This window comes from Schistocerca nitens, chromosome 8 (assembly GCF_023898315.1).
Source record: "Schistocerca nitens isolate TAMUIC-IGC-003100 chromosome 8, iqSchNite1.1, whole genome shotgun sequence".
NCBI lineage: Eukaryota > Metazoa > Arthropoda > Insecta > Orthoptera > Acrididae > Schistocerca > Schistocerca nitens.
This window is the reverse complement of record NC_064621.1, coordinates 79,280,438-80,433,870: the sequence shown is the minus strand read 5'-3', so window position 1 is coordinate 80,433,870 and position 1,153,433 is coordinate 79,280,438. Positions and strand designations below refer to the sequence as shown.

General features: G+C 43.3%; 4 protein-coding genes, 2 non-coding genes and 2 pseudogenes across 7 annotated transcripts; 4 read left to right on the top strand and 4 right to left on the bottom strand.

The window, feature by feature from the left end:
- Positions 1-52,810: 52,810 nt before the first annotated feature.
- Positions 52,811-52,928, bottom strand: LOC126199806 (5S ribosomal RNA; annotated as a pseudogene).
- A 180,148-nt stretch (positions 52,929-233,076) lies between these two features.
- Positions 233,077-233,150, top strand: Trnas-aga (transfer RNA serine (anticodon AGA)). The gene has a single exon. It is a non-coding gene; the product is annotated as a tRNA-Ser (tRNA).
- Positions 233,151-277,109: 43,959 nt separating this feature from the next.
- LOC126199396 (uncharacterized) lies at positions 277,110-282,896 on the top strand. The gene is made up of 3 exons (XM_049936315.1): positions 277,110-277,566; positions 281,313-281,840; positions 282,850-282,896. The coding sequence occupies exons 1-3, from the start codon at positions 277,110-277,112 to the stop codon at positions 282,894-282,896; spliced, it is 1,032 nt and encodes a 343-aa protein (XP_049792272.1).
- A 125,152-nt stretch (positions 282,897-408,048) lies between these two features.
- Positions 408,049-570,878, bottom strand: LOC126198999 (nuclear exosome regulator NRDE2). The gene is made up of 16 exons (XM_049935675.1): positions 570,672-570,878; positions 558,838-559,201; positions 552,242-552,367; positions 551,903-552,143; positions 513,034-513,263; positions 507,342-507,487; positions 495,920-496,069; positions 474,360-474,586; positions 467,723-468,004; positions 457,022-457,135; positions 454,559-454,836; positions 440,493-440,717; positions 424,960-425,125; positions 416,017-416,176; positions 410,437-410,609; positions 408,049-408,767 (listed from the first exon to the last, which is right to left on the bottom strand). Exons 1-16 carry the CDS (start codon positions 570,751-570,753, stop codon positions 408,600-408,602), a joined length of 3,132 nt encoding a protein of 1,043 aa, XP_049791632.1. The 5' UTR covers positions 570,754-570,878; the 3' UTR covers positions 408,049-408,599.
- A 45,925-nt stretch (positions 570,879-616,803) lies between these two features.
- On the bottom strand, positions 616,804-1,148,172 carry LOC126198535 (uncharacterized). 2 transcript variants are annotated; one of them, XM_049934933.1, is made up of 12 exons: positions 1,148,052-1,148,172; positions 1,049,374-1,049,427; positions 882,965-883,019; positions 768,598-768,773; positions 664,630-664,814; positions 645,598-646,665; positions 639,890-640,103; positions 639,253-639,398; positions 636,656-636,870; positions 632,183-632,282; positions 632,031-632,097; positions 616,804-617,584 (listed from the first exon to the last, which is right to left on the bottom strand). In XM_049934933.1, the coding sequence occupies exons 5-12, from the start codon at positions 664,756-664,758 to the stop codon at positions 617,505-617,507; spliced, it is 2,019 nt and encodes a 672-aa protein (XP_049790890.1). In that variant the 5' UTR covers positions 664,759-664,814; positions 768,598-768,773; positions 882,965-883,019; positions 1,049,374-1,049,427; positions 1,148,052-1,148,172; the 3' UTR covers positions 616,804-617,504. The 2 variants fall into 2 exon arrangements, with proteins under 2 accessions (XP_049790890.1, XP_049790891.1); XM_049934934.1 differs by having other exon boundaries at positions 1,049,378-1,049,427.
- On the top strand, positions 697,453-787,741 carry LOC126199395 (uncharacterized). Its single transcript, XM_049936314.1, has 5 exons — positions 697,453-697,459; positions 710,198-710,312; positions 726,697-726,870; positions 738,436-740,096; positions 787,533-787,741. The coding sequence occupies exons 1-5, from the start codon at positions 697,453-697,455 to the stop codon at positions 787,739-787,741; spliced, it is 2,166 nt and encodes a 721-aa protein (XP_049792271.1).
- On the top strand, positions 896,299-896,416 carry LOC126200037 (5S ribosomal RNA; annotated as a pseudogene).
- Trnaf-gaa (transfer RNA phenylalanine (anticodon GAA)) lies at positions 912,263-912,335 on the bottom strand. The gene has a single exon. It is a non-coding gene; the product is annotated as a tRNA-Phe (tRNA).
- Positions 1,148,173-1,153,433: the final 5,261 nt, after the last annotated feature.

The window sequence follows — 1,153,433 nt, the reverse complement described above, 5'->3', positions numbered from 1 at the left end:
GGAAGGCGTTTCTGGAGAAGAGAAATTTGTTAATATTGGCTATAGATTTAAGTGTCAGGAAGTCGTTTCTGAAAGTATTTGTATGGAGTGTAGCCATGTATAGAAGTGAAACATGGGCGATAAATAGTTTGGCCAAGAAGAGAATAAAAGCTTTCGAAATGTAATGCTACAGAAGAATGCTGAAGATTAGATGGGTAGATAACGTAACTAATGAGGAGGTACTGAATAGAATTGAGCAGAAGAGGAATTTGTGGCACAACTTGACTAGAAGAAGGGATCGGTTGGTAGGACACGTTCTGAGGCGTCAAGGGATCGCCAATTTAGTATTGGAGGGCAGGGTGGAGGGTAAAAATCGTAGAGGGAGACCAAGAGATGAATACACTAAACAGATTCAGAAGGATGTAGGTTGCAGTAGGTACAGGGAGATGAAGAAGCGGGCACAGGATAGAGTAGCATGGAGAGCTGCGTCAAACCAGTCTCAGGACTGAAGACAACAACATCGCCACAGAAGATGAAACCTGAACAAAACGGGAACCCATTGCGTGGCCCCCTCAACACCTTTCCTCCGAAGAAGACTTTCAAAGCCGCACCCTCAGCCGGTAAAGTGATGGCGATGGTCTTCGGTTACTCTGAAGAGGTTATTTGATGTCCACCCTCAAGGTGCAACGATCAACTCTGAAAGTACGGTGCAACCCTCAAGAAATTTGAGAAACGACTTCACCGTGTTCTTCGACACAAAAATACAAACTAGCTTCCTCTTCTGCACGACAATGCAAGGCCCCACACAAGTCTCTGCACCCGAGAGGAGATCACAAAACTTCAATCGACTGTTCTTCCTCATCCACCCTACAGCATGGATCTCGCACCATCTGTTTGGCCCGATGAATGATGCACTCCGCAGGAAGCAGTACGTGGAAGATAGGGAGGTAATTGATGCACGAAGACATTGGTTCCGACGTCGACCAGTATTGTGGTAGCATGGCAGCGTGTAGCCCCGCAGTAAGGTAGCATAAGACCGTCGCATTGAAACTGAACGGAGACTATGTTGAAAAATTCGGTTTTGCAGCCAAAAGCGAGGGGATAAGATGGACTATTCCTCATACTAATGTTGTTTTCAATGTCAGCTCTCCGCCTTTCTGTCTTTCCTTGTCTCCAAAGAAGATGCTGTGATATGCAAATGATTACCTTTTCAGAGCATTTACACAAGGTTAGCGGCGGTGGCGACACCTACAACGTGCTGACATGAACAAAGTTTCCAACCGATTTCTCATACACAAACAGCAGTTGACCGGCGTTGCCTGGTGAAATGTTGTGATGCCTCGTTTAAGGAGGAGAAATGCGTACCATCACGTTTCCGACTTTGATTTCTCAGGATCTATGCACCCTAGTTGCGTGAAAATGTAATCACATGTCAGTTCTAGTATAATATATTTGTCCAATGAATACCCTTTTATCATCTGCATTTCTTCTTGGTGTAGCAATTTTAATGGGCAGTAGTGTACATACACTGCTGGCCACCGTAAATGCAACAACAAGAAAGACAAGAGGTAGCACAACAAGATTTATTTTGTAGATAACATGTTGACCAAATATCAAATGATTACGTTTACAGACGTCTGTGACATGTGGTTCCTGCCAGAATCAGTAGCCAGAGTAGCCGCCATTGTTGGAGATCACCGCTGCCACACGTCTCGGCATTGAGTCAAAGAGACGTTGGATGTGTTCCTGGGGTACAGCAGCCCAAGCAGCTTCCACACGTTGCCAAAGATCATCTGGTGTGGCAGCTGGGGATGTAATCTGGGTCACTCGTTGAGCAACCATGGACCACATGTTTTCTATCGGCGAAAGATCCGGAGAGCGAGCCGGCCAGGGAAGCAATGCAATCTGGTTATTGACGAAGAACCTTTGGACAATGCGTGCCACGTGTGGTCGTGCATTATCCTGTTGAAATATGGCTGTGGCCGAGCCCTGAAGGTAAGGAAGGACAACTGGCTCCAGCACCTCGGATATGTAGCGCCGGCTATTTAAAGTACCGGCAATGCGTACTAGAGGCGTGCGAGAGTAATATCCAATACCGCCCCATACCATAATACCCGGTGCAAGACCAGTGTGGCGGTGCATAATGCAGCTGTCCAGCATCCTCTCTCCACGGTGTCTCCACACTCGAATCCGACCATCGTGGTGCTGCAGACAGAAGCGTGCCTCGTCAGTAAAGACAACGTCATTCCATTCTGCCGTCCACATCCGTCTGTCATCACACCATTGGCGACGGAGACGTCTGTGGTTCTGCGTCAATGGTAGACGAAGCAATGGACGTCTTGCGGACAGACCACTCTGCTGTAAACGGCGTCGAATGGTACGCACAGACACTGGATGATGCGTTACAGATGCAATGTGCTGTGCTATGGTTCGGGATGTCACTGAGCGATCCGTCACTGCCATGCGCACAATTTGACTATCAGCACGTGCAGTGGTGCACCGAGGTGAATGCGATCGACCACGTCGGTCCATCGTACCCTCCTGCATCCAACGGTCACATATCCGCATTACAGTTGTTTGGTTTCGTCCAACACGACTAGCGATTTCTCTGTATGATAATCCACAATCTCGGTAAGCCACTATCCTTCCTCTGTCGAACTCGGATACTTGATCAAAAGATGTTCGCTGTTGTCTACGAGGCATAACTGATCGTCGTGTGAAACAACCACAAGGTAAACACACGTGCCGAACGTACACTCGTCGAAATCGCCAAGCCTTAAATGGCGCTATGAGGTGGCGCCACAGGCGCGCGTGATGTGCGTCTGCGCTGAAATTCTAATCAGTTGCACATCTCATCGCTGCAAACTCATGGTGTAAATTTCACTTAATTCGGATGCTTCCTTCAGGGTGTTGCATTTACGGTGGCCAGCAGTGTATGTCAGTCAGATACAACTGTGGCAGTAACATCATCCGAACATCACAGACATTGTACAACGTGACAACTAATCGTGGAGACATATTGTGGACTTCTCTTTTAGGTGTAGGTGGTACGACTTGACCTGTTAGGAGTATAGTTGTCGTTGCTTTTCTGTCATACAGCTCCTGTAAGCTACCGTCTGTAGTAAATGGATTCTCAAGTTCGTGTGGTCCACGAAATTACTGGCCCCTTAAATTTATTGCCGGGTATTAATAATTTCTTGTCGAATATTTTGACGAACCAATAAAAAACTACTACAGAAGGTACCTGTACCGGTCTTACTAGGCAATATATATAGCTTTTGTGGTGTCACCGCCAGACACCACACTTGCTAGGTGGTAGCTTTAAATCGGCCGCGGTCCATTAGTACATGTCGGACCCGCGTGTCGCCACTGGCAGTGATCGCAGACCGAGCGCCACCACACGGCAGGTCTCGAGAGACGGACTAGCACTCGCCCCAGTTGTACGACGACGTTGCTAGCGACTACACTGACGAAGCCTTTCTCTCATTTGCCGAGAGACAGTTAGAATAGCCTTCAGCTAAGTCCATGGCTACGACCTAGCAAGGCGCCATTAGCCTTAGATAGCTTGTATCTAAAGAGGCTCACTTGTATCGCCACAATCTCCAGATGTCTCATCAAGAACGATGTATACAAAGGATGGATTAAAAGTTAAGTACTCAAGAAGCTACGTACTTTTCTTTATAGCATTCATTACGTATCCTGTTTCAGACCTCACTCCATCCTTCGTGAGTTAGCGCGTGCATCTTGGCCGCCTCTTTCAATTAGTGTGCGTAGTGTCGGCAAGTCTGCCGACACTACAGCTTTCTTTTTCTTAATTTCGTGACCCGGAATTCGACAGAGGTACTGATTTTGACCTGTTCTCTATGATGAGGGGGCAAATAATTACCAAAAGATATGGCTTAAGAGATATTTATTCAGCATCAATGGCGTTGAAAGTACTGGACTTATTTCTGTTGCAATGAACATGATCATAATTGGTCTCGCTAGTTAACATCGTTCAGTTCCGCCACGTAATTACAGAATGGGAGACTGGAGCGCAGACCTGACTTCAACGTAATTTTCTACAAACATACAATTACACCGAAACCAATGCTTATTGTATTAAAATGCTGTTGGGCACGCAAAACAAGTTGAGGAAAGACGCTACAAGTGAACTAGGTCAGGACGGAAGAGAATCTCAGAAGTCGTTGTCAAGTCAAACGGCATTAAAATCAGATCCTTTGCTAAAGGTACGAGCTTAAACCGTGTATATTCCGTAATGCACAACTGTAACAACTATAACGGCTTCTGACATCAAATGTAACAGTTGTGATACTAAATGTGACACTTCTGTCACTAAATGTAACTGGGTTTTCTCTTTTGATGCAAGTCAATTGTCAGGATGAGCATTCTAAAGCATTCTGTCAGGGTGAAAATATTAAATAAATTAACTTTTCTCTCTTAACAACATGTGGGCAGGGTGGGTTCTTCCTTGGCTCGGGTATGAGGTCGAATGAAACATCATTTTTACATAAGATAACTTTTATTGAAGATTTGTACAACTGTATCTTACGGGATGTTCTGGTTCGGAGAGCGGCAGCTGTGTCGTTTGTGAAGTCTTCTGCTGCGGCAGCGGCGGCGGCAGCGGCGGCGGCGGCGTCTGATTACGCGTAGCGGTGTGTATCTCGTGTCGCTGTCTCGCCCAGTTGACTGGAGACGCGCAGCGCGAGGTGGCCCGTTTAATTATTGCGAGCGAAATCGTGCATCGGATGATATCTTGGGTGTCACGTCCCAGTGGTTCTCTTCTCTAAGCGGCCGCGTGTGTTCTGCGTCGGCCAGCGGAGCGGTGCGGCGGGGGAAGGCCAGTGTGGCGGACTCGAACCACGGACTCCCGCTTGCCAGTCTTCGGCTGTCAGGTCTTCATCCCAGCTCACAGGTGACTACTGATGTGAGGCCGTCTCCTTCCCGTCCTCACGAGTCACCCGGGTATGTAAAAACCAGACTTCAAATACCTTTTAACTTCTGTCTTCTGGCGCCGCGGCTGCTGCTTGCTATTCCATTACAGCGGCGGACTTGGTGCGTCTGTGCATGATGCAGTCTCTTCTTGCATGACGGTCTTCAGCACCGAAACTGACTGAAAACTTCTTCGTCTTCTTCGTCTCTTCTCTCCGTCTCCGTCTTCGTCTCCGTCTCCGTCTCCGTCTTCATCTGACTTTATCCCTCTGGCCCACTGCGTCTCGCGTATTTATTCACTTCATTTTACTGGAGGTGAACGACTTCACGGTCATTGCCTCGTCTGTCACGTTGAAAAGCTTCTCGAAGAATCTTCTTAACGTCGGTCGTTGGCTCTTGGAATGTAGGTGAGGGCTTTTGATCCCATGTGACGACTGAGAAACACGTGAGCCGGTCATTGCCTCTTCTGTCACGTTGAATAGCTTCTCGAAGAATCTTCTTTACGTCGGTCATTGGCTCTTGGGATGTAGGCGAGGGCCTTTGCTCACATACGACAACTGAGAAACACGTGAGCCGGTCGGGCGATGCCCTGACGGCTGAATCGACAGCGCCCGCTTATGTGGAAGTTGCTGACTTCACGGTCATTGTCTCTTCTGTTCTGCTGTTCGGCCCGCTGCTTGCGAGTATGTAACTCTCTAAACTAAACCAAGTTTTTCATTTATATCCTAATTTCTAGTTCACTTTGATTTCACTGATTTATTTACTTAAGTACCACTCAACATTCCTCCACCCTTCGGAGAAATTCGCCCTCGAATTTACCACTCAACATTCCTCCACTCTTCACACAGCAAAAGCACTAACATAAGCAATGAAGACTCTCGACTTAGAAGATTACACACGTTTCACATTAAGTATGTTGAAAATACTTTAGCACTTTACTAAAGCACTGTACGCTCATGAATCACATAGTTCACACATAAATGGTTATAATAAGTGTAACAAATCTTGATGACAATGAATAAACAAAAAATAGATTATTCACTTAGAAAGTAACATAGCAACACCTGTTTAATGTACCCTATAATAATGCAAGAATATCTATTCTACAGTATTGTTTATTTTAACATGAGACTGTTTAATAAAGAATGAAGTACAATAAACAAAATTAATACACTAGTGCTGAAAAGTAACTACTGAAGTACACCAGTTAAGAGTGTGGTATCCAGTTAACAGGGATTTGATGAAGTGGTATATTATTATTTGGCTTATTTTTTCGTCTTAGATAAAAGAAAACTGTACAAAGTAGAAACACCAACACAAAGGTTCCAGATATACCCGTTACTAAATTTATACTTTTACTTTTGTTTTCACTTTTTAACTTTAAAACATGTAGCATCATAACATTGCCATCAATTTTGCCTTGCTGTGAGTTTATGAACATATCTAATGGCTTCAGAAGGGAACTGTCAAGGGAGTCATTGACGTAGGATAGGTTTTATGTAGGAAATGCTTGCATGGCGTTTTCTGAAAAAAGCAAACAACATGGTTATGAACCTACCAACCTAGTAAAAACAAAAACAAAGAAAAGAAGGAATACATTGTTAACTACAAGATCTACATGTCTCTACGTCCAACTTTTCTTTCTTAAAAAATAAACCATTATCATTTATTAATTATTTACATATGTATACTACAGTCTACTAAGATTCAACTAGGACATTCGCACTCTTGGTCGAAGATTGTATGGTGCCATGTCTGTATGTTGTGCTGGCGTGGCCACTCTTTTTCCTTTACGGGAACTTCCTCCACCCTTCGGAAAAGCAGACACTATTGTGGAAGGAATTACATCTGGAGCGCCCTTAAAAGGTTTTAAACGACTTGCATGGACAATGGTAGTTCGGGTGGGCAGTTGCAATTTAACGTTGACTGGTGACGTGATCTCAATAATTTGATAAGGACCTCTGTAGTTTGTTACAAATTTCTTCGTTTTTCCTCTCGCAATATAAGGAGTTGAAAGCATAACCCACTGACCGATTTTGTAATTTGGATATTTACCTTGGGCATTGCCTAATCTTTCCTGTCGTTCCAAAGCCTTTGTATTAGATTTTTGAACCTTTTTCCATACATCCTTCATCATTCGACTGAAATCTCTTACTGTTTCTCCGACTTTTCCGTTTTTCTGCCTGATTACATCAAAAGGGGACGGCATTTTTCTGCCATAGACCACTTCATAAGGTGACATGCCAGTTGCTTCATGCGTTTTGGCGTTGTATACCGACACGATTATTGGTAAATACGTATCCCAATTAGAATGTTGTTCGTTAATATAATAACTAAGCATCTTGCCAATTGTCCAATGAACTCTTTCTGTGCGCCCGTTGCACTGAGGGTGTAACGGAGTTGTGCGTAATTTACGTATTTTTTGTAAGTGGCATAGCTGTTTCATTAGTTCAGACATAAAATTAGATCCCTGATCTGTGATAATAGCTTCAGGTACGCCAAATTTAAGTATCCAGTTGTTAACTAAAGCTTGGGCAACTGTATTTGCTTGCTGATCTGGGAGACTCACCATAGCTAGATAGCGTGAAAAGTGATCTATAATTGTAAGAACGTACTTATTACCAGCCGGTGTTTTATGAAATGGCCCGTAGAGATCCAGTCCACAGATTTGAAACGGACATGAAGCCTCGGGGAGCCTCTGTAAGGGTATTTTTGAACGAGAAAGTTCAGCTCGTTGTGCGCACGCAATGCAATTACGAACGTACTGCGCAACATCCTGCTTTCTGGTTTGCCACCAAAATCGCTCTGCTACACGTCTTTCGGTTGTCCGCTGTCCACCGTGTCCTGCAAGGATATGATCGTGGGCCTCTGCCATTATTTCTTGTCTAAGGTGTTGGGGAACAACAATTCGCAGTCCAAGTTTTGTTTTACGGCATAATACACCATCTTCAAAGCAAAATTGTTTTTGAGTTGCGTATTTTTTGCATTCTGTATCCTCATCTTGTGCCTTTCTCCAGTCCTCAGTATCTCTGCCTGTTGCTTCCAGAAGTGCTATTTTCCGACTTAGACAATCTGCATTCGTGTGTTTTTTGCCTGGTTTATGGATAACTTCGAAATCCATTTCGGAAAGACATAGGGCCCAACGCGTGAGACGATTAGATGGATCCTTTAATCCAAGCAACCATTTTAAAGCTGCATGGTCTGTAATAACCTTGAATTTCCTGCCATACAAGTAGCATTTAAAGTATTTGATACCATAAATAACACTTAACAATTCTTTCTCCGTTGTGGAATAATTTCTTTCTGCTGTTGTTAGTTGTCTCGAAGCGTAGGCTATGGGGTGTTCCGCGCCATTAATATTCTGACTCAAAACAACTCCTACTGAATGACCACTTGCGTCACAGGATAAAATAAATTCTTTATTATAATCTGGGTAGGCTAATACTGGACTGTGTGTTAACTTATCTTTAAGGGTTTGAAATGCTGATTCACAATCTTCCGACCAATGAAATTTTGCACCCTTTTTCAATAATTGGGTTAAGGGTCGGGCAATTTCAGCAAAATTTTGAACATATTTTCGGTAATACGATGCGAGACCAATGAAACTTTGTACTTCCTTAACGCGTTGTGGTGTTGGGAAGTCCTTAACTGCCGAAATTAATCGAGGATCTGTTTTAATTCCTTTTTCACTAATTACATGCCCTAGGTATGTAACCTCTGTCAATGCAAAACTACATTTTTCCATATTTAATGTTAATTTAGCTTTTCTAAGTCTCTGAAAAACATTACGCAGACGCACAGCATGTTCATTAATGTCTCTGGAGAATACAATAATATCGTCTAGATATACACAACATTGTTGAGTTTTGAGTCCTCGCAATACTCCATCGAGTAGTCTTTGAAAAGTTGCTGGTGCATTTTTCAAACCGAAAGGCATTCTTTTAAATTGCCAGTGGCCTCCAGGGGTAGAAAATGCTGTTTTATGCCTATCTTCAGGAGCAACTTCCAATTGATGATATCCGCTACGTAGATCGATTGTTGAAAAGTATTTACTGTTACCCAAACTGTCAATGATATCTGTAATGTTTGGAAGAGGATAAACATCTGAGATAGTTTGTTTGTTAAGGTGTCTGTAGTCACAACAAAATCTATATCGTTTCGTACCGTCGGGAGAGTTCTTTGGAATAATTACAATATTTGAATTATAAGGCGAATCAGAATATTCTATAATTCCATCTTTTAGATGCTGTTCTATAAATTCATCCAGTACTGGCTGTAAGTGATGCGGAACTCTATAAGGCTTCCTATAAACTGGGGGGCTATTTCCTGTTGGGATCCTATGCTGTGTGAGATTTGTTGCTGGCAGTGGACCTTCTGCATTAAATAAATCTTGAAACTCAACTAAAACTGCTTCTATCGTGTCTCTATCATTTCCTTTCAAATGCTCAATCTTCTGGCGTAATGCGGTTTTATAGGCGTCTGGTTTCTGACCATCGTTAATATCTGACCAAATGAAATCTTCTTCTTCAAAAGTACTGACTGTAGCTACTAATATTCCCTTATGCAACTCTTTGTCCTCCACTCCGAAATTGTCAATATGTACCGGTACTTTTCTTTCGCCCTCAACGTCTTGAACCCGTACAACACTTCTACGTACAAAACAATGTGATACATCTAATTCCTCATTTTCCTCTAAAGGCTCTATTAGACATACTGTATCTGTAGGTACTTCGGGGTCAACGGTCATCCAGAAAAGTTTTCCTGAGCCAGATGGTATCTGATCCCGCGAATCAACCTTCAAGGACGTTGCACGCAGTATAGTTGATTTCGCCTTCCGGTTGGGGGAATCTTGCGGCAGCGGGCCCTTTGCAGCGGTGTCACCTAGCTGAAACACTATTCCGCTAAGTTCTACAGTTTGCTGTCTGAGGTCGATTTTAGCGTGATGTTTATTCAGGAAATCCAGTCCTAGGATCGCGTCGTACCCGTCAGTTACCTTTGTTACCACTTCTACATCTTCTTGAAATTGTACACCGTGAATATAGAAAATCAATGATGTACATCCTAATGACTTCACTGTACCTCCTCCTACTCCACTCAATCTATACCTTGGAGGGTCATATTTCTTTTCTCCAATACATTCATTACTTACTATTGATACGTTTGCGCCTGTATCCACTAGTATCCTTGCCTCTTTATCCTGTATGGTAGCAGATAACCAGCATTCCGCCTTCACATTCGCCTTAATGGCATGAAATTTTATTGGGAACGCCTGGCGGCGGTTCCGACATTCCCGTTGGAGTTTAACTGATTTCCATTTCCAAAAACTTTCTTAGACCTGCATTCCTTGAATGTGTGACCTATTCTTTGACAATTTGTGCATTGAGGTTGTCTGCAGTTTTTTGCTATATGACCCTGTCGATCGCACCTAAAACATCGTACTCCTGCTGAAAATACATTTCGCTTCTCCTTGTATCTGGTGGCAATGTCAATTTCTTCAAAAGCCATCGCCACAGATACAGCTTCTGCTAAATTTTTAGGAAACTCTGCTCTGACACGACGGGACGTTTCAAGAGGTAACCCACGTAAAAATGTATCCAGAGCTCTATTTTCTGCCTCTTGTAAAATAACTTTATTTGCTTCATCACTAGTTGTCAACTGATAGGTGTTAATATTAACTTTTCTAATCCTATCTACAAAGCTTTCTAACGACTCGTTTTGCCTCTGAGTGATAGTGTTTAACTGTTCCTATAAAATCTACACCTGTTCTGTTTTTGAAAACGTTTAAGCAGTCCTTTCTTCAATTCCTCAAATGTTGGAGCATTCCGTAACTCTTCATGGTATAAGACGTGTGCTTTAGCCTCTCCTGTCAATCTTAACTTTGTCATTTGTAAGAGCTGTTCATCTGACAATGATCCTAACTTTGCAGCTGCTACTAAATCATCAAAAAAGGCTGTTATGTCCTCGCCAGGTTTACCTGAAAAAGGAGTTACCAAGGCTGCTGCTGAGGAATCTAGGGTGGGAGGGATTGCACTGGTTTGCCTAACGTCACTCAACTGTTTAAATAATGCATTATTATCACTTTTAAGCTGCTCTATCTGATTAACTAAGCTCTGAATAGCTTCCTCAGTAGAAACCGCTTGTGGTGCTGACTCTGACTTTGTACGATTTCGTGTCATCATTTTACAAACTATTAGTTACACAATATTACCACACTGAATGAAAAAGATGTTTAAATATTTTCGACAAACTCTTAAAATAATGAGAGAAAATACACTTCTAAATAAAGAAAATATTACGACTGCTATGCAAACCTCTATCCTTTCACACATTAAACAATACTAACTGTGGACCTTTAGTGACTGTCATTCACACCTCATATTGAGCCAAGGGTTTTTTCTCTGACACCAAATGTAACAACTATAACGGCTTCTGACATCAAATGTAACAGTTGTGATACTAAATGTGACACTTCTGTCACTAAATGTAACTGGGTTTTCTCTTTTGATGCAAGTCAATTGTCAGGATGAGCATTCTAAAGCATTCTGTCAGGGTGAAAATATTAAATAAATTAACTTTTCTCTCTTAACAACATGTGGGCAGGGTGGGTTCTTCCTTGGCTCGGGTATGAGGTCGAATGAAACATCATTTTTACATAAGATAACTTTTATTGAAGATTTGTACAACTGTATCTTACGGGATGTTTTGGTTCGGAGAGCGGCAGCTGTGTCGTTTGTGAAGTCTTCTGCTGCGGCAGCGGCGGCGGCGGCGGCGGCGGCGGCGTCTGATTACGCGTAGCGGTGTGTATCTCGTGTCGCTGTCTCGCCCAGTTGACTGGAGACGCGCAGCGCGAGGTGGCCCGTTTAATTATTGCGAGCGAAATCGTGCCTCGGATGATATCTTGGGTGTCGCGTCCCAGTGGTTCTCTTCTCTAAGCGGCCGCGTGTGTTCTGCGTCGGCCAGCGGAGCGGTGCGGCGGGGGAAGGCCAGTGTGGCGGACTCGAACCACGGACTCCCGCTTGCCAGTCTTCGGCTGTCAGGTCTTCATCCCAGCTCACAGGTGACTACTGATGTGAGGCCGTCTCCTTCCCGTCCTCACGAGTCACCCGGGTATGTAAAAACCAGACTTCAAATACCTTTTAACTTCTGTCTTCTGGCGCCGCGGCTGCTGCTTGCTATTCCATTACAGCGGCGGACTTGGTGCGTCTGTGCATGATGCAGTCTCTTCTTGCATGACGGTCTTCAGCACCGAAACTGACTGAAAACTTCTTCGTCTTCTTCGTCTCTTCTCTCCGTCTCCGTCTTCGTCTCCGTCTCCGTCTCCGTCTCCGTCTTCATCTGACTTTATCCCTCTGGCCCACTGCGTCTCGCGTATTTATTCACTTCATTTTACTGGAGGTGAACGACTTCACGGTCATTGCCTCGTCTGTCACGTTGAAAAGCTTCTCGAAGAATCTTCTTAACGTCGGTCGTTGGCTCTTGGAATGTAGGTGAGGGCTTTTGATCCCATGTGACGACTGAGAAACACGTGAGCCGGTCATTGCCTCTTCTGTCACGTTGAATAGCTTCTCGAAGAATCTTCTTTACGTCGGTCATTGGCTCTTGGGATGTAGGCGAGGGCCTTTGCTCACATACGACAACTGAGAAACACGTGAGCCGGTCGGGCGATGCCCTGACGGCTGAATCGACAGCGCCCGCTTATGTGGAAGTTGCTGACTTCACGGTCATTGTCTCTTCTGTTCTGCTGTTCGGCCCGCTGCTTGCGAGTATGTAACTCTCTAAACTAAACCAAGTTTTCCATTTATATCCTAATTTCTAGTTCACTTTGATTTCACTGATTTATTTACTTAAGTACCACTCAACATAACAGTGCCAACAAATCAAATAGTTATGGGCGAGCACACGAAACATTATCAATACACACTTGGCCAAGTTTCAGTGAGCAACAAAAATCCAGAAAAATACGGAAACACAAGATTATGCTTTCGCTATTTACACTCACGCAGTTATCCATCGTTTACAATACATTTTCAGTCCGAAACTACACAGTCAATATGGCGGCTGCTCCTACCTGCCACGTGGCGCGAAAACAAGTCCACAAAGCAACACATAGAAACTAAATAAAAGTCCCCTAAAATATTACTGAAAATTTAAGAGCAGATTAAAACACATTTAATGAGGGGATTTCCGTTAAGCGGAGAGCAATAATAATGACAGTGAGCTTAAGGCCCATGTCCAAAGTCCAAACGTAAAGTTCAGCTGAAATGTGAATAAACTGTGAAAATAAACTCCCTTATGGGGGATTAGTGGTCGTCATGCATCTGATTGCAACAAGTGGACTTCATTACTGAACAGATTTCACAAGTCTAATACCTTTGTTACTTTACCATATCGAGAGCTACGTCTCCATGTCTGTTCAGTTCCGGGTCCCAGGAGCAAGAGATGACTGGACACCTCTCCTAACCGAACTTCGTTCATAAGGTGGTGGGGGAAGATTCGCCAACCTAACAGAGCCGAACTGCGAGACTTCGCGATCTCTTTGACCTGACTTGCCCACCATGTTTGCTAAACTTGGTCACTTTTAGGGGGTTGGTACTATCTTGCCACAGGACCATTTTACACAGGCACAATTACGACCTTTGACCAAACTTTCTGCTAAATCATGAACTATCTCAATCGCACAAACCAGGTCGCATGAAGAAATGGCAACTAGGAAATGTGGCACACATAAAATGAATGAATGACTGAATAAATAAATAAATAAACACTTGGTCCATTCTCTTCTGTATGTTACCCTAGTAATTACTTCTGCTGAAAAAAAAGCACTCACAATAGTTCTCACGTGCCAGGATTTATTGAAGAAAATATGGAACGGGACAGCAAGTTCTGTTTCAAGTGGAGGCCAGGAAAGACAGTGTCAACCACTGCGGAACATCGTTTAAAGGAAGACCACGAATATAAAGTAGACTGTGAAGATTTACCAGCTGTTGAGAGAAAGGAAATATGACACTACTGGAAATACTTGAAGACAATGAACATACGACACAGAATGCCAGTTTAGTTTCAAGTGGCCAAACACAGTTCCATTCTTCCCCTGTGTTAAAGTAAGTTTTAAGTTATGCAAAAATTACCATACAATTGCAAATTCAGCTTAACTTTTACGTCTGCTAAATGTAATGGTTTCCGCAAAATACCTCATTTTTCTTTTTAATTAAATGTAGCGATTCTAAGTGACATGAAAAGATGTAAGCTTGTAAGGGGTTCATTAGTATCCGCTAGCGCACTTGAGCAGATGTAATTTCGATGGATCGCTCACGCGCTGCCTGCGATATGGAATATCTATGCTACAATAGAATCGCAGGTCAGAGCAGTGTTGGCAGTAGAGATGGGCAAACTGAAACACTTAACTGTTTCGAAACAAATGAAACAGTACAATGTAATGTTTCGATACTCTGTTTCGAAACAGTGAAACAGTTTGTGTTTTGTAATCTAATAAACCTACACATTTTATCATCTTGAATGTCTACTGTCTAAGTATGTCTATATAAACACAAATGAGGTGCGAGAGCGCTAATAATTTCGCAGAAAGTATGAAACTAACACTTGGGCGTCTTGGCAGCTTCGTATTTCCTGCAGCAAATGCGCTGATTTCGTGTTGTGTGACTTTCATACTTTTCAACTGGCTGAGGACAGCCACAGCTGAAGACAGAAGAACCACCACGAATAGAACTGGAGTTAGGAGCAAACTGCAGAAACAACGGATATGCTACTGGGATTCCCACATTCGGTTAGTATGGGTAATATACCCATCCTGCTAATTTCCATGCACACAAAGGGAATCATTTTGGATAATAGGCACAGTGACTACAGACTCACAAATAACGCCAAATAATTCGAATAAATAACAAAATAGAACAGAAAAAAATTTTGTCTTTCAAGGTGTTTCGAACCGTTACTATAAAGCCACCATGTTTCCCAGCCCTTCTCGTTCACCATTACACTATCAGTGATATGTAAACAGATTTCTTGCAATTACACCTAGATCAAATTTATTTGTATGTCTAATAACTGTCACTCTACGCCTTTTTTTATTTAAAATGTTGTAGGCTTGCTTGCGTTTCTTAATACGATTACTGTACATGAAAAGAGAAGCGTATGTTATAAAAAATAGTGTAATTTAATCGAATGATTTTCACATATTTATTATTTTGAATGTGAATAGTATGCGTTGTTTTATTGTTTGGTTAGTGTTTATAAAGCAGATGTTACGCCATTTCGGAATAGGACAGTCAGCTAAAAACGAAGCTTTATTTTCGCATATCTTAAGCTTCATGCTAATGCTTGTCAAAAAGATTTCGACCCTCTTGAAAGTGTTTCATGAAGTGTTATGTTGTGTTTCAGAATCTGTGCCGAGCCCGAATCTCGTACGACACTGAGCGGAATGAAACATCACTGTTTCGATACAATTAGTCCGTTCCAAGCGCACGTGGACTGAAACAGCCTTATTTTGAAACAACGATACAGTTTCTGTGTCTGGCTCGAGATCGAATCTGGTGCGGTTATCCGAGACAGGGGTGGAATGAAACACAACTGTTTCGAAACAGTGAACCACAGCCGTTCCGAAACACTGAAACAGTTCCACGTTTCGATACACTGTATGGAAACATAGAAGCTCTAGTTGGCAGTAAGTCGACTTTAGTAGCTCGCAAAGAGCAGTCGTGTTTTGTAGCTCGCACAGAGCACTCGAGTTATGGAGTTCGGACAGGGCAGTGCAGCGGTTGACTTGTGGTGGGCCCGTCGTGCAGAACGATGCAGTGCCTGAGCCATGTAGTCCAAGAAATATTTCAATAATAAGTTTTGCTCTGAAGAAAACTTTTGCCAGTCATTTATCTGAATTTAAAGATTTTACGAATTTTTCCTGTGCATACACATGTTGATTAAGCAAAAGGAAATCAGTTGTTTTCCTACAAATGAAAATCTAGTGGTCAGCATTGCACTGGGCTGTGCCAAAAATTTCTTATAGGAGCAGATATATAGATAGCGTTATCCGGCGACATCTTTGTGAGGTAAGAATTTTTCAGTTTATTCAGGATGATTTCACAGGGCCATGACGCAGCGCTGCTGACGTCAAAACTTATTAATCTCGATATGCAGTCAGTCTTTAATGGAAGGTCACGTTAAAAACCTGAAATTTTATTATTGGAAAGAAATTTTTTTATTGGGAACTTAAACGAGATTTTTTTCTGTTGGGAGGTTACACTAAATGTGAATATTCAATTTTTTTTTTATACAGGTTGTTACAAAAAGGTATGGCCAAACTTTCAGGAAACATTCCTCACACACAAAGAAAGAAAATATGTTACTTGGACATGTGTCCGGAAAAGTTTACTTTCCGTGTTAGGGCTCATTTTATTACTTCTCTTCAAATCACATTAATCATGGAATGTAAACACACAGCAACAGAACGTACCAGCGTGACTTCAAACACTTTGTTACAGTAAATGTTCAAAATGTCCTCCGTTAGCGAGGATACAAGCATCCACCCTCCGTCGCATGGAATCCCTGATGCGCTGATGCAGCCCTGGAGAATGGCGTATTGTATCACAGCCGTTCACAAAACGAGCACGAAGAGTCCCTACATTTGGTACCGGGGTTGCGTAGACAAGAGCTTTCAAATGCCCCCATAAATGAAAGGTTGTGGTCACGAGAGCGTGGAGGCCATGGAATTGGTCCGCCTCTACCAATCCATCGGTCACCAAATCTGTTGTTGAGAAGCGTACGAACACTTCGACCGAAATGTGCAGGAGCTCCATCGTGCATGAACCACATGTTGTGTCGTACTTTTAAAGGCACATGTTCTAGCAGCACAGGTAGAGTATCCCGTATGAAATCATGGCGGTGAATCGAGGAAGTACAGTACATACTGACGAAACTAAAATGAGCTCTAACATGGAAATTAAGCGTTTCCGGACACATGTCCACATAACATCTTTTCTTTATTTGAGTGTGAGGAATGTTTCCTGAAAGTTTGGCCGTACCTTTTTGTAACACCCAGCATATATGGGAAGGTTACAAGCGCCCGTAAACATGTTATGTGTAACTCGCATGTCACTTTATCTTTGTTTACGAACTTTCGAAAGCGGTATCATTGCAGTCAGCTGTGCGCCTCGACCGCGCCATGTACGAGCGATTTGCCAATTAATTTCAGCCTCTGTTAGTAACGCCAATGCGTCGAGATGATATGCTGTGGAAAAGGAACTGTGATACGTTATACGAGTATTTAGCATCAGTTGAATTTGCTCTCCGCATCTCCTATAATCCTTGCAAATTAAATAAAAATAGAAAAAATGGAATCCCAATATATCTAACTTGTTTTCAAACGCTTTTGTTGGAAACTGTACTTTGCGAAAAATGGTTCAAATGGCTCTGAGCACTTAATTTCTGAGGTCATCAGTCCCCTAGAACTTAGAACTATTTAAACCTAACCTAAGGACATCACACACATCCATGCCCGGGGCAGGATTCGAACCTGCGACCGTAGCGGTCGCACGGTTGCAGACTGTAGCGCCTAGAGCCACTCGGCCGCTCCGGCCGGCTGTACTTTGCGTTCCAGGATATATTTTTCAGTGACGTTAAGTGGGTTGTGTACATCTTTCCAGATGATAACAATTCATTTTTCATTTATTAGCCCTCAGTCCCTTTTTCGTTCATTAGTCTTGTAGTTTAACTGTATGACAATGGCTTTACAATATCGATGTGTCTATCGAAATATAACAGTAGCAATGCTAATTTCAATAACGCTTGATGTAAACAGCTTTTAATAATGCGTGAAGTTGTTTTACAAATGTCTCAAAATCTCCAGATGGAGCCCAGTATATCCTGACTGTTAGTATTAACTTCCAGTGAATTTCTACATCCACAATAGCAGCATCAAAATGCTAATCACTGCAAAATCCGATGATGTCAATGTTTTTCTATTTGTATTCCTTCTAAATATAATTACGATCTCTAGCTTCAACTTCTACAGATTCTAACGTAAAATTCTAACTTAACGTGAAGCGCAACAAAACTACACACAGACGTTAATAACTATTTAAAGAAATAGACAAGCGAGCACAGCCAGGCATCCAGATCGTCACACATCACTGTCAAGAAGACAGGCTTGCATATTGCTTTCAGAAATTACAAGCTCTCCATTAGATTTCCAGGGATTTTCATGCGATTTGCCCACAGATGTGCGATGTATGAAGCTATCGCATGCCCATGCGATGTCTCGCTGCGATCCGTCGCTCGTATGTGGGACCTCGGAGAGGCTCCGTGGTGGGACAATGTCTAGGGCCAGCGGGACATTGCCCAGTGATTCACGGCTATCTCTTACATTGTAAGGAGTCACCAGTGTGTCAACAATGAGCATCAGAGCTGTCGATACGACATATTTTCATTCCACGACTTGTGGGTGGACCTGGGTGCCGTGCTGGCTACTTTGGTTGATTATGAGGCGACTGTGATTCGTGTTTTAAGGTTTGTTATGATGTCAGGAACTCTTCCCAAAATATTAGGTGAGTAGTAAGTGGGTATGTGGAGCGTACTTCGCATGTTTTTAATGATTTTCCTCTTTTTACATATTTATTGTATTATGTTACGTAATTAGTTTAATTAATGCGTAAAAATGTTGTGCATTAAAAACACGCCAGATGCGCTCAACTTACCTACTTATTACTATGTATACAAATCCAGGCCAATTTTGAGTGCATTAAAAAATTAAAATCCAATAAAATTTTAGTTACAAATAATGTGTATTTTGACTGCACTACAGTTAATTTAAAAAATAATTCTGGTGTATCAAATCTAATGTTGGATGATCATCCAACACTGAAATACCGTAAATTAAAATGGTTAATACACATAAAGTACTCATATTTTTATAAATTACATGTGTTAAAATAAAATGAAATATTTACTGATATTAATTTAGGCCATTGGTTTAGTTATATTTAGTTACTGTCAATGTAGGGTGTATCAAAACGAATAATCCGATTTGGCACGTCTATATTTATGAAACTAATAAACATATACAATGAATTTAGTTTTTGATGAACGGTAAACTCAAAAAGTTTTTTTCATAGCTTTACGTAGGTCTTCAATATGCTCCCCTGTTCTCACACTGCAACGAGCATGTCTTGAGTTAAAGCTTCCACAGCTGCTGTTATGCAATGTCTCAGTTCATTTATTGTTGCTGGGAACGCAGGCAAATAAACAGTTTTTTATAAACCCCACAAGCAATAATCACACAGAGACAGGTCCGGTGCCTCGGAGGCCAGGAATGTAAGGCTGAATCATTTGGTCCAGTTTGAGCGATCCATCATTCAGTAATCCTTTGATTTACAAATTCCCGCACTTCCAGATACCAGTGTGGTGGTGCCCCATACTGTTCGCAAATGAAGTGGTTCGAATCAGTCTCCGACCGTGGGAAAAGAAAATTCTGAAGCATAATGAGATACGTGCAGATACAGTGTTCTCGGCAAAGAAAAGTGGACTATATACTTTTTCTCATGGACCTGCAAAAAAAAAAAAAAAAAAAAAAAAAAAAAAAAAAATTAAATTTTGGAGAGTCTCTCTTATGTTATACAACTTCATGCGATTGTTCCGTACCCCATATTCTCACATTATGATGGGTCACCTTTGCAGTTAAATGGAATGTTGCCTCGTCACTAAACACTGAGTGTGGAAGAAAGCTGTCATCCTTCACCTTGCCAAGGTATTTAATTAATCTGTAAAAATAATTATGTATTAAAAACGTGACAAGTGTTCACAATATATCTACTTACCTCTTAGGTGTGTAATTTTATTGGCAGTAAACTGGCCCTCTCTTAAATGTGTATGTACTGGTTGTAGCATGTTGTTTTACATGTTTCTTATTACAGCTAGTGGATGATAGCAGTTAAGAAACTTTATTTGAAAGAACCAGTAAACTAGATGGCATGACCCTGTAAGCTGAGTTATTACTATCCCCACTTATAGGCACAGATTCTCTAATCACACGTGTGAATGACCAGTTAACGTACCCGACTGCATTTTAATATATTCATATAAGATTCATGGCTTCTGCTTTTCTTTGGGATCACTCACAGGTTTATGAATTATAATAACCTGGATTTAACAAAATTGCTTACAATGCCCACTATCAGTGAACAATCCAAAATGAATTTCACTATAAAATATTTTCTTACATTAACCAAGAGCTCTGCATTATTACACGTTTGTCGTAAAAATCTCTTCATTCATTTCTATCCTCCATCGAACCTGAAATTATTCCTGCAGTCGGAACATATATTGCACAGTTATACATCAATGCATCAACAGTAAAATCCCCTCCGATGATCGCCACTTTAGGTTGAGGACTCAAAGACGACCAGATGACAACTCGATCCAAACCCGACGAGAACTCGATACGACTAGATGAGGACTTCATACTACACTACTGGTCATTAAAATTGCTACACCAAGAAGATATGCAGATGATAAATGGGTATTCTTTGGACAAATATATTATACTAGAACTGACATGTGATTACATTTTCACGCAATTTGGGTGCATACATCCTGAGAAATCAGTACCCAGAAAAACCACCTCCGGCCGTAATAACGGCCTTGATACACCTGGGCATTGAGTCAAGCAGAGCTTGGATGGCGTGTACAGGTACAGCTGCCTATGCAGCTTCAACACGATACCACAGTTCATCAAGAGTAGTGACTGGCGTATTGTGACGAGCCAGTTGCTCGGCCACCATTAAGCAGACGTTTTCAATTGGTGAGAGATCTGGAGAATGTGCTGGCCAGGGCAGCAGTCGGACATTTTCTTTATCCAGAAAGGCCCGTACAAGACCTGCAACATGCGGTCGTGCGTTTTCCTGCTGAAATGTAGGGCTTCGCATGGATCGAATGAAAGGTAGAGCCACGGGTCGTAACACATCTGAAATGTAACGTCCACTGTTCAAAGTGCCGTCAATGCGAACAAGAGGTGACCGAGACGTGTAACCAAAGTCACCCCATACCATCACGCCGGGTGATACGCCAGGATGGCGACGACGAATACACGCTTCCAATGTGCGTTCACCGCAATGTCGCCAATTACGGATGCGACCATCAAGATGCTGTAAGGCCGGCCGGAGTGGCCGAGCGGTTCTAGCCGCTTCAGTCTGGAACCGCGCGACCGCTGCGGTCGCAGGTTCGAATCCTGCCTCGGGCATGGATGTGTGTGATGTCCTTAGGTTAGTTAGGTTTAAGTAGTTCTAAGTCCCATAGTGCTCAAAGCCATTTGAACCATGATACTGTAAACAGAACCAGGTTTCATCCGAAAAAATGACGTTTTGCCATTCGTGCACCCAGGTTCGTCGTTGAGTACACCATCGCAGGCGCTGCTGTCTGTGATGCAGCGTCAAGGGTAACCGCAACCATGGTCTCCGAGCTGATAGTCCATGCTGCTGCAAACGTCGTCGAACTGTTCGTGCAAACGTCCCCATCTGTTGACTCAGGGATGGAGACATGCCTGCACGATCCGCTACAGTCATGTGCATAAGATGCCTGTCATCTCGACTGCTAGTGATACGAGGCCGTTGGGATCCAGCCCGGCGTTCCGTATTACCCTCCTGAACCCACCGATTCCATATTCTGCTAACAGTCATTGGATCTCGACCAACGAGAGTAGCAATGTCGCGATACGATAATCCTCCATCGCGATAGGCTAGAATCCGACCTTTATCAAAGTCGGAAACGTGATGGTACGCATTTCCCCTCCTTACACGAGGCATCGCAACAACGTTTCACCAGGCAACGCCGGTCAACTGCTGTTTGTGTATGAGTAATCGGTTGGAAACTGTTCTCATGTCAGCACGTTGTAGGTGTCGCCACCGGAGGCAACCTTGTGTGAATGCTCTGAAAAGCTAATCATTTGCATATCACAGCATCTTCTTCCTGTCGGTTAAATTTCGCGTCTGTAGCAAGCACGTCATCTTCGTGGTGTAGCAGTTTTAATGGCCAGTAGTGTACGTGTACGTAGAATCATTTTGGAAGCATGAAAACTGATGAACAAATGACGAGATCGTCACGTTTAACAGTTTATTGATTATTGCATTCGGTGTTCGTTGACGCTTCCAGCTGTCAGCTGCAGTGTGATGTTTGCCGCTCCCGACACTGGTTGGCTGTCAGTGCGACGTACTGTGTTTTCCACCATCGACGCAGGTTAGTAGGTTGCAGTTGTCACCCCGAATGGCAGCATCGCGTGTATCTCTCTTTACTTCTGTAACATTCAACAACAAAATGTAAGACAAACATATTTGTGTGACCCATTAACATGAACATATCGATTCGTATATGAGTTGAGGGGACATTTTGTTCTACAAACAGTAATGGTCAGCTTTTTCGACACGTTACACATTCTTATACATTTGCTATTATCTAGCTATTGTGCTGTGTTCTATCTGAATTTAATGGGTGGTCTTTGCACGTCTCAAGCCAGTGCTGTATTTTATATGCGTGTTTGTTGATACAGCTTGGTTCAAAATTTATTTTTTATTTTTTAATAGTTTTTCATCACTCTATAGTCCATCCATGGAAGTTGGTGGTTCGCGCATGTCGAGGCACGGATAGGGATTTCATTGTTGACGATTCCAAGAATTGCATTGTCGACGATTCCAAACGACAGTCGCAGTACGCGGATGCGTGTGCTTTTCGCTTGAAGAAACCGTATGTCCTGCAAATTATGTCTACCGCTTACTTACGCGGACTTTATCACTTACCACCACAATGAGCGATGACAACTCGCAACAAATGGAATCGAAATTCACTAAACAACTCGCCGCGATCACGTTTAATGCTCGCATCAGCTTCGGCATCCACAGCAGAGCGCTCAGAAGATATTGAACGTTCATTGGCTGTCGACGCAAACGTGACGTAGGTGTGCAGAACAAACCTAAATTCGCGTCGCCATCGTTCGTGACTCCAATTATGGTCTCTATTTATTTCATACAAGTATGCTGATGATCTCGCCGCTTAGCGTTCAAAAACAGCATCCAAACCACATCACAAAAAATCAAAATGGTTCAAATAGCTCTGAGCACTATGGGACTTAACATCTGAGGTCATCAGTCCCCTAGAGCTTAGAACTACTTAAACCTAACTAACCTAAGGACATCACACACATCCATGTCCAAGGCAGGATTCGACCCAACGACCGTAGCGGTCGCTCGGTTCCAGACTGAAGCGCCTAGAACCTGTCGGTCACTCCGGCGGGCCAAACCACATTACATTTAGCTTCGGTTTAGATATGGTGAAGGTACTTTGCCATTATAGTGTTCGTTATGGATGGTATGGATCGGACTACAGAATAGCGAAAAACTATTAAGAGGTAACACAGATCCTTCACCAAACATACAAGTTTTTCCTAAGAGTCAGAAGATGAAACGGTGAACCGACATTGTACTTACTCCAACGCCTTGAGTAATCAGGGCGGGCAACGACTGCAGAATACACCGTGGGACAGACATAGACAGTATATAAGAGATACCGCAAAATATTCTCCAACCGCTCTGCACAGAACACATGACGCGTCCGCTTTCTTATTTCCACACCACTGAAGCAGAAAGGATACGTTTGCGCGAGGCTCAGGTGCTATGTCTCCGATATGAATTTCCGCCGAACGATATCTGCGTCAGCCTGATATCCGATTAATTAGTACTAAAGTGATAAATGAAAGCGATATATGCAAGCATTAGATCACCCAGGAGGGTTTTGGACTTGAAGCAGGAGAGCTGAGAAACTTCGCGTATTTTAATCCTGTGGCGGGCAGCGTCTCGTTTTCAAACAGTACTGAGGCTGTAAATGCGCACAGTGCACTGCAGTGGCCGATTGCTGTTGTGCGCTGCATGCATTTGCAGCTTCATTACTGATTGAAAACGCTAGAGAAGTGACCATTTAAAGCCGTCCACTGCAAGGAAAATAGTGCGCCACAGGCTGTGTCAAACGAACTCCAAATTCTGCAAATAAATCTACAGCCGCGTTTACACAGAACGAAGTTTGCAACATTATTTGCGAATCCTACTGGACTACCGATGATTGCAACATGTTGCAAACACAAAAATAGAGACCCATGTTTGTATCGGTACAGATAATAGGGAACATTCTTTCTGGTGTGGCTGTATATAGCGTTAGTGTTTGTTATGTTCTGCCCCACTTTCGGTTGTGTTGAATTTTGTGTTTCGTTTCGTAAAATAATGAAGTGAACAATACATCAGATATGCGAACTTGTAACACTATATGAGGCATCTGGAATGCGTGTAACGTCAGTTATAAAAATATGAAAATGAAACAGGACTTAATAAAAAAAACAGCGCCGACGTGCTCAGCACCAACGATAGTGACTTTACGAAAAACATAGGTCTGTCGTAGATCGATGCAGATGCGAAATAAAACTGAACATAGCAAGAAATCTTAAAGTGCTACTGAGTCATTGTATAAACCGAAAGATTTCGGGTTCGATTATTTACAGTTCTCGGACTATATTCAATGACCAAATGAAACAAAGGACACAATCGAAAAAAGGTTAACAAGATTACACTGGCTTATATTTATTTGTATTCTGCACACTATAGCAAGATTTAGTTGCAATTATTTTGCCGTAACACCTCTTCTTCTGGGCCTACAAAGTAACTTGGAAATAAATCGCGAATTTCTTTGCTTTTGTTTGAAATTCCCCGTGGTATACATCGTAGCGCAGTAATAGATGACGCAGCAACATTCCGTCTGCATGCGTCAGGGGGATCACTTGACCAGTGTGTGGGCAATAAGAATCGCAGTTTCTTTGTGGGCTGCAATACAAGCTTCTCCATCATTTAAACTGTGGTTCTGCCTTCATGGACGTGACTATTTTCCTGTAATAGAAAGCATCATCAATTAGGATACATGTGGTAGTGGCTTTGTCCCTACAGGTGCATTTTTTTTTAATCACATCACCTGTAGAGGTATTTATTAATGCACCTACAGATCTGTAGCAACTTTGATCTACTTTGGAATGGAAGAAATTGAAGGAATAATCACATCTCAAGACTCGACCTCTTTATCAGTGACGCCAACACTCTTATTAGTAACGTCTTTCACAGACTCCAGTGTATATCAGCGTAGTATTAATAATTTCATTCATTTGTCATTATTAAATTATAATAATTTAGTTAAATTATTGAAGTAATTATAATCGCGCATAAATTTTAGTGAGCACTGAAATGAAATCTCAGTGTAACCCCTTCATTAGGCATCTTGGCTGCTGCCATCAAACGTATGCGAGGGATCTCCATCTTGAAAAGTATTTATCCAAAAAATTACGTAAATTGTGTAACTCCCGGTATTTCTACGTCTAAAATATACCTACATCCACATCTACATCCATACTCCGCAAGCCACCTGACGGTGTGTGGCGGAGTTCGCAAGCTCACGTACACACAGTATTGGATGAGGACAATGACGGTCAGTATTGGCTAGCTACTACTGAGTGGGACAATAAAGTCGGTTTACAGAGCTACTAATAACAAAGACGACAGCATCTCTGATGGTGCAACATGTGGTGTCACCGCCAGACACCACACTTGCTAGGTGGTAGCTTAAATCGGCCGCGGTCCATTAGTACATGTCGGACCCGCGTGTCGCCACTGTCAGGATCGCAGACCGAGCGCCACCACACGGCAGGTCTCGAGAGACGTACTGGCACTCGCCCCAGTTGTACGACGACATTGCTAGCGACTACACTGACGAAGCCTTTCTCTCATTTGCCGAGAGACAGTTAGAATAGCCTTCAGCTAAGTTAATGGCTACGACCTAGCAAGGCGCCATTAACCATTTGTAACGTTGCATGTACCTCAAGAGAGAGTCTCACTTGTATCATCCAGAATGCTGTATACCAAAGGACAATATAAAAGTTAAGTGTTCTAGTAGCTACGTTCTTTTCTTTATCACATTCATTACGAATCCTGTTCCAGACTTAACGCCAGACGGTGTGAGTTGACGCGTGCCCTTTCGGCTACTTCACTGTGGACTGGCTGCCTTCACAGTCCACTACACAACATCTACAACAACCTACTGCACTGAGCGGTTCGGCTTTTAGAACACTGCACCATTCTGAGGCAGCAGGCAAAGACGTGATTACCAAACATTATTCAGAAAGTTCTATATTGTTGTTTACACAGCAACATGTGTCAGGTTTTTCACATTTGCAAGGAATATGGCCTTTGAGGAATCTGAGATAACTGTATAATGAAGGAATCTCAGTCTCTGTCTCTGCAACAGAGAACAAATAAGCATGCTCAAGGAACTCTGCATATTTGTGCCACAATTTTGCAGTAAAAAATTTTATTCGCTCTGTAAGGCACGTTTAACAATCCGGTCATTTACGAGCTTTCGCATCACGTTCAGACTTCGTCGAATGATTTAAAAACGGTGCCTGGTGGTTCCGCCCAGCACATAAGAACAAAACGTGCGGTCGCAATGCACTCAAAAGGGGTAAGATCACGTTCAAGTGGGTTGCTACCCCACGATGTCCTTAGAGAAGAGTCGAACCCTCACGGAGATGTCACCAGTATGAAAGATTGTGAATAACGCCTTCCTGCTATTCATCACACTGCAAACTGTTGTTTTCGACTGCGAAATGTTTCGAAGCAAAGTCCTAAGGAAAGGGTGGTTTCATTGACGCCATTTATGCCACCCTCTGAGGCCTTTTGTGTCGATCCTGAGCGGTGGTGCTTGAAATACACTCCTGGAAATGAAAAAAAGAACACATTGACACCGGTGTGTCAGACCCACCATACTTGCTCCGGACACTGCGAGAGGGCTATACAAGCAATGATCACACGCACGGCACAGCGGACACACCAGGAACCGCGGTGTTGGCCGTCGAATGGCGCTAGCTGCGCAGCATTTGTGCACCGCCGCCGTCAGTGTCAGCCAGTTTGCCGTGGCATACGGAGCTCCATCGCAGTCTTTAACACTGGTAGCATGCCGCGACAGCGTGGACGTGAACCGTATGTGCAGTTGACGGACTTTGAGCGAGGGCGTATAGTGGGCATGCGGGAGGCCGGGTGGACGTACCGCCGAATTGCTCAACACGTGGGGCGTGAGGTCTCCACAGTACATCGATGTTGTCGCCAATGGTCGGCGGAAGGTGCACGTGCCCGTCGACCTGGGACCGGACCGCAGCGACGCACGGATGCACGCCAAGACCGTAGGATCCTACGCAGTGGCGTAGGGGACCGCACCGCCACTTCCCAGCAAATTAGGGACACTGTTGCTCCTGGGGTATCGGCGAGGACCATTCGCAACCGTCTCCATGAAGCTGGGCTACGGTCCCGCACACCGTTAGGCCGTCTTCCGCTCACGCCCCAACATCGTGCAGCCCGCCTCCAGTGGTGTCGCGACAGGCGTGAATGGAGGGACGAATGGAGACGTGTCGTCTTCAGCGATGAGAGTCGCTTCTGCCTTGATGCCAATGATGGTCGTATGCGTGTTTGGCGCCGTGCAGGTGAGCGCCACAATCAGGACTGCATACGACCGAGGCACACAGGGCCAACACCCGGCATCATGGTGTGGGGAGCGATCTCCTACACTGGCCGTACACCACTGGTGATCGTCGAGGGGACACTGAATAGTGCACGGTACATCCAAACCGTCATCGAACCCATCGTTCTACCATTCATAGACCGGCAAGGGAACTTGCTGTTCCAACAGGACAATGCACGTCCGCATGTATCCCGTGCCACCCAACGTGCTCTAGAAGGTGTAAGTCAACTACCCTGGCCAGCAAGATCTCCGGATCTGTCCCCCATTGAGCATGTTTGGGACTGGATGAAGCGTCGTCTCACGCGGTCTGCACGTCCAGCACGAACGCTGGTCCAACTGAGGCGCCAGGTGGAAATGGCATGCCAAGCCGTTCCACAGGACTACATCCAGCATCTCTACGATCGTCTCCATGGGAGAATAGCAGCCTGCATTGCTGCGAAAGGTGGATATACACTGTACTAGTGCCGACATTGTGCATGCTCTGTTGCCTGTGTCTATGTGCCTGTGGTTCTGTCAGTGTGATCATGTGATGTATCCGACCCCAGGAATGTGTCAATAAAGTTTCCCCTCACTGGGACAATGAATTCACGGTGTTCTTATTTCAATTTCCAGGAGTGTACTTTCTTACACCTAAACCTCCGGATGTCAGACACTCAGATCGATACCAAACGTTGTATGTCGATAGGGTATCAACCCAAACTCCGATTCAGTTCGTACTATATGCTGTTGTCCAGCAGAAGGGCAAAAACGATAATTAAAAGTAATACCAGATTTACGGAGCACAGGAAAAGCATAACTGTGAGTTATTAATACATATAACGTCCGTTGGGAAGGGGAAAGAGCATTGGATCTTCATGCAAAGGGTCCTGGGTTCCAACCCAAATGATGACTTTCTTTTTTTATTGTGTTATGCGTGAAAGTGTTATATGCGACAATATGTTTACGACATGTAAAAGGGCTGTTTGGAGTGTACAGCAGTTTTATCTTGACAGTCTGTTTCCGTTTCGTTTCTTTGAAAGTAGTAATCCTACAGAGTACAATCAGAAGAGAAAAATAAAGAAACAATGACATCGCAAGTGCGGAAGTAATAGTAACTAATAGCAGTAATAATAAACAAAATAATAAGATCAATAAATAATAAGTACATAACGTTCAATTAAGTAAGCAAAAGCAGACTGCCAAAAGAACATTGCTACAAACTCCGAAAAGTACACACATAAAAAAAAATTTATCACCTCGGTTCCGAGAGTTCCGGAACCTGTACAGAAAATTTGAATAGAGATCAACATAGACACCAGTTCCACGCTTTTTATTGATCATGAAAACCACACATTGCGTGTTGTACCACCATACAGCGAGACCTTCAGAGGTTGTGGTCCAGATTGCTGTACACACCGGTACCTCTAATTTCCAGTAGCACGTCCTCTTGCATTGATGCATGCCTGTATTCGTCGTGGCATACTATCCACAAGTTCAACAAAGTACGGTTGGTCCAGATTGTCTCACTTCTCTACGGCGATTCGGCGTAGATCCTGCAGAGTGTTTGGTGGGTGATGTCGTCCATAAACAGCCCTTTTCAATCTATCCCCGGCATGTTCGATATGATTCATGTCTGGAGAACATGCTGGCCACTCTAGTCGAGCCATGTCGTTATCCAGAAGGAAGTGTTTCACAAGATGTGCACGATGGGAGAGCGAATTGTCGTCCATGAAGACGAATGCCTCGCCAATATGCTGCCGATATGGTTGCACTATCGGCCGGAGGATGGCATTCACGTATCGTACAGACTTTACGGCGCCTTCCATGACCACCAGCGGCACACGTCGGCCCCACATAATGTCAGCCCAAAACAGCAGGGAACCTCCACCTTGCTGCACTCGCTGGACAGTGTGTCTAAGTCGTTCTGCCTGACCGGGTTGCCTCCAAACACGTCTCCGACGATTGTCTAGATGAAGGCATATGCTACACTCATCGGTAAAGAGAACGACGATATGCCGGTCCTGAGCGGTCCATTCTGCATGTTGGGCCAATATGTATCGCGCTGCATGGTGTCATGGTTACCAGGATGGACCTCGCCATGGACGTCGGGAGTGAAGTTGCGCATCATGCAGCCTATTGCGCACAGTTTGAGTCGCACCACGACGTCCTGTGGCTGCACAAAAAGCATTATTCAACATGGTGGTGTTGCTGTCAGGTTTCCTCCAAGCCATAATCCGTAGGTAGCGGCCATCGACTGCAGTAGTAGCCCTTGGGCGGCCTGAGCAAGACATGTCATCGACAGCTCCTGTCTCTCTGTATCTCCTTCATGTCCGAACAACATCACTTTGGTTCATTCCGAGGCGCCTAGACACTTCCTTTGTTGTGAGCCCTTCCTGGCACAAAGTAACAATGCGGACGCGATCGGTTCAAAAATGGTTCAAATGGCTCTGAGCACTATGGGACTTAACTGCTGCGGTCATCAGTCCCCTAGAACTTAGAACTACTTAAACCTAGCTAACCTAAGGACATCACACACGTCCATGCCCGAGGCAGGATTCGAACCTGCGACCGTAGCTGTCGCGTGGTTCCAGACTGTAGCACCTAGAACCGCTCGACACTCTGGCCGGCTACGTGTTAGGAAACCGAGCGAGGTGGCGCAGTGGTTAGCACACTGGACTCGAATCGGGGCGACGACGGTTCGAACCCGCAACCGGCCATCCCGATTTATGTTTTCCGTGATTTCCCTAAATCGCTTCAATAAAATGCCTGGATGGTTCCTCTGATAGGGCACGACCGACTTCCTTGCCCATCCTTCCCTAATCCGATGGGACCGAGAACCTCGCTGTTTGGTCCCCTCCCACAAATCCACAAATTGGTCAGTCATGTTAGGAGAATCGTCTCCCATGTAAGTTTTTCACGCTTGAAAATTTAAAATAATTGTCTTCCTTGGGGTTTAATCGGCGGACCTTTTGAACGACGACCTTATGCTGTACCAACTCACTTACGCGTGATATTTCTATCACTGCCTGTTAGGTATACTTTTCTTAAGCTCCGTAGTTCTTGTGTTACTTTTAATTACAGTTTACGCGTACTCTACTGGTCGAGAGCACACAAAACAAACTGCATCTGTGTTTTGGTTGATACGCTATGGGTATACGACGTTTGGTTCCGAACTGAGTGTCGGACATCTGGAGGTTTAGGTGTCGGCCACTCAAAAGGAGACTTTATGACCTCAACGCAAGGCGTCGCAGTTATGACATCGCAGAGACGGGAAAACAATAGGTGAAACGTGGCTAAGAACAGCTGTGACTACCTTCCTATCGTGTGATACGTCCATGGTGGCGTTGAGCAAAATTTTGGTGAAATTTGGTGCCACTGTGACATCATTAGCTCACCTTACACGTCCCACGAACGTCTGAGCCCTGGCCTTACTATTTGAAGTGTCACGGAGCCCTAGCGTGAAGCGGCGGGCGCCACGTTTTTGCACCCTTACAGAGCAAGACTGTAGGCACCTTTGAAACAAAGGTCAAATCTACGCGTCACAATGGGAGACAATTCCGTGGCTTCGAAAAAGTTATCCATTAATTCTGTTGCCCCGTGTAACTGGAGGCATGGTGCGAAACACTGAATTAAATCCAGGTTTATTCCAAGCACATTTTCTTTTTCCCTCTCCCTCTCGTGGATACAAATAAGCAAGCCTTATATGCCGTCATACATTGCTATACTGCATAAAAAATTGCAATTATGCCTTAGCAAAAAATTGCAATACTGAAAAGTTTGCCTTTACGATGGCTAGAACTTCGCTGTCTGTGGAGGAATGGCAGCATTGGCGGAAACCGCAGAAGGCAGTGAAGTTTGTTTCTGAGATCTGGACTACCGTCGACGTTCTGACTCCGTGAGGTTCAGGTCATGACTCGGGCCAGGCCAGTCCATTTCGCGAAAGTTGTTGTCCACAAACGATTGTCTTACGGATGCTACTTTATGGCAAAGTGCGTTATTACGTTGATACAAACATTCATCGTCTCCACACTGGTCCTCCGCTGCACAGACAGTAATGAGTGCTAGCCAAGGGTATCGACTTTCCAAAATTTCTGTGGGTGCATATCAGTAGCCGAATGTAGTATATGTTTTCTGGAGAGCCTCAATATTTTTGAAAATGAGTACCTTTCGTTTATAATCTCTTATGAACACTGCCTGTGCCGTAAAGATCTGTGCTATGATAAAGTAAAATATACCGTTACTACACTCAAGCGCCAAAGAATCTGGCATAGACATGCGTATTCAAGTACAGAGATAGGTAAACAGGCAGAATACGGCGCTGCGCTCGACAACGTCCATATAAATAACTGTGTAGCACAGTAGTTAGATCGGTTACTGCTTCTACGATGGCAGGTTATCAAGATTTATGTGAGTTTGAACGTGGTGTTATAGTCGGCGCACGAGCGATAGGATACAGCATCTCCGAAGTAGCGATGAAGTGGGGATTTCCCCGTACGACCTTTCACGAATATACCACCAGTATCAGTAATCCGGTAACACGTCAAATCTCCGACATCGCAACGGCCCAGAAAAGATCCTGCAAGAACGGGAGCAACGATGAATGAAGAGAATCGTTCAACGCGACCGAGAAGTGCAACCGTTCCGCAAACACCTACAGATTTCAATGCTGGGCCATCCATCAACAAGTGCCAGCGTGCGAACCATTCAACGGGATATCATCGATATGGGCTTTCGGAGCCGAAGGCCCACTCGTGTACCTTTAATGACCGCACGACACAAAGCTTTCCGCCACGCCTGGGACCGTCAACACCACATTGGGCTGTTGATGACTGGGAACAATTTGCCTGATCGGACGAGTCTCGTTTCAAATTGTATCAAGTGGATGGACGCTTACGGGTATGGAGACAATTTCACTAATAAATGGATCCTGTATGACAGCACGGGAGCGTTCAAGCAGGTGGATGCTCTCTAATGGTACGGGGCGTGTGCAGTTGGAGTGATATGGGACCCCTGATACGTCTAGATACGACTCTGACAGGTGACACGTACGTAAGCATCCTGTCTCATCATCTGCGTCCATTGATGTTGATTGTGCATTCCGACGAACTTTGGAAATTCCATGAGAACAATGCGACACCCAGACGTCCAGAATTGTTACAGAGTGGCTCCAGGAACGCTCTTCTGAGTTTAAACACCTCCGATGGCCACCCAACTCCGCAAACACGAACATTATTGAGCATATCTGGGATGCCTTGCAACGCGCTGTTCAGAAGAGATTTCCACCCTGTCGTACTCCTACCGATTTATGGACAGCCCTGCAAGCTTCATGGTGTCGATTCCCTCCAGCACTACTTCCGAGATTAGTCGAGTCCATGCGATGTCGTGCTGCCGCACTTCTACGACATTAGATAGGTGTACCAGTTTCTTTTGGCTCTTCAGTTCTTAAGCATACGTTGAGACTAACTCAGTCGGTAACTCCGCTGACTTAAAAGCAACAGAAATGAAATTTAACTCAGGGTGAAATGTACTTGAAGAAACCCACAGATGGACGTAATGTACGCAATACGGGCCCGCTTACAAATAAAAATCGTGACCCCCTAACATAAAACATATAGCGTGTCATTGACTAATGTAACTTTCATTATAGCAGGTAAAAACTAAAATTTAATGGAGTCTGGTGTGAAATCCCATGTAACATAAACAGGGAGATCATTCGTTTACTATATTCAAAGTATTAAACTAAAATTACTAACACCGAAAAATGTTATTGAAAATTAAACACATTATAGTGATTCATAGCCAATATAAATAAGCATAGGCCTATATTGCTATCTGTTGTTTGATTGATTTTTACTTATAAACCCTCACTGTACTCACCTTGACCTCTAGTGAAACTGGACCATGCAGCGTACTTTGTGTGATGGAAGTTATTGATTATGTCAATGACATTATTAGATCACTTTGGATATTGTGGATGCTGAGTTCGCTAACTCTGTCTTAGATCATAGAATTCCACACACAGTTCCTCATAAGTATGAGATTAAAAAATAAGCGCTCGGCCGAAGAAACAGGAACAGAACGGTAAAAAACAGATAAGACTTCGTAAATTGATCTAGAACTTTACTGCTACGACTGAATTCTCTGTTACTAATAGTTTTTACACACACTATAGAACACTTTGTCCTATTATTTGTCGTAATAAAGCCAAGGAAATGTGTTTTTCCATCCTTCATGGTATTACCTGCCTGACGGTTTCTTGACACTTCTTGCTGACGTACTGCAGGGACTGCCAGGAGACACATTCTCGGGTTCCAGATTTTTTTTTGGATGAACATGCTTTTCACTATTGTCGGTGTGAGCAATATCCACCTGTGATGATGACGGCAAACGTATGATGACCCCTTTATCCCGCAGCGACTAGGAAATAGTTCGAATTCGAAAATAAGTATAGAAGCAATACTGAGTATTGTGTTTCAGCTTTCAACACGTGTGCGGTAATCGCGAGTTTGAAAGCTGAGAAAATTTTTGTTCAGCGAAGAGCTTTTGCTCGACTCATCCCCTCAGTAGACACGTTGTCCGGGCCCAGTAGCTGAGTCGTCAGCGCGACAGAATGTCAATCCTAAGGGTCCGGGTTCGATTCCCGGCTAGTGTCGGTGATTTTCTCCGCTCAGGGACTGGGTGCTGTGTTGTCCTAATCATCATCATCATCATTTTATCCCCATCGACGCACAAGTCGCCGAAGCGGCGTCAAATCGAAAGACTTGCACACGGCGAACGGTCTACCCCACGGGAGGCCCTACTCACACGACATCTATTTTTAATTTTTTTGTACCAACTATTAATGCGGTAACACAGCTTCAGTCTACAGTATTAGCTCCCGCGCACTTCAAAGCCATTGTCTCAACAAATAAAACGATAACAATCCAGACTGCATGAAAACAGTTTCACTGATATCTTATATCAGACCGTTCTTATGTTTAAAAAAAGGTAGTCTATAACAATCGCCTCCCATGTATCTCGGATTATTCTTTATTATTGCTCAATATTGGCAAGCACATATTTTAAAACAATTGTTGACGAATGGTGCTAATTGTAGAGTCTCACTTATAAGGAAACATGAAAACAAGCTGAAAAGACGATATTCCTTTCACAGTCCATCTACATCTACATCTACATCCATACTCCGCAAGCCACCTGACGGTGTGTGGCGGAGGGTACCTTGAGTACCTCTATCGGTTCTCCCTTCTATTCCAGTCTCGTATTGTTCGTGGAAAGAAGGATTGTCGGTATGCTTCTGTGCGGGCTCTAATCTCTCTGATTTTATCCTCATGGTCTCTTCGCGAGATATACGTAGGAGGGAGCAATATACTGCTTGACTCTTCGGTGAAGGTATGTTCTCGAAGCCGGCCGAAATGGCCGTGCGGTTAAAGGCACTGCAGTCTGGAACTGCAGGACCGCTACTGTCGCAGGTTCGAATCCTGCCTCGGGCATAGATGTTTGTGATGTCCTTAGGTTAGTTAGGTTTAACTAGTTCTAAGTTCTAGGGGACTAATGACCTCAGAAGTTGAGTCCCATAGTGCTCAGAGCCATTTGAACCATTTATGTTCTCGAAACTTCAACAAAAGCCCATATCGAGCTACTGACCGTCTCTCCTGCAGAGTCTTCCACTGGAGTTTACCTATCACCCCCGTAACACTTTCGCGATTACTAAATGATCCTGTAACGAAGCGTGCTGCTCTCCGTTGGATCTTCTCTATCTCTTCTGGTACGGATCCCACACTGCCGAGCAGTATTCAAGCAGTGGGCGAACAAGCGTACTGTAACCTACTTCCTTTGTTTTCGGATTGCATTTCCTTAGGATTCTTGCAATGAATCTCAGTCTGGCATCTGTTTTACCAACGACCAACTTTATATGATCATTCCATTTTAAATCACTCCTAATGCGTACTCCCAGATAATTTATGGAATTAACTGCTTCCAGTTGCTGACCTGCTATTTTGTACCTAAATGACAAGGGATCTATCTTCCTATGTATTCCCAGCACATTACACTTGTCTACATTGAGATTCAATTGCCATTCCCTGCACCATGCGTCAATTCGTTGCAGATCCTCCTGAATTTCAGTGCAATTTTCCATTGTTACAACCTCTCGATACACCACAGCATCATCTGCAAAAAGCCTCAGTGAACTTCCGATATCCACCAGGTCATTTATGTATATTGTGAATAGCAATGGTCCTATGACACTCCCCTGCGGCACACCTGAAATCACTCTTACTTCGGAAGACTTCTCTCCATTGAGAATGACATGCTGCGTTCTGTTATCTAGGAACTCTTCAATCCAATCACACAATTGGTCTGATAGTCCATATGCTCTTACTTTGATTATTAAACGACTATGGGGAACTGTATCGAACGCCTTGCGGAAGTCAAGAAACACGGCATCTACCTGGGAACCCGTGTCTATGGCCCTATGAGTCTCGTGGACGAATAGCGCGAGCTGGGTTTCACACGACCGTCTTTTTTCGAAACCAATGCTGATTCCTACAGAGTACATTTCTAGTCTCCAGAAAAGTCATTATACTCGAATATATTACGTGTTCCAAAATTCTACAACTGATCGACGTTAGAGATATAGGTCTATAGTTCTGCACATCTGTTCGACGTCCCTTCTTGAAAACGGGGATGACCTGTGCCCTTTTCCAATTCTTTGGAACGCTACGCTCTTCTAGAGACCTACGGTACACCGCTGCAAGAAGGGAGGCAAGTTCCTTCGCGTACTCTGTGTAAAATCGAACTGGTATCCCATCAGGTCCTGCGGCCTTTCCTCTTTTGAGCGATTTTAATTGTTTCTCTATCCCTCTGTCGTCTATTTCGATATCTACCATTTTGTAATCTGTGCGACAATCTAGAGAAGGAACTACAGTGCAGTCTTCCTCTGTGAAACAGCTTTGGAAAAAGACATTTAGTATTTCGGCCTTTAGTCTGTCATCCTCTGTTTCAGTACCATTTTGGTCACAGAGTGTCTGGACATTTTGTTTTGATCCACCTACCGCTTTGACATAAGACCAAAATTTCTTAGGTTTTTCTGCCAAGTCAGTACATAGAACGTAACTTTCGAATTCATTGAACGCCTCTCGCATAGCCCTCCTCACACTACATTTTGCTTCGCGTAATTTTTGTTTGTCTGCAAGGCTTTGGCTATGTTTATGTTTGCTGTGAAGTTCCCTTTGCTTCCGCAGCAGTTTTGTAACGCGGTTGTTGTACCACGGTGGCTCTTTTCCATCTCTTACGATCTTGCTTGGCACATACTCATCTAACGCATATTATACGATGGTATTGAACTTTGTCCACAGATCCTCAACACTAGCTGTACTTGAGACAAAACTTTTGTGTTGAGCAGTCAGGTACTCTAATCTGCTTTTTGTCACTTTTGCTAAAGAGAAAAATGTTCCTACCTTTTTTAATGTTTCTATTTACGTTTAAAATCATCGATGCAATAACCGCTTTATGATCGCTAATTTCCTGTTCTGCGTTAACTGTTTCAAATAGTTCGGGTCTGTTTGTCACCAGAAGGTCTAATATGTTTTCGCCACGAGTCGGTTCTCTGTTTAACTGCTCAAGGTAGTTTTCAGATAAAGCACTTAAAAAAATTTCACTGGATTCTTTGTCCCTGCCACCCGTTATGAACGTGTGAGTCCCCCAGTCTACATCCGGAAAATTAAAATCTCCACCCAGAACTACAACATGGTGGGGAAATCTACTCGAAATATTTTCCAAATTATCCTTCAGGTGCTCAGCCACAACAGCTGCTGAGCCAGGGGGCCTATAGAGACATCCAATTACCATGTCTGAGCCTGCTTTAACCGTGACCTTCACCCAGATTATTTCACATTTCGAATCTCCGTCAATTTCCTTCGACACTATTGCACTTCTTATCGCTATAAACACGCCTCCCCCTTCACTGTCCAGCCTGTCTCTGCGGTTACATTCCAATCTGAGTTTAGGATTTCATTACTGTTTACGTCTAGTTTCAGCCAACTTTCTGTCCCTAGTACTATATGGGCATTGTGACCGTTTATTAATGAGAGCAGTTCTGGGACCTTTCTATAGACGCTCCTGCAGTTTACTACTAGCACATTAATATTGATATCCCCTGTTGCATTTTGCCTACTCCTACCTTGCCGGGTCTCAGGAGGCGTCCTGTCGGGCCTAGGGAAGGAATTCTGTAACCTAAAAAACCCACATGTGCACTCCACACGTACTCCGCTACCCTTGTAGCCGCTTCCGGCGTGTAGTGCACGCCTGACCTATTCAGGGGGACCCTTCATTTCTCCACCCGATAGCGGAGGTCGAGAAATTTGCTCCCCAGATATCCGCAGAATCGTCTGAGCCTCTGGTTTAAGCCTTCTACTCGGCACCAATCCAGAGGACCGCGATCGGTTCTGGGAACGATACTACAAATAGTTAGCTCTGATTCCACCCCGTGAGCGAGGCTTTCCGCCTTCACCAATTCCGCCAACCGCCTGTACGATGAACCCAGACGGCAGGAGTCATTGGTGCCGACATGACCAACAATTTGCAGTCGGGTACACCCAGTGCTCTCTATCGCCGCCAGCAGGGCCTCCTCCACATCTCGGATGAGACCCCCCGGCAAGCAGACAGAGTGAACACTGGCCTTCTTCCCCGACCTTTCCGCTGTTTCCCTAAGGGACTCCATCACCCGCCTAACGTTGGAGCTCCCAATAACTAATAAACCCCTCCCCCCTGTGCCTGTTCGGATCTTGCTGAAGGAGCGGCCACAGGTCCACTCACAGGCAGAGTGGGCGATGCCACACGGCCAGCCTCTACATTGACCCTCCGCCTCGTGCTCCGCGAACGCCGCTGAACCCGGCACTCCCCTTGGGGAGAGGGTGGCCCAACCGCGCCCGGTACCCGCGAAGATGTCTCGACAGCAGGGACAGTGGGTGAAGCATGTAACAGCTGGGGTGTACCATGCGACGCACCAGACTCCCCGCTGCCGCTACACTCCGAGGCAGCAGCCTGAAGACGGCTGACTGCGGCGATCAACACGTTCAGCTGTTCGCGAACAGTGGCCAGCTCCTCCTGCGTCCGTACACAGCAGTCACACATCCTGTCCATCCTAAGAAATCAATTTACTGTAGAGAGTTAATCAACTTTTAACTAGACTGCTAACTCACTAAAGGCGGCTGTTTCTTGACTAAACTGTGGTTGTTAGACCTTGTAGAAAACAATGAAAATAGCACTACATGTCTCTGGACTGCATTGAAAACAAACACTAGCACTACTGGCACTATGGCTGACTAATGGGACTCTCTCTGACTGTATTCAAAACAAACACGAAATCTATGGAACACTATTACTAGCACTCGACAATTAAAGCTTCCTAAAAGCAAAAACACACGGAAGAAGAAGTGACAAGTAATAAAAATACAGTTAAGACTTAAATTAACGTAGCTCGGTGCACAGCAGACGTGAAGCAGACGGCAGTTACGACGACACTGACACTACAGTGTGTGACTGTTATTCTTGGGAGTGCCTTTGACTTGGCCAGAGAATGGCAAGGAACGGGGGAGTGTGTTTCTTGATTGCCTTTGCACAAAGACATCTGAAACAAACAGATATGTTTTAGAGATCAGAAATTTAACTTTCATCTCATTGTTTTAATAGTTCATTACTTTTTGATAAAGGCAAGTGAGAAACATTTATTTTATTCTGTTTTTATGAAACTAAAAATTTTATAGGTGTGGAACACCCACAAAATTATATATGTAGGTGCTCAAGCGCACCAGCGCACCCACGTAGACGGAGTGCATGGTGCTATCTACTCATAATGGTAAGTGGATAAACAGTAAGCAGTTAAATGATTAAATAGGTAAATAATTAAATGTTTAAATGGTTAAGTGTCAAATGCGTAAACGGTAAACTGTACTAACTTCATAAGAAGATCAATATCAATTTTAAAAAATTAGACACAGTATCTTTAGTGCGTGAAATGTGGCAGCACCCTTACCGTACACTCCAGAAACTATTCACTGATGCTGATTTTCTTGTTTAAAGCAGCTTTTAGAAATGTCAGAATCCGGGCTCTGAGTAAGTTTCACCTTCTGGGATTCTTTACGCAATGTCATGGTGCTTCACTCATGTTGCAGTAAAGAAATTTGCGACACATTGGAGTCTGTGCGTACCTTTTTTTCTCTAGCAAATAAATGTCGATGTTTTGGAAGTGGTTTGATCTGATTCACATTGATTATTTTTTGGCAGCATAAAATTTAAGGATCAGGGCCTCCTCTGCTCGGGGCAGGAGGTGGAAGTTGGCTTGCAAGCAGCAGCTGATTGCAATAAGACAGTGTAAATGAGTACGTCTGACACTCCATCGAGCGCCTTGAACAACAGTAGTTAAATAATATTCACTGCACAATTGCGCCACTGACGCTTATCTGCATCCTGTTGCTTGAACTGTAGAAGATAAAGTTGAAGCAAGATGAGCACTTGCTGTTGAACATTCCTGGAAACTGGTGGCGGAAAACTCGATGTTTCACACAAGATAAGAAAATTCCAGGAATGCGCTTCGCTTGTACAGCGTCTGATTCAGGAGGAATTCACTGGAGAATATGAAATCCCCCCCCCCCCCTCCTCGCCGCTAGCATCACATTATGACTCGGTAGGATGGTTCGGAACCATACTCGGAATTATGTGAAATTATTCGGCTGGGAGGTTAGGGTATAAAAGCAGAGCTTGAACTCGAGGAAACCATTGATGTCATATCATCGTAACCTCAACATCGATCAACACCGTTTTTCTTTCAAGAGTTCTTGTCTAACAAAATATTTAAATCTGACAAATATATACTTTACCATTAACAATTTTTAACTTACTGATTAGTCGTGCATATCTTATTTTCATTCAGTGCTGCAGCTGTTGCAAGCAGCAGTTGGAGTAAGAAGTCGTGTCCCTCAAAAAGACGCTGAAATTCGAGTTAAGTAGCTGAACCGTGATTTATTTTCAAAGAATATTCTTAAGAAGTTATTTTATTTACTAGCGATTCATCAAGAACATTAACACATTTAATCATACTATGTAAGCATGGAATTAGTTGCCAGGGAGTAACTGATGAAATCGTAACCAAATTCCTTTTAACAAATGGGAATTTTATTCACTTTAATAGTGCCTAAAAGCATTTTTTAAAGAAACAGATTTAAAATTACAGTCAGGAAGCACCCTCTAAATAACAAAGTTGCAATTTATTCAGAGGCAGAAAGAAACAAGTTTTGACTGTATGAACTTTCGGGCATGGAACCTTGCCGCTCCCTTTCGACACGGCCGTAGTTACGACCGCTCTCAACAGCCTCTGAAAGACTACACTGGTGCAAATCTGCAACACACCAGATTACTTTAAACTAAGAGTTTTAACAATTTACACAAGCACACAAACTATGCACCCCCCATATGAGGGATGGAAATGGTACAAAACACTAACAATTAAAATATTAACCTTGCCACCGAAGGTGCAACTTGATTTTAACTTCTAAGAAAAGTCTTACAGTCAAAGGGTGGCAACTTTATATACTAAAATGAGCATTTAAATAAAAGCCCATAAAATGCAATCTTATATAAAATTCTACAAGGTTGGCCAAACAATAGTTAAGATGCTCTACAGTACACAGATACCGCCTCTCAAGATCATAGGCAATAATATCAAAGTTTCCAAAAATCAAAACATATTTGAGGTATTAGGCCGTTACACTCCAAGCAATAAATTCGTTGACACACCAAATCCGACAAACATGACAGAGGCAGCTACTAACGTACGGTAGATTGATAGGGAGATTACCGAACAACCCGACCTGCAGGTTGCTCTAACCCGCCCCTACTCCACAAGGGAAAAACGGACCACCCAATTTATAAACAATCGCCTTCTCACGGGTGGGCAAACGGAGAAGAATTGTGGGATGACCCTAAAGCAAAACGGCTGGTGACCTCACCAAGAAAACAAGTAGAATTTAACAAGAGTAAATCAAACAAGATATCACCAATCACTTAACTTGTAATATACTGCGATTTTTCGAGAAGACCTGGCGCAGCACCCTCAAATCGCTCTCCTGAACCGTCCGCTGCCAGGCGCTTCAACGGACGCAGGAAGGCGCGCCAATCTCCCGTCTCACGGCGTCGCAGCTCGCACCGGCCAGACGTGAGTTGACTCCTGTTGCTCTCGTGTCGACCGCGAAGTCACTACCCCTCGCTATACGCCGCGACCCACTGGACTCACGTGGCGACCCCACATGCACCGGCGCTCAAGACGGACAAGTCATCTTGTGTCTCAGTGCGCGACCGACCAACCGATCGATCCAACCGCCAGTGACCATTGCCTGAGCAATTCGAGCAGACTGGCGGCCTAACGCGCAGACTCAGATGAAGGAACTAAGCCCCGACCCGGCGACCACTTGCTGAGTTCTCTTACTGGCGGAGTGGCAAGACTTTCATTTTACCGGCTTTAAAGTTTGATCCGAACGACAGACATACTAGCATTCCGAACGACAGACAGACACTGACTGCCTAACAAATGCGGACGAGAGACAGACTAGCAAGCTGGGGACGAGAGACTGACCCAGACTGACCCACTGGTGAGCTCGTAGCGCCCCTTAAATGCACGTGGACAGGCAACCTCCCGCCTTTCCCACCAGAGGGAGACACCAATGCTGAGATTGCCACAGCGGCGCCACCGCCAGAAACGGAGGGCGACTTCTTCGCACTACGCGCTGCGGCGCGCTCTTCAAAACAGCAATTTTTACCACGGCTCAGGGGCAACCCTCTGGGAAAAAAGGAAGAGAGTTTTCTTTTGTTTATTTACTTCTTGTCATATCTGTGAATGTTACTCATAACTGTATTTCATTCATTATACAAAATCGTCCAGTAGCGCTCAATCCAGTAATGGAAAATTTTGCAAGAAACACTGTTCTAGTACTTTCTGATTGAGCAGCAGAGAACCTGGAAGAAGTAGTGGAGAATTTGCAACGGTTGAAGATCTCGGTAGGCGACTAGCCTGGTAGTATTACTGCATTGGCAAAAATCAGCGAACTGACAGCAAACGCATGAAATTAGATAATCTCACATGGGTTGCTGTCGTATATGCATTTAAAAGTCGAATATGCAGTGGTATGATAGAAAAGAGGGTTGAGTTTAAAGAGACTAGATATTTTTTAGATGTCTGTTTTCACATTTTCCCGAAAAGAGTTCATCTAATAAATCAACTTCATCAAAAAGTTTTGTCACTAATCTGTAAATTTCTCTCGCTCAAGTCAGTTCAAGAAAAACAAACATATCTCAATACAAAAGTGCAAGTTCGAAGTGAGTGATAATTGGTTATCAGCTAACGTCATTGAAAAGCTATAAAGGAAACTTGAGACTTTTCAAAAGAGAGATTTCGACTGAGCATTGACGTAAATAGTTCAGCTACATATTAATAGAAATGAAAATAACGGGTTTTACACAAGAGTGTACATGAGACTATGCAAGGCGATAGTAATAAACATGCAGTAATAATTTTTCAGTAATGTGACAATATCCCCTTCAGGAGGTCAATTTCAGCTGGACTGAACCTGAAAATAAGCGTACCGAATGTGCGCCTAAATGTGTGAAATACGTTGACAAATTAAACTTCGCCGTCATACCGTTTTCTGCACAGTTAGTGCACGCTCACATATCTAAACATCAGAATGAAGACATCTCTGTAAACATTTACAGCCAGTATTTTGCTTATGAATCGATAGTCGTCGATGACAAGACAGATGAAAAACATTTAAATCCGTTAATGTTGCAGATTACCAATGCAGATATATACCTCTTCTGTTCCATAAAAAGCCTTTTAGGGTCAGCCCAGAGTGGCATTAATGCTTATCATTATCCAGTTGTAGTATCTGATTGCTCTCCGTGCTGTTTTCACCCCTAGGAGAAATTAGGTGTACATTTAGCCGACTGTGCATAGTTCAAATCAGTCAACAGTGTATTGCCTAGTGGCAAGAACGATACAAAAAAAAATATACATTATCTTTAGTGTGTGAGAAGTGGCAATTGACCCTTAACACAAGCTCACTTAGCTCACTTACGTATACACCAAAAAGAATTCACGCTAACTGATGCTGATTGTCTTGTGTAAGTCCGCTTTCAGGATAGTCAGAATACAAGTTCTGAGTAAGTCCGCTTTCAGGATAGTCAGAATACAAGTTCTGAGTAAGTATCACACTCTGGAATTTCTTATGCAATTTCTTGGCTTCTCACTCATGTTGCAGTAAAGGATTTTGTGACGTACTGCGGCTTCTATATAAGCAAATAAATGTCGTTTGAAACTGATTTGGCAGCGCAGGGTAACCGTGCGGTCTTAGGCGCCTTGCCACGGTTCGTGCGGCTCCCCCCGTCGGGGTTTCGAGTCCTCCCTCGGGCATGGGTGTATGTGTTGTCCTTAGCGTAAGTTAGTTTAAGTGACATTAAGTAGTGTGTAAGCCTAGGAATCAATATGTGTGTGTGAATGACCAAACTGCGGGGGTCATCTGTCCCTAGACTTACACACTACTTAAACTAACTTATGCTAAGAACAACACACGCACACCCATGCCCGAGGGAGGATTCGAACCTCCGGTGGGAGGGGCCGTGCAATCCATGGAATGACGCCTCAAACCGCGCGGCCACTCCGCGCGGCAGAGAACTATGACCTCAGCAGTTTGGTCCCATAGGAACCTACCACAAATTTCAATTTCAAAGTGATTTGATGTGGTTCACTATGATTACTTTTCAATAGCATAAAATTTAACGCACAACGCGTCCTTTGATCAGGGCTGGAGAAAGTGCTTGGCTTTCAAGCAGCAGTTGAGCCCGATAAGACTGTGTTATCAGCGCCTGTGAGATTCTCTTGAGCGCCTTGACCAGCAGTAGATAAATAATATTTGCCGCAAAGTTGTGGAACATAGTTCGTTTTTGTATATCCTGTTGCTTGAATTGTAGAAGAGAAAAGGTGAAGCAACAGGAATGCTTGCCTGTTGAACATTCTTGGAAACTGGTTCTGAAAAACACAGTGTTTTACACAAGCAAAGATAATTCCATGAATGTGTGTGCAAAGACTCTGATTCACCAGGAATTGATACACGCTATATGAAATCCCTCCCCATAATGCGCTGACTCAACATGAAGGTTCCAAACAACTGGGTAGAGCAGCTGTCTCCGAAATTCAAAATACGAGGCAAAAAGAAAAAAAATGTAAGCCTCCTTCTGCTTATGCACAGTTCATTCCTTGTCAAGTCTGTGAATACAACTCAGACATGTAATTAATTCAATATTACAGAATCTGCAAGCAGCACTCAATCGAGCAGTGGAGAATTTGCAAGCAGCAGAGGTCTAGTACCTCTTGATCGTGCAGCAGATAATCTACAACCAGCAGCAGAGAATCAGCAGCGGGGATGAAGTCCCGAGTCTCTCGGTCGGGGTGGGGGACTCGACTAAACTAGTAATGTTATTGCATTAGCAAAAAAGGAAATAACCGGCAGCAAAATGCACTCAGTTAGATCAGAGGCGGTCAAAATTTCAGCTCACGGGCCACGCACGTGCACGAGTGCCAAAGCGCTTAGCTTCACTTCATATTTTCCCCACGGGTACGTCACCGTGCCTGAATCCGAGGAGGGGGAAGAACGGAAAACTACGAATGTGCTGCATTTAAGTGGCAGTGCAGTCGAACTGCATACTACTTGGTTTTATATTTCACGTTTATCAACAACACTAGTTTAAAAAAAAATAGTATTATTTAATAATTTTTGGCGCTGAAGAGATAAAAATTATATTATCTGGTACAAACTGTCGGCTTACGGACAGACGCAGACAATTTCAGAGTTTTGCACTTAAGTTGCCACGTAATTGTGCCTTATTTAGTTTCATAATCAAGAAAATACACTACTGGCCATTAAAATTCCTACACCAAGAAGAAACGCAGATGATAAACGGGTGTTCATTGGACAAATATATTTCACTAGAACTGACATGTGATTAGATTTTCACGCAGTTTGGGTGCACTGATCCTGAGAAATCAGTACCCAGAACAACCACCACTGGCCGTAATAACGGCCTTGATACGCCTGGGTATTGAGTCAAACAGAGCTTGGATGGTGTGTACAGGTACAGCTGCCCATGCAACTTCAACACGATACCACAGTTCATCAAGACTAGGGACTGGCGTATTGTGACGAGCCAGTTGCTCGGCCACCATTGACCAGACGTTTTCAATTGGTGAGTGATCTGGAGAACGTGCTGCCTAGGGCAGTAGTCGAACAGTTTCTGTATCCAGAAAGGCCCGTACAGGACCTGCAACATGCGGTCGTGCATTATCCTGCTAAAATGTAGCGTTTCGCAGGGATCGAATCGAGGGTAGAGCCACGGGTCGTAACACATCTGAAATGTAACGTACACAGTTAAAAATGCCGTCAATGCGAACAAGAGTTGACCGAGACGTGTAAGCAATGGCACCTCATACCATCACGCCGGGTGATACGCCAGTATGATGATGACGAAAACACGTCCAATGTGCGTTCACCGCGATGTCGCTAAACACGGATGCGACCATCACGATGCTGTTAATAGAAACTGGATTCATCCGAAAAAATGACGTTTTGCCATTCGTGCACCCAGGTTCGTCGTTGAATACACCATCGCAGCGCTCCCGTCTGTGATGCAGCGACAAGGGTAACCGCAGCCATGGTCTCCGAGCTGATAGTCCATGCTGCTGCAAACGTCGTCCAACTGTTCGTGCAGATGGTTGTTGTCTTGCAAGCGTCCCCATATGATGACCCAGGGATCGAGACGTGGCTGCACTATCCGTTACAGCCATGCGGATAAGATGCCTGTTATCTCGACTGCTAGTGATACGAGGCCGTTGGGATCCAGCACGGTGTTCCGTATTACCTGACTGAACCCACTCGTGATGGCTGGGTGTTGTGTGCTGTCCTTAGGTTAGTTAGGTTTAAGTAGTTCTAAGTTCTAGGGGACTTATGACCACAGCAGTTGAGTCCCATAGTGCTCAGAGCCATTTGAACCATTTTTTGACTGAACCCACCGATACCATATTCTGGATCTCGACCAACGCGAGCAGCAATGTCGCGATACGATAAACCGCAATCGCGATAGGTTACAATCCGTCCTTTATCAAAGTCGGAAACATGATGGTACGCATTTCTCCTCCTTACACGAGGCATCACAACAACATTTCACCGGCGCCAACCTTGTGTGAATGCTCTGAAAAGCTAATCATTTGCATATCACAGCATCTTCTTCCTGTCCGTTAAATTTCGCGTCTGTAGCACGTCATATTCGTGGCGCAGCAATTTTAATGGCAGTAGCGTATCTTTCACACAAATATGTTGGTCAAAATATTGTAGCACTTTTTCAGTTATTTATGGCGACTCGGAAAGCAATATATACGTCCTGGATAGTTTTAACGTAAAAGGCTTTGTCATTAAAACTGGAATTACCTTGAAGGTCAATCAGTTACATCCGCACATTCACAAGGAGGCACACTAAAGCGGCAAACAGTTTCCAAACCAGCTCGGAAACGGATGTACGATTGAGTGTCCTCAAAACCTTCGTAAAACTATCTCTGTAATCCTTGCAAGGTCACAATGACTTCTGCAAACCTTGTGTTTTCTTTAACGCCAGTGTGATGAGGGAACTGGACTGTTTTTGTTATAATGTGTCCCTTCTACAACGTGATTTCCTTTTTAAATGCACGCCCATCAAATAGCAAAGAAATTAATTTGCAGTTTCTTGCTATGGACACTCTGCAGTCAAGTCCACTTAATATGCAAAACCTGCAATCCATTATGATCTAATTTTTGTTCCTGCTCTTCCGTAATAAATTATACAGTGAGTTTTAAATCGAAAAATCGTTCAGGATGTGCCCCCTGATTTAAGCAACGTACTCCTCAGTAATATATAAGCGTCAGTCCTCTTCGTTCAGGTCCATCGTAAACTGTTGAAGCTGACTGTGGAATAGTGCGTGCGGCTTCACACGTTTTACTGTCCATACCACCAATTTCTTCACGTGCTGCATGAGTGCAAATTTAACAAAAAGCGCTTCTTGATGCACAGAGCAATGAATCGCATATGTGAATGGTTGTATTCCTTCGACATGGTACTGCAATACCATTTAATAGCAAATTTGCGGTACTCATAGCTTACGCGTTTGCGTAATGTATATTGAGAGTCCTCATCCCTCTCTTCTGTTATTCACATTTGCTTTTAAAGGTTTGTAACGACAGATCGCTAGACTGCCTCTTTTTGTGAAAACAGCCACTAGACTTGCGAACGTCCTACTTACGGCGAACAAATGGCGAAGGGAAAACAGTGCTGACACACGAGTTGCTATCAAAACTTTTAGAAAACTACTGTTGTAATTCTTTCAAAGTCACAATGAATTCTTCAGACCTCGCGTTTTCTTTAATAGCAGTGACCTTATAGTAACTGGACTGTGTCTATCAGAAAGCGTCCCTTCTGCAAAGCGATTTCATTTTAAATGCATTCCCATCAATTCGGAAAGAAGTTGTCTCTCACCTTTCAGTGTTTTACTGTGGCCAACGCGCAGTAAATTCCACTTAAAATGCGAAGTCTGCAATCAATTACTATGTTCTAATTTTCTTTCCTGCACTCCTTTTTCCTTCATAAATTCAATAATAGCGAGTTTTAAACCGAGAAATCGTTCCAGGCATGCCCCTTGAGTTAATCAACGTACTTTGCAGTAATATATGAAGTCTCCGCACTCTTCATTCAGTTCCATTGAAGACTGTTGTGACTGACAATGGAATAACGCTTGCGACTTCAAAAATTTTATTATTCGTGTCAGCATTTCTTCGCGTGCTCGAGGCCTGCAAATTTAGCACAAAGCGCTTCTTGATGCAGAGAACAATGAATCCCGTCTGTTCTTCCGACCGTTGTAATTTTTTTCTCGTTCGGTGTCAACTAAATCTTTAAATTCTTGCTGCATGGTATTGTAACGTCGTTTCATAGCAAGTATGCAGTATCAGTCGCTTATGCGAATTGAGAATTCTCATCCTTCTGTTATTTCCAATCATTTTAAAGGATTGCTATGATAGATCGCTAGACTGCCTGTTTTTCTGCAAACAGCCGCTGGACGTTTTAACGTCCTTCACACCAGAAACAAACAGTGAAGTGTAGACAGCGCTGACAGCGCAATTATACCGATCTCAGGGAGTTGTACCGACTGAAACATACCGCACCGCGATGCTAAATGAAATAATATGTACGGTTGTGAAATTTACGACGTTCAGAAAGTAACTACAGCTACAATTTGTAATTTATGCTATACAGAACGTGTGTTACAATCAGTTGCTCGTTGCTGTCATAGCAGTGACTCTAGTTCACGTTCCACTCACGTACTTTTGCATAAACCTTCCAGTAATTCCTACTACACACACTGCCGCTACGACAAGAGATATTCCGAGTCTACAGGCATCGTTTATATGAAAGGGTTCACTGAACAGCTGTGTGCAATCGCTGTAAGTTTGATTGACACTTTATTGCAAATTAAGAAGATGGAAATCAGCTTCAAAGAATTTACGTTGTACTTGGCAGAGGTGTACCATACCTGCAGCAAACCATTTCTGCTGCAACGGCAACTACAGACCTCACTATAGAGGTCCCGTCATTTTCAACAATTACATTTCTTGATCACAAGCTTTTGTGAATAAAAAATGACAGACGGTTGCGAAGAGGTTAAAGTAAATCCAGGTCGCGTTTCTCTTCTGAATATCGAACATGGAGAAATACACTCCTGGAAATGGAAAAAAGAACACATTGACACCGGTGTGTCAGACCCACCATACTTGCTCCGGACACTGCGAGAGCGCTGTACAAGCAATGATCAAACGCACGGCACAGCGGACACACCAGGAACCGCGGTGTTGGCCGTCGAATGGCGCTAGCTACGCAGCATTTGTGCACCGCCGCCATCAGTGTCAGCCAGTTTGCCGTGGCATACGGAGCTCCATCGCAGTCTCTAACACTGGTAGCATGCCGCGACAGCGTGGACGTGAACCGTATGTGCAGTTGACGGACTTTGAGCGAGGGCGTATAGTGGGCATGCGGGAGGCCGGGTGGACGTACCGCCGAATTGCTCAACACGTGGGGCGTGAGGTCTCCACAGTACATCGATGTTGTCGCCAGTGGTCGGCGGAAGGTGCACGTGCCCGTCGACCTGGGACCGGACCGCAGCGACGCACGGATGCACGCCAAGACCGTAGGATCCTACGCAGTGCCGTAGGGAACCGCACCGCAACTTCCCAGCAAATTAGGGACACTGTTGCTCCTGGGGTATCGGCGAGGACCATTCGCAACCGTCTCCATGAAGCTGGGCTACGGTCCCGCACACCGTTAGGCCGTCTTCCGCTCACGCCCCAACATCGTGCAGCCCGCCTCCAGTGGTGTCGCGACAGGCGTGAATGGAGGGACGAATGGAGACGTGTCGTCTTCAGCGATGAGAGTCGCTTCTGCCTTGGTGCCAATGATGGTCGTATGCGTGTTTGGCGCCGTGCAGGTGAGCGCCACAATCAGGACCGCATACGACCGAGGCACACAGGGCCAACACCCGGCATCATGGTGTGGGGAGCGATCTCCTACACTGGCCGTACACCACTGGTGATCGTCGAGGGGACACTGAATAGTGCACGGTACATCCAAACCGTCATCGAACCCATCGTTCTACCATTCCTAGACCGGCAAGGGAACTTGCTGTTCCAACAGGACAATGCACGTCCGCATGTATCCCGTGCCACCCAACGTGCTCTAGAAGGTGTACGTCAACTACCCTGGCCAGCAAGATCTCCGGATCTGTCCCCCATTGAGCATGTTTGGGACTGGATGAAGCGTCGTCTCACGCGGTCTGCACGTCCAGCACGAACGCTGGTCCAACTGAGGCGCCAGGTGGAAATGGCATGGCAAGCCGTTCCACAGGACTACATCCAGCATCTCTACGATCGTCTCCATGGGAGAATAGCAGCCTGCATTGCTGCGAAAGGTGGATATACACTGTACTAGTGCCGACATTGTGCATGCTCTGTTGCCTGTGTCTATGTGCCTGTGGTTCTGTCAGTGTGATCATGTGATGTATCTGACCCCAGGAATGTGTCAATAAAGTTTCCCCTTCCTGGGACAATGAATTCACGGTGTTCTTATTTCAATTTCCAGGAGTGTATTAATCTTTTACGAAAAGTATTATTGTATTGCACTAAGAGCTGTACAGCAATCTAACTTTCCGATTCATCAATTCGCTAATTTTGTTGACGCGATCACTCAGAAAGTGTGCTTCATATCTGAAATCAGTTGAACTGAAGATAATATGGACATATTTTCACGATGTTCGAGAGTTTAATCCAGTGAATCAGAAGATAACTTTTCTGCAAGAATATGTTAGCAAAGAATCGACCCCCTTAATCACAAAGTTTAAAATTTTATTAACAGGCAAAACAAAAATAGAAGCCGAGTACAAAACAGCTTGCAATGTATGGAATGTATACAAGTGAGAAACATTAGTAAACTGTTCCGATTTGTATTTGAAAATCGTTGTGCTACTCCTTGTGGACATGTTTCAAAATTTTCTCGGTCTTTGCCTTAAGAGATAATCCTGAGAATTACACTACTTTCCCTGGCTTCGCATGGTTTAGTCTGTGGAAATTGCTACAGCGGAATTGTAGCTCATTACCATTATCGAACAATTCCACTTTGTTGAAAGACGCATTAGAGATGGTATTGTCCATTGTTCTCTCATGCCATTGCGAACAACAGATTCATGCCCAATTATGATGACACAATTTACGAATCTTACATCATTTTTGGTGGTGGTTAGTGTTTAACGTCCCGTCGACAACGAGGTCATTAGAGACGGAGCGCAAGCTCGGGTTAGGGAAGGATTGGGAAGGAAATCGGCCGTGCCCTTTCAAAGGAACCATCCCGGCATTTGCCTGAAACGATTTAGGGAAATCACGGAAAACCTAAATCAGGATGGCTGGAGACGGGATTGAACCGTCGTCCTCCCGAATGGGAGTCCAGTGTGCTAACCACTGCGCCACCTCGCTCGGTTTACATCATTTGTCTTGATGTGTATAGCATATACAGTGATGCAGTATCTTCCGATATCCAATTGAAAGTAGCTTCCTCCAGACAAGGTTGCAACGTCTATGATGGAAAACGTACCAAATTTTTCCGATACAGGGAGCATTTTAGAAATATATCCCGTATACCGATTTTCGTCCATATGTGCCTTTATGTCATGAAGAAATGTCACCGCCATCCATAATAATAATCGACCTGCGATGTTATTCGTTACAGGAATCTGAAACAATGTTTACGCCACAAATTTGCTTTAAAAAAGATTCACCGAATTTTATTATTTTAGCAATCTCCTTGGATGAACTCATATATTGAGATTAACACACAAAAAAGCATGAATGTAAGCAATGACTTCGAGAAAACAATTTCAGACTGATGAATGATGATGTGTTAGGCAAAACAACGCAAAATATGTAAATGACGCAGGATATAAGATCAGCGACCTCCTGAGAAGGTGTGTATGGAGCAGCTGCATTAATTTCCAAATCAAATTTCAAAGGAGTGTTATTATCAATCAAAATTTAGTTATCATTGAACTGAGCAAGCTTAATGTAGTCTTCGATAAACCCATTGCAATAGGAATGACTGTTTTGGATGTTTCAAAATCGCTTCTTACAGACTTCCATTATGGATATACATTAAACAAGTTTCCAGTAAACAATGTAAAACTGTGCTTAATTTAACGCATTACAACACCAAATAGTTACGAAAATATCAAGAATTATATCCAGAAATGTTTGATTCTTTAGGTTTCCGTCTTCAGGCCACAAGTGAGCCGGCCAGAGTGGCCAAGCGGTTCTAGGCGCTACAGTCCGGAACCGCGCGACCGCTACGGTCGCAGGTTCGAATCCTGCCTCGGGCATGGATGTGTGTGATGTCCTTAGGTTAGTTAGTTTTAAGTAGTTCTAAGTTCTAGGGGACTTATGACCACAGCAGTTGAGTCCCATAGTGCTCAGAGCCAGCCACAAGTGACCCATCTGGACCATCCGACCGCCGTGTCATCCTCAGCTGAGGATGTGAAAGGAGGGTCGTGTGGTCAGCACACCTCTCTCCCGGTCGTCACGATGGTTTTCTTTGACCAGAGCCGCCACTATTCGGACGAATAGCTCCTGAATTTGCATCACAAGGCTGAGTGCACCTCGAAAAATGGCAACAGCGCATGGCAACTCGAATGGTCACCCATCCAAGTGCCGTCCACGCCCGACAGCGCTTAACTTCGGTGATCTGACGGGAACCGGTGTATCCACTGCGGCAAGGCCGTTGCCTCGTCTAAACAATAGAGACTGTATAACAGAAGGAAGGTTTTCACGACCGGATCACATAGCTGCTGGTAAACCTTTCGGGATGTGAGGTCGTGGTCCAAAAAGCTCTTTTGTTCAAATGGTTTAAATGGCTCTGAGCACTATGGGACTTAACATCTGTGGTCATCAGTCCCCTAGAACTTAGAACTACTTAAACCTAACTAACCTAAGGACATCACACACATCCATGCCCGAGGCAGGATTCGAACCTGCGACCGTAGCGGTCACGCGGTTCCAGACTGTAGCGCCTAAAACCGCACGGCCACATCGGCCGGCCCTCTTTTGTTCCTGACGTTTCATCCAGGACTGCGCTGGACATCTTCAGAGGCGCTCCTCCGCTGAGTCTTGCCGACTGACTGGTCGGACGTAGGAAAGGGGGCGTGGTCAAAGTAACACGTGATGAACAGAGATCATCCGCGTCAGAGATAAAACTAAACTGTCGATTGTCGTCTTGTAAAAGATAAAACCGTCTAGCGATTCTGCACTGTCCATAAGTTGCCAAGTTTCATTGCCTCTTCTTTCCTATTAATATTATCCAGACGGTTATATATTTCAATGGCTTCTCTACATAGTCATGGATAATAATTTGACGTTGTAGATAAAATTGCTGTTTCAGAAAACTTCACTTCGTGGTTACTGACTGAAAAGCATCTCTGGTACAGCTGATTTCTTTATTTTTCCTAGTTGGCAAAGACTTTTGTATTCTTTTAGCCGTGTATTATGTTCCTCTTGATAGTTCCAATTGATAGTTCCAATATAAACTTAACCACATGTACTCGGAATTTTGTATATACCAGATGTCGACAGAGGAGGGCGTTTGTCCTTCACAGTTCGGAGTATTTGACTTATTTCCTATGTTGTTCTAAAGATCAGTCTGATGTCATATTTCAGTTAGATCCGATCTGACCCTTTACTTTTTTAATAAAAGATAGAGAAAATGTATTTTTCCGAAGTTGTGGTTCATCCTTGTCCTTCGGTCTTCTGTTCCTTGGTCGCAAAATTCTCTTTACCTCTTTCTCTGAGTAGCCATTTTTTTCGAAAGCCTGCTTCAGATGTTTTGTTTCAGCGTCCAGGTGTTCCGGAAATGCACCCGCTATTAACATAACCTATCCTTGTATGACCTGTCGCAGGCAGCAAGACATCCGCTACTGCTCTTACCACCCGACCTAACTATTGCATAGGTTTGTTTCCCTTGCCTCTTGTCTTGGCACTTTTTCCCCTCTGCCCTTCAAACCGTTACCCTTCGTTAGACTTATTAATGGTTAACCTTAACCAGACGTGCAAAAACATCGCAGTACCCACACCCTGTAACACCTCACTTTAGTGAAAAGTAACCCTTCTGCAGAGATGGCAGTAGACTTTTTGAGTTGGCCATCATGCCGGTGTGGGCGTGGAGGGGCTCTACCTCTTTAAAAAAATCCGACCGCTCAGTCGTTAAGACTCAGCAGAGGAGAGCCTCTGAGGATGTCCGGCTCTGTCCTGGACGAAACGTCAGGCACAGAAGAGTTTCTTGTATCAAGACCTCACATCCCGGAAGGTTTACCAGCAGCTAATAGATACTACGTTCCATTGCTGAATATAAAAGAGGATGTGTTAATACAACACAGTCTTAATGGTGAACGTATTACTGAATTTGTGAATCTAGAGTAAAAATGTATGTCCTCAAGACCCAGTCTGTATGCATAATCCACACAGCAAAGGATATAAAACAGTCGTCTGTTAATAGGTTAAACATAGATGATTACAGGCAATGTATGATGGATTTGAAAATACAAACCATTCTGCAGTACATAATTCAATCTAAGCAACCTGTTGTTTCTACTATTGAACAGCACAGACTGATTTTATCTGTAGAGGACGATAAATGTCATATACTTCTGGATAATATAAATATATTGACTTGGGGATCATTGCAGCATGAAACATGATGATTGGTTTTATTGAAAATACCTGAAAAATTCTAAAAAAAGTATTTAATGTAAATTGTAGATTGTAACTTAAGATCTTTACCTCATTGTAACTGATGGGAATTCACACTTCTGTTTCTGATTAAATTGTTGTTCTCATTATACGAAGATCCCTTTTTTGATAGCAATGTAGCGATCCATACTGATAGTGAAAAATACTGTACACTTTAACCTCTGAATATCCCTTCTAGCTAGAATGTATACAACAAACAATGCAGAAATGTAAAAAAAAAGAAAACAATAAACGTAAAAACACTATATGAATATGTGCAAAAATTGAATGTAAATACTTATTAAAAGACATCTTCCACGTAAATACATTGCTGTGAAAAACATTTAATACAAAAACATAGTAAAGAAATTTTTTATAATAAATTTTATATCTAGAGCGCATTTTGTTTTTCCTTTCTATTCCCTCTGTAACATATAGTCTGTGAAAGAGGCAGACATAACATTAGTGGGTTTCCATGAGCCATATCTCTGGGCTGCGAGTTATCAGACTCCTGAGACACGAGAAGATACCTCCTTCCGCAATGTGTCCAAGTAAGTGGCTTCCCTGACATAATATGTGTCTCAGATACGTGCATGTGTGCATGTGTGTGTGTGTGTGTGTGTGTGTGTGTGTACATGCGCACATTTTACTAGTGATAATGCACAATTACTTATACATTTTTGAACATGGCACAATAAGTTGCGTCAGTGCCTGTTCAGTGAAGTGGATTTCAGCTGCTGCGGAAGGAGGAAAATCTGCATTCTTTTCATTCTCTTTGTAGTATATTAGAATATTGCACACAGAACAATTAATATGAGACCTGTTGATGCGAAAGGTAACAGCATTTTATATACTGTGTATACTACGATGAAGGTCCATGAAAAGCTAAACATAAAGTCGTCGATTTTGTTAGAGTTAGTAATCACAAAGCAATTTCCGAAAAAGGCTTGTCTACGTAGATATTTAAAATGTGAGTAGTTCAGAAGACCAGTGTATCAGCAGTAAAACTCCATCACAGCAGGAGTTTTCTGCAGCATAGAACTACAAAAAAAAAAAAAAAAAAAAAAAAAAAAAAAAAAAAACAGATATCCATCCACATATGCAGCTGAAAAAATCGTACTAAAAAAATGAAACGACGATTCCACAAAACGGGTGGTTTTTAACAATTCCTGAAATGATTTGTAAGACTATGTATGTGTAAGGAGTAAGCTGCACATCGAGGGCAATCAGTTACAATTTAGCTGTAACGTGAATAATTTATCACAGATTTACATTAACATGAAGGACAATTTATTATAATTTTACTGTAACATGGATGGTAATTTGCTACATTTTTCTGTAACATGGAGAGCAATTTTTACCGTTTTTTTTAATATGGATCAATTTGCAACACTTTTACTATAATTTAGGACAGTTTGCTGCAGTCTTGGGTCTGCTTTCTGCAAATTCAGGCAAGTCCAGATTTTAGAAAGATACTGACAAAAACATGGTGTCTATATGCTATAATCAATAATGTGCAAATTTGTGTGTGTGTGTGTGTGTGTGTGTGTGTGTGTGTGTGTGTGTGTGTGTGTTCGTAGAAGTTTGCTTATGTGTTTTAAATATGGAAATACTGAGAGCTATACCCCCTTTGTAATTTTTTGCATAAATTCGGATTGTTCCGATACTTTTGAGTACAGCCAAGATGCCTATTCTGGTGTTACATTGTGATTTCATTCAAAAGTCCACTAAATATTACTCTGTGATTTATCTGAATTATAGAAAATTATAATTCTTTAAATAATATAATTAATTATTACAATTTTTTAAATTATAATGGACATTAAAGCAGGCTTCATCAATTGGGATGGCTGCAACTGTTAACAGTATCCTGATACTCATTAGAGAGGAGAAGGAGAAGGGAGAGGAGAAGGAGGTGAATGAGAGGGAAGGGGGAGGGGTGTGCCTTGTCACATGAGGATGTAATTGATAATGCCGATGATGTCACCGATGAGGAACATGGGCCTTGTGACATCATCATTCCTTGTATTCCAAAATGGATCAAAGTCACTTCTAAAATCATTCTTTGGGAGCCAACATTAGCATATAAAAAGTTGTAATTGGCAACAAGTAACACAATGCTAAATTACCATTTGTAATTGCAAAATTCGCTCCCACTAGCAAATGGGCACTATAGGACAATGTACTTCTCATTGCTCCCATATAATGGGGCAAGAAATTATTCAGGTAGTGAAGGGAGACGAAAATTTAATAGCCATGGGTGACTGAAATGCGAGAGTAGGAAAAGGGAGAGAAGGAAACATAGTAGGTGAATATGGATTGGGGCCCAGAAATGAAAGAAGAAGCCGCCTGGTAGAATTTTGCGCAGAGCATAACGTAATCATAGCTAACACTTGGTTCAAGAATCATAAAAGAAGGTTGTATACATGGAGGAATCCTGGAGATACTAAAAGTTATCAGATAGATTATATAATGGTAAGACAGAGATTTCGGAACCAGGTTTTAAATTGTAAGACATTTCCAGGGGCAGATGTGTACTCTGACCACAATCTATTGGTTATGAACAGTAGATTAAAATTGAAGAAACTGCAAAAAGGTGGGAAATTAAGGAGATGGGACCTGGATAAACTGAAAGAACCAGAGGTTGTACAGTGTTTCAGGGAGAGCATAAGGGAACAATTGACAGGAATGGGGGAAAGAAATACAGTAGAAGAAGAATGGGTAGCTTTGAGGGATGAAATAGTGAAGGCAGCAAAGGATCAAGTAGGTAAAAAGACGAGGGCTAGCAGAAACCCTTGGGTAACAGAGAAATATTGAATTTAATTGATGAAAGGAGAAAATATAATAATGCGGTAAATGAAGCAGGCAAAAAGGAATACAAACGTCTCAAAAATGAGATCGACAGGAAATGCAAAATGGCTAAACAGGGATGGCTAGAGGACTAATGTAAGGATGTAGAGGCTTATCTCACTAGGGGTAAGATAGATACTGCCTACAGGAAAATTAAAGAGACCTTTGGAGAAAGGAGAACCACTTGCATGAATATCAAGAGCTTTGATGGAAACCCAGTTCTAAGCAAAGAAGGGAAAGCAGAAAGGTGGAAGGAGTATATAGAGGGTCCATACAAGGGCGATGTACTTGAGGACAATATTATGGAAATGGAAGAGGATGTAGATGAGGATGAAATGGGAGATATGATACTGCATGAAGAGTTTGACAGAGCACTGAAACACCTGAGTCGAAACAAGGCCCCCGGAGTAGACAGCATTCCATTAGAACTACTGACAGCCTTGGGAGAGCCAGTCCTGACAAAACTCTACCATCTGGTGAGCAAGATTTATGAGACAGGCGAAATACCCTCAGACTTCAAGAAGAATACAATAACGCGAATTCTTTACAGACGAATGGAAAAACTGATAGAAGCCGAAATCGGGGAAGATCAGTTTGGATTCCGTAGAAATGTTGGAACACGTGAGGCAATACTGACCCTACGACTTATCTTAGAAGAAAGATAAAGGAAAGGCAAACCTACGTTTCTAGCATTTGTAGACTTAGAGAAAGTTTTTGACAATGTTGATTGGAATACTCTCTTCCAAATTCTGAAGGTGGCAGGGGTAAAATACAGGGAGCGAAAGGCTATTTACAATTTGTACAGAAAGGAGATGGCAGTTATTAGAGTCGAGGGGTATGAAAGGGAAACAGTGGTTGGGAAGGGAGTGAGACAGGGTTGTAGCCTGTCCCCGATGTTATTCAATCTGTATATTGAGCAAGCAATAAAGGAAACAAAAGAAAAGTTCGGAGTAGGTATTAAAATCCATGGAGAAGAAATAAAAACTTTGAGGTTCGCCGGTGACATTGTAATTCTGTCAGAAACAGCAAAGGACTTGGAAGAGCAGCTGAACGGAATGGACAGTGTCTTGAAAGGAGGGTATAAAATGAACATCAACAAAAGCAAAACGAGGATCATGGAATGTAGTCGAATTAAGTCGGGTGATGCTGAGAGAATTAGATTAGGAAATGAGACACTTAAAGTAGTAAAGGAGTTTTGCCATTTGGGGAGAACTGATGATGGTCGAAGTAGAGAGGATATATATTGTAGACTGGCAATGGCAAGGAAAGCGTTTCTGAAGAAGAGAAATTTGTTAACATCTAGTATAGATTTAAATGTCAGGAAGTTGTTTCTGAAAGTATTTGTATGGACTGTAGCCATGTATGGAAGTGAAACGTGGACGATAAATAGTTAAGACAAAAAGAGAATAGAAGCTTTTGAAATGTGGTGCTACAGAAGAATGCTGAAGATTAGGTGGATAGATCACATAACTAGTGAGGAGGTATTGAATAGAATTGAGCAGTTTGTGGCACAACTTGACTAGAAGAAGGGATCGGTTGGTAGGACAGGATAGAGTAGCATGGAGAGCTGCATCAAACCAGTCTCAGGACTGAAGACCACAACAACAACAACAGATGAACACACTTTCTTTTTCATGCCATTCATTTCCAGTCAGCAGCATCTAAAACAAGTAAATTTGAGTTCAGTTCCACATTAGATACCAGTTAGGATATGGGAGATACCGTGCATAAAAAATGATCCGTCAGGTACACATCCTCAACAAAACGGGTGGAAGAGGGGTGGGCGGAGGTAAAAACGCAACGCGTTAAACCAGGCAACAGTAACACTGTGGACAGTTTTGCAACAAGAACACATTGCCGTCAGTGCCTTCAGGAAGTTCGTTGTGACCAACTGCCCAACAAAAAGGCAATAACAACCAGAAAAGTATGTGAGACTATTTCAGGCAGAGTTGAATCTGTGCAGATGGGAAGAGTCAGCAACAAATGCAGATATAGCCGGCAGATCTCCAACTGCAGATTCTCCCAATACATTCATTGGAACAGATGGAGACATTGCTCTGCAAGACGTCTTCGTCGATAATCATGATTTGTTGTGATTTGCATCTACATAATTCACAATGATCAATAAAACATGTTTCAGTGCCTTAACATAATTGAATTACCCATAATCATCTTCAAATCCTTCAACTAAAGCCGCGCGGGGTAACCGCGCGATCTGACTCGCCTTCCCACGTTTCGCACGGTTCCCCCGTCGGACGTTCGAGTCCTCCTTCGGGCATGGGTGTGTGTGTTGCCCTTAACGTAAGTTAGTTTAAGTTAGACTGAGTAAAGTGTAAGCGTAGGGACCGTTGACCCCAGCAGTTTGGTCCCATAGGAACTTACCACCACCACCTTCAACTAAAGCTTCAGAGCTGTTCAAAATATTTGAGATTTGACTGTCTCTGAAATGTGGAAAATATATGCAAGGTCTTGATACACTAAAGCGCCAAAGAAACTGGAATAGGATGCGTATTCAAAGACAGAGATACGTAAATAGGCAGAATACGGCGCTGCGGACGGAAACGCTAGTACGACAACAATTGTCTGGCGCAGTTGTTAGATCGGTTACTGCTGCTACAATGGCAGGTTATCAAGATTTAAGTGAGTTTGTGGTATTATAGTCGGCGCACGAGCGATGGGACATAGCATCTCCGAGGTAGCGATAAAGTGGGGATTTCCCTTACGTCCATTTCACGAATGTACCGTGAACACCAGCAATCCGATAAAACATCAAATCTCCGACATCGCTGCGGCCGAAAAAAAATCCTGCAAGAACGGGACCAAAGACGACTGAAGACAATCGCTCAACGTGACGGAAGTTCAACCCTTCCGCAAATTGCTGTAGATTTCAATGTTTATCCATCAACAAGTCTCAGCGTGCCAGCCAATCAACGAAACATCGGCGATCTGGGCTTTCGGAGCCGAAGGCCCACTCGTGTACCCTCGATGACTGAACAACACAAAGCTTTACACTTCTCCTAGGCTCATCAACGCCGACAATCATCTGTTGAAGACTGGAAACATGTTGCCTACTCGGACGAGTCTCGTTTCGAATTATATCGAGCAGATGGAAATATACGGATATGGAGACAACCTCATGAATCCATGGACCCTACATGTCAGCAGGGGACTGTTGTAGCTGGAGGCAATGGCGCGGGGAGAGTGCAGTTGGAGTAATACGGGACCCCTGATACGTCGAGATACGACTCTAACATGTGACGCGTACGTAAGCATTCTTTCTGATCACCTGCATCGATTCAAGTCTATTGTTCATTCCGACGGACTTGGGCAATTTCATCATAACAATGCGACACCCCACGCGTCCAGAGTTGCTACAGAGTGGCTCCAGAAACACTCTTCTAAATTTAAACACTTCCGCTGGCCACCAGACTCCCCAAACATGAACATTACTGAGCACCGCTGGGTGCCTTGCAACGGGCTGTTCAGAAGAGATCTCCACCCATTCGTACTCTTACTGGTTTATGGACAGCCCTACAGGATTCATGGTGTCAGTTCCCTCCAGCACTACTTCATACATTAGTCGAGTCTATGGCACGTCGTGTTGCGGCACTTCTGAGTGCTCGCGGGGGGCCCTACACGATATTACGCAGGGGTATCAGTTTTTTTCGCTCTTCAGGGTAGATGTCTCCTATTGCCAAAAACCAAAGAGTAACAATAAGTCTTTGCTTCTCTGGAACTGATTTTCTGAAATTGGTGTACCTGTTTGAAAGATCCGGCGCTATCATATTCATTACAATTTCACAATCGAATGACGTCATCCTAGCGAAGTTACAACCAAACCCACCTTCCGAAATCAGCACATAAATCATGCCACACCCGCACATTGTCTGTCGCATGTTTCCATCAACCAAAAATGACTACATCTTTATCTGCTTATGTCATGAAGCATTATTAATGCAGCACCACATATCATTTATTCGTCCCCTTCACTTATCGTGTAGCTCTCGATGCAAATACACAATGTGAGATATTTGTTGCCAGTTCAGCATGGTAATGGATGTGAATACATATATATAGAATTTTCTGTCCCTAGTGTAGATGGAAATGGGAACAATGACCATAGCTGCGAACATGTTGGAGAGTTTGCTGGACAGAATGCTGCGAACAAAAGCATGTTTTTAACTTCACTATAAACGCTACTTTAATAGGCAGGCCCCCCTTACTTCGAGATTCATGGACACAGAGCGATCTTCATATGTCACGAGCAATGCTGAGAGTTCCTGCCCCCTGCCACCTGTGACGCCCTCATTCAGATGAGAACTCGCTACCCGCATTACGCTGCAACCCACTGGCTTACCCCAGACCGGATAGGTGCGTTGCTTTCTTCAGGATCATCTGCTATGACGTAGGCAGTGAAAGTCACAGGTACGGTTGCGGTGCAAAACGACAGCACCACATAACAAACTAGTAGCTCATCAACAGAAGTCCATCACACATTTCGACGCTCAAACCGTCACTGTGACTGACGCCACAAAACTCGCCTTATGCATGCTCCATGTCCGGAATTCCTGCCCGCACGTAGGAAATTTCCCAAAACTCAGGCACGGAAACCCAATGTATACAATGAATGCCCAACAAGGTTCTTACGGTAAAGAAAACGAGATGAAATTTGCAATGAGTACGCAAAACTGACAGAAACGTAGTAGAGGGGCAATGGACATGACGTTCTAATTTCCAATCAAACTGCAAACGAAAGGAACAGTAAAAGAATAGAATTCACGGATGACACTGTAAAAACAGAGAGGGAACTCACTTTGACTGGGCAGATGATACAGAAAAATTTTTCTAGCCTATTAGCGTGACACAAACTTACGCAGTAAATCTTGATGTAAATAAGATATTTATTTTTCAGCACCATGTTTATTTGACAGGCTCAGCTGTGGCAATGCAAAAGATGTTTTCGACTGGTTTGACAAACTTTCCAGATCTTAACACCATCACAAACACAGTGTAAGAAGCGGACACATTATGATGTAAGGCAAGAATAGAAAACGAACCGCAGAATATTTTACCTTCAGGGAATGCAAAGATGTGAAATTTCAAAATGGACAGTTCATAAACACTTAAGCACCTTCAGCAACCAATGCCAAAATTTCGGTGGCATGGATTTCACTTTGGAACAACATCTAAACTTCTAACGAAGCTGCGCACTCCGATTACACTGAAGTGGCCGGCCGCTGTGGCCTAGCGGTTGTAGGCGCTTCAGTCCGGGAACGCGCTCTGCTACGGTCGCAGATTCGAATCCTGCCTCGGGCATGGATATGTGTGCTGTCCTTAGGTTAGTTATGTTTAAGTAGTTCTAAGGCAAGGGGACTGATGACCTCAGATCTTAAGTCCCATAATGCTTAGAGCCATTTGAATCATTTGAACACTGAAGTGATAAAAGTCGTGTGACAGCTCCTAATATCGCGTTCGACCTCCTCTTTCTCGCTGTATTGCATCAACCCGACGTGGCACGGACTAAACAAGGCGTTGGAAGTACCCTGCAGATATATTGAGGCATACTGCGTCTACAGCCGTCCAAAACTGTGGAAGTGTTTCCGGTGCAGCATCCTGCGCACGACTTGATCTTTCGATTATAGCCCAGGTCGGGCGATCTGGGGGGTCAAATCATTCGCTCGAATTGTCCAGAATGTTACTGAAACCAATTGCGAACCGTTGTGGCCCAGTGGCATCACTCTGTTCTTTGGAAATATGAAGTCCATGAATGGCAGTTAATGATCGCTTCATTTGGACCAGAGGATCTTGTTCATTCCATGTAAACAAAACAACACCGTTATAGAGCCACCGGCAACTTGCACAGTGCCTTGTTAGCAACTTGCGTCCATGGCTTTGTGGGGTCTGCTCCACACACGAACCCTACCATCAGCCCTCACCAACTGCAGTCGGGACTCGTCTGACCAGCCCACTATCTCCCATTCGCTTATGGTCCAACCGACATGGTCACGAGGCAAGGAGAGAGGCACTGCAGATGATATCGTGCTGTTAGCGCGGCACTGGCGGCGGTCACGTGCTGCCATAGCCCATTAACGCCAAATTTCGCCGCACTGTCATAATGGATACGTCCATCGTACGTCCCACACTGATTTCTGAGATTGTTCACACCGTTTCTCTGCTAGCACTGACAACTTCTAGGCAAACGGCTCTGCTCTCGGCCGTTTAGTGAAGGTCGTCAGCCACTGCGTTGTCCGTGGTGAGAGATAATGCCTAAAATTTGGTACTCTCGATACACTCTAGACACGGTGGATTTTGGAATATAGAATTTCCTAGCGATTTCCGAAATGGAGTGTCCCATGCGTATAGCTCCAACTATCGTTCCGCGTCCAGAGTCTGTTAATTCCGATTGTGCGACTATAATCATGTTGGAGACCTTTTCACATGAATTAACTGAATACAAATGACAGCTCCGCCCATGCACTGCTCTTTTATATCTCGTGTACGCGATTCGGCGTTATCTGTGTTGGCGCATATCGCTAGCCCATTACTTTGTGAATTAGGTAGAAATTTCAATTGCGTTGTACTGAAGATGACTACACATTGTTCCTTAATTTTAGTAACTAATCTTCTACTTCAACTACCGAACTAAAACTAAAGGATACCTGAAAACTTAGACAACACAACTCTATTGCTCGAAAGTGTGAGCTGTTTCATCAGCGAGCAGATTATATGGAATTTATGCTCAACAAGTCCTCCTCGACAACGTGCAGACACGTTAGATGTGGCCAGTAGACTTTTCGGATCACTCACTTTGTTTTCTTGAAGCAAACAGCAAAGAGCATCTAGATATACATCTATATACGTACAAGGCAAGGCACTATAGTGTGAGTGGCGGAGGATGTTTTGTATTACTTAAAAGTATTTCCCTTTCCTGTTCCACTCGCAAATGCAGCCAGGAAGCAACGACTGTTTATACGCGTCCCTTCGAGCCCTGATTTCTCTGTTTTGTCTTCACCGTCCTTACTTGAAATACCCATAGAACAGGTGCTGTAAAACTGTTTTGCAGTTAACCACAGTTAAACTCCAATCTCCCTTTCTTCTTTCGATGGTTTTCTTTATTCTGACTTGATGCGGATCCCAAACACTCGAGCAATACTCAAGAATAGGTCGCATTAGTATTCTATAAGCTCCTTTACAGATGATCTATACATTACTAAGATTCTTCCAACAAACCGAAGTCGACTATTGACCATTCATTATGGGCTCGTTTCACTTCATATCACTATGCAACTTTAAACAAATACGCGCATATATTTAATCGACCTGAATGTGCCAGTCATCACACCATCATTCTAACATCTTGGGCTTATTCCTCCTACCCAACCGCATTGCTACACTTTTCTACATTTTGAGCAAGCATCCATTCATTATATCAAGATTGAGATACTCTGTCTGTCTGAACACTATGTAACTCTGGGGGCTGGATAGTTTCAATATAAATGGGTATAATTTAGCATCTTACACTTGTAGACCTAGGATGGATAAAGGAGGAGTTGCCATTTTCATAAAACAATGGTATAAATACAAAACTGTAGAAGAAAGCAAATTTTATGTTGATCAGCACTTTGAGATTTGTGCATGTGAACTTCAGCTAGATAATGTAGCATTGATATTAGCAACAGTTTACAGGTCCCCATTAGGAGACTGGGAGCTATCCATTAAAACGTTTGACTCCTTGTTATGCTGTCTGTCAGACAAAAAGAAGAAGTTATTAATCTGTGGTGATTTCAGTGTCAACTTTCCAAGTAATTCTGATAAGAAAAGTGAACTAGAAATGTTATTAACAACATATAACAGTGGTCAATTTCCCAACACGTATAGCTCAAGACAGTAGCACTCTAATAGATAGTGTATTTGTGCAGAAAGAGGATGTAAAACAAACACATCCTTTCAATGTGGTAAATGGACTGTCCGACCATGATGAAGATATAAAACCTAACAGGGTGTACAGTTCGGAAACAATTAAGTAAAAGTGTGAGGTCACTCGGTATCTATAGAGCACTTTAGAGAAAGCTTAAGATATGTTAATTGGGGAGATGTATATAATGAGCCAAATGCTAATCATAAATGCAACATATTGGTAAATTTATATCCATTTTTGAACATTGTTTCCCAAAGAAAATTACTAAATGTAAAACCATACACTTTTCAAAGAAACCTTGGATTACTACATGTATTACAGTGTCTTCAGGAAGAAAAAGAAAACTGTATGAGACAGCAAGAACTAGTAAAGATCCAGAAGTAGTTCCACAGTATAAAAATTAATGTAACACACTGAGAAAAGTTGTAATGAAATAAAGAAATATGTATGAAATTAACAACTCTGACAATAAAATCTAATCAATGTGGATTGTTGTTAGAAGGAAGACAGGAAAAGTAACCACTGGGGTAGGTAATGTTGCTATTAAAGAGAATGAGACCATCCTAACCAATACACAAGTAACTAATGTATTTAACAACCACTTCTTAAGTGTAGGAGAAAAAATTGGTGAGCATAGTTCAAAAGGAAAAGCCAGGCAGAACATAGAAGTATCAGTTTTGAAAATTTTTTGTCAGATTATGTTTCACATAACAACCTCTTGTGAAATAAGTTAAATTATTAAATCTTCGAAAAATAAATGCTCTGTTGGAGCAGATGACATCTCTAATAAGATATTAAAACAATGTGGAGCGATTACAGCTGATGTTCTGAGTTACATGTGTAATTCATCACTAACTCAAGGTATTTTCTCAGACAGGTTAAAATATGCCATTGTCAGGCCTCTCTACAAAGAGGGAGACACCACAGATAATAATTATCGGCCAGTATCCTTGCTTACAACATTTTCAAAAATCTTCGAGAAAGTAATGTACTCAAGAGTGGTTAGCCATCTCACTGGTTATGGGACACTTAGTAAATCACAGTTCGGATTTCAAAAATGCTGTTCCACTGAGACAGCAATATACAATTTCACTGTCCACATAATACAGTCTTTAAATAGTAAAATGTCACCAATAGGAGTTTTCTGTGACTTGTCCAAAGCATTTGATTGTGTGAACCATGACAGCATGTTACAGAAATTATCGCATTTGGTAGGACGATGGTTCAATCCCACGTCCTGATTTTCTGTGATCTTCCTAAATCGCTACAGCAAATGCAGGGATGGTTCCTTTGAAAGTGCACGACCGACTTCCTTCCCTAATCCGATTAGATAGATGACCTCCCTGTTTGGTCTCCTCCCCCTCCCCCAAACAACCCAACCCAACTGAAATTACAATTCTATTATATAAATGGAATAGCATATGATTGGTTTAAGTCATACCAACAGAACACAAAACGAAAAGTTTCTTTATATGGGTTAAGTGATTTAAATAAGTTTGCCACTTTATCTAACTGGGGTGAAATTACTTTAGGTGTTCCACAGGGTTAAGTCATGGGGCCCCTTCTGTTCTTGATGTATGTGAACGACCTCCCTTCTTATCTGAAACAAGAAGCTGAACTGACACTATTTGCTGATGATGCAAGCATCATTATTAATCCAGTAAATTAAAATGTAGCACCACACACTTTTCAAAGAAACCTTGGATTACTACAGGTATTAAAGTGTCTTCAGAAAGAAACTCCAATTGAAAATGATACAAATAATGTCATTGGAAAAGTCATTAATTGGTTTTCTGCAAATGGGCTTGCTTTAAACTTTGAAAAAACACAGTACATCCAATTTTCTGCTTCAAAAAGCACAGTTGCTTTAATAAATATAACATATCAACAGCAGTCAGTAGACAGAGTAGAGCATTCTAAGTTTTTGGGTGTACATATAGATGAGCATCTTAATTGGAATATTCATATTTTGGATCTTCTAAAGCGACTAGGTTCAGCAACTTTTGCAGTCAGAATAATTGTCAATTCTGAGGCTATAGAAATTAGTAAGCTAGCATACTTTACATACTTTCACTCTCTGATGTCATAATGGAATAATATTTCGGGGTAACTCAACACTTAGAAAGAATTCACTGCTAAAAAGAAAGTGGTTACAATAATGTGTAGGGTTCATAGTTGCACATCTTGTAGGCATCTTTTTAAAAGATTGGGAATTCTTATAACACCCTCACAATACATTTACTCACTAATGAAATTTGTTCTCAACAACATGGACCAGTTTAAAAAAAACAGTGACATTCATGATTATAACACCAGAAAAAAGAAAGACTTACACTATCCTTTACTCAGCCTATCTTTGGCACAGAAAGGGTTAAAATATGCTGCTATAAAATTTTTTGACAAATTACCAGATGAAATAAAATGTCTGAAAGTCAGCACTACTAGCTTCAAAAATAAATTGAAATCTTTGGTTACTCCTATAGGTGATTTCTTGAATAGGAATAAATGAACCTATAAATATAATATATGCATGTTGTGCCATTTAAGGGAACGATGTAAATAATAGTAGTATTAATCTTTAACACTGTACTGTAGTACATATATATATATAAAATCTTGTTTCATATGTGTATTTATTGTGCTCTTGACACGTTCCACATCATAATGGCTACCATACCGTGTGCTTGATCAATGGAACACACAACTAACTAACTAAAGAATTCTGTCTAAGTTATGCTGCATCCTCTCACACGACGACACACAACGACAAGACTGTCCCGTACACTGCAGCGTCATCAGCAAACAGTCGCAGGTTGCTGCTTAATCTGTCCACAGATCATTTGAGTGCATGGAGAACAAGAGCATTTTCATCACCCTTCCCTAGAGGACTCCTGACAATATATTTGTCTCGCCGTACTGTGTTCTATTACTTAAGAAGACAAATGACATTGTGTCTGATAGTGTTAAGTGTTGTCATCACAAAATTTACAGTGAGATGCGTTTCTCACAAGGGCTTGCTGGATAAATGGCTACAATCGGCTACATGCGAGTCAAATCCTCTTTTGGTTGAATAGTTAATTTAATAAAAGAAAACAATCGCCTATCCTAACTTTTATCCTAGGTATCTACGAGACATACCATGTTAAAATCTGCTTCGTGGTGTCTTTATTCAGTTAGATATTTAATTATCATGACAGAAGTAAAGCTGACATACTGGTTCTTGAATCGTGCTTGAGAGTTCGGTTGGTAGAGCAGTTGCTCATAAAATGCAAACGTCCAGAGTTCGAGTCTCGGTCCGGCACACAGTTTCAATCTGGCAGGAAGTTTCATGTTAGTACACACCAGAGAGTAAAATTCATTCTGATTATAATATTTTCTCGAGCAGTAAATTATAGAGCTACTGAACTCTAGGGAGAGTGCTTGGGCAGCTCATATGCCGAGCCGTGTTGTGCTTACGTACTTCCATAGTAGGTCGGTGGGGTAAGGATGGTCTCGCTGCGGAATAAAGCATATTCAACACTGGCATATAGTTCCAGGATGACTCGAAGAATGAGCAACAGTCATAACATTAAAGTAAAAATTCATAATATGAATCCAATTTTGTGCAGAAAGCATCAACGATAATATTTCAGTCATTGGATATAATTCCGGCATTATAGCAACGTCATAAACTTCTAGTTTTGCTAAATAAATATCTGGGGCAGAGTCATCACAATATATATAGATAGGGGGAGGGTGTTCCACACAGGATCCATAATCCATACATGAGATAGAGAACATCAAAACAAATATATTTCGGCAAGGAATATATGGCCTCTGAAGTCACCTTGTAACATTAGGGAATTTTGTTAGTCTTGCTGACATAAGCTGCTGCGTCGATGTCGCTGGCCGGGAATGAGTACTGATATACAAAACTGTTCTGTCTACAGATGGTTGGCTCTGAAGTCAGGTTGGAAGCACACTGCATCTTTCCCAAGCACTGCCGCCTTGTGTCAGCAATGGTGACTTGCTTGTAAACAAACTGATGCAGCCGCAACCATTACCGCCTTGAGACAACAACAGTCAACAGGGGGCTGTTTACGCATGCTGATATGGCTGTCATGCTTGTGGTATACAGGTTGTGAATGGAAATGGACGAACTGCAGTGAGAGAGTATCGACAGCGCTTTTCCAACCAACGACTTCCACAGCCCCAACACATGAAAGAAGCACTTCCCGTACAAGTATGCGTGATACGGGTCGGAACTAAATAGCACGAACTCCCGGAATGGAACATAAGATTCAGTGATATGTCGAAGACACTCCATCTACAAGTACACGACGTACTGCACACAAGCTTTGCGTCGGACATAGCCCTGTGTGAAATGTGTTACATGACCAGCGGCTTCATCCTTTCCATCTTCAGCACATGGCAATACTAGCCTCATAAGATTTTCCCAACTCGTGGAGTGCGCGCAGTGTTTTCTATAACACACTGCCTTGCACCCCTATCTCTGGTCTTGTGCACCGACGAGGCATTGTTTACTCATGGAGGCTTTTTCGATGCCCATAATTCACATGTCTGAGCACGTGTGAATCCACAAGATACTCGATCTCTTGCCTCATTAGCAGCGATTTGGTGTTAATATGTGTACCGACGTTTTCCATGGATAGGTCGACTCGACCATACATTTTTCCATTCCGCCTCAACGGACGCAGATAATGCATTTTCTTGGCGTGTTGCCACAACTGCTGGAGGGTGTTCGACAAAGGATGATGTACTTCCAGCACGATGGGCCGCCAACCTGTTTCAGCATTCTTATGAGAAATCACCTGAGATTCATGTTCAGGAGTGGATAGATCGGACGAGATGGCGATGTAGTCTGGCCACCCAGGTAATCTGACATGACGTGGCCGCCCAAGTGGCCGAGCGGTTCTAGGCGCTACAGTCTGGAACCGCGAAACTGCTACGGTCGCAGGTTCGAATCCTGCCTCGGGCATGGATGTGTGTGATGTCCTTAGGTTAGTTAGGTTTAAGTAGTTCTAAGTTCTAGGGGACTGATGACCTCGGAAGTTAAGTCCCATAGTGCTCAGAGCTATTTGAACCATTTTTGAACTGACGTGTCTGGATATCTTCCTCTGGGAGCAAATGTACGAAACCATCGTGGAAAAAGAAGAAGACATCCTCGCTAGAATTGCCGTCGTCGCTGCTCACATTGTGGACACACCAGGAATCTTCGAACGGAGAAGACAGTTAACGGTTCGGCGATGTGCTGCGTGCATACTGAACAATTGTAGCGCATTCAAGCAGATACTGAGAATGCCACTGTCGTAAATACCACTGTAAACTACCTTCTGCGTAACAGTCTCTAGAATCAGAAATTGCCGTCAGGAACCATATGTATCATATATGAATATATTTGTTTTGATGATCTCTACTTCCCGTATTAATCTGTGAAAATAGTATGGGAACACCCTTTATAAGAGTAGTATCTACATCTACATTTATACTCCGCAAGCCACCCAACGGTGTGTGGCGGAGGGCACTTTACGTGCCACTGTCATTACCTCCCTTTCCAGTTCCATTCGCGTATGGTTCGCGGGAAGAACGACTGTCTGAAAGCCTCCGTGCGCGCTCGAATCTCTCTAATTTTACATTCATGATCTCCTCGGGAGGTATAAGTAGGGGGAGGCAATATATTCGATACCTCATCCAGAAACGCACCCTCTCGAAACCTGGCGAGCAAGCTACACCGCGATGCAGAGCGCCTCTCTTGCAGAGTCTGCCACTTGAGTGTATTAAACATCTCCGTAACGCTATCACGGTTACCAAATAACCCTGTGACGAAACGCGCCGCTCTTCTTTGGATCTTCTCTATCTCCTCCGTCAGCCCGATCTGGTACGGATCCCACACTGATGAGCAATACTCAAGTATAGGTCGAACGAGTGTTTTGTAAGCCACCTCCTTTGTTGATGGACTACATTTTCTAAGGACTCTCCCAATGAATCTCAACCTGGTACCCACCCTACCAACAATTAATTTTATATGATCATTCCACTTCAAATCGTTCCGCACGCATACTCCCAGATATTTTACAGAAGTAACTGCTACCAGTGTATGATGATATGATGATATATACTTGCTGGACCACAGCATTTTCATTGATGATCTCTACGTCCTGTATTAATTTGTACAAATAATATGGGAACACCCTTTACAAGAGAAATATGATGATATATAGTTGCTGGACCACAGCATTTTCTTGAGCCGAACCAGGACGTCATTGGCAATCCATAACAGAGAGGTTTGCCGCGTGTAATCTACGACCGAAGTGGAAGCCAGAGAATGTTGGTTGGTGCAGCAACAAGAGAGAGGCTTGCCGTTTTCTCGCTATAGTGTGTTTCTGGTGTATGGCACCGGCGAACATCAGTGTGCTGAGCTCAGGCAGCTACAGGTCGATCTTATGTGTGAGCGACATCGTTCCGTCGGTCGTTATGGTTCGTACAGTGTTGTCATGTTCGTGTTGTTCATAGACTTCGTTGGTGTTGCCTATCACACATGAATTAGTGTCTTGTTAAGCTCTGTATGCCAGTTCGTTGCTCCCGCATGTAAGTCAGATAGCCTTTTATGACATATCAAGTTTCGTTCTCTTTCGCTCCCGTTTGCTAGAACTAGTGCTAGGTTAAGTGTGGGATGTCCTTTTTATTATGACTGTAATCCTGTACTGAAGTGCTTCAAAACGTATCATGCTTTACTGGTAAAGATTTCCATAAGATTCAGGTTAACCGGTAAACGTGCTATGTATGACCTCGTATAGAGTTTTCTTTCAATATGTTTGGTGCGCCATTGCGCCGAGTATGCAGGCCTTTCGATGAGTGTCAAGCGAACCGCTTTACACGCCATGTAATTTCTTCTTTAAGTTTCTCTTGAACATATAACTGCACGTTAACTATTAATATATTTTTTCTTTTATCCTTTTTTAAGTTATCGGGGACAGGTACAGTATTAAGACCATTCTTGTTCACAACATGGTTCCTGCTGATATGATAAGTTTTAATTAATGTGTTATCATAATCTATTGAAACAGTGGCTATATGTAATGTATTTTACGTATTGCTGCAGGACAAGGTGCACATTTGAGGAATTCCAGGTATTTAATCCACTGAAAAACATTCTACTCAGTCCCTTTGTAATACTGCACAGTGTTTTCACGTTCATTTGACGATGATAATGATGATCATGATAAGGCTTTGATGGTGCGCGATAGCAAGGATTCTAGCGCAGAGTGTTCATTTGAAGTACCACGAACAGTGCTGTTAGACTCAATTGTTGCCTCACCTTCAAAGTGTGGGGGAGTTGTCAGTAGAATCTGTCCAACAGACACAAAAGCTACAGTGGTTTCTGGTTGAAATTCAAGAGTAACTAAGCGTATTTCCGACGGAAGATAGCAAATTGTTGGGGTTGCTATATCTGGCTGCCAAAAGACAATTCAGTAGGCATAACTGCATCAGGAACTAGTTTACATCAGTTTCATACACTGAGGAGACAAAAGTCATGGGATGCCTCTTAATACCTCCTTTTCCCAGACGTAGTGGATCAACTCGATGTAGCTTGGACCTGATGCGTCGTTGGAAGCCCCCGAAGAAACATTGAGCCATATTGCCTCTACAGCCGCCCATAATTGCGAAAGTGCCGCTGGTGCAGGAGTTTGTTTACGAACTGAACTTTCGATTACGTCCCATAAACGTTCGACTAGATTCATATTGGGCAATCTAGGTAGCCATAACTTGCTCTCGAATTGTCGATATTGTTTTTCAAACCAGTCAACAACCTTTGTGACCCAGTGATGTGGCGCTCTGCCAACGATAAAAATTTCCAAGAATGGCTGCGAATGGTCTGCAACTAGCCAACATAAACGTTGGACCATAGCACCCACTCCAATCCACGTAAACACAATCCACACCATTATGGAGTCACCATCAGTTTGCACAGTGCCTCATTGAAAACTTGAGTCCATGACTTCGTGGGTTTTGAACCACACTCGAAAGCTACCATCACCTTTTACAACCGAAATCGGGACTCATCTGACCAGTCCACGGTTTTCCAGTCGTATAGGGTCCAACCGACATGATCAGGAGCCCAAGAAAGGCTTGTCGTACTGTTAGCAAAGCCACTCACGTCGATCATCTGCTGCCACAGCCCATTACCACCAAATTTCACCCCAATGTCCTATCAGATACGTTTGTCGAACTTCCCACATTGAATTCTGTAGCTATTTCACACAGTGTTGCTAGTATGTTAGCACTGACAGCTCTACGCAAATGCCGCTATTCTCGATAATTAAGTGAAGGCCGTCGGTCAACGTGTTGTTCATTGTGAGAGATACCACCAGAAATCTGGTATTTTCGGCATACTTTTGACACTACGGAGCTCAGAACACTGAATTCCCTAACGATTATGGAAATGCTACGTCTCATGCATCTAGCTCCAGCTAGCATTCCGCGTTCAAAGTCTGTTACTTCCCATCACGTCGTAAACCATTCCACATGAATGACCTGATTACAAACAATAGCTCCAGCAATGCGCTGCCCTTTTATAGGTAGTGACTGGGTGCATTGAGTGCAGTTGACATTTTTTTATTGCAACACACTATTTATGAATTAATTCAAGTAATTGTATTATATATAGTATATGTAAAAGATTTTCAGATGTGTAATTATACGAGCCAATCAAACAAAATCTGAGTTTTCTATTTTAATTTTTTATTGTACACACATCAAATAAATTTTTGCATCACCCTGGTTACCAGACCTCCTGAAGATAGACGTTGACTGTGGATATTGTGTATCACAGACACACTCCCTTTGACTGTTCAGACATCTCACAAAACTCGCCCAAAGATGTAAACAGCCATTCATTAGCAGCGTCTATAGACGGAGGGGGTCAGGCAGCCGATCAGTTCCAGTCATTCTACCAGAAAGGAGGTACACAGCTGGTGTTGTTTGTAGTTCAACCATGCCTAGGCGGTCAGTACCTCGGTTCGATCGCGTCTTCATTGTTACTTTGTGCCAGGAAGGGCTCTCAACAAGGGAAGTGTCCAGGCGTCTCAGAGTGAACCAAAGTGATGTTGTTCGGTTATCACCCATACAGAAAGAAAGGAACTGTCGACGACATGCCTTTCTTCAGGCCGCCCAAGGGCCAGCCATTCATTAGCAGCGTCTATAGATGGAGGGGGTCAGGCAGCCGATCAGTTCCAGTCATTCTACCAGAAAGGAGGTACACAGCTGGTGTTGTTTGTAGTTCAACCATGCCTAGGCGGTCAGTACCTCGGTTCGATCGCGTCTTCATTGTTACTTTGTGCCAGGAAGGGCTCTCAACAAGGGAAGTGTCCAGGCGTCTCAGAGTGAACCAAAGTGATGTTGTTCGGTTATCACCCATACAGAAAGAAAGGAACTGTCGACGACATGCCTTTCTTCAGGCCGCCCAAGGGCTACTACTACAGTGGAAGACAGCTACCTACGGATTATGGCTCGGAGGAACCCTGACAGCAACGCCACCATGTTGAATAGTGCTTTCCGTGCAGCCACAGAACGTCGTGTTACGATTCAAACTGTGCAAAATAGGCTGCAGGATCGCAACTTCACTCCCGACGTCCACAGCGAGGTCCATCTTTGTAACCACGACACCATGCAGCGCGGTACAGATGGACTCAACAACATGCCGAAAGGACCGCTCAGCATTGGCATCACTTTCTCTTCACCGATGAGTGTCGCATATGCCTTCAACCAGACCATTGTCGGAGACGTGTTTGGAGGCAACCCGGTCAGGCCGAACGCTTTAGACACACTGTCCAGCGAGTGCAGCGAGGGGCAGGTTTACTGCTGTCTTGGGGTGGCATTATGTGGAGCCGACGTACACCACTGGTGGTCATGGAAGGCGCTGTAACGGCCGTACGATACGTGAATGTCATCCTCCGACCAATAGCACAACCATGTCGGCAGCATAATGGCGAGGTATTCGTCTTCATGGACGACAATTCGCGCCCCCATCGTGCATATCTTGTGAATGACTTCCTTTAGGATAACGACATCGCTAGTGACCAGCATGTTCTCCAGACATTAACACCATCGAACAAGCCTGAGATAGGTTGCAAAGGGTGTTTATGGACGACGTGACCCCCCAACCACTCTGAGGGATCTGCGCCGAATCGCCGTAGAGGAGTGGGACAATCTGGACCAACAGTGCCATGATGAACTTGTGGATAGTATGCCACGACGAATAAAGGCATGCATCAATGCAAGAGGATGTGCTTCTGGGTTGGAAGTACCTAAATTTTCTAAAATTTAAATGCCAGATTCGTCTTTATAATAATCATCACTTTCTGTTTCGCTTTGTTAGCTAGAATTTAAATCACTTTCTTCCAAACAACATTTTTCAATTGCTTTGAGAATCTGTTCTATACATTTGTCTCTACCACAGTTCTTTAAATCTTTTAATTCTACCAATGCGTCTTTTGCTTTATCGTAAATAGTAATTTAGTAAAATTGCTAGTATTGTACAGTCTTTTATTTTTGTATCTCCTAACATTTGTCCCATTTTTATAGTTTTGATTATTTCTTTATCTTTTTTTATACATTAAACTGTCTTTGTTTTCTAAAATAGTGTTTTTAAATAATTTATTCTGGGAAATGAATGTCCTATAAAAGAAGAAAAGGTATTTGATTTCTAAAACTAGTTCTTCAGTAGTGCAACAAAAAATTTCTAATTCCTGTTGAAGACTACTTATGAAATACAAATATATCCTTCATACTTAAAAATATTTGTATTTTTCTGAAATTCTGTAAATCTATTTTATTGGGAGTCTTAACAATACATTCAGCTTCTTTCATCTAGACAATTTTAAAGATGCTTTCTATGGTTGCCAAGCTGTTTATTAATTCCTTAACTTATTAACTGACAACTGTGTTTATCATAAATTATTACTCTATAATTTCGTTTCATCGAAGTTAAACAATGTTTTCCTAAAGGATTATTATCATTAACTATTACACTACAATATTTTTTGCATTCTCCTTGCATTCGAAAATAATACTTACTTGTAAAATTTTTGCTCATTTCTTGTTTATTATTTCTTTTGCTATATCTAAATCCAATAAATACTAATTTTCTTTCATTGGGTCTTTTAAAATATCAGGTAATTCTTTTAAAAATGTGTACAATTCTACATCAGATAATTCTATTTTATGAGGAATAGCAATAGGTTTTTTATGTTTTTTGGTTAATAATTTTTATACCTTTTACAATAATTTGTTTAATACCATTAATTGTTTGTGCATTAGAATAAGGAATTTTTGCTTTAACTCAATGTCTGGTGTAATTACATTTAGAAAATCTTGATCTTGTAAACTACTAAAACTAATACACATCGATCTTTTTACAAGAAATTTATTATTTTTCATTTCTCCTTCAGAGTCCATAAAATCTGTTATTTTAAAGATCATAATGTTGTCACAAAACGTTTCTGTAATTGCTGTAAATTATTCTAACTTTTTCTCCAGTTGTGTGATTAATGTCTCTGATATTTGATATATGAATATTGTTATGTAAATTTTCTATAAATAGCCATAAGCCAAATCTTTCATTAGCTGTCCTTTTTATTTCCAAGAATTTCTGTAATACAATATTGTGTCTGTTTGTAGTAAACATTTTATTTTCAATTTCCATTTATATACACAATATTGTTATTATATTAGTGTAAAAACAGCTAGAACTAAAGATATAAATATATTATAAAAGTTTATAATATTTGATTGTTTTCAGGAAATGGTTGAAACTGGATAGTTGGAAGCATAACGATGTGATTTTTTAAATTGTTTTCAGGAAGTAGTTGAAACTGGGTAGTCAAAACCATAGCAACATAAACTTTTAAGTATCTGATAGAAAATTGAGTGAAGAATATTTTCAAACGTTATCAAAAAATGATTGTTGTGTTAATGAAGAATATAAGAATTATTATATTTTTAATTTTCAAAATGCAGTATCATAGTTACAGCAAAACAGTTTAAGAATTGCAAAAAATGTTTCTCAAATAGAATTCCTTATACCTATACTGAAAAATACATATGGTGTGATTATGAAGCTCAACAAGAAACTACATATTCCAAATCTCATATTAGCTCACAATTTCAATAGTGATACTGTTCATGAATTTAAAACAAAGGATGAATTCTGTAGGTGGATGACATGTAATAAACATAATGATTATACATCTACAGCTTATTATGCTAAACATTATGGTTCACAATTCATTCTGAAGTACTGTGTTGAAAATACAATAATGCCATACTCTATATCCATAGGAACTAAATTAATTTTATCAGAGGTGAGACAATTAGGTCTGAAAATTACAGATAGCAGCAGGAAAATATCGTAAATTTCCAGAAAAATTTTATTTGAAGAATTAAAGAAAGGTTATTTCCAACATTTGTTCAACACACAGAAAAACAAAAATTACACAGGCCCAACTCCTAATATTCTTGTGCTGATACTATGCAACTGAAAGATAGGGAAAATATTTGTCAAATGTCATAGTGAAAAAGTTAAAGAAAATTATACATTCAATATCAAAAAAGAAATTAATGAATACTCTTATTCTGATGTAGATATATTAAGAAGAGATTGTTTAGAAGTAAGAAAACAGTTCTTAGACATTGCTCATATAGATCCATTCTGTAATTTAACAATTGCTGAAGTTTCTACAGCTATATACCGATCTAAATATTGATCTAACAGAAGAATTACTGTATTGGATAAGTATAGTATAGTAAAGAATCCATAGTAGGTTTAAGAATAATAATACTCATCATACTCTTAATGGTGATGAAGTAAATACAGCTGGAACAAAAATAGACGGTTTTGATAAAGTTATCAATACAGTTTATCAATACCATCTCTGTTTTTGGCATTATTGTGAAAAACGTTTAAGAAATGAAATGTTAACCAAAAAACTGAGAACCAGTGGATGTTTTATATCAAAAGACATTAACAGAAAGTACAGAAATACGAAATTCAGGATATAATGTAGTGTATAAAAATTTAAGAAATTAAAATAGTTGCCTAAAGTTCAAACACTGAAGCAAGGAACTGCTTTTTATGGTGGTTAAACACAATAAAATTAAGAGCTAAAGGAGAGGGTGTTGGCACACAAATATGATACGCTGATGTGTGTAATCTCTATCCAACTGTACAATATTATGATTATTATTCTGTTGGTCAGCCAACAAAAATACATAAGCCAAGATTTATTTCACAAACTGTATGTGTTTATAAAATATAAAATAGTGGCACCTAGAGGATTGTAACTGTATGAATGTAAATTGATAAAAATTGAAAACTGTTGTTTCCCTTATATATATAAAATGTGCAGAAGAAAGAATAAATAAATCTAATCACAATGATTATGAAAGAAGTTTTATTGAAACTTGGACAACTGATGAGTACATGGAGGTATGGAAAAAGTATGTAAAATTTTATATATCTACCAAGAGTGCAATTTTATAAATAAAAGTTTCATGGTGTTTAAAAATTGCATGACAGACTTGATTAAAATAAAATTAGCAATTCAGCCCCATTATTTTGGAACTAATATGATGTAAATAAAATATGTAAAAAAATAAATAGGTAATGGTTTAGATCCTGTAAGATAAAAGAAAATCTAGGAAAATGAGCTGTTGCTAAGATATGTCTAAATTCATTATGGGGAAAATTTAGACAGAGATAAAATATGAGTAAAATGGAGCATGTGACAGATTTACAACATTTTTTTGAGATATTCTTGCATGATCGATTAGATAATATACACTCCTGGAAATTGAAATAAGAACACCGTAAATTCATTGTCCCAGGAAGGGGAAACTTTATTGACACATTCCTGGGGTCAGATACATCACATGATCACACTGACAGAACCACAGGCACATAGACACAGGCAACAGAGCATGCACAATGTCGGCACTAGTACAGTGTATATCCACCTTTCGCAGCAATGCAGGCTGCTATTCTCCCATGGAGACGATCGTAGAGATGCTGGATGTAGTCCTGTGGAACGGCTTGCCATGCCATTTCCACCTGGCGCCTCAGTTGGACCAGCGTTCGTGCTGGACGTGCAGACCGCGTGAGACGACGCTTCATCCAGTCCCAAACATGCTCAATGGGGGACAGATCCGGAGATCTTGCTGGCCAGGGTAGTTGACTTACATCTTCTAGAGCACGTTGGGTGGCACGGGATACATGCGGACGTGCATTGTCCTGTTGGAACAGCAAGTTCCCTTGCCGGTCTAGGAATGGTAGAACGATGGGTTCGATGACGGTTTGGATGTACCGTGCACTATTCAGTGTCCCCTCGACGATCACCAGTGGTGTACGGCCAGTGTAGGAGATCGCTCCCCACACCATGATGCCGGGTGTTGGCCCTGTGTGCCTCGGTCGTATGCAGTCCTGATTGTGGCGCTCACCTGCACGGCGCCAAACACGCATACGACCATCATTGGCACCAAGGCAGAAGCGACTCATCGCTGAAGACGACACGTCTCCATTCGTCCCTCCATTCACGCCTGTCGCGACACCACTGGAGACGGCTGCACGATGTTGGGGCGTGAGCGGAAGACGGCCTAACGGTGTGCGGGACCGTAGCCCAGCTTCATGGAGACGGTTGCGAATGGTCCTCGCCGATACCCCAGGAGCAACAGTGTCCCTAATTTGCTGGGAAGTGGCGGTGCGGTCCCCTACGGCACTGCGTAGGATCCTACGGTCTTGGCGTGCATCCGTGCGTCGCTGCGGTCCGGTCCCAGGTCGACGGGCACGTGCACCTTCCGCCGACCACTGGCGGCAACATCGATGTACTGTGGAGACCTCACGCCCCACGTGTTGAGCAATTCGGCGGTACGTCCACCCGGCCTCCCGCATGCCCACTATACGCCCTCGCTCAAAGTCCGTCAACTGCACATACGGTTCACGTCCACGCTGTCGCGGCATGCTACCAGTGTTAAAGACTGCGATGGAGCTCCGTATGCCACGGCAAACTGGCTGACAGTGACGGCGGCGGTGCACAAATGCTGCGCAGCTAGCGCCATTCGACGGCCAACACCGCGGTTCCTGTATTGCTGAGCTAAAACACAATTTCAAGGATTATTAGGTAGAAAATAATAAATTTACAAATATTTTTATAGCAGCACTCAGCACATCAAATGCAAGACTCATGTGCTAGATAAGCCAGGAAGAGCTGTTACATATTTTGATACAGACAGTATACTATATACTGATAATGGTGAAAATACTATGAGAACAGGTTTTAAACTAGATGAATGGACTGATGAATTAAGTAATAACTGGACTGCAGTTTGGGCTTCAACTGGATCTAAAAGTTACTATTTTGAGAAAAATGATAAAAATGCAGATATGAAAATAATGGTTTTGAATTTAAGCTATAAGAATATTCAAAAGCTGAATTGTGAATCCATTGTAAAATCCACAAGATACATTTTAGCTAGAGTGTGACGAAAGGAAATTATGCCTCTAACACTTATAAACATTATCTCTCTGACATATGAAAAAACATTGAAATGAATATTAATTATTTATATAATATTTTATGATGTAATTGGACATATCGATGTGTATCATACAAAGACAATGATAATTGTAAATTCCTTTTATGATCTGCATTTGTCTTCCCTTGTTTTTACCTTTTGTTGGCTGGCTTTTGTAGGTTACGTACACAAGACGCATATCAAACTGAGGTCTGTTAAGAAACTGTAGTTATTTGTTAATTATTACTTGAGAATAGAGTTCATTATTATTATAAATATGAGTGAATAATTATTTGTAACTTTAATTCTTCTCTCAATAAGCGTTATCTGTGTTAATTATTTCTTTCCACTGCAAGGAGTGCAGCCATTGATGATAGCGATTTGTATCGCGTTTTTATCTGTTTCTTACAAAACAAAATCAAAGGTTTGCTTGATTAAAGTTAGTCTAAATAGTGTACAGTATGAAAGTAAAGTTTAATAAGCATATCAAATACTTATCCTGTTAAAAGGAAAGTTGATCTAACAACAGAAAGTCTCTGTCAATTGTCTGCCGCCATCTTAACAATTATCTCAGTGGCAAATTCAAATTACGCAACTCTGCAGACATAAAAGCCGAAGGCAACAAAAATGTGTAAAAATAAATGTGGACTGGTGGTCCCAAACTCATTTTAATGAAAATCATTCGAATCAGATTGGTTCTGTAAAAACAGTGCTCATAGCAAAATCCATATAACAAACTTTTCTAGCTGATGTATGGAGCCAAAATTAATTATGCATGAGTAATATACTTCATTGTTGTGAGTGGCTGATATTCAGTGGTTTTAATGATCATTTTGCTGGAGATAACTGTTTCCATCATAATCAATAGTTGTATAGAATCTGTTGTATGAACTGTGATTTAATGACACCTTCACAACTTACAGACAACACTTTAACACATAGTTAACTTGGAGTTCTTTAGCAACTTGACCAAATCTTTAGCTGGGAGAAAAATTATTTAGTAGTTAATAAGATTATCATTTTCATTTACAAATTAGTTAAATACCAAACCACTGAATAACACAGCAAACGCCACACTATGATAAAATTAATTGAGGATGAAGTGAAAGATAAGATAAAATTAGAGTACAACCAAATAACTAGAGATGTAAATACTAAAACTTTAATCAACAAGCAAGTTAAGAAAGAAATCTCATTTCAGTTCATAAAAGAATACTTCTAGAAAATTGTGATACAGATAGATTTTAAATTTTATTAATAAATTTTCATTCTATATGAATGAAAGCCTCACTGAAGAAGAACAACAATACTAGCAATACTAATTTGTTTAAAAAGATTATTGAGCTGAAAGAAAATTGTTTATATAATATTTCTGTTTGTGAGTATTTGAATACTAGTCATGAAGATAAAATATCGTTGAAAGTAAATAATGAATCTAAACTATTTTGCCATACATACATTTTATATTAATTAGTAGTTGCAATCTTTAGTTTTTCGAAATAGAGAATATTAAACTGAGATATAAAGGAATTAGGAAACTTAAAAATATTGATAGTGAATTTCATGATCTAGAATATTTTAATTTAAATTTTTTCAGATTTTGATTATTTCAAAATCTATCTTTAACTCATTATAATCTCGTGGGGATTCCCATCCCCCAGGATAATTTAGTGCTATATGACCACCAAAAACTTGAATTTGATACACCAAATTGAACTTTTTAAAGGTTAATTTTAGTGCACTCAAAATGCCCATTAGTTTCAAATAAAATTTTATTTCTTCTTGTTCCTATTATATCTACATGGATTTTAACAAGATGGCACTAGGAATTTTTTAGTGTGCTCAAAATTGATGTGGGTTTTGATACATAAGTAGTAAGTGGGTACATTGAGCACAATTGGCATATTTTTATTGCTCTCAGTTTTATGAATTAATTAAATTAATTGTATAATACAATATAATATAATTAATTTTCAAAAGTGTTGTGCAATAAAAACATGCAAACTGCACTCAATGTACCCACTTACTACTCTTATACCTGGTGCATGCGATACTATGGCCATCTATATATGTACATATTGCTACAGCAAGACTTTTGTTACCTCAGTGTAAAAACATTTGTCACTATCCTGTCACGAATAGGCATATGAGTGAGCTAATAAACATGTACTATTCATGAGTACAAGGGAAGAATGAATCCTTTTCCCATTATATAACTGAAATTTTGATCAGTGTGAAAGCCCTGTAGCTAAATGTACATTAAGCAAAGGATATTCAGAATGTAACAGAAGAATGTAATAGAAGAATTCAAACTGGGGAATCAGTCTAGGTTAATAGTGTATTAGTGAGTTAGCAAAGGTGAGTTTGCAAATCGAAAGTATTAGACTGGGTGACATGAGAGGAAGCTGCTAGCGTTTGTATCCTGGGACAGAAGGTAGGAATGTAAACACTGGAGAGACGAGTCTATATTACCACTGTGGTAAGGCTGGCCATTTCGCTAGGCATTGTAAAGAAAGAAAAGCAAGCTGACGTAAGAAGTGGCGTGCGAGAAGCCTGAAGAGAATGGCTATTCCACAGTCCAATTCGTGACCGTCTATCCTTTGTTTGTATGCTTTCCAATGAGGAATCAGTGTACGCGTCTATAGATGCTGAAAGTGCTGTGTCATTTTATAGATGAAAACTCATACATTTGATACAAGGTCATATGCGAATTGCCCTAGTTGGTACCTGTGAATCAATTTTGTCACATGGCTAATTGTCGTGTCAGCGATTGAATTGGAGTTTGCATGTAAAGATTCGTGTTCAAGGATTCATTTGGCAGATTTGACTTTTAGTGGGAGGCGTTTTTATCAGTGATCCTGGAGTGTGATGTTATACATAAGGTACGATTGGTGTTACATTGAGCGGGCAGTAAGTTTGCTTTTAAGTTCCACCTTGATCAGAATTCTGCAATTTGTCGACATGCGCCGCAAGGCAGCATTAGTAGTGTCGTAGATGAGGTGGCTGAGTAATCTGAGGAGACTTAATTGAAACATTGTCAGAACTTCAGCCTGAAGCCTTCCAGCAGGTTATCCAAAGGTTACAGAAAATGTTCACCACTGAATTAGGAGTAGCCAAAGAAAGTGAGTATCAGATGTAACACTCTGATCAAAAACGAGTCAGGCATGCCAAAAATAAAAGAGTTGCGCTAAAAAATTAATAAACTATTGGAGCAAGGTGTAATCAGACCGTGCCTAAGCCTAATGGCGGGGTTTTCAGCCAGTAGTCGATTACATTGTTTTAAATAAAAATTTATTCTGCACTCAGTGCCCTTGCCAGATTTGCACAGTTTTTTCATTTTTTATAGAGGCTCAATATTTTACCGTCTTGGGTCTCAACTAATCGTATGCTCAGGTTGCTCTGGCTGAGTAGTCCAATGCAGTGACTACATTCTGTACTGCTTCGTATCTTTATTAGTTCAGTCGCATACCATTTGGGTTGTCGACATTAGCTCACCGTGTTATCTCGGCTATTCGTCAAGATTTTTATGGATATACAATTTAAGTTTTTGTATCACTACTCATATGATGTAGTCATTTTTAGTCAAACCTTTGAGCAGTATGTGGATTGTGTTAAGAACGTCTTCCAGCGTTTGAGAGAAGCAGAGTTGGCTGTGCTACCATCTGAAGTTAGCAGAAAGTGTCATTTCTCGGGCATACTGTGTCTGGATAATGGGTGCGAGCAGATCAATCTCGCACTACTGCCATCACGCTGTTTTGGATGTTCACCACTAGTAACGGGACGCAAAATTCGTTGGAATGGTAAATTCTTTTCGCAAATTCATACCCAATTTTGCACATATGGTCGCGGTGCTAAACCAATCAATTACGAAATAAAGATCGAAAATCTGAGTGTTGTGAATCACAGTAGGTAACGTTCGATGGTTTAAAGCAAGCGTTATCGAGTGCCCTGTTTTTTGCAGTGTCTGACTTTTCTAAGCCTTTCATACGTCAGACGGAAGCCTCTATGATGGGGGTCGTTGCAGTGTTATTGCAAATGGACTGACAGGAGAGAAGGCTGAATGCGCTCGTATCCCCTGCCTCATCACCTCCTGAAATAAGGTATTCGGTTATAAGTTATAAACGTTAACTGTTCTATTTGCCCTGGAAAAGTTCAGGTTTTGCTTAGAACGTAAACAATTTACTCTGGACACTGATAACAGACCGAGCGAGGTGGCGTAGTGGTTAAACACTGGACTCGCATTCGGAAGGACGACGGTTCAATCCCGCGTCCGGCCATCCTGATTTAGGTTTTCCGTGATTTCCCTAAATCGCTCGAGGCAAATGCCGGGATGGTTCCTTTCAAAGGGCACGGTCGACTTCCTTCCCCGTCCTTCCCTAATCCGGTGAGACCGATGACCTCGCTGTCTGGTCTCCTTCCCCAAAACAACCCCAACACTGATAACAGGGCTTTTACCTGGGTTCTAGGGGGACCTCGCAGAACAGGTTGGATAGTTACGTGGGCCAAAAGGATATAGACATTTCATTTAGATTTTAAATATGTAAGATACGAAGAAAGTGATTGCCGATAGCTTACGCTATATGTTCTCGGAACAGGAGGATGTGGAAGATCAGAATATTGAAGCCACCTATCACGAAAGTAATGAGTAGGCTGTTAATACAGGGCAGAGCGATATAAATTGCTGATTTGGGAATGAAATAAAAAGATAATAAACACTAAGAAACTTACATTTTTATTTTTCTCATATTGAACAATAATGGGAATTTCTAATTACATGGTTTAAATAGTGTATCTGGCTTATGTCAACCTTCACAATCCACACACTGCAGCAGCCGTTTTCTGAAATTCTCATGCACTCTTTCAAGCATGTCTTCTGGTATCCTTGCAATTTCAGCCTGGATGTTTTTCTGTGGGTCGTCCAGTGTGTTTCAACGGTTGCAATACACCTGTGACTTCAGGTAACCCCAAAGAAAAAATCGCCTGGGGCTCAGTCAGGTGACTGCTCGTGATATGGCGTGATATGGCGCAGCACACGGTGACGTGGTCCGAGTGCAGGGATCTCTGGTGAATTTTCCTGGGGTTCGTTTCCCTCCATACCGCATATTCTGTTTGTTTACGCACCCACTGAGGTGAAAATGTGTGTCATCGGAAAAAAACACATTTACGCCACGCAGAATGCTAGTTGGAGCTAGATGCACTTGCCCGCGAAAGGCAAAGGTCTCGAGTTCGAGTCTCGGTGCGGCACACAGTTTTAATCTGCCAGGAAGTTTCAGGATTTACAACAGTGAGAAATATCCTCAGACACAGTTTCAGGAAGGGGAACGAATAACGAGAGTTGCGAGGGGTAGACAGGCACTTATTACACTTTCCGGTCACATTAATGTAACCACCTGTCAAAAGCCTGAACAAGCACCTCTTGGAGTGCAGGAAGACAGTCAGTGAGGTTCTGGAATGTTCCTACACTGATGTGGATCCATGCCGAATACCACTAGGTTCCTCATTTGGTCGTTAGGGGACTACGGTAAAATTATCCTGGTGCTCTTTCAACTACGTGTGTAGTCAGTCATAGCACAAGTGAATGTTTCACATCCTCTGGAAGTTTATTTAATTATTTCTGAAGGGCATAGAACGAAGCGTAAACTCCCGCAGGTGGTTCTAATATTTTCCGATCGCATGAAGTGCACAAGTAAAGTTGCAATCAAAATTCTTTATCGTTTCCTAATACGGTGTTGGAATACAGTCGACAAAAATAGGGGCAATTATTCATGAAAAATCAGAACTAATCAATTTTAATTAGATGCTATACTTACTTGCCACCCCCCCCCCCCCCCCCCCCGCCTCTTCGAGAGCTACTCGACACGCGCAGGTCTCTGCGATTAAAGGTATGTGGTTGCGCCGAGAGGGAGAAAAAAGGACGAACTGAAATCCGCCATCAATTTAACGGATTTGGCCTGAAAACGCAAGCAACAATATATTGCGGACAGATATGATCTTTTACGACTGGGTCTATTACAAGGCAGAATAACTAGTGAGCTGCATAATGAAGTTCCTTGTTACGGCTGCGTGAAGCTCGTAGCCTGTCTAAAAATATTTCGCTCCGGTCGTGGTGTTTAATATATTCCAAAAGGTGTCATAAAAGAGTGATGTTTCTTGCCGCTAAGTTACCGTCTCTTTCCACCTTTAAGACAGCGACGGGACGCAGTCCCTGCACATAAATTTTTTATCAGCCTCACGGTCGAATAGCATTCATAACCATGATTCTCTGAGCGCCGCACTCCCTCCACTCCACCCCCTCCCTCCAAGCCTTAGCTCTTTTAGCCATATCGCTCCTCACAACCCTGTCGGTCCCTCTCGTGGGAGTGTCTCCCTTCACCTTTCATCGCCCGCTCTCTCCTCCACTTCGTTTCTCACTCTTCAACCCTACATCTCCTCCATTTCTCGGACTGTCTCACTCACCCGGCGTCCTTTGGAGCCGTTGCTTTTGTCGTAATCTAGTAGAGCCGCCCCTCCCCCCCCCCCCTCTTCGAGAGCTACTCGACACGCGCAGGTCTCTGCGAGTAAAGGTATGTGGTTGCGCCGAGAGGGAGAAAAAACGACGAACTGAAATCCGCCATCAATAATTGAAGGCTCCGCCGCTAAGAGGGCCGCAGTAAAAGCTGATGATCCACTGGCGATGGGGCACAATCTACACTTAAGCCGGTTGGCCATTACGACAGCGGGGGAATTTCTAGCTCCGACCTGCAGGGGTTGGCGCCAATCTGCGACCGCCTTCGTTAAGAAGGTGCGAGATGATTGCTGCTTTGGGCTGCTCTCGTTTGCTCGTTTGCAGTCCGAATTAGTCGGCGCAGTAGACGGTCGGTTAACGACTAAGCAGCGAGAAAATAGAAAGAGAGAGAGAGGAGAAAGAGAGAGAGGAAGGTCGCAGAAACGCAGGCTGGGTGGACTGGAGCAAACAAATTACATCGCGCAGAGTTTGTGTTGAATTTATGCAACATTTTCGGTCATAATTCAATTTCAGTACTGAGCTGCGTTTACTGTTATGGTTTTGCGTGTCAGAAGAGACAGGACGCTGACCCAGTCAGCTATAAAAGACCCCTGGACCCGAAGTGTGGGAAAGTTTCAGTCGGTAGGAGGCTTTGTCATAGTTCTAAGGCAGACTTTAGATACTCCCATACAAAATCGACGGCAATATGCGTAACTTAAAATGATAGCAATTGTAAGTATGCTGTTTAGGTTTTTATGTTGCTAACACCACGTAGCGCTCTGCATGAAAATCACTGACTGTGCTGTGTGCAGTCTCTGGCTGGTTTGCATTGTTGGAATATTTGCTATTGTAGTGTTGGGCAGTTAGATGTGAACAGCGCGTAGCTTTGCGCAGTTGGAGGTGAGCCGCCAGCAGTGGTGGATGTGGGGAGAGAGATGGCATAATTTTGAGAGCGGACGATCTGGACGTGTGTCCATCAGAAAGAGTAAATTTGTAATATTGGAATCATGAACTGATATATGTATGTTGACTTTTGAACATTACTAAGGTAAATACATTGTTTGTTCTCTATCAAAATCTTTCATTTGCTAACGATGCCTATCAGTAGTCAGTGCCTTCAGTAGTAAGAATCTTTTATTTAGCTGGCAGTATTGGCGCTCGCTGTATGGCAGTAATTTGAGAAACGAAGTTTCTGTGAGGTAAGTGATTCATGAAAGGTGTAGGTTATTGTTAGTCAGGGCCATTCTTTTGTAAGGATTAAAAAATTGTGTGTCTGTGTAGTGTTGATGAGAGAAATCTCTGAGTACGTTGAGTTTTGCTCAGCTGTTTCAAATCAAATAACGTAAGAGGTTTATCAGCACAGTAATTCATTAATTTTTCTAAGGGGATGTTTCACAATTGAAGAAGTTGTAAGTGCTAAATCTCCCATTTGCCAAGAGAATCAAAGAACAATCTATTATCCTTTTGTGCATAACTTATTTGTATTCAAAAAGTTGAGAAGGTGTTCTGGCCACAAAACTACGCTACTCACCTCACCACTACTAAAAATAGTTAGACTAAGTAGAAAAAAGGTACACTGCCGGAAGGAAATGTAACAGCCTCAAGGAAAAGGTCGATGTATTGAAAAGTAAGGTGATACGTAGTTCATTGTTGTAGGAGAATATGATAACAAATTATCACCACATGAAACGCACATGTCAAATAGACGCGTTAATACACATTCTACCCCCATCTGGCTGCAACTTAGACGTATATTCCCGCATGCAAAAGATCATAAAGGAGCCGAAAGGCATCCTTTTGTTGCAAATCGGCAATGGTTCTTATAGGCACTGGAGAACGAATAAGTTCCCTCTGAATCATGTCCGTGTGTGTTCAATTGGCGCAGGATTCTTTGATCTTGCTGCTGAGTGCAACTGTTGTAGATTACGATGGCCGAAGACTTAGAGGACGTGCACCATTACGGTGGATGGGCCAGATTAAGAGCTTGACCGGGATGGCCTTGCAGCAAGCAAGTCAAAGTGCAGTGCTTCATGCAGACAGTCCATTAAGGAATTTGCAATGTGATTCCACTACACCTCTGAGCAGGGTTACACCAGGAGAGAGAGAGAGCGTTGTCGTTTTGCAGATCCTCAGCGAATGCTGAAGAGTCGTACTAGTTCATAGTACACATTGTGGAGTTTGAGGAGAGGATCAGCAAATGAAGGAATACCTATACAAGTCACACAGAGTACGTGCAGGTAAAGAACATTCCATAAACAGATAATTCGAGAAGACCAAATCTATTGTAAGGGCGATATTTGTTAATGAAACACGCAGATGCCATAAAGTGCGTACTAAACCGTTCCACTTATGGCTTAGGTTTTCAGGATAATGGTATTGACCACTGTCCTGCAAGCACATTTCAGCACGTCACCGTACAGCATGCATGCTCTTGCGCAGCTTCACCACTGGCATGCAAGCTAATGCAGTGGTGAAGAATCTTGTAACTCTTACGACGTACGAGGCCATGTGGTCCAGACGTATTGCTTTAAGTACCACCCCAAAAGCGGATAAGTGCGGAAAATGTCTCCTTTATAAGACATCATCCTTCCTGGAAAGTGGACATGCAGAGTCGTCTTTGATTGTCTGGCTGCAAGTGCTGCAGCAGTATTACGCTGGAATCGTAGTTACTAGCTTCGAAGACATCGAGTACGGAATATTTGAGCCAGAAAGCGTCCCACATGACATCATATGGCTGCAATGTTACGATTGCGCTATGTCAAAAATCATTTGTCGAATTTAACAGAACTTGACACTATATCGCTCGGGATGGCACCCAATAACCTCATCAATTAATGCCAAGCCGAATAACTGCTTACATAAGAGCCAGAGGTGGACAAATGCGTTATTAATTCGCCCAATTTGCAAAACACGTTCTCTTGAATAAATCATAAAAAATTTTCTGAAATTGTAATCATTTTTTCGGCTGCATATGGACATCACATCTCCCGATTTCCGTCCCGTACAGATAATTCCTTCTTAGTGCATCGTTCTTTGGCTTAGAATGTATAAGAGTTTTAAAATTACTGAAATGTTCATACGCACTGAATAAGGTAAAACTACAACTGCTGACTGTTTCCTGCTTTAAAATGATGCCACTAAAAGTTTTATGAAGATTTAACTGTACAAACTGGACGTGCTCAAAGTATGTATAAATTAGGAGTATGCTGTGGTGTCCTATATTCACGAGAGTTGGGATGTGCAATTAGGGGTTATGAACTATATATCGACATAGAAAATTGAAGTTGAGGTTTGTGTTAGCAGGAAGTAAGTCAGGCAATGGTAACGCTGAAGAACCGACGAAGGGAGCGCTGATTTGGTTGAAAATGGCTCTGACCACTATGGGACTTAACATCTGAGGTCATCAGTCCGCTAGAACTTAGAACTACTTAAACCTAACTAACCTAACGACATCACACACATCCATGCCCGAGGCAGGATTCGAACCTGCGACCACAGCAGCTGCGTGATTCCAGACTGAAGCGCCTAGAACCGCGCTGATTTGGATAAATATGCGGAGGACTGGGCTGAAACTGGTAACAGAAGTAGATGTCGGATAGTAGTTAATAATGTGGGGCTAGGAATCTGTAGAAGTCTTGTTGGCAGAGATTATGGCGCGCGCACTCGTGTGTGTGTGTGTGTGTGAGTGTGTGTGTATGTGTGTGTATGCACTGTTGGAAAGTTGGGGGGGGGGGGCGGGGGGGGGAGGGATGGGGTGTAAGTCTGCTGGACTGGACTAAGAGTGGAAATCAGCGGATAAAAAAAAAGAGATTCTTGGAATGTGGTTTCCAAAATCTATAAGACCTACAAGGTGTTGCAAAAAGGTACGGCCAAACTTTCTGGAAACATTCCTGACACACAAAAAAAGAATATATGTTATGTGGACATGTGTCCGGAAACGCTTACTTTCCATGTTAGAGCTCATTTTATTACTTCTCTTCAAATCACATTAATCATGGAATGGAAACACACAGAAACAGAACGTACCAGCGTGACTTCAAACACTTTGTTACAGAAAATGTTCAAAATGTCCTCCGTTAGCGAGGATACATGCATCCACCCTCCGTCGCATGGAATCCCTGATGCGCTGATGCAGCCCTGGAGAATGGCGTATTGTATCACAGCCGTCCACAATACGAGCACGAAGAGTCTCTACATTTGTTGCCGGGGTTGCGTAGACAAGAGCTTTCAAATGCCCCCATAAATGAAAGGCAAGAGGGTTGAGGTCAGGAGGCCATGGAATTGGTCCGCCTCTACCAATCCATCGGTCACCGAATCTGTTGTTGGGAAGCGTACGAACACTTCGACTGAAATGTGCAGGAGCTCCATCGTGCATGAACCACATGTTTTGTCGTACTTGTAAAGGCACATGTTCTAGCAGCACAGGTAGAGTATCCCGTATGAAATCATGATAACGTGCTCCATTGAGCGTAGGTGGAAGAACATGGGGCCCAATCAAGACATCACCAACAATGCCTGTCCAAACAGAAAATCTGTGTTGATGACGTGATTGCACAATTGCGTGCGGATTCTCGTCAGTCCACACATGTTGATTGTGAAAATTTATAATTTATCCCGTTGGAATGAAGCCTCATCCGTAAAGAGAACATTTGCACTGAAATGAGGATTGACACATTGTTGGATGAACCATTCGCAGAAGTGCACCCGTGGAGGCCAATCAGCTGCTGATAGTGCCTGCATACGCTGTACATGGTACGGAAACAACTGGTTCTCCCGTAGCACTCTCCATACAGTGACGTGGTCAACGTTACCTTGTACAGCAGCAACTTCTCTGACGCTGACATTAGGGTTATCGTCAACTGCACGAAGAATTGCCTTGTCCATTGCACATGTCCTCGTCGTTCTAGGTCTTCCCCAGTCGCGAGTCATAGACTGGAATGTTCCGTGCTCCCTAAGACGCCGATCAATTGCTTCGAACGTCTTCCTGTCGGGACACCTTCGTTCTGGAAATCTGTCTGATACAAACGTACCGCGACACGGCTATTGCCCCGTGCTAATCCATACATCAAATAGGGATCTGCCAACTACGCTTTTGTAAAGATTGCACTGACTGCAAAACCACGTTCGTGATGAATACTAACCTGTTGATGCTACGTACTGATGTGCTTGATGCTAGTACTGTAGAGCAATGAGTCGCATGTCAACACAAGCACCGAAGTCAACATTACCTTCCTTCAATTGGGACAACTGGCGGTGAATCGAGGAAGTACAGTACATACTGACGAAACTAAAATGAGCTCTGACATGGAAATTAAGCGTTTCCGGACACATGTCCACATAACATCTTTTCTTTGTTTGTGTGTGAGGAATGTTTCCTGAAAGTTTGGCCGTACCTTTTTGTAACACCCTGTATATAGGTGTCTTCCATTTATTTTAGTGTTAAACCAGTGCCAGGCGCTTTTTGAACTCTGAAGCCTTTGGAACACTGCACACAACACTATGCAGGTTAGAGAGCTACCTTTAGGTTCGTGTACCTGACACTTGTGTCAGCCGTCCAACTGTATCCGTCACATTCTGTATATTGCAAATGTGCCTTGCTGCAATGTTGTTGAATTACGATGGGCACTATTGCTGCAAAGGGTATGTGATCTAGGTTCTACCTCTTATTAAACATTGTTTCCTACACGATAGGTTGGTTTATAGGTTGGCTGGTGGTTAAAGGACTGTTCCCCTTGTTCATGGGATGGGCAATCTGCAGTTAGCGACATCAGTCAAAACCTGACCTAATTGTGAAAGTATGTTGAATGGTACTGATGACAGAAATAATTGCATGAGAAATGAAAGTATATGGGTCAGAACGGTGTGCAGGTGAGAGAACAGACAAGGGGTCTCCAGGGTCATTTGCTGCGAGATGCAACCTCCCCCCCCCTCCCTCCACAATTTGAACCATTACCCCTCTCACTACCGTTGCCCTGCAAGAGTAACACAGCAACGGAATAAATAATTCTTTCTAACCGAGTGGGGAGGAGATCTTTCACAGCAAAATTGAAAAGATTAAAAACATAATGAACAACAGTAGGTCCGACAATAGTAAAATAAAGTGAGGGAAATTGTGAGGCCAGTAGATAGGTGGGCGTAGTCGAGTGTCCCTGGGTCTCAGAGTCCCTTCCACAACCATACCCACGATCCGATATAGTCCAAATTTAAGATGGGAACAGAATCCACTCTCAAAGGAACGATGAAAAACTGTTACACTTTTGTTTTGTTGTTGGGTAGAATGAAGTATAGATCCTTAAGGTATTGTCTCAGCTGGTAAAGTGCTACGTGAACGGCAGGGCGTGGCAGCAGATAAAAGTAATTACAAACAGAGTAGAATAGGGATGATCTGGCTGGCGGAGGAAGTGAGCTCGACGACTCCTCCCATCCCCCCCCCTCCCCCCCCCCCCCCACCAGGCTCAGCATGCTACGGGAAATGCCCCAATCCCAATCTCAACCACCCCAAACCGCACTGAAATAATTTTAAAAAGTTAGGTCTGAGAGTAGAAAGCACTTTCCCACTTTCCCGGAGGGAACGAAAAACCAGTTAAGGTGTACGCACGTTAAGTGCCAAGATTAGAGGCAAAATATCCAGAAGACCATGCTTGGAATGGAGAGCGAGGAGGAGACAATCTACCAGGAGGTGGACACACTGCAGACAACTATGGATTAATCCGGTATCATCAATGTGGAGACGACTGAAGATGGTGAATTCCTTGTGGCAGAAATGGAGGGAGGAACGCCATGCAGCCACAGTCTACTTGATAACGGGGACCAATAGCTCACCAGGAGTTCGATCTACAAGCTAGTATGAGCTTTATCTGCACCCACAAATCCGCCCCACATGACGTCAAAGAGACATTTGAGCGAGTAATCGCTTCTCTAATAAAAAGCTAGGCCCGTTCGTTCCCTGGGTTGTCCACATGACTTGGGACCCGCAGGAAGGCAACTGCGCAGGCAGCATGACTAAGGTAAGAGCTACACCTATCAGTATCCTGGAGACGGCTCCTTGAACGACTATAAATTAAGACTGAGGGAGGTCTGTTTCATGAACGTAGTGCTCTGTTAATGGCTACCAGTTGCACCATAGCCGCCCCCGGTAGCTGAATTGTCAGCGTGACGGATTGTCAATCCTCTGGGCCCAGGTTCGATTCCCGGCTGGTTCAGGGAATTTTCTCCGCCCAGTGACAGGGTGTTGTGCTGTCCTCATCATCATCATCCTTTCATACTCATCGACTGCAGGTCGCCGAAGTGGCGTCAAATTGAACAAATTGAAAGACCGGCACCCGGCGAACGGCCTGCCCGAAGGGGGGCCCTATGCCGTATGATTAAATTAAAAAAAGTTGCATCATAAAGACACTACGTGTTTCCAGCAACGAGTTTTGTAAAAGCGTATGTAGTCCTGTCCATGGCTTTAATGCCTTCAGGATAAATTACACTGAAGATATAAAAGAACAAAAAGCAACAGACGCTGAAAGATCATGGTGAGGACAGACTTTAGACCTTTGAAACCAGTCCTAATCAGTGGTCTCGGTACTAACCACGGAGAAGTGCACGCAAAAATACGAGGAGCACACTCTAAAGAGGACCTGGCAGTTAGTCGCAAGGTCCAGTCCAACTCGGTAACCTATTCGAGGACTAGGAGGTCAGGGATTGACACGCTCTGTAAGAAAAAAAAAAAGATCCAAGAAATCAGATAATTAGGAAACTGTCATACAGTTATTGCGTAAGTAAGCAAAATGTGATACCGCCAGAACTGGGAAGGCAAGACACCCATTTCGGCGAGGCGACTGTCTACTAGGCTATTTCAGAAGGTGCTGGTCGCCGTCTTACTCCACGATGATTGCAAAGCTGAAGATGCCGTTAAGCTGTAAACTTGGCCAACATACTGGATTTGGGACGAGACCAGGATCCAGTAAATACCAGCTAGAGTAGCTTGATCTGCACACAAAGAGGTTTTTATGAGGTAGCTCTCACATGCAGCTAGGATGAAGCTGACGAGTGTGGGACAGCCATGTCAGCGTTTTATCAAAGAGGAGTGGAACTACATCCAGTCACTGGGTACCCTAATATAGTTCTATGTTGCAATGAATCATAATATTACGACAGAAATCAAAGAGCCACTTTTTCACCAGAGAAGACTGGGAAAGGGTCCAAGTGGAGGCCCTCCGTATGGTTCCTTGCAGCTGGCATTGAGACCACACTACAGACTGGGAGCTATACCAATAAAAAACTCATTGACATACAGCGTAGGGGTAACCATTGATCCAACAGAATTCACTACCTCATTAATGCCGATAAGGAATAGTGTAAAACTTGAAATGGATCCCTGAGGAACATCTCTTGGACTCTAGAGAGCTTAAAAACGTACCAACTCTAGCCCAAAACAATCGAAATGGCAAAAAGCAACGAATAAAATCGATAGGGAGCCTCCAAGCTCATTCATGGAGGGTAAGTAAAATGTGATGTCTCCAAGGAGTTTTGTAGGCCTTACACAGGACAAACTGGACTGCAGTGAGATATCGACGTTCAAAAAAACCTGTCCGATTAGATTTGGTCATTTGTGTATCATCCTTCCCAAGAACAACACTGATAGGGGGGCAATAACCCAGCATAATCATTCGGCTACCATTTTTTTAAGCAGCATGTCCGTGAGACTAATGGGTCAGTATCTATTCTCGGATTTAGGGATTACTGTCTGGTTTAAAAACTGGAATGATGACAGAGTAGGATTTGGATTTAACGCCCCTGGCATAAGATCAGAAGCGGAAGGAAATCTACGATGCTGTTTCAAAGGAACCATCCTGCATTTGCGTTAAGCAGTTCAGGGAAATCATTGAAAACCTACATCTGGATGGCTGGACGCGGGTTTGAGCTGTCATCCTCCCAAATGGATGTAATATGGAGGGGCCTAGAGTCAGCACACTGCTCTCCAAGCCCTTGTCGCTTTCCATATTTTGGAGCAGTTACTTCTCATTCAAGTAATTTCTCAGCTGGTATCTGAAACGCCCGCTAAATCACACAGGGCTAACAGGTAATTAGGGTTGTGGAAAGGGCCAAGGGAGTTGCGGTCGGATTCATTTCACAATTGTAATTTATTATCATTTAGTTCATAAATACACTTTTGAAAGAATTAAATTTGCTTCACGGCTGAAGGCCTCCAAACAGATGCTTTACAATTTTTAAGACATGACACACAGTTAAATTTACGAATGAGATAAGTCGTATACATGTATGAGATCAGCATCTGGAGCGGCTGAAGGCCTCCGGATTAAATGTTCAAAATTCCAAATATACTATGATGGTTACTGAAGGTAGTAGGCCACAGTGTTTTAAGATGCTAAAAGGGCTGATGGCCCGCAAGGTGCACGGAAAGAGATAAACAAACGCAATTAGATTGCTGAAGGCCACAAGGTTAAATTCTGAAAATTAAGGAAATTACATATTGCAACAATCGGTAAAACAATACATTAAGTTTAAGAATTTCCTTTTGCACCACCAACGGCGGAACACCCACAATAACTTGTCAAATCTTTCAAAGTAAATTACAATAACCTTTCAAGAGCAGAAGGCTATAATGTTTAGACTTGCAGGAAACTGTGGGAACTTGTTTGCAGGGCTGAAGGACCTGGATTAACTGTGCCCAACTGAAAATTTAAAATACACTAAAGCCCCAAAAAACCTTTTAAAGTAAATTACAACAACATTAACACTGCCAAAGAATAATTAAGGGGCTGAAGGAAGCATCGCTCGTACCATGTTAGAACCTATCTTCATTCCCATATTTCTAAATACCTTGCACCTTACAATGTTGCCATCATTGAAAGTTTCAACAGCATTATACACACCAAAGTGAAGTGTTTCTATTCCAACAAATACAGTTTTGGGGATTCTCGACCATATAACACTATTTACACTTTCATTGGGGTTTTGAGTTTTTCCGTGAATACACTTTTTCAACAGTTCAGGTGCTGCTAAGTTTCTGAAAATAGGTTTTATCCCCTCCATTATTGCATGAGGCAGACTATGCTTATGAGTGTACACTTCACCAGTTAGCAATCCTTTGTTATATTTACACCAACTGTCTTCTTCTTTGGGACACAAGCTATGTTGGGGATTTTCATCGTCTTCATTGTTTACAGTAATAACACATACCTTTGGCTTTCCAACATTTCTCCTTTTCTTAAAAGCCTTCAGAGGATTTCTAATAACTTTACTTTTACTCATTATTATACTTCAACAAAACAGAGACTCAAGAAACAGAATTAATTACGAATATTTTCGAGATAACGACAGAGTAAATAAACATGAAACAATCGACAATCACACCAGCGATATATATTGAACCATCACAGGTTAGCCACAACACATACTTTATCTCACATCACTAAAATGTACCTGATGAACACGGACGTTAATAATAACACCATTTGACGGCAGTTTAACAGCGCCACAGTGGGTCACGCCCATGTAGAACACATTTCAAAAAAACATTTAAAAATAGTTGTAGTCTTCGGAATTGAATAAATTATATATCTATTAAAAGGTAATAATCTGCAGATTCAGAAAACGCAAAAAAGTAAAAATTGAACTTTTCATGATTTTGAGCCTTTCCGGAGCCCCTTAAGGGAACAGCACTCACCAGCCTCCAGGGGATCGGTCTGCCCTCCTTCACTTAGGCGAGGCAGGGGTGAGCCCAACTACACTCGTTTCGTCAGTCACGGACCGACCGACCGACCAACCGCTTGCTTTCCAAGAGGGAGTACACGAGAATTCAAGGCCCCAAAAGGTTACAAGTATCACTGTCGCCAAACAAACGCGTATGTGAACTGAGCTGCCAAATCTACACATCATGTTGGGCAGCAACAACCGGTGAGGAAAAGACACTGCCTAAAAATTACGATAGCGGCCAGGGAACGTAAACAGAACACTAACGGCCACAAGGCACAAAATTCGACTGGTTCACTTAACTATGGACAAATTAATTTAACCAATTCCAACTGGCGGCGGCTATCTCGAACACTTTTTGTTGCTCACAGGAAAACCTCCACAACAGCAACGCCGGAACCAACAACGTAATGCTCAAAACCATTTAACCTTCACTTCCTGGGTCGGCGAGCGACGATGCTCGTACCGATCGGACAGCTCCAGAGAGACTCCGACACTGTGCAGAGACCGCCAGCGGCCCAGTCGACTACGCCGCACGGAGATGTCCTCAGACCAACCGACCGACCAACAATCCACCAAAGGTCAAGTCCGGCTTAAGTGATGCGTGACGGCAACGGTCGGGCGGGCGATGTCCACGCAGGGCTCACTGCTGCTCCAAGCCGTCGACTGGCTGGCCCGGGCTGCGCTCCAGAGCGTCGCAACTGACTGCCACGGCCCAACTCACGACCCAAACTGCCACTGTGAACTCTCCTCCTCGCACGTTCCGACTCACCCCATGACAGATGACAACCGGGAAGTCATAGCAGCCGAGCAAAGATCCTATCAGAGGGGATATATCGATACGCGCTACTAGCATCGATGACTGTGAGGCAAAACAGTAACTCAGTAACGCCAGTAATTTAAATGAACGTGGTGAGATGGAAATACGTTAAAACAGGGTGTAAAATACCAAATAGTGGAACGGCGAGCCATGCACAGCTCAGTATCATGAGGCAAAGTGGACTCCACTCCAGTGCCCTCACCACGGATAAAACAATTGCAGTATCTAGAATTTAAACACAGTCCCAGTATCGCTGTCACTAGTGGGGGTGGAACAACATTGCCGAATGCAAATTTTGAGTCCTTTGCGTTGATGGGTCTGGGACTTTTGGATCACGGCAGCAGCCTTCTACCAAGATATCTTCCTTTCCTCCCTCGCTACTTTAGACAGTGAGAGCTCTTCAGAGCTTATCAGTTGTGGGAGTAGGAACTGGAGTGGTCAGCCCTAGGACCCGCAGCCTGTGGCTCTTTCAGCCATTGACTTGTCAGCTGGTCTGTAGATTTTTGAATAAGGCTTCCCTAATTGGAGCCCTGTCGCCAGTAGACACTGGAGGAGGGGGCTGCTTCTCCTACCTAATGTTATAAGTCCAGGTCCATGAGGATACAGGAACCTCATACGGAGTTTACATGAAGCGACCGACTACAAACGACACAAATTGGGTAGTTTGAACAATAGGTAGATATATTCCCCAAGCATTCTCATTTAAAGCACCACATAGGGGTGTGAAATACAGCTTCAAATCACAATGGTAGACCATGGTTTTAATTCCCTTTGAAAGCTGATCTCCCTCTAAAGTGAGGATGAATGCTCTGAGCTCAACTTTTTTGTCTGGCAGGCCTCGATGTACACGACATGCAAAGTAGATTCCTCTCTTGTCCAAGTTTTTTGCATGATTCCTCATCTGTCCCACCCAAAAAATAAAACCTTCTCCATATTTAAGCTCATATGATACAAGTTTCTTGCAAGGGAGTAATGTTCAGGATTGGTTAGGAGTAGCTGTTTTAATTAAGACAGAACCACTTCGTATTTTACTGAGGGAAGAAATTACTCCCAAAACATTTTCTATATTATCTACTAAGAACACAGATGGAAAAATCCTACAATCTGTTCAGGTGCAAACAGGAAAGTTAGTTTCAGCACTTCACTTAAATTTACTTTCTTCAGTGTCAGGAAGGAAAGGTTCTTATGGTCAGGTCTTACTGTAGGCAACTTCGGTGCGTCAACGCCGCCAACAGGTAACTTGGGTCTTTTCACGGTACAAGATATGTTATATGATGTTGTCTACTTTGGTCGAGGGCTCTCTTTGTGGACGTCACCCAGACAGATCAATGGCTACGGAGCTCGAGGTTCCTCCGAACAAACTTACTGCTTGTCCTGGGTGGGGAGGTAACAGCTCGGACATCACTAGCGTGTTTCCTGTGTAGTCAGGGGACTGTCAGTGTGCGAGAGGCTGATGACCCACACATGGATTGACTATGATTTTGGGTAATTGGCGACCTTCCCCCCATGGAGGTAAACTTAGGTATGGGTATCAAATATGAGTTTACCAAAGTAAGTGTCGTAAAATAAGTAAACGAAGTGGGAAAAGACAAAATTGATGGACGACAGAAAAGCTAGGTTGTCGGCAACGAATCTGTCGTACAGACCAAGTCTAAGAAAAGATACAGTCAGAGAGTAATATTCCAGCAGAGGAAGGAAGGAAGTACTACGTCTTGAGACCCCTTGGTTGTTATGCACATACAAAACAGTTGTGATCCCTTGGGGAAGGGAGGGGAGGGGGAGGGGCTCTTGATATAATTCTATTCACCTTTGTTGTTATCTATCTAATATCGATAACTCTTTGTTCATCAAGATCTGAATATTCACATAGTAAAATTTAATTCTGTTCTAATGTAACAGACGCTTTCACCTACAATATGAAACTGCTTCAAATTATCTGTATCTTTTCACACCACTCATTTTACATTTAGTTACTCTATTAGCCCTCACCGTATGAGTCAGGTGTTCAATTTTTGTTTTATTTATAGGAACAATGTTTCACATTAGTAACATGTACTGAACGACAGAACAATCTCTTATTTGCAGTGACATAACAGATTTTGTAGTGGTTAGGTTCCACGATTTAGTTCCACCAAGCCTAAAACACTGCCCAAATAATTTTTGTAACATATTTTTAAGAAATTGTTTTGAAGCCGGTTCAATCGACATAAACATAATTTGAATGAAAACAGAACTACAACTTGCGAGAGGCTCTGATTTTTGTTTTTGTGCACTGCATCTTGCATGACACTCTCCTATACTTCAAAATAATATAAATGATCATTGGAAATAAAAGATACTTCCTGATAATGGTGTCTAGCTAGGTTTCCTTGGATTACCTGATACATTTACCTGTACGTGTCAGCAATTAATGTGAGTAATCCTTTGTCATGATTTTATGCATTATGTGAACATATTATTTTTCAAAGAAAGCTCATCAACCTACTTTTACTCCTGGGATAAACAAATACAATAAAAGGGAAAACTAATTCATGACTGTCCAATTGATAATGGCTTATTATACTTTCTTCTAAGTACAAATTGAAATGCTCGTAATACTTCAGTATAGACAAAATGTAATTTCATAATGAGATTTTCACTCTGCAGTGGAGCGTGCGCTGATATAAAACTTCCTGGAAGATTAAAACTGTGTGCCGGACCGAGACTCGAACTCGGGAACTTTGCATTTCGCGGCCAAGTGCTCTACCATCTTTTTTTTTTTTTCCTTTGTTGAACGTTGTCTTTAGTCGTTGTGGACGTCACATGACATCCGTTAAAGTTCGTTGTGTTAATCTTTCCACTCAGTTTTTTATTAACCATCTGAGCTACCCAAGCACGACTCACGACCCGTCCTCACAGTTTTGGAAAGTAGGAGACGAGGTACTGGCGGAAGCAAAGCTGTGAGGACGGGGCGTGAGTCGTGCTTGGGTAGCTGAGATGCTGCCGGTACGGTAGCTCAGCGTGTTCGGGTAGAGAGCTGGTTGACCTCTGTAATAAAAAAAAACTGGGTAGAAGGATCAACATACGAACTTGACCGGATGTCATCTGACGTCCGCAACAATCAAACACAACGATCAAAAACGAACAAAACGCAAAAAAAAAGGTACAGCACTTGCCCGCGAAAGGCAAAGGTCTCGAGTTCGAGTCTCGGTCCGGCACACAGTTTTAATCTGCCAGTAAGCTTCAAAATGTAATTTGTTTACCAATTAGAAACTCATCTTGCTGTTTGGTATTGTGTGGGTAACATCCCTAAGAATAAACTATTTTAAGAAATATCACTGGAAATATTTTCCAATCATTCAATTATAAATAAGAATTTAATTTAAAGCACAGAAACTGTACTATTGTTACATTTAAATTATAATGTGAGAATATTTCAACATTCTTTGTAATTCACTTTTGTTTACAAAATTATCCAAAATTTCAGAACTTCCTTTGAGATGTGTGAACCGCGTGTCACTTGTCTGCGACTTGTAAATCATTTTTCTAGACTGAGCTCAGTATTTTTTTTCTTTTTTGAAAATTTGTTAATCAGCATTTCAGCATTTTGTTTTCATTATGTACAATGTTATACGTTATCGTAAATGTACGTTAAGATCTGTCATCTCCAATGAGTAGTGACTGCGTTTTGGAAGAATGAAATTCTACAAATGATTACTCAAAAGCTGGGACTCAGTCTCATGAAGAAAACACCACACAGATTCTAATGCCAGTGGTTAACAATTATTGCACTCTCCAGGAGCAAATGTAAATATTATCAGTCAATAAGTATCGCTTTTCCTATAATTATTTCAATGTCCAAAAACCGTTTTCTTTACGCTGTAAGTCCACTAAATACTGAACTATAATTCATGTAGCTATGTACTATTGAGAAGTGGTCACTTGCAACCTGTAATTCTGGACAAAATATATCAACATACCTATGTTTATCTATGAGAGCTGTGAAATTTGTTATCAATTGTTGGTGGCTCGATTAAATGTCGAGAAATGAAGTTACGTAGATCCTAAAACGCTGACATCAGCCTATTGTTTAAAAGGAATTTCTTTCCTGTGTATTAATTCTAAAAAAACAGACACTAAATTAATGTAGGTCCTGTGTCATTACTAGCTCATTCGCCTAACTCATTCCGTTTTATTTTCTGTTGTGGGATGATAGTCTTGCTCACGAAACTGAAAAGGATCCCTTGGCTACCTGTAACATTTCATGAACAACACTATGATATGCAAACGGATACATAGAACATCAGGTGACGATGCCATGCCTGCATAGAAACTGGTGACCGTGCAATAGACAAGTACAAGTTGCAAAAAGCAACAAAATTATAGCAAAATATATGTACTTAGGTTCAAAAATGGCTCTGAGCACTATGGGACTCAACTGCTGTGGTCATAAGTCCCCTAGAACTTAGAACTACTTAAACCTAACTAACCTAAGGACAGCACACAACATCCAGCCATCACGAGGCAGAGAAAATCACTGACCCCGCCGGGAATCGAACCCGGGAACCCGGGCGTGGGAAGCGAGAACGCTACCGCACGACCACGAGATGCGGGCTGTACTTAGGTTTTTATTGTCCTAAATAGAGCAACGGTAAATGTGAAATTTTACCGTTTTCGTAACTCGTGTTCGGACCAGAGTTTCCTCTCTCTAATTTATACCTTTGCCCTTCCCTTTGACTAGTGAAATTTTGAATCATTTTCGTAGAAACATTCTGCAAAGCTACCTTATACAGCCTCGACTATAATTCTGTAAAGCCAAGGTACTTCTTTATAGGAAGAATTCACCTGTTGCTGTTTCCAGTCGAACGCAATCAGTTGTCATATTTTGCTTAAATACGTCATGAAATAGATCCATCAGACACATACCTACAAAATTAGTCCAGTATTTTTTCCGAATAACTTTGTTGGTGGCAGCTGCTTTACAACGAAGTTGTTAATAATTAAAGTTAATCTTTCGACCCTCCTCCCTCACTTTTCCCCACAAGAGCCACGCAGCGTGGTTGGTCGGAGTCATCCCGTACGCTTTACACGGTTTGAGGGACAACCGATAGCTCTAATTGTGGGAAATAGCCTCCAGTCTTACGCTTTCTAGCTGAAGCTATGATCTTAATAACCTAATTAAGAGTAGAGCAGGTGCAGCCGTAAGTTATACACGCGTTACTAACAAAGAAATGTCATCCCGCTGTTCTGTCACTCCCAAAACCTGTACTTTATGTGACCGATTAGCTAATAGTGCCAGGTTGATACCTTAGTCTTACGATATGAGATTGTACACATCTGCATAAATTTTAAATCTCCAGAAAAATATCTCTGAAATGGAAAAAATTCGTTGTTATACACTTCTTTCTCAGACAATGTACGGAAAAGGTAGCTTATAGCGTTCCCCCAAAAAATAATGGAATTTAAATCAAGACTAATTAAATTCTAGATAGCCTACATTGTTTACTTTTCTCTCACAAAAATCCAGTTAATTTCTGACAGACTTTCAGAAACTATTCCTCCAGGGGGATGAAGCCGTCCCGAGTTTACTGAAGCAAAAGTCGCCTAGTGTACCCCCTGACAAGAATGTTAGTGCATGTCGTCTCCCGGTCTCTTGTCCCAGAGTTGCGTAACAATGAGTTCTCTAATTAACGGCGATAATTTCCGGCGGAAGTGACAATCGGGCGGCGGAAGAACCAGGCGGCTGTTCCGCCGTCTGCAAACATGCTCCGCGCTAACGTTGTCTCCCCAGTGTTTTGCCGCCGTCTGCAGCTAAGCTATGCAATTACATGCCCTGAAATATTCAACTTGTCCGTCTCCCTAATTTCCAGAACTGAGTTTAATCTCTGGAGGTATTAAACATCTACCTTAATTTTGTGTCTCCACTCGACACAGGCGTTGGAGCGTATAACACAAAAGTTACATAGGGCCCCTAAACTCTAAGATCACATCGAGTATACGAGGAACGAAGGAAGCGGAAACTTAATTTTTATTTCTTGATGATTAAATGCACAGTCTCACACTTTCCTTTATTTTTTCCTACTTGTAACGTGACCCTTCTGAATAGGAACCACGGCCCCATATTAAATGCGTATCAGCAGTTTAAGGTAATACACTGTTCAACAAAACCAGTCAAGCTCCCAGAAGGGGAGGAGGAAATGAAACGAAATTTCACTGGTTGAGATGGTACACTATATGATCAAAAGTATCCGGACACGTGACTGAAAATGACTTACAAATTCGTGGCGCCCTCCATCCGTAATGTTGGAATTCAGTATGGTGTTGGTCCACCCTTAGCCCTGAAGACAGCTTCCACTCTCGGAGGCATACGTTCAATCAGGCGCTGGAAGGTTTCTTGGGGAATGGCAGCCCATTTAACACGCAGTGCTGCACTAAGGAGAGGTATCGATGTCGTTCGGTGAGGTATGGCACGGAGTTAGCGTTCCAAAACATGCTAAAGGTGTTCTATACGATTCAGGCCAGTCTACTACAGGGATGTTATTATAATGTAACCACTGGCCGTGCATTTTGAGCAGGTGCTCGATCGTGTTGAAAGATGCAGTGGCCGTCCCCGAATTGCTCCTCAACAGTGCGAAGCAAGAAGGTGCTTAAAACATCAGTATAGGCCTGTGCTGTCACAGTGCCACGCAAAACAACAGGGAGTGCAAGCCCCTTACATGGAAACACGACCACACCGTAACAACACCGCGTCCGAATTTTACTGTTGGCACTACACTCGCTGGCAGATGACGTTCACCGGGCATTCGCCGTACCCACAACATGCCATCGGATCGCCACATTGTGTACCGTGATTCGTCACTCCACACAACGATTTTCCACTGTTCAATCGTCCAATGTTTACGCTCCTCACACCAAGCGAGGCGTCGTTTGGCATTTACTGCCGTGATGTGTGGCCTGTGAGCAGCCGCTCGAGCATGAAATCCAAGTTTTTCTCGTCCCGCCTAACTGTCATCGTATTTGCAGTGGATTCTGATGCAGTTTGGAATTCCTGTGTGATGGTCTGGATAGATGTCTACCTATTACACATTACGACCCTCTTCAACTGTCAGCGGTCTCTGTCAGTCAACAGACAAGGTCGGACTTTACGCTTTTGTGCTATACGTGTCCCTTCACGTATCCTCTTCACTATCACATCAGAAACAGTGGACCTAGGGATGTTTAGGAATGTGGAAACCTCGTGTGCAGACGTCTGACACAAGGACACCCAATCACCTGACCGCGTTCGAAGTCCATGAGTTCCGCGGAGAGCCGCATTCTGCCTTCTCACGATGTGTAATGACTACTGAGGTCGCTGATATGGAGTACCTGGGAGTAGGTGGCAGCACAATGCAACTAATATGAAAAACGTATGTTTTTGGGGGTGTAGGGATACTTTTGATGACATAGTGCATGTGATGTTATTTCACTGTTTAGCAGTTTAGCAGTATGGGTTCACTGTCAGTAATTTCTTCAAGATCTCCACACCTTGAGGTTTAGCACAAACTGCTTATTGATGTACAGAACAACGAATCCCTTCTGTCGATCATTGTAATTATTTGCTGTTTCATTGTTAAGATAGTCGTATATGTCCTTCTGAATGGTACTATAATGTCATTTCATAGAAATTTGAAGTACCTGTATATTATATGAATGCACAATAGAAGAATTCTCATCCCTCTCTTCTGTCATCCTTATTCATTTTTAAAGTTTTGCGACAGTACATCCCTAGACTGATTTCTTTTTTTCCAAACAGCTACTGGGCCTGTGAATTTCCTTCACACTACAAATAGTGGAGTGCAAACAGCTCAGACGCTGAACGAGGACTCTGTACCAGCACCCAGCGCCAGCCGCCGAGCAGCACAAACGCACAACGTCAAGGTATCGACATACATGATACCCACTACTAACAAAGCCTATCCTTGCACAACCTATCGCAGGCAGCAAGACAACCGCTACTGCTCTTGCCGCCCGACCTAACTTTCGCAGAGGTTTTTTTCCCTTGGCTCTTGCTTTGGCACTTTTTTTCCTCTGCCCTTCAAACCGCTACCCTTCGTCAGATTTCGACCAATCTACACTCCTGGAAATGGAAAAAAGAACACATTGACACCGGTGTGTCAGACCCACCATACTTGCTCCGGACACTGCGAGAGGGCTGTACAAGCAATGATCACACGCACGGCACAGCGGACACACCAGGAACCGCGGTGTTGGCCGTCGAATGGCGCTAGCTGCGCAGCATTTGTGCACCGCCGCCGTCAGTGTCAGCCAGTTTGCCGTGGCATACGGAGCTCCATCGCAGTCTTTAACACTGGTAGCATGCCGCGACAGCGTGGACGTGAACCGTATGTGCAGTTGACGGACTTTGAGCGAGGGCGTATAGTGGGCATGCGGGAGGCCGGGTGGGCGTACCGCCGAATTGCTCAACACGTGGGGCGTGAGGTCTCCACAGTACATCGATGTTGTCGCCAGTGGTCGGCGGAAGGTGCACGTGCCCGTCGACCTGGGACCGGACCGCAGCGACGCACGGATGCACGCCAAGACCGTAGGATCCTACGCAGTGCCGTAGGGGACCGCACCGCCACTTCCCAGCAAATTAGGGACACTGTTGCTCCTGCGGTATCGGCGAGGACCATTCGCAACCGTCTCCTTGAAGCTGGGCTACGGTCCCGCACACCGTTAGGCCGTCTTCCGCTCACGCCCCAACATCGTGCAGCCCGCCTCCAGTGGTGTCGCGACAGGCGTGAATGGAGGGACGAATGGAGACGTGTCGTCTTCAGCGATGAGAGTCGCTTCTGCCTTGGTGCCAATGATGGTCGTATGCGTGTTTGGTGCTGTGCAGGTGAGCGCCACAATCAGGACTGCATACGACCGAGGCACACAGGGCCAACACCCGGCATCATGGTGTGGGGAGCGATCTCCTACACTGGCCGTACACCACTGGTGATCGTCGAGGGGACACTGAATAGTGCACGGTACATCCAAACCGTCATCGAACCCATCGTTCTACCATTCCTAGACCGGCAAGGGAACTTGCTGTTCCAACAGGACAATGCACGTCCGCATGTATCCCGTGCCACCCAACGTGCTCTAGAAGGTGTAAGTCAACTACCCTGGCCAGCAAGATCTCCGGATCTGTCCCCCATTGAGCATGTTTGGGACTGGATGAAGCGTCGTCTCACGCGGTCTGCACGTCCAGCACGAACGCTGGTCCAACTGAGGCGCCAGGAGGAAATGGCATGGCAAGCCGTTCCACAGGACTACATCCAGCATCTCTACGATCGTCTCCATGGGAGAATAGCAGCCTGCATTGCTGCGAAAGGTGGATATACACTGTACTAGTGCCGACATTGTGCATGCTCTGTTGCCTGTGTCTATGTGCCTGTGGTTCTGTCAGTGTGATCATGTGATGTATCTGACCCCAGGAATGTGTCAATAAAGTTTCCCCTTCCTGGGACAATGAATTCACGGTGTTCTTATTTCAATTTCCAGGAGTGTATCTCCAGATGAGCGCGTATTAATGGTTAATCCTAACCAGACGTACGCAAACATCGCAGTACCCACATCCTGCGACACCTCACTTTAGTGAATACTAACCCTTATGCAGAGATGGCAGTAGACCTTCTGTGTTGGCCATCATGCCGGTGTGGGCGTGGAGGGGCTCCACCTCTTTTAAAAAGAAAAAAGAAAAAAAAAAAAAAAAAAAAGCTCAGACACCACGATTCTGTCGAAATGATGAGAACTGTGGCAACCAAAACATGCCAGACTGTAATACTAAATGATATGTCGCGCTGTAGAGGGTACTACCGAGAAGGAACCAGCAAAGCTGGAACATGCCGAGCCTTGGCTCCCATGTTGTCCGCACATGCGGCTTGCGTGCGATTTGGCGCGCCGTGTCCAGCCCTGTTCCACACCCTGTCGCTTGCTTGTGGTTTCAGAGTCGTTCCTCCACTTCCCACAGATGCTAACGACAGCAGCACACATTCAGATGGCCTGCTTCGCCGTTTCTGAGATGCTCGTTCCCAAGTGTAGGGTCATAACTACCTGCCCACCGTCAAAGTCCCTTATATCATGGGACATCCCTTATTTTCGGCACGTATGGTAGTTCTCCATTCGCCTCTGCTCCGCTTATACAGGGTGATTCGTGAAGATAAATGATTATGAACATTCAAAGTACTCCACTATATTCGTGCATTCGGAATCCTCCGAGTTGGAAAACATACGCGATATTCGTTAACTGCAGCCGTAGGATTACCACCACATTTGCCATAAATCAACACCATATCGGCATGTTACTCTGTCGTGAATTTGAAAGGCATCCCTATTCCATAAATAATCTACAAACTACATCAGTTACCACGTGGTTTCACTTAAATACACTTTTGTTATTATGTTCTTTCAGTGAACAATACAGAAAACTAATTCGTTTCAAGGTTAGGAAACAACTGAAAAAAGTCACTAACTGTTGCCAACACTGACATAAACGTTTCTACATTCTTAATGGAAAGTAAACACGTTTACTTGTATAATAATCTTTACTTCTCTGGATGTTCTGGAAAACTACTGCACATACACGTCTGGGACATGCTTTAGTAGATTCACGAGACCAATAACAACAAAATAAATGGAAATCGTGTTTTACTTTACCCTCTTACAGTTTTGCGATGGCTTTATATTAGCGAAGTTGCTAAATTTCAGGCAAAATTAGCCGTAACTCCGTAACTAAACATTTGCGGACTTATGTTTATATGAACTTGTTCTTTAGTTTTACTCGTAGGATAACATATTAAAATATTAGCATATCTTCGTGAAACACCCTGTATACTTACCTTACCGCGTCACGTGACTGCAGCGGGATCAGGTGCCATTCAGTCTCGTGGTGGGTAATTGTCATCACTGTATTGCAGTTCAAATTATTGACAGATATTCACTTAGTATATTGCTTTGATATCTAAAAGGTAAGCATATTCGATTAGTTTATGGAAAGTATCCGAGAAGTTGCAGAATCTTTTAACTCCTAGAGAGTATTTATTTTCAACCTTGAAATTCACACTGCTTCCTATGTCCTGATGCAGAAAATGGTATTTCCTCTTTCCTATTGGCGCATTTAGGTCCATAGGGGATGTAAAGATGAATATATGTAAAACATAGCATGATCATGTAGCATGTAGTCTCAGCTTTTCTTTGTCCAGTCATGTCTGGTTATCTGCGGTTGTGATTAAGATGTTCAGCTGGGGAGGGGCGGCCTTTTAGGAATTGGAGACGATGTCGGGCGGATCTACGGTCACCATGTGTGCTTTGTGCTCGGTTCTGGAACCGCCATTTCTACAACAGGTTAAGGGCTGTACGAGCAAGCTACGCAAAAGAGATTGTTGTCCCTATTAGAATTTGTTCTGTGGAAGTTTGCATTCGCATTGATCGCAGGACGGTCCACAAACCACCACCACACGAAGGTACATCTACATCTACATGGATACTCTGCAAATCACACTTAAGTACCTGGCAGAGCGTTCATCGAGGCACCTTCACAACAATTCTCTATTATTCCAGTCTCGAACAGCGCGCGGAAAGGACGAACACCTATATCTTTCCGTACAAGCTCTGCTTTCCCTCATTTTATCGTGGCGATCGTTTCTCCCCATGTAGGTCGGCGTCAACAAAATATTTTCTCATTCGGAGGTGAAAGTTGGAGATTGGAATTACGTGAGAAGATTCCTCCGCAAGGAAAAACGCATTTGTTTTAATTATGTCCATCCCAAATCCTGTATCGTTTCAGTTATTTCCGTTATTTCGCGATAATACAAAACGTGCTCCCCTACTTTCAACTTCTTCGATGTACTCCGTTAGTCCTATCTGGTAAGGATCCCACACCACACAGCAGTATTTTTGAAAGAGGACAAGCGTAGTGTAGGCTGTCTCTTTAGTAGATCTGTTACGTTTTCTAAGTTTTCTGCCAATAAAGCGCAGTCTTTGGTTTGCCTTCCCCACAACATTTTCTTCTTTCAAAGTTAAGTTGTTCGTATTCGTAATCCCTAGGTAATTAGTTGAATTTACGGCCTTTACGTCTGACTGATTTAGCGTGCAACTGAAGTTTAATGGATTCCTTTTAGCACTCATGTGGATAACCTCATATTTCTCATTAATTAGGGTCAATTTCCAAATTTTCACACCATGCAAAAATCTTTTCTAAATCATTTTGCAATTTTTTTGACCTTCTGATGACTTTACTATACGATAAACGGCAGCATCTTCTGCAAACAACCTAAGATGGTTGCTCTGATTGTCTCCTAAATCGTTTATATTGATAAGGAACAGCAGAGGACCTACAACAGTGCATTGGGAAACGCCAGAAATCACTTATGTTTTACTCGTCAATTACTACGAACCTCTGTGACAGGAAATCACACAAATGAGACAATATTCCATAAGTGCGCAATTTGACTACAAACCGCTTCTGTGGTACAGTGTCAAGAGCATTCTGGAAGTCTAGAAATCAATTTGAAATCTCGTGTCAATACCACTCAACACTTCATGTCAGCAAAGAGCTAGTTGTGTTTCACAAGAACTATGTTTTCTAAATCCGTGTTGACTGTATATCAATAGAGAGTTCTCTTCGAGGTAATTCATAGTGTTCGAACAATATATATGTTCCAAAATCCTGTTGCATCTCGATGTTAATGATATAAGCCTGTAACTTGAAACGCGTACGTTTCGCATGTATTCATTACCAGCGATGGCGAGGCATGACAGAATCTCTGACCAGAGAGTTATTTATCGTTGCTAGTCTGCGCTTGACCGCGCGAGAGTTCAGTTGCGTATAGCGAGTCGGCAGGAACAGTAGTAGTGTGTGGCGAGTGGGCAGAGAGAGTAGTCAGTTGGAGAGTAGTAGCAGTCTGGTGTAGTAGTCGGTGCTAGTCTGCGGGAGTCGGCATGCGTCGACGGCGTGCTGTTATTCCGAATCTGGTCAGGATTGTGGTGGACGATGTGTATTATTGTTGAAGGTAATGAAGCAGCATTGCGCTCAGCTAATAACGTTTGTTAATTGTAATTAATCTGTTCAAGAAATGCCCCAATAATAATTTTTTATAAAGTAAATCTTTTAAAGAAAAGTAATCATTCCAACTCAAAGAATTTTTCCACTTTTTAAAGAAAAAGATTCATTTCAATTTAAAGAATATTTCCTATGCATTCCCTCCAAGAATCAAAATTAAATGTAGGCCAGCATTGCACGGAGCTGTGCCGAAAAATAAGAGCAGATATAGACGCAGTTTTACTGAGGTAAGGATTTATCAGGTTTAATTATTTCTGTTCAGATGTTACATTCAGTTGATGGTTCATTATTTAATTAATATTATTGTGGGTTGGTGATTAATCTTCATTCCTTAACGTTAATTTTGTGGGGAGTTTACATTTGGGTCATTTTATTATTCAGTTTTGTGGGAAGACAACATTTGGCACTTTTTTTATAATCATTGACTTTCAAATTTTTTGTGGGGAGGTTACACTTGGCGACATCCGGACCAGGATCGTATTTCTTTGTGAATCTTCAGTTAAGTAGTCAGATATCTGCTCTTATTTACTTAAATATAATTAGCATTTGGCGCAACGCTTTTACTAATTTTGTCACTTTCTTCCACAGATCATCGGCAATTCGTTGCTCATTGTTGTATAGTGTTTGTTGGATTTTGCATTGTGTTTGTTTCATTAGTGAATAATCTTGATTTGTGTAAAAATGCCGCGAAAAACTGTTAATAGTACATCGCGATGTGTAATGAATGAAATAGACGACTTAAACAACTTGACCGATAGTACTTGTGACACGCAATGTAATGATGACAATCCTCCATTTGCAGACAATCAGTGTGTACCGACCAATAATGTTGATTTTGACCCTAGTGATGAACAGACAAATTCAATTGTGTCGTCTGTTAATTTAACGACAATTGATGACGCGGGGCGTTCTGTTGCAATGAGCGCTGCCCAGCTCAACACAACCGGTTTGCAAAATTCACGTGACGAACAGACAAATTTTTCTAATGAAAATGAACAGTATAATCAGAGTACGACAGATTTATTTAATTCCGAGGTAGTGACTAACAGTGCACATCCGATTGGCAAACATTTTCAAGAATCACAGAATAACCAAATGGTTACACACAAAACGTGACAATTGCAGGTACGTCATCAAACAGCACAGAGAATAGAGCCGGTAATATTGACTTGGAACAAATTATGGCAAGATTGCTACAACAACAATTTAGTGAAAATTTCAAACAACTTAATGAAAATTCCAAACAACAGAATGAAAGGCAAGACAACAATCTCAAACAACTTAGTGAAAGCCTCAAACTTCAAATTAATGAAATTAATGAAAAACAAGATAATAATTTCAAACAACTTAATGAAAAACATGACAACCTTAATGAAAAATTAGACAACAATTCCAAACAGTTGAATGAAAAATTAGACAACAATTCCAGACATCTTAGTGAACAGATTAGAGCCGTTGCCGCGCAGTGTCATGATACTAAAGAACAGTTACGTAAGGAAATTGAGGCTTGCGCTAGGAAAAGTAGTGAAGAAATTAGATTTGTTGCTCAAGAATTAAGGGATATGCAAACAGCTACAACAGAAACACGTAGAGAAGAAATCAGTGCAGTCGGTAAACAATGCTCTGAAAAGGCAACACAATTACGCGACGAGTTTAAAGTAATGACAGCAGAACTTTCGCGCACACTGGATGCAAAAGTAGATGCGAAGTTCGACCAACAGAACAGTCAAATTAACGAACGTTTTAATCATCACCTACAAAACAGTGATACGCGTTTCCGTAAATTTATACAGGATCACAATAAAGTAAAACGACAAGTAATGGAAACAATCACCGCACAGAGGCAGGAAAATAAACGTAAATTGTTTGCGAAAGCAAAACCATACGTAGACAACAATATCGCTACAGTGTCCGACGAAATTAATACCATCAAACAGTTGAACACAGAATTACGTGATGAAATTTCCGATCTTAAATCGAAAACAGACACACACAAAGCAGACTTTCAGACAGTGACAGACAGACTCGAACAAGTAGAACTAACACAGGATTCCGATGTCATTAAAGCAGACGTTAAAAAATTGAACGAAATCACATGAAAAATACAAAAACAAATTAATGCTTGCGACACTAAAACCGATGATCAGATAACAATACTGACTGAAAAATATGATGAATTGGCCAGACGTATTGACGTTATTGAAACTAATAATGACAGCAAATCAGACGATACTGCACCGATTTTGTTTAACCAAACACCTGAATTCCAAAATTTACAGCAGACGATCAATGAGATTGATTCATCTAATAATACATTACGTAGAAAATTGTCAAGTTTACAGCAAGAAGTAACAGAGATGAAAAATATTTCAGTTAATAACACGTCACAGCATACGGCGAATTCAGAACATTTCTCACAGTCACACAGCCAGTATAATTTAGGTAATCTACAGAGAGTACGTGAGTTAGATTCCGAACAGTCACAGTCAAACAGATTCCCATACAATCCTGAACCTGTTCCGTCATACAGAGACGATAATTTTGATTATAAGCATTTTCCATCCGCGAGAAAATTTAAAGTATTTAAAAACGATAGAACACAGATTCACCCCCTGGATTGGATACAACAATTTAGCTTTGCTTTTCCACCGACTTGGCCTGTAACACACAAACTTGAATTTATTTGCAGTTTTTTGGAAGGCGAACCGGCAACTCGTATGAGACCGATCGCGAGGCAATGCTACTCGGTAGAAGAATTTCAGAATGCTTTTCTGTCAGCGTATTGGTCGAAGACGACACAGCGTGGAATTAAAGATCAACTAATTAGTTTACCAAATTATGAGAACTCAAATTTTCCCAGTGTCACACAATTTTTTGAGCACATGGTCCAACAAAACCAGTACCTAAGTGAACCATACAGTGAATCTGCACTTAATTATGTATCTCTAAATTACCACGGTCATTAAGAGTGTCACTTTTAACAGGTCAGCAGAAGGAAAATATTTCGGCATTTAGAGATCTGTTACAGCTTTTGGAAGTGCAGCAATCAGATTATTCCTTCGTAAACAAAAATTTTTCATATAACAAGCAAGACCAACAAAGTTACAGTAATTACGATCAGACATGCAATTTCAATAGTAAAGGTAATAGACGCCTTAGGAACGACAACCACCAGAACTTTAATAGCAGACAAAATTTTGATTATCAGTATCGGCAAAATTATCAGCAGGAAGAACCACATTTTAATAACAATAGACGTTTTTCTACGCAACAGCATCAAAGCCAGCCGGTTAGCATATCTAACCAACAATGCAGTGTGCAAGGTCAGCCAGGCTTTAATGTTTCGCCGCGTGCACGTATAGTCTCAGCTCCAACAAATAGTAACGCACGGCAGCAAGGAAATAACTACGTGCAGAAAACACAGTATTTCAATTCCTATCGCAATGCACCGTATAGAAATGACTATCACGACAGACGTAAAATTAATGAGCACAATTTTCAGCGTACGTATAATAACAGTCGGTCTTACCAGCAGCAAAAGATCAGCAACAACATATTCTCATTAATGAACCCGACAGTAGGTATCATCCAGAGCGTAATACGTCAGGAAGAAATAACAGAACAGTTCAAATAGTGGAAATGCCACAGCATCTTCCCGAAAATAATAACACGTCAGATAGAATTTGACTAGATACTGTAAAGGTCGCATCTTCCAGTAACACAAGCACTACTTTTGACACGCAGAATGTTGTTCACGAAAATGTTATTATTTTGAGGACATCAGAGACACTCTTTTGCAGGAAAGATCAATTGTTCAGAAAACCGTTTCACATCCTGTCATCGAAATTAAAATTGGTTCATCGAAATTTTCAGCAGTAATCGATTCCGGATCACCTATGTCAGTAATAAATGAAGAAACTTTCAACGAGTGTAACAAAGAGAATACATATCCTACGTTACCATTAGGCAAAACGAAAGTGAAATGGCTCAAATGGCTCTGAGCACTATGGGACTCAACTGCTGTGGTCATAAGTCCCCTAGAACTTAGAACTACTTAAACCTAACTAACCTAAGGACAGCACACAACACCCAGCCATCACGAGGCAGAGAAAATCCCTGACCCCGCCGGGAATCGAACCCGGGAACCCGCGCGTGGGAAGCGAGAACGCTACCGCACGACCACGAAAGTGAAAGGAGCAGTATCTAGTAAAGGAGTAGATGTTAAATTACAGACACATTTATCATTTTGCATTGCAGGTCACACATTTCACTCAAATTTTTGGATTGTTCCTTTATTGACAACAGACGTTATTTTAGGTACGAATTTTCTGGTACAACACGACGCAGTTATTGATTTTCAAAATTCTTATTAAATGTTAAAGGATGAAAATGTACAACTGGCTTTAGAATTTCAGCACTCATTATCTGCAGAAGAACAAACAATTAATCGCACAGAGGTCATTTCCGTATCACGTAGCATAGACTGTAATTCCACATTGTTCACAGATACGTACGTACATAACTATAATACTCCAGACGAAGCTGACTACGACGTTATGCAGATGATTTCTGATAAAGTTAAACATAGTAGTGAAAATACAGACGACGAACGCACTCAACTACACAAAATTCTTTTACAGCAAGCTCCAGTTTTTGACAATGTTCCTGGTACGATGTCCGGTTTTATGTATGAATTTCAAGTCAAACAGCTAGACCTATTTCAAGCCAAGCATTATCCCATTCCGTCTGTTATACTGAAAAATGTTGAACCACATAACAGAATTAAAGAATTAGTAAACTTTCCTACATCTCGTCGACTACGACACCATGAAATAATTGACATTGCGCTGAACAACATCAAACGTGCCGCAGAGCGCCGGAGAAGACAACAAAAACAGGTTTGTATACGCCGTGACTTTCACGTTGGACAGAAGATATTAGTACGTACACACTACTTATCCAACAAAATAAAAGGTAGGTGCAGTAAATTTGAACTTCTATACGCAGGTCCATATCGGATTCGCAGCATTCCTCACCCCAATGTTGTACACGTTGAAACTTTGAGAACCAGAAAATCGAAAGGAAACCACCACGTATCCAACGTCAAACCTTTTATTGAATGAATATACTTTATGATTTATCACACTGTAATGCCATTTCCTAATTTTTTATGACCACTTATGCAATTATATTCACATGAACACCTACTGATGATTATCGTAATTTTTTCTTGGCAAGTGCCCGGCAAGGTAAGGTTAGCAGGTCGCTCTTCTTGTCGTTACACATCAGACCGTGCATATTTTCCAGATGAATTTACACATTTTATGACTACTTATGCAATTATATTTATGTGACTACTTACTGACGATTGTCGTATTTTTCTTGGCAAGTGCCCGGCAAGGTAAGGTTAGCAGGTCGCTTTTCTTGTCGTTACACATCAGACCGTGCACATTTTCCATTTTTTATGTACGTATGATTGTTTCCTGTTTGTTTGTATGCATTATGAAATAGTTAAGATATAGCAAACACCAGTTGACTTTGACATTTTTGCCCTATCATATCTCAACATCGTGACTATTTTTATATTTTTTGCTGCTGCATTATGATATTCTGTGTACATTTTTGCATCTGAACACTGTCTATATTTTTTGATATAATACGTTTTCTGTCATGCTATGCTGTATGCTTAATTATATCACTATAAACCAGTTTTTATCTAATGGGTATATGAATTAAATGCAAGACATTAATCTTTGTTCATCATTTTCAGAAAGAAATAACGTGTAAACGAAATAAATTAAACAGAAATGGGAATTTCACCTATGGAATAAACGACAGAAGATGCAAAAACCTTATGAGGAAGAGTAAACGGATCAGAATTAACAAGCATTAACAAGAATATACTATACACATCGTAGAATAGCAGTCTTAACTAATTTTGTTTTTCAGAATACGAAGCGATTGATGCAGGCTGTCAGACAGAACTTCACATCTTAGTTTTAGTGATGAAATATGATAGAAATAAGGAATAATTGTATAATGAATAATGAAGTGCCTTTTTTTGCAGATGATAATGAATGATGATGAATAATGATGAAGAATATGCTACTATGAATAATGAAGTTTTTCTTTACAGGTGATGATAATAATGGAGTTATGAAAATGAAGTGATGGATAATGAAATTTTTTCTTTACAGATGAGGATGATGTTGATGTTTATGTATTTATGCTCTGTAGTTATTTAAGTATTTGTTGCAGTTCGTTTTGACAGTATGTGTTGTATTGCATAGTATGATGACTGAAGGTTTTGGAAAGGACAGCTAGGGAACACACTTTATACACATTTCACTACCTGTTAATTCGAAGTTCACTACTTTTCAGCATAAAATGCGTTTCTTCTTTCAGTCTAATAATCCATTTTTGTATATTTTGCAGGAGAAATTATTCATGAAATTAATGTACTATAACCAGTTGTTCATTAAACTCATGTCATTTATGAATGTGATTACATATACTCTACTTGTTTCATAATCTTGATACAGCTGACTCATGACGAATGACGTTACACATCTTCATTTGCAGCAATATCTCAAAAGCAAATATTGTTATTAATTATCGATCCCAACGCAATGCATTGCTAGCACAAAAAAATGCTTTGTAACTGGCAAATGAATGCCACTGATTAATGTAATAAGATGAACTATGAGGACAATGTTTACTATAATTAGATTAGTTATGCCATTTATTAACTCATTTTCAATGATGACTTCTGATGGTTTGTAATTAGTCAATGAGTGCCAATGTTCTCTGTAAATGGCTTCTGATGGTTTGTAATTAGTCAATGAGTGCCAATGTTCTCTGTAAATTATTTCTGATGGTTTGTAATTAGTCAATGAGTGCCAATGTTCTCTGTAAATGACTTCTGATGGTTTGTAAGTAGGCAATGAGTGCCAATGTTCTCTGTAAATGACTTCTGATGGTTTGTAATTAGTCAATGAGTGCCAATGTTCTCTGTAAATGATTTATGATGGTTTGTAATTAGACAATGAGTGCCAATGTTCTCTGTAAATGACTTCTGATGGTTTACAATTAGGCAATGAGTGCCAATGTTCTCTGTAAAACTTCGCATGGACATTATTCTCTAATACTACATACATGGTACAGAAATGTTCAATAACTGGGTTATGAATACCATCCATTACTAGTGTAATTCTCAATGAAGACTAGTATGTGACTTAATGTCCTTCACCTTCTAACCTAATTACCCGGAATTACTGCAATATCCGTTTGTCCTGTATATCCTCATGATCATGGAGCACTATATTTGGTTTTTGCACTAAGTTGTTGTAACAGACAAGAACGTGGTGTTGACACGACATGCTGTCCACCACCATGAGCGATGAAGATGCTATTATGGTCCCACTGTTTGGTGTACCTGATGTACTACCAAAAGGATAACATGGAATATTACTACGGCATTTCAGTGTCTTGGCTACGCTGATTAATACTTCTGGGAAAAGAACTTTAGATTGCCTCACTTGGTGTTGTGCTTCTGTAGAAAGATATGGACTTTCAGTGCAGCTGCGTGCAACCTCAAGTGCTACAACCATGACGCAATCCTTCCCTTTCCTATCCTAATTCTTGTGACATAGTGAAAAAATCATTTTGTTATCATGATTTGTATTTATGTCCTATACATTTTTGTGATTTGTAAATATGTTCTGAACTACAGTGCATGTCATTTGTGATTTCTACTCATTGCATATACATTTTTGTGATTTGCTCTCAACTACAGTTCATATGCACTTTTGCCATTTGTGAATATGTTTTGTACTCATTGTATATATTTTGTCTTTGCCTGATATGTTCTGAACTTCGCCCGCATCTCGTGGTCGTGCGGTAGCGTTCTCGCTTCCCACGCCCGGGTTCCCGGGTTCGATTACCGGCGGGGTCAGGTATTTTCTCTGCCTCGTGATGGCTGGGTGTTGTGTGATGTCCTTAGGTTAGTTAGGTTTAAGTAGTTCTAAGTTCTAGGGGACTGATGACCATAGCTGTTAAGTCCCATAGTGCTCTGAGCCATTTTTTTTTTGTTCTGTACTTCATGTTCTACACTTATATATATCTGTATATATTCTGTAATTGTAAAGTTAATTAGTTAAGAAAAAATTTGTTGCTCATGGCAAGTCCAAATGACTCACCATCGCTGCCAAATTTTTGCCCCCCCCCCCCCAGTGGAGGGTTATGAAACGCGTACGTTCCGCATGTATTCATTACCAGCGATGGCGAGACATGACAGAATCTCTGACCAGAGAGTTATTTATCGTTGCTAGTCTGCGCTTGACCGCGCGAGAGTAGTAGTGTGTGGCGAGTGGGCAGAGAGAGTAGTCAGTTGGAGAGTAGTAGCAGTCTGGTGTAGTAGTCGGTGCTAGTCTGCGGGAGTCGGCATGCGTCGACGGTGTGCTGTTATTCCGAATCTGGTCAGGATTGTGGTGGACGATGTGTATTATTGTTGAAGGTAATGAAGCAGCATTGCGCTCAGCTAATAACGTGTGTTAATTGTAATTAATCTGTTCAAGAAATGCCCCAATAATAATTTTTATAAAGTAAATCTTTTAAAGAAAAGTAATCATTTCAACTCAAAGAATTTTTCCACTTTTTAAAGAAAAAGATTCATTTCAATTTAAAGAATATTTCCTATGCATTCCCTCCAAGAATCAAAATTAAATATAGGCCAGCATTGCACGGAGCTGTGCCGAAAAATAAGAGCAGATATAGACGCAGTTTTACCGAGGTAAGAATTTATCAGGTTTAATTATTTCACAGGGCCGAAGGTCAGCGTTGCTGCCCTTATAAGATTTATCAGGTTTAATTATTTCTGTTCAGATGTTACATTCAGTTGATGGTTCATTATTTAATTAATATTATTGTGGGTTGGTGATTAATCTTCATTCCTTAACGTTAATTTTGTGGGGAGTTTACATTTGGGTCATTTTATTATTCAGTTTTGTGGGAAGACAACATTTGGCACTTTTTTTATAATCATTGACTTTCAAATTTCTTGCGGGGAGGTTACAAACTTACGTTCCTCATGAACAGAAAACAGCTATTGTATATATGGACTGTTAAAATCACCGTATTTCCCATCACACTCGCCACTGCAAAAACTGCAGTTTAGTCGAATCACAGGGAATCAGTTCTAGAAATGCACGATAATTTTGTAATTAATTAAAGAATATGTACCCCACATTCCGGGAGGAGACAAGTGTCAATTCGTTGTAGAATTCTGCAACACGTTTTATGGTCACGTATTAAGAACTTTCGGCATCTCTAAAATCTCCTCTGTATGAATCAACATTGTTTCCGCAAGCAACTTTCGTTTGAAACCCAACTCTCTCTGCTCGTCTGCGAGGCGTATAAAACAGTAGAGAGCGGCGTCCAGGTTGATGCCGTAGTTCTTGAAGACGTTCGATGCAGTTTCGCGCTGCCGCCAAAAGTTCAAGAAAACAGCTTACAGAATATCAGACCACCTGTGTGACTTAAGTGTTTCTAGTCAACAGAACGCAGCATGTCATTCTTAACGAGCAGAAATCTTCAGACGTAAAAGTAACTTCGGCCAAAGAAATATTATTGGACAATTACTGTTCACAGAATATGTAAATGACGTGGCGGATAACGCTGGACGCACCATAACGTTGTTCGTGAATGATGCGCTACGTTACAGATGAGTCGCAGAGCTAGAAAATTGTAGTGGCGTGCAAGAAGATCTGAAAAGGACCAGAGCAGAGATTGGCAGCTGACTCTCGACATAAATAATGTAACGTATGACAGATAAATAGGGTGTCTGGCAGACATTGAAAATATATAAGGCACCACTAATGATCACATGTTTGTTTGATCATGAGAGAGATCAAAATGGTTCAGATGGCTCTTAGCACTATGGGACTTCTGAGGACATCACACACATCCATGCCCGAGGCAGGATTCGAACCTGCGACCGTAGCAGTCGCGCGGTTCCAAACTGTAGCGCCTAGAACCGCTCGGGCACTCCGGACGGCCATGAGAGAGTATCACAGAAATGCGAGAAGACGTCTGAAATTAGATGCAGTCCCTCTCGAAAGAGTGCTTACAACTTCTCAAGTACGCCGGCCGCTGGTGGCCGACTGTTTCTAGGCGCTTCAGTCTGGAACCGCGCGATCGCTACGGTCGCAGCTTCGAATCCTGCCTCGGGCAGGGATGTGTGTGATGTCCTTAGGTTAGTTAGGTTTAAGTAGTTCTAAGTTCTAGGGGACTCATGACCTGAGATGTTAAGTCCCATAGTGCTCAGAGCCATTTTTCTCAAGTACGAGCATTAAGTGAACAACTAAGGAATATAATACAGCTCCCTATGTATCGACCCTACAGTGATCTGGAAGATAAGATTAATTTAATTAACGTTTGGACGTTGGTGTTTAAGAAGTCATTTGTCCTGCGCTCTGCTCCTTGTGTATGGTAAAACAAGAAACCTTCTGCCATACACTTCACAGTAGCTTGCAGAGAATGGATGTAGTTGTGTACGGAGATTTAGAAGTAGATGTAGGCTGTGCGAGAAACCACGCAACGAGGAACAGTGCGACAATGTCGGAGTGACCCTGAGGTAAACAACAATGTCTCGAGTTTCAGGGCATGCGGCGATGACGACAGCGCGAAACGCAAACCAGCTGGATATCGTCGAGTGATAGAGATCGTAGCAGGCAGCAGGCAGAGCTGTGATATTGCAGGTTAAGTGGGCCGCCAATACTCTGTGGCTCTGATTCATCGTCTTCTGGCCATGGCTGCGAGCAGGGAGCATAAACGCACCTTAAGCCGTTCTCCCACGGAACTTGAACACGTAAGTGGACGATGAACTCGTGACATCACAGGGTGGAACTCCACTTTCCACTACGTTGCGAAGCGCGAAAGCAAGAGTCTGGCATGTCAGCTTTCTGCCTCGTGGAGATGAACGTGCCTAATGAGAGGCGACATCTAATGTCACAAGTAGAACATAAAAGACGCCATATTGTATGGTCTTACCACCTATTTCAGATGGAAAGGGGAATTTTATGAACAGATAAGTGGAGTAGCAATGGACTCCCCTCTTTCGCCTATTTCAGCAGACATCTCTATGGAAGAATTTGAAGAAACAGCGCTCCAGTCTACACCATTACGCCCAGAATGTTGGCTCCGGTATCTTGAAAATACTTTCATTATTTGGCGACATGGAGAGGAAGAGATACGAGATTTCCACCAGCACCTCAACCAGCAGTACGCAGAATCCAATTTACTACGGAGATGGAATAGAATCGGGTGCTGCCTTTCCTCGACGTGGAAGTTTATAGAAAGCCTGATGGTAAACTGGGCCACAGGCAACATAGTAAGCCAACCCGTACTGACGGTCACCTGCATGCCTCCTCCTAATATCGCCCTTAACCAAGAGAGCTCTCAGGATGGGCGATGAGGAACATCTAAAGGGTGAACTACAAAACCTCAAGTCCATTTTTTGTGCCAACGGTTATGGAATGAAAGTAATAGATATAACTATGGTGACAAAGAATGAAGGCAATAGAAGACAGAAGAAGGAAGCACAAAACATCGCTTTATTACCACATGTTCAAGGCGTCACTGAACCGGTGGGAAAAATTCCCCATCGAGCAGGCATCAAACCAATTTTGCGAAGCAGGATCAGAATAAAAGATGTTCTTCGCACAACGAAAGACACAGTTGTCAAACTACATGCTGCTCGAGTCCACGAAATCATGTGTGATTTATGATAGAGTATGTGATATGAATATAAAGCGTTTTTTAAGCATCAGCAAATTGAGGATCTCTCGAAAACGTGTTGTGCTAGGTACGAATCGTTACAATAAAACGACGGGAAACTACACACCAGTAGTTAAAGGCTCCCCGTACTCGATGGTTTTAGTGGTACAATTCTTATGTTACGAAAGTATGGTACAGTGATAATGTACCTAAAGCGCGTCGTTGTAGGTACAAATTGTCATAGTTAAATACCAAATAATGACGTTACAGCCGTTACATTGTATGATATACCATATAATTGAGACTCTGCAGACAGCCTCAAGCCATAGCGTAGTTGATAGCGTTGTGAACTCAAAGACAAAAAGAGAAAGGCAGCATGTTCGCAGCTACTGATTACAGTTATTTGTTGTTTTTTCAATTTTTTGTTTTCTAAAAGACTCTCCGCCTTCCTTACTAATTTAAACAGAAGTATTATATACAATAGTCGATGTTATTTACTAAAAATAATGTATTTTCTGCAGCTCTTCTTGCGTAATATCAAGACTGGAATGTTTCCACAGTGCCCAGAATTCTTAATGCTACTGCCAGTCTGTCTCAAAAGCATTTGAGGAAAGGCTGCGCTTCTGTCGCGTTGAACGATTCTCTTCAGTTGTCGTTGGTCCCGTTTGGTTAGGTTAGGTTAGGTTAGGTTAGGTTAGGTGCAGGATCTTTCTCCGTCCGCAGCGATGTTGGAAATTTGATGTTTTACCAGATTCCTGATATTCACGGTACACTTGTGAAATGGTTGTACGGGAAAGTCCTCACTTCATCGCTACCACGCAGATGCTGTGTCCCATCGCTCATGCGCCGACTGTAACACCACATTCGAACTAAATTAGATAACCTGCCGTTGTAGCAACAGTAATCAGTCTAGCAACTGCGCCAGACTCTTTTTGTCTTATGCAGGCGTTGTCGACCGCAGCGCCGTATTCTGCCTGTTCACATATCTCTGTATTTGAATACGCATGCCTATACCAGTTTCTATGGCGCTTCAGTGTAGTTTTTATCAGGTGTGACCGAAATCTTTTGACTTCAAGTGTGCCGGCCGCGGTGGTCTCGCGGTTCTAGGCGCGCAGTCCGGAACCGTGCGACTGCTACGGTCGCAGGTTCGAATCCTGCCTCGGGCATGGCTGTGTGTGATGTCGTTAGGTTAGTTAGGTTTAAGTAGTTCTAAGTTCTAGGGGACTGATGACCACAGCAGTTGAGTCCCATAGTGCTCAGAGCCATTTGAACCATTTGACTTCAAGTGCACATATGTCACGTAGACGTTGGTCTTAAAATAGAGAATCCTCTCCTGATTTTCTTCCCATTATCGTCAACAGAACGCAGTGCTAACTACGACGACGCGCAGTTCCACTATTTCGGTAGCAATCTGTGCTGGGCTGGGTGTGTAAATAGTCCGTGTGTAGGTCAGTAGAAAAAACAAAAGTTAATCGAGTTAATTTTTTCAAACACGGTGCTAGTTCGAGGCACTTAAATCCCTACCTTAACAGTGTTCAGGCTGCGTTGGCACTGATGTCCTCGTTGGTCAACGACAGCATCCTGCAGATCTCATAATTACGCGTAAATACCGCACCGTAGTGGAGGTCATATATGATCTTGCGCACAGAGCGTAACCTGATGCATAACAGCAAACGTATTACACGTGCTTGGTGCTTTAGGAGAGATAATCTACGTTAAACGCTGCTTCGGCTGCAGTTATGCGGCGGAACGCTCGTATGCTCGCTGTGTGTCGCAACGAGCTGAGCGCGGGATGTGTGTGTGTCGCGAAACGGTTACGTCGTATCGCCACTGCGCGTGCGTTGCACGCGCGTACGCTTCTGATTTCATTTGTCGAGTCCACCCCCGTTAGCTGAGTGGTCAGCGCGGCGGAATATCGTGCCAAGGGGCCTGAGTTCGATTCCCAGTTGGGGCAGGAGATTTTCTCCGTTCAGGGACTGGGTGTTGTGTTGTCCTCATCACTATTTCATCCCCATCTCCGACGCACAAGTCGCCCAATGTGGTGTCGAATGCAGTGAGCACTTGCCCTCGGCGGCCGAACTTTCGCGACGGGGGGACTCCGGGCCTACAATGCCGTACGCTCATTTCCACTCTTCATTTGTTGAGTCTCGATTGTAATGCTCATGCGAGGGTTGGAAGTCAAGATTATGAATAAAATAAACATTAAAGTTCGCGACTGCCACTCACCATAATCTGATGATTGTCGATGTCGGTGAAGCCAGTCAATTTACGTGAAACAGTTTGTGATTGTGCCAGGAAATAAACATCTGACAGCTGCCCCCTGTCGGTCACCGCATTTATCTGTACGATTTATAGATGTTGAAAAAGATTTGACACAGTGTTTCAGTAGAACCGGTAAATGCCACAAATCGCGTTTTGTGATAGTTCAATTTTTATTTTACCACGACCCGTTTCATGTCGCCTAGCGACTCATCATCAACTGTTATATAGTTTAAGTGATTGTTTGTAACATTCTGGAGGTAGTGAGTAGCTGCAGCAAGACAGAGTAAGCACTGAATGTAGCGAGGTATCAGGAATTATTCGCACGATAAGGTCATGCTGGAGGCATTACTTACAGTTATTATCAAGCATGGATGTAATGTTGGTACACACGACACTGTGAAAACATAGATTTTTCTTTTTCAGGTGTGTTCATTCGGAGCTCTTCAGAGGCTTTGCCACTGGTAACAATTACCACAAGCTTTACAATATGTAGACAAACCAAAGACTGAAACTGTGGTGTCACTGCCAGACACCACACTTGCTAGGTGGTAGCTTAAATCGGCCGCGGTCCATTAGTACATGTCGGACCCGCGTGTCGCCACTGTGTGATCGCAGACCGAGCGCCACCACACGGCAGGTCTCGAGAGACGTACGAGAACTCGCCCCAGTTGTACGACGACGTTGCTAGCGACTATACGGACGAAGCCATTTCTCTCATTTGCCGAGAGACAGAATAGCCTTCAGCTAAGTTAATGGCTACGACTTAGCAAGGCGCCATTAGCCTTAAATAGCTTGTATATAAAGAGTCACTTGTATCGCCACAATCTCCAGATGTCTCATCAAGAACGATGTATACAAGGATGTATTAAAAGTTAAGTATATTCCTAAGATACGTATTTTCTTTATCACATTCATTAAGTCTCCTGTTTCAGACCTCACTCCATCCTTCGTGAGTTAGCGCGTGCATCTTGGCCGCCTCTTTCAATTAGTGTGCGTAGTGTTGGCAAGTCTGCCGACACTACAGAAACAAATGTTCAAAGATATAGCACTGAAACAGATTTTCTTCGGTCAACACTCGTATTTCCAAATGTGGCACTTTAGTGACAGTAACTGTCTATACTGATTTAAGTAACATTTATAATTACAAAGGTAATACGTAGTCATTACCAAACAAACATGTGCTATTTACGAAGTCTATAAAACTAGAATTCAAGATGTCATTTCCACTACATTTCTTGTCATTGGAACTACATTTAACAGGTTCATTCTTGCTTAATACATGCTAATTATGAACCAGAAATTATAGGTTACAAATCAGATTTTGTCGTATATAGATGTGTTATCAGCATTGTTGTAGGCTATAGTTACTAAAGTGTTAAGTTCTTTAGATTTTGTAGTGAGTTCAGTTTGAATTTTGTTTATATGGTTGCCTGCTGATATAAAGGTTGCTAGCCTGTGTTGATTTGTGTGGTGTAGTGTGTAATTTATAATGACATCTGATGTGGCGGGTTTTCTATAAATTTTGAATTTATATTTGTTGTTGTTTGCCATGAGATGTTTCAGTCAAGAAAAATAATACCATATTGTGTTTGGTGATCACCTATACACTGCATTTTTTGATTAATATTATGAAGTTGACTACGCTTGTGCATTTCAGTTGACATTTTGTGAATCTACTAATGCTATGATCGTGGTTTTTGTCTTTCTTCAGTCTGTTGTTGTTGTTGTTGTTGTGATCTTCAGTCCGAAGACTGGTTTGATGCACCTTTCTGTGTTACTCTACCCTGAGCAAGCATCTTCATCTCCGAGTAACTACAGCAACCTACCTCCTTCTCAATCTATTTCCGGTGTTCATCTCTTTTCTCCCTCTGCGATTCCCCCTCCTCCCCCCACCACCCAACACACACACACACACACACACACACACACACACACACACCTCAAGTACTGCATAGGTGATCCCTTGACGTCCCAAACTGAGTCCCACCAACCATCCCCTCTTCTAGTCATATTCCGCCACAAATTTCTTTTCTCACCAATTCTGTTCAGTACCTTCACATTAGATACGTGATCTTCCCAGCTGATCTTCAGTATCCTTCTGTGGCACCACATTTCAAAAGCTTCTATTCTCTTCCAGTCTAAACCGTTTGTCCGTGTTTCAGTTCCATACATGGCTACACTCCATATAAATACCTTCAGAAAAGACTTCCTAACACTTGAAGCAAATTGATCTCCAGAAACGCTTTTCTTGCCATAGTCACTCTACATTTTATATCCTCTCTACTTCCGCCATCATCAATTATTTTGCTGCCCAAAATAAAAACTTATCTACTGCTTTAAGTATCTCGTTTCCGAATATAATTCCCTCACCATCACCTGATTTAATTCGATTACATTCGGGCATCCTTGTTTTCTTTCTTAATGTTCATCTTACATCCTCGTTGCAAGATCTGTCCATTCCGCTCAACTGCTTTTCCAAGTCCTTTACCGTCTCTGGCAGAATTACAATGTGATCGGTAAACCTCAAAGTTTTTATTTCTTCTCCCTGAATTTTAATTTCTATCCCAAATTTTTCTTTTGTTTCGTTTACTGCTTGCTCAATGTACAGACTGAATAGCATCAAGGATAGAGTACAACACTGTCTCACTCCCTTCTCAACCACTGTTTTCTTTTTATGCCCCTCAACTCTCATAATTAACTTCTGTACAAGTTATAAATACCCTTTCGCTCCCTGTATTTCACACCTTCTATCTTCAAAATTTCAAAAAGTAATCCAGTCAACATTGTCAAAAGCTATCTCTTAGTCAACAAATGCTATGAACGTAGGTTTGCCTTTCCTTAACCTTCTTCTATGATAAGTCGTAGGGTCAGTATTGACTCGTGTGTTCCTGTATTTCTTCGGAATACAAACATCTTTCCCGAGGTCGGCTTCTACCAGTTTTTCCATTGTTCTGTAATGAATTCCTTTTAGTACTTCCCAACTATAATTTAGTAAACTGATAATTCGCTAGTAAGTTCTTTGGAATTGGAATTATTGTAGTCTTCTCGAAGTCTGAGGGTATTTCACCTGTCTCACACATCTTGCACACCAGGTGGAAGACTTGACTCCTATCAGTATTTCTAACGGAATATTGACTACTTCCGGGCCCTTGTGTCGACTGCGATCTTGCACTGCTCTATCAGATTCTTCTCGCAGTATCATATCTCCTATCACATATTCATCTACGTCCTCTTCCAGTTTTATAATATTGCCTTTACGTTCATCTCTCTTGTACAGGCCCTCTATGCAGACCTTACACCTTTTCACCTTTCAACTTTCCCTTCTTTGCTTAGGTATGGTTATCCATCTGAGCTTTTGATATTCATACAGCTGCTTCTCTTTTCTCCAAAGGGCTCTTTAATTTACCCCTGGGAGTTATCTGTCTTTTCCCTAGTGATATGCGCTCCTAAATCCTTAGATTGTTCCCTAGCCATTTTTGCTTAGCCATTTTGCACTTCCTATTTATATCATTTTTAGACGTTTGTATTTGATACGTCGTGGTATGGGAAAACTTAATCAAAACGTAAGGTAAGCAGAGCTCAAAGGCTGCCTGCAGGGAGTGAAAGCGTAGACCCAAATGAGGTTACAGTTTCAAACACAATTTAATTTTATTAAACATTAAAAAACACTTGTTCAGTGGTACAAATATATATATATATATACTACAAAACACAATAAAAAATTTTAAACTCCAGGCCTGAATGGCCACTGAACATTCACAACTGTAATATCAGAATGACAACCTTAAGACAAGGAGATAATCACGGTCTGAAGGACCCAACACTTTTGATTAATTATTGAGCAATACAATAAGTTACTGAAAGAAATGACTTAAATCATTCGGCCAGAAGGGCCAATCAAATATAACCACAAAGGCTGTTTTGATAATGCTACAAGAATGCAAAACGAACAGTTAATTTACTTCGTCCAAAGAAGCAGTAAAGACCAAAAGAAATTCACATACCAAAGGTTTTTTTTAATAAAACAAGCTAACAAGATAAAATTAATAACCAAAAGGGGTAGTGACGTCACCACTCGGCCTGAAGGGCCTGAATATCAGTAGTAATAAATATTTGAAAATGGTTGAAGTTAGTGAGTTAGCATTTAAAACCAGCCCGTGCTCCTCACCACTAGGAAATAAATTTTCATTCAGCTGTGCTAGGTCTGCCTGCTTTAGGAATATGGCACAGACCAGCAAAACAACTAGAAACTTCACCAACGTGGCGAATCGTCCACATAGGGCATGACAGCAACTCCCTATGACACATAAAATAAAAATTACTAAACATTGAAACACATGGTTCAAAATATAACACCTATCTGGGCAGGATCTGTTAATGATGCCCATTGGCTTTCGTAAATCTTCGACTAAGTAAATGTGACGGCCAGTACTAAATAATAATACCACTCAACAAGATCGTTATTGCACTTGGGTCAGAATAAAATTTCAACCACAGAAAATATTTTAGGTTCAGTTATTAAGGCACAGAGAGTTAACACTCTTTTCTAGTGATAGTTACACTTGATAATATAACGGCCGATCATTGAATAGGGATTTCGGGCACGCCTGAGCCTACTAAAATTGCGAGGCACCATGGCACACGACCATCAAAACACACCCGACGACACGGGTAGAAATTGAGTGAGACACATCAGGTCAAGCAATTCTCACCGTTAGTCCAGAAGGCAGACAAATATTCGGCGACAGGTTGCAGCCAGCACCAACTCGGGTTATGTCAATCGCCCCAGTTCCGCCATAGCAACGCGGACACGCCGCGTCAACAGTTGCCACGCCGAGCTTCCTCATCACACAGCCCGTCCAGAACGACTGCCGCCGTCCCGAGTACACACGCTCGTAGCAATCCCGTGCGTCACAGGAAGTTACACCACCTTAACCGCAACATTGCGCTACCACTCAACTCCCCGTCTCACCCCGGCAGCAGCCCTCGATACTCTCGTCGTCAGCAGGTCTCTCCACAGAACGCAGCGCCCTCCGAAATTTAAAAGCAAACGGACCAATCGCGGCAGAGCAGAGCCAAGGCCCCGGAAGACGACACACCACACATAGCCAAAGATGAAGATGATACGGTTCAGTATTCCCTTTCACCTGCTTCATTTGCTGCATTTTTATATTTTCTCCATTCACCAATTAATTCAATATCTCCTGTGTCAACCAAGAATTTGTATTAGGCCTTGTCTCCTTCGCTATTTCATCTCTTAAAGCTTCCCATTCGTCTTCTACTGTATTTCTTTCCCCTGTTCTACTCAATCGTTGCCTAATTATGCCTAATTGTCAACAACTTCTGGTTCTTTCAGTTTATCTAGGTCCTATCTCCTTTTTGCAATTTTTTCAGTTTTAACCTACAGTTCGTAAGCAATAAGTTATGGTCAGAGTCCACATCTGCCCCTGGAAATGTCTTACAATTTAAAATCTGGTTCTGAAATCTCTGTCTTGCCATTACATATTCAGTTTGAAACTTTCCACGTATACAATTTTCTTTCATGACCTTATACCAAGTGTTAGCAATGATTAAATTATATTCTGTGCAAAATTCTACCAGGCAGCTTCCTCTTTCATTTCTTTCCGCGAGTCCATATTCACGTACAATTTTTTTCCTTCTCTTCCTTTTCCTACTATGGAATTGCAGTCCCCATCACAATTAAATTTTCGTCTCCCTTGAATATTTGAATAATTTCTCATATCGTACATTTATTCGTGTCCATCTTGACTACCATAAGGCGTACGCTGTACTGTTCATAGTAGCTTCCTTGCATTCCTATTTTTTCATTATTAAACCTATTACTGCATTATTACCCTTATTTCATTTTGTATTTATAGCCCTGTATCCACCTGAGAAGAACGCATGCTTCTCCTGCCACTTCACTAATTCCTATTATATCTAACTTCAAGCTATCCAGTCCCCTTTTTAAGGTTTCTAACCTATCTGCCCGGTTAGAGGATCTATCATCTCACGTTCAGATCTGTAGAACACCAGTTTTGTTTCTCCTGATGACGATATCTTTCAGCATAGTCCCCTCCCAGAGATCCAAGTGGGGGATTATTGTACTTCCAGAATATTTTACCCAAGGGGATACCATCACCATTTAATCATCAGTAGAGGTGCATGCCCTAAGGAAATATTATGACTGTAGTTTGTCCTTGTTTTCAGCCGTTCACAGTACCAGCACAGCAAGGCCGTTTTGGTTGACGTTACAAGATCAGATCAGTGAAGCTTCAGAGTCCACACAATTGTCTTTCCTCTAAACAGATACCCCTTCGTTACGGTTTAACCTACGGTACGACTATCTGTATCGCTCAAGTTCGCAAGCCACATTACCAGGGCTCTTCAACTTATCTAAGAGCTTGATGGCAGCACTCCGTATCCTGTTTTCTTCCTGGATGTGTGGGAGTGGTACCACAGTGCGCCATGCAAACAATAGAATGGGGTCCCGCAGGGCGCTGTCCTGAGTGTCCCACTTTTTTAAATTGCTGTCAATGGTCTCACACTAGGAGTAGGGTCATCAGTTACTTGGCTTCCCCATCTTCATCAGTTTAACAGCAAGTTCTGGCGGCATTTTAATATTATTTGATGCCTGAGCTACACCGACTGGGTGCTGATCGTCCCACACTGCTGCGGCTGTACAAAGCCTTGTGTACGGTTCAGCATCGCCCTTCGCACTGTGTCTGCTGAACCCTGTCCACCACTGTGAAGTTTGGCTCGCAGCGGGAGCTTTCCGAATGATCCCAATGAACAGCCTCTTCATGGAAGCTTGCGTTCCTCCATTGTGGTTCCGGTAAGCAATTACTGCTTGCAAATTATGCTGCCCACATTCATAGTTCACCTCGCTATCCAAATTACCGCCTCTTTTTCCCTAACACGGCGACCGTCTCCCGCAACGGCGGCCCAGAACTGGAAATCCCCTCGTCGTCTGTGTCTGGTCACTCCTTATTGAACTCGGAACTTCCCCTCTTCCACTTTCCTGTGGGTCCACTTCCCATGTGCTCTGCAGCATTGGGTATGGCTATGACATTGTGTGTCCAGGTTTTCCTCGCTGTCAGCTCTCCTGGTGACTTCAGACTTCCACAACTTCAGTTTTCAGAGACCCTTTCCTGCTGGTTCGATCTTCCTCAGGAAACACTGCTTTATCACTAGTATGACGGTATCTCTTGACTTCCATGTTGTCAGCATAGTCTGCTTGCAGGCTTGCACACTCGGTCGTTACTCCGTGCTGCGATAGCTTCCTTGTTTGTTGCAACTCGCTCAGCACTACCTCCTAGCTGGCAGTCTACTGGTCATTGACACATACGGTATGGCTTGCGGGAAATGCCAAGGTAGAACTTGGACGAGTTTTTAGTGTCCACCAAGGTCACTATCCTGTGGTGTCACAGTTACGTTTCATATCCTCACAAACTCTTAACCCAGGTATTTACATAAGCTGGCTGTTTCCATTTGTGATTTATGATATTGCCAGCTGCAAGTCTTGTACAGCAACTGATAGGAATTCCATCGCGTCTCTCCAGAGACTGCGTACCATGGAAGTTCCCTGCCATCACTAGCTGTTCAACTAGTTAGATACCTAAAGCCTGGTCAGATACTCATCTAAATTCTGAGTCACATTTCCTTCAAATACTCCATCCAGAACTAAATATTCAGAGTGCATCCTTGAGACACAGAACTACTGCCCCTTTATTTAGTACACTCAATGAGTGAATCTTTCTCCTTGTTTTAATTGGTCTTTATAGTTTGATAATCATTTCTTCTATACCATCTTCAGGGACACTGTCCTATTGTGGTCGATAGTAAGATCATTATATATGTTTATGCCCACCTTAAATATAGAATCTTGCTCATACCACCTCGCATGTAGCTACAATTTATATCTCGGTAGATTTCAATTTTTTTTTCTCTGCTGCGACGAAATAGAACTAATCTATTGAATTATACGCTCACGTTCAGAAAAGAAACAACACCTTGAACAACTAGGCATAGGACGTTTATACTGACAGAACGTGTATGTCAGTATGTTCTGCATAAATGATTAGCGTTTCAGTCAACTCGGTTCAGTGTGTGTCCTGTTGCCTAGCAGGCACAGGATAGACACGTATAAGGGGCGAATGGCGTCCTGTGGTATAGCCATCCATGCTGCATTCACCTGGTTCCAAAGTTCATCTGTAGTGGTTGGCACTGGGTGACAGCACTGCACCCGTCATTTCACCATATCGCACACATTAGCGATTGGCGACAAATCTGGTGATCTGACGGGCCAGGACTAAAGGCTGACATCCTGTGACACCAAGAAGGAATGTGGTCGTGCAGCAACATGCTGTTGTGCATTGTCTTGTTGAAAAATGGCGTCTGAGGTGTTGTGCAGACAGGGTGTGGCTACAGGTAGCAGGATGTCATTCACCTGGGTCACAGTGCCCTGACACGCACCAACTGTGATTTGTGGTTGCACCCAATAGGCCCCAATACCGTAAGGCCTTGAGCTGGAGCTTTATAACTAATGCGAACGCAGTCAGTGTGATGCCGCTCCCCCTGTCTGCGGCGAACCAAAATGCGGCCATCATTTTCAGACGAACAGAACCTGGATTCTCCCATAAACACTATCTGATGCCACTCCTGTCGCCAGTGATGTCGATCCACACATCACTGACATCTAGCATGTTTCTGCACATTCGTGTAAGGTAGGAGGAGAGCTGGGCATGCACGTAACCCATGTCCTAATAACAGGCGAAGGACTGCCGCCCCTGACAGTGTACGATGTGTTACACTGTTCCACTGTTGTGCTAAAACCGAAGAGCATGCAAATCTGTCCTGCAATGCCTTTCAGAAAGGTGTGATCTGCATTGTGTGACCTAACCCATCAAGTAGTGATCTATGACTTTCCATAAACCATTCAGCGCTCACCCATTGCACTTCCGAAACACTTCGTCGCATATAAGAAGAAATTTCTCAGATGGACGCATGACATTCTCTTATGCCAATAATGCGTCCTCTTTCAGACTCCGTGATTAAATGGTATGGTTTGGACATACGTCTGCGAGAAATGCTGCACATCTGCTCAATTCACACTGATCCATTACTTTGGTTTATAGCGACAACAAGAGCCGCAGGCATATTCACCTGTAGGCGGTCTTGCCCCGCGTTATAGATGTTGACCTTTAACCAGCGGACCGACATGGTTCAAATGCTAATCATTTCTGCAGAACATACTAATGTACGTGTCCTGTGAATATGAACGTCCTATCTCTAGTCATTCAAGGTGTTCTGTTTTTTTCTGAACATGTGTGTAGATTCCTGTCACTCACATAGATCTGCAATAGGATTTTGGAACATAAACTGTGTGGTGTCACCGCCACACTTGCTAGCTGGTAGCCTTTAAATCGGCCGCGGTCCGCTAGTATACGTCGGACCCGCGTGTCGCCACTATCAGTGATTGCAGACCGAGCGCCGCCACACGGCAGGTCTAGAGAGACTTCCTAGCACTCGCCCCAGTTGTACAGCCGACTTTGCTAGCGATGGTTCAGTGACAAATTACGCTCTCATTTGCCGAGACGATAGTTAGCATAGCCTTCAGCTACGTCATTTGCTACGACCTAGCAAGGCGCCATTATCATTTGCTGTTTATCTTGTGATGCATGTACCGTCAGACAGATGTTCACCAATTATGGATTAAAGTTAAGTATTCCAGAAGCTACGTACTATTTTTGTTACTATAAAGACCTTGTCATTTTCCAGACCTCACGCCAGCCTGCGTGAGCTTTAACGCGTGCCTTTCGGCTTCACCTCATAGTGGCTTGGCTGTCTTGCCAAGTCACAACAAACTGCGTTCCAAAATTATCAAACACCTTGAAATAAAACGCTCTATTGACAAATAGCCAGCAGTAATTCAGAAAATATCAGTCTCGTGAAATACAACTGGCTCTTTATTCACCCAAAGTTATTTGTGCTATTGACAGGGATCTCAAGGTAATTCACAATTTTAGATTTCCAGAACACTTTTGACTGTCTTCTAATGAAATTATGTGTCTACATCTTATCGTCTCAGTTGTGCACACTGGATTCATCTTTACTTGTCAGAGAGTTCAAACTTTGCAGTATTGATGAGAAGTTATCAAGTAAAACAGAAGTGATATCTGCTCTTCCGCAAGGAAGTGTTATAGGTCCTCCTTTGCTTGTAATCTTTATAAATGATTTAGGAGACGACCTGAGCAACCATTTATGATTGTCGTTTTCTGTCGAGTAAAGTCATGAAAGGTCAGTTTGAATTACAAAAAATCATTCAAATTAGATAACTGCTTGGTGCGAAAAGTGGATAGACCCTGAACAATAAAAAGCATGGAGTCTTCCACATTAGTACTAAAAAACTTCCATTAAATCTCCGTTACACCATAAATCACACAAATTTAAAGACTGTCAACTAAATACCTAGACACTACAATTACGGACTACTTAAATTCAACCATCACACAGAAAACTTTGTGAGGAAGGCAAACCAAAGACTGCGTTTTATTGGTAGAATACGTGGAAGACGCGGAAAATTTTGTAAGGTGTCGAACAAATAACAAGCCTTACATTGAATTCCTGAAACAATTCTGGTTAAATCGATGTGTCACATGGCATAGCTATTGAAACTGTACGAATTACTAATAGATAACGCAAATAAACAGGCGAGCATTTAGTGAGTGTAAACCACTAACACTCACACCAATAATTGCACGCAAGTACAGTAATTTCCCCAACCCGAGCTACGAAACGCAGTTCTCAGGGAAGGAGAATTTTACGACGGCAACGCCCATACTAATGTTAGGCTGAAACTCTCACAGCAGGACATCTAGCAGACACAATGTGATGCGGAGCACAGACCGCCGGCGCCAAAAGCCGACCTTGTCCCTGCTTTTACCGACGACCTTTCAGAAAGCCTTTCTACGCGAATATCGTAGGAAATGGTAGACAACCGTCTGGAGAAACACAAAACACTGGAGACTCGCTGTAGCCACCTGTGTTAAAACGCGCATGAAAAAAGAAGTTGTTTATCTTAGTATGACATAACAGAAGTTAAACATGTTCACGATTGTCGGGCTTAAGTGAAGCAGAAACGCGAGATTTTCGGTTTAACGAAAAGAACTCATGAGCCTCAGTAGAGTGCTTTATAACCTAAAGTTATTGAATGGCTTTAATTGTGTACTTCTTTCTGATCGCTCTTTACGGACTCCCATCCATTAATTCGGTATTTCAATGTGAATTTTTCTTATTTATCTCTGGCAATTGTATTTAATTTGTTTGTATTTTATTGACCCACAGACGTGGTCATCAACCATCTTACTATTAAGGAGCCTTAGAATGGTTAGGAATTTCGCCTCACAGTTTGTAACACGCAATATTAATATTTTACCATCCTGTACATATTATAATTATGATATAATGAAGTCATACTTAGAGAAAATATAAACCTGAATTACGAAAATCTGACTTCCATTTTTTACTAACATGTAGTTACGCCTGAACCCGTACACTACTTTCTGTTAGTGATAACGTTTCCTTTACAGGGAATGTAGTGGAACAGACATTGAGATCATTGTCTGATCACATCACTGTCCGTACTGCTGCACTCTTCTGAACACTGCATGTGTGAGTTGCTATCTTCCTACCTTGCAGGCCAGAGGTTCAACACCAAATTTCTAAAACGCTCACAGAGCGTCCTCACGCAACTGTGATAGGAAGATAGATCAGAACCACTACATCTCTCTTAAATAATCATCGTGTGTATTTCTTCCATATTTCAGCATTCTCCTCTCTGTTTAGGCTGCCTTGTCCTTTACCCTCATTTCTTCAATTACCTTGCATGTGATATCTTTTGTGTTTTCCAAATATTTATGCTTGGTCTTGCCTTTATGCATACTTTTTATCTCCAGTCTTCACTACATCATCTCAATCATCATGTGTTGTATTCTTGCCCCCATATCAGTCGTTGCCTAATGCTCATTTTGAGTGCTCAACAATCTCTGATTGTTTTGACTTGTCCAGGTCAGTTCTATACAATTTTCCACGTTTTTGTAATCTCCTTAGCTGCAGTCTAGAACTCGCAACTAGTTTGTTATGATCGGATTCCATACAAGTTCTTGGAAGTGTTTCCACTGTAAGCCCTAGTTTGTAAATTCCTGGCTTACCGTTGTATCCTCCACCTAAAAATTTTAGTGTCTCCATATATCTTCCAACTATACAATCTTCTTTCACGTTTCAGAAACCAAGAGTTCGCAATGATTAAATTGCGCTTATGCGTAATTCTACCGGACGTATTCCCTTTTATTCCTTTCTCTCAGGCGTGTTCTCCTACTATTTTCCTTTCCTTCCTTTTCCCACTACTGAATTTCAGTGCTCGACTGCAGTTACATTTCCGTGTAACTTAGCGTAGAAATCAGTGATGCAATATACTAACATTATTTTTCACTGTGCTTTTAACGTCAAACATTTAATACACTAACTCATTTGTAAATTAATCAGACGTCTGAAGCTGTTTTATATATGGAAGAACGGTTCTTTAAAGAATGAATTTATTGTTAGATGCCTAAACTTACTACAGTACAACGACCACCTTACACAGTATTTTTGAAATCCTTAGATACAGATATATCTCCACTGAAATAAGTCACATTCATAATGTCCCAATGTACCCTCCCTTCCCGTCAGCTCCATCCTTGAGATAGACATACCCATTAATAAAAGGTGAAGCCGTTACCCATTACATTTGAACTGACCATCTCACACGTCCCACTCTTTCATACCAAAAACTCCCTCGGCTCCACCTGCACAGCCCAGGAAATCCCCAACAGCGTTCTTCTGAGCGCTGGATATATCCTCCAATAGATAACACTAACTGTCTAATTTGTCTTCCACCACAACATCTAACACACTTACTCTAATATCCTATCTCACTTAGCTATTACATGAATGCCTCTACATATCTCACACTATCATTTTCTCTTTTGTTGCGTATTTGTTGCCGCGACTTCCAGGGCGCCTTGTCACGGTTCGCGCGGCTCCCGTCGGAGGTTCGAGTCCTCCCTCGGGCATGGGTGTGTATGTGCTGTTCTTAGCGTAAGTTGGTTAAACTAAGTTGTTTGTAAACCCAGGGACCGATGACCTCAGCAGTTTGGTCCCATAGGAACTTATCACCTACCACGTATTTGCTTTTATTTCCTGCCCTGTTCTCCCTAATATTTCGTACCTCGTTTGCCCATTGTAAACATAACTTCCTGCTATCATCACATTTTATGTGCTTCGAGAGCCTCCTTTGTCGGTTATCAGGGGCACAATTTCTCTTGCATGAAATGTTTGAGTCAAGACATATACTTTCAGAAACATCTTCCTCAGTTCCACGACAATGATCGAGACACTTTCAAGTGACACTGAAAAACACTCATATTGTAAAAAATTGTTCAAATGACTCTGAGCACTATGGTTCAAAAATGGCTCTGAGCACTATGGGACTCATCTTCTGAGGTCATTAGTCCCCTAGAACTTAGAACTACTTAAACCTAACTAACCTAAGGACATCACACACATCCATGCCCGAGGCAGGATTCGAACCTGCGACCGTAGCGGTCTCACGGTTCCAGACTGCAGCGCCTAGAACCGCACGTGAGCACTATGGGACTCAACATCTGAGGTCGTCAGTCCCGTAGACTTAGAACTACCTAAACCTAAGGACATCACACACATCCATGCCCGAGGCAGGATTCGAACCTGCGACCGTAGCAGCAGCGCGGTTCCGGGCTGGAGCGCCTAGAACCGCACGGCCACCGCGGCCGGCACTCATATTGCAGTAAGGTAATATATGATTATACAGGGTGGAGAAAAACTGTCACGAAATTTTAACCCTGGATAGCTGATGCCAGTAGGAATCAAAATTATTTATGTTGCGTAGGCCGACAACGCACCATTTTTAAACTATGGAAACTTGGCGCCACGCGCTCCGATTGGCCGCGGATTGCCCTGTTGCCAGATGCTCTGGACAACGCCAATATCAACTCAAGAAGCCTTTTTCCTTGCAGTGATGTTCAGCAACATTCCTGTCAGACCAAAGAAGAAGGCGCTTTGCCCATTAATGCTGCAATTACAAGAGGAGAGTGACGATTTTATTTTTAAACAGAATTATGCTAAGTTGCACTTCCACAACCATATTCGAGAGTTCTTGATTACCGAGCTACAGCGACGATTGATCAGTCATGCATCAGCTGCCACTCTCCAGGTGCTGGCGTGACCCCCATGCTCTTCGGACATTATACCTGTGAGATTAAATCAAAGACACTGTTTACACAGCTCACCTTCGCCACAGCATCCTAGACCTACGAAGACGTATCAGGCCAGTCATGCCTGACATCGATGCGGATAGTTTGGGGCGAGTGTGGGCTGAATTGGACTATAAACAGGATGTGCGCCGTGTGACTAATGGTTCCCACATTGGACATTTGTGAAAGTGGCACAAAAGACTTCTTGAAAGCTGTTTCCATACATAGAGGGAATGGCTATCACTAAACTTCCGTTACGTGAGAGAGTATGCATAAAAAATGAGAGTTTGCACAACAATGAAACTCTGTAAAAACACTTGAAAGGGCATGCAGAAGAGAAATAACAAACCATTGAAACACAGTTTAGTTTTCACATGAGAGTAATTAGTCAACTGCGTATCAAATTTCCGTTGCAAGCTACACATTGTGGCACCATCCCTATCCACGACAGCTTTTAGAACAGTGCTGGAGATACAGTTTCACAACTGTTCGCAGCTCTGTTCGAACGATGGGCTGTGGAATGTTCCGCTGCCATGGCAGAGCTCGTGCACTACTTGACGATTGCACACTGCATCCAGTATTCTCAACCATGGCAACACCAACTTCTTCACCAATTTGTGGCGCAATTGAATGTCGGCCAGCCGGCTTGTGTGGCCGTGCGGTTCTAGGCGCTTCAGTCTGGAACCGCGTGACCGCTACGGTCGCAGGTTCGAATCCTGCCTCGGGAATGGATGTGTGTGATGTCCTTAGGTTAGTTAGGTTTAAGTAGTTCTAAGTCCTAGAGGACTGATGACCTCAGATGTTAAGTCCCATAGTGCTCAGAGCCATTTGAACCATGAATGAAATTTTCACTCTGCAGCGGAGTGTGCGCTGATATGAAACTTCCTGGCAGATTAACACTGTGTGCCCGACCGAGACTCGAACTAGGGACCTTTGCCTTTCGCGGGCAAGTGCTCTACCATCTGAGCTACCGAAGCATGACTCGGTCGGGCACACAGTTTTAATCTGCCAGGAAGTTTCATATCACCGCACACTCCACTGCAGAGTGAAAATTTCATTCTGGAAACATCCCCCAGGCTGTGGCTAAGCCATATCTCCGCAGTATCCTTTCTTTCAGCAGTGCTAGTCCTGCAAGATTCGCAGGAGAGCTTCTGTAAAATTTGGAAGGTAGGAGACGAGGTACTGACAGACGTAAAGCTGTGAGGACCGGGCGTGAGTCGTGCTTCGGTAGCTCAGCAGTCTCGCCGCGTCAGCCGTGCTGTGCGGACGTGTGCTGAGTTTCGTGCGCCGCGGTCTGCTGTGCTTCGGCGTGGTAAGTCGCAGTGCTTCTTGCATCGTTGCAGAAATTCTACGCATATTGAAATTTGAAATATGAATTCGTGACGGCCCACTTGAACAGACAAGATACTTTGAAATTCTCGTTTGATCGTAATTACGCCCGACCTAAACTACACGAAATCGAAGATTGGTTGGAATATGAAGTGAAAGTTGATTCAGAGGATGTCATTGGAATGCATCTTTCGATAGTGAGCAGTGTTGTATTTGTGAAATTGAAGAATGGAAACTTATGTGACAAAATAGTTGAGTCTTGCGGAGTAATTATGAAGTTTAAACACTGTGATGGAAATGTAGGCGAAGTCACCGTAACACATGCAGGGTTTGGAATACGAGCGATCAGGATATTCGAACTACCATTCGAAGTACCGGCGGAACAAATAAACGCAGTGATAGCGCCGTACGGTAAAGTCCTCAGCAATGTTGCTGAACGGTGGTCCAATGCACGCAAATTCCAAGTTCTCAACGGAGTGAGACAATTAAAGGTCGATTTGCACAAGCATGTACCGTCATACATCAGCGTCTGTGGATACCGAGGCATCGTTATATACGACGGCCAGCCGAGGACGTGCGCGGCGTGCAACTCTCCCGGCCACGTCCGCGCGGACTGTTTACAGCGGCGAGTGGCGCAGCTGCCGGCTGGCGAGGCGCCGCGACCGCCGGCTATGACTGCGCTGCCGGCGACTTACGCTACGGCTGCCCGCGGCCAAGTCCTGTCCCCAAGCCCTGATGTGAACACGGAGAACCATCCACCCCGAGAAGAAGCCCAGATTGCCACTACTGACACAACAGAAGCTAGACCACCCGAACGTAAGGAAATCGTGACAGGCGTAACGGTTTCAACACAACAGACACCGAAAGATATTGGGTGCCACAGCAAATTCTCCGATTCCTCCGCCGTTGAGAATGACATGCAAGAACCGTCCCGGAATGAGCAACCTCATAGTGAACCGATTTCTCTATTGACACCATCATCCACCAAGAGCACGGTCGACAATTTGGCTCGAAACACCACCCGCTTAGAAGATATGAACAATGCAGAGGAAGACAACATCAGACAGCAGCCAGTGAAACCTAAACGGCAAACACGAAAACAGAGCCCTGAAGAGATTCAAGAACTGAAAAAAAAACTCTCCCGTACCAAAAAAATCCTTAAAACAGATCGAAGCGGAAAGCAAGGCGTGCCAGACATCGGAAAACCAGACATCCCCAACCCGAATGAGGATGTACAGATGAACCTCCCCCCTCCAATTGAAGAACCAATGGACACTGTTGACCGCTGTGGACCTGATACGGGGACAGCATGGTCTGACGACACTGAATGCACTTAGTTGGACTACCGAATGACGCAGGCGTATAAAATCGCCACGCTCAATGTAAACAGAATAGTTTCGGAAGTAAAGTTACAATTTGCGAAGGACTACTGATATGCCGCCGACATTGACATAGCGATGTTACAAGAGGTAGTTACGACCAAAATAGCGGATGTGTACGGATATGAGGCGATCTTAAACATAGGCAATGAAAGTGGAACGGGAACATTGTTCAAACACGGCATACCATGTACAGCAAAAGCAATACTTGAATCTGGACGAGGCATCACTCCACAAATATACAGGGTGTTTCAAAAATGACCGGTATATTTGAAACGGCAATAAAAACTAAACGAGCAGCGATAGAAATACACCGTTTGTTGCAATATGCTTGGGACAACAGTACATTTTCAGGCAGACAAACTTTCGAAATTACAGTAGTTACAATTTTCAACAACAGATGGCGCTGCGGTCTGGGAAACTCTATAGTACGATATTTTCCACATATCCACCATGCGTAGCAATAATATGGCGTAGTCTCTGAATGAAATTACCCGAAACCCTTGACAACGTGTCTGGCGGAATGGCTTCACATGCAGATGAGATGTATTGCTTCAGCTGTTCAATTGTTTCTGTATTCTGGCGGTACACCTGGTCTTTCAAGTGTCCCCACAGAAAGAAGTCACAGGGGTTCATGTCTGGCGAATAGGGAGGCCAATCCACGCCGCCTCCTGTATGTTTCGGATAGCCCAAAGCAATCACACGATCATCGAAATATTCATTCAGGAAATTAAAGACGTCGGCCGTGCGATGTGGCCGGGCACCATCTTGCATAAACCACGAGGTGTTCGCAGTGTCGTCTAAGGCAGTTTGTACCGCCACAAATTCACGAAGAATGTCCAGATAGCGTGATGCAGTAATCGTTTCGGATCTGAAAAATGGGCCAATGATTCCTTTGGAAGAAATGGCGGCCCAGACCAGTACTTTTTGAGGATGCAGGGACGATGGGACTGCAACATGGGGCTTTTCGGTTCCCCATATGCGCCAGTTCTGTTTATTGACGAAGCCGTCCAGGTAAAAATAAGCTTCGTCAGTAAACCAAATGCTGCCCACATGCATATCGCCGTCATCAATCCTGTGCACTATATCGTTAGCGAATGTCTCTCGTGCAGCAATAGTAGCGGCGCTGAGGGGTTGCCGCGTTTGAATTTTATATGGATAGATGTGTAAACTCTGGCGCATGAGACGATACGTGGACGTTGGCGTCATTTGGACCGCAGCTGCATAACGGCGAACGGAAACCCGAGGCCGCTGTTGGATCACCTGCTGCACTAGCTGCGCGTTGCCCTCTGTGGTTGCCGTACGCGGTCGCCCTACCTTTTTTTGTGTCACGTTCCCAGTCCGTTGAAATTTTTCAAACAGATCCTTTATTGTATCGCTTTTCGGTCCTTTGGTTACATTAAACCTCCGTTGAAAACTTCGTCTTGTTGCAACAACACTGTGTTCTAGGCGGTGGAATTCCAACACCAGAAAAATCCTCTGTTCTAAGGAATAAACCATGTTGTCTACAGCACACTTGCACGTTGTGAACAGCACACGCTTACAGCAGAAAGACGACGTACAGAATGGCGCACCCACAGACTGCGTTGTCTTCTATATCTTTCACATCACTTGCAGCGCCATCTGTTGTTGAAAATTGTAACTACTGTAATTTCGAAAGTTTGTCCGCCTGAAAATGTACTGTTGTCCCAAGCATATTGCAACAAACGGTGTATTTCTATCGCTGCTCGTTTAGTTTTTATTGCCGTTTTAAATATACCGGTCATTTTTGAAACACCCTGTATGATCTGCTTCTTGTTAATATATATGCTCCCTCTGGATCCAGCGGAAAAAGAGCAAGGGGCAACCTGTTCCGGTACGAAATTGTCCCTTTAATAACGGATCCTCGACTGCACATAATTTTGGGTGGAGATTTTAACTGCGTATTGCATCCGGAAGATCAAGTCCCAAACTTCAACTTTTGTGAGGAGCTGTTGATGTTAATTAACGGACTAGATATGATAGATGCTTGGTGCCATCTTCGCCCGCACACCAGAGGATACACGTACGTATCCAGTACATCGGCAAGCAGACTAGACAGGCTGCATGTAACGAAAGGTTTTATTCATAATGTAACTGACTGCGAAATTTGGCCTCTTAACTTCTCGGATCACTGCGCATTTCATATAGCCGCGCAGCACACCAAACAAAAAACATTCCTGGGAAGGGGCGTATGGCAGCTAAACGTGTCACTTTTGGAGGACGCAGTAATGCAACAGGAGATCCATAATACATGGCAGCGTTGTCTTCGGACGCAATCCAGATATCCAACACGCATCATGTGGTGGCTACAGTCTGCGAAACCGCAGATAACAAAATGCATCGCACGATATGGTCGCATGAAAGCGTACTGGCGAAAACGCACCTTCGAGTATCACTTTCTTTGCCTCCGCGAACTATATGATGACCCCATGGGATTAGTAGCAAACAGCTCTAGAATAAAGCGCACTAAAGCACGAATAACGGCGTTGGTACGACAATCACTAGAGGGGAAAAAAGTTCGATCGCGTCCTCCGATTGAACTGACGCAGGAGAATACGTCCGTATATCACGTGATACGGGAAGCCAAGAGAGGTAAACAAAAGTTAATCCACACTCTCAGTGATTAACAGGGGAACGAATACGATCAACAAGTCACAGCAAAAAACCACGTGGTGCAACATTATACAGAGTTTTACGCCACGTCGGCGACTGATGCGACGGCAAGTGAGCCGCTTTTATCCAACATTCAATCCACGGTCCATCCGACTGACAACGCCGACCTTGTAGCCCACATAACTGAGGAAGAAGTATGTGCCATAATCAAAGACTCGCCTACAAAGAAATCTGCTGGTTTAGATGGCCTACCCATAGAATTTTATGCTTGTTTTTGGCACATCATAGGACCGGAATTCACCAAAATGTGCAATGAATTATTGGGAGACGTGCAGATGCCATCTCAGTTTACCGAAGGACTGATTGTCCTGATTCCCAAAAAACCATGTAGTACTACGCTGAAGGATTTTCGACCACTAACACTGCTCAATTCCGACTATAAAATCTTCACCCGCCTCATCAACTGTAGACTGAAGACGGTACTGCCGAAAGTACTTGGCCCTTATCAAATGAGTGCTGTCCCAGGGAGATCAATGTCGACTGCATTATGTGAGTATAGGGACATAATATATTTGTCGTGGCTATGTAAATGCAATGTTGGTCTCATGTTTTTAGACTTCGATAAGGCTTTTGACCGCATCAGCCACCACTTTCTACTAACTGTAATGCAACGGATGGGATTCAGTGCTCATTTTATTCAGATCATACGCAAATGTATAGTCGGAACTTCCTCTCGAATCAAAATTAATGGTCCGCTAAGTTCACCAGTCCCGATCAAGCAATCTGTGAGACAAGGCTGCCCCCTTTCTATGGCACTCTACGCAATCGCCGTAGAACCTGCATCACAGGTTACAAGGTCTACAGGTGTTGGGTACAGAAACCGTGTGTCACGCTTATGCTGATGACATCAGTGTAGTAGTTAGCACGCACTCAGAAATGGAAGTCGTTCAACAAATAATCCACGCTTACGCCACTTCTTCCGGAGCCAAACTCAATGAACACAAATCGAAAATTTTACCTGTCGGACCCCATTTGGAGACAATTCAAAGAACATGGCTACAAAGGACAGAGAAGACGAACCACTTAGGTATGATTCTAATGGCCAACCCAAGAGAGATGACAGTAGCCAACTGGGACCATAAACTAAATATATTCAGGGCTACTCTCCGTGAACACAAAACCAAAACGCTCAATCGGATACAGAGAGCTCTCTTGATTAACAGCTATGCGCTAAGCAAAATATATCACATCGCAGCAGTGTTACCAGTACCCCCGGATACAGCACGAAAGTTTTTATCTGCAACGTATTGGTTCATATGTAGCGGAAACATCTTTAAAGTCACCATGCCAACCATAGTGTTAACCCGCGCCGCTGGTGGTTTGGGCGTCAAAGACATCAAGAACCAATGCACTGCCGTATGTATGGACCGAATCCGCAAAATACTGCAGACACCCCATCCGACAATTACAAAAACGTTATTCAACAGGTTAGCCCCAACAGGCAAAAAGGCCCCAGTCGATGTTGGTCGAATCAGCGCTCAACTCGATCACGTCCGGACTTACTACCTGGAAATGAGCTATATTCAAGATACTTCACAGCTGCTTAACACTAGAAGGACCTATTACCACCTCACGAGACACCATAGGCAAAACCCAATGGAAGCGAAATATCCAGCGGTCAACTGGAGTAATGTCTGGAAAAACATTAACAATCCCATCCTCCACTCCAAAGTAGTATCCACATGGTATGACATTGTAAACGAGAAGGTTCCCACAGGTGAAAAGCTGCACAATATCAAAATGAAGCAGAGTCCATACTGCGATCATTGCCATACGGTAGATACCTTGGCACACATTCTCATTTGCCGAGACCAATACCACATATGGAACTGGACTAGAAAAAAACTTGCAATAATTAGTAGAACTACAGACTCTGCTATAACACATAATGATGTACTTCAACCAGAATGGCATTTCTTTCCTGCAACAAAGCACAATAGCTACACTTGGATTATCGGCCAGTTTGCATATTTTGCAGTTACGAATACGCATGCGAGTATAGACGAGTACATACAGTATATAATGGAAAAGCACCACAACCTTAAAACGAGTCGAAAATACAAAGTTTTGTTTCAAAATTTCTTACTTCACACTTTGCCGTAATGAAGCAGCAATTTTTGGCTGATGCACAACATTACAGAGAGTCGATACTAATTATGCTTCATTATAATTAAGTTGGCATTTATTTATTTTTGTAGAACGGCAATCAAAGTGTCTCAGGAAAAATAATTTTGCCAGAAGCTGTAACAGAAAACAAATCAGAAGTGCTTGCTTGATTTCGTGTTCTTCTGTTTTACGGGTATTGGACAGTTTGTCACGGAAAGACAATTTATTCAGTTTCTTTATACATTATTTAAAAAAATTAAAAAATAACTAAATAAAATAAAAAGAGTGTATGTTAAGTTAGGGTGAAAGTGGCGGTGGCAACAGATTTTTTTTTTATTTTTATTTTTTTTTTAGTGTTAGATAGGATTTTGGGAGCGATATGGGTGATAGGGGCCAACGCCTGAAGTGGAAGAGGTCTAGGAAAAAACAATACATAAATAAATAAAAAAAGAAAAAGGGTATGAGAAGAAAAAAATAGTCAAAAAAAAGAAAAAAAGAAAATAAAAAAATGTGTCCTCGGTGGCTCAGATGGATAGAGCGTCTGCCATATAAGCAGGGGATCCCGGGTTCGAGTCCCAGTCGGAGCACGCATTTTCAACTGTTTCTATTGACTTATATCAAAGCAAAAAACAAAAAACAAAAAAAAAGAGATGGTAGAGCACTTGCCCGCGAAAGGCAAAGGCCCCGAGTTCGAGTCTCGGTTGGGCACACGGTTTTAATCTGCCAGGAAGTTTCATGTCAGCGCACACTCCGCTGCAGAGTGAAAATTTCATCCTGGAAACATCCCCCAGGCTGTGGCTAAGGCGTATCTCCGCAGTATCTTTCAGGAGTGCTAGTCCTGCAAGGTTCGCAGGAGAGCCTCTGTAAAGTTTGGAAGGTAGGAGACGAGGTACTGGCAGAAGTAAAGCTGTGAGGACCGGGCGTGAGTCGTGCTTCGGTAGCTCAGATGGTAGAGCACTTGCCCGCGAAAGGCAAAGGTCCCGAGTTCGAGTCTCGGTCGGGCACACAGTTTTAATGTGCCAAGAAGTTTCATTTGAACCATTTTTGAATGTCGGCCTGTCCGAGGAGAATCTGCCCAATAGCCAGTTAATTAGGACTTTCGAATCATGTTCTTCAACGTCAATGCGGGAAGAGGACTCTCCGAATCCCTTTCATGCCCCTATACTTGCGAAGAGCAGCAGCAATATTGCAGTTGTTTTGATAAAACAGCTTTATTAGTAAAGCCCTGCTCACCTTGTCCAAAGCCATGTTCACTGTCTGCAACGGTAACGTGGCGCCATAGATAGCATTCGCCGATGACACCCCGCACGACTAAGTCATTCGGGTTGCCACGAGCTGCACCCCTACGGAACAGATTCCGCGGGAACTCTCCGGAACTGCACGGTCGGAACAGCAGGTGGCGACAACGGTGCTCCAGCCAGACAACCAGGCAGCGTGCGTGACGGCCGTAGGCGTACTTGACCTACCACACATTTTCCTTTATCCACAGGGTCACTTGCTGAAAATAGGCTCATGTGGATTCTTCCACGTGGCAGCTATTTATGTCAGTGTGCAAGCATAGCAGAGCAGCCGCATCGCAGTGTGGAACTGGCCAAGAGATATCCACTACGCCTCGCGCTAGACTCTGCCACAATCTTCAAGGACAACACGCCTCCTGCTCCTCCTCCGTCTAGCCGGCCGGTGTGGCCGTGCGGTTAAAGGCGCTTCAGTCTGGAACCGCGTGACCGCTATGGTCGCAGGTTCGAATCCTGCCTCGGGCATGGATGTGTGTGATGTCCTTAGGTTAGTTAGGTTTAATTAGTTCTAAGTTCTAGGCGACTGATGACCTCAGAAGTTAAGTCGCATAGTGCTCAGAGCCATTCCTCCTCCGTCTGGGCTCTAAGTGTGAGCGGCGACGTGCTACTTGGGACTCGGTATACTTTCTAGTGTTTGTGTTCTTCACTGATAACATAATGCCAAGGGTTCACACTGTGTGTCTGTCCTTACCTGAATAAGAAATTTTTCTAATCTGTTTAACCGTTGATGCTCCTCCTGTCAAGTACCACTGTAAGATACTTTCACGGTGTTTTTCTCCCGCGACTTAAGATGGATAGTGGACTTCGTTTTCATATTGAAGAACTGAGGAACTTTGTTCATGCTAAACATTATTCAGATTCCAAAATTCGGTTAACCCTTTAAAAAGTGTTGTGATTAATTCCACTTGTTAGTGGTTTATTTTCGGGATTCAGGAACTTTAAGTTTGTTTGTGACAGAAAAACTATCTTGTTTTTGCGCTAGCGGTTCTGGCGCTGCAGTCCGGAACCGCGGGACTGCTACGGTCGCAGGTTCGAATCCTGCCTCGGGCATGGGTGTGTGTGATGTCCTTAGGTTAGTTAGGTTTAAGTAGTTCTAAGTTCTAGGGGACTCATGACCTAAGATGTTGAGTCCCATAGTGCTCAGAGCCATTTGAACCATTTTTTTTTTTTTTGTTTTTGCGCTTAAGGAAGAATTTGGTTTAATTTCAGACTTACAGAAATTATACCTCCATAATGAGCAGTTCGTCGTCAGGCCACATCGGGACCATCCGACCGCCGTGTCATCGTCAGTGGAGGATGCAGATTGGAGGGGCGTGGGGTCAGCACACCGCTCTCCCGGTCGTTACGATGGTATTCTTGACCGAAGCCGCTACTATTCGGTCGAGTAGCTCCTCAATTGGCATCACGAGGCTGAGTGCACCCGGAAAAATGGCAACATTGCACGGCGGCCTCGATGGTCACTCATCCAAGTGCCGACCACGCCCGACAGCGCTTAACTTCGGTGATCGCACTGGAACCGGTGTATCCACTGCGGCAAGGCCGTTGCCATACCTCCATAATAGATTGAGTACTTTGCTAACGCTGTGTTAGAGAAATTAACTTGTGTTACTCTGACTACCTGCCTCTTTAGTGGAAATTTCCGTGGAAACGGATGTATCATGTAATGCATACTGATGTTGGTGTTTGAAACCTACGTCGCCGTACTAGTATCGGTGCCTAATTGCAAGTCTTGGTACTAAAACTATTAACAACTAAAATCCTGCAGCGCACAGTCTGGACATCATTCTATAAAACTGTGTAGCCATACTGTGAATTGTTTTCCGTCTACATTGGCTCAAGTACTCGTGCTCGTACAACCACAGTATAGGCCGATCAGCCAGAACATTGCGGCCACGGATCTACTATCGATATAAGTCAGTCTAGCCGAAGGCAGCGTCACCAGGCAAGGAAGGCTGCTAATTAGACAAATGCATGGTGCATGTACTATGTGATCGTGCTGTCCGTGTGTAGATCTGGGAAAGCGAGCAATCTACACTCCTGGAAATTGAAATAAGAACACCGTGAATTCATTGTCCCAGGAAGGGGAAACTTTATTGACACATTCCTGGGGTCAGATACATCACATGATCACACTGACAGAACCACAGGCACATAGACACAGGCAACAGAGCATGCACAATGTCGGCACTAGTACAGTGTATATCCACCTTTCGCAGCAATGCAGGCTGCTATGCTCCCATGGAGACGATCGTAGAGATGCTGGATGTAGTCCTGTGGAACGGCTTGCCATGCCATTTCCACCTGGCGCCTCAGTTGGACCAGCGTTCGTGCTGGACGTGCAGACCGCGTGAGACGACGCTTCATCCAGTCCCAGACATGCTCAATGGGGGACAGATCCGGAGATCTTGCTGGCCAGGGTAGTTGACTTACACCTTCTAGAGCACGTTGGGTGGCACGGGATACATGCGGACGTGCATTATCCTGTTGGAACAGCAAGTTCCCTTGCCGGTCTAGGAATGGTAGAACGATGGGTTCGATGACGGTTTGGATGTACCGTGCACTATTCAGTGTCCCCTCGACGATCACCAGTGGTGTACGGCCAGTGTAGGAGATCGCTCCCCACACCATGATGCCGGGTGTTGGCCCTGTGTGCCTCGGTCGTATGCAGTCCTGATTGTGGCGCTCACCTGCACGGCGCCAAACACGCATACGACCATCATTGGCACCAAGGCAGAAGCGACTCTCATCGCTGAAGACGACACGTCTCCATTCGTCCCTCCATTCACGCCTGTCGCGACACCACTGGAGGCGGGCTGCACGATGTTGGGGCGTGAGCGGAAGACGGCCTAACGGTGTGCGGGACCGTAGCCCAGCTTCATGGAGACGGTTGCGAATGGTCCTCGCCGATACCCCAGGAGCAACAGTGTCCCTAATTTGCTGGGAACGGGGCGGTGCGGTCCCCTACGGCACTGCGTAGGATCCTACGGTCTTGGCGTGCATCCGTGCGTCGCTGTGGTCCGGTCCCAGGTCGACGGGCACGTGCACCTTCCGCCGACCACTGGCGACAACATCGATGTACTGTGGAGACCTCACGCCCCACGTGTTGAGCAATTCGGCGGTACGTCCACCCGGCCTCCCGCATGCCCACTATACGCCCTCGCTCAAAGTCCGTCAACTGCACATACGGTTCACGTCCACGCTGTCGCGGCATGCTACCAGTGTTAAAGACTGCGATGGAGCTCCGTATGCCACGGCAAACTGGCTGACACTGACGGCGGCGGTGCACAAATGCTGCGCAGCTAGCGCCATTCGACGGCCAACACCGCGGTTCCTGGTGTGTCCGCTGTGCCGTGCGTGTGATCATTGCTTGTACAGCCCTCTCGCAGTGTCCGGAGCAAGTATGGTGGGTCTGACACACCGGTGTCAATGTGTTCTTTTTTCCATTTCCAGGAGTGTATCTGAGTTTGGCCGAGAGCAGATTGTGACGTCCAGAGGCTCGGCACGAGCATTCCGGAAACTGAACGGCTTATCGGGTATTCGAGGAGTGCTGTGGAAGGTGTCTTCAGTACGTGGCGAAACCAAGGTGAAGCCACCACGCCCAGACTTCGTCGGGCTGGACCACCACCCCACATTACACACGTCGGTCTCGTAAGCTATGCACACTGGGAAAACAGCACAGGTGGCGAACTCTGGCGATTTACCATCACACTTTCACGCTGGGCAGACTACAAGTGTGTCTGAACTAGAGTGCTGCAACGCTCAGTGTTTGACCGGTCACAGCTCGCCTATTGACGGGGGGACCGAGCCGCTAGTGTCCGGCGCCACACGAGTCGGTTCGGTCACGTACTCGCCCCAAGTCTGATGTCCGGATTCCGGACACGCGGATAACCGAGCATGACCGGTCACCGCTGACGTCTCACCTCGCCTCGTCCCGGCTCTCTGCACTGTACTGTACAAATCCAAAGCCTCTCTCTCTCTCTCTCTCTCTCTCTCTCTCTCTCTCTCTCCACCTTATCGTAGCACTGTCCGTGCGGGTGGGCGAGTTCGCGTGTTCCTGTGATGCTGAGAGCTATACCGGTGGTAGCGTAGCTACTGGCAGGTTCAACCTAGCCGGTCAGGTCTCAGCAGAGGAGCCAGACGAAGTGTGCCTCACAACGACCTACCGTCCCTTCCTCCCTTTCCCTTCCAGTCCCTTCCCTTTCCTTCTTCCCCTCTGTCAGTCTCTTCATCGGTGTAGGAGGCGGGTAATATCGATAGGTAAACACTCACGGCTTCTGTACCGACGAAGCAAGGCACCTGTGATGTGCCTTAAGGGCGTATGTCAGGATACTTCCAGTGGCATATGGCCATTCACTGCATCCCCTGCCTCTTGTCAGTCGTATCGGTCCTACGATCCACTGCCAACCAGAGGCGGAGGACGAGAGAGTGCATCTGCGCAACTGCTTGTCCACTTTAAATACCTTCACGCGCAGATGACTCCGGCAAAGTTTCAATGGACTATGAGCTTTGAAAGTCCTGCGGCGATGGAGTACTGATGGTGAGGCAAGGGTTTGGTGTACCTGAACCTTAGTTGGTGCTCTGCACGTTAGGCGGTCAGACGGTGATGGTCGTTCTGGTACTCGTGAGAGACGGGAGGACTGGTTCGGCAGCTCGTCAGACGACAAAGCAGCCCTATTTAGGATCGCTCTGCTTTCCCTAATCCAGGGAGGGGCCTAGAAAAGGTGGCCTAAACATAGCCCGTCTCAACCCAGCACAAGTGGCAAACTGCGGTCACTTGTTCACTAACATATGCGGTCAAAAAAATAATAAAATAAACAGTTACCTTAAATATCTAATGATTGGAGTCTGGAACGTCCGTACTTTACAGGATAACGACCATAATCAGTGCCCAGAGAGAAAGACAGGACTTATCGCAAGGGAATTGGCTAGATATATCGACATTACCGCCATAAGTGAAACACATCTTAGTGACTCTGGACAGTTATGTGAACCGCTCGGAGGTTGTACCTACTACTGGAGTGGAAAATCATCCACTGAAAGGGCGGAAAGTGGGGTAGGCTTTGCCATACGCAATAAATTGGCATGTTCACTAACAGAACTCCCAAAAGGTATCAGTGACAGAATAATAACACTCAGACTTCACCTGGCATCCAAGAAATATCTTCACTTGATCAATGTATACGCACCTACATTGCCATCTCCGGATGAAGAGAAGAACAAGTTCTACCAAGACCTCCGACATGTCCTTAGGGATATTCCTTCGGTAGATAAACTTATGTTACTTGGTGATTTTAATGCTCGTGTTGGGAATGATTTCAGTGCTTGGAATGGAGTCCTCGGTCGCCATGGGATTGGAAAATGCAACTCGAATGGTTTGGATCTTCTAACTCTATGTGCCGAGTTTGAACTCTGTCTGACAAATACATATTTTCGTCTGCCTGAAAAATATAAAACGACATGGATGCATCCGCGATCTAAACACTGGCACCTTCTGGATTATGTGATAGTACGGAAAAAAGATCTTGGTGACGGACTGGTCACACGTGCAATGAGAGGCGCTCAGGGATGGACAGACCATCGACTCGTGAGGTCCAAATTAAAGATAACTTTGAAGGCACCACGCCGAGCTTCACACAAAATACCAACAAAATTGTCCTGCAGAATCTTGGCCAATGATCAGACTATGAGAGCAAAACTGGATGAAAAATTTGGTGTCGATGGCCTTTTGATATCTGAATCTGCCCCTGTAGATGAACAGTGGAGTGCATACGCTAGCAGACTGCTAGGCTGTGCTTCAGAAGTCTTGGGAAAGCCTCAGAAGAAGCACCAGGACTGGTTTGACGACTCAGATCCAGATATGAGAGAGCTAATTAATGATTTCAGAACCTATCTTCGCACCCCTGATGATAACAAGCGTAGAGCAGCGCATTACAATCAAAGTGAAGGTACGTGCTCTCAAAGACAGTTGGTGGGCAAATAAAGCAAATGAAATACAGTTATATGCCGACACACACCAAACGGGCAGATTCTTTGAGTCCCTGAAAACTATCTTTGGTCCAAGAGTTGGGAAGATAGCACCAGTCTATAACAAAGATAAAAGTTGTCGGCTGACGCAACAGAGTGACATCCTGTCTCGGTGGGCGGAACATTTTAATTACGTTCTCAATCCCGACCATCAGACAACCGATATTCCATACATAGAAGCACTTGAAGACCTGCCAGTTGAGGAACAACTTGCCGATGCCCCTTCCTACGATGAATTCATTCCAGCACTGGCTAAGCTGAAAAACGACAAAACAGCAGGATTAGATAACTTGCCATCAGAGCTATATAAATATGGGGGGCCAAACATCAAGAAACCATTGTTTGCTCTGATCTTAAGGATTTGGGAGTATGAAATGATTCCACAAAACTGGAAAGATGCTTGTATTTCCAAGATCTATAAAGGCAAGGGTGACATATCAGACTGCATCTCCCACAGGGGCATTTCTCTTCTCTCAGCAGCGAGAAAAGTCCTTGCCCACATAATTAACACCCCGTTAACATACTTTGCAGAAAAACTGCTACCAGAGACCCAGTGTGGCTTTCGCCCAAACAGAGGCACAGTGGATGCCATATTTGTTGTCAAACAAATGCAAGAGAAAAGCTTAGAGCAACATCGGCCTTTGTTCATGTGCTTTGTAGACCTGGGAAAAGCTTTTGATCGTGTCCCACGGGAAGCTCTCTGGATCATACTAAAGAAAACTGGGTGCCCTGACAAAATTGTCAGTTTGATTCGGCAGTTTCATGAAAACATGATGGCAAAAATCCGCCATGAGGACAAGCTCTCAGAACAGTTTCCCGTGACGTGGTGTAAAACAAGGCTGTGTTCTGGCTCCCACACTCTTCTCACTTCGCAGTTGTTATGAGAGACGCGACCAAAGTCTGTAGTAATCAAATTAGTCTCGACACAAGGACAGACAAAAGTGTCTTCAACATCTCTCGCCTCAGAAAGTCGCGTAACCAAACTATCCATCTTAGAGATTCTCTACGCGGATGATGTATGCATGATGGCTAATTCTTGCCAAACTCTTCAGACTTACATAAATCTGCTAAATGCCTCCTGCAGAAGATTTGGCCTAGCCATTAGCATCACTAAGACGCAAGTTCTCAAACAGCCACTTAGAGGTCTTCATGCAGATGACTCCAGTATTGAGATAAATAACAAACCCTTGCAAAATGTGTCAAATTTCAAATACCTGGGAAGCCAAATTAGAAGTGACAACAGCCTGACAAAGGAAATGGCAGCGCGTATAGCCAGCGCAGCCTCAGCCTTCGGTAAGCTTAATGACCGAGTATGGAAATCACATGATCTCAAACTACAAACAAAAATTGCAGTCTACAAAGCAGTAGTATTATCCACCTTACTCTATGCCTCGGAAACGTGGTGCTGTTACAAAGCTGACATTAAGAAGCTAGATAAATTTCATCTTCGATGTCTGAGATCAATTCTGCGCATCAAATGGGAAGACCGTGTCCCAAACACGGAAATTTTGCGCCGCGTGAAACTGGCTGGTATTGAAGCTTTAATAATGAAACATCAACTGAGATGGAGTGGTCACATAGTACGCATGGATGACAGTAGGCTACCTAAAGCGGTGTTCCACTCGCAGGTCTCGTGCGGGAAGAGGAGGAAAGGTGGTCAACACCTGCGATATAAAGACACCATTAAACGCCACCTTGCAGCCTGTGGCATTCCAAGCAACCGCTGGGAGGAGCTAGCATTGCGCCGATCGGAGTGGCGATCAAATGTGCATAAGAGCATCGAACAATTCGAGCAAAAGCGTCTAATGAACCTGGATGCTAAAAGAGAGCTCCGAAAATCTCAGCTCAAGCCTGTCTACACGTATACTTACAACTCTGCTGGTCAACTTCACTGTGCTTCATGCAACAGTACATTCAAAGCGAAATTCGGATTCGCGAGCCTACCACAACAAGGACAGAGAAGACTGACGGAGTCGCTGTCGCCGGACACGGCGAGGAGGACATCATCATCATCAACGTTTCCAAGAGCGGCTGCGTAACACAGCTAATTTCATAGAGCACTTTCTTTTATAATATTTACTCCGGTCTTCCTAACGTCCGGAAATTTTGTTGTAAATAAAACATTGATCTCAAGAGACCAATCTGTGTTAATGTAATGTGTTGTAAGCGTCAAATAGTGCACCTGATTATGCGAATCAGTCCACATATCAACTGTCGCAGCACATGTTTTATTAATAACTTCTGCAATAACAGAAGGCATTATGCTGTTTCGTATTACATCAGCTTGTTCTTTGACATGTCTGCTTATAGTAGAGGGATGTGGCATGACGTCTACCACGTTAACTTCTCCATAATGCGCACCTAGATGTATTAATGCTTGGCCTAGTTCTCTGAAACCTTCACTGCAAACAGCATTAAAAGGTCTCATATCTTTCGCACACACTGTAACACACTTTGCTGTAATACTGTTTTTTATTACTGCCTGTATCCATGAAGGAGCTGTATCTTTGTGAGGTTTCTTGCAACTGTGTTTCTTTAAATGAGAGGTTCCCCATTGGAAACACAATAATGTGGAGCAGTTTATGCACGATACGTACCCAGCAGACGCACTGTTTTCGTCTACAACCAACAAAAATGTGCTACATACTTGGCTTTTTAGACCTTCCCGTCTCTTCAATGTATTAACATTGGTTTCAATCTTACGTCTTACTGCACTGGCTTCCTCGCACTGCATGATTACAGAGAGAGAGACACCACAAATGAGAAGCCCGTACTGGCTGCGGTCTCACACGGATAATGACACGTGTAATGTGTTTGAAGTTACGTGCTACGTATTCGGTCACAGCTTCTATGCTAGAACTAGTGCGGGCAGCCTATCCAGTTAGGGTGTGCTCGCCCCATCCCGTATTTTGTGCTCGCTTACTCGGTCATGCAGGAACACGCAGGGCACCGAACACTCCTAACTATGAACCTACGCTGACGACGACCCATGCATGCGCCAATGTTAATAGAACGACATCAGCAACAACAACCGAAATGTGCACATGACCATCGGCACTGGACGTTTGCGCATTGGCAGAGCGTTGCATGGTCTGATGAATTCCGATACCTACTTCACCATGCTGGTGGGAGGGGACGTATCCGTCGTCTTCCACGGAAACAGCTCCTTGACACCTGTGCTGCAGGACGGAGAGAAGCTGGCGGTGGCTCCATTATGCTTTGGGGAACATTCAAGTGGACATCCATGGTCCATTGGAGCTCATGCAAGATACAATGGTGGCCAAGGAGTATCGTACACTGGTTGCAGACCACGTACACCCCTTCATGACGACCACGTTTCCAGACAGCAGTGGCATTTTCAGCAAGATAATGCGCCATGACATAAGGCCAGGAATGTGATGGAGTTGTTCGAGGAACACAGTGGCGAGTTCCAACTGATGTGCTGGCCCCCCAAACTCGCCAGATCTGAACCTGATCGAACACATCTGAGATGTGACCGAACGTAGCGTCAGAACTCATCGCCCCCTCCCAAGAACTTATGGGAATTAGGTTCCTTGTGGGTTCAGATGTGGCGCCAGCTCCCTCTAGCGACCTACCGAGGCCTCACTGCTTCCGTGCCACGACGCGTCACCGCTGTTAGGTGGACATAACGGTTATTAGATGGGTGGTCATGATGTTCTGGGTGATCAGCGCATAATCATATAGTAATTAACGTCAAAACAAACGTTTTCCACAATCACTTTAAAGTGTCTAGATCATTTACAATAACTCTGTATTTAATACCAGTGAAAGCGTTTTGTCGAAGAAAGCTTTCTGACACACACAGTGGTTACGGTTACTACAAGCCACACCACAAGTTGGGAAATGGGGCCAAATTTCTAGTAGTTTACTGTTGAGATGTTATTCGTATCTTACAGAAACTAGCAGCACGGCAATAAACAGCCTTTTAAACATGCCGCTAACGGCAATCAAGTAATTAATAGCAATACACCAATTTAAAATAAAATTTTTAAAAACACAGAAGCTAGCAGTACGGCAATAAACAACTTTTAAAACACACCGCTAACGGCAATCACGCAATTTATATCAATACAACAGTTAAAAATTATTTTTAAAAAAACACAGAAGCTAGCAGTACGGCAATAAACTACCTTTTAAAACACGCCGCTAACGCCAATCAAAGTAATTTATAGCAATACAACAATTTTAAAAAAATTTAAAGAACAATAGTAAACAGGCTACTAAAGTAAATACAGAACTTTGTCAATAAAGTACGGTGAGGTAGTGAAGCTACCAACACCGCCATTTAAAAAATTAAACAGGTCTCAGCAAACACACGATTAATGGCAATAAAAGGAATTTACAACCTTGGAGGAATTAAACAAAAAAATTTAAGCAAAAGTGTGGTGTCACCGCCAGACACCACACTTGCTAGGTGGTAGCCTTTAAATCAGCCGCGGTCCGTTAGTACACGTCGGACCCGCGTGTCGCCACTATCAGTGATTACAGACCGAGCGCCGCCACATGGCAGGTCTAGAGAGACTTCCTATCACTCGCCCCAGTTGTACAACCGACTTTGCTAGCCATGGTTCACGGACAAAATACGCTCTCAGTTGCCGAGACGATAGGTTAGCATAGCCTTCAGCTACGTCATTTGCTACGACCTAGCAAGGCGCCATTATCAGTTACTATTGATATTGAATCATGTACCGTCAAGACCGACGTTCACCATTAACGGATTAAAGTTAAGTATTCCACTTATTTAAAAGTCACTGCTACGTCCGTTTTTCTAAATTCTAATTTCCTTGTCCTGTTCCAGATCTCACGCCAGCCTGCGTGAGCTAAAACGCGTGCCTTTCGGCCTCCTTCTAGTAACACGGTGTTGGCTCTCCCGCCAACCAAAACATTGGCGACGAGGATGGGATCTGCCGCTCGCCGTCTGCTTTCAGCGACGGTGCCGTCCGGTCAGCGCCCTGGGGACCCATCTACTGGCTCGCCTCCGCCCCAGGCGTTACCGACGCTGCCTTCCATTTTGCCCCGTGGCGACGCGCCGCCGCCACCGCCGCCGCCGCCTGTTCTCCCGCCGGCGGCGCCCGCAGTGGACGCATCGCTGCCGCCGCCGGGCGCCTCCCTGGGTCACGCGCCGCCGATCGCTTCCCGTGACCGGATGTCCTCCGACATGGAACTCTTGCCCACTCCGGACCATATGTCGTCTTCGCCCGTCGGGTGCCCCGGCCCGATGGAGGTCGACCCTTCGGCCCCTCCTGTCTCTCTACGGGCGCATACACCGCATGTTGGCGTGCACCCTGGAGCAGGTTTTCAGGCGTTTCCTAGCTCCCCGCGGTCCGAATGGCAGGGTGCGGGTGGAACAGCCTCGCCTGTTGTTAGGCTCCCCACCTCGTCGCATGCGTCAACATGGGGTCCTTCCCCCGGCGGGCGGAAGCCTTATGCCACAAACGTCCGCCGATTTGCGGGGGAGGAATGTGGTGTCACCGCCAGACACCACACTTGCTAGGTGGTAGCCTTTAAATCGGCCGCGGTCCGTTAGTATACTTCGGACCCGCGTGTCGCCACTATCAGTGATTGCAGACCGAGCGCCGCCACACGGCAGGTCTAGAGAGACTTCCTATCACTCGCCCCAGTTGTACAGCCGACTTCGCTAGCGATGATTCACGGACAAAATACGCTCTCAGTTGCCGAGACGATAGTTTAGCATAGCCTTCAGCTACGTCATTTGCTACGACCTAGCAAGGCGCCATATTCAGTTACTATTGATATTGAATCATGTACCGTCAAGACCGACGTTCACCATTAACGGATTAAAGTTAAGTATTCCACCAGCTACGTCCGTTTTTCTAAATTCTAATTTCCTTGTCCTGTTCCAGACCTCACGCCAGCCTGCGTGAGCTAAAACGCGTGCCTTTCGGCCTCCTTCTAGTAACACGGTGTTGTCTCTCCTGCCAACCAAAACAAAAAGTATCCTGGAATATCATTAGAACATAACAAATATGACGGACCCGTGTAAGGCGGCTACAAATCACCCACTCAGGGATGCTCAGGCTAGACAGAACACTGACCAATTTAAATACGCCCGTGAACACAATTGCCACTCTCAGGCTGGTCACTGCACCGACTTTTAGCGAGCGATAACTTGTTATAAGATGGCTTAACTTGCTGACAGAATTAGAGCTAACCTCGTGCAAGGAAACATTTCAACACACAGTCCTGAATGAGCGACCACACGATCAACCAACAAGAAGCATGAATTTACTCATAACCCACGACAGAATAGCGAAACAATTAAACTGCCAAAACTACACCTCCCATCGGACAATAACGAGAGGAGGAGGAGGAGGAAAGATCACTGTCTTCAATTACACCGGTGCCAGGGACAGGAAACCCGGTCGCCGGAGGCCACAAGGCAGAAGAGATGCTGGTTACACAAAATTATTACTTAATGATTAAACCTTACACGAACTTAACTTGCAGTTATGCTCGAACAGGCAGTACACGACCTCCGATGGCAAGGATCCACACATCCGACCGCGCACGCGTCGCCAGCGTACCCAACACACCACGGTCACGCGACAACACGCTCTGTCACCGGAGTTCACGTCTTCTCTGCAACGTTGACGGATAGTGACCGCTCCTTCATATTAGGTGTCGCCTTTTAACTCCAGTGTTGAAACGGAGGATTTAAAGAAGCTTGTTAACGTCCCACCAAGGCGACATGAACAACAACTACTTGTGACGGGATTCTGTATGCAACCAACACGCGGGTAGCTCTTCCGTCAACTCGACCCGCTCGTTACACACAAGCGACATACATCACGTGGCGACTCGGTACAATGGACCACGCCTGCTTCGCGCTGGAGAGCCACACTGCCCTCCCGCGTCCACCACACACTCTGCACGCCACGCCCCTACTTCCGCGCCACCACACGATCTTACAACCGGTCAAAGATCTCACTTCCTCCATAGCAGTTTCCCGGATGCAAAAATTCAGATATCGATAGCAGAGGGAAAGGACAACCAAGCAGCCACTTAATGACAGACAACATATCAAACAAACATGTCAGGGGAAGAAAAGGAAAACCAATGCAATCTAAACACAAGGTGTAGCACGAGTCGATACACGGCTCACTTACTTTGCGTACGTCAGTCTCCTTGTGATAACATTCTCAGTAATTTATGCAGTGTTATATCTTCGCAAAACCGTGATGATAGGCACGTTGCTGCTCTTCTTTCTACTACCTCAATCATTTTCGTCTTAATTTAGTTTATTCTTAAACTGTATTCAATGCTAATTATGCTATCCACACAATGCAAAATTCTTCTAAATCTTTATTGCTGCGGGGTAGAATGGTCATATCGTATGTGGCCTTTAGCGCAATGTCTATCCTTTGCACTTTCGTGATGTTCTGAAACTGAACCTTAATGTCCTGATGCTGGTACTACGACAAAATTGACTCCGAGCTGGTCCTACCCTTTTACGTATCTGGGAATCGTAACAACAACAAGAACCGAGTAGCTTCGAGTAGCTTCACATTTCCTTCCACTATTTAAGCCGTAAAACATACATGTACGTACACATAACCGAGCAAGTGATTTTTATGGCTCAAAGGCTGGTTACGACTGCGAGAGACAGTTTATCACTGACTCGTGAAATGCAGACTCTGTGGATATAATGTGGAACATTACACTGAAAACGAACTCCAACAAACTCGGTTGACAACTGTTTTCAACTCGAAGTTTGACTTGTTTTCAACTGTTGTCAACATTTGTTTAAAGTCGCGACACTGAACAACTAGTTGAGGGAAGTTTTTTGTCTCGAGTTTGTAGTATATGGTCAGTGAGCGAAACCACGGCAGAGTTGTGTGACTTGCGGCTGCGCATTTGCCGCGTCGTCTGCTGTGTTTCTTTCTTCGTCTGCTATGTTTCTTTCGACAATGACAACTCACGAGTCGTCAATAGATCCAACAATTCAGTTTTTTTAGACATTGAAAGGAGGAAACCCCTGTAGGATCCTTCTGATTCTGCACATAAAGGAAAGACTTGTTGAAAGAAGTTTCGGATAAAATTGGTTTACCGCTTGTGGAGTGTGAAAGGAAATGGACAAATATGAAAACACAGTCCAATCGTGAGCTTTCTAAAATGTTCAAAACTAAAGGTGGGTCTGAGGCAACTGAGATTTACATTTCGAAATGGATATTTTACGAGCATGTGAAGTACTTGGAAGGCATGAACTAGCCAGAGAGAAAAATATTTACAATCGTTAGTAAAATGTTATTCACTGGCGTAACTGAAACTGTAAGACTTCTGTTCGGAAATTTTGTAACTACAACTGTATTTTCTCATGAAATTTGGTTACTTCTCTTGTCATATCATTTTGTCAAAATTTGATACAAAGTAGTTTGCAAATTAATGGCCTACATTGTTAATAACTAAAGCTATAAGGGTTTTATTGAGAAATTTTTAATCACATTTGTCTTTTCACTCGATATTTATTTATTCTTGCCGATACAAAGTAGAGTGCAAATTCATCGCTTACACTCTTTGCGGTTCTTCTTGGGTTGCCTCCCGTCTCTGAACACATTTATTTTGCTGATTTTGCTGGGAGATCCTCTAACTGCCATCCCAAACCTGCCTGTTTCTGGATCAAATGGCTCTGAGCACTATGGGACTTTTCTAAGGCATCACTCCCTTAGAACTTAGAACTACTTAAACCTAACTAACCTAAGGACATCACACACATCCATGCCCGAGGCAGGATTCGAACCTGCGACCGTAGCGGTCGCACGGTTCCAGACTGTAGCGCCTAGAACCGCTCGGCCACCGCGGCCGGCCGTTTCTGGATCTTCCACATAAAAACTGCCAGGTGGTGAGTAAACTGTGGCACTTTCTTTATTTCTTATAAGAAAACTGTGCAAAAGTCACTAATGTTGCTTTTTCAGGACTTGCGCATAGTTATTGTAACACACCGAAAAACTGCTTAAAGTATTCCAAAAAAAGTCTCCACTATTCTTCTAGCGCGAGATGTTCGGGAATTAGACATTGTTTCCTGGCTGCCTTTCTCTTGTCATCATGCCCGTTGTGTCGTCATGTACTCTGAAAGAGCGAAAGCATCATCTCCCACCATAACAAATGACAAATCGTCACAGTCACAATCCATTTCCATTGCTTTTCTCTAACAAAAAATAAAAACACCGAACGTGTGTTTAGAAGAGTCTGAGACTGCTGACAACATTTTTCAATAGTTGTAAGTTTGTTAAAGTCACAACAGTCGCAAAGCCAAACTTACAACAGTTGTACGTTTTTGTTTGTTGGAGCTGGTATTCGGTGTGAAGGTACCTTAACGTGTACAATGGGCTGACTACTTTCGATTGAGAACTGCGGAGAGTAGAACCGCAGTCGAACTGTAATTAGCGCCGTTGTTGTAAGCTGCCATCTTTAACACAGAATGCAATTTGATTAGTTGTGATAACATTTCATGACTCATAAGAGGTGTTGTATAGTGGAACTTAGCTAAGAAAATCATTTATGGAAAAATGTAATTTCACTAATGGAAAAGGTACATTCAATTCTTTTGTTATTTTATCTTCCTTTTTTGTGGCTGGGAACATTATTCGGTGTATCGTAACTCGTAAGCAACATTGTATCCTGGGAAATGCAGTAGAGCCGACACCACGGTGGTTTATGCTCCATTTTAAGAGATTAAATTTTGGACTTTATCGAAATTGATACGCAACTTGGATACTGCTTCCCATGCTGCAGAGTGACTACGCCGTAGCATCCAAGACGGCTTCCCCAATCCGTACGATTGTGCCTCCGATTAGTTCAAGAAATTTCAGAGTCGACGATCGCCGGAATTCTACGAAGCCACAGAGCTTTGTCTGACTTAGTGCAGAACCTCGATGCATGGCTGAACACAAAGCGACGCCATTCAGCAGTAGTTCATGTGACACAACGCCTCTTCAAACGCAGCCGTGTGGTGTTAACGGCAGCCTGCGCATGGAACGATAATTCCCCCGTCCGGCTGTTTGATGGTCTCTGACCACTGTCGCGGGGTGACACAAGAATGTTGCAGAGAGTCCGTTACTTGTTCTCCGATCACGGGCGAAAATGTGAAGGGGTTACGAGGTGTTTGGTGGACCTCCTTGCGGTGGTGAGACGTAGTCGAATGGCTCTGAGCACCATGCGACTTAACTTCTGAGGTCATCAGTCGCCTGGAACTTAGAACTACTTAAACCTAACTAACCTAAGGACATCACACACATCCATGCCCGGTCGCTCGGTTCCAGACTGCAGCGCCTAGAACCGCTCGGCCACTCCGGCCGGATCGATCGTGCCCTGGGTGACGGGCATGCCTGCTCTTACTTTCCCATACAGTCCAACATCGGGGCACTGCCACGTCCTTAATGCCCCAGAAGTCTCGACATCGCACGATTCGAGCGGCCAGCCAAATGGCGACCCACTATGAGGCCCTTTGAACTCCGTCACTCGCTGATAACGCTGCCTCATAAGAGTCCTTCACGGTGTTGATTAAACATCTGACGCTGTTAACGCCCCTTATCTACATCTACATAGATATTCCGCAAATCACACTTAAGTGCCTGGCAGAGGGTTCATCGAACCACCTTCACAATTCTATATTTCGATCTCGTATAGCGCGCGGAAAGAATGAACACCTGTATCTTTGCGTACGAGCTCTGATTGCCTTTATTTTATCTTGGTGATCGTTCCTCCCTATGTAGGTCGGTGTCAACAAAATATTTTCGCGCTCGGAAGAGAAAGTTGGTGATCGGAATTTCGTGAGCAGATTCCGTCGCAACGAAAAACGCCTTTCTTTTAACGATGTCCAGCCCAAATCCTGTATCATTTCTGTGACACTCTCTCCCATATTTCGCGATAGTACATAATGTGCTGCCTTTCTTTGAACTTTTTCGATGTACTCCGTCAGTCCTATCTGGTAAGGATCCCACACCGGCAGCAGTAATCTAAAAGAGGACGGACAAGCGTAGTGTAGGCAGTCTCCTTAGTAGATCTGTTACATTTTCTAAATATCCTGCCAATGAAACGCAATCTTTGGTTAGCCTTCCCCACAACATTTTCTATGTGTTCCTTCCAATTTAAGTTGTTCGTTACTGTAATACCTAGGTATTTAGTTGAATTTACTGCTTTTAGATTAGACTGATTTATCGTGTAACCGAAGTTTAACGAGTTCCTTTTAGCACTCATGTGGATGACCTCACACTTTTCGTTATTTAGGGTCAATTGCCTCTTTTCGCACCATTCAGATATCTTTTCTAAATCGTTTTGCAGTTTGTTTTGATCTTCTGATGACTTTATTAGTCGATAAACGACAGCGGCCGGCCGCGGCGGTCTCGCGGTTCTAGGCGCTCAGTCCGGAACCGCGCGACTGCTACGGTCGCAGGTTCGAATCCTGCCTCGGGCATGGATGTGTGTGATGCCCTTAGGTTAGTTAGGTTTAAGTAGTTCTAAGTTCTAAGGGACTTATGACCACAGATGTTAAGTCCCATAGTGCTCAGAGCCATTTGAACCATTTTAAAACGACAGCGACATCTGCAAACAATCAAAGACGGCTGCTGAGATCGTCTCCAAAATCGTTTATATAGATACGGAACTACACTACAAGGCCCGTTAACAACTCTAAACGTGAAGAATAGTCTGGTAGCCGTTACACATGTCTCGGAGAATTGTAACGCTAACCATTTACAGGGCCGCCGATGGTGCGCACGAGCGCGATCCTACACTGACATCCCACTATGTCTTCTGCATGCTTTTCTTTCAGCAGACAGTGTTCTTGTAATTTCTTGCAGGCGATGCCCGTAGGTCTCACGTTTTTCAAGAATATTCAAGAAATATTCCCTAGTGTGGTGTGCAAAACTTCATTATTTGTATCTATTAGTCCTATGGACAGTCTAGTTGCAATTAAACGATCACCAGATCCTATTTGCTTGTTACGTAGTGCAAGACACATTCACAGGATCTGACGACATGAAAAAAGCGTTTGACGATGTAAAATGGCGCAAGATGTTTGAAATGCTGAGAAAAATACTGCTGAGCTACAGGGAAATATGGGTAATATATAATATGAGTAAGAACCAAGAGGCAACAATAAGAGCTCGAGACGAAAAACGAAGTGCTCGCATTAAAAAGGGTGTAATACAGGGATGCAGTCTTTCGCTCCTACTGTTCAATTCATACATCGAAGAAGCAATGACGTAAACAAAAGAAAGATTCAAGCGCAGGATTAAAATTCTGGGTGAAAGGATATCAATGATAAAATTCGCTGATGACATTGCTTTCCTCAATGAAAGTGAAGAAGACTTACAGGATCAGTTAAATGTGACATTATGAATTGTATTAACAGAATCTTCCGTCGGTTCTTGGTAAAACAACATTATAATAAACGAAAAGCACCAGTTTGCTTTTGTTCTACAATATTACTTTTATTGTTAACCGGTTTTCGGCTTACAAGGCCATCTTTAGACGTTTACTGAGTATTATCACTCAGTAAATGTCGGAAGATGGCCTTGTAAGCCGAAAACCGGTTAACAATAAAAGTAATATTGTAGAACAAAAGCAAACTGGTGCTTTTCATTTATCATTATGAATTACCTCGAAGAGAACGGTCTTTTGAAACATAGGTCCCGGCGGAGGTTCAAGTTCAAAATGGTTCAAATGGTTCAGAGCACTATGGAACTTAACATCTGTGGTCATCAGTCCACTAGAGCTTAGAACTACTCAAACCTAACTAACCTAAGGATATCACACACATCCATGCCCAAGGCAGGATTCGAACCTGCGACCGCAGCAGTCGCGCGGTTCCGGACTCCGCGCCTAGAACCGCTAGACCACCGCGGCCGGCGAGGTTCAAGTCCTCCCTTGGACATGGGTGTGTATGTTTGTCCTTAGGATGATTTAGGATAAGTAGTGTGTAAGCTTAGGGACTGATGACCTTAGCAGTTAAGTCCCGTAAGATTTCACACACATTTGAACTTTTTTTTTTTAAACATAGGTAACACAGATTTCGAAAACATTGTTCTTTTGAAACACAAGTAGCTCATTACTTACACAAAGTGCTGTCAACAAGAGATTTCAAATAGATTCCTCATTTCTAGATTTACAAAAGACTTTTGACACCGATAGCGGCTTACAAACATATTGGGTACTTACGGAACGCCGTCGCAGTTATGCGACTGGATTCCTCGTTTCCTATCTCGGAGATCACAGTTTACAGTAACTGAAGGAAAGCCATCGAGTAAAACAGAAGTGATTTCTGGCGTTCCCCAAGATGGTGTTATAGGCTCTCTGCTGTTCCTTATCTATATAAACGATTTAGGACACAACCTGAGCCGCCGTCTTCGTTGTTTGCAGATGACGCTGTCGTTTACCGCCAGTAAAGTCATCATAAGATCAAAACAAATTACAAAATGACTCAGAAAAGATACCTGTATGGTGCGAAAATTGACTATCGGCCATAAATAATGAAAAGTGTGAGGTCATCCAAATGAGTGCTAAAAGCAGTCCTTTAAACTTCGGTTAAATCAATCAAATGTAAAGGTCGTAAATTAAATTAAATGCCTAGGAATTATTTAAATTGCAAAGAACATATAGAAAATGTTGTGAGGAAGGAGAACCAAGGACTACGTTTCATTGGCAAAACACTTAGAAGATGCAACAGATATACTAAAGAGATTGCATATGCTACGCTTGTCCGTCCTATTTTAGAGTAATGCTGCGCGGTCTGGGGTCCATACCATATAGGGTTAACGGAATATATCGAGAAAGAACAATGAAGAGCAGGACGTTTTGTATTATCGCGAAATGGGGGAGGGAGTGTGACGGATATGATTCAGGGTGGACATCATTAAAACAAAGGCGTTTCTCGTTGCGGAGGGATCTTCTCACAAAATTTCAATCACAAACTTTCTCCTCCAAAGGCGAAAATATTTTGTGGACGCCAACCTACATAAGGAGAAACGATCATCATAATAAAATAGGGAAAATCAGAGCTCGAACGGAAAGATATAGATGTTCGTTTTTCCCTCGCTCTGTTCGAGGTTGGAATAATAGAGAATTACTGTGAAGTTGGTTCGATGAACCTTCCACCGGGCACTCTAGTGTCATTAATAGAGTTTCCATGTAGATGTAGAATGAACAGTCTCATGAGACAGAATATGGATTGAGAGTAAATCGAAGAAAGACGAAAGTAATGAGAAGAACAGCGAGAAACTTAACATCAGAATTGTAGATCACGAAGCAGACGAAGTCAAGGAATTCTGGTATCTACGCAGCAAAATAACCCATGACAGATGGATCAAGGAGGACATCAAGAGCAGACTAGCACTGGCGAAAATTGCGTTGCTTGCCATGAGAAGTCTACTAGTATAGGCTTCAATTTGATGTGAAATTTCTGAGAATTTATGTTTAAAGCACAGCCTTGTATGCAAGTGAATGTGGACTGACGAAAAACCGTAGCAGGACAATCGAAGCGTTTGAGGTGTGGTGCTACAGACGAATGTTGAAAATTAGGTGGACTGATAAAGTAAGGAATGAGGAAGTTCTCCCGAGAATTGGCGAGGGAAGGAATATATGGAAAACACTGACAAGAAGGGATAGGATGATGGCGCATCTGTTAAGACGTCGGGTAGTAACTTCCGTGACAATAGAGGGAGCTGTAGAGGATAAACACTGCAGAGGAAGAAAAAATTAGAATACATCCAGCAAATAATTGAGAATGTAGGTTGCAAGTGCTACTCTTGGATGAAAAGGATGGCACGGGAGAAGAATTTGTGGCGGGTCGCATCAAACCAGACAGAAGACAGGCTACGAACAAAGGTGCAGCATTTTGTTTGAGGTGGATGACGAAAGTTCTCACGCGATTGCTTACATATTGTCAGGAACAATCACTGCATTTAATTTTATCGTCACTTGATGGACTCCATTTAGATTTCGTTTGTTGTTTACACAGTGCTTTATTTTAATACCATGAGTTTTACTTGAAAGGAGACCTAGTCTTAACGTTTTAATAATTTCGCGTCCACGTCTTCAGCAGAAGAATTACTTACGGCTACTTGTTTCAAAAAGTCAATTCATTTCCTTTTTTTCTTCTCACTTAACGGCAATGTAAGTAATCTGTTGTTCAACGAGCGGGAGCATGCGCTTATATATATATAATGCGTTCCGTGATTTATAATTTTTAAATAGGTCAGTGCAGGTGGGTTTCCTTTAACCTGCCATCCTCTTTAGCGACCGTTACTTGTATGTCAAGAAAATTAACGACCCACTTACTTCCACGCTCGTCAGTGAAATTTGTTTAGCGGTGAAAAGCACGAAGCTGGGCAGCAGCGCCATTAATCTCACTTGCGTTTCCTTTCAACAAGAAATCGAATAATTGACATATCTGTAACAGTATCTTATCAACGGGTTTTCAGAAAGGAATTTCTGCCCCAAGTGTTTCATACAAATGTTAACAATGATTCCAGCGAGAGCGTTATCCATCGCTAAACCTTCAGCCTGATGGAAAATTTTGCCATTGACAGCAGAGTAATTAAAAGCGTACGTTAGTTGTAACAGTTACGTTATGAAAGCATGACACTATGTCAATTGGAGATAAATCCGCTAGCACAAGCACAGTTTTATTATTCAATTTTTTCTTTTATTACAGTCTATTGTCGCAATTGTCTCTACAATGATAGTTGATTTCTTTCATATTCTGCACACTGTAACGGGACATCTCCTCTAGCATTACTTTTCATCAACAGTAGTTGTCGATACCAGTACTATGTTTCGGATTTTGTACAGGTCAATATGATCTCAGTTTCTTTTCTGAAAACTTTCATATAATTTTATACACAGTATATTATATTTCAAGCTAAAATTTCTGAAAATGAATTACTTTATAAAATATTTTAGTGACGATGTAATAATCGATAACTACTAGCTCTGAATGTAAAGTTAAAATACTACTTTTTAAACATTTGAAATTACGAACTACTGACACACAGAAAATGTATGTTATTGATTACGCAATACTGTACTGGCTACTATGTTTATTTTTGGATTTGTTTATGAAATAATAATCGATAGTAATAATGTAACAGAAACTAGTAGAAATTCAATTGTAAAGAAAAATTGTAATCTCTTTGGAATGTGATTATTTTCGCAGACCGTGAGAGTGGTAAGCATGCCTCTGATGTCATCGGACGTATTTTTGTATCTACATCTACATCTACATCCATACCCCGCAAGCCACCTGACGGTGTGTGGAGGAGGGTACTTTGAGTACCTCTCCCTTCTATTCCAGTCTTGTATTGTTCGTGGAAAGAAAGACTTTACAAATCTTTAACATATTGCAGCGCGTCAGCAACCGTATATGTATAGAAATAAACAATTTTTACAGCCTTCAGTTGCAAGGTAATTTTTACTCGTTTACCTAGGTTTCGATTCCAGTTATGGAATCTTCTTCAGAGCCTATAAATTAAACCACATACGGACATATATTACTCACTGAAATGCATCATCAGTGTAATGATTGAATAATAAAGAAATCGTGATACTTACAAAAAATTAAATTATTTTGAAAGCCAAACACTGGCCATGTCACAGATTAAAAATTAAAACAATAAAGACGCATAATTATAAGGTTATGTCTGTCAAAATTAAAACCATTAAGGCGAACGTAGACGAAGCTACGCCGGCCAGAAATAAGGACAACATGTGAGCTGCACGGGAACTAGCCGTCGCGAGCAGTTCCGCGGCGAGGCTCGGCCGCGGCCAAGCGCATGCGCGAGCGCAAGCGCAGGCGCGAGAGACAAACTGTCTCAAAATTATTTAGAGCAAATATACATATAAACAAAATGTGACTGAAAGCCGTCTTACAAATGGGCAACCTATCTATTGGTATGGCAACATTAAAACAATTTACCTGAGAACAAACTACAAAGCCAAGGTATAAAAAAATTTTTTACATTTATATATTATAGTAAGAGGGCGAAGCCCCGCTACAGTAACTAAAAAATTAGTGTCGAAAACCATGCGTGCTAAGCATAAAATGTCTTTAACATAACAACGCCTTAGCAACTGTGTCATTACCAAGCATATTACGAAATACAAAGACACACATGTACAATCGCACTATAATAAAGGGGTAAAGCATATAGGGAAACAGCATCGGCCATTCGAAGCGGACTGTGGGTCAACTCCACTGGAGTAAAGGTTGAAATCCTTCGAAATAACTTCTATTTTTTAGTTGCAACTGATCATTAAGTAAGTTGTCTCTATCAATAATAAAATGTTTAAAAATTTGCAATTCTTCGAGGGTGTCTAGCCTGCATCCCTTGACTTCATTATGCAAAAGCTCTGCGTCTTTTAGAGGCTCGGGAGCATGCGCCTTTTGGACCAGATGTTCAGCAAATGTAGATCCTCGTGTTCCATCACCACTTTTTGTCGGCAGATGCTCTTTAAACCTAACAGACAGGGCCCTTCCTGTCTGGCCAATGTAATAAGAAGGACATTCACCACACGTGATCTTATACACACCTGACAGCGATGATTTATCAGTACCTTTATCCAGAGAATGTACTAAATTCTTTTTGAGGTTGTTGGTGGTAGAGTATGAAACTTTACACCCTAGGTTTTTTTAATAAGCGACCTACCTTATAGGATATGTTACCTATAAAGGGAACTGATATGTATTTCGTTGCCTGGTGTTGATTGTGGATACCTGACCTGGAAAGGGTGGTAGTCTTCTTTCGTGTTTTTTTGTTGAACACCTGTCTCACTATACTGGGATTATATCCATTATTCTGAGCGATGTTTTCGAGGACTTTTAATTCGTTCTGTAAGTTGACTGGCGAAAGCGGAATGGAAAGGGCTCGATGAATACTCGAGTGAAAGAAGGCCATTTTATGGGCCTGAGGATGGGTGGGATCAGCTGGGATGATGATGTCTGAATAGGTTGCTTTCCGAAAAATTTTGAGATCTATTTTGTTTCCAATAATGGATAGAGTCAGATCGAGATAGTCTAAGGTCCTATCAGCTGTCTGATTTTCTTGCGTGAAACTGATTTTTTCATGGAGGTTATTGAAAGTGGTAAATAATAGCTCTACCTCTTTTTCGGAATAATCCAGTTTTGGCAAATAATATAAAATTCTATGCGAGATATGTAGATGACTTGCTGTTTGTGTTTGAAGGTTCCCATGAAGAGTTGCCTGGTGTTGATTGTGGGTACCTGACCTGGAAAGGGTGGTAGTCTTCTTTCGTGTTTTTTTGTTGAACACCTGTCACACTATACTGGGATTATATCCATTATTCTGAGCGATGTTTTCGAGGACTTTTAATTCGTTCTGTATGACTGGCGAAAGCGGAATGGAAATGCCCAGGCGTATCAAGGCCGTTATTGGGCCAGAGGTGGTTGTTCTGGGTACTGATTTCTCAGGATCTGTGCACCCAAACTGCGTGAAATGGTTCAAATGGCTCTGAGCACTATGGGACTTAACATCTATGGTCATAAGTCCCCTAGAACTTAGAACTACTTAAACCTAACTAACCTAAGGACATCACACACATCCATGCCCGAGGCAGGATTCGAACCTGCGACCGTAGCAGTCAAACTGCGTGAAAATGTAATCACATGTCAGTTCTAGTATAATATATTTGTCCAATGAATACCCGTTTATCATCTGCATATCTTCTTGGTGAAGCAATTTTAATGGCCAGTAGAGTATTATAATAAAGATCCAATCAGCTCTGCCTTTCCAGCTGCGCGTCGGTAACTCGTTCTTAACTAAGCTCAAGAATTCACGAATAGGCGTAGTCACATACAGTTTCACTAAGCCAGGTGAGGCAAATGCCGCACATGGGGGAATATCGATATTTTTCGATCTTATCATCAGAATCATAGAGGTTCTTGATACTGAATTTCTTCTCGAATGTAAATAAAATTATAAGCTTCTGTGGTAAGAAATTGTTAGCGGGTGAATTCTCGGTCCGTGTCCGAAGTTAGTACGTTAGCCTCGTCTTTCCTACAGGCCCACATAGAGCCAGGACTTGGGCGGTGACAAGATATGTGACTGGGACCCATCTAAAAAACAGCAACCCAATTTTCTCGGTATTTTAAAGAAGGTGATTTAAATATAACAGAATTCGGGGAATATTGGAGAGAGACAAAAAAGAGTCATTGAGATAGAATACGGTATAAATGTAATTTATTATTAAACACTGAACATATCATTACAAATGCAGTCGACCCATGCATGACAGTGTGCAGTATCTATATGTTCGAAAAATGTGCGTGCGAAAACGCAATTTTTCAGCCGGTCGTATCTCGGGTTATATTGATCACAGAAATAAGGGGTCAACTTTCTTGTACAGCCCTCGGCTTAGCGACCTTTTGAATACCAATCGGAAGAACTGGCATGCCGCAGCTATCCTACAGTACTGTAAAGGACGAAAATTTAAACATTACACACTTTGTCCAGCCCAGGCAAATTGAGCAAATCGATTGGTTCCTTTGTATTTGGCGTGGTCTGGAGTGGTATTAAGGTGGCTTATAAAAGCACCATTTGTTCATGTGCGATTTTTTTTTGTATGAAAAGTACGAATTATGGGGATGGCCACACCTGCAGATTCTTTTCATGGCAGACCGTCGAAAATTTTACCATGTGTTCACAAAATAATTTTCTGGGGGAACGTCGAAACTTCTTTCGATATACACTCCTGGAAATGGAAAAAAGAACACATTGACACCGGTGTGTCAGACCCACCATACTTGCTCCGGACACTGCGAGAGGGCTGTACAAGCAATGATCACACGCACGGCACAGCGGACACACCAGGAACCGCAGTGTTGGCCGTCGAATGGCGCTAGCTGCGCAGCATTTGTGCACCGCCGCCGTCAGTGTCAGCCAGTTTGCCGTGACATACGGAGCTCCATCGCACTCTTTAACACTGGTAGCATGCCGCGACAGCGTGGACGTGAACCGTATGTGCAGTTGACGGACTTTGAGCGAGGGCGTATAGTGGGCATGCGGGAGGCCGGGTGGACGTACCGCCGAATTGCTCAACACGTGGGGCGTGAGGTCTCCACAGTACATCAATGTTGTCGCCAGTGGTCGGCGGAAGGTGCACGTGCCCGTCGACGTGGGACCGGACCGCAGCGACGCACGGATGCACGCCAAGACCGTAGGATCCTACGCAGTGCCGTAGGGGACCGCACCGCCACTTCCCAGCAAATTAGGGACACTGTTGCTCCTGGGGTATCGGCGAGGACCATTCGCAACCGTCTCCATGAAGCTGGGCTACGGTCCCGCACACCGTTAGGCCGTCTTCCGCTCACGCCCCAACATCGTGCAGCCCGCCTGCAGTGGTGTCGCGACAGGCGTGAATGGAGGGACGAATGGAGACGTGTCGTCCTCAGCGATGAGAGTCGCTTCTGCCTTGGTGCCAATGATGGTCGTATGCGTGTTTGGCGCCGTGCAGGTGAGCGCCACAATCAGGACTGCATACGACCGAGGCACACAGGGCCAACACCCGGCATCATGGTGTGGGGAGCGATCTCCTACACTGGCCGTACACCACTGGTGATCGTCGAGGGGACACTGAATAGTGCACGGTACATCCAAACCGTCATCTAACCCATCGTTCTACCATTCCTAGACCGGCAAGGGACCTTGCTGTTCCAACAGGACAATGCACGTCCGCATGTATCCCGTGCCACCCAACGTGCTCTAGAAGGTGTAAGTCAACTACCCTGGCCAGCAAGATCTCCGGATCTGTCCCCCATTGAGCATGTTTGGGACCGGATGAAGCGTCGTCTCACGCGGTCTGCACGTCCAGCACGAACGCTGGTCCAACTGAGGCGCCAGGTGGAAATGGCATGGCAAGCCGTTCCACAGGACTACATCCAGCATCTCTACGATCGTCTCCATGGGAGAATAGCAGCCTGCATTGCTGCGAAAGGTGGATATACACTGTACTAGTGCCGACATTGTGCATGCTCTGTTGCCTGTGTCTATGTTCCTGTGGTTCTGTCAGTGTGATCATGTGATGTATCTGACCCCAGGAATGTGTCAATAAAGTTTCCCCTTCCTGGGACAATGAATTCACGGTGTTCTTATTTCAATTTCCAGGAGTGTAATTATCCGTTACAAAGATCCAGAGGTTCAGATTTGTCGTACTTATGCAGTAAAATAAGCACATAGTGAGCAGTCTGAAGCGTAAATGTAGTTTCATCTGACGTTGTGGACACGTGGCAAGGTTCTAGAGTTGTCGAAGAGTTCTCAGGTCAGCAAACTGTGTTTTCAGTCAACATTTTTTCACCTCACTGTATAATGGGCACTTCACGCTGAAACCTTCCCGTCTCCTCTATATCACGCAACCTTCCCTTCTACAATAACCTATGAAACCTTCCCTTAGGATTTCTATCTCTTGCTTAATAATAAGAAATGAAATCTTCCCTTTGAAATTAATTCTCTTTTTCAATCTTCGTAAACAAATTTAAAAGCTGCTTATTAAAAGTGATTTGCTGATTATTTCGACGAAACATAGAATGTGTCGCCGTCGTGTCCCTCAGTCATTACCTGCAATAACCCAAAACCGTTCCATACCTTTTTTGCTGTTAGTGGATCGCCATCTGACTGCTACATCGAACTGCAACATGAATATACTTACTCTGTTTTACTATAATCTATTAGCTGCTGGTGGGCTGTCATAATAAGTGGCTGTATTTATTACCAAAGCTGACGTTATTCTTTAATAGCAAAGCTGACGTTATTCTTTAAGTAATTTGACTGAAGTTACGTAATTCATAGTTAAACTTTTTCTTGACAACAATAAAATTTTGCAAAGTTTTACGTTGGTGATTTTTGGGATGAATTATAATCAGTAATGCAATATTGCTAGCAAAAATTAATTATATTCTGAAAACGATTCTTCAGATATTTACTGTTGGTAATGAAATGATTTTACAAACATTCAAATGGGACTTACTTTTTACAATAATCTTACAACTAGCATTGCGAAAACATACCTTCAGTAGCCTTGAATTTCTCAACAACAACAAATTCAATAATATTAGTTCCTCTTATGATAATAGTTATGTCTCTGTACATCCGTTTATAATGTCTTGCAAATCATAGCTGGTGGCTGGCAGGCACACCGCTCCTCTCAACTTCTCGCTTCAGACCTGCTACCGACTCGCTTCACATCTCGCTTACTACTGACTTCCTACGAACGCTAAAGTGCGGTCTCTCCCGCCAACAATGCTTTCTGGTGCAGACAATCCCTGCTGCCATTACAAAATGTATCAATGCGTGGTCTTTACCGCTCTTTCTTTAAATTGTATCCATACGCGGTCTCTCCCGCCATTTTTAAAATTATATCAATGTGCTGTCTCTCCCGCCAACAATACTTTGGTGCAGACATTCCCTGCTACCACAATTATTTCCAAAATGACAAATATTAATTATTCCTACTTAATCCTATTAATAAAATAAAACATCTTTCATAAATTGTGGTTTGACAATAGGCAATAGAAATATACACGTCTTACAAGGCCTATAAAACAGGCTAAAAAGGGTCTGAACATGCCTGAAAAGAAAATGACAGCCAAAAATTATATAAAAATGGAAAGATTGGAAATTGAGTAAAATATTCGTAACAACATTTTTGCTCTTTTATGATGCAGATCACATGCCAGGCGTTTTTGACGCACTGCAATCGATTAACAAAGTACTGAAAAAAGGTAAAACAAACGATTGTGTGTTAACCTTATGTTATGCGTACTTATTTGTCGTTTACATGTGTCACAGTATGCAAATGTGTCGAAGTAGATAACTAAACTGCCAAACCTTTACTGATCTATTCGTTTTATCTAAGTTTCATATGCTGCCGTAGCAGGCAAAATAAGTCAACCAGGGGAAAAGCGCTCCTTTCGGAGCACAAGAAGGGGAATAGTTTCCTCTTGAAAGGATTTACAGACAATTGGGGAACACGTTGTCTCAGTCTACATCCCATCTCCCTCGCCAAAAATTTTTACATGCGAACATATTCTCGCTTTTTTGTGCTGAAAGAGAAGAGCAGGGACAGTCAATGTGGAAGACAGAGGAGGACAGTGGCAGTAGGCGAGAGAGAGAGAGAGAGAGAGAGAGAGAGAGAGAGAGAGAAAGAGAACACAGTGGTGATATTAGAGAGAAAGTGACATTGAAAGGGACTAATGACCTCAGAAGTTAAGTCCCATAGCGCTCAGAGCCATTTGGCATTGAAAGAGAAAGAGACATGGACGAAGACAACAGCAGTGGGCGTCAAAGAGAGGGAAGATGTTAACGATATTTCCTTTGTGGAAACAAATTTCCGTTATTGTTAATTTGTCATTTATTTTACATAATAATGTTTGCGGCTTTATAGCCGTTGCATGTTGAAATGTTAAAATTTGACTGGCCTAACTGTGACATGGCATCGCCAAAAGAAAACATACAACGTGACAATTATTGAACTGTATGAAACAAAATCGTCATAATTTCTGAACGGCTTGCGTTAGGGCGTTCAAACTGCACTGTTCGTTGCGGGGCATGATGGGAATTAGTATGCGCTGTGTAGCGACGAAGACCACTTTCATTTGGATGGGTTCGTGAATAAGCAAAATTGGCGTATTTAGGGGACTGAGAAACCGCATTTCGCGATCAAGAAGTCTCTTCACCCTCAAAGGTTGACTGTGTGGTGTGCAGTGTCCAGTCACGGAATAATCGGTGCGATATTCCTTGATGGCACGGTGACTACAGAACGGTTCGTGAAGGTTTTGGAAGATAATTTCATCCCCATTATAAAAAAGTGACCCTGATTTCGGCAAGATGTGGTTTACGCAAGACGGAGCTCGACCCCATCGAAGCAGGAGAATGTTTAATGTCGTGGAGGAAAACTTTGGTGACCACATTCTGCCTCTGGGGTACCCAGAGGTCAGTGGCATAGGCCTCGATTGGCCACACTGTTCTCTGGGTCTGAACTCATAGACTCCTTTTTGTGGGGCTATATTAAAGACGAGGTATACCGCAATAACTCCAAAAGCACGGCTGAGCTGAAAACAGACATTCAGGAGGTCATCGACAGCGTCGATTTTCCGGGGGTCATGCAGGATTTCGCTATTCGTCTGCGCCACATCATAATATATGATGGCAGGCATATCGAACATGTCATAACCTAAATCCGAATTCTTACGTCTTCATCTTAAATAAACTGTGTGAAAGCCGTAGTTTGTAACTAATGTACGTTTCTTTTCATATAGTTCAATAATTGTCAAACTGCATTTCTGATCTTACAGACCAGTTGTGGTTTTTCACCGTGCACAGTATCAGGCATATTATGTATCTTCGATATGCACTCGTGTCCTTATAAGACCAGTAATATGTCTTTTCGACGATGACAAGCCACAGAGACGTCAGACACATTTTAACATTTCAGCATGAACTTGAGAATGGCTGTGAAGCCGAAATCGTGATTGTATAAAAAAATGAACAATTAACAGTGAAATGGCGGAAATTTATATTAAAAAAAGGTGGAGATATTGATGGTCAGTGAGAGTAAAAGAGCAGGAGAGATGCATGAGGATAGAAACAGGCTGGCCGGGGTGGCCGAGCGGTTCTAGGCGCTACAGTCTGGAACCGTGCGACCGCTACGGTCGCAGGTTCGAATCCTGCCTCGGGCATGGATGTGTGTGATGTCCTTAGTTAGGTTTAATTAGTTCTAAGTTCTAGGGGACTGATGACCGCAGAAGTTAAGTCCCATAGTGCTCAGATCCATTTGAACCATTTTTTGATAGAAACAGTGGGATGAAAAGAGAGAGTGAGACGAAAAAGAGAGATGAATGGACACCAAACACAGGCTTCGGGGAGGGGTGTCTGGATCTGCCTGACTGGCAATCTGTAACACGTAGGTATTGGAGAGGTAACATTTTGGACAGAAATTTTAAACACGTAGGCATAGGAGAAAAAGTAACTTGGATGCCCCAGAATTTCTGAGCTGCCGAGGTGTTGTGGCAGTGACAAAGAGAGACAAAAGGAGACAGTGTAACAGAGAGAGCAGACAATAGCAGTGGGATACACCGTAAATCAAAGGGAGCAAAATGAGACAGTGGGAGAGAGACATAGGCGGTGACAATGAGAGGGAGATGCTGAATATGAAGGCTCCACTACAAAGACAGACAGGGTAAGACAATGTAGAATATTATGTTTTAAAAGAGCGGGAATGTGTCCACATACCAAAATTTTTGATGAGGTGGGCGTAACGGGAACTTGTTCCCCACTTTGCTGTCCGTCTTTTAAAGAGGACCATATTCGCCTTTTATGTGCTCCAATAAGAGCATTTTTCTGCTGGTTTATACTAGGGTACCATACGTTGCACGAGGTATTGCTGGCGAAATTGAAGCGAATTAACGGTTGTTAGGTTGAATCAGAGAATGCGGTAGTTTACGAACGAGTATCATCAGGCCACTGTCAACAGTGCTAATAAAGTTGCATGTTGGCTGCAGAGATATCCTGTATTGCTGAATATGTAAATATTCAAGTTCCTAATTTTCTGATATGGTAGAGGACAAAAACTTAAACATTATTTATCAGTTAATCAGCCTCTGTTAATGCTTCGTTTTCTGTACAAACCCAGTGCTCTTTACTCCAGTTTTAGATGCTTTTACTTCATCCGTTTTTTTTTTGTTTTTTTTTTTACCACAGAATGAAGGGACTACTAAAATTAATTTGTTACTATTGGTCACAGAATATCTTCTTAGTTTCGGCCATTAAAATGCGCAACACTGTTTTTCTACGAAAGTGAACAAAGACGGGCTTTCTAATTAAAGAACTGACACTGAAAGTTAAATTTGCTGCCTCCAGTAGATAATTTTTTTCCAAGCACATTTCCTTCATTCCCGTTTCTGGTTTCCACACACATTTTCAGTCAGAATTACAGTAGATTGCGCTATATACAAATGTAAATCAAATTTATAAATATATTTGCAATTTTCATTGTATTTAATTATGATAACTTCATAGAAACATCATAAAAAGAAAACAGTAGCATACCTTCGTTATGTGCCTTTGCTCAAATCATGCTTTAAATTTCACACTCATTGTGCTGTACTTCCAGCACTTTGATGACATCCCAGTGCAAGTTCGGAACAGTGCATTAACGGACGTTGCTTTATTAAGCGAACTAGTAATAGCTATTATGGTTCATCTCGTATAATGTTCTATTACAATCAAAATTATTTGGACTGTAGTAAAACAAAAAATAGACGTAAACCATATCTCCAGTTTCTCGCTGCGCCTTTGAAAGGACAGGCATACCAAATAACCACGAAGGAGTGTGCAAAGGACGCTCGGTACCACAAAACGTGTGTCAGCTGACAAATTTAACTTACTGGTAGTTTTAACAGCAATGGCAAGCTTATCAGAGTGAGCAGTAGTTGGTATTGTAGAGTCAACCCGAGCACTCCAACGGATATTAGACATGGAATGTAAAGATTTTCCTTCAAGTATTTCCTAGCGTTGTGGACTGCTACTGAACAGGTCGTAAAAAAGTTAATCTCTCCAAATAAAGTATCTGCTTCACGGCAACACTCAACTGCTTGTACTCCACCTAAGACTATGACAAGTGCGTGGAGAACATTTTACAAGAGAATTAATCTTACGAAAATGTATCTGGTCTCCGTTATGGGACCCTGTAACATTAATTGCGCTATCATATCCTTGTCCGCGGCATTCACCAATAGGAATTAAGTATTTCACAAATGTTGATCGAATTAAATGTGCAATAGCAATTCTCGTTATCTGATTACAGTCTACGAATGCCAAAAACCGTTCGTCAATTTCATATTTATCAGTTTCCTTACTGAAGTAAATATAACGCAATATGAATGTTGTTTTTCCAATATGGTTTCAATAAGGAGTAGCAGAAACAATAATCGAGTAATGTTTCACATTTTCTCTCTGTTCCAAGATGGCACCTCTGATGTGATGGGCACAACTAGAAATAAATTCACTGTATCACGCGACACGCAACGCACATACGAACGTTTCCCGATTCTTGTTGGTCTCTGAGCCGGCCGGGGTGGCCGAGCGGTTCTAGGCGCGACAGTCTGGAACCGCGCGATCGTTACGGTCGCAGGTTCGAATCCTGCCTCGGGCATGGATGTGTGTGATGTCCTTAGGTTAATTAGGTTTAAGTAGTTCTAAGTTTTATGGGACTGATGTCTTCAGCAGTTAAGTCCCATAGTGCTCAGAGCCATTTCTTTTTAGTTAGTCTCTGACCTTAATAATGCGTTGAGTAATAGTAGACTCAAGAGCTCTCATACTCAGGAAATTTCCATTACTTGTATCCGCAATTTTCTGTGCTGAATCTCTGAACGCCAAGTCTCTTCCACCAAGAAATAACATCATATTATCATGAGAGCTCCAAGGGAAGTTGGATATTCTATGGACGAATAAAATAGCATTGCCTCTCCCCTTCCGAACATCATCATATCTCTTTCATTTCAGTTCATTTTTTCATTTTCACTATTCTTCCACGACAACATTTTACGAATAGAAGTATTTTGTTTTGTTATTTATTTATTTATTTATTTTATTTTTTATGTTATGACCCTCGTTGGACCACACTAGTCAGTTACGCAAAAGTTTATACAGGACGTCGTTATTCAATAATACAATACTGTTCAATAATAATTCAATAAGATATATTTTGTTCTGTATTTACTCTTGAATGTAAAATATTTTCGGTACACTCGTTTTTCGTGTAAATCACCTTTTGATGGAATCAAAAATGCCTTACTTCTGAATGTTGTTGGCGAATCTACCAAACTATAACAATGTTTCATAGCTGCCGACGTGTATGCGTATACATTCTTTGGGGAAATGTTTTGATAGGATTTCCAACAGCATTTAAAAAATGTGTGTGAAATCTTATGGGACTTAACTGCTAAGGTCATCAGTCCCTAAGCTTACACACTACTTAACCTAAATTATCCTAAGGACAAACACATACCCCCATGCCCGAGGGAGGACTCGAACCTCCGCCGGGACCAGCCGCACAACAGCATTTAAAGAAAACACTTTTTCGGTTTCATAGCAACGCCGGTTTAGTGCACAATATCTAAAGAAAATATAATGCATTCAAGATTAAACATGAAATAGAATTGTATGCAAATGGTTCAAATGGCTGAGCACTATGGGACTTAACATTTGAGGTCATCAGTCCCCTAGAACTTAGAACTACTTATACCTAACCAACCTAAGGACATCATACACATCCACGCCCGAGGCAGGATTCGAACCTGCGACAGTAGCAGTCGCTCGGTTGCGGACTGAAGCGCCTAGAGCCACTCGGCTACCGCAGCCGGCAGTTGTATGCGACTGGGCTGTATGACTCATAAAACTGAAGAACTGAAGTGGAAAGGAAGATTGATTACACTGGTGATGGGGTAATGTTCTTTCGTTTGTTATATGACACAAAATTTATTTTACAGTAGGTGACTGATTTTTGCCATCTTTCGGGGCCGGAGCCCTTGAGTGACTTTGGGGCCCGGCCTGGGGATTTGCCCCCCCCCCTCCCCTCTCCCTGCCCTCCCCTCCTCCTCAGCTTTCCGATGCACCTTCACTCGTACTCAGGCCTGTATTATTTGCGATTCCATTAACACAAGCACATCTTTTTTTTTTCAGTTTCATTAAACAGAAATTTTGCCCTTAAGCTCGTTATGAAGTCTTTGCACATGCTCCTCGCCTGCTACTAGACGGCTTCCAGGGGAAGAAAAATTTGTTTTGAGTATTACGAATAATTAATGACCGAATTTTAAATCCTGATATCATTTCCTCATTAAGTGATATAATCCTAAGTAAAAGGTTTAACACAGAAAATCAAGTAATTAATTTAGTAACTAAGTATAAGTCTTGAGGCAGCATTAACTCACGATCCGAAGAATATCCAGACTACATCACTGCCGCTCTTCATAATGGGAGCACTTCGCCAGTTTTATTCCCCCACCTCCCACCTCCACCCCGTACCCCGTCCCTTGCCCCGGTGCCAAATAATGGGATGGGAAAAGTTAAACACTTATCTCGTTTCCGCTGTTCATGGGGTAAAACTTCAGCAACAGGGATGTGGTTTTAATTTGCTACGTATTTGGTACTAACTCTGCAACAGGTTTTGCAGATTGTATGCTGAATGTTCGTACGAAATTACATCACTGTACGACACTTAGTTTAGGAAATGCGACGTCATAAACAGTGAGCTACGTGAAAAACTAGCGCTTAGTACTTCCAACAAATTTTAAAGATAGTTTGAAGCTGTTTCGTGGAAGAGAGTTCGGTTTTTAAAGAATTAGAGGTGGGAGTCAGGCTACTGGTTCACTTCTGCTGTATCACTGTCTACTAAAACTTTTGTTTTTATCTTTTTAAACTCCCTAATTATGACCAGGATTTTTCCTTTACCGCTAATATTTTCTTTACTTTCAGTCAACAACCACTGTACACCCCTCTTCTCTTCGTTGTTTTAGCAACTTATTTTTTTTCTAGCATACTCGTCTCTCTACATCAGCTGAGTGTGAAAAGTGCCTTTCGTCCGTCCACGAAGCGTGTGTGGCGCCCCGCGGAATCATACTCGAGGCCGCTGCCCGCATCCAGTCTCCTGACGATGCACTGAGCGCAAAACCGATTATGCAACGCACTGCTTCGCGGATTTAATTTGAAGCGTCTTTGAGTGACTGATTAACAATCTACTGTACCACAACATTCTTTCAGGTTAAGTAAGGGTCGCCATCTTCGCTTTGACTCGCGAGACACTTCACTCCTCAACAGTCAATAATTAATAACCCTGTTGCTACCTAACTACTTCTCAGGTAATATTCCTAAATCCGACCACTGGATGGGGAAAAGTCACCACCAACAGGTCAATAAATCACCTTCGACTAGCTATTGGCAAATGACAACCAGACGGGAACATATTCCAATGTCAACAGGGAAAGGTCACTCAAATACCATCACTATCAGATTTGAGAAGAAAACAGTGAAATTTCTTGGTCAGTATCAACTGTAGCCAATTCCGTCAGGTTCGACGAACGAGTACTGCCCGGTTACCTTCTGGCTCCACGTTTCATCTGAGTTCTTAAGTCACCGGAAAACTCTACACTGATTACTCCGCAATACTAACAGAGAGCAACAGGGAAATGCCTAAGAGGTAATCAACGACAACGCCCTGCAATTTACTTTCCTACACTTTGTCGGCTTCCCGTAGTGGAAACGTAGCTCAGTAGATCGTTGAGCATCCTTCATCCCAGAACTCCTAAATGGTAACTGCGTTAAAACACAGTCTTTGTCCCAGAGGGCCCACAATCTGCCCACCCCCTCCCCCAAACTCCTCGAGGGCTGACATCCGACTTCCTCGATTTCTTAGGCCCCTCACCGCTCCATGAAAGTGTCTGAAATACAGACCTTTCAGCCAGTCAGAATCAAAAAGTAGGCATTGTCATTGGTCATTCCCCTGCTGCTCCTTACAGCGTTTCTCAAAGGTTCTTCACTCTGACAGGACATTTAGAACCCTTTATGCAACGGCTGTCACGGAAAAATTTCTCTCCCTTTAAAACCAACCGGTTATAATGATTACATAAGTTCCTGATAAGGAAGAGCGAAACCGCTCTCCCCCCCCCCCCCACCTGCCGCCAGAAACTGAGACGAATGCCATACCGAAACAGTGCTACAACGCCTCCGTGGCTGCGAAATGATATATTACATGTGCAACACATATTCTCCTTAGAAATTAAATGACGTGCGGGCGTGATGTTACAAACGGATGCTGCGTAAGTTTGCTTCCTGCCAATCAACAGTGTTTCAGCCGGATGTGAATTTAGACTTCCATAATGAAACCAACGCCTCTTGCAATGGCTAAAGGCCCTTTACTTAATTTCAATAAGGCGCCACGGGCACGGATTGGAGCCACAGAAAGAACTGCAATTAAGTAAATTGCACAAACACTTCAGACTCCTTTTTAATCAAGTTTTGGGCGCTTCGCAACGTTCAATTACATCTCACGAGCCGCGACGCAATTTCACCCAGCTTTGTTCCTCACTAAAACTCGGGCAGAAGCGGTAACGTTCCGCTTCTGAGGTACAGTAATTAGACGTGATGGGTGGCAGTTCCTCGCCTTACAGCGTCAAAGTTCATGTTATAATGTTTAGACAATCGAAATTCGTACCTGCTTACTTTTCCTATAGCATCTCAGCGTGTTTTAGAATGGCTGCTCGTTTGATCCGAAGCATTCCCGCCTATTCTATGACAAAGTGTATTCTACAGAACCTAGGTTGTGATATCACGAAAAAAAAAAAATACGTGTGACTTACGACGTAGTACGCGAAAGAAGGAAGAAACCCAATAAATAGCAATTACGATATTTTTTATTGTTCTCTGAAGCTCCAGAGAAACTGGTATAGGCATGCAAATTCAATTACAGAGATATGTAAACAGGCAGAATATGGCGCTGCAGTCGGAAACGCCTATATAAGACAACAAGTGTCTGGCGCAGTTGTTAGATCGATTACTGATGCTACAGTGGTAGGTTATCAAGATTTAAGTGGGTTTGAACGTGGTGTTATAGTCGGCGCACGACCGATGGGACGCAGCATCTCCGAGGTAGCGATGAAGTGGGGATTTTCCAGTACGACCATTTCAAGAGTGTACCGTGAGTATCAGGAATCCGGTAAAACATTAAATCTCCGACATCGGTGCGGCCGGAAAAAAATCCTGCATGAACGGGACCAACGACGACTCAAGAGAATCGTTCAACGTGATAAAAGTGCATCCCTTCCGCAGATTGCTGCATATTTCAATGCAGGGCCATCAACAAGTGTCAGCGTGTGAACCATTCAACGAAACATCATCAAAAGGGGCTTTCGGAGCCGAAGGCCCATTCGTATACCCTTGATGACTGCACGACACAAAGCTTTAAGCCCCGCCTTGGCCTGTCAACACCGACATTGGACTGTTGACTGGAAACATGTGACCTGGTCGGACGAGTCTCTTTCCAAATTGAATCGAGCGGATGGACGTGTACGGGAATGGAGACGACCTCATGAATCAGTAAATCCTGCTTGTATGCAGGAAGCTGGTGGAGGTTCTGTAATGGTGTGGGGCATGTGCAGTTGGAGTGATTTGGCACTCCTAATACGTCTAGATACGACTCTGACGAGGTGACATGTATGTATGCATCTTTCTGATCATCTGCATCCATTCATGTGCATTGTGTCTTCCGACGGACTTGGGCAATTCCAGCAGGACAATGAAACCCCCCAACGTCCAGAATTGCTACAGAGTGGCTCCAGGAACACTATTCTGAGTTTAAACACTTCCGCTGGCTACCAAACTCCCCAGATATGAACATTATTAAACATAACTGGGCCGCGCGGGATTAGCCGAGCGGTCTGAGGCGCTGCAGTCATGGAATGTGTGGCTGGTCACGGCGGAGGTTCGAGTCCTTCCTCGGGCATGGGTGTGTGTGTGTTTGTCCTTAGGTTAATTTAGCTTAAGTAGTGGGTAAGCTTAGGGACTGATGACCTTAGCAGTTAAGTCCGATAAGATTTCACACACATTTGAACATTTTTGAACATAACTGGGATGCCTTGCAACTTACTGTTCAGAATAGATCTCCACCCCCTCGTACTCTTACGGATTTATGGATAGCCCTGCAGAATTCGTGGTTTCAGATCCCTCCAGCACCACTTCATTCATTAGTCGAGTCCATGCCATGTCGTGTTGCGGCACTTCTGCGTGATCGCGGGGCCCCTACACAATATTAGGCAGGTGTACCAGTTTCTTTGGCTCTTCAGTGTAACGCATCTTTAGTACGTGTCCTTTTGTTTCTTGCCCCGTCTGCTCGGCCGTCAATCAGGAGCAGTCGGGAAACCTTACTCAAAATGGTTCAAATGGCTCTGAGCACTATAGGACTTAACATCTGAGGTCATCAGTCCCCTAGACTTGGAACTACTTAAACCTAACTAACCTAAGGATATCACACACTTCCATGCCCGAGACAGGATTCGAACCTGCGACCGTAGCTGTCGCGCGGTTCTGGACTGAAGCGCCTAGAACCGCACGGCCACCGCGGCAGGCGAAACTTAGCCCATCAGCAATTTTAGCTTTCATCTTGTGAGATATTCACGCATCCGTCACCTGTACATCGAATTTCTTCTGTCGTTAACACTGCCTGTGGGACGCGTGATTTCACCCCTCTCCACTGCACGCCACCCCGCAACAGTCCGTGTTTGGGTTAAAGATTTTTTTTAAAAATGCACACAGGACGTATCTTCTATTAGTTTCCTCTCCCTGAATCTCTCCAGACAAATGCCAGAATGTTTCCTTTGAAAGGGCACGGCCGATTTCCTTCCCCATCCTTCACACAATCCGAGTGTGTGCACCATCTCTGATCACCTCGATGTCGGCGGGGCTTAAACCCAATCTCACTTCTTATTAATTTCGTTTGTCAATATTGTCGACACGCTTATCAGAACATGAGACGAGATTTTGCACACCGTCATCGCCATAATTTTCCTTCTGCATTGGCGTATGTCTGCAACGAAATTCAGTTTACATGGAGTTGTTACAAACGACGGGTTACCAGAAGAAATCCTCTGAGTGTAGCCCATAGCTCTTCAACGTTTATGTACGAAGTACTAAGAGGCATTGAACGTACCAGTTTGGCACCAGACGTTCTGGAGATAGTTTTGAGACAGCAACGCTGGACGAGGGACCTGAGTAATCATTGGCTGATCTCCGAGAAGGTCACGAAAATGTCGTAAATCTCGAAACTCAGTTACCAACGAGAGTTACTCAACCACAGGTGACTCCTGTATATCAGAAGGATAAAAGAACGGCCCCGGAATATTATACACCAATATCGAAACTTTGGTTTAAAAAAATGTTCAAATGTGTGTGAAATCTTATGAGACTCAACTGCTAACGTCATCAGTCGCTAAGCTTACACACTACTTAACCTAAATTATCCTAAGGACAAACACACACACCCATGCCAGAGGGAGACTCAAACCTCCGCCGGGACCAAAAACATTGGTTTACATATTATAAATTCGAATATAATAAATTTTCCCGAGGGAGAAGGGCTTCTGTCCACAAATCAGCGCGCGTTTAGAAAGCACCGACCCTTCGGAAGTCCACTTGTTGCACTGGGAAATGTTAACGAAGATCCGAGCACGCGGTATGAGTTCATAGATACGTGAGTAGCTCGAAGACTTCGTAGGTAATATAGCCCAGTACGTTGTCGAGGACGGTGAGTGTTCAGCAGAGACAAGGGTACCGTCAGGAGTGCCTCAGGGACGTGTGATAACGCCGCTCTTGTTCCCTGTATACATAAACAATCTGACGGATTGCGTGGATAGCAGTCTGGGACTGTTTGCTTGATGCCGTAGTGTACGAAAAAGCATCGTTCTTCACTGGGAGAGTACAGGATGACTTAGACAGAATTTCTGGTAGGAGTGATGAATGAATGGCAGCTTGCTTTAAATCTAACGTTCGAATGCAGTAATAGTGATACGCAGTTTAATACATTCATAGAGACAGCAAAGGACTTGGAAGAGCTGTTGAATGGAATGAACAGTGTCTTGAAAGGAGGATATAAGATGATCATCAACAAAAGCAAAGCGAGGATAATGGAATGTAGTCGAATTAAGTCGGGTGATGTTGAGGGAATTAGATTAGGAAATGAGACATTTAAAGTAGTAAAGGAGTTTTGCTATTTGAGGAGCAAAATAACTGATGATGGTCGAAGTAGAGAGGATATAAAATTTAGACTGGCAATGGCAAGGAAAGAGTTTCTGAAGAAGAGAAATTTGTTAACATCGAGTATAGATTTAAGTATCAGGAAGTCGTTTCTGAAAGTATTTGTATGGAGTGTAGCCATGTATGGAAGTGAAACATGGACGATAAATAGAAGAGAATAGAAGCTTTCGAAATGTGGTGCTACAGAAGAATGCTGAAGATTAGATGGCTAGATCACATAACTAATGAGTAGGTATTGACTAGAATTGGGGAGAAGAGAAATTTGTGGCACAACTTGACTAGGAGAAGGGATCGGTTGGTAGGGCATGTTCTGAGGCATCAAGGGATCACCAATTTAGTATTGGAGGGCAGCGTGGAGGGTAAAAATTGTAGTGGGAGACAGTGAATGGCTTTTCAGATCATTATGCACAAATTTTAACTCTAAAAGATTTTTGTACTGCAACACATGTTAAATATAGTTATCAACTGTTTAGGAAAGCTGATCCAGTTGCTGTAGAGACCTTTGTAAACCTTATCAAGGAATAAGAGTGGCAAGATGTTTACAGCGCTGATACAGTAGACGATAAATATAATGCTTTTCTCAAGACTTTTCTCGTGCTCTTTGAAAGTTGCTTTCCGTTAGAACGTTCAAAACAGGGTACTAGCACAAACAGGCAGCCTGGGTGGCCGACTAGAGGAATAAGAATATCTTGTAGAACAAAGTGGCAATTATATCAAAACGTTAGAAACAGTCAAAATCTAAATGCAGCAGCTCATTACAAACAGTATTGTAAGGTGCTTAAAAATGTTATTAGGAAGGCAAAAAGTATGTGGTATGCAGGTAGAATACGTAAGTCTCAGGATAAAATTAAAACCATATGGTCAGTCGTAAAGGAAGTGGCTGGTGTCCAGAAACAGGTCGAGGATATAGAATCAGTGTGTAGTGGGAATGTCCGTGTTACTGATAAGTCGCATATATGTACAGTATTTAATAATCACTTTCTGAATACAGCAGGTGAACTAAATAGAAACCTAGTCCCAACAGGAAATCATATAGCGCTCTTAGAAAAAGTGTTCCGAGAGTGTTACCTGAAATGCTCCTCCATGATACTGACAAGAGGGAGATTGAGTTAATAATTAAATCACTAAAGACCAAGAACTCTAATGGCTATGACGGGGTATCTAGCAGAATACTGAAGTATTGTTCTGTGTATGTTAGCCCAGTACTTAGCCATATCTGTAACTTTTCCTTTAGGAGTGGTCAGTTTCCTGACTGATAAAAGTACTCGGTAGTGAAGCCACTTTATAAAAAGGGAGACAGGGATAATGTTGACAATTTTAGACCTATTTCTATGCCACCGGTGTTTGCTAAAGTTATCGAGAAGGTTGTATATACAAGGTTACTGTAGCATTTAAATTCACATAATTTGCTGTCAAATGTACAGTTTGGTTTTAGAAATGGTCTAACAACTGAAAATGTTATATTCTCTTTTCTCTGTGAGGTTTTGGACGAATTAAATAAAAGGTTGCGAACTCTAGGTGTTTTCTTTGGTTTAACGAAGGCTTTTGACTGTGTTGACCACAAAATATTGCTGCAGAAGTTGGAACATTATGGAGTAAGGGGAGTAGCTTACAATTGGTTCGCCTCCTACTTGAAGAACAGAAAGCAGAAGGTAATCCTCCGCAATATTGAGAGTGGTATTGATGTTCAGTCCCAATGGGGCAATGTTAAGTGGGGCGTTCCCCAAGGGTCGGTGCTGGGGCCACTGCTGTTTCTTATTTATATAAATGATATGCCTTCTAGTATTACAGGTGATTCAAAAATATTTCTGTTTGCTGACGACACCAGCTTGGTAGTGAAGGATCTTGTGTGTAATATTGAAACAGTATCAAATAATGTAGTTCATGAAATAATTTCATGGCTTGTGGAAAATAATTTGATGCTAAATCACAGTAACACTCAGTTTTTACAGTTTCTAACTCACAATTCAACGAGAACCGATATTTTGATCAGAGGAGTGCAGTATTCTGCTGCATCCATTTTCAATAAGCTACCACAAGAACTCAAAAATCTTAGCAGTAGCCCAAACTCTTTTAAGTCTAAACTGAAGAGTATCCTCATGGCTCACTCCTTCTATTCTGTCGAGGAGCTCCTCAAACAGCTAAAAAATGAAGCAAATTCCAGTGTTACATTGTTGATTTTCTTTATTTAAACTTAAGACTTGTCGCCTGAATATGTTTTCTTATATTTAATTTTATCTGTTCCTACTATCGTGTTATAATTTCATGTATTGACTCGTTCCATGACCATGGAGACTTCTCCTTAATTTGGTCCCACGGAACAATAAATAAATAAAAAATAAATAAAAGAGATGAATGCACTAAGTAGATTCAGAAGGATGTAGGTTGCAGTAGGTACTGGGAGATGAAGAAGCTTGCACAGGATAGAGTAACATGGAGAGCTGCATCAAACCAGTCTCTGGACTGAAGACCACAAAAACAACGTAGAAAATATCCAGGCATAACGTCACAGAGGAATATGAACTAGAAGGAACACCCAAGGACGATAGTGGGCAAGGCAAATAATCGCCATCGGTTTATTGGGAGAATTTTTGGAAAGTGTAGCTCATCTACAGGGTGAATATTTATAAAACAGACAAACTGCAGGGGCGGATTCCTGACTGGAAATGGAGGAAAAAAGATCCGTCCAGAAATGGACGGTGTGCGTGCAACAACAAATCATCCCGAATACAGTACAGAGCTGCATAGCATTCACGTCAAAATAAGTGTTCAAAGTGATCTCCATAGGATGCAATGCACGTGTTAAGACATCGCATTATGGACTACCGCACTCTTTCGTATGTTCAACTACCCTCCGAATGCCGTCACAGGCGTCGTTAACCCTGTTGAAGGGTCAGCACATCAGAAACTGGTTCAGTACACACAAAGCTTTTCAGATACCACCAGAGGTAAAAACCCAAGGGATTTAGGTTCTGTGATCCAGCAGCCCATGCTACAGGGCCTCCGCGTCCTATCCAACGTTCGGGGAAGGTATCGATGAAGTGTCGGCGAACTGTAATGCGGAATCTGGGTGGTGCTCCGTCATGCAGAAACCACAGAACCTGTCGTATTGGCAAAGCCACATTCTCAAGCAGCCCAGGCAGAGTATTCCGCAGGAGGTCCAGGTACGTTCTTCCGTCGAGGCATTGTAGTATAATAACCAGTCCAAGTATGTAGTCGTCAAAAATTCCTGATAAACCAATGCTGGTGAGACAATCATTCTCTGATGAGTGTCTGTAACCTACTGATGACGATTATGCAGATTGATGATGCCAGTTCTGGTAAAGGTTGCTTCGTCGGTAAAGAGGACTGATGATAGAAATCCCATAATTGTAATAGTCTGGTGTAAAAATGGTCAACAAGGTCCTTCCCGTAGGGGGAAATCCGCTGCTGATAATCCTTGCACTTCTTATATACAGGAGTGACCTGTGGTTGTGTTACTCTCGTTGGTAACTAAGTTTCGAGATTTACACCATTTCCGTGACCTCCTCGGAGATCATCCAATGATGTCTCAGTTACTTCTTCCAGCGTTGCTGTCTCAAAACTATGTCCAGAACGTCTGCTGCCAAATTAGTACATTCAAGTTCTCTTAGGACCTCGTAGAGAAAGTTTGAAGGGCTATGGGTTACACTCAGAAGATTTTTTCTGGAAACACGTCGTTTGTAACAACTATATGTAAACTGCATTTCATTGCGCACATACGTCAATGAAGACGGAAAATATTGGCGGTGAGGTGTGCAGAATCTCGTCTCATGTTCTGATAAACGTGTCGACAATATTGGTAGACGAAAGTAATAAGAAGTGAGATTGGGTTTAAGCCCCGTCGACATCGAGGTCATCAGACATGGAGCACAGGATCGGATTGGGTGAAGGATGGGGAAGGAAATCGGCCGTGCCCTTTCAAAGGAAACATTCTGGTATTTGCCTGGAGAAATTTAGGGAGAGGAAACTAATAGAAGATAGGTCCTGTGTGCATTTTTTAGAAATCTTTAACCCGAACACATACTGTGGTGTGGTGGGGTGCAGTGGAGAGGGCAGTGTTAAGAAATTCGATGTACAGGTGACGGATGCGTGATATCTCACAAGATGGAAGCCAAAATTGCTGATGGGCAAAGTTTCCGACTGCTCCTGACTGACGAGCGATCAGACGGGGCAAGAAACAAAAGAACACCTACTAAAGATGCGTTACTCTGAGGAGCCAAAGAATCTGGTACAACTGCCTAATATTGTGTAGGGGCCCCGCGATCACGCAAAAGTGCCGCAACACGACGTGGCATGGACTCGACTAATATCTGAAGTAGTGCTGGAGGGAACTGACACCGTGAATACTGCAGGGCTATTCATAAATCTGTGAGAGTACCAGGGAGTGATACAGATTGTAACAGTTGTCATGCAGAATACACATCATAGTACCCTTGCTTGTACCATATTGACGGGCCACTTGCTTGGAGCTTGTGCTAGGGTTCGTCTCAATATCCTGCAGAACCTGGTCCTCCAAATCCGGTGTAAGCACAGGTAGCCACCTCCCTGCACATTCGTCTGTCTGAAAGGACCCATAATCACACTAACGCCCAAGAAGGGCTTGAAATGCTGTGTGAAGTTGTTTTGTCGGTGGAGGTACTTGTTTTGGTATAGCCGTGCTGCCTCTCGACCTTTTCCATCTGCCCATCTCGGCTTTTTCCAACATCCTTACAGTACGCTGCGTCAATCAGAGAGCCTGCAAGGCACAAGGAAGACATGACATGTGGTGACAGAAACTTTCATTCGTCAGTGCCATCTACCGTGGCAATGATACATTTCCGGATACATATTCATAGGACCTTCTTTCCTCCATTCCCAGTCAGGAATCTGCCCCTACAGTTTTTGTCGGTTTTATTAATGTTCATACATATAAAAGAGGAGGCGTATAGAACACTAGTGCGATCGACTCTTGAGTAATGCTCGAGTGTTTGGCATCCTCACGAGTTCAGATTAATCGACATCGAAGCAATGCGTGCTAATCGATTTGTCACTGGCGGGGTCAGTCAACACGCGAGTGTTACGGAGATGCTTCGTAAACACAAATGAGAATCTTTGGAGGAAAGACGACATTCTTTTCGCGCAACGCTAGTGAAAAAATTTAGAAAATCAGAATTTGTGGCTGACTGCAAAATTCTGATGGTGCTAACGTATATCTTTCTTAAGGACCGTGACGACAAGAGAAAAGAAATGAGGCGTCATACGGCAGAGTATAGATAGTTGTTATTTCATCGCTTCATTTGCGAGTGGAAGAGAAAAGGGAATGACCGCTAGTGGTAAAAGATACCCTCCACCAAACACTGTAAGACTGCCTGCGGAGTGTATACGTACGTATGTAAGCAGTGTAGCAATAAAATACTGTCTACTGCATGACAAGTTCGACATCAAGTAATGGTTTACGAAATGGTACAGGGTTATGTGTATTTGGTGATGTAAAAGACTAATGCATCCATTAAGCCTTCAAAAGAAGGCAAAACATAACAGGAGCAACCGTGGTAAAAAAGCGTTTCGCAAAATCTTCAATATCTTGTCAACAGAATAATGTCAGATCAGATCAGGGAATAAAAACTGAATATCATACATATCATATACATCTTGGAAAATATGCATATGGAAACGTGTCGGACAGGTAGCAATTTATAGGCAAGGATTCAACTGCCTGAGAACTAGACCTCAAAAAATTAAATATTTTAGGCACCCTTAATGTTTCTCGTCTGCATAGTCACCTCAACGCTTTATGCATTTGTGCTCTCGGCATACCACACTCCTCGTTCCAGTTTTTCTCATCTTTCTCATCAATTTGACAGGTTACTTACTTACTTGTTGTTGTGTGCATTGGACTCGAACCACAGGCTCCTCGATAGGCGAGCTGCGCGCAATAAGAGATGCAGAAAAGGCAGTTTAAGAAGGCTCGCGTTTCCCTCTCACCAACTTCCAGACGATTCGAGTTCACTACGAACAATGTTTTCCAGTCATCGGCCGATTCCAGCCGCCACAGTATGTCTAATATATATTTTTGTTTCAAGGTGTGCGGTTCAACTCTACGCCACTAAACAGGTCGTAAGCTATCCAGGGTCCAACGCTGTATGCCTTCTACACCACTCGAGGGTGTTTCTCCCCTGTGCCGCATTTTAGTCCCACACACTATCTATGGCGCTTCAGTTATTTTTCCTTCCTCTGTGCCAATTTTGGGCCAAACGATTTCTTACTATATCTCATGTCGACTGGTTGCCTAATACTTTTTTCCGACTTCTGTTGCGAAACTGTATTTGAAGCTTTATTATTATCCCCAGAAACATGCGAAAAAAATGAGGAATGATGGCTTTATCGTGTAAAGCTACTACTTGAGTAGTAACTGTACAGTGGTAACTACGTGCGTCAGACTATGCCCGTGAACCGAAGGAAGAACTGTTTTAAATAAGCTACGCTGGAATTCACTCACCAGGATACCGAGGGCCATTGCATCTGTAGCCGAAACAAAGCGAGTTTGCCGGTGGAAAGTATAAATTTCAACACGGAAAGATCATTGAAGGTGATACCTTTTCCGATGCGGGTTCCACGAGAAATATCCTTTGTATTTCTTGTGGTATCTCGGTATTGGTGGCTGTAGAGAGAAACAATCCTCTTTGCGCAGATTGTAAAAATAACAATTTATGTTTAATATTAATTATACTTCCAGCGTCAAACACTAAGTGACAACTGCTACCACAAATATCCAGGTTACAAGAAAGCAAGCTGTTTTAACAGAAAGCATCCAGCTAGTACACTCTTCTCTATAACTTGATAAGAATGTTGTACCATCACTCTTGCAACGTAGATTAGATATCCACTCAAATCTCGTGAGGTTGGTTTTTTCATTACTTACGTGAAAACCGGCTATAAGCTACACTGCCATTTGGAGACGAAAGTTGAAGCTGATCCCACAGATTCCGATTCCAAATAATTACATCCCCTTTGTCAGAAAATCCGAAAACCTGTACTCATTTCTCTGTAAATGATTTGTTTTCAAAATAGTAGGCTGTTACCTAGTAAATAAATAGATGTGGTTCTTGGTTATTTGAAATGTGCAAACAAAAACAAAGTTACAAAATGGTTCAAATGGCTCTGAGCACTATGGGACTCAACTGCTGTGGTCATAAGTCCCCTAGAACTTAGAACTACTTAAACCTAACTAACCTAAGGACATCACACACATCCATGCCCGAGGCAGGATTCGAACCTGCGACCGTAGCGGTCGTGCGGTTCCAGACTGTAGCGCCTTTAACCGCTCGGCCACTCCGGCCGGCTACAAAGTTACATTTACGAGGATAAATGTGTCTTATTAATGGATGAAATCTGCATTTATGACCAGAAAAATGTTTGAAAAATGCCTTAGTGACACTATGCTACTAGCGTAAACACTGTGATATGCCCTGCTTAACCCACAGGACAGGACAAATACAATAAATTGTGGAAAGGGGCCCAAATAAAGGGCTCTCAGTTACACTCGAACATACAACTTTATTAGTTGATCAAACGTTACAAGAGCCCAAAAAAAATTTTTTAAACACACAGCTTTAATCCTTGGGACTTAATTACCGGCTAAAAGCCACTTTAATTTAAAAACGACTGAAGGCAAAAAGTTAAAACGCAAGCATAATCAGAAATTTAAAAGGCAAGCCTTATCTTAAAGCAGTTCTTTAGTTACGCTGAAGTAAACAAATTAAATTCAAATCGGCTGTCAAAGGGCTTACGTGAAACAGTGCCTTAAACTAGGCTGAAGGCCTTAAGAGAAAACAACTCTAATTTAAAACACAAAACCGGCTATAAGGCACACATGAACAATTTTTTTAAAAAATAGGGCAGTACACATAAGGGTGCCCAGATGTTCGAGGGTCGGCCTGGAATTCATTCAGTAACGCTCGCTTAAGTGAGACAGGCAGCCGGCCGAACCATTTTCAATCCGCTGGGAACCCAACCGACAGACAGTAAACAGACCAATGATCAAGATCAGTTCCACTCCACACTTGCACCAAAACTCAAACGATGCTAACAGAGCAGACTGGAACAAGAAGCAGAACGGATCACAGACAACCCATAAGCGGTGGACGACCCAAATACACGTCGTCTAATCAGACCACCGGCCAAACGGCCAAGCAAGGTCGTTGCCACTCAAACGTGTGTGTCGGCAATAGCCGGGCGTTTGATGGCTATCCTGTCCTTCCTCGCTACTCCATGCCAACCGACCAATTCAGAGCCAGTACGCCGACAACCTTTAAATAACTTGCCAGTCAAACCACATAAACTACACACAGTCTCACGAACACTACCACGAAGGAGTAGACGATGCTAACAGCAGCGACTGTGCAATAACAACGACGAATCACGAGCCGGCACACACAGCCGACCCACAAGCGATCGCAGGCCAAATACACGACGTCCGGCAAGACGACCGACCGACGATCAACCAAAGTCTTTCCCCACTCAGATCATGTGCGTCGGCAATCATCGGGCGAGTGAAGGCTATCCACGCCTCCCTGGCGCTGCATGCCCCACTGGAGCTACGTCGCGACTGCGCCAACCGACCAACTGCTACACATCAGCACGGGGACAGCACTAACATAACTGGGCAGTCGACATCACAGGCTACACACAAGTTCACAAACACTTACACGAAGAACGCGACCAATGCCAGAAGCAGCGACTGTGCAATGACAAGGACGAATCACGAGTTGAGACACACAAGCGATCGGCGAGCAAATACGTACAAGTCGTCCGGTAAGACGACCAACCGATGATCAACCAAGACCGTCCACACTCAGGCCATGTGTGCCGGTGAAAGAGGATTACTCTTAGTGGAGTAAAAGATCCACGCAGTGAACACCAAATGAAAAAGCTACTCCTTACGTTTCTGATGTAGACTGCCATAAAAATGCGAAGGAACTGTTAATCAGAACTCAGGGAGAAGTTGTAGTCTAATTCACAATCGATTTATTGCTCTTAAACAAGACAACAAAATTATTAAAGAATCATCATATAAAAATATTTATTTAACGAAAGCCTTATTAAAATGGGATCTATGGTGGACAAAGTGATCTGCTGGGGATCTACACACGACACTAACCAGAACATTACTCCCTCTATCTCACTTCATACACGTGAATCCAGGTTATAGCATCAAACTACGCCACCACCAAGCATCTTTATTCGACCATACAAAAAAAAAAGGAAAAATATGGTTCGAAAGAACAGGGTGCTGAGAAATAGATATTATAGCCCTACGTCGCAGCAGCGAATACTTTACCATCCTACTGGTCAAGGCGACGCACAACGATGCGTTCAGCGACTGAAGTCATGGACGCCGGAAATCTGTTATTAAATGCGCGTTCCCGAAAAATGTAAGTACGCGGTCTCGCGTTCGGTTAATTCAGAACGCAGGTACTTCCCTAAAGGCCTCTGAAACCCTGACGGATTCAAGTTTGCAGGTGGACCCGTTTGCTGGTCTGCCAAACCAGTTTTTGACTCTGTGCTCCGACTGTGCGTGTCGGAATACGTCAAATGTTTAGACGGTCGACTCAAGACAAATAAGTACACCCACGCGTCACTCGTTGTGACTGTGATGATGTAAGCAGTACCTCTGACGGTTCAGAAGGTGACTGGCACAGGCTCTAAGTCGCGCCCTAGCAAATGACATACCATTTAGGTAGAGACCTGCAGTTCTTTACTAGTGAAGCGCCAGTATAAGACACTTGTACAAGAGTGCCAATCTCCTTTTCTCTGTGTTGCCTCCTCAGCTCCGTTACAAAAGCACATTTCTCTTTTTTGACTTCCCCCAATTTCGCACAAGCCAATCACGAGCTTGAGCCCGGCATTCTAAGCTCGGTGAATGGTCTTTGCACTGCAAACCGATTTGACCAAACAGAGACATACAGTTAATTGTCAGGAACCGGAAAAAAATTCAGCTTATTGGCCTCTTTCCCACATGTTTGCTATGTCTTTTGCTAACACAATACAGGGTGGAAGCACAGCCCTCCATAAACAGCTTGTTGTCTCCCCTGCTGCATCAATTTCAAAGTTTGCAAAGAATGGTCATAAACTCGCATTGACAAAAGACGTTTTGAAACAGAGTCTGCATGTCTGGGCGCCAGTTTTCCTGTCCCACAGACATCTGCAGAACGTTTACATTTCTTTTGGCAGCTTGCTCGCTAACAAGGCCTACAATGCGCTGTCGGCGACTCTTCGGTGCTAGGCCGTATACCTGGACGTCTGCCCCTGTCCGTGGCGCCAAGCTTAATGTGTTTCTGCACAATACGACCACGGCACGGGACCGTCTGGAAATGTCTCTTCATCGTTCTCCAGAAAAAAAAAACGCGATTTGTCGCCCCACCAACGCCATTCTTTTACTGCAGTCGTTGAAGTCAGCACGCTGTTCCTTTGATCGCAGGTAAAGCTTACCGTATTTCTTTCCCTAGAGCACGCAAAAAAGACCATAAACTGTTGCCCACCATTTCATCACAATGTATGAAGTCAAATCGCCGTAGATCGTATTCCCTACACCAAATCAGAAGTGAGAGTGCCTTGCAATCTCTCACCAGCAATGGTTGGGCGAGTCACGACTATCCAAACCTCACTGCTGCTCCAACCTGACCGAACTTCTGCCGCGTCCCAACTGTCCGACTGCCAGGTCCGAAACCCACTGCTGGTGCATTCCAACTGACTGGTCGACACACGACGACCGGGAAGCAATAGCAGTCAAGCAAAGATAATGCAGCAGGCCTTATGTCGACAAGCGCTGCTGCTGCCGCTCACAGGGAGGCAAAGAAGCAACTCAGTGACACCAGTAATTGAAACTAACATAACGAGGTGGCAGTATGGCTCACACTGTAATATTTACTGTTTAAAATAACTGTCGCATGCACATGACAGAAATAGGTGCACACGACATAAATTATGAACAGAAAGCAGTACTAAGCAATCCGCATGTAAACAATACACATTATGACCAAATACTGAAATGCGTGTTGGTCTCCTTCTGGAAAGCAATTTAGCAGTAATTCTGCCTTCCATGGATTCGACAAGTACTTCATAGGTTTCCAGAGGTTTGTGGCACCAGATTCCTACGAACAGGACACTCACTTCCCGTAATTTACGGGTGGCTGGTTTGTGGGCGCGGGGATGGCGCTCGATAGGGTCCTATTTGGATTTCATCGGATTCAGATAAGCCGAACTTGATTGCCAAGACATCAACATTATGCTCCTCAAACCATTGCAGCACGATTCTGGCCCTGTGACACAGTTACCCTGCAGGAAGAAGCCATTGCTGTTTTCAGGAAGACATCAAGCGTAAGGGGCTAGAGGTGGTCCCTAATAATTAGAATTGAAACAAATGAGCCCTAAGTCACAATTATTTAAGTCTCATTGACCAGGTTTCAACACTTCTAAGAGTGCCTTCATCAGAATTAGGCAATTAATATGGCATATAACATAGTTACAAATTTATAGGAAAAGACATTTCTTATATAAAACACTAAGACAGGGGCAGTACTTACATGTCACATATAGAATAATTAACAGGCCAGAAGGGCTTTAGTCACAAAATATATAACTGCAACGGACTTAATAATGTTCGCACAATCCACAGATGTCGTGGTGTCTTCGATTATTACAGCAGGTCATATGGCAAATCAGATGAATGTCCCCCAAACAAAATACCGCTGCCACCGGCCTGTTTTCGTGGCGCGCTGCAGGTTTCGAGCTGCCGTTCGCCTAGATGATCCCGTGGCCACTGTAATCGTAACTGATGATGAGGAACAGGTAGGGGTCCTCTGCTGCGGAACACCGTGTTCAACGCCCTGTGCTGAAGAGTGTGCTCCAAAACACTTGCACCTGCGCTAGCACTGTGTTGTCAGATCTGCCACGTATGGCTGCCTAGCCTGCTTTAGAGAGCGAGCAAGCCTCCGATCCCTATGCTCTGTGTTGAGTTATGGATGCCCGACTTCTTCTCGACTACTCGTGGTTCCAGCATTCTTCAACCACCTTCCATAGCTGCTCACGACAGTAGCACGCGAACAACCGACCGGGTTTCACCGTTTCCGAGACGTTCGCTCCCAGGCACTGGGCCACAGCAATCTGGCTTTTTTCAAAGTCTCTTAAATCGGCGGATTTACGCATTTGCGCCGCTTGTCGTCGCTAGAATTCCCCATTCGTTTCTACTCCTCTCACGCACTTCTCTTACCGCATCACGTGCCCTCATCGCCAAGAGGTAGGACTACAACCTCGCGGTTGGCAGTGGTCATCATGTTTTGGCTCATCAGTATAGTCTGCTAATCTTTTGGGGTATCCAACACGGCAGCGCCGTCTTCAAAACAACGTGCAACCTAAGTTTTTAGCACAATCTCCCTTATTTTTACCTCTAATTAAAAGAATATTTTACTTTTTTACGAGGGTCAATCAAATGAAAACCTTGAATTTGTAATAACAAATCGAAATTTCGCATCGTTATCCTGTAAGTTGGTAAGCGTGCTACAAAAACAGTGCAGAATGGTCTGTAGGTGGTAGCATAGTGCAGATGCACACATACCGTCGCAGTATCAGTATAAAGATGGGCGCTCCACTTGCAACTTGCACCAGAGAAGAACAGCGTTCTGTTATTCGGTTTTTGCGTAGTGAAGGTGTGAAACCTATTTAAATTCATCGACGAATGAAGGTTCACTACGATGATGCATGTTTGTTACAGCAGCAAGTCTACCAATGGAGTAGGAAGTTTGAAGATGGTGTGACTTCAGTGGAAGATGCTCCTCGTCCAGGTCAGGCACAACGAACTGTGACTCCACAGAAAATTGCAGCAGCTGAAGCCATAGTGAAGGAAAACCGCCGAGTGACACTGAATGACATTGCAGCATGTTTACAGATTAGTCATGGGTCAGCACACCACATTGTACATGGTGTGCTCCAGTTTCACGAAGTGTCTGCAAGATTGGAGCCACGGCAGCTGACTCCTGAAATGAGAGATCGACGAGTTGATGCTTGTGAAGAACTTCTTCGGCGCTTTGAACGAGAAGGTGATGGCTTCCTTGCAAGAATCGTTACTTGGGACGAAACCTGGATTCACTTCCACCAACCGGAAGCGAAGAGAGCAAGCAACCCAGTTCCGTTCTGATGAAGAGGTACCCCACGCAGTGCATGAGTGGTTGCGTGGACCACCAAAAGAATTTTTTCTAAAGGAATTTATGCACTTCGTAAGCGCTGGAGGACTTTCATTGAGCGTGGGGGAGATTATGTTGAAAATTGATACAGCTTTGTACGACTTCTGGACAATAAAGAATATTTGAAAAAATATTTAAGGTTTCCATTTGACTCACCCTCGTATAACAATGGAGGTATAATAAGTGGAGAAGGTGCTACGAACTTACGCTCCACGTTGCTATGAAGCCAGTGTCACCATGATAGATGCTCACAACATTAGCAGCCTATTGTTTGCGCTTGTTTCTGGTTCTTAGTTTTTGGCGTGTAAATGCAACAGCTGTTTTAAACAGAAAATGATGCAGTGTTTTCGTTACTTACACAGAGACAGGAAGGCATTTTCAGACGTTTTCCTGGACTTAATAGCATGTTTTATCCAGTAACGCGATCCATTTCTTTTTGTTATACGTCTCTAACAATCAAGAAGAGGAGTATATGACATGAGAAGGCTGCTTTCGTAATCCTCATTTTGCTTAACACTGGATGACAAAACTGATTTTCGGTCTGTCATTTTTCCCAAAATACTGAGAACGTACTTTTGTGTGTTTCGTCGTATTACAATCTTTCCTTCACACAGTGTTCATCTACAGAACTTTTCGGAATGGTGGGACAGGAAATTTAATGTTAAATAACAGAAATAAAATCACTGAAGTAAAAATAAGCAACACAATCAAAATTCATGTGTATAAAAGAAATAACCGCTTTAACGAGTCCACTTACGAATGAAATGCGATTCCTTTACGGGAGACTATACTCAGAATGATTAGTACGTCCGTAACTGACAAGCTGAAGTTTATCAAAACACTTCCACCAGAAGGTAATGCTTGAAGCAGCTCACATGACGTCATGTGTACTGCTCTTATTATACCTGCATGTTTAGAGCGTCGCCGATGTTGCATAATTAAGTTGTCGCTGATTCTCTCTTCTCTCGTATAGGTTTCCAAAGCACTGGGGAGATGGCACTAGCATCGTTTGGCTGGATCATCATCGTCAATAGCGTAGAACAGTAGTACTTTTATCGGCAAAAAAACAAGAAAAAACAATATTTAACTCCCTTGATTGTTCCCTAGCGTACATAAAGTATTACAATTGAAATTACAATTTCTTTTATGCATTGACAAGATTCTGTGTGTCTTACAGCGCTAATCCTCACCAGAAATAGAAACTCAGACCTGCGACTGCGACCTTCCAAGAGTATTGTGTCTTTATTGTTGACAGAGACGTTGTCGCGTCGTTCCGCACGCTGGAAGGAGCCTCCCACCTGGTGGACCGTGTAAGCTAGATCGCGGCCCCACGCGGCCATAAACGGTTGGAGCCCATCTGAGAGGTACCTACTTGCTAATGGCCACTCTTGTACTTTCGAATTGATTGTGAACGAGTCTGTCGTCGCAAGAGTTATCACCGTCGCCCCTGCTTCAATCACCTAGTTCAATCGCCAGTATGCTGCTGACTTACTTACCTCTTCCCTGGACCGACAGGAAGAGGACTACCTAAGCATCAGGATAAACGCACGTTACGTCTGCCGTAACAACGGCCTGTGTGATACAACCAGCGAAGAAGACATCAAGCAGTGACGAGACAAAACGTTATGACCACTGCCCACTGCGAGAGGGAATGCTACCTGGTGACGTTGAAGACACCTGATGCGGTACATAAATTATAAGCGGTGCCTAGATAAATTGGGAATCATTCTGGCGACGATACAGGTTGCAAATGGAGAGTAACATACGTCACTTTGACAATGGAGACATAGTTATGGCCCAGCGTATGGGAACAAGTATACTGAAAACGGAGAAGTAGGTCGGCTGTTCGTGTGCTACTGCTGTGAGCGTCTGTGGAAACTGGTTGAAGGACGGCGACACCGTTGAGTAGGTAACAATGTAAATGTGGGACTCTTGTCCTGTCTCTAAATCAGGATAGACAACCATCTGTGACAAATCTGCGACAGAGTGTGATGCCTGTAGAGGCACAAGTGTTTCTGAGCACATCTTCCAGCAGAATAATCTGTCCGTCACAAAGCGAGAATCAACCTACAATAGTTTAATGAACAAAGTAAGAGTATATGGACTATCAGACCAATTGTGTGATTGGATTGAAGAGTTCCTAGATAACAGAACGCAGCATGTCATTCTCAAAGGAGAGAAGTCTTCCGAAGTAAGAGTGATTTCAGGTGTGCCGCAGGCGAGTGTCGTAGGACCGTTGCTATTCACAATATGCATAAATGACGTTGTGGATAACATCGGAAGTTCACTGCGGATGATGCTGTAGTATATCGAGAGGTTATAACAATGGAAAATTGTACTGAAATGCAGGAGGATCTGCAACGAATTGACGCATGGTGCAGGGAATGAATCTCAATGTAGACAAGTGTAATATGCTGCGAATACATACAAAGAAAGATCCTTTATCATTTAGCTACAATGTATCAGGTCAGCAACTGGAAGCAGTTAATTCCATAAATTATCTGGGAGTAGGCATTAGGAGTGATTTAAAATGGAATTATCACATAAAGTTGATCGTCGGTAAAGCAGATGCCAGACAGATTCATTGGAAGAATCCTAAGTAAATGCAATCCGAAAACAAAGGAAGTAGGTTACAGTACACTTGTTCGCCCACTCCTTGAATATTGATCAGTAGTGTGGGATCCGTACCAGACAGGGTTGATAGGATCGTTACACGATCATTTAGTAATCGCGAAAGCGTTACGGAGATGATAGATAAACTCCAGTGGAAGACTTTGCAGGAGAGACGCTCAGTAGCTCGGTACGGACTTTTGTTGAAGTTTCGAGAACATACCTTCACCGAGGAGTCAAGCAATATATTGCTCCCTCCTACGTATATCTCGCGAAGAGACCGTGAGGAAAAAATCAGAGATTAGAGCCCACACAGAGGCATACCGACAATCTTTCTTTCCACGAACAATACGAGACTGGAATAGAAGGAAGAACCGATAGAGGTACTCAAAGTACGCTCCGCCACACACCGTCAGGTCGCTTGCGGAGTATGGATGTAGATGTACATCATGATTGCGAATTCACGTTGTCTTGAGCACCAGCTTAACCCGATTTAAACGTGACAGAACTTCCCAGCATACCTCTCGTACATTTTCCCATACTCACCCACGGCATCGTCAATCAAGATTGCAGTGAACTCGGGATCGTCAAGACTATACCGTGGAGCAATATAAATGCGTCGTCTGGTCGGATGGATCACCTTCCTTGTTACACCATTTCGATACGCAGTCATCCACGCCAACGGCTGCTGGAACATGCACCGCGCCATGGGCGCAGGCTGGTGGCCGCCTATGGGACCTGCGATAGTCACCATGACAGTTGTCGCCTACGTGAACATTATTGTGAATCGCCCGCATCGCTGCATCAGGTGACATCCAAGGACTAGCCCACGTTCCAAGTGTCTGAGCTCCACTGACCGAGCCATTCTGCTCTTACTGCTTCTTCAGTGACAAAACAATACCCCTCGCCTTTCGAGACTTCTACTGGTTAGTTCTGCATTACATAGTGTGTCCGGATACTTTCCACACATCCCTGCATCCATCCTACTACTTGTTTTTAGAAGCAAGTACTCATTCACCAACATTCTGGAAGCAATGTTATTGCAATCATTACCATCTACTCAATGTGTCAAAAGGTAATGTCAATCCTTGATCAGATGATAGATGACCTTATTTGCAACCAAAAATATTAATAAAATTCTTCCTGCCAGCTGCTGTGGCCGAGCAGTTCTAGGCGTTTCAGTCCGGAACCGGGCTGCTGCTACATTCGCAGGTTCGAATCCTGCCTCGGTTATGGATGTATGTGGTGTCCTTAGGTTAGTTAGGTTTACGTTGTTCTAAGTCTACCGGACTGATAACCTCAGATGTTAAGTCTCATAGTGCTTAGAGCCAAAATTCTTCCATATTCGTCACAGTTACATATGTAGCTTCAAAACGGGAAGCTCCGCTTTCCTCTGAATGCCAGTCTCAAATAACCCATTTCTCATCTTATTTAAGTGTATTGTCCTTATAAACGGAAAAAGGAAAACCTTAGGAGGGAACTAAGCCACTTACGTAAAGTTTTCAACGAAAATCGCTAGTACACCAGACAAATTTCGCAAGTAGTTTCCTCTAAGCGGCGAAAGCAGAGCGCCACGAAGAAAACACGAAGAAGATTGTGTTTTTACACTAGCCCCCAGAAAAGATCTGGCAACTAATTAAGCCTGTAAAAGACGATGTAGGCCTCATAACAAATGGAATATACAAAATACCGTGTGGGCGTAGACAGTTTAGTGTCAGTCAGACTGTCGGTACTATTGCACAGCGCCATATAGAAAATGAAAAGTGTTTCCGCATATGCTATCCTGAAAAATCAGCTGTAGCGGAACATGGCCTGAAAAACGAACAGCAGATTGCATTCGACGAGACTTCTATTATTATCCGAGATGCTATTCCAGGCGGGTGTAAAATGAATGTGCGCAACGGAAAATACTGACCGCGAAAATGAAGATTTGGCCCTGTCTGACTACCCCCCTGAAGCAGATCTTAGGATCTCTTATGGTTATATCTCCTCCTTCTTGCTCTTTAACAAATAAATTACAACAGAAAAATAAATGAATGATCAAGGGAACTAGTAGCTACAAATGATAAATGCTGTTTCTGCATACACATTTATTGTATATTAAAACCCCTTCATATATTACAAATATTCATATATCAATGTCCAATGGGCATAAAGAGACAAATCTGCCCCTTTTTATGGCTACGCGATCTAATATAAATAATGCGAGATGCATGACACCACCTATGTACCAAACACTAGAAGACGCTACTTTTCAAAAATGATCTACAGTGGTGTGCAACCTCAGCGGAAATAAAAGTTACGTGATCACAGCTGTTTAGCTTTACAGCCCTAATAAGCCGAAGCAGTTAGCAATATCACCGTATGTAGTGCGTCCGGTGCATCGGAGTGATGGTTCTCGTACATGTCTGCAACGACGGAAGAACTCCAGCCACAAAATATAAAATCAACTCATTCAAACACTAGGATGGCAAAACACCGTCCGTCTTGGCTACATCCTGTGTCAAGCAGGACCAACACACCTGTGCGGGCTTTTCCACCCAGGGCTTCAGTTACGCCTGCCGTTTCATTTCCACTGGCGTTCCAACCTCAACTAGTATAGGCAATCATTCATTACGCAGTTTTGACAATAAAGACACTCCGACACCTTTCGTGTTCAAATGGTTCAAATGGCTGAGCACTATGCGGCTTAACTTCTGAGGTCATCAGTCGCCTAGAACTTAGAATTAATTAAACCTAACCTAAGGACATCACACACATCCATGCCCGAGGCAGGATTCGAACCTGCGACCGTAGAGGTCGCTCGGTTCCAGACTGTAGCGCCTAGAACCGCACGGCCACTCCGGCCGGCCCTTTCATGTGATAAGCATAAACAACTATTTACAAGGTGTACGTGACAATGTCAGTCTTCTTCAAATATTCATATATACGGTGTACAACCTATCAAATGATACCTAATTCCGGTTGTAAATCACGGCAAAGTATGTAGATGAGTGCTTGTAAGGTGCGAAATTATAGGCACCTTACAATTAAACGGACCAACAGCTTCTGGGATAGCGCAACAAACGAAGCAACTCCCTCAATAAAGACGGTGGATTGCAGCTGACTGTGGCCTAGCATCCTGTAACTGAGGTGTTGAAGCGGGCGAGACGGCCACGCCACCAAACATCATATGTGGTGCGAGACTGGGCACCAGTGACGTCACTGGCGACGGCGTGGCTGTACAGGGTGATTCAAACGTAACTGTACACACTGCATGGGTGTAATGTATGGATCAAATTAACAGTAAAATGTTAAATAAAGTATTTATGAAACTCCTTTATTTCCGATTTATGAGGCAAGAGAGTATCTCAAAGTTGCTGATCCCGATAAGTGGACAGGTCGTGCAGGACCAGTTGCTTGTCCCGCCAGATCCCAAGATCTTAGCCCCTGGTCTTCTACCACTGGGGTCATCTCAAGGATCTGGTGCATAGTGTTGCAACTGAGAAAGCACAACTACAGCAGCGAATAGAAAACATCTGTGCAAGTGTGACAGAATGAGGTGAAAGGAGCTTGCAACATTCTGAGAGCGGTAAGAAGCCGAGCCCATCACTGTCTTCGTCTACTTGGACATCATTTTTAACATGTCCTGGGATAAGCATATAATACGTAGTTGAGTTTCTGGTCCCTTTGTTTCGTTGCTTTCTGAGAAGAATTAATTTTGTGTTGTTTGTGTTGCACTTGTGATCTCTACACTACTCCATAAAGCAGTTTCAAATATAACATTATTTGACGTTTTATTCTTGTTTTGATCCATACGTTACTGAGCCGCGGCTGGCTCGTGTTATGCTTGGTTGCTATTCTGTGAATTGTCTCCCGCGGTTATCGCGATTATGCTGTTATTCTTTCTCCGCGAGTCGCAGCAGCAGCGTGTATCGGTATTCGCACCCTTGCACTATCTTTGGCACGCGGACACGGAAGTAGAGTCTTTACATAATCTACCCGCCAGCCCCAACTGTTCACAATGTGTCGTTCGAATTTCGTTGTGGGCTGTTGGGACATTCCCGTGAGCAACAAAGTGTATTTTCAAGTTGGCGAAATTCTAGCCGCCCACCTGTGGAATTATTTTGAATTGAAGTGCAGCAGCGGAATCTTCTGACTTGTGGCCGTTAACGTTCCGGTTACCTGCCCTAGCCGTTGATGTAAATTCAAGCAGTGTATTTTCCTCTTCGTGTTGCGGCTGTCCAGCACGGCGTGTAGTTTGACAGCTGAATGTACAATTCGTTGTGGGCGCCGATACCTTCCGCGTTATTACATTGAACCCCCTGTTGTGTGCTGATCGGGTGGAGCGGAAGTTATCCTGTCGCTTGGTCTGTTGACTGTCGGTCGGTTGGGTTGCCGTCGGATTGAGAATTGTTGGGCCGACTGCCTGTCCCACCTAAGCGAGCGTTAGTGTTACAATTCCAGGCCGACCCTTGGAAACTTCTGAGCGCTGTTTGATGTGCTGCCTTTTCTTATTTGTCCTTGTTTGTTTATTTATGGCTTCTAGCGGATTTTAAATTAAAGTTGTTTTGCCCTTAGGGCGTGAGATTGTTTGAGCCTTCAGCCAGATTTTACGAAATGTTTTAAGATAAGGCCTTCTGCCTTTTAAATTCAAATTCCTGTATTAAGTTATTGGCCTTCAGCCGATTTTAAATTAAAGTTGTTTTGCCCTCAAGGCGTGACATTGAATGGCGCATTTAGCCGGGAATTAAGTTCTAAAATTAATGTTTGGCTTGCTCTGTTTTTAATGTTTGCTTTATTCTTGTAATGTTTGTCAAATGAAAAAACTAGTATATTCGAGTGCAACTGACAGCCACACATTTTGGCCCCTTTCCACAAAGGAAATTATCTGTCCTATTCTGCGGGTATAGCAGGGGATCTCAATTACATCCACGAAATGTATACAGTTATTTTTGAATCACCCTGTGTAAGCACGTTAGCGGCGTCCACACGACAGTCACCTACTTAACAATTGCAGAGGAGGTCTCTGTCGCAAGCTCGTGGTCATTTCACCACTTGACGTGACTTGAAACACGAGAACATTTTATTAATGGATATCACTGCAAGAGCATGCATTCGTATGAAAAAAGGAGTGTATGGGGGATGGTGTGTTTGCACGTTACACGTTGTCAGCCATTCTTTAGCTGCTGTTTGGGTACAGTTCTATAGCTAAGTACCGGTACAGTATTCAGTGTTTCTCTTGTTTAGCCTTGTGCGCTCCTCGTCGATATGGCTGAAGTGATCTGTTGTCTGCGTATGAACTTATACAAACTTTACCAACAAGGAATACTGATCCATGCACTTTGTTTATGGTTTCTGTTATGCTAATGCGGTCTCGACTGAAGGAGAATATAGAGAAGGGTTTACGCAATGACGGGATCTAAGAAGGGGGTATTCCAAGCACTTCAGCAACACACAGAGGATATAGGAACGCGGCAACCTGCACATCATGTTGGTCTTGCAAGACATTCTCCATATCGTGAATAATGATCTAGATACCGTAGAAGCGACGTATTGGACACCCTCACGCATCTATTTGGCGTGTACTTGGCAAGATTTCCCTCAGTACCATCTGACCCTCCGTAAGAATGAAAGCCACAAGATCATGGACATCTTCTCCCTTACTATCGGTGTTTATCACAGATGATTAATTACCAACCAGATTTCGTGAACCACGACTTACGAAATGACGCGTCAGGATTAAAAAGAGATGTTATTGAGACGCCCGCTAAACTTGCTGGGCAAAACAGGTGATTAGGATTGTGGAAAGGGCCAAATGAGGTGTCTGTCAGTTTCACTTCAAAATTGTAAGTTATTGTAATTTAATAACACCTTCAAACCAAAACGGCAGCCCGCATCTCGTGGTCGTGCGGTAGCGTTCTCGCTTCCCACGCCCGGGTTCCCGGGTTCGATTCCCGGCGGGGTCAGGGATTTTCTCTGCCTCGTGATGGCTGGGTGTTGTGTGTTGTCCTTAGGTTAGTTAGGTTTAAGTAGTTCTAAGTTCTAGGGGACTTATGACCACAGCAGTTGAGTCCCATAGTGCTCAGAGCCATTTGAACATTTTTTTTTTTTTTTTGAACCAAAACGGCACATAGCCGAATCTTTCCAACTATGAGTTTCAAACACAATTTTTTTTTCTTTTAAAGCATTGGCTGTAATAGATTACCAACAGACGATTAAACAACCATGAAAAGGACAGTATAGACAACAGCACTCTGACGCCTCCCGGGGGGGGGGGGGGGGGTGGCTACCCTCGAAATACTAACATTCACTTATGTGAGACTGGTGGTGGGCCCAACTACACTTGATCTGTCGGTAACCCAACCAAGAGACAGTCACGGATCGACCGGCCAAACGTCTTGCTATCCACGAATCTGTACATAAAAACTCAAAGACCAAACTGTTCAAAAATGGTTCTGAGCACTATGGGACTCAACTGCTGTGGTCATAAGTCCCCTAGAACTTAGAACTACTTAAACCTAACTAACCTAAGGACAGCACACAACACCCAGCCATCACGAGGCAGAGAAAATCCCTGACCCCGCCGGGAATCGAACCCGGGCGTGGGAAGCGAGAACGCTACCGCACGACCACGAGATGCGGGCACCAAACTGTTACTGCCGTGATTATCCGCAATGAAATATGTATTAAGCTGTCAAAACTACACACCATGTTGGACATTGACAACAGGTGAGGAAAGGACGCTGCCTGAAATTACGTTAGTGGCCAGGGCAGGTAACCAGAACACTAACGGCCACAACGCAGAAAATTCCGCTGGTGCACTTGAATTGCAGTGAACCATTATAGTTAATTCGACCGCACGGCGGCTCGATTTCACCACTACAAACACTCTGTGTTGCTCACAGGAAAAGCTCCCCAACAGCAAACCACCGACACGACATGTGTACCACGTGGCTTGGGTACTTAAGACACCACTCAACTTTGACGTCCTGGGTCGGTGAGCCACGAAGCTCGTATCTATCGGACAGCTCCAGACACGCCAAAGAACCCAGCCGACTTCACCGCACGGAGATATCCTCCCTGGTCCGCAGCAACCGACCGACTACCGTCAGAATGCCGACAACATCAAAAATAGTCGTCAGTGGAAATAACGCCAACTACACACACAGCCTGACAAACACTTGCACGAAGACCTGAACGATACCCAACAGTAACTATTCACGCACGAAGACAAATCGGGAGTCGATGGGCACACACACAGCCGACTCATGAACGATCGGCGAGCCAAAACGCGTCGCCCGGTAGGACGACCGACCGACGATCCACCAAGACCGCGGCCGGGCTCAAGTGATGCGTGGCGGCAATGGTCGGGCGAGCCATGTCGACGCAGACCTCACTGCAGTTCCAACCCGACTGCACTAGTGCCACATTGAAACTCCTCGACTGGCAGCTCCGGACTGCGCTCCAGACGCGGTCCATGTGATTGGCAGCTCGAACTCGCGACCCGAACTGGCTTACGACAGACAACGACCGGGAAATAATAGCAGTAGAGCAAAGATAGTACGAGAGGGAATATATTGATACGCGCTGCTAGCGCCGCTAACCGTCAGGCAAAGCAGCAACTCAGTGACACGAGTTATTTAAATTAACGTAGTGAGGTGGAAGTACGTTAAAAACAGTGTATAAAATACACTCCTGGAAATTGAAATAAGAACACCGTGAATTCATTGTCCCAGGAAGGGGAAACTTTATTGACACATTCCTGGGGTCAGATACATCACATGATCATACTGACAGATCATGCACAATGTCGGCACTAGTACAGTGTATATCCACCTTTCGCAGCAATGCAGGCTGCTATTCTCCCATGGAGACGATCGTAGAGATGCTGGATGTAGTCCTGTGGAACGGCTTGCCATGCCATTTCCACCTGGCGCCTCAGTTGGACCAGCGTTCGTGCTGGACGTGCAGACCGCGTGAGACGACGCTTCATCCAGTCCCAAACATGCTCAATGGGGGACAGATCCGGAGATCTTGCTGGCCAGGGTAGTTGACTTACACCTTCTAGAGCACGTTGGGTGGCACGGGATACATGCGGACGTGCATTGTCCTGTTGGAACAGCAAGTTCCCTTGCCGGTCTAGGAATGGTAGAACGATGGGATCGATGACGGTTTGGATGTACCGTGCACTATTCAGTGTCCCCTCGACGATCACCAGTGGTGTACGGCCAGTGTAGGAGATCGCTCCCCACACCATGATGCCGGGTGTTGGCCCTGTGTGCCTCGGTCGTATGCAGTCCTGATTGTGGCGCTCACATGCACGGCGCCAAACACGCATACGACCATCATTGGCACCTAGGCAGAAGCGACTCTCATCGCTGAAGACGACACGTCTCCATTCGTCCCTCCATTCACGCCTGTCGCGACACCACTGGAGGCGGGCTGCACGATGTTGGGGCGTGAGCGGAAGACGGCCTAACGGTGTGCGGGACCGTAGCCCAGCTTCATGGAGACGGTTGCGAATGGTCCTCGCCGATACCCCAGGAGCAACAGTGTCCCTAATTTGCTGGGAAGTGGCGGTGCGGTCCCCTACGGCACTGCGTAGGATCCTACGGTCTTGGCGTGCATCCGTGCGTCGCTGCGGTCCGGTCCCAGGTCGACGGGCACGTGCACCTTCCGCCGACCACTGGCGACAACATCGATGTACTGTGGAGACCTCACGCCCCACGTGTTGAGCAATTCGGCGGTACGTCCACCCGGCCTCCCGCATGCCCACTATACGCCCTCGCTCAAAGTCCGTCAACTGCACATACGGTTCACGTCCACGCTGTCGCGGCATGCTACCAGTGCGATGGAGCTCCGTATGCCACGGCAAACTGGCTGACACTGACGGCGGCGGTGCACAAATGCTGCGCAGCTAGCGCCATTCGACGGCCAACACCGCGGTTCCTGGTGTGTCCGCTGTGCCGTGCGTGTGATCATTGCTTGTACAGCCCTCTCGCAGTGTCCGGAGCAAGTATGGTGGGTCTGACACACCGGTGTCAATGTGTTCTTTTTTCCATTTCCAGGAGTGTACATTATTGGGGGAACATGAGCCACGCACGGCTTAGTTATAAACAGACACAACTGATACATCGCCACCGAGAATCCCGTGTAACTTATTCCACCTGATACCAAACCAGATTTTGTGTTGACACATGGGCAGGTATCCTCAGTGGTACACCTTTTGATCCATTCATTCTGGTGGACAGAATTGGAGGAGTGGGTTGGCGCTGTTTACCTGCATTTCTTAGAAGTTGTGCTTCCAACAGCACTGGATGATATGGCCCCACAGACAACACCTACGGTATGAACTACATGGTGCTCCAGCACATTTCTGAGTACGAGTACGGCAGCGGTTGGAGGACCATTTTCCAGTTACGTGGACTGGAAGGGGCGGTTCCATTCCTCCGCCAGACGGACATCCGGTCTGATACCACTGGACTGTCTTCACTCTGTTTGTTTCAAAGTAAAAGTGTACAGATCGGATATAATTAACAAATAAGAGCTCATTGCAAAGATTCACAGGGCAGCAGAGATTTGGTAACTTGCAGCGAGAGTTCAGATGGTATGCTGAAGCTTTTATTCGGCTGAGAGGGTGCATTTCAAGCTTCTCTTCTGCTAGGACTAAGTCAAACCAAAGAATGTAACATGTGTTAACGTAAACATTAAAGGAATTAAATGAATAGCATGAAAAATGTGATAATTGAAGTTGGCGTTCAAACGAGAAAGTTACTCCCAATTTCAGAATTACGTATGTAACTCCAAAACGTCGAAGGACACGGATAAATTGTGTGAACATTTTTTGTTGGATATAATGTCATCCATCGTCTAATCAAGGACTGACCTTATGTTCTGATACACAGTTCATAGATTCTAATCCTTTATCTCTACATCTTTTAAAACCGTAAATATTTATATACGTTTTAAAACTTCATGTTATAACCTCTATTCCACAGTAATTATCGAGAAAAAAAACGAAATTCGTTTTGCTTTTAAGCACATTTTTTTGTAGCGCGACGTAGTTCAGTAATCTGCTCGGTAAGGTCCATGTAGTTCGACGTAATACTGCCATATTTTTAAGTACGGTGTGCCCCTGTGTCACACTGGTTGTTACGGAATACACTTTCCCGTTATCTGGACGGGCATCGGCAGGTAACAGGCATTATTTCACCATGCGTTTGCAATGCAGGCGAGTCTGTTCAGAATGTGGTCCAGCGAGTCAAACGTCAAGCGCGCCTGTCTCATTTATCTTTTCGCGAAATAGACTGCCGAACGGGATTTTCTGGCTGCAGCCGCGGGTGATTTACGCGGAACAGAAATTGAAATGCCTCGGTGACAGCCCACAAAAAACCGCACGAATTACGAGGACGCGCGGGACGTCGCTCAGGGTCCGCCGTTCACACGTGGACTGCCGCTGGCTCTGCGGCCCATCGTTGAAGTCGAAGAACAAGTTGTGCCACAAATGACTTCTTGTTAAAAAAAAAGCACCCCCAGGAGTTATAACCCAGTAGAGATAGCATTTTGGGTTGCGTAAAGATGGAGTAATTTTGGTTTTCGCCTATGTTGTATGTGTTGTGAACTGACAAGACAGCCAGCCCACAGTGACGGGTAACCGAAAGGCACGCGCTCAAACTCACGCAGGCTAGAGAGGTCTGAAACAGGATACGTAATGAATGCTATAAAGAAAAGTACGTAGCTTCTGGAATACTTAACTTTAATCCATCCTTGTTGTACATCGCTCTTGACAATACAACTGAGACTCTGTAGATACATGCTAATTGCGCCTTGCTAGGTCGTAGCCATGGACTTAGCTGAAGGCTATTCTATCTGCTCTGCAAATGAGCGAGGCTTCGACAGTGTGCATCGCTAGCTACGTCGTCCGTACAACTGGGGCGAGTGCTAGTCCGTCTCTCGAGACCTGCCGTGTGGTGGCGCTCGGTCTGCGATCACTGACAGTGGCGACACGCGGGTCCGACATGTACTAATGGACCGCGGCCGATTTAAAGCTACCACCTAGCAAGTGTGGTGTCTGGCGGTGACACCACAGTATGTATTACACCTCTCGTGAAAAATCCAAGTTTTAGACTTTCTCTCCGTTGTGCGTAAACCGCCATCTAGAAAACACCGCTGAGAAATGGCACTTTTCTCAGTTTTTCCTCAATAACTCGTTTCCAGCGCATTTTAAGCAAAAATATGCGACTATCAATTTTAAAGGGTGTTAAATTTCTTGCGAGTTTCATACATAACGTATTTGGAAAATTCGGATCAGCTACTGACACACGAGGCTGTGAAAATCTGCAAAAATGTCAAAAACTCTCAGGAAGATATGTCAGTGGTCTCACCTTAATACCTTTTCTTTAGTTTTGTGCAGAATGAGTAATAACCAACACTGTAGAGGATTTAATTCCTTTAAAAATTCATAAATAATATTTCTAATTACTCCCTATACACGCAGAAAAAGGTAGCATTAACGATTTTAGTTATCATGCACCCGTAACTGAAAATACCATCCTCGATCAAAAACAGTATTTCTGAATGTACTCGAGTGACTTGAGGTGAAGACGTCAACTGCCATATGTCTTGTGGAGTTGATTCTAGAGGAAAGAATAGAATTCAAATTCAAATGGCTCTGAGCACTATGGGACTTAACATTTGAGGTCATCAGTCCCCTAGACTTAGAACTGCTTCAACTTAACCAACCTAAGGACAACACACGCATCCATGCCCGAGGCAGGATTCGAACTTGCGACCATAGCAGCAGCGCAGTTCCAGACTTAACAGCCTAGAACCGCTCGGCAACAGCGGCCGGCAAAGAAGAGAATTGTGAACAGGCATTCATGACGTAAAGATTTAGTACTGTCTCTGACAATAGTTGATAACCATATGAATACGAAGATCTTCAACTTTTGTAGTCCTGTCTTCCTCAGTTGCGTGTAATTACGGTACATTGATAATTTTTACTTATGGACCGTCTGACAGCAACTGAATAAAACACAATTTTAATGCCATACGCGTTTCGCCTTTATTTTCTGCAAGGCTCATCAGTGGCAGGTTGCGTGGACAATTTCTTACATATTACGCTCCTGTTACATTTTTGGTGTTTTTCTTCTTCTTATGAATGTCAATTTGCGGTTTTTTTCCACATTCCACAGCACTATGAACTGAACGTTTGTTTCAGTGCAATGTTTTGGTTTCTGTTGCAACAGTGAAACAAGCGTTCAGTTCATAGTGCTGTGGAATATGGGGAAAAACCGCAAATTTGCATTCATAAGAAGAAGAAAAACACCAAAAATCCAACAGGAGCGTAATATGTAAGAAATTTTCCACGCAACCTGCCACTGATGATGCCTTGCAGAATATAAAGGCGAAACGCGTATGGCACTAAAATTGTGTTTTATTCAGTTGCTGTCTGACGGTCCATAAGTAAGAAGCTCTCGACCGTCACATGCTTTCCCACGGGATAGCTGTCTAATGATGACCTGAAAGAAATGCTTCAAGTTCGAACTTTCTCGCCACTTTTTTTCTGTGGAAGGTGTTCGCAGTGGGAGAAAGTCCACATTTTACTTTACCTTCACGCCATTACCAAATGACACAGAAATGGGAAAGGGCAAAGTTGAAGGACCATAGTAGATGGTGGCGGTCAGCTGTCAGCTGCAGCGGGACATTAAGCGGAATCAGCGGCGACGAGCGAAAATGTACGAGGTATGGCTAGAAAAAAACCGGACTAGTACTGGTGAAACAATAAAACGAATGCAATAAGGCTGAAAGTCGCGTGGCCTGTCACGTGACTCTCGCTCAGCCTACTGCTCGAGTTTCATATGCCTCCTGCACTCAGTCTGCCCGTGGCGTCTGTTTTAAGTAGTTGACGTTTTGTCTGTGCGTCGGAAAATGTCGAGTGTACAGAAAGAACAGCGTGTTAACATCAAATTTTGTTTCAAACTAGGAAAATCTGCAAGTGAAACGTTTGTAATGTTACAACAAGTGTACGGCGATGATTGTTTATCGCGAACACAAGTGTTTGAGTGGTTTAAACGATTTAAAGATGGCCGCGAAGACACCAGTGATGACACTCGCACTGGCAGACCATTGTCAGCAAAAACTGATGCAAACATTGAAAAAATCGGTAAACTTGTTCGACAAGATCGCCGTTTAACAATCAGAGCAGTGTCTGAGTTAACAGGAGTTGACAAGGAAAGTGTTAGGCAGATTCTTCATGAAAGTTTCAACATGAACAAAGTGTGTTCAAAAATGGTTCCAAAGTGTCTCACAATTGAACAGAAGGAACGCCGAAGAATGATTTGTTCTGACATCCTGGAAAACATTGAAAGTGATCCCACCTTCTTACAAAATGTTATTACTTGCGATGAATCGTGGTTTTTTACTTACGATCCCGAAACTAAACGCCAATCGATGCATTGGAAAACTCCTGGTTCTCCACGACAAAAAAAAGCACGAATGTCGAAATCGAAATTCAAGGCAATGATGATTGTTTTTTTTTTTTGACATCAAAGGGATTGTGCACATTGATTGGGTACCAGAGGGACAAACAGTGAATCAGCATTACTACATTAGCGTCCTGGCTACCCTACGTGAGCGAGTACGGAGAAAACGGAACGATTTGTGGAGAAAAAAGTCATGGGTCCTTCACCAAGACAATGCCCCAGCTCACAGTGCGTTGTCAGTGAAGACGTTTTTGGCAAAACACAACATTCCCATCTTAGATCATCCACCCTACTCACCTGATTTGGCCCCCTGTGACTTTTTTCTTTTCCCTAAAGTCAAGTCAGCTTTGAAAGGAACTAGATTTGAGACTGTTGAAGCAGTAAAAGAAAAAGCGACGGAAGTAATGTATGGACTTACCGAAAATGATCTGCAGCATTGCTATGAACAGTGGAAAATTCGTATGGAGCGGTGTAGAGACCGAGGAGGAGAGTACATTGAAGGAGATAACATGAAATTGTAAATAATTGTAAATAAATGTTTTTTCCTGCATCAGTCCGGTTTTTTTCTAGCCGCACCTCGTATACCGGACCGGGATACCCTGTTTAGTAGGCAGCTGAGGTAAGCAGTGCGCCATCCGGGACGCAGCGTTATCGCAACTGCGGGGACTATTTCGGTACGCCTCAGGGCCGATCCACACTCCCACCGACCGCCACCTATCCGTAGTCCCTGTCCTTTATACTCCTATTCGCTTCTCAAAGATTCCCACAAATGGGCGGACGTATTTGTGCATCAGCACTGAACAAGGTGGATCCATTGCCCAGCTAGGCTTACCAGTTACATGATGTGTGGTGTCTGTTGTTTCGGGCATGTATTTTTAAAAGATTTGTAGCCAACGTACAGCGAAGTCATGGTAAAAATGATGCGGCAGGGTACCCCACAGAAGAAAATAAAAGGAACACAGAAAATAGGAGGTAGTCGTTCCAGGCAGCAGTCTTGTACGGAATTCTCTTTAATGATACCATGTTTTCACAGACGCCAAGGAATAAATTGTTATCAAATGATAAAAAAATAACAATCCCCGCTTCATCTCATTGCTTCAGAAGGAATTCTAGCGAAAACAAATCGTCACCAAGCATTCACCAGAAGGTGCATATGCATATCGTTGTCTTCCGAACTAACCTCTGTTGTTATTGGAGAAGACATTTATCATTTGGTTTTGGTGACGGCTTTAGCGCCACACAATGCGTTCTTTTGAACATCTGGAAGGTAATGCGATGTATTCCAAAACATACCTCAGATATAAAGATATCTTAGAAAATGTTGAATTTATGCATGTGATAAGTGGCTGCGATTTCACCTCCCCTCTGTTTGGAGAGGGAAAACCTAAATTTGCACCACACTTGAGAGCTATGCTTCCCACAGTAAAAGTGTTTCTACTTCCAAGGATCCAGCTGCAGAAAGAGACAAGTTCGTGGAAGCAAATGAAAATTTCCTTGTGTCACTTCATGGAGGTGTCTCTAACACTTGTATAGATGAGTTGCCATATTCTCGCTTTTGTAAATCTGCCAAAAACAACATATTCGATTTGGCACGTCTATGTCCAACACGGGATGCGGTTCAGTATCATGCACTTACAATGAGGAGCCAAAGAAACTGGCACACCTGCCTAATATTGTGGACGGCCGCCGCGAACTCTCATAAATACCACAACACGACGTGGCATGGACTCGACTAATGCCTGAAATAGTGCTGGAGGGAACTGACACCATGAACCGTGCAGGGCTGTCATAAATCGTAAGAGTACGAGAGGGTGGAGATCTCCTCTGAGCAGCATGTTGCAAGGCATCCCAGATATGCTCAATAATGTTCATGTCTGGGGAGTTTGGTGGCCACCGGAAGCGTTTAAACTCAGAAGAATCTTACTGGAGCCACTCTGTAGCAATTCTGGACGTGTGGAATCGCCTAAGTCCGTCCGAATTCACAACGGACATGAATGTATGCGGGTGATCAGTCAAGACTGCTACGGACGTGTCACCTGTCAGAGTCGTATCTAGACGTATCAGGGGCTCCATATTACTCCAGCTGCACATGCCCCACACCATTACATAGCCTCCACCAGCTTGAACAGTCCCCTGCTGACGTCCAGGGTCCATTGATTCATATCTCCATACCCGTACATGTCCATACGCTCGATACAATTTTAAACGACACTCGTCCGACCAGGTAACACGTTTCCAGTCATCAATAGTCCAATTTCGGTGTTGACGGACCCAGGCGAGGCTGAAAGCTTTGTGTCGTGCAGTCATGGGAGGGCCTTCGGCTCCAAAAGCCCTTATCGATGACGTTTCGTTGAAAGGTTCGCACGCTCACACTTGTTAACGGCCCAGCATTGAAATATGCAGCAATTTTAGGAATAGTTGCACTTATGTCACGCTGAACGATTCTCTTCAGTCGTCATTAGTCCCATTTTTTCAGGGTCTTTTTCCGGCCGCAGCGATGTCGGAGATTTGATGTTTTGCCGGATTCCTGATACGGCACACTCGTGAAGTGGTCGTACTGGAAAATCCTCACTTTATCACTACCTCGGAGATGCTGTGTGCCTTCGCTCGTGCGCCGACTATAACACCACGTTGCGATAAATGGCTCTGAGCACTATGGGACTCAACTGCTGAGGTTATTAGTCCCCTAGAACTTAGAAATAGTTAAACCTAACTAACCTAAGGACATCACAAACATCCATGCCCGAGGCAGGATTCGAACCTGCGACCGTAGCGGTCTTGCGGTTCCAGACTGCAGCGCCTTTAACCGCACGGCCACTTCGGCCGGCTCGTTGCGATAACCTGCCATTGTAGCAGCAGTAACCGACCTAACAACTGCGCCAGATACTAGGCACGTAGTTCACAAATAATTACACTAGAACATTGTACGAAAATATTAAAATGAAAAACTAAAATCAAAATAATTTTTTTTGGAATACTAGTTACTGGCTAGCAGATCTGTACTGCAATAAGATGGCACTGCCAACACAATCTGTTAACAGGAACACGTCAGAAACTTAGAAATAGTTCTTAGGAAATAGAGTTGGAAATACAGGATAGATATGGAGAAGTGGTTTTACACAGAGTACTAGAAGGAACTAGCCCCCCTTCTTGCAGCGGTGTACCGTAGGCCTCTAGAAGAGCGTAGCGTTCCTAAGGATTGGAAAACAGCACAGGTCATCCCCGCTCTCAAGAAGGGACGTCGAACAGATGTGCAGAACTATAGACCTATATCTCTAACGTCGATCAGTTGTAGAATTTTGGAACACGTATTATGTTCGAGTATAATTTTTCTCGAGACTAGAAATCTACTCTGTAGGAATCAGCATGGGTTTCGAAAAAGACGATCGTGTGAAACCCAGAAGGCCATAGACACGGGTTCCGAGGTAGATGCCGTGTTTTTTGACTTCCGCAAGGCGTTTGATATAGTTCCCCACGGTCGTTTAATGAACAAAGTAAGAGCATATGGACTATCAGACCAATTGTGTGATTGGATTGAAGAGTTCCTAGATAACAGAACGCAGCATGTCATTCTCAGTGGAGAGAAGTCTTCCGAAGCAGATTACAGAGTACCCGACGGCTCAACACAAAAGTTTTGTCTCAAGTACAGATAGTGTTGAGGATCAGTGGACAAAGTTCAAAACCATCGTACAATATGCGTTAGATGAATATGGGCCAAGCAAGATCGTAAGAGATGGAAAAGAGCCACCGTGGTACAACAAACGAGTTAGGAAACTGCTGCGGAAGCAAAGGGAACTTCACAGCAAACAAAAACATAGCCAAAGCCTTGCAGACAAACAAAAATTACGCAATGCGAAATGTAGTGTGAGGGGGGCTATGCGAGAGGTGTTCAATGAATTCGAAAGTAAAGTTCTATGTACTGACTTGTCAGAAAATCCTAAGAAATTCTGGTCTTATGTCAAAGCGGTAGGTGGATCAAAACAAAATGTCCACACACTCTGTGACCAAAATGGTACTGAAACAGAGGATGACAGACCAAAGGCCGAAATACTAAATGTCTTTTTCCAAAGCTGTTTCACAGAGGAAGACTGCACTGTAGTTCCTTCTTTAGATTGTCGCACAGATGACAAAATGGTAGATATCGAAATAGATGACAGAGGGATAGAGAAACAATTAAAATCGCTCAAAAGAGGAAAGGCCGCAGGACCTGATGGGATACCAGTTCTATTTTACACAGAGTACGCGAAGGAACTTGCCTCCCTTCTTGCAGCGGTGTACCGTAGGTCTCTAGAAGAGCGTAGCGTTCCAAAGGATAGGAAAAGTGCACAGGTCATCCCCGTTTTCAAGAAGGGACGTCGAAGAGATATGCAGAACTATAGACCTATATCTCTAACGTCGATCAGTTGTAGAATTTTGGAACACGTATTATGTTCGAGTATAATGACTTTCCTGGAGACTAGAAATCTACTCTGTAGGAATCAGCATGGGTTTCGAAACAGACGGTCGTGTGAAACCCAGCTCGCGCTATTCGTCCACGAGACTCAGAGAGCCATAGACACGGGTTCACAGGTGGATGCCGTGTTTCTTGACTTCCGCAAGGCGTTCGATACAGTTCCCCACAGTCGTTTAATGAACAAAGTAAGAGCATATGGACTATCAGACCAATTGTGTGATTGGATTGAGGAGTTCCTAGATAATAGAACGCAGCATGTCATTCTCAATGGAGAGAAGTCTTCCGAAGTAAGAGTGATTTCAGGTGTGCCACAGGGGAGTGTCATGTGACCGTTGCTGTTCACAATATCCATAAATGACCTTGTGGATGACATCGGAAGTTCACTGAGGCTTTTTGCATATGATGCTGTGGTGTATCGAGAGGTTGTAACAATGGAAAATTGTACTGAAATGCAGGAGGATCTGCAGCGAATTGACGCATGGTGCAGGGAATGGCAATTGAATCTCAATGTAGACAAGTGTAATGTGCTGGGAATACATAAAAAGATAGATCCCTTATTATTTAGCTACAATATAGCAGGTCAGCAACTGGAAGCAGTTAATTCCACAAATTATCTGGGAGTACGCATTAGGAGTGATTTAAAATGGAATGATCATAAAAAGTTGATCGTCGATAAAGCAGATGCCAGACAGATTCATTGGAAGAATCCTAAGGAAATGCAATCCGAAAACAAAGGAAGTAGGTTACAGTACGCTTGTTCGCCCACTGCTTGAATACTGCTCAACGGTGTGGGATCCGTACCAGATAGGGTTGATAGAAGAGATATAGAAGATCCAACGTAGAGCAGAGCGCTTCTTTACAGGATCATTTAGTAATCGCGAAAGCGTTACGGAGATGATAGATAAACTCCAGTGGGAGACTCTGCAGGAGAGACGCTCAGTAGCTCGATACGGGCTTTTGTTAAAGTTTCGAGAACATACCTTCACCGAAGAGTCCAGCAGTATATTGCTTCTTCCTACGTATATCTCGCGAAGAGACCATGAGGATAAAATCAGAGAGATTAGAGCCCACACAGAAGCATACAGACAATCCCTCTTTCCACGAACAATACGAGACGAATAGAAGGGAGAACCGATAGAGGTACTCAAAGTACCCTCCGCCACTCACCGTCAGGTGGCTTGCGGAGTATGGATGTAGATGTAGAAGTAAGAGTGATTTCAGGTGTGCCGCAGGCGAGTGTCGTAGGACCATTGCTATTCACAATATACATAAATGACCTTGTGGATAACAATGGAAGTTGAAAAATGGTTCAAATGGCTCTGAGCACTATGGGACTTAACATCTGAGGTCATCAGTCCCCTAGAACTTAGAACTACTTAACCCAAACTAACCTAAGGACATCACACACATCCATGCCAGAGGCAGGATTCGAATCTCCGACCGTAGCGGTCGCGCGGTTCCAGACTGTAGCGCCTAGAACCGCTCGGCCACTCCGACCGGCACGGAAGTTCACTGAGGCTTTTTGCGGATGTTGCGGTAGTATATCAAGAGGTTGTAACAATGGAGAATTGTACTGAAATGCAGGAGGATCTGTAACGAATTGACGCACTTTACAGGGAATGGCAACTGAATCTCAATGTAGAAAAGTGTAATGTGCTGCGAATACATAGAAAGAAAGATCCTTTATCATTTAGCTACAATATAGCAGGTGAGGAACTGGAAGCAGTTAATTCCATAAATAATCTGCGAGTAGGCATTAGGAGTGATTTAAAATGGAATGAACATATAAAATTTATCATCGGTAAAGCAGATGCCAGACAGATTCATTGGAAGAATCCTAAGGAGATGCAGTCCGAAAACGAAGGAAGTAGGTTACAGTACACTTGTTCGCCCACTGCTTGAATACTGCTCATCGGTGTGGGATCCGTACCAGATAGGGTTGATAGAAGAGATAGAGGAGATCCAACGTAGAGCAGAGCGCTTCGTTACAGGATCATTTAGAATCGCGAAAGCGTCACGGAAATGACAAACTCCAGTGGAAGACTCTGCAAGAGGGACGCTCAGTAGCTCGGTACGGGTTTTGTTGAAGTTTCGAGAACATACCTTCAGCGAGGAGTCAAGCAGTATATCTCGCGAAGAAACCATGAGGATAAAATCAGAGAGATTAGAGCCCACACAGAGGCATACCGACAATCTTTCTTTCCACGGACAAAACGTGACCGGAATAGAAGGGAGAACCCATAGAGGTACTCAAGGTAACCTCCGTCACACACCGTCAGGTGCCTTGCGGAGTATGGATGTAGATGTAGATGTAGATTCTTAACTCCGCAGTACATCCCTCATAGGGTCGATGAGAATATGAGGAAATATACAGAGTACGGAAGAATACACAGCGTAATGTATCCTTCGATCTGAAGGCACATGGAAAGTGCAGAGGATGGCTGATACGAGTGCGAATTATGCTCCGCCACGCACGACGCAGGGGCTTGCGAGATATATATGCAGATGTAGTTTGATTGCATATTCACATATGCTAAATATCTCCCCTCTCTGAAACTTTATATTTTATTTGGAATTGAGTGGAATTGCTTCATGGAATGTTAACGCTTCGAGAACTGAAATAGTTTAAAGTAATCCATGAATATGTCCGTCAAGTTCACGGTTGAGTCAAAGAGCGATTTCATAAACTCAATCAGATTCTCACCAAAATCACGTTTCAAAGTACGTAAATACGCCCGACCCGGCCAGTGGGTGGTGAATGTTCACGTCAGTTCAGGCGGCTTCTCACCTGAATGCAGAAGATACTAATACACCTCAGTCACCACACCAATCTGATACTGTAGCAGGCGACCGAATACAGGATTTGGAAACTATAGTTTTCTGAGGGGGAAGATTTGTCTGGTGTAATAGAAGAAGTCGATTTAGAAGAGGTAGGGGGAAGTGGCAACAAAACGACTATTCTCGTTGGTGAGTGAAATTTATGCATCTGGCGTTATACCATCTGACTTAAGGAAAAATACAGCACATGTATCGAAGTTGTTGACAAGAATAATACACAGAAGAATGGAAAATAAAATTGAGGAAGTTCTAGATGACGACTAGTTTGGTTTTAGGAAAGGTAAAGACACCAGAGAAGCAATATTAATGTTGTGGCTGATAATGGAAGCAAGACTAAAAGAATCAAGACACGTTCATAGGATTTGTCGACCTAGAAAAAGGGCTCGACAATGTAAAATGGTGCAAGACGTTCGAAATGTTGAGGGGAAAAAAAATGGTTCAGATGGCTCTGAGCTCTATAGGACTTAACAGCTGATGTCATCAGTCCCCTAGAACTTAGAACTACTTAAACCTAACTAACCTAAGGACGTCACACACATCCATGCCCGAGGCAGGATTAGAACCTGCGACCGTAGCGGTCGCCCGGTTCCAGACTGAAGTGCCTAGAACCGCTCGCCCACGCCGTGTTGAGGAAAATATGCAGCTATAGTGAGAGACGGGTAATATACATCACGTACAAGAGCCAAGAGAGAATAATAAGAGTGCAAGACGAAGAACAAAGTGCTAAGACAGGAGTTCAGGAGTGGAATTGAAATTCGAGATGAAGGGATATCAATGATACTATTCGCCGATGACATTTTTATCCTCAGTGTAAGTGAAAAAGAATTACATAACTTGCTGAATGGAATGAACAGCCTAATGAGTCAAGAACATGTATTGAGAGTAAATCGAAGAATGGCGAAAGTAACGAGAAGGAGCAGAAATGAGAACAGCGAGAAACTTTACGTCAGGATTGATGGTCATGAAGTAAATGAAGAAATTCTACTGTCTAGGAAGCAAAATAGCCTATGATGGTCGGAGCAAGGAGGACATCAAAAGCAGACTAACACTGGCAAAAATGGCATTCCTGGCCAACAGAAGTGTACTAGTATTAAACATAGGCCTTAATTTGAGGAATAAATTTCTGAGAACGAACGTTTGGAGCACAGCATTGTATGGTAGTGGAACAGAAGAGAATCGAAGCATTTGAGGTGTGGTGTTGCAAACGAATGTTGAAAATTAGGTGGATTGGTTAAGGTAATGAATGAGGAGGTTCGGCACAGAATCGGAGAAGAGAGGAATATGTGGAAAACAGTGACAAGAATAAGGGACAGAACGATAGGAAACGTTCAAATGTGTGTGAAATCTTATGGGACTTAACTGCAAAGGTCATCAGTCCCTAAGCTTACACACTACTTAACCTGAATTATCCTAAGGACAAACACACCCACCCATGCCCGAGGGAGGAACATCCGCCGGGAACAGCCGCACAGTCCATGACTACAGCGCAGTACGATAGGACATCTGTTAAGACAGCAGGGAATAGGTTCCATGTTACTAGACGGAGCTGTAGAGGGTAAACATTGTAGTGTGACACATTTTTAATACATCCAGCAAATAATTGAGGACGCAGGTCGCAAGTGCTACTCTCCTACTTTGAGGTTGACACAGGGGAGGAATTCGTGGCGGGCAGCATCAGACCAGTCAGAAGACTGATAACACAAAAAAAAAAAAAAAAAAAAAAAAAAAAAAAAAAATGTGAATTGGATATTCCAAGAAAAGATGAATCCTTCCCCCAGACGCACATGGATACCTTAATAGGTAGGTGCTTCAGCGGTTGAGCACAGCACGTGACAGTAGTCTCACAAGTTCATCTCATGTTACCTTGCTTGACGCGAGGCTAATTATAGGACGTAGTGGAAGTGCTCACACTCAGTTGTATTATTTCATTTGTATCCGATGACACACCTAGTCTAGCATTCGCGTCTACTAATACTGGACCTTCAGTCTGAGCGCTTTCATTGATAAAATTCTGTCGAGCTTCCGCCCGCGTCAAGTAGTTTAAAATCCACGAGCTTTCGGACGAGTGCTCCTAGTCCATTGTAATATGGTGCAAGTAACCATAACATGACAATGGCCGAGGAATACTCGCCGAAGGTTCGTGGATTTTAAACTTCCTGACATAGTTGGAAGCCTGACAGAAGTTTATCAGTTTATATCGCCGTGAAACCATTCATTCCTAGCGTATACGAGGGCTTTTTTATTTATTAGCTTAGTAAAGAGATAGAAATTCGCCTATGAGTTTAGATTTTGACTCGACGAGAAACTTAGCTGCTTGTTGTTGTTGTTGTGATCTTCGCTCCAAAGATTGACTCGTTGCAGCTCCTAGTGTTGGTCTATCCTGTGAATGTCTCTATATCTCTGCATAAATATTGCAACCTACATCTATCTGAATCTGCTTAATGTATTCGGTCTTCCTCTACAATCCTCACCCCTCCCCAACATCACATACACATATACTTCCTTTCATTCCGAAAAATGAAAATCCAGTGATGCCTCGATGCATCCTATGACTCGGTTCCTTCTTTTATCCAAGTGGTGGCGTAACTTTCATTTTCCCTCAATTCCATTCAGAACCTCGTTTCTTAAATGATTCACCCATGTAATATTCAGGGTTCGTCTATAGCACCACATTTCAAAAGCTTCTATTCTCTTCGTGTGAACTGTTGAAATCAACGTTTCACTTGCTTACAAGGCTGCACTCCAGACAAATACCTTCAGAAAAGACTTGCAAACACTTAAATTAATATCTCTCAGTTCGGCGCCAACTGCAAACCTTTACTAAGCACTTCAAAAATATACCTTTACAGAGACAACGCATGATACATTCCTATGCACCTGCAGGTGGGCAACCACTTCCACATCCCTCAGATTCCACGTGTGTGCAAGAATACACTGGAGCATCAGTGTAGGGCCATTTAGCTTAAAGAGTGCCAAGAGATCGCGTGCCTTCAGGCACCTAGGTATCCATCATGGGTTGTTCCTGTAGAGATATATTTTTGAAATGTTCAACAAAGATATGCAGGTGGAACCGAGGGCCTTGCCGAGGAGGGGGGGTCTTATAAGGACGCGTTGTCATTTTGTTTGGTTTTGTTTTGTTTCAAGGCGCAAAAACAACTAAGATCATACGCGGCCATGTCAGAACAGTGCAACACGACGACGAAAAAGGAGTTAAAAGCGACTACATGTTAAGCCCAATCCTCCTTATGATTGAAGCGAGGGGTAGCCGCACGGTTTGAGGCGTCTTGTTACGGTCCGCGCAGTTCCCCCCGTCGGAGGTTCGAGTCCTCCCTCGGGCATGGGTGTGTGTGTCGTCCTAAGCGTAAGTTAGTTTAAGTTAGATTAAATAGTGTGCAAGCTTAGGGACAGATGACCTCAGCAGTTGGTCCCATAAGACCTTACCACATATTTCCAAATTTTTTCCTTATGATGACGCCGAAGTGGAGCGTGAAACACGAGGGCTGAAAGGACTTAAACACTCTCTGCTGCTTCGAATCACGTTCAAATTTTATCGAACGGTTTTGAATGGTCCGTAGTGGTTCGATCCTGTACACCACAGCAAAAATTGTGGACGCGCTACACTCCAGAGGGGTGCGATAAGGTGCAATTCTTGCCGAGTGTTGTGGGATGGCAGGTTAATTTTAATATAAGAAATATTTTATTCGTTCGTTCGTCGTTGTCTTTTATGAGAGCTTGAAAACTATTTTTGCAGTCAGCAGGAAAGCGATGGAGAACATACTGACCTTAGTTTCCAGTTTGCAAGTCCACATTCTTCATTCGCTCACGGAAAGAAACGTTTCTACTCTTTATTTACTCAGCGGAATCAGGACCTATGATTGTAAATGAAAGTTTTGAGTTCTGATTAATATATTATGTAAAAGTTCCAAGCACAAGCGTAGTAATATTCCTGATAATAATAACAATGATGTCTCTGCCATAAACAGCAGTATGAGCAATTCAGGTGCGACCTCTACGGTAAGTTCCCATTAAAATGGTCTTTTGCCCTGACTGCCAAGCATCAAAGTCAACTGCTCGTCACAAAAGCGGGAAACAATGTCACCACTTGCCACACGGTTTTGTTGAAATGCGTGAAATCTAAGCAATCCAGGACGGGGAACAGTCCTCGCGAGTTCACTTCCTATTTGTGCCGAAAACATGTATTTAGCAGCACCCTGGCTGTAACGTCATCGGAGGCAGCGCGTAAGCCGGCGTTTTACTGACGCGGAGCGTATGATAGCCTCTGAGGCCATATTTGTATACGGATGGAGCGGTCGGCCGAGGGGAACACCTACCATCATCTGCTGTACGCCCAAGTAGCAGCATCTAAATGGGCACGTTCTCGGACACATATTACTTTATAACACTGTTGTGCATCAATTTACAATCTTCGTAATTTTTGTATGAATGGAGTTAAGTTGGCTTCAATCACAGAAAAAGTTTTACTTAGACTACATTTGAACTTCGCCGGATATAATTTTCAAAACGGAACCTACAGTAGAACATGATCTCTACACTACGTCTTTGAGAGACCTTGTATTGATTGTTATTTTCGTCAAGGTCTTAAAACTTGTTGCAGCTTTATCGTTTAATGGATGTAATTAACTGCTGTAATCAGAACTTTCTATCATTAATATAACTGATACGTAATCTACTACAAATAGGGACGTTCTTGTTCCAAATTTAGATTTTAGTCAGCTACTTGAAAACTATTAGAAGTAGCATAATGGGGTCACATATTTAATGTTTTTATATCAAACTGAAGCTTAATACCAATTTCCACCTTTCTTAGTCTAACATTTAGCGCCGATTTTGATCAAAATATTGCTCCGATCAAGTTGAGACTTGCAACCGTTGATTGACACATACATATGCACATTTTTAGCAATTTTTGGATGTCTGGCTTTATTATTTAGTGCCATTTGATTTTTATTTAAGAGCGGCTGTATTTAGGAAAACATATTCATCTGATCACTCTGAGATTTAACAGTTTTAGCCTTAATATACTGAAGCATATATTGACAAAGTATGGAACAGTTACTTCAATTTTTAATTTCATTCTTATATTACGGCGCAATACTTTGTATGCTACTCACAGGCGTGTTATGATGACGTGGTAATAACAGTCAACTGGGGTGAATCCCGGCACACTCGCTCGGCTCTGTATCTCTCAAATGATACAGCTTGTTTTGCCACTCTGTGGCGTCCTTAAAGACGGACTGAGTCGTCCAGTGGTGTGAACAATGCCAAAGGTAGTCAAGAAAGTCGCCCTGTTGCCCATCACACTGAACGGTCGCCTTCGACCGCGAAGGGCGTGAGACCCAGTCTCCCAAGTGAAAAGGGTTTGACTGATGTGTTTTATGCCACCCGCTGAGGCCCTTGTGTGTCGATTTTGAGCGGCGGTGTGTCTGAAGTGTTTCCCTCGATCACCCATAATAAATCCGTGTGAATTTAGCGCTGGGCATCGCCATTATGGCCTCTGCAGTAGAAGCGTCAAATGAAGGGGATGTGGCGATCTGCCGACCGTGTTAGACGTCCACGGTGGCGTTGGGCAGAATTGTGGTGAAACCATTAACCCAGGTTACACATCACATGAACTTCTGAGCTATGGTCTTTTTTCACACGAATCGAGACCACAGTGTTTGCAGCGTCCCCCAGACCGAAAGTGATGTCGCAGGATGCCATGCCTTTGCATCGCTACAGAGAAAGGTTGTAGGCAGCTTGACCCAACTTTCAAACTTCTCCGTCGCAATGGGAGAATTAAGAGGTTTCGAAAAGGTGACCCTTTAATTCTGTCGCGCAGCGTATACCACTAAATATCTAACCGGGGCACGATTTCAGTGGCAGGTTGCGTATATAATGGCTTCCAGGGGCATCTAAATTTTGATTTTTAATATTTTATGTAATTATTGGCCGAATTTCTAAATCTAGAATGTTAAACGCTTAACACAGACAAGTATCATAGAAACTGTGTATATGTATTGCGGCAGCATCGCTCCAGACGCGAAAATTACCCACACTATATTCAGGTGTGAGGACGGGGCGTGAGTCATGCTCGGGTAGCTCAGTTGGTAGAGCATTGCCCAAGAAAGGCAAAGGTCTCGAGTTCGAGTCTCGGTCCAGGACACAGTTTTAATCTGCCAGGAAGTTTCATATCAGCGCACACTCCGCATGAAAGTGACAATCTGTTCTATATTCATCCATCATTTGAGAATCAGAGCACTTAGCGACTTCCAACAAACTTTGCACATAATATTAAAGCTTTATGAATCTTTGTTATCCTCCTCACCCCTCCCACTCCACCCCCCAAAAAAAAGGGAAAGGCAGAAAGTTTATCACTTATTACATTTTCCTTGTTCAGTGTAGTAAAACTTCAGTATCTGGTATGTCGTTTTAATCTGTTCCTTGTTTACTATTAATTCTATTAGCAACATCTTCCACATCACTATGCAACACAAAATTCAGGAGATTTGACATCATGAACAGTGAGTTGCGTCAAAAACTAGCTTTTGCTTAAAATAGAGAGCAAATTTACCTGGCTATATGAAGGGCTTATTTCAATAGTGGTACAAGTCCATTACCTTCCCTTTTCTGTCTACAATGCTTCTGAAATTAATGGTCGAAACAAACAGAAAGAAGGGTTTATCTCTAGCAAGAAGCCATTTGCTTGAATATTTCTGGTATCTCAACTGTAGATTTTTCAGTGCTCATTTAACTTTAGGACTCTGTATCTCAGAATGAACAAAAATGGACTTGTACCACTATTGAAATAAGCCCATCATATAATATGCTAAACATGCATTTCCAAAAGTCGGGTGTAGGATCAGAAACACGTAGCTGTTCAATTTATTGTTGTGCAATGTGTAGGTATGATGCCAACGAGTAGGGGACAGCTGCTGGGAGCGAAGTAGGTGGGGACTTGGGGGCCCTAAGGCCGCTCCGGCAGCCGTGAAGGCTTCAGCAGAGCCCTGAAGTGTCATCCCTCACACGCTGGTCAGGTGACAATGCATGTAATTACGAACGGAAATGACAAAGTACTTTTCTTAGAAAATAGATTAAGGAAAGGCAAACCTACGTTTCTAGCATTTCTAGATTTAGAGAAAGCTTTTGACAATGTTAATTTGCGCTCTTTCAAATTCTGAAAGTGGCAGGGGTAAAATACAGGGAGCGAAAGGCTATTTACAATTTGTACAGAAACCAGATGGCAGTTATAAGAGTCGAGGGGCACGAAAGGGAAGCAGTGGTTGGGAAGGGAGTGAGACAGGGTTGTAGCCTCTCCCCAATGTTATTCAATCTGTATATTGAGCAAGCAGTAAAGGAAACAAAAGAAAAATTCGGAGTAGGTATTAAAATCCAGGGAGAAGAAATAAAAACTTTGAGGTTCGCCGATGACATTGTAACTGTGTCAGACACAGCAAAGGCCCGGGAAGAGCAGCTGAACGGAATGGACAGTGTCTTGAAAGGAGGATATAAAATGAACATCAACAAAAGCAAAACGAGGATAATGGAATGTAGTCGAATTAAATCGGGTGATGCTGCGGGATTTTGATTAGGAAATGAGACGCTTAAAGTAGTAAATGAGTTTTGCTATTTGGGGAGCAAAATAACTGATGATCGTCGAAGTAGAGAGGATATTTGTGACAACTTGACTACAAGAAGGGATCGGTTGGTAAGACATATTCTGAGGCATCAAGGGATCACGAGTTTAATGTTGGAGGGCAGCGTGGAGGGTAAAAATCGTAGAGAGAGATCAAGAGATGAATACGCTAAACCGATTCAGAAGGATGTAGGCTGCAGTAGGTACTGGGAGATGAAGAAGCTTGCACAAGATAGAGTAGCATGGAGAGCTGCATCAAACCAGTCTCTGGACTGAAGACCACAACAACAGCTCAGAAAGCAATTAAAATTCAAACTAAAGACTTTAAGAATTTAGTTGGACTGTAGAGCTTCTTAAGCAGAAATCCATAGGTCGCCGGTTCGTATCCGGCACAGAGGAAACATTTTTATCGCTGTAGCCGGAAGGACAGTTGACACACAGACTGATGGTTGTTCTTCGATTCGCACGGGAATTCTCCTTCACTGGATAAATCTACAATTGGGCGACGGTCATTATCGCAAGCAGGAGTCCGAAGCCCCGATGTGCCATGAGATGATTATTCACAGAGATAAAATGAGTAATAAATGAATGATTGAATATTCATACTTTAATTAGTTATAGTCTGGCCACAATACAGTCTTATGCATGTTTTGTAAAAAAAATAGTTATCACTACTGCCTAGTAAGCAAGGAGATCCGGGTTCGAGTCCCGGGGGTAGCACAAATTTTAATTCATTTCTTCAGCTTCCGTTATCATCGTAGATAATTTCAAACCTTTTCTAAACCTTTAACAGCTCATGTGGTTAATATCAGATATTTGATCCATTGATTCATTTGTAAAGTAATCAGATGTTTGAAGCTGTTTTATACATGTGAGTTGGATTCTTTAAAGAATCGGAGACTTCCTGGTTATAATCTGAGTAAGCAATTTGTTCAACAATTTTAACTGTCTAAATAACAGAACTATCGTACTATAAGATGACAGTTTTATTTATTTATTTATTTATTTATTTTCATTTTTAAATGTGTGTATTTGAATAAAATTTTCTCGTATTTGGGTATTGTAAAAAACGTACGAGTAACTCAGTATGTACTTGAATCGGCACTGCCATTCTACCGTAATGCCGGCCGGAATGGCCGTGCGGTTCTAGGCGCTACAGTCCGGAGCCGAGCGACCGCTCCGGTCGCAGGTTCGAATCCTGCCTAGGGCATGGATGTGTGTGATGTCCTTAGGTTAGTTAGGTTTAATTAGTTCTACGTTCTAGGCGACTGATGACCTCAGAAGTTAAGTCGCATAGTGCTCAGAGCCATTTCTACCGTAATAGTCATGGCAAATCTCTGACACATTGTCATATACAGTGTGTGTCACAACTCCTATTACACGCTTCTATCGGTTTTAGGTAAAGTTTTGATAGGGAACCCGGAAAGGACTCTACTGGGGTACACTTGTATGTAGCACCTGAATATTTTAATGATACTTATGTAACTAAAATGAAACTATTATATTGTAAGCGATGTATGTCTCTGATGGACTCTGTAAAGCTGATCGCTGATTTTGCACGACCGCAAAGCCAAAGATACTCCTTGTGGTCTGAGATCGTAGTGCTGGAGTAAGAGAGCGCTTGGCACACAGCAGTGAGTGTGTGTCAGTCGGTGAGCGAAAGAGAATAAAGTAGGCAGTTTTTTTTTTTTTTTTTTTTTTTGAGTGCTCTGTAAAACCACCAATGGCTAGATTATACTGTAGCAATTTTCTCATACCAATATTTTGTGTTACACCGCACGTAAAATAGGTGGTTAAAGAAGATTGAAATGATTTTATAATGCAACGTAAACTGAAGTGATGAAATGTAAATTTAATTGTGACAAGAAAGGATTACTGGATTGATATTGCAAAGAATGTTTACGAGTACATGTATCAATGGAAATATAAATGTGGAAGCAGAAATCTTCTCGTAGTTAAGGTAAAGAAGTGAATTTTTTATTACTTTCCTTTTGTCTGCGCGTTAGTGTAAATGAGTTGGCTGATTATTGGTAACAGTTCAATGTTGAGTACCCCAGAATGTACGTAAACAGATTTGATGTATAGGCTAGTTACATATTTCCCTTTTGTAATGTTTCTAAGATTTGTTAATACAGATATACGTAATCTGATAATTTGTCTTTATGCTTTTTAGTGATGTTAGATAATACTTGCTGGACAAATCTCATTGTTTGTGACTACGTCAGCAAGGAAAGGTTTTAATTTAGAAAAAGGATGTAACTTTTTTGAGGAATATAATTTCATTTGCCAGATGTTTTGAAAAGCCAGTCTTAACTTCGAATACAAATGTGTGTTAGAAATTCACCCAAATCACTACCGCCTCCCTGTCCAGGTCATATGTTTTCTAAAGACATTGAATTTTTCTTAAATGTTTTCATTTACTAACCAAAAGAATTTCATGTATATTTCCAGATGTTTTGAAAAGCCAGTCTTAACTTCGAATACAAATGTGTGTTAGAAATTCACCCAAATCACTACCGCCTCCCTGTCCAGGTCATATGTTTTCTAAAGACATTGAATTTTTCTTAAATGTTTTCATTTACTAACCAAAAGAATTTCATGTATATTTCAAAGTTTACGGCTAGCATTGCACATTGCTGAGTCGTTAGCTGGTATATTTTATTCTTCTTCATGAGAGAATAAAATATAACGCGATCCACCGTCGCTGCTTTAGAGGCAAGATAATTTTATGTATTTGTTAATGCGCAGGGACCAAAGTTATCAGTTTGAATAGGGCCAGCGGATTCAGTACCCAACGGACTGAATGTATTTTGTAGTGACTGTATTTCCTTATTGGTATTGGGAGCTGCATTACCCAATCAGTTCTTATAAATTTTGGCTTACAGTAACACAGAGCAAGCACACCACTTGCAGTTACAACACGTTACACGAGAACTCCTGTTTTGTTTGCATTTCAATTTCAGGCACTCATTTACGTATTTCAATAATTACACAGAACGTAACAAACCGTGTAAGGTTCTGAACTGGATATGGGATCACTTTCAAATGTCCTGCTTCTACGCACAGAGTGCAGACAATAAGCTCTGACCTGTGAGGTCCATAGGAGGTCATAACATGAAGATTTTTCGGGTACTTAACCTCTGGTTCTCTTCTACATGACGAAGAACTCCATTTTCAAAGTCGAGAGTGCGGCGCGTCCGTGAAGCACCACAGCCGATCCTCCCACATGTGTACGCACCATCTTCTCGCAGACGTTGTAGTAGTCTGGCAAATCGGTATGTGACGTTGTAATTACAGCATGGATAGACGATGATGTTTTCTTTTCAATCCGTGTGCCTTTCGCGAAGGGGAGATTTGAGCGTCATCTGATTTTCAAACTTATTTTATATCCAAACGGTACATTTCGGGGCACGAGTTCCTTACCAAAACTTTACTAAGTCCCTTTACAGCCCCATTACAGTAGTTAATATTTTTATTTTTCATGATTCTTCAGTTTCAAAATGACCCAGTTCGGCTGTCACGTATACTGCTCTGTTCACAAGATTAAAAAAAATCATTTTCTGTTCATCCCAGTGTTGCAATTTTAATAGCTACCAGTATAATTCTTCCGAGCAATACGTTGTGTAATTTGCCTGGTGAGCGTGGCATCGCTAAAGCCAGGTTTACTCTGGAGGCAACATTAGCGATTCCGCATTCTCAGACAATTCGCCAGTGTTCACTACTATTCGCTTATCTGTGGACAAGCGTTTACCCTAGAGGGAACAGAACAGAACACGAGATAACGAACATAGTCTATGATCGCTGCTTTGTTGGTTTTCGGTCTAATAAACGACACACAGGATACAACACTACATAGTTACAGCCACGAAGCAAAGCTTTGACACTCAGAGAGGATGATTTTGCACGGAAAGCGCAGTGTTTTCGACGAAGTAATCAAAACGGGGTAGGAACAGCTGTCTCAATTTTCATTTAAACCTGAATTTCCTGAAGCCAGAGCACATAACGGTGAACTACAGTTCTACTTCGCACACAATGGGAATTGTCGCTTTTCGCTGGCCTCTCATTACAATTGCGGACTAAAATAAAGGCAGAATATTAATTACTGATGATCAATGTAACCTGAAGAAAGGGTAGCATTTACGCTGTAAGTATTTGCAACTCCACGCTTGATGTTAGTGATGGTTTCGCATTTCAGTAGCGGCACTATCTCAGATTGTTCCTGGTGTCTGGACCGGCACATCCGAAGGCTTTCAAGGATGTTATTAAAAGCACGTATGCTGTTGTTGTTGTGGTCTTCAATCCAAAGATTGATTTCATGGTGATTCCTTCTTGTCTCAGAATATGTCCAATCAACCGAACCCTTCTTTTAGTCAAGCTGTGCCACAAATTTCTTATCTTCCCTATTCTGTTCAGTGCCTCCTCATTAGTTACATGATCTATCCACCTGATCTTCAGCATTCTTCTGTAGAACCACATTTCAAAAGCTTCTACTCTCTTCCTGTCTAAACTCTGCATCATCCATATTTCACTTCTATACTTGGCTACAAAAATGTTCAAATGTGTGTGAAATCTTATGGGACTTAACTGCTAAGATCATCAGTCCCTAAGCTTACACACTACTTAACCTAAATTAGCCTAAGGACAAACACACACACACACACCCATGCCCGAGGGAGGACTCGAACCTCCGCCGGGACCAGCCGCACAGCCCATGACTGCACCGCATTAGACCGCTCGGCTAATCCCGCGCGGCATACTTGGCTACACTCCAGACAAATACCTTCAGTAAAGACTTTCTAACTCCGAAGTCTATAATAGATGTTAAATTTATCCTCTCCAGGAAAGCATTTCTTGCCATTGCCAGTCTACATTTTATATGTTCTTAACTTCGACCACCAACAGGTACTTTGTTGCCCAAAATCCAAAGTCCACCTTGTGTGTCTCGTTTCCTAATCTAATTCCCTCACTCCCTTCTGAACCACTGCTTCCCTTTCATACGCCTTTACTCTTACAACCACCGTCTGGTTTTTGTAGCAGTTGTAAACAGCCTTTCGCTTCCTATACGCCTGCTACCTTCAGAATTTCAGAGCGAATATTCCAGTCAACAATGTCAAAAGCTTTCTCTTACTCCACTAGTGCTATAAACGTTAGTTTGCATTTCCTTAACCCATCTTCTAAGACAAATCGCGGGTTCCTAAATTTCTCTGAAATCCAAATTGATCTTCACCGAGATCGACTTCTATCTCTAAAGAATTTGCCTTAGTAATTTGCAGCTATGGCTTACTAAACTGATAGTTCAGTCATTTTCACACCTATCAGCGACTACTTTCTTTGGAAGTGGATTTATTACATTCTTATTGAAAACTGAGGGTTTTTCGCCTGTCTCATACATCTTGCACACCGGATGGAAGAGTTTTGTCATGGCTGGCCCCCCAAGTCAATCAGTCGTTCTGACGAGCTGTCATCTATTCCTCAAGCCTTGTTTCGACTTTGGTCTTTCGGTGATCTGTGAGATTCTTCCCATCTCATCTGCATCTACGTCCTCGAATATAATGCCAATAAAATATTACTAACGAAATCTGAAGCAGAGTAGGAGAGAGTGTTGTAGCTTGAGGGTAGTGTACCTACAAGCACATGATGTTTTCTGGTCGGTGTTTCAATCTGATGACCCATTTTAGAGTCAGATGAAAGGATGCGCAATTGATATTGCCAATTTTCGTGAATTTGTGCTGTTTTTGTGGTTTTGAGGCAAGAAACTGGGTTTTGCGCAGCATTTGTATACATTCTGAGAATACAGAATTTTATGCTATGTGGAATTCTACTTATTTTTAAAGTTGCTCAAACAACGTGAACTTTGAAACGGAACGTCTTCTACCTTGGAACATGTGATATTACCAAACAAACTGAGTTTCATTAATGTATCGATATTTTCACATGTCTTGGAAATTTATGTTACTTTCCAGTAGCTTCAATTTCAAATCGTATTTAACTTATAATTAGTTTTTGATAACGTAGTTAATCTAATTTCTCTTACGTATTATAAGTGTATAGTAATGATGTAACATATAGACTATTTTATACAGTACTGACAATATTTTGGCGACTGGAACACTTTTCAATTTCAACCGGAAATTTGTTCCTGGGTACGCAAACTTATTGTACCTTCGAAAAATTTTTTGTCATATGGGAAAATGTTAATTTTCTGGAGAAATTTTTCTAATCTGAGAAAAAGATAGCACCACGAAAAAGTGAATGCTATCGTTTAAAAATGGAGTAGGAAAATATGTTAAACTTCTCTTACAGGGCTGGCTGGTGCACATATCTGTGAAGTGTTCCAAGGTTCAACGCCCTGTCTTCTAACATAGGCCTCTTGATAAAATTTCATATACAGTTTGTTACAAGGCACTTAGCGTAGTCTGGGTGAAACATTTTTATTTATCATCAAAAGTCTCTAACGTAACTACAGCTACCATGAACGTAAGTAATGACAGTGATCACACCTTTCGTATAATTTTAATTTTAATCAGCGTAAAAGATACCTATTCTTCTTTATTATCTTCGTCGTTTGTGCTGTGGATCTGTTGGACCCCAGAATCACGTATGATATCTGTATTCTCCGGTAAGCAGCATTACTTTCTCTTCACAACACGCCATCGGTCTTGCAATTCGTGTGGACAATAGAAGTAGACGAGGAAACAGACGAAAGCAAAGTGGACGCGACCTTCCTCTAACGGTACGCCAGCAGAACACGAGTGAACACTAGCGAATGCGAATTGAACACGACCAAATGCAGCTCGCTCGCGAATGCCTGCCGTTCACAGTAGAGAGACAATCCTTCGTTAATACTCGTTCCTTGTGTTCGCTTCGATCCAAAGCACGATGAGAGGGAACGGAAGCCCCCTTTTGCACGATCGACTTTGTTGTCTCAGTCGACTACTCGAGACAAATGAGTCTACTGCAGCGATCCTGGCGTTTTACTCCTGCACTGTGTCTCGTCTGTTTCGAGTCATCATTTCCCTTTAGACATCCGACCCAAAACTGCGTGTGTTGTGGGAGTTGTCTGCCGTGGAATTTGACATCCTAAGGGTAAAAGTGAGATTACGAAAAAAAAATTATTTATAGTAGTAAAATATTTGAACAAGCAATGGTAACAGTTTATCACTGTCCACAGCAGAATCCGTAGTGGAAGTTCTTGTCAGGAGCCGTGTGGTAAGTTCTTTACGCAACTTAGAACTGAAAGTACTGGAAAAGTGTCACCCAAACATTTCTGAACATACCGGTATACATTTATTTGCTCGATAAAATATATACTTTCAAAGTGCAAACACATCAAACAATATCCAGAATGCTGTAAATAGCATCTTTTTGCTTTATCCTTCATGTCTTGTTTTCGTCCTAAAAGCAAAATAACATCGAAAAACATTTTTATGTCAAATAACTATGACGTTTTCGCAGTTTAAATACTCTTCGTTAAAACACATTATCTACTTACGTTCTTATTTCTGTAGGCTTTGCGTCTGTAAAATGTAAATTGCTTTTGGTTTCTGAGAGTTCGTCTATCTTATAAGAGAACATCAGTGGCGAAAAAATATCAAGACCTTGTGTAACTTTTCATTGTATCACAAAAGCAAAGCGATCAACTCAATAAAGATTAAGGGGACACGAAAGCACAAAAACCGTATCTGTAATAGGAGAGAGCTCGGCCATAATAGGTTAAGGGGAGGTTTACTATCCTTTGGTTCAAAAAATCGATTTTTTAATTGCATTTTTGGGTCCGTAAACGTGTTTAGAACCCACCCCTGAAACGGTTTTTCCGAATACGGAACCGAAATGTTTGTTATTCGCGGTTGAACAAAAAAATGCACCTGCCTGAAATCGGCCTTTTTCACGCACCAGTTTTTTTTTTTTTTTTTCTTTCGGAGGACGAGTTATTGTACCGGTGCTTGGGTGGAAACGGACAAAATTCAAATGAAAGTTTGAACACGTGTGTTTGGAAGTTAGCCCCCAAGCATTTGCATTCTGGTGCGAAGACTGTGGAGGCTGCGAATTTCCTGGCAGTGAGCAGCTTCAACGAAGGGTAGTCCGCAATTCTGAAGACCATGACAATGATGGACGTCACCCTGGGACTCTATTCGACGCAGTTCGCCAAGCATTCGGACGACCACCGGATTGAAGCGGCCGAAAACCGCTTGTCGCCGGCCGTACGAGCGGCTCTGGAGCAGCGCAGGATGGCCCAGATTGAGCAGAACGCCCTCTATGAGGAAGAGGAAGGACTAGTTTATGGACCCGGAATAGCAGATTGAACGTAAGTTGCATACTATTGCATTTACATGTAGTCAAAGGGCAACGACCTTGCCGCAGTGGCTACACCGGTTCCCTTGAGATCACCGAAGTTAAGCGCTGTTGGGCGTGGCCGGCACTTGGATGGGTGACCATCCAACCACCATGCGCTGTTGCCATTTTTCGGGGTGCACTCAGTCTCGTGATGCCAATTGAGGAGCTACTCGACCGAACAGTAGCGGCTTCGAATACCATCATAACGACCGGGAGAGCGGTGTTCTGACCCCACGCCCCTCGAATCCGCATTCTCCTCTGAGGATGACACGGCGGTCGAACGGTCTCGGTAGGCCACTCGTGTCCTGAAGACGGAGTGCTTTATATGGAGTCAAAACTTCAAACGCGTTTTTCTCGAAATGACGTTTATTTTATTTATTTTTTTTTTTTTATCGCGCGGTACGGTAACTACAAATTTGCTGAACCGATTGGCATGATTCTTTGTTTCCGACGAAGCAAACTAAATTGTGTAGGAGTTGTATCACTTTTACTCCGCTCCATCAACTATAAATATTTTTACTTGGCCGACGAAGTCGAAAAAACGATGAAAAACCCTATTTTTTTCAAATGGCCGCCATTTTGTTTCCTATGGTCCAAATAACTTAAGCGACGTACAACTCCTGAAGAATCTTATATTCTTCGCTAACGTCAACTCAATTTTGATTTCAGACGAGACGGCTGACCTGTGACATACCGCGCGTGGACGAAATTTTGTTTCGTTCCGACGGCACTTCTGCCTTTTCTGTTCGATATTTCCGGTAGAAAACATTCCAGTTTGCAGAGGAAACATCAATAAACATTTTGACCAAATTTGACATTGATATCTATAACACATCCCGAGAAAAAAATTCTCAAAGAACATGCTTTTTTCGGGCCAAAGATAGTAAACCTCCCCTTAACTTCCGATGTTAGCAGATGCCGCCAAAGACCCTTATTCCTGTGCATGCGCAGTGTGCAGCGTACTCGGAAATGTAGGACTCGCGTCGTGGTTGGTTGCTAATTTACACGCAGGCGCATAAGGTGCGCGTACTTCGAGCAGTCGATATTCACCAGAAAGCTGCTCGTGTACAACAGTCTGAACTTTACACGGTGTGAGGGAGGAAATTCTCCTCCGAGTGTTAACCGCTTTCAGCTGACCAGACGAGGCATTCGGAAGACGCGTGGCCGACAACGTGCGGCGAGTTAGCGGTAGGCAGGTTGGCGGAGCTGTACTAACAGCGGCCGTTGGCTTTGGTGTGTGTGTGTGTGTGTGTGTGTGTGTGTGTGTGTAGGAGGGAGGAGGGGGAGGTGGTCGCAGTGGTGCTCATCTGTCCTGTGCTGAATGCGGCTGCAGCGGCCCAGCGAGAGGGCGGAAGGGTTGGAGGGCTGTGTGAGCCGCGGCTAATCCCCGCTCGACCTCCAAAGCCTCCGCAGCAGGGCTGAGCGCTCCCTGGGGAGGAGAACGCCACCCAGAGCCAATCTTCACGCTGACGGATACCGTCTCGTTTTCCACTTTCCAGTAAACAGTCATAGTACACCGCACAACACTTATGCTGTAACAGGGGGAAATGGAATGGCTACCTCTCCATCCATGCACGTTCACAGAAATTTATTCAAGAGGGGGCAAAGATTCTAGAATCAACATTTTTTTTATATAAATTATTCATAGAGTTCCAGAACGTGTCGTACTACAAGAACTAAATTTTACAGGAATTATACAAAACGAGCAGTAGGGAGAGTGGTTTGCCTCCGTACACTTGACAGCCTTTCGCCTCTAGGCACCCCTGTAATAGAAGCTCAATATACATTGACGGAAAAGAATCTCAAGACCAAGGAGCAGTTGTGCGAGGCAAACAGATATTGATAGGTTTGTTTCTACATCTGAAAGACGATGTGTCTCCAGATTTCGCACCAGTTCCATAAGAGTGGCGCTAGTAGTGTGTGGCGAAATAAATAAAAAAATTTAAATTTATTGATCATTTGAAAGGAGAAAAATTATGGATATGGCACTTTAAAATTTTTGACAGGCTTTCTTTACGAACTGTATTGACCGGCTTGAATGCGTACAAATTCATTGCTGCGTGAAATTTGCGTGTAATTTAATTTACAATTCCGACTAATTACATTTCTGAATTCCACGTCATTGTTGATTTAATCAGAGTTCTCACCTTAGACGTAGAATTAGTCCTTCTGCCACAATATTAATTCATTAATCGCCATTGATGTTCTTCTCTTTGTTGATCGTGTGTATCTTCCTAAGTCGGCATCGGTTTCCTTCACGAAGACGGTGGAAACAAAGGAATACAATGCTACGTCGCTTTAAATAATTCTAGTAAAACTTCGATACTTCTCACTATTTTTTATTCACAATAAGACTTGCTGTGCTCGTCGCACAAACCATAAATACTAACAAGATGGCTACCTTTCCGCGCACATAAAAAATTAGGTCCATCCCCTACAAAGTAACAATCGAGAGTGTATCTTAACTCCTTGGAGTATGAAACAAAAGAGAATCCAATATGAACATTACAAAGATTATATTCTACATGCCTCTTAATTTAATCTTTGGCGCAGCCTTTAAGATATTGCATGTCTCTGCGTCGGAATGTGTCATTACAAGTGCCACTATGAGGATATAAAACAGGTTTGCTTTAAGTACACGGTGTAATAGTCGTGAGCTTCAATTACCTCTGAGATTGGGTGCGGTGATTCGACGTTAGTCAAGAATGCCTTTAAGGCGACAAAGACGCCATTATTAACACATCACTGAGTTTGTACGAGGTTGTGTAATAGGGCTATGAGAAGTTCAATGTTCTTCCTGCGGTACTGCAGAAACACTTGGCAGGAATGTTGCCCTGTACATGACGGCTGGCAGCGCTGGTGACGATAATGTATGGTTTTCAAGAAGGCAGAGCTCCAGACAGCCAAGGTGGCAGTACCGAGAGGTAACACCATCGTGTTCGGCGTATGGGACTGGCGCATCTTACTGCACTTGCAGCAGGAATCTGAGCAGCACTTGGCACCACTGTGGTGCAACGTACTGTTACAAATTGGTTACTTCAAAATGGTTCAAATGGCTCTGAGCACTATGGGACTTAACATCTATGGTCATCAGTCCCCTAGAACTACTTAAACCTAACTAACCTAAGGACATCGCTCAACACCCAGTCATCATGAGGCAGAGAAAATCCCTAACCCCGCCGGGAATCGAACCCGGGAACCCGGGCATGGGAAGCGAGAACGCTGCCGCACGACCACGAGCTGCGGACGGTTACTTCAGGGACAGCTCCGAGCCAGAAGCACTGTCGGGTGCATTCCACTGACCCCGAACCATCGTCATTTGCGACTGAGGTGGTGTTAAGTGAGATATCATTGGAGGCCGTGCTGGACGTCTGTTGTGTTTTCTCATGAAAGGTGGTGCTGTCTCAGCGCCAGTTATGGCCGCGTGTCGGTTAGAAGGAGACCAGTTGAGGGCCTGCAACCAACCTGTCTGCGAGCTAGACACACTGGACCTACACCTGGAGTAACGGTCTGGGGTGCGATTTCGTATGACAGCAGGAGCACTCTCGTGCTTGTCCCACGCACTCTGACTGCAAATTTGTACGTCACTCTAGCAGTTCGACCTATTGTACTGCTATTCATTAACAGCATTCTATAAAATGTTTTCCAACTGCATAACGCTTGCCCACATCCCGCTGTTGTAACCCAACATGTTCTACAGCGTGTCGACATGTTCTACTGCGTGTCGACATGTTGGCTTACCTGCTCGATCACACGTTCCATCTCCAGTCGACCACATTTGGTTTTTAGAAAACATAGTTGTATGGAGATAAACAGCGATTAATTTACTTATAATCAATTATTCAAAAGGACAGTCACAATCGCATTATTTATTTTGCCGCCAACTGGTTTCAACCCGCAATGGGGTCATCTTCAGGGCAATTTACACTATTTGGTCTCTCGTTACCAACTGTGCACAGGCAGGGTGACGACACCAGCGAGCGACCAAATGGTGTAAATTGCCGTGAAGATGACCCCATTGCGGGTTGATAAATAATGCGATTGTGACTGTCATTTTAAATAATTGACCACATTTGGGATATCATCGCGCGACAGCTCTAGCGTCATCCACAAACGAATCGACAAATTCAAAATGTTCAAATGTGTGTGAATTGCTAAGGGACAAAACTGCTGAGGTCATCGGTTCCTACACTTACACAGTACTTAAACTAACTTATGCTACGAACAATAGACACACCCATGTCCAAGGGAGGACTCGAACCTCCGGCAGGAGGGGCTACGCAATCTGTGACATGAACCCTCCTACCGTGCGCCCACTCCGCGCGGCCACGAAACGTCCCTCTATTGTCAGACGAAGTGCTACACGAATGGAACACCATCCCATGAGCTAACACCCAGAATGTTTACGTGTTTGCATTCAACATTCTGGTGGTTATACCGTTTGTTCATGCACCAGCATTTCACATTTTCAATGGCTTATCTTGCGCTTACATTAACGTGTGATCGTGCAATATTAATCATTTAAATATGTTACCTAGACAAAAATTTCATTACTCTAAATTAATTATTTTTTGGTGCTGCCAGTTCGGAGAATGACCGCTGTCCACACAGGACGCTCTGAACGTTCGTCAGGCGCCAGCGTGTGCGGGGACAATTGCTTTGTAACTGTTGGCCGCAGTGGATGACCGACCGATCTCGCTGGAAATATTTAGGGCTGCGACTATACATGGTGCACGTGCTTATGTTTTTTGGAATCTGTCTGTCTTCACGGTATATGTACAAGTGTATGGTGGTCGATAGCTATACGCAGGATGCAGAAGTGATGATCTGTATGGTGCAGGATACGAACTGTGTTTACTATATCGATATGGTATGGTTGTGCAATCGTTCGTGATGATATAGCCTGGTTGGAGATCGGTTTCACGCCGAAAAATTCAAGCTTTCCGCGACACTTGGAAGAAGTGTAATTGTGGAGGCGTATTTGGCGATAGTTTCCGTATTTACTGATCTGCAGAGCACTTTTGCGGGGTTTAAATGTCAGTGCAATACGTCAGCTGTATTTTTCAATCTGTATAAAATAGTTTGCCGCTGAAATTTTCGTAAATTGGAAGTCTGCAGAATGTGGCAGACAGTGTTACCACACCGGCAGCAGCAATTTGGTGCGTAAATTCAGTAAGAACCAATCAGAATGCTCCATTCACAGATAATTCCATCAGACTCACAAGGCATCCTTTGTGCGGGGCATAGGAGCCTCTACGGACTGGTTCGAACAAGACAGGGTAAATATATATAATGGAAACTCCTACGACGTCTGAGAGTCACGTAATGACTTCTTTGTTCGAGTGTTTAGAAACAAGTCCAAGCAGACCACCCTCCGCTGTCTCAGACGGGTGGGGTGCTGTCCCCACGAGCCATAGTGGCTTTAGAGTATCTCCAGACCAGCAGCATCGAAAATTACAGCCATTTTTATCGTCTGCAGGACAGTGCTTCAGATTCTGTTGGTTTTTCCATTTTCTTTCTTTTTTTTCCACGATCTGTAGTTGTAAGGTGTCAGGCAAATCCAACACCTTCCATGAAAACTGACATGATAAGCAAATCCGACAGTATGTCACATAGCTCAGAATAAATCCTGACATTAAATTAACCAAAGTAATACGATCAACGAGTGAGCAAATGGAATACCACAGTCTAACACAAGAACGCTTAAATGCATGTCATACCTTCCCACCGTGAAACAGACGCAGTTCCGAGGGAAGAAACGAGAACAGAAGCCGAGAGCAGAACCGTGTTAAGCTAGAAGGCCCTACGATAAGGGACGGCCACCCACGTCGCCAGCCAACCACCAGGACCACCCCCCAGCCCATGTTAAAAGATAGAGCCCTCCAGAAGAACAGTCTAGATCTTACGATAACACTAAAAGGGCCACACCAGCTGCAAGGTTTAGCGTGAGACTTTTTCGCGTCTCTGTTACGTTGCAAACGTTAAAAACATTGTCCCACCACGGAAAGTATAACGTTTCTCATTGGATAGACAGAATTTTTGTAGGCGGAGCTAAAGGTTAACATTGAGACCCTGATCGGTCAGATGAAAACACAGCCAGATAGTTTTTTTAAACTAACTTCAGTAAATTGTAGTAAGGAGAAGTTAGGAGAGAGTGGTTTCCGAGACGGCGAGGTGCGTGGAGCTGTGCTGCCCACCGCTCCCTGACAAACATCGACAAGGTAATGAACGCACGCGATGCCGCATTTTTGAGCGCATAAGGCTTCACTCAGAACTGCAGAAGTCTCATCTGTACATCCCCTTTTTACGTAATACTAGTGTCGATCGTCAATTGAAGCACATGGTATTCACATTTGCTACGTAAGTTAAAATCTGAAACGCGATGATTTTTCTGTTACATAATTATTGACCCCCCCCCCCCCTTATGAACCATGGACCTTGCCGTTGGTGGGGAGGCTTGCGTGCCTCAGCGATACAGATAGCCGTACCGTAAGTGAAACCACAACGGAGGGGTATCTGTTGAGAGGCCAGACAAACGTGTGGTTCCTGAAGAGGGGCAGCAGCCTTTTCAGTAGTTGCAAGGGCAACAGTCTGGATGATTGACTTATCTGGCCTTGTAACACTAACCAAAACGGCCTTGCTGTGCTGCTCCGGCGAACGGCTGAAAGCAAGGGGAAACTACGGTCGTAATTTCTCCCGAGGGCATGCAGCTTTACTGTATGGTTAAATGATGATGGCTTCCTCTTGGGTAAAATATTCCGGAGGTAAAATAGTCCCCCATTCGGACCTTCGGGCGGGGACTACTCAAGAGGATGTTATCAGGAGAAAGAAAACTGACATTCTACGGATCGGAGCGTGGAATGTCAGATCCCTTAATCAGGCAGGTAGGTTAGAAAATTTAAAAAGGGAAATGGATAGGTTAAAGTTAGATATAGTGGGAATTAGTGAAGTTCGGTGGAAGGAGGAACAAGACTTCTGGTCAGGTGACTACAGGGTTGCTAAGCTACTACAAACAGCATAGTGAACGCATTATTGTGGCCAAGATAGATACGAAGCCCACACCTACTACAGTATTACAAGTTTATATGCCAACTAGCTCTGCAGATGACGAAGAAATTGAAGAAATGTGTGGTGTCACCGCTAGACACCACACTTGCTAGGTGGTAGCTTTAAATCGGCCGCGGTCCATTAGTACATGTCGGACCCGCGTGTCGCCACTGTGTGATCGTAGACCGAGCGCCACCACACGGCAGGTCTAGAGAGACGGACTAGCACTCGCCCCAGTTGTACGGACGACATTGCTAGAGACTACACGTACGAAGCCTTTCTCTCATTTGCCGAGAGACAGTTAGAATAGCCTTCAGCTAAGTCCATGGCTACGACCTAGCAAGGCGCCATTAACCATATCTGGAGAGAGTCTCACTTGTATTATCCAGAGCAATGTACCACAATGAATTAAAGTTAAGTATACGAGAAGCTCCGTTCTTTTCTTTATAGCTTTCATCACGTATCCTGTTTCAGACCTCACGCCAGTCGGCGTGTGTGTACGCGTGCCTTACGGTTACCCGTCACTGTGGACTGGCTGCCTTGTCAGTCCACTACAAAATGTATGATGAAATGAAAGAAATTATTCAGATTGTGAAGGGAGACGAAAATTTAATAGTCATGGGTGACTGAAATTCGTCAGTAGGAAAAGGGTGAGAAGGAAACGTAGGTGAATATGGATTGGGGGTAAGAAATGAAAGAGGAAGCCGTCTGGTAGAATTTTGCACAGAGCACAACTTAATCATAGCTAACACTTGGTTCAAGAATCACGAAAGAAGGGCCGGCCGGGGTGGCCGTGCGATTATAGGCGCTACAGTCTAGAACCGCGTGACCGCTACGGTCGCAGGTTCGAATCCTGCCACGGGTATGGATGTGTGTGATGTCATTAGGTTTGTTAGGTTTAAGTAGTTCTAAGTTCCAGGGGACTGATGACCTTAGAAGTTAAGGCCCATAGCGCTCAGAGCCATTTGAACCATGAAAGAAGGTTGTATACATGGAAGAAGCCTGGAGATACTGAGAGGTTTCAGATAGATTATATAATGGTAAGACAGATTTAGGAACCAGGTTTTAAATTGTAAGACATTTCCAGGGGCAGATTTGGATTCTGATCACAATCTATTGGTTATGACCTGTAGATTAAAATTGAAGAAACTGCAAAAAGGTGGGAATTTAAGGAGATGGGACCTGCATAAACTGACTAAACCAGAGATTGTACAGAGCTTCAGGGAGAGCATAAGGGAACAATTGACAGGAATGGGGGAAAGAAATACAGTAGAAGAAGCATGGGTAGCTTTGAGGGATGAAGTAGTGAAGGCAGCAGAGGATCAAGTTGGTAAAAAGATGAGGGCTAGTAGAAACCCTTGGGTGACAGAAGAAATACTGAATTTAATTGATGAAAGGAGAAAATATAAAAATGCAGTAAATGAAGCAGGCAAAAAGGATTACAAACATCTCAAAAATGAGATCGAAAGGAAGTGCAAAATGGCTAAGCAGGCATGGCTAGAGGACAAATGTAAGGATGTAGAGGCTTATCTCACTAGGGGTAAGATAGATACTGCCAACAGGAAAATTAAAGAGACCATTGGAGAAAAGAGAACAACTTGTATGAATATCAGAAGCTCAGATGGAAACCCAGTTCTAAGCAAAGAAGGGAAAGCACAAAGGTGGAAGGAGTATATAGAGGGTCTATACAAGGGCGATGTACTTGAGGACAATATTATGGAAATGGAAGAGGATGTAGATGAAGATGAAATGGGAGATATAATACTGCGTGAAGAGTTTGACAGAGCACTGAAAGACCTGAGTCGAAGCAAGGCCCCAGGAGTAGACAACATTCCATTAGAACTACTGACAGCCTTGGGAGAGCCAGTCCTGACAAAACTCTACCATCTGGTGAGCAAGATGTATGAAACAGGCGAAATACCCTCAGACTTCAAGAAGAATATAATAATTCCAATCCGAAAGAAAGCAGGTGTTGACAAATGTGAAAATTACCGAACTATCAGTTTAATAAGTCACGGCTGCAAAATACTAACGCGGATTCTTTACAGACGAATGGAAAAACTAGTAGAAGCCGACCTCGGGGAAGATCAGTTTGGATTCCGTAGAAATGTTGGAACACGTGAGGCAATACTGACCCTACAACTTATCTTAGAAGCTAGATTAAGAAAAGGCAAACCTACGTTTCTAGCATTTGTAGACTTGGAGAAAGCTTTTGACAATGTTGACTGGAATACGCTCTTTCAAATTCTAAAGGTGGCAGGGGTAAAATACAGGCAGCGAAAGGCTATTTACAATTTGTACAGAAACCAGATGGCAGTTATAAGAGTCGAGGGGTATGAAAGGGAAGCAGTGGTTGGGAAGGGAGTGAGACAGGGTTGTAGTCTCTCCCCGATGTTATTCAATCTGTATATTGAGCAAGCAGTGAAGGAAACAAAAGAAAAATTCGGAGTAGGTATTAAAATCCATTGAGAAGAAATAAAAACTTTGAGGCTCGCCGATGACATTGTAATTCTGTCAGAGACAGCAAAGGACTTGCAAGAGCAGTTGAATGGAATGGACAGTGTCTTGAAAGGAGGGTATAAGATGAACATCAACAAAAGCAAAACGAGGATAATGGAATGTAGTCGAATTAAGTCGGGTGATGCTGAGGGAATTAGATTAGGAAATGAGACACTTAAAGTAGTAAAGGAGTTTTGCTATTTGGGGAGCAAAATAACTGATGATGATGGAAGTAGAGAGGATATAAAATGTAGACTGGCAATGGCAAGGAAAGCGTTTCTGAAGAAGAGAAATTTGTTAACATCGAGAATAGATTTAAGTGTCAGGAAGTCATTTCTGAAAGTATTTGTATGGAGCGTAGCCATGTATGGAAGTGAAACATGGACGATAAATAGTTTGGACAAGAAGAGAATAGAAGCTTTTGAGATATGGTGCTACAGAAGAGTGCTGAAGATGGGTAGATCACATAACTAATGAGGAGGTATTGAATAGGATTGGGGAGAAGTTTGTGGCACAACTTGACTAGAAGAAGGGATCGGTTGGTAGGACATGTGTTGAGGCATCAAGGGATCACCAATTTAGTATTGGAGGGCAGTGTGGAGGGTATAAATTGTAGAGGGAGACCAAGAGATGAATACATTAAGCAAATTCAGAATGATGTAGGCTGCAGTAGGTACTGGGAGATGAAGAAGCTTGCACAGGATAGAGTAGCATGGAGAGCTGCATCAAACCAGTCTCAGGACTGAAGACCAGAACAACAACAAAAACATAATTATTGAGAAGCCACATCATCCACTGTAATTTACGACAAGTTAGATAAGTAATTGAAGATAATTGAGGGTCACTGTAGACCATTTTGATAGTTTTCTCTTTTGTGAAACTTAATTTAAACCTAGATTATAGATGTGATATGGCATAGGTCATCATCCTTCGATCCATTGTAGAACTTCGAAACCCACTCAGGGAATATTCGTTCAGTAAAATATGGCGTTTCAGTCTTCGATCGCTATTTTATTATTCAAAGGGGAAAAAGAAGACGTAGAGGAAATGACTAAAGTTTTAAACGAGCAGCATCCAAAAATCCAATTCACACTAGAAATGGAAAACAATAGGGCGATTAACTATTTAGATTTGACTGTCAGAAAGGAGGGAGGCAGGCACGTTTTCGGCGTCTATAGAAAAGACACTTGCTCCGACAACATCATAGTAGCGACGTCGCACCACCCGGCACAGCATAAAAGAGCGTACTTTTATGCAATGTGCAACAGAGCCCTCAGATTGCCACTACAGGAAGATGAGTTGCAGAAAGAACTGGATATTATTAAGCAAGTAGCAGCAGCTAACGGATACAGGACACAAGATGTTACACGTATGTTTAACAAAATCAAAAACAGATCCGCGGGCATCAGTAGCGATTCTAGGAAAATTAAAGTTAAGAAGAAGTTTGTCACCCTGACATACAAAGGGCGAGTGTCGGAAAGAATTGCTAAATGCTTTCCAAAAAACATCGCAGTGGCATTTCAGAACTAAGGGCAAATGGCACACAGATTAAGACATAAACCAGCAACGACGAAACAAATGAAATACAATAAATCCGGAGTGTATAAGATTAAATGTGCTGAATGTGACAGTTACTATATAGGACAAACAGGGCGGAATTTTGAAATTTTGAAATTCGATACAGGGAACATTGCAGTCATAACAATCGAACAGCATTTGGAACACATGTAAAAGAGAGTAGACATGAAGTGAGTAATATAAATGATCAAATGGAGGTGCTACATAAAGCTCCAAAAAGTCTCTATCTCAACGTGCTCGAAGAGATTGAAATATACGCACATCACAATAAAACCCCAGACCTACTACTTAATGAGCAAAGTGATTTTATGCACAGGAATTATTATAAGATTTTTAAAGACCTGTTTTAGGCTTCCTCTTGAATGCAACAGCACGCCCCAGTAAGAAACAGCTACAGCGGAACGGCCCTCAGCGTACTGGCGGCGAGGTGAATTGGGCGCGGCGCAAGACGACTCGGCGTGGCGTTGTATACGTTCTGACGTAGGGAAATCCACTCCACCACCAATCAAAAACAAAGAAGAGCAAACGCACATTTTCGGAAGAATATGTACATTTTAATTATATTTTATTTTTCTCTATGAAAAAATTTTAAATTAATGTAAAATTTTTCGTATCATGGTCCACTCAAAATGATTATTCATATGTTATTACCTAAAAATTGTTTTATTAAAAAGAATATTCGCCATTAATATATACGGCGAAATAATGACAGATGCACAATTGTTATAGGTAGAGGGCACTTTTTACTGTTACCAATCAGATTACGCTTAAATACTGCGATATAATGTTTTAACAGATTGAAATTTACTTTACTTATGACAGTGAACTGTGTGTTCTGTACGGACAAGTTACTCTGCAACTACAACATATGGTATGTTGGCATTTAATACGTTCCAAAATTTCTTTTTGTAAACTAAGATATTTTTATCGCTAACTGTATCTCTCTTATTAATTACATTTTTAACATTGTCTAACAGATCTGAAGATGGGCAGCTAGCCCGAAACCGGTTATTGAGAATAAAGACTAGCGATCGAAGACTGAAACGCCATATTTTACTTAATGAACGATCGCGGACCTCCCAGTGAGACAACCATGTCTTGTTTTGATAATATTCGTTCACATTTTTGTTGAACGCAGTTGGTTTTTATCATCCTGTATTAAAATATTTCCTTTTTATCAATAGTTCAATTTATAAACAATGTTTTGTGAGTAGAATAAAATTTCCAATGGTAAACTTAACTGCTTTTTCGACGTTATTTTACCAGCTAACTAAAAATAGGAAAGCCTTGAACCCCTTCCACTAAATTTAGTTAGTATTAAGATTCTTTTACAGGGAGTGCAGTGGAGCTGACGCTGAAATCATTAATTATTTGGTTATATCATCGCTAGTCTCACTGAACTCTTCTGAACTCTACATGTCATGTGTGGTCTGGCGTCTGCTTACCAGCAACAGGTCCTAGGTTCAAACTAGTCAATTCTCTAAAAAACACGCTCAGATCGTCGTTGCGCGAAAGTGGTAGGGAGACACGACTTAGAACAAACAGACACCACGTAGAATGTTAGGTAGTGGTTTTCAAATAGATCATGAACTTTTAGGTATGTAGTTGTTCTAATTTTCACATCTGTGCTTAAAAAAGTGAGTTAACAAATAATAAGAGCCTTATCATCCCTACTCCAGGAGCAAATATGAACTAAACCCACCCAGGGTTTCAAAATGTGATGAACACCACAGCTGCTGTGGCAGTGCCTTCAAATAAGCAGTTAAAACTCGGAAAGTGGGGCGCATCCTATTTAGAGTTACAGAGAAATTTATTTCGGTTTCCAAGTATAGTCGTTTTAGCGTGTAAAATCAGATATAAGTTTCAGTATAGGTAAACCAATTCGCGATTGACGATTCATTTCTCACTGACATAGCTTGCAAAGTAAATATTGACGTGATTCCAGAGTCTGGAAATGGTCGCAGCTGCAACAAGCACACAAACTATGCCCTGTTGGAGGGATGGAAATGGTACACAACACTAAAATTAAAATATTCACTTTGCCACCGAAGGTGCAACTTGATTTTAACTTCTAAGGAAAGTCTTACGGTGGAAGGATGGCAACTTTATATACTAAAATGACCATTTAAGTAAAAGCCCATGAAATGCAATCTTATATAAAATCATACAAGGTTGGCCAAACGAGTTAACATGCTCTACAGTACACAGATACCGCCTCTCAAGATGATAGGCAAGATGAAAACATATTTCAGGAATTAGGCCGTTATACTCCAAGCAATAAATTCGTTAACACACCGAATCCGACAAACATGACGGAGGCAGCTCAGAACGACAGACAGACACTAAACGCCTAACAAATGCGGACGAGAGACAGACGAGCAGGCTGGGGACGAGAGACTGACCAAGAAAACAAGTAAATTTTAACAAGAGTAAATCACACATCACCGATCACTTAACTGCTAATAAACTGAGATTTCTCGAGAAGACCTGGCGCAGCACCCCCAAATCGCTCTCCCGAAGCGTACGCTGCCATCCGCTTCAACGGACGCAGGAAGGCGCTCCGATCCCCCGTCTCTTCTCGTCCGCACGAACCGACCGACTGCCCGCTGTTCCGTCCGTGACTGCTGCTCCGTCGCGACTGACCTGCTGGTGTGTCTCCCACTCACTTGCAGACACACGACGGCAGAAATACTGGCTCGGACCCAACCATGCAGAGGAAACACGCCCACTGGCAAAACGACATCCCTGCACCAGGAAAGGACCGAGCCAAGCTCCACAAGATGGTAAGTGAAGGGGCCCAGAGGAGCCCGGAAAACCAGTTACACCGCGGCGTCGCAGCACGCACCGGCCAGACTGATGTCGTGCGTTGACTCCTGTTGCTCTCGTGTCGACCGCGATTTCACTACCCCTCGCTATACGGCGCGGCCCACTGGACTCACCTGGCGACCTCACATGCGCCGACGCTCAAGACGGACTAGTCATCTTGTATCTCAGAGCGTGACCGACCAACCGATCGATCGATCGATCGATCCAACCGCCAATGACCATTGCCTGAGCAAACTCAAGCAGACTGGCGGCCTAACGTGCAGACTCAGATGAAGGAACTAAGCCCCGACCGGGTGATCACTCGCCGAGTTCTCTTACTGGCGGAGTGGAAAGACTCATTTTGCTGGCTTTAAAGGTTGATCCTTACGAAAGACATACTGGCAGTCCGGACGACAAACAGGCACTAACTGCCTCACAAATGCGGACGAGAGACAGACTAGCAAGCTGGGGACGAGAGACTGACCCAGACTGACCCCAGACTGACCAACTGGCGAGCTTTTAGCGCTCCTTAAATGTACGTGAACAGGCAACCTTTCCCCTTTCCCACCAGGGGGAGACACCAAATCTGCGATTGCCACAGCGGCGCCACCGCCAGAAACGGAGGGCGACTGCTTCACACTACGCGCTGTGGCGCGCTCTTCAAAACAGCAATTTTTACCACGGCTCACTCCATATCATAAGGGAACTGGAAGAAGGACGACGATTTTGCCACTGCACTGTGGTGCGTTTCCATCCTACATACAGATACTGCAGTCTGAAGTAGCTGTGCGCCCCTCAGGGTGCATTCGTATCTGTCACCCAAACATTCTCTCTATCCTCATTATTTTGTACCATCCAACAGACTAAAACTACGAACTATAAAAACTTCGCTAATCTCACCTCGTAGGGAACTGAATAAGAACTGACCACATTTACGTCTTCCGACATATCGGGAAAAAAATACCATCTGCGTGTTGACCTTGACCATATGTTGTCATCCTATCAGATATACATGTTTTGTTCCATTGAAGCGGGTGACGAGTGGTCGAAGTGGCTACCACGGACCTGTGTAAAATTTTGTCACCTGTATTGCAAGAAGACCATATCAACCATCAGCCACAAGGAGAGGGTTCTTGTGCTGTTGTTCGATACAATTGCTTTCAGCTGTAACACACTGAAGCAGTGTATGATTACAGCTGTTTAAACACCTATATATTTTGTTTCTCTACCAGAACGTCGAGGTCTATGTAAGGTTCTAAACTGACATTAACAAGTTTCAAATTCAAATGGCTCCGAGCACTATGGGACTCAACTGCTGAGGTCATTAGTCCCCTAGAACTTAGAACTAGTTAAACCTAACTAACCTAAGGACATCACAAACATCCATGCCCGAGGCAGGATTCGAACCTGCGACCGTAGCGGTCTTGCGTAACAAGTTTCGATCCGTTGGCTCTGACTGAAAGCTGGACATCGCATGGTGTAAACTATACTGCTGCTACTCTCACAACACACAAGATAGTTAAAATAAAAGACAGAGACGGTGTTTCTTACTGACAAAAATATGGAAGACATCTCAATATATGGAAACGAGAAGAATTTGTGTCATTGTGAAGCACTTCCAAGCAGTTATCCGCAAGTGATCACCTCCACATTTACGTCTCCACTGCGATGAGCTAGCATCTATATCTACATCCATACTCCGCAAGTCATCTGACGGTGTGTGGCGGAGGGTACCTTGTTGGTTCTCCCTTCTATTCCAGTCTCGTACTGTTCATGGAAAGAAGGATTGTCGGTATGCATCTGTGTGGGCTCTAATCTCTCTGATTTTATCCTCATAGTCTCTTCGTGAGATATACGTAGGAGGGAGCAATATACTGCTTGACTCCTCGGTGAAGGTATGTTCTCGAAACTTCAACAAAAGCCCGTACCGAGCTGCTGAGCGTCTCTCTTGCAGAGTCTTCCACTGGAGTTTATCTATCATCTCCGTAACGCTTTCGCTATTACTAAATGATCCTGTAACGAAGCGCGCTGCTCTCCGTTGGACCTTCTCTGTCTCTTCTATCAACCCTATCTGGTACGGAACCCACACCGGTGAGCAGTATTCAAGCAGTGGGCGAACAAGTGTACTGTAACCTACTTCCTTTGTTTTTCAGACTGCACTTCCTTAGGATTCTTCCAATGAATCTCAGTCTGGCATCTGCTTTACCGATGATTAATTTTATATGGTCAATCCATTTTAAATCACTCCTAATGCCTACTCCCAGATAATTTGTGGAATTAACTTCTTCCAGTTGCTGACCTGCTATATTGTAGCAAAATGATAAAGGGTCTTTCTTTTTATGTATTCGCAGCACATTATACTTGTCTACATTGAGATTCAATTGCCATTCCCTGCACCATACGTCATTCGCTGCAGATCCTCCTGCATTTCAGTACAATTTTCCATTGTTAAAACCTCTCGATATACTACAGCATCATCCGCAAAAGCCTCGGTGAACTTCCGATGTTATTCACATGGTCATTTGTGTATATTGTGAATAGCAATGGTCCTACGACACTCAACTGCGGCACACCTGAAATCACTCTTACTTCGGAAGACTTCTCTCCATTTAGAATGACATGCTGCGATCTGTTATCTAGGAACTCTTCAATCCAATCACACAATTGGTCTGATAGTCCATATGCTCTTACTTTGTTCATTAAACGTCTGTGGGGAACTGCATCAAACGCCTTGTGGAAGTCAAGAAACACGGCATCTACCTGGGAATCCGTGTCTATGGCCTTCTGAGTCTCGTGGACGAATAGCGCGAGCTGGGTTTCACAGATCGTCTTTTACGAAACCCATGCTGATTCCTACAAAGTAGATTTCCAGTCTTCAGAAAAGTCATTATACTCGAACATGATACGTGTTCCAAAATTCTACAACTGGTAGACGTTAGAGATATAGGTCTATAGTTTTGCACATCTGTTCGACGATCCTTCTTGAAAACGGGGATGACCTGTGCCCTTTTCCAATATTTTGGAACGCTACGCTCTTCTAGAGACCTAAGGTACGCCGCTGCAAGAAGGGGGCCAAGTTCCTTCGCGTACTCTGTGAAAAATCGAACTGGTATCCCATCAGGTCCAGCGGCCTTTCCTCTTTTGAGTGATTTTAATTGTTTTTCTATCCCTCTGTCATCTATTTCGATATCTACCATTTTGTCATCTGTGCGACAATCTAGAGAAGGAACTACAGTGCAGTCTTCCTCTATGAAACAGCTTTGAAAAAATACATTTAGTATTTCGGCCTTTAGTCTGTCATCCTCTGTTTCAGTACCATTTTGGTCACAGAGTGTCTGGACATTTTGTTTTTATCCACCTACCGCTTTGACATAAGACCAAAATTTAGGATTCTCTGCCAAGTCAGTACACAGAACTTTACTTTCGAATTCATTGAACGCCTCTCGCATAGCCCTCCTCACACTACATTTCGCTTCGCGTAATTTTTGTTTGTCTGCAAGGCTTTGGCTATGTTTACGTTTACTGTGAAGTTTCCTTTGCTTCCGTAGCAGTTTTCTAACTCTGCTGTTGTACCACGGTTGCTCTTTTCCATGTCTTACGATCTTTCTTGGCACATACTCATCTAATGCATATTGTACGATGGTTTTGAACTTTGTCCACTGATCCTCAACACTATCTGCACTTGAAATAAAACTTTTGTGTTGAGCCGTCAAGTACTCTGAAATCTGTTTTTGTCACTTTTGCTAAACAGAAAAATCTTCCTACCTTTTTTTAATGTTTCTATTTACGGCTGAAATCATCGATGCAGTAACCGCTTTATGATCGCTGATTCCCTGTTCTGCGTTAACTGTTTCAAATAGCAGATGTCTCAGTGTTCCGTTTCGATTCATTCTCACATTGCAGTCATGTACGCTATCACTGTTTCACTGCTGGCCATACCCAGGAGATGTTGGTCCCACCAAGACTCTCTTCAACTCAAACAAGTGATGTCAGTTAATCATTGTGTGGTTATCAACATTGTACCAGAGGACGGGTGGGATGGAAAAGACACTGTCGATGCGCGATAGTGTACTGTAATAAGCACCACAGTTGACACTGCGATCAATTTTAGCGATTTTACAAGTTTTTCCGTAATTTCAACCCCGACTAATGACGTGGCAGCACGCTTCCCTGTTTCTATATCATCGCTAAACCACCCCTCCACTACTTTGCGAGTACCACATACTAGATTGCGCTGTACTTCAGTTCGTGGTTATTTCTCGGGAATATACACCAAAGTATACCAGACAGCGTCCTATGCCGATGTAGTTAGGTTAGCCACATATTCCTATCACTTTGAACATAGTGCTGAATTTACGATTAGTCATCTTTGCCTATGTGCATGGAAGTCACAGTCACAGTCATAGGATAAAGTTGGATATTGAAAGATTTCGCCGCATTGTCTTCGACCAACCCTCCCTGCAACACGTTCCTATATTTAATTTGCAACTGACCAGAAGTAGGAGGGTACTAGATCCGCTACGTTTCAGATCTCGTGAAGTAACGGAGCGGGATGAGCCCGTAACTGCTGTTGAGTGAAGACTATTCCTAATCAATCTTACTCACGGCACCCATCCAAGTGCACAAGATCTCTCCAGGTGTGTACCTGTTGAGGTACCAGTTATTGGTGTATAGTAGGCGTGGGGGTGTTGCGGTGATATAACAGACGATTATGAAGAAACGTGTGATTATGCATGGTGGAGCTACAGACATACAGAGTTTGAAGCATTTTAGGTAAATCAACTGTGCTATCAATTCTGAAGTACTGTTCTAGTGACTTGGGCCAATACCAAGAAGGTATTGGCAAGGCATAGCTGCCAACTTAGACATGCCATGCAGCACTATCTCCGTGCATGGAACACACAGTCTCTTCCACACACAACAGCTGTCATGCAAATGTGTACACAGGGTTTGCACTACCTCACACTTCCCTGTCGCTGATTTAGTTATGAAACAGAAGACTATTTACCCATAGAGCACTTTATAAATCGATCCATTCCGTAGCTGTCATGGTCGACTGTCTGAGTCCACAGAGATGGCGGGAACACATTCGTAGGTCAACATGACACGTGACCGGTTTTGGAAAGTCCAGTAGCAGCTCACTCTTTAATCCGGAAATGCCCATTCATTCCGCTTGCGCCATGCCGCAAGTCGTGGCCAACGAGCGTGTCAATGTGCTTTACTATATCTACTCAACCTCCTCTCTGTCATCATATTTAATCCAATTAGTGATGATCTTCATTCGACACTCACCATCCATAATTCCACTTTAAACAATTGTTCAGACCTCATATTATTATTATTATGATTCCAAATTCGCATACAATGTACGATGCTAACAATACATCTCATGATCTCAGAGGCTGAGTTAGCCAGCCGACTGTAAGAAATACAAGTTCTCTTAATTATTATGCCCCCTCAGTGTAGGAGAAAGTGTCTGACAATCTCAGTCCACAGAAGGCCACAATCTCTTACACGAAAATGCTCAGAAAATATCTCTGCACAACCTTCACCAAGTGTGCATTGGATCTGATCAAGTAAACCGTTTTACAGTATATACTCCATCGTATAACCACCTACAATTATTATTAACAGTAAATGTTAGTATCTTATATTCCACATTTGCAGCTAGGCTTTCCATACACCATTTACAACAATATGAGAACCTTGCTTTTACATCTGCAATAGTTTCTTGTTGTGGTTTTATGTTCTCCCTTTATGGCTGTTGTTTTCACTAAATACCCAAGTTTACGTTTCTTGAGTTCGATCTGATCCATTTCCTGTTTTCTGTTTGCGTGCACTTAAAAAAAATGGCTCAAATGGCTCTGAGCACTATGGGACTTAACGTCTGTGGTCATCAGTCGCCTAGAACTTCTTAAACCTAACCAACCTAATGACATCACACACATCCATGCCCGAGGCAGGATTCGAACCTGCGGCCGTTGCGGTCGCGCGGTTCCAGACTGAAGCGCTTAGAACCGCTTGGCCACTCCGGCCGGCTGCACTTAAAAGTTCAAAATGGCTCTGAGCACTATGGGACTCAACTGCTGAGGTCATTAGTCCCCTAGAACTTAGAACTAGTTAAACCTAACTAACCTAAGGACATCACCCACATCCATGCCCGAGGCAGGATTCGAACCTGCGACCGTAGCGGTCTCGCGGTTCCAGACTGCAGCGCCAGAACCGCGCGGCCACTTCGGCCGGCGCACTTAAAAGGTTAGACAGTTTGTTTATGGGGGATTATGGGGAACACGTCCCATAATGGGAATATATGTTTCTCCTGCTGTAATGCAGAACTTAATCGTCTCTTTTGGATCCAGTATTAAGAATCTCCAAGTAGTTTACAGAATAAAACCTGTAAGGGTGGGGGTTTTGTTTATGTTTGCTTATTCTTGAATTGAGAACAACTGTGTGAGGTGAAATGACAAGTTTAATGTCGCAATACTTCTCACCAAATAACAGATTTTCACACAGTTTTCAACTCGCCAACATAAAAACAGCGCAATGGATAACGCATCTTGCCAACATAAAAAAAAAATGGTTCAAATGGCTCTGAGCACTATGGGACTTAACATCTGTGGTTAGCAGTCCCCTAGAACTTAGAAGTACTTAAACCTAACTAACCTAAGGACATCACACACATCCAGAGGCAGGATTCGAACCGGCGACCGTAGCGGTCACGCGGTTCCAGACTGAAGCGCCTAGAACCGCACGGCCACACCGGCCGGCCAACATCAAAAGTGAAATAAGTTTATACACAACAATGTTAAATATTAACTATCTGAAAGAACATTAATCTTAAGCACAATATTATGAAAGTTTAATTGGCAGTTTCTTTACATTAATCCTAAGCACAATAATATGAAAGTTTAAATGGACGTTTCTTTACAAAATTGCTCCTACACATACGTTATTATGTTGGTCAGTACTACGAAAATCGTCCGATTCCGGTTCAAAGTTCGGTACTATTTAGGATGACAATCAAGTCTACGGTGGATGATTAGTCAAGTGACAAATTTGAGCGCAAGATTACCCAAGGCCGCTCGAATTTACAGTTGACGCAAGCTGGTGAACCAACAAAGTTTACGCCTCTGCACTCGGTATTTACCTTAAGCTGCGACGTGCTGCTGTCTGCAAGGCCGCTCTCTCCCACTGAAATTCCTACAAAACTAATCTGGCCTTTGCTGAACTTTCCAACGGTAACTTTCCCTATGTTTCTCGTTATGCGAGAGAACATGTACCCAGCCATAGTCTTATTATATGGCGATATACACGCGTATGCTTGGAGCAGCGTGCATATTATAGTACCTTCTCAGTTCTCGCAAGAACAGTTAACTAATTTGGCTGGTTCGTTTCTCCACAGTTGGAGCTAAGCGTTGCTACAGTTAATTTTAGCTGGAGTGAACCACTGTGAGCACAGCGTCCACACCAATTTCTTCTGTGCATCGTACGGAGCGTTAAGTGCTTTGTTCTGCACTTGACGCCAGTTCAGAGAAGAGTCCTCCCACAAAATTTCTCTCTTGTACTACTCATGGCAGAACTGCCTCCCTCCATTTGGGCTCCTTCTTCAAGTCACGGCTTTTTTTCGACCAATAGCAGCGTTCCTCTTATTTTGTAGAAACACCCTCTACCAATCACAACGTCCCTTCTATCAAACTGCGTCGAAACTTCAGTAGTTTCTCCTTCCTGGTGAGTTTCCGCCAATCGGACGTTTTGTGACCGTTCTAGACGCCTGCAGTACATTGACCCCTCCATGTGTCTCACTCGCTGAACGAAAATGCGTCACTTGCTTTTGTTCGTATCGCGTTGGAATTTCGAAACGCAGTTTTCTAAAGCTTTTTCTCTGCTCTTGTACCGATGCCCTCGCTACAGGCGGCCCTCCTGCTTGAATCACCTGGCCCGGGGTCGCTGTCCACCCTACTGCCACCCATTTAAGTGGCTGCCGGCGTAACTGCAGCAGCGCGGCTTCGCTACGCCGTTGTGGAGCTGGCTTTTCAAAACTAAACGTGACTCGACTCGTGTTCCCTGTTCTACCTTGCCCTCAAAGACATGCATTGTATAGGAATGGTGTGTTAATTACCGTCGACACTGTCATCCTGTTTTGCATTACATATTGATAGGCAAATGTTCTCATAACTGTCGATTTACGTTAGGTGTCATCTCCACCTTCTCATTGCGATTTGTAAAGGTCTCATGTAAGGTGCCAATCTGACCATTTGTTCTGCCACCTTACAACCTGTATGCAGGCTGTTTAAAAGAGTTTCTCACTCGGGTAATGACTTGACAGCTTGCACAGATATCATTCCTTGAAACCACCCCCATGTGGAAAGGGTAGTTGCGAGTCCTTATCAACATACATAGAAAATTTTTAGGCAGGTGTCACAGGAGGTCACTGAGCTGTTTCACACTAAGAAAGTCTCACTTATAAATCAACTAGAACTTTCTAAGTCATAAATTTCAGCTCGGTATATTACAAAAGCTCTTACAGCGGGAGGAGATAGAAGCCAAAAGACAAAGTCTCCCAGCCAGTCGGATGCTCAGTAACAAGTAATCAGAATGCTCAATTCACTGGAAGTTCCATGACGTCAGAGAGTCACAAGACATATTTTGTGCGAGGCATGAGAGCCTCTGCGGACTGATTCGAAGAAGACATGGGCAATGTATTTATGGACGGTTCTGTGACATCTGAGAGTCACGTGTAAAATCGGATATTGCAGCTGATTTCGGTTTCGGGACCAGTAAATTAACTTGCGATTGACATGTCTCACCACCATAGCTTGGAAAATAAATATTCATGTAATTCCAGTGTCTAGGAATGGTCGCAGCTGCAACTATAGCTCTCACAGTACTTTGTGTGCAATTGTGTTTTTAGTACTAGTATTGTGATATATTCAATTTGTGAACCGAATTCTTTACTTGAAATTTCCTGTGGCATATTTTCTGAAGCAGCAGCATTTTCAGACTTTCGTGACATACTCATGATATGTATGTGGCAATATTCCGCACACTGCTTAAACACCAGATTTAATAACTCCTGAAGGGTACCTTTGTGTCACAAAGAAAGTGTGCCAGGGACGAGGAGGAAGGATGAGGTATTTCCGGCATGGCAGGAAGTGGTTAGCGCGGTCCCGCGGCTGCTGCGTGTCGGACCCTGGTCGGTGTCGCGAGCCCTTCCAGTGGGAGGCACTCTGGAGGATGGTGAGACGTGATCGCCAGATATACACTACTGGCCATAAAAAGTGCTACACCACGAAGATGACGTGCTACAGACGCGAAATGTAACCGACAGGAAGAAGATGCTGTGATATGCAAATGATTAGCTTTTCAGAGCATTCAAACAAGATTGGGGCCGGTGGCGACACCTACAACGTGCTGACATGAGGAAAGTATCCAACCAATTTTTCGCACACAAACAGCAGTTGACCGGCGTTGCCTGGTGAAACGTTGTTGTGATGCCTCGTGTAACGAGGAGAAATGCGTGCCATCACGTTTTCGATTTTGATAAAGGTCGGATTGTAGCCTATCTCGATTGCGGTTTATCGTATCACGACATTGCTGCTTGCGTTGGTCGAGATCCAGTGACTGTTAGGAGAATATGGAATCGGGGGTTCAGGGGGGTAATACGGAACGCCGTGCTGGATCCCAAAGCCCTCGTATCACTAGCAGTCGAGATGACAGGCATCTTATCCGCTTGGCTGTAACGGATCGTGCAGCCACGTCTCGAACCCTGAGTCAACAGGTGGGGACATTTGCAAGACAACAACCATTTGCACGAAGAGTTCGACGACGTTTGCAGCAGCACGGGCTATCAGCTCTGAGACCATTGCTGCGGTTACCCTTGACGCTGCACCACACACAGGAGCGCCTGCGATGGTGTACTCAACGACGAACCTGGATGTACAAATGGCAAAACGTCATTTTTTCGGATGAACCCAGGTTCTGTTTATAGCATCATGATAGTCGCATACGTGTTTGGCGACATCGCGGTGAACGCACATTGGAAGCGTGTATTCGTCATCGCCATAATGGCGTATCACCTGGCGTGATGGTATGGGGTACCATTGGTTACAGGTCTCGGTCACGTCTTGTTCGCATTGACGGCACTTTGAACAGCGGATGTTACATTTCAGATGTGCTACGACCCGTAGCTCTACCCTTCATTCGATCCCTGCGAAACCTTCATTTCAGCAGGATAATGCACGACCGCATGTTGCAGGTTCTGTACGGGCCTTTTTGGATACAGTAAATGTTCGACTGTTGCCCTGGCCAGCACATTCTCCAGATCTCTCACCAATTGAAAACGTCTGGTCAATGGTGGCCGAGCAACTGGCTCGTCACAATACGCCAGTCACTACTCTTGATGAACTGTGGTATTGTGTTGAAGCTGCATGGGCAGCTGTACCTGTACACGCCATCAAAGCTCTGACTCAATGCCCAGGCATATCAAGGCCGTCAATACGACCAGAGATGGTTGTTCAGGGAACTGATTTCTCAGGATCTATGCACTCAAATTAATTGAAAATATAATCACATGACAGTTCTAGTATAATATATTTGGCGAATGAATACCCGTTTATCATTTGCATTTCTTCTTGGTGTAGCAATTTTAATGGCCAGTAGTGTATTTAGCGTGATCTCTGAATAAAAAAAAAGTCTAAATTCTTTAAATACCAGCGTCAATTTCCAAGTGTGTTGCGATTTCAGAAAGAAATAAGCAATATTCTTAAACAAATGCCTTATGACGCTGTATTAGCCTACCGTCATGAAGGACTCACAGCAGCTCGACACAGACTGAGCTAATTTCCCGCCAATTTCCAGAGGGGTGGGGCGAAGGGAGTGGGGGAGGGGGGGAGGGGGGGTCCAGCAGCGCCCTCTGGTAGTGGTGCTGTGAAGCAGTCAGTTGATCTCCGGAACACACAAAGTTTGATATTCCCGCCAATAAAATTTAGTTTCCCGCCACTTTTTTTTTTAATTTCCCTTCATTTCCAGGGGTTATGTTAGTGGAGGCAGCCCAGTCGCCTATTTTCCCGCCAAAATTTGAATATCCCACCAAGACGCCAGTGCAACGTTGCCAATGTTTTCACAGATGAGTGCCGATTTAGCCTGGAGTGTAATTCTTGATGGATTCGCATCTGGAGGGAACGTGGAACACTATTTCAGGCCCAAACACTGTGGAAAGTGATCGATATCGAGGAGGATCCATAATGGAGTGTGTGGTGTCACCGCCAGACACCACACTTGCTAGGTGGCAGCCTTTAAATCGACCGCCGTCCATTAGTATACGTCGGACCCGCGTGTCGCCACTATCAGTGATTGCAGACCGAGCGCCGCCACACGGCAGGTCTAATCTAGAGAGACTCCTTAGCACTCGCCCAGTTGTACAGCCGAATTTGCTAGCGATGGTTCACTGTCTACATACGCTCTCATTTTCTGAGACGACAGTTTAGCATAGCCTTCAGCTACGTCATTTGCTACGACCTAGCAAGGCGCCATATTCAGTTACTATAATTAATTCGAGAATGTATTCTGAACAGATAATATTGTGAATCATGTACCGTCAAGAGCGACGTTCATCATTAATGGATTAAAGTTAAGTATCAAACTAATTATGTCCGCTTTCTGAATGCCCATTCCTTGTCATGTTCCAGACCTCACATCAGTATAGTTCTGCCCTCCTCACGCTAGCCTGCTTGAGCTAAAACGCGTGCATTTCGGCCTCCACTCGTAACACGGTGTTGGCTCGTCTGCTAACACAAAAGAGTGTGCAGGTATTATGTTTATCATTCGAAGCCTTCTTCATGAAATTGTACGGGTGAATGGGCAGGATTCAACTGCTGTCAGATATAGATGCGATCTTGGGACCTCATATGCGGTGGCTGCATGGTGCTGTGGGCCCAGACTTCGTGTTGATGGGCGATAATAAACGATCTCATAGAGCCCAGGTGGTTGATCGTTTTCTTGGAAACGGAAAATATTGCACGCATGGCGTGGCTTGCTCGTTCTCCCGATTACAATCCCATAGAGCATGTCTGGGATGCACTATAGAGACGGGTTGCATCACGTCAGCACCCTCTAACCATTCTCCAAGACTTGCGAGCAGCTCTGCAGGAAGAATGGGCGTTATCGCCTCAGCATGAGACGATGACATCATTCACAGCATGCGTGGTCGTTGGCAGGCCAGTATTGCTGCCGGAGGTGGTCACACACTGTACTGGGCACATAACCAGGTTTTAGTCTATCGTTTAGCATGTTGCGATTGTTTACGTTCTAAATTCTTTAGATTCTTTCCACTTTACTATCGCCTGTTTCTAGTGTCTTGTGGCAAAATGGAAGTAACCTTGCAAAATTTCCGTTTGTTGCTTTAATTTTGGACAGCAGTGTATTTAGATCCATAAGTTACTTCCGTTTTGATGGAATGGTTGTGCACAATGTAATTGTAACGGAGTTGTCTGGAGTAAAATCGTGAATATTTGAACTGTTATAAATGTACTGAATCTACTGAACTGTCTGAACCGTAGAAAAAATAGCTGTTTTTAAGAGCGCGCTGCAGCGCGTTGTGAGAAGCAGTCGCCCTCCGTTTCTGGCGGTGGCGCCGCTGTGGCAATCGCAGCTTTGGTGTCTCCCTCTGGTGGAAAAGGGGAAAGGTTGCCTGTTCACGTGCATATAAGGGGCGCTATGAGCACGCCAGTCGGTCAGTCTGGGTCAATCGCGCGTCACCAGTTGCTGGTCTGTCTCTCGTTCGCATTTGTGCGGCAGTTAGTGTCTGTCTGTCGTCGGAGTGCTAGTATGTCTGTCGTTTGGATCAAACTTTAAAGCCGGCAAATGAGAGTCGCGTCCGTTGAAGCGGCTGGCAGCGGACGGTTCGGGAGAGCGTTCGAGGTGCTGCGCCAGGTCTTCTCGAGAAATCGCAGCTTATTAGAAGTTAAGTGATTGACTTCTAATTGTTTTCTTGGTGGGGTCACCAGCCGCTTTGTTCTGGGGTCGTCCCACCATTCTTCTCCGTTTGCCCACCCGCGGGAAGGTGGTTATTTATGGTGGTCCGTTTTTCTCTTGTGGAACTGGGGCGGGTTAGAGCAACCTGCGGTTCGGGTTGTTCAGTAATCTCCCTGTCAATCTGCCATACGTTAATAGCCGCCTCTGTCATGTTTGTTGGATTCGGTGTTAACGAATTTATTCCTGAAATATGTTTTTATCTTGCCTATCATCTTGAGAGGCAGTATATGTGTAATGTAGAGCATGTTGTATATTTTATAAGTCTGCATTTCCTGAGTTTTTATTTAAATGGTCATTTTAGTATATAAAGTTGCCACCCTTCCACCTAAAGAGTTTTTTTTTAATCAAGTTGCACCTTTGGTGGCAAGTTAATTTTTCTAATTTTAGTGTTTTGTACCATTTCCATCCCTCCTACGGGATGCACAGTTTATGTGCTTGTGTGAGTTGGTAAATTTTTAGTTTAAAGCAATCTGGTGTGCTGCAGATTTGCACCAGTGTAGTCTTTAAGAGGTTGTTGTGAGCGGTCGTGACTACGGCAAGGTCGAAAGGGAGCGAAAAGGTTCTCAGCCCGAAAGCTCATACTGTCAAAATTTGTTCTTTCTGCCTCTGAATAAATTGTAACTTGATATTTAGAGGGTGTTTTCTGATTATAATTTTAAATCTGTTTCTTAAAAAAAGGCTTTTAGGAATAAAATTTCCATTTGTTGAAAGAAATTTAATTTGTTTCCATCAGTTACCCACTGGTAACTACTTCCACGCTCACATAGTGTGATTAAATGTGTTAATTTTCTTGATGAATCGCTAGTAAATAAGGTAAATTCTTAAGAAAAGGTTTTGAAAGTAAATTCACAGTTCACTGTCTGTTCATGAAAGTAAGTGTAGCATCTACAGTTGTTTATTGACAACACATAGTTATCACAGTTATTTACAGCACCGGTGAATCGAGCACCGAAATTACGCATGCGTGAGAGTACATTGACAGAAGAACAAAGGTCAGATAGAGTCCGAGCCCATGCTATGTCGTCCTATAATAACACGTAACTGTCGCAGTCCCTGAGCTGAACCTTCGCCTAGCAAGGATGGTGCTCAAGAAAGTGAGGCCGTGCTGAGAAAACTCACCTGGCGGTGGTGCTGCCATCAAGTGAAGCAGGCGGCTGCGCCGGCCGTTGTGACCGAGCGGTTCTAGGCACTTCAGTCCGGAGCCGCGCTGCTGCTAAGGTCACAGGTTCGAATCCTGCCTCGGGCATGGGTGTGTGTGACGCCCTTAGGTTAGTTAGGTTTAAGTAGTTCTAAGTTCTAGGGGACTGATGACCTCAGATGTTAAGTCCCATAGTGCTCAGAACATTTGAAAGGCGGCCGCGTATTGCCATCTCGCGGACTGCGCCGAGTACGATGATACCTATTTCGCTTACGTCAATCTGTTGTAGAATAATGGAACATGTTTTATGTTCTCGTATTATGACGTTCTTAGATAATACAAATCTCCTTCATCATAACCAACATGGATTCCGCAAACAGAGATCATGTGAAACAGCTCGCCCTATTTGTCCAAGAAATTCACAGTGCCGTAGACACTGGCGAGCAGATTGATGCCGTATTCCTGGACTTCAGGAAGGCATTTGATACGGTTCCGCACTTACGTTTAGTGAAAAAAATACGAGCTTACGGAATATCGGACCAGGTTTGTGATTGGATTCAGGATTTCCTAGAAGAAAGAACACAACATGTCATTCTTAACGGTTCAAAATCTGCAGATGTAGAGGTAATTTCGGGAGTACCGCAAGGAAGCGTGATAGGACCTTCATTGTTTACAATATACATAAATGACTTAGTTGACAACATCGGTAGCTCCGTGAGGCTATTTGCAGATGACACGGTTGTCTACAAGAAAGTAGCAACATCAGAAGACTCGTACGTACTCCAGGAAGACCTGCAGAGGATTAATGAATGGTGCGACAGCTGGCAGCTTTCCCTAAACGTAGATAAATGTAATATAATGCGCATACATAGGGGCAGAAATCCATTCCAGTACGATTATGCCATAGGTGGTAAATCATTGGAAGCGGTAACGACCGTAAAATACTTAGGAGTTACTATCCGGAGCGATCTGAAGTGGAATGATCACATAAAACAAATAGTGGGAAAAGCAGGCGCCAGTTTGAGATTCATAGGAAGAATTCTAAGAAAACGCTTGTTCGTCCGATTCTTGAGTATTGCTCATCAGTATGGGACCCTTACCAGGTTGGATTAATAGAAGAGATAGACATGATCCAGCGAAAAGCAGCGCGATTCGTCATGGGGACATATAGTCAGCGCGAGAGCGTTACGGAGATGCTGAACAAGCTCCAGTGGCGGACACTTCAAGAAAGGCGTTACGCAATACGGAGAGGTTTACTATCGAAATTACGAGAGAGCACATTCCGGGAAGAGATGGGTAACATATTACTACCGCCCACATATATCTCGCGTAATGATCACAACGAAAAGATCCGAGAAATTAGAGCAAATACGGAGACTTACAAGCAGTCGTTCTTCCCACGCACAATTCCTGAATGGAACAGGGAAGGGGGGATCAGATAGTGGTACAATAAGTACCCTCCGCCACACACCGTAAGGTGGCTCGCGGAGTGTAGATGTAGATGTAGATTCCGGTCGTGATTTCTGGGCGCGCCGCCATAATGAGGATCTGAAAGAATGTAATGTCTATCGTAAAACGGCAGTATACGATACCGTGTCAGACAAGTTCAGTTAACATGTTTTGACGCGAAATGGTACAATTGAACATATCTTTACAAGACAAATTCGAATTGCAAAGGTGCTGAAGGTAGAGGAAGTAAAAAATTCTGTTTAACACTTTACTGTTGAGTGAGTATCATTTGACTGCTCGAATTAAATAGTGGGGCAAAATATCTGACTGTGAGGAAACACTGTGTGAGTGCGAACTACACTAATGCTCATAAATTAAGGATAATGCTGATACATAATGAAACAACGCTCTGGTGGGTGGTTTGCGGGCTTGAATCACCTAGGGGTATGACCATGCGGTGCATTTGACTTGCAGTCGTCGCACGGTGGCGCTGGTAGCAATCCACATACGCAGGGGTGTGCTGGTGCATGTCAGACTACGGTGCAGCGAGTAAGTGTGCAGACGTTTCAGACCTGCTAATAGTGACTGTGTGTTGAAAATGGCTCAAAGAACACATATTGATGACGTTATGAGGGGTAGAATACTAGGGCGACTGGAGGCTGGTCAAAAACAGCAGGTCATAGCGCGGGCCCTCCGTGTGCCACAAAGTGTGATCTCAAGATTATGGCAACGATTCCAGCAGACAGGAAACGTGTCCAGGCGCTAGAGTACGGGACGTCCACAGTGTACAACACCACAAAAAGACCGATATCTAACCATCAGTGCCCGCACACGGCCACGGACTACTACAGGTAGCCTTGCTTGGGACCTTACCGCAGCCACTGGAACAGTTGTCTCCAGACACACAGTCCACAGACGACTGAACAGACATGGTTTATTCGCCCTGAGACCCGCAAGGTGCATTCCACTGATCCCTGTTCACAGCATGGTGTCAAGAACACAGTACATGGTCATTGGAACAGTGGTCCCAGGGTATGTTCACGGACGACTCCGGGTATAGTCTGAACAGTGATTCTCGCCGGGTTTTCATCTGGCGTGAACCAGGAACCAGACACCAATCCGTTAATGTCCTTGAAAGGAACCTGTATGGAGGTTGTGGTTTGATGGTGTGGGCTGGGGTTATGATTGGTGCACATACACCCTTGCATGTCTTTGACAGAGGAACTGTAACAGGTCAGGTGTATCGGGACGTCATTTTCAGGGGTGCAGTGGTTCCCACCTTCCTCCTGATGGGTGACAACGCACGGCCCCACCGAGCTGCCATCGTGGAGGAGTACCTTGAAACAGAAGATATCAGCCGAATCGAGTGGCTTGCCTGTTCTCCAGACCTAAACACCATCGAGCACGTCGGGGATGCTCCCGGTCGATGTATCGCTGCACGTCTTCACACCCCTAGGACACTTCAGGAGCTCCGACAGGCACTGGTGCAAGAATGGGAGACAATACCCCAGCAGCTGCTCGACCACCTGATCCAGAGCATTCCAACCCGTTGTGCGGCCTGTTTACGCGTGCATGGTGATCATATCCCATATTGATGTCGGGGTACATGCGCAGGAAACAGTGGCGTTTTATAGCACATGTTTCGGGACGGTTTTCTCAACTTATCACCAATACCGTGGACACACAGATCTGTGTCGTATGTGTCCCCTATGTGCCTATGCTATTACCGCCAGTTTTCTGTAGTGTCACGTTGTGTGGCACCACATTCTGCAATTATCCTTAGTTTATGAGCATGAGTGTACAATATACACTCTAAGAGAAGAAGAGATGAACCATGAAGGAATTAACGAAAGGAACGGAAATCGGCAGTGTGATGTACATGTACAGACCAACAAATGATTACAATTTAGAAAAAAATGAATTATTTATTCAAGAGAAAGAGTTTTATAAATTGACCAGGTCAGTAACGTAATGGTCCTTATGCAAGCAATCATTTGGGTTACCATTGATTGACAGATTTGGTGGATGTCCTCGTGAGGGGTATCGTGTCAAATTCTGTCCAGTTGGCGCGTTAAATTGTCAAAACCCCGATCTGGCTGGTGGCTTCTCCCAATAATGTTCCAGAAGTTGTAAGGGGTCCGCAGGCCCTTACTACTAAGTTTGCGCTCACACAGGTCGACAGGGCAACTATCGAGTAGTGTGTGTGTGCAGGTCGCGAGAGCTAGAGGGGGTTCACCGGAGTGCCGAGTGCTGCTTGGGTAGATTCCCGCGAGGCGGGAAGAACTAGGCGGAGAGCAGTGTGGAGAGTGCCGAGTCAGGGTGTGGTAGGTTCCCCCGAGGCGGGCAGAGCTGTGCAGAAGCCAGCAGTTGAATTAAGGCAAATTACCGGCAAAAGGGAATGGCCATCGCCGTGGTCTAACCCCTTTGCGTTAAGATTATACGGGAAGGTGAGAAAGTTTAATTATAGAGTGATTTCAGTGATATTAAGTGCCGATATTGAACTTCCGCGTCTACCGCGCCGGCATTACTTGGATTACAGTGAATGGATGTTGCGTGTGACGATTAAGAATAACTAGAGAAACCTGTGCTGAGATTAGCCGTCATTTACAGTGTATTGACGAAGGCAGTGGCTGTCTCCTTATTTTTGTGCTTTTGCTAAGAATATAGATCTTGTTTGTGAAACTGTGTTGTGTCCTTCTTACCACCAAACAGTACTTATTACAGTATTTGCGAAGGACAATACGGAATGTAACATCCCCTGAGCAGTCCAATCCGATTGCCAGCCCATTAGGTACACGGTCACATTAATCAATTATCTAAATTTGGGCTGCTATTCAGATCCCGAACGAGCGGGAACAATAAAATAAATAAAAGGGTATGTTACACCCTTGGCTTACCGTGAAAGGACAAGTGCAATTTTCGGACGAGTCGTACTAATTTTTCAAGGTGGAATCGGGACAGTACATGAACGTTAAAATCGCGACAAGGAACAGTGCATTTTTTTTTAACAATACGAAGTAATAATATCGCACGATTGTGACAAAACTGTTTTTCTGGCCATATTAAACTGTGTTGTAAAGTGCAAATGCGAAAATTCGCACGAAAAACTGTGAAAAGTGGACGCTAAAGAAAGACACGTGTGAACAGTAAAATAGTGAGACAAGCCAAGATTTCGTCACAAAAGTTGTTAGAAAGGTGTTTAGTGATAACATGTTGACGGAAATTATTTTTTGAACGGTGAAAATCGGACGGTTTAGTGTGGACCCGTAAACTGTTATGCTGACGACAAGGTATTGTGGCAACGCAACTAGTGAGTGACGTCACGCAGAGCCACGTAGCAGTTGCACCAAAGAGCTTCGATCCGCGAGGTGATGTCACACGACACCACGGCGAGCGACGCAACTTCGAGATACCGAGCACAGTCCCGACATCTAGGGGCCGAACTACAAACTACGCCCGCCTACAGCGCCACGGAGCGACGCAACTTCGAGACTACGAGCGCAGTTCCGGCATCTAGCAGCCGAACTACGAACTACGCCCGACTGCAGCGCCACGGAGCGGCCGACGGGGAACTACGTCGCCTTGCAGCTGATCTTCAACTTCACGCGAGCTCCAGCGGCGGCACAGCCACGCCCATCTCAAACGTCAAAACATCGCGACACGCGGTAACGTCAGTTGGTGAGTGAAGACGACGGGTTAAAATAACAGTAAATTGCAGTGTGCAGTATTCACGATAAATAAACAGTTTTTAACTGATATTTACATTAGAAAAAGTGCTCAATTGCAATAATTTCAGAAAAGTTGGGAAACATACTATGAAGTATAGCATGCTTACTTATGCACACTGCACTGGATAAATGATACTTGTTTTGATGAATTTGCATTTATAGATTTTGTGAGTGTTATGATTATCTTGTTTAAAACATTTTTACATAAACTGTGTATGTGGAAATTGTTACTGGAAATGTAGGTTTTTGAGGGCTGTTATGTTCAGTACTCATGCATGTTGTATCATTTTGGGAATTAACTGAAAGAATTGCAGGGACTATTTGATTAGTTTCATGGTAATTAGGAGTGTTTTGGGTTATTGGAGGTTATTTTGTATTACTTGCCTGTACATTAAAAATAAACCAAACATGGCTTCTGAAGATAAGCAGGTCTGTGAGGCAGTAGTTGAAAGGAAAGGAATAGGACAAGAAGACAGAGATGATTCAGGAATCAGTGATTGTGGACTGTCATTAGGAAGCCCGTCAGCACATTCAACTAGTTACCCTGAGACACCGGGACAAGCGATGAGAGCTAGGCCAGTTTCAGAGGATGCAGATAGGTGGTCGATGTTGGTAGACTTGATAAAGAAAAATTCACAAGAAAATAGAGAAGAAGGAAGAATATTCCAAGAAGCAGTAGAGAAAGGTTTACGAGAAACAAGAGAATCACTAAAAGGTTTACAAGAAACTAACGCATCGTTAGAGAAGCGTTTACAAGAAACTAACGCATCGTTAGAGAAGCGTTTACAAGAAACTAACGCATCGTTAGAGAGGAATTCACAAGAAACGAGAGAATCACTAAAGGAAGATTTACAAGAGATCAAAACATCACAAATGAAGATGGAATATAATTTGAAGAAGGAAATGCAGGAGTTGCAAGAACGACTGAAGATGGACATCGACGAGAGAGAAAAGAAGCTACAGAAGAGCATAGACCAAGTCCAGGGAGACGTGGGAAAGGTGGAAGGAAAATTAACAAAAAAGATAGAAGAAGATATTGAAGAAACGAAAGCCGAGTTGGGAGAAAGAATCAACGAAGTGGAAACAAATTGCAATCATCGAATCGCCGAGGTGACGCAGATGCAGAAACAATGCAATGAGGCGGTTAAGGGGATAGGAGATAGGCAAAACCAACTAGCTGTCAATCTGAGAAATGCTATAGCCGTGCAACGAGAGGAGGATAACAAGAGGGTTGAAATGGAGGTCAAGCAGTTACACCAGGGAGTGCAGCAATTGGAAAGCAAGACAGAAGAAATTGATAGACGAATTAGCAATGCCACCTTAGCCGTTGGGGGAGGTAAGGTCGTTACATTGATGAGCAGTGATAATCGGTGCATCCAAAGTAATACAGGGCAGAAATTTAAACCGAAAGGAGGATTGCACCCAATGATATTTATGAAATGGCTAAAAGGAGTCTTCCCAGCACATCTTAAGGACTCAGACAAGATTCAATTTGCAATAGATAGAATGGAAGGTGATGCCTTCACTTGGGGAGTCAGGAAGAAGGAAGGGACTACTAGTTATGACCAGTTTGAAGAGGAATTCTTGAAGAAATACTGGTCCACAAGTCATCAATGTGCAGCAATTGAGGACCTACTCCATCGCAAATCACTTAGTACATGGAGGGGAACGTTGAGAGAGTTTACCGAACACTTGTGGGAATTGGTCGAGACCTTGGAACAACCCCTGAGTGATAACGTAATGATATCTGCGATAAAAAGAAGATTGAATCAGAGAATGCAAGAAACTATATCTAGGAGCCTAATCAAAGATGGGGAGGCCTTAATGAAGATACTGGAGCAGTTGGAATCTATTAAATCACAGAAATACAAGCAAGCTCATGATCGAAACAGAGAAGGGAGTAATGACCCAAGGATTCATATTAATCATTCGTCTGATTTCCGAGGAAGAGGCGGAGGAACCGAGAAACCAAAGGACACTCCAGGTGAGGTCCGGTCAAGAGTGAGGGCTATAAGGACCCGAATAAACCTGCTAAGACATGGTTAGGACATTTCACTGTAAAATGGACATTTGAAAGAGGGAAGCATTTATTTACATTGTGTTTTGTGATGTATTACAATTAGAGTAGTATATTTCATGTCAAAGATTATCTAGGGATGAAAGTAAAACCTGTAATAACTATTTTGTAGTAATAATTCATATGTTATGTGTTTAGGTAATAATATTTGAGTGTATATGTTGTGTGTTGTCATCTGATATTGGACCAGAGAGGACTATTGCTGGTTGAGATGAAAAATTGTAAATTTTGGACAATGCCATTTATGTGATGTAAGAACCTTTTGTAGAAATTGTTGTGGAGGCAGCCCACTACCGGAGTCCAGGATTATTTTGAAAAATTGTAAATTCATTAATGATTTGTATTGCATGTTTTGTTCAAATGTAACTATGTTTTTAAATCCCTTGCCGATTCTTTTTCGCCTGCGGTTCAAAAGAAGTTTTTGAGGGCGGGGATGTAAGGGGTCCGCAGGCCCTTACTACTAAGTTTGCGCTCACACAGGTCGACAGGGCAACTATCGAGTAGTGTGTGTGCAGGTCGCGAGAGCTAGAGGGGGTTCACCAGAGTGCCGAGTGCTGCTTGGGTAGATTCCCGCGAGGCGGGAAGAACTAGGCGGAGAGCAGTGTGGAGAGTGCCGAGTCAGGGTGTGGTAGGTTCCCGCAAGGCGGGCAGAGCTGTGCAGAAGCCAGCAGTTGAATTAAGGCAAATTACCGGCAAAAGGGAATGGCCATCGCCGTGGTCTAACCCCTTTGCGTTAAGATTATACGGGAAGGTTGGTTGGTTGGTTGGTTGTTTGGGGAAGGAGACCAGACAGCGTGGTCATCGGTCTCATCGAATTAGGGAAGGATGAGGAAGGAAGTCGGCCGTGCCCTTTCAGAGGAACCATCCCGGCATTTGCCTGGAGTGATTTAGGGAAATCACGGAAAACCTAAATCAGGATGGCCGGACGCGGGATTGAACCGTCGTCCTCCCGAATGCGAGTCCAGTGTCTAACCACTGCGCCACCTCGCTCGGTATACGGGAAGGTGAGAAAGTTTAATTATAGAGTGATTTCAGAGATATTAAGTGCCGATATTGAACTTCCGCATCTACCACGCCGGCATTACTTGGATTACAGTGAATGGATGTTGCGTGTGACGATTAAGAATAACTAGAGAAACCTGTGCTGAGATTAGCCGTCATTTACAGTGTATTGACGAAGGCAGTGGCTGTCTCCTTATTTTTGTGCTTTTGCTAAGAATATAGATCTTGTTTGTGAAACTGTGTTGTGTCCTTACCACCAAACAGTACTTATTACAGTATTTGCGAAGGACAATATGGAATGTAACATCCCCTGAGCAGTCCAATCCGATTGCCAGCCCATTAGGTACACGGTCACATTAATCAATTATCTAAATTTGGGCTGCTATTCAGATCCCGAACGAGCGGGAACAATAAAATAAATAAAAGGGTATGTTACACCCTTGGCTTACCGTGAAAGGACAAGTGCAATTTTCGGACGAGTCGTACTAATTTTTCAAGGTGGAATCGGGACAGTACATGAACGTTAAAATCGCGACAAGGAACAGTGCATTTTTTTTTAACAATACGAAGTAATAATATCGCACGATTGTGACAAAACTGTTTTTCTGGCCATATTAAACTGTGTTGTAAAGTGCAAATGCGAAAATTCGCACGAAAAACTGTGAAAAGTGGACGCTAAAGAAAGACACGTGTGAACAGTAAAATAGTGAGACAAGCCAAGATTTCGTCACAAAAGTTGTTAGAAAGGTGTTTAGTGATAACATGTTGACGGAAATTATTTTTTGAACGGTGAAAATCGGACGGTTTAGTGTGGACCCGTAAACTGTTACGCTGACGACAAGGTATTGTGGCAACGCAACTAGTGAGTGACGTCACGCAGAGCCACGTAGCAGTTGCACCAAAGAGCTTCGATCCGCGAGGTGATGTCACACGACACCACGGCGAGCGACGCGACTTCGAGATACCGAGCGCAGTCCCGACATCTAGCGGCCGAACTACGAACTACGCCCGACTGCAGCGCCACGGAGCGGCCGACGGGGAACTACGTCGCCTTGCAGCTGATCTTTTACTTCACGCGAGCTCCAGCGCCGGCACAGCCACGCCCATCTCAAACGTCAAAACATCGCGACTCGCGGTAACGTCGGTTGGTGAGTGAAGACGACGGGTTAAAATAACAGTAAATTGCAGTGTGCAGTATTCGCGATAAATAAACAGTTTTTAACTGATATTTACATTAGAAAAAGTGCTCAATTGCAATAATTTCAGAAAAGTTGGGAAACATACTATGAAGTATAGCATGCTTACTTATGCACACTGCACTGGATAAATGATACTTGTTTTGATGAATTTGCATTTATAGATTTTGCGAGTGTTATGATTATCTTGTTTAAAACATTTTTACATAAACTGTGTATGTGGAAATTGTTACTGGAAATTTAGGTTTTTGAGGGCTGTTATGTTCAGTACTCATGCATGTTGTATCATTTTGGGAATTAACTGAAAGAATTGCAGGGACTATTTGATTAGTTTCATGGTAATTAGGAGTGTTTTGGGTTATTGAAGGCTATTTTGTATTACTTGCCTGTACATTAAAAATAAACCAAACATGGCTTCTGAAGATAAGCAGGTCTGTGAGGCAGTAGTTGAAAGGAAAGGAATAGGACAAGAAGACAGAGATGATTCAGGAATCAGTGATTGTGGACTGTCATTAGGAAGCCCATCAGCACATTCAACTAGTTACCCTGAGACACCGGGACAAGCGATGAGAGCTAGGCCAGTTTCAGAGGATGCAGATAGGTGGTCGATGTTGGTAGACTTGATAAAGAAAAATTCACAAGAAAATAGAGAAGGAAGAATATTCCAAGAAGCAGTAGAGAAAGGTTTACGAGAAACAAGAGAATCACTAAAAGGTTTACAAGAAAATAACGCATCGTTAGAGAAACGTTTACAAGAAACTAACGCATCGTTAGAGAAGCGTTTACAAGAAACTAACGCATCGTTAGAGAGGAATTCACAAGAAACGAGAGAATCACTAAAGGAAGATTTACAAGAGATCAAAACATCACAAATGAAGATGGAATATAATTTGAAGAAGGAAATGCAGGAGTTGCAAGAACGACTGAAGATGGACATCGACGAGAGAGAAAAGAAGCTACAGAAGAGCATAGACCAAGTCCAGGGAGACGTGGGAAAGGTGGAAGGAAAATTAACAAAAAAGATAGAAGAAGATATTGAAGAAACGAAAGCCGAGTTGGGAGAAAGAATCAACGAAGTGGAAACAAATTGCAATCATCGAATCGCCGAGGTGACGCAGATGCAGAAACAATGCAATGAGGCGGTTAAGGGGATAGGAGATAGGCAAAACCAACTAGCTGTCAATCTGAGAAATGCTATAGCCGTGCAACGAGAGGAGGATAACAAGAGGGTTGAAATGGAGGTCAAGCAGTTACACCAGGGAGTGCAGCAATTGGAAAGCAAGACAGAAGAAATTGATAGACGAATTAGCAATGCCAACTTAGCCGTTGGGGGAGGTAAGGTCGTTACATTGATGAGCAGTGATAATCGGTGCATCCAAAGTAATACAGGGCAGAAATTTAAACCGAAAGGAGGATTGCACCCAATGATATTTATGAAATGGCTAAAAGGAGTCTTCCCAGCACATCTTAAGGACTCAGACAAGATTCAATTTGCAATAGATAGAATGGAAGGTGAGGCCTTCACTTGGGGAGTCAGGAAGAAGGAAGGGACTACTAGTTATGACCAGTTTGAAGAGGAATTCTTGAAGAAATACTGGTCCACAAGTCATCAATGTGCAGCAATTGAGGACCTACTCCATCGCAAATCACTTAGTACATGGAGGGGAACGTTGAGAGAGTTTACCGAACACTTGTGGGAATTGAACGAGACCTTGGAACAACCCCTGAGTGATAACGTAATGATATCTGCGATAAAAAGAAGATTGAATCAGAGAATGCAAGAAACTATATCTAGGAGCCTAATCAAAGATAGGGAGGCCTTAATGAAGATACTGGAGCAGTTGGAATCTATTAAATCACAGAAATACAAGCAAGCTCATGATCGAAACAGAGAAGGGAGTAATGACCCAAGGATTCATATTAATCATTCGTCTGATTTCCGAGGAAGAGGCGGAGGAACCGAGAAACCAAAGGACACTCCAGGTGAGGTCCGGTCAAGAGTGAGGGCTATAAGGACCCGAATAAACCTGCTAAGACATGGTTAGGACATTTCACTGTAAAATGGACATTTGAAAGAGGGAAGCATTTATTTACATTGTGTTTAGTGATTTATTACAATTACAGTAGTATATTTCATGTCAAAGATTATCTAGGGATGAAAGTAAAACCTGTAATAACTATTTTGTAGTAATAATTCATATGTTATGTGTTTAGGTAATAATATTTGAGTGTATATGTTGTGTGTTGTCATCTGATATTGGACCAGAGAAGACTATTGCTGGTTGAGATGAAAAATTGTAAATTTTGGACAATGCCATTTATGTGATGTAATAACCTTTTGTAGAAATTGTTGTGGAGGCAGCCCACTACCGGAGTCCAGGATTATTTTGAAAAATTGTAAATTCATTAATGATTTGTATTGCATGTTTTGTTCAAATGTAACTATGTTTTTAAATACCTTGCCGATTCTTTTTCGCCTGCGGTTCAAAAGAAGTTTTTGAGGGCGGGGATGTAAGGGGTCCGCAGGCCCTTACTACTAAGTTTGCGCTCACACAGGTCGACAGGGCAACTATCGAGTAGTGTGTGTGCAGGTCGCGAGAGCTAGAGGGGGTTCACCAGAGTGCCGAGTGCTGCTTGGGTAGATTCCCGCGAGGCGGGAAGAACTAGGCGGAGAGCAGTGTGGAGAGTGCCGAGTCAGGGTGTGGTAGGTTCCCGCGAGGCGGGCAGAGCTGTGCAGAAGCCAGCAGTTGAATTAAGGCAAATTACCGGCAAAAGGGAATGGCCATCGCCGTGGTCTAACCCCTTTGCGTTAAGATTATACGGGAAGGTGAGAAAGTTTAATTATAGAGTGATTTCAGAGATATTAAGTGCCGATATTGAACTTCCGCATCTACCACGCCGGCATTACTTGGATTACAGTGAATGGATGTTGCGTGTGACGATTAAGAATAACTAGAGAAACCTGTGCTGAGATTAGCCGTCATTTACAGTGTATTGACGAAGGCAGTGGCTGTCTCCTTATTTTTGTGCTTTTGCTTAGAATATAGATCTTGTTTGTGAAACTGTGTTGTGTCCTTCTTACCACCAAACAGTACTTATTACAGTATTTGCGAAGGACAATATGGAATGTAACATCCCCTGAGCAGTCCAATCCGATTGCCAGCCCATTAGGTACACGGTCACATTAATCAATCATCTAAATTTGGGCTGCTATTCAGATCCCGAACGAGCGGGAACAATAAAATAATAAAAGGGGATGTTACAAAGTTCTCATATGGGTAGAGATACGGCGACTTTGCTGGACAACATATGGTTGGGCTAGCACGAAGACAAGCAGTAAAATCTCTCGCCTTGAGCGGTGAGGCATTATCTTGCTAAAATGTAAGCCCAGGATGGCTTGCCATGAAGGCAACAAAAAAAGCACAGAATATCGACGGCGTATCGCTGTGCTGTAAGGGTGTCGTGGATGACAACGAAAGGAATCCTGTTATGGAATGAAGTGGTATCCCAGACCATCACTCCTGGTTGTCCGGACAGATGTCAGGTGACAGCCTGGTACCCCTTGGTATTCCAACTCTGTCTGAGGCATCTCCAAACGCGTCATCAAGGCTCAGTTCGTAGCGGGACTCACCACTGAAGCCAGTTCTACTCCAGCGAATCAAATTCCAGGCCAAAGACGTGTCTAGAGAGCGACCGGACAGCGGTTGGATACCAACGTGACTGCCGCCCCCACACTGCCTGAAAACCAGGAAAGATGGTCTGAGATGCCGTTTCATTTCGTAACTGTACCAGACTTAAGAGAGCTTTTAGTTTGTTTTAGGTCTGTGCGTGGAATGATGTTGATATTTTGTCGATTGCGGCAATAACTTCCTGTGTGGGGAGATCCTCTGAGGGACTTGTATTGTACTGTTGCAGTGCAGTCCATCTGAAACTTGCTGCTTAAAACTTGGGACTGCAGCTCTGATGTTACATATTACTGTTTAATCTTAAATGTCTTGGATGTAATATGGTTGTTGAGGATTATGTAATTAATTTTGATAGCTGGTTCCTTAAAGGAAGTATTTCGTTTTAAAATATGTGCTCGGTCAGATGCACAGTAATATGCCGACGATATCCAGCGCTCGTCTTGTTGCCGATCATGGCAAGCCACACTGGGCTCACATTTCAGCAAGATAATGTCTGCCCCCACATAATGAGAGTTTCTACGGGTTTTGTTCGTGCTTGCCAAGTCCTACCATGGCCAGCCAGGACACCTGATCTATCCCAAATTGAGAACGTTCGGAGGATTATGGGCAGGGCACTCCAACCATCATGAGATTTTGACGATCTAATGCGCCTGTTGAGTAGAGTCTGGTATGATATCCTTCAGGAGAACTTCCAACAACACTGTCAACCAATGCTAAGCCGACTAACTGCTTGCATAATGGCCAGAAGTTGACCAATGCGTTATTGAGCTGCTCAATTTGTGAAGCTCTTTCTCTGGAAGAAATGATCCAAATTTTCTAAAACTGTAATCATTTATTTGTAAATGTATAGCACATGTACTAATTTCGGCTAATTCCTTAGTGGTGCGACTTTTCTTGTCTTAGAGTCCTTTTTTATTATTATGATTATTAATTTGAAATAATTCATTTGGAGTCTGTTTTTCATTGTTATATGTCTTTACTTGAGATCTGTTAAGTAATGTTTAGTTCCAATGTAAACAGTCACTGCTTTGTCTACATAATGGCTGTCACCGTAGAGAGTGATTGCTTTCCCGCCTGAGATGTATCTTCCGCAGCAGTTGACAAATGCGGGAGTTACAGAGCACAGATGTTCTGCAGTCCGTGGGATGATGCTAATATGAAGATGAATGAGCTCTAAAATATATTAAACTGTCTGCAAAATGCTAAATGGCCAAAACTGCTGCTCTGGTGCTCCGCCTTGCTGTTTAAAATTTGTCGATAAAGCGTTTTTAAATTCTTTAGCTAGATACTGTAATGAGATATGTTGGGCTGACATACGAACATAATTTGGCTGAACAATAATGAACATGTACGTACAAATATGAGTAGCATATCATCACTTCATTAAGATTTCAATGTTAAATTAAACGCTTGTCTTGGCCCTCACATTAACTTATTTGACGAAAATTTCTCTGTTCACAGTCCCCTCTCTCAAGCATGAAAGATCTATAACAGTTTCATAATAGAGGCTGTACCACCGTTGTGCTTCACAGTCTCCTGTGCCTCTCAGGCGAAATAACATCATTATTTCCGTCGCACACAGTCTCTGCTGATATATCCAATATTCGTGTTCTTCTGTTGAAAACCACTTGCAGCCCTTTTCTTTTCCGATGTTCTGTACACCTTTTGATAGATCTTCCACTGAATCTTCAGTTCAAAAAACCATGACCTCCTAGTAAAATTTGGAATTTCACTGCTACAGTTCTGGTATGATAATCAGCTGGCTACTCCTTCTCTGCACTTTCAAACCGCTTCCACGATCTCCGTACTATTGCTATACTATTACTATAAAGAAAACTACGACTTTTCTGTATAATTATCAGTACATAAATTATGTGCAGTCAAAGTTACATAGAACACAACAACATATTTAAAGAATAAATTGAATTTACATTAGAAAAAAATTAATGCTATACAAATTACATTAAATCACCGTTATGCATACCATCTATCATTAAATATACGCTGTGTTATTTTGTGACGGAGAAAATCTGCATCACAGAATCTCGTGGACATTAAACGTCACTTTGTACTACATGACAAGGTTGATAGGTGGCTTTCGAACTGCACTTAGATCCACGGGCCATGCTGAGTTCAGTGGGAGGTCGTCTCGAGGTGTGGCAGGGGGCGAAAGACAGTCCGGAGGGCTGAACGGAAGACCTCTCCAGTTTGTCTGACGAACCGGTTTCAGGCTCTGTCTCAGGCTGATACTGACCTTCGGCCTGACATGGCTGCTTGTCCTGTTCCAGAGGTTGCCCCTCAGTCTGCAAGATCCGGGCGGTCGCAGAGGGTGCACCCATCTGCAGGTGGTCGCTCATGTTGGCACCAATGATGTGTGTCGCTATGGATCGGAGGAAATCCTCTCTGGCTTCCGGCGGCTATCTGATTTGGTGAAGACTGCCAGTTGGGAGCTCCAACGTCAGGCGCGTAATGGGGCCCCTTAGGGAAATGGCAGCAAGAGAGGGGAAGAAAACCAATGTGCACTCCGTGTGCATACCCGGGGGATTCATTCCAGATGTGGAAAGGGTCCTTCCGGATGCCATGAAGGGTACAGGGTGCACCCATCTGCAGGTGGTCGCTCATGTCGACACCAATGATGTGTGTCGCTATGGATCGGAGGAAATCCTCTCTGGCTTCCGGCGGCTATCTGATTTGGTGAAGACTGCCAGTCTCGCTAGCGGGATAAAAGCAGAGCTCACCATCTGCAGCATCGTCGACAGGACTGACTGCGGACCTTTGGTACAGAGCCGAGTGGAGGGTCTGAATCAGAGGCTGAGACGGTTCTGCGACCATGTGGGCTGCAGATTCCTCGACTTGCGCCATAGGATGGTGGGGTTTCGGGTTCCGCTGGATAGGTCAGGAGTCCACTACACGCAACAAGCGGCTACACGGGTAGCAGGGGTTGTGTGGCGTGGGCTGGGCGGTTTTTTAGGTTAGATGGCCTTGGGCAAGTACAGAAAGGGCAACAGCCTCAACGGGTGCGGGGCAAAGTCAGGACATGCGGGGACCAAGCAGCAAACGGTATTGTAATTGTCAACTGTCGAAGCTGTCTAAACTATTTATCGGCCACGTTTCACTTCCATACATGGCTACACTCCATACAAATACTTTCAGAAACAACTTCCTGACACTTAAATCTACACTCAATGTTAACAAATTTCTCTTCTTCAGAAACGCTTTCCTTGCCATTGCCAGTCTACATTTTATATCCTCTCTACTTCGACCATCATCAGTTATTTTGCTTCCCAAATAGCAAAATCCACCTACTACTTTAAGCGCCTCATTTGCTAATTTAATTACCTGAGCATCACTTGATTTGATTCGACTATATTCCATTATCTTCATTTTTTTGTTTTTGTTGATGTTCATCTTATATCCTCCTTTCAAGACACTGTCCATTGCGTTCAGCTGCTCTCCCAAGTCCTTTGTTGTCTCTGAAACAATTACAATGTCATCGGCAAACCTAAAGATTTTTATTTCTTCTCGCTGGATTTTAATTCCTACTGCAAATTTTTCTTTTGTTCCCTTTGCTGCTTGCTCAATATACAGATTGAATAACATCGGGGAGAGGCTAAAACCCTGTCTCACTCCCTTACCAGTGCTTCCCTTTCATGCCCCTCGACTCATAACTGCCGCCTTGTTTCTGCACAAATTGTAAATAGCCTTTCTCTCTGTATTTTACCCCTGCCACCTTCGAAATTTGAAAGAGAGTATTCCAATCAACATTTCAAAAGGTTTCTCTAAGTCTACAAATGCTAGAAACGGAGGTTTGCCTTTCCTTTATGTTGTAACCATAACCAACAGCGGGAACGCCTTGGGCTGCGGATCGGAGCCGCCAGGCGGGGAAGCCGCCGGTGGTGGAGCACGCACCACCGGGTAAACACAGGAGGAGTCGGACGACAGACCAACGACAACTGACAACACCCGACCTCGACCGACTATGAGCGACACAACGAGGAATAGATAAACAACGGAGGCTTGTGGAAACCATAACACCAAACGTAAATCCACTCGGAACCAGAGCCAGGCAAATGTCAACAACGAGCAACGACCAGAACGCAGTACCGCCGAGATAGAAACGAAATCCAAAGCGAGTACCAGACTGACGGGACTAGGTTTTCTTTTTTTTTTTTTTCTTTATTGTATTTCAATTCCCCATCGGGGCGGGCTGGCAGCAGCATATGCACTGCTCTTCAGCCGAAAGACATAGAACAAACAATAGAAGACATTTAAACATAACAATGGAGAGAATATGGTGAACATAGATATAAAAAAAGGGGGAACATCATGGAAGGCAATAGACAAAAAACGGGGTGACTGTAAAATGGAGATAAAAAACTGTTTAAAAGTAGCACACGCATGAAGCCACACACCGACAATTAAAAGACCACAGGGCACAATATGACTGGAGCATAAATGGTATCGACGGATTGCGTAGCACATAAACACTGACGGCGAACCTCAAGGCAGTACACAATTAAAATCACACCTCTTGATGCACAGGAGAAACACTAAACACAACACTGATGTGACACACTGACGATGATCAAAACAGAGGATCTGCCAGGCGCTAGGAGATGAGGGAGACCTGAAGAAGGGAGGGAGGCGAAGAGATGGGGGAGGTGAGCGGGGGGGCGCGCGGAAGAGGGCCAGGTAGGGAGGGATGTGGGAAGGAGAGAAGCAAGTATGGGGTGCAGGGTCTCAGGGGACGGGGGGGGGGGGGGGGGGAGGAGGAAAATCCGCTCTGGGAGAAGGATGGAAGAGGAAAAAGGGGGCCCTGGGGAGGGGGGGGGAACAAGGTCAGGTTATAGTTGGAAGGAAGGGTAGATGTCACGGCGAAGTTCGTCATCTGGAAGGGGGAGGCGTTGGAAACTGCCCTGATGAAGGAGATGGAGGGTGTGGACATGGAGAGAGGGAGGGATACAGCGATAGAGGCGCAGCAATGGGCGGGGGGTGGAGAGGAAGGAGGAAACCAGAGGGTGGGGGGGATCAAGTCTGCGGACAATGTAAAGGACGCAGAGATGTTGGAGGAACAGGAGGAGGTGGGGAAAGGGGATCAGTTCATACAGGAGCCGTGTGGGGGAAGGAAGGCGGATACGGAAGGCAAGGTGGAGCGCATGGCGTTCAAGGATTTGGAGGGCCTTGTAAAAGCGGGTGGGGGCGGAGATCCAGGCGACGCTGGCATAACAGAGGATAGGACGGATGAGGGATTTGTAGGTGTGGATGATGGTAGAAGGATGCAATCCCCATGTTCGGCCAGACAGGAGTTTCAGAAGGCGGAGGCGGGAATGGGCTTTCTGCTGGACGGTCTGGAGATGAGGGGTCCAGGTGAGGTGTCGGTCGAGGGTGAGCTGAGGTATTTCAGGGTGGGGGTGAGCTGGATGGGACGACCATAAAGGGTGAGGTAGAAATCATGGAGGCGAAAGGAGCGAGTGGTGTGGCCTATGATGATTGCCTGGGTTTTGGAGGGGTTGAGACGGAGGAACCACTGGTTACACCAAGTGGTGAACTGGTGAAGGTGGGTTTGGAGGGTATGTTGAGACTGTTGAAGGGTAGGATAGACAGCCAGGAAGGCGGTGTCATCAGCATACTGGAGAAGGTGGGCTGGTGGGGGTGGCTTGGGCATATCAGCTGTATACAAGAGATAAAGGAGAGGGGAGAGGACAGAACCCTGAGGGACGCCAGCCGTGCGTTAAAAGATACGGGAGTTGGTGTTGTGGAGGGTGACATAGGAAGGACGGTGCGAGAGGAAGGAAGCGACCAGACGGACAAAATTGATAGGCAGGGCGTAGGTTTGGAGTTTAAAGAGGAGACCGGGATGCCATAACAGTCATAGGATATTTTGGAGGTCAAGGGAAACAAAAATGGCGGAGCAACGGGGGTTGAGCTGGAGGGACAGAAGGTGAACAAGGTTGAGGAGTTGGTCTTAAGCAGAGAAGGAGGGTCGGAAGCCACACTGGGTAAGGGGGAGGAGGTGGTGTTGAGCAAGGTGCTGATGGTGAGAGAGGATGGATTCAAAGACCTTACTGAAGACGGAGGTGAGGCAGATGGGACGATAGGAAGAGGCGGCAGAAGGGGGTTTGTTTGGTTTGAGGAATAAGAGGACGCGGGAGGTCTTCCACAGGTCAGGGTAGAAGCCAGTAGAGAGGATGACATTATAGAGATGGGCGAGGACGGGACTAGGGCAGAGCGGGTCCCTATATACGAAACCGGAGGGAGCGGCCATTGGCCGCTGTCTGCACGTGGCTTAGCGGTGGCGCCCTCGCTGAGCGAGGGCCGCTGCGCGGAATAGCCGCCGCGGAGGCGGAGCCCTCTATGGGCTGACCACGTCCATTTGTTCTGCCGCGTGTTCGACTTCCGCGGCGGAAGGTACTAGACTTTACCTGCTTTCTACGAGAGGTCGTACTGTCAGTATTGCCTCGCGTGTTCCTACATTTCTCTAAAATCCAAACTGATCTTCCCCGAGGTTCGCTTCTACCTGTTTTTCCATTCTTCTGTAAAAGACTCGTGTTGGTATTTTGCAATCGTGACTTATTAAACTGATAGGATATTGTTGCAAAATCTGTTGTTCACAAAAAATTTAGATTTGATTAAGGATTACTTAATGATTCATGTGATGAACTTACGAATATTAGATGTTTCAGATGCTAATGACAGCAGCTGGCTTGTCACCTTCCATTTTTCTTTTTTTTTTTTTTCTCGGTTTGACTGCTACTCGAAATGTAGTCGGTGGGAGGAAATTATGTAAGGTCACGCGAAAACATGTGATCGAATAACGAGAACGCTAATTATTTGAGTGACGGCACAAACTTCTTTTCTATTTGTCGGCTGTGGGTGCTTGTGGCGGCTCTAAGGGCAGCGATGCGCTGGTGAGGGTCATGACAAGTCGGGCAGTGCTTTCCTGGAAGGACCGGACTTTGTGAACACCGAGTCGCCAACAAAGGCCGTCCCTCGGAATTGACATGCAGCACCACACCTTTGTATCTGGTGGTATGGAGATTACACACAGTGGGCATAAGTTAGAGACGACTCGCTGCCTCTCGAAAAATGCCTGTACTGCCGGGATCAGTTCGCTGGACACCGGTTAGGCGACTGGTCGCTGCACTGTGTGGGATCTAGATGTCTGATACTGCGGGATTTCCGTTAGTCCGGTACCCACCTACACACGCCGTTTCTGCATTTCTCGGGTGCGGTTCTCACGTCTCTGTCTTCCCGCGTGCGCCTTAAAGAAGCAAACTGATCAGAGGACCAAATAAATTGCTGGCTGACACAAAAGAGAGGTACTAAATTCTACATCTACATATATACTACGTTAGCCACCAAGCGGTGTGTGGCGGAGGTTACAATTCGCGCCAAAGTGATATTTCCCCCTCTGTTCCACTCGCGGATCGCGCGAGGGAAAAACGACTCTCTGAACGCCTCAGTACGAGCTCTTATTTCCCTTATCTTTTAATGGTGATCATTGCGCGATTTGAAAGTTGGTGGTAATAATATATGCTCTACATCCTCGGTGAAGATTGGATTTCGGAATTTAGTGAGCAGCCCCTTCCGTTTAGCGCCCCGTCTATCTGCAAGTGTGTCCCACTTCAAACTTTCTATGCGATTTGTAACACTCTCGCGATGGCTAAATCTACCAGTCGCGAATCTTTCCGCTCTTCTTTGGACCTTCTCAATCTCTTGATTCAGACCCAACTGGTAAGGGTCCCATACAGACGAACAATACTCTAAGATTAGACCAACTAACTTATTGTAAACTATTTCCTTTGTTGAAGGACTGCGTCGCTTCAGGATTCTACCAATAAACCGCAATTTACAGTTCGCCTTACCCGTTACTTATGTAATCCGATAATTCCATTTGAGATCATTTCGAATAGTCACACCCAGATACTTGACGGACGTTTCCGCTTCCAAAGACTGGGCATTTATTTTGTACTCATACATTAATGGGGATTTTCGCCTTATTATACGCAGTAGGTTACACTTACTAATATTGAGAGATAACTGCCAGTCATTACACCATGAATTTATTTTCTGCAAATCCTCATTGATTTGTTCACAAATTTCGTGTGATACTACTTTCCTGTAGACTACAGCATCATCGGCAAACAGTTTAATGCCGAGGTCAATAACATCAACCCGATCGTTTATGTAAATCGTAAAAAGCAGAGGACCTATTACGCTGCCCTGGGGCACACCTGAAGTTACGCTTGTTTCTGTTGAAGTCACCCCGTTCAGGACTACATACTGCTCCCTGTCTGTTAGAAAACTTTCTGTCCAACCGCATATGTCATCGGATAGACCGTAAGCGCGCACTTTTTGTAGCAAGCGACAGTGCGGAACTGAGTCGAACGCCTTTTGAAAGTCGAGAAATGTGGCATCAACATGACAGCTGGTACCTAGAGCCTGTTGTATATCATGCACAAAGAGGGCAAGTTGTGTTTCGCGTGACCGCTGTTTCCTAAAACAGTGCTGGTTTCTGCAGATGAGCTTATCAGAGTCTAGAAAGGTCATTATATCTGAACACAAAATATGTTCCATGATTCTACAACAAATCGATGTCAGTGAAACTAGCCGGTATTTATGTGCATCCGATTTTCTACCCTTTTTATAGACTGCTATGACCTGGGTCTTCTTACAGTCCCGTGGAACTTTCCGCTGTTCAAATGATCTCTGATAGATGATGGATAGGAATAGTGCTGTATTTGTAGCATAGTCAACACAATCTTACGGGGATACCGTCTGGGCCAGATGCCTTCCTGCCGTCTAAGGATCTTCACTGTTTTACGATCCCAGATACACTAAACACTATGTCAGCCATCCTTGCGTTTGTTCGATAATTGAAAGGGGAATGGTACTGCAGTCCTCTACAATAACGAGTTTTTGAAAGCTAGGTTTAGAATTTCGGCCTTCTGTTTGTCATCATCAGTTACATTACCCGTACTGTCAGCAAGAGAAGGTATTGAATTATTTGTAGCGTTCATAGATCTCACGTACGACCAAAATTTTTGGGGTTATTTTTAGGATCTGCAGATAAAATATTGCTTTCAAATTCGTTAAAATAATCTCTCATTGTCCTTCTGACAGCTGCTTTCATTTCGCATTATTTCTGTTTGCCAGCAGGCCAGTGACTAAGTTTAAAACGACTGTGCAAAATTCTCTGCTTTCTCAGCAACTTCCTAATATGTTTGTTGTACCAAGGTGGATCCTTTTCCTCCCCTTTACTTTTGCTAGGCACATACTTCTCTAGCACATGGTGGACAATACCTTAAATTCCGACCAAAGATGCTCAATATCTTTGTGTCCCGCGGTGAATGCTTGAAGCTGACTATGAAGATATTCATTAATCACACTTTTATTTGCTTTCCCAAACAAGAAAACTCTACGCTGTTTCTTTGGTTTTTTTGCAAATTCCACTGACATAGAAGCCACAACGAAATTATGGTCGCTAATACCTTCTTTTGGCAGCAAGGTCCGCCTTTGGAGCAGAATTGTTCTTGCCGTTTTGATGGGGTCGTCCGCGGCGTACTGCACGAAATTTGAGTAGCTTACGACCCCGTGCACAATCACAATTGGAAATACAGGAGTGTTGGGGGGACATGGCGCATTAATTTTCTGTGTAGGTGTGCAGAGTGGGGTTCTTCGAGGAGACGCATCTGGACCGCTAGTGAGGGAGATCGGGAAAGTCTCGTCTGGCTCGTCAGGGTAGAGGTATAATTGGGAGTGACCAATGTCTCGGTAGTCCAGAGAGAGGTTTACAGATTCCATTCGGAATCGACGGTCGGAAGTAGTTGCTTATTATTTCGCGGTTTCATTGGGTCAGGATCGCAGACGGAGATAACCGCGGAGCTCAGCATTCCTGAGCCCAGCGTGCAGTACTGCCCTGCGCAGAAAGCCGTCTACCTACGAGTCGATCTCACAGCTGGTAAGGTACTCGCTGCACCGTCAAGGCAGGAACTTCTTTGTTTGTTCTGACGCCCTCAGCAACGTACTCATTCGCTTCGCCGCCACAGCGGACACCATTTGTATGCGGGTTTCCATTGACGAGGTACCCTATTCGATCACTGTTCGGCAACAGAATTCGTGTTTATTCTCTTAGCAAATTTGCTCACACTCATCATAGGTTATTGGGTGCCGTAATAATATCGTAGGACTCCGTTTTTATTTCGCCAACAGCTCATTCTGTTATAACACTGTGCTTGTATTTTGTATTAAGTTATTGGGTTATATGCTTCAGTTTTTCGAAATGCGCAGGTGAATAAATATAATTGAATATATTTGTTGTGTCCGCAGCTCGTGGTCGTGCGGTAGCGTTCTCGCTTCCCACGCCCGGGATCCCGGGTTCGATTCCCGGCGGGGTCAGGGATTTTCTCTGCTTCGTGATGACGGTGTTGTGTGCTGTCCTTAGGTTAGTTAGGTTTAAGTAGTTCTAAGTTCTAGGGGACTGATGACCATAGATGTTAAGTCCCATAGTGCTCAGAGCCATTTGAACCATTTTTTTTATAATTGTTGTACTAAATACCTCTATCATTTCTATGCCTACAACAACGCACATTTCGTATCCAGTGTTTTATCAGATACTGTTGACATATACGAGTAGTAATTATTCATATTATCACTAAATCATAACAGGGTGCCAAATCTTGAACAGTCCGTCAACAGGGCCAATCAGTTTTTCTGCGTTATTTTTTATCTATTGCGTGATAGGAAAAGTGGCAGCTCACAGGGTGGGGGGAGGGGTAATGTATATCGGTATTCTGATACAGTTTCTGTTGAAATTAGGTGATGTAATATCCACGACTATATTTTATTCAGAACATTATTCACGACAGCATTGTCCGTGGAATTTGAGCGAACATACTCGTGATATTAATAAAAAAGGACTTCATCGATGCTAACATAATAATAAATAATTATTTTCCGTGACATAAATTAATTTTCTGTGAAAATCATATCTCAGACAATACTAATGGGAAAAGATGATGCAAATCTTCATATTTTGTTATCTGCGATTCTTATAGAATAATCCTTGTTCGAACGGTTGTAGTGATCCGACGTGGTAGATGTAACACTGAGGTCTGTAAAAAAACTGTACCATGTTGTTAGTTAATATTTGAAAAATATGTGACTGAAATTAATTTTCTTTGTTTAAACTTAAATTTTATTGTGATTCTCGTCCTATATAAAAGTTAAGTTTTCTGCTGAGCTATAAAGGAGCGTAGCCGTTAGCGCTATTGATCTACAGCGCGGTTAATCGGTAAATGTTGAATAATAAGCGATTAACATTGAGAAATATTTTCAAATGTTAATGCACATAGTGAAGGTACAAAAAGATTTAATATATATTTGTTAGTAGTAAAACAGGGCCTGAAGCAGAATCGATAAGTGATTGTCTTATGTTAGCCGACATCTTAGTGAAATACTGCGGCGGCAGTTTTAAATTGTTTTTTATACGAACATAAATGTTGTTGATCATAGCCGGCCGCTGGTGGCCGAGTGGTTCTAGGCGCTTCAGTCTGGAACTGCGCGACCGCTACGGTCGCAGGTTCGAATCCTGCCTTGGGCATGGATGTGTGTGATGACCTTAGGTTAGTTAGGTTTAAGTAGTTCTAAGTTCTAGGGGACTGATGACCTCGGAAGTTAAATCCCATAGTGCTCAGAGCCATTTTTTTGTTGGTCATAATTGCGATAATAATTGTGTATTGGTGGCCCAGAACCCACTTTAAGGAAGTAAATTCTACTTAGATTGTGAATAATCTTTAAATATAGTGCAAATAGGATCTTCCGTGATATAAATTCTTATCTGCTGATGTATGAAGCCTCGTTATTTCGTAACAACTTGTATGAAAGATTTTGACAGGAAAAATACATTAATGTTGTGTGCGTGCAGTATTGTATGACAAAACCGTTCATTTTGCTTAAAGAAAAGTGCTGCCACCTCGACTAATAGTAGCGTTACATTCGATAAACCGTCTGTAACTTAGTACCATTTACACTGCTTGACAGACAACATTGCTATACGTTCTCAGGTGGAGATTTCTTTAAAAAAATAACGATCATTAGCCGGGAAAAGCAGTGTTTAAATAAAACCTCATGTTACATTGCTAATAAGTAACTAGTTTTCTTGTAATCTTGCTGAAATTGTGCAACATGCAATCAAGCCACAATACTCGCACGCCACACTGAACTTTACATCTCCCCAGCATGGCACTTCGCAAATATTTTTGAATTGTTACTTATTGTATTAATGATCGTTATTTTGTTAAAGAAATTACCTCCTGGGAACGCGTAGCAATGTTGTCTGTCAAGCAGTGTAAATGGCAGTAAGTTGCAATCGTTTATCGAATTTAAGGCTACTGTTATTCGAGGTGGCAGAACTTTTCTTTAAGCAAATACTCCAGCTTATGACCCAATAACTGCATACAAAATACACTGAATAGCCAAAGAAACCGGTACACGTGCCTAATATCGTGTAGGGCCACCACGAACACGCAGAAGTGCCGCAACACGACGTGGCATGGACTCGAGTAATGTCTTAAGTAGTGCTAGAGTGAATTAACACCACGAATCCTGCTGGGCTCGTCTCGAATAATGTTTTTCTTGATAATTGCAATCTCGTGTTATTAATTGCTTTTGCACTGACTGCCACACAGAGCAGTGTTCTGTAGGGGTCTCTGTCGGCATTTTTCTTTTACATTCACATGAATATACCGGAGAGAGATTAGAGGACCTGCAACAAGGTTGTGTTATATGGGCTGCAACAGAAAGAGGCGGAACGCAGTTCATATCGATCGGATCCTCTTGAGCCTGCTAAGAGCTGAAAAAAAAGTTGCGTATTTCTATTTTTCAACTTAATCACTAAAACGTAGTGACTACCTACTGTACTAGCACATATTTTCCAAGTGGTTCTGGTACTATGAAGACAGATGATTTTTCGTGAAGCTTGGTGAATAATTTTTAGGATGTTTCCAGGCAAATTTTTACGACCCGGAAACGAGGCTCTTGTTTGTTGACTTAGTTCACGCGTGGGATTCAACTGGTAGATTTGAATAGGGTTGTTGCTGTTGTGATCTTCAGTGCAGAGACTATCCTGTGCAAGCTTCTACATCTCCCAGTACCTACTGCAACCTACATCCTTTTGAATCTATTTAGTGTATTCATGTCTTGGTCTCCCTCTACGATTTTTACCATCCACGCTGCCCTCCAATACTAAATTGGTGATCCCTTGATGCCTCAGAATATGCCTTACCAACAGATCCCTCCTTCTAGTCAAGCTGTACCACCAATTTCTCTTCTCTCCAATTCTATTCGATACCACCTCATTAGTTATGTGATCTACCCATCTAATCTTCAGCATTCTTCAGCAGCACCACATTCTCTTCTTGTCCAGACTATTTATCGTCTACGTTTCACTTGCATACATGGCTACACTCCATACAAATACTTTCAGAAACGACTTCCTGACACTTAAATCTATACTCGATGTTAAATTTCTCTTCTTCAGAAACGCACTCCTTGCCATTGGCAATATACATTTTATATCCTCTCTACTTCGACCATCATCAGTTATTATGCTCCCCAAATAGCAAGATTCATTTACTACATTAAGCATCACCCGACTCAGACTACATTCCATGATCCTCGTTTTGCTTTTGCAGATGTTCATCTTATATCCTCCTTTCAACACATTTACTACATTTTTATATTTTCTCCTTTCATCAATTAAATTCAATATTTCTTCTGTTACCCAAGGATTTCTATTAGCCCTCGTCTTTTTACCTACTTGATCCTCTGATACCTTCACTATTTCATCTCTCATTCTTCTTCTACTGTATTTCTTTCCCCCATTCTTGTCAGTCGTTCCTTAATGCACCCCTGAAGCTCTCTACAACCTTTGGTTTATCCAGGTCCCTTCTCCTCAAATTCCCACCTTTTGCAGTTTCTTCAGTTTCAATCTGCAGTTCATAACCAATAGATTGTGGTCAGAGTCCACATCTGCCCCTGGAAATGTCTTACAATTTAAAACATGGTTCCTGAATCTCTGTCTTACCATTATATAACCTATCTGATACCTTCCAGTATCTCGGGGCTTCTTCCATGCATACAACCTTCTTTTGTGATTCTTGAAACGAGTGTTAGCTATGATTAAGTTATGCTCTGCGAAAAATTCTACCAGTCGGCTTCCTCTTTCATTCCTTACCCCCAATCCATATTCACCTACTACGCTTCCTTCTCTTCCTTTTCCTACTACCGAGTTCCAGTCACCCATGGCTATTAAATTTTCGTTTCCCTTCACTATCTGAATAATTTCTTTTATCTCATCATACATTTCATTTATCTTTTCGCCATCTGAGGAGTTAGTTGACATATAAACTTGTACTACTGTGGTAGGCGTGGGCTTCGTATCTATCTTGGCCACAATAGTGCGTTCAATATGCTGTTTGTAGTAGCTTACCCGCATTCCTATTTTCCAATTCATTATTAAACCTTCTCCTGGATTACCCCTATTTGATTTTCTATTTATAACCCTGTATTCACCTGACCAGAAGTCTTGTTCCTCCTGCCACCGAACTTCACTAATTCCCACTATATCTAAATTTAACCTATCCATTTCCCTTTTTAAATTTTCTAACCTACCTGCCCGATTAAGGGATCTGACATTCCACGCTCCGATCCGTAGAACGCCAGTTTTCTTTCTCCTGATAACGACGCCCTCCTGAGTAGTCCTCGCGCAGAGATCCGAATGGGGAACTATTTTACCTCCGGAATATTTTACCCAAGAGGACGCCATCATCATTTAACCATACAGTAAAGCTGCATGCCCTCGGAAAAAATTACGGCTGTAGTTTCCCCTTGCTTTCAGCCGTTCGCAGTACCAGCACAGCAAGGCGGTTTTGGTTAGTGTTACAAGGCCAGATCAGTCAATCATCCAGACTGTTGCCCCTGCAACTACTGAAAAGGCTGCTGCCCCTGTTCAGGAAGCACACGTTTGTCTGGCCTCTCAACAGATACCCCTCCGTTATGGTTGCGCCTACGGTGGGGCTATCTGTATCGCTGAGGCACGCAAGCCTCCCCACCAACGGCAAGGTCCATGGTTCATGGGGGGTTGAATAGGGTATTGCAACAAATTATCCCGATTTTCTTCTAACCACGTTGCAATGGATCCTGACTTAGGGGGTAGCATTACCATCCCAATACAGAAGGAGTTCGATTTAAAACAATGTCAGAATGTAGCAAGCACGCTAGTGTCTAAATGTTTTCATAAACAGCTGCCAGACTAATGACGTCTTAGTTTTCGCGCGTCTAAATGTCAACATTTGATCCGGTTGTCAGCGGTTTTTGGGCAACAGAACAACCAAGAAAACTGGGTGTTCCCACCTCTCGAGGAACTGTTTTATAGCTGACCTCTGTATGTGAGCTTAAACGGAAGTCCTCTGTATCAGACAGTAAGATTTTGTAGAATAGTTCGAACGAACAACTTTGGATGTCAGAAAGATGCTGGGCACGAAAATACCCCTCTTAAAAATCAGACCGATAAAAGGTTCTACCATTTATGAAAAAACGACAAATTGCAACACACATTTACAACAACCATTCAAAACAGCCACTGGCAAAACCTCAATAATTTACAATTATAATATGCACCTCAAAATAACACACGATAGTTAATAATTCCTGGCTAATGAAATATCTGTTTTCGTCAGATCCACGTGCAGACCAACAACGCTACTGTTTCACGAACAGCAAGAGCGTCTTCTGGAGCCTCAGTCGTGTTGTGTCACTCACATCAGAGTAAGTTATTTGCAAATTGTTAGAGATACTTATAAAATTATTCAAATTATCTGTCTCAGAAATAGATGTCTCAATAATTTCTCCCTCATAGAGAAAAGTTATAACTTAGTAATTTAAAAAAAATGTTGAAACTAGGTGGATATTACGTGCTATCAAAAGTAACTTCAGGACCACGGTGTTCCACTTAGCCACAATTACCCACTAATAGGAGACAAGCTGACTCGCGTTTTCGTCCTAAAGTTGAGTGAAACTTTTTCACCCTACTAGTCGAGGAGTCATTGTTTTTGTTCGCAAGAGGAAACGTTGTGTCTAAAAATAAACCTGAGGCAGGAACATGTTTCCCACTTCTCAAATGAAAAGTTATTTCTGACCAGTTATTTAGTTTTGGGTAGCAGACTGTCACGATGGATGTGGCTTATCAGCCACCTATGTTTTATCTAAACGTACACTTGATGTACATAGCTAACATTATGTACAGTATGTGAAAAATAAAAGTTGCCTAGAAAATACGAGTATTTGGTGGACCTTAAAATAGGCCACCCAACTTACATAATCCACACCTGGAGCGGATCGTTTACGCTGGGTTCCCTGTCTTAAAAGTGCATCTAATATTTTCCGGGTTGCTTTTATTATGCGCACCCTGCACAGTCAGTTTGCAAAGTTCTATTATGATGATCAGCTTATATCAGGAATAGAGGGTGAGTCGAAAAGGACTTTACGACTTGTGAGTGATACCGAAATTTGTTGAGATAACTTACAGAATAGGTAGATGCGTCATTTTGTAGCAAACAACCTCAATTTTGGTTCATTCAGTGGATAAATACCTCATTTCCTGGATAATCGTTTCCCAGGCCGGCGGATAGGCCGTAAAGGTCCCAAATGCGCGGCCACCTCTTTCCTCAAACTTGACACCACCGGATTTCCTTCTCTGGGGTTTCATTAGAGACCGTGTATATGTTCGTTCCCTAGCAAACAATTTAACCCACCTGAAAAATCGAATTTCCGCATGCTGTTGTACAAATTACGCCCGATATGCTGCAACGAGTCTGGGAAGAAATTGATGACCGGTGGATGTTTGCCACATCACAAATGGTAGTCACGTCGAACCAAAATGACAGTTGGTTCTTTATGCGAAACTTGGTTGTAGGCTGCAGAATGACACTCCTACCGATCGTATAAGTTATCACAATGAATTTCTATACCATTCCCAATTTGTAAATTCGTTTTCGACACACCCTGTATTATGATATTATTACACTTTACAAAGACTGGTTTAGGCCATTTCGTACCGTCGTATCTATTATCATGCAACATAATTTACAGACACAATATGATATAAAAATATGTAGAGCATAGAATGATATCGGTGCACATCAAACCACTGATAAAGTTTTCTTCTCACAATAACAACCTACATCAAAAAACAAAGTTTTCTTGTCTCAGTAACAACCTACATCAGACTGAAGATGTCACAGTTAACATCTGATAACGAAGTTTTCTTGTTGCAATAGCAACCTACATCAGACTTAACCTGCTACTGTTAAGGGCTCAACTCACGCTCACAGCGGCCTTTACTGCGTCCGCCTTCCAGTGCCAGTAAGCACCGCTTTCTTACAACTTACAAACTTTAGTTTCTAGGTCGTAAGAAAGTTGTTGTGTAGTACTAAAGATGTGGGACACTAGTAATTTGCATAATTTCATCACATTATATTGCAGTGGATTCTAGCCATAAGTTATCATACGTCGTTCAAAAGCCAAACGGTGACTGTTCGCAACTTTTATGCCGAACTTCAGCGGCACTGTCCCTCCGCCTACCGGCTCTAGGAGAACCGCACAAACGGAGGTTTTAGTGAAGATGACGTGAACACGAGCAAGCTCTCATCTGCATCTTATGTATGGTTTTACTGCGCCGAGACACTTTATATCAGATAGTGTTCATTGAATTGGTAACATATGGACTTTATTTTTAAAAGTTCTATCTACATTTTAACTCCGATTGTAACAGTGAATTTCGTCTCATTATAACAGAGCTGATGATCAAGTCCGAAACTAACATTCGCAATATAAACTGAATCCACGCATACTCCAGAAGAGGCTGTATGTATGATCCACACCTCCTCGGCTCCTCCTAAACCTCTGTATCGATTTCAACCTAACTTGGTCCACATATCACTTACTGTCTGAAAAGAACCACTGTGAGGGTAAGAACCACCTACCTCACAAACGGCTGCAGGCGGTGCTGAAAAAGAGGCGTAGCTAGCGACGCATAAATATCGAGACTGTATTCATCGAGTATTTTATAATGAAGGCACTTAGTGACTTGTGACCAACTTAACATATAATTTAGGGCGCTGATGACCTCGATGTTGAGCGATTCTTGCTGACACCCCCATAAAATAACGAAAGGAAAAATTTTATCGCTTACTGCATTTTCGCTGTTCATGTAGGAAAACTGCCGCATCAGGCATTACCTTTTAATTTATTATTTATTTACTACTCATTCTGTTTGTAACACATTTCGCAGGCAGTATTCGCATATACCACTGAATGTACTCACTAAAATTTATTATTGTACGACACATAGTTTAGGAGATATTGAGGCTCGGCGCCTTATATCGCTCCTGTCTAGAGCCTGTATATTGGGAGAATGACTCATGCCTTTATAGTGACAGATGGTCTGAAGCGGGTTCAGTCGAGTAGGTAGTTCTAATTTTCATCTGCTAGAGGACAGTAGTGCACAGAGATATTCAAGAAACAGGTGAAGAGAATGTTTTTCTGAATTGTCCTGTTTATTGCTTGAAAGTTTATTTTTGTTTGTACAGCTCTGTGTATGTTTCTAGCAGTGTCAATGATGTGTGAATGGGGTCTAAAGTAAATATGCAGATCATTGCTCTAATGATGAACGCTGTACGAACTAGTGTGAGAAAGTTGTAAGACAGTGTGTATGGAGACGACGGGGAATTTTGTATCACAATATCTTAAGTAAGTTTATGGTAAAAGGAAAGCTAATTCGAGTGCAAATAAAAATAGTTAATAACGTCAAGTATAAACAAAATATCAGAATGTTACATATATTTATTGCGGTAAAAAGTACAGTTCGAAAGTGTGTTATTTGTTGATTGGTTAGTCATGAAAAGCGCGAACTAACGTGGCAGAATAATGTTTTTCTATTGGCCTTAAAGAAAACTAACCTGTCAGAACGGAATATTCTTCGCGTGTCTTTTCTCTTCGAGATATAGAATGCTTACAGCAGTCTAAAGGAGGCGGATCCCAGCCTTTCAATGGTACAGTCGTGTGTAGTAGGCCTATGAGCTCCGAAGGAAGTTATAATTTCCTGGTTTTAGTTGTGCTACATGTTTCAAAAGTGTTTTAAAGTCAAGGCATATTTAACAACGTGGTTTTTTTATACATATATAAGAAAGTACGGATGTTGTGTATGAGAAAAGGCAGTAATTCTGCGTGACATATTGAGCAGATCGGTGCATTAGACACCGGTAAACTTAATAGTATGACGAGGATTTTCATTTAAGAACAATCCGTTCTTAGTAGCTGTTGACATATCGGGAAATACGTTAGCATAAACTTGCTAACGTGAATGAAAGGGTTTGTGCATGACTTTGTTAAGATTAGCACGGGCTTGCAAGTGAACGTGTGCATTATCAATGTTCAAAATATACCGAACTTTTGCCAGTATTTCCACCTTTCATTCAAAATTAAGACGTTTCCCCGATTCTTGGAATAGTACGTTGTATTTAGCCTGGTGCGAGTTGCAGTGCGGTAGGTTTCTGCTCGGCTTTCCTCCGGCGATCTGCTGCAACGAGTTCACGGGTAGGTGCAGGTAATGGACGAAAGGAACAGCGCCGCCGCAATATGATGTCATAAACACTGAGCTACTGTGAAACGATACTGCAGGGTGAAATTCGCTACAGATATAGGTCAAATATGTGTACAAATATGTGTGAAATACGTATGTATAATACATGTGGTATGTGTGCACGCTGCAAAGCCATGGGTAAAAAGATCCTTCTAAATCCCCAGACTGATTGTAACAAAACTTGGTACAAATATTATTTACTGTCTGGAAAGAAATACTGTGGGTGCAAGTACCAGAAATCTCCTACTGGGGAGGGTGATCACACAGCGAGAGAAGGTATGGAGGAGGAAATGGGCAGGCAGACAGGATGAAGAGATGGACACACAGGGGAGAGAAAGAGGTGAACACAGATAAGAGTGAAGACGAGATGGCTGGAGAGATGGGGGAGGAGTAGATGGATAGAGAAAGGAAAGAGGAGGTTGACACAGAGCAGGAAGAAGAGATGGACAGAGAGAGCAGAGGAGGAGATAGGCAAAGGAGGTGGAGAAGGAAGAGGTAGACAGAGAGAGTGGAGGAGAATATAGGCAAAAGAGATAGAGGAGGAAGAGATGGGCAGAGAGAGTGGAGGAGGAGATATGCAAAAGAGGTAGAGGAGGAAGAGATGGAGATATAGAGTGGAGGAGGGGATAGGCAGAAGAGGTGGAGGAGGAAGAGATGGACAGAGAGAAGAAGAGGGCGACGGAGATAAACAGTATGAGGAGGAGATTGAGGGTGGAGAACGAGATAGACAGTGGGGGAAGCAGCAGATGGGTAGAGAGGGGCAGGAGCAGGTGGACAGAGAGAGGGAGAATGCTATGAATAGACAGGCGGCAGGATAGCAGGAGGCGGCGACTAATAGAGGACTGGAATAAATACATACTCGGGGAACCGCAGGGTACTCAGCTACTAGTGTAATAAAAGTGGAAAAAATATTAACACTGACTCTTACTCAGACTTTGAATTCTTTTGACCTTTTGGGAAAGATGTGTGATCCAGACATTTTCCTTAGCTACGGTAAACTGCGGAACTGCTGGGAGTGTATGATCGTATGAAATTGTTGCCACTAAAGAAATTTATAAAGACACTCCTCATTTCTGCTTTTTCCTGTTGCTGCAAAATAAGGTGTCCAGCTCAGTCATAGTGAAAGGCGAAACTAGATATCTGGCGCAGTTAACGCGTTAAACGATTAAAAGCACACTCATTGGGAGTTGCAGTACTGTGGAAAAATTACAATGAAAAAAATTAAAAGAAGAGGAAGTATTTTCTCTTTTCATTTATAAATAATACTGTAAATCATTAGCCGATGAATAACGATTTGGGTACAACGGAAAAGAGTAACAAATAACGGCAGCGGTTTTGGTGACAGCCATATATCCCGAACCGTTATTTCTCTACAAGTATCGATTTCCAAAGCGACGGCTTAAGCTTTCATCGCAAGGGTGATGAATGCTCCTCGTTACGTGGGTTCAGTTAGCGTAGGATTTATTTGAGACGCGGCGAAAATATTATAGCCTGTGTAGCGCGTGCCGTAATTTTCTTCATCGAAACAAAAGTTTTGTGCTGAAATATGACCGGTCTGGCGTAAAAGGTTAGAGGGAAAGTTATTTCGGAAAATTTCACCTATAAAGGGCGTTCCGGCCCGGACAGCCTATTGTATGGTAGCAACGTACCGACGTTACACTGTCAAAGCCGATGGAAAAACGAGTGAGATCCGTTCCTCGACAACTCTGAGCTTTTCTCCTCAATCACTCTTCAGACTGAAACTTTCTGGAAGATTAAAACTTTGTGCAAACCGAGACTCGATCTCGGGACCTTTGCCTTTCTTGGTGACTGAGCTACCCAACTACGACTCGCGGCCTGTCCTCACGGCTTTACTTCCGCCAGGACCTCATCTCCTACTTTCCAAACTTCACAGCTCTCCTGCGAACCTTACAAGACTAGCACTCCTGGACAAAAGGATATTGAGGAGACATAGTTTAGCCACAGCCATCTATCAGTGTTAAGATCGATACGGGTGCCTCTCCTGAGCTAATCGCTTCATCTCAAACTCAATTCTTTGTGGGATGCTTTCCAATCTCTGTCTTCTCCTGTAGTTTTCACCCTCTACAGCTCCCTTTAGTCCATAGGTATTAGTCCCTGACGTCTTAACTCATACCCTTGAATTCTGTCCCTTACTGTTTACTAAACTGCGCAACAGAATTAAAGCATCAATTTTTCGACACCCCGCAATTGTCTCCCATTGCGACGCAGAAGTTTGAAATTTAGCTCAAAGGTAACTAAAACATTCCTCTGTAACTGTGCAAAAGCATGGCGCCCTGTGAAGCCACCGCCGGGCTTTACGACGCTTCTGACCGCAGGTTATACGAATAAAAGGGCACAGCTCAGCAGTGTAGAGTGTGTCAATCACGTCCCAGTGCCACCCAACTTCACCACCATTCTGCCTTCGGTGCCAGTTGCCTCCCTGCAGACGACTAGCACTACTTCGAAGGTTTTCTCTGTAAAGGCACGTTTTTAAAGTTCTCAGTAAATCTGTGTAGGAGGGGGGTGGGGTGAGGTGGATACCACAGAAGTTATAGCAGAATTGGGGTGAGGGGCGGGGGGATTTAGAAGGACCCTTTGCCGTTTTATTCATGCATCTGTCAATGTCACACCCCTCGGTGATTACGTCACATGAGGGCGCGAAACAGGAGCACTGAAAAGCTTAAGAGCCCCTTGATGCTCTGGACCATGTTTTTGATTGAAGAGATCGCTGTACCAAGAAGAAATCTAATACCAGTATTTCTGGTCCCTGACCGATATGGAATCTTCCTACACGTCAGTCAGGGGCCTGAAGATGGCATATTAAATCGCCGAAACTAGTAGCCAACTAAAATAAGTTTGGAAACTAGACAGCTAAGAGGTATTTGATTTGACATCCTGCACACTTTGCATACTTTCATTCTGTTATTCCATATGGGATCATATTCTGGGGCAACTCATCAAACCGAGCAAAAGTTTTTAGGGTGCAAAAGCGTGTGATAAGAACCATTTGTGGTGTAAATTCAAGAACATCTTGTAGAAACCTGTTCAATGAACTTTGTATTCTAGCCACAGCTTCTCAGTATATTTATTCCTTAATGATATTTGTTGCAAGTAATAGATCTCTATTTCCAACCAATACATAGTATCAATACTAGGAATAAGAACAATCTCTACAAAGACCTAAAATCACCTTGGTCCAGAAAGGGGTCCAATATTCAGGAACACACATTTTTGTTACTTTAAGTCCGTCTTGATTGCAAATTTTTGTTTATTCATATGACCGGTTTCAGTTCATTCAGAACCATCTTCAGATCTGATATTTCAGTTACAGGAGTAACAAGATTTTTATGTGACGTAGCATGTGAAAGTTGCTGAATTTGGACGGGTTACTCCTGTAACTGAAATATCAGATCTGAAGATGGTTCTGAATGAACCGAAACCGGTCATAAGAATAAAAAAAATTGCAATCAAGACGGACTTTAAGTAACATTAAAAAATCACTGACTGCTGTTATCCCATAAGACATTATGTCTGTTTTTACACACATTTTTAATAAATTGTCAGCAACCATTAAAAACTTGGTTTCAGCTAAAGCACGGTTTAGACGGAGTTTGAGAGACTTTTTGATAGGCAACTCCTACTCCATAGATGAATATCTTAACAGAGACTTAAGCCAGATTTACTAAAAATAATTGTTAGATTTCAGTTTCGACAACACTTGGTCACAACAGTCAAGATTAGGTATTGTGTGTATGATAAATTTATTAATAGTGCATAACAGTGTTTCATTCTGACAGTGTGTTAATTCTGTAAATATTAGCTGTTCCAGTTTACTGCGTTGTATTCACCTATTTCGACTATCTCCTGGTAAATGATCAGGGTAGTAAGTATTATATTCAAATGTTTTATGTTTTTACGTTATACTTTCTGACAAGTTCCACACCCACCAGAATCATCTCATTTTTTGGGTCTATGGAACGAAAACTGAATCTAATCTAATCTAATCGAACAGCCGAGTCCTGAAACCATCTCTGAAAAGATAGACGCAAAAAGATGTTCAAATTTCGTCGAAGGATTTTGAACTGTCCGTAATTGTTCCACACTCTACACCAGAGCAGAAACTGCTGTCACTGTCCAATAGGGTGACATGACACTCAATGGGGTTCACCAGCCCGCGATGTTCTTAGATAAGGGATGAAGCGCTTCCCTCGGCCACTCATAAGAAAACAGCATCATTTCAAAGCTGGTAGTCGTGGATCTGACCTCCACTGCAGAGCCGTCAAACGGAGGGGTGAAATGTGGGTAAGATGGGCTGAGGCGCCCTTTCCATAGTGTGACAGATACACGGCGGCGTTGGGCAGAATTGTGGTGAAATTTGGTGGCAGCGGGATGTCAGTAAACCACTTTATACGTCACATGAACTTCCGAGCTGCGGCCTTTTTTCGGCACGTGTAGACACCTTGCTGTTTGAAGCATCGTATAGCCCGAGGATGACGTCACAGGGAACCACGCTTTTCCATCATCACCTTTGAGCCAGATTTCGAGCTTAAGCGTCGCAGTGGGAGACAATTACGGGGTTTCGAAAAAGTGATTCTTTAATTGTGTTGTACAGAGTATTTTCCACACCTTCCTTGCCTTACTATTTCTGCGGAGAACCTCCTAATTCCTTACCATTCCATTTAATTTTCAACATACTTCGGTCACACCACATCTGAAACGCTGTGATTCTCTTCTTTTCTGTTTTTCTCACACTCAGTGATTCACTTCCATGCAACGCTGTCCTCCAAACGTACATTCTCAGATATCTACAGGGTGACAACTATTGAACTATGATCGCCATAACTTCTCAGCTGTTTGCGTTACGACTCTCAAACTGCACGGTCGGCTTGATGGGAATTAATATACGCTTGGTTTGGTTTAGCCCAATTTCATATGGATGGGTTCGTCAATAAGCAAAATTGGCGCATTTGGAGAACAGAATCCGCATTGCGCGACCGAGAAGTCTCTTCACTCTCAACGGGTGACTGTGTGGTGTGCAATGTCCAGCCACAGAATAATCGATGCGGTACTCCTTGATGACACGGTGACTACCGAACGGTACGTGAAAATTTTTGAAGATGATTTCATCCCCATTATCCAATGTGAGCCTGATTTCGGCAAGATGTGGTTCATGCAAGACAGAGATCGACCCCACCGAAGCAGGAGAGTGTTTGACGTACTGGAGGAGCACTTTGGGGACCTCACTGTGGCTCTGGGGTGCAAAGAGGCCATTGGCGTGGGCCTCGATAGGCCGCCATATTCTCGGGGTCTGAACACATGCGACTCCTTTTTGTTGGGCTATATTTAAGACAACTTATACAGCAACAACCTCAAAACGATTGTTGAGCCGAAAACAGCCATTCAGGAGTTCATCGACAGCTTCGATGTTCCGACACTTCAGCGGGTCTTGCAGAATTTCGCTTTTCGTCCACGCTACATCATCGTCAGCAATGGCAGACATATCGAACATGTCATAACCTAAATCCTAAGCTCTGTAGTGACGTTTACATGTTGAATAAACTTTGTGCACGCCGTAGCTTATAACTAATTTACGTTTTCTTTTTTCTTCAATAATTGTGACCCTACATATCACTAACCGTCTCACCCCATTCATGATACCCAATCTCACTTGCAGGTTGCCTATCTAACGGCTTCCAGGGGCAACAAAAATTGATTTTCTGTATTTCATATAACTACTGAGCGAATTTAAAGATTTGAAGTTCTGCTATAATCTACCTATTAATATGTACACTCTCGTGTTAAAGGTTTAACACAGCAAGACGAGTATTATAGTTACAGATCAGAGGGAAATATTTAAGTATTCGTGTCTTCCTCACGCCGTTCTAGCGTGCAACAGTGCAGAGAAATGGTGTAAAAAGCGGTTCGATAAATCCACTGCCGGTTACTAAGGTGTGAACTGCAGAGAATCCATGTAGACGTAGGTGTAGGTGCAAATATGCAGCTGGTTTTTTCCTTTACCGTGATACGTAGTGGTATTTGCTTAAATGAGAGTCGAAGCAAACAGCATGTACAGTGAACTGTGTCCCTTTGTATGTTTAGGCCTATAACTTGCATGACGGATTTGATCCGGAGTAATCTACAATAATATTAAATGCGGGGACACCGTGCTCACACTGTAATGAGAAGCATGATGTATAGATATGTAGTGCAAATAAGAAATATTATCGGTATTTTGTTCTATCATGCAGCTGCAGCGCAGCAGCAAGATTACAAGCCGTACTTAAATGGCAACAACCAATGTCTGTCACCACAGGAGACTTACACAACCATCCTTTGTTAAGATACATTAAGTTGAAATAAATACAGAATCACTTTTTCCACTGTGTCCTTTAGCACCCTCCTCTACTTCTAACATGCATCGCTTTTAAAAAGACTTACAAGCAACCCCTTGAGTACGAGGTCGCAAAATGCCAATGATGTCTGCAACATACGAAGCCCTACGTAATCTCTACCATGCAACTACAATATTGGCTGCTAATGGCAGTAGGGAGCGGAACTGGAGGTATCCGATGGTGAGCTGTCTGCAACATACGAAGCCCTACGTAATCTCTACCATGCAACTACAATATTGGCTGCTAATGGCAGTAGGGAGCGGAACTGGAGGTATCCGATGGTGAGCACAGCACCAGGCTATGGAGCGTAGCTGAACTGCCAAGTCGAAGCGTAAATCACAACAGTGCTAGTAGTGCTGATACAAAACACAGCAATGACAACAATAAACAAAGCAAGCATTCCTTCATATCTGGTGCGGATCCCACACTGTTGAGCAGTATTCAAGCAGTGGGCGAACAAGCGCACTGTAACCTACTTCCTTTGTTTTCGGATTGCATTTCCTTAGGATTCTTCCAATGAATCTGTGTCTGGCATCTGCTTTACCGACGATCAACTTTATATGATCATTCCATTTTAAATCATTCCTAATGCGTACTCCCAGATAATTTATGGAATTAACTGCTTCCAGTTGCTGACCTGCTATATTGTAGCTAAATGACAAGGGATCTTTCTATGTATTCGCAGCACATTACACTTGTCTACATTGAGATTCAATTGCCATTCCCTGCACCATGCGTCAATTCGCTGCAGATCCTCCTGCATTTCAGTACAATTTTCCATTGTTACAACCTCTCGATATACCACAGCATCATCCGCAAAAAGCCTCAGTGAACTTCCGATGTCATCCACAAGGTCATTTATATATACTGTGAATAGATAGCAACGGTCCTACGACACTCCCCTGCGGCACACCTGAAATCACTCTTACTTCGGAAGACTTCTCTCCATTGAGAATGACATGCTGCGTTCTGTTATCTAGCAACTCTTCAATCCAATCACACAATTGGTCTGATAGTCCATATGTTCTTACTTTGTTCATTAAACGTCTGTGGGGAACTGTGTCGAACGCCTTGCGGATGTCAAGAAACACGGCATCTACCTGGGAACCCGTGTCTATAGCCCTCTGAATTTCGTGGACGAATAGCGCGAGCTGGGTTTCACACGATCGTCTTTTTCGAAACCCATGCTGATTCCTACAGAGTAGATTTCTAGTCTCCAGAAAAGTCATTATACTCGAACATAATACGTGTTGCAAAATTCTGCAACTGATCGACGTTAGAGATATAGGTCTATAGTTCTGCACATCTGTTCGACGTCCTTTCTTGAAAACGGGGATGACCTGTGCACTTTTCCAATCCTTTCGAACGCTACGCTCTTCTAGAGACCTACGGTACACCGCTGCAAGAAGGGGGGCAAGTTCCTTCGCGTACTCTGTGTAAAATCGAACTGGTATCCCATCAGATCCAGCGGCCTCTTTTGAGCGATTTTCATTGTTTCTCTATCACTCTATCGTCTATTTCGATATCTACCATTTTTTCATCTGTGCGACAATCTAGAGAGGGAACTACAGTGCAGTCTTCTTCTGTGAAACAGCTTTGGAAAAAGACATTTAGTATTTCGGCCTTTAGTCTGTCATCCTCTGTTTCAGCACCATTTTGGTCACAGAGTGTCTGGACATTTTGTTTTGGTCCACCTACCGCTTTGACATAAGACCAAAATTTCTTAGGATTTTCTGTCAAGTCAGTACATAGAACGTAACTTTCGAATTCATTGAACGCCTCTCACATAGCCCTCCTCACACTACATTTCGCTTCGCGTAGTTTATGTTTGTCTGCAAGGCTTTGGCTATGTTTGTTTGCTGTGAAGTTCCCTTTGGTTCCGCAGCAGTTTTCTAACTCGGTTGTTGTACCACGGTGGCTCTTTTCCATCTCTTACGATCTTGCTTGGCACATATTCATCTAACACACATTGTACGATGGTTTTGAACTTTGTCCACTGATCCTCAACACTATCTGTACTTGAGACAAAACTTTTGTGTTGAGCCATCAGGTACTCTGAAATCTGCTTTTTGTCACTTTTGCTAAACAGAAAAATCTTCCGATCTTTTTTAATCTTTCTATTTACGGCTGGAATCATCGATGCAGTAACCGCTTTATGATCGCTGATTCCCTGTTCTGCGTTAACTGTTTCAAATAGTTCGGGTCTGTTTGTCACCAGAAGGTCTAATATGTTATCGCCACGAGTCTGTTCTCTGTTTAACTGCTCAAGGTAGTTTTCAGATAAAGCACTTAAAAAAATTTCACTGGATTCTTTGTCCCTGCCATCCGTTATGAACGTGTGAGTCTCCCAGTCTATATCCGGTAAATTAAAATCTCCACCCAGAACTATAACATAGTGGGGAAATCTACTTGAAATATTTTCCAAATTATCCTTCAGGTGCTCAGCCACAACAGCTGCTGACCCAGGGGGCCTACAGAGACAGCCAATTACCATGTCTGAGCCTGCTTTAACCGTGACCTTCACCCAAATTATCTCACATTTCGGATCTCCGTCAATTTCCTTCGGTACTATTGCACTTCTTATCGCTATAAACACGCCTCCCCCTTCACTGCCAGCCTGTCTTTGCGGTATAGATTACAATCTGAGTTTAGACTTTCATTACTGTTTACATCTGGTTTCAGCCAACTTCCTGTCCCTAGAACTATGTGGGCATTGTGACCGTTTATTAATTAGAGCAGTTCTGGGACCTTTCTATAGACGCTCCTGCAGATTAATATAGTTATTCCCTGTTGCATTTTGCCTACTCCTACCTTGCCGCGTCTCAGGAGGCGTCTTGTCGGACCTAGGGAGGGAATTCTCTAATCTAGAAAACCCACATGTGCACTCCACACGTAATCTGCTACCCTTGTAGCCGCTTCCGACGTGTAGTGCACGCCTGACCTATTCAGGGGGACCCTACATTTCTCCACCCGATAGCGGAGGTCGAGAAATTTGCACCCCAGATCTCCGCAGAATCGTCTGAGCCTCTGGTTTAAGCCTTCCACTCGGCTCCAAAGCAGAGGACCGCGATCGGTTCTGGGAACGATACTACAAATAGTTAGCTCTGATTCCACCCCGCGAGCGAGGCTTTCCGCCTTCACCAATTCCGCCAACCGCCTGTACGAACTGAGGACGACCTCTGAATCCAGACGGCAGTTGTCATTGGTGCCGCCATGAACAACAATTTGCTGTCAGGTGCACCCAGTGCTCTCTATCGCCGCCGGCAGGGCCTCCTCCACATCTCGGATGAGACCCCCAGCAAGAAGACAGTTAACACTGGCCTTCTTCCCCGACCTTTCCGCTATTTCCCTAAGGGGCTCCATCACCCGCCTAAAGTTTGACCTCCCAATAACTAATAAACCCCTCCCCCGTGTGCCTGCTCGGCCCTTGCTGAAGGAGCGGCCACATGTCCGCTCACAATCAGAGCGGGCGCTGCCACACTGCCAGCCTCCACATTGACCCTCCGCCTCGTGCGCCGCGAACGCCGCTGAACCCGCCACTCCCCTTGGCGAGAGGGTGGCCCAACCGCGCCCGGTACCCGCGATGATGTATCGACAGCAGGGACAGTGGGTGAACCATGTAACACCTGGGGTGTACCATGCGACGCACCAGACTCCACACTGCCGCTACACTCCGAGGCAGCAACCTGAAGATGTCTGACTGCAGTCATCAACACGTTCAGCTGTTCGTGAACAGTGGCCAGCTCCTCCTGCGTCCGTACACAGCAGTCACACATCCTATCCATCCTAAGAAATAAGTTTACTGTAGAGAGTTAATCACCTTTTAACTACACTGCTAATTCACTAAAGGCGGCAGATGACTAAACTGTGGTCACTAGATACTTCTTGTAGAAAACAAACATAACACTACATGTCTCTGGACTGAATTCAAAACAAACACACATTACTGGCACTGTGGCTGACTACAGGGACTCCCTGACTGTATTCAAAACAAACACGAAATCTATGGAACACTATTACTAGCACTCGACAATTAAAGCTTCCTAAAAGCAGAAACACGCGGAAGAAGAAGTGACAAGTGAGAAAAATACAGTTAATACTTAAATTAACGTAGCTCGCTGCACAGCAGACGTGACGCAGACGGCTGTTACGACGACACTGACAACTGGCACTATGGCTGACTAAAGGGACTCCCTGACTGTATTCAAAACAAACACGAAATCTATGGAACACTATTACCAGCACTCGACAATTAAAGCTTCCTAAAAGCAGGCACATGCGGAAGAAGAAGTGACAAGTGAGAAAAATACAGTTAATACTTAAATTAACGTAGCTCGCTGCACAGCAGACGTGACGCAGACGGCTGTTACGACGACACGGACAACTGGCACTATGGCTGACTAACGGGACTCCCTGACTATTCAAAACACGAGATCTATGGAACACTATTACTAGCACTCGACAATTAAAGCTTCCTAAAAGCAGAAACACGCGGAAGAAGAAGTGACAAGAGAGAAAAATACAGTTAATACTTAAATTAACGTAGCTCGCTGCACAGCAGTCGTGACGCAGACGGCTGTTACGACGACACTGACAACTGGCACTATGGCTGACTAAAGGGACTCCCTGACTATTCAAAACAAACACGAGATCTATGGAACACTATTACTAGCACTCGACAATTAAAGCTTCCTAAAAGCAGGCACACGCGGAAGAAGAAGTGACAAGTGAGAAAAATACAGTTAATACTTAAATTAACGTAGCTCGCTGCACAGCAGTCGTGACGCAGACGGCTGTTACGACAACACTGACACAACTGGCACTATGGCTGACTAAAGGGACTCCCTGACTGTATTCAAAACAAACACGAGATCTATGGAACACTATTACTAGCACTCGACAATTAAAGCTTCCTAAAAGCAGGCACACGCGGAAGAAGAAGTAACAAGTGAGAAAAATACAGTTAATACTTAAATTAACGTAGCTCGCTGCACAGCAGACGTGACGCAGACGGCTGTTACGACAACACTGACACAACTGGCACTATGGCTGACTAAAGGGACTCCCTGACTGTATTCAAAACAAACACGAGATCTATGGAACACTATTACTAGCACTCGACAATTAAAGTTTCCTAAAAGCAGGCACACGCGGAAGAAGAAGTAAAAAGTGAGAAAAATACAGTTAATATTTAAATTAACGTAGCTCGCTGCACAGCAGACGTGACGCAGACGGCTGTTACGACAACACTGACACAACTGGCACTATGGCTGACTAAAGGGACTCCCTGACTGTATTCAAAACAAACACGAGATCTATGGAACACTATTACTAGCACTCGACAATTAAAGCTTCCTAAAAGCAGGCACACGCGGAAGAAGAAGTAACAAGTGAGAAAAATACAGTTAATACTTAAATTAACGTAGCTCGCTGCACAGCAGACGTGACGCAGACGGCTGTTACGACAACACTGACACAACTGGCACTATGGCTGACTAAAGGGACTCCCTGACTGTATTCAAAACAAACACGAGATCTATGGAACACTATTACTAGCACTCGACAATTAAAGCTTCCTAAAAGCAGGCACTCGCGGAAGAAGTAACAAGTGAGAAAAATACAGTTAATACTTAAATTAACGTAGCTCGCTGCACAGCAGACGTGACGCAGACGGCTCTTACGACGACACGGACAACTGGCACTATGGCTGACTAACGGGACTCCCTGACTGTATTCAAAACAAACACGAGATCTATGGAACACTATTACTAGCACTCGACAATTAAAGCTTCCTAAAAGCAGAAACACGCGGAAGAAGTGACAAGTGAGAAAAATACAGTTAATACTTAAATTAAGGTAGCTCGCTGCACAGCAGACGTGACGCAGACGGCTGTTACGACAACACTGACACAACTGGCACTATGGCTGACTAAAGGGACTCCCTGACTGTATTCAAAACAAACACGAGATCTATGGAACACTATTACTAGCACTTGACAATTAAAGCTTCCTAAAAGCAGAAACACGCGGAAGAAGAAGTGACAAGTGAGAAAAATAAAGTTAATACTTAAAATAACGTAGCTCGCTGCACAGCAGTCGTGACGCAGACGGCTGTTACGACAACACTGACACAACTGGCACTATGGCTGACTAAAGGGACTCCCTGACTGTATTCAAAACAAACACGAGATCTATGGAACACTATTACTAGCACTCGACAATTAAAGCTTCCTAAAAGCAGGCACACGCGGAAGAAGAAGTAACAAGTGAGAAAAATACAGTTAATACTTAAATTAACGTAGCTCGCTGCACAGCAGACGTGACGCAGACGGCTGTTACGACAACACTGACACAACTGGCACTATGTCTGACTAAAGGGACTCCCTGACTGTATTCAAAACAAACACGAGATCTATGGAACACTTACTAGCACTCGACAATTAAAGCTTCCTAAAAGCAGGCACACGCGGAAGAAGAAGTAACAAGTGAGAAAAATACAGTTAATACTTAAATTAACGTAGCTCGCTGCACAGCAGACGTGACGCAGACGGCTGTTACGACAACACTGACACAACTGGCACTATGGCTGACTAAAGGGACTCCCTGACTGTATTCAAAACAAACACGAGATCTATGGAACACTATTACTAGCACTCGACAATTAAAGCTTCCTAAAAGCAGGCACACGCGGAAGAAGAAGTAAAAAGTGAGAAAAATACAGTTAATACTTAAATTAACGTAGCTCGCTGCACAGCAGACGTGACGCAGGCGGCTGTTACGACGACACGGGCAACTGGCACTATGGCTGACTAAAGGGACTCCCTGACTGTATTCAAAACAAACACGAGATCTATGGAACACTATTACTAGCACTCGACAATTAAAGCTTCCTAAAAGCAGGCACACGCGGAAGAAGAAGTAACAAGTGAGAAAAATACAGTTAATACTTAAATTAACGTAGCTCGCTGCACAGCAGACGTGACGCAGACGGCTGTTACGACAACACTGACACAACTGGCACTATGGCTGACTAAAGGGACTCCCTGACTGTATTCAAAACAAACACGAGATCTATGGAACACTATTACTAGCACTCGACAATTAAAGCTTCCTAAAAGCAGGCACACGCGGAAGAAGAAGTAAAAAGTGAGAAAAATACAGTTAATACTTAAATTAACGTAGCTCGCTGCACAGCAGACGTGACGCAGACGGCTGTTTCGACAACACTGACACAACTGGCACTATGGCTGACTAAAGGGACTCCCTGACTGTATTCAAAACAAACACGAGATCTATGGAACACTATTACTAGCACTCGACAATTAAAGCTTCCTAAAAGCAGGCACACGCGGAAGAAGAAGTAACAAGTGAGAAAAATACAGTTAATACTTAAATTAACGTAGCTCGCTGCACAGCAGACGTGACGCAGACGGCTGTTACGACAACACTGACACAACTGGCACTATGGCTGACTAAAGGGACTCCCTGACTGTATTCAAAACAAACACGAGATCTATGGAACACTATTACTAGCACTCGACAATTTAAGCTTCCTAAAAGCAGGCACACGCGGAAGAAGTAACAAGTGAGAAAAATACAGTTAATACTTAAATTAACGTAGCTCGCTGCACAGCAGACGTGACGCAGACGGCTGTTACGACGACACTGACAACTGGCACTATGGCTGACTAAAGGGACTCCCTGACTGTATTCAAAACAAACACGAAATCTATGGAACACTATTACTAGCACTCGACAATTAAAGCTTCCTAAAAGCAGGCACACGCGGAAGAAGAAGTAACAAGTGAGGAAAATACAGTTAATACTTAAATTAACGTAGCTCGCTGCACAGCAGACGTGACGCAGACGGCTCTTACGACGACACTGACAACTGGCACTATGGCTGACTAAAGGGACTCCCTGACTATTCAAAACATACACGAGATCTATGGAACACTATTACTAGCACTCGACAATTAAAGCTTTCTAAAAGCAGAAACACGCGGAAGAAGAAGTGACAAATGAAAAAATACAGTTAATACTTAAATTAACGTAGCTCGCTGCACAGCAGACGTGACGCAGACGGCTGTTACGACGACACGGACAACTGGCACTATGGCTGACTAAAGGGACTCCCTGACTGTATTCAAAACAAACACGAGATCTATGGAACACTATTACTAGCACTCGACAAAGATTCCTAAAAGCAGAAACACGCGGAAGAAGAAGTGACAAGTGAGAAAAATACAGTTAATACTTAAATTAACGTAGCTCGCTGCACAGCAGACGTGACGCAGACGGCTGTTACGACGACACTGACAACTGGCACTATGGCTGACTAAAGGGACTCCCTGACTGTATTCAAAACAAACACGAGATCTATGGAACACTATTACTAGCACTCGACAATTAAAGCTTCCTAAAAGCAGAAACACGCGGAAGAAGAAGTGACAAGTGAGAAAAATACAGTTAATACTTAAATTAACGTAGCTCGCTGCACAGCAGACGTGACGCAGACGGCTGTTACGACGACACTGACAACTGGCACTATGGCTGACTAAAGGGACTCCCTGACTGTATTCAAAACAAACACGAGATCTATGGAACACTGTTACTAGCACTCGACAATTAAAGCTTCCTAAAAGCAGAAACACGCGGAAGAAGAAGTGACAAGTGAGAAAAATACAGTTAATACTTAAATTAACGTAGCTCGCTGCACAGCAGACGTGACGCAGACGGCTGTTACGACGACACGGACAACTGGCACTATGGCTGACTAAAGGGACTCCCTGACTGTATTCAAAACAAACACGAGATCTATGGAACACTATTACTAGCACTCGACAAAGCTTCCTCTAAACAGAAACACGCGGAAGAAGAAAAGACAAGTGAGAAAAATACAGTTAATACTTAAATTAACGTAGCTCGCTGCACAGCAGACGTGACGCAGACGGCTGTTACGACGACACTGACAACTGGCACTATGGCTGACAAAAGGGACTCCCTGACTGTATTCAAAACAAACACGAGATCTATGGAACACTATTACTAGCACTCGACAAAGCTTACTAAAAGCAGAAACACGCGGAAGAAGAAGTGACAAGTGAGAAAAATACAGTTAATACTTAAATTAACGTAGCTCGCTGCACAGCAGACGTGACGCAGACGGCTGTTACGACGACACGGACAACTGGCACTATGGCTGACTAAAGGGACTCCCTGAGTGTATTGAAAAAAAAACACGAGATCTATGGAACACTATTACTAGCACTCGACAATTAAAGCTTCCTAAAAGCAGAAACAAGCGGAAGAAGAAGTGACATGTGAGAAGAATACAGTTAATACTTAAATTAACGTAGCTAGCTGCACAGCAGACGTGACGCAGAAGGCTGTTACGACAACACTGACACAACTGGCACTATGGCTGACTAAAGGGACTCCCTGACTATTCAAAACAAACACGCGATCTATGGAACACTATTACTAGCACTCGACAATTAAAGCTTCCTAAAAGCAGAAACACGCTTAAGAAGAAGTGACAAGTGAGAAAAATACAGTTAATACTTAAATTAACGTAGCTCGCTGCACAGCAGACGTGACGCAGACGGCTGTTACGACGACACTGACAACTGGCACTGTGGCTGACTAAAGGGACTCCCTGACTGTATTCAAAACAAACACGAGATCTATGGAACACTATTACTAGCACTCGACAATTAAAGCTTCCTAAAAGCAGAAACACGCGGAAGAAGAAGTGACAAGTGAGAAAAATACAGTTAATACTTAAATTAACGTAGCTCGCTGCACAGCAGACGTGACGCAGACGGCTGTTACGACGACACTGACAACTGGCACTATGGCTGACTAAATGGACTTCCCGACTGTATTCAAAACAAACACGAGATCTATGGAACACTATTACTAGCACTCGACAATTAAAGCTTCCTAAAAGCAGAAACACGCGGAAGAAGAAGTGACAAGTGAGAAAAATACAGTTAATACTTAAATTAACGTAGCTCGCTGCACAGCAGACGTGACGCAGACGGCTGTTACGACAACACTGACAACTGGCACTGTGGCTGACTAAAGGGACTCCCTGACTGTATTCAAAACAAACACGAGATCTATGGAACACTATTACTAGCACTCGACAATTAAAGCTTCCTAAAAGCAGGCACACGCGGAAGAAGAAGTAAAAAGTGAGAAAAATACAGTTAATATTTAAATTAACGTAGCTCGCTGCACAGCAGACGTGACGCAGACGGCTGTTACGACAACACTGACACAACTGGCACTATGGCTGACTAAAGGGACTCCCTGACTGTATTCAAAACAAACACGAGATCTATGGAACACTATTACTAGCACTCGACAATTAAAGCTTCCTAAAAGCAGGCACACGCGGAAGAAGAAGTAACAAGTGAGAAAAATACAGTTAATACTTAAATTAACGTAGCTCGCTGCACAGCAGACGTGACGCAGACGGCTGTTACGACAACACTGACACAACTGGCACTATGGCTGACTAAAGGGACTCCCTGACTGTATTCAAAACAAACACGAGATCTATGGAACACTATTACTAGCACTCGACAATTAAAGCTTCCTAAAAGCAGGCACTCGCGGAAGAAGTAACAAGTGAGAAAAATACAGTTAATACTTAAATTAACGTAGCTCGCTGCACAGCAGACGTGACGCAGACGGCTGTTACGACGACACGGACAACTGGCACTATGGCTGACTAGAGGGACTCCCTGACTGTATTCAAAACAAACACGAGATCTATGGAACACTATTACTAGCACTCGACAATTAAAGCTTCCTAAAAGCAGAAACACGCGGAAGAAGAAGTGACAAGTGAGAAAAATACAGTTAATACTTAAATTAACGTAGCTCGCTGCACAGCAGACGTGACGCAGACGGCTGTTACGACGACACGGACAACTGGCACTATGGCTGACTAAAGGGACTCCCTGACTATATTCAAAACAAACACGAGATCTATGGAACACTATTACTAGCACTCGACAATTAAAGCTTCCTAAAAGCAGAAACACGCTTAAGAAGAAGTGACAAGTGAGAAAAATACAGTTAATACTTAAATTAACGTAGCTCGCTGCACAGCAGACGTGGCGCAGACGGCTGTTACGACGACACGGACAACTGGCACTATGGCTGACTAGAGGGACTCCCTGTCTGTATTCAAAACAAACACGAGATCTATGGAACACTATTACTAGCACTCGACAATTAAAGCTTCCTAAAAGCAGAAACACGCGGAAGAAGAAGTGACAAGTGAGAAAAATACAGTTAATACTTAAATTAACGTAGCTCGCTGCACAGCAGACGTGACGCAGACAGCTGTTACGACGACACTGACAACTGGCACTGTGGCTGACTAAAGGGACTCCCTGACTGTATTCAAAACAAACACGAAATCTATGGAACACTATTACTAGCACTCGACAATTAAAGCTTCCTAAAAGCAGAAACACGCGGAAGAAGAAGTGACAAGTGAGAAAAATACAGTTAATACTGAAATTAACGTATCTCGCTGCACAGCAGACGTGACGCAGACGGCTGTTACGACGACACGGACAACTGGCACTATGGCTGACTAAAGGGACTCCCTGACTGTATTCAAAACAAACACGAGATCTATGGAACACTATTGCTAGCACTCGACAATTAAAGCTTCCTAAAAGCCGAAACACGCGGAAGAAGAAGTGTCAAGTGAGATAAATACAGTTAATACTTAAATTAACGTAGCTCGCTGCACAGCAGACGTAACGCAGACGGCTGTTACGACAACACTGACACATCTGGCACTATGGCAGACTAAAGGGACTCCCTGACTGTATTCAAAACAAACACGAGATCTATGGAACACTATTACTAGCACTCGACAATTAAAGCTTCCTAAAAGCAGAAACACGCGGAAGAAGAAGTGACAAGTGAGAAAAATACAGTTAATACTTAAATTAACGTAGCTCGCTGCACAGCAGACGTGACGCAGACGGCTGTTACGACGACACGGACAACTGGCACTATGGCTGACTAAAGGGACTCCCTGACTGTATTCAAAACAAACACGAGATCTATGGAACACTATTACTAGCACTCGACAAAGCTTCCTAAAAGCAGAAACACGCGGAAGAAGAAGTGACAAGTGAGAAAAATACAGTTAATACTTAAATTAACGTAGCTCGCTGCACAGCAGACGTGACGCAGACGGCTGTTACGACGACACGGACAACTGGCACTATGGCTGACTAAAGGGACTCCCTGACTGTATTCAAAACAAACACGAGATCTATGGAGCACTATTACTAGCACTCGACAATTAAAGCTTCCTAAAAGCAGAAACACGCTTAAGAAGAAGTGACAAGTGAGAAAAATACAGTTAATACTTAAATTAACGTAGCTCGCTGCACAGCAGACGTGACGCAGACGGCTGTTACGACAACACTGACACAACTGGCACTATGGCTGACTTAAGGGACTCCCTGACTGTATTCAAAACAAACACGAGATCTATGGAACACTATTACTAGCACTCGACAATTAAAGCTTCCTAAAAGCAGAAACACGCGGAAGAAGAAGTGACAAGTGAGAAAAATACAGTTAATACTTAAATTAACGTAGCTCGCTGCACAGCAGACGTGACGCAGACGGCTGTTACGACAACACTGACACAACTGGCACTATGGCTGACTAAAGGGACTCCCTGACTATTCAAAACAAACACGAGATCTATGGAACACTATTACTAGCACTCGACAATTAAAGCTTCCTAAAAGCAGAAACACGCGGAAGAAGAAGTGACAAGTGAGAAAAATACAGTTAATACTTAAATTAACGTAGCTCGCTGCACAGCAGACGTGACGCAGACGGCTGTTACGACACTGACAACTGGCACTATGTCTGACTAAAGGGACTCCCTGACTGTATTCAAAACAAACACGAGATCTATGGAACACTTACTAGCACTCGACAATTAAAGCTTCCTAAAAGCAGAAACACGCGGAAGAAGTGACAAGTGAGAAAAATACAGTTAATACTTAAATTAACGTAGCTCGCTTCACAGTAGACGTGACGCAGACGGCTGTTACGACGACACGGACAACTGGCACTATGGCTGACTAGAGGGACTCCCTGACTGTATTCAAAACAAACACGAGATCTATGGAACACTATTACTAGCACTCGACAATTAAAGCTTCCTAAAAGCAGAAACACGCGGAAGAAGAAGTGACAAGTGAGAAAAATACAGTTAATACTTAAATTAACGTAGCTCGCTGCACAGCAGACGTGACGCAGACGGCTGTTACGACGACACGGACAACTGGCACTATGGCTGACTAGAGGGACTCCCTGACTGTATTCAAAACAAACACGAGATCTATGGAACACTATTACTAGCACTCGACAATTAAAGCTTCCTAAAAGCAGAAACAGGCTTAAGAAGAAGTGACAAGTGAGAAAAATACAGTTAATACTTAAATTAACGTAGCTCGCTGCACAGCAGACGTGACGCAGACGGCTGTTACGACAACACTGACACAACTGGCACTATGGCTGACTAAAGGGACTCCTTGATTCAAAACAAACACGAGATCTATGGAACACTATTACTAGCACTCGACAATTAAAGCTTCCTAAAAGCAGAAACACGCGGAAGAAGAAGTGACAAGTGAGAAAACTACAGTTAATACTTAAATTAACGTAGCTCGCTGCACAGCAGACGTGACGCAGACGGCTGTTACGACGACACTGACAACTGGCACTATGGCTGACTAAATGGACTTCCTGACTGTATTCAAAACAAACACGAGATCTATGGAACACTATTACTAGCACTCGACAATTAAAGCTTCCTAAAAGCAGAAACACGCGGAAGAAGAAGTGACAAGTGAGAAAAATACAGTTAATACTTAAATTAACGTAGCTCGCTGCACAGCAGACGTGACGCAGACGGCTGTTACGACAACACTGACAACTGGCACTGTGGCTGACTAAAGGGACTCCCTGACTGTATTCAAAACAAACACGAGATCTATGGAACACTATTACTAGCACTCGACAATTAAAGCTTCCTAAAAGCAGAAACACGCGGAAGAAGAAGTGACAAGTGAGAAAAATACAGTTAATACTTAAATTAACGTAGCTCGCTGCACAGCAGACGTGACGCAGACGGCTGTTACGACAACACTGACACAACTCGCACTATGGCTGACTAAAGGGACTCCCTGACTGTATTCAAAACAAACACGAAATCTATGGAACACTATTACTAGCACTCGACAATTAAAGCTTCCTAAAAGCAGAAACACGCGGAAGAAGAAGTGACAAGTGAGAAAAATACAGTTAATACTTAAATTAACGTAGCTCGCTGCACAGCAGACGTGACGCAGACGGCTGTTACGACGACACTGACAACTGGCACTATGGCTGACTAAATGGACTTCCTGACTGTATTCAAAACAAACACGAGATCTATGGAACACTATTACTAGCACTCGACAATTAAAGCTTCCTAAAAGCAGAAACACGCGGAAGAAGAAGTGACAAGTGAGAAAAATACAGTTAATACTTAAATTAACGTAGCTCGCTGCACAGCAGACGTGACGCAGACGGCTGTTACGACAACACTGACAACTGGCACTGTGGCTGACTAAAGGGACTCCCTGACTGTATTCAAAACAAACACGAGATCTATGGAACACTATTACTAGCACTCGACAATTAAAGCTTCCTAAAAGCAGAAACACGCGGAAGAAGAAGTGACAAGTGAGAAAAATACAGTTAATACTTAAATTAACGTAGCTCGCTGCACAGCAGACGTGACGCAGACGGCTGTTACGACGACACGGACAACTGGCACTATGGCTGACTAAAGGGACTCCCTGACTGTATTCAAAACAAACACGAGATCTATGGAACACTATTACTAGCACTCGACAAAGATTCCTAAAAGCAGAAACACGCGGAAGAAGAAGTGACAAATGACAAAAATACAGTTAATACTTAAATTAACGTAGCTCGCTGCACAGCAGACGTGACGCAGACGGCTGTTACGACGACACGGACAACTGGCACTGTGGCTGACTAAAGGGACTCCCTGACTGTATTCAAAACAAACACGAGATCTATGGAACACTATTACTAGCACTAGACAAAGCTTCCTAAAAGCAGAAACACGCGGAAGAAGTGACAAGTGAGAAAAATACAGTTAATACTTAAATTAACGTAGCTCGCTGCACAGCAGACGTGACGCAGACGGCTGTTACGACGACACGGACAACTGGCACTATGGCTGACTAAAGGGACTCCCTGACTGTATTCAAAACAAACACGAGATCTATGGAACACTATTACTAGCACTCGACAAAGATTCCTAAAAGCAGAAACACGCGGAAGAAGAAGTGACAAATGACAAAAATACAGTTAATACTTAAATTAACGTAGCTCGCTGCACAGCAGACGTCACGCAGACGGCTGTTACGACAACACTGACACAACTCGCACTATGGCTGACTAAAGGGACTCCCTGATTCAAAACAAACACGAGATCTATGGAACACTATTACTAGCACTCGACAATTAAAGCTTCCTAAAAGCAGAAACACGCGGAAGAAGAAGTGACAAGTGAGAAAAATACAGTTAATACTTAAATTATCGTAGCTCGGTGCACAGCAGACGTGACGCAGACGGCTGTTACGACGACACGGACAACTGGCACTATGGCTGACTAGAGGGACTCCCTGACTGTATTCAAAACAAACACGAGATCTATGGAACACTATTACTAGCACTCGACAATTAAAGCTTCCTAAAAGCAGAAACACGCTTAAGAAGTGACAAGTGAGAAAAATACAGTTAATACTTAAATTAACGTAGCTCGCTGCACAGCAGACGTGACGCAGACGGCTGTTACGACGACACGGACAACTGGCACTATGGCTGACTAAAGGGACTCCCTGAATGTATTCAAAACAAACACGAGATCTATGGAACACTATTACTAGCACTCGACAATTAAAGCTTCCTAAAAGCAGAAACACGCGGAAGAAGAAGTGACAAGTGAGAAAAATACAGTTAATACTTAAATTAACGTAGCTCGCTGCACAGCAGACGTGACGCAGACGGCTGTTACGACGACACTGACAACTGGCACTATGGCTGACTAAAGGGACTCCCTGACTGTATTCAAAACAAACACGAGATCTATGGAACACTATTACTAGCACTCGACAATTAAAGCTTCCTAAAAGCAGAAACATGCGGAAGAAGAAGTGACAAGTGAGAAAAATACAGTTAATACTTAAATTAACGTAGCTCGCTGCACAGCAGACGTGACGCAGACGGCTGTTACGACGACACTGACAACTGGCACTATGGCTGACTAAAGGGACTCCCTGACTGTATTCAAAAGAAACACGAGATCTATGGAACACTGTTACTAGCACTCGACAATTAAAGCTTCCTAAAAGCAGAAACACGCGGAAGAAGAAGTGACAAGTGAGAAAAATACAGTTAATACTTAAATTAACGTAGCTCGCTGCACAGCAGACGTGACGCAGACGGCTGTTACGACAACACTGACACAACTGGCACTATGGCTGACTAAAGGGACTCCCTGATTCAAAACAAACACGAGATCTATGGAACACTATTACTAGCACTCGACAATTAAAGCTTCCTAAAAGCAGAAACACGCGGAAGAAGAAGTGACAAGTGAGAAAAATACAGTTAATACTTAAATTAACGTAGCTCGCTGCACAGCAGACGTGACGCAGACGGCTGTTACGACGACACTGACAACTGGCACTATGGCTGACTAAAGGGACTCCCTGACTGTATTCAAAACAAACACGAGATCTATGGAACACTATTACTAGCACTCGACAAAGCTTCCTAAAAGCAGAAACACGCGGAAGAAGAAGTGACAAGTGAGAAAAATACAGTTAATACTTAAATTAACGTAGCTCGCTGCACAGCAGACGTGACGCAGACGGCTGTTACGACGACACGGACAACTGGCACTATGGCTGACTAGAGGGACTCCCTGACTGTATTCAAAACAAACACGAGATCTATGGAACACTATTACTAGCACTCGACAATTAAAGCTTCCTAAAAGCAGAAACACGTGGAAGAAGAAGTGACAAGTGAGAAAAATACAGTTAATACTTAAATTAACGTAGCTCGCTGCACAGCAGACGTGACGCAGACGGCTGTTACGACGACACGGACAACTGGCACTATGGCTGACTAAAGGGACTCCCTGACTGTATTCAAAACAAACACGAGATCTATGGAACACTATTACTAGCACTCGACAAAGATTCCTAAAAGCAGAAACACGCGGAAGAAGAAGTGACAAGTGAGAAAAATACAGTTAATACTTAAATTAACGTAGCTCGCTGCACAGCAGACGTGACGCAGACGGCTGTTACGACGACACGGACAACTGGCACTATGGCTGACTAGAGGGACTCCCTGACTGTATTCGAAACAAACACGAGATCTATGGAACACTATTACTAGCACTCGACAATTAAAGCTTCCTAAAAGCAGAAACACGCGGAAGAAGAAGTGACAAGTGAGAAAAATACAGTTAATACTTAAATTAACGTAGCTCGCTGCACAGCAGACGTGACGCAGACGGCTGTTACGACGACACGGACAACTGGCACTATGGCTGACTAAAGGGACTCCCTGACTGTATTCAAAACAAACACGAGATCTATGGAACACTATTACTAGCACTCGACAATTAAAGCTTCCTAAAAGCAGAAACACGCGGAAGAAGAAGTGACAAGTGAGAAAAATACAGTTAATACTTAAATTAACGTAGCTCGCTGCACAGCAGACGTGACGCAGACGGCTGTTACGACACTGACAACTGGCACTATGGCTGACTAAAGGGACTCCTTGCTGTATTCAAAACAAACACGCGATCTATGGAACACTATTACTAGCACTCGACAATTAAAGCTTCCTAAAAGCAGAAACACGCGGAAGAAGAAGTGACAAGTGAGAAAAATACAGTTAATACTTAAATTAACGTAGCTCGCTGCACAGCAGACGTGACGCAGGCGGCTGTTACGACGACACGGACAACTGGCACTATGGCTGACTAGAGGGACTCCCTGACTGTATTCAAAACAAACACGAGATCTATGGAACACTATTACTAGCACTCGACAATTAAAGCTTCCTAAAAGCAGAAACACGCGGAAGAAGAAGCGACAAGTGAGAAAAATACAGTTAATACTTAAATTAACGTAGCTCGCTGCACAGCAGACGTGACGCGGACGGCTGTTACGACGACACGGACAACTGGCACTATGGCTGACTAGAGGGACTGCCTGACTGTATTCAAAACAAACACGAGATCTATGGAACACTATTACTAGCACTCGACAATTAAAGCTTCCTAAAAGCAGAAACACGCGGAAGAAGAAGTGACAAGTGAGAAAAATACAGTTAATACTTAAATTAACATTACTCGCTGCACAGCAGACGTGACGCAGACGGCTGTTACGACGACACGGACAACTGGCACTGTGGCTGACTAAAGGGACTCCCTGACTGTATTCAAAACAAACACGAGATCTATGGAACACTATTACTAGCACTCGACAAAGCTTCCTAAAAGCAGAAACACGCGGAAGAAGAAGTGACAAGTGAGAAAAATACAGTTAATACTTAAATTAACGTAGCTCGCTGCACAGCAGACGTGACGCAGACGGCTGTTACGACGACACGGAGAACTGGCACTATGGCTGACTAAAGGGACTCCCTGACTGTATTCAAAACAAACACGAGATCTATGGAACGCTATTACTAGCACTCGACAATTAAACCTTCCTAAAAGCAGAAACACGCGGAAGAAGAAGTGACAAGTGAGAAAAATACAGTTAATACTTAAATTAACGTAGCTCGCTGCACAGCAGACGTGACGCAGACGGCTGTTACGACACTGACAACTGGCACTATGGCTGACTAAAGGGACTCCTTGCTGTATTCAAAACAAACACGCGATCTATGGAACACTATTACTAGCACTCGACAATTAAAGCTTCCTAAAACCAGGAACACGCGGAAGAAGAAGTGACAAGTGAGAAAAATACAGTTAATACTTAAATTAACGTAGCTCGCTGCACAGCAGACGTGACGCAGACGGCTGTTACGACGACACGGACAACTGGCACTATGGCTGACTAGAGGGACTCCCTGACTGTATTCAAAACAAACACGAGATCTATGGAACACTATTACTAGCACTCGACAATTAAAGCTTCCTAAAAGCAGAAACACGCGGAAGAAGAAGTGACAAGTGAGAAAAATACAGTTAATACTTAAATTAACGTAGCTCGCTGCACAGCAGACGTGACGCAGACGGCTGTTACGACGACACGGACAACTGGCACTATGGCTGACTAGAGGGACTCCCTGACTGTATTCAAAACAAACACGAGATCTATGGAACACTATTACTAGCACTCGACAATTAAAGCTTCCTAAAAGCAGAAACACGCGGAAGAAGAAGTGACAAGTCAGAAAAATACAGTTAATACTTAAATTAACGTAACTCGCTGCACAGCAGACGTGACGCAGACGGCTGTTACGACGACACGGACAACTGGCACTATGGCTGACTAAAGGGACTCCCTGACTGTATTCAAAACAAACACGAGATCTATGGAACACTATTACTAGCACTCGACAATTAAAGCTAACTAAAACCAGGCACACGCGGAAGAAGAAGTGACAAGTGAGAAAAATACAGTTAATACTTAAATTAACGTAGCTCGCTGCACAGCAGACGTGACGCTGACGGCTGTTACGACGACACTGACAACTGGCACTATGGCTGACTAAAGGGACTCCCTGACTGTATTCAAAACAAACACGAGATCTATGGAACACTATTACTAGCACTCGACAAAGCTTCCTAAAAGCAGAAACACGCGGAAGAAGAAGTGACAAGTGAGAAAAATACAGTTAATACTTAAATTAACGTAGCTCGCTGCACAGCAGACGTGACGCAGACGGCTGTTACGACGACACGGACAACTGGCACTATGGCTGACTGGAGGGACTCCCTGACTGTATTCAAAACAAACACGAGATCTATGGAACACTATTACTAGCACTCGACAATTAAAGCTTCCTAAAAGCAGAAACACGCGGAAGAAGAAGTGACAAGTGAGAAAAATACAGTTAATACTTAAATTAACGTAGCTCGCTGCACAGCAGACGTGACGCAGACGGCTGTTACGACAACACTGACACAACTCGCACTATGGCTGACTAAAGGGACTCCCTGACTGTATTCAAAACAAACACGAAATCTATGAAACACTATTACTAGCACTCGACAATTAAAGCTTTCTAAAAGCAGGAACACGCGGAAGAAGAAGTGATAAATGACAAAAATACAGTTAATACTTAAATTAACGTAGCTCGCTGCACAGCAGACGTGACGCAGACGGCTGTTACGACGACACGGACAACTGGCACTATGGCTGACTAAAGGGACTCCCTGACTGTATTCAAAACAAACACGAGATCTATGGAACACTATTACTAGCACTCGACAATTAAAGCTTCCTAAAAGCAGAAACACGCGGAAGAAGAAGTGACAAGTGAGAAAAATACAGTTAATACTTAAATTAACGTCGCTCACTGCACAGCAGACGTGACGCAGACGGCTGTTACGACACTGACAACTGGCACTATGGCTGACTAAAGGGACTCCCTGACTGTATTCAAAACAAACACGCGATCTATGGTACACTATTACTAGCGCTCGACAATTAAAGCTTCCTAAAAGCAGGAACACGCGGAAGAAGAAGTGACAAGTGAGAAAAATACAGTTAATACTTAAATTAACGTAGCCCGCTGCACAGCAGACGTGACGCAGACGGCTGTTACGACGACACGGACAACTGGCACTATGGCTGACTAAAGGGACTCCCTGACTGTATTCAAAACAAACACGAGATCTATGGAACACTATTACTAGCACTCGACAATTAAAGCTTCCTAAAAGCAGAAACACGCGGAAGAAGAAGTGACAAGTGAGAAAAATACAGTTAATACTTAAATTAACGTAGCTCGCTGCACAGCAGACGTGACGCAGACGGCTGTTACGACGACACGGACAACTGGCACTATGGCTGACTAAAGGGACTCCCTGACTGTATTCAAAACAAACACGAGATCTATGGAACACTATTACTAGCACTCGACAAAGATTCCTAAAAGCAGAAACACGCGGAAGAAGAAGTGACAAGTGAGAAAAATACAGTTAATACTTAAATTAACGTAGCTCGCTGCACAGCAGACGTGACGCAGACGGCTGTTACGACGACACGGACAACTGGCACTATGGCTGACTAGAGGGACTCCCTGACTGTATTCAAAACAAACACGAGATCTATGGAACACTATTACTAGCACTCGACAATTAAAGCTTCCTAAAAGCAGAAACACGCGGAAGAAGAAGTGACAAGTGAGAAAAATACAGTTAATACTTAAATTAACGTAGCTCGCTGCACAGCAGACGTGACGCAGACGGCTGTTACGACGACACGGACAACTGGCACTATGGCTGACTAAAGGGACTCCCTGACTATATTCAAAACAAACACGAGATCTATGGAACACTATTACTAGCACTCGACAATTAAAGCTTCCTAAAAGCAGAAACACGCTTAAGAAGAAGTGACAAGTGAGAAAAATACAGTTAATACTTAAATTAACGTAGCTCGCTGCACAGCAGACGTGGCGCAGACGGCTGTTACGACGACACGGACAACTGGCACTATGGCTGACTAGAGGGACTCCCTGTCTGTATTCAAAACAAACACGAGATCTATGGAACACTATTACTAGCACTCGACAATTAAAGCTTCCTAAAAGCAGAAACACGCGGAAGAAGAAGTGACAAGTGAGAAAAATACAGTTAATACTTAAATTAACGTAGCTCGCTGCACAGCAGACGTGACGCAGACAGCTGTTACGACGACACTGACAACTGGCACTGTGGCTGACTAAAGGGACTCCCTGACTGTATTCAAAACAAACACGAAATCTATGGAACACTATTACTAGCACTCGACAATTAAAGCTTCCTAAAAGCAGAAACACGCGGAAGAAGAAGTGACAAGTGAGAAAAATACAGTTAATACTGAAATTAACGTATCTCGCTGCACAGCAGACGTGACGCAGACGGCTGTTACGACGACACGGACAACTGGCACTATGGCTGACTAAAGGGACTCCCTGACTGTATTCAAAACAAACACGAGATCTATGGAACACTATTGCTAGCACTCGACAATTAAAGCTTCCTAAAAGCCGAAACACGCGGAAGAAGAAGTGTCAAGTGAGATAAATACAGTTAATACTTAAATTAACGTAGCTCGCTGCACAGCAGACGTAACGCAGACGGCTGTTACGACAACACTGACACATCTGGCACTATGGCAGACTAAAGGGACTCCCTGACTGTATTCAAAACAAACACGAGATCTATGGAACACTATTACTAGCACTCGACAATTAAAGCTTCCTAAAAGCAGAAACACGCGGAAGAAGAAGTGACAAGTGAGAAAAATACAGTTAATACTTAAATTAACGTAGCTCGCTGCACAGCAGACGTGACGCAGACGGCTGTTACGACGACACGGACAACTGGCACTATGGCTGACTAAAGGGACTCCCTGACTGTATTCAAAACAAACACGAGATCTATGGAACACTATTACTAGCACTCGACAAAGCTTCCTAAAAGCAGAAACACGCGGAAGAAGAAGTGACAAGTGAGAAAAATACAGTTAATACTTAAATTAACGTAGCTCGCTGCACAGCAGACGTGACGCAGACGGCTGTTACGACGACACGGACAACTGGCACTATGGCTGACTAAAGGGACTCCCTGACTGTATTCAAAACAAACACGAGATCTATGGAGCACTATTACTAGCACTCGACAATTAAAGCTTCCTAAAAGCAGAAACACGCTTAAGAAGAAGTGACAAGTGAGAAAAATACAGTTAATACTTAAATTAACGTAGCTCGCTGCACAGCAGACGTGACGCAGACGGCTGTTACGACAACACTGACACAACTGGCACTATGGCTGACTTAAGGGACTCCCTGACTGTATTCAAAACAAACACGAGATCTATGGAACACTATTACTAGCACTCGACAATTAAAGCTTCCTAAAAGCAGAAACACGCGGAAGAAGAAGTGACAAGTGAGAAAAATACAGTTAATACTTAAATTAACGTAGCTCGCTGCACAGCAGACGTGACGCAGACGGCTGTTACGACACTGACAACTGGCACTATGTCTGACTAAAGGGACTCCCTGACTGTATTCAAAACAAACACGAGATCTATGGAACACTTACTAGCACTCGACAATTAAAGCTTCCTAAAAGCAGAAACACGCGGAAGAAGTGACAAGTGAGAAAAATACAGTTAATACTTAAATTAACGTAGCTCGCTTCACAGTAGACGTGACGCAGACGGCTGTTACGACGACACGGACAACTGGCACTATGGCTGACTAGAGGGACTCCCTGACTGTATTCAAAACAAACACGAGATCTATGGAACACTATTACTAGCACTCGACAATTAAAGCTTCCTAAAAGCAGAAACAGGCTTAAGAAGAAGTGACAAGTGAGAAAAATACAGTTAATACTTAAATTAACGTAGCTCGCTGCACAGCAGACGTGACGCAGACGGCTGTTACGACAACACTGACACAACTGGCACTATGGCTGACTAAAGGGACTCCTTGATTCAAAACAAACACGAGATCTATGGAACACTATTACTAGCACTCGACAATTAAAGCTTCCTAAAAGCAGAAACACGCGGAAGAAGAAGTGACAAGTGAGAAAACTACAGTTAATACTTAAATTAACGTAGCTCGCTGCACAGCAGACGTGACGCAGACGGCTGTTACGACGACACTGACAACTGGCACTATGGCTGACTAAATGGACTTCCTGACTGTATTCAAAACAAACACGAGATCTATGGAACACTATTACTAGCACTCGACAATTAAAGCTTCCTAAAAGCAGAAACACGCGGAAGAAGAAGTGACAAGTGAGAAAAATACAGTTAATACTTAAATTAACGTAGCTCGCTGCACAGCAGACGTGACGCAGACGGCTGTTACGACAACACTGACAACTGGCACTGTGGCTGACTAAAGGGACTCCCTGACTGTATTCAAAACAAACACGAGATCTATGGAACACTATTACTAGCACTCGACAATTAAAGCTTCCTAAAAGCAGAAACACGCGGAAGAAGAAGTGACAAGTGAGAAAAATACAGTTAATACTTAAATTAACGTAGCTCGCTGCACAGCAGACGTGACGCAGACGGCTGTTACGACAACACTGACACAACTCGCACTATGGCTGACTAAAGGGACTCCCTGACTGTATTCAAAACAAACACGAAATCTATGGAACACTATTACTAGCACTCGACAATTAAAGCTTCCTAAAAGCAGAAACACGCGGAAGAAGAAGTGACAAGTGAGAAAAATACAGTTAATACTTAAATTAACGTAGCTCGCTGCACAGCAGACGTGACGCAGACGGCTGTTACGACGACACGGACAACTGGCACTATGGCTGACTAAAGGGACTCCCTGACTGTATTCAAAACAAACACGAGATCTATGGAACACTATTACTAGCACTCGACAATTAAAGCTTCCTAAAAGCAGAAACACGCTTAAGAAGAAGTGACAAGTGAGAAAAATACAGTTAATACTTAAATTAACGTAGCTCGCTGCACAGCAGACGTGACGCAGACGGCTGTTACGACAACACTGACACAACTGGCACTATGGCTGACTTAAGGGACTCCCTGACTGTATTCAAAACAAACACGAGATCTATGGAACACTATTACTAGCACTCGACAATTAAAGCTTCCTAAAAGCAGAAACACGCGGAAGAAGAAGTGACAAGTGAGAAAAATACAGTTAATACTTAAATTAACGTATCTCGCTGCACAGCAGACGTGACGCAGACGGCTGTTACGACGACACGGACAACTGGCACTATGGCTGACTAAAGGGACTCCCTGACTGTATTCAAAACAAACACGAGATCTATGGAACACTATTACTAGCACTCGACAATTAAAGCTTCCTAAAAGCAGAAACACGCGGAAGAAGAAGTGTCAAGTGAGATAAATACAGTTAATACTTAAATTAACGTAGCTCGCTGCACAGCAGACGTAACGCAGACGGCTGTTACGACAACACTGACACAACTGGCACTATGGCTGACTAAAGGGACTCCCTGACTGTATTCAAAACAAACACGAGATCTATGGAACACTATTACTAGCACTCGACAATTAAAGCTTCCTAAAAGCAGAAACACGCGGAAGAAGAAGTGACAAGTGAGAAAAATACAGTTAATACTTAAATTAACGTAGCTCGCTGCACAGCAGACGTGACGAAGACGGCTGTTACGACGACACGGACAACTGGCACTATGGCTGACTAAAGGGACTCCCTGACTGTATTCAAAACAAACACGAGATCTATGGAACACTATTACTAGCACTCGACAAAGCTTCCTAAAAGCAGAAACACGCGGAAGAAGAAGTGACAAGTGAGAAAAATACAGTTAATACTTAAATTAACGTAGCTCGCTGCACAGCAGACGTGACGCAGACGGCTGTTACGACGACACGGACAACTGGCACTATGGCTGACTAAAGGGACTCCCTGACTGTATTCAAAACAAACACGAGATCTATGGAGCACTATTACTAGCACTCGACAATTAAAGCTTCCTAAAAGCAGAAACACGCTTAAGAAGAAGTGACAAGTGAGAAAAATACAGTTAATACTTAAATTAACGTAGCTCGCTGCACAGCAGACGTGACGCAGACGGCTGTTACGACGACACGGACAACTGGCACTATGGCTGACTAGAGGGACTCCCTGACTGTATTCAAAACAAACACGAGATCTATGGAACACTATTACTAGCACTCGACAATTAAAGCTTCCTAAAAGCAGAAACACGCTTAAGAAGAAGTGACAAGTGAGAAAAATACAGTTAATACTTAAATTAACGTATCTCGCTGCACAGCAGACGTGACGCAGACGGCTGTTACGACACTGACAACTGGCACTATGTCTGACTAAAGGGACTCCCTGACTGTATTCAAAACAAACACGAGATCTATGGAACACTTACTAGCACTCGACAATTAAAGCTTCCTAAAAGCAGAAACACGCGGAAGAAGTGACAAGTGAGAAAAATACAGTTAATACTTAAATTAACGTAGCTCGCTTCACAGCAGACGTGACGCAGACGGCTGTTACGACGACACGGACAACTGGCACTATGGCTGACTAGAGGGACTCCCTGACTGTATTCAAAACAAACACGAGATCTATGGAACACTATTACTAGCACTCGACAATTAAAGCTTCCTAAAAGCAGAAACACGCGGAAGAAGAAGTGACAAGTGAGAAAAATACAGTTAATACTTAAATTAACGTAGCTCGCTGCACAGCAGACGTGACGCAGACGGCTGTTACGACGACACGGACAACTGGCACTATGGCTGACTAAAGGGACTCCCTGACTGTATTCAAAACAAACACGAGATCTATGGAACACTATTACTAGCACTCGACAAAGATTCCTAAAAGCAGAAACACGCGGAAGAAGAAGTGACAAATGACAAAAATACAGTTAATACTTAAATTAACGTAGCTCGCTGCACAGCAGACGTGACGCAGACGGCTGTTACGACAACACTGACACAACTGGCACTATGGCTGACTAAAGGGACTCCCTGATTCAAAACAAACACGAGATCTATGGAACACTATTACTAGCACTCGACAATTAAACCTTCCTAAAAGCAGAAACACGCGGAAGAAGAAGTGACAAGTGAGAAAAATACAGTTAATACTTAAATTATCGTAGCTCGGTGCACAGCAGACGTGACGCAGACGGCTGTTACGACGACACGGACAACTGGCACTATGGCTGACTAGAGGGACTCCCTGACTGTATTCAAAACAAACACGAGATCTATGGAACACTATTACTAGCACTCGACAATTAAAACTTCCTAAAAGCAGAAACACGCGGAAGAAGAAGTGACAAGTGAGAAAAATACAGTTAATACTTAAATTAACGTAGCTCGCTGCACAGCAGACGTGACGCAGACGGCTGTTACGACGACACGGACAACTGGCACTATGGCTGACTAAAGGGACTCCCTGACTGTATTCAAAACAAACACGAGATCTATGGAACACTATTACTAGCACTCGACAAAGCTTCCTAAAAGCAGAAACACGCGGAAGAAGAAGTGACAAGTGAGAAAAATACAGTTAATACTTAAATTAACGTAGCTCGCTGCACAGCAGACGTGACGCAGACGGCTGTTACGACGACACGGACAACTGGCACTATGGCTGACTAGAGGGACTCCCTGACTGTATTCAAAACAAACACGAGATCTATCGAACACTATTACTAGCACTCGACAATTAAAGCTTCCTAAAAGCAGAAACACGCGGAAGAAGAAGTGACAAGTGAGAAAAATACAGTTAATACTTAAATTAACGTAGCTCGCTGCACAGCAGACGTGACGCAGACGGCTGTTACGACGACACGGACAACTGGCACTATGGCTGACTAAAGGGACTCCCTGAATGTATTCAAAACAAACACGAGATCTATGGAACACTATTACTAGCACTCGACAATTAAAGCTTCCTAAAAGCAGAAACACGCGGAAGAAGAAGTGACAAGTGAGAAAAATACAGTTAATACTTAAATTAACGTAGCTCGCTGCACAGCAGACGTGACGCAGACGGCTGTTACGACGACACTGACAACTGGCACTATGGCTGACTAAAGGGACTCCCTGACTGTATTCAAAACAAACACGAGATCTATGAAACACTATTACTAGCACTCGACAATTAAAGCTTCCTAAAAGCAGAAACATGCGGAAGAAGAAGTGACAAGTGAGAAAAATACAGTTAATACTTAAATTAACGTAGCTCGCTGCACAGCAGACGTGACGCAGACGGCTGTTACGACGACACTGACAACTGGCACTATGGCTGACTAAAGGGACTCCCTGACTGTATTCAAAAGAAACACGAGATCTATGGAACACTGTTACTAGCACTCGACAATTAAAGCTTCCTAAAAGCAGAAACACGCGGAAGAAGAAGTGACAAGTGAGAAAAATACAGTTAATACTTAAATTAACGTAGCTCGCTGCACAGCAGACGTGACGCAGACGGCTGTTACGACAACACTGACACAACTGGCACTATGGCTGACTAAAGGGACTCCCTGATTCAAAACAAACACGAGATCTATGGAACACTATTACTAGCACTCGACAATTAAAGCTTCCTAAAAGCAGAAACACGCGGAAGAAGAAGTGACAAGTGAGAAAAATGCAGTTAATACTTAAATTAACGTAGCTCGCTGCACAGCAGACGTGACGCAGACGGCTGTTACGACGACACTGACAACTGGCACTATGGCTGACTAAAGGGACTCCCTGACATTATTCAAAACAAACACGAGATCTATGGAACACTATTACTAGCACTCGACAAAGCTTCCTAAAAGCAGAAACACGCGGAAGAAGAAGTGACAAGTGAGAAAAATACAGTTAATACTTAAATTAACGTAGCTCGCTGCACAGCAGACGTGACGCAGACGGCTGTTACGACGACACGGACAACTGGCACTATGGCTGACTAGAGGGACTCCCTGACTGTATTCAAAACAAACACGAGATCTATGGAACACTATTACTAGCACTCGACAATTAAAGCTTCCTAAAAGCAGAAACACGTGGAAGAAGAAGTGACAAGTGAGAAAAATACAGTTAATACTTAAATTAACGTAGCTCGCTGCACAGCAGACGTGACGCAGACGGCTGTTACGACGACACGGACAACTGGCACTATGGCTGACTAAAGGGACTCCCTGACTGTATTCAAAACAAACACGAGATCTATGGAACACTATTACTAGCACTCGACAAAGATTCCTAAAAGCAGAAACACGCGGAAGAAGAACTGACAAGTGAGAAAAATACAGTTAATACTTAAATTAACGTAGCTCGCTGCACAGCAGACGTGACGCAGACGGCTGTTACGACGACACGGACAACTGGCACTATGGCTGACTAGAGGGACTCCCTGACTGTATTCAAAACAAACACGAGATCTATGGAACACTATTACTAGCACTCGACAATTAAAGCTTCCTAAAAGCAGAAACACGCGGAAGAAGAAGTGACAAGTGAGAAAAATACAGTTAATACTTAAATTAACGTAGCTCGCTGCACAGCAGACGTGACGCAGACGGCTGTTACGACGACACGGACAACTGGCACTATGGCTGACTAAAGGGACTCCCTGACTGTATTCAAAACAAACACGAGATCTATGGAACACTATTACTAGCACTCGACAATTAAAGCTTCCTAAAAGCAGAAAACGCGGAAGAAGAAGTGACAAGTGAGAAAAATACAGTTAATACTTAAATTAACGTAGCTCGCTGCACAGCAGACGTGACGCAGACGGCTGTTACGACACTGACAACTGGCACTATGGCTGACTAAAGGGACTCCTTGCTGTATTCAAAACAAACACGCGATCTATGGAACACTATTACTAGCACTCGACAATTAAAGCTTCCTAAAAGCAGAAACACGCGGAAGAAGAAGTGACAAGTGAGAAAAATACAGTTAATACTTAAATTAACGTAGCTCGCTGCACAGCAGACGTGACGCAGGCGGCTGTTACGACGACACGGACAACTGGCACTATGGCTGACTAGAGGGACTCCCTGACTGTATTCAAAACAAACACGAGATCTATGGAACACTATTACTAGCACTCGACAATTAAAGCTTCCTAAAAGCAGAAACACGCGGAAGAAGAAGCGACAAGTGAGAAAAATACAGTTAATACTTAAATTAACGTAGCTCGCTGCACAGCAGACGTGACGCGGACGGCTGTTACGACGACACGGACAACTGGCACTATGGCTGACTAGAGGGACTGCCTGACTGTATTCAAAACAAACACGAGATCTATGGAACACTATTACTAGCACTCGACAATTAAAGCTTCCTAAAAGCAGAAACACGCGGAAGAAGAAGTGACAAGTGAGAAAAATACAGTTAATACTTAAATTAACATTACTCGCTGCACAGCAGACGTGACGCAGACGGCTGTTACGACGACACGGACAACTGGCACTGTGGCTGACTAAAGGGACTCCCTGACTGTATTCAAAACAAACACGAGATCTATGGAACACTATTACTAGCAATCGACAAAGCTTCCTAAAAGCAGAAACACGCGGAAGAAGAAGTGACAAGTGAGAAAAATACAGTTAATACTTAAATTAACGTAGCTCGCTGCACAGCAGACGTGACGCAGACGGCTGTTACGACGACACGGAGAACTGGCACTATGGCTGACTAAAGGGACTCCCTGACTGTATTCAAAACAAACACGAGATCTATGGAACGCTATTACTAGCACTCGACAATTAAACCTTCCTAAAAGCAGAAACACGCGGAAGAAGAAGTGACAAGTGAGAAAAATACAGTTAATACTTAAATTAACGTAGCTCGCTGCACAGCAGACGTGACGCAGACGGCTGTTACGACACTGACAACTGGCACTATGGCTGACTAAAGGGACTCCTTGCTGTATTCAAAACAAACACGCGATCTATGGAACACTATTACTAGCACTCGACAATTAAAGCTTCCTAAAACCAGGAACACGCGGAAGAAGAAGTGACAAGTGAGAAAAATACAGTTAATACTTAAATTAACGTAGCTCGCTGCACAGCAGACGTGACGCAGACGGCTGTTACGACGACACGGACAACTGGCACTATGGCTGACTAGAGGGACTCCCTGACTGTATTCAAAACAAACACGAGATCTATGGAACACTATTACTAGCACTCGACAATTAAAGCTTCCTAAAAGCAGAAACACGCGGAAGAAGAAGTGACAAGTGAGAAAAATACAGTTAATACTTAAATTAACGTAGCTCGCTGCACAGCAGACGTGACGCAGACGGCTGTTACGACGACACGGACAACTGGCACTATGGCTGACTAGAGGGACTCCCTGACTGTATTCAAAACAAACACGAGATCTATGGAACACTATTACTAGCACTCGACAATTAAAGCTTCCTAAAAGCAGAAACACGCGGAAGAAGAAGTGACAAGTCAGAAAAATACAGTTAATACTTAAATTAACGTAACTCGCTGCACAGCAGACGTGACGCAGACGGCTGTTACGACGACACTGACAACTGGCACTATGGCTGACTAAAGGGACTCCCTGACTGTATTCAAAACAAACACGAGATCTATGGAACACTATTACTAGCACTCGACAATTAAAGCTAACTAAAACCAGGCACACGCGGAAGAAGAAGTGACAAGTGAGAAAAATACAGTTAATACTTAAATTAACGTAGCTCGCTGCACAGCAGACGTGACGCTGACGGCTGTTACGACGACACTGACAACTGGCACTATGGCTGACTAAAGGGACTCCCTGACTGTATTCAAAACAAACACGAGATCTATGGAACACTATTACTAGCACTCGACAAAGCTTCCTAAAAGCAGAAACACGCGGAAGAAGAAGTGACAAGTGAGAAAAATACAGTTAATACTTAAATTAACGTAGCTCGCTGCACAGCAGACGTGACGCAGACGGCTGTTACGACGACACGGACAACTGGCACTATGGCTGACTGGAGGGACTCCCTGACTGTATTCAAAACAAACACGAGATCTATGGAACACTATTACTAGCACTCGACAATTAAAGCTTCCTAAAAGCAGAAACACGCGGAAGAAGAAGTGACAAGTGAGAAAAATACAGTTAATACTTAAATTAACGTAGCTCGCTGCACAGCAGACGTGACGCAGACGGCTGTTACGACAACACTGACACAACTCGCACTATGGCTGACTAAAGGGACTCCCTGACTGTATTCAAAACAAACACGAAATCTATGAAACACTATTACTAGCACTCGACAATTAAAGCTTTCTAAAAGCAGGAACACGCGGAAGAAGAAGTGATAAATGACAAAAATACAGTTAATACTTAAATTAACGTAGCTCGCTGCACAGCAGACGTGACGCAGACGGCTGTTACGACGACACGGACAACTGGCACTATGGCTGACTAAAGGGACTCCCTGACTGTATTCAAAACAAACACGAGATCTATGGAACACTATTACTAGCACTCGACAATTAAAGCTTCCTAAAAGCAGAAACACGCGGAAGAAGAAGTGACAAGTGAGAAAAATACAGTTAATACTTAAATTAACGTCGCTCACTGCACAGCAGACGTGACGCAGACGGCTGTTACGACACTGACAACTGGCACTATGGCTGACTAAAGGGACTCCCTGACTGTATTCAAAACAAACACGCGATCTATGGTACACTATTACTAGCGCTCGACAATTAAAGCTTCCTAAAAGCAGGAACACGCGGAAGAAGAAGTGACAAGTGAGAAAAATACAGTTAATACTTAAACTAACGTAGCCCGCTGCACAGCAGACGTGACGCAGACGGCTGTTACGACGACACGGACAACTGGCACTATGGCTGACTAAAGGGACTCCCTGACTGTATTCAAAACAAACACGAGATCTATGGAACACTATTACTAGCACTCGACAATTAAAGCTTCCTAAAAGCAGAAACACGCGGAAGAAGAAGTGACAAGTGAGAAAAATACAGTTAATACTTAAATTAACGTAGCTCGCTGCACAGCAGACGTGACGCAGACGGCTGTTACGACGACACTGACAACTGGCACTATGGCTGACTAAAGGGGCTCCGCCGGCCGGAGTGGCCGAGCGGTTAAAGGCGCTACAGTCTGGAACCGCACGACCGCTACGGTCGCAGGTTCGAATCCTGCCTCGGGCATGGATGTATGTGATGTCCTTAGGTTAGTTAGGTTTGAGTAGTTCTAAGTTCTAGGGGACTTATGACCACAGCAGTTGAGTCCCATAGTGCTCAGAGCCATTTGAACCATTTTGAAAGGGACTCCCTGACTGTATTCAAAACAAACGCGAGATCTATGTAACACTATTACTAGCACTCGACAATTAAAGCTTCCTAAAAGCAGAAACACGCTTAAGAAGAAGTGACAAGTGAGAAAAATACAGTTGATACTTAAATTAACGTAGCTCGCTGCACAGCAGACGTGACGCAGACGGCTGTTACGACTACACGGACAACTGGCCCTATGGCTGACTAAAGGGACTCCCTGACTGTATTCAAAACAAACACGAGATCTATGGAACACTATTACTAGCATTCGACAATTAAAGCCTCCTAAAAGCAGAAACACGCGGAAGAAGAAGTGACAAGTGAGAAAAATACAGTTAATACTTAAATTAACGTAGCTCGCTGCACAGCAGACGTGACGCAGACGGCTGTTACGACAACACTGACACAACTGGCACTATGGCTGACTAAAGGGACTCCCTGACTGTATTCAAAACAAACACGAGATCTATGGAACACTATTACTAGCACTCGACAATTAAAGCTTCCTAAAACCAGGCACACGCGGAAGAAGAGTGACAAGTGAGAAAAATACAGTTAATACTTAAATTAACGTAGCTCGCTGCACAGCAGACGTGACGCAGACGGCTGTTACGACACTGACAACTGGCACTATGGCTGACTAAAGGGACTCCCTGACTGTATTCAAAACAAACACGAGATCTATGGAACACTATTACTAGCACTCGACAATTAAAGCTTCCTAAAAGCAGGCACACGCGGAAGAAGAAGTGACAAGTGAGAAAAATACAGTTAATACTTAAATTAACGTAGCTCGCTGCACAGCAGACGTGACGCAGGCGGCTGTTACGACGACACTGACAACTGGCACTATGGCTGACTAAAGGGACTCCCTGACTGTATTCAAAACAAACACGAGATCTATGGAACACTATTACTAGCACTCGACAATTAAAGCTTCCTGAAAGCAGAAACACGCGGAAGAAGAAGTGACAAGTGAGAAAAATACAGTTAATACTTAAATTAACGTAGCTCGCTGCACAGCAGACGTGACGCAGACGGCTGTTACGACGACACGGACAACTGGCACTATGGCTGACTAGAGGGACTCCCTGACTGTATTCAAAACAAACACGAGATCTATGGAACACTATTACTAGCACTCGACAATTAAAGCTTCCTAAAAGCAGAAACACGCGGAAGAAGAAGTGACAAGTGAGAAAAATACAGTTAATACTTAAATTAACGTAGCTCGCTGCACAGCAGACGTGACGCAGACGGCTGATACGACGACACTGACAACTGGCACTATGGCTGACTAAAGGGACTCCCTGACTGTATTCAAAACAAACACGAGATCTATGGAACACTATTACTAGCACTCGACAATTAAAGCTTCCTAAAAGCAGAAACACGCGGAAGAAGAAGTGACAAGTGAGAAAAATACAGTTAATACTTAAATTAACGTAGCTCGCTGCACAGCAGACGTGACGCAGACGGCTGTTACGACGACACGGACAACTGGCACTATGGCTGACTAAAGGGACTCCCTGACTGTATTCAAAACAAACACGAGATCTATGGAACACTATTACTAGCACTCGACAAAGCTTCCTAAAAGCAGAAACACGCGGAAGAAGAAGTGACAAGTGAGAAAAATACAGTTAATACTTAAATTAACGTAGCTCGCTGCACAGCAGACGTGACGCAGACGGCTGTTACGACGACACGGACAACTGGCACTATGGCTGACTAGAGGGACTCCCTAACTGTATTCAAAACAAACACGAGATCTATGGAACACTATTACTAGCACTCGACAATTAAAGCTTCCTAAAAGCAGAAACACGCTTAAGAAGTGACAAGTGAGAAAAATACAGTTAATACTTAAATTAACGTAGCTCGCTGCACAGCAGACGTGACGCAGACGGCTGTTACGACGACACTGACAACTGGCACTGTGGCTGACTAAAGGGACTCCCTGACTGTATTCAAAACAAACACGAGATCTATGGAACACTATTACTAGCACTCGACAATTAAAGCTTCCTAAAAGCAGGCACACGCGGAAGAAGAAGTGACAAGTGAGAAAAATACAGTTAATACTTAAATTAACGTAGCTCGCTGCACAGCAGACGTGACGCAGACGGCTGTTACGACACTGACAACTGGCACTATGGCTGACTAAAGGGACTCCCTGACTGTATTCAAAACAAACACGAGATCTATGGAACACTATTACTAGCACTCGACAAAGCTTCCTAAAAGCAGAAACACGCGGAAGAAGAAGTGACAAGTGAGAAAAATACAGTTAATACTTAAATTAACGTAGCTCGCTGCACAGCAGACGTGACGCAGACGGCTGTTACGACGACACGGACAACTGGCAATATGGCGGACTAGAGGGACTCCCTGACTGTATTCAAAACAAACACGAGATCTATGGAACACTATTACTAGCACTCGACAATTAAAGCTTCCTAAAAGCAGAAACACGCGGAAGAAGAAGTGACAAGTGAGAAAAATACAGTTAATACTTAAATTAACGTAGCTCGCTGCACAGCAGACGTGACGCACACAGCTGTTACGACGACACGGACAACTGGCACTATGGCTGACTAGAGGTCTCCCTGACTGTATTCAAAACAAACACGAGATCTATGGAACACTATTACTAGCACTCGACAATTAAAGCTTCCTAAAAGCAGAAACACGCGGAAGAAGAAGTGACAAGTGAGAAAAATACAGTTAATACTTAAATTAACGTAGCTCGCTGCACAGCAGACGTGACGCAGACGGCTGTTACGACAACACTGACACAACTCGCACTATGGCTGACTAAAGGGACTCCCTGACTGTATTCAAAACAAACACGAAATCTATGAAACACTATTACTAGCAATCGACAATTAAAGCTTCCTGAAAGCAGAAACACGCGGAAGAAGAAGTGACAAGTGAGAAAAATACAGTTAATACTTAAATTAACGTAGCTCGCTGCACAGCAGACGTGACGCAGACGGCTGTTACGACGACACTGACAACTGGCACTATGGCTGACTAAAGGGACTCCCTGACTGTATTCAAAACAAACACGAGATCTATGGAACACTATTACTAGCACTCGACAATTAAAGCTTCCTAAAAGCAGAAACACGCGGAAGAAGAAGTGACAAGTGAGAAAAATACAGTTAATACTTAAATTAACGTAGCTCGCTGCACAGCAGACGTGACGCAGACGGCTGTTACGACGACACGGACAACTGGCACAATGGCTGACTAGAGGGACTCCCTGACTGTATTCAAAACAAACACGAGATCTATGGAACACTATTACTAGCACTCGACAATTAAAGCTTCCTAAAAGCAGAAACACGCTTAAGAAGAAGTGACAAGTGAGAAAAATACAGTTAATACTTAAATTAACGTAGCTCGCTGCACAGCAGACGTGACGCAGACGGCTGTTACGACGACACTGACAACTGGCACTATGGATGACTAAAGGGACTCCCTGACTGTATTCAAAACAAACACGAGATCTATGGAACACTATTACTAGCACTCGACAATTAAAGCTTCCTAAAAGCAGAAACACGCGGAAGAAGAAGTGACAAGTGAGAAAAATACAGTTAATACTTAAATTAACGTAGCTCGCTGCACAGCAGACGTGACGCAGACGGCTGTTACGACGACACTGAAAACCGGCACTATGGCAGACTAGAGGGACTCCCTGACTGTATTCAAAACAAACACGAGATCTATGGAACACTATTACTAGCACTCGACAATTAAAGCTTCCTAAAAGCAGGCACACGCGGAAGAAGAAGTGACAAGTGAGAAAAATACAGTTAATACTTAAATTAACGTAGCTCGCTGCACAGCAGACGTGACGCAGACGGCTGTTACGACACTGACAACTGGCACTATGGCTGACTAAAGGGACTCCCTGACTGTATTCAAAACAAACACGAGATCTATGGAACACTATTACTAGCACTCGACAAAGCTTCCTAAAAGCAGAAACACGCGGAAGAAGAAGTGACAAGTGAGAAAAATACAGTTAATACTTAAATTAACGTAGCTCGCTGCACAGCAGACGTGACGCAGACGGCTGTTACGACGACACTGACAACTGGCACTGGCTGACTAAAGGGACTCCCTGACTGTATTCAAAACAAACACGAGATCTATGGAACACTATTACTAGCACTCGACAATTAAAGCTTCCTAAAAGCAGAAACACGCGGAAGAAGAAGTGACAAGTGAGAAAAATACAGTTAATACTTAAATTAACGTAGCTCGCTGCACAGCAGACGTGACGCAGACGGCTGTTACGACGACACGGACAACTGGCAATATGGCGGACTAGAGGGACTCCCTGACTGTATTCAAAACAAACACGAGATCTATGGAACACTATTACTAGCACTCGACAATTAAAGCTTCCTAAAAGCAGAAACACGCGGAAGAAGAAGTGACAAGTGAGAAAAATACAGTTAATACTTAAATTAACGTAGCTCGCTGCACAGCAGACGTGACGCACACAGCTGTTACGACGACACGGACAACTGGCACTATGGCTGACTAGAGGTCTCCCTGACTGTATTCAAAACAAACACGAGATCTATGGAACACTATTACTAGCACTCGACAATTAAAGCTTCCTAAAAGCAGAAACACGCGGAAGAAGAAGTGACAAGTGAGAAAAATACAGTTAATACTTAAATTAACGTAGCTCGCTGCACAGCAGACGTGACGCAGACGGCTGTTACGACGACACATACAACTGGCACTATGGCTGACTAAAGGGACTCCCTGACTGTATTCAAAACAAACACGAGATCTATGGAACACTATTACTAGCACTCGACAAAGCTTAATAAAAGCAGAAACACGCGGAAGAAGAAGTGACAAGTGAGAAAAATACAGTTAATACTTAAATTAACGTAGCTCGCTGCACAGCAGACGTGACGCAGACGGCTGTTACGACGACACTGACAACTGGCACTATGGCTGACTAAAGGGACTCCCTGACTGTATTCAAAACAAACACGAGATCTATGGAACACTATTACTAGCACTCGACAATTAAAGCTTCCTAAAAGCAGAAACACGCGGAAGAAGAAGTGACAAGTGAGAAAAATACAGTTAATACTTAAATTAACGTAGCTCGCTGCACAGCAGACGTGACGCAGACGGCTGTTACGACAACACTGACACAACTCGCACTATGGCTGACTAAAGGGACTCCCTGACTGTATTCAAAACAAACACGAGATCTATGGAACACTATTACTAGCACTCGACAATTAAAGCTTCCTAAAAGCAGAAACACGCGGAAGAAGAAGTGACAAGTGAGAAAAATACAGTTAATACTTAAATTAACGTAGCTCGCTGCACAGCAGACGTGACGCAGACGGCTGTTACGACGACACTGAAAACCGGCACTATGGCAGACTAGAGGGACTCCCTGACTATTCAAAACAAACACGAGATCTATGGAACACTATTACTAGCACTCGACAATTAAAGCTTCCTAAAAGCAGAAACACGCGGAAGAAGAAGTGACAAGTGAGAAAAATACAGTTAATACTTAAATTAACGTAGCTCGCTGCACAGCAGACGTGACGCAGACGGCTGTTACGACGACACGGACAACTGGCACTATGGCGGACTAGAGGGACTCCCTGACTGTATTCAAAACAAACACGAGATCTATGGAACACTATTACTAGCACTCGACAATTAAAGCTTCCTAAAAGCAGAAACACGCGGAAGAAGAAGTGACAAGTGAGAAAAATACAGTTAATACTTAAATTAACGTAGCTCGCTGCACAGCAGACGTGACGCAGACGGCTGTTACGACGACACTGACAACTGGCACTATGGATGACTAAAGGGACTCCCTGACTGTATTCAAAACAAACACGAGATCTATGGAACACTATTACTAGCACTCGACAATTAAAGCTTCCTAAAAGCAGAAACACGCGGAAGAAGAAGTGACAAGTGAGAAAAATACAGTTAATACTTAAATTAACGTAGCTCGCTGCACAGCAGACGTGACGCAGACGGCTGTTACGACGACACTGAAAACCGGCACTATGGCAGACTAGAGGGACTCCCTGACTGTATTCAAAACAAACACGAGATCTATGGAACACTATTACTAGCACTCGACAATTAAAGCTTCCTAAAAGCAGAAACACGCGGAAGAAGAAGTGACAAGTGAGAAAAATACAGTTAATACTTAAATTAACGTAGCTCGCTGCACAGCAGACGTGACGCAGACGGCTGTTACGACGACACATACAACTGGCACTATGGCTGACTAAAGGGACTCCCTGACTGTATTCAAAACAAACACGAGATCTATGGAACACTATTACTAGCACTCGACAAAGCTTAATAAAAGCAGAAACACGCGGAAGAAGAAGTGACAAGTGAGAAAAATACAGTTAATACTTAAATTAACGTAGCTCGCTGCACAGCAGACGTGACGCAGACGGCTGTTACGACACTGACAACTGGCACTATGGCTGACTAAAGGGACTCCCTGACTGTATTCAAAACAAACACGAGATCTATGGAACACTATTACTAGCACTCGACAAAGCTTCCTAAAAGCAGAAACACGCGGAAGAAGAAGTGACAAGTGAGAAAAATACAGTTAATACTTAAATTAACGTAGCTCGCTGCACAGCAGACGTGACGCAGACGGCTGTTACGACGACACTGACAACTGGCACTATGGCTGACTAAAGGGACTCCCTGACTGTATTCAAAACAAACACGAGATCTATGGAACACTATTACTAGCACTCGACAATTAAAGCTTCCTAAAAGCAGAAACACGCGGAAGAAGAAGTGACAAGTGAGAAAAATACAGTTAATACTTAAATTAACGTAGCTCGCTGCACAGCAGACGTGACGCAGACGGCTGTTACGACGACACGGACAACTGGCACTATGGCTGACTAAAGGGACTCCCTGACTGTATTCAAAACAAACACGAGATCTATGGAACACTATTACTAGCACTCGACAATTAAAGCTTCCTAAAAGCAGAAACACGCGGAAGAAGAAGTGACAAGTGAGAAAAATACAGTTAATACTTAAATTAACGTAGCTCGCTGCACAGCAGACGTGACGCAGGCGGCTGTTACGACGACACGGACAACTGGCACTATGGCTGACTAGAGGGACTCCCTGACTGTATTCAAAACAAACACGAGATCTATGGAACACTATTACTAGTACTCGACAATTAAAGCTTCCTAAAAGCAGAAACACGCTTAAGAAGAAGTGACAAGTGAGAAAAATACAGTTAATACTTAAATTAACGTAGCTCGCTGCACAGCAGACGTGACGCAGACGGCTGTTACGACGACACGGACAACTGGCACTATGGCTGACTAGAGGGTCTCCCTGACTGTATTCAAAACAAACACGAGATCTATGGAACACTATTACTAGCACTCGACAATTAAAGCTTCCTAAAAGCAGAAACACGCGGAAGAAGAAGTGACAAGTGAGAAAAATACAGTTAATACTTAAATTAACGTAGCTCGCTGCACAGCAGACGTGACGCAGACGGCTGTTACGACAACACTGACACAACTCGCACTATGGCTGACTAAAGGGACTCCCTGACTGTATTCAAAACAAACACGAAATCTATGAAACACTATTACTAGCAATCGACAATTAAAGCTTCCTGAAAGCAGAAACACACGGAAGAAGAAGTGACAAGTGAGAAAAATACAGTTAATACTTAAATTAACGTAGCTCGCTGCACAGCAGACGTGACGCAGACGGCTGTTACGACGACACTGACAACTGGCACTATGGCTGACTAAAGGGACTCCCTGACTGTATTCAAAACAAACACGAGATCTATGGAACACTATTACTAGCACTCGACAATTAAAGCTTCCTAAAAGCAGAAACACGCGGAAGAAGAAGTGACAAGTGAGAAAAATACAGTTAATACTTAAATTAACGTAGCTCGCTGCACAGCAGACGTGACGCAGACGGCTGTTACGACGACACGGACAACTGGCACAATGGCTGACTAGAGGGACTCCCTGACTGTATTCAAAACAAACACGAGATCTATGGAACACTATTACTAGCACTCGACAATTAAAGCTTCCTAAAAGCAGAAACACGCTTAAGAAGAAGTGACAAGTGAGAAAAATACAGTTAATACTTAAATTAACGTAGCTCGCTGCACAGCAGACGTGACGCAGACGGCTGTTACGACGACACTGACAACTGGCACTATGGCTGACTAAAGGGACTCCCTGACTGTATTCAAAACAAACACGAGATCTATGGAACACTATTACTAGCACTCGACAATTAAAGCTTCCTAAAAGCAGAAACACGCGGAAGAAGAAGTGACAAGTGAGAAAAATACAGTTAATACTTAAATTAACGTAGCTCGCTGCACAGCAGACGTGACGCAGACGGCTGTTACGACGACACATACAACTGGCACTATGGCTGACTAAAGGGACTCCCTGACTGTATTCAAAACAAACACGAGATCTATGGAACACTATTACTAGCACTCGACAAAGCTTCCTAAAAGCAGAAACACGCGGAAGAAGAAGTGACAAGTGAGAAAAATACAGTTAATACTTAAATTAACGTAGCTCGCTGCACAGCAGACGTGACGCAGACGGCTGTTACGACGACACTGACAACTGGCACTATGGCTGACTAAAGGGACTCCCTGACTGTATTCAAAACAAACACGAGATCTATGGAACACTATTACTAGCACTCGACAATTAAAGCTTCCTAAAAGCAGAAACACGCGGAAGAAGAAGTGACAAGTGAGAAAAATACAGTTAATACTTAAATTAACGTAGCTCGCTGCACAGCAGACGTGACGCAGACGGCTGTTACGACGACACGGACAACTGGCACTATGGCTGACTAAAGGGACTCCCTGACTGTATTCAAAACAAACACGAGATCTATGGAACACTATTACTAGCACTCGACAATTAAAGCTTCCTAAAAGCAGAAACACGCGGAAGAAGAAGTGACAAGTGAGAAAAATACAGTTAATACTTAAATTAACGTAGCTCGCTGCACAGCAGACGTGACGCAGACGGCTGTTACGACGACACGGACAACTGGCACTATGGCTGACTAGAGGGACTCCCTGACTGTATTCAAAACAAACACGAGATCTATGGAACACTATTACTAGTACTCGACAATTAAAGCTTCCTAAAAGCAGAAACACGCTTAAGAAGAAGTGACAAGTGAGAAAAATACAGTTAATACTTAAATTAACGTAGCTCGCTGCACAGCAGACGTGACGCAGACGGCTGTTACGACGACACGGACAACTGGCACTATGGCTGACTAGAGGGTCTCCCTGACTGTATTCAAAACAAACACGAGATCTATGGAACACTATTACTAGCACTCGACAAAGCTTCCTAAAAGCAGAAACCCGCGGAAGAAGAAGTGACAAGTGAGAAAAATACAGTTAATACTTAAATTAACGTAGCTCGCTGCACAGCAGACGTGACGCAGACGGCTGTTACGACGACACTGACAACTGGCACTGTGGCTGACTAAAGGGACTCCCTGACTGTATTCAAAACAAACACGAGATCTATGGAACACTATTACTAGCACTCGACAATTAAAGCTTCCTAAAAGCAGAAACACGCGGAAGAAGAAGTGACAAGTGAGAAAAATACAGTTAATACTTAAATTAACGTAGCTCGCTGCACAGCAGACGTGACACAGACGGCTGTTACGACGACACGGACAACTGGCACTATGGCTGACTAAAGGGACTCCCTGACTGTATTCAAAACAAACACGAGATCTATGGAACACTATTACTAGCACTCGACAAAGCTTCCTAAAAGCAGAAACACGCGGAAGAAGAAGTGACAAGTGAGAAAAATACAGTTAATACTTAAATTAACGTAGCTCGCTGCACAGCAGACGTGACGCAGACGGCTGTTACGACGACACTGACAACTGGCACTGTGGCTGACTAAAGGGACTCCCTGACTGTATTCAAAACAAACACGAGATCTATGGAACACTATTACTAGCACTCGACAATTAAAGCTTCCTAAAAGCAGGCACACGCGGAAGAAGAAGTGACAAGTGAGAAAAATACAGTTAATACTTAAATTAACGTAGCTCGCTGCACAGCAGACGTGACGCAGACGGCTGTTACGACGACACGGACAACTGGCACTATGGCGGACTAGAGGGACTCCCTGACTGTATTCAAAACAAACACGAGATCTATGGAACACTATTACTAGCACTCGACAATTAAAGCTTCCTAAAAGCAGAAACACGCGGAAGAAGAAGTGACAAGTGAGAAAAATACAGTTAATACTTAAATTAACGTAGCTCGCTGCACAGCAGACGTGACGGAGACGGCTGTTACGACGACACGGACAACTGGCACAGTGGCTGACTAGAGGGACTCCCTGACTGTATTCAAAACAAACACGAGATCTATGGAACACTATTACTAGCACTCGACAATTAAAGCTTCCTAAAAGCAGAAACACGCGGAAGAAGAAGTGACAAGTGAGAAAAATACAGTTAATACTTAAATTAACGTAGCTCGCTGCACAGCAGACGTGACGCAGACGGCTGTTACGACGACACTGACAACTGGCACTGTGGCTGACTAAAGGGACTCCCTGACTGTATTCAAAACAAACACGAGATCTATGGAACACTATTACTAGCACTCGACAATTAAAGCTTCCTAAAAGCAGAAACACGCGGAAGAAGAAGTGACAAGTGAGAAAAATACAGTTAATACTTAAATTAACGTAGCTCGCTGCACAGCAGACGTGACGCAGACGGCTGTTACGACGACACTGACAACTGGCACTATGGATGACTAAAGGGACTCCCTGACTGTATTCAAAACAAACACGAGATCTATGGAACACTATTACTAGCACTCGACAATTAAAGCTTCCTAAAAGCAGAAACACGCGGAAGAAGAAGTGACAAGTGAGAAAAATACAGTTAATACTTAAATTAACGTAGCTCGCTGCACAGCAGACGTGACGCAGACGGCTGTTACGACGACACATACAACTGGCACTATGGCTGACTAAAGGGACTCCCTGACTGTATTCAAAACAAACACGAGATCTATGGAACACTATTACTAGCACTCGACAAAGCTTAATAAAAGCAGAAACACGCGGAAGAAGAAGTGACAAGTGAGAAAAATACAGTTAATACTTAAATTAACGTAGCTCGCTGCACAGCAGACGTGACGCAGACGGCTGTTACGACAACACTGACACAACTCGCACTATGGCTGACTAAAGGGACTCCCTGACTGTATTCAAAACAAACACGAGATCTATGGAACACTATTACTAGCACTCGACAAAGCTTAATAAAAGCAGAAACACGCGGAAGAAGAAGTGACAAGTGAGAAAAATACAGTTAATACTTAAATTAACGTAGCTCGCTGCACAGCAGACGTGACGCAGACGGCTGTTACGACACTGACAACTGGCACTATGGCTGACTAAAGGGACTCCCTGACTGTATTCAAAACAAACACGAGATCTATGGAACACTATTACTAGCACTCGACAAAGCTTCCTAAAAGCAGAAACACGCGGAAGAAGAAGTGACAAGTGAGAAAAATACAGTTAATACTTAAATTAACGTAGCTCGCTGCACAGCAGACGTGACGCAGACGGCTGTTACGACGACACGGACAACTGGCACTATGGCTGACTAAAGGGACTCCCTGACTGTATTCAAAACAAACACGAGATCTATGGAACACTATTACTAGCACTCGACAATTAAAGCTTCCTAAAAGCAGAAACACGCGGAAGAAGAAGTGACAAGTGAGAAAAATACAGTTAATACTTAAATTAACGTAGCTCGCTGCACAGCAGACGTGACGCAGACGGATGTTACGACGACACTGACAACTGGCACTATGGCTGACTAAAGGGACTCCCTGACTGTATTCAAAACAAACACGAGATCTATGGAACACTATTACTAGCACTCGACAATTAAAGCTTCCTAAAAGCAGAAACACGCGGAAGAAGAAGTGACAAGTGAGAAAAATACAGTTAATACTTAAATTAACGTAGCTCGCTGCACAGCAGACGTGACGCAGACGGCTGTTACGACGACACTGACAACTGGCACTATGGCTGACTAGAGGGACTCCCTGACTGTATTCAAAACAAACACGAGATCTATGGAACACTATTACTAGCACTCGACAATTAAAGCTTCCTAAAAGCAGAAACACGCGGAAGAAGAAGTGACAAGTGAGAAAAATACAGTTAATACTTAAATTAACGTAGCTCGCTGCACAGCAGACGTGACGCAGACGGCTGTTACGACGACACTGACAACTGGCACTATGGCTGACTAAAGGGACTCCCTGACTGTATTCAAAACAAACACGAGATCTATGGAACACTATTACTAGCACTCGTCAATTAAAGCTTCCTAAAAGCAGAAACACGCGGAAGAAGAAGTGACAAGTGAGAAAAATACAGTTAATACTTAAATTAACGTAGCTCGCTGCACAGCAGACGTGGCGCAGACAGCTGTTACGACGACACGGACAACTGGCACAAATCTATGGAACACTATTACTAGCACTCGACAATTAAAGCTTCCTAAAAGCAGAAACACGCGGAAGAAGAAGTGACAAGTGAGGAAAATACAGTTAATACTTAAATTAACGTAGCTCGCTGCACAGCAGACGTGACGCAGACGGCTGTTACGACAACACTGACACAACTCGCACTATGGCTGACTAAAGGGACTCCCTGACTGTATTCAAAACAAACACGAAATCTATGGAACACTATTACTAGCACTCGACAATTAAAGCTTCCTAAAGCAGAAACACGCGGAAGAAGAAGTGACAAGTGAGAAAAATACAGTTAATACTTAAATTAACGTAGCTCGCTGCACAGCAGACGTGACGCAGACGGCTGTTACGACGACACTGACAACTGGCACTATGGCTGAATAAAGGGACTCCCTGACTGTATTCAATACAAACACGAGATCTATGGAACACTATTACTAGCACTCGACAATTAAAGCTTCCTAAAAGCAGAAACACGCGGAAGAAAAAGTGACAAGAGAGAAAAATACAGTTAATACTTAAATTAACGTAGCTCGCTGCACAGCAGACGTGACGCAGACGGCTGTTACGACGACACGGACAACTGGCACTATGGCTGACTAAAGGGACTCCCTGACTGTATTCAAAACAAACACGAGATCTATGGAACACTATTACTAGCACTCGACAATTAAAGCTTCCTAAAAGCAGAAACACGCGGAAGAAGAAGTGACAAGTGAGAAAAATACAGTTAATACTTAAATTAACGTAGCTCGCTGCACAGCAGACGTGACGCAGGCGGCTGTTACGACGACACTGACAACTGGCACTATGGCTGACTAAAGGGACTCCCTGACTGTATTCAAAACAAACACGAGATCTATTGAACACTATTACTAGCACTCGACAATTAAAGCTTTTTAAAAGCAGAAACACGCGGAAGAAGAAGTGACAAGTGAGAAAAATACAGTTAATACTTAAATTAGCGTAGCTCGCTGCACAGCAGACGTGACGCAGACGGCTGTTACGACGACACAGACAACTGGCACTATGGCTGACTAAAGGGACTCCCTGACTGTATTCAAAACAAACACGAGATCTATGGAACACTATTACTAGCACTCGACAATTAAAGCTTCCTGAAAGCAGAAACACGCGGAAGAAGAAGTGACAAGTGAGAAAAATACAGTTAATACTTAAATTATCGTAGCTCGCTGCACAGCAGACGTGACGCAGACGGCTGTTACGACGACACTGACAACTGGCACTGTGGCTGACTAAAGAGACTCCCTGACTGTATTCAAAACAAACACGAGATCTATGGAACACTATTACTAGCACTCGACAATTAAAGCTTCCTTAAAGCAGAAACACGCGGAAGAAGAAGTGACAAGTGAGAAAAATACAGTTAATACTTAAATTAACGTAGCTCGCTGCACAGCAGACGTGACGCAGACGGCTGTTACGACGACACGGACAACTGGCACTATGGCTGACTAAAGGGACTCCCTGACTGTATTCAAAACAAACACGAGATCTATGGAACACTATTACTAGCACTCGACAATTAAAGCTTCCTTAAAGCAGAAACACGCGGAAGAAGAAGTGACAAGTGAGAAAAATACAGTTAATACTTAAATTATCGTAGCTCGCTGCACAGCAGACGTGACGCAGACGGCTGTTACGACGACACTGACAACTGGCACTGTGGCTGACTAAAGGGACTCCCTGACTGTATTCAAAACAAACACGAGATCTATGGAACACTATTACTAGCACTCGACAATTAAAGCTTCCTTAAAGCAGAAACACGCGGAAGAAGAAGTGACAAGTGAGAAAAATACAGTTAATACTTAAATTAACGTAGCTCGCTGCACAGCAGACGTGACGCAGACGGCTGTTACGACGACACTGACAACTGGCACTATGGCTGACTAAAGGGACTCCCTGACTGTATTCAAAACAAACACGAGATCTATGGAACACCATTACTAGCACTCGACAAAGCTTCCTAAAAGCAGAAACACGCGGAAGAAGAAGTGACAAGTGAGAAAAATACAGTTAATACTTAAATTAACGTAGCTCGCTGCACAGCAGACGTGACGCAGACGGCTGTTACGACGACACGGACAACTGGCACTATGGCTGACTAAAGGGACTCCCTGACTGTATTCAAAACAAACACGAGATCTATGGAACACTATTACTAGCACTCGACAATTAAAGCTTCCTAAAAGCAGAAACACGCAGAAGAAGAAGTGACAAGTGAGAAAAATACAGTTAATACTTAAATTAACGTAGCTCGCTGCACAGCAGACGTGACGCAGGCGGCTGTTACGACGACACGGACAACTGGCACTATGGCTGACTAAAGGGACTCCCTGACTGTATTCAAAACAAACTCGAGATCTATGGAACACTATTACTAGCACTCGACAATTTATAGCTTCCTAAAAGCAGAAACACGCGGAAGAAGAAGTGACAAGTGAGAAAAATACAGTTAATACTTAAATTAACGTAGCTCGCTGCACAGCAGACGTGACGCAGACGGCTGTTACGACGACACTGACAACTGGCACTATGGCTGACTAAAGTGACTCCCTGACTGTATTCAAAACAAACACGAGATCTATGGAACACTATTACTAGCACTCGACAATTAAAGCTTCCTAAAAGCAGAAACACGCGGAAGAAGAAGTGACAAGTGAGAAAAATACAGTTAATACTTAAATTAACGTAGCTCGCTGCACAGCAGACGTGACGCAGGCGGCTGTTACGACGACACGGGCAACTGGCACTATGGCTGACTAAAGGGACTCCCTGACTGTATTCAAAACAAACACGAGATCTATGGAACACTATTACTAGCACTCGTCAATTAAAGCTTCCTAAAAGCAGAAACACGCGGAAGAAGAAGTGACAAGTGAGAAAAATACAGTTAATACTTAAATTAACGTAGCTCGCTGCACAGCAGACGTGGCGCAGACGGCTGTTACGACGACACGGACAACTGGCACAATGGCTGACTAGAGGGACTCCCTGACTGTATTCAAAACAAACACGAGATCTATGGAACACTATTACTAGCACTCGACAATTAAAGCTTCCTAAAAGCAGAAACACGCGGAAGAAGAAGTGACAAGTGAGGAAAATACAGTTAATACTTAAATTAACGTAGCTCGCTGCACAGCAGACGTGACGCAGACGGCTGTTACGACAACACTGACACAACTCGCACTATGGCTGACTAAAGGGACTCCCTGACTGTATTCAAAACAAACACGAAATCTATGGAACACTATTACTAGCACTCGACAATTAAAGCTTCCTAAAGCAGAAACACGCGGAAGAAGAAGTGACAAGTGAGAAAAATACAGTTAATACTTAAATTAACGTAGCTCGCTGCACAGCAGACGTGACGCAGACGGCTGTTACGACGACACTGACAACTGGCACTATGGCTGAATAAAGGGACTCCCTGACTGTATTCAATACAAACACGAGATCTATGGAACACTATTACTAGCACTCGACAATTAAAGCTTCCTAAAAGCAGAAACACGCGGAAGAAAAAGTGACAAGAGAGAAAAATACAGTTAATACTTAAATTAACGTAGCTCGCTGCACAGCAGACGTGACGCAGACGGCTGTTACGACGACACGGACAACTGGCACTATGGCTGACTAAAGGGACTCCCTGACTGTATTCAAAACAAACACGAGATCTATGGAACACTATTACTAGCACTCGACAATTAAAGCTTCCTAAAAGCAGAAACACGCGGAAGAAGAAGTGACAAGTGAGAAAAATACAGTTAATACTTAAATTAACGTAGCTCGCTGCACAGCAGACGTGACGCAGGCGGCTGTTACGACGACACTGACAACTGGCACTATGGCTGACTAAAGGGACTCCCTGACTGTATTCAAAACAAACACGAGATCTATTGAACACTATTACTAGCACTCGACAATTAAAGCTTTTTAAAAGCAGAAACACGCGGAAGAAGAAGTGACAAGTGAGAAAAATACAGTTAATACTTAAATTAGCGTAGCTCGCTGCACAGCAGACGTGACGCAGACGGCTGTTACGACGACACAGACAACTGGCACTATGGCTGACTAAAGGGACTCCCTGACTGTATTCAAAACAAACACGAGATCTATGGAACACTATTACTAGCACTCGACAATTAAAGCTTCCTGAAAGCAGAAACACGCGGAAGAAGAAGTGACAAGTGAGAAAAATACAGTTAATACTTAAATTATCGTAGCTCGCTGCACAGCAGACGTGACGCAGACGGCTGTTACGACGACACTGACAACTGGCACTGTGGCTGACTAAAGAGACTCCCTGACTGTATTCAAAACAAACACGAGATCTATGGAACACTATTACTAGCACTCGACAATTAAAGCTTCCTTAAAGCAGAAACACGCGGAAGAAGAAGTGACAAGTGAGAAAAATACAGTTAATACTTAAATTAACGTAGCTCGCTGCACAGCAGACGTGACGCAGACGGCTGTTACGACGACACTGACAACTGGCACTATGGCTGACTAAAGGGACTCCCTGACTGTATTCAAAACAAACACGAGATCTATGGAACACTATTACTAGCACTCGACAATTAAAGCTTCCTAAAAGCAGAAACACGCGGAAGAAGAAGTGACAAGTGAGAAAAATACAGTTAATACTTAAATTAACGTAGCTCGCTGCACAGCAGACGTGACGCAGACGGCTGTTACGACGACACGGACAACTGGCACAATGGCTGACTAGAGGGACTCCCTGACTGTATTCAAAACAAACACGAGATCTATGGAACACTATTACTAGCACTCGACAATTAAAGCTTCCTAAAAGCAGAAACACGCAGAAGAAGAAGTGACAAGTGAGAAAAATACAGTTAATACTTAAATTAACGTAGCTCGCTGCACAGCAGACGTGACGCAGGCGGCTGTTACGACGACACGGACAACTGGCACTATGGCTGACTAAAGGGACTCCCTGACTGTATTCAAAACAAACTCGAGATCTATGGAACACTATTACTAGCACTCGACAATTTATAGCTTCCTAAAAGCAGAAACACGCGGAAGAAGAAGTGACAAGTGAGAAAAATACAGTTAATACTTAAATTAACGTAGCTCGCTGCACAGCAGACGTGACGCAGACGGCTGTTACGACGACACTGACAACTGGCACTATGGCTGACTAAAGGGACTCCCTGACTGTATTCAAAACAAACACGAGATCTATGGAACACTATTACTAGCACTCGACAATTAAAGCTTCCTAAAAGCAGAAACACGCGGAAGAAGAAGTGACAAGTGAGAAAAATACAGTTAATACTTAAATTAACGTAGCTCGCTGCACAGCAGACGTGACGCAGGCGGCTGTTACGACGACACGGGCAACTGGCACTATGGCTGACTAAAGGGACTCCCTGACTGTATTCAAAACAAACACGAGATCTATGGAACACTATTACTAGCACTCGACAATTAAAGCTTCCTAAAAGCAGAAACACGCGGAAGAAGAAGTGACAAGTGAGAAAAATACAGTTAATACTTAAATTAACGTAGCTCGCTGCACAGCAGACGTGACGCAGACGGCTGTTACGACGACACTGACAACTGGCACTATGGCTGACTAGAGGGACTCCCTGACTGTATTCAAAACAAACACGAGATCTATGGAACACTATTACTAGCACTCGACAATTAAAGCTTCCTAAAAGCAGAAACACGCGGAAGAAGAAGTGACAAGTGAGAAAAATACAGTTAATACTTAAATTAACGTAGCTCGCTGCACAGCAGACGTGACGCAGGCGGCTGTTACGACGACACGGGCAACTGGCACTATGGCTGACTAAAGGGACTCCCTGACTGTATTCAAAACAAACACGAGATCTATGGAACACTATTACTAGCACTCGACAATTAAAGCTTCCTAAAAGCAGAAACACGCGGAAGAAGAAGTGACAAGTGAGAAAAATACAGTTAATACTTAAATTAACGTAGCTCGCTGCACAGCAGACGTGACGCAGACGGCTGTTACGACGACACTGACAACTGGCACTATGGCTGACTAGAGGGACTCCCTGACTGTATTCAAAACAAACACGAGATCTATGGAACACTATTACTAGCACTCGACAATTAAAGCTTCCTAAAAGCAGAAACACGCGGAAGAAGAAGTGACAAGTGAGAAAAATACAGTTAACACTTAAATTAACGTAGCTCGCTGCACAGCAGACGTGACGCAGACGGCTGTTACGACGACACTGACAACTGGCGCTATGGCTGACTAAAGGGACTCCCTGACTGTATTCAAAACAAACACGAGATCTATGGAACACTATTACTAGCACTCGACAATTAAAGCTTCCTAAAAGCAGAAACACGCGGAAGAAGAAGTGACAAGTGAGAAAAATACAGTTAATACTTAAATTAACGTAGCTCGCTGCACAGCAGACGTGACGCAGACGGCTGTTACAACGACACGGACAACTGGCACTATGGCTGACTAAAGGGACTCCCTGACTGTATTCAAAACAAACACGAGATCTATGGAACACTATTACTAGCACTCGACAATTAAAGCTTCCTAAAAGCAGAAACACGCGGAAGAAGAAGTGACAAGTGAGAAAAATACAGTTAATACTTAAATTAACGTAGCTCGCTGCACAGCAGACGTGACGCAGACGGCTGTTACGACGACACTGACAACTGGCACTATGGCTGACTAAAGGGACTCCCTGACTGTATTCAAAACAAACACGAGATCTATGGAACACTATTACTAGCACTCGACAATTAAAGCTTCCTAAAAGCAGAAACACGCCGAAGAAGAAGTGACAAGTCAGAAAAATACAGTAAATACTTAAATTAACGTAGCTCGCTGCACAGCAGACGTGACGCAGACGGCTGTTACGACGACACGGACAACTGGCACTATGGCTGACTAAAGGGACTCCCTGACTGTATTCAAGACAAACACGAGATCTATGGAACACTATTACTAGCACTTGACAATTAAAGCTTCCTAAAAGCAGAAACACGCGGAAGAAGAAGTGACAAGTGAGAAAAATACAGTTAATACTTAAATTAACGTAGCTCGCTGCACAGCAGACGTGACGCAGGCGGCTGTTACGACGACACGGACAACTGGCACTATGGCTGACTAAAGGGACTCCCTGACTGTATTCAAAACAAACACGAGATCTATGGAACACACTTACAAGCACTCGACAATTAAAGCTTCCTAAAAGCAGAAACACGTGGAAGAAGAAGTGACAAGTGAGAAAAATACAGTTAATACTTAAATTAACGTAGCTCGCTGCACAGCAGACGTGACGCAGACGGCTGTTACGACGACACTGACAACTGGCACTATGGCTGACTAAAGGGACTCCCTGACTGTATTCAAAACAAACACGAGATCTATGGAACACTATTACTAGCACTCGACAATTAAAGCTTCCTAAAAGCAGAAACACGCCGAAGAAGAAGTGACAAGTCAGAAAAATACAGTTAATACTTAAATTAACGTAGCTCGCTGCACAGCAGACGTGACGCAGACGGCTGTTACGACGACACGGACAACTGGCACTATGGCTGACTAAAGGGACTCCCTGACTGTATTCAAAACAAACACGAGATCTATGGAACACTATTACTAGCACTCGACAATTAAAGCTTCCTAAAAGCAGAAACACGCGGAAGAAGAAGTGACAAGTGAGACAAATACAGTTAATACTTAAATTAACGTAGCTCGCTGCACAGCAGACGTGACGCAGACGGCTGTTACGACAACACTGACACAACTGGCACTATGGCTGACTAAAGGGACTCCCTGACAGTATTCAACACAAACACGAAATATATGGAACACAATTACTAGCACTCGACAATTAAAGCTTCCTGAAAGCAGAAACACGCGGAAGAAGAAGTGACAAGTCAGAAAAATACAGTTAATACTTAAATTAACGTAGCTCGCTGCACAGCAGACGTGACGCAGACGGCTGTTACGACGACACGGACAACTGGCACTATGGCTGACTAAAGGGACTCCCTGACTGTATTCAAAACAAACACGAGATCTATGGAACACTATTACTAGCACTCGACAATTAAAGCTTCCTAAAAGCAGAAACACGCGGAAGAAGAAGTGACAAGTGAGACAAATACAGTTAATACTTAAATTAACGTAGCTCGCTGCACAGCAGACGTGACGCAGACGGCTGTTACGACAACACTGACACAACTGGCACTATGGCTGACTAAAGGGACTCCCTGACAGTATTCAACACAAACACGAAATATATGGAACACAATTACTAGCACTCGACAATTAAAGCTTCCTGAAAGCAGAAACACGCGGAAGAAGAAGTGACAAGTCAGAAAAATACAGTTAATACTTAAATTAACGTAGCTCGCTGCACAGCAGACGTGACGCAGGCGGCTGTTACGACAACACTGACACAACTCGCACTATGGCTGACTAAAGGGACTCCCTGACTGTATTCAAAACAAACACGAGATCTATGGAACACTATTACTAGCACTCGACAATTAAAGCTTCCTAAAAGCAGAAACACGCGGAAGAAGAAGTGACAAGTGAGAAAAATACAGTTAATACTTAAATTAACGTAGCTCGCTGCACAGCAGACGTGACGCAGTCGGCTGTTACGACGACACTGACAACTGGCACTATGGCTGACTAAAGGGACTCCCTGACTGTATTCAAAACAAACACGAGATCTGTGGAACACTATTACTAGCACTCGACAATTAAAGCTTCCTAAAAGCAGAAACACGCGGAAGAAGAAGTGACAAGTGAGAAAAATACAGTTAATACTTAAATTAACGTAGCTCGCTGCACAGCAGACGTGACGCAGGCGGCTGTTACGACGACACGGACAACTGGCACTATGGCTGACTAAAGGGACTCCCTGACTGTATTCAAAACAAACACGAGATCTATGGAACACTATTACTAGCACTCGACAATTAAAGCTTCCTAAAAGCAGAAACACGCGGAAGAAGAAGTGACAAGTGAGAAAAATACAGTTAATACTTAAATTAACGTAGCTCGCTGCACAGCAGACGTGACGCAGACGGCTGTTACGACGACACTGACAACTGGCACTATGGCTGACTAAAGGGACTCCCTGACTGTATTCAAAACAAACACGAGATCTATGGAACACTATTACTAGCACTCGACAATTAAAGCTTCCTAAAAGCAGAAACACGCGGAAGAAGAAGTGACAAGTGAGAAAAATAGAGTTAATACTTAAATTAACGTAGCTCGCTGCACAGCAGACGTGACGCAGGCGGCTGTTACGACGACACTGACAACTGGCACTATGGCTGACTAAAGGGACTCCCTGACTGTATTCAAAACAAACACGAGATCTATGGAACACTATTACTAGCACTCGACAATTAAAGCTTCCTAAAAGCAGAAACACGCGGAAGAAGAAGTGACAAGTGAGAAAAATACAGTTAATACTTAAATTAACGTAGCTCGCTGCACAGCACACGTGACGCAGACGGCTGTTACGACGACACGGACAACTGGCACTATGGCTGACTAAAGGGACTCCCTGACTGTATTCAAAACAAACCCGAGATCTATGGAACACTATTACTAGCACTCGACAATTAAAGCTTCCTAAAAGCAGAAACACGCAGAAGAAGAAGTGACAAGTGAGAAAAATACAGTTAATACTTAAATTAACGTAGCTCGCTGCACAGCAGACGTGACGCAGGCGGCTGTTACGACGACACGGACAACTGGCACTATGGCTGACTAAAGGGACTCCCTGACTGTATTCAAAACAAACACGAGATCTATGGAACACTATTACTAGCACTCGACAAAGCTTCCTAAAAGCAGAAACACGCGGAAGAAGAAGTGACAAGTGAGAAAAATACAGTTAATACTTAAATTAACGTAGCTCGCTGCACAGCAGACGTGACGCAGGCGGCTGTTACGACGACACGGGCAACTGGCACTATGGCTGACTAAAGGGACTCCCTGACTGTATTCAAAACAAACACGAGATCTATGGAACACTATTACTAGCCCTCGACAAAGCTTCCTAAAAGCAGAAACACGCGGAAGAAGAAGTGACAAGTGAGAAAAATACAGTTAATACTTAAATTAACGTAGCTCGCTGCACAGCAGACGTGACGCAGACGGCTGTTACGACGACACTGACAACTGGCACTATGGCTGACTAAAGGGACTCCCTGACTGTATTCAAAACAAACACGAGATCTATGGAACACTATTACTAGCACTCGACAATTAAAGCTTCCTAAAAGCAGAAACACGCGGAAGAAGAAGTGACAAGTGAGAAAAATACAGTTAATACTTAAATTAACGTAGCTCGCTGCACAGCAGACGTGACGCAGGCGGCTGTTACGACGACACTGACAACTGGCACTATGGCTGACTAAAGGGACTCCCTGACTGTATTCAAAACAAACACGAGATCTATGGAACACTATTACTAGCACTCGACAATTAAAGCTTCCTAAAAGCAGAAACACGCGGAAGAAGAAGTGACAAGTGAGAAAAATACAGTTAATACTTAAATTAACGTAGCTCGCTGCACAGCACACGTGACGCAGACGGCTGTTACGACGACACGGACAACTGGCACTATGGCTGACTAAAGGGACTCCCTGACTGTATTCAAAACAAACACGAGATCTATGGAACACTATTACTAGCACTCGACAATTAAAGCTTCATAAAAGCAGAAACACGCAGAAGAAGAAGTGACAAGTGAGAAAAATACAGTTAATACTTAAATTAACGTAGCTCGCTGCACAGCAGACGTGACGCAGGCGGCTGTTACGACGACACGGACAACTGGCACTATGGCTGACTAAAGGGACTCCCTGACTGTATTCAAAACAAACTCGAGATCTATGGAACACTATCACTAGCACTCGACAATTAAAGCTTCCTAAAAGCAGAAACACGCGGAAGAAGAAGTGACAAGTGAGAAAAATACAGTTAATACTTAAATTAACGTAGCTCGCTGCACAGCAGACGTGACGCAGACGCCTGTTACGACGACACTGACAACTGGCACTATGGCTGACTAAAGGGACTCCCTGACTGTATTCAAAACAAACACGAGATCTATGGAACACTATTACTAGCACTCGACAAAGCTTCCTAAAAGCAGAAACACGCGGAAGAAGAAGTGACAAGTGAGAAAAATACAGTTAATACTTAAATTAACGTAGCTCGCTGCACAGCAGACGTGACGCAGGCGGCTGTTACGACGACACGGGCAACTGGCACTATGGCTGACTAAAGGGACTCCCTGACTGTATTCAAAACAAACACGAGATCTATGGAACACTATTACTAGCCCTCGACAAAGCTTCCTAAAAGCAGAAACACGCGGAAGAAGAAGTGACAAGTGAGAAAAATACAGTTAATACTTAAATTAACGTAGCTCGCTGCACAGCAGACGTGACGCAGACGGCTGTTACGACGACACTGACAACTGGCACTATGGCTGACTAAAGGGACTCCCTGACTGTATTCAAAACAAACACGAGATCTATGGAACACTATTACTAGCACTCGACAATTAAAGCTTCCTAAAAGCAGAAACACGCGGAAGAATAAGTGACAAGTGAGAAAAATACAGTTAATACTTAAATTAACGTAGCTCACTGCACAGCAGACGTGACGCAGACGGCTGTTACGACGACACTGACAACTGGCACTATGGCTGACTAGAGGGACTCCCTGACTGTATTCAAAACAAACACGAGATCTATGGAACACTATTACTAGCACTCGACAATTAAAGCTTCCTAAAAGCAGAAACACGCGGAAGAAGAAGTGACAAGTGAGAAAAATACAGTTAATACTTAAATTAACGTAGCTCGATGCACAGCACACGTGACGCAGGCGGCTGTTACGACGACACGGGCAACTGGCACTATGGCTGACTAAAGGGACTCCCTGACTGTATTCAAAACAAACACGAGATCTATGGAACACTATTACTAGCACTCGACAATTAAAGCTTCCTAAAAGCAGAAACACGCGGAAGAAGAAGTGACAAGTGAGAAAAATACAGTTAATACTTAAATTAGCGTAGCTCGCTGCACAGCAGACGTGACGCAGACGGCTGTTACGACGACACTGACAACTGGCACTATGGCTGACTAAAGGGACTCCCTGACTGTATTCAAAACAAACACGAGATCTATGGAACACTATTACTAGCACTCGACAATTAAAGCTTCCTGAAAGCAGAAACACGCGGAAGAAGAAGTGACAAGTGAGAAAAATACAGTTAATACTTAAATTATCGTAGCTCGCTGCACAGCAGACGTGACGCAGACGGCTGTTACGACGACACGGGCAACTGGCACTATGGCTGACTAAAGGGACTCCCTGACTGTATTCAAAACAAACACGAGATCTATGGAACACTATTACTAGCACTCGACAATTAAAGCGTCCTAAAAGCAGAAACACGCGGAAGAAGAAGTGACAAGTGAGAAAAATACAGTTAATACTTAAATTAACGTAGCTCGCTGCACAGCAGACGTGACGCAGACGGCTGTTACGACGACACTGACAACTGGCACTATGGCTGACTAAAGGGACTCTCTGACTGTATTCAAAACAAACACGAGATCTATGGAACACTATTACTAGCACTCGACAATTAAAGCTTCCTAAAAGCAGAAACACGCGGAAGAAGAAGTGACATGTGAGAAAAATACAGTTAATACTTTAATTAACGTAGCTCACTGCACAGCAGACGTGACGCAGACGGCTGTTACGACGACACTGACAACTGGCACTATGGCTGACTAGAGGGACTCCCTGACTGTATTCAAAACAAACACGAGATCTATGGAACACTATTACTAGCACTCGACAATTAAAGCTTCCTAAAAGCAGAAACACGCGGAAGAAGAAGTGACAAGTGAGAAAAATAGAGTTAATACTTAAATTAACGTAGCTCGCTGCACAGCAGACGTGACGCAGGCGGCTGTTACGACGACACGGGCAACTGGCACTATGGCTGACTAAAGGGACTCCCTGACTGTATTCAGAACAAACACGAGATCTATGGAACACTATTACTAGCACTCGACGATTAAAGCTTCCTAAAAGCAGAAACACGCGGAAGAAGAAGTGACAAGTGAGAAAAATACAGTTAATACTTAAATTAACGTAGCTCGCTGCACAGCAGACGTGACGCAGACGGCTGTTACGACGACACTGACAACTGGCACTATGGCTGACTAGAGGGACTCCCTGACTGTATTCAAAACAAACACGAGATCTATGGAACACTATTACTAGCACTCGACAATTAAAGCTTCCTAAAAGCAGAAACACGCGGAAGAAGAAGTGACAAGTGAGAAAAATACAGTTAATACTTAAATTAACGTAGCTCGCTGCACAGCAGACGTGACGCAGACGGCTGTTACGACGACACTGACAACTGGCGCTATGGCTGACTAAAGGGACTCCCTGACTGTATTCAAAACAAACACGAGATCTATGGAACACACAAGCACTCGACAATTAAAGCTTCTCAAAAGCAGAAACACGCGGAAGAAGAAGTGACAAGTGCGAAAAATACAGTTAATACTTAAATTAACGTAGCTCGCTGCACAGCAGACGTGACGCAGACGGCTGTTACGACGACACTGACAACTGGCACTATGTCTGACTAAAGGGACTCCCTGACCGTATTCAAAACAAACACGTGATCTATGGAACACTATTACTAGCACTCGACAATTAAAGCTTCCTAAAAGCAGAAACACGCGGAAGAAGAAGTGACAAGTGAGAAAAATACAGTTAATACTTAAATTAACGTAGCTCGCTGCATAGCAGACGTGACGCAGGCGGCTGTTACGACGACACGGACAACTGGCACTATGGCTGACTAAAGGGACTCCCTGACTGTATTCAAAACAAACACGAGATCTATGGAACACTATTACTAGCACTCGACAATTAAAGCTTCCTAAAAGCAGAAACACGCGGAAGAAGAAGTGACAAGTGCGAAAAATACAGTTAATACTTAAATTAACGTAGCTCACTGCACAGCAGACGTGACGCAGACGGCTGTTACGACGACACTGACAACTGGCACTGTGGCTGACTAAAAGGACTCCCTGACTGTATTCAAAACAAACACGAGATCTATGGAACACACTTACAAGCACTCGACAATTAAAGCTTCCTAAAAGTAGAAACACGCGGAAGAAGAAGTGACAAGTGAGAAAAATACAGTTAATACTTAAATTAACGTAGCTCGCTGCACAGCAGACGTGACGCAGGCGGCTGTTACGACGACACGGGCAACTGGCACTATGGCTGACTAAAGGGACTCCCTGACAGTATTCAACACAAACACGAAATCTATGGAACACAATTACTAGCACTCGACAATTAAAGCTTCCTAAAAGCAGAAACACGCGGAAGAAGAAGTGACAAGTGAGAAAAATACAGTTAATACTTAAATTAACGTAGCTCGCTGCACAGCAGACGTGACGCAGGCGGCTGTTACGACAACACTGACACAACTCGCACTATGGCTGACTAAAGGGACTCCCTGACTGTATTCAAAACAAACACGAGATCTATGGAACACTATTACTAGCACTCGACAATTAAAGCTTCCTAAAAGCAGAAACACGCGGAAGAAGAAGTGACAAGTGAGAAAAATACAGTTAATACTTAAATTAACGTAGCTCACTGCACAGCAGACGTGACGCAGACGGCTGTTACGACGACACTGACAACTGGCACTATGGCTGACTAGAGGGACTCCCTGACTGTATTCAAAACAAACACGAGATCTATGGAACACTATTACTAGCACTCGACAATTAAAGCTTCCTAAAAGCAGAAACACGCGGAAGAAGAAGTGACAAGTGAGAAAAATACAGTTAATACTTAAATTAACGTAGCTCGATGCACAGCAGACGTGACGCAGGCGGCTGTTACGACGACACGGGCAACTGGCACTATGGCTGACTAAAGGGACTCCCTGACAGTATTCAACACAAACACGAAATCTATGGAACACAATTACTAGCACTCGACAATTAAAGCTTCCTAAAAGCAGAAACACGCGGAAGAAGAAGTGACAAGTGAGAAAAACACAGTTAATACTTAAATTAACGTAGCTCGCTGCACAGCAGACGTGACGCATGCGGCTGTTACGACGACACGGGCAACGGGCACTATGGCTGACTAAAGGGACTCCCTGACTGTATTCAAAACAAACACGAGATCTATGGAACACTATTACTAGCACTCGACAATTAAAGCTTCCTAAAAGCAGAAACACGCGGAAGAAGAAGTGACAAGTGAGAAAAATACAGTTAATACTTAAATTAACGTAGCTCACTGCACAGCAGACGTGACGCAGACGGCTGTTACGACGACACTGACAACTGGCACTATGGCTGACTAGAGGGACTCCCTGACTGTATTCAAAACAAACACGAGATCTATGGAACACTATTACTAGCACTCGACAATTAAAGCTTCCTAAAAGCAGAAACACGCGGAAGAAGAAGTGACAAGTGAGAAAAATACAGTTAATACTTAAATTAACGTAGCTCGCTGCACAGCAGACGTGACGCAGGCGGCTGTTACGACGACACGGGCAACTGGCACTATGGCTGACTAAAGGGACTCCCTGACTGTATTCAAAACGAACACGAGATCTATGGAACACTATTACTAGCACTCGACAAAGCTTCCTAAAAGCAGAAACACGCGGAAGAAGAAGTGACAAGTGAGAAAAGTACAGTTAATACTTAAATTAACGTAGCTCGCTGCACAGCAGACGTGACGCAGACGGCTGTTACGACGACACTGACAACTGGCACTGTGGCTGACTAAAGGGACTCCCTGACTGTATTCAAAACAAACTCGAGATCTATGGAACACTATTACTAGCACTCGACAATTAAAGCTTCCTAAAAGCAGAAACACGCGGAAGAAGAAGTGACAAGTGAGAAAAATACAGTTAATACTTAAATTAACGTAGCTCGCTGCACAGCAGACGTGACGCAGACGGCTGTTACGACGACACGGACAACTGGCACTATGGCTGACTAAAGGGACTCCCTGACTGTATTCAAAACAAACTCGAGATCTATGGAACACTATTACTAGCACTCGACAATTAAAGCTTCCTAAAAGCAGAAACACGCGGAAGAAGAAGTGACAAGTGAGAAAAATACAGTTAATACATAAATTAACGTAGCTCGCTGCACAGCAGACGTGACGCAGACGGCTGTTACGACGACACTGACAACTGGCACTATGGCTGACTAAAGGGACTCCCTGACTGTATTCAAAACAAACACGAGATCTATGGAACACTATTACTAGCACTCGACAATTAAAGCTTCCTAAAAGCAGAAACACGCGGAAGAAGTGACAAGTCAGAAAAATACAGTTAATACTTAAATTAACGTAGCTCGCTGCACAGCAGACGTGACGCAGGCGGCTGTTACGACGACACGGGCAACTGGCACTATGGCTGACTAAAGGGACTCCCTGACTGTATTCAAAACAAACACGAGATCTATGGAACACTATTACTAGCACTCGACAATTAAAGCTTCCTAAAAGCAGAAACACGCGGAAGAAGAAGTGACAAGTGAGAAAAATACAGTTAATACTTAAATTAACGTAGCTCGCTGCACAGCAGACGTGACGCAGACGGCTGTTACGACGACACTGACAACTGGCACTATGGCTGACTAAAGGGACTCCCTGACTGTATTCAAAACAAACACGAGATCTATGGAACACTATTACTAGCACTCGACAATTAAAGCTTCCTAAAAGCAGAAACACGCGGAAGAAGAAGTGACATGTGAGAAAAATACAGTTAATACTTAAATTAACGTAGCTCACTGCACAGCAGACGTGACGCAGACGGCTGTTACGACGACACTGACAACTGGCACTATGGCTGACTAGAGGGACTCCCTGACTGTATTCAAAACAAACACTAGATCTATGGAACACTATTACTAGCACTCGACAATTAAAGCTTCCTAAAAGCAGAAACACGCGGAAGAAGAAGTGACAAGTGAGAAAAATACAGTTAATACTTAAATTAACGTAGCTCGCTGCACAGCAGACGTGACGCAGGCGGCTGTTACGACGACACGGGCAACTGGCACTATGGCTGACTAAAGGGACTCCCTGACTGTATTCAAAACAAACACGAGATCTATGGAACACTATTACTAGCACTCGACAATTAAAGCTTCCTAAAAGCAGAAACACGCGGAAGAAGAAGTGACAAGTGAGAAAAATACAGTTAATACTTAAATTAACGTAGCTCGCTGCACAGCAGACGTGACGCAGACGGCTGTTACGACGGCACTGACAACTGGCACTATGGCTGACTAGAGGGACTCCCTGACTGTATTCAAAACAAACACGAGATCTATGGAACACTATTACTAGCACTCGACAATTAAAGCTTCCTAAAAGCAGAAACACGCGGAAGAAGAAGTGACAAGTGAGAAAAATACAGTTAATACTTAAATTAACGTAGCTCGCTGCACAGCAGACGTGACGCAGACGGCTGTTACGACGACACTGACAACTGGCGCTATGGCTGACTAAAGGGACTCCCTGACTGTATTCAAAACAAACACGAGATCTATGGAACACACAAGCACTCGACAATTAAAGCTTCCTAAAAGCAGAAACACGCGGAAGAAGAAGTGACAAGTGCGAAAAATACAGTTAATACTTAAATTAACGTAGCTCGCTGCACAGCAGACGTGACGCAGACGGCTGTTACGACGACACTGACAACTGGCACTATGGCTGACTAAAGGGACTCCCTGACTGTACTCAAAACAAACACGAGATCTATGGAACACTATTACTAGCACTCGACAATTAAAGCTTTTTAAAAGCAGAAACACGCGGAAGAAGAAGTGACAAGTGAGAAAAATACAGTTAATACTTAAATTAACGTAGCTCGCTGCACAGCAGACGTGACGCAGGCGGCTGTTACGACGACACGGACAACTGGCACTATCGCTGACTAAAGGGACTCCCTGACTATATTCAAAACAAACACGAGATCTATGGAACACTATTACTGGCACTCGACAATTAAAGCTTCCTAAAAGCAGAAGCGGAAGAAGAAGTGACAAGTGAGAAAAATACAGTTAATACTTAAATTAACGTAGCTCGCTGCACAGCAGACGTGACGCAGACGGCTGTTACGACGACACGGACAACTGGCACTATGGCTGACTAAAGGGACTCCCTGACTGTATTCAAAACAAACACGAGATCTATGGAACACTATTACTAGCACTCGACAATTAAAGCTTCCTAAAAGCAGAAACACGCGGAAGAAGAAGTGACAAGTGAGAAAAATACAGTTAATACTTAAATTAACGTAGCTCGCTGCACAGCAGACGTGACGCAGACGGCTGTTACGACGACACTGACAACTGGCACTATGGCTGACTAGAGGGACTCCCTGACTGTATTCAAAACAAACACGAGATCTATGGAACACTATTACTAGCACTCGACAATTAAAGCTTCCTAAAAGCAGAAACACGCGGAAGAAGAAGTGACAAGTGAGAAAAATACAGTTAATACTTAAATTAACGTAGCTCGCTGCACAGCAGACGTGACGCAGGCGGCTGTTACGACGACACGGGCAACTGGCACTGTGGCTGACTAAAGGGACTCCCTGACTGTATTCAAAACAAACACGAGATCTATGGAACACTATTACTAGCACTCGACAATTAAAGCTTCCTAAAAGCAGAAACACGCGGAAGAAGAAGTGACAAGTGAGAAAAATGCAGTTAATACTTAAATTAACGTAGCTCGCTGCACAGCAGACGTGACGCAGACGGCTGTTACGACGACACTGACAACTGGCACTATGGCTGACTAGAGGGACTCCCTGACTGTATTCAAAACAAACACGAGATCTATGGAACACTATTACTAGCACTCGACAATTAAAGCTTCCTAAAAGCAGAAACACGCGGAAGAAGAAGTGACAAGTGAGAAAAATACAGTTAATACTTAAATTAACGTAGCTCGCTGCACAGCAGACGTGACGCAGACGGCTGTTACGACGACACTGACAACTGGCACTGTGGCTGACTAAAGGGACTCCCTGACTGTATTCAAAACAAACACGAGATCTATGGAACACTATTACTAGCACTCGACAATTAAAGCTTCCTAAAAGCAGAAACACGCGGAAGAAGAAGTGACAAGTGCGAAAAATACAGTTAATACTTAAATTAACGTAGCTCGCTGCACAGCAGACGTGACGCAGACGGCTGTTACGACGACACTGACAACTGGCACTATGGCTGACTAAAGGGACTCTCTCTGACTGTCCTTTGCTGTCTCTGACAGAATTACAATGGCATCGGCGAACCTTAAAGTGTTTATTTCTTCTCCATGGATTTTAATACCTACTCCGAATTTTTCTTTTGTTTCATTTACTGCTTGCTCAATATACAGATTGAATAACATCAGGGAGAGGCGACAACCCTGTCTCACTCTCTTCCCAACCACTGCTTCCCTTTCATGCCCACTCTTTGTCATTGTCGACGGAAGAGGTTTGTTGGTTGGTTTGGGGAAGGAGACCAGACAGCGAGGTCGTCGGTCTCAACGGATTAGGGAAGGACGGGGAAGGAAGTCGGCCGTGCCCTTTGAAAGGAACCATCCCGGCATTTGCCTGGAGCGATTTAGGGAAATCACGGAAAACCTAAATCAGGATGGCTGGACGCGGGATTGAACCGTCGTCCTCCCGAATGCGAGTCCAGTGTCACACCACTGCGCCACCTCGCTCGGCCCCTTTCATGCCCCTCGACTCTTATAGCTGCCATCTGCTTTCTGTACAAATTGAAAATAGCTTTTCGCTCCCTATATTTTACCCATGCCACCTTCAGAATTTGAAAGAGAGTATTCCAGTCAACATTTTCAAAAGCTTTTTCTAAGTCTACAAATGGTAGGAACGTAGGTTTGCCTTTCCTTAATCTAGCTTTTAAGATAAGTCGTAGGGTCAGTATTGCCTCACGTGTTCCAATATTTCTACGGAATCCAAACTGATCTTCCCCGAGGTCGGCTTCTACTAGTTTTTCCATTCGTCTGTAAAGAATTCGTGTTAGTATTTTGCAGCCGTAGTTTATGAAACTGATACTTCGGTAATTTTCACATCTGTCAACACCTGCTTTCTTTGGGATTGCAATTATTATATTCTTCTTGATGTCTGAGGGTTTTTCGCCTGTCTCAAACATCTTGCTCACCAGATGGTAGAGTTTTGTCAGGACTGGCTCTCCCAAGGATGTCAGTAGTTCTAATGGAATGTTGTCTACTCCCGGAGCTTTGTTGCGACACAGGTCTTTCAGTTCTCTGTCAAACTCTTCACGCAGTATCATATCACCCATTTCATCTTCGTCTACATCCTCTTCCATTTCCATAATATTGTCCTCAAGAACATCGCCCTTGTATAGACCCTCTATATACTCCTTCCACCTTTCTGCTTTCCCTTCTTTGCTTAGAACTGGGTTTCCATCTGAACTTCTGATATTCATACAAGTGGCTCTCTTTTCTCCAAAGGTCTCTTTAATTTTCCTGTAGGCAGTATCTATCTTACCCCTAGTGAGATAAGCCTCTACATCCTTACATTTGTCCTCTAGCCATCCCTGCTTAGCCATTTTGCACTTCCTATCGATCTCATTTTTGAGATGTTTGTATTCCTTTTTGCCTGCTTCATTTTTATATTTTATCCTTTCATCAATTAAATTCAATATTTCTTCTGTTACCCAAGGATTTCTACTAGCCCTCGTCTTTTTACCTACTTGCTCCCCTGCCGCCTTCATCACTTCATCCCTCAAAGCTACCCATTCTTCTTCTAGTGTATTTCTTTCCCCCATTCCTGTCAATTGTTCCCTTATGCTCTCCCTGAAACTCTGTACAACGTCTGGTTCTTTCAGTTTATCCAGGTCCCATCTCCTTAAATTCCCACCTTTTTGCAGTTTCTTCAGTTTTAATCTACAGTTCATAACTGTGGTGTCACCACCAGACACCACACTTGCTAGGTGGTAGCCTTTAAATCGGCCGCGGTCCAGTAGTATACGTCGGACCCGCGTGTCGCCACTGCCAGTGATTGCAGACCGAGCGCCGCCACACGGCAGGTCTAGAGAGACTTCCTAGCACTCGCCCCAGTTGTACAGCAGACTTTGCCAGAGATGGATCACTGACAAATACGCTCTCATTTGCCGAGACGATAGTTAGCATAGCCTTCAGCTACGTCATTGGCTACGACCTAGCAAGGCGCCATTACCAGTTTATATTGAGATGTAATTAATGTATCATCAAGAGCGATGTTCTCCAATTATGGATTAAAGTTAAGTATTCAAGCAACTCCGTACTTTATTTAGTATACTCAACTCCTTTAACTGTTCCAGACCTCACGCCAGCCTGCGTGAGCTTAAACGCGTGCATTTCGGCCTCCTCTAGCAACACGGTGTTGGCTCTTCTGCCAACACATTAATAACCAATAGATTGTAATCAGAGTCCACATCTGCCCCTGGAAATGTCTTACAATTTAAAACTTGGTTCCTAAATCTCTGTCTTACCATTATACACTCCTGGAAATTGAAATAAAAACACCGTGAATTCATTGTCCCAGGAAGGGGAAACTTTATTGACACATTCCTGGGGTCAGATACATCACATGATCACACTGACAGAACCACAGGCACATAGACACAGGCAACAGAGCATGCACAATGTCGGCACTAGTACAGTGTATATCCACCTTTCGCAGCAATGCAGGCTGCTATTCTCCCATGGAGACGATCGTAGAGATGCTGGATGTAGTCCTGTGGAACGGCTTGCCATGCCATTTCCACCTGGCGCCTCAGTTGGACCAGCGTTCGTGCTGGACGTGCAGACCGCGTGAGACGACGCTTCATCCAGTCCCAAACATGCTCAATGGGGGACAGATCCGGAGATCTTGCTGGCCAGGGTAGTTGACTTACACCTTCTAAAGCACGTTGGGTGGCACGGGATACATGCGGACGTGCATTGTCCTGTTGGAACAGCAAGTTCCCTTGCCGGTCTAGGAATGGTAGAACGATGGGTTCGATGACGGTTTGGATGTACCGTGCGCTATTCAGTGTCCCCTCGACGATCACCAGTGGTGTACGGTCAGTGTAGGAGATCGCTCCCCACACCATGATGCCGGGTGTTGGCCCTGTGTGCCTCGGTCGTATGCAGTCCTGATTGTGGCGCTCACCTGCACGGCGCCAAACACGCATACGACCATCATTGGCACCAAGGCAGAAGCGACTCTCATCGCTGAAGACGACACGTCTCCATTCGTCCCTCCATTCACGTCTGTCGCGACGCCACTGGAGGCGGGCTGCACGATGTTGGGGCGTGAGCGGAAGACGGCCTAACGGTGTGCGGGACCGTAGCCCAGCTTCATGGAGACGGTTGCGAATGGTCCTCGCCGATACCCCAGGAGCAACAGTGTCCCTAATTTGCTGGGAAGTGGCGGTGCGGTCCCCTACGGCACTGCGTAGGATCCTACGGTCTTGGCGTGCATCCGTGCGTCGCTGCGGTCCGGTCCCAGGTCGACGGGCACGTGCACCTTCCGCCGACCACTGGCGACAACATCGATGTACTATGGAGACCTCACGCCCCACGTGTTGAGCAATTCGGCGGTACGTCCACCCGGCCTCCCGCATGCCCACTATACGCCCTCACTCAAAGTCCGTCAACTGCACATACGGTTCACGTCCACGCTGTCGCGGCATGCTACCAGTGTTAAAGACTGCGATGGAGCTCCGTATGCCACGGCAAACTGGCTGACACTGACGGCGGCGGTGCACAAATGCTGCGCAGCTAGCGCCATTCGACGGCCAACACCGCGGTTCCTGGTGTGTCCGCTGTGCCGTGCGTGTGATCATTGCTTGTACAGTCCTCTCGCAGTGTCCGGAGCAAGTATGGTGGGTCTGACACACCGGTGTCAATGTGTTCTTTTTTCCATTTCCAGGAGTGTATAATCTATCTGAAACCTGTCAGTATCTCCAGGCTTCTTCTTTGTATACACTCTTCTTTTATGATTCTTGAACCAAGTGTTAGCAATGATTAGGTTGTGCTCTGTGCAAAATTCTACCAGGCGGCTTCCTCTTTCGTTTCTTACCCCCAATCCATATTCACCTACTACGTTTCCTTCTCTCCCTTTTCCTACTGACGAATTCCAGTCACCCATGACTATTAAATTTTCATCTCCCTTCACTATCTGAATAATTTCTTTTATTTCATCATACATTTCTTCAATTTCTTCATCGTCTGCAGAGCTAGTTGGCATATAAACTTGTACTACTGTGGTAGGCGTGGGCTTCGTGTCTATCTTGGCCGCCATAATGCGTTCACTATGCTGTTTGTAGTCGCTTACCAGCATTCCTATTTTCCTATTCATTATTAAACCTACTCCTGCATTACCCCTATTTGATTTTGTGTTTATAACCCTGTAGTCACCTGACCAGGTCCGGCCGCGGTGGTCTAGCGGTTCTGGCGCTGCAGTCCGGAACCGCGGGACTGCTACGGTCGCAGGTTCGAATCCTGCCTCGGGCATGGGTGTGTGTGATGTCCTTAGGTTAGTTAGGTTTAAGTAGTTCTAAGTTCTAGGGGACTTATGACCTAAGATGTTGAGTCCCATAGTGCTCAGAGCCATTTGAGCCATTTTCACCTGACCAGAAGTCTTGTTCCTCCTGCCACCGAACTTCACTAATTCCTACTATATCTAACTTTAACCTATCCATTTCCCTTTTTAAATTTTCTAACCTGCCTGCCCGATTAATGGATCGGACATTCCACGCTCCGATCCATAGAACACCAGTTTTCTTTCTCCTGATAACGACATCCTCTCGAGTAGTCCCCGCCCGGAGATCCAAATGGGGGACTATTTTACTTCCGGAATGTTTTACCCAAGAGGACGCCATCATCATTTAACCATACAGTAAAGCTGCATGCCCTCGGGAAAAATTACGGCCGTAGTTTCCCCTTGCTTTCAGCCGTTCGCAGTACCAGCACAGCAAGGCGGTTTTGGTTAGTGTTACAAGGCCAGATCAGTCAATCATCCAGACTGTTGCCCCTGCAACTACTGAAAAGGCTGCTGCCCCTCTTCAGGAACCACACGTTTGTCTGGCCTCTCAACAGATACCCCTCCGTTGTGGTTGCACCTACGGTACGGCCATCTGTATCGCTCGCTGAGGCACGCAAGCCTCCCCACCAACGGCAAGGTTCATGGGGGTAGGCGGTCCATTTTAACACGGGTAATGTATCACGAAACAAGTACCGTCCGCACTGGCGGAATGTTACGTGATACCACGTACTTATACGTTTGTGACTATTACAGCGACATCTATCACAAAGCGAAAAAAGTGGTCCAACTAAAACATTCATATTTCTTTACGTACTACACGAATATGTAATAAAAGAAAACGCCGTTGATATCCGTTTGACGTATGGCAGCGCCATCAAACTGGCCAACCGTAGCGACATCCAGTTTTATAAATATAGCAGATGTTTTCAGTTTTGTTTTTGCATTGTGTAGCTTGAGTCAGTCTAACCAAACAGTGCTCATCATGTCTTTTATGCAATTCCCAGTGTTGTTGGAAAAGGGGATGCACGTCTTATATATACATACGTCAAAAAAAGTTTCGCTTCATCTCAATTCCGAGAGTTCTGGGACATGTACAGATAACTGGAATAGGGATCAACATAAACATCATTTCCGCCCTTTTCCTTGCTCATGAAAACCACCCATTGTATGTTCTACTACCATACAGCGAGACCTTCAGAGGTGGTGGGCGAGATTGCTGTAGACACCGGTACCTCTAACACCCGGTAGCACGTCGACTTGCATTGATGCATACCTATATTCGTCGTGGCATACTACGCACGAGTTCATCAAGGCACTGTTGGTCCAGATTGTCCCACTCCTCAACGGCGATTCGGCGTAGATCCCCCAGAGTGGTTGGTGGGTCACGTCGTCCATAAACAGCTCTTTTCGATCTATTCCAGGCATGTTCGATAGGGTTCATGTCTGGAGAACGTGATGGCCATTCTAGTCGAGTGATGTCGTTTCCTGAAGGAAGAAGGAAGTCATTCACAAGATATGCACGATGGGAGCATGAATTGTCGTCCGTGAAGACGAATGCCTCGCCAATAGGCTGCCGATAAGGCGCACTATCAGTCGGAGGATGGCATTCACATATTGTACAGCCGTTACGGCGCTTTCCATGACCACCAGCGGCGTACGTCGGCACCACATAATGCCACCCCAAAACACCAGGGAACCTCCACCTTGATGCACTCGCTGGACAGTGTGTCTAAGGCTTTCAGCCTGACCGAGTTGCCTCCAAACACGTCTCCGACGATTATCTCGTTGAAGGCATATGCGACACTCATCGGTGAAGAGCACGTGTTGCCAATCCTGGGCGGTCCATTCGACATGTTGTTGGGCCCATCTGTACCGCGCTGCTTGGTGTCATGGTTGCAAAGATGGACCTCGCCATGGACACTGGGAGTGAATTTACGCATCATGCAGTCTATTGCACACAATATGAGTCGTAACACGACGTCCTGTGGCTGTACGAAAAGCATTATTCAACATGGTGGCGTTGCTGTCAGGGTTCCTCCGAGCCATAATCCGTTGGTTGCGGTCATCCATTGCATTAGTAGCCCTTGTGGGGCCTGTGCGAGGCATGTCATCGACAGTTCCTGTGTATTTCCTCCATGTCCGAACAACATCGCTTTGGTTCACTCGGAGACACTTGAACACTTCCCTTGTTCAGAGCCCTTCCTGGCACAAAGTGAACCGCGGTATTGACCGTCTAGGCATGGTTGAACTCAGACAACACGAGCCGTGTATATCCTTCCTGGTGGAATGACTGGAGCTGATCAGCTGTCGGACCCCCTCTGTCTAATAGGCGCTGCTTATGCATGGTTGTTTACAGCTTTGGGCTGGTTTAGTGACATCTCTGAACAGTTAAAGGGACTGTGTCTGCGATACAATATCCACAGTCAGTGTCTGTATTCTTTTTCTCAGGCAATGTCGGTTAAGAAAATGCAGAATTTGTTGTGGGACAAAAGTGCCACCTTTGTAATGGAGATGCATTCCGAGCAGGAAGCTCTCTTTGACGTTGTTTTGGCGGAAAACCAGAGCATCACAGACATTCATAGATGTTTGTGGAATGTCCACAGAGACGTGCGAGTGAAGAAAGTGTGGTGAGCCATTGAGGGAGGCGTCTGTCATGATCGCAACAAGGTCGTGCAAACCTGTCCAATATCCTGCATGCCATACACAGACCTTTGTTGAGGACTTTAAGAATGTACTGTTATGGTGAGTGCCCATGATGGAGTCCTAGGCACTTTCAGGCAGGCTACACTGCTGCTCTAGTCCATGCTAGTAAGCGCGCAGAAATGGTTGTCAAAGGGGTTGTCTGCCGGCAAGTGTCTAGGATTCCTCCACAGGTAAATTTTCACAGTGCTCTACAGCGGTGCACGGGTGACACCAAAGATGTTGTCAAACTGGGTCACGCCATAGGACGGCGCAAAACAGGAGGGCTGGAAAACCGTAAGCACCCTTTGCTCCTTCTGATCATGTTCAAATCTTGTGGAATGATTTTGAACTGTACCTAGTGGTTCAACCCTATGCACCAGAGCAAAAATTGGGTAGTGCTACACTCCAGAGGGGTGAGATCATGTTCAATGGGTTTCAGGCACACACTGCACTTGGAGAAGGGTTGATTCGTTTGGAGGTTGTCAGCACTGTCAACGACTGTTAAGATCGTAGCCCTGTTGCTAATAGCACTACGAATTGTCGTTTTCAACCACGGAATGCGTGGGAATCAATGCCCAACGGAGGGGTAATTTTACTGACGTCCTTTATGCCACTCCCTGAGGACTTCTCGTGTCGATTCGACCCACGAGAAAACCGCTTGATTTCAACACTGCACATCTCGGTTCTGACTTTCACCACAGAGGCGTCAAAAGAAGGGGTGAAATGAGGGTAAGAAAGGCTGTGATGACCTTCCCATCATATGACACGTCCACGGTGATGTTAAGCAGAATTATGTTGGAATTTGACGCCAATGTGACGTTATTAACCTACCTTACACCTCGTATGAACTTGTGAGTTTTGACCATTTTTTTTTTTTTTTTCTTTCGCATGTGTCGACATCTTGCTGTTTGAAGCGTCGCAGAGCACGAGGGTGAGGTTGCAGGGAGTCACGCGTTTGCATCATTACAGACGAAGGTTGTAGGCAGCTTTGAGTCAAATTTCGAAATTTTGTGTCTCGGTGGGAGACAATTACAGGGTTTCGAAAAAGTGATCCTTTCATTGCGTTGCGCACTAAAATAATTTATGTCGAGATTGCCTTATAACCACAATTTCATATTACCAGCTTCAGAAATTTATTGCAACCTTCAGATGTGATTAATTTACTAATAGTTTCATCTAATATATATTTTTCAAGTTTCGCATTTCGTACATCATCAACATAAATGTTATGTAATGTAGCTAATGAATTATACATCATATCGTCTCACAATAAAAAAAATTCAATTACATATATTCATTTTCTTTATGGACAGTAAAAACTGAGTTGTCTTATGTTCTGAATTACCTATGTACAGTGCTAAAAAGATTTTTCTCAGAGTTCTCAATGTATTTTTTATTTCTAATTTCGGTTTGTTCGTTTAAAATGTTACTTGAGTTTTTTGATAGTCATATGTGTATCCCTATCTTCTCCAGAATGTTCACGCAGTTCGCCCTTTCTGCTGTATGAAGAATTGATAGATGGCTGTCTATGTCTACAAAAGAAAGTCGATTTTCTTTCTAGTTTATGTTAAATGTGGAGATGATGTTTTCGTTGTGTTTAATATATTGTTTGCGTCTTGTACTAGACTTGCACACATGTCATAGTCGCTGCATTCCGTGTTGACCTGACTGGCAATTTTTTTTGTTTTGTTCATCCTGTGTATTTCTCGTATATACATTTGTAGTTTATTTTCAGTGCAAAAGCTAATTTTAATATTAGTATTACAAAATTCGTAACCTCTTCCTTTTTATAAGAAATATTTCTCAGGTGTGCATACTATACATAATGTATTTTTCTTCCTCTGTTCTTGGCCGGCCAGTGTGGCCGAGCCGTTCTAGGCGCTTCAATCTGGAACCGCGCGACCACTACTGTCGCAGGTTCGAATCCTGCCTCGGGCATGGATGTGTGTGATGTCCTTGGGTTAGTTAGGTTTAAGTAGTTCTAAGTCCTAGGGGACTGAAAACCTCAGATGTTAAGTCCCATAGCGCTCAGAGCCATTTGAACCATTTCTTCCTCTGTTCTTTCTTTCTTCTTTCGATAATTTTATTTCTTCATTTTCACTTGCTTGCTTGGCCTAAATTTCTTTCTGTACATTTATCGACTAATTCCGAATTGTGGCCATTAATGTCAGTTACACTCTCAGTTGTATCCAATTCTGTCTCTATAATTTTATTTAACTGGGGAACTCAAATCAACGATCTGTCAGTGCACGAAAATCTGGTGCTTTATGTGACATGGTAAGTTATGTGTTATACAATCAGTTATGGTTGCGTTAAGAAAATGTCAAATTATAATTAGTTATTTTTGTGTGAAGAAAGTTTACACTCTTGTCTGTATCATATTCATTTGTTGGTGGAATTCAGTTTCGTCATTATTTACATTTAAGAAATAAGGATATCATCTACATGGCGTCGATAGTAAGTGATTTTATCAGAACATTGATCTTGTTGTGTGAAAAATTTATTTGCTACGTGACGTAAGAAAATAATTGTTAGGGTTTCTGCAAGACAGCTTTCCACAGCCAGCCCATCATTTTGCTTAGATAATTATTGGAGATCGTCAACACTGGAACAGGGTAAGGAAGAAGGTCCCAGAAAATCAGAGAAACAGCCGAGCAGCACAGAGATGCGATAAGAGTCTTTGCTAAAGGCTGGTGCTGTCCAGCTGTTACTCTAATTCTTTCTGCTGTTGCTGCTCCAGCATGTCCTCCAGATTGTTCTCCAGTCAAAGAAACAACTTGTTCTCCAACTGTTTTTCTACTTTCTTCCACTGTTATTGGGCAATATCTTTCTCCAGCTGCTTCTCGTGTTCTTCCTCCAGAGGTTTTTCCAGCATGCTCATGGGCTGCTTTTACTTTTCCTCCTTCTCCATTTCTAACTTCGTTCTCCAACGGTTGATAGTCGTCGTCCTCCAGTTTCCTTACAGAACCTTGCTCAGATACTGGACCAGATTCTTATCTATCTGTGGCCCATATTTATCTGCAGCAGCCGATGCAGCTTGTCCCACTTCTGTTGCTGATATGGTTTCCCCAGCTGGCGATCCAGCCACTGATCGTGCTTGTATTTCAACAGTCGACGCCTGCATCACCACTCCACTTTGCATTTGTTTTTCACTTCCGTCCAATGTCTCCAGCGGCGTTTCAGGTGTTCGCACTGGTCTGTTTGCTACCGCCTGCTTTAGTTGCTGGAATCTCATAGCGTTAATGAGCTCATCGTCCGCAACGCCTCTGAGCCTAAGGCACAATGTGATCTCAGTAGCGACGTAGCTTCCAAGAACACGCCATAAAACAATGGCGAGGCTGCGACGTAAATGCAGAAGCCTAGCGTTGCTTCATTGTTGCATGGCATAGTGAGGCAATATGATGTATTATTTGCGCCTGCTATAAAATACGGTAGAAGTTAATATAGTATTTGCATTTCTGCATTAATTGCGTGTAGTAATTGAAAAAGTACTGAAAAGTACACTATCTGATCAAAATTATCCAGGCACATAAGAGTGGACACTATATGATGGTGTGTCCACCTTTTGTCTTTATGGTGTTGACTAACTCTGCTGAGGACATTTTCAGTAAAGTGTCTGAAGATCTGTAGACGAATGACAGCCCATTCTTCCTCAATAGACTACACTGGAGAAGGTAGCGATGTTGGAAACTGGGGTCTGGAACGAGGTCGACGTCTTAACTCATCCAAAAGATGTTCCACTGGGTTCAAATCGGGACTCTGGACAGGCCAGTCTATGTCAGAGATGTTATTGTCCACCAACCATTGCCTCACACGTGCTGCTCTATGACCAATGTCATTTACCCCTTTTCCCACTCCAGTCGCGTAAGGTTTGTGGGGAGAACGATTGCTGGTAAGCTTCTCTGTGGGCTTGAATCTATTTGATTTTGTCAAAAAATGGCTCTGAGCACTATGGGACTTAACATCTGTGGTCATCAGTCCCCTAGAACTTAGAACTACTTAAACCTAACTAACCTAAGGACATGACACACATCCATGCCCGAGGCAGGATTCGAACCTGCGACCGTAGCGGTCACGCGGTTCCAGACTGAAGCGCCTAGAACCGCACGGCCACTCCGGCCGGCTGATTTTGTCTTCGTGGTCTTTTCGCGAGATATATGAAAACTGGTAGCAGAGTGTGGTTACGTTTGTGATATTGCCATTCCAGTTACTGTTAGTTTGAATTTTATTTCTGTTAGTGTTGCACCATATTGTTTTGGTTGTTGATTGTTTCAGGTGCCTTATTTAAATGGCGGTCAGTCAGTGCCCGGGGATCGGCCTGTTGATTAAGGACCACCTTGTTTATGAGTTGGCGATAAGGCACCAGTCTATTGAGGGCAGTGTTCCGGACTTAGTGGCCCATTTGCGTGCTACCGTTCTTCACCCAGTTGACGTCACGCCGCATGTGGTGGTTGAGGCAGAAGCAGCCCTTGAGATTTTTTAACGCTATTGGGGCCCTTGAGGACACCATTTGTGTTTTGGAAGGCACTCAACCTAGTGGCAGTCAGTTATGGTGCGGGCATGCATTAGTTCCAGGACATCATCTTATTGCCTTAAATTCTGGTATCTCATTTCGCTTCGAATAGTTCTTGAAGTTGGTCATATTTGCGAGGCTTAGGTCGGCACCTTCTTCAGTGCAGGGATGTCGGCTATTGGCAGGAGTTCCCTCTGCCTGGTTGGTTTCGAGCGAGTATCTCGCTTCTTTTCGTTGTTGAGCTAGCAATGGTACTTGGGTTGGTCATCTTTCGGACTTAGGCCAGTCCCTTCCTGGTGTAGGGCTGTCGGGTGCTAGTGAGCAGGTGTTCCCTCTGCATGGGTAGGTCCAAGCGAGTGTCTCGCTTGCGGCTTACTCATGGCCATTGTCTTTGTTTTCATTAAGGAGCCGCCGGTCTATTTCATTTTGGCATGTGACCCCCAGGTTGATGTTTGAGGGGGAGAAGGTTGAGCCGTGTGCGACTCGTGTTCATGCCGTTTATTACTTGAAGTCTTTACTGGCGTCACTAAGTTGCTGGCCTGTCTCCCCACGAGTGGCAGCAGCAGCGCTATCGATAAGAGCACTGTCGTACTATCTTTGGAGTCGTGGTATGTCGGGGGTTCAGTCGGGAAGTAGCGCCAGTGAGGTCCGGACAGCCAGTACTCGCCGACCGCTTGCGACACACATGCACTGCCTGATGGAAGGAGACTGAAGGGGGAACAACCGTTGGTGATTAGGTAGGTCGTCTCATCGGGCGACGTGTATTTGGTCTTTTGACCGTTTCTGGCCTCGTCAGTTGGCCAATGGGCAAGTGTTACCTCTGCATGATTGGGTCCAAGCCAGTGTGCCCAGGTCGCCATGTCTCCGAGTTCTGAACGGACATCAAGGGAGTCGGGATGGAGCTGCTGTGACGTCCTGACAGCCAAGACTCGCCTGACTGTTGCTGACACACATGACTTGAGTGGGGACGACCTTGGTTGGTCGTTCGGTCGGTCGTCTCATCGGACGACGTATATTTGGTCTCCAACTGCTTTGGGTTCTCTGTGTGTGTAGACTTGTCATTCCTCCTGGTTGTTCCACAGTGATTGCTTTTACGACTGTTCGAGTTCTTGTAGAAGTGTTTGTTTGGAACTGTGTCAAGCTTGTGATTTAGACTGAGCAGTTATGTTAATGCTGTCTGCATGCTGGAGTAGGCAGTCGGTCGGTTGGGACAGTACAGTGAGGAAGTCTCCACAGCGAGGGCATTAGCGTAGCGTTCCGCTGTGTGTTTTTCCTCACCGTGTTGATGCTGTCCGTACCGCGTGTAGTCTGACAGCCCTTGGTGTTGTTCATATTTTTGAGTGGTTATTGTGCCTTGGTTGTTTTTAGACGCCAATTTTCAAGATGTAGTGCTGCTGTTATCCTCGTCCTCGCTGATTTTTCCGTTGTCGTGCTGTTGGTCCGGCGGAAGGGAATTGATTAGGTTGTCGGTCGGTCCTTCAGCCGTCTCTGGGTCGGGTTGCCATCCGATTATTTAGTATTACGCTTGGCTGCCTGTCTCACCTAAACTTATGTTAAGAGTTACCTCCTCAGGCCGACTCTTGGAGCACTTCTGTGCACCACTGTTCTGTTATTTTTGATTGTGATTTTCTTTTAGTCTCAAGTACTGTGAGAGGCCTTCAGCTGTCTATTAATTTAGTTTGTTTTAATGTAAAGATAAGGCCTTCAGCCGTCTTAAATTAAAGTTTTGAAGATTCTTGCTTAAACTAATTTTTTTTAAAAAAAAGGGGGATCTTGCCCATTGGAAATCCTTATTATTATCCAGGTCTTAAGCCTTGAGTTGTTCTATGTTCAGTATGTGGCCTTCAGCCGAACTTTGCGTGAAATATTTTTAGATAAGGCCTTCAGCTGTGTTAAATTAACATTTGAAAAGTCACTTGTTTAAAACCTTTTAAAATTTTCTTTTCTATCTGAAATTCTTTTTATCCAGGCCTTAAGCCCTCAGTTCTTCAGTGTGTGGCCTTCAGCCGAGTTTTTATGAGAAAATTTTGTAACTAAGGCTTTCAGCAGTGCGTATTCCTTAAGGCAATTTTAATAACTTGTGTTCGGGCCTTCAGCTGTATTGTTTTGAATGATTTTAAGGGCATGTGTGATTAAGTGTTTTAGGAAAATAAAGTTTGTATGTTTGGTGCAACTGACAGTAACTGATTTTGGTCCCTTTCCACAACTATAACCTGATCCACTCTGTCCTGCGAAACCAGATTTCAACTGGTCGGGCGAGTCTTGGCTGTCCGGAGCTCACTGCAGCTCCATCCTGACTCCCTTGATATCCGTTCGGAACTTGGAGACACGGCGACCCGCGTACACTGGCTCGGACCCAACTATGCAGAGGTAACACTTGCCCATTGGCCACCCGACATCTCTGCACAAGGAAGGAACCGACCCACGTTCGGCAAGATGACCAACTGACGAGGCCCAGAAACGGTCAAAAGACCAAATACACGTCGCCCGATGAGACGACCGACCGAACGACAACCAACGGTCGTTCCCGCTCCAGTCTCCTTCCGTCGGACAGTGCATGTGTGTCGCCAGCGGTCGGCGAGTACTGACTGTCCGGACCTCACTGGCGCTACTTCCCGACTGAATCCCCGACACACCACGACCCGGAAATACTAGCGGTCGCTCCAGAGATAGTACGACAGTGCTCTTATCGATAGCGCTGCTGCTGCCACTCGCGGGCAAGCAGGCCAGCAACTTAGTGACGCCAGTAAATCGAATAAGGAACGGGACGGCAGAGCTGCAAAGACAAGATGTCAAGTAATAAACGGCACGAACACGAGTCACGCACGGCTCAACATAAGTAGGAATAATTAATATATTGGTTGATTTATCTAAGAATGTAAGCTCTTGGAACTTTAACAGTAGACCATACCGTGATGCAGAACGCCACTCTTCCAGCGTCTGTCACTGAAGCTGGCTGAGTATCTCCGTGATACTTTCGTGCTTACTAAATCGACAAGTAACGAAATGTGCTGCTCTTCTTGGGATCTTCTCCATTTTCTCTATCATTCCTATCTGGTGCGGATCCAATATGCAAGACTAATACCCAAGAATTGGTCGAACGAGTGTTTTGTAATCTACTTCCTTTGTTGATAGACTATATTTCCTAAGATTCTTTCAAAGAATCGCATTCTGGCAGCTGACTTATTTCACAGCACTCCTTAGGCGTACTCCTAGGTGTTTTATAGGAATAATAGCTTCCATGATTGTTCTGCAATTTTGTAATCTTACAATAAAGGAATTTTCTGTCTATGTAATCGTAATATGTTACATTTGTTTTTGTTGAGAGTTAATTGCCACTCCTGCACGAAGTATTGATCCTCTCCAGGTCTTCCAGCACTTTGCTACAATTTTCTATGTATACAGCAGCTTCATCTGCTAAAAGCATCATGAAATTCGTAACACTGCATACTATGTCATTTATACACTCATATACTGTGAAAAGTAATGGTCCTGTAACTCACCTCTGAGCCAACCCCAAAGTTACTTTTACGTTGAAGACTTCTCTCCATTCAGAATGACGTGCTGTGTTATGTTTGTTAGAAACTCTTCAGTGGCTGATACTCCATGTGCTCGTATTGTGTGCATTAGGCAGCAGTGCAGAACCGTATCGAATGACTTCCCGAAGTCAAGAAACTGGGCGCCAATATGTACTGTTTTCTAGGTCTCATGGACGAACAGAGAGACCTGGGTTTCACACGATCATTGTTTTCGGAATCCATGATGGACCCTCCTGAGGAGATTTTTGGTCTACAGAACATCGTAATAAGTGTGCCTAGAACATTTTCCAAAATTCTACAACAGACTGATATCGTCAACCCTTCTTGGAATGAGAATGAACGGTGGTTTTTTTTTTCCTCCAATCGTAAGGAATGCTTCGCTCCTCTAGAGACATATGATACGGTACACTGCTGCTAGATCAGGGGCAAGTTCGTTTGCACACACTATGTAGTACCAAATTGGTATCCTGTCATGTCCAGTGGCCTTTCCTCTGTTGGGCAGTTTCAGTTGCTTTTCAGTCACTTGGTCACTTATTTTGATCTCTGTCATGTTTTCGTTCCTGAGACGATTTAAAGGAGGAACTAATAGTGATCTCCCTCTCTGAAACACTTTTGGAAAAGATGTTCTATATTTTGTCATTGTCTCAATGCCATTAAGATCCATTATTTGTGAGGAAGTGCAAAGTAAAAACACATATTCAAACAACAAATATCATTGGAACAACATTACATACAAAACAGACAAAACAGTTGTCTAATTACTGAAAAGGAAAATAATGATTCATTTCTTGTTATAGATGACTCACTACTAAAAAATGTTGCTGTGCCAAACTCATGTATCGATGTTCATCCTGAGATCAGGATCCATCAGTTTAACAAACATGTAAACAGTAATCGAAATTCAAACAAGGGACATGTGTACAAAGCCACGAGAATCTACATTCATATAGGAACAAATTCACTATGCAGTACCAGTGAGGAAAAAATTGTCAGTGAAATTAGAAACATAATCATAACTGCACGAATTACAGAGAGGATAAACTGAAATCTTCAAGAAATCAGTAATAACCTTGGAGCAATATTTATAGATCCAAATAAATTTTTAAACAGCAAATTTCTGGGGAAAAATGGTATTCACTTAAATAGGTTAGGCTCCAAGACTTTTAGTAAGACGATAACTGATATTTGCAACATTTTAAAAAATAATGGAAACTAATAAGTAGTAGGAGGAATCTTTCTTTTCTACATTATAATGTAGAGCGACTGCTAATAAAATAGATGTTTTTTAGCACTAGCTTACAGATATTACACACCCATACTTGTTGCCAGTGCACATCAAAAATCTGCAGATAACATACACCTCTATAAAATCCTAAATTACTCTTTATCTGGTTTGTACTGTCTTACGACTGTAAAGGTGGAGGTGTGGCTATATACCTGAGAACAAATAACTTAATAGAATCTTCTGACAATATATCCTGGGTAAAAGAGTATTCTTCTGATTTGGACTGTGAAATTGTTGCTATTAATATAAAATTCTTGTCTGTTGTATACTTCATCCAAGCATAGTATAGATCACCAAATGGAAATTTTCAATTATTTTTGAATTTCCTTGATACAGTTTCACTTAAATTAATGTCTAAACAGAAACATATAGATGTTTCACTGTTTGGGGGATAGAAATGTTAACACTTTACAACATCCCCAAGGAAGCAAATGCTTTGAAGACTGAATCTATTGTTATGGTGCAACGGATCTGTTAGGAGATATACCAACTAGAGTCACTTCAACCAATATAAGCTCTATAGCCTCATTCTGGCAACGGCCTTGTCAAAGAGGGTGAAGGAGCAGATAGAGGTTCAGGGCACTCTCTTGTCCTAGGGGTGGGAAATTGCCCCTAAAGGCGGAAGAATCAGCAATGATCAATGACATGAGGATACAGAAGGCAATGGAAACCACTGCATTAAAGACACGTAACGTGTATCCACAGGACATGTGGCCTGTAATTGAAGAAGTATCATGATGATCTCTCCGTTGTCAAAAGATTCCGGAATAGTCCCCCATTCGGATCTCCGGAAGGGGACTGCCAAGGGGGAGGTTACCATGAGAAAAAGATTGTATAATTAACGAAAGGATAATGTTCTACAAGTCGGGGCGTGGAATGTCAGAAGCTTGAACATGGTAGGGAAACTAGAAACTCTGAAAAGGGAAATGCAAAGGCTCAATCTAGATATAGTAGGGGTCAGTGATGTGAAGTGGAAGGAAGACAAGGATTTCTGGTCAGATGAGTATCGGGTAATACCAACAGCAGCAGAAAATGGTATAACAGGTGTAGGATTCGTTATGAATAGGAGGGTAGGGCAGAGGGTGTGTTACTGTGAACAGTTCAGTGACCGGGTTGTTCTAATCAGAATCGACAGCAGACCAACACCGACAACGATAGTTCAGGTATACATGCCGACGTTGCAAGCTGAAGATGAACAGATAGAGAAAATGTATGAGGATATTGAATGGTAATGCAGTATGTAAAGGGGGACGAAAATCTAATAGTCATGGGCGACTGGAATGCAGTTGTAGGGGAAGGAGTAGAAGAAAAGGTTACAGGAGAATATGGGCTTGGGACAAGGAATGAAAGAGGAGAAAGACTAATTGAGTTCTGTAACATGTTTCAGCTAGTAATAGCGAATACCCTGTTCAAGAATCACAAGAGGAGGAGGTATACTTGGAAAAGGCCGGGAGATACGGGAAGATTTCAGTTAGATTACATCATGGTCAGACAGAGATTCCGAAATCAGATACTGGATTGTAAGGCGTACCCAGGAGCAGATATAGACTCAGATCACAATATAGTAGTGGTGAAGAGTAGGCTGAAGTTCAAGACATTAGTCAGGGAGAATCAATACACAAAGAAGTGGGATACGGAAGTACTAAGGAATGACGAGATACGTTTGAAGTTCTCTAACGCTATAGATACAGCAATAAGGAATAGCGCAGTAGGCAGTACAGTTGAAGAGGAATGGACATCTCTAAAAAGGGCCATCACAGAAGTTGGGAAGGAAAACATAGGTACAAAGAAGGTAGCTGCGAAGAAACCATGGGTAACAGAAGAAATACTTCTGTTGATTGATGAACGGAGGAAGTACAAACATGTTCCGGGAAAATCAGGGATACAGAAATACAAGTCGCTGAGGAATGAAATAAATAGGAAGTGCAGGGAAGCTAAGACGAAATGGCTGCAGGAAAAATGTGAAGACATCAAAAAAGATATGATTGTCGGAAGGACAGACTCAGCATACATGAAAGTCAAAACAACCTTTGATGACGTTAAAAGCAACGGTGGTAACATTAAGAGTGCAACGGGAATTCTACTGTTAAATGCAGAGGAGAGAGCAGATAGGTGGAAAGAATACATTGAAAGCCTCTATGAGGGTGAAGATTTGTCTGATGTGATAGAAGAAGAAACAGGAGTCGATTTAGAAGACATAGGGGATCCAGTATTAGAATCGGAATTTAAAAGAGCTTTGGAGGACTTACGGTCAAATAAGGCAGAAGGGATAGATAACATTCCATCAGAATTTCTAAAATCATTGGGGGAAGTGGCAACAAAACGACTATTCACGTTGGTGTGTAGAATATATGAGTCTGGCGACATACCATCTGACTTTCGGAAAAGCATCATCTACACAATTCCGAAGACGGCAAGAGCTGACAAGTGCAAGAATTATTGCACAATCAGCTTAACAGTTCATGCATCGAAGCTGCTTACAGGAATAATATACAGAAGAATGGAAAATAAAATTGAGAATGCGCTAGGTGACGATCAGTTCGGCTTTAGGAAAAGTAAAGGGACGAGAGAGGCAATTCTGACCTTACAGCTAATAATGGAAGCAAGGCTAAAGAAAAATCCAGACACTTTCATAGGATTTGTCGACCTGGAAAAAGCGTTCGACAATATAAAATGGTGCAAGCTGTTCGAGATTCTGAAAAAAGTAGGGGTAAGCTATAGGGAGAGACGGGTCATATACAATATGTACAACAACCAAGAGGGAATAATAAGAGTGGACGATCAAGAACGAAGTGCTCGTATTAAGAAGGGTGTAAGACAAGGCTGTAGCCTTTCGCCCCTACTCTTCAATCTGTACATCGAGGAAGCAATGATGGAAATAAAAGAAAGGTTCAGGAGTGGAATTAAAATACAAGGTGAAAGAATATCAATGATACGATTCGCTGATGACATTGCTATCCTGAATGAAGGTGAAGAAGAATTAAATGATCTGCTGAACGGAATGAACAGTCTAATCAGTACACAGTATGGTTTGAGAGTAAATCGGAGAAAGACGAAGGTAATGAGAAGTAGTAGAAATGAGAACAGCGAGAAACTTAACATCAGGATTCATGGTCACGAAGTCAATGAAGTTAAGGAACTCTGCTACCTAGGCAGTAAAATAACCAATATCAGACGGAGCAAGGAGGACATCAAAAGCAGACTCGCTATGGCAAAAAAGGCATTTCTGGCCAAGAGAAGTCTACTAATATCAAATACCGGCCTTAATTTGAGGAAGAAATTTCTGAGGATGTACATCTGGAGTACAGCATTGTATGGTAGTGAAACATGGACTGTGGAAAAACTGGAACAGAAGAGAATCGAAGCATTTGAAATGTGGTGCTATAGACGAATGTTGAAAATTAGGTGGACTGATAAGGTAAGGAATGAGGAGGTTCTACGCAGAATCGGAGAGGAAAGGAATATGTGGAAAACAGTGATAAGGAGAAGGGACAGGATGATAGGACATCTGCTAAGACATGAGGGAATGACTTCCATGGTACTAGAGGGAGCTGTAGAGGGCAAAAACTGTAGAGGAAGACAGAGATTGGAATACATCAAGCAAATAATTGAGGACGTAGGTTGCAAGTGCTACTCTGAGATGAAGAGGTTAGCACAGGAAAGGAATTCGTGGTGGGCCGCATCAAACCAGTCAGTAGACTGATGACCAAAAAAAAAAAAAGACCATATTATTACCAACTGTGAGAATATTATTACAGCTGCTGTTGTAAATGGTCACATCCCTGACCATCTAGGCCAACTATTAGTGCTAAAATGAGATCCTCGTACAAATTCAAAGAAAATTTATGAATATAAAAGAACTCTGTTACCAACATCACCAAACTGAGAGAAAGTGTTAGTCAGGAATCTCAGCATACGGCCAAGGAGTATATAATATTATCTTCCTAGATACATTGTCTTTTCATCTAAATAAGACTATACCTATCACAGAGATAAATATAAATAAGACTAAGTCACTGCAGTCAAGACCCATAGAATTTGATAATTTTATTAGAGGACTGAAAGAAAAAAATGGAAGAACTGTATATGATACAAAGAAAGACAAGAGACATGGAGCCCAGGGATAAATACAAACTATATAAGTACCAGTTTCACAAGCAAATCAAAAGATTGGAGGCTGAAAAAATAAAAATACCAAACTCAGATTGTATCTCAAAGACCTGCTTGTCCATAGTAAATGAAATAAGAGACAATAAAACAAAACTAAAAAATAATGTCATCATACAGATATCTAATAACAATATTGGTCACCAATCCTCAGGATATACGTAAAATTTTTAATGACTACTTCTTAAATATTGTAGAAACTGACTTTCGTGCTGCAGATAAAGTACATGTTGCAAAGCATGTTAAGATCAACTCTGAATCTGATCAACTCTTTAAATTTGAATTGAAGGATATTTTGCAGCTTATCAGAGAATGAAAAACAAGAAATCTGATGGCTGAGAAATCTGATGGCTGGGATGAAGTTTCTCCATTTTTACTTAAACAATACCAACATAAAATAGTGCTCATTCCCTTTGATGCATCTAATAAATAGTGTCTTAAAAGGAGGAGTATCCCCTGATGTACTACAATTAGCAGTTGTTAAATCTCTCTACAAAAAAGTTGATAAACAATTAGTGGAAAATTACAGACCACTCGCATTAACTTCTGTTTTTAGTAAGTAAATTGAAAAAAAATAATTCTGAAGTTTATGATAGAGCATTATAATATGCACAAACTGCTGGGAGATTTTCAGCATCACACACAATGATGGAAGAACACTAAAAAGTTACACACCAATAGTCAGGAATATTAAATTCAGGGACTGATAATCAACCCATTCCTTTTTATATGCTTTGTCAATGACTTCCCAAATACATGTAAAAATGATACCTCCTTTACAACATATGCAGATGACACTTCAGGCCTTTGTTGGGAAAATTATATGTGTAATCCAGGTATACAGAAAAAAAATTTTATAGACATGGAAAAGGCAGAGTTTCAAGGTGACAATCTAAATGTCAGCTCAAAAAAAACACTTCAGTGTTGGTGACTTCCAAAATTGTATTGGTTCTCAAATTAGTAATATATTAGGGAAAATCTGCAGAGAGTGTAAATTCTTAGGCATATTCATAGATAGCAGACTATTATGGACACAACAAACTGGCAATGTTTGTGCAAGACTAACATCTAGCTTATATGTTTTGAGAAGAATAGCTCCATATGTCAACATTCAAACAATGAGGATGATGTATTTCAGGTTAATGCATCCCTTTCTTGCATATGGTCTCGTATTATGGGTTGGGGCTTCCAGAACTCTTGTAGGCTAAGTATTTAAAATGCAGAAAAGAGCTCTGACAATAGTAGATAAAAAAGATGTGATAACATAATGCAAGGGATTGTTTATAGCTTTTAAAATTATGATTATCTATTCTATGTATATGTTTGAAACAATGATACTAGCTGTAGAAGACAAGAAATATACATGTGGTAATGCAGAAATTCAGTAAACATAACACTAGACAAGTATCAAATTATCATATGGTAAACTGGAGACTGAAAAAACTGCAAGCAGCCCATATATTACAGGAGCAAAAATTGTAAAGCACTGCCTAGGGAGTGAAACTGTTAACTTGTGAAAACTTCAAAAAACATCTAAAATAATGGTTCATTGACACAGTGCTACTACTGCCTACCATACAAACTAAAATCTAGTATATTATTAGGTAAAATAATTTAGACTGTATACTTTAGCATCTATTATAAAATAAATTTTAGATTGTATACTGTTGTATCTATTGTACTAACAGTTGTTACACACATAATTACATGTATCATTCAAATAAATAACCAAATTATGGTCACAGATTGCCATGGAGGCTTTGATCCATTTACTGATTTTATATAACACCAACACTTCTTAGGATTTTCTGTCAGGTTGATAGACAGAGTTTTACCTTTATATTAGTTGAATGCTTCAAAGATAGCATAGTGCTTCTTATGCTAATTTGTCTGTGAGGCTTTGGATGTATTTAAATTTGCTTTTGTAGAAGCTTCTGAACACAGTGCTCACATCCTACTGCATTCAGCATTTTTGTAAGTGCCGTAAGGGAACCACATTGTAACCACAAAAAGCACCCCTATATCATAACAACACTTACTCCATACTTCTCTGTTGCCAACACACATGATGGCAGTAATGTTCCCCAGGCGCCTGTCAAACTCAGACCGTTCTATCGGATTGACACAGGGTATAGCATGACTCATCACTAGTTTCCAGTCATTCACTGACCAGTGTCATCATATTTTATATTACCTCATATTGCATAGCATTGAGTAGAGAAATGTGTTGTTTAGGGGCTGCTCAACAATTGTACTCGATTCTTTTTAACTCATTGCACACAGTCATCATTATAGTTGGTTTGGTGGTAGTAGTATGGAACCCACGAGTGATTCACTAATTTCATGCAATTTTTTACCACAACCTTCTGGAATGCTCGACAGTATCTGTCTGCTAGTGTGCGAGATCTGCCTTGTCCTGATGTGACCATGGTTGTTCCTTTGTAATTCCACTTCACAATCACCTCACCAACAGTCAACTTGGGGGAGCTTTAAAAAGGTTGAAATTTGCCTGATGGATCTGTTACTCAGGTGGCATACAGTGACTAGTCCACATCCAAAGTCACTGATCTCTCCTGAACGACCCATTCTGCTGCTACTGCTTCTCTGCTGACAACACAGTACTCTCTACCTTATTTTATACTGGTGGGTCCACCTCTTGTGACATCTAGTGCTCAGTTCTGCATTACATAGGGATGTCGGGATACGTTTCATCCAATAGTGTGTTGGTGTCATCAGGTTACATTTAGAGAATTAGTAACACTGTTCTGTAAACTAACTAAATTATGAAGTTTAATCATAGGTTATTTCTGCAGTCATTGATAACATCACAAATGACAAAATTGAAGTATATACTGAAATGGTGGAAAGTGGAAATAGGAAAGATAACAGCCACTACAAATTACTGTCTAGGTTTCCCACGAAACCAACTTCATGGCATTTACGTAGAAAAATAATAAGCATGTGACTGAAATGTAAAGAAAAGTAGTTTATTCAGTTGAGTCTTCATTTCCAACATGAGCAAAGACTATGTGACAGAAACTGTTCAATCTTTTTCATGAGGTATAATCATCGGAGCACTGTTGAAGGAGTTAGAAATGGTCATTTCAAGCCTTCCGCAATGGTTCTGAAACACACTAAATCTTCATAATACATCACTATAGAGTACAATAGGCATAACCACCCAACAGCTGCCTCAGGAAGCAACCTATGTCTTCAACAGGATTTCTGCAGATCTTAGAGCTATCCCACAGTTGGGATTTAGAACTTCTCTGATTAAATGTATTGGAATTTGTGATTTCAATACATAATTACACTTAACTCAGTCCTTTCACCATTCTGCTATGCTACTTGGGAAGTAGATTATCATTTCTTAATTATATTTTTGGACATTTGTTTCTAAGAATTAATGTTCAGTGGTTACAGTCCCTCTTGACTCAAATACAATAGTGATAGAAACCTGGTCTTTCTTTCTATATTTGAATTTTCCTTGCTTTCCAGAAATTACTTGTGATAAACGCTGAGATAGTTCACACCCAGCTTACCACATCATTCCCCAATCTTAAAATGTGAACTGTCTCTGATAACATTATTGCAAATGAAACATTAAGCTCTCGAATACCAGGGGCTTTTTGAGCCACATTTATGTAAACACATATTCTGACAGCCAGACACCACTAACTGGTAGTGCTTCGAGAACAGGAGATGAGTGTATGAAGCTGTGTTATGCAAAAATTACATTATTTTGGGATATGTGGAGCAATTTCATCCAAACTTGGCACATGTATTATTTCATATCTCAGAAGAAATACTATTAGTATTACTCACTCTTATCACCTGTAGGAAAAAAATTTGTTTCTAGGGAGGTATTGATATAGGCTATATAAAAAAATCAGTAGTCTGGGATGCCTGAGGCAATTCAATCAAATTTGTTACTTGAATGAAACATAATTTGGAGATAAGTCACTCCTGGACTCCTAGTAGGGGGGGGGGGTCTTGAAATAAATGCGTCAGTAGACCTACTGGAACTATTTCAACCATTTACAACTCACTATTTGAAGAGATTTATAATTTTCCCAGGATTGTTTGTAGAGCTGTGAAGGAGGTACCATGTGAAACAAACACAGTTATGGCTCCTATTGCGTAATCTGAAACATACACAATAAGCAAAGGACGTACTAAAAGCAAAAATGTGAGAATAAGACCCATAACAGGGTAAGGTCGATAAGAAAAAAGTAATCAAGGATAAACTATAATCCTGCCTATTAGGTTCTTGGTGACTGTTGAGATAAGATTTAAATTTAACTTTTGTCAGTTTAACCTTATGCAAACATATTTCGGGTCCTCTGTATTTTGCGTAGTTATTCACTTTTTACACATATGCACACCTACAATTGTGCAGTTAGATATAAAACTTCTCAATGTTTTTTGTGCTTGTGTAATATTTTCTATTTGTCCTCCTTTTTTTCTTTCTTTCCTTTTTTTTTGGGGGGGGGGGAGTCCATGTCAATTTTTTAACTCACTTAATTGTTTAAAATAAATTAGTTACCCATAACGAGGTCTCCCCTATTGGATACATTTTTTAATAGCTTGTATATTTCTAAAGGCTTTAAAACCCTTCCCATGAAATAGGTCATAATTGTAACGTTGCAACTTCAAGACACTTTCTTTGTTATTATTTCAAATTAGTTTTTTCTTAAATACAAGAAAATTTTAAAAAAATAATGGCAAGCTGTTATTTCATCACTTTTTAGTGAGACACAACGTAAAACATCTTAATAAAACCTACAATGATTATAAACTGAATGAATATCATTCAGTATTCACACTTTTTATGTTAGGACATGCTATTAAAAATTCTATGTGAAAATAAGACAGGGGTATTAAGGAATTCCCTTTGCCATTATAATCTATGAGATGTGACCAAATATTAAATATTTCAATTTCTTGTGTTTTCCTGGTGTGTCAGAGAGAAGGTATCTGGATGGACTGACAGTTCGATTTGCATACAACCGATTCATCTTGGAAAAGCAGTATCATTCATGCTCTACATATATTTGCTTCCTAGACTTCGTGAGGTGCTACGAGCTTCACTTGAAGACTACAATGTCAGTCATTAATATGTTGTGGATGAATGTGGAATCATCAGTTCCCTGGGTATCCAAATACATGCAGTCTACTAAACATTTCAGTTACTGATGCACGTTACTTATGCCGTTGTTGCTGTGCGAGTGCAGCTGCAAAAAATTAGTTGATATGCCATTAGTATACCCTTCCCCCAGTATTTGCAGAATATGATAAGGCATTAAAAATTTGTAGTGGGCTAATACTGAAACCACTAGAATATTGTTTCATAATTCAATTTGGTAAAGGAACTACAATACACCTGCTTCCCATTTCCCACAAAACCTTCAAGATTAATGTGATTTGAATTATATCTATTTACTCAAGATGAAATTTTTATCTATTTCTGTGGTGTAAATTATTATTCTTGAGTCAGAAACACACGTTTGTGTACACAGGAACGTTGATTTACACACATGATGTTCTCATGTACAAATGAACTACAATCCCTTTTTAAATGTTTGCAGTCCCACATTTCATCCTACACCTATACTTCTTGTGCTTACATAAATTAATAAAACAACCTATATGATGTTGTGGTTATTTGGGAGGACAGTAGTGTATGCATTGCAAGCACAAAAATATTTGCCACATGGCTGAGTCAAAACCTGCAACCCTTTCAATGCAAAATGTTTCTGCTGAGCCAAATAGCACTTCCTAAACACACTGTCACAGGCACAATTGATAAGTATCAAAATTCCTTTTATTTCCTAAATGCTTGGCCATCTGGAATTTCCACTTGGGACACTTTCTTGTATCACCATGCCCTACACGTACCATGAATTTGGATGAATTCAGCAACAACGAGTAGGCGTCCTCACCTTCTAACTGCTGCTGTCAGGTTTATTTCCACTGTTTCAAAGCATGAGCTCTACATAGCAAAGGCTAGGTCATCTGCATACAAGAATCCCCTTTTGCCCGGGTCAGTGGCTGATCGTTGATATAAATGTTGAAGAGAAATGGAGCCAAGATGCTTACCTGAGACATACCATTTTTCTGTGCTCTCCAGTGACTGTGTTGTCCTTGAAATTCAACAAAAAACCTGAGGTTTTGGAGGAGGGTGCTGATTAGTCTAACTAGGTGGGAGTTCTTGATCATATTGTATAATTTTGCATGGAGTAACTGATGACTGACAATTTTATACGCTGCTGTGAGATCCATGAAGACCACCCCCATTACTTGTCAGGTTTCAAAGCCATCCTCTTTAAACTGAGTGAGATTCAAAAGCTGCCCTGTGCAACTTCGTTAGGTCGAAATACTGCTTGTTCAGGTATGAGAAGAGGGTCTATTACTGGTAGGATTCAGAACCATACATTCGAACAGCTTATAATAATGACTCAAAAGACTAATTGGTCTTAAATTGTTGGGATGATTTGCTTCTTTTCTACATTTCAGAAGACCCATCACCCTGCTCTTTCGCAAGATCTCTGGTATTTGGCACTGGTTCATGCAATTGTTGAAAAGCTTCAGGATCCATTTTCTTGTTGCTGGGCCGAAATTCTTAATTTGCTCCATACGGATTTAATCGAAAACCGGATGCTTTACCAGTTTTTCTGTCCTTAATAGCCTTGTTTAATTCAGATATCTTGAATGGAAGTCAGATCCCTCATTTCTTCTTGGGCCTCTTGGTGTATTTTTGACACTTTGATTCTATGGCTTCCTTTCCCATTCACGAGCAGTTGGTGTGTTATCCAATATGCAGTGATGTTGCAGTGTGCTCTGGATCTTGTTGGGACATTATTGAGGCATCTCAATAATCTCCACAATGCCGCCCGCGGTTGTCTCGCGGTTCAGGCGCTCAGTCCGGAACCGCTTGACTGCTACGGTCGCAGGTTCGAATCCAGCCTCGGGCATGGATGTGTGTGATGTCCTTAGGTTAGTTAGGTTTAAGTAGTTCTAAGTTCTAGGGGACTGATGATCACAAATGTTAAGTCCCATAGTGCTCAGAGCCATTTGAACCATTTGAATAATCTCCACAGTTTATGGCTGTTTCTGGTTAGATCTTCTATAGTTTTAACCCAAGAATTCCTTTTGGATTCTTTCAGAGATGCAATAAGTTTATTCCCAGCTGCCAGCATTGTCTTGCCAAATGGATCTTCTTCGAATAGTCCTTATACTCTGTAAATTGAGCACTGAGTTCTGAAGTTAGACCAGGAATGTATGATGTTCGACAATCCTGAGGAATGGCAATTCTGGAGCATTTCTTTACAGCATGCACAAAAGTGCCATATGAGTCAGGTGAAGGTTCAATAATTGGAACTGCAGCATTCAGCATTTCTGTAAACTTTGGCCAGTTGGCTTTCCTGATGTTAAACCTCCTTCTAAACAGAACTGTCTGTGGTCTAACTGCTGCGTAAATTTCACACATAATAGGTCTGTACTGTGTATTTGGAATAGGGTTGCAGACAGTTTTTATGCACTGTTGTGAGATGTTCTCGATGCAAAATATCAGGTCGGGGTTGTATCCGCATTTCCATCTGCCACTGTTGACAGATGCAGGTTGCTTAGGGTCAAGCTCAGATGATAGCCTTCCGCCCATTCTTGTAATGCTATACCATTCTCATCATCATGCTCATAGCCCCACGAGATGCTGTGACAGTTGAATTCATCAGTCACTATTTGTGTGTGTTGACTATAAAAGTTATCAGGTACATTGATTTTGAGATCAACATCTGGTGGTTTGTACATGGATGTGATTGTACAGCCTTTGATTTCCAAAGTTAAGACTTCAAGATCATTTGCTTCAGTAAAGGCTGTTGATATTACCTGCATATCTGGTTGGACAAACATAGCACTTCCATATTTTGGGTGGGGTCTTTCAGTAGTCAGTCGCATTCCGTGTATTTTTGGTCTGCGCATTTCACAGCTTCTGTCTCCTGTATGCAGAGTACATCACACTTGGTTTGTCTGCACAGCTCTTGTAGCAGTTCTTCCTTTGGTGATGGTATACTTTCTATATTCACCAATATGCTGGTCAACTGTGGCCCTGAAAAGGACCAAGATAATGTTTATGGTGTGAAAGGATCAGCCATCAGAGAAATCTGACACCTAGGGTACGCCTGACTGCAAGTCTTATCTTGGTCAGAAATCATTATTCTTACACATAATGTGTTGCTACAGCAATCATAACTGGGAATCGTGTAACCTTCGTAAGCCTTTAATGTTGGAAGTAAGTTTGTAAGGGGCGTTTTAGATTTTTAATTTTTTGTGAATAGACAACTTTATCCCTGGAATTGTGGCAAAATGCTCTGTACAGTTCTTTGCCATACTTGAGTAGGCATGGTTTGCACATGCTTGTGTTACAGACTCTTTGTGTTTTAATTAAGACAGATGGTCATTGTACGTTTATCATGATAAACTGTATTTTTTTGTAGTAGTATCGAGTGTATTTATAGAGATTTTTGCTACTTTACTGAAGAAAATGGATACAAATAACAGAGAACTTACTCATATGCCATGTACAGACTCCTCCAGACTCTCTGTATTTGGATGGTTTTTGTACTGTGTGTTGTGTTTTCTGGTGCTAGGGTAACAATCTTCTTGGAAATTAATTCTGTGTAATGTAGCATCTGCCATCAGGCTTTTGATAGTTGGCAGAAACCAGCTATATGGCAGTAATAGATGATGCAGCTCCACTGTATTAGTGAAATAATTTGAGTTTGAAATTATAGAACCTTTACTGTCGTTGCTGCATCAACTGAGTGGGCAGTGCACTGTCAATGCTCGTGTTCTTACATTTTGGTAGGGCTGAGGCAGTAATGTTTGAACCTTTTTCCAACTGTTTTTCTAGATGTGTGTTGTGGTTCTTGGGGAGTGTGTTCTAATTTTTTTCCTTGGTAGTTGAAGAAGACTGCACTAACTTACATATTGGTACCAATGGCTCTCACAACTACTGGCTAATATCTGGTCTTAATTCACCTTTGTTGTGTTGATTGGGGCAGACTCAGAAGTCTACTTCATTGCTATACAAGTAGTCTTGTAGGTTGTCATTCATCATATTATGTGGTCAGATGGTTCCCGTGCTAATTTTTTGGGCCTGTGACTGCCTTTTACTAAGTGTTTACTTTTTACTGATTTTGGGGAGGTAAGAGGCTTATTTTTTTTAGGGGGGGGGGGAGGGGGGGAGATCGAGATGTGCTTACACAGATAATGTTGGGTTCTATTATTGCTCCTCTTTTATACCTTGACTGATGTCTTGTTTAGGCACACAGTTCTGCAACTGCTCTGACAGGTGCAGGTATTAGCGCTAGCACTTATGATATCCATTTGCAGTAGGTCATTTCATTACTATTGTAAATTATTTGTGAATTAAGTGGTAGTGTACGTCTTATAACTTCTTTGCTCATTATACATTGTATTATCTTTATATCTTGATTTGTTTTCCCTTCTTCCAGAATGATAAGGCATTCTCAGCTCCACATTTGGGTTGTTCCTGGGTGCAGTGGATGCATGCATACTGGCAATGCAGGAAGTATTTAATTTGTGTGTGGCTGATTTGCAAGATGGTGTAGTGTTTCCAAACTGTTGGTGCATTAAATATCTTAAAGGGGCTGGGGATATACAGTCGGACTTACAACTGAATGTATCCAGTATTCAGGGATTCAGATAGGCTGTGTGTGTTTACCACTTACTTTCTCGTCTTAGTAATGACGCTGGACTTTGATCTCTCCAGCAAGATTTTACACCTGTTGTCAATCATTGGCAACAATGTCCATGACATGTCTGCAATTGATTAGTCCTCTTCTGTAGCTGCCTGAGGTATGTTACTCTGCAATTATAACATACTCCAGAAGCTGTCATGAATCCAGGAGTTTTTCACTTGGTCAGCTATAGTTGATTCCACTAGGAATGTACCATTCCATAGTCCCTTAAACGATTTCAATTACCTGTAATTTCTTCCAAAGCTTTACGAATGTATTAGGGTGTTATTTACCTAGAGTGCCTCTGTCCCTCATTATGACAATAAATACACTGTTGACAATATCTGCAACCATTTCTCCTCACTTGCTAAGTTCAATTATGGTTTATCGTACAGATAAGAAAAATTCTGTCTTTCGCAACTGAATTTCTTTGTGCGAACTAAACATGTTTCACCAATTTATGATAAGAAAAAGATATAAATATACTGTGTACCATTGGATGTGTTCTATTAATATTATTGAGCTAACTTTTTCTGGTAATCTTCCTAGATGAGCTGGTCACTCATGTCCTCTCTGGCAATCTTGTGTACATCTTATGATGATACACCCTTCCCGCCAAGGGATCCTTAGTTGAGTTTGACACTTCTGGATTCCCATGAACAGTTAGATAAATAAAAATGTCACCTAAAGAAATAAATGTTACCACAGGCACTTGAGTAAGCCTCATACAACCAGAGTGCAGGAGAAAACCCAGAAGTTGTCTGATAATGGCTTCTTTGCTTTACCAGCCACTCACCCCACTGGCATGTATCATATCTTGATGTTTAGACAGATATTGGTATGTGTTTTTACATAGGTCACAAGGAAGGAACAGGTAATTCCCCACATCAATTTCTACATTACCTGATGGCAATCCTCATTTTTTTAGTTGTTTTCCCACTGAATGTCATCAGCCATAAATCAGAACTGATAATGCATATCAATTATGAACTTTTTAATTTAGACACATGGAACTCTTTGTTTTGAAAACTCTTTACTAAAAGCACAGCAGGTCATTTTCATTCTTCTACCCATACAGAAAGAAGCCTTAAGTGCTAAATACAGAAACTTATCAATTGGTTCAATGATTTCTGTGTTAATTTGTGCTTATTGTCGCTTCAATATGTTGTTACATGTTACACACATATTAGTCTTTTTTTAATTGATTTTTAGACTTCTTGTCAGACAGGCTCTCTTTAAGTTCTTCCATTTGTTTCTCAAGATTATCTGCAGAAGAGTCAAAAAGTATGACAAATCAGCAAAATGAAGGTGGCTCGGAAGTGTTCCTTTAGCACGTATTCCTCCTTCATGTCCCTTGTTTAAGGATTACACTGCTGAGAATAGTTCGAATGGTATGGAATCTCCTTTGGTGCCTCCTCTACTATTCTGAATTTCCCACTATCCTGATAAAATGTAATAAAAACTGTAGCACTGAAATACATTTTCTTTAGTATACTAATACAGGTTAAATAACTTGTAGTTTCTCAAGAATTATTAGTACATATATTATTGGAAATGAATTGGCTTCCTTCACAATCCAATATAAAGTGGTAGTCATACTCACTGCTCAATTCTATAATTTCATTCGCACATTGCAATATCCATTCCTATGGCCAACTTGTTTCTTTGCTTTATTAAAATATTAAGTGTTTCCTTTATACAGTTGATACTTTTAATCAGAATGCTGTACATTGTGGGAAAGAGGTTACACATCTATAGTTTTTTTATGTCTTGACTATCTTCTTTCTTGTGGAGTAAAAAAATTACTGAACTGTTCAATTTATGGGAAATTCTCTCTCTCTCTCTCTCTCTCTCTCTCTCTCTCTCTCTCTCTCTGCATACATTTGCTACATAATTCTGAAAGTTTTTTTTCATATTATTTTTCTCCAGATTTAATAATTTCTACTGGAACGGCATCATCTCTGGGTCCCTATTGGTTCTTCGTACCTGAAAAGGCTTTACAAACATCTCATTTGATGCTACTTCCAGATTGTCATTGTTCTCATTCTTGATTATCTGTGTTTATGATTCAGTTATTGAATTACACAAATAGTTAAAAAATGATATGTAATAAACAGTTCATCTGGTTAACTTTTTTTAAATTTGGTAATTTAACAAACATCATTTTTACCTGTCTGTTTAGTAATACATTGGTAGTAAGCATTTTATTGATAAAGTAATTATTAAAAATATTTGAGAGAAACAATGTTTTTGCCTCAATATAAAAAATTCATTGTTCCACATTTATTTTTTATGGTTTATGCATATACAAGTCAATAAATAAAAAAGATCAGAGTTCAGAAAAAGAGAAGAGTGTATATATTTGTGTAAATGGATTTTGCTGAACAATACTAAATTACAACCTGTACAAATAATTCTAGAGCAATAGAAGACCTTTTGTACAGAGTGGTAGTTGCTGGCAACACACATTGAAACACCAATTGCATAACGTGAAGATGATTGAGCAGTTGGACCAACAATTTCAAGCCACTGTCTTCACAAAAACATAGTAGCATTCAGCTGTCATGGCATTTGAAGTATCTGTACAACTTTTTATTTACAGTGTCATTTCCAGCCATTTTATTTTCTTTGAACAACAATTTATTTACATATGATGTTTACTCTTACATTAACATGACTTAATAAATAATTGCTGGATGTAATTACATTTGATTTTAGGAATGTGAGCAGCTCAATAATAGAAAACTTTACAAAGAAAAGACTTTGTACAAATATCAATTGTCTATTGATAGTTTCATGAGTACTCTTGATTCTTGATCAGCTGAACTAGTGAGTTACTTCATGTTTTACTAGACCAGCAAGTGCTTCAAATCCAGACCGAATAACTTCAAGTTCATCAGGTAAAACATGATACCGCAACTCTTTTTCCATCATTAGAGTCTGAAGTTTATCTGCTTTCTCTGGAACACTTAATGTTCCATCCAGATAAATGTCCTTTAAAAAATAAAACAACATATGAAAAACAAAAAACAAATATATTATAGTTTTAAAATATTACAGTGACAAATATAATTAGTTTCTTGTCAGAATGTGATGCAGGTTTCACAACAGCAGTATTGGTATTGAATAAAACACCAGCACCAGTCACACTTCTCAATTTACTTTAAAATCCATGACTGGTTCGGGTCCAAAAGGCCATTATCCAGTGGTACATATGAGGCGTCCTGAGAAACACAAAAAGACTAACACTCATTCTGTGTTCTCTCAGAATGTATCCCTGGATAAAGGCCTTGGGGGCTGAAACCAGTCATGGTTTTTAAAGTAGAATGAAAAGTGGGACTGGTGCCGGCATTTTATTGAAAAACAAAAATAATTAGTGCAGTTCTGGCCATTAAAATTGGAACACTGGTATCGATAGCAAATAATTAAATTTTATTTGCTGTGCATATATAGAATAATTAGAATATACAGAATAGTTACAGTATAGCAGGAAAAACGTGTGATTAAATTTGTATGTGATTTGGGGGGAAAAGGGTGCAAAATACATTTCTCACAGCTGCCACCTCTCACAGCAACTATGGCGCAGTGATGTTTTGACTGGGTGATAGATCTGGAGAACATATTGGCCAGGGTAACTGTCGAACACCCCCTGTATCAAGCTATCCCAAGAGGACGGGCAAAATGCAGTCTTGCATTATCTTGTTGAAAGATAACATCAATGAGAACTTCATTTCACGAACAGCCACTATCCTTAACATATCACACATATAACGGCTTCTGTCAGACTACGTTGACCAGAAGTGATCATGTTGTATATACAACGGCACTCCGTACCATCACACCTGGTCCAGTGTTGTCACTGGGCACATGTCTCTGCTACAGCATCAAGGGAAGGCACAATAATGGCTGCCACGCCTACAGTCTGTGGTGTTTCAGACGTCATCGTGCTGTCCATGCCGATACTCCTCTTATTGCAAACGGTCTGATTTCCTTGCACAATGTATGTGATACAGCTGAAAAGTTCTGTGTGGCCAAGCAAACAATACATCTGTCCTTTCGCACATTAATCATGCTGTGCCACTGAGATTGCTTCTGTTGATCCTATATTAGCACAACAGCTATGGGATTCTCATTAACATGACCAGCAATACTGTTCTCATTAACATGATCAGCAATACTGCACAACAATAAACTGCAGTCTTGCTGCAGACAAAATCCGACACATGCTACTAGATGTTTCTCCTTCTTAACAAGGCATAACATGACCTTCTCACAAACAACAAACTGCATTCAAATGAGGTTTCTGAATGGGAAATTCAAGGCATTATCATACAGAATTTAGATGAGCTTACTCATACCTCCTTTAAGTTCTTGCACCCCAAAATGTTGCACAGTTGCTTATCTGAGAATGTACTCTGTGCCTGTTTGATGTTGGCTGCATGTTGCCTTCATGATGAAATTTTAATGGTCAGCTGCACAGAAAAGCTGTTCAATATTTTCTAAACTAATTACAATTTAGATCAGAGAAAGATTACATTATCTTTTCTGAGCAAGTACAAGGTTTGTGTGTGTGTGTGTGTGTGTCACACACGTCTCATTTAAAAAATTGATTATGCATGGATTAAGATGACAAAAACAATAAATACTGATAAATTTGTCATACCCGAACCCATGGACACTCATCAACTGCCCTATAAAATGTCTCTTCTGATGGATGTATCTTCAATTTAAGGCGCCATAATAAAGGGCAATGCTTTGTCGTTTGGTCCACCAGAAGGCGTTCCAGTAATGCAAGACATCTATTTTGCTCACAGGGATCAGTTACCACAGGTCCACCTGCAAATGATACCACTTTGAAATGCAATTGTCAGCTTTAATAACCAAAATACCTAAATAAATAAGACAAGAGACAGTAAAATTACAAATAATATCATCACTGACATAGTTTTAAAGGGAAAAAAAATTGTCATGTGGGACAAGTCGAGGCATATGTTCAACGAGTCTGGGGTTCCAAAACACCTAGTATCCTTACTAAAAGGTCTTTATAATAGCCATATCACAACCATAAATGTAGATGGTGAATACTTGAAATTTTTCAATGTAATAAATGGCATCAGACAAGGTCGGCATACTGTCACCTTAGCTCTACAATATCTACATGGAGTGTGCAATCAGGAAAGCGCTGGATGGCTGGGATGGTGGGATTTCAACTGGCAGCAGGAAAATCAACAATTTACACTTCGCACTCATAGCAGGAAGTGAGGAAGAACTTGGTAATCTGTTCTCAAGAGTGAAAGATATTAGTCTAAACATTGGCCTGGAGATAAACATGAAAAAAACCAAACTAATGGTTATGAATTGCCAATGCATCAATCAAAACCAACTTACGGATGCTTAAGGAATCTGGAGATAGTGACTGATTACGTATATCTAGGCTCTCTGATCAATTGCACAGGAAAGTGGGATAAAGAGATAAGACGACAAATCATTCTTGGCCGAGCCACAATGGTCGAACTCAATAAGATATGGCAGAATCGGGCAAAATCCAAGACAACGAAGATGAGTTTGGTAGAAGCACTGGTGTTTCCTGTATTCTCATACAGATGCGAGACCTGGATTGTGAAAGGTGGTGATAAGAGCTGCATTGATGCCTTCAAGATGTGTTGTTGGCAGAGGATGCTACGTGCACTGTGGACACAAAAAAGAACAAATGTTTCAATAATAGAAGAACTTAAAATCACAAGAAGGTTATCTTCTCGTGTCAGCCAAAGATACCTCCAGTTCCTTTGGCACATCTTGAGAAGGAAAGGGGATAATTTATAGAAGACCATTGTGCAGGGAAAAATTTAGGGCACAAGAACACACGGGAGAGCAGCAAACAGACGGTTGGATCAAGCCTGCCTCTTCACATCATATTAAGAAAGGCCTAATCGCTGTGTATGGAGACATCTGTCTGAAGTTTCAACTGCGTAAGAATGAATGAGGAAATGAGATAATGACATTCAGCAATGAGTAAAATGACTAATGAGAGGATAGTAAAAAAGACCCTACTAATTGGCAGTCGAAATTACATGTTAAGCATAGATATATTTTTTCCCTTTTTCACATTTGTAGTGTGCAACTGTTCTCTCATTTTATTCCTTAATTTATCTTTAACTTTGATGTCACTTCCTGTACAGTTTCGTTTTGTTATATGTTTACTACATATTATCACCACATATAACTTGATTTCTTAAAAAATCTACATCACCCATTTTATTATGTGTTTTATGCTGTTGTCATTGTTGTCTTTATACAGGGGCCTGAAGATGGTGTACTGTAATGCTGGATGCATTACAGTACTGGTGGCATATATATACAGGCTGAGTCAGGAGGAATAGGGCATATGTCCAGATGAAGTTTTTTGTTCAGAATCACTAATACTATCACCCCTCAAAGCATGCACCTTTCCTCCTGACTCACCCATATAATTGTTGTAACTGGTCTTTGATATCTTGGATACTGCCACTGGGATGGAGTTGGTGTCTGAACTAGTTCCACACTTTTTCTATTGGGGACAGATCTCGTGATATTGCTGACCACAGCAGTACCTCAGCACCACCACACAGTTCTCAGAGGCACATGCTATATCTAGATGAGCACTGTCCTGTCGAAAAAGGCAAGACAATGCTGTCACATGACAGGTAACACATGTGGATGCACAATGCCCATGATGTTCTGTTGTGCTGTCAAGACCCCTCGATCACTAACAGCTGTGACCTGAAATCGTACCTGATGGTGCACCACATCGTGACACCAGAAGTATTACCACTGTGTCTCTCCAGAACACTGGAAGCATGGGACCTCTCCCCAACTTGATGTCATACTCATCGACAACAGTCATCTGAGGTAGTGCAAAACAACAATTTATCACTCAACACAATGTGATGTCATTCATCAGAAATCCATGCTTCCCAGTCACAGCATCATACCAAATGCAGCCATTTGTGTTGTGTTAATGCCAGCCTGTACATGGGACTGCAATTTCCTTGTCCGGCTAATAATAGTCTCCAAGCAGTGATGAGGAATGACACAGACTGTTGCACAGAATCCATTACTTTTTCTCACACGGCAGGTGCAGATGCGAAAGGGTTACGATGTGCTCAGTGCAAAACACAGTGATCCTCTCTGGTGATGGTCATACATGCTGCTCAACTGGAATTGTGATGATGAGTACGCCTGCCCTCATGTTCTCAATTCGGTCCAGCATCGAGTCACTGCCATATCTGAATGCCACACACATCTCAATATTGCACCCTTTGATCAGCTGGCCAAATGGAGACCCACAAAGAGGTCCCTTTCAAACTACGTCAGGTGTCGATAATACTGTCTCACACGAGTCCCTTACGTACCCTGATAGACCTGGTAACAACATTAGACATGAAAAGTAATTCACTCTGCCAGCTGTTGTAGCTGTCAAAGAAAACTGCAACTACAATCACTTACATACCAGCTGAAAGTGTGTCTGTGTACAGTGTTACATTGACACTCAACTATATTTTTTGGTTGCTTCACTTTTTTTGTCAGACAGTGTACATCCTTTCTATTGAGTGAGTGACATAAAGAACTGCAACTTGTTACAGTTAATCAACTACAGTCCGTTGTATGTATGTTTACAAATTGCACATACAAGCTTTCTCTCTATTATATCAACTGACCATTGGTACTATCTCTGGCTACGCGACAAACTAATTATTATAGTGCATTTAAAATTAGTTGCAAATTTTGACATTTGGCTTGCCAGAAGGGACGCAACGGCATTGCCCAGATAACAGCAATAGCAAGCTGGCTTTCCCTATCGTGCTGCCACCGGTTTGATTGGTAAAGCAACCCTGTTGTCGCACCAGGGATAAACAGTGCTACGTGGTGTCGCACTTCAGTTGCTTCTGCATCCATAAGCTCTCTCTTTGTAAAGTGCTATTTTTTGTCCTTGAAGTGTTTTGTAGTGCTCAAGTGTTGTGAACAAGTGTTTTTGTATTGGCTTTGCATTGATAATAACAGTGCAGCACAGCTGAACACGAGATTCACAGAAAAAGAGGTCATCCAAGAACACGTTCACCGGCTACGAAGACAGCAAGCTGTAGAAAGGGAATTCCGATCCATGGCCAAGATCGCAAATTTTTGTGCTCTGTGTGCAGTTATTTTGAACTCGAATGCAATAATGGCGGTCCGATTTTAGATGTTACAAGAGTGGTGGACAGAACAGCTGCTGCACTTAACATTCATTGATCAACAGTGCTAAGAATTGGCTAGGAGAAGGAAAGAAAGGAAGACATGAGTGAAGAAGCAACAGCAGGTCATTCTTTATTAGAAACTCCTGGCAAGAAGATGGACGCATTCCAGCAGAATGCAATTTGGGGACACGTGTATGCTTATCGTCTGCGCAAGGAATATCCTACCTTAAATAAACTTATTTCCAGCCTCAAAGAAGCAGAGCTGTTCAGTGTGAATAGGTCATACTTCAAAACTGTTTACACGAGCTTGGTTTCTGGCATGAAAACTTTTTGTCTCGGACATTTATCGTTGAGAGAAATGACATAGTGGCACGGAGAGGCAGATATTTGCGTGCAGTGAGAAATGTTTCGTTCGAGGGCACTGTGTGGTTGGATGAGATGTGGGTTAATGTGTGTCATGTGTTGACAACAGGGTGGATGGATTGCACAGCACAAGGAACGATGAAAGTGCCGATAGGCAAGGGTGGCAGGATAACCATCCCCCATATTGGCTCTGCAAGTTGTTTCATTCCAAACTGTTTACTGCTGTTCCGTTCCAGGAAGCAAGGTGACTATCATGAGGAAATTAATGCCCAAGTTTTCATGGAGTGATTTTCTGATGTTCTGCTGCAGAATATTCCTCCAAGTACTACAACAGTAATGGACAATGCGCCATACCACTCAGTTGTGATAGATAAAGCCCAGACAATGCAGTGGAGGAAAGCAGATATTTTGCTCTGGATGCAAAGAAATGTCCCATCGGATAAAGTTGAACCTGGTATGAATCAAGCAGAGTTAATGGAACTTTTAGCACTTTTCAAGTCAAAAAGTCCAAACTATCAGGTTGACGAACTGGCTGCGGATAAAGGGCATAATGTTATCAGGCTTCCTCAATATCGTGCACATTTAAATCCTACTGAGAACATATGGGTGGAGGTGAAAGGTAATGTGTCACAAAACAACAAGAAGTTTATGCTCAGTGAGGTCGAAACACTGACAAAAGAAGCCATTGCAAGTATTACCCCTCAGGATTGGTTTCGAGTTGTCAGCCATACGAAGAAGGTAGTTGAGGAGACGTGAATTCATGAACGACTGCTGGAAGAACAATTGAAGAACTGGTAATTGCAGTCAGTGCCAGTACCAGTTCTGAGGAAGAGGGCAGTGATGGTTCTTCCCTTGCAGTCGCTCCACTTACGCCATAACTGTGAGTATGTATAAAAGATCATTGATTTAACCGTTCTGTTCATTACTGACGGTTCTTTACTGCCAAAGAATGTTTGCCTGGTGGCCGCTAACATTCGCAACATAGGCAGGCGTGGCTTTACTGCTGGTGGCTGACACACTGGCACATGCTGGCAATTACGCTTCTCCCTATTTGCCCTGTGCGGAACTGTCAAAAGTCGCAACTAATTTTAAACTCACATAGTAAGGCAGTCATATTACAAAATTTAACTACTCTTATTTCCCATGCATAAGCTGCTTCACCCAGCATTAGCTTTAAGAACAGTTTTCACAATGTAAGTAAAGGATAAAACACAGAATCACTTAAATGTGATATGTAAATAAGACAATGCCAGCAGATGATTAAAATTCAATATGTATATTTCTCATTCAAATATGATTCCTACAACACATTATAGCACATGTTTCTAAACTTACAAAAGCAAGGCAAGATACTTCAATGACAAGTTAGTCTTTGCTTTCATATTCTGTTCCTTTGTGGGTCTGTCCTCACCTGTGAACTACCAAGAGAGAAAAATAACTATTTCATACTGAATACAGTTGATGTCAAAAGAATTCATCTGTTGCGAATAAATTTTGTAAAAGCAGTACTCTTTATCCCTGATATAATCCCATCTAGTTTCAAATTAGAGTTATTCCTACCTCTAGTCAGAAAGCCAACCATACAAACCAAACTAGCACAGCAAAAGAAGATAAATGATATTTAACTACTAGAGATGTAATGTTTTACAAAAATAAAAACTACTTACCAACGCTCAGAAATTGAAATGCTTGTATATTTGCTTCTTTAACTTTATTATGCCTGTGCAGCAGATCAAGAATGAGAAATGCTTGTGGGAGCACAGATTCAGAGCTGGCGAATGAGTTGGTCAGATGACACCATGATACACTCACAGTACTTGCAATATTCTGTATAAAAAGAAAATTAAAAATAGTGAAACTGAATTTCAGGAGCAAAAGAAGAAACAAAATATAAACTGCAACATCATGAAGAGGGTATGCAACAAAAGCCAAATGGTATGTAGTGTACTACAAGCTTGGATATGCAAATGATTACAAGTTTGACATAACAGTGCAAAGTAGGTAAGAGTGATGCCTTCTACATTTCCCATATAAGATAAGACTATGCAGTTATCATTATCACCATCATCATCAACATCAACAACAACAACAACAACAACACATGCATCAGTTAAAACAACAAAATTGTTTTACATATGTAACCAAAATAATTTATACATGTAAAAATTTACACTATATAAACATTCAGTGGCCCAGACTACAAACAAATGTTGGATGACTCAATCCTGTGGAGTGCCTCATCAGATGTTCCATGTAGACTCTTGATGCAGGGAAATGTTTGTTAGAGTACTTATTTACAAACTGGCTCATTGTCTGAATATCAACAGTCACACATACTGTTAGTGCAAAAGCCCCCCTTGAGCATGTTGTATTTGCACATACCTTCTCCCATCTGGGATCTACCGTATTTACTCGAATCTAAGCCGCACTTTTTTTCCAGTTTTTGTAATCCAAAAAACTGCCTGCGGCTTAGAATCGAGTGCAAAGTAAGCGGAAGTTCTGAAAAATTTTGGTAGGTGCCGCCACAACTAACTTCTGCCGTCGAATATATGAGCGCTACACAGCCATGCTTTGCAGGCACAAAGATAAATATTGGCACCAAAACCTCTGCATCAGCAAATAAATTAAAAGAAAAGGTAGAAGAATGTAAACATAATGCCGCGTATTCTTTCGTGTTTGCTGCTATCTCATTTAAATCCTGTCTGCCTAATAAACTACGAAACTAGAGTGAGACAACAGCAAACACGGAAGAATATACATATCATGTCATGTTTATTTTGTATTATTCTTATGCTGAATAGTGATAGTCAGAAATGAAGCACGGCAACTGACTAGATTTTTAAATCTAAGATGACTAACTTCTGTGCAGAATGTAATGTACTAAAGAGGCATCTGCAAAGATTTTCAAACGGAGAAAAATTTTCGCTAAACTCTCGTTCAGAACATCTTCCATTATACGGAGTATATTATTTGGTTCTTGTTGATCATTATCAAAGAAAGCAGCAGTGTAAGTAACAACAAATAGCAGTCTCTTGCCTTTGTTTCGCTTATGAGACAATTCCTCTCCCTTTTTTTATTGTAAGCGGTGGTAGCGCACACAAAAGCGAGCCATGCCGCGAGCGGCTACAGGTCCTAAACACTCATTATCAGAATGTGGCAAACAATGCAAGACACAGTACAATAATGCAGTTTCAGCTTAGAGTGACGTAAACACCTATAACAAAGAGAATGGCACTTATCAGATCAAAGCAAAATAAGCAATCGATTCAAACCAGACGAAGCACATGAAAAAGGAAGGGTACCCGTATAAATACGGACGGAGCGCCTGATACATAGCAATGGCTACTTTGTAAATCTTAACTGTTAAGCTTATGACTCGAACCAAACTACTGTAGCTGTATCTTCATTCATTCGACCTAAATTGTGTCTCATGTTACAGTGGACCAACTTTGTTTCGATTTGGAGGTGTGGTCTAAGACTTTTCTCTCGTCTTGAATTTCGAGTCTCAAATTCCAGGTGCGGCTTAGATTCGGGGAAATTATTTTTCCTTGATTTCGAGTTTCATTTTTTAGGTGCGGCTTAGATTCGAGTGCAGCTTAGATTCGAGTAAATGCGGTATTGGTCTGTACCCATAACTCCCTAGGATGATGAAAGACTGGAACTTTAATCATTGGATTGTCAATAAGTTCGTGGCTCTAGGCTTTCACTATTTACCACTCATTCAACATCCCACCTGAATCCAGTGGGCAGCATTTGGAATCCTAGTTCATATGCTGGTCATGTGGGTTGGGGCGTTTCCTAGGCAGTGAGAGTAAATCTTTGTGAAGAGGCACCGATTCATTTTTACGGCCTTTCTGGCAAAGGATGCAGAAAGCCAACTTTCGACGAAGGTGAGCTCGACTGATGTTCGACGGTGTTAGTAATCGGCATGTAGGTGTACACCTGACTGTGCCACTTATTCTCATCACTGCATTCAAACGAATGTCAACTTTCTTCACACAAGCACTGCTCAGCCACACTGGTGCAGAGTACACCAATGCAAGGGATGCTCTGCAGGGAACTGATGTGTTTGCTGCCCACATACTTCCTGCCAATTTCATCACCAGGTTCACTTGTCTTCGTACATTCTTAGCTGTGGTACAAAGGTCTCTATGTTTAATGTGACACCAAGATTTTTCTGGCTTATCATTGTACCTGACTATGCCAAGAGGACTCACCCACGGGCTTATTTTTGCCGATGCTGGACATCTGAATGTTGGTTGGTTGTGAGAAGCCCAAACTGTGCCTTGTGTAAGAAGGAGAAATATCTACCAGCATGTGTCAGAATTCAGCAGCAGTAGGACTGTAGTCTACCAGACATGCAAGTTGTCATAATGTGAGCTGGTCGGGATCCCAGGCAACCACATGAAACTGGTGAGGAATACGCGGCGCCATGCAGGATGCCAGTGACATAACGTGGCTAACAACTGAGATGACAGGCACACTGTTCATTCGGCTGTACAGGACTGTACAGCCCTGTCACATACTTTTGAGTCAAGAAATGCGCTTGCTCAGGAAAAGATAAGTATCCGTATGGACAGTGCAATGACATTTGGAGCATCACAACAAGATTCCAAATTCTGCTGTGGCTTCCCTTAATGTGGTATCACCGCTAGACACCACACTTGCTAGGTGGTAGCTTTAAATCGGCCGCGGTCCATTAGTACATGTCAGACCCGCGTGTCGCCACTGTGTGATCGTAGACCGAGCGCCACCACACGGCAGGTCTAGAGAGACGTACGAGCATTCGCCCCAGTTGTACGGACGACATTGCTAGCGACTACACGTACGAAGCTTTCTCTCAATTGCCGAGAGACAGTTAGAATAGCCTTCAGCTAAGTCCATGGCTACGACCTAGCAAGGCGCCATTAACCATATCTGGAGAGAGTCTCACTTGTATTATCAAGAGCAATGTACAACAAGAAATTAAAGTTAAGTATACGAGAAGCTCCGTTCTTTTCTTTATAGCTTTCATCACGTATCCTGTTTCAGACTTAACGCAAGACGGCGTGAGTTGACGCGTGCCCTTTCGGCTACTTCAGTGTGGCGTAGCTAGCTTGTTACGCCACAACACTTAACATGGCAGCAGAGAGAGGGATGCCGATAGTGGTCCGGTCAACATCAACACGGGACACAGCAGTGGTACCTCGGCATCCTTTCAGACGAGTGCCAGTTCTGCGTACAACATTACGCAGGATGCATCCAGTGGTGGCTCTGAGGGAAACGGGCATTGCCAGATAGCATTCACCTGCATCATACAAGCAGCATGACGGTATGAGGTACCATTGGCTGCCCGACACAATCACCTCTTATTTCCGTAGCTGGTGATTTGGCCATTGTCCATTACACTTCTGACACGGTAAGACTGACAGCTGCACCTTATCTTCAAAGCTTCTGTGATGTTATTTTTCAACAACTTAACACAAGGCGACATTTTGCCCTTCCTGTAGCGACCTCCCTTAACACAGAGGGTTTCCAAAAGCTTTATCTAGAAACACCATAAAAGACAGAATCCTTAACTGGCAGGGAAAAAAAGGACATAAAGTCCCCTTCCTATTTTTCACTGTGTCTTGACAAAGTTACAGATGTAACTAAATCTGCCCAGTGTTTGCTCGATATTGCATTGTAAATGACAACAAAGAAGAATTGATTGTGATAATATCATTGCCAAGAACTACTAAGGGCTCAGATATTTGTATGGCTGTTAAAAATTGGCTTACTAAAAAAAAAAAGATTGAAGCAAAATCATTTTGATGATTACTGATGGTGCTCCAAATATTGTGCCAAAAATGGGTATATTAGTTTATTCTAATACACACTGGACAATCCATTCTTCAATTCCGCTGAATTGTACATTAGTAAGCCTTGAGTGTAAATGGTAGTTTCACTTCCCTTTCAAATATAATGGCCATAGACACAAAAATAGTGAACCTTATATTGCTGCAAGCTTCTAACAAAAGTAAGTTTGAAGCCTTGTTAGAACTTGTTGTACAATGGCTTACTGATGTATAACAATGTTTGCTGGCAACATGGTTCAAAGATTTGTACATTGCCTGGAAGAAATCAGGCTGTTTTTTAAAAAATGTAGAAAAATTGTGCAATATTCAGTTAATGAAGGTTACATCACTTACGAAATTGATATCTTTTTCCTACATGTGATAGTATTGCAATAAGTTGAACATAAAGATTCAAGGCATAAACAAAGCAGTTGTTGTTATGATAGACCTTATTTGCACTTTTGAGGCTAATCTGCATGTATTTAAAAACAATATTCTTTCCAAAAACTGCAAGTACATCCAAATTTGAAAAAAATTACCAGCAATTTCACTTTACACGAAAAGCCAGAGGACGAAAGAGTCACTGAGGAATTTTCTTCAGTAATACATTCTTCAATCATAGAATTTTCACTGAGATTTTCTCAGTTCAGAGTTGTCAGAAACAAATATTTATTATTTATCCAGGTGTAACTCCATTCAATAACTGAACTCGTCTAAATTTGATAGGTTGGAAATTGAAGAAACTGAAATGTAGCTGATAGATTTCGAGTCTAGCTCAATGTCTACTCAATAATTTATTGAAATAAGAAAAGAATTGAAAATATATAAAGTAGTAAGATTTGCCAGAAAATATGAGCAAAAATGCTGACATGAAAATTGTGGAAACATGGAATTCAATTCCAGAAACATACAGATGTCTAAAGAAGATGGCATTTGTTATCTTGATAATATTTTCATCCACATTATGCCTGCGAGTCATTTTCTGAAATGAATAACATTAAAGACATTGTCGGATGACTCAAGCTCAGCTTTGATTCAGCTAAAGTCACACAGTAAGCCCCTAACATAGATTATTTGGCATCATCTTTGTAACAGCAGAAATCACATTAATTTTCCTTCCAGTTAGATAAACTAAAAATGTATAAACGGTCTACTTCCTATTGTAAATAATGATAATTAATATGGGAATATTTAGTATATTTTCATTAATCAGTAAAGACCAAATATTTATGCACTATCATATGTATAAACATGCACAAAATAAGCAAGAGAAAAAAAATAATATTAAAGATTTATTTTGAAAAAATGGCATGCAGATGTACAACTGTTCATCATCGAAGGAGTATGATATTTAAATACTGCAACTGTAAAACAGCCACGTCAGTTACTCCGGTTCATTTTACAAAGAAGATGGAAGATAAGGATTTGAGTTTCCAGTGAAGCAATTAAGGTAAGAGATTCAGCTGCTAGGGACCGGAGAAAGAAATTATTTCAATTTAGCAATATTATGAAAAAGAAAGTTGCTACTCACCATATAGCACAGATGCTGAGTCACAGATAGGCACAACAAAAAGAGTCTCACAATTTAAGCTTTCGGCCATTAAGGCCTTCAGCAGCAATAGAGGACACATATACACACATGCAAATGCAAGTCACACACGACTGCAGTCTCAGGCACTGAAACCACACTGTGAGCAGCAGCACCAATGCATGATGGGAGTGGCACTATATAGTGAGTACCAACTTTCCTTTTCATAATATTGTTACATTCCATCCTGGATTTTCCATCGTTTTGATTAAGAGTACAGAAATAGTGAACAGAATTTTATTGGGGTTGCAAGCTCACTAAACATGATTGTCATAGTCTTTTCAGTAGCACTCACTTTGGCATCCTGAAGGTGAAAATCTTACTGAGTACTGTATAGTGTTTGCCCAGTAATGTACATTACACCATTACTTTGATTTCACTTTCCCACACATCTACTAGCCACAAAGTTCTATTGGTTGGCCAATGTCCTGTTTTTCAACTTTACATGATTAACAGCACATAAATCAGGTCAGTACTCACAAATAACCAATAGTCCAGTATAACCCCAAGGTATCTGGCCATTGGAGTCCACTTAACCTATTCCCCAAATAGCCAGATGAGTTGTAGTACTGGCTTTTGTTGTGAGTTCCATTAAATATGGATTTCCAATGGGCTGCGCTGCCTTCAAGACTTGTACAGGTTCCTTGCAGCTGTTGGTTGCATGTAAGTCTGCTGCTTCTTGTATAATGGGTGGTGTCATCAGTGTATATGGTTTTATTCGCACTTGGCATAGCTGGCAGCTCCACTGTGTAAACAGAGCACAGAACAGAGTCCAGCACTGACCCCTGTGGCACCAGCGATTGTACACCTCTCATTGTACAAGTTGTGTCCTCTGCTCTGAAGATGAAAGTCAGATCCTGTTATTGGATGGCAAAATGATGTGGCAGCATCACATCAATGAAAGAAGAAAGAAAACTTCACAATGCCTTCGGCTTTCTACCCATTCATCGATGTCATCCCAGCATTATCCATTGAGAGTGGCCTTAAGATCTACTGGCTATTTGTATACCCTGTCATGGACTATGCCTCTGCAATATGGGGAAATGTGGCCAAGATGCAGCTACAAAAACTTCAAGATAACACAGAGTAAAGTGATAGGCTGAATCTTCAATGTTCAAGCCAACTTTCCAGCCACATATCTACACAAAGCCGCAGGCAAGCCAGAAGAACTGACGTGGTTGCAGAGGAGGGCCAAGACAGTGTCTGTAAAGTCCTAAAGATCCAACAACAATATCATTAAACAACTCTGGAGATTAAATAATAACCAAGACCCTATAAGCAGCTAACTGCCTTGCTCGACAAGTAATGGAGCCACCATAAGATGACACAACAGTCAGCTAATCTAATGCACCAAGAACGACATCCATACTTTTTGATCCATCAACAACATCTTTTAATATTGTCATAATCTTTATCAATAAACACATTCTTCATAGTGAATAATAATGTTCTCTGAACCTGAAGTTACAATAGGAATAAAACCTAGCTTTGCCCAGTACTTTCTAAGCTACAAAGTTAAAATACATATTTATTTTGAAAAGTAATTTCACTGTAAGTAAGATACTTTGAGACCATAATTTCAAATCATGTATTTAGCTTCAATCATTATGCAAATATAGGTGGTACAGAAAGAGAAAAAGTTATTTTATAATTGTCGGGTAACATACTCATAGCCTATAGGTATTATTGGTTTTTGACAATCAAATCAGATCTTTGTGTGACATGTTCATTAATCTTTTTCATAACTTTCAACTATTTGTCCATTCTGCTTCTGCATGCAATAATTTGTGTAATTTGTGTGTGTGTGTGTGTGTGTGTGTGTGTGTGTGTGTGTGGGTGGGTGGGTGGATGGGTGGGTGGGTGGGTGGGCGGGCGGTTACAGATCTGATTTGTGCCTATGTGTGTGATGAGAGTTAGATGTTATATCTAACATTAGGGAACAAATGGATCATCCGATCAGCAAAGTACTACATTGCACTGACATTGGTAAAAAAGAACAAAAGCCTGAATCCAGAATGAGATTTTCACTCTGCAGCGGAGTGTGCGCTAATATGAAACTTCCTGGCAGATTAAAACTGTGTGCCCAACCGAGACTCGAACTCGGGACCTTTGCCTTTCGCGGGCAAGTGCTCTACCAACTGAGCTACCGAAGCACGACTCACGCCCGGTACTCACAGCTTTACTTCTGCCAGTACCTCGTCTCCTACCTTCCAAACTTTACAGAAGCTCTCCTGCGAGCTTCTGTAAAGTTTGGAAGGTAGGAGACGAGGTACTGGCAGAAGTAAAGCTGTGAGTACCGGGCGTGAGTCGTGCTTCGGTAGCTCAGTTGGTAGAGCACTTGCCCGCGAAAGGCAAAGGTCCCGAGTTCGAGTCTCGGTCGGGCACACAGTTTTAATCTGCCAGGAAGTTTCAAAAGCCTGAATATTCATCAAGGATCTATAAAATGTGTGTTCAAATATGGATCTTTGCTTTGATGTGAACGATGAATTCACAGCCACTAGACAAATTCTCACTTGTACGTAACACTCTGTCGCACCAACAAACATTTAATGGGAAACAGTCCTGGAGCCTGAGAGCCAACAAGCAATAACAAAGATTAACTGAGGTCTGCTAGCACTGCAATTGAGAAAATAAACACTAATGCCTAAAGCAATTTTAAGGTCATCTCCATCTTTCTTTATACAAACTCCACAACCAATTCTTTCTGAAACAGAATTTCAGAGTGATATGTAACATAATTACTTAGAACATTTATTTCCATCAATGAGTAGCTCAAGTCTTTCAGAACTCCCAGGAATTCCCCTGACTTTCCCAGTAAATTCAGTTTCCATAGCAACTCTCAATTCTCCATCAAGCTGCCACCCTGTTATTTGTCATTTTGATGGAATTTGGAAAATTTTCAGACATGCATTGTTTGTAGTGTGAAATAAATTGTTTCGTTCGATCTAATAGATAAACTGTTCTCGATTCAGAATCATTCTTTGTAACTCATAAATTAACCACTGTGTTTGAACTACTTATCAAGACACATTTTGTACAGCGACATGATCAGAAATAATTACTGTGGAACATGTATGCACTGTAAACACCCCGCCTCCAATGTCTGACAACTGAAGGTGCATTTAAAAAACAGGAGACAAGTGTTACAGAAGGAGTACATATTATAAAGAATATATGTAACACTTAAGACTGATCATTTTACTTACCTGCAATTCAGCAAGACTTGCCAAGAAATGCAAATTGTTGGGGAAAACCTCGAGGGCTCTAATAATAGCATCTTGAAGTACAGAAAATGTAAAAGTTGTGTTTCTGCAATGCCACTGTAGCATACAGATATAGCTCTCCCAGAGAGCCTCTGCACGACATCTCTCCCTGTAAAGACACAAAGCTAATATATTTCTCACTTATGAATAACTTAGGGATTCTAATACTTTTGAGGGGTGGAGAGGGGGGGGTTGGTGAGTGGGTGGTGGAATGGGAGCCATGTGCTCCACACTATTTCACACAATGGAAACCATCACATCTGCAGTAAATAGAAACAGTGAGATTTACACAATGAAACATAATTTATGAAAGGTGATAATATCCAGCTTTTGTGGAATAAATAAACACACTCAATGCTGTGTGCAGTTCACTTTTCTTGGGAAATCACATTAAGTTGTCTAAAATACAGAATCATTTAACACGGAGGTGAGGGGTTGTGATGGGAGAAGTGGCAGAGGGAAGGAAGGAGACCAGGAATGGGAGGGAGGGAGAGAGAGGCAGCAATTGCCTGGGATACAAATACGACACAGGGGCCAGCACTGATGGGTTCATGCAGTGCACGGGGATGATGATGAGAAAAAATGTGTTGGAAGAGGTACACAAAAGACAGGAAGAGGAGACTGTGGAAAACGACGTGAGTGCACGCCAAGTGAAGTTGGGAGTTTCCACTATCATGTGTAAGAAACAAATAAATGCGCGGAACAAAAATATTAGTTTTTCATAACTAGACATGCATTCGATCATCAGAAGCAGGGAACTAGAATGATTGTGGAATCCAACAAGGAAATCATCCACAGCACCCTGGTTTAAAGGAAACATACGAATACAGAAACAGGTCAAATATTAACAAACTACTACAGGGGGCAGCTCTCACAAAGCCACAGATATGAGTATGAAGGACTGATATGAGATTCATAGACAACATTCAATAAAATAGACATGAAAAGTTAAGTACACAGGTGGTACAAATTGAAGACAGGGAGGTGTGGGAGAAGGGTGGTGGGGGGAGGGGGATGTTGATGGGGTGAGGAGGTAAATAAGGTAGAAAATTATAAAGGACATTAACTTCAAAAGAAGAGATTATCTTCAGTTTATACAAACTTTATTGTGCAGATTTCCATAAGCAGGACATTGAATTCCATCTATTAATTCCCTGTTACTTCAATGTTCTGCCAAGCACTCAGTCTCTTTCAGTTGTGAATTTGAAGTGACTTCTTTTCTCATGTCTTCCTGTATCTAATGATTGAAGAACTTTTAAAAGTTCCAAATTTTACAGATCCTCCTTTCGGCAGTTTCTAAGTATATGCTTCTCACGTGTCTCAAATAGTGACAAAATTTATTTCAAGCTTCTATGTGGAGGTATAATTTGTAGATCTTAGACAGCTGGAAATCTATTCAGTATCGCCAAGCTGTAGACATGTGCTGGTGAGTCGAGCATATATTTTAAAGTGACTTGGCCTAATGTTAATGTTTTCTGATTATCATAGCCATTACACACAAATTTAAAAGGAGACAAGGAACCTTGTAGTAAGTTCCATACTAAATGAAGTTTACAACTTGTTGCTCGAAAATCAAAGATCAAATACGATTACATGATGAGAACAGATCACAACTCTCAAAGAAGAAGAAAAAAAAATAATCTAGATTTTGGACAGACTTGCATAAAAGAAAACCTGTAAGGCTTTCAGTGGGAAGAGGGGAGAGGTATAAGGTGAAAACAATGGCTACACAGGAGTGGGGGTTAGTAGAGATCATTCTTATATGGGGCAGGTAGGTTGCCTGCAAGGGAAGTGGATTGTTTGGTTGTTTTGTTTTAGGGTGCAAAAACAAATAGGGTCATAGATGCCCATATCAAAACTGTGAAACATGAAGACAAAGGGAGGAGTTAAAAATGACTATACATCAATCCCAATCAATGGAAGATGAGACAGCTAAAAACAGGGATGTGGAGAATGGCCTTTAAAATACACCATAGAGAAATGGAGGTCCAGAACTAAAAATTAAATGGCCTTTGCCGTATTGCTATGGCGGATAAAAAGTAAAATGCGGTTGACAGCTCGTGCATCGTTCACTAAAACAGCCAATAACTCAGACGGCAAATGCAAACAGGAACATAAACAGTTAAAAAAAAGGGCATTCCATCAGGAAATGGACAGTTAAAAGTTGGGCAAAATGTGCACAAAGTGGTGGGGGAGCACCACTTAACAAATAGCAATGGCAAAGAAGACAGTGACCCATATGCAACCAAGTTAGAATGACCTCCTCGTGGTTGGAGGGCTGAGAGGAGGTCGTCCAAGTTGCTGGGAGGGGCTTAATAACCCAGACCTTATTCCCATGAAGGAAGGACCAGTGGCAATGCCAAAGTGACACCACCTCCTGACAGACAGCAACACAGAGATCATCAGAGGGAATATAAGAACCAGTGGGCTGAGGTACAAGGACTGCAGCCTTGGCAGCAGTGTCAGCAGCCTCATTTCTTCTCAGACCAACATGACCAGGAACCCACATAACCATCACAGTGGTTCCATCAAGAGGCTTTGAATGGTGCAGAGAGAGTCTGAGCAGATGACACAATTGAAAAGCCTGTGTCGCCAGATGTACTCCGTGGCCTGATACAGAGCAAAGAGCTCTGCTGTAAATACTGAGCAGTGTGCTGGAAGCTGATACTGAAAAACATTACCGCCAATGATGAAGGCACACCCGACACCACCATAAATCTGAGAGCCATCAGTGTACACGATGGTACTATGACAAAGTTCCATGCTAAGGTCATGAAACTGAAGGTGATAAAGTGAGGCTGGAGTAGTGTCCTTAGGAAGCAAATGAAGGCTAAGGTGAACATAGGCCGTGGCACGAAGCCAAGGTGGTGAAGGGTTCAGCCTACTGGGGAAGTTGCAGGAAGCATGAAATTAATCTGCTGGAGCAAGAGCCAAAAGCGAACTCCGGGAGGTAACAGAGAAGATGGACACAAGCGGTACTGGTGATCAAAGGAGTCACTGAGGAAGCAGGCATAGGATGGGTGGCCATGCATTGCAGACAAATGGGATGGATATCTGCTGAGGAGAAAGTCACAGCAGTAGGACAGCAGTAGTTCGGCAGCTTCTGCATACAGACTCTCAACCGGGCTAGTATAAAAGGTGCCAGTGGCCAAACAGATGCCATGACAGGGGATAGTATTGAGACAGCATAAAAGGTACGGATATGCACATGCATAAACAAAGCACCCTTAGTCCACAATGTTGTTTCGAACGGACAAAGGACCGGTACAAACGGAGAAGAATGGTTCGATCTGCACCCCAGGAAGTACCATTGACAACATGTAGGACACCGAGGGGCCCCTTACAGTTAGCTGCCAAGTAAGACATGTGGGAGAACCAAGAGAGTTTCGTACCAAACAGAAGCCCCAGGAATTCCGTAGTTTCAATGAATGGAAGAGCTGTTGTTGTTGTTGTTGTTGTTGTTGTGGTCTACAGTTCTGAGACTGGTTTGATGCAGCTCTCCATGCTACTCTATCCTGTGCAAGCTTCTTCATCTCCCAATACACACTGCAGCCTACATCCTTCTGAATCTGTTTAGTGTATTCAGCTCTTGGTATCCCTCTACAATTTTTACCCTCCACGCTGCCCTCCAATACTAAATTGGCGATCCCTTGATACCTCAGAACATGTCCTACCAATCGACCCCTTCTTCTTGTCAAGTTGTGCCACAAATTCCTCTTCTCCCCAATCCTATTGAATACCTCCTCATTAGTTATGTGATCTACCCACATTAACTTCAGCATTCTTCTGTAGCACCACATTTCAAAAGCTTCTATTCTCTTCTTGTCCAAACTATTTATCGTCCACCTCTCACTTCCATACATGGCTACACTCCATACAAATACTTTCAGAAACGACTTCCTGACACTTAAATCTATACTCGATGTTAACAAATTTCTCTTCTTCAGAAACGCTTTCCTTGCCATTGCCAATCTACATTTTATATCCTCTCTACTTCGACCATCATCAGTTATTTTGCTCCCCAAATAGCAAAACTCCTTTACTACTTTAAGTGTCTCATTTCCTAATCTAATTCCCTCAGCATCACCCAACTTAATTCGACTACATTCCATTATCCTCGTTTTGCTTTTGTTGATGTTCATCTTATATCCTCCTTTCAAGACACTATCCATTCCGTTCAACTGCTCTTCCAAGTCCTTTGCTGTCTCTGACAGAATTACAATGTCATTGGCGAACCTTAAGGTTTTATTTCTTCTCCATGGATTTTAATCCCTACTCCAAATTTTTCTTTTGTTTCCTTTACTGCTTGCTCAATATACAGATTGAATAACATCAGGGAGAGGCTACAACCCTGTCTCACTCCCTTCCCAACCACGGCTTCCCTTTCATGTCCCTCGACTCTTGTAACTGCCATCTGGTTTCTGTACAAATTGTAAATAGCCTTTCGCTCCCTGTCGTTTACCCCTGCCACCTTCAGAATTTGAAAGAGAGTATTCCAGCCAACATTGTCAAAAACTTTCTCCAAGTCTACAAATGCTAGAAACGTAGGTTAGGAAGAGCAACACACCCAAAATGTAAAGATGGTGGGAGAAACCAATTGCGTCCCCAGACATTCATACAAATGGTTTTGTCGGGGGAAAAACGAAAGCCCCGGTCGATGCTCCATGAGCAAAGATGATCGAGACATCGCTGAAGACACCGCTCATCGAGACAAGTCCATGGAGAACTGCAATATATGGCAAAATTGCCAACACAAAGGGAGCTGGAGGTGCCCAGCAGGAGACAGGTCATTGTAGGGTTAATGACGATAGCAAAGAGGATGACGGAACCCTGAGGCACACCGTTTTCCTGAATAAAGGTGCCCGACAAGGCAGACCCACACATACCTTGAAAACTTGTTCTTTTAAAAATTATTCAAGGAAACAGGGCAGGCAGCCATGGAATCCCCACATATAGAGAGTAGTACAAAGGGTACCAGTTCTCCAGCAGGTGTAGGCTTTCTCCAAATCAAAAAAAAAAAAAACATGGCCACAATATAGTTTTGACTATGAGTATAGAAATAGTGAATAGAATTTTATCGGGGTTGTAAGTTCATGAAACATGATGTCACAGCCTCTTCTTCAGTAGCACATCAGTCTGTCATCCTGAAGCTGAAAATCTTATTAAGTACTGCGTGGTCTTTGCCCTGTAATGTACACTATACCAGAGCTTTGATTTCCCTTTCCCACACATTTATTAGCCACAAAGTTCTATTGGTTGGACTATGTCCAGTTTTCCAATTTTGTATGATTAACAGCACATAAATCAGGTCAGTGCTCACAAATAACTGATAGTATAGCATGACTCCAAGGTATCTGGCCATTGGAGTCCATTGAATCTGTTCCCCAAATAGCCATATGAGTCATAGTGCTGGCTTTTAGCATTTTGTGAGTTGCATTAATTCTGACTTGCCACTGGGCTGCCCGACTTCAAGATTTGTCCAGGTTTCTTGCAGCTGATGATTGCATGTAGCAATCTGTTTCTTGTACGATGGGTGGTGTCATCAGTGTAAATGACTTTATTAACTCTTGGCATTGCTAGCAGCTCCAATGTGTAAACAGAGTATAGTGCAGAGTCCCTGCAGCACCAACGATTGTACACTTCTGATACAAGCCTTCAGTATAATCTCCATTCTTGCTTATGACAGCTTCCCAACATTTTGGCAACTTCTGTATTCTGGAATGGGTCACCTTCATTGTTGAGCTTTCTGACTATTCAGGCCACCTCACTGGGAGCTTCATCAATCACATCAAACCATTTACCACAGAGTTGTTCCTTCAATTTGGAAAACACATCAAAGTCTGGTGGGCTCATATTAGGACTGTACATTGTGTGGGGAAGTATTTCCCACCCATTTTTGTAGGGTGTTTCTCTCATCAGTAGGGCAATATGCTGTCTTGTATTATCTTACAGAACGAAGGAATCAGATGTAGTGCAAAACATTTTCCAGGAACAGCTTGTTGTGCGTGCCTGTTACAGATGTCCCCTGTGACACTCTATTTACAGTTATGACTCCACTCGTGTTGTCTGTAAAGATCATCATGAGTTTCACCTTTAATTGGTGGCAGCAGAATTTTTTCAGGCGTGGAGGGTCAGAGCTTCTCCACTGTAATAACTCAAACACCAGTTCTAGCTCAAAATCTCATATCCAGGTTTGACCAAGGGCAACATTCCTTTTCAGAAACTGTTCTACTTCTGTTTTATAACATTGGAGCAATTCTTTAGCAATTCTTTTGCGCCTGCTTTCTGCTCTTCACTTAGATTATGTGAAACCCAACCTGATAGCATCTTTTCTCATCTTTAACTTTTCAGTTATGATTCTGTAAACTGGATTGTCAGACATTCTGACTTCATATGGAATTTTCTCCTATGTTTTTAATCAATCATCTCTCAAAAGTAATTAATAATAACCTGAGACATTTAGGCTGTTGCAGTTGATGGCCTCCCATTTCTTGGGTTGTCCTGAGTGCTTACCCAACTTTCATGGAAATGAGCAGCCCACCAGGATACTGTGCTCCGATTCAGTTCTCTATTCCCACACACCTCTCTCAATTCACTGTCAATTTCTTTTGGGTTCTTTCTATGCAGGGATTCAATTTTGATGTAGGAATTCTGGTCACTACATGTAATCCAATATGACTCAGTTTAAGCTTCCATTTTAAAACTGAGTCACTCATGACACAGCCACATGAGCCAGAAAACACATGCAAGACCATACACCTAAAGTCTCCCTCACAACCGACATGAATTTCAACTTGATCATGCCACCATAATGGTCATGCATATGCAGTGTGCAGGACTTTTGAAATGACCATTATTGGAATGAGAGGGCACGCATTTTCGCTGTAGAAGAATTGCTGCATTTTGCACCAAGCACATTGTAACTCCTTCACTTCTCTTCCTGCCATCCAAGAGCAAGTATGGGCTCCCTGTAACAGTGTGTCATCCCGCACCGTCAGTCAGAGGCTATGCATAGGTTCCAATAATGAAATGTTGACAAACTGGCAGCACGTTTCAGAAGAGAACTTTCAAGTTATGACAATGCTTTCTTTTGAAAAACTTTTCAATGGTGTGTGGTTCCCGAGCTGTCGTTACTTTAATCAATTAGATTTCTATTTTATTAAAATTTATGCCATGGCCAGGACTTGAACCCGGGTCTCCTGCTTAGCAGGCAGATGTGTTAGCCGTTACAACATCACAGCAGCATTAGTAACACAGCTGCATGTGAAACCCTAGCCCAGTGCCCTCCCTAATACAAACTTCACTTCACGCATTCAGCCTATTTCCCCTTTCTGAAATCGTCAAACGCGGGTTCAAGTCATGGTCGTGGCACAAATTTTCATTCATTTCTCCAGCTTTTGTCATTATCGTAAATAACGCTGAGATTCTTATGTCTCAAGGAAAATATTTAATTATATGAGATCAAAACTTCCTGGCAGATTAAAACTGTGTGCCCAACCGAGACTCGAACTCGGGACCTTTGCCTTTCGCGGGCAAGTGCTCTACCAACTGAGCTACCGAAGCACGACTCACGACTCACGCCCGGTCTCACAGCTTTACTTCTGCCAGTATATCGTCTCCTACCTTCCAAACTTTACAGAAGCTCTCCTGCGAACCTTGCAGAACTAGCACTCCTGAAAGAAAGGATATTGCGGAGACATGGCTTAGCCACAGCCTGGGGGATGTTTCCAGAATGAGATTTTCACTCTGCAGCGGAGTGTGCGCTGATATGAAACTTCCTGGCAGATTAAAACTGTGTGCCCGACCGAGACTCGAACTCGGGACCTTTGCCTTTCGCGGGCAAGTGCTCTAAGTTTGGAAGGTAGGAGACGAGATACTGGCAGAAGTAGTGAGACCGGGCATGAGTCGTGCTTCGGTAGCTCAGTTGGTAGAGCACTTGCCCGCGAAAGGCAAAAGTCCCGAGTTCGAGTCTCGGTCGGGCACACAGTTTTAATTTGCCAGGAAGTTTCATATCAGCGCACACTCCGCTGCAGAGTGAAAATCTCATTCTGGAAACATCCCCCAGGCTGTGGCTAAGCCATGTCTCTGCAATATCCTTTATTTCAGGAGTGCTAGTTCTGCAAGGTTCGCAGGAGAGCTTCTGTAAAGTTTGGAAGGTAGGAGACGAGATACTGGCAGAAGTAAAGCTGTGAGACCGGGCGTGAGTCGTGATTTGGTAGCTCAGTTGGTAGAGCACTTGCCTGCAAAAGGCAAAGGTCCCGAGTTCGAGTCTCGGTCGGGCACACAGTTTTAATCTGCCAGGAAGTTTCATATCAGCGCACACTCCGCTGCAGAGCGAAAATCTCATTCTGGATATGAGATCAATTTTAAAAAATGAGATCGAGAGAGAGAGAGAGAGAGAGAGAGAGAGAGAGAGAGAGAGAGAGAGAGACGTGTGGTACTTAAAAAATAAGCAATCAGAAACTAATACAATAACTGGCAAAAGATAATATCAAAACTGGCCAATAACAGTACCAAAACTGACAAAAAATGGCACCAGAAATGTCAAAAAGTATTAGAAAACTTCTCAAAAAATAATAACAACATTGGTAAAAAAAAAGCACTAATAAAGGCAAAAGTAGCCTTGAAATTGGCAAAGTTAGCATTTAAAATGACAAAAATAGCACCAAGTATGCAAAATAACAATACCAAAATTTGAAAAATTAATGCTGAAATTGCTAAATATTAACACCAAAACTGGCCATAAAATAAAATTATTTTTCTCACCCCTTTTGTGTTCTATCATATTCCTTTCCCCCATTTCAGTCCAGAACTGCCTAATGCTCCATCTATAACCCTCCTTAATCTGAAACATTTTTACAATTTCTTCAGTTTTAATCTGCAGTTCATAACCAATAAATTATGGCCTGAGATCACATATGCCCCTGGAAGTGTCTTACAATTTAAAATCTGGTTTCAAAATCTTTGCTTATCATGACATAATCAGTCTGAAACCTTCCAGTGTCTCTAAGTCTCCTCAACGTATACAGTGTTCTTATGTGATCCTTAAACCAACACACAACCATACACCAGACAATATAAATTTTCCCTGAAAGATGCCATGCAGGAAAGAAAATTGTGAGTGCCAATAGCAAATATTTTCTATAAGAAACAAAATCATTGTTTCTGCAGTTGCAGGTTTTCATCAACCATTTCTAATCGATAAAATAAAACAATCAATTTTGAACAAAGGAAAATCCAGTATAGAATAATGACAGTATTAGGGAAAGAGTAGATGGCTATTCATGCTATGGAGGAGATGCTGAGTCACAGACGGGCACAACAAAAAGACTGCTATACATTTAAGCTTTCACCCAAAATACGTTCTTCTAAAGTAGTAAACACACACATCATTCACACAAGTACAACTTGCACACACGACCACTCTCTCTGGCCACTGAAGTTGAACTGTGTACAGCAACTGCACATGGTGGGAGGAGCAATCAGTGGGTTGTGGGTGTAAAGAGAAGCCTGGGGTGGGGAAGTGGAGGGATAGGAGGGTAGTGGTGGGGGAAGGTGGAGTGATGCAGGTAGGTGCTTGCAGGGGTGTGGTGGGACAGGACAGGGCTGCTAGGTGCAACTGGGAATTTTGAGGGAGGGGGGAGGGAAAAGGAGAGAAGTATACAACGGGAAAGAGACTAGTGAGTGTGTTGGTGCAATAGAAGGGTGTGTAGTACTGGAGTGGGAGCAGCGAAGGGGATAGGTAGGTAAAGTCATGCATGAAAACTGACAAGCTGTCTGTCCACATGAATGCCTCTGACAAACTGTGTCCAACAGATTGCTGGACTACCCAGTTGCTGAACATGCTGCCCAGCACAATGTGCTTCACTTCAATAACTGCTTCACAGCATGTGCCATCTGGATCCTTGCTATCAACACCAGTTTTTCTGAATTGTGCAGGTGGGAACTCTCCCTGCACAATCTCCTATGTTCCCATAACCCCTCTGGCCTCAACATTTGCCAATCCCTGTCCTTCACTACCTATCCCCTTCCCTGCTACCACTCCAGCACTACAGAACCTTCTACTCCACCAATGAACCCAACAGCCTTTTCTCCTCCTCTTCTTCTCTCCTTTCCCTCTCTCCTTTCCCACCCGCTCTCAAAGCTCCTCACAGCACATGGCAGCCACATCCTGTCTTCACCATGCCCCTGCATGCTCAACAAGCAGCACAACACCTTGCCTCACCCATACCCTGCTGTTGCACTCTCAGTTCAAACAGAATGTGCAAAAGTTAGTAGAGATTCATGGAACTTTGAAAAGATCAATGTGCAAAGCATACAACTACCACCATCATACTTTAGCGCAAGATCTGCCCGAGAAAATACTGGTCCTACGTAAAATCACTTCAGCCAGTCATTCTTGACCAGTCCAGTGCAGCAGTAGGATATAACAAAAGGAAAACAAAAGTTTTAAATTTCATGTTTAAGAAATTATTCATACAGCAGAATCATACAAGCATATCTTCATTTGACTATCACACAGACTCTGATATGGACGATGTAGTAACACGCATCCCTAGCACAGAGAAACTATAGAAAGAGTTGAAAACGAGCAAGTCATCAAGTTCAAAAGAAATTCCAATTTAGTTTTACAAAGAGTACCAGATCCAAAAAGAATCCCAATTTGATTTATGAAGAGTACTCTACAGCATTGGCCCCTTGCTTAGTTTACGTTTATCGTGAATCTCTCACCCAGTGCAAAGTTCCAAGTGACTGGAAAAAAGTGTAGGTGACTCCTATATATAAAAAGGGTAAAAGAATATCATGGACCAATATCCTTAACAACAGTTTGCTGTGGAATTCTTGAACATATTCTGAGTTCAAATATAATAAAATTCCTTGAGACCCAAAAGATTCTGTCCCCAAATCAGCAACAGTTATAGGAAGCACCACTTGTGCGAAACTCAGCTTGCCCTTTTCTCACATGAAATACTGTGAATAAGGGCAAGATCAGATTTCATATTTCTAGATTTCTGGAAAGCATTTCACATGGTGCCCCACTGAAGACCATTAATAGTGGTACAAGCTATGGAATAAGTCCCCAGATATATGAGTGCTCGTAGACCTCTTACGCAATAAAATTTAGTATATTGTCCTCAACAGTAAGTGTCCTACAGAGACAAGTATATCATCAGGAGTGTCCCAGGAATGAGTAACGGGACTGCTATTACTCTCTACATACGTAACTGATCTGACAGACATGATTAGCAGCAATCTGGGTTCTTTGCTGGTGATGCTGTGGTTTACAATAAGGTGTTGAAGCTGAGTGACTGTAGGAGGATACAAGGAGACTTAGACAAAAATTGTAGTTGGTGTGATGAATGGCAGCTAGCTCTAAATGTAGAAAAATGTATGTTAATGCATACGAGCAGGAAAAACAGACTTGTAATGTTCGAATACAGTATTAGTAGTGCCCTGTCATGTCATTTAAATATCTGGGCATAATCTTGCAAAGAGATATGAAATGGAACAAGCTTATGAGGATTGTGGTACAGAAGGCGAATGGCTGACTTTAGTTTATTGGGGGAGTTTTGGGAAAGTGTGCTTCATCTTTAAAGGAAACCACATCTAGGACTCTAATGCAACCTATTAATGAGTACTGCTTGCATGTTTGGGAACTGCACCAAGTCAGATTACAGGAAAATGTTGAAACAATTCAGAGGTGGGCTGCTGGGTTTGTTACCAATAGATTCGAGCAACACGCAAGTGTTCTGGAGTTGCTATGGGAACTCAAATGGGAATCCCTGGAGGGAAGGCAACTTTTTTAAGACCACTATTGAGAGAAAATTTAGAGAACCGATATTCAAAGATGATTGTAAAACAATTCCACTGCCACAAACATACATTTTGTGTAAGAATCATGAATGTAACATTAGAAATTAGGGCTCATATGGAAGTACATAGATAGTCATTTTTCCCTTGCACTATTGTGACTGGAACAGAAAAGGAAATGACTAGTAGTGATACAGGATACCATCTGCCACACATTGCATAGTGGCTTTCAGAGTATGTAAATAGATCCCTCCGCTTCAACACTCCATGCCTCCTCCTTACCCCCCACCACCCATGCCAGACTACATCTCCCATTAGGTGCAGTTACACATATTCCAGCCGCAGTGGCCAGAGAAAGTGGTCATGTGTATGTGTGTTGTGCTTGTGTGAATCTACATCTACGTATACTCCACAAGCCACCATATAGTGTGTGGTGAATGGTACCCTGTGCCACTACTAGCCATTTCCTTTCCTGTTCCACTCGAAAATAGAGTGAAGGAAAAACGACTGTCTATATACCTCCATATGAGCCCTAATTTCTCATGTGTTATCTTCAGGGTCCTTAGCACACTGTATGATGGTGACCTTCCGTCCAGGGATTCCCGTTTGGGTTTCTGGAGTATCCCCATACTTGGTGTTGTTCGAATCTACCGGTAACAAATCTAGCAGCCCACCTCTGAACTGCTTCAATGTTCTCCTTCAGTTCTACCTGGTGCAGGTACCAAACACTCGAGGAGTGTTCAAGAACTGGTTACTGATTGCACCAGTGTCCTATATTCAGTCTCCTTTACAGATGAACCACACTTTCCTAAAATTCTCTCAATAAACTTCATAAGTCAACCATTCGCTTTCCCTATGACAGTCCTCACATACTCATTTCATATCATACCACTTTGCAGTGTTATGTTCACACATTTAAACGATGTGACTGTGTCAAGCAGTACACTACTAATGCTGTATTCTGACACTACAGGTTTGTTTTACCTACTCATGTGCATTAACTTACATTTCCCACATTCAGACCTAGCTGCCGTTCATCACACCAACTGGAAATTTTGTCTAGGTCATCCTGTATCTTCCTACAGTCACTAAACTTTGACACCTCACCATACACCATGGCATCTTCAACAACCAACCACAGACTGCTGACCACTGCATGTGCCAATCATTTATATATAGAGAACAACAGCGGTCCTATCACATTTGCCTGGGGCACTCCTGACATTGCCCATGTCTCTTACGAACAGTCGCCATTGAGAACAACATACTTGGCTCAATTACTTAAGAAATTTTCGAGCTACCCACACATCTGTGAACTTATTCCATATGTCTGTACCTCCGTTAACAGCCTGCAATGAGGCACTGTATCAAATGCTTTCTGGGAATCTAGAAATATGGGACCTGCCTGTTGGCCTTCATACATAGTTCACATAATATCATGTGAGTACAGGACAAGCAGAGTTTCACACATGTGATGCTTTCAAAAACCATGGTATTTTTTGGACATAAGCTTCTCATTCTGAAGAAAATTTATTATATCCAGACTGAGAATATGTTCAAGGATTCTGCAGCAAACCGAAGTTATGGATATTGTCTATAATGTTGCGGGTTCGGTCTTTTACCCTTCTTATATACAGGAGGTGCCTGCACTTTTTCCAGGTTGCAAGGCACTTTGTGCTGGGTGATAAATGTTAGCTAGATAAGAGGACAATGCCATAGAGTACCCTTTGTAGAAACAAATTGGGATTCCATCCAGATCAGATGAGTTGTTTGCTTTCAAATCTTTGAGTTGTTTTCTACATCAGCGATGCTTATTACTGTCATCCATACAGAAGTCTGTTCGATGGTCAAATGACAGTACTGGACATTCTCCTGTGTAAATGATGTCTTGAATGTGAAATTTAAAAATTCAGTTTTCGTTTTGCTACCTCCAACTGCCACACCAGCCTGGTCAACAAGGGACTGAGTGGAAGCCTCAGACCAGAATTTTATCAGGTTTTCTCACAGATCTTTGGCTAAGGTATCATGGTGTCTTTTCACAGACACAAACCTTTGCTTGTCTTCATTTATGCGTCCTCTTTTGAACTGTGAGTGCAATAGCCTCTGCTTCCTCAGCAACTTCCAAATTTCATTATTAAACCATGGTGGGTCTTTTTCATCCTTTATCCACTCACTATGCACATAACTCTCCACACCATGGTTTACAATCTGCTTAAACTTTGCCCATAACCCCTCTGTGTCCACCTTACTAGAACTAAGTGAAATTTTTATCTGCTCTATCTGGCAGAAACACTCTCTTAGCCTTCATGCCTGATTTATTAACTTTAGTAACCATAGTTACTATAATGACATCATGATTGTTAATCCCTGTTTCTATACTGACACTGTTGATAAGATTTGGCCTATTTGCAGCTACATGTCTTAAGATATTTCCATTGCATGGGGGCTGTTGAGCAAGCTGCTCAAGTCAGTTTTCAGGAAACATGTTCAAAAGTACTTTGCACAACTGTCTATCTGCATCCCCACAATGACTCCATAAACATCCCAATGAATACTTGGTAGGTTAAAGTTGCCTCCAATTCGTATTGCATGATCTGGGTACTTATGTGCTACTGACAGCAGACTTTCTTTGAATGACTCTAGAACTGTGACAGGAGATTGGGTGTCCAGTAAAAAATTCAACAAGTAAACTCACCTAGACCTGTTATAGGCGACCACATAACTTCACTGTCTCATTCAACTTCAACCTCAATGGAGACAATATTTTTGTCAGCTGCAATGAATACTCCCCCTCCTATGGCCTCTAATCTGTCTTTCCGATATATGAGGTGTGATTTAAAAGTTTTAAGAATGGATCCGCTACTGCTTACTGGTCTGACGGGCAGGAATATGGAGGGTGGGGAGTGAGTCATTGCATTGTCCTTGAACGCCGTCTGACAGGAAACTGCCAGGATACTGGCAAAGTTTCGTTATCACAGTGTAAATGCATACAGATTGTGGAAAAGTGTGTGAAGTGATGTACCAACTGGCCAGCAAAATGGAAGCAGACAGATGGACACTAACAGAAAAAAGCTGCCCATATTGACATAACCCAACACCCAGCATTATGCTAGAAACAGGCACGTAACTTTCAAAAAACCACCTGAAGATGAACCTGAAAAGATTTGAAAACCAGTTCATTGAATAACATATAACTACTCAAAAAAGTGACTGGCTGCAGTTTTATGTACTTGACGTACCGCAAAGTTGAATGTGATGATTACCCTCGGCAAATCAGTCAAAATAGCACAGATTATCAGTATTGGTGTACTTGCTTGTTGCTGATAATTTCTGTCTTCTCCTTATGCGAAACTCATACCTGTTTCTGTGACCTTATCCCTCAACAAGAGGAGGACAAATTTGTGTTCCTGAGGTACCACTTAGAATTATAAATTTTTCTGCATTGTGAACTTCTACATCTCATCATAATTATGTGTTTGCAGCCATCTTATAACTTATACTGAGCCAATCCGACGCTAATCACCTTCTAGTAGTTCACTAACGCTGAAATTAAGCAACACACTAAACCAACTTGTGGAATTTTACAATCATGAGAGCTCTAGATCTGTTAATTTTTTAATCACTCATGTATATGTTCTTCAGAGTATTGAGTTTCTGCTACTCACTTTGTTACAAGGTCTCCCGAGCCTTCAAATTTTGGAATCAGTTTTTCAAAGAGAGCGGTTGCTGCCAATGGTGACTCTGTGAGGTATACCATCCAAGCATGGCACGTTACCCAGTCTACAGCAGCATCAGGCAACAATATTTCACTCCCATCTGTATCCCCAGATTGAGAATCATTCAGCAACTCAGCACCAATATGGACGAACTTGGAAGCAGCTTCTGTAATTCTGAAAAATATTGCATCTGAAAGCCTACATTGAGAAATGGTTTATGTGTAACATGCTTCAATTTCTTTATTAAATCACAACCTCGTTCAGTAATATATACAAGTGTCCTACATAACAAAACAGAAGTAACATAATATCACCACATTTTGTCTTTGTAAATGAGAGTCTGATATTTACAAAAGGTACATTCTGTGTTCTACAGATCTAATTTCATGGAAGACAAGTTCAAAAACCAGGACAATGTTCCAACTGATGTTTTTTATTTATTTCCGAGTATATTCCTCTGAATCTGATTGATGAGTAGTTTCAAAGAGAAATAAGAAAATAATAAAGAGTGCAATACAAACAATACATTTCAAGACTGGCAAGCTAAACTGCAAGTGCAATGTGTACTCATCCACAGCCTGCAAATGTGTACAACTCTTGTGTATGTAAATTAAAACAGCAAGATAATTATATTCACTATTTTCCATATTTGTATGTTTTTTGTACATAAATATTTCAATATTTAATCAGATCACAAATTTCCCTTTATTTTACAAACTGCATTTGCAGCATTGTATATGACTTCCAATATTTATAATTCTATTACCATGTTCCATACACTTTTGAGTATAAAATACAGTTACTGAAATCTGCTAAATGAATAGTGTTAAGCAAAGTTCGAAACTTGTCCTGGTAAGTATTCTTAGAGAATATGAATTAACTATCACATGTTGTACACTAACCCCTGACAGTGATTGTTCATGTGTGATAATACCACAAAATATCCCATAATGATAGCCAAATGGTAACCTCTCATTCCCTATAGACTTCCATTTATTCCACAGGCTCACAATGACCCAGTTGGGTGACCATTCAAGAAAGTGAAGATCTTATATATTTTGTAAATTTTGTTTAATAATGAAATTTTATGAGAAAAATTAAGCAATAAGTGTAATTATGCTTTGGTGAGCATTCAACACCAAATAACAAGACATAGAAAATAGAAACTGGTTGATACGATTTACACAAGTTTGATCTTCGTTAAAGGTTTGAATTACAATGTTCGCAGCCAGTCATAGTCACGTGGTAGCAAATATTTTATCAAGTGCACATACTGGCACATAGGTGATGACATTTCACTTCTTACAAACATTCAGATATTTTCAATAATAGTGTCCTTGAAAATCATCAAATACACTAAGCTATTTGCAGCTACACTAAGCTATTTGCAGTTACTGATTACCTGCTGTCTTGTGCCATTCCACTCAGCATCTATATTTACAATGCAGTATACACCCACTAAAATTAAATAGTTGAACATAATGAGCAGCTTTTGTTTTAACTCTGCTATTTCTCCAACATGCAGTATTTCCACAATTTATTCTTATTACGCTCATTTCTGAGAACGATGTTTGTTCCCATCAGTGCCTTCTGATTGATGTCATTTTGCCCACCCTTTAACTTACATACTGATGACAGGTAATGATTTGTGCACCATAATTTGATTATTGTCTGTAAAAATCCACAGTCAATTCTTACACACAGTTCTTATTTTCTTCTCCATGGAATGGATTTTCCTTCATTTACGTATATTTCTTAGACATTTTTTGTTCCCTGTTATGTTAAAGGTAACTTTTAAAGTTCCAGCAAATTAATATTCACTGTGTGCTCTAGATATCTTTACATGCATCAGCCTTGCTACAGTAGAGCTTATCTAGCAGCCAATAAGTAGACAATCGCTGTTTCTCTCGGCTTCACAAAGAAACTTTCATCTCTGTTTATTAGTTAAAGCTGCATGATTATACGCAGGACTAGAAAAGTGTCTCAAAGTAGCCTCATTTACTTTTTACAATATCCTATCCAAGACTAATAACATGGCTATCTCTTTGCATGGCACAAACAAATCATCCTATACTAGTTTCCACACTTTAGCTATTATCTATTCAGTGCCTGTAGAACCAGGCTAACCTGAGGGGATGGGAAAGAGGGAGAGGGCATGGCTACTCCTCCTTAAAGGTGAAGTTGTGCTCTTCAGTCTGAAAACTGGTTTGATGCAGCTCCCCATCCTAAAACATCCTGTGCAAGCCTCTTCTTCTCTGCATAACTTTTGCAACCTAAATCCACTTGAACCTGCGTACTGAAGTCAAGTCTTGGTCTCACTCTACAATTTCTACCTCTCACACTTCACACTACCTCTCACATTTCAGTAGCACAATATTTCAAATGCACCTCTTCTATTTTTGTCTATACTGTTCACTGTCCACATTTCATTTCAATGTAAGGCTACAATCCAGCAAATACTTTCAGAAAAGATATCCTAATACTTACACCTGTATTATTACATGCTAACAAATCTCTTTTTCATAAATCAAACAATGGAAAATCCAGGATGGAATTTAACAACATTAGAGAAGGAAAGTTGCTACTCAGCATTTAGTGAAGATGCTGAGCCACAATAGGCACAACAAAAAATTTGCACAATTATAGCTTTCAGTAATTAAGGCCTTTGTCAGCAATTGACACACATACACACATATACACTCACACAAATGCAACCTGCACACACGTCTTCAGTTCAGACATATGAAACCACACTGCGAGCAACAGCACCAGTGCATGATGGGAGTGGCGACTGGGTGGGGAAAGGGAGGGATAGTATGGTGGGGGTGGCGGACAGTGAAGTTCTGCAGTTTAGACGGAGGGCAGGAGAGAATGTGTGTGTGTGTGGGGGGGGGGGGGGGGGTGTAAGTAGCAGAAAGGAGAAAAATAAAAATAAAAAGAAATTAAAAGACTGGGTGTGGCAGGGAAATGATGGCTGTGTAGTACTAGAGTGGGAACAGGGAGGGGGCTGGATGTGTGAGGACAGTGACTAACGAAGGTTGAGGCCAGGAGGGTTATGGGAACGTAGGATGTGTTGCTGGGAAAGTTCCCACGTGTGCAATTCAGAAAAGCTAGTGTTCGTGGGAAGGACCCATATGGCACAGGCTGTGAAGCAGTCATTGAGATGAGGGATATCATGTTTGGCAGCGTGTTCAGCAACGGGGTGGTCCATTTACAAACTAATCACTCTCCCTGCATCAGTTCCCATATTTTTCCGTGTTATCTCCCGCACCTTTCCAGTGCCACACAATCTTGTATCTCTACCTATGAACCCTTCCCCAGCCCCCACACTTCCTATGTTCTATCCCTGTTTGCACCCACTAAATCCACCTCATCAAGCCACTTTGCTGTCCCCCTTCTTCACACTAATCTGCTCTCAAACCTGCTACCAACAGTAACAAACACATATTTATTAATTATTAGTTATTCTCTACTTTGAGCCTTGTGACTTCTTGCTAATTTTAGTGAGTTTTTCATCTTCCGCTATTGCCGTCTTCCTCAGATTTCATCTCGTTTTTTCCCCTTGTGCATCCATTTCGTCCTTTCCATGATTTCTCACACGTATTTGGGTGTATTTTTGCGTAATTTTTCAGACGTAATTCTACTTTTTTACATAATTTTTCGCATTTTTTGCACCACCATGGATCCTTACTCTTGCCATCTGCGTCAATACAGAAAAATTTCCTTATCCCTAGTCAGATCCCAGTCCCACATACTGTTCCTGTGTTGTTGCTTGTCTCATGAAATCACTAATGGCCTTACCACCAAATTACCCATCTCGGGTTGCCACCCCTCCTTCCACAATGACCTCCACCTGTTCAGATTCCGCCAATCCTTAGCCCTCACCAACATAGTCCTGCAAAACCATATCAACCAAGCCCAATCCTCCTTGCAGTAACTTCTCTCCATTTGCAAAATTCTCCTGCTATGTAATCCAAAATTCCTGGAACCCATAACACACATTGAAATTCTTGCCATGCAGGAACTTGAGCAACATGCAAAACGCCACCTCAAAAAGCTCTCCATCCTGCTCACTTCCTATTCCCGCCTTGGAGTACCAGTACCTACAACAACCTCCAAACCTCTCCCATGGCCCCTCATAGCTGACAAATCCTGTCTCACAGACCTACTACACTTAACCCACCCTCCAAAACTCCCTCCCACCACCACAGAACCTGGAACCTAAACAGACCCACAACACAGTCATGAACCTTTCCTCCAGAAGCATTAGTCCCACAAAAATATCAGTCTTTTCCAAAGGCCTCACCTTTTGCCCCACTCCCAAATTCAATCATGCAGGACTTGTTAAAGGCCTTCTCTCCTTCTCCCAGTCCCTACAGTGGAAACACTTTTTCATCACCAATCAGACTCAACCAAAGACCAATATTGAACCTTGCCTAACTCAGTTCACTCCTCTATCCTACCGTGATCCACCCCCGCTGCCTCCAAACCACCCCGTTAACTTTCCAGAATTTCTTAACCTCGAACCTTGCCTCACCATCATTCCCCAAATCCCTCAACAGGCAAACTAACCTTACATCTGCAGAAAGAACCACAGTCCACCATCTAAAAACTGATTCTGACCTTATAATCCTACCAGCAGACAAAGGCTCCACCACCGTTGTTTTGAACTGTAAGGATTACCTTGCGGAAGGACTCTGTCAGCTGTCAGATACTTCCACCGACAAACCTTGCCACAGTGACCCCATTCCAGTAATCCAGCAGGATCTCCAGTCACTACTCAAGTCCTTAGGCCCATCCCAGAACCTCTCCCGAGAGTCCATCTCTCTACTTATCCCTACCAACCCCCACACTCCCACCTTCTACATGCTTCCTAAAATCCATAAACCCAACCACCCAGGACAATCTATTGTGGCCGGTTACTGTGCCCCCACTGACAGTATCTCTGCTCTCGCACACCAGTACCTTCAACCTATTACCCAGAACCTATACTCCTAAACAAAAGATACCAACCATTTCCTCCACCAACTCTCCACAGTTCCTGTCCCTTTACCACACGGTGCCCTGCTCGTCACTATTGATGCCACCTCTCTGTACACTAACATTCCTAACGCCCATGGCCTTACTGCTACTGAACACTACCTTTACAGATGCCCTATGGATTCCAAACCAACAACATCTTTCCTAATCACCATGACCAACTATACCCTCACCCACACTTACTTCTCCTTTGAAGGCATTATCTACAAACAAATCCGGGGTACGGCTATGGGCACCTGCAAGGTACCATCCTATGCCAACCTATTTGTGGGCCATCTAGAGGAATCCTTCCTAAAAACCCAGAATCCTAAACCCGTCACCTGGTTCAGATTCATTGATGACATCTTTGCTACCTGGATTGAAGGTGAGGACACCCTATCCACATTCCTCCAGAACCTCAACAATTTCTCCTCTGTTGCTTCACCTGGTGCTACTCAACCCATCATTCCTAGATGTTGACCTCCACCTCAGAGAGGGTTACATCAGTACCTCCATCCATATCAAACCTACTAACCACCAGCAATACCTCCACTTCAACAGTTGCCACCCATTCCATACCACGAAGTCCCTTCCATTCTGCCTAGCCACCCATGGTCGTCACATTTGCAGTGACAAGCAGTCCCTCTCAAAATATACCGAGGGTCCACTGAAGCCTTCACTGACCATAATTATCCTCCTAACCTTGTACAAAAGCAGATCTCCTGTGCCTTATCTTTCCAGTCTCCCACCATCTCCCAAAGTCCCACAGTCTGGTCACAGTGGAGCAAACTCCTCATAACTCAGTACCATCCGGGATTGTAACAATTGAATTACATTCTCCGCCAGGGTTTCGCTTACCTCTCGTCATGCCCTGATATGAGGAATGCCCTGCACACTATCCTTCCCACCCCTCCTATAGTGGTATTCCGCCGTCCACCGAACCTACACTATATACTCGGCCATCCTTGCACAACCCCTGCTCCCAATCCCTTACCTCATGCCTCATACCCCTATAATAGACCTAGATGCAAGACCTGTCCCATACATCTTCCTACCACCACCTACTCCAGTCGGGTCACTAACATCACCTATCCCATCAAAGGCAGATCTACCGGTGAAACCAGTCGTGATTTACAAGCTAAGCTGCAACCACTTTGCTGCATTCTATGGAGGCATGACAACCAATAAGCTGTCTGTCCACATGAACGGCCACCGACAAACTGTGGCCAAAAAACAAGTGGACTATCCTATTGCTGAACACACTAACAAACATGATATCCCTCATCTCAATGACTGCTTCACAGCCTATTCCATATGGATCCTTCCCACCAACACTAGCTTTTCTGAATTGCACAGGTGGGAACTTTCCTGCAACACATCCTACATTCCCATAACCCTCCTGGACTCAACCTTCGTTAGTCACTGTCCTCACACATCCAGCCCCCTCCCTGTTCCCACTCTAGTACTACACAGCCATCATTTCACCGCCACACCCAGTCTTTTAATTACTTTTCTTTTCATTTCTCACCTTTCTAATACTTATCCTCCCCCCCCCCCCCCACCTTCTCTCCTGCCCTCCGTGTAAACTGCAGCACTTCACTGTCTGCCACCCGCACCCTCCCTATCCCTGGCCCAGCCTCCTCCTTACCCCCACCCAGTCGCCACTCCCATCATGAACTGGTGCTGCTGCTCACAGTGTGGTTTCAGTTGTCTGAGACTGCAGACGTGTGTGCAAGTTGCGTTTGCAAGAGAGAGAGAGGGAGAGAGTGTGACAAAGGCCTTAATGGCCGAAGGCTATAATTGTGCGAATCTTTTTCAGAAACGGTTTTATTGCTATTGCCAGTATACATTTTATATCCTTTCTACTTCAACCATTGTTAGTTATCATGCTGCCCAAATAGCTAGGGCACTGTGTTGTATCTAGAGGATAAGGTACTTAGGAACGTGATACATTTTGGTTGGTACTTCTCGTTCAGTGACTGATTTTAGAATCATGTGAAGAAATGCGCTTTAGAGATCACCATAAGTTGTTCCTGGCATATTCTACAGTGTCTGTTGTTAGACATGATACTGTGTTTTCTGCAGCATTTGAAAATATTTTGCATTCTATACATTTCAGTCCTGTGATAATATATCAAAGCTATTTCAAATATTTATGTAATTCTTCATTTGCGGAATTTTATAGGGAGTAATATGCTATATATTTTTTAGAACTGTTTATACAATATGTAGACAGTTAAGCTTCATCTGTCAAGCACAATCTTGTACCTGGAAATAGAAGAATGTCTATTACTATTGAACATGTGATACTTGCAAATGCACTGAGTTTCATGAGTGTCTTAACAATTTTACCCGTCTTGAAAATGGAAATTTGAGTTAGTTTCCATGAGATTCTAACAGACAGATGATTAACCTCGGTATTGACAAGATTTTCCTGACTGCAATGCTTTAAATTTGAACAGAATATTTGTTCCTTCGTACTAGACCATCTGTCATGCACAGTCTTGTACCTAGAAATGACCTAGTAGATAGTGTCGGAAGTTGCATACGGCTTTTCGTGGATGATGCTGTAGTATACAGAGAAGTTGCAGCAATAGAAAATTGCAGTGAAATGCAGGAAAATCTGCAGCGGACAGGCACTTGGTGCAGGGAGTGGCAACTGACACTTAACATAAACAAATGTAATGTATTGCGAATACATAGAAAGAAGGATCCTTTATTGTATGATTATATGACAGCAGAACAAACACTGGTAGCAGTTACTTCTATAAATATTTTGGAGTATGCGTACGGAACGATTTGAAGTGGAATGATTATATAAAATTAATTGTTGGTGAGGCGAGTGCCAGGTTGAGATTCATTGGGAGAGTCCTTAGAAAATGTAGTCCATCAACAAAGGAGGTGGCGTTTCTGGATGAGGTATCGAATATATTGCTTCCCCCTACTTATACCTCCCGAGGAGATCATGAATGTAAAATCAGAGAGAGATTGGAGCGCAGACGGAGGCTTTCCAGCAGTCGTTCTTCCCGCGAACCATACACGACTGTTAATGACAGTGACACATAAAGTGCCCTCCACCACATGCCATTTGGTGGCTTGCGGAGTATAAATGTAGATGGAAAAGCCTTAAATTTCCAGAGTAAAAGAGATGAAATTTTGGAAAGTGTATAGAGGTACACTACTCTTCCCTATCACATTTAGTGTCGCATTTTCTAATCTAATTCCCTCAGCACTGTCTGATTTAATATGAGTACATTCTATTACCACTGGTTTTACTTTTGTTGGGGTTCATCTTACAGTCACTTTTCATGATACTATCAACCCATTTCAGCTGATGTTGGAAGTCCTTTGCTGTCTCTGAGAGAATGACAATGTCATTAACAAACCCTGATGTTTCCACTACTTCCTAAACTTCAGTTCCCTTATCAAATTTCTCATGATTTCCACTTCTGCAATATACTACAACCCTGTCTCACTTGTTTCACATCTGCTGCTTCTCTTTTATGTCCACTTATTCTTGTCACTGCTGTCTGGTTCATTATACACATTGTTTTCTTGTTAATCATTAGCAGCTACACTGGATGATTCACTTAAATTGTCCACCTCAGATATTCCCTGAACCATTTAAGTTACAATAATTCTGTTTTTGCAATATGAACTGTCAGAGAGTCATCAGTAGATTATGTATAGTCCCTTCATGGCTACATTAATTAGAGACATATCAGTATCAACTTCACTTTTCAAAACGAACTATTTAGTAATTCCTGCAGCCAGTATCATAGTTCTAGAAGAGATAAATTCAATGGTGTTTCACTCATGAAAATCCGATTAGTGATAACTCAGAATTTATCTGTTTTGAACACGCAAGCAACTGCTGTTTTTCAGCAGTTCGTGTTTTATATAGAACTGTTGCATTGGGCTAATGGGCACTCCAACTTGACAAAGCTAAGGGTGCCTACCAAAAAAAATTAGCAGAGAAAAGTTTAATTTAAAACTGGTACTAACTACACTGGGTTACATGTTGTCAGATGACACATTAACTGGAAGACAAAGAATGTGGCATCCAGAGACAATTCACCAGTTACGTAAGTAGCAGTTCTGCTCTTGTTTCTACCAGAGTCTAAAAGAAAGATGCACACCAAAAATTGAATGGATTTTCAAAACAAGGAACTGAGGTATAAATATTGTAAAATAATAACTTCATATCATAATTTAATGTCAATGTACATGTTTATATGCAAAATAACATCAGTAACAGCAGCAAAAAGAAAATCACAAAATTATGTCATCATAGAAACTTTCTTAAAACTCCATTTATGTCATCAAGTGTTTGAAATTCCCACTGCGTACTGCAATAATTGTTTGCTGCTGCTGGGACAAGTCTCCCGACCAGATTAACACGATTCCTTCAAAACCATTGCACATGCTGCAACAATGTGATGTTTTAAATCATATTGAGTCACTGAACTCAAACAATGGAAAATCCAGGATGGAATGTGACAATACCAGAGAAGGAAAGTTGCTACTCACCATATAGCAGAGATGTTGAGTCGCGATAGGCACAATAAAAAGATTCACACACTCATAGCTTTCGGCCATTAAGGCCTTTGTCAGCAGTAGATATACATATACACACACATGCACACACACACTCACACAAACACAACCTGCACACACGTCTGCAGTCTCAGAGTCACTGAACTTGTGGTTCACCTTTGAGTTCATCCCATAGGAAAAAAAGTTCAGGTAACTACCAAATTTCCCACTCCAGAGCATGCTCACAGCGGAGCCAAAGAGCTCTGATGCATGTGCTCTGCAGGAGCACGTAGCATGGGCAATGTTTCAAGTACTCATTGTTGGGTTCTCTTCTACGTGATGAAGGACAACTTCTTCATATGACAGAGAGCAACATACCTGTAGAGTAACACAGTCTACCCTTCTAAATGTGAGCATACCAGTTTCTTGCAGTCGTTGTTATAGTCTGATGAAAATGGAATCGACATCATATTACCCTCTGTAAACTAGAAGCCTGTAATAGGAATTATGAAACACCCTGTACAGCTATGAAGAGGGGCTGTACGTCGTTCAGTGAGGACTTTCTCACAATTCATCTGAGCAAAAACAGAATTACAAAACCTTAAACAGTTCCAAAAATACTGTATTTACTCGAATCTAAGCCGCACTCGAATCTAAGCCGCACCTGAAAAATGAGACTCGAAATCAAGGAAAACAATTTTCCCGAATCTAAGCCGCACCTGAAATTTGAGACTCGAAATTCAAGGGGAGATAAAAGTTTTAGGTCGCACCTCCAAATCGAAACAAAGTTTGTCTAATTGTAATATGAGACACAATTAAGGTCGAATGAATGACGATACAGCTGCAGTAGTTTGGTTCGAGTCGTAAGCTTAGCAGTTACGGTTTACCAGGAGCCATTGCTACGCGTCACGCGCTCCGTCCGTATTTATACGGATATCCTTCCTTTTTCACGTGCTTCGTCTGGTTTGAATTGATTGCTTATTTTTCTTTGATCTGATAAGTGCCGTTCTCTTTGTTATAGGTGTTTACGTCACTCTAAGCTGAAAATGCATTACTGTACTGTGTCATGCATTGTTTGTCGCATTCTGATAGTGCGTGTTTACGGCCTGTCGCCGCTCGCGGCGTGGCTTGCTTTTGTGCGCGCTACCGCCGCTTACAAATAAAAAATAGAGAGGAATCGTTTCATTAGCGAAACATTTGTTGTTACTTACACTACTGCTTTCTTTGATAATGATCAACAAGAACCAAATAATAGACTGCGTATGATAGATGATGTTCTGAACGAAATTTTAGCGAAAATTTTTCTCCGTTTGAAAATCTTTGCAGGTGCCTCTTTAGTTCATTAAATTCTGCACAGAAATTAGAGTCATCTTAGATTTAAAAATCTAGTCAGTTTCCGTGCTTCATTTCTGACTGTATCACTATCGGGCACAAGAATAATACGAATATAAACATGACATGATATGTATATTCTTCCGTGTTTGCTGTTGTCTCACTCTAGTTTCGTAGTTTATTAGGCAGACAGGATTTAAATGAGATAGTAGCAAACACGAAACAATACATGGCAAAATGTTTATATTCGTATTAATCTTATGGCGAAGAGAATACTACATGTGATTCACAATTCATAAAAGCTCCTATTAGCAACCATCTCTTCTCACAGGTAGGAAAAAATTCAGAACGTAGAGTTGGCCATATTGACAAACATCCCAAACAGTCTTGCCAGTCGGATTTTCGTAGTACATTGAAATGCTGCTACATTCGAAGAATACAGAATTTGTATTTACTTCGTTGGATAATGTACCAAAATGCAGTGGTCGAAACTCTGGGCGGAGGAAAAAGGCTCGTCTTCCACTTTTTTTTCTTTTTTTATTTGCTGACGCAGAGATTTTGGTGCCAGTATTTTATCTTTGTGCCTACAAAGCATGCCTGTGTGGCGCTACATATATTCGACGGCAGAAGTTAGTTGTGGCGGCACCCACCAACATTTTTCAGAACTCCCGCTTGCTTTGCACTCGATTCTAAGCCGCAGGCGGTTTTTTGGATTACAAAAACCAGAAAAAAAGTGCGGCTTAGATTCGAGTAAATACGGTATTTGAGATGAACAGCTTAGCTAAATCATCTCATGTATTGCTTACTGAAAACAGTACCATGTCAATTTCTACAGTAAATGGTAAATGAGTAATACATAGCAATTTTCGTGTGCCTACTTACTCCTGCAACACACAGAGAATGTACTTACCACTCTCAGCTCATGAGCCGCACCTCCATCCTCCTCCAACCCCACTCTCCTCCCACCTCCCTTTCACATTGCATACTGTATGTTCCTACTGCAGCCAATGGTAATCAAATCATATGCTACACAGGTTGCACAGATAGTAAAATGTTTAAAGACACCTTAAAACACACACACACACACACACACACACACTTTTACTTCACACCTTTATAAAGAAACAGTTTGTAATACAGCCCCACAGACTGTTTTGTAAAAATAAATTGAAGTCTAATTGCTAGGAATCCCATTCCTAGTTAAAAACATCAGGTGATTCCGCAATGAAGCTACAAACTTTCTGAGATAATGGGAAAGGGTAACCGTATCAATTAAAATTAAGGAAATGACTGAGTCGAAACTCTTAAGAGAAAATCGTTCTGATACCTCTGACAGTGGATCACCTCTACTGAAAGCTTTTCCCTTTCCATATTTTGAGAGGAAGTAGTAGGGACCAAAAAAATCCAAAATGTCCAGTACACACTGGCTCTAAAGTGCATATCTTACAAGCTATGAGCTCTTGTTTACCTTCGTTACTGTGAAACGTAACTCTTCTACTGAACAGGTGCTCTTAGCTCTTAAGATATACATTTTAGATCCCATGTTTAACTGACATACTTCTTCTTTTTTGTCCATGCTACCTCCGCCCAATATGTGGAAAGCAAAGAGCCTGCAGTAGACACAAGGTATCAAAATGATTTTTGCCTACACCTTTTGACTTGCTCAATTCTGGAACATGGTCCCTTACCTAAAATTGATACATTTATCATTCTTCAACTCAAATCCTAAGAGCTACAGTGACAATCCTAACAGATGAAACTCACACAGAATATATATACAGGGTGTGCACAAAGACTTGCCCTGATTATAAAAATGTATAACAGAATAACCATTTGACATAATAAGTTACATTTGATGCCGTTTCATACGTTAGTGTTACTAGGTGTTTTTTTTTTTTTTTTTAAGACCACTTATGTTAGTAAACCTCGACATGTGCTCCCTTGGTAGCTGGAAGAATGTCAAGGTGGTAATCTGCCAGGTGTTTCGTAACATGTGTTCTATCGTAGTACCCACAGCAGCTTGTACCTTAGCCTTCCGTTCGTCAATGTCAGCAACTGGTGTGATGAAGACTCTGTCCTTGATATAGCCCCAGAAAAAAAGTCAAGGGGTGTGATGTCTGGAGAGCAGGGTGGCCAGGGTGTTGGACTGTTCCTTCCAATCCACTAATCCGGACATTACTCACCTCTCCAAACATTACGCCCCTTGACTTTTTTTTCTGGGGCTATATCAAGGACAGAGTCTTTGTCACACCAGTTGTTGACTTCGACGAACTAAAGGCTAGGATACAAGCTGCTGTGTATACTGTGACAGAACACATGTTACAAAACATGGTGGGAACTGGAATACTGCCCCAACATTCTCCCAGCTACCAAGGGAGCACATGCTTCAGTTCACTAATGTAAGTGGTCTTAAAAGAAGCTAGTAACACTAACCTATGTAACGGCATCAAATGTAAATTATTATGTCGAATGTAAATTATTCTGTAATAAATTGTTATAATCAGGGCAAGACTTTGTGCTCACCGTTTATATGTTTCACCATCATCTGCAAAACATGCACAAACAAGCTGACAAATAAATTAGTCACAGAAATAATTTCTAATACACTTTTAGCACAATGAAAATTAATATTGAGACCTATAATCCAAATGTGAACAAGATAATCAACATCACTGGTGTAGGCAGGACTAACTGTCACTTATTTTACTATTTACACACAGTAATAAGAGAATTGGGGAGAAGAGGAATTTGTGGCACAACTTGACTAGAAGAAGGGATTGGTTGGTAGGACATGTTCTGAGGCACCTAAGGGATCACCAAGTTATTATTGGAGGGCAGCGTGGAGGGTAAAAATCATAGAGGGAAACCAAGAGATGAATACACTAAGCAGATTCAGAAGGAAGTAGGTTGCAGCAGTTACTCAGAGATGTTGAAGCTTGTGCAGGATAGAGTAGTATGGAGCGCTGTGTCAATGCAATCTCTGGATTGAAGACCACAACAACAAGAGAACAGAGTATCTTGTGCAAACAATGGATCTTCAGTCAATCATCTAACAAAATGCAAACATAACATAATACAATAGTAAGCGGATACTATGCCATCATTGAAAGAAACAAATAATTCCTTACGATAGTTGCAAGTTGGCACTGCGGTTTGATGCAAGTGTCAGGACAGTTTCCAGAGCTCCTGCTTTGTCTCCACGAGCCAAATGTACTTCACAAAGCGACCTGTAGAGGGCAATCAGTGCTGCTCGTTCGGTGCTTCCTGGTACCCCAGCAACTGGCATGCCAGGGAAGGCAGCCTCAGTAGCATTTGAAAGGATTCGTTGGGCTGAATCATTGTGGCCCAAATCCAGTTCAAGAAGGGCAAATTCACGATATAGTGAGAGGTTATTCCGATATCGCTCCTGTAAGAAAATTATCAAAATCTGAAAAAGACCGCTCCATAAATGGCTTAATTAGCAAATTCTACATGTTTACTGTGAGTGCTTATTGCATGCTGACATTGAACACAGGTGATGACCATGCTAATGTAACTGGATCATGTAGTTTCATGGAATTATAATATAGGCAGATAGAGCATATTTTAAGTGCAGTAGTTAATGGTATTATATGACAAAAAATGCGGAAGACCACGAATCTCATAGCATTATTACATTATGTTCATTTAATTCCACCTAACAACAAAGATTTTTTGGTGCTAGTGCTATCTTCATGAAAATACATAAGCAGATCCACCACCTACGGCTGAAGAAATTAATAAGGCAATAAGTAATCTGAAAAACAACAAAGCCAGTGGAGAAGATTCTATTACAGCTGAAGTTATGAAAGGGTCATAACTAAAAATTATAACTAACCTTCAGCTCCTCATGTTTGAAGAAATATGGTAAACTGAAAAGATACCAGAAGGCTGGAAAGTGGCTCTCATCCACTCCTTGCACAAGAAAGGTGATAATCAAAATGTAAATAACTACAGAGGCATATTTTTGTTGCCAGTGGGTTATAAAATATTTTCAACAATACTACTAAACAAAGTAGAAGCAACACTTGATAGCCATTTGGGAGAATATCAGACTGGATTTAGAAAGAGCAGATCTTGCTCAGAACAGATTTTCAACCTCAAGTCCGTAATTCATCACAGACTTACTTACTCCAAAGATATAGCTGTAACATTTATAGATTTTAAAAAGGCGTTTGACTCAGCTGATTGGGAAACACTAGATAAAGCGGTCAGAGAATTTGGCATCAAATCTAAATTATCAAACCTTATTCGTGAAACAATCACAGATACCAAATCAAAAGTAAAGTTTCGGGGTGAAATATCAAAGGCATTCAACATAAAAACAGGTGTAAGGCAAGACGATGGACTGTCTCCACTCCTCTTTAACTGCGTACTACAGAAAATAACAAGAGAATGGAAACAAAAACTAAAAGAACAGAAGCTATCATCAATCAGACTGGGAACTAAAAACAAAGGTATTGAAATTCACTGTTTAGCATTTGCAGGTGATTTTTCCATTCTTTCTGAAAACCTAACAAATGCTGGAATACAAATCAATCTCTTAGAAGAAACAGCCAAAAGGCATGTTTAAGAATATCTGTAGAAAAACAAAACTTATGACAAGTATAAAAAATGCTCTGGAATCCCTAGCAACAGATATTGTCCAAATAAAGATGGTAAATAAATTTAAATATTTGGGAGAAATTATCCAGGAAAATGGCTTAGAAAAATTTGCTGTAGAAGAAAGAGTACATAAAATGGACAGAGCTTGTGGAATAATTAGGAATGTCTACAACAAAAGGTGTCTGTCTAAAAATTTGAAAATACAGCACTACAACACAGTAGTAAAATCAGAATGTCTTTATGCAAGTGAATATTTAGTGCTGAACTACAAATTACACAAAACTGATGTCCTAGAAAGAAAAATCATTCAAAAAATACTTGGGCCACCAAAAAATACAGAGGTATGGAAATTAAGAAGCAATAAAGAAGTTTATCGCAACACAGAAAACATAAATGAAACACTACGAAAGATGCGACTGCTATTTTTTGGACACTTATATAGAACGAACAGCAACAGGTTAACCAAACAGATTTTTAAATATCTTTGGGACAAGAAGTCAACAATAGCCAGGATTCAAGAAGTCAGGAAAGATTTGGAAAGAAACAACATAAGTGAAAAAGATGCAACAGAAAGGAAGATTTTCAAAAGGAAAGTGTTAAAAATGGAAGGATTCCAAGGCAAGAGGGAGAACAACACAGGGTCCAAATGGTCCAAGGAGAGAAAAAAGATACATAGTGAAAAGATGAAAGAATACTGGAGGAAAAAGAAAGAACAACAAAGAAGGAAGCATTGTAATTGGTGTGTGGTCCTTAGATGACCCAAACGAAGACAGAAGAAGAAGAAATATCTTTTACAGCAAATATATGCAGAGAAAGAAGAGAAACTAAATTTTTTTAATAAGTATGTCTGTTTAGACTACACTACGTTTCTTATAAAAAATAAACTTTTATTGAACAAACACCTAGAAATTTCAGGTGTGTATCAGAAAAAAGAGGGTATCAAGGCTAACAGTAGGAGAGTTACTTACTTGTTTGAGGATATCTTTTACTGAAGACCGTAATTTACGATGATTGGATGGCAGTTTGCAAATCCCTGACTGCTCCAAAGACACCATTAGACGCTCAAATCTCAGCCACCATACCTACAGCATAGATTGAAAATAAATGTAATAATTCTTCATATCTGAGCATATTTGTTTACTTATTAATCTACTATATGTTTTTTAAGCACAACATTAAATGTAGCACAAACAATTACACATGTAATTTACAAACAGACATCTAAATTTTTAATGAAATCAACTGTGTCATTTGTTGCAGGAAATCACAGAAAGCAACACAATAGGCCCTATTGGGACATTCTGTAACTGTGCGATGGAAGGTTTGCCAGGCTGCTCCACAATCTCAATTTGGAGATGGAGCTTTAGCCCACCTATGAAGAGTGTCCATGCTTCTGCCATGATTGGTGCATAATATTCTCTTAAATGTTGTCCATGTTCTGTGTGACTGGTCACAGGCACAGGGTTTCTTTCTTATGCAGATCAAGTTCTGGCAATGTGGAAGGCAAGTCTGACCAGTCTCATTCCCATGAGTCGGTTAAGTTGAACTGAAGCATGTGCAGTTCCATGGCTGTTTTCAAGGATGGTTTTCTTGACTGAAGCTGTTTTCTTTCTATGATAACTGTATCTTGATGGATGAGGAGTTGCGGGTTGCCTTGTATGTGTTTAAACTCATGGAGTAGAGCTGCTTTTTGTCAACATTCAGGTGTTGGTATAGCCGGACAACCATTTGATGGAGGTTGATATTACAGTACCACTGATAATTGTCATTGTGTTTTTCAGCTGTGCATCAAGAGTTTGTGTGTGCACTATTGAGCCATAGAGGAGCACCATATTCCACAATGGAGTAGATTAGTCCAAGTGCTGAAGTGCGCAGAGCTTCAGCAGTGGAGCCTCAAAGTTGTTCACAGCTTATATAGGATCTTTTTCCTTGTTCAAATCTTTGCAGTGACACTTTCTAGATGATTCTTGTAGGACAATGTGATACCTAGATTTTTTGGTTGCTGACTGTGGTGAAGTAATCTGTCACTAAAATAGAACTGGAGCTGTCTACTCGCCACTCTGTTGCACAAATGAAAGCAAGCCGTCTCTGCCTATGGGGGATTGGTTTCAGGCTATCTCCCATTACCACCTGATCAGATGTTAAGATGGCTTCTTCAGAATTTATATGTCCCACAGCCAGCATTCAGTCATAGGCATATCCAAACTTAAGAGATCTAGTTTAAGACATATCAGACATGTGCAGATTAAACAGGAGTGGTGCAAGGCCAGATCTCTGAGGTAGTCCATCATTTAGTGTCTTTAAAGAGTTTATCGTGTTGCCCAGTATGACACGAAATGACCTTCCAGCAAGCTTGCTATTAATAAGTTGGGCTGTTCTGCACGGTATTATTTGAATGAGTTTGTAGAGAAGACCATATCTCCATCAGTGTCACAAGCTGCTGAGAAATCTATAAATGCATTGATGCTTTTATGTTCTTTTGAAAGCCTGCTTCAGTGTAGGTCATGAGTGACTTTATCTGGTCTGCGCAGCCCCTTTCTGGGTGAAAACCAGCTTCTTTGGTTGGAGTTTTCTTAATCATTGACACTTCCAAGTAGACTGCATACTGAGATAAGAAGAGCTATTGGGAAGTAGCTTCCTGGTTCATTGCTTGCTTTTCCCAGTTTAAGGCTAGCAATGCCATTAGATGTTTTCATTCCATTTGGGATTCTCCCTCTCATCATGATGTCAGTAAAGAACTCTGATACCCATTGCTTTTGTATGTTTACAACAGTTCAGGAGGAATTAAAGATGAATTCCATCTGGCCCTGGTGCCTTTCCCACTTTTTTAAGTGTATGTTATTTCCTGAACACTATTCGACTGGGAAAATATGGTCTGGTTGGGGCTAGATGCCTTCAAAACCGTGAATTATATGAATGGTGTGTTCTTTGTCTTGTGGGGTTCTTGAAGTAGTCACAATGTAAATTGCATTCCTGTCTCAATGCAAAAATCACTTAACCTCATGCATCCTTAGGACTTCCGCCTAATTTCTTTAAAGCCTAGTTTCTCTGCTAGACCTTTTGAAGTCCAGGTTCATTACTATTTCTGTCCATTTCTCATGTCGAATCATATCCAATGTGCATAGCACATCATCAGCTACTTCTCCATCCCTCCATGAAGGGACTTCTTGTATAGTTCTTCACAGTGAGCAGTCCATGCTGGAATGTACTCCTTGCAGAATCCTCTAGGGATGATCTTGTTTGCTGTTTCAGTCACTGCTATTGTGAACCTTTGGTAGCTTTCCACAGTGGGTGAAATCCAGCCTAATCATTTGTCAAGGTGGTTGGAGAAGTTCTTCCACATCTTCTTAAAATTCCATATTGGATGAGGATAGAAACTGATCAGGGGGATGTTTATTCTTATTTCAATTAGAGCTGGTCCATGTTGGCTGTGTGAGAAGTCTTGAAGTATTCTGTGGGTCACTTGCAGCAGTATGTCATCATCATATTTGCTTACAAAACACAAATCAGGGTTGTATTATAGGTTTCAAGCTGCTGATTTAAAAGATCCCTCCTCTCTTGCATCAAATAACAGAAATAGACTATCATCGGCCCAAGTTGCTAGTGTTTCACTGTTGTTATTGTTGGTCCTATATTTCCATTGTATGTGGTGACTGTCAAAGTCCTGCACATAGACTGCAGGATGGGGCAGTAGGGGCAAAGTTTCACATGTCCATTTGGTGGTAGGGGGTTTATATATCTGTTACTGATAGTTATTCTTTCCACTTTGGTGATGACTTCATGAGTGGTGTCAGTGATGAATGTCTTAACCAGGTGGATATGTTCCACAAAGGAGCAAGGATATGTAGCAACTCTCGAAGGACACTGATATGTGGCTCCTAACAATTCGTACCCTCTTTTTGTTAAGTAGTTTCACTGTCAGTATTACACTGATGTCTGAGAGTAATACAACAGTGACAGCACTGTCGTTAATTCACTAGCACATTTTTTATGTATGTCTCATACTTTAGTTTTCAAATATTATGGCTTTTCATTTGTAAAACGTAGCTAGTCCCATTTTAGACAATTCACTATACTAAGAAACAAAACAGTTAAATAAATTTGCAACATTAGTGCTGTTCACAGACACTTCAACACACTCAGGAGTTGAGTATAACAAAATTATTATTAGTTATTTATCTTAATTTCTAATGTGACATGATACAAACCATCACAACATTCTTTCTACTGTGCCACTCAACAATAGTGCAATAATAACAGCCAGCAAAAGATCGACATTCACAAAGAAATATTAAAAAAGTCAATGAAAGCAATACTGTCACTTTACACAGCAGTAATTTTGAGCACATGGGATTGGAAAATAGCTGTGCCTGATATTCAAAAAATGCCTGCCTCTTTAATACAATCCACAGCATTCTGGGTTGAGATTTTACCACAGCCATAATCACAGCAAAGAACTAAAGGAAAGATAGAATCACAGATTGTGAAGCATTTCTCGATGTACTGTCAATTGGTAAGACTTCCCTCAATTCATATAAGCAAACAGCATTCAACAGTATACCGAGCTTGAAGCTCCAGTTATTCTTAAATCATGTCAGTTGTGAACATCTGCCCAGCCATTTTGGTGAGGTCAGAACCTATCTGCAAGGTAAGAGCAGCAGTAAACTGTGGTACCAACATTAATATTTTAGTTTGCAACACAATCTGGGTATTGATGATTAAAGTCTGCAACCACCAGAATGGACAGCATAATCCTCTTTGTCGATCAGATACAATATAGCTAATAAAGGCCTCCTGACACGATGGACAAGGATATTACTACAGAAAGCTGTATTTTCAAATAATCTATTAAGTTTCTGCATCACAAATATTTACAATTTTTCATCAAGATTGGATTTCAGCACCCTGGTCTGTGTCCTAATTGTGTATCACAATCGGCTATTCGCTAGTGCAAATCTGAATAATTACCCTGGAGGAAGCTATATGTGCTTATGGGACATCCACTTTTTCATTTTTGTATATGCAGACAAATGTAAAACTCATATGTTACAAAGAGCACAGTATAGACAATCAAAACACCATTCAAACTCGTCAACTTCAACTGCTTAATTTTCTTCATTTCAGTCTTCATACAAGCAGTAAGTATAGTTGATCAGGTATATGTCAATGTACTGTAGCTGGCAGTAAAGTGGATACCAGCGAGGAAGAAATGATATGCCCACTTGAATCACAGGCAATGTACCAAGTGGTAGGTTTCCCACAGGAGCGACACTGTAAGCGAAACACCCCTAGCTGCCAAGTCACATCATGTAGTATCACTCTTCTCCAGGGGTATAAACAATAGAAGTACAACAACAAGAGTATAAAGGAATGAAATACAACAACTGGATTCTGTGTGTGTATGTGCACTATCAGGGTTAACACAAGTACCACGAAGTGAAATTCCCTGACAATTCCCTAATTTCCAGACAAGTTCTAGAATATTTCCCTGACAAATTTTGAGATCTCAAGTGTAAGTAAAGACATAAGTTGGCAATTTGTCTTTGCATCTATGGCTCAAAAAATAATAGAGCCAAACGAGGAAATATCTAAATAAAACTTGCAAGCAGATGCCGTTTCCTAATGTGAGCAAAAATCTTAAGTACAGATCAACATCTTTTGTAATGAACTGTTTTTAGATGGAGAAAGCAAAGCAAATGGTATATGTGTTTTATTAAGACCACTGATGTTATTTTATTTCATAAAACAAAACACATCTGGTGACAAAAATACGCATTTCCTTGGAGTCGCAAGACAGATTTAAAATACTTTCACTGCTTTCAGAAATACCCTCAGAAAAAATAGGCCTCTTGAAAGAAATATATAAGATGGGGAAGAGTTGTGTAAACCAACAATATAGGTGTCCACCAATAAAATGTTGGTTCTACTATGTTCATTACTGTCGGTTATTACCCACTGCATTACATCTATTATTTTACAGACATTATGTGATTTTTCTTTTGAGAAATATTTTAGTACATAGCATACAAACTGCCAGCAACAGCCATAACTTTCTTCTTTTTCTTGTCTGTACTTTGTAATATATAAACTACTTTCAAAGTTCAAAAATGTACTAAATAAATAAAATGTCTTTAAAACATACTTGCGGTGAGACAGGCGCAATTTCTGAAATCTATTGCCCATATTCTCTGACCTGCTGAGGAGCACTGCAGTCCTGGGTCCATGGATAAACCACAAAAATCCACTGCATTATGTCACACACAAACAGATCCAGCATGTGGGGCAGCTGTTCAAGAGTCACAAACAACTTGTTGATGAAATAGGACCGCAGTGGTCAATCCATTCAACAGATAATTTGGATAAATACCCTGAGAATCAATAATATTGAGGATAGGTAGCAACTCGCCGTAAAGATGATCACTGAGCCATAGACAGGCACATAGAAAAGACAATCGCACTCTCAAAAACTAAATTTTCAGCCATAGCCTTTGTCAGAAAACGAAAATACACACAGATTCACAAAATCATTCAGACATGACTCACGCACACAGGACTGCCGTCTCCGGCCACAGCATCTACTCTCTCTAAGAATCACATCAAAGCAAACCACTCCTCATGCCTCCCTGCCTCTCATCTGCAGCTACTAAGCTAAAAGCCACAAATGGTGGCAGCACTGACAGCAAGCTGAGGGAAGTGGTAGGAAGGGGAGAAGCAGTAGTAATGAACGAGTGGAGAAGCAGCGCACGTGCTCAGCTGCACCCAACCAGTGATGATGCATGACGTCTCAATAAACAAATGATTTCATCTACTGAGACAAAAACAAGGTTTTTCTAGTGTTTTCTTTTTTTTTCAAATTTCCCTGATATTTCCCTGATTTCTCTGATATATTTGAATTTCCCTGATATTCCCTGATTTCCATGATTTCCAGAACCTATGGCAAACCTGACTATAGTCACAGGTACTGCTCTAAACTGCTGACCAACCTTACGACAACTGATCTCGCTGTGAGATGCACTCTACACTAGTTTTCATGTTACTCTGAAAAATTGGCTTTTGGACTGCGCACAGTCATAATTTCATACTTATAATTCAGTATCTTATATTTGTGGCTGTTGGGCAGATGTGTTGTATCCACAACACAACAGTGGCAATGAGAAAACTGCATAAGCAATGTACCTGCAACATACAAGTGCCAAAATGACAACATGTCAAGATGAGCCCATCACTGTTAGAGTTATTACGACAACAGCTGCAAACAGCCATGTTACTACAGCTCACAACATTAGGCAATGCTGCATAGTCTACACCAATTATTTCCGTGTTCCCAACTTTTTTCCCTTCAGAACTGTCTAGAGAGCACAAATTTGTCTGGCCCCATTAGCTGAGTGATCAGTGCGGTGGACTGCCATGTCAAGGGGCACAGGTTCGATTCCCGGCCGGGGCAGGAGATTTTCTCTGCTGAGGGACTGAGTGTTGTGTTGTCCTCATCATCATTTCATCCCCATCTCCGATGTGCAAGTCACCTAATGTGACATCGAATGCAATAAGTACTTGCCCTTGGCAACCGAACTTCCCCGAATGGGGGACACCCGGCCCACAATGCCGTATGCTCATTTTCCTTTTGTAAGCAGACCCAAAGCATCCTGTGTAGACCAAGATAAAGATAGAGATTCTTTTATATCCGTTAGGTTGCCTAATGGACCGAGAAATGGTAATGCGGGTAATGCTGATATGGTCTGGAACTGTCTACATTTATCTATTTATTTAGACAATTCTGGACCATATGAGCATTGCCAGTATCACTATTTCTCAATCATTAAGGTAAGTGAAACAGATATTTTTAAGAATGCCTATCTTTATCTTGGTCTTCAGAGGATGCAGTTGGTCTATATACGAAGCAGTGTCCCTAGACAATCCTGATAAACACTATAATCACACTTGTCTCAGAAATAATGACTCTGTCCACATAATACAAATGTCATGGAATCCTGAGATGGGCACACCCCACTGATTGACTTTCAGTATTGAAAGCAAATAATTTCTTTCATAAAGAGTTACAAGTGTATCAGGATCTGTCATTGACTGGAAATATATATGGCCCTAGGTTCACCAGTCTGTATTCCAACTTGAAGCGGAAAAGGGGGGGGGGGGGGGGGAGAAGGAGGAGGAGAAGAAGAAGAAGAAGAAGAAGAAGAAGAGAGAGAGAGAGAAAATTACATGGATGTCAGATACAATCAGCATATGAGGAAACTGTCCCTTCTTATCACTAATCCACTGGAGGCAGAAAACACATTCGGACTAAGTGCTTTCCATATAATTGTTTTCTAATTAGATGAATGAGTTAATCTTATTTCTATGAGGTGCCATTCAAAGAGGAGAATGAACTTTGTGTACCATTCTTTATGTTGTTCCCATCGGGATTAAGATACAAAATAACAAAGAGGCTTAAATTCACATGCCATTTTCTCCCCTACCAAGAAGAGTGTTTCCAATAACCCACATTCTTAGTGAGAAAGCAAAATAAGAACTCGATCAAATGCAAAATGAGAAAATGATGGCTCACAAAATTTCAAGTGCACAGGAACCCCCACTGGTGGCAGAGCAGAAAGGTTATCCTTGATTATGTGGAAATTTTGAAATTATGAATGGACGGGTGAGTATTATATTCAAATGTATTATGTTATACTTTCTGACATGTTCCACACCCACAAGAATCATCTCATTTTTTGGGTCTATGGAATGAAAATTGAATCTAATCTAATCTAATCTAAAAGTAATGGACTCCCTGCAACATTCTATGTCATTCCGCACCATTGGTTGGAGACTATCAATAAAGGGGCTAGGGAGTTACTGCCCCATGCATAGGCTGCTCTTAACACTGCAACACAAACAGTTGTATTTGGAGAGGTGCCATCTCACATGGACTGCTGATGAATGGCACCACATTGAGTTCAGCGATGAATTGCAGTTCTGCTCTATCCCAGATGATCATTTTTGGCAAGTGTACTGGCGACCTGGAGAGAGGGGCCAGTCTTCCAACATTTTGTAGAGGCACAGCAGTGCTATTCCTGGTGTCATGGTGTGGTTAGCCAATGGGCATGACTTCAGGTCACAGCTGATAGTGATTGAGTGATCTCTGACAGCACAGCAGTATGTAACGGGCATCCTGTGCACTCGCTTTATCTCTCATGCCACGGTATCATGGTGTCCTTTTTCAACAACAGGACTATGCTAGTCCACATATGCCACATACTGTTGTTGACTGTCTGTATGATGATGTATTCCCATGGCCAGCAAGATACACACCTGTCCCCAAATGAACACATGTGGAACCAGCTCAGATATTGACTCTGTCCCATTGCCTCAGATGAAGATACGATGGCTTTATGACATCCTTCCCAACAAAATCACAGCATGCATCCAGGCCAGACAGGGGAGCAATGTCATACTGGAAAGTAGACTCATACTGCCAAGTTCTTTGTATATCTGAATTGATTTTGTAATTACTGATATAACACGCTCACCCTCTCAACCTGTGAAGTTCCATTATGTTTACCGCTCCCTTCTGGATGCTTTCCTTTGTGTCAGGAAGTGTACCCAAGCACCTTTTGATCTCTCCATGTCCATTTTTATAAAAATCAGTTTGATATTTGACCTTTGTTATCTGTAAATTTAGCATCCATCCAACATGCAAACACATGCAAGCGATTGACCAAATGCCACCAACGAAGAGCTTAAATAAGCTGCACCCTTCATGTGGAAAGTAAATTACTGCTCCCAGTTTATTCCCAACCTAGACCATGTATCATATTCCTTTAATCCACTCAGAAAAAGGGGTGTAAAATTTCTGTGGTCTCTGGAATATGAGAGAGTGTTTCATCACTTTAAACAATCACACCTCACAGCCTCTTTAGTCCCACAGTCAATCAGTCTTCAATACCAGTTACCCATTCATCACATTCATGGTGTTGAAGCCGAGTTATACACAAAGAGGAAGACAGAACCACTCACTCCATTGCCTGTATCTCAAAAACTCTAAATATTGCCCATCAAAAATACTCTCAGATTAAAAAAAGAGGCACTTCATAAGTCTATGCAGTGAGGAAATTCCACACAGACCTCTGTGGGGTGCAATTACACCAGGTAACAAAGCACTGTAGCCTCATTCAGCCACTGATGGAAGCTGCAGGATAGATTGGCACAATGTTCCAGAGGTAGGCATTACTCTAGTCTTTATATTATAATATAATATACAGATACACAGCTATCATATGTTTATCATCAATGGAGATGGGTTTTACTGGTGTCTGCATCAAAACCAGCTCCATGCCAGACAATATCCAACACCGCTGATGCCACAACTTTCATTCAGGCCTGCAGTCCATCCGACCATCACTTCACCAGTACCCTCCATCATCACATCATGGCTCAGCTCTTGTGCTACTCTCTGTAAACAACATCGTGGGACCACCCACCCACCCTCCATGTGGGTTCCACAGCCAGTGCTGAGATGAAAATGGCAGAACCAGTGACTTGCCTCCTTCCAAGATGCAACTGACACAAACCAGGGCTGGCTCATGCACCCATATGTGCCATCCCAAAGAATGAGGATTTCTTTGGCAAATGGCCTTTAAATAGACTTGAGTTATCGGCACAATGCACTCTGCTTAGTTTTCCTGTTATGCTGGATTGGACACTTATCTTTTGGATTGGACTTAGTTACAGTTTCAGACTTTTAACTCATTGTCCCATGTTTGTAGATGTTATACAAATGAATTTTGTTGTATCCACAAGACAATGTAAACATGGCTTTGACCAAAGCACTCTTCTGTCTTTTCTACATGACTGTCCACTAGTCAGCACCTCTATTTGGCAAGTCATGATTATCCTTTGCATTTTATGATAGGTTAATTATTTCAAAAGTAATTACAAATCGACAGCAATCCAAAATGAAACACACAATTAAGATTATGATACTAAAAGTCATTCTTTATCTAGTACTTGCAAATGATGACTCTGTGAAATACGAACTTCAGTGTACTTCAATGCAATGATGACAGAGGAACGACAAGTGTATATTAGCATTGGAACTTTATAAGGTAAAGTGATTTCTAGGAAGTTTGAGAAGAATAAACTGTAGAACATGGTATTGTTTCACACAACGAATTACTGAAGAGCAGACAGACAAAAAGAAGAGAGAGGTGAGACTGTTTCCTACGCTGAAGGAGTCTATTTGTGGAGACCATTTGATCTTTCACCAGAGTCTCCCACAATCTGATCAAAAGAGGATCCACAATAAAAAAACACATAACTCAAAATTTCTCCACCAGTCAACTGCACCACATACACTTCAGGGGTGAACTGCTGTAACTCGTAATTGTGCATCATGCACATTCTTTGACAGCTGTGGCAGTCCAACTCAGTCAAAGCATTCAGTAACTGTTTACTCTGCATTATTTTTTGAATGATTGTTATAATTTTCCTCTTGCAGTGTCACTGGTATTTGTACTTACATACACAAAGAAGAACATAATGAAGGCTAAAACTAGAGTGGAGCAAAATACCGTCCCTCAAAATTCTAATAACTGGTTATAGCTGTCAAGTTATTCTGAATAGTAATGTCTCATATTAGGCTAACAACATAATAAAGGTATTGATGATATACTTACTAGAAATGCAGTAGCTGCTGGTTCTGGTAAAATGTCTGAAACTAGCCGCAAGATTCTGCAAACACTATTTAAGTACACAGGTTGCCCAAGTGTTGTGAGCAAGTACTGTGGTCCACCCACTAGTTCCAACACACACTGAAGTATTTTGGCTGGAGGTGGTTTCCACAGTGGGCTAGGTGGCTGCAACACTGGCAGAAACCACTCTGGGCCATCCACAGCCCAAGGCACTTGATCCATACCGAGCAAACGCACCCAGCAATCACGGCAAGGTAGCAAAGGAACCTGTTATTGGAAACAATACACTTGTGGTCAGCACCATAAAATGCAGTAACAAAAATTACAGATAATAACAACAAAGACAGGTATAATGTAATGAAGTTTTTCTTGCATCGAGATCTTAATTCTGCAATACTCAACAAAAAAGCGTTCTGCACAAAAACTATCAAAATCCAAGATTATTTTCGCATTAACACCAAATTATGGTTATGTTGAGAGAGGGGGGGGGGGGAGGGGTGGGAGATACAAGAATGGGGAAATGAGGTCTCATGTCAAGCAGGATGCATTTTTCACAAGAGAGTTTGGACAAAATCTGATTTAATGATGATGATGGCACTGATTTATAACACATACAAAAGCAGTGTCAGACTCCTCTAAGGCGTTACCACCCAACACTGTAAAATAATTTGGTAACAAGACCACTGGTTCACATTAATAAAATGCTTCATATCATGAGTGAATATTAATTAATTAATTAATCAAAATAAAAACTGATCAAGAATTGCAATAATTATTTTCGCCACACTCTTAAAACATCAGTCATTTGATTTCACACACAAAGTGCTACAGAGTAATTTCTGATCTTTCCCTTTTCACATCTAAGTGTCACTTGTTTGTTCACGAGATAAATGGATCTTCATTTACTCTTCATTTGCTGTAGTTTCCAAATGTTTTTCAAAAAAGTTAACATTTTTCCTAAAATGTAAAACTGTCAACTTTTCCCTTGTTTCCCTCCTGACCATCAAAACTTCACAGAGAGCTTTTGGCTTGGCACGTCTGAATAAAGGGAAACAGCATGAAGTTTGACTTCACCATAGCCTTAGGGCTGCTACTGATAAATATTTTTTTCCTTTAGCTCGCATTTTATGACAAGTTTAACCCACGTGCCAACCTGGGACTGCAACCCAGAACACGACCTTTTTGGAGGAAGAGGGCAGCAAAGTATGCTACCTGTGCATACCTCACAGACTGATTCAAAGTTTCAAACACATGTACATGCATCTTAGCTATTGATGATCACATCTGTTTGTTTGAAAAATTGGTTGGAATAAAATGGCAGAACTGAAGGTTTGTCTTTGTCATTTACACCTGTCAAAGATTTTTCTAAGCAAAATATTGTCACTACACCCTGTTCCATTAAAATATATTATGTCTTTCAGAAATGAAACTCATCGCTGATCAATCAAATTGCCTGTATGAACTCTCCACTGTATAGCACAATAGCACTGACTTGACTTAATTCCTTTGGCCCCTATGGGGCATACGGCATGCAGGAGAACTCGCCATCCATCTCTGTCTTTGGCCATTTGCCTCAATTCTGCCCAGGTCTTGCCAACTCATTTTGCTTCCCCTTCCACTGTCCTCTTCCAAGCGCCCCTTGGTCTTCCTCTCTTCCTTGTTCCCTGTGGATTCCATTCCAATGCTTTTTTCTCGGTGGCTCCATCTGGTTTTCTCAAGGTGTGCTCCAACCAACCCCACTTTCTCTCTCGTATCTGGTCTTCTATAGGTATCTGGTTTGTTATTCGCCAGAGCTCCTCATTACATATTTTTTCTGGCCACCAGATATTCATGATGCGTCAAAGACATAGCACAGAAACATGAAAAAGTTACAAAATTAATCCAAAATTGTGTCAGGAAAAGAGATGTCCCCACACAATGCAATTTAAGTCCTTGTACATTGTGTCATAAAATACTAGAATGTAAACACTGGTGTGATTTGAGTACCTGGATAAAAACAAGGGCAAAAAAGTATGAATAAATACTATGAACAATTTCAAGGTGTGGACTTGAAAAGTATTTCATCACTGTTTGAAACATTCATTCAAAGAGCTTTGGGTTTTTCTTCATCATTCGGACAGGTGGCACTTTCTTCACACTTCACAGCAATCAACACTGCAAGTAATGATACAGCCAGTATCATCATCATCTCACAATAAAATAAAAGTGATTGTATATGAACTGCACCTTGTTCACTGAAGTATGAAGCTGTTACAAAATTATTCTGCTGTGTACACACTATGCAACTTAGTTGGTCTACAGATGGGTCACACTAGTTATGAACATAATGCACTCTACTTATGCAAGAGTATTACTATAAAATTTGTCTTGGGTAATAAAGAGGATTCATTGCTAACAATTCAGTTGTGATGAAGAAATTCATACCTGCATTATCACAACTCCATGAGACATGCGGTACGTGCAAAAACTTTAGATGTTTTCTAAGTATGTGAATCAAACCTATAGAGATCATTTCTACTTGTCATGGAAAAAGAAGGATGAGAGGAAGGAAGATTGGCAAATAACATCCCATTAATGATGAGATCAACAGAGATGGATTACATGCTAGGTTTGGTCAAAGGATAGGAACAGTAATTTGCTGTCTTTTTAAAGGAACCATCTTCCCATTTACATTAAGCGATCAGGGAAATGATAGAAAACCTAAATCAGAATGACTGGACATGGAATTGAAGTGCTGCAGAGCGACCCATGAATGTTGACAATGTTAGTTCCACTAACTGAACTAGTTTCATTGTCTTTTGACGAAATTTGTAACTTTTTCTCTTCTTATTAAAAGTGATGTTGTGTCAACTCCCAACAGAACCTTGGTCAGTCTTACCAGGGTTGGGTGATCTGATGGTATGGATTACTGCAGCACCCAATCCTTGTGTTTATTATACAACCTGACCAGTAGGTTGTGAATAGGATAATATTTTGTATGAGGGAGGACTGCAAAGCAACACATTGTAATTGTTTCTCCCCTGGTATTACAGCTGGAATGTTGAAATTTCACAACCACGCAGTTTTAATTTTGCGCTACAGAGGGTACTTTTTCATGTGGTGCCCTAGTGAGAGAAGCCTGAATTATGAAACAAACATGGTGCACGTGTTAACTGTCATCAACTTGTGAAGAGCAACAAAGTTTCATTTGATATATGTGGGCCGAAGGCCATAAACCAATTGAAGTTCACAGGGACACGCATGGCATGTATGGAGCAACTATATGGACAGTGGCAATGTCTCCAGGTGGTGCACACTCTTCCAAGAGGGCCGCGTGAACCTTAATGATTCTCCACACTCCAGATAGCTGGTGACAGCTGCAACCCCACAGCATATTGAAGCTACTGAGGCAGCAATTTTGAATGATTAGCATGTACAAGTGCAAACCTTATCACAGCAGTTCAACATTTCCAGTGGTGCAGTGTACAATGTTGTTCACACTGAAATTTCATTAAGTTAGTGGTCACTGGGAGCCAAATAACCTGACAGACAACCACAGGGGCCAACGAATCAAGACAAGCTTGGATCAGTTAATGAATTACTGGTGATGAGCCGTGGGCATACCACTACATGCCCAAAGCCAAGCAGGCCTCTATGGAGTGGAACCATGCTGGTTCCCCAGCGCAAAAAAAAAAAAAAAAAAAAAAAAAAAAAAATTAATTAATTAATTTAAAAAAATATATAAAATAAAAAAAATAAAAAATAAAAAAAATCTGTGTGACTCAATCTGCTAGGAAAGTGCTTGTGACAGTATTCTGGGATATGCAGGGTGTGTTACTGGTGGACTTTGCTGAACACAGGACCACTGAGAATGTTGCTGCCTGTATTAAAACTTTAGTTAAGCTGTTATCATGCCCTTCGTGACAAACGTCACAAAATTAAAGCAGGCAGTATCAAACTTCTTAATGACGATGCTCGTCTCCATAATGCTGCTCCTGTTTGTGAGAAAACTGCAAAATTTGTGTGCAAGGCGGTAAAGCGTCCAGCATCCTCCACACAGTCCAGACCTTGCACTGTCAGACTTTCATCTATTTGGTCCCATGAAGAAATTCTTGGTCGGCCAACAATTTGCGACTGATGTTGAAATCAACAGTCCACATGTGGCTATAATCCAACTAAAAGGACTTCTACAACAACAGGGCATGTGAAATTGGTACCATGACGGGAGAAAGGTGTTGAGAACACTTGTGACTATGCAGAAAAGTAGGTGGAAGATATAAGCTCCTTTTTGATATTTTTTTGTGTGTGTGTGTGTGTGTGTGTGTGTGTTTTGTTACCTATTAAGCTTTTTGGTAGTAAAATTACTTTCCAGTATTTTCCCATTACTACTGTTAACTTTTGTTATTCATGATTCTGCTGTTGCTTTAGCTGGTTGGATAGCATAATATTATCATATTTTATAAAACTACTGTTTAGAATGTTCCAGACAGTAACAAGATAACAAGTAACCAGCTATACTGACCAAGTAAATTGTTCAGCTTTATACAAGATCATGTGTTAATGTCAGCATCAAAATCAATTTTTTTTATTTAAAAGAAAATTATTTTTGTCTGAAATTAATTGTTTATCAATTGCATTTACTATAATGTTCCAAGGAGAGATGCATTTAATGAAAATTCTGTTTGCATGAAACATATTTCCAATCTTTGGGAAGCCTGTTTATGTCTGGATCTGACAAGCTGGATGATACACACACCCCCCCCCCCCCCCCCACAGTGGTCTGGGTACATACACGCAGAACAAAACTTTTCATGGATGCTGGCTACATTGGTGGTCACCCATGGGCAAGCACCTTATGACAGTTGATACTCTGAGTGGTCTGGAACGTTTGCAGACCAACCAACTCTGTTCACATACTGACTGCACCACCACTGGTGGGTCACTCGGAGTTAGTGTGTCTGTCCTTGCAAATTTCTCAACCACACAGATACAATTTGAGCCCCAGGGCACTGTCAGCAGTTCCTATGAATGCGGGTATGGAGGTTGCGACCTCATCACAGCATCAGTCCACTCAACAGTAGTCTCCTACACTGCCATTCCCCAGCGCATTGCCTGACATATTGCACTCCTTCCCCCAGTTATCGGGCTCCTCCACCAGGACACCAACTGCGCCACTGGTTCAGCTTCTGGAACATCATCCAGGGTCCTTCAGGCCCTACACACCCATTTCGGGGGGATCTAGTATCCCAGCCTCACAAGTTCAAATTACCACCAAAAATCATTGACATATGACAGCTGCTATGTGGTATTAATATTTGCAGGCACTGCTGTCATCACCTCAGCACTAGGGGTCACGCACCACATGCCAACCAATCGGTGCCTATGGCTATGCTATAAAGCTAACAGTGCAGGGGCTTGGACATCAGTTATGTTGACAATGCTCTCGCATTGCTCATTGTACTTTCACAACTTTGATGTTTCACTAGTATAGTAAAGCTAGTGAAACATCATAATACTATACTCAAAAAACATACTTTTGGACAATCAAACTACTGTTTGGAATGTTCCAGAACATAATACGATAACATAAATCAAATTAAAAATATATTAACCAAATATCTGACTGCAGTACGTTGTTCAGCTTTTGTACAAGATCATGTGTGAATGTCAGCATCGAAATCAATTTTTCATCAAAAAGAAATTACTTTTTTCTCAAATTAATTGTTTGTTAATCACATTTACTAACATTTTCTATGGAGAGATACATTTAATCAAAATTCCATTTATTAAAACATATTTCCAATCTTTACAAAGCTTATTTCTGTACCTGAACTCTTATAAAACTGTACCTTTAAATTATAAGCCTACATTCATAATCATTTCAGTAACACTTTATATAACTGAAACTGTAGTATGAATGAAAATAATCAATTTTTATAAGCATAATATAACTGCTGTCTGTTATTTATAGTCTAGTGGCACCATACACTGTGCCACTGTCAGTGTCAGCTGTTAAGCAGTCCATTTCTGAGCAAGTTTGTATGTTTTGTGTTCAGAAGATTTGCTAAATATTCATTAAAATGCAAGTGAAAATTCAATTACTGTGCTATCATTTCATAAGTTTGTTACAAAAATGTCTGTCATTAAAAACTATGAAATTATTAGTTTACAGGAAAATACATCTCAATTATCGATATCTGAAGAAAATGAAATGTAAGTACTATAACTTAATATTATAACTTTATAGTAAATTTACATGTTGTACGCTTCATATTAATTATCTGAAAGAAGTGCAACACTGAGTTATAATCTTTGATTTCATAAATTGAACTGATAGCTAATAAAATGTTACACCACAGAGATTCTAAGGGGGCACATCTGGTGCCAGATTATCCTTCCCTCATCCTCTAGAGAAAACAATGCCACAGCGAGCAACATTTCCAATATCATTGTGACATTTCACTAATTGATGCCAAAAGAAACTCTTACGTAACGGGTGACATAAAGTGGGAGGAATTATTAAAAAAATACAAAATAATAAAAAACCAAAGTGTTTTTCTTGCAGCCTTTTACAACAGAATTATAATTTCCCAAATTTTGCTTTACAGCTAATATTGTACTAACTTTTTTTGCATAGACTCACCTTGAGAAGTGAGATGCACACAGCGATGAGCCTGAAATTCAGCATAGGTTCAGTAATGGGATGGACCATCCCTGCAATGTCTTCCCCAGTTACATGCCGCTGAGGATCCTCAGACTCCTCACTGTCAGATACAGGCAGCCAATGAGCATCTTCACGGATTCGTTCAACGCGTGCCCATAAAGTCATCAATGGCAACTGCGATCTCATAACTTTCATTTCTTCTGTCACTGAAACCAACCAGTCAATTATTTTGAAGTGTATGAGCTTCCAGCATTCTAGACTAATTACATGTCAGCAAAAGTTGCAAATTTATGTACCAGATGGTCAAAATGTTATTTCCAAAAATACAAGAACCATGTCAAAATACATGTATGCATACTATGAATTGCAAATGAACAGTCACAGTGCATATAGAAAACTGGCCCTCGACTCCTCCTGCAGCGGTAAGGAAACGTTGTGAAGGAGGCACCCTATCAGGATAAAAGAAATCTTTCGTATTTATTACAATATTCTCCAATCATCAAAAATACAACAATTAATACAGTAACAATACTAGTCAAAAATAAACACAATACTTTTAAAATCTTTACCAAAAACAGTCAAATACTTAAAATCACAGAACAGTAAAGAACAGCAGTGCCACAAACAGCACGTTGGAACTTAAAAACCATTAAATGAAAGCCATAACACTAGTATTAAAAGAAAACAAAATTACAGAACATTAAAAAATCTTCATCACTTCCAGCCCATTACAAGTGTAAAAATTTTACCTTAACAAACTTTACAATATTATATGAAGATAAACAATTTTTTCTGATTTGTCCCACAGACATTAAACCACAATGTCTTTCACAAAGCACCACAAACCTACTTGCCATCTGGGGGACAGCATAAACACACTTACAGGGACATGGGGTGGGTTGGGGTTGTAGGAAGACTGGGAACTGATGGGTGGGGCAGGGCATGAAGTCAGAACAATTCGTGTCAACTGTGTTGTGGTTACAATCACTTTGCTGTCACTGATCTAACACGTTAAATGCCATTGTTCTATAGAAGCAGATATAGAAGGTAGCCAAAGTCGAAAAATCATGTATGCATTTACTGGCTACTGCAGAGATGATTCGTGGAGCATTCACGAAACATTGGTTTGAATACAGCTACAGCAGAGATCTAGCACAGTATCAGTAGCAGATGTTTGGCTCTATTGACAATAGCCTGTAATGGGAAGAAAATCTCCTCCTCTCCAATTCTGGGAAGACAAAATGATCTGTTCTGCATAGAGGATGCTTTCATTCCTTCTCAAAGACTGATTTCTAAAGTGGGGGACACAAGAGCAGCTTGCCGTTCGGGACTCGGTAGAGAAAGATTTCATGGACTAGTTTTCCTCAAATCGATTGTTGAAATATTTTGTAAGATTATTCACTAGAGTATCTGCGTTACAAACAATGATAAAAATTAGCTTTACTAATAAATGTCACATACACTATGTGAGCAAAAGCATCCAGACATCTGGATGAAAATGACTTACAAGTTTGTGGTGCCCTCCATCTGTAATGCTAGAATTCAACGTGGTGTTGGCCCACCCTTAGCTTTGATGACAGATTCCACTCTCGCAAGCATATGTTCAATCAGGTGCTGAAAGGTTTCTTGGGGAATGACAGCCAATTCTTCACGGAGTGCTGCACTAAGGACAGGTATCAATGTTGGTCAGTGAAGTCTGGCATGAAGTCGGCATTCCAAAACACCCCAAAGGTGTTCTATAGGATTCAGGTCAGGACTCTGTGCAGGCCAGTCCATTACAGGGATGTTATTGTCAACATTTTTCCACAGTTCAATCATGCAATGTTCACACTCCTTACAAAAAGTGAGACGTCATTTGGCATTTACCGGCTTGATGTGTGGCTTATAAGCAGCAGCTCGACCATGAAATCCAAGTGTTCTCACCTCCCGCCTAACTGTCACAGTACTTGCAGTGGATCCTGATGCAGTTAGGAATTCCTGTGTGTTGGTCTGGATAGATGTCTGCCTATTACACATTATGACCCTCTTCAACTGTCGGCAGTCTCTGTCAGTCAACAGATGGCCTGTACGCTTTTGTGCTGTATGTGTCCCTTCACGTATCCACTTCACTACCACATCAGAAACAGTGGACCTGGGGCTGTCTAGGAATGTGGAAATCTCATGTACAGATGTCTGACACAAATGACATCCAATCACCAGACCACAGTCAAAGTCCGTGAGATCCGCGGAGCACCCCATTCTGCTCTATTACGATGTCTGAGGAATACTGAGTTCGTTGATATGAAGTACTTGGCAGTAAGTGGCAGCACAATGCACCTAATATGAAAAACATATGTTTTTGGAGGTGTCCGGATACTTTTGATCACATAGTGTAGGTGTATGCTTCTGTTAAAAATTAAAAAAAATAGTTATGTATTTTATAAAACTGGGCAACTATTGTTATGTACAAAAAGTGAAATATAAGTGTGAGGTCAGCCTGTTGGTAAACTCAAGAGCAAGCTGGCAAATCCATACTCTGCCTACCCAGCTACATCACAAGGTGCTGCTACACACTGTTTCACAAAGTTCTACAGACCTTCCACTGTGCACACTTTAACTTTGCGGCGATGCTGCATGCAAATATGCACAGGTAGCGTTCAGTTTTAGATAAAAGCATTAACACTGTACACAATACAGTATTAGTCTGATTTGTACGACTTTTTTGTCACTGTGTTGATAAACATGTCTGAAAATTATCTATACAATGTTAGGCATACTGAATATTTAGTTTACCGTCAGCTGCCATACAGGTTACAGGTGTTTTGGCAGTGTTGGTGATTGTTTACTTTGTGTAAAACTTTATACTGCAAGACAGCATAAAAATTTTAGAAATATTAGATATTGGTTTTGCTGAACTTACAATGAGTAAAACAAGGAGTTATGAATGCTATTAAGCGTGTCAAAGAAGACCTTGAAGACACTGAAGATGACTGGGTTGTGTCCAGCACATCAACTGATGAAACTGTGAAAAAGTGAAAGAAATGACTATCGAAGGTCAACGAATCAGAATCAGAGAAGTTGGTGGGATGCTGGCTCAAGCCATGAAATTGTTTCAGATGTTTTGCGTAAATTCAGACTGCTATTAAAGGTACAAGCATATGGAATATGTGAGTGGCACGAAGATTTCTGAAGTAATAGAACCCAGTATGTTGTTTTCAACAAGGGTGTCATCAGGTGCGCCACAGAGAAGTGTGATAGGATTGCTATTATTCTCTATATATATAAATGATTTGGTGGACAGGGCGGGCAACAATCTGCGGTTTTTTACTGATGATTCTATAGTGTACAATATGTTGTTGAATTTGAGTGACTCTAGGAGGATACAAGAAAATTCAGACAAAATTTCTAGTTGGTGTGTTGAATGGAAACTAGCTCTGAATGAAGAAAAATGTAAGTTAATATGGATGAGTAGGAGAAAGAAACCCAAAATGTTTGGATACAGCATTGGCAGTATCCTGCCTGACACAGTCATGTTGTTTAAATATCTGGGCATAATGTTGCACACCCCCCTCCCATGAACCATGGACCTTGCCGTTGGTGGGGAGGCTTGCGCGCCTCAGCGATACAGATAGCCGTACCGTAGGTACAACCACAACGGAGGGGTATCTGTTGAGAGGCCAGACAAACGTGTGGTTCCTGAAGAGGGGCAGCAGCCTTTTCAGTAGTTGCAAGGGCAACAGTCTGGATGATTGACTGATCTGGCCTTGTAACAATAACCAAAACGGCCTTGCTGTGCTGGTACTGCGAACGGCTGAAAGCAAGGGGAAACTACGGCCGTAATTTTTCCCGAGGGCATGCAGCTTTACTGTATGATTAAATGATGATGTCGTTCTCTTGGGTAAAATATTCCGGAGGTAAAATAGTCCCCCATTCAGATCTCCAGGCGGGGACTACTCAAAAGGATGTCGTTATCAGGAGAAAGAAAACTGGCATTCTATGGATCGGAGTGTGGAATGTCAGGTCCCTTAATCGGGCAGGTAGGTTAGAAAATTTGAAAAGGGAAATGGATAGGTTAAAGTTAGATATAGTGGGAATTAGTGAAGTTCGGTGGCAGGAGGAACAAGACTTCTGGTCAGGTGACTACAGGGTTATAAACACAAAGTCAAATAGGGGTAATGCAGGAGTAGGTTTAATAATGAATAGGAAAATAGGAACGCGGGTAAGCTACTACAAGCAGCTTAGTGAACGCATTATTGTGGCCAAGATAGATACGAAGCCCACACCTACTACAGTAGTACAAGTTTATATGCCAACTAGCTCTGCAGATGACGAAGAAATTGAAGAAATGTATGATGAAATAAAAGAAATTATTCAGATAGTGAAGGGAGACGAAAATTTAATAGTCATGGGTGACTGGAATTCGAGTGTAGGAAAAGGGAGAGAAGGAAACGTAGTAGGTGAATATGGATTGGGGCTAAGAAATGAAAGAGGAAGCCGCCTGATAGAATTTTGCACAGAGCACAACTTAATCATAGCTAACACTTGGTTTAAGAATCATGATAGAAGGTTGTATACATGGAAGAACCCTGGAGATACTAAAAGGTATCAGATAGATTATATAATGGTAAGACAGAGATTTAGGAACCAGGTTTTAAATTGTAAGACATTTCCAGGGGCAGATGTGGACTCTGACCACAATCTATTGGTTATGACCTGTAGATTAAAACTGAAGAAACTGCAAAAAGGTGGGAATTTAAGGAGATGGGACCTGGATAAACTGAAAGAACCAGAGGTTGTACAGAGTCTCAGGGAGAGCATAAGGGAACAATTGACAGGAATGGGGGATAGAAATACAGTAGAAGAAGAATGGGTAGCTTTGAGGGATGAAGTAGTGAAGGCAGCAGAGGATCAAGTAGGTAAAAAGACGAGGGCTAGTAAAAATCCTTGGGTAACAGAAGAAATATTGAATTTAATTGATGAAAGGAGAAAATATAAAAATGCTGTAAATGAAGCAGGCAAAAAGGAATACAAACGTCTCAAAAATGAGATCAACAGGAAGTGCAAAATGGCTAAGCAGGGATGGCTAGAGGACAAATGTAAGGATTTAGAGGTTTATCTCACTAGGGATAAGATAGATACTGCCTACAGGAAAATTAAAGAGACCTTTGGAGATAAGAGAACCACTTGTATGAACATCAAGAGCTCAGATGGAAACCCAGTTCTAAGCAAAGAAGGTAAAGCAGAAAGGTGGAAGGAGTATATAGAGGGTCTATACAAGGGCGATGTACTTGAGGACAATATTATGGAAATGGTAGAGGATGTAGATGAAGATGAAATGGGAGATACGATACTGCGTGAAGAGTTTGACAGAGCACTGAAAGACCTAAGTCGAAACAAGGCCCCCGGAGTAGACAACATTCCATTGGAACTACTGACGGCTTTGGGAGAGCCAGTCCTGACAAAACTCTACCATCTGGTGAGCAAGATGTATGAAACAGGTGAAATACCCTCAGACTTCAAGAAGAATATAATAATTCCAATCCCAAAGAAAGCAGGTGTTGACAGATGTGAGAATTACCGAACAATCAGCTTAATAAGCCACAGCTGCAAAATACTAACACGAATTCTTTACAGACGAATGGAAAAACTAGTAGAAGCCGACCTCGGGGAAGATCAGTTTGGATTCCGTAGAAATACTGGAACACGTGAGGCAATACTGACCTTACGACTTATCTTAGAAGAAAGATTAAGGAAAGGCAAACCTATGTTTCTAGCATTTGTAGACTTAGAGAAAGCTTTTGACAATGTTGACTGCAATACTCTCTTTCAAATTCTAAAGGTGGCAGGGGTAAAATACAGGGAGCGAAAGGCTATTTACAATTTGTACAGAAACCAGATGGCAGTTATAAGAGTCGAGGGACATGAAAGGGAAGCAGTGGTTGGGAAGGGAGTAAGACAGGGTTGTAGCCTCTCCCCGATGTTATTCAATCTGTATATTGAGCAAGCAGTAAAGGAAACAAAAGAAAAATTCGGAGTAGGTATTAAAATCCATGGAGAAGAAATAAAAACTTTGAGGTTCGCCGATGACATTGTAATTCTGTCAGAGACAGCAAAGGACTTGGAAGAGCAGTTGAACGGAATGGATGGTGTCTTGAAGGGAGGATATAAGATGAACATCAACAAAAGCAAAACGAGGATAATGGAATGTAGTCGAATTAAGTCGGGTGATGTTGAGGGTATTAGATTAGGAAATGAGACACTTAAAGTAGTAAAGGAGTTTTGCTATTTGGGGAGCAAAATAACTGATGATGGTCGAAGTAGAGAGGATATAAAATGTAGACTGGCAATGGCAAGGAAAGCGTTTCTGAAGAAGAGAAATTTGTTAACATCGAGTATAGATTTAAGTGTCAGGAAGTCTTTTCTGAAAGTATTTGTATGGAGTGTAGCCATGTATGGAAGTGAAACATGGACGATAAATAGTTTGGACAAGAAGAGAATAGAAGCTTTTGAAATGTGGTGCTACAGAAGAATGCTGAAGATTAGATGGGTAGATCACATAACTAATGAGGAGGTACTGAATAGGATTGGGGAGAAGAGGAGTTTGTGGCACAACTTGACCAGAAGAAGGGATCGGTTGGTAGGACATGTTCTGAGGCATCAAGGGATCACCAATTTAGTATTGGAGGGCAGCGTGGAGGGTAAAAATCGTAGGGGGAGACCAAGAGATGCATACACTAAGCAGATTCAGAAGGATGTAGGTTGCAGTAGGTACTGGGAGATGAAGAAGCTTGCACAGGATAGAGTAGCATGGAGAGCTGCATCAAACCAGTCTCAGGACTGAAGACCACAACAACAACAATGTTGCACAGCAAGTGAGGGTTGTGGTATGGAAGGAGAAAGGTTACCTTTGGTTTATTGGAAGCATTTGAGGGAAGTGTGCTTCATCTGTGAAGGACACCACATACAGGATGCTACTGCGACCTGTTCTTGAGTATTGCTCAAGTATCAGGTCGGATTAAAGGAAGACATCGAAGAAATTCAGAGGCAGACTCCAGATTTGTTACCAGCAGGTCTGAACAACATACAAATGTTATGGAGAAGCTTAGGGAACTCAAATGGAAATCCCTGGAGGAAAGGTGACGTTCTGTTGGAGGAACACTGCTGAGAAAATTTAGAGAACTGGCATCTTAATCTGACTGCAGAACGATTCTAACCTCTCCACGATACATAGTGCATAAAGACCACAAAGATAAGATATGAGGAATTAGGGTTCATACACAGGCATACATACAGTCATTTTTCCCTCGCTCTATTTGCAAGTGGAACAGGGAAGGAAATGATTAGATTGGTATAGGTAACCCACCGTCACGCACCGTACAGTCGCTTGTGGAGTATCGATGTATATGTAGATGTAAATCGATCAAAGACTATCCCTCTGAAAGCTGCACTGGTAAGGAGAAAAAATGTTCTGAGATTCAAGAACAGAACAAAGCCAACAAGTCACCATCCGTACATTCACCTAGTGTACAGAAACTATCCAGGATCATATTACTTAATTTGGATACTGTACTTATATATTTTTACATTATGCGTATTCCTTTGTACAGCTGTTTCATAATTTTAAAGGTTTTTTCACAAATACATGGCAATGAAATTTTTTTTTGAGACTTCACTACAAACATAGTTCTTTTTTGTTTTCATTTCTGACAGAAAATTGGCAAAGCAAATACTCTGGAAATGCTGTGTTTGTCAGCCAGTATTAGTATATAATTCAATCTTGACAGGATGCATACAACAGTTGGAACAACAATAAGACAACTAAAAAAGATTCCTGACAGTGAGGTAAGAGATAGCCAAATTCATCACAAGGCCCAAAAGGAAATAAAAGATAAACTATTTGAAATCAGGAAAGATTTCAAAATAAACAACACATGAAATTCCTCCAAGAACTTAAAAAAATGCTCACATATCAATCACAAAGTCTCTACTTCAAGAAAGAAACTGGGCAACTGGCTCTGAATAATAGAGAAAACTGCCAGCAACTTGCCAAATTGCCAGATGGAGAAATCTCCAGACAGTTCAAAAGACACAAAATAATAAAGCAACAGGGAAAGGTGAAATCATGGTAAAATCCTCGAATCAGTAGGTTAAAACACCATAAAAGAAATCACCAAAATCACGTATGACGTTTGGCAAACAGAAAAAATTCGAGAACACTGGAAAAATTCATTACCTATTACACAAGAAGAGAGGCAGAAAGGTGTAAATAACTACAGGTGAACCTCGTTACTACCAGTTTCATACAAAATTCTATTTCAGTGTTTTCTCAACACAGCACCAAAAAGAGCTTGAATCAAAAATTGGAGGACCAAAGGCAGGATTCAGCCCAGGCCGCACTTGTTCATAGCAAATCTTGAACCTAAAGCTTATCCTAAGGCATCATAGAATTTGTAGCAAAAATTTAGTCTGCACATTTGTTAATGTCAAAAAAGCCTATGACACAGCTGACCATGAACCACTCTTCCAAAAATTAAAAGAACTAGGTCTCAGTCTGAAAACACTTGCAATCATAAAACAGACGCTGACCGATACAAATCCCAAGGTTAAATTCTAGAGGAACTCTCAGATGCCTTTGGAATCAAAATGGGAGCAAAACAAGGTTAGGGGTGTCTCCATTAATTTTCAACTGTATCCTTGAGACAGTGAAAGAAGATTGCTGCCAATAGTAATCAGTAAACAAAATTGAGCAACTTATCACTTTTGGTCGAGGAAAGTTATATATAGACTGCCTAGCATCTGTAAACAATATAACAATATTAAATCGGATTAGATTAGATTCAGTTTTTGTTCCATAGACCCAAAAACTGAGATGATTCTCGTGGGTGTGGAACATGTCAGAAAGTATGACATAAAAACATAAAACATTTGAATATAATACTTAATACCCTGATCATTTGTCAGGAGATGGTCAAAAATAAGCTAATACAATGCAGCTAAGATTTACAGAATCAACACATAGTCAGAATGAAACACTGTTATCCACTATTAATAAATTTATCATATGCAAATTACCTAATCTTGACTGTTGTGACGAAGTGTTGTCAAAACTGAAATCTAACAGATATTTTCACTTTAGCTGATTTAAAAGTCTCTGTTAAGATATTCATCTATGGAGTAGAAGAAATTGCCTATCAAAAAGTCTTACAAACTTTGTTTAAACCAAGCTTTATCTGAAACCAAGTTTTTAATGGTTGCTGACAATTTATTAAAAATGTGTGTTCCTGAATATTGGACGCCTTTTGGACCAAGGCAAGTGATTTTAGACCTTTATGTAGATTCTTCTTGTTCCTAGTATTGATACTGTGTACTGAGTTATTGGTTGGAAATATAGATGTATTACTTACAACACATTTCATTAAATATACTGAGAAGCAATGGTTAGAATACAAAGTTCTTTGAACAGGTTTCTACAAGATGTTCTTGAATTTACACCACAAATGATTCTTATCACACACTTTTGCATCCTAAAAACTTTTGCTCAGTTTGATGAGTTGCCCCAGAATATGATCCCAAACGACATAATAGAATGAAAGTAAGCAAAGTATGCAAGTTCTTTTTATATTTATATCTCCTACATCTGACATCATTCTCACTGCAAATACAGACTTGTTTAGGTGCTCAAGCAATTCTGTGGTACGCCCTTCACAACTGAATTTATTGTCGAGTTGTAATTCCAGAAATTTAACACTGTCAAGCTCTTCGATCTGCATGTCTTCATGCATTATACTCATGCTGGAAGGACTTCTCTTACAGGTTCTGAACTGCATATAGTAGATCTTCTCAAAGTTTAATGACAAATAATTAGCTTTAAACCACTTATTAATGTCAGCGAAAATTTGATTAGCAGCTATTTCTAAATCTGTACTTGACTTTCTAGTTATTGCAATGTTTGCATCATCTGCAAACAAAACAAACTTAGCATCTGGCAATGTAACAGATGAGAGGTCATTAATATACACAACAAAAAGCAATGGACCCAAAATGGAACCTTGAGGAACACCACATGTAATTAATTCCCAGTCAGATGAAGACTGACTGCTTACTTCACAGGTATTTCGCAACGACACCCTTTGTTTCCTGTTAGATAAGACTCAAACGATTTTGCAGCATTGCCGGTGACTCCATAATATTCTAATTTACTTAGGAGAATGCTGTGGTTCACACAGTCAAAGGCTTCTGACAGGTCACAGAAAATGCCAGTAGCTTGTAATTTATTATCTAATGAATTAAGTGCATTCTCACTGTAAGTGTAAATAGCTTTCTCTATATCAGAACCTTTCAAAAATCCAAACTGTGACTTGGACAATATATCATTTGTAGTCAGATGGTTAGGGAGACACTTGAACACAACCTTTTCAAATATTATTGAGAAAGCCGGCAAAAGTGAATTTGGTGGTATTTTTTTATCCCCCTTCTTGCAAAGAGTCTTAACTTCAGAATATTTTAGCCAGTCTGGAAATGTTCCTCTGATAAGAGATTGATTACACAAGTAACTTAAGATAGAACTTAACTCGCATGAGCACTATTTGAGTAACTTTGTTGATATGTTATCATACCCACTGGAATACTTAGATTTTAAGGATTTTATGATGAATGCTACTTCTTTGGGAGATGTGTCATTTTCATTTTACTGAAGTTATTTTTACAGACTGGTCTCAGATACTCAATTGCACTGTTCACCCAACCTGATAACCCCAAGCTGCCAGTAACAGAAATGAAGTAAATGATAATTAATTGAAATCCTCAGCTGCCGACTGGTGTTGTTGATGCACCTCGATGGGGACAGCTGAAAATGTGTGCCCCAACCAGGACTTGAACCTGGAATCTCCTGCTTACATGGTAGACACACTATCCGTCTGAGCCACCGAGGACACAGACGAATAGCGCAACTGCAGGGACTTATCCCTTGCACGCTTCCCGTGAGATCCACATTCCCAACTGTCCACAATCTACATAAATAATGTTCCTAATAGATATTTGTCCATCCACTGATTACTCGCACACACTACGGTGATGATTCCTGTAAGAGTTTGGGCAACCTGTGTGCATTCGCACAGACAAAGGTCAATGGCTGGGTAGCCATTTAACTATATATGAAGATAGTAACTGTTCTGGAAAGAACAGGTACCATTGATGACCGTGCAGCTTCTGTAGAATAAATGATAATTAAGTGAAATCCTCAGCTGCCGAGTAGTGTTGTTGATATACGTCGATGGCTACCCGGCCATTGACCTTCGTCTGTGCGAATGCACACAGGTTGCCCAAACTCTTACGGGAATCGTCATCTTATTGTGCGCGAGTAATGAGTGGATGGGCAAGTATCTATTAGGAACATTATGTATGTAGACTGTGGACATTTGGGAATGTGGGTCTCACAGGAAGTGTGCAAGGGATAAGTCCCTGCAGTCGCGCTATTTGTCTGTGTCCTCGGGAGCTCAGATGGATAGTGTGTCTGCCATGTAAGCAGGAGATCCCGGGTTCGAGTCCCAGTTGTGGCACACATTTTCAGCTGTACCCATCAAGGTATATCAACACCACCAGTTGGCAGCTGAGGGTTTCAATTAATGATCATTTATTCTAGAGAAGCTGCACGGTAATCAATGGTATCTGTTCTTTTGCAACACTAACTGTACTTGTTACCTAAGTTTCATTTATTTTTAGAGCTATCTGTTCCTCTTCCTTTTTGACCCCACCTGTCTCTTGTCTTCACAATATCCCATACACAGTTTTTATTTTGTTACCTGATGTAATTATCTTTTCCTCATAATAAATCTGCTTCGATTTCTGGATTACTTGCTTCAATATTTTGCAGTATTCTTTGTAATACATTACAATTTTAACCTCAGAGCTGTTCCTAGATAGTAGATAAGAGTCTCCTTTTTGTCCCACATGATATCTTTATTCATTGTGTAATCCATGGTTTATTTTTTGACTTGTGTGTGAGTTGAGTTACCTTTAGGGGAAAACAATTCTCAAAAGAGGAGGCAACTTTATTAATGAATGCTCTGTATTTTCTATTTGAGTCAGATGTATTGTAAATAACTATCCAATCCATGTCTTTGAGCAATTTCCTGAATTTCTCAATTTTTGACTTATTTATTACCCTCATGTACTCAGATTTAATAGATTTTTTATCCTGACAAGTTTCAACATTTAATGCAAGATGCTGCATGTCATGATCAGATAGCCCATTTGCTATTGGTTTTGTGATATGATTTTTTTCCATAGATTTGTCTACAAAGATATTATCAATAGCAGTCCCAGAGCATTTACATATCCTAGTAGCAAAGTTCACAGTAGGAACTAAATTGAATGATGGTGTTACTGACTGCAATAATTGTTCACTGACAGAGCTTTTCCATAAATCCACATTAAAATCTCCAGCAACCACTGTTTCCTTGTGTTTTGCTATGAGGTGGGACAGCAGAGCTTCCACAATTTTTATGAAGAGGTTAAAATTTCCTGAAGGAGATTTGTATATACATACTATTATAAAGGACTTATTATGAAATACTACTTCTGTTGCACAAGCTTCTAAGTGCTGCTCTGAGCAAAATTTATTAATATCAATATTCTTGAAATCAAAACAGTTTCTGACAAATATGGCAACTCCTCCTTTCTCCATTTCCTCTACAGAAATAATAAGCTAACATGAATCCTGTAACATTTAACGTATCTATTGTCATGCTTCTTCAACCTAAAATAAGACTGCGGTATCGATAGCTACGATGTCACAGAATATTAAAGTCATTCAGTTGGCACTACTACGAGACACTGATGACAGCGCCCTCTAGCAGGTGCTGTTGAGACCTACGAGCCCCGCTGCAGATTCACCCCATTTCATCGAGAGCAGACGGCCGGGACACTTTGCTTCAGCTTCGCACCTCAGGGCAAAGTTATGTATTACTCTTGTTGCTAAAGTAAAGGTGATTTTAATTCACACTGCAGAACCAAGAGATTTTCACCTTTTCCTGCTCCTACCAACACGCTGCCTTCCAGGTGAGATACAAAAATTGGCAATGAGGACTCCCCTTTCCCTTCCTATAATTTCCTTTCTTTGCTCAGTACTGCTTTCTTTTCGTGCTAGCTTCAGTATAACAGGCTTCGCTGTCTGATCTTGTACGTATTCAGGCTCAGCAAATGATGCAGCTGCTTGCTGCCATAAATGGACTGGTCACACTACAAACTGCAGCTACTTTGGCGCCTCTGATGCCACCAACTGTACCGACGTCGTTGCCGACAGCGCCGCCATTTCGTGCCTTCACTCTTGGTGTTGAACGCTGGCCAGACTACATCGCCCAGCTCGAGGCACACTTCGCAGCATACAACATACCAGGTACAGAGCGGCTTGCCTTTTTCATTGCCAACACGGGTGTTGTGTTATACCATGTGCTCGTGAAATTGTTTCCCACCATCCGCCCAGAAACTAAAACGTAAGACGAAGTGATTGATGCTTTGAACTCCCACTTCTGTGACAGTGTAAATGTGGTAGCTGCATGCTACAAATTCTTTCGCTTTCAGTGTGGCCCTTCTCAGTCGAATAAATCTTGGTTAGCAGACCTTCGGGGACTTACTTCTGATTGTGACTTTAATTGCTCATGTGGATGCTCATATGCAGATATAATGATTAAGAGACCCTATTGCGCAAAATGCAGCAGATCACCGCATCCGAGAGCAAATCCTCAAGTTTAAAAACCCGTTTTGCAGGAAGTAGTGGGCTTGCTAGACAGACAAAATACATTAGACATGGCTACTTCTGCGTTCAACATGACACCGGGTGTGTGTACTGTTAGTGCGGCACAACACGGGCCCTCCCGACCTCCAGCCCAGCCAGATACGACGTGCCACTCGCGCGCACGTATACATAGTTCAAACCAGGCACCCACTAAGAAACTGAAATCATGTCCGAACTGCTATCGTGCTCACCCACGGGACAGTGCCCATCCTGTCAAGCACAGTGTTATTTTTGTAATAAGAAAGGACATGTGCAAGCTGTGTGCAGTAAGAGAAACTCTAATTCCGAGCTTGTCTCCCGTTCACGTGACTCGCGTGGGGATCACCACAACGGAATCCGTCGTAATTAGGATTCACATCGGCCTATGGGCGTAATGCCATTTATTCAAAGCCTTCTGCTTCACGTGCTTAGACAGCTTGTCGTGTGAATCAAGTTTTGCCCGACACTTCCTCTCGCATTCAGTGTGATGCAAGGAAACTTTTTGTGACTTTGAACATTTGTGGACATTCTGTTTGCTTGCAGCTGGACACTGGTGCATCAGTTTCTTTACTCACTAAATCAATGTATGACTTGCTTGGTTTGCCCCCACTTCGTCGTTCGCATTCCACACTGACTGCATTTACTGGACAGGAAACCTCAGTGCTCAGCGTATGTAGTTTGCAAGCCACGTATGGTACAACGACCCGTACAGTGTCTTTCCATGTGCCCCGCTCTAGTGATGCTACAAACATTTTTGGCATGGACGCATTTGAACTTTTCGGCCTCGCAATTCAGGACACTGTACTTGCATCACTGCTAGTGACCATGCAGACAGCGTTGCTGCACTATGCGAAGATTTTGCTGAACTCTTTTCTGATGGCCTTGGTTGTGCCACAGACATTGCAGTACATGTTATAGTTAAAGACAATGCCATGCCTATTTTCCAGCGCGCACGCCTGGTACCGCACGCACTGTGCGATGCCGTAGCTGCTGAACTTACGCATTTGCAAGATAGTGGTGTAATTGAACCTGTTTCAGCTTCGCCATGGGCTTCGCCTATACTGTGTGTGAAAAAACCAAATGGTCGGCTCCATATTTGTGCTGACTTTAAGTCTACAGTAAATCCCCAGACAGTGGTAGCTATGTTTCCCTTACCGCGTCCTGAAGACATTTTTGATAAGCTTGGTGCGGGAAAATTATTTTCCACGATTGACTTGCGGGACGCATACTTTCAGATTCCGCTCGATGAACAGTCACAGCCCTATTTTGTGATCAACACCCACCTTGGCTTTTTCAAGTTTCACCGCCTTCCATTCGGTTGTGCTTCAGCTCCTGCTATTTTTCAGTCTTACTTGCAGCAGTTGTGTGCCACTGTCCCTGGTTGTTCCAATTATCTGGACGATATAGTCGTATCAGGTCGCACCCCTGACGAACATTTGCAGAATTTGCATGCCTTATCTAGTGTACTTTTGCAGGCAGGACTAAAATGTAACAGAGACAAGTGCAAATTTTTTCAAACTGACATTCAGTATTTAGGACATATGATTAAAGGACAGGGTATCCACCCCTCGCCGTCACATCTCAGTGCAATTAGAGACTTGCCAGCACCCAGGAACTTGAAAGAACTTCAGTCTGTGTTGGGCAAAATTACATATTATATGTGGTTTCAACCAAATGCAGTGCCTTTGCATCCCCTTTGGCGTAAGAATGTTCCTTTTGTTTGGTCTTCAGAATGTGACGCTGCTTTCCACAAGCTCAAATCTGCTTTGTTGAGTGATCACTGTTTGATTCCTTTCGATCCCTCCAAACCAGTTCTTTTGGCTGTCGATGCATCTTCGCACGGCATAGGATCGGAGCGGTTCTCTCACACTGCATTAATTCTGTCGATCGCCCAATTCCTTTTGTGTCTAAGTTGCTCAATTCTGCTCAGCAAAACTATTCTCAAATCGTAAGTTCTATTTGGTCACCGACCATAAGCCTTTGATGTCATTGTTCCATCTGTCAAAGCCAGTTCCGGCCTGTACTGCACAAAAGTTGCAACATTGGTCTTTGTTTTTGTCTAACTAAAATTACGAAATTTAGTTTCGGCCTACGGCCCAGCATGGCAATGCTGATGCTTTGTCTCGTCTGCCTATCAGTCCTGACGAAGTGTTTGATTCTTCTGAATTGTCATGCATGTTTATTGATTCACAAGGTAAGGAATTAACTGAGGGCTTTCCGGTGGATTTTTGTTGCATTGCTTCCGCGACAGCCGCCGATGCTTCTCTGCAGATTCTTCTGCAGTCTATTCATACTCAAAGCCTCCATCTGCTACCCAGATTTGTGATTAACTTGTTTGACGTTACTTTGTGCAACATCACAACTTGTCGGTACACCACAGTGTTATCTTGTTACAAACTGACAATGATCAGTCTCGTGTGGTTGTACCTCATTTGTTGCAGTCGGAAATCCTCAGATTGCTGCAAGATGGTCATTGTGGTATAGTGCGGACGAAGCAATTAGCGCGTCGTCACTGCACTTGGGTCGGCACTGATAAACATATTGAGAATTTGCTTGCTAACTGTTGCTCTTGCACGGAGCATCTATCTGCTCCCCCGCCAGCGCTTCTTTGCGTGGCCGACTCCTACGGCGCCTTGGCAGTGCGTTCATATTGATTTTGTGGATCCTTTCTGGGACACCCGCTGGCTGATAGTTATTGATGCGTACAACATCTTTACTTTTGCTGTCCCTATGTCTTCTACTACATCTACAAGCACTATTCAGGCTTTGCCGTCTATTTTTTGCATTGAGGGCCTTCCTGAAGTTATTGTCTCTGACAATGGCCCCAATTCGTGTCCTCACAGTTTGAAGCATTCTGTCCTGCTAATGGCATTGGCATCTGACCTCAGCCCCATTCCACCCCGAGTCAAACAGCGAGGCTCAACGCTTTGTGCGTACGTTTAAGTCGCACATGAGCAAGTTGCATGCCACACACTCTCGTGAGCACGCGCTCTGGACTTTCCTTGCTTCCTGTCACTCTAAGCCGCACGGCACCCGTTCCCCAGCAGAATTGCTCCGTGGGCGCGCCCATCGGTCGCTCCTGCAGCTATTGCACCCGCCGCCGCATGGTCCTGCTGCTTCGCCTCATTCGGTATGGTGCCGCATTATTTGGTGCTATATCGCATTTTCTCTCGCAGACAGCGCTGGGAGCAGGGGCGCATTCTGCTCCGGCTTGGCCGCACCTTGTTTGTCATTTCTGACCCCTCCGGTACTTTCAAGTGACACCAAAACCAGATTCGGTTGTGCCGTCCTCGGTTTTCTGCCATTGGTTTTTTGTCCGGCAGAATTAGAGGCTTCACGACTTCCACCGCCTCAGCCCCCGACTCCATCGACGGCACCTCCGTGGACGCGCCTGCCGTCATTGCCGCTGCCGGTCCGGTCGCGTGCACGGGACGGGCACCTCTCGCCGCCGCCGCAACCGACGGACACTGAGGCTGCCGCCGCTGCCGCCACCGTTGCCATGGAGGTCGTTGCTCCGTCTCCTCATCCGAGCAGTGCGCGGCCCGGGCAGGTTTTCCACAGAGTGTTTTCCTTGCCCCCTCACGATCAATTAGGGGTCGTGGGTGGACAGCGCACCCCGGCAGTTCCACTGTCCGCCCCCTCAGCTGCGCCGACCCTGGGTCCCTCCACCCACCGTCAGAAGCCCTACTCAATGACGGTGCGTCGTTTCAGGGGGGAGGGATGTGGTACGTGGTATCGATAGATAAGATGCCACCGCTTACGTTCAAATACTTAAGTTGGCACTACGACCGACACCGATGATAGCGCCCTCTAGCAGGCACTGTGCAGATCCACAAGCTCCGCTGCAGATTCTGCCCATTTGATCAAGAGCAGACAGCCGGGACACTTAGCTTCAGAGACTGTGCTCATCTGTACAAGTTATGTATGCCTCTGTATACATTTATTCAGGCATGAGTAAACCACTTTTACTTACGTGCAGTACTGACGTATTTTTCCTGCTCCTGCTCCTACCCACGCGCCGCCTTCCAGGCGGGATACAAATAAGACTGAACTTAGGAAAGAAATTACAGATAAAGTCAGTATCAAGATATCGTTTGAAAAGACAGATTACATGACCTGCAACAAATGAGCACCAAAATTCAAGGATGGGAAATAAGACAAAATAAAACAAGGTCTGGACTTTAAATATCTCAGTGAAACCAATCAATAAAATGGAACTGATACAAAAGCAAACCAAATCAGATGTCAAAAGATGGAAATGCCATACAGACTTACCCAAAATATCTACAGCAAGAATTGCATTTCCAAGCACACAACCCTAAGACATTAGACTACAGTAATTAGAAACACTAATTTGGAACAGGAAGGCAGACATTGAAAACACTGAGAAATAGGAACAAAACATATGAAAAATTCTAGGCTCGTAACTTGTAGATGAACAGTACTGAGTCAGAAACAATCAGGAAAACAAATAATATGCAAATATCCATAGTGACACTAGAAAATACAGGCTAAGATTATATAGCCACATTAAAAGAATTAATCCAGACAGACTTACAAAACAAATGGCATTTTTTTTCACAGCAGAGGCAAAACCAAAACAGTCACAATGAAATGGTATGAAGAAACAAAGCAGCCTTGGTTGCAGTGTTAAAATTTTTTATTATTTTCCAATTGTGTGTTTCACCTTTATTTAGGAATCTTTGAACTGGCCTACGAAAAAAATAAAAAAATTCATATCAGTGGCATGACTCCTTTTAGTCAGACTAGATTACCAAGAAAATATTAAACAACTTACCGATATTTGGTAGCCTTGGGTACATGGGAGACTGAGCATAAAACATCGCAGCAGGTAAATGCCTTTTGTCAAAGCTTTAAAAACACTGTGCAGTGTCCTAAAAATAAAATAGAATATAACAAAAGATAACTGAACAGGTTTTTTTTTAAGTAACCTGCTTTGTCCCTAAATTGACAACCGACACTACAATAAGAAGGTAGAGCAGATTACCTTATCACAGCATTTGGTGCAGTCCAATGCAAACCACACAGAATCAGGCCTAGAGTGAAGGGGAGAGGCAGTAGGGGCGCACATTGCGGTTTTCAGGAGATTTGGGTATGCACAATGTTGTTGGCTATAGTATTACTCTAGACACTCAAAATTGGTATTCAAGGATCCCCTATGTATTTTGTGCCTTCCCATTATAGCAATGTATTTTTTATGTACTTTAGTTTTTTATTTTTATTTGCCCTGATTATTCTGGCTGTTAATGTAAAGATTTTATCAGCAATTTTTAGAACACAAGTCATCCACAATAGCTGTCATGGTTTGTTGTTATGACAAGATTTAGCAATTTAGTACTGTTACACAGTTCACAGCCTGCAGGCACCAACTACCGAGAGTTGTGTGCACTAGTCTTAGAGGCCTTGGATGTTTTCATGTCCAGCATGATGTGTGCAACCAGCATATTTATGATGTAAAAGCTTTACTGTAGGCCTTGTCCTGTTTGGTTTGCATTGGGCTGTGCCACACGCCACAATAACGTCATCTGCTGTTTCCTTCTTATTTACAGTGTTGGTCGTCAATTTAGGGACAAAGGATATTTTTTTTTTAAATACCTTTCAGTTATCTGTTTTATTGTATTTTACTGACATCATGCACAGCTCTTACAGCTTTTACAAGTGGCGTTTACATGCTGGGATATTTTATGCGCGGTATCCCAAGTACCTATCACTACAAAATATCACTAAGCTCTTTAATATTTTCTTGCTAATCCAGTATCAATAAAAGGAAAAAAGGAAATGCAGTCCCATACTTCTTTACAGAGCGTAGGGGAAACGTCGCGGGAGACCCACGCTGCCTTACTAGGCAAGGTCCTAGTGGAGGTGGTTTGCCATTGCCTTCCTCCGAATCAATAAAAGGAAGCATGCCACTAAAATAAAACTTTGTATTTCTTCCATAGGTCAATCCCAAGATGCCTAAATAAAGGTGAAATGAGTCATAAACAAATAATAAAAAGTGTTGACACTGCAACCAAGACTACTTGGTTCTTCATATCAATCATACTGGTTACTGTACCAAGCCCACTACGACCTACTGATATTAAATGGATTGGCAAGATCTGATATGATCTGATCTGAAATTGGTAGGAGTCCTTTCAGAAAATGTCCAAAACCACGAAATCTTCAGGTCCAAAACTCACAAATGGCGAACTGACCAAGAGAAAAAATGAAGGAGACTGGAACAACATGGTCTGAAGAGAAGAAGGCAGCCTACAGGAAGAGATTGAAAGTAATATGGGCACAAAAGAAGGCAAATGCCCACTTCTAAATACTTTGCAAAGTCTTAATTAGCTTATTTGCAAATAATAAATTTTCAATGCCTTTATTTTCTTCTTTCCTTCCTTTCTTCCAAATCCAATTTTTAGACAGCTTCCACTCACTTCTCTCACTTTCCTCTTATTTTAGTATTATCCAAACTTAGAACTAACAACAATCTTATAAGTATAGCATAAATTCTAACTATTTGATCTATAGGTCGATATTGTAAGTCTACATCTGTATGATTCTGAAGTATAGTAGATGGCGATACAGCTGTAATCCAGCATACAACACGATACACCTTTTAATATTATATTATTTTCTGATATTGGTGATGTGTATTTATTTCAGTATAAGGTTATTGGTTTATTTTTATAAATGTAAAACGTTTCACACTCTATGAGTTGTTGACATAAAGCTTTTGTATCTTTGGTTTACGTTTTTCTCTGGTGAGGAGCTGAATGTGAGGTGTGATGGAGGAATGTCAAAATGTGACTCATCTCTGCTGTACCCTTGTGGGTTATAATGTTAATAGTTCATCAAGTGTGGAAAAGTAGCTTTATGTTCCTTTTAAAAGAAATTACTTTTAACGCCTGTTTACGCCAATTTGAGTTCAAGACTGAGTGAACAAGTTACGCTATAATACTGACAGCAAGAGGAAGATTAACACATCATTCTTAAACACTTTCAAAACGCAAGAAACCTCTCGGTAAAATCATAACCCATTTATTTTCAGGGTAACAAGAAGAAGCAGTAACAACAGCAACAACAACAATTATGGCAATAAACAGAAAGATGAGTATTTTTTCATTTAATGACTATTCGTAACATCAAATGTTGACAAAAATAATTCTAGGATATATGTCCTGCAGTTAACCTTAATACTATGTCTGACTTATGACTTTATTTTTATTACATCAGTTAATTAACAATATTTCAACTATAGCAGGGCAGGATTCCTTTAGAATGGTGACACCACTCATCCACCAAGATCTACCTCTATGCAGTTTGTTATGCCTATCATTCAATTTAACAGTGTTTGTCAAACATGAAGCTGTAAACTATTTAAACTGCAACATTTAGGGTAATATATGCATTACTACAGGGTATAAAAAAAGGAAATAGACAATACTATGGGCTGACGCACAGCTTTGTCCCCCAAAAAGCAAGCAAATATAGTTGCAAGTATTGATATACAAATCCAATAAATGGCCCAGCAGCAATAAGTATGTTATCCAGTGCTGGTTGTGGAGACAGGTTAGTGTTTTATTTTGAAACACTGCCTTCTCAATAAAGCCAGCACATGGACTTTTTTTATTTTCAATATTTTGCAAACTAGCTACAGTGTGCAAGTAGTCCACTAATTAGCATTAATACTCACTTTGAAAAATTTTCAGGTTCTAACACTGAGCTTAAAGGTAACTTTCTTACCGACTTTCCTCATACACAAAATAAAATGCATACTTACTTACTTCGTCCTCAGAAACATCCGACTTGAGCTCAAAATATTTTGTTGTGGGTGTTATCAAGTTCAATGTAAGATAAGCTTGTACAAGTAGCCACACATGTTCCCACAGGCCTGCTTGCCTCAAGAACAATCCACAATCCAGTACCAAATCTACAAACATACAAAATACACAGAATTTTGTAAAACACTCATTTCTTTTAGACAATCCAGAGCTCTTAATTGTGTACACACAATCATAGACATACTGAATACACTCTGCCTATATTTAATGCATAGATATTTGTAACTTACAGTAGAAAGAAGTGTCAGTGTCAGTCTGACCTCTCTCTCTCTCTCTCTCTCTCTCTCTCTCTCTCTCTCTCTCTCTCTCGCTCTCTCTTTACAGAGTTGTGTTTTATGTTTCATGATCCTTTCTGGCCTAAAAACATCATGCAAATTAGTCCCACCGGTTCTAATTCTGTCACTACACCAAAGGGCAGCTGAAACTGTGACCATGAGAGGAATGTCATTTCTCCCCTCCTACTTTTGAGCTCTTTCCTCTCAGAGTGTCGCTGCTACAGTAGTTGCTGCCCAAGTAACATTGTAAAGAAAAACTGATTATCAAAAACACATCTATAATTGATATATTTATGTAGTAGTACTGCAAACTGAAAATAATTCACACATCCACCAGTGGCATGACCCTTGTTCCTGCTAAAAACAGGAGGGAGAGGGGTCTCAATATTCTATGTTTTAAACTGAAGTTAAAACATTTCAGGCAGTAATGAATCATTGAAGTGGCATCTATGCAAAACACTCCTTACAAACAGCATACTGTAATTGAAATCTTTCTTGCAGAAAAAGAAAGCATGTTTAACATTCATACCAGTTTGTGTGCAGTGCGTGGTAATGATGCAGTTGATAGGAGTACTGTTAGGTTTTGGGTAAATAGAATTAAAGCCTCAGTACATCCAGAAACTGAGCTCTAAGATTAGCCATGTTTAAAATGTCCCATCACAGCCACCGTGCCTGCCATGGTGAATTCTGCAGATGCCATTACTCCTGCAAGCATGCACATTGCAACTCACAATTGGCTCTACAGCAATGGTGACCACTGGAAGTGTGTGTGCAGTGATTGAGATACTTGGATATTCAAAAGCGTACTCAGGATGCACTCCATGGATGCTGACAACAGACCCCACAAAACCATTTCATCTGGACTGTAGGAGCAATTTGAGGTCAATGGAAAAGCCTTTCTGCCAAGGACCGTTATGGGTGACGAAATCTGAGTGCATTTCTTTGAGTCAGAAAAAAAGGCAGTCACTGGACTGGCACCATCCACAAACATAAGAAATTCAAGGCAGCGCCCTCTGTAGGCAGAGTCATGATGACAGTCTTTTGGGATAGTGATGGAGTCATTACTATGAATATGTTGTCAAAAAGGTCAACCACTGATTCCATGGCATAAATGAAGACCCAGAACAAACTCAAGAACAGAGTCCAGTGTGTTTGGTCTGACAAGAATCCAAAAAAAAAATCTTGCTTCAACATGATATCATGACAAGTCTCAAAACACGGGAACACACCACTCAACTGCATTGTACATCACTGCCTCTACCAGACAGCTTCCATCTGTTTGAGCCACTTACGGATTCCCTAAGTGAGACACACTCTGAAGACGATGAAAGCATAATTCAAGTGGTGAAAACATGGCTACATGCACATGACAAGAGTTTTTATTGACAGAGAGTACATGCTCTTACACAATGCTGACATAAGGCCACATAATGTGATGAAGACTATGTAGAAAAATAATAAATACAAGAATATTATTGACAATCTCACCAAATTTCTATCTCTTATGAATAAATGTGTTGGAAGAATGAAATCATGGACTGTGAGTAGCAACGCAAGATGGGAGAAGCAATCTGTGTGGTAGGGATAAGGAAGAGACAGGGGCAGGGATAGCAGGTTAGGGTTGGGGGACGATAAAGTGCTGCTTGTGGGAGCACACAAGGACGAGGGAGAGAGGATTGGGCAACTAGGTGTAGTTAAGAGATTAGATGGGAGGGCGGGGGGGGGGGGGGGGGGGGGGGGCAATTGGGAAAGGAGGGAAGTAAGAAGATTATGGGTGTGTTGGTGAAATTGAGGGCTGTGTAGAGCCAGAACAGGAACACTGTGACCAGACTGGAGGAGGGGGTAGTGGGATGATGTATGGGACAGCTCTTGCATCTAGGTCTATTACAGGGATACGAGCCATGAGGCAAGGGGTTGGAGCAGGGGTTGTGTTTAGGGATGGACAAGTATATTTTGTAAGTTCAGTGGGCAGTGAAATACCATTGTGAGAGAGATGGGAAGGATAGTGGGTATGATATTCCCCATTTCAGAGCATAACAAAAGATAGTCAAAACCCTGCGGGAGAATATGATTCACTTGCTCCAGTCCTGGAGTGTACTAAGTCATGAGGAGAATGTTCCTCTGTGGCAGGACAATGGGACTTTCGGAGGTGGTGGGTGACAGGAGAGATAAGTCATGGGAGATCTGTTTTTGTACAAGGTTGGAAAGGTAATTACAATCTATGAGGGCGTCACTGAGACTCCTGGTACATTTTGAGAGGAACTGCTCATCACTACAGATGCAATGGCTGGAGGTGGCTAGGCTCTACGGAAGGGACTTCTTGGTATGGAATGGGTGGCAGCTGTCGAGTGAAGATATTGCCAGTGGTTGGTAGGTTTGATATGAATGGAGGTACGGATGTAGCCTTCTTTGAAGTGGAAGTCATCATTGAATAAGGTGGCTTATTGGGTTGATGAGGAACAGGTGAAGCAAATAGGGGAGAAGGTGTTGAGGTTCTGGAGGAACGTGGATAAGATGTCATCACCCTCAATTCAGATTACAAAGATGTCATCAACAAATCTGAACCATGTGAGGGGCTCAGGATTCTGGTTGGTTAGAAACGATTCCTCTAGATGCCTCATGAATAGATTGGCATAGAATGGTACCATGCATGTGCCCATTTCCATACCCCAGAGTAGTTCGTAGGTGATGCCTTCAAAGGATAAGTAATTGTGGGAGAGGATGTAGTTGGATGTAGCAACTATGATGTAGGTTGCAGGTTTGGAATCCTTCGGGCACTGGGAAAGACAGTGTTCAATAGTGGCAAGATCATGGGCATTAGGGAGTTTGTATAAAGGAAGGTGGCATCAAGAGTGACGAGCATGGCACCAAATGGTAAGGGAACAGGAAATGTCAAGAGTCAGTGGAGGAAATGGTTGGTTCTTTTATATAGGAAGGTAGGCCGTGATAATAGGCTGAAGGTGTTGGTCTATGAGAGCAGAGATTCTCTCAGTGGGGGCACAGTAAGTGATCACTATGGGGCTTCCTGGGCGGTTGGGGTTTTAGACTTTAGGAAGCATGTAGAAGTTAGGGGTGTGGGGTGTGATTGGGATGAGGAGAGAGGTGAACTCCATGGAGGGGTTCTGGGATGTGCCTAAGGACATGAGGAGAGACTAGAGATCCTGTTGGATTTCTGGAACGGGGTCACTGTAGCAGGGTTTGTAGGTGGACAACTGGCAGAGTCCTTCCACCAGGTAATCCTTGCTATTGAAAACAACAGTGGTGGAACCTTTGTCAGCAGGTAGGACCATAAGGTCAGGGTCAGTTTCCAGGTGATGGATTGCAGTTCTTCTGTGGATGGAATGTTAGGTTGCATTTTGAGGGATTTGGGGAAAGATGGTGAGCAAGGTTTGAGGTTAACAAATTCTGGAAAGGTAACAACAGGTGATTTTGGGGGCAGTGGGGGTGGATCAAGGGTGGAAGGAGGAATAAATTGAGCCAGGCAAGATTCAATGTTGGTCTTTCATTGAGTCTGATTGGTAGGGTTGGTGGTGAAAAAGTTTTTCCACTGTAGGGACCAGGAAGAGGAGAGAAAGTGTTTAACAAGTTGTTCATGACTGAATCTGGGAGTGAGGCAAAAGGTGAGGCCTTTGGAAAGGACTGATACTTCTGTGCAGCAAAAGCTTTTGGAGGAAAGGCCCATGACTGTGTTTCATGTCCATTTAGGTTCCTGATTCTGTGTGGTGGTGCGAGGGAGTTTCTGAGGGTGGGGTAAATGTAGGAGGTCTGCGAGGCAGGGTTTATCAGCTATGAGGAGATATGGAGGAGGTTTGGATGTTGTTATAGAGGTGGTGGACAATGGCAGTCCTAGGCACAACCACGATCTACTACACAGCCCTCTATTCCACTAACGCATCCACATTTTTTTACTTCTCTCCATTTTTGCTCACCGCCTCCCCCCCCCCCTGCCCTCCCCCTCCCCCCTCCCGCCCTCTGTCTAACCTCCTGATGGCACCTAGTTGCCCTACCCTCTCTCCACCTCACACTGTATGCTCCCACAAGGATGAACAGATACTTTTCATCAGATAGGGTACATACTGGATAGGTAAATACCATTCCATGTTGTCATCCCATGACACTAGGTCCAATACACCCAAGATGAGTGACCATTTAGCACTCAACAGCTGATAATAATTTTATACACAACAACAACAACAACCAATATACCACGGAGGCACAGCAGATAACAAATCCAATTGTGATCACATACACATTGTTATAATTAGATTTTAAATATTCATGAAATTCTATGTTTTCTAGATCCAAATCAATTTTAACACCATAAAGATTTCATTCTTGACACAGACATCATTTGATACAGACATACGCAATATGTAAATAACCTTACATTTCTGCTGTAATCTGTACAAAATGTTTTTAAATTATAGTGAGTGACATGAATACACATTGAAAAAAGACTACTAGATATTAAGAGGCATGTCCGGAAAGTGAGAATTGTTTCATTTTACCACCACCACAACATTACAGTTGCAGTTCTGCACATTTGCTCTTACATTTGTGGTTCATTGTCTTCTCACTAATGCCATTACAGAAATGTTGTGTTGTGTTAGCATTTGTTAGTAATAAATCAAAATGTTTAAGACAACCTCTGAGCCCACCAACTATAAAGTATGTTCTTGAATGCAAAGAATGTTAAGCCAGCTGAAATTAATTATCTGCTTGTGGAGATTTATGGTGACAATGTAATGACTAATGGAATGGTGAGAAAATGCGTGAGACAATTTAGTAATGGATAAACCAATGTTCATGATGAAGCATGGAGTAGGCGATCTTCTGTTGTTGTTTGGTTGAGAAAGTGAATGAGAAAACTTGTGAAAACAGACGGTTCACAATAAGAATGCTTTGTGATGAGTTTCCACAAATTTCAAACACTGTTTAGCTTGAAATTGTCACAAGTTGCTTAAATTTTTGGAAATTGTGTATCCACTGGAATCCAAAACAGTTTATGGATGGCCACAAAATGAAGAGACTTGGCAGTGCTTTGACATTTCTCACCCAATACAGAGACGAGGGAGATGAATTCTTAAATAGAATTGTGACCAGTGATGAAACTTGCGTTTGTCATGTCACTCTAAAATCAAAACAACACACAATCGAGTGGACACACTCACAATCCCCCCAAAACACAAATTGAAAATGATTTTGTTAGAACAAAAAATTTTGCAGAGAGTTCTTGGACAAAACAATGGTTCAAATGGCTCTGAGCACTATGCGAATTAACTTCTGAGGTCATCAGTCGCCTAGAACTTAGAACTAATTAAACCTAACTAACCTAAGGACATCACACACATCCATGACCGAGGCAGGATTCGAACCTGCGACCATAGCAGTCGCTCGGCTCCAGACTGTAGCGCCTAGAACCACACGGCCACTCCGGCCGGCCAGTTCTGGGACAGATACAGCATTCTGCATGTTGAGGTGCTTCCCTGAGGTGAAACCATCAATGTGATATGAAACACTGAAAAGACTTCAGTGCACAATTCAAAACAAGAGATGTGAAATGCTCTGTCACGGCACTGTGTTGTTTCATGACTACACATGTCCCCATTCTACTTGTGTCACTCAAGGCCTTATTCAACAATTTGCTTTGGAGCACATTGATCATCTGCTGTACAGCCCCATCCCGCACCTTGTGACTAAGTCCTCCACCAGTTGTTGTTGTTGTGGTCTTCAGTCCCGAGACTGGTTTGATGCAGCTCTCCATGCTACTCTATCCTGAGCGAGTTTCTTCATCTCCCAATACCTACTGCAACCTACATCCTTCTGAATCTGCTTAGTGTATTCATCTCTTGGTCTCCCCCTACGAATTTTACCCTCCACGCTGCCCTCCAATACTAAATTGGTGATCCCTTGATGCCTCAGAACATGTCCTACCAACCGATCCCTTCTTCTGGTCAAGTTGTGCCACAAACTTCTCTTCTCCCCTATCCTATTCAATACTTCCTCATTAGTTATGTGATCTACCCATCTAATCTTCAGCATTCTTCTGTAGCACCACATTTCAAAAGCTTCTATTCTCTTCCTGTCCAAACTATTAACCGTCCATGTTTCACTTCCATACATGGCTACACTCCATACAAATACTTTCAGAAATGACTTCCTGACACTTAAATCTATACTCGATGTTAACAAATTTCTCTTCTTCAGAAACGCTTTCCTTGCCATTGCCAGTCTACATTTTATATCCTCTCTACTTCGACCATCATCAGTTATTTTGCTCCCCAAATAGCAAAACTCCTTTACTACTTTAAGTGTCTCATTTCCTAATCTAATACCCTCAACATCACCCGACTTAATTCGACTACATTCCATTATCCTCGTTTTGCTTTTGTTGATGTTCATCTTATATCCTCCCTTCAAGACACCATCCATTCCGTTCAACTGCTCTTCCAAGTCCTTTGCTGTCTCTGACAGAATTACAATGTCATCGGCGAACCTCAAAGTTTTTATTTCTTCTCCATGGATTTTAATACCTACTCCGAATTTTTCTTTTGTTTCCTTTACTGCTTGCTCAATATACAGATTGAATAACATCGGGGAGAGGATACAACCCTGTCTTACTCCCTTCCCAACCACTGCTTCCCTTTCATGTCCCTCGACTCTTATAACTGCGGTCTGGTTTCTGTACAAATTGTAAATAGCCTTTCGCTCCCTGTATTTTACCCCTGCCACCTTTAGAATTTGAAAGAGAGTATTCCAGTCAACATTGTCAAAAGCTTTCTCTAAGTCTACAAATGCTAGAAACGTAGGTTTGCCTTTCCTTAATCTTTCTTCTAAGATAAGTCGTAAGGTCAGTATTGCCTCACGTGTTCCAGTATTTCTACGGAAGCCAAACTGATCTTCCCCGAGGTCGGCTTCTACTAGTTTTTCCATTCATCTGTAAAGAATTCGTGTTAGTATTTTGCAGCTGTGGCTTATTAAACTGATTGTTCAGTAATTTTCACATCTGTCAACACCTGCTTTCTTTGGGATTGGAATTATTATATTCTTCTTGAAGTCTGAGGGTATTTCGCCTGTTTCATACATCTTGCTCACCAGATGGTAGAGTTTTGTCAGGACTGGCTCTCCCAAGGCCGTCAGTAGTTCCAATGGAATGTTGTCTACTCCGGGGGCCTTGTTTCGACTCAGATCTTTCAGTGCTCTGTCAAACTCTTCACGCAGTATCGTATCTCCCATTTCATCTTCATCTACGTCCTCTTCCATTTCCATAATATTGTCCTCAAGTACATCGCCCTTGTATAGACCCTCTATATACTCCTTCCACCTTTCTGCTTTCCCTTCTTTGCTTAGAACTTGGTTTCCATCTGAGCTCTTGATGTTCATACAAGTGTTTCTCTTATCTCCAAAGGTCTCTTTCATTTTCCTGTAGGCAGTATCTATCTTACCCCTACTGAGATAAACCTCTACATCCTTACATTTGTCCTCTAGCCATCCCTGCTTAGCCATTTTGCACTTCCTGTCGATCTCATTTTTGAGACATTTGTATTCCTTTTTGCCTGCTTCATTTACTGCATTTTTATATTTTCTCCTTTCATCAATTAAATTCAATATTTCTTCTGTTACCCAAGGATTTTTACTAGCCCTCGTCTTTTTACCTACTTGATCCTCTGCTGCCGTCACTACTTCATCCCTCAAAGCTACCCATTCTTCTTCTACTGTATTTCTTTCCCCCATTCCTGTCAATTGTTCCCTTATGCTCTCCCTGAGACTCTGTACAACCTCTGGTTCTTTCAGTTTATCCAGGTCCCATCTCCTTAAATTCCCACCTTTTTGCAGTTTCTTCAGTTTTAATCTACAGGTCATAACCAATAGATTGTGGTCAGAGTCCACATCTGCCCCTGGAAATGTCTTACAATTTAAAACCTGGTTCCTAAATCTCTGCCTTACCATTATATAATCTATCTGATACCTTTTAGTATCTTCAGGGTTCTTCCATGTATACAACCTTCTATCATGATTCTTAAACCAAGTGTTAGCTATGATTAAGTTATGCTCCGTGCAAAATTCTACCAGGCGGCTTCCTCTTTCATTTCTTAGCCCCAATCCATATTCACCTACTACGTTTCCTTCTCTCCCTTTTCCTACACTCGAATTCCAGTCACCCATGACTATTAAATTTTCGTCTCCCTTCACTATCTGAATAATTTCTTTTATTTCATCATACATTTCTTCAATTTCTTCGTCATCTGCAGAGCTAGTTGGCATATAAACTTGTACTACTGTAGTAGGTGTGGGCTTCGTATCTATCTTGGCCACAATAATGTGTTCACTATGCTGTTTGTAGTAGCTTACCCGCATTCCTATTTTCCTATTCATTATTAAACCTACTCCTGCATTACCCCTATTTGACTTTGTGTTTATAACCCTGTAGTCACCTGACCAGAAGTCTTGTTCCTCCTGCCACCGAACTTCACTAATTCCCACTATATCTAACTTTAACCTATCCATTTCCCTTTTTAAATTTTCTAACCTACCTGCCCGATTAAGGGATCTGACATTCCACGCTCCGATCCGTAGAACGCCAGTTTTCTTTCTCCTGATAACGACATCCTCTTGAGTAGTCCCCGCCCGGAGATCCGAATGGGGGACTATTTTACCTCCGGAATATTTTACCCAAGAGGATGCCATCATCATTTAATCATACAGTAAAGCTGCATGCCCTCGGGAAAAATTACGGCCGTAGTTTCCCCTTGCTTTCAGCCGTTCGCAGTACCAGCACAGCAAGGCCGTTTTGGTATGCAAAACACATACACACATTCACACACGCATAATTCACACACACATTGCCACTGTCATCTCCAGATGCTAAGGCCCAACTCTGATTGCATCTGAGGTGAGCAGTGATCTTTGCTGGGATGGGTAGTGGGGGTACAGAGGAGGCATGGGAGAAGAAGGGAAGGGATATCAGGGTAGGAATGCCGGAAGATGCTGAATGTCTGTAGGTGTTGCTGGGAGGGACACGGTGGAGACAAGATACTGGGCTAACTAGATGGAATGGGGGAGAGGGAGGCATAGGGAGAGTAAAGACAGAGAGAAGTGGAAAGGATTGTGCAGATACACTGGCAGAATAGAATGTGTGTAGGGCTGGAGTGGGAGTAGGTAACAGGATAGGCAAGCGGAAGACAGGGACTACCAAAGATTGAGGTCACAGGGTTACAGGAATAAAGGGTACATTGCAGGTAGTCACTTCCTGAATGGTGCTGTGGACACAGGTTTCACAATTTATTCTATGGACAGTGATGACAGCGAGCTGTAATCCAAGGACAAACATACCCCATATCATTTAGATGCAACTGAGGTCACATGAAGACTTATTTTGAAGAATTTGAAAAGATTGTGTAGTGTCACAAAATTGCTGACACTAGTGTCCTCCAACGATGCAATCACAGTGAATGTCTAATTTGACTATGATTAGTTTTAATGGACTATTATTTAATATATTTAATTGCTTTTTCACTAGGACTTGTTTAGGTTTTTTTTTTTTTTTTTTTTTTTTAACTTTGTGTGGGATGAGCAAGAGCTGCAGCCACCCATTGTTCATTCTCTGCATAACAAAGACTGGTTACTATTATGTCTGCCACGCATGCCGAAAATGTTGAGAGGATGACCTCCATTACACTGCATCAAGGAGGTCTGAACCTATTCTACCCTTGTGTTGCACAGATGCTATTCCTCTTTTAAAAATGGATTGTTGTTAATTTTTTCTAGACTAATTGGAGAAACTTGTCACAAAAGTAATAATACTTGTTAATTATACCCACTGAGCAAAATGTAACACTGATTTTACCAAACTACATTATACATTAGCAACAGAAAAGCCCCACAATTTTTGTAGTTGTGACGAAAAAGAGATTGCAACTAAGTCTTTTTTCTCAGTTAGCTGCCTTTTCATTTGTAGTCAGAATTGAATTGCCTTTAAAACTGGACAAATATTCAACAATAGTGAACATTTCTGCAGACGATGGTAAACTCTAGACATGATCCAATGGCATGCCAGTGTGTTTCGTGCAGCAATGCTGTCAACACTCACAGTAAGGTACAATGGGAACGAAATGGGTAGTGTCCGCTGTTGGTTCTATGCAGCCAATGAGAAAGCAGTGGGCAGATGATGCTGGAAGCAAGAGATGAAGAAAAATATTGCCACATTCTCATGTCAGTATAGATGGGAACTACGATACGTATTCAGGGGGGGGGGGGGGGGGGGGGAGCTGTATTCTCAGGTCCCACCATAACCACCACCTCAGACATCGTAAAATATTCAGAAGAAACAGCATAATACTTGTTACAACTGCAATTATAAATTTCATTTCTGCTCATTTCAATTATAAATTTCGTTGCTGCTCATTTCACTCAGTTTCAACAGTGCTATTACATCCCACCCTAATCTTCACCTCAGAAATCGTGGCATATTTGGAAGAAACAGACAATTATATATCACGAAGAAGATCATAAATTTCAGTGCTGCCCTTGCATAGGAATACACTGCCTCTTTTCTCATCTCTCATTGATTAGGTAAACCATCATCCCAGAAGCGATACCAGTGGTGATGACAATGATGATTAAAAATAGTAATACCACAAACAACGACCTCAAGTAGTAGGCATAGGAAATAAAGATAAAAATCAATGCAAATCATTTCTTTTTGGTTAATTTATTTCTCTTTGTGTTGTCAAAATGTAAGCATAAATTCAAAATAAAATCCTTAGGCAGGTACTTTATATCAATGAAACAGTTTATGAGTTTTATTACTCTGAATATATTACAAGTAAAATGTTCTCAAAGAGCCTCCTAAAATAAAATAAAAAGGGTCGGGGGTCAAGCAGGGTTGTCTTGTACGTGTGTAAATATGGTATCCTGGTTGCACCTGAGGAAGGGCTGGAAGCCCTGAAATCGATCATGACGCAATAAAAAGAAATTGAAGGTCTTTTTGCAGTCGGAGACACATTTATTCCTAATCTCAATAATAATTCTATAATCCTCTGAAATCATTTATGGGACGCTACAAACTCTCATTAATCTTCCTTACCAATGATGGCCCTCTCAGCTGGTGGTGTTTGAGATGCTGGAGCACCACGTCTACTCTGGTGGAGCTGCTGTGTTGCTTTGATGTACAGATTCAGCACACCTGGAGCAGAACATAATGCCATGCTCCACTGTGTTGTACGTACAAACCTGAAACACGGAGAAACTTACAGTGGTGCACAGCATGTTGTCAGTTGTCAATATCGCAAGGCCTATTAGGAGGAGGGAGAGAGGTGAGGTTGGGGAGGAGGAGGGAGAGAGGTGAGGTTGGGGAGGAGGAGGGAAGGGGAGTGGTTTCTACCCATGGGACCCAGACCGCAATGACCTCAATATTTTAATATTCACTTATTTCACACTAATGTGATTTCAGCTTTATAACCATTATCAAGATGAAACATCAAAAAATGCTGGACATGCCTGAATGACATGTCATTGTCGAAATATTACAATTATCTCTGAAGTGGTTTTGACAAATGTTGATGTCAGTTGATGTACTGATGTCATGCATGTATGTCACAGCAACGTATCAGCCAACACAAATGCGGTATAATATGCACAGTGTCAGCTGAACTATTTATTCATTTACATTCATATCCTGTAATGTGATGACTGTTTTATAAGACTAGATATATATGTTCTAATACTCTGATGATGATTACATATCATTGAGGCATGTCAGAGATTTGGTGATTTTTATGTACACTCTTCAAAATGGTTATAAAGCTGAAAAGTGTGAAATAAATGAATATTAAAATGTACAGCCAAATAGCAGAATGTCCTGTATGACTGTGGTCCCAACAAAGGAGAAATGATTTTCATAGGTGTAAAACTAGTTTCTGACTTTGAAGCTTCTCTCTGAATTTAAAGTTGTTGCAAACTCGCAGAGATGTAACGATGGCTTTTTTTTCTTCAACAGTTTCTGATCTGATTTTGGTAACCAATTCTGAAAGTTACTATACTTTCAGATTCAGAAGAACTATCAGTTACATCTCTTGTTGAAACATGAGCTCAGTGTTACACCTATTGATGAAGACAGCTTGCTTTCAGAATCTGTAGATGAGTTATCACTAAGGTCGACAATGAATAATTCATCCTCACTGTTGCTTTCGTGTCTCCCTGACCCCTTTCTCAATGCAACCACAACGCCCTATCATTTCCTTAGTAGTAAAAAATGATGAGAAACACACTGCTGATGATAATCCTCATGAACAGTAAGATGTAAAGTGAAGCCAAATGTTGCAAAATGAGGTCAGAACCAATTAAGTACCCAAAGCCAGCCTGGTAGCCAGAACTATGAAAAGCTACTGTGATATTGGCAGAAATCCCGGTGTACACTTAAACTCGTCAACATTACTCGGGTATCTGAGTGCTGGTATGTCTATATGCATCATTAGTGCTCAGGAGTCAGTAAGAAGGCATGAGCTAACTTTTCAATGGTGCTGAACAAAATTCCAGAGGCCATATTGTATTTATCAACAGCATCTGGGAAGTAGCAGGGCAAGACAAGTGAACTCATTAACAGCAGTCAGAAGGCTAACAGACTGGCTGAAGAACTACTGGGGAATAGTTTCACCTATATTATTCAAGAAGAGAGGCTCAATTCCTATTCCAAGATTAGGGCAATATTAGTAAGTGGTAGATTACTTTGAGAAACTTCTGGATGAAGGAAACCCGAAAACCTTGAGAAGAGGGCAATCCCAGTTAGAAAATGATATGGGATATATCATGAGAAGACCTGGTATCAGATCTGAAGGAAAGAGAAACTGGAAATCTATAAAGAAGATCAGTTTCCATATGAATGGAGTGAGGGAGAGAGAGTGTGTATAATTTTGCCCAGTTACAAAGAGGAAAAAAGACATACAAGGCTGTGCTAACTAGAGGAAAATTAAATTCATGTTGTTGTTGTTGATGATGATGACGATGATGATGATGATGATGATGATGAGTATTATTTCAGCTGAAGACTGACTGGTTTCCTGCAGCTCTCCACACTACTCTATATTGTGCAAGTCTCTTCATCTCTGATAACTACTGCAACCAGCATACATTTGAACTGACTTACTCCATCCACCCCTGTGTCATCCCACACAATTTTTACCCTTCACACTTCCTTCCATTATCAAACTGGTCCCTTTAAGTCTCAGAATGTATCCTATCCACTGATCCCTTCTCCTAGACAGGTTATGCCAAACATTTCATTTTTCCCCTAATCATATCAGCACACCTCATTTGTTACTCAATCTACCCATTTAATCTTCACCATTCTTCCACAGCACCACATCTCACGAGCTTATATTCTCTTCTTGTCTGAACTGCTTATCATCCCAACTTCACTTGATACAAGACCACACTACATACAAATATCTTCAGAACAGAGGTTGCAACACTTTAATTTATACTAGTTAACAATGTCCTCTTTTTTTACAAATGCTTCTGATGCTAAGCCAGTCTTCACGTTACATCTTCTACTTCAGCCATCATCAGCAAAATAGGTGACCAAATCACAAAACTCATATATTACCGTATTTATCAAAGTATAGGATGACGCTGATTGTAAGACGACTGCCCCCCCCCCCCTTTTCCCTTTGGCAAAAGGTTTCATGAGGAAAATTTATTGTTAACAACAGGGAACTAACATGCATTGAGATTAGAAAACAGTGCATTGATAATGGCTAGGTACACTGACGAATCAAAATTGCAGACTGCTTTATTGACACATAGTATCTGCCTAAAAAGTTAACATTATGACCTTACGACTTATCTTAGAAGAAAGATTAAGGAAAGGCAAACCTGCGTTTCTAGCATTTGTAGACTTAGAGAAAGCTTTTGACAATGTTGACTGGAATACTCTCTTTCAAATTCTGAAGGTGGCAGGGGTAAAATACAGGGAGCGAAAGGCTATTTACAATTTGTACAGAAACCAGATGGCAGTTACGAGAGTCGAGGGGCATGAAAGGGAAGCAGTGGTTGGGAAGGGTGTGAGACAGGGTTGTAGCCTATCCCCGATGTTATTCAATCTGTATATCGAGCAAGCAGTAAAGGAAACCAAATGAAAAATTTGGAGTAGGTAATAAAATCCAGGGAGAAGAAATAAAAACTTTGAGGTTTGCCGATGACATTGTAATTCTGTCAGAGACAGCAAAGGACTTGGAAGAGCAGTTGAATGGAATGGACAGTGTCTTGAAAGGAGGATATAAGATGAACATCAACAAAAGTAAAACGAGGATAATGGAATGCAGTCGAATTAAGTCGGGTGATGCTGAGGGAATTAGGCTAGGAAATGAGTCACTTAAAGTAGTAAAGGAGTTTTGCTATTTGGGGAGCAAAATAACTGATGATGGTCGAAGTAGAGAGGATATAAAATGTAGACTGGCAATGGCAAGGAAAGCGTTTCTGAAGAAGAGAAATTTGTTAACATCGAGTATAGATTTAAGTGTCAGGAAGTCGTTTCTGAATGTATTTGTATGGAGTGTAGCCATGTATGGAAGTGAAACATGGACAATAAATAGTTTGGACAAGAAGAGAATAGAAGCTTTTGAAATGTGGTGCTACAGAAGAATGCTGAAGATTAGATAGGTAGATCACATAACTAATGAGGAGGTATTGAATAGGATTGGGGAGAAGAGAAGTTTGTGGCACAACTTGACTAGAAGAAGGGACCGGTTGGTAGGACATGTCCTGAGGCATCAAGGGATCACAAATTTAGCATTGGAGGGTAGCATGGAGGGTAAAAATCATAGAGGGAGACCAAGAGATGAATACACTAAGCAGATTCAGAAGGATGTAGGTTGCAGTAGGTACTGGGAGATGAAGGAGCTTGCACAGGACAGATTAGCATGGAGAGCTGTATCAAACCAGTCTCGGGGCTGAAGACCACAACAACAACATATAGCATTTATTGATTGTCTACATTTTGATAACACAAGTAGCAATAAAATAAAGAAATAGTTTACATTTATTTTCAGACAGTCTTCTTTTTTTATATTTTTCACTTACTAAGCCTGTCATCTGTGATAACACAATTTATCTTCATTGTCACATACACTGGCTGTTTTTCCTTATATGTTACAATTTCTGAGGTTGTGGTTACTGTGGAACCTGTGAACACAGCTGTTTTTATCCAAATTCATATCATATTTCACTTCTATACTGACATAATACTGTTACAATGGCTCTTGCTTCCAGACATATTGTCCACCTGTTGCTCTCTCATTGGCCGTGTAGAACCAACAGCTGACACATCACATTTCATCCTCATCAAATGTCACAGTGACAGTCGACAACATTGCAGCACAGGACACAGAAGTAAGCCACTGGCTCGCATCTAGACTTTTACTGTTTCCAAAAATGGAAAATCCAAGATGAAATGTAACAATATAATGAAAAGCATAGTTGCTATTCACCATACAGCAGAGATGCTGAATTGCAGAAAAGCACAACAAAAAGGCTGTCGGAAAAGTTAGCTTTCACTGGATGTGGGTAGTGATGAAGCTGGGGCGGGGAGTGGGAGGGATAGCAGGGTGCTGCTGGGAGCATGCAGGGACAAAGTGGAGAGTGGGGCAGCTAGGTGCAGTCGGAATATTAGACGGAGGGCGGGGCAGAGAGGGGAGGGGAGTTAGCAGAAAAGGAGAGAAACAAAAAGATTGTGTGTGTTGGTGGAATAGAGGGCTGTGTAGTGCTGGAAAGGCAACAGGAAAGAGGCTGAATGGGTAAGGACAATGACTAATCAAGGTTGACCTCAGGATATATTGCAAGGAGAGTTCCCACCTGCACAATTCAGAAAAGCTGGTGTTGGTGGGAAGGATCCAGATGGCACAGGCTGCGAAGCAGTCATTGAAATGAAGGACATTGTGTAGATTCCCATGGTTAGCAACACTAGATTATTTGCTGCCCACTCAACTCCCTGAACCTGCAGTTGCCCCACCATCTACCGACATCTATTGGTACAATCTCCAAGACAGGTCTTAAAGCTGTAATTTCTTCTCATGACAACAATTATAGTCAGTTTAACATGATTTATTTCATTTGTTAGATATTTCATTCTCAACAGCAAAAAACGTGCAAGAAGCTACATGTTCGCAAAATTAAGATGCTGAGATAGATGTGTGGAGCAGGAAATTGGATAGAATTCCTAATGAGAAAATGGAAGGAGTTTGAAGAGTTAATAAGGTGTATAAGAACATCTATGACCAAAGACATCATTGGTATGGACATGTAATGAGAAGAGATCAAACTTATTTTGGATTAAGATGGATGGGGATGTAACAGAGAGCTCCAGGGAACGAGGTAAGAAGAGAAACATAGACTATGTTCAAGGTAACCAGAGGGAGAAACAACCAACCGTAATGGGTTAAACTGAAGAAATTTGCCAAGGTAGAAAAAGATTTTTGTTCATACCTCTCTCTCCAAGTCAGCCACTGTAACTGACAGTTACCACTTATTTTTAAGAATAATGGTAGAACACAGCCATTAAAAAGAGCAACCTATAACCCAAGTGTCATAGTTTGATTGCTTCTAATTAACAATAACAACTACTGAATCAAAGAGAGCACCACAATAACAGGAATTCAAGTGTGAACATAAAACAGTCATCACAAGTATTTTGTTACAGCTTTGCTCTTATAAGCATCCAAAAATAGCATTTTTCAATAACACACCAAACAAAAATTTAATAGAAACTATTGTTTAATAATTACCCTCTCCAGAGTTCAATGCTGGTAGGTTGTGTGCTTAGAAGAGCTTCAATCTGCCGAGAAGCTACATCAGCTGACAATGAAGACTCCGCAATTGTAACTCGTTTTCGTACAAGCTGTTTGTTCCCTGGGTTAAGGGCTAGGGCACGATCAATGATTGATAACTGCCGTTCTGCCATTGTGCCCTTTCCATGTACTCCACGATATGCGCGTTCAAACTGATGTACAACTTCCTGCAGAACAACAGGAGGGTCAGTTTATTTCATCATTTAAGTTCATGAACAGGTATTGACTACACAGTCAGTTCAATGAATCAACAATTATTATGCAGCAACAAAATATTGCATCCAATTAAATACAACAACAATCACCAACAATGTCAGTGTCCAATGCGTGTATACATCAATTTGCATATTAACCTAGAATACTATACCAATTTTGAACAATTACTATACCAATTTTGAGCTCTTCCATACCTATATCTTCATTGATTTGACTACCACACCTAGTTTTGACCAGGAAAATAATTAACAGTGACATATTGCCAGAATTATGAATCCTTTATTGGAGGAAACTTAAAGAAAAATACAGTTCAAGATTTACACAGTCTTTCCATTGCAAAAAAATCACAAAAACTCAAACTGCATAGGTTCACAAACAAAAAGGCATTGATACATATTTTTCACCCAACGGTAACAATATGTAATAAGTACCCAAAAGAAAATTGCATCAGCTCTTACACAATAATTTGAGTGATCGCGTGCCAAGGTTATTGAATATGAACAATAGTAACACAAACAACGGAAAGAGAAATTACTAGATCAGTTTATCCAATGAAGGAAAAGTAACTTGGCAAAGAAAGAGGAAACACAAAAAATATGTACACCTAATGAAATAATCAGAGTAGCTGACATATAAATGAATATAAGATCCAAAAAACATACAACAAATTAATCAAAGGTGCCACTGACTAAAGAATATGGCTACATATCACAAATGGCCTCTTGACTATAAATGTTGCACTGAGGAATTGTATGAAATCAATTCTGAAGAAACAACGTTCCGCCAGAAAGTAACTCATCCCCATAATGTGAATTCCTTCAGGCTTCATGAGCATTGCCAATGGCACGTATTGCAAGCAGTCTTGTGATGTTTCCCATCACACGTTACACAGTTGCTTTTTGTCATACTTCTCAGCTTATAGCTGGAATCTCTACAGATGCGGCATTCTTTAGGCTGAGAGGGATGGGTGATGGACATGGCTCCATGACCTGCATTGGAAATTGATGGGCAAGTGGTAGAGTTCCTCTTTCTTTTGTTTGAGACACTGTTCAATGAGGTTTTTAACTTCAACATGTTTTCTGTTCTCTGCATCATGTGCCGATGTTGCCCTACAATATCTTTTCTTTCAATGGGCCATTCCTTTGACAAAGCACCTGCAAGGGAGAACATGAAAACCAGGCGAGACAGATTCTGTTCATCGCTTCTACACTATGGGCTCTGTACAAACTGTGCATATAAATAATTTAGGTGTTTATTGAGGCAATATTTACCATATTGTAAAACTAACAGACTGGCCACCGCTTGGTTTTTCTTATGGCATTTGCAGCGTGGCACATCTGGTCAAACGTATCAACGCCAGAATTTGTTTCATTGTACTGGAGAATATTGTACAGTTTATGGTTGTCTGGATGGATGCAGGCCATTGTAATGAGCGGATTAAAGGATGCAAACGAGGTTGTTATGTTTTGGCTTGTAGGGAACTGCCGTCAGATTGTCATCATAAATGAAGAAGGCCTGTAGGCCGGTTTTCAAAATTTATATCAACGAATTCAGCTGGAAGTTCCCCCTTGTTCAACCGAATTGTCTCCAGGGCAGTGAGCTCGTAGTCAGACTTAAGCTTCTTTGAAAGCAGAATGGACATGCAGCAATTGTCCAAGGTTATATTTCAATTTGAGCCTTCAACAGATTGAAATAGTTTTTCTACAAAAAAAATCTGCCACTAGTATTCCAGTCAGGGTCATACCCTTCCCCAAAAGTGGCACTGTGTGTACCACAAATTTTGTCCCACTGTCACACATCATTACAATTTTCATTCCATATCTGCCAGGTTTGTTGGTAATTTATATCTTGAATGTGACCTGCCTACGGAATCCAACTAGTTGTTCATCAATAATGACATAGGCACCATGTTCTCTAGCATCATCTCTCAAATCTTCCTCACTGCAGATAGCTTATCATTGGGGACCCGTGATGTTCCGATGTCAAATCGAAGACAGCTTATGATAAAACTGAATCGAGCCCTGGAAGTTGTAGCCAAAACCTGGGCACCACATCTGCTCTCATTGAACCAAATACACATTGGGATATGATTCACCTTCAGGGCAGGCCAGAAAAGCTTTCAGCTCACTTTTGCTGGTGACCAACATTCCATTTATGGGTTTATACTATGTGTGTTGCTCAGCAATTTCAGCATTCATGCAAAGTAACATTTCATTGAGAATGTCACCTGAGAAAAATAACTCAAAACATTTTCGAATATCACACCTATACCCAGTGGAAGCAGTCAGTCTTCGACGAATATGAACTACATTTATGCTGGTGTTTTACCAATGGTTTCATGCAAACTTTTGTTTTCCAGGCCATTCCTGTCTTAGGCATTAGCTCACCTTTAGATGGCACCAGGATACATAGGAAGTCATCTACAGAGGACAACGTTGTGACAGCCATCTGGTATGCTGCTGAGGAGCTCCTCTTCCTTGAACCAGTCTTGTTATTTGTGTTCTCCACATTTTTCAGGCCAGTATTTTTGGAGTGAATAGCTGATTGCTTTGCCTTCTTGTTTTTCACAACAAGTGCTTCCTTCTCAATTTGGGCCACCATTGCATTGAGTTTTTCTTCATCCCAATCTGATACAACATAGTCGATAGTGTCACTGGAAACAATGTCTTCCTTTTCGACATTCATCAGAATCATCATGTCAAGATCTGATTCCATTGCATCCATAACTCTCAGTTTTGGGTAATTTGTCAGAATCTACAAAGAAAATGAAAGTTATGGAATAGGCACCACAACTCACTTGAAATCAAAACAAAATTTTTAACAAACATCCAGTCAGACACCTATAGCAAGTTGGTCTCTCATTACTAAACGTTTGTTGCATTGACGAGTCCATTCCCCCCCCTCCCATGAATACTAAACGTTAGTCATTTTGATGCATCAAAATTGAAGTGCACACCTATACCTTCATTGATTTGATGTTGTAACTTTGTGACCAAATAGGGTTTACCTGATCGAAGAGCAGCGCAGGTCACATCCACCAGTGGAATCAGAGAGCCAACTACATCCACCAGGCACCGCTGCGAGGACAGTGTGCCCCTCCCTCCCATAATAAGAGAAAGGATTACTGAAGGGGAATATGTTTGTCGAATCAACTACTACCAATAGTATTCTAAGTTTAAGATAACACTGGTTTGTGTGCCTTAGCAGTATTAAACAGTTCTGTACTGTCGCGGAATAGTAAAGAGTTGGAAACGTGGAATATTGTCAAAGTTTCGTTGCCTATGCCGAGAGCCAGAGGCTAAGAGAGCCAAGAGCTAAGACGATTCCACATATATCGGAATGTGTCATCACGCAAGGGCAATGGCCTGGTTACACACAACAGGTGAGAGAGAATTGCTTAGCACGCGGGTTTGTGTTAGACGGAGACTTTCGTAGAGTGCAAGACAGAGGTATAGCGTCAGCTGTAATGCATTTCACAACTTTGCTTAAGTCTGCCACAACAACATGTAACTCTGTTGCAAGGACACCTAAGGGGCAAGTACAACAGATGAATCAGCAGTATAAGTGAAATGAATGCGGTCATTACAAACGAGCATGATGTCAGGACGTCGCTCGTGCTTCCTTTAAATACGCCAGCTTGGATAGCAACAAAGCACTCGCACTCGCAGTTAGATTTGCAGTTAGATGTGTACTGGGTCGCTGCGTAGCACTCAGCTCGGTGATCGACATGTTAATCTTTATTAAGGAGATGTTGCAGTAAGGGTGGCCCATCCAGCAGCAGACGTGAGGGGACAGTACCAGCTCTGGTCCTCTCTGCTGCCGCTGACAATCATCAACCCTGGATTAGCAGACATCACGGCAGACTCGCTCGCTGCCAATGCTGACCACATCAATGAGCTGTCGTCGAGATCGTGCATGCATCGGCCGCCACAACCGGGTGAGCCGACGACGCTGGGGAACTGCAGCCCGTTCCGCCCGTCCAATGCGGACGAGCCACCAGGAGGAGCAGGGAAGAAGATGGGGTGGGATAGAGTACACTCTGCACTACGAGAACACTTCTCATGCCGACAGCACCGGGACTCCAACCCAGAGCCTTCACACGCACCAGCTTGCTGTCCGCAGCTGAGCCGCCGCTCAGCCGGGCGCCGCCAGCCACGCACGGCCGAAGTAAGGACATTCCTCTGCTACGTCACAGCAAGCGGCACTGCACTAGCAAGACTGCGCAGCCCGGATCTGGTTTCATCGCTACGAGTCAGCGAGGACTCGGGGAAGGTTGTTGATATCACCAAGCCACATTGTACTCGGCAGGAATAAAGATGTTATGAGTTAATAATGTTTCTTTGGCATTTCTGACGCTTCTACAGCCATTTTGTAGCATCCTGACAACCGCTCGGCTATCCAGTCCACCATAGGCGACTGGGACCACCGGGACTGCCAACAGATTTGGTGTCAGAAGTCCTCGCGCCCACCACCTACAGATTTGGTGTAGTGGTAAGTGCACGAGGCGATTTTTGTTAATAACTATAGATGCACGTTCTTTGTTGGGAGTGCACTTTGTCAGACCTGCGGAAACAGCAGATTTATCTGAGTTTAAGGGAAACAGTTGGGAAACGTACTTGCTACCAGTCAGATGTACTGTGTGTAATTTAACGGGGCATGGGGAGCCGTGCACGAAGTTTGTGCCAGTGGAATGTTCAATTTGTAAACGGTTTGGTCATGCAGCGCACATTTGTAGAGAGTGTCGCTGGGCAATAACAAGGCGGAAGGATTAATTTTGTTTAGTTGTGCATTGTGAGTCTTGTTTGTCTTCTTGTGTGTAGTGCTAAACTGTAACAAAGGAGTTGAGTAGCTAGTGTAGTTATTATTCTGAGGAGTAAATTCAGTATAGAGTAAGTTGTTGGTAATTTGCACAAATCATGCCGGAAACAAGATCCATTAGTACTGAAGTGAGTATAGCTGCTTTGACGGAGCAAGTCTCAAAATTGTTAGAAGAGAATGCGCAGCATAAGTTACGTCATGTAGAATTAATGATGCAAATGGAGACCTTGCGTTCGGTGCAAGAGTCGCAAACGGGTTCAAGTGAGTGCAAGTCAGAAGCAATGTCCAACCTTGCAATATATCCTTCAGTAGCTAACCTGATTACGCCTTTCTCGGGTAAAACAACAGAGGATGTCAGAGGATGTCACAGCATTCATTAACGATGTTTTGGCAACAGCTGCAATGAGCAACTGGTCGGATGTAACTACGTTACGTATGGCAAATTTGCGACTTTCAGGGGAAGCCAAGATGTTCGTGATGTACCCCGAGATGCTTAGTAAGGCGAGCACGTTTGAAGAAGTGGCAGATGGGTTACGACAAAGATATCATAAGCAGAATAGTGCAAGATTTTTTAGGGAGAAGTTAGCTAATTTGACACAGAAGGTCAATGAGACAGTGGAGTCTTTTTCAGATAGGATATGGAAAATTAATTCACAGACCTATGAATTTGTGGTGTCACTGCCAGACACCACACTTGCTAGGTGGTAGCTTAAATCGGCCGCGGTCCATTAGTACATGTCGGACCCGCGTGTCGCCACTGTGTGATCGCAGACCGAGCGCCACCACACGGCAGGTCTCGAGAGACGTACTAGAACTCGCCCCAGTTGTACGACGACGTTGCTAGCGACTATACTGACGAAGCCTTTGCTCTCATTTGCCGAGAGACAGTTAGAATAGCCTTCAGCTAAGTTAATGGCTACGACTTAGCAAGGCGCCATTTGTAACATTGCATATATCTAAAGAGTCTCACTTGTATCGCCACAATCTCCACATGTCTTATCAAGAACGATGTATACAAAGGATGGATTAAAAGTTAAGTAGTCCAGAAGCTACATACTTTTCTTTATAGCATTCATTAAGTCTCCTGTTTCAGAACTCACTCCATCCTTCGTGAGTTAGCGCATGCATCTTGGCCGCCTCTTTCAATTAGTGTACGTAGTGTTGGCAAGTCTGCCGACACTACAGAATTATCGGGTAATCTTGATGCGGATTGTGTGTTACTACGAGAGGCAGAAAACAGAGCCCTCAATGTATTCCTCAGGGGGATTCCTGCCTCGTAGGGTTAGGATGGAGAATCCTGGGGATTTAGCTGCAGCACTGCGTATTGCAAAGCATCTGCAGGAGATAGACATTGCAACAAGGGTTCGCAATGATAAACGCATTTTTGCGTTGGAGAGGAATTGTTACCGTTGTGGGAGGAAAGGTCACCTGAAGGCTCAATGCTGACAGCCGCAGTGCTATGCTTGTAAACGCTATGGTCACAAGGCGAATGAGTGTTGTAGTAAGTAGAATGGTAACAGGTATGAACAGGATAAAGCGTTAAACGGGAACGGGAGTGTTTCGGCCGTCAGAAGACATTCCCGGTAAGTAGACGTACGGTGAAAACTAGTACAGAGACGGATTGTTGCTTGATGGGTGTTGTAAGGAATAACAGATGTAAGTTTTTGACTGATACAGGGGCATATGTATCTGCTGCTAGTCTATACCTCGTGGGTAGGAGAAGACTAGGTACTCCTAGGTATAGACTACGAGGAGTAGGGAATAACGAGTTGCAATCATTGGGTACAACACAGCTCGTTTTTAAGACTGGAACTGTAGAGTTCAGAGAGCAAATGGAAGTGTTGCCAACTGTGGGACAAGGGTATTCTGTGATTCTCGGACTGGACTTCCTCGATAAACACCATGCCAAAATTAATCTTTCACAGCGTACAGTTGAACTTGGTGGAAACTTGTTTTCAATGGGTACAACAGCTGTAAATGTTTCTACATCGCGAGGTGCATCCGTTGCTAAGATGTCACCAACTGAACCGCGTACAAGGGCATTAAAGATTATTATGCATGTCAGAGTGCCTTCGGGTACAGGGAAGTTAGTTTGGTTGTCAGTAGGTACCGATGTACCACAGCAGAGACTATGTGTGGTGGAGCCACTGCAAGGCAATGAAGCATTGGATGAAATGCATTGTTTTATTAGGAGGAGCGTTGCGCGCGTAACGGATATAAATGGGGAACTGATTATTCCAGTCAGTGTAGATAATTTTGGGGCAGATGAAGTGGATCTCCCAAAGGGTTTAGTGGTAGCAAGTTTGGAAATACTCGACGATGAGGATATAGGTGAATCCCAAGGTGATTATAACGTCAAGCAAACCGTCAAGGCATCTGTACTACGTGATAAGATTCGTAATTTGGAGAATGGTGATCGGAAAGCTATGGAAGCTTTGTCAGTATTTAGATTTGTTTAATTCAGAAGGTCCATACCAGCAACTCCTATTACACAGCACCGTATACCGACTGGCGATAGTCCGCCAGTCTATAGAAAACCATACATGATAGCGAAACACCTACAACCACTAGTGGAAGAATTTATTAATCAACAGTTAAGGGTGTGTACCCGTGGTCTAGGGGTAGCATCTTTGATTCATAATCAAAACGTCTTCGGTCCCGGGTTCGATCCCCGCCACTGCCTAAATTTTGATAAATAATCAGCATTGGCGGCCGAAGACTTCCGGCATAAGAAGTCAGCCTCATTCTGCCAACGGCCTTGTCAAAGAGGGCGGAGGAGCGGATAGAGGTTCAGGGCACTCTCTTGTCCTAGGGGTGGGAAATTGCCCCTAAAGGCGGAAGAATCAGCAATGATCAACGACATGAGGATGCAGAAGGCAATGGAAACCACTGCATTAAAGACACGTAACGTGTATCCACAGGACATGTGGCCTGTAATTGAAGAAGTGTCATGATGATCTCTCCATTGGCAAAAGATTCCGGAATAGTCCCCCATTCGGATCTCCGGGAGGGGACTGCCAAGGGGGAGGTTACCATGAGAAAAAGATTGAATAATCAACGAAAGGATAACGTTCTACGAGTCATCGCGTAGAATGTCAGAAGCTTGAACGTGGTAGGGAAACTAGAAAATCTGAAAAGGGAAATGCAAAGGCTCAATCTAGATATAGTAGGGGTCAGTGAAGTGAAGTGGAAGGAAGACAAGGATTTCTGGTCAGATGAGTATCGGGTAATATCAACAGCAGCAGAAAATGGATAACAGGTGTAGGATTCGTTATGAATATGAAGGTAGGGCAGAGGGTGTGTTACTGTGAACAGTTCAGTGACCGGGTTGTTCTAATCAGAATCGACAGCAGACCAACACCGACAACGATAGTTCAGGTATACATGCCGACGTCGCAAGCTGAAGATGAACAGATAGAGAAAGTGTATGAGGATATTGAAAGGGTAATGCAGTATGTAAAGGGGGACGAAAATCTAATAGTCATGGGCGACTGGAAAGCAGTTGTAGGGGAAGGAGTAGAAGAAAAGGTTACAGGAGAATATGGGCTTGGGACAAGGAATGAAAGAGGAGAAAGACTAATTGAGTTCTGTAACAAGTTTCAGCTAGTAATAGCGAATACCCTGTTCAAGAATCACAAGAGGAGGAGGTATACTTGGAAAAGGCCGGGAGATACGGGAAGATTTCAGTTAGATTACATCATGGTCAGACAGAGATTCCGAAATCAGATACTGGATTGTAAGGTGTGCCCAGGAGCAGATATAGACTCAGATCACAATATCGTAGTGATGAAGAGTAGGCTGAAGTTCAAGACATTAGTCAGGAAGAATCAATACGCAAAGAAGTGGGATACGGAAGTACTAAGGCCGGTATTACACTATCAAATTTCTTTGTCAATGATTTGATCAAAGATGTGATCAAATATTCCATCAAATATATTTGACAAAGATCTTTGACGTAGCGCTAGACGGGGTATTACACTGTCATCAAATTTTTCGTCAAAGTTCAAGATGGCTGACAACAACTTGTTATTAACCGCAGCAGTTGCACGTATCGCAATTGCATTGTGTGCACATGCGGAAAAGAAGTGGAGGAAAAAAAGGAACCATACATACGAGGTTGACAGTCTTAAATTCCTGGGATTGCAACTTGATAATAAATTCAGTTGGGAGGAGCACACCACAGAACTGCAGAAACGCCTTAAAAAATCTGTATTTGCAATTCGAGTGTTAATAGCAGACATAGGCAACATAAAAATGGAGAAGCTTGCATACTTTGCCTACTTTCATTCCGTAATGTCATATGGGATAATATTTTGGGGTAAATCTTCAAGTCAAACAAAAGTTTTCAGAGTCCAAAAGCGTGTAATACGTATTATTTGTGGAGTAAATTCACGGACGTCCTGCATAAACCTCTTCAAAGAACTAGGTATACTAACTACTGCCTCTCAGTATATTTACTTCTTAATGAAATTTGTCTTAAATAATATATCTCTTTTTCCAACAAACAACTCAGTTCATACATACAATACCAGGAACAAAAATGATCTGAACAAGGACTTAAAAGCACTTACTTTGGTTCAAAAATGGGTCCACTACTCAGGAACACTCATCTTCAATAATTTGCCAGCAAACATAAAAAATTTAGTTACAAATAAAGATCAGTTTAAAAGGAGCCTGAAAGACTTACTAGTGGCCAACTCATTCTACTCCATTGACGAAATTTTTAATAGAAACAAATGATGTATTTATTCATACTATTAATATTGTTATTTCAGCTTTAAACATTTGACATGTTCCACATCCACGAGGATCTCCTCAGCACGGATCTATGGAACGAAAAGCTAATCTAATCTGGGTGAAGCCGTGGGTTTTCCGACGACACGATAAAAGCATTCAACAAAACTTGTTACGTGAGCTTACAGTGGATGACGTCAAGTCGTACATCAATTACTTAAGAATGGATGTTCATACATTTCTGTATGTGCTCAGTGAAGTGTATCCTCATATCACAAAGCACAATATTCACTTAAGAACTGCCCATCTTCAGAAGACAGGCTCACTGTAACACTCCGATTCCTTGCTACAGGAGAGGGTTATGTTATGTTAGGTTAGGTTAGGTTAGGTTAGGTTAGGTTAGGTTAGGTTAGGTTAGGTCAGGTCAAGTCTCCAATCTTCTTAATCTATTTTTGTATTCAGGGTGCCTCACGTTCTAAAGCGCCTCATCAGCTTCATACATCTCTATTAATTTTGTAGTTGTCGGCACACAACAATTGTATTTACCGGCAATGTTTATAAAAACACTACAGACCACAGAATGCTACAGCGATGCTAGCGCTCCATGTGGTAACATGTCAGATTGCAGTGAAGTGTGAACAGAAGACAAGCGATTTCTTTGATCAAATCTACAGCGAGGCCCTAGATTTGATCAAATATTGGACGACATTTGACAAAGTCCCTATTACACCATCAAATATCTTTGACAAATATATTGGACAAAGATATTGGACAAAGAAATTTGATAGTGTAATACCGGCCTAAGGAATGACGAGATACGTTTGAAGTTCTCTAACGCTATAGATACAGCAATAAGGAATAGCGCAGTAGGCAGTACAATTGAAGAGGAATGGACATCTCTAAAAAGGGCCATCACAGAAGTTGGGAAGGAAAACATAGGTACAAAGAAGGTAGCTGCGAAGAAACCATGGGCAACAGAAGAAATACTTCAGTTGATTGATGAAAGGAGGAAGTACAAAAATGTTCCGGGAAAATCAGGAATACAGAAATACAAGTCGCTGAGGAATGAAATAAATAGGAAGTGCAGGGAAGCTAAGACGAAATGGCTGCAGGAAAAATGTGAAGACATCGAAAAAGATATGATTGTCGGAAGGACAGACTCAGCATACAGGAAAGCCAAAACAACCTTTGGTGACATTAAAAGCAACGGTGGTAACATTAAGAGGGCAACGGGAATTCCACTGTTAAATGCAGAGGAGAGAGCAGATAGGTGGAAAGAATACATTGAAAGCCTCTATGAGGGTGAAGATTTGTCTGATGTGATAGAAGAAGAAACAGGAGTCGATTTAGAAGAGATAGGGGATCCAGTATTAGAATCGGAATTTAAAAGAGCTCTGGAGGACTTATGGTCAAATAAGGCAGAAGGGATAGATAACATTCCATCAGAATTTCTAAAATCATTGGGGGAAGTGGCAACAAAACGACTATTCACGTTGATGTGTAGAATATGTGAGTCTGGCGACATACCATCTGACTTTCGGAAAAGCATCATCCACACAATTCCGAAGGCGGCAAGAGCTGACAAGTGCGAGAATTATCGCACAATCAGCTTAACAGCTCATGCATCGAGGCTGCTTACAAGAATAAAATACAGAAGAATGGAAAAGAAAATTGAGAATGCGCTAGGTGACGATCAGTTTGGCTTTAGGAAAAGTAAAGGGATGAGGGAGGCAATTCTGACGTTACGGCTAATAATGGAAGCAAGGCTAAAGAAAAATCAAGACACTTTCATAGGATTTGTCGACCTGGAAAAAGCGTTCGACAATATAAAATGATGCAAGCTGTTCGAGATTCTGAAAAAAGTAGGGGTAAGCTAGAGGGAGAGACGGGTCATATACAATATGTACAACAACCAAGAGCGAATAATAAGAGTGGACGATCAAGAACAAAGTGCTCGTATTAAGAAGGCTGTAAGACAAGGCTGTAGTCTTTCGCCCCTACTCTTCAATCTGTACATCGAGGAAGCAATGATGGAAATAAAAGAAAGGTTCAGGAGTGGAATAAAAATACAAGGTGAAAGGATATCAATGATATGATTCGCTGATGACATTGCTATCCTGAGTGAAAGTGAAGAAGAATTAAATGATCTGCTGAACGGAATGAACAGTCTAATGAGTACACAGTATGGTTTGAGAGTAAATCGGAGAAAGATGAAGGTAATGAGAAGTAGTAGAAATGAAAACAGCGAGAAACTTAACATCAGGATTGATGGTCACTGAGTCAATGAAGTTAAGGAATTCTGCTACCTAGGCAGTAAAATAACCAATGACGGACGGAGCAAGGAGGACATCAAAAGCAGACTCGCTATGGCAAAAAAGGCATTTCTGGCCAAGAGAAGTCTACTAATATCAAATACCGGCCTTAATTTGAGGAAGAAATTTCTGAGGATGTGCGTCTGGAGTACAGCATTGTATGGTAGTGAAACATGGACTGTGGGAAAACCGGAACAGAAGAGTATCGAAGAATTTGAGATGTGGTGCTATAGACAAATGTTGAAAATTAGGTGGACTGATAAGGTAAGGGATGAGGAGGTTCTACGCAGAATCAGAGAGGAAAGGAATATGCGGAAAACACTGATAAGGAGAAGGGACAGGATGATAGGACATCTGCTAAGACATGGGGGAATGACTTCCATGGTACTAGAGGGAGCTGTAGAGGGCAACAACTGTAGAGGAAGACAGAGATTGGAATACGTCAAGCAAATAATTGAGGATGTAGGTTGCAAGTGCTACTCTGAGATGAAGACGTTAGCACAGGAAAGGAATTCGTGGCGGGTCGCATCAAACCAGTCAGTAGACTGATGACCAAAAAAAAAAAAGGGACGGTATTATAGAGAACAGTGAAAGCCCGTGGTCTGCCAACATAGTGGTAGTTCCTAAGAAGTCATTGGACGGTACTAAAAAGTATAGGTTTTGTTGTGACTATCGTTTTTTGAATGCACGAACTGTAACAGATGCGTATCCAATACCGAACATCACGGAAACGTTGGACAACCTAGGTCGGTGTAAATATTTTTCGACACTAGATCTAAAGAGTGGGTACCATCAGATAGAAGTAAGTCCCGAGGATAGACTGAAGACGGCCTTTACAACAAGCCTTGGTCACATTCAGTATCGCAGAATGCCATTTGGGTTGAAAAACGCTCCTGCTACTTTCCAGCATCTGTTACATGGTGTGCTTCGGGGACTGAAACCGAAGATTGCTATGGTATACCTCGATGATATTGTTACTTTTTCGCGTAATATAGAAGAGCATGTGGAACGACTGAACAACGTATTTAGTAGGCTAAGAGCGGCAAATCTGACGCTTAATGTCGAGAAATGTCAGTTTGCTCAGACGCAAGTGACTTATCTTGGGCATATTATCAGTCAGGATGGGGTAAGAACGGATCCTCGTCTAACATCGGCTGTGCGTGATTTTCCAGTGCCACAGACCGCTAAACAAGTTCAGCAATATGTCGGTTTATGTAATTACTACAGACGATATGTAAAGGGGTTCGTGGAAATTGCACATCCATTAACGAGTTTGTTAAAGAAAGGGGTTAAGTTTGAATGGACAGCACAGTGTCAGGAGGCATTCGAGAAGCTGAAACAGATACTAACATCAGACCCAGTGTTGATACTTCCTGATTTCGAACAAGAGTTCATACTATCTTGTGATGCTAGTAATATTGCTGTAGGTTGTATTGTTTCTCAGAGGGTTAATGGACAGGAACATCCAGTGGCTTATGCTTCCAGGCAACTGAATAAGGCAGAGAAGAATTATTCAACTACAGAGAAAGAAATGTTAGCAGTGATTTACGGTATCTCGTATTTTCGCTGTTATTTATATGGGCGTAAGTTCAAGGTGATTACAGATCAAGCAGCAATGAAGTGGTTGTTGGGGTTGAAAGATCCTTCAAGTCGTTTAACGAGATGGGAACTGAAACTAAGTGAATTTGACTACGAGGTAATTCACAAACCAGGGGTAAAACATATGAATGCAGATGCGCTCAGTAGAAAAATAGCAGCTGTACAAGTTGTGGGCATAAGTGAGAAGGAGTGGATAAAGGCGCAAGCCACTGACAGAGAGTGTCAATTGTTCCGAACGCAACCGCAGTTTGAAATGCAGGATGGGTTGCTTTGCAGGAAGACGAAGTGCGGACTACGCGTCATAGTACCAGAGTCGCTGAGGGAAGACGTGTTGAAACAAATGCACAACCATGTACTGTCGGGTCATGGTGGTAAAAGAACGACTGATAGTCGGGTAGCTGAAAGGTTTTGGTGGAAGACACATCGCAATGATGTAGAGCAGTATGTGCAAAATTGTATACCGTGTGCGCAGAGAGCAGATTTAAGTCATCAGAAAATTCCGTTACAGAGACAACCTGAAGTGGATCGTCCGTTCGCATTAATCGGATTAGACGTAATCGGAGCATTTAACAAGACCCAAGCGGGTAATCGATACGTATTAACAATATTAGATCATTTTTCCCGATACCTGGTAATGGCAGCTATTCCAGATTAGAAGGCAAGCACTGTTGCGCAAGCCTTAGTAAATAACTGGTTGCTGAAGTATGGTGTGCCTGGTACTATAATTACAGATCAGGGTAGTAACTTTATGTCGGAGCTGATGAAGCAGTTATGCCGTTTATTGAAAGTTAAGAAATTGCGGACAAGCCCATTTCATCCTCAGTCAAATGGACGAACAGAACGGGTTCACAGGACGTTAGTTAAGATGATTAGTCATTACGTAAATTCAGAACACACGGATTGGGATGTGTATTTAAATCTGTTGACAAGCGCATATAACGCGAAAGTTCATACAGGAACGGGGCTCTCTCCATATGAGGTAATTTATGGTCGGAAAATGCCATCACCATTTGATGTGCTCAAACCTAAGGTAGGTTCACAGGATGAGTCAGTGAAGAATTTCACCAAGAAATTGAGAGAGATTTGGGAAAGAGTACGGCGTGCTAATACTAAAGCTTTGGAGAAACAAGAGAGTATTGGGCGAAGAACAGGTAAACTGCCGCAATACAGAATTGGTCAATGGGTATTGTTAACTAATCCTTATGTTCCGAAGGGTAAAACGAAGAAGTATTTGACGAAATATTCTGGACCGTATCAGGTAAATGAAATAGTGTCTCCAGTGAATGTAAAGTTGCAGTTACCAACCAAGTCCTCAGTAGTTCATGTGAGTAGGATTAAGACGTTTAAGGGCGCAGTGGATGCATTACCGCAGATGCCTCCAGCAGTAACAAAGGGTGTGAGGGTACCGCAGCTAAAAGAACAGCAGAGGAATGTTCCTTATGCACTTAGGTCTAGGGATAAGTAGATTAAGTGTCCTCGGGGAGGAACATGTGGTATTTATTGTTATTAGGTAATAGGGTATGTGTAGTTTTTACTTGTCATTTGTGTGTTTTAGATGTGGTAAGGAAGGGAGCGATTGACATGGCTTCCTTTTCCTTCAGGTGCCGTGCCAGGATGTGGCCCGGGTAACTTTTCATCCGTCTGGTACTGCTACACTGTTGCAGAGGAGTTGGGAAGTGGGTGCAAGTGCAAACTGGGGAAGTGTTGTTAGTGTCAAGATGGAGGAGTGCTCATGTGGTAATGTCTATGGAAGATTTGACAGACTGTTTCAGGGGAAGTGTTTTATTTGTCCAGCAAAGGTGGTGGCAACCCACAATCAATCGTGTGAGATGCAGTTATTCTTGGGGAATATGGGAACCTTAGAATGCGAAAAGAAGGTGTTACTTCCGAGTCTGAAATTTCAGAAAGTTGGGGAACATTGGATTTACTCTGTTTCGAACTAGAGACCGTAGTTGCCACTTGTTACAGAAATGGTAGGTTGACAGATATATCAAAGCTTGAATTGCAGGGCAGTGGGTTATTGATTAATGGCACTGGATGTGAAATAGTGGGGAAGTATTTTCACCTACCACCTACTTTCATGGGTACAACAATGATTAACATGACACAGCCTATCTTGTATTATCCAGAGGAACCACCACACATATTTCCTCACCAGAACCTAACGTTTATTAATGAGTCCTTGGATCCTACATTGCTACAATCTTTAGATAGCCTGATTATCTCAGAAAAAGAGCAGATCTCAGTTAATCAACTACTGCAGCACGTGCAGCAATATCGGGAGAAACGTAAGCAAAACACAATTATATTTGGTGTGTCAACGACTAGCATAATCTTAGTACTAGTGTTTATTTGTGCAACTTACTTTTCTATATGGAAAAAGATGTCTCGTTCTGAAATCACAACCATACAGCAAATACTGATGGGATGGATCGGGAATAGTGGAACATAATATAAATAGATAACCAATGATAAGATTGGAATCAGTATTAAGTGTAAATAGATTATTAGTGGATAAGAAAAGTTTGACAGTGTTGAAGGAGTAGTTGTAAGATACCTGTAGAGTATAAGAAAGTATGGCGTGCATAACCAGTAAGTCCAGAATTATAAAATTCGGGACGAATTTTCTTAATGGAGGAGGATGTGTACTGTCGCGGAATAGTAAAGAGTTGGAAACGTGGAATATTGTCAAAGTTTCGTTGCCTATGCCGAGAGCCAGAGGCAGTACGTTAGCCAAGAGCTAAGAGGTTTCCACATATATCGGAATGTGTCGTCACGCAAGGGCAATGGCCTGGTTACACACAACAGGCGAGAGAGAATTGCTTAGCACGCGGGTTTGTGTTAGACGGAGACTTTCGTAGAGTGCAAGACAGAGGTATAGCGTCAGCTGTTCTGCATTTCACAACTTCACTTAAATCTGCTGCAACAACATGTAACTCTGTCCCAAGAACAGCTAAGGGGGCGAGTACAATAGATGAATCAGCAGTACAAGTGAAATGAATACGGTCATTACAAACGAGCATGACGTCAGGACGTCGCTCGTGCTTCCTTTAAATATGCCAGCTTGGATAGTAACAAAGCACTCGCACTCGCAGTTAGACTTGCAGTTAGATGTGTACTGGGTCACTGCATAGCACTCAGCTCGGTGATCGACACGTTAATCTTTATCAAGGAGATGTTGCAGTAAGGGCGGCCCATCCAGCAGCAGACGTGAGGGGACAGTACCAGCTCTGGTCCTGTCTGCTGCCGCTGTCAATCATCAACCCTGGATTAGCAGACATCACGGCAGACTCGCCTGCCGCCAATGCTGACCACATTAGTGAGCCGTCGTCGAGATCGTGCGGGGCCTAGGCCCTGTGCTTCCGCCATCACAACCGGGTGAGCCGACGACGCTGGGGAACTGCCGCCCGTTCCGCCCGTCCACCGCGGACGAGCCACCAGGAGGAGCAGGGAAGAAGACGGGGTGGGATAGAGTACACTCTGCACTACGAGAATGCTTCTCATGCCGACAGCACCGGGACTCCAACCCAGAGCCTTCACGCGCACCAGCTTGCTGTCCGCAGCGGAGCCGCCGCTCAGCCGGGCGCCGCCAGCCACGCGCGGCCGAAGTAAGGACATTCCTCCGCTACGTCACAGCAAGCGGCACTGCGCTAGCAAGACTGCGCGGCCCGGATCTGGTGTCATCGCTATGAGTCAGCAAGGACTCGGGGAAGGTCGTTGATATCACCAATCCACATTGTACTCGGCAGGAATAAAGATGTTATGAGTTAATAATGTTTCTTTGGCGTTTCTGACGCTTCTACAGTCATTTCCTAGCATCCTGACAACTGGAGAGGTCACCGCTCGGCCATCCAGTACACCGTAGGCGACCGGGACCACCGGGACTGCCTACAGTTCTCTTCACAGATGAGTCCCCATTTTCTGTAGACACTACAAAGGTTGTTCAAAAAATAAGACAACTTTTCAAATTGCATGGGCAACGTACATTCAATTATCGATCTTTTTTTGTTATGTTGGTGCACCGAACATACATTCACAGTTTCAAGTGCAGAGCATACTTCATTTGTTTTTGACAGATAGAATGGTTAGACATGTTTTTTCATGTGTTCAGCAAGTTTTGATTATTATAAAAAAATGTAGCAAAGAATTTGAATCAAATTTTGTGCAAAAAATGGAATCAAGTGCTCTAAAACACTTGAAATGTTGACAGTGGCATACAGTGAGTCTGCTCTAAGTAAAAAAATGTTTACAAGTGGTACAAGCTCTTCCAAGATAGTGGAGAAGATGCCAACAGTGAACCTCACTCTCAATGCCCCAGCACATCAATAAAACAGATGATAACATCAAAGCAGTGAAGAAAATTGTTTTGTAAAATCATCAAATTACAGTAAGAGAAGTTTCTGAGGATGTTGGCATTTCGGTTGGCTTGTGTTGTGGTGTCACCGCCAGACACCACACTTGCTAGGTGGTAGCCTTTAAATCGGCTGCGGTCCGTTAGTGTACGTCGGACCCGCGTGTCGCCACTATCAATGATTGCAAACCGAGCGCCGCCGCACGGCAGGTCTAGAGAGACTTCCTAGCACTCGCCCCAGTTGTACAGGCGACTTTGCTAGCGATGGTTCACTGACAAAATACGCTCTCATTTGCCGAGACGATAGTTAGCATAGCCTTCAGCTACGTCATTTGCTATGACCTAGCAAGGCGCCATTATCAGTTGCTATTGATATTGTAAAGAATGTACAGACAAGAGCTACGTTCAACATTAATGGATTAAAGTTAAGTATTCCACAAGCTACATCCTTTTTTCTAAAGTCTAAATTCCTTGTCCTGTTCCAGACTTCACGCCAGCCTGCGTGAGCTTAAACGCGTGCCTTTCGGCTTCCTCTATTAAGTCCGGGTTGGCTCTCATGCCAATCCACAACATGTGTTATGCAATTTTTTCATATGTTTTGAGCATGAGATGTGTGTCAGAGAAGTTTGTTCCAAAACTTTTCTATTTTGATCACATGAACTGTCACATGAGCACTGCTCAGGAGCTCTTGAATGACAGCAATGATGAACCTGATTTGGTCAAAAGGGTCATACCTGGTGATGAAACATGGGTTTATGGTTATGACATTGAAAACAAAGCCCAATCATCCCAATGGAAGCATCCTGGAGAGCCAAGACTGAAAAAAGCACACCAAGTTGAATCAAATGTCAAAGTTCTGCTCACTTTTTTTATTTATTTTTTATTTATTATTATGATTATTGTGGTGGAGTGCAACATGAATTTTTGCCTCAAGGTCGTACTATCAATAAGGAGTAGTATTACCTTGATGTTAAGTGCCGTTTTTGAGAAGAAATATGCAAAAAACATCCAGAACTGTGGAAATGTAATTCACGGCTTTTGAATCATGACAATGCACTCGCTCATTCATCGTTGCTTGTGAGAGATTTTTTGTCAAAAACAACACGACAATCATGCCTTAGCCACCATATTCATTTTCATGAATTCCTGTTGGGTATAACTCCAACTGCAAACGTGCGATAACTAATAATGTCTCTTTCATTGTAGGACTCCAATCCTTCAAGAGTTTTATCACTACCTCTTAAAATAGCAATTGTTAACCATGAATTGCCACTAACTACTTCTGTTGTAGTACAAGAAAATTGAATCTTGCAAGCAACAAAAGTGATGGGTCCTCGTAGTAATTCTTGCTGTCCAGTTTCATTTGGAGTAATTGAAAACGTATCAACACTCTTGTATACTGGCGTTCTACTCCTTCTTCTATACATTCTCCTCCTGTACGGCATGGCTGTGTGTATCGTGTGGCTGCCTCGAGTCGAATGAGCCTGCAGCTGCCTCAGTAGCGGATGCTGTTACTGATAAGAACTGGGTGCGGCAGGAAGTAGCGCGACGATAAACCGCAATGGCGGCCGGAAGCAGCATTTTTCCAGCGGACCGTGCTTAGTTATAACTATAGCACGGTCCCCCCACCAATTTCCCCTCCAGCACCTCGTGTACCTCCCCCCTGTGACTTTTTCCTGTTCCCAAAACTGAATGACCTATGAAAGGACAAAGATGTTTAATCACTATTGGACACAAGTTCTTTGGTAATACATTGAATTACCATCTTGGATGTGTTGTGAGCAACAGAATGACGCGGCACCTGTTGTCATAGAAAAGCAGAACAGGAGCAGAAACGATTAGCAAAAAGATTCATTACAAATGATGCAACAAGAAATGAAGTCCAGCTATCACAGTGCCCACAAAGAAAAGTTTCTCTGTACCAATGCACGGATGATGAAGATGGAGTGGCAACGACACGGCATCTGTGTAGCATCACACTGCAAAGTGGCTCTGAGTGCGAGTGGGCTGAGCCACTACCACAGGCCATCCCACATTGTGGCAGCAGAAGTTGCTCAAAGTATTGAGCCTCTAGAGGCATGGGGTCAGTGGGTGTGCTCCATTGGGTCTGACGGATCCCACAAGATCACTATCGGCAGCTCAGAAAACTTGTAGTACCACTCCTATGATGACTGTGGCGTGGTATCAATATGTGATACCATAGGACAATTTGTGCACAAAAGGAGAACAAAGCATTTCTGCCAATGACAAAACCCACTAACAAAGAATATAGTTGGCCAGCAATTAGAGAAGCAAAACGCCCAAGGCACAAGTGACATCTTAATCCTATCTAGCACAGCTATGAACCATGGACTCTGTCATGGTGGGATGGCTTCTATGCCTTAAAGATACAGATAGCCGTGTCGTAGGTACATCCACAATGAAGGGGTGTCTACAAAGTGGCCAGACTAACTTATGGTTTCCAAAGAGGAGCAGCAGCCTTATCAGGGATAACAGTCTGGCCTTATAACAGTAGCCAATATGACCTCGCTATTATGGTGCTGCAAACAACTGAAAGCAAGGGTAAATTATAGCCATTACATTTTAAAAGGATATGGAACCCTATGGCATTCTCTAGGGCAAACTATTCCAGAGGTAAAATAGTCCCAACACTTAAATCTCCAGGCAAGCCCTTCAGGGAGGTTGTCATCTGGAAAAACAAATCTGGTGTGTTACATGTTAGAGCATGGAATGTTAAGATCCTTTAATCTGTTAGGTAGGTCAAAGAATTTAAAAAGGACAACAGATAGTTTGAAGTTACATATAGTGGGAATTACTGAAGGGCAGTGGCAAGAAGTACAGGACTCCTTGCCAGGTCAGTACAGTTATATCAACACAAAATTAAATGGGAATAATGCAGGAGTAAGTCTACTAATGAATAAAAATACAGGGTGTCCAGAATAAACACATAATAATATAAAATGTAATAACTTGACAAGTAACTGAGATATTTACTGATGATACTTTTCTACAAGTATGGGAACTCAAAAAAGGGTTTTTTTTTTTACGCACATAATATATCTCGATACACCCACAAATAATCAGTGGTGCAACGGACATCTAATCTACATTCCACTTCTCTCCATGTGTGTTATATCACTGCTGGTATAAAATTTGCAATAGGTTATAACGGAACTGCTAAACACACCTCTTTTCACAAAATATTGCAGATTACGATACTACACAGGTGAAAGTAATGACCCTCATGATAGACTGTTAATATAACACTTATCATTTCTTATTACCACTCAAAGTGATAAAATTGTAATTATGATTCAAAATATAGTTATTATTTGTAAAGATTGGTGTATACACATATCTCTGTCCTGTGCCTTTGTGTATTGCTGTACTTGTTGCTTTGTATCTGTAGTAAGCAGTTGTGAATCAATTGTGGCTGTGTGTTGGCTTCTGGAATCTAGTATTATACAATTAAGATGAATGACATGGTTGCATGTTGAGCTGTATTGAATATTGGCTTATATAAATGTTTTCTTCGAATTATGCAAAGTACTTTGATTACTGTGAAGTGAATGGATCAACACACATTAAAAATTTAAATGAAATTTCAATTCTTGATTCCTTCTTACATTTCATTGTACAAATATAAAAGCAATAACCCATCCCTCTTGTAGGAAGTAGAATCATGAAACTAGACAACCTGCCAAAGAAGAATTGTACATCAACAAGAACAATAGTTAAGTAATGTATATTGTTTTTAACAGTCACTTGCTCATTTTGTATTACTACACAAACGGCTGTATTATTATTAAGTGCCTCATCATCATCATCATCATCATCATCATCATGATCATGATCATCATCATCATCATCATAAGGCATTGTGCTCATTGCTGAGCATCATGACCCCATGAACCAAGCACCTCCATCCCGGATGGTTGCCAGCTTCTCCTAGTGCCTGCTGAAGAGGTAGACCAGAGATCTTCTTGATTTGATCTAGCCATCTGCTCACTGCTCTTCCTCTTGGTCTCATGCCCTCAATCTTTCCTTGTAAGATTATTTTTTCTAGATTTTCTCCTCTCTTCTCACATATGGCCAAAGAACTGGAGAATTTTTTTCTGTGACTCGAGAAGAAAGGCATCTGGAGGAATCAAGTTGTTCAATAATGGACTCATTTGTTGTTCTTTCAGTCCAATTTATGTGCAGCATCCTATGCCAGCACCAAAGCTAAAACACACCAATGCGCTGTTTGTCTCTGGCCTTGAGTGTCCATGTTTCGCACTCATAAAAGAAGACAGAAAACACGAGTGTTTCAACTAGCCGGATCTTTTTGCTATTTGTTATTGCTCCGTTCTACCAGATCTTGGTGAGCTTCTTCATAGCAACTCGCCCTAGCGTGTTCTGTCTTCTTATCTCATCTTCACAACTTCCCGTGCTACAGATGGTTGACCCAAGATAAATGAAGGAATGCACAACTTCCAGTTCCTTTAATCGACCTGTCACCTGGATCTGTTGTCCTCAATCAATTATCATGAGTTTGGACTTGCTAAGGTTGATGTCTAATCCACATGCTAGACTAATGTCCTTTATACTTGTTAGTATCTCAGCAAGTTCATCTTCCCTGTTGGCTAAATCACAGTGTCATCAGCAAAATGAAGGTTGTTGATAGTTCTCCCACCAATTGAGATGCCTTCTGTCCAACCTTCAAGAGCTTTCCTAATGACATGTTCTGCAGAGAAGTTGTATAGTTGTGGGGATAGGACACAACCCTGTCTCACACCTTTTGATACTATGAAGGAATCAGACATGCCAGCATTTGTCTTTATAACTGCAAAGTAATTATTGTATAGACTTTTGATCAATGCTAATTAAGTGCCTATATTTGATATATTAGTTGGTTTTTGTATTGTTGATGCCAACAGATTGAGGAGGCATGTTAAAACCTGTGGGCTCCGTACAGGATGAAATATGTACTGAAATGTTATGTACAACAATGAAAACAATCAGTTTTTGACAGTATAATGGGATGAGTAGATGACAAATCTACTCATCAAGTGGTGACAGAAAACACACAGAAAAGAAGGTTGTAATTAGGCAAGTTTTCGGAGCCAGTGGCTCCTTCTTCAGGCAGAAAGCTTGAAGGGGTAGGAAGAGCGATGAAGGAAAACGACAGGAGAGGTCTAGGAAAAGAGATAGATTTCAAAAAAGACATCCAGAACCATGAGTCAGGGGAGACTTACTGTACGTGATGAGAAGAAAAGACTCCTCATCCTGTCCAGTAAGTCTCTCATGACCTGCAGTTCTGGTAACTTTTCCTAAACCTATCCCATTTCCTACACCTCTCCAGTCCTTTTCCTTCACCCCTCCTCCTTCCCCTTCAACCCTTCTGCCCTGAAGGAGGAGCCACTGGCTTCAAACACTTGCCTAATTATAACACTCTTTTATGTGTGTGTCCTGCCACCTCTTGGTGAGTAATGTTACGCATGTTGCAGGAAAACAGAAATATTACTAATTGTTGACTAATGCAAAAAGAAAATTGCTTTCCAAACAAAGGATATGCAATAAAATAATGGACAAAAAATACAGTGAACAATATCACCAATTTTCAACTTGGTCAACGACAGAGTGGAGATTAAGTAAAAAATTGATTATTTTCTTTATTTTGGTTTGGTTTGCATGTGATGGCTAATAATCAAAAATGACCCTTTTTGAGCCAAAGTTAGAATCAGAACAGGTGGGGGACAGTGAGGAAATGTTGGACAGGGGAGATGTAAAAATTAAAAAAGGAAATCATTCATTTGAAGCGTCTGAACTAAGAAAGGTAGATAATATGTTCAAAAATAAAGAGAAAGTGTCAGATTCAGTAGATATGAGAATGTTAGGATTGCAAAATATGTTGGCAAATATGGGTCAGTTTATGGAGAACTCTCAAATCCAAAATGGAAAAACTTTGAAAACAATAGGACAGTCAGTTGAACAAACTAACTCGATTAAGGATTCTCAAATCTGGGACAGGACATAAAAATGTTGCAAAAGTTTCAGGACCAAACTACACAACAGCTCTTGAATTTATATCAGGAAATAAAAATATTACATAGTGAAGAACATCACCTCTCAAGTAAAATTAATAACGTAGAACAAAAATGTTGTTGCAGATGCTATGTCAAGAATGCCATTAGGAGGAATTAATGAGACCTCCGATCAGGATAAGGAAAAAGAATTTAAGATCAGGTATATGAAAGCTGTACATGATGAAAAAATTGTTAGGTCTATATGCAACAAAATTAGGAGAAGTCAAAATCATGATCCCAACTTGTGGCTGGTAAAAAGTTGTTTAGGTAAAAAAAATTATGAGAAATTAGACAAGCATTAAAACATATTCAAAGAAATATGGTTTAGAAGAACTTATGCAGATTCTGAAAACTGGAAATTACGTTGGCCAGAAGAGGAAGCAGAGAGACTAATTAGATACACATACGAAAGCTACGGTCATTCTGGAATCCACAAATATCTGCAAAATACAGGAAAATGTTTATTTTTACAATATTGTTAAGAGGTAAGAAAAGAACTATCAACCTGTGGTGTCAGTGAGTTAAGGTAAGTAACGGGACATATCAAGGAGAAATTGTTCCTGGGAAACCTTTGGACTTAGTGCCTGTAGATTTCTGTGGAGCTTTATTAAAAAGTAAAGGTGGACATTTATATTTTTGTCATGCTTGATGTTTTTACCAAGTTCATAAAACTATACTCTGTCAGGAAAGCTGCGAGCAAAGAAATCATTTCAAATACTGAAAAAGATTACTTCAAGAATGTATGGAAACCAAAAGTTATTTTACCAGGTAATGGTTCACAGTTTTTGTCAAAGAACTGGAAGTCTTTTATAGAAAGATGAGCAATTAAACATGTTTTAATATCAGTTTACAATCCATCGTCAAATCCAGCAGAGAGATACCTATGGGGCATTGGTTGTTTGTGTTGTACATATTGTAGTCATAAGATCCTACATGGTAGAAACATGTAACTGATTTTCAAGATTTTATGAACAGCTTACCACACAGTTCTATGTGATTTTCACCTTTTGAGGTGTTTCGCACAGACCAGTAAATATACTTTCTGAATTACTTGAGTATTCACCATGTACAGGTACGTCTGCATAGGAACACGAGAAAAGTGTCAAAGAAACTATGAGAAAACAGGGAGAAACATGAAAGATGGTAAAGTATAAACAACAAACTTTATGAACAATGGAAAATCCAGGATGGAATAATGATAATATTATCCTTTTCATAAAACTGTCAACATTTAAATTTAGGGATTATGTACTAGTCAAATCACATGAAAAGTCTAATATGAATTAATAGAGGGAAACATTCCACATGGGAAAAATATATCTAAAAACAAAGATGATGTGACTTACCAAACGAAAGCGCTGGCACGTCGATATACACACAAACATACACACAAAATACTAGCTTTCGCAACCAACGGTTGCTTCGTCAGGAAAGACGAGGAGAGGGAAAGACGAAAGGATTTGGGTTTTAAGGGAGAGGGTAAGGAGTCATTCCAATCCCGGGAGCGGAAAGACTTACCTTAGGTGGAAAAAAGAACGGGTATACACTCGCACACACACACATATCCATCCACATATATACAGACACAAGCAGACATATACAGAGACAAAGAGTTTGGGCAGTGTATGTTTGTGTTTGTTTGTGTGTCTATCGAAGTGCCAGCGCTTTCGTTTGGTAAGTCACATCATCTTTGTTTTTAGAAAAGTCTAATATGTTAAACATGTTAACTGATGATTTAAAAAAGATTTTTAACATGGGCTTCGTCAACAATAGACACTTATGCACGCGCGCATGCACACACACACACACACACACACACACACACACACACACACACACACACACACACACACACAAAATGGGTCTGAGCACTATGGGACTCAACATCTTAGGTCATAAGTCCCCTAGAACTTAGAACTACTTAAACCTAACTAACCTAAGGACATCACACACACCCATGCCCGAGGCAGGATTCGAACCTGCGACCGTAGCAGCCCCGCGGTTCCGGACTGCAGCGCCAGAACCGCACGGCCACCGCGGCCGGCCACACACACACACACACACACACACACACACACACACACACAGTTGCCTGAGAAAGCAATAGTGTGTGTGTGAGTTGCATTTGTATGTGTGTGTGTGTGTGTGTGTGTGTCTATTATTGACGAAGTCTAATGGCCCCAAAGTTTCAATTGTGAAAGTTTTTTTTGTTATGCCTATCTGCAACTCAGCATCTCCACTACATGGTGGGTAGCAACTTCCCTTCTCATAATACTGTTACATTGCATCCTTGATTTTCCATTGTTTGAAGGTAAAAGAAAAAAGTTTCTCACTGGAAAAAGAATTGAATGTTTTTCTTGTACCAATCAAACTGAAAAATTCATTTCAAAGTCATCAGATTTATGTACCTGTATGTAATTACTATCACTGTTTCCATTACTTTGTTTGCAATATGTCAACTATGTATTATGATGATGAAAAATGAGTCTCCAAAGGAATGAACATCCATTCATACACGATGTGCCTGGCGAGCACAGAGCCTCAAGCTCTTGTAGCACATCTTCCTCCTCATTTTCTGTGTTACATCCCCTTTCTCCACCTTTAAATCTATTAACATTATCTCTTTCTATTTTTATTCTCTCTCTTCTAATTGAATGAACAATAAGAATATAATAGAGGGAAACATTCCACGTACGATGTAAACATTTTTCCTGTAAATTATATTATAATCTGCTGGTCTTTGTTAGTAATTTAATTATGTCTACAATACATTGCACACTACAGGAATTTTCATTACAGTCTCAGAATAAGTTGCCAAGTATGTGTGAATACACATACTAATCTTCAGTTTTACATCTTTTCTGGTATACAGAGTTAAATTTTGCACAAATTTTCAATGATAAAATTTTTATGCTGTTGTTAGAGGCACAATCACATTTTAACAATATGTCTTTGTATGTATTTAAATGATGATATTACAACTATATTCTTTTGAAGCGCATTTTATGCACTATACTAATATATATATTGTTGTTGACTCTGATCTGTTCTTTTTGTCACTGTGTTTTGCTTTGAGAAAAGGTTCATGTTTGAGTACTACTTCCAGTAATTAAATTAATCCCATGTATTTGCAACTGATACCCATTTCCCTGTGCAAAGCTGGTAATTGTCACCAGAAACTAATTATTGATGTTTTTCATAGCTGACATCACACTCATGTTAAGGACATTCTGCTATGCCAAGCAGTGAAAAGAATTCCCAATGATATAAAAGAAAATTTTACCAAAGAAAGTTGTGAAAAAGAACTGATGCATTCAAAGTAAGATGATGATGTAATACCTTGGATGTGGAAAAGACAAAGTGTAGTGGAGGAAAAAAGGTTTGGCATTTGTACCATTTTCTTGTTATTGAGTGAAAAAATGTACTAATCTGTTGTTATAAACACTGAAAGATGTGATGGGGCTTTCTAAGTCAAATGCAAACAATGTCATTTTATCAAAAAACTTCAACATTAATTGTCATCATGTCAAGTTTTAGTTACTCATTTTCTTATGTGAAAAAGTTTGTTTTTATGTAACTGTGTTTGAAACAACACTAAATCACCACTGAGCCTACATAAGTCAAATACACTTCAGTACAGAAAATAATTTGCTTTAATATTTGTCAAACACAACTTTGTACAGTTCCATTATTTTGGTGTTATGATTTTGTTCACATGTGCAGCTTACAAAATTATTGGTGGGCTATTGTAATGGAACTGCTCAACACACCCTGCTTTACATGAAGTACTGGATATTACAATACTATGCAGGTGAATGTAATGACCCTCACAATAATCTATTAAAGTAACACTTATTGTTTCTGATTATCACTCAAAAAGATAAAATTGTGACTATGATTTGAAAATATTGTCATTATTTGTATTTATATGATTTATTCTGAAAACATTTAATAAGAAGTAGTAAACTGTGTTAGACTCCTCAGATGTAAAGGTCAATGTGTACACACATCTCTGTACTGTGACTTCATGTATCGCAGCACTAGCTGATTTGTGTTTGTAGCAAGGAGTTGTGACTCTGTTGTAGTGGTAGTTGTAGTTGGTTGGACTCCAGAATCTAGTATCGCACAGTTACGAAGGAATGAAATGGTTGCAAGCTTGTTGAGCTGTACTGAATATTGGCTTTTGTAAATGTTTCCTTCAAATTATGCAAATTATTCAGTACTGTGAAGTGAATGGATCAACACACATTAAAAAATGGAAGTGAAATTTCAGTTCCTGAGTCATTTCACTGTACAAATGTGAAAGCAATAATCCATCCCTCTTGTAGGAAGCAAGAGCTCTGAAGTAGAGAACCTGCCAAAGAAGAATTCTACATCAATGAGAACAAAAGTTAAGCAATATATATTGTTTTTAACAGCCACTTGCTCATTTTATGTTATCACACAAACAGTTGTGTTTTTATTAAATGCCTATATTTGCTGTATTAGTTGGTTTTTCTATTAGTTACGCCAACAGAATGAGGAGGGCTGTTAAAACCTGCACAAATGCGATGGCGCAGATCTGGTAGATTACAAACTGGTGTCTGGTACACTTGATTATTGATAAACACCCACAGAAAAAAATTAAGTCACATAATGGCTAGCCTTCTACAAGGCCAAGCAATTGGGCTATCTCTCCCAATCCAGCAATCTGGAAACTCATGATTCAAGAATGCCCTCATAATGTTCACAAAATGGCATGCTGCATCATCTTGTTGAAAGATCACATCATGAGAAAGTCGTAGCACAGCAACATGTCTATGTGTGTTACTGCATTTACTGTAGGCTCCACGAAGGAAGATGGGCCTATAACCCTGTCCTTCAACAATCTACAGCACACCAGTACATGGGAGGGGGGGTCTTTCAATTCCCCACACATGACAACTGTGTGTGTTTATCGTGGTAGAAGTGTGGAATGTAGCCTCATCTGAGAAAGAGACAAAATCAATTAATGCCGTTTTCAACTATTTTTGTCAGAATTGGCTCCACAAATGCCTCCCATCATGGCCTGTCCTCAGGCCTGATTTTAAGATGAAGCTGTAGCCTGTACACATGTAGCTGCAGTCTCTCATGGATGACAGCGTGTACTGCCGAGTGAGGCTACTGTAGCTGCCTACTTGCTTGTTGGATTTACTTATGTGGACTCCACTGAAGGGTCATAAGGGTTTTCAACAGTAGCCTCTTAACTGTGTGCTTGGTGTGCTGGCCCAACATTGAAAGTGAACTCCCAGTTTCGTGAAGCCACTTGTCCCATTTCTTAATTGTTATATAATTGGGAACATCGTCAGTTGGCTGCAGTCCATACACACACTGAAAATTATGTTCTAGCAGTGTAAGCAACTTTAGTTCCGTGAGAGAAAGCACATAGAATGCCTTCTGCTGTGCAGTCCACATGACTCATGACGTGAGTTTACATGAGCATAGCACTTTCACAGATGTGAACGCAGTACCAACTGTCGCAAGCAAACACAGAAAACATTTTTGAGTTACCATATTTGTAGAAGGGAACCGTCAATAAATATCTCAATTACATCTCAAGTTACTACATTTTATATTATTATATGTTTAACTCAGATACCATGTATAGAAATGATACTGCGAACACGATGGTGAATGTAGTATCACAGCCAAGCCAGACACCCAGCCAACAACCACAACAGTATTGGAAGTTTACATACCTATTGGCTTTGCAAATGACGAATGCATGATGAGTTTTAACAAATGAGTCAGATTGTTAAGGGGACAAAAATTTCATTGTGATGTGTGAGTGGAATTTGAAAATACGAAAAGGAAGAGAAGAAAAAATAGTTGTAGATCATGAAGCAAGGGAAATAATTCAAAGGGGAAGCTGAGTGGTAGAATTTTGTACAGAGTCCAATTTAATCATTGAACACTTATTTTAAGAATCATGAAAGAATATTGTATTCTTGGAAGAGATCTGAAGACCTTAGGCTTCACACCGATTCAGATTTTAAAGTGCAAAACATTTATGTATTGTGGTAAAATTAGTTGCAAGTTTTGATGTTTGGCTTATTGGCTTACCAGAAGGAACACAAAGCCTTTGCCCAAGTAACAGCAATGGCAGGCTGGCTTTCCTTACCATGCTGCCAGCAGTTCAGTTGTTAAAACACCCCTGTTGCCACACCATGGATAAACAGTACAATATAGTTTCATGCATTAGATTCATCTGTGTTCATCAGCTCTCATTGTAAAGTGGTATTGTCTGGCACTGAAGTGTTCTGAAATGTTTTTGGTGTTGTACTAATAATTGTTGTTTGAATATCATGGCACATATAGAAGTTTGCATGTTAATGATATGGCAAAATACTCTCCTCTTTGTGTGCTATCATTTCCCAAAACATTGTTTCAATATCTCAGACTGTTTATGAAATATGAGGGATACATGAAAATTTCGTTCTGAGTGTCTCACTGGAGCGTACATTTGTGACAGAGCGCTTTATGTACATTCCACTTTCTCGACACTGGAGACAGATAGAGATATCCTTTCAAGTTTAAAGAATAATTCCATATGTTATCTAAATTTCATATGCAGCAACCTAATAAGCACCAAACGGTAATTCATAGTAACCGCTATTTTTCACTGCAAACTTTAAGAATTACTTGCAGTAGTTTATCTAATACTGAAATACCACAATAACCATGATCATTAACAAAATGATAGACAGTCACCTTGAAGATGACACATTAAGCCATAAGATGTGTGAGAATCAGAGTTCATTACCAAATAGTTTCTTTAAAATCATTTGACAAAGACAGCAGTCCAGCCCGCTTGCACTGCTTCCTGTTCACACAGTCAAGTGAGCTTGACACGTTTCGCACAGAGTAAGCCTGGCTTAACATCACCTGTTCATGCATGTTCATGAACTGTCAGAAGTTTCGATTAGTTTTAAATACACTGCAGCAGCAGATGCGGATGCTGACTATAATCTAAATTGCAGATTAAAACTGAATAAATTTGAGAGGGATGGGGCCTGGATAAGCTGAAAGAAACTCTTATTGTGGAGAATTTCAAAGGAAACACTATGTGACAACTCACTGAAACAGAGAAAAGAAATACAATAGAAGATGAATGGGTAGTTTTGAGAGATGAAACAGCAAAGGTGACAGAAAAATAACTAGTCAAACAAAATTTAATTTTATCCCTGTTCCTCAGCTTCAAATGTGACTGTATTCAATACACTGGAGGTATGAATTAAAAAATCCCTTCAGTCACAACTTTTCGTGTTTTATTAGCTCGTACTAAAACTTTAAAAATGCTTTTCTTGGGTTATGTGGTAAGTTTACACTGTTCATCTTTCCCACTATTTCGCACATATTTTCTGCGTTTGACTTACGAATTTCATAATCTAATATCAAACCTTTTGGTGACAGGAATATGCATTTCACCTCATTCAAGAAAAAACATAAAGCATGCATTAAAACACATTACCACTGATGATGGACCCACAGGGTCCGAAATGCATCATGTACTTAATAAAACATGAAAAGTTGTGACTGAAGGCGTGTTTTAATTCATATCTCCAGTGTATAGTCAAACACAGCCAGGTAGAAGAAATCCTTAGATAACACATGAGGTATTGAATTTAACTGACAGAAGAAGAAAATATAACAATGCATCAAATGAAGCAGATGAGGGGTTACAGACGTTTAAAACTGAGATGAAAGAAGTGCAAAATGGCAAAGCAGAAATGGCTACAGGAGAAATCTACACAGATCCAGAAGGATGTAGGTTGCAGTAGATATGGGAGATGAACAAGCTTGCACACGACAGAGTAGCATGGAGAGCTGCATCAAACCAGTCTCACAACGGAAGACCACAACAACAACAACAACAACAACAACAACAACAACAAGTTACGGGAATATTATGGAAAGGGATGAGGAAGAAGATAAAGATGAGATGGGACATACAATGTTGCAAGAAGTATTTGACCGAGCACTGAGAGCCCAATGTTGAAACAAGGCACCTGGAGTATATTACGTTCCTCAAAATATACAAGACGGGCAAAATCTTTTCAGACTTAAAGAAGGCTGTAATAATTCCAGTTCCAAATAAGGCAGGTACTGAACTATCATTTTAATAAGTCACAGCTGCCAGATATGGACAAAAATTAATTAGAAACAAATATATGTGTGCATGTATATCTCTATAGTCCTGGAAAAGGATCTGTCTGGAAACCAGCAAAGTTCTCAGTCTTCTTTATGTGCCTTTAGATGAGTAATCATTTCTACTACTCAGTGAGTTGGTACCTTTACTCCTTAATTTAAATGTTAGGAAATATTTCCTGAAAGTAACTGTCTGGAGGTGGTGGTGGTGGTTAGTGTTTAACGTCCCGTCGACAACAAGGTCATTAGAGACGGAGCGCAAGCTCGGGTTTGGGAAGGATTGGGAAGGAAATCGGCCGTGCCCTTTCAAAGGAACCATCCCGGCATTTGCCTGAAACAATTTAGGGAAATCACGGAAAACCTAAATCAGGATGGCCGGAGACGGGATTGAACCGTCGTCCTCCCGAATGCGAGTCCAGTGTGCTAACCACTGCGTCACCTCGCTCGGTAAACTGTCTGGAGAACAGAAGCTTGTGAAGAGTGGTTCTGCATAAGACTGCTGAAGATGAGATGGGTAGGTTGGATAACTAAAGAAGAGGTACTGAACACAATCATAGAGATAATAAATTCATGTCACAACTTGACTAAAAGAAGAGATATTTTAGAAGCACGCATTATAATCATAAGGCATCAGGGAATGTGCTCTGGTAATGGAGGGAAGTGTGATGAGTTAAATTGTAGAGGGAGATCAAGGTTTGACTACAGTTACAAGGTTCTACTGCACACATGTTGTACAGTTATTCTAAGATGAAAGTGACATGCAGGTTACATTAATATGGCAAATCAATCTTCGGACTGAACACCATAACAAAATAAAATGTTAGATGTTGAAAATTAGATGAATAAAAGTAACCATTCTGTGCACAGATGATGCACTGTACACTCAACAGGTGCATAAATAGGATTGAAATAGGTGCTAATCTTTCACACAAAGTCCTTCCCCAGACGCACACACGCACGCACACACGCACGCGCACACACACACACACACACACACACACACACACACACACAAGGTCAATGTTTGGGATTTTCTTACAATTCACACTGTCCCGTGTGTCACCATCCATCAGTTGTTTCCATCTCCAGTTGTCTCAAACACGGCTGATTCACTTCTCCTTTGGTCTTCCTCTTTGCTTTAAGCTTTCTGCCATTTTTTTATTATATTTTATTTACTTATATTTATTTGTCAGTTCACTCTTGAGGAACAACACTGAACAAAATCTTGACAACAGTCTCAATCACGTTTATGCACCTGTTGACAATCTAGCACCTCAGATACATTTAGAGGTTATTTTTAACCTTCCAGTATTTGTATTCTACCCAGGACTTCCCAGTAAGATATTACAACATGAGCTAATGCCATGCAATGTCTGGCTTGAACCCTTGACAAGTTCTACAGCAGATGCTAACTGCTCTCAAAAAACATAAATATAGAGAATACTTGAGATTACTCATTAATACGGTATACAGCAACATTGAAATACATTGTAGAAATGACTTATTATAACATGTGAAGCAACTGAATAATTTGTTTATAGTTGTACAGCAGGTTTCAGTTGGAGATCATTTTTCAGTACAAGTTGTACAATTACAACTAAATTATTCAGCAGCTTCACATGTTACAATATGTCATTTCTACGATTTATCACAGCTGTGGAACACATCAAACAAAAACTATGTCACAAAACACGTTTTGCTTTTTTAGATGCATGTACGTCAAGTTGAGAAGCATTTTTTGTCCCATTTTTGTAAAGAACACTTTGTTTACAAGGTTAATAAATGCTGTTTCTGCTAAAAACAAGTTATTCATCATCATTTTTTCTATCAACACATAGTATATTTTGAAAGTTTATTTCATTATAAGTAAACCATGTGTACCAGTCTTCTTCAAACTTTTAAATGCTCACAAGTATCATTTCTCCTGTTGCTAATTCTCACAAAGACAATGTACAAATGCAGCCAATATCGTGTAAATTACTCTGTTCTCAGCCTTTTCATGTCCTGTATTTAAAATCACTGTCTGTCTCACAGTTTCTCTGTGAACTGCATAGTTCAACCCAACACAACCACCTCTGTAGCTGTGTATTTAAGCAAACTGACACAATACAAGTAATACTTGTATTTTTCATTACATATGCAAATTTACCTGTATCAGTGTATTGACTAGTTGTGTGTTTAGCAAGTGTTTGTTGTAGGTGTGGAAAGTCCTCACATTGTTTCCCCTCATCCTTTCATAGAAAGTCCAAGATTTTATTTTACAGAAGGGGAAACTATGGCACTGCTGCTGTCAGCTGATGATGAAGACTCCAACAACTATGTTGATATAAATGAATATGTACAAGCATATGGGCTCAGGCTGACATAAACCAATAAAATTTTCTCAAGCATCAAGTGATAAAATACCCATGAGCTTTCAGATGAGTGTTCCTTGGCCACCATCAAGTGGTGGCTGATCTCAGACCCAGAAAAAGCATTATCCCCTCATAGTGCATCATATAATTTGTCAAACTATCTGTGAACTTTCAAATGTGCACACCAGTATACATAACAATTCCACCCACTACCTTCCAGATGAGTGTTTTCGGCCATTGTCAAGTGCTGACTGTAAGCAGTCACCACTTGGCAATGCCCAATGAGCACTCATCTAAAAACTAGTATATATTTGACCACTTAACACTGTTGCTGGAAACATGAGAAAAATTGTATTAATTCAGATGTGATTGTTTCTCCAACTTGTGAATCTTTGAGCATGTTTGATACTAAAGAATCCTAATGACCAGTTAAACAGACAAAGCCTGTTAGTCACAAGTAAAGAATGAAGAGTCGTAACTTTACTTTTGATAAACTACGAGCTTTGGCCTGGTTAATGCATTAAACACTTAAGCACAATTCTCTTACCTCTACTTTGATGATAAATTAATGGATGGAACTGTTATGTATAATAATATGCACATTACAAAAGTTCATGGATAGTTTGACAACTCTTATGGGACATAGTTGAGGACTGAGGGGTTTGCAGTGACAATGCCATAGAAAAGAATCCTGTTTTACTTCAGTCAGGCAAGTTAACTTATCCCATCATAGCAAGATAAGTATGGTAGTCAAACGTGTAGACTCCTGGAGAGAATGTGGCTATTGATGAGAAACACATTGCGTTTTGAGCAGAATGTCTCTTGTGGAATCAGAGGACTGGTGACAGCTGTATAAGTGGCTAAAATCTTATCTACAGAACAGGTAGCACAATAAAGTTTTAGCTATTATGAAATTTTTGGGCACAGCAGTGTCTGACTGGGGAACAACAGATTGTGGAATACCACAAGGATCTTTACTTGGTTTCTATTATTTCTCATACATATCAATGACCTACCTCTGTCCTCCAACAAAGCAAGCCACTTCACAAGGTATGCTGATGATACAAGTATTGCAATACACAACAAAACATCCACTAACGTAGATGCCTATGTCAATCAATCGCTCACAGATGTGCTGTACTTATGCATAACGAACTCACTAGCAACAAACCTCAGAAAAACAACTATATCTGATTCAGTTCTAGCCATAAAAGCCAACAGGAGATTTTTATTGCACATGACATTCAGTGGAATTATTAGGTAGTCATATTGATTGCAGGGTTAACTGGGGGAGTAACATCCTCGCAACATTTGTTATAAGGACTGAAAGCAGTGTCTCAAAGTTATCCTATTTTGGTTCTTTCCATTCACTTTTGAGTTATTGGGGGAATTTATTGGCAATGAAAAAAGTATTTAACCATAAGAAGTTATTAGCGTTATGTGTGGAGAGCTGTGAGGTATCCTTTGCCACAGCATTTTAAATAAATTGGGAATACTGAGCACTGTCACTGTCGTTGTTGTTGTTGTTGTTGTTGTTGTTGTTGTCTTCAGTCCAAAGTCTACTTTGATGCGTCTCTCCATGCTACTCTATCCCGTACAAGCCTCTTCATCTCCAAGTAATTACTGCAACCTACGTCCTTCTAAATTTGCTTATTGTGTTCGTCTCTTGGTCTCCCTCTATGATTTTTACCCCACCCCACACTTCCCTCCAGTACTAAATTGGTGATCCCTGGAGTACTAAATTGGTGATCTCTTGATACCTCAGAATGTGTCCTACCAATCACACCCTTCTTCTAGTCAGGTTGTTCCACAAATTTCTCCTCTCCCCAATTCTGTTCAGTACTTCCTCATTAGTTATGTGATCTTCCCACTAATCTTCAGCATTCTTCCATAGCACCTCATTTCCCAAGTGTCTATTTTTTTCTTGTCTAAACTAAACACTCCATACAAATACTTTCAGAAAGGCCTTCCTAACACTTAAATCTATACTCTATGTTAAAAAATTTCAAATCTATACTCAATGTTAAAAAATTTCCCTTCTTCAGAAACAGTTTTCTTGCCATTGCCAGTCTACATATTATATCCTCTTTAGTTTGACTATCATCAGTTATTTTGCTTCGCAAATAACAAAACTCATCTACTACTTTAAGTGTCTCATTTCCTACTCTAATTCCCTCAACATCACCTGATTTACTTTGACTACATCCCATTATCCTTGTTTTGCTTTTGTTGATTTTTATCTTATATCCTTTCAAGACATTGTCAATTACATTTAACTGCTCTTCCAAGTCCTTTGCTGTCTCTGACAGAATTACAATGTCATTGACAAACATCAAAAATTTTATTTCCTTTCCCTGAACTTTAATTAATTTTTCTGTGGTTTCCTTTACTGCTTGTTCAGTGGTTGAATAACTTTGGTTTAGGCTACAACCCTGTCTCACTCCCTTCTCAACCACTGCTTCCCTTCCATGCCCCTCGACACTTATAACCGCCATCTCATTTCTGTACAAATTGTAAATAGCTTTTCTCTCCCTGTATTTTACCCACACCACCTTTAAAATTTGAAAGAGAGTATTCCAGTTGGCATTTTCAAAAGCTTTATCTAAGTGCACAAATGCTATAAATGTAAGTTTGCCTTTCCTTAGCCTATCTTCTACGAGTAGTCATAGGGTCAGTATTGCCTCACAGTTTCTCTGGAATCCACACTGATCTTCCCCAAGGTTGCCTCTATCAGTTTTTCCATTTTTCTGTAAAGGATTCATGCTAGTATCTTGCAACTGTGACTTGTTAAACTGATAGTTTGGTAATTTTCACACCTGCCACTACCTCACTATATATCTTTCCGATTGTGCCCTTCGTAAATGATAATCCTTCTCACTATGAAATAAGCGGAACACACTGCAGACACAACATGGGAAGAAAATATGAATTATACAGCAACCCAAAAAAATCTGTCTCTAGTACAAAATGTCATAAAATGTACTAGAACCAAAATCTTTGATTATTAATTAATATTAAGTCCTTACAAGATAATAACAAATTATGTAAAAGTAGACAAAATAAGCATTTACATAAAAAACTTTTTAATCACATAATGCATTTTTAACAGATATATACAGAATGTTTATCACATTTTTATGATTTTGCTGCACCAGTTTTAATTTGTCTTTCTGTTTCATTATCTAATGTTCTATAATTCACAATAAATTGCCTTTGAACTTGATGAATCCAGCAGGGTGTCTGTATAATCAATAACTAATGTTATACAATTCATAATAAGGTTCCCTTTTATCTCAGTAGTGATTGTAAATGAAAGAGATGTAACATTAAATTACACATATTGACTCATTTAACATTCTCATGCCAACACACGCCAGTGGATCTATGAAATATATATTGTAAAAATCAATATATTTTAGACTTTAGCTGTGCTGCCACAGATTATATGCTGCAGAAATATACTGAGTGAATATATGCTTGCAATACCATCTTCAGGTTAAGTGGAATACCACCAGGGCAGATCTTTTAGGTTAGCTTCTCCACATACAATTACAAACGGTACAAAATATTTACATCACATTTGATGTTGCAACAATGCACAATGGAAACAATGATGATGTTTTTCAACAAATGAAACTAAATCTTTCACATTATATATACAGCACATATGTGTGCACAAACACAACTCCAACACACACACACACACACACACACACACACACACACACACACACACACAAAATACGGAGCCCATAAACAACAAACACATGAAAAATCTTGATTAATACTTCACACAAAACAAAGATGAGACTTCTATTTTTTACCACGTAATATCCAAAAAGATCACAATACATAAAATAAGAGGAAGGCAACCACTCAACCATAGCAGACTTATGTGTGATGCATTGACAAAGAATCATCAGATAATTATAAATCTTCTGTAAATGTAAGACTGAATTTTCTGATTTCTATTCACTGGTTTTAATAGAAGTAGCAGCCATTTCATAGTGCCTTATCACACACTGTCATCAGATCTTTAGGATATGCATAGGAAAGCCACAAGCAAGACAAGACATATATAATGGACAAGGCCACAAATTGTGAAGAGATCTGCATAAAAAATAAACCAAAACCCAAAAAGGAAGTAATAAATGCTACTATTACAGGTAACCCAAGAAAGAAATTTACCTGGTAATTGACATACTGAATCCACATGTCAACATCATTTGGATTCTTCGTTAAAGCAACATTGTATTCCTCTGTTTTGCTCATGATTTCACTCTCTTGTTTCTCACATGATGATACCCCCTTCCAATTTTCGGCTTGGGAATTCTCTTCATCAAGACAATAAAGATAATAGCGATAATTTCTCTTTTTTGCTTTACGGGATGGTAGTTTTCCCAGTGCTTTATGGTGGTTGCACTTATAACTGAAATATGAAATACATTACATTCTTTATTATGCAATTATGTGAAACTTTCTTTAGTGTTAGCATAATGTGAACTAAAATAATGATTGAAATCTCACACTGGGACTGCTGGTTTGTAAAGTGTATCAACTTTTAAGAATCCCTTGTTTGGACATTTATCCTCATAAAAATCTTCAGTTTTTTCTTGGCTGGGAATCGCACATACTGGACTCTCATCTCTGCTTCTACAACAAGAAAACAAGTCTTTTCAATAGTATGAAGGAGAAATACCAATGCGTCAATAAGTTTGATGCTTTCACAAACCAAAAAGTTCCATTTGACTTTAATGGTGGTGGTTAATTTACAATACGATCAATTTCTGACTACTACAATACCGTCCTCACGGCTCACCTACATATGGCAATGTATATGTACAAAAAATCCTTGTTACATGTACATGTACTGTATAGACTATGCTTGTTAAGTGTAACTGGTGCTTGAGGATGGAAGTGCAATATTTCAAAAATGATCATGTTGTAAAAAGACTGTTGACTTGCACTAATGACTCAACATGGTATATTTTTTCAAGTTTCATTTTCACATTTGAGTTTAAAATGTGTGGGATAGATCTATGAGATCAACTGCCCATACAGCATGTGACTGACTCAATTTCTGGTTGCAATGAAAGAATGCTAGCCTAGTAGTAAAAAGTTTCTTGTTTGTATTGGAAAGAAAGCATGCTATGGATCTCCAATGATTCCATGGACACAGGGTTAGTAAGAGTGTGCAATTTCGACATGTTAACCACAAAAAGCACTCTGATGAGCAATGTCAGTCATATTACTAGCCTGGAAGTGAAGATGCAAATGTCTGTAGGAGGAAGTAACTTCTGGATGAAATGGTGCAAACAGTGGCAGCGGTTGTTCTGCTGGCATGATGCGCCACTGCATTACAGGCTGTTCTTTTACAGTCTGCTTAGCTTGTAGCTTCAGGACGGCTTGTAATTATGTGTGTTGCTGCACTTTTTGTTCCATTTGAAGTTTTAGTTGCTGCCATACTTTCAAGAATTCAGATCCATGTTAACTGCAACTTAGTCTGCTGTCCAAGCACACACACTAAGTTTTGAGTCCTCATCATTTATGTACATCTTTTTGGTGTAGTATATGTTTTTTAAGCAAGCTTTGCACAACTCCCAAGTACAAAACTAGTTTGTGCTTAAATGCTGTGTGCTGTGTACATAATGGATAGCCAACCTAAAAATCCTCCAAGGAAGTCTATTGTCACACCACAGTTGAAATGGCCACCAAGTAAAATAGTCCAAATAAACACCCACAGAGAGACAGGAAGGTAGAACAAAGCACAATATCAGTGACAGATGTAGGCAAAGCACAACTCAGTTCAATGTGACTGTGCTTTACTTGGCAGCAAATTGTATTAGCTGTGAGGATGTTAGCAGTGTTGCGCATGTGATAACTTTATTACACTGGTCAGTACAGCACATTCTTGCTTATAAAATGTGCTATAACCCTGTATGTAATACTTGGGATGCACACCATCACACCAGGCCACCAGCACACTACGCTTCAAATATTCTGACAACGACATCTGTGCAGGACAGCCGCCAGAGGCCATCTCTGGTGGGCCACGTGACTTGTGCATATGACACAGCACATCTATCACAACCCTCCTCTTTATAAGCACAGTGCAGTAGGCATTTGCACTCATATTGTGTTCTTAGTTACTGTCGGCAACTGCTTGTGTCTGTACATGGATTGTTTGTATGTTTGTGTCTATGTTCTTAGCTGTTGTTTGCTTGTATATGGAAGAAGAATAAACTTTGGTTCACTGTGGCTGTACCGTTGTGTGTGTCTTAAATTACGATACAACTGAGGATGAGTGTGGTGTCCACTTCCGCATGCTCAGTCTGTTGGCTATAACTTAGGTTCTTCTGGCAATGGAGGCATTGCTCAAATCTCTCCTCAAGCAGAAGCAGGCTCCTATTGTTGCCATCATGAACTTGTCGGCCACACTGTCTTTGTGGCTCCCCTTCTGTCAGCGTACCCACCACACTTTTCCACTCATGACAACGCAGCCAAAGAGTGAGAGACTTACAAGAAGCAGCTTTGGCAACATTTCCTTGACTGTGGTATCACTGATGCAAACATGTCTACAGCTTTGTTCCTTTCTATGATTTCTGCTCAGAGTTGTTGTGCCAGATAATCCCTCTCCAGAAGCCACTGTCACTTTTGTTTGATGAAATGTGTAGGTTGTTGTCAAATGATCACCATAAAGCAATTCAGTGTCATTGCAGCACATGTAGAGTTCTATCATTGTCATAAATAGTCCCAACAGGCCCACTGGGCTTGGACAGCTGAACTCCAAAGACTCAGTCACAAACATAAGTTTCTTTCTGATGTTCATCATGATTCCTATGCTGATTTTATGGTTCTCGACACCATGATTTGGTTTGCTGCTGCCAAGGAGGTGCATCAACACTCACCACAAAGCGAGAACCCATCTTCGGCTGAAGTGTTAAATATTGCTCAGTCTTTCAAGGTATCTCATGCTGCTGATGATCAGATTGAATCCTGATGTGACATCGCCACACCAGTTCCTGTTCATGATTATTGCGCATCAGTCAATTCTAGTCAGGAGGATAATGTGGTAGCCGTACAAACATGGCCTCCGCACCACACTGGGCAGCATTGTGGCAAACAACAACAAAAGAACAAACCACAGCAATGCCAGTGCTCAGTGCTCCCATCTTGCTCATACCATTTCATGCAACATGAAAGGGTAACTTGCACTAAGTACTGAGTGGCTTGCAACAACTGTAGAAAAGAAGTATATGTACATGGATGTTAATTTTGTGCCTCCAGTGCTTACAAATCATAACAAACTGTTGATCAAAGTACAAGTGATGGACCAAGTGCTCAAACTACAAGTGGAGAAGGGTGCAGCTGCAACTTTAATGAACTCTCAAACTTATGTGGATTTGGGATCTCAAGCTCTGGTTCCTGTTACTCAATGTTTGGTGTTACAACAAGCAGCATATTCCAATTTAGGGGCAATTTATGGCCTCCTCTATGTATAAAGCCGTGGTATGTAGCTTGAGTTTTCTGGTAGTGGATGATGCTGACACTGCAAATTTGTTTCATCTGGATGGTTCCAGTGCTTTTGGTTTTTCCATTTTGGACGTGGTGCACCTCGTTTCAAACCAGGCCATTACTAGCAGTTAGATTATCTGTGTTCTGAGTTCTCATCGCTTCTCTCAAATGTTTTAGGTTATGGCACTAATTTTGCAGCCCTATTCCAGTTGCTTTGCATGATCGAGTGAAAGTGGAATTGTGCAGGCACATAGTAGGATGTAATACAGCCTATTACATTGAGTGAGTGTGAGTGGTCTACCCTCCCCATGACTGTAAAAAAACCGATTGGTCAGCTTAAAAACTACTTAAATCAGAGAATGGTGATAAGGTTCATAGTCAAGAGTTATAGAATGTAAGCTTTACGGTAGTAAGATTAAAGATAGTGACAGCACTGAGTCTAGTAACGTCCTAAAGAGATTCTTAGGTAGAAACAGTCTGACATTAAAATATGTAATTGCTGATAAGCACAGCGAGTGTATCACTGAATAGCAACGAATTATGTATTACATCTCTGATTTTTTTTTTTGTGTGTGTGTGTGTGTGTGTGTGTGTGTGTGTGTGTGTGTGTGTATCTCTATCTCTATAAAAAGAATAAATTTTAAAGGAGTCTGTTGCCGACACGTGTATACCGTGTACAAAGGTTTTCAATATTTGAATCAGTACACGTCTTAAAGTTAATACAAGCCTTGGTTTGCCTGTAGTTGCATTGTAGTCACGAGTATTACACCCAACTTTAAAGGAATCGTTTGTCTGCTTACAATCCCACTGTGTTAGCAAGTAACTGATACACTATGTGATCAAAAGTATCCAGACACCCCCACAAAAATACGTTTTTCACATTAGGTGCATTGTGCTGCCACCTACTGCCAGGTACTCCATATCAGCGTCTTCAGTATTCATTAGACATCATGAGAGCAGAATGGGGCACTCCATGGAACTCACGAACTTCGAACGTGCTCAGGTGATTGGATGTCACCTGTGTTATACATCTGTACGCAATATTTCCACACTCCTAAACATCCCTAGGTCCACTGTTTCCAATGTGATAGTGAAGTGGAAACTTGAAGGGACACATACAGCACAACAGCTTACAGGCCGACCTCTCCTGTTGACTGACAAAGACCGCTGACAGTTGAAGAGGGTCTTAATGTGTAATGGGCAGACATTTATAAAGACCATCACACAGGAATTCCAAACTGCATCAGGATCCACTGCAAGTACTATGATAGTTAGGCAGGAAGTGAGAAAACTTGGATTTCATGGTTGAGCGGCTGCTCATAAGAAGACTGGCCTGCACAGAGTCCTGACCTGAATCCTACACAACACCTTTGGGATGTTTTGGAACACCGACTTCATGCCAGGCCTCACCGACCGACATCGATACCTGTCCTCAGTGCAGCACTCCGTGAAGAATGGGCTGCCATTCCCCAGGAAACCTTCCAGCACCTAATTGAATGTATGCCTGCAAGAGAGGAAACTGTCATCAAGGCTAAGGGTGGGCCAACACTATATTGAATTCCAGCATTATGGAGGACGCCATGAACTTGTAAGTCATTCTCAGCCAGGTGTCCAGATATTTTTGATCACATAGTGTACCTGGTAATTTTCTATGGCAGATGCATTAGTTGCTTATTAACTAGTACAACACTGTGTGCGTGTGTTATCTGGGATGTGAGTGGGAATGTTGACTACACACGGTAGATATCATGTACCTCGTGTGCAAACACATTGGTCAGTGGGTGCAACGGTATGACTGTTTGTTCAGTTGCTGTGTTCAGTGGATTACCATGCCTTGTTGTAGGTTTGGTAGTTCATATTAAACAGAGTTACTTGTTAATTAACTGGTTCATATTGCAGTAAATTGTTTAAGGTTGGGTGTCTGAATTACCTGAAAACCCACACTGTGACATAAGCTACTGCGTGTCATTGTTATTTGTTGTCACTTCCTTCATATTAGATAAGGTCACTCAGTGGCATTATTGATAATTAAGCTCTTTATGCTTGATTGTAAAGCTACTTTTTCAAACACTACTTTGAAATTAGCACCTAGAAGTTTACTCACTACATGATTTTTTCATCTACCCTTCCATTACAGTATAATGGCACAGAATATTGCAGGGAGTCCATTACGTGTTTGGGGATGGAAGTTGCAGAAGTGAAGGGACTACCACACAAAGATAAACTAGAAACATTAAAACAAACAGAAGTTAAAGGTATAAAATTAACAATTGAGCCTATAAAATGAATATCCTGAGAATCCTTTAAATTATGAATTATTGAACCTGCACACATAAATAATAATGCCTTAAATAAAGCATGGGCTAATAAATGAAAAAATGCAAGTTTTGGATAACCTATAGCCAAAATTCTTATTATTAAACCAAGTTGTCTTAAAGTAGAAAGAGCAATAATCTTCTTTAAATCAAATTCAAAATTAGCACCCAATCCAGCCATAAATATAGTTATACGACCAATTAAAAGTAAAAATCAACCACAATTATAGGTATCTAATATTGGTCTGAAACGAATTAATAAATAAACTCCAGCAGTAACAAGAGTAGAAGAATGAACTAAAGCAGAAACAGGAGTAGGAGCAGCCACAGCAGCAGGAAGTCAAGAAGAAAAGGGAATTTGAGCTCTCTTAGTTATAGCTGCCAAAACAATTAATATAGTAATAAGCTTTATTTCAAAAGAGTTAGAAATGAAATCATAATGATAAATATAATTCCAACCACCAAAATTTAATATTCAAGCAATAGAAATTAAAATAGCAACATCACCAATACGATTAGAAAGTGCAGTTAATATACTAGCACTATAAGATTTTACATTTTGGTAATAAATAACTAAACAATAAGAAACCAAACCCAAACCATCTCATCCTAACAAAATTCTAATCAAATTAGGACTATTAATTAAAAAACCTATAGAAAGAATAAATATTAAAACAATAATAATAAAACAATTTATATTCTTTTCGCCCGATATGTAATCCTCTCTATAATAAATCACCAAAGAAGAAATATATATAACAAAAGACATAAAAATAAGAGACATTCAATCCAAAATTAAAGTTATAACAACCATAGAACCATTTAAATTATAAAGTTCTCATTCAACAAAAACTCTATAATCAATTATTAAATAATAAATACATACTCCTTGGTATTAGTTTTTCCAAATACAACAAGGTACACACCACGCATATCTCTCATACCATATAGCATATGTAATGTATTTTAAAACAGTGTAAATTCAGAATCATTGTCATGATAAATTCCTGTGAGCAGAAGATGTGGTGAGAAGTTGAAGCTGGGACTGAGAGTCCGTCACAAAAAAGGAACTGTGACTTGAACAAGAACATATGGAAGGAAAGGTAAATGAGAAGTAAATGAAAGAATAGGACCTAAGTGTATAAAAATTTGGCATATTAATGCTCTTCCTGTAACTGGAATAACAGGGTCCCAATATACACAGCATCAGTATGAATACAACTAATAATAGCAGCACACATACATCACCACCACCAACTCTACTACTATTAATAACAATAATAAATTGTGTACCTTCGTTTCAACTTTTTCTTCTTCTTTTTTCGAAAATAATTTTTTTCTGTGTGTTGCTCCTTGTGTCTCCTTTTTTTCCTGTGATGTGTATAAGCTTCATTACTAGTATCAGAATCACTTCCAGATTTCCTCTTCCCCTTCTTTTTTGAAGTAACGCTATCAGAATGTGTTTCCCTTTCATACTTCTTTTCTTTCTTCTCGTACTGTATATCTGTAGTTATGGCAGAATTAGTAATACAGTCTTCAAAGGCTTTTGTCCTGGTCTCACACTGTGTTTCTGATGAAACTCGACAATCTTTATCCTGCTGAGGCAAAGGAATTTCTGGAACCTTTATGTCGTGCAGCCATGGCAATTCACCAGTTTCTGTAAACATGTATAGTCAAATCAAAGTGCTATATAACAGCCCATGCATCAAACCTCTTGAATACTTTTGAATAACTGGACTGATCACAAATTACATTACATTAACTCAGCTGAGATAATACAAATTAATAAACAGTGTGTAATGCTGGTCAGAAGAAAGAAAAAGTGCATTGTCAGTTAACAGTTCATTGTCCAACTGAAAAACCTATAAACATCCCCAATTTGTATGTGAGTGACTACAGTAATATGGAGCACAAATTTAAAGGGAACCAATCAAAACAATAAAAATTTATTTTATTAAGAAGCCTTTGCAGCAAGCCAGAGCAAGAAAGTCTACCACAAAAGTTCTGTTTTAAAGGATAAGAACAGAAATCAATTAACTGTACAGTAAAAATTTAGCAAATGATGACATCAACAAAAATGTATTGCTATTTTCATTTAGCACAATGTCTCTAGAAAATCACATGGAGAAAACAATGTTACTTCCTGGCTGATTAAAGCTGTGTGCCGAACCGAGACTCAAACTTGGGGTCCCAAGTTCAAGTCTCTGTTCGGCACACAGTTTTAATCTGCCAGTAAGTTTCATATCAGCACACACTCTGCTGCAGAGTGAAAATCTCATTCTGAAAACAATGTTAAATCACTAACATTTTGAAAATTAAGAATGTTCATCAGAAGGAGAAAGGAAACAGATAAAGGAACAAGGAAAAGTCTCAATGTGACAGAAAAGATATAATGGCGTAAAAAGGACCTGAAAGAGTGGCAGTTAGAAGTTGTACACAACTGATAAGTCCAAGGCAAAAGCTGCTTAAAAGTACAGGATGCAAACACAACATTTTTAAGGAAAAAAAATATTCAAATGTGTGTGAATTCCTAAGGGACCAAACTGCTGAGGTCTTCGGTCCCTACACTTACACACTACTTAAAATAACTTATGCTAAGAACACCACACACATCCATGCCCGAGGGAGGACTCAAACCTCCAGCAGGAGGGGCTGCACAATCCACGACATGGCACCTCAAACCACATGGCTTTTAAGGAAACTCACAAGAAATTTGATAGGGACGGTGTGAGGATAAAAAGAAAGAGAAGAATAAAAAACAAATTAATAAAGGAAAGAAGATTTAACAAATTGTCTCAGAGCAGGACAAAAACTGATAGCCTGAGAGGGTGAAAATACAAACAGAAATAGAGAGCAAGAAACTGCACATCAGAACAGTTCACAAAAGGAAATGGGGAAAGATGCAGTATGAGTTAATACCAGGCAGCCCATGAAAGATAAGTATCTGTTGAGAATCCAGAACCCATTTCTCAAATTTTGGAGCACTCTTGTTGGGGAGAGCAAATTCTACTGGCTAAAACTGTTACACATGTAACAAGGTCCTTTTTATTAGGTTCCAGGACACATCCAGCAAAAGTATAAGCATGTTGGCATGCAGTTTTCTGTGACAACACATATCTGCTCAGCATTTGCGTTGGTCATGAAGAAACATTGTCAGTCAGCTGATGACGAATTGTCTACTTCAACATACTATGGTCCCACCACATGGTGTGATTAACAATGTTGTAACAGAAGTTAAGTGCACAATTGAATGTTACTCTGGAAGGTGCCTGAACAACAAGAGGATGTTAAGTTGAAAAAGGTTGTGAACAACTGCTATAGAGTAAGGACACTAATTGGCTACTGGGTGCCACAAGGAGGACAGCTATTTTGTGTCCATTCATGTGCTCACTCAGTTCTATGGTGGTCATTCCCATACAAAAATCTGTGCAGTGAACACAAGTTAGTTCATGCACAACATTTATGATTCCACATTTTGTTTTAATAATATCAGATTTACCTGTGTTGGGGTCAGTGAGGTTACATGAGACAGACAAGTGGTACAGTGGGAGTATTTGTAATAGGAAGTTGCTCTGTGTTCAGATCAGTGGTTTGGAACATCATACAGTTCAACAAAGATGTTTTATAGAATAGAAAGACGATGGAAGGAGACAGTGGCTGGTATGGGAAAGATAGTTCAGAAAGGTAAAGTAGTTCTGAAACTGAACTATCCGATGGAAACAGGAGGGGAGAAAATGGAGGTAATATGTTGTGAGCTGGAGTGCTCAGTGTTAGATGTACCTGGAAACAAAAGGCATATGACCATACGACAGTAGTGCAGTTAACAATCTTGTCTGCTAATGATACAACATTCAGTAGAATTATGATGAACAAGCAAGGTTCTATGAATGCTATGGGTAGTACAGTGGCAGCTATTCTGCTCATAGCTAAAGTGGAACAGACACTAATCTGCAATGTACATATGTGCACATTCTGGGGGCTATCATGTTATTTTTTTTAAAGTCTCAATCTGCAATGACATTGATTATATCTCAAGACCTATGTGCACCTCCTAGATTAAAATTCCACTCTTCACTTAGCTTCTACAACAACTTTGCTAAATATGTTCTGCACCTCCTAGTTCTAACTATTCAAGTGGACAAGTGGTAAACTCTACAACAGCTAAGTACCAGAGCATCTCAACCAGCAAAATGTCAGTCTAAGGAAAGAGTACGGAGTAAAAGAAGTGCCACCTACACAATGCTATAAATCTGATTTACCAGAAATCAACACTATCTGTGTCACAGGCTGCCTGATACCATTCTCCCGAGGCTGTCTCCAATCCAAATGAACATGATGGTGCATGGCCACTGCTTTATTCCCCACACAAGTGCATCTGGTGGGCATCAAAAATGGTTCAAATGGCTCTGAGCACTATGGGACTTAACTTCTAAGGTCATCAGTCCCCTAGAACTTAGAACGACTTAAACCTAACTAACCTAAGGACATCACACACATCCACGCCCGAGGCAGGATTCGAACCTGCGACCATAGCAGTCGTGCGGTTCCAGACTGTAGTGATGGGCATCCCTTAGTACACTTAGGTAAAGTGCTTTATGAGCAGTTAAGCAGGCACTGCTCTCTTTTCATGTATAGTTTCAACAATATTTTTCTACGTTCAGTGTAAACATAGCATGAAAAACCACATTTTATGGGAAAATGGCATCACTTCAATCATAATATTTTTGCAGGATGAATTTATCTTCCTACTATAAATAACAGAAACAGCTCAACAAAAAGAGGACAACAATGAAAAACTGGTATATTAAAGGAACCATTCTCTGTCAGCAGGTCACATAGGTAAAGGTGGAAAATTTTCACTAATGTGGATGAGGTCTGAGATCAGAAATCACATCATTATTCAGAAATAGACAGAAAAGTTAATTACATAACACTGAGTTGTCCAACACAATAATGCACAGAACTGTGTCTTGGATATTCTTTACCTGAGCTTCAGATTGGAGACCTTTTTAGCTGCAACCATTTCAGCAGCATGTGCGTCTTCAGTGTAATTATTTATTACATGTGGCTGTGAAGAGAGTGTATAGGGCGCGACATTGCATTCTGGTACAAGTGCACTTTTACACTGTCAGCAGCTTTTCCATTCAGTGCTGGAGTTGGTAGTGGTTTGCATAGTGAATATGACAAGATGGTGGAATCAATGAGAAAACAGTGTCTGATTAGCATGTCACAATGTCAAGTGTATGAAATTATGTATCAGCAAAATGGAGTATAGTGTGTATAGTGCTGTCATATAAAACAGGATATTCAGTGAAATTTAAACAGTACACTTAGGTTCCTGCCAAAACACCAACTAAGAAATCAAAACATTCTGAAAATATGCCAAACAGTTTTGAAATGATCATCAGACTATTCTTCATTTTTTTATTGTTGATGTCGATAAATAAAGGAGCTTTGCACAGTCATGCAGATGGTCAGCATGTTGCCACTCTTTGGATCAAGCATGCAATGCAATTCCAGTTGTCAACTTTGATCTGCAACATAACCATGTCGTGTGATATCATGAAGGTGCAGTGTATTTTAAATGGATTATTTGTGTGGGGAGACTGTTGTTACAGCTATCGGAAGCAGTGGTGCACAGTAATGGTGGATGTTTGTATTTGTAATTTGGTTTGTAGTGATGGTTTAATTTTTGGGATCAACTCTTCGGTGTGTTGGCATGTGGAATATAGGAGTTTTGTGAGTTGTGTTTGAATATTTCACTGCCTGCAGTACGGTTTGGTCTGGGAGATTTCTGTTGGCTTTTCAGTGATAGAATAGATTAGATGTACTTTTCATTCCAACTGATCCATTGTGAGGAGATGCTCCAGGGTGCAGAACAGGTCAGAAAAACAAGAATGTACAATAAATATTTACAATAAAAAACATATATGCCAATGTCCCTTCCACAGATTACAAGTGGAGTGATTATCATGGATGTGGAAAGACTCAGAAAAATTTTGGACATATTTTCAATTATGAGGTAATAAACAATACAGAAAAAAACCATTTTACAACACCTATATACAACGATCATATTACTGCACTGAATTTGTACGTTAAGTTAAACTGTTCTAATACTCATATGATATGACATTATTAGTGACACACACACACACACACACACACACCAGTTGGTTCTACTAAGAAATTCATCAGTGGAGTAGAAGGAGTTGGCCACCAATAAATCCTTTAGGCTCCTCTTAAATTGAACTTTATTGATTGTTAAGCATTTTATGGCTGTTGGCAAGTTATTGAAAATGTGTGTTTCTGAACAATGGACACCTTTTTGGACCAAAGTGATTATAAATCTTTGCGAAGATTATTAATATTTTTAGTAATTATTCCATGAACAGAGCTGTTGGTTTGGAAAAGAAATATGTTTTTATTCCTAGATTCCTAAATAGGCTCTGCAGGATGTTCTCATTTACATCACATATTGTTCTTACTAGTACATGTTTTTGGACATGGAAAACTTTAGCAGCACATGATGATGCATGAAATAACAGATTTACTGTTAGCAGTCACTGTTTAGATCCAAAATGTGTTTCAAAGGTTTGAACCTCCATCATCTGCTGGATTTATATATGTTAATATGATGTGTGTGTTGTATTACAACACTGGGGCAACTTGTGGAACTGTTTCCAGCGGTCACAAGCTATTTCCTCCGTCGTAATACATCATGTATTATGTTGTGCAGTGAACACATATTAGATGGTGTACAAAAATCATGACTGCACATGTTGTTTCAATAACGTCGGATTTACCAGTGATGGGGTCAGTGAGGTTACATGGGACAGGTGTTACAATGAGAAAATTTGTAAGGGGAAAATGCTCAGAGCTCAGATCATATGGTTTCACACAGATGTTTCAGAGGAGAAATGATGATGGAAGGAGATAGTGGATAGAATGTGAAGGATAGGTCAGAAAGGTAAACTATTTCTGAAACTGGACTGTCAGATGGAACACGAGGGGAGTGAATGGAGATAATATGCTGTGACCTAGGGTGCTTAGTGTTAAATGTGTCCAACATCTGCCTTATTCCCCACACAAGCATAGCAGATGGGCACCCCCAGTACATTTAGGTAAAGTGCTTTACAAGCAGGTAAGCAGGCACTGCTCTTCTTTCATAGATAATTTTAACAATATTTTTCTACATTAAATGTAAATATAGCATGAAAAACAACACTGTACAGGAGAATGGCATTATTTCAACCATGTAAAATTTTTTCAGGATGAATTTATCATGCTACTATAAACAATAAAAACAGCTTGAAAGAAGTAGTATGACAGTACAAAATTAGTAGATTCAAGGAGTCGTTCTCCGTCAGCAAGTCCATAAATAATAAAGATCGAAAACTTTCATTAACATAGGTGAGGTCTCAGATCAGAAGCCACATCATCATTCAGAAATAGACATAAATGTTAAATTACAGGAAACTGAGATGTACAACACAATAATGCACAAAGTTGTATCTTGGATATTCTTTGCATGATCTTCTGATTGCAAACATTTTTAGCTGACACCATCTCATGCAGCATGTATGTCTTCAATGTAATTATTTATTACATGTTTGTGTGAAGAGTGTGCATCGGGTAGAACATCACATTTTGGTACAAGAGCATTTACAGTGTTGGCAGCTTTTCGGTTCAGTGCATCAGTTAGTAATGGTTTGTACAGTGACCATGACAAACCATGAGCTGGATGATTAGACAAGATGGTGGAACCAATGAGAAAATAGCGTTTGATAAACACTGTCATGATGTCAAGTGCATGAAACTATAGCAACATAATGGAACATATTGTGTAGAATGCTGTCATATAAAACATGCTATTCCAGCCTGGGCTCTTAGTTCCCACCTAAACACCACCTACGAAATCAAAGCATTCTGAAAATATGCCAAAAAGTTTTGAAACTATCATCAGGGTCTGCTACAGATCAATGCGTCATGACAGCCAGTTTTCCTCCAGTCAAACCAAACTATAACACTGGAATTAAAAAAAAATGTCCTAGGAAATCCTGTCATATTCTAAGAAACATACAACCCTGTAAATAAATACAAAAAGCATTAAGGAACCTTATAATACATAACAGCCAGATCACTAGTCATCAGTCCCACTCTTCGTGTCAAAAACAAAAGTAAGCAATTCATATCTTCCTCCGAATCAAGTCACTGTATTCAACAATTCTCATTTGCTGTCATTTACTATCACCCAATTGGCTATGACTAATCGAAACAAATTTCCAGCAGCAGCATGCTGCGGAAGACCCACTGACACCATAAGTGCATTGTAACCTCGCGTTCTTTTTATTGCTAATGACGATAAAAAAGTACCTTGGCACAGTCATATAAATGGTCGGCATGTTGCCACATTTTGGGTCAAGTGTGCACTGCAATGCCACATATCGGCTTTGACCCGTAATATAATTGTGTTGTGACGCATCACAAAGGTGCAGCATGTTTGAAATGGATTGTTTGTGTAGGGGGTCTGTTGGGTTGTTTTTGGGGGAGGAGGAGACCACACAGCAAGGTCATCGGTATCATTGGATTAGGGAAGGATGGGGAAGGAGGTCGGCCGTGCCCTTTCAAAGTAACCATCCCGGCATTTTCCTGGAGCAATTTAGGGAAATCACGGAAAACCTAAATCAGGATGGCCGGACGTGGGATTGAACCATCATCCTCCCAAATGCAAGTCCAGTAGGCTAACCACTGCATCACTTCGCTCGGTAGGGGGTCTGTTGTTACGGTTGTAGTAAGCAGTGGTGCACTCTAGTGATGGATATCTGTGTTTGTAATTTGGTTTGTATTGATGGTTAAGTTTATGGAATCAAGTTTTTGGTGTAATGGTGTGTGGAATCTTGGAGTTTTGCCTTGGAGTTGTGTTTGAATATTTCGTTGGCTGCAGTATGGCTTGGATAGGTAGAAACATTACTATCCTCCAGAGCTGGAAATGGTGACACTGGCCAAGTCATGACTCCAACAAAGCAGTGGAGATGATGCTGCACATGTTTCAGGACAGTCCCTTTTGTGCTTGCGTCAGATCACCCGAAGAACTGCATCAGCTGGCTCCAATGTCTCCACTGGCTGGAAAATCTGGAAACTGAGTTTTTATTTTTCCCTTCATTGATTTTACTGAGTGTCAATACTTTTTGTTTGTAATGCTAATGTACAATACCACAACTGTATATCTGTGTTGTCCAAAAACATTAAATGTCAAGTAAGCAGAACAGTTATACAACTTAGGAAAAACATGGAAAACCTTAATCTGAATGGCTGGGCTGGAATCTGTATCCCACTTCTACTAAACACAAGTCTGGGCTTACCTTAACCAACCTGCAACTTAACTGATAAGAAGGATGTAAGAAATATTCATGCATTATGTCTCATAAAGAATCAGGTCATTAGGGATGCTTACAGCTCACTCAGTCTCTCCAGTTTAGGTTGCAAGATGCAGCTACAACAAAGTTATTACACTGTAATTAAAACTATGCACAATGATTGTGAGAAAAAAGCAGGTTGCATCTGTCCATAAGAAGGGTAACAGAAGTGATCCACAAAACAACTGTCCATTTCCACTCATCTCCATCTGTTGGAGAATCACAGAATGTACAGGGTGTCCCACTCAAACCTCCCTGATTTCAAAGACCCAGGAAAAAAAAAGAAAAAAAACACACAGTAGATACGACAATAAAAAATGCACAATATTGTAGAGCACAAAGAGAATTTATTTATTTAACATCAGTACACCTCTACATGTGAACTTTGTAGCATGAAGAATATTGAGTCTATATTCAATTTCTTGCCTAGTTCTTTGTAACATCTCCTCTGTTATTGACGCAATCGCATTTGTGATATGATGTCGCAACGTAGGAATATCATCCACTTTGCTTGCATACACGCGGTCCTTCACGAATCCCTACAAGAAGAAATCAAGTGGTGTAATGTTGGGTTAATGAGGTGACCACGCAATGGATCCTCCACGTCTGATACAACAACTGGGAAATTTCTTATGCAGGAACTTGTGAACAGCCATTGACCACTGGGGCAGAGCTCCATCTTGTTGAAAACTGATGTTGGGCTGCAAATCTTGTATCTGAGGGCACACAAACTGCTCCAACATGTCCAGAAACACTGACCCATTCACTGTTTGTTCCACAAAGAAGAATGGTCCAACAATCCTGTCATGCATTAGCCCGCACCAGACGTTTAGTTAAGGGCTATAACGAACAGGCTTAATGACAACAGGTGGATTTTGTGAACCCCAAATGTAAACAATATGCCTATTAACCCTTGATGATAGATGAAAGGTTGCGTCATCTGAGAATAAACATCTTTCCAGTAAGTTGGCATCCATATCAATATGCTGCTGCATATCCGCAGCAAATTGTTGTCGCCATGGTTTGTCATTCGGCATCAGATGTTGCAGAATTTACACTTTGTAAGCAAACATACAAAGACGCTGGTGAACTACACAACGCAATGCTTGATGAATTGACTTATGTGGGTTTCTGAGAAACATTTGTTTGATGTCCTCCACTGTCTCTTCTGAAACTTCGTAACGTGCACCACCAGAATGTTTCAGAACACTTCCTGTTGCCAGATACTTCCTATACAAGTCTTTAATTGTTTTCACATCAGGTGGATCATATTCATACACACGATGACAACTTTTTTACACAGTAATCGGCGATTTAGGTCCTGCAAACACACTACTGCTTGCGCCTGCTGCTGTGGAGTCATCATTTTCACTTCATGCAACCATGCTGCACTCTAGCAACGATACTTGGCTCTTCTGATGCGGGATATAAATTCTTTGAGATGCTCTACAATGTGGTGCATTTTTCACTGTCGTATCTACTGTGGTTTTCTCTCCTGGGTCCTTGAAACCAGGGAAGTTTGAGTGGGACACCCTGTATTCTAATCTCAAACATTATGAGGTATATGAAACAGAATTACCTCCTACTTGTCAAATAGCACAGATTCTGAAAACATTGACCATGGGAATTCCAACTTGTGCTTTTATTATGTGACTTCCTGAAAGCCACAGATCAAGGAAATCAGATGGATGCAGTATTTCTTGACATCTGAAAGCCATTTGACTCAGTACCACACCAACATTATATAGCATATCAAACAAAATTTGTGACTGGGTGGAAGGTTTCTAAATTGGGAGGACACAGCATATTATCTTGGTTGGAGCGTCATTGACAGACGTAGAAGTAATTAAGGTGTGCTCCAGGAAAGTAGACTGCAACCACTGTTGCATATTAATGACCAGGTGAACAATAATTGCAACCTCAGAATTTTCGCAGTTATCTATATAAAGTTGGGGAAATATTCAATCAGATCTTGATAAATTTCAAAGTGGTGCAACTTGCATTATATGTACACACATGGAAAATTATGTACTTTACAAACTGAAAAAAGTAGTGCACTGTTTCCACAATATCACTGATTCACAATTAGAATGTATCAATTCATACAAATACTGAGTGGAACAACTTGTAGGGATATGAAATGGATTGATCACATAGGCTCAGACATAGGTAAGACAGGTGTCAAACTTCAGTTCACTGGCCAAATGACTATAACGGATAGAGAAAACATACACTGAAGGGCAGCACATATGGTCACAAGTTTGTTTGACTCACAGGACATCACCGAAATGTTGAAAAACCTACATAATGACCTAAAATCGTTTACCTTGGTCCAAAATGGGGTCTAGTACTCAGGAACACACATTTACAATAAATTGCCAGCAATCAATCAAACCTGGGCTCAGATACAGCACAGTTTAAACGGAATTAGAAACACAATTTTATACGCAATTACTTCTACGCTGTAGATGAATATCTTAACAGGGACTGTGAGGACAGCTTAGGTAGAAATATCTATTAGGTTTCAGTTTTAACAGCACTTTGTCACAACACGTGAAATTAGGTATTTTGCATATGATAGCTTTATTAAAAGTCCATAACTGTCTTCTATTCTAACAGTGTATTAATTATGTAAATATTAGCAGTTCCAGTTTACTTTAATGTATTTACATAGTTTGACAATCTCCTGACAAATGATCAGGGAAATGAGTATTATATTCAAATGTCCCACACCATGAGCATCATCTCATTTTTGAGTGTATGAATGAAAACTGAATCTAATTCAATATAATGTGAATTGGCAGAATTGAAGATAGACTCAAATGACTTGAAGATAAAATCAAAGCCAACATCAAGAACATGTACTAAATGAAAAGTATACAGTTAATCTTTGGTCATCTACCCTTTGCTTCAAAAAAACGGATGTGAAGGTAAGATTAGATTAACTACAGGAAACTGGAGGAATTTAACCAATCACTCTTCCCCCACTCAACATGCAACAGAACTGGAAAGAAATCCTAAAATGTGATACCACATAAAGTGCCATATGCCATTCATATCACAGTTGTTTATTGAACACATATGTACACGTAGAAACACTTGGGAAACAAATGGGAAAAGCACACAAACAGATTGAACACACTGAAGAAAATTGGAAGTTCAAGCAAACTCACAGCAGGGCAAGGGAGACCTATCAACAACAGAATATAAATTAAAAGTGAAAATAATAAATTCTTCTGTTCAACACATTTAGCCTACGATATCTTTCACACCACTATATAACAGATCAAGCGAGGACGATATCAGAAAAGAATATGGAGAGTAAAAAGTATATATCTGGACATATAGTAAATACTTATGTAATATGAAAAATACGCTGTGCTGAGAGAATAGAAAAGCCACTTCTTCAACCATTTGCGGATGCATGTGTCTTTCAGTAACGGGAGGAGTTCCATGAATGAAAATATAAGAGGAGGACACCACAAAACCATCCATAACACGGTCAGGCAACACTGTGAGAAGTGAAATGAGTATTTGGTCAACGAAAAGGGGAAAAGCATAAAGAGCACATTTGACCAACATTAGTAGCGCAAAAATAAACATTATACTGTTAAACACTCAAAAAGGATATGATCATACGACAATTTTTTTGCGTTGCTATTATGACAACAGGGAGACATGCAGATTCAATACAAACCAAGAAATTACCTCTCACTTTAGGGACACTGTCTGCATCATGTTGCTTGACAGACGCTGTCGCGTTTGCAGCGTAGGCTGGAAACAATGACATCAGAAACCATTTAACAGTACGTTTTCTACACTATATTCTCCTGTCGGCCTTTCTTCCTGACAACATCAAAAACTTGTAAACATTACGATGTAAACAGACCGGAGAAGTTGAACGCAACTCACAGATATCGGTACACACCTAACTCAATAGATGGTGATATCGATAGCAACGCGCATCGCTGGCCAGACCAGAGAAACATCTATGGGTGAATCCCATGGAGGTAATTCTTACCTCCATGGTGAATCCACAGACTAGAAATACCTCTGGAGTGAGTATTCGCATTCGGATGCGCCACATACATTATTGTCTGCGGGATGACCAGAACGGATTTTGCTGTCAATATAAATTGACAGCCTGATTACGCCATCTCAGGACGCAGTAGGTTTGCACGTAAAGAGTCCTGTACATCAAGAATGCCATTACATCACGAGTACGGATAGATTCTCTTCGTTGGTGCCGAGGGTTTGGCGTAGAAGTTTCGTAAACATTCCAGAATGAGATTTTCACTCTGCAGCGGAGTGTGCGGTGATATGAAACTTCCTGACAGATTAAAACTGTGTGCCGGACCGAGACTCGAACTCAGGACGTTTGCCTTTCGCGGGCATGTGCTCTACCATCTGAGCTACCCAAGCACCTCAGATGGTGAGGCATCCGTTGGCTTGAGGAAGATATGCACGGAATTTATTGCATATCAAAAAGCCTTGTTTGATAAATATTGTACAGGTGCGAAGAAGGAGATAAAGAAAGAGTCTGGTGATTTTTTAAAATTCTGAATCCAGTGTATGATATTTAAATAAATAATGTATGTATATATAATCTCAAACTGTGTTTGCGTTTTATTTCACACCTCTCTCATTATAGTCCACATATTACACCGATTAATATCACTATTTTTAAATGCTACACCTATAAAGATGCAGCAGCAGACAGTTACTCCAAACGTCTCCCCACCAGTCATAGACAAAATGAATATCAAGTTACTCTTCATGGGTAAAATATAGATACCTGAATTCTCTGTGTAGCCAATATAATTCAGTTGGTTAAGTGATGGAGCTATTGTGGCTACACATACTATTACCATCCCTTAAAGTGTATCTTTCTATATATGCCAACTGCTTGTCAGTACCTGCCGTAGTTAGCATCATGGCAGAGTGGGTGAATCATACTCATCATAAGGACTTTACCGTCGGTGATTGGTCCTGTGAAGATGCTAAACAAGACCTGAAGAAGAAGAAGAAGAAGAAGAATGGAATACGGCTTCCTGATAATATACGAGCAATTATTGCAGGTCCACCCAACTGTGGCAAGACTAATGTCCTCATGACGCTGCCACCATATGTAGATGAAGTCCAATTTGAATATGTTTGTGTATTCTCAAAAACAGTATTTCAGCTCAAGTATCAGCTATTACAGGAGATATTGCGCAGTGTAGATGGTGTTACATACACGGCATTCAGTTAAAGTGGTGATATCCCCCTGTCTTCATATTTGACGATGTTGCTGTGGAAAACCAAGACCAAATGCAAAATTATTTCTGCTTCGGTCGTCATATGGGTGCTGATGTACTTTATCAAAGCCAAACATTGTCCATAATCCCTAAGCAGTTAGTTAGGGATAGTGCAAACATCATTATAGCGTTCAAACAGTACAATCAGTTAATGATAGCGAAATATACCGTGAAATACTGCATTTGACTGATGTCCATAAGATCGCAAAAAGCCTGAGCAACAAGAAACATAAAACTATTATAAAACCAATACTTGATGGCGAAACCAACAACAACAACAACAGCAGCAGCAGCAGCAGTAGCTGCGGCGATGGCATTGACATTGAGCATAAAGCAGTGAACAATAGAGCTCATTTTATTACTTCTCTTCAAATCACATTAATCATGGAATGGAAACACACAGCAACAGAACGTACCAGCGTGACTTCAAACACTTTGTTACAGGAAATGTTCAAAATGTCCTTCGTTAGGGAGGATACATGCATCCACATTCCGTCGCATGGAATCCCTGATGCGCTGATGCAGCCCTGGAGAATGGCGTATTGTACCACAGCCGTCCACAATACGAGCACGAAGAGTCTACATTTGGTACCGGGGTTGCGTAGACAAGAGCTTTCAAATGGCCCCATAAATGAAAGTCAAGAGGGTTGAGGTCACGAGAGCGTGGAGGCCATGGAATTTGTCCTCCTCTACCAATCCATCGGCCATGAATCTGTTGTTGAGAAGCGTACGAACACTTCGACTGAAATGTGCAGGAGCTCCATCGTGCATGAACCACATGTTGTGTCGTACTTGTAAAGGCACATGTTCTAGCAGCATAGGTAGAGTATCCCGTATGAAATCATGAAAACGTGCTCCATTGAGCGTAGGTGGAATAACATGGGGCCCAATCAAGACATCACCAACAATGCCTGCCCAAACGTTCACAGAAAATCTGTGTTGATGACGTGATTGCACAATTGCGTGCGGATTCTTGTCAGCCCACGCATGTAGATTGTGAAAATTTACAATTTGAATCGAGGAAGTACAGTAGATACTGACGAAACTAAAATGAGCTCTAACATGGAAATTAAGCGTTTCCGGACACATGTCCACATAACATCTTTTCTTTATTTGTGTGTGAGGAATGTTTCCTGAAAGTTTGGCCGTACCTTTTTGCAACACCATATATATATATATATATATATATATATATATATATATATATATATATATATATATATATATATATTACGACGGCTCCAACGAGCTAATAGGTCGACTACGTCTGCTGCAGGCAATACAGCTCATTCGAATGAGGCTGTTTCAGTAATCTCCGACCTTAGAGAGAGAGGTATCATCGAGTAAGTATGGAGACAGTAGTTCGAGAACTGCACAAACCAGCACGAAAATCATACTCTCGTAGGCATGTTATGATTAAAGATATTGATGAGTTATGGCAGGCTGATGTTGTAGATATGAAGGAATATTCACGTGAGAATGATGGATTCCATTATATTTTAATGGTATTGATAAGTACTCCAAATTTGCCTGGGCATTACCTGTTAAAACAAAAATGGGTATAAATGTCGCAGGTGAGTTTGAGCGTTTGCTACAGACAGGGACGAATCGATGTCCAGACAACCTCCAAACCGATCATGGTGGAGAGTTTTACAATAGGTATTTCAAGATCGTGATGCAGCGATATGGGATACATCACTACTCAACATTCACTCACCTTAAGGCAAGTAACGTGGAGCGTCAGAACAGAACAATAAAATGTCGAATGTGGATGTGTTTTAACTTTCGCGGCTCATGCAAATGGACAGATATCCTCCCAGAAATAATTGCTTAGTGTAATCGAACCAAACATAGCACAATAAAAATGAGACCAGTTCGTGTAATGGACTCATGGATACGGTGTACTATCGCATTAAAATACTGTATCCACACAGAAGAAATTTGATGTAGGTGATTTGGTACACATCTCAAAACACAAGAGAGCATTTGAGAAATCATACCTACCGAACTGGTCAACAGAAGTACTTACAGTTTCAAAGGTGCAAAGAACGAATCCTAGAACTTATATCTTGCAGGATAGTGAAGGCGAACAAATTGCAGGTTGCTTCTACACCGGGGAGTTGCAGAAAAGCTCAGAACCGGACGTGTTTCTCGTGGAGAGAGTCGTAATACGTCGGGGAAATAGAGCACTAGTCAAATGGCTTGGTTTTCCTGCAGCACAAAACAGTTGGATTGGTGCTAACGATTTGCTATATAATGGGGCGCACAGTACACATCCACCGCAGTAGCACACATGTGTCGCTAGGAGACGCATTAGAGGAGGTGGTGGTATTCTAGACAAACTGCCAGTGGAATTACACATTCCGGGATATAACTACTGAGGACCGAGAACAAAGCTTCAGAAACGCTTGGCACAAAGTGATAAGGGGATTACTCTGCTTGACGAAGCATGAATGGAACACAATATTGCATACGCTGCAAATAAAGATCTCTCAAGCCGTCACAAAGCAGATAGGATTTTAGCTGATAAGGCTAAGGTGATACGCAGAGGAAGTGGACACGGTCACGTGCCTCCTGCTCCCATAACACAATTCGTGTTGCATCTTAAGCTTCCCCTCCTTAATAGCACTGATCTTCAGCAAAACTAAAGTCATTTGTGCCCTCCACAGCCTTTATCTTCATTTACATACATAAAACAACAGAAGATAGGTTTCTTTGTAAATAATAACAACAAGGACGTATGGTGATGATTTTTTTTCTTCGTTCATTTAGTTCACACAAATACAATATAGTTCTTGGGGTAGAATGTAGTTTTTGAGGTACAATATAGTATTCTTGAGGTATAAATTGACTCTGCTATTCCAGTGCAGAGACAGTTTTAACTTATATGCTACAATAGTAACACTGGTCGAATTTTTTTATTTTTATAAACCTACACTAAAAGCTAAAGTAAAGGTACTTTCTTTACTACAACTAAATTCCACATACCCTGTAGCATAGCTTTTACAATAATTCTGATGGACTGTGCACACTTAGAATCTAATTTCAACAGCCCCAACAGCAAAGGTTTTTACAGTAACAATTCTGATGGACTGTAAGCTATGTTGATACATATACACTTAAACACTACTCTGACTTGGATGGCTAGCGGCAGGTGAAAAATTTAAAAACTACTCTATTGACAAGATGCAGATGGTACGTAGATATATATATTTAAAGGCTACACCTATGTTGTGTATGAACAAATAAGTAAATATACATTTTTTCTTTATGTTTTTAATATTTTTTGTTTATGCTTTTTTTTAATTTGTTTTCTCTTACACACATTGTGTACAGTACATATATGAGGGTTGGAACTTCAATAGTGGCAGCCATTTATTTACAGTTCGTACAAAATAGATATGTGTAACAGCTTGCACTGTACATGCTTGAACATTGACCTGTAAAATGATGGTCAGGACCTGCAGAAAGTGTCATCACTTCTGTCTCTAAGCTGGTCATAGGTTGTCTTCCAAAAATGAACAGCATAGAGACAGAAGTGGTGACACTTTCTGCAGGACCCGACCATCATTTTGCAGGACAATGCTCAAGCACGTACAATGCAATCTGTTACTGTTTTGTTGGACTGATGGGGTTGCTAAGTACTATACCACCTACTACACTCCCTTGACTTAAGCCCTCGTGAGTTCAACTCGATTTCTAAACTGAAGGAAACACTTCATAGCATTCGATAAGAATATCCTACGACTTCCACATCGTTGGCTATGGGTTATAAACAATGCTTGTGACTACTTTGAGGGTAAGTAAACCTTTGAAACACGTATCTATTTTGTACGAGGTGTAAATAAATAGTTGTCACTATTAAAGTTCTAACCCTCGTATATACTTTTTTGTTCTTTTTCGTTTTTTATCCTTTTTTTTCATACATGCTCCTGAAGTGGATATATTGAATTGCCACCAGACATTTACGACATCCTCATATTCTGTATCCGTTATGGTATCTCCTGTAAGGTTGCTGGAGAATGCAGTTATGTTGGATAACCTGGTTCCGTTGAGTTTCACCATACTATCCACATGCTCATACGGGAAAAACCCCTTCCTAGTCAAAAGTTGAAACTTTTCCTCGTTGGGAAATGCAGCTCGATGATATGCATATCCTCCTGAGGTAGAGTTTCAACGAGTTTCTGGAATGGCGCCTGCATAGAACGTAGTTTATAAAGTAAGAGGAGCGTAATTCTTGCCATCATTCATTTGGAGAATGAAATGTATTTCTTGACGCTCTCAGGTAGGACACCGACCTGATTTCTCTCCCAGCTGAAATCAGCCAAGTGCTCAACTCGAAAGGAAGCGTCATACCCGCGTAAATTATGGAAGAAACCGGGTATTTGCCTTGGTGGCTGGTACTTCAAATTGCACGCATTGTGAGCTGCGCTATGGAACTTCTCCGTAAGATGACAGTGGTCCTTACGAGGAGTTTCCGCTTTTCTGTCTAACGGCAGCCCACGAATGTGTCAATCAACCGCGTTATTGTAAAAATCTTCATTCTCCTTCGATTTGGTCACGGGAACGTTGTCGCTGTAAGGCTTATCAACAACTCTTGAAAATTTTTCGAGCTCAGTGAGCAGCGAAACCGCAGGATTATCCCCAACATATGATTTGTAGCGTTTAAGATTGGACTCATAGGACAATACAGTTTGGTACACTGCCGCATATGGTACATGTTTTTCTGTGAAGATGGTATGTGAGTCTATAGCGTCACCTCCACAGCAAGTCACAGGAGCGAGGAGGCATTAAAAGATGGCGTACACTACAAATGGGCATCGCTCCTGGTGGTGAGCATTCTTAAACGTTATAAATTTGTTTTCCTCAGTAGGCATAATAGCATGTACTGGGTCCTTGGAAGCACAGTCTACTAGTATATGCACTGTTAATGACTTGTCTCAGGAAAAATAATTCAGGCACCTTAAGGAAATATGTTTTACACAGTGATTATTTGATAGTTGGGAGAAAAGGTGTTGGGACATGTCTTTGATTCAAACATAGTGATAATTATCACCTTCAGAGAAGAGCAGCATGTTTGCTTGCAGCTCACGATCACCAGCAAATTTTGAGAAATGAAGGGGCCCGACGATAATATGTTTGTCTTGCTCATCTGACTAGCTTTTCTTCTCCAGGTCATAAACATGAACAAATATTCCGGTATTCTGCGCCTCAAATTTAGGTATGTCCTGTATCTTCAAAAGGAAATAAATACCGTCAAAGTAATAACACCCACGAATATTATCACATACATTGTATGTATTGGGACGCTCAGGATGATCTCTGTAATTGTAATTTCTCTCACAAACCAGGACTGACCACGCAATACAAGCCAGATTTTGTTTTATTTTCGACATTAATGCATGCCCTCTTGTTAGCTATATGTTTAGGGAGCTTGATATAGCTTGACCCTCCATTCACTGGATCGTATACATGTATATGAATGTGTGGTGTCACCGTCAGACACCACACTTGCTAGGTGGTAGCTTTAAATCGGCCGCGGTCCATTAGTACATGTCGGACCCGCGTGTCGCCACTGTCAGTGATCGCAGACCGAGCGCCACCACACAGCAGGTCTCGAGAGACTTATTAGCACTCGCCCCAGTTGTACGGACGACTTAGCTAGCGATGCACACTGACGAAGCCTCACTCATTTGCAGAGCAGATAGTTAGAATAGCCTTCAGCTACGTCAATGGCTACGACCTAGCAAGGCGCCATAGCAATTGATAGTTATCGTATGAAGCGTGTCTCATCAAGAACGATGTACACAAATGATGGATTAAATGTAAGTATTCCAGAAGCTATGTACTTTTCTTTATAGCATTCATTACGTATCCTGTTTCAGACCTCACGCCATCCTGCGTGAGCTTATAGCGTGCATATCGGTCTCCTCAAACCACAATGTGTCGGCACTTCTGTCGACACATCATATTGGCGACGAGGCTTAAAAGAGGATTTCGCGTTCGTATTGCTCTAATTTACTTGTCATGGCTTCGCCACAATCTCCAGATGTACAGTCCGAATTTTATCGCTTGCAGAATCAGCAGACGCAGGCGTTATTGGATGCCCTTGGACAGCTCGTCCAGGGTCAGCGTGCAATTCAAACCAATGCGGCAGCCGCCGCTTCACTGCTACCGCAGCCACAACATGCTGTTGCACCCCAGTTTCGTCCATACGATGCGGCAATGGAAACATGGACGGAGTGGTCACGCCAATTTGGATTTCATCTCGCCGCCTACAGAATTCAAGGTAATGAGCGGCAGCCTCACTTATTGTCGTGTGTAGGGGTGCAGACGTACCGTGTGATAGTGAAATTGTTTCCCCGACGCGACGTAGCAACTCTGTCCTACGAAGAAATTTTGTCTGCATTAGATGCCTATTTCAAAGAAACAGTCAATGTAGTTGCAAAAAGGTATACGTTCTTTCGTACAAAACGTACGGCCGGTCAGACTCATAGGGAGTGGGTTGCAACATTGCAAGGTCTTACAAGGGATTGTGCTTTTGAGTGTGAATGTGGACTCCCTTATTCAGATACTATGGTGCGTGATGCAATTGCACAGAACGTTTCTGATGTTCGTATCCGGGAACAGATTTTGAAACTAGTCAATCCCTCCCTTCAACAAGTGATAGACATATTGGATAGGCAAGACACACTTGACTTTGCTCACAAATCATTTGAAACTTCGCCAGCCGTGTGTCACATTAACCGGCCCGCCGGGCGCGCTGCACGGAACGATAAACAGCCCTCGCGCCCATCTGCGCAGCTGCCGCCGTGCTCTCAAACACGTGTGCCGCGTAAGCACGCCACTGCAGTTCTAAAATCATGCCCGCGGTGTGCAACTAGACATTCGCGTGACAATTGCCCATCACGCCAAGCTATTTGCTTTTACTGTAATAAGAAAGGACATGTTCAAAGTGTTTGCCAGAAAAAGCTCAGATCAGACAATCACAACCATTCCAGGACCTTTGCTTCGCGCCGGAATCGAACCAAGAATAATCAGGCTCGTGAACCTTCGCCCATGGACATTCATGTAGTTAATTCCACTCCGTCCAGTGCCACTTTCTCTACCAGTGACTGTGTTCGTCACACAAAAAGTGTGCGTCGACGTCGCCGGAAATCTCGTCAGGTCGCAAGTGCTTCTGTACCTGTATCAGTTCAAATTGCGCGAGAAAGTCGCTCTTGTCGTCAGCAGGACAATAAACTTTTTGTAGACTTGGACCTTGAAGGTAAAGTGATCCCATTCCAGCTCGATACCGGAGCTGCAGTTTCCTTGATCAATCACGAAACGTACAAACAACTGGGCAAACCTCCGTTGCGTGTCGCACAGGTTCAGTTAACTAGCTATTCAGGTCAGGATATCCCTGTGTTAGGACAGTGCACTCTTCTTGCATCATACAAGGGACAAACAAAACTTGTGTCTTTTTACGTTCTTCGTTCTTCTTCTGCTGTAAACTTGTTTGGTTTAGATTTATTTCAGTTGTTTAACTTGTCAATAGTAAATCAGGTCCTATCGGTGAACCAGACTGTGCCTTCCGCCAGTGTTTCTCGTCTATGTGAAGAATTTGCAGACATTTTTGGCACCGGGCCTTGGTTGCGCTAAGAACTATGAAGCACATTTGGAACTGAAAGTCAACGCGCAACCGAAATTTTTCAGAGCGCGCACTGTTCCCCACGCATTGCCTGATGAGGTCGCAAGAACATTACACGATTTACAATCACAAGGTGTAACTGAACGTGTGCAGGCTTCTCTCTGGGCATCACCCTTAGTCATTTTGCCGAAACCTTCCGGAAAACTGAGACTTTGTGTGGACTTCAAGGCAACAGTGAATCCACAACTAGTGATTGCAACTTTTCCTTTACCCCGCCCGGAAGATCTTTTTGATAAACTGTGCCCGGGTAAATACTTTTCGAAGTTGGACCTCACAGATGCGTACTTGCAAATACAAGTGGACGAAGAATCCCAGCGCGTCTTGGTGGTTAACACGCATCTTGGTTTGTACCGATTCACAAGACTGCCATTCGGGTGTGCATCCGCCCCTCCATTGTTTCAGCAATATTTAAAAACTGTTTGTGCGTCGGTCCCTACTTCTGCGAACTGTCTGAACGTTATTGTGATCTCCGGAAAGACAGCAGACGAACATTTAGCAAATCTCCGAACATTATTTCAGGTATTGCGACAAAATGGTCTTCGCTTGCGGAAGGCCAAATGTGTGTTTTTTGCTCGTGACTTACCATATCTGGGACATGTCATAAATGCACAAGGCATCCATCCGAGTCCAGAGCACCTCCGTGCCCTACAGGACTTGCCTTCGCCGCAGAATTTGAAGCAGCTACAGAGTGTGTTGGGAAAAATTAACTATTATCATAACTTTCTCCCACATGCCTCTTCCATTTCAGCTCCGCTTCATCGCTTACGCCGTAAAGGTGTTCCGTTCATCTGGGCGACGGAATGCGAACGCGCCTTTCGCCAGTTGAAATCGGCGTTGCTTTCCAATACTTGCCTTACGCCATTCGATCCCCAGAAACCCCTTTTGTTGATGGTAGATGCATCGGATTTCGGGATCGGTGCTGTGCTTGCGCACAAAGATGGATCGCAAGATCGCCCAATTGCCTTTGCGTCAAAATTGCTCTCGTCTGCGCAAAGAAATTATTCACAGATCGAGAAAGAAGCTTTGGCTCTCATATTTGGTGTTACTAAGTTCCATGATTTCTTGTATGGTCGTCCCTTTACCATCATCGCAGACCACAAACCTTTGACATCGCTTTTTCATCCGAACAAGCCTGTACCTCCAAGTACAGCGCAGAAATTCATTCGCTGGTCTATTTTCCTCTCACAGTACCGCTACGATATCTTGTATCGGTCTACTGCCAAGCACGGCAACGCCGATGCATTGTCCCGTTTGCCTGTTGCTGAGGATCGAGCATTCGATTCTTCTGAACTTGCTTGCATGTTCATTGATGCGGAAACCGATAACGTGGTCGAATCGTTTCCGATTGATTTTCGTCGTGTAGCTACAGCCACAGCTGCTGACCCTGTCCTTGTTACCGTTTTGCGTTTTGTTGCTACGCAATGGCCCTTGTCAAAGTCACGGATCGAGGATCCGTTAGTTCGCCGATTTTTTGCTCACAAGGGGAGACTTTTTGTACGACGTGGTGTTTTGCTGTTGCGTTCTGATAATTAGTCCAGAGTCGTGGTCCCACGTTCGTTACAGTCCTCTGTCTTACGGCTTCTTCACCAAGGACATTGGGGTATAGTGTGAACGAAACAACTTGCTTGTCAGCACTGTACTTGGTTCGGAATCGATGCTGCGATTACGAATATGTGCTCTTCTTGCATGGCGTGTGCCAAACAACAATCCGCGCCGCCGCGGAAATTCTTTGCATGGCCGAAAGCCACTTCCCCTTGGCAACGCTTGCACATCGATTTTGCTGGTCCATTCTGGAATGCTCGATGGTTTGTTGTGGTCGATTCTTTCAGTAATTTTCCTTTTGTTGTCCGGATGTCTTCCACGACGTCATCTGCCACCATCCAAGCGTTGTCTGCTATTTTTTGCATTGAAGGTCTTCCACAGACTATTGTTTCCGACAATGGCCCACAATTCATGTCCGCAGAATTTCAGTCATTCTGCAAGGCCAATGGTATTCAACATCTGCCATCCGTGCCGTTTTCGCCTCAGTCAAACGGTGCCGCTGAACGATTGGTCCGGACATTCAAGTCACAGATGTTGAAGTTGAAAGCGTCGCATTCTCGGGAGGACGCGTTATTGCTCTTTTTGTCTTCGTATCGCTCTCAGCCCCGAGATGGTCGCTCGCCGGCTGAGTTGCTCCATGGTCGTTCTCATCGAACCTTGATGTCTTTGCTGCATCCGCTGCATCAGGTTCCTGTGCAGCGGCAGACTCCTGCTTTTGCTCCAGGCGACGTTGTATTCTATCGCAACTATCGAGGTCACGGCGTTGGCTCGCAGGGCGCATTCTTCGCTGCCTCGGCCGCGCGATGTATTTGGTTTTGGGGGCCTCTGGTGAGGTGCGTCGGCATCTCAATCAGCTGCGCCTCTGTCGTCGCACGGGTTCTGCCGCTCCCCGTCTGCTTTCAGCGACAGTGCCGTCCGGTCAGCGCCCTGGGGACCCATCTACTGGCTCGCCTCATCCCCAGGTGTTACCGACGCTGCCTTCCATTTTGCCTCATGGCGACGCGCCGCCGCCGCCGCCTGTTCTCCCGCTGGCGCCGCCCGCAGTGGACGCGTCGCTGCAACCTCCTGGCGCCTCCCTGGGTCACGCGCTGCCGATCGCTTCCCGTGACTAGCCGTCCTCGGCCATGGAACTCTTGCCCGCTCCGGACCAGATGTCGTCTCCGCCCGTTGGGTGCCCCGACCACATGGAGGTCGACCCTTCGGCCCCTCCTGTCTCTCTACGGGCGCATACACCGCATGTTGACGTGCACCCTGGACTGGTTTTCAGGCGTTTCCTAGCTCCCCTCGGACCGAATGGCAGGGTGCGGGTGGCACAGCCTCACCTGTTGTTAGGCTCCCCACCTCATCGCATACGTCAACAGGGGGTCCTCCCCACGGCGGGCGGAAGCCTTATAACATGACCGCTCGCCGATTTGCGGGCGAGGAATGTGGTGTCACCGCCAGACACCACAGTTGCTAGGTGGTAGCTTTAAATCGGCCGCGGTCCATTAGTACATGTCGGACCCGCGTGTCGCCACTGTCAGTGATCGCAGACCGAGCGCCACCACACGGCAGGTCTCGAGAGACGGACTAGCACTCGCCCCAGTTGTACGGACGACTTAGCTAGCGATGCACACTGACGAAGCCTCGCTCATTTGCAGAGCAGATAGTTAGAATAGCCTTCAGCTAAGTCAATGGCTACGACCTAGCAAGGCGCCATAGCAATTGATATCGTATGAAGCATGTCTCATCAAGAACGATGTACACAAATGATGGATTAAAGTTAAGTATTCCAGAAGCTACGTACTTTTCTTTATAGCATTCATTACGTATCGTGTTTCAGACCTCATGCCATCCTGCGTGAGCTTATAGCGTGCATATCGGTCTCCTCAAACCACACTGTGGCGGCACTTCTGTCGACACATCAGAATGTCCAGGTGTAGTATTCGGCTGAGTGCCTTAGCTGATCGTCTGACCTCCACTCGAAAACCAGGCCAGCATAGCACTCAAGCTGGATTTACGAAACCACTCGGCGATTGACCTGCCCCGCGTTATTACGCCATTTCCCCCCCCCCCAAAGGTAACGAACAGTTGTCTCTACAACACTGGAATCAACTGTTGTTGGGGTGAGGGAAAGGGGGGGTGGGGGGGGCGATAGTTCGATGCGGAGCACCGCACTGCATTTAATGGCTGGATACCGCAGATCATTGACTACCTTGAGGAGGTCAGTTTCCACGACAGGAAGGCACACCCTTAGAAAACCAACAGGGTCGCGGTACCCTCTTGCCGGGTTCTCGATCCTTGTGAACGAGATTTGCTCCTGCAATCATATTCTAACTGCAGAATGGTATTATTGACCTGGTGTCCTTCACTAAAAGGACGGGAGAGAGAACTGCCATTAGCCACAGGATCTTCTCTATTACTATTAATTCTATTCAGAATCCGCCCCATTGGTGATGGTATTGGGGAGGGGCAAATCGGTATGTGCCGGTCACAGGTACCTTGCGTTTGCGCCGATTCTGACGAAGCTGATATAATGATGATGATGATGATGACAGAGGAGGAAGCTGTGGTGCCAGTAGGTCAGGCCAATGGGAACAGCTAGGCTGCACTGATGGTTCCCGATGCTGTTGTTGCTGCTGCTGCAAACCCGACCCGGTAACTTCAGGGGTGGTGGTTCGTTGCTTGGCCCACGAACGCCAGAGCGGCGGTGCCGGGGCGGCGGTGGCGGTGGCAGCGGCTTCCCGCGCGGCAACTAGCGGCGCCCATATAGGCGATGCGTGCCTTACCGGAAGCAGCTTTGGCGAGGAAGAAGGTTTAGCCGCCACCGGTATGCGCGCCACGCTGTGTTGCGGCTGCAGAGACGCGACGGCTGCAGAATAACAGATAACAAAATAAAATACATAGCTTACCGCTGTTGGCAGCGTGAAAGAAAGAATACTGTCGATCAGGTTATAAGCAAAATGAGTAATTACTTTTTTCACTCTGGCTCCAAGGCATTAACACTTCATCGGGTGACTCCACCACACTCTCAAAGCAGTCATCATCATCATCTAAGAGGGCCCGATCACGGCGCCTTTCCTCCTCCTTTGGTTCAGTGCCCTTTGTCTGACCCATTCAGGCATGTCACTGTCGTCGTCATCGGCATCTGGCAATTGGTCTGTCTCACCTACAACAACAAACAAGATACATAAACCGAAAAAAAACAAGTATGAAATAAGAAAACTTTGAATCGCTACTATACAAGACAAATAACAATGTAAATTACACTTATATGGCAATCCTGGCTGTGAACCCAACACAGGAGGTTGGACTTCGGGAGTCTGCCATGGTCCAGCTCCCTCCTGTCTCTCCCCACACACCAAGATAAAATCTTGGAGTTGTACTGTAAAACTAGTAGTAGTAGTAGTAGTAGTGGTAGTATGGTATTCTGCCTTACGGCAGGGCTTGTCATGGGTTAAGCCTCTTCCAATTTTGTCTCTGCATAGCCAGTCTTTTAATTTCTGAATATTTGTCTCCTTTGACATTGTCCAGCATTTGATATCTTCTTTTTCCTCTTCCTCTTTTCCCCTCCAACCATTCCTTCTAATCCGTCCTTCAATATAACAAGGAGACGGAATTAATAAGGCGAATTTAACATACACACGAAAATTTATATTCAAAACACAAATTATTTACTCACTCGGTAATCCTGCCTCCAGAACTCTACACCTCTTGCTGCTATTCTCCGAATCATTGTTGCTGCTACTTCTCTCCATCTCGGGGAAAGAAAGCACATGCTCACACAGAGATGAAGGTACACACAGCGAGGCAGACAGCAGTGGACTGAGGACAATGGAGGTTTGTTGTGGGTTTATATATACACTCCGGGAAATTGAAATAAGAACACCGTGAATTCATTGTCCCAGGAAGGGGAAACTTTATTGACACATTCCTGGGGTCAGATACATCACATGATCACACTGACAGAACCACAGGCACATAGACACAGGCAACAGAGCATGCACAATGTCAGCACTAGTACAGTGTATATCCACCTTTCGCAGCAATGCAGGCTGCTATTCTCCCATGGAGACGACCGTAGAGATGCTGGATGTAGTCCTGTGGAACGGCTTGCCATGCCATTTCCACCTGGCGCCTCAGTTGGACCAGCGTTCGTGCTGGACGTGCGGACCGCGTGAGACGACGCTTCATCCAGTCCCAAACATGCTCAATGGGGGACAGATCCGGAGATCTTGCTGGCCAAGGTAGTTGACTTACACCTTCTAGAGCACGTTGGGTGGCACGGGATACATGCGGACGTGCATTGTCCTGTTGGAACAGCAAGTTCCCTTGCCGGTCTAGGAATGGTAGAACGATGGGTTCGATGACGGTTTGGATGTACCGTGCACTATTCAGTGTCCCCTCGACGATCACCAGTGGTGTACGGCCAGTGTAGGAGATCGCTCCCCACACCATGATGCCGGGTGTTGGCCCTGTGTGCCTCGGTCGTATGCAGTCCTGATTGTGGCGCTCACCTGCACGGCGACAAACACGCATACGACCATCATTGGCACCAAGGCAGAAGCGACTCTCATCGCTGAAGACGACACGTCTCCATTCGTCCCTCCATTCACGCCTGTCGCGACACCACTGGAGGCGGGCTGCACGATGTTGGGGCGTGAACGGAAGACGGCCTAACGGTGTGCGGGACCGTAGCCCAGCTTCATGGAGACGGTTGCGAATGGTCCTCGCCGATACCCCAGGAGCAACAGTGTCCCTAATTTGCTGGGAAGTGGCGGTGCGGTCCCCTACGGCACTGCATAGGATCCTACGGTCTTGGCGTGCATCCGTGCGTCGCTGCAGTCCGGTCCCAGGTCGACGGGCACGTGCACCTTCCGCCGACCACTGGCGACAACATCAATGTACTGTGGAGACCTCACGCCCCACGTGTTGAGCAATTCGGCGGTACGTCCACCCGGCCTCCCGCATGCCCACTATACGCCCTCGCTCAAAGTCCGTCAACTGCACATATGGTTCACGTCCACGCTGTCGCGGCATGCTACCAGTGTTAAAGACTGCGATGGAGCTCCGTATGCCACGGCAAACTGGCTGGCACTGACGGCGGCGGTGCACAAATGCTGCGCAGCTAGCGCCATTCGACGGCCAACACCGCGGTTCCTGGTGTGTCCGCTGTGCCGTGCGTGTGATCATTGCTTGTACAGCCCTCTCGCAGTGTCCGGAGCAAGTATGGTGGGTCTGACACACCGGTGTCAATGTGTTCTTTTTTCCATTTCCAGGAGTGTAGAACGAGGAGACCATTGAGAGAGCTTCATTTGAATGGATACCCTATGAGAAGCCTTTAAGGAACGTCACTATTTCCTGGAAGGACTTGATGTGACCATCGGCTCTCTTTCTAAATAACAAGAATGCTTTTATTATTAACAGTGTTTTCACAAGCATGCACAGACATGATGAAGGCTTTTAGCGATGAGTTCCAAGAAGGGTAATACGTAAAGGACGGGGTGTCTCGTTAGGATCATCAGGAAGAATGCATTTGGTGTTATTTTGGGCTGTTTTCGTAAACAGATTCTGTTAGAACAAGAATTTCCATGCAAACAAGCTGTGACATCGCAAAAGCTCCTACAACAGCAACAAAAGCGACTGTTAACTATTTCTGCGATACTTTACGAATTCTGAGAAGGGGCTGATATATAATGGAATGGCTGCCCCATTAGGATCACTAGGAAGCATGCAACGTGTGTTATTCTGTGAAGCATAGCAAAACATTTCTAGAGCACATCCAGAAGGAGACTTCATTGTTATTTACATAGATGTGAGATGTCAGTATAACACTGACAACTTTTTAGGAGGGCCTGTGTGGGTGAGTCCCTAGAGAAACATCTCGCAGCAATGCATCAGTCACCGTGGCTGGGTAAACACATACATGCGGCCTTACGCATCTCGCATGTGGGACGGGCTGTCCCATTAGGATTGCTATGAAGAATGCATCCCGTGTTATTCTGAGAAGCATTGCAACAGATTTCTATCGCGTGTCCAGAATGAGTCTTGGCTTTTATTTACATAGACATGTGACATCAGTATAACACTGACAACCTTTTGGCTGCAACTGCAAGGGTGAGTCGCTATGCAAACCTCTCTTGTTCAGTGCTGGACCCGCAGTTATACGTCAGCCACAGTGGACACATATTTTTCGACAGGAGTTTCTCAGGTGTCAAGTATGAAAGTTATGCTGGCACCTCATACTTACAGGACTCGAACGGACACCCTGTGCATAGCCCGGCATCTGACGGCCACTTCGTCGCTTTGCAGGGCAGGCCGCACCAGCGTGTGCATGTGTTGGACCTCTCTAGGGAGCAGTTCGCTGATACTTTGCAGTCGAATTTCTTACCGATAGGTCGAAAGTGTTTTTTATGTTTAATGAGTGTTTGTGCCCTGCATTATTTCCGGCTGTTTAAGTGTTGTGAGCATGTTTGCATAGCGTTACAGATGCATTATTTTTGGACAGTTTCATGAGTAGTGAACATGTCTGTTACATTATTTCGTGAAGAGGTCTGTAGGCTGTGCAATGCCTTGTTTTAACAGTTTATAATTAGTGAGTGTGTTTGTAGAGCGTTTTACAGGCATTATTTTGACAATTTACGATTTGTTTGCATGTCTGTACGTTAGTGTACTGCATTATTTCGGTGATTTACGATTAGTATGCAGGTTTGTAGTCTGTTCAATGCATTATTTCAGTGGTTTACAATTAGTGAGTCTGTTCGAATTTACGAGTTGTTTGCGTGTCTATGTATCAGTGTACAGCAATATTTCGGTGAGTTAGGAGCAGTTTGCAGGTCTGTAGGCTGTTTACTGTGACCCCAAACACGCCAGGGCAAGTGTTTTGTATCAGTGTAACAAATAAACTAAGTGAAATCCGTCCATAAATAAATTGTTCCAAAATAAATAAAGTACTGTCTTTCCTATCCGTCAATCCCAAACAGGCTGAGTCCTTTTCCCGCCATTTTCCCCCAGACCGCCAGGGGACAACAGCACCCTCTGGTGGCGGTGCTGTGTACTACGTCAATTGGATGCCGGACTTCATGGATGGAGCTACTCCTTATGACAACTCAAGCTGTTTAAACAAACACTGCATGCAAAATAAAGATTGATGTCCATCCTATCCAGCAGTCCAGCACAGAGTGAGTCCTTTTCCCGCCAATTCCAAGGAAGAGGTGGTAGTCGGATAAATTAGATTAGTGGAGAGTGCGCAAGTGATCATTTTTCCCTCCAAAATTTGATCTTCCCGCCATTTTCTTCGGGGGGAAGGAGGAAGAGAAGGGCATTAAGTTAGTAGAGGTAGCCCAATTGACTTATTTTCCCACCACAGTTTGAACTTGCTGCCATGACGTCCTTGACGTTGCCACATCTAATGCCACTATCTTGGATCCGCCAACTTGAATAAATTTATCAACAATGCAGAGTGGTGTGAATCTGACAGGAAATCACGAATGCAGTCACATGGCTGAGACGATAGCCTATAGGCACGCAATTTGATTAGAAGTCCCTTGTGAGGTATGGAGTTAAAAGCCTTCTGATATTCTAAAAATATGGAATTAATTTAACATCCCCTTTCAACAGCACTCATTATTTCATGAGAATACAGATCTTTAGTTCAATTCTTTTATGTTGGCGGCTCGCGCATGCCCGCCATGACGCAGGAGATTGCTGCGTTGCCAGTTGCAAACTATGTACGCACCAAGAGAAGCAGCACCATTGTATAGTATAGTTCGCAAACTTATGTTTGGGGGGAGCGCGCAGTTTATGAAGTAAAGCCACCACAGCCGCGTTAACCCTTTCGCTGCTACAGAGACGTGCTCCCCGCATTCCACACTGTGCGCGATTTTTTCATCACTGCACTGCTCGCCTGTGGAGACACATGGTGTTCCGACTGCTTTGACACATTTATCATTCGATTTCACTAAAACTATTTGGCCCAAAAATCTTATTTTTACATATCTTCTTGACTGATACCTTCCCCCCATAAATGACTTAATTTGATGTCAATGTCCATAGCGTATACTTTCTGTATGGTCGATTTTAGTTGCCACAATATTGAGAATGAAATGTGGACAACATACGCAAATTTCATATAAAATTTACTGTATAACAATATCTCATTTAATTTAAGAACCAAATAGGTGTCGTATGTAATATTGAGAAATATTCCATCTTTCATGACTGTAATAAAAGTTTTATTTACACCGAGCGTGTTTGGCTTTATTTTAAAGCACTTCAATCAATCACAAGGAAGTAGACAAGCCACGCGGGATTAGCCGAGCGGTCTCAGGCGCTGCAGTCATGGACTGTGCGACTGGTCCCGGCGGAGGTTCGAGTCCTCCCCTGGGCGTGGGTGTGTGTGACTGTCCTTAGGATAATTTAAGTTAAGTAGTGTGTAAGCTTAGGGACTGATGACCTTAGCAGTTAAGTCCCATAAGATTTCACACATTTTGAAGTAGACAAATTACATTAAACAAAACTGTAGACTTACAAAAACAGTAGGACTTGAATATACTGTTTATCAGTGAAGTGTTCTGAGGTATGTCAAATATAATTTTTGCGTGTAGCACACACAAACTCTAGTAACTTCCGCCGTGGAAGTCGAACACGCGGCAGAACAAATGGACGTGGTCAGCCCATAGAGGGCTCCGCGTCCGCGGCGGCTATTCCGCGCAGCGGCTCACGTGCAGCGAGGGCGCCACCGCTAAGCAACGTACAGACACCGGCCAATAGCCGCTCCCTCCGGTTTCGTATATAGGGACCCGCTCTGCCCTAGTCCAGCTCCAAAATCCAGGCAATCATCATAGGACGCACCACTCGCTCCTTTCGCCTCCATGATTTCTACCTCACCCTTTATGGTCGTCCCATCCAGCTCACCCCCACCCTGAAATACCTTGGCCTCACCCTCAACCGACACCTCACCTGGACCCCTCATCTCCAGACCGTCCAGCAGAAAGCCCATTCCCGCCTCCGCCTTCTGAAACTCCTGTCTGGCCGGACATGGCAATTGCATCCTTCTACCATCCTCCACACCTACAAATCCCTCATCCGTCCTATCATCTGTTATGCCAGCGTTTCCTGGATCTCCGCCCCCACCCGCTTTTACAAGGCCCTCCAAATCCTTGAACGCCATGCGCTCCGCCTTGCCTCCCGTATCCGCCTTCCTTCCCCCACACAGCTCCTGTATGAACTGATGCCCTTCCCCCACCTCCTCCTGTTCCTCCAACATCTCTGCATCCTTTACATTGTCCTCAGACTTGATCCCCCCCAACCTCTGGTTTCCTCCTTCCTGTCCACCCGCCTGTTGCCGCGCCTCTATCATGTCTCCACCTCCACACCCTCCATCTCCTTCATCAGGGAAATTTCCAACGCCTCCCCCTCCCGGATGACGAACTTCGCTGTGACATCAACCCTTCCTTCCAACTGTAACCTGGCCTTGTTCCACCCCCCCCCTCCCCAGGGCCCCCTTTTTCCTCTTCCCTCCTTCTCCCAGAGCGGATTTTCCTCCTTCCCCTGCTCCCCTGAGACCCTGCACCCCATACTTGCCTCTTTCCTTCCCACATCCCTCCCTACCTGGCCCTCTTCAGTGCGCCCCCCGCTCAACTCCCCCATCTCTTCCCCTCCCTCCCTTCTTCCGGTCTCCCTCATCTCCTTGCACCTGGCAGGTCTTCTGTTTTGATCATCGTCAGTGTGCCACATCAGTGTTGCGTTTAGTGCTGTTTCTCCTGTGCGACAAGAGGTGTGATTTTAATTGTGTACTGCCTTGAGGTTCGCCGTCAGTGTTTGTTATGTGCCACGCCATCCGTCGATACCTTTTATGCTCCAGTCATACTGTGCCTTGTGTGCTTTTCATTGTCGCAGTGTGTGGCCTTTTGTGTGCGCTACTTTTAAACAGTTTTTTATCTCCATTTTACAGTCACCCCGTTTTTTTGTCTATTGCCTTCCTTGATGTTCCCCCTTTTTTTATATCTATGTTCACCATCTTCTCTCCTTTGTTATTTTTAAATGTCTTCTATTGTTTGTTCTATGTCTTTCGGCTGAAGAGCAGCTCATATGCTGCTGCCAGCCCGCCCCGATGGGGAATGGAAATACAATAAAGAAAAAAAAAACCTAGTCCAGCCAGTCTAGTACTCGCTCTGGATTTCGTTTCTATCTCAGCGGTACTGTGTTCTGGTCGTTGCTCGTTGTTGACATTTGCCTGACTCTGGTTCCAAGTGGATTTACGTTTGGTGTTTGGTGTTATGGTTTCCACAAGCCTCCGTTGTTTATCTCTTTCTTGTTGTGTCGCTCATAGTCGGTCGTGGTCGGTTGTTGTCAGTTGTCGTTGGTCTGTCATCCGACTCGTCCTGTGTTTACCCGGTGGTGTGTGCTCCACCGCCAGCGGTTTCCCCGCCTGGCGGCTCCGATCCGCGGCCCAAGGCGTTCCCGCTGTTGCTTGTGGTTACTACACAAACAGCATTTATTTGCTAAAACACTGATCAGCCGACACAAACGTTGGATATTGTGCTACCGCAGCACAAAACTACGAAAGTTGACTTGACAATGGAGGAGACAAAACTGTCCACAGAAGATGCTTCAAAAGAGAAAAACGCGTCTGGTCTAAATAAGACGCTCATTACAGTTGCAGAAGAGGAATATATTTCAATACCATTGGTAAAACTGCGACTATGGAACAAAAACAAGAAAGAGAACATGAGTATTATTGTGTATGTGCCTTACCTTTTACTGTTGTCAATCGCTGCAATTGTCATCTGCATCGCTGTAGTCACTGTCGCAGTCCGAATCATCAGGTCTAAGAGTGATAATGATGGGTTCAAGCAGATTGTCAATTACAATTTCCCTGTCCATGTCCTCCTCCTGTAGCCTTTGTGCATGCCGAACACATTCAGCCCATGCTGAAGGAGTAACTCTGTCAATTGCTTCGTGCAAAAGCCTTTCTGCATCGGCAATTTTAAATGTCACGTTTCGTTCTGCGACATACCCTTTCACTTATGCCCAAATTAACTCTATCGGATTGTATTGACAATGGTACGGTGGCAAACACAAAACTATGTGTCCATGTTCCTGTGCAATACAATCGATTTCATAAACTTTTGTGTGAGGCTTGTGGAGCGCTACAAGATTCAACATTTCAGCACGAGTTTGGTTGGCAGTATGTGGTATATTTTTACTTGCAAGCCACAACTTGATATCGGCTTTTTTTGTACTTGTTGTGGGTGTCTCGTCAACAACAGCGGAGTGATAACTCGCATTGTCCATTGCAATCACCTGTTTGGAGGCAAGTAAGGGAGAAACTGATTCCTAAACCATAATTTAAATGTCTCTGTGTTCATTTCGGAATGATAATCTCCTGAATTGCTCTTTTTTGCCTAGAACACTAATTTGCTTTCTGGAATGAATCCGGAAGCAGAACCAGCATGAAGCACAGTTATTCGTCCACCTTTACCAACTGGTACTTTAAACCCACCCGAACCATCACTCATTTTCCAACACGCTTTCCTTGTGTGATTTTGGTTTACCCATGTTTCGTCCAAGAGAAAAATGTTCTTATTCCCAGATTTTCTTACTTCAATAATACGTCTTAAAAACTTTGCCCTTGAAGCAGCGATATCACTACGTTCCAATAAAAAATTTCTTCCGTCTGTTGAATGTACATATTTGAATCAAATGTTTTTAAGTATTCTATTCATTGATGTCATGCTACCTTTAAAATTTATGGGTTCACGCATTTTCACGCTGATTTTTTTTTACTGTAGGGTATTCACCTGTGTTGTACATGTTGAGCACTTCTCATCTTAGAATATCTTTGTCGAAATTATCTAAATTGATTACAGTCCTCTCGCGATATTTCCCTGGCGATCTGAAAAGTGGGCTTCCACAGGTCTCCGTAGATTATTTTCCTTCTTTGGCAATCCGCTGAAAGGTTCTCAAGCTAACGCCTGTTGCTTCTGCAGTGCGTTCCTGAGATCTGACAACATCTGTGATAGGTCCACCGTTTTCTGCTTCGCGCATGAAAAAAGCATGTATCCTGTAAATTATGTCCCTCGCCTGTTTATGGAGAGTTTGTCGCTTACCACCATCATCAGCCATGACAATTTGCAACAAATGCGATAAAAATTCATCAGATAATAACTACAATCACATTTAACACTCGCACTTGCCAAGACATTCACAGCAGACCGCTCAGAAAACTGCTGAACACTCATTGGCTGTCAGCGGATGCGTGACGTCAGGTGCGTAGAACGAGCCTTAAATCGACCGCAGTCGTTCATGGTTCCAACTATACAGAGTGTTCATTTTAATTGGAGACATTGAAATATCCGGAAATCTACACATCGGATCAAACAAGTTTATAATTAAAATTTGTTTGTCTCCGAGGGGGACATTCAATGATACCAAATCTGACGAATGTGTGGTCAAATTTGTTATAACTGAATGTCCCCTTCCGAAAGGATTTAATTTCCATTAGGATTTCTTTTGGCTCAGTGTGTCGTTTTCAAGAGATTTCAATGTCTCCAGTTAAAATGAACACCCTTTATAACGTAAACAGTGTTTATAAATTGGGAAATATTCCATCTTTAGCGACTGTAATAAAACTTTTATTTATACCAGTCATTTTGCTTTTATTCTAAAACGTTCTAATTAAAACAAAGTTGGCGAAGTACACAAAACTGAATTGTGGATGTAATAAAACATAGAAACTAAAATATATTGTCAGTGAGGAGCAGTGCGCAAACAATTTGTGTTTGTCACAACGGACAGCAAATACTTGCCAATACATAGATCAGTCAACGAAAACATTGAATATGATGTTACCAAAGCAACGAAGCAAAGAATTGCGTAAGACAATCAAGTAGCTCGGCAACGTAGGAGCTGAAATTCTGCTCTAAATAATACTGTTAATACTGTTACAAAGAATATATCTCAATATGAATAGTAAAAGAGAGACTGCGGTAGAGAAGATATACAAACAAAACAGATAACATGAATATTGTATGTGTGCCTTCTCATTGTTTGTAATTGCTGTGAAAAGAAATATTGGAGGACAAAATTAGAAAAACCGAAAACTTATTATGATTATAATCAAGAGACAAAGCACTAGAAATTTCAAAAAATTACATTCAAACGAATAAAATTCATGAAGTAAGACACTTCGATGTTGTTTTTAAATAAAGAAAATATTAAGCACCAAACAAGGATTGAATTCAGAACCTTTCGCCTAGCAGCCCAACAATTTTTTTTTGTTTTTCATTATGTTCGTTGTTGATCGTTGTGTTTGGTTGTTGCGGACGTCACATGACATCCGTTCAAGTTCGTTTGTTGATCCTTCCACCCAATTTTTTATTACAGAGGCCAACTGGCTCTCTGGCTGAACACGCTGAGGTACCGTGACAGCACCTTAACCATTACGCTAACACAGTTCGTCATTCCAGAGGACTCCACTCTAAAATACTGAAAAACACTGTTGGTATGACTACGAATTACTCATGTTTCTTCGAAGTGCAATAGGAAATAAACAATTACCACTGTTCTTTATTGCGAAAAAGCGGTTCGTGAGAATGATACAAACACCTTTCCTTGCTATCGCCTGAATTAGGCGGCTTATTGCTTGTTTGGTTTAATTAATTAATAGAATATGAAGCAATTGGTATAAAGAATGCTTTTGCCAAACTTTCTATAAAAGAGCGTCTGCTATCAAGACTTACTTTTGTTCAATTACTTTATTTATGACTGAACGTTTCTATAACTGAAGACACACGTCCGTGCTCTGCACTGCAGTCGAGCTTTGGCAACGTCATTCTCTCTTCATTGGCTGAATGTGTTTTGTGATGTCATATGCGCAGAACGAACCTAAACTCGGCCGCCATCGTAAATGACGCGCACTATAGTTGTGTTTCACAAAAACTATATTTTCCGAATCCGCACTGGCTGTTTGTCAATATTCAGTAACTCTGTTTTAGTGGAACTGTCACCAGTAACATCACCATTGTTATCGCACAGTTAAGGTACTGACTGTGTCTATCTGCTGGTGTAATTTACATACAAGTAGAATCTCTCTGGGTTTACTGAGTACCCCACAATATCTGGGATTGGATTCAGTACTTCCTAGTAGACAGAACTGAACTTGTTTTTCCTAACGGGACGAAATCAGCAGATGATGAAGCACCTGAAATGGTAATCTGCAGGATTGTTATACAGCCGTTACTTTTCACAACATTCTAACAAACAACATTGTCATCACTAACTCTGTAACTATTCCCGTCACTGTCGAAACTTATTCTCTGGTTAACTTCACCAGCCCTGCCAGAATCACCAGTACAGCTATCCTGCGTTTATTCTTCAGTTAGGCATTATTATGTGTTCTTACAATGCGTTGTCCGCACTATTCTGAGAATAACTTAAGCAGCTGCTAACCAGTGACTGTACAACTGGCCCTTTCCAGCGTAGCTATATGGCAAAAATTTTCTCTCAAAATTTCATTTTCTTGAATACAGCGAGAAGATAATATGTGATCTTTCTTACCTGTTTTTCCTGTTAGTAGTTTATTTCCACTGTGGTGGTCTGAATCTAGGGATTTTGCTAATAATTATGACAGTGCTTATAATTCATGCACCCAGTTAACCACATAAACAAACAGCGATTGACATTCACCCGTTCGGGTTTATTCGAGTTACCTCTTATAGCCCCATCCCCTTTTGTCCGTGGGAAAATTGTTTATTTCTAGGTGCGATGGGGATTCCCCTAGCAGAGACATCACATACACTACACACGCATTTAAAAATCAGCTTATGATTCGTTCATAAATCAACTTCGAATGTGTTCAAAAATGTTCAAAAACCAACAGGGCTGCGTTTCAAAATCATATGAAAATCGATAGACCGACGTGAGGTGAATGCTAGGTACCTTGTGAAACAAGGTTGTTTTCTTCATGAATATGAATTTGGCGCCCCTGAAATTGCCCCTGGGCCAGATATCCCGGTTTACCCTCCCCCCCACGCATCTAGATCTGGGCGTGGTTGATTAGCCACAGTCAAAGTCTGCATTTTATATTCTCTCTAGTTCATCTATCATCCTCTTATTTTTCTGCCCAAATAACGAAACTCATCTGCTACTTTTATTGTCTATTTCCCTAATCTCATTCCCTTAACATAACCTGATCTAACTGGACTACATTCCATCAACTTTGCATTACTTTCGTTGAAAATAGTCTTATAATCTCCTTCAAGACACTTTCCAATCGGTCATCTGCACTTCCAAGTCTTTCTCTGACTGAACAACAGTAGCATTGTCAGATCTAAAAGTTTTTCTTTCTTCTCCTTCAACTTTAACGCCCTATCCAAATTTCTGCCTGGTTTCCTTCAAAACTTACACAGTGTACAGAAAGAAAAAACTGGGGATTAATTAGAACCCTGTCTCACACCCTTCCCAGCTAACGCTTCCCTTTCATCCCATTAAGTTCCTCTAATTGCAGTTCGTTTCTGTATGAGTTGTAGATAACTTTTCGCTCCATTTATTTTACTTACCTTGAAAATTTGAAACTGTGTAGTACAGCCAAAATCATCAAATCTACAAATGCTGTAAACATATATTTGTCTTTCTTCAGACTGTCTTCCAAGTTAGTCATAGTGCCAGTATTGCTTGCATGTTATTTGATCTTCCCTGGGGCCCTAAATAATGTTCCTTGAGGTTCATACCAGATTTTCAGTTTCTCTGTAAATAATTTGCAACCATGAGTTACTCAGTAATAATTCAATAATAATCACACATGTCTGCTCTTGCTTTATTTGAAAACGTAACATTCTTCTTAAAATCTGAGTGTCTACGGTTCAAGTACATTATCATTCATGCACCCAGTTAACCACATAAACAAACAGCGATTGACATTCATCCATTCGGGTTTATTCGACTTAGCTCTTATAGCTCCATCCCCTTTTGTCCATGGGAAAATTGTTTATTTCTAGGTGCGATGGAGATTCCCCTAACAGAGACATCACATAAACCACACACACATTTAAAAATCAGCTAATGATTCGTTCATAAATCAACTTCGAATGCGTTCAAATATGTTCAAAAACCAACAGGGCTGTGTTACAAAATCATATGAAAATCGATAGACCGACACCCCTATGTAATATGGAACTGACCACTAGATGTCAAGAGATGTGAACTCACCAGTATAGAAGCAGGGTGAGGTGTGTTATCAGTAGAGCATCACTAGCAGCTGAGTGGGTCAGTTAACAGAGACTAGTGACTTCGAACATCGACTAGTCCCTGGATGTCACCCGAGTAACAAATCCATCAGGGATATTTCAGAATTTCTAAACTTGCACATGTTCACCGTTGACAATGTGATTGTGCCTCTCGCAATTCATAGTTACTAGCACAAGTTGCCCACAATTCATAGTTCCTACCACAAGTTGCTCACAAGTCCTAGTTAGTCTGAAACTGGCTTACTATTCAGATATACTGTCACATGTTGGTTGCAAGTCTTTGTTACACCTGAAAGCTGCTCACATATCATAAGTTACGCTAGCAAGTTGCTCTAATGCCATAGTTACTTCCACATATTGCCCACAAGTCACAGTTACCCCCACAAGTTGTTCACTACATCTACATCTACATCTACATGATTACTCTGCAATTCACATTTAAGTGCTTGGCAGAGGGTTCATCGAACCACAGTCATACTATCTCTCTACCGTTCCACTCCCGAACAGCGCGTGGGAAAACGAACACCTAAACCTTTCTGTTCGAGCTCTGATTTCTCTAATTTTATTTTGATGATCATTCCTAGCTATGTAGGTTGGGCTCAACAAAATATTTTCGCATTCGGAAGAGAAAGTTGGTGACTGAAATTTCGTAAATAGATAAACGTCTTTGCTTTAATGACTTCCATCCCAACTCGCGTATCATATCTGCCACACTCTCTCCCCTATTACGTGATAATACAAAACGAGCTGCCCTTTTTTGCACCCTTTCGATGTCCTCTGTCAATCCCACCTGGTAAGGATCCCACACCGCACAGCAATAGAGGACGAACGAGTGTAGTGTAAGCTGTCTCTTTAGTGGACTTGTTGCATCTTCTAAGTGTCCTGCCAATGAAATGCAACCTTTGGCTCGCCTTCCCCACAATATTGTCTATGTGGTCTTTCCAACTGAAGTTGTTCGTAATTTTAACACCCAGGTACTTAGTTGAATTGACAGCCTTGAGAATTGTACTATTTATCAGGTAATCGAATTCCAACGGATTTCTTTTGGAACTCATGTGGATCACCTCACACTTTTCGTTATTTAGCGTCAACTGCCACCTGCCACACCATACAGTAATCTTTTCTAAATCACTTTGCAACTGATACTGGTCTTCGGATGACCTTACTAGACGGCAAATTACAGCATCATCTGCGAACAACCTAAGAGAAGTGCTCAGATTGTCACCCAGGTCATTTATATAGATCAGGAACAGCAGAGGTCCCAGGACACTTCCCTGGGGAACACATGATATCACTTCAGTTTTACTCGATGATTTGCCGTCTATTACTACGAACTGTGACCTTCCTGACAGGAAATCATGAATCCAGTCGCACAACTGAGATGATACCCTATAGTCCCACACCTTGATTAGAAGTCACTTGTGAGGAACGGTGTCAAAAGCTTTCCGGAAATCCAGAAATACGGAATCAACCTGAGATCCCCTGTCGATAGCGGCCATTACTTCGTGTGAATAAAGAGCTAGCTGCGTTGCACAAGAACGATGTTTTCTGAAACCATGCTGATTACGTATCAATAGATTGTTCCCTTCGAGGTGATTCATAATGTTTGAATACAGTATATGCTCCAAAACCCTATTGCAAACCAACGTCAATGATATAGGTCTGTAGTTCGATGGATTACTCCTACTACCCTTCTTAAACACTGGTGCGACCTGCGCAATTTTCCAGTCTGTAGGTACAGATCTATCGGTGAGCGAGCGGTTGTATATAATTCCTAAGTAGGGAGCTATTGTATCAGCGTAATCTATAAGGAACCTAATCGGTATATAATCTGGACCTGAAGACTTGCCCGTATCAAGCAATTTGAGTTGCTTCGCAACCCCTAAGGTATCTACTTCTAAGAAAGTCATGCTAGCAGCTGTTCGTGTTTCAAATTCTGGAATATTCCATTCGTCTTCCCTGGTGAAGGAATTTCAGAAAACTGCATTCAATAACTCCGCTTTAGCGGCACAGTCGTCGGTAACAGTACCATCGGCACTGCGCAGATGTAGTTAATCCAAGAAGCTGCTCACAAGTCATAGTTAACCCCACAAACTCCTCGCAAGTCATAGCTACTCTCACAAGTTGCAAGTGATTCAGAGTTGTTCGTACGAGTTGCTTGCATGTTATTGTTACCACCAAAAGTTGCTTGCAAGTCATAGTTATTCCCCCAAGTTCCTTACAAGTCATAGTTACTAAAACAAAATGCTTGCAAGCTATAGTTAATCTTGCTAGTTGCTCTCAACTCCTAGTTCTTCCCACAAGTTCATTGCAAATCATAGCCACTTCTGCAATTTGCACAAAAGTCATGTAGTGCAGCCAAGTCATAGTTACTCCAGGAAACTGCTTGCAAGTCATTGTTATTTCCACAAATTGCTCACTGTTCAGAGTGACTAACACAAGTTGCTCACACATCATTGTTACCAGCAAAAGCTACTTGCAAGTTATAGTTACTCCTGCAGATTTTTCACAAGTCATAGTTACACCAATAATATGTTCAAAAGTCATAGGTATTTCCACCAGTTGCTCCTAAGTCATAGTCACCCCTGCAAGTTGTTCACAAGTCATACTTACTCCTACAAGTAGCTCACAATTCATTGTTACTACAACAAGTTGCTCACAAATGAATGTTACAAACAAAAGCTGCTCATAACTTTCTGATATACTTGTGAGTTGCTCTCAAGTCATATTTACTCCCAGAAGAATAATTATTCAGAATCACTTTGGTAAGTTTCTCACAAGTCACTGTTACCACCAAAAGCTGCTCACAAAATAGCTACTCCTCAAAGTTGCTCGCAAGTAATAGTTACTCCAACAGGATTCTCACAAGTCATAGTTATTCTTGCAAGTTGCTCACAAGTCATAGTCACTACCACAAGTTTCTTATAAGTCACAGTTAGTCCTTCAAGTTGCTCACAAATCATACTTACTCCCAAAAGTTGCTTGTAAGTTATAGATACTCCCACTAGATGCTTGAAAGTCATAGATACATTCGGAAGTTGCTGACATTTCATAGACACTACTGCAAGTTGTTCGCTGTTTAGAGTAACTCCTGCAAGTTGCTCACATTTCTTTGATACTCCCACAAGTTGCTTGCTAGTCATAATTACTCCCACAAGTTGCTTGCAAGTCATAGTTACTCCTTCAAGTGCTTGCAATTCATAGCTATCTCTGCAAGCTCCTGGAATTTCATTGATACTCACACAAGTAGCTCACAAATCATAGTTACGCTCACAAGTTGCTCTAGTCCTCTTGAATTCTGAGAGTATTTTCCCCATCTCTTGCATATTCCCTACCAAGTGGAATAGTTTTATCTTCCAAGGACCTCAACAGTTCTGAGGTACTGTTTTCTGCTCCTGAGGCCATGATTTGACTTATTAAGTATGTGTTCCAGGCCTCTGTCAAATTCCTCTCACAGTATCATATACTATCCAATAGTCAAAGATAGATATGGACTCGGTAGTACTTTCCTTTAGCAAGTATAACTTCCAATAAAACCCATAACAATCTAAATTTTTAAACAAAGTGTATCGTTAGTGTTGAGAAAAGAGGAAGGTGCCAGATGAGGTGGGAGTGGTGGGGGAGTACTTCTCCCACCCTGTCCCAAAATTTACTCTCTCTCTCTCTCTCTCCCTCTCTCTCTCTCTCTCTCTCTCTCTCTCTCTGTCTCTCTCTCTCTCCCTCTCTGCTTTTTTTTGGGGGAGGGGGAATGGGTGAGGAGGGGGGGGGGTCTGGAAACCACCAGTGTGTCAGCCCAGTGCCAAGGTAAAAAACCAACATACTTATTAGCAAAGCATTCCAAAATATGCTTCATGTCTAGGATCTGACCACTCGTCATGAGGTCTGTAACCTCATGCTTCAGGCTCCATCTTCCTAGATGGTCTTCACTTGCACCATGCTTACTCATAACTGACTAAGAATTGTCTTAGTTGTAAGTTGGTTCATCTTCTTCAAGTGAGTCCCAGCTTGTAAGTTCTGTACTAAACTGTGATACAAGACTCCTTGAATTTTGTAAATAGGTGATTTTGCACCCCATTTGCTGCACATAAATTTTCTATGGATACACTTGCTGCATCTTTTGTAGCTATATATTCTCCATGTTTCCTGTTAGTGAGAGACATGTTTAACATATTGTTTAGATATATGCATGCATGTGCATAGTTTAGCACTCGGTGTACAACCAAGCTCTTGGACAAGAACGAAGAAACAGATGGAAAGAGACAGTATCCTCTCTTAACTTTACACATTGTAGTCATAAGGGATGGAATTTACTATGAAAACTGAGAGGAGCAAACCAGATGAAAGCTGGAGCTATCAGTGTCTTGCCAAGCCAGATTGCTTTCACACTTAAGAAAACAACAAAAATAAAAATTAGCAGCTCAGAAAAAAAATAAATCAGAAAGCGTAAGATCTATTTAGAAAATGCTCTGAAAAAATAGAAATTGCACATGTGACTGATACTGATGACATAGATAACTGCTCTGAAACAAGTGAAAAACATAGCAGTACTTAAAGATGGAAAAACAGGAGACTATCTGAAGAACTTATCCCTCTACTATACCCCATCTACAAACTGTTTTAGAGGATATTGGACTCAATATTAATGCCACTTAGCAGAAAGGTACTGCCAGTAAAACAAGATGGTTTCCATAAACTAGCAACTTCTGTGAGAAAGTATTGATGCTGTCCACATACATAGAAAGAGGTGTCCAAGATGCAGTGAGGACAGTAGTATTGCTACTGGATTTATCATCAGCATGTGATACAGTCTGGAACTCACAGAAGTCACAAAATGCAAGCAAATACTGGAGATCATGAAGCCTATGCTAGTAGAGAGAATGTACAGAGTTATTTTGAGAGATAAAATAAGCAGTGTCAGAACATTTCACAGTGGCCTAGCACAACATTGAGTGCTCACCCCCTTGCGTTTCAAGTTACCCAATACACAATCACATGAATTTGCCTGTACCAATGATGTAGCAATTGCCACACAATAAAAGAAGCTACTTCGAATAATGATGTACATATTCTTCATGAGCATTATACCAAATGGCACCTCAAAAAGAGTCCTTACAAATCTATAAGTATCACCAGGCATTTCAACAATAAAGAAGCTAACACAAAGATGCCCCTAAAACTCAGTAGAGAGCCAATTCAACATGAAAACACCCATAAATACTTTGGAGTTACACTTGACCATTCACTTTCCTACAGGCACTACACAGAAGTAGGGAAGTAAAAACTGAAATCCAGAAACTCTATACTAGCCAAACTAGGAGGCAGCCCAATGGGAAGCAACACAAATATATTTCACACATCAGCATTGGTGCTGGTTTTGACCTTCCAAAAAGTCTCTGGACATCAAATTGAATAAGAACTGGAACAGATCACTGTAAAAACTTAGTAACAAAGTGTGATTTTGCAAATTATGCTTTCCATGAGTACGGTGAATTTCAAATTATGGATAATATTTTAAATTGCATAATTTTTGGTTTCAAAGGAGGAGGAGGAGTTAAAGACATCCACAATGTCTCACGAGAAGCCCTCCAGTCAGTGAGTGACCTTTAGTGTGCTACACTGAAAAGCCAAAGAAGCTGGTACATGTGCTTAATATCATGTAGGGGCCCCGTGAGCACATGACATGGCACGGACTTGACTAATGTCTGAAGTAGTGCTGGAGCGAATTGACATCATAAATCCTGCAGGGCTGTCCATAAATCTATAAGAGTATGAGGGGGTGGAAATCTCTTCTTAACACCGTGTTGCAAGGCATCACAGATAAGCTCAATAATGTTTATGTCTGGGGAGTTTGGTGGCCAGCGAAAGTGTTTAAACTCAGAAGAGTGTTCCTGGAGCCTCTCTGTAGCAATTCTGGATGTGTGGGGTATCGATTTGTCATGCTGGAATTGTCCACTGGAAGCACAACGGACATAAATGGATGCAGGTGATCAGACAAGATGCTTACGTATGTGTCACCTGTCAGAGTCATATCTATACATATTAGGCATCTCATATCACTCCAACTGCACCCACCCCACACTTTTACAGAGCCTCCACCAGCTTGAACAGTCCCCAGCTGACACGCAGGGTCCATGGATTCATGAGGTGTCTCCATACCCGTACACATCCACCTGCTTGATACACTTTGAAATGAGACTGATCCAACCATGCAACATGTTTCCAGTCCTCAACAGTCCAATGTCAGTGTTGACGGGCACAGGCAAGGCATAAAGCTTTGCATCATGCAGTCATAAAGGGCACATCAGTGAGCCTTCGGCTCCGAAAGCCGATATTGAAGATGTTTCATTGAATGGCTCACACACTGACACTTGTGGATGACCCAACATTGAAATCTACAGCAATTTGCAGACGGGTCGCACTTCTTTCACACTGAATGATTCTCTTCAGTTACACATTGACTGATTCTCTTCGGTTATCACTGGCCTTTTACCAGATTCCTGGTATTCACAGTACACGCGTGAAATGGTAGTAAGGGAAAATCACCATTTCTTCGCTATCTGAGATGCTATGTCCCATTGCTTGTGCACCGACTATAAAACCACGTTCAAACTCACTTAAATCTCGATAACCTGCCATTGTAGCAGCAGTAACCAATGTAACAACTGTGCCAAACACTTGTTGTCTTATATAGGCATTGCCGACGTACATACATTAACCCTTGTTCCATAGATCATGAATGCGACATTTCGTAATCATGTGGAATGTGTCACTTTAACATAAATTTTCTTTACACAAAATAATTAATTAATTCATCAATATATTTTTTTTTACAGTTACTACTTCACATCTAAGAATTCAGCTATTGAGTAGAAGGAGCTGTCATTCGGAAAATCTTTTAATTTGCTTTTAAATGTTGGTTGGCTATCTGTCAGACTTTTAATACTATTTGTCAAATGACCAAAGATTTTTGTGGCAGTATATTTTACTCATTTCAGTGCCAAAGTGAGATTTAATCCAGGATAGTGAATATCATCCTTTCTTCTAGTGTTGTAGATATGCACTTCGCTGTTATTTTTGAATTGGGATGGGTTATTAATGACAAATTTCATTAGTGAATAAATGTATGTGAAGGCACTGCGAATATCCCGAGTTCCTTAAATAAATGTCTGCAAGGTGATCTTGGCTGGGCTCCAGCTATTATTCTGATTACACGCTTTTGTGCAATGAATAGTTTCTCTCTTAATGACGAATTGCCCCAAAATATGATGCCATATGAAAGCAGTGAATGAAAATAGGCATAGTAGGCTAATTTACTGATATGTTTATCACCAAAATTTGCAATAACCCTAATAGCATAAGTAGCTGAACCTAACCGTTTCAGCAGATCATCAATGTGTTTCTTCCAATTCAATTTCTCATCAATTTACACACCCAGAAATTTTGAGTATTCTGCCTTAGCAACAGACTTCTGTTCATAGTCTATATTTATCAATGATGTTATGCCATATACAGAACTGTATAAACTGTGTTTTTTCAAAATTTAGTGAGAGTCCATTTGCAGAGAATCACTTAATAATTTTCTGAAAGACATTATTTGCAATATCCTCAGCTGATTCTTGCTTCTTGGATATGATTACTATACTTGTATCATCAAAAAAAAGAACTAGCTTTGCATTTCCATGAATACAGAGTGGCAAGTCATTAATATATTAACAACAATAAGGGACCCAAGATTGAACCCTGTGGGATACCATTCTTGATACCTCCCCAATTAGAGAGCTCTGCTGATTTTTGCAGACTATTTGTATGGTTAATTTCATCCTCCTGCATTCTTCCAGTTAAGTATGAATTAAACCATTTGTGCAATGTCCCACTCATACCATAATACTTACTTAAGCTTATCTAGAAGAATTTCATGAGTCACACAATCAAAAGCTTTTGAGGAATCACAAAATATCCCAATGGGTGATGTTCAATTATTCAACGCATTTAACATTTGATTAGTGAAAATATATATATCATTTTCTGTTGAAAAGCCTTTCTGAAAACCAAATTGACATTTTGTTAGTACTTCATTTTTACAAATATGTTACATTACTCTATGGAAAATCCAGGATGGAATGTAACAATACCAGATAAGGAATGTTGCCACTCACCACATAGCAGAGATGCTGAGTCATATTAGGCACAATATTCACACACTCATAGCTTTCGACCATTAAGCCTTTATCGGCAGTAGACAACCCCCCCCCCCCCCCCCCACACACACACACACGTCTGCCTCAGAGAGCTGAAACTACAGTGCCTATCGCGACTCAGCATTTCCGCTATATGGTGAGTGGAAACTTTCCTTCTCTGGTATTGTTATGCTACTCTTAAATACATTACTTTTTCAAGAATTTGTGATACAGCTGTCAGAAGTGAGATTGGGTAGTAGTTGTTAGCATCAGATCTATCCCCTTTTTTATGCAATGGTTTAACAATAACGTAATTCAGTCTATCTGGAAAACTGCCCTGTTTCAGTGAGCTACTACATATGTGGCTGAGAATCCTACTGATTTGTCCGGAACAAGCTTTAAGTACTCTGTTGGAAATACCATCAATTCCATGTGAGCTTTTACTTTTGAGTGAATTTATTATTTTCCTAATTTCAGTAGGAGAGTTGGGTTGAATTTCAGTTTTATCAAATTGCATAGGTACTGCCTCTTCCACATACTGCCTTGCATTTTCTAAAGAACAGCTGGATCCCATTTTCTCTAAAACACTTAAAAAATGAGTATTAAAATGTTTTCTACTTTTGACTTCTTATTAACAAACTTTTCATTGTGTTTGATAGAAATACAGTCTTCCTGCGCTTTCAGTTGTCCTGTTTCCCTTTTCACAATATGCCAAATTGTTTTAATTTTATTATCAGGTGTGCTAATCTCAGAAATAATGCACATACTTCTGGACTTTTTAATAACTTTTCTTAATACAGTGCACTAGTTTTTATAATGTTTCACTGTTTTGGGATCATTACTCCTCCTAACTATAAGATACATTTCATTTTCTGTTTACAAGATATTTTTATCACTTTAGTAAGCCATGGCTTTTTGCATGGTTTCTTAAAATTATATTTCACTGTTTTTTTGGGGAAACTGTTTTCAAATATACTCACAAAAGGATCATGAAATAGGTTAAATTTTAAATTAGCATCATGTTCCCTGTAAACCTCATCCCAGTCTAACTGTCGCAAGCTTTCCCTAAAATTTTGAATTGTTAAATTGTTAATGGAACACACTATTTTGTAGGACTGTTTTGCATTACTGTATGGATCTATATTATATACTGTAACAAGCTATCATCCCAGCCAGTTTACCCTTCCCTTTCCTACTGAGATGCAGGCCACATCTTGTGAAGTCCCACCTACCAATACCATCATATTTGAATATGCATGCCTATACCAGTTTCTTTGGTGCTTCAGTGTATTTGACTGTAGCAGGTTAAGTCATATGGCATGAATGGTTGGGCTGTTTTGGGAGAGGAGACTGAACAGCGAGGTTGTTGGTCTCATTGGACTAGGGAAGTACGTCTAAGGAAGTCAGCTGTGCCCTTTCAAAGGAACCATCCCAGCATTTGCCTGGAGTGATTTAGGGAAATCACGGAAAACCTAAATCAGGATGGCCGAATGCAAGTGCAGCATGCTAACCACTACGCCACCTCGCTTGGTAGTGGTTGGGAGAATGGACGAACCTGAATGGTAAGTTCAGCTGCTGAATTGGAAAGGTTTTCCCTGTCTTTTGCACCTGCAGGCACCTCCCCTTTGTGAAATGGGAGAGCTGTGTATGTAAATGTACCTGTTAAGTGAAGGCAATTGTAATGGTGTAGGTGCAGTGTAATGTCTTGTTCATGCTGGAGATGATGAAAGGAGGGAGAAGGTGAAGGATGGATCACCATCAACATAGTCACATGCCCTCACTTTAAGAGATGCTACTGAGAGATTTGGAATTTAATCCAGGACATCCACGCGAAGACTGTTGTAATCAGAAACTCTACTTCACTAGTTCTCCCTCCTTGCTGGCCAAAAACTGACAGTGAAAATTTCATCCACCACCAGGATTCAAACCCACTTATCTGTGTGTTGAGTGCCACAATGCAGGCATGCACATCGATCTCTGCCATGGAGGCATATTTTGACTGTAGTGTGTATATCTTATGTCATCAATAGACCTTTTTTAAATTAATTCTTTCAGATTCATGATTTTTATGGTTTTCAGTTCAGGTGTGCTACCTGTTTGCAGTGTGTATAGTGTATTTTACTACCTGCTTAATAATTATTTCTCATTTCTTATTTGGTTTATTATGATTCATGCTTTTTTTAGTAGCTGATCACCAAATAACACTTTATTAAGTTTCTGTCATGTCACTCTCAGGTTCACATGGCTTGCACATACCATATTTTGAAAGATTTAGTCTCAGCACATCATCATAAGAGCCAGAATTTTTGTGGTTTTACCTTCAATCAGTTTCAATGTTTGACCTGTGACAAGGGCAAGATCATCTACATAAGAACATAGCAGACATTCTAGGGCAGTTGTATGCAAATTGACTGTTGGTACTACATACTGTGTCATGGTAAACAGTCCTTGAGGATTCTCCTTTTGCTTTTTTGTCATCATATCAGGCATAAAATTGTCTTTTAGTAAGACTGGAATGAGTTATTCAAACAGAATGATAGTTCAAGAAAGTTCTATTTAGCTTTGGAAAGTAAACTTTGTGGTTTACAGTGTCATATGTGGTCTTCATGTCCACCATCACATCAGCAGCAGCAAGTACCTTCTTCTGAAATGCCTGCCTTGTGTTCTTTGAGGATAAGGATCTGATCAGAGATGACAGACTATTTTGACTGAAAAAAGAACCTGCAGATTAAAAAGATAGAAATATTGATTTTTCTATCAACTTATCAACTATACAGAAAATTGAATCACCTGACTGGATATAATGGCCAGCCCATCTGCTTCTGTATTGAAGTAACATACAGAAACGAAGCAAGAAAGTGTTAAGAAAGCCAGAAACAACGTACCTAAATGACTTCTTAATTATTGATGATTCACTATTTAAAAACTTTGTGGTATTGGATACTAAAATAGGTGTCAGCACAGGGATATGTACACATCAGTTACATAATCACTTCAGGAAATTTCAGACAGTGAAACAAAATGCATTCCCATGTATAAATCACAATGGTATTTTCATCCATGTTTGGACAAACTCTCATTGAAACAGGAACGAAGATGAGATCACAAATGATGCACCAAATCTGATCCAGATGGTGGAAAACATGTACCTAGCATCAAAGTTAACTTTAACATAGTATGTACACAGATAAATGAGTGATAAATACACAGACAGAATAAATGACTGCATCAGAGAGTAATGGAACAGACATGGTGCAATTTTTGTAGACTCTAACACATTTATTAGTAATAAATGTTTAGGATGAGATGGGATACATGTCACTAGGTTAGGCTCAGCTATATTCACATTTGTGCAGTGATATTTGTAAGATCATACTTAATAAGGGAAACTAGCCTTGAGAGATGGGGGTGCAAAAATTAACAACAGAGTTGAAACAAAATTACATAAACAACTTTTCCCTAATTCATTTGAACATAAATGAGTTAAGTTCAAACCATCCAAATGGCAGAAAAACAATAGTAATGACTTGCTAATCATTCTATCATAAAGAGCAAATATCAGTTGTTTGCTTGAATGAACAGTGGCTTACAAAGGATATCAAAATCCTAAATAACCTTGGAGATTTACGTGTTACAAGTAGCTTTTTTAGGAGTAATGTAACATTAAGAGAGTTCTGTATGTTTGTGGATGAGTCAATGGAGTATGAAACAAGATACGATTTTGATTCTTTTAATGAAGAATGTGTATTCGAAAGCTGCTGTGTAGAGTTAGGCCAAAACATTGCAATTTTACCTGTGTATAGAATTCCATATAGAGAAAAAATGAAACTATTTGTTGAAATTCCAGTGACAATTGCAAAAAAGGAAAAAAAAACTATGAAAAGAATCATACCAGCTCCTGATTTCAACAACAAATCAGCTAGTGAAGCCAAAAGCTTGACAGTTCATTGATGTGATTCAAAAATCAGGTTTCAGTACTAATTTTTCTGGAGTAAATAAATGCCCAGCAACACGTACAAGGTATGTTCAAAAAAATCCGGAACATTCGTAATTTCGCACGCCAATAGTGTGTTGAAGCAAAATGCGATTGGCATTCCTGCACACATCTGTGTTTAATGTGTAACTGGCAGAAGTTTGATTGTTGTATGTCTGTTAGTTATTGTTAAGTGCTGTATTGAGTAGGATTTTGTGTCACTCTGTTTGCGAGTTTCAAGGTGGCACAGTTAGAGGAGCAACACATATGCATTAAATTTTGCTTGAAACTCACGAAAATCTTTACAGAGACACACAAAATGATGCAGGAAGCCTATGGTAATGAGTGCTTAAGCTATACTCGCTGTTACGAATGATTCATACAGTTTAAAAGTGGCTGGACAGAAGTTAAATTATGACCATCATTCAGGATGCCCTTCGGTGTCCACCAACAACACTCAAGTCAGGAACATCAATGAAACTGTGCGTGGCAACCGAAGACTGGCTGTCGAGAGATTGCAGAAGATGGTGGATCATGTCATAAAATCCTGACACATCATCTTCGAATACATCATGTTGCTGCCAAGTTTGTCTCATGGCCTGTTAGTCAAGACCAGTAAGACCTTTGCCTCGCCATCTGTGAAGAGCTTTTGGGTCAAGCAAATGAGAATGAGATGTTCTTAAGAGAATCATAGTTGCCAATGAGACATGGGTCTACAGTTATGATGCTGTGACTAAGAGTCAATGTTCACAATGAGTTGCGAAAGGTTCTCAGAAACCAAAAAAAGCTCATCAGGTCAGATTAAATGTCAAAGCCATGCCAACAGTTTCCTTTGACTCAGATAGATTAGTTCACAATTCGTGCCACAGAGACAAACTGTTACTATTGGGACATATTGCAGTGCATGTTAGGACATGTGAGAAGAAACTGCGTGAAATGTGACGAGTCAATTTGTGGCTCTTCCATCATGATAACGCATCTGCATATTCATCCCTTTTGGTGCGTGACTACTGCACAAGAAACCAAATCACTGTGCTGTCCTATCCTCCGTACTCTCAAGACCTCACCCCTTGGACTTATTTTTTATTTTTTTTCAAAAGTTGAAAACCCCCACTGAAAGGATGAAGATTTGCAACAATAGATAAGACAAAAGAAAATTCACAGATGGTGCTTCACACAATCCAGCAAGAGGCAGGCACACCAAACCTGATTCTGGAAGTGGGAAGGGCATTAGGAGCAGTATCTCAATTATGGAGGAGAGTATTTCGAAGGACACCATTGCAATAAGTAAAAGGTAAGCACAGAAGAATTTTGTGGAGAAAGTTCTGGAATTTTTTGAACATATCTCATATAGATAATATTTTAACCAATTATTATTTTAACCAATTATGGTTATAATGAGGCAAATAAGTTTTGGTCATATTTAGCACTTAATGATCTTTTTTTAAGTTTTGTTTATGCCATTACCAAAAACATTAGAAACTTTAAACCAAATGGTAATTCAGCACAAAAAATATGAACTTATTCCACCATAGATTAAATAAGGTGGTGTGGACTATAGAACATAGGATTTCTAGTTCTTAAAATTTTCTATATTCTTTGAACACTTGCTGCACATTTTTTTGAAACTTTCTCACTTACTGTATACAGTAAAAAAAGGTAGGAAATCAAATAATGTTGATTGCTGAAGGAACAAAAATATCTAGTGCAAGAATCTATCTATCTATCTATCTATCTATCTATCTATCTATCTATCTATCTATCTACCTATATCTAAAAACAAAGATGTGACTTAACAAATGAAAGTGCTGGCAGGTCCTACGTGGAACGTTTCCCTCTATTATATCTATCTACCTACCTACCTACCTATATCCGAATCCCGCTCCAGCTACTGCCGGGTCTGGGTGCTGATGAGACCTCTCCATTTGGCTCAGTCCTCCCACCACTTTTCTTCCTCCACTTGCTGCCAGGTCACTCCTCTCCTTTCTACAGATATTCTCACTCCCATTTTCCACCATGTTCTTGGGCGCCCTCTAAGTCTTTTCCCATCCATCTTTAGTTCTTCCATATTTTTGGGGGGTCTCTGCCCATGCATCCTCTTAACATGCCCATACCATCTTAATCTCTTTTTCTTTCAATTTCTTCTCTCATACTTTCTTGTTTAAGGTCCTTTCTAATCTCTACATTCTTTACTCTGTCCATTCTTGCTTTTCCCTTAACTGCTCTGAGAAATTTCATTTCCCCTGCTTCCCTTTCTGTCATTGTCCATGTTTCTCCACCATATGTGACAATAGGGATGTAATAATTCTTATACATAAGGAGTTTTGCTCTTTCTGAAACTTCATTATTCCAAATCAGGTGTTTTATTGTTTGGTAGAAATTGCCTCCCTTCTGTAACCTCCTATTAATTTCGTTAGTTATTCTTCCATCCCTAGATATTTCACTCCCTAAATAAGTGAAACTTTCTACCACTTTGAGGGGTTCTCCATTCAAGGTAATATTTCCGTTGATCCCTTTCTCTCTTCCAAATACCATTACTTCACTCTTATCTTTATTTATTTTTAATCCATACCTTTTCATTATTTCCTTCCACGCATCAAGCTGTGACTGTACATCTACCTCTTCATCACCCCATATTACCATATCATCTGCAAAAATCATCTTTTTGTCTTTTTCTTTTACTATATCTTTAACTGCCCTATTCATTCCCTCCATCACAACATTAAAAAAATGCAGGAGATAGAATACTTCCTTGCTTAAGCCCTTGTCTTATTTCAAAGTATTCAGAGTCCCCCAATGGTGTTCTAATTCTACAATTGTGTCCTCTGTACATTGTCTTTATAACATTAATGTATCCATCTTCTATATCTATCTTCTTCATTTCTTCCCAGAATTTTTCCCTATCAACTGAGTCATATGCCTTTTCTATGTCTATAAAAACCATTATCACCCCTTTGTTATACTCCCAACTTTTTTCCATCAGTTGACGGATAGAAAATATCAGGTCGATCATGCTTCTTCGTTTCCTAAAGCCATGCTGTTCTTCACTCAGCTCCTTTTCTATCTTTTCACTCATTCAATTTAGTAAAACACAGATGAGTGCAAGAATAAGACAGCTAAATAGGGAACTAACACACAAAAAAGTCCTGATTTTGCTATCTATGTAAAAAAAAATTACAATTTTTTTAAAAAAGTTGTGAAGGCAGCAAAAGAAATGGCAAATAATAGATTTATTTTGGATAGGAAAAATAAGCAAAGGCACTATAATCAGTTATCGAAACTGAAACAGGCACTATAGCTAGATGCCACGATATTTACAAAATAAAAAATGAGGACAAAAGAACTGTAAAACCTGCTCAAATTTCAGAACTGTTTAATGAATTGTTTATAAATGTAAACAAATCAATCATTAATGCAGAAAATTATACACATATGCAAATTTCTTTGCCACTGTGGAATTTGAAGGTGAACCTTTCAGTACACTCAGCAAAAGAACTGCAAAAGGTATATGGAATGCTAAAAAAAGTAAAACATCAGCAACATGGGATGGAATACCAACAAAACTATTGAAAGCAGTCTCTAAAATAATTGTGCAGCCAGTATGTACAATATTATACAGTTCTTTGAAAAAAGCTGTTTCCCAAGTAACCTGAAGTATGCAATAGCTGAACTGCTATGGGTTGGGTTGTTTTGGGGAAGGAGACCAGACAGCGAGGTCATCGGTCTCATCAGATTAAGGAAGGACGGGGAAGGAAGTCAGCCATGCCCTTTGAAAGGAACCATCCCGGCATTTGCCTGGAGCGATTTAGGGAAATCACGGAAAACCTAAATCAGGATGGCCAGACGCGGGATTGAACCATCGTCCTCCCGAATATGAGTCCAGTGTTTAACCACTGCGCCACCTCACTCGGTGATCTGCTATGGGAATGGTTGTATATTCCATAAATTAATCTGCTCCAAATAAATGTAACATAGGAATGGATGATATGGAATGGCCCAAGACGTAAGTCACGTGCAACAGCTACAAATTTTTTTAGGAAAAAACATTTACTGAGTTAAAAAACAAATCTCATTGACAAATTATAGTGGTGACTTTGTAATAATATTTTGCCCCTTACTTGGAATAAGCAGATGTATGGCACTGTATGATGAGCGATACATAACTTGAAAATCCCATTAATACTGAAATCAGCAGTAATGTGGAACAGCTAAGTCTCACGCTAAAACTAAAAATATTAATAATACTGCAGACTGCACATGTTGAATAATGGTTTCCTGCAAAGTCTATAGAAACTGATCTCTTTGTTTTCAGGTTCAGTGTAGTTAATTGACCTTAATTCACATATTACTAAAAACTGTTCACAGAATAATATTATTTAATGGATAGTATCCATCAAATCACTCTTTTATTAATTATTTCTAGTCTGTAAATTTCCAATATCATCATTTTCCAGTGTACTTGTAACGGGGTCTACTTAGTACAATGGGTGCACACATTTGTTACCATGTCAACTGCCAACTGACACAAGGTTTAGAATGCAATTTCCACCATCAGTTCAGTTCAGTACACACTGATAATTGTACACTCTGTGCACATAATCTTTAGTCCTCAGCGAGTGTTCTTTTGCACACATACATCACATATAGCCCTTTGTTTATCTACCTCCAACTCTCCATAGGCAAATGCTGTGCACCACTTATGTTGCTATGCATTACAAAGCTGACTTACCCACTCATTGTCTTCTGGCTTGAACCTAATCTAATCACTCAGCAAGCTGTTAAATGTCTGATATCACACAAGCAAAACTCGAGAGAACACATTCCATCATGCACCTTGGTAGGCATCTCTGCAAAAAGTGCTGCCAAGAACAATGCCTGCTGCTGTATGGATTTTTGGGAAAACCCTATACTCAGCAAAGAGGTGCGTGTGATATATACTACTGCTTCATGTTACGAGTGGTCTGTGATGCTGTGTGCACCAGTTGATATGTCATCTGTTATGTGCTAGCCCATCTATCACAGCAGGTGTGTGGCAAGCATGAAAATGGATTTGTGCTTCACCAAAGCTATTCAAAAATGGCACAAAGGACATATGGGAAACTATCATCCTCTCTCTCTTCTTTCACTAGCATCAAAAATTTTTAAAAGGTTGTCAGAATACAAATTTAGAATTTCATACAAAAGTTTGGTAAGATTTCAAAAAATCAATATGGGTTTCATAGACGCTTAAGCACATTACCTACTGTCAACCAGTTTGTATACAAAATTATCTCCTCTCTAGACAACTTCTTGCAAGCCACAATAATTTTTTGAGGCTATCAAAGGCTTCTGATAGTGTGAATCACTTCTTGCTATTGTCTAAAGAGGAAAAATATGGAATTAGGGGCAACCAGCTGAAAACAAAGAGTGATTATAACATCAGAGAGAGGAAATTGTGCTTCAGAATGGAAAACCATTTCACAAGGAGTACCCTGATATTCAGTCTTGGATCCCATTCTCTTTCTATTTTATATAATGGCCTACCACTTAACAGTGAGAGTCACTCAGATTTATTTGCAGATGTCACATAATTGAAACTGAGTACTGACCATGTTCCTCAAACTAACAGATACCTTAGAAAAATTAGATACTGGTTCAATTTAAATAGGTTAAAATTAAAGAAAGAAAAAACTCAATAAATGCAGTTTAAAATGCAACAAGCAAAGTTAAATTATGTCCAGATCCATCACAAAAACTAGGATTTGGAGGAAGATAGTTGTATGAATTTCCTAGGAATGCAACTAGATAAAATTGATTATGGGGCTCACATATACAGTGCCTTGCAAATAAATTAAATAGCCTAGCATTTGCAGTGATGATATACAATGCTAACAGCATGAATATAAGCAAAGTAGTAACCACAGCTACTTCGAATCAGTAACATGGTACAGAATTATATTTTGGGAAATCTCAAACCATGTCTCTAACATAAAACTTCAAAAAACTACCATTAGCATATACACAATGTAATGTGAAGAGAATCATTTCACCCACTCCTAAGAAATCCAAATATACTAAGTGTTCACTCACACTACATCTATGAACTGATTATCTTTGTATATAGTAATGCTGATTTATTTGTAGCAAATCAATTTCAAAATGATTACAAAACCAAGAATCAAAATAATTTTATGCTGCCCATCCACCATTTAAAACTTTAGGCCCCAACTCCACAGTATATAGGCATGAACATTTACAAGAAAGTAAAATAAAATGAAGTGCTCAGTAGAAACACTGAAAAAATTTTACATAAGAAACTAGTGCAGGAAAGTTAGTATTCAATAGAAGAGTTCACGAAGAATGATTTGAAAATATGAGCATAAGAGAACATGTAATTAGGATGTTACAGACAATTATTAAAAAAACTAATCATCAGTTGTGTATCAATTATGTATTTGGTATAGTATAAAATATTAATGATATTTTAAGAAAGACTGTAAACAAATTTTTGTGTTTTGAAGAGACTCCTGTACATTAGTTTGATGACTTGAAATTGTATGTCATGAGACAAACTTCTGTTCTTTTGTATTCTTTTCTATGGATTCAACAAAATTCTCCATGAATTTTCTTTCCTACACAATCATTGGGTAATTTGTATTTTTCTCCTGATCACAATGAAACATGAAATGAACAGAGCAGCTACAATACAGTATCCAAAATGGAACTCTCAGTTGGGTTTCACAGGGATACTCATGGCATTCATTTGGAATTTGCTGTCACTTGCTTTGCCTAGAAAACCTTATTGCATATTGAAATTTCTTAATAATATTTTTTCAACATAATTTGAAGGTTTCAAATTGCTCATATATTGTAAGACAGACTGAGTTTGCATTGTGGTTGGATAGTGTGGGTAAACAAGAAAGAAGGGGAAAAAAACCAATAAAGATAAATCATTCAACGGAACAGTACTTTATTTTGTTTTAATGTAGCACATGTAACAAATATGAAATAACAGTTAATATAAATATCTCTCCTATGCTGCACATGTAACTTTGTACATATAAATACAGGGTTATGTAATTCAAGAGAAGAGTTTAAAATGTAGGTGACAGATGAAAATGATTAACTGTATAACTGCCTCTATTCATAATCATCCTCTTGTGGAAAAAATTTACCGGGGTAATAAAAGGAATTAGAAAGATGATAAAAGTTGTCTGGATATGTATAGACCCGTTCAAAGAGCTCATGTTCCAGTTGAATGGCATATCATACACAAGTTGCAGGATAGTGATATGAGTATTTCAATCTTATATGCATATTAAATATATGAACACTATAAATAAGCTTTACTTACAACATACTGGACATAACAATCTTCAATTACAAGTATTTTTATTTTTATTCTTCTTCTTCTTCTTCTTCTTCTTCTTACTTAACCTATAGCTGTACAGTGGCTGCCTGTACAAAAACGAGGTATGATTACACTTTACATTTCACTAAAGCATCCTATAAATTCATCTGTAAATGTTTACATGCACCTTAAGTTTTTACATCACAATGATAATCTCTTTGGTTTCACTGTTGTGGAGAGCAAAAACATAGCTCTCAAGTTACATACAATTAATTTACACATTATCTATTAACATAAGATTGATTATGATGATAATGCTAGGCCCAGTCTTGCAAGAACCATCTCTTTTCGAAGTCTTGTTATCTCCCAGTATATATCATGCACTGTAACAGAGAGAATGTCAACTATTTAAAACGTGTGTGCATTTAGTAATGTGAATCCAACTATTGCAAGCCATTTATTATGCCAGAACACACACACAAGTATATATTTATAATCTCAACTTAAAAGTTGAAGCATTTTACTTGCATCTAGTCAAAAATATTCAGAAAGGTACAAAAAATGTAACTAACAATTAGCACATCCCTTTAGTTACATATAAGTTTTGAGCAAATACAAAGCAGACTAGTTAAAAAAAATTGTGTACATAAAACTGTAATGAGCAGCACACTTAATGTGCAAAATGAATGTCATGTTAAAAATAACAGTTTCACTGATGCTGCAAAGCAAGTGAATAAATAATATAGTGACTGACACACGGAAGATAGAAATATGCTGCCTGACAAAAAATGTGAGGTATCCAGAAGGGAAGAGCAAAATGAAATAAAACTTCACAAACTGAGAGGGTATGTGATGTTATTTCAGTGCTTACAAAGCTGAGTTACATTTACATAAAACTTGGCAGTATGAGCACATCCTCTGGCTTGGGTGCTTGTACTGATTTTGTTGGGAAGAGCGTCATAAAGCAACTGCATCCTCTCCTTAGGCAAGCTGGTCCCCAGCTGTCTTAACTGGTCATCAATATCCTAGATACTGGCACTGAGACCGAGCTGATGTCTGAACTAGTTTCACAAACATTCTATTGGGGACAGTTCTGGGGATCTTGCTGGCCACAGGAGTATCTTAGCATCATGCGGACAGTTCATAGATGTATGGACAAGCATTGTTCTACTGAAAAATCGGACTATGATACTGTCACATGAGTGGCAACACATGAAGATATAGAATGTCTGTGAAGTATAGTTGTGCCATGAGAGTTCCCTTAGTCACTGCCAACCATGACCTGAAGTCATACCCAATGGCTCCCCACACAATGTCACCATTTGTAAGGGCCCTTGTAAATAGTCACACTTGTTTGTCAAATTTACTCTTACCTAGCCACAGATTTGGCAAACAAATTTGTATGTGTACAATCAAAGTTTATCAATTTAACCTCACTTTTGAAGCAGATGCTGTTCATGTATGCTGTATTTGGAAAACACTAGGAATGGCTTCAAATGCAGATAAAGCATTTTTTTTAACATTGACTGTGGCACTGTGTTTAACCCTCCACTGGGTGTGCCTATGTATAAAGTGCCACAATCAACACTGTCTTGTGCTGATCCAGTGTTTGTTTACAATTGCAATCCCATACCTATTCCTTTATTATTACTTCAGCTAACACAGCACTAAGTTGTGCTTGTTGTATGTCCAAGTGAGCAGCAATAATATAAAATAAACAGTGAGATAAGTTAAAAATATTTACAATTGATGCAAGAAAATAATCCAGATTTCGGGCTAGAGGCACAATCTCACAATGACACATTTGTGTATGGGGTAATTAGCAATCAAATAAGTGGTTTGCTGGGATCTGATGTAACTACACTGTTCAATGCTTCAAGTGGGCCATTACTGTAGTGTAACATTTATACAGAGCAACAGAGTGATGTAATGAAAGTTCATTTTATTATTGTTTGATTAGACAGTAATTTAGCTTATATAATGTTTGTTTATTTTATTATTGTTTAATTAAAGTAAGCATAAAATGTAATTTTGTTCCTACATGTTTACTTTGGTACCATAAAGACAGCTATTCTTTACACGTATACAAAGAACGCAGCGTGCCCGCTTGTTTTATCAAAAATGGCGCACTCACTCAACAGTTGAGGAGGAGGAAGAAGAAGAAGAAGAAGAAGAAGAAAACAAGATGCTGGCCCAGGGAGTGGTTTCAAATGAGAGAGAAATATACACATGAAAACATTTTGAAGGAAATGTTACGTGTGGAACCTGATGATTTTGCTAAAGGTCAGTGAAACTTTTAATAACTTGTTTAAGAGTTACTTCATCCACATGTTGCAGAAGAAGACACAACTATGTGAAAATTTATTCCCTTCTTCTTGGTCCTTTAATGACAATTCATCATTCACCACTGTTTTCTTTGCTTGCCCATAAATGTGTATAATGAGGAAAGAAGCAAGCAAAGCATGCTATAATGACTTGTGGATGTCAACAGAGTGAAAGGTACTTAAAACATCAAAGTAACAGAATTGCATGGAGGCATACCTAAAAGGAAGTTAGTTTTTAATGTCCTGTCGACATGGAGGTCATTAGAGACAGAGTACAAGCTCGGAGTGGAAAAAGAATGAGGAAGGAAATCAGTGGTGCTCTTTCAAAGGAATGGAGGTAGGCACATATAGCTCCATACACAACTGAGCCCTTGTTTGATAGCGGTGATGCTGAGCCATGATAGGCACAATAAAAAGATTCACACAATCATAGCTTTCAGCCATTAAGGCCTTTGTCAGCAGTAGATTGTGCCTATCGCGGCTCAGCATCTCCACTATATGGTGAATAGCAACTTTCCTTCTCTCGTATTGTTACATTCCATCCTGGAATTTCCATTGTTTGAGCTCTTGTTTTGTTAGACTGTTAGTGCATCAGTGTCATTGTAGTATATCACTTTGAAATGATACCAATGTAGTGTCATGCCCAATAATAGCAAAAAATGATAAATTCACTAATGAACGCACATCCCAGTAATTGGTAATTCAATAAATGTCATCAACAGTCAGTTATGATTATATTATTCTTTCATCCACCATTCAGCAGATCAAATTTACTGCAATGTTTTGTCAAATACAATCATGAATGTAAATAAGTATCATAAGAAATCTTATGCATACGTATATGAAGGACACATGGGAACAATGATTAAGGTCCATCAAAATTTCAAATTCAGTGTGTAGTGCAATCTTACAGATGAATGGAAGTACTTTAATGTGGCAAGGTTAGTTTCTTGTAAAAGTGATGAAGGTGCTCAAAAATCTCTTCTAAAGTTTTGATGTACTTGAGATGATCCAGGTCCACTCAGTAGTGCAGAAGAAAGATCAAGATCTATTTTCTCCTTACAGATTTTTCTTTTTTTTTTTTTTTTACGTTTCATCTTACAATGCTGCAGCTTCATGCTGTTGGCGTTCTAACAATATTTGCCAGTCACTCACACATTTTAAATCAATTTCCAACTGTTACATTGTTCAGTAATAAAACAAAGACCAATAGAAAAGTGAGCCATATCGTGCATTCAAAGTAGGTGGGAAAAGTAAGTATAGCAGAAACATGTATGTGTTACTGTTATTGAGATTGTACATAAAGTTATTTCTTAAGTGAAGTCATGGCATCAGAATGAAGATGAACATTTCAGTCCACTGCAGAACACAAGTACAGGGTGAAGAAAACTGTTGGGGCATATTTAAGATGTTTTCACAATGTTCCATTTATAGAATGGAATAGATTAACAGAGGAATTCATCAAATGGCTCCCAATGAAACCCAAAACTCATCTGACTAATGTTATCAGTGTACATCCTGTGATGAAAAGAAGACCAAAGAAAAGTCCAGACAAATATGAATATCATGACTTTTCCTATGTCTATAAGGTGCATATTGAGAGAGAGAGGTGAAAACAGAATATTCTGGTATGTCAACCAGCATTCTTAACATCACACATCATTATCAACAGATGTCTTATTACTATTAAAAAAGCACTAGCTACTATAGAGAAAACACATGAAGAGACCAGAGGAAAAGGTATCACTTGACCAAACCACCTTAAAGGAGAAACTGTACCTAAAGTGCATCAGCAAACAGGGTGAAGAAAACTGTTGGGGCATATTTAAGATGTTTTCACAATGTTCCATTTATAGAATGGAATAGATTAACAGAGGAATTCATCAAATGGCTCCCAATGAAACCCAAAACTCATCTGACTAATGTTATCAGTGTACATCCTGTGATGAAAAGAAGACCAAAGAAAAGTCCAGACAAATATGAATATCATGACTTTTCCTATGTCTATAAGGTGCATATTGAGAGAGAGAGGTGAAAACAGAATATTCTGGTATGTCAACCAGCATTCTTAACATCACACATCATTATCAACAGATGTCTTATTACTATTAAAAAAGCACTAGCTACTATAGAGAAAACACATGAAGAGACCAGAGGAAAAGGTATCACTTGACCAAACCACCTTAAAGGAGAAACTGTACCTAAAGTGCATCAGCAAACACTGTCACTGAGAGTCCACAAATCACATTATAGAATTCATGATAACAAATGGTCACATTTACCAGAATAACTTAGTATTCAGAAGTTACACCTTTTATGTTCAATGAAAAATCTTCTAAACCATGTGCCATACATACAATATCAACTGATTTTCATTATAAACTGCAATATAAGTTTTGGAAACCTCAGAATTGACTCACGTTCAACATGTGACAAATTTATAGCTGACTGAACTAAACTTGATTTAAAGATAAATGACAAGAAACATGCAAGTCAGATACAAATGCTGAATAAGCAGAAATGACATCTAACGACTTAAAATTAATTATATAAGAGGAAAGCAGAAACGTTTTATGAAATTAAATATTCTAAAAGTTTGAAAAACGTCCAGAAAACATGTGGTTAAGAAAGCAATCTGTATGGATTACCAGAAGGATCTTCCACTTCCTAGTATTTCAACCACTGAAGCATGCTACCATTCACAGCTATCATTAAATTCATCCAATTTGTGTTTCCTTTATTCTGGGAAAGCTATTTATACATACAGGGTGTTTAAAAAATGACCGGTATATTTGAAACGGCAATAAAAACTAAACAAGCAGCGATAGAAATACACCGTTTGTTGCAATATGCTTGGGACAACAGTACATTTTCAGGCAGACAAACTTTCGAAATTACAGTGGTTACAATTTTCAACAACAGATGGCGCTGCGGTCTGGGAATTCTATAGTACGATATTTTCCACATATCCACCATGCGTAGCAATAATATGGCGTAGTCTCTGAATAAAATTACCCGAAACCTTTGACAACATGTCTGGCGGAATGGCTTCACATGCAGATGAGATGTACTGCTTCAGCTGTTCAATTGTTTCTGGATTCTGGCAGTACACCTGGTCTTTCAAGTGTCCCCACAGAAAGAAGTCACAGGGGTTCATGTCTGGCGAATAGGGAGGCCAATCCACACCGCCTCCTGTACGTTTCGGATAGCCCAAAGCAATCACACGATCATCGAAATATTCATTCAGGAAATTAAAGACGTTGGCCGTGCGATGTGGCCGGCCACCATCTTGCATAAACCACGACATGTTCGCAGTGTCGTCTAAGGCAGTTTGTACCGCCACAAATTCACGAAGGGTGTCCAGATAGCGTGATGCAGTAATCGTTTTGGATCTGAAAAATGGGCCAATGTTTCCTTTGGAAGAAATGGCGGCCCAGACCAGTACTTTTTGAGGATGCAGGGACGATGGGACTGCAACATGGGGCTTTTCGGTTCCCCATATGCGCCAGTTCTGTTTATTGACGAAGCCGTCCAGGTAAAAGTAAGCTTCGTCAGTAAACCAAATGCTGCCCACATGCATATCGCCGTCATCAATCCTGTGCACTATATCGTTAGCGAATGTCTCTCGTGCAGCAATGGTAGCAGCGCTGAGGGGTTGCCGCATTTGAATTTTGTATGGATAGAGGTGTAAACTCTGGCGCATGAGACGATACATGGATGTTGGCGTCATTTGGACCGCAGCCGCAACACGGTGAACGGAAACCCGAGGCCGCTGTTGGATCACCTGCTGCACTAGCTGCGCATTGCCCTCTGTGGTTGCCGTACGTGGTCGCCCTACCTTTCAAGCACGTTCATCCGTCACGTTCCCAGTCCGTTGAAATTTTTCAAACAGATCCTTTATTGTATCGCTTTTTGGTCCTTTGGTTACATTAAACCTCCGTTGAAAACTTTGTCTTGTTGTAACAACACTGTGTTCTAGGCGGTGGAATTCCAACACCAGAAAAATCTTCTGTTCTAAGGAATAAACCATGTTGTCTACAGCACACTTGCACATTGTGAACAGCACACGCTTACAGCAGAAAGACGACGTACAGAATGGCGCACCCACAGACTGCGTTGTCTTCTATATCTTTCACATCACTTGCAGCGCCATCTGTTGTTGAAAATTGTAACTACTGTAATTTCGAAAGTTTGTCCGCCTGAAAATGTACTGTTGTCCCAAGCATATTGCAACAAACGGTGTATTTCTATCGCTGCTCGTTTAGTTTTTATTGCCGTTTCAAATATACCGGTCATTTTTGAAACACCCTGTATATGACAAAACATTTTCCAACAAAGGATGATCAAACCCACACATGAGGCCAGCTAGCATTATTGATCAAACAATTTTCATGACTTAAAACAATCAAAACTTCTGAAGATAATGTTTTGGGATAACTAAGATGGCGGACATTGCTTTGAGTTTTTGATGTCATGACAACTCCCTTATTTTGACCTCCATGAATTAAACATCTGTGAGATTAAATTTTTATGGGATTAAACTCCCAGACTGCCAAAACCTCAAATGCACACACCTACTTTTTATCAGTGGAATGAAAAATGTGGGCAACACAAAATTTTTAAAATCTCCCACACAAAATATTAGCTAGTCATTATGCATCCAGTCACTACCAATGTCATGAAATATTCTATGCAGTCAAAATTAAAAGCAGACTGACTGACAAAACAGGCTAAGTGCAGAGGTCAAACAATCCATAAAGTTTAAAAATATGATTACTTTCCAGTTGATGTAACTGTGCAGAACTAAAAAATATTTTGAAATGCGACTACAGTTTTAACTCTTATATAGCTAGAGAGGAGTTCAATTTACAATGGAACACAGAAAGTAAAAATGTGCAAAATACGAGTTCACTACAAGATTAAACTGTGTAACCACCAGCCTTCTCACGTAATACATTTATGAGCCAAAACCTTATGACCATCTCCTTAATAGCTTGTTTGTCTATATTTGGAATGAAATACATCACTGATTCTGCGTATCACATATCTGACAGTTTGTTGGTAGATTTGTGGAAGTTTGTGGCATTAGATGTCTATGCACTCATCATGTAATTCATGTAAATAACAGGCCACTGATCTGCGTATGTGGTGATGGCACCCGAAAGTGACCCAGATGGGTTTCATAGGATTTACAGCAGGTGAATTTGGTTTGCCAAGACACCAACGTGAGCTCACTATAATGCTCATCAAACGATTGCAACATGGTTCCAACTCCAAGCCATGGACAATTATACTGCTGGAGGATGACATCACCATCGGGGAAGGCATCAAGCATGAAGGGATGCAGGTGATTTGCAGCTGTCAGTGTGTCTTGTGTCTTTGAATACTAGCACAGGTTCCAAGGAAGCACAGGAGAATGTCACCCATAGCTTAATACTGCTCCCATCAGCCTGTGTCCATGACACACTGCACAATTCAAGCTGCCGTTCACCTCAGTGATGGTGGTTGTGGAGATAACCAGCGAACTAGTGTAGCAAAAATTTGATTCACCCAAAGAGCCAACATGTTTCCATTGATTGACAGTCAAATTCCAATGGCATCCTGCCCACTGAAATCATAACTGATGATCCCGTTGGGTCAACATGTAGAAATGAAAAGGTCGTCTGCTGTGGAGTTCCATTTTCAACAATGTACGATGAACGGTGTGCTCTGAAACACTTGTCTGTGCACCAGAATTGTGCTCTTTCAGCAGAGATGCCACAGATCACTATCTGTCCTACTTTACAAAGAAGACAAGACTCTGAAGCCCATGTTCTGTGAAGTGTCATGGACATGCAACTGTTTAGTGCATAGTGGTTTTTTCAATGTCCTCCTATCTCTTTACATTGATTTTCACAACCGCAGCACATGAACATTTGACCAGCTTCGTCATTTTTTAGATACTCCTTCAAAGTAACTTATCTCAATGGATGTCCCCATTTGCAGCCCATATGTTTGCTAGGGTGACCCCTGTCAGTGACTGTTCCACTTACATACTTTTGTAACCACTCACTTGCCCGCAGTGTCACCAGGCAGCATCCAATGTCGCGATGGGCAGTGGTCGTAACGTTTTGGCTGATTGGTGAATACTAACAGCCAAAAAAATGACTTGTACAGCTTTTTTTTTATTGAAAACATCTTTTTCAAAATCTTTTGCCAAAAGGAAATTATTGTATAACAGAGGCAAAATCAAACTTTTGTTCTCAGTGCAGCAGAGTACACTATGTTTCCCAATGTAGGTGGCTGCACTGTTCACTCTGCCAACATGCCTCTAAGGACCATTCCAAGCTCGGACTGCACGAGCATTTTCACTTTACTATAAGAAGGATCATCAGCCTGGAAAGTTGTGACCAAACTAGTCTGCCTCGCAATGGTCACCCATAGTCAACCCTCTCTGCTGACAACCACTATCTACAAATTCTTATACCTATCCCAAGCAGAAACCAAAAGAATTGTTGGTCGTCTTTTTTAAGGCAATTGGGAAGGACATTTTGACACAGACAATACATAACCATTTTTACATGACCAATTTCACCTTTATACATCTGTTATGAACAGCAGTACAAACCCCAATTGGAACATAATAGATACGGCATCAAAAAACTGCCGAAAAAACTGAGAATGAAACAAATGTTATACTAGCTGGAGATCTTAAATGTCAATCTGATAAGCAGAACACCAAGGTACACTTACTGATAGAAGAACTATCAAGGTAATGTATCATACTATTAAATAAATATATAACTCTTAACAGAAACAGTGCAATCAACTTAGTATTTTATAAATGACGAAACTTAAAGTTAAAAAAAAAAAAAAAAAAACACGGCAGCAGCAGCACCCATAAGGCATTGTTTCCCAATAATCACGAGCTTCCACACTGATGCACCATAATTGAGAAAAGAAGCAACTGGACCAAATATCTACTCCTGAAAAATACAGCAAGAAAGAATAAAGCAAAACAAAGCTAACATCAAAAGAGCAAGAGCACTAATAGAGGGAGGCAAACTTGAAGAAACCCTGAAAATATCCATGGCATCAAAATCAAAAGAAGATGACAAATGCAAAAATGGTTTAAATTAGAATACTACTGAGAAATAAAAGAAACTCAACATCCACACCTACATCAACATACATACTCCACAAGCTACCATATGGTGCCTGGCAGAGGGTACATAGTAACCACTGATAGTCATTTCCATTCCTGTTCCATTTGCAAACAGTGTGCACAAAAAATGGCCATCTCTATGCCCCCAGTGAGCCCTATTTTCTTTTATATGCATGGTCCTTACACAAAATGTCCATACAGGAGCCATATGACAGTCAAACAATGGTATGTTCATACTGTACTCCTGTGTGAATTATTTCTTAAAAGCAATCTTAACACTTTGGTTTTCCTTTTGCAGTCTTTGTTTGCCACACCACACTGGTCAATAAGTAACTGGATAGAAGCCTTCAACTTGTTTAGCTATTTTAAGTAGAACTACAATTTTCTTGGGTTCTTGGTAAGAACTTTTGTTAAGGTACGACTGGTATGAGTAGTTCTATGCTTTGCACATCAATCTTTTTACAGATACAAGAATTTCTGCTAACTTTTGCCTGTCATTTGCACATTCATTTTCGAACTGAGAGTGTGAGTGTCTCTGCTTCCTCAGCAGTTTCTGAATATTGTTATTTAACTATGGTGGGTCTTTTCTAACCTCAGTCTACTTACTCAGCACATACTTCTCCTGGTTATGATTTACAATCAGTTTAAACATTGCCAGTAATTCCATTATTCTGAAACTAAATGATGTCTATTCATTTTCTAAGTGGGACCGTAACAACTGCTTATCTGTTATTTCTAGCAAATATATTCTCCTAGCCTTCTTGATGGATTTACTAACTTTAGTAAGCATTGTCACTATGATGGCATAATGATCATTAATCTGTGTCCCTATAGTGATACCACTGATAAGGTCAGGTGTGTCTGAAGCAACAAGGTCTAAAATATTTCCACTGTGTGTGGGCCATTGAACTAGCAGCTTAAGACATTTTTTGGAAAACTAGTTCAAAATTACTTCACAAGACTGCCTGTCCATCCATTGCAATGAATCAATAGATGTCCCAGTCTATACTCAGCACGTTAAAGTTACCTCGAAATAATATTGCATGATCTGGGCATTTTCTCACTACTGAGCAATATTGTCATGGCAAAATCAGGGGGCCAGTAGAACATCCAGTAACTGACTTGTATTCTCCTAGACTTGTGAGATGCATTCAGGTAGCTTCAAGACGGGCTCGGTTTTGATCTCAATAGGCAAAGTACTTCTTTTGACTGCAATGAACACCCTCACTCCTATGGTGTCTAAACTGTCTTCGATATACGTTCCAAACCTTGCTAAATATTTCAGAGATTTTTACTTCAGGTTTCAGCCAGCTCTCAGTTTGCGAATAATTTCAGTGTGACAACTTTCCTGGAGGGTAGGACATTTAGGAGCTTTGTTATGAATACTTCAACAATTTACTATTGAAATTTTGACAGTCTAAGCATTTACACTTTGTACATTGTCGATTTTGCTTTTTGCATACTGACTGGTGGACATCAAACCATAACCTAGCCTAAAAAGAACCTCACGTGCACCCCAGAAGCACTCTGCTACTCGAGTAATTGCTTCCTTTGTGTAGTGAACCCCTGACTTGCCATGGGGAGTCCCACAACTCTCCACCCTGTAACAAAATACAGAAATCTCTATTCAAGGCAGTCACAGTACTGACAGAGCCTTTCATTGAGACCTTTCACTCCGTTCCAGACGAAAGCGCCCTCATCAATTCTGGGAACTACACTGCTAATTGTGAGCTCTGGTTGCAACCCACATATGAGAACATCAGTCATTACTTTCACCAGCTACCTGTATGAACTGAGGATGACCTTTTAACCCAAGCGACAGACATCATCTGTGCTGACATGAGCCACAACTTGCAGATGGCTGCACCCAACATGCTCGATATCCACAAGCAGGGCCGCCTCCGCATCTCAGATGAGGGCACCTGGCAGACATACTAAATGCATATTACACTTCTTTCTGGCCCTGGATGGTATTTCCCTAAGGGGCTCCATGACACACCTAACATTGGAACTATCAGGAATTAGCAAACCGTGACCCCCCCCCCCCCTCCTCTCCCAAAATGTCTGCTCAGACCCTGCTAAATGGGTGGCCACCTGTCCACCCACAGGGTGAATGGGTGAGGCCAGATGGGTAGCCTCACACTGGCACTCCGCCTGGAGCAACACAAACATGTTACCATCTGCCACTCACCCCTACGGTGATGGTGGATCCATTGCATCAGGTATACTGCAAGATGCCTCAGCAGAGCCTGTGGACGGAATAAGCAACACCTGAGGTGTCCCATACAATGTGCCTGACACTCCACCACTACTACACCCTGAAGCAGCAGCCTAAAGACAGCTGACCATTGCCAAAAGCTTCTTCTGCTGTTCACGAATCGCAGCCAGCTTGTAGTGTAACATGTTGTAGATCAAGTCCTGTTCCACTACATGAAAAACTGTTACATATTTAAGTAAAGTAGGGGATCAAATATCAACACACCTATTGTGTGCACCGTGTCTGTTCCTACAGATAGGATATATGAGGATGCAGCTGCAGTGCATGGAAGCCAGGAGAATGCTAACTACTTGCTGGGCATCTCGTATGCTCAGACCCAGAAGACGCACACAGAAAAAATGGGGTTATGGAATCTCTTAGGGAAAAAATAAATGATGTTTTTTGATTATAATTAATAAAGCTTTGTAATACTGTCAGATCGGTGCCACTCCAGTTTGAGTTCTCATAGAAAAGAATGTATTAGCATCATGTTAATGGACTGAACTGTAACTGCAGTTATTGTAATGTCGGAAAGCTTTAGCAGTTTCCTGCAGCAGACAAGAAGCTTCGGCGAAGACTACATGAGTATGGCACAGCAAAGTTGGTCCACAAAATTCTACACAGTGAACGGGATTACATACATGCCAGATTCATAAAAAAAAAGAGGTACACCTTTAACAGAATATTGTTATGCTTGGTACAAGACACAAGTCAAATAGTACCATGCAATACCAAACTGAACTGAACCCACCGACATGACCAAAACCCAAATGCATATTTCCCCCCCTTATGGCAATAGTGTTCTTTGAAAAAATTGCAAAAGAAGTGCATTAACAACTTAGAATTTGCACAAATAAAGAAAGAGCATGTATACCAAGAAGACAGAGTTGCTATGTGCAACAAGAAAACAAAATACAGAGCTATGCAGTTAGTTGCAAATTTAAATTGAAAATTGCTTCCAGTATCAGTGATATTACAGTATCATTTGATACAAAAAATGTATAAATCCTGTTCATATTACTGACTAATAACAATTTTGACAGAGATCTTATCTGAACAACACTGAAATCATTGATCTGGCAGCACGCTACAGATACATCTCAACACAACAACCTGGGGCAATCTTAAACTGCTGATGGAAATTAGCCGTATAATTGCAATCTACTAGCACCAATGGCACACTGCCATCAGCTGGCACAAGCAGTCACCATTCGGCAAGATATCACATGCAGTGAGCAGTAAATTTTGTCATACTGTGTGTGTGTGTGTGTGTGTGTGTGTGTGTGTGTGTGTGTGTGTGTGTGTCCTTCATCTACAAGAAAGAAAAAAACCTGTATGCAAAGACATTTATGATAAATATGTAGCATAATTACAATATATACATTGTACATTTAGTTCTGACTTTATGCCTATTGTGACACAAAGCATGGCTTTGGAAACAGAAATGAGTGAAATAATGAAGTTACCAATCCAACAACTAGCTGATAATAATAAACGGTTAATGGAAAGCATTAATAAAAAATTAGTAGAAACTAGTATTCATGTAACAGTAGATTTAAATGATAAACTGAAAGAAAATAATTACAATAACAAAAAGTTGCTTGCCACTTTCAAAATTAAATTCGAGAGTTTGAGCAGAAATTTCAAACATTATCTCTGACCTTACACAGCTCTGAGGAACACATTAAAACCTTAACAGACAAACTGGATACTATAAATATGGCAATGGAAGATACTGTAAATATTAATTTAATGCAAAACTGGTTATCATACAAGAAAGTATTACTAGTAAGGTAAATGAAGCAATTGAAGAGGACCTCCCTTTTCAAATAACAGAGCAGGCAACAAGTTAACAGATACTGACTCAAAGATTAACAGTCTCACAGAAAAATTACCTGATAAAGTACATCAAGTAGCTTTAGCAATATTTTCATAATGGTAGAGATAAGTTCCACAAATTACAACTCAAAATTTCCAATATGAATATATGGGTAGACTCTTTATAGCATAACAAGCTCTTAAATAATGAAGAAAGACTTAACTCTTTAGAAACCAAATTTCAAAATTTTGTGAATAATACCACAAGTTTACAGAATAGCTCCACCACCTTGGAGGGTAATACTACGCTCTGCCAAGAATAATAATAAAACTTTGGACTGCAATTACAGACACTCAAAATAGCTTGCAAAACACACAAATTTGAAACGTTGCAGGGTTACCTGTGGATCTGGTAGAAGATTTACAATTGGGCGGCGGCTTAAATTTGGCAAAACAGTTCGCTGATTCTAAGTAGGAAGTTCACCCAATCTAATTCTTAAGAGTATTTAAGTGAGGTGATCACTAGAAAATAGATTTCACATTAGGATATTTATCCAAGAGATGCAGCAGAATGGGGTAATGCTTATTCTGAAGATTTTAAAACATGGGAGGATTTCCAGGAGAACTTTAAGAGGACATGTCTTCTTCACAGCAAGTACCAAATCTGCCTTTTCCTACATTGTTGATATTCCTACCTCAAGTATTGCTAGGTTTAGATTAGTTACTGAAATATCTTTTAATACTTGACTTTTCGAACAGAACTTTAAGATGTAGTAGTCTGGATAACTACAAGGCAGAAGTACCTTTTAAGCCAAGTTCACCTGTAATACAGAAATTTTTAATTCAAATAAAATGTGCACACTAACTAGTGCTAACATATTAGTGGAACAGAGTACTGAAGAAGTTCAGGATCAATCCAGAAAAGATATTCAGATGAAAGCATTCCAGTCAAATTTATTGACTGGTACACACAAACAAGAGCTGCATGACATTTTAAGTGGATATAGCAATGTGTTCTCAGACAAACCATGTGGAATTAGCAGTTGTGTTTTCAGTTTTAAAATGAAAAAGATAGAACCTTTCTTTTGTAAACTGTATCCAGTACTAATTAGTCTCAAGAATGCTGTCCAGGAGGAGAAAATAAAATGACAGAGCACATATAAACAAGCATAGTATTCATGCATATAATAATCCACTGTTGTTGTGGATCACATCAAACTACTCCTGTAACAGTTTAGGCACTTAGTACTTCACTTCTTTTCTACTTTAACACACTTTTCATTTACCTGAACTTTTGACCAAGCCTCGTTCAATGTATCTCAAGTAATTCAAGAAATCGCAGACAGCTATGATCTGAAACAGAATTGTAACAAATGTCACTTTATAAGAAAGTTAAATTTAGGAGAATATATTGCCACATGTAGAACTGTCACCTTACCCTGTTCCTGCAGATCTGGGAGATATAATGCCATTGCTCCTGGTCACCTAGTTTCATTCTGTAATGACACTGCCTCGGAGTTTCAAGTAGGGCACATTTTCTAAAACCAGAAAACACTGTATCACATTCTCTAGAAATTTTACAGTTACTGGAAGGTAAAGATTGATCACTACCACAGTTACAATCAAGGTTGCATTCCACCAGCTGAATGCAGTTATGTGTTAGCACAAATCAGAACACTCAGCAAAAATTACACATGGTTTATTGTCAATATAATGTAACTGGATAAATAAAAAGTCTACTCACCAAGTGGTGGCAGAACAGATATATGAAAAGAGGTCATAATTAGGTGAGCTTTTTCAGCCAGTGGCTCCTTCTTTTGGCAGAAAGGTTGAAGGAAGATAGGTGAAGGAAAAGTACTGGAGAGGTCCAAAAAAGGAGTAGATTTTGGAAAAGTCACCCGGAACTGAAGGTTGGAGAAGACTTATCAGACGGGATCAGAAGGAAAGATAGATTGTTAAGGACCACACCAGATGAGACTTGAAAACCTAAGAACTTACAGACAGGAGACAGGGTAATATGCAAGACAGGGATTATTGCTAAAACATTCTGTAGGGCCTAATAAGAGTGAGAATCTAAGTGCACTGTACATAACAGAGGTGGGAAGTGGATGCCAAAAAATAGACAGATATGAAAATGAAAGGATAGAAAACTAAATTGGAGTGAAGAAATGAGCAGTTACTGTGAAAAAGTGCTTGGATGGAAGAAATTAACATAAATTAGTGAGAACCAAGGACATGTCATAGCACTAGTTCCCACCTGCGGAATTCTGAGAAACTTGTGTCTGGGAGAAGAATCCAGATGGCATGTGTGGTAAAACAGGCACTGAGGTCAGGGCTGTCATATTGTAGAGCATGCTGTGCAACAGGATATTATGTGTTGCCTGGATATACCCTCTGCTATGCCCATTCATCCTGATTGATAATTTGGTGGTAGTCATTTCGATGTAAAAGGCCAAACAGTGTCTACTTAACAGGTGCTATATGATGTTTTGTTCCACAGGTGGCTATCCCTTTGATAGTATATGTTTTGCCAGTTACAGGGCTGGTGTAGGTGGTGGTAGGAGGGTGCATAGAGCAAGTCTTGCAGCAGGGATGGTCTCAAGGGTAGGAGCCATAGTGTATGGATGTGACTGTAGGAGGAGCATAAGGTCTGACAAAAATATTGCGGAGACTGGGAGGATGATAAAAAGCTATTCTAGGTGTGGTTCCAGGTGACTTTTCCAAAATTTACCCCTTTTCCTAGACCTTTCCAGTCCTTTTGCTTCACCCCTCCTCTTTCCCCTTCAATCCTTTTGCCAGAACAAGGAGTCACTGGCTCCAAATGCTTGACTAATTATAACCTCCTTTTATGTGTGTGTTCTGCCACTGCTTGGTGAGTGGATATTTTATCTATCCAATTACACTATATTGTCAACAACTGATTGCTTTTGTTGTTATATTAGCACATGGTTTATTGTGGATTTTGTGATGCAATTTGTGTTGGACATCACAACAGATGTTCGTATGGATGTTGACAAGTCATTAGTAACAATGCTTGCCGGTTCCAAAATGATGTGTATATGATCTTCAACACTGCAATCATGAGTGCCTCTCCTCCATAACCAGAATTTGGCTGTAAGGGTTGAGTGTCACACCAATCTCTAATCCCCATGGTCAATGTGGTTAAAGATCTTAAAACCTTCATCATAGTACTCAGTCAAGTAGTCCAATACTGCAGTCTACATTTCGCTTAATTTTCTTCGAGAGTTATCAGCACAAAATGATTCCCGTTTTTTATGCTTTAAGTAGAATTAATTACATGGTCCCTATAAACTGGTATGTAAGTGTTGTCATCATGAAGCACACATTACATACAATTGCAACTTAAGCTCCCGAAACATATCTGTCATAGTGAGCAATCAAAACTGAAAGTCCAAATCTTATACTTAATACCATAAATTATATATCGTTACTCTAAAACTTAGCATTCACTCATGCTTACTATGGCTTTGATCACCAAGGTTGGGCTGGACACAAAACACAAGTAACCTGAAGGCAATCTGACTTCTAGCATTTCAGAACCAAGGAGTTAAACACCCACGAAAACATTGCCACACTTTTGGCAATTTAATAAAGTTGCTGAAGTGGTAATCAATTGAAAGGCTTGTGCTGGGCAATGGACCACATGAAAAGTAGGTAAGTAATAAATACAATATTATCTCTCAGATATACCATTTAGTGGCATCTTTTATAAAATGGCAACAATGTTGCCAACATTCAAAAAAGGAACTAACTCTTTAAAGTAAGTACTATAAAATACAAATAAAGAAATATAGTCAGTAAAAGAGACATGGAAAATAGTTTATGTTTCTTGTCACCCACACTTCAGTTGTGTTGATTCTTTCCACAGTTTGAATTCTTTTAGTCCTGTATCAATAGCTATAACATTAAGATGAAAAATAATTTAAACTGCAGTAGTTTAAAAGAAAAATGCCTTTTGTAAGCTGCACATTATGTTTTTTTTATTTAACTTGCACACCCAAAAATGTTTTGCCTTATTTACAGGAAGCAACTTCAGTGGGTGTCATGAAATATTATATGATTTTTTCATTTGCACATATAGGTTATAGGTTTAGAACAGTTCATTGAAGTTTTTATAATGAAATGCATAGGTACTTAGAGATTAGCTTGTAAACCAAACATTATTTGTAAACAAAACAATAACCTATATTTGCAATCGAAAAAGTTGTAATATTTCAGGATACCCATTGGAGGTATGTCATAAGCAAGACATAACACATCTGGATACACATGTTAAATAAAAAGCTTAGTATGTAGCATTCAAAAGGCATTTTTTTTAAACTACTGCAATTCATATATAGCTGTTGTGAAAATGGCCATCACAAGAGACTCGTTAAAATATTTTAGGCTTTTTATAACCTCATTAAAGAACAGGAGAACACTGCATATCTTGATGGCAAAATTTTATTCAATGAGTAGAACCAGTGAATGAAAATTCTACAGTTTTTGCAGTAATTCATTCGTTCTTATAGCTGAGCATGTAGCACAATATATGTGCATAGCTTTTTAGAGCTATTGAGTAATAACAGTGTTACAACTTTAGTAATCTTATGGAGTTAATGTGTGTCTTTTGTAGCAGAATATGATATCCATTCTATGACAGAATATATTAGCATTACCATTCAACAGTAGGGAGGGTTTTGCAATACTGGAGTATTATCATGTGCTTCTGCATGCATAGTAATTCCACAGCCAAAAGCTAACATAATAAGAATAATTAAATGATATTCTTTATTATTAGTCTGTAGGGAAAGGAAGCCAAAAATGTATGAAGTGGAATGGCTGTAATAAATACCAATAAGACTGCAGCAGCAGACTTAACCATGTTAATAAAGATATGGATAAAGAATTGCTGTACCTGCTGTAAACTGTTGTAGAGGGGGGGGGGGGGGTGCAATGACTGGGTACAACAGATGAAGACAGATTTAGAGGGAAAGGAACAAAGTGTGAACAGTCTGAGACTGATCTGCAGAATGCAATGACAACCCAAGAAACTATGATCAGAGGGGACTGCCATTGCGTAGAGTAATGCAATAGAGTAAAGAGGTAATGGCACACACTGATTAAAACATACGTCTAACACAATTAAAAATCCAAAGCAATAATATTTTGACAGGGTGCAAAAGACACAGTCAGTATCAAAGAGGTCTCACTGACAGAACAAGAGGTTAAGAAGACAAAATTATTACTAAACACAATGTATATGAGTTGAATGGCTGCACCACAGCAATACATAAATATCAAAAGGAGAAGGAAGAACTGAAGGTCACAGCGAAAGACTCAAAGATTACACCAAGTACAGCATAGTGTACAGGAGTGGCAACAGATGAGCTGTAATATTTTAAAAGTGATGATAAAGATAAAAATTTCACAATTCTACAAATGGCAGTTTTTCTTAGTACGTGTGATTATAAATGATCAACAAGATACAATGAATAAACTTCATGGATATGTTAATTTTTTAAATATATAGTCATTTTCAGAAGTTGGAAAAGACTGTTGCTACATATGTTTCTTCGTGACCTAAGTGTGTTAGGTGTGGTCATCTCTAAGCATCTCCTTTTTTTTGTCTATACCCGTCACTCCCGTTGCACACGAGCTGCATACAATAATTAGGGTTCACAGTTAACTGCAGAGTAACATAACATTTGATTGGTCATACTTTAGAAATATATAGATTGATTGAGAGAATTTTCTGACAAAACAGCTTGCACTACAACAGGATCTATGGATGACTATAGTTAGATATCGAGTGGTATGCAGTTCCATGCAGTACTGTTATTACTGATTGGTTTGTTATGCAATTTATTACTGATTGGTTTGTTATGCAATTTATCACTGCTGTACTTACTTAGGAAATATGGTTTTACTTTTGTCACTGACTGCTTCAATAAAAATATTTCCTTCTTCAACAGCATCCCGTACTTTGGCAGCCAGTTCTCCATTTGGAAAATCAAGACACAGATTTATGTCTTCATTATATATCCTTGCAATGAATGGATCTGATTTGTCCAGCTTGGGGTTCTGTTTCCATGCGACAAATTCTTTGTGAATATTTGGATCAACCTGCAATATTGTTAAATTAAATTATCACTTGAAGAAAACATGGAAAGGGAGATTAAATTATTCATTCTAATTGCTGCGTTGACAATAATAACAAAATTGTTTCAGTCATTAATGTACATCAACAGATATTGGTTGGTTGGTTGATTGATTTGAGGGAGGGGACAAACAGTGAGGTCATCAGTCCCATTGGATTATGGAACAATAGGGAAGGAAGTTGGAGATGCCCTTTCAAAGGAACCATTCCAGCATTTGCCAGAAGTGGTTTAGGGAAATCATGGAAGACCTAAATCAGGATGGCTGGACGCAGGACGTCATCCTCCCAAATGCGAGTACAGTGTGCTAATCACTGCACCACCTCGCTCGATCAACAAATGTTATTTATATTATATCACAGTCAATGAAAAGTTATGACAATGTATGAAAATGATATTTCAATTAAACTCTGTTAATATTCCTCTTTTTTTCCAGGCCTTAACCCATATCTTCATGGGGTTGGCAAGTTAATATTGATTTGGCAATGTTAGTGGTAGAAGGTGGCTGGATTCCCTTCCTGTCACCACAAATCCCCCCTCCCCCCCTTTGATGAAGATTATGCACCCTATCTGTTTGCATCTAGTGCTACCCACATGAAAGTGTTACAGTGCATGAAATGTCTGCAAAATGGGAATCTGGGGTGGGACATAAGTACCATCACAGTATTCACTTACTCCGATACTGGAAACCACACAAAAACCACACCCAGACAGGCCAGGACACCAGCCCTCACTGTTAGTCTGCCACATGGAATCAATCTGGGGACAGCATGCCTTCCTGAGTCTCGGAAGTGGGAAAATAATGTGCGGCTGTCTGGGCGGGTAATTAAGCTCTGTTAATATTCCATGGAATAAGGGTAGACACACTTCATGTTATGAAGTGAGTACTACAAGATAACTGAATGGATGATTGTGACCAGGTGGCAAATGTGGGGAAGTTTGAAGCTGACGACAATATGTGAATCAATTTACTCACAAATCTTTCATACATTCAAAATATTATAGATAAAAAGATGATTACGGGTTACACAGCGAAAGATAAAATAGAGGGTGTCCCAGAAATATTGCAGCAAACTTTGAGGGGTTGTAGGGAGTGCCTTGGTGACCAATTCAACGATAGGGACCTGTGTCGAGAACTGTCATCCTATGATGCCATAGAGTGTTAAAGTTATAGGCGCTGACGACTGCAACTATGCCACCCCTTTGGCAGTATATGTGATTTTATACACTGGTGGACCATGAGTGGAACATCTCACAATGTTACTTGTTACTGAGTGATCACAACTGACTGCCACGATCACCAGTGGATAAGATGGAGTTAGCTGCTGTGTAGACAGACTTTGTCTACTGTGAGTGAAATGCTCCATTGCCTCTGTGGAGAACAGTTTTGAACACAGGTTTCTATCTGCAGTTTATTTTTCTCCTGTTTACAAAAAAATATTGAAGATTTTAGAAGGTTCCAGGAGAAAAATAAATTGTGTATGGAAAATCGTGTCTGAAACCATCATCCACCGAGGTACTTACAGGAGATGAGGCCTTTCTACCCAGTAGCTTGCTCCATCTTTTCCAGTGAGATTTGTGGCAATTAGTGATGATCAATGAATAACAAACAACATTTTGAAATAATATAAATGAATAGATAAAAAAATCTTCTCACAACTGGCAGCAGGAGAACACACAGACAAAAAGGTTCAACTTTTACAAGCTTTCAGAGCCAAAGGCTCCTCTTTCTGACAGAAGAGTTCAAGGGGAAGGGAGAGGGGTGAAGGAAAAGGACTGGAGAGGTTTAGGGAAAGGGATACAGTTCAGAAAAGTCACCCAGAACCCTGGGTCAGGAAGGACTTACCAAATGGAATGAGATGGAGTGACTAATTGTCGGGGACTGCACAGGACGGGATTTGAAAACCTGAGAGCTTAAAGGTAGAAGACAGGTTAATATGCTAGACAGAGATTACTACTAAAACATCGTGCATGAGTTAATAGGCGTGAGACATTCCGCCTATGGTCTTTCAGTGTACAAAGCCATGTTTACTGCCAGAAGGGTGGCCTAGTGGCAGGCACCAATGCCTATAACTTAGATGCTCTGTAACATCATTGTGTGGTGTTTCTGAACACAGGTTCCCATCCTTGACACATTCCTCAAAACACCCTCTACAATCCCTTACAGTTTGTCACAACATTTCTGGGACACCTTGTTTAGCTGCCCTAAATAGGAATTTCATACTGTACTTTTGACATAAAGATATTTTTAACTACCATTTTATCTTTTGAGATGTGAATGAAAACTTGTATTAAACATCCTGCTCACAACATGTCATAATTATTTCATCAAATTTCCTCTTTTACTTACTTCCCATCCATCTTTGTTGTCACTTGGTTCGGGGGGTATCACTTGTTGTTCTTTTACTGGAGACTCTGGTGGAGAATTTTCTCTGCCATATTTCAAATTATAATGTGATGGAGATCTCCTATGTTTTTTGTTGAACAACCCAACACCTGTTATGAAATGGGCAATAGTCCATAAATAAGATCAACAGAGTGTTTACATTATTTTCCATTATGTACTGACATATTTTTCTAAAAAATTTCATAAAACTAAGAATGTTAACCCTGTGGAGCAATTGTCCACTGCAGGGGACACCTGTTAATGTTGCTTCTTTGGTGTTTTTAATCAGTCATGAGGCTGCAAATGCACTAGGGAATATCCACTGCATGGACTGCATGCATTTTTAATCAGTCAAGAGGCTGCAAATGCATGCAGTCCATGCAGTGGATATTCCCTAGTGCATTTGCAGCCTCATGACTGATTAAAAACACCAAAGAAGCGACATTAATAGCTGTCTGTTGCAGTGACAACTGCACCACAGGGTTAATTATTTAGAAGCTATCACTGATGATATATTTAGTTTCTAGTAGTTAAAGGAGTTACTTTACTTTTAACAGACATGAACGTATCATTAAGAAGTATTTTTTCCCCCATCACTTACCTGTTGGGGTAGCATCATCCTTACTCCTGCTTGCTCTATTGTCTATTTGTGGATGAAGGTGAGGGTTGGGCCTGCTAGGTGTGGAGGTGAGGACCAAAGTTTTCAAAGCTGCTACTTCAGCCATCAAAACTTCCACTTGCATTTGACTCTCTTTCAGTGATCTTTCAGCTGCTGCTTGTTTTACATTTGCTGCACGAACCATATTGTGTGCTTCCTGTAAAAGAAATTCAGTGAAGAAAGAACACATACAAAAATAATTAAGATGCATCACTTACATAATAAATTTACTGTTAGTATACATGAAATGTTTGTATCACAAAAACAAAGTACTGCATTTCCGTTTCTCTTTGTAGCTTCCACGATAATGAGTTTAGGTCAATAGTTATGTGGTGTTTGATAGAGCTGTGGAAGTACACATATTAATCTCAACAAATGCACTGAATTTAAAAAGCAGTTAACTTCACTTGCCTCTATAAAGATGATAAAAGACATATGACAGTCTTTTTGTGTTATCATAGATCAGTATCACCCTCAACCGTATCTCACAGTTGGTAACAGAAAAACACGTTTCCAACAGATGCCAATAGCAGTTGTGCAGGGACCTAGTGGATCCAGTGAAGTGTGCATGCTGAACCATGTCTTCAATGGCTCTGACATTGAGCACCCTCTGCCACCACAAGATAGGATGGCTGGTGGCTGGTGGCAGCTACACAGCCCAGGCTCAGTCGTAATCTTTGACAGTTCATTTGTGCATTAATAGTGGGAACCTCACACTGTGTGATGCTCTTTAGTAGCTGGACTTTATTGCTGTTTGTTCTTTTGAAGAGTTTCTTTGCAACACTTGGAGAAAGCATTAAGTAAAACTTCTGTTTACTGTATTTACATGTTTGCTAATCATTTCCATTTCTGTTTAGCTTTCCTACAATGACAGGTGCTGCACCACTCTGTGGTCCATCTCTCCTTACTGTTGTGTATGAAGTGGTACACAACACTTATTACACACCAAACTACAAATATCTCGCTTTGGGTATAAGATGATCACCTCAGCAGTTTTAAGAAAGACAATATCATTGGTAATTGTTACCATGTTTTGTTTTTACTGTGACTGAGTTAGTGATGACTGACTTTGAACTTTGGAGAAGACTAGAGCAAACCAATGTTTGTCAGATTCTGAGTGTTTTCATTTGCATTAATCCTTCAGTATACACACTGAAAACATACAGCAACTAACAATTTGTGAGGTCTGGCAGTCACAAGTTGCATAGGTGTGTGAAGAAATCTAGAGGTGGCTTCAATCTGTGCTATACAAAAATATAGCTTTACAGATAGAAGTATTGTACTGATGCAGAAACAAAGTGCAATTATTGCACAAAAAAGACTTTCTTACAAAAGTTGTTTGTAACACCCTACATGTCACAGCTTTTCATTTTGCCACTGTTTGCCTCTGTAGCTGAGTAGTCAATGTGGCAAAATGCCGTGCACGTGGCCCAGGTTCAATTCCCAGCCAGCTCAGAGATTTCCTCTGCTCGGGGACTTAGATGTTGTGTTGTCTTCATCATCATTTCATCCTCATTGATATACAAGTCACCAAAATGGCAGACACTAGAAAGACTTGCACAAGGTGACTGGTCTATTTGACAGGGGGGCCTACTCACATTTAACTTAATTTCATTTCATTTCATTTAATTTTGCCACTCGTCCTCTAGTAAGCTGCTTCTAGCTTCCATTTACCTGTTCTTTAGTCTGGGTAGTATCTTTCTCTTTGTATTCTTCCTAGTTATTTGTGACAGTATTCTTGTAGTAACCTTCCTTACATGACCATTTCACAGTAACTGCGTCTTCTCTATAGCTCCACAAAGATTTTTTTCTATTTGCATTTTTCTATCATTTCAGCCAACTTATTTTTTTCTTTTAAAGTCACCCCATAGGTTCATCTTCAAAAATCATTTCCTATGCAGTGCATTCTTGATTTTTTTGTGTTGAAACTCTATTCTTATAATGTACAGCTAGCAGTACTCTACGCAAGTGACTTGAACATCTGGATCCTAGTCTTTTTCTGATGTTAGTGCTCCAAAAGGTGTAGTGTAATTGTTTTCTTAATAGCTACTTCCATTACAGAAGCTACACATAGGAAGTAAACCATTAACTGGATACCTGTATGGTATCTACTCTCTGCATGGATATCCAAAGACAGCAAAGAAACTAAAATTCTCTCTGTCAGAATAATCAAATATGTGAAGAGAGTTAGTAACTTAATTTCATGTTCTGTTGCACAATAATGGTAATTTGAAAATGATTAATGAGGTAACAACATGTAGAAGAGAGACAAAGGTAAGTAAAGGTGTGATGATGTGCATTTATAGCTTGCCCATTATTACAATTAGTAATGTGAATAGAAAATAGTCATGAATGTTCATTATGACAGGATGACAACATCACAAAGACAAAATTAATTAAAACTGAAGAAGTAAACACAAACATGGAAAATGGCAGTGATAAGGAAACCTTCTGCTGCTTTTATCGATTAAATTTACCCTGAGTAAGCACAAATGGTGTTTAGCAGTTTAACAATACTTACTTATTAATGCAGTTTATACAACCATATCTATTTCTTTAAAATACTTTTTCTTGGTGCGCACCTGAAGGTTTTTTTCCTTCATCATAGGATCTACAGAATGTGATTAATGACTCAATAAATAAAAAATTGGATTTGGTAACTAATTAGTTGCCAACTAGTAACTAGTTAGAACCATTCAAAGAATAAATGATTAAATAATACACTATGATTCAAGATAAAACAAAGCTTTAAGAAAATGAGCAAAAATATCAGTGCAAGTATATGAAGATAATGGGTGAAAAATCACATAGGAAAGGAAAGAGAAGGATACTCAGATTAGATGACAATACAATAGGAAGGTTAGAAATTAGTTTTGACTGAGTGGAACATAAATCACCACATCATCAATAAATTATTTAACAGGAGCAGAAAACATTATGAACAGAAAAACAATTGCCAGAGAAAGTCATTAACATGCACAAATCTAGTATTATTCTACTCAGAACAGACGCCAAATACATACTAACTATCATTACATGAACACACAATGCAAAATCTGGTGATGCACTGTGGTTCCACAACTTTAATGTTGTTAAGGCTCTCAAATATATTGGTGGACAATGAGTAGAGGCTGTATTGCCATCTTAAGATTACAGTCAAGTGCTCTACCAAAATATTGAGAGGCTTCAGAAACACAAAAGCCTCAGAAAAAAAGATGTATAGAGTGTCATCAACAGTTCGGACTTCAGCTACCTTTAATATAGTATTCATAGTGTTTCATATGGACTTACTGATGGTACAAAATGAAATTAATGTAGACAGGCAGGTAAACATTTTGTGGGCAGACACTTTTCGGCATTGCAACACCACTAGACAAACTACTGACTCAACTACAGTGCTACCTGATGATGGAAAAATTCAGCCAACAATGTTTTTCATTAATGAAAGTAGTTTAAAATCCTTCAATGTATTTGGATAAAAAACATTTCACTACTGCTAATACACTGGAAACAATTACTTTTGAAACACCAATTACTTGTCACAATACTCGTCACCTTTATTGTTTACCCACAGAGTTGTGTTTGAGCATAACAGATATTTAAAGATCCTTGGTGACCACTTTATAAGCATTACTTTGACACCCCTAACTAGTACAAAAAATTTTGTCTTCTGTTCTGCACTCAGTTTTCATTCATCACTCCAGTCTGCAAATACACATCATGGGTGTTTGAGACTTAAAAAGTCTCTGGAACTGTATTGTTGCATTTGCTTGCTCCAGCTACATACATACCTACACATATATACATTCAGTGACCACAGGCCCTGCAGACTACGCACTGCTTCCAAAGACTGCCTTCATTCCTTTCAGTTTTGTGCTCAGTTCCTCCAGGTGTCTTCAACCCCAGGGCTACCATCTAGAATTGCCTTGGTCATCCTATGAGGTGTCTAGTGTTTGGTTTCCACTCAAGTGCCTTCCTTGCCTGTCTTTCTAGCATATGGGCTACAAGGCCTGTCCACTGGATTCTTCTGCTCTTTAGCTCCTGTAGGTGATAGTTGTTGCATCAAGAAGTAGATTTCCTCATTCTTCCTCTTCCTCCTCCGTTCTGCTCTACTGAAGATTGTTCCCCATATTTCCATTTCTATTCTTTCAAATATTAATAAGTTTTTCCTTTTCTCGTTTAGTCATGCTCCAGGTTACTAAACAGTGTGTTACTGCCGTGCATATCATGGCATTATAGGTTCTCATCTTAGTGTTCACTGACATTGATTCTGGGCTGTGTGTTTCCCTGAGGGAATATGTGCATTTCATTCTTACTGCTATTCTTTCTTTGATGTCCATTCCTAATCTGTTGTCACTGGTCAACCAAGATTCCAAATATTTGAACCTATGAACTCTTTTACACCTCATACAATCCATCTCAAGAAATTATTCCTCATCATTTTCTTCCCGACTGCATGAAGTCCATTTTGTCTTTATTCACCTTTAGCCCAATCTACTGTACATAGTTATCCATTTTCTAGCACATTTCTTTCAACTCGTGGCTCAATTCATTTAGTATAATGTGTAATCAAAAACCTTCTGTTTCAGGGATTGCTGCAGCGTATAAACAACGTAATGCAACTATGATATGGGTATATAAGCACCAACATGTAGGCAAGGGATTAGCATGGCATCTATGTCTTTCTGATATGCATTTGATAAACACGGAAACATGAACCATGGCGATGCTATTACCAAATGCATCCGAACAGGACCAACATGCTGTTATTCTTATATCGGCTGTTGAAGGACAAACACCAGTAGACATCCACTGGAGAATGAAAAATGTGTATGGAAACCACCATCATGGAATGGTGCACCAAGGAGTGCTGTGCTTCATGTTAACACATGCCTCATAGTGCAAATGTCGTAATGCAGAAGTTATGTTCACTCAAGTTCTGATCTCTTTCCATGCAAGTATCATGCTTTTGGTCCTTAAAAAATGCCCTGAAGAGTTAATGATTCCTGTCAGATGAGGATGTGTAGCAGGCAGGAATGGACTTATTCATACAACAAGACACTGTGTTTTACCAAACAAGACACTGTGTTTTACCAAACAGGTATCTTGAACTGGTGCTTCAGAGGTATTATTGCCTCAATGCTGACAGCAATTTTGCCTGATTGGCATAATGATTATGGACTGTACAGCGTTTGAATGGAAACTTCTTGTCCTCACCTGGGCTTTGCTGTTTCCATGTCTTTTGATTGGAATCTTCACATCTTCTTCAGTCACTTCCCATTCTTCTTCATCTTTCCTTTCCTCTGTGGTGTCTGCAGACAACATCTCATCTCAGTCTAGCTGAGTCAAGAGTTCTGACAAATTTCTTTACATCTTTCTACGATATTTGGAGAAAAAAAAAAAGAAATTCTCTGATATTGCAATGACAAACATGACGTCAAACTGTTTGGAATATGTCAGTAGTGATGGCAACTGGATATAACCAAATGCACACATACATCACTGAATACTTGCCCCCACATTTCATTTTCTAAATGTTTAACAGATATTCAGTTAAAAATCTGCTTACAGTTTCCAAAGAATACAACAACAGAAAGTGTCATGGTGCTACAACATAAAATGATGAAAGTGGTAAAAAACAAAATGCTTACTTGAAACAGGCTAGCTGTGAGTTCTTCCAGTTCTCCTTCAACCTCCTGACGAATACGGCTCAACCTGCTGACTTCTTCATCCCGGAGCTTCAGTTCTTGATGGGCCTTGTGCAGTTCTTCTTGAAGTCGTGCTATTGCCTGCTCCTTCACTTCAGATACAGCACGATCCCACTGTGAAGTTGGAGATTCAGATCCAGAAAGTGTAATTTCATCATTTCCCTTGGCATAATCAGTCTCATCCTCACACCCATTAGTGATTGGTTTGTCACAAATTACACCAAGGTCATTTTCAGGAAGACTTTGCCTCTTTTTTGTGTAAGACTCATTACGTATCTCACTTCCACAAATAACATCAGGCATGCTGGCACCTAAATTGTCGTTTTTCGTATCTCTTGCTACCTGGTCATGAGATTCATTTGTATCTGTCTTGTGCTTTATCTCAAGGGCATCATCAGAGAGACTAGGGTCCTTCTGTCCTGTAGCTGTAAGCTCATCATTCTGCAAGTGGTCCTCTGGTGAGGCATCTCCATTGATGAAACCATTTTTTAGTTCAATATCTGCTGCATTTCCATTCACTATCTTACTTTCCGCCAGCCTTCCAAGAAGACTGTCACCATTCAAGTAACCAGTTTCATGAGTATTCAGTTTATTACTTGTAAGCGAAATCATTACATAATCATCATCATTTTTGAACTCAAATATATCCTTTGGGACTTGTATCTTCCTTCGTGCCTGAATAACAGAAGAAAGGCTCTGTGCTTGCTCTGTACTTAGTTTACCATTCATTATATTCTCTCTGCCAGAAACTTTGCTTTCAGGTATATCAGGTTCATTGCAGTTAGCAAGTTTGAGATTCGAATTTTTAAGGTACTCCTTTGAGATTTCTCCTCTGTACTTTTCACTCACAGGCCTAACCACTTCCACAGTTGGGCATGCTTCTCCATTAACTAGGTATCCACCTGATGAAGAAGCAGCATTGTACTTTCGGATTTTGCCTTGGGAGGTATAGGCAGTTCCATTAGCAGAACCACGGCTCTGTTCTGACCCACATGACACTGTATCAGCAATCTGAAAACAAATAAAAATAACTGAAGTGATCCTTTTAATAGGAATTGCTTAGTGAACAATGGTAACAAAATTTAGACAATCACAGTGTGGCAGTGAAAAAGCAACGAGTTCATTGGAAAGTGGCAGATGGTATTATTATTATTTTTGTTTACATACTGTCCGTCTTAAACATATAAAGCAATAAACGTCATAATTTTGTGTACAAGTATGCATAAAAATTCATATGAAGAGTTATAACATAGATGTACATCCAAACGTAAATGTAAACATAAATGTAAATGTGAACAAAGATGTTAATATTGATATACACTGTGAAAAAGAGGTAGTAATATACAACAGGAGTTTACTATTGTTGATCACAATACAATTTGTCCAACAAATAAGACAAAACATGTTCACTACGTATACACATGTGAGAGGGAGTCAAAGTTTAAACCATCAGAATTAAAAAATAAAGTTAGGTAATTAACTTTCTGTTTGATTGCAGGTACATGTCTGCATCCCTCATACTCATTGCAATTCTCACACAACAGCACCATAGCACAACACTAGAGAAGCCAAAACAGAATGGTGCAGCCCACTGATATACTAGAGACATAAAACAAATAGTGGGAAAAGCAGGCGCCAGGTTGAGATTCATAGGAAGAATTCTAAGAAAATGTGACTCATCGACGAAAGAAGTAGCTTACAAAACGCTTGTTCATCCGATTCTTGAGTATTGCTCATCAGTATGGGACCCTTACCAGGTTGGATTAATAGAAGAGATAGACATGATCCAGCGAAAAGCAGCGCGATTCGTCATGGGGACATTTAGTCAGCGCGAGAGCGTTACGGAGATGCTGAACAAGCTCCAGTGGCGGACACTTCAAGAAAGGCGTTACGCAATACGGAGAGGTTTATTATCGAAATTACGAGAGAGCACATTCCGGGAAGAGATGGGCAACATATTACTACCGCCCACATATATCTCGCGTAATGATCACAACGAAAAGATCCAAGAAATTAGAGCAAATACGGAGACTTACAAGCAGTCGTTCTTCCCACGCACAATTCGTGAATGGAACAGGGAAGGGGGGATCAGATAGTGGTACAATAAGTACCCTCCGCCACACACCGTAAGGTGGCTCGCGGAGTATAGATGTAGACAGACTGTGCTATTTTGTGGTATGCTATGGTGCTTCAGTGTGGGGATTTCAGTGTGTCCCAGGGTTGCACACATGTACCTGCAATAAAACAAAAAGCTATGTAATTAACTTTATATTCTGAGGTGATAATTAAAACTTCATGAGTACCTATGGTCCATGCAAAACATAAATGGTATAACATTAGTACTTAATACACACATCAAAAAAAGTTTTGCATCACCCTGGTTCCCAAAACTTCTGAAGATAGTTGTTGACTGTGGATAATGTATCACAGACACAGTCCAGTCCAGTCCCTTTGACTATTCAGAGATGTCACTCAATCCACCCAAAGGTGTAAACAAGGTGTTCGCAACACCTGTTAGACAGAGAGGGTCCAACAGCCGATCAGTTCCAGGCATTCCACCAGGAAGGAGGTACATGGCTGTGTGCTGTATGTAGTTCAACCATGCCTAGATGGCCAACACTGCAGTTCGATTGCATCCGCATTGTTACTTTGTGCCAGGAAGGGCTCTCAACAGGGAAGTGTCCAGACGTCTTTGAGCGAACCAAACCAATGTTGTTCAGACATGGAGGAGATACACAGAGACAGGAATTGTCAACATGCCTCACTCAGGCCATCCAAGGACTACTACGGCAGTGGATGACCGCTACCTGTGGATTATGGCTTGGAGGAACCCTGGCAGCAACGCCACCATGTTGAACAAGGCTTTTCGTGCAGCCACAGGACGTAGTGTTATGACTAAAACTGTGCACAATAGGCTGCATGATGCATAACTACACTCCCAATATCTATCAATACTATGCAGTGCAGTACAGATGGGCCCAACAACATGCCGAATGGGCCGTTCAGTATTGGCATCATGTTTTCTTCACCAGTGAGTGTCACACATGTCTTCAACCAGATTGGAGACGTGTTTGGAAGCAACCCCGTCAGGCTGAACACCTTAGACACACTGCCCATCAAGTGCAGCAATGTGGAGGTTCCTTGCTGTTTTTGGGTAGCATTACGTTGGGCAACGTACACCATTGGTCGTCATGGAAAGTGCCGTAATGGCTGTATGATACACAAACGCCATCCTCCGACCGATAGTGCAACTATGTTGGCAGCATATTGGCATGGCATTCATCTTCATGGATGACAATTCGCACCCCCAACGTGCACATCTTGTGAATGACTTCCTTCAGGATAACAACATCCCTTGACTAGAGTGGCTAGCATATTCTCCAGACATGAACCCTATCAAACATACCTGGGATAGATTGAAAAGGGCTGTTTATGGACGACATGACCCACCAACCACTCTGAGGGATCTCCACTGAATTGCCATTGAGGAGTGGGACAATTTGGACCAACAGTGGCTTGATGAACTTGTGGATAGTATGCCACAATGAATACAGGCATGCATCAATGCAAGAGGACATGCTATAGGGTATTAGAGGTACCGCAGTCTGGACCACCACCTCTGAAGTTCTCACTGTATGGTGGAACAACATGCAATGTGTGGTTTTCATGAGCAATAAAAAGGGCAGAAATTATGTTTATGTTGATCTCTGTTCCAATTTTCTGCATAGGTTCTAGAACTCTCAGAACCAAGGTGATGCAAAACTGTAGAACACATTTACGATTAAATATATTTTAATTTGTTTCTTCTTCTTCTTCTTCTTCTTCTTGTCTTCTCCTGTCCACTTCTTTCCTGTTTTCTTCTCCTATGACGTTTTCTGAAATTTCTGTTTTTTTTTTTCTTTTTTTTTTCCTGCCTGTCATGTCTTCTGTGGAGATGTTTGGTTTCTCGAGGTTTTCCATGGTTTCCTTTACCCAACTGCTTTTCACTATAATAGTTGTCACTCTTTTAAAGACATTCTTAGTCAGACTGTCTTCATTTATCCCATGTATATATGTGTAGAACTTTGTCCTTCTTTTCCTGATGTTTGTAATCATCTCTCTGTTGTTATAGCTCTTTTGTTGGTCTCTTTATCCAGAGGCCCTCTTTCTGAAATGGCCAGTATAGATCTTTCTCAGCATTTTCCGATCTTGTTCTTCCATCTCCCTGATTTTCATTCTTCCCTTGATTACTGTTGTTTCTGAGGCATAACAGATCTCTGGTAGGATTACTGTACTACAGTGTCTTAATTTGGCATTGATGAAAACACTTCTTTTGTTGTAGTGCTTCTATGTAAGTCTGCTTTTTATAACTTTGTGATCCTCTCTTTATTGGATGTCAAGTTCACTCCTGTCTCTCTATAGTCTCTCCCAGGCATCTACTGTGTTTTTTCATACGAGATGTGTAGTCCTCTTTGATTGACATTTTGTGTAGTGTCTCTAGAGCCTCTTTGCCTTCTTTTCTGATATTTGTTATGATGTCTACATCACCATCAAAGGTCAGATATTTAATGTTTACAGTTCTATCCTTTTGTCTCCCCATCTTTGCCCCACTGACTCCTTTGTCCCGGGTCATCATTATTTTCTCCAAAACTGGATCAAATAGAATGGGTGACATGCCATCTCTTTGTCTCAGTCATGTCTTGATTTGAAATGGTTCAAGATCTGTCCTATGAACTTTACTTTGGATATTGTATGTGTTGATGTTTCCTGGATTAGCTTTCTGGTCTTGTTGTCCACCTTCATTTCTTGCAGTGTGCTGAAGAGCGTTTTTCTATCTATGGAGTTGTAGCCCTTCTTGACGTCAGTGAATGTTGTTGTGGTGTTCCTGCACTTTCTCATTGTTAATATTGTTCTTATGCACCATATCTGTTCACTGCATGACCTTCTCTTTCTGAATTTTCCTTGGTATTCTCCTCTCTGGGTATCTATCTCAGGTTCTTGCCAATTTAACAGGGCTTTGCCGGCCGCAGTGGCCGTGCGGTTCTGGCGCTGCAGTCCGGAACCGCGGGACTGCTATGGTCGCAGGTTCGAATCCTGCCTCGGGCATGGGTGTGTGTGATGTCCTTAGGTTAGTTAGGTTTTAGTAGTTCTAAGTTCTAGGGGACTTATGACCTAAGATGTTGAGTCCCATAGTGCTCAGAGCCATTTGAACCATTTGAACAGGGCTTTGCATAGGATTTTGTATGTCACAGGCAGTAGTGGAATTCCTATGTAATTATTAAGGTCTGTATTGTCTTTTTTCTTGTGGAATGGGTGTACTAAGGCCCATTTTGATTTATCTGGGACCTTTTCTGTTCCTCAGATATTTTTAATGATTCTGCGTATTTTGGGTGTAATGTTTTTGATGTCCAATTTCCAGAATTTCAAAATCAATCAATCTTCTCCAGATGCCCCGTTATTCTTCAATTATTTTATTATTTTCATGATCTTCTCATGTGTTGGAGGTCTGGAATCCAAGCTAGGTTCTGGCTTATCGAACTGTAGACTCTGTGTCACTTTATCACAGTTTAGTAGTGTATCAAACTATTGCACTAATATTTTACAGTTCTTGTTCAGGTTTGTCTGCAGTGGTCCATCTTATCTTTCTACATCTCCATCTACACTTATAATCTGCAAACCACTGTGAAGCACATGGCAGAGGGTACATCTGATTGTACCAGTTATTAGGGTTTCTTCCTGTTCCATTCATGTATGGAGCATGGGAAGAATGATTGTCTGAATGCCTGTGGGTGTGCAGTAATTATTCTAATCTTATCCTCATGATCCCAGTGTGAGTGATATGTAGGGAACTGTAGTAAGTTCCTGGAGTAATCATTTAAAGCTGGTTCTTGAAACTTGTTAACTAACTTTACACCTGTCTTCCAGAGTCTGCCATTTCAGTTCCTTCAGTATTTCTCTGACTCTCTCCCATGGATTAGACAAGCCTGTGACCATTTGTGCTGCCCTTCTCTGTATATGTTCAATTTCCCATGTTAGTCCTATCCAGTGGCAGATACATATGGGGGGCACACAGGGTGCACCCCGTCCCTTGCGGGGCTGCCCGCACTGCCACCCCCGCCAGTTAGCCTGCACACTGTTCATTCATTTCTTTCATCAGTTGACATGACTGAATAAAGTTATCGAGTAGTTGTACTTTTCTATGTAGCATGCGTGTCCGCATCATTGTATTATATACATTTCTGTCTGCCATATAGATAGCTAACACACAGCTACGAGAAAAGTCGCGGCCATTCTAGCAGTCTCAATACATTATTCTGTCTGGCATCTGTATGAGAAAAGTTGCGACCGTTCTACCTTTTTCTTGTACAGAGAGCCTTCGATATGTAGTTATAAATACAGACTATTTGCCAAATAGGAGGAAATTTACATTCAGAAGCAGAAATATTAAGACTGAAGAATGAATAAGAAAGAAGTCATAGTTGTAGCAAGTGCAAATGTGAAAATTAGTCAAGACTGATCAGTTGATTGTGAAGTGTTAATAATAGTAATTCATAGCAATTTCTCAGTAAAAATATTGTTACAAGGCTTAACAATATTTTTACTAATAACATAACAATAGTTTAAATAAAACTTTCTTTAGCTTTGCATGTGACTTGATTATTTTTTAATCACGGTGAAAGTAACGGTAGCTCGAGATACCTTTAGTGCTGCCTCCTTGAGATTTCTGTCTCTGCCACTGGTCCTATCTGGTATGGGTCCCACACACTTGAGCAATATTCTAGGATGGATTGCACAAGTGATTTGTAAGCAATATTATTGCACTTCCCCAGTATTCTACCAACAAACCAAAGACTGCCACCTGCTTTACCCAAGACGGAACCTATGTTATTATTCCATTTCATATCCGTACAAAGTGTTAACCCAGGTATTTGTGTAAGTTGGCCGATTCCGTGACTCACTGATATTATAGTCATGGGATACTACATTTTTTCCTTTTGTGAAGAGCACAATTTTACATTTCTGAATATTTAGAGGAAGTTGCCGCGCTCAGCACAAGTTGAAATCTTGTTAAGATCTGACTGAATACTTCTGCAGCTTCTCCTGATCTATGTTGGATGTTTCAAGTTACTTATAGAGGTAAGACATTACTGAGTTTTTATCTAGTTTACTGAACATATATATCTTTCTGCTTGTTTTAGTTGTCCTTTTTACTTAGGTAATCATTGTTGCCACAACCTCGTCATGGTCATTGATGTTAGTTTCAATGTGAACATCCTCAAAGAGGTCAGGTCTATTTGTTGTCATTACATCCAATACATTTCGATTGTGAGTGGGGTTCCTAACGATCTGTTCTAGGTAGTTTTCAGAGAAGGCAATCAGTAAAGTTTTCCAGGATGTCTTATCACATCCACCACTAACAATATTGCAATTTTTCTAATTAATTGTTGGCTCATTTAAGTCTCCACTAATGATTACAGTATGACTGGGAAATTATGTACAAGTGAAGTGAGGTTTTCAGTTACATCAGGATATTGGTCAGGTAGGCGACTGGAGGATCCATACTAAGTCTTGTCCAAACAATCTCACATGCAGCTTCCATTTCTATCTTAGTGGATTTGAGTTTTTTTTTCCTACTGCTACACATACAGCACCTCCATTTCCCATTTGCTTATCCTTTTGATATACACTTCAATTTCCCCAAAAATCTCAATGCCACTAATTGCTTTTGAAGCATAAACTTGGTGGTTTATCTCATGTCATATTTTCTGGTCTGTTCTGTAAAAATTTCTTTTTGACTTTTCTGTTGAAGTCCTCTTCTATGTCTTTCAATCTGTTGTTTTCATAACCTCTTTTTTTCCCGACCAATTATTTTTGAAATGGTTTTCTGTATCCTGTCAAATTACTCCCATTTTTTAGATGTTCTCTGCCTTTATCTTCTTTTAGGCTTGTATTCTTTCTTCTATGACTCTTTTGTATGTCATGTTCCTCCACACGTATTTCATTTTTCTCAGTGGATGTGCCAATTTTATTTCTTTCTTATTTACCTGTAGACACTGTAAGTCTGTTCTGAAAGTTCTGCCTGTTGGATATACACTTCACTTTGAGCTGTAGTAGATGGTGATTGGATTCGAAAAATCCTTTACTTCTCTAGTGTATTTCATGGACATTGCTATGTGGTCTATCCAAAATTCTCCTATGGGAGTGTTGGGGGATTTACAATTTTGTAGTTTCTTATGTGATTTCTGGAATGTGTTGACATGATTTTAAGCTTGAAATTCCTGCAGGGGTTGGTCACATTCAGTCCAATCTAGTTTGTCCTCTTGTGGTCCATTTCTTTCCTTTCCTAACTGTACATTAAAACCTCCTAGTAACACTTTTACATGCTTTGAGTGGATTTTGTTGGTGGTTTCTTCCAGATACTCCCAAAATTCTTCTACCATCTGTGGGTTTTTCTTGTTGCTGTTATTTGTGGGTTTAAAATGGTTCAAATGGCTCTGAGCACTATGGGACTTAACATCTGAGGTCATCAGTCCCCTAGAACTTAGAACTAGTTAAACCTAACTAACCTAAGGACATCATACACATCCATGCCCACCCCACACACATCCAGGATTTGAACCTGCAACCATAGCAGTCTCGCAGTTCCGGACTGAAGCACCTAGAACCGCTCAGCCACAGCGGCCAGATGTTATTTGTGGGGACATGTGCAATGATTAGTGTATAGGATTTGTTTCCAGATCATATCATGAGTGTTGATATTTTTCCCGATTTTTGAAGTGAAATATATTGCAGAATCCAACTAACAAATCCTGTTCTGAATACATATAGTGCCATACCATACACCCATGCAGGCAACAGGTCAGATAATAATAAATTCACACTGGCATGCTTCACTAAAATCTTTAGGATTACAAACCACATCACTTCAAATAAAATACTCGAGGTTGCAACAGTCGTCGTCGTCGTCGTCGTCGTCGTCACCACCACCACCACGAGTTAAAAATCACTGACTGCTGGGGTTGGCACAGTGTTCCTTTTATATAGACGCAACAGCAGTGCCTGGAATCTTCCAGAGAGGAATGAAGTGACGCACGTGCCGAAGGCAAGTTGGGCAGCTCATAGCAGCTCCATCCTGACACGGGACTGAGTGACATCAGGTGGCAGTTTGAAACTGCAGCTCCTACATCCCTACAGGCATCAAGCCTTGGTCTCTGCTTTCAATCAATGTGTTTAACTGTCTTGAGTTTCCTTTTGTGTGGCAGTGGGATATTGATGTTGTTCTTTCAGCATGTGTTATGTTTTGAACAGTTTTTCACAGTATATGGTTCTGTTTTTATTTTTATTTTTTTATTTGTAATCAAGAGGGGTATGTGATTGGCTTCTTTTGCCAAATAAGACTTCCTTTTTCTTTTTCTGTCACCAGACAAATTGCCTCAGATCAGGTCTTGATATGTCAAGTGGGAGGGGAAGATAGGCATACACCACATTGTATTGAGCAACAGCACATTACTAACACAACAGCTAAAGTTTACTTAAGAAATTTGAAACATTTGTAAATTGTGCACACAGATATTTGGTATGACTTCCCCATATTAGTTTTGAATCATAAGAAGTTTAATAGAAGCACAGCCATTGTTTCATCTTTAGTAAATAAACTAAACAGAATATTTACAAATTTTTCGTGATTAACATCCAGTTCTTTGGTTCCAAACTATATACTGACTGCTCCGAGATGATCCTAACTTTTATGCTTTAATACAGCAAATCTTTTTAACTGTAGCAAATGTATAAGTCCACACAATATGCAGATGATACCACAAAATAATACTAGCAAGTCATTTACATATATAGTGTACAGCAAAGGCCCAAACATGTAACCTTATGGCAAAACCAGTCTGACAGCCAAAACTCACAATCTGTCATTGTTAAACTGTGTTATTTGTTTTTATCACCAGGTACGATGTAATTGAAGAGAACATTTGCTATCTCCTGTCTATACCCCCCTCCCCCCCCCCCCCCCCCCCCGGTTACCCCTCCTTGCATCATATAGGACCATCCTACCACGTTTAAGGTAATTTCTGATCTGTGGATTCTCTCTATCTATTTACACCAAGGATTTGGCAGTAATTTCCACTATATTTGATGCCCAATGCTTCCAAAACATCCAGTTTCCTTGTTACACCATCACTGAAGCATAAAATTGCATGATAAACACCAAATTTGAGGGCTGTAATCTGATCAAATACAGTTTTTGGTAACCAGGTCCGAATGACACAATTTACACATTCATTTTAATTTTGTATTTTCCCATGAAGACATTTCTTCAACAAAGTATAATACAGTATTTATTTCATTCATTATTGCAGCAGGTAAAGAATGTTTGGACTTGCACCAAGTGTCAGAATCATTCCAGCAAAGAAATTGCTGAGGATCTTCATTTATGGAAACTTGATGGGAAAGGGTAGCCCACACAGCTTTCTTCATGTTTTCTAAATTCCCAACCTTTCTTCTTATGGCCAAGCCATAATAATTCTTTAAGCTATCTATTTAAACATTACCACCTATCTTCTTACCATCTTCCAGTACTCTTTTTTAATTTTTTTAATAGTCTTCTCAAATGCCAGGACAGTTCCTTTGAAAGGGCACAGCCACTTTCCTTCTCCATCCTTCCCTAATTCAAAATTGTGCTATGTCTCCAATGACCTCATTGTTGACAGAATGTTAACACCAATCTCCTCCTCCTCCTCCTCCTCCAGTCTTCTCAACCTGGACTCCATTCTATTCTGCACATGCTCAATGCATTTTAATTTGGAAATTGTGACACTAGGACCACAGGGTTCTTTTACGCATATTCAGTCATAAGACTTGCTGTCACTGTCCCTAAATGCTGTTTGCATCTAACACCTCTATTTGCACTAAATGATTAAAAATCCTGAGAACTCCTACTGCTTTCATCCCATTACTAGAACCAATATAATTCTTCTGACTGTTGTGTTCATTGTCTTTCTCAGCTTCACCATCAGAAGTTATACAGTACTTGCTTAGAATCTCTTCATCAGTATCAATTGATGTATCCATCACAACATCATTTAGTGAAATACGCCCATGTTTCTGCCAGATGCCATCAAAACATGTACAAATACCACCACTTTCATTGTCATTACTCTCACTGAGTGCTTCTTCAGCTGCTTCCTTCATTGAGAGATTACACACTTCAGCAATGGCACTTCCAATAATTTCATTGTAAATCATAAATTTTGAAGATGGATTTGGAATGTCAAGCAATGTACAGAAGAGTTTGCCTGCCTCAATCCCCATACCAGTTGATATGAGACCATAAACTAGCATTATGTTATTCTCATAGATATTATTCTTTGCCATCTGTGACAATAGCTTTTGCTTCACTTTGCACATTTCAATGTCAGTTTTGAAACAGTCCCTTTGCAAAGACACTGTTTCTCTCCCAAAGGCACCACATATTCTGCACATAGTATTTTTAGAAATAAAAGCACAGAGCATGCTGAAGTTCACTACAATATTTCCAAATGATCAGAGAAACAATTATAACTCATGAACAAATTGTGGTATTTATATGAAACAAAAACTATTTTATACGGGAATAATGGGCTTTTCAAATATGCAAAAACCTAAAAATCAATTTCTTTAGCACCTTTGCCTTCAGTCCCCCCTTAAGCTATAGATGCGTGTGACTGGACATTGTTTTTACACCAGTCATCAGAAATGGAAGACCATTGCCTATACCACTATGCCACCTTTCTCAGTCTTATACTGTCAGTGCAATACCAATTGTGCTTTTGTACACACATTATGAAGTTACTTGAAAAATTCAAATTTTCACTTCAAAAGTCCAAACAAGTTTTCTTTCTTTGCTGGGGGACTGAACTATGGAGCTCTGGGAAATTGCACAATGAAGAATTCAACTTAACCACAGGCTTCAAGGGTGTTATTACTCTCGACAGTGTATAGTCTGCTGAAGAGTAGAACAATACCTTACTGTTACATCATTCTCTTAGCACAGAATGTATGAACTTACAACATGAGGGAAAGCATAAAATCCAAACTGTCTTTGTCCAGCTTTTAGGAATGGTGCAGGTTTATTTAAGGTACAGATGATAAGATGATGGTTTTTAGTTGGTACTATATTCACAATGAAAAGGAAGGTACAGTAACTGGTAAAGTCTATAAAACAATTGCAAGTGCCCATGTCTTTTTAGTGTTGGAGACATTGTATGCAGCAAGGAACTGAATTTTCCACAATAATAGCCCTCCACACCCATAGCTAAGGAAGTCCAAGTTTGGGATGGGGAAAAAGTGCCTTCCATGGCCTCCAATATTGCAGAAGTTGTGTACTGTATTAGTTAATCAAATTAGGGTCCACTACTCTTGTTCAACATCTCTCACAGAACTATAGAAATTTCTTTGAGGAAAAGTGTCCATCATCCACAATTCATACATAATGTTTCACACGTGGGCTTATCATCATGTGTAGGTAGGTGGTCTTGTTCTGTATTTTAACAATACACAACATGTGACATTGGCGATTGTTTTGTGCTCAACGTGCCTTGATGGTGCCATGAGATGTCTGCAGTCAGAGGGGCCAGAGGAGTGGGGGAACAGTACAAGAAAGTTTATTTTGGCCATGTGCAACACATTAGTGAAGTCCAATCACAGAGAATCAGCTGTCTGACATATATTACTAAACAGCAACCATCATCCATTCCCTCTTGCAGGTTGCCTATCTAATGGCTTCCAGGGGCAAAAAATTTGATTTTCAGTATTTCATATAATCACTGACCAAATTTAAAACTTTAAAGTGGCTGTTATAATCTACTCATTAAGTGGTACAGTCTTATATGTTAAAGGTTTCACAATAAGTATTAAAGTTAAGAACCGCATATATGTCTTGTGGCAGAGTTAACTCACAGCACACAAATTACCCAGACTGAAGCTAAAAGACTTTGTAGTCCACCAAATATACACCGATAGAAAAAATAAAAATAAAAAATAGTACAACTGGAAAGACAATGTCGATTTTGATACAATGATGGCATATGCCACCTGGAAGATAGGAGATTTACTGATAATGGTTTCAGTGTCATCCAACAACAGATAGCGTAGTAGCACAGCTACCAGAGTAACCTCTGTATATACCCATTAATAGGGAATGCCTACAACCAGAAGGGTCAGTGGGGTGCAAACATGTGAAGATAGCAGGCAACCATGCTATGGGGATACACTCTTGCTTCCTATAGAAAATGGAGCAATACTAAAAGGGATCAAACTGTGGTCTTCTGAGTGGCGAAATGTGGCTTTTAGAAAAAGCCACACACGTTGGACATGCTGCATCAGTTGTGCAAAGATGCTGGTATCAGTGGTCATGTGAACAGAGTCACACCTGTAGGCAAGATTCACGACATCCACACATCACAGACATCAGTCAGGATCATCGTACTGTAAGGGTAGCAGTGGCAGATCCTACAGCACAGACAAGAGGGATTGTGAGCTCAGATGTGTCAACACGGACTGTTGCGAACCATTTCTTTGCAGTGGGACTGCGTTCATGCAGACCACTAGCCTGTCTTCCACTCGCACCACAGCATCGACAAGCACAGCTTGATTGGCACCATCAGAGGATCACTTGGAAGATGGAATGACATGCCATGGTCTCCAGAACATTATGCCTGATGGTCGTTTGTGCACACAAGGCAGACTGAGTGAGCGCTATCCCTTAGAGTGCATTTATTCAAGACTCACTGGCCTCTCCCCAGTCTGGGGACTTGGCAGAAAATCCTAAGAAATTTTGGCCTTATGTCAAAGCGGTAGGTGGATCAAAACAAAATGTCCAGACACTCTGTGACCAAAATGGTACTGAAACAGAGGATGACAGACTAAAGGCCGAATTACTAAATGTCTTTTTCCAAAGCTGTTTAACAGAGGAAGACTGCACTGTAGTTCCTTCTCTAGATTGTCGCACAGATGACAAAATGGTAGATATCGAAATAGACGACAGAGGGATAGAGAAACAATTAAAATCGCTCAAAAGAGGAAAGGCCGCTGGACCTGATGGGATACCAGTTTGATTTTACACAGAGTACGCGAAGGAACTTACCCCCCTTCTTGCAGCGGTGTACCGTAGGTCTCTAGAAGTGCGTAGCGTTCCAAAGGATTGGAAAAGGGCACAGGTTATCCCCGTTTTCAAGAAGGGACGTCGAACAGATGTGCAGAACTATAGACCTATATCTCTAACGTCGATCAGATGTAGAATTTTGGAACACGTATTATGTTCGAGCATAATGACTTTTCTGGAGACTAGTAATCTACTCTGTAGGAATCAGCATGGGTTTCGAAACAGACGGTCGTGTGAAACCCAGCTCGCGCTATTCGTCCACGAGACTCAGAGGGCCATAGACACCGGTTCACAGGTAGATGCCGTGTTTCTTGACTTCCGCAAGGCGTTTGATACAGTTCCCCACAGTCGTTTAATGAACAAAGTAAGAGCATATGGACTATCAGACCAATTGTGTGATTGGATTGAGGAGTTCCTAGATAACAGAACGCAGCATGTCATTCCCAATGGAGAGAAATCTTCCGAAGTAAGAGTGATTTCAGGTGTGCCGCAGGGGAGTGTCATAGGACCATTGCTATTCACAATATACATAAATGACCTGGTGGATGACATCGGAAGTTCACTGAGGCTTTTTGCAGATGATGCTGTGGTCTATCGAGAGGTTGTAACAATGGAAAATTGTACTGAAATGCAAGAGGATCTGCAGCGAATTGACGCATGGTGCAGGGAATGGCAATTGAATCTCAATGTAGACAAGTGTAATGTGCTGCGAATAGATAGAAAGATAGATCCCTTATCATTTAGCTACAAAATAGCAGGTCAGCAACTGGAAGCAGTTAATTCCATAAATTATCTGGGAGTACGCATTAGGAGTGATTTAAAATGGAATGATCATATAAAGTTGATCGTCGGTAAAGCAGATGCCAGACTGAGATTCATTGGAAGAATCCTAAGGAAATGCAATCCGAAAACAAAGGAAGTAGGTTACAGTACGCTTGTTCGCCCACTGCTTGAATACTGCTCAGCAGTGTGGGATCCGTACCAGATAGGGTTGATAGAAGACATAGAGAAGATCCAACGGAGAGCAGCGCGCTTCGTTACAGGATCATTTAGTAATCGCGAAAGCGTTACGGGGATGATAGATAAACTCCAGTGGAAGACTCTTCAGGAGAGACGCTCAGTAGCTCGCTACGGGCTTTTATTAAAGTTTCAAGAACATACCTTCGCCGAAGAGTCAAGCAGTATATTGCTCCCTCCTACGTATATCTCGCGAAGAGACCATGAGGATAAAATCAGAGAGATTAGAGCCCACACAGAAGCATACCGACAATCCTTCTTTCCACAAACAATACGAGACTCGAATAGAAGGGAGAACCGATAGAGGTACTCAGGGTACCCTCTGCCACACACCGTCAGGTGGCTTGCGGAGTATGGATGTAAATGTAGATAAGCTACAACTCTCATTCACCTTTGTCATTTCTTGGGCGGACGCTAACCAGTAATCGGTATGTGCAGCATGTTGTCAGACCCATTCTTGCAATGGGAAGGTGAGTGTTGTTGCAACAGGACAATGCTCGCCCACACACTGTCGATGAAATTCTACGTGCTCTGCAAGATGTGAATCAACTTCCCTGGCCAGCACGATCTTCGGACTTGCCTCCAACTGAGCACGTGAGAGGTATGGTGGGACAAGAAGTGACCCGTGCAGCTCTTCAACCAACAACTCTTACAAAACTACGTGGATATGTACGTTGAGCAGGCACGGCATATGGTACCCCAGGAAAGTATTCGATGTTTCTACGAGCAACTGGATACCAGAGTCAGAGCCTACATTGCCACCCATGGAGGCTGTACCACGTATTAACATGGGTGTTTCAGGATGCATCGATATCTGGTGCTTCAGAACTGCTTCTACTATTGATCTGTCAATAATCATTTCATGTACTCCATACGCAGTGTTGCAACAATAAATCTTGAGTGAACTGAGAACCTCTAAAGAGGTGAACTATTTTTTCAAACAGCGTATTTCTAAAAATATTTCGTGGCTATACGATCGGCAAGTAAAATATGTAAGAAGTAATGTCTCCTTTCTTTTTATTTTTATTTTACAGGAAACAAATGCCATACATACAGGATAACTGGTACACACTCACGATTAATTTGTCACTTTTTAATATAATCAGCATTTTGTTAAGTTCTTTTAAACCTTGAAATAAGAGCATGTAGACTGAGGTGACAGAAGTCACGAGATAGTGGTGGTGGTTAGTGTTTAACGTCCCGTCGACAACGAGGTCATTAGAGACGGAGCGCAAGCTCGGGTTAGGGAAGGATTGGGAAGGAAATCGGCCGTGCCCTTTCAAAGGAACCATCCCGGCATTTGCCTGAAACGATTTAGGGAAATCACGGAAAACCTAAATCAGGATGGCTGGAGACGGGATTGCACCGTCGTCCTCCCGAATGCGAGTCCAGTGTGCTAACCACTGCGCCACCTCGCTCGGTCACGAGATAGTGAAATGGACGTATACAGATGGAGTTAGTATCGCGTACAAGGTATGAAAGGGCAGTGTATTGACGGATCTGTCATTTGTACTTGGGAGATTCATGAGAAAAGGTATCCGACTTGATTACGGCCACACAACGATCATAAACACACTTTCAACACAGAGTGGTAGTTGCAGCTAGACACATGGGACATTCCATTTCGGAAACCAATTGCGAATTTCTACCCACAGTGTTGAGAGTGTACCAAAGGATACCCAATTTCTGCGTTAACTCTCACCACGAACGACGCAGTGGCCGACGACCTTCACTGATCGACCGAGAGCAGCAGCGTTTGCGTAAAGCTGCCAGTGCCAACAGACAAGCAACACGGCGTGAAATAATCGCTGAAATGAATGTGGGACGCATGATGAACGTATCCGCTAGTAAAGAGCGGCGAAATTCGGCGCTAATGGGATTTGGCGGCAAACGGCCGATGCGAGTGCCTTTGCCAACAGCCTTTCCTCGGCTCGTGACCATATCGTTTCGACCCTCGACGACTGGAGAACTGTGGTCTGGTCAGCTGAGTCTCGATTTCAGTTGGTAATGCTGATGGTAGGGATCGAGTGTGGCGCAGATCCCACAAAGCCATGAACCAAGATTGTCAAAAAGGCACTGTGCAAGCTGATGATGGTTCCTTAATGATGTGCGCTGTCTTTACGTGGAATGCACTGGATTACGAATCCTAATACATCTTCTAAATCTGGTGTACGCACAGTTCGGTACCTCCCTGCATGTTCGTCCGTCTGGAAGCACCCAAGATCACACCAACGCACAAAGAGGGCTTGAAATATTGTGCGATGAGGCTGGTGTCTCTCATGACACTTGTTTTGCTGTAGTCGTGCTGCCTCTCGACCGTTTCCATCTGCTTGGCCGTTCACAAACGCCATCTCGGCTTGTTCCCTACACGAATACCGGACCATTCTGCTGCTTACAGTACGCCGTGTCAGTCACACAGCCCACAACACGCGGTCAGAGGAACTGTCATTCGTCAGCGCCATCTACCGTGGCAGCGATGCATTTCCGGACACGTGTTCATAAGACCTTTTTTACTCCATTTCCAGTCAGGAAGCCATACCTGTGGTTTTGTCGGTTTTATTTAAGTTCACCATGAATATATTTTTAACATTAGTCAAGCCAATTACTATCGTTTCCAGAATGAGATTTTCACTCTGCAGCGGAGTGTGCGCTGATATGAAACTTCCTGGCAGATTAAAACTGTGTGTCGGACCGAGTTCGAGTCTCGGTCTGTCACACAGTTTTAATCTGCCAGGAAGTTTCAATTACTATCGTTGTTTGTAACACAAACACTAACTGTGTTTACAGAGACCAAAATTATTCAGGAAGTGAACTGAGGGACACAAATTTGTGTCGTGATCAGCAGTTGCGGTTTAATTTACTGCAGAACGAACAAGTTTTGGTGAAAGTACATAGCACTTGTTACGTTGTTTCTGAATTCACATACACAACGCTTCGCCACCTGTTGAGAGCAATCGTTAGCAGAAAATAGTAGGCACGAAGTGTCACAAGTGCCGATGTTCCACGATCAGTACTAGGGAAAAGTCCGACATATTTCCGTAATAGAGTCCGTAGCTCGTGGTCAAGTGGCTAGCATTGCTGCCTCTGGATCGCGGGGTCCCAGGTTCGATTCCCGGCCGGGTTGGGGATTTTCTCTGCCTGGGGACTGGGTGTTTGTGTTGTCCTCATCATATCGTCGTCGTCGTCGTCGTCGTCGTCGTCATCATCATCGTCGTCGTCTGCCCCCGGTAGCTGAGTGGTCATATCATCATCATCATCATCATCATCATCATCATCATCATCATGGTCCGCCCCCGGTAGCTGAGTGGTCAGCGCGACAGTCAATCCAAAGGGCCCGGGTTCGATTCCCGGCTGGGTTGGAGATTTTCTCCTCAGGGACTGTGTGTTGTGTTGTCCTAATCATCATCATTTCATCCCCATCGACGCGCAAGTCGCCTAAGTGGCGTCAAATCGAAAGACTTGCACCAGGCGAACGGTCTACCCGACGGGAGGCCCTCGTCACACGACATTTCATTTTTTCACCACCACCACCCATTACAGTGAACAGATTGGACTGTGTACAAAAAATTGGGCTTTGAAAAAATTGGGGCTATGTATGGGCACTTATGACCGTGCAATCGAGCGCCCCACAGATCAAACATCACCATCGTAATCGAGCTGCAAACAGAAAGTTAACACTCAGGCGTCTTTAAAACAGAAAAGAAAAAATTGAAATAATTAATCGTAAAAATAATCGTTTATGTAAAATTAACTGAATTATCGGCTAGTCCATAATCGATTGGCAGAATAATTGCAAGTAATGGACTAATGTGGCGCGGTGTGCGTCCTACCTGGCCAGCTTCCGCCCCCACGGCCGGGGGCTCGCCGCTGCGGGCCTTGGCCGGCGGCTGTCGTGGGGCGACCGGGGGCGGCTGCGCCTCCACCTCCGCCCCCGCCTGCGCGCCGTCCACCGCCTTCATGGCGCCCACTGACGTCACCACGCTCGGAGGAGCCAGGTTGACTGCAGCATCACCACCTGCGCAGCGAAGCAATTCAAACTTTAGTCGAGCAGAACACTCTATAAATATTTAGAAACGAACAGAGCTATCTATAATCTTGTATGAGCAACTGAAATCCAAGACATTGTTTCACCTCATTAGGTTTGAGAAATCATTCATCTCCCTATGCATGTAGAAACATAAGTGAACATAATATTTGTTAACTATAACCAAATTCATCAGACATTATGCTGAACTTCGTCTAGGAAAACTTCAGACATTATCTTCAACTTGTTGAGTGATTGTGAGCATAGAAAATTAATTAGTTGCAATTTACTAATCGTGCACTTCACACTTTGGATGGTGGATGATGATAACCGCGGCGCAAACACAGAATTTTAAATGTGAAATACACATTGCAACTGACAGTACTTTTGATTATACAACATATCGAAAGCAATGAAGACCGATTATAGCAGAACTGGCACAGGTAAATTGTTGTTTATCTTTCGCTGAACACTCGTTCTAACTTAGTACAATTTTATCTTTGTTTTAGTTATATAGCATCTTGAAGGTAGGGTATTTAACTACATAAAAGGCCACAAATAAGCGAGTTGATTGTAATGAACAGAAATGGGAAAAAGAGACACTTTCCTGTACTTGGTGGAGTTCTTGAGTGTTCATTCGAGTCTTTTTAGTTCTGGGGATCCCTTGAAGTTCTCCGTTTTGCCCATCTGTACTTACAAGGGAACCTCCAGATCGCACCCCCCTCAGATTTAGTTATAAGTTGGCACAGTGGATAGGCCTTGAAAAACTGAACACAGATCAATCGAGAAAACACGAAGAAGTTGTGTGGAACTATGAAAAAAATAAGCAAAATATACAAACTGAGTAGTCCATATGAAAGATAAACATCAAGGACATTGTGCGCTCAGGATCGCCGTGGTCTCGTGGTTAGAGTGAGCAGCTGCGGAACGAGAGGTCCTTGGTTCAAGTCTTCCCTCGAGTGAAAAGTTTACTTTCTTTATTTTCGCAAAGTTATGATGTGTCCGTTCGTTCATTGACGTCTCTGTTCACTGTAATAAGTTTAGTGTCTGTGTTTTGCGACCGCACCGCAAAACCGTGCGAGTAGTAGACGAAAGGACGTGCCTCTCCAATGGGAACCGAAAATATTTGATCGCAAGGTCATAAGTCAAACGATTCCTCCACAGGAAAACACGTCTGATATATTCTATACGACACTGGTGACGGCATGTGCGTCACATGACAGGAATATGTCGTCGACCCACCTAACTTGTACACTTGGCGAATGGGTAAAAAAGATTCTTCTACCTTGCCCGATTTAGGTTTTCTTGTGGATGTGATAATCACTCCCAAAAAAGTGATGAAAACGTAAGAGTTTGTCACATAAATGCAACAGTTTCACAGTCGCATAGTTTCCAAAAATGGTTCAAATGGCTCTGAGCACTATGGGACTCAACTGCTGTGGTCATAAGTCCCCTAGAACTTAGAACTACTTAAACCTAACTAACCTAAGGACATCACACACATCCATGCCCGAGGCAGGATTCGAACCTGCGACCGTAGCGGTCGTGCGGTTCCAGACTGTAGCGTCTTTAACCGCTCGGCCACTCCGGCCGGCCGCATAGTTTCCCCTGTGCTCTGTCAAAAGGTATGTTGTTAACGTTTTCAAATTTTTCCGTGTGTAGACCGTCAAATCCTGCATATATCAAAGCAAATCTGAACATGTCCTGGAATTTTGGAGAGCGAAGTTGATTACGTGTGAGAGCCTGAACTTGGATAATTGACACACGATCACGTAAACAATACTGCTCTGTGTACCTATGCAGCTTCGCAAAATAATTGTCTGAAAATAAAAAATTAAACTCTTCACTCGAGAGAAGACTTGAACCAAGGTCCTCTCGTTCAGCAGCTCCTCACGCTAACCATAGGACCACGGCGCTCCTGAGCTCACGTTCTCCTTGATGCTGCATATCTTGCCCATGGACTACTCAGTTTATATATTTTGCTTATTTTTTTCATAGTTCCACACAACTTCTTCCTGTTTTCTCGAGTGATCTGTGTTCAGTTTTTCAAAGCCAACTTATAACTAAATCTAAGGGGGATGCGATGGGGAGGTTCCCTTGTTAGGATTAGCATTATGCTGACACGCCAGGGCGTGTAAGACATCGGTAAAAAAATAATACTAGATGCACAGAAACCCGTGCAAAATCCCTTTGGCTGCGCTGTTTTGTGTAACAAGAACCCTTTCAGCATGGCCGGATTTACACGTAGACCAGATCAGCCCGAGCCTACAGCCTCATTTACGCAATCGACTTTCTTCTGTCAGGTGACGCTAGAGTCTGCTGCAGCGCCCCTGGCGTTTTGTTCCTGTACTAATTCTCGTCAGTCGTCTGTAATCTGTGGTCGTTTTCGTTTTTCCATTTACACGAAAGCGCCAAAATTGCGTGTCTTGTGCAATCTGTTGACAGTGAGGTTATGATGGATGGTCTTTTATACAAAAAAAAAAAAAAAAATCGAAATATGGTGACAATGTAGAAACAAGCAATGATAATGCAGTTTATTTTTTATCAAAACGTATTTCATATTTGATACTCTTCACAAAGGGCATATGGTAAATTCTCCACACTCCAGAAAAATGAAAGAATAACGAACGTGTAGTCCAAACACGAAAAAATACTGATGGAAAAAAATTGCAACATCGACAAATAATTAATGTTGAGTAGTGAAATTTTGGGAATACATTTGTGTAGGTAACATATGTACGTGATTCACATTGTAAGATCACAGGTAAACATACGCGCGAGATAAGTCATTGCAAATGAGAAATGTTGGTACAGTAATAACCGCGAGAATGTTGACTGTAGAACATGCATACATTGTGTTGTAGGGGTCTACAGGTGTCGGATGTTTGTGTGTGGGATGGAGTTCCATGCCTGTTGTACTTGGTCGCTCAATATGGGGACGTTTAATGCTGTTTGCCGATGACTCTGGAGTTGTCGTCCGATGATATCTCGTTTGTGCTCGATTGGAGACAGATTTGGTGGTCGAGCAGGAGAGCATAATGGGTTCCTTCAACGGTATCTGGGCGAGCCGTTATCCAGCCTCCTGTAATGTTATTCATGAATGGCAGCACAACCGGTCGAACCACCAGATTGCCGAATAAATTTGAAGAGTCTGTGGGCTAACCACGAGAGTGCTCCTACTGTCATACGAAATCGCACCTCACACCATAACTCCAGGTGTAGATCCGGCGTGTCTAGCACACAGACACGTTGGTTGCAGGCGCTCAGTTGGCCTCCTCCAAACTATCACACGGCCATCACTTTCACCGGGGCAGAACCAACTTTCTTCATAAAACACAACAGTCATCGTTTGACACCACTGAAGTCGCAAATGGAGATGGTTTGGAGTCAGTGGAATACACACTACAGGGCGTCTGGCTCGGAGCTGTACTTGAAGTAACCGATTTATAACAGTTTGTTGTTCCACTGTGACGCAAACTGCTGCTCAAATTGCTGCTGCAGGTGCAGTACGATGCGTCAGAGCCATATACCGAATATGATTGTCTTCCCTCTTGGTAGTGTCACTAGGCTGTCCAGAGCGCGGTCTTCTTGCGACTGCGCATTCTCGTAACCCCCTGTGCCAGCGTTTATATACAGTGGGTTTCTGCAATCTTGCAGAAGGAACATCCAGCTTCTCGTAGCCCTATTACACCTCGTACAAACTCACTGAGGTGTTGATAAGAGCGTCTTTATCGCCTCACAGGCATTCTTGACTATCATCAACTCACTACGTCCAGTCTCAAAGTTAACCTGATTTGCATCCTCGTGGCGCTACTAACGCCACTCTTACACAAGTAGCGCGAAATTTTAACAGACATCACCTTTCAGCTGTAGAAACATGCCTACCACCTTTGGTTATGTCGCACAACTACTCCTTGGTGCTGCAATTCTTTTCCGTCAGTGCATGTATGGGAATGGACGGACGTATGTCGTAATGTCCATCTCTCCCGTCTCTCTGACCATTTCTCCCTCACCCTTTCTCTGTCACCTTCTTCCCCTCTCTGTTATTATTATTCTCCTCCTCCTCCTCCTCCTCCTCCTCCTCCTCCTCCTCCTCCTGCCTGTGTCCATTCCCCCCTCTCCCCCCTGCCCACGCCTCTTCTACCCATCTCCTCTTCCCCCTCTCTCTTTGAGCCTTGTCGATTGTTGTTGCAAGGAAAACCGTGATTGGGAAACTGAGTCACTTAAAATAAACTGGTAAATTGGTTAGGATCATTGGTATATGGGGTATAAGAGAGACATATCAAGCTTCAGTGACAGTATTTCGCATGGTTTTAATCTACAAATGGGTAGGATTACAAAGGTTCGGACTTTTCGGATTCCATAGCAGTATTCTAACCATGAGCTGATAAGCAATAATACACCTTCCCTGTTTTCTGTTAAAACGACTCTGAGGAATAAAACGAAACAGCATATTGTTGTGTTTAAAACTGTATGACAGGAGGAAGAATATCTAGACAGGAGAAACAATTTGTCTAATGATTTAAATACTCTGATATTGTAGTTAAAACTACCTGTGAGAAAGAAAACTGAACTGCCCATTTTCACAGCACAGCATTTTCTTCCTCTCAGTCAGTTTTAAAAGAAAACCTGTATATTGTTTCTCTGTCTAGATATTCTTTCTCCTAACATACAATTTTAAACAAATAACAGGAAAGGTGTATGTACGGCTTATCACCTTGTGGTTAGAATACTACTACGGAATTTGAAAAGTCCGAAACTTTGTAATCCACCCGTTCGCAGATTAAAAACCATGCGAAATACTGTCATTGAAGCTTCTATCCTTACAGAGCCAGCATCTGGATATATCTCTCTTATACCCCACATACTAATGGTCCCGACCGATTTACCAATTCATTTTAAGCGACTCAGTTTCTCAATCAAGGTTTTCTTTGCAACAACAATAAACAAGGCTCAAACTCAGAGAGAGGGGAAAGAGGAAATGAGTAGTGGTGGGGAGGGGGGGGGGGCAGAGATGACGCAGGAGGGGAGGAGAATAGCGGAGAGGGGGAGAAAGTGGTAAGACTACCTATCTGAATGTTTGTCAGACTATTATGGTGTAATCTGAAGTAAACCGATGAACTTTTCGCGGTTTTTGCTAACAATGTTTGCCTACTATGTTTAACATATTCGTATATTAATATGTTGTTGTTGTTGTTGTGGTGGTCTTCAGTCCTGAGACTGGTTTGATGCAGCTCTCCATGCTACTCTATCCTGTGCAAGCTTCTTCATTCACAATACCTACTACAGCCTACATCCTTCTGAAACTGCTTAGTGTATTCATCTCTTGGTCCCCCTCTACGATCCACGCTGTCCTCTAGTACTGAATTGGTGATCCCTTGATGCCTCAGAACATGTCCTACCAACCGATCCCTTCTTCTAGTCAAGTTGTGCCACAAACTCCTCTTCTCCCCAATTCTGTTCAATACCTCCTCATTAGATATGTGATCTACCCATCTAATCTTCAGCATTCTTCTGTAGCACCACATTTCGAAAGCTTCTATTCTCTTCTTGTCTAAACTATTTATCGTCCATGTTTCACTTCCATTCATGGCTACACTCCATACAAATACTTTCAGAAACGACTTCCTGACACTTAAATCTACACTCGATGTTAACAAATTTTTGTTCTTCAGAAACGCTTTCCTTGCCATTGCCAGTCTACATTTTATATCCTCTCTACTTCGACCATCATCAGTTATTTTGCTCCCCAAATAGCAAAACTCCTTTACTACTTTGTCTCATTTCCTAATATAATTCCCACAGCATCACCCGACTTAATTCGACTACATTCCATTATCCTCGTTTTGCTTTTTTTGATGTTCATCTTATACCCTCCTTTCAAGACACTGTCCATTCCGTTCAACTGCTCTTCCAAGTCCTCTGCTGTCTCTGACAGAATTACAATGTCATCGACGAACCTCAAAGTTTTCATTTCTTCTCCACTGATTGTTCAATATACAGATTGAATAGCATCAGGGAGAGGCTACAACACTGTCTCACTCCCTTCCCAACCTCTGCTTCCCTTTCATGTCCCTCAACTCTCATAACTGCCATCTGGTTTCTGTACAAATTGTAAATAGCCTTTCGCTCCCTGTATTTTACCCCTGCCACCTTCTGAATTTGAAAGAGAGTATTCCAGTCAACATTGTCAAAAGCTTGCTCTAAGTCTACAAATGCTAGAAACGTAGGTTTGCCTTTCCTTAATCTTTTTTCTAAGATAAGTCGTAGGGTCAGTATAGCCTCACGTGTTCCAACATTTCTACGGAATCCAAACTGATCTTCCTCGAGGTCGGCTTCTACCAGTTTTACCATTCGTCTGTAAAGAATTCGCGTTAGTATTTTGCAGCTGTGGCTTATTAAGCTGATTGTTCGGTAATTCTCACATCTGTCAACACCTGCTTTCTTTGGGATTGGAATTATATTCTTCTTGAAGTCTGAGGGAATTAGGCCTGTCTCATCCATCTTGCTCACCAGGTGGTAGAGTTTTGTCAGGAATGGCTCTCCCAAGGCCATCAGTAGTTCTAATGGAATGTTGTCTACTCCCGGAGCCTTGTTTCTACTTAGGTCTTTCAGTGCTCTGTCACTCTCTTCACGCAGTATCATATCTCCCATTTCATCTTCATCTACATCCTCTTCCATTTCCATAATATTGTCCTCAAGAACATTGCCCTTGTATGAACCCTCTATATACTCCTTCCACCTTTATGCTTTCGCTTCTTTGCTTAGAACTGGGTTTCCATCTGAGCTCTTGATATTCATGCAAGTGGTTGTCTTTTCTCCAAAGGTCTCTTTAATTTTCCTGTAGGCAGTATCTATCTTACCCCTAGTGAGATAAGCCTCTACATCCCTACATTTGTCCTCTAGCCATCCCTGCTTAGCCATTTTGCACTTCCTGTCGGTCTCATTTTTGAGATGTTTGTATTCCTTTTTGCCTGCTTCATTTACTGCATTTTTATATTTTCTCCTTTGTTCAATTAAGTTCAATATTTCTTCTGTTACGCAAGGATTTCTAGTAGCCGTCGTCTTTTTAACTACTTGATCCTCTGCTACCTTCACTACTTCATCCCTCAAAGCTACCCATTCTTCTTCTACTGTATTTCTTTCCCCCATTCGTGTCAATTGTTCCCTTATACTTTCCCTGAAACTCTGTACAACCTCTGGTTTAGTCAGTTTATCCAGGTCACATCTCCTTAAATTCCCACCTTTTTGCAGTTTCTTCAGTTTTAACCTACAGTTCATAACCAATAGATTGTGGTCAGAGTCCGCATCTGCCCCTGGAAATGTCTTACAATTTAAAACCTTGTTCCTAAATCTCTGTCTTACCGTTATATAATCTATCTGAAACTTTCCAGTATCTCCAGGGTTCTTCCATGTATACAATCTTCTTTCATGATTCGTATATTAATATATTTTTATAAATTTAAAATGTATGGCCATCCAGCTTTATTGGAGTAGGTACCGGGTAAAAATCTGAAGTAAATCGATCAAGAACTTTTCCGGATTGTTGGTAGCAACGTTAAATTACGACTTGTCTTCATATTGTAGTATAGACATGCTTTGATGAGCTTTTGCTTCATCCAGTACGGAACCGGAACAGTATTAACATACGGATCAGCATATAGTAGGAAACGATGGTAATGTTTGGCTTGTGGGGCGCTCAACTGCGCGGTTATCAGCGAAACGATGGTAATAATGAAAACCCTTGCACTGAATTAGATATTAATATTTCGTCGTCTCAAAATCTACGTCCTTTGAAAATTGCCTACCCTTCAGTTTTAGCCGTAACAGCACGTGCATGCACACACGAGGTATCATAACGACGTCGCTTAATAACTTTCGACTCGATCGTTTCCGGAGCAAGGTCTTCTACCTCAAACTGATACATTTACCCTTTTTCATTATTCCTCAAAATTTGTATCATCACCACAGGATCACAGATATGGAAGAATCAATCGTGTCGCTAAATTTAAATACCTGGCGGACTGATTACCTCGAATGGAATTACATAAAGGGACCTCGACTGTAAGAGGAGAAAAGTGGAAATAGCACTATAAACCAACCGGAATATACAGAAAAATAAATGCTTTTCCGAAAATAAAAAAAAATCACTATCATAAATACACCAAGGTTACGAAAGTCATGGGATAGCGATATGCACATATACAAATGGCGGCAGCATCACGTAGGTATACGAGGTATAAAAGGGCAGTGCGTCGGCGGAGCTGTCATTTGCACTCAGGTGATTCATGGGGAAAATGTTCCCCACGTGATTATGGCCGCACGACGGGAGTTGACCGATTTTAAACGCTGAACGGTAGTTGGAGCTAGACGCATGGGACATTCCATTTCGGAAATCGTTGGGGAATTCAGTATTTCGACATCCACTGTGTCAAGAGTGTGGCAAAAATATCAAATTTCATGCGTTACCTCTCACCACGGACGCCCGCATCTCGTGGTCGTGCGGTAGCGTTCTCGCTTCCCACGCCCAGGTTCCCGGGTTCGATTCCCGGCGGGGTCAGGGATTTTCTCTGCCTCGTGATGGCTGGGTGTTGTGTGATGTCCTTAGGTTAGTTAGGTTTAAGTAGTTCTAAGTTCTAGGGGACTGATGACCATAGCTGTTAAGTCCCATAGTGCTCAGAGCCATTTTTTTCTCACCACGGACACCACAATGGCCGACGGCCTCCATTTATCGACCGTGAGCAGCGGCCTCTGTGTGGAGTTTCCAGTGGCAAGAGAAAAGCACCACTGCGTGCAACAGTCGAAAAAATCAATGTGAGACGTATTAAGAACGTATCCTTTCGGACAGTGTGGTGAAACTTGGTGTTAATGGGGGGATGGCAGCAGACTACCGATACGAATAGCCTGACGTGGCTTGCAGCGCCTCTCCCGGGCTCGAGGCCATATCCGTCGGACTCTAGACGACTGGAAAACCATGGCCTGGTCAGATGGGTCCCAATTTGAGTTCGTAAAAGCTGATGGCTGGGTTTGAGTGTGGCACACACCCTACGGAGCCATGGACCCAAGCTATCAGCGAGGCACTGTGCAAGATGGTGGTGGCTGCATAGTGATGTGGGCTGTGTTTACGTGGAATAAACTGGGTCCTCTGATCCAAATGAACCAATCATTGACTGAAAATGGTTATCTTCGGCTATTTGGAGACCATTTGCAGCCTTTCGGATCTCATGTACCCAAACAAAGTTGGGAGTTTTATGGATGACAATACGCCATGTCACTGGGCCGCAATTGTTCGCATTTGGTTTGAAGAACATTCTGGACAATTCGGTTGGTTGATTTGGGGGAGGGGACCGAGCAGCGAGGTCATCGGTCCCATCGGACAATTCAGGTAAATGATTTGGCCACACAGATCGCCCGACATGAATCCGATCTAACATTTGTGAAACGTTATCGCGAGGTCAACTCGTGCACGATATCTTGCACCGGCAATACGTTCTTAATTATGGGCGGCAATAGAGGCAGCATGGTTCAATATTTCTGCAGAGGAGTTCCAAAGACTTGTTGAGTTCATGCAACTAGCTGGACTTAGGGTTGCAAAATCGCACTTAAAAATATCGATGTTGAGACATCAATGTTCACATGAACAATTAACGATGTTAAAAACCATCATTCTTAAAAACGGCCATCGATGTTTTTAGATGTTTCTATATATCTCAGAAATATTTGAAAAGCACGCCGTAATGATAACTAACGTTAACTTACACTCTGTGCAATTAATTATACCGACTGATATGATGATCAACAATCTTCATAAAAGTCTGATAATGAAACTAAATAAAATGTATCCTGTAAAGAAAATTCACTGTTTTTATCGTTGAAACAATTTAACTTTTTGAATTTAACAATTTATATACAAAATTTAGGAGAAGAATGTTAGATAGTATAGTGCCTAGCACTCTGTTTCTTTCCTGGGTGATGCTTGCCCCTGTCTCGAGAACAATCGCTCGCTTGGAACAGATATGGTGGTGATGGGGAGATACATCTTTGCAATTTTTCCAACTTTCGGGAAAAGTAATTTCACGTGTTCTCATATGTCGATAGTCTCTCTTTTTACAAAGGTGACAGGAGACGCCAAGTATATCTGAAACTAAGTTTCAGTAATGTTTCCTGCAGATGTTGACTTATGTCTCATGTTTTTGTGTGCTAACTGATACTGGTATTTTCAGATGTCGAGCTCTGAAACTTCTTTTCAAACTCATCGCATGTATCATTCATCGTCGTAGGTATGTTAAATTCCCTTGTGTATTTAAGTATCTAATTACCTCTCATTGAGCCACAGCATCTCTGAAGTGCCTAACTTGAATCTTGGGTCAAAAGACGTTGAAACCGTCAAAATGGCGGAATGTTCTAAGCTGTCAGACCGTCTTGGCTGTTTTTCTTTATTTCTTGGTTTCATGTTTACGACTGCGTCCTGAACATATTTGACTAACGGGGTCACTTTGCTTACTAAGAGTCCCCTGAAATTTCTTTTGTTAATTTTTGAAATGGTCGTAGCAATTCCGCCCTTTCTTTGGCACAGTCTAAATCACTATTGGAAACCATTCGGGGGGTAGTGCCTGCCGAGTTCAACATCCGTTCATATTACATTAGCTGGCCAAACTTTAGTATTAGTCCAGGCAGAAGGAAAATTGATCAACCTATCTCGTATTTTGCATATTATTCTTAAAAATCATTTCCAACTTACGGTATGATAAGTAATGTGATTTCAAACACTATACAGCCTCTTCTCTACAAAATACGGGAGTATGTCTATGCACTGCAATTGCTTCCACGTTTTGTATGGAAGTGTTACCCACGAATTTCTCTTCTCCATCTTCGACAAAATTGTTCTTGCACGATCGAGTTGCTAGTTCGTGTGTATTGGATTCTGGGATCAACAAAAATTTAATTTTCAGTAATTCATATAATTATTGTTCCAATTTCAAAATTTAAACTGTCGTCAAAATCATTAAGAACTATAACCTTCTGCTGAAGGTTTAACGCAGTAACTCAAGTTTTAAAGTTAGGTTCAAATGGTTCAAATGGCTCTGAGCCCTATGGGACTCAACTGCTGAGGTCGTAAGTTTCCTAGAACTTAGAACTACTTAAACCTAACTAACCTAAGGACATCACACACATCCATGCCCAAGGCAGGATTCGAACCTGCGACCGTAGCGGTCGCGCGGTTCCAGACTGTAGCGCCTAGAACCGCTAGGCCGCTCCGACCGGCTTTAAAGTTAGGAACTGTGTGTTTGTCTCGCGCCAGCGTATCTCACTTGCAAATTACTTAAACTAGATTCATCTACTATTTGAGAGCATTAAAGGAGTATCAACAAACTTTACACGTAATATCAAACCTCGAAACTTTTTAACGTTAACACCCCAACAGAGCAAAGAAAAAAATGTTTATCGCTGACTACATTTTTACTATTCGTGCAGTAAAACTTCGGTATCAGGGATGAAGTTTTAATTTATCACTTCTTTACTGGTAACTCTATTCGCAACGCATTTTTCGGAGAGTATTTAGATATACCAACGAAAGAACCCGCAAAATTATACCACTGTACGACACACAGTTCAGGAGATACGTCAAAAACAGAGCTATGTGAAAAACTAGCTTCTGCTTAAAAGGGAACTATTCGATTCGTTAAATAATGGAGAATCGGGATAGAAGTGGGTGGGAGGAGGGTTACTGGTAATAGCTAATATGCTATTGTTATATCTAAAGAATAGTTTACTATTTCTTTTTAATGTCAATGAATTTTTCGCAGTAATTATCCTTTGAAGCACGGAAGCTGCTATAACTTTTAATATTACATCGCTGATTGTATTTCGTGTATCATTTGTCTTACAGCCGATGTGGAGTTTTTAGTCTGCTGTCTTCACCTTACTCTAAGGCAACCTTTTCTCAGCATTGATAGTAGCAGCACGTAATTAAAGACTGCTCTCATTAAGTACGATTTTGTGTATAAAAAATGGCTCTGAGCACTATGGGACTTAACATCTGTGGTCATCAGTCCCCTAGAACTTAGAACTACTTAAACCTAACTAACCTAAGGACATCACACACATCCATGCCCGAGGCAGGATTCGAACCTGCGACCGTAGCGGTCACGCGGTTCCAGACTGAAGCGCCTAGAACCGCACGGCCACACCGTATATGTATATCGAGAGTGGTGTACGACACTCAGGGACATAGCAATTCATGTGGACGGATTTTTATAGATATTAAAAATTAAGGTAAGCAAACTTGTACACATTACTCATTTGTATACTGTTCATTGTACAAAGATATCTCTTTCTGTCGAAGTTACTATTCCGAGCATTGCGCGGTGTCCATGAGTTTGCGCTCTGAGCAACTGCGACAGCAAATAATTGAAGGTAAACTGATGCAGCATTTTGTTCTCGCGGAAGCCAGCAGTTGTTTTAAGTAGAAAAGTGGCTGCAACACGCTTTGAATGTTATTTATGTTTTAATACCACAATATTTTCCTTCACAGTTTTTAAGATGCCTCATATGCCTCATATTTCATTGTAGATATTTTTATTACACGTACTCCTGAGTAATAATGAAGTCAGTTTGTTGTAGAGAGAGATATCGATGTCTTAAAAGTCACTCACCAGGACTCAGAAACGGCAGGCTGGCAGACGCTTCCTGTGTAGATGGCCCCGTCGTACTGAGTCACGTACCTCTACGCGGGCGCATCTTATCCCACTCAATGGGCCCAGACACCACGTGGGAACTGCTGGGAGCATGTGAAGGGTCACGGATAGGTCACCTGCCGCTCGTGCTTCATTAAACGTCATCACTGTGACACACTTCCTTCCAACCAGACTAGACAGCACGTGGCCGTGAACTGACCCGAGCAGCGTAACTAAATTGAACGCTTCTAAGCGGCCGAGATATGGTCAGGATGTCAGGCCTTCACCTGTATCGTGGCTTCGCCAGCAAGGCTATCGTGCCCAATACGGAATACATGGCAGTTGACTCAGGTCAAGAGCTATCTCGAATAATGCAAGGTCCGAACTCATTGGGAATCTGCGCGTAAGTAGATCGGCAGATGGTCCAGTCGCTAGTTGGTCGTAGACACCACGTTTCCCACATGGCTTCCCGATTGCTTATTCCCCTGTGTGCTGTTTCTTCCTGCAGGGTTCAACGAGTAAAAAGCTTAAATCATTCCACTTCCAACGAAGTTTTCAGAATTGGGTAAGTGCGTTGTGTAGTCTTTGAGAGCATCTCGTCAGTTCTGCCTGTGGTGGCTTGATACGAATGACACCACTCTGCCTGCATTTTTTTTTTATTTTCTTAACGTAGTTCGATTTAACATAGGACCAGGGCTCTCTCCACATATGAAAAACGTGCAATATTATAAAGTTTTACTTAAATAATTATAACACTATACATACACAATGAAACGTATCATCAGCTTGGGGAAAGTCGAACGGTCTTTAGAAAAGGAAGATCCTGTGTGAAGTTGGTGCTTCAAAAGAGTACTGGAAAATTACCACTTGTAACACAATTTAGAGATTTCAAAAAAGCGTACGATTCGGTGAATACGGGAGTGCTATTCGAGGTACGGATAGAATTCGGAGTGTGCGCCAAGAAACTGAAGTCATCAAGCAGACGTTACCGGTGACCTGTTTGGAGGAAAAATTGATGGAGTTTTCCAATATTTAACCTGCGGTCGGACAGGGTGATGGTCTGCCTTAGCTGTGTTTTGGAGACCACACGCGAAAGCGAAAAACTGGACAGGAAAATGCTGCTAAACCAAGTATGAACTGGAGGGTCCAGAAGCGAAACAACTTTACAGTTAAACACAGAAAAATAGCGCGCAGAAAAAGCCAGTCTCCAAATTTATTTTTATAAACACAAAATATGACACACATCAAAGCATTCCTTATCATCTCTAGGCACACCATGCTAAGATGGAAGGAGATGAAAATATCTCTAGGAAATCTTACGACTTAAAATAGCGAAGGAGATACCAAAGCACCTAACGAGACATGATGGCCAGGCCAGCCGGTGTAGCCAACGCCGGCACGGTAGCTCAGCGTGTTCGGTCAGAGGGTTAGCAGCCCTCTGTAATAAAAAAAACTGAGTTAACCAATCAAAGACGAGCTTAAACGGATGTCTTACGACATCCGCCCCGAGCACACACAACGAACGAAAACGAACAAACTGAGAATTAAAAAAAAAAAAAAAAGCGGTTCTGGCGCTCCAGTCTGGAACCGTGCGACCGCTACGGTCGCAGGTTCGAATCCTGCGTCGGGTATGGATGCGTGTGATCTTACGTTAGTTAGTTTTAAGTAGTTCTAAGTTCTACGGGTCTGATGACCTCAGATGTTAAGTCCCATAGTGCTCAGAACCATTTGAACCATTTGAACCATTTTTTGAACATGATGGCCACTGATTATCGCAAGATACATCCTTTATACGAGGGTGAATCAAATATAAACGGGATTTTTGTTCCTGAACGTCGACAGTCGGTAGGACCGGACGTGCGTTTCTAATACTGTTGCGCGGGATCGTTAGAAGTGGGGAGAGCCGGCCGTTACTTCCAACAACTTCGTCAGTAAAGTTCACCCACTCGCGACGTCGAAGCAACACTGCACAGTTATAATATTTCTTGGCCGCGAAGGAGTTCAAGCGACGGAAATTGTCCAGAGAGTGACTGCACAGTTCGGTGATCAAATATTGTCAAGGATGGGTGTGTGTGCCTGACAAAGAGCTTTTCAAATATCGACTGTATGATCGCCGTCCTCGGACTAGCGTTATAGACCAGGGGTCTCCAAACGTTTTAGTCTGCGGGCCACATTGATTCTTCCACGAAGTCAGAAGGGCCATGATTAAAGAACCCTAGCACTCCATGATCACCGTAATGTAAGGCTAAAGGAAAGATGAAATCGCAAAAATCTAAGGTTGTGGGAATAGCTAGCACTGAAACGAACTACGATTTTTATTTATTTACATAATTTTGATTGGTGGACGTACCTGACCGAATTTCTGGCATATTTTATTCTGGCGAATTTCACCGACAAAAAAGTATGTCACTGCACATTATTCACGAAAGCGTCCTGCAAAGTTAACGAAATCTCAAAATCATTGTTAGCAACACTATTACTACAAGACGTAACAGAGGTAGAGTATGTCAGCGCATTGTTATTTCAAGCAGCGCAACAATAAATTTAGTTATGTAGTCTTGTAGCGAGTAGCAGAGCCAGAGCATATATTTGATAGTTCTGTTGCGTGATTGTGTCTATGTTGCGAGTGGCTCACGAGTTTTTTAGTGTCTTATGCGCTTTACTAGTAGGTGTGGGACAATTCAAAGTTTCAATTCGAAGAGACAAGGAAAATCTGAAAATCGAAATACGTAAAGAAAGTGAAACCTTGCTAAAGGAAGCATCTTCCGTAATGATTGATTACTAAGGCTAGTCGTCGAAGTAGCGTCCATTTGAAAGACTTGCATCAGACTAGTGGTTCAAATGATTCAAATGGCTCTGAGCACTATGGGACTTCTGAGTTCATCAGTCCCCTAGAACTTAGGACTACTTAAACCTAACTAACCTAAGGACATCACACACATCCATGTCCGAGGCAGGATTCGAACCTGCGACCGTAGCGGTCGCGCGGTTCCAGACCGTAGCGCCTAGAACCGCTCGGCCACCCCGGACGGCTCAGACTTGTGAGTAGAATAAATTGCAAAGAATTTTTTTTACTTCAAATGTTTCCGCCAAACTAGTCCGTTAACCTTTTTTTTTTCATTATCGCACGGAGAATGGTCTGTCTGTTTATTGTGGATAGCCACAAGTTTAACCGTGACCTTCCGCTTTGTAAAGATTTAGCTCCGACAATGTCGCGGTGTATTGGTCACGATAGGCCTCAATTGCTTGCAGTATAGGCACCACCTCAAATATTTGGCGGGCCGGATACCAGGGATGTCCGGCCAGCTAACGCGGGCCGGTTTGCCGGCCCTCGCGGGCCGATTTCGGCCCGCGGTCCGTAGTTTGGAGACCCCTGTTATAGAGGAATACATTCGTGCAGTTCGAGAAATCTTTGAAGGCGATTTGACGGGCTAGAGTATTAGAAATTGCAGAACAGGTCGGAATAAGTTATGGAAACTGTCAACTGACCATCACAAACTATAACACTGTTCAATCATTCATCTAGATTTATAAAAAAATTTAGCACTTAAAATATGCCATAATGTAAGTGTGATATGTAAAGACCTTTTGAAAAGTATGATATATATGTGATGTTAGAGCGCTTTGCTAATGTATATTTGTCACTCGTTTAAAGAAATTTGTGAAATGTATAATTTACTAAATAGTATTTTGTCATGGGTGAATGAAATGAAAATGTTTGTAGTTTTATATATTTGTGCAAGTTGTCATTTGTATAAAGTAATACATGCTTAGGGTCAGAGGTTGGTGATCGACTGCTTAAAGCCTTCTACGATGAAGAGAAACTGCCCAGCGGATAGACAGTTACTTGCCGTTTAATGTCCGTTGTCGGACATAAAAAATAAAATAAAACAATAATAATAATAGAGAAACTGCGGTTTGAACGCGATTTCCATATATCTAATGCAGAAACAGTTCTAGCAATGCTACTATCAGTGTAATAATTGCAATGATGAACACAATTTGCAGTAACAGTACTAAGGATAAATGCTTCAAGGATTTCCTGTAGCGTCAAAATTATGTATAATCTCAAGCTTTCGACGACTTCCTCTGTCTTCATCGTCAGAAGACTTCAGTAGGCCGTGTGGTACTTTATTCAGTTCGCCGAATAATGCCATGGAGACGTCACGAAGTCAGGAAACTTTCCTGTTCTATAACAGATTATGTCGGTGTCTGAGATGAAAGAATATCATTAGCGATGCCGATTTTGTAAGGTTGTGGATAATACAGCTGCCCGCATCTCGTGGTCGTGCGGTAGCGTTCTCGCTTCCCACGCCCGGGTTCCCGGGTTCGATTCCCGGCGGGGTCAGGGATTTTCTCTGCCTCGTGATGGCTGGGTGTTGTGTGCTGTCCTTAGGTTAGTTAGGTTTAAGTAGTTCTAAGTTCTAGGGGACTGATGACCACGGCAGTTGAGTCCCATAGTGCTCAGAGCCATTTGAACCATTTTTGATAATACAGCTTATTTCTTTGTAGCTTTTCAGCGTTAAGTTCGCATTTCCGTTCACTGCTAACGATATAGCTGCTTCCGGATTAAAGCAGTCGTAACAGATCTTCTTTGATGAGGGAATCCCAGCAAACAAATGTACGGTAATACGTTTTCGTTCCATCGAACATAATCGTACGTTTGTTTATGAGGCTTTATTCGGCAATAGCACATTTCTCGATATCGTGATGTTTAACGTGGCCTTGGTGATATATGCAGCATTCTGAAATCGCACGAATTGACGGACCAATGGAACTGCTGTCACATTCAGAAGGTGTCGTGTGAATCTCATAGGCGCACGCACGATTACGCAATGTTCTAAAACTCATTTTACTATTTTGTATGACGAAATATAAAAATAAAAAAGCTGGCAACCCTATAAACTGCCAATTTCATTATGTAGAAGAGGTAAAAGAATTAGTCAGTTTCACTGTAATTCCATGACAAACTCTCATCAAAGGCAACGGACTTAAAAGATCCTCGTGTCACTTCAATGTTGTGACGACGATGGACCACGAACATGCCTGGTTGGTGGAAATATTAGAACTTTGCTGTCTCGTTCTGATGTGACAAGACATATCTCAGTCCCTTACATGTCCTGCAACTCCAGTACAAAGGGAGACAATTACGGGCTGAATGTGCTAACAGGGAGAAAGGAATAGCACACTGGTTCTATAACCATGTGCCATTTACTACCAGCAAGTTTAATCCATGTTGGGAAGTGGTGTGCTATGTACTCTAATTTTGCCGTAAAGGCTTAAGAACACTTTTGTGCTATACATGGGAATCGTAAAAACTGCGTCCATGCTAGGAACAACTTCATACTCCTCCTTTTGACATGGTAATCTCGTTTATTTGTAGTGTTGAGGAGGTGCGAAATCTTTTTTTCTGCTTCTTTTCTTCTACAGAATTGCAAAAACGCAACGAGGAAAATTATAGTCATCAGTCTAGTAAGCATGCTTATAAGCGTGCCTGCAAATACATTAAATGAGGTAATGAAGCCTTTTTACTAGCGAGGTAGGCACTACAAGACACTATTCGTTCCATCAAAATGTTGTTGTTGTTGTGGTCTTCAGTCCTGAGACTGGTTTGATGCAGCTCTCCATGCTACTCTATCCTGTGCAAGCTTCTTCATCTCCCAGTACCTACTGCAACCTACATCCTTCTGAATCTGCTTAGTGTATTCATCTCTTGGTCTCCCTCTACGATTTTTACCCTCCACGCTGCCCTCCAATGCTAAATTTGTTATCCCTTGATGCCTCAAAACGTCCAACCAACCGATCCCTTCTTCTTGTCAAGTTGTGCCACAAACTTCTCTTCTCCCCAATCCTATCCAATACCTCCTCATTAGTTACGTGATCTACCCACCTTATCTTCAGCATTCTTCTGTAGCACCACATTTCGAAAGCTTCTATTCTCTTCTTATCCAAACTAGTTATCCTCCATGTCTCACTTCCATACATGGCTACACTCCATACAAATACTTTCAGAAACGACTTCCTGACACCTAAATCTATACTCGATGTTAACAAATTTCTCTTCTTGAGAAACGCTTTCCTTGCCATTGCCAGTCTACATTTTATATCCTCTCTACTTCGACCATCATCGGTTATTTTACTCCCTAAATAGCAAAACTCCTTTACTACTTTAAGTGTCTCATTTCCTAATCTAATTCCCTCAGCATCACCCGACTTAATTTGACTACATTCCATTATCCTCGTTTTGCTTTTGTTGATGTTCATCTTATATCCTCCTTTCAAGACACTGTCCATTCCGTTCAACTGCTCTTCCAAGTCCTTTGCTGTCTCTGACAGAATTACAATGTCATCGGCGAACCTCAAAGTTTTTACTTCTTCTCCATGAATTTTAATACCTACTCCGAATTTTTCTTTTGTTTCCTTTACTGCTTGCTCAATATACAGATTGAATAACATCGGGGAGAGGCTACAACCCTGTCTCACTCCCTTCCCAACCACTGCTTCCCTTTCATGCCCCTCGACTCTTATAACTGCCATCTGGTTTCTGTACAAATTGTAAATAGCCTTTCGCTCCCTGTATTTTACCCCTGCCACCTTTAGAATTTGAAAGAGAGTATTCCAGTCAACATTGTCAAAAGCTTTCTCTAAGTCTACAAATGCTAGAAACGTAGGTTTGCCTTTTCTTAATCTTTGTTCCAAGATAAGTCGTAAGGTCAGTATTGCCTCACGTGTTCCAACATTTCTACGGAATCCAAACTGATCTTCCCCGAGCTCCGCTTCTACCAGTTTTTCCACTCGTCTGTAAAGAATTCGCGTTAGTATTTTGCAGCTGTGACTTATTAAACTGATAGTTCGGTAATTTTCACATCTGTCAACACCTGCTTTCTTTGGGATTGGAATTATTATATTCTTCTTGAAGTCTGAGGGTATTTCGCCTGTCTCATACATCGTGCTCACCAGATGGTAGAGTTTTGTCATGACTGGCTCTCCCGAGGCCATCAGTAGTTCTAATGGAATGTTGTCTACTCCCGGGGCCTTGTTTCGACTCAGGTCTTTCAGTGCGCTGTCAAACTCTTCGCGCAGTATCTTATCTCCCATTTCGTCTTCATCTACATCCTCTTCCATTTCCATAATATTGTCCTCAAGTACATCGCCCTTGTATAAACCCTCTATATACTCCTTCCACCTTTCTGCCTTCCCTTCTTTGCTTAGAACTGGGTTGCCATCTGAGCTCTTGATATTCATACAAGTGGTTCTCTTATCTCCAAAGGTCTCTTTAATTTTCCTGTAGGCAGTATCTATCTTACCCCTAGTGAGACAGGCCTCTACATCCTTACATTTGTCCTCTAGCCATCCCTGCTTAGCCATTTTGCACTTCCTGTCGATTTCATTTTTGAGACGTTTGTATTCCTTTTTGCCTGCTTCATTTACTGCATTTTTATATTTTCTCCTTTCATCAATTAAATTCAATATTTCTTCTGTTACCCAAGGATTTCTATTAGCCCTCGTCTTTTTACCTACTTGATCGTCTGCTGCCTTCACCACTTCATCCCTCAGAGCTACCCATTCTTCTTCTACTGTATTTCTTTCCCCTATTCCAGTCAATTGTTCCCTTATGCTCTCCCTGAAACTCTGTACAACCTCTGGTTCTTTCAGTTTATCCAGGTCCCATCTCCTTAAATTCCCACCTTTTTGCAGTTTCTTCAGTTTCAATCTGCAGTTCATAACCAATAGATTGTGGTCAGAATCCACATCTGCCCCAGGAAATGTCTTACAATTTAAAACCTGGTTCCTAAATCTCTGTCTTACCATTATATAATCTATCTGAAACCTGTCAGTATCTCCAGGCTTCTTCCATGTATACAGCCTCCTTTCATGATTCTTGAACCAAGTGTTAGCTATGATTAAGTTATGCTCTGTGCAAAATTCTACAAGGCGGCTTCCTCTTTCATTCCTTCCCCCCAATCCATATTCACCTACTATGTTTCCTTCTCTCCCTTTTCCTACTGACGAATTCCAGTCACCCATGACTATTAAATTTTCGTCTCCCTTCACTACCTGAATAATTTCTTTTATCTCGTCATACATTTCATCTATTTCTTCATCATCTGCAGAGCTAGTTGGCATATAAACTTGTACTACTGTAGTAGGCATGGGCTTTGTGTCTATCTTGGCCACAATAATGCGTTCACTATGCTGTTTGTAGTAGCTAACCCGCACTCCTATTTTTTTATTCATTATTAAACCTACTCCTGCATTACCCCTATTTGATTTTGTATTTATAACCCTGTAATCACCTGACCAAAAGTCTTGTTCCTCCTGCCACCGAACTTCACTAATTCCCACTATATCTAACTTTAACCTATCCATTTCCCTTTTCAAATTTTCTAACCTACCTGCCCGATTAAGTGATCTGACATTCCACGCTCCGATCCGTAGAACGCCGGTTTTCTTTCTCCTGATAACGACGTCCTCTTGAGTAGTCCCCGGCCGGAGATCCGAATGGGGGACTATTTTACCTCCGGAATATTTTACCCAAGAGGACGCCATCATCATTTAATCATACAGTAGAGCTGCATGTCCTCGGGAAAAATTACGGCTGTAGTTTCCCCTTGCTTTCAGCCGTTCGCAGTACCAGCACAGCAAGGCCGTTTTGGTTAATGTTACAAGGCCAAATCAGTCAATCATCCAGACTGTTGCCCTTGCAACTACTGAAAAGGCTGCTGCCCCTCTTCAGGAACCACATGTTTGTCTGGCCTCTCAACAGATACCCCTCCGTTGTGGTTGCACCTACGGTATGGCCATCTGTATCGCTGAGGCACGCAAGCCTCCCCACCAACGGCAAGGTCCATGGTTCATGGGGGGGTCCATCAAAATAGCAACTGAAAAAAAGATAAACATCTCAAGAAAAGGCCTCCATCCAGAGTTGATCTTGAAAAAGATTTCGGCCGAGTGGCAACGGAGCTTACATGGCAAGCTCTTCGCGCTCATCTACACTGAAGCGCCAAAGGAACTGGTACAGCCATGTGTATTCAGATACAGAGATATGTAAAAAGGCAGAACACGGTGCTGCGGTCTGCAACGCCTACATAACAAGTGTCTGGCGCAGTTGTTACATCGGTTACTGCTGGTACAATGGCAGGTTATCAAGATTTAAGTGAGTTTAGACGTGGTGTTTATGACAGGAAAGATTCCATGCTGCGTTATCGTCGTGGATGAAAGTACTTCACACAAAATAAAATGAACGTCAAAAAGTTAACTACAGCTAACCCCCATGTGGCAGCTTAACGCAGCGGTTCCTGTTGTGCAACTTGACATCAACGGTTTACTAGATTTACTGGAATTGCTTGCCGGAGGACGAGAGACTGTGGGGGAGGTTTGTAAGACGAGCAGGTGTCGAGTTGTTCTGTCACTTATTATTTTTATTTTTCTACAAAACGCACAAATCCTCATACGTCTTAGCAGCAATCCAAGGATATACTCTTCTTCATTTAAAAAAAATGCGAACTTGTCAACTTAAGAGCGATACTCTCTGCTCTTTGGAGGCAATCCTGAGTACCGTTCGCTATTTATGTAGCGACACCACTATTTTTACTACGGGTAGTGATTACCAAGCGTTCTGGAAATGAAACATTCTACAGGGGCACCTATCCGTTTCACTTCTTTCCTTGCGATAAAAAGAGTCACCAGTTTCGCTTTAATCCGCGGGCCATGGATAGTTAGTCAAAATTCTTAGGAAGATTTACACGTTCAGTAAAACAGATAAAGACTCAGTTGTGTCGTATCTCAAGGATGAGCTAGAAATCCTTAACTCTTGGCTTCAGCATGTACAAGGACCGTGGCTCAGGTGTAGAAAAACAGTTGGTCAAGGATTGGATAGGCGGGTAACTGTCGGAACGGTTCATAATAGAAGTGACCATCCATGGTATACAGCCTCTGTAAAAAAACTTCTAAAGAAATGACATTACTACACAATAGCAATAAAAAAGCGAAGGGCAACATAAAGACGGAGTTGTATGGCGTAAACGAGAGTTGGTAGGCGTGTTTCTACATCTTAAACATGCTATAGCGCCTGTATGAGGATGCAAATCACGTTTGCTTTAAATACATGTGGTTATCCCACGCACCCTGACTGCAAATTTGTACGTCAGTCTGGTGATTCGACCTGTTACGTTGCCATTCATGAACAGCATTCCAAGAGTGTGGTTCCCAGCAGAAGTAACACTCGCCCACATACCGCTGTTGTATCCCAACGTGCTCTCCAGAGTACTGACATGTTGCTTTGGCTTGCTCGATCACCAGATCTGTCTCCAATCGAGCACATGCGAGACATCATCGGACGACAATTCCAGCGTCATCCACGAACACCATTAACCATCCCTGTATTGACGGACAAAGTGCAACAGGAATGGAACTCCATCCCATAAACTGACATCCGGCACGAGTACAACACAATGCATATAGCCTTGCATTCTTGTATTCAACATTCTGGCGGTTACATCAATTATTAATGCAATAGTATTTCACAGTCGCAACGGCTTGCCTCGCGCTTACATTAACCTGTGATCTTGCAGTGTTAATCATCTAAATACACTACTGGCCATTAAAATTGCTACACCACGAACAAGACGGGCTACAGACGCGAAATTTAACCGACAGGAAGAAGATGCTGTGATATGCAAATGATTAGCTTTTCAGAGCATTCACACAAGGTTGGCGCCGGTGGCGACACCTACAACGTGCTGACATGAGGAAAGTTTCCAACCGACTTCTCATACACAAACAGCAGTTGACCGGCGAAGCCTGGTGAAACGTTGTTGTGATGCCTCGTGTAAGGAAGAGAAATGCGTACCATCGCGTTTCCGACGGATTGTAGCCTATCGCGATTGCGGTTTATCGCATCGCGACATTGCTGCTCGCGTTGGTCGAGATCCAACGACTGTTAGCAGAAAATGGAAACGGTGGGTTCAGGAGGGTAATACGGAACGCCGCGCTCGGTCCCAACGGCCTAACAGTCGAGATGACAGGCATCTTATCCGCATGGCTGTAACGGATCGTGCAGCCATGTCTCGATCCCTGAGTCAACAGATGGGGACGTTTGCAAGACAACAACAATCTGCACGAACAGTTCGACGACGTTTGCAGCAGCATGGACTATCAGCTCGGAGACCATGGCTGCGGTTAGCAAGGTTCTGTTTACAGCATCATGATGGTCGCATCCGTGTTTGGCGACATCGCGGTGAACGCACATTGGAAGCGTGTATTCGTCATCGCTATATTGGCGTATCACCCGGCGTGATGGTATGAGGTGCCATTCGTTACACGTCTCGGTCACCTCTTGTTCGCATTGACGGCAATTTCAACAGTGGACGTTACATTTCAGGTGTGTTCCGACCCTTGGCTCTACCCTCCATTCGATCCTTGCGAAACCCTACATTTCAGCAGGATAATGCACGACCACATGTTGCAGGTCCTATACGGGCCTTTCTGGATACAGAAAATGTGCGACTGCTGCCCTGGCCAGAACATTCTCCAGATCTCTCACCAATTGAAAACGTCTGGTCAATGGTGGCCGAGCAACTGGCTCGTCACAATACGCCAGTCACTACTCTTGATGAACTGTAGTATCGTGTTGAAGCTGCATGGGCAGCTGTACCTGTACACGCCATCCAAGCTCTGTTTGACTCAATGCCCAGGCGTATCATGGCTGTTATTACGGCCAGGGGTGGTTGTTCTGGGTACTGATTTCTCAGGATCTATGCACCCAAATTGCGTGAAAATGTAATCACATATAAATTTTAGTGTAATATATTTGACCAATGAATACCCGTTTATCATCTGCATTTCTTTTCGGTGTAGCAATTTTAATGGCCAGTAGTGTATGTTACCTAGACAAATGTACTCCCTAAATTCCATTACTGTGTATTAATCATTTTTCGGCGGTGCTTTTTTCCTTCCGTTAGCAGTGTGTATTACACGATTCAAACGCGACGCGCTTTTTTGGAGGACCCTTTAGAACCATATTAATTCTCGATAATTGGAATGGTTCCCTTGTCCTGCTGCACTGCGATGTCCTTCCTTGGTATCTCACTGTGGTTAGCGAAGCGTTCACACCACCAAAATACACCATTCGCAAATCGCGCAGCTCACCTCTGAACATCCTGAAAGTCTTCGCCCTATTTGCCCTAATACAGAATCCAGACACGCGAACACAGTTTGGGGATACGTCGCACGAAGGCCTGATAATCGACTTACTTCGCAAAGTTTGCACTCATCAAGTTGGAGGCTGCCATCCGGCAAACTTGTATCTCACAGGCAGAATCCACCGGTAACGGGAGCAAATCGATAACTACACCAGCCCGTCTCCACGCTATTTTCGACGCCCAGGAAGCACGTCGTCAGAAGCGTTGATTAAATCCGACGCTACGAAAAGCGCCCCCAAGTTAAACGATCGGCAAGCCGGTGGGAAGGGGGATCAGCGCTCGCGCCCCAGTTTCCCAACGGCGGCACGAGTTAAGCCAGAAAGGGATTAGGGTGCGCTCCCTTCTAGCCACCTCTGAAACCGCCGGCACACTCTTAGCCCTCTTAGTGCCAACGTCCGGGCAAAGGAGCCGCCGTAAAACTTGATCCAAGTATCAGAGTACAGGCGCAGTAGCGAGAGTATTTAGTTTCCTGCTGCAGACAAGGTAATGTGAGCTGCAGTTCTTAATTTCTAGTATATCGTGAAAGGATAGACAATATCTTCAACAGCATTTATCGAGGAAGAATCGCTCGTATCAAAAGCACAGTCCAGCTGGTCACGGAAGGATGAAGGTTCGTATGTGCGCTCTAGACTGTTTGATAGATCTGGTGTGTCTTGCAGCATTTCATCCAGTCACCGTAACATATTCTCCTGTCTTTGGCTATCTGACTACGCAACATTACTCTCTCGAAACAACGTTATTTCTGAAACTTCCTGGCAGATTATAACTGTGTTCCGGACCGAGACTCGAACTCGGGACCTTTGCTTTTCGCGGGCAAATGCTCTACCAACCGAGCTACCCAAGTACGACTCACGCCCCGTCCTCACAGCTTTACTTCTGCCAGTAGAGCACTTGCCCGCGAAACACAAAGGTCCCGAGTTCGAGTCTCGGTCCGGCACACCGTTTTAATCTGCCAGGAAGTTTCATATCAGCGCACACTCCGCTGCAGAGTGAAAATCTCATTCTGGACACTTTATTTCTATTTATAAGCATTAATAAAGACAAATTCTTAAGAAAAAGGTCACCATGAAGTGCATTTCAGCGGCTCACTACAGAGAAGCCAGTAATGACGTGTGTACCGTGATACCTTTGTCAAATGGTAACAGAGGTAAGTAGAAATAGCAGCAGACCGTTCCCACAATTACCCTTGTATCCAATCCTTGTAGCAACATGAGCCAAATGATCGTTAAGTCATTAAGTTGATACAGGACACCTACGATATTGGCACAACCGTTGCAACCATTATCAATGTGACCGTGTTCATTCACCCACAAGTCTCACTGAAATTGCACTATTCTTCACTATCGTATGTATTTTAGCAATAAACCTTTTTTTAGAAGTAAAGAAAGAATGCCATGGCACAGAAGAAGGGATTTCTGCATAGCATTGTGACCGGGGACGAAAAATGGGTTCATTACGATAACCCTAAACGCAAAACGTCATGGGGGTATCCCGGCCATGCTTCCACGTCGACGGCCAAACCGAATATTCGCGGCTCCAAGATCATGCTCTGCTTTTGGTGTGACCAACTCGTCGTCGTGTACTACGAGGTGTTGACATCAAGTGAAAAAATGACAGGTGCTCGTTATCGAACGCAATTAATGCGTTTGAGCAGAGCGTTGAAAGACAAACGGCCGCAATACAGCGAGAGGCACGATAAAGTGATTTTGCAGCACGACAATGCTCGATCTCACGTTGCAAAAAAAAAAAAAAAAAAAAAAAAAAAAAAAAGAGGTCAAAACGTACTTGGAAACGTTAAAATGGGAAGTTCTACCCGCTGTAGTCTCCAGACATCGCCGCCTCCGACTATCACATGTTTAGATCAATGGCGCATGGCCTGGCTGACCAACACTTCCGATCTCATGAAGAAGTCACAAACTGAATCGATTCGTGGATCGCTTCAAAAGATGAACAATTTTTTCGACGAGGGATTCGTACACTGCCCGAAAGATGGGAGAAAGTAGTGGCCAGCGATGGAAAATACTTTGAATGATACATGTGTACCAATTTGCTTCATTAAAGCCTCAAATGTTGGGGAAAAAACGGCGGACGAAAAGTTGTACACCTTGTACAATTCTTAGCGTGTACAGATTAATACGATTTTTAAATAGAGCACACAACAAGGACATCAAAATGAAACAAAAAACTGAGTTACAGCGGAGTATGGTACTGTTAGCAAAGATAACGTAATCGGAAACGGGGAGGTGCAAACACCAAATTCCTAGCGCACTGCGCTGAAGTCATAGGACAGCGATATGCGCATATATAGATGGCAGTAGATTCGCGTACACGAGGTTTAAAAGGCAGGCGCATTGGTGCAACTTTCATTCGTACTCACAAGGGGAGGCCGCCAATTGTGAAATTCAGATTCGATTCATATTGCGCATAATAAAAGCTCATAGCCAGAGGTGTAATGTGGCAAAGCACCAAGATGCACTTCTCAGCCGTTGTAGAGAAAATCGACAGTTAAAAGAAACCGTTGAGGTGAAATACTCTCTACGATTTGTAACTTCCTACAGCGTCGTGGCGCAGCGGTATGCGCTCGTGTTCGTAATCCGAAGGTCGCCGGATCGAATCTCGCGCCACGCAACTTTTTTTTTTTAGTATTTGTTCCAATAAAGCTTCTCATACCCATTCTATAGAAAGAGTGATTGAGGATCTGTTACCAACAACAGCAAGACGAGGATAATGTAATTCCCGGCAATCAGTTGCAACAATTATGCATATAATAAGTTGTTGAAAGTCGTTTGTCGTGGAAAAACTGGCGACTTCGAACATGATTATGTTTTCTGCAAACAAAGTTGTATTTCACAAATGTTATTAATTGTCTTCATAATGTTTACACGTGTAGTTAACGGAAGACGTAGAAACGATATTCCGAAACGAATACGTATAGTGTAAGTCAAACGTTCGAATTAGAGACCCCATGATTATATATATATGTGGTGTCACTGCCAGACACCACACTTGCTAGGTGGTAGCTTAAATCGGCCGCGGTCCATTAGTACATGTCGGACCCGCGTGTCGCCACTGTGTGATCGCAGACCGAGCGCCACCACACGGCAGGTCTCGAGAGACGTACGAGAACTCGCCCCAGTTGTACGACGACGTTGCTAGCGACTATACGGACGAAGCCATTTCTCTCATTTGCCGAGAGACAGTTAGAATAGCCTTCAGCTAAGTTAATGGCTACGACTTAGCAAGGCGCCATTAGCCTTAAATAGCTTGTATATAAAGAGTCACTTGTATCGCCACAATCTCCAGATGTCTCATCAAGAACGATGTGTACAAGGATGTATTAAAAGTTAAGTATATTCCAAAGATACGTATTTTCTTTATCACATTCATTAAGTCTCCTGTTTCAGACCTCACTCCATCCTTCGTGAGTTAGCGCGTGCATCTTGGCCGCCTCTTTCAAAAATGGCTCTGAGCACTATGGGACTCAACTGCTGAGGTCATTAGTCCCCTAGAACTGAGAACTAGTTAAACCTAACTAACCTAAGGACATCACAAACATCCATGCCCGAGGCAGGATTCGAACCTGCGACCGTAGCGGTCTTGCGGTTCCAGACTGCAGCGCCTTTAACCGCACGGCCACTTCGGACCGCCTCTTTCAATTAGTGTGCGTAGTGTTGGCAAGTCTGCCGACACTACATATATATATTTGAATTACAAAAAACAAATACTAAAAAAAATTGCATGGCGCGAGATTCGATCCGGCGACCTTTGACTTACGAACCCAATCACTTACCGCTGCGCCACGACGCTATAGGAAGTTATACATCGTAGAGAGTATTTCACCACAACTGTTTCCATTAACTGTCGATTTTCTCGACAACGGCTGAGAAGTGCATCTTGGTGCTTTGCCACATTACACCTCTGGCCATGAGCTTTTATTATGCGCAGTATGAATCGAATCTGAATTTCACAATTGGCGGCCTCCCCTTGTCAGATGATTAAGTTGAAAGGTTCCCGACGTGATTAATGTTGCATGAGGGAATTAAACAAACTGTGAACGCGGAATGGTGTTGGAGCTAGACGTACGGGACAGTCAACTTAGGAAATCGTTAAGGGAGTTGAATATCCTGAGATCCTCAGTGTCCAGAGTGTGCCGACAACACCAGACCGCAGGCGTTACCTCTCACTTTCCACGGACAATGAAGTGGCCGACGGCCTTCACTTAATAACCGAGAGCATTGGCGTTTGTATACAGTTGTCAGTGCTAACAGACAAGCAACACTGTGTGATATGACCGCAGAAATCAATATGGGACGTACTGCGAACGTATCTCTTAGGGAAGTGTGGCGAAATTTGGTGTTAATGGGTTACGGTAGCAGGGTAGCAGGTTACCGACGCAAATGTCTTTGCTAATAGCACGACACCGTCTGCAGCGCCTCTTCTGGGCTTGTAACCAAATCGGTTGGACCCTAGACTACTGGAAAACCGTGGCCTGGTCAGATGAATCCTGGTTTCAGTTGATACGAGCTGATGGCAGAGTTCGAGTGTAGCGCAGACCTCACGACGCCATGGACCCAAGTTGTCAAAAAGGCACTGTGCAAGCTGGTCATCATTTTGAGAGGTGTTAATATATTACTGAAGATGGGCGGCAACAGATAAAAATTACTCCAGTTTTAACAGACGTTGTGTTGCTCTTAGAAGGAATAACGATAGTGGGAGAACCGCCATCCCGACGGTTGGGAATGCGTCGGTTTGGGAAAGCCCTGTGAGAAAAAGAACGTGGTCAGTGGCTACGTATCAGCACGCAGGCTTTGGCTCTCCGACCCCCCTCACAGTTGGTAACGGCACTGTTACTAGCAGTCTCAAGATCCGGGTATAAAAGGTCTGGCCGATGCCCTGTCTGATACATTCAGTTTGAACTTCGAGACGGACTAGAAACTGCAACCATCGCCACTATTTGCGAGCGCGTCTTGCTATACGCATTTACCGCCATGTCGTAGCACCAGTTTAGCCGTCCGTAATTTTTTAAGAGACGACAGAAACGGCGTTTAAACACGCACGCCAGTTTCTTCAGGTGGTGAGTGCGACGAGCTGCGACTGCAACCGAGCGGCGCCAGTCGTGCGGAAAGAGTCATCGAAATCTCCCCCATATATCACCACCATCATCATCATCATCTGCTGCTCTGTGGTTCAGCACTCTCTCTTTGATTTGGTCTTGGTTGTATGTGTCTATGATTCAACAATTTTTAACAAAATATTTGGAAGAAACAGCGATCTAAATCCAACTATAAAAAAAATCAGTCTTCATCGCAAAAAAGAGATGATCTTTCATTAATGGTGACCACTTTCAATCTACGCAGACCATTTAAGTGAACCGCTCTGCTTCTCCGAGGATGGTCTGAAGACTATACCTATACAATGAAACCGGAGACTATTTAAAAAAAAAAAATCTCATTTGTGCGATCAAGACTGACTATTTTACTACAGAGTTATTCAGCACATGTTATCTATGTCCTTTGTCACTGTGTAACGTCTGTGAAGGCTGCCCTCCGCTTAAATCCTTCCGTTACATTCTAATTTCAGACTCTTGTTATTCGTGCTGTGATATCGTATCCCGTTTTGCCAGTATCCAAACAAGTAAGGGACCGGTTGCAAGTAGGAATGTCAACGCTATAAACATTTACTCAATTTCAAATCCAGGTGGCCCATTAATATTTACCGCGCTCGCAAATTGGCGCGAATTCTTTTCATTGAAGTCGCCTGGGATTGCGAGAGCTGTGGAATACGCTGGGCGAGGTAGGTCAGGTTGCAGTTTTGAGCCGTCTTCCACGGGTCATCGCTGACGAAATATGGCCGGGTTTGAAAACAGTCATCCAGTTCTTAGCTGTCGAAAATGAAGGGCAGATTCCTTTTCAATCGTCACCAGAATGTAAAGAAATATACGTTAGCTATAAACTGTGCAAAAATAATAATAATAATAATAATAATAATAATTACTACACAGCAATCGGGTTTCTCCATTTGAACGACACTCACCAAACGCATACTTTATACATGTGGCGTCTGTTCTTTCGAACCAGCCTTTACGAATCAAGACACAAATGGACTAATGACATTTAGGTGCCAGTGGGCACTGATTTACATCAATGGAGAAAGTTGAAAGTTTGTACCAGACTCTTTAGTGTAGATGAACTTCACGTTCGAAGTCGAGGATATCGCCGAAAACCGGCGAGTAATGAGGATAATGGGCAGCGGCACTACGTCAGTAGTGTGTGGATAAAGTTGAGAATTTGGGTCTATTGATGTTAATCAATCCCCACTAGCAGCTGAACGTCATTATTCCTTTGTGTCTTGACATATATTTTATTGGATACTTCAATACATTTCGCTACATATGAAATAGCTACAGCAAATTCAACTTAAATATTTGCTAACGCAACTCCCTTACATACACTCAATAGCCGAAGAAACTGGTACACCTACCTCATATCGTGTAGGGCCCCCGCGACATCTCAGAAGTGCCACAACACGACGTGGCATGGACTCGACTAATGTCTGAAGTAGTGCTGAAGGAAACTGACACCGTGAATCCTGCAACGATATTCATAAATCTGTAAGAGTGCGAGGGGGTGGAGATCTCTTCTGAACAGCACGTTGCAAGGCATCCCAGATAAGATTGTCAATTTCTGGGGAGTTTGGTGGCCAGCGGAAGAGATTAAACTCAGAAGAGTGTTTCTGCAGCCACTCCGTAGCAATTCTGGACGGCTGGGGTGTCGCATTGTCCTGTTGGCATTGCCCAAATCCATCGTAATGCACAGTCAATGGACATGAATGGATGCAGGTGATCAGACAGGATGCTTAGGTACGATTCACCTGTCAGAGTGGTATCTAGAAGTCAGGGGTCCCATATCACTCCAAGTGCACACGCCGCACACCATTACAGAGCCTCCACCAGCTTGAACAGTCCCCTGCTCACATGCAGGGTCCATGGATTCATGAGGTTGTCTCCATACTCGTACAGGTCCATCGCTCGATACAATTTGAAACGAGACTCGTCCGACCAGGCAAAACTTTTCCAATCCAATGTCCGTGTCGACGGGCCCAGACGAGGCGTAAGGCTTTGTGTCGTGCACTCATCAAGGGCACAGGTGTGGGCCTTTGGCTCCGAAAGCCCATATCGATGATGTTTCGTTGAATGACTCTCAAGCTGACACTTGTTGATGGCCTAGCATTGAAATCTGCAGGAAATTGCGGAAGGGTTGCATTTCTGTTACCTTGAACGATTCTATTCAATCGTCATCGGTCTTTTACTGGATTCCTGATGCTCACGGTACACTCGTGAAATGGTCGTACGGAAAAATCTCCTCTTCATCGCTACCTCTGAGATTCTGCGTCCCATCGCTCATGCGCCAACTATAACACCACGCTGAAACTCACTTAAATCTTGATAACCTGCCATAACCGATCTAACTACTGCGCCAGACACTTGTCTTATATACACACTTCAGTGTATGAACGTTGTGACACTTGGAACATTATTATAAATTAGAAAGATTACCATAGTCAGCCAGCACCGGTAATATTCTTGTACCAGTGCTATCAGATTGTGTTTTCGTTACTGTCTCAAAACTTTTTCAGTTTTTTTGTTCTGATATACTGTCATATATAGTACAACAACTGTCAGTGTTTTGTGCTGAGCGTGATTGGCTCGTGTGCCTTTAGATTTCCGCACGTCCTGAGTCAGATTGCATGATGCCAGGTAAGTTATTTTGCGAAAGCGAACACACTTTGCCGAAAGGGAGTAGCCTCAATATCCGACAGAAAACAAGAGGTTATCTTTCTTGTTTCGCGCGCTCAAATGCCCCCGCCACCCCCCCCCCCCCCCTCCCGCCGCGTTACGGGAGCACCAGGATTATTTTCTCTAGCTTAAAGGGCTGCCTACAAGCCCAACTGCTACGTAGAGCTCATTAAGATCATGCGCATCAACGCTGGGGCACGCCGCATACAGACACGACTCCCATCTACAGTGAAGCGCCAAAGTAACTGGTATAGGAATGCGTATTCAAATACAGGGATATGTATACAGTCAGAATACGGCGCTGCGGTCGGCAACGCCTACGTAAGACAAGAAGTGTCTGGCGCAGTGGTTGGATGGGTTACTGCTGCTACAATGGCAGGTTATCAAGATTTAAATGAGTTTCAGCGTGCCGTTATAGTCGGCGCTCGAGCGACGGGACACAGCATCTCCGAGATAGCGATGAAGTGGGGATTTTCCCGTACGACCATTTCACGAGTGTACCATGACTATCACGTGGCCATCAACAAGTGTCAGTGTGCGAACCATTCAATGAAACATAATCGATATGGGCTTTCGGAACCGAAGGCCCACTCGTGTACCCCTGATGACTGCACGACACAAAACTTTACGCCTCGCCTGGGCCCGTCAACGTCGATATCGGACTGGAAACATTTTGTCTGGTCGGACGAGTCTCGTTTCAAATTGTATAGAGCGGATGGACCTGTACGGGTATGGAGACAACTTCATGAATCCATGGACCCTGCATGTGAGCAGTGGGCTGTGCAAGCTGGTGGGTAATGGTGTGCGGCGTATGCACTTGGAGTGATATCATACCCCTGATACGTCTAGATACGACCCTGACAGGTGAGCCATACGTAAACATCCCGTCTGATCACCTGCATCCCTTCACGCCCATTGTGCATTCCGATGGTCTTGGGCAATTCCAGCACGACAATGCGACATTCCACACGTCCAGAATTGCTGCAGAGTGGCTCCTGGAACACTCATCTAAGTTTAAACACATCCGCTGTCTACCAAACTCGCCAGACATGATCATTATTGAGCACATTTGGGATACTTGAAATGTGCTGTTCAGAAGAGATCACAACCATCTCGTACTCTGTCGGATTTGTGGACAGCCCTGCAGGATTAAAAATGGTTCAAATGGCTCTGAGCACTATGGGACTTAACATCTGAGGTCATCAGTCCCCTAGAACTTAGAACTACTTAAACCTAACTAACCTAAGGACATCACACACAGCCATGCCCGAGGCAGGATTCGAACCTGCGACCGTAGCGGCCGCGCGGTTCCAGACTGAAGCGCCTAGAACCGCTCGGCCACAACGACCCTGCAGGATTCAAGAAGTCAGTTGCCTCCAGCACTACTTCAGACATTATTCGAGTCCATGCCACGTCGTGTTGTGACACTTGTGCGTGCTCCCGGGTGCCCTACACGTTATTAGGCAGGTGAAACAGTTTGTTTCGCTCTTCAGTGTATACAGCATTGCAGACTTTTTGGCGACGTCCCAGGGTGATATGTAGAGGTATTTACCGTCGCCATATCGATCTCAGTGATGATGATGATGATGATGATGATGATGATGATGTCCCATACTCCGAGGAGCGTAGGGAACGACGCGGATGCGCCACAATACAGGCGCCTTATAGCTCCTGCACCCTCGCCGGTTCTCAGAACAGCGCTGCGTGCCCGTTGCGACGCTGTGCGTGTATTGCTCATCCTTTAATACCGCAGCACAAACACCAGTCTGCATGCTTACAGTGTGCTGGTCTAACACAGACAGGCGCAGTAGCGGCCATCTTTGTAATGTGCCGGCGACCTGCGGGATACAGTGCACCGATTTGCTCGTCGGTCCGAGTATCAGTGCACGGGGGTAGATTAAGGATTTAGTAAAATTTGTGGTGAACACCATTTTTGGAAACAAGAAAAAAAGAAAAGAGTGGCGTTCGGTAAAGGAGCGGCGTATCTTCACTGTTTAACTGTCTTCTAGAACAGTTGTGGGAAACTGTAATAAGAAACACAAAATGAAGCACAAATTCTGCGAAGAAAAACAAATGCGGTCAACGTAAAATGCCTGGTTTCTGTAGACGATTTTGCAATACTTTCAGAAAATCTGGTAGAAGCAGTTACTCAGATCTTCTGAAAAAATACGCGGATACAATAGTCTCAAAATTTCAGGTGACAACCAAAATTCATAGCAAATATGAAACGCACAAAATACATAGAAACACACACAGGTAAAATTGAGTGAGTAAGTAAATAATTTTTAATTACTTAGAGACACCACACAGCACAATGGACTGAATAAATTTGCAATAGATGTAAGAGTTAATTAATGCGGATCGGCGTATGGTTCAAATGGCTCTGAGCACTATGGGACTTAACAGCTGAGGTCATTAGTCCCCTAGAACTATTTAAACCTAACTAACCTAAGGACATCACACACATCCATGCCCGAGGCAGGATTCGAACCTGCGACCGTAGCGGTCGCGCGGTTACAGACTGAAGCGCCTAGAACCGCTCGGCCACAACGCCCGGCCGGATCGGCGTATGACATAACAAAAAATCTACAGCAATAAATGCAAATGTCTAGACAAACAAAATTAAATAAGATACCATAGTGGTAAGCCCAGAATGTTTATATCCATTTGAAGGCTTAACGATGATCTTTAAGCTGGTCAGAATGGAGCTACTTGAAAATCGGATTATTAGAAAAATAACGGGTGGAATGTAAACTACAGATGATTGGAAAATTAGAAATAACCAGGAAATCACCGAAAATGTAGAGAAAGTATCAGAAGTGTTGGCAAGGTGAGCATTAATCTGCTATTGATACCTCTATCGAGTGAATGAGAACAGACTAACGAAACAAATATTCTGTATTTCTGTAAAAAGAAATCGACAGTTCCATAGGTTATAGACATAAGGAAAGAACTAGAAAGAAACGACGTCAAAGAATCGGAAATAACAAAGAAACAACTTTCGGAATAAACTACTAAGATTAGAAGGCTTTCAAAGCAGAAGAAATAAGGAACTGGGAACGACAAGGACAAAAGAAAAGAAAATATAATATGGGGATAATATGAAGGAATACTCGACAGCTAGGAACAAAGATAGAGGGACGGAGCTGTTACGTGGTCCTAGTCGGTCAATACGAATATCAAAACACTACGTTGATGTCGATTCATTTCATCCTTCGAGATTCCATTGTGTTTTGCGCTGTCGAAGACCCGTGTAGCAATCCATTCTGGATAACCTGTTCTACACGTGTTACAAATTAAAGTCCCCCGTCCGCAGTTTCTGTCTGTATGTGAAGGCTATCTCAGGAAATACTCAAGGCATTTTGATACGTTTTTCGCTTAACAGACCGGTTCACGAGGAATGTTTATGCATACAATTTGTTACCGATAACTAGTCATGATCCTATAATATATGCATTGTTATCTGTTCCACATTTAACTGGTGTCTGGAGTGACATCTTGTGGCAATGATGGGAGTTACATGCGGAGGAGGTGCGATCTGGCGGGAAAAGCTATGAAGCCAACAGCCGCCACACTCCACAGACGGAACACACATTGGCCAGACCTACGAGACAACTGAAGCGCTGCCGGTTCAAGAGGCCATCACTACAGTACTGCATAACTCATTGACGTCATCCGTGCCCATTGCACATCCACCTCACCCAAACGCAGCTTGGAGGTACATTTCAACGAGCTTGAACTCCTCCACAGCTCGGGATGTGGAGAAATCCCAGTATTTGCGACACCGAAACAGCAGCGGAAGCTTGAGCAGAATCTATGTAGGGTCTGTTGGTCTAGCGATGAAGAGCGTGTCAGAAATCGAAGGTTGCGGGATGAATTTTTCAGTCTGTCTTTTAACACAGCATTCCTCTCTCTGTGCTGTGGAGATTGGGCGCAAACGACAAGTGCTTCGGATTCAGCTTTCAAATGAAGATAACAGGGGTAGGTGGCGTCCAACTGAAAAACTTGCACCAGGTCACTGTGCCACACAAAATTATCAGAATATTCTTCTCCACAAATTTCAAATTGAAGTATGTGAAGGCTAATGTTAGGATCTACAGTAGGGATTTTGACACGTTTTTCATTCAAAGCTAGACTGATACACGAGCAAGGTTTGTGTATGTAAAGTATTACCACCACGCCAGAGAAGTCGACCGACCCTATATACTTCGTGTTCTACATGAGAAGCCGGAGCGGATTGGTAGTGGGGAGGTTCCCCTTGGGGATACAGAATGAAATTTTTCCGTCTGCTGTTGGTGGATCACCGTCATTTGATTGGTAGTGTAAGAAGCAGAGAAAGATGGGGGGAATCGTCATTTTCTGTTTTCCGTCGTTCCTTAGTTGCTTCTACGAGAGCGTGCTGAAAACTAAGGCCTCCGAATATTTTATATGAAACCTCTTAGGGGTTTTTAAATAAAACAAACTCCACTAGCATTCTACATTTTCATTCTTCATGTCTACATACATGCAGCCCTCTTCCGCTAGAGGGCTCCGAACTGTAGCGTATTGCACGGCAGTGTGTAACGTACGTACGTCGCTGCATGCGAAACACGACGCTGTAACCGGACATCGAATGAAGAGTTCGTCCACGCATGGAGCACTCTCTTCTTCTACATAGCAATGCCAGACCACACACGAGCGCTGCCACATCTGCGACAAACCGGCGCCTTTGGGTTCACTGTCATCGATCATCCTCCATACAATCCCGACTTGTGATTACGTAAGCTTTCCCGGCGTAATAAGTCTTGAAAGTCTCTTCGGGTTTGCTGCCGGATCCTAAAATCAACTTGACTCGATATTTCGGCGATCCAGCTGGTCGCCATCTCCAGGAAAATGCTGCTTCTGCTGATGAGTCCCGCTGAGAACTGACGCCAGGCTGCAAGTCGACGTCCTATATAGGCCACCGTTCAGTACACGGCGCATGCGCCGCCCATCACAGTTGGTGCCCTCCAAGACAGGGAGGTGGCGCCTCCCTTAGTAGAACACTGCTGGCAACGATACATGGCACTCAGGGCCGCACCGAAGAGCGTTCAGTATTGATGCCAGACAATACAGGATTCCACGTCTTGCTAAGAGGAAGCCCATTGTCTCTTGTTGATTAAATTATCCGCCAACCTAATTTCAATCGCCTCTTTGTAGACACTGTTCCAAAAACCGGAAATGTTGGCAACTACCACGGTTTCATCAAATTTCATACCGTGTCTCTCATTTAAACAGTGTTCTGCTACTGCCGATTTTTCCGGCTGTAGCCTCGTATGTCGGCGATGTTCCTCACACCCGTCATGCACTGTGCGAATCGAACGGCCAACGTAAGCTTTCCCAAACTGACACGGAATTTTGTACACACCGGTTTTCCTAAGCCCCAAATCATCTTTCACAGAGCCGAGTAGTGCCCTAATCTTACAAGGTGGACGGAACACACTCTTAATGTTAAAATTCCTTAAAATTCGTCCAATCTTAAACGATATACCTCCAGTATAAGGAAGAAAGGCCACCGACCTATGTTCCTCTTCATGCACTTCCGGAGATGTTCCAAATTCCATAGCCCCACGAATCTGCTTCTCGGAGTATCCATTTTCCTTAAAAACAGCCATCAAATGCGCAAGTTCTTGGGTTAAGCTATCCGGGTCGGAAATGGCATATGTTCTCCGTACCAAAGTCCAAAGGATGACTTGCCCCCCCCCCCCCCCCCCACGATTTTCGTCTGTTCCCGAAACTTAATGAACATCTTTGAGCACTTTGATAGTAATGAAGCGGCGCAAGTAGAGGTGAGGTTTTGGATCCGTCAACAAAGTCAACGAAATGGACGCTGCTTTGGAGGAATGTGTTCGTCGCCAGGTTTACTATGGAAATAAATAAATAGGAAGACATGAAGAATAAATATGTAGAATATTGATAACTTTTGTTTAAAAATCGTGAAGAGTTTTCACATAATAAATTCGGAGGCATTACTTTTTACTACGCCCTCGTATATTTTTGGAGATGTGGTCCGTCTACGCAATTAAATAAAAGGCTGCACGTTTTGTGACGTAAGCGTTTCGACTCTTTATTTGTGAAGCAACTTCAGTGGCCTGTAATACATGTTTGTTTTATGTAAATAGTAACTGCGTTGTACAACAGATCTGTTACTATATTATGATTTTTTGTTGTTAGTGATAAACAGTTTTTTGCCGCACAGGTTTCGTGAAGTTAAATTACGGGTTAGTTCTTAAGATATGTGAACTACATAATTCGTACTACCGGCCTGGGGTTGCACTTAATCGGTCTGCGCGCAGCGCGATGGCCAATTATCGGCATTTTTTGAACACATTTCAATTAAACACTCCACTTGCACTGTTCACTGCGTGTTTCGTGTATCTAGTGTTGTGTTGCCAACTGTCGCGTGTTTTTGTTCGTCTTTTGTGTTGTGGTATCTGTACGTACTTCGATACTGATTTGTTTGTTATGTGTGTGCGTATGTTAATTGTGTGTGTGTGCGTGCGTGTTTTCTACATCTTTGTTATTGTTTTAGTGGCTCACCTGGTCAATAAGTTGTTACTTATGCTGATTTGGTCATTTATTTGTCTTGTTCATTGAAAGGGCTCTTTGTTTGTGAAAATTTTCCTGTAATGTTACGAGTTTTCTGTTGTGATTGTTCATTCTAACAAAATGGAACAGACTGAACAATCACAACGCGGAACACTTAAGATTAGAGAAAACTTTCACAAACAAAGAGCTCTTGCAATGAAGAAGAAAGTAATACATGACCAAATGAATGTAAGTTACAAATCACTGACCACATTAGGCACCAATATAACAACAGGGGCTATTAACATATTATAAAAAACGCGCAACATCATATGCATACATGTAGTCATCTATGAAACTACATGCAGATACTACAACATAAACAAAAAAAAAGAAAGAAAAGAAGGACACACACACACACACACACACACACACACACACACACACACACACACACACAGAGAGAGAGAGAGAGAGAGAGAGAGAGAGAGAGAAACAGTTCGCAACAATAGACGAAGTATGCACTCACAACCAATACACGATGAACAGTGTGAGATGTTCAGCAGTAATGTCATCAAAAACGCAGAAAACAGGACACCCTGGAGTACGCAGCCAACTAAGTACAATACGAGGACGGCACATATGAATCAATAGGATGACAAATGGAAAGCAGAAGTAAATACACTGACGGAGAAAAATGTTAATACCAAGACATAATTGAAGCAGAATAATGAAATTTCATGAATAGATTTGTTTAGGTAAAATCAAACAATGAAAATCCAGGATGGAATAATGACAATATTATGAAAAGGATAGTTGCTACTCACTATATAGCGGAGATGCTGAGTCGCAGATAGGCACAACGAGAAGACTGTCAAACAAAGCTTTCGGCAACACAGGCCTTCATCAGAATTACACACACACACACACACACACACACACACACACACACACACAGTTAATGTGAGCGCAAGATAAGCCGTTGCAAATGCGAATGCTGATACGTGTACATTAATAACAGGTGTAACCGCCAGAATGTTGAATACAAGCACGCAAATGTGCACGTATTGTGCTGCACAGGCGCTGTATGTCAGTTTGTGGGATGGAGTTTCATGCTTGTTGCACTTGGTCGCCCATTATAGGGACGGTTAATGATCTTAGTGGATGACGTTGTCGTCCGATTATGTCCCATATGTCCTCGGTTGGAGAAAGATCTGGTGGTCGAGTAGGAGAGCATGATTGGTTACAACAGAGGTATGTGGGCGAGCATTATCTTGTGGGAAAACATCCGACACATGGAACGCTGTTCATAAATGGCAGCAAAAGAATCGAATCACAAGACTAACGTATAATTTTGCAGTTCAGGTTGTGTTAAGTAACCACGAGAGCGCTCCTGCTGTCATTCGAAGTCGTACCACAGTCCACAACTCCACGTGTCGGTTCCAGTGTATTTGGCACGCAGACGGGTTGGTTGCAAGCCCTAAACTGGCCTCTTCCCAACTAACACACGCCCATAACTGGGACCGAGGCAGAACCAGCTTCCATCAGAAAACACAACAGACCTCCACCCTGCCCTCCAATGAACTCTCGCTTGACATCACTGACGTCACAATTGGCGGTAGTCTGGGGGTCAGCTGAGTGCGCGCTACAGGGCGTCTGGTTCGGATCTGTCCTTGAAGTATGCGATTTGTAACAGTTCGTTGAGTCAATGTGGTGCCAGTTGCTGCTCAAATCGCCGCAGCAGATGCAGTACAATGCGCGGGAGACATACGCCGAAAACAATGGTCTTCCCTCTTGGTAGTTTGGCGTGACCGTTCGGAGCCCAGTCTTCTTGCGACTGTACATTGTTGTGACCATCGCTGCCAGAAATTATGTGCAGTTGCTACATTCCTGCCAAGTCTTTCGACAATATCGCAGAAGAGACATCCAACTTCTCGTAGCCCTGTTACACGATCTCGTTTGAGGTGTTGATAAGGGCGTCATTGTCGCCTAAAAGGAATTCTCGATCAACATCAGCTCACCACGTCCAGTCTCAAAGGATACTAACACTCACAGCCGTTACAGCTTGTTCTTAAAGCAAACCTGATTTGCATCCTCATAACGGCGCTCTAGTGTCACCGTTGCGCGAAATTTGAATAGCAGTCATCTTTCAGATGTAGAAACACGCCTACCAACTTTCATTTATGTCGCATATCTTCTTTCTTTGTGTTGCGACTGTTTTTCCGTCAGTGCAGTAATTTAATTTTACGGATGTAGTAACATACCTAAATATTATAAAACATGCATTACTGAAGATGCTTCATAATTTTTAAATAAGTAAAGGCTGGGTATTCACTCCCTTGACGTCGAGAGCAACGGAACAAAGTCTACAGCTGTTATTTCTCTTGAAATTGCTATCGTTCTTAGGTATATCAACTTTCATAAAAGCTACTTTCTTCGGCCAGGATTAATATGCTGTCGAAATCTACAGGGTGAGCCTGAACTCCGCCGACCAAATTATTATTATTAATTATTATTATTATTGTTATTATTCGGAATCCTCATATATTTAATTGTGTTGACTAGAACAATGGAATTGCTATTGGTATGACTAGCTTCAAAAGTTTGATATTCCCTAATTAAAGAATTAACCTCTAGCCCAAAAAGTAATATGGACTGTCAATATCATTATTCGCTCTGAGCACTATGGGACTGAAGCGCCTAGAACCGCTCGGCCACACCGGCCGGCTACCGTTATTAATCGGACGGATAGTGTTCAGTTTCAGTATGTTTTTCATATGAAAAAAATTAACCTATCTTCTTTTCATACTCTGCTTTACCTGTAACCGAAGAGTTACCCTTACCAACCGAGCGAGGTGGCGCAGTGGTTAAACACTGGACTCGCATTCGGGAGGACGACGGTTCAATCCCGCGTCCGGCCATCCTGATTTAGGTTTTCCGTGATTTCCCTAAATCGCTCCAGGCAAATGCCGGGATGGTTCATTTCAAAGGGCACGGCCGACTTCCTTCCCCGTCCTTCCCTAATCCGATGAGACCGATGACCTCGCTGTCTGGTCTCCTTCGCCAAAACAACCCAGTTACCCTTACCAGACTTTACGACTAAGGCGCTATGTGCTTTAAGCTTATCGTTAATACCACGTACAATGTTATTCGGTCTCGGTACCGTTAAAGTTTCTCTGCCTATTGCGCTTTCTTTATTCCGAGATAAGACGCGATACTTTACTCGTGATCTTGTTTTGTTCTACTACTGGTAACTCGGCTATCCAATGGTATCTTTGTGTATGCTATCAAATTTTTAATGACACTCCCCTGTAATTTAGATTCTAAGATAAATTTCAACCCATGTTAAGAACGTCTATCTCAGCGACTGTTAACACTATGCCCGCTAGGTCAGGCACAATCTGAAAAAAAACTTAAATTACTGTTTTTGAGCATTCAGATAAGCTTTAGGACCGATGATGATGATTTGCACAATCAGGAATATACTGCAGTAACTGTAATAAGTTCTACGTAATTCTACGTAGGACAAATGGGGCGGAACTTCAGGGTACGATATAAGTTACACACTTTCCCTAGTGAAAACAACACGTTTCCCTTAGCGCTCATTTACGCACTGAAAATCGTACTTCTCAGGGCACTGACAGCACACTTACGTTCTACGAACGGTCGGTAAGGAGAGAATAATGAATATACTTGAAGAAATAGAGGTATGCAGTCATTTACGTAAACATACTGACAGGATATTCAGTGTACAAACAGAACTAATAAACAGAAGATTTCTAATAGCGATCCGAACTCGATCTATTGGTCATGAACTGTATTTTGTACTTACGTTATGACGCCGCATTGTATGAGGCCATAATGTTTTATTTTTATCCTCTGTGCCCTGTACTAATAATATGTTCAGAGCCAACATGTGTAATCTGCGTTACTTTATGTCTCCTAGTTTTTATCCTACCACCGTGTTTCACTGTATCCTTCCACTTTATACTAGTACAATGTTATTACTCTGGCACAGTATGTTCTTTTATACTTTCACTTTTATACGAGTACAATTTTATACCACGTACAGATACAAGTTTAATTTGTTTCATATTAAATGTATTCGCCGGGTGGTTCGATTTCTTAGAAAATGTAGAGGTTTACGCTATGGTAAAGTTATCTCTTTTCATCGCCTCAGTTGTTTAAATTTTCAGACAACGTTTATACGGTAAGAGAAGATTGTGCTGTGCGATAAACAACCATGAATAGCTACACCCAAGACCACAGACACATGCTGCGTAGTAAAAGATACATTTCATGAACAACATAGTATACAGACTGACTGACATCGTAATGTTGTCTGTTTTCATCTTATATACACTGTTACACACCTCACAAGTTTGTTTAGCCCATAATTGAATGCTAACGTGGTTTCTCCATGTTTGTCACATGCTGTAATAGTGAGCACTTTGTTTTACACTAAAGATGTGGTCATATTTTCACAATTTTTTCTACTTTACTTACTAACATACCGCATTGGAGATTCGGGATGTTTCATCGATCCCGATACTGCATATATACTATATAATAAGTTTTTGTTCGGTCCACGAAATATTTCTCGACATATGTACTAAAGATTCTGCAACGGTGCTTATATACGAAACCGATTTATTTGTATAACCGTTTTTCATATAACTGTTCCTAAAAGACAGACAGATTTTTGAAATCTTATCGATAGTTGTAAAATACCTGTATTGTTATTCTCCAACTGACAGTTCAAAATGTCCCTCGCAAATTGCACGTGTGAGTTTGTTGAGTGAGTATATACAGTGTGTTTCGTAAGAAATATTGCAAAGTTTGTTTTCTTGGTGTTTCTGGCTGGATCTGACGTTTACATAACGTGGTAATTTTTTGTTCCCATGAGTACTTTCATATCAAGCACTTTTATACCGGGTGATCAAAAAGTCAGTATAAATTTGAAAACTGAATAAATGACGGAATAATGTAGCTAGAGGGGTTTTATTAGAACCAAAAAAATACAAAAGTTCAAAAAAAGGTCCGACAGATGGCGCTTCATCTGATCAGAATAACAATAAATAGCATAACAAAGTAAGACAAAGCAAAGATGATGATGTTTACAGGAAATGCTCAATATGTCCACCATCATTCCTCAACAATAGCTGTAGTCGTGGAATAATGTTGTGAACAGCACTGTAAAGCATGTCCGGAGTTATGGTGAGGCATTGGCGTCGGATGTTGTCTTTCAGCATCCCTAGAGATGTCGGTCGATCACGATACACTTGCAACTTCAGGTAACCCCAAAGCCAATAATCGCACGGACTGAGGTCTGGGGACCTGAGAGGCCAAGCATGACGAAAGTGGCGGTTGAGCACACGATCATCACCAAACGACGCGCGCAAGAGATCTTTGACGCGTCTAGCAATACTTTGTTTTCGTTTTGGTTCTAATTAAACCCCATGTCGTTCCAAGCATGTGTGTCAATTTTTACCTCTCTATCTACATTATTCCGTGGTTTATTAAGTTTTCAAATGTATACTAACTTTTTGATCACCCGGTATACTAGACGAGAGGACGTTTGACGTCAGTTCTTTGCACAATTATGCTCGGCACGCGACTTTAAAAATATAGACGACGATGTAACTACATATGTTCTAGAGGTAAATATTATCGCTCTGTGTTTGGTACGTCCAATTAGTTGCGTGTTTTGTGTTTACCTGTATTTTTGGTACATAGAATTAGAGACATGATTTCGTGTATCTGATTTTTGGTATGCCGTATTGCTATGTTTTCAGACACATTTAAGTATGGGCAAAACCGGCTGTACGAAAAGTAAAAAAAATATTACACACAGGCTGGTGGAAAAACGTCGTTCTTCCATTTATTGAGGCTGTGGGCCCACACACAAGAAAATGGTCCCGCGGCGTCGTGAGAAGAAAATACAGGAAAGAAGGAATACTGATCTGTATAAGAGTGTCCAAGAGTAGGCAGTTGGTGGCACAGGTGCAAACCGCTGACAGCCCCTCTGCCCGTGACTGCTGCGAGGCGCCCCGCCCTGTACGACGTCGGCAGCAGGAGTGGGGGGGAGGGGGGGGGCGGCGCCTGCGATCCGGGTGCACACGGCTGGACCGCACCATCGATCCGGCGCTGCAGACGGCGGCGGCGGAGGCGGCTTAAAGCCGCGCTGCCGCTGCCGCTGCCGCTGCCGCCCCCAGCAGCGACTGGCCAGCCCCGCCCCCGGCAGGTCCCGACGCGAGGGCCACGCCCTGTATAGTGCCGGGCGGCCGCCACAGTCTCCGCCGATCCGGCGTTCCCCAAGGAAGTGTTATAGGCCCTCTACTGTTCCTGCTCTAGCATTTGTAGACTTAGAGAAAGCCTTTGACAATATTGACTGGAATACTCTTTCAAATTCTGAAGGTGGCAGGGGTAAAATACAGGGAGCGAAAAGCTATTTACAATTTGTACAGAAACCAGATGGCAGTTATAAGAGTCGGGGGACATGAAAGGGAAGCAGTGATTGGGAAGGGAGTGAGACAGGGTTGTGTAGCCTCTCCCCGATGTTATTCAATCTCTATATTGAGCAAGCAGTGAAGGAAACACAAGAAAAATTCGGAGTAGGTATTAAAATCCATGGAGAAGAAATAAAAACTTTGAGGTTCGCCGATGACACTGTAATTCTATCAGAGGCAGCAAAGGACTTGGAAGAGCAGTTGAACGGAATGGACAGTGTCTTGAAAGGAAGATACAAGATGAACATCAACAAAAGGAAAATGAGGATAATGGAATGTAGTCGAATTAAGTCGGATGATGTTGAGGGAATTAGATTAGGAAATGAGACACTTAAAGTAGTAAAGGAGTTTTGCTATTTGGGGAGCAAAATAACTGATGATGGTCGAAGTAGAGAGGATATACAATGGCTATGACAAGGAAAGCGTTTCTGAGGAAGAGAAATTTGTTAACATCGATATAGATTTAAGTGTCAGGAAGTCGTTTCTGAAAGTATTTGTATGGAGTGTAGCCACGTATGGAAGTGAAACGTGGACGGTAAATAGTTTGGACAAGAAGAGAATAGAAGCTTGTGAAATGTGGTGCTACAGAAGAATGCTGAAGATTAGATGGGTAGATCACATAACTAATGAGGAGGTATTGAATAGAATTGGGGAGAAGAAATGTTTGTGGCACAACTTGACTAGAAGAAGGGATCGGTTGGTAGGACATGTTCTGAGGCATCAAAGGTTCACCAATTTAGTATTGGAGGGCAGCGTGGAGGGTAAAAATCGTAGAGGGAGACCAAGAGATGAATACAGTAAGCAGATTCAGAAGGATATAGGTTGCAGTAGGTACTGGGAGATGAAGAAGCTTGCACAGGATAGAGTAGCATGGAGAGCTGCATCAAACCAGTCTCAGGACTCAAGGACTCAAGACCACAACAACACTAACAACAACAACATTGTTCCTGATCTATATTAACGACGTAGGAGACAATCTGAGTAGCCGTCTAAGATCGTTTGCAGATGAGGCTGTCATTTACCGTCTTGTAAAGTCGACTTGCAAAATGATTTAGATAAGTGGCAATTGACCCTGAATAAAGAAAAGTGCGAAGTTATTCACATGAGTACTAAAAGAAAACAGCTAAATTTCGATTACGCGATAAGTCACACAAATGTGAGGGCTGTAAATTCAACTAAATACTTAGGGATTATAATTACAAATAACCTAAATTGAACGATCACATAGATCGTATTGTGGGTAGAGCAAACCAAAGCCTGCGATTCATTGGCAGAACACTTAGAAGGTGCAACAGGTCTACCAAAGAGACTGCTTACACCACACTTGTCCGCCCTATTCTGGAGTATTGCTGTGCGGCGTGGGATCTGCATCAGGAGGGACTGACGGATGACATCGAAAAAGTACAAATAAGGGCAGCTCGTTTAGTATTATGGCGAAACAGGGGAGATAGTGTCACAGACATGATACGTGAATTGTAGTGGCAATCATTAAAACAAAGGCGTTTTTCGTTGCGACGCGATCTTCTCATGAAATTTCTATCACCAGCTTCCTCCTCCCAACGCGAAAACATTCTGTTGGCACCGACCTACATAGGGAGAAATGATCATCACGATAAAATAGAGAAATCAAGGCCCGCACGGAAAAATTTAAGTGCTCGTTTTTCCCTAGTGCCGTTCGAGAGTGGAACGGTAGAGAGACAGCATGAAGGAGGTTCATTGAACCCTCTGCCAGGCACTTTATTGTGAATAGCAGAGTAATCACGTAGTTGTAGATGGATTCAAGAAGACAATCTCGACCGTGTGTGGCATGAGACACGAGAGCACCAACAGATATTGCACATAAAAAAATGGTTCAAATGGCTCTGAGCACTATGGGACTTAACATCTATGGTCATCAGTCCCCTAGAACTTATAACTACTTAAACCTAACTAACCTAAGGACAGTACACAACACCCAGTCATCACGAGGCAGAGAAAATCCCTGACCCCGCCGGGAATCGAACCCGGGAACCCGGGCGTGGGAAGCGAGAACGCTACCGCACGACCACGAGATGCGGGCTATTGCACATAAAAATGAGACGGTAAACGAGGTAGAATGCTCCAACTTTTCGCTTGTACATACTGATGAAAACTCTAACTGTGTAACTGTCCGCCGGCTGAAGTGGCCGTGCGGTTAAAGGCGCTGCAGTCTGGAACCGCAAGACCGCTACGGTCGCAGGTTCGAATCCTGCCTCGGGCATGGATGTTTGTGATGTCCTTAGGTTAGTTAGGTTTAACTAGTTCTAAGTTCTAGGGGACTAATGACCTCAGCAGTTGAGTCCCACAGTGCTCAGAGCCACTTGAACCATTTTTTTGTGTAACTGTCCATTTACAATCTCTTTCTGTAATGCCCAGGTGAAATACAGAGGTTGCACAAAAGTATGAAAACAAGCGATAAATGCACACTTCGCAGTAAATGCAGATGCTAGTCACGGCGGCAGTTTGCGCTGTTCTTTTTGACAACAAACGGCACCCGTGCTGTCCTCAACACGTCGCGCCTGTCAGTCGCGGACAGAACAGTGTCCTCTGCAGTTGTCAGTGTATTATGTTGCAGCTAACTGAATTCGAACGTAGGCATATTGTTCGTATCGTTGATGCTTCAGGAACCAAGGTGGCAAAAGTGTTCGGCGTTTCAAGAGGCATCGTATCGGAAATTTATACCGCATACAGAGAAAACGGAAATACCGGGTGATCAAAAAGTCAGTATAAATTTGAAAACTGAATAAATCACGGAATAATGTAGATAGAGAGGTACAAATTGACACACATGCTTGGAATGGGATGGGTTTTATTAGAACCAAAAAAATACAAAAGTTCAAAAATGTCCGACAGATGTGGCTTCATCTGATCAGAATAACAATAAGTAGCATAACAAAGACAAAGAAAAGATGTGTTCTTTACAGGAAATGCTCAATATGTCCACCATCATTCCTCAACTATAGCTGTAGTCGTGGAATAATGTTGTGAACAGCACTGTAAAGCAAGTCCGGAGTTATGGTGAGGCATTGGCGTCGGATGTAGTCTTTCAGCATCGCTAGAGATGTCGGTCGATCACGATACACTTGCGACTTCAGGTAACCCCATAGCCAATAATCGCACGGACTGAGGTCTGGGGACCTGGGAGGCCAAGCATGACGAAAGTGGCGGCTGAGCACACGATCACCACCAAACGACGCGCGCAAGAGATCTTTCACGCGTCTAGCAATATGGGGTGGAGCGCCATCCTGCATAAACATCGTACGTTCCGGCAGGTGCTTATCAGCCAGGCTGGGGATGATGCGATTCTGTAACATATCGACGTACCTCTCTCCCGTCACGGTAGCAGTTACAAAACCAGCAACACGCATTTCCTCGAAGAAAAAAGGCCCGATAACGGTAGATGTGGCAAATACAACCCATACCGTGACTTTCTCGTCGTTCAATGGAGTTTCCACGACAGTTCTAGGATTTTCGGTAGCCCAAATTCTGCAGTTGTGGGCGTTGACAGAACCTCGGAGCGTGACATGAGCTTCGTCGGTCCTCAACACGTTATTCAGCCAATCGTCATCTTCCGCCATCTTCCGCCATCTTTTGAAACGCCCACACCGCAAATTCCCTCCGCTTCACTAAATCGCCAGGTAACAGTTCATGATGCCGATGGATTTTGTACGGATAGCATCGCAGGGTACGCCTAAGTGCCAACCAAACAGTAGTGTATGGAATGCCGGTGCGACGTGCGACTGCACGAACGCTGACTTCCCGCTACAGCCTCCATTTCTTCCTGAACTGTCTCAGCAGCATTACGCCTTGTGCTCGGTCGGCCACTACGGGGTCTATCGTCTAAACAACCCGTGGCTTCGAACTTCGAAATCATTCTCGCCACGGCTGCATTTGTCAACGGACCTTTACCCGTTCGAACCCCCTTCCTATGGCGATAGGATCGTAACGCTGAACTAGCACATTCCCCATTCTGATAATACAGCTTCACTAAAAGCGCCTTTTCAGGTAACGTCAACATGCTGCGACTGCTGGCGCATCCGATTCTCTCTCTCATTACAGCTCCTTTTATACACGATTGTCATGCGCAGCACTGGCGTTTTGGCTGGCTCTGAGCACTATGGGACTTAACTACTGTGGTCATCAGTCCCCTAGAACTTAGAACTACTTAAACCTAACTAACCTAAGGACATCACACACATCCATGCCCGAGGCAGGATTCGGACCTGCGACCGTAGCGGTCGCGCAGTTCCAGACTGTAGCGCCTAGAACCGCTCGGCCACTCCGGCCGGCGATCGCTATCCACCTCCATCATTGTTAGCTGCACTTCTCACTATTTTGCAAGAAGACTGGTGTAAGATTCCCCTCCATACAGGACCAGTATTTCTCCATTCCGAGACGACTGGAAGCTGTTATGAATATCAACGGGTTTCTTAGTCACGGTAATGCGTTTTTTTTCGGTTTCTAGATCTTTAGCCACCCCCTGTAAGTTCTGCTACTTCTGCTTTACGTACAATTACCAGTCTTGAAAACAAACAGTCAACCTCCTAACATATTTTCCACATTTCTACCGAATAACGTCGTATGGAGTAATTTTCGGTGATAAATGGAAATGCCGTGTGGCTAGGGCCTCCCGTCGGGTAGACCGTTCGCCTGGAGCAAGTCTTTCGAGTTGACGCCACTTCGGTGACTTGCGTGTCGATGGGGATGAAATGGAAGATAAGGACAACACAACACCCAGTACCTGGGAGTAGAAAATCTCCGACCCAGCCGGGAATCGAATCCGGGCCATGAGGAAGTGGTAATTCATCTCTTGGTAAGGAAGTATTGATTGCACAAAACGAGCTGTAAAGATATTAAAAGCCGTTCACCCTCAGTGATCTTGTGCGTACCTTTGTAAGGAGCTAGGCATTTTAACTCCACCTTCAAAATCTAGGTATTCGCTGGTGAAATTGTTTATAAATAACCAGTCAGAATTTGGGAAGAATGGTGGTGTCTATACCAACAACGCTAGAAGAAAAAAATATTATTATTATTATTATTATTTAATTTCTCTGTGGCTCAGCAAGGCATTTAGCGGTGAATTGATGTTCTGCACTACACCGGACAATCATCGATGCCATTCGTGAACAGTTCATACTTCCCCTTCATGGCACCACTCCAAACGCAGCCTTTTGTTTGTGGCAAGCAATGTAAGCAATAGACGTTAATTCTCTAGTCCGGTTCCTGTCATTACCTGACCAATGGTGCGGGATGACACGGAATATCACAGGGATTCCATTACTTGTTCTGGATGGCAGGCGAAGACGTGAAGGGGTTAAATTCTGCTTGGTGCACAATATGGCGATTCTAGCTGGTCGTGGACAGACGTGGTCAACAGCAACCTTCGCAAGGAGTAGGCCTGCCCTCACGTACCCGTAAGGCCAATATTGGGCCACTGTCACATCCAAATCCACCACAAATCTGGATGTAGCACCATTCGTCCAGCTGGCCAAATGGACACCCACAATGAGGTTCATTTGTAACTGTCAGCTGCTGATAACGCTGTCTCACACGAGTGTGCGGCATCTCCCTGTCCTTCAGAGACAGCTCTCCGACGCTCCTTACATACCCTACCACGCATGATACACTAGCCAAGAGAAGCTTTAATGGATTCTGGCACCTGCTCTACCATTTACAGAGGAGTGCAGATCTATAATCATTTACAAATCCGCCGATGTTGTGTTCCTGTACGAAGTTACATTGACATCCGACCATGTCTTCTGGGTGCTTCAGTTTTTTTTTTTTTTTTGTCAGGCAATATGGAAACGTCTCTGTGGAGTCGTTTCATAGACGCTTGTCTCACTGGATTCTGTGCATCCTATTCTGTCCATTGATTGAGGTTTAATTTATTAACTCTCCCAGAAAGACTGAGGAATCAAGCTAAGGTTTATTAAATGATATTATGTTTGATTTTTTTTGTGTTCCATAGTAAATCATGACCTATATTTATTACGTTTTTCCCTTCACCCTACCCTATGTGTGCGTGAATGTGACTGAATGAGTGTTTTTACGAGTGGTTTTGTGTTTCTTTCGTGGGGGACGCTGAGTTGGTTGTCGCCTGCTAGGAGCACGTGATGTTTGCTTCTCGTTTGGAGGGTAGCACAGTACCTGGACAGAGAGGTTTACCCCTTTTAGTCTGAGGTTGGTTTGTCTGTCAGGTTGGTGGCTGAAGCCTACCCCTCTGGTAGCTTCCGTTGCACCAGTAGTTAGGCGAAGCTCGGTAGAGAAAGTACACTCTGCAACTAGCGGTTGGTGAGTACAGTTCGTAGCTCTTAAGAGAGGGTTTGTGCCTTGCCGAGTTAATTTTATTTCGTGACGGCAAAATCATTCTGCTATTGCACCATTAAAATTTCTTACATTTGTGCCTGGTTTAACGTCTAATTTCTGAACAGTTAACTCGTAATCAAGTTCACCACGTGCTGAAGTTCGGCCGTTCGTAAGCGACAGGCGTGTATTCCATGTCGTATATCTACTATACAAACCTTGCGAATCGTATAGACCTCTTTCCAAGCTAGTGCATGAGCATAATGATGATAGGTATCTCTCTGAACTATTTCTGTCGTGGGTATGTAGATGGAATGATTGGATTATTGTGTTCCACTTCCCTTTTGTGTGTTTTTTTCCTTTTTTAATTGCGCTATTCTACCATTTCTTGGCGAATTAATTAGTTAAATTTTTCATTCAGGCACCAATCGTGTATTCATAGGATGTGCATCAAATTCAGTACAGAAATAAATGTGCTACGTAAAAGATAAACTCTGCGTCCTTTATCTCTCTCATTGATGCCAGTTTTCAAATTAATTTTCTATTCCCTGATTTTTTTAAGTTAATCTGCTTGCTTGTGATGAACAAAAGTGGGAGGAAAAATCGAAGTGAACGGTGTACTGTCTCAAAATTAAGAAATTATCACATTTAATTAAACAAGCTCATTGATATACGACATACAATTCTGTTCATCTTGTTAGTTTATTTTAAAAAATTGCATTCTTATAATTAAATTCTTAATTTAATTAAACTGATGATCTCCAGTTCGGTCTTTTCTTAATTGTTAGGAAGGACTTGGGCTGGTGGCGACCCTGTAATTTTTAAATTTATGATCGTCCTTGTGAAGTGGCTTAACCAGAAATTGCACACAAGGGTTACATCTCCATTATTCTTGGTACGTAACGTATGCGAGCCTTGGCTAGGATCCGTTTACAGTTCTACATGCATACTTTACAATCTTTCCGGAATGGACTCTACAAATAGCAGAAACCTGCTTGTAGACAAAGGAGAAACACTGCGCTGTTTTCCACTGAATTGAGGCCAATATTCTTTTCTGTTCGGCTGATATCAGATGTGTGTGTTAGTGTGTGTGTGTTAGAGTGTGTGTGTGTGTGTGTGTGTGTGTGTGTGTGTGTGTGTGGGGGCGCGCGCGTGTGTGTGCGCGTTATAACGCAGTAGCGTTGAAATCATGTGACAACTTCACAATATCTATTGCGGATGTTCAACTGCAACTGTGATTTAAATTTGCGACTTACAGAAGTAAGCCAGAACATAATGAGCACTGACCACGGCGACGCTGGATGTCGCTTGGTAGCGTTGCGGGCACGTGACGCACTAACAAAACAATGTAAGCTGCGCAGAAACGGACGGGGAACCATCCTAGCCAAGATATGGGCCGCAAATGGAAAATACATTGAGATAATAATAATGTGTCCTTTGTGAAAGTTGCTCATTATGCAGAGCTTTGGAAGGAGTATCCCGAAAACGGCGAAGTTGGTCGAATGTTGACGTGCTACTATCGTGAGCATCTACGGAACGAGGTAGGACAGTGAGACTACCACTATGCGCTAAATGGCGGGACGTCCACGACTTTTCACAGAACGCGGAGTCGGAGGCATGTCTCCTCTGTAAAGTAGGAGAGACGGTGATCCGTGTTATTACTGCCGAAAGAGCACAATGCTGGTGCACGCACAGGTGTTTCGGAACAAGCCGTTCATCGTGCGTTGTTAAACATTGAACTCCGCAGCAGGCCACCCCCACCCCCTCACACGTCGACCCGACGACGTCGTCAGTTGCGATTGCAGTGGACAACGGACCATCGGGATTCGACCGTCGATCAATGGGAACGTGTCGGATCTTCGGATGAATCACCGTTTTGCTACTCTAGTTCGCTGGCCGTCTCCACAAACACGGTCATCGAGGTGAACGGCGGCTCGAAACGTGCAGCGCGCTACGGACGGATGCTGTTGGGAACACAATTACACTAAGAGAGACATTCTACTGCGCTTGCATGGGATCTGTGGTAGTAATCGAAAACACGCTGACAGCTGCGAACCAACTGCGTCCCTTCACGCTAGAGGTCTTCCCCGACGGCGATGTCATGTTTCAGCAGTGTAATTGTCCGTGTCTCGGAGCCAGAACCGCGCCATTGTGGTTTGACGAGCATTACAGTGCACTCGCGTTGATGTCTCTGCGACGAATTTCGTCTCATATAAATCCTACGGAACTCATCTGGGCTGCTATAGGGAACCATTAGCGCGTACGCAAATCAGCGGCCCGTTATTTACTCGAATTACATAACCTGTACGTAGACTTATAATGCCACATACATCCACAAACCTGATCCCTGGTGCGGTGGACCAGTAATGTATTTCAGTCTAAAGACTGACAAACAAGCTATTAAGCAGGTGATCATAATGTTTTCACTCATCATATGCAACCAGTGGGCCGGCCGCTGTGGCCGAGCGGTTCTAGGCGCTTCAGTCCGGAACCGCGCTGCTGCTACGGTCGCAGGTTCGAATCGTGCCTCGGGCATAGATGCGTGTGATGTCCTTAGGTTAGTTAGGTTTAAGTAGTTCGAAGTCTAGAGGACCGATGACCTCAGATGTTAAGTCCCATAGTGCTCAGAGCCATTGGATTTTGCAACCGGTGGAGTTTCTTTAATTTTAATACGATTTATTTTCTGTACCGTTAACTAGTTTTCGAGCCACTGAAGGTTCATCATCAGGTGCAGGTATCACACTAACATTATCTGGACTATGTGTAGCTGGGTTACACTGTACTGCCTCGTGATATGAGAGACACTGCATTGCAGAATAATGCAAAATAAAGACAATTGATGTAAATGAGAAATTGAGCATTGCAAGGTGCAGGTGTGTTAGTATATTGGCAATGTATATCTAATATGGATCAAAAGCTACAAAAGAAGTAAATGTAGTGGAATATTTAATACATAATTAAACAGTGAATGAGTTACTACCATATGTGACAGAAGTGTTCCTCGTGGAACCAGGGCAATATAAATAATAAATAACAATACAGTGTAGAGAGCACCGAAGTTGTTACGGTAACAAGAAAGTAGTGATTTATTCAGGCGCATGAATACGTCAAAAAATCAAAAAAGTACCTCGTTGTACATTAGACCCAAATAAATCGCCAGTATCTGACAACTCTCATTTGGCGACAAGGAAAGTATAATCCGTTCTTGTTGCTGCTACAGACTTTATTTTAAATTCGAATATACAATCTCGTAACTTGCTCTCTAGGAGCTAGGTAGATCGCTTTTACCGACTCAGAGCCGGCCGGTGTGGCCGAGCGGTTCTAGGCGCTACAGTCTGGAACCACGCGACCGCTACGGTCACAGGTTCGAATCCTGCCTCGGGCATGGATGCGTGTGATGTCCTTGGGTTAGTTAGATTTAAGTAGTTCTAAGTTCTAAGGGACTGATGACCTCAGCAGTTAAGTCCCATAGTGCTCAGAGCCATTTTACCGTCTCAGAACTATATTTTCTGAGGTCAGCCATTAAGAATAATTCTATAATTAGTACGTCTGTCATGCTGCCATTGAAAGAACGTAAAAATGTGCGATCGAACGGAAGCGGTGCCGGGTTGGACCACAAGCTTCAACTACTACAACGTCATATTTGTGCCAAAGATAAGCAAGAGTTTTATCTTGCGTAACCTACGTCACACAGTATAGCTGCGTTATCACAGTCGTTACACAAGTGCAAATTCCAGAGCACCTAAAATCAGGCACATCTCTCTCTTTATCAATGGAACAGGTGATCTCGAGTTTTCCCACATGACTAGCAGCAGCACGTGAAGCGCAGCAAGCCGGGGCTAGAAGACCGCTCATGGCATGCTTTACCTGACATCAAACTTATCAATGCACATTGTCTTTCGTTAGTGAAACATACCAGTAGAACGTTATGAAAGTGTTGGAACATTGCCCGAATAAGCGAGGTAATTTTATGTTTTTAACTACGTGAGTGTCCGCCCCCGGTATCTGAGTGGTCAGCGCGACAGAATGTCAATCCTAAGGGCCCGGGTTCGATTCCCGGCTAGGTCGTAGATTTCTCCGCTCAGGGACTGGGTGTTGTGTTGTCCTAATCATCATCCCTTCATCCCCATCGACTCGCAAGTCGCCGACGTGGCGACAAATCGAAAGACTTGTACCCGGCGAACGGTCTACCCCCTAGTTACACGACATTTATTAACTACGTGAGGGTAATTGGTTTAGCCTCCATCGATGGTTTAAGGAAATTTTGGAACTTCCAAAAATTTGACAAGACAGATTGAGAGGCAAACAAGGCGAGAGTCTTACACGTGAGCCATCGATTTTGATCAAGTTTTGCAAGGACGCTCTCTATTGAATATAGACACACGTGTTTCGACATTTTGCTAGACACTTCCTACTTTTTGAAAAAAATCTAGGTCAATGATGATGACTGAGAATCCTATTTTTAATGCTATACATCGAAAGAGTGTCTAAAAACAAACATTTTCTATTAACATAATATGGGGTCAAAATTAATAATGTTCGATTTATTGATGTTTTTGTGTTTCACGGTGTAGCTACGGTACCCACTGTTCTACGCGTTTAGCACAACAAGGTCGGTGATCGAGCGGTCAAGGTGTTAGACTACCAAACAGCTGGTCCGTGCTCGATTCTTGATCGTGACTTTTTCTTGCGTTCGATATCTTTTTCGGTGTATTTGATAAATTCCAATACCTTTCTTTGCCTTTTTTAACGTAAAACGTCGGGTGGTGTGATTATTAATCAAATAAGTGTGTATAACGTACCGACAGATATCGTACTACGATAGGAACTTCGTAGATGACGACGCTCACCCGACCTGGACTTTAAAGTGACACGACCGAAATGTACCTCTTTTCGCCAACCACGTTTATCAGGCAAGTAAAGAATTTCGTCGAACGATTTCAAAATCATGCGACTTCACAGAAGAGCAGATAATTACAAGACAGCGCGGATGCAATCAAAATTTACTCCTTGATTCATAACCAGCTGTTCACCTCTTGTCTTTCAATATCTGCTTTTGTACGCATGGTTTGTTTTTGTTTTGTTTTAGGGCGCAAAATACAACTGGGGTCATACGGTCACAAGACAAAACTATAGAACACGAACACAAAGAGGAGTTAAACGACTATACGTCAGTCCCAATGGACAGAATAGGAGACAGCTAAAAACAGGCACGTGGAAAAAAGGCTAAAAACACATACAGAAATGGAGGTCCAAAACTAAAAATTAAATGGTCTTCGCCATATTGCTTCGGCGGATAAAAAGGAAAACACGGTCGACAGCCCGCGCGTCATTTGCTAAAACGGCTGATAAATGAAACGGCAAACACAAGCCGGAACGTAAATTGTTAAAAATAGGGCATTCCAGCATGAAGGGGCAGACAGTTACAATTTGGGCGCAATGTGTACAAAGTGGTGCGGTAGCGCCACTTAGCATATGACGATGACTAAAAAGACAGTGGCAATACGCAGCCGAGTCAAAATAATCTCCACCCTGCGGGAGGGCCGAGAGGACGTCGTCCAAGGCGCTGGGAGAAGCTTAATAAGCCGACGCTTATTCCTGTGAAGGGAGGACCATTGGCGATGCCAAAGGGAAACCACCTCCTGACAGACGGCAACGCAGAGATCATCGGAGGGAATATAAGTACTCGCGGGCTAAGGCAGTCTTGGCAGCAGCGTCAGCAGCCTCGTTTCCTGGCAGACCGACATGACCAGGGACCCACCAAGAGTGAGCAAGTGACAGTTTTCCTGGACCCACTGCACTAAGGGATGAGCAGTGTACAGCGCACAGAGACTTTGGAGGGCAGTGTGTGAGTCTGAGCAGAGGGCACAATTGGAAAGACTGTGTCGCCGGATGTACTCCGTGGCCTGATAGAAGGCGAAGAAATGGTTCAAATGGCTCTGAGCACTATGGGACTTAACATCTGAGGTCATCAGTCCCCTAGAACTTAGAACTACTTAAACCTAACTAACCTAAGGACATCACACACATCCATGCCCGAGGCAGGATTCGAACCTGCGACCGTAGCAGTCCCGCGGTTCCGGACTGAGCGCCTAGAACCGCTAGACGACCGCGGCCGGCAGAAGGCGAAGAGCTAGGCTGTAAATACTGAGGAGTGTGCCGGAAGCCGATACCGAAAGACGTGGGTGCCAATGACGAAGACACACCCGACCCCATAGTTAGTCGGAGAGCCATCAGTGTAGACAAAGGTACTATAACCAAGTTCCATCTGAAGGTCGTGAAACTGGAGGCGATAGACCGAAGCTGGAGTAGTGTCCTTAGAAAGCGAATGAAGGCCAAGGTTAACATGGGGCGTTTCATGAAGCCAAGGTGGTGAAGGGTTCACACCCACCGGGAAAGTTGTAGGAAGTGCGAAGTTAAGCCGCCTTAGCAAGTGGCAAAAGCGTACTCCAGGAGGTAACAGATAATAGGGACGAGCCCCTTACTGACGATCAAAGGTATCATCAAAGAAGGAGGCATAGGAGGGGTGGCCAGGCAAAGCAGACAAACTGCATGCATACCTGCTGAGGAGAAAGTCGCAGCAGTAGGAGAGTGGGAGTTCAGCAGCTTCAGCATACAGACTCCCGACCGGGCTGGTGTAAAAGGCACACGTGGCCGAACGGACGTCATGATGGTGGACAGTGAGACGGCATAAGAGGGATAGACGTGCATAAACAAAGCACCCATAGTCGAGTTTCGAACGGACAAGGGACCGGTACAAACGGAGGAGGAGGGTGGTTCGGTCAGCATCCCAGAAAGTACCATTGAGGACACGTAGGAGATTGAGAGGCCGCGTACAGACACATGGGAGGACCTAGAGTGTTTCCTGAACCCCAGAAATTTCGTAGTTTCAACGAACGGAAGGGCAACAGGCCCAATATGTAGAGGTGGTGGGAGAAACCATTTGCGCCGCCAGAAATCCATACAGACGGTTTTGTCAGGGAAAAAGCGAAACCCATTGTCGATGCTCCAGGGGCAAAGACGATCAAGACAGTGCTGAAGACGCCGCTCAGTGAGACAGGTCCGTGGAGGTTTGTATGCTGTGCAAAATTCTTCGAAGAATTTTTCTAACTTACGAAGGAAAATGTACCTATAGCAACAAATGCAGCTATATAGTAAGTGAAAAAATGATGGAATTTCACATGTGAATTTTTTTTATGCTTTTGAACTTTCACTGCTACGAGTGTGAATCGTGAATCCTACCTGGTCATGCTCACTAAGTTTTATGAATTTATTTGTAAAGGAATAGACAGAGGAAATTAAAATGTCCTGTGGTGCCTCTCCTGCTCCAAGTCGGCCGGTTTGACGTCCTACTGCCCTTAATTTATGTAACGCACTTATCTTTGTACTTCACACTTTTGTGATTGTTGTAATGTGAAAATTGCGCTGTTGCAACTACTGCTGGCTGTATGGTGTTCGTCATTTAGTGTGTGTATTTTAGATTAACAACTCACGTTTGTACATCGAACTCTTTATTCATCTACCGTGGAAACTGCAGTTATGTTAACACCGCACTTCGGCAATTTTTAACTACTGTTGGCTGTATGGTCTTTGCTGCCCAAAGCAGAAAATAAAATTTAAAAAAGAAACAAAGAAGCGAGCTGTCGAAACTTGTAAGTAGGCTGCTTAGGTTTTTTATGTTGGCAACGCCTCGTAGCGGCCTGTATAAAAATCACTGGCTGTGCTGTGTGCAGTCCGTGGCTGGGTGGCATTGTTGGTATATTAACTATCGCATAGTTGGGCAGTTGGATGTGAACAGCGCGTAGCGTTGTGCAGTTGGAGGTGAGCCGCCAACAGTGGTGGATGTGGGGAGGGAGATGGCAGAGTTTTGAGAGCGGACGATCTGGACGTGTGTCCGTCAGAAAAAAGAAATCTGTAAGACTGGGCCACGCGGGATGAGCCGAGCGGTCTGGGGCGCTGCAGTCATGGACTGTGCGGCTGGTCCCAGCGGAGTTTCGAGTCCTCCCTCGGGCATCGGTGCGTGTGCGTGTTTGTCCTTAAGATAATTTAGGTTAAGTAGTGTGTAAGCTTAGGGACTGATGACCTTAGCAGTTCAGTCTCACAAGATTTCACAAACACATTTGTAAGACTGGATGTCATGAACTGATATGTATATTATGACTTTGGAACGCTATTAAGATAAATAAAATGTTTGTTCTCCATCAAAATCTTTCATTTGCTAACTATGTCTATCAGTAGTTAGTGCCTTCAGTAGTTAGAATGTCCGCAGCTCGTGGTCGTGCGGTAGCGTTCTCGCTTCCCGCGCCCGGGTTCCCTGGTTCGATTCCCGGCGGGGTCAGGGACTTTCTCTGCCTCGTGATGACTGGGTGTTGTGTACTGTCCTTAGGTTAGTTAGGTTTAAGTAGTTCTAAGTTCTAGGGGACTGATGACCATAGACGTTAAGTCCCATAGTGCTGAGAGCCATTTGAACCATTTTTAGTAGTTAGAATCTTTTATTTAGCTGGCAGTATTGGCGCTCGCTGTATTGCAGTAGTTTGAGTAACGAACATTTTTGTGAGGTAAGTGATTCATGAAAGGTATAGGTTATTGCTAGTCAGGGCCATTCTTTTGTAGGGATTATTGAAAGTCAGATTGCGTTGCGCTAAAGATATTGTGTGTCAGTTTAGTGTTGATCAGAATAAGTAAAGAGAGAAATGTCTGAGAACGTTCAGTTTTGCTCAGCTGTTTGAAAATGAAATAACGCAGAGGTTTTCCAGCACTGTCATTTATAAATTTTTCTAACAAGGGAACCTCCCCATCGCACCCCCCTCAGATTTAGTTATAACTTGGCACAGTGGATAGGCCTTGAAAAACCGAACACAGATCAATTGAGAAAACAGGAAGAAGTTGTGTGGAACTGTGAAGAAATAAGCAAAATATACAAACTGAGTAGTTCATGGGAAGATAGGCAATATCAAGGACACAGAGACCACAGGAGCGTCGTGGTCTCGTGGTTAACGTGTGCAGCTGCGGAACGAGAGGTCCCTGGTTCATGTCTTCCCTCACGTGACAATTTTAATTTTTTATTTTCAGTTTATGTGAAAAACTCATGTTTTCATCACTTTTTGGGAGTGACTTTCACATCCACAAGAAAACCTAAATCGGGCAAGGTAGAAGAATCTTTTTACCCATTCGCCAAGTGTACAAGTTAGGTGGGTCGACAACATATTCCTGTCATGTGACGCACATGCCGTCACCAGTGTCGTATAGAATATATCAGATGTGTTTTCCTGTGGAGGAATCGGTTGACCTATGACCTTGCGATCAAATGTTTTCGGTTCCGATTGGAGAGGCACGTCCTTTCGTCTACTAATCGCACGGTTTTGCGATGCGGTCGCAAAACACAGACACTAAACTTATTACAGTGAACAGAAACGTCAATGAACGAACGGACAGATAATAACTATGCAAAAATAAAGAAAGTAAAATTTTCACTCGTGGGAAGACTTGAACCAAGGACCTCTCTTTCTGCAGCTGCTCACGCTACTACGGGACCACGGCACTGCTGAGCTCACGCTCTGCTTGATGTTGCTTGTGTGTCCCATGGACTACTCAGTTTGTATATTTTGCTTATTTTTTCACAGTTCCACACAACTTCTTCCTGTTTTCTCAATTGATCTGTGTTCAGTTTATCAAGGCCTATCCACTGTGCCAAGTTATAACTAAATCTGAGGGGGGTGCGATGGGGAGGTTCCCTTGTAAGGAGACGTTTCAAACTTAGGACGTGATTTTCTCGGAACTATGGAGTGTTTACGCCTGAGGCAAAAGTTTCGAATGTGGCAGGCAGCGACCTGGGGTCAACGTGACGCAGGTGGCTGTGCGCGCTCTAGCGGCAGTCGGGAAGCGAACAGTGCGGCGGACCCAGAGGAGTCTGGACGGCTGCCAGGGCAGCGTGCCGGTCCCAGGCGGGGCTTGCGTAACGAGCCGGCGCAGCCTGGTACAGCCGCAGCCGCAGCCGTAACCCGCCGCCAGCTGCCGGCGCGCTTTCCGGGAACTTGCGAGCTCACCAGGGGGCGGGGCGCCTCGCCACAGTGGTTGCCCCCCCCCCCTCCCACCGCCCCCGTAAATCAGTCGCCAGCCTCATTCCGTGAACTCCTCGGCCTGAACCAAGACACATTTCTCGTTACTGACCCTCACGTTACCCTAAGCTGCATCTACAGCTTTTTTTTTTTTTGGCATTCTGTTGATAAACAAGGCTGAACAGTAATACTTGTTTTGTAAATAAAACGGCCTTTTCTTGCTGCAGTGTCCGAAGAATTACATACATCGAGTGGCAAAAGAATAATACACTACTGGCCATTAAAACTGCTACACCAAGAAGAAATGCAGATGATAAACGTATATTCATTGGACAGATATATTATACTAGAACTCACATGTGATTACGTTTTCACGCAATTTAGGTGCACAGATCCTGAGAAATCAGTACCCACAACAACCACCTCTGGCCGTAATAACGGCCTTGATACGCCTGGGCATCGAGTCAAACAGAGCTTGCATGCCGTGTACAGGTACAGCTGCCCATGCAGCTTCAACACGATACCACAGTACATCAAGAGTAGTAAATGGCGTATTGTGACGAACCAGATGCTCGGCCACCAATGACCAGACGTTTTCAATTGGTGAGAGATCTGGAGAATGTGCTGGCCAGGGCAGCCCTCGAACATTTTCTGTATCCAGAAAGGCCAGTACAGGACCTGCAACATGCGGTCGTACATTATCCTGCTGAAGAGTAGGGTTTCGCAGGGATCGAATGAACGGTAGAGCCACGGGTCGTGTAAAACATATGAAATGTAACGTCGACTGTTCAAATTGCCGTCAATGCGAACAAGAAGTGCCGAGACATGGAACCAATGGCACCCCATACCATCACGGGGGGCGATACGCCAGTATGGCGATGACGAATACACGCTTCCAATGTGTGTTCACCGCGATGTCGCCAAACACGGATGCGACCGTCATGATGCTGTAAACAGATTCATCCGAAAAAATAACGTTTTGCCATTCGTGCACCGAGGTTCGTTGTTGAGTACACCATCGCAGGCGCTCCTGTCTGTGATGCAGCGTCAAGGGTAACCGCGGCCATGGTCTCCGAGCTGATAGTACATGCTGCTGCAAACGTCGTCGAGCTGTTCGTGCAGATGGTTGTTGTCTTGCAAACGTTCCCATCTGTTGACTCAGGGATGGAGATGTGGCTGCACGATCCGTTACAGTCATGCGGATAAGATGCCTGTTATCTCGACCGCTAGTGATACGAGACCGTTGGGATCCAGCACGGCGTTCCGTATTACCCTCCTGAACCCATCGATTCCATATTCTGCTAACACTCATTGGATCTCGACCAACGCGAGCAGCAATGTCGCGATACGATAAACCGCAATCGCGATAGGCTACAATCCGACCTTTATCAAAGTCGGAAACGTGATGGTACGCATTTCTACTCCTTACACGAGGCATCACAACAACGTTTCACCAGGCAACGCCGGTCAACTGCTGCTTGTGTATGAGAAATCGGTTGGAAACTTTCCTCATGTCAGCACGTTGTAGGTGTCGCCACCGGCGCCAACCTTGTGTGAATCCTCTGAAACACTGATCATTTGCGTATCACAGCATCTTCTTCCTGTCGGTTAAATTTCGCGTTTGTAGGACGTCATTTTCGTGGTGTATCAATTTTAATGGCCAGTAGTGTAGTACACCAGAAGAAAGAAGAAACATGGCGAACAGTGGCAAAAAATTCGGAACACAAAATTGTGCTTATGTGTCGGTAATAAAGTGGTAGTGCGACCTCCAGACCAGACGAGAGTAAACGCAGATGACAGCAAACCATCCCACTGATGATGCCTTAGAGCAAGAAAAATGTGAAACGCGTCTGCAAAAAAAATAATTGGCAGCAAGAAAAGGCGATTTTATTTTCAAAACAAGTATTTCTGTGCTTGCTGCGGAGGGTGGCTAAGGCCAAAGAAGACCAGCGAACGAGAGCGAACCCCTTCGTTGAACGATATTTGCTTAGGCCGGTATTACACTATCGTATATCTTTGACAAAGAAGTATGATCAGATATTCGTCAAATTTCCTTGACAATGATCTTTGACGTGGTGCTAAAAAGGGGTACTACGCTGTCGTTATATTTTTCGTCAAATTTCAAGATGGTGGACGACAACTTGCTATTATGCGCTGCACTTGCTAGTACCACGATTGCATTCGGTATGTATTTGGAAGAAAAGCGGCGGAAAAAAAAGAAAACATAATTCGACGAAGCCCTAGGTATTACGTCGAGATAATAAAAGCATTCAGCAAAATTTGTTACGAGATCTGCAAGTGGAGGAAGTCAAGTCTTTATACATACGAGGGTAATACCGATAGTAAGGTCTATTTTTTTTTGTAAGTATATAGACCTGTTTATTTCTACAATGGTTTACATCAGTTTAGAGCTTGAACATTTAGGTACTTTTCGACATAATCACCATTTCTGTCGATGCATTTTTGTAGACGCTGTGGCAGTTTTTGTATGCCCAGTCATACCAGCTCGCCACCATGCTCTTTCACCTCGTCGCCGGAGCGGAATCGCTTTCCGGCCAAATGTTCTTTTAACCTAGGGAACAGGTGATAGTCCTCGGTGCCAAGTCAGGACTATAGGGTGGGTGGGTGGGTGATTATGTTCCACTGAAACTGTTGCAGGATGAGCAACGGTTTGCCGAGCGATGTGTGGCCGAGCGTTGTCACGGAGAATGTGTACGCCCTTGATAAACATTCCTCTTCTCCGGTTCTGAATTGCCCGTTTGAGTTTTTTCAGAATCTCACAGTACCTGTCAGCGTTAACTGTGGTCCCAGCGATTCAGCTCCGACGACGAGGTGGAAGAAGAGGTTCATAACTTTCTGAACAGCATGGTGACGAGCTGGTATGACATGGGAATACAAAAACTGCCACGGCGTCAACAAAAATGCATCGACAGAAATGGTGATTATGTCGGAAAGTAGCTAAATGTTCAAGCTGTAAAATGATGTAAACCACTGTAGAAATAAAGAGGTCTACGTACTTATAAAAAATAGGAGACCTTACTTTTGGGTTACCCTCGTAAATTACTTACGAATGGATGAGAGTGTATTTCAGTATTTCCTCAGTAAAATGGCTTCGCATATTACAAAACAGAATACTCTTTTGAGAAATGCTATATGTGCAGAAGACAGGCAAACTGTGACACCCCGATTTGTTGACACACGAGAGAGCTACTCTGGTTTACAACACAGCACATTAACCAAAATAATTCCAGGAACGTGTGAAGCGATTTATAAAACACTGAAGAGGGAATATGTGAATAAAATATATGTTTAATACACTATATGAGCAATAAGAATTATTTTTAATTCTGAATAATTTAATTAATGGAACTACAAAATTAATTTAAAAAATACGAAACAGATGAAGCACTTTTTAACTTGTGGCATCCAGAGTTCAAAAATAGAGAAAGTAGGATGGAAAGCTAAGAAAGAATTTTTTTTTATTTTAGAGTGCGACCACATCTTCCGTTCAGGCCTGCCGGGAAGCTCCCTGGATATCCCCAGATGTAGAGGTGGATGGTTATAGCTGTGATTGTGGACATGAAGTCGCCAGCAAGAAATTTTCACCTGCCCATTAATACACAATTAACTGTCCCCCTTGCTAACCCCCTATCTTGGTCAAAGCAAGTTTATAAAAGAAGAGTCGAAGGAACAAACCAACTTTGGAGCCATGTTTACAAACACACTACAGAGACATCAAATAGCTGTAGTGACGCCAGCGCTCGAAGCTGTTACATTTCACATTGCAGTGAACAAAAGAACGACTTTTACTATGGCGAGGCCATAGATTTGATCATATTTATTTGACGACAGGCGAGATTTGACAAAGTTTCCTATTACACCATCAAATTTGTTTGACATAAACATTTGACGTATCAATTTTGACAAAGAAATATGATAGTGCCAACGAAGCGGTTGGCCTTCGTTGCGGTCCTGTCTTCTGGCTGTAACATCAAAGTCTTGCCAGTTGGTTGACCTTCGGAACCCTCTCCTAGTGTGGACGCCGAGACGAATGTTGGTTGGTTCACTAGCGATTTGCTGTGTCTCTAGAACGGGTGTGTACTGAAATTTTTCAGGAGAGCCAGAAGTCCCACTTAGTTTGTTTTATTGGCCGGTTTCGCCCTTTAATTTAACAAGGGCATGAACACGAATACGAATTTACAGTTTAAAGTGCAGTAGCTGGCTCTTAAATGAAATAGCGAAACCGGTCAATAGAACATACCGAATGTGACTTCTGGCTGTCCCGAAAAACGTTAATTTCAACAGTCGTTGTTTCCCCTGCAGGCAGTGCCTGCTCTCGCCACGGGTGTGTATTTACTGTGTTTAAAAATAATGGCGTATGGGGTGGAATACGTATAGGGCGTTAATCTGAAAGCGTTTTATTGGGAACGCAAATGCTTATGGACACCTACCTACTGCGACTATCAAAACAAACTGAAAGATTAGATGCTTAGATGGAAATAAGTGAGCCGTTAGCAAGAAATGTGCAACATGTGAAAAAGAAAATGGAGTCTTTATTGAATTTTTTTCGCCGCGAACGACAGACAGAAAACCAAAACTGGGTGTGGCCATTAATCTTTCTTGCTGCAGATGCAGCTCTCCTAAGAGAGATGTCATCTTTCGCAATTTTTATGGCCCACACAATTCAATAACAATTCGAAATCTGTAGCTTATATCCGGAAAAAATTATTAAATAACCCATATTCCATTCCAGACATTAATTTTGTCCAACAACACCGCTCCCTACTTTTTTAAAAGGAGGTCGTCCACTAGCGTCTTTTCTTCTCCTTCTCTTTCTGATGATCAGATTATTGCGACAAAATAAATGCTGCACATGCGACGACTGCTAAACCCTCATCTTTCCTCATAATAGCGGCCGGTGAAGTTAGAATTAAAGTGCTACTTTTTAACAACAACAAAACGGGAACAATGTTGGTAAGTTATACGACCCATCTGCGATTCCACATTGCCGAGTCCCTGGGCCCCAAGGCCTTCCTTCCTTAGGTGAGGATGAGAAGTGTTTTGTTGGCAGAAGAGCCAACACCGTGTTACTACAGGAGGCCGAAATGCATGCGTTTTAGCTCACGCAGGCTGGTGTGAAGAGGGAAGAACTATACTGACGTGAGGTCTGGAACATGACAAGGAATGAGTATTCAGAAAGCGGACGTAATTAGTTTGATACTGAACTTTAATCCATTAATGATGAACGTCGCTCTTGACGTTACACGATTCACAATATTGTCTGTTCAGAATTCATTCTAATTACTGAATATGGCGCCTTGCTAGGTCGTAGAAAATGACGTAGCTGAAGGCTATGCTCAACTATCGTCTCTGCATATGAGAGAGTATGTAGGCAGTGAACCATCGCTAGCAAACTCGGCTGTACATCTGGGGCGAGTGCTAGGGAGTGTCTCTCTAGACTAGACCTGCCGTGTGGCGGCGCTCGGTCTGCAATCACTGATAGTGGCGACACGCGGGTCCGACGTATACTAACGGACCGCGGCCGATTTAAAGGCTACCACCTAGCAAGTGTGGTGTCTGGCGGTGACACTACAAGAAGCCGAACGTCAATGCATTGGCGACCAACGTTCGGCGGAATCCAGTGTCTGTCGTTCGTTGGCCTTGTGTGTACGCGCCTTTACAAGCAAGCAAGCAAAACAAAGCAATGCAATGCAATGCAATGCAAACCAAACGAAACAAAACCTCCACTTTCCGGCCCTGATGGGCCAATCGAGAGCGACAGACCGCTGTGTGTTCCTTAGCCAACGGCGTCATTGGCATTGTGGTACGGAGACACGCGAGGTGAGCACATCTCGCCCCTGTCCGTTGTCGGCTTTCCCGACCCTGCTAGTTCTCAATCAAGTAGCTCCTCGACTGGCCTCGCAAGGCTGACTGCACGCGGTACCAGTCCTCCCACCAGGGGGTAGTTGCTGGCAGTACCTATACAGTGGTAGTAGCGACGATCGTTTATCTTATATAAAAGTTGATGAAAGAATTCGTTTTAAATTTTACCATAAGAGCGGAATAAATGGCAGTAAAGCTTTAGATACGTTAAATACTGCTTTTTGTGAGTGATATCATTAAAACAAAGGTTCAAGATTGTATAAGCGCTTCGAAAAACGTCGTGAAGCCGTTCAAATTGACAAGTGCTCTGGACGCCCAGTAGATCTACAGCCAATGAAATCGTGGAAAAAGTGTAAGAAATTATTATGAACCATCGACGAATCAAAAGCACAGAAGTCGCTAATGATGTTTGCATATCACTTCGGTCTTGCCATAAAATTTTTTTCGGATACTTCGTGTATGAATCGTGTTACATCAATTTTTTTTTTCTAAAATTGTATATGTTGTGACTTAGCAAGACAGCCAAGTCACAACGAGAGGAAGCCGAAAGGCACGCGTTAAGCTCACGCAGATTGGCGTGAGGTCTGGAACAGTTAAAGGAATTAATAGCAGCAAATAATGTACGTAGTTGATGTAATACTTAACTTTAATCCACAATTGTAGAACATCTCTCTTGACGGTACATGTTATAACCACAATATAAATTATCAAAGCTATGGCGCCTTGCTAGGTCGTAGCCAATGACTTAGCTGAAGGCTATGCTAACTATCGTCTCGGCAAATGAGAGCGTATTTTGTCAGTGAACCATCGCTAGCAAAGTCTGCTGTACAACTGGGGCGAGTGCCAGTACGTCTCTCTACACCTGCCGTGTGGTGGCGCTCGGTCTGCAATCACTGACAGTGGCGACACGCGGGTCCGACGTATACTACCGGACCGCGGCTGATTTAAAAGCTACCACCTAGCAAGTGTGGTGTCTGGCGGTGACCCCACAGTATATATAATAAATACAGACATTTCGGCTGTTATTGTAGAGCGCCTTGATCAGAGTGACTACTGTGGCATTATTTCAGAATGACTGTTTTGCAAGACTATATTTTTATTCGGTGACAGAATCAAGGGGGAGAGATATCACACGGTGCCATTCTGAAGTGAGAGCTCTTTACGGAGTGCGTCACTGCATAATCGCTCCTTTTATCAGGACACTTTCCTCGTGTCAACCATGCTTACCTATTTCGTATGCATAATAAGACAGGAGCGTTCGTCACCTATATAAATGGACGAATCACTTTGTGTGTGATAATTCCTAGCGAATTCATGCCATGTTGCACTCATTAAATTTTCACTATGTCTGCACCAGGTGCCGCTGGTGCATCATTGAAGTTGAGTAGTCAATTGATTCCTGTAATAAAGTGTATTTTAACCACGTGTGCATTTTGTGTTCTAATGAGAGGAAACCGGTCACCCACCCATCATATCACCCTCTCCTCATCCACCCACGAACATCAAAATACCACAGGAGAGCACAGCCACAACATCTACAAACAGAGCAAGCTGCCATTCATCACACCAAGTTGAAATTTTATGTAGGTCACCTCGAATCTTCCTACACTTACTCAATGATGACACTTTACCGTACAAGACAGCATCACCAGGAAATATCGGCAGAGTTGCTGCTCAGCCTGTCCACATTCACCTGGGCGCGCTATTGTCGTCGATTCCCAGCTGGTGGCAGCCTGCGTTCTGAAGCAACGCACACCGTGCATTTCGTGTCGCGGCGCGACTGCTTCAAAACGCTCGTTGTGAAACGCTAACTGCGAGGCTGAGCGGTGGGAAGAATGAAATTACCCGGCTGCGGAGATGAAGCACGGATAAGCAGTTATGTCACGCCTCCAGCAAAGAACTCTGCGGTGCACTATAGGGCTACTTGCGCACATCGGAGTACGCTTTACCTCGTACATAAACAGCGCAGATATTCAAACATGGAGCTACCGACTGATGTCGCTTATTAGACTGAAAGTGTCACATTAATTTCGAAATTTTAGAGCCCAGACTGCAGCCTGGCCGTGTCGATATGCTGGTCCTGTGGCTACAGTGCATCCGAGGATCGCTTTCCAGTGATCAGAGGAAGGGGCTTTCTCCAGGCTGGAGATGTCGAGTCTCTCTTTCCCTGGTCCCCCTAAGTGAGTTGTGGGGGCCTACCAAGTGGCCTCAGGGGCAAGTTACCTCCTCATGTTGGCAGCTCATTCTCACAAGGGAACCTCCCCATCGCACCCCCCTCAGATTTAGTTATAAGTTGGCACAGTGGATAGGCCTTGAAAAACCGAACACAGATCAACTGAGAAAACAGGAAGAAGTTGTGTGGAACTGTGAAAAAATAAGCAAAATATACAAACTGAGTAGTTCATGGCAACATAGGCAACATTAAGGACACTGGGACCGCAGGAGCGCCGTGGTCTCGTGGTAACGTGAGCAGCTGCGGAACGAAAGGTCCTTGGTTCAAATGTGCCATCGAGTGAAAACTTTAATTTTTTATTTTCAGTTCATGTGAAAAACTCTTATGTTTTCATCACTTTTTTGGGAGTGATTATCACATCCACAAGAAAACCTAAATCGGGCAAGGTAGAAGAATCTTTTTACCCATTCGCCAAGTGTACAAGTTAGGTGGGTCGACAACGTATTCCTGTCATATGACGCACATGCCGTCACCAGTGTCGTATAGAATATATCAGATGTGTTTTCCTGTGGAGGAATCGGTTGACCTATGACCTTGCGATCAAATGTTTTCGGTTCCGATTGGAGAGGCACGTCCTTTCCTCTACTAATCGCACGGTTTTGCGATGCGGTCGCAAAACACAGATACTAAACTTATTACAGTGAACAGAGACGTCAATGAACGAACGGACAGATAATAACTATGCAAAAATAAAGAAAGTAAAATTTTCACTCGTGGGAAGACTTGAACCCAGGATCTCTTCTTCTGCAGCTGCTCACTCTACCACGGGACCAAGGCGCTCCTGAGCTCACGTTTTCCTTGATGTTGCCTATGTGGCCCATGAACTACTCAGTTTGTATATTTTGCTTATTTTTTCACAGTTCCACAACTTCTTCCTGTTTTCTCAATTGATCTGTGTTCAGTTTATCAAGGCCTATCCACTGTGCCAAGTTATAACTAAATCTGAGGGGGGTGCGATGGGGAGGTTCCCTTGTCAGCACCTCCTGCTGCGGTTTTCGGTGTAATGTTATGAGCGCGAGCGGGAATTCATCAATGAGGCTGCTCAGTCAGATTTGTCGAAAGCACTGAATGTTCAGCCTATTTCGTGGTGCCGTTTGGGACACACGAAATCTATGGAGGGTTGGGCGAGAGCCCTCGCGAAATCTAGGTGACAAGTTCTGGGTCTCGTAGGGCGCAGCTGGTGTTCTTATGTGTTTAACTGGGGTTGGGAGTCAGCGAATGATCCTCCATGATCAACACAGCTACTTTTCAAATATGGGAATGCCACAAGAATCGGACTTCGTGATGGGGCGTGGTTTTCTGTTTAGTTCTATTCCAGTTTTTCTAGGCGAGTATTGCTTTTTAGTGACCGAACAAGGACCTGTTTGTAAGAGGCATTTTACACCATAGCGTGGAGCCATTAGTTAGTTGGAGGTAGTGTTCATTGAACAAAGCAGATTTAGTGAAGTGTAACTAAATTAAATACAGGATGTAAAGAGTGATGATGGCAGATATTTTTATAAATGGTACCTTAATATGTACATATATCAGTATGCCTGTTTTTCTCTGCGTTGAATAACCTTTCCACTAACACGTCGTAAATTTTACGACCTGATGTGTTCTGCACAGTCGTTCTGCACCAGTAAGTGGATTACCCCTGTCCGTACAGACTAACCGATTTGCGTCTGCGCATCCACATTTCAACACCTGACCTGCTGCGCATGGAAAATAGGCGTTGATGTCTTGCTCTTGCCGCATGTACCTGGAGATACTAACCAGTCTAAAAACATGAGCAATGGCTCTGGATATGATGTAAATACTGATGTAATATTGTTCAGCACACTGTCCTCAGTCACCAACAGAAATACATTAAATGTGTTCGTAATATGGACAACCGTCAGCTGTACAATGGAACGATTACAATGAAAATTTGTACCGGATTGAGAATCGAACCCGCATTTTCCACTTAAGCGCGAGCGGTGCCCTTTTCGAGCGCGCTCCACGGCGAGACCAAAAGTTCCACATGTCGTCAATCAAGTGTACACCACCTGCACTCTTACATCCATTATGTATATTCCCGTAAAGGATAGACATTTGAATTGAAAGTCACTTAACCAGTGCAGGAGGATAAATAGGAAGGAACTTTGCATTGTACTTCGGAATAATACAGGCAATGCAATATCGTACGTCGCAACTGAAATTTCTTATAGCCGTTACAACTGTATGTTCCACTTAAACTCTCCTACATAAGAAAAGATTCCGTCTTTTGCAACTGAATGTTTTATTTGTGTTTACCGAACATAGCACTACTCCATGACACATCACAACCAACTCCCCACACAAACTTCTTCCAAAAATATTTTTAAAAATGTATACTTCAAGACAACAGCACAATACAAAAGAAACTAAAAAGTTTGATGGAAAAGAAAGATAAATACAACATTGGGGACTATATGAATTAACGCATAATAGCCGCATCTCTAAATATATTCCGGTGACTGCAAGAAAATTTAATATCAGTTATAAACAACTGCTAAAGACCAACTGCCAGTTGCTACAGATAATTGACAACTGCTGCGGAACACCCGACCAATGACAGTATAAGGAAATGTAGAGGGCGGGACGTGTTAACTGCTGCGAAACCTGTGCACGAACGCTCTGTATGCATTCGACAGATCATACAGTGCGGAGTTTGACGTCTGTTGTGGAACCGATTAGTGGGACATTCCGTGTGGTACGGCAGCAAGTCTTCTGCACGACACCATTCGAGTGCTTACATCGTGGGCGAGCAGCTGAACGGCCCGAAGGCGATCCAAGTGTCAATACTGCGACCAAAGTAATGGATGTGTCCAAAAGGGTCATCTCGCGATTAAAGAAGGCCCCTGAAGATAGAACTGCTATGCAAAACCGTGCCAATGGTCGTAGATGATGGACAACCTCACCACAAGAGCTAGTGGCGAAAAGGAACAGACATCTCACTCCTAGCCAGATTGCTGAGACCTTGCAACCGCTATCGGTACACCTGTCTCTAGCAGATCCAAGTGAATCTGGCCACCAGTTAGTGGAGGGAGAGAGATAGAGAGAGGGGGGGAGGGGGGGAGAGAGATGGTGGAGGGGAGGGAGAGAGAGGGAGGGAGAGAGAGGGAGGGAGGGAGAGGGGGTAGGGGAGGTGGGAGAGAGGGAGAGGGGCAGAGGGAGAGGGCGAGGCGGGAGGCAGGGACAGGGCGAGGGGGGACAGGGCGAGGGGCGGGCAGGGCGAGGGGGGGCAGGGCGAGTGGGGGCGGGGCGAGTGGGGCAGGAATAGGGGGGCGGGGCGGGGCGAGGGGGGCGGGGGGCAGGGCGAGGGGGGTGGGGGGCGGGGAGAGAGCGGGGCGGGGAGAGAGGGGGGCGGGGTGAGACGGGGGGCAGGGAGACGGGGGGCAGGGAGACGGGGGGCAGGGAGACGGGGGGCAGGGAGACGGGGGGCAGGGAGACGGGGGGCAGGGAGACGGGGGGCAGGGAGACGGGGGGCAGGGAGACGGGGGGCAGGGAGACGGGGGGCAGGGAGACGGGGGGCAGGGAGACGGGGGGCAGGGAGACGGGGGGCAGGGAGACGGGGGGCAGGGAGACGGGGGGCAGGGAGACGGGGGGCAGGGAGACGGGGGGCAGGGAGACGGGGGGCAGGGAGACGGGGGGCAGGGAGACGGGGGGCAGGGAGACGGGGGGCAGGGAGACGGGGGGCAGGGAGACGGGGGGCAGGGAGACGGGGGGCAGGGAGACGGGGGGCAGGGAGACGGGGGGCAGGGAGACGGGGGGCAGGGAGACGGGGGGCAGGGAGACGGGGGGCAGGGAGACGGGGGGCAGGGAGACGGGGGGCAGGGAGACGGGGGGCAGGGAGACGGGGGGCAGGGAGACGGGGGGCAGGGAGACGGGGGGCAGGGAGACGGGGGGCAGGGAGACGGGGGGCAGGGAGACGGGGGGCAGGGAGACGGGGGGCAGGGAGACGGGGGGCAGGGAGACGGGGGGCAGGGAGACGGGGGGCAGGGAGACGGGGGGCAGGGAGACGGGGGGCAGGGAGACGGGGGGCAGGGAGACGGGGGGCAGGGAGACGGGGGGCAGGGAGACGGGGGGCAGGGAGACGGGGGGCAGGGAGACGGGGGGCAGGGAGACGGGGGGCAGGGAGACGGGGGGCAGGGAGACGGGGGGCAGGGAGACGGGGGGCAGGGAGACGGGGGGCAGGGAGACGGGGGGCAGGGAGACGGGGGGCAGGGAGACGGGGGGCAGGGAGACGGGGGGCAGGGAGACGGGGGGCAGGGAGACGGGGGGCAGGGAGACGGGGGGCAGGGAGACGGGGGGCAGGGAGACGGGGGGCAGGGAGACGGGGGGCAGGGAGACGGGGGGCAGGGAGACGGGGGGCAGGGAGACGGGGGGCAGGGAGACGGGGGGCAGGGAGACGGGGGGCAGGGAGACGGGGGGCAGGGAGACGGGGGGCAGGGAGACGGGGGGCAGGGAGACGGGGGGCAGGGAGACGGGGGGCAGGGAGACGGGGGGCAGGGAGACGGGGGGCAGGGAGACGGGGGGCAGGGAGACGGGGGGCAGGGAGACGGGGGGCAGGGAGACGGGGGGCAGGGAGACGGGGGGCAGGGAGACGGGGGGCAGGGAGACGGGGGGCAGGGAGACGGGGGGCAGGGAGACGGGGGGCAGGGAGACGGGGGGCAGGGAGACGGGGGGCAGGGAGACGGGGGGCAGGGAGACGGGGGGCAGGGAGACGGGGGGCAGGGAGACGGGGGGCAGGGAGACGGGGGGCAGGGAGACGGGGGGCAGGGAGACGGGGGGCAGGGAGACGGGGGGCAGGGAGACGGGGGGCAGGGAGACGGGGGGCAGGGAGACGGGGGGCAGGGAGACGGGGGGCAGGGAGACGGGGGGCAGGGAGACGGGGGGCAGGGAGACGGGGGGCAGGGAGACGGGGGGCAGGGAGACGGGGGGCAGGGAGACGGGGGGCAGGGAGACGGGGGGCAGGGAGACGGGGGGCAGGGAGACGGGGGGCAGGGAGACGGGGGGCAGGGAGACGGGGGGCAGGGAGACGGGGGGCAGGGAGACGGGGGCAGGGAGACGGGGGGCAGGGAGACGGGGGGCAGGGAGACGGGGGGCAGGGAGACGGGGGGCAGGGAGACGGGGGGCAGGGAGACGGGGGGCAGGGAGACGGGGGGCAGGGAGACGGGGGGCAGGGAGACGGGGGGCAGGGAGACGGGGGGCAGGGAGACGGGGGGCAGGGAGACGGGGGGCAGGGAGACGGGGGGCAGGGAGACGGGGGGCAGGGAGACGGGGGGCAGGGAGACGGGGGGCAGGGAGACGGGGGGCAGGGAGACGGGGGGCAGGGAGACGGGGGGCAGGGAGACGGGGGGCAGGGAGACGGGGGGCAGGGAGACGGGGGGCAGGGAGACGGGGGGCAGGGAGACGGGGGGCAGGGAGACGGGGGGCAGGGAGACGGGGGGCAGGGAGACGGGGGGCAGGGAGACGGGGGGCAGGGAGACGGGGGGCAGGGAGACGGGGGGCAGGAGACGGGGGGCAGGGAGACGGGGCAGGGAGACGGGGGGCAGGGAGACGGGGGGCAGGGAGACGGGGGCAGGGAGACGGGGGGCAGGGAGACGGGGGGCAGGGAGACGGGGGGCAGGGAGACGGGGGGCAGGGAGACGGGGGGCAGGGAGACGGGGGGCAGGGAGATGGGGGGCAGGGAGAAGGGGGGTGGGGTGAGAGAGGGGGCAGGGTGAGAGAGGGGGCATGGTGGATAGGGTGAGAGAGGGGGCAGGGTGAGAGAGGGGGCATGGTGGATAGGGGGAAAGAGGGAGGGGGAGAGTGGGGGGAGAGTGGGGGGAGAGTGGGGGGAGAGTGGGGGGAGAGTGGGGGGAGAGTGGGGGGAGAGAGGGGGAGAGAGGGTGGAGAGGGGGAGAGTGGGGGGAGAGGGAGAGAGAGGTGGAGAGGGAGAGGAGAGAGAGGTGGGAGAGGGAGAGGGAGAGGGAGAGAGAGAGAGAGAGAGAGAGAGAGAGAGAGAGTGGTGGGAGAGGGAGGGGGAGAGAGGGGGGGAGAGGGAGGGGGAGAGAGAGAGAGAGAGAGAGAGAGAGAGGGAGAGGGAGAGAGGGGGGGGGAGGGAGGGGGAGAGAGAGAGAGAGAGAGAGAGAGAGAGAGAGAGAGAGAGGTGGGAGAGGGAGGGGGGAGAGAGAGGGGGGGGAGAGGGAGGGGGGGGAGAGAGAGAGAGAGAGAGAGAGAGAGAGAGAGAGAGAGAGAATACGTTACACACTACAGAACGTTCATGATGATCACCTTTATGGCTTAGGCGTTATGGCCACCATCACAGGACTACTGATGTGCCGGACACACTGTAAAGTGAAAATATGGAACAGCCTGCGTAATCTCCAGACCAATACCCTATAGAGCACGCCAGGGATGTTTTTTGACAGACGTGTTTCTCAAGGAATACCCCCTCTCCAAATCACACAAGAACTGGATACCAGCTGAGAGAGGAGTGTGAGAATATCCCCAAAGGACTCCTCAACATCTGCACTAGTGCCCGACGAGGGATTGTTTCTAACTGGCAGTCCGACATTGACCTTTATGATGAGAGCATTACCTGTGTCAAACATAATGTTAACTATGTCTGTTTTGTTACCAGCTTTCCCATGTGGTGAAATCCGTTGCATTTATAGACATAAATACACTACTCCCTCTCTCTTACTTACGTGTTGTGTTTCATGTCGCCCATCACTGCCTGTGATTATTCCTGTCCATTTGGACAATGAATGTACCCACTGCAAATATGCAGAACATCTAAAAAAAGGCTATCACCACACAGGCAGTCTTATGCCATTGCAACAAAAGAAAGAGTATGATCGCTCTAGAGAAAGAGTATTCCATACAGAAGGCCCAAAAAATGAAAATATGCTCAATGACAAAAAAGCAATAACAGATGAACGGCTACCAAAGTAATTCATAATGTACGATAAATAAATTCTCTCTCTCTCTCTCTCTCTCTCTCTCTCTCTCTCTCTTGCACACACACACACACACACACACACACACACACACACACACACACACACACACACGAACACCACGCCAACAACCATCACACTCTACAACTCCCATGATCCAGCAATCAGACTGAAGCATATGAGAAACACCGGTGTCCTACACTACTGGTTATGTCTAGTGAAACGTTAAAAGTAAGTATATACGCCCGCATCTCGTGGTCGTGCGGTAGCGTTCTCGCTTCCCACGCCCGGGTTCCCGGGTTCGATTCCCGGCGGGGTCAGGAATTTTCTCTGCCTCGTGATGGCTGGGTGTTGTGTGCTGTCCTTAGGTTAGTTAGGTTTAAGTAGTTCTAAGTTCTAGGGGACTGGTGACCATAGATGTTAAGTCCCATGGTGCTCAGAGCCATTTGAACCATTTAGTAAGTATATACATCTAACACACACGCAACACCACTTAGATACATCAATAGATAACAGTGAATTTAAGTATAATAAAATGCAACCTTATATACGTATATAGGTAATTTAAATGAGGTTCCAAGAATCACTACATGTCTGTTATCAAAACGCTTACAGTTAACTACAAGACAGCATATTGTATATTACAGACAACTGAAGAAGCTTAGCATGAAAACGGGAAACATGTTTGGTAAACACAAATGAAACACTCAGTTGTGAAAGACGAAATTATTTATTATCTCTATGATGAACCATAACTGAGGCAGCAACTGAGGAAAATGTTTTACTATATTAACGGTATATCTTTCAATGGAAAGTTATGGTGGTACTTTTCGTGTATTTTGACTTCATGCGTTTGAACCACATTCTTGTTAAGTACGTTGTTGTAGAGATTATCTGCGGAAGATTCTAGTAGCGATGTATGAACCCTTAGCGGTGAATATATCCCTATCGTCGCACCTCGCACTCATTCTGACAGTAGTTTGCTTGTTACAGGGCTTTAGTTAGTGGCTTTGGAGTAGTGAGAGGCGAAACACTACCTCGTGGTTCAAAGCTAGGTTCGCGACCCTTATTTAGAGTGGTCTCACAGTGCACCAGTGCAGAGAATTAACCCGGACCCGCCAACAAACGTTTCCGAATAAATCTAAGTAACAGTAGGTCCATTCGTATCGTGCGCTGCACATTATTGTCCAAAATAAGTCATATGGGGTGTCAAGTGAAATTTGCGACTGGACTGAGGAGTTTACGGTAGGGAGGACGCAGCACCTTATCTCGGATGGAGACTCATCGTCAGGTGTAGGAGTAACTTCAGGTGTGCCCCAGGGAAATGTGTTAGGACCCCTGCTGTTCATGTTGTACATCAATGAATTTGCAGAGAATATTAACAGTAACCTCAGACGTTTTGCAGATCTACATCTACATGGTTACTCTGCAATTCACACTTAAGTGCCTAGCAGAGGGTTCATCGAACCATTTTCATACTACTTCTCTACCATTCCACTCTCGAATGGCGCGTGGGAAAAAGGAACACCTAAATCTTTCCGTTCTAGCTCTGATTTCTCTTATTTTATTATGATGATCATTTCTCCATGCGTAGGAGGGAGTCAACAAAATATTTTCGCATTCGGAAGAGAAAGTTGGTGACTGAAATTTCGTAAACAGATCTCGCCGCAAAGAAAACCGCCTTCGTTTCAGTGACTGCCACCCCAACTCGCGTATCATGTCAGTGACACTCTCACCCCTATTGCGCGATAACACGAAACGGGCTGCCCTTCTTTGCTCTTTTTCGATGTCCTCCGTCAATCCTACCAGGTAAGGAAGGATCCCACACCGCGCAGCAATATTCCAGCGGAAGACGGACAAGTGTAATGTAGGCTGTCTCTTTAGTGGGTTTGTCGCATCTTCTGAGTGTTCTGCCAACAAAGCGCTGTCTTTGTTTCGCCTTCCCCAAAATATTATCTATGTGGTCTTTCCAATTTAAGTTGCTCGTAATTGCAATTAGTGTAATTGACAGCTCTTACATTTGTGCGATTTATCGCATACCCAAATTTTATCGGATTTCTTTTAGTTCCCATGTGGATGACCTCGCACTTTTCTTTGTTTAGTGTCAATTGACACTTTTCGCGCCATACAGAAATTCTCTCTAGAACATTCCGTAATTGGAATTGATCGTCTGATGATTTTACTAGGCGGTAAATTACAGTATCATCTGCAAACAATCTAAGGGGGCTGCTCAGATTATCACCTAGATCATTTATGTAAATCAGGAACAGCAGAGCGCGTATGACGGATGATGCAATTATCTACAATGAAGTACTGTCTGAAAGAAGTTGCGTAAATATACAGTCAGATCTTGATAAGTTTTCAAAGTCGTACAAAGACTGGCAACTTGCTTGACGCCGGCCGGTGTGGCCGAGCGGTTCTAGGCGCTTCAGTCTGGAACCGCGCGACCGCTACGGTCGCAGGTTCGAATCCTGCCTCGGGCATGGATGTGTGTGATGTCCTTAGGTTAGTTAGGTATAAGTAGTTCTAAGTTCTAGGGTACTGATGACCTCCGATGTTAAGTCCCATAGTGCTCAGAGCCATTTGAACCATTTGAACTAGCTTGACACGTTCAAAAATGTAAACCTGTACACTTAACGAAACGAAAAAACGTAGTATCCTATGATTATAATGTCAGTGAGTCACTGATGGGATCGGCCAACTCATTCAAATACCTGGGTGCAACACTTGTAGGAATGGAGTGATCACACATGGTCAGTTGTGGATAAAGCATGTGGCAGACTACTGGGGAAGTGCAATCAGTATACGAAGGAGACTGCTTACAAATCGCTCGTGCGACCGGTTCTAGAGTAACAGGGGATGTTGAACGTGTACAGAGAAGGGCAGCACCAATGGTCACAGGTTCGTTTAACTCCCGGGAGAGTGGCCCACAGACACTGGAGGAACTGAACTGGAAGACTCTCAAAGATATACGTAAACTATCCCGAGAAAGTCTATTAACAAAATTTCAAGAACCGGCTTTAAATAATGACCTATGAATATTCGCGTACTACAACCCCCAACGTATCCCTCACATAGAAATCCTTAGGGTAAGATTAGAATAATTGCGGTCACGTAGGCATTCAAACAATCATTCTTCCCGCGAAAAGGGAAGAAACCCTAAAAACTGGTACAATCGGACGTACCCTCCGCCATACACTTCACGATGGTTTGCAGAGTATAGATGTAGGCGAGCTACAGTACGTGAATTCTGCCGCACTCGGATGTACGAAGTAAGCCACCGGAGCTCTGAGGCACGGACGGCAGGAGCGTTCCCCAAAAGGAGAAAACAGCGGGTCTCCCGATTACTCTTACTATTTCCTTTCTTTGAACGTAAATGAATAGAACGCACATGACCAAAAACGTGAACTTCGTGGAACTCACAAACTTTACACTCTCATCCTGTAAAACAACTTTAACAGGCACAATCAGAAATCATTTGCTACAGAAGATAACTTAGTCGTATAAATTGCATGGCAAAGAGACCTCGAGGGGTATGTTTAGCCACCTACCTGGAAACAGCTTATTTCCCTCGCAGCCCCCCAGCCCCCCCCCCTTTCCTCGCGACATATGAGCTTTTAACCTCGGTCCTATGTGTATAATATAGGTGACTGTAAGGAGTGTGAGTGAGTGTGTTTGTAGTTCAGTGTCACATTCTTGTTTTGCTTACGTCCGCAGCTCGTCGTCTCGTTCCCCGAGCATGGGGTCCGGGCTCGATTCCCGGCGGGGTCAGGGATTTTCAGCTGCCTCGAGATGACTGGGTGCTGTTGTGTCATCATCATCATCATCATCCCCATTACGGTTGGAGCAAGCCAATGGCAAAACATCTCCGCTAGGACCTTGCCCAGTACGGCGGTGCGGGTCTCCCGCATCGTCCCCTACACTCTGTCAAGGACATCCCATCATCATCATCATCATCATCATCATCATCATCATCGTCATCATCATCCAATCATCATCATCCAATCATCATCATCCAATCATCATCATCCAATCATCATCCCATCATCATCATCTTGTTTTGCTTACGTGTGACGCGCAAATCTGTGATGGCGCCGCCGTGTCGACAGAGGGGGCGTGTCCTTTTCAGCCTCTCCCATCCGTCGTCGTGGATTGCAGCGAGGTATCGCCAGTGTCTGTGTTATCGTTGCACGCTGCCGACTGTGGTGCGGCACTGCCATATTTGGACTATACTACACTATGTACGGAGAACTAGGAGACTCATACGATTATCGGCATAATTATTTCAATCTTAATAGCAATATCATAGAGACAGCAAAGTTCTTTTAGATATCGGTGTATCAGGTATACGACGTCAAGTGCCACACCTCAGACTGTTACCAAAGTCAAGTAAAGTTTTGTATCATGACTATAAGTTATTGATTATTTCTTATTGCGTTGCCACATTTGTTTTCCGGGGACCTGTCAAGCAAGTGTTAGTTACCAATAACTAGTGTGCAAACTGCCTCCCGTTTTATTGAACCGCAATAGGAATAGCTTTTCTGCTACCGTGGAGGTTTGGGCTCAATTGATGGCAACATTTAGTTACAACATCCCGACAACGGTCATGCTTCTTTTCCTCCTCTCCTGTTCTGATCTGGCTCTGTAGATATTTATATCTTCTGATATTCGCTTACCACCTTTTGTGCCGAATTATTTCTGCAAAAACCATTTGGATGATTACCAATAACCAAAATATCTTGCCCTCCCCCTCTCTCTCTCTCTCTCTCTCTCTCTCTCTCTCTCTCTCTCTCTCTCTCTCTCTCTCCCCCCCCCCCTCTCTCTCTCTCCCCTCTCCCCCTCTCTCTCTCTCTCTCTCTCTCTCTCTCTCTCTCTCTCTCTCTCTCTCTCGCTGCCTCCCCCTCCCTTCCGCCGCGTGCGCACTCGCTCCGTAATAGGAGCCAGCAGCGAGCAGTGCCAACGCAGCCTCACTGCGGCGAATGTCTAACGGGAACCGATAGCGGCAGAAAAGTAAACACAGCACAGCGGGCAACCGTTCAGCCCTGTTAGCAATTCCTCCGTAATGAGTGTACGGTGGCGCAACCGTAGCAACGCAATGGGCGACTCCCGCACGCCTAATCCGACCGTTATTGCGCGCGGCTACCGCCCCGGCAATGCGTACGTTAGTTCTCTGCTCTACAAATCCGACATCCTTTCCTTCCCTCTGTTCGCCGCGACACAGAGTCCAACATTTCTATATTTTCTAATGAAACACCCGATTAGCCTACAAAATTTCTTTCCCCAGGAAAGTGTTACCATTTCACCTTAATTACATTTATGTGCATCACGGTAGCGGCTTGTATGGGTCTGACTGAATTATTTCGACTATTTACGAAGCTCACTGGCCAGCTTGAACGAATGACTCCATTCTGTTTGAGTGCTCCTATTTTTTAAACCACAAATACTTTACGTACAGCGTCTACCTTTTAGAGACAAACAAAGATGTGGAAGATGTAATATAGTCAAGTTTCCAGAATAAGATTTTCACTTTGCAGCGGAGTGTGCGCTGATACGAAACTTCCTGGCATGTTAAAACTGTGTGCCGGACCGAGACTCGAACTCGGGACCTTTGCCATTCGCGGGCAAGTGCTCTATCATCTGAGCTACCCAAGCACGATTCACGCCGCGTCCTCACAGCTTTACTTCCGCCAGTACCTCGTCTACTACTTTCCAAACTTCACAGAAGCTCTCCTGCGAACCTTGCAGAACTAGCACTCCTCGAAGAAAGGATTGTACGGAGTCATGGCTTAGCCACAGCCTGGGGGATGTTTCCAGAATAAGATTTTCACTCTGCAGCGGAGTGTGCGCTGATATTAAACTTCCTGGCAGATTAAAACATCAGCGCACACTCCGCTGCAGAGTGAAAATCTCATTCTGGAAACATCCCCCAGGCTGTGGCTAAGCCATGTCTCCGCAATATCCTTTCTTCCAGGTGTGCTAGTTCTGCAAGTTTCGCAGGAGAGCTTCTGTAAAGTTTGGAAGGTAGGAGACGAGGTACTGGCAGGAGTAAAGCTGTGAGGACGGAGCGTGAGTCATGCTTGGGTAGCTCAGATGGTAGAGCACTTGCCCGCAAATGGCAAAGGTCCCGAGTTAGAGTCTCGGTCCGCTACACAGTTTTAATCTGCCAGGAAGTTTCATAGTCAAGTTTATTAAAACAGCGACCAAAGGCGGAAAATTATAACAGAAGTGCAAGCGGAGTTAAGATAGTGTCGGAGAATACTCCCAACTGATGAAACAATACGCTGCCTCTCAGATTTCTTACGTCTTTTATTGGTCTTTCATTCTTGTTCCGGCATTTATTTTCCTTTCATCACTGCTCGAAATAAGTTTGTAACGTCCAGTAGGTGACAAGAAGATTTCTGATAACCGACTGTATGCGCTATGGGTGACGTCACACTAAATTTACCCTATTCAGATACAACTCTTAAACACCGTTCAAGTGATTTCAATCAGAATGACTCATTTCGTCAGGGAGGATTTAGGGGACCTACAAACTTCCAAGAACGCTCCTGGTCATGTTATTGTGACTAAAAATACCAACGAAGCGATGAAGCCAAACATTGCACTGCTGGTACTAAGGTAGGGACGACACATCCTAAGCCGTACTGATTAAAATCTCCATCAACCATTCTTATAAACTTTTGAGACAGACTTGTTTGGTAGCTCCGACAGACCAAGCAAAAAAACCTGTCATAAAGTAACAGGACCCAATTTTGTGAACAAGTTACGTTATTTGAAATGCAAGTTGTAATATTTCTGCCCGGTCACCGGGAATGAACAAGTTGACTTCGTGTTGTGCAGCACATTAATATCACAGAAATTTTGTATTTCTCGTCCAAGCTCGGCTTTTTCTTGTGACTTGTTGTGTCCAAAGAGTGATCGCCTTTGTCAATTTTTTCTTCTGGGGTGGCTAGATGTGAGAAATAGTTTCACTTTATTGTGTATTCGCTTGCAAAGGAGACTTGGGCTCTCTGTGGGTCCTTGAGTCCTTTGAGGGTGTTGGTTATGTAGTCGTACGAGTGATTGACAGGAACTATTTGCATGTAAGACACCGAATAACTGAAAATTGCATCATCTTTCATGGTCCTGTGGGGGTGCTATAATGGCTCTAAGCACATTGTATTTGCGCCAATGTCATGGCAGGGGCTACATTCTCAAGTTAGCGAACATTTCCCCGATAGCCGTCTAATTTGGCAAAAAGAGGAGTTGCCTAGTCTTATCTTCTCAGCGACGTATTTTTCCTAAAGTCAGCTCGTGTATTTCTCTCGTCCTGGTCCACCTTGGGGTGCCTAGGCTCCACTTCAAACAACTATTATGTAGTGGTTGCGCCGGCCGCGGTGGTCTCGCGGTTAAGGCGCTCAGTCCGGAACCGCGCGACTGCTACGGTCGCAGGTTCGAATCCTGCCTCGGGCATGGATGTGTGTGCTGTCCTTAGGTTAGTTAGGTTTAAGTAGTTCTAAGTTCTAGGGGACTGATGACCACAGAAGTTAAGTCCCATAGTGCTCAGAGCCATTTGAACCATTTTGTAGTGGTTGCAAACTGCGTGTATTAGAGTCACATTTTGTTCCCAAAGACGTCGAGCCGTACACCAGGGAGGGTTGTACGGTTTTAATTTCGTTGATGGGCTTAGATTCCTGCTCGTGAACAACGGCGTGAGTGACCGGATCGTCTTCATAGTATTCAATTTTCTGTCTTCTATGTGTGGGGTACCCTTTATCTAATATCACTCCCAGATATTTCGTCGTCATAGTCAAGGGTATTGGCTGTCCATTGGTGGCAACAAGCTCGGCTCGCTTTGTAAGCATGGTACCTTACTTAGACGTCAGTTGCTAGATACACGTCACCGAAAGCACGGAGCGTGCAACCGTACGCGCCCTGCGCTGCACCGTCTTGGTGACGTCACGCGGGCCACCTTCCACCCGTCTCCCACTGTGTACACCCCATCGGCTGCAGCACAATCCGTAAGTGGGGTGGCCCTGGCGGACGGTTCGGCGTGGATGAGGAGAGGAGAGGAGAGGAGAGGAGAGGAGAGGGAAGAGCGTGAGCTGATTAAGGTCGACGTTCCGTCCCGCGATTGCCCGAACATCGCCGAACCTGACGTCATTTCGTCTACCGTGCACCCCTGTCCGGCGTACTTTCCACGCAACCGTGCGGGTCTCTTCGCAAACCGGAGCTCCTTCTGAATTCGCGGTATCGCAGTTTTCCTGTGCAAATGTGACGGCGAATTACTTCCGTACGGCCTTGGGAGAGCCAGTCCTGACAAAACTCTACCATCTGGTGAGCAAGATGTATGAAACAGGCGAAATACCCTCAGACTTCAAGAAGAATATAATAATTCCAATCCCAAAGAAAGCAGGTGTTGACAGATGTGAGAATTACCGAACAATCAGTTTAATAAGCCACAGCTGCAAAATACTAACACGAATTCTTTACAGACGAATGGAAAAACTAGTAGAAGCCGACCTCGGGGGAGATCAGTTTGGATTCCGTAGAAATACTGGGACACGTGAGGCAATACTGACCTTACGACTTATCTTAGAAGAAAGATTAAGGAAAGGCAAACCTACGTTTCTAGCATTTGTAGACTTAGAGAAAGCTTTTGACAATGTTGACTGGAATACTCTTTCAAATTCTGAAGGTGGCAGGGGTAAAATACAGGGAGCAAAAGGCTATTTACAATTTGTACAGAAACCAGATGGCAGTTATGAGAGTCGAGGGACATGAAAGGGAAGCAGTGGTTGGGAAAGGAGTGAGACAGGGTTGTAGCCTCTCCCCGATGTTATTCAATCTGTATATTGAGCAAGCAGTAAAGGAAACAAAAGAAAAATTCGGAGTAGGTATTAAAATCCATGGAGAAGAAATAAAAACTTTGAGGTTCGCCGATGACATTGTAATTCTGTCAGAGACAGCAAAGGACTTGGAAGAGCAGTTGAATGGAATGGATGGTGTCTTGGAGGATATAAGATGAACATCAACAAAAGCAAAACGAGGATAATGGAATGTAGTCGAATTAAGTCGGGTGATGTTGAGGGTATTAGATTAGGAAATGAGACACTTAAAGTAGTAAAGGAGTTTTGCTATTTGGGGAGCAAAATAACTGATGATGGTCGAAGTAGAGAGGATATAAAATGTAGACTGGCAATGGCAAGGAAAGCGTTTCTGAAGAAGAGAAATTTGTTAACATCGAGTACAGATTTAAGTGTCAGGAAGTCTTTTCTGAAAGTATTTGTATGGAGTGTAGCCATGTATGGAAGTGAAACATGGACGATAAATAGTTTGGACAAGAAGAGAATAGAAGCTTTCGAAATGTGGTGCTACAGAAGAATGCTGAAGATTAGATGGGTAGATCACATAACTAATGAGGAGGTACTGAACAGGATTGGGGAGAAGAGGAGTTTGTGGCACAACTTGACCAGAAGAAGGGATCGGTTGGTAGGACATGTTCTGAGGCATCAAGGGATCACCAATTTAGTATTGGAGGGCAGCGTGGAGGGTAAAAATCGTAGGGGGAGACCAAGAGATGCATACACTAAGCAGATTCAGAAGGATGTAGGTTGCAGTAGGTACTGGGAGATGAAGAAGCTTGCACAGGATAGAGTAGCATGGAGAGCTGCATCAAACCAGTCTCAGGACTGAAGACCACAACAACAACGTGGTCAAGTGAAATGACGCAGGAACTTATTCGTCATTAGTGGGGTCCAAGCCTGAACCTTTTCCACTAGAGGGAAGTGGAAAACGTTAAAGACTGAGCCCCACTAGTGACGTTCTCTCCCTGGAATTAGATTAGGAAATGAGACACTTAAAATAGTACATCAGTTTCGCTGTTTGGAGAACGAAATAACTGATGATGGCCGAAGAATGCAGTTCCACTGTATGGAGTCCTTAGCAAGAACGCTTGATGAAAGAGGAAGGATGCGCATGAAACCAGAGAACACAGAGGAAATTCTAGGGTTCGGCTCCGTTTCTCGATAAAAATACTCTTGTTCGCACACCATAAATGCTTTACCTTTATTTTCTAATTACAGTATTGCTGAATCAATGGCACACCTTTCTCGTGACGGGACATCCACACCCTGTTATTCATCATCAATTATCAGACCTGCTATAGTTATAAAAATTATTTATTTGTAAAACAGAAAGTACAACCCGTTTTCAGGACATGGACCCCATCCTCAGGTGGATTTATAAACGTGTGTGTGAAGTGTATGGCGATGCTGCAGTTGATAGTACAGTTGGACGATGGCTAGAGTAAGTTAAAGCCTCAGGAAACGCAGAAACAGAGCTCCATGATCAGCCACGCTCGGGACGTCCTGCCACAGCCACTGCTCCAGACATGCTGAATCGTGCGGATGCCATTATTAGTGTCGACCGGCGCATCACAACTCGACAAATGGCTCTGGTTGTCACCACTGGAAGTGCGTCTGCAATGATCGAGACTCGGGGGTGTTTAAAGAAGTGCTCACGAAGTGTTCCACGAATGCTCACAGCGGACCACAAGGTTCAAAGAAAGGCCATTTCATCCGAATTGTTAGAGCGTTTTGAGACCGACGGAGAGGCCTTTCTGTCTCGTATTCTCTACGGGGCACACACTTTGAAGATAACGAGAGTGTCAGTCATGCAGTGAAAACATGGCTACGCCTACTGGACAAGAGCTTTTACCCGCAGGGAATACATGCTCTTCCACAACGTTGGCGTACGGCCATAGAACGTGACGAAGGCTACGTAGAAAAATAGGACATCGACAAGACATGTTGATGTAAATTGTCGCCAAATTCTGACTGTTAACAATAAATATGTTCTGTGAAAAAAGTGGGGCATTACTTACTGAACGACCCTCGTATTACTATTGCTTTATAGTTCTGCAGATGCACCTGAAGGTGAGATACATGTCCTGAAACTGGACTGAGCTTACCTTTTTAAGGGATTTTTACAACTGCAGCGGATTTCATCACTGATGATTGCTGAATCAGCCGAAGCAAATGTTCTTTACAAGCTTTAACGGCGCTGCGAACTGCAGCATCACAATGAGGTCACTTCAGGTATAAGACGAAAATTAGCTATGATTCAACAGTCGACTGTTATTGAACTTCAGGTAGTCTCGGCCATCTTTCTCCTTATTCCCTGAACGAGGTGTTCCAGAGGTGCATCGCGTGGCTGAAATACGAAAGAGAATGAATGAAAGATGGGCTATGCTGGAGTCCAGAGCTATTACTGTTTGCGCCCACCCGGGACGTGTTCCAATCAAAGCGCTGGCAGTAATCGGCAAGCCGCCGCAGGCTATTACCAGCCCAGCTGGCGTTACTCCGCTGTAGCATGGGTAGGAAGCTTAGCGCCTGAGCAACTTCTGGCTATACTTACACTACTGGCCATTAAAATTGCTACACCACGAGATGACGTGCTACAGACGCGAAATTTAATCGAACGGAAGACAATGCTGTGATATGCAAATGATTAGCTTTTCAGGGCATTCACACAAGGTTGGCGCCGGTGGCGTCACCTACAGCGTGCTGACATGACGAAAGTTTCCAACTGATTTCTCATACACAAACAGCGGTTGACCGGCGTTGCCTGGTGAAACGTTGTGATGCCTCGTGTAAGGAGCAGAAATGCGTACCATCACGTTTCCGACATTGATAAAGGTCGGATTGTAGCCTATCGCGATTGCGGTTTATCGTATCGCGACATTGCTGCTCGCGTTGGTCGAGATCCAATGACTGTTAGCAGAATATGGAATCGGGGGGTTCAGGAGGGTAATACGGAACGCCGTGCTGGATCCCAACGGCCTCGTATCACTAGCAGTCGAGATGACAGGCATCTTATCCGCATGGCTGTAACGGATCGTGCAGCCACGTCTCGATCCCTGAGTCAACAGATAGGGACGTTTGCAAGACAACAACCATCTGCACGAACAGTTCGACGACGTTTGCAGCAGCATGGACTATCAGCTTGAAGACCATGGCTGCGGTTACCCATGACGCTGCATCACAGACAGGAGTGCTTGCGATGGTGTACTCGTCGACGAACCTGGGTGCACCAATGGCAAAACGTCATTTTTTCGGATGAATCTGTTTACAGCATCATGATGGTCGCATCCGTGTTTGGGGACATGGCGGTGAACGCACATTGGAAGCGTGTATTCGTCATCGGCATACTGGCGTATCACCCGGCGTGATGGTATGGGGTGCCATTGGTTACACGTCTCGGTCAACTCTTGTTCGCATTGACGGCACTTTGAACAGTGGACGTTACATTTCAGATGTGTTACGACCCGTGGCTGTACCCTTCATTCAATCCCTGCGAAACCCCACATTTCCGCAGGATAATGCACGACCGCATGTTGCAGGTCCTGTACGGGCTTTCCTGGATACAGAAAATGTTCGACTGCTGCCCTGGCCAGCACATTCTCCAGATCTCTCACCAATTGAAAACGTCTGGTCAATGGTGGTCGAGCAACTGCCTCGTCACAATGCGCCAGTCACTATTCTTGATGAACTGTGGTATCGTGTTGAAGCTGCATGGGCAGTTGTACCTGTGCACGCCATCCCAGCTCTGTTCGACTCAATGCCCAGGCGTATCAAAGGCATTATTATGGCCAGAGGTGGTTGTTGTGGGTACTGATTTCTCAGGACCTATGTACCCAAACTGCGTGAAAATGTAATCACATGTCAGTTCTAGTATAATATTTTTGTCCAATGAATACCCGTTTATCGTCTGCATTTCTTCTTGGTGTAGCAATTTTAATGGCAGGTAGTGTATTATAAAAATTTTACTGTTAAGTTTTCCGATTCGTTTTCGAAATCATTCCGTGATTATTGTCATTGGAAGAATTCGACTAAAAAGCCACTGAAGCTCGCGCACATGTGGGCGGCATACGGCGGACCAGGTTTACAGGGGGGCCAGAGGCCCACTTGTCGATGCCTACCTGCCAGTTGACGGCACTAAAATCGATAGCCCATTTCACTTAGGACCGGCGTCGTCAGTTGAGCCCGGCTCTACGAAGCTAATGGGAGCACAAAGGCTTTCCGGCCGGGAATTAGCATCGAGTGGACGGCGCGGTGCAGCTACGGCGCAAGCAGTCTAGTTGGGGCGGGGCTGTGTCTGCGATATGAATATTCATCCAGTGCCGGCCCCGTCGCAGAAGAGAGCTGCAGCACGGCGCAGCTGCCGCCAAGCGCTAGGCGGCTGCCCTGCCTGCAAGTCAATATTTGGCGCTGGAGGCGGAGAGTAGCAGTGAGTCCTCTGGCCGAGCGCGCCATTGTCCGGCGTAAGCAGCGCTGAGAGCGCCTCCTCAACACGGCAGGTCCGCTCTCCAAGAGTCTAGAGGCTCGCCGCGGCTGGCACCAACTGTTGCTGTCGTCCCGATGAGCGAATCAGCTTCATTATTTCTACACTGAGCAGCCAGAACACTATTACCACCTACATAACAGCCATTATGTCCACTTTTGGCACGGATACCAACGGCGACGCGTCGTGGCATGGAAGCAATGAGACCTTGGCAGGTCGCTGGAGAGAGTTGGCTCCACATCTGCATACAAAAGTCACCTGTTGCCCGTAAATTCCGGTGAGAAGACGATGAGCCCTGACGCCAAGCTCAATCACATCCCAGGTGTGGTCGATCAGGTTTAGAGCTGGCGAGTTGGGGTGCCAGCATATCAATTGGAACTCTCCACTGTATTCCTCAAACCACTCCTGGCCTTATGACATGGCGCATTACCCTGTAGAAAAATGCCACTGCCGTCGGGAAACATGTTCGTCATGAAAGGGTGTTGTGGTCTGCAACCAGTGTACGATACTCCTTGGTCGTCGTGGTGCCTTCCACGAGCTCCAATGGCCCCATGTATGCCCATTAGAATGTTCCAAATGGTTTAAATGGCTCTAAGCACTATGGGACTTAACATCTGAGGTAGTCAATCCCCTAAACTTAGAACTACTTAAACCTAACTAACCTAAGGACATCACACACATCCATGCCCGAGGCAGGATTCGAGTCTGCGACCGTAGCAGCAGAGCGGTTCCGGACTGAAGTGCCTAGAACCGCTCGGCCACAGCGTACAATGTTTCCCGGAGCATACTGGAGCCGCCGCCAGCTTCTCCGTCGCGCAGTACAGGTGTCAAGGAGCTGTTGCCCTGGAAGGCAACGGACTCGCGCCCTCTCATTGGCATGATGAAGAAGGTATCGGGATTCATCAGACCATGTGCCGATGGTCACATGCTCATTTCAGTCGTAGTTGCCGAGGTTGTGGTGTTAATGTTGGCACATGCATGGATCGTGGACTGAGGAGATCCATCGTCAGGAGTGTTCGGTGCACAGTGTGTTCACACACATTGTACTGGTGTTAGGCCCGCCACAGTTCGCCGCCTGTCCTGTTTTACCAGTCTGCCCAGCCTACGACGTCCGACATCTGTAACGTGGGGTGGCCGCCCAAACCCACGACATTAGCACGTGGTTTCACCATGGTTTCGCCACGTGTTGAAGACACTCACCACAGCACTCCTCGAACACCCCACAAGTCATACAATGTCCAAAACGCTCGTGCCGAGCCTCCGGGTCGTCACCATCTGCCCTCGGTCAAACTCACACATATCGGGCGCAGTCCCAATTTCACACACGGACAGCACGCTCACTGATACTGCATACACCGTGCTCGTGTCTGACCAGCAGTCATTCCTCGCCAGGTGACGCTGCTGTCGCCTGGACGGGTTAATATCGAAAGTAGGCAGGTAATCATAATCTCCTGGCTGATCACTGAATATTATCCCGCACGAGAAGCAGTCTACATCTACATGATTACTCTGCAATTCACATTTAAGTGCTTGGCAGAGGGTTCATCGAACCACAATCATACCACCTCTCTACCATTCCAATCCCGAACAGCGCGCGGGAAAAACGAACGCCTAAACCTTTCTGTTCGAGCTCCGATTTCTCTTATTTTATTTTGATGATCATTGCTACCTATGTAGGTTGGGCTCAACAAAATATTTTCGCATTCGGAAGAGAAAGCTGGTGACTGAAATTTCGTAAATAGATCTCGCCGCGACGAAAAACGTCTTTGCTTTAATGACTTCCATCGCAACTCGCGTATTTTATCTGCCACACTCTCTCCCCTATTACGTGATAATACAAAACGAGCTGCCCTTTTTTGCACCCTTTCGATGTCCAGTGTTTGTTTCCTTTTGAGTGCGAGCGTTCACAGTATCTTTTCGAGAGAATTAGCTGCCCACATGGCGTTCCATCGTCGCTTATGCATTTCACTTTTACGAGGGTGAGAGGAAAGTCTTTCCCACACTACAAAAATTTATTTCTAAGAAACAATGCTAGACTAGCGACCTGACTTCGCATAGGTAGCAGCCAGGCGACCTGTGTGCAGTAGCGTATTTTATTTTCGGGCCACTGCGTAGAGTTATAAATAAACCTCATAGAACTACGTTAACTAACTGATTATTATAACTTTGAAATAACTCACGCGATTTAAGCAGCGCACGGCAGCAAATTTGACTGGAGGCCCGAATGTTTGTGTGTTTCATACTGAACTGGCGTTAGGAGTGACCTCTCATGGAAATGATGGGAGCATCGTAATGTAACACAGGGTAACGCAAATAAATGGGCACGGGGAACAGAGTTCCAGGGTACAAAGGAATAAAGTAGAGGAAAGGAAATTACACTACCAACCTGACTACAACAGATATTGGAAGTGACTGCCATTTATCTCTTGGCACTTTTGGGCCCTTGTCAGCAAGTTGCTGAAGATGGATCGACGCTGGACTGCTGGAATTGCTGCAAACTCATTCGAAGTGTTCTGCTCAAGTTTCTGAGACTGTGAGGGGTGTTGCGATACGCCTTAGACTTGAGGGCTCTGCACACAAAGTAATCGCACGCTGGCAGATCAGCTAGAGCCGCGACCGGACTGACCTCTGCTGACAGCTCTGTCAGGTGTGAAGATGTGCTCCAAGGTTTCGCCGGCTGCATCTACAGTTGCTCCATCCTGTTGGAACTGTAGGTCTTTTCCTGTTCCGTTAATGCTGCGACGAATTCACGTCCAATCTTATCCACCCTCCTGGGCCACTTTTATCTGCCTCACCCTGTATGTTTACAACCAATGTAATTATTGTATGCGCACGCGTGTGTGTGTGTGTGTGTGTGTGTGGGCGGGGGGGGGGGGGGGCTGATGCATTGTTGAGACTCATTGCCTCAGTTCTCTAACGTGGGCTCTTTGTGGCAAACTTTTTTGTCGTATCACGAATAGAATTGTGTCCGCGCATAGGTGATTCAAGAAAAGCAGGAAGTTTGAAGTTGAGTCACCTGCTGTGATGCTAAAATAACGTACTGTATGTTGACGAAGCGAAATTGAAGTTAATGAAGCAATTTTTTGAAAAACGTTTTACCTGTTGCACGAAAATAGAAACAAACACAGGTATTGCAGTTGCAAGTTTTTTAACAATGCATTTGCTCTCAAAAGATTACAGGGAAACTACTGGTTAAAATATTTGATTCTCTTTCATTTGACGAATTACATCACAACTTGATAACGAGGTGATTATCTTTTCGTTACTAACTGTCCATTGCTCGAAGAATTTGCAGTGAATTAAGAGTGCGAGTTACTATTACTAATCTGAGGGAAGCACAAATCGGCAGTCTGAAATTGTCATATTTCGAAATGCATACCTCCATTTCACCGAGAGGTGAATACTAAGTTAAATGGCAAATTGAAAGGATGCGAACCAGCCGGGAACCGATGCCACAATCTTTCGCATTTTAGCCACTCGCTGTATCGCTTGCCCACCACGTCAGATGCAAATTCGATCCCCCTCAGTGTGTTTTCGAGCCATTGTTGCTCTCTCGACTCATGGTGACTATTAGATGGGTGGCAATGGGTCATTTTCACAATATTAATTCATAATAATTCAGATAATTTGTACGAAATATTTACAAGCTATACACACAAATCTTCCTTGTTAATTAGCGGATCTGTTAGTCAAAACCCGATCAAAATACGTACAGCGGCACCTGACATTAGCCTGCGTATACAGACGAATGCAATAAACCGATTTCGAGAGAAAGAGAGAGAGAGAGAGAGAGAGAGAGAGAGAGAGAGAGAGAAAGAGAGAGAGAGAGAGAGAGAATGTTTCTGGCAGCATCAATTACAGGAATTTCAACTACGGGTAGCGTTTCGTGCAGGTGATTGCACAGCCAAATTGGGAGTTATTTTCTTCTTCAGTTCGAGGATTAAACCTCTCCGGACAGATGGATCAGTACAGACTGTTCAACATCACTACCACTGCGTACAGCACACACAATTCTGATTGATTTTTTGTGGGGTTACGTTATGGATAAAGTGTTTAATTCACCAGTTACTGATGTGCGAACTCTTACGGCACGAATACGAGATGATGTACAGACGCTAACGTAATTGATGCTGATGGAGGCACGGGGAGAAATTAAGTTTTGCCCAGACTGTATACGTGCGGCGAACTAAGTATATGTCGAAGTGCATCCACATAAAACTTCGTGAACTAAGCCATAATTTACAACAAACCGCATAACTGTATCTAGCATAGAATCTTAGACATGAACTGTATTTTAATTTTATACGTTTTTGTGGTTGTCAACGGCACTGTATGCAGGACACAGGATGTATGAACAACGACGCTTTCAGTCACGATTTTTTCGTGTTTTACTGAATCACACGATGCATTTCGGACACTTTCGGTCCCTCGTCAGTAGCAAATGGTTTTAATGCATTGTTTCCTTTCTGTCTGCTGTTGAATGTGGTGTGGCGAAACGCATGTCCCTGTTATGAGATTAGATGTTAGGTTCTATATTTCTCGAACCAAATGACGAAAAATATGATAAGAAACAGCGAAAAACTTACTGAAAAATTCAAAGAAGAATATTTGTATTGTTTTAATGCCAGCAGATATTGGTTTAGCAAGTCTCTAACAACACATCATGCCAATCACTGCACACACTTGTTTATACATTTTAAAACACAGATTTAGTTTAACTTGAGTGACCGAAGATAAAGTTTATAATGTATTTCACATATCAGATCTATTAAAATAATTTGGCATACGCAAGAATACGAATTTAAAATAAGTCTTTGAAATTACTAAAATTATTATTTTGTCCGCTATAGCACAACACTGCCCCGACGAGGCTGCGCCGGCGGCGCGGTGCAAGTCTCCAACAGCCTCGGTTGTACAGTATACAACTCGAAAAAAAATGTTCAAATGTGTGTGAAATCTTATGGGACTTAACTGCTAACGTCATCAGTCCCTAAACGAACACACTACTTAAGCTAAATTATCCTAAGGACAAACACAGACACCCATGCCCGAGGGATGACGCGAACCTCCGCCGGGACCAGCCGCACAGTCCATGACTGCAGCGCCCTAGACCGTTCGGCTAATCCCGCGCGGCCTAGACAACTCGAATAACGTGGCGTGGTCACACGAGTCCCGATTTCACTTGGTAAGAGCCGAAAGTGGAGTTCAGGTCTGACGCAGACCCAACGACGCCATGGACCCAAGTTGTCAACGAGGCACTGTACGAGCTGGTGGTGGATCCATAACGGTGTGGACTCTGTTTACATGGAACAGACTACGTCCTATGCTCCAAATGAACCGATCACTGATTGTCAATGGTTATGATCGGCTACTTGAAGACCATTTGCAGCCATTCATGGACTTTATGTTGCCAAACAATGATGAAATTCTTATGAATAATGAGCCATGTCACCTGTTCGAAGAGAATTTTAGACAATTAGAGTGAACGATTTGGTCACACAGGTCGTCCCCTCGAACGTTTCTGGGACGTGATCGGGAGATCAGCTCGTCCACAACATCCTGCACCGGCGACACTTCCGCAATTACGGATGGCTGGAGTAGCAACCTGGCTCAAGATTTCTCCTGGGGGCCTCCAACGACTTGTTGAGTCCCTGCGACGTCGTGCTGCTCCGCTACGCCGGGAAAAAGGAGGACCGACACTATATTAGAAGCTACCTCATGACCTTTGTCACCTCACTGTATACCAACATAGAATACAGAGCAAATACACGAGCTGCCAAGTATACCCGACGTCTCTCGACACTGCTGGCATGTATGAATGAATGTATCTATGTTTGTATGTAAAGCGGTTGGACAAAAAACTAAAATTTGGGCACAGCTCGAGAAATACATGCTTGAACACAGATGCAGATGCTAGCCACATCCGCAAGTTGCAATGTTCTACTTGACCACGAACAAGAGATGTGCAACGTTCTCAATACGCTGGAAATGTCAAGTCACGGATGGAACAGTTTTCTGTGTACTTAGTGCATTACATCGGAGCTAAGTGTCATCGACCGTGGGCAAATTGTTGGTGGTCGAATAGTGGGTGCTTCAATAACCAAGGGAGACGAAGCGTTTGGTGTTCCCAGACACTGTAGCGAAGGTTTAACCCATATACGGGGAAAGCGGAAAACATCATCCGCTAAGGCCGGTATTACACTATCAAATTTCTTTGTCAAATATCTTTGTGAAAAATCTTTGTCAAAGATATTTGATGGTGTAATAGGGAACTTTGTCAAACGTCGTCCAATATTTGATCAAATCTGGGGCCTCGCTGTAGATTTGATCAAAGAAGTCGCTTGTCTTCTGTTCACTGCAATGTCACATGTTACCACATGGAACGCTAGCATCGCTGCAGCGTTCTGTCGTCTGTAGTGTTTTTATAAACATTGACGGTAAATACAATTGGTGTGTGCCGACAACTACAAAATTAATAGAGATGTATGAAGCTGATGAGGCGCTTTACAACGTGAGGCACCCTGAATACAAAAACAGATTAAGAACATTGGACACCCGACCTGATCTAACCTAACCTAACCCTCTCCTGTAGCAAGGAATCGAAGTGTTACAGTGAGCACGCTTCTGCAGATGTAGCAGTTCTTAAGTGAATATTGTGCTTTGTGATATCAGGATACACTTCACTGAGCACATATAGAAATGTATGCTCATCCATTCTTAAGTATTTGATGTACGACTTGACGTCCTCCGCTATAAGCTCACGTAACAAGTTTTGTTGAATGCTCTTTTATCGTGTCGTCGTAAAACCCACAGCTTCACCCAGGTATGTTTCCTTTTCCCCCCCCGTTTCTCTTCCACATGTGCACACAGTGCAATTGTGGTACATGCAACTGCTGAGGTTAATAACAAGTTGTTGTTGTCAGCCATCTTGAACTTTGACGAAAAATATGATGACAGTGTAATAGCCCTTCTAGCGCTACGTCGAAGATCTTTGTCAAATATATTTGACGGAATATTTGATCACATCTTTGATCAAATCTCTGACAAAGAAATTTGATAGTGTAATACCGGCCTAAGCCACAACGCAGAGGAAAGCGTGTTTGACCGATCGTGACAGACGGACACTGAAGAGGGCTGTGATGAAAAATCGTCGGGCGACAGCTGCAAAAGTCAACGTCAAAACAACGCGAAGGGAGCTCCGTAAGCAAATAGCAAATAGCGGGAGGGGGGGGGGGAGAAGGGGCGGGTAAGCTGGAATTATTAAACCACCCATCAGTGACGCTAATACTCATAACAGAAAACTTTGTGCCGAAGCCATAAAACCTCGGCAATGGAAGAAAGTCTTTTGATCGGATGAGTCTAGTTTCACATTGTTTACAACTTCTGGCCGAGTTTACGCTCCAAGTGTGAAACATGGCGAGAGTTCGGTGATGGTTTCGCCAGCAATATCGTGGTATGCCACGGGTCTCGCGACTGCTCTAAAAGGATGCATTAATGCCAAGGGTTGTGTGACTATTTTGGCTGAACAGGCCCATCCCGTGGTATAATATCTGTCACCGAACGGTGATGCCGCATTCCAATACGACAGGATACTGCTCGCACAACGCGCATCGTCCAGGAATTGCTCTGTGAGGACGGAGTGGAATGTCTTATCTCCCTTATGTACCACCGCCACCACATCGCAAAATTATTGAGTTTTATAAACTCTTTCAAATTCTGAAGGTGGCAGGGGTAAAATACAGGGAGCGAAAGGCCATTTACAATTTGTACAGAAACCAGATGGCAGTTGTAAGAGTCGAGGGGGCACGAAAGGGAAGCAGTGGTTGGGAAGGGAGTGAGACAGGGTTGTAGCCTCTCCCCGATGTTATTCAATCTGTATATTGAGCAAGCAATAAAGGAAACAAAAGAAAAATTCGGAGTAGGAATTAAAATCCATGGAGAAGAAATTAAAACTTTGAGGTTCGCCGATGACAGAGACAGCAAAGGTCCTGGAAGACCAGCTGAACGGAATGGACAGTGTCTTAAAAGGAGGATATAAGATGAACATCAACAAAAGCAAAAGGAGGATAATGGAATGTAGTCGAATTAAATTAGGTGATGCTGAGGGTATTAGATTAGGAAATGAGACGCTTGAAGTAGTAAATGAGTTTTGCTATTTGGGGAGCAAAATAACTAATGATGATCGAAGTAGAGAGGATATAAAATGTAGATTGGCAATGGCAAGGAAAGCGTTTCTGAAGAAGAGAAATTTATTAACATCGAGTATAGATTTAAGTGTCAGGAAGTCTTTTCTTGAAGTATTTGTATGGAGTGTAGCCATGTATGGATGTGAAACGTGGACGATAAATAGTTTAGACAAAAAGAGAATAGAAGCTTTCGAAATGTGGTGCTACAGAAGGATGCTGAAGATTAGATGGGTAGATCACATAACTAATGAGGAGTTATTGAATAGAATTGGGGAGAAGACGGGTTTGTGGCACAACTTGACTGGAAGAAGGATCGGTTGATAGGAATGTTCTGAGGCATCAAGGGATCACCAATTTAGTATTGGAGGGCAGCGCGGAGGGTAAAAATCGTAGAGGGAGACCAAGAGATGAATACACTAAACAGATTCAGAAGGATGTAGGTTGCAGTAGGTACTGGGAGATGAAGAAGTTTGCACAGGATAGAACAGCATGGAGAGCTGCATCAAACCAGTCTCTGAGCTGAAGACCACAACAACAACATGATCTACTTTGGAGAGAGATATGCTTGATGGCTATCCATCTCCATCATCGTTACTTGAAGTTGCCAGTATTTTGCAGGAGTAATGGTACGAGACTCTAGAAAACTATACAGGACCTGCATTTGTGCAGTCAGAGACGACAGGAAGCTGTTTTGAAAGGCTACGGTTTTCCTAAACATACTGGGCATGCTACTGTATTGTGTCTTTGATGTTTGCATGTTTTTGCCCACACTGAGTGTGCGTGTGTGTAAAAAACTGTTTCAAATACTACAAATAACCCTATAGGTCGGGCAACCACAGCTAAAAACTTGTACATAATGTGAAGGACAAACAAACAATTTAAAATCAGACACGGTGAAATAGTCTGTATTAAAACTGAGTGGAAGACCACACCCACAATAGCTGGTCATTGTGTTCTCACTTTATGAAGACCGATTTCATCCCCTTGAGGCACGTCTTCAGGTCATATGAAATTCGTACTTCATGTACCACGAATTCCCAAGGTACAAGAACGCGCAGTATCATGTCACTCCTCGGCAAAACCTGGGATGAAACGGCACATGGGCATGGGATTTTAACGATGGCTGTCCGGGATCGTCTTGACTGTGTTTGGGAGATGTATTGGTGGTCATGCATGCTTCGGATCGGATGCCCATCTGCCGATTCATCCAAGGTTTTACCGAATAGTGACATGTTTTTACGCGCTCTTATACCTTGGGAATTCGTGGTACATGAAGTATTAGTTTAATATGACCTGATGATACACCTCGAGGGTACGAAACCGGTCGTCATACAGTGAAAACACAGTAAACAGCTATTGCGCATTTGGACTTTCACTAACATCGGACACTGTAAAACAGTATAGTGCATTGGTCAGACATGGTAAAATAGTCTAATACATGCACTAGACTATTTTACAATGTCTGATTTTAAATTGTTTGGTTGTCCTTCACGTTATATTTCAAATATTGCTGTACATACACTCCTGGAAATGGAAAAAAGAACACATTGACACCGGTGTGTCAGACCCACCATACTTGCTCCGGACACTGCGAGAGGGCTGTACAAGCAATGATCACACGCACGGCACAGCGGACACACCAGGGACCGCGGTGTTGGCCGTCGAATGGCGCTAGCTGCGCAGCATTTGTGCACCGCCGCCGTCAGTGTCAGCCAGTTTGCCGTGGCATACGGAGCTCCATCGCAGTCTTTAACACTGGTAGCATGCCGCGACAGCGTGGACGTGAACCGTATGTGCAGTTGACGGACTTTGAGCGAGGGCGTATAGTGGGCATGCGGGAGGCCGGGTGGACGTACCGCCGAATTGCTCAACACGTGGGGCGTGAGGTCTCCACAGTACATCGATGTTGTCGCCAGTGGTCGGCGGAAAGTGCACGTGCCCGTCGACCTGGGACCGGACCGCAGCGACGCACGGATGCACGCCAACACCGTAGGATCCTACGCAGTGCCGTAGGGGACCGCACCGCCACTTCCCAGCAAATTAGGGACACTGTTGCTCCTGGGGTATCGGCGAGGACCATTCGCAACCGTCTCCATGAAGCTGGGCTACGGTCCCGCACACCGTTAGGCCGTCCACAGGACTACATCCAGCATCTGTACGATCGTCTCCATGGGAGAATAGCAGCCTGCATTGCTGCGAAAGGTGGATATACACTGTACTAGTGCCGACATTGTGCATGCTCTGTTGCCTGTGTCTATGTGCCTGTGGTTCTGTCAGTGTGATCATGTGATGTATCTGACCCCAGGAATGTGTCAATAAAGTTTCCCCTTCCTGGGACAATGAATTCACGGTGTTCTTATTTCAATTTCCAGGAGTGTATTTTAATGCGTTAACTACACTGAAGCGTCAAAGAAACTGGTGTAGGCATGCCTATGCAAATACACAGACATGTAAACTTGCAGAATACGGAGCCGCGGTCGGCAACGCCTATATAAGACAAGTGTTAGATCGGTTACTGCTGTTACGACGGCAGGTTATCAAGATTTAAGTGAATTTCAACGAGGTGTTATAGTCTGCACAAGAGCGATGGAATACAGCATGACGGGACACATCATCTCCGAGGTAGCGGTGAAGTGGGGATTCCCCCGTACGACAATTTCACCAGTGTACCGTGAATATCGGGAATCCGGTAAAACATCAAATCTCTGCTACGTCCGGAAAAAGATCCTGCAAGAACGGGACCAACGAAACTGAAGAGAATCGTTAAAGGTGACATAAGGGCAACCCTACTGCAAATTACTGCAGATTTCAATGCTGGGCCGTCAACAAGTGTCAGCGTGTGAACCATTCAACGAAACATCATCGATATGGGATTACGGAGCCGAAGGCCCACTCGTGTACCCTTGGTGACTGCACCACACAAAGCTTTACGCCTCGCCTGTGCCTGCCAGCACCGACATTCGATTGTTGATGGCTGGAAACATGTTGCCTGGTCGGACGAGTCTCGTTTCAAACTGTATCGAGCGGACGGCCGTGTACAGGTATGGAGACAGCCTCATGAATCCATGGACCCTGCATGACAGCAGGGGACAAAGCTGGTGAAGGCTCTGTAATGGTATGGGGCGTGTGCAATTGGAGTGATACGGAACCTCTGATAGGTCTAGATACGGCTCTGACAGGTGAGCCAGACGTAAGCATCCTGTCTGATTACCTGCATCCATTCCTATCCATTGTGCATTCCGATCGACTTGGGCAATTCCAGTAGGACAATGCGACAACCCACACGTCCCGAATTGCAACAGAGTGGCTCTAGGAATACTCTTCTGAATTTACTCTTCCGCTGGCCACCAAACTCCCCAGACATGAACATTATTGAGCTTACCTGGGGTGCCTTGTAACATGCTGTTCAGAAGAGATCTCCACCCCCTCTTACGTGATTATGGACTGCGCTGGAAGATTAATGGCGTCAGTTTCCTCCAGCACTAGTTCAGACACAAGTTGAGCCCATGCCACGTCGTGTTGGGACACTTCTGTGTGCTCGCGGGTGCTCTACACGATATTAGGCAGGTGTACCAGTTTCTTTGGCTCTCTAGTGTATATTCAGAGAATGTCGAACAATTACCTTGACGTACCCACGCTCTAGACACGTTACCTGGTCTGTCACTTCAGTACAAGAAAACAGGACACGAGGACGAGGTGTATTCACTAAATGGTGGCGCATTACTAAAATAAATTTACGGCAGACGTCGGAAAAATTACAGAAATAAGTGATAAGTTACAGACCCGCTATTAGCCGACACACGCAAGTTGAAATGCCCAAAAGAATACACGAATTGCGCGCTTTCTTTGCCGTTGGGACATAACTGTGACACCGGTCTGCACCATTTTGTTTACATTGGACGTGCTTTTTATGTTTCTCGTCTGAAGCAGGGACTACAGCATCGAACCTTTTCCAGGCACCACTGTTACTCTAATGGAGCTCTTGCGTTGTTGCATATAATTCATCACTTAATTTTCGTGTTACACCTTCGACAGTGTGTTAACATATAGCTTTGTTAGAAGCCACATGAACCCGAGAATCACTTATTATTTCTTTTTTACCTTATCAGAGTGTGGTGTGCGTACTGTAAGACCTTCAGTACACACACCATCAGATTATTTGACTTGTCGCCCTAACGAAGTAGGCGAGTGTCAGCAATATGTCTCGTGGTCTTATCGTGGCGTGTTTATCTTCTGCCGTTAGGTCAGACGATAGAAATTCCACTTGCACGCTTAGAGTAGCAGATTGACGGTGACCAACTTTAAACAGAACTTGATTAATTTTCACACACATTTTTTAAAATAATAACAAGCATAAAAATTACTTAAATTGGTTCTGGATGCTATTAACAATTGACAATCTGAAGTTCCTATGGTATTGGTACGTTAATCTTATTCTCACATATATCTCTGATACTTGACAAAAGTGTCTATACATTTATCTTCATGCCTGTGTACAGGAATATGGTAATCTTATTACGCGCAGACTGAAACTTGACTATAGACTGGTACAGGCAAATGTAGAACTCTTGTAGACTGGTGCAGACAAATGCAGATTGACTAATCGGAGGTCTGTACACTCATTATAATACGTCGCGCGTTCATATATCACTGCGCGATGCGATCCGCGAGGAGAAAAGGTTCTACGTTAGCAGCAATCTCATTGGCTGCGTTACATATTAATACGCGGATCGGCGGAAGCAGGATTTGGTCCGTCTCTATGGCAGCGCCATCTCGTAGTGCGGAGACGGACGAGCGCTGCGCCTGCGCTGTTGTGCTTAGCGGGGCGCGCTCTAGTGGGAAAGTTGTGTACGGGCTGACTACGCGTAACTATGTACACAACACAGTGCTTATTTTCAACGCTAGGATCGTGCACTCAGTTTCCGTACTAGGCCACGACTAGCCTCACACTCCTGTTCTCACGCTCGTCATACTCGCCGAAATGCAGCGGAAAGGAGTGAGCAACAGCGCCTTGGTATTCAATGTGTGCAACCCTCAGCATCGTACTCCTACTCGCTACGCTTGTGGTGTCTACAGATCCAGTGTGTACTCACCCGCGCCGTGATCCAGGCCCCGCGGCCGCTGTGGCACGAGGATGGGACTGAAGCGGCGGCGTTCCTGGAAGGCGGCCTTCACATTGGCGGCGGTTGCTGCGTGGGCGGCGGCGGCGGCACGGCAGGGGCAGGGGCTGGAGATAGCAGCGGCAGGAAGCCGGGGCGATACCGCAAGCCTGCAACACCAGGCGCCGAGTCAGCTGGGGAGCCACACACACACACACACACACACACACACACACACACACACACACACACCTTTCAGGCACTGTTTTCCACTTATTAACTGTGTGGTCCACAGACACTAAACCAGAATGAAAAATGCTCCTATCGTAGCACAAAAAAGGCGAGTACGTCCTGCGGAGAGTTACGGAAATACAAGAAGGGAACTAGCTTTTAGACTTATTTGGCACCTTCAAAGACATTTAAATCAAAACAATTTTGCTTTTCTACACTACTGGCCATTAAAATTGCTACACCAAGAAGAAATGCAGATGATAAATGGGTATTCATTGGACAAATATATTATACTAGAACTGACATGTGATTACATTTCAAGCAATTTGGGTGCATAGATCCTGAGAAATCAGTACCCACAACAACCACCTCTGGCCGTAATAAGGGCCTTGATACGCCTGGGCATTGAGTCAAACAGAGCTTGGATGGCGGGTACAGGTACAGCTGCCCATGCAGCCTCAACGCGATACCACAGTTCATCAAGAGTAGTGACTGGCGTATTGTGACGAGCCAGTTGCTCAGCCACCATTGACCAGACGTTTTCAATTGGTGAGAGATCTGGAGAATGTGCTGGCCAGGGCAGCAGTCCAACATTTTCTGTATCCAGAAAGGTCCATACAGGACCTGCAACATGCGGTCGTGCATTATCGTGCTGAAATGTAGGGTTTCGCAGGGATCGAATGAAGGGTACAGCCACGGGCCGTAACGCATCTGAAATGTAACGTCCACTGTTCAAAGTGCCGTCAATGCGAACAAGAGGTGACCGAGACGTGTAACCAATGGCACCCCATACCATCACGGCGGGTGATACGACAGTATCGCGATGACGAATACACGCTTTCAATGTGCGTTCACTGCGATGTCCCCAAACACGGATGCGACTATCATGATGCTGTAAACAGAACCTGGATTCATCCGAAAATATGACGTTTTGCCATTCGTGCTCCCAGGTTCGTCGCTGTGTACACCATCGCAGGCGCTCCTGTCTGTGATGCAGCGTCAAGGGGAACCGCAGCCATGGTCTCGGAGCTGATAGTTCATGCTGCTGCAAACGTCGTCTAACTGTTCGTGCAGATGGTTGTTGTCTTGCAAACGTCCCTATGTGTTGACTCAGGGATTGAGACGTGGCTGCACGATCCGTTACAGCCATGCGGATAATATTTCTGTCATCTCGACTGCTAGTGATACGAGGCCGTTGGGATCCAGCTCGGCGTTCCGTATTACCCTCCTGAACCCACCGATTCCATATTCTGCTAACAGTCATTGGATCTCGACCAACGCGACCAGCAATGTCGCGATACGATAAACCGCAATCGCGATAGGCTACAATCCGACCTTTATCAAAGTCGGAAACGTGATGGTACGCATTTCTGCTCCTTACACGAGGCATAACAACAACGTTTCACTAGGCAACGCCGGTCAACTGCTGTTTGTGTATGAGATGTCGGTTGGAAACTTTCCTCATGTCAGCACGTTGTAGGTGTCGCCACCGGCGCCAACCTTGTGTGAATGCTCTTGAAAGCTAATCATTTGCATATCACAGTATCTTCTTCCCGTCAGTTAAATTTCGCTTCTGTAGAACGTCATCTTCGTGGTGTAGCAATGTTAATGGCCAGTAGTGTATTTCTTAGTATTAGTACCCATATCGTATAACATAAGGCTTCGTCTCAAGTAATGTTACATGATGCCATCATGTCATCCAACATTGAATTTCTCATTTCGTGAAATATGAAACCACCTGTCATTACAGTTTAGGATGCATGGATCCCCAGTCCGAGATACTTCCTATTATAGATCCACCCCCACACTTAGACATTTCCTATTACAGATCCATGCCGATTCTTGGATACTTCCTGCTGTAGATGCAGCCCACTCTCTCAAAAGCACATAAATTTGTGTATTTCTTCTTACAACCTCACCATGCATGTGACAGGGATTGGGTCGAAGACAGCTCACTGCGCTAGGGGCTCACACAAAAGCGAGATGTTCTGATTTAAATGTCCCAGAAGTTGCCAGATAAGTCTAAAAGCTAGTTCTCTTCTTCCACATCCCAAACCCTGCCCAAGACATATTCACCTTTTTTATGCTACGACAGTAGCATTTTTAATTCTGGCTCTCAACTTCTACTTTACCATAATCTTCACATCAGACCGTCATACCTTGGCAACCGACGTTTTTCTTGACTCAGGCAACGACTGATCCGATATGAGTTTTTTATTGTCTTTCGAACCACGTAGCTTATCTCGTGGCAACGGATAAAACTTCCACAAAACAAAGACCAATAACTATATATATTTTTCTAACTTATTACAAATTTTGAACCGACTCGCACAAGTTTGAAACATAGAAGTGGTGCGCGTAAAAAATAAACCGCACAAAAAAACGCTTATTTATTTGATTCGTTTCACGCCATTTCTGTGCACTCAATTCACACGAGAACGTATTTTACGCCTTACATTGAGCTCTGCTTTAAATCATCGTATCTCGGTAACGGATAACGATTACTGGATTTTAAAAAATTCGTTTTGAATTTATCCATTTGTCTACCTGATCTGTTCGAGATTCAGTTCTGCCATCTTAAAGGGTGACTGCTTTTGCACCTGAAATCGGAACGGTGTACATTCAAATGGTGCCATTACCTGAGCATTAATTTTAGTCCAGTTAACATCTTTTGCAAAAGGAACTAGTCGATTCGCACAATTTGCCTGGGTGCCAGCTACTGTTGTCGTTCAAACGTTGCTTAATATACCGAAAAATAGCTGCAGTAAGACATTCGAATGGCTATACAAATGGCCGCTGATCCGGGCTAAACCAAACATTTTTCACCAACTGTTCCTAGCTCAAATAGGAACCGAGCACCAAGACTCTCCCAGACCGCGATTCTGCGCTGGTCCTTCAGTCGTATATAACGGTAAGGGGCAGTCGCATGAAAACGAGAGAGACGGAGCAAAGTCAATAAACAGTTCATTATTTCAAAAGTAGTCTCCATAACTTTTAATATATTTATCCGACTGCGAGACAAAACGATCAACACCTTCATGGAAAAATGTCTGCACTTGTTTACCGAACCATGATTGTACCCAAGTGTGCAGCTCTTCAAGCGAAGCGTATCAGTGGCCAAAAATTCGGAAATCGCACGGGAAGAGATCGGTGTTGCACGGAGGATGTGTCAAGCGTTTTCCAGCGAAAGTTCTGCAGCGTAATCTAAACAACCTTGCCAACATGTGGGCCCTCCCACTTCGGTCGAAAACTCATGAGTACGGCCACGGTGTTCCGTAGGCAGCCGCAAACATTTTCCACGAAGCCATTTTCCTTCTTGTCTGAAAGTGTGACAGATGTATTAACAGTTATGGCGCTTAGTTTTGAAATGATAAACAGTATGCTTACTTTTTTTTCTATATGTCTCATTTCCATTTGACTGCACCTCACACTTGCAAAACTCCTCGTGATATGAAAAGTGCTAATACAAATACTATACTATCTCACAGTGGATGCATACACCGGTGGTGCATCAATTTTGCTCATTTTTAGCGCTACTGTAGTACATATTTACAGTAATATGTTGCTCTAGTACTATGTGCTTCCGAAGTTTTTTCGAGAAATCGAGGTCCAAAGTTTCACGAGCGGCGTGTTGAATGTCGTACGAGAGCGACATCTGTCGGGTAGTGGCGTTACCGCAATCGGCTAACATACTTGTAGTCTCATCCTATTTCATCCAAGTCACTTTTGTGTTTTCTGATCTACCAAACACAGGCATCGCTACACCGAATCAAGTTTGTTCTCTGACTGCTACTAATAATGATAATGACAATTATTAATGCGGTACATTCGTAGTGAGAGATAATCCAGATTTAGTGAAATGGCCAGGTATTTACCGACACACTGATGCTCGTATCGAAAATACAGTTTATGTTATTCTAAGTAGGTGTAGTCCTGTATGTCTTCCCGCGATACGCACATTTTTCTTCTATTTTAGCCATCTATGTCCCATGTAAATTAATTTCCTCGTGATTTTGGCTTATTTTCTGATTTTCAGTCGTTCCGCTATTTCTTCATAATTTCGCGCTGTTCCTTTCTTCTCACTTTTGTCCATACAATAATGCGCTTTCTGGACTTTTCCTGAAAACCCCAAACTTCCTAACATTGTTTCGAAAAATTGGTCGCCTGAAGTTCATTTCCGCTAAGTCCTTTTTCGCTTCAACTGATTTGTGTCTTGGGATTTTTGTCGAAATCGTCAATTTTATTTTTCTCTAAGTTGGTCTTTCCGGGTTCATTCGAACCAAATAACCATAAAACGAAATTCTCCTTTTCTTGAGAGCTTCAGATAGTTTTTCAGTTTGGGTGTGGATTTCTCAAATTATTACTTCTCGTGCAGCACACTCAACTTTTCTTGCGTATTCCTTTCTTTCTCGGTCATTCAGGTAGCAGAAGTAGATTTAGTTCTTAGACACATTCTGTGAATGAACTGATCTTAAAGGGTGACTGCTTTTGCACCTGAAATCGGAACGGTGTACATTCAAATGGTGCCATTACCTGAGCATTAATTTTAGTCCAGTTAACATCTTTTGCAAAAGGAACTAGTCGATTCGCACAATTTGCCTGGGTGCCAGCATTCAGGTAGCAGAAGTAGATTTAGTTCTTAGACACATTCTGTGAATGAACTGATCACACATAGTGACAGTGGAAGCGATTTCGCTACGCAGATAAAAAATTTTAGCGTGAGAAGCATTTTGCGCCATATCCGTTAGTGCCCCGGGTGGCGTCGCATTTCTGATGCGTTCCACTGACGACAGAGGTCGCGAAAGTTCAGCGGAGGCCTCGGCGGGTCGTGACTCGAATGAAGAAACAGCAGAAAAGCGTCGCATGAATGCTGAACAGCCCAATACAACGAGTTCCATTACGACGGCGTTGTTCGTCTTGCAAGGAGAAAAACCCATTAAGAGATTCCGACAGCGACTGGAGTGGTTCGCTGGAGTCACTCCATAATTCCAAATGGTATTCGCAGTCGTGCTTTTGCAAATACGCATTAAGCCCCCTTTTACCCGGAATCGACTGCACGCGAACGTGCAACGCCGAAAAAGAATTCTATCTGGTGTAAACGCGTCAGCAAACGACATTCGGTCGTGCTTGGTTTGTCTACACTTGTGTGCCGCAGTGTTCCGCTGGTTACCGACCTTTTAGCGAACCATCAAAGACAGTTCGAGTACTCTCCGCTAGCAGCACGGAAATCTTTCGTGTGCTTTCTTGCCAGCTTCTGTTGTTGTTGTTGTTGTGTGTAGCGTGAGACGTAGTGGTCACCGAAGAAAATGTACTGTTGCTGGTAGAAGAATATAGACACGTTACGTGCTTCTGGGTTCAGAGATATTCACAGCGCAAATGCGGTAGGAAAAGCAATACGATTGGCAGAAAATTGCCAAAGCACTCAAGTGGATTACTGGCGACGTGAAAGAGACGATAAACGCATTAGACGCTTGCAATAGCGGGAAGGGAGTGAACAAGCACAAGCTTTGTAATTCTTTTTACAGAAAATGTAAAGCACAATAAATTTCCTTGAACGTAAACTAGCACGATAATGCTGATTGAAATTAGAACTATACAAAAGAACTGATCATTAGCGTTGCTTACATCCGTGGTATCTGTAATTACATGGCTGATGTTTCGCTGTTGTGGTTAAGGTTTTCGGTGATACATACAAGCCGGCCGAAGTGGCCGTCCGGTTAAAGGCGCTGCAGTCTGGAACCGCAAGACCGCTACGGTCGCAGGTTCGAATCCTGCCTCGGGCATGGATGTTTGTGATGTCCTTAGGTTAGTTAGGTTTAACTAGTTCTAAGTTCTAGGGGACTAATGACCTCAGCAGTTGAGTCCCATAGTGCTCAGAGCCATTTTTTTGATACATAAAAATGGTTTACCTGGGATCACACTGTCTGCCTTGTAATAACCGAAACAGTAGATTTGATCAAGAAGTCTATGTGACAGGTCGTATTTCCGGTAGTCCCTACCAGACAAAACACAACCCATTGCCGGACAATTTGCCCGTTACAGATAAACTGATCAGTCATATTTGTGACAACGTACCGATGATAATCCACCAAGTTAACACGCCGCTACTGCTTACGTCCTCTTTGCATGGAACAAGTACCAAAGAAAGCATTCTTTCAACGCTCACTTCACCCTTTCCTTAATGGCTAACGTTATTAAACGTCTATTACAGTGCAATTCGCGCTCGCTGGGATTTAAAAAAAAAAGACAGTTTACTTGGCTTCCTCAGAACACGAGACACATCAGTCTGCGTTGCTGCTACACCGTGGCTACATACGACTCAGCATATTTCAATTCCGGGCTATCACATCACGCGAAGAGATCGCGATGATGGATATGGCGATACTGCTATCTTGATTAAACATGGAACTGACTACACGCTCCTGCATGTTGATCTGTGCGGAGACTGGTGATGCAATAGGAGTGCCTTTAAAGGCTACTGGACATAACACACTGAAGTGCCAAAATAAACAGGTACACGCATGCGTATTCAAATACGGAGATACGTAAACAGGCAGAATACGGCACTGCGGTCGGCAACGCCTATATAAGGCAAAAAGAGTCTTGCGCAGTTGTTAGATCGGTTACTGCTACTACAATGGCAGGTTATCAACATTTAAGTGAGTCTGAACGGGGTGTAATAGTCGGCGCACGAGCTATGGGACACAGCATCTCCGAGGTAGCGGTGAAGTGGGGATTTTCCCGTACGACCATTTCACGAGTGTACCGTGAATACCACAAATCCGGTAAAACATCATATCTCCAACATCGCTGCGGCCGGAAAAATATCCTTCAAGAACGGGGCCAATGACGACTGAAATTGCTGGAGATTCCAATGCTGGGCCATCAACAAGTGTCAGCGAGCGAACCATTCAACGAAACATCAGCGATATGGGCTTTCGGAGCCGAAGGCCCACTCGTGTAGCCTTGATGACGCAGGACATTAAACTTTACGCCTCGCCTGGGCCCGTCAAAATCGACATTGGACTGTTTGATGGCTTGAAACATGTTTCCTGGGCGGGTGAGTATCGTTTAAATTATATCGAGCGGATGGGCGTGTACGGGTATGGAGACAACCTTATGAATCCATGAACCCTGCATGTCAGCAGGGGACTGTTCAAGGTGCTGGTGGCTGCGTAATGGTGTGGGGCGTGTGCAGCTGTAGTGGTATGGGTCCCTGATACGTCTAAGTACGACTCTGCCAGGTGACACGTACGTAAGCATCCTGTCTGTTCACCTGCATCCATTCATGTCCTTTACGCATTCCAATGGACTTGGACAATTCCAACAGGACAATGCGACACCCCACACGTCCAGAATTGTTACAGAGAGGCTACAGGAACATTCTTCTGAGTTTAGATACCTCCGCTGGCCCCCAAACCCTCCAGAAATGAACACTATTGAGCATATCTAGGATTACTTGGAACGTGGTGTACCGAAGAGATATCCAACCCCTCGTATTCTTACGGATTTATGGACAGCACTGCAGGATTCATGGCGTCAGTTCCCTCCAGCACTACTTCAGACATCAGTCTAGTCCATGACACATCGTGTTGCGGCACTTCTGCGTGCTCACGGGGGCCCTATACGTTATTAGGCAGGTGTACAACTTTCTTTAGCTATTCGGTATATAAATCTCTTATCCGTACACCCAGCACCAGAGGAGAATATAAATTGTGAAAGATTATAGTAGGTGACCTCGTTTGCATCATTCGGCTTGGGATCCGTCACATAGACACAGAATAGGAACACTGCTAGCGGAGGTAATAGAACATGACAACTTTACAATACTGAATGATTGTACACCTATTCGGCCCACCAGGTCAGCGCAACGACCCAGTGCTGTGAACATTTGTTTCTCATCTCCTACCATTGCGATAGCCGCCACGTGGGGGGTAGTGCATGAACCCCTCGGTTTGGACCACCAACCAGTTTTGATAATATTACCGTACTGCGCGCGTGCCGATAAGAAATGCTCTTCCATTGTACAAATGGAATACTAGCAAGGCCAACTAGGGATCAGATCAAGTGAAGGTTGCGGACAAACTGACCAACTATGGGGAACGCAACAACGCCTGCGAAAACTATGATAACTTATTACAAATGATGGATCAAGATGCCGATACCGCGTTCCCACGCTGTACTTCTGTACTTCGTTTCGTCCGGGCAGTGCACGTTCACCAGTAGGATGAAGATTGTACTATTGCTACTGCAGAAATGCGGGCAGCTTTGGAACCTTATAGGCGACGCCCAAAGTTTGAGCATTATGTGCAGTTCAGTCGTGTACAGGCGAAAGTCAAGTACCTATTGAAAAGTAAGGAAAGCACCAGCTGGAAAATCCTTTGTGACAGTCTCAACCAATCCACAATAATTTAGAATAATATAAATCGTATCCTCAGAACGTCCGATAGTTGTGATACAATCGTCACGCGCTCGCCGCCCGTTCTGAATGCAATTTTACATTCCGTCGCGCCGAACGAGCTGTAGTACACGGTATGGAAGACATCCAACTGGGTGATGACCTACTTCATCATCTCAGCGAACCATTCTGCGACAAGGATCTTCACAGGGCACTGGTACAGGATACGAATAACGCTCCCAGACCGGACAACATGTCCTATATTATGATGCGGCTGGTTCCAGAGGTGAGAAAACGGATACTGCTCAGATTTAGTGATGCAGCATCGTACACACACATTGATATTCCGAAGTTGAAAACTGGTCGCATTGTTCCCATTTACAAGACAAGAGTGGGAAACAGCCACATCATATGCGCTGCTAACATTGTTATCATGTTTTTACAAATCTTTAGAGCTTATAATTGTAATCGTGAGTAGAAATCAGTATCTTCCTCCAAACGGGCAGCAGGGTTTTAGAAAAGGTCGAGGCATCTCTGATGACCTTATCGCTTTAGTTACTGACACGTAGATTTCACTTAGTGACAAGTGGTATCTGCTAGCAGTTTATAGGACCTTCCCGAAGCCTATGACTGTGTTCTGCTCCCACTGTCAGCGCAGTCGTTGAAAAACCTTGGCGTGCCTCGTATGTCTATCTACAGTCTATACCATTTACTGAGCAATAGAGCATTGAATATACAACAAGATGAGGGATACATAGAGTCCCGGTGCACGAGCAGAGGTTCGGTCCTATCGCCGCTATTATTTAATCTATACGCTGCGGCACTACATTACGTTCTGCCAGACAGTGTTACAGTGATAGAATAAGCGGACGACCTCTGCTTCTACAGTATAAGCATGGACCTTGCTATGGAAATTTTTCAAGGTTCCAAAATGGTTCAAATGGCTCTAAGCACTACGGGACTTAACATCTGAGGTCATCAGTCCCCTAGACTTAGAACTAGTTAAACCTAACTAACCTAAGGACATCACACACATCCATACCCGAGGCAGGATTCGAACCTAAGACCGTAGCAGCGCGCGGTTCCAGACTGAAGAGCCGAGAACCGCTCGGCCACAGCGGCCGGCTTCAAGGTTTCATCGGAATTCCTTGGGAGTAACGCTACCCAAATCCGCAGTTTGCATTTACACGCGAAATTGATGGCAAGCACCAAGAACGATGCTACTGGGCCCTTTTCGTATACCTGTTGAACAAGTTGTCAAATACCCTAACCTCTGTATCGACCGGATGCTTACTTGGTCGGTGCATGTGAAGTACATCGTACAAAAAATTAAAAAGGCAGTTAAAATTATACATTCAATTCTGAGAGGTTGGTGGTGTGCCGACCCAAGAGTATTTATGACTTTATACTGTACGCAGATCCGGACGTACCCGCACTTCAGTAATGTTGGCAGAGAAATGCTTTACTACTACATACTGGTTTATAAAGAAACTTCCGCCACTAGCATATATCCTTCGCGACATTTCACTACTGTGTCACCGAACCGGAACAGTTTCGCAACATCCATTATTTTTGACATTTTAAAAGAATCCAATAGCAGATTTAGACATTCGAACGGATACACATCACATCTAATATGAGCCCGCCATTTTTAAAGGACTTGTCAAGTGATTAGGAACATATGCACCGTCTCTAAACAGATGGCGTTGGAAGCGCATATTATGACGACAGACACACCACAGTGCCCATTTCCAGCTCCCTCCGGAACCGTCGATGCTTGTAGCAGAGACCACAGCAATTGTAGAGTCATACGGAATAATTTCGCCAGTGATACAAACAATTATTTGGTCTGCCAGATCATAGACTGTATTGCACGGCTACAGCGTCGTAACAAGAAAATCACCACGCTCTAGGTAAAAGTGCACCATTGTCACGTACCGGGGACTGTGGAACTGACGACGCTGGCGCTAAGAGTGGCATCCACCACGGGACAAAGGCGTATGAACGTATTGCTTACACGGAGGCAGCAGATCAGAACCTTGTGGAACAACATGTGGCGCCTACTGTATCAACAGAGAGGAAGGCGTTATGTAGCTGTACCACCACAAATCCTTGCACGTGTTACTCCCTTGTTGTGCACCACGGAAAGTTTATAGACACCATGTCTCACCTATACTATGGTCATGAACGGTTACGACTCCATCTCTATCGGTTAAAACAGACTGATTCGCCTCTGCGTGATTGCAGAACAGAGGATGCTATCGACCACATAATTTTCGGCTGCCCACTGCGCTACCACGCGACAACCGAATTGCTGCAGTCCTCGGTGCACAACGACATCCTACCAGTGTGAAATCACTACTCGCAACGCGTTTTGTATCACTGTACAGACACACATAAACGAATATACTATTCAAAAAAAGCAGATAAAAATTCGCCTGACGCCTTCCTGAGAGACAATCTCCACTCCTTCCAAATTAACTATGTAAGTGTACACCAGATGTGGATTGAATGCAATGAAATAGTTAGTGTCTATGGACAGCAAACGAGAGATTTATACCAAATAATGCAACAAACGACAGAGCTAATTCCCCTTGGTACACAGAACGAGTCAGAACACTGTTGCAGAAACAACGAAAAAAGCATTCCAAATATAAACGAACGCGAAACTTAGAAGTACTATTACCTACTAGTTACGCATTACCCTCATGTCGGCTAAGAAAAACACGTCATCCAGGGGTGAGCGTGGGCGTGGGGGGGGGGGGCGTAATTAATTGTTCAATTTAATTAATTTGCATATCAAATTGATATCAAAAGTGGGCTCATGCCTCCGTTGCCCTACTACTCCCAGGACCGATATCTGCGTATCGATCTCGATAACGAGCAAAAATCGTCGGTGTTTTAGATTCCCAGATGATCTGTCTACGAGAGGTGTTCAATAAGTAATGCAACACATTTTTTTCTCTGCCAATTTCAGTTGAAAAATGTGCAATTTGTTGTGAGACATCGTGGAATATTCCCGCTTTAGCCCTTTTGGTTTCATAAAGTTCCGATAGGTGGCGGCGCTACGATGATGATGGTGATGATGATGATGGTGATGATGATGATGATGAGTTTTTGAGGCGCTCAACTGCGCCTGTACAACTACCCACCCTTTGCTCAGCCCAATCTCGCCACTTTCATGAATGATGAGGACAACGCAAACACCCAGTCATCTCGAGGCAGGTGAAAATCCCTGACTCAGCCGGGACTCGAACCTAGAACCCCGTGCTCGGGAAACGAGAACGCGACCGCGATACCACGTGGTGCGGCGCTATATGGCTCAAAGCACTATGGGACTTAACATCTGAGGTCATCAGTCCTCTAGAACTTCGAACAACTGAAACCTAACTAACCTAAGGACATCACACACATCCATGCCCGAGGCAGGATTCGAACCTGCGGCCGTAGCGGTCGCGCGGTTCCAGACCGAAGCGCCTAGAACCGCTCGGCCACAGCACCGGCACGTAGACTTAAAAATGGCTTCTGTAACTGAGAGAGCAGATTGCCATTGTGTTTCATTTGGCGGAAAACCAGATAATCGCAGTTATTCACGGGCGCTAGCAGAATGTCTACAGACACCTGCCACTGAACAAAAGCGCGGTGAGTCGTTGGGCGAGGGATCTGTCGTCATCGCAAGGGGTCGCGCAAACCTGTCCTATCTCCCGCGTGACTCTTGCAGTGTCGGAATGTGCGAACACTCTCATTCGAGGTGATCGACGAATCACAATCAAACGCCTCATTGCTCAACTGGACGTCTCTGTCGATAGTGCGGGCACGCACGTCCAGCAGTTGGGGTCCTCAAAGATGTATGCCTGCTGGGTTTCCTGGTCGCCTAATAGAAGACCACCGTTTGTTTGGCCCAATGAAGGATGCACTCCACGGGAAGCAGCGCAGGTGTGATGGGAGAGGTCTGCTAAACTCGCAGAACGCGACTATCTGAAATCTTGCCCCATTATCGGACACTGCCGGCGAGCTGAGTACCGGCGCTGTTTACACAGTGTGTATTACTCGAAAAACTCTGTGAGAGTGAAAAACCCACGTATGCACCTAGCTTCTGCCTACGACACTAGAAGAAGCCTTCCCCTCCGCACGACCGTGAAGACCCCTTTACACCTGAGAGAGTGGAGGTGAACCCAATGGAATTGCGCATTCCACAGTGTTCACTGTCATTCGCTCTTATCTGTCGACAAGCGTTTACACTAGAGGGAGCGAAAGAGAACAGCAGATAACGATTATAGCCTATGAACGCTGCATTTTTATGTCCTGTAACTAATAAACGGCACACAGGCTACAACACTACTTACAAGGAACCCCTCGAGTGCGAGGTCATAAGTTCACATTTGAAAGTGTTGTGTTGACAGTTGATAAGAAAAATAGTAGCTGCTAATGATTCACCATGTCCATCAAGAGGGTGACAGAAAATGAGTGTCCAGGAGGTGCAGTGATCAACCTTATACGGGATGTCTGTAGTACAGTTCGCAAAATGGACATCGTCGACATTCAAGAAATGTTCAAAACAAACCATTACCTTGCATGAACACCGAATCAAAAATGGCGCGCGACAGTGATGACAAAGGTTCGCACCATCGAGGTCGAAGGCGAAGTCCTTGGAAGTTACAAACCGTATACGATGTTCAGGTAGGTATCCACTCTTAAAGAATGCATATAGAATCATATTGGTCTAATGGAACGATGAGAACGGACGGAATGTGATGGCATGCAACCAAATGCGAAACAGTCTGTGATGGAGCTTATTGAGAAAGCAGGCGTCGCTGCAGACAGTGTGATAAATTGTTTTACAGACACGGAAAAAACATGCATCCAGAGGCTGAATTTATCCAGTGGTTCCACACGTGGCGTAAATTGCAATGTCACTCTTTTGAGGACGGATAGTTTGCTCTAACGAATACGATTTTTATGCGCAGACTAGGAATCAACCAACAGCCAGTTACTTTGACTAGCTATTGGCCAAGAGCAGTACTCATACCACAGCCGTGCTAAGGTATCTCAGTAATTTTATTTTTACATGAAAGCCTGTACCTTAATCTACTTTTCCACATAATTTCCGTCAATATTGAGGCACTTGTCATAACGTTGTACCAGTTTTTGAATACCCTCCTCATAGAAGTCTGCCGCCTGACTTGATAACCACTGCATCACCACTGTTTTGACTTGGTCATCGTCTTGAAGACGCTGACCGACCAGGTTCAAATGGTTCAAATGGTTCTGAGCACTATGGGACTTAACATCTATGGTCATCAGTCCCCTAGAACTTAGAACTACTTAAACCTAACTAACCTAAGGACATCACACAACACCCAGTGACCGACCAGGTGTTTCTTCAAGTGCAGGAACAGATGGTAGTCACTGGGCGCACGATCGGGGCTGTACGGAGGATGATCTAGAGTTTCCCATCGAAAAGATGTGATGAGATCTTTGGTCTGATTCGCCACATGTGGACGGGCATTGTCTTGCAGCAAAACGATGCCCTTGCTCAACTTCCATGGACTGTTGCTTTGATTCTGGTGTGACGTAGGCCACCCATGTTTCATCGCCCGTAACATTTTGGGTTAAGAAATCATCACCGCCCAAGGAAAGTCAGTGCACTGTCTAAACGTTTGGTTTTGTGCTCATCCGTCAACATTTTCGGTACCCAACGTGCGCACAATTTTCGGTAATTCAAGTGCTCGGTCACAATGCCATACAAAACACTACAAGAAACATTAGGAAAGTCATCCCGCAAGGAGGAAATCGTAAAGCGTCTGTTTTCTCTCACGTTATTGTACACTTCCTGCACCAAACTTTCATTAAGGACCGAACGACGCCCACTCCGTTGTTCATCATGCACATTTGTGCGGTCATCTTTAAATGCTCTCACCCACTTTCTTACCATTCCATGACTCATAATGTTTTCTCCGTAAACTGCACAGATCTCACGATGAATATCGATCGTTTTTAGGCCTTTAGCACTAAGAAATCTTATAACAGCTCGTACTTCACAGTCGGCGGGACTGATTATCGATGGCATCTTAAACACTCAGTACACAACGTAAACAAGAAAGAATCAGACTGTAATGGCGTCAGTGCGTAGATTAAGGTACAGGCTTTCATGTAAAAAGTAAATTTGGTATGTCGTCGGAAAAGAACCCAAGGGATTCCGCAGAGTGATAAGGGAGAGGCAGAGGAAATATTAGCGTTTGTGCAAGATGAGCCAGTGGAATGTACGGTATCGTATACTCTCGACTGCGCGGACAAGGTAAATGAAAAACACAATGATTACGATACGTGCTTGACAGTGAAGGTGGTATTGGAATAGGTGTCGAACCACGTAGTTCATCACCCTTGTCAGACAGGGAGCTACAAATCCCATCTCGAATGAAACGCCGGCCGATGTGGCCGAGCGGTTCTAGGCACTACAGTCCGGAGCCGCGCGACCGCTACGGTCGCAGGTTCGAATCCTGCTTCGGGCATCGATGTGTCTCATGTCCTTAGGTTGGTTACGTTTAAGTAGTTCTAAGTTCTAGGGGACTGATGACCTCAGAAGTAAAGTCCCATAGTGCTCAGAGCCATTCTTTCGAGTGAAACGTAGTGAAGGGCAATCGTTGTCCAAGGAGCGCGTGCTAAACATGATTACGTACATGGAAGATCATCCACAGCTTTGTAAAAAAGAAATTAATGACTGATTTCGAATAACTACGCAGCAATATGACCGTGTAGTACACAAGAAAAAGTACGGATATTCAAGGGAGGGCATGGCGCACGTTTTACAAAAACTGACGTTTGTACTTTCCAAGGATGCTCGATACAGTTTCGAGGATGCGCATGATAGTGAACTACTACATTACGTACATCAAATTGCGCGGGACATGGATCACAATGATTGCAAGGGAAGCAGTGGATGGTTGCGTAACTTCAAACAGAGCTACAGAAGACCTAAGATAAGAAGATACGGAAATTTCAAACAAAACTTCAATTGACGATGCACAGCAAATTACGGAAACAGCCCGAAAATTTGTAGATGAGATAAATTTATCCCGTTGTTAAGTAAGGAATCTGTTTTCTACTCCGACCAATCTGTTTTCTACTCCGACCAATCAGAATTTGAAGAGGAAGTGCATATGAAAGAAACCGTGGAAACTAGAGCAGCCGTGAGAGTTGTATCAAGATCAACTAACATCAATGCCTTAACGCATTAGCATACGGTTGCGGCGATTGGATGGTAAATTGGCTGGAAACTTATTTGTGGGCAGTAATGAATATTTACGTCACAGCAAGTAAGAACGGGAAAATGGGCGTAAGAGAACTACACTAACTTCCTTCAAACGAACTCTGAAGTTAGTGATTACACTACGGCACATGTCTTTCGTAATTTCACTGCAAGCTTGAAGAATAAGTCTTCTGAGCTTCATTAAATCACGTGGACGTTTCGGGAAATTTTTTTCCTTTAGGTACCCCCAAAGAAAAAAGTCACATGGATTGAGGTCTGGACTATTGGAGGGCCAATTTTGTCCGTCATTGAAGCGACCTGGAAACCTGAGTGAAATGATCCGCATGTCGAAATGCACGTGTAAAAACTCCAACACAATGTTTGCAGTATGTGGCCTTGCTCCATCTTGCATGAACCACTGCGTGTTGAAGGGCAAGGCAGTAGCAAGAAGCTGTGGAATGAAGCTATTGCGAAGAATGCTCAAATAACGCTCGATGTTCACAGTTTCTTCAAAGAAAAGGGGCCCAATAAGTCCGTGACTGGAAATTGCTGCCAACGCTGTAATTCTCGGAGCATAATTTTTTCGTTCATGAAGCACTTGTGGGTTTTCAGTGGCCCAAAAGCGTACATTTTGTTTGTTAACCACACCGTTTAAATGAAAATGCGCCTCGTGTGAAAACCAAACGTTATTGAGAGTGTCTTCCCTATCCTCCGCCCACTGAGCAAACAGTAGTCTCTGCTGCTTGTGTTCTTCAGTGAGCTTCTGTGCACAGGTCATCTTGTATGGGTACATATGGAGGTCACTTTTAAGAATGCGTTGAACAGAGCGTCTGGATATTCCCAGTTGCACTGCTGCCTTTCTACACGATTTCCCGGGACTTCTCTGTACAGCAACTTGTACCGCTTCAATATTCTCCGGCGAACAAACAGGCTTAGGCCGAGGTCGCTTCGCTTCCAATACTGTTCCTTCCTGTACAAATTTATCGTACAACCTGTGGATGGTCTTCTTGCAAGGGACCCATCGCGTGTTAAACTGTTGTCGAAAACGCCTCTCGCTTCAGTCTGGAACCGCGTGACCGCTACGGTCGCAGGTTCGAATCCTGTCTCGGGCATGGATGTGTGTGTTGTCCTTAGATTAGTTAGGTTTAAGTAGTTCTAAGTTATAGGGGACTGATGACCTCAGAAATTAAGTCCCATAGTGCTCAGAGCCATTTTTGAAAACGCCTCTGAGTCAAAACAAGGCTTTTCGTTTCATGAAAACGTAACACAACTGCCGATCGTTGCTGTGTCGTCAGTCTTCCATTGTCAGCCATTGCTGCTTACTGGTCTCCTAGCGGCAGTATCGTGAATTACACGTCATTTCGTAACTCATTTGTTTTTCCAAGCTCTGCTGGTACTTGCTGTAGAGATCCCAGCGGGATATTTAATGTGCGTCGTAAATTGTGAAAGAAGGAATTGGTAACACTGAAACGCCCCCTTAGAAAAATTTATGAATTACTGTGCTGGTAAACCTCTTACATTATTTGCTTTTCAAACAGCTGAGCAAAACTGAATGTACTCAGACATTACTCTCTTTACTTACGAGGTGTGGCTAGAAAAAAACCGGACTAGTACTGGTGAAACAATAAAACGAATGCAATAAGGCTGAAAGTCGCGTGGCCTGTCACGTGACTCTCGCTCCGCCTACTGCTCGAGTTTCATCTGCCTCCTGCACTCAGTCTGCCCGTGGCGTCTGTTTTAAGTAGTTGACGTTTTGTCTGTGCGTCGGAAAATGTTGAGTGTACAGAAAGAACAGCGTGTTAACATCAAATTTTGTTTCAAACTAGGAAAATCTGCAAGTGAAACGTTTGTAATGTTACAACAAGTGTACGGCGATGATTGTTTATCGCGAACACAAGTGTTTGAGTGGTTTAAACGATTTAAAGATGGCCGCGAAGACACCAGTGATGACACTCGCACTGGCAGACCATTGTCAGCAAAAACTGATGCAAACATTGAAAAAATCGGTAAACTTGTTCGACACTTTCCTTGTCAACTCCTGTTAGCTCAGACACTGCTCTGATTGTTAAACGGCGATCTTGTCGAACAAGTTTACCGATTTTTTCAATGTTTGCATCAGTTTTTGCTGACAATGGTCTGCCAGTGCGAGTGTCATCACTGGTGTCTTCGCGGCCATCTTTAAATCGTTTAAACCACTCAAACACTTGTGTTCGCGATAAACAATCATCGCCGTACACTTGTTGTAACATTACAAACGTTTCACTTGCAGATTTTCCTAGTTTGAAACAAAATTTGATGTTAACACGCTGTTCTTTCTGTACACTCAACATTTTCCGACGCACAGACAAAACGTCAACTACTTAAAACAGACGCCACGGGCAGACTGAGTGCAGGAGGCAGATGAAACTCGAGCAGTAGGCGGAGCGAGAGTCACGTGACAGGCCATGCGACTTTCAGCCTTATTGCATTCGTTTTATTGTTTCACCAGTACTAGTCCGGTTTTTTTCTAGCCACACCTCGTATTCTGATCAACACTAAACTGGCCACAGAATATTTTTAGCGCAACGCAATCTGACTTTTAATAATCCCTACAAAAGAATGGCCCTGACTAACAATAACCTATACCTTTCATGAATCACTTACCTCACAAAAATCTTGGTTACTCAAGCTACTGCAATACAGCGAGCGCCAATACTGCCAGCTAAATAAAAGATTCTAACTACTGAAGTCACTAACTACTGACAGGCATAGTTAGCAAATGAAAGATTTTGATAAAGAACAAACAATGTATTTACCTTAATAGTGTTCAAAAGTCATAATATATATATCAGTTCATGACATCCAGTCTTACAAAACACTTCGTGCGCCACCCTGTATGAGCGAACATTCGCCCAAAGTGTAAACAATTCAGCGAGTACTGTCTGGGTGTACCAAACTGTCTGGGAGCAAAAGAACGCTCACATGTAGCCCAACTTATACCGTCTATCTTTCTGTTTTTTTTTTGTTTTTTTTTCGATCGGTTTTTGAGCCCGCCTGTGCCTGCTCCCCTAGTACGGCCCTGGAGAAGGGCTGACAAGGGTCCAGAGCGCGCAGCCGCCAGGCCAGATTTCCGCGGCCCCTTGGGCAGCGCAAGCAGATCACAGGGCCGGCTGCTGCGGCAGAGGCAGACACGTGCTGGGAAACCTGACCCGCGCAGCTCGGCGCACTTCTGGGGATTCCGGCGACCGCCTAATTATTCACGTGGCGTCACAGCGCTTTGACGCACGAACCGTGTACGGCCGAGCCGAGGGGGGTCGGGGGAGCGACTCCGGCGCAGCTGACCGACCACCGCGTCCTCTGTCAGTCGACGCGGGGGCTGAAGGGAGCAGGACCGAAGCTACTGACAGTGCCACCACGTACACAGCCTGCAAGCTACCGAGTAACACAGGCTTGAGGTGACTCCTTATCTGTATTCCTATCCCGTCAACAGAGATGACGTATCATAGGGGCCCAAATGCACTGTTTATTGTGTACGACATAAAAAAAGACTGGCACACGAAAAGATAGATATACAGGGTGGTCCATTGATCGTGACCGGGCCAAATATCTTACGAAAAAATTGTCAAACGAAAAAACTACAAAGAACGAAACTTGTCTAGCTTGAAGGGGGAAACCAGATGGCGCTATGGTTGGCCCGCTAGATGGGGCTGCCACAGGTCAAACGGATATCAACTGCGTTTTTTTTTTTTTTTTAAATAGGAATCCCCATTTTTAATACATATTCGTGTAGTACGGAAAGAAATATGAATGTTTTAGTTGGACCACTTTTTTCGCTTTGTGATAGATGGCGCAGTAAGAGTCAGAAACGTATAAGTACGTGGTATCACGTAACATTCCGCCATTGCGGACGGTATTTGCTTCGTGATACATTACCCGTGTTAAAATGGACCGTTTACCAATTGCGGAAAAGGTCGATATCGTATTGATGTATGGCTATTGTCATCAAAATGCCCAACGGGTGTGTGCTATGTATGCTGCTCTGTATCCTGGACGGCATCATCCAAGTGTCCGGACCGTTCGCCGCATAATTACGTTATTTAATGAAACAGGAAGTGTTCAGCCACATGTGAAACGTCAACCACGACCTGCAACAAATGATGATGCACAAGTAGGTGTTTTAGCTGCTGTCGTGGCTAATCCGCACATCAGTAGCAGGCAAATTGCTCGAGAATCGGGAATCTCAAAAACGTCGGTGTTGAGAACGCTACATCAACATCGATTGCACCCGTACCAAATTTTTATGCACCAGGAATTGCATGGCGACGACTTTGAATGTCGTGTACACTTCTGCCACTGGGCAAAAGAGAAATTATGGGCGATGACAGACTTTTTGCACGCGTTCTATTTAGCGACGAAGAGTCATTCACCAACAGCGGTAACGTAAACCAGCCAGCTTTGGAAAAATCCTGCTTGCTGTGTTACCCATAGTGCCATGTGCACGATTGGGCAACGGAAAATCCACGATGGTTGCGACAAGTAGAACATCAGCGACCTTGGCGGGTTAATGTATGGTGCGGCATTATGGGAGGAAGGATAACTGGCCCCCATTTTATCGATGCAAAGAAAGCATGCCAAATTTAAAACAACGCCAATCCCCGAACATTTTCGAAGTTTTACAGACAGTTAGCATGAACTTCAGTGCGAGATGCTTTCAGTAGTTTCCACAACGAAACTCTGTCCCCATATGTGGCAGAAAACCCAAAGCAATTCTGGTCGTATGTAAAGTACAACAATGGCAAGACGCAACAGTATCTTACACGATAGCAATGGTGATGTTGAAGTTCCTCACAAGCGACTATGACGTGTCGCCTCAGTTGTGTTGCCTAAGATGGCATACTGTCGTATTAAAATACACAATTTATAACACTTAAAACACTTGATAATCGCACTTTGAAGCCGAATTCATGATTGTGTAAGTGTAAATGTAACACTGTAAATAAACACCAGTCTAATGGCGGTACCGACTTTAAAGAAATATATTATGACTGTGGCCCCGCATTATGAAAAAGTTACTACATTAATGTCTTCCACTCAAAAAGAAAAGGTCATCAAAGGGATAATATAGCTGCAACTAGGATTGCCAGGTGTCTGGATCGAGGCAGCAGGTCCCGCATTTTACGGTCGTGTCAGGCTAAGTGCATGCAGGTCCAGGCCTGGCCGGCTTTTGTTAGGTCTTCCAGCGACGAGGTAGAGTAAGCACAAACGCGGCCTGTTCAAAGATGATGAGACGTAAGTACGAGGAATAAGTATAAGGATGAATATGGAGACTCATCATAAGGACGTACAGATATACCAACCACTACGATTCGTTTTTCTGTGTCCTACGTTTTTTTCACTAGGCTGAATGAGTCTGACACACAATTAATTAACGACTGAAAATACCCAACTGACTATTTCTTTTTAGGGGAAGAAAACAGTCTTAGTTGCTATGTTGAAATTACTGCTTATTTGTTCATCAATGCCGCGCGTTTCGCGTAATTCAAGGTGCCTTCAATTGGCTTACATTAAAAAGCAATCTAATTCGAAAGGCTTGACGCTATCTTGGGATTTGACGAAATTAGCGAAATCAAAAATTTGACTTACAGATAAATTCGATAAGGGCAGAAGCTGAAGTAACGAATTGAAATTTGTGCCAAGGTCGGGACTCGAACGCCGGCCTCCTGCCTACTAGGCAGATGTATTATCCACTACATCGCCCTGGCATTGTGGCTAACGCAGCTGCACGAATCACCCTAGTGCAGTGCCCTCCCCTAACACAAACTTCAGTTCACACCTCAGCCCATCTTGATTTTGCCTTCTTAAATCGTCAGTATTGCCAAGGTTCTCCCTTACTGGAATAGCACGCCAGCTTTCGGAAAATCCTACTTGCTGTGTTACCCGTAGTGCCAGGCTGGTGTAGTGGCTAAAACATCTGCCTAGCAAGCAGAAGACGTAGATCCAAGTCCCAGCCGTGGCACAAATGTCGACTCATTGCTTCAGCTTCTGTCATTATCGAAGATAAAACTGACACTAAGTATGTCTCCATGAAAATGTAATTCCATCACATCAACAGAGTACCCAGAAATGTTGATAAGCAAATTAAGGATATCGATGATGAAACATACCCAAAAATAAATTGCCCTCGTCCCGTGCAAGAAAAATGGTCGAGACAGATATATATACTCCCGTCATTATTAAGAGGACAATGGGGAACATATATTTGCCACTATTATTTTTCTTGCACATGACGAGAGCAATTTATTTTTATGGATGTTTCTTTAGTGATGTCCATAACTTGCTTGCCGATAAGTAAGTCTTATTTCTAATTTTCCTAATTTCGTCCAGTGCCACGGTAAGGTCAAGCCTTTTAAATTCAACTGTAGACTGAAGCGCCAAAGAAACTGGTATAGACACGCGTATGCAAATACAGGGCTATTACAAATGATTGAAGCGATTTCATAAATTCCCTGTAGCTCCATTCATTGACATATGGTCACGACACACTACAGATAGAAAAACTCATAAAGTTTTGTTCGGCTGAAGCCGCACTTCAGGTTTCTGCCGCCAGAGCGCTCGAGAGCGCAGTGAGACATAATGGCGACAGGAGCCGAGAAAGCGAATGTCGTGCTTGAAATGCACTCACATCAGTCAGTCATAACAGTGCAACGACACTTCAGGACGAAGTTCAACAAAGATCCACCAACTGCTAACTCCATTCGGAGATGGTATGCGCAGTTTAAAGCTTCTGGATGCCTCTGTAAGGGGAAATCAACGGGTCGGCCTGCAGTGAACGAAGAAACGGTTGAACGCGTGCGGGAAAGTTTAACGCGTAGCCCGCGGAAGTCGACGAATAAAGCAAGCAGGGAGCTAAACGTACCACAGCCGACGGTTTGGAAAATCTTACGGAAAAGGCTAAAGCAGAAGCCTTACCGTTTACAATTGCTACAAGCCCTGATACCCGATGACAAAGTCAAACGCTTTGAATTTTCGGCGCGGTTGCAACAGTTCATGGAAGAGGATGCGTTCGGTACGAAACTTGTTTTCAGTGATGAAGCAACATTTTTTCTTAACGGTGAAGTGAACAGACACAATGTGCGAATCTGGGCGGTAGAGAATCCTCACGCATTCGTGCAGCAAATTCGCAATAATTGGCTCATGCCACAACTGGAGACCGACAGCGCCGACCGATCATCAACAGGATGATGCTCCACCGCACTTCCATCATGATGTTCGGCATTTCTTAAACAGGAGATTGGAAAACCGATGGATCGGTCGTGGTGGAGATCATGATCAGCAATTCATGTCATGGCCTCCACGCTCTCCCGACTTAACCCCATGCGATTTCTTTCTGTGGGGTTATGTGAAAGATACAGTGTTTAAACCTCCTCTACCAAGAAACGTGCCAGAACTGCGAGCTCGCATCAACGATGCTTTCGAACTCATTGATGGGGGCATGCTGCGCCGAGTGTGGGAAGAACTTGATTATCGGCTTGATGTCTGCCGAATCACTAAAGGGGCACATATCGAACATTTGTGAATGCCTAAAAAAACTTTTTGAGTTTTTGTATGTGTGTGCAAAGCATTGTGAAAATATCTCAAATAATAAAGTTATTGTAGAGCTGTGAAATCGCTTCAATCATTTGTAATAACCCTGTACATAGATACGTAAACAGGCAGGATACGGCGCTGCGGTCGGCAACGCCTATATAATACAAAACGTGTCCGGTGCAGTTGTTAGATCGGTTACCGCTGCTACAATGGCAGGTTATCAAGATTTGAGTTTGGACGTGGTGTTATAGTCGGCGGCCGAGCGATGGGACACAGCATCTCCGAGGAAGCGATGAAGTGCGGATTTTCCCGTAAGGCCACTTCACGAGTGTACCTCGAATATCAGGAATCTGGTAAAACATCAAATCTCCGACATCCCTGCGGCCGGAAAAAGAGCCTGCGAGATCAGGACCAACGACGACTGAAGAGAATCGTTCAACGTGACGGAAGTTCAACCCCTTCGCAAATTGCTGCAGATTTCAATGCTGGGGCCATCATCAACAATCAGCTTGCGAAACATTCAACGAAACATCATCGATATGGGCTTACGGAGCCCAAGGTCCACTCGCGAACCGTTGGTGACTGCACGATACAAAGCTTAGCGCCTCGTCTGGGCCCGTCGACAACGATATTGGACTGCTGATGACTGGAAACATGTTGCCTGGTCAGGCGAACCCGTTTCAAATTGTATCGAGCGGACAGAAGTGTACGGGTATGGACACAGCCTCACGAATCCATGGACCCTGCATGTCAACACGGGACTGTTCAAGCTGGAAGCTCTGTAATGGTGTGGGGCGTGTGCAGTTGGAGTGATAATGGCACCCCTGGCACGTCTAGATACAGCTCTGACGTACATAAGCATCCTGTCTGATGAACTGCATCCATTCATGTCCATTGTGCATTCCGAAAGGGTTGGGAAATTCTAGCAGGACAACGACACCCCACACGTCCAGAATTGCTACAGACTGGCTCCAGGAACACTTTTCTGACTTTAAACACTTCCGCTGGCCACCAAACCCCCCACACATGAATATTATTGAGCTTTTCTGGGATGCCTTGCAACGTGCTCTTCAGAAGAGATCTCCACCCCTCGTACTCTTATGGATTCATGGACAGCCCTGCAAGATTCAAGATGTCAATTCCCTCCAGCTCTACTTGAGTTTACCTGTTAGTCGAGTCTATGCCGCGTCGTGTTGGGGCACTCCTGCGTTCACGCGGGGGCGCTACACGATATTTGGCAGGTGTACCACTTTCTTTGGCTTTTCAGTGTATTTTAGTGTAGGCCAATCCGAAGGTGCCTTGAATTAGTCGGAGTGCACTTAACTGACGAATAAATACACAGTAATTTCAATATCGCAACCAAGACCTTCTTTCTCCTCCTCTTTCTACATATTGGGTTTTGTACCACCACGCCAATGAGTGGAAGACCTTTCATTTCCATTAATAATAAGTAGTCTGGTTTTTAGTGCAAAACATAAAGCCGAGCCCTTCTTTTCTATTGTTGGATCTGTGCCAACCCTTGTCGGAACAGAGATGTGATGGTGAAGTGGGAGAGAGAAAAGCAGCTACCTAGGACTGAGCTCCTGCACACGGGCAGAAGCAGTAGCAGTGTGTTGGGCGCCGTGTGGTCCCAGGGCTTCTAGCTCCTCTGTGGGCCAGCCACCATTTACGATCCTCTAGGGGAGCAGGCGCGGCCTGGTGGGAGCAGTTCTGTGGAGAGCAGGGAGGCAGGCATTAATGTTTCAGGAAGCCTGGGACGCGCTGCAAGTGGCGCGCGCCAAAACTCACATTATTTATCGAGCATGCGCCACGTCGGGCTTCTAGAGCATTCTCAAGGGTGACGACTGGCAGCACCAGAGAACAGTCATATGTCGCGCATACTTCGTCGTACTGCGTGACCACAGTGTCTTTGACACTTGTGCTCTCTGGCTTAGCGTGCAGTAGCCGGTGAGTCTTACCTCGTATATAGTACAGGGTGTTTCAAAAAGGAATTTACAACTTTGAAAATTCATATACATTATAGTTCAAATCTTTTATCTTGGCGGCTCGCGCACGCTCGCCCAGACGCGGGAGATTGCTGCGTTGCCAGTTTCAAACGACGCACGCTCCAAGAGAAGCAGTGCCATAGTATAGTACAGTTCGCAAACTTACGCGCTGTTTATGAAGTAAAGCCACCACGGACGCATTAACCCTTTCGCTGCTACAGAGACGTGCTCCCCGCATTCCACGCTGTGCGCGATTTTATCACCACTGCACAGCTCGCCTGTGCAGACACATGGTGTTCCGACTGCTTTGACACACTTATCATTCGATTTCACAAAAACTATTTGGCCAAAAAATTTGATTTTTACACATGTTCTTGACTGATACCTTCCCCCCATAAATGACTTAATTTTGTTTCGATATTCAGCGCAGTTATTGTGCAGTATTAAATGTAGTAAACCATTGCACGAAATTTTGAAGAGCTTGCAGAGGTAAAAGTCCATAGCGTATACTTTCCGTATGGTCGATTTTAGTTGCCACAATGTTCAGAATGAAATGTGGAGAACATACCTAAGTTTCATATAAAATTTACTGTAAAACAATATGTCATTTAATTTAAGTACCAGATAGGTGTCGTATGTAATATTGAGAAATATTCCGTCTTTCGCGACTGTAATATAACTTTTATTTATACCAGAGTCATTTCGCTTTTTTCTAAAACGTTATGATTAAAACAAAGTTGACGAAGTACACAAAACTCAATTGTGGACGTAATAAAACATAGAAACTAAAATATATTGTCAGTGAGGCGCAGTGCGAAAACAATTTGTTTGTCACAACGGACAGCAAATACTTGCCAAAACATAGGTAGACTAAAACATTGAAATGATGCTGCCAAAGCAGCGAAGCAAAGAATTGCGTCAGACAATCAAGTCGCTCGTCAACATACGAGCCGAAATTCTGCTCTAAATAATACTTTTAATACTGTCGCAAAAGAATATATCTCAATATGAATAGTAAAACAGCGACTGCGTAGATAACATGAATATTGTATGTGTGCCTTTTCATTGTTTTCAATTGCTGTGAAAAGAAATATTGGAGGAGAAAATTAGAAAAACCGAAAATGAAGAGACAAAGCACTAGAAATTTCAAAAAAATTACATTCAAACGAATAAAATTCATGACGTAAGACACTTCGATATTGTTTTTAAATGAAGAAAATATTAAGCACCGAACAAGCTTTGAATTCTGAACCTTGCACTTGGCAGCCAAACACCTTACCATTATGCTAACGCAGGTCGTCGTTCAACCGAACTCCTGGAGCACTATAAACCATCACGCAAAATACCGACAAACACTGTTGGTAGGACTATGAATTCCTGATGTTTCGTCGAAGTACAATAGGAAATAAACAATTATCGCTGCTCTTTATTGCAAAAAAGCGGTTCGTGAGAATGATACGAACACCTTTCCTTGCTATCGCCTGAATTAGGAGGCTTATTGCTTGTTTGGTTTAATTAATTAATGGAATATGAAGCAACTGGTATAAAGAATGCTTTTTCCAAACTTTCTATAAAAGAAAGTCTGCTATCAAGACATTGCTTTTGTTCAATTTATTTATGACTGAACGTTTCTAAAACTGAAGACACTCGTCCGTGCACTGCACTGCAATCGAGCTCTGGCAACGTCGTTCTCTGTCCATTGGCTGACTGTTTTGCGACGTCAGATGTGCGGAACGAACCGAAACTCGGCCGCCGTCGTCGTAAATGACGCGCACTATAATTCATAATACCTACAGAGATGAATGCAGTGTCAATTTGTAGGGAAATACACCAAGTTTTGTCTCGCGTAGTTCGCTAGTGCCGAATCGCACGGTAAGGAGCGCTAGCGTCACTTGCGTTAAAGATGGCTGCCTTCACTGGACCCAAACATGTGTTTTAGTTTGAAGAATCGAAGTCAGCATCTAGTAATGGGGATTCATCAAGGATATCGTGTTTGTACCTCCTGTGCCGACTTCTCTACCTGAAATTAGAGCAATAACTGTTCAAGTTGCACCTGCAATGCTACAGCGAGTTTGGGAAGAAACTCACTTTCGATGGGACGTGTGCAGGATAACCAGCGGAAAAAACATCATTTTTAGTTAAAGGTAAAAGAAATTGATGCGTTTCCCTACAAAATAACACTAAACTCAGCTTTATATCTTTTTTCAATAAGTTTATATGAATTTTTACGGATGTAAAGTCCTTTGTGAAACACACTGTATTTTATGTTCTGTTGTTACACGTCACTGCTGGTGGCTGGAACATTTCTCGTGTCGCGCCGACAATGCTTGCAGTAGCCAGCACAAGGAGTCAGCAGTGGTTCTGGAGTTCGACATTGGGATCGGGTGAGTTAATAGCTGGAGGCAAGAGTCACGAGGAAATGGACACGTGCAGATAAGCTGGGAAGTATTTAAGCAGTTGATACATCAAGTTTAACTAGAAGATATTAATTGGAGAAACTTTCGCGTCGCAATGAGTAAATTAACCAGCGTAGATGTCAGCTTAGGCGAAACGTGTGAATACCTGTGGTTAGTGTGAACATTGGCACGCGGAATAATTTATTGACGACCTTATTTCATTTGTAACCTCAGTAGCTGGCAACAAACCCGGCATTGCCCAAATACTGTTTTTACCATTTCTCTATTAAAAAAGGAAAGAAAAAATGGACTGTCTCTGTAGTGCAATACAAAAAAAAATCATTTGCATGTATTCGTGAAAACATCTTTGAAATTATGAAAGAATCGTACACAGAAATGTGCATAATGTAAAAATGCGTGATGCAGTATCCAAATTTGATTGTAAACGTCTCTACGGCAACGCCTTGTCATACCTTTACCGACGGCTGTTGTTTTCGCCTACAGCTGCTTGCGCTTCGCGCTTGAAAGCTGTCAAAAACGCTGCCAGCTCTCAAGGATTTCATTAAGTTGAGAATCGACTGTATGAGTAGGAAAGATCAAATCAATTAAAACTTTATGCATGATGCAGCATTTTTTCACACATCTCAGTTTATGACGCTAATTCTCTTGAACCGTGGGCCTCGTCTTGAACTGTGTGTCTTACAACGATATATTTGAGTAGGTATATTCAGCGGCATACGTGGGTACTGTCTGCGAAATACGTTGCAAATAGAGTTAGTAGCAGAGAAGTAACACATTTAAAAATCATGTTCGATTTCTTAGGAATCTCACTGTTTACGCCGTCATCACTCCTGAATTATGATAAGTAGATTGGTTTTTACCACCATAGCGATTTTTGCCTGACTGTAAGGTACCTAGTACAGCGAGCCGCATCCTGGTTGCTATGGTATGAGCTGGACTATAATTCTCGCAGCATTACCACTGTGCACCTACCGCTCGTTCACGTAAGGGCGCCCCTTGCTGCCGACCCATGACAAGGGCGACCTTCCACGAATGTTACAGAGGTAAGCTGGGGGTGTGGCTTTAGCTGGGATCACTTCAAACTACTAGTTGTTCAATTTTATTAGGAATTTGTATCATATTGTTGTGCCCTGGGAAATCCATAGTCGTCCGGCCATAACTGTAGGTACCAGCGACCGGCGAGCTCGATGTGCGTGCTGACCGCCTATATTTGCGTTACTTCAATAATTACTCTAACATTAGGAATGGAGGCTGATGTGTTGGCAGAAGAGCCAACACCGTGTTGCTAGAGGAGGCCGAAATGCACGCGTTTAAGCTCACGCAGACTGGCGTGAGGTCTGGAACAGTTAAAGGAGTTATAGTAGCCAAAAATAGTACATAGCTTCTGGAATACTTAACTTTAATCCATAATTGGAGAACATCGCTCTTGATGATACATTAATTACAATCTCAATATAAACTGGTAATGGCGCCTTGCTAGGTCGTAGCAAATGACGTAGCTGAAGGCTATGCTAACTATCGTCTCGGTAAATGAGAGCGTATTTGTCAGTGATCCATTGCTAGCAAAGTCGGCTGTACAACTGGGGCGAGTGCTAGGAAGTCTCTCTAGACCTGCCGTGTGGCGGCGCTCGGTCTGCAATCACTGACAGTGGCGACACGCGGGTCCGACGTATACTAACGGACCGCGGCCGATTTAAAGGCTACCACCTAGCAAGTGTGGTGTCTGGTGGTGACACCACAGAGGCCGTATGCTTCGTTGTGACTACCAATTCTTCCCCTTTTCTCAAAAAATAATGCAAAGTTTGAAGCGAAAACAATTTTTAGGAAGACTTCATACGCTTAACACTGATCAGAAAGTACTAACAGACTCATGCATTCAACAAGTTTCCAGAACAAAATACATGTCTTCTAGGCTAATATGTTGGCGTTCACCAATGAATTACATATTTGGGATCCTCGTACTCAAATTAAGTGTGCCTTCAAAGAAACAAATTTAATGCATTAGGTTATAATCTAATTAATTATCCCTGAGGACGCGATCCACCCCTAGCTTTTTTATTAGCATAATACGAGAAACTGCACAATTGTAGTCCACTTTCAGTGTCAGAAATAATTTCCATTCTTCGCACTTTCACAGACGATAATCAAAATAATGATTTGCGTAATTACTATCAGACTATTCACAATTACAGGTCCAAATAACCAGAGATTGCTAATTAAGTTCTTAACCGATACTGGCCGCAGACAACATATCTGTTCTCAGAGATTGCTGAGCCAGCTCTGATCTTATAGCCGAATCACTTTTCCCGCCATCCAATTTAGGTGCGACCGGAAAATCTACGAAGTGCTTCGTCTGCCTTTTTGTTTAGCAGCTGTATTATTTTACTAGTGCTTTACACTTTTGAAGTAACGAAATGATAGCCGCTATTGAGGTTTTTTTTTAAAAATATGAAATGCAGTTAAATTCAATGTTTAGTTTTTTTAATACTAATAACAGACGTCTATCATTTAGTCGCGCTGCTTCCGAACACAGCAGCCAGTCGCGGAGAAGGGTCACGTATTGGGCGGTCTTTCTCGTTATACAGGTGCCGAGTAAACCATCTGTCACCGGTACTGCACACCACATTACTCCATCTTCCCTGTGCTGACTTCTCAACTGTCCTAAGAAGAGCTTCTTGTAGCTGGATATGATATTACACTTTTCTCCCTTAGTATAGATCTTATTTCTTGCGAGATAACGTCCATCCAGCCACAGAATTAAAATAAAATAAACTGGAAGAAGCCGACTGTGGGCAACAGCAGTTGAGGTTCCCGAGAAATGTTTGAATACTCCAGACAATACTGACCCAACGAATTGTGCTAGGATAAAAGCAAACCTACGTACTTAGCTTTTGTACATGTAGGATAAGGTTTTGACGATGTTGACAGAAATTACCTCTTTCGAAATCTGAAAGTACGAGGGGTAAAACGGAATGAGCGAAAAGTTGTTTACAGTTTGTAAAGTTATAAGACCTGAAGGACATGAAAGGGAAGTAGTTGTTGGGGGAGAGACGTTGTGGCTATTCCCGACGATATTTAAGCTGTAAATTGAGCAAGCAATAAATTAAACGAAGGGAATTATAGTTCACGAAGTAGAAACAAAAACTTTGGGATTTGCCGATGACACTGTAATTTTGTCAGAAACAATAAAGGACTTGGAACAGCGGTTGAACAGAATAGACAACGTCTTGTAAAGACGATGTAAGATGAACATCAACAAAAACAAAACAAGAGTAATGGTTCAAATGGCTCTGAGCACTATGGGACTTAACTTCTGAGGTCATCAGTCCCCTAGAACTTAGAACTACTTAAACCTAACTAACCTAAGGGCATCACACACATCCATGGCCGAGGCAGGATTCGAACCTGCGACCGTTGCGGTCGAGCGGTTCCAGACTGTAGCGCCTAGAACCGCCCGGCCACTCCGGCCGGCTTAAGAGTAATCCAGCGTCGTCTAAGTGAATCGGGGAACTCGAAGTGAGACATTAAAAACAATATAGTTCAGTCAACGAAGGAAAATTAGCGGGAAAAGTTTGTGTACTCGCAAATTTTTGTACAATGGTAGAAGAACAACACTAAAACACCTGACCGATGGGCGGTGAGCCGATGTGGTGGGGTACCCGAAGGTCATATTTTTAAGTTTTCTTTGAATAACTCTAAAATCGCCGTTTAAAATGAAAATGTTTCTCAGTAAAAAATTAAACTACATTAAATATCCCAGAAAAAAAGGTTTCATTCTTTTTCCTCTAGGACTATTAGTTCCCGCGTTGCAGAGGGAGGAATTATCGCAGATTGTTAAAAATATTGTTTTAATGATATAAAATTGTTTATGTTTAAGTGTGATGGGCTAAAAAGAAATATTACGGCGGGGGAGGGGGGGTGGGGGAGGATGTGTGGCGTAGAAGCGCAAGGGACCCAGGTCCTCGGATTATGTTCATCCACTTAACTCCTTCATAGGACTACCAACTGCCAAGGTCGACCAGGTGATTCCCCACTGTGTCTACCCCGTTACGTCACGAGACGCAACTAAATGCATACTCTTCTACACTGGTAGAGGAGAAATTGATTCTTAATCATCCTGCGCGGCAGCTGTACGCTATTGCCACACGAGCGGGTTGATCACGTGCGTTGGTGGCACAATCAGGCAACGAGTGCGGCCAAACGGACGCTCTATTCACCCAGCGTGAAGCCCCAGGAAATTCCGTCAGTAGTGTGTCGGTGCATGCTGCGACGAATTTACTGCGCCCAGTTAGTGTCAACTATGAGAGTACTTTCATTAAATAAGATAGCTGTCCTTGCATTAAATCGCTGCGATAGTTGTTCACAAAGGTCGGAAAGAATGGCGTGAGGAGAAATGCTGGATTCATCTGATATAAAGCGAGAGATCTACGAAGGGAAAGTTATTACTTAAAAAACACTCCGAACAAAATCAGTTTACAAAATTTATAATCACAAGTAAAAAAGCGTGACCAATAGTTCTTCACTTTATTCGGTGCACTGTGGTACACTGCTTTCATAGTATCGGTACAGAAGGCTGAGTAATTGTGCTGCCACTTGGTGAAGACGATGAAAGTGTGAGTACTAGGACTGTTGATGCTTTTAATAATATCGGGAATCAGATATATCGATACTTAAAAAAGTATCATTATCGTGCCTCGCTACATCGGAATAAGTATCGAAATATCGATAGTGAGAGTACCGCCGTCCCGGCCTATAAAAACATTGGCTGCACATTGTAAATATACCGCCGATTTTAGAGCTGCATATTTAAGTACTGATTTATTATTAGACACACTGTACATCAACAAGCTGGCAGCCTGCTTATCCCCCTCAGAGCAAGAATGGAAAGAGAAACGATGCACGTTCACGCTTGGCGATAACCACTTTGCTAATAACGAGAATTGCATGCAAGTGCCACAATAAAAGGTGTCCGATGGGTCTGCCGTTCGCTTTCGTCACATATCAGATTTCTCCGGAACACTTCATGTCGACGTCCCTTTTTTTTTTTTCTATTTCTGCCCCAACGCCACCGACCGACCGAGCAGTTGTAGTGTCAAAATTGCGTGGTGAAGCTAAACGTTGCAGTTTCTGATGGCAGCGTGGTACGTCAGCATTTCCCCTCACTCGTCTCTGTCCACCGCAAAGACCAGTTTACTCATTTAGATTTTTGTTCATCATTTTCAGCAACTGTTTCTGAAGAATGCCGATGTGAACAAATAACACACTAGTTGCGTTAAAAACTTTATTTTTTCCTTTAGCACAACTGATGTGCTATTTCTTTTACAACGCAAGTCTGGTTATTCCATTCCATGAATTATTGATAGTAAATTAAAAAAAGTATCAGGATATTTACCCTTCGTGAGGGACAAACTCATTTGGCAATTTCCAAAATTCTATCGCATATGACCAAAGAAAGCTGTTGCGTAATATTCACATTCAGTTAAATGACTTTTGAAAAGTAACGTTCACTCACCAGATGGAGGCAAAAGGTCACGATACTACACATACAATTTTAATCGAAACGCAACAGTTGAATTAACATTAATAAAATATAAGTCGAAATGTTAAATTCACCATAACACTGAAAATACTTCAGATTCACGAAATCTGAGAACAGTTTTTGAATCGCTACGTAATTTCCTTTAAGGTCATACAATTTGTATATAAATTCTCTGCTCTTTCAAATTTCGTAAAAATTTAACTTACTTTAATTTGTTAGATAGCATTCAGGTTTTATTATGGGTGCTACAACATTATTTTACATTCAAATAAATTTCATATGTAGTATAATAAGTCTTTTAACTTAATACTGACATAAAGGAAGTAACAGCTACCCTTCAGACAGCGTAACTCTATCATTGTTATATACGGTGTTACATTTCGTTCTGAGGCATTTAACTGGTGGGGAGGGTGAGGTCTTTAAATACATTTTGTACGGACGCCGAATGTCATTTTAGACCGAGTTAATGTTGAAATGGTCACGTAGATCTACAATGCCCTTATTCTGTGAAATCCAACCAAATGTAAGTCGTCAACGACGTATAAACTTTATAGATGACAGTCTTACGCGACTTCCATCAGTTGTTGCGGAATCTTTTATTTACCAACATTCACTTGACGCATACCTAAAAAACACGATATTACAAAGACCCGGAATCAACTGCAGCCTTCAAAGTCGTCATATTTCACTCACGAAATCCGTAACTTGGATTTGTGGAGTACTGTCGCTATACTGAACGGCGCCTCGAACTCATCAATCGACTCCAAGCACACATGATGCCACAGTTTCCAAAGAAGCACGCTGGAATTCAGTTGCGGTAGTATGGTGTAACCGCATAGTAAAATATCTACATAGTTATTATCCGAATGCGCAGAACTAGAATTCTATATGCAACATCTCCTGCAGCCCAAGTCACGTGGTTCTGGGTTCAAATGGTTCTGAGCGCTATGGGACTTAACATCTGACGAAAAACTTAGAACTACGTAAACCCAACTATCCTAAGGACATCATACACATCCATGCCCGAGGCAGGATTCGAACTTACGACCGTAGCGGTCGCGCGGGTCTCACACTGAAGCGCATAGAACCGCTCGGCCACACGGCCGGCAGTGATTTTGGGACGGCACAAAAAAATGGTTCAAATGGCTCTGAGCACTATGGGACTCAACTGCTGAGGTCATAAGTCCCCTAGAACTTAGAACTACTTAAACCTAACTAACCTAAGGACACCACACACATCCATGCCCGAGGCAGGATTCGAACCTGCGACCGTGGCGGTCGCGCGGTTCCAGACTGTAGCGCCAGAACCGCTCGGCCAACACGGCCGGCTGGGACGGCACATTTTAACCCATATAGCGCTTAGCGTATTTTGAGTGTTTACTTCGCTGCTACAGACAGATCACCCTCAGAAGTACTGTGAAACTTTGTATATGCGTTTTACAGACATCTTAACAATTCAATAGCAGGAACTGAAGTTGGCTTAAAGATATGAAGAGCCATTGCGGTTCTTCGCTCAAGTATCATAGCTCAGATTCCACTTTATTTACGTTTCTTCGCTACAGGATAAATAGTAACAGCCAACAATTTTTTTTACGTTTTCTGTTGCACTTATTCATATTGTCGAATCTCTCTTCTCACTAATTACGTTACAATGACACCGTCGACGGCGCCGAAGCGTCACGAAAAAACAACGCATTTGGAACTATGAAATTGTCACAGCAAACACGGTAAGCGATGATAAGCGATTTTCATCACCACCTTGTCCATTACTGTTTCCAAGTTTTCTTTATTTATCCTTCGGCTTTTCAAAGGAAACATTTTTTTCGCCATATCATCAGCATAGTAAAACCAAGCACTATGCTCAAAAAAATACATCATCAAAGCACGAATTTCGGAATAATAAATAACTGACAGCCAACAACATTTTTTTAACTTTTTCTGTTACACTGATTCATATTCTAGAATCTGTTGTAATTAATTACGCTACGATGACAATCTACAGGAAACTGTCTCGTGCAGAAATACTTAGATACGAACAAGGGTTTGAGGACCTACATAAAATGGAGGAAATTAATCAGGTTGTCATGTATAAATTTTATTTACGAATGAACATAACACCTGTATGTACACAATAACAGGCAGTTTACTCTAACAAGCTTGCAAATTTACCTAGTACTTGTCTCGTACACACATGGCCGTAAAATATCAGAAATCATCTCTACAATACTTTATAATACCGTATACAGATATTTTGACATGTATGTGCCTCATATGAATATAATATTTACAATTACACATTTGTTGAACCTGCCTATGAAAAGTGACTGGTCCTTCTTTCACATACTTCTCTTCACATACGTAGCACTGTCAGTACTGTACCATAGCTGTTGCCAAAACTGAAACGCTCAGAATGGTGTATTGCAAAAGTCAAATACAGGTAATATTCAAGTTCCGCTATTACCGCAAGTGGTAGGCAAGCAACGTCGCTCGAACATCACGTGACTATCCCCGATTGACGTTAAGAACATGTACAGTAGGCCACAGCGAAGGTCCGCTGATTTATCGTTGTAACGTAGCGCTAACATTACGTTCCGAACCATTAACTACGTGTAGACAGTGTTCAATCAAACGGCAGATCGTAGCCTCGCGCGGGGGGCCACAGCCTGGTATTGATTACGAGAGAGACTGCCGATGGGCGAACGAGGCCTGCAGATGCGACCCACGTCCTCCCGAACATCCACCCACTCACTCACCATCTGGCTTTGCGTGACACTTCCGAGCAGTTAACAGGTGTTTTGTGCAACAGATTCTCGCGAACAGATACACACCTCATCTCTTTTGTCTATCTCCTTTTCACTGTAACCCGTACTCGAGGATCATCGTGAAATACACTGCATATCAATGTTAATATTCTCCAGCCAGTATATTCCGATGCACCGACGACAACTCAGTGCAGCACTATTTCTAATGTGACGAGGCAGTCGGATAATACGATACCAACGAATTCTAATTTTTATTTTGGCGGACGGAAATAACAAGTTTTGTTCCACATCTGTTTGAAACTTATCTACAATGTTGCAGCATACCAAGCGTTCGAACACTAGCACACACTGTAGGTGACGTTAAAACTGATCGCTGTATTAAGTAAAGTCTGCGACTGTCGTGCAGTTACATAAAAAGTATGTGAAAGAAGGACGAGTTACTTCTCAGCCGGCCGCGGTGGCAGTGCGGTTCTAGGCGCTGCAGTCCGGAACCGCGGGACTGCTACGATCGCAGGTTCGAATCCTGCCTCGGGCATGGATGTGTGTGATGTCCTTAGGTTAGTTAGGTTTAAGTAGTTCTAAGCTCTAGGGGACTGATGACCTAAGATGTTAAGTCCCATAGTACTCAGAGCCATTTGAACTAACCATTTAGTTACTTTTCATAGGCAGGTTCAACAAATGTGTAATTGTAAATATTATATTCATATGACGCACATATATGTCAAAATATCTGTATACGATATTATAAAGTATTGTACAGATGATTTCTGAGATTTTACGGGCATGTGTGTACGAGACAAGTACTAGATAAATTTGCAAGTTTGTTAAACTGCCTGTTATTGTGTACATACAGGTGTTATGTTCATTTGTAAATAAAATGTATACATGACAGCCTGATTAATTTCCTCCATTTTATGTAGGTCCTCAAACCCTTGTTCGTATCTAAGTATTTCTGCACGAGACAGTTTCCTGTAGATTGTCATCGTAGCGTAATTAATTAGAACAGATTCTAGAGTATGAATCAGTGTAACAGAAAAAGTTAAAAAATATTGTTGGCTGTCAGTTATTTATTATTCCGAAATTCGTGCTTTGATGATGTACTTTTTTGAGCATAGTGCTTGGTTTTACTATGCTGATGATATGGCGAAAAAAATGTTTCCTTTGAAAAGCCGAAGGATAAATAAAGAAAACTTGGAAACAGTAATGGACAAGGTGGTGATGAAAATCGCTTATCATAGCTTACCGTGTTTGCTGTGATAATTTCGTAGTTCCAAATGCGCTGTTTTTTCGTGACGCTTCGGCGCCGTCGACGGTGTCATTGTAACGTAATTAGTGAAAAGACAGATTCGACAGTATGAATAAGTGCAACAGAAAACGTAAAAAAAATTGTTGGCTGTTACTATTTATCCTTTAGCGAAGAAACGTAAATAAAGTGGAATCTGAGCTATGATACTTGGGCGAAGAACCGCAATGGCTCTTCGTATCTTTAAGCCAACTTCAGTTCCTGGTATTAAATTGTTAAGATGTCTGTAAAACGCATATACAAAGTTTCACAGTACTTCTGAGGGTGATCTGTCTGTAGCAGCGAAGTAAACACTCAAAATACGGTATAGTGGGACTGTGATTTAACTGGAGAAGAAGAAAATGAAAGCACTAGGAATATATTGCTATACACATTTTTTTTAAAAAATGTGTACTGCTAAACTATGAACTAAAGACATAGGGGAAACAACAGGCGCGCATGAAAGTTCTGAAAATACAGTGCTAGAGGACGGAGTAAGATGATGGGATGGGGACTTAGGAACTAGAAACCGCAAAACTGTACGGAAAATAAAACTAGAAAACATGAAACAGATTACAGATCATGACAAACGTAAAAATGTTGATACAGAGTAAAGGACTTAATGTAGAACAGGAAGAGAAAGTCGAGTGCGTCAATTTACTCCTACGACTGGCGACATACAAAGGATCAACATTGACTCTTTCCGCTTAACAGTCTCTATGAAAAGTACAACGTTCTGAAGTAAATTTTCAAACCGTAGAAACCGCCATGCAGGGAGGTGCCGTCTATATTCTTGAGCTATTAACAAGGAAAAAAAAGATACAGGTGGTTAAGAAACGAGATCTTAAAGTTGTAGAGGTGGATTCATATACTCGTTACATCAATCCAGTTGGCCAATACGAAGCTAAGCTAAGAAAGAACAAAAATGGGAGTGGTTTCCTAATTATCATTTAATACTTGCTACGCTTCCAATATCAAACAAACATTGACTGCATATTAAGACATTCTTTTACATTTTTTCCTCTCCGAAATTTGCAACTTAAAAACGTGGCTTTGGAAGAACTCAGTTGTTTCTAGATGCTTCCACTATATTTTAATATTGCGTGTTTTCGTTATGTACTGTGTTTGATAATACGTACCTTATAAATTGTATTTTAATACTGTAGTTTAACGTATTTGATGCATAGCATGACTGATGATTTGATGTTTCTCTCCTAACGTCACAACAAGTGTGTGTTGTAGGCGCTTGTCAGTTCTTTGCTGACGATTCCCTAACGGCCGCCATGCACGAGCGACGGATCGCAGCGATTCGTCACCACGGCGCGACGAAAATAAGAACTTTGCTCAGGCGCCACCAACCAGTGTGAGAATTAAGCTGAGGCCCAAGTTGTCATTTATATTCAAAAGTAATACGAATACAAACAAAGGACTTACAAGAGCAGCTGAACGGAGTGGACGGTATCTTGAAAGCAGGATATAAGTTGAACATGAACGAAAGCAAACGAGTATAATGGGATGTAGTCGAATTAAATCAGGTGACGTTGAGGGAATTAGATTAGGAAATGACACACTTAAAGTAGTAAATGAGTTTTGCTATTTGGGAAATAAAATAAGTTAAGAAAAACGAGAATTGTAATTTATTAAACTTGTTTTGAAACCCCTTTCTTGAGAACTGTAGATAACTTTACAGAATATATTACACTTTTTACTGGAGCCAAGCGGGTTACGTACATCTGTCCAGTGTGCTATTGCATTTTGCTTTTTCAATCCCGATACCTTATATGAAATGCCAGTGCACTTGAGTACAGGTGTATTATAGATCCACCCTGAACGTTCTTCTAAATTAAAATGTCCACTTAATATTACAGTACGTCTAGAAGTTAAAACTATTAATAATGTGTGTGTAGTTTCATTTTATAAATACTAAAAATCATCAGACTATTACTGCGAACTTGTCCATCAAATCTGCTTTCACGGCCCAAGCTTCAAAATGTAGGGAGGATATTAAGTGTAGACTGGCAATGGCAAGAAAAGCGTTTCTGAAAAAGAGAAATTTCCTAACATCGAGTATAGATTTACGTGCCAGGAAGTCCTCTCTGGAAGTGTTTGTATGGAGAGTACCGATTATGGACGTGGAACACTTTAGACAAGAAGAGTTAGAAGCTTTAGAAATGTAGGAGTACAGAAGATTGCTGAAGATTAGGTGGGTGGATCACGTATCTAATGAGGAGGTACTGAATAAAATTGGGGGAAAAAAGAAATTTGTGGAGCGACCTGACTAAAAGAGGGGATCGATTAGTAGGACGCATTCGGAGGGTAAAAATCGTCGAGGGAGACCAGGAGATGAATATAATAAGCAGATTCAGAAGGATGTAGGATGCAGCAGTTTCTTGGAGATGAAGAGGCCTGCACAGGATAAAGTAGCGAGGAGAGCTGCATCAAGCCAGTCTTTGGAATGAAAACAACAACAACAAGAAGACAAATATAAAACGCCAACACGGTGCGATCTGGCAATTATTAGCAATTTTAAGCTTATGCCGTGGAAGTAGGTTTGATGGGAGGTTCGTAGTAATAGTCACGATATATTGGGCTCAATCTGATGATTTTGGATTATTAATTAAAAAAAAGGGCTACACACACATATTATTAAAACTTTTACCTTCTGGGCGTACTGTGGTACTAAGTGGACATTTTAATTTGAATGAAGGTTCAAAAGTAATCTATTATACAGCTATACTGAAATGCCGTGTCATTTCATATAACCTATCTCTGCCTCATGTGACATGCTATTGACAACATTTTTATGGACACATCGAGACTGAAAAAGCAAATTGAATTGGCACACTGGATAGATGTACACAACCCATTTTGCTTCAGTAAAAACTGTAATATATTCTGTAAAGTTATCTATAGTTTTCAAGAAAGGTGTTCAAAAAAAGTTTAATAAATCACAATTCTCGTTTTTCTAAATTTATTTTTTGCAAGCATTTGTGGAGCTACGGAGATCAAGTGCAACTGCAGCTGAACATAGCTGTTTATTTACCATACTAGAATTTGTCAGCACAGTGGCGTTCGTAATACTTATTGAAATTGCTTCGTAAATCGCTCGTGTTCAAATCAAATGGCACTAAGCACTATGGGACTTAACATCTGAGGTCATCAGTCCCCTAGACTTGGAACTACTTAAACCTAACTAACCTAAGGACATCACACACATCCATGCTCGAGGCAGGATTCGAACCTGCGACCGTAGCAGCAGCGCGGTTCCCCGTCTGAAGCGCCTAGAACCGCTCGGCCACAGCGGCCGGTCGCTCGTGTGCGGCAGGGCCTGACGAGCAGCCGATGGCAGCGATTTGCGAGCCACACGTAGCCCGTGTCTGGTGCCTTTAAGAAACCGAAAACTGATTCGAAATGAACATCTGTTGAACAGAAACGCAGTTTGGTTTCCAATCTCGAATAAAACAATTTCTTTCTTTGTTTTGGTAAACACTTTTAGATGCGGCCTTCGTACCTTTTCCCCTTTGTGGAGGGGCAGTGAATACGTACCTTTCAAAAAGGTATGCGACGGCTGAGAGCGCGGTGCAATATTGGCGCTGGGGCCAGCTAGCCTCCAGACGAAGCAGGCGGATTCCAACCGAGTTGGCGCTGCTCGGCGAAGGTCGAAACACTCTGGGGGCACAGCCGGCCGCCCGTGCGACGTGAATAGGGCAGAGCGGGGCCGACCAGCGGGATGTGGCATGAGGGCCGAACGACGTGGGGCGGCGGCTGACTCACTACTCCACTGCGGCATGACGCAACGCTGGCCCCGCGGATGGGGTACATGGCGGCGCGACGGCACAAACGGGGGATTTCCACTCTGCTCTAGGGCGGCGCTGCCTCAGGCAGATGCGGTGTCTTCCAAACACTGTCCGGTAATGATTTGACTTAAATTATTAATACGAGAACTGAATTTCTGTTGGCCAACGTTTTCTTGACTTTTCAGTCTCGACTACATTAACAAACAACAAAGCAGTAATTAACTAGAGATGTACCCAAGATGGAACGACTGAAACCGATTAAAAATGACTTTAAAATGCGGAGATATCTCTGTTCTACCATTCATTGTTGGTGTTGTGGTCTTCAGTCCAGAGACTGGTTTGATGTAGCTCTCGATGATACTCTATCCTGTGCAAGCTACTCCATCTCCCAGTATGTACTGCAGCCTACATCCTTCTGAATCTCCTTGGTGAATTCATCTCTTGGTCTCCCTCTACGATTTGTACCCTCCACACTGCCCTCCAATACTAAATTGGTGATCCCTTGATGCCTTATAACATGTCCTACCAACCGATCCCTTCTTCTAGTCAAGTTGTGCCAAAAACTTCTCTTCTCCCCAATTCTATTCAATACCTCCTCATTACTTATGTGATCTACCCATCTAATCTTCTGCAGTCTTCTGTAGCACCACATTTCGAAAGCTTCTATTCTCTTCTCGTCCAAACTACTTATCGTCCATGTTTCACTTCCATACATGGCTACACTCCATACAAATACTTTCAGAAACGACTTCCTGACACTTAAATCTATACTCGATGTTAACAAATTTCTCTTCTTCGGAAACGCTTTCGGCCCGCCGGGGTGGCCGTGCGGTTCTACGCGCTTCAGTCTGGAACCGCATGACCGCTCCGGTCGCAGGTTCGAATCCTGCCTCGGGCATGGATGTGTGTGCTGTCCTTAGTTTAGTTAGGTTTAAGTAGTTCTAAGTTATAGGGGACTGATGGCCACAGATGTGAAGTCCCATAGTGCTCAGAGCCATTTGAACCATTTGAAACGCTTTCCTTGCTTTTGGCAGTCTACATTTTATATCCTCTCCACTTCGACCATCATCAGTTATTTTGCTCCCCAAATTGCAAAATTCCTTTACTGTTTTATCCTCTCATTTCCTAATCTAATCCCCTCAGCATCGCCCGACTTCATTCGACTACATTTCATTATCCTCATTTTGCTTTTCTTGGTGTTCATCTTATATCTTCCTTTCAAGACACTGTCCTTTCCGTTCAACCGCTCTTCCAAGTCCTTTGCTGTCTCTGACAGAAATACAATGTCATCGGCAAACTTCAAAGTTTTTATTTCTTCTCCGTGGATTTTAATACCTACTCCGAATTTTTCTTTTGTTCCCTTTACTGCTTGGTCAATATACAGATTGAATAACATCAGGGATGGGCTACAACCCTGTCTCACTCCCTTCTCAACCACTGCTTCCCCTTCATGCCCCTCGACTCTTATAACTGACGTCTGGTTTCTGTACAAATTGTAAATAGCCTTTCGCTCCCTGTATTTGACCCCTGCCACCTTCAGAATTTGAAAGAGAGTATTCCAGTCCACATTGTCAAAAGCTTTTTCTAAGTCTACAAATGCTAGAAACGTAGGTTTTGACTGAAATTATTAATACGGGAACTGAATTTCAGTTGGCCTACGTTTCCTGAACTTTTCACCCTCGACTACACTAACAAATAACAAAGCAGTAATTAAAACGAGAAGTACCCTAGGTGGAACTGCTGAAACCGATTAAAAATTACTTTAAAATGCGGAGATCTCTCTGTTCTACCACCCATAAATGTTGTTTAATCTGTTTATAATGCTCATTCAGGTGATTAAAGTCAGGGGAGAGATATATGCACACATACAAATGGCAGTAGTTTCGCGTACACAAGATATTGGTGAACCTGTTATTTGAACTCGGGTGACGTGATTTGGGCCGCGCGACAAGAATTAACAGATTCTGAACGCGAACATTAGTTGGAGCTAGACGCATGGGACTTTCCATTTCAATAAACGTTAGAGAATTCAATATTCCAAGATCTATAGCGTCAAGAGTATGCGGAGAATACCAAATTTGAGACCTTTTCATAAAAATTTTCATCCCTCGTTTCACCCCCTTGGGGGCTGAACGTTGAAAAACAGTGAAACACACATTTTCTTTTACTTCTAACTGAGAAGTCACATTTAAATTTTCACAGATTTAGTTTCAAAAATGTTTTCAAAATAAAATATTTTCATGAAAAATCTTATCACCTGTCTCAGCCCCTTAGGGGGTTCAGTTTCTAAAAATACTGAGACACGTATTTTTGTATTTGTAAGCGAGAAGTCGAATATCAGTGTTTATAGATGTAACTTTAAAAATACTGTAGTATTTCTTTAATAATGATACATTTAAAAAAAGCTTTCACTCACTATTTTACCCCCAAAGCGTTAGTTTCCAAAAAATGCTGATACACGGTTTTTTATTTCTGTCCAAGGACCCAAATACCAATTTTCGTAGATCTAGATTCAAAATTGCCTTTTGCTTTTTTTTTTAAAAAAAAAGAAAGTGTTCATCCCCTATTTCACCCTCTCAGGGTTGGAATTTCGAAAAATCCCTTCTTAAACGACGCCTACACTGTAAGATCCATTACTTCTCCAAATTTCAAATTTCTGTCCTTAGCGGTTATGGCTGGGCAATGAAGAGTCAGTCAGTGAGGACATTGTCGTTCCACCTAGGGTACTTCTCTTGTTAATTACTCCTTTGTTGTTTGTTAATGTAGTTAAGAGATTAACTGCCGCGAGGGGTTAGCCGATCGGTCTAAGGCGCTGCAGTCATGGACTGTGCGGCTGGTCCCGGCGGAGGTTCGAGTCCACCTCGGGCATGTGTGTGTGTGTGTGTGTGTGTGTGTGTGTGTGTGTGTGTGTGTGTGTGTGTTTGTCCTTAGGATAATTTAGGTTAAGTAGTGTGTAAGCTTAGGGACTGATGACCTTAGCAGTCAAGTCCCATAAGATTTCACAGACATTTTTTTTAAGAGGTTAACTCAAGTAAAGATTCCAGGCAGACAAGTCACTAACGAAAAAAAAAAATACCGTGTAGCAGACAATTATGAACAAGAGATTCGGAAGAGCAGCAATTAAGGCACTATGCAACAAAAAAACTGAACATTTATTTGAGTCAGTGTACCGTGATGAGCATTGCGCAACGCGAGACTGACTGCCGCTTGGATGCCGTTGCGGGCACGAGACGCGGGAAGGAAAGTGTATTTGCGGAGCAGAGACGAATGCGGAATCGTTCTAGCGACGACGAGATGCGCAAATGGGGAAACCCGCTGACATAACAGAGCAAAGAGCAGGTTGTTGCGGCCAGGCGCCTGGGAACGGGGATCTCGGAAACTGCCAAGCAGTCGGCTGGTCACGTGCTACTGTCGTCAGCATCTATGGAAAGTCGTTGGATGGTGGTAAAACCGCGAGTAGGCGATAAGGTATTGATCGTTAATGCCTCGTCACACAACGTCGACATTAGAAGCTTACCTGCTCTGTAAAGCAGAATAAGCGGCTATATATATATATATATATATATATATATATGTGTGTGTGTGCGCGCGCGCGCCAGACCTGAGACACAAGTGTTCCGAAGCAGACCGTTCGGCGCACATTGTTGAACCTAGGGCTGCCATCAACAATTACAATTGATGTGGACATGGGATCACCAAGTTCGGACCGCAGATCAATGTAAACGCATCGCCTGGTCGGATAAATCACGTTTCTATTTTATCTTTAAACTATTCCAATTATCCGTTCAAATGGCTCTGAGCACTATGGGACTTAACATCTGAGGTCATCAGTCCCCTAGAACTCGGAACTACTTAAACCTAACTAACCTAAGGACATCACACACATCCATGCCCGAGGCAGGATTCGAACCTGCGACCGTAGTGGTCGCGCGGTTCCAGACTGAAGCGTCTAGAACCGCTCGGCGACTCCGGCCGGCCCAATTGTCCGTGTTTGCATAAAAACAACAATATGGGATTGTAGCCGGCCGGAGTGGCCGAGCGGTCCTAGGCGCTACAGTCTGGAACCGCGAGACCGCTACGGTCGCAGGTTCGAATCCTGCCTCAGGCATGGAAGTGTGTGATGTCCTTAGGTTAGTTAGGTTGTAGTAGTTCTAAGTACTAGCGGACTGATGACCTCAGATGTTGTCCCATAGTGCTCAGAGCCATTTGAACCATTTTTTGGGATTGTGGGTCCGTCTTTATGCAAAACTAGCAACAGAAGAAAATTACGAAAGGCTATAGAGGTAGAGAAGAGCGTAATAAACAAAAACAAAACACTTCGCGATAACAAGAGAACTGACACAGGTCGCAGGACAGGGACACAACACACACACACACACACACACACACACACACACACACACACACACACCTCCATTGCGCAGAGAAACATAAAGAGCAGAAGTCGTCAGAACTCCCGCTATAGTTTATAAAACCTTCTCACAATATGCGACACACGCGTAACGGCAAGATAGCGTAAAGTCTTGGATTATGATCAAGGTACATCAGTTACGTTTATTCTGTGCTTAAAAGCTGCTGCAAGCCGACCAACGAACGTGACAACATGGTCTGTTTAACAGCCCAGTGCACACCAAAACTGTATCGACACTACCGCAATCCCAATAGTATAACGCTGATGTATATAAGTTTTTCATACTTTTTTACTAACAGCCATTCATACGGTTGCGGATGAGATGCTGTATACTAAATAAACGGCAAGAAAACACGGAAAATATGATGGAAACAGCGGCAACAAGCGTAAAAACATGCTGTGACTTCAACAGTATTACGAAACTATTCACCTAACACAATATTTTGAACCAAACAGTTCACATGTAATACTGTTTTATAATGTTTACACTACTTTTTGCATGTTTTAGAATTAAAGAACCCACTAATGATAGCGACAGAGTCGCTGAAACTAGTGTTTTGAATCAAGGTGGGCTCACAATCCAATATTGTTGTACGTGTATATTATGTCAGACCCCCTGCATCCCTTCACTCTTAAAGTCCTCTCACACACAGATGACATGTTCCAGCACGATAACTGTCCGTGTCGTACGGTCAGAACCGTGCTACTGTGATTTCAGGAGCACGATAGTGAAATCGCGCTAATGTCTTGGTCAAGAAATTCGCCTCATCTGAACCCGGATGGAACGCATGTGGGACGCTATCGGCTGTAGCTCATGGGCCCCGTAGTATCTGCCGGTAGTTCAAGGGAACTGCACGGAACGGTGCCATATACCTCCACAATCTTACCAAAGACTTGTCGAATCCATGCCACGGAAAACAAACAACCGTTTAAGCAGGTGGTTATAACGTTACCTTGTAGAAGCAACACTGAATGTACGGCAAAACATGAGAGGCATTGCTAAAAATCTGCCAAAGGTGCAGTCAGATCGGAAGACAGTCGCAGAGGGGAAGTAGACCACACGACGTGAACTGCAGTATAGGGAGACACGTTGTGTGTGTGTGTGTGTGTGTGTGTGTGTGTGTGTGTGTGTGTGTGTGCATCCGGCGCACACACACACACACACACACACACACACACACTCACTTCACAAGGGCCGCCGCTATTTTAAGGTCGAGTTTTCGCCCGGCCGCTTGTCGGTAACCAGAGATGCTAATCTTCCAGATGGAGGGCGCGGGAAAGAGAGAGAGAGAGAGAGAGAGAGAGAGAGAGAACGATTTAGGACTGGCCAGGGAAGGATTGCTGTGCGTTATGAGGTCAAGCTGCAGCCTTCCGTGCTTTCTGCAGAGTGATCAAAGATAAAAAGAGTGCCTTAAACGAAACTCTGGTAACATGTAGCATTACTCTTCTTCTTCTTCTTCTTCTTCTTCAGCGTTTGTCTGGCACGCTGACGGGGTCCACTGTTTGCTCTCTGTCGGTATTTTATCCGCTGTTGTGCCTGATGAGGGCGGAGGCCTGCGATGTGAATGGATATCTTCGTGCAGGGTTTTAAGCCACCGCTGTCTATGTCGTCCTACTGAACGTTTGGAATTTATTCACGAAAGTAAAACCAGTCTCTGTCAGTGCTGCTTCGTCTGCCCTAAGAACACGGCCGTACCATCGTCTTTGTCTATTGTTGGTGCTACCCCGTAGAAGTTAAGGACTTCATCATTTGTTACACGATTGTGCACAGTTAACGCAAATGCCCATACGGGCATCCTTGATTCCATGACAGTATGTCGTCGCCCACTTCTTCCGTTGAACGTACACTACTGGCCATTAAAATTGCTACACCACGAAGATGACGTGCTACACACGCGAAATTTAACAGACAGGAAGAAGATGCTGTGGTATGCAAATGATTAGTTTTTCAGAGCATTCACACAAGGTTGGCGCCGGTGGCGACACCTACAACGTGCTGACATGAGGAAAGTTTCCAACCGATTTCTCACACACAAACAGCAGTTGACCGGCGTTGCCTGGTGAAACGTTGTTGTGATGCCTCGTGTAAGGAGTAGAAATGCGTACCATCACGTTTCCGACTTTGATAAAGGTCGGATTGTAGCCTATCGCGATTGCGGTTTATCGTATCGCGACACTGCTGCTCGCGTTGGTGGAGATCCAATGACTGTTAGCAGAATATGGAATCGGTGGGTTCAGGAGGGTAATACGGAACGCCGTGCTGGATCCAACGGCCTAGTATCACTAGCAATCGAGATGACAGGCATCTTATCCGCTTCGCTGTAACGGATCGCGCAGCCACGTCTCGATCCCTCAGTCAACAGATGGGAAGTATTCGGCGGTCGGTCAGGCGCGATTGGCGCGTTTCGGGCCAGAATGCGGAAGTTTGCCGTACATACTTTGTACCATCTACTGATCAATGTATCAAGTAAACTGAATTCTGTACTTTTTTATAACATCCGGAAACTTTGAAACAATTTTGATACCAAGACACTTTTTTGAGTTCAAAATGAATCAACGTTGGTACGATTTAAGAACAGTCTCATGAAATACAACGTCTCTCTGAGGTAGTACAAGTGAGCTATGAATGAAGTACGATCACGATTTACCCTCGTGATCGAAAATTTGAAGGAGATTCTTGATTTCACACGTCGCTCGCGTCAATAGCGACGCTGTCGATTCGGTGTTTAGGCCTCGCTGCGAGGGGGCGAGAGTTTAGAAAAATTCAGGAAGAATATCGCCGCCTCAAGTAATTTCAACGCTTTGCACTCGCTGTGATGAACGGGCGCGGTACGCAACAGTTAGAAGTGTTACAAATTGTCTGTTTGGGCACAGAGGTAGTAAGGATAAGGGGGAAGTTCAACATTTACAGACGCAGGACAGAGACTTCTCAGTGAGAAGTCAATACGAGCTGGGGGGGGGGGGGGGGGGCTGGACTTGAGCGTTCATTAAGAGAGTGCTGAGGCGTGAGGCGTCAGCCGGGGTGTGGCCGAGCCACAGGTAGGCGGCAGGTGGTGGGTGGGAGCCACACGCGACCTGGCGTGTCCTGCCGCACGCTATTATAATCACTAATGGCGGCACGGGTGTGCTGGGGCGCTAGAACTGCGCCGGCCAGCCTGCCCCGCTGATGGAAGATAAGCTGCGAGCGTAAACTGACGCGATGACAGACTGTCGGATTCACGATCAACTGCCTGAGCGCAACCGGCCAGTACGTACACGAACGCCTCACTGGTAACCAATCACGTGCGGCACTGTGCTCTGTAGATGTCTCGACTGCTCTGGCACGTCGACGTTATTAGACTTTGGGCAGCCTCCAATTTTGGAGAGATATGCAAGACGAAAACTGATGCGATTTGGCGTGCCAGGGCAAAACTAGATGTAATTCCCCAACGATAAAGATCCTAAGTGCGATCTGGCGAAGCTGGAATGGCTAGACGAGAAGTGCAAGGATACATAGGAAAGAGAGATGCCATCTGCGGGAAAATTAAAAAGGGACATTTGGAGTGTCATTCTCAATGGAGAGAAGTCTTCCGAAGTAAGAGTGATTTCAGGTGTGCCGCAGGGGACTGTTTTAGGACCGTTGCTATTAGCAATATATATATAAATGACCTTTTGCGGATGATGGTGTAGTATATAGAGAGGTTATAACAATGGAAAATTGTACTGCAATGCAGGAGGATATGCAACGAATTGACGCATGGTGCTGGGAATGGGAATTGAATCTCGATGTAGACAAGTGTAACGTGCTGCGAATACATAGAAAGAGAGATCCTTCATCATTTAGCTACAATATATCAGGTCAGCAACTGGAAGCACTTAATTCCATAAATTATCTGGGAGTAGGCATTAGGAGTGATTTAAAATGGAATGACCATATAAAATTAATAGTCAGTAAAGCAGATCCCAGACTGATATTCATTGGAAGAGTCCTAAGGAAATGCAATCCGAAAACAAAGGAAGTAGGTTACAGTACATTTGTTCGCCAACTGCTTGAATACTGCTCACCAGTGTGGGATCCGTACCATTTTTTTTTTGTTTTCTTTTTGTTTTAGGGCGCAAAACTGCTATGGTCATTAGCGCCTGGTCCGTGACTTGGGAAACAGTCAAAAACCGAAAATGGAAACCAGCAGCAATGGGAACGAAAGTCATAAAATTGGAGAAACTAAAAGCAGAAGGAAGGCTTAAAAATCCACTAAAGAAAGGGGTTGGTTGTCCCCAAAAAAAGCTTCAAATGACTGACGTCATTTCACTGGCACTAATAAACTCGAGAACGCGATCGGCTGAGCCCGTGTCATCTGCTAAAATCGACGATATATCAGGCGACAGCTGCAGACGGGAGCGTAACGGAGTAAAAGAGGGGCACTCAATTAAAAGGTGTCTTACCGTCCACAGCTGAGAGCAGTGGGGACAGAGTGGGGGAGGATCGCCGCTTGAAAGATGTCGATGGCTAAAAAGACAGTGCCCTATCCGGAGTCTAGTTAAAATTACCTCCTCCCGACGACACGTTCGGGAGGAAGAGGTCCAAGCACAAGGAAGGGCTTTCACGTCCCGCAATTTATTATGGGGAACTGTCGACCAATGTGCGTGCCATAAAACAACAACACGACGACATAAAACGCTCCGTAGATCGGCGAAGGGAATCGATTGAATAGCTGGCCGAAGAAGAGAGACTGCAGCCTTGGCTGCTATATCGGCCGCCTCATTTCCACAGATACCAACGTGTCCCGGGAGCCAGAGGAACGCCACCGAGACGCCCCCTAGATGGAGCAAGCGTAGACAGTCCTGAATCCGGTGGATCAGAGGGTGCACAGGGTAAAGAGCTTGGAGACTGAGGAGAGAGCTGAGAGAATCTGAGCAGATAACGTACTGTATCCGCAGATGGCGGCGGATGTAGTGAACAGCCTGGAGAACAGCGTAAAGCTCCGCAGTATAAACCGAACACTGGTCGGGAAGCCGAAAGTGATTTGGGGTGTCGCCAACAATATAGGCACTCCCTACACCTAACGATGTTTTCGAGCCATCGGTGTAAATAAATGTGGCTTCCGTCATTTGTGCACATAGATCAGCAAATGCCCGACGATAAACAAGTGAAGGGAGTACCATCCTTGGGAAATCGACAAAGGTCACGGAGCAGGCAGATCCGGGGACGGAGCCAAGGCGGTGCTATACCCCAAGTTGTCAAGAAGGTTTTAGGAAAGCGGAAGGAAAGAGAATGGAGCAGTTGACGGAAGCGGACTCCCGGGGGTAGTAGGGAGGAGGGGCGGCCTGCATACCCTGCATCAAAGGAGGCGTCGAAACAAATGTCATGGGCTGTATTAGCAGGCGTGGAAGACAGATGGCTAGCATAACGACTCAGAAGGACTGCTCGCCGATTGGACAGCGGAGGTTCAGCAGTCTCAGCATAAAGGCTTTCCACAGGGCTGGTGTAAAAAGCTCCAGACACTACACGTAATCCACGGTGGTGGATAGAGTCGAGACGCCGAAGAATAGACGGCCGAGGAGAGGAGTAGACTATGCTTCCATAGTCCAATTTCGAGCGCACTAAGGCGCGATAGAGGCGGAGAAGGACCACTCGGTCCGCTCCCCAGGAGGTACCATTCAGGACACTGAGGGTGTTAAGGGATCGCAGACAGCGAGCCGAAAGATAGGAAACGTGGGAGGACCAGCACAGTTTTCTGTCAAACATAAGACCCAAGAATTTAGCGACGTTGGAAAACGCCGGTTTCGATGTTCCAAGAGAGGAGGCGATCGAGACATCCTTGAAGACGTCGTTCAAGAAGGCTGGTCCGTTGAGAGCTGTAGTAGATCGCAAAATCGTCCACAAAGAGGGAGCCCGAGACATCAGGAAGGAGACAATCCATAATTGGATTTATGGCAATGGCAAACAGTACAACACTCAGCACGGAGCCCTGGGGTACCCCGTTTTCTTGGGAGAAGGTACGGGAGAGAGTAGTGTTCATCCGCACCCTAAATGTGCGCTCTGCCATAAATTCGCGAAGAAAAAGGGGCAGCCGACCTCGAAAGCCCCAAGAGAACAGTGTGCGGAGGATGCCTGTCCTCGAACAGGTATCGTATGGTCCCTCCAGATCAAAAAATATTGCTACTGTTTGGCATTTCCGGAGAAAATTGTTCATGAAATAAGTGGAGAGAGCAACAAGATGGTCAACTGCAGAACGATACTTTCGGAATCCGCATTGGGCAGGTGTTAAAAGACTGCGGGATTCCAGCCACCAAGCTAAACGGTAATTCACCATACGCTCCAAAACCTTACAGACACTACTCGTGAGAGAAATGGGGCGATAGCTAGAGGGGAGATGTTCGTCCTTTCCAGGTTTCGGAACAGGAACGACGATAGCTTCCCGCCATCGTCTGGGAAAAGTACTGTCGGTCCAAATTCGATTATAAAGGCGAAGGAGGTAACGCAGACTATGGGTTGATAAATGCAGCAACATTTGGACGTGGATACCATCCGGTCCTGGGGCGGAGAAGCGAGAAGAAGAGAGTGCATGTTGGAGTTCCCGCATGGAGAAAACAGTATTGTAGCTTTCGCGATTTTGAGAGGAGAAAGCAAGATGTCGCACTTCCGCTGCACGTTTCTTCGGGAGAAACGCTGGCGGGTAATTTGAAGAGGTCGAAATCTCAGCAAAATGCTGACCCAATGAGTTAGAAATTGCGACGGGGTCCACTAATGTATCATGCGCGACAGTGAGCCCAGAGACCGGGGAGAAACTAGGCGCGCCTGATAACCGTCGACTCCGACTCCAAACTTCCGAGGAGGGAGTGAAGGTATTAAATGAGCTAATAAAGAATTTTCAGCTTGCCTTCTTGCTATCGCGGATGACACGTCGGCATCGCGCACGGAACTGCTTATAGCGGATACAGTTGGCCAAAATAGGATGGTGGCGGAAAACGCGAAGAGCACGTCCCCGCTCACGTATTGCGTCACGGCATGCCTCGTTCCACCAAGGAACTAGGGGGCGCAGGGGCAATTCGGAGGTGCGTGGTATTGAACGTTCCGCAGCTGTAAGAATAACGTCGGTAATATGTGTGATCTCATCGTCGACGCTGGGAAAGTGACGGTCATCGAATGTCGCTAGAGACGAAAAAAGTGTCCAATCGGCTTGGGCAAACTTCCAGCGTCGCGGGCGCATATATGGCAGTTGAGGCTGCAGTCTAAGGACACATGGAAAGTGGTCACTCGAGTGTGTATCATCAAGGGCGAACCATTCGAAGCGCCGAGCTAGCGGAACAGTACCGACCGCAAGGTCCAAATGAGATAAATTTGTCGTGGAGACAGACAAAAATGTAGGGACCCCAGTATTGAGGCAAACTAGATCCGCTTGGTGCAAGACGTCTAGCAATAGTGAGCCACGTGGACAAGGATGTGGAGATCCCCAAAGCGGGTGGTGGGCACTGACCAAGAAGATGAAGGAGATCAGCTCGTGCCATTGGTGTGGACGATGGAATGTATACAGTACAAAGAGAGAAGGTGTATCCAGAAAGGGAAAGACGGATGGCGACAGCTTGGAAGGAAGTGTTTAAGTGGATTAGGTGATAATGGAGAGTATCATGGAGAAGAATCATGAGTCCTTCATGGGCTGGAGTGCCTGCAACAGAGGGGAGATCATATCAGACGGACTGAAAATGAGGGAGAACAAAGCGGTCATGGGGACGCAGCTTTGTTTCCTGAAGACAGAAGATGACCGGCGAGTAGGATCGTAAGAGGATCGACAATTCATCCCGACTGGCGCGAATGCCGCGGATATTCCAGTGGATAATGGACATAGGGTGAACAGAAAATGGAGGAATGTGACCAAGGTTGCTGTCAACTCAATGACTGCTCAGAGCTTGCGACCGACAGCATGGAATGACATTCCATAGGTTGTTCAGGAGCAGCTCCTGCCACCAGCGATCGGCCGGTTGATCGGCCGCCAGCAGTGCGCCTCGGCGACACAGAAGACGGCCGAGGGCGATTTCCGCCAGGTGGTGCTGTAGATGGGACACGCCTTGGCGGAGAAGGAGATGAACTGTGTTTCTTTGTAGCCTTCTTGGAAATATGATGTTTAGAAGAAGGAGGAACCGATGGTTGTGAAGTTGGGGTACGTAAAAAATCTTCACGAGTATGCTCTTTTTTCGAAGTCTTGGTGTCTGACTTTTGGGCTCGAGATTTAGCAGAACCCGATGAAGGGTGAGCCATAGAGTGGGCAGGCGAAAGTGGTGAGGTTGAACGGGCGATCTTTGCGCTGGCCGATCTGACGACCGTGGCACTACAGGTGAGGTCGCAAGTCTGCGTGGCCGCCTCCTTTGTTGGCCGAGGAGAAGCAAGGACAGTGCTGCATTTTCCTGTCTGAGGCACGGTGGGCTGTCGACTGGCGAATAATTTTCGAGCAGCAAAGGTCGACACCTTTTCCTTCAATCTGATTTCCTGGATGAGCTTTTCGTCCTTAAAAACGGAGCAATGTCGAGAGGAAGCAGCGTGGTCACCCATACAGTTGATGCAGCGAGGGGATGGAGGTGGACAAGCACCCTCATGGGCATCCTTGCCACACGTAACACATTTGGCTGGATTGGAACAGGACTGGCTGGTGTGATTGAACCGCTGACACTGATAGCAACGCGTAGGGTTTGGGACGTAAGGGCGAACGGAAATTATCTCATAGCCTGCTTTGGTTTTCGATGGGAGTTGAACTTTGTCAAATGTCAAGAAGACAGTGAGGGTTGGAATGATGTTCATGTCAACCCTTTTCATAACTCTATGAACAGCCGTTACGCCCTGGTCAGACAGGTAGTGCTGAATTTCCTCGACAGGCAATCCGTCGAGGGAGCGTGTATAAAGGACTCCACGTGAGGAATTTAAAGTGCGGTGCGCTTCAACCCGGACAGGGAAGGTGTGGAGCAGTGAAGTAGGCAGCAATATTTGTGCCTGGAGGGCACTGACTGTTTCTAACAACAAGGTGCCATTCCGTAATCTGGAACAAGACTTTACAGGACCTGCAATTGCGTCGACACCTTTCTGAATAATGAAAGGGTTGACCGTGGAGAAGTCGTGACCTTTGTCAGACCGAGAAACAACAAGGAACTGTGGCAACGATGGAAGAACTGTCTGTGGCTGAGACTCAGTGAACTTACGCTTGTGAGCAGACATAGTGGAAGGTGAGGAAACCATTGCGGAAGAATCCCCCATGATTACCGGCGTCTCCGATGGCGCGCTCCTTCCTTGTGCGGGCCCTCTCTGAGGGCACTCCCGCCTTAGGTGATTGTTCACACCTCAGGTCACACCTCCCGACAAACGGACGGAGGGACCAATCGGCACTTTCGGAAGGTATCAGCTCGGGTAATCACCCCTCCCTGGGTCTGGCCGTTACCAGGGGGTACGTATGTGTCCTACCTGTCTACCCGGGGCGGGGAATTACGTGTTACCCCGTCACCGGCTACGCACAAAAATGCGTGGGTCGGCCTTCAGACATGCACAGGGAGGAAGAAAGAGAAAGGGAAAAACAAAGAGAAAGGAAAGAGGAGAGGTCTCAAACGCCGCAGCGGAGAAAAGGGTAAAGAGAAGAGGTAAGAGAAGGACAAAGGAAGGATGAAGACATACAAGCAGAGAAGGCGAAGAATGCGGTACATTTACGAGCGTCCGTCTCCGGACGTAGGCACAAACCATACTCCTAGAGGGGGAGAAAGGGGAGGAAAGAGCCAGTGGTGAGGGGAGGAGGGGCGAAGTGGGGGAGAGGGAAGGATGCGGAAAAGGAAGGTATGCAGCCCGGAAAGGAAGGAGGGCCACATTAGCTCGGGGTCCCGTGCTCGCTACGCACGTATCCACAAAAGAGTTGTGGACCCCCTGGGGGGGGGGGGGGGATCCGTACCAGATAGGGTTGATAGAAGAGATAGAGAAGATCCAACGGAGAGCAACGCACTTCGTTACAAGATCATTTAGTAATCGCGAAAACGTTACGGAGACGATAGATAAACTCCAGTGGAAGACTCTGCAAGAGAGACGCTCAGTAGCTCGGTACGAGAACATACCTTAACCAAGGAGTCAAGCAGTATATGGCTCCCTCCTACGTGTATCTCGCGAAGAGACCATGAGGATAAAATCGGAGAGATTGGAGCCCACACAGAGGCATACCACGAACAATACGAGACTGGAATAGAAGGGAGAACTGATAGAGGTACTTAAAGTATCGTCCACCACACACCGTCAGGTGGCCTGAGGAGTATGGATGTAGATGTAGATGGATAAAGAGAAGCAGCTGTGCCAAGAGCTCGGATGACAAGCCAATACTAGTCGAAGCAAAGAAGGAAAAGAGAACAAACCCAAGAATAATATTTTAAGACGAGACGAGAAAGTAAGTGAAAATAAGGTGGGAGATATGATAAAGCGAAAAGGATTTGACAGGGTTCCGAAAAACTGAAACAATGCAATAAAGTAAATGACATACCCTCAGAATTACTGGGATCCTCACAAGTGTCAGCGATGACAAAACTATTCCATCCGTTGGGCAATGATGTATGAGACACGCGAAATACCATGAGATTTCAAAATGAATGCATAAATTCCAGTTCCAAAAAAGGCAGATGCTGACAGGTGTGAACAGTACTAGACCATCAGTTTAATAAGTCATGGTTGCAGAACATTGACAGGAATTATATATAGAACAACGGGAAAACTGGTAGAAGCCGACCTCAGGGGAGATCAGTTTGGGTTCCGGAGAAATGCAGGAACACGCCAGGCAATACTATTCGTTAGAAGAAAGTCAAACCTACATTTTAGCGTGCATAGATGTAGAGTAAGCTTTTGATGATGTCGAATGTAGAAAGGATAAAACATAGGAAGTGACACGTTATTTAAAATTTGTACAGAAGCCAGATTGCAGTTAGAAGTGTTGAACGACACGAATCGAAGGCAGTGGTTAGGAAGCGTGTGTGAGAGGGTTGTAGTCTATATCAGACGTTATTCAAACTCTATACTGAGCAAGGAGTAAAGGAAACGAACGAGAAATTTGGAAAGGGAGTCAAATCTGAGGCAGAAGAAATAAAAATTTTAAGGTTTGCCTATGGCATTGTAATTCTGTCAGAGATAGAAAAGCACTTGGGAGAGTAGTTGAATGTAATGGATAGTGTCTTGAAAAAAGATTATACAATTAAAATTAACAAAAGTGTGAAGGGGTAATAAGTTATAGTCGCATTAAATTATGTGACGCTGAGGAAATTAAATTTGCAAATAAAGAATTAAAAGTAGTAGGTCAGTTTTGCTATTTGGACAGCAAAGTAACATGATTTAAAATGCAGACTGCAATAGAAAAGAACATTTCTCAAAAAGAGCGCTTTACATTAAGAGTTAGGAATTGTTTTGTAAAGGTATTTGTATGGAGTGTAGCTCTGAATCTAAGTGAAACGTGCACGATCAACAGTTTAGATAAAACGGAAACAGAAGCTTCCGAAATGTGGTGCTGGAGAATAACGGGTTGCTGAATGGCATGAGGAAAAAAAAATTGTGTCAAAACTTGACTAGAAGAAGGGATCGGTTACTAGCATACATCCTGAGGCACCGAGCAGTAGTCATTTTGGTAATGGAATGAAATGGTGAAGAGGGCGGAGGGGTGGGGGGTGGGGGGGGGAGAGGAAGAGTAGAAGGACACTTGAGCATGGATACAGTTAGGAGGTTCAAACAGATGTAAGCTGTACCAGTTATTCAGAGAGATGAAGAGGCTTGCATAGTATACACTACCACGGAGTGTTGTATTAAAAAATGGTTCAAATGGCTCTGAGCACTATGGGACTCAACATCTTAGGTCATAAGTCCCCTAGAACTTAGAACTACTTAAACCTAACTAACCTAAGGACATCACACACATCCATGCCCGAGGCAGGATTCGAACCTGCGACCGTAGCAGTCCCGCGGTTCCGGACTGCAGCGCCAGAACCGCTAGACCACCGCGGCCGGCCTCCGAGGTCACACAAGGCATTACCGGAAATAAAATTTCCGCTTTCTCTTCTTACACATATTCACATTTTGTTTATGTCCGTTTAAGCATCTCATCGCTCTGTAGCAAATAGCCAGTGTGCCTTATGAGAATCATCTTTCGGTTACTTGCCATGCACTTTTCTCCAGAACCACAGACAAGCCTAGGAACTCTGCTAATGAGGAGGGTTGAAGACTTATTAACAGGCTGCTTACCGAAATTTAATAACCTACTGATTTTGTAAAGGAGATATTGTTCATCGTTAGGTCAGTGCTGTCTCTAGCGAACGTAAGAACGCAGAAAAAACAAATGCCATAAATGCAAAATGCCACTCCAAAACTCTAAATAAATACGAATGAAGATAGAAATGTGATGATACACTGCTGCGAAGTCGTTGCAGAAGGAGAGCTAAATGGGTGGAAGTGGCAGTGTGTGTGGAAAACTATTATTAACATTTGTGTTCATTCTGTTTTGAACCTAATCGAGAGTGCTACTTTATCTTTTCTTTGACTTTAATTCATCAATATTTTAAGAGATTGAATACAGTTAAACTGGTTTCATTTATACTAATATGTACTTTCATAACTATGCCAGACATCCTCAATATGTGTTACACATTTTAATCTTTGAACCAACTAAAATTATTGGCATCTGCTGCTCCCACCGGTGCCGGTTTAAGTACTCTGAATGATGTACTAATCTCGCAATGACTATATTCTTTTTCAGGTGAAGGTTGTCCACGCACTTCTTTCCTGGATTATTTTTTCTAGTATCTCCTCATTTTGTATCTTTTCTCTCCACAATATTTTTAGATCGTTCTGTAGCATAACACTTCAAATCCTACCAGTTTCATCCTCTCTGTAATTCCCACATTTTTACTTATAATATTGTTATCTAGTCGTACTAATTCAGGAATAATCTCCTCGCTTCCATGGCAATATTTGGCATAAGTAGAGGCAGTTCGCTGAAGAAAGCTTTCTTCACGTGTGCCATGCGCTTCTGCTGGCGTTCTTATTTCAAAGACAGAAGAATAATTTCAGCTTTTCGACAGATTTTAATCAAGTTGCTATTTTGCTCTGTAATTGTGTCAGTTACGTCTTTGCTTTGTTTATCTTCCCTCCAAATCCTGTGCAAACTAAACTAAACTGCCCCCTTCTATACTCCTATTGCATCCTTGATCTTTTATCCTTGTTCCCTAATTTTCTACTACCTCCTTCGTTTGCTGTTCGACACGAAACTTGAAGAACGAAGACGATAAGTTTTTACTATGGTTACATCCTCCTAAATACGAAACCGTCGGCCTCGAGTTGAAACTTTGTGAATCCCACTTGATTACGATTACTTCATCCTCAAGATTGGTGCCAAAGAAACTGGTAAACCTGCCGAATATTGTGTAGGGCTCCCGCGACCACGCAGAAGTGCAACATGACGTGACATGGACTCGACTGATGTCTGAAGTAGTCCTGGAGGGAAATGACACCATGAACCCTGCTGGGCTGTCCATAAATCCGTTAAGAGTAGGAGGGTGTGGAGACCTCTTCTGAGCAGCACTTTGCAAGGCATCCCAGATATGCTCAATAATGTTCATGTCTGGGGAGTTTGGTGGCCAGCGGAAGTGTTTAAACTCAGAAGAGTGTTCCTGGAGCCACTCTGTACCAATTCTGGACGTGAGGGGTGCCGCATCGTCCTGCTGGAATTACTCAAGTCCGTCGGAATGCACAATAGACATGAACGGATGCAGGTTCAAAAATGGCTCTGAGCACTATGGGACTCAACATCTGAGGTCATCAGTCCCCTAGAACTTAGAACTACTTAAACCTAACTAACCTAAGCACATCACACACATCCATGCCCGAGGCAGGATTCGAACCTGCGACCGTAGCAGTCACGCGGTTCCGGACTGACGTGCCTAGAACCGCACGGCCACCACGGCCGGCCGGATGCAGGTGATCCGACAGTTTGCTTTCGTATATGTCACCTGTCAGAGTCGTATCTAGACGTATCAGAGGTCCCATATCACTTCAATCACTCCAATGGCACACGCTCTACACCATTACAGAGCCTCCACCAGCTTGAACAGTCCCCTGCTGACATGCAGGGTCCATGGGTTCATGAGGTTGTCTCCTTAGCCGTGCACGTTCATCCGCTCGATGCAATTTGAGATGACACTCGTCCGACCAGACAACATATTTCCAGTCATCAACAGTCCAGTCTCGGTGTTGACGGGTCCAGGCGAGGCGTAAAACTTCGTGTCGTGCAGTCATCAAGGGTACACGAGCCCATATCGATGATTTTTCGTTGAATGGTTCGCACGCTGATACTTGTTGATGGCCCAGCATTGAAATCTGCAGGAATTTTCGGAAGGGTTGCACTTGTGTCACGTTGAACGGTTCTCTTCAGTCGTCTTTGGTTCCGTTATAGCATGATCTTTTTCTGGCCGCAAAGATGTCAGAGATTTGATGTTTCACCGGATTCCTGATATTCGCGGTACACTCGTGAATTGGCCGTACGGGAAAATCCCCACTTCATCGCTTCCTCGGAGATGCTGTGTCCCATCGCTCGGACGCCGACTATAACACCACGTTCAAAATTCACTTAAATCTTGATAATCTGCCATTATAGCAGCAGTAACCGATCTAACAACTGCGCCAGAGACTTGTTGCCGACCGCAGCGCCGAATTCTGCATGTTTACAAATCTCTTTATTTTAATACGCATGCGTATGCCAGTTTCTTTGGCGGTTCAGTGTATGATAGGCAGTCAAATAAAAACTGAACACCCTGCACAGTAGCACCGTGGAATGGTTCCACTCAAAAGCAATCACCACACGCGCTAACACATTTATCACAGTTTCGCAGAAAGCGGTCGGCGGCTGTCGGATCCACAACCGCATCCAATCTTGCATTTTCTCGTCCGATTGAAACGACGTTCACGCAGGTGTTTCTTCAGGTCGCCGAAAGGGTGAATATCCAACGGTGATAGACCTGGTCTGGACGGAGGCTGCTGCGGTGTTTACTAACCAAATTTCGGAATCGTAGTCTCCGTGCGATTGGCAGTGTGGGGGCGGGCGTTATTCTGCAACAGGGTGCATCCGTTAGCATTCCGACAACCCGACGACAAACGCCAAAGCCAAAAATGGAAACAACCCGTATCTCCCCCACTAAAGAAATCCAAAGCTGTTCGCCCTAGTTCTGGTAAGGACACGATGACCTCTTCCTTCGATTGCTGGGGTCCTCTGCAAGTTGAGTTCCTCCAGCGTGGAACCACAATCAATGCGCAGCACTATGAAGAGTCTCTGCAGAAACTGCGACACCCATGTTATTTGTTTACTTATGCACGGACCAAACAGAAGAGTTCCAAGTTAATATTATTGCGACACCACATTACGTGAAAATGCCCAGGAATGCTGCTGGACAGAACAAACCTGTTGCACCATAACGGCCGTTCTCACACTGCCAGTCGGACGAGGCTACACTTCAGCGATTTGGTTTGGAAACGCCGCAAGATCCTCCATACAGGCCAAATCTTTCACCGTGTGATCTTCACATCTCTAGCGACTTGAAGACAGACGTGCGTGGGCGTCGGTTTCGGTCAGACGAGGACGAGCGGTTATGTATCCGTCAGCTGCCGACTGCTTTCTACGAAACAAGAGCTGATCGTCTCGTCTCCCACTGGGACAAATATCTTAAGGGGGGACGTTGATGAAAAACACACACTATTTCAAAAATGCACCAAATCTAAAGTTTTGGAGATTTGGCAATGAAATTTTGTACCACTCTTCACATCAATGTGACACGCAAAATGTCAGTATAAATTTGAAAACTTAATAAGCCACTGAATAATGAAGATAGAAGGGTAAAAATTAACACACATGCTTGGAATGACATGGGGTTTTATTAGAACCAAAAAAAATCCCATATTGCTAGACGCGTGGAAGATCTCTTGCGCGCATCGTTTGGTGATGTTCGTGTGCTCAGCCGCCACGTACGTCATGCTTGGCCTCCCGGGTCCCCAGACCTCAGTCCGTGCGATTATTGGCTTTGGGGTTACCTGAAGTCGCAAGTGTATCGTGATCGACCGGCATCTCCAGGGATGATGAAAGACAACATCCGACGCCAATGCCTCACCATAACTCCGGACATGCTTTACAGTGCTGTTCACAACATTATTCCTCGACTACAGCTATTGTTGAGGAATGATGGTGGACATACTGAGCATTTCCTGTAAAGAACTTCATCTTTGCTTTGTCTTAGTTTGTTATGCTAATTATTGCTATTCTGATCAGATGAAGCGCCATCTGTCGGACATTTTTTGAACGTTTGTATTTTTTTGGTTCTAATAAAACCCCATGTCGTTCAAAGCATGTGTGTCAATTTGTACCTCTCTATCTACATTATTCCGTGATTTATTCAGTTTTCAAATTTATACTGACTTTTTGATCACCCAGTATATTCAACTTTTTTTGAATGAAATTTGAAGTTTTATTTTCAAAAAATAACGTACGTATGTTCCTTTTTCTCAGAAAGTATTCAACAAAAAGTTTTGTATTTCATCTTTTTATACATTGTAAGCTTCTCTCATGAGGGTTTTAGAATAGGTCAAATAGGAGAATTTTCATAATTTTTTTAATTATAATTCCACAAGTTCAATTTTAAATTCATGCAAAATTCCAAGCACTTTGACCCATATATCAGCTTGCCATCATAATTTCAAAATTTGCTCTTGAGACAACGTTTATTAGGTTTACAGAAATGTGTGTACAAAATTTCGTAATTCTAGCATTCACAGACTCCGAGGAAAAGGTACAAAAACTTAAAAAAAAAAAACTTTTCAAGAAACGCAATTTAAAGTTGAACCTAAGTTTTTTCCTTATGTCACTTCTTCGGAAGGCACCACTTTGTACTCTGGGTCGTCTTTACCTTCAAGGCTTCTCTTCAGGTTTCTTGTTGTCTGTCTTCTTTCCATTATCAGGTCTTCAACTGACTTTTCAGCTCCAGAGACGCACTGTAAAATCTATTTTTCTCAGGATGTCTTGAGTGAAATTTCCTATCTTGAAGCCCTTGCTTTCTAATGCATTCATCCTCTCGACGTTCTCATCATTAAATACAATAACTTCATCATAAGTTGCAATTCTGACAACTGTAGCAGATGAAAATGTGTTTTTAGGGCATCGTTTGCACATGAGTGAATTTAGAGACTCGTTTGGATTTTGGGTTTCGCCATGAACACACTTTTTGAGAAATGCAGGATCGGCCAAAGATGATCTATAAAACCAAATAGTATGTATTACGGCCTTCTAGATGTATCCCGAACATGTTTGGTTGAAAGTAATACACAGAATCGTTGTTCACTGAGCCGGTATTGAAGTGCTGCTTCGAAACGTGGGCGTGGCAGGGAGGCCGCGTCACACTTTTAATTAATTTTCAGGCACTTCGGATGCGATTTCAACATTGAAACTTTGGGAACTTAATGTCCATGAGTTGCACTAACAAATAAAAAATAAATCGGAAAGTGACATTTTCATCAATGTCTCCCCCCCCCCCCCCTAACGCGTGTGGTGATTAATTTTGATTGGAACCGTTCCAAATGGGTTCAAATGGCTCTGAGCACTATGGGACTCAACTGCTGAGGTCATTAGTCCCCTAGAACTTAGAACTAGTTAAACCTAACTAACCTAAGGACATCACAAACATCCATGCCCGAGGCAGGATTCGAACCTGCGACCGTAGCGGTCTCGCGGTTTCAGACTGCAGCGCCTTTAACCGCACGGCCACTTCGGCCGGCTGGAACCGTTCCATTGTCCCTTTCTGGCGGATGTTTGGTTTTCATTTGACCGTCCCAAATACCGTGATGTCATACTGGTTTTCTACAACTTCAAATACCATATTCTATGTACCACGTGCAATTTCGTTTGAAATGAGCGAAGTAACAAAACATGGAACGTTAACCCACGCAGCGTCAGGAAGAATGCATTGAACTACGTCATCCTTTGTCCCTAATGTCTCGCGCATGTGTAGGGACAGCTGAGATGACAACGTGCTTGTTCCACAGAAAGACATCTGAATCATCCGAGGATCACAAAGCGGAGCTGACGCTGCTAAATGAACTCGCGGAAGCCTTTGTCAACAATAGGCGCACACCTGTGACGACGACCCACGCCGGTGGATGTGCTCTGCAACTTATCTGTCGCAGCGTCAGCAAGGCTCTGTGAATCATTTTAGTACCTGCTCAACTGCAATGGCAAATGCCGTACAGACGTTCTGTACATGCGTCAGACAAGAGGAGATTAATTAAACCAGCAGCAGAGTGACAGCTATCGAGTGTGTCTTATCGACTTGCCCCTAGGACCGTATGTGACGGGTACTGAAACGGAAGGCTTTACTTGTCGCGGTAACGGATGGAGTTCTGTACGTTGCTACATTTCTCCTACGCAAACAAGTACACGTAAAAAACCCTGTTTCACTGGCAGATGGTAAGTGGACCTAGTCTTGATGTGGATATAAACAGAGTTACCCAGAGTGATTTTACAGTGGCACCGTATCTAAGAGTTATACCGTATTTTAGTACCCTCCAGGGAGACATTTAAAAACTTAGCATGTCTTTCCTACAGTTGATAGAATGACAAGTGACAGAAACGAGCGGAAGAACATCATCCACTAAGTCACAACGCGGACGAATGTTTGTAATGAGTGATCGTGACAGACGATAATTGAAGAGCACTGTCTCTTAAGATAAAGAGGACGACAGCTGAAAAACTCAGTGAAAGCCCGAACGTCGCACTTGCGAGCCCTGTTGGCAACAAAACAACACACAGGAAGCTGCACAAGCAGAGAACTACACGAAGAGCTGGAATCCCCAAAGCACTCATCGGTGACGTAAATATTTGTAACAGGAGAACGTGGTCCCGAAGCCATAACATTTGCGCTATGGAGCAATGGAAGAAAGTCACGTTGCTACATTTCTCCTAAGCAAACAGGTACACGTAAAAAACCCTGTTTCACTGGCAGATGGTAAGTGGACCTAGTCTTGATGTGGATCTTATCGACTTGCCCCTAGGAGCGTATGTGCCCCCCCCCCCCCCCCCCCAAGAGTGAAACATGGCGAGAGTTCGATGATGATTTGGGTTGCCATATTCTGATATTCAATGGGCCCTATGGTTACTCTGGAAGGTCGACTTATGGGCCCTATGGTTACTCTGCGTAGCATGGAGAGCTGCATCAGACCAGTCTCAGGGCTGAAGACCACAACAACAACGGTTACTCTGCAAGGTCGACTTACTGCCAAGGATTTCGTGACCATTTTGGCTGATCAGGTCCATCCCATGGTAGAACTGTTTCCCAACGTTCATGATGTGTTAAAAGACGACAGAGCCCCTAGTCACACAGCTCGTATAGTCCAAGATTGGTTTTGTGAGCTCGAGGGTGAACTGTCGCATCTTCCCAGGGCACTACAGTCACCAGCTGTCAGTATTAAAGAAGTTTTTTGGCCTATCTTGCAAACAATGAAAGTTCTCTTTAAATATTAAAAATATAGTGTGGAGTATTCTTTATCTGATTGTAGGCCAGAGCTGTGATAACGAATGAACTGTCGTAATGAAACTGTTGTTGTGGTCTTCAGTCCAGAGACTGGTTCGATGCAGCTCTCCATTCTACTCTATCCTGTGCAAAAATGGCTCTGAGCACTATGCGACTTCTGAGGTCATCAGTCGCCTAGAACTTAGAACTAATTAAACCTAACTAACCTAAGGACACCACATACATCCATGCACGAGGCAGGATTCGAACCTGCGACCGTATCGGTCGCTCGGCTCCAGACTGTAGCGCCTAGAACCGCACGGCCACTCCGGCCGGCTATCCTGTGCAAGCTTCTTCATCTCCCAGTACCCACTGCAACCTACAACCTTCTGAATCTGTTTAGTGTATTCATCTCTTGGTCTCCCGCTTCGATTTTTACCCTCCACGCTGCCCTCCAACACTAAATTGGTGATCCCTTGATGCCTCAGAACATGTCCTACCAACCGATCCCTTCTTCTAGTCAAGTTGTGCCACAAATTTCTCTTCCCTCCAATTCTAATCAATACCTCCTCATTAGTTGTGTGATCTACCCATCTAATCTTCAGCATTCTTCTGTAGCACTACATTTCGAAAGCTTCTATTCTCTTCTTGCCCAAACTATTCATCTTCCACGTTTCACTTCCATATATGGCTACACTCCATACAAATACTTTCAGAAACGACTTCCTGACCGCGGCATTACACTGTTTGCCGATGATGCTGTAGTCTACAGGAAAGTAGTATCAAACGAAAGTTGTGAACAAATCAATGAGGATTTGCAGAAAATAAATGCGTGGTGTAATGACTGGCAGTTATCTCTCAATATTAGTAAGTGTAAACTACTGCGTATAACAAGGCGAAAATCCCCATTAATGTACGAACACAAAATACATGCCCAGTTATCGGAAGCGGTAACATCCGTCAAGCATCTGGGTATGACTATTCGAAATGATCTCAAATGGAATGATCAGATTACACAAGAAACGGGTTTATTGGTAGAATCCTGAAGCGATGCAGTCCATCAACAAAGGAAATTGCTTACAATACGTTAGTTCGTCCAGTCTTAGCGTACTGTTCGTCTGTATGGGGCCCTGACCAGTTGAGCCTGATTCAAGAGATTGCGAAGGTCCAAAGAAGAGCGGAAAGATTCGTGACTAGTACATTTAGCCATCGCGAGAGCGTTACAAATATCATAGGAAGTTTGAAGTGGATACACTTGCAGATACAGACGACGCGTTAAACGGAAGGGGCTGCTCACTAAATTCCAAAATCCGATCTTCGCCGACGATGTACAGCATATATTATTACCACCAACTTCCAAATCGCGCAATGATCACCATTCAAAGATAAGGGAAATTAGAGATCGTTCTTAGGCGTTCAGACAGTCGTTATTGTCTCGCGCAATCCGCGAGTGGAACAGAGGGGGTGGGGTTTGGGGGGGGGGGGGGGAGGAATTATGACTTTCGGGCGAATAGTGGTTCTGGCTCTGAGCACTATGGGACTCAACTTCTGAGGTCATTAGACCCCTAGAACTTAGAACTAGTTAAACCTAACTAACCTAAGGACATCACACACATCCACGCCCGAGGCAGGATTCGAACCTGCGACCGTAGCGGTCTCGCGGTTCCAGACTGCAGCGCCTAGAACCGCACGGCCACTTCGGCCGGCGGCGCGAATAGTGCCTTCCGCCACACACCACATGGTGGCTAGCGGAATATATATATAGATGTAGATACCAAAATTGTACATGACACCTATGACTGCTATCATTGTTACCTGAACGTGTCTATTTTGCAGAGACGACTGGAAGCTGTTTTGGATATCAACGAGTGTCCTGTACCATATTAGACAAGGCAATGTGTTGTGTTTCTGTGTTTCCTTATAAATGTCCAGCCCCTGTACTTCAAAAAACAGCGTAAGGAACCTTTTACTATTACTAGTGTCGTATCTTTGTGAAATATCTTTTGGTGGCAGTAGGATCCAAGCAGTGAGTCACAAATGCGTATTCCGTACATTTTCTCAATAGTGTTTCGCGAAAAAGAAGTCGTCTTCCATCCAGTAAGTTCACGTGCCATTTCTGTTATACTCGTGTGTTGATAGAATCTCCCGGTAACAAATCTAGTAGGTGTCATTGTCCTCACAGATTCAGTGACAAAGTGTCAAACACTGATTTACACACTTCGGCCAGCAGTAAGATGACGTTCCTTCTTTGACGACATTTTTGCCAGTCTCACACTTTCCATCTCTACTTGGAACAACAGTTAATGACCTAATTTGTTCTAATACTCTCTGTGATTGACATACTGCGTGTCCTCCTCGAATCTGAACTTACGAAGACCACAAAGCGTTCCAGAAGTATTTAAAAGGAGGATGCTCAATAATCTCGAACACTATTATTTTGCAGACGCGTTCGACTTTCTCCCAGTTCTCCCAATAAGTCAGAGTCGTGCATTAGTGTCCCTACAAGATATTTATTCTCCCCGTTTCCTTGTACTGCTTCGCTGGGAAACTGCTAGTATTCACAAGAAACCGGTTATATCCCAAAATGTGAATTTGCCCATAATTGTTCGAAGGCACCTCGCTGTACAGAGATGTATGGTCAACAAACAGTGAGTTTGCTGCTCACATCTTTTATGTACACTAATGAGCAACAGAAGAGATAACTCCGTTCTCCAGCTGCCACAGCTGATGAAGTAATTTGGCGCGTCATGTGACTGGGAAACCGTCGGATTTTACTGGCGATCCGCGATATAGTCCTCCACCGGCGGACGGGCCAGACGCACAGCATTACTTCAATTGATTGGGACCATATGAGCGGAGCCTACGGAGCGAAGGACGCAGTGGTCAGCACACTGGACTCGCATTCGGGAGGTCGACGTTTCAAACTCGCGTCCAGCCATCCTGAGTTAGGTTTTCCGTGATTTCCCTAAAATCGTTTCAGGCAGGTATGGTTCCTTTGAAAGGGCACGGTCGACTTCCTTCTGCATCCTTCCCTTATTCGATGGGACCGATGAGCTCGCTGTTTTGTCCACTCCCCCAAATCAACCAACCAACCAACCAGGCGGAACCACTTCAAGATACACATTCAAATACGTTTCTCAATCATGTATTACAGAACTTATCAGGGCGCATTTCCCACACAGACTTAAATAATGACAACGTTTTTGGAACAGTTGATACTGAATGTTGTTTTTTGAACAGGTGGTACCTACTCGTAAGGCTGCCAGCTCTAAGCAGTAAAGGTTTAGCGGCTAGGCTTCTACGGAGCACGGCTCTTAAGGGCGTCCCAAAGGCGCAGTTCGTTCAACCTAAGAGTGTCCTATCAACATCTACATGATCTTTACGTTCCATTGTTTGCAACAAAAGTGGATCAAGTGAGTGACTGCACCTTCGCTACCGAATCTCTATCTTTCCATTATGCTTTACCGCGCCGTTAATCGACCATTAATATCAATATTTTGATAGCATAAAGTTAGTTTTTTGTTTCTGGCTTTGGTAACTCTACCCGCTGTAGGAAAAGCATGGTAAGTTTATAAATGTCTCCCTGAGTGCAGAAATACGGTAACGCAAGTGTCACAACTAGCAAGACTTCCACGAAGAGTGATGAAGGAATAAGGGCGCAAAACATTTGCTGATACCTTCAGGTGCTAAGAATTTACTTGCTATCTTTGTGAGAGAATGTGAGTTATCAGCAACTTTCTTTCCATTAATTTATTATGGCAACTTCTTGTGAATTTTATTTTCTCGTGAATAACTACAGCATACCGCGGGCCTGAAAACAGCACAATATGAGGTAACATGTTTAGATAATGACATATTTTCCGACAATTTAGTATAAAAATCCTTACTAAAAATGACACCTCTTGGGGCGATCTTTAATGCGGAACGTCACTTAAACTGCATACTTCCGTTCTACGTAAATATAAATACGAAAACCAAGAAATAAGGCACGTTACTGCAAAATATTAAAGACTGTAATACGGATGTCAAAGCAAATATAATACAAGGAAAAGATAGTCATATTAGATAACAAAATAAAGACAATATGGGATATAGTGAAGGAGGAGACCGGTAGAACCAGACATGGAGAGGAACAAATAGCATTAAGAGTAAATGATACATTGGTGACAGATGTTGCAGAACTTTTTAACAAACATTTTATAACTGTTACTGAAAAGATGGGATTGTCAAGTTCGGTAGATGCTGCTATGGATTACATTAGACCAGACATTTCAAGTAACTTCCATAATATTTGACCCTCACTACGCCAACAGAAATAATGTCCATCATAAAATCTTTAAAATCAAAAACATCTAGTGGGTATGATGAAATATCAACAAAGTTAATTAAAGAATGTGATTCTGAGCTAAGTAACATATTAAGCTATCTGTGTAACCAGTCGTTTATTAGTGGAATATTTCCTGAATGGCTGAAATATGCTGAAGTTAAGCCACTGTTTAAGAAGGGAGATAAAGAAATAGCATCAAATTTCCGTCTAATTTCACTGTTGCCAGCATTCTCAAAAATTTTCGAAAAAGTAATGTACAGTCGTATCTTATCTCAAGTAACATACTGTCAAAGTCACAGTTTGGATTTCTAAAAGGTTCTGATATTGAGAAGGCTATCTACACTTACAGTGAAAATGTGCTTAATTCATTAGACAAAAAATTGCAGGCAACTGGTATATTTTGTGATCTGTCAAAGGCATTTGACTGTGTAAATCACAATATCCTTTTAAGTAAACTAGAATATTATAGTATAACAGGAAATGCTGCAAAATGGTTCAAATCTTATATCTCTGGCAGGAAACAAAGGGTGTTATTAGGAAAGAGACATGTATCAAGCTATCAGGCATCATCCAACTGGGAACTAATTACATGTGGGGTCCCACAAGGTTCCATTTTGGGGCCCTTACTTTTTCTTGTGTATATCAATGACCTTTCATCAGTAACATTACCAGATGCCAAGTTTGTTTTGTTTGCCGATGATACAAACATTGCAATAAATAGCAAATCAAGTGTAGTCTTAGAAAGATCAGCCAATAAAATATTTGTGGACATTAATCACTGGTTCCTAGCCAATTCTTTGTCAACAAACTTTGAAAAAACACACTACATGCAGTTCAGAACTTGTAAGGGGTGTCCCAAGAGTATATGTCTAACATACGATGACAAGAAGATAGAAGAAGTGGACAGTGTTAAATTCTTGGGATTACAGCTTGATAATAAATTCAACTGGGAGGAGCACACCACAAATCTCTGTTTGCAATGCGAATTTTGTCAGACATAGGGGATATAAAAATGAAAAAGCTGGCATACTATGCTTACTTTCATTCCATAATGTTATATGGGATTACTTTTTGGGGTAATTCATTAAGCCAAGCTAAAGTTTTCCGGGCACAAAAACGTGCAGTGAGAGTTATATGTGGTGTGAACTCAAGAACATCCTGCAGAAGCCTGTTTAGGGAACTACGGATACTAACTACTGCTTCCCAATATATTTATTCTTTAATGAAATTTGTCATTAAAAACATATCACTTTTTCAAACCAACAGCTCAATTCATGGAATCAATACTAGAAATAAGAATAATCTTCACAAGGATTTAAAGTCACTTAGTCTTGTACAAAAAGGTGTGCATTATTCAGGAACACATATTTTCAGTAACCTGCCAGCAGCCATAAAAAGCTTAACAACCAATGAAATTCAGTTAAGAGAAGCCTAAAGGATTTATTGGTGGCCAACTCCTTCTACTCCATTGATGAATTTCTTAGTAAAACCAACTTATTTGTATATAAGTACAACATAACTTCTGCACCATTTCAGTGCAGTAGTGTTCATTGTAAATAAGTATTACAGTAATTGTATTACCTTATAAATAAATAAAAAACTTTTTTATTTTAAATTCAGTGCATTAGTATTTGTAAAATGACTCTTAGTGTTCATTAAAAAATGACGATCATTCCACTTGGGACATGTGGAATGGTACATTAGCTTGTTTGTTTTAGTTGTAAATATTTGTCATGTATTGTTGTTTTCCTGACATGTTCCACATCCTGGAGGACCTCCTCACTACGGATCAATTGGAATGAAAGTAAATCTAATCTAATAATCTAATCTAATCTTAGCTTCGCTAACGCTTAAATCAACATGGCGGCTGCTCAGTCGGCCTCCGTCAGACTATCACAGTACAGGATCCGTGACGTCACGGTAACATCGCTATTTCGTCGATGGAAATTAAACGCTGTGCACTGAATATACACGATTAACAATAAACGTCTCAGGTTGGGAACTGGAAACACGAAAAACATTATGCACGTAACAAAGCATTACATATCTCTCCAAAACGTATCGTTTTGGTATAGTCTGCTCCGATTACCTGTAGGCAAATATGAGTATCTTGGAGCTAGCTTTTGGTGTCGTTTAGCAGTTAATTATGGGAAGGAAAGGAGTTACAGCATGGAAACTTAAAATCTTGGCATCACAGTTCCAGTCGATGAATGGATCAGTCTTGTACAGCGTGGAAAGCATGAACCGCGCCAGGATCAAACTTCCGGTGACCGGCGCATGGGGCAATCCATCTCCAAGGTTGTGCGGGCATCCCCCTTGTCACATGCCATCATGTCAACGGTGTATCCTGACAGTCACGGTTCTGGGAAGAACACCACCACCAGAGTCAACTGTTGTGGAAAACAACTTGTTGGTGACAGGCGTCGCTGTTGACTATCGTGTATTGTAACAGCAGGTAGACGGTCCACAGTCCAGCAAAAATCTCTTCTGTTCTTTGCAGACGTCATAAGACAATTTTCTGCAGAATTAAATTTTTGTTTACCGTCAGATCCGGAGCAGTCAGGAAATCAGTTTTGATGGGACTCGGACGAACACAGCGTCTAGAGCTTGTTGGCTTGTTCTGGCAGACATACTGAACGGTCATTTCAATTACTATTGAAATCAAGAGGTTTGGACCAGATTGGCCAAGTCTCCACAGAACACATCTTTAACAGCTTGACCTCCTTGCCTATGAATTTTAAGAGCCGCAGGAGACACACAATATTGTTTCAATATTGGTTCAGCCAAACCATCAAGCACAAATTATATGAACGCAGTGTTATTCAATGGCTACTGGTTAAAGTGTCTGTAAACCTCAGACGATGCTTCCTGCACCAGTACGAAATGTTCAGTGTATCCCGTCACAAAAGGCGTATTTTTAGTTACAGTGCTCTCGCCAACTCGTAGTGCGCTTGCCAACGTCTTTTTCATGCCATCACACTGACTTCCCATCCCGATGCTACGCTGATATTCACTTACAGTAATTTACTTTGTACATTTAAAAAAATTTTCTGACTGTGCCATTTAATCGCTGACAGAAATTTGCTTCACGGTAAGCGTTGTCCGCCCGCAGCTATTTTCCGTGCCAGACCCACCACTGCAGAAGTGGTGGCTTTGTTCGGTTTAATCAACAGGTGGTATTTTTAGCCAGCATCATCAACGATGCTTCGCCGAGAGCACATTTTTATTTTCCAGTGGAATGACTAGGGAGCCTGTGTCATTTCGCCGAATTCGAAAAGCAATTTCCCGTGTCAGACGAGTCAATTATAGACCTCCTCACCACCAAAAACGCCATACTGTTTTTTTCACAGCCTCTCCATTATGTTCACTTTTCTTAATATTGTTGTTTCGAAGTTTTTTTATCAACAGCAGCACCCACGTACGAGAAAACGACTTGCGAAAGTTGAAAAAACCGTCGGGTAAAAAAAATGGCTCTGAGCACTATGGGACTCAACTGCTGTGGTCATAAGTCCCCTAGAACTTAGAACTACTTAAACCTAACTAACCTAAGGACAGCACACAACACCCAGCCATCACGAGGCAGAGAAAATCCCCGACCCCGCCGGGAATCGAACCCGGGAACCCGGGCGTGGGAAGCGAGAACGCTACCGCACGACCACGAGATGCGGGCACCGTCGGGTAAGTAACTGCTACCGGCTTTTCCCTGAATTAATTCGATTATATACTTATATGGATTAAGTTGACGGTATTAATATAATTCTAATTTAGTTCTAGACGGCTGCAGGTCATCAATGGTGTCTGTTCTTTCGGACATGTCCGAAAGAACAGACACCATATCCATGCTTGTTGTTGTGGTCTTCAGTCCTGAGACTGGTTTGATGCAGCTCTCCATGCTACTCTATCTCCCAGTACCTACCGCAGCCTACATCCTTCTGAATCAGCTTAATGTATTCATCTCTTGGTCTCCCTCTACGATTTTTACCCTCCAAGCTGCCCTCCAGTACTAAATTGGTGATCCCTTGATGCCTCAGAACATGTCCTACCAACCGATCCCTTCTTCTACTCAAGTTGTGCCACAAACTCCTCTTCTCCCCAATTCTATTCAATACCTCCTCATTAGTTATGTGATCTACCCATCTAATCTTCAGCATTCTTCTGTAGCACCACATTTCGAAAGCTTCTATTCTCTTCTTGTCTAAACTATTTATCGTCCATGTTTCACTTCCATACATGGCTACAATCCATACAAATACTTTCAGAAACGACTTCCTGACACTTAAATGAATACTAAATGTTAACAAATTTCTCTTCTGCGCAAGCGCTTTCCATATAAGTATACAGGATGTTACAAAAAGGTACGGCCAAACTTTCAAGAAACATTCCTCACACATAAGTAAAGAAAAGATGTCATGTGGACATGTGTCCGGAAACACTTAATTTCCATGTTAGAGCTCATTTTAGTTTCGTCAGTATGTACTGTACTTCCTCGATTCACCGCCAGTTGGCCCAGTTGAAGGAAGGTAATGTTGACTTCGGTGCTTGTGTTGACATGCGACTCATTGCTCTACACTACTAATATCAAGCACATCAGAACGCAGCATCAACAGGTTAGTGTTCATCACGACCGTGGTTTTGCAGTCAGTGTAATGTTTACAAATGCGGAGTTGGCAGATGCCCATTTGATGTATGGATTAACACGGGGCAATAGCCGTGGCGCGGTACGTTTGTATCTAGACAGATTTCCAGAACGAAGGTGTCCCGACAGGAAGACGTTCGAAGCAATTGATCGGCCTCTTAGGGAGCACGGAACATTCCAGCCTATGACTCGCGACTGGGGAAGACCTAGAACGACGAGGACACCTGCAATGGACGAGGCAATTCTTCGTGCAGTTGACGATAACCCTAACGTCAGCGTCAGAGAAGTTGCTGCTGTACAAGGTAACGTTGACCACGTCACTGTATGGAGAGTGCTACGGGAGAACCAGTTGTTTCCGTACCATGTACAGCGTGTGCAGGCACTACCAACAGCTGATTGGCCTCGACGGGTACACTTCTGCGAATGTTTCATCCAACAATGTGTCAATCCTCATTTCAGTGCAAACGTTCTCTTTACGGATGAGGCTTCATTCCAACGTGATCAAATTGCAAATATTCACAATCAACACGTGTGGGCTGACGAGAATCCGCACGCAATTGTGCAATCACGTCATCAACACAGATTTTCTGTGAACGTTTGGGCAGGCATTGTTGGTTATGTCTTGACTGGGCCCCATCTTCTTCCACTTACGCTCAATGGAGCACGTTATCATGATTTCATACGGGATACTCTACCTGTGCTGCTAGAACATGTGCCTTTACAAGTACGACACAACATGTGGTTCATGCACGATGGAGCTCCTGCACCTTTCAGTCGAAGTGTTCGTACGCTTCTCAACAACAGATTCGGTGACCGATGGATTGGTAGAGGCGGACCAATTCCATGGCCTCCACGCTCTCCTGACCTCAACCCTCTTGACTTTCATTTACGGGGGCATTTGAAAGCTCTTGTCTACGCAACCCCGGTACCAAATGTAGAGACTCTTCGTGCTCGTATTGTGGATGGCTGTGATACAATACGCCATTCTCCAGGGCTGCATCAGCGCACCAGGGATTCCATGCGACGGAGGGTGGATGCATGTATCCTCGCTAACGGAGGACATTTTGAACATTTCCTGTAACAAAGTTTTTGGAGTCACGCTGGTACGTTCTGTTGCCGTGTGTTTCCATTCCATGATTAATGTGATTTGAAGAGAAGTAATAAAATGAGCGCTAACATGGAAAGTAAGCGTTTCCGGACACATGTCAACATATTTTCTTTCTTTGTGTGTGAGGAATGTTTCCTGAAAGTTTGGCCGCACCTTTTTGTAACACCCTGTATATATCTGGCAATACCAGCCATGACTTGCTTCTACTGTGCGGATGCACACACATTCCGCGAACTCCTACGGGACTTGGTAAGAATGTCTTCCACGAGTAATGAATGTGTTGGGGTGGGACACTACGAATGTAGCGTGTGGACATACAAGGTGTGAATGTGGGTCTCGCGAGAGGCGTGCGCGAGATGGTACCTGCAGTCGCGCTATCCTCTGTGCCCTCGGCGGCTCAGATGGGTCCTCTGTAATAAAAAAACTGAGTGGAAGGATCAACAAACGAACTTTAGCGGATGTCATGTGACGTCCGCAACGACCAAACCTAACGGAAAAAAAGATGGATAGAGCGTCTGCCATGTAAGTAGGAGATCCCGGGTTCGAGTCCCGGTCGGGGCACGCATTTTCACCTGTCCCCGTTGATATATATCAACGCCCGTGAGCAGCTGACGGTATTAATATAATTCTAATTTAATTCTATTATAGTAGTTTACAGAAAAACTGAAAATTTTTAAGCACGGTAGCACTTGTATATTAGGTCACCAATTAACAGAACACACACAACTAAATGCGTCGATATTTTGATGTGCCACCTCGATGACAGAGACACCTACAACGTCCATACAGGGCATTCATGTGAAAATCCTTTCAAATCGTCCTAGGATAGGAGCACTTATACTGACGTGGCGCGGCGGTAACGCACTGGACTCCCGTTCCTATTTAAATCCGCAACCGGGCGTCCAAATTTACGTTTCCCGTTGATTCTCTACATTTCTTAAGGCAAATGGTGTGCTGGCTCTTTTCAAAAGGATATGGCTAATTATCTCCTTACAAAAGGGCCCGGCTGATTTCCTCCCCCATCTTACTCCAATCCTTAATAACTTTGTCATCCACGGGATCCTAATACCCTTTTTTGTCTGTAAATACTATGAAAAGTAACTTTATGTAATACTGGTGACAATGATTTCTGGTTTCTGCGGAAGAACGACGAAGGACAAACCTCAGTTTGCTGTGTGTGTGTGTGTGTGTGTGTGTGCGTGCTTCTTCAGTGGTCTGTAATATGCAATATGCTGTCTTGTTATTAAACTGTAAGCATTTTGATAATAGGTATGTAGTGGTTCTTGGAACCTCATATAAACTACCTATTTACGTATATAACGTTGTGTTTTATTAGACTTAAATTCATTGATATGTCTTGATGTGTCTACGTGTTGTGACGAATGTGTTAGATGTAGATACTTACGTTTAACATTTCACAAGGCATAACCTGTAGTGTAGGATACCGGTGTTTCTCAAGTGCTTTAGGGCTGATTGATGGATCATGGGAGTTGTAGAGTGTGAGAGCAAAACGGCTGCTCGTGAGGGGTATGGGTGAGGGTAGATGGTCCGGCACTGTGTGTGTGTGTGTGTGTGTGTGTGTGTGTGTGTGTCAGAGAGAGAGAGAGAGAGAGAGAGAGAGAGAGAGAGAGAGAGAGAGATTGTGTATATAGACTTCAGAAATGTTGAATTTCGCTTACTATTCGACGAAATATAAATTACTTATGAAGCAATCAACAGTACTATAGAAAGGCGCTGGATATTTGATGTAAGTAACACAACACGAACTCTGCTCGTATTACTCTTATTTACTCCAAATCTTGGGAAAATGTTGTAGGTATTATGACAGGTCTTGTGACAGCCAGAGCGAGAGCACCAGCAGCAGCGAGTACTGTTTGTATAAAGCGTTTATTTTGCATTTTGTTTACGACCTTCCACTAAGGAAGGGATTCTATTTGTGTTTATCTGCTCTGCATAGTAACTAACAGTTCTTGATAAAACTGTACGTAGTTTTCGTGTTAGATTTCTTAGTGTTTTCTTGATCGTTTAGAACTGAAAGCGCCCTAAAACCGTCTTTTGTTTGTTTCGCGGCCGTTAGCCACTAGTCACTTGAATCAGCAGTTGTCTTGTGACAGCCAGAGCGAGAGCACCAGCAGCAGCGAGTACTGTTTGTATAAAGCGTTTTTGTACTTATTTGCTGCGCTTAGCTTTTAAATAGTTTTTCTGGGAAAACCTAGCGTAGTTTTCGCGTCTCGTATTTCAGTGAGTGTTTCTTGATTATCAGAGTAGCTCATCAGAAGATTATCTTGGGAATTTGTCACCGTATAGAGTAGGGTAAACATAGTCATGTGTAGGGACTGTGGTTGTTGTGAGCGGACGCAAGGAGAATTGGCCACTCTTCGGGGGCAGGTGGAGGCTTTGTCTGTTAGGCTCATCGAGCTCGAGGCGCAGGCGTCGGCTCGTAGTGGCGTTGGGGCAACTGTGGTGAGACCTATGCCTACTTCGGTGGCCTTGGAATCACATGGAACCCCTGATGTCGCTGCGTCTTCCGGCAGTGAGCATCTTACCGGTCAGCCATCACTCCAGGGTGAATGGCGGACAGTGGTGGGCTCGCGCGTGCCTGGCCGAAAGGCGAAGGTGGGATCTGGCCGCGTGGCAGATGCCTTACCCCTTTCCAACAGGTACGGGGTGCTTCCTAGTGGTGATGACATCGTTTCCGAGCCACCACAGGATGCCTCGCCTGTTGGGCCAGTGGCCGATTCTCCGGCAAGGTCCCGACAGTCACAGAGGGCGGGCCTATTAGTTATAGGGAGCTCCAACGTTAGGCGGGTTATGGAGCCCCTCAGGAAAATAGCGGGTAGGTCGGGGAAGAATGCCAGTGTGCACTCGGTGTGCTTGCCGGGGGGTCTCGTCCGTAATGTGGAGGAGGCCCTTCCGGCAGCTATTGAACGCACTGGGTGTGACCGGCTGCAGATAGTAGCACATGTCGGAACGAATGACGCCTGCCGCTTGGGTTCTGAGGCCATCCTTGGTTCCTTCCGGCGGCTGGCTGATTTGGTGAAGACAACCAGCATCGCACGCGGAGTGCAAGCTGAGCTTAATATCTGCAGCATAGTGCCCAGAGTCGATCGCGGTCCTCTGGTTTGGAGCCGTGTGGAGGGTCTAAACCAGAGGCTCAGACGACTCTGCGACTATAATGGTTGCAAATTCATCGACCTCCGTTATTGGGTGGAGAACTGTAGGGCCCCCCTAGACAGGTCAGGCGTGCACTACACACCGGAAGCAGCTACTAGGGTAGCAGAGTACGTGTGGCGTGCACACGGGGGTTTTTTAGGTTAGAGGGACCCCCCTTGGGCGAAACGATAAAATACCTGACGGCTTACCAGAGAGAACATCAGCATCGTTGATAAAGAACGTCCGTCCTCAGAGACCAAAAACAGGAAAAGTTAACGTAATATTGGTAAACTGCAGGAGTATCCAGGGCAAGGTTCCTGAATTAGTATCTCTTATTGAGGGAAATAGTGCGCATATAGTATTAGGAACGGAAAGTTGGTTAAAACCGGAAGTGAACAGTAACGAAATCCTAGACACAGAATGGAATATATACCGCAAGGATAGGATAAACGCCAATGGTGGAGGAGTATTTATAGCAGTAAAGAATTCAATAATATCCAGTGAAGTTATTAGCGAATGCGAATGTGAAATAATCTGGGTTAAGTTAAGTATCAAAGGTGGGTCAGATATGATAGTCGGATGCTTCTATAGACCACCTGCATCAGCAACCGTAGTAGTTGAGCGCCTCAGAGAGAACCTGCAGAACGTCGTGAAGAAGTTTCGTGATCATACTATTGTAATAGGGGGAGACTTCAATCTACCAGGTATAGAATGGGATAGTCACACAATCAGAACTGGAGCCAGGGACAGAGACTCTTGTGACATTATCCTGACTGCCTTGTCCGAGAATTACTTCGAGCAGATAGTTAGAGAACCAACTCGTGAAGCTAACGTTTTAGACCTCATAGCAACAAATAGACCGGAACTTTTCGACTCCGTGAATGTAGAAGAGGGTCAGTGATCATAAGTCAGTGGTTGCATCAATGACTACAAGTGTAATAAGAAATGCCGAGAAAGGAAGGAAGGAAAATATATTTGCTTAACAAAAGTTATAGGGCACAAATCGCAGAATATCTGAGTGACCACCATCAAACGTTCATTTCTGAGGAAGAGGATGTGGAACAAAAATGGAAAAAATTCAGAAACATCGTCCAGTACGCCTTAGATAAGTTCGTACCGACTAAGGTCCAAAGCGAGGGGAAAGATCCACCGTGGTATAACAATCATGTACGAAAGGTACTACGGAAACAAAGAAAGCTTCATCATAGGTTTAAGAGTAGTCGAATCATAGCTGATAAGGAAAAGCTGAACGAAGCGAAAAAGAGCGTAAAGAGAGCAATGAGAGAAGCATTCAACGAATTCGAACATAAAACATTGGCAAACAATCTAAACAAGAACCCTAAAAAGTTTTGGTCATATGTAAAATCGGTAAGCGGATCTAAATCCCCTATTCAGTCACTCGTTGACCACGATGGCACCGAAACAGAGGACGACCGAAGAAAGGCAGAAATACTGAATTCAGTGTTCCGAAACTGTTTCACTGCGGAAAATCGTAACACGGTCCCTGACTTCAGCCGTCGCACGGACGCCAAAATGGAAAATATTGAAATAAACGATATCGGAATTGAAAAACAACTGCTATCACTTAGTAGCGGAAAAGCATCCGGACCAGACGAGATACCCTTAAGATTCTACAGTGATTATGCTAAAGAACTTGCCCCCTTTCTATCAGCAATTTATCGTAGATCTCTGGAAGAACGTAAAGTACCTAGCGACTGGAAGAAAGCGCAGGTCGTTCCCATTTTCAAGAAGGGTCATAAATCAGATGCGAATAATTATAGGCCTATTTCGCTTACGTCAATCTGTTGTAGAATAATGGAACATGTTTTGTGTTCTCGTATTATGACGTTCTTAGATAATACAAATCTCCTTCATCATAACCAACATGGATTCCGCAAACAGAGATCATGTGAAACTCAGCTCGCCCTATTTTCCCAAGAAATTCACAGTGCCGTAGACACTGGCGAGCAGATTGATGCCGTATTCCTGGACTTCAGGAAGGCATTTGATACGGTTCCGCACTTACGTTTAGTGAAAAAAATACGAGCTTACGGAATATCGAACCAGGTTTGTGATTGGATTCAGGATTTCCTAGAAGAAAGAACACAACATGTCATTCTTAACGGTTCAAAATCTGCAGATGTAGAGGTAATTTCGGGAGTACCGCAAGGAAGCGTGATAGGACCTTTATTGTTTACAATATACATAAATGACTTAGTTGACAACATCGGTAGCTCCGTGAGGCTATTTGCAGATGACACGGTTGTCTACAAGAAAGTAGCAACATCAGAAGACTCGTACGTACTCCAGGAAGACCTGCAGAGGATTAATGAATGGTGCGACAGCTGGCAGCTTTCCCTAAACGTAGATAAATGTAATATAATGCGCATACGTAGGGGCAGAAATCCATTCCAGTACGATTATGCCATAGGTGGTAAATCATTGGAAGCGGTAACGACCGTAAAATACTTAGGAGTTACTATCCGGAGCGATCTGAAGTGGAATGATCACATAAAACAAATAGTGGGAAAAGCAGGCGCCAGGTTGAGATTCATAGGAAGAATTCTAAGAAAATGTGACTCATCGACGAAAGAAGTAGCTTACAAAACGCTTGTTCGTCCGATTCTTGAGTATTGCTCATCAGTATGGGACCCTTACCAGGTTGGATTAATAGAAGAGATAGACATGATCCAGCGAAAAGCAGCGCGATTCGTCATGGGGACATTTAGTCAGCGCGAGAGCGTTACGGAGATGCTGAACAAGCTCCAGTGGCGGACACTTCAAGAAAGGCGTTACGCAATACGGAGAGGTTTATTATCGAAATTACGAGAGAGCACATTCCGGGAAGAGATGGGCAACATATTACTACCGCCCACATATATCTCGCGTAATGATCACAACGAAAAGATCCGAGAAATTAGAGCAAATACGGAGACTTACAAGCAGTCGTTCTTCCCACGCACAATTCGTGAATGGAACAGGGAAGGGGGGATCAGATAGTGGTACAATAAGTACCCTCCGCCACACACCGTAAGGTGGCTCGCGGAGTATAGATGTAGATGTAGATCAACAACTGCTAAGTATGATTAGATCGCTGTAGAATGCTAGAGGGCAAGTTTTTGGAGATCCTAGTGGCACACAAAATGAGGAAATGTATTACGCTTAAAGTACAGATTGATTGTTGTACTTCTTTTTTTATAGATTTTTCGTACGCTGCGATGTACCATTGTCGAACGCTACGTCCGTAGAAGTACTGAGTACTGTCATCTGATGAACAAGTTGTCACATCTCTGCACAAAACGTGACGAGTTTGTAAGAGTTGTAGCCCATCATGGCTAGGGAGAATCTATTAAAATAACTTGGCGACCCTCATACAAAATTGAACTTTGCGCTCTCCCAGTTAGGCGTGAATACCACATCAACTGTTCCATTCGCATAGGTGGTTTATGAAATCACTTGCTGCACTCGAATTTGCTTAAAATTTTCGATCGCGATGGTGCAGTCAGCCTACCTGTACCACGTCAAGGAGACGTCGTATTTAATGGAGACAACTACATCTACACACATACTCCGCAAGCCACCGTAGGGTGCGTGGCGGAGGGTACCCTCTACCACAACTAATCGTCCCCTATCCTGTTGTACTCGCAGATAGAGCGACGGAAAAACGTATGAGCCATCATTTTCTGCGTCAAATCAAAACTTCGGTTTCCACGTTTAATTTTCTTATGTTTCATAGCTATTCTGCTGGCAGTTATTAGTAACTTTCGTCTGCGCCATTTCATCAACTTGTCCAGAGTTCACACTTATGATTACTCATCGGAATGAAAGTGCCCTGATGAGCCAGACGTAATTTAAAAAACGCGTAAAATTTTAGTTTACTTCATAAGTTAATTACTAGTCGAATGCGTAAAATTTTAGTTTTATTCATAATTTAATTACTAGACGGACCTAGACTGAAACAAAAATCAACGTACATCTTTTAGCAATTATTAGTAATTAGAAAATATACCTTTTTTTACATTTTTCGCATGTAAATAAATCAAAGAAACCTGCGATACAATTTTCACGCTTTAGATCAGTACCCAGATTTCAGTCTTTTCTACCACCATTTAGATTTCTAAAAGCCCACACAACATCCTTCCTTCACAAATATTCCTTAATCCCACCGTTGTTCTGCGTAAAATTGAAAATTCAGCTTCCAAGTTCAATGTTCTTTTGTTCCATAGCTGCCCTGCTGGCAGTTATTAGTAACTCCTGCCTACGGTGTTTCATCAACTGTAAGACGTGTATATTTCTATTGTCAAACCACAATTTATGAAAGATGTTTATATTTTATTAATAGGATTAAGTAGGAATAATTAATATTTGTCATGTTGGAAATAACTGTGGTAGCAGGGAATGTCTGCACCAAAGTACTGTTGGCGGGAGAGACCGCACATTGATATAATTTTAAAGAGGGCGGGAGAGACCGCGTATGGATACATTTTGTAATGGTAGCAGGGATTGTCTGCACCAGAAAGCATTGTTGGCGGGAGAGACCGCACTTTAGCGTTCGTAGGAAGTCAGTAGTAAGCGAGAAGTGAAGCGAGTCGGTAGCAGGTCTGAAGCGAGAGGTTGAGAGGAGAGGTGTGTCTGCCAGCCACCAGCTATGATTTACAAGAGATTATAAACGGATGTACAGAGACATCAGCTAACTATTATCACAAGAGGAACTAATATTATTGAATTATTTTTTTGAGAAACTCGACTACTGAAGGTATGTTTGCGCAATGCTAGTTGTAAGATTATTGTAAAAAGTAAGTCCCATTTGAACGTTTGTAAAATGATTTCATTCAGAATATAATCAATTTTTGCTAGCAAAATTGCATTACTGATTATAATCCATCCTAAAAACCATAAACGTAAAACTTAGCAAAATTTTATTGTTGTCAAGAAAAAGTTTAATTATGAATTACGTAACTTCAGTCAAATTAATTAAAGTATAACGTCAGCTTTGCTGTTAAAGAATAACGTCAGCTTTGGTAACAAATACAGCCACTTATTATGACAGCCCACCAGCAGCTAATAGATTATAGTAAAACAGAGTAAGTATATTCATGCCGCAGTTCGATGTACAGTCAGATGGCGATCCAGTAACAGTAAAAAAGGTAAGAAACAGCTTTGGGTTATTGCAGGTAACGACTGAGGGCCACGACGACGACACATTCTATGTGTCGTCGAAATAATCAGCAAATCACATTTAACAAGCAGCATTTAAATTTGTATGCGAAGATTGAGAAAGAGAATTAATTTCAAAGAGAATATTTCATTTGTTATTATTAAGCAAGAGATAGAAATCCTAAGGGAAGGTTCCATAGGTTATTGTAGACGGGAAGGTTGCGTAACAAAAGAGAAACAGAGGAGACGGGAAGGTTTCACAACTTGTTCACGGAGCGCGGCTGCATCATCTAATCAAAGCACTTTTCGACAATCCATGTTCACGCAGTTACATGTCAAAGAAAAAAATAATTTTAGAATGTTATATTTTTGGATATTCACTCTTAACTCATTCCCGTTACGCTACAAATTACTCCGAACGAAAGGAGAAAGAAAGAAAAAAAATTACGTTTTGTCTAGTTATGTTTACTTCATCGTTTCACGTATGCCACCACGTAACATGTTACAGTCTCGAGGTGCAAAGGTGGTGGGCCTGCGCAGACGTCAGCCACGAAGTCTGTTCGTAGCACAAATCGCGAGGCATGTTGTGTCTGCTCGGCGTTGCGTCACTGCTGCTGAAGCGGCTCGAGTGTGGGAAGGCGTTAAGTCGGAAAACTGCGTTTCTCAAACGGCTTAGCACTCCCTTCTGTGGGAGGAGTACATGTCTGCTGCATCGCCAGCAGTCATGTTCGCGCTGTGCAACCACACTTACTTACTTCGGGTTACCTTCACTTTTTGACAAATGGCATTCTTGGCCAGAACATTCTTTTGTTCGTCTTATTGCTACAAGGTATCAGATAGATGATATAACGGTAAGACAGAGATTTAGGAACCAGGTTTTAAATTGTAAGACATTTCCAGGGGCAGATGTGGACTCTGACCACAATCTATTCGTTATGAACCGTAGATTAAAACTGAAGAAACTGCGAAAACGTGGGAATTTAAGGAGATGGGACCTGGATAAACTGACTAAACCAGAGGTTTTACAGAGTTTCAGGGAGAGCATAAGGGAACAATTGACACGAATGGGGGAAAGAAATACAGTAGAAGAAGAATGGGTAGCTTTGGGGGATGAAATAGTGAAGGCAGCAGAGGATCAAGTAGGTAAAAAGACGAGGGCTAGTAGAAATCCTTGGGTAACAGAAGAGATACTGAATTTAATTGATGAAAGGAGAAAATATAAAAATGCAGTAAGTGAAGCAGGCAAAAAGGAATACAAACGTCTCAAAAATGAGATCGACAGGAAGTGCAAATTGGCTAAGCAGGGATGGCTAGAGGACAAATGTAAGGATCTAGAGGCTTATCTCATGAGGGGTAACATAGATACTGCCTACAGGAAAATTAAAGAGACCTTTGGAGAAAAGAGAAGCACTTTCATGAATATCAAGAGCTCAGATGGAAACCCAGTTCTAAGCAGAGAAAGGAAAGCAGAAAGGTGGAAGGAGTATACAGAGGGTCTATACAAGGGTGATGTACTTGAGGACAGTATTATGGAAATGGAGGAGGATGTAGATGAAGATGAAATGGGAGATATGATACTGAGTGAAGAGTTTGACAGAGCACTGAAAGACCTGAGTTAAAAGAAGACCCCGGGAGTAGACAAGATTCCATTAGAACTACTGGCGGCCTTGGGAGAGCCAGTCCTGACAAAACTCTACCATCTGGTGAGCAAGATGTATGAGACAGGCGAAATGCCCTCAGACTTTAAGAAGAATATATAAATTCCAATCCCAAAGAAAGCAGGTGTTGACAGATGTGAAAATTACCGAACTATCAGTTTAATAAGTCACAGCTGCAAAATATCAACACGAATTCTTTACCGACGATTGGAAAAACTGATAGAAGGCGACCTCGGGGAAGATCAGTTTGGATTCCGTAGAAATGTTGGAACACGCGAGGCAATACTGACCTTACGACTCATCTTAGAAGGAAGATTAAGGTAAACCTACGTTTCTAGCATTTGTAGACTTAGAGAAAGCTTTTGGCAATGTTGACTGGAATACTCTCTTTCAAATTCTGAAGATGGCAGGGGTAAAATACAGGAAGCGAAAGGCTATTTACAATTTGTACAGAAACCAGATGGCAGTTATGAGAGTTGAGGGACATGAAAGGGAAGCAGTGGTTGGGAAGGGAGTGAGACAGGGTTGTAGCCTATCCCCGATGTTATTCAATCTGTATATTGAGCAAGCAGTAAAGGAAACAAGAAAAATTCGGAGTAGGTATTAAAATCCAGGGAGAAGAAATAAAAACTTTGAGGTTCGCCGATGACACTGTAATTCTGTCAGAGACAGGAAAGGACCTGGAAGAGCAGCTGAAAGGAATGGACAGTGTCTTGAAAGGAGGATATAAGATGAACATCAACAAAAGCAAAACGAGAATAATGGAATGTAGTCGAATTTAGTCGGGCGATGCTGAGGGAATTAGATTAGGAAATGAGACAGTTAAATAAGTTTTGCTATTTGGAGAGCAAAATAACTGATGATGGTCGAAGTAGAGAGGATATAAAATGTAGACTGGCAATGGCAAGGAAAGCGTTTCTGAAGAAGAGAAATTTGTTAACATCCAGTATAGATTTAAGTGTCAGGAAGTCGTTTCTGAAAGTATTTGTATGGAGTGTAGCCGTGTATAGAAGTGAAACATGGACGATGAATAGTTTAGACAAGAAGACAATAGAAGCTTTCGAAATGTGGTGCTACAGAAGAATGCTGAAGATTAGATGGGTAGAGCACATAACTAATGACGAGGTATTGAATAGAATTGGGGAGAAATTTGTGGCACAACTTGACTAGGAGAAGGGATCGCTTGGTAGGACATATTCTGAGGCATCAAGGGATCACCAATTTAGTATTGGAGGGCAGCGTGGAGCGTAAAAATCGTAGAGGGAGACCAAGAGATGAATACAGTAAGCAGATTCAGAAGGATATAGGTTGCAGTAGGTACTGGGAGATGAAGGATAGAGTAGCATGGAGAGCTGCATCAAACCAGTCTCATGACTGAAGACCACAACAACAACAATTGCTACTCACCATCCACTCCATCGTCACCATAAAATTCGCACAGTAAATACAACAAAAGATGATGTGCATAGGTAGTACAGCTGGTAATAATTCATATTAAATTTACGTGAAAAATAAGCGAAAAGAATAGAAAAAAATTTCCAACTGACAGATTTTAACATATTACAGACTTTTTTCGTTCGATAACGATTGTCACAAGTGGTCCGAAATATAAAAATCATATGTGTACGCAGTATCTTCTTCACAACCGAATTTAAGTCAGAACCAACTTAATCAAATAGAAGCCCACTGATTTTTGACTTCACAGCTCTGGGAGTTGAATCAAGACGACTTTTTCCTGTACCTTGTAATGTTTATTAAGACTGCTATTTACTTACGCATCTAGTTAAACGGTTTATATACAGTTATATCAGAGTTTTTCCATCAATGCAAGGTGCTACATACAAACATGTACACGGCAGCGAACTCACACGATGCATGATGTTCGTGATGAACTGCCTCTGTGAGGAAGATAAACATCACAGCAGCAGCAATGGAGTTTGACGTGGCGAAAGAGTGGAGAAATTATGCACTCTTGACTTGCAAGAGCATGCGGCGAAAGTACGTACACCGAGGGGGGAGTGGAGATAGGAGTAAGCAGCACGTATGATGCACAATACGTTATTGTTTCCGATATTTTCGCCGCAAATCAGTTAAGTGGTATGTCTTAGACTATCCACAAATTAACGTGTTTGCAAATTTATAATACCTCCGACAATCCAGTAAAATAGTACGTGTTACGTCTATGAGGTTTTTTCCCGAGACATTAGTCGCAACACAAATTACAAAATACAAACTCAGTTACTATGTTAATATGTTTGACACGTTCCTCAACTTTCAGGCAGAGTTCGTTCACCTACGTCTTGGAATTGGATCGAAAAATACCGAAAACGTGATGTCTCCGAGAGTAAGGGGAAGTGAGTTGTTAGTAATCAAGTCTTGGGCAGCTGGAGGAGTATCGTCTCTCGTTGTCTGTTGTTGTTGTTGTTGTTGTGGTGGTGGTGGTGGTGGTGGTGGTGGTGGTGTAGCCGAGGGTTGGAAATGAGGTCGTTTTCTGTTCCTCCGCCGCTGGTATTTGGGTGCAGAAATTTGCTGAGAAGCTCCCTGCTATTACACAAGAGTTACACGGAATGCGACGTATTTTATCACCAACGTTGCAAACGCAGTTAGTAGCTCAGTCTATTTACTGAGAACCACAGAGGAAGTAAAATAGACCGTCTTCATTTGTATTTAGTCCGCCCCCGGTAGCTGAGTGGTCAGCGCGACATACTGTCAATCCTAAGGGCCCGCGTTCCATTCCCGGCTGGGTCGGAAATTTTCTCCGCTCAGTGACTGGATGTTGTGTTGTCCTAATGATCATCATTTCATCCCCATCGACGCGCAAGTCGCCCAAGTGGCGTCAAATAGAAAGACTTGCACCAGGCGGGCGGTCTACCCGACGGGAGGCCCTCGTCACACGACATTTATTTATTTGTATTTACAGCGTTCTTCATTTATCTACGAACATGATGCTGAAGACTGTTTCAGTCTACCATGTGAAATGTGTCATCGTGACTCAAATGATTTTTTGTCAAACATTCGCCGTTAATCCTCAGCTTTTATCCAACCACGTCAACTTCCTGGTCTCAAACATTCATACCTTAGCTACCGCTTCTACCATTGGCATTATCGTAACATGAATTACCGCTTTAACTGCAGTTAGACGCATAACTGACCGAAAAGGCAGTCTGCGTAGTCTGTGTCTCACCTAAAGCGTACAACTATTTGAGGATCGGAAGTATCGTTTACCCTATCATTCAACTTGCACGAGGCTTCTTAATTAGAGCTGAAGGACAAATGTTTCAGACATTCGAAGACAGATGTGTTCTCACCTTCGATAACATGATCATTTATAGTCGAAAAAGTTACACCTGCCGCTGTCATACTACTGATACCTTATCTGTGGCATGGAAACAGCCAGTACACCTCTACATCGATGTCACAATTGCTAGCGAACTCATTGAAGAAATGATAAAATAATTGGAAGGCGGTGAGCTACTTTGTAGCGTCATGCGAACCGAAAATTTGAAAGTAAGGAAGCAGTTTTGTCTGCACACTAATAAAACGTATTTATCGAAACATGCAGATCGTGACAGAAGAGAGTGAGTATTCTGTAATTTACTCAATGATGATACTGATAAAAGACCACGCGAAAAATTCGTTTTGCCAGATATCACGACATACACTCCTGGAAATGGAAAAAAGAACACATTGACACCGGTGTGTCAGACCCACCATACTTGCTCCGGACACTGCGAGAGGGCTGTACAAGCAATGATCACACGCACGGCACAGCGGACACACCAGGAACCGCGGTGTTGGCCGTCGAATGGCGCTAGCTGCGCAGCATTTGTGCACCGCCGCCGTCAGTGTCAGCCAGTTTGCCGTGGCATACGGAGCTCCACTGGTAGTATGCCGCGACAGCGTGGACGTGAACCGTATGTGCAGTTGACGGACTTTGAGCGAGGGCGTATAGTGGGCATGCGGGAGGCCGGGTGGACGTACCACTGAATTGCTCAACACGTGGGGCGTGAGGTCTCCACAGTACATCGATGTTGTCGCCAGTGGTCGGCGGAAGGTGCACGTGCCCGTCGACCTGGGACCGGACCGCAGCGACGCACGGATGCACGCCAAGACCGTAGGATCCTACGCAGTGCCGTAGGGGACCGCACCGCCACTTCCCAGCAAATTAGGGACACTGTTGCTCCTGGGGTATCGGCGAGGACCATTCGCAACCGTCTCCATGAAGCTGGGCTACGGTCCCGCACACCGTTAGGCCGTCTTCCGCTCACGCCCCAACATCGTGCAGCCCGCCTCCAGTGGTGTCGCGACAGGCGTGAATGGAGGGACGAATGGAGACGTGTCGTCTTCAGCGATGAGAGTCGCTTCTGCCTTGGTGCCAATGATGGTCGTATGCGTGTTTGGCGCCGTGCAGGTGAGCGCCACAATCAGGACTGCATACGACCGAGGCACACAGGGCCAACACCCGGCATCATGGTGTGGGGAGCGATCTCCTACACTGGCCGTACACCACTGGTGATCGTCGAGGGGACACTGAATAGTGCACGGTACATCCAAACCGTCATCGAACCCATCGTTCTACCATTCCTAGACCGGCAAGGGAACTTGCTGTTCCAACAGGACAATGCACGTCCGCATGTATCCCGTGCCACCCAACGTGCTCTAGAAGGTGTAAGTCAACTACCCTGGCCAGCAAGATCTCCGGATCTGTCCCCCATTGAGCATGTTTGGGACTGGATGAAGCGTCTTCTCACGCGGTCTGCACGTCCAGCACGAACGCTGGTCCAACTGAGGCGCCAGGTGGAAATGGCATGGCAAGCCGTTCCACAGGACTACATCCAGCATCTCTACGATCGTCTCCATGGGAGAATAGCAGCCTGCATTGCTGCGAAAGGTGGATATACACTGTACTAGTGCCGACATTGTGCATGCTCTGTTGCCTGTGACTATGTGCCTGTGGTTCTGTGAGTGTGATAATGTGATGTATCTGACCCCAGGAATGTGTCAATAAAGTTTCTCCTTCCTGGGACAATGAATTCACGGTGTTCTTATTTCAATTTCCAGGAGTGTATATAGTTAACGCTCACCGGCCACTTAACCATGTTCTTCTTCTGTGCGAATGCACAAACAGTGCCCGAACTCCTACGGGAATCGGCAACGCGCCGCGAGTAATGAGTATAATGGGCGGGGGCCACTACGAATGTAGTGTGGGACAATACGTTGAGAATGTGGGTTTCGCGGGAGGCGTGCCAGAGATAAATCCCTGCAGTCGCGCTATGCTCTGTGTCACCCCGTGATGAGAGAAATTATTACCTGAACAACGGTTACTGTCTCAACCTTAAAAATCCATCCGAACACATCTCCATCCCTCCCCGCCCCCAAGCAGGTGGATCAGCCTCAGTGAATGCTCTGCTTGTTAGGTGAGGTTCTAACCAGGAGCTGTGGCGCCTCCCCCCTGTGCGGCCGGTCCCAGCCGCGCAGCACAGCTTCGCGCAGAACCTCGCGGTGCCAGCAGAGTAGCATCAGAGGCTAGAAGCACGGAGGCTGCCGCGTGGAATGCGGGCTTGTTTACGCGTGGGCGGTGGGCGCGCCATTACCCACCCCCTTGCCCCTGCCCCCTCCCTCTCCTCTATCTGTGCCCCCTCCCACATTCGCATACCACGGACGCCGCAGCTAACGGCCCCTGGTACGCCGGGTTACGGGCTCTCGCCTCGCGCTCCGCAACAACAACCGGGCACAGCAAGTGTCTGTACTAGCAACGCCCTAACGGCGTCTCCCGCTCTCTTCCCAATCACACTGCAGTGCTCCCGGGTCGCAGTTCTGAATCTGTAAACAAGTCTGTCAATGTGTTTCGGTAAAAGTGAGGCTTGATTCTAAACGGTATTACATTACTTGATGACTCTCCGTCCAAGGTAACATACTGTGCCTTCCCTATAAATATGTCTTCAGACACAAATTTTGCTTGATATCTCTTACGATCGTACTTTCGATAGTACGAGTAAGCGTAGGGTTGGTCCAGAGTCAAATGCTTTCCAGAAGTCAAGAAATATTACGTGGCTGCCTTCATCGATGGCTTTCAGAAAGTCACGTGAGAAATGGGCGAGTTTGGTTTGCATGACAAGTGTTTACGGAATCGATACTGGTAGACTGAAGAAAGGTAAACCCACATTTATACCTTGCAGATTTCTTGGAAGCTTTTAACAGAGTGAACTGGACCACGTATTATTGAAATGTCGACTGTAGCACGGACAATATCGAGTCGCGCAGTGTTACTTAAAACGTGTACAGAAACCAAACTGCAGTTATAAAGAGTCGACGGACATGAAAGGGATCTCGTAGTTGAGGAAGGAATGAGACCGATTTGTAGCCTGTCGCCAATGTCATTCTTTCAATCTATACAATACATTGAGCAACCTGTGAAGGAAAGCAAGATGAAATTTGGAAAAGAGATTAGAGTTCATGGAGGAGAAATAGTAAGTTTAAGGTTTGCCGATGACATTGTCATTCCGTCAGAGACAGTAAAGGACTTGGAAAAGCAGTTGAACGGAATGAATACTGCCTTCAGAAGAGGTTGCATGATAAGCATGAACAAAAGTGGAATAAGAGTAACGAAATATGACTCGCATGATTCTGAGGCAAATAAACTAGGAAATGAGGTATTATGTAAAGTAGATGACCTTTGATATTTTGGCAGCAAAATTAATGGTGATCCCCAAAGTAAAGAGAATATAAAATGCAAACAGGCAATAGCAAGATAAGCTTTGCTAAAATAAGAGGAACTTGCTAACATCTAATATCAATCTGAGTGGTACATAATCTGTTGTGAATTTGTTTGTCTGGAGTGCGGACGTGGTGGACGATAAACAGTTCCATCAACAAGCGAGTAGAATATTTTGAAATTTGTTGCTACGAAAGAAATCTAAAGCTTACACGGGTAGATCGAGTAATTAATGACGAGAGACTAAATCGAGTTAGGGGAAAAATAAATTACTAAAACAATGGATCGACTGATGTAACACAAGCCGCGACACGAAGGACTCGTCAGTTTGGTGATGAAGGAAAGCGTGTTCATGTGCGTATGCGCGCGTGCGCTCGTGAGTGAGTGAGTGAGTGAGTGAGTGTGTGTGTGTGTGTGTCTGTATGTGGGTGGGTGGGTGGGTGGGTGGTCGGGGAGGGGGTGTTAAAGTTGTAGATGAACTTCAAGCAATGGCTACAGTAAGAATTTCCACATGGATGTGGCTGCAGTAGTTATTCGGAGACGAAGTGGCTGGCAGGGGATAGAGTAACGTGGAGACCGGCATATCAAACCAGTCTTTGGACTGCAGACGAAAACAAAAACAATAACAACAAACCAACAGCAACAACGACAACAATTGGTTGGCACAGAAGAGATCATTCTGTTCGAGAGTAACTTCCAAGAAGCGCCTCCCTCTCCCTCTCTCCCCCCCCCCCCCTCCACTTATTCTAAACCTCCAGAAATGTCTCTGTTTAGCCAGTGAGTCTGTAGAGGATGATTTAAGACACGTACACTATAATTATATATATGAAGACAGTAACTGTTCTCGAAAGAACAGATCCCATTGATGACCGTGCAGGTTCTCTAGAATAAATGATAACTAATTGAAACCCTCAGCTGCCGACAGGTGTTGTTGACATACCTTGATGGGGAGAGCTAAAAGTGTGTGACCCTACTGGGACTCGAACCCGGGATCTCCTGCTTACATGGCAGACGCTCTATCCTTGTGAGCCACCGAGGAAACAGACGAACAGCGCGACTGCAGGGACTTATCCCTTGCACGCTTCCCGTGAGACCCACATTCTCAACTGTCCACAATCTACATACGTAATGTTCTTAATAGATACTTTGCCCATCCACTCCACTCGCGCCCACTAAGTTGACGATTCCAGTAGGGAGTTCGGGCAACCTGCGCGCACTTGCACAGAGGAAGGTCAATGGCTGGGTAGCCTTTAACTATATATACAGGGTGTTTCAAAAATGACCGGTATATTTGAAACGGCAATAAAAACTAAACGAGCAGCGATAGAAATACACCGTTTGTTGCAATATGCTTGGGACAACAGTACATTTTCAGGCGGACAAACTTTCGAAATTACAGTAGTTACAATTTTCAACAACAGATGGCGCTGCAAGTGATGTGAAAGATATAGAAGACAACGCAGTCTGTGGGTGCGCCATTCTGTACGTCGTCTTTCTGCTGTAAGCGTGTGTTGTTCACAACGTGCAAGTGTGCTGTAGACAACATGGTTTATTCCTTAGAACAGAGGATTTTTCTGGTGTTGGAATTTCACCGCCTAGAACACAGTGTTGTTGCAACAAGACGAGGTTTCAACGGAGGTTTAATGTAACCAAAGGACCGAAACGCGATACAATAAAGGATCTGTTTGAAAAATTTCAACGGACTGGGAACGTGACGGATGAGCCGGCCGCGGTGGTCTAGCGGTTCTGATGCTGCAGTCCGGAACCGCGGGACTGCTACGGTCGCAGGTTCGAATCCTGCCTCGGGCATGGGTGTGTGTGATGTCCTTAGGTTAGTTAGGTTTAAGTAGTTCTAAGTTCTAGGGGACTTATGACCTAAGATGTTGAGTCCCATAGTGCTCAGAGCCATTTGAACCATTTTTTTGAACGTGACGGATGAACGTGCTGGAAAGGTAGGGCGACCGCGTACGGCAACCACAGAGGGCAACGCGCAGCTAGTGCAGCAGGTGATCCAACAGCGGCCTCGGGTTTCCGTTCGCCGTGTTGCAGCTGCGGTCCAAATGACGCCAACGTCCACGTATCGTCTCATGCGCCAGAGTTTACACCTCTATCCATACAAAATTCAAACGCGGCAACCCCTCAGCGTCGCTACCATTGCTGCACGAGAGACACTCGCTAACGATATAGTGCACAGGATTGATGACGGTGATATGCATGTGGGCAGCATTTGGTTTACTGACGAAGCTTATTTTTACCTGGACGGCTTCGTCAATAAACAGAACTGGCGCATATGGGGAACCGAAAAGCCTCATGTTGCAGTCCCATCGTCCCTGCATCCTCAAAAAGTACTGGTCTGGGCCGCCATGTCTTCCAAAGGAATCATTGGCCCATTTTTCAGATCCGAAACGATTACTGCATCACGCTATCTGGACATTCTTCGTGAATTTGTGGCGGTACAAACTGCGAACACCTCGTGGTTTATGCAAGATGGTGCCCGGCCACATCGCACGGCCGACGTCTTTAATTTCCTGAATGAATATTTCGATGTTCGTGTGATTGCTTTGGGCTATCCGAAACATACAGGAGGCGGCGTGGATTGGCCTCCCTATTCGCCAGACATGAACCCCTGTGACTTCTTTCTGTGGGGACACTTGAAAGACCAGGTGTACCGCCAGAATCCAGAAACAATTGAACAGCTGAAGCAGTACATCTCATCTGCATTTGAAGCCATTCCGCCAGACACGTTGTCAAAGGTTTCGGGTAATTTCATTCAGAGACTACGCCATATTATTGCTACGCATGGTGGATATATGGAAAATATCGTACTATAGAGTTTCCCAGACCGCAGCGCGATCTGTTGTTGAAAATCGTAACTACTGTAATTTCGAAAGTTTGTCTGTCTGAAAATGTACTGTTGTCCCAAGCATATTGCAACAAACGGTGTATTTCTATCGCTGCTCGTTTAGTTTTTATTGCCGTTTCAAATATACCGGTCATTTTTGAAACACCCTGTATGAAGAAGGTAACTGTTCTCGTGCAGCTGCCATGTAAGCAGGAGATTCCGGGTTCGAGTCCCGGTCGGTGCACACATTTTCAGCTGTCCCCATTGAGGTATATCAACACCTGTCGGCAGCTGAGGGTTTCGATGAATTATCATTTATTCTAGAGAAGCTGTACGGTCATGAATGGTACCTGCTCTTTCGAGAACAGTTACTATCTACGTATATATAGTTAAAGGCTACCCAGTCATTGACCTTCGTCTGTGCGAATGCGCACAGGCTGCCCGAACTCTTCCGGAAATCGTCACCTTAGTGTGCGTGAGTAATGAGTGGATGGGCAAATATCTATTAGGTGCATTACGTATGTAGATTGTGGACAGTTGGGGAATGTGGGTCTCACGGGAGGCGTGCAAGGGATATGCCCCTGTAGTCGCGCTAAAGATTAACTTCCATCAGTCGAATGACTGAGGAATACTTCAGTCTCTACCTCACGAAATATCAAACTTTGAAAACTGAAACAATCTAATAGCGTTTGCGTCCAGACAACTATGGCAAAATTACTCTAGAGCGACTCGAGAGCAACTAACTAACTGAACATTTCCATACCAGAGTCGCATTGTAGTCGCATTGAATTTCCTATTCGATGCGGCTACAGCTCTCTTCCATGGCAAATGTTATTTTTGACTGAATTACTTTCTTGGATTTAACCTTCGTTCATATCATTTTGAATTTATTCTATATATGTTTGATAAAGCATCTATGAGAATCCATTCCTTTGATCTCCTCTTTTTGTATGCTATTCTCAGCATTTGAATAATATAGGTGTTAATCAAAATATTGCCGGCCGGCCGGTGTGGCCGTGCGGTTCTAGGCGCTACAGTCTGGAACCGCGTGACCGCTACGGTCGCAGGTTCGAATCCTGCCTCGGGCATGGATGTGTGTGATGTCCTTAGGTTAGTTAGGTTTAAGTAGTTCTAAGTTCTAGGGGACTGATGACCCCAGATGTTAAGTCCCATAGCGCTCAGAGCCAATCAAAATATTACCGGTGTAGATTATATCGTCAGTAGTTGCCGTGAGTGTCAAGATGACTCACTTCCGTACTTTAAATTTCCACAAAGATTGTTAATTGGGGTTTTCTGTTCTTGGGGCGTTACAAAGTGTATCCGTAAAAAAACGTTGTGAGTTTAACTGCCATTTGTAACAGACTGCGCAACTGTATCCGTCACAGTTCCCTGGAAATAATTTTTCTAAATGCGGGGAGGATTTTACGCCCACCCTGTACTTTAGAGGTAAGAGATAATAACCACACTGGGCACGTACAGCCGGCGAAGACCGTCCGCGAAGCGCAAGACGCGGCGGCCGCCACAAGCGGGAACTACGGCCCTTTTCCGGAGAGAATCCTCGTGGAGGCGAGGGAGAAAGGACCGGCTGCTGCGTGCGCGCCAGAGTCGTTGACCTGCTTCTCTGCTCTTCCCTTCCCCGTAATATGCGCTTCCCAGAAGAGGCGCGCGCTCTCTTCGCAAACCGCGGTGGAGGAGGCCGCCGCGTTGCGTCAATCGTGGCTGCTCAGTCTTTCTTCAAACTACTTCTGGTTCTTGTGACGTCAGCGCAGTACTTAAGTTGCCGCTTTTTTGGACTGCTGGGGAAACTTCGATGGGGTATCTTTGATGAAAAAAAAAGAAGGAAAGAAAATTGGCGAGTACGACTTGCGCTCTAATGGTTCTGCAGAAACTTATTTATGTAAACAGAGACAGTTCATCTATCGCAGGAACCCAGAATCTCTACGATTTTTGCCTGTTATTCACATTGGTATTGGCAAAATATCGGTCCCGAAAATTCCAAGTCTTTCCAGAATACTTTAGTTTTACATCATAGTTTAGTTACCATCTTTTTAAGACCAGACCCGTTTCGCTTTTTTGTAAAGCATCTTCAGTGATCACTATGACAATATTTTTTTTTCCTCTTACAATTTCGTTTGATAGCATCTCTAACTGATCGCATGCTTCACTTGCTTGTATAAAAAAAAAGCACTCCGTCTTCAAGCCACGAGTGGCCTACCGGGACCATCCGACCGCCGTGTCATCCTCATGCAGGATGCGGATAGGAGGGGCGTGGGGTGAGCACACCCCTCTCCCGGTCGTTATGATCGTATCCTTGAGCGAAGCCGCTACTATTCGGTCGAGTAGCTCCTCAATTGGCATCACGAGGCCGAGTGCAGCCCGAAAAATGGCAACAGTACATGGCGGCCTGGATGGTCACCCATCCAAGTGCCGACCACGCCCGACAGCGCTTATCTTCGGTGACCTCACGGGAATCGGTGTATCCTCTGCGGCAAGACCGTTGCCTCCACTTGCTTGTACAAACAATTTTAATTCTTATAGTTACTCACGGCTTTTTCATTGTTTAATTCACTCTTGCTGTTTGTCCATGTGTATGTTTTGGGTATTCAACACAAATCACTTTCACTGCACTAAATATTCGCGTCTTGTGTTGAGAAGAACTACTGTCATGTCGCAATTTCCTTAGATTTGTTTTAGTATCGCAGGCCCCGTTCATCTTTTGTTTGTTTTGGCAGTCGTCGTAGCGTCCGCTGTCACTCTGTGTGTATATTTTCCGACTAGCTAGAAACACACTGTGTGTGTGTGTGTGTGTGTGTGTGTGTGTGTGTGTAGGAGTTAACACGTCGTGACTACTGTGTGCGTGAGTTATGACTTGTCTTGACTACTGTGTGCATGAATTATTACAGTGGTGGATAATCTGCCGTGGGGATACACGAAAGCCGGCCGGGGTGGCCGAGCGGTTCTAGGCACTACAGTCTGGAACCGCGCTACCGCTACAGTCGCAGGTTCGAATCCTGCTTCGGGCATGGATGTGTGTGATGTCCTTAGGTTAGTTAGGTTTGAGTAGTTCTAAGTTCTAAGGGACTGATGAGCTCATAACTTAAGTCCCATAGTGCTCAGAGCCATTTGAACCATTTGATACACGAAATAGGGAGATAATTGTTCTTCTCAACTCAGAAACGTCAATATTTACTGCAGTGAAAGTGCTGTGTCCCGAATACCCTAAATACACGCTTGGAAGAACAACAAGAATGGTTCAAATGGTTCAAATGGCTCTGAGCACTATGGGACTCAACTGCTGTGGTCATTAGTCCCCTAGAACTTAGAACTACTTAAACCTAACTAACCTAAGGACATCACACACATCCATGCCCGAGGCAGGATTCGAACCTGCGACCGTAGCGGTCGCACGGTTCCGGACTGCGCGCCTAGAACCGCGAGACCACCGCGGCCGGCAACAAGAATGAAGCAAACCACAAAAAACCCGTGAGTAACGATAAGAATTAAAACTGTTTGTAGTAGTAAGTAAAGCATGCGAACTGATCACGATCCTATCGAACAAAATTCTTAGACGGAAAAACAACAACAACAACAACAACAACAACAAACATACATATTGTTACAATGGCCACTCAACATGCTCTAGAATAAAGCGAAACGCATTTCGTTTTAAAAAGACTTTCATTACATTTTCAAGAGGCGATAATTACCCTATACAACATATGTACTTGCAACTGTGGAAAAACAGAGACCGGAAAACAATGAAGCCAACTTGTTTTAATTGTAAGTGTGAAGTCGGATAACAAATGATAAAAGAAATACTTTGTGTGATCTAGTTACAAATTACAGTTTACTGACATTTTTCATTACTTGTCCGGAGAAAACTTGCTTCTTGCCAAATATCACGGTTCCGGACCAACGGGAACTGCCCTATAGATTTTGATGAGGGAGTATGCGAGTATCAAAATATAGGACATAAATTGCGGTATCTTTTGGTTGTATTGTTTTAGAAGTTTCAGTTTTATACACCGCCAAGGGACCGTGATCTTAGTATGCGGTATAAATTGCAACTTCATACGTCCACCCGTTCCTGAGAAAAGGAAATTTAAACAGTCGGACCGACGGACACACGGATAAGAAAGTGATCCTATTGGCCTTCCATCGTCGTGATTTGATACGCGCTGATCACCACCATGTCCTTCCTTATTATTCTGACATTCTGATGCCAATTCGTACTTTTTCAGTTCGTTTAATTTTCGTTCTTTCTTACGTATACATGACTGAAAAGCTAAAACGATCCAATTCCAATTGCCCCTCTAACTTTTTACACGGGCAACACACATTCGATTTTTCAGTATTTAATATAATTACTGACCGAATAAAAAATTTAAAATGCTGTCATAATCTAGTCATTAAGAGGTACAGTCTTACATTAAAGGTTTAACACAATAAGCCAAGCACTGTACTAGAGTTAGAACTGTGTGTATTGAGGCAGCCTAAGGTACAGCATGCAAATTACACAGACTACATTCATGCGGTATTTGAGAACGAAAGCATTTAGCGGCTTCTATACTTTCAAACCTTTTCGCAACTTTTTATAGCTCACTTGCCCCGGAAAATAATGAAAGGATACTATCTTCAACTTTTGTAGGCCTGTTGTCCTCAGTTGCGTGTAATATTAAGACACGTTAATAACTTTTACTTTTGGATCGTCGCCGGCCGCGGTGGCCAAGCGGTTCTAGGCGCGCAGTCCGGAACCGCGCGACTGCTACGGTCACAGGTTCGAATCCTGCCTCGGGCATGGATGTGTGTGATGTCCTTAGGTTAGTTAGGTTTAAGTAGTTCTAAGTTCTAGGGGACTGATGGCCACAGATGTTAAGTCCCATAGTGCTGAGAACCATTTTTTTTTTCGATCGTCTAATTACAACTGAATGAAACACAGTTTTCGTGCCATACCCATTTCGCCTCCGTTTTTTTGCAAGGCATTTTCAGTGGCCTGAAATAAGTACATATTTTTTTATACTATTTATTTTGCATTCTGGGACAATGCATATATAGCCTATAAACAGTTCTGGTGGTTGGCTTTGATGTGACGTAGTAATAGCTTAAAATTCTACTTAGGTCTACAGGTTCCGTGGATGTTGTTCTACATATTGCGTTTTTGTTTCACTTTTGACGCTGTTCTTGTTATAATTGCAATTTGAATTTTTTGTTTTCCAGACATTACAGCATAAGGAACCGTTATACAGACAGACACACACACAATATGTGGAACAACATCCTCGGAACCTGTAAGCAGAATTTTAAATTATTACTACCTCATAGAAAAGTCAGCCAGCGGAAGTGTTTATAACCTATATACATATTTTTCCAAAATGTACACTAAATAGCATACACAAAACTATGTGTATTTTCCAAGCCACTGAAGATGCCTCACAAAAAACAAAGCGAAACGCATATGGCATGAAAATTGTGTTTCATTCAGTTGTAATTAGACAGTCCAAATGCAAAAATTATCAGCATACCGGAAAGGAAAATAGTTCATGTCTGACTACATTTTCGCTGATCATGCAGTAAAACTGCAGAATCGGGGATGAGGTTTTAATTTATTACTTCTTTGCTACTCTATTCGCAACACATGCTGCCGGCACTATCCACGTATACCACTGATTGTAGCTGCAACATTACGTCACTGTACGACATGTGCTTACGACGAAATAAACACGGAGATGCGCGAAAAACCAGCTTTTCTTAAAACGGACCGCAAATTAGCACAGGCTATACCCATCCAGCGTAGTTAGCGACTTTCAACAAACTTTAAACATAATTTCATCCTTGTCTGGGCTTTTTCTAGGTTACAACGCCACAAACTAATATCAGGAAAACATTTATCGATTACGATACATTCGATGTTGACGCTCAATGTCAAATATTTAACTCATTCGTAACGTAATGAGATGTTTAAAGCTACTTTATAAGCGGGAGTTCAGTTCTTTAAAGGATCAACGGTCCGGCGTTTCTGGTCTACGTTTACAGCTGTAGGTCTATCTACACGCGGATAGCCGCGGCAGATACACTATGTGATCAAAAGTATCCGGACACCCCTAAAAACATACGTTTTTGATATTAGGTGCATTGTGCTGCCACCTACTGCCAGATAGTCCGTATCAGCGACCTCAGTAGTCATTAGACTTCGTGAGAGAGCAGAATGGGGCGCTCCGCTGAACTCAGAGTTCGAACGTAATTAGCTGATTGGGTGTCACTTGTGTCATACGTCTGTACGCGAGATTTCCACGCTCCTAAACATCCATAGGTTCACTGTTTCCGATGTGATAGTGAAGTGGAAACGTGAAGGGACACGTACAGCACAAAAGAGTACAGGCCGACCTCGTCTGTTGACTGACAGAGACCGCCGACAGTTGAAGAGGGTCGTAATGTGTAATGTCAGACATCTATCCAGACCATCACACAGGAATTCCAAACTGCATCAGGATCCACTCCAATTACTAAGACAGTTACGTGGGAGGAGAGAAAACTTGGATTTCATGGTCGAGCGCTTGCTCATAAGCCACACATCACGCCGGTAAATGCCAAACGACGCTTCACTTGGTGTAAGGTTGAACAGTGGAAAAACGTTGTGTGGAGTGACGAATCACGGTACACAATATGACGACCTGATGGTAGGGTGTGGGTATGGATAATGCCCGGTGAACGTCATCTGCCAGCGTATATAGTGCCAACAGTAATATTCGGAGGCGGTGGTGTGGTATGGTCGTGCTTTTCATGGAGGGGCTTGCTCCCTTTGTTGTTTTGCGTGTCAATATCACAGCACAGGCCTACATTGATGTTTTAAGCACTTTCTTGCTTCCGACTGTTGAAGAGCAAGTCAACACGACCGAGCACCTGTTGATAATGTACGGCCTGTGGAGGAGTGGTTACAGGCCGGCCGCGGTGCTCTAGCGGTTCTAGGCGCTCAGTCCGGAACCGCGCGACCGCTACGGTCGCAGGTTCGAATCCTGCCTCGGGCATGCATGTTTGTGACGTCCTTAGGTTAGTTAGGTTTAAGTAGTTCTAAGTTCTAGGGGACTGATGACCACAGATGTTAAGTCCCATAGTGCTCAGAGCCATTTGAACCATTTTTGGAGTGGTTACACGACAATAACATCCCTGTAACGGACTGGCCTGCACAGAGACCTGACCTGCATCCTACAGAACACCTTTGGGATGTTTTGGTACGCCGACTTCGTGTCAGGCCTCACCAACAGACATTGATACCTCTCCTCAGTGCAGCGCTCCGTGAAGAATGGGCTGCCATTCCCCAAGAAACCCTTCCAGCACCTGATTGAACGTATGCCTGCGAGAGTGGAAGCTGTCATCAAGGCTAAGGCTGGCCAACACCATATTGAAATTCAGCATTACCGACGGAGGCCGCCACGAACTTGTAAGTCATTTTCAGCCAGGTGTCCGGATACTTTTGATCACATAGTGTATGTCCGCAGTAACAACTTGTCTGCGAGCAAAAGCCTACGACAGTGCTGATATATCTACCGATACTCGCTGTAATAATTACTTTGTGATAAAAAATTACCGGACAGTGTAATTATGAAGATTTTCGACTATGCGCATTATAGTCGATCAATGATGATGGTTATTATTGCTGTAAGCCACTGTTGTTACTCAGTGATGCCAGAGTGGCACTATTTTGGGTTGGACGAAATGTCTCCGAGAAAAAGGATGTCGAAAGGGTTAATGATGGTGAGATGGCTTCCTTCCTGGTTTACTGCGCTCCACACATCCATCCTGTTCTCTTCATACTAACCTTATGTGTACCCTGTTTCGTTCGCAGTAATAGCGGTTGCTTATGAGATTGGTCTCGCGGTTCTAGACGCGCAGTCCGGAACCGCGCGACTGCTACGGTCGCAGGTTCGAATCCTGCCTCGGGCATGGATGTGTGTGATGTCCTTAGGTTAGTTAGGTTTAAGTAGTTCTAGGTTCTAGGGGACTGATGACCACAGCTGTTAAGTCCCATAGTGCTCAGAGCCATTTGAACCATTTTTTTTTTCTTATGAGATTATCTAAAACTGCCACAAAAGGGAGATTTAGGAAACGTTAGAGACGCTGCAAATCACATCACGTCTTTCGAGAGACGGCCACGATGAAACACAGGCAGTGAATGCTGTATCTCTGAAGTGACGGCACATGCACGAACTGCCCGTTTTACTGTTGCTAATATAATGGCTGCGCGCTTTCACCTCTTCTCGCGGTCGCTTTACGCCGTCGTTACTTCCGTCGCTGGAGTCACAATTAACGGAAGACACTATAACAAGGTACATAAAACACAGTGATAAGATACTGCAAGAATGTGCGCACTACGAAAAGATAAGGTGTAACGCCTGCTGCTTTGGAGTGCTACGATTAGAAATGGGAGTTAAGGAAGATTGAAATATCTTGTGTAATGTTTGTTTACGGTATACGTGAAGGCACATAACCAGAAATTGTCTTTTCCAAAACACTGTTACTAAAAAAAAAGCAGTTTTCCCATTCTTTACTTTCTAAGTGTCTACTATATCTGAGACGTAATAATTATTGGTGTCTCACAACCACGTGCCTTTACATTTAGTATTAAAATGTGTACCACACGTCGTTAAAAGAAGTACGTAAAGAAAATTGTGAACCAACTAAGTGCCGAATGGAAAAAATGACAGAATGACAAGAAGGTACACAGAATTGTTCTATCCTAATCGTAAGTGCCAAGTACACTCCTGGAAATTGAAATAAGAACACCGTGAATTCATTGTCCCAGGAAGGGGAAACTTTATTGACACATTCCTGGGGTCAGATACATCACATGATCACACTGACAGAACCACAGGCACATAGACACAGGCAACGGAGCATGCACAATGTCGGCACTAGTACAGTGTATATCCACCTTTCGCAGCAATGCAGGCTGCTATTCTCCCATGGAGACGATCGTAGAGATGCTGGATGTAGTCCTGTGGAACGGCTTGCCATGCCATTTCCACCTGGCGCCTCAGTTGGACCAGCGTTCGTGCTGGACGTGCAGACCGCGTGAGACGACGCTTCATCCAGTCCCAAACATGCTCAATGGGGGACAGATCCGGAGATCTTGCTGGCCAGGGTAGTCGACTTACACCTTCTAGAGCACGTTGGGTGGCACGGGATACATGCGGACGTGCATTGTCCTGTTGGAACAGCAAGTTCCCTTGCCGGTCTAGGAATGGTAGAACGATGGGTTCGATGACGGTTTGGATGTACCGTGCACTATTCAGTGTCCCCTCGACGATCACCAGTGGTGTACGGCCAGTGTAGGAGATCGCTCCCCACACCATGATGCCGGGTGTTGGCCCTGTGTGCCTCGGTCGTATGCAGTCCTGATTGTGGCGCTCACCTGCACGGCGCCAAACACGCATACGACCATCATTGGCACCAAGGCAGAAGCGACTCTCATCGCTGAAGACGACACGTCTCCATTCGTCCCTCCATTCACGCCTGTCGCGACACCACTGGAGGCGGGCTGCACGATGTTGGGGCGTGAGCGGAAGACGGCCTAACGGTGTGCGGGACCGTAGCCCAGCTTCATGGAGACGGTTGCGAATGGTCCTCGCCGATACCCCAGGAGCAACAGTGTCCGTAATTTGCTGGGAAGTGGCGGTGCGGTCCCCTACGGCACTGCGTAGGATCCTACGGTCTTGGCGTGCATCCGTGCGTCGCTGCGGTCCGGTCCCAGGTCGACGGGCACGTGCACCTTCCGCCGACCACTGGCGACAACATCGATGTACTGTGGAGACCTCACGCCCCACGTGTTGAGCAATTCGGCGGTACGTCCACCCGGCCTCCGGCATGCCCACTATACGCCCTCGCTCAAAGTCCGTCAACTGCACATACGGTTCACGTCCACGCTGTCGCGGCATGCTACCAGTGTTAAAGACTGCGATGGAGCTCCGTATGGCACGGCAAACTGGCTGACACTGACGGCGGCGGTGCACAAATGCTGCGCAGCTAGCGCCATTCGACGGCCAACACCGCGGTTCCTGGTGTGTCCGCTGTGCCGTGCGTGTGATCATTGCTTGTACAGCCCTCGCGCAGTGTCCGGAGCAAGTATGGTGGGTCTGACACACCGGTGTCAATGTGTTCTTTTTTCCATTTCCAGGAGTGTAGAAAGTTTTAATCCATCATCATGGGTTAGCAAGAGACACTGAAATACTGAGATATAATGAATCTGCTGTTGAATCTATTACGGAAGCAACGATTACGACATAGGAGTGAACGCCTCCTTCGGCATTAAACGATAGTTGTCGACGTATTGTCTTTTGCTCTAATAATATGGCTGTAGCAACCTGCTATTAACAAAAACAGTGTGCTCTTACTGAGAGCTGAATTTTTTTTATCATTTCATCGTCTACATGTGGTGCTCCCATACATCATCAGCTATGCGACTACATGTAGACGAACTGCCGTTTTCTTTCTCCAACTTATCTTGCTAACTTGTCAAGATAAAACGTGAAATAATTATCTGTTCGCACTTAGTAGTCCCTTAACTGATTGCTTTCAGAGTTAATCTCTGCGTTGTGCTGCTGGTCTCTATCACTAATTTGTGTTAATGGTCGCCAATAGCGATGTGCACAGCAAACCACGCACGCTGCGTACTGCCACGGTGTCCGAACGTTTTCTTTGGAAACCCCATTAGAAAGTTCAGTCATAAAATTCATTCAAATTCCCGTTTGAGTACGGATGAGTTGCCTACAATTCGTACACAGAGTTCTTAGTGCAGACCATATCTAACTGATGTTTAGTCTTGCTTCTTAAGATCTCTGAATAATGCGATGACATACTTTACGAAACTGGCACATTATACACTACTGGCCATAAAAATTGCTACACCACGAAGATGACGTGCTACAGACGCGAAATTTAACCGACAAGAAGAAGATGCTGTGATATGCAAATGCTTAGCTTTTCAGAGCATACACACAAGGTTTGGCGCCGGTGGCGACACCTACAACGTGCTGACATGAGGAAAGTTTCCAACCGATTTCTCATACAAAAACAGCAGTTGACCGGCGTTGCCTGGTGAAACGTTCTCGTGGTGCCTCGTTTAAGGAGGAGAAATGCGTACCATCACGTTTCCGACTTTGATAAAAGTGGGATTGTAGCCTATCGCGATTGCGGTTTATCGTATCGCGACACTGATGCTCGCGTTGATCTGCTAGCAGAATATGGAATCGGTGGGTTCTGTAGGGTAATACGGAACGCCGTGCTGGATCCCAACGGCCTCGTATCATTAGCAGTCGAGATGACAGACATCCTATCCGCATGGCTGTAACGGATCGTGCAGCCACGTCTCGATACCTGAGTCAAGAGATGGGGACGTTTGCAAGACAACAACCATCTGCATGATCATTTCGGTGACGTTTGCAGCAGCATAGACTATCAGCTCGGAGACCACGGCTGCGGTGACCCTTTACGCTGCATCACAGGAGCGCCTGCGATGGTGTACTCAACGAGGAACCTAGATGCACGAATGACAAAATGTCATTTTTTCGGATGAATCCAGGTTCTGTTTGCAGCATCAGGATGGTCGCATCCGTGTTTGGTGACATCGCGGTGAATGCACATTGAAAGCGTGTAGCCGGCCGGTGTGGCCAAGCGGTTCAAGGCGCTTCAGTCTGCAACCGCACGACCGCTACGGTCGCAGGTTCGAATCCTGCCTCGGGCATGGATGTGTGTGATGTCCTTAAGTTAGTTACGTTTAAGTAGTTCTAAGTTCTAGGGGACTGATGACCTCAGATGTTAAGTCCCATAGTGCTCAGAGCCCCTTGAAAGCGTGTATTCGTCATCGCCATACTGGCGTATCAACCGGCGTGATGGTGTGGGGTGCCATTGGTTACACGTCTCGGTCACCTCTTGTTCGCATTGACGGCACTTTGAACAGTGGACGTTACATTTCACATGTGTTACGACCCGTGGCTCTACCCTTCATTCGATCCCTGCGAAACCCTACATTTCAGCAGGATAATGCACGACCGCATGTTGCGGGTTCTGCACGGACATTCCTGGATACAGATAATGTTCGACTGCTGCCCTGGCCAGCACATTCTCCACATCTCTCACCAACTGAAAACGTCTGGTCAATGGTGGCCGAGCAACTGGCTCGTCACAATTCGCCAGTCACTACTCTTGATTAACTGTGGTACCGTGTTGAAGCTGCATGGGCAGCTATACCTGTACATGCCATCCAAGCTCTGTTTGACCCAATGCCCAGGCGTATCAAGGCCGTTATTACGGCCAGAGGTGGTTGTTCTGCGTACTGATCTCTCAGGACCTATGCACCCAAACTGTGTGAAAATGTAATCACATGTCAGTTCTAGTGTAATATATTTGTCCAATGAAAACCCGTTTATCATCTGCATTTCTTTTTGGTGTAGCAATTTTGGTTGGTTGGTTGGTTGTTTGGGGAAGGAGACCAGACAGCGTGGTCATCGGTCTCATCGGAGTAGGGAAGGATGGGGAAGGAAGTCGGCCGTGCCCTTTCAGAGGAACCATCCTGGCATTTGGCTGGAGCGATTTAGGGAAATCACGGAAAACCTAAATGAGGATGGCCGGACGCGGGATTGAACCGTCGTCCTCCCGAATGCGAGTCCAGTGTCTAACCACTGCGCCACCTCGCTCGGTGTGTAGCAATTTTAATGGCCAGTAGTGTATTACATCGGCTGTGATCTCAGTTGATCAGGTTGCACAGGGAAATGATGCGACAAACTTTGAGGAGTTGTAGAGGGTATCTTGAGGCGAAAATCGAGGACTCGATCCACATTTCTGTAAAGGTCATGCAATGACGCCTCTGAGCGTCGACGTTTAGGCGCGAGGGCCTGCCACTAGACCATCGCTTCGGCAGGCTGGATCCCTCTCAGTGTTGTCTGTTATTCAGTCATCGCGACTGACTGCCACAGACGCCAGTGAAGAAGGTGGAGCTAGCTACTGCTACTGCATGGAAAGGCCATGTCGCCTACGATGTAATGCTCTGTACTCTCGGTGGAAGACTATAGTAGTGTGTGGGGAGATGGTGTTTCATCGTATGCGAGAAGATTCATCAATAAACGCCCGTCAGCTGCTGTAAATACTTCGTGCGCAGCAGTGTGGTAACTTTTCACAAGCACTCTTTGTAAGGCAACGGCTGCGGTATAAACCCTACCGACTGCAGTCGCCACGGTCTGTGACACACGAGGACAGAGGCAGTCGCGTCGAATTTTCAACACGAATGCTACAGCACGTGGCGGACGGCGGTTCTAGTGACAAAATTCTTCAGTGTGGAAGCAACATTCCTCTTCTTTTGTGAATAGCTCAGTGGCAGGTAATATCCCCGCATTATGGTGGAGTACGTTCGTGACTTACTGAAAACTAATGTTCCCTGTGTCGTAGCACAGTTAAAAAGCTCCCGGCACGACGGTTTTGTCATTTAGAACAGGGCGCTAGAGAACAGTTGTACCTGGTCGTGGTACACGCTGCAGCTGTAGACAGACCGTGTGGATCTCATCTGTTATCACAACTATTCCTGAAATTTAAAACACGGTGCTGTGGAACTTAGCCGTGATTGGCACCATCTGCTGTCTCCGCGTACACGGTGGTTATCGGAAAGATTCAGTACTTACTTATAACCTGGGAGAAATCGCATAAGGAATACCCCAGGGCTCAATCTTTGGCCCGCCATTATTCCTCATACATGTAAACGGTCTTCCGTCTAACATACAAAAGCAGAATTAGTTCTTTTTGCGGAAGACACTTATTTTACACAATCAAAGCATATATACGGCAACAGAAGAAATGGTAAGCAACGTTCTTTAAAGTGCCATTGACTAGTTTTCTATGAATGGACTCAACATCAATTTTGATAAGACACAGCGTATTCGGTTACGCACATCTGCAGATACGACACCGATGTTAAGTTTAATACATGGTAAGGACATAATAAGTAGGCTGTAAGCTTCAAACATTTTTGTTGTCCATACAGATGAGAATTTAATATGGAAAAAGTACGTTCTGCAACTCCTGAAACAACTTACTTCAGCCACATTTGCACTTAGAATCACTGCAAATATTGGGGAGAGAGAAATAAGTAAGCTGACATAGTTGCATATTTTCATTCGGTAATGTTATATAAAATAATGTTCTGGAGTAACTCATCTTTCAGAAAGAAAGTCTCCATTGCTCAAAAACGTGCTGTAAGAATAATATACGGTTCTCACCCACGATGGTCTTGCAGACATCTGCCTAACGAATTGGGGATTTTGACTACTGTTTCACAGTGTATTTATACCCTCATGAAATTTGTTGTAAAGAATCACTGCAGTTCATAAGGAACAATAATGTACACTCACGCTCATAAATTAAGGATAATGCCGATACATGGTGGAACAACGCTCTGGTGGACGGTTTACGGGTTTAAATCACCTCGGGGTATGACCATGCAGTGCATTTGACCTACGGTCGGCGCACAGTGGCGCTGGCAGCAATCCACATACGCAGAGGTTTGCTGGTGAATGTCAGAATACGGTAAGCGAGTAAGTGTGCAGACGTTTTCAGACGTGCTAATGGTCACTGTGGGTTGAAAATGGCTCAAAGAACACATATTGACGACGTTATGAGGGGTAGAATACTAGGGCGACTGGAGGCTGGTCAAAAATAGCAGGTCGTAGCACGGGCCCTCCCTGTGCCACAAAGTGTGCTCTCAAGATTATGGCAACGATTCCAGCATACAGGAAACGTGTCCAGGCACTACAGTACGTGACGTCCACAGTGTACAACACCACAAGAAGACCGATATCTCACCATCAGTGCCCGCAGACGGCCACAGAGTACTGCAGGTAGCCTTGCTCGGGACCTTACCGCAGCCACTGGAACAGTTGTCTCCAGATACACAGTCTACAGACGACTGAACAGACATGTTTTATTCGCCCGGAGACCTGCAAGGTGCATTCCACTGACCCCTGGTCACAGGAGAGCTCGTAAATCCTGGTGTCACGAACACAGTACATGGTCATTGGAACCGTGGTCCCAGGTTATGTTCACGAACGAGTCCAGGTAAAGTCTGAACAGTGATTCTCGCCGGGTTTTCATCTGGCGTGAACCAGGAACCAGATACCAACCCCTTAATGTCCTTGAAAGGGACCTGTATGGAGGTCGTGGTTTGATGGTGTGTGGGGTGGAATTGTGATTGGTGCACGTACACCCCTGCATGTCTTTGGCAGAGGAACTGTAACAGGTCAGGTGTATCGGGATGTCATTTTGTACCAGTATGTCCGCCTTTTCAGGGATGCAGTGGGTCCCACCTTCCTCCTGATGGATGACAACGCACGGCCCCACCGAGCTGCCATCGTGGAGGAGAACCTTGAAACAGAAGATATCAGGCGAATGGAGTGGCCTGCCTGTTCTCCAGACTTAAACCCCATCGAGCATGTCTGGGGTGCTCTTGGTCGACGTATCGCTGCACGTCTTGAAACCCCTACGACACTTCAGTAGATCCGACAGGCACTGGTGAAAGAATGGGAGGCTATACCCCAGCAGCTGCTCGACCACCTGATCCAGAGTATGCCAACCCATTGTGCGGCCTGTGTACGTGTGCATGGTGATCATACCCCATATTGATGTCGGGGTACATGCGCAAGAAACAGTGGCGTTTTGTAGCACGTGTGTTTCGGGACGGTTTTCCAAACTTATCACCAATACCGTGGACTTACAGATCAGAGTCGTCTGTGTTTCCTATGTGCCTATGCTATTACGTGAATGTAAATGGCTCGTTCCACATCATTATGATTTATCGTGCACATCATCTATGGAACATGGAACTATCTATCTTGCTAACTAACTAACTACAACGAACTTACATCAAGAATACCTTTTATTAGATTGATGTGAACCTGTCATAATTATAGATGTGGGATGAACTTGATTACAGACTTGATAACCTGCGGAATCGCGAGGTGGGAACACTTTAAGTAGTCTTGTTGTAACTTCACGAGTTTCCTTGCAAGACTGTAAAGTTGCGGAAAATTACTTCACTGAGCTCACCTCCGGAGCATTGCTGAAAACGCTTCAATCACTTGTAATAATCTCGTACACGTATATGCTTTTTGGGACTCGTGCCAGATAACTGACACGCCTTTTAAGAGTTTAATAATGGTTTACTGATACAGATACTTCAATAAATAAGTCATGGCGTTCTTGTCGCGTCAGAATTGTATTCCTTCTCAAGCTTCTGACGACTACCGCCAACGCTACTACCAGTACATTTCAGTGGGCCATTACGTACTTTATTTAGTTGGCCAAATTATGTCACGCAGGCGCCGCGAAGCCAGGCAATTTTCATATGCTATGACAGATTATGTCAATGTCTATGATTGAAGGAGCCGCGCGGGATTAGCCGAGCGGCCTCAGGCGCTGCAGCCATGGACTGTGCGGCTGGTTCCGGCGGAGGTTCCAGTCCTCCCTCGGGCATGGGTGTGTGTGTTTATCCTTAGGATAATTTAGGTTACGTAGTGTGTAAGCTTAGGGACTGATGAGCTTAGCAGTTAAGTACCATAAGATTTCACACACATTTGAACCACACATTTGACTGAAGGACATTAATAGCGATATTGGTTTCGTTAGACGGTCGATGACTTTGCCTTTCATGGAACTGTTAGTAATTTTTCAGAACAGTCTGGGGTCGTATCGGAAAGAATTAACAACTTGACTGAGAATCATTACTGTGCTACCGAAAAAATAGAGAGATTAACTAGACGTATTCATGATTTCAAAGTCAGAGCCAAGTTTTTTTTTTTTTTTTCGCAAGCCACCTGACGGTGTGTGGCGGAGGGTACCCTGAGTACCTCTATCGGTTCTCCCTTCTATTCCAGTCTCGTATTGTTCGTGGAAAGAAGGATTGTCGGTATGCATCTGTGTGGGCTCTAATCTCTCTGATTTTATCCTCATGGTCTCTTCGCGAAATATACGTAGGAGGGAGCAATATACTGCTTGACTCTTCGGTGAAGGTATGTTCTCGAAACTTTAACAAAAGCCCGTACCGAGCTACTGAGCGTCTCTCCTGCAGAGTCTTCCACTGGAGTTTATCTATCATCTCCGTAACGCTTTCGCGATTACTAAATGATCCTGTAACGAAGCGCGCTGCTCTCCGTTGGATCTTCTCTATCTCTTCTATCAACACTATCTGGTACGGATCCCACACTGCTGAGCAGTATCCAAGCAGTGGGCGAACATGCGTACTGTAACCTACTTCCTTTGTTTTCGGATTGCATTTCCATAGGATTCTTCCAGTGAATCTCAGTCTTGCATCTGCTTTACCGACGATCAACTTTATATGGTCATTCCATTTTAAATCACTCCTAATGCGTACTCCCAGATAATTTATGGAATTAACTGCTTCCAGTTGCTGACTTCTACATTGTAGTTAAATGATAAGGGATCTATCTTTCTATGTATTCGCAGCACATTACACTTGTCTACATTGAGATTCAATTGCCATTCCCTGCACCATGCGTCAATTCGCTGCAGATCCTCCTGCATTTCAGTACAATTTTCCATTGTTACAACCTCCCGATACACCACAGCATCATCTGCAAAAAGCCTCAGTGAACCTCCGATGTCATCCACAAGGTCATTTATGTATATTGTGAACAGCAACGGTCACATGACACTCCCCTGTGGCACACCTGAAATCACTCTTACTTCGGAAGACTTCTCTCCATTGAGAATGACATGCTGCGTTCTGTTATCTAGGAACTCCTCAATCCAATCACACAATTGGTCTGATAGTCCATATGCTCTTACTTTGTTCATTAAACGACTGTGGCGATCTGTATCGAACGCCTTGCGGAAGTCAAGAAACACGGCATCTACCTGTGAACCGGTGTCCATGGCCCTCCGAGTCCCGTGGACGAATAGCGCGAGCTGGGTTTCACACGGCCGTCTTTTTCGAAACCCATGCCGATTCCTACAGAGTAGATTTCTAGTCTCCAGAAAATCATTATACTCGAACATAATACGTGTTCCAAAATTCTACAACTGATCAACGTTAGAGATATAGGTCTATAGTTCTGCACATCTGTTCGACGTCCCTTCTTGAAAACGGGGATGACTTGTGCCCTTTTCCAGTCCTTTGGAACGCTACGCTCTTCTAAAGACCTACGGTACACCGCTACAAGAAGGGAGGCAAGTTCCTTCGCGTACTCTGTGTAAAATCGAACTTGTATCCCATCAGGTCCAGCGGCCTTTCCTCTTTTGAGCGATTTTAATTGTTTCTCTATCCCTCTGTCGTCTATTTCGATATCTACCATTTTGTCATCTGTGCGACAATCTAGAGAAGGAACTACAGTGCAGTCTTCCTCTGTGAAACAGCTTTGGAAAAAGACATTTAGTATTTCGGCCTTTAGTCTGCCATCCTCTGTTTCAGTACCTTTTGGTCACAGAGTGTCTGGACATTTTGTTTTGACCCACCTACCGCTTTGACATAAGACAAAAATTTCTTAGGATTTTCTGCCAAGTCAGTACATAGAACTTTACTTTCGAATTCATTGAACGCCTCTCGCATAGCCCTCCTCACACTACATTTCGCTTCGCGTAATTTTTGTTTGTCCGCAAGGCTTTGGTTATGTTTATGTTTGCTGTGAAGTTCCCTTTGCTTCCGCAGCAGTTTTCTAACTGATAGCGGAGGTCGAGAAATTTGCACCCCAGATCTCCGCAGAATCGTCTGAGCCTCTGGTTTAAGCCTTCCACTCGGCTCCAAACCAGAGGACCGCGATCGGTTCTGGTTCAAAAATGGCTCTGAGCACTATGGGACTCAACTTCTGAGGTCATTAGTCCCCTAGAACTTAGAACTAGTGAAACCTAACTAACCTAAAGACATCACAAACATCCATGCCCGAGGCAGGATTCGAACCTGCGACCGTAGCGGTCTTGCGGTTCCAGACTCCAGCGCCTTTAACCGCACGGCCACTTCGGCCGGCGATCGGTTCTGGGAACGATACTAGAAATAGTTAGTTCTGATTCCACCCCGCGAGCGAGGCTTTCCGCCTTCACCAATTCCGCCAACCGCCTGTACGAACTGAGGATGACCTCTGAACCCAGACGGCAGGAGTCATTGGTGCCGACATGAGCGACAATTTGCAGTCGGGTGCACCAAATGCTCTCTATCGCCGCCGGTAGGGCCTCCTCCACATCTCGGATGAGACCCCCTGGCAAGCAGACAGAGTGAACACTGCCTTCTTCCCCGACCTTTCCGCTATTTCCCTACGGGGCTCCATCACCCGCCTAACGTTGGAGCTCCCAATAACTAATAAACCCCTCCCCCCGTGTGCCTGCTCGGACCTTGCTGAAGTTACCTGACTTCGTGATGTCTCCATGGCAGAATCTGGTCAACTAAATGAAGTATCTAAGGACGCACGGAAATCTCTAGAAGAAGGCGACGACGAAAGCTCGAAACTGAATACAAATCTGACGCGACAAGAACGCCAAGAGTCAATTATTCAACAGCGAAGCGGGGAAACTACGTTGCCACATGAGACAGATACTGCTTTCTAAAGGTAAGGAGCAGGCGAACATACCTACTACTTCTGGCTGTAATCTCTGCCCGTCACAGATGTGTATCCGTGTTGGATTCTGAAACAGACAGAAAGAAGATTCGTTACGATTTATGTTAAGAGAAGAAATGTACTCATCATGTATCTACAGCGAAACTACTAATGCTACTGTAGACAAAGGCACTCTACAGTCTAAGTTGCAAGCAGTAACTGCTCAGTCATGTGAGACAGAATCCGTCACACGATGAGCATTACCAAAGAATTCTGGATGGAGATCTGCTGGTGTGATCTCTGTAATACTACGTCGTATGATAGTCCTGTGAGTTCTAGAAATGGACAATTGAAGCTTTTATTTACACCTACATCCATGCTCCGCGAGCCACCATACGATGTGGGCAGACTCTGCCCTGTCGCACTGTTAGTTATTATCCTTCCTGTTTCAATCGCTAATGGAGTGAGGGGAAAACGGCTGTCTCTACGACTCAGTCCGAGCCCTGTTTTATGTTGCCTTCGCGGCCTTTACACGAGGTGTATGATGGTGGCAGTAGGATCGTTCTGCAGTAAGCTGCAAATGTTGATTCTCTAAACTTTGTCAAGAGTGTTTCAAGAGAAGAACCTCGTCTTTGATCCGACCTAGTGGGGATAATAAAAACTCGCGAGCAGTACTCTTCATGAAGGGGTCGCGTAATTTTTCTATACCCGTTTTTCTGTATAGGTGAGCTACTCTTTCCTGTAGTTCTCCCAATAAACTCAAGTCGAGCATTCGCCTTCCCTACAACCGACCTTGCGCGCTCGATCTATTTCATGTCGCTTTGCAATAGTAGCGATACATATTTAGTCGACGTGACTATGCCAAGCAACACACTACTAATGCTGTATTCGAACGTTACGGGATTATTCCTCCTACTAATCCGAATAAAAGGACATTTTCCTACTAGGTCTACAACTTTGCTTCCGCCGTTTTTTCTCGAAGTTCGGGGCTTTATTGTGAAAAACGTACAAAAATTATGATTCGTATTGTTACCCATCGCTGGCCACTACATTCTCCCATCTTTCGGATAGCATACGAATCCCGTGGTAGAAGAACTGGGAGTCTTTTGTGGGGAACCATGAATAAATTCAATTTTGCACTTGTTCGTATGATCGGAAGTTCTGGTCAGCCAGACTGTATGCCACTGATCGAAAAAAGGTGGTAGTCAAAGAGAGCAACGTATGTAGAATACGGCGGGAGGGACAGGACTTCTCATTTCAACGTTTCCATGTATATTTTGACGAGTTTTGCGACATGGGGTCGAGCACTGACCTGCTGCAAAATCACCTTTACGTGTCTATCCCTGTATTGTGGCCGTTTGTGTTTCAGTGCTGGACTCGAACGCATCAATTGCTTTCGATAATGATGTCCTGTGACTGTCTTCGTCTGTTTCAGTAGCTACGAAAAAGTTCGGTCTTCCACCGCCATGCCGGTCTTCGACAGCAAAATCACCGTTCTTAAGGCGTTGAAAACATTCTCTGCACGTTATTCCACTAATAGTTCCCTCGCCATTGGTCTTACCCAGCATTTTAAGAGCCACAGCGGCAGATTTCTTCATGTTAAAGCAGAAAATTAAAACTTCCCGCAAATGGCGAGAAATGGGTACGTAAGTTGACGTACTTTGATGCAATCACAAATCGACTAATATTTTTATGGTATTATGTTTACAGATGCCTAAGCTTATTGTATTACACCTATGACCAACCACCCGAAACCCACTGGCCGCTACTGCCGTCTATTGCAAAACGGCGGAAGCAAAGTTGTAGACCAAGTACATTTAGACAAAGCTGCCATTCCTAGTTACAAGTAAAAGTTCGAGCCAAGTGGTCTTGATTCCTCCTGCAGTCACTCAGCTAGGACACCTCCCCGTACGCCACAGCGTCAACAGACAACAGTCACGGAGCGCTGCTCACGCTATCTTTCACATCGTTTATTCACGTAGACAATGAGAGCGGTCCTGTTACTCCAGAGCACATACGATCCGTGTTCTGGACTATCCCACTTCCCTGCGGCGCCCCTGGCGATACCCCTATCTTCGATGAGTCCCCGCCATGCAGGACAACGTACTGAGTTCTATTACTCTAAAAGTCTTCGAACCACTAACGTACCTGAGAACTTATTTCGTACGCGCGGACCTCCGGTAACAGCATGCAGTGGGGCACCGTGCCACACGCTTTCCGGGAATCTAGGAATATGGAATCTATGTGTTGCCCTTCACCCGTGGTCGCAGGGTGAGAAAAGGTCACGTTGAGTATCGCACTAGCGATACTTCCTAAATCCCGACCTAATTTTGTGTTCGAAACATTTCATTCTAGTTCCATTATGTTTTGAATTATGTGTGTGTATCTTGCGTAACCACAAAAAACTATGTTTTTCTTCGCGTAAGAAGACGCCAGTGCAGTTTCTGGCGTGCCGCGTGCGTAATGCAGATGCGTTGAAGGCCATCATTGCTCGGAGAAACTCGAGCGTATTATCTCTGCAATCACCAATCAGTGATTATCTTCGTTGATCCATTATGAGGAGTGGTGCCTGAAGGTGGCATCAATGTAATGCCGAAACTGGTAGCACATATAAGTTCATAAAATAAAATAGATTTCTACAATACATACGGCTGTTGCTAAATTATTGCATCAAGATTGCCAGTGATTAGTACCAAAACTTGAATTGTAGAATTTCCTTTTTATGGTGCTAAGTTTGTTCAGTTATTATTAAGATGATGTGCACGTATAGCCCGATTTACATCAATGTGAGTAAAAGTTAATGTTAATCACAGGTTGCACACGCTCATTTATGTCTATTAAATAATGTCTGCCGCGCGGAGTGGCCGCGCAGTTTGAAGCGCCATGTCACGGTATGGCCGGCCCTTCCCGCCGGAGGTTCGAGTCCTCCCTCGGGCACGGGTGTGTGTTTTGTTCTTAGCGTAAGTTAGTAGAAGTCTAGGGACCGATGACGTCAGCAGTTTTGTCCCTTTGGAACACACACACACACACACACACACACACACACACACACACACACACAAAATAATGTAGAATGTTGAATGACTTGTTAACATGACGAACATTATTTTTATCAATTGATACAATTTATTTTAGCGAGTGAGATGACAGATGATGTAGTTACAGAATATTTAAAACGGAAAGTTTTTGGAAGAATTAGATGCATTTTACGTGAGGGAGGATTTTTTTAGAATTTTGTACTCTCTTTGACGCTCTGTGGAAAACTTTCATTTGACGTTAGTTCAAATTAAAGAAGTTAATCGCTGTCGTCATCGCTGCTGTTTCCTACCAGTTATGTTTTTCTCTTGTGTTGGTCAAAAAGAGAAACTGCAAAAATATTTTTTTTAATTATGAGGGAATTAGATTAGGAAATGAGACACTTAAAGTAGTAAAGGAGTTTTGCTATTTGGGGAGGAAAATAACTGATGATGGGCGAAGTAGAGAGGATATAAAATGTACACTGGCAATGGCAAGGAAAGCGTTTCTCGAGAAGAGAAATTTGTTAACATCTAGTATAGATTTAAGTGTCAGGAAGTCGTTTCTGAAAGTATTTGTACGGAGTGTAGCCATGTATGGAAGTGAAACATGGACGATAAACAGTTCAGACAAGAAGAGAATAGAAGCTTACGAAATGTGGTGCTACAGAAGAATACTAAAGATTACATGGGTAGATCACATAACTAATGAGGAGGTATTGAATAGAATTGGGGAGAAGAGGAGCTTGTGGCACAACTTCACCAGAAGAAGGGATCGGTTGGTAGGACATGTTATGAGACATCGAGGGATCACCAATTTAGTATTTGAGGGCAGCGTGGAGGGTAAAAATCGTAGGGGGGGACCTAGAGATGAATACACTAAGCAGATTCAGAAGGATGTAGACTGCAGTACGTACTGGGAGATGTAGAAGCTTGCACAGGATGGAGTAGCATGGAGAGCTGCATCAAACCAGCCTCAGGACTGAAGACCACAACAACAACAATGTACCGATGAAAGGAAACAATATTGGACGGAAGCAGAGAGTACATACAACTCAGTTACTCAACTTCTTTATGGACGGGAGATGATTGTTTTTCTATGTTGGTTAGAAAACACCATCTAACATCTGAATTCACATTCAGCTTAGCGCCACAGTGCGCCACGTCATGTTCACACATTGCGTTGATTCGCCCGCCTGAGTGGCACTCACCTGCAACTTCCCATCAAGCTCCATACGCATGAAGTAGACTGTAAGTCAGCAGGTGTTACCATTCAGCTGTCAATCCAGTTACAGAACTTTTTGACGGTGTTCGCTCTGATGCACAGTGCGTGTGACACCGATGACGTGAACAGGGAGTGGAGTGTTATAAGGCGTCCTTAACGCGGGGCGACACAGCAAATGTTGATGCGGACTGTACATCCAACCTCAGAAGAGACAGTGCCGGATTCAAACGAGGTGTTCTAGTTACCCCGATTTGCGACTGTAGCCCTCTCCACCGGCACCGTGATTTCCCTACATCACTCCAGGCAAATGCCGGGATGGTTCCTTTCAAAGGGCACGGCCGACTTCCTTCCCCGTCCTTCCCTACTCTGATGAGACCGATGACCTCGCTGTCTGGTCTCCTTCCCCAACACAACCACCCAGCCAACCAACTACTTTGAAGCGCAGTGGTTAGACACTGGACTCGCATTCGGGAGGACGACGGTTCAATCCCGCGTCCGGCCATCCTGATTAAGTTTTCCGTGATTTCCCTAAATCACTCCAGGTAAATGCCGGGATGGTTCCTCTGAAAGGGCACGGCCGACGTCCTTCCCCATCCTTTCGTAATCCGATGAGACCGATGACCACGCTGTCTGGTCTCCTTTCCCAAAACCAACCAACCAACCACCGGCACCTGCCTTCCAATTTGTTTACGAAAATGCCTGTGTCAGCTCTATTAAAATGCAAATTTCCTCCCTTACACGTCTGCTAGTCATGTTGTTCTGTTTGTAATAAACATAATAAAAACCTTCAATACCCATGAACATGTTACAAGACGAAATGGAAAGTTGTCTAGTCAGTAAGCACATTTTGGAAATTTGTGGGAAGGTCTTATGGGACTAAACTATTTAGGTCATCGGTCCCTAAGCCTACACACTTCTTAATCTAGCTTAAACTAACTTACGCTATGGACAACTCACACACCCATGCCCGAGGGAAGACTCGCACGGACCGTGACAAGACTCCTTAGACGGCGCGTCTATCCCGCGCGGCAGTAAGCACATTAGCTTACAGAATTTCAAAAAATCGGACAACTCACTCCTAAGAGAGAGAGAGAGAGAGAGAGAGAGAGAGAGAGAGAGAGAGAGAGAGAGCACTTATATTTACACAACATCGAATATCATAGTAACTATTCCTATTAATATAATAAAGAAGTCCCTTAACCCTTTGGAATACGCGAATTTCCGGAAAAAAGAAAAAAAAAGAAAGAAAACGGATACGGCCTGACACGAACACCCTACACTTTGCTTCGTAGCTCGGCTCCTCTACCAACTACGCTACATTTAAAGTCTACATACATCTTTTGACGGATTTCATCGCTGATATTTTATTAACTTACATTTAATGATAATGAACCCTGCCAAGAACAATGCGTGTTTGATGAGTGTTCAAAGTGTAATTGCCTTAAAACGGCGTACTTTCATTCAAGATATGGTGTTGCACACTGAAGTGCCAAAGAAACTTGTATAGCCATGTGTATTCAAATACACAGAGATGTAAACAGGCAGAAGATGGCGCTGCGGTCGGCAACGCCTATACAAGACAAGTGTCTGGCGCAGTTTTTAGATAGGTTACTGCTGCTAAAACGGCAGGTTATCAAGATTTAAGTGAGTTTGAACGTGGTATTATAGTCGGCACACGAGTGATGGGGCACAGCATCTCCGAGGTAGCGACGAAGTGAGGATTTTCGTGTACGACCATTGCACGAGTGTACCGGGTATGTCCGGATCCGGTAAAACATCAAATCTCTGACATCGTTGCGGTCGGGAAAAGATCCTGCAAGAATGGGACCAACAACGACTAAAGAGAATCGCTCAACGTGACAGAACTGCAACTCTTCCGCAAATTGCTGCACATTTCAATGCTGGTCCATCAACAAGTCTCAGTGTGCGAACCATTCCACGAAACATCATCGATATGGGCTTTCTGAGCCAAATTCCTTGACGACTGCACAATACAAAGCTTTACACCTCGCCTGGGCCCGTCAACACCAATTTTGGACTGGAAACTTGTTGCCTGATTGAAACAGTGTCGTTTCAAATTCTATAGAGGGATATACGGGTACGGAGACAACCTCATGAATCGATGGACCCTGCATGTCAGCAGGGGATGTTCAAACTGACGAAGGTTCCGTAATGGTGTGGGGCGTGTGCAGCCGTTTCAGTGCTTCCATGCAATAATAATTTATGAAAAGTCTGTCTTTTTTGGCACAATTTGCGTATTGAATATCAAATATCTTTTTTAAAAAACATAAAACCACCTTTTCTTGCTGCACTGCAGTTTATTTCTCCCAGACGTGTTTCGCCTTTTATGCTCTAATGCATCTTCAGTGCGATCTAGCCGGCCGAAGTGGCCGTGCGGTTAAAGGCGCTGCAGTCTGGAACCGCAAGACCGCTACGGTCGCAGGTTCGAATCCTGCCTCGGGCATGGATGTTTGTGATGTCCTTAGGTTAGTTAGGTTTAACTAGTTCTAAGTTCTAGGGGACTAATGACCTCAGCAGTTGAGTCCCATAGTGCTCAGAGCCATTTGAACCATTTTCAGTGCGATCTAGAACGATACAGTTTTGTTTTGATATGTCTTACTTTTATACTATCAAACAATTCACGTCGCGTTTTTATATGTAAATAAGTGATGTTACTTACAGTTTATTGGCATCTGTGTTTCCTCTCATCTGGTCTGAAGATCGCACCACCACTTCATTTCCGTAATATTGGCAAATTTTTATATTCTGAAAAAGGTCGAAATATAAAAAATGTGCTCATGTTTCGGACATAAAATGGTAGGGCGACCTCCAGACCAGATGAGAGGAAACACAGATGCCAACGAACTGTAAGTAATATCACTTATTTACATATAAAAACGCGACGTGAATTGTTTGATAGTATAAAAGTAAGACATATCAAAACAAAACTGTATCGTTCTAGATCGCACTGAAGATGCCTTAGAGCATAAAAGGCCAAACACGTCTGGGAGAAATAAACTGCAGTGCAGCAAGAAAAGGTGGTTTTATTTTTTTAAAAAAAAGCTATTTGATATTCAATACGCAAATTGTGCCAAAAAAAGACAGACTTTTCATAAATTATTATTGCGTGGAAGCATTGAAACCGCTACTTTCGTCGCACAAGTTATAACAGAAAAACATCAACTACAGGGAACCTTTTACACGTCGTTTCCTGTGATTTTATTACAATAAATCGCAGAAATTCTTCCAATCCATATGAGGCATACAGCAAACCAGTGCTTAACAGTATTCGTTAAAAACAGTCTTGATTGCAATTTTAGTTTTTTTATTTTTCAACGACGCGTTTCGCATTATTTAGGCATCTTCAGGTTATCTTTTCTAGATGGACGCGAGAGGCACCAAGATCTGCATAACGCGTTCCCGTTCACAGAAGCGAGTAACAGTAAGATGGGGGCTCAGGTAGTAAGCATAAGGCGCCACAGCGCAGTGTGCCAGTACTGTTATGCAGATCTTGGTGCCTCTCGCGTCCATCTAGAAAAGTAAACCCGAAGATGTCTAAATAAGGCGAAACGCGTCGTTGAAAAATAAAAAAAATAAAAAAACTAATATTGCAACCAAGACTGTTTTTAACGAATACTAATAAATCGCAGCTAAAATGACGCGTTTTTGACAGATCCTCAATTTTCAGATGCTTTGAAAGAGCTTATTTTCATATCATATACTTTAAAAGAGAGAAAACCCACCAAATACGACGTTTATCGCCATACAATATGGCGGTATCTACGTTCTGCTTGTGACGTAAGAAGGTGCTGCATCGCACTTGCCACGTTACTCTCCAGGAGGCAAAAAATCTGGCCAAGCCAGATATATTATTTCACGCTCCGCAGCGTGGTGCAACGTGGATTTACACGCTGCGCCGTCACCAGCTCCCGTGAGAGGACGTCTGTACAAACAGCATACATTCGTAGCGTGTAAGCTGCAATAGTCTTGCCTCTTATTGGTCGAACCTTTCGTAGCACGTTGCGTAACTTATTTTGTGTCTGACGGAAGGCAATAGGTCCTCAACGTGAGGTAACAGAAAGTGACGTCACGAAACTGTTACAGCTCCACGTCAAGGTCGGCTGGCACGCCCCTGTACTGGAGGTACTGCGCTGCGCCCACCCACGGCACAGTGGAGTGGACCAGCAGCTGGGTGCCTCCCCCCCCCCACCACTCTGCCCTGCCCTGCCCTGCCCGTCCGCCTGCCTCCGTGCGGAGTCGATGACCGCAGGAGCGGCCGCGTCCGACCCCCCGGCACTCTGCCGGCTGACTCCCCATATCTGCGTGCCGCTGGCCCACGCCTGTAGTCTGGGAGACCGGTACTGACAGTTGAGTGGCGCCTTTTAGTTGCCCAGCTATCAAAGCAAACTGGCCGATCACAGACAGTACTCGAGCGGGTACCGCTATCCACGTTGCCGAGATGCAAAACGAAGACGCAGGCGTGTAACTCTGAGTTTCTCGGGTGTAACTAGTGTTCATTGAGATCTCGTTCGTATCTTTTCATGATTTTTAATATATCTAGTGCCTGTTCGCTGCTGTTTTATCTCGAACCATTTCCAGTACGACGACTGGTGGCGGGCCATCGTCATCATAGATTAAGGGTCGACCTGTGACAGCAAACACACAACTTGGGTACGGGCCGCTAGACGCCGCCGCGAGCCCTAAGAGTGCATTGTGATCGCAGGCACGCGTGTTGCGTGCGGGCCGCGAGGTGCCTCCACGAGCGCAACCGTATATAAGTGCCGACGGAGTTCGGGCAGGCTCATTTTGTTGGCATCTCATTTTTGCCTATTCTCTTATTTGCTTAGTTGCTTAGCTATTATTCGTTTATGGCTCGTGTTACTGTGCTCTCTTTCAGCCATTCTGATTGTTTTGATTTACACCAAATTGAGAAGTGCTCATTTTGGCATTTCACTTTTGCTAATAATATGCTCCTTAGCTTTTTACAGTTGAATTGATTAACACAGTCTCATGTACTGTTTGTTCATTTCAGCCTGTTCATATTTTGATGTTCTTTAAATACTGTAATAATTATCGGAAGCATTTCTTCCCTTAAACTTGTGTAAAGTATTCTCGATGTTGGCTTTGTTCTGAGAAACAGGTGTAAGGTTTTGAATATAAATTATATACGAAACTGTGCTTTAAAAGGAATTTATTTTTTCAGTTTGTACTACATCAGACGACAATTTTGTGATATGAGGGAGAAATTTGAGGGGCGAACCCATGGAAATAGTCTTAAGTGATCGCCTTCAAAAATAAAAAATTGTGTGACACTGAAAGACGTGACACTGTAGATACCGAATATATATATATATATATATATATATCACGCCCTCCCTTCTTTGTTGTTGTTACTGTCCACTACGGTAAAGTCTTTTCAGAAGATTCGAGAGGGGTAAGATTTACAGTAAACTTCTTACTTATCTTTCCTCTCACAGTTGGCTCCAGTTCATGTCTAGGGGTCTGATTGTTGAAGCTGAAATTCTCACATTTTACGTTCTCATAGTTCAATTGATCTAAATAATTTTGAAGAATGTCGTTGAAGAATTTTTTGTTTGTACGATAATTTATTGTCTTACATTATACTATATCACACTGTCTTTTAAAGTTTCACATTAACAAAGCCGCAATTACATTGTTCGCCTAAAATACTAAAAATTCGTCCGTTCATATCAGAGGCGCGTTTACTACTACTTCACTCTGCGGTAATAGCAATATTCCATAGGGTTTACAATTTTTCTTGACAAATGAATTTCTATTAGGTTCAATTATTATTTCTTAACTGAATCCAGGAATAAACGTAATAGACAGTACTAGATTGCGCAATTAATAAAAGAAATTTTAAGTGTGCCAAATATTTCGTAATTTCAAATATTTCTAAAAACATTAACTGTACATTAGGAGCTAGTGCACATCGATTGTCGCAAGGAAAGTAAGGTAATTCTTTTTCATAAATTTTAGCTTGAAAAGGAAGAGCTTGTGTATAAAATTGTATGAAAGTTCCAGAAAAACAGCTGAGATAATAATGAACCGTCCAAAATTCGAAAAATATTTGTGGTATCGACTACTACTGTTGAGGAAAAGTAATGCCAGAGGAGGATGTCCCGTACACAGTCACGTGAAGGAAAAGCAGTCAGGCCTACCGAGTCTGTGTGATCGGCAAGGGAGAACATTGAGAAAGAAAAAGGAAAATGATAGTGAGCTCTTGTTTCTTTTTCTACAGCCTGCAAAGGCGACCGTCACAGCTTTGAAAGTAAATAAAAATACAGGGAGAGAAATAACAGTATAACACTAAAATTCTAATTCCAAGTACGCTGCCAAATTCGATTTATTTTATTTTTCAGTAGACTCGTTTCGGCTGCATTGTCACTATCACGTTATCTGTAAGTAAATGGCTCATAATTTTGTTACAATATTTCTAATTTGACGTGTACTTATTAAATGGATTTCATTATTGTACATTTTTACATCGTCTGATGGTTCTGACATGCATGCGATATCGGCGGTTCTGTCACTGTCGATATGCTTGTTGATTACGTTCCTTTGCTGCTACTGTGGTAATAATGATTGGGTTGTTGGGTTGTTTTGGGGAGAGGAGACCAAACAGCGAGGTGATCGGTCTCATCGGATTAGGGAATGGACGGGGAAGGAAGTCGGCCGTGACGTTTCAAAGGAACCATCCCGGCATTAGCCTGGAACGATTTAGGCAAATCACGGAAAACCTAAATCACGATGGCCGGACGCGGTATTGAACCGTCGTCCTCCCGAATGCGAGTCCAGTGTGCTAACCGCTGCGCCACCTCGCTCGGTAATAATGATTGGTTATCACTTACTAGTTGTGAGACAGCATTCTTTATACCAGTATTTTCGTGACAGTATGACATAACCCAGCGATACTCTATGGTTACAGCAGTTCTGTTTGTCATGGTTGTTATTTAGATATTGATGTTTGCTATTGTTACACTTTTACTATGTGCTGTATCTACATCTGTAGATTTTCTTTCTTATAATCGTAGGTATTATTTACAAATTTGGGTAGTCATATTTGTTTTAGTTATTACTTATTATTTGCATGTCCACTTGAGATCGCTGAATACTGCCACTGTAATCTATTTTCGTACACGAATTTCGGTATAGGTTGTGTTTAGTCCACTGTACTCGTTTGTATTCAATTATAAATGGAGTTAAGCATTTCTTTGTTGTTATTTCTCTTCTAAAAGTAAGATAACTAATAACTAAGAAAATAGGACTACCAAACTTTGTAAATAATACTAAAGGTTAAAAAATACCTACAATTATAAAAAACAAAATTACATATACAGACATAACACACATTAAAAGAAAAAGTGTAACAGAAGCAAACTTCAGTACCTCAATAACAGCCTGATAAACAGGACTGCCTGTAACCATACAATATCGTTGGATTATCTGTCAAATAAAGAGTCATGAAAATACTGGTATAAATAACGCAATCTGACAATTATTTGAAGCAATAATTCAAAGGAACGTAACTAACAACCAAGTAGAGAGTGACACAACCATCGATATAGCATGGATGTCGATACCGTCAGAAGTATGTACAAATATAAAATAATTGAATCCATTTAATAATTACCAATGAAATTAGAAATAATGTACCAAAACTATGTATCATTTACTTACAGATATCCTGATTATGACAATTCAACCGAAATAGACCTACTGTAAAAATAAAAACAATCCAACTTAGCGGCGTACTTGGAATTATAATTACAGAATGTCCTTAAAAGACATGTACTAGGCAGCGGGCCTAGAATATAAAAATGACACCAAGAAGAAACAAGTGACCAAGGATCTTCGCTTCTGCAAGGCTTTCAGACACAGTCGTTCACCTGTTCTTGCAACAGTCTCAGAAAATATCGCGGCGTCACACGACTTTTATGAAGAGCATGCGTTCCAAAATCCACACATTTTTAATATATTGATGCTGTCAACCTTCCTAGACTCCGATCCTCGTTTGTGTTTACACGACCGCCAAGCAAACGACTATGCTCTTAGGGTACGCTACTGTGCTCCACTAAGTCACCGTAAACCTCATTTAAACGCACGGTGTATTTTTCGCTTTTCTTCCACCTAAGATTGCACGAAACACACACACACACACACACACACACACACACACACACACACACACACACACACACACACTTTGGGGACTGGGAACCCGCATTTCGCGATCGAGAAGTCTCTTCACCTTCAACGGCTGACTGTATGATGTGCAGTGTCGTCACGGAATAATCGTAGCCATATTCCTTGATGGCACGATGGATAATGAACGGTACGTGAAGACTTTGGAAGATGATTTCATCCCCGTTTTCCAAACTAACCCTGACTTCGACAAGATGGTGGTTCATGCAAGACGGAGCTCGACCCCATCGAAGCAGGAGAATGTTTTATGTCCTGGAGAAACACTTTGGGGACCGCATTCTGGTTCTGGGGTACCCAGAGGCCACTGGCATGGGTCTCGATTGGCCGTCATATTCTCCGGATCTGAACACAAGCGACTTCTTTCTGTGGGTCTGTAATAAAGACAATGTGAGCAGTAATAACCCCGAATCCGTTGCTGAGCCCAAAACAGCCATTCAGGAGGTCATCGAGAGGATCGTTGTGCCGACATTTCAGCGGGTCATGCAGAAGTTCGCTATCCGTTTGCGTCACATCATCGCCAATGATGGCAGTCATATCGAACATGTCATAACCTAAATCCGAATATCTGTAGTGAAGTTTACATGTTGAATCAAGTGTGTGTACGTCGTAGTTTGTAACTAATTTACTTTATTTTTCATACAGTTCAATAATTGTCACCTCGTACACATTATAAAAATGTTTGTATTTATGTATGTTCGTATGTATGTTCCACATCTTCCCCTAAACCACTGGACAGATTTCAAACACATTTTGCACACATGTCCCTTACTGTCAGACAACAATCGCTGTAGGGGTAAGAGCAGCTTACCTACAATGGTTCAGGAGATACGATGTCAAACACTGACATGTGTTAAAAATGCCGCATCATGCATGAAATTTAAATCCATTTATTCTTTACTACCGCCAGCGGCCTTGCCACAGTGGTAACACCGGTTCCCGTCAGATCACCGAAGTTAAGAGCTATCGGGCTGGGCTAGCACTTGGATGGGTGACCATCCGGTCTGCTAAGCGCTGTTGGCAAGCGGGGTGCACTCAGCCCTTGTGAGGCAAACTGAGGAGCTACTTGATTGAGAAGTAGCGGCTCCGGTCTCGGAAACTGACATACGGCCGGGAGAGCGGTGTGCTGACCACGTGCCCCTCCATATCCGCATCCAGTGACGCTTGTGGCGTGAGGATGACGCGGCGGCCGGTCGGTACCTTTGGGCCTTCACGGCCTGTGCGGGAGGAGTTTCATTCTTTACTACCGAAACACTCCCACAGCCGAGTCAGCTTAAGGAAATCCATGGAGCCTGGCAGCGTTTTCGACACCGTTCAATTGTGAAGCGCAAACGGCTGTACACGAATACAATAGCCTTTCATAGCCATAGAGGCGTTTACAAAATCGCGTTGTATACAAGCGAAGCTGCTTCGCCCACTATATGGAAAGCGTGTCCGAGATCTTTGTTCAACTGTTGGTATTACACTACAAAAACAGTTCATTTTCTGTTTTTCTCTGTAGCAGAAAATAGGGAAAATGAACACTCGGACAATGTCGGGTTTGTCCGCTAGTTGATAATGAGACGACCCATGCACAGCCTCTAGTATGCCAGTTTTTCAGCAAATATCTTTGGTTATGGGTACCTTAACTCAACACAAGTGTAATTTTGTGTGCTATGGAACGTTTCTGGAGGAGTGTGTGAAACGTCACTAAGAATTATTCCCATGAATCAGTAATGTAGAGATTAACGGATTACCAAGTGACTCAGTGAAATAATGAACAAGAGGCAAATATCGGTGACGGCTTGTGGAAGAAACAGTGAACATGCAAGAAACAGAAGATATTTTTCACGCCAACTTCACTTAATGTTCGTAATATTACATCTGTCCCGCTCCACCAAGTACAACTAGCTGTCGACCATAACGAAGACTCAGAACGTAGTTCCTCTCGTCTGTGTGGGAAAGCAATGCGGTACAGTGCTTGCGGTTGTGCAGGTGAAACATCTTCGAAGCATCCGCTAGACAAGAAGTTACTGCCACAGACAAAGGAACGTCTCGGCCGGACGCCCGCTTTACGGTGGTGCTTAAAGTAAGGGGAAGCAAAGCGGCATTCAAACGGCGCCTGCAAGTAGCAATAAACTGAGCGCTGCGCTTACTGGCACCAACTTAACAATGTTATCGGCAGCTACACCGTGAGGCTGATAATGGAAATGTTACGCGAAAACGTAAAACGGAACTCTTGTACACAATTAATCATTGTTGTTGACTGATGTAGACGATTACGCAAGAAGTGAAAAAAAAAAAACAAACGATAATGCTAACTGTATTCACGAAAAAGAAAATGTGCTTGTTTCACGCGGCGCTTATGGGAACTTTTTGCTCTTCAAATCCCGCCTATGACAGTAGAGGGCGGGTGCGTGCAGTCTGATATACCATTTGACGCCTTATATTTCTACATCTACATGGATACTCTGCAAATCACATTCAAGTGCGTGGCAGAGGGTTCATCGAACCACCTTCACAATTCTCTATTATTCCAATCTCGTATAGCGCGCGGAGGGAATGAACACCTATCTCTTTCCGCACGAGCTCTGATTTCCCTTATTTGATCTTGGTGATCGTTTCTCCCCGTGTACGTCGGTGTCAACAAAATATTTTCGCATTCGGAGGAGAAAGTTGGTGAATTTCGTGAGAAGATTCCGTCGCAACGAAAAACGCCTTTCTTTTAATGATGTCCAACCCAAATCCTGTATCGTTTCTGTGACACTCTCTCCCATATTTCGCGATAATACAAAACGTGCTGCCTTTCTTTGAACTTTTTCGATGTACTCCGGCAGTCCTATCTGGTAAGGATCCCACACCGCGCAGCAGTATTCTAAAAGAGGCAGTCTCCTTAGTAGAGCTGTTACATTTTCTAAGTGTCCTGCCAATAAAACGCAGTCTTTGGTTAGCCTTCCCCACAACATTTTCTATTGTTCAAATGGTTCAAATGGCTCTGAGCACTATAGGATTAACTTCTGAGGTCATCAGTCCCCTAGAATTTAGAAGTACTTAAACCTAACTAACCTAAGGACATCACATACATCCATGCCCGAGGCAGGATTCGAACCTGCGACCGTAGTGATCGCGCGGTTCCAGACTGAAGCGCTAAGAACCGCTTGGCCACTCCGGCAGGCAACATTTTCTGTGTGTTCTTCCAATTTAAGTTGTTCCTAATTGTAATACCTAGGAATTTAGTTGAATTTACGGCTTTTAGATTACACTGATTTGTCGTGTAACCGAAGTTTAACTAGTTCCTTTTAGCACTCATGTGGATGTCATCACGCTTTTAGTTATTTAGGGTCAACTGCCACTTTTCGCACCATTCAGAAATCTTTTCTAAATCGTTTTGCAGTTTGTTTTGGCCTTCTGATGACTTTATTTGTCGATAAACGACAGCGTCATCTGCAAACAACAAAAGCACGCTGCTCAAATTGTCTCCAAAATCGTTAATATGGATAAGGAACAGCAAAGGGCCTATAACACTACCTTGGGGAACGCCAAAAAATCACTTCTATTTTACTCTATGACATTCCGTCAATTACTACGAACTGTGACCTCTCTGACAGGAAATCACAAATCCAGTCAACATAACTGAGACGATGTTCCATAAGCACGCAATTTCACTACGAGCCGCTTGTGTGGTAGAGTGTCCAAAAGCCTTCCGGAAATCCAGAAATAAGGAATCGATCTGAAATCCCTTGTCAATAGCACTCATCCCTTGTCAATAGTACTCAACACTTCATGTAAATGAGCTAGTTGGGTTTAGAGAACATCGTTCCTGTGAAACACATGTTGACTGTGTGACAATAGACCGTTTTCTTCGAGGTTATTCATAAAGTTCGAACAAAATATATGTTCTAAAATTCTGCTGCATATCGACGTTAAGGATATGAACCTGCAATTTAGTGGATTACTCCTACTAACTTTCTTGAATATTGGTATGACCTGTGCAACTTTCCAATCTTTGGGTACGGATCTTTCGTCGAGCGAACGGTTGTATATGATTGTTAAGCATGGAGCTAATGCATCAGCACACTCCGAAAGGAACCTAGTTGGTATACAGTCTAGACCAGAAGACTTGCTTTTATGAAGTGATTTAAGTTGCTTCACTACTCCGAGGATATTTACTTTTACGTTACTCATGTTGGCAGCTGTTCTCGATTAGAATTCTGGAACATTACTTCGTCTTGTTTTGTGAAGGCATTTCGGAAGGCTGTGTTTAGTAACTCTGCTTTGGCAGCACTGTCTTCGATAGTATCTCCACTGCTATCGTGCAGAAAAGGGATTGATTGTATTAGCTTATGCTTTGATATTCTGCCTCCACTTATTTTGTAATTGCCATTTTTATTATTCTTGTTTTTGCTACATTTCTCCTTGATTTTTATATCTGCATATCTCTATTCACTAATTTCAATTATAACGAAATTCATTCTTTGTTTGGTCGTCCACATCTTCTGTTAGTACGCGTCGTATTCCCCTCCTGTCCTCGTGTTCCGTGTACTCCTTTCTGTGTGCCTTTCTTCTCCTTTTTCTATTTTTCGTCTCCTTTGCTCATGTGTGTATGAGTTTAGATTGCTATGGTTATTTGAATGCTGGGTAGTTAAGTTCTTCTTGGCACAAAAACCGTTTGGTCCGATGTACATGTTATGTAAATTGAAAGGGATCACTCCTTTCAGCTGCAGCAGGACATTACAACGAATCAGCGGCGACGAGTGAAAATGTGTACCGGACCGGTATTTGAACCAAGGACCTCCTACTTACTAGGCGGCTGCGTTAACCACTGTGCTATCCGGGACACAGGGTTATCGCGCACGCGCGGACGGTCCCGGCACGCCTCACGGCCGATCCACAATCCCATCGGGCTCCAGCTATCCACAGCCCTCGTCCATTTTAATCCCGTTCGCTACTCTGAGATTGCCACAGGAGGGGGGACGTATTTTTGCAGCCGCACTGGAGAAGGTTGATCCGTTTCTGAGCTAGGCGTATCAACTGTATGAATACGTGGTGTCTGTTCTTTCAGACATTCATATAACCGATGTACATTACCGGTGACACCAATAACAGCAACAAAAAATGTAAGTACCTTAAAACAGTATACACTCTCTCAGGACGACATTCGACATATCTATGATTGTTTCTAAGCAACACTGGAAGATTACATTGCAGCTGGGGGAGGGTATACAATATAATAAAATTATTATCCACGAAAGTCTGTTCGTAATCGTATGGGCTTCTCATTACGACGATAAACAAGGGACAGGGCCTATAATATGTGAATGAAACTTCGTTCATATGGAGCTATTCCATCAGGATGACGTCTTCTCATTATCTGCTAATATATCACAGCTTGAGAGCATGATATTGTAAGAAATGTCCTTTTTTTCGCATGAAACTCCTTTCTCTTGACAATATACACTGGAAGGTGTTACGTCAAGAAAACTGGTCCGTTATTTACCAAATTTTGTTCAATAATTACCAGCGTGCAGTCGTTCCCGACACCACGAGTCCGGCGTCGGAGCGATACTCGTACGCGTCTCTGGAATCGCCGCTTCGTGCGACCTTTCACCTGCTCGTCTAAGGACACGTTGGTGTCAGTCTGATCCACAAAAACACAAGCGAGACTCGTCGCTAAGCAATACAGAATGGCACTCAATTTCCCCGTTAACTCTGGCCCCACACCAAGCAATGCTCTTTTGTCTGTGGTGTGATGCAAGCTTTAAGTGACGCATGGCAACTCTAAGAAGTATCAATCCATCTTCCTGTAATCTGTTCCCGAAGATTCGCTGTCACACACTGCCTGCAACTTCTGTCCGGATATCAACTGCTGCTATCCGTCTCTTCGTCAGAGCCAGTGCTACGAGGGTGAGTGAAATGAAAACCTTAAATATTTTTTAAAATATTATTTATCGTACAGAAGTGGTACAAAGCTGTATTACTTTTCTTCAACGTAATCTCCTCCACGCTCAGCACAAGTCCTCCAGCGCTTACAAAGTGCATTAATTCCTTTGGAAAAAAATTCTTTTGGTAGTCCGCGCAACCACTCATGCACCGCGTGGTGTACCTCTTCATCAGAACGGAACTTCTTTCCTCCCATTGCGTCTTTGAGTGGTCCAAACATGTAGAAATCACTTGAGGCAAGGTCTGGCGAGTATGGTGGATGAGGAAGACACTCAAAATGCAGGTCTGTGATTGTTGCAACTGTTATACGCGCAGTGTGGGGCCTTGCATTGTCATGTTGCAAAAGGACACCAGCTGACAGCAATCCACGTCACTTTGACTTGATTGCAGGCCGCAGATGATTTTTTAGGAGATCTGTGTATGATGCATTGGTAACAGTGGTCCCTCTAGGCATGTAATGCTCCAAAATGACGCCTTTTTCGTCCCAAAAGCGAGTCAGCATAACCTTCCCTGCTGATGTTTCTGTTCGAAACTTCTTTGGTTTTGCTGATGTGGAATGGCGCCATTCCTTGCTCGCTCTCTTCGTTTCCGGTTGGTGGAAGTGAACCCAGGTTTCGTCCCCAGTAACGATTCTTGCAAGGAAGCCATCACCTTCTCGTTCAAAGAGCCGAAGAAGTTCTTCACAAGCATCTACACGTCATTCTCTCATTTCAGGAGTCAGCTGCCGTGGCACACATCTTGCAGACACTTTGTGAAACTGGAGCACATCATGCACAATGCGGTGTGCTGACCCATGACTAATCTGTAAACATGCTGCAATGTCATTCAGTGTCACTCGGTGGTTTTCCTTTACTATGGCTGCAACTGCTGCAATGTTCTGTGGAGTCACAACTCGTTGTGCCTGACCTGGACGAGGAGCATCTTCCACTGAAGTCACACCATTTGCGAACTTCCTACTCCAATCGTAGACTTGCTGCTGTGACAAACATGCATCACCGTACTGTGCCTTCATTCGGCGATGAATTTCAATGGGTTTCACACCTTCACTACGCAAAAACCGAATAACAGAACACTGTTCTTCCCTGATGCAAGTGGCAAGTGGGGCGGTCATCTTTATACTGATACTGCGACGATGTGTGCGCATCTGCACTACGCTGCCACCTACAGGCCATTCTGCACGTTGTTTGTAGCACGCTTACCAACGTACAGGTTAACGGCGCGAAACTTCGATTTGTTATTACAAATTTAAGGTTTTCATTTGACTCGCCCTCGTACATACCTACTACTTTCTCGCTCTCCTCGGAGCGCTCGTGGCTATTCTTCACGCCACCATATTGTCCTGAGTTAACATCGTCATTACTCCTGACCATACAGCACTACAACCAACTTTCTTTGCAGTTCGCCGTAACTCGCGGTAGCAACAGTACCCCGAGGCAGTAGAAAGCCTGCCCACATTCGCAACTGCTGCAGTGGTCTCGTGGTAGAGCGTTTTGCTGTAAACTGTAGGATCGAATAAAGGTAGTGACATTTTTTTCACTGTGCATTTTAACCTAGCAACGGCCTCTCAATGTTGTGGAGATTCGAAAGAAACGAAACGTGGCTTGGACTGGACGTTGCATGCTCCACTTTCCCCAGTTGGCTAACTGGTTAGGGATATGTAAGTCGCGTAAGTGACATCCAATTAATTGCGATCGTTTCAGAAGAAATGCATAGCATTAAAAAAAAAAGCTAATCCAAAACCTGTGGTTTTCAGTTATTTGTGTACAGAGTAAAGCGCATCCTGGGATGCAGATTTGCTTCATTTACATAAGGAAAGTTTACAGCAGCGCATCGTATACTCAGCTCTCAGCTTTCCTGGACTCAAACCATGCGGGGTGACAATTATTGAATTATATGAAAAAAAACGTAAATTAGTCACGAACTACGGCGTGCACACACTTGATTCAGCATATAAACGTCACTCCAGATATTCGGATTTAGCTTATGACATGTTCGATGTGCCCGTCATCATTGCCGATGATGTGGGGCAGGCGAATAGCGAAATTCTGCATGACCGGTGACGTGTCGGGATATCGATGCTGTCGATGATCTCCTGAATGACTACTTTCAGCTCTGCAATGGTTTTGGGATTACTGCTGTACACTTTGTCTTTAATACAGACCTACAAAAAGGTGCCGCATGCGGAGAATATGGCGGCCTATCGAGGCCCATGCCAGTCAGTGCCCTGGACATCAAACACTCTCCTGCTTCCATGGAGTCGAGCTCCGTATTGCACGAACCACACCTTGTCGAAATCAGGGTCACTTTGGATAATGCGGATGAAATCCTCTTCCAAAATCTTCACGTACCGTTTGGTAGTCACCGTGCCATCAAGGAATATCGCACGGATTATACCGTGACTGGACACTGCACATCACAGAGTCACCCGCTGAGGGTGAACATACTTCTCGATCGCGAAATGCGGATTATCAGTCCTCCAAGTGCGCCAATTTTGATTATTCACAAATCCAACAAAATGGAAGTGGGCTTGGTCGCTAAACCAAACCATACTAATTCCCATCATGCCCCGCGGCCAACCGTGCAGTGTGAACGTCCTTACGCAAGCCGTTCAGAAGTTACGACGATTTTCTTTCATATAGTTCACTCATTGTCATCCTGTAGATGCGAACACAATTGTCTGCATGCTGGGGTGAAATATACACTGCTGGCCATTAAAATTGCTACACCGCGAAGATGACGTGCTACAGACGCGAAATTTAACCGACAGGAAGAAGACGCTGTGGTATGCAAATGATTAGCTTTTCAGAGCATTCTGCTACGGTCGCAGGTTCGAATCCTTCCTCGGGCATGGATGTTTGTGATGTCCTTAGGTTAGTTAGGTTTACGTAGTTCTAAGTTCTAGGGGACTAATGACCACAGCAGTTGAGTCCCGTAGTGCACAGAGCCATTTTTGATCAGAGCATTCACACAAGGTTGGCGCCGGTGACGACACGTACAACGTGCTGACATGAGGAAAGTTTCCAACCGATTTCTCATACACAAACAGCAGTTGACCGGCGTTGCTTGGTGAAACGTTGTTGTGATGCCTCGTATGAGGAGGAGAAATGCTTACCATCACGTTTCCGACTTTGATAAAGGTCGGATTGTAGCCTATCGCGATTGCGGTTTATCGAATCGCCACATTGCTGCTCGCGTTGGTCGAGATCCAATGACTGTTAGCAGAATATGGAATCGGTGGGTTCAGGAGGGTAATACGGAACGCCGTGCTGGATCCCAACGGCCTCGTATCACTAGCAGTCGAGATGACAGGCGTCTCGATCCCTGAGTCAACAGATGGGGACGTTTGCAAGACAACAACCATCTGCACGAACAGTTCGACGACGTTTGCAGCAGCATGGACTATCAGCTCGGAGACCATTGCTGCGGTTTAGTCTTGACACTGCATCACAGACAGGAGCGCCTGCGATGGTGTACTCAACGACGAACCTGGGTGTACGAATGGCAAAACGTCATTTTTTCGTATGAATCAAGGTTCTATTTACAGCATCATGACGGTCGCATCCGTGTCTGGCGTCATCGCGGTGAACGCACATTGGAACCGTGTATTCGTCATCGCCATACTGGCGTATCACGCGGCGTGATGGTATGGAGTGCCACTGGTTACACGTCTCGGTCACCTCTTGTACGCATCGACGGCACTTTGAACAGTGGACGTTACATTTCAGATGTGTTACGAGCCGTGGCTCTACTCTTCATTCGATCCATGCGAAACCCTACATTTCAGCAGGATAATGCACGACCGCATGTTGCAGGTCCTGTACGGGCCTTTCTGGACACAAAATGTTCGACTGCTGCCTTTGTCAGCACATTCTCCAGATCTCTCACCAACTGAAAACGTCTGGTCAATGGTGGCCGAGCAACTGGCTCGTCACAATACGCCAGTCACTACTCTTGATGAACTGTGGTATCGTGTTGAAGCTGCATGGGCAGCAGGTAACTGTGGACGCCATCCAAGCTCTGTTTTACTCAATGCCCAGGCGTATCAAGGCCGTTACTGCGGCCAGAGGTGGTTGTTCTGCGTACTGATTTCTCATGATCTATGCACTCAATTTGCGTGAAAATGTAATCACATGTCAGTTCTAGTATAATACATTTGTCCAATGAATACCCGTTTATCATCTGCATTTCTTCTTGGTATAGCAATTTTAATGGCCAGTAGTGTAAATATGGTATGCCCAAGAGGGTCCACAGGGCCTGTCTGCTTATGCAGTGCTACGGGAGAGAGGGGACGTGCCGTACGTGGTCAGTGTTGATCGCGGCTGGATCTCCAGCACGTGTGACGGGTCGCGCACGTTTGTAGGAGAGTGCAGTGCGGCAGCCGATACGGGGCGGGGAATCCGCGAGGCAGCCTTGGGCCCGTTACATTGTTTGCCGGCCCACCGAGCGTCGTGTATACACCTGTGCTCCCACGCGCCGCGCTGCGCAGGGAAGGAACTCAGTTTAGGCGCCGGACCATCCACAGCACTACGTTCTTGAATCGATGAGAATCTGCAATTTCTTAAACCTGTTCCTAAATCTCCCTCTGATACGTGAATTACTTATCCCCTACTCGGCGATAATTTACTGACTATGTGAATGGCGGGAAAATTGCGCCTGGAGTAAAGAAAGTGGATTTTAATGTGATATTGGAAACAGTTTTGAACATGGCTGTTTCTCAGCAACCGTATACAATTTTTAAACATAACAAGTTAACAGCCAACCGATTGCAAATAACTGTTTGGTGCAATTTACGTAGGTTTCGATACCTACTAAGGGTGTCTTATTCAGAATGCTTCCTTTATGCCTCTTGAGAAACCAGACACTTTCGCTATCTTCGTTACGAAATCACTCACCATTCGAGTACCAACAATTTGCCCACGTTTCAAAAGCTCCGGCATAACGCACTCACGACTACACGGAACACTTTTGTGATTACGACTGACACTTGCAATAGGTGGAGGGCATTGCGCAGGAGCCGTTCGTGGTCAAATACAGCAGCAGAATCTGCAGACTTGTATTTAGTTTGGAAATAAGTAGTACTGGTAAGTCCTCCGCGTGTATTGGTAGCTCCCATCATCAGACAAAATTACGTTATTCTGTTCCTGATGACTCCTTCCAGTAAGGGTGTAACAGGTCCTTGACTAAGGGATTTATTGCTAGCGCACTCGAGCAAATGTAATTTCGATGGATTGCTCACGCGCTGCCTGCGATATGTAAGCAATAAGGGAATCTCAGACCAGAGAGCAGTGTTGTATGCAGTAGGAACTGTGTAGCAGTATGAGTTTGTAGTTGCTAGCAGTCTTGGTATGAAGTTGGCTGGGCCGGTCGTGGGTAGCGATGGCGGAGCCTGAGCGATATAATATAAGGTAAAAGCAGCCTAGCGCATATGTAGTATTGTTATATCAAGTCCCACGTACATATTTAAAAAATCTCTTAATAGTAATCTTTTTTATAAAAATTAGGTTTTGACAATCATTCATCTCAATTTAAAGAATGTACTAATTTCTTGAATCCATGGTCATCCTGATTATTGTAAAGACAAATCAGTTGTTTCTTTTTATACATGACAAGTCTATTGGCCAGCATTGCACTGAGCTGTGCCAGAAAAATTTCTTATAGGAGCAGATATATACGCGCTATCCGGCGACTTCATTGAGGTAAGAATTTTCTATTTATTCAGAATGATCTTTCAGCGCCATGTCGCAACACTGCTGGTCCAAAATTTACCAGTTTAAATTCACAGTCAATTATTGAAGGGTTATAAGTGAGCCACAATTCTGTTGAGAGATTAGTCACATTTTGTTGTTCCAAGGTTACGGAATTTATCTGTGGGAGGTTACGCTGAATGTGAATTATAGAATTATATTTTTTACTGTTGGGAGGTTATTATACAGGGTGTTAAAAAAAGGTACGGCCAAACTTTCAGGAAACATTCCTCTCACACAAAGAAAGAAAATATGTTATATGGACAAGTGTCCGGAAACGCTGACTTTCCATGTTAGAGCTCATTTTATTACTTCTCTTCAAATCACATTAATCATGGGCCGGCCGGAGTGGCCGAGCGGTTAAAGGCGCTACAGTCTGGAACCGCACGTCCACTACGGTCACAGGTTCGAATCCTGCCTCGGGCATGGATGTGTGTGATGTCGTTAGGTTAGTTAGGTTTAAGTAGTTCTAAGTTCTAGGGGACTGATGACCACAGCAGTTGAGTCCCATAGTGCTCAGAGCCATTTGAACATTAATCATGGACTGGAAACACACAGCAACAGAACGTACCAGCGTGACTTCAAACACTTTGTTACAGGAAATGTTCAAAATGTCCTCCGTTAGCGAGGATACATGCATCCACCCTCCGTCGCATGGAATCCCTGATGCGCTGATGCAGCCCTGGAGAATGGCGTATTGAATCACAGCCGTCCGCAATACGAGCACGAAGAGTCTCTACATTTGGTACCGGGGTTGCGTAGACAAGAGCTTTCAAATGCCCCCATAAATGAAAGTCAAGAGGGTTGAGGTCAGGAGAGCGTGGAGGCCTTGGAATTGGTCCGCCTCTACCAATCCATCGGTCACCAAATCTGTTGTTGAGAAGCGTACGAACACTTCGACTGAAATGTGCAGGAGCTGCATCGTGCATGAACCACATGTTGTGTCGTACTTGTAAAGGCACATGTTCTAGCAGCACAGGTAGAGTATCCCGTATGAAATCATGATAACGTGCTCCATTGAGTGTAGGTGGAAGAACAAAATAAAATGAGCTGTAACATGGAAATTAAGCGTTTCCGGACACATGTCCACATAACATATTTTCTTTATTTGTGTGTGAGAAATGTTTCCTGAAAGTTTGGCCGTACCTTTTTGTAACACCCTGTATAATTAATTATCTTTAGGGGGTTACAAGGGCTTTTATGGTACCAAAACTTAGCCTGGGCGAGCAGACCGTACCGACAAGCCTGTATCGGCGGATCGGCTGCTCAGCGGCTGTGAGGCGTGAGAGGGGGAGGGGGAAGGCCGAGGACGTCACGGAGGCAGAGTGCCAACTGCCCGGCCGTCTCTGCCCCACTGGCCTCATCCGAGACGCGAGGGCCGCAGGTTCCGGCAGCCGATTCCCTGGGCTTTTGCCCTAAGTCCTGCATCATACAGCTTTCCATAGCTGCCAACACGGCGCGAGCCTATTCGTCTCTGAAAACTTACCGAACCCTGCATCCATTTCAACGTGCTTAATCAACTGCAGCCTTGGTCTCCCTAGCGCCCACACTTCCTCGCAGTATCACTATCTCTTGATGCCTCAGGGTGCGTAGCATCTGGCTATGCGTTCCCTTAGTCAAATTTCACAAATACACTACTCGCTATTAAAATTGCTACACCACAAAGATAACGTGCTACAGACACGAAATTTAACCGACAGGAAGAAGATGCTGTGATATGCAAATGATTAGCTGTTCAGAGCATTCACACAAGATTGGCGCCGGTGGCGACACCTACAACGTGCTGACATCAGGAAAGTTTCCAAACGATTTCTCATACACAAACAGCAGTTGACCGGCGTTGCCAGGTGAAACATTGTTGTGATGCCTCGTGTAAGGAGGAGAAGTGTGTACCATCACGTTTCTGACTTTGATAAAGGTCGGATTGTAGCCTATCGCGATTGCGGTTTATCGTATCGCGACATTGCTGCTCGCGTTGGTCGAGATCCAATGACTGTTAGCAGAATATGAAATCGGTGGGTTCAGGAGGGTAATATGGAACGCCGTGCTGGATCCCAACGGCCTCGTATCACTAGCAGTCGAGATGACAGGCATCGTATCCGCACGGCTGTAACGGATCGTACAGCCACGTCCCGATCCCTGAGTCAACAGATGGGGACGTTTGCAAGACAACAACCATCTGCACGAACAGTTCGACGACGTTTGCAGCAGCATGGACTATCAGCTCGGAGACCATGGCTGCGGTTTAGTCTTGACGCTGCATCACAGACAGGAGCGCCTGCGATGGTGTACTCGACGACGAACCCGGGTGCACATATGGCAAAACGTCATTTTTTCGGATGAATCCAGGTTCCGTTTACAGCATCATAGTGGTGGCATCGGTGTTTGGCGTCATCGCGGTGAACGCACATTGGAACCGTGTATTCGTCTTCGCCATACTGACGTATCACCCGGCGTGATGGTATGGGGTGCCATTGGCTACACGTCTCGGTCACCTCTTCTTCGCATTGACGGCACTTTCAACAGTGGACGTTACACTTCAGATGTGTTACGACTCGTGGCTCTACCCTTCATTCGATCCCTGCGAAACCCTACATTCCACCAGGATAATCCACCACCGCATGTTGCATGTTCTGTACGTGTCTTTCTGGATATAGAAAATGTTCGACTGCTGCCCTGGCCTGCAATTTCTCCAGATCTCTCATCAATTGAAAACGTCTGGTCAATGGTGGCCGTGCAACTGGTTCGTCACAATACGCCAGTCACTACTCTTGATGAACTGTGGCATCGTGTTGAAGCTGCATGGGCAGCTGTACGTGTACACGCCATCCAAGCTCTGTTTGACTCAATGCCCAGGCGTATCAAGCCCGTTATTACGGCCAGGGGTGGTTGTTCTGGGTACTGATTTCTCAGGATCTATGCACCCAAATTGCGTGAAAATGTAATCACATGTCAGTTCTGGTATAATATATTTGTCCAATGAATACCCTTTTATCATCTGCATTTCTTCTTGGTTTAGCAATTTTAATGGCCAGTAATGTAATATATTTTCATTCTGACTCGGTACGGTACCTGTATACACGGTGTTTCAAAACGAACATACTGGTTTCAAGGTTTTGTAGCATTTATTAGAGTCACCTTACACTTAAACGTTGAAGAGCCAAAAGAAACTGGTACACCTGTCTAATATCGTGTTGGACCCCCGCGTGCACTCGGAAGTGCCGCAACACGACGTCCATTAACTCGAATAATGTCTGAAATAGTCCTGTAAGGAATTGACACCATGAATCCTGCAGAGCTCTCCCTACATCCGTAAGAGTACGAGGGGGTGGAGATCTCTTCTGAACAGCATGTTGCAAGACATCCCACATATGCACAATAATGTTCATATCTCGGGAGTTTAGTGGCCAGAGGAAGTGTTTAAACTCAGAAGGATGTTCCTGGACCCATTCTGTAGCAATTCTGGATGTGTAGGGTGTGGCACTGTCCTGCTGGAATTGCCCAAGTCCGTCGGAATCGACAATGGACATGAATGGATGCAGGTGCTCAGACAGGATGCTTACCCACGTGTCACCCGTCAGAGTCGTATCTAGACGTATCAGGGGTCCCATATCACTCCAATTGCACACGCCCCACACCATTACACAGCCTCCACGCGTTTGAACAGCCTCCTGCTGACATGCGGGATCCATGGATTCATGAGGTTGTCTCCATATCCGTACACGTCCACGCGCTCGATACAATCTGAAACGAGACTCGACCGACCAGGCAATACGTTTCCAGTCGAATATCGGCGTTGACGGGCCCAGGCGAGGCGTAAATCTTTATGTCGTGCAGTGATCAAGGGTACACGAGTAGGCCTTCGCCTCCGAAAGCCCGTATCGATGATGTTTCGTTGAATGGTACGCACTTTGACACTTGTTAATGACCCAGCACGGAAGTCTGCAGCAATTTGCGGAAGGGTTGCACTTCTGTGGCGTTGAACGATTCTCTTCAGTCGTCGTTGGTCCTGTTCTTGCAGGATCATTTTCCGGCCGCAACGATGTCGGAAATTTGATGTTCTACCGGATTTGTTATTGACGGTACACTCGTGAAATGGTAGTACGGGAAAATCACCACTTCATCGCTACCTCGGAGATGCTATGTCCCATCGCTCGTGCGCCGACTGTAACACACGTTCAGACTTACTTAAATGTTGATAAACTGCCATTGTAGCACGAGTAACCGATCTAACAACTGTGCCAAACACTTGTTCTCTTATATAGACGTTGCCGACCGCAGCGCCGTGTTCTATCTGTTTATATAACTCTGTGTTTGGATACGCATTCCTATACCAGTTATTTTGGCGCTTCAGTGGAAATAACATGAGGATCATCCGGGAAGTACAGAACATTTTGTTTTGACGCGTGACCGCTTCCCCCAGCACCACAATCGACCTACCAGAGACCTTCGTTCTCATCCGCTTATCTCTGGCGGCAACTACAATTCAACACGGTTGCTTACTGCTTAGCTGTGCGACTTTAAATTGTTTAGCAAAATTGACGATCCCACCAAGTGCGAAATGCCCAGTGTTATCCGCTTTTTAAACGCGTAAAATTCCCACCCATCGAAACTTATAGACAGATGGGTGAGGTTTACAGTAGCATGATGAACGAAGCGTCAGTTCGGAAGTGGTGTATCATGTTTAATGGCTTGGTTGGTTGATTCGGGGGAGGCGACCAAATAGCTAGTTCATCGGTCTCATCGGATTAGGGAAGGACGGGGGAGGAAGTCGGCAGTGCCCTATCACAGGAACCACTCTAACATTTGCCCGAAACGATTTAGGGTAATAACGGAAAACCTGAATCAGAATAGCCGGACGCGGGTTTGAACGTCGTCCTGCCGAATGGGAGTCCAGTGTACCAACCACTGCGCCACGTCACTCGGTTGTTTAATGGCGGGCGGAAGAACGTTAACAACAAAGATTGCTCGGACCGGCCCTCAGTGTTGACTGACGAACTCAGAGCAAGGATTGAAACAAAAATCCAAGAAGATCATCGTTTCGACTGCACTCATTCTTTTCAGACTTTTCAAGAACTATGTTCTAAGTGACTGTTAGTGTAGATTTGGGCTATAAACAGACGAACACACAACCAAATGAACGGCAGCTGCAGAATTTTCACAGATGCAGAGCAATTCGATTGGCGCCCACCTAAACACTATGGTGTGCCGAAACGCGGTATCGAACCACGGACCTTTAGATCTTCAGTCTAACGCTCTCCCAAATGGGCTATTTCGGCTGACATGGACGTTTGCTCTTTTGCATCTCGTCGTTTCTACCTGCCTCGTTCGTAATTTCACAGTCATCTTCGTCCGATCAGACACAAGACGCTGAAAGCCGTGCAGATAGTGGTGAGTTTGTGGATCACATTGCCACTGGTGATGAGATTTGGGTATCAAGTTTCACACCAGATACAAAGCGCTGATGAATAGAACGGCATCATTCGCAATCCCCGACGAAACCGAAAAAAACAAAACAAATCTGGAGCTTCAGAAAGATCGTCGCTATTGTGTTTTGGGATCGTAAGGGGTGTCCTGGTCGCCAACTACATGCCTAGAGGTGAGACCATAAACGGGGACAGCTGTCACACGCTTCACAGACTCCGCCGCGCCTACTCGTCCGCATACATCTGGAGTGACACAGGAGTTTCAGTGGGAGATGTTACAAAATCCGCCATACAGTCCAGACTTAGCCCCAAGTGATTATCACTTATTGCTTAAATTATAAGTGATTATTGAGTGGACAACGCTACGGAAGCGGTCATGAACTTAAAGACGTCATTAATCCGTGGCTCAACAACTTGGCGGCAACTGATAACATGGAAGGCATTGAAAAGCTGGTAAAATGGTGTGGCACGTGCCTAAATTCGAACTGTGACTGCGCAGAAAAGTAGCTTAGGTATCAAATTGTATGTAAAATACAAACGGTTCAAATGGCTCTGAGATCTACGGGACTTAACATCTGAGGTCATCAGTCCCTTAGAACTCAGAACTTCTTAAACCTAACTAACCTAAGGACATCACTCACATCCATGCCCGAGGCAGGATTTGTACCGCAGATCCCGTCTAGCTTGCTTATCAGGTGCAGTAGCTTTGACACGGAATTTTCTCACTAGGATATCAATAGTTCTGATGGATTGTCGTTTACTCCAAGCGCGTGTGTCGACTTAGGTCTTTCAGGACTCTGCTAGACTCTTCTAGCAATGTCACCTTTCCCACCTTATCTTTATCTACTTCGTCTTTCTCTCCACGATTTTGTCCCCAATGTTTTCCACCCATTTAGTTTTTGTATTACTGACCCACATCCATCAGTTTCACTGAGTTACGAAACGTTTCTTAATCTCTGTCACGACGGTGGGTTGCATAAACTGGATAAATTCTGTAGTGGATGAACTATCAGTCACATCGTGCTACGTTTTTCTCCTAATTTTTTTTCGGCTGGTCTGATGCCATCTGCTAACTTTTCTTATATTGTACTTATCTTTTCAACTCTACATTCCTAATAACTTCTCTTGTTCTCATTTTAGGTTGCCTCTGCAATGTATAGTTCTTACCCATGTCCATCAACTTTTCTGGAATGATGTACGAGATCGGTCAAATCCACGTCTTTATTCTACACTCCTGGAAATTGAAATAAGAACACCGTGAATTCATTGTCCCAGGAAGGGGAAAGTTTATTGACACATTCCTGGGGTCAGATACATGATCACACTGACAGAACCACAGGCACATAGACACAGGCAACAGAGCGTGCACAATGTCGGCACTAGTACAGTGTATATCCACCTTTCGCAGCAATGCAGGCTGCTATTCTCCCATGGAGACGATCGTAGAGATGCTGGATGTAGTCCTGTGGAACGGCTTGCCATGCCATTTCCACCTGGCGCCTCAGTTGGACCAGCGTTCGTGCTGGACGTGCAGACCGCGTGAGACGACGCTTCATCCAGTCCCAAACATGCTCAATGGGGGACAGATCCGGAGATCTTGCTGGCCAGGGTAGTTGACTTACACCTTCTAGAGCACGTTGGGTGGCACGGGATACATGCGGACGTGCATTGTCCTGTTGGAACAGCAAGTTCCCTTGCCGGTCTAGGAATGGTAGAACGATGGGTTCGATGACGGTTTGGATGTACCGTGCACTATTCAGTGTCCCCTCGACGATCACCAGTGGTGTACGGCCAGTGTAGGAGATCGCTCCCCACACCATGATGCCGGGTGTTGGCCCTGTGTGCCTCGGTCGTATGCAGTCCTGATTGTGGCGCTCACCTGCACGGCGCCAAACACGCATACGACCATCATTGGCACCAAGGCAGAAGCGACTCTCATCGCTGAAGACGACACGTCTCCATTCGTCCCTCCATTCACGCCTGTCGCGACACCACTGGAGGCGGGCTGCACGATGTTGGGGCGTGAGCGGAAGACGGCCTAACGGTGTGCGGGACCGTAGCCCAGCTTCATGGAGACGGTTGCGAATGGTCCTCGCCGATACCCCAGGAGCAACAGTGTCCCTAATTTGCTGGGAAGTGGCGGTGCGGTCCCCTACGGCACTGCGTAGGATCCTACGGTCTTGGCGTGCATCCGTGCGTCGCTGCGGTCCGGTCCCAGGTCGACGGGCACGTGCACCTTCCGCCGACCACTGGCGACAACATCGATGTACTGTGGAGACCTCACGCCCCACGTGTTGAGCAATTCGGCGGTACGTCCACCCGGCCTCCCGCATGCCCACTATACGCCCTCGCTCAAAGTCCGTCAACTGCACATACAGTTCACGTCCACGCTGTCGCGGCATGCTACCAGCGTTAAAGACTGCGATGGAGCTCCGTATGCCACGGCAAACTGGCTGACACTGACGGCGGCGGTGCACAAATGCTGCGCAGCTAGCACCATTCGACGGCCAACACCGCGGTTCCTGGTGTGTCCGCTGTGCCGTGCGTGTGATCATTGCTTGTACAGCCCTCTCGCAGTGTCAGGAGCAAGTATGGTGGGTCTGACACACCGGTGTCAATGTGTTCTTTTTTCCATTTCCAGGAGTGTATATCGGATGGGCTCTTATGTTGAGGGAAAGGTTCGTTGTAACCATATACTTCTCAAGCCAATCTTGCTGCCGTTATTTTGTCTACACTTGTTGCCATGTAACAGTAGTGCCATTTAACAGTAGTGCCATTTCTTGAACTGTGTTTTTTACACTCCGGAAATTTAATAAACCTCTATTCACCTTTCTATTGTTCTTTTAATTGGGGACTCAATGAGGGCCGGCCGAAGTGGCCGTGCGGTTAAAGGCGCTGCAGTCTGGAACCGCAAGACCGCTACGGTCGCAGGTTCGAATCCTGCCTCGGGCATGGATGTTTGTGATGTCCTTAGGTTAGTTAGGTTTAACTAGTTCTAAGTTCTAGGGGACTAATGACCTCAGAAGTTGAGTCCCATAGTGCTCAGAACCATTTTTTGACTCAATGAGGAATTGTATGCACCACGAACACCGCGACAGTATTAATAACAAAAGGATGGTCACGGTTGGTCGTTGAAGTAGAAATTTTTATTCCTGCTGCCAATCGATTTGAATCACTGCGTGATTACCATCTATACTGGTATTAAAGTCCTGTGCACTGATAAATACAAGCAGTAAATCCGCAACATCTGCACATATCAATGAAGAGTACTTGTCAGACCGAAGGAACAAATGCAACTGGCCAGACCTCCCCACTGTCGAGCCCGGGATCCTTCAGGCTCACCAGTTTTAACCAGCTACAACCGACTTGCGTTTCTACCTTCGGTCTGACAAGTAATCTTCAGTGATACGTGAAGATATTGCAGATTTACTGCTTGTTTTTATGAATCCACAGGACTTTAATAACAGCACCGATGACGGCCACACAGTGATTGAACTCAGTTTGCAGCACAAATAAAGATTTCTACTTCAGCGATCAGTGCTGACCCTCCTTTTCTTATTTCTACTATTCATTACTTCATCTCTGGTTTCTTTACTCTTAACCTACAATACGTGTTAAGTAGGTTCTCCGTTACATTCTACTTATATTTTACGTTTCATTTACTTCCTGACCGAAAATCCATGTTGTCAGCTGACGTTATGAATGATATCCGTTACCCCTTATACTTTAATTCAGATTCTAAAATCTGCTTCAGGATGCTTCGGTATACAAATTAAAGAGCTGTTACAATAAGCCGCTACGTTGCTTTACTGGAGACCTACTTGTTTTACTTTCCACTTTCATTACTTCGTTTTGCCGGCCGGAGTGGCCGAGCGGTTCTAGGCGCTACTGTCGCAGGTTCGAATCCTGCCTGGGGCATGGATGTGTGTGATGTACTTAGGTTAGTTAGGTTTAAGTAGTTCTAGGGGACTGATGATCTCAGAAGTTAAGTCCTATAGTGCTCAGAGCCATTTGAACCATTACTTCGTTTTGGGGTCTTCCAGATATTTTGAATTACTTTTCTGTCTGTTTACTTGCAACCAGCTGTTGACGGGATTTACAGATTCACACTTCATCTTATATTACCACGAGATTCTCTAGGCCCACGAATGACGTCAAGATATTCTTCACCGCAGACGTAGTGATTAAAAAAAAAGCTATTTACTTCTCCAACCACTTTTCACCACTATCTTTAGCTAAGCAGTAGTAACAAAACTCCCTGGATCAGCCTGCAGATTACATTACAACGTTTTCCGCACACCGTTTTTTTCGAACATCGAAACCATGTAACGCGTTAGGTGCCAATCCATAAGTGTTTAATCACAGGGATACAGTATGCAAGCCTCTGACACAAACAAGCAATTTTTTTGTTCAATTGTTAAGTTAGCACACATTTATTTTTAAAATTAGCGAGTGTATGGATTCTGAATCATTTTTCCTGGCGGAGCCTTCAAGCAACCATAACTATGTTGTAGCAAGAGAGAATAAATAACGCTAGCAATGTTTGTTGCGGCTTTAGTGCATTACTTTTTAATGCTGTTGTTGGCCCTAAAGCAGTAAGCGTGCCAAGGAAGGTGTGTGTAGCTTTTACCAGCGCGAGAGGACAAGCGCTAAACCTTACAGTGGCATTCTGCGAGACGTGCACGATTGCAGGTTCCCGCTGGTAACTAGTTCCACGAGGAAGGTCGGCGCGTCGTGCCGTTCCTCCACAGATGGCACTGCGTGGCTCTGCTGCTTAGGAACTTGGCTGGTTAATCCAACTCTTTATGCTAATACCAGACACGACACGGGAAACTGAAGTAAAAGAATTCTTTGTATCCAATGGCTTAGTACAAGCTCCACACCCCGGAAGAATCCAAGTTCTGATCGTTAGAGTTCGTGCAATATTCGGAGGTGGGGATACAGGTATGTACAAAGTATATCGCTGACCATCGCTCGTACTGACAGGAAATAAAAGAAATCCAGCGATATAACGCATGATGGTTCGAGATTATATATATATATATATATATATATATATATATATATATATACTCCTGGAAATTGAAATAAGAACACCGTGAATTCATTGTCCCAGGAAGGGGAAACTTTATTGACACATTCCTGGGGTCAGATACATCACATGATCACACTGACAGAACCACAGGCACATAGACACAGGCAACAGAGCATGCACAATGTCGGCACTAGTACACTGTATATCCACCTTTCGCAGCAATGCAGGCTGCTATTCTCCCATGGAGACGATCGTAGAGATGCTGGATGTAGTCCTGTGGAACAGCTTGCCATGCCATTTCCACCTGGCGCCTCAGTTGGACCAGCGTTCGTGCTGGACGTGCAGACCGCGTGAGACGACGCTTCATCCAGTCCCAAACATGCTCAATGGGGGATAGATCCGGAGATCTTGCTGGCCAGGGTAGTTGACTTACACCTTCTAGAGCACGTTGGGTGGCACGGGATACATGCGGACGTGCATTGTCCTGTTGGAACAGCAAGTTCCCTTGCCGGTCTAGGAATGGTAGAACGATGGGTTCGATGACGGTTTGGATGTACCGTGCACTATTCAGTGTCCCCTCGACGATCACCAGTGGTGTACGGCCAGTGTAGGAGATCGCTCCCCACACCATGATGCCGGGTGTTGGCCCTGTGTGCCTCGGTCGTATGCAGTCCTGATTGTGGCGCTCAGCTGCACGGCGCCAAACACGCATACGACCATCATTGGCACCAAGGCAGAAGCGACTCTCATCGCTGAAGACGACACGTCTCCATTCGTCCCTCCATTCACGCCTGTCGCGACACCACTGGAGGCGGGCTGCACGATGTTGGGGCGTGAGCGGAAGACGGCCTAACGGTGTGCGGGACCGTAGCCCAGCTTCATGGAGACGGTTGCGAATGGTCCTCGCCGATACCCCAGGAGCAACAGTGTCCCTAATTTGCTGGGAAGTGGCGGTGCGGTCCCCTACGGCACTGCGTAGGATCCTACGGTCTTGGCGTGCATCCGTGCGTCGCTGCGGTCCGGTGCCAGGTCGACGGGCACGTGCACCTTCCGCCGACCACTGGCGACAACATCGATGTACTGTGGAGACCTCACGCCCCACGTGTTGAGCAATTCGGCGGTACGTCCACCCGGCCTCCCGCATGCTCACTATACGCCCTCGCTCAAAGTCCGTCAACTGCACATACGGTTCACGTCCACGCTGTCGCGGCATGCTACCAGTGTTAAAGACTGCGATGGAGCTCCGTATGCCACGGCAAACTGGCTGACACTGACGGCGGCGGTGCACAAATGCTGCGCAGCTAGCGCCATTCGACGGCCAACACCGCGGTTCCTGGTGTGTCCGCTGTGCCGTGCGTGTGATCATTGCTTGTACAGCCCTCTCGCAGTGTCCGGAGCAAGTATGGTGGGTCTGACACACCGGTGTCAATGTGTTCTTTTTTCCATTTCCAGGAGTATATATATATATATATATATATATATATATATATATATATATATATATATATATATATATATATATACTCCTGGAAATATATATGAGGAAGACAAAGTTTGCAAAGTTCCAGTCAACGACGGGAGGTGGTCCGAGCGCATACATTATCATCTCAGACAAAGTAAAGAAGATTAGGGTTCAACAGCCCGTCGACGACGGGGTGTTTGGAGACGGAACACGCGCTCGGTTACGGAAGGAAGGAAAAGTAAATAAGGCGTGTGCTTTTCAAAGGAACCATCACGACCTTCGCCAAAAGCGATACAGAGAAACCAGCAAAGTAGAGTAACATTGTGACTGGACATCGTTCATACAGTGAGAAAAAAAGGCAGTTAGGAACAAGATTTCGGCACTTTTCAGAGTCAAGAAGGAGGATCCTTGGAGCTGGAAGACTGTACTCTGCTAAGTGAGATGCCTTTCCAGAGGCAGCAACTGCCAGCCGCTACAAGTGTTTGGCCAGCACTCTGTCACAATCTGTACTGCACATAGCAAAGTATGAAACTTCTTTATGTAAGTGAAACTGAACATACTGTCTCGTTACTTGTTTTCGTTATTGCAACACTGACCACGGAATTTTCCCTGACAATGACAAATCAAACTTAAGCTATTCATTTATTGCCCACAATACATAAGCCCAACGCAATCTCACTGCTTTAGAATGACAACATGGCGTCAAATAATTAACACAAAAGAATGACCCTGAACTGGAAGGAATCCTAACAATAACCCATACTTTTCATAAGTCACTTGTAATGTCCCCACAGAAAATACCCTCTACCACGCACCAATTAATCATTGTCAATCAAACCATCCACATTCATTCACTTTGGAAAAGTATCTGATCTGATTTTCTCGTAACATATGCGGCGACAGCTGGACGACGCCAAAGTATTTTCTAGCGCGTTTATTCTTTGAAATAACAGATGCATATATGCATTCTCCATGGTTGTTAGAGAGTAACTAGGACAGCTTCTGGAGTATGGATTGAGGGATTGACGTGTTTCTGAGAGATACATATTCTGATTTTCTTCTCGCTAAATCGAGCGAATTAACTTTTGTGCCACTAGCGGTTTGTTTGAATAGAAAGAGAGTGTAAATGGAAAATAATTAAGACGTGGAATCACCGGAGATCTGGACATGTAATGGAGATGGATTTAATACACAATTTCCTTCATAAATAAGGTTTGTGACTTTTTGTTCTGGAGTGAATGAGCGAATGAGTTTTTTTCTGAATCATTTGATGATCACGTTGGCCCTGTAATTAGTGGGGAAGTTTCAGCTGTGTCGAAGAGAACCTGCAATCACTGAGTCTGTGTTAAATCGTCCAAAAAGGCTTCGTACACATCTGGAATTCGCAATCTTTCGTAAAAGGAACAAATTGTCCACACGATTGATTCTCCCGACTGAATACAGTGTTTAACAGTAATAATAAATGTAAAGATCTCTTACAGCAAGTCAGCCAACAAATGGGAGGCCCTTACTTTACTGTATAGATTTGTGTGTGAGGGTGAAGGGATCTTAAAGGCAACAGATACACGTCTATACAGACAAGACATTACACATCTATTCATAGAGAAGGAAGAGACAACTTATTATTATCTTGTTAAACACTTACCTCACAGAAAATCTTCATAAAACGAACTACTACAATTACAGCAAGCAAATGGCTCTGGGCACTATGAGACTTAACTTCTGAGGTCATCAGTCCCCTAGAACTTAGAACTACTTCAACCTAAATAATCTAAGGACATCACACACATCCATGCCCGAGGCAGGATTCGAACCTGCGACCGTAGCGGTCGCGCGGTTCCAGATTGTAGCGCCTAGAACCGTACGGCCACCCCGGCCGGCTTACAGCAAGCAGCAATTACAGTCGATAAATAAAAAGATTCTAACTACTATAGGCTCTAACTACTAGGAGGCATATGGTTAGCAAACGAAAGGTTTTGTTGAAGAGCAAACAATGCATTTAGCAGATTTTACCTTATTCATATGTCATCCAGTTCCAAAAATTATATAGTCGTCAATAATTCCACTACCCAAACATTACCAACGACATCCATCCTCATTTTACAATGCATGCCCTACCAACAGTGAGTCTCCACGAAGGACCCAAGTCCAAGCCGTCCGCTCCCTAACTGCCAACTGCTACTCCGTCCAGCCACAGAGTTGTCAGCGACATTAATTACAGTCTACAGGGTGAAAAGTATTTAAACCGAAAAACTCTGGGAGGTTGTAGGGGACATCAAAACAAATATTTTTCCTGGTGTCATTTTTTCCTGTGAGCCTTATTTAAACCGGTGGAGGCCGTATTACGCTCTTCAGTTGTAGGCAACTGCTGTCCACCAGTGTAGTAGTGCATTGTCTCTGTTTACTAATGGAGCGATACACTTGGAGTGAGTACACTGATATGGTTGGCGCGAACTGCGTAGCGTACCACAACGGCCGAGCTGCACAGCGGGTTTATCAACAACAATATCCTAATCGCCGTATCCCGCATCATACGACCTTTGCTGCTGTGTACCAACGTCTGCGTGAGACCGGGTCATTTAGCAGAGGCCGGCCGGTGTGGCCGAGTGGTTCTAGGCGCTTCAGTCTGGAACCGCGTGACCGCTACGGTCGCAGGTTCGAATCCTGCCTCTGGCATGGATGTGTGTGATGTCCTTAGGTTAGCTAGGTTTAAGTAGTTCTAAGTCTACGGGACTGATGGTCCCATAGTACTTACACCCATTTGAACCATTTAGCAGATTACCTGGACAGGGACGCCGTCGCACGGTAAGAACGCTGCAATTTGAGGAAGCTGTCTTGCAGCATGTGGAGCGGGATCCTTCAATCAGCACTCGTGCAATTGCACGTAACATGGGGACGAATCAGGCGAATGTAAGAACAGTCTTTCGAGAGCAATTGTTACGTCCATTTTACTTACAGCGTGTCCATAACCTGGAACCAGTTGATTATCCACCCAGATCACAGTTTTCGCAGTGATACGCGGAACAGTGTGAAATGCATCCTACATTTGCATCCTCTGTGTTGTTTACCGATGAAGCAACGTTCGGGCGTCATGGAGTCTTCAACATGCACAATTGGCATGTTTGGAGTGAGGATAACCCACATGCCACAGTTACTAGCGCTCATCAAGTGCTGTTCTTCGTTAATGTGTGGATCGGTGTTGTTGGGGACTGTTTAATTGGGGCGTATCTGCTATCTAGGCCATGGCAGACACTCTTCCAATTTTCTCGCCAGAGCATTGCCAGAATTGCTGGAAGACGTCCCGCTCCCTACAAGACAACGCATGTGGTTCCAACATGACGGGGCGCCGGCACATTTCAGTCTTCGTGTACGTCGATTCCTGGACCGACGGTTCCCAGAAACGTGGAATGACAGAGGTGGTCCTGTACCATGGCCTGCTCCATCCCCAGATATGTCTCCTCTGGACTTTGTGTGGGGAGAGATGCACAACGTTGTTTACGCATCTCCTGTTGCATCAGAAGAGGATATGGTTACCCGGATAGTAGCAGCAACAGGAACAATGCAGGATACTCCTAGGGTTTTTGCCCGTGTCAGACAGAACATGATCCGACGGTGTAATCTATGTTTACGTGTCAAGGGAGGCATTTTCGAAGATCTACTGTAATTGAAATTGGGTAGTGTTAATGTGTTGTTTATTGGTCATAAAAAATGGAAAAAGTGTTTGTTGGTTTAATTAATTTGCCGCCAGAGAAATCTTCCTCTACCGGTTTAAATACTCCTCGTAGGAAAAAATGACATTATCGAAAAATATTTGTTTTGATGTCCCCTACAACCTCCCACAATTTGTCGGTTTAAATACTTTTCACCCTGTATAGCGCTGCCAACAAACAAACATATAAACAGGCTACTTGAAAGTACTGTCTGCTGTGAGATTCAGCCACGTGTGTCACCCATTGCACAGTGGAAATCTTTAAATGTATAGGACTGCTAAGATCCATACTGCACTGCGAAATAACTTTGAGGCAAAGGACCTTAATAAGAGATGTTTTATAAAGCAACTCCCTGTTTATTCGGTTACTTTTATGATTGATTATATGAAAGTTACTTCCTTCACATCAGTATTTTAATTTGGTCCGACCTAGGCAACCGCTCTGCGTAAGTCCAAGCTTTCTTCGCGTAATTTTTATCCATTTCCGAGTAGTAAATTAGTGAATACACTAATCAGTCATAAATTATTTAATAATGTCCCTTTGGTACTGTAGTTGACGTTTTATGGCCTTCGAAACAAATGTTATTACGAAACATTTTGAAGCGCACAAGCAAGCTAGCAGGAACTGAATCTGATGCCTGGTCACGGGTGTATGTACTTGCAATACAAGTGTTAAAACTTAGATCTACATCTACATTCTGCAAACCACTGTGTTTGAAATCCGTGCCACGTCGGATTCACGGAAGACATCGAAACAATTCAGAGGCAGATGTCAGATTTGTTACAGGTAGGTTCGAACAACACGTAAGTGTTATGGAGATGCTTCGGGAAATCGAATGAGAATCTCTGGAGGGAATGCGACGTTCTTTTCGGGAAATACTATTGAGAAAATTTAGAAACCCGGCATTTGAAGCTAATTGCCTAATAATTCTACTGCTGCTAATATACATTGCGTGTAAGGACCACGAATGTAAGATACGAGAAATTAGGGCTCATGAGGTGGTATACAGACAACCATTTTTTCCTTTCGCTCTACTTGTGAGTGGAACAGGAAAGGAAATTGCTAGTAGTGGTACAGGTACCCTACTCCATGCACCGTGCGGTGGTTTGCGGAGTATCCATGTAGATGTAGATGAAATAGCTTCAAACATTCGATTACTTTACAAATGTGTTAATGTGTACAATATTTGGATTTAAGCATGGAAGTGAGAGAAAGGTAAAGTCTGTAATTATTCTAAAAGTAACTCGCTAAGTGCTTTCATTATGAAACACTGGATGAATATGAAGTGGATAACGTGATTTGCCTGTCATTTTAATTAAAAGCTAGTTTTTCACTAATCTAAAAGTTCGTGACGTGATATCTCCTAAACTACGTGCCCTACAACGATACACAACCAGCCATTAAAATTGCTACACCAAGAAGAAATGCAGATGATAAACGGGTATTCATTGGACAATTATACTAGAACTGACATGTGATTACATTTTCTTGCAATTTGGCTGCATAGATCCTGAGAAATCAGTACCCGGAACAACCACCTCTGGCAGTAATAACGGCCTTGATACGCCTCGGATCGAATTGGAGAGCTTCGAACGATTCAGATTACGTAGTAGCTTTGTAATCATGTGTCAGCTATAAATACAACTTCTCGGTTTTCTTTTAGAACCAACTGCGAGAAGGCAACACATAGTTCTCTATACAGTTTTTGTTTGAAAATGTATACAAAGGGAAAGAATACATATGGGAGAGACAATTTGTCTCATGAATTAAATGCCCTACTGCCGTAGTTAAAATTGACTACGAAAAGGAAAAAACTGCATAACACAGCATATATGTTTGTCCAAATGATTATTGGAATATCGCGTAAAAGTTTGAAGTAAATCGGTCAATAACTTTTCGAGAATTTTTGCTAAAATCGTTTCCCATATAGTGTGCCGTTTTGTTTTCCTTCTCGCAGTCAGTTAACTATGATAGCAGGGCATTTAAACCATGAGACAAACTGCCTCTCCCACATGTATTTCTTTCCCATATAGAGGGTGATTCACAAAAATCTGCAAATATTTTATTATGTTATTCTGCAAGTAAAACTAAAGAAAAAAGTTCACACAAACATAGGTTGGTAAATGTTTAATTACGTAACTATGGGTACTAAAAGATTTTGCCTGAAATTTAGCAACTAAGCTAATATGAAGTCACCACGGAACTGTATGAGGTTAAAGTAAAGCACGATTTCCGTTCATTTTGTTGCTATTGATCTGGTGAATCTAATAAAACAAGTCCCAGACGTGTATCTGCAGTAGTTTTCCAGAACATCCAGAGAAGCAAAGAAGCAATTTCGTAAAAATTTTAATTTATTAACTACTTGGCCCAATTTGTTTTTTAAATTCGACACAATTGCACAAAGTTTTCAACAGAAGTTGTAGAGAATTTAATTTTGGAAAAATGATGGTAATAACGTTAACTGAAACTGTATGAATGTGTCAGATAATCTGTGGTTTCACTTAAATTCACTGTTGTTATTATGTTCTTTCACTGGACAATACAGAAAACTAACTCGTTTCAAGGTTAGGAAACGACTCAAACAACTCACTAACGGTTGCCAACAATAACAAACGTTTCTACATTCTTAATGGAAATTAAACAAATTTACTTGTATAATAATCTTTGCTTCTCTGGATGTTCTGGAAAACTACTGCAAATACACGTCTGGGACATGTTTTATTAAATTCACCAGACCAATAACGACAAAATAAATTGAAATCGTGCTTTACTTTAACCTCGTACAGTTTCGCGATGGCTTCATGTTAGCGAAGTTGCTAAATTTCGGGAAAATCTTTTATTTGCCGTAACTCCGCAACTAAATACTTGCGTGCCTATGTTTATATGAACGTTTTTCTTTGTTTTAGCTGTAGAATAACGTATTAACAATATTTGCATATCTTATTCAATCGCCCTGTATATGTGAGAGAAAATTTGTCTCATGGTTTAAATGCCCTACTGTCGTAGTTAAAAATGACTGCAAGAAGGAAAACAAAACTGCACAGCAGAGCATATATGTCTGTCCAAATGATTATTACGAGGGTCACTCCAAAAGAAATGCACACAATTTTGTAAAAATACAGTTTTAATTCTGTATGTGTGAAAGTTTTACAGTGTGTAGATACATCCTTCCCGCTTGTTTTCAAACTTAGTTCAACCTGTTCCCGTGAGTAGCGCCGTCACAGCATGTCTTCAAGATGGCTGCCAAACTTGACGTTCGTCAGAAGCAACGTGCTGTCATAGAATTCCTGTGCTGCGAAAACGAGACAGTGGGAAACATCCACAAGAGGCTGAAAAAGGAGTATGGACATGCCGCTGTCGATCGCAGTACAGTTAGTCGGCGGGCAAGCAGGTTACGTGATGCAAGCGAGCACGGCAATATTGAGGATTGTCCTCGCAGAGGCAGGCCTCGTACTGCACACACTACCGACAATGTGCAGAGAGTTAACGAACTGGTGACTGCTGACATACTCATCACAGTGAACGAATCGTCACGCTACGTAGGGATAGGGGAATGAAGTGTTTGCAGAGTACTAAGAGTGTTCGCGTTAAAAAGAAGTTAGTGCCAGGTGGGTTCCCAGGATGTTGACAGTGGCTCACAAAGAAACAAGAAAAACGGTATGCAGCGAACTTTTGGAAAACAGTATGAGAATGGTGGAGATGAATTTCTTGGAAGAATTGTGACAGGTGATGAAACATGGCTCCATCATTTTTCACCAGAGACGAAGAGGCAGTCAATAGAGTGGCATCATGCAAGTTCGCCCACGAAAAAAAAGAATCAAAACCACACCTTCTGCTGGAAAAGTTATCGTTACGGTGTTTTTCGATTCCGAAGGACTCTTGCTTGTGGACATCATGTCAAGTGGAACCACCATAAATTCTGATGCATATGTGACGACTCATCAAAAATGTGCAAATGTGTGTCAAATCTTATGGGACTTAACTGCTAAGGTCATTAGTGCCTAAGCTTACACACTACTTAACCTAAATTATCCTAAGGACAAACACACACACACCCATGCCTGAGGGAGGACTCGAACCTCCGCCGAGATCAGTCGCACATGTGACGGCACTGAAGAAACTTCAAGCTGGACTGAGTCGTGTTCAACCACATCGGCAAGAGCAGGATGTTTTACTGTTGCACGACAATGCACATGACAGTCAAAAATCCATGGAAGCGATCACAAAACTCGGATGGACAACACTGAAACACCCGCATTACAGTCCTGACCTGGCTCCATGTGACTATCATCTCTTTGGGAAACTGAAAGAGTCTCTTCGTGGAACAAGGTTTGAAGATGATGACTCCCTTGTGCACGCTGCCAAACAGTGGCTCCAACAGGTTGGTTCAGAATTTTACCGTGCGGGTATACAGGCGCTGGTTCCAAGATGGCGTAAGGCAGTTAAGAGGGATGGAAATTATGTGGAGAAATGAAATTATTGTTCCTAAAGGCTGTATCTACACGCTGTAAAACTTTCAAACTTGTAGGATAAAAGATAGGTTTTTAGAAAATTAGTGTGCATTTCTTTTGGAATGACCCTCGTAGAATATCGTGTAAAAGTTTGAAGCAAATCGGTCAATAACTTTTCGGTAACAACGTTTCCCATATAGTGTGCAGTCTTGTTTTCCTTCCCTCTACGACAGCAGGGCATTGAAACCATGAGACAAATATGTGTCTCTCCACGAATGTTTATCAGAATCATGTAAGAATTTCGAGTTAATCAGTGAAGAACTTTGAGATTTTTGGTTGTTGTTGTTGTTGTTGTGGTCTTCAGTCCTGAGACTGGTTTGATGCAGCTCTCCATGCTACACTATCGTATGCAAGCTTCTTCATCTCCCAGTACCTACTGCAACCTACATCCTTCTGAATCTGCTTGGTGTATTCATCTCTTGGTCTCCCTCTACAATTTTTACCCTCCACGCTGCCCTCCAATGCTAAATTTGTGATCCCTTGATGCCTCAGAACCAACCGGTCCCTTCTTCTTGTCAAGTTGTGCCACAGACTCCTCCCCAATTCTATTCAATACCTCCTCATTAGTTATGTGATCTACCCATCTAATCTTCAGCATTCTTCTGTAGCACCACATTTCGAAAGCTTTTATTCTCTTCTTGTCCAAACTAGTTATCGTCCATGTTTCACTGCCATACACGGCTACGCCCCATACAAATACTTTCAGAAACGACTTCTGACACTTAAATCTATACTCGATGTTAACAAATTTCTCTTCTTCAAACACGCTTTCCTTGCCATTGCCAGTCTACATTTTATATCCTCTCTACTTCGACCATCATCAGTTATTTTGCTCTCCAAATAGCGAAACTCCTTTACTACTTTAAGTGTCTCATTTCCTAATCTAATTCCCTCAGAATCACCCGGCTTAATTCGACTACATTCCATTATCCTCGTTTTGCTTTTGTTGATGTTCATCTTATATCCTCCTTTCGAGACACTGTCCATTCCGTTCAACTGATCTTCCAAGTCCTTTGCTGTCTCTGACAGAATTACAATGTCATCGGCGAACCTCAAAGTTTTTATTTCTTCTCCATGGATTTTAATACCTACTCCGAATTTTTCTTTTTTGTTTCCTTCACTGCTTGCTCAATATACAGATTGAATAACATCGAGGAGAGGCTACAACCCTGTCTCAGTCTCTTTCCAACCACTGCTTCCCTTTCATGTCCCTCGACTCATAACTGCCATCTGGTTTTTGTACAAATTGTAAATGGCCTTTCGCTCCCTGTATTTTCCCCCTGCCGCCTTCAGAATTTGAAAGAGAGTATTCCAGTCAACAATGTCAAAAGCTTTCTCTACGTCTACAAATGCTAGAAACGTAGGTTTGCCTTTCCTTAATCTAGCTTCTAAGATAAGTCGTAAGGTCAGTATTGCCTCACGTGTTCCAATATTTCTACGGAATCCAAACTGATCTTCCCCGAGGTCGGCTTTTACCAGTTTTTCCATTCGTCTGTAAAGAATTCGCGTTAGTATTTTGCAACTGATCTGCTTTCTTTGGGATTGGAATTATTATATTCTTCTTGAAGTCTGAGGGTATTTCGCCTGTCTCCTACATCTTGCTCACCAGACGGTAGAATTCTGTCAGGACTGGCTATCCCAAGGCCGTCAGTAGTTCTAATGGAATGTTGTCTACTCCCGGGTCTTGTTTTTGGTAACTAATTGTTTTATACTAGTACAGATTACTGATTTTGGCTCACAATGGCTATCGTCAGATGCTACAACTGTCGCAAAGGAGAAATAGCATATATTAAGACCCTGTGCCAAGGAAAAATTTTTTTGCTGGGTCTACTTGTGAATGGTGCACGCACGTGTAGCGTGCAGTGGTTTGGTGCCTTCTGCGGGCAGCGGCGGATGTAAATAAAACAGCGCGCCTCCCCCCCCCCCCCCCCACTGTGGTGTGGGCACGCAGCTGAGTATGCGCATGCGCAGCGCGGCAGGTCCTTGGGGGAGCTAACCGGTTGCCGGACACAGAGGCGGCAGGTGAGCGGCGCGCTGCGCCTGTATCTGTCTGTGTTGTGCTGAGCCTCGTTGCGCTGCGCTCGCTGACTGGCTGTCCTTGACCCCAGCCGGGCGCCGCGCTCAGCCGCTGTTTACATTCTCCAACGGCTGCGGCTGCCACACCGTAGTCGCTCTGACCCCACTCTTCAGTTCCTTCTTTGCATCAACTACGTCATTACCGGGCGCTGCCAGCTTACCAATTTTCGCCAACCTTGTACCACGAATAATACAATTTAAACTCCTTCACGTGATCCACTGTTATGCTTCCATGTCGCCACTTCTCACACAGCACCCACATCCCAAACGGTGTCATTGTAACGTCTCCGAGCAGCCCAGCAAACGCGAAAACGAGCTGCTCTGGATTACAAAATGGTAAGCGCCAAAACAGCAGTTTCATTCCAGCTTGCAACCGATCCATAAATCTAAACAATTTTAATCTAACATCTACTTTGTCCTGGATGGCTTTTAACATTTACGTTGAAAGGTGGCTACACTGTGTCACAGCGCCAGAGATTGCGCCAAAGATTATTATTCCGCCGCCTCCGCTGGTGCAGTAGTGGGGCTCTGAGTACTATGGGACTTAACATCTATGATCATCAGTCCCCTAGAACTTAGAACTACTTAAACCTAACTAACCTAAGGACATCACACAACACCCAGTCATCACGAGGCAGAGAAAATCCCTGACCGCGCCGGGAATCGAATCCGGGAACCCGGGCGCGGGAAACGAGAACGCTACCGCACGACCACGAGCTGCGGACGGTGCAGTAGTAGTTCAGAGGTTGCCGTGGGCAGTACTTGTTGAGAGAATGTCGAGAGCAGTACTAGTTCAGAGGATGTTGTGTGCAGTTGTTGTTCTGTTGGGCGAGAGAGTAGATGCTGTTCGGTTGGCGTAATGTATAGATGGAAGATGTTGCAATATCCACAGTGTATTTTTCGTCAATATATATGGAGGTAAAAAAAAAAGATTTTTATTTCACATTTCCTTTATGACAGTGCCTCTTGGTCACAGGTTCAGTCAACAAAGGATCTGGCTCGTATTCATGTAGTAGACTTGTATTTCTGGTTTATATGTGCAATTATAGTATTTCTGGTTTTTCAGTTAGTTCATTGTAAATGGTGTTTAACATATCTTGTCGTATTGAGGAAGAACCGTACCAGATACTTGTAAGTTGAATCACACTACCACACACAGAACAGTTACACTTGTGCTTTGTTGTTTCGTAGCTTTTATAGTTGCAGGGGACTTAATTAATCAATTGTGTTAATGGAAATTTCCTTTCATTCTTTATTGTTATTCTATGCAGTCAGATTGCGTACTAATACTAGTCAGGGCCAACCGGTTACGAGACTTCGTAACCGGACACATAGCTACTAAAATTATCCCATTTTAATTAAGCCCTCATGCAACGTATATTCTCTTTCATACAGACATAAAAATAAGAAGACAAACACAATACAACATGAATTACACAAAAATAAACACATTACTGTGGTGGAGATTCCATTATGACACCCAAATCATATTACGCTAACAATAAAACATAATGATAGTCATATGAGAACATTTACGCAGAGTTACTACAAGACGCAACTGTGTAACTCGATGCTTTAAAGTACTTAATTACCCACAACTCTAATCACAGATCTTTCGCCGGCCGCTGTGGTCGAGCGGTTCTAGGCGCTTCAGTATGGAACCGCGATGCTGCTACGGTCGCAGGTTCGAAATTTGCGTCGGGCATGGATGTGTGTGATGTCCTTAGGTTAGTTAGGTTTAAGTAGCTCTAAGTCTAGGGGACTGATGACCTCAGTTGTTAAGTCCCATAGTGCTTAGAACCATTTGGACCATTTTGTACTGTGGTGGGAGGGAGAGCCGTGAAAACATAGTAAATACCATTATCAGTGTGCCGTGGTGTTAGCGGAAGGATGCGTTTGAAGCTCACTTTAGAAAGTTTCTCTTGAAAATCTCGGAAACAGCGGCCTCTACCGATTACGTCCCCCAGTACAAAATTATACTGCAGCAAATTTCTTAAAGAAAAGTCCTATCCATCGTTTTCTCTAGACATAATTGTCTGCGATGTGGTGCTGAGATCAAAACCTATTGGCAGTGGCTGATTCCAACAATTCGAGAAGAGAGTAAAAAATGTTTGTTCTTTCTTTGGAGTACAACAATACTTGCTGAATTTACCATAGTACATTAATTTGCATTTTACTGTCCCAGATTCACTGAACTAAGTTTAACAAGAAACTCTGCTGAAACCTAACCTGATACGGTAACCAAGAACACTTTTCTAATGAGCATGTGAGATTCTTTCTTTTCTTTTTGTTTAAAAAAATGAAGTTAATTCATTTACAATTCACCATAAAGTTATTTATGCTGATTGACCGCTTTTAAATTAAACCTTTTAATTAAAACTGAACTATCGAGAAGAAATTTAAAACCATGTAAGTAGGCTGTTTAGGGTTTTTTTTATTGGAAACGTCACGTAGCGCTCTGTATGAAAATCACTGGCTGTGCTGTGTGCAGTCTGTGGCTGGTCGGCATTGTTGAAATATTCGCTATTGTAGTGTTGAACAGTTGGATGTCAACAGCGCGTAGCGTTGCGCAGTTGGAGGTGAGCCGCCAGCAGTGGTGGATGTGGAGGGATAGATGGCAGAGTTCTGAGAGCGGATGATGTGGACGTGTGTCCATCAGAGAGAGTAAATTTGTAAGACTGGATGTCATGACCTGATTATATATATATATATATATATATATATATATATATATATATATATATATATAATGACTTTCGAACACTATTAAGGTAAATACATTGTTTGTTCTTTATCAAAATCTTTCATTTGATAACTATGCCTGTCAGTAGTTAGTGACTTCAGTAGTTAGAATCTTTTATTTAGCTGGCAGCATTGGCGCTCGCTGTATTGCAGTAGTTCGAGTAACGAAGATTTTTGTGAGGTAAGTGATTCATGAAAGGTATAGGTTATTGTTAGTCAGGACCATTCTTTTGTAGGGATTATTAAAAGTCAGATTGCGTTGCGCTAAAAATATTGTGTGTCACTTTAGTGAATGTCTGAGTACGTTCAGTTTTGCTCAGCTATTTCAAATCAAATAACGTAGGAGTTTATCAGCACAGTAATTCAATAATTTTTCTAAGGGGACGTTTCAACGACGGTATTTAAAACACAATACACGAAGAATTAAACCGCTACAGTATCCAGTAGCTGCCTGTTGCTGACACTTATCGAATTTTTCTTTGGAAGCTGAACAGTTAAGAATAAATCACCTTCGGTTATCTATACCGACAAGAAATTGGGCCCATGGACACGCTCCCTACACACACAAACATGATTAATTTTGTTACTTAAGAGCAATGTGTTCTCTGAAACAAAAGTACCTTAGGAACAATTCAAACGATTGGTTTACACACAGTCACAACACACGTCTCACAATCGATACCTTCAGCAAATATCACAGGCCACTAACTCCTCGCCATTGCGTGAGCGAAGTCAGAAAGGTAATGAAACTATCACATTATATAAATAAAAAATCATAATTCAAATCTGACATTTGTAATCTCTCCTTCTTTGATGTTCCATCTATTGTCCACATTGAACAATGCCCAGTCCAAGCACTTAATAAGCATAGTCTTTTATGAAGATTTGAGAGGAGCGAAGATTACAATAAACTTTCAAGTTTACTTAGCTTCTCATGTTGAGATGGCTCCAGTTCTGCTTGTCTATGAGCCTGATTCTTGAAGCTTAAAATCTAACATCACGTCCTCACGGTTGGTTTGAACTAAATAAATTGGAAGATTGTTGTTGCAGAATTTTTTACGTAAATAAATGTTCTCACATTTTAGTATATCATATTGAGTTTTCACAATAACGAAGCCGAATTTACATTGTTCGTACCTATTATACAAAAATACGTCGCATCACATCAAAGGCAAGCTTAGGACTCTCACACACTGCGGGAATCACAATATTCCAAAGAAACTGCGGAAATCACAATATTCCAAAGAGTTTACAATTTTTCTTAACAAATGAAATCCTACTAGTTTTAGTTACGTATTAATTTCGATTATTCTTTCATAAATGAATCCAACAATAAGCATAGTAAACAGTACAGGATTGCGTAATTAGTAATAGAAATTTTAAGGATGCACATAATTCGTAATTTTAAATGTTTCTAAAAAAATAATATTAACTGTACATTCAGAACTTGTACTTGTCAAAACTAAAATATTTTATAAAGTAATTCCTTTTCATAATTTTTATGCTTGAAATATAGCATACTGTGTATAAAATCATACGAATGTTTTCAGAAAAGCAACTGAGTTAATACTGAACTGTCCAAAATTCGAAAAATACTGGTATCGACAACTACTGTTGAGGAAAAGTAATGCTAGAGGAGAATGTCCCGATACACAGTGTAACGTCCATGTAGAAAGAAATCACAACTACTGCCCTACATCCACCCATTAGCCGCCAATGCTCAACGTACATAATGTACCACGAAAAAATACGGAGTCACGTGGAGTCCACTTATAAGATGCATTAGTATGGAGCGAGCCACGCCAGTCACACGGCGCTGAATACAGCCTTTACGTGTCCCTCCGCCGAGAAGAACTGGTACTCCGTATCACAGTCGCTTCTAAAACATAGGCGACTCACGTAAACAACTGCACAGCCATCGCAGGCGAACGCATCATTCGTACCGTCGAACTGCCCACCAGCAACTCCTTTCAGCACGAGGAATCATCATTCTTTTCTATCCAGACACTACCGAACATAGATGACTCAACTCTTACACTACTTTTAAAATAATTGTAAAGCGACGATAGCTTCAATATCGTTTACTAGATGACCGGTTTCAGCACTCTGAAGGTGCCATCATCAGATCTGTGAAGGTATAACATAACAGGTTTGAGGGAGGGCTTACATGAGTTAACGATATACATTACAATTATTACAGAACCACATACCTGAAACGTGGATTAACATTTATAAAACCATATGGACATCATGGCACATGAGGCGGACCATGTGATAACAATCATTGTCACAACCAATAAAAATAATAAAAAAACTGCTCTCACGGTCGTTGTTTCCATACAATATAAAACTGAAGTCACCGGATGAAACTACCACTGCTCGCCTAACACTGGTCGGCATCATCACTGCCCTATTCCGCGCAGGCTTACCTGCTGTGATTCTAGCGGTTCACAACCGGCCACCAGATAGCGCTGTCCAAGCAGCGCACACACAGTCCCACGGGATAACCACTAATTACTACTAAAACACCTAGTTACTAGAACTGCTTGTCACATACCCATGCAAAGCCCAGATCTGCGCATACATTTCTTGTACATACGAAAATCACTATAAAGTACGTCAATTACAAAGTAAAAGCATCTGAGGCACAGGCATTATCCATTAGCGCCTTACAAAACTACATATTATAATCTACCTTTACTCATATAAGGACGTCAGGAATATGCACACAGAAAGCTGTTCATAACACGACTTACGTACAATGTGACGAGAGATTAAAACCTGCATGCTGGGCTTTACCTGTCTAGGCACTACGGTCTTAGCTATCGTAAGCGCTAAAAAAGAACGTATTAACTTGCTCATAACGAATGTATAGATGGTGAGAGACTTTATGGGTATGTGACAAGCAGTTATAGTAAATTTGTGTTTTAGTAGTAATAAGTGATTATACCGTGGGACTGTGTGTGCGCTTCTTGGACAGCACTATCTGGTGGCTGGTTGTGTGCCGCTAGAATCACAGCAGGTAAGCCTGCGCGGAATAGGGCAGTGATGATGCCAACCGGTGGTAGGCGAGCAGTGGTAGGTTCATCTGGTGACTTCAGTTTTATATTTTATGGAAAGAACGACCGTGAGAGCAGTTTTTTTATTATTTTTTATTGGTTGTGATAATGATTTTATCAGATGGTCTGCCTCATGTGCCATGATGTACATATGGTTTTATAAATGTTAATCCACGTTTCAGGTATGTGGTTCTGTAATAATTGTAATGTACATCGTTAACTCATGTAAGCCCTCCCCCAAACCTTTTCTGTTATACCTTCACAGATCCGATGATGGCACCTTCAGAGTGCTGAAACCGGTCATCTAGTAAACGATGTTGAAGCTATCGTCGCTTTACAATTATTTTAAAAACAGAGTGATCGCCCCACGACACACCATGTGTTCACTGCGAAATCTTACACTACTACTCAGCCGCGGCAGTAGAGAGAGACATTCGCGCCATGCGACTTCCCTTCACTACACACACACACACACACACACACACACACACACACACACACACACACTGCAATCACGTGACCAATTCGGCACCCCTGATTGAGTGATCCTGCCGCACGATAGTTCCAAACTTTGACACTCTATCTTAGGTGGTTTCTGTAGACCAATCTGAGGTACTTTCCTGACTTGATAAGACCACAGGAACGGATTTGGCAAGGTTAGTGGTAAGTGGTGGCCAGATGTCCTTCCTACCGCCACCCCGTACCCCCCGGGACGTAATTAGTGTACCCTTACTGTCTGCGTCGAGTCTAATTAATGGAATAGTGCGAGCGTGTTCAGATGCCTGCGAGTTGTGTAACTGAGGCGGAACGCGGGGACCAGCCCGGTATTCACCTAGCGGGATGTGGAAAACCGCCTAAAAACCACATCCAGGCTAGCCGGCACAGCGGCGCTCGTCGTTAATCCGCCGGGCGGATTCGGTCCGGGGCCGGCGCCTCTCCCCGAGTCCAGGAAGCAGCGCGTTAGCGCTCTCGGCTACCCTGGCGGGCTTGATAAGACCACAATTGTCCTGTATAAAATTGTTCGTCTGCCTTCTGTACACCTCTGTAGGTCGTTGTAAACAACGATGTAGACGAAGGTACACCTTGAATACACTTCAGCGGTACATCCCGGTGCGGCCACACAGCCGAGTTCCCGATGCAACAGCCTGAGATCGTGTGTTGCAGGACACTTAAGTAGAGGTTGCGGGCCAGTCTCTTCCGCAGCGGCACTTGTTCAGTATCAGGTGGCACGGCCGGGCCAGGGAACTGCACCGCTGCGAGTCTCAGGCCTCCAGCAAGGGATGGACCGGGTGTGTCATGTTTCAGCGGGCCGTGGGAGCGAAGCCCCAGCCGATCGCTCACTACCTGTTGCTCCCCTCTGGCTGTGGAACAAACACTGGCCGCTGGTGTGGGTGGCAGCGCTGTCTGGGGTACGCAGCGAGCCTAGGCCTCACCGTATGCTGCCCTTGGACTGCGCGGTCAACAGCCCAGCACGCCTCTACTGCACTACATAGACAACGAGATTTCCGTGCACAGGTTGTTCCAAGCCCTTATGGTCTACATCATGCATATGGTAGAGGATTCTACCTGTAACTGACGAGATTCCCTCAGAATTACTGAGGTTCTTGGGAGACGATACCATAACAAAACCACACTACTGGCCATTAAAATTGCTACACCACGAAGATGACGTGCTACAGACGCGAAATTTAACCGACAGGAAGAAGATGCTGTGGTATGCAAATGATTAGCTTTTCAGAGCATTCACACAAGGCTGGCGCCGGTGGCGACACCTACAACGTGCTGACATGAGGAAAGTTTCCAACCGATTTCTCATACACAGTTGACCGGCGTAGCCTGGTGAAACGCTATTGTGATGCTTCGTGTAAGGAGGAGAAATACGTACCATCACGTTTCCGACTTTGATAAAGGTCGGATTGTAGCCTATCGCGATTGCGGTTTATCGTATCGCGACATTGCTGCTCGCGTTGGTCCAGATCCAATGACTGTTAGCAGAATATGGAATCGGTGCGTTCAGGAGGGTAATACGGAACGCCGTGCTGGATCTCAAAGGCCTCGTATCTCTAGCAGTCGACATGACAGGCATCTTATCCGCACGTCTGTAACGGATCGTGCAGCCAAGTCTCGATCCCTGACTCAACAGATGGGAACGTTTGCAAGACAACAACCATCTGCACGAACAGTTCGTTTCCAGCAGCTTGGACTATCAGCTCGGAGACCATGGCTGCGGTTACCGTTGACGCTGCATCACAGACAGGAGCGCCTGCGATGGCGTACTCAACGAAGAACCTGGGTGTACGAATGGCAAAACGTCATTTTTTCGGATGAATCCAAGTTCTGTTTACAGCATCACGATGATCGCATCCGTGTCTGGCGACATCGCGGTGAACGCACAGTGGAAGCGTGTATTCGTCATCGCCATGCTGGCATATCACGCGGCGTGATGGTATGGGGTGCCATTGGTTACACGTCTCGTTCACCTCTTGTTCGCATTGACGGCACTATGAACAGTAGACGTTACATTTCAGATGTGTTATGACCCGTGGCCCTACCCTTCATTCTGTCCCTGCAAAACCCTACATTTCAGCAGGATAATGCACTATCGCATGTTGCAGGTTCTGTACGGGCCTTGGCCGGCCGGTGTGGCCACGCGGTTAAAGGCGCTACAGTCTGGAACCGCGCGACCGCTACGGTCGCAGGTTCGAATCCTGCCTCGGGCATGGATGTGTGTGATGTCCTTAGGTTAGTTAGGTTTAAGTAGTTCTAAGTTCTAGGGGACTGATGACCTGAGATGTTAAGTCCCATAGTGCTCAGAGCCATTTGAACCTTTTGTACGGGCCTTTCTGGATACAGAAAATGTTCGACTGCTGCCCTGGCCAGCATATTCTCCAGATCTCTCACCAACTGAAAACGTCTGGTCAATGGTGGATGAGCAACTGGCCCTTCACAAACGCCAGTCACTACTCTTGATGTACTGTGGTATCATGTTGATGCTGCATGGACAGCTGTACTTGTACACGCCATCCAAGCACTGTTTGACTCAATGACAAGGCGTATCAAGGCCGTTATTATGGCCAGAGGTGGTACTTCTGGGTACTGATTTCTCATGATCTATGCACCCAAATTGCGTGAAAATGTATTCATATGTCATTTCTAGTATAATATATTTGTCCAATGAATACCCGTTTATTATCTGTATTATCTGTATTGGAAGTTGTACACCGGTGAGTCAAAACACTACGGCCAGCTACTAAATAGCGTGTTGTTTAACATTTGGAACGTGATACATCAGCGATTTTGCTCGCATCATTTCAATATGTGCGTCAAGTCACTGGTAGGTATCTGGAGGTACGAGATGTGATTCACAAAATATGTGATTGATTTTATAAGAAACTACATGGAATTTTATTCAGTCACCTTCAAATTTCTGTCCTTGGCTACCAATCCACTTACTCCATCGTTGAAGACACGACTGAAAGTATTTCAAGAGGGGCGTTCAGCTGCACTGTCGTAGCCCTCTCAGTCTCAGGCATGGTGTCAAAACGTTTTCGTTTAAGCACAGTTTTGATTTTTGGGACTAGCCAGAAGTAGCATGGTGGGTAAGGTGGATCTTTTTCCGACCAAAATCAAGGTGTGGGATGGAGCATTGTCGTGACATAGCAGGTAGTCATCGGCCCACTTTCCTGGTCTCTTTCTTCGTACACCGTTTTGCAAACGTTGCAGTATGCTCTTGTGAAATCCGGCGTTTACAGCAGTTCCCCTTGAAACGAAATCCTATCGCAATATACCCTCAATATTGGAAGATTTTGATGACTGGTTTTTTAGGGCGAGGAAATTGACAAGTTTTTCAATGGGAACTCTGAGTTTTCCTCTCAGGGTCATACCCGTAGTAGACCCAGTAACAATTTTCCACATGAAATCCGGCTCTGAATGAAAACGATCCATCATTTCCCTGAAAACTGACTTACGATTTTCCTTATGTTCATCACTCAAAAGTCTGAACAAATTTTGCGCTCACTCGCCTCATTTGCAAATTATCGGATAAAATACTTCGCTCGGACACGTACGACATGCTAAGTTCTTCGGTAAGCTGTCGAATGGTTATTCGCCTGTTTGAAAGGCCAATTTTTGCCACTTTTTGCACGTTCTCTCCTGTTTCTGAGGTTAATTGAAATCCGGAACGATGTTCCTCTTCTACCGACCAATTTCCGCTTTTTAATCGCTCATATCATTTGTTAACAGCGTTCAGAGTTACAGCATTACCGCCGCACACCAATTTCAACTTATCGTGAGTTCTTGGGCACTGTTTGCAATTTCAGGCAGAATTTAATGTCCACGCATTATTCGAAATTCATAAAGCGCGGCGGGCACGGTAGACACACAACCTACTGTGGAGTCTCTGGACGCTGACTGCCAAGTCAGAAAGTCTCCCAGCTTAACGCTGCTTGACTCAATGGATCAGGCTATCGGACAAATTATAAGTGGTTGTACCGTCAGCAGTTGCCGCTAGAAAGAATCATTCACCGTATTTTTCGATCACACCTCGTATCTGGCACCAGATCTCAATACGCTGGTCACCTGGTCGGGTTCTATTGAAAGGGTACAGTACCGCCCAACATTGAGAATAGGTACGAAATTCTTGTCAGAACAACACATTTTTTGTGTAAAAGTAACTCAATAATTTCAATTAATACAGCGAAGCCGGATACCAGTGTGGGAAAGAATGACAAGTTATTTATTTAATTGATCACATGTGCACTTCAGCAACATAAATCCCTACATCCAGTTTGGTGAGATCTGTGTGGTGTAAATGAATGAATGTATGGTCGTCTGCTAACCACAGATAGTGAATCGATATGATCATCTTTGAGTCGATCCTTTGGCTACCTTTGGTGAGACCAAAGAGATGGAAGTTACCAGAGCTTTGAGCGTCTGAAATGGGGCTGACCAATAAGGTAGCAAGGTGCTTCTCCCACTTCGAGAGAGGTGCGAGAGAACGAAAAGACGGCCATGACTTGCCTTTCTCATACTGTGGCATCAAGCAGTCAGGCCTGCAAGATGGGTGGTTTGCCAAGCGAGTGGATTAGCAACATGAAATCTCGTATCTTACGATTTTGTTACAAATTATCCTCCTGCATGAATAATACGCAACGGAAACACGCATCTGACTATAGAACTCTGTCTGCACACTACGCACTGGCAATACCACACTTACTTTTTGTCTTTGATTTAACGGCTTTTATACAAATTCGGGACATTATGATAACATACAATTTAATGAAATAGGCCACTAATCTCTTTCTTTTCACTATTTGATTTATTCATTAGCACACAAATTCTACAACCTACGACAATATCATAAGAGAATTTCCATACTACGGTCTCGTAATCTATCTACCACAACTGTGCACTCCCTGGATCGGATGGTGGATCTTTTATTATACCTCACACTTCGCCTCTCACAATCATTCTCCAGAAACATTCCTCCAGATCGAGCGATGCAGAAGGAACGGGCATACCCACAAAAATCTTCCGAAACTACCTTGCTACTCCCATGCAAAACACACATATTCAAATTACAAGACATACCCAATACAACAATCTGAAATAATACACAAGAACCGTTACAACTTCATCATTTTCCGCTTTCCCACTTCAATCAATGTTTAACCCAGTTTCACTCGACACTGCCCCAATTTGTAATTCCAGTTTCCTACTGTGAACTCTGGAGATAAACGCTCGTCTTCCTGTGCAATGCAAGCCAAGTGGCGTTGCTGGAAAAACGGCCGACTCACCTTGATTTTCTCTCAGAGTTTAAATTCAGCGTCACACGGAATGATATTTCTTAAATACTTCAATTTATGATACACACGCAATTCTTAAATATATCAGCTTATTGTACACACGCTATTAATTCTCAAATATTTCAGCTTATGGTACACACGATATTAATTCTTAAATATTTCAGCTTATTGTACCCACGCTAGTATCTCAACTTATAACTACACGTGGTCCCTTTGTGACCGTTGGTTTACTATAATCCCTTTAAAATTACCTGCCTCACTTTGTAATTTTCCCCACAAAAGATCCTAGGAAAGAGAAATGATTAGTTCTAACTACTCTTAAGTATTCCACATCCATACCATGCCTCCACGCTTTCATTACGGAGCACAACAAAAAACAGGTCTTCACAGCAGAAGGTTCAGCGCCAGAGTGCCGAGTCTGAAACATGGCCGTCTTTTCGTTCTCTCGCACCTCTCTCGAAGTGGGAGAAGCACCTTGCTACCTTATTGGTCAGCCCCATTTCAGACGCTCAAAGCTCTGGTAACTTCCATCTCTTTGGTCTCACCAAAGGTAGCCAAAGGATCGACTCAAAGATGATCATATCGATTCACTATCTGTGGTTAGCAGACGACCATACATTCATTCATTTACACCACACAGATCTCACCAAACTGGATGTAGGGATTTATGTTGCTGAAGTGCACATGTGATCAATTAAATAAATAACTTGTCATTCTTTCCCACACTGGTATCCGGCTTCGCTGTATTAATTGAAATTATTGAGTTACTTTTACACAAAAAATGTGTTGTTCTGACAAGAATTTCGTACCTATTCTCAATGTTGGGCGGTACTGTACCCTTTCATCACCGGCTACCCATGCAGAAAAAAATGGCACGGTACTATCCTTGCAATGCGAGGGTAGTTCCGAACATTTTTTTTTAAGAAAACTGTAGTAAAACAAACGTAGCAATTCATCAAAATAACCAGGAGGAGACCTTAGCCCCTGGTGACCTCAAATAGACGACCAAATTATATTGTACTCTCCACAATCCGGAGTAACGTACACATACAAATATATAACAATCCACATGACAAATAAAACATCACATCATAGAAATGAAAAAATAATATTGAGATAAAAATTTGCTTTAGTTACTGGGATCTTCGTTATTTTTATGAGTAATCCAAATTTCAATAATTCTAAAACAAAGAAAAAAAATACTAATTGTACTCATGAAATTTTAAATAGCTCACCGTCCAAACACAGAGCAAGTAATCTGACATTCATAAATTGCGCTGTAAAAACCCTTACACAGCAACGTCTAAATACTAAACAAAATCAACAAAAAAAAAAATTTCGTACACTAGTTACACGTAGAATGTCAGGCTCCATACCATTACTGTAAAATATACCTCAAACCTACAGCGAAATAACTGAGAAGGAAACAATGAAATATACCACAAGTTACATGCTGGTTACGTAATATAGTTCGTCTAAGACATCATGTCATACCTCATTAACTATCCTCACCTAAGCAATTGCCACAACTACTCGACAGTGAGTTTATCCTTGTCCATCAGTACAAATACCTGCTGCTGAGCCAGTCAGTCCATCAACTTTGATCAATACACGCAGTAAATAGTTTAACAATAAGTGCTTGAATCCACCAGTAGCTCTCTTATCTTACTCTACTGTTCATTTCTCTGTTGTCACACATATAGACGACAAGAACTTGCATTTCGACTAGCCTTCGTTACACTTTAATGTGAAATATCACCACTGTGATAATTGAAATAAGTGGCTTCAGTCAAAACACCAACAAGATTATTACTATGCACGACATCAAAATACATCAGTTAATTCCGATATTTGTTGTGCAATGCAAATTCTTCTCCCCTGTGACAACCTTACTGATCAATGCTACAAGGGCCGCTACGTTAGTATTACGCCACTGGCTAATAGTTAAAGCATCATTGTACCAAATATTCTAATACACATGCTACGTGAACTTGATAACCCAGAACAAACCAAAAAACAAACACTAACTATTCTAAACACAATTATTAATAAAATACAATTACGCTTGCTGTCCCTTCAGGAATGAAACATATAAAAAAAACATTTACACAATTACAAATACATTATTCCCTATCTTGCGAGTCACACGGAAACATTTCATTCTGTGATTTTCTTGGGGTCAAAAAGTTGCTGATAGTTTTCCTAGAACCACTGTCTCGGTGTCAAAGCTCTCCCATGGTTACCCGGACGAAAGTCTTTGAGTCACTCAATTCGGCATTTTGAACACGCACTGAACAGTAAACTGTATCTCTCATTAAACACAAATGTCATAGTCACTCTCAGAGTACCATCCACACGAAACTGTTCGTCCAAAAAAATGGCCCTACAACTACTATTACCCACGGTTCTGTCCTTTCAGTTCATGGTGTAATTAAAAATCGTAAGTTTCAACAAACAGCACTTATTCCAGCGCCAATTCGAGAAATGTCTCCTACTACAGACGCAACTGTCAATGTCCCACTCTAGTTTCTTGCCTTCATACAATAATTGTTCACCAAACGACAACTGTCCTCTAAGTATACCAAGTGTCCCACATGCAATTCACAAAGCACACTTAACAAGTCACTGCCAAAAGTTTATGGATCCCACCATTCAGTGGTCAAGACAAAACAAAACAATCGTCCTGTCTGCTAAGGACAAAAAGTCTTTTCCACCACTCACAATGTGGAAACACCAGTCCTTCACTTTCCACATTATGGAAAGTCGCAGTCATCTTGTTTCAAGGCTCCACAGTCCAGTACAAGTTAATAGCTGCAGGTAAAAAATGCTCGCCGGGCTCTGTCGCGCCCCGTCCATTCAGCAGTAGCGTCGCTGCGCGCGCCGTTGAGCAGAAGAAACCACCCGCTGTTGCCTCCGCGGGATACCTTCCCCAGTCGTAAGGGTGGCGGAACTCATGAATGGCCAGTGATACGTGCGTGTCGCCCCAGGCCGTTGACCTGCTGTAGCGGGCGCGTGGAGCGCACCTCGTCCGACAATGGAGTGGGGAGTGCCGCGGCTGTGTCGCCTGTCGCCATGGTGACGTCAGCTCGGCCCGTTAGCGGTATGGGCGTTACGACACCCAATTAGCCAGATCTTCCGTGCATCTCGCAACATTACAGACAAAAGGATATACAGCATTTAAATACTCATTGATTACCTGTATTATCTATTAGCTACATTGGTAACAAAAGAATCTTTGTTCTAAAAAGAACATAAAATTATACACCCTAGTTTTCTACACACACAACATACATTTATCTATCCCTTTTCTATAGACAGCCCACACTCGTGCTATTCATTGTATCTGTCGTCCCTCATACAAAACATGAAAGTGTAAAATAAAACAAAATGAATAAGAAACAATCTATACAACTCATAATTACAATACAAAATAGTAAACTACTCTAACATCCTATCACAGTGAAAATATTAGAAACTGTTGATTCTCAAGCTACAATATACAATGAACCTTTGTGCTTGTGACAGACTGAAATTAAAATCCCTTGAAAGTGTTCTAACAAAAAAATGAGAAAATAATCTACACAACTCTCAATTACCTACCACAGGTTATTAAATATTAAACTACTTTAACATCCTAACACAATAAACATTTTAGGAACTGGTGACTCTAAATCTACTACATATAATGCACCCTTGTGCTTGTGACAGACTGAAATCAGTATCTCTTCACATATTTTACATTTCATTATATATAGCAACGTTTCTAGGACACGTATGACAGATCCTGACCTGACATTGAGGTTCATCCCAACAAACAATAAAACACAATAATGTTTTAGTTATGGATCGGTAGCATCCCCTTTACAGGAGTGTGTGCATTGATCACAATACTCTACGACTCTCACTCACCAGACATCACATTTTCCCTCTCATTCAATCCATTAATACACTAACAGAATAGGACTAGAAGTCAGCTAACCTTAACACCACCACACTCACGACAACATACCATACCTTTGCTCCCTTATACTCAACCACATAACACATGAAGCTGTTTCGGAGATAGCATTCCAGACTCCGAATTCGTCCTTTCACTCTGGCACCTCTCTCCATCGGCATACCTCTGCATTTACTTTATGCTAAATATCAACTTAGAATCGCGATATTTCATCTAAGAACAAAAATACACAAATTAATCAACCTGCAAAAAAATAGCTGTACACATTCTTGGTACCGTTTTGATTAGTTATACTGGTACGAGGCTTCAACAACAACAAAAAATATTATTTTTCTCAAATCGCAATTGTTATGCTAAGAATTAGATCTACACCTACATTACATCTTACGTCAGTATTCCACAACGTTCACCTTCTGGGTCTCATACTCCCTTTACGTCCTTTCACATTGTGCAGTTGTCCTCATCTCTTCATTCGTATTTCGGCTCTCCGTCCGTCCATTACTCCATCATTTCCTGGTCTTCCTTCGCCATTGGCATCAATCTCTATTGCAGCATACACAGGCCTCTCTGTAACATACATCTAAGACATCTCCACATTATTCAATTCTACTCACCTTTATTTTACCGCTGTTTCATCACGTCGAATCTCCCTATTATTATTCACACTGCTTCTCGTCGATTCTCTCCTCAAAAATTCACCTTTATCCACTACTATTTATCACGTCGCTTCTCTATCTACCATCTTTATTCACTCATTAATCATCACGTCGTTTCTGCTTGATCCTTATTCATACGACAAAAAACACGTACATACACCACTCTGTCGACTCCTGTTCATGACTCATTTGACCAGTCTATTCCGTCATACTTCCTGACATCCCGCCTGAAAATTCTTACGTTCGATTTGACCCTGCACAACGTTACACACCACAAATAAACACACTGACTATCTACCATAAATTTCCTACCTTAGATCTATCCTTAACTTTTCCATAATTTGATGTTAGAAATGTGATGAAGCCCTCGAGATTGTTTTCCTTTGATTGTCTCAATCAGTACAGCATTTTCATGTACAATCCGCCTCACTCTGAATGGTCCACTATACACAGTAAAAAATTTCCTAGTTAGGAATATGTGCTTACACGAAAATTAAATGTGTGCAGAGAATATACAAGCTGGGAGAATTGGGCAACCCAAGTGTTGGAAACTTAGGTGCAAGTGGCCTCTCTCACTAACACCAGATTCCGAACAACTATACACAGCACTTCATTATAACTGTCACCACGACAATGACATAATATAGATCAGATGGCATCTAAAAACTTCGATCACAATGTTTACCTCTTACATTACGTGTTTAGTATCTACAATAATCAAATCACCCTAATTAAACTGGACTCATTGGCATTATTACATAACATTTTAGCAACTGGATTCTTTGAAGAAACCGCTCTTTTACTTTACCGTTTGAAATAAAAAATTTGCAAATTTTACTGAGATACCAGCCTAACAGATTCCATTACTGCCGTTTTATTCTCTGATCAGAAGTATGGTATTTGCATTCCCTACATATTAGTTGAGTTTGTCTGCTACATAGACAATTTTCAGTGCCAGCTGCATGTGTTTTAAGAGCAAGATATTAAGGGCTGATATGTTGGATTAGTTTCTCCTATTCTTCAATCCATTACGACAAGAATGAAATGCCTGGATTCCATGCTCTCCTGTCATTCTGATACTTTCCGCCCTCGACACTATCTGACCTGTCTCCGTTCACGATATCGCTCTCATTACCCAAGTGTTGAAATGACGCGGAATCGTCTACGCCTCTGCCTGCTATCGCTATACCTCTGCGCAATTTCACTGGCAACTTCGTTATATGGATTCTAATGAACTCCGCTGGTTCGTATGTCACATCCAAATACCTGTTTCGTCTCAGCATTTTCTGACAACACGACACTGAATCCCTTATACCACATTCGTTACGATTTGGCATTATCAATATGCTTTGCGTAACCTGGTCCTGCTTACTTTGCGACCAGAATTCATTTAAATGGCTACTACCGTCTTTAAGGTCTTCCTGCATTTTCGCTCTAGCCTCGTCTCTCAAATAGTTATACACAAACTTCGTTTTGCGGAGCAATCCCCTCGATGAAAGTAATGCGTCCTGAAATTGAGACAGCCTTGGACTATACCCAGTTGAGTCTGCCACCTGTTTTATCCGACAAAACCGTTCTTCTGACTCTGTGAATTCGCTTTCTGAGTTTATCTCACTCTCCCTCGGCAATCTACCTGGTGGTGCGTCACCTTCGCTACTGCACGCTAATTGCAACTGTGCTAGCTCACTATGTTTCCTACTTATTTCTAATTGTGCCTCTTTAAACTGTAATGGTGGCTGTATCTCCTCCTGACCGGCACAAACCTCTCGCTGCGTACTGTCAGAACCTGTCTCGCCTCTTGTACTGATCTTTTCTGCATCTGCACTAATCATATTCATTCTGACCACTACCTCTTCGATTCGCTCATCCGGCAAAACGTCCCTACGTTCAGTAGCATCATTCTCTATTGCAAATACTTGTACCTCTACATTATTATCTTTTTCTTTCACTGCGTCACATACTTCCTTCAACGCACCCAGATCCTTCTCCCCCTCATCTAACCGATTATTAACTACGGGCAGACGCTCATCGATAACTGTGTGTAGCTTCCTCATTGCCTCTTTATTTCCCCTATCCATTGTTTCCAATCTCTCCTTAGTCTCCCTATCTCTCTCCTTATTATCTCTATTGATTGCTTCTAATCTTTCGTTATTTGCTTCCAATCCTTTCTTAGTCTCCCTACTCATTGCTTCCAATCTTTCTTTATTCTCTCTATCCATTCTCTGTAAAAACTGCATTAGCCCATCGTTATTTCCTACTTTCGACGCGCTCACCTCGTTCGCCTGAGAAACCGTAGCTTCGCTTAGGGTAGCTGCACTTTCACTGCATACCTGTCCTAATCTCGGCTCGCCCGCGTGGTCGGGAAAGGCCCGCCTTTGGGGACAAAGCCCGCTGCATAAAGGGTCCCCTTGCAGCGGTTCACTGAACAATGCAGCCTCTTCGGAGTGCCTGCCGTCCCCACTCATTAACCCATCTACAGCTACTTCCCGCTGCACTGCTACGTTCACGCCAGAATCGTTATTCTCCATGGTGACTATACTTTTAGCCTGCGACCTAGTTACTACGGACATTAGGCAAAAAAAAAAATTATAAAACGATCTTCTAGCCTTGTGCGATACCGCAATTAATTACATAAAATAAAATAAAAGATCCTCACCAATCCAGAAAGAAATTGCAAACAGAAAAAATTTTACTTCTTAGCGCCATTACAATACATTCCATTAAAAAAAATCTTAACAGAATAATAATCCTGGCAACAATTATCCTAACAAGAAATAATCCTGGCAACAAACTTATCGTGACAAAAACGGAATCCTGGCATCAAAAAATATCCTAACAAAAGGAATTCCTGGCAACAAAATAATCCTGGCAACAAATTAAATATCCTGACCAATTAGAAATAATCCTGGCAGGGTCGAAATTATGAGAGGCACCCACTTGCCTTTCTCATACTGTGGCATCAAGCAGTCAGGCCTGCAAGATGGGTGGTTTGCCAAGCGAGTGGATTAGCAACATGAAATCTCGTATCTTACGATTTTGTTACAAATTATCCTCCTGCATGAATAATACGCAACGGAAACACGCATCTGACTATAGAACTCTGTCTGCACACTACGCACTGGCAATACCACACTTACTTTTTGTCTTTGATTTAACGGCTTTTATACAAATTCGGGACATTATGATAACATACAATTTAATGAAATAGGCCACTAATCTCTTTCTTTTCACTATTTGATTTATTCATTAGCACACAAATTCTACAACCTACGACAATATCATAAGAGAATTTCCATACTACGGTCTCGTAATCTATCTACCACAACTGTGCACTCCCTGGATCGGATGGTGGATCTTTTATTATACCTCACACTTCGCCTCTCACAATCATTCTCCAGAAACATTCCTCCAGATCGAGCGATGCAGAAGGAACGGGCATACCCACAAAAATCTTCCGAAACTACCTTGCTACTCCCATGCAAAACACACATATTCAAATTACAAGACATACCCAATACAACAATCTGAAATAATACACAAGAACCGTTACAACTTCATCATTTTCCGCTTTCCCACTTCAATCAATGTTTAACCCAGTTTCACTCGACACTGCCCCAATTTGTAATTCCAGTTTCCTACTGTGAACTCTGGAGATAAACGCTCGTCTTCCTGTGCAATGCAAGCCAAGTGGCGTTGCTGGAAAAACGGCCGACTCACCTTGATTTTCTCTCAGAGTTTAAATTCAGCGTCACACGGAATGATATTTCTTAAATACTTCAATTTATGATACACACGCAATTCTTAAATATATCAGCTTATTGTACACACGCTATTAATTCTCAAATATTTCAGCTTATGGTACACACGATATTAATTCTTAAATATTTCAGCTTATTGTACCCACGCTAGTATCTCAACTTATAACTACACGTGGTCCCTTTGTGACCGTTGGTTTACTATAATCCCTTTAAAATTACCTGCCTCACTTTGTAATTTTCCCCACAAAAGATCCTAGGAAAGAGAAATGATTAGTTCTAACTACTCTTAAGTATTCCACATCCATACCATGCCTCCACGCTTTCATTACGGAGCACAACAAAAAACAGGTCTTCACAGCAGAAGGTTCAGCGCCAGAGTGCCGAGTCTGAAACATGGCCGTCTTTTCGTTCTCTCGCACCTCTCTCGAAGTGGGAGAAGCACCTTGCTACCTTATTGGTCAGCCCCATTTCAGACGCTCAAAGCTCTGGTAACTTCCATCTCTTTGGTCTCACCAAAGGTAGCCAAAGGATCGACTCAAAGATGATCATATCGATTCACTATCTGTGGTTAGCAGACGACCATACATTCATTCATTTACACCACACAGATCTCACCAAACTGGATGTAGGGATTTATGTTGCTGAAGTGCACATGTGATCAATTAAATAAATAACTTGTCATTCTTTCCCACACTGGTATCCGGCTTCGCTGTATTAATTGAAATTATTGAGTTACTTTTACACAAAAAATGTGTTGTTCTGACAAGAATTTCGTACCTATTCTCAATGTTGGGCGGTACTGTACCCTTTCACTATTAGGCGTGGAGCTGGCGCCCCCGTAGCATCCCAGGTGAGTTCAATCGCATTTAGTTCAGGCGAGTTTGCTGATAAAGAGACGAATGTGCGTTTACAAGCGGGCTCCTCAAATCATTGTAGAACAGCTCTGGCCTCGCGATTTGGACAGTAATCTTGCTAGAAGGTGCCGCCGCCGTCGGGGAAGACTTCACGCCTGAAGGGATGCGAGCTGTCCGCAGTAACGATCACGCAGCCCGCCCGGCTAGCCGCGCATTCTAAAGCCGTCGGCACACGGACCGTGCATCCGAGCGTTGAGCGTGCCGAGTTTCTGACGTCACAGCATGGAATAGCACGCTCGGGAGTCTTTCCGAACGTGCAGAGCAATATCTGGCATGTCAGATATTCTCAGCGTGCGTCTGAGCGTTGACCAATGACATGGCACAACGCCACCTACGTCACACGCACGCCGTCTCTTTTCAGTACAGAGTCGTGACGCGCCATATTGTCATTCATTTCAAGCCTATACGTATATATGCCGTTCCGAGCACCAGCAAATTGAGAATCACTGCAAAACTCATTGTTAACTGTGTGATTCGTTCCAATAAAATAATGAGAAACATCATATTCGCGGCAAAATAATTATTGTAACTTGCGTATAATGAGAGTAGGCTATTTGAAGGCAGCGACACACTGAAGATCCACCCAAAACGCATTGTTCTTGGTACAATGTGTTATAATTAAATTTCAGTTAGTAAAATATCTACGATCAAAGTTTTTGGCAAGAGGTAAGGTACTATCATTAGATACAGCAGATGTGATGTTGGTATAGCGTAATGAATAGCATCAATGTATACTAATGAGGTTTTTTTGTTGGGGCGGTGGTTCGCGTCCTGACACGACAATTTTTTTTTTCCCTAACATTCGCGTTTTTATTAGGTTCTGATACTTTATTATTAGTTTAATATAAGTATAGACTGTAATGGTTGATTTTATGTAAATACAAGTTCACCTTTTTTTGAGGGGTGACTTTGTTCGATTGGCTTAATCTAAAGGACAGCTTACGCTACTTGTATAAAGGTATTTTTTCTCCTTTTTCTTTTACGCTTCGTAATTGACATGTTGCAAAGATTCTGCTACTGGGTACGGACAGTGATCAAGTAAGACTGACCTTGGGGTTTTACTAAAATGTGGGAATGATGAAATAATGTTTATCTTATGCGGAAAGTATTCCAATTTTGTAACGCACTGCTTGTAATGGAACTTTTATAAGCCTGTGTCCTTATTGATTGGACATGGTACTTTCCTTTTCGTGGACGATGGAAGAAATGTGCATTTTAATGGAGCCAACGTGGGAATTTTACGCGCCCGTTGAGTAAACAGTGTGATTAACGAACTAGAAACATCCCTCAACTGTCGCTTGAGTGCGTTGCGATCGCGTATACCACGTTGGGGTCCACGTACCGTATGCACAAGTCGCATCATTCGTGAGCGTTGAGCAGCACGTTGAACTGGGCACGCTCAACGTTAACGTTCGGCAGCACGGTCCGTGTGCCGACGGCTTAACGCGCTGCTTCCCGAGCGGGAAGGCGTGCCGGTCCCCGGCACGAATCCGCTCGGAGGATTAGCGTCGACGTCCGGTGTGCCGGTCAGCCTGTGGATGGTTTTTAAGGCGGTTTTCCATCTGCCTCGGCGAATGCGGGCTGGTTCCCCTTATTCCGCCTCAGTTACACTTATTTCGGCGATTGCTGCGCAAACACTGTACGCGTACACCATAATTCTGCTAGGACCCTCGTCTGGTATGCGACGTTCCGGGGGGGGGGGGGGGGGGGGGGGTGTCCACTGGGGGCCGAACCGCACAATAACCCTGTGTTCGGTGTGGGGCGGCAGTGCGGTGAGTGGACTGCTGTAGCCTGTTGTGGGGTTGTGAACCACTGAGCGCTACGGCGGGGACGAAGCCTCTCCGTCGTTTCTAGGAGCCCGGTTCAATATATATATATATATATATATATATATATATATATATATATATATACAACGATTACGTAACTGACAGGTATCGTGCAGCCTTCAATTACCGCCACAGGTCCCACGCAAACACTTATTAATGTCCTCCTTCCACAGCAGGAAAGTGCTCTCACTGCCCTGTGTCCGCGATGTGGTGCATGTTCCCGTCGCTACCGTCTGCTTGTTGTAAAAACAAATGTGATTCGTACGACCTAGATCAACAGTCCAATCTTAATGATAGCCTGCCCACTGCAATTGTAACTGGCGGCATCATTGTGTCCACGAAGGAATATATTCAGATCCTCTGCTGCAAAGCCCCACGTTCAGCACTGTCCGCTCAACGGTGAGCTCCGAAACACTTGTCGCTGCACCAACGTTCTAGTCTGTCTCCAGATTCTCTACAGAGCGCTCACTTCCTGCTTGACAGAGTTGCATGCCAGGGGCGGTTATACAGGGTTTGCCTTGCCACACTTAAAAAAAATATCGTATGTTGGTTTTTACTACAATTGTATTTCCCTGTTTTTTACTGTGCTATACTCTCTTGTAGCAGCAAGCGTGTGTTTCTGTCCTGGTGATCTGATGTACCCTTCCTTTCTCGCAGCTCAACCTCATGAGCGGAGCCACAAGTCCAGCATATGTGTATGGTTTCTGTAACAACCGTGACGTAACCTGCTTTAGTTTCGCTGTCGAGGGGGCATGTTATGAGGTAGATCGAAATTTTATTCCCAGCTACTTCGAGTTCCAGACTGTAAAGCACGGAACACGCTTAGTGCGTTTAGAGCTCTCTTTAATTTGAACCTGCTTGTGATATAGTTTTTATTTTACTGGAAACACCCTTTCCGCGTTGGAATATTAAGATAAAATGGAAGTTTTAAACTGTCTGTGCACTACTGAATCTCTACAAAGTAGCTGGTTTCCAATACCTCCTATTTCACTTTACACAAATTTTAAAACAGGGGCTGTGGTGTCACCGCTAGACACCACACTTGCTAGGTGGTAACTTAAATCGGCCGCGGTCCTGTAGTACATGTCGGACCCGCGTGTCGCCACTGTGTATTCGCAAACCTAGCGCCACCACATGGCAGGTCACAAGACACGGACTTGACCTCGCCCCAGTTGTACGGACGACATAGCTTGCGACTAGACCTACCAAGTATTCCTCTCATTTGCCGAGAGACAGATTAAATAGCCTTCAGCTAGTCCATCGCTACTACCTAGCAAGGCGCCATGTGTATCATTGCTAATTGCTTACTACTATGCAAGAGATGTATTTCAACAAGAAGAACATCATTAAAAGTTAAGTAGATGACAATCTCTCTTCTTTTCTTTATAGTTTTTCATCCAGTCTCCTGTTTCAGAATTTACGCCCGTCTGCGTTAGTTTCGCGTGCACCTAGCCACTCATTGTGTCGAGACCTTAGGGAATCGACACAACAATATTTTGGCGACGAGGTGTGGTGCCGCGCCCACGTTGCAGTCTTTGTGTTATACTTGCTCTAATTTGCTTGTGTCATGGCTTCGCCGCATTCTCCAGATGTACTGTCCGAATTTTTTCGCTTGCAGAATCAGCAGACGCAGGCGTTATTGGAAGCCCTTGGACAGCTCGTCCAGGGTCAACGTGCGCTGCAAACCGATGCGGCGGCAGCCGCTTCATCGCTACCGCAGCCACACAACGCTGTCGCACCGCCATTTAGGCCCTTCGAGGCCACAACCGAAAGCTGGACTGAGTGGGCCGATCAGTTCAACTTCCACCTCACTGCTTATGGAATTCAAGGTAAAGAGCGGCAGCCGTTTTTGCTTTCTTGTGTCGGTGTGTCTACCTACCGTGTGATAGTGAAATTGTTTCCCCGACGCGACGTAGCAACTCTGTCCTACGAAGAAATTTTGTCGGCTTTAGATGCCTATTTCAAAGAAACAGTAAATGTAGTTGCAAAACGGTATACGTTTTTTCGTACAAAACGTACGGCCGGTCAGACTAATAGGGAGTGGGTAGCAACTTTGCAAGGCCTTACTAGAGACTGCGCGTTTGCCTGTGAATGTGGCCTCCCATATTCAGATACTATGGTGCGTGATGCAATTGCACAGAACGTTTCTGATGTTCGCATAAGGGAACAGATTTTGAAACTCGTTAATCCCTCCCTGCAACAAGTGATAGACATATTGGACAGGCAAGACACACTTGACTTTGCTCAGGCATCATTTGAAACTTCGCCAGCAGTGTGTCACATTAATCGGCCCGCCCGGCCCGCTGCACGGGACGCTAAGCGGCCCTCGCGCCCGACTTCGCTGCGGCCGCCTAGCTTGCAACCACGTGCGCCGCGTAAGCAAGCAAATGCAGTGAAATCTTGCCCGCGGTGTGCAACTAGACATTCGCGTGAAAATTGCCCGTCACGCCAAGCTATTTGCTTTTACTGTCAAAAGAAAGGACATGTACAAAGTGTTTGCCAGAAAAAGTTAAGATCAGACAATCACACAAATTCCAGGCCCTTTGCTTCGCGCTGGAATCGCACCCAGGACAATCAGGCTCGTGGACCTTCGCCCATGGACATTAATGTAGTTCATGCCCACCCGTCCAGTGACACTTTAGCTAACAGTGACTGTGTTCGTCCCACCCAAAGTGTGCGTCGACGTCGCCGGAAATCCCGTAAAGTTGCAAGTGCTTCTGGACCTGTATCAGTTCAAATTGCACGAGACAGTCGCTCTTGTCGTCAACAAGACAATAAACTTTTTGTGGACTTAGACTTTGCAGGAAAAGTGATCCCATTCCAGCTCGATACCGGAGCTGCTGTTTCATTGCTCAATCACGACACGTACCAACAACTGGGCGCCCCGCCATTGCGTGCCGCAAATGTTACGTTAACTAGTTACTCAGGACAGCATATACCTGTGTTAGGACAGTGCAGCCTTATTGCAACATACAAGGGACAGACAAAACTTGTGTCATTTTATGTTCTTCGTTCCTCTAGTGCAGTGAACTTGTTTGGCTTAGATTTGTTTCAATTGTTTAATATGTCTATTGTAAATCAGGTCCTATCCGTGAATCAGACTGTGCCTTCCGCCAGTGTTTCTAGTCTTTGTGAAGAATTTGCAGACATTTTTGCACCGGGCCTTGGTTGCGCTAAGAACTATGAAGCGCATTTGGAACTGAAAGACAACGCGCAACCGAAATTTTTCAGAGCGCGCAATGTTCCCCACGCATTGCGTGATGAGGTCGCACGAACATTGCACGATTTAGAATCTCAAGGTGTAATTGAACGTGTGCAGGCTTCTCTCTGGGCCTCACCCTTAGTAATTTTGCCAAAACCTTCCGGAAAACTGAGACTTTGTGTGGACTTCAAAGCAACTGTGAATCCACAACTCGTGACTGCTACTTTTTTGGTGTTTCAAAGTTCCATGATTTCTTGTATGGTCGTCACTTTACCATAATCACGGACCACAAGCCTTTGACATCGCTTTTTCATCCGAACAAGCCTGTACCTCCACGTACAGCGCAGAAATTCATTCGCTGGTCACTTTTTCTCTCGCAGTACCGCTACGATATCTTGTATCGGTCCACTGCTAAGCACGGCAACGCTGATGCGTTGTCCCGTTTGCCTGTTGCTGCGGATAAGGCATTCGATTCTTCCGAACTTGCTTGCATGTTCATTGATTCGGAAGCCGATGACGTGGTCGCATCGTTTCCGATTGATTTTCGTCGTGTAGCTACAGCCACAGCTGCTGACCCTGTCCTTGCTACTGTTTTGCGTTTTGTTGCTACGCAATGGCCCTTGTCAAAGTCACGGATCGAGGATCCTTTGGTTCGCAGATTTTTTGCCCACAAGGAGAGACTTTTTGTACGACGTGGTGTTTTGTTGTTGCGTTCCGATAATGATCAGTCTCGAGTCGTAGTCCCACGTTCGTTACAGTCCTCTGTCTTAAAGCTTCTTCACCAAGGACATTGGGGTATAGTGCGCACGAAACAACTTGCTCGTCAGCACTGTACTTGGTTCGGAATCGATGCTGCGATTACGAATATGTGCTCCTCTTGCGTGGTGTGTGCCGAACAACAATCCGCACCACCGAGGAAATTCTTTGCATGGCCGAAAGCCACTTCCCCTTGGCAACGCTTGCACATCGATTTTGCTGGTCCGTTCTGGAATGCTCGATGGTTGGTTGTGGTCGATGCTTTCAGTAATTTTCCTTTTGTTATCCGGATGTCTTCCACGACGTCTTCTGCCACCATCCAAGCCTTGTCTGCTATCTTTTGCATTGAAGGTCTTCCGCAGACTATTGTTTCCGACAATGGCCCACAATTCATGTCCGCAGAATTTCAGTCATTCTGCAAGGCCAATGGTATTCAACATCTGACATCCGCGCCGTTTTCGCCTCAGTCAAACGGTGCCGCTGAACGATTGGTCCGGACTTTCAAGTCGCAGATGTTGAAGTTGAAAGAGTCGCATTCTCGGGAGGACGCTTTGTTGCTCTTTTTGTCTTCATATCGCTCTCAGCCTCGCGATGGTCGCTCGCCGGCTGCATTGCTCCATGGTCGTCCTCATCGAACTCTGATGTCTTTGCTGCATCCGCCACTTCAGGTTCCTGTGCAGCGGCAGACTCCTGCTTTTGCTCCTGGCGACGTTGTCTATTATCGCAACTATCGCGGTTCACAGCGTTGGCTCGCAGGGCGCATTCTTCGCTGCCTCGGCCGCGCGATGTATTTGGTTTTGGGGGGCCTCTGGTGAGGTGCGTCGGCATCTCAATCAGCTGCGCCTCTGTCGTCGCCTGGGTTCTGCCGCTCCCCGTCTGCTTTCAGCGACGGAGCCGTCAGGTCAGCGCCCTGGGGACCCATCTACTGGCTCGCCTCATCCCCAGGTGTTACCGACGATGCCTTCCATTTTGCCTCATGGCGTCGCGCCGCCGCAGCCGCCGCCGGCGCCGCTAGCAGCGGACGCTTCGCTGCAGCCGCCTCGCGCCTCCCTGGGTCACGCGCCGCCGCTCGCTTCCCGTGACCCGCCGTCCTCCGCCATGGACCTCTTGCCCGCTCCGGACCAGATGTCGTCTTCGCCCGTCGGGTGCTCCGACCACATGGAGGTCGACCCTTCTGTCTCATTACGTGCGCATACACCTCATGTTGACGTGCACCCTGGACTAGGTTTGCAGGCGTTTCCTAGCTCCCCTCGGACCGAATGGCCGGGTGCGGGTGGCACAGCCTCGCCTGTTGTTAGGCTCCCCACCTCATCGCATACGTCAACATGGGGTCCTCCCCACGGCGGGCGGAAGCCTTATCTCACGACCGTTCGCCGATTTGCGGGGGAGGAATGTGGTGTCACCGCTAGACACCACACTTGCTAGGTGGTAACTTAAATCGGCCGCGGTCCTGTAGTACATGTCGGACCCGCGTGTCGCCACTGTGTATTCGCAAACCTAGCGCCACCACATGGCAGGTCACAAGACACGGACTTGACCTCGCCCCAGTTGTACGGACGACATAGCTTGCGACTAGACCTACCAAGTATTCCTCTCATTTGCCGAGAGACAGATTAAATAGCCTTCAGCTAGTCCATCGCTACTACCTAGCAAGGCGCCATGTGTATCATTGCTAATTGCTTACTACTATGCAAGAGATGTATTTCAACAAGAAGAACATCATTAAAAGTTAAGTAGATGACAATCTCTCTTCTTTTCTTTATAGTTTTTCATCCAGTCTCCTGTTTCAGAATTTACGCCCGTCTGCGTTAGTTTCGCGTGCACCTAGCCACTCATTGTGTCGAGACCTTAGGGAATCGACACAACAGGGGCAACATTTCATTTCAGACCAGTGAAAACTGTAGGTTTTGGAAAAAAAAGTTTGAATTTTAGAGAGTAGTTTTAACATCATATTGTAGGGATTGCCGCCAAATTTTCTCGCTATTGAAATCACATGTTCCAAATACGTAGAGTAATAATAAAAAAAAGGAAATAAGCGACTCCAAGATTCACAGAGATGCTCCCAGATATGAGACTGGCTCGAAAACTTCTTAAGTAATAGAACCCAGTATGTTGTCCTCGACAGCGAGTGTTAATCGAAGACAGGGGTAACATCAGCAGTGCCCTAGGACCGTTGCTATTTTATATAATCTGGCTGACAGGATGGGCAGCAACCTGCGGTTGTTCGTTGATGACGCTGTGATGTGCAGGAACGTGTCGAAGATAATTGACTGCAGGTCGATACAAGATGACCTAGACAAAATTTCTAGTTGGTGTGATGAATGGCAGCTAGCTCCTAATGTAGAAAAAAGTTAATGCGGATGAGAAGGAAAAATAAACCCGTAATGTTCAGATACAAGATTACAAATGTCCTGCTTGACACAGTCATGTCTTTCAAATATCTGGGTGTAACGTTGCGAAGCGATATTAAATGTAACGAGCATGTAAAGATTGTGGTAGGGACAATTTTAGGAAAGTGTGTATCATCTGTAAAGGAGACCGCATGTATAGGACACTAGTGTGACCTATCCTTGATTACTGTTCGAGTGTTTGGGATCAGTACCAGGTCGGACTGAAAGAAGACGTAGAAGTAATTCAGAGGTGAGCTGCTAGGTTTGTTGCCGGTAGGTTCGATCTTAGTTTCAAACAATAGTAGTTTACACAATCCCCGTGTTTGTGCTCCTCTCCAGCTCTGCAGAAATTGTTTTATTGGCCATGCTTCCTTTTTAGAAATAAAAGCAACATCTGAATTACAGGATGCTTACACAAACTCTCAGATTCGGCAGAGCATTTAAAATGCCAATTTGATTTTAGAAGTTTAGAAAGATATTGAAACACAATTTCAGATGCTCTAAACGGAAATACTAGACTGCATACCGTGCAGTTCAATCAAAACTTACGTCTGAATAGGCTTTTCCTACAAACAGTGACTGATGCAGTACTCCATTTATGTAACGAAGAATTAGCACTTAGCAGTCTCGATGAATCAGTAGATTCAAAAATTAGTGAGAATTTTAAGAACTGTTTACGTTGTTGATATCAAAGAGTCCTGTAGAAGTGTCGAACCAATATTCCGAGATAAAAAAAAGTGTGTTCAGTGGTGAATCAAAAAGTATACAAAATGAAGTAATCGACTGCATTTCGGATTACATCAGTGGTTCTGTAAAAAATGAATTGGAAATTGCTGGATTTTTTTTCTGTCTACGTAGATGACACAACAGATATTCCATGGGAGCCTCAGTTTTCTGTAATAGTGAGGTTCGGCATAGTTAAAGCATCTATAGTGAAGTGTTTCTTAGCTTTCTACGATTTAAGTGCCGACAGAACTTTGGAACTTCCTGGGAGATGAAAACTTTGTGTCGGATAGAAACTCGAATTTGGGACCTTTGCCTTTCGTGGGCAAATGCTCTTTATGCAGGAGAGCTTCTGTGAAGTTTGGAAGGTGGGAGATGAAGTACTGGCAGAATTACAGCTGTGAGGACGGGTGGTGAGTCGTGCTTGGGTAGCTCGGTCAGTAGAGCACTAGCCCGCAAAAGAGAAAAGTCCCGAGTCCGAGTCTGGGTCCAGCACATAGTTTTAATCTGCCAGGAAGTTTCGTATCAGCACACATTCCACTACAAAGTGGAAATTCCACTATCAGAAACTTTTTTTGTCTTGTTGTACAAAATCTTGGGACCACTGAGCTACGAGCACAAACTAGTGCGGCAATGTTATGATGGTGTAAACGTGATGTCTTGCCATTTAAACGGACTCCAGAAAAACATAATGGAAAACCTTCTTTCGCAGTATTTGTACACTGTTTAAGATACCGAATAGATTTAGTCTTGCAGCAGAGATGTAGAAAAAAATACGGAAGTATATCTTTTTTTGTTTATTACTGGAATTTCTATCTTTTTCCATTACTCAGCACACGGATCCTACGCAACTACTTTTCCATCGGGACCACGCATTGCAACTTAACAAATGGCCGTTGGAAGTCTAAGTGGATATCATTTCGTATAATTGTGGATGACTGGAAAAAGTTGAAAGAGGTTTTCGAAACCACAGTTCGCTGTTAACAACCTGATAATAATCCTAGTCAACTTTCCAAAGGTTTTCTGAACGTCACGAAAAATGTTGATTTTATATTTCTGGCAGTAGCAAGTTCATGACAAATTTTGTTTGACACATATACTGTTCGATGTTTAGCAGAAGAGATCATTGGACGGTAACTGCAGCATAGCTAAAGTTAGGACTACTATTGATATGCTAAGAAACAAGAGCAATGAACAGGATGTTTCATTTATCTTTCAAAGGGCCCGCAAAATGACATAATGTGCTTCTCAAGGGAGTTCAGTTCCCTCTCTTAGAATTAATGAATTCAAATGTATGGAGCTTCTTTAAACCGTTTAATTATATCGGACCTCCGCTCTGACCTTTCAGTCGGCGACACTCTCTCAATGGAGCGCTGCAGTTGCTGTCGTTCACACAAAACAGTTTCACTAACCATGCATGGTCTCTCTTCTCGGTAGCCATATTATCCACTCACGTTATGGCTTGACAAATGACAGCGTGGATGTCATACCGTCAAGCAAAGTGTACAGCGCCCGATTTGCACCTGGTGGCCACAAATGGAACCTATTTTTTTTCCGCCGTAAATCTGTTCTGGCTTATCGCATTAGCACTCCTTCCAAGTTGCCGTACTGTAATTACATCGCACACTTTAATTATATGTGGATCAGGTCTCAAAACGCAGACTGCACACGTTGACAGGCCAAGATTTATTTTTTTCCTGTTCCCATCGTGATAGCCTGCCAACTAGGCGAGCGTGCAGCGGCGAGAACGTCCCACACCAGCAGTGGTAGCCAGCTGAGCCGGCGTGAAATGCAGCGACCTTGGCGCGTTGCGAGAGCTGCAGCTACTGCCGGCTGTGCTGCATAACGGGTCTGCCTTTCGAAACGCTGCGGCGCACTGGGAGGTGCGTGCCAGCCAGTGCGTGTACACCTCCCAGAGCTGGCGACCGCTCACGTTGTCCAAAAGAGTCCTCCGTTGTCAGGGTCGGTATGCGTTTTACTCAACCTGGTTGCGTTACGAGCTGCAGGAAATGGAATCTCGAAGATGTCGACAGCAGGCATATTTCAAGTTGCGTTACGGGATCCAGGTGTTCTAACAAGTGCTACTTGGCTTGCACAATTTTTTTTTTTTTTTTTCCAGCGAGTTACTGAGAGCCGCTTTAGTAGGGGTGTCCTACAATTTTCCACGCGATAACGGAGGTCGAGAAATCAGCATGCAAGATTGTATTGTATTGTGTTGTATTGTATTGTATGTTAACCGGGGACCTAGAAACGACGGAGAGGATCCGTCCCCGCTGCAGCCGCAGTGGTCCACAACCCCACGACGACTACCGCAGTCCACTTCACCCCTCCGCCGCCCCACACCGAACCCAGGGTTATTGTGCGGTTCGGCCCCTGGTGGACCCCCCCAGGGAACGCCTCACACCTGACGAGTGTAACCCCTATGTTTGCGTGGTAGAGTAATGGTGGTGTACGCGTACGTGGAGAACTTGTTTGCGCAGCAATCGCCGACATAGTGTAACTGAGGCGGAATAAGGGGAGCCAGCCCGCATTCGCCGAGGCAGATGGAAAACCGCCTTAAAAACCATCCACAGACTGGCCGGTTCACCGGACCTCGACACAAATTCACCGGGCGGATTCGTGCCGGGGACCAGGCGCTCCTTCCCGCCCGGAAAGCCAAGCGTTGGACCGCACGGCCAACTGGGCGGGCAGCATGCAAGATAGTCATAGAATCGTCTGGGTCTCCCGTTTACACATTTCACTCGGTTCTAAACCATAGGTCCGTGGTCGGTTCTGGGAACTATGCTCCAAAACGCTGCTTCCATCCCCCGAGCGAGGCTAGCTGTCTTCGCAAAACCAGCCAGCTACCTGCACGAACCGAGGACGGCTACTACATCCAGGCGGCAGGTATTATTTGTGGCGGCATGAGCTACGATTTGCAGCGGGGGGGATCCACTGCGGTCAATCGCCGCCCGCAGAGCCTCCTCCACATCCCTGACGAGACCCTCAAACAGAGTGGACACCGGCTTTCCTTGCCGACCTCCTGCTATTTTCCTGATGGGCTCCATCGCCCGCCTAAGGTTCGAGCTCCCAACCTCTGCGATTGTTGGGACCTTCCAGAAAGATCGGATCGAGTCCCGACAGACAAGACGTTCCGTGGTGACTCAGTGGCGTAAGTGGGACCCGTGAGGCCATTACCCTCTTTGATCTTCCGTCCATGAATTCACGACCCCACTACTGTAAGCCATTCCACATCAGGTGAGCGTCGACACGCGAGGACAAACAGATCAGAAGGCACTGCGATGTCAGGGGTCCCAGTTCACATTACGGGCGCCACGGGTACCAAAACAACCTCACAGCAGCTCAGGGGAGTAGACTGAAGCCCATCTACCGTGACCAACGCAGCGTCCAGTTATTTTCGGACAGCGACCAATTTCCCCTGCGTCTGTACAGAACAGGTGCAGTCCCTATCCTGCTTTATTCGATGTTGATCCGTACCACAAGGAATGTGAAACTATCTTAAGCTGTGACTGGTTGCCATCTACGTACTGCTGTTACGCTACTTTTGGTTTTCATTACACTCCAAAGCCAGCTCACACAATGACAACGGCACTACCTCATTGAATATAACAGTTCTCGTCAGATCGCCCCAAGTTATGCAACGTCGGACGCGACCAGTACTTGGATTGGTATTCGCCTGTGTACGTCACGTACTGCTTTCGCTTTCCCTTTACCTTTACGGCAAAGAGGAGTGTGGGTGTGGGTGGGGGGAGGGAGGGGAGGGAGGGGAGTGGGGAGGGTGAAGACCTAGAGCATCTTATCAACAGTTTCTACGCTGTTGTTGTTGTTGTTGTTGTTGTCTTCAGTCCTGAGACTGGTTTGATGCAGCTCTCCATGCTACCCTATCCTGTACAAGCTTCTTCATCTCCCAGTACTTAATGCAACCCACATCCTTCTGAATCTGCTTAGTGTATTCATCTCTTGGTCTCCCTCTACGATTTTTACCCGCCACGCTGCCCTCCAATGCTAAATTTGTGATCCCTTGATGCCTCAGAACATGTCCTACCAACCGATCCCTTCTTCTAGTCAAGTTGTGCCACAAACCTCTTCTCCCCAATCCTATTCAATACTTCATCATTAGTTATGTGATCTACCCATCTAATCTTCAGCATTCTTCTGTAGCACCACATTTCGAAAGCTTCTATTGGCTCTGAGCACTATGGGACTTAACATCTATGGTCATCAGTCCCCTAGAACTTAGAACTACTTAAACCTAACTAACCCAAGGACAGCACTCAACACCCAGCCATCACGAGGCAGAGAAAATCCCTGACCCCGCCGGGAATCGAACCCGGGAACCCGGGCGTGGGAAGCGAGAACGCTACCGCACGACCACGAGATGCGGGCGAAAGCTTCTATTCTCTTCTTGTCCAAACTATTTATCGTCCATGTTTCACTTCCATACATGACTGCCGGCCGAAGTGGCCGTGCGGTTAAAGGCGCTGCAGTCTGGAACCGCAAGACCGCTACGGTCGCAGGTTCGAATCCTGCCTCGGGCATGGATGTTTGTGATGTCCTTAGGTTAGTTAGGTTTAACTAGTTCTAAGTTCTAGGGGACTAATGACCTCAGCAGTTGAGTCCCATAGTGCTCAGAGCCATTTGAACCATTTGAACCATACATGACTACACTCCATACAAATACTTTCAGAAACGAGTCCCTGACACTTAAATCTATACTCGATGTTAACAAATTTCTCTTCTTCAGAAACGCTTTCCCTGCCATTGCCAGTCTACATTTTATATCTTCTCTACTTCGACCATCATCAGTTATTTTGCTCCCCAAATAGCAAAACTCCTTTACTACTTTAAGTGTCTCATTTACTAATCTAATTCCCTCAGCATCACCGCTTAATTCGACTACATTCCATTATTCTCGTTTTGCTTTTGTTGATGTTCATCTTATATCCTCTTTTCAAGAGACTGTCAATTCCGTTCAACTGATCTTCCAAGTCCTTTGCTGTCTCTGATAGAATTACAATGTCATCTTCGAACCTCAAAGTTTTTATTTCTTCTCCATGGATTTTAATACCTACTCCGAATTTTTCTTTTGTTTCCTTCACTGCTTGCTCAATATACAGATTTAATAACATCGGGGAGAGGCTACAGCCCTGTCTCACTCCCTTCCCAACCACTGCTTCCCTTTCATGCCTCTCGACTCTTATAATTGCCATCTGGTTTCTGTACAAATTGTAAATAGCCTTTCGCTCCCTGTATTTTACCCCTGCCACCTTTAGAATTTGAAAGAGAATTTGAAAGAGAGTATTCCAGTCAAGTTTCTACGCTAGTGTCCAGAATTAAATTCCAAACCCATCTGCAACGTCTCAAGAAGCGTTGGCATGTGTCAATGTTGATGGTGATCCATTCGTCGGATGGATACGTGACACTCGGCGGTCCTCACGGCGCTATTCGAAGTAGACTATGTGCCAACACCGGATTTCACCCTCTCCTCCTCCTCCACCACCACCACCACCACCACCACCACCACCACCACCCACATGACACCACACTACACACAGCCACTACCGTCACCTTTACTTGACAGGTGCACCTAAAACCCAACAGTCAAAGTTTGCAGAGGAAAGGTGGCATTGTGCGCAGAGGATAGGAAAAACCTTTCCAATCAGGCGTCTAAACCTCGCCTTCAGGGTCTACCAGCCAACAACGCCAAACGACTTTACTTTTTATTTTGGCTCACAAAATACGAATGCATTAAAATTTACGCAAACACTTGGAATGAGTTGCTCGACACTAGTCAACACAGTTAAATACACCTCTTCCCAGATGCATGTGAGAAGGATGTAGTAAATCTTGTGTGTAAAGAGAAACAGCTGCTGTTGCAACTCAGCCCTTGAGATTGTCCCACCCGGTATAACTGCACAATGATGTGCCCGAATATGTGTACGACAAAACTGGATAGTTGTAACTCATTTATCCTGTAGTTTAAGCATACCACACGCTCTTGCGCTGACTGATGTGCGCAGTTGTTAAGTAAACAGACGAGGGGAACCTTCCTGCCGAATGAAAGTTGCGCGAAAGGCAGGAAACGAAACGTAGGAAGCAGCCCAGTGTTGGCGTACGTACCGTATTGGCCCCAGTACAAGCTGCACACTTTCACCAAAGTTCGTCGCCGTCCAGAGGCACGCACTCCAAACGAGACAGCCGCACTCTCACTCTCTACACTCGAACGGCAGGTCGCCCCTGTTTTGGGACAGTGGCCTAGGAGGGGCAAAAGTATTTCACTAGTAACAAACGTAAACGAAAAACAACGATTCGCCGTGACGTTAGTAGCTACTGCGAGAGGAGAAAGCTAGCCTTCTCTGTTAATCTGAAACGGAAATCTTTGTCTAAGGAAAATTTCACAGACGGGTTAGTGATTCGTTGTCAAGAAAAAAGCTGAATGATAATGGAGTCGAAGATGAGTTGTCTGGCTACTGTTTGAAATCGCAGATCTGGTGCCCTATGCAAGGGCTGAGTGCCTTCGAAGGTGTGTTCACACCTAAAGTAGAGAATAAAATTTCTGCACTGAAGGCAGTCGTAGTCGTCGTACCTGCAAATACGACTTCAAAACTGCTTCATATCGTCGTAAACATGCCGTTTGGAGAAAGTCTCCGAAAACTCTATTCCAGTAGGCTTTTCAGGCACTCTCATCATATAACATTATGACCATCGACCAACTATCTATATAAACGCGTCCAGGGCGTCACACCCGACGGCAGATGGAGGTGGACCAGAGGCTCGGCACCAGCATTTAGAAAACTCCACGGCTTGTCGGGTGTTCGAGGACTGCTGCGATATCTTCACCACGTTGGGAAACTAAGGCGAAACCACGTCCAGATGTCGTGGTGTTGGGCGGCCAACCCTCAATACAAATGTCGGACGTCGTAGGCTGGGCAGACTGGTATAAAAGGGCAGGCGGCGCAACTAACATCAGACTTTAATACTGGGCGGAGTGCAAATGTGTCCGAAGGCTCCACGGATCTTTGAAGCTCTCCTAGGACGTCCCCCCGTGGACAACCTGGAAATACGGATGCCAAGTATGGGCTAATATTAACAAGCCACTCCTGCCGTCGGACATCAGTTCGTTGTGGTACCGAGTCGTAGGTGACACCTTTCCAACTAAGCAGCGTCTAGCAGACATTCACCTCAGCCAGACGAACGAGTTCAACCAGTGTGGAGGTGCCGACACCAGAGACCGCCGTACAGCGTGCCGCTACGTGTGGGGAGTGTGGGAATTGTGCCGATTGGTGGTGGGGCTTATCAACCAGACTGCTCTTTCCAGTGTGACACCAATGTGGATTCTCCTTCCTGACTTTAAAATGCACCCAAAAACAAAGTGCAACGCCGTGGCCTGGCTACTGGGACATATTATCTACGCCATTCTTGAGTTACAACCCAGTGACGCCGTGCAGTACATGGCCTACCTCTAGGAATGTCATCAACGATTGCACCGTTCACCGCAGTACCGCGAGCATTTTGTCAACACTTTATCAGTTTCGTTATTGCACGGATATCATAGGATGCTTCACTTGCAGTGAATAGTTTCGCTAGAAGTATCCCCTTCGTTTCTCTTTCCTCATTTCTTCAAATGGTTCAAATAGCTCTGAGCACTATGGGACTTAACTTCTGAGGTCATCAGTCCCCTAGAACTTAGAACTACTTAAACCTAACTAACCTAACGACATCACTGTAGCACCTAGAACCGCTCGGCCACCCCGGCCGCCCCCTCATTTGTGTTTTCCATTTTATAGAGGTAAAGGTGGATAAATGGGCCCCCACTCTGTTTTTTTTTATATAACACCTTTTATTTTTAATATAATCACCTGAAATTAACATAAAACATTTCTCTAGTATGTCCTGCAATAGTTACGGCATGTTTTGGTCCAACTTTTTAATATTTAAAACAAAATTTTATTTTTTTCCTGATACTCTGCACTTTGTTGCGTCAAGAATTTGTGCTGGTAATATGGGCCCCAAGGTAGTTTGAAATAAAAAGAAACAAAAATTTTAAAAATATAATTTTATTTAATTTTTCTGTATAATGAAAGAAAGATTCACTCTGAATATTGTTAATTAGTCTACTGGTGGGATGATTTTCACAGCCTAAGCCTAGCCTATTTACAATAGTCACACAAATAAGCATCTTTTTCGCATCCAGAGCACTCGTTTTGAGCCCACATCTCACAGGCTATACACTGGACCCAAAGTTCACCTTTTGTGTCCTTTGAAAAAATCCCTTAACAAAATAGACATACAGCGTCGTCAACATCAGGGACAGAAACACCAACTTTTTATTTCTTGTGCAAAGCTGGTAGGCCATGCGCCTGACGTCATTTCTGGTAAGGCTGTAGAATTTGGATTCCACAATGAGAAGATATTTAACCAGTTCGTCCTCAAGTCCCTGTGGTAAAACCGGTGGAAAGCCTTTGGAGCGTAGAACGAGGGACAGAGCACACTTTAACCGCTTTTTTCAGCCCCATCTTTAATAGCTACAATAGCATTTGCCATATTTGCTTTTGTCCCACGATTGCCGTTTCGATTTTTTTGGGGGTACAAGATGTGTTCCAGGCATCTGAAACATAAAGAGTAACAATATCTGATTGATTTTACGGGGCCCATAATACCAGCAGCACAAGGGGCCCATATATCCACCCTCGCCATCTTGGGAAAAACGATCTTGCCTACGGTTAGTTTGGTTCGCAACCGACGTTAATTAACATAAAACGGTATCCCATCAGCAAGCCGAATACGTACCTTACCTTAGTTCTACTAATAACATGTTAGAAATTTGAGTTTTATTCAAGTAAACACTAACCTTTCAAACTTTTGATGACACCGAAAAAATTCACAGCACAACTACTAACAAACCATGACAGCTACTACGTCTGCGCACTGTACAGTGAAGTTTGGCAACTAGTTTTAGTAGTTCATGTGCTCTCCGCTAGAATTCGTGGCCTGTACTTCCAAATATGTAGGGGGCCCATAATACCAGCAGGGGCCCATTTTTCCACCTTTGCCTCTACTAGTTTCTTACCTGATGAACTTATTTACCTTTATGTTTACATTTCGCAACACGTAATGACTTTTTTTAATTGTTACAAAAGCTCTCTGTAAATAACTTGTCACACATGTCAGTTGTATTTCTTTCTGTTCTTAAAGGATTTCGATTATGTGAAATATTGACCAGCTATTCACAATTACATTTTTCTGTACATGTATTGTTGTACTGATGTTATGTTCATAAATCAATAAATGCAATCAATAAATGCAAAAAAAAAAAAAATGCGCGTAACTTGGGCGCATAATTTTTGGTAATCGGGACTGTGCTCGCGCTACCCCCCCCCCCCCCCCAAAAAAAAAAAAAAAAAAAAAAAAAGTGTCCGGCACTCCTGGCGACGGTCACATGTTACTGCTCTATTACACTATGTTGCATTACTGGATCACAAGTTTTATATTTTATATTCTGGACCTCGCTACTATACACCACTACTGCACATTGTACCAGAACCAAGCTAGATTCCTCATTTGTGTGGATACTTAGACCCAGGCGCGCTGAGGTAAACTCAGAATTCACAGCAGGTGTGATACTGTACCACCCAAGGTGTACAGATTGGGAGAGGGCACTCAGGGTCTGTGGAAATCCTTCCTGGTCCTACCCGAGGCTCATCTCCTCACTGCTTCCGGAAGGTGGTTGTAGGGTGATGTTCTACCTGGTGTGTCTCATTGTCATGGTGTATGGCCTCTTCATGGTTGCCTCTCAGCCATGTAGGCCTGCAGTTCATAAGCTGATACACTAGCTGTTGGCGAGTTCAGCTTATTCCACAGTTCCTCATTCCTTATCATCTTACAGACTGTTGTATTACCATAGGCGTTCCTGTGCTGGTCTGTAACATTGAAAGGTCTCTGTTGGATTCCTTTCATGTTAATTTCTTAAATCTGTTGTCATTTACGGCATAAATTCCTCTTATAAATTTACTGTGGCGTTTCTGACTATCTGGGAGGAGACTGAGTAGTGGAACGTGTTACTTTGACACATAAACAAGAACGATCTGTCACACTACTACACTTTAAAACACAGTTTACATGTAATTCATGTCACACAGTCTCATACGGAACCTACATCCGCTTTCTTTTATATACTGTATATGATAAGATACTGTCATCCCCCTTCCCTTCTGTGTGAGAGGATGAATGAGCAAATGTATTTCTAGTTGCATGCTTGAGGGTAGCAGACAAGCCTGTCTGCTAGAGAACAGTAGGACCAACGTCGGAACAGGTAGCTACGCTTTCTAAAAGCAGAGAGCTTTCTATTCTTAGTATGGTCCTGTCCGTCCGTTGTCATGTTGGTATAGGAAGCTGCCCCTCTGGCCCCTTCCGTTTGTATTTGTGAGCCACCCCTCAGGTAGGAGCCCAGGTCAGTCTGTCCGCGGCGAGCGTCTGAAGTGGTAAGATCTCCGGCTAAGCGCGTGTCTGCTAAGTCCGTCGGACAATGGATTTCTTAAGTTCAGCCTAACTGAAAATTTAATCACCTTTATTTCAGGTTTAGCTCTAAAATATCTAATGTTATCTTAAATTGCAACGCAGTGTGATTCGAGTGTACAGTTCAGAATATATTCCGGTAGTTGCTTTGTCACTACCTTGTGAGTAAAGTGGAACCACGTGTTGATCAGTAACGCTAACTAAGATCGTCAATCTTATTGCGAAGGTGCGTGAGGTTATAACGTCTCGTCTTGACAATATTTTTCAATATAGCAACTTTTCTTTATGTTCAACCCACGTGCGGTGTACTTTGTGAGACCAGTACCACGTGCTTATACAATTGTTTGACCCATCAGGTTAATAGTAAGACGATAGTAACCAGTTCGAGGTTTTTCTTTTGTAAATTGCTTTTCGATCTAATTTATTTTAATTATCAAAATTATTGTGGAGTTACACTCTTTGCGTAAACCAAGTTGACCACGTGAAGCATGTGGTGTAAGCATCAAAGTAGCCCTCAGCTATTCTTTTCGGAAAGATTTCACAGAGAGTTAGTATGAATTTAGTATACCAGTGTGTGGTAATTACATGACGGACAGGATTGTGCTACGAACGTAACTTCTTTGGGTGAAAATTGAATCGGTTGGTTGTGGTTAATTTCCTCTTGCATATGTTTCAACGTTCTTCGTGTGTTATTTTATGAATGCAGTGTTGTATGCAGTCTCCCAATCTTGGCTCCCTATTTGATGTGTTCCGTAAGATTACAAACTCACATTTTCACAGTCCTAAATAAGGCACCAGCTTAGTTATGACTCAAGTTTAATATGCTGAAATTTCAATGATAGATGTTAAAACGAATTTCCAAATGTAAACTGATTTATTTCTTTTTATTTAAATTCTCTTTTTATATACACTGCTGGCCACCGTAAAAGCAACACCCTGAAGGAAGCATCCGAATCAAGTGAAATTTACACCATGAGTTTGCAGCGATGAGATATGCAACTGATTAGAATTTCAGGGCAGACGCACATCACGCGCGCCTGTGGCGCCACCTCATAGCGCCATTTAAGGCTTGGCGATTTCGACGAGTGTACGTTCGGCACGTGTGTTTACCTTGTGGTTGTTTCACAAGACGATCAGTTATGCCTCGTAGACAACAGCGAACATCTTTTGATCAAGTATCCGAGTTCGACAGAGGAAGGATAGTGGCTTACCGAGATTGTGGATTATCATACAGATAAATCGCTAGTCGTGTTGGACGAAACCAAACAACTGTAATGCGGATATGTGACCGTTGGATGCAGGAGGGTACGACGGACCGACGTGGTCGATCGCATTCACCTCGGTGCACCACTGCACGTGCTGATAGGCAAATTGTGCGCATGGCAGTGACGGATCGCTCAGTGACATCCCGAACCATAGCACAGCACATTGCGTCTGTAACGCATCATCCAGTGTCTGCGCGTACCATTCGACGCCGTTTACAGCAGAGTGGTCTGTCCGCAAGACGTCCATTGCTTCGTCTACCATTGACGCAGAACCACAGACGTCTCCGTCGCCAATGGTGTGACGACAGACGGATGTGGACGGCAGAATGGAATGACGTTGTCTTTACTGACGAGGCACGCTTCTGTCTGCAGCACCACGATGGTCGGATTCGAGTGTGGAGACACCGTGGAGAGAGGATGCTGGACAGCTGCATTATGCACCGCCACACTGGTCTTGCACCGGGTGTTATGGTATGGGGCGGTATTGGATATTACTCTCGCACGCCTCTAGTACGCATTGCCGGTACTTTAAATAGCCGGCGCTACATATCCGAGGTGCTGGAGCCAGTTGTCCTTCCGTACCTTCAGGGCTCGGCCACAGCCATATTTCAATAGGATAATGCGCGACCACACGTGGCACGCATTGTCCAAAGGTTCTTCGTCAATAACCAGATTGAATTGCTTCCCTGGCCGGCTCGCTTTCCGGATCTTTCGCCGATAGAAAACATGTGGTCCATGGTTGCTCAACGAGTGACCCAGATTACATCCCCAGCTGCCACACCAGATGATCTTTGGCAACGTGTGGAAGCTGCTTGGGCTGCTGTACCCCAGGAACACATCCAACGTCTCTTTGACTCAATGCCGAGACGTGTGGCAGCGGTGATCTCCAACAATGGCGTCTACTCTGGCTACTGATTCTGGCAGGAACCACATGTCACAGACGTCTGTAAACGTAATCATTTGATACTTGGTCAACATGTTATCTACAAAATAAATTTTGTTGTGCTACCTCTTGTCTTTCTTGGTGTTGCATTTACGGTGGCCAGCAGTGTATATCACCGGTTGTCGTATGACGATTAAAATATTATCATTAATGTTAGTGTGGTTGGGAATTTGGTAGGCTAGACTGGATACCTGGTGAATCAGTTGCTCACTAATGCAAGGTTAACTTCCCCAGACAGCTCACAGCTTTTAACCCGCTTTTATTGTCTGTCAGCACCGCTTGCATAGCAAATTAAAGCAACAACGTTACAACATCTTGTCTAATGACACATTCCCAGATGACGCCGTCCAGAGTGCCGATTGTTGCACATTCACAAGTGTCAGTGGTGCGCTGTCGCATTTTCAGCAAGTAGCTGGGACATGGACCTTGTCCCGATAGGTGGTGTACATTGAGTTGCACAGGTCATGGAATGGCGAGATACACATATACAAATGGCGACGTTGTCACATACACAAGGTATTAAAGGGCAGTGCATTAGTGGAGCTGTCATTTGTACTCATGTGATTCATGTGAAAAGGTGTCCGACGAGAATATGGACGCACGACTGAAATTAAGACTTTGAACGCGACATGGTCACTGGAGCTGGACGTATGGGGCATTCCGTTTCAGAAATCGTTAGGGTATTCAGTATTCTGGGATCCACAGTGACATGTCATGAGAATACCACATTCCAGGGGTTATCTTTCACCGCGGACAATGCAGCGCCCGACGGCCTTCACTTAACGACCGACATCTGCGGCGCTTGTATAGTTTGGACAGTACTAACAGACAAATAACATTGCGTGAAATAACCGCACAAATCGATGAGAGATGTACGACGAACGTCTATTTTAGGACAGTGGGGCTGTGGCAGCAGACGACCGACGCGAGTGCCTTTGCTGACAGAACGACATCGCCTGCAGCGCCTCTGATGGGCTCGTGACTATCGCTTGGACCCTGGACGACTGGAAAACGGGGCCTGGTCAGATGAGTCCCGATTTCACTTGGTATGGGGTTGGGGTTGGGTTGTTTGGGGGAAAGAGACCAAACAGCGAGGTCATCGGCCTCATCGGATTAGGAAAGCACGGGAAAGGAAGTCGGCCGTGCCCTTTCAAAGAAACCATCTCGGCATTTGCCTGGAGCGATTTAGGGAAATCACGGAAAACCTAAATCAGGATGGCCAGACGCGGGATTGAACTGTCGTCCTCCCGAATGCGAGTCCAGTGTGCTAACCACTGCGCCACCTCGCTCGGTCTCATGGTAGGGTCTGAGTGTGGCGCACACCCCACGAAGTCCTGGACCCGATTCGTCACCAAGACACTGTGCAAGTTGGTGGTGCCTCTATAATGGTGTGGACTGTGTTTACATGGAATATACTGGGTCCTCTGGTACAGCTGTAACGATAATTAACTGAAAACGGTAATGTTCGGGTACTTTGAGACCATTTACAGCCAGAAATTCATGGAATTCATGTTCCCAAACGACAGGATTTTTATCGATGACGTGTGACCAGTCCACAACAGCCCTTGACTGGTTTCAAGAAAACAATGGACGATTCGGGCGAATAATTTGGCCTCCCGTCGAACATTTATCGGACATAACAGAGAGGTCAATTCTAGCACGAAATGCTGCACCGGCAACACTTCCGCGATTATGGATGCCTGTATTGGCAGTATGGCTAAATATTTATGCAAGAGGCTTGCAACGACCTGTTGAGTCCATGCCACGTCGAGTTGCTGCACAACGCCGGGAAAAAGGGTGGTCCTGGCAGCTAGTCTATAGCTTCTTTGGTCTGAAATAAGTATGACATTTTTCATCTTTCTTCAATGTTAGGAAGTAACTGGTAAATTCTTCTCCGTGTTTCTGTTCAGTCCCGGATTTCTTGCCATTCTCGACCAATGCACGCCTTTATTTCGTTATTCAAAAATGACTATGAGCCCTGTGGGACCATCTGAGGTCATCAGTCCCCTAGAACTTAGAACTACTTAAACCTAACTAACCCAAGGACATCACACACACCCATGCCCGAGACTGGATTCGAACCTGCGGCCGTAGCGGTCGCGCTGTTCCAGACTGAAGTGCCTAGAACCGCTCGGTCACACCGGCCGGCTATTTCGTTATTCGATGTGTCTCTTGTGCCCAATATCTCCTTTATCTTACCATATTCGTCCTTTTTCAGCCAGTATTGTGCACATCTCTTGATGATACCATGGAAGAATAACCATTTTAATCCACTGATAGGATGATGAACCGAGTCGAGAGAATAAACTTGGAAACTGAGTTAACAAATTCGCTAAATGTTCCTGGTATGCCGCCACAAAAAAAGTTTTGAAATCATAGAGGCGCAAATACTTCCCGTAAAAGGAAAAGGCAATTTAGTATTAAGGCTAGAATGAAATTTTCCCTCTGCAGCGGAGTGCGCGCTCATATGAAACTTCCTGGCAGATTAAAAGTGTGTGGCGGATTGAGGCTCGAACTCGGGACCTTTGCCTTTCGCGGGCAAGTGCTATACCGCCTGAGCTACCCAAACACGGCTCACGTCCCGTCGTCACAGCTTTAATTTCACCAGTACCTCGTCTCATACGTTCCAAACTTTACAGAAGCTCTTCCTTTGTTCTGGGAGTGAATTTATTGCAGGAGAGCTTCTGTGAAGTTTGGAAGGTAGGAGACGAGGTACCGGAGGAATTAGAGCTGCGAGGATGGCTCACGAGTCGTGCGTGGGTAACTAAGATGGTAGAGCACTCGCCCGCGAAAGGCAAAGGTCCCCAGTTCGAGTCTCGGTCCGGCACACAGTTTTAATCTGCCAGGAAGTTTCATATCAGCGCACACTCCGCTGCAGAGTGAAAATCTGATTCTGGAAACATCCCTCAGGCTGTGGCTAAGCCATGTCTCCGCAATATCCTTTCTTTCAAGAGTGCTAGTTCTGCAAGGTCCGCAGGAGAACTTCTTTGAAATTTGGAAGGTAGGGGACGAGGAACTGGCGGAATTAAAGCTGTGAGGACGGGTCGTGAGCCGTGCTTGCGTAGCTCAGACGGTAGAGCACTTGTCCGCGAAAGGCAAAGGTCCGAGTTCGAGTCTCGGTCCAGCGCACAGTTTTAATCTTTAAATGGCTCTGAGCACTATGTGACTTAACTGTTGTAGTCATCAGTCCCCTAGAACTTAGAACTATTTAAACCTAACTAACCTAAGAAGATCACACACATCCATGCCCGAGGCAGGATTCGAACCTGCGACCGTAGCGGTAGCGCGGTTCCGGACTGTAGCGCCTAGAACCGCTCGGCCACTCCGGCCGGCTGTTTTAATCTCCCAGGAAGTTTAGTATTAATGCCACTCATTTCAAGTAACTTACCATTCATCTTTCGGGGATTCCAATTTCCCATAAGATTAGCGTGCAATGCGAATATCAGTGAAACACAAGGGGGGGGGGGGGGGGAATCCATAGTTTCGAGGATAGTTTAAGAAGATTGTTAGTTCCACTTTTACAATCAAGAAAACAAACGAAATAATGACCAAGTGAAGTGGATCCTCTTTAAAGTTGGTTTATTGCAGTAGAATGTAAAAAGATGATTAAACGTGTCGATACTGTGAACAGATTCTGCTTGTAAATACGTAATGTGATACTGTGTTTCTCTCTTTCCTAACCCCTCCCCACCCCAACAAAATTAGAGGAACAGCTTACACTCGCGTCAATACAGTAGCTGCAATGGCGACGTCGTCGGTGGCGCCTGCCCTATATGTGCACCTGCGCAACAGAGGAGCACCGAACAACAGGTGTGCGTCTAAAAATAGCGCTAGGGGGGCGGCGCAGTGGTGCTGGACCCCACCTAGCGGAGTGATGATGGGAGGGGTGCGGGGGGAAGACCCTGAGAGACAGAAAATCGGCGAGGAGGGGGTGCAGCGCAGCACTTTTAGGCGGGCAAAGGTGAGCGACGCCGGCGCGCTTACACAAGCCCAGGCGAGGCGGCGGGTGAAACTCCTGTGTCGCTCCGTACCTGGCGAGCCGGCCGGATGTCGCCGCGGTCAGAAAGCACGGGCACGACCACCGACTGTCACGCGGCGCTGGTTTCACCCGCCAGAGACGCGCGCTCCTCAGCGCAAAGCGGATGGGCACCACTGTGCACGGTTAAAGCGTAGCGTGTCCGAGGCGTCGACATCGTTACAGACGAAGCGCTTTTTTCAATTGGAGCAATATGCAGAGCGGCCAGAATGTCTCTTTACACGGATGAGCCAAAAAATTGTGACCACCTGCTTAATAGCTTGTTTGTCCACCTTTGGAACGAAATACGTGATGATTCTTCGTATCAGAGATCCTATAGTTTGTTGGTAGGTTTGTGGAGGTATGCGGCATTAGCTGTGTACGAACAGCTCATGTATTTACGAGGGGCGTTTGAAAAGTCCGTGCAAAATAAAAACTACTTATGTGTTTGGGGTAAACATTTTTTATTTTTCGACATAGTCTCCTTTTACACTTTTACACTACGTCCACCGCTGTTCTAATTTGTTGATCCCTTCCGAATAATAGTTGTCCAAGTTTGCAACCGAGCGACCGCTACGGTCGCAGGTTCGAATCCTGCCTCGGGCATGGATGTATGTGTTGTCCTTAAGTTAGTTAGGTTTAAGTAGTTCTCAGTTCTAGGGGACTGATGACCTCAGATGTTAAGTCTCATAATGCTCAGAGCCATTTGAACCAAGTCTGCAATATAGCTATTAGTTGCTGCAATATACCTCCTCGTTTGAACGAAATCTTTGTCCCGCCAGCCATTTCTTCAAATTGGGCAACAAATAGTAGTCCAAGGGAGCCAAGTCTGGAGAATAGGGGGAGGGGGGGGATGTGAAACGGGTTGGAATCCTATTTGCAGTAATTTTGCTACCACAACTGCTGAGGTGTGTGCTGGTGCATTGTCGTGATGGAAAAGGACTTTTTTGCGGTCCAATCCCCAGCGTTTTTCTTGCAGCTCGGTTTCAAACGGTCCAATAACGATGAATATTATTCACATGTAATAGTTTTACCCTTTTCCAGGTAGTCAATAAAGATTATCCCTTGCGAATCCCAAAACACAAAAAAATGGCTCTGAGTACTATGCGACTTAACTTCTGAGGTCATCAGTCGCCTAGAACGTAGAACTAATTAAACCTAACCAACCTAAGGACATCACACACATCAATGCCCGAGGCAGGATTCGAACCTGCGACGTAGCGGTCGCTCGGCTCCAGACTGTAGCGCCTAGAACCGCACGGCCACTCTGGCCAGCCCCAAAAGACAGTCGCCATAACCATCCCTGCCGAAGGAATGGTCTTCGCCTTTTTTGGTGCAGATTCTGCCTTGGTAACCCATTGTTTAGATTGTTGTGTGGTCTGAGGAGTATATTAATGTATCCATGTTTCATCCACAGTGAAGAAACGACGCTTAAAGTCCGATGGAGTCTTCCTTAACAGCTGCAAACCATCCTTGCAACACTTCACACGATTCCGTTTTTGGTCAAGCGTGAGAAATCGCGGAACCCATCTTGCGGATAGCTTTCCCATGTCCAAATATTTATGCAAAATATTATGTACCCGTTCATTCGATGCGCTCACACTACTAGCAATCTCACGCACCTTAACTCTTCTGTCATCTATCACCATATCATGGATTTTATCAATGATTTCTGGAGTTGTAACCTCCACAGGGCGATCACAAAGTTCAGCATCACTTGTGCCCGTATGGCCACTCCGAAAATTTTGAAACCACTTATAAACTGTTCTAATCGAAAGTGCAGAGTCACCGTAATGTTTATCAAGCTTCTCTTTAGTCTCCTGAGGCGTCTTGCCTTTCATAAAGTAATGTTTAATCACCACACGAAATTCTTTTTCGTCCATTTTTTGAGAATCACTAGACTTCCTTGATTCACACGAATGCCAAACACAAAGAAATAGACCAATATGGCTGAAATTTGGTGTATGTTCTTTCCAAAGATGCTACTAACTAAACATGACCTCGATACGCGCCGGTGGTGCCATCTCGCTGACTTTGCACGGACTTTTCAAACGCCCCTCCTCGTAGTGGAAATAACGGGCCGCTGATTTGTGTACCAGGTAACGGCGCCCGATAGCGATGGGTTCCATAGAATTTTCATCGGGCGAATCCGGTTCGCCAAGACATCAACGCTAGTTCACTGGAGTGCTCCTCAAACCACTGTAGCACGGTTCTGGCTCCGAAACACGGACGGTTATACTGCTGAAAGATCACATTGCTGTCGTGGAAGGCATGAAGCACGAACGGATGCAGGTTGTTCGCAGCTGTGAGAACGTCTTCAATTACTGCCGTATGTCCAGGCAAGCGCAGTAGAATGTCTCCCGTAGCATAATGCTGCTCCTATCAGCCGTGGCGCGCTGCGCTTTTCGAGCCGCCGTTCAAATCTATGACTGCGTTTATCGAGACGACCGTCGACCTAGTGAAGCAGAAATATGATTCTGCCCGAAGAGCCGATACTTTCCCACTGACTGACGGTCGAATCCCGATGGTTCCGGGCCCACTGCACTCCTAATTGACGACGTCGTTGGGTCCAAAAGTGAGCACGTAGGGGTGGTCTGCTGCGTAGCTACATGTTCAACAATGTTCAATGAACGGTGTGCTACGAAACACCTGTGCCTGCGTGAACAACGTGCTCTTGCGGCAGAGATGCCACAGGTCACTTTCTATCCTATTTTACAGGACAGACAAGCCTCCGAACCCCACATTCTGTGAACTGTCGTGGACGTCCAACCACTTAGCGCCTAGTGTACATCTTTCCGTAGATGTTCACGACAGTAGAACGTGGTCATTCGACCAACTTCTCCGTTTTCGAGGTACTCGTTCACAGACTCCGCGGAATAATAATCTGTCCTTTGACAAAGTCGCTATTTCAGTAGATTTCTCCATTTGCGGCCATATCTTCGCTAAGGTGATCCCCCATCCGTCACCTCCAAAGAAAAAAATATCGTTATTAATGTACAGGTTACAATTATCGAACTCTATGAAAAACGATGTAAATTAGTTACAAACTGCGGCGTGCACACACTTTATGCAACTTGTAAACGTCGCTACAGATATTGGGATTTATCTTATGACTTGCTGGGGGCAACGGCCTTGCACACCGGTTCCCGTCAGATCACCGAAGTTAAGCACTGTCGGGCGTGGCCGGCACTTGGATGGGTGACCATCCTGGCCGCCATGCGCTGTTGCCATTTTTCGGGGTGCACTCAGCCCCGTGATGCCAATTGAGGCCGAATAGTGACGGCTCCAGTCAAAGAAAACCATCATAACGACCGGGAGTGCGGTGTGCTGACCACACGGCCCTCCTATCCACATCCTCCTTGAGGATGACACGGCGGTCGGATGGTCCCGATGGGCCACTTGCGGCCTGAAGACGGAGTGCTTACTTTTTACTTTTATGACTTGTTCGGTATGCCTGCTATCACTGGCGATGATGGGGCGTGGAGAAATAGCGAAATTTTGCACGAGTCGCTGAAGCGTCGGAACATCGTTGATGGCGATCACCTCCTGAATGGCTGTTTTCAGCTCAGCACTGGTTTTGGGGTTATTGCTGTACACCTTGTCTCTAATGTAGCCCCACAAAAAGGAGTCGCATGTGTTCAGAATACTGAGAATATGGCGCCAGTAGTCTCTGGGTACCCTAGAATGCGGCCCTACAGGACATTAAACACTCCCCTGCTTCGAAGGGGTCGAGTTCCGTCTCGCTTGAACCACATCTTGTCGAAATCAGGGTCACTTTTGGATAATGGGGATGAAATCATCTCCCAAAACCATCACGTACCGTTCGGTAGTGCCATCAAGGAATATCGCACCGATTATTCTGTTGTGACTGGACACTGCAGACCACACAGTCGCCGTTTACGGTGAAGAGACTTCTCGATCGCGAAATGCCGATTCTGTTCCCCAAATGCGCAAATTTTGCTTATTGACGAAGCCATCCAAAGTAAAGTGGCCTTCGTCGCTAAACCAAACCATATTCACATCAAAGTCCTATTCGTCACTTCTATGGTCAACAGTGTTGGCCAAACGCAACCGCTGCTCCATGGCCGTGGAGCTTTATGGCTGATGGGTTTGAATTTTGTGTGGGAAGAGATGCAGGTCTTCAACAAAAACTTGTCGCTTTGTCCCCAGGTTGATTCCCACCTGTTTTTGAGCTCGTCTAATCGATTTCGTGGGGCTGGTTTTAAACGCAGTGCGTGTCTTATCGATGTTTTCAGGCGGTTTCACCCTTTTTGGACGACCGACGTTGCCAACACTGTCATCACGAACTGTGCCCGTTCTCTCAAACTTGCGAATCAAATTCTTTGTTGTTAGTACACTTGGATCGGTTGTCTTCACTTTGAACTCGGTCGCGAACTTCCTTTCAGCCGTAGTTGCGTAATTATTGCTCGCATAGTGACCTTCACAAGCGCTATACGCTCAGGCACGCTCTACCGTGACATTTTCACATGCAAACGGCCGACAACAACATGGCGCGAGCGCATGCGCATATTAATTCCCATCATGCTCTGCGGCCAACCGTGCAGTTTGAACGTCCTAACGGAAACCGTTCAGAGGTTATGAGGATTTTATTTCATATAGCTCAATAATTGTCATCAATTTGTGAACTCACAATACGTATCTTCTGCTAATAGATGCTGGAAATGTCATCCAAGTGCTGCAACACACACCTCAACACTTTTCTTGATATTAGTTACTAGTTTTTGAATGGTCGCTACACTTATACAGGCTATTCCGTTTTCGACGTTGTACTTCAATAGGTCAGTTGTAAGAGGATTGTTCTTATAGAAGTTATCCTTCGGATGTCCCCAAAGAAAAAAGTCGGGGGGAGACAAATCTGGGGAGTTAGGCGGCCACAGGTCATGGTACTGTGTCCCCCCCCCCCCCCCCAAAGAACACATGCAAACATTACCATTGTGCCATGTACGCTCTTGCACCATCTTGCTGCAGCCAGCAGTGTCGTTCATCAGACTAACTGTGGTATCGATAGCTACGATGCCACGGCGTAGGTGCAAGTTCTGAAGTTGGCACTACGACACACACCGACGACAGCGCCCTCTAGCCGGCGCTGTGCAGCTCTACGAGCTCCGCTCCAGATTCACCCCATTTGATCAAGAGCAGACGCTCGGGACACTTCGTTTCAGCTTCGCATCTACGTACAAAGTTACGTATACCTTTGTAGATATTCATGCACCAGTAGACCCCTTTTACTTACTTGCAGTACCGACGTGTTTTACCTCACGTGCTCCTACTCGCTTCCTTCATTCGGCCAACCTTTCAGTTTTCAGGAGCAGACCCACGCGCCGCTTTCCAGGCGGGATACAAAACAAACAGTGCTGTGAACTGCTTGATGGTATTCTGGTAACGTTTAGCTCTTTTAGTTTCCGGTAAAAAAAATTGGGGCTACAATTCTTTTACGCGAAACTGTACAACGAACTCCATCCTTTTGCGAATGTAATAGGGTCCCTTTGCAGACGTGATGGTTTTCTGAACTCCAGACACTCTTGTTCTGGCTGTTTACATAGCCACTTCAATGAAATCATGCCTCATCAGAGTAGAAAACATAATCCAACACCGGAACACTGTTGTGAATAAAAAGCAAAAACCGTTGACAGTAATGTACGTTTCCATCTGTCAGCGTCTTGGAGCTCATGCACAACGTCAATGCGATACGGATAGAGTTTCAATTATATTGTGGCTCTGCGAACACTCCCGTAAGACATTCCGATTTACTGACACAGTTTTCGTATAGACTTTCTTGGCGAACCTAGCGGGTATTTTCCAATGTGGCATCACTTAACGTCGAAGGTCGGAAAGCTCAATACTGACATCAAAAGGAGGGGCAATAGCTCGTATATCACGTGCTATGCGTCTCCCACAATATCAGCCCTTGCCAACACAAACGTTTCCGTCGGGAAGAAACTCATTTCCCACCACACAATTTTTTTTTGAATTTAGGATTGCGTAGCTTCTGGTTCACCCCGTACATCATTTTATTAACACGATTATTTATCCAAAATATCCGTATGTGCACCGCCGTTATCCCCCGCTGCGCTCCTATTAATTGCAAATTCTTTATCACGCTAGATAGCGACTTGTAGCGTGAATGTATCACTGACGCACTACCTTCACCACGTTTCCCTTCAGGCTGACGGACGACCAGGGCGGGGGGACATCCAAAATGCTTCCCACCCCAAAAGCTTTCTGCTCCCACATGATCAAACGCTGACAAATTGGTAGCCCCTTGCCTAACCATTCACGAGTCTGCCCATAACCTGCATCACATTTTCGTTGTTTTGCTTCCGTTAATGGAACTTCGCACTTGTCACTAACCTGTCCTAGAATGTGTAGCCTCAGATATCTGACATTGTCCTTCACCAAACACGGAAAGGTGAGAAACTGGTCAACGCACAGACTTTGTTCTCCTTTCCGGGCAATAATGTGTCAGTTATGCCGTAATCACGTTGCAATTCACGTCAGGATCATTGCTGCTACATCAGTGGTCAGGATGGGAGGTTAAAATCTAAGTATCATTGTACACTGTTACACACATTTATTTCCCATGTAAAGGCACTATGTAGCTACCTGCAGAAGCGGGCGTAGTCGGCGCGAGAAATACGAGGAGGAGGAGGTGGAGGATTACGGTTTAAAGTTCCGTCGACGATGGTGTGGCTACTGACGACGTACTAGCTCGGATTCGCAAATGAGGCGGAGGAAACAACGACTCATCTTACAAAATAGGTTGAAAAAATGTAAACCTACATTTTCAACGTTTGTAAATTTAGAGAAACCATTTGACAATGCTGATCCGAATACTGCTTGAATACAAGGAGCGAAGGGTTATTTATGACTTGTTCCGTAAGTTTCGGGTGTGCAGTCCCAAGAAATCTCCTTCTTCTTCTAATATTGTACAGACTGCAGTTCCAAGAGTCGAGGGCATGTAAGGGAGCCAGTGGTTGAGAAGGAAGTGAGGCAGTGTTGTAGCCTCTCCGCTGTGTTATTCAATGTGTACAATGAGAAAACAGTGAAAGAAACCAAAGAGCAATTTGGAAAGGGAATTTAAGTTCAGGGAGAAGAAACAAAAATTTTGAGGTTTGCTGCTGATATCGTAGTTCTGTCACTTGGAAGAGCAGTAGGACAGAATGGATTGTGTCTTGAAAAGCGGTTATAATATGAACGCCAGCAAAAATGAAATAAGGATAATTAAATTAGTTTTTCCCGAGAGAATTAGATCAAGGAATCATTTTAAGTAGTAGATGGGTTTTGCTATTTTGGGAGCAAAGTAACTGATGATGGCTGAAATAGGGAAGATATAAAATGCAAATTGGCAACAGCAAGGAAAGCATTTTTGGAAAAGAGGAATTTGTTAACAGAGAATTTAAATTACAGCGTTACTTTTTTCTGAAGTTATTTGTCTGGAGTATCTGTACGGAAGTGAAAAATGGGTGATAGGAAATTCAGACAAAAAGAGAATAGAAACTTTTGAATTGCATTGTTACAGAATAACGTTGAAGATTAGATGGCTATTTCGAATAGCAAATGAGGAGCTACTGAATCGAATTGGAGAGAAAAATTTATGGCACAACTTGACCAAAAAAAGAAATGGTTGATGGGACACGTCCTGCGGCATCAAGGAATCGTAAGTTTGGTAATAGGGGTAAGTGTGTGGGGGGTTATAAATTACAGAAGGAGGCAAAGTCTTGAACGCAGTTAGCAGGTTCAAGTGGACGCATGTTGCAGCAATTATGCAGAGATAAAGAGGCTAGCACACGTCAGACGAGTGTAGGGAGTTGGATTAAACCAGTTCTTTGTCCTTTGGACGACAACAACATTGGATGAATCTATAATGAGAGTTACAAAGAAGTGCAAGCACTCATCACATGGTTTTGAGCTCTAGAAACAGCCGTGTTTGCATAGTAAAATATGAGAATTCAGATCCGCCTATTACGGAAACAACTGTTAATTAAGAATCTGTGTAATCCAAAACAGTCTTTGATTGGAATTTGCAGCTAGTTTTCTGATGATGTAATCATACACTGTTACCAGATCTCTCCCACCCTTCTCCCTCTGACATAGGCCAACAGCTCTTTGCATAAAATGACAGCACAATAGCTGTATTGCTCTGGGGCTGCCCAGTGTTTCAAATGGCTCTAAGCACCATAGGACTTAACATCTGAGGTCATCAGTACCCTAGACTTAGACCTAATTAAACCTAAATAGCCTAAGGACATCACACACATCCATGCCCGAGGCAGGATTCGAACCTGCGACCGTAGCAGTAGCACGGTTCCGGACTGAAGCGCCTAGAACCGCTCGGCCACAGCGGCCGGCCCCAGTGTTCCCCCCCCCCCCCCCCAACTGTATGTCACTGACTCACTAAGTAGGGTACTAGTCCTAAGTGTAAACTGATGGGAAATTCAACAAATCCAAGGCATACAACTATCCTAAAATCCAAGATAGTGGGTAGATGGTTGTCAGATTTCGTGTGTTCTGAGCTCAAAATTTTGTACTTAGCATGGGATTCTAAACTTAAAACACATCAAATCTGACAACCATGCAGGCTGCACCAGTACCCAGGGTTCGCCGTCTCTGAATTCAACTAATAGGAAAGTTGAAGATCTAGGATTTTTTTAAACTGTCCAACATTTAACACTTCGGAGAACTGCCCTTTCTCCATAGCAGCATCAGAGGGATGAGTGAAAGCCCTATATTCTTTTAATTTTCCAAAAACTTTTGATTATCATTCCATTTTGTACATAGGGCAATAGGTCTGCCTCAGAGTGGTGGGGGAGGGGGAGATACCTGGCAACAGCACATGATTATGTCACCAGAAATCTGGCAACAGTGCATACTGTGTACCAAAACCCCCATATGCACACTACTGTTCTGTTTGTTGTCAGCTTCATCACACAGGTGCTGTGACATTCTGAGCCCACCATTTCGCTCATTAGACGGCAGTGCAGAACAGTAACACCTAACGTAAGTCAACGAACACAGTATTAACCTAGACGCAAGTATCTACTACCTACTGCTCCTCGTGGACGAACAGAAAGAGCTGCAATTCAGACGATCGTTGTTTTCGGAGCCCATGTCGATTCCTACAGCCCAGTGACTGGCCTGATGCAGCTCTCCAAGCTAGTCTATTCTGTGCCAACCTATTCATCTTCGCACAGCTACAGAAACATACATGCATCTGAATGAGCTCACCAACTGTAGTCAAAGTTTTGGTATCCTCTACAATTTTTACCTGCATACGTCACTCCATAACCAAATTGGCGATTCCACTATGTCTCTCACGATGTGTCTTATTGCATTTTGTATAACTGCTTTGCCTTGCACATTTCAGTTCCACACAACACTCCCTACAACTACCTTCAGGAAAGGCTTGCAACATTTAATTTACGTTCGATTCTAATAAATTTCTCTTTTTCAGAAACGATTTTCTTGCTATAGACAGTCTGTTGTTTGTGCCCACTCTACCTCGCCGATTGTCAATTTTGCTCCCCAAATACCAAAACTCGTCTACTACTTTAAGTGTCTCATTTCCTAATCTTAATTCCTCGAGCAATGCCTGATTAAATGGAACATCCATAGCGGTTTATACTTCTGATAAGAATTCCTGAGATCAATAGCAGAGTCGCTACCGGAGGGATGCGGAAAGAGGGGGAGGGGGTAAATGACGACTGAGGCTTGCTGAGGATGCGGTGAGGAAGTCACTTGGCGGGTAGTGTTTCAGGGTGGGGGTGCGCTCCTGGAGCTGGATGTACGCTGGATGTCCACTGCATTCCGCCACATTACGGCGCCGTACTCCACGACCGCTCGGGGCAGTGACTTTGTGATGAATCACCTAGGACGACCTTCACTACGTTATTTGAAACCTCGAGCACATCAAGAAAACAGGCGATTTTATCGATAAATACTGCTGAGCGGCCACACGAACTACAAGTAGGGGGATGTATTTGTGATAATGTTGGTGAAAAAACTGTTTCAGAAAGCAGTATCCTTACAGGCTGGAGGAGACGAAATTAGCCGACACGCAGCTGGGTGAGCAACAACAGGGCGACAATACTGCCTGCTGAAGGATGTCTAAGCGCCATTGCTGCTGAAAAAAAAAAAAATCCAGTTTTGTACGTTTGTTCCTTGCATCGCATTCTGGGTGTATCATTCATTTTGCAGCAGACCAGTTCTAATTGGATGTATACTGAACTTGAATGATTCGAATTACTTAATGGCAATTACGGACATTCGAGGCGTATGCTTTGTGGAAGCATTGTACCAGCCTGAGATACAGTAGTTTAACTTTTTTGTGGTAATTGGAAGTGATTGTGTATTTAATCAGAACTGTGACTTTAATTTGTTGTTGAACTTTCTCCTATGCAATTGATTTTGCTGAGAAGTAATCGCGAACAGCGCAAGACGTTTATTCCTTGAATTTAATAATTATTCACAGAAATCTGAAAATTTTACGGGTCGAGTGCAGCGACGAATATTTTAACTTTTATGCAGTCAGATGAACACTAGTCCAGGTTAATGACATCTAGTGACCGCACCTGAATCGGATTTAACAGTGTTTGCGCGTCCAGGATCGAGAAGGTGTGAAATTAGGCAAATTCTATACCACCACTCAATAAATCACCTCCCGATAGCCAGACCGCCTCAGCTTGTACATCATGACGTTGAGATGTGGCTGTAGGCATAATATTTCAAGTTTGTACCTTTCTTTATTTGACACTCTAACCAAGGCCAGATGACCCGACGAACTCAGATCGTGGGTATACAGCACTAAAAGCAGAAGAACAGTCCGTTTAACAGAAAAATTAGTGAAAGATTAATTGAAAGTACGAGCTGAAACCTATGATCTTGATGGCACAGTCGAACCAAAAGGAACAAGGAAAATGCCACGTAAATAACGCGGCGAACAGACGCGGTCGGCGGCGGGCGAGGTGTTGTGACGTCACAGCCAGTGGGCAGACAGCGTGGCCGCTCCGGATGCGGCCGTCACACCTTGCTTGGCAGCGGTCGCACGCCAGACGCTGCCCTGCAATCCAGCCGCTGAGCCACCTGCCACCTGCGTGCGTTAACACACAGCGCGGCGGCCTTGGACCGTGGGAACACTTGCTGCAGGTGTTCGCGCTGCGCCTCACGTTATTTCAGCAATATCACGGCTGGTTACTTGCTACAACGAGCCCGTGTTGCAGAATTACAGTACTGGCCATTAAAATTGCTACACCACGAAGATGACGTGCTACAGACGCGAAATTTAACCGACAGGAAGAAGATGCTGTTACATGCAAATGATTAGCTTTTCAGAGGATTCACACAAGGTTGGCGCCGGTGGCGACACCTACAACGTGCTGACAAGAGGAAAGTTTCCAACCGATTTCTCATACACAAACAGCAGTTGACCGGCGTTGCCTGGTGAAACGGTGTTGTGATGCCTCGTGTAAGGAGGAGAAATGCGTACCATCACGTTTCCGACTTTGATAAAGCTCGGATTGCATCCTGTCGCGATTGCGGTTTATCGTATCGCGACATTGCTGCTCGCGTTGGTCCAGATCCAATGACTGTTAGCAGAATATGGAATCGGTGCGTTCAGGAGAGTAATACGGAACGCCGTGCTGGATCCCAACTGCCGCGTCTCACTAGCAGTCGAGATGACATGCAGCTTATCCGCATGGCTGTAACGGATCGTGTAGCCACGTCTCGATCCCTGAGGCAACAGATGGGAAGCTTTGCAAGACAAAAACCATCTGCACGAACAGTTCGACGACGTTCGCAGCAGCATGGACTATCAGCTCGGAGACCGTGGCTCCGGTTACTCTTGACGCTGCATCACAGACAGGAGCGCCTGCGATGTTGTACTCGACGACGAACCTGGCAAAACGTCATTTTTTCGCATCAATCCAGGTTCTGTTTACAGAATCGTGATGGTCGCACCCGTGTTTGGCGACATCGCGGTGAACGCACATTGGAAGCGTGTATTCGTCATCGCCATACTGGCGTATCACCCGGTGTGATGGTATGGGGTGCCATTGGTTACACGTCTCTGTCACCTCTTGTTCGCATTGACGGCACTTTAAACGGTGGACGTTACATTTCAGATGTGTTATGACCCGTGGCTCTACCCTTCATTCGATCCCTGCGAAACCCTAATATTTCAGCAGGATAATGCACGACCGCATGTTGCAGGTCATGTACGGGCCTTTCTGGACACAGAAAATGTTCGACAGCTGCCTTGGCCAGTACATTCTCCAGATCTCTCACCAACTGAAAACGTCTGGTCAATGGTGGCCGAACAACTGGCTCGTCACAATATGCCAGTCACTACTCTTGATGAACTGTGGTATCGTGTTGAAGCTGCATGGGCAACTGTACCTGTACACGCCATCCAAGCTCTGTTTGACTCAGTGCCCAGGCGTACCAAGGCCGTTATTACGGCCAGAGGTGGTCGTTCTGGGTACTGATTTCTCAGGATCTATGCACCCAAATGGCGTGAAAATGTAATCACATGTTAGTTCTAGTATAATATATTTGTCCAATGAAAGGGGAGGGGCAGGTGGTAAATCATGACTACCAACCACAAAGTGCACTGTGGTGTTGCAGTGGCGATAGTTGATAATTTCTACCGGACCTGGACACCAACCCAAGCGCTCTGTTCCTCTACAACGGTCGCCTTAACGGCCCCGTCCGCGCAGACACGCTTCCCAGCTAATCCAAATTCTCAACTTCCCGCACGCTGCATTTCAGCGTACCTCGTCCATTACACTCCTACAAGCAAATTCTTCATTCCCGTATAGTTACGAACTAGGGCTGCTGACAATATATCGATATATCGTTATTCCTTTCAGAAGTATCGATATATATCGGCGGTTCTCTTTCAAAAAAATATAAATGTAACGATATCGAAATGGCACTATCGAGCACCGACATTTTTATTTTATATTACATTTTTTCGCTATTTGCGGTACATATTTGAAACTGTTATTTTGAAAATACCCTCAGACTCCAAGAAGAATGTAATAATTCTAATCCCAAAGAAAGCAGGTGTTGACAGGTGTGAAAATTACCGAACTATCAGTTTTATAAGTCACGGCTGCAAAATACTAACGCGAATTCTTTACAAGCGAATGGAAAAACTGGTAGAGGCCGACCTCGGGGAAGATCAGTTTGGATTCCGTAGAAATATTGGAACACGTGAGGCAATACTGACCCTACGACTTATCTTGGAAGCTAGATTGAGAAAAGGCAAACCTACGTTTCTAGCATTTGTGGACTTAGAGAAAGATGGATTTTGTACGGATAGCATCAGAGGGTACGTCTAAGTGCCAACCAAACAGTAGTGTATGGAATGCCGGTGCGACGTGCGACTGCACGAGCATAGACGAACCCGCTACAGCCTCCATTTCTTCCTGATCTGTCTCAGCAGCATTATGGCTTGTGCTCGGTCGGCCACTATGGCGTCTATCGTCCAAACAACCCGTGGTTTCGAACTTCGAAATCATTCTCGCCACAGCTGCATTTGTCAACGGGCCTTTACCCGTTCGAACCCCCTTCCTATGGCGATAGGATTGTAACGCTGAACTAGCACGTTCCCCATTCTGATAATACAGCTTCACTAAAAGCGCCTTTTCAGGTAACTTCAACATGCTGCGACTGCTGGCGCATCTGATGGTTCAAATGGCTCTGAGCACTATGGGACTCAACTGCTGAGGTCATTAGTCCCCTAGAACTTAGAACTAGTTAAACCTAACTAACCTAAGGACATCACACACATCCATGCCCGAAGCAGGATTCGAACCTGCGACCGTAGCGGTCTCGCGGTTCCAGACTGCAGCGCCAGAACCGCGCGGCCACTTCGGCCGGCCGGCGCATCTGATTCTCTCTCTCATTACAGCTCCTTTTATACACAATTGTCTTGCGCAGTCACTGACGTTTCGCTGTCCAGCGCCATCTGTCGGACATTTTGTGAACTTTGTTTTTTTTTCTCTCTCTAATAAAACCCCATGTCATTCCAAGCATGTGTGTCAATTTTTGCCCCTCTAACTACATTATTCCGTGGTTTATTAAGTTTTCAAATTTATACTGACTTTTTTTATCACCCGGTAGATTCAACCGATTTCACGAGACTACATGTATAAAAACGAGAACTTGCGGTGAATTTTAACCAACGCTCCGAACCTAGAAATTTTTTTTGGCGTAAGCTGTAAGTTGGCGGGTAGTGTGGTTTCTAGTAGATGTCTCCCCTGAGCAGGGAGCGACGGGAAAAACCCACCGTGATTCAACAACAACGTCAGGAAACTACTGCGAAAGCAAAGAGAGCTTCACTGCAAATTTAAACGCGGCCAAAACCTCTCAGACAAACAGAAGCTAAACGATGTCAAAGTTAGCGTAAGGAGGGCTATGTTTGAAGCGTTCAGTGAATTCGAAAGTAAAATTTTATGTACCGACTTGACAGAAAATCCTAGGAAGTTCTGGTCTTACGTTAAATCAGTAAGTGGATCGAAACAGCATATCCAGACATTCTGGGATGATGGCATTGAAACAGAGGATGACACGCGTAAAGCTGAAATACTAAACACCTTTTTCCAAAGCTGTTTCACAGAGGAAGACCGCACTGCAGTTCCTTCTCTAAATCCTCGCACGAACGAAAAAATGGCTGACATCGAAATAAGTGTCCAAGGAATAGAAAAGCAACTGAAATCACTCAACAGAGGAAAGTCCACTGGACCTTACGGAATACCAGTTCGATTCTACATACAGTACGCGAAAGAACTTGCTTCCCTTCTAACAGCCGTGTACCGCAAGTCTCTAGAGGAACGGAGGGTTCCAAATGATTGGAAAAGAGCACAGGTAGTCCCAGTCTTCAAGAAGGGTCGTCGAGCAGATGCACAAAACTATAGACCTATATCTCTGACGTCGATCTGTTGTAGAATTTTAGAACATGTTTTTTGCTCGAGTATCATGTCGTTTTTGGAAACCCAGAATCTGCTCTGTAGGGATCAACATGGATTCCGGAAACAGCGATCATGTGAGACCCAACTCGCTTTATTTGAAAATTGCAGCGAAATGCAGGAAGATCTGCAGCGGATAGGCACTTGGTGCAGGGAGTGGCAACTAACCCTTAACATAAACAAGTGCAATGTATTGCGAATACATAGGAAGAAGGATGCTTTATTGTATGATTATATGATAGCGGAACAAACACTGGTAGCAGTTACTTCTGTAAAATATCTGCGAGTATGCGTACGGAACGATTTGAAGTGGAATGATCATATAAAATTAATTGTTGGTAAGGCGGGTGCCAGGTTGAGATTCGTTGGGAGAGTCCTTAGAGAATGTAGTTCATCAACAAAGGAGGTGGCTTACAAAACACTCGTTTGATCTATACTTGAGTATTACTCATCAGCGTGGATCCGTACCAGGTCGGGTTGACAGAGGAGATAGAGAAGATCCAAAGAAGAACGGCGCGTTTCGTCACTGGGATATTTGGTAAGCGTGATAGCGTTACGGAGATGTTTAGCAAACCCAAGTGGCAGACTCTGCATCGCGGTGTAGCTTGCTGTCCAGGTTTCGAGAGGGTGCGTTTCTGGATGAGGTACCGAATATATTGCTTCCCCCTACTTATACCTCCCCAGGAGATCACGAACGTAAAATTAGAGAGATTCGAGCGCGCACGGAGGCTTTCCGGCAGTCGTTCCTCCTGCGAACCTTACGCGACTGGAACAGGAAAGGGAGGTAATGCAGTGGCACGTAAAGTTCCCTCCACCACACACCATTGGGTGGCTTCCGGAGTATAAATGTAGATGTAGCAGGTAGCTACGTCTGTCTCTTCATGTGTACTGCGTAAGCACCATATGGTGTGTCGCGGGTCCACTGTCTTTTTCCTCACCAAATAGGAAAGATTCCATTCAAGAATGGCGTGCGGAAAGGATGATTGTCAGTTAAGTTCCATATGAGGTCTGATTTCTCTGATTTTCCCGTCGTGCTCAATTTCCGAGACATTTGAGAAAGTAATATGTTATCCGGTCTTTTCTTGGAACATATGGTCTCGGAATTTCCACATAAAACTTCTCCATGATGCACAACACGTCTCTTGTATTAATTCAACACATTTTATCGTAACATTTCACGAGGACATGCTGAAATATTCCATAGAGTATACATAACGGTCTTGAAATGATTCACAGTGTAATGTGTTTCTGTTTGTCGTCACGACGTACTGAATTTTCATGCAGTAATAATCCCTTGAATATGTATGTATTATGAAACAAAAAAATCTGAGCTATGTACATAAATTATGCACTTAAACTGTGTAACACTATATAAAAACTAAATTGGCATCGATTCAATACAAAAAGCATTTACGTAAATGCCTGTGAATCATTCACAAAGAAACTTAATAACACATGCAAGAAAAGTTGTAATTTATACAAGGTGTACAGCTTTGCTTCCCCCGTTTTTTCCCCAACATTTGAGGCTTTAATGAAACAAATGGGTTACACATGTATCATTCAAAGTATTTTCCATCGCTGGCCACTACTTTCTCCCATCTTTCGGGCAGTGTGCGAATCCCGCGTCGAAAAAATTGCTTATCTTTTGAAGCGATCCACGAATCGATCCAATTTGTGACTTCTTCATGAGATCGGAAGTGTTGGTCAGCCAGGCCGTGCGCCATTCATCTAAACAGGTGATAGTCAGAGGGAGCAATGTCTGAAGAATACGGCGGGTGGGGTAGGACTTCCCATGTTAACGTTTCCAAGTACGTTTTGACTTCTTTTGCAACGTGGGATCAAGCGTTGTCGTGCCGCAAAATCACTTTATCGTGCATCTCGCTGTATTGCGGCCGTTTGTCTTTTAATGATCTGCTCAAACGCATTAACTGCGTTAGATAACTATCACCTGTGATTGTTCCACTTGGTTTTAACACCTCATAGTACACGACGCCGAGCTGGTCCCACCAAATGCAGAACATGATCTTGCAGCCCTGAATATTCGGTTTGACCGCGACGTGGAAGCATGGCCGGGATACCCCCATGATTTCTTGCGTTTAGGGTTATCGTAATGAACCCATTTCTCGTCCCTGGTCACAATGAGATGCAGAAATCCCTTCCGGTTTTGCCTCTGAAGCAACTGTTCACAAACGCCGTTCAACGTCTCTTGGTTTCTGCTCTCACGTGACCCAAGTTACTTCATCCTGAATCATGTCCACAGCCTTGGGACATTTGGAAACGGCTTGCTGTGTCACTCCCACTAATCGCGCCAATTCTTCTTGAGTTTGACGCGAGTCTTCACTCAGCAGTGTCCACAATTCTGCATCTTCGAAAACATTCTCTCTTCCACCACTATGCCAGTCTACAACGTTAAAATCACCATTCTTGAAGCGTTGAAACCACTCACGACACATTCTTTCCCTAAAAGCGTCCTTACCATATGTACTTGAGAGCATCCGATGAGACTCAGCCGCTGTTTTCATCATATTGAAACAAAACAGAAACACCTCCCGCAAATGACGAGAATTAGGGTCGTAAACTGACATTTTCAATCAAGAACATCTTTATTATGCAGACGCAAATCGACTAATGTTTGAATGTTATGTTCACCGAGGTCCAAGCTAACTTCCTGACGTCTGCGATCTGTTTCTTTCGACCGCTACTTACCGTTGTCGCCACCTATCGGCAAACGGCGGAAGCAAAGTTGTACACCGTGTATTGATTTACGCAAAGCTGTTGTACTCACAGTTAGTTTTCCACTTCCCTTCTGTTACAGTTTACAGTCACTATATGTTTCAGGTGTTCGACAATAGCCGGCCGAAGTGGCCGTGCGGTTAAAGGCGCTGCAGTCTGGAACCGCAAGACCGCTACGGTCGCAGGTTCGAATCCTGCCTCGGGCATGGATGTTTGTGATGTCCTTAGGTTAGTTAGGTTTAACTAGTTCCAAGTTCTAGGGGACTAACGACCTCAGCAGTTGAGTCCCATAGTGCTCAGAGCCATTTGAACCATTTTTTTTTTTTTGTTCGAAAATACGCCAGCTCCTGTTATCTCCCAGAATGTGCTTATAGCGGGAGAAACTTGATCTTCACAGAAACTTAGGGGTTCATATACAAAAGCGACTACTTGCCGCCCCCCCCCCCCCCCCCGTTAACGACGTGTAACAAACTCGTTCGTATCCCGGATTTTAATAGCATGCTCTGAACTTTTTCCTTCACTGTTTCACCAGCTCTTCCAGGAACAGAATTAAGTTCAGGTTTTAGGCATACTTAATGAAGCACAAAGAACAGAACTGCATGTCTTCGCAGAATCAACTGCCGCCGAAAGATGAGAAAAATGAGCAGGTATATACGCAAGATTAGCTCCTGTTTGTAGGGTGCTCAGAACGTCTTAGGCAGTGTGAATTGAGGCTGCACTTTTACGATCAAATGTAGAAACGACGCTCCGAACAGTTTCCAGATGGTCGGGGGTAATAAATCACTGTGGATGCTGTGTGCCCCCAGCGCACTGTGTTTTGTTCCGGTGGCAACGGAATGTCAGTTGCTTCTGCTTTGAAAGCTTGTTTTCTGTAAGGTGCTTTGACAAACTCCTTCACAGCAGACACCAACTTGTCAACAGGGTGAAAATTTGCAAGCGATGTAACTTATAAGCAAGACAACTCAAATGTATCACTTGTAAATAATAGATTTCAGCTATCAGTCGTCCTTTTTAAATGTTATTGGCAGATCTAGATTTCAGCTAGAAACTAGCCATTCTCAATGCACTATCATTTTTGATCAATGCATGTAATGCCAGTTGGTTGGGCTTCATCCACTGTTCATTCAGTTTTCTTCTCCGATTGCGTAAACATTCTGCTGGCACCCACCTACATAGGGAGAAATAATCATCACGATAAAATAAGAGAAATCAGGGCTCGCACAGAAAAATTTAAGTGCTCGTTTTTCCCGCTTGCTGTTCGAGAGCGGAACGGTAGAGAGGTAGCTTGAAGGTGGTTCATTGAACCATCTGCGAGGCACTTTATTGTGAATAGCAGAGTAATCACTCACATGTAGATGTAGAAGCTATTTGTCATTTGAAGATGACCTATTGCAAGCAGATACGGCGTAGATCGTACATTTATTTAAGAGAGCCAACTACAATACTTGGATTAAACAGACGCTCACAGTCTTGCTTCATCGATTGACACCTATATAAAATTATTTTGAATTTGATCCCTTATTAATCTGATCCCTTACTTTTTAAATGATTTGGTCGCAGCACTGCTGTACGTAATTTTTACTTATAGTGGATTCGTCTTGCTCTTTACACTCTGTATACTTCTCAATAAAATTCCTCAGAACACGATTAGTTAATTTTCACAGCGGAATATCTGCCGATAAAAAGGCTTCGCACACATCAAAAGAAAACTGCGAATAAGTAGTGTTAGAACATTCACCTAACAATATCTGAAAGGGAGCTCTTTTCGTCGATTTACGTCTTACGTCCACACACCGAAGGACTTGGAAACGTTTTTCACTACCAACTGTTTTTTCACAAGCATAAAACAAATATTTTGCCATCGGTCGACATCATATTTCCTTCGAACTCTCGCTCATACTGTTGCAGTCTAGAGCGGCTACTTAATTTGCACCCACAATTAATAGTGAAGAACTTAAAACAACACTTAGCCACTAGGCAGCAGACATCGCTCACCACAAATATGAACTGATTTTCTGTAGAGACGGAGTCATCTGAAGATAGGGAACTGAGGGAGGCTTCGAAAATGAGCCATCCGTCACTTAGGTGTTGCGTTAATTTAAACGAGTCTTAAGAAATGAAGAATCTTTTAAAAATTGTACACAAATTAAATAACAATTTTAAAACTGTTGCTTGGTGTTACATTGTAAACAACTCCAAAAGACACTTTTTCGGATAATCCCTTAGTACCCATGTTGGTGCAACTCTGCAGCCACACGGGGGAAGTCCCGCAACCAAGGCCAGGTACTACGTGAGCAAGCACGAAGGGTAACTCCTCGCAGCAAATCGGAAAAAAAGGAAAATCGGAAATAAAAATAAGCTTTCACAACAACCGAACGAGTGAACGCAATATGTGTATTTATATTCACTATAAAAACCACACGTTAAATGTGATAAATGAAGCAATTAGAACACATTACCCAAAGACCGTATGTTTCGAATAATAGAAAAAATATGTATTTGAATGGAAATCCGGTGTCTAGGAATCACTGTACTTGTTTATTGTAATGTCATCGCTTGTTTCTTACAACGGGAGGCCAAGCTCAGTAATGTTGTGGTCGGGTAGTGGCATACTGAGACTAAAGTCTGTGGATCATCTCCGTTATGCTATCGCGACGTGTAAACGATCCAGTGACAAAACGCGCGGCTCTTCGTGGGATCTGGTCTCTCTCCTATGAATCCTACTTGGTAACGCTCACACAGACTGACGAATAGTATACATATAGGGTGATTCAAAAAGAATACCACAACTTTAGGAATTTAAAACTCTGCAACGACAAAAGGCAGAGCTAAGCACTATCTGTAGGCGAATTAAGGGAGCTATAAAGTTTCATTTAGTTGTACATTTGTTCGCTTGAGGCGCTGTTGACTAGGCGTCAGCGTCAGTTGATGCTAAGATGGCGACCGCTCAACAGAAAGCTTTTTGTGTTATTGAGTACGGCAGAAGTGAATCGACGACAGTTGTTCAGCGTGCATTTCGAACGAAGTATGGTGTTAAACCTCCTGATAGGTGGTGTATTAAACGTTGGTACAAACAGTTTACAGAGAATGGGTGTTTGTGCAAAGGGAAAAGTTCTGGACGGCCGAGAACGAGTGATGAAAATGTAGCACGCATCCAGCAAGCATTTGTACGCAGCACAGGAAAATCGACTCGCAGAGCTAGCAGAGAGCTGCAAATTCCACAATCAACTGTATGGAGAGTCCTACGAAAAAGGTTAGTTATGAAACCTTATCGTCTACCTGAACGTCAACTACCCGAGGCGATGGATCGGCCGCCAGGCAGCCCGTGACAGAGCACTTCATCACTGGCCTCCAAGAAGCCCTGATCTTACCCCCTGCGATTTTTTCTTATGGGGGTATGTTAAGGATATGGTGTTTCGGCCACCTCTCCCAGCCACCATTGATGATTTGAAACGAGAAATAACAGCAGCTATCCAAACTGTTACGCCTGATATGCTACAGAGAGTGTGGAACGAGTTGGAGTATCGGGTTGATATTGCTCGTGTGTCTGGAGGGTGCCATATTGAACATCTCTGAACTTGTTTTTGAGTGAAAAAAAACCTTTTTAAATACTCTTTGTAATGATGTATAACAGAAGGTTATATTATGTTTCTTTCATTAAATACACATTTTTAAAGTTGTGGTATTCTTTTTGAATCACCCTATAGTTACGGCTCATCGGCCATTTGACCATCTTCTTCTGTGCGGATGCACAAACAGTGCGGTAAAGCCGCGAATAATGAGTGTAATGGACAGGGGCACTATGAATATAGTGCGGGACAATAAGTTGCGAATGTGGGTCTCACGGGAGGCGTGCCAGAGATAAGTTCCTGCAGTCGCACTACCCTGTGTATCCTCGGTTTCTCATAGGGATGCCGACACGGTAGCTCAGCGTGTTCGGCCAGCGAGCTTAGCTGCTCTCTGTAATAAAAAAACTGAGTGAAGGAATCAACAACGAACTTCAACTGATTTCATGTGACGTCCGCCACGACCAAACTCAACGAACAAAACGAAAAAAAAAGATGGATAGAGCGCCTGCCATGTAAGCAGGAGATCCCAGGTTCGAGTCTTTATCGGGGCACACATTTTCAACTGTCCCCGTTGACTTATATCAACGCCTATATGCAGCTAAGGGTATTCAGTCGGTTCCAGACTGCAGCGCCTAGAACCGCTAGGCCACCCCGGCCGGCCACTACAGGTCGCACGGGATGATTTCTTCGAGGTTCTTCATGTTATTTGCTGTTTCCAGTGATGTTTAGCCAGTAGTGAAGTCCAACAGTATTGGATCGCGTCGCCTTTTCATACAGTACGTTAATTTTATGCACGTACAGGGTCAATTGCCAGTGCCTGCGTCATTTTAGATCCTCTGTTAGTCTTCTGGCGTTTCTTGAACTGGGGTTCTCTTGAGATTACATACAGGTTCCGCTAAACTTAGGTACCCTTTCTAATACCATTCGAGAAAATAAATTAAAAAAAATTATATCCCCTACGAAATAAAAATGTGATACAACTGACGTTCGCTTCCACTCATTAATTGTAATAGTATGAATGAGATACAGACAGTGAGTGATGCTCTATTTATCATCGGATCACAAAAGGCCGTGTTGATACTTCCACCTTACATAACATGTAAAAAAAAAAAGTTCAAATGGCTCTGAGCACTATGCGACTTAACTTCTGAGGTCATCAGTCCTCTAGGACTTAGAACTACTTAAACCGAACTGACCTAAGGACATCACACACGTCCATGCCCGAGGCAGGATTCCAACCTGCGACCGTAGCGGTAGCGCGGCTCCAGACGGTAGCGCCTAGAACCGCTCGGCCACTCCGCAGGAGGCTCTAACACAAACGCTTCTCCCACTACTTCTACCGCTGGCTTTGGCGAACCCTCGTAGCGCGGTGAGTGGCATTTCCTCCCGAGGAGCGTTCCGACTATCCAAGCCACAACAAAAAGTACGTGGCTGACATTAACTCGTCTGAGATTCTCTCACCTTGGCTTGGGGAAAACCGCATTAACGTTATCTGAATGAAGAATTATACCTCGGGATCCGGTTTAACTGGAAGCCGCAGTTGCCTTAATTTTTCTGGGAATAGGCTATAATGCTATCTTCCATCAGCATTGTTTAGAAAAACTGGAAGATAATCAGGAGCTGAGCTGAATATAAATGCGAAACAGTGAGTGCATCCGTGACTTTCACAGCTCGCCTGGTATACCTTAAAATCGACCTTATTTGTTGGAAAGACATCGATTGCGAAAATAATAGAACGAAACGATGTTGAAAAATGTACAACTATACATTGACGAGTGGATACATTGCCCTAATAACGACTGACAGCAGTTATATGTAATTACAAAGATTAGTGGAATTTGTCATTAATGAAAAAGTCGCAATTAATCAAATTTTAATTATATAATGAAATAACACAGCCGACAATCATAAAATGGACAATTTATTCCAGAAACCAACTGGTTATGGTACAGTTTAAGCATTACAACAATCAGAAATACATGTATGGTCGACGTCGGTCGTTACTTACGCGGCAACTAATTTGCACATACAGGTGATCCCAAAAAAATGGAAGTATTTATTAAAAACTGTAGTATTCTTTAAAAAATTATAGACAAAATCAAATGTGAATGAACTACTGCATTACGCTAAGCGACAATAACGACATAGTGTAATCTCACTGTAATCTTTACTGCTACTAATTTTAATTAACCTGCCCTTCCAAATAAATCTAATCCACTTTCAAATTTACTTCATTTAAATGTGAGTGATTTCAAAACAACAGCAGAATACCATAGCTTCTCTGAATCATAACATCCAAGACATTAATTCTTAAACTTACCAGAAACACACGGAACTAATCAGCATACTTGAATAAGCATTAAAATTCATTATTATTGCAAAATTCAGTGATTTTTAACAGTTATCATTAAATTACGTTCAAAAGGTATTCACGACTATTGTAGTTCAAATTTTTGTAATGACTAAGTACTAATGTAACGGAGTGTTGTCTATTTCGTCGGACATAGCCGACAGAACAGACAGCACTCACTTAAATCAAAGTAATAGACTGTGACGGCTCTGTGACGTATAATTCCGTGCGAATGCGTAAATATCGTTCGAAATAGGACTGCTGATATTTTTAAAAATACTGGAAATCCGATATTTAAAAAAGTATCATTATCGGCCCTCAATACATCAAAATAAAGTACTGATGTATCGAAGGAAAAAATATCGACGTAACGGCATATAAAAATGCACATTGTATAGGTAAATATACTGAAGAGCCGAAGAAACTGGTACACCTGCCTAGTATCGTGTACAGCACCCGCTAGCACGCAGAAGTGCCGCAACACGATGTGGCATGGACTCGACTAATGTCTGAAGTAGTGCTGGAGGGAACTGACACCATGAATCCTGCAGGGCTGTCCATAAATCCGTAAGAGTACGAGCGGGCGGAGATCACTTCTGTACAGCACGTTGCAAGGCATCCCAGATATGCTCAATAAAGTTCATGTCTGGGGAGTTTGGTGGCCAGTGTTTAAACTCAGAAGAGCCCCTCTGTAGCATTTCTGGACGTGTGTGGTGTCGCATTGTCCTGCTGGAATTGCCCAAGTCCGTCGCAATACACAACGGACATGGATGGATGCAGATGTTGAGACATGATGCTTACGTACGTGTCACCTGTCAGTCGTATGTAAACATATCAGGGTACCCATATCACTGCAGCTGCACACGTCTCTCACCATTACAGAGCCTCTACCAGCTTGAACATTCCTTGCCAACACGCAGGGTCGATGGATTCACGAGGTTGTCTCCATACACGACCATCCACTCCATACAATTTGAAACTGAACTCGACGGACCAGGCAACATGTTTCCAGTCATCAACAGTCCAATGTTGATGTTGACGGGCCCAGACGACGCGTAAAGCTTTTTGTCGTGCAGTTATCAAGGGTACACCAGTGGGGCTGTGGCTCCGAAAGCACATACGATGATGTTTCGTTGAATGGTTCGCACGCTGACACTTGGTGATGACCCAGCATTGAAATCTGCAGAAGTTTGCTGAAGGGTTGCACTTCTGTCACGTTGAACGATTCTCTTAAGTCGTCGTTGGTCCCGTTCTTGCAGGATGTTGTGATGTCGGAGATTTGATGTTTTATTGGATTCCTGGTATTCACGATACACTCGTGAAATAGTCGACGGGAAAATCGCCAATTCATCGCTACCTCGGAGATGCTGTATCCTATCGCTCGTGCGCCGACTGTAACACCACGTTCAAACTCACTTAAATCTTGATAACATGCCATTGTAGAAGCGGTAACCCGTCTAACAACTGCACCGTCTTGTCTTATGTAGGCGTTGCCGACCGCAGCGCCGTATTCTGCCTGTTTACACATTTCTGTATTTTAATAGGCATGCCTACACCAGTTTCTTAGGTACTTCAGTGTATATTGACGGTTTAGATCTGTATATTTTATGTATTTGTTTTTATTTATTATTAGATATGCTGCACATCAACAAGTTAGCAAGCTGCTTATTCCCCTAAAATCATGAATTGTAAGGAAAACGATCCACGATCACGTTTGGCGGTAACTACTTAGCTAAAAATGGTAACTGCATGTAAATGACACAATAAAAGGTGTCCGATGCGTCCGTCGTTCGTTTTCCTCACATATCGGATCTATCCAGAACACTTCACATCGACTTACCTCTATTTTTTCTGCATACGCCAGCGACCTAGCAGTTGCAGTCTCAAAAATGCAAGGTGAAGCTAAACGTTGCAGTTTTCGTTGATAGCGCCGTGCGCCGATAGCGTCACCACTTCTCCTCACACGTCTCGGCCCTCCGCAAAGAGCAATCCTGTCATTTAGATTTTTTTGTTCATCATTTTCAGCAACTGTTTTTGAACAATGCCCTTGGGAAGAAATGGCACACTAGTTGCGTTAAAAATTGTTTTTTAATGCAAGTGGGTTGCTATTTCTTCACATCGGAAATCTTGTTCTATCCACAACTCAATCCGCCCCCCCCCCCCACCCCCTACAGTACTTCGGACTATTTCTTTGAAAAAAGACTGGACGTGATTCAAACTCAAAAAGTAGTAAGACTACTTCACACAGTGAAAGTAAAATTATATTCTACTACAATTTCAAAATGTTGTTGTTGTGGTCTTCAGTCCTGAGACTGGTTTGATGCAGCTCTCCATGCTACTCTATCCCGTGCAAGCTTCATCTCCCAGTACCTACTGCAACCTACATCCTTCTGAATCCGCTTGGTGTGTTCATCTCTTGGTCTCCCTCTACGATTTTTACCCTCCACGCTGCCCTCCAATGCTAAATTGGTGATCCCTTGATGCCTCAGAACATGTCCTACCATTCGATCCCTTCTTCTAGTCAAGTTGTGCCACAAACTGCTCTTCTCCCCAATCCTATTCAGTACCTCCTCATTAGTTATGTGATCTACCCACCTAATCTTCAGCATTCTTCTGTAGCACCACATTTCGAAAGCTTCTATTCTCTTCTTGTCCAAACTATTTATTGTCCATGTTTCACTTCCATACATGGCTACATTCAGAAATGACTTCCTGACACTTTAATCTATACTCGATGTTAACAAATTTCTCTTCTTCAGAAACGCTTTTCTTGCCATTGCCAGTCTACATTTTATATCCTCTCTACTTCGACCATAATCAGTTATTTTGCTCCCCAAATAGAAAAATCCCTTTACTACTTTAAGTGTCTCATTTCCTAATCTAATTCCTTCAGCATCACCCGACCTAATTCGACTACATTCCATTATCCTCGTTTTGCTTTTGTTGATGTTCATCTTATATCCTCCTTTCAAGACACTGTCCATTCCGTTCAACTGCTCTTCCAAGTCTTTTGCTGTCTCTGACAGAATTATAATGTCATCGGCGAACCTCAAAGTTTTTATTTCTTCTCCATGTATTTTAATTCATACTCCAAATTTTTCTTTTGTTTCCTTCACTGCTTGCTCAATATAGAGATTGAATAACATCGGGGAGAGGCTACAACCCTGTCTCACTCCTTTCCCAACCACTGCTTCCCTTTCATGCCCCTCAACTCTTATAACTGCCATTTGGTTTCTGTACAAATTGTAAATAGCCTTTAGTTCCCTGTATTTTACCCCTGCCACCTTCACAATCTGAAAGAGAGCATGAACTGTTACCTGGCGATTTAGTGAAGCGGAGGGCATTTGCGGTGTGGGCGTTTCAGAAGATGGCTGAAGATGACGATTGGTTGAGTAACGTGTTGTGGACCGACGAAGCTCATTTCACGCTCCGAGGGTCTGTCAACGCCCACAACTGCAGAATTTGGGCTACCGAAAATCCTAAACTGTCGTGGAAACTCCATTGCACGACGAGAAAGTCACGGTATGGATTGGATTTACCACATCTACCGTTATCGGGCCTTTTTTCTTCGAGGAAATGCGTGATTCTGGTTTTGTAACTGCTACCGTGACAGGTGAGAGGTACGCCGATATGTTACAGAATCGCATCATCCCCAGCCTGGCTGATAAACACCTGCCGGAACGTACGATGTTTATTCAGGATGGCGCTCCACCCCATATTGCTAGACGCGTGAAAGATCTCTTGCGCGCGTCGTTTGGTGGTGATCGTGTGCTCAGCCGCCACTTTCGTCGTGCTCGGCCTCCCAGGTCCCCAGACCTCAAACCTTGCGATTATTGGCTTTGGGGTTACCTGAAGTCGCAAGTGTATCGTGATCGACCGACATCTCTAGGGATGCTGAGAGACAACATCTGACGCCAATGCCTCACCATAACTCCGGACAGTGCTGTTCAGAACATTATTCCTCGACTACAGCTATTGTTGAGGAATGATGGTGGACATATTGAGCATTTCCTGTAAAGAACATCATCTTTCGAGAATGAGATTTTCACTCTGCAGCGGAGTGTGCGCTGATATGAAACTTCCTGGCAGATTAAAACTGTGTGCCGGACCGAGACTCAAACTCGGGACCTTTGCCTTCCGCGGGCAAGTGCTCTACCAACTGAGCTACCCAAGCACGACTCACGCCCCGTCCTCACAGCTTTACTTCCGCCAGTACCTCGTCTCCTACCTCTCCCGAGTTCGAGTCTCGGTCCAGCACACAGTTTTAATCTGCCAGGAAGTTTCTTTATCATCATCTTTGCTTTGTCTTACTTTGTTATGCTAATTATTGCTATGCTGATCAGATGAAGTGCCATCTGACGGACATTTTTTTAACTTTTGTATTTTTTTGGTTCTAATAAAACCCAATGCCATTCCAAGCGTGTGTGTCAATTTGTACTTCTCTATCTACATTATTCCGTGATTTATTCAGATTTCAAATTTATACTGACTTTTTGATCACCCGGTACTTGATACCTCCTGTAGTCTTGCGCAGTGCTTTCCACGTCAAAACAATAACGAAGAGCTCCATTCTGGAGACTGCGTTGCGAAAGCCCATAGCAGCAGGGCGTGAAGCAAGGGGGCACCGCGCTGCGCAGTTCGCCGGTTTGCGCGCCAGAGGTCGTCGACGCCGTTTCTGGAAAGTCGTGCGCGGGCCGCCGCGCCTCCCAAACCGCCCCCGGCGGCAACTTGGCACAAAGCCGGTGACACGACATCGCAGCGCGCCCGTACAGACATACATAATTCATGTCTGGATGCCACGCGGGCCTCATTACTGCTGCCAGATCCGTGATGGCGCATCTCTCAACACTGCCCTGTCCTGCGTCTGTGCACCCGGAGTGTTGGGCTGCGACTCCACATCCATAAATGCACACAGCTTCTAGGTGTGTTCCGTGACCTTTCTATACGACATAAGAATATTAGGTTGTTCACCCGCAACACAGAATCTCATCTTACTCGCCCGCTTTGCGCAATGGGCCAGTATTGTCGAATGTGGTTGGTGGCAATTTGTTTTACTACCGACGCCAGGTCTGCATTTCAAATCACACAAACACCGTAGTAACACCATATATTATGAACCTTCCCAGGACCGTCATTTGGCGAGACGCGAACGTCGGTGACAAAGGATCTTCTCTTAACGAACTTGTAATATTTCTGCCTTATTCAGCCGTCATATTAGGCTCCAGGAAGCTATTCCCAGGGCAGTGGAGATGCAAGAAGCATAGAGATGACGCAATGTGGGATGAGGTACCGGTGACAGATGTTAGATTCGGTACCACACCCGTGAGAAAGACCGCCTGCATGATGCTGCTGCTGCTCTGTGATTGGCTGCTGTGTTCGGCGGTAGGGCACCAAAACGTTAAACTTTAGTTGCTATTATTAATTAAACCTGTCATCCAAATTACTTCATTTTTTTAAATAAACATCTCTCAACAGCCAGCTATCAATCAGTCATTTCAAAATTATTAAAATCAAAGTATTACTAAAACAAAAGACACGATATTACTGCCGATGTACTTCGGTGGCGTTCGGGTCACGCCTTGCTGGCTTAGTGCGCGAAGTGTCTCGGGCAGTCCGGCTCTCCAGTTCTGACCGTTCCAGTAGACAGACATGTTGTCTATTATAGCAGTATTTGTTTCATGCAATTTTATTTGCTACAGTTCCGACCGTCGCTAGGTACAGACATCTTGTCTGTAATAGTAGTATTTGATTCATTTAATTTTATTCTCCAGTTCTGACGGTTCCAGTAGACAGGCATGTTGTCTGTGGCAGGATGTATTTCATGTTATTTTAGCCAGATATAATGACTGTGGAAAGATATGTTCAATACGCTGTGATCAATAATAGTTTCTCGTGTCTATATCAATAAAAACGCGAGTGGCATCCCAAATGGGTTATAGTTTATTCGTAGCAGCAGTTCCTTGCGAAGTTAATTTCAGCCTCAAGAAGAAGAATCCACGACCAAGCGTGCTGTTTTCTGCGCTGGGGACATCATCATCATGAAGGCAGCAGGTTAGTGAAGTGTAGAAGAACTTATGTATTCCACACAGGGCAGTGGAAACAACTAGGCACCTCTAGTGTACTGCATGCACAGTACAAATGTGCTCAGTGACACGTCATCTGCAGTAATGCAGAGGAGGTAAGGAAGGATGAAAGTATTAACACTATCTCACTTTTATTCCTTTTTCTTGCCGTACCCACTGATCTGTACATAATTTCTCTGTAGATTTATTTCGAGTACCTTGAAAATTCGATCGCGATTCACGCTGCTAAATTTCCGAGAGAAAAGAATCTTACTTCATGATAATGATTATTAGAATTGTTATTAGAAAGATATACCAGAACAGCTGCCTATAATAATCCATATTAACGACTGACTGTTTCGGCATTTATCGCCATTGTCAAGTACCTGCAAATGCAATTCTGGCGAGACCGTGCATAGATGTGTATATCATTTATATTAAAGTGACTACCACATAACTAATGAGGAGGTATTGAATACAATTGAGGAGAAATTTGTGTCCCAACTTGACTAGACGAAGGGATCAGTTGGTAGAACATGTTCTGAGGCGTGAAGGGATCACCAATTTAGTATTGGAGGGTAGCGTGGAGGGTAAAAATCGTGGAGAGAGAAAATGGTTCAAATGGCTCTCAGCACTACGGGACTTAACATCGGAGATCATCAGTTCCCTAGAACTTAGAAATACTTAAACCTAACTAACCTAAGGACATCACACACATCCATGTCCGAGGCAGGATTCGAACCTGTGACCGTTGCAGTCGCGCGTTTCCGGACAGAAGCGCCTAGAACCGCTCGGCCACCGCGACCGGCGTACAGGTAGACCAAGAGATGAATACACTAAGCAGATTCAGAAGGATGTAGGCTGCAGTATGTACTGGGGGGAAGGGGGGGGGGGGAGATGAAGATTGCACAGGATAGAGTAGCATGGAGAGCTGCATCAAAGCAGTCTCTGGACTGAAGACCATAACAACAACAACAACAACAACAAATACAGCACTAACGTCTAGAATGATGTGACGTCCGTATTACGTCATTAGTGAACTGTCCTATCACAGTCAATGTTCTGATTAGATGGTAAATGCCTTAAACATACTTAAAACAATGTATATTTACTAAGATTATACAGATGAAGGGCGATATTATTTCACTAACTGAGTTTTGTCACGATTTTCTTTGCTTGTTGTATATATTATTTCCGATTCATACTTTTACGTCTTCAATAAACTATTTGTAGTAGTATTTCTGTCTAAATTCTGTATGCTCGTTTAATGTTTCTTGTGGACATTTCCTCGTGTGTGTGTGTGTGTGTGTGTGTGTGTGTGTGTGTGTGTGTGTGTGTGTTTCCAGTTCTTCAAGAATGTTCATTGCAAGACCTTTTGGTATTCTGTGCAGGCTTTGGAGAGTATTTTCGACTATCAGAAACGTGGTTTTGATTTTTCAAGTTCAAATGGCTCTGAGCACTATGGGACTCAACTGCTGTGGTCATAAGTCCCCTAGAACTTAGAACTAATTAAACCTAACTAACCTACGGACCTCACACACATCCATGCCCGAGGCAGGATTCGAACCTGCGACCGTAACGGTCGTGCGGTTCCAGACTGTAGCGCTTTTCAAGTTCAGAAAGAAGGTCAAATGATTACTCTCGCTGTTTATAATGTTTCCTTTATATCTGACGTTAAAATTTCTTCCTCTTCGGCCAACGTAAAAGTTATTGGATTTGCTACATGTTATTTTATATATGCCTGAGTTTTCATATTCGGATGTTATAGTGGTGTCAATCTTGCAACGAACATCTTGAAGAATTCGAAATTCACCTAAGAACGAATTTTACGAGCTACATTCAGTTCGATTTTAAAGCATCATATCACTACGATGGATAAAGATTAGTGGATAAAAAATTTCGTTTTGGCGTTATTCATTTATGTAACTTCTTGCAAAGTGTGAACTGATTCGTACAAGTTATAAGTATAGAAGTTGTGGGCTACAAAAGTCTTCCAGAAAAACGTGATTTTTGCACGAAATATCCGAACCGTTCACATTAGATGCGCATTAATTTCAGCAAAAATTAAAGTTTTTTTACAGATGGAATTAATAGATCCGTACAATTCGCATGGGCTCCAGCTCCGGTTCGTCGTTGAAATTTTGCTTAATATACTGTAATATAGCGGCAATAAGACCGACGTTCGAATAGCTATACAAACGGCCGCTGATCCGGTAAGCCAAAACCTTATTACCACATGTTCCAAACACAAATACGAGGGGCGTTTGGGAAGTCTGTGCAAAGTCCAAGAGATGACACCACCGGCCCGTATAGAGGTCATGTTTAGTTAGTAGCATCTTTGGAAAGAGCGCACACCAAGTTTCAGCCATATTGGTATATTTATTTGTGTTTGGCATTCGTGTGAATCAAGGAAGTCGAGTGATTGTCAAACAATGGTGGAAAAAGAATTTCGTGTGGTGATTAAACATTACTTTATGAAAGGCAGAACGCCTCAGGAGACTAAAGAGAAGCTTGATAAACATTACCGTGACTCTGCACCTTCGATTATAACAGTTTATAAGTGGTTTCAAAATTTTCGGAGTGGCCATATGGGCACAAGTTCTGGACGCCCTGCGGAGGTTACGACTCCAGAAATCATTGATAAAATCCATGATACGGTGATGGATGACAGAAGAGTTAAGGTGTGTGAGATTTCTAGTGATGTGGGCATCTTGAATGAACGGGTACATAATATTTTCATAAACAATTGGACATGAGAAAGCTATCCGCAAGATGGGTTCCGCAATTGCTCACGCTTGGCCAAAAACGGAATCGTGTGAAGTGTTGCAGGGATGGTTTGCAGCTGTTCAGGAAGAATCCGCATGACTTTAAGCGTCGTTTAATCACTGTGGATGAAACATGGATTACTATACTCCTGAGACCAAACAACAATCTAAACACTGGGTTACCAAGGCAGAATCTGCACCAAAAAAGACGAGGACCACTCCTTCGACCGGAAAGGTTATGGCGATTGTCTTTTGGGATTCGCAAGAGATAATCCTCACCGACTATCTGGAAAAGGGTAAAACTATTACAGGTGCATATTATTCATCGTTATTGGACCGTTTGTAAACCGAGCTGCAAGAAAAACGCCGGCGATTGGATCGCAAAAGAAGTCCTTTTCCATCATGACAATGCACCAGCACGCACTTCAGCAGTTGTGGTCGCAAAATTAATGGAAACAGAACTCGCTTCACATCCTCGCTATTCTCCAGACTTGGCTCCCTCGGACTACTATTTGTTCCCCAATTTGAAGAAGTGGCTGGTGGGACAAAGACTTTATTCAAACGAGGAGGTGATTGCATCAACTAATAGCTATTTTGCAGACTTGAACAATTCCTATTATTCGGACAGCGTTGGACGAAGTGTGTAAGTCTGAAAGGAGACTATGTCGGAAAATAAAAAAGGTTTACCCCAAACACGTAAGTAGTTTTTATTTTTGCACGGACTTTTCAAACTCCCCTCGTAGGAACCGAGCACTCCAAAACTGCGTTTTTGCACGCGTCCCTTTCGGACACATTTGTTACAGCGCCTGTCTGCGTCTATCGTTTTTAAGATATCGTGTATGGAATACATTTATAGATCGTTAGGCACTTTCCTGAAGCCTGCCAATGTTACAATCAGAACAGATCGTGTATTGACCCTTCGGCGTTGGTCAGAATACAGCCTCACGAAGTCTGGGAATACAAAGCCACCGCCGTGTGGCGTGGTGAGATGTTTCCTTCGGCAGCAGCTCTGCCGATGCCTGCGTCTCTACATTTCACTGCACACAGTTCAGCCCTTCCCTGTCCCGCCATGGTGCGGCGGCGGCTGGAGAAGTTCTCGGCGGGACGTGCGGGCAGCCTTGCGAGACTCCAGGCGTGTCTTCGCCCCACGCCGCTCCCCCGTCCGCATTCCGCTGCAGTCGCGGCGCTCGCGACCTTGCACAGCCGAGCCGATCCACGCTGCTGCGTGCGCCGCGTATGAACAATACGCCTCCACTGCTTCCCCCGTCTCCAATACAGTGCGCACTGCGCATCAGAGTGTCGAAACTAAATATACCACCGGTAAAAAGACCTCGATTCGCCGCCAGGCAAATTGGAGCGCTACAGGTTCATCATCTCTTTTTCTTATTCCATGATTCCAAATCTCCCATATACACTGCCGGAAAGAAAGTCGTAGACCCTTCCAGAGGCTCCCAGTTAGCTCAAGATTTATTGTTGCAACAGAGTACGTGAAATGATCACACTGACAGATTGTAATATTTCTGGGTTATTCAGCCATCATATTAGGCTCCAGGAAGCTATTCCCAGGGCAGTGGAGATGCAAGAGGCATAGAGATGACGCAATGTGGGATGAGGTAGCGGTGACAGATGTTAGATTCGGTACCATTCCCGTGAGAAAGACCGCCTGCATGATGCTGCTGCTCTGTGATTGGCTGCTGTGTTCGGCGGTATGCGGCAAACCGTTAAACTTTAGTTGCTATTATTAATTAAACGTGTAATCCAAATTACTTCATTTTTTAAAATAAACATCTATCAATAGCCAGCTATCAATCAGTCATTTCAAAATTATTAAAATCAAAGTATTACTAAAACAAAATATTTACGATATTACTGCCGTTGCACTTCGGTGGCGTTCGGGTCACGCCTTGCTGGCTTGGCGCGCGAAGTGTCTCGGGCAGTCCGGCTCTCCAGTTCTGACCGTTCCAGTAGACAGGCATGTTGTCTATTATAGCAGTATTTGTTTCATGCAATTTTATTTACTACAGTTCCGGCCGTCGCTAGGTACAGACATGTTGTCTGTGGCAGGATGTATTTCATGTTATTTTAGCCAGATATAATGACTGTGGAAAGATATGTTCAATACGTCGTGATCAAGAATAGTTTCTCGTGTCTATATCAATAAAAACGCGAGTGGCATCCCAAATGAGTTATAGTTTATTCGTAACAGCAGTTCCTTGCGAAGTTAATTTCAGCCTCAAGAAAAAGAATCCACGACCCGCGTGCTGTTTTCTGCGCTGGGGACATCATCATCATGAAGACAGCAGTTTAGTGAAGTGTACAAGAACTTATGTATTCCACACAGGGCAGTGGAAACAACTAGGCACCTCACGTGTACTGCATGCACAGTACAAATGAGCTCAGTGACACGTCATCTGCAGTAATGCAGAGGAGGTAAAGAAGGATGAAAGTATTAACACTATCTCACTTTTATTCCTTTTTCTTGCCGTAAGATCAACAGAGCAAGCGGTTCTGAGGTGCTAGGTATCGAACCATGCCGGAACACCCTTATTAGTGCTAGGTGTAGCCTCCACAGGCAGCAATGCAGTCGCTGACTCGGGCATCCAGTCGATCGTACAAATGGAAAATTCTGGCCTGGGATACGTTATGCCACGCCTGTTAGATCTGTTGGCACATAGTTTTGCAAGAGTCGCACAAGTCAGTTATCGTCCCATCATATGCCACACGTGCTCGACTGGAGACATGTTCAGAGATTGTGATGGCCAGGGAAGTTGCTGTACGTCTTGCAAGCACGTTGTGTTTCACGGGCAGTGTGTGGGCGAGCACACAGATTCCTTTGGCAAGAACGGGGAAAGAACGACTTTCTGCATGTAAAGAGCGCTGGTTAGCGTCCCCTCCAGTAACAGCAAAGCTGAATGAGAGCTGTAGCTTATGGCACCCCAGACGATAAGGCGTGCGATGGGGCCAGTGTGTCTTGGACGAATGCACTCTACGAGACAGCACTCACCAGGTCTACATTGTACATGCAAATAACCATCAGTTGCACGAAGGCAGAATCTCCTTCGATCGCTGAAGACCACAACACTCCATTCAATCTCCCAAGTGATCCTCTGATGGCAACAGTCGAGCTATGCACATCGACTCTAGGGCGTGAGTCGAAGACCAGCTAGAGGTGTACGTGAAATGAACAGTTTGCAAGAGTTTGTGTTGACACACCTGGGCTGAGATAGTTGTATGATCTGTAACTGCTGCCCTTACAACACGACGATCCTGCTGGGCATTTGTGCTGTGTGGACGTCCAGGGCCCCATCTACTAGTGTGAGAATGTTCACGTGACCGCTGATACCAGCATCGTTACGCATCTGACGCCATGTGTTGAAGACATTCACCACAGCACTCCTCAAACACCCGACAAGTTGCACAGTGCCGAAGCTCTGGGCCATCACAATCTGCCCTACTTTAAACTCGGAGAGATTGCGCGCCTCCCCCATTCTACACACGACCAGCACTCTCATTGATACTAAATGCACCGTACGTGTGTCTGACTAGCAGTCATTCCTCGTGAAGCGACGCTGCTATCGTCTGAACGGCTTTACATCGACAGTAAGTCGGTGGTAATACTGATCGGGCCTATCAGTGTATGATATGTATGGAAACACTAACTCAAGAATTTTTTTTTTTTTTTTTTTTTTTTTTTTTTTTTTTTGTTACAGTGGTCTCCAGCCGCAGGGCTGCTATGCTAACAGAGAAGGCACTTTGCGTGATCAAGCTGTGCAACATTGAGTCTGCAAAAGCGTATGAATGCAAAACCATTTTCGCATATGTTTCTCGTCGTGCGTAACGACTTTGAGCAGCTGAATACGACACAGTTTCATTTGCACGCATTGTCTCAGCTCTCTCCAGGGCTTTGGAATCCCTATGTGACTGGCAGGAGATGTTGACTTTTGTGGGTTTCTGAGGAATGATTCCTTGATCAATCCAAAAAGTTCCTTAGCTGTCGATTGCCGTCCTCTGCTGTTGTCTTTACAAAAATTTTGTTTTCTTAAACTTCCAGTCCCACTCGTAAATGGACATTTTGGGAAGTAGAGCGTTGTAAAATGAGGTCCAGAATTTATGACGCACTGCGGCGGCTGACTCGGTCTTGCATAATTCCATCACACAAAATGATTTTACCATTGGTCTAGCAGCCACTTGGATGGCAGTCATAGTAACAAAAACAATTTCTTGAGTTAATGTCTCCATACACATAATCTTATAATACCGCAATATATTTTTTTGCAGTCACTTGAATGTGTCTAGGTGGTTTTGAATACCCCTGCGCAGGAGTGAAGATGATTTGGTACGTAGCAAGACTTTATTTCTTTAAATATCTTGTTGTGACAGGTTAATTGTAATTACACATCTTTTATGTTGCCTGGAAGCTCTGGCTGACCAAAAATAACGTTGACCACGCATGAGTCCTCGTGTTAAAAGTAGGATGTTTCCGAGAGGAAACGGAGTTTATTAAGAGGGCGCGTGCTAAAAAGTAGTGCCTCCGAACATTTTTGTCGAGACTGTAAAAGCTATTCAAATAAAACAAACGTTATTAACATTCTTGTTGTTGTTGTGGTCTTCAGTCCTGAGACTGGTTTGATGCAGCTCTCCATGCTACTCTATCCTGTGCAAGCTGCTTCATCCCCCAGTACTTACTGCAACCTACAGCCTTCTGAATCTGCTTAGTGCATTCATCTCTTGGTCTCCCTCTACGATTTTTACCCTCCACGCTGCCCTCCAATGCTAAATTTGTGATCCCTTGATGCCTCAGAACATCTCCTACCAACCGGTCCCTTCTTCTTGTCATGTTGAGCCACAAACTCCTCTTCTCCCCAATTCTATTCCATACCTCCTCATTAGCTATGTGATCTACCCATCTAATCTTCGGCATTCTTCTGTAGCACCGCATTTCGAAAGCTTCTATTCTCTTCTTATCTAAACTATTTATCGTCCATGTTTCACTTCCATACATCGATCACTCCATACAAATACTTTCAAAAACGACTTCCTGACAAACCTATACTCGATGTTAACAAATTTCTCTTCTTCAGAAACGCTTTTCTTGTCATTGCCAGTTGACATTTTATATCCTCTGTACTTCGACCATCAGTTATTTTGCTCCCCAAATAGCAAAACTCCTTTACTACTTTCAGCGTCTCATTTCCTAATCTAATTCCCTCAGCATCACCCGATTTAATTCGACTACATTCCATTATCCTCGTTTTGCTTTTGATGATGTTTATCTTATATCCTCCTTTCAAGACACTGTCCATTCCGTTCAGCTGCTCTTCCAGGTCCTTTGCTGTCTCTGACAAAATTACAATGTCATCGGCGAACCTCAAACTTTTTATTTTTCCCCATGGATTTTAATTCCTACTCCGAATTTTTCTTTTGTTTCCTCTGCTGCTTGCTCAATATACAGATTGAATAACATCGGGGATATGCCCATCGACTCTTATAACTGCCTTCTGGTTTCTGTAGAAATCGTAAATAGCCTTTCGCTCCCCGTATTTTCTCCCTGCCGCCTTCAGAATCTGAAAGAGAGTATTCCAGTCAACATTGTCAAAAGCTTTCTTTAAGTCTACAAATGCTAGAAACGTAGGTTTGCCTTTCCTTAATCTAGCTTCTAAGATAAGTCGTAGGGTCAGTATTGCCTCACGTGTTCCAATATGTCTACGGAATCCAAACTGATCCTCCTCGAGGTCGGCTTCTACCAGTTTTTCCATTCGTCTGTAAAGAATTCGCGTTAGTATTTTGCAGCCGTGGCTTATTAAACTGATAGTTCGGTAATTTCCACACCTGACGACAACTACTTTCTTTGGGATTGGATTTATTATATTCTTCTTCAAGTCTGAGGGTATTTCGCCTGTCTCCTACATCTTGCTCACCAGATGGTAGAGATTTGCCAGGGCTGGTCCTCCCAAGGCTATCAGTAGTTCTAATGGAATGTTGTCTACTCCCGGGGCCTTGTTTCGACTTAGGCCTTTCAGTGCTCTGTCAAACTCCTCACGTAGTATCATATCTATTTCATCTTCATCTACTTTCTCTTCCATTTCTATAATATTGTCCTGAAGAACATCGCCCTTGTACTGACCCTCTATATACTGTTTCCACCTTTCTGCTTTCCCTTCTTTGCTTAGAACTGGGTTTACATCTGAGCTCTTTATGTTCACGCAAGTGGTTCTCTTTTCTCCAAAGGTCTCTTTAATTTTCCTGTAGGCAGTATCTATCTTACCCGTAGTGATAATCCGCCTCTACATCCTTACATCTGCCCTCTAGCCATCCCTGCTTAGCCATTTTGCACTTGAGACGTTTGTATTCCTTTTTGCCTGCTTCATTTACTAGACACTGAAAATCTCAGCTGGACCAGGACTAAAACCTGGATCTCCCGCGGTCGTCTTAACCGATTTGGCTATCCGTGCAGGACCCGCGGCCAGACACGAACTTCCAAATGCCGTTGCTCCTGCGCCACAACCTGTACTCGTACACACATTATTTAATTAACATACAGGGAAGGAAGGACACTTCATTTGAAAATCGCTGCCTGGTACTGGCAGCCAAAATACTCTATGTTGTTCAGAAGAACGGTGCAATCTTCCTTAGAGCATGTATGCATGTAGAAAGGAACATTGCATCGCTATTCTTAACAACACAGACACTTCAGTATCGTAGAAACCTAAAAATGAAGAATAAAGAGGTAGAATGTTAATAACATTTGTTTTATTTAAAAAGCTTTAAGTATTTTCACAAAAAAATCGGAGGCATTACTTTTCAGCACGGCCTCATGATTACTGGTCCAGTGAGAGCGGGAGAAGGGACGGGAGTACTTGGTGTTTAAATTTTTTTGAGTCATCAGTCTTCTCAGTGTTTTGATGTGGCCCGCCGCGAATTTCTCTCCTCCGCCAACTATTTCATCTCCGAGTAGCACTTGCAACCTACGTCCTCAACTGTTTGTTGCACTAATTCGAATCACTGTCGTCGTTTACAGTTATTACCCTCTATGAAAAAAAAAGCTCCAAGTACCAAGGAAGTTATTCCTTGATGCCTTACCAGATGTCCTTTCATCCTGTCCCTTCCTCTGTGCTTTCTATATATTCTCTTCCTCTCCGATTCTACGCACGACTACTTCATTCCTTACTTTATCAGTCCCCTGTAGCACCGTATCTCAAATGCTTCGATTCTGTTCTGTTCCACATTTACCAAAGTTCATGTTTCAGTACCATGCAACGCTGTGCTCAGAATGTACATTCTCACAAATTTCTTCCTCAAATTAAGGCCGGTATTTGATACTAGTAGACTTCTCTTGGCCAGAAATGCCCTTTCTGCCATTGTTAGTCTGCTTTTGATGTCCACCTTGCTCCGCCCACGTGGGTTATTCTGCTGCCCTAGTAACAGAATCCCTTAAATTCATCTATTATGTGACCATCAATCCTGATGTTAAGTATCTCGCTGTTCTCATTTCTGCTACTTCATTACTTTCGTCTTTCTCCGATTTACTCTCAGTCATATTCTGTACTCATTAGACTGTCAGTCCAGTCAACAGATCCTGTAATTCTTCTTCGCATTCGCTGAAAACAGAAATGGCATTGGGGTACTAATCATTTATATCGTGTCACATTGAACTTTAATTGCACTCTTGAACCTCTCTTTTACTTCCATCATTGCTGCTTCGATGTATACATTGAACACTAGGGACGAAAGACTACAACGCTGTCTTCTAGCCTTTTCCATCCGAGTACTTCGTCCTTGGTCTTACACTATTATTATTCCCTCTTGGTTCTTGTTCATGTTGTATGTTATCCGTCTCTCCCTCTAGCTTGCCCCTATTTTCCTCAGAATTCAGAACACCTTGCACCATTTTATACTGTCCGACACTTATTCCAGGTCGACAAACCCTATGACCGTGTCATGATACTTCTTTAGTCTTGCTTCCATTATAAACCGCAACTTCGGAGCTGCCTCTTCGGTGCCTTTACGTTTCCTAAAGCCAAGCTTCCAAGATGCTACTCCAGTGGGTGTAAAATGAATGTGCGCAATGGAAAATAATAAACGCTAAAATGAAGATTTGGCCCTGTCTGACTACCACCTGAAGCAGACCTTAGGATGCTTTAATTCTATAATTTACAATCTAAACATAAATGAATGATGAAGGCAACTAATCCTACTAAATGATAAACGTTGTTCCTGCTTATATACACTCCTGGAAATGGAAAAAAGAACACATTGACACCGGTGTGTCAGACCCACCATACTTGCTCCGGACACTGCGAGAGGGCTGTACAAGCAATGATCACACGTACGGCACAGCGGACACACCAGGAACCGCGGTGTTGGCCGTCGAATAGCGCTAGCTGCGCAGCATTTGTGCACCGCCGCCGTCAGTGTCAGCCAGTTTGCCGTGGCATACGGAGCTCCATCGCAGTCTTTAACACTGGTAGCATGCCGCGACAGCGTGGACGTGAACCGTATGTGCAGTTGACGGACTTTGAGCGAGGGCGTATAGTGGGCATGCGGGAGGCCGGGTGGACGTACCGCCGAATTGCTCAACACGTGGGGCGTGAGGTCTCCACAGTACATCGATGTTGTCGCCAGTGGTCGGCGGAAGGTGCACGTGCCCGTCGACCTGGGACCGGACCGCAGCGACGCACGGATGCACGCCAAGACCGTAGGATCCTACGCAGTGCCGTAGGGGACCGCACCGCCACTTCCCAGCAAATTAGGGACACTGTTGCTCCTGGGGTATCGGCGAGGACCATTCGCAACCGTCTCCATGAAGCTGGGCTACGGTCCCGCACACCGTTAGGCCGTCTTCCGCTCGCGCCCCAACATCGTGCAGCCCGCCTCCAGTGGTGTCGCGACAGGCGTGAATGGAGGGACGAATGGAGACGTGTCGTCTTCAGCGATGAGAGTCGCTTCTGCCTTGGTACCAATGATGGTCGTATGCGTGTTTGGCGCCGTGCAGGTGAGCGCCACAATCAGGACTGCATACGACCGAGGCACACAGGGCCAACACCCGGCATCATGGTGTGGGGAGCGATCTCCTACACTGGCCGTACACCACTGGTGATCGTCGAGGGGACACTGAATAGTGCACGGTACATCCAAACCGTCATCGAACCCATCGTTCTACTATTCCTAGACCGGCAAGGGAACTTGCTGTTCCAACAGGACAATGCACGTCCGCATGTATCCCGTGCCACCCAACGTGCTCTAGAAGGTGTAAGTCAACTACCCTGGCCAGCAAGATCTCCGGATCTGTCCCCCATTGAGCATGTTTGGGACTGGATGAAGCGTCGTCTCACGCGGTCTGCACGTCCAGCACGAACGCTGGTCCAACTGAGGCGCCAGGTGGAAATGGCATGGCAAGCCGTTCCACAGGACTACATCCAGCATCTCTACGATCGTCTCCATGGGAGAATAGCAGCCTGCATTGCTGCGAAAGGTGGATATACACTGTACTAGTGCCGACATTGTGCATGCTCTGTTGCCTGTGTCTATGTGCCTGTGGTTCTGTCAGTGTGATCATGTGATGTATCTGACCCCAGGAATGTGTCAATAAAGTTTCCCCTTCCTGGGACAATGAATTCACGGTGTTCTTATTTCAATTTCCAGGAGTGTATTTACTGTATATTGAAAAAACCTATATACTGTATTACAACGTTTATATTTCCTAAGTAAAATCACTATTCAATTGTCCAACTCTGCCCCTTATTATGACTGTGTGGTCTAATATCAATATCGCGAAATGACTGACATCATCTACGTACCAAACACTAGACGACACTACTTTCAAAGGTGATCTACGGTGGTGTGGAACCTCAGTGGAAATAAACTAACGTGATCACAGCAGTTTAGCTTTTATAGCCCTAATAATTCGAAGCAATTTGCGATATCGCCGTATGTACTGTGTCCGGTGCATCGAAGTGATTGTTCTCATTCTCGTCTCCGACGATGGAAGAACTCCAGCCACAAATAAAGGCTTTCAAACACTAGGACGGCAGAAGGCGGTCCTCTGACTAATATACTCTAATACTGTCTTCTCCTCTCTGTGTTCTACAGACGAGAAACGCGAACTCCCAGCCACAAGGATGCTGTTCAGACGTCTCAACGTGAGTATAGGTAGAGGAATTGCTCTCAATTACTGAACGCTGCGTACTCAACGACGACTTCCAACCCAGAGGTGAAGTCCAGAATCGTATAGGTTCGCAACAGTACAGTGCCTAACTGTTTTAACTATAAACTCTCCTGAGAGCAAAGACAGCAAGTCCATCCGTACCAACAAAGCTGATATCGAGCGACCGCCACACACGGGCGCTCACAACGGAAGACCTCGTCTCTGCACCGCTGGCCTCCCAACTCTCCACCATCCTAACTCCGAAAACGAATCATATTCCCGAAACCACGGAATATTCTCCCTCTGTACAGATTCTTCCGAACGTCGACCAACCATATTTTAGTCTTTTGTTGTCCAGCGCGGAAATTTTGCTAGGAAATGCCTAAACTCATACAATGGTACGCTTCTGAGTGAAAATCCTTGGAAATAACCCAGCATCTGCGATTTCCGATGTGACGTTTCCTCGTTCCTCTCAGCTGCGTCCATGATCTTCGTAGTTTCCTAAGTATAACCCTTCCCGTCCGGCTACAGCACCGGCCGGTCGGGACTCTATTGTGCTCCAGAGCCCAGGTGCCACGACGCCCATCTAGCTACTTCCTGTGTTAAAGCAGGACCAACTCCTGTGCGGGCCTTCCACCCAGAGCTTGAGTTTTTCCTGCCGTTTCATCTCCACTGGCGTTCCAAACTCTACTAGTATAGGCAATCATTCATTACGCCGTTTTTATAATAAAGACACTCCGTCACCTTTCATGCAATAAGCGTACAATTATTTGCAAGGCGTACGTGACAATGTCAGTCTCCTTTAAATATTCATATATACGATGTACTACCTATAAAATAATACCTAATGTGGTTGTAGATGACGGCAAAGTATGTGGAGCCGGCCGGAGTGGCCGAGCGGTTCTAGAAGCTACAGTCTGCAACCGCGCGACCGCTACGGTCGCAGGTTCGAATCCTGGTTTAAGTAGTTCTAAGTTCTAGGGGGCTGATGACCTCAGAAGTCAAGCCCCATAGTGCTCAGAGCCATTTAACCCAAAGTATGTGGATGAGTGTTTGTAAGGTGCGAAATTATAGCCACGTTACAAACTGTCATATAACAAAGTCTCAATTTCCTTTTCCATTTTTCTGTATATTACTCTTGTAGCAACTTTGATACATGAGCTTTTAAGCTGGTTGTGTGATAATTCTCGCACTTGTTGGCTCTTGGAGTCTCAAACTGTTAGCAGCGCTGATCTGCAAAAGCCGTCCACAGATTTCCCCTGGCGAAAGCGTAGGTGCCAGCATGGGTTAAAGCCGCAGCGTAGCACTCGTCTGCAAGCCCAGAGATGTCGTGGCATCATCCATCCCGCCAAGGAGGTTCAAATCCATTCTACCCTCACTGACAGAATAGATTCTAACCTAACCTCCTCGATGTCGCCAAAAACTGACGGAGGAGATCTGACGCAGCGTGACCAAACTGTCGGTCGTTGCTGCGTCCGGCGGCCGTTGTCATTCCACCGGCTGTCGAGTGTCAACAACAGCGCAGCCCTAGTGCTCTGCCTAGTGCCTCACTGGTCAGCCACCTGTTGCGCGCGTGCGGGGCGTGGTGTACGCGACGCTAGTTGCACGAGCAGAACCTGCGTGACGCAGCGTGTCTTGCAGAGGCTTCGCTGCCGTCGCAGCGTGAGGGAATGCGGCCCGGCGCTGTGGCGTGTCGCGGTGGCTACGGCTGCTTGGGGGGCGCTATGTGGGTCGCGCAGACGAGCAGTTCCGCTCGGCGGGCCGGCTGCCTCTGAGCTCTGCTGTAGGCTGGTCGCCTGCGCCGGCACGCGCACACGCAGCCGCCAGAACGCACTTTCCATTCCGGAGTACCGGGCTTCAATACCGGTTCGGTCATCTTCCACCCTACATCTGTCTCAGGACAGGTAGGGCTACCGACTTTCCCCTTGCCCCGTTCCTCTACCTTAACCTGCTGCCAATTTCGTCCCTTGTTTTATGATTACGATGTTGGATTCAGAACGCTCAACATCGTCGTCATCAGTGCCATTAGTTGATATCAACGTACACATCCCTTAGCTTGAACGATGTCTGTTCCCACAAGAGACACTCCCCCTACAATTACACAGGAAGATGTTGTTAAGGTCGTCTTCAGTCCAAAAACTGGTTTGATGCAGCTGTCCATGCTACTCTATCCGTGCAAGCCTCTTCATCCTCGAGTGACTCTTGGAATCTACATCCTTCTGAATCTGCTCACTGTATTCATCTCTTGGTCTCTCTCCACGATTTTTACCCCCCCCCCCCCCCCATGCTTCCCTTCAGTACTAAACTGGCAATCTCTTTATTCCTCAGGATGTGTCCTACCAACCAAGTCAAGTTGGGCCACAAATTCCTCTTCTCCCCAATTCTATTCAGTACCTCCTCATTAGTTACATGATTTACCCACCTAATCTTAAGCATTCTTCTGTAACACAATATTTCGAAAGCTTCTATTCTATTCTTGTCTAAACTGTTTATCGTCCACGTTTCACTTCCATACATTGCCACACTCCATACAATATTAGGAGATTTCTTCATAATGTCTGCCTATGAGGACTTACAAATGTGGTTCGTATGAATCAAACTCGACCAACCGTGTGCAAAAAGAAGTCTTAACACAATGATTCGCTACGGCAGCAGTTCTGGGTTGTGATACTCGGGCTGCAATTCGTGTAAATATAATTGCATCACTTTTGAATATTTACTCTGTGGTGTATACTGACGCCGGCCGGTGTGGCCGTGCGGTTCTAGGCGCTTCAGTCTGGAGCCGCGTGACCGCTACGGTCGCAGGTTCGAATCCTGCCTCGGGCGTGGATGTGTGTGGTGTCCTTAGGTTAGTTCGGTTTAAGTAGTTCTAAGTTCTAGGGGACTGATGACCACAGATGTTAAGTCCCATAGTGCTCAGAGCCATTTGAACCATTTTTTTGTACACTGAAGCGCAGAGAAACTGGTATAGGCATGCGTACTCAAATACAGAGATGTGTAAACAATGTTGAATATGGCGCTGCGGTCGGCAACGCCTATATAAGGCAACAAGTGTCTGGCGCAGTTGTCAGATCGGTTACTGCTGCTACAATTGCAGGTTATCAAGATTTGAGTGAGTTTGAACGTCGTGTTATAGTCGGCGCACGAGCGATGAAACACGGCACCTCCGAGATAGCGATGAAGTAGGAATTTTCTCGTGAGACCATTTCAGTAGTGTACCGTGAATATCAGGTATGCGGTAAAATATCAAGTCTCCGACATTGCTGCGGCCGGAAAAAGATCCTGCAAGAACGGGACCAACGACGACTGAAAAGAATCGTTCAACGTGACAGAATCGCAATCCCCAAATTGCTGTAGATTTCAATGCTGGACCATCAACACTTGTCAGCGTGCGAACCATTCAACGAAACATCGTCGATATGGGCTTTCGGAACCGAAGACGGACTCCTTTACCCTTGATGACTGCACGACACGAAGTTTCACGCCTCGCCTGGGCCCGTCAACGCCGACACTGGACTGTTGATGATTGGAAACATGTTGCCTGGCCGGACGAGTCTCGTTTCAAACTGTATCGTGGGAGTGGACATGTACGGGTATGGAGATAACCTCATGAATCCATGGACCCTGCATATCACCAGGGGCCTATTCAAGCTGGTGGAGGCTGTCTAATAGAGTGGTTCAAGTGCAGTTAGAGTGATATGGGATCCCTGATACCTCTAGATACGATTCTGACAGGTGAAACGTACGTATGCATCCTATCTCATCATACGCAACCATACATGTCCATTCTGCATTCTGACGGACTTTGGCATTTCCAGCAGAACGATGGGAAACCCCACACGGCTAGAATTGCTCCAGGGATACTCTTCTGAGTTTAAACACTTCCGTTGGCCACTAAACTCTCCAACATGATCATCATCGAGCATATCTGAGATGCCTTGCAACGCGCTGTTCATAAGAGATCTCCACCCCCTCGGACTCTCGCGGATTTATGGACAGCTCTGCAGGATTCATGGTGTCAGTTCCCTTCAGCACTACTTACAAGAGAACCTCCCCATCGCACCGCCCCTCAGATTTAGTTATAAGTTGGCACAGTGGATAGGCCTTGTAAAACTGAACACAGATCAATCGAGAAAACAGGAAGAAGTTGTGTGGAACTATGAAAAAAATATCAAAATATACAAACTGAGTAGTCCATGTGCAAGATAGGCAACATCAAGGATAACGTGAGCTCAGGAGCGTCGTGGTCCCGTGGTTAGCGTGAGCATCTGCGGAACAAGAGGTCCTTGGTTCAAGTCTTCCCTCAAGTGAAGAGTTTATTTTTTTATTTTCAGACAATTATTATCTGTCCGTCCGTCCGATGCGAGGTACCTGCGCCGTAGCATGAGGATGCTACACCTAAACAAACATCGAAACACACGACGTCAGTCGACAACAGCGCACGGAAGAGAGAGTATTCCTGCTAACGAGGCTCCCTAGCTGGCAGTTGACTGTTCGCTACTTTGGACGGGAGTGCATTAAATACGTGAGATGTATTCCGTGGGCAATATGAATCCAGCAAATATAGCTCGCGACTTCAATAACAAGGTCAATGAATATTTTCCGAACTGTAAGTTTGCGGTGCGGTCGCAAAACATATACACTAAACTTATTACAGTGAACAGAGACATCAATGAACAGACTGACAGATCATAACTTTGTGAAAATAAAGGAAGAAAAATTTTCACACGAGCGAAGACTTGAACCAAGGACCTCTCGCTCCGCAGTTGCTCACGCTAACCACGGGACCACGGCGCTCCTAAGCTCATGTACTCCTTAATGTTGCCTATCTTGCACATGGACTACTCAGTTTGTATATTTTGCTTATTTTTTTCATAGTTCCACACAACTTCTTCCTGTTTTCTCGAATGATCTGTGTTGAGTTTTTCAAGGCCTATCCACTGTGCCAATTTATAACTAAATCTGAGGGGGGTGCGATGGGGAGGTTCCCTTGTTAGACGTTAGTTGAGTCTATGCCACGTCTTCGTGCTCTTGGGGGCCCTACACGGTATCAGGCAGGTGTACCAGTCTCTTTGGCTCTTCAGAGTAACAACTACTTTATGCCTTGTGAATGTCAATTTTATTATTATTACTTGCGCAAAATTTTTTGTATTATCCTACGTGACTGCAAAAGAAAATGTTTGTAGAGAATCTACGACATGCAACCTTCATTCTTGAGCACCGAATTACGCTTCGTAGTTTCAACATGTCCATACCAGCAGTTCAGAGGGTGACTGCCATCTCAGCGCATGCATTTACAACTGCCGATACACTCTTTCCGCACTTCCTCAAATATTGGTTTTGTCTGCTGTAGAATCACAACAGCCAGTGCGAATCGTGCCCATCTGTTTGTCTTCAGTTTCTTTATCATACGCCAACAAAATCATGTAAAAAAAAGACCACTGTAGAGATATATAAGCGATTTTTTATTGGGTGACGATGTAGCGTAATCGACGTTGATGAGGCATACAGTTGTATGTTACGAAACATAAGCAGTTTACTAACAGGTGCTTCTCACACACTGCTCACTGAAGACATTGTAAAGCCGAACATGGGCTCTTATCTTAGCAAACCAATCAGTTTAATTATGTAATTTCACGTCAGAAGCTAGCAAATTCTCTGAACAACGGCCTCTCTGGTCGACAGCTCCAAGTTTTTCTGAATAACGACATGCTGCAAAAATTAGTCTTGGGTGCCATTCTATTTAAATTATATGTCCCTGACACGCCAGTTACTTGCTCTAAGAAAATTCAGTACGGTATGCGTATGACCTACCATTAATATATCAGAACAGAAATATCTAGTATTGCGAAAGTACAGTGTCGAGTGAAATCACGATACTGATCTATTACTTTTCAAATGGAGACTCCAACTGTACCCAAGTAGAGCAGAGGTCACAGGGTTCCATCTCCAAAATAAAGAGGCACACTGAACTCTACACGTGTTATTTGATGTTTCCCACAACTGCATCCCTTAATATCCAGGAGACATCTTTGATCGTACACTTCCATTTAAGCAGCACTGCACGAACCTCTCAAAGACGCTTGGCTCAAAAGTAACAGCCGGAAACACCTCGTGAGCACATACGCTGCCCACTGTTTCAATTTCAGAAGTGTATTCAGCTGCAGAGCACACACAACTAAGTCCTCTTGAAAGCCATTACTGGCGCTGCCAGATCTACTCACATTCAGTTGTTGCCTGTCCTATCCAATACTGCCCCTGCGGATCTCAGAGGAAAAGCTATGAAGGTGGCAATTCTTAAGACGATACTGACACGTAACAACTGATCTCACAGTAGTGTTTTCAGAATGCACCAGCTGCTATACGCCTTAAGTTACGCAAGCTACACTGGGTCAATCTTCACACCACAGACATTTCTGAAGTCATCGAAAAGCGGAAAGAAAGCTCGAGTTAACATCCAACCCAGAATGCTCACGTAACTCAAAATCCGACGAAGAAGACTGCTGGGTTCTGTCTTCCCCGTCGCGAATGGTCGAGACTCGACCGCATGCGGAAAGGACGAGGGAGAGATGGCCACTTCTTGAAGAAGTGGAGCTATCGTGTAAGTGCTGCGAGTGATTATGGTGCAGAGGAGCAGTTTATTAAGACACTGTGTCGAGAGATGCCCGGTCCATGTCTTTAAAGGAGGTCTGATAGACTTGCATGGTATCGTGAGTTGCGATATGGTTGCCAAATTTACAAAATAAATATAGTACTTCAAGTAGTCTGATGTCTTATTTTTATTTGTATATTAACGTATAATACAGTCAATTTATAAGCAAATATTTTAATCAAGATTGGCATTAACATGAATGTCTAAGAATAAAATAATACAGAGTTATAGTATTTGCAATGATATACAGCTGTTTGCATGACCATGACTTTTATATTTAAATTTAATCAATAGCAAACCTTCAACTGAACCGATGTCTTATTTCTGTTCCTACAGTAACAAGATCTGGAATGTTAGAGTAGATTCTGTTTATTTTAGCTGCAGGTAACATGTACAAAAGTTATAGTGTTTGTAATGAACTAACGTTGTTTGTAAGACCGTGCACTTTATATTTAAAACCAAGAACGAAAGTTCAAATGAACTGTTGACTTATTTCTGTTCTTATATTAACGTGATCTGGAATATTAGTAAACGGGTAAGTTTAATCTTAAACGCTAATTATTTGTCCGTTATACACGTTCCGTCTCTTCTATTTTAGAAGTGTCCACACCGGTTACTTTGTGTTGTTGTTCTTCACATCCGTGACGCTTTGAAACTGTATTTAATCACCCTGTCCAGTCTAGGATATCCTGTTATGGACATTTGCGAGCACGTTTCATCAACTTTATTTCCATTGGTCCTTTTTTGTGTCCGTTTACCGTGTGAACGCAAATGCCCACAATAAGACATCCTGGACTGCACATACTATATACAGTTCCCTTGTCGCACAGATGCGATGGAGACGCCGCACAAAATCGCCACTGAAGATGCTTCAAGCATGTACCTGAAACGCTTAGCCTATGAGACATAAACAGAGTTTTGTTCAGTAGCGGAGACGGATCTCATGTGCTTAGAAGATAGCAGTAATTTCTTCCTTGCTCATTCTATCAGAAAATCCACTTTGCATTTTCTTACAAAGACACATTTGAAATTTATCCCAGTATTTTTCTTGCCTCTTTTTGATTGTGCGCCATTCTGAGCGAAAGAGCACTACACTCCAAATCAAATACATTGCGAAATACTTTCTTAATGCTGTGCAAATTATTTTTACTGTTAACAAACCATTCACCCCTTCCTCCACATAGATATCATTTTCCGTCACCAAACTTCTTAAGTGATTACAAGATATTAATTATTCCACAAGATATTAATTATTCCAAGGTCTGTCCTTCCAATTCTACTTTGCGGAAGTCCATGTTTGCTCAGTCTCATCACTTTGTTTTCTCCCGACTGGTACCTTTATTCCACACTTTTCCCATCTTCATAACGTGTCCCATTATAGACCTTACTGCTTCGATTCAGCCAAACAGATATGCTTTTCTGCGGTTTCATTCCTCAGTCAAAGTGAATATCAAGAGATTCCTTTGACTAGATCGCATACTGCTTCCTGCACAGCCCTTGTCCAACTGAGCTGTGCGTTATGAATTATACGACGCAGGTGCTCTGGACGATTTTGGTGATGGCTGAGTAGAAACCAAAAACAACAGCCGCCAGAACGCAGGCCAGTCGATAACAACGGAATCTCTGCGCACGAATCCCCGTTGATTTGATGTGCGTGCAAGGAATGAACAAAGCGATAAAAACACTCCGGCGTAACCACATTTAACTTCTAAAGCAAATTTGCTTATTTGCCCGTAACGCACTAAAATTGTTCTTTGTTTTCCCGCGGTCCAGATCTATAAACTGTCCTGAGCGGGCTGGTACGACTGTGATGACCGTTTTGGTGTTGCAATGATTTGGCATCATTTTGGACAACGACGGCACTTTATTCCTGCCCGCTTACGTGGTGAATCCATTGCAGCGGAGAATCAGGAGCTATCGTATGTGGTATCGTGATTGCGTGTAGACATCATCTGGAATCGTTTGTACAAGACAACTTGTTGACGGAGACAGGAGGGCAGTGGAGAGCATTATTAGCTCCAGGACCCAACAAGAACGAAGAAAATCGATGTAAGATAAGCATGCGTCTTTTCTCCCCTACTGCCGTAAACAGGGAATACTTTAACCGCCGAGTTACTTTCACCACTCATACACCAAATTCCATAGTGCTACACATCGAAAAAAGTTTTGCATCACCCCGGTTCCCAGAACTCCTGAAGGCAGATAGATATTGCATCACAGACACAATCCCTTTGACTGTTCAGAGATGTCACCAAACCCGCCCAAAGATGTAAACAAGCATGCATGAACAATGAGCAGCGCCTTTTACACGGAAGGGGTCCGACAGCTGATCATTTCCAGTCATTCCACCAGGAAGAAGGCACATGGCTCGTGTTGTCTGTAGTTCAACCACGTCTAGACGATCAATACCGATGTTCGATCGCGTCCGCATCGTGACTTTGTGCCAGGAAGGGCTCCCAACAAGGGAAGTGTCCAGGCGACTCGGAGTGAACCAAAGCGATGTTGTTCGGACATGGTGGAGATACAGAGAGGCAGGAACCGTCGATGAGATGCCTCGCTCAGGCCGCCCAAGGGCTACTACTGCAGTGGATGACCGCTACCTACGGATTATGGCTCGGAGGAACCCTGACAGCAACGCCACCATGTTGAATAATGCTTTTCGTGCAGCCACAGGACGTCGTGTTACGACTCAAACTGTGCGCAATAGGCTGCATGATGCGCAACATCACTCCCGACGTCTATGGCGAGCTCCATCTTTGCAACCACGACACCATGCAGCGTGGTACACATGGGCCCAACAACATGCCGAATGGACCGCTCAGGATTGGATCACTTCTCTTCACCGATGAGTGTCGCGTAAGTCTTCAACCAGACGATCGTCGGAGACATGATTGGAGGCAACCATGTCAGGCTGAACGCCTTAGACACAATATCCAGCGAGTGCAGCAAGGTAGAGGATCCCTGCTGTTTTGGCGTGGCATTATGTGAGGTCGACGTACGCCGCTGGTGGTCGTGGAAGGCGACATAACGGCTGTGCGATACGTGAATGCCATCCTCCGAGCGATAGTGCAACCATATCGGCAGCATATTGGCGAGGCATTCGCCTTCATGGTCGACAATTCGCACCCCCATCGTGCACATCTTGCGAATGACTTCCTTCAGGATAACGACAGCGCTCGACCAGAGTGGCCAGCATGTTCCCCAGACATGAACCCTATCAAACATGCCTGGGATTGATTGAGAAGGGCTGTGTGTACAGCAAACTGGACCACCATCTCTCAACGCCTCGCTGAATGGTGGTACAACATGCAATGTGTGGTTTTCATGAGCAATAAAGAAAAGGGCGAAATGATGTTTATGTTGAACTCTATTCCAACTTTCTGTACAGGTTCCGGAACTCACGGAACCGAGGTGATGCCAATTTTTGTTTTGTGTGTGTATATACTGCTTGGCGATAAAGTTCCCTCAACATACGCTAAATGGCACCATTTAGTGCCTATTTCCTTGCGCAACAGTAAGCGAACGTGTTGCGACTTTTAACTGTATACAAGAAGTGTGTTAAAATCAGGTTGTGTAAAATCCACAGTCGGCCGCTGTGGCCGATCGGTTTTAGGCGTTTCAGTCCGGAACCACGCGGCTGCTACGGTCGCAGGTTCGAATCCTGCCTCGGACATGGATGTGTGTGATGTACTTAGGTTAATTAGGTTTAAGTATTTCTAAGTCTAGGGGACTGATGACCTCAGATGTTAAGTCCCATACTGCTTAGAGCCATTTGAACCACTTTTTTTATAAAATCCACAGATATCATTTAACTGTATGTTACTCTATTAATTCTCAAAACAGGCCACTGATTATTTTTTTGATCGTATGTCTATATCTGCCACTATATTACGATTCCTGAGGTCATGTGCATGATTTATCTGTTTCGAGGTTACTTTGACTACTGGTTATTGTTACTCCAGAACTACAGATACACAATTTATTAAACAATATTGATGCCAATGACAATGTGGAACTAAGGAATACATAAATTAACCATCGACAGACAGATGAAGGCCCATTTGTGATTGCTAATATGCCAACAACTAAGAAAAAGAGATGTCAGTCATACGTTTCTCCAAGTACGAGCTGATGCCGTTCAGGCAGTGATTCAGATGCAACATGTAATGTCAAATACGCCTGGAAACAAGGAATAAAATTTTTTGGTCGAAAGTGTCAGATATTGTCTCGATAAAAGAAGAACAGATAGCCGTTAATTGCAATGGATATTTTGAAGCTATGGTCTAGGTCTAAGATGGATGAAACTGAAGGTATTATGCTCGGCTTAATTTGGAGGTACGCTATGTGATCAAAAGTATCCGGACACCCCAAAAAACATACGTTTTTCATATTAGGTGCACTGTGCTGCCACCTGCTGCCAGGTACTCCGTATCAGCGACCTCAGCATTCATTAGACACCGTGAGAGAGCAGAATGGGGCGCTCCGCGGAGCTCACGGACTTCGAACGTGGTCTGGTGATTGGGTGTCACTTGTGTCATACGCCTATACGCGAGATTTCCACACTCCTAAACATCCCTAGGTCCACTGTTTCCGATGTGACAGTGAAGTGCAAACGTAAAGTGACACGTACAGTACAAAAGCGTGCAGGCCGACCTCGTCTGTCGACTGACAGAGACCGCCGACAGTTGAAGAGAGTCCTATGTGTAATAGGCAGACATCTATCCAGATCATCACACAGGAATTCCAAACTGCATCAGGATCCACTGCATCAGGATCCACTGCATCAGGATCCACTGCATCAGGATCCACTGCATCAGGATCCACTGCATCAGGATCCACTGCATCAGGATCCACTGCATCAGGATCCACTGCATCAGGATCCACTGCATCAGGAAATGACAGGCGAGAGGTGAAGAAACTTGGATTTGATAGTCGAGCAGCTGCTCATAAGCCACACACATCACGCCGGTAAATGGCAAACGACGTCTCGCTTGGTGTAAGGAGCGTAAACATTGGACTATTGAACATTGGATAAACGTTGCGTGGGGTGACGAATCACTGTACACAATGTCCCGATCCGATGGCAGGGTGTGGACACGGCGTATGCCCAGTGAACATCATGTGCCAGCGTCTGTAGTGCCAACAGTAAAATTCGGGGGCGGTGGTGTCATGGCGTGGTCGTCTTTTTCATGGAGGGGGCTTGCACCCCTTACTGTTTTGTGTGGCACTATCACAGCACAGGCCTACATTGATGTTTTAAGCAGCTTCTTGCTTCCCACTGTTGGAGAGCAATTCGGGGATGGCGATTGCATCTTTCAACACGATCGGGTATCTGCTCATGATGCACGGCCTATGGCGGAGTAGTTACACGACAATAACATCCCTGTAATGGAGTGGCCTGCACAGAGTCCTGACCTGAATCGTACAGAACACCTTTATTTGAAAAGCCGACTTCGTGGCCGGCCGCTGGTGGCCGAGCGGTTCTGGCGCTACAGTCTGGAACCGCGCGACCGCTACGGTCGCAGGTTCGAATCCTGCCTCGGGCATGGATGTGTGTGTTGTCCTTAGGTTAGTTAGGTTTAAGTAGTTCTAAGTTCTAGGGGACTTATGACCTCAGCAGTTGAGTCCCATAGTGCTCAGAGCCATTTGAACCATTTAGCCGACTTCGTGCCAGGCCTCACCGACAGACGTCGATACCTCTCCTCAGTGCAGCACTCCGTGAAGAATGGACTGCCATTCCCCAAGAAACCTTCCGGCACCTGATTGAACGTATGCCTGCGAGGGTGGAAGCCGTCATCAACGCTAAGGGTGGGCCAGCACCATGTTGAATTCCAGCATTACCGATGGGAGCACCACGGACTTGTGCTCACACTGATGTATGTACGGTACTAGGTACCTTTTATGAGGCTTTATAAAACACTGAAGGAAACGTTAGTTCAGTGCATTTGTTTGTCAGTGGTCAAAGTTTCATTGTCTTTTTGAAATACTGACCGCAAATGGAACAGTAGCTGAGAGTTGTGATGGAAACAATGGCTGGTCAATTTATTCCCAAATCACCGCTAACTTTCACCACCTACTTTTTTTCCATTACCACCTCTGCATTTTAGAAAATTTGTTCTAATTATTATGTAGCACTTTCAGACAAGCCTGCACTTCACTACCATAAATATTGCAGAAGTTAAAAACCAGTCATGATAATCAAATCTCAAGCTGAAAATCGGTCACAATATACAAGGTATTCAATCTGCACATTGAAGAAACAATGTCATTTAATTTCGACTGCTGTTTAGCTTCGAGATTATTCTTACAAAAAGGTGTTTGTTCTGTAGCATGAAATTAACCCTAGATTACTAAACCGCAGTAAAATATACGAATACAGAAGTTTATAAAACAGGACATTCTGCACTTAATTTGGTATTTAACATACCACTGGAGATCTAATAATCGTAATTAACTAACGCATAACCTGTAAATTACAACTTCCTTTGAATACAACGTGGAGCACTACACTTTACGATGGTTTAGTAGCAATGTAACGTTTTCCCGATTTTAGTGTAGTAGGGTGAAGGAGAGTGGTGAATCCAAAAACAGAAGTCTTACGTTATTTTGTGTCTGCAGCAAAGCATTCTAGCAGCCGCGCTACGTAATCACCGTTTTCCGCCTGCACGTAATGGGAGGGTTTCGCAATCTGAGATTGGCGTCTCAGCGCTTAGCCAAGAGGATCTTCCCGCGAAATGGAATGCAATTTCTCAAGCGCTTCTCCCAGGGATACACAAACAGCTGACAATCGACGGCAGTCCTGCGCCGAGCATCGACTTCTGTTCATGATGTTTTACCCTTTAACCTCATATTTTTCGAGGTACAAACGATGTAGGAAAAACACGTAAAGATATCTTGTCTTGTCTGTTTGTAACTTTCTCACTGCGAAAGCCGAAACAAAAAAGTAGACTGCCGGCCGCTGCTGGCCAGGCGGTTCTAGGCGCTTCAGTCTGGAACCGCGCGACCGCTACGGTCGCAGGTTCGAATCCTGCCTCGGGCATGGATGTGTGTGATGTCCTTAGGTTAGTTAGGCTTAGAACTACTTAAGCCTAGGGACTGATGACCTCAGATGTTAAGTCTCATAGGGCTCAGAGCCATTTGAACCATTTTAAGGCATATGCTGACCTCTTGCACATTTCTGAAAACCGGCGAAAACTGTGAGATGTTGTGAAAATGAAGGTGTTGCTCTTACGGGTACGTTGGTCCTGTTTTTGCAGGATGACATCGGAAGTTCACTGAGGCTTTTTGCAGATGATGCTCTGGTATATCGAGAGGTTGTAACAATGGAAAATTGTACTGAAATGCAGGAGGATCTGCAGCGAATTGACGCTTGGTGCAGGGAACGGCAATTGAATCTCAATGTAAGCAAGTGTAATGTGCTGCGAATACATAGAAAGAAAGATCCCTTATCATTTAGCTACAATACAGCAGGTCAGCAACTGGAAGCAGTTAATTCCATAAATTATCTGGGAGTACGCATTAGGAGTGATTTAAAATGGAATGATCATATAAAGCTGACCGTCGGTAAATCAGAAGCCAGACAGATTCATTGGAAGAATCCTAAGGAAATGCAATCCGAGAACAAAGAAAGTAGGTCACAGTACGCTTGTTCGCCCACTGCTTGAATACTGCTCAGCAGTGTGGGATCCGTACCAGATAGGGTTGATAGAAGAGATAAAGAAGATCCAACGGAGAGCAGCGCGCTTCGTTACAGGATCATTTAGTAATCGCGAAAGCGTTACGGAGATGATAGATAAACTCCAGTGGAAGACTCTGCAGGAGAGACGCTCAGTAGCTCGGTACGGGCTTTTGTTGAAGTTTCGAGACCATACCTTCACACAGGAGTCAAGCAGTATATTGCTCCCTGCTACGTATATCTCGCGAAGAGACCATGAGGATAAAATCAGAGAGATTAGAGCCCACACAGATGCATACCGACAATCCTTCTTTCCACGAACAATACGAGACTGGAATAGAAGGGAGAACCGACAGAGGTACTCAAGGTACCCTCCGCCACACACCGTCAGGTGGCTTGCGGAGTATGGCTGTAGATGTAGATGTAGAAGATATCCACTTTTCTATTCTATACGGGACAGCAATGTGTGTTTATAAAATTTGATGTACTACCGGGGGTTACATTAACATTTAATCTCTTGGTGTATATTCCCCAATCTCTTGTTAAATTCTCTTTTCTTATTCTCCTCCAGGTAAAGTTAGCGCCAACTCGAGATTTTTTTAGCTATAAAGAAACGATCCGTCTACTCCAGTACAGACAAACAGTAGATGGACACTTGATCGCCGCAAATCTGTTGCCAAAAGATGTTTGAGTCAAACTGTTCGGGTAGTGTTTCGCGTCTTTGCGTACACACTGAATTCTCAAGTGACTGATGTGCGTCAGTGCCCTAGAGTGTTAATGGCTGAATTTATCTAGATATTTACCAGTGAGACATGCAACCGGGATAATTTAATTCTTTAGTGGCGAAAATGAGAACAGCTGATCATGAGGCAAACAGAGAGGATTGTTTGGGTTGGGTTGTTTGGGGAAAGGGACCAAACCTGCGAGGTCATCGGTCTCATCTGAATATGGAAGGATGGGGAAGGAAATCGGCCGTGCCCTTTGAAAGGAATCATCCCAGCATTTGCCTGGAGCGATTTTGGGATATCACGGAAAACCTAAATCAGGATGGCCGGACGCGGGATTGAACCGTCGTCCTCCCGAATGCGAGTCCAGTGTGCTACCACTGCGCCACCTCGCTCGGTAGGACTGTCTGCCGCGAGATGTTGGGCAAAGAAACGAAATCTATTCGATGTGTCATCGGGGACGACCAAAGATATAAGCCAACTTTGCAGTAGTTGAGTTGAGCTCCTGTGCTTTCTGGTCGATCAGGGCGACTCGACGACATTTGAGAGGTTGTCAGAGAAAACGGAACGCGAGTAACGAGCGTCAATAGGTACCGGCACATGTAGCGAAATGCAGGAAGATCTGCAGCGGATAGGCACTTGGTGCAGGGAGTGGCAACTGTCCCTTAACATAGACAAATGTAATGTATTGCGAATACACAGAAAGAAGGATCCTTTATTGTATGATTATATGATAGCGGAACAAACACTGGTAGCAGTTACTTCTGTAAAATATCTGGGAGTATGCGTGCGGAACGATTTGAAGTGGAATGATCATATAAAATTAATTGTTGGTAAGGCGGGTACCAGGTTGAGATTCATTGGGAGAGTGCTTAGAAAATGTAGTCCATCAACAAAGGAGGTGGCTTACAAAACACTCGTTCGACCTATACTTGAGTATTACTCATCAGCGTGGATCCGTACCAGGTCGGGTTGACGGAGGAGCTAGAGAAGATACAAAGAAGAGCGGCGCGTTTCGTCACTGGTTTATTTGGTAACCGTGATAGCGTTACGGAGATGTTTAATACACTCAAGTGGCAGACTCTGCAAGAGAGGCGCTCTGCATCGCGGTGTAGCTTGCTCGCCAGGTTTCGAGAGGGTGCGTTTCTGGATGAGGTATCGAATATATTGCTTCCCCCTACTTATACCTCCCGAGGAGATCACGAATGTAAAATTAGAGAGATTAGAGCGCGCACGGAGGCTTTCAGACAGTCGTTCTTCCCGCGAACCATACGCGACTGGAACAGGAAAGGGAGGTAATGACAGTGGCACGTAAAGTGCCCTCCGCCACACACCGTTGGGTGGCTTGCGGAGTATAAATGTAGATGTAGATCTCCGTGCCTTGCGCAAATAATTTCGCCATTCATCGGGCTCGCCCTGTAGTTCGCTAAGTTGCTGAAGAAGCCAATGTCTTGAGCATTTAGAACAATCGTATCGCCTCTGACACTTCTTTTTTTGCGAGAGAAGTTGTGAAGCCATACCACATAAGAATTTCCTCCACTAACAGTGTTCTGACAAATATCCTTTGCGAGAGCACAGCAGTTTGCCGAAGAAATTCGTTTAGTAGGCAGACAGATGGAGTAGCAACAGCAGAGGAATGTTTCTCTACCGCGTGGACGCCCATTTGCCACGATGTATTGCATGAACAAACATCTGGGCAGAGAGATCGTTACGTGCGGACAGGGCTTACGCTACGTGTCTATGCGGGTACTGCAAAATAGTCTTAAATTATTCTAGTTGAAGACTTTTATATTCGCACCAGGTTGATGGCAGATTGGTTGAACAGATCAATGCATGAATTTGTGTTGCACGAGCTCATGGTTCAGAACGATGGGTGACGCTCTCGTACTGTTTTTAAACAGGCTCTAAAAATTTTGAACCTCGAATAGTCGAAAACGCGTCTAAAGCGCATCGTAATACGTCAGCATTTGTTACATCTAACAAGGGAACCTCCCCATCGCACCCCCCTCAGAGTAAGTTATAAGTTGGCAGAATGGATAGGCCTTGAAAAACTGAAAACAGATCAATAGAGAAAACAGGAAGAAGTTGTGTGGAACTATGAAAAAAATTAGTAGAACATACAAACTGAGTAGTCCATGTGCAAGATATGCAATAACATGGACAACATGAACTCAGGAGCGCCGTGGTCCCGTGGTTAGCGTGAGTAACTGCGGAACGAGAGGTCCTTGGTTCAAGTCTTTCCTCGACCGAAAATTTTACTTTCTTTATTTTCGCAAAGTTATGATCTGTCCGTTCGTTCATTGACGTCTCTGTTCACTGTAATAAGTTTAGTGTCTGTGTTTTGCGACCGCACCTCAAAACCGTGCGATTAGTAGACGAAAGGACGTGGCTCTCCAATGGGAACCGAAAACATTTGATCACAAGGTCATAGGTCAACCTATTCCTCCACAGGAAAACACGTCTGATATATTCTATACGACACTGGTGACGGCATGTGTGTCACATGACAGGAATATTTTGTCGACCCACCTAACTTGCACACTAGGCGAATGGGTAAAAAGATTCTTCTACCTTGCCCGAATTAGGTTTTCTTGCGGATGTGATAATCACTCATAAAAAAGTGATGAAAACATAAGAGTTTGTCACATAAACTGAAAATAAAAAATTAAACTTTTTACTCGAAGGAAGACTTGAACCTAGGACCTCTCGCTCCATAGCTACTCTCGCTAACCACGGGACCACGGCGCTCCTCGACTCCGATTGACCTTGATATTGCCTATCTTCGCATGGACTACTCAGTTTGTATATTTTGCTTATTTTTTCATAGTTCACACAACTTCTTCCTGTTTTCTCGATTGATCTGTGTTCAGTTTTTCAAAGCCTATCCACTGTGCCAACTTATAACTAAATCTGAGGGAGGTTCCCTTGTAAGTATGCACTTCAACCATGCGAAAGCTGGGCGTAATCGGGGAACCGCTGGGTGTTTGCTTCCCTTGTGAGTGATTTATTTTGAGTTTCATACTGAGAGATGACGTATGGGTACCCCTGAGACCCCAGAGAGTGAAGGCAGCAGAGGGTCAAATAGACAAAGACACAGCCCAGCTGAAATCCTTGGATAAGGCACCAGATACTGAACCCAACTGACGAAAGGGAAAAATACAGATAAACAGAAAAGGCGTAGGGAAAAATATAGACAAGCAGAAAATGTCCCAGGCAAAAATGATAACAGACGCCTAAAAATGAGACTGACAGAATGTGCAATGTAGGACACCAGAAATAGCTAGACTAGAAAGCTAAGTTGAAAGATAGTGTGGATAGTAAAATTGAAGAGCACTTTGGAGAAAAGACAGGCAGTTGCATGAATATCGAGAGTCAGTAACAAGGAAGGAAGGAAGGAAGGAAGGAAGGAAGGAAGGGAAGCCTCAGAGGTGGAAGGAATATATAGGATGGCTATAGAACGTAAACTAACTTCTAGGTATTAGAATATAAAGTAAAGATAAGGTAGCTGCAGATGAGTCGGGAGATACTATACTGCAAGAAGAATCCGACAGAGCACAAAGACGTGAGTCGAAACAAGGCCTCTATCGTAGAGGACATTCCAGCAGAATTTTTGAGATCCTTGGGATACCCAGCCGTGAAAAAACTATTCCACCTAGTGTGCAAGATACATGAGACAGACTAAATCCCTATGAAAAATGTAGTAATTCCAATTAGAAAGAAGGTAGAGGCTGACAGGTGTACCTTCACATGTGAAAGACATGTGAACCATGCTTACTGTCCATTATGTTAGTACGAGTGCGTGATGAGTAGTTCTCCGACTTTTTATGTGAAGACTCGAAGCTTTCAAATAAAACAAACATTATTAAAATTCTATATCTTTATTCGTCACGTCTACATATTTCCAGTCCTCTGCCGCTAAAGAGCTTTGAATTTTCTTTCTCTGATGTGTGATACTTCGTATTTATACAGTGGATATTTTTGAAACAGAAAGTTTCAGTAGTCGATATTTTACGTCACAGACGTTTTGAGTGCGACTATTTGTGATCTTTGGTTGTCTGTGACACTGAGGTTGCCGACGGTATTCAATGAGAAGAACGTGAAGGAGTCGCGTGTTGGTCACCTAGCAGTACTGTCTGAAAATCTAGCAGAACACAGATATAAATGTAGAGGATGTTGCTTTTTGGAAATATGATTTCGTGAAGAGTGATTTGAGAAGTGTGAAGTTCTCACGTGGCTTTGTCGCTGCATTGTTTCCGCGCGCGTAATTTATGAGTTTGTGAAAGGCAAATGTTCGGTACCACCCCTTTACCATTCTATTAACTAATTTCAAGGCAGTGTCATATTTTTAATAAGAAGTGATTTTTGTGAAGATGGTTGTAATTGCTAAGGAATCAGACTTTCGAAATATATTTTTTGAATGCTAGCCTCTTTTTCATTTATTTATAAAGACGGGTTTCTACCAACATACCCTCACAAAAGTTTTGTTTTCTAATTGTGTGTCGCCGCATTGCACTGAGCGGAAGATAGTCGCTCATTTTTCTTGCATTGCTTTGGGCAAGGCTTTTTCTTGTCTTTAGTAGGTTTGCCGCTGCGCTGCATTTGAATATTCATCACTTTCGAGCAGTATGGAGTTTCCGTTGTCACAACGTTAGTCATCAAAAGTTGTTAGGGCGAAATTAACATCAGTTAGGACATAGTAAGATGATTAACAGTCAATCATTGAATTTAGAAATTGTTATCACGTTCAGATCGGGTGAAGTTCAGGTCAGATTACTAATTTTTGTCAGATAGTCTTGTTCTTACAATACGGAGTTACATTCGCATGTGAGTCGTTTAACGTTAATGTTTAGTGTTTGAAATTTTATTTAGTCACTTTGCGTGAATTAATTTACAGGGCATTTCAATCTAAGCATTTTGGTCATTTATTCTTTCAAAATTCGATTTGTAATTTTCTGTAAAATGTTTAGTCTCTTTAGTGTGTTGGAACAGCATGTCATTGTGATATTTCTGGCAGTGGCCGCCAGTATTTTATCTTGCTAGAAGCTCACCTTGATGCAGCTTGATACATGCGAAGTAGCATATGGTAGAAAAGTGGAGTGAGGTACAAGCGACAGAGTCCGTGGGAGAGTCCGCCACTTGTACTGAACTTGCTTCTGATTGGTCGACACATTCGGGTGTTGGGCGCCAAAACGCCTAACTTCTCATATTAATTATTTATATACTGTTTATTGTATTTAATCCAGTTTTCAGTATGACAATCTCTCATGGTTACCCGACGAGTTTATCGTTTTTGCTTATTAAATTTCACTAGTTTCGAGAAACATAAGAGTGACGATATTACAAGCGAGGTGCTTCGCACACCTTCGGGTCGCTTTGGCGCGCCTGGGAGAGGAAGTGCTTCGGCTGTGCTAGTCAGACTGTTTCGGGCGTTCTAGAGGGACGGACGCGTAACTCTCTTTCGGATGGTCATGCCGTACTCTAATGTCGGAAGTAGGCAGAAAAGTTACGGTGCTATTAAGAAAGCTATGTCGAGTGTTAGAAAAAACAGTATGAAATGTATGAACATTTAAATAATAATTTGAAACCTCCCCTTAGAAAAAGTTATGAATGATTGTGCTGATAAACCCCTTTCGTTATTTGATTTTCAAACAGCTGAGCAAAACTGAACGTACTTAGACATTTCTCTCTTTACTTATTCTGATCATCACTAAACTGACACACAATATCTTTAGCGCAACGCAATCTGACTTTCAATAATACCTACAAAAGAATGGCTCTGAATAACAATAACCTATAACTTTCATGAATCACTTACCTCACAAAAATCTTCGTTACTCGAACTACTGCAATACAGCGAGCCCCAATGCTGTCAGCTAAATAAAAGATTCTAACTACTGAAGGTACTAACTACTGATAGGCATAGTTAGCAAATGAAAGATTTCGATAGAGAACAATCAATGTATTTACCTTAATAGTGTTCAAAAGTCATAATATATGTATACAGGGTGTTACAAAAAGGTATGGCCAAACTTTCAGGGAACATTCCTCACACACAAAAAACGAAAATACGTTATGTGGACATGTGTCCGGAAACGTTGACTTTCCATGTTAGAGCTCATTTTATTACTTCTCTTCAAATCACATTAATCATGGAATGGAAACACACAGCAACAGAACGTACCAGCGTGACTTCAAACACTTTGTTACAGGAAATGTTCAAAATGTCCTCCGTTAGCGAGGATACATGCAACCACCCTCCGTCGCATGGAATCCCTGATGCGCTGATGCAGCCCTGGAGAATGGCGTATTGTATCACAGTCGTCCACAATACGAGCACGAAGAGTCTCTACATTTGGTACCGGGGCTGCGTAGACAAGAGCTTTCATATGCCCCCATAAATGAAAGTCAAGAGGGTTGAGGTCAGGAGAGCGTGGAGGCCATGGAATTGGTCCGCCTCTACCAATCCATCGGTCATGAATCTGTTGTTGAGAAGCGTACGAACACTTCGACTGAAATGTGCAGGAGCTCCATCGTGCATGAACCACATGTTGTGTCGTACTTGTAAAGGCACATGTTCCAGCAGCACAGGTAGAGTATCCCGTATGATATCAAGATAACGTGCTCCATTGAGCGTGGGTGGAAGAACATGGGGCACAATCAAGACATCACCAACAATGCGTGCCCAAACGTTCACAGAAAATCTGTGTTGATGACGTGATTGCACAATTGCGTGCGGATTCTCGTCAGCCCACACATGTTGATTGTGAAAATTTACAATTTGATCACGTTGGAATGAAGCCTCATCCGTAAAGGGAACATTTGCACTGAAATGAGGATTGACACATTGTTGGATTAACCATTCGCAGAAGTGTACCCGTGGAGGCCAATCAGCTGCTGATAGTGCCTGCACACGCTGTACGTGGTACGGAAACAACTGGTTCTCCCGTAGCACTCTCCATACAGTGACGTGGTCAACGTTACCTTGTACAGCAGCAACTTCTGTGACGCTGACATTAGGGTTATCGTCAACTGCACGAAGAATTGCCTCGTCCATTGCAGGTGTCCTCGTCGTTCTAGGTCTTCCCCAGTCGCGAGTCATAGGCTGGAATGTTCCGTGATCCCGAAGACGCCGATCATTTGCTTCGAACGTCTTCTTGTCGGGACACCTTCGTTCTGGAAATCTGTCTCGATACAAACGTACCGCGCCACGGCTATTGCCCCGTGCTAATCCATACATCAAATGGGCATCTGCCAACTCCGCATTTGTAAACATTGCACTGACTGCAAAACCACGTTCGTGATGAACACTAACCTGTTGATGCTACGTACTGATGTGCTTGATGCTAGTACTGTAGAGCAATGAGTCGCATGTCAACACAAGCACCGAAGTCAACATTACCTTCCTTCAATTGGGCCAACTGGCGGTGAATCGAGGAAGTACAGTACATACTGACGAAACTAAAATGAGCTCTAACATGGAAATTAAGCGTTTCCGGACACATATCCACATAACATCTTTTCTTTATTTGTGTGTGAGGAACGTTTCCTGAATGTTTGGCCGTACCTTTTTGTAACACCCTGTATATCAGTTCATGACATCCAGTCTTACAAATTTACTCTGATGGTCACACGTCCACATCATCCGCTCTCAAAACTCTGCCATCTCTCTCCCCACATCCACCACTGCTGGCGGCTCACCAACTGCGCAACGCTACGCGCTGTTCACATCCGATTGCTCAACACTACAATAGCGAATATTACAACAATGCCAGCCAGCCACAGACTGGACACAGCACAGCCAGTGATTTTCAAACAGAGCGCTACGTGGCGTTACCAATATAAAAACCTAAACAGCCTACTTACAAATGAAACAGGATACAGTAATGAGAAGCGTCGTCTAACATCATTGTCAGTACTACCGATCTTGCTCTCTACAGGTAAGGAGACTAATTTGGGCAAGTGGCATTCCACAAAAAGTACAATCACAGGTTCCAGATGAGGACATAGTAGCCTCCGCCGACGGGCTGACTTCTGCGCTGCGGACACAACTTTAGAAGACGACAGGTTGTGGAAAGAACTGTTAGGGACTCTTATTCATACTCACCAAATCTCTCCACCTTCCATAGCGCGCGCATTGTAAGCACTGTTCGTTGCACTGCACAACACAATTGCAAAGGACAGTTTCTTTAGTGCACAGTTATGTTTTCTAATAATTTTGGTAAAAGTTAATTGTAATACTGTTAGTTTCAGACTGATTTGGCGATTCTTTTATCAGATAGTGCTTAAATATGCACACGGCTTGCAGCATTAGGTAGACGTTAAAAAATTAAAAGGTTAGTCGGCCGCTGTGGCCGATCGGTTCTAGACGCTTCAGTCCGGAACCGCGCTGCTGCTACGGTCGCAGGTTAGAATCTTGCCTCGGGCATGGATGTGTGTGATGTCCTAAGGTTAGTTAGTTTTAAGTAGTTCTAAGCCTCAGATGTTAAGTTCGATAATGCTTAGAGCCATTTGAACCATTAAAAGGTTAAGAATAGGAAACCAATTTAGTTTGTAACAATAACACGGAACAACATGAAACGTAACAGTTATAACGAAAGTGGGTAACAGGCAGTGTTCGCTATAGTGGTTGCAGCGTCTCTCTCGCTGCCTGTGGGGGGTCACGCACTGGATACAGCAGACAGCACAACTTGCTTTAGGCTTGCTGCCAAAGGCTGGAAAGCAGGGGCTTTGCAAATGAAGCGTTGAACACGCGGCAGGCGGTGGTCGGTACCTCTGGCACAATGGGACGCGCTCTCTCTCTCTCTCTCTCTCTCTCTCTCTCTCGCTTTCTACAGGACGCAGCCAGCTTCCGGGCAACTCGGCGCCGCTCTGTATTGTACTGTATTGTCCCCACAGTCTCTGACAACTGGCAGCATCGCTGGAGCCCTTATCTGCCTTCACAATGCAGGCGAATAGAAGCTTGCTAAAGCAAACTGTGGGTTTTGTTTCAGAGTTCGTCCCTACTGGCAAATAAAGAGCAAGTATCGTCTAAAAGACTCTAAAGGCAGACACTTTCCCCTCCTCCTGTTATATTTAGGTGGTAGGTACTGCAGGGCGATGAACCTGGCTTCCTTTGCTAATATTCCATTTATACCAAAGTAGATATTTTTATGTCATACGGAAAACCGTGACGATTGTGTCGACAGCAGGTTGGCATTTAAAGGAGGCAATGTCTATTTAAAAGTCCTCTATCATGTGAAGGCTGCGTAGCTCCTGCAATTAGCAAGTTGCTTTTCCCACAAGGACAGATCTCAAGATGGAATGTATGTAATCCGAAACCGGTATTACCTGAAGAGATTTTGCAAACATAAGACTTCGCATTTATGACTTAGGAAGAGTAATTTATGTTCAATAATCATCTGAATCATTAATTAGCGAAGTAAATGCACTAGTTTAACAAATTAGCAGGCGCACCCGCGTTTAAACATATCACTTCCCGGATCTGCGAGTTCCATCGAGTTCATATCGGTCGAATTTAGTGGGCGAGACATCAACGAGAATTCACTATCGTGCTCCTGAAAGCATCGTAGCAGGATTGTGACCTTGCAACACACATGTCTTCTGGAGGTTGCCATCAAGCACGAAAGGATGAAGGTGGCCCCCAAGTTCCAGGGGAGGCCAGGTGAACATCTGCCGTAACATAATACTGCCCTCACAGACCTGCGTCCGTGACGTGTTGCATGTTTCGAGCAATCGTCCGTCTTCATGACGGCGTATGCAGACGCGACCATCAGCGACGTGTAACAAGAAACGTCTTCCATCCTGTAAGGTTCTCATATGTTTTCTGCTATTGTAAATAATTCGCCCTTATTGTACTGGGACAAAGATGAACGAGCGCACTGCACGAGTCGTCAATAAGATCTTTGGATCTGTTTTAGTTTCATCTGTGGCTGACTTGTTAGACAGTTGTGCATCGCTGGGGCATTCCTATTTGAGGCATAGCACCGAGCAGCTGAGATTTTCAGAGAATGAGATCTGTTTTCTGTGAATCTTGGAGGAACTAGCTGGAGTGCTTTATTCTGGAGATGAAAACTCATTGATAATACTTTCTTGTTCTCTATAACGATGGACAAGATTTTAGAGGAATTTCAAAGGTATTTTCTTTATACTGAGAGAACTTTGTAATAGCTAGAGTCTTCTTATGTTGTGCAGTCTTTTTGTCAATAATTGTAATCTGATTTCTCAAAAAGGATTTTCTTTACAGTAAAACCCACCTCCGTGATTCATAGTAAAGTTGTGAAGATTTTTTCGTGTGTGCATTGCACCTTACGCCACACGAAGACACAGACTGTTTCTGACAAAAAGGTAGATTATTTACCTTTAGCTGCTGCAACTGCTGATTTGTATTTGCTTTCGGGAATGTCAATACTCCAGACGTAAAAGCAGCTTGCTGAGCAAGAGATAAATCACTTATTTCAGGGAAGACCTCACTTTGCATTCTTGAGGAAACAATGTGTAGTAAGGATTGTTTGGTGTCGTGCCAACAAACAGACTAATTTTCAGTTAGCAGCACAGATAATTTCAAACAGTTATTTTCTTCCTAGCAGAGTTGTAATTTTCTGTGCATATCCCAAGTAAAATATTGCACTTCTTACCACGCAACGTTCATAATGGACTTCGGTACTGAGTTTCAGTTACATAGTTTTCATTGAGAAGACAATTAGTTTATTTTGGCATTTAATAACGTTCATTTTCTTTATTTCAAATATTGCATTATTTCACGACACTGTTTGCATGCGCAACATAGGGCGAACCCCACAATCAGTTTTGCTCAGCTATTCAATACTATGCTTACAGTACACGTTACACGAGGAAACATGTTTTGAAATACAGTGCTGGCCATTAAAATTGCTACACCAAGAAGAAATGCAGACGATAAACGGGTATTCATTGGACAAATATATTATACTAGAACTGACATGTGATTACATTTTCACGCAGTTTGGGTGCATAGATCCTGAGAAATCAGTACCCAGAACAACCACCTCTGGCAGTAATAACGGCCTTGATATGCCTGGGCATTGAGTCAAACAGAGCTTGGATGGCGTGTACAGGTACAGCTGCCCATGCAGCTTCAACACGATACCACAGTTCATCAAAGGTAGTGACTGGCGTATTGTGATGAGCCAGTTGATCGGACACCATTGACCAGACGTTTTCAATTGGTGCGAGATCTGGAGAATGTGCTTGCCAGGGCAGTCGAACATTTTCTGTATCCAGAAAGGCCCGTACAGGACCTGCAACATACGGTCGTGCATTATCCTGCTGAAATGTAGTGTTTCGCAGGGATCGAATGAAGGGTACAGCCACGCGTCGTAACATATCTGAAATGTAACGTCTACTGTTCATAGTGCCGTCAATGCGAACAAGAGGTGACCGAGACGTGTAACCAATGGCACCCCATACCATCACGCCGGGGGATACGCCAGTACGGCGATGACGCTTCCAATGTGCGTTCACCGCGATGTCGCCAAACACGGATGCGACCATCATGATGCTGTAAACAGAACCTGGATCCATCTGAAAAAATGACGTTTTGCCATTCGTGCACCCAGGTTCGTCGTTGAGTACACCATCGCAGGCGCTCCTGTCTATGATGCAGCGTCAAAGGTAACCGCAGCCATGGTCTCCGAGCTGATAGTCCATGCTGCTGCAAACGTCGTCGAACTGTTCGTGCAGATGGTTGTCGTCTTGCAAACGTCCCCATCTGTTGACTCAGGGATCGAGACGCGGCTGCACGATCCGTTACAGCCCTGCGGATAAGATGCCTGTCATCTCGACTGCTAGTGATACGAGGCCGTTGGGATCCAGCACGGCGTTCCGTATTACCCTCCTGAACCCACCGATTCCATATTCTGCTAGCAGTCATTGGATCTCGACCAAAGCGAGCAGCAATGTCGCGATACGATAAACCGCAATCGCGATAGGCTACAATCCGACCTTTATCAAAGTCGGAAACGCGATGGTACGCATTTCTCCTCCTTACACGACGCATCACAACAACGTTTCACCAGGCAACGCCGGTCAACTGCTGTTTGTGTATGAGAAATCGGTTGGAAACTTTCCTCATGTCAGCACGTTGTAGGTGTCGCCACCGGCGCCAACCTTGTGTGAATGCTCTGAAAAGCTAATTATTTGCATAACACAGCATCTTCTTCCTGTCGGTTAAATTCCGCGTTTGTAGCACGTCATCTTCGGGGTGTAGCAATTTTAATGGCCAGTAGTGTAAATACAGGGTGATTCAAAAAGAATACCACAACTTTAGGAATTTAAAACTCTGCAACGACAGAAGGCAGAGCTAAGCACTATCTGTCGGCGAATTAAGGGAGCTATAAAGTTTCATTTAGTTGTACATTTGTTCGCTTGAGGCGCTGTTGACTAGGCGTCAGCGTCAGTTGATGCTAAGATGGCGACCGCTCAACAGAAAGCTTTTTGTGTTATTGAGTACGGCAGAAGTGAATCGACGACAGTTGTGAAAGCTAATTATTTGCATAACACAGCATCTTCTTCCTGTCGGTTAAATTCCGCGTTTGTAGCACGTCATCTTCGGGGTGTAGCAATTTTAATGGCCAGTAGTGTAAATACAGGGTGATTCAAAAAGAATACCACAACTTTAGGAATTTAAAACTCTGCAACGACAGAAGGCAGAGCTAAGCACTATCTGTCGGCGAATTAAGGGAGCTATAAAGTTTCATTTAGTTGTACATTTGTTCGCTTGAGGCGCTGTTGACTAGGCGTCAGCGTCAGTTGATGCTAAGATGGCGACCGCTCAACAGAAAGCTTTTTGTGTTATTGAGTACGGCAGAAGTGAATCGACGACAGTTGTTCAGCGTGCATTTCGAACGAAGTATGGTGTTAAACCTCCTGATAGGTGGTGTATTAAACGTTGGTATTTCAGCCAATAGTGGTGTATTAAACGTTGGTATTTCAGCCAATAAAGTTTTTGGTCCCTTTTTCTTCGAAGGTGCTACTGTAACTGGACTATAGTATCTGGAGATGTTAGAGAATTGGCTGTTGCCTCAGCTCGAACAAGAAGCACAACAATTCATATTTCAGCAGGATGGAGCGCCACCACATTGGCACTTATCTGTCCGTAACTACCTGAACGTCAACTACCCGAGGCGATGGATCGGCCGCCAGGCAGCCCGTGACAGAGCACTTCATCACTGGCCTCCAAGAAGCCCTGATCTTACCCCCTGCGATTTTTTCTTATGGGGGTATGTTAAGGATATGGTGTTTCGGCCACCTCTCCCAGCCACCATTGATGATTTGAAACGAGAAATAACAGCAGCTATCCAAACTGTTACGCCTGATATGCGACAGAGAGTGTGGAACGAGTTGGAGTATCGGGTTGATATTGCTCGAGTGTCTGGAGGGGGCCATATTGAACATCTCTGAACTTGTTTTTGAGTGAAAAAAAACCTTTTTAAATACTCTTTGTAATGATGTATAACAGAAGGTTATATTATGTTTCTTTCATTAAATACACATTTTTAAAGTTGTGGTATTCTTTTTGAATCACCCTGTATATTCAGTTTTTCTCATATACATACAAATTTTTTGTAGAGAGCTTACAATCCAATAAGGCGAAGCGTTTCATCGAACCACCGTACAATCTCGATGATCTAGTGTCCACTGTTACCATAACTTGCAATAGCGTTGTGTCATCACAGGAACACTTAGATGTCACCTGCTGCGGAACCCCATGTCCAGCAGGGGGCGCTCAACGGTGTGGTACTCACAAACACCTTCGCCTGCACTGGCACTGTACTCTGTTCTCACTTCAGCTGTCGATCGCCGCGTAACCTACGCTACAGGGCGAGCATAAGCCTGCGGACTCAACTTTCTGCTCGTGACTTCGCTTTCCTTCACCTACTTCCCGCAGATCCTCGCGACAAAAGCACGCGAACATTCGACCAGCTTCCATGATGCTCGTTCCTAGGCACAGCGCCGTAACATTCTGCCCTTTTTCAGAGTCGCACACGTCTCCCCATTTGCGGCCCGTCTCATCGCTATACTGATCCTCCATTCGCCTCTGCTCCGCATATGCACGGGGTGACCCGGAAGTACGTAAACGTTCGAAAACGCACAAACTAACGGAATAACGTAGGCAGAGAGATAAAAATTGACACACATGCCTGAAATGACACAGGATTTTACTGACATCAAAAACGAGTGCAAAAAATGGCCAACAGATGGCGCTGGACAGCAATACGTCAGCGTCGCCGCATGACAATCGTGTGTAAAATGAAAAATGAGCTGTAGTGAGAGAGGGAACCAGATCATCCCTAGCCTGGCTGATCAAAACCTGCTGGAAAATACCACTTTTATGCAGGACGGCACTCGACCCCACATTGCTACACATGTGGAAGATCTCGTGCGCACATCGTTTGGTGAGAATCGCGTGCTGTACTTCCTTCACAGGTCCCCTGACCTCAGTCCGTGTGATTACTGGTTATAGGGTTACCTGGAGTCTCAAGTCTACTGCGAATGTCCGACCCCATTATGGATGCTAAAAGACGACATGCGATGGCAACTTCTCACCATACCTACTGATATGCTGTGCTGCTGTTCATAACATTGTCCCGCGACTACATGTATTGCTTATGAACGACGGCCGACATTCTGAGCATTTGTTATAAAGAACATCGTCTTTATTAAAAATCAACTGTTCTGCTAATTATTGCTTTTATATAACATGAAGCGCCATCTTTGGTCTTTTTTGCGCTTACTTGGTTTTAATAAAACCCCATCTTATTTGAAGTACGTGCGTCAATTTTTACCTCTCTACCAACATTATTCCGAGAAGTATTGAATTTTCCAATGCTAACGGACTTTTGGGTCATCCTGTACTTTCCCTGCTACGTCACGAGCCCTCATTGCTACCAGCCATCACTTCATCTCGCGGTGGGCGGTGGCCAACATAAGCCAGGACGGTTAGGGAGACTGACTAAATTTGACTCGTCACTCGTTCTTGTAATGGCGTGCAGTTACCAAATGTGGCAACGGAAATCTTAGTGTATGTAGTAACGGCTCAGTTACTTGGAACAGAGTTACATCACTTTAATTATGTTCAAGAACGTTCTACCTCTCTCACCTTCATGGTTGTCTAAATTCCCGGAAAGCACTTACCTCTAGTGACAGCAACGATGGAATATATGACGAAAAGCTCAGGAGCATAATTTATACATATGCACGATGAAGGTAAATGAGAACCGCGGCTGGGCACCCGGTTAACTGAGGAAGTAAAATAATCCTGTGTTTTCTATTTTGCTTAGCAGTAAGACATTTTGTGCTTTCATACGAGTTCGGGCATCTTTGCAGAGTTACATTGCTACCATTCTCGTTTTGGGTGCTGTGTCTGTTATCCGTGAAATAATAACTTCTTATGTTATCATGTTATTCGAGAAATGAAATAATGTATCACTCACTATCCGCTTCAAGCACTTTTTATTATTACGTATACTGTGTAAACAGCAATGTGGTTGACATATATGTCTACATTACCACAATAACTGAGCAATAAAATATTTCATCCGTATAGTTCGCCGTGGTAATATATACGATCATTAATGGAATAGTTATATTCCAAGAAAATCGCATTTCTTCTTAGCTTTACTTGATTAGTTAGGTCATTTTTCACTAACAATGCATTATTTTAGGAGCAATATGTGATGAGTATAATTATTACTGAATCAAAATAACACCAGAAGGTTATCAGGTCCAGATCGATTAGTTACGAATTCTCAGGAATGGGTTTACGGGCATGTCTACACCAGAAAACTCATACAAATGAGAGTCTCTTCCTTAAGGTCGATAAAATTTTGATAGTTATGTTGGCAGTACTATTTTGAATATATTTACCTACAGCCGATGCTGCAGAAGCTCACTTCCTGTAGATCCTCTCTCCCAGGGCCCCTGAAACAAGTAATAGGTGTATGAAACATCAGGAGATGAACATCATGGAGTAACAGAGACTTCAGAGAGAAGGAGATTACAACGTATATCCGATTCCCATGCATATCAGGAACGAGTGCTTTCTCTGTTCTTTCCTTTCCATCTAAGCAGACACAGAGCCACAGTAGAGCTTGGCCGGGTACAGCTAGTATTCTGACACAGTGCTTGTAAAATGAGAAGGTCGATCTTAAACATGCTATGAAATGCAATACAGGAACTACGTTAACAGAGAACTAGTTGTTTTATTAATGAAATAGTGCATAAAAGCTTGTACCAGTCGCAAAATAAATAAAACGATACGTAATATGCTACATCTGAAAACATCTGAAGCATTTTCATTTTCAAAAAAGAAAGCAAATTAAACTAAAATATTTGTGCATTACCCAACTAAAACAAATACTCACTTCAATTATTAACCCAAAAAGTAGCCTAAAACATATTCTAAAACCACACTGATTTCAAATGTCACCAACAGAATGTTGAGATATTTTCTTCCAAAAAATAGGACGCTTTTGCAAAACTTACGAACTATCTCTCAGCGGGTCAACAGATCTGTCTTGGATCCGCTCGGTGGCAGTAGATACACTCTGTTAACGACACACTCTTAACGGCCGTCTGCGCTCTGGCGTGTATTTATCGTTGGCCACGCACTGCCTCGAGGCCTGTGAGTAATAAGTCAGGCCGAGGCGCGTACGTCACGGAGGTAGGCCGAGCTCGCTCGTTCGCTCAACTCAGCGGACGAACTGTGTTTCTGCACCTGTTAACTCGTAACTGGAAGTGTACGTACAAACGAGAACTGCATCTACTGGAATCCACTATTGTGGAATATTACTGTTATTGGTCCTACAATGCTAGGAAGTCCACAGACCTACAAATAATTTGTTACCACTGTACTGGGGTATAACAAAATTAAAATCATGCCAAAATGATTATCAGTTGCATAAGGCACCACGTCTTGTATGAAATGAGGACTTTTACGCAGAAAAGACTAAATGCTATAAATAAGATGTTATATCATTTATGTCGAGAATAGATCTCAAATTTTGTTCAAATTGGTTCAAATGGCTCTGAGGTCATAAGGCCCGTAGAACTTAGAACTAGTTAAACCTAACTAACCTAAGGACATCACACACATCCATGCCGGAGGCAGGATTACAACCTGCGACGGTAGCGGTCGCGCGGTTCCAGACTGAAACGCCTAGAACCGCTCGGTCACAGCGGCCGGCTAAAATTTTGTTGACCGACTAGTAATCAGTAAGACTTTATAATAGCAGATTACAGTAGAAGATGCAATTCTCGTTAGTGTGTACACGCCCCGTTGCAAGATAGCAGGTTTAGAAACGCATTCTGTCTGCTGAATTAAGCGAGCAAGCTAGCTACCTACTAGCTCAGGCTCACCTTCGTGACGTACGCGCCGCGTCCTGTCTTTCTCGTGGGCCTCGCACTGCCTCTAGTGACGTCACAATCTAGGTGCTGTACACACGCGGAAGGTGCAGGCACAGTTCGCGCTGCGATTGGTTCCAGGGTGGTGCACACGTATAATCCGCCGTGCACTTAGACACTCCCCTCCTTCATGCCGCAGGATGTATCTTAGCAAGAGACTGCTGCTTCTAGTCAAGATGTGCCGCAAATAGCTTTTCGTCCACTTCGATTCAGTACAACTTAATCAGTTACTCGATCTAAAACGGATAAACCACGTTAGTAAATTTCTTTTCTTCAGGAAAGCTTTTCTTGCTACTATCAGTCTGCATTTTCTGTCTTCCTCACTTCGTCCATTGTCGGTTGCTGTCCGAATAACAGACTTCATCTACTGCTTCTAGAGTCTCATATGCCAAGAGGTTCTAGGCGCTTCAGTCAGGAACCGCGCGACCGCTACGGATGCAGGTTCGAATCCTGCCTCGGGCATGGATGTGTGTGACGTCCTTAAGTTACTTAGGTTTAAGTAATTCTAAGTTCTAGGGGACTGATGACCTCCGATGTTAAGTCCCATATTGCTCAGAGCCATTTCTTTAAGTCTCATTTCCTAATTTCCCTCAGCATGATTTGATTTAATTCAGCTACATTCCATTATCCTTATTCTGCTTTTGTTTTTCTTCAGCTTGTAACCTCTTTCCGAGACACTATACGTTCCTTTCAACTGCTGTTCAAGTTCTTCACCGTCTCTGAGAAAATTACGATATCTTTGGCAAACCTCAAAAGATTTTCAGTTATTATTCATTGCCGGCCGTTGTGGCAGGCGGTTGTAGGCGCTTCAGTCCGGAACCGTGCTGCTACTACGGTCACAGGTTCGAATCCTGCCTCGGGTATGGATGTGTGTGATGTCCTTAGGTTAGTTACGTTTAAGTAGTTCTAAGTCTAGGTGAGTGATGACCTCAGATGTTAAGTCCCATAGTGCTTAGAGCCATAATTCCCCGTATTATTCATTTTTCAAACTTAAGATTACTGCAGTTAATTAAAGAGTATTTTACATCACACACGTATTTGTTTTTATTTACAAAGCATCTTTTGTGGTCATTCTAGAAATACGGATACATAATGTTTGCACATTTTAGTTTTTATAGATTGAAAACCGTATTTCTTTGTAACATTGATACCCTTTCCGAATTTTCGGTGGTTTTCTTTATTGATTGCTGAGTGTACAGATTAAATAACTTCAGGGAGAGGACACAACCTATTTCATTTCCTTCTCAGCTGCGACTTCCTTTCATGTTCACCGACTTTTATCACTGCAGTCTGGTTTGTTGCACAAGTTGCAGATAACCGTTCGCTCCGAGTCTTTTTTGTCTTAAAAAGAGGTAGCAAAATAAAGAAATAGTTCAGGGAAAAAAATGGTTCAAATGGCTCTGAGCACTATGCGACTTAACTTCTGAGGTCATCTGTCGCCTAGAACTTAGAACCACTTAAACCTAACTAACCTAAGGACATCACACACATCCATGCCCGAGGCAGGATTCGAACCTGCGTCCGTAGCGGTCGCTCGGTTCCAGACTGTAGCGCCTAAAACCGCACGGCCACTCCGGCCGGCGATCAGGGGAGAGTGTGGATTGGAAGCCTTAATTAGGGCCGAGCTGACACTGAGACTGAACATGCAGCCAAGGGAATGGATAAGAGCTGTACGAAGTAAATTTCTTCGCCCGATTTCAGTAAATAAAAAGACAGAGGCGAAAACCTTACAGAAGGGGGTACATGATATCATAAAACGTGGTGGAACAATATTGGTGCCTATAGCTGAATTTAGTTATGTACAGAAGAATCTAGAGGCAGCCTTGATCCAGCAGAGTGTATCATGTGACTGGGGAGGAAAATGACAAATACGGGGTGTCCGAAAAGACTTTCCCTGATTACATGAATTGATAACTCAGGCTAGAAGTAAGATACATATATGAAACTTCTGTCGAATTGTTTACAATTATCAAAGTTTTTTTTCTGTTTTAGGTTCGCAGTACGTAAGTATTTGATGAAGTGCAGTGCCCAAGAAGCCACGTTAACCAATCAGGAGAAGGCACAGTGTGTCCTGTGGTACCATGAGACACGATCACCAACCACAGTGCAGAGACACTTCCAGACAACATTTGGAAGGAATCCACCTTATGTCAAGAGCATTAAAGCCTGGTACGAGAAGTTCAAGAACACAGGATCGGTTGGTGACCTTCCGAGGTCTGGTCGACCGAGAACCTCAGCAGACAGGGTGGAAGCTGTAAGGCAGTCTTTTCTGCGAAGAAATCGGTGCGCAGGACCTCGCGTGAATTACAGATGTCAAAAAGCTCTCTCCATGACATTTTACACAAACGTTTATTGTTTCCTGCATACAAAGTGCAAATCGTTCAGGCCTTGTTGCCCAATGACGGTACACGTCGATATGACTTTGCGGTCGAAATGCTATCACGTATTGAGGACGATGATGGTTATCTCAGACGAATTGCCTTTTCCGACGAAGCGACCTTTCTTGTCAGTGGAGTAGTGAATCGCCATAATGTACGCATTTGGGGTTCACAACCCCCTGGCGAGGTCATGGAGTGCACCAGAGGCAGTCCAAAGGTGAATGTTTGGTGCGCGCTATTGCACGATCGAATTATCGGGCCATTCTTCTTCGCTGAGGCTACCATCACATCTGCAGTGCATTTGGACATGTTGCAACTGTATGCTGTTCCTCAGCTGCTTCAGTATCAACCCGATGTCTTGTTTCAGCAAGACGGTGCACCGCCTCATTGGGGTTTGGACGTCTGTGCCTATCTCGATATGACCTTTCCTGGGCGATGGATTGGTCGTGATGGGCCAACGGTTTGGCCTCCACGCTCACCTGACATAACCCCATTAGACTTCTTTTTAAGGGATTATGTCAAGGACGAGGTCTACCGAACACGTGTACGACATCTTGAAGCCCTGCGGCAACGGATAACCACAGTCGTTGAATCGACCCCTCCAGTGCTGTTGGCTAATGTGTGCACGGAAATTGAATATCGCCTAGATGTGCTACGTGCTACCAAGGGTGCTCATGTGGAAGTTTACTGATGCGTGAAAAAAACTTTGACAGTTTGTAAACAATTAGACACCATTTTCATATTTGTATCTCACTTCTAGCCTGAGTTATCAATTTATGTAATCAGGGAAAGACTTTTAGGACACCCTGTATTTTCCACTATAATCAGATTTTGTTCTGTACGTGCTACAACAAACTTTTCAGACAATGCTCCATTTCAAGTAGTTCCCGTGGTATGGCGTACCAAACTTTCCGCGCTCGCTCGCTATTTGTTTGGCTTTTTCCGCATGACATTTCACGCACGAGCAGCCGCCTCGGACACAGGTGCGAAAGTCGTCCGCGTGGAGCGGTTGGCCAACATTCCGTGCCCAGCGGAGCGTGGAGTTCGGCACCTCGGCAACGCGTCACGTCTGTCGCTCTCTAAGCCTTCGGATTGACAGGCGCGCAACTCGTGTACAGGAACGCCCGCGTCCGCCCGAAGTTGCTACGCCTCGCGGAGATCTCGCGCAGAGATCGCTCCTGGACCATCATTTTGCGCTCGGCCGAGCGTGCGCTAGCGGAATGCGCTCTGCGGCCGGTAGAGCGTGGCCGCATTTCTCGCACAGTCCGTAGTTCAGTCGCGAGGAGCAGTCTCACGTCTTGCGCTAGGGCTTCTACAATGAGGTGTGAAAAGTCACGGGATACCTCCTAATATCTAATAGAACCTCCTTTCACCCGGCGCACTGCAACAACTCGACGTGGCATGGTTTCAACAAGTCGTTGGAAGCCCCCTACTGAAATGCTGAGCCCTGTTGCCTCTACAGCCGTCCATAAATGCGAAACTGTTGCCGACGCAGGCTTTTGTGCACGACTTGACCTCTCGCTTATGTCCCACGTCGGGCCATCCGGGTGGCCAAATCGTTCGTTCACATTTTCCAGAATGTTCTTCAAGGGGTCCTGAAATTCGCACCCAGAAAAGGTCGAGCAAAGGTCCTGTAATCTCTCGGTCCGATCTCCGCCCGGCAGGTAGGAGAGACGAAGGCCTTATTTTGCGACAATGTGTGGCAGCAAGAGCGTTGCCAGTAACACTGCTACAACGCGTCGCTGCCCAGGTCATATCCGTCTCAGTTCTTGCCAATGATTTGCCCCGGTGCATGTACACTACTGGCCATTAAAATTGCTACACCACGAAGATGACGTACTACAGACGCGAAATTTAACCGACATGAAGAAGATCTGTGATATTAAAATGATTAGCTTTCCAGAGCATTCACACAAGGTTGGCGCCGGTGGCGACACCTACAACGTGCTGACATGAGGAAAGTTTCCAACCGATTTCTCATACACAAACAGCACTTGACTGGCGTTACCTGGTGAAACGTTGTGATGCCTCGTGTAAGGAGAAAAATTGCGTACCATCACGTTTCCCACTTTGATAAAGGTCGGATTGTATCCTGTCGCTATTGCGGTTTATCATACCGCGACATTGCTGCTCGTGTTGGTCGAGATCCAATGACTGTTAGCAGAATATGGAATCGATGGGTTGAGGAGGGTAATACGGAACGCCCTGCTGGATCCCAACGGTCTTGTATCACTAGCAGTCGAGATGACAGGCATCTTATCCACATGGCTGTAACGGATCGTGAAGCTACGTCTCGATCCCTGAGTCAACAGATGGGAACGTTTGCAAGACAACAACCATCTGCACGAACAGTTCGACGACGTTTGCAGCACCATGGACTATCAGCTTGGAGACCACGGCTGCGGTTACCCTTGACACTGCATCACAGACAGGAGCGCCTGCGATGGTGTACTCAACGACGAACCTGGGTGCACGAATGGCAAAACGTCATTTTTTCGGATGAATCCAGGTTCTGTTCACAGTATCATGGTGGTCGCATCCGTGTTTAGCGAGATCGCGGTGAACGCACATTGGAAGCGTGTATTCGTCATCGCCATACTGACGTATCACCCGGCGTGATGGTCTGGGGTGCCACTGGTCACACGTCTCGGTCACCTCTTGTTCGCATTGACGGCAGTTTGAACAGTGGACGTTACATTTCAGATGTGCTGCGACCCGTGGCTCTACCCTTCATTCGATCCCTGCGAAACCGTACATTTCAACAAGATAGTGCACGACCGCATGTTGCAGGTCCTGCACGGGCCTTTCTGGATACAGAAAATATTCAAGTGCTACCCTGGCCAGCGCATTCTCCAGATCTCTCACCAACTAAAAACGTCTGCTCAATGGTGGCCGAGCAACTGGCTCGTCACAATACGCCAGTCACTACTCTTGATGAACTGTGGTATAGTGTTTAAGCTGCATGGGCAGCTGTACATGTACACGCCATCCAAGCTCTGTTTGACTCAATGCCCAGGCGTATCAAGGTCGTTATTAAGGCCAGAGGTGGTTGTTCTGGGTACTGATTTCTCAGGATCTATGCACCCAAATTGCGTGAAAATGTAATCACATGTCAGTTTTACTATAATATATTTGTTCAATGAATACCCGTTTATGATCTGCATTTCTTCTTGGTGCAGTAATTTTAATGGCCAGTAGTGTTTAATATCCTGTTCACTGTTTGATGTTCTGGCATTTCGATAACAAAATCATACCCTCGATTCATCAGGGAAACCACGAGACAGTGCAGTATAACTATTTTAAAACAAACGATGTTTTCATTCCGTTAACTTTTCATTACTGGCTACTAAACGCCTGTTATTTCCGCCAGCAGCACGACCATAGCGTCTAACTCCACATGGTCCAGATAATAATGTCACTGTGATACCTCCGTATGACGAGCCTGTAGTGGCCCGAGAGCTAGTTAATGGTCGAGAAAGCAAATCGTATCCAAATTGAACAAAGCCACTGCTTGAATATTACGTGCAGATAAATCCCCATTTTAAAGCACAGTTGCAGTTCGCCATTCACAGTGAATTAAGTGATTCCGGGTCCTTTTTAAGATGCACTGGACAGCGACGGTGGGTTTCCTTCAGACTGTACGGCGCTGCTGGGTCATTGCCCCCATCTGTGCGCCACTTGGCAATGGCTGGCGTAGCGTAGGGCACCAGCTAAGTACACCAGCCAGCCCACGGCCTCCCACGCTCCTCTGAGCACACAGTCATTCAGTAGCTGCTGCCAAGATCCATTCAGTGTTCAATTGCTCGCCTTTCTCAAAAGATCCTTCTCTGTACGCAACGTCAATCGAAGTACACGTTATTGCATCATCTTTCGCCGTGCATGCGGGACACCAATAGTTGCATCTTCTGGTATTTCGGCTGTCAACCGCACACCAATCTTGCGCCAATTGCCCTCCGCCCCTCTCACATCGGACCGTTCCGTGACGTATTTTTGATGAAATTCTTCCAATCCATTTGTGGCATACAGCAAACCAGTGCTTGGTTAAAAACAGTCTTGGTTGCAATTTTAGTGCAGCCAAAGGGCATCGTCGAATACATCGCCTTCGTAAAACTCAGTAAAATCTTTTCTGGGTGGACGCTTACTTCCTGAGCCCCATCTTATTCTGTTACTCGCTCCTGTGAACGGGAACGCGTTATTCAGGCATTGGAGTCACTCGCGTCCATCCAGAAATGTTTTTACTGACTTTAACGAAGGCGATGTTGGCCTAGTGTATTCGACGATGCCCTTTGCCTACACTGTCTAAAGGATCATTCTAAGAAATACCAAATTAAGATCAACCTGAAGATGCCTAAATAAGGCGAAACGCGTAGTTGAAAAACAAAAAACTAAAATTGCATCCAAGACTGTTTTTAACCCATACTATTTCTGATGACACCACAACGCACGCCTGAGGAACGCTCTGATGTGGGTGCTGTCGGAACAGACTGGCAGCACCAGGGCTCGACGCCCGGACCCCCCTACACCTCGCCGAGGGGCTCCCAGTCACTTGCAGCGACATTCCTTCCCAAGGCACGGCCTTTGCCCACCAGTCGGGCTCTCGGCACGGAGTTTGCTGTCCAGCAGCTGTAAAAGAACCAATTGGACATGAAACCGACACTTCACCTGAAGAGTAGCAAACTCGCCGAAACTTTGCGGCAAAAAAAAGTCGCCGAGAAGGCCTGCAACTTTTAGAACGTATCTGACACTGAGCTTCTGAAACGCAAAAGTTAAATCCGTCCAAAGACGGATCATGTGGACGCCAACTTGCTTTTACTTTCCTAAAATATTTTCACAAATTTCTGCAGCGACGTAGAGGAGCTTAACTTACTTCGGAAGGTGACGCACCAAAGCCACAGACTAAGTACGAGGGGCAAATGAGTTGCGGAAACAACTTTCGTGGATGGGCGTCATTTTAAATTATACTGTAAAAAAAATTTCAAGCTAAAATGTGCGGACTTTTTCCCTCTAGTCTTCGATAAATACCACGGCTAAATTATACACAGCGCGGCCAGGCGGGCAGTGGGCACTAAAGGGGTGTTATTAATAGCCAGATTCTGGCAGGGGAAAACTTGGCCGGCGTCTCGATAAGCCGCTTTGTCGAGTCCGCTGAAGGCACCAACAGCGTAGCTGGTAGCTGCGTAGCCACAGCAGGTAGAGTACACCTCTTGGGTGCAATTCATGAGGCCGCCGCTACCATCACACTCTTACATTCTGTCTGTAGCGCTTTAATGAGCAATGCTTCAGACCTTGATCGTCAAGATTTTTCCCATTAAACATAAGTTGACATCAACACACACTATCACTAAAGCTAACGTTACTTTCAATAAAAATTTTCTGGGCTTACTACCGCATTGTCAATATGTATAACTACCGACGTTTCGGTCCCTGTTGCAAGTGGCCGAAACGTCGGTAGTTATACATATTGACAATGCGGTAGCAAGCCCAGAAAAATTTTGTTGAATGTCACAATGGCCGCGGAAGCCTGCGTCTATATCTAACGTCACTTGTTTTGCACGGAAAGTGTTCGCATCCGACGATGTCTACCAGCAGGAAACACACAGTTTACAATATGGAGCACTTACCCAACAGAGACGAAACAAAAACTTTGAGGTTCCCCGATGACATTGTAATTCTGTCACAGACAGCAAAGGACTTGGAAGAGCAGTTGAATGGAATGGACAGTGTCTTGAAAGAAGGATATAAAATGAACATCAACAAGAGCAAAACGAGGATAATGGAATGTAGTCGAATTAAGTCGGGTGATGCTGAGGAAATTAGATTAGGAAATGAGACACTTAAAGTAGTAAAGGAGTTTTGCTGCTTGGGGAGCAAAATAACTGATGATTGACAAAGTAGAGATGATATAAAATCTAGACTGGCAATGGTAAGGAAAGCGTTTCTGAAGAAGAGAAATTTGTTAACATCGAGTATAGATTTAAGTGTCAGGAAGTCGTTTCTGAAAGTATTTGTATGGAGTGTAGCTATGTATAGAAGTGAAACATGGACGATAAATAGTTTGGACAAGAAGAGAATAGAAGCTTTCGAAATGTGGTGCTACAGAAGAATGCTGAAGATTAGATGGGTAGATCATATAACTAATGAGGAGGTATTGAATAGGATTGGGGAGAAGAGGAGTTTGTGGCACACCTTGACTAGAAGAAGGGATCGGTTGGTAGGACATGTTCTGAGGCATCAAGGGATCACCAATTTAGTATTGGAGGGCAGCGTGGAGGGTAAAAATCGTAGAGGGAGACCAAGAGATGAATACACTTATCAGATTTAGAAGGATGTAGGTTGCAGTAAGTACTGGGAGATGAAGAAGCTTGCACAAGATAGAGTAGCATGGAGAGCTGCATCAAACCAGTCTCAGTACTGAAGACAACAACAACTACTACTACTACTACTACTACTACTACTACTACTACAACCATCGAACGGCAGTTTTACGAAAGACATTAAAATAATTTTGCATACCAGCGAACAGTAATTCAGAAAGCCGCACGACTTAATATGATTATAGAGTTAACATTCATACTGATCACATCTTATAAAGGGTGTTTCAAAAAGAATATACTTACTTCGAACGTCTATATTTATTAGCTATAGGACGTACAGTTATGAAACTTGGGACGCACGCGCTGACGAGTCTCTCAAGTTCAGATTACGTATGTTCCGCATTTGCTCCACCAGCGACACAAACAGATCACATCGCTAGTCGGATTCCTCCCATTCACGAGCAAGCATGTCCATCGTCATTAGTGTCCTGGGATTACGGAGCCGGTTCTTCACCTGTTCCGAGTTATGTGGTAGTGCTGGTGGATAAACGTTGTCGTTAATGAAACCCCACAGGAAGAAGTCACAAGGCGTCAAATCGGGGTACCGTATACACTAACTCCGCCTTCTTTTTTTCCGTCTTTTTCTTGTGTCTTTGTCCCGCATTGGCGCAGGGTGGCCATCGTTATTAACGTCCACAAGGGCGGAATGTGAGTACTCCAATTGTCTGCGTGTACTGTTATTCATGTGAGAGTGAGCGGAAGTATTCTAAATGTTTGCGAATCGCATCCGGTACCCAGCTAGTTGCATGAGGGAAACCGCCTCAAAACCACGTATCCAGGCTGACCGGCACGCCCCCCTCGACGTTAATCCGCTGGGCGGAAGCGGTGCTTTAACTCGCACGGCTATCCGACAGGGTGAGTACACAAACTCTGTTAAGAGGTGACGACAGGAAGGGCATCCTGCCATCCCCACATTAATGATGCTAAGCGTCTTCTAACCAAACTGCATGTCTACGGAGTATCGTCTCAGTTGTTCGACTGGATTCCTGATTTCCTATCAGGCAGGTCACATTTCGTAGTAACTGACGGGAAGCCATCGAGTAATACAGAAGTACTATCTGGCGTTCCCCAAGGAAGTGTTATAGGCCCTCTGCTGTTCCTGATCTACAAACTGACATAGGAGACAATCTGAGCAGCCCTCTTCGATTACTTGCAGATGATGCTGTCATTTACCGTCTTGTTAAGTCATCAGATGACTGTAAAATGATTTAGACAAGGTTATGTGGTGCAAAAAGTGCCAGTTAACTCTAAATAATGAAAAGTGTCAGCTCATCCGCATGAGTACTAGAAGAAATGCCCAAAATTTCGGTTACACGAAACATCACACAAACCTAAAGGCTGTAAATCCAACCAAATACTTAGGGACAACAATTACGAATAACTTCAATTGCAAAGATCACATAGACAGTGTTGTGGGTAAAACAAACCAAAGACTGAAATTTATTGGCAGAACACTTAGAAAAAGCAACAGGTCGACCAAAGAGGCTGCGTACACCACGTTTGCCCACCCTATCCTGGAGTATTGCTGTGCGGCGTGGGATCTGTACCAGATGGGACTGACGGACATCGAAAAAGTTCAAAGAAGAGCAGCACGTTTTGTACTATCGCAAAATAGGGGAGAGTGTGTAATGGATATGATTCGTGAATTGGGAAGGCAGTCATTAAAACAAAGGCGTTTTTCGTTGCAGCAGTAGCTTCTAGTGAAATTTCAATCACCAGCTTTCTCCTCCGAATGCGAAAATATTCTGGTGGCTCCCACCTACATAGCGAGAAATAATCATCATGATAAAATAAGAGAAATCAGAGCTCGCACGGAAAGATTTCAGTGCTCGTTTTTCCCGCGCGCTGGAACCGTAGAGAAACAGCTTGATGGTGGTCCGATGAATCCTCTGCCACGCACTTAGTAATGGTGAATTGCAGAGTAATCATGTGGATGTAGAAGCACGCCTACCCCGTGAAGGTACCGGAAAAAGGCAGAAGGAAAAGGACCAGGTGTGGCTGAAGAAAAACCCAAAAAACACTTGTTAAATTACAAATTCAACAGTTTCTTCCGAAATTGGAAAATTAAAGTGATTTATTGTTAAATTTATTTTGATTGACACACACGAGAAGTGAAAAATTAGAAAATAGTACAGCAGTAAGAAGCTTCGATTCTGCTACATGTCGACGTCAACGTGAATTTGGAACCAGGTGTTGCCTGGTAGGGGTAATATCTCGTTTTGATATCCTTTGCTTTATAATCGACAAATTTTTTAACAGAAGAAACGCGTCATTTCTAATGTACGTGGAACTTACCACCTTGAGGCACTGTGTAGTCAGGAGATGAATAATTAAATACGGCGGGGCACTTCGAAACGGTGTGATGTGACGTCCAAGCTGTAGCACAACTGTTGCTAGGAAACTACGTTGCACTGTTGTTATTGTCGCTGGAGGAGTCTGCGCGTAAAAGCAGTGACGTCATGACGGTATTTTCCTCTCTGTATCTCAGTCTTGTGTAAAGCTAAACTATTCTTATATTTTGGATTTTTACTTCCTCTGTTTCGTGTAACAACAGAAGGCTCCAATTTGTTTCCCTTTTTTACTTAGCTTATCATTACACTTTTCCTCGAAGATCAAATTTATGACTTTACACAAAATGTTTAATCGTGACGAGGAATAATTATTTCAGTCGTTGAGTTAGAATCGAAATAGCTACCGAGTGCGTTTCTCTTTGTTTATGTCAACAATGTTTATCCCATTTACAAATCTGCCTCCCCTAGCACCTACGCAAATGGCGTCTACTGAAGTCTACAAGTTCCTCGCTAAATACTTATGGATTATGTCACCTGCGATGCGTATTTGCCTTTCTTTTTCACACATAGAACTTTTCGCGAAAGAAAATATGAGCTTTGTTTGCTGTTTTACGTGCAAAGCGACACTGCACACACCAGCATTATGCCTGAGAATGAACAGCCACAAATGCGGCAGCCTTTGATCGTGCGCACTTTGTACTAGTGTTAATTCCCTCCCCCACCTCTTCCATTAGATTGTATCATTACAACACGGAAGCAGAATTCTCAGCTAATAGCACCATTTGTATGTGCACCGTTCGGATTTTACGTGCAAAAACCTACAAAAAACTATTTTTCTGGAAGGTATTTGAAACGCGTCACTTCTATGTTTTAAACTTGCACGAATCGGTTCAAACTTTGCACCCAAGGTAGGTAAAGGGATGAAGTCAAAACTAAATTTATTTATCCAATAACCTTTATCCGTTGTTGACATACGATGTTTTCAAGTCGACCTAAATGTGGCACGTAAAATTCATTCTTACGTGAACTGAATGGGCGAGAACGCTTTAAAGTGAATCAAATAAATAAAAAACTGCAGTCTTACCATAAAATTGAAAACTCGTTATCAAAAATATAGCTTCATTCGGATTTTACGTTCAGAGGATACACCTTTTTTTACGTACGCCAGTTGGGAACTAGAATGAGATATGGTCCTGTCATAGTAGGAAAAAATGCGGATATGTCCTGAGCGGCCGGCCGGTGTGGCCGAGCGGTTCTAGGCGCTTCAGTCTGGAACCGCGCGACCGCTACGGTCGCAGGTTCGAATCCTGCCTCGGGCATGGATGTGTGTGATGTCCTTAGGTTAGTTAGGTTTAAGTGGTTCTAAGTTCTAGGGGACTGATGACCTCAACTGTTAAGTCCCATAGTGCTCAGAGCCATTTGAACCATTTTTTCTTGAGCGGAGTTAGGGATGTAAAAGAAAGGAATTTGCTTTTAGGTATATCTGGCAACACCAAAGACATTAAAATCAAAATATCTTGACATATTCGCGCTTATTTATAACCCCACCTCCTCAACACAATTAGGTTTCCTAGGTGCAAGATGTTGGCACACCTGGATCTTGCAACTATAGGCTTACACTCCTGATCCTGTGCCTAAAACCTAGCCATAGTAAACAATACATAATAACAAGTGGCTGAAGAGCATACATGTAACAGCTTTAAAAAAAAAAAATCTCGGGAAGGGGAGAGAATTTCTGGGGATGGATTTGTTCCTGGTGGGACGCTGATACTTTTTCCCGAGGATTCCTTTTCTCCGCCAAACCCACCACCGCGGTCGCGCGGTTCCAGACTGAAGCGCCTAGAACTGCTCTGCCACACCGGCCGGCAGCTAATCTTTAATTACACGTTGTGTCGTATTGCACGACATGACATCATGTATGATGTTGGTTTACTTGGCATGATGCATTTCATTACATAACACAGGTACTAATATTAACAAGTAAAAAAGGCGAATATGTGAAGGTGTTTTGATTTAAATGTCTTCGAAGTTGACAAGTTAGTTTCCTTCTTTTACATTCTTGCTCTGCCCATGAAACATTCGCCTTTTTGTGCTACGGTAGGGGCATTTTTCGTTCAGTTCATCTTACATTTACGAAACGCAGATGCCCATTTTTCTTTGCAAATCGGATGAGTACTGATCGCACAGTTTATCTTGACCCCTCTGTGATCGGTGGAGATGGGCTGAATTCGTGCGGCACGGGAATTTTTATGCTCTATGCCAATCTTAGCTACGTAACAGTACTGTGCGCCGTAGCCGTTGTGATTCATATGCGGTGCTGTCCGTCATGATCAAAATGGTTCAAATGGCTCTGAGCACTATGGGACTTAACGTCTGAGGTCATCAGTCCCCTAGAACTTAGAACTACTTAAACCTAACTAACCTAAAGACATCACACACATCCATGCCGGGAGCAGGATTCTAACCTGCAACCGTAGCGGTCGCGCGGTTCCAGACTGAAGCGCCTAGAACCGCTCGGCCACACCGTCGTCATGATCGACAACATTAATCACAAAAATGAGTGAAGAGTCAGTGCCTGCTCCTTCTACACTCTCGTCATCAACTCCACTAGGACTCGTTTGCTATAAACGAGGACTGTTAATTGAGAGTGTACTTAAATTGCAATCTGGCTAGCCCGGGAAAAGGAGGCGGGGCGTCTTCCAACTTCCAACAGCCAATGCATTACAAGTGTAAAGCAAGCCTCCGCTTCCAGCATCCTACCCCAGGGGCAAAGCAAAAGTACGCAATCGGTAGTTTCTCTCCGGAAGTGGACCTGCTGCACATATATTGTCAGTTTCCTTGTACGAGGGCAGACCGCACCATCGACTTGACGAGATAGGTCCCAGTCAAAGGCGCAAATTGTGAGCGAGAAAAAAACAAGCGGTACATACTGTTTAGTAATTAATGGAGATAGGTACGCGAGCTGACCTACCCCTCGTGTTCCTGTCTTCTGCCCCAAAAAGCAGCCTTCCCGTTGGTGCGAAACTGAACGTACGCTGTTGTCGCAGTGTCATTTCCGTAGCCTCATTTCGTCCAAGAAGCAACGTACCAGGTGTACCGATATGAAATGAGTGTTTTTTTTTGTGAAAGTGAAACACTAATTTTGAATTGGAATATAAAAACATTTTATTCAAAGTACTGACCATTGCCTTCTACACATTTTGACCACGTTTCTGGCAATTTGTGGACACCACGCCAATAGAAATGTTCGTCTTTTGAGGCAAACCAATCAGACACCCAATTTTCGACTTCTTCGTAGGAACCGAAGTGTTCCTCAGCCAATCCGTGTCCCATTGATGAAAACAACTGGTAGTCGGAAGGTGCCAAGTCTGGTGAATACAACGGGTGGGGTAGCAGCTCCCAGCCAAGTGTTTTGATTGTATCGTGAACCAGTTTTGCTTCGTGTGCAGGTGCACTGTCGTGTAAAAACATTACTTTGCCATGTCTTCTGGCCCATTCTGGTCTTTTTTCGATCAACGCATAGTTCAAATTGATCATTTATTGTCTGCAGCGATTAGTGTACACAGTTCCACCGGGTTTTAGAAGCTCATGATACACCACACCTTTCTGATCCCACCAAACACAGAGCATTGTCTTCTTGCCGAATCGATCTGGTTTTGCAGTCGATGTTGATGGTTGTCCCGGATTAACCCATGATTTTTCCCGTTTAGGATTCTTAAAATACATCCATTTTTCATCGCCAGTAACAATTCGATGCAAAACTGATTTTCTTTCATGTCTTTGAAGCAAAATTTGACAAATGGTTTTTCAGTTTTACATCTTTCATTCAATTCATGTGGCACCCATTTTCCACACTTTTGGATCTTTCCCATAGCTTTCAGACGGTCAGAAATTGTTTGCTGCGCAACATTTACGATTGCTGCCATTTGCTTTTGACTCAAAGTATCATCTTCATCCAATATTGCCTGCAATTCGGCGTCTTCGAACTTTTTTGGTGGTCTTCCACGTTCTTCATTTCTTACATCAAAATCACTATTTATGAACCGTTGATACCATCTTTTGCATGTTGCTTCTGATAGATCATGATCACCATATGCCTCGACGAGCATTCGATGCGACTCTGCAGCACTTTTTTTCAAATGAAAACAAAAAATTAATGCTTCTCGCAAATCATCACTTTCTGGTACAAAATTCGACACTGTTAACACGATGAAAACTTATGATGATGTTTGTTCCATGACTTGATGTATACTAAATATCTTTGACAGATGTCATACCAACCAAACAAAAGTAAAAATTAAGGCTCGTTCACAACAAATGTTCCCTATCGACACATTTGTATCTTAACGCTCATTTCATACCGGTATACCTGGTAAGCTGAAAAACTCAGTGCGAGTTAGAGAGAAGAATTATCTACGTTCGTGCACGTAAAACGGTGTAATACACGGAATGCTCTAGTGCCCTTGTGGAGAAAGGTTTATTGAAAGACCGTCGAGGAAATCGCACAGCTGAACGTGCAACTGGATGCGACAGTGGAAGATCTACGGCGGTGCGTGAAGGCCGGCCGACGCGATACAGCGCAACAGCTCACCGGCCACATAAATCAGCGGGAAGGCAATCCCGCACCTACCGCAACAGTGTGCTTGTGCTGTGTACTCGTGCGTGGAAGCGACGCAAACCAACGCTCTCGGCAACCGTAACAACTGTAGAGCACCGACGGGAGGAAAAGACTGGAACTGTTAGACGGTACAGCGACCTGGCTGGCGACCATTCACCTTCGCTGCTGTCAGTTAGGTTCCTCCATAGGATGTGTGTGTGTGTGTGTGTGTGTGTGTGTGTGTGTGTGTGTGTGTGTCTGGCAGGAATCAGAAGTGACTGCTGCGAGAATGCAACGCTGTAGGGGCAGTGCAAGGCATTATAAACAAAGCTGGTTATGAATCGATTATGAATTGGTGTTGGAAGAAAATATCTCCCAATGCACGATATTTTTTTTAGCCTGTGGAAAACGGGTCTTCCAGCAACCTAATTTACACGCCTTGTTTCCCTGCTAGCCGCGTCTGCCAGCGACAAAGTACTTGGTCAAGACTTCAAAGTACATCCAAAGCGATATTTGTACTCCGAAATCCACCGTAGGCTACGTCTGTACCACTACTCTGCAATTGGCACTTAAGTCTCTGGAAGAGGGTTCATCGAACCGCCTTCAGACTCATTGTCAACGGTCCCACTCTCGGACAGCCCATGGGCATAATGTACACTTAAATCTTTCCACACGAGCTCTGCTTTTTATTATTGTATTACGTGATCATTTCTCCTTATGTAGGTTGGCGTCAATAACATACACTGATGTTTGGACACCATGTTTCTGGATTAACAGCGATTCATATACACTCCTGGAAATTGAAATAAGAACACCGTGAATTCATTGTCCCAGGAAGGGGAAACTTTATTGACACATTCCTGGGGTCAGATACATCACATGATCACACTGACAGAACCACAGGCACATAGACACAGGCAACAGAGCATGCACAATGTCGGCACTAGTACAGTGTATATCCACCTTTCGCAGCAATGCAGGCTGCTATTCTCCCACGGAGACGATCGCAGAGATGCTGGATGCAGTCCTGTGGAACGGCTTGCCATGCCATTTTCACCTGGCGCCTCAGTTGGACCAGCGTTCGTGCTGGACGTGCAGACCGCGTGAGACGACGCTTCATCCAGTCCCAAACATGCTCGATGGGGGACAGATCCGGAGATCTTGCTGGCCAGGGTAGCTGACTTACACCTTCTAGAGCACGTTGGGTGGCACGGGATACATGCGGACGTGCATTGTCCTGTTGGAACAGCAAGTTCCCTTGCCGGTCTAGGAATGGTAGAACGATGGGTTCGATGACGGTTTGGATGTACCGTGCACTATTCAGTGTCCCCTCGACGATCACCAGTGGTGTACGGCCAGTGTAGGAGATCGCTCCCCACACCATGATGCCGGGTGTTGGCCCTGTGTGCCTCGGTCGTATGCAGCCCTGATTGTGGCGCTCACCTGCACGGCGCCAAACACGCATACGACCATCATTGGCACCAAGGCAGAAGCGACTCTCATCGCTAAAGACGACACGTCTCCATTCGTCCCTCCATTCACGCCTGTCGCGACACCACTGGAGGCGGGCTGCACGATGTTGGGGCGTGAGCGGAAGACGGCCTAACGGTGTGCGGGACCGTAGCCCAGCTTCATGGAGACGGTTGCGAATGGTCCTCGCCGATACCCCAGGAGCAACAGTGTCCCTAATTTGCTGGGAAGTGGCGGTGCGGTCCCCTACGGCACTGCGTAGGATCCTACGGTCTTGGCGTGCATCCGTGCGTCGCTGCGGTCCGGTCCCAGGTCGACGGGCACGTGCACCTTCCGCCGACCACTGGCGACAACATCGATGTACTGTGGAGACCTCACGCCCCACGTGTTGAGCAATTCGGCGGTACGTCCACCCGGCCTCCCGCATGCCCACTATACGCCCTCGCTCAAAGTCCGTCAACTGCACATACGGTTCACGTCCACGCTGTCGCGGCATGCTACCAGTGTTAAAGACTGCGATGGAGCTCCGTATGCCACGGCAAACTGGCTGACACTGACGGCGGCGGTGCACAAATGCTGTGCAGCTAGCGCCATTCGACGGCCAACACCGCGGTTCCTGGTGTGTCCGCTGTGCCGTGCGTGTGATCATTGCTTGTACAGCCCTCTCGCAGTGTCCGGAGCAAGTATGGTGGGTCTGACACACCGGTGTCAATGTGTTCTTTTTTCCATTTCCAGGAGTGTAAATTAACTTAATATTAATAAAATAGTCTTAATCGCGTTTTTTATTTATTTAGTGCCGACCGCTATCAACCCATCGCAGGAGCCATCTTCTGGGCGAACATATGGTCGACTGCTCGTGGCGTCAGGTCTACCAACGCTGTCACACCTTGGTAGACGTGGCGCTAGGTTGCTAAACCTGTGTCGCAAGAAGTAGTGTGTTTCCTGATTCTTACCGGACCATAATTGATCAGCAGTCTTCATAGGGGGCGTGCAACCTGTCGTCGATATGGAGCTGGACGAGTTCCGTGACGTCATAGCGTGCAAGTTCACGTTGTGGACCCCCGGTTTCCATTAATCTAACGTTTAGTGGTCTCATGTGATTTATGTAAAACACGATGTGTCGTTAATATTCAGTTTTTATTTTGGCGTCTCGTAGTGATGTCAAATTACAATCGATTCCAGTGTGCGATTATTTCAACCGCAAATGTTATCGAACAGGGGAAATCGCCTATTGTGGCATTAGTCTAAACGGAGTGTCTGGAAACGTCCTACAACGGCGGAATAGGTGACAGTTTCTCCTGTCATTAGTACTGTTGCCGCCCCACCTCTTAGGCGCACTTCCCTACGGCCGTTCACCTGCCATCCGTTTAGGTGGACTCGTTAAAACACAGACAGTATGCAAATGAACGCCACGGGCACAATTCCGGCGTGTATGAGCAGCGTGCCTACACTCCAGAGTTTGAGTGCTTTCGCTGGTAACTCCCCCCACTTCCTGCCATTTCCGTAAGCTCAGGTCGTGAACTCGCCGCGGGCAATTCACCCCGTCCACTTTCTCGAACACTCAAAAGTGACTCAGGCTCGATATCACTCTGCATTCTTCCGCTGCTTCTTACTAAGAGGCTTTGTTAGTTTGGAACAGCAGCTCCCAGTGATCTCTTTAAGGTTCACATCAGCCAAGGGCCTGAAATCGAGAGGACCGTGCTTCAAAATTCCCGTCCGGCAATCAGATGTAGTTTCTCCGTGGTGTTGCTACATCGATTAAGGCAAATGCCAGGTTGGTTTCTTCGAAATGCGTGCGGCAGATTTCCTTTGCCGGAATTCCTGAAACCCAGTCCGAGCTGGTGCTCAGTGGTTAATAGCCTGGTCGTCGACGGGACGTAAAACCTTAGTCTCCCTTCTTTTGTTCCGGTGATCACAACAGGCAACGCGCAGTTGAAAGCCAGACGACTTCGGTTGCTACGACAGGTGTAGCAACTATAAAAATAAAACCGGCAACATTTCGCGAATAATAACTATTTCAACACTCAGCCACAGAACTGTAAAATAACATGTATCAGCTGACTAACATAGCCCTCAGAATTACATGCTCCGTGGCTTAATAGTTATTGCGAACGAAATAGTCTAGAAAGAGAGAGAGAATTAGACTATCACGCTATGTAACATTTGACTTCTGCATGTCTTAAGTGTAGTAATATCCTCCATATAAGCAGATGCTGTAAATTCGGACGAGTCTTCACTACAATACCCCAACAATTATGTTATAAACTGGAGTACGTGTCGATGGAACGAAAAAGGGATCTAAAGTAAACTATGACGTCGTGCTGAAAAGTAATGCCTCGGAATTTATGTGAAAACCCCAAAAACATTTTAAATAAAACAAATTTTAGTAACATTCAACATTTTCATTCTTCATGTCACCTTAGCGAGGAACGATAGACCAGTTTGCTGATGCCGTCACTGTAGAATCTTTGTTGACAAAGCCACACCATCACCTCCACTTGCACCGCTTCTTCGCTATCAATGTGAAGTCTTCGAAGCTGTTCTTCAAACTTTGGAAACAGATGAAAATCGGATAGGGCCAAGTCTGGGCTGTATGGAGTACGATCGATGACAGTGAACTGAAGACGTCGGATTGTTGGAGTTGACGCAGCCCTCGTGTGTGGCGTGGCTTTGTCATGCTGAAGTAGAGGCTATTCCGTGTATGAACAAACTATTCGAATCCATGCTTTCACTTCTGCGAGGGTCTCGCAGTACCTTGCAGAGTTTATGGTGGTGCGTTTACGCATAAATTCCAGATTCACAATACCTTGAACGGCCTTAAACACTGAGCATAACTTTGCCTGCTGATGGCATGGGCTTTAATTTTTTTTGACGTCGATCATCCTTTGTTGCGTAACTCCATTGATGTTCTCTTGTTTGCGGAGTAAAAATTGCAAACTCGGCTTTCAACACCTGTCACAATGTTCATAAGCAACCCACCAACCTTACACTCCAAGCGCAAAAGAAATTGTTGACAGATGTATATATTCTGTATTTCATGTCACACAATTCCCGCAAATGAGCATTCGAGGTATCCGCCGCGCACACAGTTTTTTTTTTTTTTTATATCGCTGTTCTGCGATGGTGGCCCGTGTAATCTCTCGAGATGCCCCACACTTAAACAGAGAGCTGTGTCTGTGTTACTCGACAACTTTCGCCGATAAACTCCATCAACACACACACACACACACACACACACACACACACACACACACACACACACACACACACATTGAGGTTAGCACCACCGTTCCGTTCACCAATCCGTGTCGCACATTACTGCTGTCAATACAATCATCAGCGTACACGGCTTTCATTCTCCTATGGATTTCAGCTGCAGACACGTTTTTCGCGGTTAGAAACTCGATTATAGCATGATGTTTCTCATACGCCGACATAGTTACTTTACACACCCCCATCTTATATGCTACAATCCGGAGCCCTCTAGCGGCATAAGGTTGCAACTTCAATCAACAAAGCGGGAAAATCGACTCAGTAAAATGCACGACATGTAACACCCAACCGATATTGAGAACAGAAAAAAAATTCAGAGGCATTACTTTTCAGCACGTCCTTCTAATACGAGGGTGGTTTGAAAAGTTCCCGGAATCACCATGAGAGGTCAGCGCTAGCGCAACGAGTTGTTCACGTGATATTCATTGGACTGCTGTCTGTAAACACGTGCCACGTCAGTGGTCTTGGAAGAGAGCCGTGGCAGTGACGTAGCTCTGTTGTTGTTCCCGCGTAGAGATTTGCGGAGAAGGAAAAAAAACGAGATTCGAGCAGTGATTAAGTACTTTGTAAACAAAGGGATGAAAGCGAAAGACATTCATGCCCATTTACAGAATACACTGGGGGGGGGGGGGGGGGGGGGGCGCTCTGCTCCTTCATATTCAACTGTTTCCAAATGGATAAATGAATTTCAATTTGGTCGGGAGAGCTTAGATGATGATCCACGCAGTGGTCGGCCAAGATGTGTCACTACTCCAGAAATCGTTGCTATAGTGCACAAAATGGTCATGGAGGATAGCCGATTGAAAGTGCTTGAAATTGCTCACGATTGCCAGATGTCATCCGAAAGGGTACATCACTTTTTAACTGAAGAATTAGAAATGAAAAAATTATCAGCAAAGATTACCAATACAGATGTGTTTCTGGCAACATAATGACGCTGGATCAAAAACGCATGAGAATGGACATATCGGAACAATGTTTGGCCCGTTTTAGGAGAAACGGACAAGATTTTTTGCCCCGATTTGTGACCACTGATGAAACTTGGGTGCACTACTATACCCTAGAGACAAAACAACAGTCAAAGCAGTGGAAACATGCCGATTGTTCGCCACCAAATAAATCAAAGACAATTCCTTCGGCGGGAAAGGTCATGGCATCTGTTGTGGATTGGCAAGACAGCCAACCCACTATGAGGGGAAGCCGAAAGGCACGCGCTTTAGCTCACGCAGGCTGGCGTGAGGTCTGGAACAGGTCAAGGAAATGAGACTAGCAAAAAAAGGACGTAGCTGTGGAATACTTAACTTTAATCCATAAATGGTGAACATCGCTCTTGACGGTACATGTTTTACAGCATCAATAGTAACTGTTAATGGCGCCTTGCTAGGTCGTAGCAAATGACGTAGCTGAAGGCTAATGCTAACTATCGTCTCGGCAAATGGGAGCGTAATTTGTCAGTGAACCATCGCTAGCAAAGTCGGCTGTACAACTGGGGCGAGTGCTAGGAAGTCTCTCTAGACCTGCCATGTGGCGGTGCTCGGTCTGCAATCACTGATAGTGGCGACACGCTGGTCCGACGTATACTAACGGACCGCGGCCGATTTAAAGGCTACCACCTAGCAAGTGTGGTGTCTGGCGGTGACACCACAGCATCAGTGTTCTGGGATGTGAAGGGGATTATATTTGTAGATTATTCCCCACTGGACAAACAGCTACTGGAGAATACCATGGGAACCTCTTGGAAAAACTGCAACAAAAGATACTCGAAAAAGGAAAGGTTTAAGGAAAAATGTCATCTTCCACCAGGACAATGCGCGCCCGCACACGTGCCGTCGTCATGGCAAAATTACACAAAGTAAGGTATGAATTTTTGCCACACCCGCCTTATTCACATGATATGGCACCCTCAGACTTCCATCTCTTCCCAAAACTGAAAATTTTTCTTGGTGGACGAAGATTCACTTCAAACGAAGAATTGATAGCCGGAGTTTACAACTATTTTGGAGGCCTGGAGGAAACTCATTTACGAGATGGGATCAAGGCACTGGAACATCGTTGGACCAAGTGTATTAATCTACAAAGAGACTACATTGAAAAATAAAAAAAAGTTTCAGCGATGTAAATACTTTTTTTCTATTCCGTTCCGAGTACTTTTCAAACCGCCCTCGGATAATCACCTTTTCTCTAATCAAAATATCCACGGGTGCGCTGCCGGTCTATAGTGTCCAACGGGCACAATATTTCGGCGATCATACATGTCGCCATCATCAGGTGAACTGACGGACTGAGCTCCTGTGAACGTGCCGGCACTGAGATCCGTACGCTATGGCTGCTCAGAGGGAACTGGATTCGGTCGCGGCGGCGGCCGATTTAAATACCCTCCGCCCGCGGCGCGCTCCCTCCGCCGTCCGCGCCACGGTCGCGCGGTGGAAAAGAGTGCGACGGCGTCTGAGATGACGTCGGTGTGATGGCTCTGTCCGCCGTGGTCGTCACAACTATACGTTTGCTCGATTTACTCTTGATCAACCCAATCGCTGGTTCCCAAGCCTTGCTAAGATTATAGCCACAGTCGCGGTTTATGAGGTCGTCATTGGTGCGAATTTCGATGGCTTCTCTAACAACGCTGTCCCAGTATCTCGACGTCTGTACCAGAATCCTCGTGCGGTCATACTCCATGGCGTGATTTTCCGACAAACAATGTTCAGCGACCGCCGACTTGCTCGGATAAATCAGTCGAGTGTGCCTCTGGTGTTCACGGCATGCCGCCGCGACCGAAGCCAGTTCCCCCTGAGCAGCCAGTGTACGGATCTCCGTGCCGGCACGTTCACAGGAGCTCAGTCCGTCAGTTCACCTGATGATGGCGACATGTATGATCGCCGAAATATTGTGCCCGTTGGACACTATAGACCGGCAGCACACCCGTGGATATTTTGATTATCAAATACGCCGGGAGAAACTCAAGAATCAAACCTTTTCTCTAGCTTGTGGGGCGCCTTTGATTCTATGTCACTAAAGAATCAGTGGACGTCAAAGGCACTAGAGATGCCACAGAAGATACAGAGACGAACAAAACCATTATCATCACTCCCAATCGAGAGAACTCCCATCGAGAGAACGAATGTCACCTGGCGTTGTTACTGGCACCTTCACAAGGTAAGGAAGGTACGCAAGTGAAGCAGAGAAGAATGAGGAATCGTTCTAGGGACGATATCGGTAGGACGAATCCCGTTTCCTGTTCAGCAGGTCGATAGTCCAGATACACTTTCAGTCTAACGGCTGCCAAATGCACGTGCACTGCACAACGGACACAAGCTGGCGCGGCGCCGCAGTGTGCTATGGGTCTTCCTTGGCACCTGTGGTGGCAATCGATAGCACCGTGACAGCTGTGGACTCCGTGAACATGGTTGCAGAGAACATGCATCATTTCACGCTTGCTGCATTCGCCTACGACGATGCAACATCCAAGAGGACAACTAACTATCCACGTCACAAGGGCAGGATCGTGCTAGAGGAGGACAGTGAACTCACGTGACTTCCCGAAAAACCAAAGCCGCCTGGTCTAAACTTCGGAACACGTCTGGGACGCTACTGGACGCCAGCTAGTGTTACCAACTTCGTGGATTTTCCACTAAAACCGGTGGTTTCGACCCTCCTTTTAGTGGCGAAATATTACTTCTAGTGTCTGGTGGATATTATAGTGGTTAAGCAGAATTCAGTTTCAGTTGCTGAAAATGCGATCTCTCAACCACTATTTACACTACTGGCCATTAAAATTGCTACACCACGAAGATGTGCTACAGACGCGAAATTTAACAGACAAGAAGAAGATGCTGTGATATGCAAATGATTAGCTTTTCAGAGCATTCACACAAGGTTGGCGCTGGTGGCGACACCTACGACGTGTTGACATGAGGAAAGTTTCCAACCGATTTCTCATACACAAACAGCAGTTGACCGGCGTTGCCTGCTGAAACGTTGTTGTGATGCTTCATGTAAGGAGGAGAAATGCGTACCATCATGTTTCCGACTTTCATAAGGTCGGATTGTAGCCAATCGCAATTGCTGTTTATCGTATCGCGACATTGCTGCTCGTGTTGGTCGAGATCCAATGACTGTTAGCAGAATATGGATTCGGTGGGTTCAGGAGGGTAATACGGAACGCCGTGCTGCATCCCAACGGCCTTGTATCACTAGCAGTCGAGATGACAGGCATCTTATCCGCATGGCTGTAACGGATCGTGCAGCCACGTCTCGATCCCTGAATCAACAGATGTGGACGTCTGCAAGACAACAACCATCTGCACAAACAGAAGACGTTTGCGGCAGCATGGACTATCAGCTCGGAGACCAAGGCTGGGGTTACTCTTGACACTGCATCACAGACAGGAGCGCCTGTGATGGTGTACTCAACGACGAACCTGGGTGCATCAATGGCAAAACGTCATTTTTTCGGATGAATCCAGGTTCTGTCTACAGCATCATGATGGTCGCATCCGTGTTTGGTGACATCGCGGTGAACGCACATTGGAAGCGTGTATTCGTCATCGCCATACTGGCGTATCTACCGGCGTGATGGTATGGGGTGTCATTGGTTACACGTCTCGGTCACCTCTTGTTCGCATTGACGGCACTTTGAACAGTGGATGTTAAATTTCAGATATGTTACGACACGTGGCTCTACCCTTCATTCGAACCCTGCCAAACCCTACATTTCAGCAGGATAATGCACGACCGCGTGTTGCAGGTCCTTTGCGGGTTTTTCTGGATACAGAAAATGTTCGGCTGCTGCGCTGGCCAGCACATTCTCCAGATCTCTCACAAATTGAAAACGTCTGGTCAATGGTGGCCGAGCAACTGGCTCGTCACAATACGCCAGTCACTACTCTTGATGAACTGTAGTATCGTGTTGAAGCTGCATGGGCAGCTGTACCTGTACACGCTATCCAAGCTCTGTTTGACTCAATGCCCAGGCGCATCAAGGCCGTTATTACGGCCAGAAGTGGTTGTTCTGGGTACTGATTTCTCATGATCTATGCACTCAATTTGCGTGAAAATGTAATCACATGTCAGTTCTAGTATAATATATTTGTCCAATGAATACCCGTTTATCACCTGCATTTCTTCTTGGTGTAGCAATTTTAATGGCCAGTAGCGCATATGTTTCGAAACATGTTATTTCTATTTTCTTTGTTTGAAGAGTATTTAACTATTACTGCGAAAACAACTGAGGCATTACAATGTGACATCAAACGAACCATCACACTCGATAGACTACATGCGGGGATTCCCTGATGAATGAGCAGTGTTTAGTAGCACCTAGTTATAGTTAATTTCACGAGCGAAGGCGGCTTGCGCAGGTACACGTAGTACAGCAACCGGTGCTCTCTTATTTTATTGCCGCTTCGAATAATCATTGAGCGCTTGTTGGCTCACGCAGGATGCTTCACGTCAGATCCTCAGAAAAGGTAACTCTATGGTCGTCTTTCGACGTGGCACTATACAACTGTGATTCTCAGTGTATGGCATTATTTCACTACTTCATGTTGTTGTTGTTGTTGTTGTGGTCTTCAGTCCTGAGACTGGTTTGATGCAGCTCTCCATGCTACTCTATCATGTGCAAGCTTCTTCATCTCCCAGTACCTACTGCAACCTACATCCTTCTGAATCTGCTTAGTGTATTCATCTCTTGGTCTCCCTCTATGATTTTTACCCTCCACGCTGCCCTCCAATACTAAATTGGTGATCCCTTGATGCCTCAGAACATGTCCTACCAACCGATCCCTTCTTCTGGTCAAGTTGTGCCACAAACTCCTCCCCAATCCTATTCAGTACCTCCTCATTAGTTATGTGATCTACCCATCTAATCTTCAGCATTCTTCTGTAGCACCACATTTCGAAAGCTTCTATTCTCTTCTTGTCCAAACTACACTCCTGGAAATGGAAAAAAGAACACATTGACACCGGTGTGTCAGACCCACCATATTTGCTCCGGACACTGCGAGAGGGCTGTACAAGCAATGATCACACGCACGGCACAGCGGACACACCAGGAACCGCGGTGTTGGCCGTCGAATGGCGCTAGCTGCGCAGCATTTGTGCACCGCCGCCGTCAGTGTCAGCCAGTTTGCCGTGGCATACGGAGCTCCATCGCAGTTTTTAACACTGGTAGCATGCCGCGACAGCGTGGACGTGAACCGTATGTGCAGTTGACGGACTTTGAGCGAGGGCGTATAGTGGGCATGCGGGAGGCCGGGTGGACGTACCGCCGAATTGCTCAACACGTGGGGCGTGAGGTCTCCACAGTACATCGATGTTGTCGCCAGTGGTCGGCGGAAGGTGCACGTGCCCGTCGACCTGGGACCGGACTGCAGCGACGCACGGATGCACGCCAAGACCGTAGGATCCTACGCAGTGCCGTAGGGGACCGCACCGCCACTTCCCAGCAAATTAGGGACACTGTTGCTCCTGGGGTATCGGCGAGGACCATTCGCAACCGTCTCCATGAAGCTGGGCTACGGTCCCGCACACCGTTAGGCCGTCTTCCGCTCACGCCCCAACATCGTGCAGCCCGCCTCCAGTGGTGTCGCGACAGGCGTGAATGGAGGGACGAATGGAGACGTGTCGTCTTCAGCGATGAGAGTCGCTTCTGCCTTGGTGCCAATGATGGTCGTATGCGTGTTTGGCGCCGTGCAGGTGAGCGCCACAATCAGGACTGCATACGACCGAGGCACACAGGGCCAACACCCGGCATCATGGTGTGGGGAGCGATCTCCTACACTGGCCGTACACCACTGGTGATCGTCGAGGGGACACTGAATAGTGCACGGTACATCCAAACCGTCATCGAACCCATCGTTCTACCATTCCTAGACCGGCAAGGGAACTTGCTGTTCCAACAGGACAATGCACGTCCGCATGTATCCCGTGCCACCCAACGTGCTCTAGAAGGTGTAAGTCAACTACCCTGGCCAGCAAGATCTCCGGATCTGTCCCCCATTGAGCATGTTTGGGACTGGATGAAGCGTCGTCTCACGCGGTCTGCACGTCCAGCACGAACGCTGGTCCAACTGAGGCGGCAGGTGGAAATGGCATGGCAAGCCGTTCCACAGGACTACATCCAGCATCTCTACGATCGTCTCCATGGGAGAATAGCAGCCTGCATTGCTGCGAAAGGTGGATATACACTGTACTAGTGCCGACATTGTGCATGCTCTGTTGCCTGTGTCTATGTGCCTGTGGTTCTGTCAGTGTGATCATGTGATGTATCTGACCCCAGGAATGTGTCAATAAAGTTTCCCCTTCCTGGGACAATGAATTCACGGTGTTCTTATTTCAATTTCCAGGAGTGTATTTACCGTCCATGTTTCACTTCCATACATGGCTACACTCCATACAAATACTTTCAGAAATGACTTCCTGACACTTAAATCTATACTCTATGTTGACAAATTTCTCTTCTTCAGAAACGCTTTCCTTGCCATTGTCAGTCTACACTACTTCATAACTATGCCGAAACCGCAATACACGCAAGATTCTTGGCTTCAAGACCCAAATTTAAAAGATTGGCTTCAAGTTACTGAAAGTACTTCGGATCAGGTAACGAAGTGCAAATTTTGGGGTACAGTTTTAAGGAGTCACTATGGATATTTGAAGTCTCATGGGATGTCAAACAACCGTATAAAATTGAAAAGGTAAGCAATCTTTTTTAATTGATAACTCATTCATTGATGGGTTTTATATCTTTGACCACTCGTTGATTAAGTAAATTGATGCAGGTTGTAACTAAGCAGCCTAAAATTGCTTGTAAGTCAGAGCCCATTGGGAATAAAAAAAAAAAAAGGAAGCAGCAAAACTTGCATTATTCACAGCTATGCATACAATTATACGTGTAGTCGACCATCTGGGAGAGGTAATTGATCACAGTCACGAAAAAAGATATCGAAAAAGTTCAGCTGCACCCAACTAAGTGCACCTCAGTTATAAGAAATGTGTAAGCACCGCATTTCACTGACATTCAAAAAACATGATTGGAAAGATCAACCATTTAGCTTATTAACTGATGAATCTACTGGTATCGCTGTACATAAATATGGGGGATTGATTATAGTTAATTACAGTAAATTACACCAAAAATAGTATCTACATACCTTGACCTTGCTGAACTGTCGAGAGTAATGCTGAAACTATTGTCTCTGCTATAAAGAAGACACTTCAACGATCCGATTTGTGACTTGAAAATTTAGTGGGCATTGGTACAGATAATGCCTCTGTCATGGTCAGAGCACATAATAGAGTATTTACGAAATTGAAAGAAGAGGTACCACACCTGATTTTAGTACACTGCTTGTGCCCTTCCTTGCAACTGGCTGTTTCAGCTGCTGCAAAAGAATTTTTACCGATAAATTTGGAGTTTTTAATTAAAGCAACACATTATTGGTTAGTCGCTCCTCTTCCAGACAATCTCTTTATAATGAGGTGTACAAAACCATCAACGATAGACGGAATCACACATTTTTCCGTAGTTCAAGTAAGCGTAAGGTGTCACATGGCAGAGTTGTTGGACGTTACGTATAAAAACGATATTAATTACGCATATATTTCGTTTTTATATCCAATATTAATTGAAATAAACAGATTCAGTAAAATGTTCGAGGTTACGTTACCTGCGAATAAAGTTAATATTTTTCCTCAAAATATTGGCGATTTCTTCGATCGAAGCTATTATCTGGGATTCCGCTTTGAAAAGCAGTTGCTTGGAATGAGAGAAAAAGGATTATGACGGGAAGACGACAAAATGTTGCGTAATTGGTGCATAACATTTATAGTACGTCTGATCGAAGAAATAAAAAACAGGTTACCAGAAAATTTTACGTTGATGAAAAAAATTTCCGGAGTAACTGTTGAACAGGCACTTAATCACAACAAAGAAAATCTAACTGATACAATGACTCAGTTCAATAAAAGTGTTGAATTTATAGCAAGAATGGAGTATCAGTGACGACAATTCATTTGTTTAATTGGAATGAAAAAATGGTTCAAATGGCTCTGAGCACTATGGGACTCAACTGCTGTGGTCATCAGTCCCCTAGAACTTGGGTTTAAGTAGTTCTAACTAACCTAAGGACATCACACACATCCATGCCCGAGGCAGGATTCGAACCTGCGACCGTAGCAGTCGCACGGTTCCGGACTGCGCGCCTAGAACCGCGAGACCACCGCGGCCGGCTTAACTGGAATGAGACCAAAGATACAAACAAATTTTGCAATGAAGTGTTTCATTTCAAAGATACTCAAGGGAAATCCAGATCTGAGGAATTAGCGACTTTTGTGAATACTCTCCCAATACTGCCTCATTCCAATGCAGATCTTGAGAGCGTATTTAGTAGTATGAAAAAAAAAAAAAAAAACAAGCAGAGGACTAGAGTGAAGTTAAATCTTTCAATTGCTACACTGTATCAAGAATACGCTGTGGTTTGAGGTTGGAAGGCAAATGCTGCAACGAATATGAAATTCCAATAAACGATGTACAAATCGGTACCCAAGAATTGTATCAATCTAAAACCGACGACGATGACGATGATGCAGACAAAAATGACTCATCTGAAGAAGACGAATTCATTTAAACAATTAGTAGTTGTTATAGAACTTCTTGTATATTGGTGACCTTGACCTGCTAATTTACTTATTGTATGTTCATTTAATGATTGTGAATATTTTATTACTTAATGATAAAGGAAACTGAAATTTTAGCGATTATGGGAGTAGGAACATTTTTTTAGTAGTTTTCTGGTGGTTTTTGGACTTGGAACTGGTGGGGAGCTCACTTTAACTGTTGGCAATACTGGCGCCAGCTCCGCGCCTCCAAACCACCGCTTTGTAATTTGCGGGCATTGTGCATTCTGTGCGTAGACATCTGATGCCACATATCTCCTAAAAGCTACCAAGGACTCGTGTAGTACATACCACGCACTGTACTGCGTGGTCCAACAACGCAATTAAGAACGATGGCACAATTATTTGGCTAATCAGTGCATTATTATTTATGCATTATTGCATCGGTGTATTATTGTGTGTGGGACACAGAAAGAAATGTGGCGCGCAACGCACTGCACAACGAGGTAAACGATCAGAACTGTTTGCGATAGGGCTTCCTGTTGAACCGTTTAATAACTTTCACAGAAATCGCTAGGCACCGTTCTTCAGAATATGGTTCCTACTAATTACTTTACATATGCCGCGACAAGAAAGCCGTCTTTGAGAGCGTCGTGTTGGGAACCCGGCATTGGTTCTGATTTATCTGTGCCAGCGATCCGCGAACATGGGCATCGGTGTAAAATGTAGCATCGTCTGTTTTTAGTCACTAGATACAGAAACAATGACTATTTTATACATGCACAAGATAATTTACTGTTATGTACAACAAATGCATCTCCAAGCAAAAAATATGTTGCGCTGACTGAGTGCTCGAGTTGCTGTTTGCAAAAGAAAAGTGTGAAAAGTATCAAGGAACAGGTATCTTTGGAAGACTATCTAAACTGATAACAGATTTTATACAACAGCATTTTATAGCTCTCAACATTAAAATCCATGACACAGCAATATTGCTCTCCTTTGATGTAAAAAGTATGTTGAGTTGAATCTCTGTTAATGAAACCATAAAAATAATTGAAGAAAACCTGAAAACACACAACCAGCTACCTCATGAACACACAAATGAAACCATAAAATTATTACAGTTAACAACACAACAAAATTATTTTGAATTCAATCAAGATTACTGCATACAAGAAGGAGATTTACCCATGGGTTCACCTATCTCAGGAACATTAGCTGACACTCTCATGAATCATATAGAAAAACTAATACAGGGTGGCTCAGGGGAACGGGAAATTTTGAACGTTACAGTTGGCAGCACTGTAGCGCCGGCAGATGTTCGAAACTTTTCACAATTGATGTGAACGCATTGCCATTTAGTAATCATGGTGAATTGGACTGGGGCGGAACGTGCAGTAGCTGTGAGAGCGTTTTACAACATTACAGCATTACCAGCTTGGACGTCATGGACGTGTCCCATCTGCGCATGCGATTACAACGTGGGTGCGTAATTTTGAAGAAACAGGATCTGCCTTGAAAAAGAAACCTCCAGGTGGCATTCCAACGGTACGTACCCCAGAGAACATTGCAGCTGCTAGAGCTGCAATCGAGAGAAGTCCTCGCCGCTCCGTTCGACAGAATGCATCTTCGCTAGGAATTAAGCGACGAAGCTTACAAAGGATACTGCACGAATTAGACTTCCATCCCTATAAGCTGCATATTGTGCAACACTTACATGAACGAGACCCTGCGTCACGTATGGAGTTTAGTAGCCAGATATTGGCTGGACGCGAATTTCCTTGGTAACTTATGGATATCAGACGAAGCCCATTTCCACCCGAACGGACTCGTGAACAAACAGAATTTTCGTTATTGGGCACAGGACAATCCTTGTGAGTTTCACCAGCGACCACTACGTAGCGCCAAGGTCACAATATGGTGTGATTTATCATGTCATGGTGTTATCGGCCCTTATTTTTTTGAACGTGAGGATGGTAGTGCAGTGACAGTAACATCCGCTCGATATGTTGAAATGCTTCGAACATTCTTTACACCGAGACTGTACGAGCTTGATCTTAACGTTGAAAACATGTGATTTCAGTAGGACGGAGCCACGTCACACACTGCTCGACAATCGATGGCAGCAGTTCGTCAATTGTTTGGAAGACGCATTATTTCACGTAACGGTGACATTGCATGGCCTGCGAGATCCCCTGATCTTAGTGTGTACGACTTCTTCCTGTGGGGATATCTTAAAGGCAAGGTGTACCGTACACGTCCTGCAACAATCCATGAACTGAAGGAGAACATTGAAAGCGAAATCACTGCAATTCCCCAAGATTTGCTACACCGCACATACCAGAGTTTTCATAACAGGCTGTTAGAGTGTGAACGCCGAATGGGAGCACATCTTTCCGATGTCATCTTTAAAAAGTAAAGAGACACTTTTGGACATTTTGATTGTAAAGACATACTGAATAATGGCATACTGAATACATTCACTTTCGTTAATAAATTACTAGTTTTATAAACTTATTCATGGAAATGACGTTATTTCGAAATTTCCCGTTTCCCTGCGCCGCCCTGTGTTTGAAGACATAATAACAAAGAAAAGCTACAACGTCATCTACTGGTACAGATACATGGATGACATAATATGCATGGTAGGATGAACCGAAAAACAGAATACAGCAACTACACAAAGACATAAATACTGTACACAAAAACAACGTTCACAATAGAAGAAGAACAAGAAAACACTTAACTTTTTAGACATAACCATAAGAAAAGAATAATAAACACACATTCGACACATACAGAAAACTCACAGCAAGTGACATTATCTTAAATGAAATTTCAAACCACCCACAGAACCACAAACAAGGAGCAATCAGATACATGTTAAACAGGATCCCCCTAAACACTTCCAATTACCAAAAAGAGTTAGCCACTATAAAACAGACGAACTAAAAAAAAATAAAGGGACAAATAAGGAAGAAAACGAAGTAAAGCACACTAACTTGTACAACTTGCACTACAACCAAAAAATGGCATACAATGACCTACCACAACAAGTTCACTCATGAAATAGGAAACATATTCAAAAAATAACACAAACATTGCTTTCAAAACAAATATTCGCATACAAAAGCACATCCCAAAACTAAAATCAAAACTAGACAGATACCAACAATGTGGTATCTATCAGCTCAGTTGCAGAGATTGCAAGAAGATATACACTGGAATGACTGGCAGGACATTTGACACAAGACATGAAGAACACATCAGAGCATTCAAGTATGGTATTTCAAAATTTGCAGATCATTTGAAAGAACAACACCGAAGACCAAGCAATATTGAAAAAGATATGAACATCATAAAAATCAGTAAAGACAGACCCTCCTTCCTTTCCAAGAAAATTTCCACACACGAAAAGTATTAACACAAAATAAACAGTGGCTCAATGACCTGATAAATATTGGAAACCAGACTATATATAGAATAGTTGATGAAATCACATGAAAAAGAAAAGAGCCTTTTCCGTCCTTCACCCCCCAACCCCAACTCACAGTTTCATTTCACCTCTTGCTCCTCACCTTCTCCTATAACCCACACTCCATCATACTGCTGTATACTCGTGTCCACTCTTCATGGTTTTTCTCCCAAAAACTCTCCATCGCTATTCGTTTTCTACTCTTACACAGTATATAAATATACAGGAACATACTTAAATAGAATCACACACATACAATAATCTAATTTAAAAAAGAATATTTGTAGATCAAAGACAAAGTAGTGGAAAGGATATGTTGGCAACACTACAAAACACAAACATCAAGACATACTTGAAGTACGAAAACAACTAGAAGAGTGTGGTGTGCATAAAAGTGTGTTGTGAGAAATGCATAGTGCTGCAGGACATCTAAAAAGTAGACGAAAATTATCAGCGTCTAACACAGAAAAACAACGATGTGCTAGCAGACGACATTTCCCGATGTAAGCATGAAAGCAGCCAAAAAATCTTCGTACGTACGAACCAACCTATTCCTAACGAACTGTTTTTCGATCTAAAAAGCAAATCAAAATGTAAATAAACTTAATTACAGACCACTGATGATGCTTTACCTCAATAAAGCGAAACGCGTCTGGTGAAAAAAAAATCACGCATTTTTGTAGTTGCAACGACGGATCAAAAATACCCTCATGAATTATAAAGCAACTGCGGACACTATGGCCATACAAATGAAGAATTTAACAGCATTTTAAGTTCTGAAGGATCATAAGAAGATGACCAGTAACTTAGGCCTGTCTCAGGAGGGAGGTGAGATGTGCTGGAACAGTGACTGCAAAGGTCACCTAGGGCGGTCAACACACTCGTCACAGTAGTATTTTTACATTTACAGACATGGGCCGGGCCGCCAGCCGGTAAGGGTTTATTTATTTAGGGACGATCAGGCCAGGCCACAAGGCGGTGTGTGATATGGTGAAGTGTGGGGGATGGCGCAGACCATAACGGCACAGGCGCAGTCGCTTGCGGTCTGCTCATTATTCCGGCCTGGGTTGTGCTGGCTTGCCTGGGCGCAGTCGCACGGGTTGCGGCTGGGGGGGGGGGGGGGGCTTCCGCGCCAAAAGTCGGCCGCCACCAGCTTCATAACGAGGTCAGCCAGGGGGTGGACGCGCCAACCATTGTGGTCACCCATTGAGCCCACGCTAATTTCCCTCTGCAAGACGCGCTAATGACCGTATGGGGGCGACAAAGGCCCTACTTCCGCAGCCACGATGAGGTTTCTCCTTTTACCGGAAAATGAAAACATTGTGCGAGAAGAATTGTTGTTAGTACAACTACTATCACAACACTATAGCACTACCGTCTGGGCGCCTTGTAATTGGAACTTTGCATCTCCTCTACAACCACGCCGTTTCTCTAAGTTTTTTTTTATTTCCCGTGAAAACTTGACACATTCTTGATGATCTTTATTTTAATGCTGTTGGGTCAATAAGCTTAGGAAAATGGGTTGAATGTTTCGCGTGCAGTCTCTCTAAATCTCCGTACGATAGTCATCCTCGCCATTTATAATGTGGTTTCGGTATATTCTTTAGTCGTTATTCGGCTATTTACAGCAAAAGTTTTGTTACTAAAATATCACGCCCATAAAGTACGAATGCTTCAGCAACACGAATTTCAGTACCCACAAAAGGTAACGATTAAACCACGAACACAGACAAATATTAGCAGAAGATATTAGTAACATGAACAATAGCAGAAACATGTTTGATCAAAGGATTACTCGAAAGAAACAAATATGTAGAAAAATTAGTGAATCGTAAAACAGTTGTTACTTTGACGGCACAGTTGCCGGAGAAACCGTAACAGACAGGCAAAAATCATACACCACTTTAAAGAACTCGCAAGCAAACAAAATCGGCGTGTGAAAGTAAATAAAAACCCGCAATACCGCCTGACAAAAGCAGTGAAGCACCCTACAGATACAGTCAGATGTCACTCTAACGTCGTACGCCGCGTATGCATAGTTGTGGTGTACGTAAATAATTGGAGTTGAGTTCTCTGTTACAGGTGAAGCGGCCATCACCGTGCGTTACTGTTGCTCGTGCTTAGTGTTGTTAGCAGGCCTGATAGGATGCGTGAACAGGAGATGATGTTGAGTAATCAGTGAAGGACATGAAGACGCCGCCTACTCGTTTGAAACTGCGCTATCAGCATCTGACAAAGTTTGAAAGTGGCCCTATTTGAATGGCTAGTCAAATCGTGCAACACCCAGATTTTTGGGGCAGTTGGATATGATAGTGGTCCATTGTTGGACTGTATGGGAACGTGAGGCCAGGCAAACTCCTCGACATGTATTCGGTGGACCACGTCTGGCCATCATATGGGAGGATCGCCGTATTGTGCTCCAAGCATATCGTACGAGATCTGTTCGAAAATTTCCCGAACATTCGTCATTTCGCGTCAATGGTGTGTTGGAGCGGAATGCCGTTGGCATCCATGCACACGCCTGTACTTGAAGTATAACTACCCGAAGTTTCATTGTTGTATGTCTGTTATTGTTCAGTGTTGTATTGAGTAGAACGTTGTGTCAGTTTGCGAATTTCGCGATGGCAGAGTTTGTGGTTGGGTTGGGTTGTTTGGGGAAGGAGACCAGACAGCAAGGTCATCGGTCGCATCAGCCCTAAGGGAAGGGCGGGGAAGGAAGTCGGCCCTGCCCTTTCACAGGAACCATCCCGGCATTTGCCTGGAGCGATTTAGGGAAATCACGGAAAACCTGAATCAGAATGGCCGGACGCGGGATTGAACCGTCGTCCTCCCGAATGCGAGTCTAGTGTGAGAGTTAGTGGAGCAGCACGTCTACATTAAATTTTGCGTGTAACTCTAGAAAACCTCTACAGAGGCACACAGACACCAAGTGCTTAAGTCGTATTCAGGTGCTACGGATGGTTCACACGGTTTAAAAGTAGGCGGACGGAAGTTAAAGATGAACCTTGTTCAAGACGCCCTTCGACGTCTGCCAAGTACGTCCGTGTTAGGAATGTCAACGAAATTGTCCGTGCCAAACGAAGACAGACTGTCCGAGGAATTGCTCAAGAATGGAACATTTCAGTTGGGTCATGTCATGAAATCCGGACACAGCATCTTGGAATGCACCGTGTTGCCGCTAAGTTCGTCTCACGGCTCACGAGTGAACACCAGGAAGACCTTCGCCTCGCAATCTGTGCAGAGCTTTTGGATCGCGTAGATGAAAACGAGATGTTCCTTAAGAGAATCATAATTGGTGATCAGACTTTAGTGTACGGTTATGATGTTGAGACCAAGGTTCAGTCTTCACAATGGGTCAGGAAAGATTCTCCTAGACCAATAACGGCTCGTCAGGTCAGGTTAAACGTCAAATTCATGTTGATAATTTTCTGCCGCGCGGTCATAGGCGCCTTGCCACGGGTCGCGCAGCTTCCCCCGTCGGAGGTTCGAGTCCTCCCTCGGGCGTGGCTGTGCGTGTGTGCGTGTGTGCGTGTGTGCGTGTGTGCGTGTGTGCGTGTGTGCGTGCGTGCGTGCGTGCGTGCGTGCGTGCGTGCGTGTGTGCGTGTGTGCGGTGTTCTTAGCGTAAGTTAGTTGAAGTTAGATTAAGTAGTGTGTAAGCCTAGGGACTGGTTCGGTCCCATAGGAACTTAACACCACCAGAGATAATGTTCCTCGACTTTGAATTAGTTCATCATGAATTCGTGTCACAGGGACAAACGGTTCGATGGTACTATCGGGATGCGTCGCGACGCGAGAAAATGTGGGAAGAGAACGGCCTGAAATGTGGCGAGACGATTCATCGCTCTTGCACCACGATAACGGATCCGTACATTCGTCACTATTTGTTGGTGCAAGACTGTTGCACAAAAAACGAAATCACTGTGGGGTGCCTCGTCCTCCGTACCCTCCAGACCAGGCCGCTGCGGACTTCTTTTATTTCAAAGCTGAAGATCCCTTTGAACAGAGGAAGATTTGGTTTGTGGGGCGCTCAACTGCGCCATCATCAGCGCCCGTACAGAGTCCAAATTTTTACACAATCCAATCTAGCCACTATCATGGATGATTATGGTGACAACACAAACGCCCAGTCCCCGGGCAGAGAAAATCCCCAACACGGCCGGGAATCGAACCCGGGGCCCCGCGATCCAGAGACAGGAACGGTAGCCACTAGACCCCGAGCTGCGGACATTTACAACGATAGATGAGAGAAATGAAAATTCGCAGACGGCGCTTCGCGCGATGCAGTATTAGGCGTTCTGAGACTGCTTCCGGAAGTGGAAACGGCGTTGGGAGCGGTGTATAAATTGTGCAGGAGAGTATTTCGAAGGAGAGGATGCACAATAAATAAAAAGTAAGCGTAAAAAGTTTTGAGGACAAAGTCCCGAAATTTTCTGAACAGACTTCGTAACTCCTTCACATCTTCGCCGGCCAAAGGAGAACGATTACCGGACTCCCAGAAACATTCTGTGTCTCCCCTGCACCATTGGTTGCATACTGGCGGCAGCCCGACTTGGGAATTACCGTCGCACGCTTAGGCTCCTGTTAACATCAGATCGCAAACGGCTGCGTTTGGAGTAGTGTCGTCACCGGGAAGCATGGACTGCTGACTGTGTTAGAGAAGAGTTGCCGTTTTGCGCTGCCACTGATGACCATCAACGGCGAGTATGGTGGAGACATGGGAGGGATGGGGTGGGGGTTGTCCTATCCTTCCACTGGTTTGGAGAGGCAAAGCAGTGTTCCTGCTGGTGTCACAGCGTGGGGAGCCATCCGGTATGACCTCGGGGGTCACCGCTGGTAGTGATTGAGGGAACTGAAGACAACGGTAGGTCACAGACAATCTGCGTCGCATGTGTAACCTCTCATGCGGCAGTATCACAGTATCGTGGTGCTATTTGGTATGTGTCGCTATGATCGGTGTCCATGATGCTGAGGCATTCCCATGACCAGGAAGATCCCCAGATCTGTCTCCAACAGAACTTGTGAGAGACCGGCTCGGTCGTCAACATCGTCCAGAACATCAAGGAGCAGTCACAAAGTTGAGAGCCAGCTGACATCAGGAGACGACCAAATGAAACTATCTGGTTCTAGGTCTCTGATGTATCCCGAGGCAGGATTCGAACCTGCGACCGTAGCAGTCGCGTGGTTCCGGACTGAAGCGCCTAGAATCGCTCTACCACAGCGGCCGGCTGTACAGTGTACATACGATTCACAATAATGGTTCAAAAATGACTCCACCGAGTTCACTGCATTTAACTGCACATGTATGAACAGATTTTGTTTTTCTTTTCAGTTTCGAAGGTTTGTTGTTAATGGTTCAAATGGCTCTGAGCACTATGGGACTTAACATCTATGGTCATCAGTCCTCCAGAACTTAGAACTACTTAAACCCAACTAACCTAAGGACATCACACAACACCCAGCCATCACGAGGCAGAGAAAATCCCTGACCCCGCCGGGAATCGAACCCGGGAACCCGGGCGTGGGAAGCGAGAACGCTACCGCACGACCACGAGATGCGGGCTTTGTTGTTAATACTTAACTGTATAAATATCTTTGCTTCTCTGGATGTTTTGGAAAACTACTGCTGATACACGTCTGGGACATGTTTTATCGATTCACCAGACGCAAAACAACAACATAAATGGAATTCGTGCTTTACTTTAACCTCGTACAGTTTTGCGATGGCTTCATATTAGGGAAGTTGCTACATTTCAGCCAAAGTCTTTCATTAGCCGTAACTCCGTATCTAAACATTTGCGGACCTGTGTTTATATGAACCTTTTTCTTTAGTTTTACTTGTAGAATAACATATTAAAATATTTGCATATCGTCGTGAATTAAAATATTTGCATATCTTCGTGAATCACCCTGTATACAGTATGCAGACTCATGCGGCGAATGAAAATTTGTACCAAGGCCGGCATTCGACCCCTACTCACGTCTTACCCCACATGGTGTTCCGACGAAACTCAAACAGCACTTGAGACTTTCTGCAACTGTGTGGGAATGGCATCTCAGAATCGGTTGGAATGGGGTATTCTGCCTAAAACCCAGGCAATAAACCTGCGTTCTAATCGCGGCCTCTGTAGTAATTTTCATTCATCACATCAGTCTCCATACATATCGTTAATTTTTGAGCCTTGAAAAGGTCTCTGGAAGCAGATAGTTTCATATGACTAGAGCACCTATGTCTGAGTCTCAGGCAGGGCCCTGTGCTCCATTAGATACAGAGGTGCTATTCCAGTACAGCTGGAGTACCTGTGGACTGCTGTTTGAGCTTAGCTGGAATACCATGTGGGCTTAGGCGTAAATGGGAATTTTGACTCAATAGAGAGTATAGACTTAAGCGTCAGGAAGTCTTTTCTGAAAGTATTTGATGGAATGTAGCCATGTATGGAAGTGAAACATGGACAATAGACAGTCCAGACAAGAAGACAATAGTAGCTTTCGAAATGTGGTGCTACATAAGAATGCTGAAGATTAGATGAGGAGGTACTGAACAGAACTGGGGAGAAGAGGACTTTATGGAACAACTTGACTGGAAGAAGGGATCGGTTGGCAGAACACGTTCTGAGAAATCAAGGGATCACAAGTTTAGTACTGTAGGGAAGCGTGGAGGGTAAAAATCGTAGAGAGAGACAGAGATGAATACACTAAGCAGATTCAAAAGGATGTAGATTGCAGTAGTTATTCGTAGATGAAGAGGCTTGCACAGTATAGAGCAGCATGGAAAGCTGCTTCAAACCAGTCTCTGGACTGAAGACCACCACCAACAACAACAACAACCGGGGGCATGCTGGGGTTGTCCGTGCAGTTGTGTAAAGCCATTGTGCTAGTGTGGCATACTGCTTGGTGCATACGCCTAGCCAGCCGGAGACCTGTGTTCGAATACTGGCCTTCGAACAATTTTTCATTCGTCGCTTTCGTCTGCGTACATACATCAGGCGACGATACAATGGCTTTGACGCCCTTCTCAACCGAATCAGTGCATGCAACCTGGTCAAAAGATGTGCAACGTCAATTTGATGAAAGGGCCCATATCTCCAAGTTCTTTGCGACTTTTACTCGACTTTGTAATCTCTGAACTAACATCGCATAACTTTTCAATACTTAAATTTTATTTCGTCCTCCGCTTTTGGGTACTTCAGTTTTTTTTGTTAGGCAATGTACTTGTAAGATGAACAATATTCAAAACTTTTTTCATCAAAGGTAACGTGGAGGAAACAAATATGTAAAAATATTGGTGTAAAAAAGTTATTGATATCTAACCGACACAGCTCGACACAGATCGAATCCTAAGGGGCTGTCAAAAATTGACGCACTTTGAAGAATTCCCAGGCAAACATTATTCCCTTAGGAGCCACATAAATATCGGCAGGAAACATATAGAGAGGTATGACATTAAGAGAATACTAATCAGAGGGAAATCAGAAGTGTGAATAAATCAGATACAAGACTGAAAGAAAGAGAGAGAGAGAATGGACAGCAGGAGAAGACAGAAAAAAGGTGAACAGATAAGAGTATACATAAATGTGTAAAACTGACAAAACAAGTCAACAATGATCATTAGGTGACATGGTATTGGGTGGAAACGAAGAAATGACGACGAGCGCCATTGTTTTAATGATTTTATTTTACCGGTGCCCGAAACAAACGTCCGACTTATTTTACGCGACCAAATATGTGGTCGCTACGACACGTCTGAAATTTCTGCAGCTTTTTCTTTCCCCCACGGGTTATATTCAGATACTGCGGCTGGAATTCCGGCCGATTCGATTTGCCGCCTGAGCAGGAAGTCCGCGGATTGGAAGCGAAGCCTGTTGGCAAATCCAGTTACCGCCTTGACCGCTTACCGCTCCGCGACTTGTCGCCGCCGTCCCTGACTCGTTTATACGCCGCAGTAAACACGGGCCTTTCTTAAACTCATCGGGCCGTGCTTCCAGGATCTGTGGCACTGCAATGACGGCTGCCGCTGCGTGCTTTCGACAGCGCCAGCAGTGTATATTCAGAGTGCATCAGCCTGTCTCCGCTGACAAAGAAGGCTTTTGCAACGTACAGTACGAATGGGGCCGCAACGAACTTGTGACGTCACACTAGTTACCTTGTCCGCCATACTTCGCGATCGCTCGGCGCTATGCAGGGCTCGTGGGAAATCAATATGTGAATGAAAAGGTACACACTAAAGGTCTTAAATTTTTCCTGTGCTATCGACAGCTTGCATCCATTTAAACGCGCAGTTTAAGCTTTATTAAACTCGTTAGAAACAGTTACTCGCTCCCTGCTGGAGACAGCTGCTGGCGCTTGTAAGACCTGCAGTATGCATGCCATGCTCTGACGTACGCGCTGCGACATCTTTCTCGTGGGCCTCAGATAGGAAGTACTTCGGTATAAAAGCAACAGATTACGTCTCTCCGCAGCACTGCCATCTGGCGTCAATGTGTTTGTGCTACCACATGCTATTTTCTACCAAACACACTTTAAATTCTTTTCCTGTGTACAGTGATTACATTTCGTTGTGGCATTTCTGTCGAAATTTCATATGGTGACACGGCTTCTTTTTAAAAAAATAAGTTTACTTTTAGCAAAGAGGCAAAACAGATGCTGTTGTTGTTGTGGTCTTCAGTCCAGAGACTGGTTTGATGCAGCTCTCCATGCTACTCTATCCTGTGCAAGCTTCTTCATCTCCCAGTATCTACTGCAGCCTACATCCTTCTGAATCTCCTTAGCGTATTCATCTCTTGGTCTCCCTCTACGATTTTTACCTTCCATGCTGCCCTCCAGTACTAAATTGGTGATCCATTGATGCCTCAGAACATGTCCTACCAACCGATCCCTTTTCTAGTCAAGTTGTGCCACAAACTCCTCCCCAATTCTATTCCATACCTCCTCATTAGTTATGTGATCTACCCATCTAATCTTCAGCATTCTTCTGTAGCACCACATTTCGAAAGCTGTTTTCTTCTTGTCCAAACTATTTATCGTCCATGTTTCACTTCCATACATGGCTACACTCCAAACAAATACTTTCAGAAACAAATTCCTGACACTTAAATCTATACTCGATGTTAACAAATTTCTCTTCTTCAGAATCGCTTTCCTTGCCATTGCCAGTCTACATTGCCAGTCATCCTCTCTACTTCGACCATCTTCAGTTATTTTGCTCCCCAAATAGCAAAACTCCTTTACTACTTTAAGTGTCTCATTTCCTAATCTAACTCCCTCAGCATCACCCGACTTAATTCGACAACATTCCATTATCCTCGTTTTGCTTTTGTTGATGTTCATCGTATACCCTCCTTTCAAGACACTGTCCATTCCGTTCAACTGCTCTTCCAAGTCCTGTGCTGTCTCTGACAGAATTACAATGTCATCGGCGAACCTCAAAGTTTTTATTTCTTCTCCATGGATTTTAATACCTACTCCGGACTTTTCTTTTGTTTCCTTTACTGCTTGCTCAATATACAGATTGAATAACATCGGGGAGAGGCTACAACCCTGTCTCACTCCCTTCCCGACCACTGCTTCCCTTTGATGTCCCTCGACTCTTATAACTGCCATCTGGTTTGTAAATAGTCTTTCGCTCCCTGTATTTCACCCCTGCCACCTTCACAATTTGAAAGAGAGTATTCCAGTCAACATTGTCAAAAGCTTTCTCTAAGTCTACAAATGCTAGAAACGTAGGTTTGCCTTTCCTTAATCTTTCCTCTAAGGTAAGTCTTAGGGTCAGTATTGCCTCACGTGTCCCAACATTTCTACGGAATCCAAACTGATCTTCCCCGAGGTCGGCTTCTACCAGTTTTTCCATTCTTCTGTAAAGAATTCGCGTTAGTATTTTGCAGCTGTGACTTATTAAACTGATAGTTCGGTAATTTTCACATCTGTCAACAGCTGCATTCTTTGGGATTGGAATTATTATATTCTTCTTGAAGTCTGAGGGAATTTCGCCTGTCTCATACATCTTGCTCACCAGATGGTAGAGTTTTATCAGGACTGGCTCTCCCAAGGCCGTCAGTAGTTCTAATGGAATGTTGTCTACTCTCGGGGCCTTGTTTTAACTCAGGTCTTTCAGTGCTCTGTCAAACTCTTCACTCAGTATAATATCTCTCATTTCATCTTCATCTACAAAACAGATGCTAGCCACTATTAATAATGCTATTTACTCAGAACAAGTAGAATCGTTACTGCTTTCGAGCTGACGGGTTCACCATCAGATGGCTGTTCATTTTTAAAATTACATTTAACTTATACACTCCTGGAAATGGAAAAAAGAACACATTGACACCGGTGTGTCAGACCCACCATACTTGCTCAGGACACTGCGAGAGGGCTGTACAAGCAATGATCACACGCACGGCACAGCGGACACACCAGGAACCGCGGTGTTGGCCGTCGAATGGCGCTAGCTGCGCAGCATTTGTGCACCGCCGCCGTCAGTGTCAGCCAGTTTGCCGTGGCATACGGAGCTCCATCGCAGTCTTTAACACTGGTAGCATGCCGCGACAGCGTGGACGTGAACCGTATGTGCAGTTGACGAACTTTGAGCGAGGGCGTATAGTGGGCATGCGGGAGGCCGGGTGGACGTACCGCCGAATTGCTCAACACGTGGGGCGTGAGGTGTCCACAGTACATCGATGTTGTCGCCAGTGGTCGGCGGAAGGTGCACGTGCCCGTCGACCTGGGACCGGACCGCAGCGACGCACGGATGCACGCCAAGACCGTAGGATCCTACGCAGTGCCGTAGGGGACCGCACCGCCACTTCCCAGCAAATTAGGGACACTGTTGCTCCTGGAGTATCGGCGAGGACCATTCGCAACCGTCTCCATGAAGCTGGGCTACGGTCCCGCACACCGTTAGGCCGTCTTCCGCTCACGCCCCAACATCGTGCAGCCCGCCTCCAGTGGTGTCGCGACAGGCGTGAATGGAGGGACGAGTGGAGACGTGTCGTCTTCAGCGATGAGAGTCGCTTCTGCGTTGGTGCCAATGATGGTCGTATGCGTGTTTGGCGCCGTGCAGGTGAGCGCCACAATCAGGACTGCATACGACCGAGGCACACAGGGCCAACACCCGGCATCATGGTGTGGGGAGCGATCTCCTACACTGGCCGTACACCACTGGTGATCGTCGAGGGGACACTGAATAGTGCACGGTACATCCAAACCGTCATCGAACCCATCGTTCTACCATTCCTAGACCGGCAAGGGAACTTGCTGTTCCAACAGGACAATGCACGTCCGCATGTATCCCGTGCCACCCAACGTGCTCTAGAAGGTGTAAGTCAACTACCCTGGCCAGCAAGATCTCCGGATCTGTCCCCCATTGAGCATGTTTGGGACTGGATGAAGCGTCGTCTCACGCGGTCTGCACGTCCAGCACGAACGCTGGTCCAACTGAGGCGCCAGGTGGAAATGGCATGGCAAGCCGTTCCACAGGACTACATCCAGCATCTCTACGATCGTCTCCATGGGAGAATAGCAGCCTGCATGGCTGCGAAAGGTGGATATACACTGTACTAGTGCCGACATTGTGCATGCTCTGTTGCCTGTGTCTATGTGCCTGTGGTTCTGTCAGTGTGATTATGTGATGTATCTGACCCCAGGAATGTGTCAATAAAGTTTCCCCTTCCTGGGACAATGAATTCACGGTGTTCTTATTTCAATTTCCAGGAGTGTATTATCACAATTGACCTGGTTTTGTTCACAGTACCATTTATAAAATCTAACAAATACATCGAACGCCACTCTGGTGGGCAGCGGGACGAAATTACTATACACTATCAATTAAAGTAAAATGTCGTTAAAATTCTTTTAAACAGTAAGAGTGGGCTCGTGACAAAACTTTAAACATTGGATTCGCCGCGTTTTGAGCTCTAGTCACTTATAAAATAAAATGGGATATGGGAATTATGTCAACTATAGGTGCCAAAATTGTCGACTTTAGGAGCAGGTCCATTTTAGAGCATCAATTTTAGGTGCACTTTAAAGGTTCAGATCCCACTATTTTTACAAAAGTTTAAACTATCAGTTTAAAAAAAAAACGTTGCGTGCTACACTTCTATTCTAATACAATATTTCACTAACTCGCAGTTATCACACACATTCTAACAACATTCAGACTTACAGGCATTGGAAGCACGGATTTCAGAAGACGAGGCATCATCTAACGAACGCCTTCTAGTCTGTGATTTACGGAGCTTAGGCCTCTTCGATTTCATATGCTCCGGAAAATCAAAAAGTGTCGGGATAGTATCACTACTTAGCCAATTCCCTCCAGTCTTAGCCCTATAAAAACATCAGGATTAAAATTGACAGACACTGTAAATATAAGTTATAAATATACATTGTAAATAATAACTAACCTATCAAAACACTTATCCTTGAAGTGCTTCGAGCAAAGGCGCGTATGTGCAGATGGCTTGAAGTTGTTCCGTTTCAGGGTCTGTATCCAAAGCTGCCTTCGGTTTTCATCTTTAGGGAAACTATGAGTAGGAACGAGAAACAGTTACACTGACTTCTGTAACCGAATTATCACAGATACTTTCCAAATTGTAATATGAGTCTGACTTTACAGGCATCACTTTCAACACTTTAATTTACGTGATACTCTATTTCAAGTGTAAAAAACATATAAAAGTCACTTCAGCAGATTTCAATAAACGCATCTGCACTACCATAGAAAAACTTACGCGTGAAATGTAATACCATTTCCCCCGACAAAACGCTGAGCACAGCCATAAGCGCAACACGAAACAACCATGTTTTGCCAACATTCACGTGACTTCAGCCCAGAGATGTTGGAGCCACGAAAATGATGTCAGGGCCAGTCTATTATATTTATGGTCGAAGGTGCATCTGCACTATGCTGCCACCTACAGGCCATTCTGCCCGCTGTTTGTAGCACGCTTACCAACGCACAGGATAACGGCGCGAAATTTCTATTTGTTATTACAAATTTAAGGTTTTCATTTGACTTACCCTCGAATTAAGCACTGTCGAGGTGAGCTACCACTGGGATTGGTGACCATCCGGTCTGCCGAGCGTTGTTGGCAAATGGGGTGCACTCAGCCCTTGTGAGGCTAACTGAGGAGCCACTTGATTGAGAAGTAGCGGCTCTGGTCTCGGAAACTGACATACGGCCGGGAAAGCGGTGTGCTGATCACATACCCTTCCTTATCCACATTCAGTGACGCCTGTAGGCTGAGGACGACACGGCGGCCGGTCGGTAAGGTTGCGCACGTTGGGCCTTCGTGGCCTGTTCGAGCGGAATTTAGTTTTACAGTGTCACTCACATACACTGGTGATTGGTTTGGTGTTGCAAAAGTTACTTGGTGTTGTGGTGTCCTACAGCAAAAAACAATGTAATAGAAAAAACTACTTAATAGGACCTAACAATGAATTACAACAACGTAAACAAATTTCTACGAGAACTGACTGAGTTTTGTGACAGATTGAAAATTCTGGGTCTTTTTACAGCATCTGGCTGCTTTAAAGAAGTTTATGTTGGTATCGTCCAAAGATTGCGGTAAGACAGCAAGTATGCAACGCACATCGACACAACAGACAACAGCGATAATTCGCTGCAATCCGTAACTACGAATGAATAGGCTGAACAAGACGCCCTGTCTCTCAACACAGCAGCGCCCTCACACTGAGGTCAATACAGAGCTGAGCCTGGAAGCGCTCCGTCCCAGTTCGAGACCTCAGCTGATTTTTTTTTTACTTTTTTTTGTGGTTTTAGGGCGCACAACTGCAGTGGTCATTAGCGCCCAGACCAAGTTATGAATGCACTGCAAGGCACAAGGTTGAAACAGCAACTAAAAAGGACAACACTATAAAAGGCACGTTAACAGGCAAGGGATTAAAAGAAAACAGCATAATCAAATGTCCTTAGACAGGTTTGTCAAGTGGATAAAACGAAGAACGCGAGCAGCTGCTCCTGGGTCATCCGCTAAAATGTCATCCAGAGTACATGGCAGGCCAATACCAATGCGCAGTGTATACCTCAGCTGAAGCAGTCAACATCATCGAGTGGGCGTGAATAGTTATTCAAGTCTCAGATGGAAGTTTACTTTCGTAAATGTTGAAAATTCTACTTCAACAGAACAGCTCGTTTAATTAGTGAATAAAGTCACACTTTAATAGTCATTGGCAGTTGTAAATCATCATGAACTCCTGTGGCCAAGAACTGTAACTAATTAAGTAAATCCTTTCATCATTTTTTGCAATGAAGTCTTATGCTGTAGTTCCCATGAGTAATCAAAGAACCCACAGCAAGGGCAAAGTGAATGTAAATTCGTGTGATCATACGAGTTTATATTACGCCGAAAGGTAAGCAAGATACTACACTTTGCATCTACAGAGTTTGTCTATCACCACAAATAAACCTATATATTTAGGCTACACAGAAAAATACACGTGGCACTTATGATAACATTTTGAGCAACGAAAACAACTTTCGCCGTCACTGTTATCATAACGTAGTGAAAAGTCTTTTCCGAAAGCTACGAACTTTCATACTGGCAAAAAGTCATATACGTCGTTAAGGCAAGTGGAGATTTCGACGACTTGTCCACACGGTGCTCCTGCCATCTATGGAGTATTAAGGGTATCGGAGCATGAGAATCATCTGGAAGTCCTGGCATTTGCTTTTCCTTCTCCCTACGGAGTATTACGCAGTAAGCAACTCTGCGAGGAGCTTCCTCGGCAGTTTCGAAGCAGACATACAGATTAGCCAGAATTCCAGTGTTGACTACGGCGCGACACGCTCCCTGCCCCTGACCCATGCTTATCGCGTCGCCCCCTCGCTGCTCACTGCGGAAAATATGAGGCCCTGCGCGAGCATCGCAACACCGCCGTACATTTTCCGAGAAATATTATTGCTCCGCTGTTATCACTTGCTCATCCTGCGGAGCAGTTTATGCGCGTTCACATATCTGTCCCATCGCTTGGTGATAATGACGACATAGGGGCCCAAAGAATGACGTACGCAACTCACAAGGGGGGGCCACGCCGTTTGGAACGCGGATTTCCTGCAAACTTCGTACACTCTTAGTACTCCATTAGGACAACAAAATGTGTAAGCAGTAGCGCGTACTTCTCAAGCGTTATTGAGAAAATTGCAAGATAATTTCGATCGTCAAATATATACAACTGTTCGTGGCCGTTTTTACCATGAAGCGCCGGCAGCCGAGAGGTTAGCGTTCAAGCTCCGTAATCGCTGGATCGAGTCCCAAGAGTCAGTTTTTTTTTAATTTCTAACACAGTCATTTTCTTTACTATTTATATTACAGTTGATGTAATGGGAAAAATACGTGTAATCGGATGAACTTTTATTAAATTTACAATGTTATTTGGCAGTCTACAAATTTTTATTATCACAAATAATGTAATATTCATAACTACCGACTAGTAAACAACCAAACGCATAAAGTGATACTGAAAATGTATGCTTGTCCGTGTCTTCAAATCGAAAGAGAACGAGAAATTGCTTCTCGTGAAGACGCTATTAAAATACACCCGATACTGCATGACCAATGACCAGCGCCGATATTTAAGGAAATGCTGCGCTATGCATGGTTTGCTTCCAAATTATCGGCTGAAAGAGAGGTTTTTGAAAATGTTAGCGAGGTTTGTTTTTCCACGGAAAACCTGAAAACACCTTGCGTGTGCGTAAACATAGCATTTATTAAATGCAGCTGGTGCCGTTTTACTTTGATTTTCATGTTTTTACGAAAAATACCATCCCGCAACTTTTAATCGTAATGTCCAAAGCGACGATTAATTGTACATCTTTCGAAAGCCGCCTGTGCCGGTCAAAACTTGGAAGTAACAAGTCGTTTCGGGCTCCTTCCAGTGCACCCGTGGTCTAGGGGTAGCGTCTTTGATTCATAATCAAAACATCTTCGGTCCCGGGTTGGATCCCCGCCACTGCCTAAATTTTTATAAATAATCAGCATTGGCGGCCGAAGACTTCCGGCATAAGAAGTCAGCCTCATTCTGCCAACGGCCTTGTCAAAGAAGGCGGAGGAGCGGATAGAGGTTCAGGGCACTCTCTTGTCCTAGGGGTGGGAAACTGCCCCTAAAGGCGGAAGAATCAGCAATGATCAACGACATGAGGATGCAGAAGGCAATGGAAACCACTGCATTAAAGACACGTAACGTGTATCCACAGGACATGTGGCCTGTAATTGAAGTGTCATGATGATCTCTCCATTGGCAAAAAATTCCAGAATAGTCCCCCATTCGGATCTCCGGGAGGGGACTGCCAAGGGGGAGGTTACCATGAGAAAAAGATTGAATAATCAACGAAAGCATAACGTTCTACGAGTCGGGGCGTGGAATGTCAGAAGCTTGAACGTGGTAGGGAAACTAGAAAATCTGAAAAGGGAAATGCAAAGGCTCAATCTAGATATAGTAGGGGTCAGTGAAGTGAAGTGGAAGGAAGACAAGGATTTCTGGTCAGATGAGTATCGGGTAATATCAACAGCAGCAGAAAATGGTATAACAGGTGTAGGATTCGTTATGAATAGGAAGGTAGGGCAGAGGGTGTGTTACTGTGAACAGTTCAGTGACCGGGTTGTTCTAATCAGAATCGACAGCAGACCAACACCGACAACGATAGTTCAGATATACATTCCGACGTCGCAAGCTGAAGATGAACAGATAGAGAAAGTGTATGAGGATATTGAAAGGGTAATGCAGTATTTAAAGGGGGACGAAAATCTAATAGTCATGGGCGACTGGAATGCAGTTGTAGGGGAAGGAGTAGAAGAAAAGGTTACAGGAGAATATGGGCTTGGAACAAGGAATGAAAGAGGAGAAAGACTAACTGAGTTCTGTAACAAGTTTCAGCTAGTAATAGCGAATACCCTGTTCAAGAATCACAAGAGGAGGAGGTATACTTGGAAAAGGCCGGGAGATACGGGAAGATTTCAATTAGATTACATCACGGTCAGACAGAGATTCCGAAATCAGATACTGGATTGCAAGGCGTACCTAGGAGCAGATATAGACTCAGATCACAATATAGTAGTGATGAAGAGTAGGCTGAAGTTCAAGACATTAGTCAGGAAGAATCAATATGCAAAGAAGTGGGATACGGAAGTACTAAGGAATGACGAGATACGTTTGAAGTTCTCTAACGTTATAGATACAGCAATAAGGAATAGCGCGGTAGGCAGTACAGTTGAAGAGGAATGGACATCTCTAAAAAGGGCCATCACAGAAGTTGGGAAGGAAAACATAGGTACAAAGAAGGTAGCTGCGAAGAAACCATCGGTAACAGAAGAAATACTTCAGTTGATTGATGAAAGGAGGAAGTACAAACATGTTCCGGGAAAATCAGGAATATAGAAACACAAGTCGCTGAGGAATGAAATAAGTAGGAAGTGCAGGGAAGCTAAGACGAAATGGCTGCAGGAAAAATGTGAAGACATCGAAAAAGATATGATTGTCGGAAGGACAGACTCAGCATACAGGAAAGTCAAAACAACCTTTGGAGACATTAAAAGCAACGGTGGTAACATTAAGAGTGCAACGGGAATTCTACTGTTAAATGCAGAGGAGAGAGCAGATAGGTGGAAAGAATACATTGAAAGCCTCTATGAGGGTGAAGATTTGTCTGATGTGATAAAAGAAGAAACAGGAGTCTATGTAGAAGAGATAGGGGATCCAGTATTAGAATCGGAATTTAAAAGAGCTTTGGAGGACTTACGGTCAAATAAGTCAGAAGGGATAGATAACATTCCATCAGAATTTCTAAAATCATTGGGGAAAGTGGCAACAAAACGACTATTCACGTTGGTGTGTAGAATATATGAGTCTGGCGATATACCATCTGACTTTCGGAAAAGCATCATCCACAGAATTCCGAAGACGGCAACAGCTGACAAGTGCGAGAATTATCGCACAATCAGCTTAACAGCTCATGCATCGAAGCTGCTTACAAGAATAATATACAGAAAAATGGAAAAGAAAATTGAGAATGTGCTAGGTGACGATCAGTTTGGCTTTAGGAAAAGTAAAGGGACGAGAGAGGCAATTCTGACGTTACGGCTAATAATGGAAGCAAGGCTAAAGAAAAATCAAGACACGTTCAGACGATTTGTCGATCTGGAAAAAGCGTTCGACCATATAAAATGGTGCAAGCTGTTCGAGATTCTGAAAAAAGTAGGGGTAAGCTATAGGGAGAGACGGGTCATATACAATATGTACAACAACCAAGAGGGAATAATAAGAGTGGACGATCAAGAACGAAGTGCTCGTATTAAGAAGGGTGTAAGACAAGGCTGTAGCCTTTCGCCCCTACTCTTCAATCTGTACATCGAGGAAGCAATGATGGAAATAAAAGAAAGGTTCAGGAGTGGAATTAAAATACAAGATGAAAGGATATCAATGATACGATTCCCCGATGACATTGCTATCCTGAGTGAAAGTGAAGAAGAATTAAATGATCTTCTGAATGGAATGAACAGTCTAATGAGTACACAGTATGATTTGACAGTAAATCGGAGAAAGACGAAGGTAATGAGAAGTAGTATAAATGAGAACAGCGAGAAACTTAACATCAGGATTGATGGTCACGAAGTCAATGAAGTTAAGGAATTCTGCTACCTAAGCAGTAAAATGACCAATGATGGACGGAGCAAGGAGGACATCAAAAGCAGACTCGCTATGGCAAGAAAGGCATTTCTGGCCAAGAGAAGTCTACTAATATCAAATACCGGCCTTAATTTGAGGAAGAAATTTCTGAGGATGTACGTCTGGAGTACAGCATTGTATGGTAGTGAAACATGGACTGTGGGAAAACCGGAACAGAAGAGAATCGAAGCATTTGAGATGTGGTGCTATAGACGAATGTTGAAAATTAGGTGGACTGATAAGGTAAGGAATGAGGAGGTTCTACGCAGAATCGGAGTGGAAAGCAATATGTGGAAAACACTGATAAGGTGAAGGGACAGGATGATAGGACATCTGCTAAGACATGAGGGCATGACTTCCATGGTACTAGAGGGAGCTGTAGAGGGCAAAAACTGTAGAGGAAGACAGAGATTGGATTACGTCAAGCAAATAATTGAGGACGTAGGTTGCAAGTGCTACTCTGAGAAGAAAGAAAGAAAAAGCGTTTGGTCGTTTACTAGTCGGTAGTTATGAATTTGTGATAATAAAAATTTGTAGACTGCCAAATAACATTGTAAATTTAATAAAAGTTCATCCGATTACACGTATTTTTCCCATTACATCAACTGTAATATAAATAGTAAAGAAAATATGTGTTAGAAAAAAAATATAAAAGAATAAATAAAAAACTGACTAGTGGGACTCGATCCAGCGATTACGGGGCTTGAACGCTAACCACTCGGCTGCCGGCGCTTCATGGTAAAAACGGCCACGCACAGGTGTATACATTTGACGATATTTGACCGAAATTATCTTGCGATGTTCTCAATAACGCTTGAGAAGTACGCGCTACTGCTTACACATTTTGTTGTCCTAATGGAGTACTACGCGTGTACGAAGTTTGCAGTAAATCCGCGTTCCAAACGTCGTGACCTCCCCGTTTCAGTTCTGCAAGTAATTTCTGTTTCAATTTTAGTGTACCGAAGACGTCCGTCTTCATTGTTTGATTACATGCTGATAATGAGATAACACGCCTAGGAAAATACGAGCCGATTGCCCAGAAGTAGCGTGCCCAAGGTGACACGACCTCTATGTCTGGGGATGTCTGGTGACTCGTATGAGGGAAGGAGTCACTGGGCAATTGCATTTTGCGATACAGTAAACGGACAATGTTTTCAAAACGTGCCTAGAACATCACCCTTCATCTATCTCGCAGGAAGGTACTGAGGGACTTAAATTGCTCAGAATTGAGGGCTGTTTTTCATTTGTCTGCGTTTATAACATCAATAAATATAGCTGAAGGAAAACTGAAAAACGTCATCCGTCAAAATTTGTTGGCCATATCGTTTCACAATTTCTGAAAGGCGTGTTGCTAGTAATTCGGATTCTGCTGCGTCTTCAACATGGAGGAGCATTCGCTCTTCTTGCTCGCGATGAGTGTGTACAGCTTCGGCAGCGACGGGCAGATGTTGGAGGTGATGTTCTGTGGCCATCAGGGGCAGCTGGCGTCAGACCGCGGCTCCTGGGGTCGGGTTGCCATTACTGCAATCATCTGGTGTGTTAGAGTGTTTGAGACTGTCCATGATAGTGTCAGCTCGGTATTTCGAATACCTGTTTTAAAGAAACCGTTGTGAACATTCAAAGAAAACTGTATCATACCTTTACGTGTTTACTCAGAGATTTTCTTCGTCATACAAATTTTTTTCCAACTCTCTGTTTCGTGTTCCAGTACACATAATGTTACTATCTTCACAAGATGATGAATAGTAGGCTGATATTTAAATCAAACTCCATCACTAACAGTATGCCAGGCACGAAACGATTATATCAATCAAATTTCCCCGTAGTAGGTTTGTTTTTATCAACACCCCAGCCAATTACGAAAGACAGAAAATTATAGACAGCTCTAAGAGCCGGAAATACTTGGTAGGGTGCGGAAAGAAGTGTTTGGACTGCACCAGTGGTGTCTGACCCGCGGGTGAGCATCTGTCATACGAACTGTTAAAAAAATTTAAAAAACACCGTAAAATTCCGTTAATGGAAAGTAGTGATAAACTGAATACTTTCAATCTGACACTGCCTCCATACGATGCTATGTTCCCTCATTGGTCCACCCCTTTCTTAACAATGTCGCCCGTGCTATACCTGAAGCGCCAAAGTGCCAAACCCTCATTCTTACAGCCGGCCAATAAGTCAGACGCACTGGTCTGTTATCTTATGGTTACTTCGCTTGCAGCTGCGGAACTAGAGATTTAGAGACGTTTAATGAAATTAATTTATGGAAATAACAAGAAACTTTTGTGTTATTTCTATAAATTTTGAGAAAGAAGCTTTTTCACCGCACTTCCATCACTAGAAATTCGTAGAAGCTGGACATCTTCATGTGGGTTGTAATTACTGCCACTGTTTGCTATCTACATCTACATGACTACTCTGCAATTCACATTTAAGTGCTTGGCAGAGGGTTCATCGAACCACAATCATACTATCTCTCTACCATTCCACTCCCGAACAGCGCGCGGGAAAAACGAACACCTAAACCTTTCTGTTCGAGCTCTGATTTCTCTTATTTTATTTTGATGATCATTCCTACCTATGTAGGTTGGGCTCAACAAAATATTTTCGCATTCGGAAGAGAAAGTTGGTGACTGAAATTTCGTAAAAAAGATCTCGCCGCGACGAAAAACGTCTTTGCTGTAATGACTTCCATCCCAATTCGCGTATCATATCTGCCACTCTCTCCCCTATTACGTGATAATACAAAACGAGCTGCCCTTTTTTGCACCCTTTCGATGTCCTCCGTCAATCCCACCTGGCAAGGATCCCACACCGCGCAGCAATATTCTAACAGAGGACGAACGAGTGTAGTGTAAGCTGTCTCTTTAGTGGACTTGTTGCATCTTCTAAGTGTCCTGCCAATGAAACGCAACCTTTGGCTCGCCTTCCCCACAATATTATCTATGTGGTCTTTCCAACTGAAGTTGTTCGTAATTTTAACACCCAGGTACTTAGTTGAATTGACAGCCTTGAGAATTGTACTATTTATCGAGTAATCGAATTCCAACGGATTTCTTTTGGAACTCGTGTGGATCACCTCACACTTTTCGTTATTTAGCGTCAACTGCCACCTGCCACACGATACAGCCATCTTTTCTAAAGCGCTTTGCAACTGATACTGGTCTTCGGATGACCTTACTAGACGGTAAATTACAGCATCATCTGCGAACAACCTAAGAGAACTGCTCAGATTGTCACCCAGGTCATTTATATAGATCAGGAACAGCAGAGGACCCAGGACGCTTTTCCCTGGGGAACACCTGATATCACTTCAGTTTTACTCGATGATTTGCCGTCTATTACTACGAACTGCGATCTAACAGTAACGCAATTCAGTTATCACAGATTGAATTTGATATAATATCCGTTGCTCAATATAAGAACCTTATTTGAACACTAACGTCCCTATAATGGGCTTTCACGAAATCTTTTTACTTTGATTTGCAATTTCTACGACATCAGATGGTCGGTACAGATGAGCTTTAATTCAATTTAATTTCTTCACTTGACAGCCAACGGACTAGCTTCCTAAGGAACTGAATCATCGATTCCAGGAATTCCTCAGAAGTTTGGATGCTGTGTATGGTGCTGTCGTATATATTACGGAGGTAGTGGACGCCAGATATTAAAAAGATTTTATAGCATAATTTATGAAATCAAATAGTTCACAATATCAAAAGCAAAATCCGCGTCAGTACTTGACGATGCTAACTAGATTGCAGGCACTGCCGCCCCATTTGTTGTTGGTTTGACTGTTCAATTAGATGACTTAAACAAGCGTCGTCAAGGTAGAAACCTAGTTATAGGTACAATGTTTCAAACAATAAAAGCTTTCCAAATCAAATTACGGCAAACGCAAGTAAATACAAACAACTGTTTTCATTTCAACACGTAGGCCAAAGATAATACTACAGATAAGATTAACTGGACAGCCATACTTCTGGATTTGAAGCAAGAATTAGAAAATCGATTTCAGGAAATTCGAAAAAAAAAATAATCAAAATTTTTGTATTCGTGCGACACCTCCTACAAACAGTACAGTTACGTTGCCAGATTTTCAGATGAAATGCATATTGTTGCAGTCTGGCATCCAAACAAACTAAATTTGTTCATGTATGTCTGCTGGACTTTCACAAATCATACGTGCCCAGAGACAACCATCCCTTGCTGCAAAGTCATGCATTATATATGTCATTTTTGCTTGAAGGACGTACGTTTGTGAACAGTAATTTTCTAGAGTAAAGGACACGAAGAGTAAAAATAGAACCAAACTCTCAGATGAACTTCTTGAGAACTCTCTGAGAATTGCAAACACTTGGATAAAGCCTGATGCTGGTACTAGTTTCACAAATTCAAAGCCAAATGCCACATTAATTCTATAATTTGTAGTTACTTATCTATAAAATTGTTCATGAAATGTCATATACATTACCGAAAAAAAAAAAAAAAAACATGAAGAAGGAGTAGTGCGACAAACGAAAGTTGGTAGGCATGTTTCTACGTCGGACAGATATCTATTCACATTTCGCGCCAGTCACATAACTCTCACGACATCGGCGCTAGTAGCGGGACTATGAAGATGCAAATCACGTTTGCCTTAAATACACGCTGTAACGGTCGTCATTGTTGGTTACCTCTGAGACTCGAAGTGTCAAGAATACCTTCAGGACGACAAAGACGCCGTTATCAACGCCTCACTGAATTTGAACGAGATGGTGTAATAGGGCTACAAGAAGCTGGATGTTCCTTCTGCGATACTGCAGAAAGGCTTGGCAGGAATGTGACCACTGTACGTAATTGCTGGCACCCCTGGTCACGGGACTGTACGACCGCAAGAAGCCCGGGTTCCGGACGGCCGAGTGGCACTACTGAGAGGGAAGATCATCGTGTTCGGCGTATGGCTCTGGCACAACGTATTGCTCCTGCATCTGCAATTTGAGCAGGAGTTGGCACCACAGTGACAACGAAATGTTAAAAATCGGTTACCTCAAGGATATCTCTTAGGCAGACGACCCGTGTCATGCATTCCACTGACCCCACACCATCGCCATTTGCGACTTCAGGTGTCAAGCGAGAGCTCACTGGAGGGCAGAGTGGAGGTGTGTTGTGTTTTCCGATGGAAGCTGGTTCTGTCTCGGTGCCAGTGATGGCTGTGCGTTGTTTAGGACGCCAGTCGAGCGCCTGCAACCAATCAGTCTGAACACTAGACATACTGAACCTTCACCTGGACTTACAGTCTGTTGTTGTTGTTGTTGTTGTTGTTGTTGTGGTCTTCAGTCTCGAGACTGGTTTGATGCAGCTCTCCATGCTACTCTATCCTGTGCAAGCTTCTTCATCTCCCAGTACCTACTGCAACCTACATCCTTCTGAATCTGCTTAGTGTATTCATCTCTTTGTCTCCCTCTACGATTTTTACCCTCCACGCTGCCCTCCAATGCTAAATTGGTGATCCCTTGATGCCTCAGAACATGTCCTACCAACCGATCCCTTCTTCTGGTCAAGTTGTGCCACAAACTTCTCTTCTCCCCAATCCTTTCAATACTTCCTCATTAGTTCTGTGATCTACCCATCTAATCTTTAGCATTCTTCTGTTGCACCACATTTCGAAAGCTTCTATTTTCTTCTTGTCCAAACTATTTATCGTCCATGTTTCAATTCCATACATGGCTACACTCCATACAAATACTTTCAGAAATGACTTCCTGACACTTAAATCTATACTCGATGTTAACAAATTTCTCTTCTTTGGGAACGCTTTCCTTGCCATTGCCAGTCTACATTTTATATCCTCTCTACTTCGATCATCATCATCAGTTATTTTGCTCCCCAAATAGCAAAACTCCTTTACTACTTTAAGTGTCTCATTTCCTAATCTAATTCCCTCAGCATTACCCGACTTCATTAGACTACATTCCATTATCCTTGTTTTGCTTTTGTTGATGTTCATCTTATATCCTCCTTTCAAGACACTGTCCATTCCATTCAACTGCTCTTCCAAGTCCTTTGCTGTCTCTGACAGACTTACAGTCTAGAGGTGCGATTTCGTATGGCAGCGGGAGCACTCTTCTGGTTACCCCATGCATCTAGACTCCAAATCAGTGCGTCAGTCTGGTGATCTGACCTGTTGTGCTGCCACAGAATTCCGCCGGGAGGCAGTGCGAGGGAGGGAGGGAGGGAGGGTGGGAGGGAGGGAGGGAGGGAGGGAGGGTGGGAGGGAGGGAGGGAGGGAGGGAGGGAGGGTGGGAGGGAGGGTGGGAGGGAGGGAGGGAGGGAGGGTGGGAGGGAGGGAGGGGCGAGAGGGGGGGGTATATCGTCGGACGACAACTCCAGCGTCATCCACGAACAGCATTAACCTTCCCTGTATTGACCAACCAAGTGCGCAACTGGCAATAAACTCCATCCCATAAAGTGACATCCAGCACATGTACAACATAATGCATGCACGTTTGCATGCCCACATTCAACAATATGGCGCGTACACTGGTTATTAGTGTACCAGCATTTCGCATTTGCAATAGCGCTTACATTAACCTGTGATCTTGCAATGTTAATCACTTAAATATGTTACCTATACAAATGTATTCCGAAATTTTATTATTCTACATTATCTATTTTTTCGTCTTGCGATCTTTTTATGCCTGTGTATACGATAAAATGTGAAATTAATTCCATTTTGTTTTTTAGAATAAAGAATCTTAAATTAATAAATTCAAAATTACTTAAATGAGCTAACTGCATACCTCCGACCGTACTCCACTTTTTTCTGCGCAGCGGTTATTGTTACTGTGAAGTACACCGAAAAGCCAAAGAAACTGACACACCTGCCTAATGTCGTGTAGGGCCTCCGCGAGCACGCATAAAGTGCCGCAACACGACGTGGCATGGACTCGCCTAATGTTTTAAGTAGTGCTGCACGGAACTGACAACATGAATCCTGCTGGCCTGCTCATAAATCCACTGCTCATAAATCCATTAGAGTACGATCGGGTGGAGATCTCTTCTGAACAGTTGCAAGGCGTCCCTGATATGATCAATAATGTTCATAGAATGAAATTTTCACTCTACAGCGGAGTGTGCGCTGATATGAAACTTCCTGGCAGATTAAAACTGTGTGCCGGACCGAGACTCGAAATCGGGAACTTTGCCTTTCGCGGGCAATTGCTCTCCCCCAGGCTGTGGCTAAGCCATGTCACCGCAATATCCTTTCTTCCAGGAGTGCTAGTTCTGCAAGGTTCGCAGGAGAGCTTCTTTGAAGTTTGGAAGGTAGGAGAAGAGGTACTGGCGAAATTAAAGCTGTGAGGACGGGGCGTGAGTCGTGCTTGGGTAGCTCAGTCGGTAGAGCACTCGCCCGCGAAAGGCAAAGGTCCCGAATTCGAGTCTCGGCCCGGCACACAGTTTTAATCTGCCAGGAAGTTTCAATAATGTTCATGTCTAGAGAGTCTGGTGGCCAGCGGAAGTGTTTAAACGCAGAAGAGTGTTCCTGCAGCCATTCTGCAGCACCGCTGAACGTGTGGGGTGTCGCATTGTCCTGCTGGAATTGTCCAAGTCCGTCGGAAAGCACAATGGACATGAATGGATACAGGCGATCAGGCATGATGCGTAAGTGCGTGTCACTTGTCAGAATCGTATCTACACGTATCAGGGGTCCCATATCGCTCCAACTTCGCATACCTCACGCCATTAAAGAGCCTCCACCAGCTTGAACAGTCCACTGACATGCAGGGTCCGTGGATTCATGAGGTTGTCTCCACACCCGTATAAGTCCATCCGCTTGATACAACTAGAAACGAGACTCGTCCGACCAGGCAACATCTTTCCAGTCATCAACAGTCCAATGTCTGTGTTTACGTGCCCAGACGAGGCGTAAAGTTTTGTGTCGTGCAGTCATCGGCTCCGAAAGCCCATATCGATGATGTGTCGTCGAATGGTTCGCATGCTGACACTTGTTATGGCACAGCATTAAAATCTGCGGCAATTTGCGGAAGGTTTGCACTTCTATCACGCTGAACGACTCTATTCAGACGTCGTTGTTCGCGTCTTTGCAGGATCTTTTTCCGGCCGCAGCGATGTCGGAGATTTGATGTTTTACCGGATTCCTGAAATTCACGGTACACTCGTGAAATGGTCGTACAGGAAAATTCCAACTTCATCGGTACCTCGGAGATGCTCATGCGGCGACTATAACTCCACGTTCAAACTCAATTAAAGCTTGATAACATACCATTGTAGCAGCAGTAACCAATCTAACAACTGCACCGGACAGTTGTCTTATATAGGCGTTACCGACCGGAGCGCCGTATTTTGTCTGTTTACGTATCTCTGTATTTGAATACGCATGCCTATACCAGTTTCTTTGGTGCCTAAGTGTATATTACGTGTGGTCCAAAAATACCCATCTTGCTCCAATGTGGCGGAAGTAAGCTAAACGTTTGAATACCCCTAGCCTACACCACATCATCAGTCGTAATTGGGATCGAATATTTATTTAAACTGTGTTAAACGAAAACGAGACGGAAGCACTACACTGCAATGAATTTTGAAAAAAGAAGAAGCAATCAAGATTAGGTTTAATTTCCCGTCGACATCGAGGTTATTAGAGATGAGCACCTCCTTGGATTGTGTCAAGGATGGGGAAGGAAATTGCCCATGCCCTTGGAAAGGAACCATCCCGGAAGTTGCCTGTAGTGAATTAGGGGAATCACTACAAACCTAAACCTGGATGGCCGGACGCGGGTCTGAACAGTCTTCTTCCCGAATGCTAGTCCAGTGTGTTAACCACTGCGCCACCTCGCTCTGTAAATCAATTTAGAGCAGCACAGATTTTGAAACGCTTGTAGACAATGTGACACTATGCGAGCAATTGCTTGTCCGATACCTGAGTTCTGTAGCTCCGTAGTCTCGATGATGATGTTTAGTTTGTGTGGCGCTGAACTGCACGGTCATCAGCGCCCGTCAAAGTCCAAATTTTACCACGGCCTAATTCTTTGATAGTCCAATCTAGCCACTGTCACGAATGATGATGAAATGATGAGGACAACATAAACACCCAGTCCCTGGGCAGATAAAAATCCCCAACCCGGCCAGGAATCGAACCAGGAACCCCGTAATCCAGAGGCAGCGACGCTAGCCACTAGACCACGAGCTGCGGACAGCTCCATAGTCTCCATGACTGCCATAAACACGTGCAGTGTATTCTGTCTTGCTGATTATCATAATGACAGAGGGGAGTGGTGATTGTAGTTGCTAATAACATCAAGGTGGTCACACAGCTTACCGTCTCGACTTAATGGCCGAGCGTCACATACCTTTATTACAATCAACACTGAGGAGAGACCTGGGATTAAACCTAGGACACTGACAAAAGAATCTGGTTGTCTGGTAGTTAACGTCATCTTTCCGGCCAAATACGCGCGATTTTATGCTCCACCAAGACTCGAACTGGTTACCTTCGAGTCGAATGCCCCAAGAGTACGCTGCTAACGTCGAAAACAAAGAGGAGAGGAGATAATTGTAAAAGACAACCTGATGATCTTTCAGATGTGGTGGGCAGCAGTAAATAGATGTCAAGTGGTGACCGGAATCGGCACCGGTGTTACTGATAACAAACATCGGAGAAAGATTATCTGCGCGAGATTTAATCTGGTCAACAAGTGTGTCGGCAGCGTATGGCGTACTGTGGTCAGGCGTGAGAAACTCGTCACAAGCCAGGTGACGAGTGGCTGTCAGAAAGAGAAAGCACTGCTTGTTCTACAGGGCATCGGCCTGGCGTCCCGCGTCCTGCGTCTGAATGTCTCAGGGAAGAAGCGGCGGGCTCTCGCTCAGGCCGTGTGGAGACCCTCTGCTGGGAAGCAGGACAGGAGAGGCTGCGCTCCCCCCCCCCCCCCCCCCCACACACACACATACTCGACTGCCAAGCCGAAAATCTGATTCTTGTTGACAGAAACTGATACGATGTTAACTAATCACCAGATACGTCGATTCCACCATGCGTGCAGAATCTAAGGCTGAATCAGATGCTTCCAATATAGAAGGTTTTCTGGAGGAATCATTATATATATGTTCAAATGTGTGTGAAATCTTATGGGACTTAACTGCTAAGGTCATCAGTCCCTAAGCTTGCACATTACTTAACCTAAATTATCCTAAGGACAAACACACACATTCATGCCCAAGGGAGGAAGGGAGGACTCGAACCTCCGCTGGGCCCAGCCGCACAGTCCATGACTGCAGCGCCCTAGACCACTCGGCTAATCCCGCGCGGATATATATATATATATATATATATATATATATATATATATATATATATATATATATATATATATGTGTGTGTGTGTGTGTGTGTGTGTGTTTTCCAAATAACCTACTGGATCGATTTCAACCGAACCTAGCATGCACTTCCCTTACAGTCCGGCAACAATCGCTATCGGCGTCAGAACCACCTACCTATCATAGCTGTGATGTGACGTCATGAACAATGAGATGCATGACTCTTACATTTATTGCTTCTTTGGTATTAACTACATTGCCGGACGGAGTGGCCGAGCGGTTCTGGGCGCTACAGCCTGGAACCGAGCGACCGCTACAGTCGCAGGTTCGAATCCTGCCTCGGGCATGGATGTGTGTGATGTCCTTAGGTTAGTTAGGTTTAAGTAGTTCTTAGTTCAAGGGGACTGATGACCTCAGAAGTCCCATAGTGCTCAGACCCATTTGAACCATTTTGTACTAACTACATTCTAACATATTTCACTGACAGTATCCCCAGAGGTCCCTGAATGTACACCCCTACATACGCAAACAGTCTTGCCTCATGGTACGACACATTGTTCAAGACATATGACGTAATATGCATGGAAAAAATGCCGCACCATGCCTGAAGTTTTAATACATGTATTCATTACTACTAAGACGCTCCTGCAGTCAACTTAAGAGGAATTAGAACGGAAAACCTTTTTTCACGTTTTCGAATTTTAGCTCATTATAAAATTTGCAATTTTCCGAATAAAATGATATATATATATATATATCACTTATAAACTCACATGGGAAGTATTTTATTTTTTAAATTATAATTTGCACTGGTTGAAAATGTCAAAATTTTTACGTGCATTACTTAAAGATCTAATAAAATCGGTAATATTTTTTATATAGATGGCTGTGGATTGCTGTGTTGTGAAGGTTAACAGTGTTGGTCATGTCCAAAAGAGACTGGGCATCAGGTTGAGGAAGTTGAAACGAAGTTTGAGAGACAAGAAACTTTCTGATGGTAAAGCCATAAGAGGGTGGCTGGCAGACAAAATGATTGATGAACTACAGCAGTATTATGGGATGGCCATTACAAATAATACTGAGGATTTGTTGAAATTAAGCAGGCAGTGTGGGCTACCTTCTTCCACAGACTGTCAATTGATGAAAAACCAGTACACCACCTGTGCCTTCCTGGACTTGATTCATGGTGCAATTACCGCAATGCTCAGTACTCAAACTGGTCATAGAGCCATAAACATTCCATCCCAGCAGCTGTCACGGATATCATAAAACCTATTTACAGAGATTTGGCACATCCTGAATTACTGAAGAAGTGTCCGCATGGTCAGACTCAAAATCCCAATGAGTCGTTCAGTAACCTCATATGGACTCGCTTACCAAAAAATGTTTTTGTTGGAATGAAGACATGGAGGGGGGGGGGGGGATGTCAATGATGCTGTTATTGCTTTTAATGATGGCAACATTGGTAGGCTGAAAGTTCTACAGCATATGGGTGTTGTGTTGGCAGAAGAGTCAACACCGTGTTACTAGTGGAGGCCGAAATGAACGCGTTTTAAGCTCACGCAGGCTGGCGTGAGGAGGGAAGAACTATACTGACGTGAGGTCTGGAACATGACAAGGAATTAGAATTCAGAAAGCGGACATAATTAGTTTGATACTTAACTTTAATCCATTAATGATGAACGTCGCTCTTGACGGTACATGATTCAAATATTATCTGTTCAGAATACATTCTTGAAGATATGGCGCCTTGCTAGGTCGTAGCAAATGACGTAGCTGAAGACTATGCTAAACTGTCGTCTCTGCAAATGAGAGCGTATGTACTCAGTGAACCATCGCTAGCAAAGTCGGCTGTACAACTGGGGCGAGTGCTGGGAGTCTCTAGACTAGACCTGCCGTGTGGCGGCGCTCGGTCTGCAATCACTGATAGTGGCGACACGCGGGTCCGACGTATACTAACGGACCGCGGCCGATTTAAAGGCTACCACCTAGCAAGTGTGGTGTCTGGCGGTGACACCACAATGGGAATTAGGGAATTAATGCTGGAGAAAACTGCAGCAGAGAACTTGAACGGATGGATAAGGTTCGCACTGACAAAGCAGAGTATGCAGCACAATTAGCCACTAAGGAGTCCAGAAACAAGAAAAGAAGAAAAAACTTGGAAAAAGATCAAGAGGGTGATATAGAGTATGCTGCAGGGTGCTTCTGAGTAGTAAAAGTAAAAAAAAAAAATTGAGCATATATTAAATGAATTACAGTCTTTTGCAACTTTAGAAGCTGTTCCTGAAAATTTACATTTTCTGTTGCATTTTTTCCGAAATCTCAGAAACCACTTCGTGTAGAGTATTCAAATATTCAGGGAGTAATAGCATACATATCCCGAGTCTACTGAATTAAAAGAAGAACATAATGTTATGTATAATTAAAATTATTTAGGATAACTCACAAAAAGTACACAAAATTTTAACCGTGTAAGTAAAAAATTGCATTTCCGAAGCGGTGGCTGAAATGCTGTTATTGTCGCTCAGTAGTGTCAGAACATACAGTTTAATGCCCTGTAAAAGTTTCATGTCAATGGCTACAGAGGTTCCTGACATACAGGGAAGCCAAGTCACCAAATTTAGCATTGTCGGGCTAGGGCATTCCAACTACCATTAAGGGGGGTAGGACGTCAAACGGGCCGACTTGGAGCAGGAGAGGCACCACAGGACATTTTATTTTCTACTGTCTATACTTTTACAAATAAATTCGTAAAACTTTGTCAGCATGACCAGGAAGGATTCAGGATTCACACTCGTAGCAGTGGAAGTGCAAAAACATAACAAAATAAATTTTTTTTAGATATGAAATTTCATCATTTTTTCACTTACTGTTGGCTGGATTTGTTGCTGTAGGTATATTTTTCTTCACAAGTAAGAGATTCTTTGATGAATTTTGCACATTACACAAACCATACTTACAGGTGTATGAAACACTATAATTTTCCAAATCTATTAAAAACTGTTGGAAAAAATGAGATAATTAACTACAAAATTTGATTTTTTCTAAACATAACGTTTAAAACTTAACAGCTCATTCATTTTTTCCCAAATTAAATAGATTCTATAGTTTCCGACACCTTAAGTGTGGTTTGTATGCTGTGCAAAATTCATCGAACAGTCTCTCTTTCTTATGAAGTGTACCTATAGCAACAAATGCAGCCACTTGTAAGTGGAAAAATGATGAAATTTCACATGTAAAAAAATTATTTTATTATGTTTTTGAACTTCCGCTGCTACGAGTGAATCCTTCCTGGTCATGCTGACAAAGTGTTATGAATTTACTTGTAAAAGTATAGACAGTGGAAATTAAAATGTCCTGTGGTGCCTCTCCTGCTCCAAGTCGGCCCGTTTGACGTCCTACCCCCTTGAAGGAGATTACTGACACCTGCCAGTGCTATTGACAGCTTTCAACTGCGAAGCGCAAACGGGTGTAGACGAAGCCTGAGGCACGGTGGAAAGCCATCCTGCCACCTGGCGGCTTGCCCAGCGTCTGCCTTCCGGGCGCTCCTGAGAACAGAACAGCGAGGCTCGGCATCCGCCGAGAAGCGGGTCGAGTAACGGGAGTGTCTGTAGAAAGTGAGTACAGGCGGCCGGCCGGCCACAGCCATAGCCGCCGTCTGTTCTGCCAGCCGGTTCCCACGCCCGCACCGGCAGCCGAGACCGGAGGTCGCAGTCAATTCCTCGCATACCTGTCTCTGGTCGGCAGGCAGCAGGAAAGCGTTCCTAGCGGAGAGAGAGGTAACACAAATGCAAAGTCAGGAAACACTGGCGCACGTTAGGTGCAGGCTGATGTTTGGTTTCAGTTTACTGCAACAAACGTTTCAATTGTTAGTCGAAGAGATGACAAAGAATGTGAAGTAAAACTGCGAGAGAAAACAATGTTGAATTTCGCAGATGATATAGGCCTTCAGGAAACTAAGCAAGAGTTAGAAAACCTGGACGGCTTACATCGAGCTACCAAAAGTCATGCGCCAGCGATAGACAGATGGCGGCAGTAACGCGTATAGAAGGTAGAAACTGGCAGTGCATTGGCGGAGCAGTCATTTGTACTCCATGTCATACGAGGTGTGGCTAGAAAAAAACCGGACTAGTACTGGTGAAACAATAAAACGAATGCAATAAGGCTGAAAGTCGCGTGGCCTGTCACGTGACTCTCGCTCCGCCTACTGCTCGAGTTTCATCTGCCTCCTGCACTCAGTCTGCCCGTGGCGTCTGTTTTAAGTAGTTGACGTTTTGTCTGTGCGTCGGAAAATGTTGAGTGTACAGAAAGAACAGCGTGTTAACATCAAATTTTGTTTCAAACTTACAAAATGTTATTACTTGCGATGAATCGTGGTTTTTTACTTACGATCCCGAAACTAAACGCCAATCGATGCATTGGAAAACTCCTGGTTCTCCACGACAAAAAAAAAAGCACGAATGTCAAAATCGAAATTCAAGGCAATGATGGTTGTTTTTTTTTTTTGACATCAAAGGGATTGTGCACATTGATTGGGTACCAGAGGGACAAACAGTGAATCAGCATTATTACATTAGCGTCCTGGCTACCCTACGTGAGCGAGTACGGAGAAAACGGAACGATTTGTGGAGAAAAAAGTCATGGATCCTTCACCAAGACAATGCCCCAGCTCACAGTGCGTTGTCAGTGAAGACGTTTTTGGCAAAACACAACATTCCCATCTTAGATCATCCACCCTACTCACCTGATTTGGCCCCCTGTGACTTTTTTCTTTTCCCTAAAGTCAAGTCAGCTTTGAAAGGAACTAGATTTGAGACTGTTGAAGCAGTAAAAGAAAAAGCGACGGAAGTAATGTATGGACTTACCGAAAATGATCTGCAGCATTGCTATGAACAGTGGAAAATTCGTATGGAGCGGTGTAGAGACCGAGGAGGAGAGTACATTGAAGGAGATAACATGAAATTGTAAATAATTGTAAATAAATGTTTTTTCCAGCATCAGTCCGGTTTCTTTCTAGCCGCACCTCGTATATAGCAACGACAGGAATTAACATACTTTGAAAGCGGAAGAGTAGTTGGAGCTAGACGCATGCGACAAATGGATCTGACCACTTTGGGACTTAACATCTGAAGTCATCAGTCCCCTAGAACTTAGAACCACTTAAACCTAACTAACCTAAGGACATCACACACAGCCATGCCCGAGGCAGGATTCGAACCTGCGACCGCAGCAGTCGCGCGGTTCCGGACTGAAGCGCCTGGAACCGCTCGGCCACCACGGCCGACTCACGCATGGGACATTGCATTTCGGAAATCGTTAGGGAATTCAACACTCCGAGATCCACAGCATCACGATTGTGCTCAGAATATCGAATTTCAGACATCTCTCACGACGGGCAACGCAGAGACCTACGGCGTTTGCGTAGTCAGTGCTAACAGACAAGCAACACACCGTGGAATAACCGCAGAAATCAAAGTGGGGCGTACGGCGAACGCATCCGTTAGGACAGTGATGTCAAATGTGGCGTTAATGGGCTATGGCAGCCGACGACCGATGCGAGTGCCTTTGCTAACAGAACGACACCGCCTGCAGCGGTTCTACTGGGCTCCTGACGATATCGCTTGGATACACGACGAATGAAACGCCGTAGCCTGATCAGAATCCCCTACTTCAGGTGGTAAGAGCTGATGGTAGTGTCTGAGTGTGGCGCACTCCCAACGCCTTGGACCCGAGTTGCCACCAAGGCACTGTGCAAGCTATTGGTGGCTCCATAATGGCGTGGGCTGTGTTTACATGGAGTGGACTGAGCCCTCAACGGATCAGTGACTGGAAATGGTTATGTTCGACTACTTTGAGGCCATTTGCAGCCGTCCATTGACTTCATGTTCCCAAACAACGATCGAATTCTAATGGATGACAATGCGCCACGTCAGCGAAAGAACTATTTGACGACCAAGATAGCCCGACGTGGGACACAGTCGAGATGTCAGTTCAGCACCTGCAACACTTTTGCAGTTATGGACGGCTGTGCAGGTGGCAGGGCTCAACACCACTGAAGGGGACTTCCAACGACTTGTTGAATGCATGCCACGTCGAGTTGCTGCATTGCGCTGGACAGAAGTACGTCCGACACGACTAGGAGGTATTCCACGACTTTTGTGGCCTCAGGGCCTGACTCAAGGAGAAATAGAACAAGGACGATGCATACGGTGGGAATTAGCAACGAGAACATTGACTACTTCAACATAAAAACTGTGCAGGACGCTTTGGAACAGAGAATAGAATTTAACGTATAATCGACGGAAGAAGAACTCAGACGCGGGTTGACACACTGGAAGTAATACACTACTGGCCATTAAAATTGCTACACCACGAAGATGACGTGCAACAGACGCGAAATTTAACCGACAGGAAGAAGATGCTGTGATATGCAAAGATTAGCTTTTCAGAGCATTCACACAAGGTTGGCGCCGGTGGCAACACCTACAACGTGCTGACATGAGGAAAGTTTCCAACCGATTTCTCAAACACAAACAGCACTTGACCGGCGTTGCCTGGTGAAACGTTGTTGTGATGCCTCGAGTAAGGAGGAGAAATGCGTACCATCACGTTTCAGACTTTGATAAAGGTCGGATTGTAGCCTGTCGCTACTGCGGTTTATCATACTCCGACATTGCTGCTCGTGTTGGTCAAGATCCAATGACTGTTAGCAGAATATGGAATCGGTGGGTTCAGGAGGGTAATAGGGAACGCCGTGCTGGATCCCAACGGCCTCGTATCACTACCAGCCGAGATGACAGGCATCTTATCCGCATGGCTGTAACGAATCGTGCAGCCACGTCTCGACAGATGGGGACGTTTGCAAGACAACAACCATCTGCACGAACAGTTCGACGATGTTTGCAGCAGCATGGACTATCATCTCGGAGACCATGGCTGCGGTTACCCTTGACGCTGCATCACAGACAGGAGCGCCTGCGATGGTGTACTCAACAACGAGCTGGGTGCACGAATGGCAAAACGTCATTTTTTTCGGATGAATCTAGGTTCTGTTTACAGCATCATGATGGTCGCATCCGTGTTTGGCGACATCGCGGTGAACGCACACTGGAAGCGTGTTTTCATCATCGCCATACTGGCGTATGGGCCGCATGATGGTATGGAGTGCCATTGCTTACACGTCTCGGTCACCTCTTGTTCGCATTGACGGCACTTTGTACAGTGGACGTTAATTTCAGATGTGCTACGGCCCTTGGCTCTACCCTTCATTCCATCCCTGTGAAACCCTACATTTCAGCAGGATAATGCACGACCGCATGTTGCAGGTCCTGTACGGGCCTTTCTGGATACAGAAAATGTTCGACTGCTGCCCTGGCCAGCACATTCTCCAGATCTCCCACCAATTGAAAACGTCTGGTCAATGTTGGCCGAGCAACTGGCTCGTCACAATACGCCAGTCACTACTCTTGATGAACTGTGGTATCGTGTTGAAGCTGCATGGGCAGCTGGACCTGTACACGCCATCCAAGCTCTGTTTCACTCAATGCCCAGGCGTATCATGGCCGTTATTACGTCAAGCGGTGGTTGTTCTGGGTACTGATTTCTCAGGATCTGTACACCTAAATTGCGTGAAAATGAAATCACATGTCAGTTCTAGTTAATATATTTGTCCAATGAATACCCGTTTATCATCTGCATTTCTTCTTGGTGTAGCAATTTTAATGGCCAGTAGTGTAATTTCTGTGGCATCGGTGCTGTACCGGTATTAAATATTTACAAGGGATTCTACACAGAGTTCCTGAAACTGTACGTCTGAAATGAAATATTGCACTGATTTATAAAGTGAACTGCTTTAAGACCAGAAAACGAGGAACTGGAAGTCTATGAAATTTGTTTTTCACAAACCAGTTGCATGTAAAAATTTTTGCTGCAATTATTTTCAGTCACTGATTACCGATTTCGGCGTTAGCCATTTTCAGGTCAGTTACAGCTAGGGCTAACCGTATGTCCGGGTTTCCCTGGATTTGTCCAAGTTGAGGCTTAGGAAGTCCTGGAGGGCAAGGTGGGGGGGGGGGGGGGGAGGGAGGGGCGTGTTTATACAACTGTCCCTGATACACACATACTTTTTTGTATCCGGAGAAATCAGAGTCATTGAGAAAAAAAATTAATAAATTTTTACTAAAATTTATGAAATGACCACAGCGGCGTAGGTAGTTTCTCTCGTTTTGTTTTAAAAAACGATTTCACCCGCATGTCCGGCGTTTTCAGAGTCTTTGTCCAGGTTCGGCAGCTTAAGTAACGACGGGCCTAGTCACAGCATATGTAAAATAAAAAACTACAGTTAACAATTATATTACAACATACGTAAATATATTTTGCATAGCGTCCATAATGTAGGTAAGATATGCAAACATTACAAATTTTTCGCGCTGCTCGATTAAAAAAAAATGTCCCGCGTTACGCTCTTTCCGTACATCACGTACACGTCACAGTTCATAAGTGCTGCAGATGGATGGTACTCGCGTCTTTGCGTTAATCGTAAAAGAAATGTCGGGTCAGCAATTTTTGTGACAGTCGAGAAAAGGCGATTGTCATGTTTGGATAGTGATTACACGAACACGTAAGAACACTGAATACTTTTTTATTTCATAAATTGAACATCTTGGGTGTATCGACTGTGGAATAGCGCTACTGGTATCCGTAGTGTTTCCAGAATGAGACAACTTCCAAAAATATAGTTGGACGTCACTCTGTAAACGGAATGAAACAGACGCAATAATTCTGTAACACTCATGAGTTGAGACAACACAGCAACAGTATTCATATGACTTATATTTAGCTATAGGTCGGCTGACTGAAAAACATCACAGCACTAGAACGGAAAACTCTAATAACGCTTTACAATTCTTTATGTTATAGTCCGGGAATTGCTAGGAGAACTAGAATACTGAACGGAATTTTTCGACACAGATTTCAGCGAACAGAAGATAACTGCATAGCTACAGTGTACTAGGCAAGTAAGGAAGCCTGCAGTTAAACATACCATTCTAAGCAGGTATGGGCAGTTCAAACAGCTTATCCATTTATCGATATTGCAATGGTGTCCTTCTGATGCCAACTTGCATTTCTCAGTGATAAGTTGTTTAATGGTTCAGCACACGGCAGCGGCTGGACTCAGATGATGTTATCTTAATACACAGGGTTTAGAATGAGTATTTTGCAGCGACGTTGAGCCAACAGTATTTCCATTTGCTGATTAACCCCGACCACAGTCAAAGGAGATGGATTACATCTGGATGCTTCAATCATTTCAATGAAATCTTCAAGAGTTTCCGTTAGTGCCTTTGCACTTCATATTCCAACATTTTTATTTACGACCACGCACTGGGAATGTAATTTTTATCTTCTTCAAGCCACCAGCAGAATCACAAGATTTACAGAGTATCCCAGCAGGAACGGCCAGTTTTCATGGATGTGACAGGAACGATCATTCGAAGCAAAGACGTCCAGTAAACATGGGATCTAAAAGTTGTCTCAAGACCTATGAACACTAACATCTTCCACACTGTGAAACAAATCTCTTATACTGCACGCTTTTTACTTTTCATGGGCTCATCTACATCTACATCTTAAGTGCATATCCTAAGACCAACGAATACTTGTTCATCTTCGCTATGTGAAACATATCTTCCATTGAACAAGTGCTCATAGGTCTTAAGACATGCATTCCATAGCCCATGTTTACCAGATTTTTGTTGCTTCGAGCGAACGTTCCTGCCTGTCATATCCCTAAATATTGGTCATTCCTCTTGGGACACACCGTGAAGGGAGATCTTCAGTGTCCACATGAGTGACGAAGTGAAAAATGTATGACCTCACTTTATTTGCTCACTTTCTCGCAATGCATTCAGGATAAACGTAAATAAAAGATTCGCCTGTTGAAAGAACACGGGTATTGAACGAATACGTCGAAAACTGCTGCTTAATGTACGCTAAACGTCATTGGTTGCTATATTTGGCAGGGATATGTTTTTGCAAAGTCTATGCAGATAGCTACCTTCTTTTTACTTTTCCTTGCAACCAATTTACTGCATCAGAATTCTGTTTGCTCTGCCCTCTCAAGACGTGATGAGTCACCACTGAATTGCCTGCTTCTCTCCCGTAAATAACTTAAGTGGTTCTTTCCCTTTACAGCAACACTTTGAATGCTAATATCTCTGGATTCTTTTTTCCAGCTTCTGCCTCTCAACAGATGCGTATGATCAGTCTGAACCGAGCTGCAGCAATAACTCAGTTTCGCAAAGAAAGACTAACGTATTTCTTCATCCTGAACCTTCTTATACAGATACATTTAGATCATCCTCAGAACGTGTTTCTTGACTTCATTTTGAATGCTGCAGCTACCTTCCGTTCTACAATTCATGGCGCAACTTGTCTAAATGATGAGAGTCAGTTTGACAATGAGAGGAAGTGTGGGACGCAAAAATTGTACAGGCAGACCAAGACTTGTATACGGTATAACGAACTGTACGTAGCAAAGTATCCTCTTCCAGGCGTCTTACAGTGATTTAAACAGTATAAATGTACATTACGTTGAGCTGCAGTTGCGAGGAAAACACACATAAGAACACTCCAGATACCTCAGCGACGACTGTGTAAAGTTTGGATGCGTGCCCGTCGCCTGCAAACATGTATTCCACTCTGTAAAACTGTTGGTGCTATGCCGAACGCCTGTGAACGGCAAATATTGGCTACGGCCACCAGCAAACTACGTTGGGGATATTTAGCTCTGCAAATACCTGACATACACGCGAACGACCACTTCGCACTCTACGCTGCAAGAACGTGGCCTTCGGTTGCCTTCTCCAATCCCTTCTTCTACTATACTTGGTTTCGTTCCCAAGCTCTGCCTAGTCTCTTTTGACCACTTGCAGCGTTATCACTAATTACATAACCACAACGCCGCAACTTCATTCCCTGCGGCTAATATTAGTTTCATAAATTCGCAGATGAACAGAATGGACAGTATCTTGAAAGGACGATATAAGGTGAACATGAACAAAATCAAAACGAGGATAATGGAATGTAGTCGAATTAAATCAGGTGATGCTGAGGGAATTAGATCAGGAAATGAGACACTTAAAGTAGTAAAGGAGTTTTGCTATTTGGGGAGCAAAATAACTGATGATGGTCGAAGTAGAGAGGATATAAAATGAAGACTGGCTATGGCAAGGAAAGCGTTTCTGAAGAAGAGGAATTTGTTAACGTCGAGTATAGATTTAAGTGACAGGAAGTCGTTTCTGAAAGTATTTGGAGTATAGCCATGTACGGAAGTGAAAGATGGACGATAAATAGTTTAGACAAGAAGAAAATAGAAGCTTTGGAAATGTGGTGGTATACAGAAGAATGGCGAAGATTAGATAGCTAGATCACGTAACTAATGAGGAGGTATTTAATAGAATTGGGGAGAAGAGGAATTTGTGGCACAACCTGGCTAAAAGAAGGGGTCGCTTGGTAGGACACATTCTGAGGCATCAAGGGATCACCAATTTAGCATTGGAGGAAGCGTGGGAGGTAAAAATCGTAGAGTGAAACCAAGAGATGAGTACACTGAACAGATTCAGAAGGATGTAGGTTGCAGTAGTTACTCGGATACGACGAAGCTTGCACAGGATACAGTGACATGGAGAGCAAACCAGTCTCTGGAATGAACACCACAACAGCAACAAAAAATTCGCTTTCAGATATGTTGCTGTCGACAAACTGAAAAGGGCAAGTGAGGAAGAAATGATAGGAAACGGAAAGTGGCTCACAGTCCAATTAACATTAGTGGGCATTTCAGAACGAGCTTTCCTGTCTACAATACAGCAACGGCAGACTGAGTTTTCGAAACTCCCCCATAGCAAACATAAAATCCCCAAAAATGATACCATTTTGGCAACTTTTCCCCAAATGTCTTAAACCTATTTATTCTTTTTGTTAGCAGTGTTGGCAGCTTGAAGAGATGGAGTTGTGTATTTCGGGCCGTGAAATTATCGCACATATCAAAAAATTATATCTAAACTAAAATTTTTAATTTGTAAATCGGAAAAATACCTTGACCAGAAAAACAAAAAAATCCTGCTCTAGGGGTGCCACATTTGCTTTCGTCGTTGTTCTACCGATTTACCATTAGAGCACCAGTTACGCCTCAGTTCGCAACTGGACATCTCTATCCACTATGCTACTTTGAACACACAGAATCCGTGCCCGTGATATTTATTCACATCTCCTGAAGGCTCTTAACCGCCACTCTCTCATTACCTTTATTTTAATTGTAACATTCTCAATAATCGAAACGGCATATATTCATAGAACATACGTATAATATGGAAAGCCATCAAATAAAAGCTTCAACTAAAACGACGAAATCCAACATAGCACCTCATCAGAACTCGATACCACCATGAGAGTCGATAGACAATCCAAATAATCTAAACTGCGTATGTACACGCTGTTGTTATGTCATTGAGAGGTGACATCGTGGTGAGCCAAATGTCTCCCACAAAAGCAAAGGTGCATCGGTTAATTTGAAGAAAGAAAGAAAGAAAGAAAGAAAGAGAGAGAGAGAGAGAGAGAGAGAATATCTAGAAACCTAAGAATGAGTTATTTGAACTAAAATATCAGAGACGGCATTAGTGTAAGGCTATGAAGATAAATGCTTCCTCAATTTCCTCGCTATGAAATTTTATTCCCCAAAAAATTCCAGAAGATTTCCGTTTTCTCAAAGAAATTTTTTCCACGAATTTGCGGAAAGAAACCAGTCTGGAGTCGCTGACAAACGCGAGTTATACTAGCATTGTTGGCGTCGACTATGTTGCCACGCTAATAAGGACCCCAGATTTTTATTTAAAAATTAGGAGTATGAAAATTAAACGATCCCTTATAATCAATTTAATCTTATTAGTTATTTATATTTTAAGGTGAACATACTTATAATGAACTGCAAACATTTTCTTGTTAAATATTATCAAGTAAACAATTATATGTACAACGAATTTGTGTGTTTTACCTCAAAAAACTGTTGAAATTCAGATATTATTAATGGATTGTAAGAACTGGAACTTTAGCAATGAAATAACGTAAATTGTAAACTACTTTAACAACGAAGCAACCAACCACACACGAGTTTTATACACAGTCCTTAAAAACACTTCTTGCGCAGTTACTGCGTATTAGTGTCACACAACTAATATAGCAAAGTTTGATTTTCCTGTCTTTTGCTCTAGTTGCTCCTAATACCGCTTCCTTTTCCACCTCTTATTCATTTATCTCTTCCACGCCTTATTCTGAATAAATGTCTTGTTCGCTTCGGTAATCTAGACCAAGATCCAAGTCATGAGCGCAGCTGAACTCACACACTACTTCACCGAGCATATGACCGTACCCATTCACACAGTTTAGGGTCATTTACTTTCACTTGATTGCAAGAACGCCGTTCAATCTAGGATACCAGAAAATACTTCGTTAGAAAAGTCTCTTACACAGTATCATGGGGTCAATCTTGTTCCACGGGCACAAACTTACCTGCTGTTAGTACAGCCGTCTGGGTTGTCAGGTGTTGGGTTTGTTACCTAACTGCTCAGCATTTCAGCCCTGTATTTGACGATCGGTACGGAAGCACGAAGCAAGAATTGCTGTGTATTTTTAAGAACTCCATTCACATCACTAATTTTGGCAGTCTGTGTGAAGACCCGTATACTAAATAAAACTTTGGAATAATTACAAAGTCAAGCTTCTAAGTTCATAAACTTGCTTTTGTGGAAAACGTTTTTAAACTGATAAGAAACGCCTTATCAAAACGATAATGGCGGTTCTATGCCCATGTAGAGAGAGTCACATGAATCATTGATGGCTTGACGATGGAGAAACAAATTTTATGTTGATACGATGAAAGCTGAATTATGCAGTCGTAATTTGGAGTTTGAAACTTGCAACGACTGTTATCAAGAAATTAAAGGTAACAAAGATTCATTGAATGCGCTCTAACTAGCAATGATAAGCGTAATTTTTTGATATTTTCTAAATGTTTTATTGTGTTCACTGTAAGCTCAGTAAATCCTTGCGCCAGCCAATGTTCCGTAACTTTGTCGATTTAATCTGCCGTAAGTTCGGGCTTCCTCGGATCTGTCCTAGTTTTATGGGCTTCCGGAGGAGTCCTTGAGGGAGGGTTATTTCTTCTTGTATCCGGAGAAATTCGACTGCCTGGAATAGATTTTAATAAATCTTAGTTAAAATTCACTAATTTATAACTACCGCGTAGACAGTTACCTTCGTATTATATTAAAAACCAGCGGCAAACACGCTTGGCCGCTTTCCTATACACATATTTTCCATACTTTGTTGCTGAGAAGCCACTGAGAGTCGACAATCGCATGCACCGTGACCGCCACACAGTGTGCTCAGTCAAGTCGGATGTGCAAGTGTTATACGTTGCACACCACATATCCATGCTGCAAACGTATCTCGGCACTGCAGTATAGCGACTTCTGTTAAGACAGTATCCGTGTGGGACAATAATTCGATTTGACACGTATGCGCGGGCTTTTCGAAGTCTTTGTCCGGGAGCGGCAACTCAGATGAGGCTACATGCTGTTAAAGCTAAGTGGAAACTGGAAGGTACTGGCAAGGGAAACTCCCCGTCACATTCCCCTTAGATTTAGTGGTAACATCAGATAAAAAAGCCCATCAAAAACTGAATACAGACCAAGCATGAAAACAGAAAAAAAGCAGTACTAAACTGTAAAAATAAATAAATAAATAAATAAAAACAGAAACAATGAACGGTCGAAGCTTACCAAGAGCAACACTGATGGAAGGTGAACAGCAGTGGCATCGTGGTTAAGATTTGAATTCCACCTTTGTTGTTGTAACACTCAGTTACTAGAATTCTCATTTGTACACGTTTCCTAAATGTAATCATGTAAAAAATAAATACATAAATAAAAAACTGAGGGAATAGTTAGGGGCAACGCCTGAAAAGGATTATTTCATTTCTTTTTTTATGGCAGAGTTAAAGTGGCGGAGCCGGCCGGGGTGGCCGCGCGGTTCTAGGCGCTACAGTCTGGAACCGCGCGGCCCTTCGGTCGCAGGTTCGAATCCTGCCTCTGGCATGGATGTGTGTGATGTCCTTAGGTTACTTAGGTTAAAGTAGCTCTAAGTTTTAGGGGACTGATGATCTCAGAAGTTGAGTCCTATAGTGCTCAGAGCCATTTTAACCTAAAGTGGCCGTGCCAAGTAAGAGGTGATTTAATTTAGTTTCTTTTATTTTTGGAGATAAAACTTGTCTAAATGAGAAGATATGTCCACAAAAAAAGAAAAAAAAGTGGTAACGGTGCTGAACTGTATAGCAGTTCAAAACTACCTCGTGCCACATATTTGTTTATTTTTTCACAACTTTATGAAACTTTTTTTCACAACTGAGAACTGTCCGTCCTGTCATTGAAATGTGTGTTTTTCTGTAGTCTTGGCAGTTACACTGGTTATAGAGTATGGGTAATGTGGGAAGAATAGTGATCGTTGCACATAAACGTGATGAATAGTGAGAGCAGGCGAGGTACCACATAGACGCCTCATAGAAATGAAAACAACAAATGAACGGGTGTGAACTACGTTACAACAAAGGAATTCAAGATTCAAAACTTTCAAAACGGAAGGAAACTTCAAAAACGTCAGAAACGTATGTTTTGACAGAGCATAGAGAAACCGTGTGGTTGTGAAACTATTGCGCTGATTTGTTGCAGCTTATGTTGCAAACTATACGTTTTCATCATTTCCTTGGGAGTGATCACATTCACATTCTTACGATCATCTAAATCGGGCAAGGAGGCGTATTTCACTCACCAGGCTTACAAATTAAGTGCGCCGGCAAGAGATTCCTATCATACGACACACACTGTCATATATGCCGTGTATGACACGGCTGACTTGTTTTCCGGAGGAGAATTTGGTTGACTTGTCGCCTTGTCACGAAACGTCTGCGGTTCCCATTCGAAAGCCACTGCTAATTGAGTAGTTGTGCACAATCAACTATCATTATAGGTCCCTTCTTTACACCTCGCTGTTGCAAACTGACGTTACACCACAACACAGACACAAATTTGAATAAAGCGAACAACGAGAAAATTGGTAAGAGGAAGGCGTGACAGTCCAACACCGTGACCACTTAACCACGACGCCACTCCTGTTACAGCTTGGTATACTGTATATTGGACTTCCTGCCCTTGGACCGTTCACTGTTTCTATTTCGCTCTTTTTCGCAGTTCTGTGCACCTTCTGCCCATTTTCATGCTTGATCTGTGTTCTGCTTATGACGGGCTGTCCACTGGGACCTCTTACCACTAAATCTGAGGGGGGTGGGGGGAAGGCGGGGGGGGGGGGTGCGATTGAGAGTTTCCCTTGTGAGAACATCCAAACTAAAAAAACACACCCAAAACTCCCTGCAGTTCGCTTGAAACCGCACGCTGGTTTGCGGGTTGAGTATGAAATTTCTACGGGCGCAAAAATTTCAAACGAAAACGTACCTACAGCTCCAATAAAAAAGTTAAGGACAGACATAAATTTCTGAAGTTTTATGTGGTTTTTGTAGATCGCAAAAAAAAACGCCGTATCTTGAAGTAAACGCAATTTTGTACGAAGCTTTTGAAAGACGAGTTGCTGAGTGAGATAATTTCGTAATCAACGAAAACAAATTTATTTTGAAGAGTTCAATAGCTTGGGAGACATGACTCGATTAATCTGAAAGTGTTTCACAGACAAGAATACACCCTCCTTTAAGAAAGAAAAGTGAGGGAACCCATGGCTCTATTTAACTATAAGAACCACCGATTTTTTACGTGCTTAGAGCCACAACAGGTACCTATACCGTATGTGAATTTAAGATTTTTTGCGTGACTTTTGTAAGTGAAAGATTTTAAAGCAATTTTCTTTCGCCCCGAGTCTGTGTCTCATAGCATGAGCAAAACCGTTTCTGCTCTCCGGAAAGCGCTAAACGCGAGGGGTATTTTGCAGCAAGCCCTGAAGTTGTGTCTTCCGCAGCCATTATCTTCGCGCTCGACTTGCGCCCTTGAGCGCCGAGAAGTGCAGGCGGTCCAGTCCCGCCCGTGTGTTGCGTTGCGCGCAGTTTCCAAACACCGGGGCCAAGGTCAACCGACCAGCATCTGGCCAGCACACCAAAACACAGGCAACACCAGCGCCAACGACGACGGCGCTCCGAACTATCGCTGCATTCCGGGAGGACGAGTTTGGGTGGGGATAGGTGGGGGGCGGCGAGCAAGGGAGGGGAATCACGATGCTTCGCCTTATCCGCGTAAACACAAGAAAGGCGTCTCAGCTGATGTCACGCGACATATTAACACATCGGTAAGGAATCTCGTGCTTACATCTGAACCTCTGAGGCCTAACGGGAATTACCGACAGGACACCGTGGACAATTTCTTTGGTGTACCTAGATTCCGGAGGCCCTGTTGCTCAAACGTTCAGTGCGGTATGTTCTCTCACGTACAACGTGAGCTCTTTCCCCAGTATAGACACGCTAGGCAGGCTGCGATCACGTCATGTGGTGCACTATAAAAATCACTCCAAAGGTCGCCAGCCTCACTTTGACCCGCGAGATACAGTTGAACATCACGACTCTGAAGTCAATAATTGAAATCCCTTCAGCTATGTAACTACGTTGACGAAGGATTCCGAGATCCGACCACTGAGCTGGAATGTGTCCAGCGCCAACAGCTCATACACCGCCTCCACCGGGACCTATTTACTGCCGTCGGTAGTTTCCACTGAGCAATCAGTAATACAGCTCAAATTCAATAGGGAAAAAGTCGCACCAAAATATCTCTCTCAAATTAGCAACAAATAAACTGAAATTTACTTGGTATCAATTAACCCCATCACTTTTATCCATCACCACCTCCAGCTACTGATGCATCCACACGCTGCTCTGGCGACTCTTTCTACCGCACAAGTCGATGCTCATTAATTAGAAAATAATTGCGGAGAAAAATGGGAAACTGCCTGCGCAGAATTCAATGCCCGCGCACTTTCGAATTTTTGCACCCTTTGCGAGCCGAAAAAATAGCCTCGTTGATCACTGACTCCAGACTTCCGGAAGGATAAGCGCTTTAAAAAACACATCCGCCGGAGAGGGACCACCACTTACCAAAAAAATGGCTCTGAGCACTATGGGACTTAACATCTGAGGTCATCAGTCCCCTAGAACTTAGAACTACTTAAACCTAACTAACCTAAGGACATCACACACATCCATGCCCGAGGCAGGATTCGAACCTGCGACCGTAGCGGTCGTGCGGTTCCAGACTGTAGCGCCTTTAACCGCTCGGCCACTCCGGCCGGCACCACTTGCCATCTCAACCCCATTGAGAGCTGGCAGCCGACTTCTCAACTTCACGAACTCCACATCGCTCCGCGACACTGCTTACCCTTTAGGCATTCCAGCCAATCAGGTACAATGCGGCCTCCTGCCAGGACACTGAGAACCTTTTCTGCAATGGACTGTGGAACTTACAGCCGTCGTGGGGAAATAACTCTTCCTGTTAAGTGCGATATGCAGTCCCCGGCCACAGCCCATTTACGAGGATTAGGGAAAGATCGACCCATCAGCCGGATTCAGGCCCAGGCGGCAACAATAGAGAGCAGGGGTAGTATACATGGCTGGCTGGGAGACATGTTCTAGTCTTTACACGGCTGTTTGCACTTTGAAAAACAAGTTGCAGTACATTTTCCTCACACCTATCAGAGATTAGAGTTTGGAGGGAAAATATTCTAATTGTACAACATACACTTTTTTTTACACCACGCACAGGCCTTTGATGTAACTGATGAGTAGGAATTTGAGACCTCCAGAGAAGGCTGTTTTGTGAGATCCGTACACCCATAATGCTGTCTTGTTTCCATCATAAAAAACATCGTTCACAGACTGCAACAGCCACTCTCGTTGGGCAGCAGTGTAAGAATGGTTACGGGAGAATAGTTCGAGCACACCTCCGCTAGCAAGCGCTACTGGCTACAGGATGCAACGATTTTCTCTCGCTGCTGTGCAAGGCCTTCTCAGATCGTCTAGAATATTAACCTGTCGGCGAAAACAGATACGCCACATGCCAAGTTGAAGCAAAGGATCACAAATAAGGAAATTGTTCATCCACGAGACCTTTGTAAACAAGTTTGCACTTACTCAGGAATGTTGAAACAGTATGTTGAAAAGTGTGAAAGGCCCGGAAACATTGACGAATATAGCGAACATTTATCGTTCAGAAGTCTTGGCTGGCGTGTTACAAATCGCGTAAGTGGTCTAAGGAAAACTCAAAACATGTCAGATCTGTTTATTTTTGTCATGTTACTGGTGCAATTATACATACAATCACATCTATACTAAGCTCGACTGTACCAAAACGTGTTCGAGATGAGTCCAAGACATTACAAAAATACAGTCCGCCCCCAGTGCACAGCGAACTTCAGTCGGTGTCACGGGATGTCCGCCCCGGACAAATGCAACTAACAAAATATTCAAAAAAGAAAAAAAATTAACAAAAGGTGGTCAGCGTGACAGAACGTCAATCCCAAGAGCTCGGGTTCGATTCCGGCTAGGTCGGAGATTATCTCCTCTCAGGTACTGTGTGTTGTGTTGTCCTAATAGTTATTTTATCCCCATCGACGCAAAAATATACCCGAGCTGTTCGAAAGAACACACACCATTTTGATCTACCAGCCAATATGAATTAAGACACAAAGCAATTACAGACACTGACTGCGACTGGGCATTGATTTAAATCTATCAGGAAAGTTGACAAATTGTGCCGGACTGGGATTCGAACCCGGGTCTCCAGCTTACTAAGCAGGTGCGCTGACAACTGCGTTATCAGGACACAGAGGTCATCGCAACTGCACGGAATATCATAGCCCGCCTCCCGTCTCACCCAAATTCTCGACTTATCCACATGCTCCTGATGTAGTGCCTGTCGCACCTTATCCTCGTTACTCGGGGGCATCGCCGATTCCAGAGTTCGAGCCTGGTGTCCATCCGCTCCGAAGATATCGCTGGCCGACCTTGCCTTAATTACATATACACTCCTGGAAATTGAAATAAGAACACCGTGAATTCATTTCCCAGGAAGGGGAAAATTTACTGACACATTCCTGGGGTCAGATACATCACATGATCACACTGACAGAACCACAGGCACATAGACACAGGCAACAGAGCATGCACAATGTCGGCACTAGTACAGTGTATATCCACCTTTCGCAGCAATGCAGGCTGCTATTCTCCCATGGAGACGATCGTAGAGATGCTGGATGTAGTCCTGTGGAACGGCTTGCCATGCCATTTCCACCTGGCGCCTCAGTTGGACCAGCGTTCGTGCTGGACGTGCAGACCGCGTGAGACGACGCTTCATCCAGTCCCAAACATGCTCAATGGGGGACAGATCCGGAGATCTTGCTGGCCAGGGTAGTTGACTTACACCTTCTAGAGCACGTTGGGTGGCACGGGATACATGCGGACGTGCATTGTCCTGTTGGAACAGCAAGTTCCCTTGCCGGTCTAGGAATGGTAGAACGATGGGTTCGATGACGGTTTGGATGTACCGTGCACTATTCAGTGTCCCCTCGACGATCACCAGTGGTGTACGGCCAGTGTAGGAGATCGCTCCCCACACCATGATGCCGGGTGTTGGCCCTGTGTGCCTCGGTCGTATGCAGTCCTGATTGTGGCGCTCACCTGCACGGCGCCAAATACGCATACGACCATCATTGGCACCAAGGCAGAAGCGACTCTCATCGCTGAAGACGACACGTCTCCATTCGTCCCTCCATTCACGCCTGTCGCGACACCACTGGAGGCGGGCTGCACGATGTTGGGGCGTGAGCGGAAGACGGCCTAACGGTGTGCGGGACCGTAGCCCAGCTTCATGGAGACGGTTGCGAATGGTCCTCGCCGATACCTCAGGAGCAACAGTGTCCCTAATTTGCTGGGAAGTGGCGGTGCGGTCCCCTACGGCACTGCGTAGGATCCTACGGTCTTGGCGTGCATCTGTGCGTCGCTGCGGTCCGGTCCCAGGTCGACGGGCACGTGCACCTTCCGCCGACCACTGGCGACAACATCGATGTACTGTGGAGACCTCACGCCCCACGTGTTGAGCAATTCGGCGGTACGTCCACCCGGCCTCCCGCATGCCCACTATACGCCCTCGCTCAAAGTCCGTCAACTGCACATACGGTTCACGTCCACGCTGTCGCGGCATGCTACCAGGGTCAAAGACTGCGATGGAGCTCCGTATGCCACGGCAAACTGGCTGACACTGACGGCGGCGGTGCACAAATGCTGCGCAGCTAGCGCCATTCGACGGCCAACACCGCGGTTCCTGGTGTGTCCGCTGTGCCGTGCGTGTGATCATTGCTTGTACAGCCCTCTCGCAGTGTCCGGAGCAAGTATGGTGGGTCTGACACACCGGTGTCAATGTGTTCTTTTTTCCATTTCCAGGAGTGTATGTAGTGTCTGTTCTTTCGGACAGCGGCCTCTACGCATTAATACACACAGACATCACATACACTGTCGGCGAGTGGGCATTGATTTAAATCAATGGGGAAAGTTACAGACCTCATTATATCATGCGGTAAGTTAGTGATTCCCACTATGAGCTTCAGCCTCTAACTTTTACACCTAAAAATATAACACAAAGTCTGGGTCGTCAGGACCTACTTAGTTTTGGTATATTTTGGCAAAAAAGAAAACAGTGTGGTGGTATTTAAATACGGAACATTTAAAAACGTCTTTGGAGCCAAGTGAATGTTTTTAGCTGTATGCGTTTCGCTTCTTTTATCTACCAAGTATCTTCAGTGACCTGTAATACACGTTTATTTTTATATACATAATAACTGCAACACGTAGTATTTACAAGTATGTTACTATGTTACATTTTCTTATGCATTTCTCTTGTTTTTCAGGTTATTTTTGTACCAGGAGTTTCGCTAGGTTAAATTATCATTTGGTGTTACTTACAATTTCCAATGTTGTTAGTCTATGTGTGTGGTCTTGGATATGTGTTTACTTGGTCCCTGTACCCGAGATTTTTCACACACATTTATTGAAACACTTCACTTTCGCTCATCAATGTGTGTTGAACGTGTGTATATTTACCAGTGTAATGTTGCCAACTGACGCTGTGTGTTCATCTTTTGTCTTCTGTTTTTGTTATGTTTGGTTTTATATTTGTTTTGTGTGTGCGTGTGTGGGAGAGAGAGAGAGAGAGAGAGAGAGAGAGAGAGAGAGAGAGAGAGAGAGAGAGAGAGAGAGAGGTATTCATTAATTATTTATTATGGTTTCGTTTCCATTTCTTTTTGTTATTTTTGTGATTTATTGCTCATATTGATTTGGTCATTCATTACTTTCTTTTTCACTACAAGGGCTCTTTGTATATGAAAAACTTCCTTTAATGTCTGGAGTTTTTTGTTGTACCTGTTCACTCTAATAATTTTCACGCGCTGTTCCATGCTGAGTGGTTCATTTCCATGTTGTATCAAGTGTTCAGCAAAGATAAAATGACTATTTTCATACTTACATATTCTTATACGTTCTTTGTACCTGGTTTTGAAATTTCTGCCTATCTTCACAGATGTACTAATTGACGTTCTTGACATTCGAACGGCTACATACCTGCTTCTTCGTATTTCGCTGGTTTGTCTATTGTCGTTTTTAATTGTGACTTGAGTGTGTCTTGTTCTGTAAGCAATGGTTAAACCTTGTTTCTTTGGTATATTTGCTATTCTGTGTGTTGATTTGTGTTTGTATGTTAAAGTGTACCATTTCTTTCTGTTAGTTATATTATGAGTGTTGCTGTTTTGTGCTGCTTTGTGTGCTGTAGTGTGTGTATTCGGCGGTTTGTCTTCTCTGCTTGTTTTCATTTTTCTTTGGTTGTGTCCTGATTTTGTGGTTCAGTCTTTGTATTATATGGGTGTTATATCCATTGTTTGTAGCTATGAGTGGTTTTGTTTGTAATTCTTTTCCATAATTTTCTTTGCTAAGTGGGATTTTATTTAGTCTTTGAAACATGTGTTCAAGGGCCACTAATTTTTTTATTTTGTGGGTAGTTTGATGTAGCATGCATAACTGCGTCTGTGGCTGTTGGCTTTCTGAAGATGTCAGATGTATGGTTATTGCTGTTCTCTCTTTACTATTATACCCAAGAAATGTATTTGCTTTTGTGTTTCTTTTTCCATGGTGAATTGAATATTTTTATGTATACTGTTTACGCCTGTATAAAGTTTATCTATTTTCTACATTGGTTCATATGCCATACACATTAAATCATATACATATCTGTACCAGTCAACAATTTTGTATCTTTTCTTTCTGATTATTGTATCTGAGATTGTGTTTTCTATATGACTGTTGAAAATATTTGCCAATGTTCGTGATGTTGGGGATTTTATTCGAAGGCAGTCTTTTTGTAAGTAAAATTCCTTTTCAAATTGGAGGTAGTTTTGTGATGTGATTGCTTTGAGGGTTTCGGTTATTTCTCTAATATTATCTGCAGGTAGCTGTATGTCAGTAGGTTTTTTTCAATTAGTTTTATCGTGTCTGCGTTGGGTTTCAACGTGTACATTTTCTCTATATCGAAAGAGATGAGTGATACTATTAATGGAATGTGGTAGTCTCATTTGTGTTACAAGTTTATTTTATTTTTCACCGTTCTGTGCGTGAAAAAACGCCAGAAATCGGCCATCGAGAGTACGGGGACCCAGTAGACATCTCCAGAACCACACACATCAACTACCAACACTGAGAATCGTAATTAACATCAAATGATGATTTAATATTCCGAAACATATGCCGTAAAATTTGTTTCTAACCTGAAAAACAAGAAAAAGATGACATTTGTAACATTAGTACCAATGCAACTGCAACCAGTCACTTTTCTGAAACGGTTATTTATTCCCTGAACTGGTTTTCGAACCTTTTTAGTCTCCTCTTCAATCGGTGTACAGGAGGTTACAGAAGGTTACAGAACTATTTCAAAACGTAATGCTGGGTGCTGCCCTGCGACAGTACGGGCGGCTGTTGTCAATTTCCATCTGCCCGCTTCCTTTGTGATGGACAGTTGGAAGCACATCACTGACTTCTACAGTGTATGTACGCCTGTGCGCTTTAATATGGAAACTTTGCCAGCATCCAGCATGTGCTGTACAACTTACTTGTGCATTTGTAAGATTTACATTAGCAACATACTTGCAACTACTACATAAAGAATTTATTACATATGTGAAACCGAACACGTATTATAGGCCACTGAATATGCTGTGTAAATAAAAGTAGCGAAACGCGTATGGCAAAAATCTAACAGTCTTTCATTTATTTACAAAGGTGGAACTTATCTCCTTGAATTTTGAAGCAACTAAGGAACGACGGAGAGCGGAAAAATGACGGTTTAATAACGATTTTTTACTACCGTTTCATTAGCGTATTCATAATTTCTGATCATATCTTATAGACGTCATAAAAACAGATACTGAAGAGCATAAAATAAAGAACGTGAAAAATATGATTTTCCAAAGTCCTACAAATCACCTACAATTACTAACCTAAACAATTGAAACTTCACATTTAAACGCAGAATAGAGGGTGTTTCAGAACTGTAAACCAAAAGAAAAGTTCAAATTCAGTATAAAAATTTCTACAGGCATAATTTATGGGGGGGGGGGGGAGGGTGGATTTTATTGTTAGTAATGTTAGTGTCTTTACCAGTCAATTTCTGTATTTTTATTCATTCGAACTACCGAAACAGTTTGGACACAAAATAATGAGACATTCAAACACGACGGTGAGGTACACTCTTGTGAATCATTCCTGTCTTTCCAGTCTGTTTTATTAAGTATGTTGGCGGAAATCCAGAATGCTGAAAATGATGCCGAGAAAAAATAATTTTCACTAAAGCTACACCTGTGTCCCTGGAACCCTTCATAGAAGAAAAGACACGCCTGTAACGATGTTGTGGGCTGGTAGCCACCAGGGAGAAGCTGGTGAGTGTTATTACAGATATTGCGGCGCTGGATAAATGGAAGTCCCCTTGGGTCCCTAGGAACAAGGTGTACCAGTAACGGATCAGTTCCAATAGCAAATTTTTGAATGGAAATATCTGGATCCGCCACTGCGAAACAATTCAAGTCTCACGCGTCTGCCAGGAAATTACGTTAACGGGCTTCTGAAACTTCGACCTAAAACAATATTCTGACAATGCGCTGTGAACAGTAGCTCTCCAACATGCTTCAATAAAATGAAACCTGCGGTGAGGATATAGCGCCGGAACACACTTTCAGAACGTCCGAGTTGCTTCACGACAACTTATGGCCACAAACAGCTCCGAGAACGGGAGACAAGCGAAAATATGGGCTCGGAGGATATTGCCGGCTGCATGTTACACTCCAGATCTCGGGCTGTTCAGTTATCATTTGTTCGTGTCCAGGGAAGTTTCTCATGCAGCACCAAGCTCGGAGAGAACGTCGTCGAACATGCCATACAAGAGTGGGTCCGGCATTACGGTCAAGAATTCTTCGCCTGCGGAATTGGAAAGGAAAGCTCACAGAGCGACGGGGTTAAAGCCAAAATGCTGGCGGAGACAGCAGTGAAAAGTAACGTAAGCTCCATTAGCGTTGGTCTTTCTTTTTTTATCTACCTTCTTAATTATTGAAATGAAATGTGAGTGTACCTTCGACCTGCCGACGGGCAGACCGGTCGCTTAGTGTAAGTTCTTTTTAGCTGATGCCGCTTCGGCGACTGACGTGTCGATGATGAAATAATGATGAAGAAAACACAGCACCCAGCCCACGAAGAGCGGAGAAAATCTCCGACACGACTGCGAATACAACCCAGGCCCCTCGCATGGAATTCTGCTACACTGATCACCAAGCTACGGAGCCGGATCGTTCATTACTGACAGCGGTCAAATAACATTATGTTTCGAAACTGAAACGGGAGGTGCAAGTTCATATATAAAATTACAGATGCAGACACATTTTTTAAACACCGTGAGAATATGTTTCTACCATTCATTTACAGCAGTGCATAGCCAGAAAATAAACAGTTACACGTGTACATTTGGCTTTTCACAAAATTACTGTCATTTTGTGCAAAAACACTGGTAACCGCACATAAAATACACGTATTTATGATAGTACAACAAATACCTTGTCATTTTATGTAAACTAAGTCAACGTTTCCGTACTTCATCGGGCACAAGTATTTCAAATGAAGATATGTACAGTGTCAGAACAAAATTGAGTTTAGTTTAACGAGAGAAATTAAGAAATTTTAATAGAAAACTTCTTGTTTTCTCTTTAGGCTAAAGAATAATTCAGTCTCACGGCCAGTCTGAGCACTTGTGATGTAAATAGAGATTACATTTCTCCACCGATCTTACCATTACTGATGTTTTCTATTTAAGTCGATATTAAGGCTGGGACTTATTTTCTTTGATACATCAGGAAGCAAGATGCTAAAGCGGAGTTTTACATGGTTCCCGATAGGTGGCAGCAGTGTGCGCCCACTTCACTCCTAGTAAAAATGGTGTCTGGACAACAAGAAGAGTTTTGTGTTCTACGTTTTGCGCAGTGCGGGTCAGTAATAACTGTTCAGCGTGACTTTCGTACTGGGTATTGTGTGGAGCCTCCTACAATACAGAACATTACACGATGGCATGATCAATTCCGAGAAACTGGTTGTGAGAATATGGGGTTCGGAACAACCACATGAAATTTTACAACATGAGAGGGACTCTCCAAAATTCACGGGAAAACGTGTATGATTTTCCTTTGCCGAGAACACTTACAGGAGACACATATCTTGATATGCTTGAGAACTTTCTTTTCCCACAGTTGGAGGCTGATTCGAACGACACCGTTTACCAACAGGATGTGGCACCGCCACACTAGCATCTGGAAGTGCGGGAATGTTTAAATCAAAAGAGTACTGAACGATTGATCTGTCGCACTGGATTGGATGATTCAGCCTTACATTACTGACCTCCAAGGTCACTGGACCTGACTGTATGCGATTACTTGTTGTGGGGGTATATAAAAGACTGTTTATGTGCCTCCGTTACCACAACAATGAATGAACTGAGACGTCGCGTAACAGCAGCTGTTGAAGCTGCAGCTCTAGACATGCTCGCTGCAGTGTGGGAACATCTCATGGGGGGGGGGGGCATATTGAACACCTATGGAAAAGGTGTGAAAAACTGAAAAAATTGAGTTTCCCGTTCATCAAAAAACAAAATTCATTGTATATGTATTTTAGTTTTAGATATATAGACGTGCCAAATTGGATGATTCTTTTTGATATACCCTGTAGCACCTGGTGGTCTGGATAAACACGTCTTTCATCAAACGTTTTGTCATTTCCTCAAGTATTTGCTGAAAGCAAAAATTTGCAAAGCGACAGAATCTTTGTTTCTTATGCGACCTCTCACAGAGTGGCGTAAGACTTGATGTCAGAGGTGAATCGAAGGTAGGCTAAGAGCATGTACCTCACACCTCAGCATTACCTGACCTTGATCGCTTGACACCGATCTCCAGATACGGTACACATCCCGCGAGCAACAATGTCTACTGACACCCGTTGTTTTTTGACCGAAAGCACTGTGAATCATTACCAGTAATCGGACGCAGGGCAGTGAAGTATATTGTATGAGGGGCCTTTCTGGCCTAACAAATAAAAAGTGACGAATTTCATAATACCAATTTATTTTTCAACTTAACACCGGTGTACGCTAATACACTTGCGGGCACGCTCAGATAACTTCTACAAACCATTCATTCAAATAGAAGCTCTTCGATTTCGAGTCCAACCAAGCGCTCACAGCATCAAACACTGTATCATCATTGTCAGATCGTCGTCCTTTGAGATCTTTTTTTAGGTTTGGGAGAAGAAAAGTCTGATGGAGCCAAATCTGGAAAATACTGCGGATGACGTAACAATTCTAACCCGCAGTCACACAGAGTTTCCAGTGTTGGAGGGTTTTGTACGCTGGTGCGTTGTCCCGACGCAAAAGAACTCCGCGCGCCAAATTTCCGCGCCGTTTTTTCTTTATCTCTTCCCTTAAGCGGCGCAGGAGGGTGCAGTAGTGTGATGCATTAATAGTTACGCCCTTTTGCAAGCAATCCACCATAATTACCCCTTCTGCATCCCAGAAGACCGATGCCATCACCTTATCGGCTGATGTATGCACCCGGAACTTTTTTTGGGGTAGGATGTTTCCATTGTTGTGACTTGTTTTGTCTCAGGAACAAACTCGTGAACCTACGTTTCGTCCATTGCCACATACCCTGCCAGAAAGCCATCTTCATCCGCTTCAAACTGGCGGATGATTTCTTCACAACACTACACACGGTCCCACGCCTGATCCGCATTCAAGTCTTTCGGGATCCACTGAGACAAAACTTTACGCGTTCCCAAAATATCCACAACAGTGTCATGACCACGCCCATGGGAGATTACAAATGTGGTTTCGATGTGCTGCAACACTATTCGACGCACCTGCAAAAGCTTATAGTAAATTGCAGTCTGTTTCATCAGTGGCAACGGTGACAGGCCTTCCGCTCCTAGGCGCACCTTCCACATTCGTTCTTCCACGTTTGACGCGGACACAGATTTTCACTGTTGCATAAGACGAAGCACTGTCTTTAAATGTATTCCGCATGTCCTCCGCAATTTCGATTGGGCGTCACTCCCTTCAAATGAGGATATTCAGTTACAGCGCGGCTCTTGATTCTCTCGGTATACAAAGCTTCCTAGCGGCAAAATAACGACGATGGAGCCGCGAAATTTGACTTGCTTATGCACAGAGGGTCACTATACAAGTCGGTGGTGGTGTCTGTGCCAGACATTACGGTCAACTATTTCCGGCTAGCAACTTTTCGACCACCCCTCATGATTATCCAATAAAGGAGTGTAACGTTGTTCCAGAAATTCATATGTCCTGTCTAGTATAAATTTCCAATGAGACAATAGATCGCCACATTTCCGTAAAGAAAATCATAGAAATACAAACAACATATTACCTCCTCCCATATCCGTCTCGCATAATGACTACGGCGTGGAAATCAGAACATACGGAGTCTTAAGGTGTGCTTAAATGAGCCATATTTTACTTCAATATTTGGCCGCAATAGCTTTACCATCAACAGTGCTGCTATGTGGTTATAATAGAAGGCACTTTTGAAAAACGGGGGGGGGGGGGGGCAATATTGCTATGTTGCGGGTAGTCACGACGTATTGCCGAGAGGTTACCCGGGTTCTCCACAAAGGGGGAGAATATTTCGTATTGCAGGGCAATATCTCTCTTTGTCCTTGTTTGTATATTTCGTATTGTAGGGCAATAGCTATCTTTGTCCTTGTTTGTACATGCTTCATTCTCGCTCTCGACTGTTTCCTACTTCTCTCACCGGCAGCGCTACAGTCACTTCTCTGAGAGACAGCAATACTGTATAGATTCGCGTTTGTTCGGAAGTTGGCTCGCGTGCACATAGTCGCATAGAAGTTGTTTGTTGCGGTAAGTTTGTTGTACGCAGCAATGGAAAAGTGGCCAAACGAGAGAACTATAAATATTATAAATGTTATTCATCTACAGTCAGAGCTACGGAACGTGTACATAGAGCCCATCACCATTTGTTGAAAACCGAAGTGTGATTGCCAATGCATTGTAAGTATACAATCTTACAGATTTGTATCGATTTTAGCAATTGTCGGACCAACTGCTTTTACAACATATGCGCAATCACGTTTCGATATTCTGGAACAGGTATATATGCAACATTAGTTAACTATTTAAATTTTCAGAAGCTTTCCGCCAGCTTAAAAAAGAACACGCATCAACAAAGCCCGATTTCTGTTGTTCTTACTTGACATCTTGTTTCATGCAAAAGCAGTGGAGCGGTACTCCCTGTCACCACATGGCGTTCGCCCATTTTGTGGCAACAGTGTGTCCCCTTATAAATATCGTACTTACGGCCCGGAATTGTATGACCCCGACAATGCCGTGTAATAGAGGCTGGAATGTTGTATTAAATGTGGTCGCAGTTCATGTGCCCGCAATGTTGCCGGACAACATTGTCGCCAATAGGCAATTCTTATGAGTGGGCAACAAAAACGGCACCTATAGTACCCACCGCCAGACAATTTTAAGTTGGCTTGCGGAAAATAGAGGTAATGAAAAGCTGAGATTCTCCACTCTCCGTATCTATTCCTTTCTTCGGCGACAGTATTACTACAACCTAAAAATAAAATTAAGGCAATTGAAATTATTTGTCATAGCACCTGGCTCGTCGACTGTTGCCTTTAGATTCAATACAGCGTTCTACTATCACATACGTACAACTTGCCAAGTTTTCACTGTCAACAAGTCGTCATTCTGACGATTGTAGACATAGAAATGACATGACCGACTTTTCTCTTCCTTGGGCAAATGGATCGTCATGAACAATGTTAATACACAGTGACTGCAATAGTACTATACAATTTTATCAACTCGATACTGGATTATCCATCTAAGGTTCTTTCAATTGAAAATTGCAGTAATTCAAAACAAAACCGCCTTTTGCATGCAGCACATTAAGATTTCTTAATGTAATTTGTGCACCCAGACGCGTTTCGCCTTAGCTACAAAACGTCTCCAGTGAGTGTCCTGAAATATTACACGATATTTTCGTCTGCATATATGGGTCATCGTTTGCGCTGCTTCCTGGACTCGGGAAGGCGCCCGGCCCCAGATCGAATCCGCCTGGCGGATTAATGACGAGGGCGGGTGTGCCGGCCAGCCTGAATGTGGTTTTTAGGCGGTTTTCCACATCCCCCTAGATGAATACCGGGCTGGTCCCCATGTCCCGCCGCAGTTCCACGTCTCGTAGACACCTGAACACTTTCGCACTATTGCATGGATTACACTAGTCGCAGACAGTTGGGGTACACTAATTCCTGCCCAGTGGGTATGGGGTGGCGGCAGGAAGGGGATCTGGCCACCCCTTCGACTAATATTGCCACATCCGATTAACCATGCCGACCCTGCGTATCCGCGGGAAAAAAAGCACAAGCAAAAGGCAAAAGATATTGGTCATCGTTTGCACGTTTAAGTCAGTTTTAAAACAGTCCACTGAAGTTTTTATAATAAAATGGAAAGCTACTTACAGATCAGCGTCTAATTCATTATTTGGAAGCAAAACAGCTTTCTCTCATACGGAAATCTGGTTGAGAGTTCGCTGTTTTCCTTATGGTCACGATTTCCGAAATATAGCTCCGTAAGTGCATTTTTCTGTGCCTCGAGTGTGTGTGCGCGCGTGCCATATTATTTATTTATTTTCACATTTTTTCCGTTTTATTATTAGTTCATTTTTCATTTATAAGCGAGGGAGAGAAATGGGATTTATGATTATCATTGTATGATTAATCAATGTAAGTTGCGAGTGGTTAGTCACATAATCTAGACAACGATTTAAGTTCAGAGTCAATGTCGCTAGAATCGCCTAAACCACTTTTGCGTCTATGTTTTTCTAACTGCCCACCGGTTCTACAGTAATGGACGATTTATAAAGTAGGGAAGTAACGTTACCTTACAATATTTATAAAGCAGACTTACAGCAAGTTAAAATAATGATTACTTAGCAAACTTTTTTATGTAAAATTTTATGAAAACCTAATGAAAAAGTTTTTAGTATCTCTACTGCCCACTATGAAAGCTGGAAAGTCCTCTAATGGGCTGTAGGGACCAGGGTGACTACCATTGGCCTAGCTTTAACGATGAGCAACGCAATTAAATACACTGACCTGATTGCGTGTTCATACCGGGGAAAACGAAGAACCGTGGACGGCGTATTCTGGTTTGAATTAACGAGGCATGTTTGGAAATTGCATCTTTACTGCCTTTTCAGTGTCTCTGATCGTGCAGTGTCTCCGTCCGCTTCTTGTATAGAAAATTCTGCTGCACAGAAGGCAACAGCACCGCAGCTGAGAATTGTGGAGCAGTCGAGTTACTAGCAGTGGAGCGCCCATTATCCAATTCGAACGGATCATTGGACCAACGAGATACAAGTTAAGATGGGCCTGCCAACAATGGCGGGAGGAGAAGGGGGTGCAAACAGGCGCGAAGCCTCTAACGCAAGCGGCATCACCAAAGGAAGGTCACCGTTGTCTCCGCAACGTTTATTTTGACAGTCATCGGCACTTCAAATCGCAAATTTCTAGTAATGAGTACCGACGACTAAGCAAAACTCTTCGAAGAAATACCTGTATCTGTATACGAAAATTTGAAATTTCGGTCGTACTACTTCTGAGGATGCCTAAATACAGACGGATCCAAAGCAATGAATCGCTCGAGGAATTTGACAAACCTGCTAGATACTACAATGAGATCACAAATTCTGGAATGCAGACGCATTGAAAATGTAGTTGATAAAGTTTCCGTTACAGACGACAGAACTACACGGCTGCAGAGGTCACGAAAACAAAAACTGTTTGACGAACACACGACTTCTAGGAAACCGTAGAGGAGGAAAAGGCAGCGAAATAATCAGCCATCTCATGTTCCAACTAAAGGCTTGATGGATAAGCAGGAAATCCTTGCGAACTTGCTCCTGTACAAAAACTGTCATTGATGGAGAAATACCTTATAAAGCGGAAGAAACAACAGTCTGCAAATCTGAAAGGCGGGTGAACTAAAATTTTAAAATGAAACAGTCGCTGGTGGTACTGGCAAAAGTCCCGAGTTCGAGTCTCGGTCCGGCACAGTTTTAATCTGCCACGAAGTTTCATATCAGCGCACACTCCGCTGCAGAGTTAAGATTTCATTCTGGATACTGTGCTATTGTCTAGCAGTGCGAAATATTAAAATTAACATGGCAGAAATTTTCTACAAGTCCGTATTAGGGGTATGACATAATATGTCATTCGACTCCATTCAGTCAATAAGAGCACGTTTAAATAACATTTCTTATTGCAGCGTGTTTATAAGTGGTAATATTTTAAAACTCCAAAATCGTCACTTTCCATTACATTCATGTGGTATCACTCGTCTTATCACGCCAACTTTCTGACAACACCAAACAACCATACATGTAATGAATCACAAAGAAGTATACTTCGAACACGGGTCGGCGGCTTATGATTACTATCGGAAATACTTTCTGTAGTAAATAACATTTTAGGTTCAGCACATCCGAACAGATTACACAATTTCATTTCAGCTACGTTCATTTCATCCACATAACGTCTATTCATTTAATCTCAATGAAATAATTGTAGTTAGTGGCTGTAACTGAAACAAAGATCACATGTATTCCTCCTCCGATATAACGCAACACAGCACACAGCTGTCAACATCCGCTCTACCCTGTGTAATTTGTTTGTAGAAAGCAACTTTCTTGCTCGAGAACGCTACATTCATCTTTAAGTGGGCAGCATTGTATCAGTTCTCTATTATTCTTAGTATATTTGCTGTCAAGAAAAATTGCAAGTGCTGTATACGAATACCGTTATTTTCTAGTTTGCTGCAGATCTCCACACAAGTATATCCTGTACAAGCTTCTTCATTTCAGTATAACCACCGCAATCTACGTCTATTTCGACCTGTTTACTGTATTCAATCCTTTGTTTCCCTCTACCATTCTTATTCCCATATCTACTTCCACTACCAACTGAAAATGCCTCGATCCCCCAGGATGAACCGATTCCCCGTGTCAGTAACATTGTGCCACAAATTTCTTTTATCCTGAATTCGACTCAGTCCCTCATTTGTTAGTCTATCTACCCATTCAAAAGCTTCTTATCCGAACTCCATATCGTCCACATTTCACTTCCGTACAAGGCTACACGCTTGTGAAAAGACTGCCTAATACTGAAATTGATATGAGATGGTTGCCTTTCTTGCTATTGCCAGTCTGCATTTTTATTCCCTCTGCTTATCCCGTTGTCACCTGTGTGTATTCAGAATCTTGCCATTGTACTATGCATTGTATCTTGTTTCTGCAAACACAATCAATCGCAGTTACTTATTAGCGTCTCACGTCGTTAAATATCGACATCTATAAACTACAAACATGAGAGAGAACTATTTCATTTATTTCTACTACGTCTGTATAGCAAAAAATTAGCATATCGTAAATCTGGCACTCTGCTGTGTGTGTGTGTGTGTGTGTGAGAGAGAGAGAGAGAGAGAGAGAAAGAGAGAGAGAGAGACGCATATGTGAAATGCATGGGCATATCCTATGACTACTATACATTCTTCTTACATGCTAAAGTTGGCAACTGAACAGTGTAAACAAATATTGTAACTCCTTTACCTACATCCTGTTTTGCTGGTATTGACAGTTTTCTAGTTTGGTATTTAAGAATAGGCACAAAAGCTGCCAAAACACTTAAGGCATTTTCTTTCAAATGTGATCACTGCCTCGGTTGGCAATACTTCCGTGCTAAACTCAAATACTGGCTACATAACAGAGAACTATCCGTCAGCGCCGGAAATGTGCATCCCAAACACAAACATAAACATTGCGAAATGTCAGATCACACATGTAAACAAAAATAGATTTCAGTTTTTTTTAAACATCGACAGTGATGCGACGGTATGAAATCATTGATAGAACCAGCTGCGTACTTACTAGCAGAGGAGAATCACTGCGTTCAGGCACAAGACGCCTGAGGGAAATTCCGCGCACAGACACTGCAAACCAAACGCACGACCGTCCTCCAACGAGGCTGGTCAAACTCTGCGCCCGCGCGACTACGCTGAGACGGGGCCGCATCTCCCCTCCACGCGGTCCCGTCGGCGGCCCCGAATCGAGCGTGGCAATTGAAACAGCGGGGACTGCGCAGGCGCACAGGCGACGAGTCCCGAGGGCATTTAAACGGTGCCGGCGAAAGATGGTGCCCTTCTGCACTTAAAAGGTCAACTCGGCCGGATGAAAGGAGCACGTGCGCAGAATATGTACTACTTTCTTTGTTTTCTTCCTTCTTTGTTTTTCTTGGAGGCAATACCTGATTATTCTGTTTAACTGGCGGCTTGTGTCTTTGTCTGAAACACTTTCTTTTGTTCGCGTAGGTAATGGTGGCGCACTTTACCATTAGAAATTTCATGTCGTTGTGTAGTGAAAATAGCTGTTGTTAACGTATTATGAGACAATTGTGTAAGCGCAGTAGCAGTTTTTAAAACTCTACACTTATTTCTGGACACAGAGCGAATGGTTCTACATCCTAATTTGATTTCTGACAAAAAGGCTCCCTCTGATCCACTTCCTCTGATCCATTCCTTATTCTTATTTCATGTTAATCGAATTTTGCTATCCGAAGTGGATAAAACAGTAACATGAACTATAGGTGGATACAGAGGTAAGCAATCATCACCTTAATTTCACTGTTGGAAATGTTATCCGTAACAACCAAAGGATACATTATCCCGGATATAAAATCTTCACAAAAATCAGCACAGCTGACATACGAACATAAAAAAGATTGTAAGCGGCAAGAGGAATCCCATTGTTAGTTCCTAGCCGTCTGATTGACACACAGCGCAAGTAATACTGGAAAATCTCAAGTGGCAGGCACTTTAATCTTGAAACATATCGCTCAAAAGTTCCAAAAATCGATTTTCGGGATGGGATATGTTCATGGTATATACTGTAAAGAAACACAAAAGACTACAGCCGGCCGGGGTGGCCGAGCGGTTCTAGACGCAACAGTCTGGAACCGCGCGACCGCTGCGGTCGCAGGTTCGAATCCTGCCTCGGGCGTGGATGTGTGTGATGTCCTTAGGTTAGTTAGGTTTAAGTAGTTCTAAGTTCTAGGGGACTGATGACCTCAGCAGTTAAGTCCCATAGTGCTCAGAGCCATTTTAACCATTTTTTTTTTGAACAAACGAGTACATAATACACTCCTGGAAATTGAAATAAGAACACCGTGAATTCATTGTCCCAGGAAGGGGAAACTTTATTGACACATTCCTGGGGTCAGATACATCACATGATCACACTGACAGAACCACAGGCACATAGACACAGGCAACAGAGCATGCACAATGTCGGCATTAGTACAGTGTATATCCACCTTTCGCAGCAATGCAGGCTGCTATTCTCCCATGGAGACGATCGTAGAGATGCTGGATGTAGTCCTGTGGAACGGCTTGCCATGCCATTTCCACCTGGCGCCTCAGTTGGACCAGCGTTCGTGCTGGACGTGCAGACCGCGTGAGACGACGCTTCATCCAGTCCCAAACATGCTCAATGGGGGACAGATCCGGAGATCTTGCTGGCCAGGGTAGTTGACTTACACCTTCTAGAGCACGTTGGGTGGCACGGGATACATGCGGACGTGCATTGTCCTGTTGGAACAGCAAGTTCCCTTGCCGGTCTAGGAATGGTAGAACGATGGGTTCGATGACGGTTTGGATGTACCGTGCACTATTCAGTGTCCCCTCGACGATCACCAGTGGTGTACGGCCAGTGTAGGAGATCGCTCCCCACACCATGATGCCGGGTGTTGGCCCTGTGTGCCTCGGTCGTATGCAGTCCTGATTGTGGCGCTCACCTGCACGGCGCCAAACACGCATACGACCATCATTGGCACCAAGGCAGAAGTGACTCTCATCGCTGAAGACGACACGTCTCCATTCGTCCCTCCATTCACGCCTGTCGCGACACGACTGGAGGCTGGCTGCACGATGTTGGGGCGTGAGCGGAAGACGGCCTAACGGTGTGCGGGACCGTAGCCCAGCTTCATGGAGACGGTTGCGAATGGTCCTCGCCGATACCCCAGGAGCAACAGTGTTCCTAATTTGCTGGGAAGTGGCGGTGCGGTCCCCTACGGCACTGCGTAGGATCCTACGGTCTTGGCGTGCATCCGTGCGTCGCTGCGGTCCGGTCCCAGGTCGACGGGCACGTGCACCTTCCGCCGACCACTGGCGACAACATCGATGTACTGTGGAGACCTCACGCCCCACGTGTTGAGCAATTCGGCGGTACGTCCACCCGGCCTCCCGCATGCCCACTATACGCCCTCGCTCAAAGTCCGTCAACTGCACATACGGTTCACGTCCACGCTGTCGCGGCATGCTACCAGTGTTAAAGACTGCGATGGAGCTCCGTATGCCACGGCAAACTGGCTGACACTGACGGCGGCGGTGCACAAATGCTGCGCAGCTAGCGGCATTCGACGGCCAACACCGCCGTTCCCGGTGTGTCCGCTGTGCCGTGCGTGTGATCATTGCTTGTACAGCCCTCTCGCAGTGTCCGGAGCAAGTATGGTGGGTCTGACACACCGGTGTCAATGTGTTCTTTTTTCCATTTCCAGGAGTGTAGATGTAAAACAAAGGGTAGGGCTATAGATAGAGAGATTCCGAATGAAAAATGTTTGGCTGCCGAAGGGGCAGTGCGTGAAGTATTAATCGACTACTGTAGCAGAGTACTGTCGGAAAAATTTCTCACAAAACTAAAAGACATTCTCATCGTATGTCAAGGCTGACAGCGGCACCTAAGTTAGTGTACAGATGCTCACAGACGAGACGGGAACTGAAACAGTGGATAGCAAATCAATATCAGAAACGCTGAACTCCGCTTTGAAATGTTCTTTTACAAAAGGAAATCTTTTAAGCAGCAGCAAGTAAATGTTGCCATTGTGTCAGTCCACTCCACATAACTTCCTTAGCCAACAAACCACCATGGGCGAGTGTTGGACGTGTCACTAAGACGACGAGACGAAAGAGCAGAGCAAAGATTTGAAACTTATTGATTCACTACCGCCGAAAAAAGGTGAAGATGAAACCATCATCGGGAAAGGTGATGCCAAGTGTTCTTTTGGTCTACCGTGGTGTGGAGGAAACAAGATTATGCTAGTAAGGGGCATACCGTCACAGGAGAGTAACACCGAAATCTCGTGACGAGTTGCGGGAGGCTGTGAAGGCGAAACGTCACTGGAAAATGTCCAAGGAGATGTTCGTGTTCCTCCACAGCCTCATCTTACTCTGCTCGGTACACAGTCACACAACCTGCCTCTTTGAGCTATCAAAGTTTGCCTCGTCCTTCTTTGTTCTCCTGACATGGCATTCAGCGACTTCTTACTCTTCTCTCGGATGAAGAAACTATGGCGTGTCAAGTATTCCCACAATGTGGACGTGGTGATTTTCGAGTTTAGATGTTTCCCGAACAAATAAAATGCAACCGAGGTCTCCTCCATAGTTGTGAGAAATACACACATTGAAGGGTGAACATGTAAAGAAGGGCTAACAGCATCATCAGCTTTCAAGGTCGCAATTTGATATTTTCTGGGTGATAATTAAAACTATGTGATTACAATTCGTAAACAAACAGCGTTATAAAAATTCACGTAATAATCCCAGCTTGATCTTTGCGATATGCACAGTGCACTTTGCTCACTCTATAGATACCGTGTTTTACGGACTATAAGGCACTACGGACTATAGACGCACCTTAATTTTAAAGCAATTTTTAAGTGATATTTTTACCATTCTTATTACTAAATTGCAAAGCCAAATTTAAAAAATTCCTAGTTTATAAAACCAAACTACCACTAAAACCCCTGAAAATTGTCATCTAAACTTTATTTTTCTTCTTCTTCCTCCACGTCATCGCTATTTGAACCATTCTGAACAGACGAATGAAGCAAGTGACACCCAATCACTTGACCACGTTCGAAGTCCGTGAGTTCCGCGGAGCGCCCCATTCTGCTCTCTAATGACTGCTGAGGTCGCTGATACGCAGTACCTGGCAGTAGGTGGCAGCACAATGCACCTAATATGAAAGACGAGTGTTTTTGGGGCTGTCCCGGTACTTTTGATCACATACTGTAGCTCCAAATTAAGTCGAGCATAATCAGTTTCATCCGTCTTAGACCTAGACATAGCTTCAAAACATCCACTGCAGATAGAATTAAGCTATTGTTCTTTTCTATCGAGACAATGTCTGACACTTGTGCCCAAACAAATTTCATCCCTTGTTTCCGGAGATATTTGACTTTACATGTTGCATCTGAATCACTGCCTGAACGGCATGATCTCGCAATTTGAGCAACGTATGACTCGCATTTCTTTTTCTTAGTTGTTGGCGTATTATCAATTACAAATGAGCCCTCATCTGTCTGCCGATGGTTAATGTATGTATTCCTTAGTTCCACGGTGTAATTGACATCATATTGTTTAATAAATTGTGTATCTGTCGTTATGGAGTAACAATGATCAGTGGTCAAAGTAACCTCGAAACAGATAAATCATGCACATGACCTCAGGAATCGTAATATAGTGGCAGATATCTACATACGAACAAAAAACTAATCAGTGGCCTGTTCTGAGAATTAATAGTTACATACAGTTAAACGATATCTGTGGATTTTACACAACCTGATTTTAACACACTTTTTGTATCGTTAGTTATAAGACGCAACACGTTCGCCAATTGTTGAGCAAGAAAATAGGCACTAAATGATGCCATTTAGCGTATACTGAGGGAACTTTATCGCCAAGTAGTATATACACACATCAAAAAAAGTTTTGCATTACCGCAGTTCCGAGAGTTCCGGAACCTACACAGAAAATTGGAATAGAGATAAATATAAACATCATTTCCGCTCTTTTTATTGCTCATGAAAACCACACATTGCATGTTGTACTACCATACAGAGAGACCTTCAGAGGTGGTGGTCCAGATTGCTGTACACACAGCCCTTTTCAATCAATACCAGGTACGTTTGATAGGGTTAATGTCTGGAGAACATGCTGGCCCCTCTGGTCGAGCGATGTCGTTATCCTGAAGGAAGTTATTCGCAAGATGTGCACGATGGGGACGCGAATTGTCGTCCATGAAGACGAATTCCTCGCCAATATGCTGCCGATATGGTTGCACTATCGGTCGAAGGATGGCGTTCACCTATCGTATAGCCGCTACGACGCCTTCCATGACCACCAGCGGCGGCCCCACATAATGCCACCCCAAAACAGCACCTTGCTGCACTCGCTGGACAGTGTGTCTAAGGCGTTC

Excerpts from the sequence above, each read along its gene's own strand:
- LOC126199396 (XM_049936315.1), top strand. The coding sequence starts at position 277,110 with ATGGAATATAATTTGAAGAAGGAAATGCAGGAGTTGCAAGAACGACTG. Across the intron at positions 277,567-281,312 it reads CACCTTAGCCGTTGGGGGAG|AGAGGAATTCACAAGAAACG; the intron begins GTAAGGTCGTTA and ends ACGCATCGTTAG. Across the intron at positions 281,841-282,849 it reads CAACTTAGCCGTTGGGGGAG|AAATTGTTGTGGAGGCAGCC; the intron begins GTAAGGTCGTTA and ends AACCTTTTGTAG.
- LOC126198999 (XM_049935675.1), bottom strand. The coding sequence starts at position 570,753 with ATGTCATTGTTTCCAGCCTACGCTGCAAACGCGACAGCGTCTGTCAAG. Across the intron at positions 474,587-495,919 it reads TGTTTCTGAGGACGAAGTAA|TGACAGAAGAAATGAAAGTT; the intron begins GTAAGTATGCAT and ends GGTTGGTTTCAG. Across the intron at positions 454,837-457,021 it reads TAAAAGATATCCTCAAACAA|GAGCGATATCGGAATAACCT; the intron begins GTAAGTAACTCT and ends ATTTTCTTACAG.
- LOC126198535 (XM_049934933.1), bottom strand. The coding sequence starts at position 664,758 with ATGAAGGCGGTGGACGGCGCGCAGGCGGGGGCGGAGGTGGAGGCGCAG. Across the intron at positions 646,666-664,629 it reads TGGGGGCGGAAGCTGGCCAG|ATTGCTGATACAGTGTCATG; the intron begins GTAGGACGCACA and ends ATTTGTTTTCAG. Across the intron at positions 632,098-632,182 it reads CCCAGATCTGCAGGAACAGG|ATCATAGCTGTCTGCGATTT; the intron begins GTAAGGTGACAG and ends ATTCTGTTTCAG.
- LOC126199395 (XM_049936314.1), top strand. Across the intron at positions 710,313-726,696 it reads CGACGCGAGGGCCACGCCCT|GCAGCGACCTGGGGTCAACG; the intron begins GTATAGTGCCGG and ends CGAATGTGGCAG. Across the intron at positions 726,871-738,435 it reads GTACAGCCGCAGCCGCAGCC|GGAGACGGGGGGCAGGGAGA; the intron begins GTAACCCGCCGC and ends GACGGGGGGCAG.